The sequence below is a fragment of the Monodelphis domestica genome, chromosome 3 (assembly GCF_027887165.1).
Source record: "Monodelphis domestica isolate mMonDom1 chromosome 3, mMonDom1.pri, whole genome shotgun sequence".
Lineage (NCBI taxonomy): Eukaryota > Metazoa > Chordata > Mammalia > Didelphimorphia > Didelphidae > Monodelphis > Monodelphis domestica.
The window spans coordinates 168,031,372-169,184,804 of NC_077229.1; the positions used below are offsets into that span (position 1 = coordinate 168,031,372).

Below are 1,153,433 nucleotides of genomic sequence, written 5' to 3' on the forward strand. Positions count from 1 at the left end.
TAATGTATTATCTCCCTCATTGAATTGTGAGCTCTTTGACATTGGAGATTACCTTTTCTCTTCCTTTGAATCTTTACTGCATGGCACATTACCTGTCATGTGATATTTAATACATGCTTATTCACTGTCTACTAGTCATTCTTAGGTGTACTCCATCCATGACCAGGAGCCTGTCATGCCTATATTTTAAGATGTGGCCTTGAAATCCAAAAATCATCCTCTCATATTATCTTGGAAAATTATTCCCTTCTCAAAATGACATAGAATTCACTCTCCTATTTTACAGATGAGGAAACTGAGATCTAAAGAGATGAAATGACTAGCCCAAGGTTGTGTAAAGAATAAATGGCAAATCAGAGAAACTGTATTTAATCCCATTTCTTAAGGTTCCAAAACAAACTTTCTTTGTATGAACAAATTCAACCATTAAAAAAAAAAAAGACCAAAACAGCTATTTGATTTGATTCAGCATGACAAATGGAGGATAAGGAGGGATGGGTCAGTCATTTCAACTCCATTATCTGTAGACATTGCCTAAAATTAGAAAAAAACAAAACAAAACATTCCATTTTCTATTAGGAACAGACAGTTCTTTCAAGTGGCTAGTCCAAAGGGCTAAGGTCAGCAGTTGCCTTGCTGTTTTTATGTTCACAGTCTGTCTCTAATGTCTGGCCTCTGGCCGAGTCTACAGAAATGTGGTTTGTGTCAGTCAGTCTAATAAAGTTGTTGATACAAATCTTCCAGTTACCCTTTCACCTTGAAATATTCACAGCTCCTAATTTGGTGACCTCTCCCTTGCAAGATATGGCAGAGCTCTTGGTTAAGCCCAAATTTAATTTTCCTTTTTTTATTTAACCATTTTTCCACTTTAGCAGGTGTCTATCTTGCATATGAATATCTGGGATATATAAGGAACAGAGTGCTATAGACAGTAGATAGCATGCTCAACCTGGATGCAGGAAACCTATCTGAAACCTGACTGAGATACAAGTTATGGAACCCTGAGCAATTTCTGTGAGCTTCAGTATCTTTATCTGGTAAATGCAGGTAACCGCAACAACTTCATTGAATTCTTTTGATGACAAAATGGCACAATATACATAAAGAAATGTGCAAACCTTAAAGTGTAATATAAATATGAGCTATTATTGAGCTAACCATTATTTCCCATACCAAAACTTGAGATGTGGGATCTGATATGGGATCTCCACCTTTGATCTGTAAGTTTGTTTGTATTTTAAATTTTTATAATTCTAACTTCTGAACATTTAGAGTTATTCAAAAGTGAAAATGAACTGCTTTCTCTATCATTGGAGTCTTCTGGGAAGGAAGGAAATAAAGCATTTAAGTGCTTACTGTGTCCAAGATACTCTACTAAATGCTTTACAAATATTATCTTTGATCTTCATAACAACTCTGAGAGGTAGGTGCTATTATTATGTCCATTTTATAGATGAGAAAACTGAGGCAGACAGAGGTCAAGTGACTTGCCATGAGTCACACAGCTATTAACTATTTGAGTTGAGATTTGAACTTATGTCTTCCTGAATCCAGGCCCCCTGCTCTATCTACTCTGCTATCTTCTTGCCTTCAAGTATGATAAAGCAGAAAGTATTTTGTACTTGAAATTAAGGACCTGAATTTCAATCCCAGATTTAATACTTATGATTCTAGAAATTGCCTTAGCAGAAGGGAAAGTAGGTGGTTCAATAGATGGAGAACCAGGTTTAGAGTCAGGAGGTTCTGGGTTCAAATGTGACCATATACCTTTCTTAGCTGTGTGATCTTGGGCAAGTCACTTAACCCCAATTACCTACCCTTACTGCTTTTATGTCTTGGAACCAATACTTCATATTAATTCCAAGACAAATGATAAAGCTCTAAAAGAAAAAAAAAAGAAATTGACTTAGCAGCTCTACATCTGAATTTCTTTATCTATAAAATAGGTATAAAACATATCTATGTCACAATACTGGACTATCAGAAAAATTTAGAGAATAATGTTAGTCAGGAATGACATGAATTTGCAGGTCTCTGAGCTCTCTTCCAGTGTTGAGTTTTTGTGATTATCTCTACAATTAAGTAATATTCAGTTAGTCTTGGGTGGGTGGGTATAGGAGCAATTAGAAAGAGTGATCTCCTGAATGTAGCAGGTGGAGAACACTTTGTCCTGATGCTAGGGGAGGGAAGAGATATATGCCACTAAATCACTGGGAGAGTTGGGGACAGAGACTTTTATGAGGTACCAGTGTCCATCTTTCCCTTTGCATCCTGCTCTTACACCAGGAGAGTTTTCCCTCTCTGGGAGAAGTCTGGGATGAGCCCTTTAGGTGTAGCAATCAAATGCAAAAGAAACCATGTATGTGGCTACAAGGATGCAAGGAATCGAATTTATTCTAGATATTAAAGGGAAAAAACTTTCTAACAATGAAAACTGATGAAAGTTGAAATGGCTTTATGCCTCCTTCTCTTCTCTGACACTGCCACCAGCCTTGGGTAGCCTTTCATCCCCTTAAGCCTGGACCATTGCAAAAACTTGCTTCAGGTTTTCTTCTTCTACAGTCCATCCTCCATTCAAGGTGCCAAAGTAATCTTCCTAATGGGTTTCACATTGGAGGTATGGCTATAACGACCTCACTCTCTTAGTTCAGGCCTGATGTTGGGACAAAATGAGGTTCTCATAATTCATTGAACATTTGCCCCCATATGGCAAGACTATACAATAAGGTTACAGTCTCACAGCTTCTCTGGACATGGCCCCACTCACCTCCATTTTTTAATGTCAGAAACTAATTGGGGTATGGCAACTCAACTGGTCTTAAGTGATTACCTGGTTTGTAAATTACTTTAGAAAAAGCTCTTACCTTCCTTCTTAGACTCAATATTGAGTATTGGTTCCAAGGTAGAAGAGTAGTAAGGGCTAGGCAATTGAAATTGAGAGACTTGTCCAGAGTCACACAGCTAGAAAATGTTGGAGGCCAGATTGAACACAGGATCTCCCATCTCTAAGACTGACTCTCCATCTACTGAGCCACCTAGGTGCCTTAGTAATTTACTTTTTGTGGTCCTGAATGACCAGAAAGTTGTGTCAGAGAAACTAAGGCTAATCTGGTCCCAGGGTCACCTTTATCTTCTTCCAGGTAAATACTTTCCATGTTGTGGGTGGGAGGAAAGAAGTTGTATTGGAAATGCTGGTTATCACACCATGTCACTCCCCCCACTTAATAAAATCCATTGATTTCTATCATCTCTAGGATCAATAGAAAATTCCCTTTTAGTGTCCAAAGCACTTCATAACCTGCCCCACCCTCTCCTTTTCTTAAATCTTATACCTGCACTACCTCCAAAAGTCTGATATAATGAAAATGTAATAATTAAAATGGGTTTGACAAATATAAGAATTTTAAAAATTGTTGTGGTTGCCATTTATAAAAATTAACTCTTAAGTCAAAATGCTTCTAGTAGCTTTATTACAGCAAGGTAGAGATAATAAGAGAGGGAAATGTAGGAAGGAGGTAGAAAATGTTGCCTGGCTAAATACCCTATAATTGCCAATTCAAAGAAATTCAGCTCAATTCTGACAAAGGCTCCCTCAGGATCCAATCTCCAATGCAGAAGTCCAAGGCAGAAGAATCCCTCCAAAGCAGAAGAACCTCCAATGCAGAAGTAGTCCAATGCAGAGATACCATCACAGAAGTCTTCCCTCAGCAAGAGCCACCAAGGCAGCAGAATGAATCAGAATCCCCTCTGCTGGCTTTTATAAGCAGGCTTCTACATGTCACTTCCTGTCTCTCTGGTTTTTATTTCCTTTTCATATCTGAGGAACCAATCATAGTTTCCCAATTTGCCTGGGCAGTGCTTGTGGTCTTTTAGGACTAAGTGTTAAGGGCTAAGTAAGTGTGAAAGGTGGAAGACTCCAAGTTATAATTGATTGAGTTAAAATAAACAAAAAGAGTTTAAATTCTCTTTCACAATAATGACCTTCTTGCTGTTCCTTGAACATCTTCTGAATGAGCATTTTCATTGACTGTCTCCCATGGCTGGAATGTTTTGCTTAAGGAAGTCTGGCTTCCCTGGCATTAGTCCCAGCTGAAATTCCACCTTCAACAGGAAGTCTTTTCCTGATCCCCCTTGATTCTAGTGCCTTCCTTCTGTTAGTTATTATCCATTTTAAAAATCACATATATAGCTAGTTTGTACATAATTATTTGCAAGTTGTCTCCCCCTGCTCCTTAGATTGTGAGCTTCTTGAGAGTAGGGTTTGTCTTTTGTCTTTTTAAAAATTTGCACACTATCTGACACATATTAGGTGCCAGTATTATTATTTTTTAAACTTTTCCCTTCCATCGTGGAATCAATATTATGTATTTGTTCTAAGGCAGAAGAGTGGTAAGAGCTAGACAATGGGGGTTAAGTTGACTTGTTCAAGGTCACAAAGCTAGGAAGTATCTGAGGCCAGCTTTGAATCCAGGACCTCCCATCTCTGGGCCTACCTCTCAATCCATTGAGTCACCTAGGTGGCATTATTGATAAACATGAATAAATATTTAATGACTGACTGATATACTCCTCCTCAATGGAAGCCTTCAAGACAAGGTAGAATGGGCACTTATAGAGAGCATTATAGTGAGAGTTGCGAGCATTATAGTGAGAGTTGCTTTTTAGATATGAGTCAAACTATATGGACACTGAGGTTTCTTTCAATTCTAAAAATATGTGATTCTGTAAATGTTGTGGTTGTAGGCTATAAAACATACTCAGAGACTTCTTCCAACTTGGTCTACTATAACAGAGTCAGTTCCCTGGAAAGTGTGACTGATGCCATCTGGGCAGACTGTGGAAAGCAGTGAATGGAGGCAGCAATGAAAACCCCCCATGGGGTACTGAGAAGGGCTGCCAAAATGAGAGCTGAGTTTATTAGCAAGAAAAGGAGTTAAGAGCTTCACAAAGTAGGTGTTGCAAAGAATAACACATAGAGCTAACAGTGAGACAGCTACTATTGCTGAGACCAAAGGATCATAGACTTAGAGCTGAAAGCGTCCTTTGACCTCTCCTCAGGGAGTTTAAATCTAACATTTAGCCAGCTGCTACCTCCCAAGAAGCAATAGACACCTTTGCTACTAATATCACACATTTATACGATGTGTAAGAGATATAGATCCATTTATTCAATAGACATGCATTAAACACCTACTATGTTCTCAGCACTGTGCTAAGTGCTGGTGGAAATGAAAGGCAAACAAATACAAAGCAAATTGTATAGAAAGTAAATAGGAAATAATTAAAAGAAGGAAAGCACTGGGATTAAGGGGAGTTGGGGAAAGCTTCCTGTAATAGATGAGATTTTAACTGGAACTTAAGGAAGCCAAGGAAGTAGGGAGGCAGAGATAAGGCAGGGAGAATGTTCCAGACATGGGGGACAGCCAGAGAAAATTCCCTGAATAGACATGGAGTGTCTTGTTCATGGAACAGCCAGGAGGTCAGTGTCACTAGATCAAAGAGTCTGTGTTGAGGAATAAGGGGTAAGAAGACTAGAAAGATGGGAGTGGGCAATGTCATGATGACCTTTGAATGTCAAGCAGCATTTTGTATTTTTGGTTCTGGCAGTAATAGGAAGTCATTGGAAATTACTGAGTAGAGGGAAGGGGGTGGTATAATCAGACCTATTTTTTAGGGAAATCACTTTAGGGGATCAAGAGAGAATGAATTGGAGTGAAGAGAGACTTGAGGCAGACAGACCTGCCAGTAGGCTATTACAGTAACCAAGGCATGAGGTGATGACACCAGAGTTGTGTCAGTGTCAAAGGAGGGACAGGGGAGCATTCAAGAAATATTGCATTGGTGAAATCAACAGACTTTGGCATCAACTTGGATATGGGGGTGATAGTGAATAATCCTAGATGACTCCTAGGTTGAGAACCTGAGGGACTAGGAAAATAGTGTTATCCTCTACTGTAATAGCAAGGTTATGGGGAGGTGGAGTTTAGAGGGATAGATAATTAGTTCCATTTTGGACATGATGAGTTTATCATGTCTCCTGGATATCCAGTTGGAGATGTTTGAATTCATTTATTTAAATTTTTAACAATTATATTTAATAACAAACTTCTACATAACTTTTCCAAAGTTATATGGTCCAAATTGTCTCTTTCCTTTTTCCCTCTCCCCTCCTGGAGATGTCAAGCAATTCAATCTAATTTCCATATTATTTATTTTTGTAAGTGGATTATCTTATAAAACCAAAACCTCTAAACATAAACCCAAATAAACAAGTGAAAAATAGTATGCTTTCATCTGCATTCCTACTCCATCAGTTCTTTCTTTGGCCGTGTATAGTATTCTTTTTCATAAGTCTGCCAGAATCATCTGGATCATTGTGTTACTGATAGTATCTAAGTATCACATTTGATCATTCCACAATATTTCTGTTACTATGTACAATGTTTTCTTGGTTCTGCTTATTTTATATGCATTAGGTCATGTAGGTCTTTCCAGCTCTTTCTGAAATCATCCCATTCCTCATTCCTTACGGCGTAATAGCATTTCATCATCATCATATATCATAATTCGTTCAGCCATTCCACAATTGAGGGGCATCTCTTTAGTTAGTTGGAGACGTTTAAAAGGCAGTTGTATATATAAGATTGAAGGTCAAAAGAAACATGGGGATAGGGAACTGTGAAGATTGGATTTAGCTATCTCCTGATTGTAACAATGAAGATACTTGGCTCTTCCTATATTGGGAAGATTGAATTGTAATACAGTCTATTTTTAGATTTTAATCTACAAAAAGATGGTAACTCAGTATTTGAAGTATATTTACCCATTTTCACTGAAAAAAAAAAACAAACAAACGTGTTACGTAACCAAAAAAAATGTATAATCTAACCAAAGAAGGTATAAACTAAAGAATGGGCAGTCCTGGAGAGGAGCGTCTGCTGTGATTGGTAGATGTGAAATTTAGGGGAGGTGACATAAGAGAAAAAGATCTTTAAAAAGAGGACCAGAAGCCAGAAGAGATAGTTGATTCAAGTTAGACTGAAGAACTCTCACTTGGAGGAGAGATTGAAAGATGGACACTCAGACTTGGCTGTGGAACTGGACCCTGGGAGGAGCTCATACAGGAGACCTCAGATTGTTTTCCTTTTAGACGGTCACCTTTGGTGAGTGAAAGGCTGACTTAGTACTCTGCCTTTCTCAAAGGTGTAAACCTCCAAGAAAGGCCCATCATCTTGAGACTTTTTTCCTTGATTAGGGCCCTCGAATTTCTACCTGGCTCAGAGGAAACTGGAGTTGTCTCTCTCCCTCTCTCATTCCTTAATATCTTCCCTCTATTGTAAATAAAACTACCACAAATTACATTTTACTTTAGTAATTCATCTTGGGATTTAGAAATTAAATCCTTGGCAACCATCAATTTTAATATGTCAGTCCAACCACAATTAAATTTAACAGAACATAGATTGAGAATCATCAGTATAAGGATGGTAATTAAATCCACAGGAACTAATAAGATTATCAAGTGAAAGATTATAGAGGGATAGGAGAAGAGGACCGAGGACAGAGTCCTGTTAGATACCTGTAGTTAGAGGGCATGACCTGGAAGAAGTTCTAGCAAAGAAGCCAGAGAAGAGATTAAATAGGCAGGAGAATTTGAAGAGAGCAGTGCCCTGAAAAACCTAGAAAGAAGAGAATATTAAGCAGTAAAGGGTGGGGGGCACGTAGGTGGTTCAGTGGATAGAGGGCCAGACGATGGGAAGTCCTGGTTTCAAATCTGGTCTCAGACACTTCCTAACTGTGTCACTCTGGGCAACTTAGCCCTTACCACTCTTCTGCCTTGGAACCAATACAGTATTGATTCTAGGACAGAAGGTAAGATTTGTTTATTTTTTTAAAGGGAGAGTGTGACTTTCAGTGAAGTCAAAGAGAATGAGAACTGAGAAAAAAGCTATTGGTTATGGCAACTAAGAGATTATTAGTAATTTAAAAGAGAACAGTTTCAGTGGAATGATAAAGTCAGAAGCCTGATTGTAAGAGGTTACTATGAGAATGAGAAAGAAAGTGGAGGCTCTGTCATAAAATATCTTTTCAAGGAGTTTAGCAACAAGGAGCAGAAGATATAAAAATGATAGTAAAGATGAAAGGATCAAGTAAGGGTATTTTTTTTCAGAATGGAGGAGACACAGGCATATTTGTAGACAGTTGGAAATAAGCTAGTGGAGATGGAAGGATTAGAAATGAGTGGCAGAATGGGAGATACAGAGGTGGCAGTTTGTTGGAGGAGAGAGCATGGAATGGGATTTCTCAAACAAGTAGAAGATTGGCTTTGGTAAGGAGTAAGGTTATTTCATCATGTGAAGCAAGGGCGAAGGAGGAAATAGTGGCAGAAGGCACCCAAGTGAAAGGAGATGAGGAAGAGGGGAGAAGATGGAGCTCATAGAAAATGACCTTAGATTTTTCTGTAAAATATGAAACAAAGATCTCAGTTGAGCAAGTGGAGGGACAGGGAGTCATGGGACGTTTGAGGAAGGATAGAAAGGTTTGTAAGAGCCTTTGTGGAAAGTGGGATAGTGAGCTGATAACAGAAGGTACAGTATGTTTGCCTAGAAGCCACAAGGGTCCAGTTGAGATTATGTAATATAAATGTGTAGGGGACCAAGTCAGAACATATATAAAATGCGTTGGTACTGGCACAGGTTTTTTTTGCAAATAATCATGATTTTTCTTCAGTCTATGTCATTATCTTTTGTGACCTATGTCTATTACACAAAGCTTTGTGATTCAATTCCTTTAGTTAAATTTTGCCAAAATAAAAGAATTTCCAGGACATTTCTGTGTGCTATGGCACACAATAGGACAAAATATTTGTTCTTTTTATTTATTTTTTATTTTTTTAAATTTTATTTGGTCAATTTCAAACATTATTCCTTGGTTACAAAAATCATATTCTATTCCTCCACCTCCCCCCTTGCCCTTCCTGTTGCTAACTTGCAATTCCACTGGGTAATGTATAGGACAAAATATTTGAAAGCAGGATTGAACCATAAAATCTGGTATCACTGTGTCTTTCCTTCTTTCTTTCTTTCTTTCTTTCTTTCTTTCTTTCTTTCTTTCTTTCTTTCTTTCTTTCTTTCTTTCTTTCTTTCTTTCTTTCTTTCTTTCTTTCTTTCTTTCTTTCTTTCTTTCTTTCTTTCTTTCTTTCTTTCTTTCTTTCTTTCTTTCTTTCTTTCTTTCTTTCTTTCTTTCTTTCTTTCTTTCTTTCTTTCTTTCTTTCTTTCTTTCTTTCTTTCTTTCTTTCTTTCTTTCTTTCTTTCTTTCTTTCTTTCTTTCTTTCTTTCTTTCTTTCTTTCTTTCTTTCTTTCTTTCTTTCTTTCTTTCTTTCTTTCTTTCTTTCTTTCTTTCTTTCTTTCTTTCTTTCTTTCCTTCTTTCTTTCCTTCTTTCTTTCTTTCTTTCTTTCTTTCCTTCTTGAAAAAAGGAATTCTAAGTAGCAAATTGTATCATCATTAGATGTTTATTTTTGTACCATTCATTAGAAACAACATTGTAAATACAAATAGGCAGCATTGATCATGCTTTCAAATAAAATATAGCTATTTTTACTATAGACATTATAGTAATAACCTGCATTTAGATTACCCACCATCCCCCTCATTTCAGTTGTCCATTGCGATTTCCCAGACAATAAGTTTGATCAATGAGTTGATCAACTGAGTTGATCAACGAGAGTGCAAACTTCTCCCTAGAGATCATAAATAGTTGCCCCCTACTTTCCAATCTGTGAGGGTTCCAAGGCACTGGAAGAGATGTTTAGTAGAAATTTGGACTTTGCTTCTCTGTTCATCAGTCTTTCATGCTATCTTATACAAGCATGCCTTTGAGAACAGGGAAGGGTTCAGAAAGGATTGTTGTTTTTTTTTTTTTAATTTAACCGTTACCTTATGACTTAGTATTAATTCTAAGAAAGCAGTTTCTCTTAAATTTATGATTTTAGAAAGTTTCCTGGGACACTGAGAGACACAACCAGTATATGTTATAAGCAATACTTGAACTCAGTTTGTCTGGACTCTGAGACCTCTTTGTACTTATACCAGTGACTTGAAAAAATAAATAAAATAAATCCTTACCTTCCATCTTAGAATCTATGTATTGTTCCAAGGCAGAAGATAGGCAATGGGGGTTAAGTGACTTGCCCAGGGTCACATAGCTGAGAAGTGTTTGAGGCCAGATTTGAACCCTGGATCTCCCGTCTCTAGGTTTGGCTCTCAATTCACTGCATCATCTAGCTGTTCCTCCTCTTGCCAAGTCATTTTAAAAAATTGTGATATTTGCTTTATTGTGGTGCTCTGGAACCAAACCTACCATATCTTTGAGGTGTTCCTGCATTAGTTTTCTTGCTCTTTCTCCATACACAGAGGTCACTAGGTTCTCGCCAGTTATTTTTTAAAGAAAAGATGATCTACTGTCTGACCAGTATTGCTCAGGCATACTTACCATTAGACATAAACTAAACTTTGGAATAATCTTAGATTAGTCACTGAACCTCTCTGAGCCTTCATTTCCTCTTCTTTCAAATGAAGGGACTGGAATGGATAACCTCTCCATCTCTTCACTTTTAGATCTCTGAGTTTTCTTACATCTTCCCCCCCCTCCCCACTTCTTCACTGGCAGCCTCAGAAACCAAGTGGAGTGTTTCACCCATGGGAAGGCAGGCAGTGGAAGCACCTCCAAACAAACATTCTAGAAGGAACCCTGGAACATCTTTTTCCTCTTGACTGTCTAGACAAAGACTGAAGCACACTTTAAAGGAAGCTGATTACATGACAGCTGATAAACAAGACATTCTGGGATGCTTCCAAGATAACAAGGTGCTGCTATGTAGGATGTGGTTTGGCTCCCTTGGTTCCACCTCTGGTCCCTAGATGGAACCAGCTAAACAGAAACATTTCTTTCTATTAGTTGTTCTTTTTCCCTTGGCCAAATTGTCCCTTCATGCTATGTTCCACGTTTTTGGCTCTTGTAATCTGAGTCTTCCACATCCATTGCCTTTGTCGTTGTAACAGCTACATGCTGGGATGAAGAACTGAGCTACAGAAGGGAATTACTTCTCCACCCTCCAGCCTATAATAGCTAGCAATTGCATAACCCTTTAAGATTTCAGAGCACTTAAAAATATCTCATTTGGTCCTCACAAGTGTGGTAGGTATGTGCTATTATTAGCTCCATATTAAAGATAGGGAAACTGAGGCAGACAGGAGCTAAACGTCTTGCCCAGGGCCACACAACAGGTAAGTGTTTGAGGCCAGATTTTAATTCATGAAGATGAATCTTTCTAATATCAGGGACAGTACTCTAACCTCTGTACCACCTAGCTTCCCCTAGGAGAGAATGTCAAGACATTTATCTTGATGCAGTTATAAAGGAGGTGGATCAGGACAGACCCAGATCAAATTGGGAATTTTTTCCCTATAGAACTAGATAAAATAATGTTTCCTAATCAACCTGAAAATATAATATAACAGCTGTTGGATAAAGAGATGCAGGGAAGTCCTGACGATTCATGGGCTTGGTGGCCTTTAAAATGCAACTTGGCCACAGTTTACAATCAGCTCTGGAGGTCACCATTTTTTCCTCTTTTCTGGTGCCTTTTCCAAAAGACAGACTTTTTTGACTGTGATCTGAGCAAGTGAGAGTCATTGTATATGAGGAAGGATATGCTCAGGTGTCCTTTTTTGGAATGAGACTCCATTTTGAGAGAGTGGAAATGATTGAATTTTTTTATTACTTCTTATTGTGTTTATAAATATTATTATTATTACGGTTACTATTTTTGATATTGGTTTTCCCTATCTTACCCAGGTAGGAAATACAGTCACTCACAGGCCCAATCCCATTTTTTATCTGAAGCTGGAAGTTGCTCCAATGGCTTCTCAGATAGCCTGGTTGACCATTGGTCTTGGGGGTTCACCATACTAGTGCCAAGAACATAATCAACTTAGCCCATTGTAGACCAGATCTCCTGAGTTCAAGTGCCCCACTAGTTTTAGCTTCCCTGGTAGCAGGAATTACAAGAATATGCTGCCACCACCACCATATTTAGCTACTTATTATTTTGGTGAATAGCAACATAGAGCAGTAAGTAGAAGACTGGCCTTGGATCCAGGAAGGCATAGGTTCCAGTCCCACCTCTGACATAGACTGGTTGAGCAGTCCCAGATAAGTCATTAACCTATCAGTATACTAAGCCAATGGTGACAAACTCAAATAGACATGGATCTCTGCTCATACATTGACTTAGAAAACCACCAATTAATATTACCTCTATTTTATTGTTTTTCATTTTGTTAAACATGTCCCAATTTCATTTTAATCTGATTAGTAGGTAGGTTTTTTTTTTAACTTTGCTTTCCATCCTTTGGATCAGTACTGTGAACTGGGGCACAGAAGAGCAGTAAGGGCTAGGCCAGTGATGGGCAACCTTTTGAGCTTGGTGTGTAAAAAATTTGCCAAAAAACCAAGCATAACTCAGGTGGTTTGTCACTTTGAGAAAAAAAAAACCCATAATTTTGTGATATTTATAGTTTAAATAGCAAAAATGTATAATTACAATTACAAAATAATTACAATATATAACTGTATTTAATAAACCCAAAACTAATTATTTAACTTACCTGCTTAGTGACTTCTTTGTTCATCTGTCAGTTTCTTTTGTTGGTCTGGATATTATTTACCTTGTGTGGGGTGCCATGAACTAAGATAAGTAAAGTGGAGGGGGGATTCTTTAACTAACCTGACTATTAGTGACTTTTTTGTTGCTGAATTTCATTGGCTAAATCTTCAATTGAAGGTTGGTATTTTGTACACTTCAAGCCCAAGCAAGCGCTACTAACGTCATCTGTCGATCTGTTTCTTTTGTTGGTTTTGATTAACTCTGAGAATAAGGTCTCTCAAAAGTACGTAGAGGGAAAAATTGCGAGTAAAGTCATTGCTATATTTTTCAGGGTACTAAAAGTGTCTGGTAATTGGTTCCAGCAGGCCCTCCTCTGTTGCATGTGGGCCAGAGCCCCACCCAGTCTTCCACCTGCTCTGCCCCTCCCTGCCCCTCCCAAGTCAGCTGGCCCAGGGGCACCACAAGTGTAGTGGCTGCTGCTCACCAGCCTTGGGGTCTGCTCAGCCTCTTCCCCCCGCCTCCTCCAGGACCCCACTGCACACTCCAGCTTCTCTCCCTTGGCCAGCATGTGGAGCAGCCCTCCCCCTTGGGTCGGGCAGGGACATGGCCATGGTCATGGCTGCTGTCATGTGGCTCCGGCTCCCAGGCCCTAAGGTGTGCTGAGCTCGCATGTGGCCACATGTCATGGAAGATGGCTACATGTGTCAGTGCTGACATGCATGTCATAGGTTCACGAAATGGAAGTGAAGTGACTTGCCCAGGGACACACAACTAGGAAGTGTCTGAGATCAAATTTGAACCCAGGACTTCCCTCCCCCCCTGGGTCTGGCTCTCAATCCACTGAGTCACCCAGCTATCCTTCATTAGTAGGTTTCTAGATTTAGGAGCAAAAGTTCAAATTCTTCTGCTTTTCAAACAAGGCCATCAGCAATTGGATACCATCTTACTGTCTTAATGTAGTTTGAGTGGGATATGGAATCCCAGAGTACAGTAGAAGGAGGAGGGATGAAACTGCAAATGGAGAATCCAGCTGGAGATGCAAGCTAGCAGAGAGAAGGAAATTAGTCACCCTACCAAGAATAGTCTTGGTATGACTTGGGAGGATGGAAACAGATCAGATCCTCTGCCAGCGGAGCCGGGCACCAACACTGGTAATGCCTGCTGGGTTTTTTAGAGGATTCTTGTCTGGGTTGAGCAGGATCAGGCATCATTGGGAGAGAACAGCTCATGTTTCTGAAACTGATGCTAATTCTGGTTGAGGTAGAACTTTTGGTGAATAGGTTGGCTAGCTGATATTCAAATAGTCCTATTTGTGGAAAGGGGGCTTTCAAGCCATTCTTGCAGGCTTTACTTTGGCTAGGGAATTTGGACTTCCCTGGCCTGTTCCTTGAGGAAGGCACTGAGGCTGCTGGGCCTCTCACTTCCTTTTCTTAGCTTTATCTCCAATTCTTGCATTTGTATGCTTTACATTCCAGGGAGACCTCAGTGCTCCAGGCTCCGGGCTCTGGGAATATGTCCTGCCTTCTTCTTCTCACCCTGTGCCTTCATATGAAATTGTCCCATATTGTACTTCCCTCTCCCTCTGCCTGGACACTTGGGATGTTGTCCTTCCTTCCTTTACCTAACTTTCTATTTTAAAAGCCCAACCCAAATGTCACCAACTCCAGGAAACCTCTCAATCTCCCACCTTGTCTATAACAGTCACCTCTACTTCTCATGTAGTCTTTCATTTTGTAATTTACTTTGGACATTTACTAGCTGTGTGACCCTGGACAAGTTGTTTAACCTTATTTGCCTCAGTTTCCTCATCTGTAAAATGATCTGGAAAAGAAAATGACAAACCAATCAAAGCTCCAAATGGAGTCACCAAAGGTTAGACATGACTGAAAATGGCTGAACAAGGAGTTTATCAAGTGTTAGCATGCTTTATACTGCAAGTATTTGTGTTATTGTTTTCTCTTTCCACTTGTCTCTGAAATTCAGGAGGCCAAGGGCCAATCTTATTTAAATTTTAATTTTATATCTTGCTAAGAACTTTGTTCAGGATTCTGTACACAGGAGATGCTTTTTTTTTTCTTCACTTAGTCTAGCATCTTAGCCATGTAACTAGGAAAATCACTTAATTTTTTAAAACCCTTACCTTCCGTCTTGGAGTGAATACTATGTATTGGTTCCAAGGCAGAAGAGTGGTAAGGGCTAGGCAATGGGGGTCAAGTGACTTGCCCAGGGTCACACAGCTGGGAAGTGTCTGAGGTCAGATTTGAACCTGGGACCTCCCATCTCTGGGCTTGGCTCTCAATCCATTGAGCTACCCAGCTGCCCCCAATCACTTAACCTTTTGAGCCTTAGTTTTCTTGCTTCTAAAATGGAGACAAAATTATTTGTCCTTTCTTAATCAGAGTTATTGTGAGGATTTTTACAATAATATTGATTAAAGAGCTAGGTGGCACAGTGGGTACTGTGCCAGACCTGAAATCAGGAAGATTCATTTTCCTGAGTTCAAATCTAGCCTGAGATATTTACTTACTATCTGTTTGACCCTGGGCGAGTCACTTAACTGTGCCTTAGTTTCCTCATCTGAAAAAGGAAATGGCAAACCACTCCAGTATCTCTGCCAAGAAAACCCTAAATGGGGTTACAAAGAGTCAGACACGACTGAACACAACTGAATGAAACAATGAAGACCAATGAAACAACCAACTAACCAATCAATCAATAGGCATTTATTAAACATCTGCTGTGTGCCAGGATCTGTGGTAGGTACTAGGGAGAAATAAATAAGTCTCTTTATTCAGTCTAATGGGAGAGACAACAAGGACCTACATAAACATAAGGAAAAGAAATGCAAATAAATGAAAGTAGTTAAATACAAGGAGTTTGAGAGGGAGGACACTCATGACTAAGAGGACAGGAAAAGTCTTCATGCAAAAAGCCATGCTTTGAGCTTTACTGGTTTAGTATTAGGGATACAGGACTTTTCAGAGGGTAGGGTGATTGAGAAGCAATGGAAGATGGGCAGAGAATCGGTGAAAGTATTGTGGGATGGTGCATGTTTTTAAAAAAACAAAACAAAAACAATCCTTATGTTCCATCTTAGAATTAGTAATCAGTACTGTGTATTAGTTCCAGAACAGAAGACCTATAAAGGCTAGGCAATAGGGTTAAGTGACTTGCCCAGGGTCACACAGCTAGGAAGTATCTGAGGTCACATTTGAATCCAGAACCTCCCATCTCTAGGTCTGGCTCCTGTTCCACTGAGTCACCTAGCTTCCTCCAGTAGACATTTTTCTAGGCCTAAAGCAGGAGTTCTTTTTTTCCCTTTTTTCTTGACAACCAGTGATTTATTCCTTAACCACTTCTTACACAATGAAAAAGAGGTACCATACCTAATAACTGTAGAATCTGATTATATTAGAGCAAAAGGTTAAATTTCTAGAATATACAAGAAATAATTTATTCAATGTCAGAAAGTTCTCTGGAACAATAGTGTTTAACTCAAATAGAAATGGGGCCATTAATCAGTGCACAAGGATGTCTGTAATCTCTATGTTGACTTAATTTTAAAATGTAATGTGATCTATGTTTTACTGTATTTTTATTTGTTTAGTTAAATATTTCCTAATTATATTTAAATCTGATTCTAGCCCTCCTTGAGAGGTGGCCCACAGATCACATGTTTGATAACTCTAAAGCAGGAGTTCTTAAATCTTTTGTGCTATGTTCCCCTTTGGGAGGCTGGTCAAATCTATGGTTCACTCCTCAGAATAATGTTTTTAAATGCATAAAATAAAACACATAAGATTACAAAGAAAATCAATTATACCAGAATTGTTATGAAAAAAATGTTACAAATAAGCTTTAGGATCCTAGATTAAGATTTCCTGTTCTAGGTATTTTTTTTTCTTTTTCTGAATCTTGGGACCTTGTCCTGAAGAGAGGGATGGGGATCTGGCCAAGACAATTTGGCTCATTTGCTGTAGCTTACCCTGGCCAGACGATATGCAGTGACCAGAGTCTGGGCATTAACCTAGAAATAGAAATCTACCTGGGGTGGGTTGGGAGGGGGAACAGAAAGGACAGATCAAAGGAGGAGGAGGAATCAGAAAGAGGATACTGAAAATGGAAGAGAGCCCAAAAAGAGAGTAGTGATATGGGCAAAGGGACTGATGGGTAGCAAGATGAGAAAATCCTCTCCAAGGGCTATATATAGTCTTTTAAAGTTCTGGCATAATGTGGAGTTTTTAAAGACATGCTAGAGAGTCACGGATCCCAGCGGTTCATTTATCATCTCTTATTAATCCATGGAAAATGACAGGAAATTTGTTAAAAAAAAAAAAGTCAGTGCTCTGAGAAAGTCCAGCAACTACTTCCTTTAGAATTAACGTTGACTGTGGCAGCCGAGGAGAGGGGCAGAAGGCAGCTATAGAACAGAAGGGAGGCTTTTGTCCCTGAATGAGACACCTAGTATAACAATTTCTAATGTGTGTGTATTTTTCTCTTTCTGTAATGCTCCATGCTGATGTAACTCATTTTTTTCCCTCTCAAAGAACTCTATCTTTATATAAATTATGTACAATTTATAGTCTCTTTAGTCTCAGAGTTTGATAAATGGAGCCAGATCCAAGCAGCCGTTGATAACAACAGACTCCAGACATGAAGAAAAAGTGGTTTTCCCTAATCATTTTTCATTATTTCAAGGTATGAATTTACTGATTATTTTATTAACCTCTGTAGGGTTTAAGGGAAGTTGTCTTTGTGGAAAGTAATAACCTAGTTTTTCCCCAACCCTTATGGCTCCAGTCATTCTTTATTATACAATGGCATCATAGGGATTGCATACCATAGCACATGTTTTCCTCCTTGGTTTCAGTTCTGTGTAACCAAGGCACATAACAGGCTCATGAGCACCAGCACTAAACCAATGTAGAAAGGCAAAAAAACAAAACAAAACAATTAACAGTGAGAATCAGAGGTGCAGGGCCAGAAGGCACCTCTGGGGTTAGCTAGTCTAACCCTTTCATTTCATAGATGAGGAACCTGAGGTCTAGGGAAGTTAAGGGGCTTGTTCAAGATCACAAAAAGAATAACAGGCAGAGACAAGATTTGGACTCCAGAACTGAGTTCAACCTGATTGATTTATATGCTGTTGATAAAGTCTGGGTGATCTCAAAGATCCCTTGTAGCTTCAAGAGTCTTTAATTCTTTGAATTTACAAAAAGAATTTTCTCCTGGTTTGCTAAAAGCCATTGAGAAAACCCTTTTTATGTGAGCACTTATTGAAAATCTTCCTAAATTATTTCAGTACCTGATGAAGGATCCTATCTACCACATTGATACAATTAACTCAAGATGTGGAGTAAGACACATTTTTAAACATGGCGGATGTAGGATTTTGCTTTGCTTGACTGAATAATTGTTATAAGGACTCGGATTTCCCACCTTTCCTTCATTCCTTCGTTCCATCCCTCCTTCCCTCCTTCCTTCCCTCCTTCCATCCTTCTTCTCAGTCTCTCTCCTTCTGTCTCTCTCTCCCCTCCCCCTGCCCTCTCTTTTCCCCTCTTTCTTTTTTTTTAAGTTTTGGAAATTTTTATTTAATTAATTAAGAATACTTTTCCATGGTTACAAAATTCTTGTTCTTTCCCTCCCCTACCTCCACCTCCCTCCCATAGCCAACACACAATCCCACTGGGTTTTACATGTGTCGTTGATCAAGAACTATTTCCACATTATTGATATGTGCACTAGCATGATCATTTAGTCTATATCCCAAATCATATCCCCATCAATACATGTGATCAAGGAGTTTTTTTAAATTCTGTGTTTCTACTCCCACAATTTTTTTTCTGGATGTGGATAGCGTTCTTTCTCATATGTTTCTCAGAATTGTCCTAGATCATTCATTGCATTGCTGCTAGTAGAGAAGTCCATTACATTCAATTGTGCCACAGTGTATCAGTCTCTGTGTACAATGTTTTCCTGGTTCTGCTCCTTTCACTCTGTATCAATTCCTGGAAGTCTTTCCAGTTCACATGGAATTCCTCCAGTTCATTATTCCTTTCAGCACAATAGTATTCCATCACCAATAGATACCATTCTCCCCTCATTTTCCAATTTTTTTGCCACCACAAAGAGCGCAGCTATGAATATTTTGGTACAAGTCTATTATCTTTTTGGGGTAGAAACCCAGCAGTGCTATGGCTGAATGAATCCCTCTTCCGTTTTTGTTAATTTTGAAGAATGGGAGGGTGAGAGGAGATAGGGATTTAATAATTTTTTTTTAAGTTTTTTAATTAAGAACAAAGGGAAAGCTAGAAAGGCAAGATAGCTATGAAAACTACAAGGTGAACTTATTTTATATTTAAAAAGAAAAGCAAACTGCACATAATAGAGGTCTTTTTTGATCTTTTTTGATCCAGTTATGTATGTAGTATATGTGGAAATGCTCAGGAAGACCTGAATTCAAATCCAGCCTCAGAGGCATAAAAATATGACCTTGGGTAAATCACTTAAACTCTCTCCATTTCAGTTTCAGTTTTCTCATCTGTAAAACAGGCATAATAATGCATCCACTTCACAGGTTTGTTATATATCTTATCTTTGCAAAACTAAAGGAGCTATGTAGATGCTATCAATCATTAATAATAACTATTACAATCAATATATATTATTAATATAGAACTATTATTAATTAATATGCACAATTACAAAAAATCAGTAAGCATTACTAATACATTAATAATGAATGCATACTATTATCAATGAGCTATTGATAATAAAATTAAATAAGTACATTAATAGATTAAATTTTAATAAATTAATAATTAATATATAGACTGTTGGCTTCTTTTCTTGGTATTTGCCTCTTTGTTAGTGGAGTCCAGAAGAAAGAGCATGCTAGTCCATTATGGCATTTTCTAGCTGAGTAACCTTAAGTAAGTCTCTTTTCTAGGCTCAATTTCCCCATCATTCTCATAATAAATATTGATAATAATTATTTTCATGCACATACCAAGGGGATGTTGTTAAAGAAGCATTTTTCAAATTTAAAAATGTTTCATAAATGTAAGTGGTTTATTTTTAAAATCAAGACATTTGAGGGAGTTCCTTAATTATGTTGATGAGAATTTGAATATTTGAAAGGGATGAAGAAATTATGGAGAGAAGGGGCTAGGGACACCGCAAGGTAAGGTGGACAGAGTACTGAGGCTGGCGTGGAGGACCTGCGTTTGAGTCCTGGATCTGTCATTTACAAGCTATGCGATCCTGGAAAATACATTTAATCGCTCAGGGCCTCAGTTTACCTATATGAAAAACAAGAGGGTTGGATGATAAGATGATCTTTTGTACTCTCTGGCTGAGTATGATTCTATGTACCTTGTTTTAATTTAGTTATTTTGTTTTCTACTGAGAAACCATACCTCTAAAGTGACTCCCTGATTCCCAGTGGAATATGGATCAGCTATACAATTTGTGTGTCAGATAGAAGTGTGGGGAGAGTGAAGAATATTGCTTTTATGTACCACCTTGGGTCCTCCAGAGAATGGTAGTATCCCAACAGATGCCTGAAAACACCTGGAATGTACATGAAGCATTGTGCCAAATGGAGACTGGAATGGGGCTAGTGTGCTCAGGAAAGACTAGTATCTCTGGCTCACCAAGCCTTTCTCAGGGCTGCTCATCCTCCTTTGGGATCCACCTTTCACCCAACTTTCAACTGTGGCTCCAAGAAACTGTAGCACATGCAGCTGCCACTCCCTCATAAACTGTCTTGAAAGGTAGGCTAAACCAGGTTGAGGGTAATGGATAAGCCTCAAACCTGCTGGTAAGTTGGGGGGTGGGGATATCTATTCCAAGCAGGTGAAGACTTCCCCTGGCAGAATGGGGAAGTGAAAACAATTTGTTCCAACATCTATCAAGGCATCAAAGAAACCAAAGCCATCCATTGCATCCCGAGTTATCCCCAGTCATACAGACTTTGGTCTTGTCACTGGATTTGGATGATTCTGGAAGAGAGAGTGAGTCTGACAACTTATGCAACTCTGCCTCACTTAAATCTAATTTATTATGCAGGATATATCGCCACTGATGCCATTTTGGTCTTCTTCAAGTAAGAAGGACAAAATCCAACCAACCAACCAGCCTCAAATGCAATTATAGCAATTTTCCACCTCACACATCATGAGGTACTTCCATGGCCTCAAAAGTGGCAGTATATTGTAAGTTATAAATAGACAGAGTCCTAAACTTGGAGTCAAGAAGACCAGAGTTAAATCCTCCTTTTAACACTTACTTGTTGATGGAGAATTGGAGGGGAACACTTTGAGGCCATTCAGTTTAACTCTCTTATTTTACAGATGAGGAAACTGAGGGTTAGAGAGGTTCAGTGACTTGCTAGAGGTCACCCAGTTTGGAAGAAGTTAAAAGCAGAATTTGAATCTAGGCTCTCTGATTCCAAAGCTAGTGTTCTTTTCACCTACCATGCTCCCTCCACGTCACATTTTTGAGACTCAGTTTCCTCATCTGTATAAATAATAATAATAAATTAATTAAGAAATAATATCTGTATGTTAAGCAGTGCTTCAACTTAAAAGCACCATGTAAATGTGCTTTAAAATCCCCAAGAGGGAGTGAGACTCCAAGTCTGGGAGCCATGGCCCCCCCAACAGACTAGACTTTACCCTGAAACAGGTCTGCGGCTGTCAGACACGAAGAACAGGCAAAGGAGAAGAAGGCACCTAGAAAGTGACCCCAAGGATGATACGATTCAATTCACTAAGACATTTATTCTGCAGAGCACTGCTTACACGGCCCCAGGGGAAAGGGAGTGAAGGGGTTGGGATGATATGGGAGAGGAAAGTTTCATTCTTTTCTCTGGTCCTAGGATAGTTTTTCCCTCAAGAAATGCAGAAGGAAGAAGAGAAAGGGGATCTATATATTTTTAAATGCCTTGTTATCTCCGGTAAATTATTAATGGAGGCAGCAAGGTAACTTTCACTTATCACTTACTCTCCTTGAAAGGTAATCTAAGTGAAACAGGCCACATCAAAAAGACACATTTTTAGAACTAAACTGAGTTCAGCACTGTGCCAGCCTGAGGGGGTACGGATGAGAGGTTACACGGCCCCTGCCTTTGAGGGCGTTTGTCTTCTAACTCCCTACATCCTGATTCTTGAGTCTTCTCTCTCCCGACGTTTCCCTCCACTGGCCTCTTTGCCGCCCCTCGCACTTTATTCCTAACACCCACAATCCTGTGGGTAGGAAATCTCCCCGCCCAAGAACTATGCGCTTTCTCACCTAGAGGTCTAGAGGACCCTTGCGTCTAACCAGTCCCTAATGAAATTCTACGCATCCTTCCAGAACTAGCTCAAATGCCACCTCCTCCTTGGAGTCTCCCCTCATCCCTTTAAGTTTTATTTATAAAATTTTCTCTCCTAAGATCTATGGGAGCATTTTGAAATGGACGTACTCATCGCAATTTCTCATGAGAGGATAAAACGGTTGATCAGAAAGACTTGGAAGCGGAAGACAGACCAGAGTCTACTTCCTGATTATACTAAGAATAGAACTTTGAGCAAATGGAATTCTCCAAATCTGAGTTCACAGAACAGTAGATTCCAAGCTGGAAGAGACCTCAGCAGTCACCTCATCCGTCATTTGATACATGGGGATACTCCGACCCAGAACGCTAAAGGTCGCAGAGGTAGTCAAGTAAGAGATCTGAGCTTTGGACCCAGGCATTCTGATGCTAATTGTAATGGTCTTCCCTCCTTCTGCCTCCTCACTTGTTTCTCACATAGAAAGGGTTGTAAAATCTTAAATATAATAAAAATGTTAATATGATTAAAATTTATAAATAAAAATTTTACAATATAATTAAATTAGTAGAAAGAGAACTATACCAGGTGCTAGTAAGACCAGGTTTCTAGACTGTGGTGTGATGATGAATGTTAACAACTGAGTCTCCAGGAAAAAACAACACACTTGAAAAAAAACAACTCTTGACTTCCATCTTAGAATTAATTCTGTATATTGGTTCCAAGGCAGAAGAGTGCTAAGGGCTAGGCAATAAGGATTAAGTGACTTGCTCAGTGTCACACAGCTGGGAAGTGTCTGAGACCATATTTGAACCCAGGACCTCCTTTCTCTAGGCCTGGCTCTCACCCAGCTGCCCCCACTTTTAAGTGTAATTTTTATGAACATTTTCTCTATCTTGTTCTTAAGTCTAGACAATCGATAAAAACAGTAAGTCAAGTCCTGATTTGTAGCATTTGCCAATTTTTGAGGTATAAATACTTAAACCAAAAATTTGACATCAGCTCTCAGGATCCAATTTGAACCGATCAACCTGGACACTTACAAGTCAAAAGTCAGTAAATATTTATTAAATGACTTTAATGTGCCAGGCACTGTTCTAAGCATTGCAGATCAAATATGAAAAAAGAAAGACAGTCCTTACCTTCAAGGAATTTACAATTTAGAGGGAAGACAACACACAAAAGGAAGCTAGAAAGTGGGGAGAAGGAGCAAATTACTTAACGCTGGAGAATTCAGAGATATCTCAAAATAGTGCAGACAGGTGAGAAATAAGATGTTCTGAACTTTCTCCTTAAATGGAAACTTTGCAGGTCATAATCTAATCAGAATGAGAGGGAGTAGGAATGAAGTAGAACACCAAGTGAGTGGTAGAAAGATAGCAAGGTAGTGCAGTGGATAGAGCACTGGGTCTGGAGTCAGGAAGACAAGGCTTCAAATCTGACACAATTAGTTGTGGGACCCTGGGCAAGTTGCTTACCCCTACTTGCCTCAGTTCCCCCACCCCCTGTAAAATGAACTGGAGAAGAAAATAGCAAACCATTCTAGTATCTTTGCCAAGAAAACCCCAAATGGGGTTAGGAAGAATTCACTGAAACAACTCAATAATAACAGAGTACTGAGGCTGATGGGATCTTGCAGGATGATGAGATTTTTCTCAATAATGAGTTTCCTGAGTTATAACAGAGAAATAGCTATCAATAATGAGTGTGAATCATATGCTATCTCTTGGCCTCAGTTTCTTAATTTATAAAAAAGATGGATTAGATTAAATGATCTCTAAGGTCTCTTCCAGTCCTACAATTTTACAATTTCCCTGGAAGCATTAATTGCACACTTAGTATATCCAAGCCATTGTGTTGAGTCTTACAAATTATCTCATTTGATCCTCACAGCAACCTTGGAAAGTAGGTACAATTATTATTCCCATTTTACAGTTGAGGAAACTGAGGCTGTTCTTGAGTCATTTACCATTTCCTTTTCTAGATCATTTTACACATTTTGAGGAAAATGAGACAAATAGAGGTTAAGTGACTTGCCCAGGGTCACCCAGCTAGTAAGTGTCTGAGGCTAAATTTAAACTCAAATCTTCCCAACTTCAGGTCCAGCCCTCCATATACTATGTTACCATCTAGCTACCTTTTTTATTTCTTGGCTACTTGAATAATTTCTTTTTTCCTGTTTAGGAATTCTTCATTTTGTGAAATGAGATAGAGCATAGAAAGACACACTTTGAGTCTTCAAGCTTCTCCACAAGTAAGGATGGCAACTTGAATTCAAAATAGAGTAATAAAAATATAGAAAAAAAAGAAAATCTATTTATAGGTTTTCAGAGCACCTTTTTCACAACCATGATACGAGGTATATTGTGCCAGAGTTTTTTCCCCCCATATAACAAGTGAAGAATCTAGAGGTCAGAGAGTTTGATTAACTTGCCCATATACAAGCTAGTAAGTATCATGAGTCCTGACTCTAGGACAAATGATTTCTCCTATATTCCATAGGATAGACTGCCTCCAGGAGGAAAGCAAATAGAGTATATTCTGGATACTTCACTTAAATCCTTCTCTTGGGTTCTATATTCCCTAGGAAATACTAGGGAGTATTACGGTTATTAAGTGGAGCTACAGATCATTGTTCCCTCATTTCATAAAAGAACCAGAACAAACCTCAGTTAACAGTATATTAGCTATTGCCAACACCTAAGGGAGGTTTCTCTGTGCCTGTTTTTGAAGCTGGCTTGACTATTCTTTTCCTTTCCCTAAGTTATTGCCTACTAATTTTCCCAGACAGTCAGTAATTAGGCAAATTCTAATGTTCATTGGATGAAAATCATCAAAGTATAATAAAAAACAGAAGGACTATTTGCTAGAATATTATAAACTCATTCATATCTTGTAGCCTATTGGAGGATCACCCCCAGGCACCCCCACTCCCTTTTTGACATTCTTATTTACTCCTACAGAGATTCAAGTTACAGACTTTGGTTGCTTGTGATCCTGATTTCCCCATAAAATAATATTGCACATGGTAATTTGTTTCCCAGATTACTTCCCAAAAAAGCCTTTTGGAGCTAATAGTTTTGTCAGCTGTCATGACCAAAGAAGGCATGGCCTGGTGGATAACCTGTGCATTAGTTCTGAAGGCTGGAAGCTGAGGAGTGTTTGCTTTATGACCTAGAAACAGTGACTTCACTTTTCTGTGTCTGATTTTATGGAGGAAAATGTTAACTATGTATAATAGGATCATGTAATTATAGCTAATAAAAATGATTCTGTTATAAATAATACATGTGTATTGTGAAAAGATAGACATACTAATACATTGTTGGTAGACCCGTGAAATGGTACAGCTGTTTTGGAAAATAAATTGGAATTATGTAAATAAAGTGACTAAAATGCCCATATACTTTGAACCAGAAATTCGTTACTGGGTTAATTCCCCAAGGAAGCTATTAATAAGAAAAAATTCCCCATGCTTTCCAAAATATTTATTGTACTATGTTTTGTGATAGTAAATAACTGGAAACAAAGTGGATACCTACCAGCTAGGTAATGGCTAAGCAGAATGTGGCACATAAATTTAATGGAAAATTACTGTTCATGAAGAAATGATGTATGTGATGAATACAGAAAAGCCTAGAAAGATCTATATGAACTAATGAAAAGGGAAGTAAACAAAACCAAGAAAAATACAGTAACTAGCAATAGAAATGTAAAGAAATATCACACACCCAAAATTCAAAAGTAAATGTAACAAAAGTATAAAGATCAAGCAGTTCCCCAAAGAAGAGATATGAGAAGAAATCCCCAACTTAGCTCTTTGTGAGAGTGGAAGGTCCCTGAATGTTAGCCATCACACATGATTATGAACTTTTTCAGTATATTAATCAGTTGTACTGACCCTAGAATATGAAATATGAGCTGAACTGGTTTCAGTTTGATCTTCCTTTAGAAATATTTCATAAGTATATTGCCTATTCATTTGGCTTGAGATCTTCCTGAGATGCAAGTTGCCATTTTATAAAATGACTCAAAGGTCCAGGGAGAATGTGAGTAATTATCCTTCTTCTGTAAGTTTTTGCTATTGTTTGTCCTTTGTTTTCAAAGAAGACCAAGTTGTTGAGTGCCAAGTGGATGACAGAGGTGTATGGGAAACCTTGAAAAGGACTCAGCAAGTCCTCACACCAGAGGTACTAGAACTTCTTGATCACCCATATTGCTTGGTGGTTCAGTGAGTAGAATACTAGACCTAAAGTGAGGAAGACTCACCTTCCTGAGTTCAGATCTAGCCTCAGACACTAGTTGCATGACCCTAGACAAGTCAATTACTCCTGTTTTCTTCAGTTTCCTCATTTATAAAATGAAAGGGAGAAGGAAAAGGCAAACCACTCCAGTATCTTTGCCAAGAAAACCCCAAATGGGATCACAAAGGGTTAGATACGACTGAACAGTAATAACTTTCATGTGTATATTGTGCTGTGATGTAGGTAATAATACAAGGACAACCATTCTTCCATTTTATAGATGAGTGAATTATGCCTAAAAGATTTTGGTTACAGAGCTAATAAGGAGCAGAGCTGGGATTCAAACCCTGACTTCTGCCTCCAAGTCCACTTCTTTGCCCACAACATCACACTCTTTTTTGTTGATATACAGACCCATTAATAATTCCTCTCGTCCATTTCTTTCCTTTTGGCATAATGTAATAGGAAGAGTCTGGGAGCATCCCTCTACCATGTCAGCTCCCTCCTTACACTGGTGAGCTCTTTCTGGGACTGGTCATCTCTAATTTCCTTTCCTGGTTATGCTTCTGACTATGGATTTTGACTCTGTGACTTCGTTTCTTTTTCACTCTTCAACTTCCCTCAGTGCCTGAGGCTTTTTTATCTTGGAACATCCCTGGACCATGCCAGGCCAGCCCCCTCTACAATTGCTGAGTTCCTTCCAGGGCTTCCATTTTAGGGCCCAGACAGGTCTGGTCATGCCTCATTCCTCCCCTAGCCATGCTTCTGACTATGGACTCTGCCACTAGTCACCAAGCAGGTACTTTCTCTCTTCCATTCCTCTTTCCCCTTTTCAGCTCCCTTTTTTGTCTCACCCCCATTAGGAGGTAAGCTCCTTAAGGACAGAGGTTGTACTTCTTTATGCTTTTCTCTGTATTTTTCACCTTAGTACAGTGCCTGATGTGGTAAGAGCTCAGCAAATTCTGGTTACCTGGATGCCTAGAACTCTATTAAACTCTTCATTCTTAGAATGGGTTATCTTGGAAGATTTTGAATCCCTCAGCACTGAGGGGTCTTTAAATGGAGGTTTGTTGACTAATCAATGGAGATGCTGTATAGATTTCTGCTGAGGAAGGGGGGGCAGCTGTAAGGAGCAATTCTGAAGCCTGGGAGAAGATTAACAAAATGTACATAGGGCAAATGGAAGGAAACCCCTCCTCAAATCCAGTTTTTAAGAGAAATTCTGTGGAGAGGACAGAGAATAGAATCTGGGGCACAAAGTCTAGTCCCTATGGGGAGAAATATGATGAGGCTATTGTTGTTGGAGAAGGTGAGGTCTAGGAGATAGAGATTTGAGGGATTGGGAGTGAGGTAGCAAGGCATGAGGACAAGACCAGTTGAGAAGCAGCACTGTATTCATCATTGAAAATACGAGGCAAATAGGTGCTTAATCGATATGTATTGATGAATGAACAGCAATCTTTGCTATGATTTTGACATTATCTAATTAGTAGTAGCATGGTGAATTATTTGAGACAACTGTGACCATGCCTAGAGTTGGGAGTATTTTAAGTGAGGAATATGCTGTCTGCTTCCTTATCTGAAAAAAAATGAAGAGGTTAAAACCAATGACCTCTGAGGTGCATTCCAACTTTTTTGTGTGTGTGATTGTTCAGTTGTGTCCATCTCTTCATGATCTTGTATGGTAAAGATACAGGAGTGGTTTGCTATTTCCTTCTTCAGTGGACTAAGTCAAACAGAGATTAAATGACTTGCCCAGGGTCACATAGTTTAGTGAGTGTGTGAGATCACATTTGAACTCGGGTCTTCCTGACTCCAAGCCCAGTGCCTTATCCACTGGACCACCTAGCTGCCTCCATTCCAACTCTAGATCTATAATAATGGCTTCATTTTACAGAGAAGGGGACTAAAGACCCAAGAGTGGAGCTGATTTGCTTAAAGTCAAAGTTGTCAACTAGTAGATGGTAGAGCAGGGATTAGAACCAATAATTATTTATTAAAAATTTGCTATGTGCAAGATGTTATATTTATCATTTAAAATACTAGGCAAATAGGTGTTTAAACAATATTTATTGACAGAATGAACAATAGTCTTTGATGTGATTTTGGCATTATCTACTGGTTTGTAATGTGGCAATTTATTAGGTTTCCTTTCCTCTCTCTATGTATCCACCTTTTCATTACTCTGAAAGTAATAAAGCTCTTAAGTATATTAGGTACTTTAGGTATCTTGCATATTTAAGTACCTCACCCTTCTCAAGTATCATAATTATTTCAATTGTTATCTTCCCAGGTATGAAGGTACTCAATTCAACCTTATCAAAATTCTTTAGTTTTCACTCTACATTTTTATGCTTCTCTTGAGTGTTGAATTTGCTCATCACATTTTCTTTTCAACTCTGGTTTTTGGTCAGTTAGGGTTAAAAGGAGGAGTTTGACAAAAGTAAGGAGAGCAGTTGAATAAAACACTTAGTTGAATTTGAGAAGTACAGATAGAAAATTAAAAAGGAGGAAAGGGAGATTATTATTCTAATACCCTATGATTACACCTAAATTCCCAATACTATCTAGAATTTCTAATAACCTACCTCTCTAATTTTCTTCTGAAGACAGGTTCTTCTTGCCTGGCAAACACCAGGTCTGGTCTAACCTACACTGTCTAAAATTGATTTACTAGCTACCTATTTTCCTGAATAATCAGACATTAATAATTAATAATCAGACATTAATCCTTCAATTAGTTTTCTACCACCCAACTGTCAGTAGCCAACTGCCAGTAGGCCCTCACCTCAGAGACAGACCTGTTGCTCTCTTGAGATGCAGAGGCAAAAGCCCCGTCAGTGCTCCTTCCTTATCTCTCTCCTGGTTTCCTTGGTAATGGAATCTTCAGCTCTGGCTCACTGACTCCTGTGAGTTCTGCTCTACTTAGAAATCTTGCTCTCTTGTCTCTTAAGAAGACAGAGGGAGAGATTAAGAAAATCCTTTTGACATCAGGAAAGTCTGAAATTTCTCTATTTCATTTAATACGAATTTTTTTTCTCCTCTGGAGGATTATGCTCAGTTTTATAGAGTATATAATTCTAGGTTGTAGGTCTAGATCCTTTGACTTTCAGAACATCATTTTCCATGTCTTCTGCTCCTTTAATGTAGAAGCTGCCAGGTCTTGTGTAATCCTGTGTCTCCTTAATATTTGAGTTGTTTATTTCTGGTAGTGTGTAGTACTTTTTCCTTATCTTAGGAATTTTGGAATTTGGTTATGATAGTCCCAAGGTATTTTATTTTAGTTTCTCTTTTAGGAGGTGATCAGTAGATTCTCTCAATTTCTATTTTTTCTTCATGTTTGAGGATATCAGGGCAGTTTCACCTGGTGATTTCTTATAATATGGTATAAAGGCTCTTTTTTTTTTAAATCATGGCTTTCAGATAGTCTCATGATTTCTAGATTATCTCTCTTGGATCTGTTTTCCAGGTTGGTCATTTTCCCTGTGATGTACTTAGATTTTCTTCTATTTTTTCATGTTTTTAATTATGTCTTATTTCCTGATGAATTATGGTTTCATTAGTTTCTATTTCTTCAATTCTAATTTTTGGGAAGTTATTTTCTTTCTCAAGATTTTGTGTTTCTTTTTCCATTTGACTAATTCCACTATTTAAAAAGTTGTTTTCTTTATTATCATTATTATTATTTTGTCTTTCCATTGGTCCATTCTATTCCTTAGGAAGTTTTTTCTTCAAGACATTTTTGTGACTATTGGGGCATGTGGGTGGTTCAATGGATTGAGAGCAAGGCTTAGAGACAAGAGGTTCTGGGTTTAAATCTGACCTCAGACACTTCTTAGCTATGTGACCCTGAGCAAGTCACTTGACCCCCATTGCCTAGCCTTTACTGCTTTTCTGCCTTGGAACCAATATACTGTATTGATTCTAAGACAGAAGGTAAGGGTTAAAAAAAAAAGATATTTTTGTGCCTCACTTCCTTTTGGCCTGTTCTAGTTTTTAGAGAGTTGATTTATGTAGTGAATATTCATCCCTTCTGTTGAGTTTTTCTGTCAATCCTCTTATTATTTTATTTTTAAACTTTTTTTTCAAGTCCTTCTAGGGGTTGTTTTGATGTCTGATATCCTTTCACATTTTCTTTTGAGGCTTTTCATGTTTCCTTTTTGGCATTGTTGTCTCCTTCTGAGTTTGTATTTTGGTCTTCCTTATCACTAAAATAAGTTTCTAAAGTCATGGTATTTTTTTTTTTTGCCTTTTGCTCATTTTTCTAATTGTTTTCCCCCATCTGTCAAGGTTATTCTCTATCTCTCTATTGAGGTTATTCTCTTTTCCTGGGGTAGAAGGTGCACTGCTTCAAGTTTGCAGAGTACTTTTCTCTGGCATTTGGGTTAGGAGGACTGCCCTTTCCCCTCATAGTATGTATGTTGAGAAGGTGGCCCCGTTGGCTTGTTCTGGGGATGTTTGCAGATATTTTGTCCAGTTATATTCAGCACCCCATGCAATTATTGTTTCATGGGCTGGTTGGGTCCCTGTTCTCCTACTTTCCTGTCCCTGCCAAATGGCCTGGGCTGGATGGGTCCCCTGCTCTCAGCCTCTGCTGTCTCAGGCAATCTGTTGCCATATGGGAGTGAGTTGGTTACTATAGTTCCAGTTTTCCTTCTCTGTTCCCTTGTAGCTCCAGGGCTTTGCTCTCATGTGGGAGTAAGTAGAATCCAGAAATTCTAACTCCCCTTCTGCTCCCTTGTGGCTTCAGAGTTCCACTGCTAGGTGAGGGTTTGTAGGTTTCCTGCCTTCTCTGTTTTCTGTACTTGAGTGGAGTGGCTTAGGGTGGGCTTATTCCTGCTCTGGGGCTTTGTTGCCTTTGGAGGAGTCACAGCATGTTGGGCTGCTCCAAGTTCTGCAATTTCTCACAGGTGCTTAACTGCCTGGGTTGCTCCCTACATTTACCCCAGTAAGACATGTTTCTCCAGCTTTCCTTTGTTCTGAAGTGATTCATTCTCTCTGTCTCTGTCTCTGTCTCTGTCTCTGTCTCTGTCTCTGTCTCTGTCTCTCTCTCTCTTTTTCTGTCTCTCTCTCTGCCTCTCTCTGCCTCTCTGTCTCTCTGTCTCGCCCTGTCTCTGTCTCTGTCTCTGTCTCTCTCTGTCTCTGTGTCTCTGTCTCTGTCGCTGTCTCTGTCTCTCTCTCTGTTTTTTGTGTGTGCATATCAGGGGAGCAGAGTATCCTTTATTTCACCATCTTAGCTCTGAGCATGCTACTCCCAACTCTATGATGAATTATTTGGGACAAACAAAGATTTTGATATGGTTTCATCTCATGATAGCAATTATCTTGTGTGTATGAGTTTCTACTGACACTAGGCTGACTCAGAACATCTGATCTTGATTTAATGAAAATGGACTTCTCCATTTTCAGTTATTATTCTGTCAGGTGAGTACTTGATTTTATTCCACACATTGGTTTCATTGTTCTCCTTTGCAGTGCTTTTAATTCTGTGATTTTAGAGAAATTTACATTATTCTAAGGAACTGTGTAAGATTTGTGACTCTCTAAGAACATACTTCAATGACTTTTAGAGATTGTGCAACAACTGTTGATGTGGGAAAGTCAAGTGTGTCAAGGATCATTCAAAACCTGAATGAAAAAGGATCCGTGCCAGCCAAAGCACAAAGGAAAATGTAGTCAAAAATGAAAATGATACCAAGAACTGACAAACTGTTGCTGAAAATCAATCTTATTAATTCTAAGAAAAAAAATAATGACCTTCAGAGGGACCCATGAACTAGAGGGGTATTACTGGCCACTCTACAGTGAGACAGAGCCATCCTGAAGTTGGAAGAACATCAAGATGAGATTTTTAAAAAAACCGTCATAGGCAAGATTATACAAAGATTAGATTACTAAAGTTTGGGACAATACCATTTTTATTGATCTTATTAATTTTTTCATTCAAGAATATACCTAAAACATTGTAGAAGTTCAAGTGACCCTGTACAATTGGGATATGTTCATCAGATTGTAAAACATCTACCCCAAAAACATCATGAAGATTTAAAAATTTCCATTGGACCTTGAAATCAATCAGTTAATAAACATTTATTAAGTACTCACTATATGCCAAACATGACTGTGCTAGTTTGATAATCACTGGGATACAAAGGAATCAAAAGATAGCCCTTACCATTGAAGATCTAATGTGGAGATAACAGGCAAATGACCATATACAAGCAAGCTATTTTATAAGCATTATAAATATTTTAATAAATAATATATATATATATACATAAAATCAAGATATTTTACATATAACAAAGAGTGGGGAGGTAATGAAATTAGGAGGGTGCTGGAAAGAATTTCAGTAAAATGTGGGAATTTAACCAAGACCTGAAAGAAGCCAGAGAAGTCAATAGAAAGGCATTAGGAGGGAGAATATTCCAAGTCTGGGAGACAGGGAAAATAATGACATTTCATAAATATATTATTAGCTTGAAAAAGCAGAATCATTCTAGGATAACAGAAATTCTCACTTGAAGATGGAATACTTAAACTACGGTATATATCATAAAAGATTAAAGATCTTATCCAAGAGATAAAAATTAACATTCTTCAGTGGCCTGACTATCCCATTGAAAACCTATGAGGTCCAGAGGCAGCTAGGTGGCTCAGTGGATAGAGAGCCAGGACTGGAGTCATGTCCTGGATTCAGATCTGTCCTTAGATACTTCCTAGCTATGTGATCCCTGGGCAAATCGCTTGATATCAATTGCTTACCCTTACCACTTTTGGGTCTTAGAACCAATACTTAGTATCAATTCTAAAATAGAAGGTAAAGGATTAAAAAAATTAAAATTTATAAGGTCTAATCAAAACTAAACTTGGAAAAATGTACTATTTGTCAAAAATATACTTTGTATCTAATTTATAAAAGTGTGCTTTCATGAAGAGCAAATAGTTGTCAAAATAGCATAGATACCTGATTATGTAAAATAAATTACTATTGGATGGGAAGTAGATTTTTTTAAGATATAAAAGATGTAAGGTTTGTTGTGCTAAGTCAATAAATTAATTTATTTTATCCCAGGTAATCTGTATACCTCTACAAGAATTAAAAAAAAATTGATACTATAAAAAAATAACATGAATGGAAATGCCTTGAAGGCTTAATTTGTTAAGATAAACAACTTGATGGAAGGGCTTTGTTGTCTTTTTTATTACCCAGAGTCATGCAGTCACTTGCCATTCTATTATTCTGGTGGGGAACATCTATACAATAGCTCACATCCTATTACAACATTCCTGAGTTGTGTGAGAATATGGCTATTTCTTAAAAGAATTGGGTCAGGCAATGGGGCTTGGTCAAACATTTCTATCTTGGTACCATTAACTATAGAAGGAGAGTTGATCTCTAATAACACTTAAGCATGAGTCAATGATAGCAATTTTAATTCTTCTTGGAAGTGTCAATGCCTAAGCCCATCAGAGACGACAAACTAGTGACAGATAGGGCTTATTGAACTGGAAACTGGAGATTGGGCAGGGGAGATTTGTGCATTGGAATCACGGAGTTTAGGATGATGTGGCAAAATCTTCTATAAATGTGAAACAATAATAAGAAATGGCTAGCATTTGTATATCACCTACTATGTGCTAGGCATTGTGTTAAGCACTTTACAAATATTATCTCATGTGATCCTCACAGAGACCCTGAGAAGTAGGCACCATTTTAATGCCCAGTTTATTGTAGAAGAAACTGAGGTAGACAGTGACTTGCCTTGTGTCATGCAGTTAGTGAGTTTCTGAGGTGGAATTTGAATTCAGATCTTCCTGATAACAAGCCTACTACTCCATCCACTATGCCACCTAGTTGCTGAAAGATTATAGTCTTGTAAATTTCTCTAGGAGACCACAGCCTATAAGACATTCCATCATAAGACACTGCCTTGAATTGTCAGAAAGGAGAAAAAACAACCCTTTTTTTTCTAAAAAGCTTAGCTCTCTTTGCAAACTTCCCATTCACTTTGGTTTGCCCTTGACACACAGCATGCTGTCCTATCTGAAATAGATGAGTAATTCATTCTACCTAGTTACTGCACAGTAAATGCAGCATTTCCATTTAGTTACAAATGTCTGATATGCAGTCTTGTTATTATTTAACATAATTAGAAAAGTGTTATTCAAAAATTTTAATAGCATAATTAGGAATAGATGTAGAGGAATCTCAGAATCCATATTTTGGCATTTTGAGAAACAATAAATATTTAAAACTGTGTTCAGTATAAGATATATCTAAAAACACAGAGTACAAATGTTTGTTTGTTTTTTTTAAGATTGGAACATAGCTTAAAGATGAGCAAAGTCAAAAGTAAAAATAAGCATCTAAAAAGTATTTGTGTGGGATACCTGAGAAAAGGGAAACAATCTGAAATTTCTATTCCCCAAATTACCATCTCTAGACTTGCAGGTTTCCCAGGTGCAGGGTACTCCAGCTAATGTGATTTAGGAGCTCAGCTCAGTAATCCATTCCATTCAGGCAGGAAGTGTTTGAGAAGACCAGTAGAAAAACGAAACAAAACAAAACAAAAGAATTATTGGGGTTTTTTTCTACTGGTCTTCTCAACTTCATCACTGCTTGGGAAACTGATGCCACTCTTTTGGTGGGTGGTCAACAAATCTACAGGAGGTCATCATCACCAACCACCAAATGAACTAGAGTCATTCCCATAGCACCATATTTGGAAGGCAAGCATGGAAACTATGAGTTGCAAATATGAGCTTATCTTAAGCATAGAAACCATGAGCTACAAATATGAGAATGTGTCAAGTATGGAGGTCATAAGCTACAAATGAGAGCTTATCTCTCCTCTTCCTTTCTAGAGGTCATCTTCCAATCATGCTTATAACTCAGGCTCAGATGGACACTTATTAAGAAATCCCAACAGTTCTGGCTTTTTATTAGAAGTTGGATAGAGAGGTAATAAAGAAAAGCTGAAATGATAGTGAATAAATTAGAAAAAGAAACCTGTTTGTACATAGCTATGTAAGTGTTGTCTCCTCCATTAGATAATGAACTATTGAAAGGAAGAGCTTTTAACTTTCTTTGGATCACCAGAGCTTAGCACAGTTTCTGGCATGTAGTAGGTGCTTAATAAATGTTTACTGATTGACAAACCTCTGGGAAAACTTGACTTTTCTTTCTCTCCAGAAATGTACTCATTTTGGCAGAGACAATAGAATATTTTTTCTTTACCTGCTCTCCCATATTCTTGAATCTCATAGGCATAGATTGACTATGACGTTGTAAGGAACATAGCTCCTAATAAGGAAGTAGTATGCCACACTTTCCATGTCCCAACTTCTGTGTTCTGTGAGAACTAGCCAATGAACCAAGAGAAAAGATTCCTGAAAGCTGAAAATCTAGAGAGCCTTCCTTTTAAATCCCAGAGAACAAATAAAGTCTCATTGGAAGAACATAAAAAAAAATGGTTCACAAACAAGTTCAGAAATGTTTTCTACCCTACCCACTCCATCTATTTCTTGTGGCACTAAAAGCAATTTGTAATTCCCTAAAGTTCATGTATTGTGTTACTTTGCTATTGAGACTATATAATTTTCCATTGCCTTTTACAACTGTTTTCGAAGATTATAAAAATAATGTCTTCATTGCTGAATTATAAATATGATTAAATTTACTTTCACAAATTTTTAAAAAAATGTTGATGACAACCAGCGGAAGGGCATCCTATACAAACACTGGAGGGTTATACTTTCCACTACTAAGAATTTGTAAGCAACATATATACTCTTGGACAAAGACTGAAGAAAGCACAGTTTTCCATTGGCTTCCATTCTTACTGAATCTTTGCTATAAGACCTGGCGTAGGCAACTCTGCTCTGAAAAGAGAGTTGCTTCATTGAATGTGGCACATACATCAGTTTTGAAGATTCATGGGACCAGAGAATTTCAGAATTGGAAAGGGTCTCAGCATACTTATGGTCCAGCTTATTTTCAATAAAAGCACTCTTATAACAGTACACTTGACAATAAAATTGCCCAGTCCCTGTTTGAAAACCTCCAAGAAGGGGGAACCCATCACTTCCAGAGGGATCCCGTTTTTATTTTTGGACAGCTTCCATTGCTGTGGATAGAGTGCTGGCCTGAAGTCAGGAAGACTCATATTCCTGGGTTCAAATCTGGCCTCAAACATTTATTAGCTGTGTGTTCCTAGGCAAGTCACTCAACCCTGTTTGCCTCTTTTTCCTTATCTGTAAAATGAGCTGAAGAAGGAAATGGCAAACCATTCCAGTATCTTTGCCAAGGAAACTCCAAATGGGGTCACGAAGAATCAGACATGACTGGAAAATGACTGAACAACAACAACAATTGTTAGGTTCTTCCACATGTCAAGCTCCTGGTTCTGTCTTGGCACCAAGCAGATCAGATCAATCCATGTGGTTGTCTTCCATTTGACTATCCTCCAAATAGTGAAAGAGCAATCATAATCTCCTGCAATCTCTTCTTAAAACTAAACATCCCCAGTTCCTTCATCTGACCCTCATCAAATCTTCATTTCCTACCATAGTTATGAAATGATGTAGGAAATAGCTTTGGGAGAAGGGTATGGGGAAGTGTGTCTCATTGACTACTTGATGACTGAGAATGCTGAGAATTCGGATGACTGCCAGGGTTGGCTTTACAGTCCTATTTTTAAAAAACATTCTTAGAAATGCACAGGAAACAGGAGTCCATAGCTGATAGGAAATGATGGATGCTAATCTCTTCTGGACAGTGAAATGCTAAGCAGATAAACACAAAATTCAGGAACTCTTATATGACTAAGTGGGAGAAGGCTCCTCTCATGGTCATAAAATATTGAGAGAAAATCCTCACTTTACTTGTAGAATGAAGCAAGACTACGGGTTCTGATATTCCCTTTGTTGTAAGGGAAGGATAAGGTTTATAAAGAAATGACTGTGCATTTTCAATTCTGTCTCTGTGATAGGCTAGTCCTCCCCTTCATCCAAGTTTAGAATAATTTTTCCTCAAAAGTCAAGGAAATTCTTTCCCAAGATTTGATTGTCCCAGATTACTAAGGTTCAAGTCACCCATTTGTTGACTCAACTGCCTAATGACTCAGAATATACCGATGGCCCACCTACAGGAAGTCAATGTCCTTCAGACTAAGTGGGAATCCTAGACCTCCTCCACCATAAGATGGTTTTTCTATGAAGAAGATAAGAGTTGTACCTATTTGAGCCTAGTGTTGGATCTTTGTTGAGTGTCTTTTTTCTGCTTTATAAATTGGCAATTAATTTATGAAATTAAAAAAATGAGTCAGTTATGCCTGGTTCTTTGGGTGCTCACTGGGAAAGACCATAATGGCAGTAGGAAGTGAGACTGTAATCATACTTTAATGAGGCATAGAGGACCGTAAGGGTGAACAAATACAGAGAGCACAGAGATAAATGGTAAAAATAAGAGTTCAGAGGTAGACAGCATGGATAATGGAGTGGTGGAGGAAGGTAGGCAATGTGGGAAGAGGATAGGGAAGTGAGTGGAGGATCATTCATTTACATAACTAATGTTTAGAGTTGGGAGCACTTAGCAGCATGGACCCAAAGGAGATGGAAGAGGGCTGGGGTGGGTAACCTGGGGCAGATGATAGGAATTTTAGGTTTCATTTTTATAGAGTTGTTTTGAGGAACAGACATTCTTATCTGTGCCAGCTTGGGGTTAGTTCATTAACATACCTATATCATCTCCACATATCCATGCTTACTGTGTATGTCTGGAATTTGTCTGAGATTTACGTATCCTAGGACAAGACAAAGCTGAGATAAATGGATTTCCCCCATTCAGCACATATTTTCAGGATGTGATTTTTGGTTAATGCTCTATGTGATATGATTTTTAAATTATGCTCCTTTGATCATTGGGACAGTTTGTACATGACTTGTAGGTTCCCCTTTGATATCTTCTTTATTTATATTTATCTTATTTATAGTAATTGCTATCTTATACTGCTTACCTACAAATTTAATATACTGATTAGAAGGGGGTTTGTGCTCAGGGAACCAGAGTAAGATACAAATTTTAACACACCATGGTTAAATGAAAGCACTTTTATTAATTATTGAATGGCCCATAAAGGTCTTATTTGGTTCACACATTGGGTATAAGCTACTAGTGGACAGCTCAAGTCAGGCTCAAACCAGAATAGACTCTTAGAATCCCTAACTCCCTTCAAAGCTCAGTTCAAAACCAATCTCCTGTATGAGACCTCTTCTGATCTCTCCAGTTGCTAATTTCACTCTCCCTATTCCAATAAGATGGTTTTTACTCATAGATATTGCTTCCCCCAGAAGAGTGTAATCTCTCTGAAGGCAGGGACTATTTTATTATTGTTCTTTACATCCCCAGAACCTAGCACAGAACCTGACACAAAGAAGACACTTATTGATAGAATAATTGATTGGGGGTAAAAACCTGAAATGTATCAAAACCAGAAAAGATGGTGGGCTCTGAGTTTTTAGGTATGGTGAAACATAGATATGTTGGGGGTTTTGAATCCAAGAGGTCCACTGAAGTATTGGAATATGTTGAGAAGTATTAAAGAGTAGGCAATGTTTTCAATTTTGTAGCTAAGAGACACAAAGGACTGAATGCTAGGCTTGGAGTCAGGAGAACCTAAATTCCACTCTTGCCTTAGATTCTTACTAATTGTGTCTGTAAGAATTAAATTTTAATGGTTTGACTAATATATGAAAATTATAAATAATAATGGTGGTTGCCAATTCAAAGTATCATTGCTTAAAGTCAGAATGACTTTAATAGCTTTTATTTACAAAAGAGGTGAAAGATTGAAAGTAGAGAAATACAAAATGGGGTAGAGAAGACATTAGCTTATCTAACTAAATATTGCTCCTGTGCTTGACTCAGCTAGTACTTGTTGACTTTCAACGGGAATTAAACTCTCTCTAGAATACAGGAAGGGGAAACCATCAAGTTCCCTCCAAGAGGCAGGTCAAGATTGATTACTGAAGCTGAAGGTGACTCCTGAGGCCAACTTTCTTCCTTGAGCTGACTTTCTTCTTGAAGCTGACTTCCTTCTTGGAGTTGACTCCTTTAGCCCCAGAAATTCAGGGCCTTTTATGGTGGGTTCTTGTTCCTGCCCCTTTTCATAAGGGCCAATCATAGCTTCCAAATTGCCCAGCAATTGCCCAGGGGGCAATGTTTGTGGGAACCACTTTTCACCTTCTGGAGAGGTGAATACTCATCAAAAGAGTTCACAGATTCCTGGCTGACTGAGGTGTGAATTCTCATTTCCTGGCTGATTGAGTTGAAAAGGTAGAGAGCTTCTCCACCTAGTGCCAAGTAGGGTGTTCAAGCTTTTGTTGATTCAATTCAAAAGTAGACAAAGGAGAGTTTAATCCTGTCTTCACAGTCTAGTGAGGTACCAAGTAGGGGTTCTTAAATTGTTGTTAACCAAAGTGTTAACTCAAAATAGACAAAGGGAATAAAGGATTTCCTTTCACAAGTGTAAACTCAGAGAGAACAAAGAATTTCCTTTTACATGTCAATGCATACGCCTCTTAACTCTCTCAGCTTTAATTTCCTTATGACATAATTGAGGCATTGGACTCAAGGGTCTTTTAGGTCCCTTCCAACTCTACATATATGATTCTATGGTCTAGAAGGTAGATTATTCAATGATGAAAATAGGAGAAATTCTATTTCTCTAAGAACAACAGAGCAAGCAGTGCTGCTATTTTCTTTACTCCAGTAACAAACCTCAATATAGTGAAGGAGGCTTCTTTCCCTCTTGGGTAGTGGTCCCCACCCCAAATCCTGCCTTAATCACTTCCCCCTTATGGAGGGGGCACGTATAGGAGGGAAGGAAGAGTCTGCATCTAACAAATTCTCTGTGAAAACAAATGATAAAAATAATAATAACAGGGTGGAAGGGATGTCTTTACACAATAACAAAACCTCAGAGTTAGAAGGAGCTCAGAAATCTTGTAAACATGCTTGAGCAAATTTTCCCCTTCAACATATCTGATAATTGGTCAACCAACATTTACTTGAAGAGCTAAAATGGTGAGGAAACCATGATAGTCCTTTACATTTTTGGATAGCTATTTATTAAGAAGCTTTTGTTTTTTGAGTTGAGACTATTAGATTTGGAAGTCAGAGGACTATGTTCAAATCTTAGCCTTTTCACTTATTCATTATGTGAACCTGGGCAACATATTTAATAATCTCTCTGGGCTCAGTTTCCTCATCTATCAAATGAAGGAATTGGTTCAGATGAATTAGATGACTTCTAAGGTTTCTTATAATGCCAAATTGCTGATTCTTTGGTTTCATATCATGCAACTAGCTCAGCTCTTTGGTCTCAAAGAAAATAGGAATCTAATTCTTTTTTCACTGTGATAGCCATTCAGATTCTTGAAGATGTCAGTTATGTTCCTGTGTCCTGTTCTTGAGAGAAAACATTCCAGTTGCTTCAGTTGATTCTCATATGGCATGAACTACAAGCCCTTCACTTTTATAGTCATTGTATATGGAACATTCTTCATCAAGATCTTTCCTAACATGTGATGCCCCCAAAGTGAAAACTATGCTCTCCAGACCAGAGCAGAGTATAGACGAACACTATTACTTCCCTAGCTCTGGCCACCATGCTTCTGTTAATTCAACCTAAGATCCCATTAACTTTCTCAGCTGCAAGAACACACTGTAGATTTATATTGAGCTCACAAGCTCCTAAAACTACCAATCTTTTTTAAAAAAGAAGACAAGGTGCTCTCTATTCATTCCTCTTTTATAATCCTCTTATGAAGTTAAATTATATTTTGGAGGCACCTAAGTAGCAACCTTGAAGTGGACAAGCCATTGTACTGATCCTGAGAACTCAGCAGAGCCATAACTAAGGGGAACTTGTTGAACACTTTTCAAACAGAAAAGGATTTTAAGTAACAAGGATCTGTGAAATACCCCCTTTCTACATGTGTACCTCACTCCTTTTGTATTTTAAGTCTGAGCACTCTCACCAGGGACTTTGTGTATCTATGGGACCAGGGCAAGAAGGTATCCTCCTCAGTTTTTATACCTGTATCAGATTTTGCACCTACTATTTTTAGTATGTAATCTTATTAAATACCTTTTCTAAAAGTTCATTGAAGCTTCTGACTTATAATCAAGGGAAGCACAGGGATGGGGGTTTATAAGCAGTATCAGTAGAAGCTCCAGCCCTTAAGGGTGACTCCTGGAAAGCTTAGGAATGTTAATCACCTGCCTTGTAGAGACTTGATCCACCTATGCAAATGAGAGTTGGAGAAATAACCCTTGAAGGGCTGCTACATAGTTATATATACACACACACACACACACACACACACACACACACACATCTCTAATAGAAGCATCATGGATGAATGAAACTGTTATTCATTACATATTAGAGGTAGAAAGAACTTTAAAAAAACCATATCTTCATCAGAGGATTTAAGTAGAAAAATTATTCTGAAGCTAATTTAATCCAGACCATTCATTTTACAGATGAAGATACTGAGACCCCAAAAGTCTAAATAACTTGTCCAACATGCCTCTGTTTCTAATTTTGCAAAGCTAGAATTTAAACCCAGGTCCTTTGACTCTATATCCAGCACTGGCTTTTCCATTGAATCATACTACCACCCATTTGGTTCAATCCTTTCATTTTGTAGAAAATAGATGAACAAATTGACATCCATAGCTAGTCATGGAGCCAGGACTTGAAGTAAAATCTCCTACCTGCTAGAACAAGTTTTTTTCCATTGTACCACACTGATATTTAGAGTGTGATTAGATGATGGAAAACTCTTTTCTCTCACAAAATATCCTCTTGTGGCCGGACAGAAATAGATTTTTGAATTATATGAACCATGAGTATGACCAATCATGCCATTTCTTATATTCTTAGGATAAATGATTGCCTGATGGCACTTGAGGATGTTCACAGCCTAATGAGGAGTCAAAGATTTCCGGACATAAATTCCAACATCAATCTCTGGGTGTCTCAGTCCACTGAATGGCACAGCGACAAACAAGCCTGATCAAAACTGGATCCGTTAGGCATCCTTTCTCCTTCCCATTAATTGTGGGAAAGAAAAAGAACAAAGTATCATGAAGATTAAAGCAGTCTTGTGGAAAAATGTTCTCAACTACAACTTTATGTGTTTAAAACAGGCCTTCTTCTCCCTCCCAGACTAATAATGAGAGAGCCATCAGTACTGGCAAACAGAAGAACCCTGGAAGTCCATTCCCAGCATTACTGGGCTTTGTTCTTCAACTGTAGTCCTGTTCATATGTTGAAGATGGTTAGAAATGTTTGTGTGGATCACTGGGTTTACAGCTCTGTGAGGCCATTAGGAAAAAAGAGCAATGGAATAACTAATGCAAGTCTTGAAGAGTCAGTGAGGCCTCTCAGTCACTTGATAAGAATGGAGCTTTTCTTAGCTAGAGCTGTATCTGATACATGACCAAAATACATGAAAAATGAATAATACCAACAAAATTCGCTTAGTAACCCTTTGCAATTGAATGAATTTATTTCAATGCATATCACAACAGTTTTTCATTTTCTCCCTTCAATTCTCCATCTGGATTCTTTGTTCATTCATTATCCTTCGTTTTTCCTCTTATGTTGTTATAATTAGTATATACTTTATCTTTTAGTTCTGTCTTTCTCAGTAGGCAATATTTTATGAAGTGGCTGTTAGGTAGCACAGTGGATAGAGTCAGGAAGACATCTTCCTGAGTTCAAATATGGCTTCAGATACTTATTAACTGTGTGACCTTGAATAAATCACTTAACCCTATTTGCTTCAGTTTACTCATTTGTAAAATGAACTGGAGAAGGCAATCGCAAACCACTTCAATATCTTTTCCAAGAAAACCCCAATTTAAGACATAAAGAGCCAGACATGATTGAAATGACTAAGCAATAATTATTTTATGAAGGCATTTTCATATTTATTTGTATCCTTCACTTGCCAATCTCAATTGCAATACATCATTCTGTCCCATTAATATAGCACAAGTCATATAAACATTCATTTTGTCTGGATAATTAGGTAATTTCTAGTTTTAAAAAAATAATTACATATAAAGCCATTATGGAGATCTTTGAATGGATAGCCTTGTTTTTTGTTGGCTTGCTTTTGAAGGTACTTTTAGGTTATATTACCAACAATTAGTTTGTGGAATAAAAGGGTATGGTTATTTTTGTAACTTTTAATATGTGTTGTCAGTCTGCTTTCTAGAGAAATTCTCTAAGTTTGCAAATTCACCAACAATGTGAACAACTATCTACTCTCCTATATCTCTTTGAAGAGGTATTAAGTTTCATTGCTTTCAATTCTTTTTGACAATTGTTTTGATTTGTGTTTCTCTGATTATTAGTTGTCATCAAATATTCTTTTGATTAGATGAGAAATAGAAAATAGGAAAGAGTGCAATTTAAAAAATCTAATTTAAAATTTTTGTATGAAATTGAGAAAAAATATTGAAATAAGAAAAGAAAATCTGTGCGATAAGTAATGGTTATGGTTGGGGAGAGGGGTGGCTGGGAAAATTTATAGAAGTAACAAATAGTAGTACAAATATCAATAATATGGAAATGGGTCTTGACCAAAGACATATATAAAACCCAGTGGAACTGTGCATTTTGTAATCCTGGAAAAATGCTTTAATCAATTAAATAAAAAAGAAAATAAAGAAAATAAAGAAAAAGTAATGAGTAAAGAAGAAACATTTGACTATAATATTCCTTTTCAGTTTATTTTAGAATTGATATTATGTCCTCTGAGAGGAGTACAGGGGATCACTAGTGTGACAGTTTGATCCAACTCCTGGTGTAGACTAAGAGATAGGTGGGGTATCTAGAACCAAATCTAGACAAGAAGTCTCCCAAATCAGTAGTGGGAGCACAGAAATATAAGTAAGAAATAACATTAAGGAAATAGATATAGGACATTACCATGTTTGAAACAGGTTACTTTGCCTAAACTCCGTCCTTAGGGAAAAAAGGGAAAATCCGTGTATATTGTGCCAAGAGCATCTCCTAGTTCTCTAGAGACAGGAACCCTGGGGAGACAACAGTGTCATAAGGAAGTCTATGGAAGATAATGTTTATCCAGTGGTTTCTGGAAACATCTGCTCTTCAAACTTGTCTTAAGCCTACAGGGATGATGGCTCTTAGTTGTCACTGACAACAAAAGAGTTTATTTAACAAGTCTAATTGTGTTATGTCACTTTCATTCTTTTGGTCTTTTTCTGACAGTGTACTTCATTTATAAAATTTTAGTATCATTATAAAGTGATGGGGGTAGCTAGGTGGTGCCGTGGGTAGAGTGCTGAGCCTGAATTCAGGAAGCCTCATCTTCCTGAGTTCAAATCTGGCCTCAGACACCTACTAGCTGTGGGACCCTGGGCAAGTCACTAAATCCTATTTGCCTTGGTTTCCACATCTTTAAGATGATCTGGAGAAGGGAATAGCAAAGTACTCCAGCATCTGCCAAGAAAACCCCAAGGGGGATCTTGAAGAATCAGACATGACTGAAACGACTGAACAACAATAACATAAATGTAAATAACAATATAAAGTTATTGTTATTAACCTTTATTAATTATTATTTATGAATTAATGATTAATTATTAAATTTTAATAGTTTGCTTTGTTAAGAAAAAATGGCATATTTATCAAACTCCCAAACACCATCCAAATGGGAAGCAATTATTACAAACTACCAAAGTTCTCTAACTAGTAGCCACATGGTATAATTACTCCAGAAAACAAAGTAAGTAAACCATACAGACTTGTGTGGTTTTTACATTTTTTTGGAATATAGATCAAAAGAAGAATACAGCATTTAAAAAAAAAAAACCTTACCTTTCATCTTAGAATCAACACTGTGTATTGGTTCTAAGGCAGAAGAGTAATAAGGGCTAGGCAATGGGGGTTAAGTGACTTGCCCAGGGTCACACAGCTAAGAAGTGTCTGAGGCCAGATTTCAATCCAGGATCTTCCGTCTCTAGGCCTGGCTCTTAATCCACTGAACTCCCTAGCTGCCCCCAGAATACAGTACTTAAAATAGCAGCAATAGGGTAGCTATGGGGCTCAGTGGATAGAAAGTCAGGGCTACAGATGGGAGGTCCTAGGTTCAACTCTGGCCTCAGAAACTTCCTAGCTGTGTGACCCTGGACAAGTCACCTGATCCCAAATGCCTAGCCCTTACCATTCTTCTGTCTTGGAACCGATATGAAGTATTGATTCCAAGAAGGAAGGTAAGGGTTTAAAAAAATTAATTAATTAGATACAAATTAAATAAAAATTAAATAAGATTTTGTGGTTTTAATTTCGATCTTTAGATAAAAGCTTTATGTTTCATCTGCTTTCTATTGGGTTTTGAGTTTTACCTTTGACATATGAGTAATACAACAGGTCCACTGAGCTAATTAAATTCCTTTAGCCAAATACTCCATTGCCATGGTAGAGAATGGCCCAAAATGTCACTAATGAGCCTTGGATAATGGTTTACTTTATTGCATTTCCAGAGGTAGTCTACCTCTACCAAGTATTTCTTTTTCCCACAAAAGTCTCAAATGGTTGTTAAGGTTGTGAGGAAGGCAAACCTACAATTGCTAAGATCCAAGTCTATTCATAATGTCATGGCTAAAACCAATTAGAATAAAATGGATAGAATGAATGTTGTTGCTTGCACTTCTCTTGAACAGAAACTTCTGTTTCATTCATTGGGGAAGGGAGAGAAGAGAATAAACATTTATATCATGCCTACTATGGTACAATGCTAAGTGCTTTTTACAAATAGTATCTCATTTTGGATCCTTCCACCAGCCCTGAGAGTTCAACGCTATTATTATCCTCATTTTACAGTTGAGGAAACTGAGGTAGACAGAAGTTAAATGACTTGCCCAGGGTGGCACAGCTAGTAATTGTTATGGCTAAATTTGAACTCAGGTTTTCCTGACTGGAGTCTCAGCATTTTTTATTTACTACAGCAGCACTAGCCTCATTGCACTAGTAACATCTGTCTTAAACCCAGACTTGCAGAGAGGCTCCATTGGGGAAGAAATCTAGACAGAGAAGAATTAATTAACCTGTCCATAGTAGAACTTCCAATGATGAACCTATGGATGGTAAGGAGGACACCAGAAAGCAGGTAGATTCTACAGATGGTGTTAAGTACCAAGAATTCCTCTGTTTGCTGTTAGGAATGGTTCCTTTTTTCCTGCAGCACATAAATTTCATGTTTACTGTGAAATAACCAGTGTTCTGTGTCATAGAACATTCATTAGGAAAAAGTGTGGTATAGTATGAAGAATTCTGGAGTTCAAAGGTCTAAATTCCAATCCTGGCTGTAATATTTACTGTCTGTGTGACTATAAGCAAGTCTTAAAAGCTCACTATCTTCAGCTGTAAAATGGGCACAATAACATACTACTCACACCTCAGAGGGATGTGAGAGTGAAGTGTTTTGCAAAGCTTAAAACATTTTATGAGTTACTATTCAACAAACAATTTAAAATATCTACTGTGTGCAGAACAATATTCCAAGTGTTGGGAAGAGATAAAGAGTTTAGGTAAGACAAGGTCCTTATCTCATGCAACCTTTGGCTTCATGGAGGAATGGGAGGCAGAAGAAAGGATACTGGGGCTCATATCCTATTTTTTGTCACTTAATACTTGTATGACTTTGATCAAATTGTTTTACCTCCCTGGGCCTCAGTTTCTCCTAAGGTCTCTTTAGAACCCTCTAGAGTCCCTTCTAGCTCTAAATCTATGAACTCATGCCTTGCAAATAGAGATAAATCTCAGCAATATGGCATCCATGGAATGGTCAATATTTAAGTTGCTTGGATAATAATTTTCACAGACCTGACATCAGCACTGAGATTATAAGAAATTGGTATTCATAGACAGGACTTTTTCTGCTGCAAGAAAATATAGTATTTTCATTCAGGATAATGCTATCATTCAATGGCGATCCATAGCTGCCTTAGAAAACATTTAGACTCAGTGGTCTTCCCAAAGGCAATCAATGGATATCTAGAGTTCATCAACTCAAAGAGCAGGTCATTGGATGATGGAAAGGACAGGCTCCACCCTCTTTCATTCAACTCATATATCAATGCTCCCATCTCTGCTGTTGTCAATGGAGCCTTGGTCGCTCCTTGCCATGGAGACCAATGGCCCTGTAGTTTGCATTAATGGTAGCAGGGACATGTGGGAGTACAAGCTATGTCATGTGGATTTCTCTAGGGGTCTATCTCTAGGGTAGCTGGATACATTGACGGTGGGGTCCAATGAAAAATCTCAGTCTATAATTATAGACCTGGGTAAGGCTTTAAAAATCCATGATTGGCTTAGGAGGGAGAGCTGTCAAGGTACATGTGGTCTTTAGAGATCCTGTGGTGGGGGAGAAAAGAGAGGAGGAAGGAGGAAGAGAGGCGAGGGAGAGGAGAGAGAGAAGGGGGAGGGAGAAACGATCTTTGAGGGAAAAGAAAGGAGAAGGGAGAAGAAAGGAAAGGGAGGGAAGGGAAAAGGGGAGAAATGAAAGAGGAGGTGAAAAGAAAGGAGAGGAAATGTCAGAGAAGGAGAGAAGGGAGGGAGAAAGAGAGAGAGAGGAGAAGGAGAGATAGAGAGAAAGTCTGGAGGTGAGAAAGAAACCTCAGAGATGCTGATAAAGATTAGGGTCTCAGCTTCCTGAGGGAATGCAATAATATGCTGAGTTCCCAGAAGCCTGGAAGAAACACAGCATGAAATGTCTGTGGGCAGCATCTAGGAATAACTCTGAAAAGTGTGCTTTCCATTTGAGGCCCAGAGGATGGAACTGAGTCCCAGAGGAAAAAGGACCCAGCTTCTTTAGGGATCCCAGAAGCTGAAAAGAGAGAGCTCAGCCTAGGGCAAATCTTTCATGAGACTTCATAGAAGGACTGCTTTAGGGATATTCTAATTAAATTGAGAAATGTGAGCTTGTGTCAATCAAGCATAGATCAACTAATATTTATTAAGCACTTGCTATGCATCGAGCACTGTTAGGTGCTCAAAATATAAAGAAAGGCAAAAGACAGTTCTTATTTTCAAGGAGCTCATAGTTTAAATGGGGGAGGAAATACACAAAGAGCTATGTACAAACAGGATCTATACAAGATAAATTGGAGATAAGCTTAGAGGGAAGGCATTAGGATTAAAGGAGACTGGGATAAGTTTCTTGTAGAAGGTAGGACTTTAGCTGAGACTTTAAAGGAGGTCAGGAGGTGAAGATAAGGATGGAGAGAATTCTGGGCATGGGGGACAGTCAGAGAAAATTCTCTGAGTCAGGGGCAGCTAGGCTGCTCAGTAGATAGAGAGCCAGGTCTGGAGAGAGGTCCTGGATTCAAATCTGATCTCAGACAAATCTTAGCTGTTTGACTCTGGACAAGTCACCGCTCTTCTGCCTTGGAGCTGGTACTTAATATCTATTCTAAGACAAAAGATAAGGGTTTAAAAAATATGCTTGGAGTCAGGAGATGGAGAGACCAGTATCACTGGATAACAGACTGGGTTGGGGAGTAGATAATATATATAGAAACTGTAAAGTTAGGAAGGGACCAGTTTAAAAACAAACATCAAATTGTATATTTGATTCTGGAGGTAATAGGGGGCCTGGAGTAGATCAAGTGGAAGGGTGATATGGTCAGACTTGGGCTTTAAGCAGATTATTTTGACCGCTGAATGGAAGATGGTCTGGAATAGGGAGAGATACAGGCAGAGAGATCAGTCAGCAGGCTGTTGCCTTAATCCAAGCATGAGGTGAACTAGGGTGGTGGCAATGTTGGATGGAAGGAGGAAGCCTGTAGGGGAGAGATTATAAAAGTAGAAACCACAGGATTTTGCAAGTGATTGGATAGAGGAATTGAAGAGAACAGAGAATCAAGGAGGACGGCAAGATTTTGAGCAGAGGTGCCTGGGAGGATGATGGTGCCCTCCACAGTAAAAGGGGAATTAGGAAGAGGAGAGGGATAAGGAGGAAATATAATGAGTTCACTTTATTTTCCCCCAAACCTTTACTTCTGTCTTAGAATCCATGCTAACTATCAATATCTATCCTAAGAGAGAAGAGTGCCAAGGGGTAGGCAATTGGGTCACACAGTTAAGAAATGTCTAATATCAGACTTGAACTCAGGTCCTCCTGATTCCAGAACTGGCTCTCTATCCACTCTGTTGCCTTGCTGCCCCACGAGTTCATTTTTTAAACATATGTTTTTGTAACTAACTTTCATTTCGTATAGGGGAATCAATCAACAAGCATTTATATAATGTATCAGTATTAAGATTAAAAGAATGTTTAAAAAAGAGTCCCTGCCCTCAAGGAGCTTATATAGAGAAAGAAAGGAGGTGGGGAGACAAACACATACACATATAGAGAAACAGGTGTCCCTTCCAAGTTGGGAGGGTTAGCCATAATCTGGAAAATCTGTGTAAAACTTTTTGGCCCTCCCTCTGTACCAGAGAAGAAGTCTGAATGTTTCAATTTTCTTTTATGGGCTATTTACAGTAAAAGAAATTGTGTACATTTGAGGTATTAAAAGATAAAGTGTGTTGATATTATATGAGTGGAGAAGATATCCAAGGGAAAGAATTGAATGACAAGACTTGGCCACTGAATGGCTATGTGGTTTGAGAGAGTGAAGAGTCCAGGACAGTACCAAGGTGATGAAGCTGGGACTGTAAAAGAATGGTGCTACCTTTGACAGAAGTAGGGAAGTTGAGAAGAGAGTAGATTTGGGTGGGGATAGATAATGAGTTCTCTGTTGTGTTAGTGTGTGCACTTCTGATTCAGGGCTACTTACCCACTTTTGATGTCCTCTTTTCCCCTAGTTCTCCCCTCAGGCTCCAAGAAGCTGTAACTTGTGCACTGGCCATACCCTGGTAAAACTATCTTGGCAGAAAAGCTAAACCAGGTTGAGGGGAACTAACAGGTTTCAAAACAACTGGCGATTTAGGGAGATGTCTACCCCAAGCATGTGAAAACTTTCCCTGGCAGGAATGGGCACATGAGAACAAGTTCCAAAGACCACAAAGATGGAAGAAACAGGTCTGTGGAATACTTAGAGCTTGGTCAGACATCAAAGATGACAAGGTCATCCACTGCATCTTGGGCCATTGCCAGTCATCTTGACTTTTGTCTTCCCACTAGACTTTATTAATTCTGGAAGAGAGAGTGAGGCTGATGACTTTGTGCTACACTTCCTCTCTTAAATATAATTGATAAGTAAGTGGAGACTTTGTTCCATGCCATCTCTTTGAAACTGAGAATATGTGTATGACTTTAAGATCATAGGATAATAGATTTAGGGCTAGAAGGAGCCCTAAAGACTATTGAGCCCAATGTCCTCATTTTCCAGACGAAGAAGTCCTCCAAGAGATTAAATGATTTGACCAATGTCACAAAGCCAGTGTCTGAGGCAGGACTCAAACTCAGATCTTGACTCCATTACAACACCTAGATGCCTGAAGGAAGCATTTCCCCTTCTGTAAGATGCTTAGTCAGTAGGCCCTTCAGTTTGAAATGCGCAATAGGTAGTTGGTGATTTAGAACTAAACCCCAGGAGAGAGACTAATTGCTTCACACAATAGGAAAAAAATTGTGCATTTGAACACACCTGGAATGTGTGTTTGTGTGTGTGTGTGTGTGTTTTGTTTTTTGGTTGTAGCGGAAAGAGAAAAGTGATACCTACTAGAAAAGAGGGGGGAAAAAAGGGAGAAGTTGAGAACTTCTTTCTTTCTCCTTTACTCTTTCACTCAGTGGGTGCAGCACAGTTACTGGAGAAATATTGCTGTGGGAAACCAGTTTGGGGAGTATTCTGTTTGGTCCTCTCTGAGGTCAATGAGCCTTTTCCCCTCCCTATCCATTGACAGTCAATTCCCCAAGAAGAATCATAGACCCATGGTTCATGAGAAGTTTACATAGGGAGACTCTCTTTGAGGAATAAATAATTCCAGTCTCTTTTACTTCTTTTTGTAGAGATTGAATTGTTTCTGAATTTGGAGAAAGCTTCTGGGTGACTATTGTCAGAATCACTTTGAGTGGTAGCATGTAAATGAAAAATGCCAAATGGCAGGCATTTCCATTTAAATCACCTTCACTTTGTTTCCTGAAAAACTTCAAGACATTTTAATGACTGCCTTGTTCATTGAAAGTCAGCTAACCTTAGGGAGAGCTGCCTAGGCAAGGGAAAATCCATATATTCATGGGGAATATTTGCCCAAAGATTGCAATTAAGAAATTGGTGTACATAGTTTAGAGTGTTACAAGGAAAAGGCTCTAAAGAGGTAATGAACCCAGCTTTTCTATTGTGCATAGTCCTAAATATTGCAGTCATCAAGCATAAGGCAAAAACTATTCTCTGCTCTCAAAGAGCATACATTAAAAATGGAAGAAATGTAAATAATTAGGCACATACAAACTACCTATGGAACAGATGAAAAGTAATCTAAAAAAGGAAGGCATGGAGAGGGGCACAGGGAAAGACCTTCTGCAAAAGGTGACATCTGAGTTGAGCCTTTAGGAAAGCCAGGGAAACCAGGAAGCAGAGGTGAGTGGGCATTCCAGATGTGAAGACAGCTGGCCCAAAGAAATGAGAGATAGTGTACCCCATTGGAGGAAGTACATTGCATAATCCAATGCAGTGGTTTGCCAAAAGGGCAACCTCTAGAACAAAGCAGCATAGGTTCTAACTCCTTCCTTTCTGGGACCTCTTCTCCTTCAGGTGTCCAGAACCTCAAGGGGCTCCTTGATTATCCAGAGCTACCTCCTGTTGTAGTTGAGACTTTATGGCTGACTGGGATATGCCATTCAAACTTTCCTGAGCAGTCTATCCAGAGCATTCACACCAGGTTCTAAACCTGACAAACCTGACAAACAAAATGATTTTAGCAGAGGTGTTAATGGGTGATAATGTATTATGGCTCCCTACCTTTCTACTTGCTAGGTTAAAATTAATATCTTCAAGTTCTTATTTTCCATAAAGTTTATTAATAATCACTTGAAATAGAAAAGGCAGGTAAGCATAGATTTGAAGTCTCTTTCTTACTCTAAGTCTGACCACATGTAGCCTATCCTGCAGGATTCTTGGTCTGTCTCATCTGCCTGCTCAGGGAAGTAGAGAACCAGGTGGGGTCCACCCACACTCTTTTAATTACCTTCATGGATACTAAGATGGCCAGCCTAGGAGGGGGAAGGGATGAAATTCCCTTTACACACACTATACATCTGGAAAGGCCTCCACCCAAAGGATCAGAATCAGTACTTGGCAATTCAATTAGATTCAAGATACTGCAAAGATACAAAGAAAATGAAAAACAACCTGCCCTCAAGAAGTTTATAGTCTTCTGGGAAGAGGAGAGAATTAAGCACTTCAATAAATAAGTGAACACAAGATAATTTGAGGAGGAAGGAAACAGAACTGAGACAGTACAGTTCACACCTTGTATTAAACCAAAAGCTCAAGGTAAAGAGGGAATAAATCCATTTTAGGGACACAATTTGGAGTCGGAATTCTGAGTTTGGGCAATGGCAGTCTAGTAAATTCTTGTAACCAGGGCAGTACATTATGGGGAATAGGAGCATATCACTGAGGATTTGCCAATCAAACATCATCAGTGTCCACTCTCCAGCAGAGGGTGTCACAGGATATGAATCCTAACAATATGGTATCGAATTCTCCCAACAGAACATTGGAAGGAGGACCAATGGTAACAACAGAGTTACATTGAGAACTCCAGATTCTAGGGAGTTCATGTGCCAACCTCTCAAACATTGGAACATACTAGCTATATACTCATCCTATTGGATTGTAAACTCCTTTGATTAGATTGTAAGCTTCTTGAGGGCATGGCTTGTCTTTTGCCTCTTTTTGTAGTACATACTTCATAAATGTATATTAAATGAATGAATAAGTGAAAGTGGGTCATTTTTGTGCCTTCCAAAATCCTAGATCTACCTTCAACTGATTTTGTCTTGGGCACAAAAATTGGAAACTGCTTTGTGGGGAAAGGAAGTCCTCAGAGGTGCTACAGAGTGGGACAAAGGCTAGGACAGAGTACAATAGACCTGGGACAGAGGTGTCTGCCTGGACTGAGAAAGGGAGAAGTGGGGCAGTCACAATGCAATTCAGAGAAGGACCACAAAGCTTCAGAATTGGCCAGAGGACTGCTTTGGGGAAGAAGTAGTAGGGGAAGGCAATGTTAGTAACCTCTGTCAGTGCTGTAGTTGCCCCATCATAATGAAAGTGCTGAGAAACAGGAAGTAGGACAGTTGGCCCTAGAACATGAAGCATGGTAGCCTGCACAAAAGGAATGATATGTATTAAGGGTCAAATAAGATAACAAATGGAAATGCTTTGCAAACTTTAAAGCACTACATAAATACTAATTATTATTAGTAAGTCTTGAAAAGTTAGGTTTTAGCTAGCTTTTGATCAATTTTAAATATCAAACAGAAACTTGTATCATGGAGTTATAGGGAGCTACTAAGGCTCTTTGAGATGGTCAGGATTGTTTGGGCATGATACCTTTGGCAGCTATGTGGAAGAATTGGAAAAGGGAAAGACTGAAAAGAGGATTGGAAGTCAATTACAATTGCCCAGGTGAAACTGTGATGAGAACCTGATTTAAGGGGGTGACAATATGAGTGGAGGGCAGGGACATATGGGGAAGAAATTGTGAAGGTGGGATTGAAAAGTCATGGTTACATGTGGGAAGAGGTAGTGAAGGAAAGGGAAAAGTCCAGGATATCTCTCTGGGGAGGGATGAGAATGTCTTCAATAGAAACAGGGAAGTTTGGAGGAGAGGCAGGCTAATGAATTCCATTTCCAGCACATGGAATTTGAGATACTTACTAGATGATTGGTTGGAAGTGTCCAATAGGCAACTAGGGATGTGAGACAGAAGCTCAGGAAGGAGTTTCAGACTGGATATATAGATCTGAGAGTTATCTGCATAGAAATACTAATTGATTTCATGGGAAAGTTTAGAATAAAGGTTCACAATCTAGGGTCTGAGAACTTAAAGTTCAATAACTGTATTGTAGTATAATTGGTTTCCTTTGTAATCCTATGTATTTTATTTTAAGCCTTTAAAAACATTATTCTGACAAAGGGTCCATAAAATTCCCCAGATTGTTAAAGGAATATATGAGCAAAGAAGAAAGAAAATGAATAAAAAGTTAAGAACTTCTGGTTTACAGAGAGAAAGGAAGTATTTCTATTGAAGTAGAGTAAATAGAGTTCCAAGAGAGTTTAGAACTCCTTATTTTTACAGTCGAGGAAACCTGAGGCCCAGAGAAAAGCAATAATATGTTCAAGGTCAGTTAGCATCATCTGCCACTCAATCACATAGCATTAGCAAGAATTGTAAATTTCCTTGATTATTATGATGAGAAATTTCCATGATGTTCTTCAGTGTGCCTAGGGTACCCCGAATTTCAGATGGCGCTAACGACGAGGTACAAGGGACTTGCAAAGTAAACCCTGGACAAACTTGTTATACTGCTTGTCGAGGGGAAGGTGACCACAGGAGAATATACCCGGACGCTCCATCTCTGTCCAGCCCCAAAGTGGAGCCGTCGGGTCGCAGGTCTCCCGCCACTTCTTACCCCTAAAGTCCTTGAGCACTTTGCCCACATCTATACCAGTGCACCCCTCTAATCTGGCCCCAGATATGTCTCCGGACCCTCACTCCGTGTCCATGCCACTCAGGCTGGGGTAAGAGATGTGGGCCTGCCTTGACCCCCCCGAGAGCCAGAGCCTGGGGCTTGGAGGTCTGCTGAGTGAGGGTCTGGTTGGCTGCAGGGAGGGGGGCTCTGGAGCGCTTGCGGCGGCCATGGGTGGGGTGGGGGGGAGGCGGGTTGGGGTAAGGCGCTGCTGCTGCTGCTGCTGCCGCTGCCGCCGCGCCACCGCCACCGCCTCTCTCCGGGTGACACAGGCAGACGCCGGGAGCGGCCGTGGCGGTGAGTCGCAGCGTTTCTCTTTCCGCGTCTCATTCTCGCCGGTTCGAGCGCCTAGGCAGAGCTGCGGCTGGGGCGGGTCTGGCGGTTTGGGGATAGTAAGGGGGGAAGGAGTGGCAGCAGCTGCCCCTGCCGTTCAGGGGTGTGCGAATAGGGAAGAAACTCAGCTCTTTAGAGGGGACCCCGGCCCCAAGACCCACTCAATCTGCAGCAACAATTGTGCACTCACTCTTTCCCTGTATTTTGGGGTGGGGGAGCAGAAGGATAAAAAAGGGGAGTGGATGTTGGGGGAGAAAGAGGAACTTCTGGTCGAGACGTGCAAAAGCGGAGGCAGAAGGGGGATAGTGCTGGGGGTCAGCTCTTGAGGGTCAGCTCTTGGGGCACAGCAGATAGATCTCAAAGTCCTTGAAAATCGAACTGCATCTCTCTGGGGATTAGGGGCCAGGGCATGGGCAAACAGCTGGTTTCCTCATTTCTAGAGCAAGAGCCTAGGGTCAGTGGAAAGGGAAGGTGCGTCCTAATCTCCTCCCTGCTGCCTGAACAGACACTACTCACCCAGCTGCCTCTCCTTGGGGGCCCCCAGTCAGGGGTCTGGCAGTAGGGTGGGTGGCGCGGGAGAAATGTCAGGGTTGGGGTGGGGGTGCCTTTGGTTTGGGATGGAAAGGAGCTTGTAGAGAGAGAGGCGGAGGAGGAAGTGTGCATTCTAGGCTTCTGATGCAGGACTTGGAACGCTGGTTAGTTGTGCTGTCAGGGACCCAGGGGAAGGGGCGTGTTGGGGAGTTGTGTGTTTCATTGCACGCTGGTTTATTTTTAGGTACGGGAGAAGCAGGATGTGTAAAGCGGGTTGTATCAACCGAGAGGGTCAGGAGGTCTTTGTGTCCGCAGGAAATGCAAGAGTTTCTTGCAGCAAATGAGAATAAGGGACAAAAAAGAAAAAAAAAAGCCCATTTGCAGTCAGAAGTTCCTTCTGCCTCGTCGTTTATCTCAAAGGTGTTCTGCTGCTTCGAGGACTAAACTCTGGCCACAGAGAAGTGTTAAAATGTCCTTTTCAGCAGTAATGTACGCGTAACTGAGAAGCCGATACTCCAGGGTTTCAGGCAATCTGAAGATGGTCACATCAGCTTGCTAAAAGTTTTCCCAGTTCAAGTTTAAAAAACAATAAAGTCAAGCTGCATAATTACTGTCATTTATTAATCCGTATAAGTATTTTTACAGATGAGATGATCCACAGTTACCAGGAATCCTGTTTTTTTTTTTTTTAAAGCCTATTGCTACAGGTAGGGGGCAGCTAGGTGGCGCAGCGGAAGAGTGCTGGGTCTGGAGGCAGGGAGACCTGAGTTCAATACGGAGCTCAAACACTAACTCACTGTGTAACCCTAGGCGAGTTACTTAACCCCATTTGCCTCAGTTTCCTCATCTGCGAAGTGATCTGGAGAAGAAAATGGCAAACTATTCCAGTATCTTTGCCAAGAAAACCCCCAAAGGGAGCCGGAGTTAGCCTGCACTGAAAAAGACTAAACAATAAAAACTTTTCGAGAGATGGCTGAGAGGGGAGGAGTAATAAGGAATAGGCAGAATCCTAAGAAGGGTAGGGACTGATTTGAACTATAATAATTTCTGATTATCTGTAAGAAAATTCCTCCATGGGTTAGACTTGGGTTTTCTTAGAGTGTCAGTCTTGAGGGCAGTCTTTGTAGGGAAACTCCCTCCATTGATTAAGATGAATAATTAATCTATAACTTAAAATCTTTCAGAGCTGCCAGGGCACTGGGAGGCTAAATAAATTGTTCAGTTATTCAGCTGGTTCCCATAGCAAAGTCAGGACCCAGGTCCTCCTAAATCCCAGACCAATCCTCTAGCTACAATTAGAGGAAACTAGGTAGCTCAGTGGAGAATGTTTAGGGCTTGGAGTCAGAAAGATAAGAGTACAAATATAACCTCAGACATTTATGAGCTGTTATCCTGGACAAGCCATTAAACCTATTTGCCTTGGTTACATCTGCTGGAAAATGGGGGTGGTAGTAATATGGACCTCTCATATATAAGGATCAAATTAGATAATATATGTAAAAACACCAGCACAGTACTTGGCACACAGTAACCACTAGATAAATATTAGCTATTATTATTATTATTACTGAGAAAGAATATATAAAAAGAGTATGTTGGCTGATTAGTTTGTATCTGTACCAAAAGCAAGGGGGCAGAACCCATGGACCCTATGGGCCTCTAATTTTGTGGTGTACAGATTTCTTGCATAGCTTCTTTATTTGAAGGAGTATATAAGATGATGAGATCTATATTTGGGTTCAGGAAAACCTGGATTCAAATTCTCTTTTAGATGCTCTCTGTGTGACCATGAATTAGGTAGCCTTTCTAAGTGTTTCCTCATTTGTAAAATAAGGTTAAATTATATGGTCCCTAAGGTCTCTTTCAAATTTAAATCTAAGATTTAAATCTAAGTTTCAAGGGCCAAAGTACATCAAAAAGGACTTTAATGAAGCTCTTCCTTCTGTCAATATTCAGCCTGATGGAGGAGGAAGAGTAGGAGACTAGCTGTCAGAAGACCTGCTGTGCCACACATTACCTGTATGACCTTGAACAAGTCACTTCTCCATCTGAGCTTCAGTTTCCTCACTTATAAAAGAGGCTGATGACTCTAAGGTCCCCCAGATTTAACTTTATATGATTCAAATATTATATTTATTGGAGGCTGGCTTTATTTTATCATTCTAAAATGTTTTGGGAAGGAGCTTCTGAGTAAGATAATGCTAAATTCTTCCTCAAAAAGCCTATATCCAAAAATGAGTTGTTAATATGTGATAAATTCTCCCAGTTTCTAGGATCATAGGTTTCAGAACTTGAAGGAATCAGCTGGTCCCAAGCTCTCCAACTGGCATAATGCCATTGCTTTTTCTCCCTTTTAATTTAGAGGTCCTGTAATCTTCAAACAATATTTAGTCAAAATTATTACTGCTGTTGGAACTGTATATATTAAAAGAGGTCCAGGGAGGGGTAAAGACAAAAAAATCTTTATAACCAATGCCAAAAATTATAAATTTCAGGAAAAATAAGAATCTGAAAATCCTCAGGAACCAATAGTTTGTCATAAAACTATGGTTTTGAGGGATATTTCAGGGGTATTCTGTTTATTATTTTTGTTACAGGTATATGAAACTTTTCTGTTCCCTTTCCTTCTCCTCCATTTCTCCCTCTTGCCTCCTCAGTCCTCCTTTTACCATGAAAGTGCCAAAGATTCACAGTCTGGAATCTGAGATTGAGCCATAGGGAGGTCCAGATCCAGCTGTTTGACAGAGCTCTTGGAATGGATTTAGCTCAGGAAGCAGAAGTCAAGGTCACCAAATGCACAGACTTTGCAAATAGTACTTAGATTTCAGACTATGCAATCTGACTTACCGATTGATTTTGTTTTGGTTAGAAGCTGAGAATTTGGAGGTCTCTCTTATAGGATCATAGGATGATAGATTGAGAGTTCTTAGGGCCTTTAGTGGGTATCTAGCCCAACTCCCTTATTTACAGATGAGGGAAGTGAAGCCCAAAGAGATTAAGTGATTTCCCAAGGTCACACAGATTGAGCTGAGATTTGAAACTACATCTTGCACGGTTGTTTCCAGTCTTAGGTTGTGCTTAATAATGCCTTTGAGCAATTTCAGTGTCCTGTCTGTTTTTTGGTTTGTTTTCAGGCATTCTATTCCTAGAAGTAACAGATTCCCAAGAAGCCCTTCTAAAGGAGACAAACCTAGAACCAGGTTTCATGTCTCCTCTTCTTTTTTGGAGATGATATTCCCATAGTGCCCTACTTTACTCAGAGCACATGTAAAGCACTGTGTTCATTTCTGGGTGCCACATTTGGGAAGGATGCTCATAAACTGGGGAGTGTTTAAAGGAATGCAGCTAAAATGGAGAAAGGCAACTGGCAGAATGTGATTACTTTTCCTTCCTTCTCATTTAAAGGCCCTATAATCTTCAAGCATTAGTTAGTCAAAATTATTACTGCTTTTGGAAAAGTATATCTTAATAGACATCCAGGGATAAGTGAAGGTAAAGGTCAAAATAATCTTTATAACCAACACCAAAAATTATAAAGTTCATGGTTCATGTCATTTAACTGAAAGAACTGAGATATCCCAGCAAAAAGAGAAAAGGACATAACCAGCTATCTGCAGATGTTTGTTGGGCTACTATATGGAAGAAGGGTTGGAGTTGTTCTGCTTGGCCTCAAAGGATGGAACCTAGAGCAGTGAGTGGAAGGAAAGAGAGATGAATTTGGACTTCAGGAAAGGAAAAAATCTTCTAATAATTACAGCTATTCCAATGGAGATTAGGTTACTTCCTGAAATAATGGCTTCCCTCCACTTACTGGAGATCTTTACATAAAGTCTGGATATCTTTTTCTTGGGAATACTGTCAAGAGATTCTTTTGTTGTGGATTGAGGTTGAGGTGGAACTTGAAGGTTCTGTCCAACTCTGATATCATCATCTGATTCTGATTTGCCATTTCTATGCCTGACTAGCCTGGGTTATCAAGAGCAAGGCCTTGAGAAAAAAAAATTTAATTGCTTGTTGAGAAAAGCTAGAAACTTCCTAAAACAAAACCCTCATTATTTAATTACAAAGTTGTAACTCTGAAATAATTTTAAATGATACTTTACTTAGCAGACCAGATTCTCATTCTTTTCATTTCTCAGCAGAAATGACAAAAAATAGAAAGTATTTTCTGACTGGCTAGAAAATGAAAGGAGGAGAACTGACAGTTAGTACACATTCAGTAAATATCTTAATATTAAAAAATATTTTTGATATATTTTGTTTTTATATCACATTCATTTCTGAATATCTTTCTCTCCTATCATCCCTTGCAACAAAGAATTAAAAAGGGGGATGAGGTAGGAACAATTCATTCAAACTAATACACGTTAACTGAGTCTGACAGAATATACAATTAATATGTATTTTTATTTGATTAAATTTTCATTTTAATTTAAACAATCCCTGTCCTCAAAGTAAACAAAATGCTCTCAAATAAAGGACATCGCCTCCTTTCTAGCTATTCATAAGAGTAAAGTGAATAAACTGGTGGGATCAAAAGATCATCAGATTATAGACCTAGAGCTGGAAGAGACTATAGAGATCATCTAGTTAGAATCCCTTCCTTTTTTTTACATATGAAGAAACTTAGGCCTAATGATGTTAAGTAATTTATCCAAGGTCTTACATACAGGTTATAGGTGTTGATTGTTACTTTGACTGAAAGCCCTTTATTTTGAAGACTGAATTTCTTCTATGACCTTTGTTTTTCTTTTTCCATTTGGTTCATTCCATTTCTCATGGAATTCTTTTCTTCAATGGATTTTTTTGTCTCTTTTTCCAGTAGGTCTATTCTGTTTTATAGAAAACTTTTTTCTTCATTGGATTTTTGTACCTCTTTTTCCAGTAATCCAATTTTGCTTTTTAAGCTGTTATTTTCTTTTTACCTTACTTTAATTTCTTTTCCCCATCTTTTTTTGACCTATCTTATTTGATTTTTGAATTCTTTTTTTAGTTCTTCCAGAACTTTAGACTAATTCCCATTTTTTATTTGAAGTTTTGCATGTGGTTGCTTGTATCTCACCATCCCCTGTTGGGTCTGTGCTTTGCTTTTTGTCCTCATAGAAATTTTCAAGAGTTAAATGTTTCTTTTGCTGTTTGCTCATTTTCCCAGGGTTTTTTTTTTTTTTTGCCCGTGGGCTGGGAATTCTGAAAGCTGATGATTCTGTCTTCTCTTCTTTGCTGCTGGTTTGCAGGATTCAGCACTGTGAGTTATTTTGCCCCAGGGCTAGGTCTTCACCATGGCATACAGTCTTGAAAGGGTGCAGAGCAATGGACTTCTGGGTCTCATTGCAAGCTTGTGCCAGGGCCCGGGACTTTAAGGGATAGGTCTTAGGTGCTCTTTTGTTGGTGTAGAGTGGGTCCCAGGATTGCAAAGTTGACCTATGCCCAGTCGAGGAACAGGTTCATGGGAAAGTGGTCAGCTAGTGCTCATCTGTGTGCAGTTTTGCTTCCAGTTCCCCCTTATCCCAGGAAAATAAAATCTTTTTGCCTACCTCTCAAACTGTATTTAGTGGGAGAACCCCCTCACTCCATCTAGCTGTTTGTTTTTTGACTCCTGTCATTTTTGAGGTGCTTTTGAAAGATTGTTTTGGAAGTATTGTAAGAGTGGTTTCAGTTTTTGCTGCTCCTAAGCCATCATCTTAGCTCTGCCCCTTCTGAAATTTCCTTGTTTTGAATGGAGATAATCACTTTGCTCAGCAGAATGACGTTGGAGGAAATGAATGGGGATGGATGGATGGATGGATGGATGAATGGTTTGATAGAATGAGTTGTTTGAAATAAGGTAAAAACAATTCTATTTTTTCCTCAATGCATTTATAACACATTTAATGCTAATTATATGTAGTTATTCTTAGCATTGAAGATGTTGAGTTATTCAGAACTGCGAAAGCAGCAATCTAGGATGTTTAAATTTTCAGGCTCCAGAAAAAACATAGTAGAATGGTGATTGGTAAAAGTTTGTTTCAGTTGTTTCCTACTTTGGATGATTCCATTTGGAGTTTTTTTTTGTTTGTTTTTTTTGGTCAAAGATCCTGGAGTAGTTTGCCATTTCCTTCTCCAGCTCATTTTGCAGATGAGAAAATGAAGCCAAATAAAGTTAAGGGACTTGCTCAGCACATAATTGTCAGAGAACAGATTTAGACTCAGGAAGACAAGTCTTCCTGACTCTAGACCTGACATTCTATCCACTGTGCCACCTAGCTGCCCTGGATAAAAATTACTATGCAATAATGCATCTTCTTTAGTCTGCATCTTTGTTTTAAGACCAGATCTTGAACATGTATTCTCTGCCTGTCTGTCTCTCTCCATTTTTTCCAATTATATGCAACAATAATTTTTAGCATGAATGAACAAGATGTAAAATTAATTCAACAATTTTAAAAATTAAACATCTACTATATACAAGGGAGGCAGATCTTGGATTCTTTTCAAGGAGGGTATTTTCTACTATAGAAGAGAGTGGAGAATACAACATATTCACAAATAAGTACAATATACTTATATAATATATAAAATAATTTCATGAGTGAGAAAGCACTTATAAATGGGAGAATATCAAGAGAGGCTTTGTGTAGGCTATAATTCCCATACATATGTGCTTTGAAGGAAGCTGTGGATTCTAAGAAATGTAGGTAAAGAAGAAGTGGGGGACAAATTGTTCAAAGATGGGCTATGGAATTTTTTTTTCATGAGGAACAAGCTCATGTAGGAGGTGATGTTTGAGTTAGGCTTTGAAAGAATCTAGCTTTTTTGGAGAGGCAGATAGGGGGTACATTTCTAGGCATTGAACTGAAAATCATTTTGTGCTGTGTTGCAATGACTATAGAGGGTTTTGTAGGGTTTGGGGGACATTATTATTGATTGAAAAATGTTTAATAGTGTGTCTTTGTATTTTTTTCATCACAATAATTTCTATTCATGCTACACAGCCTCCAGCTCAAACTCTTCTTTGTAGCAAAAACAACTTATAATGGTGACCACATGATAATATATGCAACATTTTGCTTCAATAGTTTTCCACTTCTGAATCAAGACATGGGATACATGTTCCATTATCTGTTTTCTGTAATAAAGACTGAGGTTATTGTTACTTAGAATTTGACTTGGATGTTTTTTTTAATCTATATTATTTTAGAATTTAAATATATATAATTTATATATACAAACATAATTTTACTGGTTCTGCTTAATTTACTCAGTATTTGTCCATATTTCTCTAAATTCTTCATGTTTGTTATTTCTAACTGTCAAATTAATATTCCATTATGGTCATATGCCAATTTTCCCAGTCATTGTCCAAAAGATGGATTCTTAACAAGTAGCATGTATGCCACTTTATAGGAAGCGTTCAAAAGAACAGTTATCTAAACCAAGGAAAAGGAAAAGTCTACCTCCATCCTCTATCCTCTTTATTGTATCTTTATTATTAATAGATTAACTCATAAGAGATCTCACTAAGTAGGAGTAATCTACGTATTTGTAATATAAAACCAAAGCACATTAATAAAATGGAACAAAAAACACCCAAATGAATTAAAACTGGTTTAAAAAACCCCCAAAGTATTAAAGCTGGTTAATGATAACTTAAGATATGGTTGCTTGGTGTAGGTTAGTTGTAATGCATATAATATTTACTATTCTATCCAGGGCTATTCACTAACATGTAGCATCGGAGTGTTGTTGTGTGGCTCCAAAGGAGGCAGAATATACTTCTTTAGTTTCTTCTCATTCCATCTTTCTCCAAGGAAACTTTAATTCCTGACTGGGGTGGGGTGGAAGCAGGAGGTTTAGGTCTAAATTTTAGCCCACCAGCTGTCCTCAGAGAGAAGGGGTACTGCATTAAAATTCTATCTGCTTCCTGAAATGTATTGGCCTAGGGCAGTGAGGGTGAACTTTTTAGAGACAAAGTGCCCAAACTGCAACCCTCATGGCCACATATGAGCCTCCTGACTTACCCCAGATGGGGAGGGAGGAAGCACTCCCATTGGGCTGCGGGCAGAGGGGTCTACAATATGAGAAATATCCTCAGATGTGTATGGAGAGGGGGAAGGGAGTAAATCCCTCTGGCATGCTTCTGCACTTGTGCCATAGGTTCGCCTTCATGGGTGTAGGGCATGTGGTTTTCAGGTTGAAGTTAAATTTCTGATCTCCATTCAGTAATGAAAAGGAGGAAAGGAAAACTGAGGGAGTTTTCTGAGTATCTGGGGAATGAGCCCCCCCTCTTTAAAAACCAAACATCAGTTCCTCTTTGAACACACATAGAAATTAGTAAGGAAACTCATTATCCAAGTTGATAGCAAAATAGAAAACAGTGAAAATATACATAGAAGAATACCAGATAATACAGAATGAAGGACTTATGCCATGGGGGTATTCTAGCTCAATCAAATGAGTTCCAGATCTCAATCAAGGGGAAATTCTCTCAAGTCTCTAGTATAGCAAGCTGGGGACAGGGACATGATTGGAGACTGCCAGTTCCTCTTAGGTCAGTTTCTTCCTAGAGTTTTTTCCTTTATCAACTTGAATCAGGGTTAGCATTATCCATTATCTCTCTCAAATGTGAAAGCCAGAAGAGTCCAAAGAGATTCAGAGAGACTAAAGAGAACTAAAGAGACAGAAGCACTCAAGCCTGATGCTCTTTTCTCTCTAACCCTCACCAAGTTGATCTCCCACTTTTTGCAGGCATGAGGCATTGATCTCCACCAATAGAGAGTCCCATACCAGTAGGTTAGGATACACTATAATTATATTTATTTTTAATATTGGTGGGCTGCCCTGATGGAGTATGTTAGAGTTTTATGATTTCTTCTTGCATCTACACAGAATGTATGAAAAGGAAGAAACATTTCATTCTGCAACAAAATTGTAGTGGTGAGTACAGTGGCATGCTCATCAGGATTAGCCCTTCCACTCAACTCCTTAAGCACCCAGTTTCCAAATCAATAAGATGGGAGTAATAATATTTGTGCTACCTACCTTACAGAAAAGGAAGAGTGTGAATTTTAAGGCATCATATAAATAGGAGTTAAAAAAATTATTATTGCCTTTTTGCTCCTGGAGGATGAGCAGAGAAGATGATGATGGCATTAGCAATGCACTGGAATAGTTGAATTCCCATAAGGTTTGAGAGGCAACTGTTGTGCCTTGGAAAAAAGCATTCTCAGGAACAGGAGAACTGGGTTCAATTTCTGAATGTCATCTCAACTCATTGAGTCCATTTTATCATTTGCAAAATGAAGGGATTGGATTAGATGTTCTCTAAATTCCTGTCTAGCTCTAAAATGCTGATATTTTATGTGATGTGTTGCTAGAAATTTCCCATAGAGAAAGAGTATTCTTTTTCTGTTGAACTTCATCTTGTAGCGATGCAAAGTACTAATCTTGGCTAGCCCCCATCCTGTGAACTCCTTTAATTCATGTAATCTGTGCCACAAAATTTAACAGATTATGCTGACTCACATTGTGTACATTCAGATGATGTCTTGATACCATCTTGTACCCTATTGTGCTCTGAGCATCCTTGTCAGCATTTTTGGTTGCCTGGGAGATCTTTCCAAGAGAATGTGTGCTGATATTCTACTATTCCAGAGGAGATAAAATAATTCATCTTTAAGCCCTGCGAAACTTTTTGCTTTCTTTTTTCAACTCAATTGATCTCCCCCCCCCCCAACCGCCTGCTATCATTTGAAGCCCAAGCAACATTTCTTCTACTGCTATGATTAATTTCATTAGGAGAAAAAGTAGTCCACTGGGTAGTTTGATGGTTATTCAGAATTTCTGGCTGTCTCTGGCATCAGAGGACACAAATTAAACCCCCCTGTATGACCTTAGGCAAATCATAGAACCTCTCTGGATCTTAGTATCCTCCTCTGTAAATTGAAGGGGTTGGACTAGATGATCTCTAAGGTCCCTTCCAGATCTATATCTGTGATCTTTTGATCCTTTGATTGTCTCTTGTTGGTTATATCCAAACTAGGCTTCACCATGTACATTTTGGTAGAGGAAGAACAGCCCTGTTAAGATACTTTGAAAAATTTAATAGTTAGTAGAAAAAGCATTGTATTTGAAGCCATGGGGTTTGAATGTGAATGTGATGCTTTCTACCCCTATGACTATGGGAAAGTTATTTCCCCTGAGGTCTCAATGTCCACAGCCATAAAATGAGAGATCAGAGTACTTACTTCTAAGGTCTCTTCCAGTTCTGAGTACTCTGATATTCTAAAAGTTAAAATTTACCAACTAGATGAATTGAGTTATGATTTTCAACTTTATAAAAAAGGAGTCTTGCTTTATAATGAATTCACAAGTTTCCTTAAATTATACATACTCTGAAGCATGCTGATATTATGTGGTTTACTAAGGGCATCCTTGCTCACCAGTTGATTAATGATGCCACTCCTGTTCCTCTGTTTTGTTTTGTTTTGTGGATGACAAGTTTACCTGTAGGTCTGAAATATGCTTTCTTCATCTGTCCTCATAGAATCTTTCATTTTATTTATGACTGAGCTCATGGGCTATTTTTTAGGATGCCTGTTCTAAATTCCATCAGATATTAATGTTTTCTCTCTCCTCAAATTATCTTGGTTTTTTTTTAAACCCTTCCCTTCCCTCTTAGAACCAGATATCTTGTATTATTGTAAAGGAGAGAAAGCCTGGCATAATGGAAAGAAAGTAGGCCACAGAATCAGCCACCAATTTCCTCAGCACCAACTATTTAAACAAATTAGGCCAGTTTTCCCTAAGTGGCATTGATACCATCTGGCCTCAGATACTTTCTAGTTGTGTGATCCTGGGCAATTCCCTTAATCCCCATTGCCTAGCCCTTACCCTTATTGCTTTTCTGCCTTGGAGTCAATACCAGTATTGATTCTAAGACAGAAGGTAAGAGTTTAAACAAAAACATTGATACCTCCCCTTAGCCAACTGCTTCTTGAAGAGGGTCTCAATACCATTTCTTGAAAACCCTTACCTTCCATTTTAGAACCAATAGGGTATTGGTTCCAAGGCAGAAGAGTGGTAAGGGCTAAGAAATGAGAATTAAGTGACTTGTCCAGGATCACCCAGTTAGGAAGTGTCTCAGGTCATATTTGAGTCTCCTATCTTGAGAGTCGACTTTCAATCCACTGGGCTGCTTAGCTGCCCCTGGTCTCAACACTTTTTAAGGAAAACTGGTTTAACTTGCTTGAGAGGAAGGCTTACGATATTGCTCCTACTATATCCATTTTCTGAAAAACTCAAGATACTATCATAATCCATTTGCATTTATCATTCTAACACCCCTGTGAAGAAAGTAGTAATTATTAACTGTATTTTATAGACAAAGAAACTAAGACATCCAGGTTCACATATGTCAATGTTGAAGTCTCTTGTTTACTAATCCAATACTTACTGCTCAAAGCAGTGTGGTGAAGGGGCAGAGCATTAGAGTCTGGAGAAACCTGGTTTTCTGACTTTAACACACACTAGCTCTGTGACTATGGACAGGTCACTTAACTCCTCTGAATTTCAGTTTTCCCATTTGTAAAATGGAGGCAAAAAAAGTTATTCCCTGTAATAAAACCTGTGGTAACTTCCTTGGGGAGTTATCATGAGAAATAAATTAATTCTTGTAAGTCAAGGTATTAGCATTTAATTTGGTGGTCTTTCAGTTGGCTGACCTTATGTCTTGAGGGGTCCCCATTGTTTGTAACCATGGATAATTCTTTGTAATTCCTTCTTTTAGCAAGCATTTATTAGATGTGTTAGTCATTTGCCCTAGAGTCTCACATCCCCCATTTTGAAACTGAGGATAATAATACTTTTACTACTTAATTCACAAGGTTGTTAGGGGAAGCTCTTTGTAAGTCTTTCATCACTATGGGAATGTAAGTTATTAATGAAATGACTCTGTATTTATCTGTTTTGGGACTGTTTTGCTCAAGACCTGGAAGACTTCTTTCCAACTACAAATACATAATAAAGAAGAGAATGTTTTAGGTGCAGGGTGATTGCCTTGAAGCATCCCCCAGGTAGCTCTTTTTGATCTTGCTTTCTTATACTTTTTCATTTGGGAAAAGCAGAATGTATTATGACTAGGGAAAAACTTGTGGAGTTTCTTTGCTAGAGAACTCCCACCTTCTATATGGGTTTAAAAGTGCTGGATCCTGATGAGGAAGTAAACTAGAGGTATAAGGAGTCTCTAACCCTAAATTTAAGTTTGGTAGTTGTCTGGAACAATGGTCTGATTTACCCACAGACTCAGGTAATTCAAAAGGCAGACTATTTTTTAAATTCAAAGATATTTTATTTTCCCAATTACATGTAATAATTTTCAATATACATTTTCCAAAATTATAAATTCCAAATTGAATTCTTCCCTCCCTTCTTTTCCCCTACCTGGAGATAGTAAGCAATTTGATCTGATATTATCATGCAAAAAAGATTTCCTTATTATTCATTGTTGTAAGAGAATACTCATATAAAACCAAAACTTCAAAATGAAACCCTAAATAAAATGATGTGAAAATAGTATACTTTGATCAGGCAGACATATTTATGAGCTCTAATTAACTGGCAAATTTGTTCTGTGTTTCCAAAGAGCTTGGCTTCTAGAGGCTAAGATAGGGAGAATTGACTTCTTTTCTTTTTTGAGAAATGAACTTTTACCTTAGTCCAATGCCTGAGTACATGAAGGACTTGCCTTTTCTTCCTGACTTAAAGAACTGAAGCTCAGGCTCTGGGCTCTACATTGAAAGAGAAATATCAGAGCCCACGCTGCCTCTTATGAAGCAAATGGAATTTAGCTGATCACTATAACTAAAGTTCATTGGGTGGTTGCAGAGAGAACTAACAGAGGAGTAACAGGATATTTGCAGGTTGCAGTAGAGTTGGGATGTCCAAGCACACTAGTCATGTCAGTCATACTTTACCTTCCCTTCATGTCTTTCTGTGACTATTGTTATTTTAGGAGAAGATATCAATGGTCCTGTAACATTGGAGTCATGTTGTACAAGTGTCTTGGTCACATGAATTCTCCATGCATTTATCTCTCGTATCTGCTCTTTAATGTGTTTTTACTCTTTCTAGTGATGATATTTTGGGGAGAGCATGATCCAGATTTGTGGGTGAAATATTCTTTTTCTACTTTCTTTTAATTATACAATTTCACTGAATGCCTTTTTGCAGAACTAGTTGTGTTCTCTAGATGACTCGTAAAAGAAAACATTTCAGTAAGGGATGCTGAGCTATATTTTTGAGTAACTATAGACCCATAGAGTTCCTTGAATTTGGAATGACAACTTTTCTAGGGACATATATATGAGGAATGCTTCTTGGTATCACAAAGAAAACCCTTCTTTTTCTTATGAAATCTGGTTTGCTGTTAAAGGGCTTTATATCCTTGGTTCCAAAAAGTGCTTGGCACATAATAATTGCTTATTGAATATGGAAATTCCATTATGCTATATTTTTATTTGTACTCTGTCCTCCTATCTTAGAATGCAATGGTAACCTTGAAGAGTGTTAGATATTCAATCTCTGTCACCCATGCTTCCCTGGATAAATTATTTTAACTTCCCTGGACCTCAATTTCATGATTTATAAAAATGAGACAGTTGGAAAAGATGATCTTTTAAGTCTTTTCTAGCTGTCAGATCTGTGAAAGTTTTCATATTGGACATATTTTTTTGATGATATTGAAAAATTGATGTAACTAGCTGAAAGGACACCAAGCAACTATTTAATTCTAGAGATTTGAATGATATATCTTTCAAAAATAAAATCAGATTCTAGGTTTAGGATATTAGCCCTTTGGTATTCTCAATCACATCAGTTTTCTGCTGATATTTCTGTCTGACTCACTCTTCTGGTCCTTGGGTATTTTGATTACTCTTTGGTCAACCAGAAATATAAAATAAACCTAGAAATTTTGAGATTTTTTTTCTTTCGTTATAGATATGTGTTCATAGTTTCAGCATGGCAGTTACTTGGTTTTGCATTTTATATACATTTGGCTGTAAAAATAAAAGCATGAGGTCTTCATGATGATTTGTGTGTACCTATCTGACTTGCATGAGAACATTCCCTATTGCCACCCATGGGGATTGCTTTCCCTCTTTCCCTCTTTCCTCCTTTTCTTCTGAAGACCCCGGTCCTGTCTCAGATTGACAGCACTATCACCTTTGTCCCTTTTGTCCCTATTTCTTACTTTATCCCAGTGACAACTGGCACAGAATCTGTAGGTATGGAAAAAGAGAGAGTAAAGGAGGATGCTTCTGCCCCACTATTTGTCCTAATTCTCCCTCAAGATTGGTGAAATTCAGAGTCTTCTTGACTCTAGGCCCAGAGCCCATTGAGTCATCTAACTGCCTACCTTTTTCTGGGGAGTGAGATATTTGGGGAAGACTAGAACTCTGATGTGAGAGCTTGCAGAGCCCTTTTCCTGGTTTCTTTCTTCCTTTAGTGTCCATCTGCCCCCCAGCTGTTTCTTTCTTTCTTTCTTTCTTTCTTTCTTTCTTTCTTTCTTTCTTTCTTTCTTTCTTTCTTTCTTTCTTTCTTTCTTTCTTTCTTTCTTTCTTTCTTTCTTTCTTTCTTTCTTTCTTTCTTTCTTTCTTTCTTTCTTTCTTTCTTTCTTTCTTTCTTTCTTTCTTTCTTTCTTTCTTTCTTTCTTTCTTTCTTTCTTTCTTTCTTTCTTTCTTTCTTTCTTTCTTCCTTTCTTCCTTTCTTTCTTTTGAAAATTTTATTTAATTAGTCAATTTAGAACATTATTCCTTGGTTATAAGAATTATAGTCATTCCCTCCCCTCCCCCCACCCCTTCCCATAGCTGATGTGCATTTGCACTGGGTTTTTCATGTGAACTTGATCAAAACCTATTTCAATGTTGATGTTTGCACTAGGATGGCCAGTTAGAGTCTACATCCCCAATCATATAACCTCAACCCATGTAATTGGGCAGTTGTTTTTCTTCTGTGTTTCTACTCCCACAGTTTTTCCTCTGAATGTGGAAAGTATTCTTTCTCATAGATCCCTCTGAGTTGTTCAGGATCACTGCATTGCCACTGTGGAGAAGTCAATTACATTTGATTATACCACAGTGTATCAGTCTCTGTGTACAATCTTCTAGTTCTTCTCCTCTCACTTTGCATCAATTCTTGGAGGTCATTCCAGTTCACATGGAATTCCTCCACTTTATTATTCCTTTGAACACAATAGTATTCCATCACCAACATGTACCACAACTTGTTTAGCCATTCCCCAATTGAAGGGCATCCCCTCATTTTCCAATTTTTTTGCCACCACAAAGAGTGCAATTATGAATATTCTTGTACATGTCTTTTTCCTTATTATCTCTTTGGAGTACAAACCCAGCAGTGCTATGACTGGATCAAAGGGCAGACAGTCTTTTAGTGCCCTTTGGGCATAGTTCCAAATTGACCTCCAGAATGGTTGGATCAATTCAAAACTCCATCAGCAGTACATTAATGTCCCAACTTTCCCATATCCTCTCCAGCATTCATGATTTTCCTTTGCTGTCATGTTAGCCAATCTGCTAGGTGTGAGGTGATACCTCAGAGTTGTTTTGATTTGCATCTCTCTGATTATAAGAGATTTAGAACACTTTTTCGTGTGCTAATTAATAGTTTTGATTTCTTTAACTGAAAATTGCTTATTAATGTCCCTTGCCCATTTATCAATTGGAGAATGGCTTGTTTTTTTGTACAATTGATTTAGCCCTTTATAAATTTGGGTAATTAGACCTTTGTCAGAGGATTTCCTTATGAAGATTGTTTTCCAATTTGTTGCCTCTGTGAGATTTAAAACAGTGAAGCCCATAAACTGTAGTGAGTTAAAATGGTGGAAGATATAAATTGTGATAGATATAAGAGAGGGTGAGTAAATTTGACCACAGAAATATGTTTCACTATAGTGTCTTGGGTTTTAAATCAAATATAAGGTAGTCGCCAGGGAAATATTCCCAATTATTCAAATACCCAAGTCAATTAGGTTTTATAGAGATTTTAATTAACAATACAATGAGTAATCAAAGAAAGAGAGAAAGAGTAAGAAAGGAATAAGTATGAAGGGTCTCAAGCCAATATGGCCTAGACCTGTGTCTTAAGAGAGAAATCAGTCAGTTTTTTAACACTCACCACAAGGTCTGACTAAACAAGGATTCTAGTAACACCAGGCCAGCTCCATCTCAGCTGACTTCACCAGAGAGCCTTCCAGCCAGAGACTGTTCCAAAAGGCCTCTCTCCAGAGCCTCCAGAGGGATAGAGTCCCCTTAGAGGAGCTCCAGGGAGACCTCCTTAGAGATTGTCCTCCAAGAGCTTCCCTTCTCCAGAGCCTCTCTCAAGAGATTCTTCCCAAGCAATCCTCATCAGAGATTCTCCAAAAGGATTTCTCCAAAAGGATATCTCAAAAAGGATTCTGATTTTTCTTATATAGGGGTTTTTCTCCTATGTCACCTCCCCTAAGTCCCTACATCTACCAATCACTGTAGATGCTTTCCAAAGGACTGCCCATCTAAATTCCTGCTAAGTCGACCAATCTCCTCAGTAAATCTGAACGAGAGAAAACACAGCTGAGTCAACTAATCTCATCAAGAGAAAACTTGCCTGACCCTTTTAGGTACCTAGCATCCCATTGAATCAATTCTAAAAACAGGCCTGGCTCAAAGAACTCCTTGCCTTATTATAAGCATGGGTTCAAGTACTTTCATTGTTTAGCAAGGAGTTTTCTCTCCTAAAGCAGTCTTAAGTATGGGTAGAGTAGGGGTCCTCCCATAGCAAGGAGTTTTCTCCCCTAAAGCAGTCTTAAGTACAGTTGGAGTAGAGATCCTCCCATTTCTGATCCTCGTGAGTTCTCACATCAAAATGGGGAATGTTTCTCAGTAGGGAATTTATTCCAATTAAGAATTCCCCGATGGGGAAATTTTTAACATTCACAAGTCTGAGAGATTTCAAGATTTACACTTCCCTTCTAATTTTGCTTGCATTGGTTTTGTTTGTACAAAAACTTTTTAATTTAATGTAATCAAAATTATTTATTTTACATTTTGTGATTTTTTAAACTCTTAAAATCTTTCCTTTCCCAAAGATCTGACATGTATAATATTCTGTGTTCTCCTAATTTACTTATAGTTTCCTTCTTAATATTCAAGTCATTCAACCATTCTGAATTTATCTTGGTGTAGAGTTTGAGATTCTTTCTCTGTTTTCCAATTTTCCCAGAAGTTTTTTATCAAATAGTGGATTTTTGTCCCCAAAGCTGGGATCTTTGGGCTTATCATAGACTGTCTTGCTTAGGTTACTTACCCCAAGTCTATTCCACTGATCCTCCTTTTTGTCTCTTAGCCAGTACCATATTGTTTTGATGACCACTGCTTTAGAGTATAGTGTGAGATCTGGTACTGCAAGGCCATCTACCTTCACATTGTTTTTCATTATTTCTCTACGTATCCTTGATCTTTTGTTCTTCCAAATGAACTTTTTTATGTTTTTTCTAATTCATTAAAAAAGTTTTTTGGTTGTTCAATGGGTATGGCACCAAATAAGTAAATTAGTTTAGGTAGGATTGTCATTTTTATTATGTTAGCTCATCCTACCCATGAGCCATTAATGTTTTTCCCATTGTTTAGGTCTAGTTTTAATTGTGTGGAGAGTGTTTTGTAGTTGTGTTCATATAGTTCCTGTGTTTGTCTTGACAGATACATTCCCAAGCATTTTATATTGTTTAGGGTGATTTTAAATGGAATTTCTCTTTCTAATTCTTTCTAATGAGATGTGTTGGAAATACACAGAAATGTTTTTGACTTATGTGGGTTTATTTTGTATTCTGCAACCTTGCTAAAGTTGTTGATTATTTCTACTAGTTTTTTAGTTGATTCTCTGAGATTCTTTAAGTAGACTATCATATAGTCTGCAAAGAGTGATAGCTTGGTCTCATTGCCTATTTTAATACCTTCATTTTTTTTATCTTCTCTTAATTGCTACTGTTAGTGTTTCTAATACAATGTTAAATAATAGAGGTGATAATGGGCATCCTTGTTTCATTCCTAATTTTATTGGGAATGCATCTAGTTTATACCCATTGCAGATGATGTTTGCTGATGGTTTTAGATATATACTGTTTATTATTTTTAGAAATGACCCTTCTATTCCTATGCTTTCTAGTGTTGTTAATAGGAATGGGTGTTGTATTTTATCAAAGGCTTTTTCTGCGTCTATTGATATAATCATGTGATTCTTGTTGGCTTGTTTGTTGATGTGGTCAATTATGTGGATGGTTTTCCTAATATTGAACCATCCTTGCATTCCTGGTATAAATCCCACCTGGTCATAATGAATAGCCCTTGTGATTACTCGCTGCAGTCTTTTTGCTCTCTAATTTGTTAACATTGTTAAGCATTCTGTTTAAGATTTTTGCATCTATATTCATTAAGGAGATTGGTCTATAGTTTTCTTTCTCTGTTTTTGACCTGCTTGGCTTTGGAATCAATACCATATTTGTGTCATAAAAGGAATTTAGTAGAACTCCTTCTTTGCTTATTCTGTCAAATAGTTTGTATAATTTTGAGATTAGTTGTTCTTGGGCTGTTTGATAGAATTCATTTGTGAATCCATCTGGTCCTGGGGATTTTTTCTTAGAGAGTTCTTTGATGGCCTGTTCAATTTCTTTTTCAGATATGAGGTTATTTATATATTCTCTTTCTTCTTCTGTTAATCTAGGCAATTTATATTTTTGTAAATATTCATCCATAACACCTAGATTGCCATATTTATTGTCATATAATTGGGCAAAATAGTTTTTAATGATTGCCTTAATTTCCTCTTCATTAGAGGTGAGGTCTCCCTTTTCATCATTGCTATTGGTAATTTGGTTTTCTTCTTTCCTTTTTTAAAAATTAGATTGACCAGTACTTTGTCTATTTTATTTGTTTTTTTTTTAAGTACCAGCTTCTAGCCTTATTTATTAAATCAATAGTTCCTTGACTTTCAATTTTATTAATTTCTCCTTTGATTTTTAGGAACTCTACTTTAGTTTTCATCTGAGGATTTTTAATTTGTTCACTTTCTAGTTTCTTAATTTGCATACCTAATTCATTGACCTCTGCCCTCTCTAATTTGTTAACATATAAACTCAAGGATATAAATTTCCCCCTAAGTATTGCTTTGGCTGCATCCCATAGATTTTTGAAAGGATGTCTCATCATTGTCATTTTCTTCAATTAAATTGTTAATTGTTTCTATGATTTGTTCTTTAACAAACCAATTTTGGAGAATTGTATTATTTGATTTCCAATTAATTTTTGATTTGCCTTTCCATGTACTCTTATTAGCTATTATTTTCATTGCATATGGTCTGAGAAGGTTTCATTTATTATTTCTACTCTTTTGCACTTGTTTGCAATGTTTTAATGCCCTAGTACATGGTCAGTCTTTGTGAATGTACCATGAGTTGCTGAAAAGAAGGTGTATTCCTTTTTGTCCATATTTATTTTTCTCCACATATCTACTAACTCTAATTTTTCTAAGATTTAATTCACTTCTCTTACCTCTTTCTTGTTTATTTTTTGTTTTGATATATCTAGTTATGATAGAGGAAGGTTCAGGTTTCCCACTAGAGTAGTTTTTCTATCTATTTCATCCTTGAGTTCCACTAGTTTCTCCTTCAGATGCCTTTTGGTGCATACATATTGGGTACTGATATTTCCTCATTTTCTATACTGCCTTTTATCAGGATGTAATTACCTTCCCTATCTCTTTTGACCAGATCTATTTTTACTTTGGCTTTTTAAGATATCATGATTGTGACTCCTGCCCTCTGTGAATTTTAAAAGTATTCCACCCTAATCAGACCATTCTTTAGAAGAGCTGATTTAGCTATTTCATGATTAGTAACAATGGAGATACTTGGAATAACAGAATCAGGTCTTGGGATTTCTACATTTTTCTTCCCTTCTTAGTTTAACAAGATTTGGAAGGTCTGCATCAAACTCAAGATTTAATTATATGAGGAGATGGCCTTCAACAGACATGTGCAGAAAAAAGGACATACACCTGGGCTGTCCTAAGTCAAGTTAAATCATCATTGGTACAGATGAGATGCAGGAAAATGATGTAAAACTGTCTATATAAGGCACATCACTTCCTCTTTCTTCCTCTTTCCCTGGAGAGGCAACTTTGCCTTAGAGTGTGCTAGGAGTTTCCACATCTTGGAGTGTTGGGTGTTGAGTTTTGCCCTTGAGCTGATTCAGGTTCAGACATCTTAGCTGAGCCTCTTTGGGGGTCAGGCTGATTCTTTCCTCCATCACACTCAAAAACCTTACTTTCTAGATCTCCTAATCTTCCTGCCCAGTACTAGCCCCTTATTTCCTCCTGCTTCTTAAATCTCCTCCACTATATCAATTAAATCACTATAAGATTTCTAGCTGAGTTTGGATGTTTCATTAGAATTTTATAAAATCCTTGGCGACAAAATATAATTATTAAATTCAGTCTCAACCATAATTTTAACCCTTACACTTCTATTTCTCAGGTGATGCCCAATAGATTTTGCTCTATCCTCTTACCTTTACCCTCTGTGTGTCTACATTCCTCGTGTATTTTTCTTGTAGACAACATATGGTAGGATTTTGGTTTCTAATCCACTCTGCTATTTTCTTGTGGTTTTATGGGTGAGTTCATTCCATTCACATTCAGAGTTATGATTATCATCTGTGTATATCCCAACATTTTGATTCCCACTTTGTTACCCTTCTACTTCTATATAGGGTACAAATCAATCATCTCCCCCAATGGATTTGATTGTTCTTCCCTCTTTGAGTCAATTTCAATGCACATAAGAATTAAGTATTTCCTATCTCCAATTTCTTTACCCTTCCAGTATATTGGTGTTCTCCCCCACTCCTGTCATGTGCATCTTTATGATGTATAAATTTACCCCATTTTGTTTCTTTCCCCATTTCTTTTAGTATTAACCTCTTTTAAAGCTCTAGTTATGTGTATATATATATATATATATATATACACATGTATGTGTATTTATGCATGCATATATCTATATACCTATTTATGTCTTGTCCTTTCATCCTATACAGTTTGTCACTGTTCCCTCTAAGTATAATTCTTCTAGCTACCCAGGTGATAATAACAATTTTTAAGAGTTACCAATATCCTCTTTTCTTGTAGGGATACATATCATTTTAACTTACTGGGTCCCTTAAAAAAGTTTTTTTAGTTGTTTTTTTTAAGTTTAGTTTAGTTTTTTCCCCTTTCTCAATTACCTTTTGGTGATTCTCTTGAGTTCTGTGTTTAGGCATCAAATTTTCTGTTCAGGTCTGGTCTTTTCTTTATGAATGCTTGGAAGTTTTCTATTTTATTAAATGACCATACTTTCACCTACAAGAATATAGTCAGTTTTGCTTGGTAATTGATTCTTGGTTGTAGACCTAGTTCCCTTGCTTTCCAGAATATCATATTCCATGCCTTTCGGTCCTTCAGTATAGATACTTCCAGATCCTGTGTTATCCTAACTATAGTTCCATGGTATCTGAATGACTGCTTCTTAGCTGCTTGTAATATTTTTTTCCTTGGTCTAGTAGTTCTTGAATTTGGCTATAACATTCCTGGGGGTTGTCAGTTGGAGATTAAGTACTGGGTGTGATCTGTGGATTCTTTCAATCTCTACTTTTCCCTCTTGCTCTAGAATGTCAGGGCAGTTTCCTTGGATAATTTTCCATAGTATGATGTCCAGGATTTTTCTTTTGTCATGATCTTCTGGTAGACTAATGATTCTTAAGTTGTGTCTCCTGGACCTGTTTTTTAAATTTTCCATTTTGTGGATGAGGTGTTTCATATTTTCCTCCATTTTTAAATTCTTTTGATTTTGTTTTATAGTTTCCTGCTGCCTTGTGCAGCCTTTTGCTTCTAGTTGTTGTATTCTAATTTTTAAAGATTGAATTTCATCCTTGGCTTTTTGGTCATCCTTCTCCTTCTGGTATGATTTTCTTTGGAAGTCACCTTTCATTTTCTTTTTCTCATCTTTCATCTTTCATCTCCTTTGCTTCATTTTCAAACTGACTAACTTTTGCTTTCAAGACAATATTTTCAGTTTCCAGATGATTTATTTTGCTTTTTATGTTCTTTCCCTAGTTATTTTCAGCCTCTCTTAATTTTTTTTAAACCTTTTATTTTCTGCTTTGGAACCAATATATATATTGGCAGAAAAATGGTAAGGGATAGGCAATGGGAGTTAAGTGACTTGACCAGGGTCACACAGCTAGGAAGTGTCTGAGGCCAGATTTGAACCTAGGACCTCCCATCTCTAGGCTTGACTCTCAATCCACTGACCCACCCGGTTATCTCCTCTTAATTGTTTTTTGAATTGTATTTTGAGTTCTTCCAAAGCCTGTGTCCAATTTGCTGGAGTTTCTCTGTTTTTGATTGGTGTTCCTTGATCCTCCTCTGTTTCATTTGCTCTTTGTTCATTGCTGGATAGAAGCTGTCTGTAGCATTCCAAGCATATTCACATCTATGAAATATAAATGACCATATGATTACTATGTCTCCAAGCATAAGGTTATACCAATGAGGCTTGTGAATGTAACCTTGAACTGGCCATGCGGCCCTTGGCTAAGACAAACTCATTAACATGCTTGGACTCAATTCCCCGGGAAAGCAGGGTTTGCAATCTACACGCCCAAAGGTGTTCCCTCTACCTTGCCACCCAATCTTAATTGTCTATACTTTGTGATGTGGTTACTACGTGCTTGGGAGTACTGCCCAAGCAGGACAGGATTAAATTCAGAGGCAAACCCATAAACTTCCTCTTGGCTTTCTCTCCCTTTTCATGGAGTTCCACTCGGCTCCTTAATGACTATGTCTCTCTCTCCTCTTAACCTTCTCCTTCCCCGAGGCTGTAACCATCTCGGCCTGCATTCCCTACCTTAATCTCCTCATCCACCTTGTGTTCCTTTGTACTCATACTTTCCTATCAAGGGGAGTATCATAGGGGTTGCCTGCCCTATTCAAACACTGACTTGTCCCTGTCTTTCATTCTCCACCCTGGTTCTCGGTTCCTATCTCTCCTCGGTCCTATCACAAAGGTGAGCCCCTTCCCTTGTGGGACCCTGCTGGTCAGGGAAGTCCATTAAGGAAAACCCCACACTGTCTATTGTAATTTATTTTTTCTTTTTCTGTTGTTTGCTCATATTGCCCTCCTTCTCCCTTCCCCCCGTAGTTGCCTGTAGTCTTGCTCCTCTCATTTTGTGCTGGATCTCTGAGTTCAGGCTGTTCTGTCCTGAAGGGTTTTTTTCTCTGTTCTGCTGTTTGATCAGGTAGTCTGATCTTCCCTGGCTAACAGAAGAAACTGAAAAGGAGCTGGGCTTCCTGCCCTTTTGTCAAGGTTGCTGCCTGTAGTTTGTTGCAGCCTTTGCCCTTGGAGCTCAGTCAGCAAGACTCTCAGATCAGTCTGTGGGAGAGGGGTGTTGGAGCTTGAGCTTCCCTGTTCTCTGAAGGCTTCTTATCTTCCCTTATTGATGAGATTGAGCCAGGGAGGAGTTGATCTGTAAAGCTGGCTGTGCCCTGAGGCCAAAACCTACAGAAAGAGGGGGGGAGGGGGCAAGATGGAGCATTTCTTTTGAGACTGGGGCTACCTGCTCTGTGCTTCTCTCCCAGCTGCCTCTACACCACCTGTGTTCTAAGCTCTGAGCCTGGCACAGTTTTACCAGAAAGGTTCTCCCTCTCAAGTAGCACCCTTGCTGGCCCAGAGATTCCAGACACTGCTGGAGGCTCGGTACTGTAGGTGGGGGAGGGGTCCTGGTCCCTTCCTTCTTCCTTCCCCTTAAACCTGTGTGTTCTAGAGTTCAGGTTTTTGGAGGGCATACCTTTTTTTTAAACCCCTACCTTCTATCTTGGAATCAATACTGTGTATTGGTTCCAAGGCAGAAGAGTGGTAAGGGCTAGGCAATGAGGGTTAACTGACTTGCCCAGGGTCACACAGCTGGGAGGGCATATCTTTTAAGTTGGGTCCAGGAAGAGGGTTCTTTAGCTCTGTCCTGTTGTTAGATTTGGTTTTCAATCCCCTCAAAGCATTGTGTTTTTTATTGGTGAGGAAGGGTTTACGGAGGTCTGAAGTTTTGCTGCCGCTAAGCTGCCATCTTGACTCCACCTCCCCTTTATTTCTTTCTTGCCCTTCTTCTTCACCCAGTTACAATCCACACTGGGAGCTACTTTCAGTGACTTGGAGTGATTTGGAACCAGGGTGGTCTCTCAATTCCTACTCACTGCCTAGATGAGGGTGAAGGAACTCTACTTTCACACAGAGTACTACATTAGGGTAAGATGTATTCCTGACTCTCCAAGTTGGAATGTTGAATGTTTATTTTTTTTCCAAGGAAATACTGTACTCCATGGTTAGAGGTTACAGTAAAATTGCTAGAGAGGCAGTTGGTATGTTGTAGTGGAAAATGAAAAGGACTGAGTATTAGGAAAACTTGGGTACAAATCCTATCTCAGATGCTTAGTAGCTATGTGACCCTATGCAAGTCATTTAATTTCTTTAAGCCTCAGATTATTGATTTGTAAAATGAGGATAATAATTGTATCTATCTCATAAAACTGTCTTGAGGATCAAACAAAGTAAAGAATATAAAGTGTTTTGCAAACCTTAAAACTCTATAAAAATATTATTATTGGTATTCATAAATAGTTTATGTTATAGCACGGGCTAGACATTTGGGGATACCCTTAAAACTAAAGTACTATGATCTCTCAATGGAAATGTTCCCCAAACTCCCAAAAGACCAACTTATGTTGAAAACATTTCCAATTAACTTTTTGAATAAAAATGAAAGTAAATTAGGGGCTTTCTGGGAATATAAAAAAGTAGGTTGTTTCCACTGTGGATTCCCCTACATCTTCTTATACTCTTCAAAGAAGCACTAGAAGGGAATGCTTTCAGCCCATCCTCCCTTATCTTTCTTCCCCTTCACCAAAAATACCTTTATCCCCCTATTTAACAAAGAGTAGGAATCATGCTTTAAAAAATAAAACAACGCTCCCACCAACAACCCTATGTTCAAATTCTGCAAAGAAGGAAGAGGGAAACAGACCCCAGAGAGTGGGTTTTTATTTTACAACTCTTGCCTTTATGTAAAGAAGGTGAAACTTCATAATATTCAGCATTTCTGGGGGAGCATCCTGTTTTCCCTAAGAAGATGAAAACCTGGGTTTTTGCTTTGTCAATTCCCTGACCTGTTTGTTCTTCATGGGGAAACTACAGATGAAATTGGGGAGAAACCATTCCATTTCATGTGAAGTCTGGGAGAATAAATTGAAAGGTTGTTGGGGAGTTGATTCTGCCCATCCTTCTTTTCAAAAGAAACTTGAGAGCAGCAGAGTAGAAGCAGTTTGGGGCCAGAAGATAAATCCAAAAGATCTCATAGTGTGTTCCTTTGAGGCAGGGATAATAAACCTAACTTAAATGAACTTGCCTCTTGGCCTTTTGCTGCTCTAATGAGGGATGTGAGAATATATTCAGCTGCCCCATCTTCATTTTTAGTTTTTATTTTTCAGGAATCTTAGCCTCAGAAACCTTATTTTATTGAGTTTCTTCTCTGATTGAAATGGTGTCAAAACTGACCACTAAACCCAACTTAGTGAGAGTCTAGGATTTTAATAAAAGTCTTAGTAGGGCCTACGTTTGGGGATGCAGTTTATACACACTTTGCCCATGGTGTGTGCTAATATAGCATGGAGTTCAGGCGGGAGGCAGGTATTTCCTGAGCTTCTGTTTAGATGTAGTGATTCTCAGTTTGGTTGAGAGAATGATGACTCCGCCCATTGTGTGTCTATATGGGGAGATGGCACAGGAGCTTTGGAGAAGAGATATTTTTTCTTCATTCCTTTTTTAAGAGGGACATATGTTCCAGACTCTCTTTTGTAAACCCAGGTTACATGAGTTTTTTAAAAAATGGTTTGGCTTTAGCTAATATTACAAATCAAGAAATTTCAGGCTAAGAAGAGGGAAAACCAATGAATATTCAGGCTCATAGACATAGGTTCCAACTATATGGCATGGCCCCTTAAAACTAGGCTTCCCCTTCTCCCCCTTTTTTCCTGGATTGGATTTTTTGGGTCTTTTTTTTGGTCTTTTATAGACATGACTTTATTGAGATTGGGAAATAGTGAACTTCTGTATTGGCTTGGCACTTATCACCTCTCTTCTCTTCAATTCAATAAGCATGAGGAGTTTACCATGAGCATGCTAGGTGCCAAGGGGAAAACGGCAAAGATAACAGATGGGTTTCTACCTTTAAGGAGTTTACAATCGACTACAAGAGAGGAATATTACAAAAATGAAGATAATTTTGGACAGAGAAAATTAATACTACCGGAGAAGAAATCAATACAGAAATTCATACTAATAAGTCCCATTTCCTAATGAGGAAGGCAGGGCAGCACATGACCAGTGAATTCTAGTACAAGAGAGGCACTGGGAAGGAGGAAAAGGATATTAATAGAGACCCTCTATAGCCCAAGAGGGAAGTGCTCTAGTCTAGTATACAGTAGGAACTATATAAAGGCTCATTTCCTTTCTCCTCTTCCTTAAGTTTGATCTAGATACACATACTTTGGTATTCAAAACTTTTTGTTTCACTGGAGATGAATGAGGATTTTAGGCTAGAGTTTTTTGTAATGTTGGTGACTTTTTTTTTAAATTAAGGAGCCTTTCTTAATACTCTAATGGTCCCTCCCCCCCCCCCTTATGTCTGGCATTAACATGATTTTGATCTGTGTGCTGTAACAGTAAATTGATTTGTTGTTATTTGCACTTTTGGCTATTGGAATAAAGACGTTTTGGGTCTGTGAAAAAAAGGATGATTAATACAATATATTAATATATACCATATGCATAAAATTAATTTTTGGTTAGTTGGTTAGAGTGGTATAGGAACCAATAAGGAATTGCTGCCTTTCAAAAGTCTAGTAGAAATTTTTTTAATATATACCAAGCATATTAATATTCATTTCAGTTTTGTGAAGAATAATACCCACTTCCACCTATTCTTGGTTTCCAGTTGAGTGGCAGTCTGATGCCTTCTTCTGCTAATCACAGTGGATCAAGAAAACAAAAGGTCTGGAAATAATTCCTCTGAACATGTAGCTTGTTAGACAACAGTGACAGCTCTAACGGGGGGGGAGGGGGGGAAGTCTCTTTTCCTTAATTCATGTTGGTGTTGGCTCACTGTCAGAAGGAACTATTCTTGGAGATGTTTTTTCTAACAGTGCTCGAGGTTGAGGAATCCTACAATCTATCATCCACCCATTCTCACTGAGCTAACTTTTGTGACTAAGGACATATGTGGGTGACCTTGCACAAGCCACAACTTCTCCAGGCTTCTGCTGAAGGAGTTGGAACTCTAAGGTTCCTTCCAGCTCTAAATCTCTGACTTGTGTGAGCTCTTTGACCCCACTCTAGGTGGGTGGGTGGGGAAGGAATTCATGTAGATTTTTTCTTCCTACAGATCTAAATCCCTAATTAAAGGACAGGCACCCCCTGAACTTGGCTTCAAGAGCATCATATTCTCAAGTAGCTGCAACAAAACACTGGGCTGAATCCCATATATATATATACACACACACATAAATATATATATATATATATACATACACATATACACACATATATGTGTATATGTGTATATTTACACAAATATAGATCTATATTTCTCATGTCAGGTCAAATATGAAACACCCTAGGATTTTGCTTCTGCTTAATAATAACTGATATTTATAAAGAGCTTTAACATTTGCAAAGAATTAAGTATTTGATCCCTACAACAACCCTCTGTGAGGTAGGAATAATATTTTTGTTTTTTATTGTTCAGTAATTTTCCCAGTTGAGTCTGACTCTTCATGATCTCATTTGGTGTGTTCTTGGCAAAGATACTGGAGTAGTTTGCTATTTTCTTCTCCAGATGAGGAAACTGAGGCAAACAGAGTTAAGTGACTTTCCGAGAGTTATACAGCTAGTGAGTGTCTGAAACCAGATTTGAATTCAGGTCTTCCTGACTCCAGGCTTGGTTTTCTAACCACTGTGCTATGTGGATGCCCATATATATGCCCATTGTTATAAGTAACAATCATAACTACTTCTTTTTTTCCCAAACAAGTAAACTTCACCTTAGAAAAGTTAAGTAACTCACCCATAATCACAGTTCTAATGAGTATGGTGTGAATCAATTATCAAGGGGACCCAAGTTCCAGAAAGACTTACCTTGTAAGGTAGGGCGCCATTGAGTTGTGTAGTTGGATTGCCAGCATGGAAATACAGTTCCTGACTAATGGAAGTCCATTTTGTGGGTGATGTGGCTGGCTCAAGGCTAGTAACTAAAGTAAACTCTGGCCCATTGGAAATGCAAAGTAGGAGGGATTAGACTGGATTTAAAAAGCCAGCAAGAGAAGCAGGATGGTCTTTCTGTCTTGTTTTTGATACTGGACCAAAGCTGCTCTCTCTCTCCTTGGCCAGTTATCTTCTCTGACCTAGTGATCTCTAGGACATGGCACTAGACTGGGATGGCTAATATGGTAGCTTGACTAGGAACCTGGAGTCAAAGAAGGGTGGTGCAGCTTAGAGACTTTTAATTAGACTGTCCCTCCTTTTTCTCTCTCACTTCTACTAGTAAATAATTATAATTCAAAACACAGTCTCCAAGATTAATTTTAATGAGTACAGTATCATAAGTGAGGTTTGAACATAGGTTATTGTGATTCCAATTCAACCCAGTAATCATTCTACCATACTGCCTCAGTTTTATGAATTAATTCTTTTGGGAAGTATTAACAATCTTTCCTAAGAACTGAACAAACTTTAAAAAGATTAGAATTCTCAGAAATGTAAAAATTATGTTATCATAATATCAATCATTTCATGATTGCCACCAAAGGTCAAATAAGCCCAAGAATCTCAAGGATAGTCATTTTGTGCTCCTTCCCTCTTTCCCCAAGGCCACTGGTCCCATTTCCGTCCATGCCTTCACAGTTATAATGCAGGGGAATAATTCCTATGTCTGTGATGTGATCTGCCAACTAATAATGATAACAATTAATATTTAGTTGCCTCTGAAGGTATTGCAATGCCATCTTTCTTGGCAACCCTAACTATTAAAGACCCAGAAAAGAAAGTTTTCATATCCAAAATTCTTGGCACTGTCCAAATGGGTTCAATATCAGAAATAGATACAGTTTTTATAATTGAAAATAACCCTAGAGGTAGCTCAGTGGCTGAGGGGATGGAGAGCCAGGCTTAGAGACACAAGGACCTAGGTTCAAATTTGGTCTTAGACATTTCCAAGATGTATGACCCTGGGCAAGTCACTTAACTCCAGTTGACCAGCCCATATTCTTTTCTGTTTTGGAACTAATACTTAGTATCGATTCTAAGACAGAAGGTAAGGGTTTCTCTCTCTCTCTCTCTCTCTCTCTCTCTCTCTCTCTCTCTCTCTCTCTCTCTCTCTCTCTCTCTCTCTCTCTCTCTCTCTCTGGAAATAACCCTAAAGAAGATGTATTGTTAGCCGTCTTGCCTCTGAAGCCTGAGGACTCTAGGTGTTTCCATCTACCCTGCAACAGAACCATTCTATGTGAGTTGAGTTCTCTTATTCTAATGTGAACAATTTAAGAACTGGGACTTCCTTTCTATTTTTATTTTTATGCCCAGCACCTAACACAGCGCTTTATAGATGATAAATACTTAATGCTTTCTCATACATTTGTGATAGAGTATCTAGAAGTAACATTTTTCAATTTTTCTAGTTTTGAATTTAGTCTAGAAGAACACTGGCCAGGGATAAGCCTGCAATATATTGGACTTCTCTGATTGGAATGAATCTGGTTCATCTTGTCTGGGTATTCTTCAAATGGTAATTTTTAAATGTGACCTTTGAGTTGTAGTTTCTAGTAATGGAGAATAAGAAAATAATATGGATTTCATTTATGACTTTTTAGATTATTAGAAACCTGGGAAAAGGGTATTTTAAGAGCATAATTTTTTATTTAATATTTAATGAAATGTCATGATTAAAACACCTAATACTTTTAATTAAAAAAGAGATTTGTTATTACCTTAAAGGTTCCAAAGTCCTAAATAATTTTCTCATGGGTGTGGAGAATTGACCTTGTGTGTTACCAGTCCAACCATATAAGTTTTGGGTAGAACTTGCTCCCAGATTATGGTCATTTGGATTATGACTGATCTGGCTAATAGATAGTGCTAATACCAACACCAACTGGCCCTTTGAATTGCCATCTTGGATTTTTTTAAACTTTATTTCTGCCTCATTTGATTAACAGATCCCTCTGTGGTTATACTTTCCCCAGTCGACTTGGTTCTTGAATCCATTCCCGGCCTTGAGGTATTCTTTTGTTTTTTTCTTTTTTCCCATGGTTACATGATCCTTGTTGTCTTCCTCCCCTCTTCCCTCCCCCCTCCTGGAGCTGACAAGCAGTTCCACTGGATTATACATGTGTTATCACTCAAAACCTATTTCCATATGATTCATTTTTATAATAGAGTAATTGTTCCAAACCCAAACCCCAAATCACATAGCCATATAAACAAGTGATAACTCATATTTTCTTCTGGATTTCTACCCATAGTTCTTTCTCTAGATGTGGATAGCATTCTTTCTCATAATTCTGAGGTGTCTCACTTTTCTTAATAGAGGGCACTTGGTAGCAAAGCAGATGGAATATTGGATTTCCAATGAAGAAGACTTGAGTTTTAATCTGGCTTCAGATGTTTAACTGGTTATGTGACTCATAGGAAATTACTGAACATCTCTGGGCTTTAGTTTCTTTATTTATAAATGGAAATAATGGTGATTGTAACACCTCATGTTACAGGATGGTTGTGAAGATCAGTGAGATTATGGATGAAGTTCTGTTGAAATGTTAGCTCTATTACTATTTTAGCTTTTTATCAGGGAACTTCAGTATTACTCATATGTAAGCATATGGGCAACTAGGTGGCACTGTGCTTAGAGCACTGGGCTTAGATTCACGAAGACTTATCTTCCTCTGTTCAAATCTAGGCTTAGATATTTACTACTATAAATCACTGGGCAAATCACTGTACCCTGTTTGCCTTAGTTTCCTCATCTATAAAATGAACTAGAGAAGGAAATAGCAAACCATTCTAGTATCTCTGCTAGGAATGCTAAAAATGGGGGCAGGAAGAGTAGGACTTTGCTGAAAAACAACTCAATAGCAACAAAAGTGATACACCTTTAGTGCTCTCTGCTATTAGAACTCCTCATTTCCTTTCTCTTTCATCAATGAAAAGTGCTAGACTTTTCATGGAATCATAGAGTTAAGGTTGAAAGGACCTTAGGGTTCCATTTAGTACAACCCTTTCATTTTATAGACAAGGAAACTGATACTACCAAAAATTAACTTGGGCAAAGTCACTTAGAGAGTGATCGAACTGATATCTGAACTTGCCTCTACCCAATGACTCCAGTCCTCTTTGATGAATATCATATTGCCTACCCATCTGGACTTTTAAGATGGAATTATTGTTAGTTTTGATCAGCATTTTTATATTTTAGTTTGTGGCCCCCAGACCACCAGAACCACTAGATATGGGTGCACTTTGTTGCCTCACTATTGAGAGAAACCTTACATGGAGCAAATCTAAAATGTTTTTTGCATTTGATGCCTTTCTACCCTCCTTCTCTGTAAATATTGTCTCTCTTGGCTTGAATTTGCATGTTGTTTAGTTGTTTCAGTTAAATTCTTTGTTTTCTTGGTAAATATCCTGGAGTGGTTTGCCATTTCCTTCTCCAGCTCACTTTACAGATAAGGCAAACAGAATTAAGTGACTTGGCTAGGGTGACACAATTAGCAGATATTTGAGGATGGATTTCCCAACTCTAGAACTGGCACTCTATCCATTGTGCTGCCTAGCTACCCTGATGAGGAAATTAAAGCAAGTCACTTAACTCTGTCAGCCTCAGTTTCCTTATCTGTCAAATGAGTTGGAGAAGAAAATGGCAAGTCACTGGCATCTTTACCAAGTGAAGTCACAAAGAATTGAACAGGACTGAATAACAATAGGCCTATTTTTTAAAGGATTTTTCTGGGCGACACACTTGAAATCCATATCCATAGTCTGCAAAGTTCAGTGGGTTTAGTTCCATAGACATACTGTCTTTCAGTTCAGATGCTCTGTTTTGCCAAGAGGAACTCAGCCATCGTTGTGGGTTTTTATGTTGGGGAAGCTAATAAAGAATTTCAGAATGGTTTGCTCGTCACCATCACAGGAAATTAGACAGGTCCAGAGACAACGTCCTGGAGCCACTTGTTATTTTAAGGCTGGAGTCAGGTTTTATAAACTGATGCTCATAGAAGACGACTTGTGTTTAAATTTTCTTTTACAAGTGGTGCCTCTTCTAGTCTCCTACATTCCTCCCATCCCTGCATTTACACATTCCTCCTCTTCTCACCAGGAAAGATTCACTTTTGTCAAATCTTACTAGGTAACTAAAGTGCCTTTTTTTTTTTCCTTCGGAAAGATGGAGGAAGGAACTGGGGTGAGGAAGGGAGGTTTCCAGGGGTGTGCTGGTAGGTGTTTAACAACTCTCTCCCCTATAAAGTGCTCTTAGCATACACTTATTTTAATCTACATTATTAACATTTTCTTCATCACTTTCTTAAGTCTAGAGAACCAACAAGACAATGAATCAAACCTTGATTTGTAGCTTTGGGTGATTTCTGGGGTGTAAATATGCTGAAAATTTAACAGTAGACTCTGTTGGAGCTCACTTAGACTTCACATCCTTAATTCAATAGTGTCTATTTGTTGTTGTTGCTCTGAGCTCTCAGTTCAGGTATTTACCCATGGGCTGATGAATTAATTTATTAGAATCAACTCTAGGTAAGTAAAAACCCAAATTGGAGTTTAAAGATGAGTTTATAGCCCCATTAAAAGTATACTTGGGGGCAGCTGGGTAGCTCAGTGGATTGAGAACCAGCCCTAGAGATGGGTGGTCCTAGGTTCAAATCTGGCCTCAGACACTTCCCAGCTGTGTGACCCTGGGCAAGTCACTTGATCCCCATTGCCTAGCCCTTACCACTCTTCAGCCTTGGAGCCAATACCCAGTATTGACTCCAAGATGGAATGTAAGGGTTAAAAAAAAAAAAAGTATACTTAATGCTTGGACCTGATATGAAATCTCTTTCCCTAGAAAGGATGGCCAGGAGGGAATTCTCATCTCATTCACTTTGTCTCTTTGAAAACTTTATCGTTTTTAAGCCCAAGGAGATATATTTCCCCAGATCTGAGGTGCCTTTGTAGTGGTTGACTTTTTAAAATTAAGACTTCAGTGTAATTAAGCTTGTGCTAGGGAAAGAATGCAGGATTTAGAATCAGAGGACCTGAGTTCTCATTTTTGGTTTTGCCACTTATAACCTGTATGACCTTGAGTAAACCCCATAACCTCTCTTGGCCTCAGTTTTCTCATCTGTAAAATGAGGGCATAAAAGTAGATGACATTTAGGGAATCTTCCCTAAAGCAGCAAGGTATGGTGGTTAGGACACTATCCTCAGTGCTAGGAAAACATGGGTTCAGTCCCACATTTGACAAATATAGGCTTTGTGATCCTGAGCAAGTCATTTAACTTCCTACTGCTCATGGCCTTTGGTGTCAAACTGAAGTAGAATCAGAATTATTAAACCGTACTTAAAAGTTTTATTATATGGTGTAAGGTTAGTTAGTTATAACATAAGGTTAATTATAATATAAAGTTAGTTAGTAACGGAGTCCTAAATAAGGATCCCTGAGGGTACATATTCACTTAGAAGACCACACATCGTCATTATCTATGTTTTATAGAATTTTTACTTAATTTGTTAAATACTCCTTGTGTATAATTTAAATCTGGTTATCAAGTGCTTGGGAACATGTGGCCTAAGGGATGCCTCTGCTCCAGGCAACATTTCTTTATATCAAAAAATTTGGATTGACAAAAATTGTTTTTCTCTCTCTCCCACATCCCTGGTCTGACACTCCCACCCCCATCACACCTGCATGGGAGAAGAAAAAAAAAGAAAAATAAGCCCCTTGTAACAAATATGCTCAGTTAAACAATGCAAAATTTTCCCTAGGCAACTTTCCAAGACTCTAACTCTAACATAAGTTAGAGAGTGCGGACTTGTCTTAGTTGGAAGCTCCCTATAAGTTCCTTTTAAGGTTCTAAATGGAAGCTTCCCTCTCATGGAAATTATACAACTGCTCCCTTTCCCCTCTCCCATCTAGCCTTAAAGCTATGATTCCAAGAGCCTTGGTGGAGATGGTAGAGCTCCTGAAGGATATATTTTAAAATAATATATTTTTAAACCCTTACTTTCCATCTTAGAATCAATACTATGTATTAGCTCCAAGGCAGAAGAATGGTAAGGGCTTGGCAAGGGGGGTTAAGTGACTTGCCCAGGGTCACACAGATAGGAAGTGTCTGAGGTCAGATTTGAACCCAGGATCTCCTGTCTCTAGGACTGGCTCTCAATCCACTGAGCTACCCAGCTGCCCCCCAAATAACGTTTTATTAAAGAAAAAAAGGACCAGTTTCCTAGGATTCAGATGGAATCTCTTCAAGTTGTTGGTTTATCTTTCTCTGTTTGTGTGAATATGGTGCTTATATACCTATATATGCACATATAGCCTCCATTTATTTCTATATACAAACCAAATGTGTATTTATGTACAGTTATTTACATGTACATGTAAATGATATATGCATGTGTTTATCCACTGTACATATCCACATGTGTGTATGTGCATTTAAACAAATTATGTGGGTTTGTGACTATGATATATACACACATGTATGTATATGTGCTTAAGCCATATGCATATATGGGGTGTCTTTGTGCACATCTGCACTAAGACTTTTGGGATACCCTTCACATATGCAATTAGTGAGTGATAGGACCTGTGAGTTCATTGGTATTAGCAGCTTCTGGGTGAGAAAAGTCTCTTTACCAATGCATGTTGGCACCTTTTGCTATTTAAGAAGTCTTAGAAAGTTTCTTGGAACACCATAAGGTTAAGTGACATATCCAGGGTGACATTGATGTATTCGCCAGAGGTAAGACTCAAATGTCTGTCTTCTTGGGTTTGAACTTTCTACCTACTAAATCATACTCTGTGTGTGTGTGTGTGTGTGTGTGTGTGTGTGTGTGTGTGTGTGTGTGTGTGTGTGTTGTATTTGAGGATACCCTTTCTGGCATAGACTTTTCCAGAAAAGCACTCCAGGTGCTCTGTGGGTCAGCTTGTACCCAAAGTGGATGAGGCATACACACATGGCTAGTGAATAGATATTAAGGGTCACCTAGGAGGAATTTCTGTGGTCAGAGTACATGTCTGCACAGGACAACTCCTATCTCTAACACTGCCATGAGTTTCAGCCCCTGCACTTCAGATTATTTGTTTCCAGTTCCTCATTTACCCATGCAATTATGGTCTTCCAGGTTTGTAGTTTCCGTGAATTCGAATTTATTTGTAGCATCATGGTGGGTGATCATTTAAGCAAGAATTAAGAAACATAGTCAATGGCTTTTTAAGCTTGACAACTCACTGACCCAGACAGCCACAATGGTCCTAAATGGGCACCTGAATCGATATTGTATATTAAATAATGTATTATTCAGGGTAGCCAGGTGGCTCAGTGGGAATAGAGAGCCAGATCTGGTACCAGGAAGACCAGAGTTCAAATGTGACCTCCAATACTTATTAGTTGTGTGACCCTGAGGAAGTCACTTGATCCTATTGGCCACAGTTTCTCATCTATAAAATGAGCTGGAGAAGGAAATGGCAAACTACTCCTATATGTTTGCCAAAAAAAAAAAAAACCCTAAATGAGATTGTGAGTCAGATACAACTAAAAATGAGTAAACAACAAGGAAAATTTATTATTCAATATTTGAATGACCCTATGGTTCATCAGTGGGGGAATTTTTGGTGCAGCAGAAGTCATCTGCCTTTCTTATCCAAATCTTCCCATAAATCCTTCTATAACAGTGATGGTGAACATTTTAGAGATTGAGTGCCCAAATTGCAAATTTCACACTGTATGTGAAAGACTCCCCCTTGCCCCAGACAGGGGATAGAGGAAACATCTCCATTGGGTTGCTGGGCAGAGGGGCAGGTGATGGGAGAAATGTTCTCAGGTGCATGTAGAGAGAGTGAGAGGAGCAGACCTCTCTGGTATGCTCCAGCATGTGTTTCATAGGTTCACCAACATGGTCCTATAGCATCCACCAAATGAGCTGAAGGCTATCCTTTAGCTCTTATACATTCCATGAATGCCAGGTGAGGACATGGGCTATTCACTTATTATCTCTCACTGGCTACATTTTTGGTCTCTCTTTCTAGCTATATTTTCCTGGGGGTTATCCTTTATATCACTTCTTGTTCACAATGTAGTAATAATTGCAATAACTGCTTTGTGTAGTGTTTTGTGGTTTATGTAGCAATTTAAGATTTTATTCTTACACCTGACTGTGTGCCAACCAGTTTTTAACATGAGGAAACAGAGGCACAGAGAAGCTATCACTTGTTGAAGTTGATTAAACTAGTAAGTGATCAGGGATTCAGACTTTTCTTGTATGCAGCAGCGACCTATCAGTTGCCCTTGCTGCTGAGCACTTCATCCAGTCTAGGAACTTTTAGTTGTGATAGAACTTACATAAAACCCCTTCTTGAGGGTGGTCATTGTTCCCCTTGGACCACATGGGTACTCTGGTGCTATCATGCTTTGAGGGATTCCAAATTATACTCTTTTTGCCTTGATTAAAGACCCTTTATTATTATTATTATTACCTTGGTAGTTTTGTTTTGATACTTTTAAATTCAGATTTCTTGCTTTCCCAACAAATACTTATACCGGCAAAGAGATAAGTTCACTTTGTGATAGTTGTGGAAGTTAGTAATTTAGGTAAAGGGGAAGGGAGCTAGCCAGAAGGAATGTTGATCTCTTTTCTAGTGCTTCCCAGGAGAACCAATTTGTGAAATGGAAGATATTTAACATGTCAAAGATGTTCCCAAAGTTAAATTTATTTCTCAAAGTGTTACATTTATAATCTGAAGAAAACCCATGGCAAGAGAACATTTCTCAGAACTGGTACTGATATTTTTCATTCTTTTTGTCATCTTGATGATAGGGAATAAACAATGCTGATAATTTAGGTGTATTAACTTGTGAGTCACCATATCAAGGATATTATTCTATTAGGAAAACACACTTAGAGAGTACATTTGAACCTCATACTCAAATCCTTCATTCCCCATTCTTCATCTGTAAAATGGGGATAATAATACTTATATTGCCTACTTCCTGGGGTTGTTATGAGCAACGTGCTGTATAAATGTGAATTATTATTATTAGGCAGGGGAAGAACAGGAAGGAATCAAAGACAAATGTAAGAACAGCTTTGGTAGTTTGGTGAGTCGTGACAAAATGAAGGATAATATAGATCATACCTATGTGCCCACAGAGCTACAGTTAGAAATTTTAATGCCTGAAATAGGTACCAATCAATAACCATGCCAGAGAAAGCAGCCCAAAGCCCATCTTCAAATGAGTGAGGAGGGAGAGGGAATGGGGGAAGAACTGTTTCTAGCCCTGATTCTTATAGCTTCTTATATTAACAAATGATTCTTGTAACTAGCTTTTAAGCACTGTTGTTTCAAGGCTTTGAAGGACTACAAGATCTGTCCTGTTGAAAGGCTACAATGCCTGTCATGCTCCTGCCCTGGTTATTATACTACCAGGTCGTGACATTCTTTTAGTTCCTGGATAGCACTAAAAAAATCATATTATTTTCCTCTGGGAGCTTGAATTCTTAACCATCAAATAAAACAGTATCACCTGTGAAGTCTGTGGTCTTCAATATGTTTCATAGTGGTGATAGAGATCACCAATATTTAGGAAAATGTTCCTGTGAAATTTGGAGTAGTGCTAGGATCAAGGAATTTTTTTAAAGCTTTTTTTTATATTTATCTTTGATTCTGTCTTTTATTTTTCCTTCCTAATAATAATTTGGAGGAAGAGGTCTGGACTTGCAATGTCATTGGCTTAGAGAACTCTTGATGAGGAAACATTCTCTTCTGGTAAAGACTGGCATTTTCTCTACAACCTAGAAACATAGTGGATAGGCACTGTACTTGATATTTCATTGCTTTAGGGAAAGAGGTCTTATAGAAAAAGAGGTAGGTCAATATATATTGGTCACATATATAAAGGTCAATAGCCTTTTCTGCAGACTTAGAGAATTGTCTAGAACTTTTGAGAGGTTGTTAATAATCTATGGTCACAAAGAAAGTGTGTGCTGGAAGTAGGACTTAACCTCTGATTTTCCCAACTCTGAGTCCAGCTTTTTACCTACTCTTCCAACATGAACTTTGTCTAAAAATATCTATTCACATTTATTTGTATCACATTTTAAAGTTTACGAATCCATTTTCTTTCAACAGCTCCATGAGCTAAGTAGTGTGAATATCAATCTTTCCTCCATTTTACAGAAGAAGAAACTGAGGCATAGAGAATTGAAATGAATTTCCCAAGGTCAAAGGGTAGCATATGGAATAGGGACTCAGGCTTTGCTCTTTTAACTCCAAAGTTCAAAATTCTTTCTACCACATGCTGTTGCTTTCTTTCTGTTTTTTACTATCCATTGCCGCCTTCAGAGAAAGGAGTAGAGGACTTGTTTGTACATGATAGGCATTTAACAAGTATTTATTGATTTAAATTGGAAAAGGAAGCTGTGGATAGTGCTCCACATATTGTTTTTGTTTGTTTGTTTTGCCATCTGGTTGTTTTGGAGCTCCTCAGTGCTTTAAATAAAAATGGGAAGAAAATGAGCAAAAACATTTTTAAGTGGTTATAACATCTGGTTGATAGGCTGGTTTGGGCTGTGGTCTCAACAGCAATATTAATGAAAGGGTTGACAATTGAAACTGAATGACTGCTTAAGAGCTTTCCCCTCCAACAGGCTACACTGGGAGAATACTGGTTCTTTTCTGTTAGAATGATTTAATTTGTAGATCACATTTTAAAATGTCTTTGAAAACCAGGAATATTGTTTGTCAATGCTGGAGTTTTGTTTTCAATGAAGAAGAGATTCTTCAGCAGGATGTTAGAGAAAATAAATTCCTTTGTGGATCTGGAGGCTGAAGGACTAGGCTGAATGTGAAGGGGTTGACTGGGTGATTGATGTTCAAGGTCTCTTCTGATTCTAAAATCTATTTTTAACTTATTGTGAAATATGGTGTAAGATGCTGGTCTAAGTCTAATTTCTGCCTAACTGCTTTCCCAGCTGTTCTTATTTAACAGGTTTCCCCTCCTCCCCTGAACTGATAGGTTTATCAGTTTTTGGGTTATTGAGTACCACTATTTCTGATTCTCTCTTGCCCAATTTGTTTCATTGAACTGTCTCTATTTTTAAACCAATGCCAAATGGTTTTGATGATTGCTGCTTTATTTTCCAGCTTGAGGTCTGGAAGTGTAATTCTTTCTTCATGTCTAACTTTTTTCATTATTTCCCTTGATAGACAGTTAGATCTTTTGATCCTTGAGATAAATTCTATTATTATTTTATTGAGGTCTGTAAAGTATCTGTTGGGTAATTCAGTATAACATTAGAACTACAAATTAACTTTGGCAGAATTATCATTTTTATCATAATGGCCAATATAATTAATACTATAACCTGAATATTCTTCCAACTATTTAAGTTGTTTTTTATTTCTTTAAGTATTATTTTATAATTGAATCTACATAAGAATCTGATTTGCTGTAAAGATCTTTTTGAAGTTGATTGTTTCTTTTTTAATATTAGATGCATTGGTTTTTAAATTATATGTGATCAAAATGTTCCATTTTATTTTCTTTGATCTTCTCTGTTCCTCATTCAGTTATGACTTCTTTTCCTATTCCATAGATATAACAGGCAATTTATTCTTTTGGTCCTCTAATTTGTGTCTGATGTGATCTTTTACATCTATCACATATCAGTTTGGAAATAATCTTGGTGTAAGATCTCAGATGTTGCTTCAAACCTAATATATGCCATACGGCTGCTATGGTTTTCCCAGAAGTTTTTCTTAAATAGTATCAGTACCTGTGGTATTTGTTGTTATTGAACACTAGGCTATTAGGTTCAATTAGGTTCATTTACTATATACTTATTGCTACTTTACCCTAGTTCATCTCTCTATTTTTTAACCAGTACCAAATTGCTTTGAGAATTACGTATGTATAGTTTGAGAATACTTTTAGGTATTTTTGTTCCTACTTTTCATTAATTCTCTTGAGGTTCTTGATCTTTTTTCCCCTCTTTATGAATTCTGTAAAGTAATCCTTTGGTTGTTTGATTGGTATGGCACTAAGTAAATTAATTTGGGTAGTATTGTCATTTAAAAATTTTATTATCTCAACCTACTTATGAGCAATTACTATTTCTCTAATTACTTTGATCTGTCTTCACTTCTGTAAGCAGTAGTTTATAGTTGTAAATATTTACATGGTTCTTTTGTGCATGTTAGGAAGACTGTCTTTATACATTCTGTAGTTATTTTAAATAGAATCTCTCCCTCTATCTCTTCCTGCTGAGTTTTATTGGTATTTTACAGAAATATTGGTGATTTGTATGGATATATTTTACACGTTGCAAGTTTGCTGAAGTTATTGTTTCAATTAATTTTCTAGTTGACTCTGCAGGATTCTCTTACTATACTGTCATCCTATCATCTATAAAAATCAATAATTTTGTTTTTACTTGGCCTATGCTTATTCATTTTTATTTTTTCTGTCTTATTGCTATACCCAATGTTTCTAGTATTTTGTCAAATGGAAGTGATTACACTGGACCATGTTTTCCTGGAAAGTATTCTAGTTTATCTCTGTTTCATTTAATATTAGCTCTTGTTTCTTGATGGACACTATCATGCTAAGAAAAGGACCTTTTCTTCATATATATATATATATTTTTTTTTTAGGAACAAGGAAGATATTACTTTTGAAATCTGTGAATAAGGGAAAGATTCATGACAGAACAAGGGCGAGACAGGAAAATAGGAGATAAATGGGCAATTTTGATTTCATAAAAGTGAAGTATTTTTGCACAAGCAAATTGAATACAGCTAAGATTATAAGGGGAAGAGTTAACTGGAAAAAATCTTTACCTCAAGTAAGTCTGAGAAAGGTCTCATATTCAAGCTATATAAATAATTCAAAAAATTTTAGAATAAGATCCATTCCCCAGTTGCTAAATGGTATAAAATTATGAATAGGTAGTTTTCAAAGGAAGAAATCTATGTGAAAAAGTGCTTCAAAACAGTACTAACTAGAGAAATACAAACTAACACAATTCTGAGATTCTATTTTATACCCATCAAATTGTCAAAGATAGCCCCTCAAAAAGAGAAAATGACAAATATTGAGGGGTATCATGAAATCAGGCACACTGATGCATTGTTGGTAGAAATGTGAATGGGTGGAAAACAATTATGGAAAATAATTTGTAATTATACATAAAACATATTAAATGGTATATGTCTTTTGATCCAGCAATACTTCAAAGAGATCAAGGAAACAGAAAAGATTTTTATGTACAAAAATAGAGCATGGTGGTGGAAAAAACCCCCAAAGATGCCCATCAGTTGAGGAATGATTGAACAAATGTGGTATATGAATATGATGAATACTATTGTGAAAAAGAACAAGAAATGAGGAAAAAGGAGTTTCAAAGAGATGTAGAAAGACTTTTATGAACTGATGTAGAGAGAAATGAACACAACTAGAAAAAGTCTGTGCTACTACACCAATGGACTAACATGCAGAATAAGAGATGCATTTTTGGAGATGGCCAATGTGAGAATGTAGTAGCTAGGTGACCAAGTGTATAGAGTGCTAGCCTGGAGTCAGAAAGACCTGAGTTCAAATCTGACCTCAAAACACTAGCTGGGTGACCCTGGACAAGTCATTCAATTCTGTTTGCCTCAGTTTCCTCATCTGTCAGATGAACTAAAGAAGGAAAAGGCAAACTACAATAGTACCTCTGCCAAGAAAACCCCAAATGAAGTCACAAAGAGAGGGACAAAATCGAAATGACTGAATAAGAACAAAAATGTGGGAATATATTATGTTTAAGTGTGCTTATGCAATATAGAGATCATCTATCTCTCCCTCCCATGGTGGTCTGGTTACATTCAAGACAAAACCAACAAATAATTTATTAAGCATCTATACAGGATAAGAACTGGAAAGGACCTTAGGAATTACCTAGATTTTGGACAAATAGTTTTCTTCAACGTTTAGCTTGTCATCTCTTTCTCGTTTTTGTCCTCAAATTCTCTTATATGGATATGTTGTCTTTTGACCCCACTTCCTTCCCTCTCCTAAGTACCTTGATGGCAATGACTGGTTCATTTTTGGCTTTGTATCCTCAATATTTAGTATAGTTTCTGTTGTAGACTAGGTACTTATTAAAAGTCTAATTTACTCAAGAAACATTTATTAAATTCTTAGTATATACTAAGCACTTCTCACTAATATGAATTCAAAGAAGAAAGCTTGCATTCTAATGGGATAGAGTGGGGGAGACAGAATCTAACTAACCAGGTATATACATTATATCTGTTGTTTTTCCTTCATTTTTAAGAGAGCTGGATGAGAGGTGGACACCAAAGGTGAATGAGCAGCCTTGAAAAAGTCATCAGCATTTCTATATATTTCCAATAAATCAGCAGCAGGAATTAGAAAGAGAAACTCCATTTAAAATCACACTAGACAATATAAAATATTTAGTAATCTATCTACCAGGACAAACACAGGAACTATATGAACACAACTACAAAATACTTTCCACACAATTAAGACTAGATCTAAACAATTGGAAAAATATCCATTACTCCTGGGTAGGATGAGTTAATATAATAAAAACGACAATCCTACTCAAACCTATCTATTTATTTAATGCCATACCTATCAAACTACAAAAATTTTTTTTATAGAATTGGAAAAAATGATAACAAAGTTCATCTCTAAGAACAAAAGATCAAGAGTATCAAGGGAACTAATGAAAAATATGGGGATGGGAGCCTAGCAGTACTAGATCTCAAACTGTACTATAAAACAGTGGTCATCAAAACAGTATGGTACTGGCTAAGAGACAGAAGAGAGGATCAATGGAATAGAGTAGGGGTAAATGACCTCAGCTAGATTGCCCAAAGATCCCAGCTTTTGGGACAAGAACCCATTGTTTGACAAAAAGTGCTGTGAAAATTGGAGAAGAGTATGGGAAAAATTAGGTTTAGATCAACATTTTACACCCTATCCCAAGATAAATTCAAAATGGGTAAATGATTTAAATATAAAGAGTGAAATCATAAATAAATTAGGTGAACATAGAATAGTATACCTTTCAGATCTGTGGGAAAGGAAGGAATATAAGACCAAACAAGAGATAGAGAACATTGCAAAATATAAAATGAATGACTTTGATTATATCAAATTAAAAAGTTTTTGTACAAATGAAACTAATGCAACCAAAATTAGTAGGAAAGCAACAAACTGGGAGAATATTTTTATGACAAAACTCTCTGACAAAGCTTTAATTTCTCAAAATAAAAGTGAAATTTACAAAAAATCAAGCCATTCCCCAATTGACAAAATGGTCAAGGGACATGAATAGGCAGTTTTAACTGGATGAAATAAAAACTATAAAAATTAAAAAGCAAAAACAGGACACCAGAGATGCTTATACTCTCTGAATACTCCATAAACCTCAACACTTTATATATATATATATATATATATATATATATATATATAGAGAGAGAGAGAGAGAGAGAGAGAGAGAATTTAAGGAGGGAATGGAGGTGAGAGATAGGGCAGAATAACAGCAGGATGGCTGGGAGAGCTGGGAGCATTGATTTTTCATTTTATAATAAGGAAACTGAGACCCAGCAAGGGGGATAAATCTATTGAAAGTCATATAGAAGCTGAGCCATTTATATCCCTTGCACCAGGGGAAATAAAACCCCCAACAGAATTCCTAAGATAAAGACATTTACAATAAAAAAGGGGGGAATATGTGTTTGAGAGTATATGTACTATATACAAATATGATAGAAAATGAGATATGATGGGGAAAAGAGTGGGTTCAGAGGAAGAAGATAACACTTTTATCTGGACCATTGGAGAAGACTATAGGGAAGAGGTAGCCCCTGAACTTATTCCTGAAGGAAAAAATGAGAATTTCCCAAGACTTTAACAGATGAAGCTGATGAAAGAATATATAACATGTTTGGGAGATGGGAGCAATGTGAAGCATAAATTCAGAGAGGCAGGAGATTGGGGAGCAGCTACATGACACAGTGGATAGAATAGTAGTAGTAGTCTCTCGGTAACTGAGGATGACGATTGTCTTTGTGCGTTTTCATCTATGATAGATGAGTGTGCACAAAGACACTTGTGCGAGGAGATTTAAGTGGAAAAGTCGATGCACAGAGACAGTCCCACTCTCTCAGCATTGGAAGCCTGGGTCCAGTGGCACGAAAAATCGTTACACCTGGAGACTTCCTCAGCTGCATTGGATGGCCGTGTTGTCCTTTGTGCTCCAACACGCCCTAAGCACTCCACAGTGCTTTGCTGCATCACCCTCTCAGCCGTTGAACCTTTTTATTGGTTTCTTCCATCTGTTCAGCCGAAGAAGTCTTCACATGCTGGGTGAGCAAAGCCCTGGTTCACCAGGGGTCGATGACCCGATGGCTACCCTCACAAGGTTTAGCCAGCCTGTCGAAGCCGTTGCCCGGGGTGTGGCCGCTGCCGCATGCTAGCAGCTACTAGGAGCCACAAGTGAGAGCTGGGTGTCAGGTGGGGGTCAGAGGCTGGAGAGATGCCCTAGGAGGCCACGACAAGCCCTCCATACCAGAGATATTACCCCTCCCTGAGCACCCCATACACCCCAGTGGATAGAATACCTGGAGTAAAAAAGATGTGCTGGAATCCTATTCAACCTCAGACTATAATTAGCTGTGTGATCATGGACCAGGATCTTTAGGCTCTGAGCCTCAATTTTCTTAACTGTAAAATGAGGGAATTGACTTCCTTTCCTTCTTACTCCAAATCTATGACCCCAGAATCTCAATAGTTCAGTTTGACTAGAACGTCAGTTGTGTGAAATTGTCTATGTAAAATAATCTGGAAAGCTGATTGGAGCCAGGTTATAGGGGGCCTAAAATCCCAGGTTCAGTCAATTGTATACAGCAGGACCTCATTTTACATGATCAATATGTTCCAAGACGAAGCCTTCCTGTAAGCTGAAAATCATGCACAATAATAAACTCCATTATTTGAGAAGATACAATATACAAAAGAGTATACAAACATACCTAGATACGTTGTGACTTTTCTTAGGCTTATCAGAGCTATCAGTATCACTAATTCTTGCACTTTGGTCCATTATTAATAACTAAGTAGCATCAATGAAACAAAGAGAAATGCTACTCTGATGCTGACGTGACTTCTTATAAGTGAAAACTCCAAAGATGGAAGCTGCAGCTATCGTTTGGCACAAAACAATGTTAAAACTCACACTGACACTTCTCAGAGCGGGAATGAGCGGGAATGAGCATGATCGGACAAACTGCAGTAAGATTTTACACTGCATGGGAAAATGGTGAAGATTTAATAAGGATAAAAATTTGTTATTTCATGTATTTTTCTGCCTTTTTAAAATTGTCAATTACGTATAACCGAATTCATGTGTATTGAGTTTGTGTAAAATGAGGTCTTACTCTATGACCTTTGGTCTTAGTGAGCTGCTATTATAGGTCCCTTAAGTAAGATCTTGGTATATTAAGCTTAGCAGTTGTGATTAGTGAATATTGAAACCTTATTGGAGGGGTTTGATAGATGGTTCATTGCATTGACAACCAGGCACAGAGACAGTGTTCAAATTTGGTCTCAGATGCTTCCTAGCTGTGTGACCCTGGGCAAGTCACTTAATCCACATTGCCTAGCCCTACTGCGCTTCTGACTTGGAACTAATACATAGTATTGATTTTAAGATAAAGAGTAAAGGTTTAAAAAAGTAAAGAAAAAATAAGAGCCCCCCCCCCAATCCTATTGGATAGTGTGGGCAGGAGGGTTGGGACAAGAACTGGAACAATGGATCCTTAGTAGCTTTGCTGTGACATAATATTTATAAAACACTCAGCACAATGCCTGGGACTTTGTAGGTGCTACATACATGTTGGTTATAGTAGTTATTGTTATTATTATTGCAAATCTTCATCCCATTATCCTCTGGTTTCCCCTGGTAGTTAGTTCATGGGTATGTGGTGATTTACTGCAGAAAAGACCTCTGCACTTTTCAACATTGACAAAGGTTTTCTAGATCTTATTTTTAGGCTACTGGGAGACAGTAGTGTTGGACAATGGAAAGAATCCTGGATATAGAGTCATGGATCCTGGGTTCAAATCCTGGTTGTGCGACCTTGGGCAAATCAGTTAACTCTTATTCACCTCAGTTTTCTTATTTGTAAAATGAGGGTGTTGAACTAAGTGATCTCTAAGGTCCCTTCTAGCTCCAAATTGATGATCCCATTGTGGTCAGGATGGCTCTGCACCTGATTACATAAATGCAAAATTTGAGCTCCCTTATTTAGTGTTGGTATTTTTGGCAAACATTTCTTACTTGTCTCAGATGAAAAGCTTCAAGTCACTAGTTTAAAGCTTATAAGCTCCAACAACCATTTAAAGTATAATCAAATTCCAATTAGTCCAGAGATAATTTGCTATTGTATGAATTATTCTTTTGTTTCTCTGTTTATTTCCTTCTGCTACTGCTTGTATTTTTGGGCTATTCTCTAGTAACCAGCATTATGACCCAAACCAAAGATGTTTTTAATCTTAGCAATATTACATATATGCATAACATATAGGATGTATGTAATATAATAGAACACAAATATATATCGCATGTAGTATGATATAAAATAATCTAGTAGGATATATAATTTAACATAACCACAAAAAGTAACAAAGAAATATATTATACATCTCACATTACATATCACACATTACGCATACACATATATGAGACAACTAGTTGGTATTAGTAGAGTACCAAGCCTGGAGTCAGGAAGACTAATCTGGCCTCAGATACTTACTAGCTGGGTGATCCTGAGTAAATCACTTAACTCTGTTTGCCTCAGTTTCTTCATCTATAAAATGAGCTAGAGAAGGAAATGGCAAACCACTCCAGTATCTTTGCTAAGAAAATTCGAGTGGAGCCATGAAGAGTCAATCATGCCTGAAACAACTGGATGACAAAACAAATACATTTATAAGTAACATCATTACAATGAAAAACACCTTTGGGTAGTTGTGTACTCTATATAATCATCATATATGTATACATATACTCTCTCTCTTTTTTTAAACCTTACCGTTTGTCTTGGAATCAATACCTGTTTTGATTCCAAAGCAGAAGAGTGGTAAAATTAGGCATTTGGAGTTGTGACTTGCCCAGGGTCACACAGCTAGGAAGTGTCTGAAACCAGATTTGAACCTGGTCTTGCGAACTGACACTATCCATTGAACCACCTATCTGTCTCTACATACACTTTTTATATGTGTGAATGTATGTATATATATATATATACATATATATATATAAATCTTGCATGTACTTTTATTATTTATATATTGTTTTACCAATAAGAATGTGACATTCTTGAAGGCAGAGACTTTTTGTCTTTCTCCGTATTGTTTAGCACAGTGCCTGAAATATAGAATTATTTAATAAATGCTTGTTGATTTGACTTGACTTGGCCTGAGTTGCCAGGATATTGTTCAAGACAGGTATGAAAGGAAAGGAAGGTGAGTTATTCACATAGGGAGATTAAGGAGTAACTGAGGGACAGCCAGTGTGAATGGTGCACTGGTATCCATAAAATGTCAAAAGGCTTAGAGGATGGGCAGCTGGGTAGCGTAGTGGATAGAGTCAAACCTGGAACGAAGAGGACCTGGTTTCAGATCTGGACTCGGACATTTCTTAGCTGTGTGACCCTGGGTAAGTTATTAAATTCTGATTGCCTAACCGTTGCCCCTCCAACTTAGAATTGATATTAAGACAGGAGATAAAGATCTAAAGGAAGGCTGATAAGGTGTTGGTTAGAGAATTTATAGGAGGATATGGATAGTAGATGGGCTGGATCTGAAGGTTTACATTGAGATCTCATCCTATGGGAGGAAGAGGGTCTCATTTACAATCCCTGAGGTCAAGAAGCCATTGAAATATTGATAACAGTGTAGTAGACGTTTTATTGGTTTTACAGTACCTTCTTGTCTTGTGTGATTCTTGTTCAGATCCTTGCATAGATACCCAACTGTACTCATCTTTATTCACATCTATATATTCTGAAGGACTCCTTAATCTTCTAAAATTTTATGGGATATCAAAGCTGCTATTTAGAATCTCTTGATCATTCACATTGTGGAATTAGATACCCAGAGTGCTGATGTGTAATAACAGCTCACTTTGTGACAGCATTTTATTTAGAATAAGTTTCTCCCCCACCTCCTGAGTTTTATTTTTTGTCTTCATTTTTAAATGTTTTTTTTTGTAAGCAACAGATTGTAAGATTTATTTTCTTATCAAATGTGTCATTCTTTTGTTTTATTAAATTGTTTAATCCATTCACATTTAAAGTTATTAGTTTATTTATTCTATCTCTAATATAGTTTTTAAAATTATATTTCCCCCCTTCTGAAATGAACATGGTATTATGTTCCTTCAGTTCTTTTAATCATTTTTAACATGGCCTTATTCCCATTGATTCTCTTGCCCTCATCCCTGATCCCATCTTCTCATTTGTTTCTTCTTTTCTTTTGAGGCTTTGCTTAATAGTTCCTTTTTTCTCTTCTTTTTTTTTATAGTTAGATACTCTTTTCCCTCCTTTTTTTGCTTTCACTTGGTCAGGTAGATTTTTTCTTCCTCTTCTCCCTCTCATGATTCCTTTTCTCTAGTTCACTATTCTTAACTTCTATCTAAGAATCAAATCTGAGTCATACTTGAACTCAGGACCTCCTGTCCCTGGACTTGGCTCTTTCTTCACTGAACCACCTAGTTGCCTCTTGTCCTCAATTTTAAACCAGCTCCATTGTTTTTTTTTAATTAAGTTTATTTACTTATTTAATTAATTTAGAATATTTTTTCATGGTTACATGACTCATGTTCTTTCCCTCCCCTCCTCTCACCCCCTCCCATAGCCAATGAGAAACTCTACTCAGTTTTACATATGTCATTGATCAAGACCTATTTCCATATTATTAATATTTGCACTAGAGTGATCATTTAGAGTCTATATCCTCAAACATATCCCCATCTACCCACGTGATCAAGCAGTTGATTTTCTTCTGTGTTTCTACTCCCACAGTTCTTTCTCTGGATGTGGGTAGTGTTCTTTCTTGTAAGTCCCTCAGAATTGTTATGGATCATTGCATTGCTGCTAGTAGAGAAGTCCATTACATTCGATTGTACCACAATGTATCAGTCTCTGTGTACAATGTTCTCCTGGTTCTGCTCCTTTCACTCCGCACCAATTCCTGGAGGTTATTCCAGTTCTCATGGAATTCCTCCAGTTCATTATTCCTTTGAGTACAATAGTATTCCATTGCCAACAGATACCTTAATTTGTTCAGCCATTCCCCCATCGATGGACACCCCCTAATTTTCCAGTTTTTTTGCTACCACAAAGAACACGGCTATAAATATTTTTGTATAAGTCCTTTTCCTTATTATCTCTCTTTGGAGTACAAACTCAGCAGTGGTATGGCTGGATCAAAGGGCAGAAAGTCTTTAAAAACCCTTTGGGCATAGTTTCAAATTGCCTTCCTGAATAGTTGGATCAATTCACAACTCCACCAGCAATGCATTAATGCCCCAATTTTGCCACACCTCCTTCAACATTATTACTTTCCTTTGCTGCCATATTAGCAAATCTGCTAGGTGTGAGGTGGTACCTCAGAGTTATTTTGATTTGCATTTCTCTAATTATAAGAGATTTAGAACATTTTTTCATTGCTTATTGATAGTTTTTATTTCTTTAACTGAAAACTGCCTATTCATGTCCCATGCCCATTTACCAATTGGGGAATGGCTTGATTTGTACAATTGATTTAGCTCCTTATAAATTTAAGTAATTAGACCTTCATTAGAGTTTTTTGTTATAAATATTTTTTTCCATATTTGTTGCTTCCATTGTAATTTTGGTTGCATTGGTTTTGTTTGTACAAAACCCTTTAAATGTAATGTAACCAAAACTATTCCTTTAATATTTTGTAATATTCTCTATCTCTTGCTTGGCTTTAAAATCTTTCCTTTCCCACAGATCTGACAGGTATACTATCCCACTGCTTTTTGAAACATACTATTCCATATCTTCTCCTGTTTTATGATGGACACAGAATAAAAATCTTATATTATCTGAATTTCCTTTCTTTTTATTTTAAAGTCTTTCTTCTGATCACTTGAAAGCTTGTTTCTGAATTGAATTGTTAATTTAACCTTGATATGTCAGCTTTCCAACCTTACATTTTTTGGAGGTGTTATGTGAATTCTTTCAATTGGTATTTCATTTTTCTCTTGTATTATTTCTTGCTTTATATTGTTAAGTTTTTCTAGGACACCTCTAATGTTTAGGCTGTCTCTATGCAGCCTGTTTTCAATAGCACTGGGTTTTATTTGTATAGTGAGCATATTTTCTTTTAATGTATTGTTTTTCCTTATTTCCTTATTTTCTTTTTATTTTCTTCTAGATGATCTCTCACTTCTTTATATCTGCAATCTTAATCTATTGTTCTCTCTTTTATTTTATTTTATTGATAAAACTTGTCATGGCACATTCCAGTTTTCCTTTTTCTACTCAATATGTTTGCTGTATAGTGCATAAATTTTGCTTTCACAATTCTCATTTATTTTTGTACCACTCAGAAACAGTTCTGTATTCTCAAATTCCACAGGGTCTTCAGTTTCATTAAGTATTGGATCATTTTCTTTTGCTTTGTAACATTTATTCATAGATGTCTGAATTCATTTATTAGATCTGGAGGTCATATTCCTTTCTACTCTTAAGGATTTCCCTGTCAATTTAATTGCTTTTTTGTCAAAATCTTTGAGTTTTCTTCTTGAGGTCTGGTGATTTCAATATTTTTCCCCTTCTTTTCCCCTATACTTACCTTCTGAGTCTCTGACTTGCTCCCTTCTGATGGTAGTTTCCTTGGGCATTAAATCTCAAAACATCTCAGTCTCTTTCTGTGCTAGGCAATTCACAGTAGGCCAGCCTTAAGTGACTTCTGGGTGGACAGATCTAGCCTCAGCTGGATGCTGAGTGTTTATTGGTTTAGTGGAGTACCACACAGCCCCCACTCATACTAAGTTGTGTTCCTACATTCAGGCCCATTCCCTCTGTTCCTCAGTTCTCAGGCCAGGAGTTCTTTGGCAGTTCTAAGAAAGGCCATTCTGGTGAAAGGGGGTTGACTTTTAGAGCTCCAGTCCCTGAGGCTCTGGAATTAGGGGGTGGTGGGATGTGGTGTGGAACTCTATTTTAAATCCAGACGTGTCCTCCTCCCTACCCTGTGTTCCTGATTCTCCTGCAGAGATTTTTTGCAGTACAGATAGATGCTGGCCATAGTACAGACTGTGTAGCCTCAGTAGATTCCACAGTGTGGAGCGCTCCAGTTGGACCCTTGTCTGTCCAGATCTAAGCAGAATAGAGCCAGGACCTTCGTGGCACCAGAAAGAGGGAGGGAAGACTAGATGTATGGTTGGGTTTTGTTTGTACCTGGTGAGGATCTCTTTGTGCAGCCTTGCTAGCTGCTGGTAGCTGGGGAGGTGGGGGAAGGATGCTGAGTGAGTTCAGGGTAGAAGTCAGTTCATGGGTTGGTTTGTTTGCTTTTAAACGTTCTTTTGGACTCCAGGAGTCCGAAATCATGGAGACAGCTGAAGTTTCTTTAGCTTTAGCACACAATTTCTCTTCTGGAGAAGTTTGAGAGGTTAAGGGTATCAGAGAAAGCATTTAGTTCTCCATCATGCAGATTATGTGGCTGGGAAGTCTCACATACAGACAGTTCTCAATTTACACAACTGAACTATTCTCCAGATCTCTATATAAAGCATTTTTTCTGTAATACAAATTTTCCCACAGATGTAGAGAAGGAGAGAGGGTGGCAGGAAAGGGGCCCCTCAGGGTTCAAGAACAGGAGGGGCAGGGAACAGAGAAGCAAGAGCAAGAGGAGACAGGGGGCCAGGGCAGAATGGAGAAGAAAAAGGTAGACACATGGAGGCTGGACAGGGACACAAACAGGAGAGAATGGGTTACTAAGGGCCTGGGAGAGACACGGAAGAAAGACATACACTTGAAACTGGGAAAGGGGTGGGGGGGGGGAGAGAGAGAGAGAGAGAGAGACAGACAGACAGACAGACAGACAGACAGACAGACAGACAGACAGACAGACAGAGAGAAAGACAGACAGACAGAGAGAAAGACAGACAGACAGACAGAGAGACACACACACACACAGAAGAGTGCTGTAAAGTTAACATAGCTGTCTTCTTGGAGTATGGATTTCTTTGAGAATTCTCTAGGTAAAGTAGAATTTCCATAATGCAAATTTACCTAAAGTTAGAACTATCTATAATATTTCAAAGGTTACAAAGTGTTTTTCCTTATAGCAATCCAATGAATTAGATTGTTATTAAAGTCCCCATTTTACATAAGAATAATATCTGAGCAGTTAAGTGACTTACCGAAAGACAGATGAAATACTCATGTTAGGATTAAGATTAATTTCTAATTGCTTTATTGTTATCTTTTGTTTTTCATATAATACACAGTGAACATATTTTTTAACCCTTAACTTCTGTCTTAGAATTGAATTCTAAGGTAGAAGACTGGCAAGAGTACAGCAATTAGGGTTAAATGACTTGTCTTGAGACACAAAGCTAGGAAGATTTGAGGTCAAATTTGAACCCGAGTCCTCTGTACTGAGCCACCTAGCTGTCCTTCATATTTGTCTTTAATATTATTTTTTTCCTTCATTTCTACATTTCTCAGTACATTATTCTTACTCTTCCCCTCTGCCCCTCTGGAGCTATTGTTATGAAAAGAATAAAAAGAGTGGGGGGGGGTAAGGAGGCAGACAACAGATCACTAATACGAACACATCATCCAAGTCTGACATTCAATGCAAGGTATTCCACACCTATAATCTTTTTCTTCTTTATTTTTTCTTTTTAAAAATTTTTATTTAATTGATTAATTTAGAATATTTTTCCATGGATAAAGACCCATGCTCTTTCCTCCCCTCCCCCCTCCCCCTCCTGTATCTGATGCACAATTCCACTGGATTTTACATGTGTCAATGATCAAGACCTATTTCCGTATTATTGATATTTGCACTAGGGTGATCATTTAGGGTCTATAACCCCAATCATATCCCCTCGACCCATGTGATCAAGCAGTTGTCTTTCAGATATTCCTCTGAATGTGGATAGTGTTCTTTCTCATAAGTCCTTCAGAATCGTCCTGGATCATTGCATTGCTACTTGTAGAAAAGTCCATTACATTTGATTGTACCACAGTGTATCAGTCTCTGTGTACAATGTTTTCCTGGTTCTGCTTCTTTCACTCTGCATAAGTTCCTGAAGGTCTTTCCAGTTCACATGGAATTCCTCCACTTTATTATTCCTTTTAGCACAATAGTATTCCATCACCAACAGATACTACAATTTGTTTAGCCATTCCCCAATTGGAGGGCATCTCCCTCATTTTCCAATTCTTTGCCACCACAAAGAGCGTGGCTATGAATATTCTTGCACAAGTCTTTTTCCTTATTATCTCTTTGGGGTACAAGCCTAGCAGTGCTATGGCGGGGTCAAAGAGTAGGCAATCTTTTAGTGCCCTTTGGGCATAGTTCCAAATTGCCTTCCAGAATGGTTGGATCAATCCACAACTCCACCAGCAATTCATTAATGTCCCAATTTTGCCACATCCCCTCCAACATTTATCACTTTCCTTTGCTGTCATATTAGCCAATCTGCTACCTCAGAGTTGTTTTGATTTACATTTCTAAAATTATAAGAGATTTAGAATATTTTTTCATTGATCATTGATAGTTTTAATTTCTTTATTTGAAAATTGCCCATTAATGTCCTTTGCCCATTTGTCAATTAGGGAATGGCTTGATTTTTTTTTTGTACAATTGATTTAGCTCCTTAAATATTTGAGTAATTAGACCTTTGTCAGAGTTTTTTGTTATGAAGATTTTTTCCTAATTTGTTGCTTCCCTTCTAATTTTAGTTGCATTGGTTTTGTTTGTACAAAATCTTTTTAATTTGATGTAGTCAAAATTATTTATTTTGCATTTTGTGACTCTAAGTCTTGCTTGGTCTTAAAATCTTTCCTTTCCCAAAGATCTGACAAGTATACTATTCTGTATTCACTTAATTTACTTATAGTTTACTTCTTTATATTCAGGTCATTCACCCATTCTGAATTTATCTTGGTGTAGGGTGTGAGATGTTGATCTAAACCTAATTTCTCCCATAATGCTTCAAATAGTAGATTTTTGTCCCCAAAGCTAGGATCTTTGGGTTTATCATAGAATGTCTTTTTCCTCTTATTTAAAGAAAGAAGGAAAGTACATTCTCATATCTCTTCTTTGGGACCAAGCTTGATTATTTTCATTTTACAACTTTTAGTTTCAATTGCTTTAATACTATTGTTCTTTTCATTTAAATTGTGGTAGTCATATATGGGCAGCTAGATGGCTCAGTGGAGAGACTGCCAAGCCTGAAGTCAAAAAGACTCATCTTCCTGAGTTCAAATCTAGCCTCCAATATTTCCTAGCTATGTGACCCAGGGCAAGACTCATTACCCTGTTTGCCTCAGTTTCCTTATGTGTTAAATGAAATGGGGAAGGAAATGGCAACCACTCCAAAAAACCTCAAATGGGGTCAGGAAGTCAGATATGATCAAACAACAACAAAGTCATATATATTGTTTTCCTAGATCTGTTTACTATGCTTTGCACCAGTTTGTATAAATCTTCCCATGTTTCTCTGTATTCAGTCAGTCAATCAATAAGCATTTATTAAGTCTACTATATGCCAGGGACTGTGCCCAAGTGCTGCTGACAGAAAGAAAGGCAAGAGACAGTCTCTAGCCCTTAAGGACTTCATAGTTTAATAGAGGAGATAACATGCAAATAGTTATGTACAAAGAAGCTATAGATGGGATATGTTTAGGAATCAACAAAAGACTGCCTTTATCTTTCTTAATTTCTCAGTATTCCTGTTGGCTGATTCATTGTAGTTTGGGGTCTGATCCTCTCCTGGTAATCTACTCTGAGTCTTTTGCTCTTTTTAGTCTGGATAGGGCAGGGATTCCTAACTTTTTTGTGTATGCCATGGACTCTGTTGACATTCCAGTGAAACCTATGGATCATCTTCATCCTCGTCCTCATCCTCCTCCTCCTCATCTTCTTCTTCTCCTCCTCCTCGTCCTTCTTCTTCTTCTCCTCCTCCTCGTCCTTCTTCTTCTTCTTCTTCTTCTTCTTCTTCTTCTTCTTCTTCTTCTTCTTCTTCTTCTTCTTCTTCTTCTTCTTCTTCTTCTTCTTCTTCTTCTTCTTCTTCTTCTTTCTTCTTCTTCTTCTTCTTCTTCTTCTTTCTTCTTCTTCTTCTTCTTCTTCTTCTTCTTCTTCTTCTTCTTCTTCTTTCTTCTTCTTCTTCTTCTTCTTCTTCTTTCTTCTTCTTCTTCTTCTTCTTCTTCTTCTTCTTCTTCTTCTTCTTCTTCTTCTTCTTCTTCTTCTTCTTCCTTTTTTCTTTCTCTCTCCCTCACCATATATATATATATGTATATATATATATATGACATATATAATAGAAACGCTTACTGCTCTGTCTTTGTGTCAGTCCTAAAAGAGAAGAATGGCAAGGGCTAGGCAATTGGACTTGAGTGACTTGCCCAGGATCACACAGCTAGGAAGTATTTTAGGCCATATTTGAACCCTGGTCCTCCAAAATCCAGGTATGGTGCTCTATTTACTATGCTACCTAGCTATCCCTTCAATATGTTTTTGAATGCAAAAATAAAGTACAGGAGATTACAAAGAAAATCACTGTTATCAAAATATACATTAAAAAAGTTCATGGACCCCAGCTTAAAAAATCCTGATCTAGAGTATAAGTCTGACATCCAGATAATTCACTGCTTGGAAGACCATGATGGGCCAAAAGTCTGTGGACTCCATTCTAAGCAGAATCACTTAGCAGTGGTTAAAAAGCAACAATCCCAGTGTTACCTGTGATGGCAGTTTCTCTGAGTCCCAATCTCTCTGTGCTAGAGCTTTTAGAGTTTTAGTGGACCCAGAGACTTGGAGAAATAGGTTTTTGTTTGTGATCCTGTCTCCTTGTGAAGTGACCCACTTCCCATCCCTTCCCTAAGGCTTTCCCTTTTTACTAGTGGAAACACCTGCTAGATTCCTCTCCCTCTGCCTGATGCAGAGCAAGTCCTTAAAAGCTGTTTTGGTGGAGGTTCCCTGAAGTTCCGTGACCAGCCCTGACAGGAATGGAACAATAATACAGGCAGGAGCCAACCCTTAAAGTCAGCAGTGAAATATTTGGCTCTCCTTCTTGCTGAGCCTGGGCTGTCTGAAAGAAAGCAGCATGGAGTGTATTGTTTCTGGATAATGCTGGAAGTCATTCTTGAAGTGGATGCTTATAGGAAGCTATCAAGATGAACCCAATATATAGGCTATAAAAATCACCCAGGAATGGTTTAAATAAAAGTATTTGTTTGGCATTGAATGGGAGAGTGGAATTTTAAACTAGAAGCAGTATGAGTCCTTAGATAGAATTTGGAAAAGGCATGAATATGGTTTCCTTGGTAGAATTGTTTTTTTTAAAAGGTGGTGACAGTTGGGATCTATTTTTATTTTTTTAAAAAACCCCATAATACATCGTGGAATTGACCTGGGTTTTGCAACCCTCCCTCCTTCCTATCTTGATAATTGACAAAGTAGAAGAGATTTGACAGTAGGGATAAAATAGCCCTTAAGTCTGATTTCTGGTCCTGAGGCTTCCTTGACTGTGAGGAAATTGACTACTACCTTGGTGCCCTGCTTTCTCACCTCCTGAAATATGATTTAACTACTCCTGTCATGGTGACAACAATTCAATGTTGTCAGATTGCTATTGTGTATTCAGAAGTGTGAAATGGAAATTGTACAATATCTTAATTACACATTACAAATAATATTCTTTAAAGCTGTCAAATGATGGGGAGTAGGAGGTGTGGGAGAAAAAGGACTGTTAAAACAGCCCTAGTTGTTACTATAGTTAGTGGCTTATTGTTGTTACCCTAACCTTTTAAAGAATTTTCATCAAGTTGTAATTTAAAAACATTTCTTTTAGTGAAAATCACATTTATTGGGTGTGCAAAATAATTTCTTTTACTTCTGTTTGGGAGAGGAGTGGTGGTGGTGTGGTGGGATTATCTTTCTAGTCAGGTTAATAAGCATATTAAGCACCTGCTTTATGCCAGGCACTGAATTAAATGCTTAAATGTCTTTAAGGAGCTCTCAATCTAATGAGGGAGACAACATGTAGAGAACTATGTATTTGTGGTTTAGTGTTTCCTACTCTTCATGATCATATTTGGGATTTTCTTGGCAAAGAAACTAGAGTAGTTTGCCATTTCCTTTTCCAATTCATTTTACAAATAGAGAAACTGAGGTAAACAGGGTTAAATTACTTGTCCAGGATCACCCAGCTAGTAAGTGTTTGAGGCCAGATTTGAACTCAGGAAGATGAGTCTTTCTGATTCCAGGTCCAACACTCTAGCCACTGTACCATATAGCTGCCCAGAGAACTATGTATAGAAGAGTTACAGGATAAACTGATAGAATTCTATGCAGTCCACTTAGACATGCTATTTTACAAAATAAGGAGATGTAGGGCAGTGGAAGAACTGGTCCTGTCCTTAACTACCAACTACCTGGCTAACTGTAAGAGAGATGTATCTCAGCTGCCCCCCAGTTTCTCCTATAATAAAGGGGGCAAATACTATGGAGATAGAAGAGCAACCTAGAGTCTGATCATTCTTGGCTTCATCTGTAAAATAAGAGGGTTAGGGTAGGTCAGTGATGGCAAACCTTTTAGACACAAAGTGCCCAAACTGCAATCCTTATGCTGTATGTGAGCCCCTTCACCCCAAACCTTACCTCAGACAGGGGAGGGAGGAAACCCTCCCATTGGGTTGCTGGGCAGAGTGGGGGGGATGAGAGAAAAGTCCTGGGGTATACATGGAGAGGGGGAGGGGAACAACCTCCTTTGGGTTGCCATAGGTTCACCAACACAGGGGTAGGTGATCTTGCTTCTGTCTACATTGTTGGGCTTCAATTTCCATATCTGAAGAGTGAAGGAGTTATACTAGATGACCTTTTAGGTACCTGAATCTATTTAGCTCTGAATTTATGATGCTATGGTTCCTAAGGATTCTCAGCTCTAAATTCCATGATCCAATGCATGCATGTCTAAAGGATCAACCTTTTTAGAGCTAACATTGTCTTCTAAGATCTATTATGGTACAAGCAGAGGACAATCTTCATTGTTTACCAATATTTTGCTAGTTTGCCAGACCTTGAGGGATCTTGCAAAATTTTCTTCCTTTTTTACTCTGACTTTATTCAGTTTTGACCAAAACCCTTTAAGGTCTCCTGTCCTAAAGATCCTTTCAGGATGATAATAACTTGATTTCCCTCCTTTGAGTCCATAAGACATCAGTTTTCTAAAAATCAAGACAACTGACTGATTATGTGCATAAGCCTTTGGATATTACTAGGGAACTAACTATTTAGTTGAAGAAGAAGCTACTTAGACTAGTCCTTTTGTTATTTACCTTGTATGCTTGTGCTTGATGTGAAATGCCCGGTTTTTAGCAATATACCTTTTTGTCTTGCTTCTTTCACATGCAAATAGGGAATGATGGAACTGACCTTTCTCACTCAGGTTAATGAGTACAACTCCCCCCAAAGATGGCAGACTGCTTAGCAATTGTGCTGATTTGGGGCCAACCTGGCAGCTTTTGTTTTGAAGAAAACCAGAGGCTCTGGGCAGCAAATCTATAATTAAGCAAGGAAGCTTTTTAGCACATCCATTGGGAAGATATGAAGGTCCTTTCTGCTGCAGTTGCACTTTACTATCTTGGCTTTATTTAAGAATAATACAAATAATCAGTGAAATGAAGCTTAGCCAGTGTTCTCCCAGCAAAATGTTGATGATACAATTTAAACCTCTTTCATATGGATACGTTTTGTTTCAATTCAATGGATACAACCCAACAAACAACCAAATAAACCTTTCCTGTTGTCCCCCCCCTCAAATATTTCCTGAGAACAGTTAAGCAAGACCATCTAATAGAGTGATTACAATTGATAGTACACAGCACTTTTCCTTTTGTAGTTTCACTGTTGGTTAGCAGAAAGGAAAGGTACATACTTTGATTTTAATAATTCAGGGCCAGAATCACCTGTTGTATTTAACCTGGGTTTTGCTGCCTTTTAGTGGTGTCTGGGTTCATGTTGATATAACCATTTGTGGCTGCTTTTCTTTGTCTGTTTACTTCTCTCTGGCTCATTTTCTACATGTCTTCCCAGTTATGTCTGAATTTTTACCGTTAGTATTTGGCACAAAACAAGAATAGTCTTTTATATTCCTATGTCACTTTGTCCATCAAGCCCACATTTGCTGAATACACAGTTTCTTTACAGCTTTTTGTTGCGTTGCAGGTAATAGTTCTCTGAACAGTTTTGTACATATGAGTCCTTTCTTGCTGTCAGTCATCTCCTTTGGTGAGGTTTAATCCCAGGAATGGGATTTCAGGGTCAAAAAGTATGAACAACAGTAACTTTTCTTCTTGTATGTCAAGTATGATTTTATGAAATGCTTGTTGTACTATTCCAAACTATTTTCACTATAATACAATATAATTAGACTAAAGGAGAAAAAAATTGGGGGGACATAGCTGAGGAAAGAACCCCAAGATGTTAAGCTGAAAAGGGGCACTTTTGTATCACTTAATAGTATTATATTTTTGCTATTTTATATCCTTGTATAGTCCCAGTGATGGGGGTGTATGATGAAGACTGAGATCTGGTGCTTTGAGATTCTAGGCTTTTACTGGTTTGCAAATATTGTAAATGAGAATGTAGAAAAGTATATATCACCAGGTGCTTTCCTTGTGCCTTCCTCCCAGCTGATAAAAGCTTGCCTTTAGAGGAAGGCCCCCACGATATCTCTATGGTTGACAGGTGATGTTAAACAGGGTACTGGAGGGAACATCACTCATGCTGGGAATCTTTGTAATTAAGGGAGAACCTTTATAATTAGGGAAATTCCCCAAACACTGCACATGCCCCTTTTCTCTTTTTTTTGACTCTAAGTTCACCTTATGACATGTAAACCCTTAAAACACACCTCCATTTATAAGGGTACATGCTTCCTCTATGCTTATTTTCCAATTTGTTTTTGCCTGGAACACCCCCAAAACTCTTGGGAAGAGGAATATTCTGAGGAAAGAAGGAGAATTTCCAAGAATGGGAGGAGGCAATCCCCTAGACCCTTAATAAATATAGCAACCTTAATCCCTGCTATAGCTATTCTACCACCCCAGCTCTTTCCATCACCCTGGCCACACACTCTCTGTATCATCCTTGAATAAACAATTTCATGCCTTCAGATGAATGTTGTCTGAGCTTCAATTCTTTGGTAAGAACCTGCTCTCCTGTAAAAAAAAAAACAAAAAAAACTCACTCTCCCACAGCACAGCTTTATACATGCATGTTATCATGTATATTTGTGCCTCATAGATCATCTGAAATCTCCTTTCCCAATGTCTTAGTCATACTTCAGTAAGGATGGATGTCTGAAATGTGGTCAAGACTAGACTGTTGACACCACCTTTGAAGTGATAAGTAGCTTTCCTTGAAAGAGTGGTTGATTTTATTCCGGCTTATGCCCAAACTTCTTCCCATTTGGAAGGAGGCCAGAAAAGTGTCACTTTGAGAGCCCCAAGCTTAGCCAAAAGCTGGGTCATAAAAGTCAGGGCAAAAGAAGATTATTTTCAGATTCCTTAATTCAGAGTAGGGGTCCTTGCTCCAGAGAACTGTGGGTCCAAAATACTGAAAAAAAAAATGGAGAAATGAACAGAGACCAAGAATAAGCCCTTTTTAAGGCAGTTGTTCATTCTAATAGTTTAGTTATTTGCTTACCCCACCTCCCCTTTTTTCCTGATAGCAACTTCTTTTCTTCCTTTCTGTCTTTCTTTCTACAGATAAAATCACCCAACCAAAGGAAGGAAGGGGTGGTGGTGGAGAGAGACAGACAGACAGACACACACACACACACACAGAGACAGACAGAGACAGAGACACGGAGAGACAGAGAGAGAGACAGAGACAGAGACAGAGACAAACAGTGTCAGAGCCAGAGACAGACCATAGAGACAGACAGAGAGACAGACAGAGACAGAGACAGAGACAAAGACAGAGAGAGACAGAGATAGAGAAAGAGAGAGAAAAAGAGACAGAGAGAGGATAAAGGGAGGAAAGGTTAGGAATACACAGAGATGAGAGAAGTAAGAAATAAAGGGGATATTAAGATATTAAGAATTAAAATAATTAAGAAATTAAGAATATCATTGAAACATGAACAGGTCTATTGAGATAGTAATTCATAGGAAGGTCACTATAGTGTCAAAAAGGGTTTTAGGGAAAGTTAATGAAATTTGTGGAGGGAAGTAGGCAGGCTAGAATCAAGGACATAAAGACCAAAGCTAGTGTCAAGGAGACCAATAAGAATTGTCACCAGGCTGGGAAACTAGATAACCTGGATCACTGGAGATGCAGCTGCAGAGAATATGTGAGACCAAAACCACAAATCTTTTAGCTGCCAACACAAAGACAAGGGAAGTAGGGCCAAAATGGCAGAATGCAAAGAGAAATAACACCAACATGGTCATCAAAGTTATTTCTTGTTTTTTCCTGAACCTTACCTTGGTTTTTGTTTCTCCTCTCACATCCAGCTGCGGACTCTGCAGATGTGAGAGGAGCTACTTTTCTTCACCATAGGCTTTAGAAACAAATTTCATTAGGACAAGAGGGGAATCTTATTTTATTTTTTAAGGCCAATGATTATTGTATACTTCATAATAATGGATGTTACTTTTATTCCTTAAATATACTAAAGAACCTGAAATAGTTTTAAAGAATGAATAACTAGACTTTACTTTTAAAACCATTCATAACCTGGCCCCTTTATGCCTCTTTCTTATACCTCCCTACCTTTCAGGCACTCTTCAATCAGAAATACTGGCCTCCTTCCTGTCTCTCTATTAAGACACTCCATCTCCTGATTCCAGGCATTTCCCCCTGACTGTTCCTTATGCCTGGAATACTCCTCATCCTCATCTCTACCTCTGGCCTTTCTTCAAGACCCCTCTAAAGTCTACTTTTTACAAGAAGCCTTTCCTGGTTCCTTTAATGTTAGTGCCTTTCTGTGATTATCTCTAATTTATCTGTTTGGGTCTTGTTTATACAGTTGTTTCCATGTTGTGTCCACCATCTTTAAAAGCAGGGGCTTCTATTTGTATCCTCAATGCTTGGCATATTACTTAGCACATAGTAGGCACTTAATAAATGTTTTTCAACTTGACAACTTTAACAAAGATATCAAATACTTTTGGGGAAAGACATTAGGGTTTAATACTCTATAGTCATCTAGATGCTTTCCAAAGTTAACATTCTGTTGTATTACAAGCTTCCAGAAGATTAACCATCAGGTGATGACTTTCTTAGTAAATGAAGACCATTTACTAAGGTGAAGACAGGTTGTCTATAATGGTGGCAGAATTTACCTGCCTAGATCAAGACTTGCATCTTTAAGGTTTTGAAATAAGGAGAATCAATAACTCTCTCTGGAAAGGAAGGGAGACTGGTTTAAAATGTATTACATGTTGTGTGGGTTGGTAAATTGTTATTTGTAAATCTGAGATTTAGGCTGATTGACGCATGTCATCAGCTGGGTAAAACAGTTTATGTAGCCAGTGTGCTTATTAGTTTCTCTCTGTTTGTGAAAAAACCTTGGCTATCTCACTTTAGAACAGCACCGACTAGTTGGTACCTTCCATCTCCTTTTCCCCATCCTTCTATAGGAGCAAATGTTTTTTTCCTGACTTTTTGGCAATGCTGGAGTGAAGCCTGGGAAGTTTTCAGTTGTGAGCCTTCAAATTCCAGGGAACTGGGCTATTTTTAGTTTTGCGTTATGCACTTGAAGACTGTGAACAAAATGGTTATTAAGAGAGCATGGGTCAGGGCTGGAGGGAGTGGGAGATAGTTGTGTCTTCAGTGGGAATCTACTCTTATCAGTTCAGAGGAGTCAGTGATCTGGGGAAGGGGCTGATTTCAAGCCAAAGATGATTGTCAGGGCAGGAGAAACAGAGCACTTTGGGGACTTTGACACCCATGTGTGCATTCCAGCTGCAGTGGATCATTACTGTTTCTTCCAGATTTCATTAGCCATGGGACTGGAAGAGCATGTTTCTTAATAATTTGTGGGCTCAGCTGCTTCTGTTTCTCAGACGAGTGAAAGTGAATCCTCTTTAAGAAATTCATAGGATAGGGGTAGCTAGGTGAATTAGTGGATTGAGAGACAGGTCCAGCAACAGGAGGTCCTGGGTTCAAATCTGAAATCAGATACTTCCTAGCTTTGTGACCCTGGGCTGTGTGACTTCACTTAACACAAATTGCCTAGCCCTTATCACTCTTCTGCCTTGGAACTGATACACAGTATTGATTCTAAGACAGAAAGTAAGGGTTTTACAAACAACAACAACAAAAGAAATTTATAGGACTGTGAGATCCTCAATTGAGATCTGGGAAGCATCTGAGTACCACCCCATCTCTTTTCAGATATGGAAACCAAGACTTAGAGGAGATGAAATGACTTTTCTTGTGTCCTACAGATAGTTCTCGAGACAGAGGTGAGATCTGAACCCAGGATAGTTGAATTTAATTCAGTTCAGCAAACAAGTTTACAAAGTATAAGTCAGATCTTGTGCTGCTCACCAGGAATACAAAAACAGAAACCAAATATTTGGTCACTGCCTTCTAGGTGTTTGTTTTGCTGATAGAGATAGAAAACATACATAGATAAGCCAAAATTTTTGGGAGAGGAATCAACAAATTTGGGAAACCAGAAAAGGTTTTTTTGTTCAATATAGCTGAAAATTAATGTGAGGAAAAGAGGAGAAATGGGCAAAAAGGATTTGCCTTTAGTCAATAACAAAATATTGTTGTTTAGATGATGATTTATAGTATTTTGGATGAGTTTCTACAAATACATTCTAACTGAATGTGGTGCATGTGTGATGCTGATGCTGCTAAATTAAAGCAGTCCTTTGTAAATTTCCAGTGACAACCTTTGATTGAAGGAATCTTCTCTTTCTGTACTTGGCAACTGACATGCCTTTGTTTGCTGGTGGAAGCAACTGAAAGAATGAGAAAAATTTCTAGAGGCAGAAAAGAGTGAAATTCTACCCGAGTACTTGAGTCCTTCAGCCCTCTGACATTCCAACCATCTTAGAGGCAGGTGCTCAAGTGAATCAATGCTATGTTCTTGCTGCTCTTCTTTCTTTGCTAAGGCTAAGGAAACTAGGTCCTTTGTTGTCAGATGATCTTTGAGTGTTTTATTTAAGGTCTAGCCTGAGGTGACACAATGGGTGTCTAAGGCTGGATTTGAATTCAGATGTTCCCAACTCCAGGACCAGTTCTCCATCCACAACATTACCTATCTGTCTCTAATTAAGAACTTACCTTGTGCCACACACTGTGCTTAGTAAGATCATTATCTGAGTAAAAGCAGTTCCTAGCTTCCAAACAATAGTTCAGTTGTGGCTGACTCTTGTGACCCTGGTGACTGAATCCTCCCAATATTGGCCATGGAGTTTTCTTGGCAAAGATACTGGAGTAGTTTGTCATTTCTTTCTCCAGTGGATTACAGCAAACAGAGATCAAGTGACTTGCCCAGGGTCACATGGATAGTATCTGAGACCAGATTTGAACTCTGGTCTTCCTGACCTCAGGTCCAGTGCCCTATCCATTGAGCTACTGAAGAGATAGATAGAGACAGACAGAAAGACAGACAGAAAGATAGAAATAGTCAGACAGATAGTCATTTAGGTAAAATAGAAGCCTACAGAGATAAGATGACAAAACAGTAATGGAATTAGAGAACTGGTACTTTAAATGACTGTCGAAGAAGCAACTTAGGTTGGGGAAGTAAGAGGGAGTTGGGAGTCAGAAGATGAAGCTTAAACCCATTCTCTAAATTTCCTAAATTCCCTTTTCATTCTTTTGATTTGTCCTGCATTCTAAAAGCGCAGTCAGCATCTTGCTCCATCTTATCAGCAGGTTGGTATTTCCGACTGTGGAATGGGGAACATGCACATGTTAAGGAAATAATATCTGCAGGGAGGTCTTGGGGTATAGCTTCCTCCAGAGTGAGATGAGGTTTCTGCAGATAATATGGCTCAGTTTGCTTGAAAGATATACAATTAACTTTCTGAATCCAGTTTCAGTGATTCCACTGAGAAATAATTACCACATTTATGGCATCAGGAGTCAGTTCTGATGACTCAGAAAAATAACCCCAAATGGTTCTTAACAGTGTGGAAGAAGGTTGCTTTCTTGGACCATCCTGGTTATGAGAAAATGATGTGAAGGTTATTTCAAGGGGGGAAAAGCTGAGTTTGTTTTTTTTTTTAAGATCATGAAAAGATGTTCTATGCACGAGGGGGGAGGAAAAGGAACAATTGAGTCAGTTATGACTAATGCTGCCTTTTTAATCAGTTAATTAGTCAACAAGTATTTATTTATTTATTTATTTTTAAACCCTTACCTTTCTTCTCAGAGCCAACACTGTGCATTGGCTCCAAGGCAGAAGAGTGGTAAGGGCTAGGCAATGGGGGGTTAAGTGATTTGCCCAGGGTCACACAGCTAGGAAGTGTCTGAGGCCACATTTGAACCTAGGACCTCCCATCTCTAGTCCTGGCTCTCAATCCACTGAGCCACCCAACTGCCCCCAACCGGTATTTATTAAGCTCTCATTATGGGCCAGGACGAGCATTAGATGCTAAGGACATAAAGGCTAAAACAAAACAATTCCTGCCCTCAAGGAGCTTATATTCCATTAAGGGAAATATATTCCCATGGAAGTAAATGCAAATCTATATATAACAAATGCACAGGAATTTGGATGAGAGAGGCACTAGCAGCTGCAGAATCAGGAAAGGTCACATATAGGAAGTAGCTCTAGATTTGAGCATTGCAGGAAGCTAGGCAGGCAGCTAGGTAGCTCAGTGGATAGACTGCTGGGCTTGAAGTCAGGAAAACCAGATGTCAAATCTAACCCTAAACATGTATTAACTGTTTGATCTTGGGCTAGTCACCTAATCCTGTTTGCCTCTGTTTCTTCATCTTTACAGTACTGTAATACTGTAAAATAGGGACTGGAAGTGAGGGGGACTTGTATTACAGGTGGGTGGGTCAACCTATGTAAGATGGAATGTCATATGAGAAGAATGGCAAGTGAACCAGCTTGCCTAGACTCTTTGTTAAAAGGGAAATAATGCATAAGTCTAAAGAGGAAGGATGAAGTTCAGTGGTTAAGGGCATAAATGCCAAACAAAGGAGTTTAGATTTTATTTCAGGGGCAGAAGTAAGACACTTGATCTTTTAAAGCAAGGTTGTGGCATGGTCACAGGATCATAGATCCACAACTGGAAGCAATCTTAGAACCCACTGGGTCCAACTCACCTTCATTTTACAGATGGAACTGATAAGTGATTTATTTAGAATTTCACAGCTGGTAAGTATCTGAGGTAGAATTTGAACCCAGAACCTTCTGATTCCAAGTTCAGCCTCTCCTTGGCTGCTAGATAGAGGATAGTTAAGAGTGGGAAGACATATGTAGCAGAGAAACCAATGAGAATGTCATGGAAATAGTTCAAATGAGGGGTGAAGAGACCTGAGTGATGGTGGTGCCTATAGGAATACTGAGAAAGCTCAGAGTGCATTCAAGAGATGTTACAGAGGACGAATTAATAAGACTCAGTAAACGTATGTATAAGAATTATGAAGATGATGATAGCTAACATTTGCATATAACTTTAAGTACTTTATATATATATATATTGTCTTATTTGAGTCTCACAACAAACCTTTGAGGTAAATGCTATTATTAATGCCCTTATTTTATTTTTGAAAATAATATTTTATTTCCCCATTATATGTAAAAACACTTTTTAACATTTGTTTTAAACTTTTTTTTTAGTTCAAATTTCCCCCCTCTCTTTCCCCTGAGATGGTAAGTCATCTGACATAGATTTTACATGGACAACTGTGAAATTCCTCATCTGTAAAATGGCTGGAGAAGGAAATGGCAAACCACTCCAGTGTCATTGCCAAGAAACCCCAAATGGAGTCATGTCCCAAGAGTGGGGCATGATTGAACATACAGGGAGTGGAGGTGAGGGGAACCAGTATTATGGGTAGGTGAGTCAGCCAATGTAAAATATATTTTTTTCATATTAGTCATCGTGTGGAAGAGATCTTGCACAAAAGAATGAAGAAAGTGAAATGTATATTTTAGTCTGCATTCAGACTGCAGGTTCTCTCTCTGGGGGTAGGTGGTATTTTTTATCATGAGTCTTTGGAATTGTCTTGGATCATCATATGTACAGCTAGGTTATTCATAGCTGATCATTATATATTGTTGCTATTACTGTGTACAATGTTCTTTAGGTTCTGCTCACTTCACTTTGCATCAGTTCATACAAGTCTTCTTAGGTTTTTCTGAAATTGTCCTGCTTGCCATTTCTTATATAGCACAATAATATTCTATAACTTCTTCAACCATTCTCCAATTGATGGACACCCCCTCAGTTTCCAATTCTTTGCTATCACAAAAAGAGCTACTATAATTGTTTTTTTTTACAAATAGATTCTTTCCTCTAACTTCTTCATTTTATAGATTAAAATATTGGAACTGAGAGACATAGGGATGAGAGTAGCAAGAGTGGAGTCAAGATTGGGACTCAGGTGACCAGAAAGATATTTAGCCTTGGGGTGCATATTCCCCTCATGATTTGCTTATGAAAATGGGGGGGGGGGAATCACTGGAACAGAATCTGAAGACTTAGAAAACCCAGCTCTGCCATTGACTAGTGTGTGACTTTGGTCAAGTCATATGATGGTTCGGGCCTCAGTTTCTCCATTTATAAAATGAGGAGATCGAACTGGAGACTGAACTTTGAGATCCCTTAGAGCTCCATATCTAAGATGGCATGCATATATATCATCTTATATGTTTTGTATATTCAGGTGGCTTGTGAAAGAGATTTTTAAAAAGAGGGTCTGAAAACTGGGGAAGTAGAAAGAGGAGCTCATGAAGAACTTCACATTTCTGGTGAAGTTATGAGCTACCAGAATGTAGTTGTGAACCTCCTGTTGTGATTTGAGGAGGAAAATATCTGGCTTCTAAATAATCCCCCTATCATCTTATTAGTTTCATGTCATTACTCCTATTCCTCAATGTCTGTATCTTTTTTTCCTAATCCATAATTTCTGTCTTAGAATTGATACTAAGTATGGGTTCCAAGATAAAATAATGATAAGGGCAGGGCAATTGGGGTGAAGTGATTTGTCCAGGGTCACACAGCTAGGAAGTATCTAAGATCAAATTTGAACCCAGACCCTTCTGTATCCAGACCTAGCTTTTTATCTCCTGAGCCACCTAATTGTAGCAATGTCTTAAAAAAAAACAACAACTCTCCATTAATGGGCAAAGAGCAAGTCTATCACAGTGAAGAGAAAACTGGGCCTGGATTCAGAGGACTTGCATTCAGACCTCTGACAGTTTGTTGCCATCACCATATTCCAGTTTTTGCTTGGATTAACACTCAGCAATGTGCTTGTGATATATCTGGCTCAGAACTATGACATTCTGAACTTGGCCAAAAAGCTTGAAAAGATTAAAAAAGATGTAGGTGCCAAGAAGAAACCTCCCAACCCTTAATGCCAACATCTTAGTAATGTTTTCTGGCTGTTTTCCTATTCTCTCCTCAAGGACTATATTTGTTTCTTCACTCTTAGAGGCACAGAATTGCCTTTGAGTTAAAGTATGCTCGTAGTACCCAAATTACCTTGTATTACTCTTCTGACCCCATACATGCATGGGAGATTCTGAAACTTGAATCACAGTACTTGACTAGGAAATGGAGACAATGTATAAGTCACATAACATCTCTGAGCCTCCAGCAATTTTTAAGTAATTATTGATTAAATTATAGTTGGATTGTGGTTGGGGTTGGAGAGAGGATCCACAGCTGAAAAATCACAGCTCAGTGACACACTGAAGTACCAAGAGAAGTCATGAAGTACTAACGCAACAATTATTATCTGCCAGGCATGGGAGTCATCCACCACTGTAGTAGGATGATTAGGTATGAGGCATGGCTCTTTCCTTCCCCTCATCAGGCACTGTCTTCAGTCCCCAGGGCTTTGGACCCACCATTTTTATGCCTGGAATGTGATAATTTAAAGTATCCCTCAATTCCTTTAGGAGGTATTCAAGTACCACCTTCCACTGGAAACCTTTCTTACCCTCAACTGCTAGTGCCATTCCTCCTTAATTACTTTGCATCTATTTTGTATTTTGACTAGATTTTCTCCTTGTACATCCATATATATTTACTTACATACAACTATATATATATGTGTGTGTGTGTGTGTGTGTGTGTTGTCTTCATAGAACGTGAGCTATTGGCCATTTGTATTTTGGCTACATTTTCTCAAATATACCTTTTTACATATGGAAATATATATGTATAACTATGTATATGGATACATATGCAAACATATATAATCTCTCTCTTTTTATACACACATATATATAAAAATATATATGTATTTATATATGCATACATAAAACACCTCTTCAGAAGACTGAATCTTGGAACCATTTCTCTGTCCCCATCTTGACTGAACTCTGTGGTTTTGCCACCTTCTTGGCTGTGGAGATATTGGGCTATCTGCATCCCGAGATATTACCAGGGAGGCAGCCATAAGACAGCCAATGCCAAATAAGTGTGTGAGCCTTACAACTCTGCTTCCAAACTTTGGGAAGCTGGCATTAAAGTTGCCTTGGTGAGCTTCTCCATATGTTTAAAAAATTCATTTAAAAAACTGTCTGATATTGCCCTTATTTATGATCTTTGTACACAAGGCAGCTTATGTGGGTTTTAAACATAGATTTCTTAGATTGTGTGTACATTAGCTTTACAATATATATATATATATATACATTAGATTGTATGTATATATTGTCATAATTTGTTGCTAATTTAATAAATCTAATACTTATGTCTCATTTCTTATATATATATAGGGAAGGGAAGGAGGTAGGAGGAGAGAGAGAACAAAAGAGAGAGAGAGAAGAAAGAGAGAGGGGGAGAGAGACAGAGAGAGGGAGGAAAGGAGAGAGAGAAAGAAGAGAGAGAGATGGGGTGGGTGGAGAGAGAGAAAAGGGAGAGAGAGAGGAAGGAGGAGAGAAAGAAGAGAGAGAGATGGTGTGGGTGGAGAGAGAGAAGGAAGAGAGAGAGAGGAAGGAGAGAAAGAAGAGAGAGAGATGGTGTGGGTGGAGAGAGAGAGAAGGAAGAGAGAGAGAGAAAGAGAGAGAGAGAGACAGAGAGAGAGACAGAGAGAGAGAGAGAGAGAGACAGAGACAGAGAGAGAGAGACAGAGAGAGAGACAAAGAGAGAAAGCATGTAAGCTTTTTGAGAGTAGGAATTGCTTCTTTTTTGCCTTTGTGTCCCTAGTGCCTGGCATGTAGTAGGGCACTAATTAATGGATGTTTGTTGATTGATTATTGGGGTTGTAGGAATGAATTAGATGGGTAGGAAGGAAGTTAATGAGATATAGAAGGCAGCCATATGGCTTCTGGCCCTAACTGGTGGCAATACCCTGACATTTCATGACTTAGTTGTAAGGGGAACATTTTCTTCCACATACTCTGATCTTATACATTTGCATCTCTTAGAGGGATGGCTTCAGTTGAAAGTTCTCTTTGTCACTGAAGAGAAAAGAAACACTGGAGGTATATATTATTAACAGTGCACTTCCTATTTAGTCATATTAATCAGCTTGGTATCTCTTGCATGCAGATATGTATTTGTACTCACTGTTCCACATTCTGGAGCATATTTCACCCCCCCTTTTTTTTTTCTAGCTCCAGATCTTAGCCTGGAAGCAAAAATGTTACCCAGGTTTTGCTTCTTTAAAAAGTTTGAGTTTGGGATTTGATTTCCTGGATTACAGCCCTTGCTGCCTTCACTTCCTGCATGAAGCAAGGTGCTGGCCCGTTGCCTTGACAACTTGTGTCATTGATCCAAGCAATGCTTAGGGAACTGAGAAATGTCCCAGGGTTTGCACTGGGGCTGGGACACACTGTCTGTAGCAAAAATTTTTTAAAACATTTCTCCATCTGTCTTATAAGAATCTGAGTTAGGGCTGATTGGGGTAGCGCCTTGAGCTAGCCTCGAGGCAGATATCAGAGGGAACTAAGTAGGCAGGGTTTGGGGGGTAGGGAAGTAATGCTCATCTAGCTTGGAGCTTTTCTACTGCATTCCTCAGGATGGAGCAAAAGGCCCCGGGCTGCTTGAGCATCCTGGGACTGAGGCAGGTTCAGAATGGCTTCCTAGTGAAAAACCAACAAACCTCATCTCACCTGATGCACTTTTCTATGTGCACAAGAGAGATGCTTTAGATTGGGGCTTGATAGGGAGCTCTGAAATCATCACGCCTGGGAGCACATGCCTGTGCTGATTAACCCAGCCCACAGCTGTTGAGGGAATGAAAAACTCAGTCCTTCAGACAGCTGTTGTAGTTTACTAAACTCTTCTGCTCCCAGGCAGCCTGGAGATTCTGCTGAGGGTCGGGAGGGGGTGGGCAAAGGAAGAAGATGCTTCTGGACCAGAGGTTCTCCCCAGCTCTCTGGGAGCCAAGTTAATGGCCATATACTGGTCCTAAAGCAAAGAAAGGAACATTGGAGGAAGCCAGAATCTAGTGAATTAAATGCCCTTTAGAAAGCGTGAGTGAGGAGAGTGACAGCCCTCCCTGAGAACCCACCAGAAGCATTGCTTGTGCAGCCAAGACTCAATTACCCAGGAGCTGATTATATCTGTGCCCTTTCTTCTCATTCTTCCCCCTCCAGGCTTCGTGCTTTGGGGGTCATTTTCATGTTTATTAACATCTCCATGGGGATGAGCAGGCTGGGGGAATGGAGGAGAAAGCCAAATGACTAATCTGCTAACTTGGTAGCAGCTCCCCTTTGGTTGAAGAGAAGGCGTGGCAGCTAATGACTGAAACATGGCCCTAGGGGCTCCTTGCAGCTATTTTTTCCTCATTTTTTTCAGAAGCATGGATGATTAATAAGGCCTGTGATTATATCTTGGGCTTTATTGAGAGCCTTAACAAAATGGAGAGGTAGAATGTTGTAATCATCAGAGAGCTGGTTTTGGAAGCAGAAAAGACCTTGGTTCAAGTACTACCTCTGACACATTGAGGCTCTGGGACCCTGGGCAAGTCATTAAAGCACTTCTCTAAGACTTTAATTTACAGATGAGTTGCAATTCAGTGAAGACATCTGGTTACTAGGAATTGTCTACACCAAAGATATTGTAGGTCTTCTTGTTGTTCAGTTGTGTCCAACTCTGTGACCCTATTTGGGTTTTCTTGGCAAAGAAACTGGAGTAGATTGCCATTTCCTTTTCCAGCTCATTTTGCAGATGAGAACTGAGACAAACAGTGACTTACCTACCTAGTAAATGTTTGAGGTCAGATTTTAACTCGGGTAGATGAGGTTAGAAAGAAACAAATGAAAAAGGAACTTCAGTTAATCAATATTTATTAATTGTCTACTGTGTGTGCTCAGTACCTAAAGATAAAAATGAAGCTTTCTCTACTCAAGAAATGGATACAGTGCTATTTTTGGGATCAGGAAGGCCTGAGTTAAAAACTGTTTATCCCTTAGCTGTTTAAACCTGGTCACTTCACTTTACTCAGTCTCAGTTTCCTCAACTGTAAAATGGGTTTAATGATAGCATATACCTCCCAGTGTTTTTCTGAGCATGAAATGAGATGATATATATATATATACATATATATATAATACTTTGAAAAACAAAATGCTAAAAAATACTAACTGTTATTATTTTAATCTATCTGTATATCAAAGAATCTAGCTGGATATGCCCTCAGGGAAACTTCATAATGAGCTCTAAGGGGGACATATTCAGGAAATAAATGCAAAGAGCTGTGCTCCCAAAGGGTACTGATCTGATGCTAGTAACAAATCATACCGTTGGTCTCTGATTTCTCCCATTTAGATGACATCCAATCATTCTGACTTCTATTTTCCAGGCAGGGAAATTCAATGAAGAATGGCCTAATGGCTTCCTGGCAAACAGTAGACTGAGATTCTATTCCTCTCTCTGACAATGGGTGTCCAGACTCCCACAGTCAGCCCTTCTTCTCCCCTCACCACTCACCTCCCTCAGATTAACAAAGTAATATATCTGGGAAGCTTGAACAACCAGCAAGAGATGTTTTGTGAGCCAAGAGGAGTACTAACAAATGCAAGAGAATGAAAAGCCAAATTCACCCAAAGACAGCACAATGTGGCTTTTTAGATGAGCAGGTTGTGATTTCTTGAAAGAACATGGAATTTCTATTGAGGCCCAAGAGAACTATATTCCAATTGTTTCTTTCTCCTTTTCTCCTCCTGCCTTGCCTCCCAAAGTCTCAGCAGCCTGTTCCCCACCCACCCACCCACTGGTACTTGCTTGCCCCAAGGTCTGGCCTGGGCTGTCCAATGTCTGGAGCCCTTTTGAATTTGGGAAGCAGTTTGTAGAGGACTGTATCTTTTGATACTTCAGTTTTGATTTAGACCTCAAGAAGAAGTGACTTTGCAGAGAACCTGGTGATCTTGCACATAGCAAGCACAAAAAATGGTCTAGTGACTGAATCAAAATGGAGAAACCTAGATTGGCCTTTGAGTTGCTTCTGTTCAGTGGCCAGTCAACAAGAAATGTGTTGAGGATTGCTTCTTATTTTCAAAGCTTCATCCATAAGGAATGATGAGATTTCAATAGCCTTTTCTTTGCTTTCTCTTTATCCCTCCTTTTCCTCTTAAAGACCAACTTTGCAAAGTTGGCAAAAAGGGATCATTATAGTATCCATCATAGAACTTGAGAATTTAAGAGATCTTCAGAGGCCACCTTGTCAGGGAAGTCGGGAGGAAGAGGCAAGAGGTGTGGAACATTGTAGACATAGGGGATATCATAAAGTTGGAGAGTCTATCTATGGAACTGCAAGTAGGCTAGTATAGCATGATCATAGAGTGTGCAAAGGGAGTAAATTGTAAAAAGACAAGAAAGGTCATAAGAGTCAGGTTATAAAGAGCCTTATATGACAGAACGATTTCTATTTGATCCATGAAGTAAGAGGGAGCCACTGGAGTTCATTATGCTGGAGAGAACATGGCCAGACCTGTACTGAAAAAAAAGCAGTCGTGGGAAGGATAGATTGAATAGAAAGACACTTGAGGAAGAGGGACTAGTTAGAAGGCTATTGCAATAGTTTAGATGATAGGTAATGAGAACCTAAGCTGGGGATGTGTCTATATAAATGGAGAGAAAGAAGGGACATATTATGAAAATGGCAAGACTGAATATCCATGGATTGAATGTGTGGGTTGAAGGAAAATGAAGATTCAAGGATGATACCAATGTTGCATGGCTAGATGATTGGGAAGATGGCAGTGCCCTCAAGGTACAAGGGAAGTTCAGAAGAGGGCAAGGTTTGGGGGGGAAAGAGTTCTTTTTCAGCATACTGAGTTTGTATATTATATATATATATATATATATGAGATTTCAAGTTCAAGTCCAAGACATATTTATGTAGAACTGTAGTTCAGGAGAGAGATCTAGAAGCCATCTACATAGAGATAATAATAATTGACAAGGCTGACAAGTGAGATAATAAAGCGGGAAGGAGGGACCAGGACAGAACATTGAAGAATATTAGTGAGAATGATAGATGAAGAACCACAAAGGAAATTGGGAAGGAAAGGTTATATGATTATAAATTCCCATGTTGAACACTGTATTTCTATTTTTGCAGCTTAAGCTTGCATTAGCTTTTTTCAATTAAACAATTCATTTCAACTAACATTCATTAAATGTCTACTATGGGTAATCTAAAGGAGTGATTCTCTGACTCAGAATTCAATACTCTTTCCACTACACCACACTACCTCTTTTCTGTATATGACTTTTAAAATTCTTAATTGGTCAGTGAACTCCATGTTTCTTTCTCTAGACAACGTTCCCTTTGATTCCTCATTGGAATAATTGGAATTTCATTCTTATGAGTGTTCTCTCTCTCTTTAAGTTGATTTCTCCTGTAGTATCTTAGGCCATGAGATCTTTTCTATTCATCCTAAAGTATTTAAAATCTTTTTTTCTGAGGTTTGGAGAGGACAACTGCAATATATCCTCCTTATCTTCCAAAACCTTTAAAATGGTGTGATTACTTAGTTCCAAGGCTTCCATCATTTTAACTTAGACAACATATTGTTCCTTTTGATTCTAGAATGGTCGTACTTTTTGTTGCTTTCTCAAGTTGAGAATGTCTTAGGTGTTTTGAGCTTAGAATGGGGGGGGAGAGAGAGAGAGAGAGAGAGAGAGAGAGAGAGAGAGAGAGAGAGAGAGAGAGAGAGAGAGAGAGAGAGAGAGAGAGAGAGAGAGAGAGAGAGAGAGAGAGAGAGAGAGAGCGCACCACTATAGCCTGCCGTGCCAGTCTTGTAATCTATTTCTGTATCTCATCATCCTTTCCCATCTTCTCTCCGGATGGTTGTTAGTATACATACTACAGCATCATTTCCATTTCTCCCTTCTTTGGTGTTCACTAAAGGAGAAGAGCATATCACTCCACCATGCCCCCCTCTTTCTGAATTTATAGATTTCTTTATGGGAGTAGGATTATAAATTTAGAGCTGGAATCATCTAGTCCAAACCCCTCATTTTACAGATAATGAAAGAGGTCTGTGGAGATGTTGAGTGACTGATCCAAGGTTACACAGCTAATACAGAGTAGAGATAAAACCCATGTGCTCTGATTCCAAATACACTTTTAAAAAAACTTTTCCTTCCATCTTAGATTCAATACTGTGTATTGGTTCTAAGGCAGAAGAACAGTAAGGGCTAGTCATTTGGGATTAAGTGACTTTTCCAGGATCAAATAGCTAGGACGTATATAAGGCCATATTTGAACCCAGGACCTCTCATTTCCAGGCCTGGCTCTCTGTCCACTGAGCCACCTAGCTTCCCCCATATGACTATTTTAAAATCTAATCTGTTCCTTTGAGTAAAGTAATACCCTTCTATTGTCATACTCCAGGCAGGTTCCACTAAGTCTGTGTGATAGCTATGAGGTTAGACTTTAACTTTTTTTTTGTTTTAGGAGCACTAGATCACCTTATTTATTATATAGACTTTCAAAACATGTATATCTGAAATAAATATTATTATACTGTGACTTTTCTTAGATACTCTGATTTAGTGGTTCTCTCCATTTCTATGGTCCCTATTTTGTAGTTGTTGCACTCTGTGATATGTGATTTAGTGGCCATATGTACAAAATTCTTTCTGACCTCTATTTTCAGTTTAAATTACTCTTGATTGATTTCAAAAGTCTCCAGGCAAATATATCCTTCTTGACTTTTTATTACATGTCTTTCATGCCTGGCCTATAACCTGTCATTCCTACATCAGGAACTCAGGTCTAGAAATTCAAATCCCATTTTTTGACACTGTTTTCTTAACTGGTTGTTCACTTCTTATAACAAATCTTTCCTTTCTGAGGCCTTTAGCTGTTCAGCACTTAGCTGAACAGGCTTAGTAGAATAGACATTTAATTAGTGCTTATATCATATTACACAGTAATGAATCATACCTTCATTTAATAGAATTGATAAAAATACTGGTTGAAACTCCCAAGATCTTTGGTTTCCTGCTCAGGATTGCTTAATGAATGAAAGAAAAAGCATTTTTTAAAGAAATCATGGTAAGTCAAGCACTGGGCTATAAGCACCAGGGACACTGAAAATCAGACAGCATCTGTCCTCAAGGAGTTTACCTACTTCTCCTCCTCCTCCTTTTTACATTCTAATGGAAAAGACAATACACATAATACCTCAAGCCACTTTCTAGATTTCTGGAATCTAGAATAAATCTAAGTGTGATTTATTTCTACATTTAATCTCCAGAAGTGGTTATTGGTTAGCAAATCTAGAAATTCTTCAGTTTCTGAAAGGAGTAACAGGATCCTTTTGATTATTCATGTCAGGTTGGCATATGGTTGCCTTGGTATCTCTCTTTGTTTGTAGTTTCCAACCAGCAGGATTCAACTCTTATTCCTGTGATGAGATTACATTTTCTCCTGGCAGAACCTATGGATTCTTATCATCATTCCCTGGAGCTCAGCAAATTGCCTTCTCTGAGTGTCCACTTCCACCTTTTGTGGGAAGCATCTCAATGTGATATACATATTTTCAGTCTTTTAGCTTTCTGGTGGTTCCCCTATCCTGGTTTCCACACTCTAATTTTCTGACACGAGTTTAGGTTTTCCTTTGCCTCTTCAAATAAGTTTCCTTCACTTTCATTGCAAGGAACACTTTATTCTCCCCAATTTGAAGAAGAAGAAGAAGAAGAAGAAGAAGAAGAAGAAGAAGAAGAAGAAAAAGAAGAAGAAGAAGAAGAAGAAGAAGAAGAAGAAGAAGAAGAAGAAGAAGAAGAAGAAGAAGAAGAAGAAGAAGAAGAAGAAGAAGAAGAAGAAGAAGAAGAAGAAGAAGAAGAAGAAAAGAAGAAGAAGAAGGAGGAAGAAGGAGGAGGAAGAGGAAAGAAGGAAAAAGGAAGGAAGAAAGAAGAAGGAGGAGAAGGACAAAGGAAGGAAGAAGGAAGGAAGGATGTTTCTCCAATCCTTTTATGTTATTTTCTAGAAGGGAAACTAGCTTGCATTTTTTAAAACTTGTGAATATTGCAGAATTGCAGAGTTCAAAGGGATCTCAGAATTAACTTAGTACAAATCCTAACTTGACTAAACCTCTCCAACAATAAATATGAAAATTTATGTGACTTAATAGTGAGTGAAATGAGTAGAATCAGAAGGATAATTTATATTATAATAGCAACATTATGAAGACAGTCAACTTCTAAAGTCTTAGGAACTCCGATTTAAAAAAAAAAGACTAAATGTGATTCTAGAGGTCTCATGATAAAATTGGCTCCTTTCCTCTTGAAAGAGAGGTGATAGATTCAGAGTGCAGAATGAAATAAATTTTTTGGACATGGCCAATGAGGGAATTTGTTCTGTGTGACCTCATAAGTAACAGGGAATTTTGTTGTTCCTTTTTTTTTTTCTTCAGGGAGGGGTGAACAGGGGAGAGAGAGGAAAATCTTCATTTACAAAATTAAGTAAAAATATATCTACCAAGGGAGATCAAGTAAGAATATATAAAAATTGAGGTGAGAAGTACTGAGGGCCTGAACTAGAGTGGTGCCTGTGTGAATAGATTCTAGGCTTGTTCTGTACATAGACTTGATGAAACTTATTAATTAATTGGATATAGAGATGGGGGTTGAGGGACAGAACAAAGTTTAGGGTGACTATGCAGTTTTTAAGCTTGATGATTAGAAAGATGATGGCATTCTAAGTAGAAATGTTTGGAGGAGAGGTGGCATTACAGGTAGAAGTACAAAGGCAAAGGTAGAAGGTAGGATCATGTGGGAGCTAGACAGGAGATAGTAAGAGTATGATGATGAGCAGTCTTGCTAGAGTGTTGAGCGTGAGAAGATGAGATTGGGAAAGAGTGTTGAGATTAGACTGAAAAAAGAATGGTGATACCTTCTGGAGTACTTTGGATGACAGGATGAGAGGTATTTTTTTTTCTTTTTTTAAGTTAGTGAAATCATTTTAAACATATTTTATTCTTTCTCAGTTCCATGTAATTTTTTTTAAAAGTTCATTTTCTAAAATTTTGAGTGCTAGATTCTCTTTCTCCCACTCTTCCCTCCTCCCTCCCTGATATGATAAGCATTTTAATACAGGTTATATAGGTGTAATCATGCAAAACATTTCCATATTGGTCACTTTGTAGAAGAAGACACATATCAAAAAAGAAGACAATCCATGAAGAAAAAAAACGTGAAAAGTATTATGCTTTAATCTGCATTCAGACTCCATCAGTTCTTTCTCTGGAGGTGGATAGCATTTTTCATCATAAGTCCGATGGAACTGTATTGTATCAGAATTATTCTGATAATAGAAAGTCATTCACCAGTGACCATCATACAATATTGCTGTTATTGGGTACAATATTCGAGGATGAAGAGTTTGAACTTTGTTCTGTAGGTGAGAGGGAACTATTGAAGAGTTTTGAGTAAATGTGTAACACAATCAAGTCATTTTTGAAGGAGAATTGAGGCATCATCATTATGCCAGTCACTAGAGTTAGCAAGAGTTGTTCTAGACCCTTTTTTCTCCCTTCTTTAGCTCCAGAGGTCAAATGCCAAGGCTGGTTGATACCTCCTCCTATGACTCTCTTCCCCTCACATGGCAACAGTCCCATTCAAGCTCTTATTTCTTCTTATCTGAACTATTGTAATAGCCTCCTAATTGGCTTCCTGCTCCCAATCTCTCCTGTTTCCATTCAGACTTCCACATAGTTGCTTAATTAATCTTCTTAAAACACAGATCTGGTCACGTTATTCTTCCATTCAAAAATTTTCAGTACTTCCTTATTGTTTTTATTATTATTTTTAGCCTAGGATATAAAGTCCTTTGCAAGCTGCTGTCAATGGACTTTTCCTGACTTATTTCCCATTATTCCCTTTCAGGTTTCAAACATTATGTCAATTCTAACTTAATTGGCTTGCTTTCTTGAATTTATGATCCATCACACAAGCCATTTCCTAGGTCCAGAATGTGTTTCTTCTTCAACTCTACCTTTCTGAGTACTTTTAAACCTCAGCTTGGAGGGTACCTCCTCTTTGAAAGCCTCCTCAATATTTCCACTTCCCTTCAATAATGTTGTCATCCACCTCAAACTACCATGTAATTTACCCAGAAAGAGAGGAGGAAATAAGCATGAATATATCATTTTCTATGTATCAGACACTGTGCTAAGTGCTTTACATTTATTATCTCATTTGATCCTCACAATTACTCTGCAAGGTAAGCGCATTTATACCCATGTTACAGTTGAGGAAATGAAGTCAAGTTTTTCCAGGGTCACATGGCTAAAAATGTCTGAAGCTATATTTGAACTTGGGTATTTCTGACCTGAGGCCCTGCACACTATCCACTTCTACATCTAGCATCTACTTTTAGTGGGAGAGATGGCTAGGTCTCTAAGATTATAGAGTCATAGATTTGGAACTTGAAGAGACATGAGAAAGCCTTCTAGTCTACTGTCCTATTTTGAAGATGTAGAAACTGAGGTCTATAGAGATCTTAAATAACTTGTTAAAGTTAGAAAAGTATTAAGTGGAAGAGTTATGATTTAAATGTGGTCTTCCAAATCAAAGTCCAGAGGACTTTCTATTGCATCATATTGCTTCTCATCGGAGAAGTGAAAAATGGAAAGAATGCTGCATCTGGAATCAGAAGACCTACTTTCTATTCCTAGATTTGTCTCCAAATAATTTTGTGACCATAGGCAAGGCATTTTGCTTCCTTTGGACTCATTTTCCTCATCTGTAAAAAGAAGAGCTTGATTTTTATAATCTCTTCTGGGTCTGACTATATGGCAACAACATGAACACCATTTACATAGTACTTGAAGATTTACAAAGTGTTTTATGAATCTTAAAATGTTGGTGTTCCTAACAACCCTGTGAGGTAGATATCATCATAATCCTTATTTTATGGATAAGGAAATTGAAGACAAGAAAGGTTAAGTGAAATGATAAGGATTACACAGTGAGTAAATGTTTGAGACAAGATTCAAAATAAGGCTTTACTGGGTCTGAACCCCATCCTCTCTCCACCATGTAGCTTAGCTGCTTCAGCTTCTTGGTGGAAAAGGCTGTTTTGCTTTTGTTTTTGTATCTCTAATGCAAAGTCTTTAAATGTTGTATTTAATAATGGTTGTTTGTTGAATTGAGGTGGGAATATCATCTAGGAGACTACTTTCTTTCCTAAATTCAATTTGATTTGATTTTCAATTCCAAATTCTCTCCCTCCCCTTTGGCTTCCCTCACCAATTAAGAAGACAAGAAAAACAAACCCCATTACAAATATATATAGCATTGCAAAACACATTTCATTACCTCAAGTTTAAAAAAAAAAGCTAGAAGAAGAAATAAGAGAACATTTGCTTCAGTCTATACTCTGAGTCTACCAGTTCTCTATCTGAAGGGAGATAGTATATTTCACCATGAATCCTTTGGAATTGTAGTTGGTCATTGTGTTGGTCAGAGTTACTAAGTCTTTCATAGTTCATTTTCTTTAAAGTATTGCTATTACTGTGTATGCTGTTCTTCTAGTTCTGCTCATTTCACTTTGTATCAATTCATATAAATCTTCCCAAATCTTTCTGAAACCAACATCATTTCTTATAATAAAATAGCATTCCATCACATGGATATAGCATAACTTGTTTGGCCACTTTCCAATCAATAGGCATTCCGTCAGTTTCCAATTTTTTTCTCTTTGCATAAAAGAACTGCTACATATATATATTTTTGTGCCTGTGGACCTTTTCCTCTTTCTTTGATCTCTATGATGTATAGACTTAATAGTAAGATCTCTAGATCAGAGGGACATGAACTCTTTATTATTAGCTTTTTTAGGCACAGTTAGGAGGTTACTGTTTTGTTGAATACCCACAGTAGTCACAATTTTAGAATGCTTTCATGCCAGCCAAATAAAAACTATTTATTCCAGTTGAGGAATTCTTCAATGTATTTTTTTAGACCCTTATCTTCTGTCTTAGAATTCATACTAAGTATTGGTTTCAAGGCAGAAGAGCAGTAAGGACCAGGCAACATCTAGCTCTTCTTCCACTGAGTCACCTAATTGCCCCTCAGAGCATGTATTTTTGCCAAAACATTTTGCTGGAGACTTCTATAATATCTCGCTCTGTAGATTCCAACTTCTATAAAGGCGAGAAGGCTTCTGATTTCCCTCTCAGGTCTAGCTTTCTTGTCCCTCTTTCCTTACTCTTCCTATTGCCTTTTCAACTGTGAAACCCCCCCCCCCTCAAATTATCTTTGTAAGGATATGCATAAACTGTGGGCTGACTTTCTGGCATCTGTAGGTGTCATCCCTTTTTATGGACCAGATCTGTGATTTCATTGGTAAAGGGGTGACTGCTCATGAAGAAACTCCCTATAACAGTACTGATTATTTCCTCTGCCTCCCCTTAAATACTTTGGCCACATAATGAGAAGACAGGACTCCTTGGGAAAGACCCTGATGTTGGGAAAGATTGAGGACAAAAGGAGATAGTGTCATGGAAACAACAACTATGAACTTGGACAGACTTCAAGAGATGGTGGAGGATAAAAAGGTCTGGCCTGCTATGGTCCATGGTGTCACAGAGTCAGGCATGCTGAACAACAATAATAACAACTGCATCTCCTGCAATGAGAGGTTGTGATTTGAAAAGGAGCTTTAGAGTAAGGCAAGACTTGAATTCGGATATCTTTAACAACAGCAATAACAACAACAGAGGGTAGCTGACATTTTTTATAATGCTTTAAGATTTTCAAAGGGCATGAAGTACATTATTTCATTTGGGCGTTACAACAACATTATGAGTTAGATACTAAATTAAAATTAAATTTAGGTAAGGCATTTTGCCTCCCTGGACCTCAGTTTCCTCATTTGTAAAAAAGAGGAGGTTGAACTAAATGACTTTTATGATCTCTTCTGAGTCTAATTATATGGCAATCACATGAACTACCATTTATGTAGTACTCAAAGATTAAAATTCCTTAAATTAAAATTAAATTCCTTTGCAATTAAAATTCTTATTGTAGAAGGGCAGTTGATAGCACAAAGTTGTGAATCAGGTGGAAATTGATTGTATTAAACATTTATTTTAGAGGTCATTAGGAGGTATAGAGGATAGAACTCTAGGCTTAGAATCAGAAAGACCTGAATTAACATCCTGCCTCAGAAAACTGAGGGTCTAAAAAGACTAAGGGAACTTGCTCTTGGGGTTGCAGCTAATAAGTGGCAGAAATAGGATTTAGGTCAATATCTGTCTGACTCCAACTCTAGCACTCTTTTTAGGCCTGAGGTAATTTTGACTCAGAAATATTTCTTTTTCCCCCATTTAATGGAAAAATCCTGGCAGCAGTCCCAGAGATGAGAGTTCAGTGGACCAGGGAAGAGTCTATTTTAAAAAAGGAGACATGAGCACATTTTAGCCAGATAGGAAGGAATCAATGGAGAGGGAAAGATTAAATATGTGTGAAAGAGAAAGGGGAAAGATAGAGCAAAGTTGTAGAAAAGGTAGAAATTGATCACATTAAACATTTATTTTAGAGACATCTAGGTAATGTAGTACATAGAACTCTTGGCTTGGAGTCAGGAAGACCAAAGTTCAAATCCTGATGCAAATACAAACTAGTGCAAAGAAGAAAAAGAATGCTAAACTTCTAAGTTTGAAAGTTGGAGTGGTTAAAATCATTCATCAGAAGATGGAAATGAAGCCCTCTCAACCATAAATAAAGGAGACAAGGCTTTCCTGGAGACTGAATCTGAATGAGTTTAAGGCAAGAAAGGACAGCCTTAAGCAAAAATTCCACCAAATACAAAACTCAGTTTTGAAGGAGAATTAGTGGATATTGATTGAAGTGAGAATTGTTTTATTGATCTTCAGAAGCTACTTCTATAAATCTGTGGCTTTGTCTAAACCTGAAGAACAACTGACCTTATTCTTGGAGATGATATAATAATATATATATATGTATATAATAATAAACAGATTATTCATTCTGAAAATAAATCCCTCAAGTTGCATATGGGTTGTTGAGGCTATGTAAATGGTTGGTTGGGATTCAGTTTTCTATTTTTTAATAGTGATGTTGTAAATAGGATCTCTGGAATACTCAACAACCACAAAAAACCCTTGACCATAGACAAATCAATGCCTCAGTTTCCTCACCTGTTCTAACCAAACAGAGCTACCTGCTCTTCCCCAAATATACCATCCCATCTCCTGTGTCTATACCTTCAAAATATTCCCATGCCAATAATATTCTCCCCACCTCATCTATGCCTTAGGAGCAGCTCACAGAGTGCTACCATATACATAAGGACTTACTCCTTTTATCCCAAGTGATAGCTCTTCCTTGTATTTATTCTGTAATTATTTACTAGCATTTATTATTTTTATCCAGATATAATGTAAGTTTTTTCTTTGTATAAAACATGATTTTTCAAATTTATTAATATCCAGAATCCAAAGCTATTATGTTTTTTCCCCTTTGAAACCTTATCACTTAATACAGTGTTGTGCAACACAGAGAATAAAGAAAGGAAATAAACATTTATTAAATACCTACTGTGTGCCAGACACTGTGCTAAGTGCTTTATAAATATTATCTCATTTAGTACTCACAATAATCCTGGGAGGTAGATGCTATTATTCTCCTCATTTTAGTTTTAGTTTAGCCTCATTTCAGATAATGCTTAATCTTGGTTTTAGTTAGATAATGCTTATCATTTTAAGACAAGGTTCATTTATTCTTATACTTTTATATGCGTTTGACAGGAATGACTTATATTTTATCAAAAGCTTTTTCTGTATTCATTAAACGTTTGATATGACTGTTGTTTTGTTATTAATATGGTCAATTATAGTGATAGTTTTCCTAATATAAAAAATACATTTTGGGGATAAATCCAGTATGTTCAGACCATGTTATCTTCATAACACATTATTGTAATCTCCTTACTCTTACTTATTTTTGCATCAATATTTGTTAGGAAAATTGGTCTATGTTTTTTCTGTTTTTCTTCTCCCTGGTTTATGTATTAAGAACATAGTTGTAACATAAAAGGAATTTAGTAGGACTCCTTCTTTACCTGTTTTTCCAAACAGTTTTTTTTTCCTGTTCCTTTACCTGTTTCCAAACAGGGGATACTGTTAAGATTAAAAATTTGGGGAAACTGAGGCAGGTAGAAATTAGTTTCTCTCTGCAAGGAGTATTATTTTTATGAGGTTTATTAAAGGTCAAGGGTTAAAGAAAATACAAGCAAGAGAAGCACGTGCTAGGTGGGCCATGAGGCCCACCCAAATTTCACTGACATCATGAGACCCGTCTGTTTGCCAGCGGAGACAGGAAGAGAAGAGACCCTGTCGTGGGCGGAGACTCTTTAAATAATGATTTGCTCTTGGCCCGGGTGAGAATTCAGTGAGATTACAAAGCATTTTGGGGAAGTGGAGCAAGGACTTCTGGGGATTGAAGTCCTGGATTCAAGTCCATTTTTATAATCCCTGTTCCCCACCACCCCCACCATCTTCTCTGTAAGGGCTCATTTATAGCATATTGGATTTATTTTTCTAAGATAGGGTTATTTAAGTATTCTAATTTATGTTTGTAAATATACATTTTACTCAGATTCTTAATTTTATTGGCAAATAGTAGGGCAAAAGAGTTCCTAATAATTTTTTAAATTTCATCTTCATTGGTTGTGAATTCAGCCTTTTCATTTTTGATGCTGATAATTTGGTCTTCTTAAAAAAAATTAACCAATGGTTTATTTATGTGATTTTCCCCTCCCCCCAAGTCCCTAAACTCCTGGTTTTAATTATTAGTTTAATTTTAAAAATTCAACTTAATCAATTTCTCCTTTGATGGTCAGGGTTTCTAATTGGTTCTTTTATTGAAGATTTAAAACTTGTTTTCAGTGTTTTTCAGTTGTGTGTCTGCTTTGTACATCTGTTTTTTCTTTCTTTTATTGCTGTCAGCATTTAGAGATACTAATTTCCATTTTAGTATATTTTCTCATTGTTTTTATTATCTTTCATGAAATTATTGATTGTTTCTTTGTTTTTTGATCTACTCATTCTTTATGATTGACTTATTTAGTTTCCAATTTATTTCTAATCTATGCTTCAAAGGCTTTTATTGAATGTAATTTTATTGCATTATGGTTAAAAAGAGATGCATTTAGTATTTCTGCATTTGTTTCTGAGGTTTTTATATTCTAATTTATGTTCTATATGTGTGAAGGTTCCATGTACAGCTGAGAAATAGATATAATCCATTTTATTCCCATTCATCATTCTCTGATGATCTATCATATCCAACTTTTTTCTAAAATTTTAATCACTTTCTTAACTTTTTTCTTGTTTATTTTGTTTAGATTTACCTAGATCTGGGAGGGGTAAATTGAAGTCCTTTACTATTATAGTTTTACTATCAATTTAACTGTCATTTTCTTTCATGAATTTGAATGTTATATCATTTGGTTGGTGCAGATGTGTTCAGTATTGATATAAATTTATTGTCTATGGTACTTTTTAGCAAACTATAGTTTCCCTCTTTCTTAATTAGGTCTATTTTTCCTTTTGCTTTGTCTGATCATGATTGTACCCCTACAGATTGTATTTAAGGTGAAGCATATTTCTTTCTGGCTACTTTTAGTTTTCTCCTTCACCTGGGGGTTCTGGATTTTGGCTCTAACATTCCTTGGGCACTTGGTATTTCCTTCAGGATATGGATTCTTTCATTTCTGCTTTGTTTTCTGGTTCTAAGATATCTGGACAGTTTTCCTTGATAATTTATTGAAATATGATGTCTAGGCTTTTTTTTTTTGTTCATGGTTTTAGGTAGTTAATTTATTCTTAAATTATCTTTCTGATTTATTTACTAGGTCAGTTTTTCCTATGAAATAGTTAACATTTTCTTTTATTTTTTCAGTCTTTTGACTTTTTAAATTGTTTTTTTTTATGTCTAATGGAATTATTAGGTTCCACCTGGCCACTTCTAATTATTAAGGAGCAAATAGCTTTGATTTGCTCCCCAAAGTGGTATGTTCCAGGAGTGATCTATTGACTCCACTCCTGGTCTGTGATCTTCAAATTTATGACTTGCTTTGTGTCTTTTTTTGGCTTGTATGTGATTGAGTTTCTACACACTATTGCTGAAGTCAGTCACAGTTAGCTCTCTAAGAGGTTCTGCAGGTTCACAGTGACTAAACTGCTGACTTCCCTTTGGTTTTGGTCTCCTGCCCTGGTTTATTCTATTTCAGACTTATATGCAGGACTGAAGGTTAGAAGTGAATCTCAACTATGCTTTTGTATTCAGAGGCACACAACTATGTTTCTGGAATTTGTTATTTATTCTTTATTCTGCTCCCTCTTGACCACTCTTCTGAATGCTGGAACTGTGACTTGAGACTGGGTAATTGGTGGCAGAATGGCCAGATGGCATCCATTCCTGTTCCCAGGGCTAATACAGGGGTCCCCTGGGAATTCTTTCTGCCCAGGAATTTCCCACCCTGGAGTTTAGTTCCTTTATAAGCTCTGGATGCTGGATGCTGGGATCTGCTGTTGCTGTTGCGACTGTGAAGTATTCCTGGCCAGCCACCACTTCAGTGGCCACAGAACTCTCTGTCATCCTTGGCTTTCCCCTATCGAAATTCAGTCTGGAGTGCTTTCTGAATTGTTATGGAGTATACTGAAGAAGAACTAAGATAAAATGTTCTTTCTTACTCTACCATCTTTATTTAGTTGTCCTAGCTAAACCTCTTTTTCAAGGCTTTGAATGCCAGACTGAAAGATTTTATTTAAACTGGGTGGGGGTCAATGTACCATTGAAGGGTTTTTGAACCAACGTACTTTCTTCCTTGATGCTACAGATTAGTGCAGTGACTATTAGATGCTAAAAGTGTGTTTATGCGTGTAAGATTATGAATTCAATTTTGTATATGTTGAGTTTAATAGTTTTATGGAAAATCCAGTTTGAGAGGTCTAACAGGCAGTTAGAGATGAGAGTCTGGTGGTTAGAAGAGAGATTAGGGCTGGATAAGTAGATCTGAGAACAATCAGCATAGAGAGGATAACTGAATCCATGATTTAATGATTAAATCATTAAATGAAAAAGTATATCTATATCTATCTATCTATCTATCTATCTATCTATCTATCTATCTATCTATCTATCTATCGAGAGAAGAAAAGAGGAACTTGGGCAGAGTTCTAGGAGATGCCCATCATTAGGCATAATCTGGATGAACTTCTTTATTACTCTTGAGGATATCACTATCTTCCTAGTCACTCAAGATCCTAGCCTAGGTATCATTCTTGACTTCTCAATCTCTCTTATCTTCTCCCTGCATCTTTATTCAGTCTGTTACCAGGTCATGTAGATATACTCTTTGTAACATTTCTCATATATACCCACATTTCTCTTTATATACTGCCAGCAATGTACTGCAGGTCTCATCAGCTCAGTCCTAGGCTATTTTCCTTTCATTGGCTTTCTTGTTAGGAGTCACTACCCACTCTAGTTCTTCCTTGATTCTGCTGTCAAATTAATCTTTCTAAAGTATTATGCCCAAAGGGCTATAAAAGAATGTATTCCTTTTGATCCGGTAATATCACTACTAGATCTGTATCCCAAAGAGATTTTTTTAAAATGGGGAATGATCTGCTTGTACAAAAATATTTATAGCCATTCTTTTTGTGGTGGGAAAGAATTGGAAATGAAAGGGATGTCCCTCAATTGGAGCATGGCTGAACAAATTGTGGCATCCAATGTTGATGGAATATTATTGTGCTGTAAGAAGTAATGAACAGGTTGATTTCAGAAAGAGCTGGAAAGACCTATGTGAACTGATGAAAAGTGAAATAAGCAGAACATTATACACAGTAACTAAAATATTGTGGAACAATCAAAAGTGATAGGTTTTACTACTAATAGCAATACTGATCCAGGACAGTAAAAAAAAAATGCTATCCACCTCCAGAGAAAGAACTGTTTGAGTCAGAATGCAGATGAAAACATGATTTATTTCTTGGTTATTTGGGTATATGATTTGGGGTTTTGGTTTTATAACATTAAATGAACAATATGGAAATCAGTTTTGTGTGATAATACATGTATAACCCAGATCAAAGTACTTGTCAGTTCAGAGAGGGGGGAGGGAAAAAGGAAGGGAGTCCACACAGATCATATAACTTTGGAAAATTTATGGGAACATTTGTTATTAAAATAAAAAATATATAGTATATATCTGACTATTTCACTTTTGCTTTCCACTCTTTCCCTCCCCTTGCCATTCATTAAACTCCAGAGGTTCCCTTTATTCTCTAGGATCAAATATAAAGTCCTCTCTTTAGCATTTAAAATCCTTCACAATCTGGCCTCCTCTTACCTTTCTAGTTTTCTCATACTTTACTCCTTCCATGTACTCTGAAATCCAGTGTCACTGGCCTCCTTGTTCCTCCATTAAGACATTCTATCTCAGGCTTGTGGCATTTTCTGTGGCTCCTCCCCACCCCAATGCCTGGAATGTTTCTCCCTCCTCATCTCTGCTTCTTGACTTCCTTCAAGACCCAGCTGAAATTCTACCTTCTAAGAGAAACTTTTCCTGATCCTCCTTCATGCTAGTATTTTCTGTTGATTATCTCTAAATTATCCTGCATATGTTTTGTTTGTGTTTGCTTGCTGCCTCTTTCATTAGACTGTAAGCTGTTTGAGGACCAGGACTGGGTTTTTTTTGCTCTTCTTAAAATACCCATTGCTTAGCACAGTGACTGACACATAGTAGGTGCTTAATCATGCGTATGGACTGAACTAGTCAGCTGTAGACTTGTATGTAGCTATGGCTAAATGAGAGATATTTAAGACAACAAAAATAGTTGGGTAGCTTTGCTGAAATAGCATTTATCTTTTCTAAAAGAGTCCTTGGAAGGTCTTAAAGGGTAAACTTACTCTTGTATACTGGCTTTGAAGTGTTACCCTGACTAGATTCACAGAAGTATAGAGAAATCACAGAATTTTAGAATTCCTTAGAAATCATTCAGTATACTCCCTCATCTTATAGATGAGAGAATTGAGGCACAAGGACATCCAGTCTCTTAATTAACTAGTTGTGTAACAACTGGCAAATCACACTATAATAATAGATAAAATTGATGTTGTGCTTTAAGGTTTGCAAAAGGATATAAAGATATATTCACATATAGGGATATAAGGCTATATGTATTTATATATCTATATATAGGAATATAGAAATATATTTATAAGGATACAAATATATGTGTATTTATATGTATATATAGGGATATAAAGCTATAGATATTTATATGGGAATACATAGGAATATACATATTTATATATAGGGATATAAATATATATTTATATATAGGGATATACATATATTTACATATGTATATAGGAATATAAATATATACATATATTTATATATGTATATAAGAATATAAAGATGGGTATATATTAGGGTTTATATATGTATATATATAGGAATATATATTTATATATAAGAATATAAAAGTATGTATATATTTATTTATATAGGGATATAAAGCTATATGTATTTATGTGTATATGTATATAGGAATATAAATATATATAAGAATATAAAGATATATAATATATTTCTATATAGGGATATAATGATATATGCATTTCTATGTATATGTATAGGGAGATCATATTATATGTGTATATAGAGATATAAAGTTATGTGTATTTCTATATATGTCTATAGGGATATATATATATTAGATATATATAGATATATATTTGACATATATTAATATGTATTTAGGGACATAAAGATATACACTGTAAGAGAGGAAACTTGGACTCAGTCTGCCAGAGGAACAAGACAAGCAGGGGAAGGGCAAGAGGAAGAGAGAATTCCAGAGAAAGAACAGAGAAGAGCTGAGAAGATCCAAGCTGTCAGCTTCACTTCTCTTTGGGGAGCCCTTCAGAAAGGTTGCTCTGAAAGCATCTCTGAGCTCTTGTCATCCTTTTAGGAATCTAGACGCCCTGAATCCAGCGGAAGACAACAGGAGTGCATAGGATTTTGGATATAAAACTATCCCGCCCAGGAAGATTTCCTCTCCATTTCTCCAAAACAGTTCTTGAACTTCATATTATAACTAGGACAGGTAGAAGTCAAGACAGTTCTCACAATTGACCCCAGAGGGTCAGGCTGACCCTGCAGGATTTGGGGAGAAGGGGCTCAATTGTTAGGTTTTAGGGACTTCCTGTTTCCCATTTTCCCAATACAGTCTCACTTACCTTACCCTTTGTGTGTTCCTCAAATAAATAGCTGTTTCTGTAGACTTAGTGCCTGTTCATAATATTCAGGGAGAGGGGCCAGAAGCTTTGGGGAGGAGAACTAGATTTCCTCCCTAAGGAAGAAGAAGCTGTTTAGTCTTGGATTTACTTCAGCCCTGCCTCTGAAGAAAAGTAGTAAATAGCCCTGAAGACAGCTAGTGTGGGTTTATTGAGGAAGGAGAGGGGAGAAACTATCTATCCCCTCTCTCCACGCTTTAGCTCCATTTCATCTCTAACACACTCTGGTCTTGAATTCAGTGGTGGGGGACTCCATTCCTTTTATCCCTCCATTACAACACATATATATGTGTATATATATATATATATGTCTCCATTTTTATTTTATATAGAGATATATAGATATAAATATCTCTGAACCTGGTTCTAAATCTAATGAACCACTTACCTGCCTCCTTTATCTGGCTTTATAGGACAAAGGATCCTGGTGTGTAGCAAAAGGGAAAGAAGGAAGGGAAATGGGTTGGCTGCTGCCATGTCACCACTGTTATTAAAAGGAAATATTCACCAGTATGGGAGTTGCCTTTCTGACATTCCTGATTTATGTCTAGAAGTGTCTGGAACAAAGTCTTTAAAAAGATGCAAAAAAATAGGCACATCATCACTTTGTCTACCAATTTGTTGTTCAGTTGATTCTGCTTTTTCCAAAGTTTTGACTGGGCTCCATAACTAAAAATAATCTGCCTGTGTACGTGAAATTCTACCAGTATAAATGGCTGCCTGAGTGTTTATATTTATCCTTGTCTGTAAAGATTCTGCCACTCTGGGGGGCTCTGGTGCCTGCTTTGGCATGAACATATTGTAGTAGGATAAGAATTTGAGTAAGGAATTTGAATGCAAGGTTGGAATAAGATTTAGAATATTCAAATGACTCCAATGATTGGGACACATTAAGTGTAACATCTTTAGGGCTGCTGAAGAGCCAATAACAAAAAAATCAATTTTTTTTCTGTAGTATTTCAGAGGCATCACAGGAGAAAATGGCTCCAAGCCTCCCAGAAGACTTGAAAAGTGACTCCAAAATGGCAAAGGCAGATTTGAAGTTTAATTTACTGCTCTTATTCTTGATTGTCCATGATAAGAGTGGGGAGGAAAAGTATAGAAGAGATTAAGGAACAGAGAATTCAAAAATCATTTCTATATCAAACCAAAGTCTAGTGAGAGTTTTTGTTTTCTGAAGTTTTGCCTGAGATATATTTTGAGCATATTTTATAACTACTTATCAATGTGCATATTGTTTTGAAGATAGGTACTATTAAAAATTTTTAACCCTTACCTTTTGTCTCATGCCTGCTTTGGCATGAATCTCAGAATCAGTACTGTGTATTGGTTCTAAGGCAGAAGAGTGGGAAGGAGGGGGCAGCTGGGTGGCTCAGTGGATTGAGAGCCAGGCCTAGAGATGGGAGGTCCTGGGTTCAAATATGACCTCAGACACTTCCCGGCTCTGTGACCCTGGGCAAGTCACTTGACCCCCATTGCCCAGCCCTTACCACTCTTCTGCCTTGGAGCCAATACACAGTATTGACTCCAAGATGGAAGGTAAGGGTTTATTTAAAAAAAAAAGAGTGGGAAGGGCTAGGCAATGGGGGTCAAGTGACTTGCCCAGGGTCACATGGCTAGGAAGTATCTCAGGCCAGATTCCAAATCATGATCTCTCCTCTCCAAACCTGGTTCTCTATCCATTGAGCCACCTAGCTGCCCCAGACTATTTAATTTTTATCTTTATGTCCCTGGTGCCTTGCAGAAATTACTTGAGAAATGCTTTCAGAATTGAATTTGAATTGACCAGACATTCTAGGGGATGCTTTTGGTTACTAGGGCTTTTTAGTAATTAGAGTTGTCCCACAATGAAATGGATTTTCACAGGATAAAACTGTCAATAAAGACCCTCAGGTGGAGTTAGCATAACTACTTGCAGATGCTATAAAAGGACTTTCCATCTCATCTCCCTCAACCCTTTCCATTATTTGGGGGGGGGGGAGAATGAATAGGCTTGAATAGTTTGACATTACATTATTTTCCCCCCAACCCAACCCTCTTCTGAACTTCTCTAATTCTGTAGAGGCTGTTATCATCCTTCTAGTATTTTAGGTTCTCAACCTCCTCCTTATCTTTGACCTCTTACTCAATTGAAACCGCTCTTTCCAAAGTTATCCATGATTCCTTAATGGCCAAATCTGAGAGTGTTGTCTGGGTCTTCATTTTTCTTGATCTCTCCAAAGTGTTTGGCAGTGTTGACTTACTGTCTTCTCTCTGGATCGTTGTGAAACTGACTTCTGCTTCTCCTACTTGCCTTATTCTTCAGTCTCCTTGCTAGCCATGTACCATCAAAGCTCTATCTTGAACTTTCTTCTTTTTGTATGCTTTTATTTGGTTGGCTTCATCTGTTTGCAGGAGTTCACTATGCCAATGACTTCTAAATCTATATATTCAGCTCTAACGTGTCTTGGTGGGGCAGTGGAGGAAGTGCTGGCCCTGGAGTCGGGAAAATCTTAGTTCAAATATGGCCTCAGACATTTCATAGCTTCTGTGACCCTGGAAAAGTGACTTAACCCCTTTTGACTTAGTTTCTAGTTTCTTCATTTGTCAAATGAGCTGGAGAAGTAAATGACAAACAACTCCAATATCTTTGCCAAGAAAATCCTAAATGGGGTCACAAAGAGTCAGATATGACTGAAAAACGAAATACCTCTCTTGAACTCTAGCTCCCATCATGAACTGCCAACTGGTCATTTCCAACTGGATGCCACAGGAATCTCAAATCAGAATTCATTACTTTGCCCCTCAAACCCACTCTTATCCCAAACTTACCTATTTCTGTTGATTGTATCATGATCCTTCTGGTTATTCAGACTCTCAACCTGGCATGCTTGACTCCTCATTTTCCCTCAATTTATATATCTAATTAGTTGCTGTCATTTTTACCTTTATAGAATTCCCATATCTGTCCCCTTTTTACCCTTTACACAGCCATCACCCTAGGTACATTTAGAGTCATTGTTTACTCATCAGCATCTGTTCTCCTATTGCTTAGGCCATGAAGAAGCTAAATGTTGCTATTATTGACAGAATCAAGCCTGTCTTTTAGTGAGAAATGACCAGTTTTAACTGTATTTTATCATCTCTACTCTGGCAGGGTGGTGTTGGGTTTGCTGTAGTTGCCAGGCAGTCTCATGATTAACAGGAGGCAGACATACTGCTCTCTGTTAGGGCTCATTTTCAAGCTCTTAGTTGGATTCCAGAGGTGCAGAGAGATAGTTGTCACAGTATTCCATATTAGAAAGGCATCACTATTACATGTTTAATCTCATAGAATGAGGTTGAATTAAAACTATGGGGGGAAGAGCGGATACTCTACACCTCCTGGAGATTACCAGCCTAGGAAAGGACGAGCTAAATCAAAGGTGCCAGAACTGAACTTATATCTCTGCAATTTCATCACTCAGCAAGCACCTGGTCCAGGGAAATGCTCCCCACTGCAGTCTCTAAACGTGGGCTCAGGAAGGATTGGCAGTGCCTTACAGATGTGTCTGGTATGACTCAGACTGCCTCCGAGAAATTGATGTCTGAGTTTCATTAAGTACAAAAAGGACACAGACTCCCATGCATCCAAATAGGAGGAAGGCAATATTTTCATTCCACATCAACAGTTACCAGTTCATAAAATATTCATTATCTTTTCTCAAATTTAACATTGTCATACCATAGATGGGAGGACGGGGCATAGTGGCAGCATCACCAGTTATTTACTAAATGCTTACTGTGTTCAGAATGCTGTGGCAACAACACTGATTTGAAAGGACTTTGAGACAGCATATAATCCATATTCAGACTTCTCAGCCAGCTACTCTTGGTATTTTTAAAAAATGAAAATGAATTAGACTAGCTGAATAAATGGAGACAATTTTGCTAGAGAGAGAGACTGAGAAGTTCTAAATGTATGGATTATTGATTTTTTTTTGGAGGGGAGGAAGGAAGACTTGGTAAAATTAACCAGATCCTTAGGATCATAGCTCTAAGGCTAGAAGGGACCTGAGAGACCTTCTGTTCTAGGCTCCTCAGTTTACAGATGAGGAAACTAGGGAACTCAGAGTAAGTGAGAGAGGCAAGATTTAAATGAAGTCTTCTGCCTCAAAGCCACGGCTCATTCTACTCTGCCATGCTGTCTCAAAATTGACTTCTTTAAATTGAGGATATAATTTGATCTTTAACAGTATCCATAAAGACATAGCCATATTAGCATTCTTGGAAATAGCTTGGTCTCAGCAGATGACCACTTGTTTTTACACTAGGATCAATTGGGATTCTTAATAGGCTTCTAGAAAACAGTTAAGGGGTTGAATCTGATGAATTCTTCTGCCTGGGGTCTAGCTGACAGAAAGCAGTAAAGACAAAAAGGCTGAAGAAATAGCAGGGGATTGTGTATCAGTAAGTCATAAATTTGAATTCTAGTCCAGCCAAATTATATGCCATATCATCCTTTCCTTTTTAATAGTCTCTATAACTGCCCCTCAGTGCCCTCTAAGGGTCAGAGGCAAAATTGTACTTTTTCCATCCCAAGTTCAGAATGTCCCCTTCTAAAGGACAAACTACTCCCTATTAACCTCAGAATGTCACCGTAAAAACTCAGTCACAAGACTCCCTGACCCCCCCCCCCTTTCAAAGATATATTGTTTTGGCTGGATGGGAATGGGACCAGGTAGGTAATTTTGTCTCTCTCTATACTATATAAAATGGCGACAGTTAGGTGTCATCTAAAAGTAAATGTACCCCCAAGGCTCTTTCTTGGGCTTTCCTCTTTTTGCACACTCTTCTTTGGTTGGCTTCATCAATTTGCATGGGTTTTCTAAACCAATGACTCCAAGATCTATATATCCAGTTTTAACCTCTCTTGGTGCAGTGGACAGAGTGCGGGAGCTAGAGTCAGGAGGATCTGAATTAAAATCTGGCCTTAGACGCTTACTAGATGTGTGACCCTGGGCAATTCACTTAACCCCCTTTGCCTTAGTTTCTTCATCTGTAAAATGAACTGAAGAAGGAAATGGCAAACCATTTCAGTATCTTTGCCAAGAAAACCCCAAATAGATTCACAAAGAGTCAGATATGATTAATAGACAACAAAAACAATAACACTATATAACTAGAAGGCAATGATGAGCCTAAATAAAATTATGATATTGCCAAGTATTACTACATAAGTAGGCTCTTAACACTCTGTGTTAGTATCTGGGGCAGATACAAAGATGAAAAAAAGGGCATAACCCAGGTGTTTATGGAGCTCATAGCCTGGTAAGGGGTAGCATCAGCAGCTATGTAGATAGAACTCCAGAACTAAGGCAAGAAGATCTGAATTAAGTCCTGCCTCAGATACTTACTAGCTATGTAAATCTGGGCCAATCACTTAACTTTGCTCAACCTCAGTTTCCTCATCTGTAAAATGAGGGCACACCTGCCTTATAGGCTTGTTGTTTAGATCCACTGGGATAATATGTTTAAAGTGTTTTGCAAACCTAAAAAAACCTTTAGAAATGTTAGCTATTACATGGTCCATACAGGATCATACAGCTATAATATAAAACAATATATGATAAGCACATGAGAGAAGAATACAGCAATATCCCAGGAACTGCAAGCTAGGCAGAGAGAGGGGCAGGGTCATTATGGGCTGGCAGAATAAGGGAACACTTTGTGAAGGAGATGACATTTGACTGACACTTGAGAGTATGGTTAAGAATTCAACAGGTGGAGATACAAGAGTGGCAGGCATTCCAGATATGAGATATAGTCCCAGAAAAGGTATAATTGGAAGAAAGCATAGCGTACAGAGAAAGGATAACCAATCTGCCTCATTCTAGATCTACTCATCATCTTAACTTTCTTTTTGGGGGCCAAATAGAACAAATCTAATCCTTCTTCTATGTGTCAATCCTTCATTTAAAAAATTGAGTGTTTATTAAATCTCTAATATGTGTCAGGAACTATACTAAGCATTTTATAAGTGTTACCTCATTTTAACCTCACAACAACCCTGAAAGGTAGGTGCTATTATTATCCTCATTTTATAGAAAAGGATATCAAGAAAGAAGTTAAATGGTTTGCCCGTGATCACACAGTCACTAAGTATCTAAAAGCCAGCTTTGAACTTAGGTCTTCCTGACTTCAAGTTAAGTGCTCTATTTTCTGAACCACCTAGACAACTCCATTTGAATATTTGGAGCCTGAAACCAAGTACTCTTTGAGTCTTCTCTTAGAGACCAAATCCCAATCCCATCAGCCAATTCTCCTGTGGTCTTGTTTCAGGTCTATGTCCTGGTCATCCTCCTTCAGATATACTTCAGTTTGTCAAAAGTCCTAAAATGCACTTGGCCCAATATTTCAGATGAGGCCTGACCAGCGAGTAGTGCAATAGTACTATCCTTTGTTAGATATGTTATGGTGGGAATTCCTTTTGTGTTTAGATGGAATTAGATGACCATTGAAGTCCCTTTCAAATCTCAAATTCTATGATTCATCCATTCTAGCACCTCTCTTATTGTGGATAGTTCATTTCTCTTGGTATAAACTAAGGTTATGTGAAATAAAATAAGCAAACTGAGTGGAAACAACTACTGATTGAATTGAGAATTTAAATTGAGGGGAACCTGTTTCTTCAGCAATGATTGTTGTACTCTGTCTGACTGTGACTAGAGAGAGCTGCTAATAGGAACCTGAGGCTGCTTTTTGGTCATGGATGTAGGAATGACAAATGCTGAGGGATGTCACCACACAGGGATGTTGGTACACTGAGAACTTCTCTAGGGTTTACTCTGGTGGTTTCTGCCTATTGATCCCTACTGATTGCTGATGGATCAATCTATTTCCTAACCCCCTTCCTCCGTCACTCCCTCCCTTAACCAACCTCTCCCTTTTGCCTCCCTCACCTCCCAAATCTTCTTGAAGCCTTTGCTTCTTCCCTCCCTCCTGAGTGAACTATAAAGATACTCCAGTTGCTTTCTCAGTCAGGGGGTTTATTGGGATAACAGGATGGGAAACTGAGGTAAGAGGGATGAGGATTTCCCTAAACTATGGCGATAATTTTAGAAAGGTTTGAGGAAGTGTCACAAACTGACTCTAAGACAGTGAGGGAGAGGGAGGACAAGTGTTTGTCCTTGTTTCTTTTTTTTTCCTTATTTCCTTGTCCTTGTTGTTTCTTCTTCACCAAGAAAATCTCTTCTTCAGTGTCAACTTCAACTGCTCAGAACCAGAGAAACCCAAAAAACCAAATCAGCTTCACAAAGGTCTTTCAGTCAGCTTCAAACCTCCAAGGAAAGAAAGTGTGACTTCCAGCCAGAGACAAAATCCAAAACCTAGTTTCTCCTCTCAGTGTGGCCAGCAAAAGCCCCCAACTACCACCTGGGAACATTCCATTGGAATCTTCTCTTGATTGACAGCTGGGTCTTCAGCCTTGTAACTTGGTCCACAAGTCCTGCAAAACCTCTCTCTCTCATGTCTCTATCACACGTTAGATTTTTGTATCTATCCTGGCACACTGTTGACACTTTTGGAGCTTGGAATCCACTAGAACCTTTGGAACACTTCCATATGAACTGCTTTTTAGTCAAGTCTAGCTCATCTAGTACTAGTGGGGTTGTTTCAATAAACTCTAGTGCAGAATTTCCATTTATCCATATTAAATTTCTCCACATTAGCTCTAATCCCCATCATTGTAGTTGCTTAGATCTTTTTGAATCCTGACTCACTGATTCTCTTTGTTAGCTAACCCTCCTAGCTTCATGCAATCTGAAGATTCAATAAACATTCCATCTATGCCTTTGCCTAAGTCACCAATAATAAAAATGTTGAATAGCATAGATCTAGAGATCTAGAGTTGTCCTTCTAAGCTGGCATTAATAACTCCTTTCTAGGAACAATCATTTAACCAATTCTGAATCCACCCAACTCTACTTTCCTTTACCTCCTATCTCTCTTGTTAGATGCTTTGATAAAATTAATTCCTTGCTCTATCAATATTTTCTGATTGTTGTTCAGTCATTTTCATTGTGTACATCTCTTCATGACCTCATTTGAGGTTTGTTTGTTTTTTTTTGGCAAAGATACTGGAGTGGTTTGCCATTTCCTTCTCCAGCTCATTTTATGGATGAAGAAACTGAGGTAAACAGGGTTAAGTGATTTGTACAGAGTCACATAAATAGTAAGTGTCTGAGGCCAGATTTGAACTCATGAAGTTGAGTTTTTCTAACTACAGTTACCTACACTCTGTCTACTTTGCTACCTAGCTGCCCTCTGCCAATCTAGGCACTCTAATAAAAAAACAAGAAAGAAAAGGCTAGTTGGGCAATATTTGTCCTTGATGAAGTTATACTGCTTCTTATGATTACAGCTATTGCCCAGAATGAACAGAGACTGGTGAAGGGTGCTAAGGGCAACAAAAGGGTTGTGTATTGGGCTACTGGGGAGGAGGAATAAGAGTAAGATCAAAGGATACATAGTGTAAGGAGAAGTGGTAAGGGATAGAGATAAATGCATAGATTGGCTCTAAGAGGGAAGGAGGAGAATTTGGACACAACCCTGGGAGGGAATTCTGGAAGGAAAGAAGGATCTTAGGAGTTTGCCTGTTTTTAAACTGTCTCTCCTGTTTTGGCTTTCCACTGAGCTGAAAGGAATAATCTTTGCTCTGGTATCCCCTGGGAAAACCTAGTCTTGTGGAAAGATTAGTGATTTCTGGGTTGGAGAATTTGCCATTGGAGGAGCCTGCCTTTTTTCCTGAAGCACAGAGACCACCTGCCTGAGATCCACCTGTCAGAAATCCACTTGGTGAAGGCAAACCCGAGAGTTTGGTCATCTGGGACTCTGAATATATTTAGGAAACAACCCCAGGCTTTAAGTAAGGACTCAATACATCTGTGAGTCCTCCCTCTTTAACCCTTTTTAGATAATCCATACTAATTAATATAATAGGATAGCCAGATAGTGGGTTTTATGGGTCTTAATCAGAGATAGGGAGCTTAGAGTAACTTGAGTGAATTCTCAAGACAAAGAAATAAATTCACCATGAGATGAAAGAGGGTGGGTGGAGATTAGATCTGTAGGGTTAGGACCCTACCTACCATTTTCTTTTACTCCAATTATAAAATAAACTTGGTTTCTAAAGCCTAAGTGTTTTGTACTTTACCGGCCCTGGGAAGGTCCTTAGGAGAATGTTTATCATCTCCCATCCACCTAGGCCTTTCCAAAACAATCTACCTCCATTTGGAGGTAGCCATCTTTTTCAATAGGATCTCTACTTGAAGTGGATGGGACAATGGATGACACAGGGAAGTCAGAACCGGTTTCCTATTATTTTGTCTCCATTTTCTCTAGGAATAAGAAAGGTCTTTGGACTGGAAAGGACAAAGTAAAAATAGTTACCAAGTAGTTGAAATCCAAGATAAATGAGAAGCTGGTAATGGAATACTTAGTATTCTCTCAATGACTACAAGTCATCTGACCCAGACAAACTATATCTTAAAATAGCTGGCAATCGTGATTACTGAGTCATTTTTCAGGTTCTTAAAAAAAAAAAAAAGAATGGGAGAGGCACCTCAAGAATACAAAAGGAAAAATGTGGTAGTGTTGATTAAAAAAAAGAAATGAATCCATAAATTACAGGCCAATGAGTTTAACTTTGATTACTGATAAATTCTAGAGTATTTTGTTGAAGGAATGATTTGTTAGCAATTAGAATTATGACCACTGTGTGGGTTAGGAAGAAAGTGAGTGTGATCAAGAAGACTTCATGCCTAAATATATTCATTTTCCTTTCTAAATCATCACCATCATCTTCTTTTTCTTCTCTTCCTTTTCTTCCTCCTCCTTCTCCTCCTCCTCCTTCTCCTCCTTTTCCATTTTCTTCTCCTCCTTTCTCCTCTCCTCCTCCATCTTTGAATCAATACTATCTATTGGTTCCAACACAGAAGAATGGTAAGAGCTAGGTAATGGGGGTTAAGTGACTTGCCCAGGGTCACACAGCTAATAAGTATCTGAGATCAGATTTGATTTCAGGTCTTTCTGATTCTAGGCTTGGTACTCTATTCATTGTGCCACCTACTTGTTACATAGCAGGTGCTTAATAAATGCCTGCTTCCTACCTTCCTTCCTGCTTAAATAGAATTGAAAGATTTAGAGTATTGGGTGAATTATCTGTTTTTAGGTATGGCTAACACAGGAATTTATTTTGTGAAATTATGCATATTTGTCATAAGGATTATTATTCTTTTTTTGTTTGTTTTTTTCAATGGATTGGGGCATTGGAAGGGTAAGAAAATAAACTTTCATTAATTGAAAACAATTGAATTAAAAATACAGTGCCATTACATCAAGTCTTCTATCATTCTTCTTTTGAATAAAAGCTTTCCTTCCAAAACCATATTCTAGGTCTGAATCTCGTCCCAGCAGTGATACTGATGAGAATCTTTCTTAATGACTGAGCCACCAACCAAAGGGAAGCTAGGGAAAAGACCTCTATTGTTTGGATCAAAACTAGAAATTTTCATGTCTCTATACTGGTTAGACATACTTCGTCTTGCAATCCCTTAGTTTGGGATTAAGAACATACATAAATAAGGAAGTTACAAACAGTCATACTTTTATATTAGAGTAGGATATCTTTTAAGATATTATGAAATCAAGAATTATGAGTAGCCTAAAGAAAAGAAAGTAAGAGCAAACATCTGCTTTGTTCAAGCAAAGGTAAAAGTATATATGTTTATGGGTATGTATGCATGTGTTTGTATGTGTGTGAGTGTGTTATTTAAAGGACTTGACCAGTTTTTTGTACATGTCATCTCCAATATATCTGAGTAGGGGATGTTCAAGTTGTGTTGACCCTGAAGTTTTTGCCCTCATTAAAAATACAGTATCTTAGTATGTCTTTGTCTCTCTGTTACTGCCCATTTACAGCTTTCCATCTTGTTAGTGAAAAACACTAAACAACCAAACTCTCCTTCTCTTATTTAAAAAATAAATTTTAATATATTTTATTAAATATTTCCAAATTACATGTATAAAAATTTTAACATTCAATAAAAAATGAGTTCCAAATTCTCTCCTTCCTTTCTTCCCTTCCCCCATGCTTTGAGAAGTCAAGCAATTTTTAAGTCTTATACATGTGAAGCCATGCTACACACATTTCCATATTAGCCATGTTGCAAAAAACAAACACAAAAAACCCACAAGAAAAGAAAGTTAAAGAAGTATGCTTTAATTTGTTCAGAGTTCAATTTTCTCTCTAGAGGTGATTAACATTTTATATCATGGGATCCTTTGCAATTGTCTTGGATCATTGTCTTCATCAGATTAGCTAAATCTTTTACAGTTGATCATTGTTACAATATTGCAGTTACTGGGTACAGCATTCTCCTGGTTCTGCTCACTACATTTTGTATCAATTCATATATCTTCCCAGGGTTTTCTGAAACCATTCTGCTCATCATTTCATGTAGCTCAATACTATTTCATTTATCATTTGGCTTGGTATTAACAAATGCCTGGTGACTATTGACTAAGACCTCAGATATTTTCTATAGTATTTAGAGTCATACTTGCTCCATCTTGTATTTGTATGACTTTCAGTTCTTTTTTTTTAATACCAAAGAATTCTCAGTGACTTTTTAACCTTCTTCAAATCACTTTCCATCTTAAATACTACAGATCAGCTCTGTATCTAAACTCTCTGCCATTGAATTGACATAGAAAAGTGCTTTGTGGACACAGTTTCCTGAAGAGATACCACAAAAGTGTGAACTAAGGCTATTGATAAAATAATGGTGGCACAATGCTTTGTTTTGAGTATATTATTTTATCTCTTCTTATACTTCCTTATGTAGCCATTCATTACTGAAGTTTGTACACTATAAAAGCTGAGTCTATTTTATATTGTAATGTTTCAGAGTAATTACTCAATGTTCAACACTCGAACATTTATTGGACACCTGTTATATTTAAGCCTAGGCTTCCATATGTAACAGTTAAAATTTTAGGGGAGACTGAGGCAGGTAGAAATTAGTTTCTCTCTACAAGGAGTAGTATATTTTTAGAAGGTTATTAAAAGTTAAGGATTAAAAGAAAATACAGGATAAGGAAAACGTGCCTAGGCCAGGGAGGCCTAGACAAGACCTCACCTACATTATGGAAAGAGCCACATCTGCCCCAAAACGGAAGTCCAAAAGAGACCCAAAAGCTCTTGCAATCAGGTTAAATACCTTCTTGATCTCGGCCCACGTGAGAATTCAAAGCATTCTGGGGAAGTGGAGCAAGGACTTCTGGGGATTGAAGTTCAGAGTTCAAATCTCAATTTTACACATATGGCTTCCATATGTCATATTATGTGTCTGTTCAATCCACGATCCACTAAGAGTATGGCTATGTTACTACACACTATAGCTTTTGATTACTGAGCAGAATATCCTGGGTCAAGACTGAGACTAGAAGGGTAGACATGGTAGACAGTTCCCTGGTTCATTTAAAAAAATACTTTAAAAATTTATTGATCATTTTTGGTTTTATATCAGTCATTTGCAGACAGGCTCTTTGGCTCCCTCTTACCTTGTTGCCCTCCCCGCCTAACAGTGAATATATCTGATAGCACATGCTATATTCCATACCCATAGTAACTACTTCTAATGAAAGAAAGGTGATGCATTTACTCATGTCTTCTCAAGGGCCATGGTTGGTCATTATAATGAAAAGGAAATGAATTCTTCTTTTCCTTTACATTTTATTGTAAATGTAGACACAGTGTATGCTGCTTTTCTGGCCTCACTTCTTTCATCCTCAGGTGCACATCATTTAACTGGCCCCCAAAGGTTTCTTTCCTTAGACTCAGCCTGGGGATGATACAACATGCAAATTACAAACTCACCTTGGGCTTTACATTTGGGTGTGTGTTGGGAGACAGTGTAAAGAAATCCAAGTTTTTGAAACGTCTTCATCTCTCTGTGTTTTATTGTAGTGCAAAGCAGAGAAGAAAGTAGATAAACAACATTTCTGCAGAAGTCAGCCATGGGGCCATAGTATTTCATGTTAGAATCATAGAATGTTAGAACTAGAAAGTTCCATGAAGATTAAAAAAAATATATTATCTGGGTGGTCTTGTCCAAAAGGCAGAAGGTCATGGGCTTACTTAAATAAAGCACAGGCTCTGTTTCTTTCCCAAAATTATTCTTACTATTACTATTTTAGGGGCAATTAACAATGATGACTTATTACATGATAAGTTTTAGAAATGGAAATTAATGAACCAGGACTGACATGTTGTCCTAGGCAAATCTAATTAGGCTTTTTCACATGTCAATGTTTTAAATAATTTTCCTCCTTTACTTTTGAAGCTGGAGAAACTCCCATGACTTCTTGGGATATTGAATCTCTCACATGCCTCTTTGGTTTGCTGTAGTCTCTTCTCTCCACTTCTGATAACAGTATGGTCCCACCCACTGTAACTTGGCATCTGGTAAAGTTCTTGGTGACATCTCTGCAGCTGTATGTCTCATCTTTACTCCATGGCCCATAAATCCATTAGTACACTTTTCAAAGGAAAGCAAGACTTTGTAATGGTGGCTCTTTGCAATAGTTTTGTTATTTCTAGTATAGTCATTAGCATCACTTCTGGCATGGCCCTTTTAAGGACTATAAGGGAGGAAGGACAACATGGGGCCACCAGCAAGGTTGTGCTGGAGCCAGCTCCTACCAGTCAAAAGCTGATTATTAAAATTTCAATGTGAATAATTTATGCCTTGGAAATTACCAATGCTACAAGTCAGGGATTGATTTATTGTTTTGATGATTGTCTGGTTTTATGAAAGTGATAAAGAAAATGTTAATAATGCAGATTAGACATAAAAGTTTGTTGAGCATAAGTTGCTGGTGGTTAAACATTTTTCAGTGCAACCTTGGTGGCCAGTGTCCTTAAAAATAATATTTCTCACAGAGATGCACTCAATCTCAATTGCCTCTGAGCATTCCTTTGGTTCCTGTATAAGTCAGCTCCATGGTTTTTTTTTAAACTCTTGCCTTTTATCTTAGAATCAATATAATCAATACATCAATAGAATCAATATTAGTTTTAAGCCAGAAGAGTGGTAAGAGCTGAGCAATGGGAGTTAAGGACTTGCTAAGGACTGGCTGCACACAGCCAGAAGTATCTCAGGCTGGATTTGAACTCAGGATGTCTTATCTCCAGGCCTGACTCTCTATCCACAGAGCCACCTAGTTGCCCCTTTCTCCATGTTTATTTCAGATCTGCTGAACTTGACTTCCCTGCTGAAACCTCTTTTCCTTTCTGAATTCTATTGAACTTGGCTTTGCCTGATAGTGCTCCCCTTTCTTCCTGCCTGAAGTGTGCTACTGAAACTGGCTCTGGGCATTGTCAGTATTACCAACTCCCATTGTCCATTGGAAGAGAGGAGTGATGGAAAGGAGAAGAATAGTAGATTTCTAAAGTAAAGTAGTTTAGGTTGATCAAAGGATCGTGCCATAACTTTGACCTGGAAGGGACTGCAGAGACCTTCTACTCCACTACTATCATTTTATAGATGAGAAAAGAATGAAGCCTATGGAGATTAAGTAATTTTCTTAAATGAGGTCACACAGAGAATCTGCTTCAGAGGCAAGATTTGAACATAAACCTTCTCACTCTGGATCCAATGGTCTTTTCACTGCAGGAGGGTTTTGATTGGAAGTGTCCATGATAGATACCTTTTCAACTGTGCTATCTCAACTCAGGGTCTTAACTTCACTCCCAGCCTACTGGAAAATTAGACCCTGTCTCTGGAATCTCCATGGACTTTGACAGGGAAACTTTGTCTTTCTTTTGCTCAGTTCAGGTATCTGCAACACTGTTTCTGAATCCTTAGCCATGTTGCTGTCCAGCATGCTTTTGTGCTTTTATTTATATTCATAGTATGTTTATATTTAACTTAGAGGAGCCTCTAAGATGATGGTAAAATGGTTAGATAGAGTGTCTAGTGAACTAACCAGCCCAAGGGTGTTTCCTCCTTGCTTGGACAGAGAGCTGATGGCTGCTCTCTGATCTTGTTTTTCGGTATGATGGAGGCTCAAGTCTAGCTGGGGTCTACACCATATTGAGGAACACCACAGGACTAGAGTTTGATGGCTTATTAGGTAAGTTTTATGAAACCTAATCCCCCTGAATGTCCTTCTGGTGAAACCCCTTGCTGGAGGAAGATCAATGGCACCCGAACCAGGACTTTACTTAATCTGGTTCTGATTGAGATTTCCCTCCTGGATCTAAAACCCTCAACCACCAACTTTCCTTCTTCCTTTAAAGATCTTACTGCTAGTTATGTACAACTGCTATTTATTTGGGAAAGGGTAACTAGGGAGAGTACTAGAAATGAGGTCACATAGGGGTTCCCTAGGCCAAAAGCCCAGACTGAAGGTGGGTCCTTTGGCTTTGGCCAACAGTTGGGACTGGTTTGGAAAACTTATCTATCTTCTAGTTATTCTATGCTGGCTAACCTAATTTAGTATTAAAGAAACAACAAATGTTTTTAGGTGTAGCTGGCACAGAGGAGACATGTTAGGCTTCAGGACTGATTCAGCCTACCCTTCAGGTTAAAACCCTCTCAGGCAGCTGAATGTCTAGTCAGTCCACACAGGTCTTCAATCACTAGAGAGACAGGATCAGTTCACAGCCCTTGTGGGCATCAGATATGATCAGAAAATCCTCAGGAAAAGATGGTTTCCAATCCTGAGGTGAGAATCAGAGCTGCTTTCACTCCAGGATTCACAACTGAACACTTGAGACTTCATTGGTTCCCAGAATTCCTTGCCCCTGACCATTCCAACTGCCCCTGTCTGTCACTCTGCTTCTCTAGCATTCCATTTCAACTCTGTGTAAAATCTTTTCTTACATCATGAAGTAAGGGCTTAGTAGTCTGTCCATCCATCTATCCATCCATCCATCCATCCATGCATCCATCCATCCATCCATCCATCCATCTATCTATCCATCCATCCATCCCTCTATCCCTCTCTGTCTGTCTCTCTCTGTTTCTGTCTGTCTGCCTCTGTCTCTAAGTCTCTCTGTCTCTTTCCGTCTCTGTGTCTGTGTCTCACTGTCTGTCTCTTGGTCTCTGTCTGTCTCTCTGTCTCTTTCTATTTCTCTGTCTTTCTCTTTCTCTCATCTATCTTTGAACCAGTCAGAGCCTCTGTTGTAGTAGACAGCATGCTGGACCCAGAGTCAAGAAGACTTAAGTTCAAATCCTGTTCAGATATTTACTAGTTTTGTGAACTTGCATGGCTCTCAACATTTCTAAGCCCCAGTCTTCTCATATAAAATGGAAAAATAATATCTATAGCATATATTTCACTGTTATTGTATGCTTAAATGAGAAAATATATGTAAAGCACTTTGGAAAACTTAGAGTGCTATCTATATAAAGGCCTTCTAATCTTCTTTTTTCCTTGGTATACTGACCTCTTGCACCTACAGTGTTTCTCCTAAAGCAAAAATGGTTGATCTATTTTTAAGTGTTCCAATTATAGACAGACAGAATAACCTCAGGTAACTTCTCTTGTGTTAAGTGTCCAGAGGCCATCCAAGCTCTATATTTCCTGTTCCTTCTAGTGTCTAAATGGATCTAGGAATGAAAGGGAATAGGAAAAACTAACAATCCAAGTTACTTCTGCCAAGGGCTATGGGTAGATAGGATGATTGTAATAGCTTGAAAGATGGAAGGAAGCAGATTGGTTTTTCTTTTTAGCTAGACAGGAAGCCTGAAGGTGACTGGGGGAAAATAAATGTCACTATTCTATATGTTACATGTTTTTAGATTGATTTGGAAGCTCCAACTCCAACTCCTTGAGGGAGAGGACTACTTACTCAATGAAAGTGAGTTAAATTTGTACAATAACTGACAATAAGAATGGTCCAGGAAAGGGAGTTTCTATTGGCCACAGCAGAAAAGGGATAACTTCTGCCATGAAGGGTATAATTTTCCTAAATAGCAGAGAGAAGGCTTATAAAGGTTTCAAGTTTATGCTTTTGGTATACTGACTGTGATTCTTCCTGAGGCACCAGCTTTTTCTTGTCAAGATCAGGACCTGGGGTCCTTAAATTTGGTTTATAATTGGGCAAAGTCATTTAACTTTTCTGATCCTTAGCTCCTTCATCCATAAGAAGGCAATAAGAATATGTTTAACACTTATTTTGTAAGGTTGTTTGAAAGCTCAAATGAGATAATAACCTATTTGAAATGCTTTTGGAACACTAAAGCCCTACGTGACTGCCCATTATTCTTCTTGGTATTATTATTATTACTATATTACCATCTTTATAGCAACACTATCTACTGATTTGGGTTTTGTCCAAATAGCTGTTCTCGTGGATTGAATCTCAGAAAAGATGATGTCATACTATCATCCTTCATGCCTTTTTCTCCAAAAAAGAATGATCAGTTCACCAATCAACATTTATTAGGTGCATACTATTAGGATTAATTAAGCCATTGGGCTAATAAGAATCATTTGGGATAATTGGGATCTTAGTAGCTAAGGATAGGGTAAGGTTTCTTTAAGGCCAGACAGAATCTTGGGAAGGTGGCCTGTTGGAATTCTGGGGGTTTTCTAATTGTCAATGGATGGTCTCCTGGAGGTTTTTCTTTAGGAGAAGGCTGGTGTTTCTGTTCCCTGGAACACTGGAAAAATCCATTGGCAGGTGAAGGAGGAGAACAAGTTAGAGTTTCTGGAATAAGTTTGTGGGGGAAATCAACAGAAAAGAGAAAGAAAGAGGCAGTTTTTCCTCTATGTGGCAGCTGAGAAGGCCAAGCCATTTTGAGGCCTGCTTAGGCTGAAAAGTCTAGCTAGACCCAGAGGGGCTGGCAGTTGGCAGAAAGAGTAAATAACCAAACTGATTTAAAGCTGAAAGAGATCTAAGGAGACAGTAAACTTACTTATATAAGAAAGAGAAAGGCAGTTTTTTCTTCTCTGAGTGACTGCAGAGTGGGAAGAGCCTTTGAGGCCTACCAAAGGTCCAGAAGCCTGATTAGACTAAGAAAGTACTGGGAGTTGAAGGAGTGATCTGAAGGGATACAAGGAATAATATATATACATATATATATAAAATTCACATATATATTATACACATATATACATACATATGGATAATTTTAGAATATGTTATTTAGCATAGATTCTGGGGCTTTAGTTCAGTGATAAGGAGTTGTCAGTTAGGCTCAGGGAAGCCTGAGCAAGAAGCAAGTTCTCACAAACTAGAGGGAAGTGGGTAAAAGCTTAGTCCCCTGTTAGTTTTAGGGATCCTAATCCTTAACCTTCATTACCTTTCCTCAAACCTTTTCCAATATTTATTAAAATAAAGGGTTTTTTTTTCCATCCATCTCCAGCAGTTATCCATTGTACAGGCCCAAACAGTTACATGGAGTTCTCTCCACTTAACATTCCTATATTAACATTCTTGACAGTTCTCATTTGCAACATTTTTGGTGATAGATTACAATTAACAATACTATGTGCCAAGCACTGTATAAGGCATTGGGGATTCAACTACAAAGAATGAAACAATTCCTTTTCACAAGGAGCTTACTTTCAAATGGGGGAGAAAAGTACATATAAAATATTTGGAGCATAATTATAAATTTAATAAATAAAGTATATGCAAAATAGTTAAATATAATATAGTTTGGAAGGGAGTACATTAGTGGTTAGGGAATCTAAGAAAGGTTCCCTTTGGAAGATGGTGCTTAAGCTACATGCTTAAAGGAAGAGTGGGACTCTGTGGGATGGAGGAGAGGAGGAGGAAATACTTTTTAGACGTGTGTAATGGATGGTACAAAGGTATGGAGATTAGAGACAGAATTTCTCAAGCAAGGAACAGGGCAAAAATCAGTTTGGCTTGATAATATGACTTGAGGCCAAGTTCATCTCCACTCCCATCCTTTTCAATTCCAGGGCACTTCTGGGGTACATTTTCTGTACCTGTCCAGTGGAATATTCATAAATATTAATGAGTACTTTAGAATTCATGACTTTCCTTACAGCAGCCTTGTGAGGTAGGTTGTAAAAATATAAGTATTCCTATATTCCAGATAAGAAGACTAAAAGGCTTTAAGTAACTTGCTGATGGTCACACAGTTAATAGGTCTGGAGCTGAGATATGACAATTTTCACTTGTCTTTGCCATTCTTTCACTTTTTCTCTCCATATATGATGGTTCCCTGTTCTCCCAACATTCCCTTTCAGAAACCATTAGGATCATTTAATGTTATAACTGGAAGGAAGCTTTTGAAGTTATATAGTTGGGGCAGGTAAGTAGCTAAGTGGATAGAAATCCAGACTTGGAGATGGGAGGTTTGGGGTTCATAACTGACCTCAGACACTTTCTAGCTGTGTGACCCCAGACAATTCACTTGATCCCATTGCATAGCCCTTACTGCTCTTCTCTTTGGAACCAATACTCAGTATCAATTCTAAGACAGAAGGAAAGGTTAAGAAAAAAAAAAGGAAATTATATAGCTCAAAAGTTCTCAAAGTGTGATCTGAGATCCCTGGGGATGTCTTAGGCTCTCACAAAGTATACTTGAGTTAAAAATTATTTTCATAATCATACTAAAATATTTAATTTCCAATATGGTAAACATCTATGAATATAACTTATGCAAATAAAAGCTCTTTGGAGGCCCTTAATAATTTTAGAGTATAAGGGGGTCATGAGCCAAAAAAAGTAAAAAACTACTGATCCTGATTCTACAGAAGAGTAAATTGTACCCTAGAGATGTGAAAGGAATTGCTCAAGGTCATTGGGCTCATTAATGGGGGAGGTTTGACCAGAGTCCAAGCCTGTTGGCTCAGTTTAATGCTTCTTCTATTCTACTATATTGCTTTTTTATTCTCAGTCAATGAAATTGAGAGGAAGTCTGGAGGACTATTATGAGTCAATGTGGTATGGTGGTACAAGAAGTCTGGGCAAAACATTTAGCCTCTCTGAGCTCCAGATTTCCCAACTGTAAAATGAAGCATAATGGGTCAAATGACCCTAAAGATACTTTCTAAATCTAAATCTATGATCATGTGGAGACCTGGATCTAAATTCCTCTTCATATAGTTACTCTCTATATGACCCATGGCAAATTACTTCACCTCTCTGGTTCTCAGATTTCCTACCTGTGTATAAAATAAGGGAGCTGAACTCAATGACCTCTATGGTTTTCTAGTCCTAAATCTAGGATTCTTTGATCCTAGTGAAAACTTTGTGAATTGCTAGGGAAAACACTAGCAATTGACACTGTGATAACTATTCTCATCACCATTATTATTTCCTATATCTTGGCTTCTATGGATTAAAATGCTATAAAATGTATTGGAATGAAGATGGATTATTCAGGTCTGTGGCTGAGAGAGCCTGCTTACTATTTGATAAACTCATTAGTAAACTCATGAGCCTTATTGTGTTTTACTCTTATGAGTAGAAATGGGATGTGTAAATCAGTACATGATTCTTAGAGAGAAGGAAGAGAGTATATAGAGAGCAAGAAACACCAAAAGAAGCCAGTTCCCATCTTGGCAACTAGTTGGATATTTTAAGAAACTGGCAGGCTCTATCATACATTGCTACTAACTCATAAGGTAATTTCCCTAGACTTTTTTTCATATCAGCAGGTGATTTTGTACCAAACAATAGATTATTTTCATGTAATTAGTTAATTACTCCTATAATACCAGATTCATCTGACCAATAAAAGTGAAAATAATGAGTAATTTTGTGTATTTGTAGACTATAGATGTTAACTTTTATAGGAAATGCTCAATTTTAAATAGTTTCAGAATTAGCTATATTCCTCATGATAGAATATAAGCTTCTTGAGAGCAGGAACTCCCTTTCTCTTTCATTTTTCTTCTTGTCCTCACAGCACCTAGTACAGTGCTAGGTATGTTAAAGGTACTTAATCAATGGTTATTGAGTGACTGAGTGTAGTAAAAAAGAGAACTTGATAGTTTTGGAGTTGGAAGATCTAGGGCTGAATCCTGAATCTGTTACTTCTACTTGAATAATCTTGGCTAAGTAATTTTCACAGACCTCGATTTCCTCAGATGTAAAATGAAGGGATGAAACTAAATAAAGGATCTCAGTAGTAACTTCCAACTCTCACTCCTATGATTTCACATCATTTCTCATTTTTTCTGCTCCCCCTGACTTTGTTCAATCCATCACTGTATAGCTCTTCCACCAGAGGGCAGGCTGGCCAAGGAAGAAGAGGAGGGATGAATTCATCATTCTGAGGCACTGATTTCTGAGTCTCAAGTCAGTAGCACCATCTTTGTTTGAGTACTTTTCTGGGCAATACTCATATAGTAGCATTAAATCCCTTCCCTGTCAGCATTGTTTCTGATTTATAGGAACTGTGTACTCTTAAAACTGGGCTTTTCTTAGCAATTATGCTGCTTAGTTGTCTCCTTTGTAATCTATCATGCCGATTCCATTTACAGAGCTTAGTATGTATTCCACATGCCCTCACTGATGCAGAAGTGATACTGGTAACACTTTGACCTCTCTGTTTGGACTTTGGGGAGGAAAGGTATCTAGATACCCCCTTGTTCCTAGCCCCTTTTCAATTGGCTCTCAGACTTTTTATGGGAGGGATAGAGATAAGGATTAGGCTTGTTGTTTCATTGGTATAGGGGGTTCCTGGATGAGTAAATTTCCTTTGCTAAGGCAATTTGATATCTTCTCTGAAACTTATAATCTTAGGAAGTTGCCTAAAACATTGAAATATTAAGTGGCATGGCTAGGGTCACTCAACCAGTATACACCAGAAGCAGGACTCGAACCCGTCTTCCTGATTCTGAGGTTGGCTGCCCAGTTACTACACCATTCTGTATGGCATACATCTTTAAAAAATACCTATAGTTTTTTCCTCTTCTTTCCAGGTTCCTTATCTGTGTGTTTGTCATCTTCCTTCTAGAGAGAGAACAATAAGCAAATTAATGAATTAGGATTCTGTTTATTGTATTAAGTAAGGTGCCCTATTTAATTAAGACTAATAAGTGAATAAACTTCCACGGCAAGGACCCAGAGGCTTAACTAATATTTCAGTATTCTACTACTCACACTTCTGGCTAGAGATCCTACTTAAATTTATAAATAATTATGATCAGCAGTAAAACCATAAAGAGAACTTTGAATTGTTCTTCCTCAGCATGGTCATTAGTAATAACACCTTCCCAGTTTCTATCTAATGGACCTTTGTTTGCTTCAGATGGGGAAGTAGAGCATGGAAAAGGTAACAGATAATTAAGCTTATTTTTTTCCACTTTTGCCACAGCTCCAAACTTACACTCCCTCTACTTTAAATCCACTTTTCTTTCCTTCTTTAGCTGCCATTTGTGAAACTGATGGAGGTAGCTACTACCACCCTCCCTAATGCTTTATCCTCCATTTCATATACCTAGAGTCTACTTTCAAACCATTTCTCAATAGTCCCTACTTTGACTTTTCTTTCTCCAGGATTAATGCCAAAAACTTTATTTTTGTCTTTAATTTGAATCCTTTTCATATTTTCATCTTGTGACATCACATTAAATCTTTGAGAATCCAAATATTCTTTGGTTAGTTAAGGACAAGAAGCCATTGGCTTTACAAGGAGAATCATTGACTTTACAAGGGGAACCTTTGGTTTTACAAGGGGAGTCATTGGCTTTACAAGGGAAGCCTTTGGCTTTACAAGGGAAATCATAACTCTGCAAAGGAACAGTTTGTAGAAACCAGCAGGAAGAACAGGAAGCATCTTCATGCAAACTGAGAGGGGAAAATTCACACAAAACCTTTCATGTCATAGAGCAACTACCAGAGCTTAAATTTCAGTCATATCTTGGTTTGCCTTATAAATGTAAGTGAACATAGTATCAAAGGACCTTTTTTTCTGCCTATATTGGTCTCTAAGTTTTCAGAGAAAATAATGAAAAGTTAATATGATAAGTATAATATATAATATAAAGTAATATGATAAAATATAATATAATATAAAGTAATAAGAATAAGTTGGTATAATTATTGTATTTTCTCTCATATGAGTCTCTTAATGCAGTTGGACAAGTATTCTACAAATGACATTATTCCTATTTTATGGTTAAAAAAACTTGGGCTCAGAAAGTCAAAGTGACTTGTCCATAGGCACACAACTAGCAAGTGTTAAAAGTGAACTCAGTTCTTCTTAACTTCCAAGTCCAGCACTCTTTCTCTGACTTTGTGGTGTCTCATGTGAGAATCAGGATTGTACTGAGTCCCTTTCACATTAAGAACACAAATAAAAACCTGTTGTATACTCCAAGGAGTATCCAAATTTTTGTTATAGTGGAATTTTATTATAATGAGTGTGCTCTTATTAAAGACCTCATCACTGTGTTCAGTTCATCATGCCACAGATTACAAAGAACATTTATGAACTGCAGAATATCCAGAAGAGGGCAGTTAGGACAGTGAAGGACCTTGAGTCCACGTTACCTAGGGATTGGTGGAATGATCTAGAAATGGCTAACAGGATGAAGAGAAGATTGGAGGAAGGGTAGAGTTGATAATAGCTGTCTGCAAAGGTCAAGAAAAGAGAAGAGGGATTAGACGTATTAGGTTTGACCCAAGGAGATAGAAATAGGAACTATGCTAGGACATTGTAAAGAGGTACATTTCCAGCTTCCTAATATGTCTCTTCTCTGACCAGTTTTTTTAGTCTTTAAAATTAAATCAAATAAACCATATCCTATGTATCCATTTCACAAGATTATTGTGAGAACCAGATTAGATGATATACATATTTTATAAATATATAAAATCTTCATCTACATAATCATCTCATCAATTTATATACTTTCTCTACATAAATATATAAATCTCATCAACATATATATGATCATTGTCATAGCATTTAAGAGGTGGAAGGAAACAAACCATTTAGTCATACACACAGAACTTTAAAATTTAACAGATAAGGAAAATGAATCCCAAAGGGGAAGTGATTTGATAACGATTACACAGGCAATGTTGGAACTAGGAGAAGGGAGCCAGAGTGACTCCTCTGTTCCTAGACCAACCAGTCATTCCATCAACCAGTCAATAAGTATTTACTAAATGCCTACTATGTGCCAGGAATTGTACTATGTGCTGGGGTTAATGGGCAAGACAAGTACATATAAAACTATTTACAGAATAGTGTTTTGTAATTATTGGCATCTAAAATAGGTTTGTGTTTATCAGCCTCTAGTTGTTAGGACACATTAAAAAAACTCATATACAAAAATACTACTTATTTCCTCCAGGAGTTATAGGGAACCGTTAGTTGAGGAAGAGGCAGTGAAACTCTCATTTCAGGCAAAGCAGTCCCTGCATCCCAAGCGCATGTCCACATGGAGCGATAGATAATTATTTTTGTCCAGGTCCTGACATTGCAGTTCGATGTTGGAGTAATTGCTTGGTGTAATGATTAGTGGTGTTATCTGAGGGAAGATCCAGCTATTGGCTGTAACCGTCTCATTTGTCTCCACTAGTGTGCAAGGCAAGAGTCAGGGCTGACTTTTTCTTATAGATCCCTGTGTCAACAGGGATGATGAGAACAGATGCCAGAGGCATGCATCATTTTTGCTCTCTGGCCAAGAGGCTGGTCTCCAATAAGAAGTTGACCACTGTTTGTCACTCTCTCAGCATACTTCATTTTCCAGCAGGGACCTTTTTTTTGGTCATGTTTCTACAGCAACAGTATAAATTTGCAGTATAAATAACACTTCATGCAATTAGTAAGGGAAGGAGCTGCTGTGAGCACTGCTCTAAAAACCTTGCAAGCAGAAGGAAGCCCTTAGCACTATCCTGCTCCTTGCTTTAAAAATCAATTTGACTTTGTAGGCTTTTGTGAATGAAATTTCATTAGCAGCGATTTTCTCCTTTTGTATCTTGGTAAATATTATGACTCCCCTGGAGGGAAGACTTTTGTTCGATGGGGAGATCAGTCACCTAATGAGAAGCAGTTTGATAAGATGGCAAAGAGGTAGAAGAATATTTATTTTCAAAGATCTGAATGTGTGGCAATTCTCAGTAGCACATTCTGAGTCATCTTTTGAATTCATACCTGAATTCTTAGGATCATAGGCCTGGAGCTGGAAAGGACTTCAGTAGACATCTAATTCCTATCCCTTCATTTTTACAGATGGGAGACTGAGACAAGAGAGCATTAAGTGATTTGCCCACGGTCACACAGATAGTAAGTTTCTGAAGTGGAATTTGAACCGAGGTCCTCCAACCTTAGTACTGGTGTCCTTTTTCTTTATCTATCTGGGCCTCAGTTGCTTTACCAGCAAAATGAGAAGACTGGACTAGAAAATCTTTTAAACATTCTTTGCAGGACTAAGATTCTCTATACTGTTATAACACCTATTCAGTGATGGAATGGGTTACTTTGTCACATAGTGAGCTTATTACCATTGGAAGTATTCAAGGATAGATTTAGAGGCTAACAGATAGGTTTAAAGATTTCTCTTAGGACTATAGTAAAAGAGATTCCTATATTAATAAGATATTAAAGAAAACAAACTTCTAAATCTGCAATTTCATAAAGTTAACAAGCGTATGCTGGTCCTCAACCTCACTCCCTTGTAAGTTATCCCTTAACCTACTATTTGACTTGTTACCATATTCATTCTCATCATTCAGAGTTCTAAAGTAATCCATGGGTATGATTGTACATTTTGCTATTAATGGGTAAATAGCAACATTTCTCACTAATTAATCATTTAGGCTCTTAGCCCCAAGCCAGTTTATTATATGATACTTCTTTAATAAATTGCAGAAACCTCCTTGCCCATTAAATCTTCCTAGATATCACAATTGTTAATGTCTTGGGATTAAATAAATATTGCCAATTATATAGCTTATGAGTCATATAGTCAATGAGAGAAATGCTATTATTCATAGTAATTTAGCTGTGAGAAACATCATTGTTGTTCAGTTATTCAGTCATTTCTGAGTCTTTGTGACCTGATCTATGGAGTTTTCTTGACAAAGATACTGGAGTAATTTGCCATTTCCTTCTCCAGTGGATTAAGGCAAAAAGAAGTTTAGTGATTTGCTCAAGGTCACACAATTAGTAAGTTTCTGAGACAAGATCTGAACTCAGGTCTTCTGGACCCCAGGCCCAGTACTCTATCCACTGAACTACCTAGCTGCCTCCTGAGAAATATCATAGCCAGTGTCAAATATGACCATTATGGTAACCATAGATAATTTCTTAAAATATAGTCCATCATACAGTTCACTCAAGATACCAAGTAAGAACTCTTCTCAAGAATTTTCTTCATTCTTTTCACAAGTTCAAGTTAAAATACATCCTTGAGGAGATAAGTTTTCTGTCTTTGTTTTCTCTTGAATCATCAATATTAATAGTCTCTATTCACTCATGAAATTCTGTTTCTTCCCAATATGAGTTAAATGGCTCTCCCAAGGAAGATGTTTTCCTCCACCTTTTTTAGTTCTAACATCTCCACAGTTTCTCTCAAATCTTCATTACCCCTCTCTTCTCAGACTTTTATAAACAGCTCACCCAACTGCCAAATGCTTGGCCTTCCAACTGGTTCTTAAAGCTAAAACAATAGTTAACTATAGACTCTATAAGAGAGGCTATTGTTGCTGATGTTGCCTAAATATTTATTGAGCACATGCAGTGTACTAGACACTGGAGAATCTATAAGTGTTAGAAATAGCTTTTGCCCTCAGTTGCTTATAGTCTAGTTGGGAATTCTAGAATTCTATTATGTTCTTGTAATATACTTAGATCAGTAAAATATATGAGGCATTATGTTAAGTAGCTATTAAATGGTGGAATTTGACCTTAGTCAATTGATTTAACCTTATTGAAGTTCAGTTTACTCATCTGTTCCCTTCCAGATTTTACATTTGAGGACCTTATAATAAAGTGCTAAGTTGTATGTTAGAGTATAAATGCCCTAGGATAGCACTGGTGAACCTTTTCTGAGTTTGAGTGCCCAGAGGGCAAATTCAAGCTGTCTGTGAGGCCCCTCATTACCAGAGAGAGTTGAGGGGAAAAGTGCTTGCTTTGGGCAGCTGGACAGAGGGGTGGGGCATGCAAAAAATGTGCTGGAGCACTGGGAAGAGGGGGAATGGAGCAGCTCCCTGAGTGCCCATTCTGTACATGTGCCACATCTTCTCCAATGCTGCTCTAAGGTCTTGGTTGTCAGGAAAGGTTCCACAAAAGAGGTAAGAACTATAAAGAGCAGTGTTTCCTATACCCTATCTTCCAACTGGGAAAACACAAACTTTGCTAAATGCTAAGACTCTCCAAAGCTCTTCTATTTTACTGCCTGGTGATTCATTTTCTATTTAAAGTCAAAGTTAATAATCTTTACTGAAGTTTATAAAACCCAGCCAGCAAACTTGCTAACTTAGAGCAGGTGGAGAGGTACCTGGTATGGTCAGACTTCGGTGGATTTTTTCCCTATTATATTCTGCATATTTTTGGTAGTTACCAAGCAAGGTCAGATTTTTATAATTTTTTCTAGGTCTGGTTTATATAGAGCTCTTAATATTTTTCAATTTATAACTCATTTACATTCAACTTTAGACCCCTGGCAGATTAACTTCCAGATGGCAAAGGGAAGTGATAGTGAAATTGTTGGGGGGTGGGGTAGTACTATGGGGGAAAATCACTGTGGTTAGTAGTCAGGAAACCTCAGGTCTTTATGCTTCTGTGTGATATTGAACAATTCACATCACTTCTTTGTGCCTCATCTGTGAAATAAATAAATTCTATAAAAACTGAACAAAGATGAGATATTTCCCAGGTTTTGTACATTTGTATATAGAAATTTAAGGGCAAAAGTTTTTGCTTTTGATTCTTTTTTCAGATTTTTTCTACTCTGATCCAGTGTATGTTTCAAATGCTTCTTTCATTGCAGTTTCTTTCTATGGAATCTAGTTTGGTGAATATATGTAGGCAGTTTTCTTCCTCCACCTTCTTTTTCGGCTTAAATCCCTTTTGCTTATGCTTATAAAACTCCAGAAAAATATGTTCTTATAATCCTTTGCTAGGTTCCAGGAATCTCTATTTTATTTATGGCCAAGAAATCTAAATCTCTGTTTTAGGCGCAATCGTTTTCGCCAGCTGCTCATTTCCCCCATCTACATTTTTCTTCAGTATCTCTTGGTTTCAGTGGACAGCAGGGATGAGAGCATCCCTTTTGCTCTATGTCTTGTGTTTCTTGTCTAAGAATTTATAATATTTTGCAGAACTTTCTAGGGTCTTCCTGGCAGTATCATTTGCGCCCTCACAAATCATTAGGAGTGAGTAGTATTACCTTTTGACAGCTCTTTGGAGGATCTCAGTTGTGTTGTGGATTAATGCACTGGTAAAATAATAAGGCACTTATCAGGTAGACAAATTCCCCCTCCCTCTCTTTAGTAGGCTGTCACTATTAATGCTTCCATTCTCTGCTTTTGATCCACATTGAATGATCTCTTACCTGACAGTCCAGGGATTAATATTATCATTTGTTGGCATTTTAAAGGTGTTTACAATCTGTCTTCTTGCCATCTCTCTGGTTTTCTTACCCATCACTCCTCTCCACACAATCTAGAGTCCTGAGCCATTTCATCTTTTTTCTAGGAAGTAGAACAGTCTACACTTTCAACCTAGATAGTAGTCATTTAGCAATGCTAGCTAGATTCTAAACCAAGTCATCATAAAATCTACCTTCCTTTCTCTTCTTGTTAATTCTATTACTGAGGTCCTCAGTACTTGTCTTTCCATCATCATCATCATCAAGCATTTATTAAATGCCTATTATGTACCTGGCACTGTTCTCAGGAAAAAGCTGGTTTATATTCAGGATCCTTTGTTTACTAGTTAAACATCTTTTAGAACAGGAGTTCTTAACCTTGTGTGTGTGTGTGTGTGTGTGTGTGTGTGTGTGTGTGTGTGTGTGTATGTCAAATCAAGTCAATAAGCGTTTGTTAAGTAAGCCTTGCTAGGTGCCAGGCACTGGACTATGCACTGGGGAATCCAAAGAAAAGCTCAAAAATGTTTCTTTCCTCAAGACAATCATAGTCTAATAGGTGAGACAATGAGCCCACAACTATGCAAGCCCAAGATATTCTGTGTAAATGGAAGGTAAATTGTTTGTAGGCCATCATAACTCACTTAATTAGAATTTTTTAAACATTTTTTACACATTCTAGTCACCTCTTTATACCTTTGCCTCATTTTATCACCTCTTAACTCAATAGTCCTTGGAACTTGCTTTCTGTCTCTCTTTTTTTTTCACAATTGGGAAGGAGGAGAGCCACTCCACCTTCCTTTCCCTTTTCTTCCTAACATATTACTTATTTTATTCATTTATTCTGCTTACCTTTTCGTTAGTGCTCTACCTTATTGACTGCTCTTCAGTTCTTTTCCTCCTTCAGACTTAGTCCTCCTACAGACTGAGTCATTCTCTTTTAACTTTTCCTTATAGTCTCCCAAATTTCTCCTCCTCTCTGAATTAAATTTTTGGCTTTCATAAATCCAAAGTTTTCCAAATGTTTTTCTCAGATACTTTTTCTTTCTTATACATTTGAAAGCTTCCCTTTTCAACTCCTTTTACCACTCAACCATAGAAAGTTATTTGTCAATGGGCCCCTTGCTGTTTAATTTCTAATAATAATAGTTTAAAGCAATGCAGTACTTGAAGGTTTTGGAAACTTTTTCTATAGAGAGTACAAAACTTCAAGAGAAATTGGAAATTTCAGGATACTCTTTATTATCACATTTGAGCCTCATGCCCAGTGAGATAGATACTGGGTTTTATTCTCCTTTGATAGAAGAGGAAACTGAATCTCAAATAAAGACTTCCAGTCACAAACTAAATGTCAGGTGTAGGATGGAAACCCAGTGATTCTGGGCTCCAAGTCCAGTAGGATAGGATAATTCCTATGTAAAGTATATCTCTCTACTTGGGTTTGTCAATTTGAAATCTGACTCTGGCTCTGTGTGGTGGCAGATTATTATGGACCCATCTCTTTCTTGATTAAAGACTTGGATTTTCTGATTACTTTAGTATTTCCGGGTTTTTCCAAATGGACAGGTTATTGACATTTAAGGAGAAATCAAAACCTTAAAGAAGATAAAAGAAGCACTATCACTTCAGCAATCCATCAGCCAGAATGATGAAGAATCATTTGGTGGAACTGTTACCTTCCTGAGAGTAATCATAATCATACAGCGGCTATGCCATTTAACTTGTAAGCAGCTGTCTCCTCATTTCACCTATCATGCAGACCATGAATGTTCTTAGAATAGACTAAAGAGGCTGCAAGCTGAGGATTATTAGAAGAACACTGTGTGGAAACAAGAGAATGATAACAATAGCTGGCATTTATGTAGCACTTTAAGATTAGAATATGCTCTACATAAATTATCTCATCCTGTTTCTCAGGAAGCAATTTTTGCCTTTACATTGAAGATAAGAGAACTGAGTCTCAAGGACTGGACCTTTAATGATACAGGAAACTCCTTCTACCAATGAAGATCTGACATTTCTGTCATTGTTTTCCAGAATTGCCAAGATCATTGAGATGACAGGTGACTTTCCCTAGGTCACTGAGACAGTATGAGACAGGAGGTCCTTCAAGCCAGGTCTTTTTGACTCCAAGACTAGCACTCTGTCCAATAAGCTACACTATGGTTATATTTACTTTGTATTTTACATTTTCTCATATGTAAATGTATGTGCATGTTATTCTTTGTCTCCCATCATTCAAGAAGGAAAATTTCTTGAGAGCAGAGCCTGTTTCATTTTCAACTCTGCTATCTCCAGCTCCTAAACAGTGACTGACATATAGAAGGTGTTTTATTAATGCTTGTTGAATGTATAAATGAATGAACAGAGCTGCAAAATGTTTGACAAGTTTTCTAACCTTCAGTTTCCTCATTTGTACAATGAAGGGTTAGGTTAGATGGCCTTTAGGAGCCTTTCCACCTCTGATCTATGGTCCTGTGAAAGTTGAGACTGGAATGTTTCTCTCCTGACTCCCAATTCAGTGCTCCTTTTACTGTATATTCTGCCTTACAAAAATGAGAGAGAGAGAGAGAGAGAGAGAGAGAGAGAGAGAGAGAGAGAGAGAGAGAGAGAGAGAGAGAGAAAGAGAGAGAGAGAGAGAGAGAGAGAGAGAGAAAGAGAGAGAGAGAGAGAGAGAAAGAGAGAGAGAGAGAAAGAGAGAGAGAGAGAAAGAGAGAGAGAGAGAGAGAAAGACAGACAGACAGACAGACAGAGACAGACAGACAGAGACAGACAGACAGACAGAGAGAGGGGGTGAGCATTTTGGCTTGCTTTCCTAATAGAAAGGTTGGGAGGCAGGTAGAAATAGATGATGCTGAGATCTCTGTGGTTATTTCTCCAACATTAGCATAGTGATGAGAAGCCTTCCCAAGTCAGTGTTATTGGCTACTTACCTGGGAAGATGAAAGATGGCAACATCATTGTGCCAATGTGGGGAAATCAGCATTTCTCCAGATTGTTTGCTTCCTCTTTAAAAATGGATTCTGCTGTGTTCTTGGGTAGCTATAGATTCCTTCTTTGGCTATGGGAAGACATCACTTTTCTAAATTGCTACCAGCAGTTCCTTTACTTTCTTCACTTAAGACAAAACAAACTGCTAATAAAGAAACCGAGCTGCCTTAAAATGGTTCAGAAAGAGAAGGCAAGAAAGGAGAAAAGGTTCTTGTATTTCCAACATATTATTTCTATTGTTGATTATGCAACCACTAACCATGTTCTTGCTGTCTGAAGAACAGCCATTAAGCCTTGGTCTCCGAGGTAGGCTATTTCCTGTAATAATTACTTTATTAGAGGTGTTTCAGGCTGCATAAGAAAACCACAGGCACACCTGCCCTGCTGCAGAAAGATAATAACTCCTTTCATTATATTGCTTGAAGCAAGTAAATCTTTTCTTTTTATGGTAAACAGATATTTTATGTTGGGAGCAAGTATTTTGTATAGTGAGAATATGTTTTCTATAACTTTCGATTTGTACTTTATATAGTCAATAAGGATTTTGTCAAGCAAAGATTTCATATAATTTTATATAATGAATATATAGTAGTAGAGGCAGCATGGAACTGTAGATAGAGGGCTAATCTCAGAGTTAAGACTTGAGTTCAAATTATAGTTCTTATATATAGTAGCTGGGAGGTCAATTAATTCTTCAGTGCTCCAGGAAACTAAAGTTTTAGATGCTACAGTGCTATGAGACAAAGACAAAAAAGAAATAATTAATATCCTTAAGGAGCTTAAATTCTGCTGGAAGAAATCTATAGGTATTTGCAAAATATCAACAGAGGTAAATACAAAGTAATTTGGGTAGGAGAAATGCACTAAGGGGAAAGTGTAAAGGAGACCACTAAAGGCCTTATATAGAGGGTGGCATTTAAACCACCTACACCAATATACTCACAAGTTCAGACCTCCCCTCCCCCCCCCATTATAGTGTGAGAAAGAAAAATATTTACTTCCCATATAGCTTTGGGAAGTAAATATTTTATATACAGCCAAACTCTTTATATAGAGATTATATATTTTATGTCCTTTAATGAATCATAACTTCATTGACCAAATTCTTCAATTTGTACAAATCACTGCCTCTGTTTATCTTCCTATGTAATCTTTTCCAGGATTTTCTGTTATCTCTGATGAGTGGTTTGACTCCATTCACATACTAGAGTTCTGACTTTTGTTCTTTTCCTACATAGAGTATATTATTTTATTGATTGGGCTACTATCTCTCATTGTCACAATATAATTAATTTAATGATTTTTTTGTGTAATATGTGTCTTTGTGATGGCTCTTAAGCCACTTCTCACACATAAGTTATCCATGACAAACTCCTACAGCCTTTATATATTCTTACATCCTTCCATTGCCATTTGTATAATTTGTGATTTTGATTTTTCTGATATTTGTTTGATCTGTGATCCCCAGCAATATAGCATCAGTGGAAGAATGATGGCATTAAGTGATGCGCTTTTGTATCAATGAGCAGCTTATAATCACTGCACATCCTGGGCAGTTTCCAAAATGTGATCTAATCTGATCTCTTAATCTCTTGTACTCATTTTTGGATGTAGATACCTCTACAGTGCCTGTCCAAAATGTGGGTAGCATATGTAATTGTCTCTATGTGTGAACATATTTGCTCATATCTCTAGACACCTAAGAGGTACATAAGTTATGGCATATGAATATGATGGATATTATTGTATTTTAAGAAAGATGAAGGGAATGGTAGAAGAGAAATTTAGGAAGATTCATTTGGAGCAGAATGAAGTGAACTGATCTAGGAGAACAATGCACACAATAATAATTTTAAAAATGTATTTTTAAAAGTGACAAAATACCTGGTGACTAATCAATGTAATAAATAAACATTGTTTCAGAGAACAGGTAGCAACTCATGCTCCCCACTTCCTAACAGGGAAGTGATGAATCTACTGAGCAGAATACACAGTTTCCCCCCCAAATATGGCCAACATAGGGATTTGTTTTTCTTTGTTTCAGTTTTTTTTGAGGGAGGCGTGGGAGTTGGAAGGTAAGAAGGGCTAGTAATAGGGTGACTAAAAAGAAAAAAGTAAGAAAAGAGGGTTACTGAAGCATTTTTAAAAATGCACAGAAGAGAACAGAAGAAAGATCAGTAGGAAACCGACAAACAGGACAGCTTTGAAAATAGCATGCTGATTTCATTGTATACTTGAAGGGAGGAAAAAAACTGTATGGGGCAAATTCACAGCTGCATACACAAAATTCTTTATATTTTCCTGTTTTATAGGTAGAAATGCCCAATTTAATTGGCATTGGTAAAATTCAGAATTAAAAAAAAATGAAATAAAGAAAAGATGTTACAGATCCAGATGATCAGCCTCCCCAAGTCCCACATACATGTTTCTTGTATCGATATCGATATCTATCTTTATGCCTCTACCTTTAGAATTCCTATCTTTATCTATATGCACACCTGGGTATTAATGCATATACATGCAGACACATATAAATGACATGTTGATGGATTAATTCAAAGCATTGCTCTTCCATTTGTGTGATATAATGTCATAATGTGTCCTGCCTGTTTTTTATATACTTATTGATAAAGTTAACTTCATAGAAGAAACTTTGTATTTTTCACATCTGCAAATAGGGAAATTTGGAGAATCTTAACATCAATAAAGAATCTAGTAATTTGGACTCTGCTCAAGATATCTTAGGGTATCTAGGTGATGCAATGGATAGAGTGCTGAGCCTGGGGTTGTTCCACCATACTAGTAACTAACAGGCAAGTCTGTGGTTCTGTATTTTACATCATGCTTAATTAAATAATTAATTAATCAATAGATCATTGGACTCTGTTGTAGCCAATGTTGTTACATTCATCACAGTCTTTTGTGTTATTTTTTTTTGCATGCATGCTTGCATGCATGGCGATGCCATAGTTAAGAGGTAATTTTCAAGGTGACCCTTTGTTCTAATCCGTTGTTTTAAAAAATCAATAAGCTTCAAATGAACAATAAATACAATTATTTGAAAAGTAGACAGAATTAAAGTCTCATCTCCAACTCCTATCTGAACAAGTAATTCCCACTACAACCTACCTGTCAACCAGAAGCCCAACATGTTTGAAGATGTCTAATGTGAGAGAATCTCTTTTCTCTCACTGTAGTTTATTCTACTTTGAGGTGATAGAGAATAAAGGGGGGGGGAGGTGAACTAAAAGATCATCTTGCATGAAAATAGCTAAAAGGGAATCTACCATCTCTTAAGACAGTCTATTCCATTTTGGAACAGCTTTTAATTGTTGGGGAAGTTTTTTTTTTTCCCCTGACATTAAGCCTAAATTTACCTTTCTGCAATCTCCATGTGGTTATGCCTTGGTTCTTCCCTCTGGAGCCAAACAGAACAAGTCTAATCTTTTGTCTATACCTTTTTCCTTTTAGATAATTGAATAGAAGACCTTTTGGGACCTGATTGTTAATTTTTCTTTTCTCTAGACTAAATATTCCTACTTTGCTTTAATTTATATACTCATATATAGCCTGCACTCCAATCCTCGTCATTGTTTCTTTTTTTTTTTTAACTCTTACCTTCTAACTTAGAATCAATATTAAGGATCACATACTAGGCAGAAGAAGAGTACAGGCTAGTCAGTTGGGGTTAGGCGATTTGCCCAGGGTCACATAGCTGAGAAGTGTCTGAAGCCATATCTAAACCTTAGACTTCCCATCTCCAGACCTGGCTCTCTGTCCTCTGAGCCACTTATCTGTCCTCATGGTTTTTCTTTAGATATACATCAGCTTACTTATATAATTCATAAATTAGGATGCCCAGAATTGGATACAGTTTTCAATAAGAGGCCTGACAAAGCAAAGTGGAGTATTCAAAATATCCTTTTCTTGTTAATTCCGTTCAGAATAATATTAGCTCATTTGGCTGCCATGTCACACTGTTGACTCACAATTGAGCTTGAGGTCCACTAAAATCACTAGATTTTCCCACAAAAGAATTATATTTTTGGTGCTACCTTATAGTTGTCATGTCTGTCTGCTTGGCAAAAGAATTTGGTGTTTGATGGTTGAATTTAACAAGCATTTTTTAAGAATCTACTCTCTTGGACTTCCGGTCAAGATGGCGGCTTAGAGAAAGCTAAAGTTCAGATCTCCTGAAACTCTTCCTTACCGATCTCAAACCGAATGCTCCTAGGACACCGAAATTCAAAACTATTAACAGGATAGACCCCGGGAGTCCTCCTCCTGGACCTGGACCTGGATCAAAAGGTACGGCCTCCCCCAAAAGCCAGAACCCGAGACCACTCGGACCTAAGGGGTAGGCAGAAGGAAGGTCCTAGGACACATCGTCCCCAACCCAGAGTGCTGAGTCTGAGTCCGAGGCAGCAGAGGCAACCTTAGAGCCCCACGGCCTGCTATTCTGAAGGCCGCTTCCTGAAAACAACCTAACCCAGTGGAGGGGGCACCCAGACAGCAGGGAAACAGAGAAATGGGGGGGATATTGTAACCCCCTGGCTGGATCCCTCCATCCAAGTCTCAAGTCCCTGCCTCAGGGCACACTCAATTCAAACCAGGGAAAACTAATCTTCTTATCAGGAGCCCTCTCCCTGAGCCCAGGGAAGCAGAGGCCCCTCCCCCTCAGAGAGCAGGGGCTTCTGAAACAACAGCAAACCTCAGGACTAGCAAAAGGGCCTCAGGAGCCGGCTATTCTGAAGGCCACATCCTGAAAACAACCTAACCCAGTCGAGGGGGCACCCAGACAGCAGGGAAACAGAGAGAGAGGGGGGAGCTTGTAACCCCATGGCTGGATCCTTCCATCGGAGTCCCACGAAAAAAGTCCCTGCCTCAAGGCATACTAAATTCAACCCAGGGAAAGCTAATCTCATTAGGAGCCCTCAGGGCTCCAGGAAGCAGCGGCCCCTCCCCCCACAGATTGCAGGCGCTGGCCAGCTAAGGCACAGGAACAAGGGCCAAGCTAGGCTTAGAGCGTGGAAGTAAGGCAACGGAGGAGCATCAGGAGGGTGCCGAGGAGAGGAGGGCAGTAACAGGGACACACCAGCATCTCCTGGCTTCCCGGGAAGACAGAACAACAACTTCATAGAACGGACAATCTGCCTAGGGCTAAAACCTCTGAACACCAGACAGAGATAAGAAAAGCTAATCCCCCCCCCCCACCTCAGATAGAGATGGCAAACTCCACAGAAGCACAAAAGTCCCATAATTAAAAAAAAAAAAACAAGAAGAAGGGGCCAACTTTGGACACATTTTATGGAGCAAAAATACAAAATAAAGAGGAGACAGAAGAGGAAACACAAGCAAATGCTCCAAAACCTTCCAAAGGAAATGGAAACTCTCTACAAATCCATGAAGAATTTGAATCTGAAATGATCAAAAAGATGGAAGCCTTCTGGGATGAAAAGTGGGAAATAATGCAAAAGAAATTCATGCATCTACAAAACCGGTGTGACCAAACTGAAAAGGAAAACCAGGCTTTAAAGCAAGAACTAATAAAGCAAAGCCAAAAGACCAAGAAATTAGAAGAGAACATAAAATATCTCACTGACAAAGTGACAGATTTGGAAAATAGAGGGAGAAGAGATAATTTAAGAATAATTAGACTTCCAGAAAAGCCAGAGATAAACAGCAAACTCAACATTGTAATACAAGAGATAATCAAAGAAAATTGCCCAGAGATTCTAGAACAAGGGGACAATACAGCCACTGACAGAGCTCACAGAACACCCTCTACACTAAACCCCCAAAAGACAACTCCCAGGAATGTAATTGCCAAATTCCAAAACTCTCAAACAAAAGAAAAAATCCTGCAAGAAGCCAGAAAAAGACAATTTAGATATAAAGGAATGCCAATCAGGGTCACACAAAACCTTGCAAGTTCCACTCTGAATGATCGTAAGGCATGGAACATGATCTTTAGAAAGGCAAGAGAGCTGGGTCTTCAACCAAGAATCAGCTATCCATCAAAACTGACTATATACTTCCAAGGGAAAGTATGGGCATTCAACAAAATAGAAGATTTCCAACTTTTTGCAATGAAAAGACCAGAACTCTGTGGAAAGTTCAATATCGAAAATCAAAGAGCATGGAATACCTGAAAATGTAAATATGAAGGAAAGGGAAAAGGAAAAATGTTATCTTCTTCTTTTATTCAAACTCTCTTCTATAAGGACTACATTTATATCAATCTATGTATACTAACAGGTGGGGAAAATGTAATGTGTAAATAGGGGGAAAAGAAAGACCAAATAGAATAATCGTTCTCACACAAAGATTCACATGGGAAGGGGAGGGGAAGAAAACTCCTATAAGCAGGAGAGGAAGAGAGTTTTAACTTAAACCTTACTCTCAGGGAAATCAACTCTGAGAGGGAAAAACATCCAGATCCATTGGGATCTTGAATTCTATCTTACCCAACAAGGGTAGGGAGAAGGGAAAACCAAGGGGGAGAGGGGTAGAGGGAAAACAAAAGGGGAGGGAAAGAGAGGGGGGAGGGAGAGGGAACAAAAGGGGAGGGACTAAAAAGGGAAACATATCAAGGGAAGGGATAAGGGGGACTGATTTAAAGTAAATCACTGGACTAAAAGGTAGAGCCGAAGGAAAAAAGGTTAGAATAAGGGAAGGTTATCAAAATGCCAGGGAGTCCACAAATGACAGTCATAACCTTGAACGAAAATGGGATGAACTCACCCATAAAACATAGATGAATAGCAGAATGGATTAGAATCCAAAACCCTACCATATGTTGTCTTCAAGAAACACACATGAGGTGGGTTGGCACCCAGAAGGTCAGAATTAAAAGATGGACAGAAAGAACTCAACTGACAGAAAGAAGGCAGGAGTGATAATGATGAGTGGTAATGATATTTGATAAAGCCAAAGCAAAAATAGACCTGATCAAAAGGGATAGGGAAGGTAATTATATTTTGTTAAAAGGGACTTTAGATAATGAGGAAATATCACTATTCAACATGTATGCACCAAATAATATAGCACCCAAATTTCTAATGGAGAAACTAGGAGAATTGAAGGAAGAAATAGACAGTAAAACCATATTAGTGGGAGACTTAAACCAACCATTATCAAATTTAGATAAATCAAACCAAAAAATAAATAAGAAAGAGGTAAAAGAAGTGAATGAAATCTTAGAAAAATTAGAATTAATAGACATATGGAGAAAAATAAATAGGGATAAAAAGGAATACACCTTCTTTTCAGCACCACATGGCACATTCACAAAAATTGACCATACATTAGGTCACAGAAACATAGCACACAAATGCAGAAAAGCAGAAATAATAAATGCAGCTTTCTCAGATCACAAGGCAATAAAAATAATGATCAGTAAAGGTAAATGGAAAACCAAATCAAAAACTAATTGGAAATTAAACAATATGATACTCCAAAATCTTTTAGTTAGAGAAGAAATCATAGAAACAATTAATAATTTTATTGAGGAAAATGACAATGGCGAGATATCCTTTCAAACCTTTTGGGATGCAGCCAAAGCAGTAATCAGAGATAAATTCATATCCCTGAGTGCATATATCAACAAACTAGGGAGAGTAGAGATCAATCAATTGGAAATGCAAATAAAAAAACTTGAAAGCGATCAAATGAAAAACCCCCAGCAGAAAACCAAACTAGAAATCCTAAAAATTAAGGGAGAAATTAATAAAATCGAAAGAGACAGAACTATTGATTTAACAAATAAGACAAGAAGCTGGTACTTTGAAAAAACAAACAAAATAGACAAAGTACTGGTCAATCTAATTTTAAAAAGGAAGAAAAGCAAATTCACAGTATCAAAGATGAAAAGGGGGATAGCACCTCCGATGAAGAGGAAATTAAGGCAATCATTAGAAATTACTTTGCCCAATTATATGGCAATAAACACACCAATTTAGGTGATATGGATGAATATATACAAAAATACAAACTGCCTAGACTAACAGAAGAGGAAATAGAATTCTTAAATAATCCCATATCAGAAAATGAAATCCAACAAGCCATCAAAGAACTTCCTAAGAAAAAATCCCCAGGGCCTGATGGATTCACCAGTGAATTCTATCAAACATTCAGAGAACAGTTAATCCCAATACTATACAAACTATTTGACATAATAAGCACAGAGGGAGTTCTACCAAACACCTTTCATGACACAAGCATGGTACTGATTCCAAAACCAGGCAGGTCAAAAACAGAGAAAGAAAACTATAAACCAATCTCCCTAATGAATATAGATGCAAAAATCTTAAATAGGATACTAGCAAAAAGACTCCAGCAAGTGATCAGAAGGGTCATCCACCATGATCAAGTAGGATTTATACCAGGGATGCAGGGCTGGTTCAATATTAGGAAAACCATCCACGTAATTGACCACATCAACAAACAAACCAACAAGAATCACATGATTATATTAATAGATGCAGAAAAAGCCTTTGATAAAATACAACACCCATTCCTATTAAAAACACTAGAAAGCATAGGAATAGAAGGGTCGTTCCTAAAAATAATAAACAGTATATATCTAAAACAATCAGATAATATCATCTGCAATGGGGATAAACTAGATGCATTCCTAATAAGATCAGGAGTGAAACAAGGATGCCCATTATCACCTCTACTATTTGACATTGTACTAGAAACACTAGCAGTAGCAATTAGATAAGAAAAAGAAATTGAAGGCATCAAAATAGGCAAGGAGGAGACCAAGTTATCACTCTTTGCAGATGACATGATGGTCTACTTAAAGAATCCTAGAGATTCAACCAAAAAGCTAATTGAAATAATCAACAAGTTTAGCAAAGTTGCAGGATACAAAACAAACCCACATAAGTCTTCAGCTTTTCTATACATCTCCAACACAGCTCAGCAGCAAAAACTAGAAAGAGAAATCCCATTCAAAATCACCTTAGACAAAATAAAATACCTAGGAATCTATCTCCCGAGACAAACACAGGAACTATATGAACACAACTACAAAACACTCTCCACACAACTAAATCTAGACTTGAACAATTGGAAAAACATTAACTGCTCATGGATAGGACGAGCCAATATAATAAAAATGACCATCCTACCCAAACTTATTTATCTATTTAGTGCCATACCCATTGAACTCCCAAAATATTTCTTTACTGATTTAGAAAAAACCATAACAAAATTCATTTGGAATAACAAAAGATCAAGGATATCCAGGGAAATAATGAAAAAAAAACACATATGATGGGGGCCTTGCAGTCCCAGACCTCAAACTATATTACAAAGCAGCAGTCATCAAAACAATTTGGTACTGGCTAAGAAACAGAAAGGAAGATCAGTGGAATAGACTGGGGGAAAGCAACCTCAGCAAGACAGTATACAATAAACCCAAAGATCCCAGCTTTTGGGACAAAAATCCACTATTCAATAAAAACTGCTGGGAAAATTGGAAGACAGTATGGGAGAGATTAGGAATAGATCAACACCTCACACCCTACACCAAGATAAATTCAAAATGGGTGAATGACTTAAACATAAAGAAGGAAACCATAAGTAAATTGGGTAAACACAGAATAGTATACATGTCAGACCTTTGGGAGGGGAAAGACTTTAAAACCAAGCAAGACATAGAAAGAGTCACAAAATGTAAAATAAATAATTTTGACTACATCAAATTAAAAAGCTTTTGTATAAACAAAACCAATGTAACTAAAATCAGAAGGGAAACAACAAATTGGGGGAAAATCTTCATAGAAACCTCTGACAAAGGTTTAATTACTCAAATTTATAAAGAGCTAAATCAATTGTACAAAAAGTCAAGCCATTCTCCAATTGATAAATGGGCAAGGGACATGGATAGGCAGTTCTCAGCCAAAGAAATGAAAACTATTAATAAGCACATGAAGAAGTGTTCTAAATCTCTTATAATCAGAGAGATGCAAATCAAAACAACTCTGAGGTATCACCTCACACCAAGCAGACTGGCTAGCATGATAGCAAAGGAAAGTAATAAATGCCGGAGGGGATGTGGAAAAGTAGGGACATTAATTCATTGCTGGTGGAGTTGTGAATTGATCCAACCATTCTGGACTGCAATTTGGAACTATGCTCAAATGGCGACAAAAGAATGTCTACCCTTTGATCCAGCCATAGCACTGCTGGGTCTGTACCCCAAAGAGACAATGGACAAAAAGACTTATACAAAATATTCATAGCTGCGCTCTTTGTGGTGGCCAAAAACTGGAAAGCAAGGGGATGCCCATCAATTGGGGAATGGCTGAGCAAATTGTGGTATATGTTGGTGATGGAATACTACTGTGCTAAAAGGAATAATATAGTGGAGGAATTCCATAGAGAATGGAACAACCTCCAGGAAGTGATGCAGAGCGAGAGGAGCAGAACCAGGAGAATATTGTACATAGAGATTAATACACTGTGGTATAATCGAACGTAATGGACTTCTCCATTAGTAGCGGTGTAATGTCCCTGAACAATCTGCAAGGATCTAGGAGAAAAAACACTATGCATAAGCAAAGGATAAACTATGGGAGTGAAAACACCGAGGAAAAGCAACTGCCTGACTACAGCGGTTGAGGGGACATGACAGAGGAGAGACTCTAAACGAAACTCTAATGCAAATATTGACAACATAGAAATGGGTTTGAATCAAGAACACATGTAACACCCAGTGGAATCACGTGTCAGCTATGGGGGGTGGGGGGGAGGAAAAGAAAATGATCTTTGTCTTTAATGAATAATGTTTGGAAATGATCAAATAAAATATTATTTAAAAAAAAAAAGAATCCACTCTCAGGAACTGTGCAGTTACAAAAAGAAAAGAGTCAAGATGCTATCTCTACTTTTTTTTACCTCCTTATTTTGGTTACTGGGTTATACTTTTTCTAAGTGAAAGTCTGTGCCATTTGTTTTGTCCACTTTTCACTTTTTGGACCAATCAATTTATTTAAATGGGTTGGACTGGAATTTCTATAATTGCGGGCTATCCTTTGCTCACCTTGTTGTTGTTCTGTTGTTTTAGTTGTGTTCAACTCTTTGTGACTCATTTAGGTTTTTTCGGCAAAGATATTAGAGTAGTTTGCCATTTCCTACTCCAGCTCATTTTTACAGATGAAGAAAAGGAAGCAAACAGGGTTATGTAACTTTCCTAGAGTCACACAACTAGTCACTGTCTGAGGTCACATTTGAATTCTGGAATGTCTTCCTCACTGCAAGCCCTGTACTCTATCCAATGAGCCATCTAGCTTCCCCCATTTTCTCCTATACTTTTTTTGGTTTCTTTTTATTTGGTACTTATATTTAACCTTTGCTGTATAAATAGTTGACCTTACTATACACAAATAATTCTAAAATGACTTTTTTGTCAAGTAACTGGTAATTTCTGATTGAACTATATTTTATTTCTGATATCTTACAATCATAGGATTATAGAATTGGAGTTTCATGAAAGAGGCCACTGACCCATTCAAACCAACCTGTTCATTTTATAGGTGAGGAAAATGAGACTTAAAGAAGAGAGATGACATGCCCAAGGTCAAAACTAGTCAGTGGCAAAGCAGGGAGTCATACTCAGATTCACATTCCCTCTTGTTGAGGATCTTTGGAAAGAGTTGAATGACAACATTTTGGATACATTATAGTATCCTTTCATATACAGGATCTCTTTCATCCCTCAAATTTTGTGAATCTGACTCCTCTTACTACAAATCTCTCTGTCTTTTCATGGAAGCATTGTATTACCAAACTTGCCACCTCCAGCTCTTTTGAACTTTCTCATTGAGACAAGAATTCAAGAGGTTTCTAAGTAGGTCATAACCCATTGACTTTTTTTTAACTCTTAGTCCTGCATTATATTTTAAAAATAGTCTTCAGCATCTTCTCCTGGTCTTACTTTCTCTTAAAGGCACTCAATCACAGTTTGACTTAACTCAAAGGTCTTGTCAAGTTCTTCAGAAATCTATATTATCCTTGGCATGGACAGGACAATATTTATCATCACAATTATGATTAGCTTCATAATTATTTGTTTGCATGTGTTATTCATGAGCATAACAAGATGAGATGATCAAGTATACTCAGAAATGATGTTTCTTGTTGCTTTTGGTTATTTTGCAAAACCAAGTCCCCGAGTCCCTTTATTTGCCTTTGTGAAAAGGACCAGCAAATCATTATCTTTTCATTTAATTTATAATGAAAATGTCAACAAGGATGTTGTTCTATTCTCTCACTGTTTTATTAACTCATTGGTTACTGGGCAAAGACTATAACCAAAAAATTAAATTAATATTCATGTTAAGTTAAAAAATGAAGTGATTCTTACCATCTATTGTCTCATTTTTTACCGCCATTATCACTGTAGAATTTCAAGATGACTAATAGAATTTTAAGATGACTACATAAAATTGAGAGTTTTACTATATACTAATTAAAAACTAATTTCATGTGTTATTGTAATGGAAAATATTTATCTCTGCTGGCTAACTTTCTGGTGTTTAACTTCTCTCTACTTAGCTTTGTACTAGAATGGTCTTTGGACATATTCTATCCCTGGAAATATTCAATTCCTTTCTTAGCATGGTAGAAACTTATTTGGCATTTTCTCTAAGAATCTCCATATCTAAAAGCAATGGAATGGGACTCATATTTTTTATGTAATGAGCCAATAGTTTATCTATTTAGTAAAGTCGTAGCAATTGATGTAGAGAGCAACCATGAAAAGTGTAACCTGGTACTTTATGTAATGAGCAAACATTTGACAGAGTAATCATATGGTATAGCAAAAATGGGTTTTCATATGACAATCATTTTATGGGGTGGGCAATTATTTTTCTTATAATTATTAAGTATTTTATGTAGTCTGAAGCAATTTTATATGGTGAGAATTTTACCTAAATGTTTAATGTTACTAGGCAGGTATTTTATATAGAAAATGAATATATGGAAAAATTATTTTATCAAGGAAATATTTCCTATAGAAAATATATTTCATCATAATATGCAGCCATTCTGTATAATAAGCCAGTGTTTATGAATAAAGCAACAAAAATAAGCAATGAAGGAAGCTTTTATTTTAAGTGGCAAAATGCAGCAGCTACATTTAAATAGAAATGAGTATGGTCTGATTATTATTATGGAAGTAGAAACATTTTTGGAGCTATTATAGCATGCAAACTAGCTGCTTAATTTTCAAATAGATAGGAAAAAACCCAAATATGATGCTGAATATTTTCCTCTTTAGTGGAGAGCATTATGTGTTTTTATTTTTCATCTTATGATTTCATGCTTCAGTGGATTTGGGATTTCATCAGTGTACCAATGGTAGAGGATGCATCCCATGTGTGTAGTCTAATCTTAAGTGGGAGTGGTATGCAGCCTCCCATAAATCCTCCAAAGGGAATCCACTCAAAATAGCCTTCTCCCTAAATCTCTTCAAATTCTGGGCACCCATTTAACTGTAGGCTAATTCCAGGTATCCTTTGCTTTCACCACACAAATGGCCAACTTTCTTTTCCAAATGTTGTGGGAGACTGGAGATTAACCCTTAGTCCAGGAAGGGTGCCCTTTCAAGAATGACAGACTCAAATGGAAACCCTTTTAAAGATAGAGAGATTTATTTAGGTCAAATTTATTTAGGGTGGGAGGCAGAGTTCAGGACAAAGCTGCCTCCCTGAACAGAGAAATGTTCAGGATTTTTATATCTTAAAGGAGTGGGGTCTACTTGACTTGGAAAGGAAAGGTGGGGAGGAGGAATGAACAATGGGAACAAACAGGGAAGTAATCAAGAGAGAATAGATAACATAATAGATGCCTTTGAGTCTGGGGGCTTAAACATAAGCATACATTATTTATGACATTCTGATCATAAAGGTGGGTAAGTTACCTGACTTGAGAAACCTGGTGATGTTTGAGATCATAAGTGATGTTTGGGATGCAAACATGAGGTATCCCTCTGTGCTAAGACCCTTAACATAAGGCTAGTGCAAATACATCCAGAGACAGGGGCAGAACATCCTCTGTGTGTTTAGCAGCAAGCACAGTGAGGATGGAACTCCTCATGTAATCTTTGACCTGTGGTCTCGCTAGGAATTTGGAGAGTATAGCGGGGATGGGGTTCCCACCACATGAATATACATGAATAGATGAAAGAGCTTCAGTTTAGTCAAAGTAAGGAACTACTGTTGTGGGAATTCCCTTTACTAACTTTATAGAATTTTGTAAATAAAGGTATATAGACGTTAAGTGACTTGCCCAGGGTCATACAGTTAATATGTGTTAATTCAGAAAGTGAGATTTGAACCTAGGTCTTCCATACTCCAAACTCAACACTATCCAACATGCCACATTTCATATGAGTTTTGGTTATACATTTCTTTAAGGCTATTGGTAGGAGTATATTAGCAAACACACATATGATACATTTTAAAGTATAATCTGCATTGTTAACATTTTCTCCTTTATTTTCCTAGGTGTGGATAATCAACAACACAATACAAGTTCTAATTTTTAGCATTTGCCTATTTCAAGGTATAGATGCTTACTCTCAAAATTTAACAATTGGCTCTTTAGAGCATGCTAATTGGAACTGGCTCCAGCCAAGGGTATTGTGAGGTTCAAATGGTATAAAGCATGTAAACACTTTGAAAACCACAGAGCACTATATAAATGATGATGATGATGATGATGATGATGATTGTTATTAGCCTACATTCACCAGACCTAAAGTCTAGTAATAATTTTATTCTCTGAGCCTTTTACTGTATTCCTGCTGGGTTCAAACAATGTTTATGTTGCAGTACAGGAGTGTGCTAGAAAATGTTTAACAACTGGGGAAGGTTGTTTGCCTCAGTTTCCTTTTTTATACAATGAACTATAAAAGGAAATTATATGCCCTGGGGCAAAGGACTTGTACACATATGCATATACGAAATATATCTATAGTACAGGTGATTTAATTTCCAGGGGAGGCATTAACAATGGAAGAATCAACAAAAACTTTGTTGGTGGTAGTGTTGTTCAGTCATGTCCAACTCTTGGTGACCCAATTTGGGGTTTTCTTGGGAAAGATACTGGAGTGGTTTACCATTTCTTTCTCCAGCTCATTTTACAGATGAAGAAATCGAGGCACACAGGGTTAAGTGACGTGCTTAGGGTCGTACAACGAGTAAGTGTTTGAATTTCTAAGTAATGTCTGACCACCTAATATCTGTCTTCCTAACTCCAAACTAAGCCATCTAACTGCTCAAGGCACATAGGAGATAATATTTGAACTTCTTCTTTTGAAACACCCATACATTTACTTTCATTAACCTGGGTAACTGAAAGCTGGGATTGTAGCATACTTTTTCCAAAACAAAAAAATCACACTAGTTTTTATGTATACAGTAAGCTTCTATCATGTTCCCACTTTCATGGTTTGCATGCATAGGATGTGGGTGTTCAGAATTACCACCCACATTTTCCCTGGGGTGCAGGAGTGGCATGTGTCTCTTTAGAATGTCAATAAATAGTTTGACATCCTAGTGACTGGCCTGGTCTAAGTTCCAAATCCTTTAGCAAATAGGAGCAAATTCTTCCCAACAGGAGTATATCTTTTTTCTTCTCTGCCTTATGCATTCTGTGAAAGGCTCAGTCAGTTCCCAGCAAGCATTGTTGATGATATAGTAAAGGAAATCTGGGCTTAATTATGAAATAAAAGCAAACAAATAGCCCAAAGCCTCTTCCTCTCTTTTGTACTGAGGAAGCTAGTATTGACTTGCATTAATAGGAACTGGGAAGTTTATGTGTGCTTATCAAGTTGAATTTTTCCTCTTCTCCCACCCACTATGCACTACTGTAGCAGAGAGCCCAGCCAATCCTACATAAATATTCAATATAAAAAGAATAAATTCTAGCTATTACCATGTACATGAACATAAGGAAAAAAAATCTTTTCCTGTTCCATATTCAGGATGAAAATAATGAAATACTGGCATATAATAATAACTAAGATTGATGTAGTTCTTACTGTTTATTAGGTACTGTCCTAAAAACTTTATATTTATTATCTCATTTGATCCTTACAACAATCCTGGGAGGTTGGTGTTATTATTACCCCATATAACAAATAAGGAAGTTGATGCAAATGGAGGTTGTGACTTGCCTAGGGTCACACAATTAGTAATAATAATAATAACTACATACAATGTGCCTAGTGCAGTGCTAAATGGTTTACAATTTTTATCTCATTTGATCCTCACAATAACCCTGGGAGGGAGTTGCTGGTATTATTCCTATTTTGCAGATGTGGAAACTGAGGCAAATAGAAGATAAATAACTTTCTTAGGATCACATAGCTAATAATAATAATAATAATAATAATAATAATAATAATAATAATTTACCAAACTTTTGCTCTTTGACAAAGTTCTCTGGTATAAATGGACTCTAGATTGAAAACACCTATTGCATTGACAGAGAAAAGCCAAGTTTGGGGCCTAAGAAATTAGGCAAAGGTCCAAACTTTGGAAATGATATTCCAGGTCTAAGGACAAAGGTTGGAATGAAAACATCTCCCCTATAGACTAAATATCTTAGGATTTGGGCACAGATGGCTGGAAAAAATCTTGAGAGAAATGTTTTTATACCCATTTAACCATGAACTTGCTGAACCCTACATGTACTCTTGCTCTACTGCTCTCATTTTTCCTTTATAAAGCCTGCCCCTGTTCAATAAACTTTGCTCACATTAGTTATCTCCTATGTGGCCCTTCTGACCTCAAAAAGTTCTAATCTCTGTTTGTTTGTTCACCACCCCCTCCTACCTAAAGGGCCCTCAACCCCTGGCCTGAGTCTTAGGGCCCTTCTCCCTTCTTAGGCTCTAAAATTGTATGTTATTAAATAGGTGTGGTCATTGATCAGTGATATGGCATTATCCAGTTCTTTCATATGGGGCCATTTCTAAGGGGGCACTGGGCAAAGCAAAATAAGAGCATTTCACATTTGTTTGACACTTCACAGTTTTAAAAGTGCTGATTACCTACCACACAAGAACCTTAGTAGGTAAAGAATAATCCCACTCAACCATGAAGAAGAAGGTAAAGAGAGGTTAAACAACTTACTTGAAGTCATATTGCTAATGAATGGCTGAGAAGAGCTTGATCCCAGGTTTCCTGAGTAGAGACCTACTATGCTTTCCATTAGACCAGTGATGGTGAACCTTTTAGAGACTGTATGCCATGCCCATTCCCAGAGACCAAGTGCTAACCCCCCACCCCACCCCCCTTGCCCCAGATAGGGGAGGGAGAAAGCATTCTCATTGAGCTGCTAGGCAGAGGGGGTGGGTGAAATGAAAAAATTGTCTTCACACTTGGTGGAGAGGGAGAAGGGAGCAGCTCTTCCCAAGTCCCTCTGCTTTTATAGTAACTAATTCCAGTGGGTAATGGCATGTGTGCCCACAGAGAAGGCTCTGTGTGCCCTCTATGGCACATATATCATAGGTCGACCACCAAGGCACTGGATCGATCATACTATCTATCCTTCAACAGTGGCTTTTTTAGTTAGTGGAACCAAACTCTCCTTAATGTAGATAGGCACTTCCTCTGACATCTAAAACCATCCTTACCTTCTTTATCCTGTGAAATTTCCATAACCTTGTCTATGTTTCTTTCAGTCAGTTCTCTGTGGGAGCCTTCCCGAAGTCCTAGGTTTCTTTTGGTTACTTGAGTTTAAAAAGTACAATCTTTTTAAAAGTATGTAGGAATCCTTAGCTAACTTTTCCCTTCTACCTATTCCATCTGATTATGGATTTTTGGCATTTGTTGAACATTTACTGACATCGTATTAGTATCTAATTAAACATAATTAATACCTTATTTTCCCTTCCACCTCCCCCAGATGTGATAGAGACCATGTCCATGCTGCTGAGAAGAGGGAAATTACTAGCAACACCTTTCTTTGTCAATTGATCTCTCCCTCCTTTGGACCCCTACATCTCTTTTCCTTTGTATCATTCAATGGACACTTTGGTAGTCAAACATTTGTTCATTTGCTCAGTATTCAAGTTATGCTACCTTGTATTGTTATTTATCTTATGTCAAATAGTTTTGTTCTCTCTAACAGACTATAAACTCCCTGTGGACAGGAAGCTCATTTTCTTTTCTTTTGTTTTAAACCTTCCTCCCCTCACAATGCATACAATGGTACACAGGGGTAGGCACTCAATGAATGTTTGTGAAATGAATGATTCAAATAAAAAGTTGCAGAGAAAAGAGATGGCCAATTCTATCCATAAAGAAATAATAACCAAGATAAGAGGGAGAGCTAAGTGTACAGAAGCTCCCTACCTACCTACCTACCTACCTACCTACCTACCTACCTACCTACCTACCTACCTACCGATAGATCTATCTATCTATCTATCTATCTATCTATCTATCTATCTATCTATCTATCTATCTATCTATCTATCTTGTTTCTAGAAGTGCTCACCAAACACTTATTAAGCACCTACTACATACAGGCATTGTTCTGAGCCCAGGGTATACAAGTACAGAGAATGAAACAATCTATACTCACAAGGAACTTGCACACTAACGAATGGACCATAATATTTATTTAATACAACTTTTGATTTTTCAGTTTGTTTAAATTATGTTTGCTTAGAGTTTTAAGTTTCTTAGAAGATTTGAGGACGTTGGATATATTTACCAAATGGGAATGGAAATGTGTCCTCTCTGTTTATAAAATGGTTTTGCTTTGTCTTTAAAGTCCAGATCTTTGGCTTCCTTTTAGACTGTTCTCAAGTGAAAATCTGTTTGCTTTGCCAGAGAAGCCCACTTTTTCTGGAAAGATTTGGTATTAATAGTTTCCCCTGCAATGACTTAGTCTTTCATAGGATGTTCACTCTGTCTGCATCTCAAATGGGATTTAAAATATACTTAATGACCATTTTCAGTTGAAATGACCTCACACTTATATTGTTTTTTTCTTTAGAAGTACCACACCTAATAGAGTAAGTACCTGCAAATTCATCTCCAGAGGAAAACAAAATGTGATTAATCTTAATTAAGTGTGTGACTGGTTCATATCTAGGAGTTTTGTTTGTGGGGCAGTGACTTTTATGAAAATGCACTGTCTTTAAAGAAGATTTTAAAATCCACATCAGGAGACTCCTTAGATCTCTCCCCTTTTGATATTCTGTATTCTGGCTTTTGCCCTGGACATTTTAATGTTAATATTTCTAATTTGGAGAAAGCAGACTCAGACACCCAAGATCTCTTTAAAGATTTCTGCTAGAATAGCTGTCTTAGGAATTACATTTGACCCAGCAAACACACACACACACACACACACACACACACACACACACACACATATACACACCAAAACAATTCATAATAGAAAGGACAGGAATTCTCCTTGTGTCATCCTCTCCTGACTTTGAGGTCACAGAATCCCAGAACTGGAAGAGACTTTGGAGGGCTTTTTTTTGCCTTAGATGATTTTATTGATCATCATTGTATTATTGTTTTTATTGTGTACAATGTAGTCTTAGTTCTGCTCACTTTCCTTTGTATCAGTTCTTATAAGTCTCTGTGGAGGACATTCTTGACAATACTTTATCACTCTTCTTCTGTGGGAAGACCTCCATTAAAGGAGAAGATAGATCATTGGTAGTAGAGTTTGAAGATCAGGGTTTATATTTTGTCTCTGCCAAATATTTTATTTACTGTAGGACTTTGGACCTAAGAGGCAGTAGTAGGACTACTAAGTAGGACAATGGAAAGAATATTGGATCCAGAACTAGAGGATCTTTGTTCAGACACTGAATCTGGCACTTTCTACATGTATGATCTTGAGTAAGTCAGTCAACCTCACTAGATCTCAATGTCCTCATCTGTAAAATGCAGTTATAGCTGGGCTATACCACTAAATCTAGGATTCTCTACTGTCTTTCATCTTCAGTTTTCTCATCAGTAAAATGGGAATATTTGTATTACTTATATCTTAGAGTGCTACACCTATTGTTTAGCTGCTACCCCCTGAGGCAATTCCATTTCAGGAGATTTCTAATTATTAGGAGATTCCTCCTTATATCAGACTAAAATTTTGTCTTTAACTTAGATTCATAGAATTAATGAAGCAATCAATTAATCAACAAGCTTATATTTGAATTTCATAATTAGAAGTGATCTCAAGCACCATCTAGTCCAAACTATATCTGAATAGGAATAGCCACTTTTTAGTTAGTTATTTAGTTAATCTATATTGAGTGGTCATCTGGCCTCAGCTTGTGAAGATTGCCCCAGGACAGAATGGACAAATGAGAACAATTTGTTCCAGTGGCCATAAAGATTGCTGAAGCAGGTGCTATGGAGCGCTTAGAATTTGGTCAGAAATGGAAGATGACAAGGTCATCCACTCCATCCTAGGCCATCATTTGCTAGTCATCTTGACTTTTATCCTGCCACTGGACTTTGATGACTCTGGAAGAGAGAGTGAAGCCGACAACTTTCTGTAAACTCTGCCTCACTTAAATCCAACTCATTCCCATGTCAAGATATCACCCTTGTTATGCCATTGATCTTCAAAAATTAAGGACAAATGACAACCACCACCACAGCTTCAACTTGAAGGCTTCTATTAATTTGAAATCCGTGATCCTACTTCTGGATAGGCCTGATTGTTAAGAAATTTTTCCCTATATAGATTTAAACTTTCATTAATTGAACCTAATTCTGCACTCTGGAGTTAAATCTAAGTCACCTTTCATATGAAGACTTTTCAAATATGTAAAGGTAAGGATCCTTTCCCCTGATGTTCCTCTTGTCCAATGGGAAAAATATTCCATTTTCTTTAGTTGACTCTTATCTGATATTGTTTTGAGTCTCCTTGCTATCCTGCTATAAAATATGGTAAAAGGCTGTCCCTTTAAGACCCTCCTCTGGGTGTTCAACAGTGAGTCCTTCCTGAAGTGTTTGTCCCCTTAATGCTCCAGATGTGGACTAATCAGGGCAGGGTACAGTGGAGCTCTTCCTCCCTTGTTCTGGATAATATATTTGGTTAACAAAACATAAAACTGCAGAAGTTATTTTGACTGTTACATCAATCACCCTGACATCTCCTATTGAACTTGTCCACTCCCAAAACCCTGAGTCTTTTTCATATAGACCATTTTTTACCCATATCTTCCCATTTTCTGTTTATATATTTGATGGAATCCAGCTGTAGAGACTTTGTATTTATCTCTTTATAAACCATTTGTACTTGAATTTTTCACAATTTTGGTGTGAGATTATTGGTTCTTGTCATATGCAATGGGCTTTCCTTTTGAGAGAATAATCTGTTCTGTGTTGTAAAAGTTAAAAATCAAATCTCAATAATAAAAGTATTATATTTTAAGAGATTTATTAATGATCATTAGAAATCAAGGAATAAAGAGGATACAAAACCACATGCCCATGGCTGATTAGCCATTTCAAAATCCCCACTCACCACCACCATGCTCCCCGACAGGGCCAAAAAAAGAGTGGGACCCTACACGTCCCCGCCTAATATCCCCTGTCTACAGGAAGTACATAAGGGCAGAAAGTCAGTGGGCTCTTGGGAAATGTGATTCTTTTTTAGAGTAACAGATTTTCAATTATACAGTGTGAATTTAAGTCCTTAGTTTGTCACTCAAGGCCCTCCATCCTCTAAGACCCATCTGCTCTCTTAATCTTATATGTGATAATTCTCCACTGACCCCAGATAATCTTGAATCCTGTCCAGGAATGAACTTTCACACTGTTGCTTAGGACATTCACTTTCACTGGTGAATTGAGTGAAGGGTCTGAATCAAAATCCAAACAAGCATAAATCAAAAGCTAGCCTGAAGGGCAGCTAGATGGCTCAGTAGATGGAGCACCCAGGCCTGAAGACAGCAAGTCCTGGATTCAAATTTGACCTCAGACACTCCCTGGCTTTGTGATACTAGGCAAGTCACTTAATCCTAATTGCCTAGCTCATACCTCTGTGCTTGGAACAAATACTTAGTATTTATTCAAAGACAGAAGGTAAGGGTTAAAAACAAAGTTAGACTAGTTCAATATTAAAGTTTCTTTGGAGCCCTAAATCAAAGAAATTGAAATGAGTGACAAACTAGGTTGTGGGGGCATAGATTCAGACCAGGTAAATCAGCCTTTTTTTGTATCCTCAGTACTTTTTGTTGATGTTGTCTAGTCATTTCAGTCATACCCAACTCTCTGTGATCCCATTTGGGATTTTCTTGGTAAAGATATTCCAGTGGTTTGTCATTTCCTTCCTCAGCTCTGAGGCCACCAGGGTTAAGTGACTTGCCCAGGGTCACACAACTAGTAAGTATCTGAGGCTGGATTTAAACTCATGAAGATGAATCTTCCTTCCAGCCTCAGCACTCTATCCACTATGCCTTCTAGTTACCCACGTCCTTAGCATTTAGGAGTGCTTAATGAATGCTTGTAGATTAATTAATCCATATACAAAATACATACTTGAGTATTACCTTGAAATTGATGATGTATTAAGAGGATCAGAAAAAAGGTGGTGGTGGCATAGGACAATGGAAAAAAGGTGTGGCTCTTTAGTCAGCAGATTTAGGTTCAAATTATTCTTTTGGTATTTACAACATGTGAAACTCTGGGCAAATCATTCAGTTTCCTTCCCCATAGTTTCCTCAGCTATAAAAGGAGAGGGTTGGATTACATGGCCTCTGTGATACTGCCGAGCTTTAGATCTATGATCTTATGACCCAGATGCCTTCAAAATGTAGAACAGATGTTTATAAAGGATACATGAGAAGGATTGGACAAGATTCACCTGGGAGATGAAGGGCTAGATGGGTTTCAGCAAGGGCTTTGTACTCATAGAGGGATTACCCACAATAATAAGATTCTGGATGTATCAATTGATTGAAGACTTAGGAAATAATAACCCTACTGAATTTATACTCCCAAAGATCACATGGTAGAAAACAGTTGGATGTAGTAGATTGAGCAATGGATTTGAAGTCAGAAGACCCAAGTTCAACCTCAATCTCATACACTCATTAGCTGTGTGACCCTGACAGTAATGTGCTGGAGTCAGCTTGAGATTGTTAAATATTCAGTGTGAACATTTATACCTTGGAAATCAGCAAATGCTACAAATCAGGTCTTGACTCATTGTTTTGTTCATTGGCTAAATTTAAGAAGTCGATAGAGAAAATATTAATAGTGCAAATTAAATGTATAAATGTGTCACACAATTCTTTCTACAGCTGTTTTTTAAACATTTACGAGTACATCCCTGGACCCTGGACAAATCCTTTAACCTCTCTTAAATCTCAGTTTCCTCATCTGTGAAATGAAGAGACTGAATTTGGTGATCTTCAAGGTCCCTTCCATTTCTAAATCAATGTGCCTTTACCTCAGGATCATGGATTTCCTTTAGTGTGATTACTTCTTCCAGTGATATAATTTACAGAATCTCTACAGGAAGGAAGGAAAGAAAGAGGAAGGAAAGAAGGAAGGAAGGAAGGAAAAGAGGAAGAAAGGAAGGAAAGAACGAATGAACAAATGATATAGTAAGCACCTGCTCTATGCCAGGAATTATGTTTAGTGCTTTAAAATAGTTCATTTGATCCTCACAATAGTCCTGCAGGGTAGTACTATTATGATCTCCATTTTATAGTTGAGGAAACTGAAGCTGAATTTAAGTAAATTCTTCAAGGTCACATAGCTAGTAAGAATTAGAAGCCAGGTTTTTATAAAATCAGATCTTCTAAATTCAGGTCAAGTGCTCTATCCACTGTGACACTGAGCTGCCTCATAGTACTTTCTTTAATACCAAACATAGTAAATCAATGCTCCTTTACCAGTTTTTGAATGTTTGCAAGTTGCTATGACCCAAAAGATTTGTCAGTTGGTGGACCACCACCTTGTTGCAGAATTCAAAATTTATATCTAATTTGTAGCTTTATTAAATGTTTTATTATTTTTAAAAAAACTATCTTTACCTTCTGTCTTAGAATTGAACTAACTATTGGTTCTAAGTCAGAAGAGTGATAAGGGCTAGGCAATGGGGATTAAGTAACTTGCCCAGGGTCACACAGCACAGGGTCACACAGGCCAGATTTGAACTAGGTTCTTTTGACTCCTAGCCTGCCTCTTTATCCACTGAGCCATCTAGTTGTCCCTATTGAATGTTTTAGAATTCAAATTTATATTTGTAAGATAGTCTCAAAAGTTGAAGTCATATAAAAATCAATGCTTATATATATTTACCCATGTCTGTTACATGGTTTTGGTTTGCCTGCCTTTTCTCCCTTTACATTGCAAAATTCTTTGAACCTGTAAGGGTTAAAATGGGGGTTTTGACAAAACAAGAGAGCAGCTTTTAATAATTTAAGTTTTAATGAGAATATAGTAGAGCTGTAAATTAATATTATCCCTTTAAGCCAGAGAAAAGAAAACTTTTAGCAGCTTTTAACAATTAACAGTTTATAGAGGAGAGAAATATAGGAAAGAGGTAGAAAAAGAAAATTTCTCAATGTCTATACTAGTTATTCTATAACTCCCTATAATTACTACCTAAAACTGCCTATATCTACAAATAATTGCCTATAACTACCACTAATAACAACCACCCCACAAAGTTCCAACCTAATCCAACCCAATCAGTATTTAATCAACCCCAAATAGGTCTGTCAACAACCAGCCACCTTCCAAAAAGTTCAAGAAAAAAAACCAAACAAACAACTAACAACCCAAGCCAAAAGTCAAAAAACCAAAAGGCAAAAAGCCCCCTCAGTAAGCTCAGGTCTGCCTTTTATATTCCAGCAACTAAATGCCAACCACCAACTCAGGTTCAGCAGCCAAATTCCCTCAATTGCCAGCCCTAACTGTCAGCAACTGCAATCCTGACCAGCTGACCTGGCTGCCTTTTATATCCTTTTCTACCTCACTTCCTGTTTCTATGGTTTCTCCTTCCCATCTCTATGGTTTCTTCTTCCTATCTCTGTGGCTTCTACTTCCTGTCACTGTGGGCTGGTCAATCCCTAAACATCTCTATGGTAAGAGGACCTCCAGGTTCCCTATTAAATAAAAAAAAGTAGTAAAGAATTCCTTTTTAAAAACCCAGGGTTTATACCTTTTCCATTCTTAAATCCTGCACTTCTGTGGGCCTTAATTAAGGTCATGCAAGATGGTTGCTCCATAGGATGGAAGCAGGAATTTTTGGTGAACATTATTTTGCATCAGGATAGATGGTATCTGGTGAGAGAACTAGAAGCATGCTTCCAGAATATAGGCAAATAATTCCTGAAAATAAATAGAGCTGTCTCATAACTGAAATAGGCTGATCCTAGAAGTAATGAATGCCTAGTCACTGGAGGTCTTCCAGAAGAGGTTGGATAATAGTTGGCTGAGATTTTGTAAATGGGATTCTTCTTTTGGGTGGGTGATTGATTATAAGGGGTCCTTCAACTCTTAAGATCCCATGATTCTGAGAGTCCAGGTTGCTTTATGTTAGATTGGCTCTCTTTATTAGCATTTGAGAGACATTTTGGCTTGGTCAAAGCACTGAAAAATCTGTCAATTGCTTTTAAACATAAATTTTGCAATTAAATTTAGTATTTATTTTCCTAACTTTTTCCCTTTAGTTTCCCTTTAAGTATATAAGTACAACATCTGGCATTTTTCTTCCTAAGGACTATGGGAAAAATTTAGCCTTGATTAGGACCAGCACTTGACAGATTTTCTAGTTGTAATAATCTGTCTCCGCATCTGTAATTGAAGGCAGTTGTTGACTAAAAACTGCTATTTCGGGAGCAAGACTGTTCAGTGTTATTGAAAAATCCTCTGGAGAAGGAGCATGCCTTTTAAGGTAGTGGACATTCTTAAGATGCTCCATGGACTAAATCAAAATATATGGAGATGGGTGGAAATAGCCCTTTAAACCAATATTTTCTGATATGGGAATGCAGCAATGACACTTTTAGAGCACTAGAAAGATGAAAACCTTTGAAAATTTATCTTTCCTTATCTAGTAAATCCTTGAGCTAGTAGTGTTAGCTGTCTTTTTTATATTCCCCAATGCCTGACATTCCAATGGGCTATGAAATGGAGACTCCCTTTATCCTCAGTCTAACCATCACAGGCCATGGAGCCTTCTCTGGCTTTCTTTTGGACCCATCCCCTCCCCCCAATCACAGTTGAAAATTATGCTTTTTTTCTCTTTCTTTTTTTCCTCTCTCTCTTTCCTTCTTTTCTCCCTCTCTCCCCTTCCTCCTTCCCTTCCTTCCTTCCTCCTTCCCTCCCTCCCTCCCTCCCTCCCTTCCTTCCTTCCTTCCTTCCTTCCTTCCTTCCTTCCTTCCTTCTTTCCTTCCTTCCTTCCTTCCTTCCTTCCTTCCTTCCTTCCTTCCTTCCTTCCTTCCTTCCTTCCTTCCTTCCTTCCTTCCTTCCTTCCTTCCTTCCTTCCTTCCTTCCTTCCTTCCTTCCTTCCTTCCTTCCTTCCTTCCTTTCTTCTTTCCCTTTTTAAACATTTACCTTCTTAGTATCAGTTCTAAGATAGAAGAGGTGTAAGGGCTAGACAATCAGGATTAAGTGACTTGCCCAAGGTCATACAATTAGGAAGTATCTTGGGCCATATTTGAAACTAGGTCTTCCTACTCTAGGCACTCTATCTGTTCTGCTACCTAGCTGCCCTGAAGTATTTTTTTCTTAAATAATTCACATCAGTTTGCCATTCACCTCTCTTTCATATTAATTCTTAGGATCACAGATCTAGAACTGGAAGGTTCCTAGGAAGGCCCATAGCCAAGTAACCTCATTTTATAGATAAGGATACTGCAGCACTATTAAGAGACAGATCCAAGGTCACCCAATTAGTATCAGAGGTTTTTCATAATATTTACAGTACAGTTATTTGTGTGTTTTCTTTATCACTCCTATTAGAATGTAAACTCATTATAAACATTTTATGTGGCATGTTAAAGACAGAAGGTACTTTAGAAATCAAATAGTCTAAAATTCTCATTTTACAAATATGAGGAAATTGAAGTTGTGACTTGCCCTAGTTTCCATAGTATGTAGCAGTGCCAGAATTCTAATTTATGTCCACTTAGGACAAATTCAGGGCTACATTTGTCTTTGTATATTTGTGTGTCTAGCATAGAGCCTTGTAATTTTTCTGTATCACCTGTGATTTCGCTGGGATAGGGAACTCTCTGATTGCCACTTGATATGCAAGTTGTAGTTCGAAGTTTCCTGGGACACTGAGAAATAAAGTGATCTGCCTAGTGGACTTCAGCTGGAGGTATGTGAGTAAATGTTTAATAACTAGCTTTCCCTCTCCCGATTACAAAAAGACACAAGTTTAATATGTATTAGTACCTTTTTATCCATCATTTTCTTAAAGTCTAGACAATAAACAGTAATACAAGAAGCCCTTGACTTGCAACATTTGCTGATTTTAAATGCAGTATTAACTACTGAGATGCCTATCCACTATGCCACACTTAGCACAAATAGTATGTGCTTAATAAATGAATTAATCATAAGATAATCAGTTTGGAGATAGAAAGGGATTTCTAAGATCTTCTGGTCCAACACCTTCATTTTCTTGCTGAGGAAACTAAGACCCAGAGAGGTCTAAAGGTCTCTAAGTAGTAAGTAGGAAAAGTAGGATTTGGATCTAGGTCTTCTCCCTCTAAATTTAGCTCTTTTAACACTATAAAGTAAATTCTTTTAGAGTTGAATTAGACTGATTTTGTATCCTCTAGTTTTTATTCTTTGTCAGAAGGTGAAGAGACTTCCTTAGTTAAACTTAGCATTTCCTAAAATATCCTTTCTAGCTTGTTCCAGAATGAAAAAAGTTTCCCTTATTTTTGTTTTGTAAAATAAAATTTCTTCATAACTCAGCATGGTTCCCCCATCTCTTGTTTGAGAGGCTTTCAGAGCACAGTAGGAAATCTCGAATGGTAGGCATTGCACAGTTTGAAGTCCCAATAATGGTGCCAAGTTACATGTGGAGGCACATTTATGTAAGTGCTACCTCTTCTGGATTCAGGAAGAGATGCTAAAAAATTAGAGTGGGCCCCACTGACTATCCTGTGTTGCTGTGGATGGCACCAGTGCCTTCCAAAGCTGAAGTTATTTATCAGAATAACTCTTTGAAAACATTCTTGACTCTTGAAGATAAGAGCTGACTGAGCCCATGATGGGGGTCATTACCTCTGATATCCTTTAGCAGCAATGAGATTAAGGTGTACCTGTCATCATCACAGGAAGCTACTAGTAGTAGACTCAGAGCATAGGCAGGGGAGGATTAAAAAAAAAGAAAAGGAAAAGAAAGAAAAAAGGAAAAAAGAAAAAAGGGAAAGAGGAAAGAAAGAAGAGAAGGGGGGGAAAGAGGAGAGAGAAAAAATATGAAGTGGGAGGAAATAAGATTTATAAAAGAGGGAAACTATTGTTGTTCAGCCTTTTCTGACTCTGTGACCTTATTTGGGGTTTTCTTTGCAAAGGTACTGAAGTAGTTTGCTATTTCCTTCTCCAGCTCATTTTACAGAAGAAAAAACTGAAGCAAACAGGACTAATTAACTTGGTCCAGGTCACACAACAAGTAAGTGTCTGAGGCCAAATTTGAACTTGGGATGATGAGTCTTCCTGACTTCAGGCCCAGTACTCTATCCACTGTGCCACCTGTGGTAAAGATCCTTTCTCCTCTTCCATATCTCCATTGTCTTGGTCAGAGCAAGGAAAGTAGGAAAGTAATTCAGGTCATGATTCTAAGTAAGAAGAAGAAGAAAGAGAAGAGGATAATGTCCTACTAGATTTCTCTATTAAGCAAATTCATGGGAAAGATAAGAGATATGATTTGCTTTGCCTAAGAACTCTCCACAAATTACCTTCTTTAAACAGGAAATGAGGATCTTAATATACAACTTCTCTCTTACCCTCAAATTTCCATTTTCTCATGATCCTTTGGATTTTCCTTGCCAGTATGGTCCAACTTAGACACACAAAATGGTAGTAAAGAGCTGACTGTTTTAATAAACTAGATAAGCCTTTTAAAAAAAGACTAATACTTCTGGTATGAAGGCTTGCCAAACTGCTTATCAGCTTTTCTCCTTTAGTGTCCATTTGTCACTCAGCTCTCACCTGTGGCTCCAAGAAGCTATAGCATATACAGTGGTCATACTCTCGTAACAGTCTTGGCAGGTGGGCTAACAAGGTTGAGGATAACTGATCAGCATCAAACCCTTTGGTGAGTCAGGGAGGTATCAACCCCAGGAATATGAAGATTTCTCCTAGCAGAATGATGGATGAGAACAATTTGTTCCAGGAGCCAGGTATTGTGATGTACTTAGAGCTTGGTTAGACTTCAGAGAACTATGGTCATCCACTACATCCAGGGCCATCACTATCTTCTTGGCTTTTGCCTTGCCACTGAACTTGGATGGCTCTGGAAGAGAGCATGAGACCTATGACTTTTTGTAAGTCTAACTCAATTAAGTCTAATTCATGTTTCAGTCAAAAGACATGATCAGTGATGCCATTTTGGACCTCTTTGAGTAGGAAAGACAACCAAACAAACAAAGGAGGGAGCTTCAGTAGCCCACATGGTTATAGCTCATACCCTGGGGCCATGCTAATTGTCAGTTGATAAAACATTTATTAAGGGAGGCTAAATTCTAGGCACCTAATCTCTAGGATAAGTGCTGAGGACACCAAGAGAGGCAAAAGACAGGTCTTCCCCATGAAGGAACTCACAACTAAATGAGGGGAAATAGCATCTAAAAAGAAACTGATAGGGCAACTAGGTGGCACATGGGTAGAAAGCTAGATCTGGAGTTGTGAAGTCAGGTCCAAATATGACCTCAGTCATTCCTAGCTATGTGACCCTGGGTAAGTCCTCACCATTCTTCTGCCTTAGAATCAATATTGATTCTAAGGCAGAAAATATGGGTTAAAAAACCCCAAAAACTGAAAGGTGGGGGAAGGGTTCCTAGGGAGGGTTGAGATGAAGTCCAAGAAAGGTGCTGTTGAGTGAGAAATGAAGAGATAGCTGCCCTGAGCACCCTCCTTAAATGGAAGATCTGAGAGGAGCTGCCTACTATCATGACTCCATCCTCTCCAATCTGGGAAAGAAAAGGTCTCAGAAGGAGGTACTGAGGAAATGTGAATTTCAGGGTTGGTGTAATATTATAGTATGATGAGATTCCTGAGAGCAGAATAAATTCCAGAGAAATTCAGTTAAGCACACAGAAATAAAGAGAAAGATGCCTTGGGAGCCTTCCTTAAATGGAGAATCGAGAAGGAGCTCTCCCCTTTCCACTCTTCACTCTTTCAAATCATTAAATGAAATCTGATAACACTGTATGAGAGGTGTGTGACATATAGCAAGTCCTGTCACCATGGATATCCTGGTCCTTCCTTTCCCCTATCATGTCACTTTTGCAAAGGAAGAGTCAACAGATAATGGCTCAAAGACTCCATTCATTGCCCCTGTGACTTCACTCTTTTCTAGCTACTGTGCCCCTTTATATGTTGGCTCTCCCTATTAGAATGTAAGCTCTTTAAGGGTAAGAACTGCCTCATTTCTATTTGTATAGCTCTCCAGTTATTTCCCCAATTGCCACTAGGATTGTTAAATTGGATCCCCAAAGGGATGACTATTTCCCTCCTCATGGATCTCGGAATAACCCTGAAGAATCAGGATGATCTAGTGTTGTTCACAACTCCCTATCCAGTGGTTCCTCACTGACTACCAACCTACATCTATTCCCAACTCCCCATTCCCATGTCCTCCATTCTAGTGAGGACCTTCTTTCCCTCTGATTTATACTACTCCAATAACATTCTCATTTATCTCTCTTTCTCCACTGTCTCCCATTTGTAGTCATACAAACTTCCAAACTGAGATCCTTCAAACATAGTTTGGGGCAAGTTAACAGGAAAAATAATTTCTCTGAGTTCATGTGGTAACTGCTGCCAAATATATATTTACCAAAACACAAATCAGAGGAATAAAAACCTAGGCTTTATTATTATGTTCAACCTTAGGTTCAAGCCTCAAAGAAAACCTGAACCCCAATTAAGACTAACAAGGCTTCATCTGGGCAAAATTGTGTCAGAGTTACAGAAATAATCCTTTTATGTATTGCACTCTTGTACATTCCTCTAGGCCATAAAAGTTGAAGTGAAGATAGATCGATATCCTATCCTTCAAGGTTGCAAAAGTTGAACTAACTTAAACAGTCATCATCTCAATATCTCCCCCAAAGGAAACAAATCTTGTCAAACAAACTATTGGTAAATTAAGTCACATTACAGATTAAACTACAGTTAGAGGATTTAAAAATAGGCTGACTGAGGAGGTGGATTTATACAACACCCAGGAGTCAAGGACAGTTGAGAATCTTCCTTTGGCTTCTTATCTAAGGAACCGTTCAAGTTCAAAGTGAATTTCTATATCCCATGAGACAGGTTTTGGTCAGGTGAGGCTAATATTGACAGATTTTTAGTTAACCAAAATTTGCAGGAGGGATGGCCCTGAGTCCCAAATGATAAAAGGAAATTAAAAACTTCCCATAATAATCATATTGCTTCCCTATTCAAGAAGCTTTCCACTTGCCACTAGGATAAAGTAGGGAACCTTTCCCCCCCCCCCTAGTATTTAAAGCCTCCCACAATTTGACTCTTACCTGTTTTTCCAGACATTTCATATTATCACCCTTATTATGAACTCTGTGTTTCAGGAAAATTGGCTTACTTGTTCTTCCCTAGATATTGCATATTCTGCCTCTAACTCCTGGGTCTGGGTCCAGGCTGTGTTTTCCTTGTATAAAATGCTTTCCCTCTTTACCCTTGCTTCTTAGAATTCCTTACTTCCTGCAAGGCTCGCTCAAGTAATTCCTACTGCTTTTCTCTTTTCTCTATTCCTCCAAATGCCAGGGCTCCACCACCCCCTACATCCTCCAAATTATCTTTCATGTACTTCATTTATATTTTGTATTAATATTTATCTGTGCAAATTTTTTCTCCCCTTACTCCATTATAATATAAACTCCTTGAAATCAGGGATTGTGTTTATTTTTGCCTTTGCATGCCTAGCAGTAGTGTCTCACACTTAATGGATATTGATTTCATATAGATTTGAAATCAATTATACCAGTCTTTATGACATGAAAGTCAGCATGGACTAATCTATAGAGCCAACCTTGGAGCCAGGAATACCTGGGATTAAATCCTGCTTCTCTCATTTATCTCTAGGACCCTTATAGATCACCTAACTTAGGTGATGCCTGTGACACTAAGTTTCTCATTTCCTTTCAGGAATCTATCTAAAACTGTACATTACAGGAATGCAGGTCCACATTGGAAGAGGGAATTTCTTCATTAGGGAGATCTGTATAGCAATAAAATCACACACACAAATTAGCCCTTAATTTCATGCTGCTTTGTATTGTTCATATTTGCCTTTTCTAGTCTTAAGAGGACAGGTATCATGCATTTATGCCTTTTTATTTATTGTCGCAAGTTGAGATGCCCTCTTTCCCTTACCACCTTCCCCTAACTGAGGCCATCTAGACCCCACAGTCAATGCCTAGGTCCAAATAGCCTCTAGCAGAAGCCCTTCTGGCTGGAACCTTCCTGTCAATACTTTTTTTCTCCTTCCTTCTTGTCTGGACACTCATTCCTACTCCTTTGGGAGAGAAGCTAAAACCACTAAAATAAAACTAAAACTACTGCTTCACTTCCATGGTGGTAGTCCAGAACCCTTCAGATGACCCCCCTGAAGAGTCAATATAACTACTCATAAGGAATCCAACAGCTACAATTCTGTCAAGACAGAGAATCATCATGACACTTGAAAGTCCCTTCAACCTTGATGTGCCCTGCTTCTATGCCCTTCAGACCCTTGGATACTGTCATTTGACTCAGGATACACTCTACTGATGGCTAAACCTTGCCATTTGCCCTGTCCCTCAAGACTTCTAGACCTTTTAAAATGTTCTTATTCGAAGGAATGATGAATATGATGATTTCAGAAAGAGCTGGAAAGACCTAGGTGAACTGATACAGAGTGAAATGAGGAGAACCAGGAGAACATCGTACAGGGTAACAGCAATATTGTGGAACAATCAAATGTGTTAGACTTTGCTACTAACAGCAATAAAATGATCCAGGATAATTCTGAGGGATTTACGAAAAAGAATGCTATGCATCTAAGAGAAATAACTGTTGGAAAAGAAATGCAGATAAAAACATATGATTTATGACTTCTTTATTTGGGAATAAGATTTAGGGTTTTGGTTTTATAAAATTATTCTCTTATAAAAATGAATAATATAGAAATATATTTTGAGTGATAATATATGTATGACCCAGATTGAATTGTTTATCAACTCTGGAAGGGGGGAGGGTAAAGGGGAGGGAGACAACATGAATCATATAACTTTGTAAAACTTATGTGTAAATTTGCTATTGGAATAAAATTAAGATAAATTTTTTAAATTAAAAAATGTTCTTATTCAAATTTTTGAGTCTGTAATGACCCAGCAAACAGGTAGAAGTTTTTCCATGATGATGTTGCAGTTACTGCACAGCTCATCTGTCAAATTCTCAAGGATATTTTTGGATTTTTATTTATAGTTCAGAGATTTATCATCTGTTAGTTTATAAAGGATGGCAAGCATCTAATGTGGATTTTTGTCCATTTAATTGTGTCTAAGTAATTTGCGGGTGCTAAGTTTTTGCAACTTGCAGTGATATGGTGAACAGTTTCTCTTGCAAAATTTTCATTGATTAAGAAGTCAGATATTAAGGATGACCTTTTGAAGTTTCAGGAAGCAATGACATTGTCTTATACTGTCACAACTCTCTCCATTTCTATATGCTTTATATTATATTGGTAATCAATCAATCAGTCAACTTTTATTAAGTGCAGGATCCCATGATAACTACTTGTTACTATTATTAGGATTATCTCACAGTCCTGGAACAATTCATCATCATGCTATTAAACATATGTTTAAAATCATTATTGATTAAAGAAATACACATCAAAACAACTCTGCGATATCTCATACCTATCAGATTGACTAATATGATAAAAGGTCAAAATGACAAATGTTGGAAAATATGATCGCTTATACAATGTTGGTAGAACTGTGAACTGATCCAACCATTTTGGAGAGTAACCTGGAATTATGCTCAAAGAGTTATAAAACTGTAGTATACCGTTTGACCCAGCATACCACTATTAGATTTATTTCCTAAGATGAACAGAGAAAAGGGAAAAGAACCTATATGTTCTAAAATATTTATATCTGTTCTCTTTGTGATGGCAAAGAACTGGAGATTAAAAGGATGCCTATCAGTTGGAGAATGACTAAACAAGCTGTAGCATATGGTTTTTGATGAAATACTGCTGTGCCATAAGAAATGATGGGCAGGGTAATAAAAAAAATAGAACCTACATGAAATTGTGAATGGTGAAAAGAGTAGAACCAAGAAAGCTTTATATATAGCAACTGAAATACTGTTTGAAGAATGATTTATTTATGTACTTCCAGAGAAAGAACTGATAAATAGAAATATGTGAGACAGTTTTATTTATATCTATATATTTTGTCCTTGAATGATGGCTTCTCTAATGTGGAGAGGGAGAGAATGAGGTAGGGAGATAACATGAGAACTTTAATGTAACAAATAAATAAATATATATATTACATATATATACACACATATATATGGCCACAAATATACATTATTTAGTGTTCTATGAGTCCACAGGTGAATAAAGTAATAGTATTTTATAATTTTTTTAAAAAGGATGTACTACAATCTTCTCTAGAATCTTCTCTTGACTCTCTACCACACCGCAACAAATTCTTCATCCTGGAAGTTCATACTCCTGAAACCCCTTCCTCTGATTGTCTGGATTCTCCTCAAGTTTCCATTTAAAGGAAAGCACCCAGGCCAGTCAAATCATCATTCTTTTGTAGGCTCCTCCTGCCTCTAGGAATTTTGTTGAATCTCTTTTGACTAGGGTGCCTTCTTTTATCCCCTTTGCCAGCATTTAGATTTCTTTTATGTGATGTCTAACATCATTAGAAAGTAATCTCAGGGACAGCTAGGTGGCTCATTGGATTGAGAGTCAGACCTGGAGACAGGAGGTCCTAGGTTCAAATTTGGATTTAGATACTTCTTTTTTGTGTGACTCTGGGCAAGCTACTGAAACTCAGTTGCCTATCCCTTATAGCTCCTCTGACTTGGAACTAATACTCAGTATCAGTTCTAAGGAAGAAGATAAAGTGTTTTTTTTAAAGGAAAGTTAACTACTTGAAGACAGTGTATGCATATGTTTTTAATTCTAGTGTTTAGCACAGAGCTTGTTGCTATGCTTTAAAATTTTGGAGGAATAATAATAATAATAATAATAATAATAATAAATACCATTTATATAGCACCTGCTATGTGTCAGGCACTGTGCTAAGGACTTTACAAGGTAGATGCTATTATTATCTCCATTTTACAGTAGAGGGGACTGAGGCCAAAAGAAGTTTAGCAACTTACCCAAGGTCATACAGCTAGGAAGGTGCTACGAGGCAGGATTTGAACTCAGGTCATATTGATTCCAAGTCCAGCATTCTATGTACATTGTGGTGCCCCTTCCTCTTCTGAATCTCTGCATTTGAGAACTTTTCACTTTGTGCAACAATATATTTTGCATAGTTGCTATGATTATTTGATATAGTGACATTTATTTAAAAACATTTTTTTAAATAAATGAATGATACATCTGGGAAATCATGGCCAAAAGTTTGTTCTCAGGTAATGGCTCATTGTGATACAATTTATTGATTGAGTTCTTCAGGAAATTTGCAAGTCTATATTGTTAGTACAGGGATTTGTCATTCTCATTTCATGAAAGCTAACAAGTTTCCAATGGGTAATTGTAGCAATCAGATAATATCTTTGTAGGTATTCAGTAGGTACGCACTTTGACACCTTGCACTGATGTATTATATAATCTTTCTCATCTCCTTGTATAAGCAACACTTCTTATAATCAACTTTTAAGTCAGGGCATTTTAAGGATAACTTTCCTATAATTTCTGATGATGTTGATATGATACTCAATTGCCATCACAAACTGCTCTATTTCCACCAACAAATCCACCATACCCATCTATTTGTTTAGTCCTTTGTTGAAATACTTACTGCTGATTGAGTTCATGCCAATATCAGCAATGGAAAGCCTTTTGATTCCATCCAACCTTTACAGTTTCTTGGCAATAGTGAGATCTGCTTGTCCCCAAAGTAGATCTGGATTTTTGACCTGCTTAACACATTCTTTCAGAATGTTCATTAGTTCTTTCTCCTTTTTGGTAAGGACATGTTACTCTATAGTTTCTTCATAGTTTCAGACCCTGTATTTGGTAATATTGTAAAAGACTTTTGTTAAGATGATTTCTAAATGCTATTGTTTATTTTATAGATCAAAAACAATACACTAAGACCCATATATTGTAGGTGCTAATGACTTTTAACATGTTTGTCCCATTCAGCTTTGATGTTAGGAAACCAACAGATTTCTTATAACATTTAGCTATAGCTTACTCCTTATTTCTTTCTATACACTGTGACTTGCCTAGGGGAGAACAAGGTTTTTATATGCATCACCTTCATATATTATTCAATGTAATCTCTGGATTCAAGCTTGAAGCCTTCAGTTTCTATCTTTCCTTGGAATACATTAAAAATTGTACATGTATTGAATTCAGATGACATTTTCTATCACTGGAGAGAATCAGAAAATAGGAGCTATTAAATGTGATTTTTTGTGTTGCCACATAACTTGATAACACCTATGCTCATTAAGTGGTTAATAAGATGTATTGATTTGACTGCCTTTAGTTCTATTAAGGCAATATTAGAATGGATTTAAGAGTAGGCAGAACAAGAAAGAGCTTAAACTGTCTTTTTGAAAAAGTTTCTATCAATTGTCCTTTACATTATTTGTGTTTTAAATAGAAACTAGTTTTGCACATGGATATTAATACTGAGTGCAGAACAGAGTTTAAGACTTTGCATGGTTAACAAAGTTTAAATGTTACGGGGCTATCAAAATAGCTTCTTTATTACTGAATTTATAGTAAGTTGCTTTGAACAACTCTAGGTTGTTGTTGCCACTGTTTTTAGTACATCCTTTTTGCTTCTCAGACAATATATTGTTTTAAAAAAAATAGAATTTTTAAATTGTATAAGTTATGACTGTTTTGCATAAATTATACAATACAAAATTAGCTTATATTTGATATTCTCAGTTTTTGTTAATAGATTGATACCTTATATTGAGAAAGGAGTTATCAGGTTTATATATGAGAGCAAACTAATAAGGGACCTTGTTATTTATTTATAAAGCATTGTAATGCATTTGAACCACTGCTTTTCACTTTACAGAGTTTCAATAACCTCCACTGAAGTAGTGATTCTATTGTATAGTATATGAATCATAAACAAACTTTCTGCTTTTCATTTGATTCAAATTGTATTTGTTTCTTGTGTCCACATCAATGACCAGAATTTTCAATTTCCTTCTTTAGGGGCTATTTTGTACCTCTGATTTTTTTGATTTCTCAGGACTCTATAGTAAAGTTTTTTATTTGTATTGAATTGTTTTTGCTGTTGTCTTTTGTGCTGCTTAGATTCCTTGTGTCTCCTTTAATTAATTTCTAATTAAAGGAATTTAAAATTTTGGATATGCTATTGTTTTCTCTACTCCCTTCCTTAGATTTCATTTTTGTTGCCTTTAATTTTTCAATATTTTTATTTTGTTTATTTTTTTCCTGTATGTAACAACTAGATGCCATCCCTATCCCAATTATAATCATCATAGAAATGTGACATGGGCTATATGGTAAAAAGACAAATATACACACATGTGTTTGTGTGTCTTAACAACTAAAGAGCCCCCATTTGGGCTTTTATATACTATAAATGATTCAGAATTATCTATCCAAAGCACCATTCTCTTTGTTCTAGTTTGATAATCTTCCTTCTCCCCTTCTAGTCATTGCATGTCCTGGGATTTCTAGTTGTGCCACTGCTTTCATTGTATGTACTTTGACTTTTTTTCTGAGGAAATCTAACGCCTGCTTTATTAGCATTGGCTTAATTTTGCAGGTCCCACTGAAGGAGGAATTCTTTTAAATCTTCTGTATGAATCAGGAGATGAGTTGGGAATTTGGAAGTGGAAGAACTGATTCTAAATATTCTATCATTATTGGAGAAGCAAGTGGCTCAGTGGATAGAGTACCAGAGTCAGGAAGATTTCAAGTCTGGCCTTGGACATTTACTAGCTATGTGACCCTGAGCAAGTCACAACCCTTTTGGCCTTAGTTTCCTCATCTGTAAAATAAGACGGAGAAGGAAATGGCAAACCACCCAATATCTTTGCCAAGAAAACCCCAAATGTGGTCATGAAGGGTCAGACATGACTGATACAACCCAACAACAACAAAAATCCTGTAATCTTGCAAGCAAAACCAAGAACAATCAGTATTTCTTACCATTCATTAATATTAGTTGTTGATAAGCTAAAATTTGCATTTTTTTTATTTAACAGAGGAGTTCATTCTGACTTGTGGAAGCTACAGTGTGTTGTAATCCAATCACCAGTAGACAGGTAAGTAATAGTACTAATTTCTCTACTGATTTTGTCCATTTGTTTTTTGTTTGTTTGTTTGTTTGTTTTTACTGAAGAGCTCAGCTACTTCTACATTTTTGTATTTATCTGGACCTCTTAAGGAGGCAGGCCTAATTATCTCTAATTTTCAAATGGAGAAACTGAGGCATAGAATGGTTAATGTGTTAGCCTGTCATTAGTGGGAAATGGCAGTTCAAGACTGTTCAGTCTTCCTTTACTAGATATACTATATAGCATAGCTCAGAAAGCTACTGTTGTTACAATAATTGGAATCTAAATTACAAGGAGTTATGAAGTGAGAAATGAGAAAATAGAGTCAATAATTTCAGATGAATTTTCAAGGAGTTTGGCTATGAAAGAGTAAAAGTGATCATTTGAAGGGATGGCAGTGTCAATGGAATACATTTTAAGAATGAGGGACACCTGGGAATGCCTATAATATGTTCTCTGGAACCAAGACTAGCTATGAGGAACAATCTTTAATTGATATTTAAATTTACATTGTTTAGTCATTGCCAATATTATTCTGATTCTGCTGTTTTTTGCTCTGCATCATTTGGACAGTTGTCTCTGTGTTTCTCCGAATTCTGTATATTTATCTTTTTTTGATTACAATTATATTCCATTACTTCTGTGTATCACAATTGTATTAACTTTTCCTTAAATGATTAGCATCCACTTTTTTCTTTCCTTATGTTTGCCTTTTACTACTAAAAATGATGACTATTCTGAATATTTTGATGTTTATGTGACCTCTTTTCTTTCTTTCCTTTTTTAAAACCTTATCTTCTGTTTTAGAATCAATATTGTATATTCATTTCAAGGCAGAAGAGCAGCAAGGGTTAGGCAATGGGGATTAAGCTAAGACTGATTCACAATAAAGTGAATCATATGTTAAAAAAAAACACAACTGGGAAGTATCTGAGGTCTGATCTGAAACAAGAACCTCCCATCTCTAAGCTTGGCTCTCAATCCACTGAGCCATCTAGCCATCCAGTATCTTTTCTGTCTTTGATGCCAATGTGTGATTATTGGGTTAAAGAGGATGAAAAGGATAGTCCATTATTTTGTATGATTTCAAATTGTTTTCCATTGCCATTACTGTTAGACTGTTTGACAGTTCCACAATAGTGTCTTGTGTTCCCAGCATCCCTTCCACTTCAACTACATCTTCCTTTTGTCATATTTGCCAATTTGATGGATGTGAGATGGCACCTTAGAGTTATTTTACTTACATTTCTGGTGACATATAGCTTGTTCCAAGAGGACTGAGATAATCTTGGGCACAGGTTGAATATAATTATCAGCCTAAGAACTTTCTATCAGTTAAAGTGATATGACTTTACCGCTGCTGGGTACACCAAAGAGATGATAAGGAAAAAAAAAACTTAGTACAAAAATATTTATAGCTGTGTTCTTTGTGGTGGCAAAAAAAATTGGAAAATGAGGGGATGCCCTTCAATTGGGGAATAGCTGAACAAATTGTGGTATCTGTTGGTGATGGAATACTATTATGCTAAAGGGAATAATGAACTGGAGGAATTCCATGTGAACTGGAAAGATTTCCAGGAATTGATGCAGAGTGAAAGGAGCAGAACCAGGAGAACATTGTATACAGAGACTGATACATTGTGGTACAATCGAATGTAATGGACTTCTCTACTAGCAGCAATGCAATGATCCAGGACAATTCTGAGGACTTATAAGAAAGAATGCTATCCACATCCAAAGAAAGAACTGTGGGAGTAGAAACACAGAAGAAAAAAACATTTCCTTGATCACATGGTTCAATGGGGACGTGATTGGGGATGTAGATTTTAAATGATCACCCTAGTGCAAATATCAATAATATGGAAATAGGTTTTGAATAATGATACATGTATAACCTAATGGATTTGTTTGTCAGCTCTGGGAGGGGTGAGGTGGAAATCATGAATCATGTAACCCTGGGAAAATGTTCTAAAAAAAAAAGTGATATGATTTGCTCAGGGACACTCAGCTAGAAAATGTCTAAGACTAAATTTAAACTCAGTTCTTTCTGATTTCAAGTCCAGAACTCTATCCACTATGCCACCAATTGCCTATATTGGCAGTGAACCCTCCAAACCTAAATATGTATAATGGTAATATTGTACTAGTGATATATATATATGTACATACACATATATATATATTATATAAAAAATATATATAGCCTCTTACAAATTTCCTCTATCTTGGTATATTTCAGACCTGGAACTAATTGGCATGGCTGAGTTCAAGGGGTAGAGTCTACTTCGCTCTAATAATTTCCTTCTAAGGCAGATACATTTTAGAAAGATATTGGAGTATTCAGAAAATGTGGTATCTAGTCTCTATTAAACCTCTTTACTTGTGTAACCTTCTGCTCAAAGACCATTTACATAAGACTTCTCATTGGTAGATATTGATTATTTAATACTCTTGGCTTTTGTGATAGGTAGAATTGGGAGAGGTTGAGAGAAGAGAGATCCTAGTTTTCTGGCTTCTAACTTTGGGGCAAGAGACATGTAGTTTCAGAGATTCTTTAGGGAGAAGTCCTTGAAGATAGAGAAAGACTTTGGAAAGAAGCCAATATGACATGACTAAGAGTCCAGAGGTGCCCTCTCCTTTATGTGCCAGCTTCTTTCTTTTCCTTGTGGGGATTCTCTCTGAAGAGAATTGGGAATCATAAGTCTTTTCTCTCTCAAAGATGGAAGCTGGAAAGACCAGGTTCTTTGCCTTCCCAAGCTTTGACAACTCTGCTCCATACACAGGTGAGGAACACTGAGTCATCAATTTCCACCAGTTAGGAGGATCTATGGCAATAGACTTTGATGGGAGAGTTACTTCAGCCTTGAGACCTAAAGGACCATGGAGATTGAGAGGATAAGCGGGGAGAGTACTGAACCTAGAGCAAGAGGTCTAGGGTCTAATTCTGTCTCCAATCCTTACTAGCTTTGTTTGACCCTGGGCACTTCCTTTCTCAGGTCCTGATTCCTTAAGCTAATACTGAGTGTGTTGCAAAAAGGAATGGATTTCATATGTTGACAAACTCAGACACACATTCTTCTTCCTTCTGTTCTCTTCTACCCCCATCAGGAATTTCTTTTTGCACTGAACAGGTTGACATGAAAATGAACAGGTTTGTGTTCAGCAATAGAACCATATATTGTATAAGTAAAGTTTAGTTCAATTTCGGATTTTCCCAATATTGCGATTCATCATATGAAGGTTGACCACAATGTCATGATGAGCTTTTTTGGGCACAGTGACTCATGAAACAAGTAGACTTTGTGATGCCTAAAACATATACTTTCAGATATATATATGATAATTTCCTGAAGCAATTTAAAATATGACTTTAACATTTCCAAAATTCAACTTAAAATTTTGTTTTAATTAGTTAACATTTTAGAGAGAAAAACATTTTGCTATTTCCCATATTCATCAATAGGAGATTTAGTTTCCTGTGGGCTAGTCACAGAGATCTTTACTTATAATTTTTGATTTAGGCACACTTAATCTTCTGCATAATAATACTACAAACATTTTTCTTTAGTTACATGGGCTTTAATAATGGGGTTAAAAGTCATCTCATGTCAGTCAATTTTTCCAGAAAAATTAACCCAAGGGAGAGAGTACTTAAAAATAAAAGATATTCAGTGAAGAAAATGAAGACCATTTTCTAGCTGAACTATTCAATTTCATAAGTATGAATTTAACAGAGCTATAATTAGCAGTTCGGGCACCTGGGGCTTGGTAGAATGAATTACCTTCTAAAATCAATTTTTAAAGACAAATTTAGTTGTGGGAAAGGTAAAGGCCATGAAACACAAGTCCTGTGTGGGAGATGCCTTGGAAACATGACATCATATAAGGGGGATCAGAGACTTTGTGATACCCCAATACCAAAACTGGGTTGTTACCACCAAGGTCAGAAAGGGTAGGGAGAAGAATGAGCCATTTCAAAGAGGAGCTTGCTTCTAATGGGATGGGGACAGAAAAAGAGGGTGATATCTACTAACATTATTTTTAGCAGTATTCTTGTTGGTCAAATGTTAATTTTAGTTGTGAATATACTGTAGAAGTACAAACACTAACAAATCATTTCTCCATTAGATTATAAGGTCCTTGAGGGCAGGAACTGTATATATTTTTTTATTATTCCTAAAGTGCCTGGCAAATTGTAGGCACTTAATAAATATTTGTTGTCTGAGGAATTAATAGTGGTGTCTAATTTTGATCCCTGAGGAAGATCCCTAATTGTGCCACACTTCTGTGAGTCATTTTTCAGTTCTATTGGACTCTTCATGACCCCTTTTGATGTTTTCTTGGTGAAGATACTGGAGTAGTTTGCTAGATCCTTTTCCAGCTCATTTTACAGATTAAGAAACTGAGACCATTAGGGTTAAGTGATTTATCCAAGGTTATATAGTAAGTGTCTGAGACCATATTTGAACTTATGAAGATGAGTCTTCCTGACTCCATATCTGGCACTTGTGGATGAGAGAGGTACAGACTGCACTGCAAGGATTTGATTTACAAGGAAACCTCATGCAGGAAGAAAATGGAACTTTGGCTGACAATGGGGGATGAGATTAGAACCTCTAGTCAAGAAAAGTAGATGGACAGTTGAGAAGGAGTTCTTATCCCTTCTGAACTGAAAGGGGGAAGATCATCTCTTTGAGCTTAACCTGCTATAATCCCTCATTGATCTGAAGAACTTAGATTAGTCACCTTTCCTCAATAGTGGTGGATAGAGACTTTTTGCCTTTTTGGGGGAAGGCAAGAGACTATCCACCCAGAAGATTTTCCATTGATATCTTCAAAAGCTATATCTCTATTTATTAGGAAATTACACCTGCCTGACTCCACAATGGGCCTTAGGGACTCAGGTCCCCAGACCTGGGGCAGGTCTGCCCCAGAAAAAGTGAAGTTGGATCAATGTCCAGAGCTGAAAGGTAAAGAGGAAATCCCCTTCAGTTTCTGGTTTCAGTTTCCTTCCCTAGATGAATATTATCTTGACCCCCTTAGTACAATGACGAATGAGATGTTCAGTTCTTCTAAATGGATAAGATCTATTTATTGTTAGGAGATTTGGGATTTATAGGTTTAGGGAAGATGGAAAAGTAGGAAGTCCCTATTTCTATTTCAACTTAAATTCCCTTCAGGGGTTGAGGGCTCAGGTCTAGGGACCTGAGTCCCTGGGGACCTGAGTCCATGAGGACAGTTGTACAGTCAGGCTGGTATAATTTCCAAATATAGAGATATAGCTTTTAAAGATATCAATGGAAAATCTTCTGGGTGGATAGTCTCTTGCCTTCCCTCAAAAAGGAAAAAGTCTCTATCCACCATTATTGAGGAAAGGTGGCTAATCTAAGTTCTTCAGATCGATGAGGGATTATAGCAGGTTAAGCTCAGTGAGATGATCTTTCCCCTTTTAGTTCAGAAGGGATAAGAATTCCTTCTCAACTGTCCATCTGCTTTTCTTGACTAGAGGTTCTAATCCCATCCCCCATTGTCAGCCAAAGTTCCATTTCCTTCCTGCATGAGGTTTCCTTGTAAATCAAATCCTTGCAGTGCAGTCTGTATCTCTCTTGTCCACACACTCTATCCAATGAGTCACCCAACTGCTCACATAGTTAGGTATATATAATTAGAATAGAAAAGAAGCCATTAAATGTATTCTCTTTCCTTCTTCACTTGAAATAAAATTGTTTTTAAAAGCTAATTTTTCATCACACTCAATTTTACAAAAAAAAAAAACAACAGAAGGTATGTCTGTTAATATAGATGTAGATGATCAATTTGTTGCTAAAACAGAATGTAAACTCCTTTAGGGCAAGGAACCCTGTCATTTTTGTCTTTGGCCTTTCATTGCCTAGCACAGTGCTTTATTGACTAGCAGGTATTTAATAAATTCTCATTGGCTTTGCAATAGAAAGTGTATTTGGATTTGAAGTAAAAAACCCTGGGTTCATATTTTTGTTTTTCCCTTTAGTATATGCCAGGCATTCTGCTAAGTACTTCATAAATATCTTATTCAATCCTCAGTAAAACCTTGTGAAGTAAAGGATGGTTTTTGAAAATGCAAAAGAGGGAGGCAACTGAATAATTCAGCCAAGCCCAGAGATGGGAGGTCCTGGGTTCAAATCTGTGTGACCCTGGACAAGACACTTAACCCTCATTGCCTAGACCTTACTGCTCTTCTGCCTTGGAACCAATTCACATTACTGATTCTAACATAAAAGGAAAGAGTTTAAAACAAACAAAAAAAAATCCATATAAAATGGACTGTGACTAAATGTCCAGATGGATGGGAAAGCCAGCAGAGGATATAGAAGTTGGGAAAAATTAGAAATAAGAATGAACTGAAGTAGTAAAGACTTCATAGGAGTCATGAATTATGAGCTAATCAGAGAGAGATAGGTGAAATTTGGGTTAACAGTGAGAGGAAAGAGAGCTCTGGGTGGGCTGATAGTAATAAAAGCCAACATTTACTTAATACTTTAGGGTTTACAAAGTGCTGTATGTGCATTATTGCATTTGAGCCTCATAGCAACCTGATAAAGTAGACCTACAATTGTTATTGTCCCCATTCTAAGTTATAGGAATAGAGCCTTGTATCTGGAGCCAGGAAGTTCCAACTTCAAATCCTACTCGGATACTTACTATATGATCCTGGGCAAGTCATTTAACCTTTACTGACTTGAGTTTTTTTTATCTATAAAATAGGAGTAGTAATAATAATAACTGCATCCCCCCAATATTGTAAGAACAAAATGAGATGATATTTGTAAAATATTTTGCATGCCTTAAAGTACTATCTAACTGTTAGCTATTGTTATTAGTATAGTTTAGTAGATGGAAGGCCAATGAGATCACATTGGAGATCATAGATCTGGTAAGTACCAAAAATCATGATCTGCACCCATGTTTTTTAACTCTGAGTTGGGACATGGCACTGGGTGGCTTTAGGAGCCATGGTTGCTATATGGATGGGAATGAGTGTGGCAGGCTTTGAGGACTTCTTGGTGTCCTGGGATCCTGGTCACCTCACTTTTTCAGTCTGTGAAAACTCCATAATCCATTGTCTTCCTTCTGACCCTGGCCCCAGTTTAGGAGCCTTTTTTTTTGTCTTTGCTACCCCTGACTTGGCTGACAAGGCTGTGTGCCTTTTTTTGTTTTCTTGAAAGTTCCCTTATTAGAGGAGATGACCTCAGGGACTGGCCAGGCAGCTTCTTGCCAGGTAGTATTACATTGGTAGCAAAGTCAGGTGGCATTTAGGTTTGTTTCTAGCAATAAACTTTTCTTGTCTCGCCAAGTGAATGATGCTCAGTCAGATTAGAGATGGGATACCTCTGACTCAGAAGAACAATTCTATTTTTTCCTAATTTGTTTTCAGAGCAAAGTTCTTCAACTGGCCTCTGTGTGACCAGAAATATTCCACTGAAATATTCACAACTTGGGTAGTTAACATTTCTTGGAAATATTTTCTTTATTCCTTTTGAAATGGGCTCCTTAGTTGTTGTTTTGACCTTTTGTTTTCCTGCTTTGTCTCTTTCTGTCCTTGTCCCTGTCCCTGTCTCTTTCCCTTCCTCCCTCTCTTTTCTTCTCTTTCCCTCCCTCCCTTCCTCTCTGTCTCAGACATATCTCTCTTTACACACACACACACACACACACACACACTCACACACACACTCACACACATACATATCTCTAAAACAGAACTCAGAGCTATCAATCCTCCAAACTTCCCAAATCTTGTTGACAACATCACTATCCTTTCCATCACCCTCTGGGTGATTCTAAGCTTTGAGTTATCCTTGAGTCTTCTCTCCCCTCAAACACCTTATCTAATTAGTTGCCCAGTCTTGACAACATCTCTCTCTCTGACATCTGCTTGAGGGAGAGAATACTCCATTTCTCCCTCTCATCTCTCCCCACATAAAAAACCCTCTATTACATCCTTCTCTCACTTAAATAGCTTCTAGCCTAGTTCAGGTCCTCCTTTCCTCTAATCTAGATTATTTTGGTAGCTTTCTGATTATTTTTCTTGCTTCCAGTTTCTCCCTTCTCCAGTCTACCCAACCATAAAGTGATATTCTTAGAACACATATTTGATGATGCCATTCAATTGCTATGTGTTGTCTCCAGGATAAAATAGAATATCTTTAACCTAGCATTTAAATCTCCCCCAAATATGGAGCCCACTTGCTGTTTCATTCTTGTTTCATATTCATTCCCTTCCTATAATACTTCATTCCAGTCAAATTGACCCTGTGCATGACACTGAAACTTTCACCTCTGTACCTTTGCATAGGTTCTCCCTCATGTTCAAATGTGCTTTCTCTTCATTTTATAGAATCTCTAGTTTACTTTGAAGCACAACTCAGGTGCCTCTTCCTACATAAGGCTCCCCTGGAGACTTCCTACCATGGCGACACTGAACTGTTATTGATTATGATTTGAATTTGACCAACCAGTTCAGAATCCATCCAATCATATCGTATAGTTCACATCTCCATCTTCTCCACAGGAATGAGGGAGACTTCTTTAGGAAAACTTTTTTCTAATATCTACATGAACTATATATCTAGAGTATTCTCTTCTATTCCTGGTTTTTAGGACTGCTTTTTCCAGAAGGCTTATATGCAGCCATCCAGGAAATGGAGTTCAGAGAATTTTCCCCAATGAATTAGGTTTTCTCATCCTTGGGAAATGTATGAAATAGTGTCCTGGAGACATGCTCTACACACACACACACACACACACACACACACACACATTTTTGAATATAATGTAGAATTATAATATATTTGAAGAAATGTGATTTTAAAATCTTCAACTATATGTCATAATTTCCAAAGAAAACATTTCCAATTATAGGCCTGTTGGATATTGCTTTAATGGATAGCTAGGACACATTTATAAGTAGCAGTATCTGCATAGATGAATTGTACTAGATAATTTCTAAAATCCCTTCAACTCTAAATCCTATGATCCTTGGATAAACAGTGGACTTAAGTCCTTAAAGTTGGTTTGTTCTGTTCAGATTAAGCTTGCTTAATCCTTCAATAGGGGTTGATGACTTTATATTATCAGGTCACCAAGTTGTTGGGGATGAGGGTTCCACATTTTTAGCCCATCAAGACTCAGAGATGGGAGGTTCTGGGTTAAAATTTGACTTCAGATGCTTCCTAGCTGTGTGTTCCTGGGCAAGTCACTTAACCCCCATTTCCTAGCCCTTATCATCATTCTGCCTTGGAACCAATACTGAGTATCAATTCTGAGATGTAAGGTAAAGGTTTTAGAAAAATACATACACATGTGTGTATGTAGGTACTTGTTGCATGAATTAGACCCTATTTGTTCCAATTACCAAATGTCTTTAGTATAATAACTGTGGTAAGGACTTCTCCAATTGCCAGGCATAAATAAAGCCTGCCCTGTGTTTATTGAATTCTTTGGATTAGTCAGTGGTTTAAAAGTCAATTGCGAACACCAGCCCTCAAACAAAGAAACCTGTGCCATGAAACAGTTTGTGTTGTTTGCTAAGCATTGCAAACATCCTCTTCTGAGAAGCCTGTAGATGTGGCTGATTTGGATTCTATCATCTTTCCCTGGAACTGCAAGGGGAACTGCGTATATTATGTGTATACGGGACATTAGCCCACATTATAGCAGAAATAGGCAACACCCAGTGAACGAACTTTTTTGTCTTATTGTGAAAGGCTGACATACTGTCCCTTTTAGTGACTGCAAGGAGCCTTTGAGCCCTCACATGACTTATACTGTTTATCAGCTAAGGAAGTCAAGCAGCAGATGGAGTTAGGTCTGGGACTAAGAGAGAGAGTTCAGTGTTAAAAGTAATTTAGCTGAGTTCTTCACCTTGCTGCCTTCTCTAATTGACAACTCAGTGGAATTTGAATTGCAGAATCTCTTTTAGAACTAAAAGGACTAGTGGAGGTCATTTAGTCCAATTTCCTCATTTTACAGATGAAGAACCTGGATTTCAGAAAGGGTGACTTACTTGGGCTCAAGCTCTTTTGCCTACTTAATAGCAGAGGCTAGAAAATGTCACCCTCCCTCAGCTGCCTCCTTCCTCAGTTCCTTTGGTGTATTCTTCCAGGAACATCTAGATATTTCTTATCTCTATACTTTGCCACCTTGTCCTTATCCAGGGAACTCCTTCCTTCCACCCCAATTTTCATCTCCCCTTTTGGATATTGTCTTCCCTTTTGGAATGTAGCTCCCAGGGGGCAGAAATTGTCTTTCTTTTTTCTTGTATTTGTATCCCGTACACTTAGCATGGTTCCAAACACATGGCAAATATCTCATAAAAGCTTGTTAACTAACTGGCTGCCAGTGTTCAGTTTAATATACCAATCTATCCCTCTTGAGGAATTCTTCCCATATGTGAATGTGCACATACACACACAATACAGGCATATATTTACACATGCACATATATTAATATAGTAACATGCATTTGTATATACATGCTTATGTTTATACATGTATGTGTATAGTATGTGCACATGCGTTTACATACATGTACACATTGCTATCTATTGTGTACACAGACATATATATGAGTGTAGGTTTATGTTTACATATATCCATATGTATATACACATACACAAATATATACCTTAAAAAAAAACAGTCATTTCCCAAGATAACCTCACCTAAAGACACTTCCCTTCTAGGAAAGCAATACTATTAAGTGAATCCAATATACTCAGGCACGTGCCCTTACAAGTATGCCATATTCTACTTCTCTAGGACTCCCCCTTCTCCCAGGAAGAGGAAAATACATTTCATCATTTGTTCTCTATGTCTATGATTGGCCAACTTAACAAATTCATTTATAAAACTAGCACACCTAAATCTGCAATCAACATCTAAAATAAAAATCTTGATATTAGAATTTAGAATGAAAGTCTGAATTAATCATAATCACTTTCCCCAGATCAGCTCTTATGGCTTCTCTTGGCTTATCTTCTTCCTGCCACAGCATAGCTTATGTTCAAGGAGCTACATGTCCACTTTTGTATTTGAATGACAGTCTTTCATTTCCTCTTTTTCTATACTTAAAATGTCCTTGTCTGCTTCTGATGATGGTTGATTTTTTTAAAGGAGGAATTGTAAAATTTATCAAACCATGCATTGGACCCAAATGGTGATATGTCATAGTATGATACTGGCCCTAGAGTGAGAGAACCCATATTCAAATCCTAATTCTGTGACCTTGGGCCAGTAATATTGTTCAATAATATCTGACTCTTTGTGACTCTGTGGACCACAGCATACCAATACTGTCCACAGGGTTTTCTTGGTCAAGATACTGGAGTGATTTGCCATTTCCTTCTCCAGGGTATTAAGGCAAACATAGGTTAAGTGATTTGCCCAGGGTCACACAGCTAGTAAGTGTCTGAGGCTGAATTTGAACTTGGATCTTTCTGATTCTAGGCCCTTCCTTTTACCCACTGAGCCACCAAGTGGCTTCCAATTAACTTTACCTCCCTATAAAAAAATGGGGTTGGATGCTGAGGTTCCTTCCAGATAAATAGATTTACTACCATGGCATTAAATAGGCAGCATTTGGCATCATGGAGATTGTGAATATCCTCTGAAGACACTGGAGAAGATGAACAGGACAAGTTTTCCCCCATAGGGATAAGATAGTAAACTATATATTAATAAAACAATAAGCCTTTTTCTCTTTGTTTTTATTCTTGTGTGCATGTGTGTGAGAGAGAGAGAAAGAAAGAAAGAGAGAGAGGGAGAGAAAGAAAGAAAGAGAGAGAGGATGAGAGAGAGAGGAGACAGAGAAAGAGAGAGAGAGAGAGAGAGAGAGAGAAGAGAGAGAGTAGAGAGAGAAAGAGAGAGAGAAAGGGAGAGAGAGAGGGAGAGACAGAAAGAGACAGAGAGAGACAGAGAGAGAGAGAAGAGAGAGAGAAAGAGAGAGGAGAGAGAGAAAGAGAGAGAAGGAGGGAGAAGGAGAAGGAGGGAGAGAGGGAGGATGAATAAGAATTTGGTGAATGTTCCAGCTACTTCCTCACTTGTGTATGTAGGCCCTCTGTCTGGCAAGTATACTCTAGTTTCCTATTTTGACTAAGTACACCAGGAAAGTTGACCCCACAGACATCATATGTATCTCATGTCCTAATCCCCATAGAATGACTCTTTGACCCTGCCCATGTGTTGTGCACTGAATAGGCATGACCTAGAACTGTTAACTCTTACTGCAGCCCACTTTTTCATCTGCCCAAGAACAATGGTAATAAGAAAATACCCTAGCTAAGAAACTCCTTTCAGTTGCCTGAATGACTGCAGAGGTAACTGAGCTCTCTTGGGTTAGTTCAGGTCAACCCTCTGGAGAGTGAAGAGAGACTTGGTTCTCTGTCAACACAATTGCAAGCCTGCTTACTTTCTTGGGGGCAGGGGCACACTTCCCTAGCTCTGAGGCACATCTTTGATTTCACCTTCATTCCCATCTGGTTTTTATTAGAGTTCAGAGGAGCAGATCTCAGCTTTTTAGGGGTGAAGACCAACAACCATCCATTTCCTGTTCTATTCAGCAGAACCTCAGGCTTTTCTTTTAATGAAAAGGGATATGGAGACAGCAGCTTTTATTCAGCTTTAGAGTTTGGATACAGATGGTTGTTGTCCTTTGTACTCAAAGAGGACAAAATGACATAACTAGTGTGTTTTGGTTCATGCATAAGTTGAATTCAAGTGAGACAGAGTCACACAAAGTCATCAGCTTCACCCTCTCTTCCAGAACCATTCAAGTCCAATGGCAAACAAAAATCAGGATGACTGGGCATGGTCCAGTGGATGACCTTGGCAGCTTCAATGTCCAACCAAACTCCAAGTGTTCCACAGTATCTATTTCATCCTCCTTCATGGCTTTTGGGACAAAATATTCTCATTCACACATTCCACCAGGTGAAGTCTTCTCCTGTTTGTGGTAGACAGTCATCTAACTCACCAATGGGTTTGAGGTCTCTCAGTTAACCTCAAGCTTTTTTTTCCCTGTCTGCTGAGATGGTTTTACCCAAGTTTGGTCAATGTGTATGCTACAGCTTCTTGGAACCACTGGTGAGAGCTGGGTGGCAAGTGGACAACAAAGGTGGATAAGCAGCCCTGAAAAGGACTTAGAAAAGCCTCATGCCAGAGATGCTAGTCCTCCATACCCTATACATCCCCAGGAAACAGATACTCTCCCAAGGAACATGCAGGTAGACTTGAAATCCTCCACATGGGCTGCTCTACTGTAAGGGACAAGTTGGGGGGGGGGCATTTACTGACAGTGTGAGCAAAAAGGGAAATCAAGTTGCTGCCATAATCAACACTTCTTTGTCACCTAATCCCCTTAATGTATCTGAGATGTAGAGGGAAGGGACCTTAGCAGTCACCTAATCTAATCAAAGAGCACTAGGTCTATGTTCAAACTACTTGTGTTCAAATTTCATTCCTGCTGCTCATTAGCCAAGAGTGACTGATCAGTTCCATTTAACCAATTAAAAGCAATTAGCTTTTACAAAAAGAATTACTTTGAAAAATAAACAAGAATAAAATCTTGGTGGTGAATTAATTAAACTAGACCTTAATTTCCTCAACTATTAAATGAACAGGATGGCCTTTGAAGTCTGTTCCAGCTTTATAATGATGAGCCTCTAATCTTTGATTCAAAGATATGGGATCCAAAGATCCATTCATTTTACAGAGGAGGGAACTGAGGTTTAGGGACTTGCCCCAGGTCACAAAGTGAGTAACAATAACTGGTATATTTGTATAGTGTTTTAAGGTTTGCAATGTGTAATATATATGCTTTCTCATTTGATCCTTTCAGCAAGCTTGAGAGGTATAGTTGTTCAATTGTTTTAGCCAATCTTCATGTCCCCATTTGGGTTTTTTTTTTTTTTTGGCAAAGACACTGGATTGGCTTACCATTTCCTTCTCCAGGTCATTTTATAGATGATGATAGTGAGACAAACAAGGTTGAATGACTTGCTCAGGGTCACATAGCTAGTGTGTATCTGAGGCTGTGTTTCAACTCAGGTCTTCCTGATTCTAGGCTCAGTACTCTGTCCACATCCCATGCTGTTATTGTCTCCCATTTACAAATGAGCTAATTGAGACTGAGAGTCAAACAGCTAAGAAAGTATCTGAGGAAGTATGTGAACCCAGCTCTTCCAGATTCCAAATCCGGCATTCTGTCCTCTGCATCACCTAGATACCTCTTTAAATCTAGATACTCAGACTCCAGAAATAGCTTTTCTGCTGCACTGCAATGCCTTGTTGTTGTTGTTGTTATTTTTTAATTCAATTCAGCAAATGAATCACTGGCTATGCCTAAGATACTATACTACATCCTCTTTGCATGGCAAGTACAGTGCTTAATGGACTGTCATTGATCATGAATAGATAGAGATGTTGCTTTTGTTTGTCCTTTGTTTCAAAGAGGACCGATGTCATCATTGATGATGTCTTGACTTGCGAGTTACACAAAGTTATCTGCCTCACTCACTTATCCAAGTCCAGTGGAAGACAAAAGTCAAGATGACTGGCGATGGTCTGGGATGCAGCGGATGACCAAGCTCTAAGCACTCCACAGCACCTGCTTCAGCTGCCTTCATGGCAGTTGGAACACATTGTTCCTATCTACCCATTCTCCTATGGGAAATGTTCACATGCTCAGAGCAGACATCTCTCTAACTCACTGACAAGTTGGAGGTCCATTGATTACCCTCAACCTGGTTTAGCTTGGCTGCTGAGATGGTTTTGCCAGGATGTGGCTGCTGTCCGTGTGACAGCTTCTTGGAGCCACAGGGGAGAGTGGAGGGCCAGGTGGGTGAGCAGCCCTGAAAAGAGCTTGGCAAGCCTTCCGACTAGTAGTCCTCCCTGAATACCTTATGTATACCTGATAAAGATGTAAATAAAGATGTAGACAAGCAATACAGGCAGAATGACCAGAAGACCAGCCTCCTCGTTAGAAAGGTCTGGATGTCCATCCTACCTCTGACCCATAATACCTCTGACCAAAAGCCAGGTACTTAACTTTTCAGGCATCAGCTTGCTAATGAATTTCTGTTCTGCAAATGGTGGAATTCCCATGCTGGGAACTCCCTACACTAATGAAATCTCAGGTCAAAAGCAGGAAAAACAAAATGAATTTTAGAGTAGTAGCAAATGAGTAGTTTTTTCAGTTAGACATTTATTTGGCCTCCCTCATGGTTAGGGTGCTATAATAGGAACTTTAGGGAACACAGGAAAAAAACCCAGCTCTATCAGGATAGTTGAGGAGACAGAACCCACCCTGGGAACAGCTTATAAAGAGGCCCGCCCATCTGGTGGGCTGTGCTCTCTAGGAAACTTGAAATTGAAAAAAGCCTGCTTTTAAAACATCCTCATCTCAAGTGGAGAAGGAAGTAGAACTTGGCTGTCATTTTTGTTGTAGTCAAAATACATGCACCTTGTGGAGTTTTTATAAACCAGAGTCTGACATCAAAGTCTGGGCTGTGAGCTCTACTTGGGCTTAATGGAGGATTATTCTAGTCAAGTACACAATGAGGTATCCATAATTCTTTTTTTTTTTAACCCTTACTTTCTGACTTTGAATCAACACAAGACAAGAGTGGTGAGGGCTAGACATTAAGTGACTTGCCCAGGGTCACACGGCTAGGAAGTCCAGACTTGAACCCAGGACCTCCGATCTCTTGGCCTGGATCTCAGTCCATTGAGCCATCTAGCTGCCCACTATGATTTGTAAAAGGTGAATATTATGGTTGAGACTGAAAAAAAATCTAAATTTAAATGGTTGCCAAAGGAAATCCCAAATAATAAAAAACCCAAATCAGCTGCCAAATTTTTATGGTGTTTTAATTACAACAGGAGGAGGAAAATATTAGAGGGGGAGAGAGAGAGAGAGAGACAGACAGACAGACAGACAGACAGACAGACAGACAGAGACAGAGAGACAGAGAGACAGAGAAGAAAAAAGGGAGAGAAGGAAAGAGGGAGAGAAGGAAAGAAGATTAGCTCAGAAACACTCTGGCTCAGGCTGAATCAAAGTGGGCGTTAAGGCCTTGGAGAGCCAAGGCAGGGAAAGGAATTAGTCCTTATTACTCACCTAACCAATCTGAAGGAAAGCAGTCTGCGGGGCTCTTCCAACCTCAAACTCCAGCCTCCCACTGAACTCTAGCCCTCCTCACAGGAAGTCCCAAGAACTCCAGAGGTGTTCTCTACCTCACTTCCTGCATCTCACATGTGCCAATGGTGGCTCAAGCTTGACTTAGGACTGCCCAGAGGTCTATCCTTTTTTGCACTTGTCTGTTGAAGGCCATATTCTCAAATAATTAAATCTTGAGTTTGCTGCAGCCCTTCCTAATCTTGTTACACTGAGTAGGGTGGAGAATGTAGTTTCCAAGACCTGATTCTGTTATTCCAAGTATCTCTATTCATTGATCAGGAAATAGCCATATCTGATCTTCTAAAGAATGGTCTGAATAGGGTGGAGTAGTTTTGGAATTCACAGATCCTTAATATAGATTCATTCTTCCCTTTATATTACTTATGTACCTGCAATATAACAGAGAATTTCAGTTGCTTCCATTACTATCTGGACCAGAGTGCATTTCTTTTCCAAGTACTCTGGATCCAACCCACAAAGTCTTTAAATACATCACTACTGGACATATAGTTTTGTAGTGTACCTTGCTCATTATGTCAACATCAACAACAAATCCAGTAATTCTGTCATTTCCCCAAATAATTAATGCTCAAGTTGTGATATAAAGAGGATGAATTTCCCTCATCCTATTTCTAATTTCCCTTACTCTTCATGTCTCAGAAATATTCTCTGGTTTGCTACTTCAGAGTCATACTGCTACATTTTTTTCCTTGGGGTTCTTTGGGGGAAGTTTATGTATCCCTTCTCTAATGCTATTGTCTTGAGCCCCTACCAGTTGCATTTCTTCCTTTGACTGCCAAGACTGATTAACTGGCCCTTCAGTTCTATTTGACCAATTAATATCAATTGACTTCCACAAAGAGATATTTGAAAAATGTGTATGAACAAAAGTACAAACTTTCTCTCCCAATACCTTGTTGTATTAATACACTCTTCTCCATCCCACCTTGGTCACTGGGGAAAGTGGGCTCAAATTTAGCACAATTTCTACTTAGCATTGGGATCACCAAGTGCACTCCAAATTCAGCATTTATACTTGATGAGTCCTAGATTCAATTAATATTGGCCTGGATCCTGAAGATCACTCTCAAAAGTTATTCCTTGTTCCTCGGGGTAATGAAACTGGTCTGACTATAAAACATGATGTGGACCTCAACTCTTGGACTCCCAAATTCCTAGACTCCAAAACTATTGGAGGTTCATTTTCCTGACCTTTGGAAATTTTGTAAATTGAAAGGTTGGAAACTCCTGATTGTCCTTCACCTAAAACCTGGTGAGGTGAAGTAAGGAGATCCATTTTCATGGGGCCATGTATCAGCCTTGGAAGGAGAAGATCTAGCACTCTTCTTTTAGTAGCATTGCCTCTTCCCAGATGCTTCCAAGGAAGGAATCAAATCAAGAAAAGAGAGAGGGAGTGGATGAGATTGATTAAGAACTTTTGAAGGTGCCAACAGTTCCAGTTTTAGAACTCCAGTCAATGGTTTCACTAGACCAGTTAATTCTTTATTGCCTCTAGGACAAAATCCTTAACCTTACATTTAAAACCCTCCAGAATATGGCTGTCCCCTCAGGTTTCTTGTCTTATTTTATTTTATTGCCCTTCAGGTATTCTTTTCAATTAAATTAACTTACTAGCTGAATCTTTGTCTAGAGTAAAGAACACTGGCTTCAGAGTCAGAGGATCTAGGTTCAAATTCTGCCTGTTATTAAATGTATGATCTTTGCCAAGTTGCTTAACCTCTCTAGGTTTCAGGTTCCTTTATCAAATCAGAAGTGTGTAATAAAATAGTCTCTAACAGCATCAAACTCCTTAAGAGCTTGTCAACTTTCAAAAAACTTGGCTCCATCATCTATCTTAAAGTTCTCCATGTGAGGAGACTCAGAGACGGTGAGCTTAACATAGAATTCTTATAGCAGAATCAGCTGATAAACCTGAAAATGTTTTCTTTAGCTGTGTGTGTGTGTGTGTGTGTGTATGTGTATGTTTTTTTTTTCATTGAGTGGCAAAATGGCAGAGCCCCAGAGATTACCTTCCTGGGAAAAGAAATGCCCTTTCCAATTTTTGCTTTCTTTCTATTAGAGTCTCTTTGATAGATAATGACCTGAGAGAGAGACATGACTTTAAATTCATTCTGTGTGTTGTCCTGGGAGGTTTTCACACCTACCTTGGCTGTGGCATCCCTGTCTAATATGACCCTGCCTCCCCCTATACAGCTGCAATTTCACTGGGCACTGCTCCCTTTTCTCTCTGGAGATGTAAGAATAAATATTAAAACAAATAGAAAAATGAAGTCATAGTCTCCCAGCACCCTCAGACTTGAATGCTTGCATTGCAGTTCCCCAGGCTAGGCAACCCTGAAGGGGATGGGGGGGAGGAGGTAAGATTGACTCAGCTCTTCTCTCAAGCTTTATTTATCTGGGCAGTGGTAAGCAGTAGACTCATAGAAATGCTAATGGAAAGAGGGCAAAAGCAGATAACAGGATGTTTACTGTACTGGACTTGGCTTAAAGGGCTTAAAGTAAAGAGTTTGTGTTGTATAATTTAATTGGGTTTTATTAAAATTTTGACCAAGGAAATCTGGAGATCAGACTTACTGGAGAAAAATAGCATATGACATCATAGCTTAGTGGAGATGGAATTGATATGCCAGGCTCATTTTTTTTTTAAACTGTGATTCTCTGGAATTGAGAGCTCAAGATAAGGAAATTCTCCATGAATACTGATTGGTACCCTTCTACAATTTGTAGTCTTGGGCTTCAGTGGAGGCACTGAGTGGCCAAGGGACTGATCCAGGGATTCCCAGTCACTATATGTCATTAGAAGGGCTTGGAATCAGATCTTTCTATCTCCAAAGCTAGCTTTTCTTTGTATATCACATTATCCTTTTCAGTGTTAGCATAAACAGACCTGGTGGTTTTTCTCATCTTACGGAAAGGTTTCCTGACATAGTGAATAGAGAGCTGGTTTCTTATCAATAACAAATGGAGACTCTACAGACTTTTTATGATTTATTTTCAAGTTAAATATATCTTAAAACTATTTTTTCTTATAATTGGATGAAATAGAAGAAATTTTAAATATTTAAATTTAAAACTTTACATCTGAATGGGAAGACATGAGAGATAAACTCAGGAACCTCCCAATTCATAATTCTCTTCTTGCATTAAAACTCAAAAGACCATATCCTTGATTGAATACTAATCCTGGAGAAATCAGGACCTCTTGGGTAATTAATTTGTCATTGTTGCCTGGACAGGGCTCTGTCAGCCTACAGACTTATCAACCAAGTGGAAGATGTAACATTTGGAGGCCACTCACCTTTCCATCAGAGTTGAATATGACATGATTTTTTTCCTGCTAAAAATAGAATGTTGTCTGTTCTGTGCCAATGACAAGATGATTCAGTCTGATCTATATCCTTCAGAATATACACATGCACACACACCCCCACAGTTCCTTATAAAAAAAAGCTACACCCTGACGCTTAAATTAAAGGATACTAATGTCCAAGGCTATATTATAATCAAACATCATTATAAAGAAATTTTATTTTTGAATCACAATAGAAAAAATCAAGACTGTTCAAATAACAGCAATCCAGCAGCACAAAACATATTGTATGGTTTGTTTGTGCTTGTTTTGCCCCCTAAACGGACAAGCAATATACATGGGTTCTAATCTTAGTTTTACCAGTGGATTGTATAATGAAGGACAAATCACTAAACATCTGTGGCTCTGCTCTATTGTTTGTGAAGTCATCCTTATGTACTTCTCTACCAAGTCAGAGTGAAGTAATAGGTATGAGTATATTTCATGCTCCTTGAAAAGAATACCTATTTGGTAGGTAAAGATTGGTCCAAACCATACTCTGGCGCTCAGAACTCACTGTGGTCCAGGCTCAGTGTATATTTCCAGTGCATTACCAGCTATTCTTTTCTAAATACCCTGGGATTTATCCTACCTAGTCTCCTCACAAATGCCTGAACATACTTTATAAGATTCCACCTCCATATGCCTACTCATATCATTTTCCTCTGCTTAGAATGCTCCCCTTGCTCCTCACACCTCTCATCTCTACATGTCAAAACAAATGCCATTTTTTTCAAGACCTAGCACAAATGTGGTAGAACAGAAAAATCACTGACTCAAATCTGAAGATCCAGGTTCAAATCTTGCTTCTGCTTCATGACCTTAGTCAAGTCCCTTATCCTGTCTGACCCTCAGTTTCTTCAACTTTAAGATAAAGGATTTAGTGGTCTCTGAGATCTCTTTCAGTTCCAGATTTGTCATCCTATGGTCCAAGTCTATTCTGATCTTCCCAGTTAGAAGGAAAGTTTCCCTCCTCCCAACTCATGCCACTTACTAACTACTTCCTTTGATTTAGAGCTCTCGGTACATGACCTATTTCTTTCCCTGGACCATAAGCTTCTTGAGGGCAGGGAGCATGAGTGTGTCCTGGTCATCTTTCTTTCTGCTACAAGGTATATAGCACAGTGACTGGCACATGTGGTAATGCACATAGAGTCCTCTACTATACCAGTGCCCAACTATATGGCAATAAATATACCAACCTAGGTGATATGGATGAATATTTACAAAAATATAAATTGCCTAGACTAACAGAAGAAGAAATAGAATTCTTAAATAATCCCATATCAGAAAAAGAAATCCAGCAGGCCATCAAAGAACTCTGTCTCAAAGATCTGCACAAGCTCACTGTCTGTAAATCCAAGTATACAAGTTTGGGGTTCCATTTTCACTCTGCTCACTTCATGGCATTCTGTCAGTTAGCAAGTAAGAGGGGCCACGTCAGCACAAAGTTTACAAACCCATACACCCTTGGGGCCAGAGCCCTGATGAAAGCTTTTCCTCCTAGGCTCAGATGGCTGCCAAAACCTACAAGGGCAGGAAGTCCCAGGCAGGTGAACCAGCAATGTGGTAGAGGGATCATCTTTCCTTCAACTTCTGATGTGGCACTTTAGGTGTTTTCTTCAGTGCAGAGTTTGTTAGTGACTCCAAAGCCAGTTCTTAAGCACTTATTATATGCCAGGCACTGTGCTAACCACTGGGTAAAGAAGAAAGACAAAAACAGATCCTGCTCTCAAGGAGCTCATATTCTAATGGGAGATATGAGTAAATAATTAGGCATATTAAAGATGGAAGATAATTGAATAATATATGCTATTCCTATTCATTCATTCATTCATTCATTCATTTTTCCAGCATATGTTTATTTATTTATTTTTTAAAACCCTTACCTTCCATCTTGGATTCAGTATCGTGTATTGGCTCCAAGGTAGAAGAGTGGTAAGGGCTAGGCAATGGGGGTCAAGTGACTTGCCCAGGGTCACACAGCTGGGAAGTGTCTGAGGCCAGATTTGAACCTAGGACCTCTGGTCTCTAGGCCTGGCTCTCAATCCATTGACCCTCTCAGCTGCCCCTCAGCATATATTTATTGAACTCTTTCTATTTCATTAAAAAAACAACAACAACAACTTTACCTTCCTGTCTTAGTATCAATTCTAGGACTCAAGTCCTCCCCACTCCACATCTGGCCCTCTATCAGCTATGTCCCTCTTTCCATTTGTTTTTTTTTTCTTTTACCTCAATTTTTATTTATTTATATATATATATAATATATTTATAAATTTTTATTTTATATATATAAAATATATTATGATATATTATAAATACATATTCTATAAAATTTATAAAAATAAAATAAATATATAATATATATTTAAATATATAAATAAAAATAAATATAAAAATTAAAATTAAAATTAAAAAATAAAAATAAAATATAAATAATAGTATTTATTATAAAATACCTCTGCTATTTTAAGATTCAGATTCTTCTCCTCTCTCCCCAACCAAAACACCATATAGAAAGGCAGGTAGATAGCACAGTGGAGAGAGAGCCAGGTCTGGAGAAAGGAGGTCCTGGGTTCAAATCTAGTTTCAGGGTCACTTCCTAGCTGTGTGACCCTGAGCAAGTCTTTTAACCCCAAATCCCTAGCCCTTACTGCTCTTCTGCCTTGGATCCTATCCTTAGTATTGATCCTAAGACAGGAGGTTTTTTAAAAGAAGGAGGAAGAAAGAGAGAAAGGAAGGAAGGGAGGGAGGGAGGGAGGAAGAAAAAAGAAGAGTAAAAAAAACCACCATCTAAATCGCACTTTATATTAGCTGTTCCAATGCCATGATGGCAGGCAAGAATGTGGCCATATTTTTTACTTGATCTGTTTTCTTTTGCTGTTTTGAAATTGAGCTGAGTCTGAACTCATGCTAATGTAAGTAATTAGTGAACAAAACCCAAGAAGTATCCCTTTCCTCTTTTCCTTGTACTCCAGTGCTTTAAATTAGCCCACTAGTTCTTTCATGTGAGACAGCTAGTGGTTCAGTGGACAGTGTTGAGCCTAGAGCCAGGAAGACCCAAACTGAAATTTAGCTTCTGACACTCCCTACCTTTGTGGACCCTGGACACATCACTTAACCTGCCTTCGCCTTACTCCATGGAGAAAGAAATGACAAACCACTCCAGTATCTTTGTTAAGAAAATCCATGGATGACAGGACTGAACAACAAAGCTCTTTAGCATCTTTTAAAACATACTTAAGACTTGTCATCCCAAAGGAGAAGATTGCCCAGCCTCCTGCCTAAGTCTTTGCTTTTTTCATTAGATGAATGAAGGGGTAGATGAAAAAGTATTTAATAGTTGTTGAGGATACAAATACAAGCAAGCTAGACAATCTCTGGCCTCAAGAAGCTTACATTTCTAATAGAGGAAAACATCACTTAAAGAGGAACAATAATCAAGGGAAATATTTCAAACAGGGAAATCAGATGAAATAGTATTTAGAGCTGGAGGATAAATGAATGCCATGTTCTTCCCAGGAATGATAGGATTGATTCAATAACATAATAATAGATAGCATTTATATAGCACTTACTATGTGCCAGGCACCATGCTAAGCACTTGACAATGATTACCTCATTTTATCTTTACATAAATCCTAGAAAAGAAGGTGCTATTGTTATTCCTGGGTTACAGATGAGAAATCTGAAGCAAACTAAGGTCAAGTGACTTGTAGGTAGTAAGTATTTGAGTTTTTATTTGAACTCAGATCTTCCTGACTCCAGACCTAGTGCTTTAGCCAGTGCACTGCCTCCCTGACTGGTTTATTCAGAACAAGAGCTGGAAAGTGGGAGGGCTAGGAGTGAAGAGGATTAAGTGGGAACCTGACTTTTGATTGCAAATGAAGATTGATGATTGGGAAGTTGCATGCTGGGTCACCAAGATGAATGCTCATGAGTCAGAGTCCAGGGTTGGGAACTTGTGTTGTGATTGAAGGTGGAGGCTGGAGGGTAGGTTTTATGGCATGGAGGTGGCTGGGAAGTAATATGGTGGGCTACAGATGTGGTAGGATGAGGTTAATTCTCACCAATCAGAGCCACTTGGTAAGTATGCTTATTATCATTTCATTCCTTTTATTTACTTACTTTTGCCACCTGGACATGTCTCTGAAACCGATGAATGTACTTCCATTTGCCCAGGTGGAAAGATGTTTTCCTTTCCTTCCCTCTCTCCTAGAGATTCTCCTCTTACCATGATTCAGAAATCTTTTCTTCCCCAGGTCACTGCTGATGGGGTCTTTACATGACATCAGAATTTACTTCTTGGTTGGTTAGAGACAAGGCAAGAAGAGAGACAAGGGCTGGTTTGACCTATGGTACAGGGTCTACTGTTGTTGTTCATTTGTTTTCAGTCATATCTGACTGACTCCATTTGGGATTTTCTTGGCAAAGATGCTGCAGTAGTTTGCCATTTCTTTCACCAGTTCATTTGATAGATGAGGAAACTGAGGCAAACAGGGTTAAGTAATTTCCCCAGGTCACACAGCTAGTAAGTGTTCAAGTCAAGATTTGATCTCAGATCTTCCCAACTTCAGGCCTGGGACTCTATCCAAAGAGTCACCTACATACCCAGGGCCCATTACATAGACACTCAAAAGTCCTAATCTAGGCTTTCTTTGATAATGCTTTTGTATGCTTTCCTGAGGAGCAGATTTCATTAAATTCGCTATGAAACCTTTAATTATCTACCCAAATTCAATTTTCAGAGGATAGGATTTTTTTTTATTATTATCAAAACTAATTTTTCCTTGTCATACCAGACCTCAAAGGCCCAGGAGAGTCAACATCATCTAATGGAACAAGATCCAATTAGGAATGATGTCGTTTTGAATCCGGGCTCTGATACTTATCAGCTTTATTTTTCTGGGAAAGTTGTGTGACCTCTTTGAGCCCAAGTTCCCTCATTTGTAAAATGGGGCTAAAATTACTTCATAGTTCTGCAGGCTAGTATGAGCTATAGTATAAAGTGTATATAGATAGATAGATAGACAGACAGACAGACAGACAGACAGACAGATAGATAGATAGATAGATAGATAGATAGATAGATAGATAGATAGATAGACTGGCAGACAGACATGGACAGATAGATAGATAGGTAGATAGATAGATAGATAGATAGATAGATAGATAGATAGATAGATAGATAGAGGGCTTTGGAATAAGGAAGACCTAGTCTAAAGTCCTATTTTCACACACACACACACACACACACACACACACACACACACACACACACACTGTCTTTGTGATCCCAGGCAAGTAATTCAATCTCTCAGTGCCCCCAAGCAACACTCTAAGACTGTAGTTTTAGAAACTGGAGTTTTGCATCGGTATAGGGAGTCTCCTGACTAGGAATTCCATATGCCAATGAAATCATAGATTTTCTCCCCACTCCCCCACCCCCCAAAATACCTCACAGGGCTGTTGTGGACATCAAATGAGAAAATGTATAAGAATTCCACAAGGGGAGAATAGGACTTCTAGTAACCATGAGCTATGAGCTGACCATTGGCTACATGTGCTTTCTAAGTTGAGAGTAAAGTACTCAAAGGAGGTGCTACACTGTGGACCCTGGTCTGGGAGAAATGTGGGGCCCTTTGCCTTTGCCTGCACTCACTTTGGAGGCTCTCCAGCACAAGCATGAACTGGGGGAAGAGCTACAAGTTGAAGGGCAAGGGTTTTGCCCAGGATCTTGGGAGCCATTTGTATTTGCAAGAACCCACTGGAGAGAGTCCCTATCCAGGACTCTCATTCTTGGATTACCCTAGTTTTGCATTCCAGGATCTACTAGAGGCAAATTAGCATTTCCCCCCTGTTTTTGTTTTTGATAAAATTGATGAGTCTGTTTTCCATTGTGCTCCTTTAAAATCATACTCATATCTTTGTGATAACTTTTGCTTGTATGAATGCTTCAGACTAATATCTGTTGTATTATTTATTGTCTCTCTAGTAGGATAGAAGCTAAGATCTGTGTAGAGTTTTACATCCCTGAAACACTGTCACTCAGCAGTGTACTATGACAATCAGTGTGGCTAGGTAGCTATGGATAGAATACTGCACATGGAGTCCAGAAGACTTGAATTCAGATCCAGCCTCAGAAACTTGTTAGCTGTGTGACCTTGGACAAGACACTTAACCTCTGTTCACCTCATCTTTCTCAACTATTAAATGGGAGGAATAATAGCAATTGCCTCCCTGAGTTGTTGTGAGGATTCAATAAGATAATTTTTTAAAAGTACTTAGCACAGTGATAGGCACAATGTGGTGTTTGGGAAATGCCTTCTTCTCTCTTCTTCCTAGATCACAAATGCTAGGTTTTTCTTTATAGCTAAGGTCAGCTTATTTGTGCTGTGACTCCAGCTACCTACTCTGATATCCTTATGAACTGTTAGCTAAAAAAGCCTACTAGTCAACTCTTAAGTGTTTTATTGCCTACATCTGCTACTTTTCTGAGTTGTTTTCGTTTTAAGTTAATTTACTTTTTCCTCAAATTAGGAATGTCATTTGGGTTGTTCAAATGCCTTGCAATGGATTGTTTGAATAAATTTAAGGCACCCTATGGTACAGAGACTCAGAGAAAATTTATGCCTGGACCTCCAGTATAGTGGTATTATATAAGACAGCTAGGTTGGGCAGTGGAGAGAATTATTCCTGTACCTGATGTTTGGAAGACTTGAGTTAAAATCTGGCCAAAGGCACTTAGTAGCTGGGCAAGTCACTTAACCTCATCCTGCCTCAGTTTCCTCAGCTATAAAATGAGGGTAATATGAGGTTCCAGTAAGATAATATTTGTAGAATACCTAACACAGTGCCTGGTCATAGTAGGGGCTTATAGAAATGTTTATTCTTTTCCTTATATGAATCCAGATTTGAATTCAGGTCCTCCTGACTCAAGGTCTAGTGTTCCATCCACTGTGCTATCTAGCTACGCCAGTAGCAAGACTTTAACACAAGTCTTTCTGACTCAAAGGCCAACCATCCACTCTCCACATCACATTGCCCCTCTATTAGCATCATTCTCTCTGCCTAAATAGGAGCATCTTAGGAACTTTGCCACAAATACAGGATATCTCTTCCAATTAGACAGGGTATATATTAAACCAGTGTGAAAGTATTTCATGGGTTTAACCCCAGACACAGCTTTGATCAATGATTTGTTATTCATACAAAAACGAGAGGTCATCAGCTTACTAAAGATTTTCATAAGTGTCATGGACAATTCTGTGAACAGATGAAGTTTAACAGGGGGTAAATGTAAAGTCTTATGTGCAATATGAATGAGATATTGTTAGATAATAGTTCTTGAGAAGAAAGTAAAGACCTTTCTGTTTCAGTGAACCAAAACAAATAAGTTCAGAGGATAAGAGCTGCCAAACAAGCCAATGAGACTGGTACAGTGGATAGAGCACTGGTCCTGGAGTCAAGAAGATTCATCTTCCTGAGTTCAAATCTGGCCTTGGACACTTACTACTTATTTGATGCTGGGCAAATCACTTAACCCTGTTTGCCTCAATTTTCTCATCTGTAAAATTAGCTGGAGAAGGAAATGTCAAGCCATCTAAGCATCTTTGCTAAGAAAACCTATATGGAGACACAAAGAGTTGGACACATCTCAAAAGACTAAAGAACCACGTCAATGTCCAGAATCCCATCTGCAAAACTTCCTACCTTTACAACACCAGCCAAGTTGTTTAACCTCTCCAAGCTTCAGTTTCTCATCTGCAAAATGAGATTGATATTTGTGGTCCCTAAATAAGGGGATGTTATGAGCAAAATGTATCATAAAATTAGCTTTAGAAATGTGTTATTAACATAGTGATGGACAAGTTGGAATATAAATATAGTCAGAGGATATTAATAAATTACTGACAGGATGTGATTACTGTTGCCTTTTTTTTAAAGAAAGATATTTCTAATTTCAGTTACTTTTAGCAATTCCTCCAGTAAATAATAGTGCAGGCTGAGTTCTGGCATTGATTTGAATGCATGGCCTTAAATCTTTTATTTCTAATGATATCCTTTTTTTCTGGAGATTTGCACTCATTCATTGTTTTTTATTTCCCCCCAAAGACTATATATGATTCAATCTTTTCCTATGAAATAGTGATTGGGGGTAAGATTTGTATGCATCATTTGCAGTTTCAGAAAAATAGCAACATTTCATTTTTAATCTGACAGGACATTGGTTGGAAGTTCCAGTGTGGTGTAGTGGATAGCCTGTTGGACTTGGAGTCAGGAAGAGCTGTGTTCTAATCTTTCCTCAGTTGTTCTCTAGTGGTGTAATTCTCAACAAGTCAGTTAACTGCTCTGAGTAGGTTTCCTCATGTATAAAATAAGGATTATGCTAACACTAGCCACTCCATAGGGTTGTAGCGAGTTTCACTGAGATCATGTGTGTAAAGTGCTTTGCAAGGCTTCAAGTACTAGGGAATGTTGGCTGTTTTCTACAAGCAGAATGTCACATAAACTCAGCTTTTTTTTTCTTCTTCTGGCAATCAAAGGGCTCAGGGAAGGAGCCCATATTTGAGAACTGGAAAGGACCTTAAAGATCATGTCCTCCAACCCTCTCATTTTTAGATGAAGGGAACTTTGGCCTTCTTTCCAACTAGTAAGGAAGAACTGCTTGGTGAAGCTGACATGGTGGCTATGTGGTGCAGTGGAGAAAGCACAGGATCTCAAGTTCAGAAGACTTGAGTTCAAATCTCACCTCAATTATCAACAATGTGACCTTTGGTAAGGCATGCTGCCTGCCTCAGTTTCTTCATCTGTAAAAATGGAAATAATAATCACACTTCCAAAGATTGTAAGGATAAAAGATTACATTTGTAAAGTGCTTTGCAAACCTTAAAGCACTATATAAATGCTAATTATTATTATTATTATTTGGAAATAGTCCAAACTTTGAGAGAAAGTGACCTTATATTGTTGAGTTCATGATATTCAAAGATGTAAATGATAGAAACAGTCATACTTATCCTGGATTTCAGGAAGTGACCAAAGAGAAACTATCCCTGTGAGGGTGGAAGGTGTTGAAGGAATTCCTACAAAGAATGGGCGACTGTTCTAGAGGACATCGAATTTCTCTAACAAAACTTAGAACTTAGGATTCTACTCTATGTGCAAAAAAAAAAAAGGTCATCTGAAAAATTGCATGAAATCTTTGCTCCAGTGAAAAGTATTTATTGAAGAAAGACTCAAAGCCTGGTGATAGTGGTGTGATGAACTATATTGGACTGGAAGTCAGAAGTCTTGGGATTTAATCCTGGCTCCTCTGCTAATTAGCTGTATGATTTTGGCCAGTTGTTTATCCTCAGAGGGCCTCAGTTTCCTCATCTGTAAAATAAGAGGGTGGGTTATGGTCTCTGTTTCCATGATGCTATGAGTGAAGGTGCCCCAAACCCCAAAGCATAACTTCCAACAGTGTTGTTATTGCTTATATATAATTTACCTATAACTTATGATTTCTAAGGCAGATAGGTGACACACTAGATAAAGCACCAGGTATCAGGAAAAAGCACTAAAGTCAGGAAGACTCATCTTCCTGTCTCCAGACACTTATTGGCTGTGTGACCCTGGGCAAATCATTTCATCCTGTCTGCCTCTATTTTCTCATCTGTCAAATGAACTTGAGAAGGGAATGTTAAACCACTCCAGTATCTTTGCCAAGAAAACCCCAAATGGGGTCACAAAGAGTTGCACAAGACTGAAAAGTGACTGAATAACAACCACACCAACAATTAACAATAGTTGCAAACTGAACCTTGAATTTGAACAAAGGCTACTTGGGTTTTATTTTTCTGTGAAATAATGTCTCCAAGCCTCAGTTTCCTCAGCTGTAAGTGAGGATCACAGAAGCACTTATCTCACAGGACAATTCTGAGAATCAGAAGAGACAGTGAGTGTACAAGCTCTGTGTCCTAGAAATGTCTGGTGTTATGATTGAAGGTCCCTCGGAGGTTGGTGGTACATTTAACTCTTTGAGGAAGGACCCAGACTAGCCATGCTTCTTGCCTCTCTTGGCTTTGCCTTCACCACCACATACCCCAGCTGGTCACCTTCTTTCTCCATCTCTAGATTTCAGTTTCTTCTTCTATGTTGCCCTGCCACCCTTAGAATATTAGCTCTTCGAAGGCAGTAATTAACTTTCTTTTTGGTTATTTTTTGTATTCCCTAATAATCACCATACTCTCTGGCACATAGTTAGTGCTTAATACACATTTATTGACTTGACTAGTGGAACATTAAATGGGAAAAAGAGATTTAGAACAAAAGAATAAATCTCTGCCTTTAGGGTCAATTTGGTTTTTTAAAGATTTTTTTAAAAATGTTTTTAATACCCTTTGTTTTTATATCACCATCGTTTTAAAACATATCCCTCTCTATCCTCCATCCAGCAACCAATCCATGTAATAATGAACAAAGAAATGGGAGAGGGGGAAGAAATCACACAGCTCAACAAATTAACTGATGCATCAAAACTGTCTGAGAGTATATACAGGTTCCTCTCCTTTGGGGTTATTTGAAAGGGCATGGACATGTTTTTCTGCTTGGCTTTGAGATTCTCTGTCCTTTCATTCTGTTGAGTATAGAATACAGTCCTGGACTACCCTTTAATGGGAATTCTTATGTTCTCATATTTTTAAGTAGATGGTCTCTGAACTTTTCCTGAACCTCTTATATAAAGGCCACAGAATTCTGTGTTTATTGCTCTGAGGTTACAAAAAGGGGCAGGAACTGATGCTGCAGATTGCTTTCTAGAGATGGAACCCCCTCCCCCCCCAACACATTTATAGCCAAAGAAATGATCTGAGATGATGGCAAAAAACTCCCTGGGTGGAGTTGACCCACAGTTACACAGAATCTTAGTTAACATTTCAGTAACCGTGTTTGGAAAAGTCAGGGATGGATGGTCTTCAGTATTCCCTGATTGCTTTTGAAGGAAATTGAACCATGAGAGTCATAGAATCAAGAGGTGCAGAGTTATGGAGGCTGCTAGTCCAAATCCTAATATCTAGATATTGAATTCTGATTACATCATCCCAAACAAGTGGTCCACCATTCTTTGCTTAAAGATCTCTAATGGTGAAGAACTCGCTGTTTACTGAGGCAGCCCAATCCATTTGGGGATTGCTATAATGGTTGGAAACTTCTCTTTACATCTAACTTAAATAATAATGTTCACCCAGTATTCTTATTTCTAACCTCTGAGGCCAAGCAGGGTAAGTCTACCCCCACCCCATTTTTTTAACAGTTCTTAAAATACTTGAAGAGAACTCTATCACTCTCACTGTGAGTACCTCCTCATTCTAGTTGTCTCTATTTAAATTTAGCTTAATTTTGGCTATTAGCTTAAATCTAACTATTCCCTTTCACCAATAAGAGGATATTGTTGTAGTTGTAGAATGTTGTCTGAGCCTTCTCCTCCTGCTCCAGTAATGAGCTGTGCATTCCTAAAGTTGAACAGCTACTTGGCAAAGTGGGGAGAGTACTGAACTTGGAGTTAGGAGGACCTGATTTCAAATCTGGCTCCAGATACTTATTAGCTGTGTGACCCTGGTCAAGTCACTTAACCTTGTTTGCCTCAGTCTCCTTGTCTATAAAATGAGCTGAAGAAGAAAATGGCAGACCAATCCAATATCTTTTCCAAGAAAACCCCAAAGGGAATAACCAAGAGTCAGACATAACTTTAACAACAAATGATCATTCTGAAAATTTAACTATCAGCTCTCTGGACATGGTTCTAGCTGGCTTCATTATACCCCTGAAATCTGAGTTCACTTTTCCCTCTAAATCCAGAATTCTAAGTTCATGAAACTTTTTTGAGTCATATAGGAATAGTCAAAGACAATCCATCTTAAATCCTGAACCTTTCATTCAAAGGCTTTAAAGGTTATAGTCAAATCAGTTTAGTATAATGATAGGGAGCTTAGCACCCTCTTCCCTTCTTTCCCCATTTCAGCTATTTCATTTCCTTCCAAGATAATATCGGTTCCCCACTTCTTCTAGAGCAGAGGAAACATCCGCTACATATATTACTACTTGGTGTCATACAGATTTAGATATTTTTTCATGGTGTTACAAAACCATCTGCTGAGAAGAATCTTGCCCTTGTCACATTGCTTCTGCAGGAGGGTGCTGTTTTCAACAGCTCAAGTGCCTGGAACAATGATGATGATGGTTATGTGTGATGCTTTGGTTAAGTGGAGATTTTGAGCTTTAAAAACTTCATTTAGTAAGGGTAATTGGATAATTGAAAACAGACAGGAACCATCCAAAGAGCAAAGGGAAAACTGTCCTAATAAACATGTAAACATGTCATGGCCAGTTGATTTCTTCCCCACCCCACATTTCATGATTTGTAGAAGTCAATGTGACTTCTCCCCTAGGAGTTTCCCAAAGATGCCAGATTGGAGGCAAATTCCCAAGGTTGACTTTAGTTTTCATTGATGTTTTTTTTTGCTGTTTTATTACTAATCAAGACAACCTCACTAGTCAGGTTTGCACAATCAGGCATAGTCTGTCACTGTGAGCCTTAGTTTCTCTGTATCAAAATGAAGTGGGTATCTTAAGCTTAAACCTGGTAGGGTTTTGTGTGCTTTCTTCCTGATATTCTTTTCCCAGCTATGGGTACAGTATTTAGGGATTAGACAGCTGTAGTCTTTGGCAGCTGGGTGGCGCAATGGATAGAATGCCATGCCTGGAGGCAGGAAGACCTGAGTTAAATCTAGACTCATACACTTAGTGTCCTGTGTGCCCCTGGATAAATCACTTAACCCTGTTTGCCTCAATTTCCTCATCTGTAAAAGGAGCCGGAGGAAGAAATGGCACACTACACAAGTACCTTTGCCAAGAAAAACATCAAATGGGGTCATGAAGAGTTGGACATGACTGAAAAATAACTAAACAGCAATAGTCTTTCTTTACTTGTGTTGGGCAAAGAAGCATAGTCTTTTGACACAGATTTTCCATAGGAAAAGAATACATACCACTGTTTAGATTTGTAGGAAGGTGCTTGCCAGTGTGGTGTAGGCAATGCAAAATTAGAGTCTTATCCAAAAAATTGACAGCTCAGACTGACTTCATGATGAGGGAACAAGCTTTATTATAAAGGAATTTATCAATAGAGTAGCTAGTAAAAGAAGAAGCAAGGAAAGAAGGAAGGAAGGAAGGGAGGGAGGGAAGGGAAGGGAAGGGAAGGAGTAGGTAAGGTGGTTTTCCGGAATGCTTTTTATCTTGATTAGTTATTAAGAAAGGGGCTATTTGTTTGGGTGGTTGTTACCTTGTTGTTTCCAGGGAACTGATGTCACTTTAACCATGGTCCTCTTTGGTCTGTGTGGTTTTACCCATGATTCATTCTGTTTGTCCACCGGGAGAAGGGGGAGAGCAAACCACAATGTAAATAGATGTTCATGACATGTTAAACACCAAAGGGCAACTTTTGGCTAAATTTGACTCTTTTTTGAGCAGATTACAAGGAAGGCAGGGATTGTGGAAACTGAACATTGTTTGAACCTAGTCCTAGGTTATATATGTGAGGAGATTTCTCATGATTGTAAATCTAATCAATCTGTATGTCTTATCTGAAAGATGGCCCTATACTAATCAACTAATTATTGTTTCCATATTCTTTTGATTGTTTACAGGTAGTTGGCAGGATTTGTGGTACATTTCATCCCACATCAAATAGTAGCCAAATGGATATTCCTAAAGCAGAGTTCTCATCATGTATTCCTTTGCCCATCAAACTTTAATGATTCATTAGTCATTAATCAGATCATACATCTAGGGGTAGAAGGGATCTCAGAGCACAATTAATCCAACCCTTTCATTTTACAGTTGAGGAAACAGACACTCAGGGAATTGAGGGATTTGTCCAGGGTTTCACAGATAGTAAGAATGAGGTGGGATTTTAGTTCCAGTTCTTTGATTTAGAACCTGTATTCCTTCTACTCCTTCCTTACCTACTTTCTGGTCCCCATAAATTGCAGTCTCATCTTCTGTTACTGCTTTTTCCTAGTCTATCCCCCAAGCCTGGAGTTACATTCCATCCTCATCTTTCTATCTTGGAATCCTTAGTTTCATTTAAGTTCCTCTAGTTCATGTGCCACTTCTCACAGGAAGCCCTTCTTGGTTCCATTGATTCTTAAGCCTCCTTAAACCATCACATACTTATTTACTTGTTTTGATATTGTATCTGTCCATAAAATAGGAGAGTTCTGTGAAAGAGGGGAGGAGGGATAAGGGAAGGGAAGGGAATAAGCATGTATACAGTGCCTACTGTGTGCCAAGTGGTTTTTATAAATATTATCTCATTTTATCGTCACAACAATCCTGCAGTATAGGTGCTCTTATTCCAATTTTACAGTTGAGGAAACTGAAGCAAATAGAAGTTAAGTCACAAAGGTAGCAAATTTCTGGAGACAAGTTTTGAACTTAGAGCTTTCTTGACCGCAGTCCCAGTACACTATCTACTGTGCCACCAATTGCCTTGAGAGCCAGGGCTATTTTTTATTTTGTTTTTGTATTCCTAGTTTCTAACATATTGTGTCATAGAATTACTTCTAGAGCTGAAAAGGATATCAGAGTTGACCTAGTCTAATCTCTTTTTATAAATGAAGAAAGTGAGGTTCACTAATATATTCAAGCTCACATAGCATACATCCAAGGTGAGATTAGGACCCATGTCCTCTAACTCCAAAGCCAGTAGTCTTTCCATTGTAGTATTCTGCCTCCTAATAGGTAATTTAATAAATGCTGATTGAGTTTGGTTTGGATTGAATTAATAGCAGTGGAAGAGAAGACATAAATAGTTGTTAGATCCTGAAAGGACTGGGGAAATAATTTGGTTTAGGAGATTATCCAGAGAGGATCAGATTTGTTAAGTGGACTTTAAAGAATTAATGAATTTTTAAAAGTGCTCTGTTTACTCCTTAGACCTGAATACTCTGAATATGTCCCCTCTATGTTTTTTGGATGTGCATGGTTGTTTGTTTCCTCTATTAGAATGTAAACTCTTTGTGAGGATTTTTGCCTGTCTTTGTAACCGTGCTTAGCATAGTGCCTTACACAAAGAAAAAGCTTAAATAACTCCTGCTGATTGATGATTGATCGAGAGGATCATTTGTCTGGCAAGTTTTAAAATATAGCAAGTGTTTCTGCTTCACACTCTCCCACCTCCCCTCCAATTTCCCTAACCCCTCTTTTCTTGGTTTGAATACTGTTTCTTTTGTTACCATTTATTTTTACTTTTTTCATAGCATATAATATGTAATGTAACAATCATATAACACACATGATTTTTATAAATATGTTATAAATTGTAATAAATATGCTTATTCAAGAAAAACAAATTCACACATTAGCTATATCGAAAAATCTTATTTCCCCCCTCCCTCCCACCTTTTCCTAGTCTCTAAGAAGGTAGTACTGTTTTAATATTTTTCTAAGTTAAATTTTTTTTTCCAGATTATGTGTTGATGAAATTTTTAATAGTCATTAGCTGACATTTTTCACTTCTCATGTTTTCTCCCTCTTTCCTACCCCTTGCCCCTTCCCAAGAAAGCAGGCAATATGATAAAGGTTGCACATGTGTTATTATATAATAAACATTTCCATGTTTGTCATATTGTGAGACAAGACATATAGTGCTTACATGAAAGAAAAATTCATGGAGGAAATAAAGTGAAGAATCCTGTGCATCAAACTAAATTCAGACTCTGTCAGTTCCTTCTATGTCAGTGGATAGCTTTTTTTTTTTCCATGAGGAGTCCCTTGGAGCTGTCCTGGATAAACATCCAGGTATTGCCTATAATAGTTAAGTCATTCACAGTTGATCATCATACTTTATTATTGTTTCAGTGTACACATATTCTCTTGGTTCTGCTCATTTCACTTTGCATCACTTCATATTAATTCTTTCCAGACCTTTTTTTTTTTTTGGTGATTGTCTTGTTTGTTATTTCTTATGGTACAGTAGTATTCCTTTACAATCATATATCACAATTTGTTCATCCATTACCCTTCAGTTTCTGGTTCTTTGTCACCACAAAGAGAGCTGCTATGAATTTCTTTTTACAAGTGGGTCTTTCCCCCATAACTTTACTCTCTTTGGGATACAGACCCAGTAGTGTTATGATATGAGTACTATTCGCAAATTAGTTTTAGCTTATTTACAGAATAGAATCTGACTTTTGGTTTTTGAGCTAATATTGATAATTATAGAGCTGTACAAATAATGCTTTCAAAGCCCTAACTACTAAGGAGAAATGCCCTATCAATAATGCCACATAATGGAACAGATTTCAGTTTCAGATGAATCTGCCACAGATCCCATCCAATGTGAGACCTTTGAGCAAGGCAACCCATGGCATGGACCTAAAATAATCAAGTTTTGAAGGAAGGTTGAATAATTCTCTAATATATAATAAAGCTGGTTATATTCAGGATTATATACCTAAAGCTTCTCTTAGAAAAAGAAATGTTCATTAAGAGAAAAGTATTCTAATTACCAAAGGAACTATCCTCAGTGAGATTGAGTTGTTTCAATGAACTAAGAAGACAAAAATTTTCTCATGGTCATTTAATCGAAAGTTCATCTGACTTCGATTTTGATATTTCAAAATTTTTGATATTTGATAAAATTATTTGATAAAATATTTGATATTCAGGATTTCATGCAAGAGTTCACTGGATCAGGAGGATAAGCAGTCATAGATAATTTAATTTGTTTTACTTAATTATTAGAAGAATTAATCTTTTTATAAGTGGTTAGTTTTCTAGATGAAGTATGTTATTCAGCTGGACTTTCCTCTTTATGTTTAGGAGATAAAGGTAGAAAATTATTTGTTTAATTTTTTTAAATTATTGGGATGAATATTTTAAAATAAAGAAGTTTTTATTTCAGTAAAACTAAAGGGGCCTTGAACACATAGTCAGTAAATTGGATAGCTAGAAGTGATACCTCTACCATTAATTATATGAACTGGAATAAATAAAAATCTCTGTAGTCTTGATTTTCTTATTTTAAAAGATGTCATGAAATATCATAGTTTTTAAAGAATTAAAGTTGAAGTCAGTGAAAACACGGTTGCACCATATTGAAATGTAAGGGTTAAATTTAATGGTTGGACAATACTTTTATGAAATTATGTGGTTGCCAATATTCATTATGTCTTGAGTCAGAAAATTAATTTACAAATCGAGAGGGAATAATAAAGAAGAGAAATGTGAGGGGAATAGCAACCTAAAAGCTCTCAACCAGAAAGGTTGGTGGTGAGTAACCATACAGCCTTCTCCAAGATGGTAGCTAGTCTCTTAGGAAACTAGGAAAGTAGTCAGCCTTCCACTCACCCAATGAAGTAGTCCAGGAGTCAGAGTCTAAGTTGAAGTAGAGCTCTAAGCCTACTATCTAACCTGCAGTCTCCAGCAAGCTCCCTTGAAGACTCTCCCAGTTAGAAGACTATCTCCAGAAGAAAATTTCTTCAGACAATCTTCTCCAAGACCATCTCCCCAGACTAAATTCAGGGATTGCTTTTATGGTGACTCCTTGTCTCTACCCCTATTCAAAAGGGCCAATCACAGTTTCCATAATTGTCTAGCTCTGCTCAGGGGGTTCACAGTTTCTGTGGGTGTGAACTCTTACAAGTTACTGAGGGATTGAGTTTCTGAGGGTGTGAACTCTCTTGTGAATTCTTAAAAGAACAAGTTTCTGATTGAGTGAGTTTAAAAAAGGGATGGAGCTCTTCCAAGTATCTTGCTCACTTCTCACCTAGCATTAAGTAGGATGTGAATTCACTAAGTGGCTTGCAGAGCTCCTCAACCTAGTTCAAACTTGTGTTGATTCAATCAAAAGGTAGACAAAGGAGAGTTAATCCTATCTTCACAATCTAGTGAGGTACATAAGTTATTGTTAACCAAAGTGTTAGTTCCAACTAGGCAAAGAGAATAAAGGAATCCCTTTCACAAATGTAAACTCAAAGAAAACAAAGAATTCCCTTTTACAAATGCTGAATCAATGAAAAACCATTTATTAAAATGCATTTAATTATTTATTTTATGTTAAATATTTATATAAGTGATATTAAAATAAATATTGAAAAAATTGCCACCATAACTGTGCCACTAATGGGTAGATGAATCTATCAATATCTCTTCTACTATTACATTAGATTGAGTAAGTTCCTTTGAACTGTGTTCTTCAACTTCTAGCTTCTGACAGGTCCAGACATGAGGAAACTGAAGTTAAGTGACCTACCTTGCATCACACAACAGTAAATTTCTGAGGCTAGATTTGAACTCATCTTCTTGACTCCACATCCAAAGTTCTCTCCACTGTACTATTCAACTGAACAGCAACTAGACAAGAAAGAGAGCCAGACCAAAGGAAAAGACTCACTTTTTTGGGTAAATGACCTGTGAATGTACTCCAATATATCTATTCAGCCAATCAACAGTCTTTCTTCTTACCCAGGGTTAGCAGATCAGAACCAGTAACAGAAGAGCTTGGCAGACTCTAAGAAGCTGATATTCAGTTGAATAGATACCCACAGAGAGCTGGTCCATGAGTACATATATTTTGAAAGGGAAAAGGATCCTTCTATAAGCATGTATTGACAGCAACTATTTTTGTGGTGACAAAGAATCAGACATTGAGAGATGCTCATCCATTGAGAAATAGTTGAACAAGTTGTGGTATGGGATTGTAATGGAATACTATTGAAATATAAGAAATGATGAGCAAGAGGTTTTCAGAAAAACCTGAGAGACTTACATGAATTGATTGTAAGTAAAATGAGCAGAACACTGTACACAGTAATATTGTAAGGATGAGCAACTATGAATGATTTATTCTTAGCAATAAAATGATCCGAGACAATTCCAAAGGACTCATGATGAAAAATGTCATCTACCTATAGAAAAGCCCTTCCTCATTGCAATCAGCAGCTTTCATTCTTCTTTCCTATAATCAGCTTGATCTACATCAGTATGGATATCATAGCAGCTATAGTCTGAAAATCAGGCCATAAAAACTAAATGGAGGCGAGCTTTCAATTTAATGACCCAGCCTAGCCTAGCCTTGCACCAAACACACAGGTATGTAGACCATCATGTTGTCTCAGAGCCATAACTAGCCATTTTTGCCCTTGGGGCAAGTGGCATAAAAAATATTTGGCATGCAGCTGGAGGTAGAGAGGATAAAGCAAGCTTGGGAGTGATTCACCTTTAATGTGACTAGCATGGGGAGGAAGTGCACACCATCTGATAGCTCCTTATTTTAATTGATTATTCTAAGTCCTAAACTCAGTTGTTTCTAGCCCAATGCTGAAAGCATTCTCTAAATTTTGGAGCCCGAGGGAAAAACCTGTGTGCCTCCCCCACTTCAGTTATAATTCTTAGCTGAATCAATACCACTTTACACTTGATACCATCCAAGAGAACTACTGATTGCCTAAGCTGACAGCTAGTCTGTGATAGGTGTAGAGCCAATGACTTTGGCCAGAGTGGAAGCCTCTTTTTGCCATATTGTGCATGGGAGATTCAAAGCAAAGGATCACTGGTTGGACATTCCTCCCCCCTTCCCCCCACCCCTCTGTGTATGTGTGTGTCTAAATAAGATTTAAATAGGAGATACATAATAGTTTGATACATCACGCATCCATATATACTTCCATATCTTCTTACATAAATGGAAAGAGATACGTCAACCTTGTAATTTTGAGATATTATCTTCCTGCCAGCATCCATTTCCCAGGTGATGCTGATAATATAGGTGCCTTAAAATAGCTAAAAACAAGTCGTTCCCATGAGGCACAGATTACCAGTATGTCTATTGCTTGTCATTGACAGTCTTTGGCAGAGTGCATGGACTGTGTTGAGAGCAGGGACACTAAATTATAGCTTGTCATTCCACTGAGCCCCATGGAATTGAAGGAAAAACAATGTGATCTGTCCTTTAAATGAGCCAAGAATAGACCTCAATATTCTCATGCCTCTGCCACCTAATACAGTGGGATTTTCCAGTACCAGTTTCCCCAGGAGATAATGTTGTGGTCCTTCTTCTTCCCTTCTTCCATATAGGAGAGGGAGCATGGCAGAGTAGAGAGAGACAGCTGTTTTTGGAGCTAGAAAGACCTGAGTTCAAGTCCACACCCTGTTAAATGTGAAACCCTGGGCAATTTGCTGGGCTCTAGGTACCTCTCTAAGGATAGAAGTTGCAGAGGAGGGATATGATTTGCATTGCTAGAGAAAATTCTCTCATCTGGGTGTACCCTAATCCAATAAAATCAGAGGTTCAGTCTTTATCCCAGTCTCTCTCCCTATGTTCGATACTGTATGAAGAGAGAACTGGTCCTGAAATTCTAAAAAGAAACCAGGGTTCAAATGTTGCCTCTGACACAGTGGCTGAGTGACCCTCTGCCAAGTCAGTTTGCTGTGGAATGCTCCAGGCAATAGTCAATCTGCGCTGATAGAGGAAGTTTCCATACCAGGAGTTTCTGGGTCCAGTAAAATCTTAGGTCTTTCCTCTGACCTCCTCCACATTCTCACAAAACACTTTCTTTAGGACTTTTTATAACTGAGTGTAATGGGGCAACTAGGCAACTCAATCGATAGAAAGTTAGACCTGGAATCAGGAAGAACTGGGTTCAAATCTGCCTCAGACACTTCTTCTCTATCTGTGTGACTGAACAATCGACTTAACGTTAATTGCCTACCTTACCAGTCTTCTACCTTGGAATCAATACCTAGTATCAATTCTAAGACAGAAGGTAAAGATAAAAAAAAAACAAACAAGCTAATTATAATAAGAATGTTTCTCATAGTCAGTGTTTCTGCAATTCCAAATGCAGATTATGGGAACATTCAATAAGGATGTATTAAGTATATACTATGAACCATTTATTCTAGCTGTTCCCTATGCCTTAAATACCCTCCCTCCTCTACTCTACCAACCTCTCTAGCTTCTTTTAAGTCCCAAACTAAAATCCCACTTCCTACAAGAAGCCTTCTCTGACTGCCCTCCATTTAAAAACTCCTACCTTCTGTATATATTCTAGGACAGAAGAGCAGCAAGGGCTAGGCAATTGGGCTTAAGTGACCTGCCCAGGAAGTGTTGGAGACCAGATTTGAATTCATGTCCTTCAGATCTTGGCTCTCTGTCCACTGTGCTACCTAACTGTTCCCCCATTCCTCTTGATTCCAGTGACTTTCCTCTATTAATAATCTTCTATTTAGTCCTGTACATAAGTTGCTTTGGATATCTGTTTGCATGTTATCTCCCCCTATTTAACTAAGCTCCTAGAGGGCAGGGGCTGTCTTTTGCTTCTTTTTCTATCTCCAGAGCTTAGAAGAGTATCTGGCACATCGTCAGTACTTAATCAATGCTTATTGAATTGATTTGCCTATGACACACCATTTATTAATTATCTGTCGTGTACCGTGTATAATTACTATGTGCCAGGCAGTGTGGCATAATGGTCAAAGAGCTGACATTGGCACCTTGAAGATCAAAGTTCAGTTCTTGCCTCTTGTTCTGCCTCAAGCATTCTGACAATGTGACCACAGGCAAGTCACGATCTCTAAGACTCAGTTACATTGAAGATGCTAGCCTACGTTGGTGGAGGGAGTTTAATTACCAGTGATATCATGAACTTAGTCCTAGTCCCTATCCATTTCCTTATCCCAATGGGTCATGCAGGGTGAGAGGGGCTAGAAATCATAGGTTCTTAGCTTTATGCATAAATTGATAGCTGGAAAGGACTTTAGAGGTCATCTAGTCTAATTTTATTCTTTTATGGATGAAGAAATTGAGACTTGGAGATATTAAGTGACTTTTTCAGTGTCATACAGGGAGGAAGTGACAGAGGCAGGATTTGAATCCTTGTCCTGTGGTTATACATTGAGAACTCTTCCCACTGCCTCATGGCCTCCATATTAGGGTCTGATTCTTCTAGGCTTTGGTTCTTTGCAGAAGGACTAATGAATGTGATTCAGAGATCTGGACCAGCAGCTCTGACTAATTTCCCTCATTAAGAGCCAATAATATTTGGACATTTGCCTTTAGTGCTCCTGCTATGCCAAACCACCCAGGATAAGGGTGTCCCTTGTGGCATTTAGACCAGTTAGGAAGGCAGATTAGAACTGCCAGAAAGACACATCACCAAAATGGTTCTTGGCTCATCCCCAGTACCATTTATGTTATGTGGTCCATCTTCTTCTTTCTATTTGTTCCCTTTGGTTTCGTCTCACCTTATTATTTGTACTGTCAGACTCTGGATCCTTCATATTCCATTAAGCTGGTCCAGGTATTCTCTAACTAAAAGGAAAACATGATTTTGCTCCATCTGTGGGGGAAGCAAGTATGGTGGGAGATAGCTCTGGCTCTGTCAAATTGCGGAGAGGTGAGTTAAGGGAGTAGCTTGTTTTTTATTTTGTGTTATTTCAGAAGCCTAAAATGTATAGCAGAGAGGAAACATTTGGCACCAGTATTTTAGGCATAAAGGACTGATCACAGTGCCAGTTTGAAATAGAATTCCTTTGTAAATGAAAAAACAGAAATAAATGTTAAAATTGTTTTGTATGTAATTGGGGAAAAACAAAATATTATTTAAAAATTTTAAAGAATTCCTTTGTATAATAGAGACAGGGACCAGAGTGTACCTGTCAATTCCCATTAATATGAAGGAGAAGTGGGAAAGAACAAACATTTAATAAGCTGCCTCTATGTGCCAGGCACCATCTAACCACTTTACAAATATCTTCTTTGATCTCTCTCTGATGAGGAAATTCACCTTCTAACAATTCAAGTGGATACTGTCTCCTGTCTTGGAGCATTGTCTAGATTAATGGTTCTCAACCTTTCTAATGCTGTGACCGGGCAATATGGTTCCTCACGTTGCAGTGACCCCAAACCAAAAAATTATTTTGGTGGCTACTTCAAAACTGTAATTTTGCTACAGTTATGATTTGGAATGTAAATATCTGATATGCATTATGTATTCTCATTGCTACAAATTGAGAGGTTGAAAACCACTGCTCTAGAGCCTTGGGAAGGAAAATGCCTTGTCCAGCCAGATGTCAAAAAAAGGACTTGAACTCAGGTCTTCTTGGCTTAAGGTCTAATCTCTATCTAGTTCATTATGAAATTCAACCTCTCCCTTTGTATGACAACAACACATTTAAAAAAAAAAAAGACCAGATCTGGGATTTCATACCTGTGGGGAATTCCCTCCATAAATACTCCTGGAATTCACCATATGCACTTTTTACAGGGTGGGCTGGAGGCTTCAAAGGTTAAGTGATTTATCCAGGGTCACACAGCTAGTATCAGAGTGTGTCAGAGATAGACTCTCAGGCTTTCTCTCTAGTCACTATATTATATGATTTGTCTAATAGCAATGATAATCACCATGTTTGTATGGGGCAACAAGGATTGCAAAGCACTCTACATCTCATTTCCTCCCTTCCTAGCTGCATCTCCTTCTGAGGACATTGCTCCCTGGGAAGCGCTTATTAATAAAGGAGAGGCCACTTAATACATGGATAATCCTCAGAGCCTGCTAACTTCACATCATCTCTTCAAGACAGTTAAGTCAACTAGAGGTTAGGCATTAACTTTCTCATTAGACAAAGACTTGGAAATATCAGCGCTGCAGAAGAAGTAATGAGAGCCATCCCTGGGGAGGCTTCCTTTAGTGGAGATTAAGTTATGGAAATCGCCCCTCTTTGCTGCATTCCCTGAGAGAATGAACTTCCAAGGAATTTGATTTCTCCAGACAAAAACCTCATTGCAGTGCAATTTCTTGTCAGTTTGACATTTTTTTCTCCATCTTCATCTGTCCATTTTTATCTCTTAATGTGATTTCTAAGGGGTATTATAAAAGCTGGTCTGAATGCATTTTTGGTTGCACACTGGTTCCTTTACTGCCTCTTAAGCATTGCAGATTTCCTGTTTGTTGGTTCCATAGGCAGAAAAACTCAGGTCAACAATGTGTGGTTTTTTTTTTTGGAGAGAAAATCATTTAAAATATCCATCACCCTGGAGACCTTTCATTTGTGAAAGCCTCATAAGTATGGAAATTGATCTGAAGCTTCCAATTTCTGAAAAACAGCTTGTAAGAGAAGGAAGCCAAGCATGGGCTTGCTTCTATGGAAAATGTGAATTAAATCTCAGGGGACTCCAGGGAGATATCAGCCTGGCCAAGAGTGAGAATCACACAGATTTCTGATTTTGACTTTTTCCAGAAAGATGGCTCCTTCTTAGACAATTTGTGCACACAGTTCAAAGGCATGCACTTAGAGTTCATTGGCCATCTGGCAGCAGAGGCAGGAGAGGATTAGCAAGAGGAGAAGACTTCTAGAAGGCAAAAGGATATTTCAATTCAAGGAACAATAATCAAGTCTTTTTTTTTTAAACCCTTACCTGCTGTCTTAGAATCAAGACTGTGTATTGGTTCAGAGGCAGAAGAGCAGTAAGTGCTAGGCAATAGCAGTTAAGTGACTTGCCCAGGGTCATACAGCTAGCAGGTATCTGAGGCCAGATTTGAACCCAGGACCTTCCACCTCTAGGCCTGGCTCTCAATGCAATGAGCCACCCAGCTGCCCCTAATCAAGTCTTTTTCAAAGTAGCAGAGATCCTCAGCTGTAATAACAGGTCATATTTAGGGCTCATTTGCTCTCATTAGGACCTTGGAATCTACGTTTGAGAACTCAAGGGCAGAATTAGCTCAGAATTATTTTAATAATGATCAGACCACTAATGCTAAAGATATTCTGGTAGATTGATTAGAAAGAGTATGGACCTAGTCCTGCTTTAGTGCTATTAAGTAGTCCCATGACAACATGCTTAATATCTTTGAGCCTCATTTGCTTCATTTGAAAAGTGGGGATGATGTTATCTTCTCTACCTTCTTCACAGGCTAACTGTGAGGCTCAAATGAGATAATATGAGAAAAAGCTTTGTGAAATGAGAATGTAAGGCATTATGATGATGAAAGAAAACCATCCTTTTCATCCTATGGTTCAGATAGAGTAGTCCCTGGACAAATCTTTATCCTGCTATTATTTTTTTATGCTTAATGTTCTGAGAATTATTGCACAGCATAAAAAAGACACTTTTTTGTAGGTAAATAAGTATTAGGCTATCAATTATATTCTGTAGACTCAAGGAAAGGATACAACTTGAGTAACAGACAGGAGGATGGGCATCCCTTCTAAACTCACCACCATGTTGTTAACACAAGCCTTCATAGACTCCACCCCTTCCACCTCCTCTCCCCTCTGTTTGGAGGGTTGGAGTGCAGAGTATCAAAGTTCTCTCCTTGCCTTCTTTTCTGAAGAGCTGAAACTGAGCTCCCATGGCACTCCACTTTGCATCTGTTGCCTTGCATGGTTTTAACTCCATGGAGTAAGATGCCCCCAACATGGATACTCCTGGGTATCCTTTTTCCTCCTCCATCCACAATGCTGTCCTGCTTCCCTTTATGTGTTTCTCTTCTTTTAACTTGTGAACTCATTGCGTGCAGGCACTGTCTTTCTTTTTATAAACTAACCACAGATTTTGGCACAGCACCTGTCACATCACAGATACTGACTAATGTTGATTGGTTGGATCGAATAGCATGCATTTCATCTTATTTCCAAATGATTTTGATTTCTTCTGGTAGGGCTCTATATTTTGAAAGCTTTTTGTTCCACAGAGCTTGTAGACAATTAGTATTATGACATCCAATAAAAACGTCGTTCAACTTTTTTTATGGATCAATGTTATGTCAAGGCAATTGTTCTTTATTCTCTAATAGGATCTATTTGAATACATCTTTTTATATGTGGTTGGGGGATGTGAGCTTCACACATATAACAAACTTAAGAAAGAGAGTGTGACTTTAAAGTATCCCTGTCCCCTATACTGCAGCAGCTAGGTGGCACAGTGAATAGAGAATCAGGCATGAAGTCAGAAGGACCTGAGTTCAAATGTGATCTCAGAGACTTACTAGCTCTGCGAACCTGGGCAAGTCACTTAACCCTGTTTGCTTCTGTTTCCTCATCTGAAAAATGAATTAGAGAAGGAAATGGCAAAGCACTCTAGTTTATCTTCCAAGAAAACCCTAAAGGGATTCATAGAGAGTCACAAATGAAACAACTGACAACAATAACTTCTTATACTGGACTTGCTCCTTCCGTTCCATTTAGAAGCATTGACTGGTCATTCACTCCTTCAAATGAGGGTAATAAGGGTAATTTTAAACTTTTTACCAGTTTATTATGAATAACCCAAGAAGGTTCTTTTTTAAAAATAGATTTTAAAAAGATGTATATATATATATATGTCTTTTGTTTTTGTATCCCCTCATTTGCTTCCTGTGTCTGTCCTCTCCCTGATTCCAGAAAATCATAAACTTTTATTTAAAAAGAAGAGGAAAAAAATAAACATCAGCACATTGAAACAATATGACATCATATACAATGTTCTACAACTGTGGATCATCCCACCCTCACCCTACAAAGGAGTGGAGGGAAGCATCTCCTTATATCTCTTTTAAGAGTCATGCTTGGTCTTTATAATCTTTTTTCATTTTCAGTTGTTTTGTGGTTATTTTGGTCCTTTCCATTATCCATTTAAATTGTTGTTGTCATTGTTTTATCTGGCTCTTCTTATTTTGTTTCATATCAGTTAATGAAGTCTTTCTATGCTTTTCTGATTCATCATATTCTTTATTACTTTCAGCACGATAAAATTTGATCACATTTGAGCACCACAATATGTTTAGCCATTCCCTAATTGATGGGCATCCACTTTGCTTTCTATTTCTTTGTCCTCAGAAAACAATATTTCGATGTATTCAGAGATTTGCTTTTTGTCAGTGAACTCCTTGGGGTATTTCCTTAGCATATGCCCATCTGAGTCAAAGGGTATGGTAGTTTTATTTTCTTTATTTGATTAATTCTAAATGTCTTTGTAGAATGGTTGCATCAATTTACAGATGCACTAGCAATATGCTAGTGTTCCTGTCTTTCTACCATCTTTCTATCACTGACCATTCCTTTCTTTTGCCACCTTTGCCAGTTTTCTGGAAATGAATTGAAATCTCAGGGTTTTGATTTGGATTTATCATGATGAATAATTTTATTATTATTTCATTTAGTTGTTAATGGTTTATAATTCTTTTTTTTAGAAGTTTATTTATCTTTTAACCACTTCTCTAATGGAGAAGGCTTTTGGTCATATATTATTGTTAGTTTCTATATAACTTGAATATGACTCTTTTTGTTGTTCAGTCATTTCAGTTGTGTCCTACTCTTAGTGACCTCATTTGTAGTTTTCCTGGCGGATACAGGAGTAGTTTGCCATTTTCTTCTCCAGTTCATTTGACAGATGAGGAAACTGAGGCAAATAGGATTAAGTGACTTGCCCAGGGTCACAAAGCTAGTAAGTGTCTGAGACCATATTTGAATCTTTTGGACTTCAGGTCTGTCACTCTATTCATTTTACCATCCAGCTGCCCCAAAGTCTTACCAGAGATATTTAATACAAAGATTTCCCCCTCTGCTCAGTTGACTGTTTCGAGGAAGGTTCTTTTGATCTGAAAAAGTGATGTATCTTCTAAGGGAAGCAGGTAGTGAGAGGAAGCTTCTCCCTCTCTTTCAACCATTAGTATTTGGCATGCCAGGTGGACTTTTCTTTGAAAACAACAAAGATGAGATTTATCACATTAAATGAAAGAGGATACGGTGGAAACTGGGATCTGGCTCACCACATTCAAAGCCAAAAGCAATGAAGATTCATGAATCTGGCAGAATCAAAGCTGCAGTAGATCTTTCCATGATATACCATATGTGACAGGCCTTTTCTGGACTGGATTATAAAATAGAGAATTAATAATGTGATTATTAGGCAAAGCTGGAATTCATAATGTCAAAAATGTACTTTAACAAACTCTTTGAAATTTAATTAATCTGATTGATAGTTCTCCTAGGGACTAGAGCATGCTTTATAACTTCCTTTGTTTTGTGAGAATTATACTTAAAATGACTACTTGTCCTATTGGTAAATGTTACCTGGCTTGGAGCCTGAAGGGGAAGAAGTGCATCCTGGGAGAGCCTAAAGTTTCTCCCCTGCTAAAAGTCATCTGCTAAGGGTAAGAAATGTACCACCAGAAAGTGGAGCAAGGTAGTAGAGGGCTCACCCTCGGGAAGATACTTTCTCTCTCCTTCAAATTATATCTGTGAAAAGCTTCATTTACCCTACCCTCATTATGAACTCTTGATCACATTATCAAAGCAGACCTAATCTAATTTGAAAAAGCAGTAAACTTAAGGAAAATGTTTTTCAATTACTTTTAAGCTTATAAAACTTAATATGTGGTAAATATTGGATAAAACTTTGTTGTTTAATACTTTCAATCACACCTGACTCTTTGTGACCCCATTTGGGCTTTTTTTTTTCTTTTGCAAAGATCTGGGAGTGGTTTGCTATTTCCTTCTCCAGCTTATTTTACAGATGAGGCAAAAGGCAAAGAGGGTGAAGTGATTGCCCATGGTCACACTGTTAACAAGTGTCTGAGACCAGTTGAACTCAGGTCTTTCTGACTCCAGGCCAAGCACCAGTCTCTAGGGCACTGGGCCACGTAGATGCCCTTGGATGAAAATAGGTCAGAGCTAAAATTAGAAATGTGACGTCTTCCTGTTCGTTGTAGGGTATTGGCCCAACCAAAGAGAGAAAATTATATGGATGAAAAAAGTATCCATTATCCTGGCTACAACATGCTTTCGGAAGGTCTATCCATTCAGTTAGTAAATATAGCTGGGATATGCCCTGCAGATGGAAAGCATATAGAATTTAGAGTTGAAACAGAGTAAGCAGGAAGGTTGGGTTGCATTTGAGAAGGTTCTCAGTGTTTTTCATGAGCCCAAGTTACTCTACAGCATAAAAACTCATTTTTGAAAAATATGAATGATCTCATGGCAATTCTGGATAGTTGCAAATCTCAGAATTGTGTCATCTCTAATCCAAATAGCCAGTGAACATTTATTAAGCACCTATTGATTGCAAAGCACTATGCTTGTAGCTAGAGATACAATTCCAAAATTGATATAATTACTTTGTTCAAAGAACTGTCCTACAAAGAATCAAAGCCAGAAGTGACCCAAAAGGTTATCAAGAGATATGTGCTGAGTTCACGTAGGCTGTAAAATCAATTAAATTTTCTGAAATTTAATTTCCTCATCAGTAAGATCAGAATAATGGGTCAGTTAGGTATCAATTGAACAACAACAAAAGTGGAAATGATGATATCTAGAGAACCTGCCTCATAGAATTGTTGTGAGGACCATGAGGTCATAGAGCTAGAGCTGGAAGGAACCTCAGAGACCATCAACTAAGAAAATGTCTGTGAACTTTGTAAATCTTAATGCACTATATGAATGTCAGCTATTCAGACTCCTTTCCTTCCTTGCTGAAGAAGCTTTACGGACTCCTTATTGACTTTAGGACAAAATACAAACTGCTCTGTTTGGCATTTAAAGTTCTTTCCAATTTGACCTCAACTTATCTATCTAGGATAATTATTATAAAGTCTCTCATATCCAAATTGGCCCTTTTGCCATTCTCCATGACATTCTCCTCTCCCATTTCAACGTGTTTGCAAAAACTGTCCCCCATTCCTAGAATATGTTCCCACCTCACCTCTGTCTCTTAGAAACCCTAGCTACTTAGGCTCATCTCAAGTTTCCCATGAGAAGCTATTCCTGGTTCCCCAAGTTATTGCTCCCACTTCTAATGATTGCATATTATTTTACATATATTCTGTATATACTTTATTGTTATGCAGTGCAATCATTTCAGTCATATTCTATTTTTCATGACTCCATTTGGAGTTTTCTTGGCAAAGAGTAGTTTGCCATTTTCTTCTCCAGCTCATTTGACAGATGAGGAAACTGTGGCAAGCAGTGTTAAGTGACTTGCATGTATCCATATTGTTTCTTCTGATAAAACATGAGGACCTGGAAGTCAAAGACTATTTCATTTTTGCCTTTGTTCCCCAGTGACTGGCACATAGTAGGTACTTTATACAAGGATGTTGAAGTAAACAAAGCAGAATATTTGGAAAGAGTGGATCATAATGTTGTTCATAGAGCAAAACCTGAATGTGAAAACTATACCAACATTTCTCATTTCAGCCTTGGTAACATTTCTAAATCCCTGCAGACTTCACACTCATGTCTCTTGACAGCTGAAGGGACCATGTGTGTCTCAGTTTGACTGGTGACCATATTGGATCCAAACAGGGACAGCCTTTGTATATCACTTTTTCTGGATGCGAAAAACTCTCAAGTTTAATGCTGAATGGAATTCAAGAACATGTTGTTCTTTCTGTAACCAGGTCTCATGCAGGCAGGTGATGTGCTCATGTTGGCCGGCTCTCTGCTTGGCCCCCAGCTGCTTCCCTCCCATGCAGGGAATGTCCACATTGCTAAATTACAAGATGGTTTTTATGATTACATCGGATGGGAGCTTTCATCTTTGCTCCTCGCCCTCTCATTGTCATAATACGTGACCCCTGTGTTCAGTCAGAAAATACCTTTCTGATGAGTGTACATTGGTGTTGACCCAGAGTGAGAACAACTCTTTCTTGTAATGAGGATGGATCTCAAAGTCATGAGAACTCTGTGGACATTTCGACCAGAATGTGTGTATTGATTTCCTTGTTTGATCTGATCAAAACAAAACCAAATGAGATGACTCCAGGAAGGCTTTGGCCAAAAATAAAAAATTACCCCAAAAGCCTATCACCAAGCTCCCACCTGGAAATTTCAACACTTCCTTAGCAGCTGCATCTGGTCATCCTGACAAATTCTGGATGAACTATTAGCATGTTTAAGGGTTTGGCGATCCTTTTTTGCCATTGAAATAGGTAGGAAGTAAATATAATTTCATGTTAGTACAAGCCATTGCATCATAGATGTTCTCAGAGGGCTGTTATTTTGTTGTGGGTAGGTTTTCTTTTATTTTTTTCCCTCCTCTTCTAAATGCATTGAAAAGTATTTCTGTCATAGTCACCTACAGAAAGAGAGAACAGGAACCTGAGAGAAGAGAGACAAAGTATTTGACAACTGGGCAAACTTTTGTGAGTGATTTCTATATTACCAATATGATGTCTGAATATCCCTGGGGATAATTTAAGTGAACATCTTTGCCTTTTGTAAATAGGTCAAGCATCATTGAGTTACAGCATCTCTGAGCTAGAAAGTACCTTTAAAGCCATTCAACTCAGAAATGTAAAATGGGGAACTGGCCAGTGAAGGCTCAGTGCTGCAAGCATGCTTGGGGGATTTACATTGAGTTTTGGGGAGCTTTGCTTCTATGTATGTGACAGAACTTTATTGCAGGGGCCTGACTCTCCACTTTCAAGCATTCTCTAACTGCTTCCTTTTAATAATAGCTAACATTTATGTTAGCAGATAGGTGACACAGGGGATAGAGTGCTGAGATGGAGTCAGGAGGACATCTCCTGAGTTCAAATTTGGCCTCAGATACTTATTAGCTGTGTGGCCCTGAACAAGTCACTGAACTCTGTTTGCCTCAGTTTCTTTTTCTGTAAAATGAGCTGGAGAAGGAAATGGCAAACCACTCCAGTATCTTTGCCAAGAAACCTCTACATGGGATCACTAAGGGTAGGATATGACTAAAAAAAACAACAATAGCACACCAACATTTATATAGCACTTACTGTGTGCCAGGCACCATACTAAATGCTTTACAATTATTATCTCATTTTATCCTTACCACATCCCTTGGTGAGAGATAGATGCTATTATTATCCCCATTTTAGAGGTGAGGAAAATTAAAGCGATATTATTATTCCCTTTTTACAGGCAAAGAAATTCTGGCAAACAGGTTAAGTGATTACCAGGGTTGCATAGCTAGTACGGATCTGAGGCTGGATTTGAACTCAGGTCTTCCTGTCTCCACACCTGGCACTTTAACACTGTACCATCTAGCTGCCTTTTGCCCATTGTTGTTCAGTAATTTCAGGCATGTCCAACTCTTCATGAGCCCATGTAGGTTTTTCTTGGTAAAGAGCCTGGAGTAGTTTGCCATTTCCTATTCCAGCTCATTTGACAGATGAGGAAATTGAGGCAAATAAGATTAAGTGACTTTCCAGGGCCATACAGACTAGTAAGAATTTTAGACCAGATTCGAATTCAGAAAGATAAGATAAGTCTTTCTAACTTCAGGCTCAGCACTCTAACCACTGTGCAACCCAGCTGCCTTTTGCTTACATCAGTGAAAATAATAAGCCTTTTGATTGGCAGGTGAGTTAGAATTGAGTATGCATACAAAATATACTAACTGCCCACATTCAAGTGAGGAAGATACATATATAATCTCTTCAACATAATCAGGAAATGGTCACCTAGCTTTTTCTCAAAGACCTACCTGAGGAGGATTCTACTAACTGCATGGTTCCTCTTTGAAAACAAAGGACAAGCAACAACTCCAAAGGCATCTCATTTCTGGCTAGCTCTAGTTGTTTCCAAGGTTTTAATTAAATCAAACCCAAATGTGTCTCCCTGGGATTTCTACTCAATGGTCCTAGCATTGCTTTCCCAGAATTGAGCAGAACAGAATTCTGATTCCTTTAACACACAATAGCCCATCAGATGCCCTTATGATGCCTGTTAGGGTCCTGATGAATGTCTTCTTTTTCCAGGTTAGCATCCCCAATTACTCCAGTTGCTTTTCTTATGATATTAGCTCAGAATCTGGGAAGGCTCCTTCACTAGACTTGTCACTTCTCTGTGGATAATATTCAACTTATTATTAACTTTATTATTATTCAACTTTAAGTTGAATATTATTATTATGTACCTTTCTTAAACTCTAACATCTAGAATAGAATACAGTACTTCACTTATAGTCTTAACCGGTGCACAGTATGAGACTATCACTTCCTAATCCTGATACTTTAACCCTTTCTTCTTAAAAAAAAAAAGACAACCTTTACTTTCTGTTTTAGATTCAATACTGTGTATTGGTTCCAAGGCAGAAGAGTGGTAGGCAATGGGGGTTAAGTGACTTACCCAGGCTCACATAGCTAGAAGTACCTGAGGTTGGATTTGAACTGAGGACCTCCTGTCTCTAGACTTGGCTCTCAATCCACTGAGCCACCTAGTTGCTTCACTTTACCTCTTTCTTTCTTTCTTTCTTTTTTAATTAAAAATTTTTATTTAATTAATAAATTTAGAATATTTTTCCATGGTTACATGATTCATGTTCTTTCTTTCCCCTCCTCTCAACCCCCCTCCCATAACTGATGCCCAATTCCACTGGGTTTTACATGTGTCATTGATCAAGACCCATTTCCATATTATTGATAATTGCATTAGGATGTTCATTTAGAGTCTACATCCCCAATCATATCCCTGTTGACCCATGTGATCAAGCAGTTGTTTTTCTTCTGTGTTTCTACTCCCACAGTTCTTTCTCTGGATGTGGATAGTGTTCTTTCTCATAAATCCCTCAGAATAGTCCTGGATTATTGCATTGCTGTAGTAGAGAAGTCCATTACATTTGAATGTGCCACAATGTATCCGTCTGTGTGTAAAATATTCTCCTGGTTCTTTTCCTCTCACTCTGCATCAATTCTTTAGCTCTTTCTTAATGCAGTCTAAGATTACATTAGCTTTCCTGTTAGCCCTATCCCACTATTCAATCAATGAACAATCATTTATTAAGGACCTACTATGATACCCCAGTCACTATTCTGGATGCTAGAAATTGAAGACAAAAAGGAAACAGTCTTTGCCCTCAGAGAGCTCACAGCCATAAGGAACAGTGGGAGCACATATTAGTGAATACAAACTATAGACAAAAGAAATACCAGGTAATTGGGGGGGGGGGAGCTGGAAAGGTCAGAAGGCACCAGTAGCCAGAGAGGGTGGGAAGTGTCAGGAAAGGCCTCATTTAAGAAGTAACACTTGAGATGAGTTCCGATAGAAACTAGGAATCCTGTTAAACAAAGAAGATGAAGGGGTGGGTATTCCTGGCATGGAGTACAGAATATGCAAAGTCCCAGAAGTAGAAGATAGAATGTTGTATGTGAAGAATGAATATTGCTTAGGACAGTTTGGCTAGAATGTGGGAAGGTAAATAATAGCAATGAACCTGGAAAGGTAGATTGGAGCCTAATTATAAAGTATAAAGGGATAGTTTATCCTAGCAGCCATAGCAGTTACTGGATCTTAATGAGTATGAGTTACATGATCAGGTTTGTGTTTTAGGAATATTACTTTGGTAGTGTCATGACTGAAATTAAGGTAAACTGAGGCACAAAGTTTCAAGCATGATTAATTAATTTGCAAACAGTGACTTTACCAATAAATACAGTTTCTGCCTCCTCTTCATTAGCTAAGACTCCAAGGTGGGGCTCATAGATCACATTTATAGTCAAATGAAGGAGCATCCATGGTTTAAAAAAAAAGCATCCTATATGAGTCAAACAATATGATTGATCACAAGGATAGTAGCATCATAAGTAGGGCAAAGAATATGATTGGTTGTAGTTTGGGGTATATAGCTACCACCCCTCCTTTCATCTTGTTGCTGATTGATTGTGGCCACCTGCAAAGTTAGTGATCCATGGATAACAAACCAGACTTTCTCAAAGGACAGAGATAACAGATTAGATTTCCTCTGAAGTACAACTAGTGGGAAAAAGAGAACAGATTTCCTTGATAGAAGAATAGATTTCAAAGAAAAACAGAACTCCTAAACTTAACTCAGAGACAATAAAATGTGTTGTAGGCAGTTACAAAAATATCAGTGGTAAGACAGAATGAAATCAATTATGAAGTAGAATTGGGTGGATTGCTTTCAGCAGCAATGTGGTAAGTTGGAGAAGAGAAGGATTTGAGAAAAAGAGAACAACTGGGAGACTATTAGATTAGTTTGGTCTAGAGATGACAGGCTGACTCATGTTGAGTTTGCAATCAAGTTCATGATTTTTTTTGGTTGAATTTGTTTCTTTTTTTTTTTTAATATTAAAACCCTTACCTTCCACCTTAGAATTAATACCATTCATTGGTTCCAAGGCAGAAGTGTGGTAAGGGCTAGGCAATGGGAGTTAAATGACTTGCCTGGGGTCACACAGTTAGGAAGTGTCAGAAGCCATATTTGAACCCAGGACCTCCCTTCTCTAGGCCTGGCTGTCAGTCCACTGAAGCATCCAACTGCCCCCAGTTGAATTTGTTTCTAATCACACCTCTTCCATCTTGTTACTTCTTCCAAAAGTCAATTTCAATAACGAAGTATAATCTTCTACCAGGTATTGAGAAAGATACATTTAGAGAAGACACGGCCCTTACTTTCATAGAGTTTACAATCTAGGAAGCAGAGTTAATCTATTAAAAAAATAAAACAATACAAAATGATAAAGACTCTTAAAAGGTACCCCTGAAGTGCTGTATGAGCCCTAAAGGGAGAAAGGTTATTACTGACTATGAGACAGAGAAAGTTCCACAGAAGAGATATCATTTGTATTGAACTTCACAGTCTGAGAAATGGGCATTAAAATACTCATAGGAATTAGTATACAGAAAATAATACTCCAGGCATAGAGAACAATGTGAGTTAACCTATAGAAGCTAAACAGGGCATGAGTGTTTTTCATTGCTATTTAGAATAATAGAATCAAAGAGTTTTAGAGTTTGAAGGTCTCATAAGGAAAATCTTCAATTTTTATTTTACAGATAGGAAAAAATATGACCCCCAAAGATTTCTTGACTCACCAAAAGTCATGTACCAGGTTCCCTAGCCAGCTTCCATTTCTTCTCCCAATTCCCCTTACTTCTCCCTGCACTACTTCCTGGAGCATTCGTAGACTGCACCACATCATTTGTTTTGTTTTGGTTACTCATTGTTTCATGGATGTTGGTCTTGTAGCCACAAAGCTCTGTGGTTCTATAAGCAGAGACCCTGCCTATACTTCTGTATCTCATATAAATGCCAAACATGTGATATAGTCTGCTAAAGGGTTTATAAGTTGCTTCTTTTCACTTGCTAGAACTGTTGTGGTTGGCTTTGAGAGAAATAGAATTTCCTAATTCTAGTTCTTGCTTTGCTTTTTTGTTGCATAGAGGCTTTTATATCTTTCTTATTCCCCACCTAAAGATCTTGTATTTTTACACAAAGCATAGTAGATCACTTAGAGGATTTACATATTTTCCTGTTACTTGTGCCTTCTGATAAACTGAATGTAAGAACAAGGGCAAAGAGAGAAGTGGTATTCTATCTCCATGATGTGCCTTGGTCTTCCCCCTGCTCTGAAATATTCTCCCTCCTCACCTCAGACACTTAAAATCTCTAGTTTCCTTCAAGACTTTGTTCAGGGGGCAGCTAGGTGACTCAGTGGATTGAGAGCCAGGCCTGGAGATGGGAGATCCTGGTTTCAAATGTGGACTCAGACACTTTCTAGCTGTGTGACCCTGGGCAAGTCACAACCCCATTGCCCAGCCCTTATTGCTCTTCTGCCTTGGAAAAATACTTAGTATTGATCCCAAGACAGAAGGTAAGGATTTTTTAAAAAAGACTTTGCTCAGTTGCAAACTTTTACATGTAGTCTTTACTGATCCCTGCCTCACTCCCTCCAGCTTCTCAAAACTACTTTGTTTTAATCTTGTCTACATTATGCATATATTTATATATATACAAGTTATCTTCCATAAGAATGTAAACTTCTTGATGAAACTCTATTGAGCTTTTGTGCATGCTTAGCACAGAACTTAAGTAACTTGTCCAGGGGCATACAGCTAGGAATTGTTTGAGGCCAGGTTTGAACCCAGGACCTCCTGCCTCTAGGCCTGGTTCTCTAGATAATATTTGTAATAAATTCTCCATAAGGCTGTTGAAAGAAAAGAACCTTGTTATGCTGGAGGCTATCATACCCTGACTAATTGACAAGGTCATGGTCTAAGGAAGGAAGATCAACAAAGCAGACCCCAGAATGAGGCCCCCCTGCTGATCTCCCTTTGTGACTTCTTCCCCCAAATTTTCCCCACTAGTGGACTTGTTATGATTATTATTCTCTCCCCAATACAGGAGAAATAATATGAAAGCAAATACTTATAGGATCAATAAATATATACCCTACTTTAAGCCCCCTAGGATATTACCCCCAAAGGATTGCAATTACAGAAGAAAAGCCCAAAGATTACTGCCCATGACCCTTACTTTCTCATGCACAAGACATGCTCCAAGGCCATACAATAAATAGCAGCTGAAAGCTTGAGTACTATAATGAATCTTGTCCTACAGTTACCACACTCAAATGAATTTGTTGGAACAGAAGCCAAACAGCATTGCTTGGTACTTCAAAGTAACACAAGAAAAATAGAACTGTAAATTGAGGAAAACTCCAAAATTGGTCTGCCTCACACCTAGATACAAATATGTTATGTTGGTCATCTCCCAAGCAATTATGATGAATAGTGAAAGCTGACCAAAAGCACAATGATCTTCTCATCAGGTCAAGGGGTACTAGCTTATAAATGGCTTTATTCACATTAATCATATCTATCAAAGAGTGTTGTAGAAACCTAGTAAATGATTACAGAATTCTTTGTTGTAGTAACATCACAAGCATGTTGTTTAGGTGATTTGATAATATCCAATCCAACTGTCGAATGTCACATTCATAGAGAATTGATTATGTGTGTATACCAAAAAACCTATATAATAAATGTACCACAATACTATGGCAGAGCACTGTGTGTGATGCCTGCATATGTGGGCTGAATGCATGGTGTGTCTCATCACATTTATTCAACTGTAAAGGATAATTTTAGCACTGTGACCTAAACTATCTTAATTATTGGTCGCCATGGGATATCCCAAATAAAATACCCAAGACAGCTGGAAATTTATGGTGATTTTAATTAATATAGAGGAAAGAAATTAAGGAGAAGGGAGAGGGAAAAGGTGTAGGATTTCTCCCACCTGGCCTGTGCCAGGAGGAAGATTAGAGGCTTATAGGAAGATAAAGTTTGGAAAGTAAAGGAGGAAGGAATCAACCTGAACTCCAAGAGGGCTCAGCTAAGATGCCTGAACCTGAATTAGCTTAAAGGCAAACTCACTGCCCCAACCCAGACAAATAGCTGCCACCACGCCAAGATGTCAGAATGCTTGGCACGCTGCCAGCCAGAGCCACATCTCCAGGGAAAGAGCCCTAAAAGAGGAAGTGACGTGAAATATATGGACAATTTTACATCACTTTCCTGCGTCTCATTTGTACCAATGGTAGCTTAGCTTGACTTAGGAGAGCCCAGGGGTCTGTCAGCTATTTCTGCACATGTCTGTTAAAGGTCATCCTCTTGAATACTTAATCCTTAAGTATGGGTGTAGACATTCCTGATTTTGTTAAAGAGAGTGTCTTCATTGTTATAATTAGGAGATAGCTAAATCCAATCTTCACACGACTGTGATGTCATACTTGGGCAGACAGACCCTGGGTCTTCAGAGAGGCCTCTGGATGGACCTCTATATTGTTAATGTTAAACTTCTCTGTTGGGGTGAATTGTTATTGGCTGCATTAGCCTAGAATCTCAGGCCCAGCAGGGGTTATTACAGATCTGTATTTTTGAGAGTCCAATTTAGATTCATTAGGTAGAGAGGTTTTCCCCCCTTTTCTGCAACCAGGAGTATGACTAGTAAGTCTGTGGGGTCTGTTTGCCAGTCTATTTTTAACTCTACTTTCTTGGTATCTTGGTCATATTGTCACTTCCCTTAGAATCTGATATTTATTTCCAGAAGTCTTCTATGTAGTGTGTACTATTTTGAGAGAGTAGGAGTATCTTATTCCTATATCAGATGGGTAGAATCTTGAGACATGAGAGTAAAATGAGGGGATTAGAATTAGTAGCCTCTGAAGTCCCATTCAGATCTAGATTTATTCACCAATGAAGCTCTAATTCCAAGAATCTCACCGAGTATTTATCCTGAGAGTCCCCAGGATTCACTGAAGGAAAAAAAAATAAACCAAATGTGAATGTGATAGAATGTTACTGTGCTGTAAGAAACCATGAATATGATGAATATAGAGAAGCATGGAAAATTTACATGAACGGATGCGGTCAGGAAAATAATATTGACTGAAACAAGGTAAATGAAAAGACAAAGTACAAACAAAATCACCCCAAATGAATATCACCAAATTACAAAGAATTAGAATGACTCCAAAATAAGAGATATGTGAAGATATCTGCCTTCCATTCTTTAGCAGAGCTGAGCATCCATAGATTGTATACATTGTCAAATTTTGCTGGGGTAGGGGCTGTGGTATATAATGATTTGTTTTGCTGATTTTTTTTCTTTTCCTTAATTTCTTTTTGTTATATTGGATGGCTTTTTGGGAGAGGGGAAGGGAGGAAAAAGGAAGAAAAAATAGATCAAGTGGGCTGCTTAACAGCTTTTCTGTAAATCTCTATAGTCTGTTTCTCAAAGAATGTTTTGTGATGCCAATTGTGGACCATTTTTGGCTGCTTTGCTGTTATATTCCTCAGCTGCTCATTGCATATTCCTCTGAGCAGAACTGAGTATTTGTCTGGTTTGGGGCTGATTGGAATTCTGCATGCTATGGCCACTATAACTAGGTGAGCAGAAAAAGGAGGATTAGTTTATATCTTAATTTTTTTACTCTTTCTTTCTTAAACTCTTACCTTCTTAGTATCAGTTCTAAGACAGAAAAGAAGTGGGCTAGGAAAAGTATTAAGTAACTTGCATAGGGTCATATAGCTAGGAAGTGTCTGAAGCCAGATTAGTCTGATGCAAAACCTGGTGCTATAAGCACTGAGCAACCTAACTGCCACACTCAGCATCTCATCTAAGAAGGACAGATGGATCCCTTTCTGACCCTCCACATTTCCATAGGACAGGATTGAGGCAAAGACTATTTTTAAAAAATCCTTATTTTCTTTAAGTAACATACAGAACTCTAAGACAGAAAGAGAAGGGCTAGTCAAACCCGAATGGGTAACTTGCCCAGGGTCACATAGCTAGGAGCAAAGACTTTTGATGTCATAGAACATAAGCTCTTTGAGGGTAAGGACTGCTTCACTTTTGCATTTGTACCTCCCAGGGCCTGCTATAGTACTTAGAACATTTTGTTGTTTTATTATTTAGTTGTTTCAGTTGTGTCTTATTCTTTGTGATCCCATTTGGGATTTTCTTGACAAAGATAATGTGGTTTGCTATTTCCTTCTCCAGCTCATTTTACAGATAAGGAAATTGAGGCAAACAAAGCTAATATACTCATCCAGGAGTCAACAAGGAGTATGTATATATGAGGCCATATTTGAACTCAGGAGTATGATTCCAGGTCCAACACTCTATCCATTATGCCTATTCATTCCATGCCTGGAATTTTAGGCAATCCCCTCATATCTTACTATTAAAATTTTTTTCTTCTTTTAAAGCTTCAGTCAGATGTTACCTTCTCTGTGAAGCTTTTCCAGACACTCTCACTGCAAATAGTCTCTCTATCCTCAAATTTTCTCTTTTTAAAATTTCATTTTTTTTAAATAGAATTTATTTCAGGTATCTCAATTCTTCTATCCTTACCCCATACCACAGAAGGCATCACCCAACAAAAAGATATGTATATATGTATGAATTGATTCTAAGACAGAAGGTAAGGGTTTAAAAAATGAGCCTACTATGTTCCAGGCACTGTGATAAGGGCTTTATCTTATTTGATCCTCAGAGTAGGTTTTGTTATCCCTTTTTTACAGTTAAGGAAACTGAGTCTAGCAGAAGTTAAGTGACTTGCCAAGGGACACATAGCTAATGTGTCTGAGACCAGATTTGAACTAAGGTCTTCCAGATTCCAGGGTCATATTCCATCCACTGTACCAACTAGTTGCCTCTAGTTAAGCACTTACTATGCGTTATGAATTGTGCTCAGTTATCCAAGCTCCCTGTTGGATCTGTTCCTAGCTTCCAAATAGAAATAAGGTAAATGGACTGTATGAAGGACTACAAATAGTTTTATTGAAGCTGGCCAGTGAGTAGAATGACCACCTAAGGAGAAGCAGACCAAGATCAGAGCTTGAGAACTAGAAGAGACCTTGAAGGTCATCTGTCCTGTTTAACTTTAAGAGGAGGAAATTATTGATGTCAGAGCAAACCAACCAGCTATAGATTTGTTTCCATTTTTCATTGAATTATTGCCAGTTTTGTGCAAGTAGGTCATAGTTGACTGTCCAAGCATGAGACAAGGGATGTCTGCCAGTTCTTTGCTTTGGGTCCACAGGCTTGGCTATAAATGAATCAGTTTTGTTTATGGTATACACTGCTGCTTTCTTTTCTTTTTTCTTCTTTTTAACCCATGACCTAGGAGGCATTTTTCAAGGGTAGGTAATATAGTCATAGACTTCAGTGTTGCTGAGGGGTCCATGAATGGCCTTTGGGCATGTCCCCGAAGTCTCAGTGGAGTTTTAAGCTATTAAAGTTCAAAGTCACATTGAGACTTTTGGGACAACTTGTAGATGTGTGGGTTGAGACCTGAGTTTCTCATGGAACTCACAGAACAGTTTTATTTTCTGCCTTTATTGAATTGCAAAATAATGGTAATAGTTCACATTTGTATGACATTTTACAAATAAGCCTCAATAATCCTGAAAGTAGTAGCACATGTATTATTTCCCTTTCTACAGGTGAGAAAACTGAGGATGATAGAGGATAAATAGCATACACAGCAAGAAAGTCATCATATTCAAGATCATTGATTTAGACTCAGAAACCATTTATGCTGTAAGAAATTAAATTTAGGTTTTGACTAAATATGAGAATTCTAAAGTAATATTGTGGTCACCAATTTAACATATAGCTCAAGTCAAAATGATTTTTAGCATCTTATTTACAAAGAGGTAGAAAGAGTGAAAGTAGAGAAATGTAAGAAGAGGATAGAGAAAATGTCTAGCCTATCACAGTAAATGTTGCTCCAGTGTCTGGTTCAGCCCCAGCAGGGCTCAGTAACCCTCATCAGGAGGGCCCAGAGCTGTCTTATGCAAAGGTTCCACCAATGCAGCTTCCTCCAGGAAAGGAAGGCCTCTCTGCATCTAATCTCTCCAGAAGCCAGGAAAGGAAGGCCAGCTACTCACTCACCCAAGACAAAGTCTAAAGGAGAAGATCCAGAAGCAGTCCAAGAGCCAAAGTCAAGGTCCAAGCCAAAGGTCAAGTCCAAAGCTACCTCCAATATCCAAATCATGATGAGAACCTCCTTGGATGGAAAGTTCAGGACTTTATATAGTCCTTTTACTCCCTCACTTCCTGTTCCTTCCTCTACTTTACGGGAACCAATTGCAATCTTTCAATTTGCTTACCACTGCCCAAGGGGTAGTCAGTGACCTTTGGAGTTGTCACCCAATTTAGTAACTGACTTGCGAACTCTCTTATTTAGTGTTAAATTGGGGTGTTTAAGTTTTTGGTTGATTAACTTAAAAATTGCTGATTGATAGACAAAGGAAGTTTGATTTACTCTTCACAATGCTATGCCTTTCATTTTTATCAATGATGAACTTATGTGACTTAGTGGATAGAGTGCTAAACTTACACTCAAGACCTAAGACCTGAGTTTGAATCCTGCTTCAGTCACTTTCTAGCTATGTGACTCTGGACAAATCACTTATCCTAGTGATGGTGAACCTTTTAGAGACAAAGTGCTGAGCCCTACCTCTACCCAACCTCCCAAACTGAGTGCCATGCCTGCCCCCCACCAAGTTTGAGTGCTGAGCCTCACCCTTTAGACCCCATTACACCATACTGGGGAAGGAGGAAGTGCTCCCATTGGACTTCTGGGCAGAGGAGAGGGAGATGAGAAACGCATGTGGAGAGGGGGAGGAGAGTAGCCTGAGCACTCCTCTCCCCTCCAGCTATGTGCCACACTGTGAGCTATACTCTACTCAGACCTAGCTCCTCTCCAACCCCACCAGTCCAAGCGATTAAGGTCAAGCTTGATTTGTCTCTATGGGAAAAGGGTACATGCTAATTAGTAAGAAAGGAGAGGGGAAAAAAGAAGAAAAGAAAAATGGGTTCAGTAAAACATTCAAGAAATATCAACTATTATTATTAAGAATAGGCAGGAAAGGAATAATTAATTATGTTGTCCCTACTATGTGCCAGTCAGTGTTCTAAGTGCTTCAAAAAGTTATCTCATTTTATTCTTAAAATAACTCTGGAAGGTAAGTGCTATTATTATATCCATTTTATAGAAACAGGAAATAGAGGTTAAATGACTTGTCCAGGGTCCTACAGCCAGTAAGTATCTGAGACTATTTTTGAACTTGGGTCTTCCTGATTTCAGACTCAGTGCTCTATCCATCATGCTATCTAACTGTAGAAGGAAATTTAGAAGAAGACACATACAAGTGAAATTTGTTACTACCAATTTAAATTCAATATACATTTAAAAAAAAAACCCTTCAAACTCTGTGTAAGAGTTCATTGTTTCCAATACAATTTTCTTTTTCTGTTCCTAATAATAGTTAATGATAATTTGCATTTATATAGCACATTAAGGGTTTTCAAAGTGCTTTATTTGTTTAACCTCATTTGATCCTTACAGAAATCCCATAAGGTAAGGGATTTTATTATATATTCTATCATACAAATGAGATATCTAAGGCTGAAAAAGTTTAAATGACTTGCCCAGGGTAACACAGCTAGAAAGTAATTGGGACAGGACTTGAACTTAAGTTTTCCTGACTCCCTCTATTCACTACACCACCAGACATGTTCATGATTGTTAATGTTTAAGATTGTAATTTTATTTTTTTTATTTTTTTTTTAATTTTAATATTATTTTATTTGGTCGTTTTCATACATTATTCACTGGAAACAAAGATCGTTTTCTTTTCCTCCCCTCCCCTCCCCCCCCCCCCCCCCCCCGCCTTTCCCTCTCCCATAGCCGACGCATGATTCCACTGGTTATCACATGTGTTCTTGACTCGAACCCATTTCCCTGTTGTTGGAGTTTGCATTATAGTGTTCATTTAGAGTCTCTCCTCAGTCTTATCTCCTCCAACCCTGTAGTCAAGCAGTTGCTTTTCAGCGGTGTTTTTACTCCCACAGTTTATCCTCTGCTTGTGGGTAGTATTTTTTTTTAGATCCCTGCAGATTGTTCAGGGATTGCATTGATACTAATGGAGAAGTCCATCACCTTCGATTGTACCACAATGTATCAGTCTCTGTGTACAATGTTTTCCTGGTTCTGCTCCTCTCGCTCTGCATTACTTCCTGGAGGTTGTTCCAGTCTCCATGGAACTTCTCCACTTTATTATTCCTTTTAGCACAATAGTATTCCATCACCAACATATACCACAATTTGTTCAGCCATTCCCCAATTGAGGGGCATCCCCTCATTTTCCAATTTTTGGCCACCACAAAGAGCGCAGCTATGAATATTTTTGTACAAGTCTTTTTGTCCATTATCTCTTTGGGGCACAAGCCCAGCAGTGCTATGGCTGGATCAAAGGGCAGACAGTCTTTTATCGCCCTTTGGACATAGTTCCAAATTGCCCTCCAGAATGGTTGGATCAATTCATAACTCCACCAGCAATGAATTAATGTCCCCACTTTGCCACATCCCCTCCAGCATTCATTACTTTGCATAGCTGTCATGTTAGCCAATCTGCTAGGTGTTTAAGATTGTAATTTTAAAAAGGAAAAGTGGTAGGGGAGAGATTTAGACTATATGGAGATGGCCCAGAAAGCTTCCCTCTTTGGTTCCTATTGGACGAATATCTTCCATATGGCTATTTAAGTTTCCCAAGGAAGTATCAATACCTCCCTCACAGGTAGTGTTTATGCTTCAGCAGCTCAATTTAAAAAATTTAATTAAAATTTTGTTTCCATTTTGGGAACCCAGAAAAAATCTGACCATATTACTAAAATAATTTCTTTTTCGGATAGATTGTGGATGTCACAGCTGAAAGAGACTTTCCAGATCATCTTATTTATCTTATTAGGAAATGGAGTCCCAGAGAGTTTAAGAGTTGCCCCATTTACCAATAATCCTGTAAGAGCTCAATCCAATGACCTCTTCTCAATTCTCTTCTTTTTCAACAGACTTTTTTGTAGTACTTGATACTATTGATTAATCTCACTTCTCAGATACCCTTTCCTCCATGGGTTTTCATGATGCTGCCTGCTCCTAGTCCTTCTTCTTTTCTAACCATTTAGAGCCAGCTAGATGGATAGAGTCCCAGTTCTAGAGTAAGGAAGACCTGAGTTCAAATGTGAACTTAAATACTTACTAGCTGTATGTCCCTGGGGAAAAGTCACTAAACCTCTGTTTGCTTCACTTTCTTCATCTGTAAAATGGGATAATATAACAGCACCTACTTCCCAGGGTTGTTGTGAGGATCCAATGGGATAATAATTGTAATGCACAAAGCACTGTGCTCAGAACATATGAAGCACCATATAAACTATTTAATTTATATATAAATTATATTAATTACATAATAAATAACCACATAAGTTATTTATTATCATCCTTATCACCACCATCATCATCATCACTATAATAATTAATTAATTAATAATAAATACGTAGATAAACTCATTTTGGAGTTTTTCTTGTTGTTGTTGAACAATTCATGACTCAGTCATGACCCCATTTGGGGTTTCTTGGCAAATATACTGAAGCGGTTTGCCATTACTTTCTCCAGTTCATTTTACATTTGAGAAAACTGATGCAGTTATGTGATAAATGATTTGTCCAGAGTCGTACGGCTAGTCAGGGTATGAGGCCAAATAAGAATTCAGGTTTTCCTGACTGTAGGCCAGGTATTCTATCTCCTTTGTCATCTAGCTGCCCATACATAATAGATAAAAATGACAATAATAATAATTATCATTCTTTCTCAGTCTCATGCCCCACCACCTTTTCACAGGACTCCATCATGAATCTCTATTTCTTTTCAACATTTTCAGTGATCTTACCAAATCCTGTGAGTTCAATTGTTATTTCTATAGAGTTGACTTCCAAATATATATTTATCTAGTCCTTATCTCTCTCCTGATAACTAATCCTAGAGTTGGATATACCAAATGTATGCTCCATAGAAAATGCCAGGAGCCTCTCAAACTTAACATATTCAACACAGAACTCATTGCCTTTTCCTTAAAACCCACCTTTTTCTCTAACTGCACTTTCTGTCAATGGTGTCACCATTCTTCCATTCACCCAGGTTCCCAATTTTAGAATGTTTCTAGATGTTTCACTGTCCCTCACTCCTACATATCCAGCTTCCTGCCAATTATACCTGCTCAGCTTCCAGTCTTTACTCTCCTGTCCACTTACATTGTCACCAATCTGGTTCAGGCCCTCTTCAATTGCCTCTTGGCTGGACTGTTAAAATAGTTTCCTAGTGTGTCTGCCAGTAATCTCTTCCTCTTCCAATCCATATACTGTCCAATTAAATATTCTAAAGCATAGGACCTTGCCCCTCTTCCCAAAAAGTTACAGTGGCTCCCTAGTGCTTTAAGGATGATAAATGTGCTTTTCTCTCCAGTATTTAAACTTTTACCCTCTAGCCCCAAGCTATCTTTATAGACTGATTACACATTTCTTGCCCTCATATACTCTACATTTCAGTCTGATTGGTCTACTTATTGGTCTCTGTACACTACCATGCATTTGTCAATCTCCTAGTCTTGAAATGCTCTTCTTCCTCATTTCAGTCTCAGAATTCCTATCTTAATTCAAAGTCTTCTGCAGGAGACGATTACTATTCCCATCCATCCTCACCCCTCACCTCTACTATGGGCAGGAATAGCTTTTCTTTTGCTCTTATTTGCCAGTTCCTGGTACACTATGGACACTCACGCAACAAATCAGTCAATAGGTATTTATTAAGTTCATATTATGTGTCAGGCACTGTGCTAAACCCTAGAAATATAAAGAAAGACAGAAAAAAATCCCTGCCCTCAAAGAGCTCATGATCTTATGGAGAAGACCTCAAGCAAACACAGACACATACAAATAAATACATACACGATAGATAGGAAATTATGAACAGAGGAAAGGCACTTGAATGAAGAGGGTTAGGTAAAGACTTTCTATAGAAAAGGGAATTTTACTTGACAGAAGCCACAAGGTAGAGAAGAGGAGGAAGAGCATTCCAGGCATAGAGGTCAGCCTGAGAAAATGCCAGGAGCCCAGAGATGGAGTACCTTGTTCAAGAAACTGCAAGGAAGAGAGTATTGCAGGTTACTCAGTAATTGTTCAATTGAATTGGAATGAAAAGTCTAGGGTGACAGAGCTAAAGACAGACCCAGGACTGGAATTCTGGCCTCTTAACTTCTAGCAGTCTTTTCTTGTACCGTGAGATAAGAAGAAAGATTGGATCCAATACCAGTAATTCTTCATCCAATTGGACACCTAAATGGAGGGTGATGGTGTATTATATCTTTAAATGAGTTTCATTTTTCCCCCTTGTAGCCAAACTGGGTCAATGACATCGTGTTTCATATCCAGCTGCTTGTGGAGGGGGCTTGCAGCTAACTTTTCTGTAGGTCTATTATTATGTATAAAAAGCTTCCAGATTGCAATCTCCAGCAATTTTCTCTGCTGAGTTTTTTGTTCTGCCTAGTGCCCTGTTCCTTTTTTCAGTCAATGGCCATGTGTTGACACTGTGAAATAGCAGGCAGTCACAGCAGAGTACTGGAGCATCCAGAACTAAATGAACTGCACATGGATGTAGAATGAGATTGGAACCCATTAAAATGTTCACTAACAGACTTAATGATTCAGTGGATGGGATGAACCAAATAAAAGAACTCAAAAGTGATCAGGAATATTACATTATCTTTTTTCACAGTGTTACCTCCTCTGAGAGCTTCATAGAATGTACCTAACTCAGAGCTTGAATCCAGGGCTGTCCTTACTTTATTAGAAAAATAACTTTTTGACATTTGGATTATTTCATTCTTTCAGTAACTTGTCCCTCCTGGTTTATCTCTGATACAGGCTGTTTTATGTTAATTTTCACACCACATATTGACTACAAGATTCATAGGATCATATGCTTAGAGTTAAAAGAACCTTTAGGGATTTAGTCCAATCATTCCATTTTACAGATGAGAAAACTGAGACCAATCAGGTTACTTGATTTCCCCAAAGTTATGGAAATGATAAGTATCAAAAGCAGATTGTAAACCTAGGTCACCTCCAAATCCAGCATTTTAGGGTCTGTCTAATTAATAGGATCCTAGATTTAACTAGAAGGGACCTTCAAGGCCATCTAGTAAACCCCTTTCATTTTACATTTGGGAAAAATAAGGTCCAAAGGGGTTAAATGACTTGTCCAAGGTTATGTACCTCATTTTTGATAGTTCTGGGATTTGAACCCAGGTTCTTTCACTCCAAAACCAGCACTTATTCAATTTGAATGTTTTCTGGTATACCATGTGAATATGTGAAGTTATACGAATAAAGTTACCTGAAAGGACTGTGTAATTATGGCCATTATTCTAAGGGCTGCTGGGGAAGACCAGCAGTTCCTTAGCAAAGAAAGATCACACTGTGAATTTGTTTGGCTAGAGAAAAAAAATAATAACTAGATTCTGGAATAAAAATTTAGCAATTCAGAATTCATTGTGGAGAGCCAGGTGTGACTTTAGGTGACCCTGGTAGTTAGGACTACTCTGGGAACATTTAAACAAACAAACAAATTAGTGAGAATGTTTTTCATTGCTAATGGTCAAACCAGATTCCTCAATCCCTCAGGTCACTTTGTTTCTGTTCCATTGATTAAGAGAATGAAATTATTTTGGGTTGAAAAACAAATATCCTCCAGTGGACAAATCTGTGTTCCAGGTACATCCCAATTCACCCCAAAATTACAGAGATAACAAAGCCCTAGAAGTAGAGGACATGCTTTTTTTGTATTTCACTTGGCATCACAAATCCAAGTTCATTAAATTTTTAAAAATGTTTTTATTTTTTCAGTTGCATGTATAAACAATTTTTGACTATTGTTTTTTGACATTTTAAAATTTAGATTTTCTCCCTCCTTTCCTTCCCCATCCTCCCCAAGGTGGCGAATAGGCTATTATAGATTACAAGCATACTGTCATGCAATACAAATTTCCATATTGCTTATATCATGATAAAAGAGGACACATGTCACACATATGACCTACCCTCAGATTCCCAATAGTTTCTTCTTTGGTTATAGATAGCATTTTCTTCATGAGACCCTTGAGGTTATCTTGGAGACTTGCTTTGCTGATAATGGTTTAGTCCTTCACAGTTGATCATCATATAATAATATTTCTGTTATTGTATAAATTATTCTCCAGGTTCTGCTCACTTCATTTTGCATCAATTCATATAAGCCTTTCCAGGTTTTTTTTAATTCATCCTGTTCATTGTTTCTTATGGCATGAAGTATTTCATTAAAACCATATACCACAACTTGTTCGTACATTCTCCAAATGATGGACAACCCCTCAGTTTTCGATTCTTTACTGCTACAAAAAGAACTACTAAAAATATTTTGGCACTGGTATGTTCTTTCCTTTTATCTCTTATCTCTTTGGGATACAGACCCAGTAGTGATATTACTGGGTCAAAGGTATACATAATTTTGTGGCCCTTTGAGCCTTTTAAAGAGACAGAGTGACATCACTTAACTTTCTCTCACTTAGAAATTCTGCTCCCAAGGAGACAGAGCAGAAATCAAACAAATCCCTTATAACAACATCCCCCCCCTAAGATTTGTTTGAGAGAAATATTTCTCCCCAAATGAATCTGACAAACAAAACCATTCTGTATTCTATCTAGAAACAGGGAGAAGTAAGAGAAAGGAAGCAAATAAAAAATTTTGCAACATGCAAGTTACACATTGCATAAAATTCCAAATATTTACAGTTATAAGATAACAAAATTATAACTATACAGAAACAAAACCTAAAATAATAATTCAAATTCATTTTAACAGCTATTAGGTCCAAAACCTTGCAAAAATATTATATACAAGAATATACATATATAATATTCATATAATATTCCCTCCTACCTGGCTCACCAAGCTGGTAGAGTTAATAAATAGCTGTTATGACTAATAAATGTTTATAGCCCAGCTGTTATGGGTCAGTAATATTATATAGGAGATTAATAAAGTTGTAAGGGGTTATTAGATATCGATAGGAAGTTGATAAACATTGCAGAGATCTTTCTGGTAAACCAGTAGCTCTATTTATTATAGAGGATAAGTTTGGATAGGAGTAGGAGGTAGGAAAATAGGAAAATATATCTTAAAAATCTTATATTATGTTTAAAGTCTTAATCTTATACTAAAAATATCTAAATAAACCCCCCAAATCTAACTGCTTTCTTTGTAGTTTCTTCTTGTCTGACAGAGCAGACCTCCTTAAACTTACTCTCACTAATCTAAAATAATATTCTCTATCTAACTAAACTATGTTAATTAATAAATTCTTCTTTGACCTCCTTAACCAAGTATCAGAAATTCAAACTATCAGGGTTGGAAACACAGACAGGCCTCCAGTTCTGAGAAGACGAGCCCTTAGGGTCAGGGACGTCTCCCTCATGGTGCTGAGAAGAAAAACCCTGAGATAGACTTCTTTCTTAACTTTGTATGTAAATTCCAACTCTCAACAGTCAACTTCCAGATATTCGTGACAGGGAGCACACTCCTACAGAAAACCCCAACCCCCTGCTTCCTCAGGAGATAGAGAAAATGGAGACAAGTTTAACTGACAATCTCTGTTTTCTAAATGGAGGTCAAAAATCTGTCTGCTACTGTCTCTTAATGAGACTGAAAAGACTTTTTCTCTTAAAGAGACAGAGCAACATCACTTAACTTCCTCTAATCTAGAAATTCTGCTCCCAAGGAGACAGAGCAAAAATCAAACAAATTCCTTATAACAAGCCTCAAATTCATTTTTCATGCTTTCAAGCAGAGTTATTTCGAGTGATGTGGAAAGAGGCATTAGCGATGAATTCATAGAATTTTGAAGTTGAAAGAGAGCTCAGAGGACTCCTAGTCTACTCCTGCATGAAAGGAATCCCCTCTAGAAAATACCTGCTGAATGTATTTATCTTTTGTCTGAAAGTCCCCTACAAAGAAAAGGAACCTGACATATTTCAATGAAGCCCATTACTCTTTGGGGATGGTTTTAATTTTTAGGATGTTTTTGTTTTGTTTTGTTTTCTGAAAGAAAGCCTAAACTTTCCTCTTTTCAGCTTCTTCTCATTGCTCCCAGTCCTGCCTTCTGGGACCAAAAAGAAGTCTAAAGTCTCTTCTGTAGGTTGGTCTTTAACTTAAACTAGTCTTCCTATGATATGGACTCAAGGCTCTTCACCTTTCTGATTGTTCTCTTTGGGACACTGTCTAGTTATTAATGGAGACGGAAGACCTAGATTCAAATCCTGCCTCCGAGGGGGCTGATAGGTGGTTCAATGAATAGAGTGCCAAGCTTGGAGTCAGGAGGACCTGGGTTCAAATCTGCTTTTTAGACACTCCTAGCTGGTGACCCTGGACAAATCACTTAACCCTGATTGCCTAGCCCTTGCTGCTTTTCTGTCTTAGAATTGATACTAAGCCAGAAGGCTTACCAGAAGGAAAAATCCCAACTCTGACCATTAAGAGTGGGATAAACTTGGGTAAACCCCAAACTCTGTTTCTTCTTTTCCAAAATGAGGTGAACACTTGAATTTGTGCAACTGTTGTAAGGATCAAATGATATCATGTATGTAAAGCATGTATTATTAATAGTGAAAAATGTATTGATGATAGTCTAGGTCACCTCTTTGCATGAAGGTTTTCATTTGAATATATTCTAATAATAGTAAAAGTAACCAGTAATAATAAGCTTCACTGTGATGTGCCGTATAACCTCAAGCCGTTGTGATTAATATATTGGTACATTTGCTATTTATTTCCTGGGCAGTATGCTCTTTGCGTATGGAAAGCAGAATCTCATTTACCTTCCTCTCTTTTGGCTTCAGATTAGAGCTTTATGCTCTCAAAAGTATTAATTTTTCTTTTCATCACCCATCTGCTTAATAGTTATTTTCACATTTCTGACAGGCTTGTTATGCTGACAAGCCTGTATCTAAATAGAATGTCTATATTTGATTGCATTGTTTACCATTTTCTGTTTCTCTCTATTTGTTTAATTAGAATGCAGAAAAGGAACAGAACCTGAGCCCTCTCAATAAATACTGTATTCAAAATCAGTTACAAAAATGGCTATAAGCCTCCCTAAGTATTTAGATCTGGCATCAAGATACAGTAAGGAATCTTCTCTGCTCTAACAAGGTCTCATATTTGTTTACTTATCCGTATGCCTGTTGATGACTTTGCCATGTTTATTTGGATTCTTGGGCTAATATTTACTTAGTATGCTGGGTAATGATCTATAAAATGAATTTTTTCACCAAATACATTTTAAGAGTATTAGCCCAACCATAGTATAAGAAGAGGGTATGGAGTCAGGGAGTCCTGAATTCAAGGCCTGCTTTTCAATATTTTAGCTGTATGACCATGAGGTTTTCAGTTGTTCCAGGCAGTTCCTTAAGATTATAAATATAGCCAACTTGCCATATTGCATTAGTAGAGAGATTTTCCATACTGTTAATTTATCATAGTCATGAAATCACAAGCATGGACCCCACACTTCTTCCCAAAAAACAACATTTAATGTGTCTGTATATGTGTATATGTAATACAGACAGCCAGACAGAGACAGAAAGACAAAGAGAAAGAGACATGTACAATTTAGTTCTAGCTCCTTTGGAAAATTTCAATTACATAGTCCACTGATTCAAGAAATATTATTTATAAGGTATGAGCTATATGCTAAGCATTATACTAGGTGTTAGAGATACAAGTGAAGACATTTTTAAAAAGTTCTTGCTCTCTTTTGGAACTATGTCCAAAGGGCCCTAAAATTCTATTTACCCTTTAATCCAGCAATGCAACTACAAGTCTATGTCCCAAAGAGATTTTTTGAAAAACAGAGTGGTCTAGAACAATAAGAAGCTGAGTGACTTGCCAAAGGTCCCATAGACAGTTTGTGTCAGAGTTGGGACTTGAACTTGGAGTCTTGCTGATTTTAAGACTTCTCTAGCCTCCATGCCTTACTGCTTTTCATATCTATCTCTATCTCTATCTCTATCTCTATCTCTATCTCTATCTCTATCTCTATCTCTATCTCTATCTCTATCTCTATTTCTATCTCTATCTCTATCTCTATATTGTGAATTTTAGTTTTACTTCACCCTGCTTAGTCTTTAGAATTCTAGCAACCAGGAATACATACACCCCCACTTAAGGATTTAGTGGGGGAAGGAAGGTCTTTTTGTGCTAGCAAGTGACAAATCAGAAACAACTGACTGACCCCCTGAGCTGTCCTAAGCCAAGTTTAAGCCACCATTGGTACATGTGAGACACAGGAAGTGATGTAAAGAACTGCCTTTATATTTCTTGTCAATTCCTGTGAGAGGGACCTTTTGCAGATTTGGCCGCGGAACTGTATCCTGGAGGAGCTCAGTGGTAGACCTCAGACTGCCTTCCTTTAGACAGTCACGTGGTGAGTTATAAGACTGACTTCACTTTTCCTTGGCTTTCTGGAGAAGCCCTTGGTGGAGGCCTCTGAATTCCTGCCTGGCTCAGACAGGCTGGAGCAGATCTTTTCCCTTTTCTCTCTCTCTCTCTCTCTCTCTCTCTCTCTCTCTCTCTCTCTCTCTCTCTCTCTCTCTCTCTCTCTCTCTCTCTCTCTCTCTCTCTCTCTCTCATTCTTAATTTCTTCCTTTTATTGTAAATAAACCACCATAAAATTCCATTCTGACTTGAGTATTTCATTGGGATTTAGAATTTAAATCCCTGGCAACCAACTAAAAATATATTCAGTCTCAACCCTAAATTAACCCCTTACAATACCTATATCTATAACTATATCTATACCTATACCTATCTCTATCTACATCTACATCTGCATCTGTATCTGTATCTATATCTATATCTACATTTACATTTGCATCTACATCTACCTCTACCTCTACCTCTATCTCTATTTCTATCTATCTATACTCTGTATATATATATATATACACACACACACACATATATATATACATATATACATACATATGCATAAACACAAGTGTGTATTTATATGTACTCATAGGCATATAAAAGGGCAACTCAGTGGTATAGCAGATGGGAATACAGGGTCTGAAGTCAAGAAGATTCATCTTCCTGAGATCAAATCTGGCCTCAGACATTTACTAGTTGTATGACTCTGGGCAAGTTATTTAACCCTATTTACCTCAGTTTCCCTGTCTGTAAAATGAACTGGAAAAGGAAATGGCAACTGCTTCAGTATCTCTGCCAAGAAGATCCCAAAAGGGGTCATGATGAGTCAGACATGACTGAAACAACTGAACAATATGTACAAACATATGAACAAGTCACTGGATGTCATTGGCATCTTCTCTAAAATGAAGGAGTTGGGCTAGATATATTTTAAGTTTCCCTTCAGCTCTCCCATTCTATTAATCTCTAAATGAATGTAGATAGTTAGATGGGCATGGCATTCATTTTACTTAAAACTGGCCAAAATGTTACACAGGCATGAATCTCTATTCCTGAAAAGTATGGGTCATTGAAGAATCTGCTGAATTTCTAAATAATCCATTTCATTAAGTATTAAATTAAGTAGAAATTGCAAATTTTACTTATGGAACTATTTATGCCTCCCAGTCACTTTTTATTCATTCATTTTTACATTTGTTCATTAAAATTGTGCACAAAAATCTTTTTAGGTCTTGAAAGTGGATTAATATCCAAGTGTCTATATGTCTATCTGTCTTTCTCTTTCTCCCTGAGTTAATTGCAGAGTTCCAAAGGCACTGCAAGTGAACCCTCTCCAGAAAGAGACTCACAAGGACTCAGAATGCCTTGTAGTACACTATTCCTCCAGCTTAGGAAAAGTGCTAAACTCCCAGTTGGTTTCCACCATGTCTGTATATTGCCAGGTTCTCTTATTGACTTTTCAGACCTTGCTTTGAGCCATTTGAGATCATCCATTATAATAACTCTGAAATCTCCATTTCAGAGTAAGATGAATCTCTACCAGCTGCATTTAGAAAATCTTTCTAGAATCTGTTTTCTGTTAGGCTTTTGTTTTAGTGAATCCATTTTTCTTTCCTTTCCAAATTCTTGTTTCCTTAATTGCTCTGCATGGGAAAAGCCTTCTGTTGTGCACTTTTATATTTTGTTTTGTTTTAAACAACATTTTGAAAAACTTTGTTAGGAGGGGACCTTTCAAGACAGAGTCTCTTTTCAGGGATTCTACATTAACATCTGCAGTTCATACATCATCATTTGTTGTATCAATTGTATTGAAGCTGCACATTTTATTTTTGTAGTCCTCAACTTTGCTCAGCCATGCATTTTACAACTTAATTAACAGATTTAACTGAACAAAAAACACATTGTAATTTTTTTTGCTTCTCCATCACAATTTTTTGTCATTCTAAAAATATTACAAGATGTTAAAGGAATGGAGGCTAATCTAGAAATTAAAAGGTGGAACTAAATGTGAATCTAGTGGAACCAAAATTCCATTTTAGGGAAGAGAATCCAAAATTCTATGATTCCATCCAATGGATTGAATATTGGCCCCTATGAGGACATTTCCTCATGGGAGGAAATACATTGGTATTTATACTTGCAAGTAGATATAGAGTAACCTCCAGGGCTATCCCTCCATTTTATGACTCCCAAAATCACTGTCACTGTTTTTCTCAGTCTATTCTCATGAGCCCCTAATGCATAGTAGCACCAACCTGTCCTTTAAAAATGTCTAGTTTGTAATCCAAAGAAGGCTTGCTCACTATCTCTAACCTTGCAGATGGACTCAAACAATGAAACTTTCTTCATTTCAGGAGAGAAGGAGGGAGTTGTTGCCAGCCCCTCATTCTCAACTTCGAGCCAATAGAATAGCCCCCCATGTAACTAATCGAGTTATATATATATATATATATATATATATATATATATATATATATATATATATATATATATATAATGCTATCATCCCCAAAATCAATTGTATTATTTCCTCTTCTACCTCATTCAGTTTTTTGTTCTAACCTTATAAAAATGAGTTAAATCTTCATCTGGGGTCTTTGGCTTAAATTGAGGCAGCCATTGGCCTACCTTATTATTAATCTGCTAACAAATTATTATCTTTCTCAGAGAATATGTGTGTCAGTCTACCTTTGTTGAATTTCACTTGGGATGTAGCATTTTGTAAAACTTAAAGTACTATGGAAATGCTGTTATCCTTATTATTATAGAAAAGAAACAAGGATTTGAACTCAGAAAGCCTGGGTTCAAATCCTGTCTCTGCCACTCACTTGGACAATAAATCAGTAAACAAGTATGTCTTAATCACTGACAATATTCTATAAACTGTGCTAAGTTGAAAGCTACTTCAACTCCCTATTCCTCAGTTTTCTCCTCTGTAAAATTATAGCTGATGTAGATGGTCTTCAAGGTCTTTTCCAGCCCTAAGTCTGTGAATAGTTGAATATAAGTAGATTGAATCATTCCTTGCCTGCAATTTATGCAATTCTGATAGAGCTCCATATGAAACTTCATGCTGCCTAGTCTGCTCACTCTCTAACTTGTTAATTTAAATTTTCGTTTAGTCATTTAAAATTCTAATCTTCTTAGATATCATTTGAATCACTTGAATGATAGAAGAGAAAGTATCTTTATTATATTAGCAAAAGAGTTTCACTGGTGAAAAAATTAAATAGTCCTGATTCCTTCTATGTAATACCATTCCTTATCAATCTATCAACAAAGATTTACTGATGGCCTACTGTGTGCTAGGTACCATAGGGATGAAAAGAAGTGTAAACTTCTTGCTCTGCCTGGCCCAGGCTCTAGGCATAGATAGAGTAGAGGGGTGGAGAGCCTGGACATCAGACCTTTAGGCTCAAAGGGCTCCTATTGAGAAGTGTAACTTCCAAGATGGGGCAACTTAAACCAGAAGGGACTTCAGAGCTTGCAGATAGTGGTACAACAGATAGAATGCTAGGCTTAGAGTCAGGAAGACCTGAGTTCAAATTCAGCCTCGGACACCTACTGTCTTATACATATGCAAATTCCCTAACATCATCATAAGCGTCTACAGACTAACCAAGAACAAATAACTAATGTCTACATAGAGTTTTCCATATGTTGTCATATCTGAACATTACAAACATTCTGTAAGATGAGGACTAAAGATATTATGACCCATTTTGTAGAAAACTGAGATTCAGAATTTAAGTGGCAATTGTTATTTTGTGTAGTATCTGACTCTTCATGCTCTTATTGGGGTTTTCTTGGTAAAGATACTGGAGTAGCTTGCCATTTTCTTCTCCAGTTCCTTTTACAGATGAGGAAACTGTGGCAAATAGGGTTAATAAATGTCTGAACTCAGATCTTCTTGACTCCAGGCCCACTGCTCTCCTCTACACTGCCATGGGCAAGGTCCAGCCTCACTCAGGACTCCAGGGTTCCCAACAGGTGGCGAAGGATCAGTCAAAATAAATAATGAATGGAAGGCAGCTTAATCATTACAGCCATGGGACTGCTCTGCATCTGACAGCTGCTCTACCATTCCAAGTCCTGGGATTTATTTTTATACCCATTTTCTTGGCATGCAGATTACATTACCTAACACACATGTTCAAGGAGAGATAATTGGAAAAGTGATACATTAACTTTTAACAAATCACTTGATTAACATTCTATATTCTTATATTGTGATTGCAGACAGCATACAAGATAAAGGATTTATTCACAGATGGCTTAATTTTCTCATTACCCTGTGAGAAGTTTTGAGCTTACAAACAATCAAGGAAAACTACTTATTGCTTTTAATAAAATGGAATAATTAATCAACAATTCTTAAAAGATAATTCAACAATCATATCATTGAGGTTGAGGGGTACTGGGAACATAATTCAAATTTAGACTGATATTTCTCGGGTTACTAGGGAGTTTCCCATTGGCAAGTTACTGGTTTGTGAAGTTGAGTCACTGAGGCATATTGAAGCTTGATGTACTTGTACTTATTGTATGAGCCGCTATGATTGATTTGTGTGCTGGCTTCATGAGAAAGTTTTAGGCTTGGTCTGTAGCTGCAGTTTTGCTGGGGAGTAAGTACCTAAATAAAAGTTAACCCATGATAGTCTTTTGGGATTGGGTTTGGGGGTCTGATCTTTTGTTGATGTTTTGGGGAATTAGGGTACAGGTGTTTTACTCTTGCATTATTTCTTTTGAGACTAGGGGGAATAATAATCATGTAAATTCATAGGTAATGGGTATTGCTGAAAGAGGTCATGTAAAGGGAATAGAGTGGGCAATCACATCTCGCCAAGGACCATTCTGTGGTCTCCTCAGCTACCACATGTGACTCTGTCAAGGTGTCATGGTCTGATGGCTCCCAGCACTACGCCACATACACATACACAAAAATTTTTAACTCTTCAGGAAAACTGACGAGCACATTAAGTTGTGGACAATATATTTATGTGTATTCAGTGTTCCAAATCCATAATCCCTACCTCTGCAAAGACAGAGGGAAGTTACACTTTCATATCTCTTCTTTGGGGCCAAGCTTGGTTATTACAATCATATAACATTCAGTTTTGATTTTGTTCTTTCCATTGACATTGTAAATTATACATATTGTTTTCCTGGATGTGATTACTTCACTTTGCATAAGTTTTATATAGTTCTACCTATGCTTAAATTCTCTTTTATCAGGTATATCAGGGTCCAGAAAATGACCACTAAACTCTATTCCTTCCATATTTTTGTAATTGCATAAGTCTCCTTATGTCAGTATGGGATACTTGGTATGTTATTATTAGTACTGCAATATTTTAAAATTCTTGACCTGCACATTTTATTCCTTTTCCCATTTAGCAACCTTTGGGAACATTTAGTAAGTGACAAGATGAGTGCTTAGGCAGAATGAATGAATCCTACTCAATAAAACATGTAGCTTAGAGTAGTGGTGTCAAATGCAAATAGAATTGGATCCTGTATGTTGACTTAGAAAACTACAAATTAACATTATCTGTGTTGTGTTCTATTGTATTTTTATTTTATTTTCAACATTTCTCAATTACATTTTAATCTAGTTAGACATCTATCCAAGTGGGGTCAGAAGTTTTGAATATGTTTTCCAAACTTTTTATAATCAATATTGACTCTTCCTCAAATGAGGGAAGGTCTTCCTTGAATTTATTTAAATCCTCAGGACTGAAAGGTGTATGGTGTCTTATAGATACCAAGTTCCCATTTTTATTGAAAGTTGGAATTTCCCTTAAAGGGAATAAACTTCTATCTGAATTTTTCACATGTTTCTGGCTCTAGGCTTCTTGCTCCATTTTCAGTGGGGTAGGTAAGAGAGGAGGAAGGGGTGAGCAAGTTGAGGAGGAGAGGTTGTGGGCCCATACTGCCAGAAGGATGAGAGGTAGGAGCAGTATGGGAAATGAATTGGGCAGGGTGGGAAGGATGGACAAAGGAAGAAGAGATTGGAGTTGGGGGGGGGAGAGGATGGAGAGGGGGTGGGGCAGGAGAAATGGGAAGGGTGGGGGGGTTAGGGTAGAGGAAGTGGGGCAGTCAGCATGGGTTGTGGGAGGAGTGGGTTGTGTATGGGAGGGGATGGTTTGAGAACTAGGAGCCATATTGTGGAGAGTTGGGGAGGGAAGGGACAGAGATTCTGATAATGAGGAAGTATGGAGAGATAAGTCACTCCTATTCTGAGATGTTATTGAGTCCCTTTTAATGCTTTTCATAAAAGCTATGAGTTCCCCCAAACTTTCCTCTATAAACTTAAGCTGAGTATTTAGTTCCGCATTTTGTTGAGTAGTAGAAGGAGCAATTGGTTGGTTTGACTGGGAAATGGGTTTTTCAAGGGGAAACTGACCTGAATCTCTTATCTGATTCTCTAGGTTATGTATGGTATTTTCCAGGTTTCTCTTAGAGAAAAATAGATACACTATCACAGCTCGAACAATTAAAATCCCAACCAGAAGCAATGAGGAATATAGTCATTGCCATGCATTTTCTGGAATTATGAAATAGACAAAGAACAATGTTTGTCCAATTTTGGTCATTTTACTGAAAAGCCAGTTGTTAATTTTGGCCCTATACTAGCTCTAACCACATTTTTTTAGGTGTTTGGGTATGGCCCTTTTCAATTTTTTAATCTAATTAATTCTTCTGGGTGAAAGGGCAGAGGGAGACAAGGCTGAAACCTAATACAATCACTCTCTCTAGGAGGACTCCTTTCTCCAGGTTTTCCTCATAGCTAGTTAGATTAAAACAGCTGTGTTCTATCTAATTTAAGGAAAAAAGAAGAAAATTGAACTTACCTCTATAGCTGATTTGTGTTCATTCAAAATAAGCTATTAAAAGCTGACTTGAAGAGAGTCATAGTAAAGGAAAAGTTGTATACATTTTGTATACATAGATTTTGTATACATAGATTTTTGATATTTTGATACTGATTTTGAATTCTTCTTTAAAATATGTATATATACACACACATATATAAAGGGTTTAATTTTTCTTTAATTAATTTTTTCCCTTTTTCTTTTGTTTTTTGTTTTTTATTTTGTTTAGATTTTTTTAAATTGACACACACCCCCATAACTAAACCTTGCATCCTCAGCTGAACTGGGTGTTTTTTCAATGCTTTCTTCAGGGGGGATTGTATTTTCATAAAATCCAAGATTTAAATTTTGTTTGAGATAGGAAGAAGCTTGCTAACTCCTGAATCCAGAGAATGAACTGTTTGCAGAAAGATACCTAAACCCTTATACTACAGGAAGATCCAGAATGAACCTTGGGGTGTGGCTGATTGAACTGAAGGTTGATTGAACATTTATTTTGAATGTACACTCTTATGCCAAAGGGGACTGCCCCCTAATTGGCTTTTGTCAATGCGCCCAGCAAAACATTGGTTTTCCTGTCTCTCTCTCTCTCCTCTATTTCCCCTCATCTATACCTATTGTAGTTTTCCTCTTAGAAGGTAAAATTTTGTATATACCTGCAGTTAGAATTTTTTTGGGTGCAGGATGCTTATGTTTAGTGATCAATTGGGGAGACTAGTCCCCTAAATCATCATCAGGGGGGATTGTGATTTTTAAAAATTTCCTCCATCTTGCTTGGTCTAGCACCCAAGAATGTGCACACCCACACTACACGGGCATGTGCTAGCTAATGACAAATAAGAAAGAACTAACTTCCCCCCTAGGCTGTCATAAGCCAAGCTTGAGCCACCATTGGCACATGTGAGGTGCAGGAAGTGAGATAGAGAACAGCCTCTGGAGTTTGCTCACTTCCTGTGGACAGGGCTAGATGCCAGTTCAATCCTGGAGCTCAAGTTGGGTGGAGGCCCACAGACAGCTTACCTTCAGATCAGTCATATTAGTGATAAGGACTCCTTCTCTGCCTTGGCTCTCCAAGGCCTTGAGCTCCAAGGCTTGGTTCAGCCTGAGCCACAGTGGTAGAGCTAACCTCCTCTTTCCTTCTCTCCCTCTCTCTCTCCCCCTCTAATAATCTCTCCCTCCTGCTATAATTAAATCACCATAAAACTCCATACTGACTTGAGCATTTCATTTAGGATTTTACAAGTGAAATCCTTGGCAACCTTTAATTAATATATTCAGTCTTTAATTGTAAAATTGACATTAACAATAGGGAGGAAGCAGAATAGCCAAATTTGAACTCAGACCTTTTGACTCCAAAAATAGTTCTCTTTCTGCTGTATAATGCTGCCTTGTTTTCTGCCAACTTCCTGAAATAAATTTATATTCTGCCAGATTCACTAGATTTCCTCCCTAAGTTAGGTAAGCTTAAGGAAGGGAAGAAGACAAAATGAGAAATTGGTAAAGAAAGATGTTATTTTTCTAAAAAAGAGGACAATAAAAGATCCTCCTTGATAAATGCTAACATCCATTCCTGTCAGGTACAGTTATTCAGCATGGTGGTCCAGCTCATCCCTTTCAATGAGATGTATTTTCACTTGACTAACTTTTCTTCTCCTATTATATCATTTCATCCTTGATGCTCTGGGAAAATTAGCCTCAGGAAATCTTTTAGTGCCATTCCCATTCAAGCCTTTCTTCAATATACATCCAAGCTGTCCAGCATTGACTTAATTTAACCTCTTGAGCTAGTGTGTGTATTTTGTATTGTTATGCTACCAATATCTGTCTTCCTCTGTTTTGGTTAAGAACAGTTGCCAATAACAAAAGGTATTCTACAGCTATGGAATTGAACAGGTAGGAGAGACTGGGAAGTGAGTCCTGCCTGGGGAAAAAAAGGAACTATTTATTTATTTATGCAGGAATTTTGAAACTCCTTCATTCAGAGACAGCTGGTTTTGCCTTATGTTTCTAGCCAAGGGAATCACTTGGTAAAATATAATGCTTCATCTCTCCCAAGATACACTATAGAAGATTTTAGGATGTAATAGAAGAATGAGTATAAGGTTGGACATCTACGTTGGGTAGTGAATATAGTCCTGGGTCTGAAGTCATCTTCCCGAGTTCAAATCTGACCTCAAACACTTACTAGCTGTGTGACCCTGGGCAATCACTTAACCCTGTTTGCCTCATTTTCCTCATCTGTCAAATAAGCTGAAGAAGGGTGGCAAACCACTCCAGTACCTTTGCCAAGAAAATCCAAAAAGTGTCATGAAGAATCTCACACGACTGAATAATAACAACAAGCAGAATGATCCTGAACTCAGTAAATTTAGGTCAGATCTTGGCAAAGAAAAGGCATTTTATAGATTTGGTAGCTTTTCATGTGGTCTCCTGTGAGTTTGAAGTGTAATAACTGTGATATTCTGGCTGACTAGAGAGATACTCAGAGAAACCTCAGGGTCCCTAGTTGTAATGGAGATAGAGATACTTCTGAGAGATAGAGAGATGCTGCTAGAGGGGATACTCTGGGGTTGCCTATTGATCACTAATGATGGCTAATAGGTCAAGATATTTCCTACCCTCCACCCTTTTACCTCCCAGTTTTCCACCCACACCCTCCTGCCTCCCATCCCCTCCCCCCTGTTAGTCAGCCACCTTTCTATGTAACTGAATGGTGAACTGTGAAGTTTATGAGGAAAAACTCTTTTCTCTTCCTTTCTCAAGTAAGGGGGTTTATTGGGAAAGACAGGACAGAATGGAAGATGAGGTGAGAGGGATTAGGGTTATCCCTAATCTACAAGGAGGGTTAGGAGAATTTTGGGAAATGTCAGTCCTGTCCCAACTGTGACACAAAAGTCTGTCAGGGAGGAGAACAACTGTTTAATCTTCTTTCTTCTTCCTTCAAACTGAAATCTCAAATACACAATCAGTTGTTCACACTCTAAGCCACCAACAAAAGTTAATTTCTTCTCAGCCTAGCTCAGAAGCCCCCCCAAAGGTCCTTCAACCTAGGACAGAACCTAACAGGGGTCCAGTTCAGAGCTTCTTCCCCCTTCAGCCTGGCTTGATTCTCCAACTGTCTTTCCTGGGAACATTCTATTTGGAATGTTCTTTTTTGATTGACAGCTGAGATCCTTTACTTTGTTTTGCATGCTTGGCTTGGCTTGTAAATCCTCTCTTACACAGAAGCATAGTTATGACAAAATATGTAAAGTATTTGGTGGTGCTAGTGAATGAATTATGAAGACTAAGTTGAGTGTTCATCTTCCATAAGCCTGAGCTGAAAGATTTCTGCAATGATTGTGGTCTTTTTAAATAATCAGAGAATACCAGGAAGGGCAGAGAAAGCCATGCAAAGGGGAATTGAAAGCCTGGCTTCAGACCTCTTCTGCCATTCTTGGTCCTCAGAGTCTAGCTAGAATGTGTGGAGGTTATTATTTCCTGCATTCAATTCCTCTATCTTTTGCTCCACACCTTAACCAGGAAGGAGCAAATAGTAACGAGATCATGAAGGCAACATCTAATGCAGTAGAAGAAATGGTCTGCATTCCTTTTGTGTAATAAATTGTTACTTGAAAAAAAAGTTCTTACTGTGCTATTCCATTTACTATTAAACTAGCAAAACTTAGTCCTCAGGAGTCTGTGGTGATAGAAGGCAAGGGTTAGTCAGATGCCAATAGATGAGCGTCCTTGTATTCTCCTGGCCACTAGTTTCAACTTTTTTTTTTTCTCATCCAACATTTTATCAGAGTTTCTAAAAAATCAGCCTGGTTGCTTCCTCTACCCTAAGCCCAATACTGTCCCCCTCAATTCCACTTGCTGAAGTAGGAGGACTCACCAGACCTGATATGGTAAAGAGGAAGGCAGGTAGAATAGAAACAAAGACTTTAGATAATCTACAAACTGTATAATCTATTCCTTGGCCTAATAATTAAGTTTGTTAGCACAGCAGGGAAGGCATAGCAGCTGCTCTGAAGAGGCGGTAGGGAGCAGGTGGGCCACTTAGCTAGATGAGAGAGTTGACATTACTGCCTACACTGAGATTATGCTTAAGCAGAATTTTTAAGGTAGGGAGGCAGGCACAGACTTATCCAGTGTGTTGGAACTAATTTAAAAAAAATGGTTTCTGAGTGATTACATGTAATAAGAAGGGAAATTCTAAGCCTACAGGTAGGAATAAGATATAAAATTAAGTGTACTTCAGTTTTACAGAGTACCTACACATCTCCCTTTTGGGGGGGAATCTGTTTGCTTCATTCATTCCCTGACCCCTGTAATAGAGAGATACTTGAGGGTGTCTATGGATTGATTCTCTAGATGACTAATGGATCAAGGTTTTCCTACCCTCCTCCCTCAATACCTCCCGTTTCCTCCTCTCTTCTGAAGCCTTTAGCTTCCCCTCCCCCCTTCCCTTCAGTTTCACTCAGTGTGAATTATGAAGTTTAGAGAAGATACTCTTTTCTCTTGATTTCTCAAGTAAGGGGTTTATTTGGGGAAGACAGGACAAGAGTAGAGGAAAACATTCCAAATGGAATGTTCCTTTTGATTAACAGCTCTTCTGTCTTCAGCTTTCTGTCTTGCATGCATGCCTCTTCTCTTTTACATCCCTCCCTTTTTTGTCTTCAATTTTGCAACTAGCACAATTTTAGTGATACTTACCTTTCATATATTTCTAACTATTCTTACCCTACGCTACCTTAAATATTCTTTAACTCTCCCAAAATAACTAATCCTATCTTATCTTAGCTATTCTGTCTAGTTCTATGCTAAGATTGGATATAGGAAAGTGGTTTAGGAAATAGGGATTTACATGAACATGGTTTTTACATAATAACAACTCCTCTAACAATTTTCAAATCATTCCAACAATTTCCATAACATTCTGAATATGCAACTATCTTATCTCCTAATGTCTATAAATTCAACTAAGAAAATTTTCTACCACTAACAATTGCTAACCTACAATTAAAATGTAATCTAACTTCTATACTTAAATAGGTCTATGTCTGACTCTACTTCCTAAGACTGAACAAATTCACTAAGCTATCACTATTGTTAGACATTAGATTATTAATAAACTATTCTAGTATAGTTAGCGTGTTAGTAAATTAGTATTTACATGTATACATAGGTTGTATTTATGCAGATTTACATATGTACATCTATATTTATTGTTCATGATTTCTGTGAAAACTCATGCAGATAAGAAATAACTTTTTATTGCCCCTTTTTGAATTTTTCACAGAAATTTTATATTAGTGTGTCTATTGTTTTGCAACTATGCAGTACATTGCATACTTACCCATTCCGTGAGATAACTTCCTTTTGTATGTAGGATGTGCATGCATATATGTGATGTTAACATTTATGACTCATTCTTACATATCCTCATGATCACAAGTCCCAAAAATCAGAGTCCTCCCACGTTCTTTTATGTTGATTGTATAAACTCTGTCTTCATCTTCTGGTCAGCATGCCACTGTTGTCAGCTTTCAATTTTGATTGTAGTCTTGTGTTCTTCAGTTCAGGAACAAACTCAGGAACAATCCGGAACCCAGAACCTGCATGTGTGTAAGGTTTTTACATGTGCATGTATGTAAGATTGAAATTCTCATGTGCATGAAAGTAAGCTGAGTTCTTCATGAATGCTTGTCAGAATTCTTCCGTATTCTTCATGTGTGAAAAAGGCTTCAGAGTGAGGGACGATTTCTGCCACTTATTACTTGTATGACCTTAGAAAGCCACTTAGCTTTGGTGGCTTCAGTTTTTTCCTCTGAAAGATGATATTGTCAGTTGGGCAAGAAATATTTATAAATGCTTAGTATGTCCTGGGCACCATGCTGAACTCTGAGGATACAAAAGAAAAGCAAACTCTTTCTATTGTGGAGCTCACTATAGAATGGAGGAAGAAAACATGGGAATAACTATGTACAAATGGGCTATAGTAAGGATATATTGGACAAATTGGCCCCTGAGGCCCCGCTCAGCTCTAAATCTATAATTCTATGATCTTCATGAATTTGGTGGGTTCAAAGACACACTGAAAGGTGGAGATAAGCCACTCCCTCAGTCTTTGAACATCCTTGGGTCATAGGCAGATTGATGTTCCCTATTCTCCATGCCTGGGCCTGGATTCTACTTACTTTATTTCCAATACCTTGGCTGCTAAAGCTGTCTTGTGATAGCTTTTCAAGGACTAGCTGAGTGGAAGAAGACCCCCAGGAATCGATTATCTTTGCTTATATATTTGATTCTGATATGGTAAAACCTCATTAATTCAAACTCGTCATTCTCAATCTGTGACATTTAGATTGGGGATGAAGTTTACATCCTTATATACTTCAAACCAATTTACTAAATGAAAGATTAGAGGTTTTAAACTTGTGGCCTGATATTAAATTTGAAAGGGAACTTTGATGTCATCTTGTTCAATCCCTACCCATTTACAACATCTCTGAGTGATTATGTGGATCATTGAATGCCTAGAGTCATGGCAAACTCACTACCCATTCTGCTTCTGAACAGTACTGCTTATCTAGATTAAAAAAGAAAAGATTAACCTAAGATCTGACTCCCTATAATTTTCATCCTTTGTCCCCAGTTCCTATGTCTGGAGCCAAACAGAACACATAGTACTTTTCTCCCACATGATTACCTAGCAAATATTTATAACCACGTCCCCATTCTTTTCTCTTCTCTAGACTAAGCACCTACAGTTCCTCCAATTAATTGCTATTTTGGATACAGGGGTTTTAAACCTAGGATGTGTGGACTTTCAGAAATATCCATTTTGATAAGTATATTTCATTACAACTGTTTTCCTTGGTGATCCTTTGTATTTTATTTAATTTATTTAAAACCATTTTTCTCAGAGAGGTGTGAAGGTTTTACCAGACTATAAGAGGAGTCTGACAGAAAATAGATGGAGTCCCTCAATAGAGTTTCTCATGCCTTCATCACCATAGTGATCTTCCTAGGATGGGCTATAGCTACACAGCTTCTATCTGGGTAGCTCTGGGCAGGTTACTTAATCTCACTGGATCTCAATTTCCTTATTGAGAATTTTTTTTTAAATCTAGGATTCTGTGTGTAATAAATGCTGAATATGGAATCAGGAGATTTAAACTCTCATCTGCTTTTTGCTACATTATGTGATTTTGGACAGGTTGTCAATCATAGTCTTTCAGAGTAGAAGTAATTTAAAGGAGAACAGTGGTAGTGGTAATAATAATAATAATAATAATAATAATAATAATAATAAATCTTTATTTAGTGCCTCTTATGTGCCAGGCACTGTGCTAAGCACTTTTCAAATATTATCTCATTTGATTCCCATAATAACCATGGGAAATAGATGCTGTCATTGTCCCCATTTTACCAATGAATAAACTGAGGCTGAGGAGTTAAATGATTTGCCTGAAGTCACACAAGTATTATTTGTCTGACATCCTGAATTGAACTCAGTTCTTTCTGAGTTTAGGCCTGGCACTCTGCATATCCTAGGAATAATGGATATGAAGACTTAGAGATATTTTCAAAGTCTTACATGGATTTCTGCTGATAAATGAGCTGAATGAGGGAAACAACAGGCATACAAATTTCATTAATACAAAGGAAAATAACTAAAAGATACTAGAATTCTGATAATGCAATGATCAATGTTAACTTCAAGGTCCAGATAATAAAATATACTTAATACTAATAGACCATGTTTGAATAGATCTTTAATGTTTGTGAAGTGCTTTCCATAGATTTCTTGGTCAGCAGAAACATGGTGGAATGTGAGTGAAGAAAATAATATACTGAACTGATATGGAGTGGTGAATTCATCTTTTCCTTCTACCTTCCAAGCATCCCAGCTCCCTTCTATGTTCTGTCTTCTGATATTAGAATATAAGATCTTGGGACAGCTGGGTGACTCAGTAGATAGAGTTTCAGGTCTGGAAATTGGAGATTTTGGATTCAAATGTGACCTCAGATACTTTCTAGCTATTGTTAGTTTTTATAGTTGGTTGGACTTAATAGATTTAATTGGTGGTCGCCAGGGATTTAATTTCTAAATCCAAAAATGAATTATTCAAGTGAATGGAATTAATGGTAATTTATTTACAATAGAGGGAAGATATTACGGATGAGAGAAAAGGGGAGAGAGAGCTGTGGCTTCCTCAGAGCCAGGTAGAAATTCTAAGACCCAGCCAGGGGAAAGGAGTCTCAAGACAATGGACCTTTCTTGGAGGTTTACACCTCCAGAAAGGCAAGGAAACTAAATCAGCCTTTAACTCACCAGGGGGACCATCTAAAAGGAAAGCAGTCTGAGGTCTCCTGCATGAGTTCCTCCAGGGATCCAGTTCCACAGCCAAGTGTTTTCACTCCAAGTCTGAGTGTCTGTCTTCCAGTCTCTCCTCAAATGTCTGTCTTCCAGTCCAGCTTTGAGTGACTGATTCTTCTAGTCCAACTCCGAGTGACTGAATGATCTTGATCTATCGATTGACTCCCTTGTGTGCCTCTGTTTCCTTTATTTAAAGACCTTTTTCTCTTGTGTCACCTCCCCTAAATTTTACATCTACCAATCACAGCAGATGCTTTTCTCTAGGACTGCCCATTCTTTCACACGTGGGTCACAGACCTCCCACTCAATTTATGAAATGGGTGTTCATACCTTTTTGTGGTTAAAATGAGTATATCTACTTTAAATACTGAGTTAACACTTTGGGGATTAAAATCTAAAACTAGACAGAGGATTACAATTTTATCTTCACTATCAAGGAAGAGCTATGTACTTTCACTGTTACAATAAGGAGATAGCCAAATCCAATCTTCACACTCTGTGACCCTGGGCAAGTCACTTAACCCCTACTGCCTAGCCCTTACTGCTCTTCTACCTTAGAACTAATATGTAGTATTGATTCTAAGGCAGAAGGTAAGGGTTTAAAAGAAAAAGAATATAAGATTTTTTTAAGGCAGGGACTGTTCTGTTAGCATGTATTTTTATTTTCAGCCCATGTCATTGCCATACAAAGGTTAGCTATTATAAATAAATGTTCTTGTTCTCATTCTCTCTCTCTCTCTCTCTCTCTCTCTCTCTCTCTCTCTCTCTCTCTCTCTCTCTCTCTCTCTCAGTTTTTCACTCATCTTACTATGTGGAAGCAAAGCATCCATCACAGAAGGATTTTGTTTTTATTTGATTTTGACTCAATAGTTGTACTTGGTATTTATCCCTCCCAAACTTCATCTAGCCTAGGACAGCTTCTCTGTCTTTTTGGTCCATTCCTTGATGAATCTTGATAATCAGAAGAGGAGAGACAGAGACAGAGACAGAGACAGATACAGAGAGAGAGAGAGAGAGAGAGAGAGAGAGAGAGAGAGAGAGAGAGAGAGAGAGAGAAACAGAGACAGAGAGACACAGAAACAAAGACAAACAGAGATTTAAATAGATTTTCATCTGAAAAAGTCTGCTTATTTCCATCAAGGAGATTATTGATATATGCATGGACAATTCTCATATTAAGCAAAAACTGAATCAATAATTAAATGCCCTAATGCTTTGTGTTCATAGCCAATCAACAAGCATTTTTTAAAATATTTACTACTAAGAACCATCCACTGCATCAATGCAATGACATACCACATAAACTTGGCTATCTTGGATGAGACCTATTTATTGCACAGGGAGAAGAAGGGCCCACTTTGGCTTGAAGTTGATTGAACTCAAGAAGAACCCAAGCAAATTTAGTTTCTGCCTTTCTAGCCCCCATTTCCTAAATTACTTATTTTCCTACTGGTTCAGCTGAAATGTTTTCAGTGCCCTTTTGTTACACATTATAAGACACTTAATGATGCCTTGTCAGATAAAATGGAAATGAAAGGGAAAATCCAAAATTAAACAGTTTTGAATGGCAGCAGGGCAGAAGTTTTCTGATCTGTGGGCTTTTCGGGGAAAACAAGCCCATTAGGGAGCATATTGAAAAGTACCACTTGACTTATTTTTGACACTTTAATAATCATTCTCCTTTACCTAACTCTGAAGATTCTTTGGCTTTCCCTAGTTGTTGCTCAGCATTCATTGCTGGATGGAGGAAACAAATGATTTACAGGAACTTTGATAAAATGCCTGGAGAAATGTAAATCCAGGACTGAGTCACCACTCATTTTGGGCTGTCACTTGGAACACAAAATGTCAGTCATAAAACAAGCTCTTTCTGACTCAACATGAGGCATGATTCCATTTTTAAATGGTTACCTATTAGCCCCAGATCATGCTCCCTGGTCCCTTCATTGCAGGGTACATCATCTCTTTAACCAAGTGAAAAGGCTACAACTTTAGATTGTGTGTGTGTGTGTGTGTGTGTGTGTGTGTGTGTGTGTGTGTGTGTGTGTGTGTTTTAACCAGAAGTTAGTTACAAACAACTATAAAATATTTTAGAAATTGTGTTTATGGCATCAGGAAATTTTTACTTTTTTTCAGAGATGGGAATGGAACTTTTTAAGTTTGATCTAAAGACATAGGAACCAGTTCATTTAACTCATAAACAAAAAGAGGAAACATTATGAGATTAAATTTACATTAATCATTCATGTTGATTAAGAAGTTAAGTAACAACTATGTATGAGAAATTATTCTTGATACTGGAGATTTAAAGGAAAAAATAAAATAACCCCTATCTTCAAGGAGATTACTTTTTTAAAGAAGACAATATGTATATTTAGAGGTCTATACAAAATATATACAAAGCAAATGCAAGATAACCTTAGGTAAAAGATATTGGTGATTGGAGGACCCAGAAAGAGAGTTTATTCAAATATGGCCTTTGGACTAAATCTTGAAGGGAACTAGGAATTTTAGGGGGTTGAGGCTATTACCATCATCATCACCATCACCACCACCATCATCACCATCATCATCACCATCATCGTTATTTTCATCATCCAATCACCCTGTGGCTCAAACTTCTTTTGTTTCACTTTTTTCATCTGTGAAATTAAATATTCTGTAAATAACAACTATAATAATTAGCCAAAGGGTTTGATTTGTGTGTGGGGGGGTTGTGTGTTTTTAATTGTATAAGAGTTCAGAAAGGTGTGTTGATGCATTCGTCTTTCTAGCCATGTCTATGTACCCATGGAATATTACCATTGGTGGCATAATAGATGCATTTGTAAATGCTCTGCTTAATCACAATAGCATTTATGTAACATGTAATTATTTAATATGTAAATTTATGTAAATTTAAGATTTATAAAGTGCTTTATAAATATTACTTCATTTTATCTTCACACTAGCCCTGGGAGATAGTTTTTATAGAGGAGGAAAATGAGACAGGCAAACTTGCCCAGATTTCAATTCAGGTCTTCCTGATGAACTTCCAGCATGTTATCCCCTTTTCTATCTAGCTACTTCACCTAAGGGGCTGATACGAAATCTTTGTTAGGTTACACATTTTGAGGTAGAAGGGATCTTTGATGACATCTAACCCAACCCCACCATGTTACAGATAAGGAAACCAAAGCTTAGAGAGTCTATGTGACTTGTCTAAGGGTCCTACTTGGTAATAAGTATCAAAACCAGAACTTGAGTACAGGATCATTGTAAACCTAAAGAGAAGACTATGTGGCATAATGGAAAATTTGCTTGACCTGGAGGCAGGATGTTTTTGTCTTCTACCTCTGATTTACCTTCTTTGTAACCATTGGCAAATCACTGACCCTTATTGGGCCTGTTTCTTCTTCTGCAAAATGGGGATAATGATACTTGATCTGCCTATTTCACAGAACTGTTGTGTAAAAGGATCTTTAAAACCATAAATGGGCTTTGGAAATGTGAGGTATTATTATAGGGTGGTTAGGAACATCTCATATAGTGTATATGAAACAGTTTGTTAACCTTAAAGTTCTGTATAAATGCAAGTTGTTATTAAAAACAAATAAGAATTACCTTCCATTAAGGAATAAAGTATTGTTTATCAAGGCTGTGATAGCATAGCATTTATGCCGACAGAGAATGTTTTTTACAATTCTTATTTACGTGAAAAATTAAACATCCCACACTCTCAGGCTAACGTTGGACATTATCCTTTTATAGAGTATTATTTCTAGTCTAGGCATCAGAATAACTGGTGATGATGAAATAGTTTATATAGAATTGTTGCTTAGTTGGGGGTATAGGGAAAGTCTTTGTGATTATTATCCACCATCATGGAAGAGGCACAGACTACACATAGCATTCGCTGAGATTTTCTCTGCTTCTCGCTGAGCCATATACAGTCTTGTAAGTATCTCAAAGGAGAATTGGACTAAAAGATGACTTCAAAGAAATGTGTGAATGGTAAAGATGATAGAGGCAGACATGGGGTCAGAGCAAGGGAAAATGATGGACAACCCATGTGCTCCACAGGTATCTTTATGATGCATGGAAGCATGAATGAAAAAGCATTTAATGAGTTCTTGCTATGTTCAAGGCCCTATTAGAAGTGCTGAGGACTCAGATAAGAAAGGCCCCTCCTCTCAAGGATCTAACATTCTAATGGGGCATAGCAAGAGAAATCCAAGAAAGTTCTCACATGTTGAGTGCTTCTACCACCCTTCCTGCCCCACCAGGAGTGATCTTAGGTGAAAACATGCATTAAGGTCTCCCAAATGGGCAGAAATAAATGGATTATTACCTGCTTTGTTGGAAGTAGCATCTACAATGTTGATATCTTAGATCAATTTGAATAAGAATCCAAAACATGTCTGAATGATTTAGTTAGTGACTTGAGACATGTATAATATCTAGAATAAATGACTTGTTTTCTATCTCTTCACTTCTGCCTGTCTCGTGGTGGAGAAGAGCTTCAAATAATGGACCAATTAAGAGAAGGGGTGAGAAGAGTGTTGGATAATTAAAAATCAGAACTTTCTTGATGAATAATAGGGAGTTTCCTCTGCTGTAAGGTCTCTTGTCTAGCTTTTTTCCCTCTCTCAATGTAGCTTTAATTAGGCATTAGAAACCCTTTTTTAAAATGGTTTTTCTGTGTTCAAAGTAGGTGAAACTCAAAAGCTCTGAAGATGGCAACTAGTTTCTGTTCAATTTCGTTGTTGCTTTTTTTCTCCTTGAGTCAGTTATTTTTGTTTTTATATGGTGATGGTCTGACTTTTGTTTCTGTAGAAAACATTGTTATCACCCTGTGGTTTTCTCCTTTGTTGTATGCACAGTTCTCAAGTAGACCAGCTGCCTTTCTTTATAACTCCTGTCACCAGCTCAACATTTTCCATAGGAACTGTTTTCACATTTGTTTAGAAGACGTGAACCTTCTTTTCAGGGGAGACTGGGTTCTTCTGGTCTGAGTACTCCTTCTTTTCATCTTCTGAGTTCAGTGAGTGGATGTGAGCTACAGATCAGAATCACATCAATCAACATCAATATTTTCTCAAGGGTAACAATTGTCCAAGTTCAAGGTTTAGGTTGTCAGCCTCAGCTCTGCAATGCTGAGTTGCTCCATAAAAAACAAACAGCAGCAGATAAGTCTAAATGTCTAAGTTTTGTGTACCTCTGCCTCTCCTGACACTCACTCCTTATATATTTCATTGATGGCAGACTTGAAACTTGGGTCCCACTATTTTAAAATCTCCAAAAATACTAGCAGTAGATTTTTTTCTTGTCTTCTACAGAGAAATATTGAGATATACATATGAAATCATAGTCATAAATTTGGATCTGGATGGGACCTTAGAGACCATTTAATCTACCTCATTTTTCAAATAATAAAACTGAGGCTCAGAGAAGTTTGCATGACTTGCCCAGAATCATAGGTTAGCTAGTGGCAGAGACAGATATTTATAGACTATAGCAGTTAGGTGGTGAAGTGGTTAGAGAGCACTGGGCCTGGAGTCAGGACACTTCATCTTCCTGAGTTCAAATCTGGCCCCAAACACTTACTAGGTATATGACCCTGGGCAAGTCATTTAACTGTGTTTGCTTCCTCAGCTATAAAATGAGCCAAAGAAGGAAATGGCAAATCACTTCAGTATCTTTGCCCAGGAAAACTCTAAATGGAGTCATGAAAGGTCAGACACAACTGAAATAACTGAACAATAATGGTACAAAATGCTTATATTTCTGGCTCTGTCCATTTTATTATGTCATTATGTTGTGTTCTTTAAAACAGCTTTTCCCTTCTGTCTCTCTGTCTCTGTCTCTGTCTGATTGATTCTCTCTCTCTCTCTCTACATATATATATATATATACATATATATATGTTTTTGTTTTCTTTTTATACATCTTTTTTTTTGTTGTTTTCAATGTGCTGCTTTGTACCATTTACTCTAAACAGAATTCAATCTAGATAAAGATATATTTCCTTACAAAGGCAATCACATTGGATAAATTCTTTCTTCATATTGTAGAAATAAAATAATGATGAGCTACATAAAATAAAATATTTAGATGGAAAAACTGTTCCAAAATAGGTTTAAAACTTTTCAAAATTGTTTAACTTGCCAATCAGGTTCAGACTGTTCAGATACTTTTGAGAGAGGTAATCAAAAGTATATTCAGTGATGAAGTGAAGCTCAAATGTGAACTTCCCTTCAGGGCCAGTTGCAAGGCTGCTAAAGAGACTCTTATTATAAACATAAAATATTTATTGAAATATATAAGGATAAATAAAGAATTTCTAATTCTAAGGAATTCTAAATCCACCCAAATAAACACTCTGGTTTCATAAGGAACCACTTCTCCTGTGTTTCACAGGCTAAACTAATCCTCCCCAATCTAACTGACCCAAATTTATCCTATCTAAATAAAAACTACCACTAATATCCTTATAAATATTTACTTCGCCTTCAAATTATGAAATAGCAAAGGCTAGCTTTTAGCTACAAGAATCAAGTTAGGACTCAGACTCAGAGAGTTTGAACTCTGAGTTTGTCCAAACCAAAGATCAGCTTTTTCTTTGGTCTTCTAAGAGTTGTTGGTTGTCTCTCGAACCGAGGATGACGATTGTCTTTGTGCGTTTTTGTGCACAAAGACACCTGTGCATGAAGATTTAAGTGGAAAAGTTGATGCACAGAGACAGTCCCACTCTCTCGGCGTTGGAAGCCTGGGTCCATTGGCACGAAAAGTCGTTACACCTAGAGACTTCCTCAGCTGCATTGGATGGCCGTGTTTTCTTTTGTGCTCCATCATGCCCTAAGCACTCCACAGTGCCTTGCTGCATCGCCATCTCAGCTGTTGAACCTTCTTGTTGGTTTCTTCCGCCTGTTCCGCCGATGCTGGGTAAGCAAAGCCCTAGTTCACCAGGGGTTGACGTCGACCCGATGGCTACCCTCACAAGGTTTAGCCGGCCTGTCGAAGCCGTTGCCTGGGGTGTGGCCACTGCCGCATGCTAGCAGCTACTAGGAACCACAAGTGAGAGCTGGGTGTCAGGTGAGGGTCAGTAGCTAGAAAGCTGCCCTAGAAGGGCATGACAAGCCCTCCATACCAGAGATATTACCCCTCCTTGAGCACCCCGTACACCCCATTCTTCTTCTATTTTATTCTATCTTCTAAGAGTTAAACAATCTATAAAACCACAATAGTCAGTAGTGTTTCCCAAGTTGGGAAAGGAAAATACTGACCTCTTTCAGATCTTTTCCTCAGATAGAGAGAGAGGCAAAGATGTTACTTCTTCCAGCCCTGAGAGAGAACAACCCCCAACTGCCAGAGAGAGTAATTGACCCAAAAAAATGGTTATAACTGTCAGCAGTTGAAATTAACATGCTCTCTCAGCTGTGCTTCAAACTCCAGTTCTTTTCTCAAGTACCCACTTTACTTCTTATCCCTAAACTAATGAAACAATACATATTTTGTAATATCATCCTTACAATATACATTACACACTTGGAAGGCCCTTAAATCTTGTTCTTTTACCTGACAAGGAATCTGAGGGTAACGAGGCTAAGTTACTAAGGTCACATAGATAGGTATTAGAAAAATAAGGACTTGAATTCAGGGCTTCTGACTTCTGGTCCACTGTTTCTTTCCATAAATGATAGTGTTATGTGGAAGCTGTGCTGTTTCCCCAATGACAGATATACAATACCAACTCTTTGTTTCCCATCAAAGTTATGTAAAGTATTATCCCTTTAAGATACTACCCTTTAAAATGAAACAGTTTATTGCTAAGTTAAGTCTGCTCATAGTTTTAAGAGAAATATTTTTCTGACTCAGAGTTCTGGGAAAGTTATTAAGCTTTTCAGTGTGATAAGCTATGATATTATGGAGAGATAGGAATTATTCTATGATACTGTTTTTTTTTTTGATTATAGAAAGAAGATGAGAATTTGGTTATTAACTTGAAGCTAAGATAGCATCATTTTCAGAGAGAACCCAAAGCCTGAAAAGATAAAAGGAGAAAAAGGTAAAAGACAGTTTTTCACAACTGTGCCAGCTATATTTAAAGTCAAAAGTGATGGATACTATGGTTTCTTTGTCATTTAAGCAGAGGAAGAGTTTGGAAGCAGATTGAGAGAAGTCACTTATGGATCAACCAGTTTGCCTGAAACATAATGAGATATTTGTAAGATACATTATAGATCAACTCAGCTTAGCAGTAGAAACATCTCTGCAAAAGTAAATTCACCAAGGAATTTTTATGGATATGGATAAAATAGAAAGAGGATTCTGAATTTTGTAGTTCCAGAGTTGTGAGTTATCCTAAACATAATGTGTTTTGTTTTGTTTTGTTTTATTTTTCATTTGTGCCTGCTAGGAAGGTTTTCATTGGTTTATGCCTACTCTCTTCCACAGATACTTTGCAATATTAAGAGAATATGACCCAGTTGTCTGTGTATATTGTGATCTATTTATTATTCCTGTATTTGCTTTAATATATGAATGCCTATAAGCATTCTTTTGCATTATTGCTAAGTAAATCATTAGGTTTAAGATCTAAAAGTGTCATTATTAAATTTGAGCTTGTGTAAGTGGAAACACATTGATAGGGGCCCTAGAGCTAAAATAGAGTAAGCAAAGTACATCCTATGATCCTGAGAGATAGTGTGACACTAATAGTAAGCTCTCTGGGTTTCTAGACTTGCCAACATGAGGGCAGTTTAGAGTCAGCAAGCCAGTGCAGAGTGAGTGTTTGTTCACATCTTATCTTAGAGGTGCTATGAGGTAGGTGCCCACTCCATTCACTCAAAAAACAACCATGAAAGCGTTTTTCTGTTTGTTTTTGCTTCATTTCTTTGTTTTTCCCTAGCTTGGATTTTTATTTTCATGTATGAAGTGATTTGGTCTGTCCTTGGTAAACACTAATCATATTAGCTAAAGAAATTGAGAGCAACAATATGGGTTATAGTAGAAAGTCTTATGTTAAGTCTGAGATACCATTTTCACTGAATTAATGTATACAGGTAATGTATACAAGTATGTTATCCTCAGTCTAGTTCCTAGCTTTTTGTTATTCTGTTTACTCTTTGTAAGAACTATGGATATCCGTTAAGTCTCCTGATAAAAGGAACATTCTGGGTTTAATCAGAATTTTAAATATAGGAGTTTAGTAGCCAGCCATTCAATACCAATCAATTCAGTTCATTCTATTCTGTTTATTGTCATTGGTGTTTCACTTGAGATCCTAACTGTGATGAACCCCCTTTGTGAGGGAAAGTTAGTAACCCTTCTCTCAGGGAAAGCCTCTTTTTTATGTTGTAAGATTATTGTACACCATTATTTATTTAGCAGAGTTTTTCAAGTTGCAGAGTTGGAACATTCTAAGCATTTTGTCTCCCACCAAAGCCACTGAGCAACAAATAGATTAAATCATTGAAATTTACGAGCGTGCAGTAGATGGCCCATCTCGGCTGTCCAGTTTGACCCTCCATTCATCTTCGTCTTGTGTTTTCTGCAGCAGCTGACCAATTAGGCCTCTTGCCATTTATCCTCTGTATTGTGGTGTTTTCTAGTGTCCTTTGTCTGAACCTGGGGTCTGTCTAATTCTGGATTTGGATTATCTCCTGGTTTAGCAGCTGTTCTTATTGTGTGGTGTTTGTCCTCCTGGCTTCTCAAATCCAGCTACGCATATGCTGTTGACAGAGACTCTGGGAAAATAAAAGCCTGTTGCAGGTACTGAAGGAGTGGCTGATGCCTGGATAACAGTCCAGACTGAAGAATCCTGTGAAGTCAGTCAACATTGTTAGGTTAGATTTTTAGAGTCACTGCTTGGCAAAGCTCTCCATTCGAGGGGGCCTCTTACTCTCCTTAATAATTCATTCCCGAGCTTACCTCCCTTTAGTGTCAGGAAGTTCTTTCTAATATCAAGTCCAACCCTTTCCTTTTGTCGTCTACAACTCATCTCCTCTGAGTTTATTTGTACTCTTTTCTCTCTATTCCAATATTCTATTCTATCAATTCCAATCTCTTCTGTTCTTAGAGGATGTTAAAAGCTTTCTTTGGGGGGTGTCATTTGGATTTTGTGTGTTCTGAATGCCTTTCTGGGTATTCTTACTCTCTAAATAGTACATGGAACAAAGTCTTTTGTGCTCAAAGTGGAAGGTAAGTGTTCAGAGTCGTGTAACTTCAGCCTTGGGCACCAATTTACTTGGAAAATGTCTAAAAGCTCATGACAGCTCTTTTCATCCCATTTCCTATAGCCAGTCCTTTAGATTGTCAGTTTATTTTCTTTTTCTGGTGTGAATACTGCTGCCTTTGAATGGCCTCATATAATGTGGTGGTAAGTCTGTATTTTGATTTTTCTTTTTACTTGGTCCTATGATTTTTATCAACAGAAATGAAGCATTGTCTCTAACAATGAATACCACCATTTTCTCTGAAATTTTTAGTGCTAGAGTCAACTAGAGACACCAAGAGATCAGATAACTTGCTTGAGGACCCACAATCACTATGTATAAAAGATGAGACTTGAACATAGGTCTTTTCGATCCCAAGGGCAGTTCTCTATCCATCAAAGTATGCTGTATATGGACAAATAATTTTACTTTTGAAAAATTAATATCTTTTAATTTTCCAGGTTACATGTCAATTAATTACATTACAAATTTTAATATTTGTCATTTTAATTTGATTTCCAAATCTTATTTTGATTCCAAGAATTCAGAATTTGTGATCATTTGGTTAGTCTAGGCAAAAGTTTATTTCTCTGCTGGTTAGGACTTTAAGTAGGTTGAGGTAGTCAGGATGTCAGTATCCATAGAATGAAATTCTTCTGTATAGCATTCCAGAAGCCTGCCAGCTCCATACCTCATTCCTCAGAATATACAACTCTTATACTGGCCCCTACCACATCATGCTTCTTCATAAAGGTCTACACCTATGTCCCAGAGCCAGAATTCCTTTTTCTCCATCTTTCTACTTTTTCCCAGGGTTTGAATTGACCAGGTTTTAGTTCCCATCATCCCTGATTGTACCTTGAGGAATAGAGCCATACTGTCTGGTGGATGGATTCTTTTCAAGTCTGCATCCAGCTGGGGCAAATTTCTCTGCCACATTCTCCCAAATGAATTTTCCCTGAGTGTCAGAATTTCTTTTTAAAGCTTTTATATGATTTCCTACTTAATTTTAAAAATTATTTTTAAATTTTATTCATTTATTTTTCATATATTTTATATTTAAATTTTATTTATTTATTTTAAAAATGTTTTGCATAGAAATTTAATACTTTAAACAAGAATAGGAGTAGAGTATAGAACAAAGTTAAGTTTGCTGAATTTTATCTAGTAATCAAACATTCCTTACTTGTATACAATCTGTGTTAATTATGGGATATTAAAGCTGGAAAGTCCAGATAGGTCATTTAGTCAATCAATCAATCACTCAATCAGTAAATGCCTATTAACCACCTATTATGTGCCAGATACTGCGCTAAGTACTAGAGATACAAAAAGAGACAAAAGGCAGTCCCTGCTATCAAGGAGCTTATATCTAATAGGGGAGATGACATACAAAGAAATATACAAAGAAGCTATATAAATAAATAGTATATTTAGAAATATCCTAAATAGGAATAATAAATCAGATAAATTTATCCTAAGCAATGTAAATCCAAAATAACTAAAAGTAGGAAGGCACTAGAATCAAGAGGGGTTGGGAAAGGTTTCCTGTAGTAGGTGGGACTTTGATTGGTACTTATAGGAAGCCAGGGAGGTCAGTAGTTAGAGTGGAGAAGGGAGAGTATTCTGGTCATGGAGGGCAATCTGAGAAAATGCCCACAGCTGAGAGAGGGACTGTCTTATTTGAGGAACCATTTCTCTCATGTTACCAACAAGACCCAAAGAAATGACATTACTTACTTGGCGATTTCACACAGGAAGTGGTTGAGCCTTTTGTACTTGAACACTGCTCTAAGAATAGTGCTCCTTACACTTCATTAGAGAATTATAACCATCCTTACCCAGTTGTTAAAGCATCCTTGATAGACTGCTGCAGTACAATATTGCCCCCCCCCCCCAATTTATTGCCATGCCATTATAAACTAGATGGTGCAGTGGATAGGGTGTCAAAGCTGGAGTCAAGAAAACTATCTTCCTCAGTTCAAATCTTGCCTCAGACACTTACTAGCTGTGTGATCCTAGGCAAGTCATTTTACCCTGTTTGCCTCCATTTCCTCATCTATAAAATGAGCTGGAGAAGGAAATAACAAACCACTTCTGTATCTTTGCCTAGAAAATTTCAAATTGGGTAATAAAGAATCAGGTATAACTGAAATGATTGAACATTGGAATTTATAAAAGTGTACTTTAAAGTTGTCCTTCAATTCTGGCATTTAACTGCCTCCAAATGGCTTTCCTTCAGATGGTTCTATTTAGAGAGATTTTATAGTGATTCAGAATTGGAGCACTGAATTGACTTAAAGCATTGTGGTCATTGGAATGGAAAACATTCTTTTATCTACCACTAATTTGGAAATGTCCCTTGTCTACCCTTATTTCTGGTTTCTTGGAGCTATTTTGCCAACAGTAGCTAATATGATCTTACATTATACTGTACTCTCATTTCCCTTTCATTCAGTTATGCAAATTTATCAGATTACCCCTTCCATTCTAGCAATGTTTTATAGAATTTTATATCTTCCTAGAGCTGTTGGATGGGACCTCAGAGGCCATCTGGTCCATTTTAGATATGGTCCTTCATTTTAGATATGTGGACACAGACCTCACAGGGGCAAAATGACTTGCCCAAGACCACATGCATTTTTAGTTGTTGAGTCATTTTTCAGTCATATCCAACTCTTCCTGACACCATTTGGGGTTTTCATGACAAAGATGCTGGAGTGGTTTGCCATTTCTTTCCCCAATTCATTTTGCAGATGAGGAACTGAGGCAAACAGAGTTTAGTGACTTGCCCATGGTCTCTTAGGCCAGAAGTGTCTGATTCCAGATTTGAACTCAAGTCTTCCTGACCCCATACCTGGCACTCTATCCATCATACCACCAGTTAGTTACCTGCTGTATGTGTAGTAAATTTCATAGGTGAGATTTCAACCCAGGACTCCTTTCAGTACTAAATCTCACCAGACAAATACTTGTCATGATTATAGTAAGACACATGTGTTACACTATATTGTCACATGGAGATATGATCAACCACAAGTATATAAATGAATACATGATTTAACAAAGGAATTTACAACAATATTTTACTATTGATTTTAATCTATCTTTTCCAAGTCTCTGACATTTGTTAATTCCCTAGACTGGTGTTGGAGAATGAGTCAGTGATAAAGCAGTGTGGCAAGTCCTGACTGACTAGTGACTTCAAGGTCGTGTCCTCAGACTGATGTTTGCTATCCAGACTGTGAGTGACTGATCTTTTCCACCCCAAAATAAAGAATACACAGTAGTTCATTGTTCATTAGGAAATTCCAGGATGTGAAATTACTTACTGAATGTTCCAATTGCCACTGAAGAATTTTCACTATGTTTTTATTGATGGTCATGATGATTCCCTGAAATGACCTGAAATGAAAAGGGTTGGCATTATTTTGCATTCTTTGCATACTGGAGTCAGAATATTCCCCCTCTTAATAAAATTCTGTACTATGCAAATGCTTTTCATGATGATCATCTCTGAAATGAGATAACAGTACCACTTCAGAAATGAGAATGGGAAAGGTATCAGAAGACTGAAGATAAATAGATTGAACTTAACAACAAAAGAAAAAGAGTATAGCTTGGAAAATGTAGATTAAGACAGTTTAATGATAAATTCCTAGAGAGGGAGCAGATAGGTGGCACAACATATAGAATGGCAAGCCTCAATTCAGGAGGCCTTGAACTCAAATCTTGTCTCAGGAACTTCCTACCTGTGTGATCCTGGGCAAATAAATTAAACCTGTTTGTTTAGCCTTTATCCTTCTGTCTGAGAGTAATTATTAAACTGAAAAGTAAGAGTTTGCAAAAGAAAAATAATAGTAAAGTCCCAGGGAAAAACCTAGAATGTATTATTAGAAAAGTAATTTATCAACACCTAGAAAAAAATTTAGTCATCACTTCATTTTTTTCAATGTGCATAACATGAGCATATGCCTGTGTTTGTGTACTTTATGTTTATTCCCCTATCAGTAGACTCAAAAAATGTGGGATATAATTTTAACTGATTTTACTACCATGTGACCTAAGACTCAATAATATCTTAATAAAACAACAATGACAGACATTGTGTGACCTCTTAACATTTTCAAAGCACTTTACAAACATTATCTCTCTTTTGGGTCTCAGTTTCCACATCTGTAAAATGAGAGTGTTAGCCTAAGGTGGACTTTAAGTTATCTTCCCAGCTCTAAATTTACAACCTATAATCTTGTTGGTCCATTTAGAATTTATTGACTGTATTTTGTGAATCATAGAAACCAGTTCCATTGTCCTAAATATACTCAGTAAGCACTTATTTATATTAAGCATATTATATATGATATATTAAGCATATGTTTCCTGTTATACTATATTTCATTCCATATTTTGCTTAATATCATGTAATCTGGACAACTGTTGACTTATTTTTATGTTAAAATTTGGTAGTGAAAGTCTACCTTTTATTGTTGATTTCTTTTTAAAATTATATTATTACCAACTGATTTTTTTACACAGAAATTTCACAATCATTTTATCAAGTTTTAAAAAATTCTGTGGAGGCTTAAATTGCCTTCAGTCTACATCTGAACCCAATATTAAAGGAGTATTTGAATCTTTGGCCCAACAGATGTAAGAAAATTTCAAGAATAAAATCCTGGGGAATGAATCCTTGCCAGTGAAAAAGAAAATACATTTGGAGCTTCCTTCTTTCTTCCTTTTCTTTCTTTTCTTCCTTCCTTTCTTCTTCCTATCAAATTTATTAAAATATAGTTGAGAATAGTATTGTTCCAAATATTAAAATCTTTTTATATTAGGTTTTATATGATATATTTCTCAGTACTAATTTTTTATTTTCTTTTTCTTTTTTTAATTAATTATGCTAAATGTCAGTTCTGTTAATGTTTTTTCAAATAACTGTCTCTTCTTTTTATCAATTATATTCACTTTTCTTTCACCCTTTAATTTCTAAAATTCCTTTTTCCCATATTCTTTTGGCATGTTACATTTTTCTTTTTAAATTCTTTAGGAAGGTATTTAACTAAGTTTCTTTTTTGGTGTCTTAATAATGATCTAGAGAACAATACATTTAATTACTGCGTAGGTAGCATCCCATAAAATTTGATATGTTGCTATATTTGTGTTTTATATATGTATTTTTGTCTTTCACTTAATAATGTGTAATTGAGTTCTGAATTTCCTCAATATTATTTAAGGAAGCATTTTTAAAAATTCTGTGTAGTGGAGCAGTATAACTTCTATCTTTAAAAAAAACAAACAAAAAAACCCTTACCTTCCATCTTAGAATTAATACTGTGTATTGCTTCCAAGACAGAAGAGGTCAGGCAAATAGAGGATTTGCTTGTGACTTGCCCAGGCACTCACAGCTAGGAACTGTCTGAGAACAGATTTGAACTCAGGAATTTTAAAACATATTTTTCTCCTTACAAGCATTTATTAACTTTATCCACTTCCTCTCCCCAAATGAAATTAAAAAGGAAAGAAAAAGAAACCCCTTTTAACAAATATATTTAGTCCAGCATAACAAATTCCCACATTGACCACAGCCGTAAATATATATTTCCTTATACATTTTAGGGCCAACCTTTCTCAGGCAGGAGAGTTTGCTTTGTCTTTGACTTTCTGGAATCTTGGTTTATCTTTGCATTGATCAGAGTTCTAAAGTTTTTCAAGGTTGTTTTTCTTTGTGATATTATTGTCATTGTATAAATTGCTGTTTTTCAGCTCACATCACTTTTGCATTAGTTCATAGAAGTCTACCTAGAAACCTAATCTAGAATTTTTCTATTTCTTATGACAATTATATTTTTAATACAACTTTATTTTTTAATTTAATATTTTTCCCCAAACATACATTTTCTTAAATTTTGAGATTCAAATTTTTCTTCCCTTCATTCTCTCCCCTCTCCTTGAGATGACAAGCAATTTGATCTGGGTATATGTGTATACAAAATATTTTTCAATATTGGTCATATTGTGAGAGAATACTTATAGGGTTAGTCTCTCGGTGACCGAGAATGACAATTGTCTTTGTGCATTATCATTTATTGATGTACCCTCATGTGGCTTTGGAGTCCAAAGGCTGAGGCACAGAGTTTGTGGCACATGGGGCATGGGACGCCAGTTGTTACGGGAGGTGCGGTTGTGGCCTGGTGTCGGCGTTCACGCGCAGCGGCAAGACGTCGACGTCGCTCATCTTCAAAGGTGGCAGCGGCATGGTGAATGTGGGTTCGCCAGCTGCTTCTGTCAGAGGCAGAGAGTTCTAGTTGCTTTGGTGTAATGCCAGCCCACTTCAAGTTGGACTTTAGCTGGTCCTTGAATCTTTTCTTTGGTCGACCTTGTTTCCTGAGTCCAGCTGACAGTTCACCATAGAATACCTGTCTTGGTATTCGCTGTGGGTCCATGCGGATGACGTGTCCAGACCATCGTAGCTGGGTTTTGAGGACCAGGACTTCGATGTTGGTGGAGTTGGCTCTGTCGAGGACTTCCTGATTGGTGATTCAGTCCTGCCATCGGATCCTCATGATTGACCAGAGAGAGTGCTGGTGGAATTGCTCCAGCTGTTTCATGTGCTTCCGGTACACTGTCCACGTCTCACAACCGTACAGGAGTGAGCTGAGGACCACTGCGTTGTACACTTTGAGCTTCGTCGCAGTACTTACACCGCTGTGTTGGAGGACTTTGCAGCGCAGCCGCCCAAGTGCCTGGCTGGCCTTTTGGATCCTGGCATTAATCTCGTGGTCTAGGGACCTGTCGTTGGCGATGGTGCTGCCCAGGTACTTGAAAGTGCTGATGTTAGAAAGCTGCGTGCTGTCGATTGTAATGCACGGCTGGTTAGTTGGCCTCCCTGGTGCAGGTTGGAACAGCACCTCTGTTTTGCTGAGGCTGATAGTCAGGCCAAACAGTTTTGTTGCTGTAGAGAACCTGTCCACAATGATTTTCTTGGTGGGCCATGAGAGCACAGTCATCTGCGAAGAGAGCTTCCAGGATGAGTCTCTCTGTTGTCTTTGTTTTTGCAGTCAGGCGGTGAAGGTCAAATAGTGAGCCATCCAGTCTGTATTTGATGTAGACGCCCAGGTCTAGATCCATCACAGCATGTCGTAATACTTGGGTGAAGTATAGGTTGAATAGTACCGGAGCGAGGACACAGCCTTGTTTCACACCATTGGAGATGTTGAAGCGATCAGAAGTCTCTCCACCAGATAGGACTTCCCCTGTCATGTCGACATGAAAGAGCTGGATCAGTTTGACAAATTTTGTTGGGCAACCGAGCTTGCTAAGGATCACCCACAATGTGTCCCTGTTCACTGTGTCAAACGCCTTTGTCAGGTCTATGAAGACAATGTAGCGGCTCAGGTTCTGCTCAAGGCATTTTTCCTGCATTTGCCTCACCATGAAGACCATGTCGATAAAGCCAAAACCTCCAAATAAAAACACACATAAATAAAAAAAGTAAAAAATAAAGTTTGATCTACATTTAGACTATATCAGTTCTTTGTGCAGGGAGAGAGCATTCATTGTCATAAGGCCTTCAAAATTGTTTTGGTTCATTGTATTGCTAAGAATAGCTAAATCTTTCACAGTTGATCATCATACAGTATTGCTGTTGTTGTGTACAATATTATCCTGGTTTTATTCACTTCACTGTGAATCAATTCATATAGATCTTTCTAGGTTTTTCTGAAATCATCCTGCTCTTTATTTCTTATAATACAATAGTATTCAATCACAATCATACACCACAATTTGTCCAGCCTTTCCCCAAAGGATGGATATCCGTCAATTGCCAATTCTCTGCCACTATAAAAAGAGCTGCTTTGTACAAATAGATCCTTCCCCCACCTTTTAGAAATCTCTTTGGGATGTAGACCTAGCAGCGATATTATTGCATTAAAGTGTATGCACAATTTTATAGCCTTTCGGGCATATTCCAAATTGGCCTCCAAAATGGTTGGATCAGTTCACAACTCCACCATCAATGAGTGAATGTTCCAATTTTGCCACAACCCCTCCAGCATTTATCATTGTCCCTTACTGTCATATTGAACAATCTGATAGGTATGAAGTGATACCTCAGAGTTGCTTTAATGTGCATTTCTCTACTTAATAGTGATTTAGAACAGTTTTTCATATGATTATAGATTTTATTTCTTCATCTGAAAACTTTATATCCTTTGTCCATTTGTCCATTTGTCAGTTGGGGAATGGCATATTCTTATAAATTTGCCTCAATTTTCCATATATATGTGAGAAACAAGGCCTTCATTAGAGGAACTTGCTCTATAAATGTTTTCCCCAGTTTATTGTTTCCCTTCTAATCGTAGCTGCAGTGATTTTGTTTGCATATATACTTTTTAATTGAATGTAATCAAAACAATCCATTTTATATGTCATAATGTTATCTATCTCTTGTTTGTTCATAAATTCTTCCCTTATCCATCAATTTGCCAGGTAAGCTATTTCATGCTCCCATGATTTGTTTTTGGTATCATCCTTTATGTCTAAATCATATCCATTTTGACTTTATCTTGGTATATAGTGTATTAAGTTTCTACCATACTGTTTTCCAGTTTTCCCAACAGTTTTTGTCAGATGGTGAGCTCCTGCCCTAAAAGTTGGGATCTTTGGATTTATCAAACAATAGATTGTTATGGTTATTTATAACTGTATAATAATATAATGATAATTAATTACAATCATATACCTTAATTTGTTTAATCATTACCTAGTAGGTAGAAACTCCTTTAATTTCTAGTTTTGGGCATCACAAAAAGATCTGCTATAAATATTTTTGGTTATATAGGTCATTTTACTTTTACTTTGATCTCTTTGGGGTGTAGTTCTAGTAGTGATGTTGCTATGTTAATGAGTATGGACAGTTTACTGACTTTTGGAGTTCCAAATTACTTTCCAGAAAGGCTATATAATTCATAGCTCCATCATTAGTGCATTAATATGCCTGTTTTTCCACAGCCCTTCCAATATTTGTCATGTTCCTTTTTTGTCATCTTTGCCAACCTCATGAATATTAGGAAACCAGAATTATATTAATTTGCATTTCTAGAATAATTAATGGTTAGAGATTTTTTTTTTCATATTATTGTTGTCAGCTTGGATTTTTTTCCTTTGAAAACTGCCTGTTCGTATCATTTGACAATTTATCTATTAGGGAATGACCCTTACTCTTGTAAGTTTGATTCAGTTTCTTATATATCTTGAATATGAGACCCTACTGAAAAGGTGATAAGAGATCTACAGATGATAAGTGACAGGTAGATGAATGGCTGGGTGGGTGAGGGCCATGTAATTGGGCTTAAACACACCATAACAACCACAGAGAGAGAGAGAGAGAGAGAGAGAGAGAGCTTACTAAAGAGGCTGGCTCCTCATGAGTGAGAGAAGGGAGACACAGAAAGATGGACAGAGATAGGGAGGGAGGGAGAGAGAGAGAGAGAGAGACTGGAGAGACCTCAAGCAAGTAAACATAAAGCACACAAAATTGTGGCTAGGTCTAACATTTATTATGACAAAAAGTAAGTTTTTCTAGAATACAGAGTTTAAGCATTATATCATATATAACTCTCACATAAAATTGTTTGTGAAAAGACTTTAACCAAAAAATGTCTAAGGCATTTCTACAAACTCAAGCAATTGAGGAATATTGACAATAACTTGATGATGTACAGGAATTTAGGTAAAAGAGTCTGGGTCATGACATTACAGAAACTTCTTTGATCATCAGAATAATGAACAACTCAAGGATGATTATGAAGGAAGCTTTTCAAGAGCTGTTTATGTTTTGGTTATAGCTAGATAATACTTTTTAAGTTGCTATTTTGAGACTTGTCAAAGAAATCTCAGGCAGGCTCATAAGTATGTCTTTATGACAGTTTTTCCTCAGTAGATCTAATTAGTCTTTTAGTTTCCTTCATGTATCCTCACAACTTTCTGCAAAGGCTTTTTCCTAGTTACAGAATTCCCTTCTAATATTAGCTACTTTGGTTTCATATGTGTAAATCTTTAAAATTTTATGTAATCAAAATTGTCTATTTTCTCTTCTATTATACCTTTATATCATGTTTTGTCATGAAGTCTTCTCCATCCACAGATTTAAAAAACAATTTTTCCTTTCTTATAATTTGTCTATGATGTCCCCTTTTATGTCTAAATTATGTATCCTTTAGAGTCTCTATTTTTAACTGTTACCAAAATATTTGAATGATTACTGACCTGTAGTATGATTTGAGACCTGGTACTCCTCAACCACCTTTCTTCTCACTTTTTTCATTGTTTCCCTTGAGGTTCCTGAACTTTTGCTCCTCCATATCATTATTCCTTCTAGTTCCCATTTTAGTAGATAATTTTCTTCCTGCTTTTTAATTTTTACATTTGTCAAAAGAGGAAAAGAATTGGTATCATTTATACTTTGACTGAAACTCATTATTCCAACGAGTCCTTGGTATTTGCATATTAAAGCCATTTCCCTCTAATTGTAAAATGATGGACTTTGTCTCTCTTAGCACCCTCAAGATGTCTGGGAAATTGATCTGCAGAACAGATGCTATCATTAATTAAAGGTACCAATTTTTCTTCATCTTTGAAGTTATCTGGAGTCAGCCTAAAAAAGCAAAGTTCATCTGGGCTTCAGGGCAGGTATTCCTAAACTGGAGTCTTCATAGGAGGACATCTGAACCAGGAGAGCTGATATTATGAAGAAAGAAGATATATAGAAAGAGGACCATAGGAAACTGGGTAGAGCTAAATGTATGACAATCCAACAGGACAGAGAAAGAAACTTTAAGACAAAAGGAGAATTAGCAGTGACCCATATCATAGAAGGCAGAGGGGAGAGAGAATATCCAAAATGAGAGATAGTCAGCAATGTCAAAAACTAGAGAAGTTCAAAGAAGGGGAGGACTGGAAAATGGCCTATTGGATTTAACAGATACATCCTTCACAATTTCATGTTTTAACCACATTCGTTTACATAGGAGGATGTGCAGGAAAGAACCACAGTTGAGGATTAGCAGAATGTAAGGGACAATGGGACCAGAGGAAAGGAAGTCAATAGTGAAAGACAGGGCATAGCTTAAGTAGTCCAATATTAGGAAAATCCCAGGACACCCCATAGTATAGAGATAATAGAAGGAATGATTGAAGTGGTCATTATAACAAGTCTTTTAAGAGGAGTCTAAGAAGGAAGAGTGAAGGTAGGGGGGTTATTGGATATTGATGCACTGAGATATCCTACAATGCATTTAGTTGTATGGAAAAATTAACCCTAGGACAGGTGTCTGGGTTGTATCTATGGGCAGTTATTAAGATCATGGCAAACATATGTCAACAAAAAAGGTCTTCCATGATTCTGATCCCCAGAAACTTTCAAGCTTCTTCAAGGGTTGGAAAAGAATGAAGAAAGCACATTTTAAAAGTGTAATTGATAAAGCAATTCTGAGGTACCACTTCACACCATTCAGATTGGCCAATATGACAGTAAGGGAAAATGGTAAATGTTGGATGAGAATTGGAAAAAATTAGTACATTAATGCATTGCTGGTGGAGTTGTGAACTCATCTGACCATTATGGAGGGCAATTTAGAAATATTTCCAAAGAGCTATAAAAGAATGCATATCCTTTGATCCAGTAATACCACTACTAGGTCTGTATCCCAATGGGAATAGACTTGTTTGTAGAAAAATATTTATAGCTGCTCTTTTTGTGATGGCAAAGAATTGGAAACTAAAAGGATGTTCCTTAGTTTGGGAATGACTGAACAAATTGGGGAATATGATAGTAATGAAATACTCTTCTGCTATAAGGGATGATGAATGGGATGATTTCAGAAATAGCTGGAAAAACCTAAGTGAATGGATGTAGAATGAAATAAACAGAACCAGGATTACATTGAACACGGTAACATTGATATTGTGAAATGATCAAATGTGATAGACTTTGCTACTAATAGCAATACAAAGATCCAAAACAATTCTGAGAGAATTATGAAAAAAGAATGCTATCCACTCCCAGAGAAAGAATTATTAGAGTAGGAATGCAGATGAAAGTGTATGATTTATTACTTGTTTATTTGTTTTGGTTTATAAGATTATTCACTCACAAAAAATGAATACTATGGTAACATGTTTTGTGTGATAAAACACGTATAGCATAGATCAAGTTGCTTGTCAGGTCTTGGACAGGGGGAGGGGAAAAGGAAGGAAGACAATTTGGATTATAAAACTTCAGAAAACTCATGTAGAAATGTGTTCTTAAAATAATTTTTTTAAAGTATGAAATGGGCAGCTAGGTGACTCAGTAGATTATAAGGTAGGCCTAGAGTTTGGAGGTCCTGGGTTCAAATATGACCTCAGACACTTTCTATTTATTGAAAAGTCATTTAACTCCCATTGCCAAGCTACTGCTCTTCTGCTTTGGAACCAATACACACTATTGATTCTAAGATGGAACGTAAGGTTTTTTAAATTCAATTGAGAAGATTAAACAATTAATTAGTGGAACATTAAGGCAGCAGATGATATCACTAATTCTAACAAGGTTACCAGTCTCTCTCTTTCTCTTAATATGAAGTTGTTTGTAGACTACCTCTAAAGGTGGGCAGACGTAGATGCAGCAGTGATCAAGGCTTCTGTACCTGGGTTCCCAAACTGGCCTTTCTATTATAAGGATAACTATGTTGACAGAAAGAAAAAAAACAAACAAGCTAGGTAAAACTTCTGTGGGACAGAGGACAACAGCTCTTAGGAATCTACTTATGTAGGTAGATTTCCCTGTGTATTTATATTGATGCTGACCTAGCTTTTATGCTCCTATGAAATAGTCTGTCCTCATAAACCATCGGTAGCCTTAATTAAGGTATCCTTGAACTACAGAGCTATACAGTTCTGACACAATGACAAGGCCAATGATTCTTGACAATATCTTCTGAGTCTTCATTATTTTTTCTCAGACAAACATACCAGACATCCTGGGACCCTGGCAGTTGAGCCAAAGAATCCTTGCAATTTTGGGTTAGGAAAATTTCAGGGCAGTAGAGATTAGAGGGAAGATTTGTATAGATTTCTGTATGGTATTCTTTTTGCCCTGAAAGGAAAATTTATCCTGTATCACTGTCAGGAATCCATCTGTTTCTGGAAATGCCACTGCTTGACTTAACTCTCTTTGATTGTCAGGAGAGCTCATGTAGATGTTGCCTAGGGAAGATCATTTCTTATAGTTAGATTTTAGACATTTCATAGGCATCATATAGTGATAAACCAATAGAAGGATCATTTGATGAGTTCAGTAGTAATATCTATAGACAACCTTCTCTATTGTTCTGCAAAGTTGTATTTAACACCTAGGACCTCATGTAGAAGATGCTTAATAAATGTTTGTTAATTGACTGGCAATTTGTTAAGTGACAGGAATTATATGAATATCTATGTAGTCAAAGTATATGTCAGTAATCTTCCTACTGTTTGATGAATAAATGTTCATTTTGCTTTCTTATGGTGGTAGGTCTTACATTTTCGTTATAGTGTATGAGTTTTTGCTTAAAGTTTTATAAATCTGTTATCTTTTTATATATTAAGATTTACATTACAAAGGTCTCATTGCTCTTAATGAATTTTTCCTATTGATCTTTGATGTTAGGATGCCAATAAGTCTCTTAACATACACAGACACTACTTTGTCTCTGCTAACTGTTGGCTCAATATGTCATGATTTATTCTTATTCTTTTTTTTAGATTATTGTTCTTTTCTTCTTATATTCAATGATGTTCATATTTAAGTGGTCCTGGAACAAGTTGTTATCTTATTCTTTTATGTCTAAATCTTAGTGGATAGACTGATTATTTTAGTAACTGAATAAAGGTGTTGAGATCTGAGTTCATCTTACTTGGTTCACTGAAAGCATTTTTGGGATAAGTCCAGTAGCAGATAGAATGATAGAAATGACATGGGTTTCATTCTGTTTCCAAGTGATTTTAATATTTTTTTGATAACACTTTCAGTTTTAGTTATTCTAAGACAGAAGGGTAAGGGCTAGGCAAATGGGATTCATTGACTTGCCCAGGGTCACACAGTTAGGAAGTGTCTGAGGTCAGATCCGAACCTAGATCATCCTGACTCCAGACCTGATGTTCTCTTCACTGGGCCACCCACCTGCATGTGATTTTAATATCTTCTGCTGATCTCCATTTTGAGAACTGTCCATTCCCTGTAGGTCATGAGTATTCACTATAGCAACATTTTTGTTAAAAGTGTTGTTCTTGCCTAGCATGTGAGCAAATGCCTGTAATTCTTGCTGAGATAGATGGATAGCTCAAACTTAGGAGTTTTAAACTGGAATAAACCAATCAGATGTCTTTACAATGTCCAGTACTTCTATAGTAAATCTTCAACCACCAGATGACAAAAGAAGAGACAAAGTAGTGCAGGTTAGAAATGGAAAAGGTCAAAGCTCCCATGCTATTTAGTAGTGGGATAGGATCTGGGAGTAATCTTTTATCTTCTAGTACAAGAGAGATATAACTACCCATTCTCAGTAAATAAAATAAACAATAACAACAGAGCATTGCTCTTAAATATAAGGTAATTAAAATATATGGTCAATTTTTTTTCTTCTATATTTTTAAGGTTTTTGCTCATGCAGCTTGAAGATGGTGAGAATTGGTACAGTAATAGCTATTAAAATAATTTCCCCAAGTTTTATGGATCAATATTATTGATTCAGGCAATTGTGAGCAGCAATATGATCTGCAATAATGATTCCTATCTAGGTTGGTTCACTGGTTGAGTTCTTTAAGATAATTTGAAGTCTATATTTCTAGAATCTGGGGTTTTTTTGTCCATTAATCTATAAAAGATAATGATCTGATGTATAATTTTAAACAATAGGTTCTATCTTCCCAGGTATCTGGCTGGTGATAAATTTTTTTTAAAACTTTTAGTTCCATAGTTTCTATTGTTTTCTTTTAACTCTTACCTTCCATTATAGAATCAATATTGTGTATTGGTTCCAAGGCAGAAGAGTGGTAAGGGGTAGGCAATGGGGGTTAAGTGACTTGCCCAGGGTCACACAGCTGGGAAGGGTCTGAGGTCAGATTTGAACCCAGGACTTCCCATCTCTGGCCCTGACTCTCAATCCACTGAGCCATCCAGCTGCCCCCTTCTATCATTTCTTTAGATTATTATTAATAATAGTAATAAAAATGCCACATAGCACCACTTCAGCTAGGATATTGTATATGACATGCTTTCATTTCTTAAGAAGCAGGCAGATAATCTACCATCTTGTGACCCTCACTGTCTTCCTTCTCATGCTCATGTGTTTTCAGGATCTTCAGTAAACAATGAGCATCAGAGAGTAGTTTTTTCCCTACTCTCCTAAAATTCGAGCACTGTTGAAATCGTCACCACTATATAACACAGGGACCTTCAGCCCTGAGATATGAAACCAGTGTTAGCAGCAAAGGGATTCTAGTTATCATAGAGTATTTTTCAGAGCTTTTGTCTCTTCTTTGAGCCTCAATCTCTTATGATAGTATTTTTGTTGTCATGGTTGTTCCGTCATTTCAGTCATGTATTATTCTTTGTGACTCCATTTGTTGTTTTAATGGCAAAGATACTGGGCTGTTTGGACATTTCCTTCTCCAGTCCATTTGACAAATGAGGAAATTGAGGCAAACGGGGTGAAGTGACTCAGCCAAGGTCACACAGCCAGTAAGTGTCTGAGGTGGGATTTGAATTTAGGTCTTTCTGACTTTAGCCCCTGCACTCTATCCACAATGCCACCTAGTTTTATATACAATATAATATAAAGTATAATTTAGTATGACTTCATTATTTTATAGCCAACTATAGTAGCATTTATATACTACTTTAAGGAAGGTGAAATGCTTAGCAAACATTATCTCATTTTATCTTCCCAACTCTCAGAAGTAGGTGTTATTGTTATTTGCATTTTATTGATGAAAAAACTAAACCTGAAAATAATTAAGTGAATTGTCTAGAATCACAACTCTAGTGTCTGAGTTAGGAATTGAGTTTGGGTCATCCTGTCTCCGTGTCTACTATACTCTCCATTATTACACAAAGAAAGCCCAGATAACACAAATGACTGACTTGCTCTTTGATATATGGGGAATAGGCGTCAGAACTGAATTTCAAACTCAATGCTTTTTGCCGCCATATTCTGAACCCTCTCACCCATTGTAGCATGCTATCAGTTGATTCAAATATAACAGATTAAGTACCTTATATGTATGTGTGTTTATAAACACACACATAAAGGGCAGCAAGGTATCACAGTAGAAAAAAAGTCTGGTCTGGAGATGGAGTCCCAGGTTCAAATTTATCCTCAGACACTTCCTGGCTATTTGACCCTGGGTAAGTCACTTCACCTATTCCTTACCAGTCTTCTGCTTTGGAACCAATATTAGTACTGATTCTCAGACAAAATGTATGGCTTTAAAATAAATAAATAAATAAATAAATACACCCATATTTGTGAATCTACATTTGTGTATATATTCATGTATACATATACAATGTATGCATATTATAATACGTATACTACACTGTGAATACATATACAATGTATGTATGTTATATATGTGTATATAAAACACCCACACAAATACATATATACAAAGTTTATGTATCTCCGGCTGTGTCCGCAGTACCTCTCTTGATGCTGGGGATACAAAATCATAAGACACAATTGTTTCTCTCAAAAAGCTGTCACATAATAAGTGGCAATGACAATTCAAATGATTAAATGGTCTGAGACAACAAGGGAAAACACAGCCCACAGACTTGCCTGAGAGATGATAAACCTGCTTCAGAGAAGACCCTGATTGTCATGCTGACATATGGATTTATTTTTATTGTGCTGAGCATAAAGTATTATTAACAATAACAGTATATAATATAATAAATTATAATAATAAAATTAATTAATTATTAGATGGCATGCTTAATAATTAATTAACTAATAACAATAATGCAAACCAGAGAACAAACAGAGGGAAAAGTGAAAGACTAAAAACTGTTGGACTTTTCTAGTAAATCCAATCATTTATGGGAACTGTTTACCATGTATGTCCAATTACTGTGCAGTAAAATAAATATTATGCATGTTGTTAAATGTTTCCAATTAACTTTGTTGTGAGTTTTACTTGATTACAAAAGTAAACTCTCTAAGTGTACCCACTCTTCATAGGTTGGATCAATAGACTTCCTGCAGAGTGGGAGACTGGAGCATAAATAATGTCAAGTGCAAGCAATCTGGGCCAAACCCATGCCATAGTTCAACAGCAGCAAAGCTGTGGGGCTAAGATGGAAGGAAACCCAAAGGCACAGCTGTAGCAGGCTCCCCTATGAGCTGCAGCTGTTGGGACTATCCCCTTTCCATCCTGCCCAAATAAGTTAGCAGCCAAGGAATAAAAGCCAGCAGAGTTACAGATCTCTGCTGGTGATCTGCTGAGTGAGGGTCACTTTCTCTGATGTGCCACAGACTGCATCCTGCCACTTACAGGCTGTACATTTATCATATTCATTGAAGCCTCTGACCTGAAGAACATCCTCTACCAACAGCTGGCTGGGGTTTCTCTTCCTTTTTTATCCATGGTGTAATGTTTGTGTCTCCCTGGGCTCTGTGTGGCATGGACTTATTCCAAGATAGATGGTCCTGTCTGTTTCTTTACTCATGGTTGGTTGGTTTTCTCATAGTAGCCTATCCATCTATATTCATGCATTTGGACGAGATAGGAAGTTGGGGACTGGCCAACGTTTGATGGTATGCCCCTTGTTTCTGTGGTTGGGTCATGGCATCCATTTCCTGATTAGGTACCTTCTGGGGTCCTGCCACTGCCAATTACTATTTGTAAGCTCTAGGACAACTTACCTTCTCTGGATCCCAGTTTCTTGTCTGTAAAAAGTGTGAGGGAGACTCAGATGGCCACTATGGTTCTTCCCAGGTTTAAATCTGTGATTTTATATTACCTGCCAGTCAGGGTTTTTGGGAAGATCAGCTGGGAAGATATATACACAAAGCATTTTGCAGACTTTAAAGCCACTCATAGATATTAAATACTCGCTATGACCTGGATGGTCAATTCAGAAGTAACAGGTACTATAGAAAGTCAGAAAGAGATTAACCCAATGACAGGAATCTTCAATACAATTAGATGGGAACAGAAGAATCGAAGATCAGAAGAGTCTGCAGATCCTTTAAGAACCCATTCCTGACATAGAAAAGGATGAGGTAATGACTGATGATAGCCAAGGATTTTTATGCTCTGATGATAACTTGGTCTGGGGAGAGTGGCTATAACGTGTCAGGACTCTGGCAAGAACCCTTTTGTAATATTCCTCCAGGCTGGGTCTTAGGATGAGTCCAAAAGTAACAACTCCACCACCTGGGAGGGAGATTTGATGCACATCTGCATCTCTGGTGGACAACATTATTTATCCTAAGGTTAGAGCACTGCCTCTAAAATTCTTTGCAGAATACCAATCGGCAGAAGGAGAAAAAACTATTTTTCTGGAAATCTTCCCTGCACTTGAATCTTTTAATGATGAATATGGGAGCATCTAGGTGATTCAGTAGATAGAGAGCCAGGCCTAGAAATGGGAAGTCCTAGGTTCAAATCTCGCCTCTGACACTTCCTAGATGTGTGAGTGGGCAAGTCACTTAACTTCAATTGCCTGACCCTTTGCTGCTCGTCTGCTTTGGAACCCAAACTTAGTATCAATTCTAAGTCAGGAGGTAAGGGTTAAAAAATGAATATTGAGTACTCTTCCTACCAGGCTAGGAGGGCTGAGCATCCTATTTTAACAACATAAATTTGCTGTCAGATTTTGGCAAAATCTGTCACAGTTCTCTGGAGAAATATTGTCTATTGCTTCTGACCTTGGCTAAGCCCCCACCTTGTTTTTCCAATCCAAAACTCAACTATCAACTCTTCTTGTTATATTATGATCTGCCCAGTCTTCATTCCTAGTGATGATCTTCCTCTGACTGACCAGAATTTATAGTCATTTGTGTTCCTGACTAGTACCTTGATCTCTTGGATCTTTGTTTATTGTTATTATAGATAGATAGAGAGACAGACAGACAGATAGACAGACATACAGATAAAGTAGATGGATAAATAGATAATATAATCAATATAGATTTATATATAATAGTTATATGCATAATAGTCAAATACATATATGTATATATAACATGTATGAAAAGTTTATTTGCACATATATACTTTGCTTCTCTATTAAATTAAATTAATTAAATTTAATTATAAATTAATTTAATTTTTAAATTAAAAATAATAAGTGCTAAGCACTTTACAAATATTACTTCATTTGATCCTTACAACCCTGGGAGGTAAGTGCTATGATTATCTCAAGTTGACAGTTAAGGAAACTGAGGAAAACAGATTTTAAGTGACTTGCCTAAGGTCATATAATAAGTTATCAAAGACCAAATTTGAACTCAAGTTTTTCTTACTCCAGACCCAGAGATCTGACCACTATACTGCTAGACCAAAAAGCCAGGAGAAGGGTGTTCCTACTTAAATGTGATTTAATTGTTTAATTGTATCAGTTTACCCAGCAACATCAAATATCAAGAATCAGTTCATCAGCAAATCTTCCTTAAGTGCCTTCCATATGTCAGGTACTATTCTAGGTGCTTAACATAAAAGAATAAAAAGAAAAGTGTCTTTTCCCTAAAAAAAAAAAGCCCTTATATTCTGTCAGGGAAGTAACATATATAAACACACACACACACACACACACACACACACTAAATGCAGATAGTTTGGGACATTATCAGATGGAGATAGCAGGAGATAGTTCATGAAGGGGGTACTAGCTAAGCCATTCTTCAAAGAAGATTAGGAGTCCTAAGAGTCAGGGGTGAGGAGGGAGTATTTTCTAGGCACAAGGGACTTAGCTGTGCAAAGACAGAAATGGAAGATGAAATGTTGCTTGTGAGAGAAAAAAAGAGACCAGTTTGGCTGGCATATAGCATGTGTGCAATGAAATAAAGTATAATAAGCCTGAAAAAGTAAATTAGAGCCAAGTTATAATGAGCTTTAAAAGTCAAACAAGATACAGAATCAGAAACTAAGATGAAAAAGTCTGGAAGCAATCAATTGACTAATAGTTAAATAAATATTAAGTGCCTACTATGTTCCAAGCACTGGACAAATTGCTGGGGATACAGAAAGAGGCAAAAGACAGTCCTTGCCCTCAAGGAGCATACATTCTAATGGAGGAGACAACATGCAAACAAATACTAGCAAAGCAAGCTAGATGCAGGATAAATGAGAGATGATTAACAGAAGGAAGGCACTGGAAAAGGGGCTCAGGAAGGCTTCCTATACACAGTAGGAATTTGGTTTGGTCTTAATGGAAGCCAGAGAGGTCAGTAGTCAGAGCTGAAGAGTCATAAAGGCCATGAATGAACTCTTTTGCACTGTTCTCATAGCAGTCTATCAAATCTCTTGTTCAGAAGAACTTAATCCCTCTTTTTTTTTTGATACATACATTTATATACACACCACACACATTTGGGGTAACTAAATGGATACAGTGCCTGACTTAGAGTCAGGAAGATTCTTCTTCCTATGATCAAATCTGACCTCAGACACTGGGCAAGTCACTTAACCCTGTTTGCCTAAGTTTCTTCATCTGTAAAATAAGTTGAAAAGGGAAATGGCAAACCACTCTAGTATCTTTACCAAGAAACCCCAAATGTGGTCAGAAAGAATCAGACACAACTGAAGCAACCCAACAACTATACAAATACACACTTACATGTCTATGTATGTCTATTCATAATAGAGATTAAAATATATAAATATATTTACATTTAATTGCTTTTTGAAATTAAAAAAAAAACATTTATTTTTCTCTCTTCTCCTTTGCCTCCCCTAGAAAAAAGAAAGAAAAAACCCTTGTGACAAATATGAATTTGGGGGAGTATTTAATGTTTCTTAAAAACAATTTTAAAAATTCCAGTTATCTGGTTTCCATGTCCACAGTTTAGAAACAGCAAGTTAAATATATGAGAGGATGTCTTTAAGTATCAGACTCTTACAGGAGGATTAAATCTGGTTTTGTACCATAATTGTTTTAGAAAAATTTCCTGTGCAGGCAAGAAGACAACTATTATGTGATCATAGATTTAGATCTGAGAGGCCATCCAATGCAATCCTCTTGTTTTGCATGTGGGCAGACAGAGGCAAAAGGATTGAAGTGACTTGCCCAGAAGCATGGACATCTTAAAAGGCAAAACTGGGACTCAAACTCATACCTCCCACTTTGTAGGCAATGCTCTTTCTGCTCTGTCACCTCACTTCCTAGGTTCAAGTACCTTCTGAGACAAAAATTTCATTTTTTTTTTAACCAGGAGTGGTAGCCAAGATAAACTGGCCTAAATAAAATTCCAAATTCCAGTTCTAATGGGTGATTTCTTGGCTGGCATCAAACCTGTCCAACTTCCTGAGGTGTGCATCATTAATCTTTAACTGACTGAAGGGAAATTCCCTAACCAACAGAGGCAAATGTACCACTGACAGCAATGAGAAGTAATAGCTGATAGCCTGACAGTCACAGTAACTAAAAAGAAAAAACCTATCAACCAGCAGGGTTTGGGGAAACACTGCTTGTAGAAGTAAAGAGCCCTGCATACTTCAAGAACCCCTGAGGGAATCACTGTGTTCCAGCAGTACTCCCAGCCTCATATTGCTATATGCAAATACCCAAGCTATAGAAAATAAAATGAATCAGGGATTTAAAAAAATTATTTATCTTATAAGTATTTTTAATTTATCTTCCTCAGGACTTCCTTCTATCACTGGACAAATAGCTCAGTAAAACAAATTCCCACACAGACCATTCTCAAAAATGCCATCTCTCTGCCTCCCCAAGTTCATCATTTTTCTGGCAGGAAGTCAATGATTTGTTTCATCTTCAGTCTTCTGGAGCTGTGGTTTATCATTGCATTGATCAGAGTTATACAGTTTTTCAAAGCTGGTTTTCTTTCTTAATGTTGTTGTCATTGTATAAATGATTCTAGTTCTTACTTTGCTCTTTGTAGGTTCATGGAAATCTTTCCAGTTTTCTTTGAATTTGTCCATTTTATTTATGGTACCATAATATTCCGTTTTAGTCATTCACCATAATTTGTTTAGTTATTCCCAAATAAAAGAACAGCCCCTTAATTTCCCATTTGGAATAATTGTGAAAACAGTTGCCATAAATATTTTTTACACATTTAGATCTTTTCCTTCTTTCTTTGATGTATTTATTAAGGCATAGACCCAGAAGTGATATGGTTAAAGGATATACTCAGTTAATGAACTAGAAATTTTTTACACAAGGATACAAATCCTTTGTCATCAATATCACTGAAATTTTGTGGAATAGAACTTGTGACCAGATTATGGCAATGGAAGGATCTCCACAAATAGATAAGATAAAAGCAGCTTTGAAGTAGCAAAGAGGATATGCCTTTGTCAGGAAATCCACAGAATTGATGGTGGCAACCATTTGAGTAAGGCTAAAGATAAATGGAAGGGGAAACACGAGTATACCAGAAGCCAGTTGGCCCAAAGTAGGAAATAATGCCATCAACTGATCATAAACCTATCATGAAGGCATGTTGTTACAGTGTAAGAATACTTCACTATTTGGAAATCTGGACCTTTTGGAGCAGTTGAGAAAAAACCTTAACTTGATCATAATTCTAGTCTCTAAAGGTAGAGGAGGTAACTGATAATGTAGACTTAATTCTGATCCATAAGGAAAAACTAATTGATGAGGTAGAAATGATGGGAGCCTAGAGTAGAAGTGGTCATATCAACTTAGAACTTGTGATCAAACAAAAAGGGAAAAAAGAAGCAGGCATAACATGCATCCCAAGATTTTAGAAGAGTGAATTTCAATGTTTGAATCATCAGTCTAGATCTGGAAGGCAATTTAACAGGCAATTTAGTCAAATCTCACCCCCATTTCCATTTTTATTTTACAAATGAGGAACTGAGATATGGGGAAATAAAATGATTTGCCTAAGGACAAACATCTATTAAGTATCACGGGGAACCTTTGAACATCGATACTCCAGTTTCAGAGCCTATATTCATTCTATTGCACCACGACGAAAGGATAGTCAAAAATTCATCTAGAGACGTTATTCCAGGAGGAAAAGGAAGGTCTCTAGGATGGGATTCTCAAGATACAAAAAATGCATTAGGATATAATCTAGAATAGGGTATTCAAAAGTGCAGTATATTAAGAATGCTATCAGAAACACTAAATCTTGGTGATTTTAAAAGAAGAATTCTAAGGAAAATGAAGAGTTGTTTATTGTCGTTATTTTTATTTTTAATTTAATTTAATTTTTGTTACATTTTAAGTTCCAAGCTGTGTCTCTCCTTCCCTCCGTCCCTCCCCTTCACTAGAGAAGGTACTATTTTTGACACAGATATATATATATATATATATATATATATATATATATATATATATATATATATATAAGTTCTTTCTCTGGAGGTGGACTTTTACAATTATTCTTTAAACAATATTGCTATTGCTATATACAACATACTCTTGGTTCTGCTAGTTTCATTTCATTATTTCATGCAAGTCTTTCCACGTATTTTAAAAATCAGTCTCCTTATCTTTTCTTACAGCGCAGTACTATCCCATCATAGTCATATATCACAACTTGTTTAGCCATCTTCCAATTTATGAATATCCCTTTAATTTTTACTTCTTTGTCACAACAAAGAGGGCTGCTATAAATATTGGTACATTTTGTTCTTTTCTTTTTTCCTGATCACCTTAGGAAGCAGAACTAATAGCAAAGAGTATATACAGTTTATAACTCTTAGGGCATAATTCCAGGTTGCTTTCCAGAGTGACTGGATGTACTAGCAGGGTATTCCTGTCCCCTGTAGTTATTTTTTTAAATTGTCTTGGGGTGAGAAGAATTTCAGAGATGACTGTTGCTTGAGTGCATAGTGTCAAAAGTTGCTATTAACAGAAGCTATTATATAAATTCGTGCTGAGATATGGGTTGAATTAAATACCCTCCGAGGTCTCTTCCAACCCTGATATCCTGTGATATTTAATTCTTCATTTTTGTAGTGTATCCCAAATCCTGATTCCTCTGGCAGCTTGGGCCCCCAGAGCTCATATAGCTACATCTCCCTTCAGGATCACAGCTCTGAGAGATAGGTATCTTTCTAATGTGATTTCATTCATGAATCCTTGCCTGTGTTTTTCCTTAGTTGTTCATCTGTTGATACCATTTGGCCAGCCAATTAATTGCTTTTATAAATAATTATCTCTTCTCCTCTACTCTAAGCAATTTCTTCTCAGGGGCTGGGCTGGAGACTTCCAGTTTCATCTTTGTTGGCAGACATTCAAAGCTGGCAAGTTCAATACTGAATTTCTATTTTATGAGTGACTCACAGGGTTTGACCAAGTTTATTTAACCAATTTGAGCACACTCCCTGTGCAAGTTACTTCAATAGTTAATCCAGTGGCTTTCAGGGATATCTAAATTGATCAAGGATTATTTGTACCTAATAAAAAGCCTTTGATTGATTGATTCAATAGACACGCTTAGACCTTGTTCTCATTCAGTTTATTTTTATGTTTAATTGTCTGAACATTTTCTAATTATTAGGAAATTTTATTTTTATTTCTATGTATGTTAAGGAAAAAAGATCTTGTGATTGGGATGAACAGAAGGACTAAAGGGTTAATAGGAAATGGAAAATGGAGAAATTGAGAGAGACAGAGAGAGAGAAACAGAGACACATAGAGACAGACATAGAGATAGAGAGAATTGGAATCTAGATGTCTTCAGAGAATTCAAATCCCTAGGTACTGAAAGAATTTGAAAATATGATTATTGTGCCACTGCTAGTGATCTTGGAAAAGTCTTTGAGAATAGAGCTAGAGGGGGAAAGTATCCTGACTTTCAAAAAATGAGCTTTCCAAACTTACAGATAAATTTGCCTTTGGTTCCTGGAAAAAACTCTAGAAGCCAATATTAAAGAAAAGATTTGTAAGGACTAAAGAAGTGAAGTGTTACTCACTATGTTAGCCTGGTTTCAGCAATTAAAATATAATTGGATTTTCTTTTTTTGGAAGGATTACTAAACTGGTATATTGGGGAAATGTTCTACATGTAGTATAGCTAAATTTCAGCAAGGTATTTAATAAACACTCATTGCATTTTTATTTAAAAGATGGAGGGATATGAGCTTGATAATACAATTAAATGTATTTACAAGTGATTGAAAGACTGAATGAAAAGGATTGTGATTCACAAATGGATGCCAAGCTTGAAAGATACCTGTAATGGACTGCCCTGGAGAACTACTATTGACCTATTATTTTGAGTACATTTACTGGTGATTTGAATAAAGAAATACCAGGATTTACCAGATTTATAGATGGCATCAAGCTGGGACTTATGGCTGACATGTCAGATGACAAAGTCAAATTGTGGATACTGTGTTTTTGGAAAACCATTGATAAGCAAACTGGTGCAGGTACAGGGAAGAGCAAAAGAATGGTGAGGAGATAGGAAATTATGTCAAACAAAAATCAGTTGAATGAAATGGAGATTTTTAACCTGGGCAATAGATAACTGGTAAGTGTATGACAGGGAACAGAATAGTTGTCTTATAAGCTTTGAACAGCTGTTATGTCAAAAGGGGATTGATTCCCTATTGCCAAGATCTAGAGGACAGAAATAGGAAGCAATAAGGACATTTGTAGAGTTCAAGATTCCAGTTTAATGGAAAGAAATACTTCCTAAGAATTTGAGCTGTCCAAAGTCAAAAGAGCCTGCCTGGGGTGACAAAGAATTTCCTATCAAGGAAAGAGATGATTTCAGTGATTTGTGCAAAGGGCTTCTTATTAGGAATTATTGTTGTTGTTCAGTTGTGTTCACCTTGTCATGGTCCAGTGGATCATGTTGTCCAAAGGGTTTTCTTGGCAAAAATACTAGAGTGATTTGCCATTTCTTTCTTTCCTGGATTAAGACAAACAGGGGTAGACTAAATGATTCTTATATTTTCTAACTCCTTAGATGCCCATTCCATCTTAATCTATAAACTTCCAATGGTTAAAAACAAAGCCAAAATGTCCTTTTTAGTAATATTAGCGAACATTTATAAAATGCTTCCAGTTTAGCAGATCCCTTTACAAGTATTATCTCATTTTATCCTCATAATATCCTGAGAGGTGAGTACTGTTATTATTCCCATTTTGCAGATGAGAAAGCTGAGGTATAAAGAAGTTAAATGATTAACTTCCACAAGAAGTAAGTTTCCAAAGCATAATTTGAATTCAAATCTTCCTGCTTCCAAATCTTCTGCATTCTCCACAATACTTAGCTGCCTCTAGAATTATTTAACACAGACTTATTAATCATTATTGTAATTGGTGCTGTGCAAACTATTTTATAAGATTAATCCTTTCTTTCTAGTGTATGGTTCCTATAATATAGCCATCAAGTAAGTCATTTTGTCATTCATTAAGATAAATGAATATGGAAGAAAGTATAATTTCTTCAGTCTGCCATAGCAAAACTTTGACTTAGTAGAAAAATCCTTGTGAGTTACTTCAGATAACTGCCAGGGTCACATAGCTACTAAGAGTCAGAGGTGAGATTTGAGTCCAGGTCTTTCTTATGTCAAACCCAACAATATATCTAGCAGGTGATATTACTTCTATTCCTGAACCTACAATCCTTGATTAGAAAAAGGGCCCTTGTGGTTTCTCTTTGAATTTTCCTATCACTATTCAGTCTAGTGCTCTTCCTAGGTATTTTCTGGAGTTGTAGGGAAGAACTGGGCCAAAATATTTATTCCTATTTTGCCATCTTTGTCGGTCTTCCCATCTCCATTCCTTAAAATATTAAATCTACCTGGAAGGGACCTTATTAGTCATCTAAGCTATCCCTATTAATTTGCAGATGACAAAACCGAGAGTCTGAGGCATTGTATGACTTGCCAAAAGTCATATGGGTAAAATGGCAGAGTAGAAGAGCCAAGATTCAAAGCTATGTTTAAATGAAGTATTTAAATACTCCCCTTTCTTATTATTTTAGACTAATTTCCAATTGGTGTGTTGCCATATAGTGGGATATTTGAAGAACAAGCTGAATCAAGAAGGGGAGGAAGAAAAGCAGACCTTTTGGTAGAGAAGGTAAATTAGAGGGTGAGACAGATATTTGGAATGAGAAAGGCCACTGGTATCCAGCAAGGGGTGGTCGGTCATTGAATGGAAACCACTAGCACCACTAGCATTTAGAAGCAAAGTAGCAGCAGTAGTGTTGAAATCTACCCAATGTTTGCCAGCTGGGGAAGGCTCATTGGCATCACCTGTTCCTTGCACCTGTTTTAGCTCTTTTCCATGGGGAACTGACCTAATTTCCTCCCTTTGCCAAAAAAAAAAAAGAAAAAAAGAAAAGAAAAAATCAGAGAGCGTGGGAAACAGTCTTGGAAGAAAGTCAGTGTGAATTAAGGATTATAATCACCCAATTTCTGAGAGATTCCTTCAGGAAAGGAGGCGTTGTTCACTTCTCCTTTCCTCGAGAGACTTCAGATCTCTGTAGTGAGCAAATGGAGCACTGTAAAAACAGGTTTGTGGGCTAAGTTCAGTACTAAAAACCAGATCCCAGCATTAGCCTGACCAACTAGTTCAGGACCGGAATTAGCCAAGATGGTGGGTATTTCAAGGTATCACCATGATGCCTTCAGCAGCACACACACCTCTCTTACTCCCACGTCTGCAATCCTTTCTCTCCTCAATATCCTGATCTTAAGGATTTTAGGGACATGAATCTCAGACTCTTTGGAAGAGTTTAATCTGTTTTTGTACCATAAGAATTTTAGAACACTTCAAAGTAGACCAGATGTTTTCCAACACCTTATCCCAGGAGCCTTATGTTCTTAAATGAAACCCACATCCTGCTGCTTGGCTAACACTTTCTGTTCTTCATCCTTTCTATTCGTCTTTGACAAAAACTCCCTTCCATTTTTTAGCCAAGATTGGCAGTCAATACAAAATTACCTAACCACAGTCCTAAATTACAGGTCTGTTGGGAAGAAATCTTGGCCGAAGATCTTGGCCCCCACTGAGGAATGCAATGTCCACCTTGAACTAAGAAGCAGAGGAAATCCTCAGTCATTAGTGTTAATAAATAAGCCCTCTGAGTCATCTGCCCCTCCCCCTGGTCATTTTTGGACTGCCAGTCATATGAAAGTAAAATGATGCTGACATACCAGAATTTAAATGCAGTCCTCTTTCCCATGTTTCCTGGGCTCTAGTTTAATTTGATTGCACCCTGCAAATTTCCTTGAAATCCATTGCCAGTGTTTGGCATCAGCACACCCTGCAGTCTCTTGTTCCATAATGAAGATCACACCACATCTTGAATATTACCCTTTCAAAAATTATTTTTTATTTATTTTGTTAAATTTTCCTGATTATATTAAAAGTTTTTAACAGTCTTTTTTATTTGAGTTCCACACTTTCTCCCTTCCAGTCCTTAGAAAAATAGGCAATATGATATAAATTAAACATATGAAATCATGCAAAACATATTTCTATATTAACTATGTTACAAAGAATTAAAAAGCAAGAAAAATAAAGTTAAAAAGGGATATTTCAGTCTGCACTTGGAGTTCATCAATTTTCCCTCTGGAAATGGATGGCATTTTTCAACATGGATTTTTTTGTAATTGCCTTGGATCATTGTCTTGATCAGAGTGGCTAAGTCTTTCATAGTTAATCATTGTTACAATTCTGTTGTTGAACACCACTCTATATTAATATACAAGACCCAAAATGCTACTAGGAGTGGGAGAGCCCCAGTACTGTCTATAATGGGTGAGGAGATGTGGTCAAGGCTTCAAAAGGAAGGCTTTGATTCTTTCAGTTTTGGGAGCTTCCCCCCTCATCTTGAAAGGACAACGAATTCCAAGGACAATAAAGTCGGTATGCAGTTGTCCAAATTTTCAACTTTTGCTCAGCCTCGAAGCAATGGATTCATTTAGGATTTTCCAAGTACAATTTTCTCTGTTGATTTTGTTCATTTTCTTGACCAACTTAATTTAGACTTTATTGAAAATTATTATATTTTTCATTCTGAATTCATTGATGCTTTGATAAAAGGCAAAAGATTTATAGTATCTGAAGAGAAACCAGAGTATAACACTGATGCCTTGGGAGGAAGATTTGGCCATCACAAAGCATTGCATATAAATATCATGTAGGGAGAGATAGAGTTACAAATTACAAGATGAAGAAAGTCCAGTCTGGTTGACTGACTGACCAAATGAGGTATTTGTTTAGGTCTCATGTAATCAGTCACTCTTCTTTGAGATTAATTGAGTTTCTTTGTGCTCAATTAAGTTCAATTAAGCAAACATTTATTGAGGGTACTGTGCATAATACACTGTGCTAAGCACTGGTCAATTCAACAAATAAAAGATAATAACATTTATTAACTCTTCCTGCCCCTCCTTCACTCCCCACAACAATCAGTTGCCAAGTGTTGATTGTGCTTCCCTGATATTTCTCACATCATTTTCCTCTTTCTCCACTCTCATGGATGCCACTTTAAAATAGTCTCTTACCATCTCTCTCCTAGATTATTGTAGCAGGCTCCTAGTTGGTCTCCCAGCCTCAGTTCCCTCATCTCTCTAATATATGATCTCCACATCTGCCAAAGTAATATTTTGAAAACACAGCCAAATCCATTGGCTCCCCATGATCTTGAAGTTCAAACATGAGCTCCTTTGACTAGTTCTTCACAATCTGACTCCAACACACCTTTTCAAACTGATTTTCCATAGTATTTCCCCTAACCCACTCTACACTAAATTGCAGAATCAAGGAGATTGGTCTAAAATGTCAATAGCATCCTCTTTTGTTCCAACCAAAGTAACCTACTTAATCTTCCCCATACAGATTGTTTTTTTCTCCAGTCTCCATTGCTCTGGACAAGCTGTTTGCCATGTTTGGAATAATTTCCCTTCTCAACTCTGGCAGTTGTAATCTGTAGATATCTTCAACGGCAGATCAATTGCCACCTCTTACATGAGGCTGTAGGGGAGTTAGGTGGCTTTAGATACAGTACATGGCCTGGAGACAGGAAGATCTGAATTCAAATCTGGCCTCAAATGTATACTAGCTGTGTGACCCTGAATAAGTAACTTAACCCTTTTGCCTCAGTTTCCTCATATATAAAATGAGCTGGAAAAGGAAATGGCAAACTACTCCATTAGTTTTGCCAAGAAAACCCCAAATGACATCATTAATAGTTAAATAACAATAACATGAGGCTCTTCTTAGCAACTCCTGATTTTATTAGACCTTCCTAAAATACTTTTATTAGCTTACTACTTTTTTACATTTATTCCTCTGTGTCCATGTTATTACTTTTAAGTAAGATGCCTTGAAAGCAATGAATTTTTCATTTTTATCCTATGTCAAGCATGTAGAATAATACCTGTCACATTATAGAGACTTAATAAGGAATGTTTGTTGAGATTTATTATGGACCTACTGTGTACAAGGCACTGGGCTGGGCACTGGAGATATACATAAAAAATAGCCCCTCTCTTACTGAGGGATACAATAGGGTTGCTGTTATTCAGTCATTTCAGTCCTGTCTGATTCTTCATGATATCATTTGGTATTTTTTGGGACCTCTCTCCATTAGTCAAACCATCCCATCATCTTTTCCTTTCACAAAAAAATTCCATTTTCCACCTCTACCCCTCAGTGGCTGCTCTTGTATGAACTATGCCCACTACTCATTTCATCTTGGACTGATTAGTTTCTTTCAAAGTACAATTCAGGCTCATCTTCTTAGGCCTTTCCTGATTCCTTCAGTTAGCAGTTTCTTCTCCATCTTGAAATTATTTTTATAGTTCTGAATTCTTGAATTTTTTATAATTACTTACATGATTCTCAATTCTTGAAATTATTTTGTGATTCTGAATATACTTTATATATACATATATGAGTACACAATATGTTCCACTAGTTAGACATAAGCTTCATGAGGGCAAGAAGGACTCCTCGACACACACTTTTTTTTATTTCAGTGCTTGCCTTTGGTGATACCAACTGCACAGTAATTAACAACAAATATTTTTAGTTGAATTAATGATATGATGTGAGTTATTGTTAAAAACAAGCAGAAACATAATTTAGTGATGTTATTTTCTTCCCTAGCTCACTTTACAGATGAATAAATTGAGGCAAACAGGATTAAATGATTTGCCCAGTGTCACATAGCTATTAATTATCTGATGCCAGATTTGAACTCAAGAAGAGGAATCTTCTGGCTCTAGACCTGGAGCTAGAAAAGAAAATGACAAACCATTCCAGTATCTTTGCCAAGAAAATTCCAAAAAGGGTCAGAAAGGATTGAGCATGATTGAAAAATGACTGAACAACAATAACAGAGAATCTAAGATATGGAAGGGGAAAAGTGAGTGAGGCAAAAAAGAGCAAAGCTGACTAGACTGTAAAGTGAATAAAAAAAACTAACATCCAATATGTTAGGAAGGTAGGTTAGAATTGGTTTATAAAGGACTTTAAAAGTCAAAGCCCAATTTTAGAATTCAAAGGGAACCTAGAGATCATCTTGACTCATCTTTTCAGGTTAATGAGTTTAAATGATTTGAATAGAGTCATATAGGGAGCTAGTGATGGAACTGATATTAGAAACTCCATTTACTTACTTCCAGTACTCTTTCTACAACACCATGTTGCCTTTCTAAAGTTAGGATTCATTGGATCTAAATCTTGAAGAGACCTTGGGGAGAGATCATCTCTCCTAGCACCTTAATGTTACAAAATAATAAATTGGATCTATGTTAATAAAATGTGAATTGGCATACAAAAATAGTTTACATTCAAATCTCAACAAATATATCTTTTGTGCAGTGAGAGATACATGGATTTTTCCATTATCTGTAGATGCATTCAGACTCAACTTTCATCATTTTAACATCATTGCCTGGAGATAAAGGAAAGATGATAATAAGGTTCTTTCAAAGTTATGTTTATTTTAGTGTTCCAATTAATAATAAAAGGAACCAAATAGCTTCAAAAACTTCTCTTTCTGCCTTCTGCTATGTCCTTAGGAACAACCCAGTTTCTTTTTTGGTCTCAGCTATTATTCTCAATAAAAATTAACAAGGCAAGGCAAAATTGACGTTTTGGTCATTTCAAGCAAATGCTTTAAAAAAAACAATTGGCCAAGTATCTCTTCTTAGAAAACTAGAGTATGTAAAAGTGTTAGCTAATACTGTTCAGACTGGCTATGTAACCTCAGGCTTAACTCCTCAGTGCACAGATGCTTCTCTAAAACAAGGGTTATTAATCTGCATTGGAATAAAATGGCTATAATTTTAAAAGATTATAAATTATGACGAGGCAGGATTTATTTCAGAAATTCAGGGTTAGTTCAATGTTGGGAAAATTATAAACATAACAGAGCATACTAATAACAATAATAAAATCATATACCTATATCTGTCAATTGGTGAAAATTTATATGACAAACATATACCTGTTTCTATTAAAAACATTAAAATGCATAAGAATTAATAGATCTTTTCTTAATATGTCAAACAAAACCAACTTAAAGTTAACATTATTTGTAATGGAGAAATGCTAGGGGCTTTTCTAATAAGACCAGATGTAAAGTAAGGATATCTGTTATTACTATTATTATTTAATCTACAATACCTGGTGAATTAACTATTTGGAACAAACAATTTTGGAATAGTTTCATTTTGTGACAACAGTCGTTACACATGTATATTTCTGCTGATGTTCACTCTTGTAACTGCTGACCTTTATTAGATGGAACCAGAATAAACTGGTTTCCCCATCATTAGTTATTACTCTGTAAATTATATGCTGGATTTGGTACCATTCACACAAATAAATGTTCTGGTTTGTTGTTTTTAATAATTGATATTACTCTAAGGAAACATAGAAATGTTTGAACTCTTAAAGAGTACACATAAGTTACTGTTAGTGATATTGCAATATACATTGATGTTAGGAAATCAAGAATTATTGAAATCCCATAATGAAAAAGACTTAGTCACAAAAGCTAAGAAAATGATGAGAATGAAAAACAATTCCAAATAATTGCTATGAAACAGCCTAATTTAGCATCAGAAAATAAGCAAGAGCCTTCAGAGGGACATGTCAGCTTGAGAGGTTGTTTTCAACTCTGCAGCAGTGTAGCACAGGCATTGCAAAGTTGGAAGAATGGCAAAAGGTGCAAAATTTTAAAACCAAACTATTAATTCTTTCTGTAAAGAAAAAGATATTAGAAGTAAGACCATGTGGTGCTATGTGATGAAGTAGATAGAATGCTAGTTCTGGAGACAGAAAGACCTGAGTTCCTCAGACACTAGCTATGTGACCCTGGGCAAGTCATTCAACTCCCATTTGCTTAAAAAGCCCCTCCTGGATCACTACATTTGTCTTGGTGAGGGGCTTATGTAGTTCAGGGAATCTATGAGCAATGCCATGATAGACAGATCATAGCGGAGGGCTTTGACAAAAAAAAAAGGTGATTCACTGGAGAAGGAAATGCAAACAACTTCAGTATCTTTGCCAAAATAATCCCAAGGAAAAATAGTCCATGGACTCACAAAGAGTCTGCCATGACTAAATAACTCAGTACTAAAACAAATAACAGTATGAACAATAAGAATGAATAACACAGTCATGATTAAATTACAATAGTACTAAAAACAAAAAGAAGATAATTTTTTACTTTTACAACTCACTATTTCATTCAAGACTATATCAAAACTGTTGTTTGAAGTTCAGGTGAGCCTATAAGATATGAGCATCTTCGTCAGACTATAAAAAAATCATTTTCAAATTAATTACAGCATGGCTAAAATATTTGAGAATTCACCTTCCAAGGCATACAGAAATTACATGAATATAACTTTACATATTTAAGCAAGGAGACTAATTAGATGGCTATTGCACTATTACGTGGTAAGTGTAATAAAGACCTAAGCTAGGGTCTGGTAAGTGGGTAAAAGAGGATAATTTTAAGAGATATTGTGGAGATAAGATTGAAGAGATTCAGCCATAAATTGAATGCCAGGATGCTGAATGAGAATGAAATCTTGAGGAAGACTCAGGCTCTGAACCTGGGTGAATGGAAGGATGGTGGTGACTTCAACTGGAATCATGGAGATTAGAAGAGGCCAGGATTTCATGAGGAGAAAAAAATGAGTTCTGTTTTGGGGATGTGAATTTGAGATGCCACAGGAATATTCAGATACAGCTATCTAGCAGGCATTTGTTAATGTGGGACTGGAATTAAGGAAAGAGATGAGGGCTGAATATATGCATTTGAAAGTTATTCATACAGAGATAACAAATTCACAAGCAATTAATAAATAAGTATCAACAGTTTCTTTTTGAAGATAATAATTGAACCTATTGAAGCTGACAAGTAAAAGTGTAGAGAGAGGAAGCTGTGAGTACAGGACAGTGCTCTGATAAATTCAGCAAAGGTGACTAAGAAGGAACAGTCAGAAATACAGGGTTGCAAACAAGAGAAAGAAATATCAGAAAATCTAAGGAAGAGAATATTCAATGAGCCCTGTTTTTCCAAGTCCCCCGATTTCTCTAGGACTTAAAAAAAAAACAACCTCTGAGTTCATCTTGATTTAAATGAGAAAGTTCTGAATGTCACTTTCAAGTTGTTATACATTTATGTGTTGGAAAAGAAATCTTCTTGAAGAGGAAAAAAGATATACTAACTACTTCACAGAGATCTTTGATTTTTTTCACTAAAAGAAAAATTACATTTGAAGGACTGTAGAAGTAGCTGTCTGTATTTCTTTTTTTACTCTGAAAAGCAATTAAATACTCAAGGAAAATAATGCTTTAAAAGGCAGACATTCCATTAAGTGAGTTATACCTCTTTTCTATGATTATACATTAATAAATTCATATTTATTAAACACTTACCATGGAACAGGCACTATGCTAAGAGCTGGGGCTTCAAAGAAAAAGCAAAAACTACTTTAAAGTAGCTGTTCTGAAGTAGTGCATAATCTTTTCTTTTCTTTTTTTTTAAACAATTACCTTCTGTCTTAGAATCTATACTGTGTTCCAAGGCAGAAGAATGGTAAGGACTCAGCAATAAGGGTTAAGTAACCTGCCCAGGGATACATATCTAAGAAATGACTGAGGTTAGATCTGAACTCAGGATCACCCATCTCTCCATCTGGCTCTATGTCACTTAGAGCTGGGGCCAAAGGTCTTGAGCTTTTTAAAGGAAGTCAAAGGTTGGGAGGGAAAGAATTACAGGCAAGAGGAAAGTTGGAGTGTGGAACAGCAAGTAGGTTACTGTTATTCGATCATAAAGTGTGCGGAAGAAGAGTAGAATGGAAGAACATTGGAAAGGGAGAAAGGGGTCAGGTTATAAACAACTTATATAAAATATAACTTTATATAAATAAAAGACTGTGTATTTAATCCTAGAGGTAGTAGGGAATCACTGGAATTTATTTAATGGAGAGGTTAAATGATAAGACCTTTTTAAGAAAAATTATTTTGGCAACTGAGTGGTGGATGTGTTGAGGGAAGGGAACTGAGATAAGGAGAATGGCTAGAAGGTTTGTGCAATAACCTGGGCAAGAGGTGATTAGGGTACACCAGGATTGTGACTGTGGAAGTAGAGAAAGAGGATAGAGATGAAAGTAAGGACAAGATTTTGCAACTAATTGGATATGTAGGTGAATGAGAGATAAAAGCTAGGATCACTAAGGGTTTCTTACCTGGGTCATTGGAAGGAAGGAGGTACCTTTTAAAAAGCAAACCAACCCTTAGCTTCCAAATCAGAATTGATACTTTTATACTGGTTCCAAGGCAGAAAAGCAGTAAGGGCTAGGGAGTGGGGGTTAAGTGACTTGCCCAGGATCACTCAGCAAAAGTGTCTGTGGCTACATTTGAACCCAGGATCTCCCATCACTACACACTGAGCCACTCAGCTGCCCCCAGGAAGGAGGTACCTTTGACAGGAAGTTGGGAAAAGGGTTAAATTTGGGAGGAAAGATGAGTTTTGTTTTTTTGAGTTTGAAATGGCTATGGGTCATCCAGTTTGAGCTGTCCAAAAAGCATTCATGTCTCAGGAAAGAGACAGGGGTAGTAAATATAGATTTGCAAAGAATTTGCATAGAAATGATCATTAAACTCTTGGAAGTAGAAATCATCAAATGAAGAAAAGAAGAAAAAAAGATGCTAAGCAGAGCTCTGGGCTAACTACTTATATTTATTGCCTGGAACGCAGATGAAATCAGGAATAGGGACTGAAAATGAGTGCTCAGACAAGTGGGAGGAAGCTGGAGACTTTGAAATTACAGCCATTTAGTTGCAGATCCTGACCATTAAAGGAAAAGGAAAATGCTGTTCTTGGGCCAGTGCTTGCTCCTTTGATAATATAAAAGAACTGAGAGTCAATAGAAAGTTAGATTTTGTCCTATGTTTTACTATAAGAATAGGGTTATTAACTCCATTTTTCCCTTTTCATGAAGCCTACAATTAGGCATTAGCTGAACTACATATCCAGTAAACAACAGACTTCACACCAAATGCTTGGGGGAGAAGCTCTCATCCTTGGTGTACTGTGACAGATTAGGGCTAACTTGGGTAACTGAAAGTGGTAGCATGTTGGGGTTTGAGGGACAGAGGAGTGCAGCTGTTCAGATGCTTTTGTCTGAATGATTGTTTTGGTATTTTAGAAAATTCAGAAAGCAGGGAGCTTTCCAAAGAACTTGTGACTCCATTTTACTTGGCATTTTCTTAATGATGCAAGTGACACTGTGTTATTTAAGAATTCATTTGCTTTGATTATTTTACAAAACAGATATCTGAGAAGGGCTTTCACCATCCTAGTCTTGAAACTATATTAGGTAGACTGAGGAGATTGTCTAGCCAGACTCTCCCAGGAGTATGAGAATGCAATTTTTCTCTGAGAAAGGGATACAGACAAATAGACAGACAGACAGAGACACACACAGAGAGACATAGAGACAGAGACAGAGAAGAGGAGAGGAGGAGGAGGAGGAGAAGGAGGAGGAGGAGGAGGAGGGGAGAGGGGGGGGGAAGGGAGGGAGGGAGGGAAGAAGGAGCAAGTGAGATTATGAACAGCTCAACATTTTCAGGGGAGGTTTGTATTTGTGTTTCCTATCATCATGGCTAAGAAATACTTTATAATCTCTCACTTGCTCCTTCCTCCTTTTCTTGAGGACTCTTCAATACTATAAATTCTTCTATTATTTTGTTCTTATTGACCTATTCTCTCATTGTTATTTTCAAATTTGCCTGAGTATGAAAGATAGTAATGAGATAGAGTGGAGAAAGCACTGCATTATGGGGCTAGAGATCCTAGGTCTGTCTAAACCTGAGTTCCTTTGTTTCCTCAACTGGGAAGGAGGATATTACAGGGTCAGGGTTTCTTAATCTATTCACAGATCCTCTCCCCAGAGGAGATTTCAAATTTGAAGAAGTCCATGAATAGAATGCAAACAATTTAATCTTGAGTTTCACTGTCCTCGAGCTGAAATTTAGAATTTCTTCCAATTATTTTAAAACATTCTTTGAAGGAATCTAGCAACTTTATCAGTTGTCAAAGGAGTCCTTATCATTAAAAAAAAAAAAGATTAAGAATCTAGATGCAGTCAAAGGTCTCCTTTGTTTCTTTTAACTAATTTTTAAATAAACATAATAAAATTTATAAATCCTGACAACCCAAACAGCATATATTAAGTACCTACTACATGCAAAGTACAAGTGCTAAAGACTGGATACAAAGATAAAAACGAAACTGTCCCTGTTTCCTAGAAACTTACATTTAAGAGAGAGATAGAAGAGGAGAGAGACAACATGGAGGCTATTCCCCACACATATCATGGGAGTGGCATTTTGTTGATTGAAGGGAGGTAGAATAGATGTTTCTAGTTCCTTTCCAATCTTCTCAAAGGGAAATTAATTTCCTGCCAGGAGAAGCATAAGGTTGGGGTCAGAAAGAGAAGGCACCAAGGAAGAAATATATCTGCCTTCTCCATTAAATGTTATTAGCCCAGGGGAAGGTAGTTTTTCATTTCAAACTAAACTTCTGATCAGTGATAGAGAAAGGAGGACACCAAATTTTATGTCTGAGTTTTGACTTCCCACCAAATACCAATTCCACAATGATTATACATGGCAAGTAGCAAAGAAACCCATTTATCCAAGTTGACAGTAAAATAGAAATTGGAGAAAGCATATATAGGAGAATATATGCCAGACACTAAAGAATGAAGGAGCTCTTCCATTGAGAGTGAGGAGGGGGGGGGGAGAGAAAGAAAGGGGGAGGAGAGAAAGAGTGAAAGAACGAGGAAGGAAGGAAGGAAGGAAGGAAGGAAGGAAGGAAGGAAGGAAGGAAGGAAGGAAGGAAGGAAGGAAGGAAGGAAGGAAGGAAGGAAGGAAGGAAGGAAGGAAGGAAGGAAGATCTTAGATCTCACCAAGGGGAAATTCCCTGAAGTCTAGTGGGGAACAGGGACATGATGGAGATTTCCAGCTCTGTCGGGTTAACTTTTTCTTAAAGTCTTATTCTCCCCAGAAACCTGAAATGGGGTTGGCATTGTCCATCTTCTTTCTTGGAGCTAGAAGCCAGAAGCATCCAAAGCAACTATACAGCTTGAAGAGACTGAAGAAACCAAAGAAAGTCAAGAGACTGAATTTCTCCTCCATCTTACAGATGGAAAAACTGAGGCAGAGATTAAGTGACTTGCCTAGGGTCACATAGCTAATAAAAGTCTGATGCTAGATTTGATCCTGACTTTAGGCCCAGTACTTTATTCAATACATGACCTAGTATGGAAAACTAGACCCCAGTAGGTACTCAGTCAGTCCTTCTTACCAAACTTAATGCTAACATCTTCTTTTCTGTTTGTTACTCTAGGGCCTTTTTGGTTTTCTTTTCAGAAGTCAGTGGATATTTTTGGGCTTGGTGTTTAAGTACCTTTGGCCTTCTTTTTCTAACTTGTGTCCTTTTTATTAGAATCAACTTCCTCAGCCCCCTATTCCCTGCTCCCATTCTAGGATGTTTATTAATTGCTGAACCTGGTTTAAATGAAATTTCCTAGTGTTCTATCCACTAAAATAGGTTTGAGGGAAAGTGAAACTAGGATAAATTGTCCTTCAATTATTTTTTATTTCTGGTGCCCTTCTTGGTTTTTTTTTTTGTTGTTGTTATATTAGCCCTTTAACCTTTTAGAACTTCCCACTAGACATTCATATAGTAAATATATTTTTTAAATTTTCTTATCAATCATCTATATGTGAAGAACAGGCTGTTGACCGAACATTTTCTATGAAGAAAAATACTAATATTAAAATGATAGTTAAAGACCAAAAATAATATACCAGGAAGGTGCAGCTAGATGACACAGTGGATAGAGTACCAGGCCTAAAGTCAAGAAGACTTATCTTCCTGAGTTCAAATCTGGCCTCAGACACTTACTAACTGTGAGATCCTGAGCAAAGTCACTTAATTCTGTGACCTCAGTTTCCTCATCTGTCAAATAAGCTAGATAAACAAATGACAAACCACTGTAGTATTTTTTATCAAGAAAACCTCCAATAGGGTCAAGGAGAGTCAGATATGACAGAACAAAGCAATGCAATATAATGAAATTCCTTTGTAAAGTTTTTAGAACTGGGGAGATTATAAAAATTAAGAGAAAATAAATTGAAGAGAAGAAATAGCTATATTTCTCCTTGTTTTTATTTAATAATTCATATTAAATATTAATTTGACAAACATTTATTAGTTACTGTGCAGGAGATATTATAGAAGACAGGTACTAGAATAAAAAAGATGGAGGGAATACTTCTTGCTCTAAGAAGCTTATGCAATATACTCAGACAAATATATATATGTATATATATATAATGTATATTCAGAACTATAAAAGCAATTGCAAGAAGGAGAGAGCACTGGTAACTTGAAGGAATCAGGAAAGGCATAATGAGGTAGATGGCCCCAGAACTGTCATTTAAAAGAAGTGAGAGAATCCAAGGGGAGATGAGGAGTGGGTACAGTCCAAACATGAACAGCCAAACACCTGCATAAAGAAATGGAGGTGGGAGGGAGATGGAATTTTTTGTTATAGGGAGAAGCTGACAATGTGCTTTGACTATAGGAGAGAGGGCTGAGCAGGGAGCAATATACAAATAAAACTTGAAAGGTAGGTGGAAGGCATATTGTGGAAGGTTTACATGCCAAGCTAAGAAGTTTATATTTTAATTTAGAGCTAACATGGTGCCACTGAAAATTTTTGAGAAGGGATGTGACATGTTCAGATCTAAGTTTTGGGAGTCTCAATTTGACAACTATGTGGAAAGTGGATTAGAGAGGGAGAAAATGAAAAAATTAGAAGAACAAATAGAACATTATTACAATAATCCAGCCTAGAGAGCCTCAAATAGAATGAGGGGCTATATAGATACCTATAGAGATAATTAGCACCTAAAAGAATAGAAGATGTGTGAAAAGAGATAAGCAGATGAATGGAAGAGATGCTACAAAGGTAGAACCTTTAAGCTTTACAATTAATTGGACAGAGATGGTGATGGTGAGAGACTTGACTCTTGTCAAGCATGACACGATGGCTACAGACCTGATCATTCTGTCCTTAGTGGAATTAGAGAAGTTTGGGAGGAAATATAATGGACATATCAAACTTGAACCGCATTCAGATGGAAATGTCCAGTAGACAATATAGTTCATCAGAGAAATTCAAACCTGGATTTAAAGATTTGGTGATTGTGAGTTGATGAATCCATCAAAGGAAAGAAAGTAGAGAAAAACAAAGAGATGCCTGGGGAAAGCATTGGGCAATGATTTAGCAGAGAGGAAGAAGAGGAGAAGATTCTGCAAACAATCCTGAGGAAGAATGTTTGGATAGGTAGATAAAGAACTGAGAGCAGTGTCACAAAAGCCAAGGAAGAACTGAGTGTTCAAGAGAAGGAATGGCAATGTAACAAAAACTTCAGCAAGGGCAAGCAGAAGCAGAATGATGTTTGAAAAAAAGACGATTGTTTTTAGGATTTATAAGCTCTGAGTAAAAGCCAATTGATATATATTATCTTCATCCAAGTCAATTGCCACATTCTTTTCAAATTCAGTTTGGAAAAGAAATACCTTACTTTAAAATTATTTCAAGTCTATTACTTTTAAAAAGTATTCAGTCCAGTGCCATCCCTTCTATAGTCATTTATTCTTTACTACTGGAATCATGGCACTCCTGCTGACTCAGAGAACTCATTTTGTGATCTATTTACTCAATTACAGATATGGAACCAATTAAAACATTTGGAAAAATAGGACCAGTTAGTATTAAGTATTGGATCTGGAAGAAGATTGATTCAGAGAAACATTTTATTTTTTTAAATGTTTTACTTTCCCGATTACATGTAAAAACAACTTTCAAAATACGTTTTCTAAAATTATACAATGTATATTTTCTCCCTTCCTCCTTCCTTTCCCTTCCTTCTTTCCTTTTCTTTCCTTTCTTTCTCTCTCCCCCCTCTTTCCTCCTTTCCTTCCCCTGTCCCTGAGGTGCTAAGCAATTTGATCTGGGTTATATAGAGGGACATCTTTTAACAATTTTTTAAAAATACTATCAATGTTGTTATAACCTCAAGGAGTAACAGTCATCCATACCTATTTTATTTGAAATGTAATAGGAATCTGCCTTCCAACTGGAGACCTATTTCCCTGGATCACACTATAGATAACAACGTCCATGTCTCCAAACTGTCTACAAGACTCACTGACTGGAGAATGAGACATGGATGCATTGTCCTTACTGGCAGCTGCAGTAAACATAATTTCTTATACTAGTCCATCTTTGATGAAACCAGACATATAAAGAAAATGTATTGGATGGCCTGGCCCTAACTAACAACACATTTGGTTCAATGCTTCATGAGACAATATTATTAGCACAAAACAAGACAGCTTGCATTAAGAGACAATTAGCATTATAGATTCTACTGGGGCAATAAGACCTTTATCCATACCACAGATGGCCTTACATCAAATATTAATATCCAGGAAGGGGTAAGGCAAGACTTTCTTCTTACTCCTATAATTTTTAACTTAATATTGAAACTGAAAATACAAGCCCTGACAAGGAGAAGATGAGAGTATGATTTGTAGAACAGGAAAATTGGTATCATAGCATATACAGATATTTAGCCATAGTGGCTGACACCTCTGGCTTCCTGGACAAATGCTGATGACATAAGGGAGGCTGCATTGTGGACAGGAACATTTTACCAGGAACAAATATTCATTCTTGTTGACTAATGACCAGAAGAGGAAGGTAATCCCCATTGAATTCCAAATGCAAAATCAGGGGATCTGAGTAGTGTCTAAGGAAAACATCTCTTCTTACCAGGGAATCTCAATGAGGCTCTCTGCACAAAAAATTCTGCCAAGAATACAATAACAAACAAGGTTATAGACATTGTAGAGAAATCTAAATTGTCTGTGGCAGAAAATAGACACAACAAATACTTTCACTCCACCTTGCACTTCATTGAAACTTAAGAATAATGTGGTCCCCAAGAGGGTCCTCAAACTCTTAGAACAATTGTAAAAGATACCAAGAGATGACTATGCCTTCCCCCCCAAAAGTATCGAGTACCTGTATCTTCTCTATAAAATAGGGGGGTGGGCAGGAAATGAATCTTCTATCACTAGGAAGTTGTAGCAGTAGACATCCCTAGATGGCTCATGGAATGAGGCTTCTGGCATCAGTTGACCTGGGAAAACTATCCTACCATTTATTCACTAATATGGTGAGATTCATAATCAAACATAATCCTCAACTAGAAGACCCAGCCATTTAAGTATATGACTCTATGGAAAGAGAATTTTGATGCATGGGCACAGTAGAATTCACATCTGGTCCCAGCTATAGGTAGGTTTCTGATGATTGTCAGATCAAAAAGTTAACTGAATGGAGTCTTAAATAATGACCTTGGCATCATGGAAGGCTGTGGGTTCCAATTTCTTTATGAGGGAAAATTACTTTGCCTAACTTATGAACTAGCAATTCATTCCCAGAACCATACTGAACAGCATCTATTTGAATGGGGCCAAGAGATCTGGCTCTAGAGATAAGCCCTGTTGTCAGTGTGGGACATCAAATGAAATGGACCCACAGGCCCTCTGCCACTGTTGTTCTCAACTTAGTGGAACATTACTTAATAGCATGATGTAATTTTAATTAGATTTATTAGAGCTATCAAAGTGCTAGGAAATTCCCTGCCACCAGCAACTGAGATTAGGATAAATTCGATAGTTCTAGGACTTGAAGAGGTCTCAAGACTAGATTTAGTAATCTTGGACAGTCAGAACTGTACCACCACTATCATAGATGTTACCATATCCTTTGAAAATGGATATTCTGCCTTCTGATATTCCCTGGCTGACAAGATTGAGGAATATCAGATAGTCTGTCAGTTTCTGGCTCAAGAAAGTTGCAGGGTACTAGAATGTGTTGGTAGTGAGGGCACTAGGAGTATGAGATCCTACTAGTAGTATTGTTTTATCTAAATTAAAGATTAGTCCAACGTAAGCTAGCCTGATGAAGAAATTGATGGCATAGTAGGATTCAATGAGATAGGGCAGGAATACACACATACACACATATGTATGGGTATGTAAAACATGCATGCAAATATCTATCTAGATATCTCAAACATAATAATAGGATTTGGGCAGTATTTGAAATGAACTCTTGAGAATATAGTGAGAAACAATTATGGTTTTTTATTAACTTATATTTGTTCAGCTGTTTTTAGTGGTGTTTGATTCTTTATGACTCTATTTGAGGTTTTCTTGGCAAAGATATTGTAGCAGTTTGCCATCTCTTTCTCTGGTTTGTTTTACAGATAGGGAAACTGAGGTCAACAAGGTTAAATGATATTCCTAGTCTTATATAGCTAGCAAATGTCTAAGGCTAAATTTAAACTTGGAAAGATGAGGCTTTGGGCTCCAAGTCTGGCACTCTGTCCACTGTGCCATCTAGCTTCCCCATTAACTTATATACTGTTCTATAATATTTCTTTGTGACCTATTTAATGATTAAATCATATAAATGTTATGTTTATTTCTTTAGATTTTTATCACACTCTAAATATCATTATGGATTTGATTATTTATACCTATAAAATGGCATATATGATCAAAATTATCTTTCAGTTTTTTCACTTAAACATTAGTTTTATAAAGTAAAAAATATCTTCATCCAAGGCATCTGCCAACCTCTTTTAAATTAATTTCTATTCAATTATAGAAAAATTTATTCAGAGCTTGTACTGTACTAGGTTCCTGGAATATAAATGTAAAAATGAAATGATCCCTGCCCTCAGGGAGCTTCCATTCTACTGAGGGAGACAGAGTGGCAATAGATAGCCCAGAGAATTGAATGTCAAAACTATAAAAAGTAATTTTGGGGTTGGGTGAATATTAACAACTAGGAAGTCAAGAAAATCCTCTTCTAGAAGATCGCAGTGGAGATCAGTCTTTAAGTAAGAGATTCTGCTAGATGACATGAGAAAGAGGAACACTGAAGGCATGGGATGAAGCTTACACAAAATCACAGAGAAAGAAGCTAAAATATTATATAGGAGAATTGGCAAGTAGGTTACCTTCACATGATCATAGACAGCATATGAGTACAGTGAAATCAGACTGAAAGGATGGTATGGAAGTAGATTGTGAAGCACTCTAATGGCAAGCAGATGAGTCCATATTTTATCCAAGAGGTGACAGGGAGTCACTAACATTTCATAAGAGGGGAATAACATGGCCATTCCTGAACTTTAGGAATTTCCACGGAATATCAGTGGAAGTCTGGATTGGAGAAGACGGGGACTGGATTCATGGAAACCAATATGGTAGATTTTTTAAGTGCTCCAGGCAAGATATGATGAGGAACTGAATTGGAATAGTTGTGATAAATGTACAGAGAAGGGGTCGTGTGTGTGTGTGTGTGTGTGTGTGTGTGTGTGTGTGTGTGTGTGTGTAAGGGTTGTAAAGGTATCTATTAAAGGCTTCTTCTGGATACCCAGAGATTTCTTTAAATATAATAAGCCCCCATCAACACCTTGCATAAATACCTTGTCAAATAAATATGGGGGTCATTGAATCTCTACAGCAGAAGAAAAACAGCCCTTTGCAGAATGTATAAGGCATTCTGTCTGATCTTTAGAATTGTTATCATGTTAGTAATGGGAATTCTCCCCCAAGCATTTCAGAGAAGTGAATACAGCTTATAGAAACTCAGTTCATTAGCAGTATACTGCAAAACATGGCAAACTGTGAATTACAGAAATCTAAACAATGTCTTCCCCAGAGTCCCCACTTTTTATATTACTCCCCAGCCCTAGTTTGAGCCTCTTATCCTTACTCCAAACTACAGCATTTCTCTTCTCTCTTCCTCACTTTAGTCTCTCCAGTTTTTTCTTTTCTGTCTGCCTTTTTTCCCCCCACCTAAGTCACGACTAAGCTATAATCAGATTCTGCATCCCTTGGCTGTTTCTGCTTTTTCCTCTTATTCCAAGGTGTACATAGAGCCATTATTCAGGCTGCGGAGGACCTAATTACCTATGGCTTCTGGGTAAAACATCTCATTTTGTAAATAAAGGTCAGAGCTTTTTTTCTTCTCTTCTTGGCTTGCTTTCTCTGCAACAGTTGAGGAGACTGGCCCTTTCTGAATTCAGAAAAAAATCTGAGTAAATAGAAATAACCTTTTCTGCTTTTGCAAGAAAACTGTTAAGTGAAAACACAGAACAGAACATTAGCTTTTGCTCGAAGGTCACAGCACAAAGCCAGTCATGATCAGAACTGTTGCTGACAGTGGGTGAAGGCATTGCCCAAGTGGCAGTTCCCAATGATGGCAATCAGATCCATTTTTTCTTTCGCCATAATTAGGTTTCAACATATTGTTTATGGGGTGGGGGAAAGAGTCTTCTATAGTGGTGGGGGAGGAAGAAAATGTGGACCTTAAATTTTTTTAATTGAATGTTAAAAATTAATTTAAAAATTATAAAAAGAAAGTCAATGAGAAAAGAAAGGGAAAAATGCATTCTGGTTTGTATGAGTGACCTTATTATCACAGACTAGCCCTTCCTAGAAGAATGACCCTTTAAGACCAAAGGAAACCTCAAATATGACTATAGTGCAACAAGATGTTGGAGGAAGAGAAAGATAAAAACAAAGCCTCTCTCCTCACTGCCTTCCCATTGGGCAACCCATTGGGAAAGACAAACAGAACTATCCCCTTAGGAAAACTTCCTAAGATAGGGCAGTGGTATCTTTCCAACTTGCCTCCATCACTCTCAGGCTTACCTGGCTTTAACTCTCAATTCCTAACCAACTTAATCCACCTAAGGCAATGGGATGGGCAGCCATTCGAATTAGCCATATGTTTCTGATTGGTTGTTCATAAAGTCTATCAGTTGGTCTAACTGAATCTTTTCCAATTACAGTGCTAATAACAATACTTTTATTTTTTTATGGATCCATGATTTCACAAGTGTAGCTACTTCCAGTAGATTAAAACCTGACTAGATCTCACCCTGAACAATTTTTAATCATATTCTTTTATAATGAATGAAATTCTAATGGTGACATTTCAGATTTCTGTGATAATTAGCAAAGGAGCTGCCCTGAGAAAAAAAGATAGAGAAGAGAGAACAAAATATATTAAATATCTACTGATTATTATTTGATCCTCACAACAACCCTGGAAAGCAGTTTCCATTATTTTCTGCATTTTATAGTCAAGGAATTTGAGATAGACAGAGATGAAGTGACTTGTCCAGGGTCACCACAGATAATAGGTGGCTTGGGATTTGAACTCAGGTTTTCCTGACTCCAGGTCCAGTGCCCTATCCATTGTACCACCTAGCTGCTTCATGTTCCTGGTGGAAATCCCTTATTGCAGCATCCCTTAACTCATACTATAAAGGTCACCATTTATTCCAACTATTTGTACCTTTGGTTATCCTTGAAAGTTCCAAAGAAACATTTAATTTCTCTTGTGGTTAATCAAATATCACATAGGAATCATATTCTGTTTGGGGATTTGTGCATGTGTCTTATCCCCCTCCCAAACTATAAGTAAGCAACCCTGCTCTCTCAGCATGCTGCTAACTACTCTTCTTGTTTCTGTTGAGGGTAACGCTATTCTTCTAGTCACTCATTTATAATTGAAGAGTCATTCTTATGTTTTCTTCCCTCTCTTTCAACCCTATATTCAATTGGTTATTTAATCTTATAACTTAATCTCTCTCAAATCTGTCCCCTTGTCCCCATTCAGAAAGTCACCACCCTAATTTCAAGTCTCATTGCCCTCTCCTGGATTGTTTCAATAGCCTACATTCCTTGGAATTTCAGCTTCTAGTCTCCCCCCTCTAATATATCCTTCATATAGCTAGAAAAGTAATCTTCCTAAAGCATAAAAATATCTAACCAGCTCACTAGCCTCTTCTAGAATCTTCAGAAGCTTTCTATTATTATCAACATTTTCATATAAATGAAATATAAAATATAAACTCCTCAGTTTGGCACTTAAGGTCCTTCACAAAACCCTCCAGTCTACCTTTCTAAGTGTATTAAGTGACAGAGTAGATAGAGTGCCAGCCCTGGAGTCAGAAAGACTCATCTTTCTGAGTTCAAATTTGACTGCAGCCACTAGCTGTATGACCCTGAGAAAGTCACTTAATACTGCCTCAATTTCTTCATCTGTAAAATGAAATGGAGAAAAAATGGCTAACCATTCTAATATTTTTGCCAAGAAAACCTCAAATAGGGCCAGGCATGAAGAGTCAGACACACCTGAAGTGACTAAACAAGAACAACATTCTTTCACACATTCTATGTTTCTGTCTACTGAACTTGATCCTCCATCTCTAACCTCCAAATCTTTCCTTGGATTCTCCCCCGTACCTGGAACATGCTCCCTCCACAACTCTACCTTGGAATTTCTAGCTTCTTTTAAGGTTGGTTTATGTGCTCTCTACTTTAGAGCAGTCATTCTAGGTTTCCTTGATTACTTAGTTCTTACTCCATCTTCTTCAATTATCATGTCTATATCTTTCTGTTTACATAAGGGGGAATTTAAACTTCCTAGAGGAAAGGGATTGTTTTTCATTTTGCCTTTATCTTTCCCTAACACCGTGTCTTGTACATAGTACTTACCTGGCTGGCTTTTGGCAAGTCCTATAACTCCCCTCCCTGGACCAGCTAGTTTCTTCATTTACAAAATGAGCAGGTTGGATAAGATCACTTGTGAAGAAGTCCTTTCCAGGTCTAGATCTATGACCCACTCCATCCATCTAATGAATGCCTATTGGAAGGAAATGGATGAATCTGCCGCTATCTGCCTTCATGAGGTTTTTGATGTGGGGGAGCCACCTTTTTACATAGTGGGAGATAACTAAGGCCAGGCACAGGGCAGGTTCATTCATTCACTTATTATATAGCTGGGAAGTGAAGATTGATTTTTCTCTTTATCTCTTTGAGGGTGGGAATCCTGAAGAGAAGGTTGCTGAAGTGTTTCAGCCCTGGGTACCTGCCCAGATCACAAACTGGACTATAAAAAGACAAAGGACACTCCAAGATACAATCTGGGAATGGCTTGTGTGTTTTCTCTGCATGCATAAGCCTGGGAGGGAAAAATAAAAGGAAAATATTTTGGTTTCCAAGGAACAGTGCTAAAAGGGCCCATTGCTTATTTGTGAAAGTGATGGGGTTTGGAAATTTGGGTAGGCACCAGGGTATTTGCAGTGGAGCATGAAGGGAGGAAAAACTGAGGAATAGAAATGGGGGGGGGGAAGTCATCAGATACCAAAGGGGGGGTGCTGGCAGAATAAAAGGATCAGAGCAAGTTCCAGCAGTCACCTGGTTTCCTGGTTTACACTTGTCAGAGTTCTCATTGTTCTGTATTCTGTAGTCCTTACTTGCATTCTGTCTTATTGTTCTTGTTGAAATCAAGGGTTTTTTAAAAGGCTATATATTTCCCTGCTGTTGCTGTTTAAGCCTTCCTTCCCTGCTGTTTACAAGATTGGTCCCTCTCACTCTTTGTAGGAGGTCTTCTATTCCTGGATATTTGGAGTGGCAGGGATTCCTTGGGCTAAAGTATATTGGAAGAGTGCTCCCCTGTGGAAACTGAGAACTTTATGGTGCTTCCCTAGTGAAAGAGAGAAATGGCCAACTGGATCCTGTTGACAATAGAAAAATGGGCATTTACACTAATTGGGAATGATTAAGAGTACCTCACTTGTAAAGATAAAGAGTCTATGCCCAGTGTTCATTTGAACTATTCTTTCCCATCTTGTGCCTTTGCACAGGCTATCCCCCAATGTGGGGCAGCTAAAAGGCATAGTGATTGGAATGCCAGACCTGGAGTCAGGAAGATGCATCTTTCCAAGTTCAAATCCAGTTTCAGACACTTACTAGATGTGTGACCCTGGGCAAGTCACTTAATCCTGTTGGTCTCAGTTTCTTCATCTGTCAAATGAGCTGGAGAAAGAAATGGCAAACCACTCCAATATTTTTGCTAAGAAAACCTCAAATGGGGTCATGAAGAGTCAGACAGGACTCACAACTTCTGAACAGCAAAAACAAAATCCTCCATGCCTATAATGTACAACCTCCCTACTACCATCTGTTAGGATATTTAATTTCCTTCAGAACCTAGCTTTAGCACCATTTCCTACCTGATGCTTTTTTCTGGGCCTTCCTCCAGTGAAATTAACTGACATATGTAAGATGCACTCTCCCTTTAGGACCTTTTTACTCAATGGAGCAGCTTAATAACAAAAAGAAAAAAATTAGTAAAGGGGAAGATTTACACTAATTGTTAAATGAAATAAGATATTACTGCTGTTATAATGAAAATTTTGGTACCTAATAGGAATAGGATGAGGTCTTTGTTTTAATAAAAAAAATAATAGCTAGTATTTATATAGCATTGGGGTATGCAAAGTGCTTTAAATATGTTTAATCTTCACAATAACCCTGGGAGGTAGTTCTTTTATATACCTACATTACAAACAAGGAAGCGGTTAAAGGACTTACATAGGTTACATAGCTAGCAAATATCTGAGCCAGGACTTGAATTTATGTCTTTTGACTCCAAGTTCTGGGCTCTATTCACTGTGCCATCTAGCTGCCTCATTCAGTAGAATAAACTACTAAGATACCTGTCTGAAGAGACAATTTTCAGATAGGATTTGGGTAGTTTGGGAAAGAAAATGTTCTGTAGAATAAATATAAAGACTCCTATCTCAGTGAATGATGTAGAATAATGAATGGCTTGCTGGCATGGAAATAGTTTGACATTTTAAGCAAGCTGAGAAAGATCCTTTATCCATTAAAATGGAAAATATGGATGTAATAAAAACTCTTTCTAGAGCATAATAGAGATAGACAACTATGTTGAAACCTTCAGAGCTACAAATCATTGTGTTTTTTAGTCTCATTTGAATACACATAGTTTTTCCTAACAAGGATAATGAGAATTCATACAAACATTGAGGCAAAGCATATTTTAAAAAGGACTACTGATTTGATAGGGAAAATTTGGGGGAGTTGGTATTTTTTTAATCTTTACCTTCTATCTTAGAATCAATACTATGTATTGGTTCCAAGGTAGGAGTGATAAGGCAATTGTGGTTGAGTGATTACCCATGGTCACACAACTAGGGAGGGTCTGAAGCCAGATTTGAACTCAGGGTTTCCCTTCTGTAGTCCTGGCTCTCTATCCATGGGGTCACCTAGATGCCCTTGAACTGGAACTTTTTAAAATGAAAATCGAGACATTGAGAGTCACGAGACTCCCATTTAAGCCTCTATAGACATAGGAACATGATAAAGACCTGGATTATAGAAGAACCTGACACAAGAAGCTGGGGAGAAGAATTAAAGACAAAGAAAAGAGGATGAAAAGTTGCTCTTTTCAGAAATGGGGCAGTTAAAAGCAGTCATAGGATAGAATACTTTAGATGAGTGATTCCTGATTGGTCAGAGAGAGAAAGAAATAACTTCATTGGACAAGCACTCCAGTGATATCTATTCCCTTCAGTGCCACTTAGAGGAGAAAGGTAATGATTTGGCATTCTGGTGAGCCATGCCAACCTGAGGGAGACTGACTGAAAGAACTGACATGATGGAGCCAAGAGTTCTTATTGGAGAGTATACCATCCTGGTGCATGAATAACTAGCTAGACAGATTGTATAACCCAAAAGATAACTAGCTTGTTGAACTAAGCATTTCTCTGGCTTACAGAGAACTCACAGTCACATTAAGAGCTAATATTTTGTGAATCCCTTTTTTAAGGGTGAGAGTGAGAGTAAATTAAAGAGCCCGTAAATGTTTAAGTAAATGCTTAAGTAGAGAAGTGGATTTTTCCCAGCTAAAAGAGTGGTGAGGATAAAAAAAAAACTGAATCAGTGAGCAGAGAAACAGTTTCATGGTAGCCCCAAAACCTGGAGTCTAGTTTTCCTCCTTCATAGACTTTTCTTCCAAGTTCCTATAAATGTATGCTTGCTTCTTACCATAGGTACACTGTTGAGATAGGGTGATCTGAGTTCATGTGTGTAATGTGATATATTTTGTTATTAATTTGGTTTTAGATATTAGCATCTATAACATTTGTCTTTGTTAAATGGTCATAGTCAAGATTGAATAAGCATCATATTGTGCATAGTAGTTTTATAACTGAAACCCAGACTGTTGTCTTGTGAGTGGCTGGTTGTGTAGATTGAAAACACATTGTTTGGTAGTCCCATAGCAAGAGCAATGAGTAGAAGTATATTTGTTATTTTCCTTCCTTGAATGAGATTGCTTCTAAGAGAGAATTTGAATGGTAAGTTGGTTGCTGTCCTTTGTACTAGAAGAGAACCAGAACAACATCACTGTGTTGGGGGTCAATGTACACTGTGCACAGCTTTTCAGACTAATATGAACTTGAAAGGTTCTACCATACATCAGGTAAAAGTAACCTGATTAACATTTGAAAGGGAGATGTCTCTAAATTTGTGCATCTCACCTTTCTTTTGAATACAGCAATTCTGCTTTGCTTGTGATGTGGGCATGTCATGTTGGATGGTCCTGTGCCAAGGGTCTCTCATGTTCAAAATTCAACGCCAAAGTTCTTCAGAGAGACTTTTAGAGCTCTTCTGACCTCCATGTGAATGATTACCTCATATGTGTTCTCCATAAAAGCCTTTTAAGCAAACATGTGATTGACATTTGAATAACATGGCTAATCCATTGAACTTGTGCTCTCAGCAACCGAATCTGAATACTTAGCAGTTCTATAACTGATGTATCTGTGGTGATGACCTGTCTTTGGAAATCTAAACTTGAAATTGTTTTAGTTTTGATACTCAATATCTCCTCAACAACCCTCACTTGCTTTTTCCTTTTGATTGAGCGGCTAGAAGGTGGAGCAATGAACTCCTCCCAGGGCCTCTCTTTATAGAGGGACTCAGACTTTTCCAGTTAACTTATCATTTCACATTAAATGCTGCTTTATTTAGTTTCAGCTCCACAAAAATCACAGCCCCTCTTCCCCCAGCCACATATCTTCTGGTGCCTCCTTTCTCTTTTCAGCTTCTTATTGTATGCTGTCTTGACCCAGCAGATTGTAAACTTCTTGAGGGGGAGAGACTGTCTTTCTTCTTCTTACTTGAATTCCCAGTATTGCACAAAGCCTGGCACTTAATAAATGTATATTAACTGTTGTCTAGACCTACCACTGTGAGAGTAGGTTGGAGTGAGAGGACTTAATCCAGGAAATGGAGAGTTATGCTGTCAACTGAGAAGTATGAGACGCCCTGACAGTGTTGGTTTTGACTGCATCCCATTTTAATGATATTACTTTTGTCACATTACACCTCTATTCTCTATTTATGTGTTACATGTTGTTTCCTGCAGTATAATATAAGCTCCTGAAGGAAAAGGACTAGTTCATTTTCTTTCTAATTTTCTCCCTGTCTCTCTGTCTCTCTCTGCCTCTGTCTCTCTCTGTCTTTTAAAACAAAAAGTCATTTAAAATCATTGTTGAATAGGGGAATGAGGGACATGGTCAGATCTACTCTTAAGGAAAACTATTTTGGTAGCAATGTATGGGTGTGGTACAGGAGAGTCAATGAAAAACAGCAGTCACACATGAACAGCACTTAACCAGACTTTAGTACTACTCAAAAGGAGAAGAGAACGTGAACCAAAAGGAAGCAGTCCTTTTGTTCAGTCCAGGGCAGCAGTGGGGTGGCTTCCAGATATGGAACTAAGAAATTACTTTCTTACTCTGGTTTAAAACCCATAAACCCTCCCAGCTCAAATTTATATAGGTTTTAGACAGAGCCAACTGGTATGAATAAGGAAACTGTCCTCTCATCTGCAGAGGAAGATAGTATAGTCAAGAAAGAGGATAGCTTAGTCAGTGAAGTGAGCATTTCTAAATTTCCTAATAAAGAATGAAGAATGGACAGGTCAGGGATATAGGGAACTTTGCTCTAACTCTTCCAATTCAGTAAGAGGCTGAGAATGGGGAAAATGTCCAATCTCTGGGTTTATTATACTTGAAAGATATGCATCCCGGGCACAGGGGCAATATGAATCAACCACATTTCCCCTAGTTCACATTAGGATAGACTGGAGTTGGGAGACACTTGCGGCAGAGATATCAATTAGGAGGCTGTTCTGATAATCCAGATGATAGATTATGAAGCTCTGAACTATGGTGGTAGTTATATGAAAAGAGAGAATGCTAAATGGTATAAGATATTGATCTATATCTAGTTTTGGCCAGGCTGCTTTCTAGTTTTCTCAACCATTTTTACCAAATAATTCATTCTGATCCCCAAAATGTGGATCTTCACTTCTTTTTTTATTGTTTTGTATCTTTACTTTTGTGAAACACAAGATTACCATAATTTTTTTTCCAGAATGCACACAATTTTTATTAAGTTTACTGTCTTATATGAGCATGGTTTGTAGCACCCCAAAACAATTACAATAGTAACATCAAAGGCCATTGATCATAGATCACCCTAACATAATAATAATGAGAATTTTGAAATATTACAATAATTAACAATATGTAACAGAGAGACATGATATGAGCACAAGCTGTATTGGAAAAATGGCAACAATAGACTTGCTCACTATAGATCAAAGCATTCCATCTACTCTCTTTCATGAGATTTCTATTGTATGTGTGAAATATGACTTCTATCAGGAGCAATATGGAAATATGTATTATGTGAAAGTACCAATATAACCTATGTCTCCTCAGGGCCACCATATGTATTTGGGAGCAATAGGCTGTAGAGATATACTGGCACTATAGAGGAGTTCCTTTACCAAGCTTGCTTCCTGGCACCAAGGAAGAAATTCCCGAATCAAATCAAACAGGAGCTTTTCCTGAGTAGTCAAAGGGGTAGAGGATTTTCCAGGGTTGGGCATCACTCCAGTCAGTCTGGGGGTCCAGGCTTAGGATCATAACAAAACAAGACTCTTGTAGATCATATAGTATTTAACAAAATAAGTTTTTAATAACATGGCAAGAACCCCAAAAAGCCAACTTTACAATTTTACACAGGGTCATCCTAGTCTATCTAGATTTATGCTAGCAAGAGCTGTTGGCTGATGCAAGAGAGTTAATAGGGAGCTTTTATCCCTTTGAGAGCAGCCATAAAAGTGCCTCCCGAGTTTTCTTGGATCCAAGTTCCTCTCTGACCATCAGCAGAAGGGACTATTTCATGCTGATAATAAATGGTAGAATGTAAGCTCCTTGAGGATGGGGACTGACACATAATAGACAGTTAATAAATATGTTTTGAAATATGAGACAAATGCTCTCTAAGCTTCTTGATCACAATTATAAGTACAGCAACGAAGGTCATGAGGGCTGAGGTTGCTATTGAGGTTGAGGATCTGTTAAACATAGGCCTTTTGGTGATAGGTGCTTACTTTAGAAATAGTGTACAGGAAGTTGGGGGTGGGGGATGGAGAAGGGGATAAAGCTCTAAGGCTGGAAGTAAAGCCACAGTTTCCTCTAGAGAGCCACAGGGAGAAGAATCAAGAGTTCTCTATGGGTGTGTTCGTGTATTCATGTACCCTCAAACATATGTCCGTTAAAGATGGGGAGGGGAAAAGGAGAGAGGGTGTGCCCTCCTCTTTGACACTGAGGCTTAGAACTCTCCCCCTCCCTTCTTTACCTCACACTCACTTCTATTCCAGCAGAACTTGAATTATAGATTCTCAGAAGTAGAAAAGATTTACAGAGATCATTTAGTCCAATCTGTCTGTCAAGCAAGATTCTCCTCTAAAATATCATCAATAATTGATTTTCCAGACTCCTTTTAGATACTTCCAGAGATAGAGAACTCACTACATTGCATGACTTTTGGTCAGCTCTAATTATTAGAAGCTGCATGCAGCTAGGTGGTATACTAGAGTCCCAGACCAAAGTCAGCAAGACCTAAGTTCAAATTTGGCTGCAGACACTAATAGGGCAAATCACTTAACCGTGTTTGCCTCGGTTTCCTCATTTGTAAAATTAGCTGGATAAAGAAATGGCAAATCACTCCAGTTTCACTGCCAAGAAAATCCAAAATGGGGTCAAGAAGAGTCAAACATGACTGAACAGCAGAACAGCATTTGAACAAATTATTAGAAAGGTTTTTCCCCTGATATTAAATCAACTTCAGCTTCTATGTACTGGTTGATCCATATTCACTCCTCTGGAGTTAAGCAAAACAAGTCTAATCCATCTTCCCCATGACAGCCCTTCATATGTTTGAAGATGGCCTTCATCTTCAAGTCTTCTCACTTGATCACCATTCAGTTATCAGCTGAAAATTGTACCTTCTGCAAGAAGCCTTTTTTGATTTCCCTTAATGCTAATACATACCTTCCTTTGAAAATCTCTAATATACGGTATATAGATTATTTGTGAACAGTAGTTTACATGTTGCCTTTCCCATTAGACTTTGGGGACCAAGGATAGTGTTTGTCTTTCTTTGTATTTTTTCAACAGTTCTGTGCAATGCCTCAATACAGAGTAGGTTCTAAATTAGTGCCCATCACCTTGAATTGATTATAATTTGGTTTCCAGATTTCTTTGCCAATAATTAAAGCAGACATAGGCAGAGAATTTCTATAAACCACTGACCAACTAGATGGCAATTGAATATTTTAGTTACTTGTCCAAATATTTCTTTTTCCAAAAGTCTATAAGATATATTAAGATACTTATTTAGCCAAAGTATTTGTACAAATATGACAAACAGGGAATCAACAAGGAATTTTCCACAATAGAGGTGGTAAATAGGATTTTACAAAGAGGTAAATAGATTTTTAAAAATAAATTTTATGTTTATAAAATATAAATAAGATTTTATAAATAAAATTATATTTTTATATTATCAGAAATATAAGAGTTTTAAATAGGATTCTATGAATAGATAAATAGGTGGGTAAATAGGATTAAATTGTAGTAGAAAAAATGTCATTTTATACATCTGGGAAGAATGTTCTCACTAGGGTCATAAGAACATTCATAACATCAAGGAAATTTGAAGAATCTTCTATAAAGATCTCAAAAAGCAATGTGTTAGTAGTAATGGTAGTGAATGGCAGGTAAGTTTGTATTAATCTTTTTCTTCTATTCTTCTCAGTCCCAATATCACTGCCCTTGACAGAAAACAGACAAAATAATAATTTTTCTTTCCACGATCCATTATTATCCCTAATTATGATCTTATCCACCTTAAACCTATGACACCCTTTCTTTGATCTTCCCCTTGCCTCCAGTATAGTAAACTAAAAGTTCTTTCTTTTATCATCTGCTTCAGCTCATTTTGAGTTCTAGCACCTCTTGACACTATTATAATAGGATCATGGTGGATTATTACTATTATTATTAATTCTCAGCTACCCATCCTTATTTTCATTTTGTCTTTTTTAAAAATCTAAGTTGTTCAGTGAGATTCTTGTGCAATCTCATATCTCTTTTAAAAATATACCTTTTTTTCTCTCATCAAAATTCTTTCTTTGTAACTTTAGAGTTTCACAGAATTTTGGAATTTGAGAATTGAAAGATACCTAAGCACTATCTTATCCAGCCCATATACAAAATGATTTTATTCTTTTTTTTAACCCTTACCTTCAATCTTAGAATCAATACTTTGTATTGGTTCCAAGGCAGAAGAGCAATAAGGGCTAAACAATGGGGGTTGAGTGACTTGCCCAGGGTCACATAGCTAAGAAGTAGCTGAGGCTAGATTTGAACCCAGGACTTCTTGTCTCTAGGACTAGCTCTCAATTCATTGAGTCATCTAGCTGCCTCCAAAGTTTTCATTGCTGAGACCTTCTTCTTACTGATGATTATATAATTTTAGTCAATGGGATCATAGGATCATATATTTGGGGCTCGAAAATACCTTTAAAGGCCATCTAGTCCAACTCCATCATTCTATAGAGGAGGAAAATGAAGCACAAGATACTATATATTCTTTCCCTATACTTTTGAAAAACTTGTTTTCCTAAAATATAGGCTTCATGCCAGACAATGCCTGACTTTCCCCTCCTTTGTCACAAATCCTAAGGTGGAGTGATCTCTTTTTTTCCAGGTTTCCCATCATTTCAATACCAGGAACCAGTTCCTTATTACTGATAATCAGGTCCATAGCAGAAAATCTCCCTTATGGCTTCTTCCCCTCATTTATATTTCATCTTTTCATCATTTGAAGAAAGCAAAATGGAGGACATGGGACCTGGCAGAGGGACAGATGTTCAAAAGGTAAAGAAGGGATGAATGAGAGAAAGTAGGGAAAACCTTAGTAGATGGTGAATGAACCCTTCATTACCTGGACCCTTCCTACCTTTCCATTCCTTTTAAATTATTACTCTCTTCCACATATTCTTCCATCCAGTGATATCCATCTCCTTACTTCTCTTCCACAAAGGCACTTCATCTTGGAGTATTCTCACTGACTTTCCCCCATACCTAGAATTCTCTTCCTCGTCCTCTCTACATCCTGGATTTCCTGACTTCTTTCAAGTGTCAAGTAAAATTCTACTATCCTCAAAATACTTTTTCCAATGTTGATTAATATTGGTGGATCCCTTAATATTTTTTCCAATTTTTCTTGTATGTATCTTGTTTGTACATGGTTTTTTTGCATGTTGTTTCCCCCATTAGACTGGGAGTGCCTTGATGGCAGATATTGTTTTTATCTTTCTTTCTATCTAGAGTGCTTAGAAATATGTCTAGCACATAGTAGACTTGCAATAAATACTTGCCAACTTGATTTGTAAGATTCTAAAAGGGTGTGCAAGACTGCACATGAAATTAATGAATGCTCTCCTCTTCGGGGGTTGTACCTGCCATTAGTCTGAAATATTTAAATTTTGTAATTGGGCAACGCGTTTATTATTTGTTGAGGGGTTATAAAGAAAGAAGGCACAAACTCATACCTGATACATTTCCTATTTCAACTTTGGTGACAATAGAAGGACAAATGTGATATTATCAAGAGCATGGGGAAGGGAACCAGAGAACCTAAGTTTGAGCTCCAGTTGGACTGCTTCCTTGGGCAAGTCACCTAATTTCCTCTGGAACTTAATAAAATGAGGAGGTTGGGCTAGATGAACTTTAAGATTCCTTCAAGCTCCAAAATTCTATGGCCTAATTCATTCAGTTTTCAAAGTTTTACTTTCCTAAAACTTATAGTCCTGTTGTAAATTCTGGAGCAGCTAAGTGGTATAGAGGATGAAGTGTTGAACTTAGAGCCAAAAAAACTTGCATTCCAATCCTGCCTTGGATATTTACCAGGTGTATGTCTCTGCACAAATCACTTAATCAATGTCTGTCTCAGCTTCCTCATGTGTAAAATGGAGATAATAATAGTACCTACCTAACAAGATGGTAGAATGAAATAAAATGAGAACCTATATAAAAGCACTTTGCAAACCCTAAAGTTCTATGTAAGTACTAGCTGTTATTAATTTACTGATAATTTAATTTTTATTTAAGACAGTAATAATTTGCTTTTATTGCTCTGTTTTGGTAAGAAAAAGGACTTTGATAATATCAGTATCTTTAATAATCACTAGAAACAAAGAAAGCCAAATTCAGTAGGGAAGGAAAGATAGTAGAAGTTGAGTTGAATAGTATTGGGGAGGGTAGATTCCATTTCTCACCCCAATTAAGAACTGTCTGCAAAAGATCATTGCCATACATCTATGTGATATATAAAGTCTTTGAGTAGAGGGGTCTAGAACCCCTAAATTGCAAAACTTCAACCCAGACACTTCCTGAAACAAGGGAGATAAGATATGGTGAAAGGGACCAACACAACTACGTTTGACTCCCTGCGATGCTCTCCTAAGCCATTTAATGTATACCCAAATGGCCCTACTTTTTTCATTTTCAAACACAGATGTTCCAATACAGGTTTCCAGGTTCATACAAGCTCTCACAATGCCTGCTTTATCTTTCTGTAACCTCTTTCGAGTTCCAAAGCAAGGTCAGGAGGTTGCCTTACCACTTTACAAATAGCAAAAATGAGGGAAAGTGAGGAACAAAGCAGGCTACTACCATGCAGCAGATTTTTCATTTTGTCTTAAAGAAAGAGGATTGAAGCCTGCTCTGTACTGGGAAGCAGCTATTTGCAGAATATAGGAAAAGGAAGCAAGGAAAGAAAGTGCCACTTGGAGAGGAAGAGGAGAGTTATGGCAGCCCAAGGAAGCTGTTCAGAGATGACATTAGACAACTTTGTAAGCCTCTATACCCACACATTTTATTCATTTTTCAGTTGTGTCTGATTCTTTGTGACCCCATTTGGGACTGTCTTAGCAAAGATCCTGGAACAATTTGTCATTTCCTTCTCCAGTTCATCTTACATATGGGGAAACTGAGGCAAACAGAGTTAAGTGACTTTCTCAGGGTCACACATCTAGCAAGTATCTGAGGCCAGTTCTTAAGTCAGAAAGATGACTCTTCCTGACTCCAGGCTCAGCCAGCACTCTATTCACTGTGCCACCTAGCTGTCCATCACACACACACACACACACACACACACACACACACACACACACACAGAGGTGAAGTTGGTTATTAGTGTTTATTAAACCATTCTCTGTTAACTTTTCCTCTCATCCTACTCCAATGTGCTGAGTTTGGGACAATATGAAGTATATGGAATATACCCAAGAAATAGTTTCTAACTTAAGAAAAGAAGCATTTTTTTAAAGAGAGAAGGACTAAGGTCTCCTCCGTCAAATGACAATAAAATAAAGAGCTTAAAATTTTCAGCTCTTTAGTGTCTCATTGGGACACAATCAGTAGAAGGTTACGGACACTGTAAAGGAGCCATGTTTGATGGTACAGAGCAAGAGTTCAAAAGCAATGGGCAAGTGGCCAGATGAGCCAACATCCCAGTGCCACAGAGGGGAGGCCCAGTGCAACCTGAAACAACACCAATGACTAGATCCTCCACCTTCCTATTTGCCTTCTCCTTCCTTAAACTCTTTTGCTAGATTATCATGAATGAAAGAATGAATGAAAGAATGAATGAATGAATGAAAAAAAGCTTTTATTAAGCACAATATGCAAAGCACTGTCATATTCCAGTAGAAAAGCAAGACAGGCCCTACTCTAAAGGAACTCACACTCTAATAAGGGGAGGTGAGAATTAGGGAGTTGAGAAAACAAGCATTCATTAAACTCCCGTTATGTGACATGCATTGTGCTAAGATAGCACACATAGCTTTCAGCTACAAGCCAAATGGAAAAGCCCATTGGTTTTTAGCATGCAATGGCCAAGCATTGGTAATGTATCTTCTTTAATGTTATTTTCTCAGTATAAAACATAACCATTTCATCATATTACACTCCATAAATGGGAGTAATCTCATGGCTCTATCCTGAGCCCTCTTTGCTTCTTTCTTTATATGCTCAGTGACCTCATCAACTCCCATGGGTTTAAATCATTTCTGTGTTGATGACTCTCAGGTCAATATTTCCATTCAAGGAACAGGCACAGCAGCGACAGTTCTATTCTCTTCCTTCCCAGAATCTTCCTCTTTGCTTAGCAAATTCTCACACCCTTTTGCTTTCCCAATCCCAGTGATGTTGAATCCCAGCCTACCAAAGAGTAAACTATCTCTCCACCCCAACTCTCACTAGTCATCTCATCACCATTGACCTTAACATTATTCCTCCAGTGACACATTCCATCTGTTTGCCTCTTTCGTTGTGCCTTCTAGAATTCCCTTTCCATAATTAGCAAAATTCTTCCCCTCCCACAGTAAAACTGAATCTATAACTCTTTTCTAGTTCTGGCTATACCATCTCTCATACTTCTCTACTCTGCTTACTAGTCTGTCATAACTCACCAATCTCTCCTCCTTTGACATTCAAACACCCTAAATTGATCACTCAGCCTAGGTGCTTGTGGCTTTTAAACCCTAACCCTCAAGTCTTTCTTTTTTAGTCTTAAAAAGTTCAGAATCTGGCTCACAGTCTTCCTTGGTGCTACAATTCTTGACCTTATACTAGAGTCAAAGTACACTTTAACCTCTCAGATCCTCAATCTACTCAACTCTAATAGTGTGTTTTTCTATTCCTCTTGGTTACATACAAGGTCGTCCATTCCCTTTATCTCACCATTACTCAATATTATTCAACTTTTGTGATCAAGAACTCTGAAATTCATTTTTTTCTGATCATAATCTCTCTATATTCCTTCTTTCCCTGTGTCTGACTTATCCTAAATCTTCCTCCTCACTGTAACCTCCAGTCCCTTTATGTTTTTTAAGGCCAGTACTTCCACCACCTTCCTCTTCTGATCCTGTTTCCATGCTACTGAATGGAACTTAAGAAAGCCAAACAACTATGTTAACTGGATCCAATACAAATTTATGCTATCTAGTCTTAATCGAGCCCTCACTGAAATGAGGTAAAAGTTTTATTCCTTCTTAATTGATTCTCCACAACAGCTATTGCAAATCTTCTCTTTCTCCTTAAACCTCACACAACACCCTCTATGCTTTTACATCTGAAGAACTTGCCTCATAGAAATCAATCTCCATGGGATCCTTCTTTCTCCCTTTTCTTCATCTTACATCATCTCCCAGTCTTTCCTCCTTTATTCTAGTCTCTAATGAAGCCACCTTTTCCCTTTCCAGTCTTCTACACATACATCCCCTAAATGTCCCCATAATCCCACCTTTTTTGGCCTTCTCCAATAGATTTGTTCCCTCAATCATTTCCTCTTTCTCTCTCTCTAATCTTCAGTCTTTCCCTTGGCTCCTTCCTTGCTATGGAAAAACACACCCAAATCTTCCCCATCCTTAAATAAGACAAAAAAAACCCCCACTTCATTAGACCCTACTAGCCTCTCAAGTTATCATCCTATATCTCTCCTTCCTTTCTCAGGCAAACCCTTAGGGAAAAAAGACCTCTCTATATTCATTGACCCCAATTCCTATTTCAACAATTTTTTAATCTGACTTCTGACCATATGGCTCAACTAAAACTGAGAAATTGTAGGATCACAGATTTAAAGCCAAAAGAAATCTTAGGAGTAAAGAAAATAAGCATATATTAAGCATCTACTGTGTGCCAGACATTATAGTAAGTGCTTTTTAAATATGATTTCATTTGATCCTCACAACAATGAGATGTAGGGGCTATTGTAACCCCCATTTTACAGTTGTGGAAACTAAAACAAACAGAGGTTAAGTGACTTGCCCAGGTTACACAGCTAGAGCCTTAAGCCAAATGTGAACTCAGATTATCCTGACTCCAGACCCAGTGCTCTATCCATTGAATGACCTAAATGCCATATAGTCCATAATTCCATAGGGGTCATATAATGCAATCCCCCCATTTTGAAATTGTAGAAAATGAGGTTTGGAATTATTAAATGGCTTGCCTAAGGTCATAGTCGATAGGCAGCTAGGTAGTTCAGTGGACAGAGCCCTGGACTTGGAATCAGAAAGACAAGTTAAAATCCTACCACAGATGCTAATTTAGCTTTATGTGATTCTAGGCAAGTTACTTAACCTCTGATTACCTGTTTCCTCATCTGTAAAATAGGGATAATAATAGCACCTATCTCACAAGGCTGTTATGAGGATCAAACAAGATAGCACAATCTAAAGCTCTTTGTTAACCTTAAAATGCTCTATAAATGCTAGCTATTAGATAACAGAAGTAGGGTCAGTGCCTTAGTGGGCACGATAGACAGGGGAACTGAGGTAGCAGTGAAGATCCTTATACCTGGATTGTTAATTGCCCTAGCTTCAGCTGCTCCTGTGACAGTCAATCACAACTGAGCCTTGTACAGAAGCTTTCTTGTGATGAAAACTGAAAACTATTGGTTGAGAACTCTGGAGATGGAAAGCAGATAGTTTTCTGGCAGAGAGGATTTTCCTAACATATGTTAATAGTAGCCACTGTGCCAACAACAGGATCATTGAATGGGTGGGCAGCCTAGAAAGATGGCTGTTTCATTTATTCAGCCTTGTATTAAATCCCTCCATTTGAACCTTGTTAACTGGACTCTTCTCTCACTTTGTAAATCTGGTGAGAAGTGGGAGCAGGGAGACTTCCGGTCAAGATGGCGGCTTAGAGAAAGCTAAAGTTCAGATCTCTGGAAACCCCTTCCCGATCTCAAACTGTATGCTCCTAGGGCACCGAAATTCAAAACGAACAACAGTATAGATCCCGGGAACCCTCCCCCTGGACCTGGATCAAAAGGTACGGCTCCCCAAAAGCCAGAACCCGAGATCACTCGGATCTAAGGGGTAGGCAGAAGGAAGGTCCCAGGACCCATCCCCCCCAATCCAGAGCACTGAGTCCAAGGCAGCAGCTGGAACCTCAGAGCAGGCAAAAGGACCTCGGGGCCGGCTATTCTGAAGGCTGCATCCTGAAAACAACCTGACCCAGTCGCGGGGGCACCCAACACAGACAGCAGGGAAACAGAGAGAGATGGGAGGGAGCCTGTAGCCCCCTGGCTGGATCCTTCCATCTGAGTCTCAGGGAAGGTCCCTGCATCAGGGCATACTCAGTCCAACCCAGCTGAAGTTAATCCTATCAGGAGCCCTCGGAGCTCCAGGAAGCCACGGCCCCTCCCCCCTCAGAGTGCAGGCTCTTCTGGCCTGCTTCTGGCTGGCAAAGGCACTGAGATACCTTGTGGACAGTGCCAAGCAAAGCTCAGAGCATAGAAGTAAGGCAACGAAGAAGCATCAGGAGGAAACTGAGAGCAGTAACACCTCAAACCCCAGGCTTCCCTGGGAAGACAGAACAACAGCTGCATAGAAAGGACAATTTGCCTGGGGCTAAAGCCTCTGAACACCAGACAGAGATAAGAAGAGCTAGTCCTCCCCACTCAGATAGAGATGGAAAACAGCACAGAAAAGCCTCAAAATGCCAAGAAAAACAAGAAGAATGGGGCGACTTTGGACACATTTTATGGAGCAAAAATACAGAGGAGATAGAGGAAGAAACACAAGCAAATGCTCCGAAACCTTCCAAAAAAAATGGAAACTCTCCACAAACTCATGAATAATTTGAATCAGAAATGATCAAAAAGATGGAAGCCTTCTGGGAGGAAAAGTGGGAAATAATGCAAAAGAAATTCATGCATCTACAAAACCGGTTTGACCAAACTGAAAAGGAAAACCAGGCTTTAAAGGTCAGAATCAGGCAAGTGGAAGACAATGAGCATGTAAAAGAACAAGAATAAATAAAGCAAAGCCAAAAGACCAAAAAATTAGAAGAGAACATAAAATATCTCACTGACAAGGTCATAGACTTGGAAAATAGAGGGAGAAGAGACAATTTAAGAATAATTGGACTACCAGAAAAGCCAGAAATAAACAGCAAACTTGACATTGTAATACAAGATATAATCAAAGAAAATTGCCCAGAGATCCTAGAACAAGAGGGCAATACAGGCACTGAAAGAGTTCACAGAATACATTCTACACTAAATCCCCAAAAGATAATTCCCAGGAATGTTGATTGCCAAATTCCACAGCTTTCAAGCAAAAGAAAAAAATCTTACAAGAATCCAGAAAAAGACAATTTAGATACAAAGGAATGCCAATCAGGGTCACACAAGACCTTTCAAGTGCCACTCTGAATAACTGTAAGCCATGGAACATGATTTTCAGAAAGGCAAGAGAGCTGGGCCTTCAACCAAGAATCAGCTATCCAGGAAAACTGACTATATACTTCCAAGGGAAAGTATGGGCATTCAACAAAATAGAAGATTTCCAAGTTTTTGCAAAGAAAAGACCAGAGCTCTATGGAAAGTTCGATATCGAAAAACAAAGAGCATGGAATACCTGAAAAGGTAAATATGAAGGAAAGGGAAAAGGAGAAAAATGTTATCTTTTTCTTTTATTCAAACTCTCTTCTATAAGGACTACATTTATATCAATCTATGTATATTAATATGTGGGGGAAATGTAATGTGTAAATAGGGGGGAAAGAAAAACCAAATAGAATAATCTTTCTCACACAAAGATTCACATGGGAAGGGGAGCTGAAGAAAACTCCTATAAGAAGGAGAGGAAGAGAGTTTTTACTTAAACCTTACTCTCTGGGAAATCAACTCTGAGAGGGAAAAACATCCAGATCCATTGGGATCTTGAATTATATCTTACCCAACAAGGGTAGGGAGAAGGGAAAACCAAGGGGGAGAGGGGGAGAGGGAAAACAAAAGGGGAGGGAAAGAGAGGGGGGAGGGAGAGGGAACAAAAGGGGAGGGTCTAAAAAGGGAAACATATCAAGGGAGGGGATAACGGGGACTGATTTAAAGTAAATCACTGGATTAAAAGGTAGAGCTGAAGGAAAAAAGGTTAGAATTAGGGAAGGTTATCAAAATGCCAGGCAGTCCACAAATGACAGTCATAACCTTGAACGTGAATGGGATGAACTCACCCATAAAACGTAGATGAATAGCAGAATGGATTAGAATCGAAAACCCTACCATATGTTGTCTTCAAGAAACACACATGAGGCGGGTTGACACCCACAAGGTCAGAATTAAAAGATGGAGTAAGACCTTCTGGGCCTCAACTGACAGAAAGAAGGCAGGAGTGGTAATCATGATATCTGATAAAGCCAAAGCAAAAATAGACCTGATCAAAAGGGATAGGGAAGGTAATTATATTTTGTTAAAAGGGACTTTAGATAATGAGGAAATATCACTAATCAACATGCATGCACCAAATAATATAGCACCCAAATTTCTAATGGAGAAACTAGGAGAATTGAAGGAAGAAATAGACAGTAAAACCATATTAGTGGGAGACTTAAACCAACCATTATCAAATTTAGATAAATCAAACCAAAAAATAAATAAGAAAGAGGTAAAAGAAGTGAATGAAATCTTAGAAAAATTAGAATTAATAGACATATGGAGAAAAATAAATAGGGATAAAAAGGAATACACCTTCTTTTCAGCACCACATGGCACATTCACAAAAATTGACCATACATTAGGTCACAGAAACATATCACACAAATGCAGAAAAGCAGAAATAATAAATGCAGCTTTCTCAGATCACAAGGCAATAAAAATAATGATCAGTAATGGTATGTGGAAAACCAAATCAAAAATTAATTGGAAATTAAACAATAAGATACTCCAAAATTGTTTAGTTAGAGAAGAAATCACAGAAACAATAATTTCATCAAGGAAAATGACAATGGTGAGACAACCTTTCAAACCTTTTGGGATGCAGCCAAAGCAGTAATCAGAGGTAAATTCATATTCCTGAGTGCATACATTAACAAACTAGGGAGAGCAGAGATCAATGAATTGGAAATGCATATAAAAAAACTTGAAAGCGATCAAATTAAAAACCCCCAGCAGAAAACCAAACTAGAAATCCTAAAAATTAAGGGAGAAATTAATAAAATCGAAAGTGATAGAACTATTGATTTAATAAATAAGACAAGAAGCTGGTACTTTGAAAAAACAAACAAAATAGACAAAGTACTGGTCAATCTAATTAAAAAAAGGAAAGAAGAAAAGCAAATTAACAGCATCAAAGATGAAAAAGGGGACATCACTTCCAATGAAGAGGAAATCAAGGCAATCATTAAAAATTACTTTGCCCAATTATATGGCAATAAATACACCAATCTAGGCAATATGGATGAATATATACAAAAATACAAACTGCCTAGACTAACAGAAGAAGAAATAGAATTCTTAAATAATCCCATATCAGAAAATGAAATCCAACAGGCCATCAAAGAACTCCCTAAGAAAAAATCCCCAGGGCCCAACGGATTCACAAGTGAATTCTAACAAACATTCAGAGAACAGTTAATCCCAATACTATACAAACTATTTGACATAATAAGCAAAGAGGGAGTTCTACCAAAGTCCTTTTATGACACAAACATAGTACTGATTCCAAAACCAGGCAGGTCAAAAACAGAGAAAGAAAATTATAGACCAATCTCCCTAATGAATATAGATGCAAAAATCTTAAATAGGATACTTAGCAAAAAGACTCCAGCAAGTGATCATGAGGGTCATTCACTATGATCAAGTAGGATTTATACCAGGGATGCAGGGCTGGTTCAATATTAGGAAAACCATCCACATAATTGGCCACATCAACAAGCAAACCAACAAAAATCACATGATTATCTCAATAGACGCAGAAAAAGTCTTTGATAAAATACAACATCCATTCCTATTAAAAATACTAGAAAGCATAGGAATAGAAGGGTCATTCCTAAAAATAATAAACAATATATATCTAAAACCATCAACTAATATCATCTGCAATGGGGATAAACTAGATGCATTCCCAATAAGATCAGGAGTGAAACAAGGATGATCATTATCACCTCTACTATTTGGCATTGTACTAGAAACACTAGCAGTAGCAATTAGAGAAGAAAAAGAAATTGAAGGCATCAAAATAGGCAAGGAGGAGACCAAGTTATCACTCTTTGCAGATGACATTATGGTCTACTTAAAGAATCCTAGAGATTCAACTAAAGAGCTAATTAAAATAATCAACAACTTTAGCAAAGTTGCAGGATACAAAATAAACCTGCATAAGTCATCAGCATTTCTATATATCTCCAACACAGCTCAGCAGCAAAAACGGGAAAGAGAAATCCCATTCAAAATCACCTTACACAAAATAAAATACCTAGAAATCTATCTCCCGAGACAAACACAGGAACTATATGAACACAACTACAAAACACTCTCCACACAACTAAAACTAGAGTTGAGCAATTGAAAAAACATTAACTGCTCATGAATAGAAAGAGCCAATATAATAAAAATGAACATCCTACCCAAACTTATTTATCTATTTAGTGCCATACCCATTGAACTCCCAAAAAATTTCTTTACTGATTTAGAAAAAACCATAACAAAGTTCACTTGGAATAACAAAGGATCAAGGATATCCAGGGAAATAATGAAAAAAAATACAAAGGAAGGGGGCCTTGCAGTCCCAGATCTCAAACTATATTACAAAGCAGCAATCATCAAAACAATTTGGTACTGGCTAAGAGACAGAAAGGAGGATCAGTGGAATAGACTTGGGGCAAGTGACCTCAGCAAGACAGTATACGATAAACCCAAAGATCCCAGCTTTTGGGACAAAAATCCACTATCCGATAAAAACTGCTGGGAAAATTGGAAGACAGTGTGGGAGAGATTAGGACTGGATCAATACCTCACACCCTACACCAAGATAAATTCAAAATGGGTGAATGACTTGAACATAAAGAAGAAAACCATAAGTAAATTAGATAAACACAGAATAGTATACATGTCAGACCTTTGGGAAAGGAAAGACTTTAAAACCAAGCAAGACATAGAAAGAGTTACAAAATGTAAAATAAATAATTTCGACTACATCAAATTAAAAAACTTTTGTACAAACAAAACCAATATAACTAAAATCAGAAGGGAAGCAACAAATTGGGAAACAATCTTCATAAAAACCTCTGACAAAGGTTTAATTACTCAAATTTATAAAGAGCTAAATCAATTGTACAAAAAATCAAGCCATTCTCCAATTGATAAATGGTCAAGGGACAGGAATAGGCAGTTTTCAGATAAAGAAATCAAAACTATCAATAAGCACATGAAAAAGTGTTCTAAATCTCTTATAATTAGAGAGATGCAAATCAAAACAACTCTGAGGTATCACCTCACACCTAGCAGATTGGCTAACATGACAGCAAAGGAAAGTAATGAATGCTGGAGGGGATGTGGAAAAGTAGGGACATTAATTCATTGCTGGTGGAGTTGTGAACTGATCCAATCATCCTGGAGGGCTATTTGGAACTATGCCCAAAGGGTGATAAAAGACTGTCTGCCCTTTGATCCAGCCATAGCACTGCTGGATTTATACCCGAAAGAGATAATAAGGAAAAAGATTTGTACAAGAATATTCATAGCCGCGCTCTTTGTGGTGGCCAAAAATTGGAAAACGAGGGTATGCCCATCAATTGGGGAATGGCTGAACAAATTGTGGTATATGTTGGTGATGGAATACTATTGTGCTCAAAGGAATAATAAGGTGGAGGAATTTCATGGAAACTGGAACAACCTCCAGGAAGTGATGCAGAGCGAGAGGAGCAGAACCAGGAAAACATTTTACACAGAGACTAATACACTGAGGTATAATCGAATGTAATGGACTTCTCCATTAGTGGTGGTGTAATGTCCCTGAACAACCTGCAGGGATCTAGGAGAAAAACACTATCCACAAGCAGAGGACAAACTGTGGGAGTGGAAACACTGAGGAAAAGCAACTGCTTGACTACAGCGGTTAAGGGGACATGTCTGAGGAGAGACTCTAAACGAACACTCTGATGCAAATACTAACAACATGGCAATGGGTTCGAATTAAGAACACATGTGAAACCCAGTGGAATCACGTGTCGGCTATGGGGGGGGGGGAGGAAAAGAAAATGATCTTTGTCTCTAATGAATACTGCTTGGAAATGATCAAATAAAATATTATTTAAAAAAAAAAGAGAAGTGGGAGCAGGATCTGATCTTCTCACTTTGCTTTTCTCCATTGACAATGTTATCAGCTCTTGCTTCCTCCATGATAGTTCCTTATAGTCCTTTAGTACTTAAAGGAAAAAGAAGATTAAGAAACTTCAACCCCAATGATTTCATTGGTATAGGAAGGTCTTGCAGGTGAGCCACCTCTTGATTACAGCAAATGGGAACCACTTCTGAAACCTAGAGTCTAAGAGTACTGCTTAGACCACTAAGAGGTTAAGTGATGTGTAAAAGTTAAGTCAGTAAATTAATAAGCATTTACCAAGTATTTTTTATGTGTCAGCAAGGTGGTACAGTGGATAGAGTGTCAGTCTTGGAGTTATGAAGACCTAAGTGCAAATCCAGCCTCAGATACTTACTAGCTGTATGATCCTGGGCAAGTTATTCGACCCTATTTGCCTCAATTTCTCATCTGTAAAATGAGAATAAAATGGCAAATCACTCTAGTATCTTTGCCAAGAAAACCCCAAGTGGGGTCATTAATAAAAGTGACTGAATACACATATGCCAAGTACTGTGACCAGCAAAAAGAACGAAGTCCTTTTCTTCAAGGAGCTGAAGAGCTTACCTTGTACTTATTTCATTTAATTTCTTTTTATACCATTTAGTATAAAACTAATTAATCTTATATTCATTTAAGTAACGTATATAACCAGAATGTGAGAAAGACTAGTACCTCTTGTTAATTAACTATGTCTAAGCAGTGATAAATAAGGAAAAAGTTAGCTTAAGAATTCCTGTTATAAACCTTCTTATGTTAAATGCACATCTTCATTATCTCCTAGTTCTGAAGAAATATAACAGAAGCAATCATAGAGTCAGTTGTAAAAGTAGGATTAGTATTTGTTTTTCTAGGAATGTATGTCAATAGTAGGGTCCTCAGATTTTATAACTCAAAGAGACAACTTTATGTATCTTTAGATTTCTTCTTGTGAGTTATCTGTTATAATATCAATAAGACTTTTTCTAAAATATTGTCTGAAGATAGTAGTGACAGGATCAATAAAGTGTGTGGATCTTGTATTAGAATTTATTAACTATAGCCAACATACTTTGTATATTCGGTTTTGTTAATCAGTGATCTGTATCAACTGTCAAAAGCCTATAAAAACAACTGTGAACATCCACAAGATGTCTTTCATAATAGACTGGGAATTATGGAACACTGGTTCTATTTACCCACAAATAAAGTCAGTTTTCGGCTCAGAATTATGGTCCAGAGATTTCTTTATTTCTTACAGAGCTTACATTTCAAGAGGAGAAAACAACACATAAAATGGTGCTGAAAGGTGGAAGAGAAAAGGGAGATACTTGAACCAAGTCATATTCATTAATTACAAAAAATGAAGAATGACTGGTTTGGGGCCCTCCCTCAAGATGGAGAGTCCTGAAAGAACTTATCAGTGGTACAAGGGGCCCAAAAGAGTAGAACCAGGATGCATCAGGATGGAACTTGAACCCAGATCTTCCTGGTTTCCAGGCCAGCTCTTGAGTTGTGTCATTATTGGGAAAAAGACAACAAAACCAAACAGAGTATATCTAGTACCCTACCTCCATTTGGACAGTGCATTGTTGGATCAAGGACAGAAGCTTGATATTAAAACATATGTCTTGGAACAGTGAGCTGATTCAGTCATTTTGAAGAGCAATTGGAAATTGTGCCCAGAGAGTTATAAAACTGTATATACCCTCAGATGTAGCAATATCACTGTTGGGTCTGCTTCCCAAAAAGATCAAGAGAAAAGGAAAAAAAAAACCTGAGTGTTCCAAAATAGTTCTGTCTTCGTATCTGTCTTTGTGGTGGCAAAGAATTGGAAAATGAGGGTTGTCTATCAATAGCACACCATATAAAACAATGAGGAAGTTAATTTAAAAAACTTGGAAAAACTTACATGAAATAATAAAGAGCAAAAGAAGTAGAACCAAGAGAACATTATATAAAGCTACAGAATTAATATTTGAAAAATCACTTGTGAATATCCACTCCAGAGAAGAAATTGATAGAGATACAAATGACATAAGTTAGATCATTTTTTTTGTCATATGATGCCTTCTATGGTGTGGGGAGGGTAAGGTGGGAGTAAGATACCCAGTAACTAATATTTTATAATATAAATAAATTCAAAAACAAAAACAAAAACAAAAATGTACCCCCTGAGATGAAAACTACAGATAACTTGGTATCTGTCTTCCGGGCTATTTGCTAAAATGAGCCCCACAGAACTCAGATCAGACATGCACTATAAAAGAAGTCCTTAATATTTCTGTTTTTCTGAATTTAACTATAAAGTTGTGTCCTAATAGATGATCATTTTTTTGTAAGGATACCATGTACCATTGAGGAAAAGATATATTACTTTCTGTTCTCATTAAATTCTCTCTAGATAGCAATCATATCTATATTATATAAGATTTTATCTCCTTGACTTTTTATTTCTTTTTTATTAGATTTATCCAGTTCTGAGAAGGGGGAGTTAAAATTTCACACTATTATAGCTTTGTTATCTATTTCTACCTGTAATTTCTTTAGCTTTTTCTTTAAAAATGTGGATCCTATATCATTTGGTGCATATAGGTTTAGTCTTGATAGTGCTTCATTATCTAGTGTACCTTTTAACAATGTATTTTCCCTGTTTATCTCTTTTAATTAGATCCACTTGGGCTTTAACTTTGAGACCATTATTGCTCCCTTTGCTCTTTTTTTTGTCAATTGAATCATAATATATTTTACTCCATACCTCTATTTTTACTCTATGCATATCTCTCATTTTTAAATGTATTTCTTGTAAGCAACATATTGTTGGATTTTGGTTCTTGATCCATTCTGCTATCCATTTCTGTTTTATGGGTGAATTCATCCCGGTCACATCCAAAGTTCTCTCTCCTCCTCCTTTCCATGAGAGAGCCAGTCTGACTTTTATTATATCACTTTTTTTCTCCTTCAGGTATCTTTGGCTATCTAATTTGATGGAATCAAAGTCCCTCTATGTTCTTTTTTTTTGCAAGTTCTTTTTTTTGCAAGTTCTCATATACATACATACCAAATAATCATTAAGATTCATGTATATAGGTCTCCTAGAAGGAATTTTATCCTTGGGGGAATATGAATTCTTGTCAGTCTTCAATTCTAATTTCATTCAGCAACTCTAAGGCCACATTCACACAAGGTTTTTTTCCTAATCTATCCAGGTGTTAGTTCCTTCCTCTCACAATTTACATTATATTTATTTTATATATGTTTACTTAAAAGACAGAGAGCCAGCCTCAGGGTCAGGAAGACTAGGTTCCAAGTGCTATCTCTGAGAAATACTGAGTATGTGACCCAAAGAAAACAATTTATTTTCTCAATGCTCCAGGCAGATCACCAATGACTATAAATTGGGGAGAAGAGCCCTGCAATGGTAGAGAAACTGTTCTTACCAGGCAGGTGCCTGAACCTGCAAAATCACAGATTCAGTCTGCAGCCCTGTATTTATAGTAATAGCTAACATTTATAGAGTCCTCCGAGCTTTACAAAGTGTTTTGCCTTTTATCTTCATAACAACCCTGTGTTGTTCAGTAGTTTCAGTTGTATCTGACAAATTGGGACCCCATTTATAGTTTTCTTGGCAAAGATACTGGAGAGGTTTGCCCTTTCCTTCTCCAGCTCATTTTACAGATGAGGGCACTGAAACAAACTTTGCCAGGTTACATGCCAAGTGACTTTGCCAGGGTTACATAGCTTGTAAGTGCCTAAGGCTGGATTTGAAATCAGGAAAATGAGTCTTCCTGACTCAAGGCTCAGTACTCTATTAATTGTGCCATCCAACTGCCAACAATCCTATAAGAGAAGTACTATTATTATTCCCATTTAACAAGTGAGGAAACTGAGGCAGGGAGAGATTAAGTGTCTTGTGCTAGGTCATACAGCTAGTCAGTAGATTACTAGTCCAATTCTCTACCCACTACACTAATATTCCTCCTATAAATGTCATTCCCAAAAGAATATAACCTCTTTAAGGGCAGAAAATGTTTCATTTTAGTCTTTTTTACTCCCAACCCTGAGTGCAGTGTCTAATGCATGATGTTTATCACTAATATCTCTTTTCCCCTCTTTTTTCCTAATCAATCAAAATTTGTTTGACTGACTAGGATAAAGAAGAAAGGAAGGAGATATTACTGATTAATATGTCATTCATATAATCTAAAGACTATTTGGCAGTTGTCCATTAGGTATTAGTCCCTGCAATCATTTTGAAACTAAATTTTCATTCATTTGGCAGATCTCTGCCCATTAATCTCTTATCCCCCTAGAACACTTTGAACCAAAAAGCCAACTGTGCTGGTGTGTGGTATGTGGTGTGGTGTGTGTGTGCATGCTTGTATGTGCTTTTTATAGGTATATTTCCTGTTTCCTGTTTCCAGAGTGAAGTGTAAAAAAATAAAATAAAAGTTGTCACCCTTACCTCATCTCATTTCTCTGTCAAATGATTAAATAGAAAATAGTCATTGATTATGAGTGATCTTGATTGCAGGACTGTCAAGCTGCTGGTTGTGAGATCTGCCTTGATACTGGAGGAAACTCTGCTTGTTGTGGACCTCTGTGCCCGAATCTTGTGAGTCTTCATTTTTTAAAAAATCTCCTTTAAAATGATCAATTGTAAAACCTTTTCAGTCTTCTTCAGAATTCAAACATGCTATATTCTCACCATTTGTTTGCTGAGGGTAGGCTTTGTTTTTGACTGTCTGGAGGCAGTAGGCTGAAAAGGGGGGCTCTTTGCTTTATTTGATGTTTTGGAATGCTTCTTCACTGTCCATTTTCAACCTTTGGATACTATTAGCATGGCTGCCAGGAAGAGTTCCTCTTTATTATGACCTTGAAACTCTTTTCCAGGATAATACTTTGATTACAAGGGCTTGGGTTAGTTGGAATCTTTATTAGTGATATATTAGGAGTTATCATGGGGATATTTATGAGTTTCTTTGTCTGTCACAAATTAAAAAAATACTTTAATGACTACGTTTTTATATAATTGGTTTCCTTTTTAATACGATGCGTTTTATCTAATGCATTTATAGATATCATGCTGAGAAGGAGCTCAAGGGTTCCCTGGACAGGAAAAGGTATCCATGACACAAAAGAAAGATTAAAAGACTTTGCTGGATTGTTGCTACCTGGATAATAGGACTGATAGATAGATCTTCTCCCTCTTTACTTTCTGACAATACAGAAAAGCTAAGAAGACATGGTGTAAATGAGAGATGCAACTTTTCACTTTTCTCTCAAAAAAATTTTTAAATACCTCTTACCAGAAATATTTCAATCTTTATCAATTTAGGAACAGTATTGTTTCTTTAAAGAGGAGCTCATGTTCTAAGGGAGAAGATAATCCGTAAATTACTAGTTACATACAAAATATATAGTGAATAAGTGGAAAGTAGGGAACAGCCAGGTTGGTGCACTGGACAGAGCAATAGATTTGGAACAAGGAAGGTTAATCGTCATGAGTTCAAATGTGGACTCAAACACTAGCTATCTGTCCCAGAAGAAGTCATTTAACACTATTTTCCTCAATCTCCTCATCTGTCAAATGAGCTGGAGAAGGGAAGGGCAAACCAATTCATTATCTTTGCCAAGAAAATAAAAAATGAAGTCATGAAAAGATGTATACAGCTGAAACAACTCAACAGCAACAAAAGTGGAAGGTATTCTGAGAGGGGATGAGACTAGAAGAGGGGGGAAAAGAAAAAGCCCTACTGCAAATGGTGGGATTGGAGCTGAGTCTTTTTTTAAACCCTTACCTTCCATCTTGTATTCAATACTGTGTATTGGCTCCAAGGCAGAAGAGCGGTAAGGGCTAGGCAATGGGGTTTAAGTGACTTGCCCAGGGTCACACAGCTGGGAAGTGTCTGAGGCCAGATTTGAATTTAGAACCTCCCATCTCTCTGCCTGGCTCTCAATCCACTGAGCTACCCAGCTGCCCCCAGAGCTGAGTCTTAAGGGAATGAAATGAGCATTTTAAATTAGAGTATCACTTATCTTTTAAAGGACCACAAGAGGAGAGCTAGTCTCTGTAGGTGGCTAACCAGGATGGGGAAATTCTCTAGTCTTTATTATCATTTTATCTATCAGGAGACAGAGCTTAAGTGAAATGACTGACCTAATATATAACTGGCCAGATTTATGACATGTGGCAAAAATAAAATACTTGTTAAAGATGAACATGAGGTAAGAACCAAATGATGCATTTCATGTTACGTTGGCTTTGACAAGAGAGGAAGAAAGTCAACAGAAAAGGAAACTTCTACAGCTCAGCTTTTCTGCTACCTGGTCTCTTCTGCCTATGTCTTTGTGCCTTCATTAAACATTTATTTGGTGAGCAACCTAGATTTTCCTGTATATATGATGCAAGTGAAACAGCCCTGATGCTAATTTTGGAGGGCAGGTATTTGGCAGAAAACCTATTTCAAAGTCATTAAACATCTGGATTTAAAAGTCTACTGTTGGTTGATGGACTGGTTCTTGTAGTGTAATACTCAAAGCATTGGTTCCATTCCTGAAGGTCCATATTAACTGGGAACTTAAGTGAAAATATAGATTGATTATGACTTAGTAAAGAACTAATGAGCTAAACTGTAATTAGGAAGAATTTCATTTTAGTCAATCAATCAACAAAGCATTTCTTAAGCATCTATTCCAATATTAGGCACTAAGAAGTACAAAGGTGAATACAAGATACAAACACAAGTAATACAAAAGAAAAAAGAAAGAAAAAATCAGTTCTTATTCTCAAGGAATTTGTATTATCTGAGGAGATAGAGAACACATACATAAGTAAATATGAGCATATATATATATATATATATATACACATATATTTTGTCAAAGGTGACATTTGAGCTTAGTCTTTCAGGAAATTAGAGATCCTAAGAAGCAGAGAGAAAAGGAACATATGAAGATGTTTAATGAAGAAGATAACTAAACTAGGAGACTATGAGTGCTTTGAGAGTGCCCTGTGCTATTTCACCATTTGTGTCTCCTTCAGTATTTCCAATAGTGAGACATGTAATAAAGGATTGCTGTTGTTAGACTAGTGTTCAGGTATTTCAGTTCTTTAAATCTTATTCCTGGGGGCAGTTGGGTGACTCAGTAGAATGAGAGTCAAACCTAGAGACAGGAGGTCCTGGGTTCAAATCTGGCCTCAGAAACTTCCTAGCTGTATGACCCTGGGCAAGTCACATAACCCCCATTGCCTGACCCTTACCACTCTTCTGCTGTGGAACCAATATACAGTATTAATTCTAAGATGGAAGGTAAGGGTTTTAAAAAATCATGTTCCTTAGTATTTTTTTGCTTATCCCTCTCATATATACCACATTGACTCTGAAAAAGCAAGCTATCTTCCCCTTGTTTTCTTTTTATATCTGGACTGAGTTATATATTTCTCCAAGTCCAGTTTGTTAACTAGCCTTTTTTTTCTGTTGACTGGTTCAAAAGATTAGGTAGGAAAGGAAAGGGAGATGATGGGGATGGTGGAGATGGATACAATAGATGATGAAGGATAGTTACATTTAGGATTCTAAATTTAGAACTAGTAATGGAGGTATGCTGAAGCCAGCTTGAACTGACACGTGAAAGTTAAATGTTCCATATTCACTGTGAGGGATAGCTAGAGCAGGTGACAACTCTAGGGGTCACTTCCCCACCCCCACCCCCAATCCCCCTGGCAGTGCTAGGCAAATTACAGCACAATAATATTCCGTCAACATTATATGCTACAATGTGTTCAGTCATTCCCCAATTGATGGGTATCCCCTCAATCTCCAATTCTTTGCCATCATGAAAATAGATATAAATGGATTTGTAGAAGTAGGCCCTTTCCCCTCCTTTTAAAAAAATCTCTTTGAGATACAGAGCTAGTAGTGGTGTTACTGGATCAAAGGGGATGCATTGTTTTATAGCCCTATGGGCATAGTTCCAAATTGCCCTTCAGAATGGTTAGATCAATTCACAACTCCACCATCAATGCATTAGTGTCTCCATTTTGCCAAATCCCATCCAACATTTGTCACTTTCCATTACTATTATATTGGTCAAACTGATAGGTTTGAGGTGGTACCTCAAAGTTGTTTTCATTTTTTCTGTATTTGGTTGTGAAGTTTTTATGCCCTAATACGTGGTCATTTTTTTGTATATGTGCCATGTGAAAAAAAAGGATCTATTTCTTTTCATCCCCATTCAATTTTCTCCAGACATCTCTAGCAAGTGACTGGTAAGGTACTAAGTAGGGGCACTTGTAAGTTTTTGATTGATTAATTTAAAAGTCACTGATTGATAAACAAAGAGAGTTTGATTCACTCTTCACAAAGACCAGTCTCTGAATCAGCTAGGAAGTATCTGAGAGCAGAGTTGAATCCAGGTCCTCCCAATTCCAGGCATGCTGCTCTAACTATCTTAGAAGTCATTAATTTAACACCTTCATTTTATATAGGAGAAAACTAAGGCTTGGAAAGTTTCAAAATTTGCCCTAGATCAACCAAGTAGCAAGTGGTAGTACTGAGATTCAAACCCAGGTCTTCAGTCTCAAAGCCACAATTTTCAGAACTTTATAGAAAGGAAACTGAGGCACAGAGAAAGAACACATAGCTTACTGTGTGTCCTTTGATGAAGTGAAAATTATAGAAATTCATCATCTTTAACAATATTGTGGAATGATCAGCCGTGATAGATTTATGTATCATCAGCAATCCAATGAACCAGGACAAGTCTGAGGGACTTATGACAAAATACTATCCACCTCCAGGGAAAGAACTGATGGAGTCAGAATGCAGATCAAAGCATATGATTTTCCACTTAAGTTTATTTGGGTTTTTGTTTGGGGGTTTGGGTTTTAGTTGATTCTTCTCTTACCTAAATGAACAATATGAAAATGGGTTTTTCATGATAATACATATATAACCCAGATCAAATTGCTTGCCAGCTCTGCGAGGGGGAGGAAAGGAGACAATTCCAATTGTATAATTTTGGAAAACTTATGTGTACATTTGTTATAATATGACCTTTGTTAGGGGAGGTAAGTTAGCCTCGTTTACTTCAGTATTTTAATGGCCACATGGTCACAGCAAAGGTGCTTAGCACTACTAGGTCTCTTCAAAGCTGCCAAATCCTTTTGACCCAGTCTGAAGAGTCAGGAATGAGTTCTTTCTCCTTTTCTAATTCTCAGCCTAGAGAGAGAGATCCCCAAATACAAGAGTATTGCCCTTTCCCCCCGATGTCATAATTAAAAGTTAGGTATTTACCACTCATTAACTAAGATGATAAATTTCTTTTTATTTTTCAATTTCATCAGATTAGCATTTAGGCAGTCTCCTTACCTCTTTCCCTTCCACATTTCCCTCTTTTTACTAATATTCCAATTAAGCAAAATTGCTAAAAGGTGCTAATAGTTTTCCTTACTTAAGGGATACTAATTGGTGACCATGTTTTTATAACTCTTATTTAGTCAAAATCCCAATTTAGCCATTATATCTTCTATCTACTACATAGTTCATTGCTTTTCGATCTTTATGATAGGTGGTATCATTATTACTCATTAATATATTTTCATTTTACAGTTAATGAAATCAAAGCTCAGTGACTTTCCTAGCTAGACATAAGTTAACTTGAATTAGATAGATAGGTAATAGATAGCTAGATAGGTAAATAAATAAACAGATTGATAGCTAGATAAATAGATGGTTAGTAGGTAAGATAGATAGATGGTAGATGATTAGGAAGTAGGTTGCTAGGTGGATAGATAGATGATAAATATTCATCATCAATCAAGCACACTGGGAATATAAATATAAACAAACAAGACAGTATTTCACTTCAAGGACTTTATATTCTAAAAGGGAAAAACAAAGTAGAAATGAAAAAAGTGTGGGATGATGAGAGTGAAGAGATGGGCAAGGATGATGGTAAGGAGATGGAGAATTCTGCAGTTGAATCAAAAATGAAATTTGTCTAGTTAGTCATGGATACTTGCTGATTGGGTAAGTGCATTTCCATGGGTTGCCTTATTGGAATTTTTGCTGATAATTATAGCATTAAAAAGTATGGTTGCTCCAAAAGGAATTTTGGACCTTAGCAAACAAGTGGGAAGCATTTCATTAAAAAAAATTTATTTTTATTACCAATTATATGTAATAACAAATTTCCAACTAAGTTTTCTGAAGTTATATGATCCAGATCTTCTCCCTCCACCCTTCTCTCTCCATTCCCAAAGCTCTGTAATAATTGAAATTGGGTGGCCAAATGTAATAGTTAAAAATTTGGTTTGACAAAAATAATAATGGTAAAAAAAGAATTGTTGTGGTCATCATTTATAAAAAATAAAGTTAAACTATGAGTCAGTTATCTGTTAGTAGCATTATTTACAGCAAGGTAGACATATTAAAGTGGGAAATATAGGAAGGAGGTAGAAAATATCACCTAGCTAAAAATACCCTAAGTCCTAAGACTAAAACTTTCAGACTGTGAATGTGAAACTGAATTCAAATCTCATCAGAATCCAAAGTCCAGATCAGGAAGCCGAAATCCAAAGAGTCAAAAGATGCTGAAAACCATTGAGAACCTTCAGTGCCCACAAGGCCAAGACTACCAAGAATCCCACCAAAACTAAGGCTAAGAGCCACCAAGAATGAAGTACAAGAATGAAGACCCCGAATCTCTCTTAGGCTCCTTCTCATATACTGTTTTCTTCACCCATTAGCTCTCCTTGTTACATTTCAGGAATCAAACATAGCCTTATAATTTGCCTATCACTGCCAGGGGCAGGGAGGCAGTGCTTGTGGCCTTTTAGGGTGCAAACTTTCTCTGTTAGTGACTTACTAAGTGTTAAGTAGGGATACTTTAAGTTCCTGATTGATTAACTTAAAATAGACAAAGGGAATAAAATTCTATTTCACAGCTCCAAGTAATTCAATCTGTATTTTACATGCATTCTCACACAAAACATATCTCTATATCATTTATTTTTGTAAGTAAAAAATCATATAAAACCAAAACCTTAACCAAAACCCAAATAAACAAATGAAAAAAAAATTGTCTGCTTTCATATGCAGTTTGACTCCCACAATTCTTTCTCTGAAATTGGATAGCATTCTTTATCATAAGTTCCTTGGAATTGTCCTGGATTATTGTATTACCAAAACTATATAAATCTGTCACAGATGATCATTCCACAGTATTGCTTTACTGTGTACAGTGTTCTCCTGTTCTGCTTATTTCACTCTGCATCATTTCATGTCAGTCTTTCCAGTTCTTTTTGAAATCATCCTATTCATTTCTTACAGCACAATAGTATTCCATCACCATTATATAACACAATTTGTTCAACCATTCCCCAATTGATGGACATCCCCTCAATCTCCAATTCTTTGCCATCACAAAAAGTTCAACTATAAATGATTTTTGTAGATGTAGGCCCTTTTGCCTCTTTTTAAAAAAACCTCATTGGAATACAGAGCTAGTCGTGGTATTACTGGATCAAAGAATATGCATTGTTTTATAGCCCTATAGGCATAGTTCCAAATTGCCCTTCAGAATGTTTGGATCAATTCACAACTCCATCAGCAATGCATTAGTGTCCCCATTTTGCCACACCCCCTACACCATTTATAACTTTCCCTTACTATCATATTGGCCAATCTGATAGATGTGAAGTGGTACTCAAAGCTGTTTTCATTTTTTCTGCATTTGGTTTTGAAGTTTTTATGCCCTAGTTCATGGTCATTTTTTGTATATGTGCCATGTGAAAAGAAGATCTATTTCTCTTTATCCCCATTCAATTTTCTCCAGATAGCTATTAAATTTAATTTTTCTAAAATTTCATTCACTTCCTTTACTTCTTCCTTGTTTACTTTTTTGGCTAGATTTATCTAATTCTTATAGGAGAACATTGAGACCCCTCACTAGTATAGTTTTATTGTCTATTTCCTCCTTAAGGTCCTTTAGTTTCTCCTTTAAAAATCTAGAGGCTGTCCCTTTTGGTGCATATATTTTAAGTGCTGATATTAATTCATTTTCTATGTTACCTTTTATCAAGACATTATTATTTTCTTTATCTCTTTTAATCAGTTCTAATTTTGCTTTTGCTTTCCTAAGATTGTGATTGCTACTCCTCCTTTTTTTAATATCAGTTGAAGCCCAATAGATTCTACTCCATTCCTTTACCTTTACTCTTTGTGTATCTACATGCCTCAAATGTGTTTCTTGTAAAGAGCATATCGTAGATTTCTGTTTTTTAATCCACTCTTCTATCCAGTTCCATTTTATGGGTGAGTTCATCCCATTTACATTCACAGTTATGATTAACATCTGTGTATTTCCCTCCATCTTGTTTTCCATTTTTAATCCTGTCCTTTCTCCTTTCACTCTGTCCCTCCACACAAGTGTTTTACTTTTAGGTATCCCCCCCACCCCCATTTCTCCTTCCTACCTACTACTACCCCTTTTATTTCCCTCCTAATGCTCTATAGGGTCTTTTAATCACCCTCCTAATTATTCTCCTCCTTACCACCCATTTCTTATTCCCCTTATACTTCTCCATAGGATAAGATAGTATTCTATACCCCAATGACTCTGGCTATTATTCCCTGTCTCAGCCAATTCTGATGAGAGTAAGGTTTAAGTATTGCTCATCATTTTCTTACATGACCTTTTGAATCTTTTCTTCCAGTAGCTCAATTCTGTCTTTTAAATAACTCTTCACTGAATTTTTGTGTCTCTTTTTCCTTTTGAATCTTTTCTTCCAGTAGCTCAATTCTGTCTTTTAAATAACTCTTCACTGAATTTTTGTGTCTCTTTTTCCACTTAGCCAATTTTGCTTTTTTGAGGTGTTATTTTCTTTTTGTATTACTTTCAATTCTTTTTTTCATTTTTCCCATTTTTCATCTTCCCAACTTCTGTAATAGTGTTTCCCTGCCTGCATCTCTTTATGTAATATAATTTATCCCATTTTCTCTCTCTCTTCACATTTCTCTCAGTGAAATCCTCTTTTTCATTCCTTGATTTTTTTGCATATCATCCTAAACACCCTACTACTATACCCTCTGACTTTGTACACTTCTTCTAACTGTTATAATAATGATAAAAACTCTAGAGTTACAAATATTATCTTCCATAGTGAGTCCCTTAAATATTCTCTTTCTTATTACCTTTTTATGCTTGTCTTGAATTTTGTATTTAGACATGAGCTTTTCTGTTTAGGTCTGGAATTTTTATTAAGAATATTTGGAAATCTATTTTATTAAATGAGCAAACTCCCTTCCCCTGAAAGAATATAGTCAGTTTTGATGAATAGGTGATTCGTGGTTGTAAAACCAGGTCCCTTGTTTTCTGGAATATCATATCACAAGCTTTCTGATCCTTCCGTATAGAACTACCAAATCCTGTGTAGTCCAGACTGGGGGTCCATGATATTTGAATTATTTCTTTCTGGATACTTGCAGTATTTTCTCATGGACCTAGGAGCTCTTGAATTTGGTTAATACTATTCCTGGGAGTTGTTATTTAGGGATTTAGTGTAGGAGGTGATCTGTAGATTCTTTTAATTTCTATTTTACCTCTTGTTCAAGAATATATCAGGGCAGTTTTCTTTGATAACTTCTTGTAATAAGATCTCTAGCCTTTGTTTTTTAATCATGACTTCCAAGTAGTCCAATAGTTCTTAGATTGTCTCTCCTAGATCTATTTTACAGCTCGTTTTTTTCAATGAGATATTTCATATTTTCTTCTATTTTTTTCATTCCTTTGATTTTGTTTTATTGTTTCTTGATGTCTCATTAAGCTGTTAGCTTCTATTTGCCCACTTCTAATTTTTAAAGAATTATTTTCTTACATGACCTTTTGAATCTTTTCTTTCAATAGCTCAATTCTGTCTTTTAAATAACTCTTCACTGAATTTTTGTGTCTCTTTTTCCTTTTGAATCTTTTCTTCCAGTAGCTCAATTCTATCTTTTAAATGATTCCTCACTGAATTTTTGTGTCTCTTTTTCCACTTAGCCAATTTTGCTTTTTTGAGGTGTTATTTTCTTTTTGTATTACTTTCAATTCTTTTTTTCATTTTTTCCATCTCTCTTATTTGATTTTTTAAATTCCCTTTTGAGCTCTAACAGTACCTGAGACCAATTCCCATCTTTATTTGAAGTTTTGCATGTGGCTGCTTTGATCTCACAGTCCCCTACTGAGTCTGTGCTTTGCTCTTCTTTGTCTCCATATAAATTTTCAATGGTTGGGTGTTTCTTTTGCTATTTGCTCATTTTTCAGGACTTTAAAAAAAGGCCTTTAAAAAAAACTTTACTTTTATCTTTAAGGTAGTCTTTCTTCTCAGAGAAGGGAAGGCATACTCTTAAACTTAAGTTTTTCTTTGCTGCTGCCCTCAGCTCTAGTTCTGGTTTTCTGCAAATTTCAGTTCTTCTGAGGGGGTATGATGGCCTATGACAGTAATGGCAAAGCCCCACCCCCATCCCACCCACCAGACCAAGTGCCATCCCCTGCCTCCCAACTAAGTGCTGGGTGTACCCTGCTCCCCACACAGGGCAGGGAGAAGGCACTCCCACTGGACTGCTTTACAAAGGGGTATGTGAAGTGAAGAATCTCCTTAGTGTAGAGAGGAGGAGGGGAGTGTCCCCAGTGCTCTGCTCCCCTCCAGCTCTGCCCCCTGTGAACCATCCACCTTACCCCTGTGTGTTCCCATTGGGCTACTGGGCAGAAGGGCAGGTGATGTGAAAAAATGTCATCAGACATGGTAGAGAGGGGGAGGAGAGCAGCTAAATGCAAATCCTTCTGCCTTTCTATTAATGAACTTGGGGTAATGGGGGAGAGCAGCTACATGGCCACAGAGAGTGAGCTGTGTGACATCTTTGGCACTTGTCCCATAGGTTCTCCATCACTGGTCTGTGAGTTCTGAAATCTGCTGATTCAGTCTCCTCTGGGAACTGCTGATGGCTTGCAAGATTCAGAGCACTATTAGCAATTTTGCCCTGTGGTAAGGGGCTTCAGTGTAGGCTTGAACATGTCAAATGCTGTCTACTTCAGGGCCTCATTGCAGGCTTATGCCAAGGATGGGGTGCTTTGCAGTTGACTTAGGCAGGGTCTTGGGGTCTTGAAGTTGACTTGTGCCCAGGTTCAGAATATGATGTAGTAGGTTAGATATGGGCAGCTTGCCCTCTTCTGTGCACACTTTTACTTCTAATTCCCTTGAAAATAGAACCTTTCTGCCTACTGTTAAGTTGTTTTCTGTAGGACAGTTATTTCACTCTGTCCCCATGATGGTTGTGTGACCAGTCATCTCACCGACACTATTTTAAGGTTGGTTTGAAAGGATTCTCAGAGTGGCTCCAGCTTTCACTACTTCTATGCCACCATCTTGGCTCACCCCCATTTCCCACAGAAGTTATTTCACAAGTAGGAATGGGGCTTTTCTTTTGCCTTTGAAATTATATTTCACTCTATTCCTAAGGCCATCCATAAAGGTAATGTAGTCTAGGCTATTTAGGAAACCTAGAGGAAAGAGGATTTCTGGAGGGATGAGGTAGGGACTCCTTCTGTCTCTGTGATAGCCCTACAGAGGATAAGTTGGTCCAGTTGTTCATTAAACTTAACATTAACCTTAACCATAATCATGTCTATACCCTTTCTTTGTCCTAAGAAGATAGACACCAAATATCCTGCCTTCCCTCTATCTCTGAACCATTAATCCCTGTCTGAATCTCATTTCATTTGACTCTACCAGTCTAGTACCAAGCTGTCACAATGCACAATGAAGGCAGAGCATATACCACATTTGGATCCAGAGTTTTTTTCTGATTCTTGACAACTAGCACCTGGGGCACCCAGGAATAGAGGCAGAGAGCAGCTGTGTGTGTTACTTATGAATCCCTAGATCTTCATCCCCTGTGCCACCAGATGACAGGAGTTGGGAAAGGAGGCAACAATTCTCGACTTTGAGGAATAAGATTCTGCCATTTTTCTTTGGGAGTATTCTTTGAGACAAAAAGAATAGGGAATTAGAGAAGACAATTAAAATATGCATTGCATCAGTTAGGGAAAACTGTCAACATCCATCCTGATTGGTAAGGGTTTGCTTGGCTTAGTAAATAGAATTCTAACTTGGAAACAGGAAGACCTAAGTCCAAGCCCATCTTTGATAGCTGTGTGACTATGGACTTTTCCTTCACTTAAAGTTAATCCCTGAGCCTCAGTTTTCTCCTGAAAATTACAAATATACTGTCTATAATAAGTACCTAGTCACAGAGTTGTTATGAGACTCAAATAAGAAATCCCATGCAAAGCACTTTGCATATTAGCAGTAGCTGACATTTGCATAATATTTTAAAGCTTATAAAGTATTTTATGTAGATAATCTCATAAACATTTATAAAGTGACTCTTATGTTCCAGACACTTTGCTTAGTGTGGTTGTTCAGTCATTTTCAATCATGTCCAACTCTTCATGACCCTCTGTAGGTCACTTTCCCCCTTTCCACTCCCGCCACCACACGGCCCTTTCATCTCCACTTCATATTTTCCCCCTTTAGAATATAACTTCCTTGGGGGGAGACATTCTCTTGTTTATTTTTGTAGGTCTCCCTTCCCCATCACGACACATCACAAGGATTAGGTGTGAGGCTCCCCTGTGACCTGGAAAATGTGTATAAAATTTGGGGGCCCTCCATTCATATAGAGAAAAATTTGAAATTTTTCTTTCTTCTTTTAAGTGGCTTATTATAAAATGTGGGTTAAATATTTGATCATGGGCTACATGTATGTAAATGTTAAGTAAAAATACTATATGAAAAAATTTAAAGCAGAATAAATATGAAAATTAACTTCTTGCTTATTTTAGCTTAAAAATTACATTTATGGTATTAAAAGATAAAATATGTTAATACTATACATATACTTTGTGTATTTCTTAGTTTCTAAACTTTTTCTGTATCATCTATTGGTCTTCATTTGTTTTGTGGCTTCCACAGTTTCCCCTGAAATTCCCATTTAATTTCTTTGCTGACGTGATATATTGAAACTATGATGAGAAAAGTTGTGATGTAGAAAGGATACCTGTATTGTATGGCATTAGCAAAGATTCTGGAGTGATTTGCCATTTCCTTCTCCAGCTCATTTTATAGATGAAGAAACTGAGGCAAACAGGCTTAAGTGATTTAATCAGGGTCACACAGCTAGTAAGTATCTGGGACAAGATATAAACTCTGGAAGACAAGTCTTCCTGGATCCCAAGTTAAGAACCTCTGATCTAATCCAATGCTCCTATTTTACCAGTAAGGAAATGAAGTCATATAGATGTAAATGGACTTGTGCAAGGTCATACCAGGGAGTAAGGAGCAGAACTGGGATCTGAACTTTTTGTCATCTGAATCTAAATCCAGCACCACATTACACCTAGTTATTCAATGTGAGTACTCAGCTGACATAGATGACAGCCATTTAATAAATCATCTAAATAGGTTTCTGTGGCCAAACTAAATAACTACATAGATAGCAAGTCTTCTTATGGTGAGCCTCTCAGAATTAAATAGGCTGATTCTCAGAGAGCAACCTCCTTTGAGCCCATACACAAACAAACCCTTTTCAAAAACCTGTGTCAGTTTATATTGGGCAGAACCCAGTCCATTTTTAGTTGGAATAGATATTCAATCCCAACTAAAAAAAGGTAAAAAGATATGAACAGATAGTTTTTGGATGAAGAAATCAAATATATGTATTATCATATTAAAATGCTCTAAATTATTATTGAATAGAGAAATGAGCATCTCAACTCTTCTGAAATATCATCTCATACCTAACCTAGCATATTGGCTAAAATGATTAAAGGGCAAAATAACAAATGTTGCAGGGGATGTGGAAAAATGAGAATACTAATACACAGTTGGTGGAACTGTGAACTGTTTGAACCATTTTGGAGAGCAATTCAAAATTATGCCCAGAATTATAAAATTGTGTATGCCCTTTGACTCAGCAATATCACTATAAGGTTTGTTTTTTCACGTGATCAAGATAAAAGGAACATGCCTTATCTATTCAATAATATTTTAGATGCTTTCTTAATGGTGGCAAAAAACTGGAAATTGAGAGGGTGCCCATCAATTAGAGAAGACCTGAACAATTTGTGGCATATGATTTTGATGTAATACTACTGTGCTGTAAGAAATAAGGAGCAGGTTAATTTTTTAAAAACACAGAAAGACCTATGTGAAATGATGAAAAGTTAAACAAGAAAAATCAGGAGGACATTGTATGCAGCAAAGGAATAATTTTTGAAAAATAATTCATGACTGGGAGAACATTGTATACAATAACAGTAATTCTGTAAGATGATCAACTATAAAATAATTATCTCTTGTCAGCAATGAAATGATCCAGAACATTTTCAAAGGACTTGGTGGGGGGGGGGGAGAAAGGGGAAGAATGCTATCTATCTCCAGAGAAAGAACCATTTGAATCAGAAGGCAAATCAAAGCATGCTATTTTTCATATTAGTTTATTTCTGGTTTTATTTTGGGATTTGGGTTTTATAGGAGTGTTCTCTTAGAACACTGACCAAAATGAAAGCATATTTTGCATAATAAAACATGTATAATCTAATTGAGATTGCTTACTATCTCCAAGAGGCAGGAGGGAAGAGAGGAAGGGAAGCAATTTTGATCTTATAATTTCAGAAAATGTCTGTTGAAAATTGTTATTACATGTAATTGGGAAAATATCTTTGAATAAAAAAAACAAAATCAGTTCAAGAAAAATTAGATATGAATGAACAATAATAAGTGTTTCCTTAGAGGGTAATTGTAAAGATCAAAGGAGATTATGCATACAAAATGCTTTGTCAATTTAAAAACCCTTTATAAATGCAAAGAAAAGAAAAATAACTCATGTATGTTCACCTCCAGAGAAAGAACTGATTAGCAGAAACAAGGAAGACACAATTCTATGCATATATATATACATATATATATATATATATACATTTTTTTTTGTCAAATGATGGCTTCTTTAGTGTGGGGAAGGTGAGAAGGGAGAGTGATATATACCTGAGAACTTTAATGTTATAAATAAACAAATTAATTAATTAAAAACTCAAGAATACAGTATTAATTAAGTCTATACAGTACTCTTTTTTTTTAATCTATACACAGATAGCTTTATTATGTTTACTACATGAGCTCAGGGCCCTAAATATTTGGTTCGAGGCTGGAAACAAGAAGATTAAAAAGAAGAAGCAGCAGATTTAGTAGTTGGGGGAAGATGGGGTGAGAGAGCCAAGAAATGACCCTTGAGCTGAGTCATTAAGGAAGCTGATTATTCTTAGATATAGGGGTTAGAAGGGCATGGAGAATAGCCAGTACAAAGGCCCAGAGATAGTAATTGGTATCATTTATTGCTGAGATCTGTTGCAATTTCCTTCTAAAGGGCTATGATAGCATATGAATGCTTCCCTTCATTCCAGGAATTGTTGATGCCAGATGATATACAGCTAAGTATTGATTACAACATATTAAACTCAAGTAGAGATGAGGAAATTGTTGAGTTGTAGTTTTAAACAAGGGGTCATTGGGAGCGGCTGGGTGGCTCAGTGGATTGAGAGCCAAGCCTAGAGATGGGAGGTCTTGGGTTCAAAGTTAGCCTCAGACACTTCCTAGCCATGTGAACTTGGACAAGTCACTTAACCCCCATTGGCTAGCCCTTACTACTCTTCTACCTTGGAACCAATACACAGTATTGATTTTAAGGCAGAAGGTAAGGGTTTAAAAAAAATAAAAATGAAAAAAACAAACAGTAGGCATATGAAAAGATGGATGCATTTCTTTAGTTGTTGTTTAGAATATATGCATTTAATTGTAGAAGGATATATTCAAAGCCAGATACAGCTATTGTTCTGAATGTAATCTATGGGAAAAATAGTAGCTATAAATGTTCTTTGTCATATTGCAGTAAACATATTTTCCCATGAATATATTCTATATATTCTATTATTCTATTCTATATATTAGAATATATTCTAAATTTAGAGTCATATACAAGACACATTGGCCTATAGAGTTTTCTCTCTGGTTTATTTTTTTTCCTTTGTAATTTTAGCAATGTATATTTCATATACTGAATATTTTAGAATGCTTCATATCTCTGTCCACAATTAGAAATTTGATAGTCCAGATTTTGATAAATATATATTGCTATTCCAATGTTTATGTCTTGGTGTGAGATGTTTTCATTTAGTCAGTGGCAAGACATATATGTGTATGTATATATATATATATATATATATATATATGTGTGTGTGTGTGTATGTATGTATATATATGGCTATGCATATATATACACACACATATTCATGTAATCAGTCCCTTAAAATCTTTCATAGCCCCTGAAATTTAGAAAAAAAATAGAATAACCCGAATTTTCCTGTAGGAATGTTTAGGGTGAACTCTTTGGGACGATTATGTTATCTCCTTTAGAATGTTCTGCAGTATTCCACAATTTGATGCAGTAAATACAAACAGGAACATATGATGGCCCTAATGGTTTATATGGAACTTCCTTCTATTAGGACTGTACATTGGCCAACCTCCATGACAATGGCAGGCATACATCTACCTGGGTTAAGCCCCTGTGTGTGTGTGGGGGGGGTGTTAGGGAGATTACCAAATAAAGTGTCTGCTATGATTACATCTTCCAAAGATCTCTTACGATCTTGGCATATGCCTGGGAAACATCTTGTTGGGAAGAGGCCTCTCTGTATATCTGTTGCATCTCACTTTTATATTATATTCCTAACACTTAACACAGTTCCTGGCATGTAGGAAGACCTTTAAAATGTCTATTGATTAATGGCAGCAAGGTGGATAGAAAACTAGATTGGAGATGGGAAGACCTAAGTCCAAATCTGACCTCAGATAGTTGTGTGAACCTTGCTGTAGGCATCACTTACCCTCTGTATGCCTCAGTTTCCTCAGGTATAGAATGGAGACATTAAGGGAATCTGTCTCTCAGTGGTAGTTATGAGGATCGAATAAGATAATATTTGTAAATAGTTTTTCAATCCTTAAACTACTACATAAATGCTAGCTATCACCACCACCACCACCACCATCATCATCATCATCATCATCATCATCATCATCATCATCATCACCATGCTATTATTTAAACCATAGGAAACTAGCAATGTTTACAAATTCTCAGGGTTGCAAGGGACCCTAAAACCCATCTAGTGAACCATACCTGAACTAGAATCTTTTCTACAGCAGCCCCAATAAGTGGCCATGCAAGCTTTGCTTGGAGAGCTCCAATAAGGGAGAACCATTACCTTCTAAGATAGCTCATTCCACTTTGGGATTGCTATGATGTGAGGGACTTTTTCCACTCATCTTACTTAAATCTGCCTCTCTACAATTTCCATACACTGATTCTAATGTTACCCTCTGGGACACAGGACAAATAGAGTCCCTTTTATAGCAATCATTTGCTCAACCAACAAACAGTTTTTAAGTGCATACTTATATACCAACTTTTTGAGTATTTGAAGATAGCTTCAATTAGTTCCTCATTTTTATTTCTCATCATTGAGGCCTACAGCAAGTCTTTTCAGGCTAACAATCCCCAGTTCCTTCAACTAATTCTCATATGACATGCTCTTTAATCCTCATTATTCTGATGGTCCTCTTCTGGATGTTTTCCAGTATGTTTATATCTTCTCTAAAATATGTCACCCAGAACTGAACAAAATAATATTCACTTACATTAATAAACTCTTGGTTGGTTTTTGTTCTTCATACTTGAATAGGACCAAAATGACTTCACCGGTGACATCTCTTGCCTCTTGCATAAATTGGATTTAATCTAAGTAGAGTTGCAGAGTCATCAGCCTCACTCTCTCTTCCAGAATCATCCAAGTCTGATGGCAAGACCAAAGTCAAGCTGTCTCAGTGATGCAGTGGGTGACCTTGGATTTTTTGATATCTAATCAAGCTCTAACCACTCTACAGCACCTGCTTTTGCTGCTTTAATGTCTGTTGGAACAAATTATTTTCATCCACCCATTCCACCAGGGGATGTCTTCACATGCCTGGGGTAGATATCCCCTTAACTCATTGACAGGTTTGAGGCTTGTTGGTTACCCTTTTTTTTTTATCAAGGTGTGGCTATTGGGTATGCTACAGCTTCTTGGAGCCTCAGGGGAGAACTGGGTATCAGGTAGACACCAAAAGAGAAAAGCAGCCCAGAAAGGGGCTCAGCAAACCCTCACATCAGACATACTAGTCTTCTCTGAACACCTCTTACGCGCCCATTAATTCCTAACACCAGTGAACTCATGAGCTCATCAAAGTAAGCATTCTCTCCAAAAATATAGATGCCACCCACCATCCTTTCCTGCCTGTGTGACTTGCCCATGCTCTCCCTTAAATTCATCTCAGGATAGTCCACCCAGTGTGCTAGGAACCTCTCTCAAGATACCCTGACACCCTGAGTAAACTAATGGGGAACACAATCCAGCCAGTGGTTGTTCTTGCTACTTGAACAGCCTGCCTTCTTTTATAATCACAAGCTCCTTGGAAAAGGCTGTGGGGCTTCTCTTTCTGAGTTCTGTTTTTCTCCTAATGGACAGCAGCAGCCTGCTCACAGAGATGCCATAGTTGGACATGGAACTTGTTTCTAGTTTCTCCATTGTTATGAGTGTTGTAAATATCATCCCATTTCTGATTTTCAGACATCTCTTTGCTTCTGATGTTAGGCTTATGAAATAATGGCGTTGAATCAGAGTGATCTTTTCTATATTTTCCAGAAGTGTCTGATGTAAGATGAATGATGGAAGTGTTTTTAGTTTAATCCTTGAATAGACTATAAGCAGTGACTCACCAAGCTTTTGCTTTGACTTTGTGTTGAGAACATATCCAGTTTTAGGCATTCAGTTCTCAATATGTCCACCCAGGCTCACATCTGGTCTTAGACACTCTTTGGCTGTGTGACCCTGACCAAATCACTTAACGTCAGTCTCTACCTCAGTTTCCTCATCTGTAAAATCAGAATAATAATAAATAGCACCTACCTCCTCTGGTTGTTGAAGGGATCAAATGCAATCATATTTGTAAAGCATACATTATCATGCTTGATATATAGTAGACATTTAATAAATCTTTGTTTCCTTCCTTTGTTTTATTATTAATGTAATTCTATAAATCCTAAATCCTAAGCAAACATAACACAAAGCAGAATTAGATAGCAAGCTAATATTTGAGGGAGGGGGTGGAATTGGGAGGAAAGGATCAGTTCTGTAAATTTATCAGTATGGGGAACACCTTGTCTGAAAACTCCTTACACCAATTCCCCTAAAATTTATTCTCCTAGGACATTAGGTGGGGGTACCAAAAGATTAAATGAATTGTTCATGTTGACACAGTTATTATGTGTCAGAGATGGAGTTAGAACCTGAGGCTTATCCTATCCTTGACCTCTCAACAATCTTTCTTCCATATAATTAAGAGTGCTTGCAGCCAACAGAGTTATTTATTTACTTAGAGGCTACGTAACACACATATTTGATAATTCAGCTTTTTAAAATTATTTCTCTATAGCAGAACAACTTGAAGTATGACAGCTAGCCCAAGTTATTTTTTTAAGGCTATACTTCCAAGGCCTTTAACATTTCAGAAGAAGATGATTTAAGCAGCTACAAAAATTAATCACCTCTTGGTGCCACAGAGAAACTTAAATGAGACAGCCTGAATGAATCCCATTTTTACTTTATAGGAGAGAGAAAACAACAGGGAAATAAAAGTATCATTCTTGGGTCCTCTGGTGACAGCGCTTGACATTTTCATGTAAATTATTACAATGTATATTGGTCTAATGTTCTAATATCTTTGGTTTAATCAAGAGTTTCTGGAAATGGGAAGAACACGTTCCTTCTGTTACTGCAGTGCTGAGAAATGGCATTTTAAATTACTTGAACCATGAGTGATTAGGTCTTCTAAAGAGGACTCTTATTATATTGTCATGTTTAGGAATAGTTGGGATCCTTTCTCTTGTCTATCTAGACGTGAAACTAATATTTGACAGCACTGAGGTGATTATTTCTTTAAAATCCCCTTTTTTGAGTTCATTTCTGACTGTAACAAAAACTCTCAAGCATCACATCTCAGCTGGCAGAGACAAGTGTGTGAGTAATGAGATTGCCACTTAATTCACTTTTTTTAACCCTTAACTTCTATCTTAGAATTGATACTAGCTATTGGTTCCAAGACAGAAGAGTGGACCAGATAATTGGGATCCATTGACAAGATGCCAGGATCACAGAGCTAGAAAGTGTTTGGAGATCACATTTGAACCCAGGACCTCCCATCTGTAGGCCTGGATATCTATCCACTCAACTGCTTAGTTGCTTCACTAATTCATTTTCAAATAATGCTCTGCCCAACAATATGCTAAAGCGAAAGCTTGTTTCTACTTGGCTTCAATGAGAACTTCTAATCAGGAGAAGATCTTGCTGCCCCTGGCCCAATCAGTCATTTAATTTTCTGCCAATAGGTCCCCAGCACATTAGGTGAGACTCCCTCATGAAGGAAAATTTATGGAGGAATCATAGATCTAGAAGTAGAAGAAACATCCAAAGTCTATCTCACAACTCTTCTTTGACAGAAGAGGAGACAGGCCCAGAAAAATTAAATAGGGCACATCGTCATGTTCAGTTGTTTTCAGTCATGTCCAACGCTTCATGACACCATTGGGGTTTTCTTGGCAAGGGTGCTAGAGTGGTTTGCCATTTCTTCCTCCAGCTCATTTTACAGATGAGGAAACTGAGAAAAACATGGCTAAGTGACTTTCCCAGGGTCATAAAGCTAGTAAATGTCAGAGGCTATATTTAGAAGATCAGTTTTTCCTCACTTTAGGCCTGGCACACTAATCCATTGTGCCACCTCTAGTTGCCCAATATTATTATTCCTAACATTTCACAATTATAAATCACAGAGATTTGAACCTAGATCTTTGAGACACAGAAGCCAGACCTCTCATCCCTGCTTCTCAATAATTCTGTTTACAATTATGGTTGCAAATGTCTCTGATTTTAACATTAGAAAATCAAGGCTCTCGAAGGTTAAGTGACTTGACTGTTGGAACACAAGAAAGTAATATGGGTGAAATTATATATCTCATGTCTTCTAGTTCTCAGCTTTTCAAATTCTCTGGATTCTGTGTGTGTGTGTGTGTGTGTTTTACCGCCCAACACTTCCTTCCCATCACTGAAGAGATCATTTAGTTGATGAGATAATAGATCCATTGATATATTTGATATAGTGACAGAGTGGTCATTTAACATAAGATTATGTCAGAAAACAAACTGCAAAAAAAGGTGAAGGTTTAAACAGTGTTAAGAAATTGAGCATGCTAAATTATCACTTGAATCTGAGTTATATACATGGTAGAATGTAATCACTTTGAGAAGCAAGATTATTTTATTTTTGTCTTTTTAGTCAGTAAGTAAACATTTATTAAGTGACTACTATATGCAAGGGACTATGTTAAGTATGGAGATATTAAAAAATGCAAAAAACAGTCTTTGCTTTCAAAGAGCTCACCACACTTAGCACAGGTGCCTGTACGAGGTAGCCCCTTAATAAATGCTCATTGTTTGGTTAGTTTCGTTTCCCAGGAGAAATTTGTCACCATCATCTCATAGTACTTGGATGTGTAGATGATCTCTGTCCTCCTGTAAATTCGAGGCAGAGAATCCATCCTATATTTGGGAAGGCTAGCCTTTAAATGGTTTGACACTTTTTGGAATCCAGTGGAGAATGAGAACTTCCCACTAATTTTTCCTTCTTAAACTCCTTGAGGCCAGGGACTGTTTTTTGTCTCCTTTTATATCTCTAGGGCTTAGAAGAGTGTTTGGCACATAAGTGTTTAATAAATGTTTTTTCTCTTAACTGATTAATATCTAACTGGCCCTTCTTTTTTCTAGTTGTAGGAGATATTTAATGAGATTGCTGATGTATTTCACCTTCACCTCAGCTCTGTACTGTCCAAATTAAGTCTCTCAAAGTTTATGTCTTCAAACAAGCCCTTTTGGGTCTTGTCTTTAACCTTTTGTTGATGGTTATCTTCTCTGAGAAATACTGTAGGAGCTGCAGGAATTACCTCCCACAGTGTAGTTGGCACATACTGAAGGACCAAGAGCTCCTTGACTTCTCAAAAGGTTAACCCCAATGCTGCCAGCATTAATCTTATAGTTGCTCTTCAGCTGCCTATGCTTAGAGAAAGAAACAAATTGGAAGAGGCAGCCAGGGAACAGAGATCAATAGTTTAGCTTCACCTAGATAGTTTTGTGTGAAGAGCAGCCACTGTAGAGGAAGATAAATGGGGTGAAGAGAAAAAGGAGAAGTGCTTCTCCCTAGAACATAAAGGTCCCATTGAGATTTTTCAAACATTCCAGAAAGAGGAAAAAGAGAGGTTGAGAGTGGATATTGGCTTTCCCTTTAGAGTAGACCAAATGTGTAGCTCTTCTCACCTCAGTGGAAAATTCTCACCAGCCTTTCCCTACTTCCATCACACTATTTCTCAGCACAGAGCCACCATACCCTTGATTCACTGGATTTCATGTGAGGGAACACAGCATCCAACTCTTTTCTTTGCATTTATTTCTTATACATGAAGTTTTATTTTTCATTATTGACAATCATCAGCAAATATAAAAACATTAATATACAAAGAAGAACAAGAGAGAGTTCATGCATTTTATGAAGTGCATCCTGTTTAACAGTTCTATTTTACTCCTCATTGGGAAAGTAACTATCTGTTAGATTGTCTTTAACTCCATTTGTTTTTATTGATGTCATTATGCCTTTTACACCACAATCAAATCTTCATCCTCCTGCTCTACAACCCTCCTTTGTATTCTCCTTCAAATACTCAAAGTGAGATTTGCAATCTCTTGAGTTTGGGAGATACTTCTAGCTTAACCATCACAACCCATACCTCTCCAAGCTTCTTATTGTCACAATAATACCAAGATCAAGTATGGATGATTCTTTCCCTCCCTGTTTTCAAGGAGTTTACATTCTATTTGTGGATACCATTCTTGATTCCATAGGACCAACAATGAAACTCTCATGATGATTCTGTTGTAATTGATCATTCTCAAGCATGGATGATTCTGATAAAGGATTTTATTTGGTGGGAAAGTAAACATGGCTGGGTAGTTACTGATATTTACTTGGTCATCTTTTTCAGTATTAACATAGATTTTTTTCCTACCCCCTTAGGATCTTACCTTCCTTGTATATTGGTCCTCAATAAACATGTAATTGTATCACCTAGCATGAATGGCTTCTTTGTATACTTGGTCCAATCTGGCTGATTTCTCCCAATTTTGTTCTATTTGACACAATGTTTAAATAATTTGTAAATAGTTGAGGAATTATGATATTATGGGTCAAGTGGTGTGGTTTCATTATACTTGTTCAAGAAAACAGTTTTAAAATGCTTTTTGCAAATAGTTTCTGTTTTTCTTCTATTTGTAGTCTTCCTGCTTTCTTCTGTGAGTGCCCTAGGAGATGTCTTTCCTTATTTGGATACTATCTCATGCTTTCTTTAACCTCTTCTCTTTCTACTTTTGTGAGATATTGATCACAATCATCCATTATTCTTCTTGGTAAAACTTTATAGATGAGTCTATATCATATTACAGATTAGGCAAAGCATTTAATTTCCTACCATGTGTTAGGAATGGTTCTAAGTCTGAGCCCAAGTAATTTACATTCTGCATAGTTTTCCTGATCATTCCATGAGCAAAACATGAGCAAAAGAACTATATACAAACAAGATAAAGACAGGATAAATGAAGGGCAATTTCAGAGGAAAAGCTCTAAAATTAAAAGAGGCGTAAGAAAGTCTTCTTGAAGAAGGTATCACTTTAGCTGAGACTTGAAGGAAGCCAAGGAAATTAGGTGGTGGAGATGAAGAAGGAAAGAGTTCTAGGCAAGGTGTACACCCAGTGAAAAGGCTCAAAGTCAATAGATGTCCCCTTGTGTGAGGAACAACAAGAAGGTCAATGTCCCTGGATCATAATACATGTATGGAAGTATAAGGTGTAAGAAAACTGAAAAGAGAGGAAGGCAGGCTATGAAAGAATTTAAAAATCAAATGGAAGAATTTTACATAGAGGGGATAGGGTACCATTGGAGTTAAGTAAATGTGAGGAAGATGGTATGCCAGCTTCTCTCCTTTTGGTAAATCAGTCAGTCTAATGTTTACTAATGACCTTTATGAATTTTTATTTTTGTTTCTGGATTTTTTTGGTCTCCTTATTGTGGATTTTAATTTACACTGGATACTAGATTGATGAAATGATTGTAGTTGTCTGTGTCAGTTCAGTTATCTATTTCTTATTTTTGATAGTGAACTTTCTGTTTGAATAATTTAGAGTTCAATTTAATTGTACTCCATAATTTCCTCCAATTAGTATTATTACTTGTTTTGGACACATTTTGATATTAGTCTGATGGACTGAAGATTTGATTGTATACAGACAGCTCTCTCAGAAATTATTCTTCCATCACTAATAAGTCTTTTTTTTCTGGCCATTCAAATAGAATCTATCTTGTTCATTAGGCACTAGGTTTCACAGTGGATAAAAATGCTTGGGGCCTTAAGACAGGAAGACTTGAGTTCATATTCTACTTCAAAAACTTATTTACTAAGTGATCTGGACAAGTCATTAAAACTTCTCTTTACCTTAGTTTCCTCACCTATAAAATGGGGATGGTAATAACTGCACTGGTCTCAAGGATTTTACAAACCTTAAATCAGTATATAAATCATTAGCTATTAATATTATTTTAAAAGATGGGTCTTTTTTTCAGGGAAGAAAATGTAGTAGCATTCAAAGAATTACATGTTTTCCCAAAGGCAATTCTATCCGCTCTCCTTTCTGTTCAAATGGCAAATGCTTTTAAAAATCTGAAAATATCCATTTCAAGTACAGGGCCCCAAAATGGAATGGTTCAAGGCCCCTGTAAGGAAAGAGTCTGACTGAGGCTGAAAAATAACATTTTTTAAGTTAAAAAATGGCATTCTGAGTTCAGCAGCTATGGTTCTCATTTTTCCCAAGAGAAAAACATCTAGGATTCATGGTGGACATGGGCCAGGCTTTTATTTTCAATTCTGTTAAATGCAGGTAATAGATAATTTGGAAAATGTTATTTCAGAAATATAGTTGGCCCTCATACCAGGTCCAATCTGCCATTCTGCTTTTCAGAGGAGGAGTTCCATTTTAGCATTAATATTGTGGTGGGTGTTTTTAATAGAGTCATAATTTCATGAAAACATTTAACTAGGTGAGCAAAGGAATATCAGGGCATTTAATGTAGACTGTCCCTTTGGTTTTCCGCCTTCACTTTACTATATTCTGTCTCCATACATTACTTGTCATTTCTGGAGAGCCAGGGCAAACTCCCAGAAGTATAATTAGTAATGATATTGTGGTTCTGGAAACTTGTCTATTTCTGGTTTCACTGGAAAGGTGGATGCCTCTGAAAGGTAAAAACAGGAAGTATGGACCCCAGTAGTTTGAAAGGAAGTGGGGTTGTTCATTTAAACTTAAAAAAATAAATGTCAGATTTTATTCCAGTTTTTCTGTGAGTGGGATGGAGGGTTTCTAGGAATCTTTTATGTTCTAATCAAAACCAACAACAATTCCACTATCTAGAAATCAGGTATGAAAAAGCTCATTACCTGACTCAGTGTTCATTCAGTAGCTAGGCTAGGTAAGACTAGAGATTGAGTCCCAGATCTTTTTTACTATACCAGCCAGCTTGAGATGGCTCAGTGGACAATGGGCTAGCTTTGGAGCCAACAAGTCTTAAGTTAAAATCTCTTTTTTCACTTACTAGTTATGTGACCATAGGCAAATCACTTGATCTCTTTTGGCCTCTGTTTCCTCATCTATAAAATGGGAGTAATAATAACACCTCCCTCCCAGGATTCTTGTGAGAATTAAATGAGATATTTGTAAAGCACCTACCACAGTACCTGGCATATAGTAGGCATTATATGTGTTAGTTATTAATATTATCCTTATAATTATTTCTCTAAGTAGTGACACTGGCTGCTATCTGATGCACTATGGAAAGGATGCTGGTAGGATATGAGAGCTCAACAAAAGCATTTCTTAGGCTTTCAGAATCTTTTGACCTGCTCTGCAAGGCGACAGTTGAAACTTTTATTAGTTAGATATGATCATGGTCTCTGCTTTTCTCCTTCCTTTGAAATGCTTCTCTTTGAGCAGTGCCTTTCCTGAGGAAATAAGTTCTTGCTTTCCATTTTTTGACAGTTCTATTGAGAGAAATATGTTTGCTGGCATTTACTGAGGATTTATTCTAAGGGGTCTCTGCCCTCTTCCTATTCCTTCTACTCTATTCCATTTCTAGAGACAATAATAATGCTTACCATTTTTGTAGAATTTTACATTTTGCAGATTGATATAATCATGCATTATCTCAGTTTAGCTTCTCAACAATCCTATAAGTCAGAATCTGCAAATATTACTCTTACTACTATTACTAACCAGGAGTTTAACCTCTCAATAACCTGGGGAGTTAGGCACTATTATTATGCTCATTTTTATAAGTATTGAGTCTGAGAAAAACTAAGTTTCTTTCATAGGGTCACACAGCTATGGAGTGTCCAAGGCAAAATTTGAATCCAAATCTTCTGAAATCAAATACTCTGTCCACAGCATCACTTAGTTTGCAGATGAGGAAACTGAGGTTTAAAAGTGCTTACATGACTTGCTTATGGTCACACAGCTAATAAGTGTAAGAAATGGGATTTGAACCCAATGCTTCCCTAATCTAAATCTAGCCTTTGTTTACTATTCTACTATTCTACTCTACTGCCTTTCAAGAAAAGAAATTATTTGAGAGATCAAATTTTCTGTCTTTTCTTTTAGCAGTCTTCCAAGTTTTAACATAGATCAGTTTCTTTAAGACCTAGATTGTTGCTAGCAGGATGTTCTCCATTGATTAGTAGTATGGCTCTGGAAACTAAGGCCTTAAGAGGAGTCATGGCTCCTAAGAAAGCTAAGTACCTAAGGAAGTACCAAGGATGCTAGGAGAAAAAAGGGCCAACTTTTGCAGGCAAGAACAAAAGGAAATATAGGGCAGATCATACAACCACCAGAAAAGAGTGGTCAGGGAATCTATTCAATAGTTGATACTAGATTAAAAATGTGAGATGTGAGCTGCTTTTCAAGAGATTCTGAGTTGCTTTGAAAGGGATTGATCAAATGTTGTGTCTTCTTCCTGAGTCAAGTGAATGAATGAATGAGTGGGTGAATGAATGAAGGGAAGAAGCATTAATTGTACATTCTGTGTCCAGACACTATGCTAAATCCTTTGGATACAAGGAGAAAAAGTGAGATAGTCTCCACTCTCACATTCCAGTGTCTCTTCTTCACAGTTTCCTTTCTGAAATTTTGTTTCACTTTATAGGTCCCAGATTTGGATTTTGCTTTACTTTGTCTTGGGATTGGTAATGAATGATGAGACTTAGTCTTTTATGCTCTCTAGCTAATTGAATGTTTTGGAAAATAGCTCCATGCTGATTTCAGTAATGGAGATAAAATTAAAAGGTTGAAGGGTGCCAGAAAAGATAGAGATATTACAATGCCATGGAAAGACAAAAGAGATTGAGATGGGACATCTGTTGCCACAGTAACCAAAGAAGAGGGCTTGAAGAGACAGAGGAGAGGGAGGAGGGGAGATGGGAGAAGGAGATGAGAAGGAGGAGTGAGAAAGAGATATGGAAAGAAAGGGGGGATGAAAAGGAAGATTGGAACAGTAGAGTTGGAAAAAAGAATGAATGCAAAGACCTAATTAAAGAGATGATGCCTCCCTCTCTTAGGAGGAACCATTTCACTTGAGAAATGCTCAGGTTCCAGTATCATTGCTAGATAATGCATGCTATTAGACTCTGAAAGGAAAATACTTTTCAAGAGAGTCAGTGCTCTAGCTGCCATGTTTGACTTTTTCCTCTATAGGTCTATCACTCAGGGAGTATGAAAGTATGAAAGAAAATATAAGTATACAGTGGGGGACCTTAAGTTCATAGGTTAAAAACTGGGCATGAAATTGTTGAATGGAATATTTAGAAACTATCCACTACCATAAGTCAGGGGATCTTTTAAAGAGCCAAGAGAATAATTGTGTCTTCTAAGCACCTGTGTATTTGGCTAACATTTTCCCTATCATCTCTCTCTCTCTCTCTCTCTCTCTCTCTCTCTCTCTCTCTCTCTCTCTCTCTCTCTCTCTCTCTCTCTCTCTCTCTCTCTCTCTCTCTCTCTCTCTCTCTCTCCCCCCTCTCTCTCTGTGTCCCTCTCTGTCTCTATCTCTCTGTCAGTCTCTGTCTCTCTCTGTATCTCTCTCTTGCTCTCTTGCTCACTCTCTCTTAATCTCTCTCTCTCACTCTTTTTGTTTAGCAATTAGGTAAATAAGATCATAGAAACATAGGTCCAGAGATGGAAAGGATGTTCGAGGCTATCTGAGCCAACATCTTCCTTTGAAAGACAAAGAAGCCAAGGCCCATGAGAGTTAAGTGACTTGTAAAGTTGCTCCTCAGATAGGGATTTGAACTCTGGCCATATGACTCCAGAGGAGGGGTTCTTTCTTTTTTTGAATTCATTTACTTAATATATTTTATACCAAGTATATGTAATAACAATTTTTAATATTTGCTTTCCAAAATTTTGAGTTCCAGATTCTTGTCCAACCTCAATCCCAAACCCCATCCTTGAGATAATAAGTAATTTTATTTAGGTTATACATGTGTAATCATGAAAAACATATTTCTATATTGGTCATGTTATGGAAGAAGACATGTAAAACAAAAAAATTATTAAAAATAAAGTGAAAAATAGTATGCTTTTATCTGCATATAGAGTCCATCAGTTCTTTCTCTGTAGGTGGATAGTATTTTTTAAACCCTTTCATTCCATCTTAGAATTGATACTATGCATTGATTTCAAGCAGAAGAGCAATAAGGGCTAGGCAAATTGGAATTAAATGACTTGCCCAGGCTCATACAGCTAGGTTGTGTCAAATTTGAAGGTGACATTTGAACCCAGGACCTTCCATCTCTAGGCCTGGCTCTTACTCCACTGAGCCATCTAGCTGCCCCCAGTGGAAGTATTTTTCATTATGAGTCCTTTGGAATTATCTTAGATCATTTTATTGCTGAAAATAGCTAAGCCATTCACAACTGTTCACCATATTATATTACTGTTACTGTGTACAACGTTCTCCTGGTTCTGCTCACATCACTTTGGAACAGTTCATGGAAGTCTTTCAGGTTTTTCTGAAATCATCCCACAGTAGAGGCTGTTAAACTGCAATCCAGACACTTAGGAAAATCCCCCAACTCTTCACTCAGTGCCCACCAATGACAAGCTGATACTACTGGGAGACTTCAATGCCCGCATTGGCCAGGACCATGAAAGGTGGAAAGGAGTGCTCAGCAAACACGGCGTGGGCAAAATGAACAACAACGGCCTACTGCTACTCAGCAAATGCTCAGAGTTCAAACTCACCATCATGAACACTGTGTTCAGAATGGCGAACAAATATAAAACAACGTGGATGCACCCATGATCAAAACAGTGGCATCTCATTGACTACATCATTGTACACTGGCAAGACATCCCGGATGTAAAGATCACCAGAGACATGAGAGGAGCTGAATGCTGGACAGACCACCGATTGGTTAGAGCGACTCTTCAAATGCGCATCGCGCCTCGCAATCCAAAACGGGCCCAGACAGTTTGCGCATTTTACAACGTGAGTCGTCTTAGAGATCCATCTTATTTGCAAACATTCCAGTCCTGTCTGGATGACAAGCTGTCTGTCAAGGGACCACTCACTGGAAGCTCAACCGAGAAATGAAACCAGTTCAGTGACGCAGTGGAGGAAACATCAAAGGCAGTCCTAGGCCCCAAATAGCGCAACCACCAGGACTAGTTCGATGAGAATAACACTGCTATTGAAGACCTATTGAGCAAAAAGAACAAAGCCTTTATGGAGTGGCAAAATAACCCAAACTCTGCTCCTAAAAAGGACAGATTCAAGTCTCTCCAAGCCACGGTGCAGTATGAGATGAGGAAGATGCAAGACCGATGGTGGGGAAAAAAAGGCAGAAGAAATCCAGCGCTTTGCTGATACAAAAAACTACAAACAATTTTTCAGTGCCCTCAAGACTGTCTATGGGCCATTAAAACCCACCACCACTCCCTTGCTAGCCTCTGATGGTGACACTCTCATAAAAGATAAAAAAGGCATCAGCAACAGGTGGAAAGAACACTTCAGTCAGCTTCTCAACCGACCTTCTTCAGTCAACCAAAGCTCCCTTGACCAGATCCCCCAAAACTGCACCATTGAACAACTTGAAGTCCCTCCTTCAATAGAGGAAGTCACAAAAGCCATTAAACAAATGAATACAGGCAAGGCACCCAGTAAAGACGGGATCCCAACCAAGGTGTACAAGGCCTTAAAGGGAAAGGTGCTCCAGGCACTCCACATAGTGCTGACCAGCATATGGGAAGAGGAAGACATGCCCCCAGAACTCAGAGATGCCTCCATCATAGCCCTATACAAGAATAAAGGCTCATGAGCAGCCTGTGACAACTACAGAGCCATCTCACTACTCTCCACTGCTGGAAAGATCCTCACCCGTGTTATACTCAACAGACTCCTGTCATCTGTTTCAGAGCCGAACCTGCCTGAATCACAATGTGGCTTCCGACCAGATCGCAGGACCATCGACATGGTTTTCATGATGAGGCAAATGCAGGAAAAATGCCTTGAGCAGAACCTGAGTCTCTACATTGTCTTCATAGACCTAACAAAGGCGTTCAACACAGTGAACAGGGACGCATTGTGGGTTATCCTTAGCAAGCTTGGTTGCCCAGCAAAATTAATCAAACAGATCCAGCTCTTTCATGTTGACATGACAGGGGAAGTCCTATCTGGTGGAGAGACTTCCGATCGCTTCAACATCTCCAATGGTGTGAAACAAGGCTGTATCCTCACTCTGGTACTATTCAACCTATTTTTCACCCAAGTATTATGACATGCTATGATGGATCTAAATCTGGGTGTCTACATCAAATACAGACAGGATGGCTCACTATTCGACTTTCGCCACCTGACTGCAAAAACAAAAACAACAGAGAGACTCATCCTGGAAGCTCTCTTCTTATATTTTCCAGTCCCCCATTGCCATTCCAAAATAAATTTAGGAAAACCCAAAAGCCAATGAGGTTCTTTCACACATATCTGAGACTCTGTGAAATCAATGTTGGGATGTTTATTATGGTGTTTCAATTTTTTTCCAAAGTTAAAAGAGAAGACTCAATTGATTTTTTTATTCCTCCAGATCATTTTCTGTTAGATGTTTCCTAGATATATTCTGGGGATCTGCAGGGACTTTCTTCTTTTCTCCCTTTGCTTGGCGGGAAAACATCTATTCTCTCTTTTCTCTTTTGTTCATTGTTGTCTGGAGACAGACAGACAGTGGCCATCTTGTTTTTATATGCATTCCCAACCTCTGCCCCCAATCCAAATACCAACTGGAAGGAATCTTTGCAGAGGGCTCTGCTTTTCTGAGTTTTTGCTACAAAGCCCCAGCCTCAAGTCAAAAGCCCTGTGCACAGTCAAGCAGGCAGGCTGACAAGCAGGCAGGCCATGAATCAAACCAGTAGCATTGTTTGCCTTTTCCAGAAGTGCATGTATCACATGGGGCAGCCCATTGTGTTCAAGTGGGCTTGACGGATTACCCCCTCTTCCCTGGGCTAGTTCAGTAAGTGATTCAAGTGGCTGGTAATTTAGTACTGAGAAACAATCATCTGACCAGAAACTGTTAGGGGGTTTCTTAGACTTTTCTCTTTCTCTTTTCTTCACACACACCCACTTCTCCACCCACCACCTTCACTTTGTATTGCTGTAGTTTTAAGTCCACAAAGGAACTGTGTTGGTGAGAGTAGTTAAAACTTTTGTTTAAATGAACCTATGAGGGCACAAATAAAACCACTGAAACAGTTTTCCATTTATTTAGGAACTAGGATCATAGAGTTAAAGTTGGAAGGGCTTTGATTTTACAGATGAAGAAACTGAGGCCCAAAGAACTTTTTTTTGGGGGGGAGAGCAGAATTTAGCCCAAGGTTACTCAAGTAGTTAGAGGAAGAACCTAAGCTTTAAATCCTTAATAATTGTTTGTTGAATCTCATTTTCCAAGTACTCCCTCCATTCCCATACTCCATATTCCCAGGTTGGGAAACAGCTATTTTCCAGGACAAGAAAATAATTCAAGTTAGGGGGATGTCTGATAGAGAAAATAATAAAATCTTCTCAAAGGCAAGAAATAGGGAAAACAAGAGGCAGAGAAGGAGGAGGGAGGCACCCATGCTCAGCACTCCTAGGCTCTCAATGGATTAGCATTGCACCCTCATTGATTGTATGTGGTTTTCTGTTTTTAATTTCCTGAGTTTTTTGAACAGTAGTCTAATATAATATGCTGTCTGTTTCCTGGGAACAGAAAACACATGTAAATATTTGAGAAACTAGATATATAGTAATTTAGTTTGAAGCTTGGCAAATAAAACCCATGAAACCAGGCCCCCAGTGAGTTTTTGTTTCTCTCTGTCTCTGGTTTGCCATGATTTAATGGGATTAGTCGTTTCCCACCCCCAAAATAATTGTGTATCCTGCCATAGAATTACATGTTCAGCAGACATTTTATTAAGTAGCTTCTTGTGCTAGAGATGCAAACATATAGGTTGGTGTGTATTATATATTACAAAGTATGTATATTTTATATAACACATAGGTGTATCTGTTTTTTGCTGAGTTAGAACTAAGAGAGTAATTCACACGATCAAAATAATGTAAAGAAAAACAACAATTAGATTTCAGCTACTGTCCCTAAAAGTTTTGCCACCACAAAGGGCGCAGCTATGAATATTCTTATACATGTCTTTTTACTTATGGTCTCTTTGGGATACAAACCCAGCAGTGCTATGGCTGGATCAAAGGGCAGACAATCTTTTATCGCCCTTTGGGCATAGTTCCAAATTGCCCTCCAGAATGGTTGGATCAATTCACAATTCCACCAGCAATGAATTAATGTCCCCACTTTGCCACATTCCCTCCAACAATCATTACTCTCCTTCACTGTCATGTTAGCCAATCTGCTAGGTGTGAGGTGATACCTCAGAATTGTTTTGATTTGCATCTCTCTGATTATAAGAGATTTAGAACACTTTTTCATTTACTTATTAATAATTTTGATTTTATTACCTAAAAATTGCCTATTCATGTCCCTTGCCCATTTATCAATTGGAGAATGGCTTGATTTTTGTACACAATTGATTTAGCTCTTTATAAATTTGAGTAATTAGACCTTTGTCAGAGGTTTTTGTTATGAAGATTGTTTCCCAATTTGTTGCTTCCCTTCTAATTTTGGACGCATCAGTTTTGTTTGTACAAAAACTTTTTAATTTGATGTAATCAAAATTATTTATTATACATTTTATGACTCTTTCTATGTCTTGCTTGGTTTTAAAGTCTTTCCCTTCCCAAAGGTCTGATATGTATTCTATTCTGTGTTCACCTAATTTACTTAGAGTTTCCTTCTTTATGTTCAAGTCATTCACCCATTCTGAGTTTATCTTGGTGTAGGATGTGAGATGTTGATCCAAACCTAATCTCTCCCATACTGTCTTCCAGTTTTCCCAGCAGTTTTTGTCAAATAGTGAATTTTTGTCCCAAAAGCTGGGGTCTTTGGGTTTGTCATAGACTGTCTTGCTGAGGTCACTTACACCAAGTCTATTCCTCTGATCCTCCTTTCTTTCTCAGCCAGTACCAAATTGTTTTGATGATTGCTGCTTTATAGTATAGCTTGAGATCTGGGACTCCAAGGCCACCTTCCTTTGTATTTTTTTCATTATTTCCTTGGATATCCTTGATCTTTGTCCTTCTAAATGATCATTGTTATGGTTTTTTTCTAATTCAGTAAAAAATTTTTTTGGAAGTTCAATGGGTATGGCACTAAAGAGATAGATCAGTTTGGGTAGGATATTCATTTTTATTATATTGGCTCATCCTACCCATGAGCAGTTAATGTTTTTCCAATTGCTCAAGTATAGTTTTAATTGTGTGGAGAGTGTTTTGTAGTTGTGTTCATATAGTTCCTGTGTTTGTCTCGGGAGATAGATTCCTAAGTATTTTATTTTGTCTAAGGTGATTTTGAATGGGATTTCTCTTTCTAATTCTTGCTGCTGAGATGTGTTGGAAATATACAGGAATGCTGATGACTTATGTGGGTTTATTTTGTATCCTGCAACTTTGCTAAAGTTGTTGATTATTTCGATTAGCTTTTTTGTTGATTCTCTAGGATTCTTTAAGTAGACCATCATATCATCCGCAAAGAGTGATAACTTGGTCTCCTCATTGCCTATTTTAATGCCTTCAATTTCTTTTTCTTCTCTAATTGCTACTGCTAATATTTCTAGTATAATGTTAAATAATAGAGGTGATAATGGGCATCCTTGTTTCACTCCTTATCTTATAGAGAATGCATCTAGTTTATCCCCATTGCAGATGATGTTAGCTGATGGTTTTAGATATATACTGTTTATTATTTTTAGGAACGACCTTTCTATTCCTATACTTTCTGGTGTTTTTAATAGGAATGGGTGTTGTATTTTATCAAAGGGTTTTTCTGTGTCTATTGAGATAATCATGTGGTTTTTATTGGTTTGCTTGTTGATATGGTCAATTATGTGGATGGTTTTCCTAATATTTAACCAGCCCTGCATTCCTGGTATGAATCCTACTTGGTCATAGTGAATGGCCCTCCTGATCACTCACTGAAGTCTTTTTGCTAGTATCCTGTTTAAGATTTTTACATCTATGTTCATTAGGGAGATTGGTCTGTAGTTTTCTTTCTCCATTTTTGATATACCTGGCTTTGGAATCAGTACCATATTTGTGTCATAAAAGGAATTTGGTAGCACTCCCTCTTTGCTTATTATGTCAAATAGTTTGTATAGTATTGGGGTTAGCTGTTATTTGAATGTTTGATAGAATTCACTAGTGAATCCATCAGGCCCTGGGGATTTTTTCTTAGGGAGTTCTTTGATGGCCTGTTGGATTTCTTTTTCTGATATGGAATTATTTAAGAATTCTATTTCTTCTTATGTTAGTCTAGGCAATTTATATTTTTGTAAATATTCATCCATATTGCCTAGATTGACATATTTATTGCTATATAATTGGGCAAAGAAATTTTTAATGATTGCCTTAATATCCTCTTCATTGAAGGTAAGGTCCCCCTTTTCATCTATGATACTGTTAATTTGCTTTTCTTCTCTCCTTTTTTAAATTAGGTTGACCAGTACTTTGTCTATTTTATTTGTTTTTTCAAAGTACCAGCTTCTTGTCTTATTTATTAGTTCAATAGTTCTATCACTTTCAATTTTATTAATTTCTCCCTTAATTTTTAGGATTTCTAATTTGGTTTTCTTCTAGGGGGGTTTAATTTGTTCGCTTTCAAGTTTTTTGATTTGCATGTCCAATTCATTGATCTCTGCCCTCCCTAATTTGTTAACATATGCACTCAAGGATATGAATTTTCCTCTGAGTACTGCTTTGGCTGCATCCCATAAGGTTTGAAAGGATGTCTCACCATTGTCATTTTCTTCAATGAAATTCTTAATTGTTTCTATGATTTGTTCTCTAACAGATTTTGGAGCATCATATTATTTAATTTCCAATTGATTTTTGATTTTGCTCTCCAGGTACCCTTACTGATGATTATTTTTATTGCTTTATGATCTGAAAAGGTAGCATTAATTATTTCTGCTTCTCTAAATTTGTATGCCATGTTTCTCTGACCTAGTGTATGGTCAATCATTGTGAATGTGCCATGTGCTGCTGAAAAGGTGTATTCCTTTTTGTCCCTATTTATTTTTCTCCATATATCTATCAACTCTAATTTTTCTAAGATTTCATTCACCTCTTTTACCTCTTTTTTATTTATTTTTTGATTTGGTTTATCTAAATTTGATAGTGGTTGGTTCAGATCTCCCACTAGTATAGTTTTATTATCTATTTCCTCCTTCAATTCTCCTAGTTCCTCCATTAGAAATTTGGGTGCTATACCATTTGGTGCAAACGTGTTGATTAATGATATTTCCTCATTGTCTACACTCCCTTTTATCAGGATGCATTTACCTTCCCTATCCCTTTTAATCAGGTATATTTTTGCTTTGGCTTTGTCAGATATCATGATTGTTACTCCTGCCTTCTTTCTGTCAGCTGAGGCCCAATAGGTCTTACTACAACCTTTAATTCTGACCTTGTGAGTTTCTACCCACCTCATGTGTGTTTCCTGAATACAACATATGGTACAGTTTTGGATTCTAATCCATCCTGCTATTTGTCTACATTTTATGGGTGAGTTCATCCCATTCATGTTCAATGTTATAATTCTTATTTGTGAATTCCCCAGCATTTTGATATCCTCCCCTAATTCTGACTTTTTTTCTTTTGCTATTACCTTTGTAAGCCCGTAGTTTATTTATTCTTATTTTTGTAATTGTTCAAAATTGTTTTCTTATTTTTTTAATTTTATAATATTTTATTTGATCATTTCCAAGCATTATTTATTAAAGACAAAGATCATTTTCTTTTCCTCCCCCCCACCCTCCATAGCCAACGCGTGATTCCACTGGGTATCACATGTGTTCTTGATTCAAACCTATTGCCATGTTGTTAGTATTTGCATTAGAGTGTTTGTTTAGAGTCTCTCCTCTGTCACGTCCCCTCAACCGCCGTAGTCAGGCAGTTGCTTTTCCTCAATGTTTCTACTCCCACAGTTTGTCCTCTGCTTATGAATAGTGTTTTTTCCCCTAAATCCCTGCAGATTGTTCAGGGACATTACATCGCCACTAATGGAGAAGTCCATTACGTTTGATTATACCACAGTGTATTAGTCTCTGTGTACGATGTTCTCCTGGTTCTGCTCCTGTCACTCTGCATCACTTCCTGGAGGTCGTTCCAGTCTCCATGGAATTCCTCCACTATATTATTCCTTTTTGCACAATACTATTCCATCGCCAACATATACCACAATTTGTTCAGCCATTCCCCAATTGATGGGCATTCCCACGTTTTCCAATTTTTGGCTACCACAAAGAGCACAGCTATGAATATTCTTGTACAAGTCTTTTTCTTTATTATCTCTTTGGAGTACAGACCCAGCAGTGCTATGGCTGGATCAAAGGGTAGATATTCTTTTATCGCCCTTTGGGCATAGTTCCAAATTGCCCTCCAGAATGGTTGGATCAGTTCACAACTCCACCAGCAATGAATTAATGTCCCTACTTTGACACATCCCCTCCAGCATTCATTACTTTCCTTTGCTGTCATGTTAGCTAATCTGCTAGGGGTGAGGTGATACCTCAGAGTTGTTTTGATTTGCATCTCTCTAATTATAAGAGATTTAGAACACTTCTTCATGTGCTTATTAATAGTTTTGATTTCTTTATCTGAGAACTGCCTATCCATGTCCCTTGCCCATTTATCAATTGGAGAATGGCTTGATTTTTTGTACAGTTGATTTAGCTCTTTGTAAATTTGAGTAATTAAACCTTTGTCAGAGGTTTCTATGAAGATTTTTTCCCAATTTGTTGTTTCCCTTCTGATTTTAGTTACATTGGTTTTGTTTGTACAAAACCTTTTAATTTGATGTAGTCAAAATTATTTATTTTACATTTTGTCATTCTTTCTATGACTTGCTTGGTTTTAAAGTCTTTCCCCTCCCAAAGGTCTGACATGTATACTATTCTGTGTTTACCCAATTTACTTATGGTTTCCTTCTTTATGTTTAAGTCATTCACCCATTTTGAATTTATCTTGGTGTAGGGTGTGAGGTGTTGATCAATTCCTAATCTCTCCCACACTGTCTTCCAATTTTCCCAGAAGTTTTTATGGAATAGTGGATTTTTGTCCCAAAAGCTGCGATCTTTGGGTTTATCGTATACTGTCTTGCTGAGGTCGCTTGCCCCCAGTCTATTCCACTGATCCTCCTTTCTGTCTCTTAGCCAGTACCAAATTGTTTTGATGACTGCTGCTTTGTAATATAGTTTAATGTCTGCGACTGCAAGGCCCCCATCATTTGTGGGGTTTTTTTTTCATTATTTCCCTGGATATTCTTGATCTTTTGTTATTCCAAATGAACTTTCTTATGGTTTTTTCTAAATCAGTAAAGTAATTTTTTGGGAGTTCAATGGGTATGGCACTAAATAGATAAATAAGTTTGGGTAGGATGGTCATTTTTATTATATTGGCTCTTCCTATCCTTGAGCAGTTAATGTTTTTCCAATTGCTCAAGTCTAGTTTTAGTTGTGTGGAGAGTGTTTTGTAGTTGTGTTCATATAGTTCCTGTGTTTGTCTCGGGAGATAGATTCCTAGGTATTTTATTTTGTCTAAGGTGATTTTGAATGGGATTTCTCTTTCTAGTTTTTGCTGCTGAGCTGTGTTGGAGATATATAGAAATGCTGATGACTTATGTGGGTTTATTTTGTATCCTGCAACTTTGCTAAAGTTGTTGATTATTTCGATTAGCTTTTTTGTTGATTCTCTAGGATTCTTTAAGTAGACCATCATGTCATCTGCAAAGAGTGATAACTTGGTCTCCTCATTGCCTATTTTAATGCCTTCAATTTCTTTTTCTTCTCTAATTGCTACTGCTAATATTTCTAGTATAATGTTAAATAATAGAGGTGATAATGGGCATCCTTGTTTCACTCCTGATCTTATTGGGAATGCATCTAGTTTATCCCCATTGCAGATGATATTAGATAATGATTTTGGATATATACTGTTTATTATTTTTAGGAACGACCCTTCTGTTCCTATACTTTCTAGTGTTTTTAATAGGAAAGAGTGTTGTATTTTATCAAAGGTTTTTTCTGTGTCTATTGAGATAATCCGTAGTTTATTTTAAATCAGTTCCCCACTCCCCTCCCTTGTTATGCTTCCCTTTCTAGCCCCTCCTGTTTTGTTACCTTCCCCTTCCCCCTCTCCTTCCCTCCCTTTTTGTGTTCCATTCCCTCCTACCCACCCTGATTTTCCCTTATCCCTTACCCTGTTGGATAAGATAGAATTCAAGATCCCAATGGACCTAGATGCTCTTCCCTCTCAGAGTTGGTTTCACTTAGAGTAAGGTTTAAGTGATACCAATTAGCACTCTTTTCCTCTCCTTCTTATAAGAGAATTCTTCCCCACCCCTTCCCGTGTGTATCTTTGTGTGACAAAGATTGTTCTATTTAATTTATTTCTATTTCTTAAAGTATATCTTAGTACCATCATTGATTTCCCCTTTTCTTTTTCTTTCTTTTTTCTCCCCCCACTCCAAATCATGTTATTGCCCCAATCTTTCCCTGTGAGTGTTTCTTCTGATTACTCTATTAATGCATACAATTTTTGAAAGTTGCACATAACATTTCCCCCATATGTTAGTAAATACAGTTTGATCTAATTGTGGCCCTTATAGAAGAGAGTTTGAATAAATTTTTTAAAAAGCACTTTTCTCCTTTTCCCTTTCTTTCATATTTAACTTTTCATGTTTCTCTTGCTCTTTGTGTTTGGATATCAAACTTTCCACTGAATTCTGGTCTTTTATTTATGAATATTTGGAAATCTTCTATTTTGTAGAATGTCCATACTTTCCCCTGGAAGTATATAGTCAGTTTCGATGGGTAGCTGATTCTTGGTTGAAGACCCAGTTCTCTTGCCTTTCTGAATATCTTGTTTAAGACTTTATGGTCTCTTAGCATGTTCGTTGCTAGGTCTTGTGGGATCCTTATTGATGCGTCTCTGTATCTGAAGTTTTTCTTCTTAGCTTCTTGTAATATTTTCTCCTTAGCTTGGAAGCTCTTGAATTTAGTGATTGCATTCCTGGGGGTTGTCTTTTGGGAATTTAGTATAGAGGGTGTTCTATGAACTCTTTCGATGTCTATTTTGCCCCCTTCTTTGAGAACACAGGGCAATTCTCTTCGATGATTTCTTGTAGTATGGCATCTATGTTTTTGTTAATCTCTGGTTTTTCAGGTAGACCAATGATTCTCAAATTGTCTTTCCTTCCTCTGTTTTCCTGGTCTGTCACCTTGTCAGTGAGATATTTTATGTGTTCTAATTCATTAATTTTTTGACTTTGCTTTATTAATTCTTGCTGTTTTTCAAGATCACTGTCTTCCAGTTGCTTAATTCTGGTCTTTAAGAACTGGTTTTGCTTTTCAGTTTGGTCTGCCCTTCTGTTAGAGGCTTCCAGCTGTTTCTCCAATTGTGAGTTTTTTGTCTGTCAGGCTAAAGACCTCTTTCTGAATTTGTTCCCGTTTTTCTAGCCAGAAGGTTTCCATCTTTTGGATAAGCTACATTTTGAGTTCTTCCAGAGCTTGTGGATAATTTCCATTTGGGGGGGCATGTTTTGATTTTGTTTGCATTTCATCCTCTTTTTTGCCTGTGGCCTGCATTTTCCCTCCTTAAAAGTTTTCAATAGTCACTTTTTTTTCCCTTTCTTCTTGGAGGGTTGGTCTTGGACACTCTGAGACATCCCTTTGGTGGTTTTCCCTTTCCTTTTTAGTCAGAAATCTGAGTGAAATGGGCAGATTTTGATGTTTTTGCCTCAGGCTGATTCTTCCCAGCCTCCAAAGTTTGTTAGCGAGCCTGTCCACTCAGTCTGTGCTCTCTTCTCTCCCATGCACACTGGCTTCCCCTGTAAAACTGCTCCACGGGGTGGTTCCCTGGTAGTCCTTGTCAGTTCCCAACGACCCTGGTGTGCCCCCCCCACTACAGTGAGGGGCAGAGGAGATTTTGCCTCAGGCCTTTTCTAGAGCCTCCACAGTGTTCACAGTTTGCAGGAGCCCCCGCTGTCTGCACGCTGTCTAGTGAAACTATTCTGAGGGGTAGTTTCCTGGGAGTCCTCGTTAGATCCCAAGGACCCTGGAGTGCTACCCACTCACTGCAAAACCATTCCTCACTCACTCTCTGTCTCCAGTGAGTGCACTGGTCCCTACTCCGGTTCTGTAGGTGGGGTGGGGGAGGGCAGCTCAGCTCAGCTCACTCTTGGCAACAAGCTTTCTCTCCCTCTTATAGTGTGGAAGTGTTCAAACCCCACATACCTTCATTGCTGTGGGCTGCTGGGGAGACCCTCTGATCTTCCAAAGATGATTTTTATGCTCTTTTCAGGTAGTCTATTTCATTTGGTATGGGGGAGAGGAAGCAATTTGCATCTAGATTGCCACCATGTTTACCTGGAAGTTCCTTACACTGGAATTTTAATGGTCAAATCTCTGAAGCCTTACCACTGGAACACTCCTAAATAATAATAACAGTAATCAATAAATAAAGAATTGATGGTCACAAATTTCCAAACAAAACTCACGAAAACTTGAGAAGAGAGGGGCAGCTAGGAGGCTCAGTCGATAGAGATCCAATCCTGGAAATGGAAGTCCCAGGATCAAATCTACCCGCAGACATTTCCTAGCTGTGTGGCCCTGGACACAGCACTTAATCCCCTTTTCTGCCTTGGAACCCATACATAGTATTGATTCTATGACAGAAAGTAAGGGTTAAAAAAAACCTTAAGAACAACATTTTAAATAGCTACCAACATTCCAGGTACACATAATCTCCAAACTACATAGAATAAGAAGCTTTCAAAATATAGAGAACTTTTGGAAGGAATTTTTAAACTGATGTGAGAACAGTTCAAGATGCTATTTCTACCACCTTGCCTGCTAATGGAATCATTTCAAAGATGCTTTTAGGGGGAGTCTAGAGAAGATAAACTTACATTCCCATATTCTTATTCAGTTATCCAAAGTAGACATTTTACCCACCTGCACAAAGTCCTACAGAACATTCAAAAAATAGCAGGATAATGTCTCATCCTTGGATTGTTCCTGTGTGGGCCCCATCAAAAAGAGAACAATAAGACAGCAACAATAGCAATAGTCTTGACAGTGCCAATTAACATTTCTACAGTACATTAAAGATGACTTTACATATATTATTTATTTGATTTTTACAACTGCATTATTTCCATTTTATAAGGGAGGAATTTGGGGCTCAGAGATGATAAGTAACTTGTTCTGAGATCACAAAGCTAGATGCTGAATCTGACATCTAACATGGGATCATTGATCTAGAGCTGGGTCTGGAGTCAAGAAACCCTGAGTTCAAATATATCCTCAGATACTTATGGTATGACTATGGTCAAGTCACAACCTCTGCCTGCTTTAGTTTCTTACACTGTAAAAAGGGGATAGTAATGTCACCTACTCCTCACTCTCACCAAAGCTGTTGTGAGCATCAGTTGGCATAATATTTGGAAAGCTCCTAGCACAGTGCCTGTCATAACAAATGCTTGTTTCCTTCTTTCTTTCATCTGGAAGGGAAAGGCCATCTACCTCAGATTGTTCATTTTATAAATGAGGAAACTAAGGCCTAGAAAGATTCAGTGACTTGTCCAAGGTAATGCAGATAATAAATGGGATAGATGGGATTAAACACAAGGCCCCATCACTCTAGATCTCTTGTTTTGTTTTCCCCATTGTTTTTTCTACCCATTTTAATGAGTACCACTTCTCTTGTCCAGTGAAACTGGATTAGAGAAGTTGTTTAGTCGTGTCCAACTCTTCATGACCTCAGTTGGGGTTTTCTTTGCAAGATGCAGGAGTGGTTTGCCATTTCTTTCTACAACTCATTTTATAGTGGAGGCAACTGAGGCCAACAGGCAGTAACTAAGGTCAAATTTGAACTCAGGAAGATGAGTCTTCCTGACTCTAGGTCCTGTACTCTATCCATTGTGCCCCCTAGTTGCCTCTACTATAAAACAAAACCAATGTACTCATCATACGTGTCTTAGTTTCTCACTCATTCCAATGATGCTGAACTTTGTTCAAAATATCTTAGGAACTTATCTTTTGGAATTGTCTTTGGTACCAATTATGAATTTCAAGAAAGCATCATTTGGTTATTGCCTAGTCTCATTTCAACCCTGCCTACCTAATATAGTATAAACATTTGTTAAGTACACATGCAGAGTGCTCAAGAATTGTGACTAAGCTTTGCATTTCTATTTTTTAGTTTCCTCAAGTGTTTTATGCCATTAATATCTATTATATATTCCTGACATTCTCTATTCCCTCCACTTACCAACTCTTAATCTATTCATCCTTCCTAAATGAAGCCCAATCTGAAGCATTCTAGTTGGTTTGCTTCTTTACCCTCACATACAATGTAGATTTCTGTCCTCTCATAAAGGCAGCATTTTGTGGTGGTTTGAATTTATTTCTTCTTTAACCCGGCCTTCTGGTTTTTCTCTTCCTCACCTCCTCCCCCTGCCATATCTATTTGTCCTTCAAAAGATTTGCAATCAAGACAGTGTCATCTGGAGACATTAGTGTCTCAGTACGCTCCATATTATTATTTCTTACTTGCACAGCCTTGCTCATGAGCAATCTGAATGTTTCTTCCTGTACTGAAATTAGCATGTGGAACATCCTGTGATTTAAAGGTTATTTGTGTCTCAGATGGGGTTACCAGTCAGTACTCTGAGCCAGTAGGAGATTGACTATGTAGGCTGAAGGTGAAGAAAGGCTATTTTAATTCTATCATGGGCTGGTTAGAGTAATTTACCAAATGTCCTCTCTTGGTAACGCTGAAGGTATTGCCAGTGTCTTACCATTTTGGACAAGAAGATATTGATATTCTAAGTTCATCCCCTTGCTTGGCTTGATTGGACTATATAGGATGAGAGACTAATTGAAAGGAATATGGTATGGTGGAAAAGAGCACCAAAGAAGAACTGAGTCAAAATCCTGATTCTGGTGTTTACTACCTACAGAATCTTGGAGAAGTCAATTAACCACTCTCCTCTTAAGGAGAGTGGTTAATTGACTTCTCCATATGTGTGTATGTATGTTACAAGACTTCTTTAAAAAGAAATTTCAAGGCTGTGTCATGGGTTCAAGTTGTGGGGCCATGAACATGAGCCTAAATGGCTGAATACAGACATCATAGCAAATTGGTCTTCACTATGTTGCCTTCCATCCAAAAGTCCTTCTTATCTTCAAAAGGACAAATAAAGGAGGAAAATGCTAGTGAAAGAAAAAGAGCTATATTTCTTCTCAGAGATATCTACCTGATGTCTGCTTAATAATTGCTTAAAGATAACTTACAATTATAGAGCACTAAGAAAGTTTACAAAGTGATTTGCTCATAAAAACCCTATGAGAAAGAGAGTAAAATTATTATTGTACATATTTTGCAGACTCAGAAACTATGGCTCTGAGAGGTGGGGTGACTTTCCCATGATATCATGGAAGTGTCTGAAGTAGGATTCAAACCCATCTTTCCTGACCATTAGGCTAGATTGGATTATAGTCAATTATTGTCTTTCATGGTAGTTATGCTCTGCAAAGTCACTGCAATCTGCAAATTAGGAACTACTGAACCACTACTCCTGAGAGAAATACAGGGCTAGGTTCCTGAGAGCTTCTGGCAATAACATTTACTTTAGTGCTTTCTGGAGTGGCCTTACATAGAGATCAGTGAATTTCTTCCTTCTTTTTTTTGTATGTACCATATTGTTGATTCATTAACATTGAACTCACAGCCAACATCAGCACTATAACTCATGCCCGAATAAAGCTTACCTGACACACACATTTTCTATGTAAGGCACATCACAGACTTCTTGTGCTTAGGAATGTAGGGAAGACTCCATCTGTAGTGATCGCCACCTCTTTCAGGCACTCCAACCCCCAGGCAAGGACTGTCTTTGTGTGGCTCAAAGGCAAGCTGGATAGACATCTCTAGACTATTCTCTCCAGACCTTTCTCCAAAGGAGACTTTCATTCCAGGCAGGAAGAAAAGCAGGAAGATGGAATCCAAGGCTGCTCTGCTGTCCTGAAAGACAGAGAGGGTACCAAGCTAGACTTACAATTTTCTGCTCCCTCAAATATTACTAATTTATGGAATATGAGTAAATTGATTGTAGCTTCTGAACACTTTGACATTATGGGGAGAAGGGGAACACCTAACTCTACATAAAAGGTTTCATCGCTTCCTCACCTAGTACCAGTTCTACAATGAAGACATATTTTGAATAGCAAAATGTATCCAAATTGTAGCACAACCAGAATCAGAGAAGGGAATAGGAGAATATACAAAAGGCAACAAAGTGAAGGAGCTCTCCCTGGGAGTGGCATTATACAACTCAACTAAGAGAGTTCAAGAACTCATCCAAGGTAGAAATTTCTCAGCATAGCAAGCTCAGGATGGGAACATGATATAGACTGCCAGTTTCTGTTATATTTTCCTGGTGTCTTTTCCTGCAACAAGAAGTGAGGTTAGCCTCTTCCATCTTCTCACTCATAGCTGGAAGTCAGAAGCTATTTGATGCTTGAAGAATTCTGAAACCCGAGGAATTCTGAAGAGGACTGAAAAAGACGAGCTCTTCCATTAGCCAACACCACCCTGTCCCTAATGCAGCAGGGTTTTTGTCTCCATTAATAAGGAAATAGTTCTATACCAATGAGTATTGGGAATGAGGTTATAGTAACATTAGATAGCACTTCAGTACTATGCTTGGGGGCCATTTTAAACAGTAAAATTCACTAACAAAAGGCACAAAAATGTAAACTAGATAGACCATGAAAAGGGCAACTTTTTATAGTGCAAGAGCTAAAATGAAAAGTAAGAGCTTGGCTTACTCAATCTCAGCCAGGACTTGGCTTATTAGGTGACTAAATTTTTCCCTGCCATGCACATGACTGAGGAAGTGCCCCAAATACTGATTTTGGGGTCACAAATACATTTTAGCAAGTAGATGAATTCATAAATATGAAATTTACAGAAAATGAGGGTTGACTATGTTCCTTCCCCAGAATTGTCTCCTTGCTTCTTTCCCCTCACCTCAAACTAACTCCCTGCCCTACCATTATCCTTCCACAAGCCTTTGAGGGCTATGAGTCTGTCCCTTGAAAGTTCTAGATAGCACCCTATAGTCTTTCTGCAGTTACTAATCAGCAAAGAAGATGGAGGATTAATTAAAATCAACAAGTATTTTTTGAGGATCTATTATATATAAGACATTGCATCGAGTCATTGAGGGAGGCACACAGTTGAATAAAAGGTTGAATACTATAATAGAAGAACTTTTGGATTTGGAATCAAATGACCTGGTTTTATAACCTGATGGTACAAATTTACTAGCCTTCCTTAACTAATCTCACATGACTACCTCATTCTAATTCATTTGTTCAATGATTCATTGATTCATTCATTCTGCAAACTTTTATGTTACATTTAAAGTGTGCAGATCATCCTTTGAGAATCTGGAAGAAAAAGAAATTAAGTTAAAATATTATAGAACTTATCATCTTATAGGCAATAAGACTCAAACAAAGATAGCTGTAGTACAGAATTAATTGTGATACATACATTAAGAGATGGAAAAATAAAAAAGCTGTGGAAAATCTGAGGGGGGAGGTTTTTATCAACAAGGGGAGAATAGATCACAGGTTTAGAGGTAAAAGAGACATTTGAGGCTTCTATCATCTGTAAAATGAGGAAACTGAGGCCTAGAGAGATTAAACAATTTGCCTAACATCACATAGATGAAATGTCAAAAGCAGGGTTTTAAGCCATGTTCTTTGCCTTGAAATCTATCATTCATTCCATACCATGACAACTTCCAAGGGAAGACTTCATGGAATAAATGGCATTTGAACTGAGTTTTAAGAGGTGGGTAGATATTCAACAAATTAAGAGAGCATGAGAAGGTACTCCAAGAATGGAGAAAAGCATTGGTAGAATAAAGGATACATTCGAGGGTGAGAGAGTAATTCAATTTGACATGAGTATAAAATGTATGGAGGATAGTAATAGCAATAAGGAATATTATTTCAAATGTATAGTGTCACTAGATCATGAAAGGCCCTGAAATAGTTTCAGAGAAACCTAGGAAGGTTCATATGAATGAATACAAAATAAAGTGAGCGAAATCAAACAGTTTAGACAACATTGTAAAGACAATGCTTTGAAAGACTTAAATTCCTAAACCTGACTTAAACAGAAAATTTGATGCCCAAACACAAAACTCAAGAGAATCACCAAAAGATAATTAAGAAAGGGAAAACAAACAAACAAAAAAACTTTTTAAGGGACCCAATAAGTCAAAATGATTTGTATTCCTATAAGAAAAGATGATATTGATAACTCTTTAAAATTATTATTATCATCAGGGTAGCTATAAGAAGTACACTTAGAGGGAACAGTTGACCAACTGTACAGGATGAAATGTATATATATACTTATATGTGTATATATATATATATACATATATATACGTAAAACTAGGGATGATACTGGGGGTTACTACTAAGAGGAATAGAAAAGAAATAAAATGGGTAATTTTACATTTTATATTTCATAAAGAAGCACATGGGGGAGGGGAAGAAGACCAATACAATGGAAGAGTGAAAGAGGTTGGAGACAGTCTCCAAGAAAATTTTAATCATTATAGTGGGAAGGGCCAGAAAGGTTCAAATGGAAGGAAAACCTCCAACTCCAAATTCAATCATCATCATCACCATCATCATCATCATCATCAACAACAACAACAACCTCATCAACATCAACCTCTTACTATTCATCTTTTTCTGGCCCAGGAGAGATTTTTTTCTAGGTGGCCTAACCTAATAGCATACTAAGCCGAGTACTGAATGAGAGCCAAAAGACGTAAACTCTAGGCTTGTGTGCCACTATTTTTCCTTTGGGAGTAAAAAGAAAGCCTTCTTTTTCCTGGACTCAGTTTCCTCATTTATGTATAAGTGAAGCTTACCTGGACTCTGCATTAAGTTAATCAATTAAATCAAAGAATAAACCAGGTGTAAACAAGAACAGAAAAGAACATAAGTTTTTTGATGGAACAAAAAAAAAAGAAAAAAGAAAAACATTGAGTCCATGCCATATGAGGATCATTTGAACTGTATAGGAGTATTTTTTCTTGAGAAGACTTGATTTAATACCAGAAGATCCAAAGCTTCCTACCCTTCAGGCATCCATCATTTTTATTTGCTATTTTATTGTATTTAAAAGCTTTTTCTTCTTTTCCTTAAATAAATAAATAAGAACACTCAATCAGATTTCATTAGATCAGGGGTCCCCAAACTATGGTCCAGCAGGCCACAGGCCCCCTGAAGCCATGTATCCAGCCCCCACCACACTTCCAGAAGGGGCACCTCTTTCACTGATGGTCAAAGAGAGGAGCACTGTATGATGTGGCAACATGGCAAAGCGTGGTGTGGCTCATGTACAGTACTACTTACAGTGACATAATCCTTTTCATGGCACCTTAGAAGGAAGCACTGAGCAAAGGATTATGTGGCTGCACAATGGAAGATGTCAGCATGGTGAGTGGTGATCTGGGGGAGGGGACTCCACACTGTGTATACTGCTGCCTGGTTAGGATTAGGATTAGGGTTAGGTTTTTATAGTCTGGCCCTCCTATGGTCTGAGGGACAGTGAACTGGCCCCCTGTGTAAAAAGTTTGGGGACCCCTGCATTAGACGCTTCTTAGTAGCAATTATGAGAAAATATAGTTTGTATTTGCTTAGGACATTTAAAAATCTAAAATTCATCAGAATTTATCTTTGGAACTCTTCAAGTTCTAGAAGGTATATCTGGTGAAGAGTGATTATTCTATTCTGATTGACTACAGGGAACAGAACCAGTATCAGTGAATGGAAATTGCAAGGAAAAGCATATTGCTTGGATGAAAGGAGGTAGAGGAAACTTCCTAAAAATGTCCCAAAATGGAGTATCCTATCTCCATATAAGGTAGTCTCTCCAAACTGGAGGTCTTTAAGGATAGACAACAGGTTTTTGACTAAATATCTGTCAGATAGATTTTAAGGAAATAAAGACAACTGAAGAAGGATCCTCAATCCCAGATAACTCCCTTCTTCTGTTGCTGTGATTATGGAAGAATGGTGGTAAAAGTAGCAGAGGGTACTAAGAAGCTCACAGATTTAATAATGTCAAAAGACATTAATTTGACTATTGGTACTCTAGAATTGAGATCCTTTTCCTAATGACCAACAAGTGGACATATTACTAGAGGAGCTGAGCCCTTATGAGTGTTGACATTCTTTTGAAACCAGAAGAAAGAAGAAGTGGCAACTAAATGGGAAAAATTCATCCAGGTATATGTATAACTAATGTAAAATTAAGATCTGCATTAAAATAGTATTCTGCTAAAATAGTATTCAATATAGCCTTAAAATAGATAGCCTTAAAATAGTGACTTCCAAATACTATAGTAACAAAAATAATTGAGTGCAAATATTTTGGAGAGTAATCTGCCAATACACAATAGCACACAATGAGTCAAACAACTAAACATATTTTTTGACCCTGAGATGGGTTTGCTAGGACTTTATCCTAGATATCATTTAATACATGTAGAACCCAGATTTAATTGCTTGCCAACTCCAGGAGGCAGGAGGGAAGAAAGGAGGGAGACAATTTAGGTCATATAACTTTGGAAAATTTTTATGAAAATCTGTTATTAAAGTAAAATTAAATATTTTTAAAAAGAAAAAGAAAATCTAGTAAAAAAAAAAAGAAAAATTTCAGAACTCTGCTCAACACAGAAACCAACCACAATTTAATAGGACTGATGATGAAACATGCTACCCATCTCCTGATAGAGAGATGGTGGACTCTTGGTACAGAAAAAAATACATAGGCATAGGACTTTGAACTTTACTCAGTAGATAATAGGCAGCTAGCTACTAATGATTTTTTTTCTAGAAGTACTTAGAAACTATGATGTACACTGTGTCTCTTCATAAGTGATTTGGATATATTTTCTTGTTATATTTTATTCTTTGATAAGAAAATTTTCATATGTTCTCATATTTTCCTAGACAAAATGGGAAGATGATAAGCCTAGCAGTTAGAAGATATAAATTTGAGTTGATTCATAGTTAAAAACTAGGAGATAGAACAGAAGGGAGAATTAGGAGCAATTACAATTATAACTAGGGTTGGAATACAAGAGCTTTTAACACAGGGTACCAAATTTTAGAGGATTCTGATAGCTTTAATCCTTCAGAAATATAGAAACAAAAGAAGTTAGCATTTCCTTAGGAAGAATTAATTAAAATAGACATCAGTTGAGATGAATTCCTCCTCTTTCCACTTTGAGTTTTCCACTCTATATTTCCTCCTTGCCCTGGTCATGTACCTCACCTTAGCTACAGAGAATTTATAGAAAAGATAGCACTAATACCTAGGCCAGTCTTCTAGTATCACCTTTATGCAGGTGTCTTAGGGTCTTTATTTCCCCTCATGGGACAGTGTCATTTCTCTAACTCCAATCTCCCCCGCAGAGGAGAACCTCCTTCAGATTGTTGCCCCTTGGTAATTTGTGGTACCTGTCCCTGGGACAATGTGTCAACTATCTGAGGACAATAGGTGACAAGTGCTAAGAAGTAGATTTTGTAATGGTGCAAGAAAAATTTTGTACCAGTTTGAGCTACTCAATAATGGGTGAGTCCCTTATAAATATTTGAATAGAATTTCCACTTTTACATTGTAACAAGAGGTGTATTACTCCCTTGGTGATCTCAGAACTTATCCTGTCATATAAGCAGCTAACTTTTGATTTGTAACCTTTTATTTGAGACTTTGACAGAAAAAAATCTATATCAATATCTATATACATCTTTAGACCTATATCTTTGCAGAAATTTATTCAAGGTTTTGATTCTCTCTGCCTAGATCTTTCCATTTCAATTATTGTGATGGCTTCCTCTTCGTAATACCTACATTAGGCATTCATAGCATCTATCTTGAATATTGCCAAAATACAAACAATAAATATAAACAATATATAACAAATATAAATAAAATGTAAACAATAAATCAATAAAATGAAAGTATTGTCATATCATGAGTTTAAAAATAAAATCAATCAATAAATTTAAAATATTAATAAAATAAAGAAAATATAAGTTCCTTGAGGGTAGGGACCATCTCTTATTTAAATTTTACATCTCTCTCAATGCCTACTATAGTACTGAGTCCATAGTAAGTGATTTTAAAATGTCATGAAAGAGGTTCCTTTATAAGAATTCTTTGGACTAGACCTCTGAAATCCCTTTCAAATCTGAAACTGAATGATTCTGTGTACTTTTAACAAGGATTACAGCACCATCAATAACTGCTCATGTTACGTTGGACAATATAAAATGGGATTATAATGCCTGATCAACCTTGTTTTGAAGATCGAATTAAGCCTGACAGGTAGCAGACACTTAAATGTTTATTGACTGAAAAAAAAAAGAGAGAGAGAGAGAGAGAGAAACAGGTAGTATAATCCCCATTTATAGATGAAAAAAGATTCACAGGAACCTGTCCAAGATAACATGGCTAGTTTATGGGCTGAATTCACTTTAACAAGTATAAAATGTTCTCTACATGCAAAATTAAAGTAATTTTACTCACACTGCCTACTGCACATTGGGTACTTGGGAAATGTTGCTGATTATAAATAATTTACCAGATGTGATCAGGGGCTTTCAGAAAGAATAGGGTCAGCATGCCACCTACTTAACAAATGATCATCTTTTAAAAATAAAGTAGGGATAGAGATGGGTGGGTACTTTGTAAATAACTGAATAAAATCTATAGATGTGCTTTGTTGCAAGAAGCATAACGTTCTCCAATCTATCACAGAATGGAGTCTGTGTCTTTTCAGCATCTGACAGCATCTGAATTTTGATTTGCAAATTTTCCTTATAGACTTTTTCAGAAAAAAAAGACTCTTCCTCTCCCTCTCCATACACAAATATGTGTATATATTTATTGATATATGTTGCATATATGTATGTGTGTATATACATATTATATGTGTATATGCAAGTCCAGATGTTAAGTTGTTGTTTCCCTGTGCCCAATATCCCAATTCTGTCATCTTCTATTTCTGTTATCGAGGTAGCTCCTTCTTTATGACAACTTCATGAAGCATTTATAAGACTACCGCATTTGAAAGAAACAGGGACTAAATGGGTTTCACTCCCCTTCATAGGTGAAGGAATAGAAAGGGAAGCAAAGCAATACACTCCAATTTCCCAGCCCGTAGTCCCATGATATCCCATTATTCCACTGGTTCCTTAAATCAAAAGAAACACTTTTCTTCAGTTCTTTTTTCTTCAGCTAAATGTGAAAATGCAGCCCATCTTAGTCACGACTAAGGTCAAACCCCGGTTGACTTTCTTCCTCTTACTCCTAAAGTACCAGTTAACTTAAACTTTGAATCCTACTTTGCTAGAGCTAGAAGTGACATTAGGAACCACCTAATTCAGACCCCAGATCTTGGAATCCAAAAACCTAGATCTTTGGGATCATTGATCTGGAGCTAAATAAGACCTCAGAGGCTATCCAGGTCAACTTTCATTTTACAGCTGAGGAAACTAAAATTCATAAATGTTAAAAGGGCCTCTGAGGATCACACATGTGGTACATTTATGGATGAAGAAACCCAGTCTCCAAAAATGATTTGGCCAAAGTGACACAGATTATTAAATATAGAACTAGGTCTAAAAGTCAGATATTGCTTTTTCCTGTCAAAAGACAAGGGTGTTTTCTACCACCATGAATGGCTAGAAAACCTAACATTGATGGGCAGCGATTTGGTCCTTGCAGGTCAGAAATTCAGGTAAAGGCACTGATTTGGGAAGGTGGGAGAACAGAATGGTTGTTTGGTGTAGAAGAATAATATATAGAAGCTGTAGGTCCTGGATACACAGACCTAATGCTGAGCTGAGGAAACAAATTCTAGATGTCTTGAGATACATGCTAGCATTACTAAGTCAAATCCTTCATAAAATTGTATGTAAAAGCTATCGATAGGATTCATTAGGAACATGTCAGCATCTTGTTTAACATGGGGAAGTAAAAATTTATCAAGAGGGTATCCACAGATTCATATTTTTTTATTACAAATACCATCTTTATGGATAAAAATTGTACTAAAAATTAGTGTTGCTCTGAGAAAACACCTTTAATTACAGGTTGAAAACTATAGATGGTTTGTTCTAAAGGTTGCATTTTCAAATAGAAATGGTTATGGAATAAAGTATTCTGGACCCATTCAAAAACAAAATAAAATCTTGTAGAAACTATAAAATGGCAGCCATATGAACTGCCTAGTAATGAAAGCAGTTCTTTGTACTAATTTCTTCAATACTGCGATTGATCTTCAATCTGTGGTGTCAAGGAAATGTGCATTCGTTGTATCAGTGTAAATCATCTGTTTTCTTTTTTTAAAAAATGAAACCCTTACCTTCTGTCTAAAAAGCAATCCTAAGAATTGGTTCCAAGATAGAAGAATGATAAAGACTAGGCAGTTGGGGTTGACCAGGGTCACACAGCTAAGAAGTGTCTGAAGTAAAATTTGAACCTAGGACCTCAAATCGCTGGCCTGGCTCTCTATTCACTGAACTACCTGGCTGCCCTACAACTATGCTTTCTTATCCTTTGTCCTATTCTTTGCCCCTATATCTCTTATCCATGACAGAGGAGCTATCAAATATACTGAAGACCCTTTTCTAGGTCTGTGCTGCATTTAGTCTGGCTTTTTCTTATTGTTCATTCTCACAAGATGACCCACCTACTTCCTTTTTTGATCATATATCAAATCAAAAGATCAAAGATTTGAAGATATACACCCCACTTTATAGATAGTGAGTTTGAGTGCCAAGGAGTTAAGCAGTTTGCTCAATGTAACACAGTGTCAAAACTGAAATTTGTATCCAAGTCATATGATTCCAAATAGAGAACTTTTCCCTGTGCATCATAACTTTGTGGATATTTCCTGGATGGTATTTTTATTGTCACTTCTTACATGTCAGTAGTAACTGGAAATATGCTGTAGCCAGCTTATTCCTCTGAAATGCTTCATCACTATTCTTTGAATCATCCACAATCTTGATTTTTTTTGAGGTGATGATATTTCAAGACTCACAACCATGAAATGGGGAGAATATTGCTGGGTTTAAAAAAAAAAAGATGAGTTTTTGTAAAAAGGAGCAGCTTGACATCATTAAAAACATTTTGTCATTTCCGAAATATAATAGTTTGTTCTGTTCCTTCAGTGACATTCTTGGCTTATTATCTGTCTGCAATGCCTATAATGAACTAACTCAAAGGATTGGTCATACAACTTCCTATCACAGTCCAGACAATGAATTTACCTTCTCCATCCATTTGATTTTACAGGCTTGGATGGTTTGTCTAATCTCTTTTGGGTGGCCATGGATTTCATTGAGGAATATTCTCCTGTAGTATTCTGGGTCTTAATGCAAACAACAGAGTGTCATCTGCAAACAGAGAAGTATCTGGAAAATCTCACTACCTAGTAAGCAAGGCAGTTCCCTGTTGATATTGAACAAACATCAGGAGAAAAGGGAATTTAGGAGTTGGTGACTCTCATTACCAGGGAAACTTCCATATTAGAAAAGCAGTCATGAGTTGCAAGTGTTCCCTAATCTTTCAGTTTAAGTCACTCACAGAGCTTAAAGCCAGTTTTTCCCTTATTAAAAGGGATGGTGATAGATAGATAGATAGATAGATAGATAGATAGATAGATAGATAGATAGATAGATAGAAGGAAAGATATTAGGAGGGCTTTGAAAACAAAGGGAGAATGACAAGAATTTATGTAGTGATTCTTCTCAAAGGCAAACATAAATAATGAAAACTATTGGTAAGGGATTTTGATGATAAAACCACTCGGAAGCATCAAGGGCTGGAGCCAGCGGGTCTTAAGAATCATAGAACTGCAGGGCTGGAAGGGATCTCAGAGTCCAATAAAAGCCGAAAGCATGAATCTCATCTCCACCCCCTACTATTAAGTAGTCACCCAACTACCCTGTTTTTTAATATCACCAGGTTCTCTCAGGTGCTCATTGCTTATTTAACCATGATTCATAACAGTCTAATTAAATATATATATATATATTTATATGATTATATTTATTTATTATTGTTGTTGTTGTTGTTCAGTCATTCAGTTGTGTCTCACTCTTTGGAACTCCGTGGACCATACTATTTGTGGGATTTTCTTGGAAAAGATCCTGAAATGGTTTGCCATTTCCTTTTTTACTGGATTAAGGCAAACAGAGGTTAAGTGATTTGCCCAGGGTGGCACAGTTAGTGAGTGTTTGAATCCAAATTTGAATTCAAGTCTTCCTGACTCCAGACTTAGCACTCTATCCACTAACCAACCTAGCTGCCTTGTATTTATTTATACCTTATTCTAAATGTCATTAAACATCATGTATATTAATAAATTAGTGATTCAGTAATATTCATCATCTTAATAGGTTATTTTGATTTTTTTAAAGCATAATAGTATGAAGTGTGGGCTAACTGTTCTTTTGCTCAGTTTTAGGAGCCCAAGAAAATCTTCATCAATATTGCCCATGTAGTCATAGAAAGATATCTCTATTAAAATGGTGACAGCTACCTGAAATGTAAGCACAGTGCCTAAGAAAGTCACCTATAAATAGCTCATCCTTTTTTCTATTAGGATACACATCTACTTTGTAAAATCAGTATACTCTTCGAAATGTGGGTATAAATCAAGTTTATGAAATCGAATCATTTGCCTACCTGACTTATTTAAATATTCCTAGAATTAATTATCTAGGATTTTGGTTGATTGTCAGTAGCATCTAACATTTTGTAAAATACTCAAGGTAAAGCTCTATAAACACTTCACTAGTCTTACTTACTGTCATGGAATATTTATGTGTACTGAATTATAATTTTTGGATTATGTAAATAGTTCCTGGATTGTAAGCTCCTTGAGGCTACTAGAATAGGTCCAATATTTATTTACCACTTATACTTTATACCTTTTTTACCTCCATAGATGATGAACATCAGGCCTTGGATTTAGAAAATAATACCAGTTGAATGAAAAATTTCCTCTAATTTAAGTAGTCTTATATTTGAGTTTTCTTAAAGCAAGAAGACCTCTGCAATCGTGTTTTTATTCTTTACCTTCCAGTTAAGTGTATTTCATGCAATATGTTTATTTTGATTTGCTTTGGCCTGTAGTTAGTGGCATACAAACATAGATTCTTAGACCTGGAAGAAACCTCAGGGGTTACTTTCAGGTCCAGCCTGATGCATGAATCCCTTCTATGACATCTGCAATAAAGGGTCATCATAGTTTTTCTAAGTGGTTTCCTTGAAATGTCCATTCCACTTTGAAACAACAGTAGGATAGAGCTTCAGGATTAAAGACCTGAGGGATCCTCAGTGACTGGTCCAACTCATATCAATGTATAAGTTCTTTCTTCAGTACCCCCAAGTAGCCATCCACTTTCTCCCAAAAAACTTTCAGAGAGATGGCACAATGGATAGAAAGTCAGGTCTGGAGTTGGGAGGGATCTGGCCTCAGACACTTTTAGCTATGTGACCTTAAATCCCATTTGCCTAACCCTTGCCCTTCTGACTTAGAGATGTTACTAAAAGAAAAGATAAGGGTTTAAAAAAAATACCTTTCAGAGATCAAGAACTCATAGCTCATTCCACCTTTATTCACTTCTCTCTATTAGTAAGTTTTTTTTTTTCTTACAATGAACCTGAAATCTGTTCCTGCAATTTCTTATGACAATCTGTCACTCTGCAAATCCCCAATATCTGCCGAAAATGGCCTCCCTAAGTCCCCTCTTCCCAGTGAGATAAGGTCGAGTCCCCTCTCTATCCTGATTGATCTCTTCTGGAAATACTTGAGTTTCTCAAAATCCCTTCTGAAACATGGCTTTCAGAATGCCCTATTCATATTGCAGTTTAACCTTCCATGTTAACTGTTGATCCATCAGCAATCTGATTAGTAGTTGAGATCATAAGTCATCCAAAATATCTATCATATTGACTTTCAGCTGTTTAAATTTCAGATTCTTCCTGTCTCAGATCAGATTTGGACAACTTTGCCATAGCCCTAGTGTTTTTCATTGTCTCTGCTTCAGATCCAATCTCTTGCCATTCCATTTATGCAATATATTTTTATGTCTGTTTTTTTCATTGCTTGTTGATGAGACCCACATCTTCTCTTTTTCTCTTGTTTTGACTGGATTTTAAAGGGTGTAACCTTGGAATTACCTGCAGTTACTTTGCTCAAGACACATACCGTGTGTAATGATGGTTTAATGAGGAGGATCAGAACATTATCTCCATTTTTATGAATTTCATTAAGAAACTTATGGCATCACAAATTAAGGACTCAGCATGTTAAATTTGCTTGTGTTTCTATTATGTGATGCCTAGCATTAAGAAATAGTTTAAAGTAGGAGCACAGATTGGTTCTTGAATTGAATTGTCAGACAATTTTTTAAAGCCAAGCCTTCGAATCAACTTTAAAATTAAAATTGATGGAACTATGCACTATGACACAGTAGAGAAAGTCCCAGTCTTGAAATTAGGAAAACTCAATCTCAGATCCTACTTCTGCTTTTCATACTATGACTGCATGGGTAGATTCCCTTCAAGCTTTGGTCACCTCATCTGTAAAATGTAGACAATTATGTACCTACTTCACAGGATTGCTGGGAGACTCAAATGAGATACGTATAAAGCACACTTAAAATATTAATATACTTTTTTAAAAATTTAAACATTTTGGAATGCATAGATATTTATTTTATATATAACATTATATAATATAACAATAAAGAATGTATATGATTTGTTATAAATACATGATAAATTTCCTTATGCAAGAGAAACAAATTTTTATGTTAGCTATATTCAAAAATGTTTAATTCTTTTTAATTCTTTGCCTTCTTGTTCTTCTAGAAGAAACTAGATGGAACAGTAGATAGAACAATGGACTTGGAGTCAGGATGATCTGAGTTCAAGTCTGGTCTTAAACACTTCCTAGCTATGTGACCCTGGGCAAGTCCCTTTGCCACCATCTATTTCCATTTCCTCAATTATAAAATAGAAATAGTAATAATGCCTACCTTCATAGAGTTGTTGTCAGGATTCCTTTAGATATTTGTAAAGGTCCTGGAACAGAGTAGGCACTTAAACATTTGTTTTCCTTTATTGTTGTTTTTTGCTATTATCATTATTATTTGTGGCAAGTTCATTTTCTGCATTCATTTGGAAAGTTTGGGCATTGGACCAAAATTACATTCTCATTTTTCTTTTTGAAATGCACATAGAAAATATTTAGAGTAACTGTGTAAAAATATGTTATTTGTAATAAGAAAGAATTATCAAGTAGTGAGGACTTTTGACATCAGTGAAAAAGATTCCATTTGCAAAGCACATTCCAGAAGACAGTTAGTTGCTCCAACCTAACTACCCTGCAATTTGGATCCATTTTAGTAGTAATGTTAATGTACCTTTTAAAATCTACTAAAACCATGGAAAGGTACAGCTCACCAGTGGCATATTGCTTGCCTTGTTATTTTCAAAAGTTGTATTTGTGGAAGGAAAAATACAGAGATGAAAGCAGTCTGATCACTTCCATCTTAGGAGCAGAAATATAGAGCTAGAAAAGACCTTAATCCATCTCTTCATTTATAGTAGAATGACTTGCTCAAGGTCACAAAGGAACATAGGATGGGGTTGAGATTTACCCTCAAGTCCAAATCCAGTATTTTTCCTAATATCTCATTCTTCCTACAAATAAAACTTTAGAAATTGGGTAAAGGTAGTATATAAATGCATCTAACATTCACAAAAATGTGAATAGCAATTTAATTAATTAAATCAATATTATACTAATTCATATTTAGTACAGTTTTAGATAGGAGATCCTAGATCCTGGTTCAAAAATTAGTTCTGCCACTTACAACCTGTGTGACCTTTGCAAATCACTTTACTTCCCCAACCTTTAGTGTCTTGTTCATCTATAAAATGAGGGATTGAATCAGCTTTTCTTTATAGTTCCAACCAAATCAGAATCTTTTGATTTTCTGATGAACTGTTGATTCATGGGATTCCAGCTGTTGTACAATGAGACAATTACTTGCCTCTTTCTTTTAAAAAAAAAGTTTTATTTTGATTCTGAACTTAAAAACCAAATGGAGTATTTCCTTACACACATTATAATAGAAAAAGAGCAATTATATAAAGCTTATTTTTTAAGCATATAGTAAATTCAACCTTTAGCTTTCAGTGCTATCCTGCTTTTCTTACCTTCTGTCTGGTCTTCAGTTATTTTCTCTCCTTTCTTGTCTCTTTCCTTCCTTTCCTCTTTCTCTTAATTTTGCTTTCCTTTTCTTTCTCTTTCTCCCCCTTTCCTTTCCCTTCCCTTCTCTTTCTCTTGTCTCTTCTTTCTTTCTATCTCATTCTCTCTTTAACCTCTTTTTTTTCCCTTATACCTTATTGCTCCAGATTACTTCCTTTCTCATTCTAGATAAGGTAGTATTATTGCCTTTTTGGAAATCCACTTTACTCTATTGACATATATTAAATAATATTAGCTCTTATTAACTGCTATTAACTAATAGTAGTCCACCAAAACCTCCAGTTTCTTTTCACATGAACTTTTGTGTAGCCACATCTTCCTCACTATGTCTCCATGAAGCTAAGTCTTTACTCTGAGAGGGATTTTCTTCTTATTTCTCTAAATTTCTCCATATTGGACCCTGCTCATCATTCCAGCCTGTCCAGAAATTTGGAGAAAGTAATTCTGTCATCCATTATTTATCTAGCCCTCCCAACTTGGGTCATCTGATAAGCAATGTGCCTTCTATGCCTTTTTTAAGCCATTTATTAAAATGTTGAAAGGCCAAAAACTTACACTTGCTATTTTCTTATTTGTAAATACCAACTTTGACTATTAGAATAATAGTTGGTCTGTCCCCAAATAATGCTGAGGAAAGCCTTGCTGGCTCAGAATATGGTCAAAGTTGAACTATAGCCACATTAGAAGAAAAAGCTGAGCTAAGGGACATCTCACAGTCACCTTTGCTTGGTGTTTAAAAGGGGGTACCCAAGCATACATGAATATAGGTATCTCAGTGATTAGGGCACTGGGCCAAGAATCAGGCAGATCTAAGTTCAAATGAAGCCTCAGATACTAGCTGGTAAGTGACCTTGGGGAAGTCACTTAACCTTTCTCTGCCTTTCTTTCCTTAATTGTAAAATGGGGATAATAACAATAACTAATTGTAGCATACCAGGCATGTTAGCATCTTAGAAGTATGGTTGATGTATTGATATTGTATCCTATATATTCATTTACCAGACACGTGGTCAGATCAGTTAATGATCATTGTATAGAAGTTACTGTCCAAAGGGCAAGAGAATTCCTGAGTGGCCACAGGGCCCTAGCTCACACCTTGTTAGACCACATTCCTTTACAAGGCATATGTCAGGTTAATCTCCACCTCTTTGATCTCATCATTGTCAATTCAACCAGTGTTAAAACCTATGCCATGTTACATATTCATTGATCACCTCCCAATTCACATTCCTAAAACCTCCAATAAATACTGGGGAACAAGCTCAAATCTCTCTCTTACTTCCCTGGAATTTCTGATTGCTCTGTCCTATCTTTTTCCTCCTAATCTCTCTTTTCTCGCAACGCTGTCGCCCCCATGCTTCCTATTTATCCTCTGGCACTCCTGTCCATAGGAGGCATTAAGGAGTTCTTACTCCCCATCTGTTTTCTTATTTCTAATATTTCCCATTAATTCTATGGCACACTTGTCCATGGGAAATATTCACAAAGATCATGTGACTCCCCACGTGTTTTAATTTGTTGTCTCTGAGTCTTTATTATTCACCTATTTCCTTCAGTCTCCCTTCTCCTTCTCAGGTTATCACCCACAGGTAAAATATATATAGGAACTGCAGGTCGGACTCTATACTAGTAACATTTGTAAAGTGCTTAACAGTGTGCCTGGCACATAGTAGGTGCTGAATAAATACTTGTTCTCTTTCTACCCCCCTTCAACACTACTGCCCAGCCCAAGAAAAAGAAAATGAGAATGTATACCAGGACTCCATTTTTACTTCTCCATAACCCTGGAAATTCATTATTACTTTTATCATTGGGAAAAATATTCTACCCTGTCCTCTTGCTATTTGCACTACCACCAGGCTATCCTTTACTAGATCAACCTTCATGTCTACCTACATTGCTGTCTTCCTTGGAGTGGGCATTGAAAGAGTAACCTAGAAGTGTTACAAGATGTCCTGGGGGCATGGCACCTATGAAGGAGCAGTGCCCTGGAAGCTTCTAAGCCCCAGTGTTAGACAAAAGAGAGTTTTTGCTTGTTTGAGACTGGAAAGAACTAGAATATGGCCATGCAATGAAGTGTGGGACCCAAGAGGCTTAACATCTATGACTTAACGAACTATTAAACCTAGAGAAATTCACTGCAAATGTAATCAAATTGGGGCTTTGGGGGTTCAGGGAAAAATAGCACCTCTGGCATGAGGGTTTGCCAGGTCCTTTCCAGGGCTGCTCATCCACCTTTAGTGTCCATCTTCACCCAACTCTCACGTATGGCTCCAAGAAGCTGTAGCATTCCCAGTAGCCTCACCGCAGTAAAACCAAATCAACAGATGGGCTAAAGCAGGTTAATGGTAACCAATGGCTACAAACCCATTGGTGAGTTAGGATACTGTTTGACTGAAATGTGTGAAGACTTCTCCTGACAGGCGAGACAGATGAGAATAATTTGTTCCAAAGACCATGAAGGGAACTAAAGCTGCCACTGTAGAGTCCCTTAAGCTTGGTCAAACATTGAAGACACCAATAATCTACTGTCCTCCAAGCCATTGCCAGTCATTCTGACTTTTGTTTTACCATTGGACTTTGATGATTCTGGAAGAGAGAGGAAGGCTGACAGTTTTGTTCAACTCTACCTCATTTAAAGCCAATTCACACACAAGTCAAGACATTACTCCATGATGTCATTAGTCCTCTTCAAAAACAAAGGGTGAAAAACATTAACAACAAATTAAATCAATTCTCTTTCACAGAATCATGAGGTTTTAGAATGGAAAGGAACCTCCTTGTCCATTATTCTGACCAGGAATCCATCCCAACCACAATGTCCCAGAAAAAATAGTCATCTAACCTTTTTTTCCAATGAGGAAGAACTATTACCTCCTAAGGCAACCCAATCAAAAAAATAATAATAATAATTCTAGTCATTTGAGAAGTTCCCCATGCTTACATAAAGCCTAAAACTATCTTTTAGCAACTTCCATTCTTGATTCTGATGAGTGGGACCAAGCAGAGCAAGTTTTATTCCCCTTCCATGAGATAGTCCTTCAGATATTTCAAGAAATCTATCAAATTCTCAGGTCTGAGTCTCAATTTGCCACTTCCTCTATGCCTCAGGTTCCTTTTCTATAAAGTAAACATGATTAGATGTATACCCCCTGTAGGTAGGCAGAGTGGAAAGAGTTCTGAACTTGGAGTCAAGGGGACTAGGATTAGAATGTAATGTAATACCTTTGCAATTACTTAATATTGATGGACTTCAGTTTCTTATCTGTAAGAGATGTTCTCTAGGACCCCATCTAAGTCTAAACCTAGGAAAGTACTTTGTAGGCTGTGAAACACTCTATAAATATCAGTAATTATACAAATGTGGGTTATTATCATTGTTTTAAAATTAGATTTTGTCATTTTTTGGATTCAGGTTGCATGTGAAAAACAATCATCAAGGGACTTTCTTTTCCTACTTTGTGAATATAAGAATTTGTCTCAGATTTAGAATCAGTGGAAAAACCCTAAGAATTTTATGCTTAAGTTAGCAAATTTTTCTATTTCAGTTCACCAAGACTGCAGTAAAGTCATAATGGTGTCATAGTAACATAGGGGTCGCTGTAAGTGCACTGATGAACAATTAGACATTTACAATTCTTAAGGTCAATATAAAATAGCTGCTGTAGCATCAAAACTATCTAAATAAATGATATAGTATTTACATTTCACATCACGCCCATGCATTATACATTATCCAACAAAAGGAACTAGGGAAATGAAGTGTCTAAAGTTAAGTTACTAATGTTCTGTTTGATGAATCAAAATATCTACCTGAGCTTCATCTCAATGAGAAACCATAACAATTGCATATAAGAGGCCAGCTGTGCCATTCTACTGTACTAGATTTCAAACTGAATTAATCTAAGGATTGAATCAACTTTCATTTGATTTCATTTATATTAAAAGACCGGAGTGTTTCCAGGCCTTAGTCTGTTACTTTGAAAATGAGTATAGGTCTTTTACAAAGTTAGTAGTTTTAAAATGTCATCTTAAATGTAATTCAATTAAATAAACATTTATTAAGTACCTACAGTGTTCAAGCACTGAGATAGAAACTAGAGTTACAGAGAAGAAAAATTAGATAATCCTTCCCCTCTAGGAACTTGCATTCTAACAGGTATGATAAGACATGAATAGAAATAAACAAGATATTGAGTAGACTATTATGATGGCCAATGAATGACCCCCACCAAATTCCTTAAGAAAGTTTAGGAATGAGGGATCACTTTTAACTGGGGAGAAGGCTTTCAGAAGGAGGTATTATCTGAACTGGACCTTGGAAGGAGAAAAAGGATTTCAAAATGTAGAGATAAGAAAGGATAGACCAAGAGAGTAAACAAAAAAAAGAGCAAGATAGTAATATGGACCAGGAGCTAGTCTAGTTTGGGTTGATCAAGGTTGATGTAATTATATTAAATCCTATTATAGGATACTTTGCTAACTTTGTGTATAATAAAAAAAATTAATTTATTATTTTGAGGAGGTAGAAAACTAAGGAAGTTGGTCTAATGGTGAAATTGATTTATTAATTTCAGTTGTTAATTTGTAATTTCCATGAGTGAGAAACTCCCAATGTGAAAATTCTTCTTACCATGTAGATGTCAACTGATCAGCATAGTAAGTAGAGCACTGAGCCAGGAATCAGGAAGACCCAAGTCAATTGTGGCCTTATACACTAGCTTGGTAATCCTAGGCTAGCAAATAGCAAAGAAACCTGTTTATCAAAATCATGGCAAAACATCAATCAGAGAAGATATGAGATATATATATATATATATATATATATATATGTATATATATATATATATCAGACAATAGAATGAAATAGTTCTTTCATCATAAGGGAAATAACTGTTTAACAAAGTATATGGATCTCACTCAAGGGGAAACTCTCCAAGGTCTCTAGAGTAGCAAGCTAGGAATAGAGACAGGATAGAGACTACGAACTCCTCATATCTGCCCAGAATCTTTTCTTTCAGCAAATGGGGCTTACCTCTTCCATCTTCTCTCGCAAAGGCAGAAGCCAGGATTGCCCCAAGTAAATAGGCATCATGAAGAAGACTCAAAAGCTTAGTGAGTCCCCAAAGGGAACATGAAAGGAATTCTCACTTAAAGAATCCCAAAGCAGGATTGGCAAAGTCTTTTCCTTTCACCAATTCTTCTCTGCCTTTTACATAGGGCAAGACAGTTTATTCCAACAGCTATGAAGGTGCCTGAAGCAGACCCTGTAGAGTGTCTAGAGCTTGGTCAACCATCAAAGACACCAAGGTCATTCACTCCATCATGTGCCATCCCTAATCATTCTGACTATTGTCTTGCTATTGTACATAAATGACTCTGCAAGAAGGAAAGACTGATGACTTCATGCAATTCTACCTCACTTAAATTCAATTCAGGAACAAGTAAAAGACATCGCCCTATGATGTCATTGGTTCTCTTAAAAAAATAGGATAAACAATAATATACCTACACACACACATATATCTGGGTATACACACATATGTGTGTATGTAATATACACATATATACAGATCATTTTATTGGCTAGTGGTCAATATGTGTTATATTAGACATATAATATGTTATAATGGAAAGAATCATATTAGGGGAGAAGTTATTTAGGAAGGCATACAAAAGACACAATTAAAAGTGAGAAAGAGGAAATAGAGTAGATAATAACAGTGCTTAAGAATTGGAAAGGCATAATGGAAGTGTTCTCTTAAGATCAAGGGCCATTCTTCCTCCTCAAATGCCATTTGGTTTCTTAGACTTCAGAAACAGAATTGGAATTAGGGCATTCCATACCTCTCTTGTTTAGCACCTGGCCCTGAGTCCTGAGATCACAAATCAGTTTGACTTTAGAGCTTAGTTAGAGTCCCTACCCACCCAACACACACACACACACAGAGAGAGAGAGAGAGAGAGAGAGAGAGAGAGAGAGAAGAGAGAGAGAGAGAGAGAGAGAGAGAGAGAGAGAGAGAGAGAGAGAGAGAGAGAGAGAGAGAGAGAGAGAGAGAGAGAGAGAGAGAGCAACAACTGGTGCATTGGGAGCACTATTCCTTGTCTTCAAAGTCACAGAAAGCTCAGATCAACTCCAGCCCTTATTTTCATTTAGATGCCTTGTTCAAAGGACTTCAGGACAGCAGAATGCTTTCATCTCCTCTAAATAAACAAGGAGTGGAACAAAAGGTTTTATTTTATATGTTTCATGTTATTCTTCTCACGGTTCTCCTCCCTCTCTCTCTTCTCCCACTCCTTTCATTCCAAGGAAGACCAGAGCAGATGTCCCATCTCTCAGTCCTAAACCTTTAAACTGCAGTTGTTCTGATTAGTTCTTCTTTCTTCCCTTTTATTCCACCATGTCTTGTGAGATTCCCCCAGGTCATTTAGGAATCTCCCCAGTCTCTTGAGGCATAAGGGTTTGGGTCATAAATGGATTTTGTGCTTTGTTTTAACTTCACACTAGATGGTGGAAAAGAGGTTAAATAGGATACTGTGGCCTCTAACAGATGATGAATTATCTTCTTTGAAGAGAAATGAAATGACAACTGAACATTCCACAGCCTGCTGCTTCCATTTCTGTCTACTAGCTAAGAGAATGATAGCACCCAACTACTACGCATTAGTTGTACTCAGATTTGTACTATGTCCCAAACCAAAAATATCCAGAGCAATCCAGGCTAGGGAGGGAAAAGCAAATAGATTTTTGGGTTCTTGTGCTGCTGAGGATTAATTGTTTGCTTTCTCTCTTTTAAAGAATTTTTAAGTCACTGTGGAGTGTTATTAAAACTAGAAAGAAGCACGTTTTAATCAAGACAAACTTCATTTCTATAGAAAGTCATCAGGCAGTAAACATTTATTAAGCATCTACTATGTGCCAGGGATTGTAAATGTGCCACCCCCCCAAGAAAATGACATTTCTTGCCTTCAAGGAATTTATGATTTCATGGGGGGAGACATAACAAAGAAGGAAGCTAAAAGACTTCACCTTCAAAGAAGGGCAGGAGATGTACCAACAATGGGAGAATGGGGCAAGGTAGAGAAATCCAAAGGAATGTTCCTGGTAGTTAATGAAGAGATGATTGACTTGGGGCCCTCTTTAAATGGAAATTCTGGGAGGAGCACTTAATTTCCACCCTCTGCAACCAGAGGAAGGGGCCATAAGGGTGGAAAATGAAGAGATTTCCTTAGGTTTTGAGGGCTGAAATGTTTCATTTTCTCTATCTGTCTCCTGGGCTCTGTCACCAAGAGAGATCACTCTCAAAACTGCTCTCCTCCCTATTACCCGAAATGATCAACACTGTCCAAAAAAACGGGCTGCTTCAACTCTTTTGGTAGTGACTTCCCTCTCTTTGGAGGTCTTCAAGCAGAGGCTGGACCATTACTTGTTGGTTATGGGATGATGAGGATTCTTTTTGTGGATAGATTGGACTATAGGGCCCCTAAGATACCTTCCAACTCTCAGATTATGTGTTTCTGGGATACTGATTCTCTCCAAGGTTGCTGTTAAGAAGTCAAAGTTTTTGTTGTTTATCAGTTGTTTATTCAGTCATATCCAACTCTTTGTGACCCCATTCTTGAGTTCATATTCAGTATTAGACACTAGCTCTATGAACCTGGACAGATCACCTCATCTCTGTCTCATTTTTCTCAACTATAAAATGGGCATAATAACACCTAGCTCCAGGGTTGTTGTGCGGATTTAATGAGATATTTGTAAAGCACTTAATAAATGTTTATTTTCTTCCTTCTTGTTCTCTTAGTATTTCAGACTTATCAAACTCTGTGGTCTAGGCTTTATGACTAATCTACCACCTTTTCTAGCCTATTTTCTATGTTGCAGTTATGGGAAAACTCCAACACACACACACACACAACACACACACACATACACACAATTAAGGACCTGTCCTGGAGAGATATACCTCATAAACAAATAAGTATCTCCTTGGTAATATGAAGAAAGAGAGAGAATTAACAAGGTGATCAGGAAATTTTACATAGGAGGTAGTATGTAAAGCTGAACATTGAAGAATGTGTATATTTTAAGAGGCAAAGGTTAGGAAAGTGTATATTTTAAGCATGGAGGATAATCTCTACAAGGGCTCCTACAGAAGTGGTAGATGGAGTGCCAAGTTGAGAGAATAATATATAAGTTAGTTTGATTGAGTTATATAATGTATAAAGAGGAATAATGCAGAGTAAACCTTGAAGGGTAGGCTGGAGCCAAATTGGGAAGAGCTAAGGAGTTAGTATTTTATCCTAGAGCAATAGGGAACCACTGATGGTTCTTGAGCATGGAAATGAAATGGTTCAACTTATCCTTTTAAAAGATGTTGTAATTCAGCCATGTTAGTGAAATAATTCCCATACTAGCCAAGTGTTTCCAATGAAGGCATCCAATATCATGTGTATTCCATGTGGAATTCTATGTACATTCAGCACAGAAGAATTTAAGATTTGACAAGTATATCACTAATCAGTAATGGTGAGAAGTCAGATCTGGAAAAGTACTTGGAATTAAGAATGTCTGTGAAAATATTTTTGCCCCAGATTCTGTTCAATGTGGGAGAATTTAATGAATTGCACAAGTAGTTGTGGTAACCACCAAAACCAATTAGTTATCATAAGCACAATAGCACCAAGTTATCCTGTTCAGAGGCTATCACTTTTGTCACTTTATTTCACAGGGATTGTTAATTAAAGCTGTGAAGATAGATGATGTCTGGTGGAACTCTTACCCCAGTTCTCCTATAATGTTTCTTGAGGCAAAATTATACAACTTATACAATGGGGCTATAAACCAGTTTTAGATAGGGAAGAAAACAAATGATGACTTCCCTTCTTTTACCAATCAGCTAAAGTCTTAATAAACACAGGCCAGACAAGGCTGGCATCAAACCATATTTGCTGAGGGCCTATAGCACATGGGGTATATTTAAGAAGAACTAGATAGAATTCTACTCAGCTTGGTGCTCCTCAGCTTTCTCATCTCTAAAATGGTTGTAGAAATAATGATATAGGATTTCTAGGAAATATTTTGGGAAACTTTTTTCAATTCCAGATCCATGATTTAATCAGCATGGAGAACTCCCAGTGTGGAAACTTCTTCTACTGAGGCAACTCCTCTGTAATTTAGAATCTTGGAGTATTCCTTATGACACTGAGAATTTAGGAGATTTCCCCAGGGTCACACAAGTAAAATATGTCAGAGGCAGGATTGTAATTCAGGTCTCTCCAACTCAAAAGCTAGATATCTAACCATAATACAACACTGCCTATCAGAAACAAATCAGTAATTGTAAACTATACACACTCAAAAGCACAAGTTTAATATACATCTTATTATATGATTTTCCAGACTCATAAAAAGACAGTTACAAAAATTTTCAATGCTACCAGGTCATGTAGCTCTCAGGTCAACAGTTTCAGAACATGATTTTCCAAATTAGAATTGTCATTTCTCATTTTTTAGAGAAACAAATAAATGTGAAGGTCAAAACTATTATCACACTTTCTTTCAATCCAAAAATAAAGCTAACAACAGATTTAGAAAAACCTTAATTTAAAAGGAGACTGAATGTACTTATTGATACAAAAAAACCATCACAGTCATCCCAGTGCGTTTCTCTTTCTAAAGCTCATAGATATTCCAATTATAGCTTCAAATCACTTCCTTACTAAAAATAATCTTCATTCGCTTAGGATCATAAAACATTGTCAAGAAGGAAAATACACCAACATTGTTAAACCATTTTTCTGAAAAATTTTAACCATGGAATTAGGAGAACCAGAATTTAGAAATCACTTCAGTGAACATACTTTAAGATATGGATCGCCTTAGCTAACATCATTCTAGCTCACCACTCTCAAAGTATTTTGAAGTTGAACTCCTCTCCCTCACCTTTGGGGGTCTGTGGATCAGTATCAGGGGGTCTATAAATTTGGATAGGAAATAATTTCTTTTATTTCAATATATTTGATTTCCTTTGTAATGCTGTGTTTTATTCATTTAAGAATATTATTCTGAGAAGGGTCCCATGAGCTTCACCAGACTGCCATAGGGATCCACAATACATAAAGAGTTATATAGAGAAGGTTTCCCAGCTAGGTGGAGCAGTGGATAAAGTGCCAGACCTGATATCATTTCTGATTTCCAATCTGGTCCCAGTCACTAAATAACTATGTGATCCTGGGCAAGTCATTTAACCATGTTTGCATTGGTTCCTCATCTATAAAATGAGCTGGACAAAAAAAATGGCAAACCACTCTAGTATCTTTGCCAAGAAAATCCCAAATGGAGTCATGAAGAGTCAGACATAACTGAGAATGTCTTAACAACAGAGAAGGTGGAACTTGAATTAAACTTTGAAGGAAACGGAATGAATTCCAGACTTGAGGGAGAGCCAGGTCAAAGGCCTGGAGATGGGAAGTGGAGTGTTGTATAAGAGGAACAGCAAAAAAGTCAATTTGCCTAAACTGTCAGCTTTGTGATGAGAAGTTATATATTATGACAATCCTGGAAAGCTAGATTGAAACTATACCATAAAGGACTCTAAAAGACAAACAGAAGAGTCTGGACTTAATTGGAGAGGCAATAGACTTTTGAGCAGAGGAATGACCTGGTCAGACTTTAGAAAATTCACTTTGGCAAAATGAACAAAGGCAAAGGAAACTGGGTCCTCCAGAACCACAAAAACAAGTCTCGTCACTTTTTGGTGTCTCATAAATCTGCTTCCTCCTGCTTGAACTTTGGAGGAGGGGAGTGGGAACAGCCTTGGCATCCAAAAGACCCATGACTGCTGCAAACACCTGCTCCATAATGATTAACAGAATACAATTTTAGATCTTCTCTTCCCCATCTGTCCAATTCCACAGGTATTTACTGAGCATCTGCTATGTTGTCTGCACCCCCATCAATCTTGATTTCCTTGACACCACCACAGTGTTTATTATTGAATAATTACACTAATTAAGAAGTCATTTTGTCTGCATAAATAATTAGACCAAACAAGTAATTTAAAGGGTCCCCCAAAGTGGGAGTGGATTATTAGAGATTCCCACCATTATCTAAGACAGGAGTCTTCAACGTAGAAGCCATAGAATGACTCCAAAAGAATTTGGCTTGACCCTTATGGGATAACAACTTGGCTTCAAGAAGTATATGATTAATTGGAAGAAGGGAAGATGGGTTGTATCCCACTCCCCCTCTGATAATTTATTCTAGGCTTGTCCCCAACACCTCATTCCCTTCAACAGTCTCCATTCTACTCCTTCCCATTGCTGGCTTTCCATGTGACTTTCCTTAGGTGTAAAACTTTAAGAAAGGATATAACCTAACCCAATTCAGTTACCCCCAGCAATTGCCCAGGCAAAATTCCCTTGGATGCCCGCCCCCAGTCACTACAGTAGTTGACTCCACTCAAGGGCAACAACCAGGGAATAAAGTGCTGCTCTGTCTCTGTCTCTCTGTTTCTGTGTCTCTATCTCTGTGTGTCTGTTTCTATGAGGTCTCTGTCTCTATCTCTTACTGACTTTTTATTTTTCAGGAGTGAGTAGCATAGGATGAGGAGTAGATGAATTGTGACTTTCTCTTTCCTCCAAAATTTGTAACTCTTCCAAACTTCCCTATTTCTGTTGAGTGTACCACAATTCTTTTAATTTCACACATTCTCAATTTTCTCATTATCCTTGACCCTTCATTCAAATGAAACTGTTCTCTTCAATGTTAGCAGTAGTTACCAAATTAGTTATTATATACCATTAAATACTGTTAAATTTAATTGGGGTTGGACTTGAATATTTGATTGGTTGTCACCAGGGATTTAATTTTTAAATCCCAAAATAAATTACTAAAGTAAAATGGAATTTATGGTAGTTTTATTTACAATAGAGGGAAGATATTAAGGAATGAGAGAGGGAGAGACAACTCCAACTTCCTCTATGCCAGGTAGAAATTCTAAGGCCCTAATCAGGGAAAAAAGTCTCAAGATGATGGGCCTTTCTCAGAGGTTTACCTCTGAGAAAGGCAAGTTACTAAGTCAGCCTTTCACTAACCAATGCTGACTGTTTAAAATGAAAGCAGTCTGAGGTCTCCTGCATGAGGTCCTCCAGGGGTCCAGTTCCTCTTCCAGTCTCTCCTCAATTGTCTGTCCTCCAGTCCAACTCCAAGTCAGAGTTCTTCCATCTATCTTGAATATTGAATATCAAATATATCTTCTTCTGGCCTCTGGTCCTCTTTTTAAAGATCTTTTTCTCTTGTGTCATTTTCCCTAAATTTCACATCTACCAATCACAACAGACACTCCTCTGCAGGACTGCCCACTCTTTAGTTCATGCCTTCTTTGGTTAGATTATACTTTTTTTGGTTTCTTAATACCTTTTTTGTTTAGTTCACCTTTTGTAGTTAAAATGTACTTAAAATACTGAGTTACCACCTTTTGGGGATTAAAATCTAAAAATAGATTGTGGATTACAATTCAATCTTCCCAATAAAGGAAGAGCTAAGTATCTTCATTGTTACAATCAGGGGAGAACTAAATCCAATCTTCACAATACCAAATTAGTTAGCAATTAATTACCAAATATGGTCTCCTTTTATCAATTCCCAATCTTCTTAACCTTCTCAGAGCATTGGAAGCTATTGTTTTCCCTCTTCTATTTACTTATTTTTTCCTCTCTGGATTTCCATTACTTTGTTCTCTCTTTTGGTTCTCCTGCTTGTTTGACCACTCCTCAGTTTCCTGAATCTGAGTATATCTCAGGGCTCTGTCTTCTTCTCTTCTACCTTTACCCTCTCTCAGTTGGTGTCTTTACCATCTATATATACATATACATATACATATACATATACATATACATATATATATATATATATATATATATATATATATATATATATATATATATATATATATATATAACTTCCAGTTCCATTTACCTAGCACTAGTTTATCTTTTGAACTACAATCTCTAATCATCACGTCAACTGTCTGTTGGATATTTTAAACAGGAATCTCATAGGCATCTCAAATTCAACTTGTCTAAAATAGAATGCATTGTTTTCCCACAAGTCCACTCCTTTACCCAACTTCATTATGTCTGCTGAAGACACCATCTTCCTTCCCATCACCCAGGTGTGCAAACTTGGTCTCATCTTTGACTCTTTACTGTCCCTAACTATATGGATGGTATTGCCAAATGTTACCATTTCTACATCCACATCTTCTCTCCCTCCATTCCATTCATGTACTCACCACTCTAGTTTAGACACTTATTACCTCTGATCTGGATCATTGAAGTCATCTTCTAACTGTTTAGGGATCACTGATCTGAGTCATTTAGCTTTATTTATTATCATAGAATCTCAAAGCTGAAAGATAACTTAGAAATCATTTAACTACTCCAATGATATTATTTTACACATAGAGAAACTGAGGGTGAGAGAGTCGAAGAGATAGATTTGCACAGAATCCCATAGCTAGTAAGCAACAGAAACAAAACTTCAGTCTATTTCTCTTGACTCTAAGCCTGGTATTCATTCCTCTAATCATGTAGCCTTCCACATGGCTTATTCACTTAGGAGAAGAACTATACAGTATAATATCTATGTGCTTCCTGCCCTAGCAATAATAATAGTAACAGTTAGCATTTATATAGTACTTTAAGGTTTGCAATGAGCTTTATTAATATTATCCCATTTGATCCTGACCACAGCCCTGGGAGGTAGAAGGTATTATTTTCCCTATTTTACAAATGAGAAATCTGAGGCTTGCAGAGGTTGAGTGATTTGCCAAGATTATATTGCTAGTAAATGTCTGAAGCTAAAATTGAACTTGGGTTTTCCGACCTAGTTCATGTATCTTTTGTATCAGGGATTTCAGGCCTATTTCATTATCCTTTGTATTGGTGTATGGTAAATAATATATAATAATAAATAATTAATAATTAATAAATTTTTAATAGTTTATAACAACAAATAGTTATGATTAACAATTTTATGATAATAAACTATTTATAATGAATAGATTTATAATAAATAATATATAATAATAAATAATTTGTATTTTTCCCTCTGAACCTGTGATTTCTTAGCTATAAGGAACTTGCAATGAGGCAACTCTCTCAACTATGCATCCTGGCATTTGTTCTGCAACTTATATTCTTCAAGGCCACCAAGCAATTAAATGATTCCCTGTGACAGTATGTTTCAGAGGCAAGATCAACCCAAATATTGGTGACTCAGAAGCTAACTATTTATGCATTATTCCATTCTGTCTCTTGGGTTGTTTTGTTTGTTTGTTTGTTTGTTTTTTTAGCTTATACCAATAAGAAAATAGATATCTATCTTCCAAATCAGAAGTGCCAACCATGCAGGCAGCAACACTTCTGAGTGTGGCCCCAACCATGGAGTTCCTATCTGATTTTATGTGTTAAAATAATTTTAAAAGAAATTATATAAACACGTGTGCTTTTCTAATTTACTGTGGGCCTGCAGGGATCCTTATGTGTGGTTTAGTGACCCTTGTTTCTGTTTGAGGTACAGACACCACTGCTGTAAATCAAGTTGTTGAATATCACAATAAGTTACCAAGAGAAGGTATGGTTCTTCCTCTTAAAACACGAACCCATTTTTAGCTGTCTAGAATCAATAAAGGAGTCAGGGTGGCAAGTTCCTGCAGCATCTTACCACCAGGGCCCTCTAACTTCTGACACAGGAAGGCCTGAGTGAAAAGGGCTTAGAATGTGTGGTCTTAGGCAGCTAGAACTGACCTTGTGAAAGAGTCACCATTATACAACCTTTTGGTCTTCTCTATGACCAAATGCTCAGGAAGTTTTAAGCATAGGATGACACACAATATTTTCCCAGTTGAATTTACAATATATGTGATCCCAGATACTGACACCCACCATCAAACCCTCTCGTTCTCTGATGTGAAGAGTTGGTGCTCTGCTTTCTGTCTCTCGTCTCTGTTTCTCCTTGTTTCTCTTTCTCTGTCTGTGTGTCTCTGACTGTGTCTGACTGACTGTGCTTCTCTGTATCTTTCTGTTTCTCTTTCTCTGTTTTTATGTCTTTGTGCTCTGTGTGTTTTCTCTTTGTTTCTCTCTGTCCCTGTGTGTCTTTCTGTCTGATTCTCTTTGTTATCTGTCCTTGCATCTCTTTCTCTTTCTCTGTGTCTTTCTGTCTCTATCTGTCTCTGTCTCTGTATCTCTGTTTTTCTTTCTCATTGTGTCTGTCTCTGTATCTAACTCAGTCTCTGTCTTTCTATCTGTTTCTCTTTGTGTCTCTCTGTCTCTGTGTCTAACTCTGTCTCTGTCTTTGTATCACTCTGCTTTTCTTTCTCTGTGTCTATCTTTGTGTCTCTATGTCTCTGTATCTAATTGTCTCTTTGTGTCTCTCTGTTTTTCCTTCTCAATGTGTCTCTCTGTCTCTGTGTCTAACTCTGTTTTTGTATCTCTGGTTCTCTTTCTCTGTCTTTCTGTCTCTGTGTCTAACTCTATCTCTGTCTTTGTATCTCTCTGCTTCTCTTTGTCTGTCTTTGTGTCTGTTTCTCTTTGTGTTTCTCTGTTCCTCTGTGTCTTTCGGTCTGACTCCACCTCTGTTTCTCTCGTTCTGATTCTCTTTCTGTGTCTCTTTTTCTCTGTGTCTAACTCTGTCTCTGTTTTGTATCTTTTTTCTCTCCTTTTCTTCTTTGTTTCTGTCTTAGAATTTCTTGTTTCTTTTTCTATTTGTGTCTCTGTCTCTATATCTGGTTGTGACTCTGTTTCTATGTCTCTGTCTCTCTCTCCCTCTACCTGTCTTCTATGGACAACCATCTCTATAAGTAACAGAATAATGGGCCAACCTAAAATATCTTTCCAGAGGTTCTAAGTCCTCTTGCTTTTGTCTGCTGGCTGCCTCAGAGTAGGAGAGAGGCTGATGGAGTCTCCAGGCCTACTGAGCTCTTGCCCACAGTGGTTAGTTATTGACCCTTCAGTTCAATAACTCTGGCTTCCTTATTGTGACAACACAGAGGGATGCAGGAGGAGGATCTTTGAGATCCCTAGAAGCTTTTTCATTCATGATTTTGTATTTTTATACTGTATTTAACAATAGCAGTTTGTATATCTTTTTTTTTGCTGCCTTCTTATCTCCCCTTCTTTCTTCCCTGGACTCAATATATATATGTATATATATATATATATATATACACATATATATATACATATATATATGTATATATATATGTACATATATATATTTGGTTTTTGGTTTTTTAATATGATGCCTGTCTGAGGAGCAAGAAGTGAAAATCAGATCTTTGTGGAGGTTAGATAATTGCTCTCTGCCAAATATAATTTCCACTCTAAAGCAGGAAAACTTCAGAAATGAAATTAGCATCTTGTTTAATAGATGACAAGGTGAGATGATCTACTCGAAGCCAACAGGAACATTCTCAGGGCCAGATCAAAGCACTTATCCCTTTGGTTAATTTTGAAAGCTGGCTGCTAGCTGAGAGCCCTGTATGTCCCTTTTGATAAGTGCTCTCTGCAGCAGGCAGAGTTCAGAGGAAACACAAAGCCATTGCCAGAGCAGCCATTGTCGGTCAGCAATTTTTAGCTTCATTTGTACAGGAATCATTTCAGAAGAGGGAGGGCTACAGTGTGTTTGCTCTTTATTCCAATTGATCACATTTCCTCTTTAAGAAACTTGTGGTAGATTAGGACTGCATAAATTACAGTCAAAATCTGGGTTTGTTTCGTTTGGCCATTACATGAAAATGATGTCTATAATGCCTCTTGGGGCTTCAGAGCCCCCATTATATCCCCAGCTGGACCTCTGTGTTCTGTGGTCTGCTCGACAGAGGCCAAGCCATGCCCTGGATAATGCAAGATCATCTGATTGCTACATTTGGGGCCAACTGTCCTTAGTCACGCAGCTCACTTTATCACAGACCCAATTGAATCACTGAGGTTGGTGCTGGCTGTAATAAGGAGGAAAAAATTTCATTAGTCTGAGCTATGACTTGATATAGCTATTCACAGCCTCTGGGGCCTACAGTCATGCAATCTGGTGCAAAGACAAGACTGAAAACATAAGCAAAGCATCTCCTCAATTGATTCCATATTCTAATACCAGCTGTGTGTAAGGTCATGGCCAAGGACATGCAGGCTATATGAAGGTTATATTGGATGCTGCATTTTAAATCATTCAAAGGTTGAACAGACATTATTAAGCACCAATTTGAGATGCCTAATGTCAGTTGGAAATGTGATTCGTGAGGTTAGGACAGATATTAGGACTGGCTAAGTTTATTTGAGAATCTTCATCATAAAAGTGATCATTGAATCTATGGGAATTGGTGAGATCACCAAGTGAAATAGTGAAAAGGAAAAAGAAGAGGGTGCAGAACAGAACTCAGTGGACACCCATGGTTAGTGGTTGTTACTGGATGAAGATTCAACCAAAGAAACTAAGCAGTAAGAGAGTAAAATCAGACAGGTAGGTGGGAACCAAGATAGAGAACTGTCGTGTAGACCTAAAGAGGAGAGAATTTCAAGGAGGAGAGGGTAATCAATAGGTATAAAGAAGACAAGAGGGGGCAGCTGGGTAGCTCAGTGGATTGAGAGCCAGCCCTAGAGATGGGAGGTCCTAGGTTCAAATCTGACCTCAGACACTTCCCAGCTGTGTGACCCTGGGCAAGTCACTTGACCCCCATTGCCTAGCCCTTACCACTCTTCTGCCTTGGAGCCAATACTCAGTATTGACTCCAAGATGGAAGGTAAGGGTTAAAAAAAAAAAGAAGACAAGAAGGAGGAAGACAAGAAAAGGCTATTAGATTGTGCAATTAAAAGATCTTTAGTAACTTTGGAAAGAGCAGTTTGAGTTATATGATGAAGTAGGAAGCCAGATTTCCATGAATTAAAAAGAGTAAGAGGAAAAGAAATGGAAACATCATTATAGAAGTCTTCTCAACAAGTTCATCCAACAAAAGAAGGAGAGATATGGGATGATAGCTACTGGAGATGAACAGGTCAAGTGAGGATTTTTTGAGGATAAGGTAAATATGAATGTATTTGTAGGCAGTAGGGAACCATGTAACAGACAAGGAGAGCTTGAAGATAAATTGGAATGGGGATGACAAAGATGTCAATATGCTGGACAAGATGGAATGGAGTAGGATCACCTGTACATATCGAGGGGTTTGCCTTGGTAAGAAATGCCTTCTGTTCATTTGAGACAAAGATGAAGAAGATGGTGGCAGTAGCTATTATGTAAAGTGTTGGGTTATGTAAGATGAGGAAGACAGGAGAAAAGGGAGCTGTCAGCAAATGGTCTCAGTTTTTCAGTAAACAATGGGACTAGGTTCAATGGGTGAGTAGGGGATCCCAGGGAAAGTTTGAGGAGTGATGAAAAGGTTTAGAAGAGCCAGTTCTGTGAATGGGATCATTCTGTTAACTAGGGTGTTTTCAAGTCATTTATTTACTCTACCTTTGTAGTGTTTGGAGGGATGGAGGAGTAGAGGGAAATAGTGACTAATTACATTTGACAAAGGCTGCCAAGCATCTTAGGCAATTTCTTGATCTTTAGTGTCTACTCATTTTGAAATTTTCCACCGAGAATGAATAGTTTTAAATGAGCTGCAGTGTGAAAAAAAAAAAAGCATGAGCCTGCATATCAAGCATGGAAGAAAAATTTTGCATTCAGTTTTTTGTTGTAAATTACAAGGTAAATTTTAAGTTTTAAGCATAGTAGCTGAGATGTAGAGATAAATCCAAAATGACAAAGATAACACCCCACATTTAAAACTTCTCTGACCCAAATCATTGCTACTCACATTTACAAAAATCAAAAGGCAAAATTACCTTTTTTTGGGGGGGGGATGTTTTTTCTTTTATTTTTTTAATTTTATTTAGTCAATTTAGAACATTATTCCTTGGTTATAAGAATCATATTCTATCCCTCCCTGCCCTACTCCTACCCTTCCCATAGCCCACACGCAATTCCACTGGGTATTACATGTGTCCTTGATCAGAACCTATTTCCATGTTGTTGATGTTTGCACTAAGATGTTAATTTAGAGTCTACATCCCCAATCATATTCCCCTCAAGCAATGTAGTCAAGCAGTTGTTTTTCTTCTGTGTTTCTACTCCCACAGTTTTTCCTCTGAATAGGTACAGGGTTCTTTCTCATAGATCCCTCCGGGTGATTCAAGATCACTGCATTGCCACTAATGGAGAAGTCCTTTACATTTGATTGTACCACAGTGTATCAGTCTCTGTGTACAATGTTCTCCTGGTTCTGCTCCTTTTACTCTGCATCAATTCCTGGAGGTTGTTCCGGTCCCCATGGAATTCCTCCACTTTATTATTCATTTGAGCACAATAGTATTCCATCACCAACAGATACAACAATTTGTTCTGCCATTCCCCAATTGGAGGGCATCCCCTCATTTTCCAATTTTTTGCCCAAAATTCTTTTAAAGATAGAACTTAGCTTTAAAGGTTAGGTATATATTTTGATTCGTCAAATACAACATTAGTTGCAACTTTAGGCCCTTCATTTTTCCAAAACTACTGAAACCTTCTTTAAGTATTCCCTTTAATGAATCTCTTTTATACTTGGTCAAAGGTAAATTCAAGAGATACTTATCTTAATTGAATTAATCAAAGGGGCTCTTAGTCTGATCATTAACTTAATTAGTTTTAGGGAAGATTCTTTCTTGGGCTGACCATGGCTCTCCCTTTAGAAACTAAAAATGTTTTCCATATGAAAGACATAAAAATTTTTTAGATCAGAATATTATCACATATTATTATATGCATTTATCAAATAAGTACATGATTAGCTTTTTAGGAGGCAAGAAAAGCACTAGCAGCTAATGGAGGTGGAGTTAGGAAAAACTTTATGTCAATGGAGGTACTTGAACTAATCCTAGGAAACCAGAGATTCTAAGAGGGCAGAATATATGGGTTCAAGGTAAAGAAGAGTGAGAGTAGGGAGACAATCAATGCAAAGACACAAAAAAGAGAGATGGTGTATCAAGTATTTAGAACATTAAAAATCCACTTTTTCTTGAACACAAAGGGAAATAAGGGAAATAATATCCATTAAGACTGAAAAAGGAAATTTGGAGCTAGGATTGAAAAGGCTTTAAATGCCAAACAGAGGACTTTTTGGATTTGACTCCAGAGGCAGTTGGCAAGAGTGCAGCTTTGTATTTCAAAATGGTTCCCATTGTACAGGGAAGACAGTATAAGTTCCTCAATAGTACATCTGTTAAAACTTTACAATATGTCTCAAGCCTCCCTTCCCAGACTGATAAGATATGTGCCTTCATCTACTCTGTGGTCCAGAACATCTAGGGGAAGAGAGAAGGAAACAAACATTTATTAAGTATGTATTATATGCCAAGGGCAGTTAGGTGGCTGGGTGGATAGAATACCTGGCTGAGAATCAGGAAGACCAGAGTTCAAATCCAGCCTTAGGCACTTACTAGCTGTGTGACACTGGGCAAGTTTGTTGACCTTATTTGCTTCAGTTTCTTTATCTGCAAAATGAGCTGGAGTCTGAAATAGCAAACCAGTTCAGTATTTTTACCAAAAAAGTCCCAAATGGGGTAATGAAAAGTTGGACATAACTGAAATGACTGAACAATAACAATATGCCAAGGACTGTACGAGGACTATTAGCCCCTCATGGCAGGAAACATAACTGGCATTTGGGCACACAGAACTTTCTTATTTGTTTCTGGTCATGAGCAGCAGCCCAATGTTAATAAATAAGAATTTGGACATTTGGACCAGTCTACCCTTCTTTGTGGTTGTACACCTCTTTATTAGATTGCCTAGCCACCTAGAAGAAGGTCCCTAGCAACTTTTATATGGAATTGACTCTAGATAAATTATTATGATCTTCATACACTTCAGTTCACAACAAAGAATTCTATCTAGATGAGTCTGGCTTCCTAGTTTAAGCTGCCTAGTGCTGCTAATTCAGCCCTGACTGGGGTGACTCACATGATCCTCTCTTGTTTTGCTGTCAGTTCAAGATAAAGGCATTTGCAAAGGCATCCAGTAAAATAGGAAGTCATATTTTGGGATCTGAAGACCCCTGCCATCTTTTTAAATTAATCCCAGATATTTATCTCAGTGATTTCTTTTTCTTTCTCAACCTCTAGCTTATTCTAATCATGACTGAGAATCTCTTATTTTAGTTCTCCTTGATCAAAGTAAAGAAAACAAAAAGTACCTCCTTGGTCCAGCTTTGATATGGTCTCTTTTTGTTTAGCTCTGTGTGTGCTTCATCTTTTCAGATTAGAGAAGGCTCTTAAGAGCCATACTTCTGACATTCATAGTGGAGGAGACCAAGAGGAAATACCTAAGAGCTTAAAAAAAGAAAATCACATCTTTGCCATTATCAGTAGCTCATTGAGGAGAAAATATTCTGATTTAAGTTTTTCAAGAAACAGAAGCTTAATTATTTAACCATCCCATTTTAATGTTTTTTTGAGTACCATTCCAGAATAAGAGCTCTGAAATTGGGGGCCTTGAACTTGTAAATTAAAACTATTTTGTTAATTACATTCCAATTTAATTGCTTTCCTGTGTGATATACATTTTATACAGTTAACATTATTCTGAAGAGTTCATAGGCTTCCCTACTCTACCAAAGAAGCCTATGACATCTTTATTCCTCACTTTCTCTCTCTTTCTCACCCTCTATGTCCAATTTTGCCAAAGGCTGTCATCTCTACTTTTGTAATAACTCTCACATTCCCCCCACCCCCTTCTTTCCTGTGACAGCTGCCTCCTTGATACAGGCCCTTATTGCCTTACACTTGGGATTATTCTTCTGGTTGTTCCCTTTTCCTCCAAACTCTCCAATACTTCCTCCACTCATCTACCAAAGTAATCCCCCTAAAGCTCAGGCTTGACCATGCTACCCCCTACCCCACTCATTAAACTCCATGGATTTTCCGTTACCTACAGAATCAAATATACAATCCTATTTGGCTTTTAAAGCTCTTCACAACGTAGCCTTTCCCTACCATTCCAGGCACCTTCCACGTTATTTCCCTCCAGATAGCATATGATCTGAGGACTCTGGCCTTCTTGTTCTTCCTAGAATAAGATACTCCATCTTCTTGCCTTTTCACTGGCTGTCCCCCATGCCTAGAATGCTCTCGGTCTTCACTTCTGTTTCTTGTATTCCCTGGCAATCCTACATTCTCCAAGTGGTCTTTCCAGCCTCCCCATCCCCCATTTCCCAATGCTTTCATTCTGGGATTATCTCTCATTTGTATGTTCCTAATTGCTTGCATGTTGTCTCCTCCAACAGAATGTGAGCTTCTTGCGGGCAGGGACTGTTCTAGCCTTTCTTGGTACTGTCAGCTATTAGCACAGTTTCTGGTATGAGTAAATGCTTAATGAATGCTTTTTGATTTGACATGACACAGAATGTTTAGGAACTCCTCTTCTAAAAAGTACATTTGCTTTATTAAGCAAAGGATGCAGAATATAATCTAACCTTATCTTAAAAACTAATGGTCATTCTTAAGAGTTTCCTTTCTTGTGCTATGTGTACTATATAGTGATACCCTCAGAGGTCTTGACTTCCATATGTCTTAGCTTTCCCTTTTCCTGAATACCCCCTACCTAGACAGCTGTGCTGTTATTATTAGAGACTTTTTCTATTTCTTTTTCTCCCCCCCCCAAAAAAAAACACCCTGTAGGGACCACTGAGGTACAGAAATGAATATAAAGGCAGCTAGATGGGAAAAGTAAATAGAGCAATGAGTTCTAGAAGACCTTAGAACTTGGGTTCTTACTAACTGTGCAACCCTGAGCAACTCACTTAACCTCTTACTACCTCAGTTTCCTCAACTATAAATGGGCATAATAATAGCACCTCTCTTAGAACTGTTATAAAAATCACATGTGATATAATTAAGTGATTGGCATAATTATTATTGTTATGATGGAAAGAGAATTTTCTGATGCGCTGGACTCATATTCTACTTCTAATGCTTATTGAACTGCATATTTGAGAATCACTCCATCTCCATGAGCCTCATCTGTAAAATGAGGTGGGCTGGACTAGGTAGCTTTAGATTTTTTAGATAATGATCCTATCTTGGTCCTTATAATAAACTTCACTGTTGTACTAGTTTAATTGTTTTTTCTTCTGGCTCTATCCTCTTAAATATCTTTGATTCTCAGTGTTGGCGAGTCTGATTTTAGATCCTTGTCTCCTTCATATAGCTACATAAATGACTTTCTAATGTGTGTACATAACTCTAATATCTTCTCTGAGCTTCAGTTCTATAAAAATCAGCTACTTTTCAGACATGTCCCTTGGATGTCCTGTCAGATTTTTGAACTCAACTTATCCTTCATAATTCATCTCTCCTCCAGAACTCTTACCTCTCACTACTAAGGACACTACCATCCTTTGAATCATCTAGGTTTTTATATCTTTGTAATTTTCCTTGATTCTTCCTTTTTATCTGGGAAGTTTCCAAGTCTTATTGATTCATTTTCATTATTTTTCTCATATCTTTTCCCTTTTCTTTTCTACTATTGCCATTAGCCAGGCCCAGGTTCTCATTACCTCCTTCCCCAAGTGAAGTAGTCACTTCCAAATTGTCTGAAGAGGAATATGGTGTTTCACGGATGCATTTATTCATTTGTCCTGCAGATGCTTTCAGTGAGCCTAGGAAAAGTAAACTTACATCCCCAAATGAGTATTCAATTACAAAGAGCAGTTATTTTATCCCCTTGGTCTGTCCCTAGTTCACAAACCATAAAAGATGAATGGAAGATTGTTACTTGTCACGGGAACATTTCTAGTTGAACTGCATAGAAAAAGATGAGAAGGATGAGATAGAATAATGATAAGGAAAAGAGAAGAAGGAGAAGGAGGGGGATGTTGTTTATTTCCCAATTCACAGATGTTGTTTACAGGTTCATGGATAATTAGGATTGTAGGATTTCCAGAAATTCATTTGAAAATATTTTATAAGACTAAGATTTTTTAGAGCTAGAAAGGAATTTAAATATGATAGGATTCCAAGAGCAGAGGTCTATAAAAAGACTTCAGAAATCATCTACTCCAATCTCCTTTTTTTACAAGGGAGAAAATAAAGGTCTAAAAAGATTAAATAACTCCCCAAGGCTGCCTTCTTCTCTCTCCTCCCCACTCTTCTCCTCTTCTTTTTCTTCTCCTCCTCCTCCTCTTCCAAACTATAGTTCTTCTTTTTCTTCTCTTCTTCCCATTTTTATTATTCTAATCTCAACTTGAAATCCACCATTGCTTCTTCTACAACACTCCACTTCATCTACTAGGTAGAAAGTTTAGTTTAGTTCTAGCAATAATGTTAATGGTTACTCGCATTTATGTTGGAAATCAAGGATTATAAAGCACTCCCTTCACCATAGCCCTGTGAGGAAGGTAGTACAGATATTAGCTCCATTTTATAGATAAGGAAACAGAGGTTCAATAGGTGGTATGGTTTACTCAACATCACCTAGCTAGTAGATATGAATCCAAGTCATCTACTTATTACAAATTTTGTGCTTTATCCAGTATACAATATTTCTTCACAATAACTTCTTAGGGCTTCTGTCTTCCTCTTTAAGGCAGATTGTGTGTGTGTGTGTGTGTGTGTGTGTGTGTGTGTTCCTGACAAAGATAGCAATAATAAGATTATAAATAAAGCTTCCCATCATTCTGTCTGTGGATAAAAGCAACCTGTCAACAATGCAAAGAAAGATTTGTCTGCCCATTTATCTTTCAATTGAGCAGCCAAAAGGCATTCTATATTTTTCCATTTTTGCTTTGAGTAATTGAGCCCTGGGCATAATGTCAAAATGTTATGACTTAACTCATAAGGTAATAGAAATGTCCCCTTTTCTTCCAGATTATTATTTTCCTTTTTCTCTTCCTCTATTTATTTTATTCTGAAGAATATTGACTAGCCAAATAGATCTGAGAAAAATCTTTGAAATATTTCACAAGTAGATTTTTTCCTTCTCTAAATCAAGGAGATCATTATTACTAATTATGATCACATGATGATATATTAATACTCTATGTCAAAATACTGTACTTTACTGTAAACCTGTCTTAAAGATTTGGGAAGAATTTACACAATCTCACCAACCAGAAGAATTGGCCCAAGCCACTCTCTCTATTTTTTTAAATCCTTGCCTTTCATCTTAGAATCAATACTTATATTGGTTCTAAGGCAGAAGAGCATTAAGGACTTGGCAATGGAGGTTAAGTGACTTGTCCAGTATCACATAGCTAGGAAGTATCTGAGGCCATATTTGAACCCAGGACTTCCCATCTCTTAGGACTGGCTCTCAATCCACTGAGCAACCCAGCTTCCCCCACTCTATATTATTAATAGTAGTAGCAATAATTAATAATAATAATAATAGCTTTAAGGTATGAAAAGTGCTTTCTGTAATCTTATCTCATTTGATCTTCACTTCAGCTCTGTGAGGTAGATGGAATTATTAGCTTTATTTTGCAGATGAGGAAATTGTGACAGAGATTGCTTTGGCCAGGATCACAAGGCTAATGGGCTTAAGTAGTAGAATGTGAACCAGATCTCCCTGGTTGAAAATTGAATGTTTCTAGTCACTATAGGATGCTGCATGATGATGATAAAGCTGGTGGGGGCATATTCTGAATGCCAGAATGATAGTTGAAGGAAAACTGAGCTGCTCTTCTGGAGAGATTCTAAAACTTGGCAATCATTAAGGAATACTAGAAGTCAAGGAGAAGAATCATGCCCATGTCCAAAAGGTGGATCTGGTTTTTTTGTTTTTTTGTTTGTTTTGCTTCTTTTCCTAAAAACAAACAAATAAACAAACAAACAAAAACTCATGAAAGCAAGATTACTTTCCAACAAAGCCAAAAGAAAATACCCACCCTTGGCTTTTACACCAAGAAGATGGGTTTAGCATTAAATGACTCTGCCCTTGGGCATAGGACTACGTTTGTTATGTGTGCCTTGTAAAAAACATTCCCTGTTATTCTTTCTCTTGAGAGAAAGGAGAGAAAGAGAGGAAACAAACATTTATTAAGTGCTTACTCCAATGTCAGGGGTTGCTCTAAATAGTGAAGATATAAATAAAGGGGAATAAGGAAAGCCTATCCCTGCCCTCAAAGAGCTTCCATTCTAATGGGGAAAAACAACACTCTTCTGCCTCTCTGCACAGAACTAGCTATCCCACTTCTTTGATTTTCTTGGCTTCCCTCAAGAATCAGATCAAATCCTACCTTCTACAGGAAATGTTTCCTAGTCCCTCCAGATGCTAGTGATACCTTCTCTGAGATTCCTTTATATATATTTTCTCTCTCTCACTCTCACTTATTCTTTCTCTTCTCTATTTTCTCTCTCCCTCTCCCTCTTTGATTTTATATTATATTTATTTTCTCTCTCTCACTTATTCTTTGTCTTCTCTATTAGAGAATGCTAAAAAGGCAAACATCTCTATTAGAGAAGACAAAGAGTAAGTGAGAGTGAGAGAGAGAGAGAGAGAGAGAGAGAGAGAGAGAGAGAGAGAGAGAGAGAGACTAATTGTGTAAGTGTTGTTTTCCCCATTAGAATGTGAGCTCCTTGATTCCAAGGAATATTTTTACATTTCTTTGTATCCCCAGAGTTTAGTCCGGTGTCTGGCATATGACAGATATTTAATTAATGCTAACTGATTATTTGGTTACTCAGAGAAATTATTATTTTGGGAGGGGCATTGGGACTCCTTGGAACAGTTTCTTTTTTGCTACACTCATTACAAGAAACTGTGATAATTGCTGATAAAATGCAATGAATAAATTCCTCTTTCTCTCTTACTATGGGCAATATGCAAACTGTAGTGATTAATGGAACACAGAAGGACTGCAAGATCTCAACAAGAGAAGAAGAAAGGCACAAGGAAAGGATCATCATCCAAGGACATGGTTCAGATCCTACTTCTCTTTGACCTTCAGTATCAAGACTCTATGGGCCTGGATTCCTCATGTGTAAACTGAAGTATTGGATTAGATGGTCTCTTTGGTCCCTTTTAGCTCTTGATTTATGATCATATTAGGAAGATATCAAATACTCCAAAATATCTTTCTCTCCCACATGCATGGCTACCATATCTTGGAGCTGTTCCTTTTTAATTCGTATGCTAAAAAGGCAAACATCTTATCCAAAAGGATCAAGACATAAATTCATAGTCACTTATTAATATGTTTTTATTATATTTGCTCACTATCCATAAATAGCAAAAAACTGACATGGGGCAAAGGGCAGGAAAATTGTGATGGGGGAGAAGAAATTAGGAAAAACTCCAATGATGCAGTGAGGGAAGGACAGATGCACAGGGAGAGGGAGGAATCGAGTAACAGGAAGTAGAAAAAGGTCCAAGACAAACTGTCATCATATTCATGATTTTGCTTAGGGCATGTCCCGTTGGGATGTTGGATTATACATTGACCTTTTCAGCCACACCCAACCACATAAATAGTTGTCATCACCATCAAAGTTTCAGGCTCAAAAAACAAGTCAAATTACCCTTACAGTTCAATGCCTACCTCTGGAGAGGATTAAAGAATTTGTTCTTTGTTTCAGAGACAAATCATATTGAAAAAATAGAAAAGACTTGCAAAATTTGGGCTATTTTTTCCCTAAAAGTAAAGAGATGGCCTGATAGTACTCAGAATGGTTTCAGAATGAAAAGGGTTTGTTTGTTTTTTAATGTAAAATATCATCACATGTGGTCAGAACAAGAAAAAATAATATCTGAGGCCTTTCACAATTTGAAATCCCTTTCCCTTTCCAGTCTCATGGCATATTACTGGATTCCATTAATTCTGTGATCCAGCAAAACTGCATCCAATCTTCTAAATGTGCAAAAGTCAGAGAATGTTATGTTGCAGTGAGAGTCCAATTCAGTTCGATAACATGAACTTAAAGTGAACCCAGTCACTATCCCTAAGGAGCACAGATATAGGAGCAAAGAAGGGTGGTAGTGGAGGTGATCCTGAGTTGAGTATTGGCAGGGATAGACAATGGAAGGGCAAGGTAATAAAGGAGTCAAGTTGTAACAAAATATATGGTTGATCTATAAAGCTATAAAGGTAAAAATCATTGAGAGGAAAGTGAGACCCAAGCATAGACAGACAGATGTATAAATATAGATAGCTGATAGATAATAGGAGGGAGAGACAGAGAGAGAGAGAGACACCGAGGGGGGGGGCATTTATTAAGCAGTCACCACTATGATAAGCACTAGGTATAGAAACACAAGATGGTCCCTAAGGAACTTACATTCTAATAGGAAAGGACAAAATGTAAAGAAGAACTGGAAAGCAGGGACTGGAAGAGGGAAGGGAGCCAGTGGGGAGATGGAGTGGACCAGAGTGGTGATGGAGTAGGCTAGTGTGATAGTGGAGAAGACCAGAAGGTGAGCTCAAAATGGAGAGTGAGCATTGTGACTTGCTCTTCTCATGATGTGGCGGTTCCAAGTAGTTACTGAGTTGGTCTCAGGTTGGAGTCATCCTCCTACAGCCAGATAGCTGATGTGACAGAGTGGAGCAGATAGAAGGATGAGCTAAATGTGGAAAGTGGGAGAACAGAGTGAAAGATAATGAATGAATAGATTTAGGAGTAAGACAGACATAGACAAAAGGGTGTGAAATTCTTAACTCCTTAGTCCCCTAACTTCATCTTACATATCAAATCAGTTGTCAAATCTTGATATTTTGTCCCTGACAACATCTTTAGTATTTGTTCCTATTGTATGGTCGCCAGACCAGTTCAAGCTCTCATCTTTTCCCCAGGGGAGGATGCCAGTCTGAAATAATGGCGATGTCATCATCATGGATGAAGATAAATCTAAGGCATTAGCATCCCCATGGCTGTCTATGGCTGAAGGAAGATGTAGATCATGGGAGCTGAAGATGCTTTTGAACTAAGAGAAACTATTCAAGGGAACAACAATATGTACATTGATGTTCCCAAATATAAGGAGAGAGGCAGAGATGGGGAGGAAGATGGGGAGCTAAGTGCTGGCTTCCTTGAGAAAAGAGGCTTAATGGCCTGGCAGATAATAACAGCCAGCATCTAGATGGATGGACAGGTGAAAAGGGAAAGCATTCCAGCCATCCAAGGCACCTGGTACAAAGGAATGGAAATAGAAGATAGAATATCATGTGTGAAGAACAGGAAGAAGACTACTTTTAATTGGATCATGGAGTATAGAAAGCAGAGTAAAGTATGAATTATCCTTGAAAGATTGATAAGGACAGTCTGAAGCTTTAGAAGCCAGAGTAATCTTACTCTACAGGCATTAGAAAGCCACTGGCTGGAGTTTACTGAGTAGGGAGTGACATGGTCAGACCCATAGTTAAGGAAAATTACTGGCAACTGAATGGAGGGTGGATTGAAGTAAGTAGGCAGAGTAATGGTGCAGTGGGGAGATGATGAGAGCTTGAACTAGTCTGGTGACTATACAATAGGAACATATACTAAAGATATAAGGGAAGAAACATCAAGACTTGGCAACTGATTTGATTTGTGAAGCAAAGTTAAGAGCCAGAGGAGTTGAGAATTTCTCCCAGGCTGTGTACCCAAGAGATCAAACGAATGGAAATGTTCTCAAAAGAAATGAAGTTTTAAAGAACATTAATTTTGAAGGGAAAGATAGTGTTCTGTTTTCACATGTTGAGTATGAGACGTCTATGGACAAATGGTTTGAAATGTCCAGTAGTGAGCCTTTGCTTGAATACCTTCAGTGTTGGAGAACCCACTACTTCCATTCATTTTTGGAAAGAGTGATGAGAAAGATTTTCTTTGCACAGAGCTTGAAGTTGTATCTTTGCAACTTTCACTTATTTCTCCAAATCCATCTCTGGGAGCCAAATAGAATGATAACTAATCACTCTTTGAGCTATCTTTAAGACAGTTATCATGACTACTACTGTCTTCCATTCTCCAGGGTTTCTTCACCTGACCTTCATACAGCATTATATCAAAGTCCTTCACCATTCTGGTTGTTTTCTTTTAACATTTTGCAGCTTATCTATCTATGCCTTTCCTAAAATGTGGAATAATGAATGTAAGACAGTTCTCCAACCATAGTCTGGCCAGGCCCTTTCACTTCCTTATCCTGCCTCTTAAAGCAACCTAAGATCCAATTTAATATTTTCGATTAATGCTTCCAGTGTGGCTTTATATTGAACTTTTTGTAGGCTAAGATCCTCAGATCTTTCATACCACTTGGCTCTTGCTTTTTGAATCCCTGGAAATATTGATACTCTACTACCTTTGGGACCACAAGGCTCAAAATCTCTGATGATTTCCTTGAGATCTCTAATGGATGGAGCTGATGTTAGTATACATCTTCTCATGCCTCAGAATTGAACAAGGCTATGGCCTAACCAGGGAATAGTAAAATGGGGCCATCATCTCATTCATCCTGACACCACTGATTACTGTTGCATGTCATCTCCTACTTGATGTCATGGACACTGAACTTCCCTGGTTTCCCAAAATTATGAAGGAAATTTCATTCCCTGGAAGTTTTAAAGGGAAAAAAAAGAATACAAGTTTGACTATCTACTCATCTGTGATTTGTTGTTAACTTGAGGGAGGGAATGTGAGGATTGAATTAGTAGGGAAAAGAAAGGCTATTATCTTTACTCTCCAAATTCCATTCATAGCAGCTAGTGTTTTTTTTTTTTATTCTCTACTAATAATATTTTAATGGAAAATGGAAGCTTTACAAAAAGCAGATCATTTCATGGAACCTCTTTGAAAACCCCATGCCTTCCTTTAACCTGGAATTTTCACTAGATCGACATATTTCAAATCTTTCAGGTTAAGAGATTATTCCTGTTAACTGAGTTCCATACCTACATTGTCAGAGCTTTAATTTATTCTCTAGTTAATGAAACCCGTGAGATTATAAGGCCACAAAAATGATATCATAGAGATTTGTTCAAAGATTAAAATTGTGTGTATGCATTTTAAATTGGAAAAAATTAGGTCCTTTTTCATAGACAAACCAAACCATGGATAGTTAATGCTAATAGTCTCAATCAAAAGAATTTGTCTAGTCAAGAGACTAGACTTTTGGTTATTTTTCTAACTTTTTTTCCCCAGTTACAAGCCAGTACAGTTTTCAGTAATCACATTCTGACATTTTGTAATCAATGTTCTCTCCCTATTGCTTCCCTACCTTCCCCAAGACAAGTGGGTAACATAATACAGGTTGTACAAGTGTTAATATACAATACATATTTCCATGTTCATCATGTTCTGAAAGAAGACATATATTGCTTACCCTAGGTAAAATTTCATGGAGAAAATAATGAAGAATGATATGTTTCAATCAGCATTCAGACTTTGTTAGATTCTTCTATGGCATTGGTTCATCTTTTCTGTTATGAGTCCCTTAGAGTTGTCTTAGATCCTTGTACATGGATAGGTTCTTGCCTCATCAAATAGATTGTTAATAACTCAAAAGCATGGCTTATATGTTATGAAATGTTTTTAGTAATTACTTTTCACCTTTCCATTATGTATTATGGCAATCTACAAGTAATAGATATTCAGTAAATTCTTAGTGATTGACCAGTGCTGATTAAATAAAATTCATAACTAGAGTGAATCTTCCCAGGGGCCTGAAGGGGCCTCAGGTGTCATTTAATTCAAGCCCTTATTCTATAGATGAGTTGTGGAGTGAGAAAGGAAAGTGATTTGCAGCAAGTCAAATAGGTAATGCTCAGTGGAAGACAAGTTTTGCACTCAGATCCTGTGATTCCAGAGCTAGCACTTCTTTCTCCTATACCAGACTATTTCCCCAATTATGAGCTAGATGGGTTTTTAGAGGCCATTTAGTCCAATTCCTTCCTTTTACAGGCAAGGAAACTGAGGTTCATACAAGTGCTGTGGGATGGGTCAGCCTCCCACAGGGGATGGAGTCTTGGAGGTGGGATGTTGTCAGCAAAAATGATGGATGGGACACAGCTTTCACATTAAACCTGCAGCACAGATTTCACAAGATAAACTGCTCTGCCTTGACTGAAACTTGGCTTTATTTTATACCCTCATGATCACACATCTACTTGGCACACAGTTTCATTCTCAACATACATGTTTCCATGGAACCAAACAACAGACAGGAAGCCTAGGGAGCTAGTCAATGAAACATTGTTGCTAAGTGCAAGATCAGAGGGTAGAATCAACATGACCCAGATATAGGTTAGGGAATTCAGGGCACAGATTTGCCAGAAGTTTTTATGCCTAGAAAAGAGGGTTCTATATAAGTGGGTATATAAGAATCCTTAGGTTTAATTTTGTAAGTGGGATCTCCTGGTAATATCCTAGGGGGACAGAGTGGGACATCTGTATTAACCCTGCAAACGCTGCTCTCATCTATTTTTCCTGGGGCTACGTAAGAATAATAATCATAGCAATTCCAATAATAAGGGGATGTTAATAATGAAAGTCACTTGGGGGGGGGGGTTCAGTGGGTGTTTTCATCCTTTCTGGGGGCTGCTTTGAAGTTCCTGGTTTCCATGTGGACCATATCAGACAGCGTGGTCTTTGATAGCTCCCAGCAGACAAGTTAAATGACTTTTCCAGAGTTATACCACTAACAAGTAACAGAGGCAGCATTTGAACCCAAGTCACTGAATCCAGAGTCAGTGCTCCTTCTCTGACCTGATGGCCTTTAAATCTTGTCAGTGATTGTCTAAGGAAATCCTATCTGCTGCTTCTTCTTTATTCATAATTAAATAAACATCATTTGTCAATTGTCCCAGAAGAGTCCCAAATAGCTGGGCTCTTAATGTTGTCACTAAACGTGAAACACAAGGCACAGAATATGTTTATTATTTTAAACCACCACCTGATCTCACTAGCCTGGTAAATACCGGACAGGCTAGTGATTAATAAGGATATTTCCTCATACAAACAATGCAGTTTCCAACATAAATATTGAGGGTTTCTGACCTCCACGTTCCTTGTACAGTAGATGAGTATGTTCTTGCCACCACAGGGGAAACTATTCCCAATTAGCCATCTGCTCATGTCGGTGTCTCATTCTTCACCTGAATGGTGAAGTAGAATCAACATGACCCAGATATAGGTTAGGGAATTCAGGGCACAGATTTGCCAGAAGTTTTTATGCCTAGAAAAGAGGGTCCTATCTAAGTGGGTATATAAGAATCCTTAGGTTTAATTTTGTAAGTGGGCTCTCCTGGTAATATCTGGGGGAACAGAGTGAGACATCTGTATTAACCTGCAAGCATGCTGCTCTCATCTATTTTTCCTGGGGCTAAGTAAGAATAATAATCATAGCAATCCCAATAATAAGGGGATGTTAATAATATATATTATTATATAATATTATAATATTATATATATTATAATATAATAATAATAATGAAAGTCACTTAGGGGGGTTTCAGTGGGTGTTTCCCTCCTTCCTGGGGGCTGCTTTGCAGTCCCTGGTCTGAAAGGAGCATGCCAATCCTCTCACTGGCATAATAAAGTCTCTGCATTCCTGGGGATAGATTTCTTAGAAAAGTTCTCACTAACGAAGCATCTATTAGAATTCTCTCTGAGTTGGTGACCATATTAAGTTTGGTTACAGATAGACAACAAGTTTCAAAGCACATTGTAAGCTGCTCTAATAAAAAACAAGTTCTCCAGTCAGTAGCAGCTAGTTCATCAGGCATTCAGAGGTGTGGATTTTTCGAATGAACATCTGATATTAACCAGCCAATCTCAACTTTAGCCAAAACTACCAGGCAAGAACCAAAGCAAGCAACAACATATTCCAAACGTTAGTCACAAGGAGTCATCTGACACATGGTTAAAATGGACATTAGTGTTTTAGACATGCTAATGCTGATTCACCAGAAACACTGGACAGTTAGCAGGGAAGGCTATTAATTTATATGTTACGATGATTTTGATTTTAGTCATCATATACAGTTTCCCCCAAAAAATATCTTATAGTGTTGCTGAAGAGCCTGAAAAGCAGTGGGGTTCAGTGATGGAAAGTAACTTAGGCAACTTTTTATAGCAGAGCCAGAATGCAGACCCTTCTTTGACTAAAATATCCAGGGTTCATTTCCATTCCCCCCCCTCCCCCTGCAAAGTGCGCACTTAAGTCAAGATATTTACAAAGAGTTTCCAGGATGACACCTGAGGTCCCTTCAGGGTCTAGATCTCTGATCACTGGCTGTGCTCCATGCCTAGAATGCTCTCCCTGCTTATCTCTGTTTCCCTGGCTTCTTTCAAGTCCCAGCTAAAATCCGACTTCCTGCCACAATCTTTTCCTCATCCTCCTAAATGCTCATGCCTTTCCTTTGCTAATGATCTCTATTTATCCTGTACATAGGCTGTTCCTGCATAACTATTTGCATATTATCTCTACCATTAAGCTCAAGCTCTTTGAGAAACTTTTTTCCTTTCTCTTGTATTCCCATCAATTAGCACAATGCCTGACACATAGGAGATGTTTAATTAATTTTTATTAAGTAACTAGTAAAAAGGCTTTCAGGGGAACTAGATAGTGTAGTGGATAGGGTTCAGGGCCTGGAGTCAGGAAGACTCAACTTCTTGATTCCAAATCTGGCCTCAGACAATTACTGGCATTATAACCCTGGGCAAGTTATTTAACCCTATTGGCCTCGTTTTCCTCATCTGTAAAATGAACTGGAACAATCCCAAAGGGCTCATGATAGAAAATGCCACCTGCCTCCAGGGAAAGTACTGATGGAGTCTGAACACAGAGAAAAAGCATATTAAATTTCACTTTCTTTCTCCAGTTTTTGTTTGAGTTTTCTTCCTCAAAAGGACTAATATGGAAGAATGTTTCACACGATTGCACATGTAAAATCTATATCAGATTTCTTACCATCTCAGTAGGGGGAGAGGGGAAGAAGAGAGCATTTGGGACTCAATTTTTTTTTAACGTATGTCAAAAATTATTTTTACATGTAATTGAGGAAAAATTAAAATGTTTTTATTTACAGTAAAATAAATGAACAAAATGAGCTGCAGAAAGAAATGGCAGATGACTCCAGTATCATTGCCAAGAAAACCCCAAATGGAATCACAGTCAGACACAAACGAAGATGATTGAAACAGAATAAGTTTTAAGAGGGGCAAGTGTAGAGTAATAAACTTAGATATAAATAATCCAAGCCATATCCATAGAAGAATAGTTCTGAGAAGTAGATGAAATGGACTCAGGAATGGTTCTCATGGCCATTGTAGACTCATTCCTAAATATAGTAGCTCAAATAATTGCTGTGGACAATAGGTTTATAGCATGCTATATAGGATCAAAAGATGTATTGGAAACAAAATAAAAGGTAAAGTAGTATAACAGATAACTTGCCTCAAAGATGGAGAGACCAGGGTTCAAGTCTTGCCTCTGACATATCTTTTCTATGTCAGTTGGTTAAGCAGCATTTCTTAATTGCCTCCTGTGTGCCAGGCACTGTGCTAAGTGCTAAGAATCCGAAGAAAGGCAAAAGCTAGTCCCTTCTCTCAAGGAGCTCACAGTTTAACAGTGGAGAAAGCATTAGAATGAACTATATACATACACATACACACATAAACACAACACAGAACATAATTGGAGGTAACAGAAAGAAAGCACTAGCATTAAGTGGGACCCTGAACAAATCACTTCAACTCTCAGTGTTCTGGACAACTCTGTAATATAGTATACATTACAGAGAAGGTGCTGATCTGAACTCAGAGAACTTTCCTCACACAGCAGCTCCTGATATAATGAAATCAAAGATCCAGGCCCAACCTCTAGTCTTGTAGTAGACCATGGCATGTCCAAAATGGAGTACCAATGGCAGTTCTTTCATTATATCTCAAGAGAGATATAATACAAATAGAGAAGATCTAAAGAAAGGCAGAAAAAACCTAGGAGTATATCTGCCAAAACAAATTCAGGAACTAAAAATCATTATAAAGCTTTTTACACTAATAAAGTTAAATCTAAATAATTAGATAAATATTAATTATTCATGGATGGGCAGAGTTGATATAATTAAAATGACAATTCTACTTAAACTAATCTACTTATTCTATGCCATCTTGATCAGAGTACCTAAAAATTAGGTTATTGAGCTAAATAGAGAAAAATAATAAAATTAATTTGGAAGAAAAACATTAAGAATATCAAAAGAATTAATTTTTAAAACATAAAAGATTGAGTTTTAGTGGTACCATATTTTAAACTATTTCAAAGCAGTAATTATCAATACTATGTGATACTACCTAAGAAATAGAAAGGTAGATCAGTGGAACAGAACAGACATACAACAAATAGTAGTAAATGATTATAGTAACCTTGTATTTGACAGAAATATAGACCCACGCTATTGGGATAAGAAATCACCATTTGGTAAAAATTATTGGGACAACTGAAAGATGGTTTAGCAGAAATTAGGTATAGAAATATCTTATATCATTCATTAAGATAAGATCAAAATGGAAACATGACTTATACATAAAAGGAATTAGCAAAATTATCAAGAGAATTAGAACAAGTAACATGTTTTCTATTAGATGTAGGAATAGAAGAGAAATTTAAGAGTAAACAAAGATGGAGAATATTGAGGTAAAATAAATAATTTTTAGTACATTAAGATGAAAACTTTTTGTACAAATAAAACAAATATTTTCAAGATTAGAAGAAAAGCAGAAAATTGAGAGGGGTTCATAGATAGTGTCTAGGATAGAAATGTCATATCCAAAACAGAGAACTTTGTTAAATTTACAAGAATAAGAGTCATCACCCAACTTAAAAATGGGCAAAAAATATGAATACGCAGTTTGGGGATGAAGAAATCAAAGGCATATGTAGGAATATGAAAAATATTCTCTAAATCACTACTGCTCAGAGAAATGGGAACCAAAACAATTCTGACATACCATCTCAAATCCATCAGATCAGCTAAAATGACAAAAAGGGCCAAATGACAAAAATTGGAGGGGATGTGAAAAATGGAAGCATTACTATACTATTGGTGAAACTGAACTGATTCAACCATTTTGAAGTAGAATTTGGAATTACTCCCAGAGAGTGAGAAAACCCTGTATGCACCCAGACCCATTAAGAGCCATTGATGAGGGGGCAGCTGGGTAGCTCAGGGGATTGAAAGTCAAGCCCAGAGATGGGAGGTCTTGGGTTCAAATTTGGCCTCAGACACTTCCTAGCTGTGTGACCCAGGGCAAGTCACAAACCCCATTGTCTAGCCCTTACCACTCCACTGCCTTGGAACCAATACACAGTATTGATTCTAAAATGGAAGGTAAAGGTTAAAAAAAAAAAAGAGAGAGAACCATTGCTGAGTCTGTTTCCCAAAGAGATTAGGGGAAAAGGAAAAGAAACTATATATTCCAAGATATTTATAGTAGCTCTCTTTGTGGTAGCAAAGAACTGGAAATCAAGGGGATATCCATCAATTGGGAAATGGCTAAACAAGTTATGGTATAAAATTGTGATGGAAGACCACTGTGCTGTAGGAAATTATAAGCAGGTTAATATTTTTTACAAACTTGGAAAGAACTGCATGAAATAATGAAGAGTGAAATTAGTAAAATCAAGAGAACATTATATACAGTTACATATTTAATATTTGAAGAATAACTTGTGAATTTTCATCCCCAGAGAATGAACTGAAAAATGGAAACCTGAAAGACATAATCTAAATTTACATGTCTGTTTGCTGGATGATTCCTTCTATGGTACAGGGAGGGGCTGAGATACCTGGAAATAGATTATTTTAAGAAAAGAAAAGGCAAATAAGGAGATAGAAGGAAGACTTATCTTCTTAGGGAATACTCTATTAAGAATATTAGGACTCTTCAGTCTAGGATAATGAAGGCTAAAAAGAAGAAAAAACAAAGTTGATGTACCCTTAAACTTTTGATAGGCACAATCTTTAAAAAAATTATTTTATCAAATTCCCAAATCCCAGATCAAAGTGGCACCTGTTGATTCTTGAGAGCTAAGATGATGTAAAATAAAATAGGAATTGTACTTGTAAAAATCAGTCAATCAACAAGCATTTGTTTCACACCTACCATGTGCCAGATATGGTGCTAGTCACCGCTCTAGAGATACAAAGGCAAAAATGAGCAGACCCTACTTTCAAGGAAATTACATTCTATTAGAGAAACAACATGTACATTGAGATGACTAGAATTCTTATATTGTTCAAAATTCCTGACTTATAGTGTTATTGTCACTGAATAAGTGGTTCTCTTGGTTCTGCTCATTTCATTCTTCATGATGAAAGTTCTTATGAGCAAGGTGATGGATCCAGGGTGGAGAATGGGACATATTTTTTTGAATGTGGTTGATGAAGAAATGCATTTTGCTGTAGACTGTGTATTTCTTACAAGGAATTTGTTCTCCGCTCCACCTCCCCAGTGGAATAGAGGGTAGGAAAAATAGATTTTGGTCAATTAAAAAATAAAATGTAATTTAAGAATAAACAATATGTACACATGTAAGTATGATCAAACATCAAAATTAGTAACAAGTGATGAGGGGAGGAGATACTAGGAGGTAAGGAGGCCAGAAAAGGCAGTAGCACCCTGGGTATCACTGTAGATGGTAATCCTTGAGCTGAACTTTAAAAGAACCTAGAGATTTTGAGGTAGAAAGAAGGAGGGAGGGCATATGAGTCACGAAGACACCATAAATACATGAAGGAAGATAGAAGGTTGCACTATATTTGAGAAATAACAAGAAAGTCAGATATGTGGGACTGTAAGGTATGTGGAATATAAATCATTTCATCAAGAGATGAAATTATTTTCATATAAATATAAATATGTTCAAAAATGTTTCAGATAAATTTGGGGCTCTTAGGATCATATAATTAAAGCTTGATCAGAGTTCATGTCAAGTAAAGGTCAAGTCCATTTAAAGGTGAGGAAAAGAAAGTTTATGGAACTGAGTCTCAGAGAAAGTAAGTCTCTTGCCCAAGAATGAGCCAGTTAGTAAGCATGGGATGTGAGCTTTGAACCTATGTCTCTAAATTAATGCTCTTCCCCCTATACATGACTATATCCTTTTAACTTTTATTATCCTCTTAATTAGCTGGGTATATGGTATGTAGTCATTAATGTTTCTAAAATGAATAGTAAAACAATTTTTATCTCCATGGACAATTGTCAAGAGATATGGTTTGCTCCTTGGCTTTATACAAGTAGGTGACATGATAGTTCCCCCTAAATAAGACTGAGATTCACAATCATCTAATAGGCCAATGATTTTCATTCTTGAAGACCTGGATTGGTTGTGGGTGTAATGTAGAATGGCATTCAGACATGACAAACTGTAAACTCCTTGAGGTCAGGAGCTGTTTGATTTTTCTTTTTGTCTTGTACCACTACCACTTCACACAGTGCCCACTACATAGTAGAAATTTAATCAATGACATCTTTTATTTAGCCACTAAAGTGATTTTCCTAAAATGTAGATCTGATCATTTTATTCCTCAACCCCTCCTTAATAATCTCCATTGACTTTTTTCCTGGATGAAAAACAAAATACTCTATTTGGCATTCAAAGCCCTTCATAACCTAGCACTGTCCAACCTCTTCTTATACTTTACTCTCCAACATACAATATTCAATCCAGTAACACTGGCCTCTAGCTATTCCCAAACAAGATACTCTTTCTCTCAGTTCTGGGCATTTTCTCTGGCTAGTCCCTGTACCTGGAATATTCTCCCTCTGCCCTCTGTATATTAATTTCCCTGGCTTCCTTAAAGTCCCAGCTAATCTCTCTGATCTCTCTTAATTCCAGTGATTCCCTTTTTAAATTGTGTTCTATTATCTTGTATCTTGGGTCCTTTGGGCATATGTGTTTACCTGTTGTCTCCCCTATTAGACTGTAAGCTTTTTGAGAGTGAGGACTATCTTTTGCCTTTTTTGTACCCCTGGCTCTTAGCATAGTGCCTGGCACAGGAAAGGCCCTTAATAAATGTTTATTGAATTAATGAGTGATCAGGCAGGAGGATGGTCAAGATGACCTTTATGGGCCTTACAGGTTCTAGGAATGTATGCTCCCTTTTTCTACAAAAGAGGAAATAAATTTAAAAGTTAACCAAAAAACAATTTATAACAGTCTCTAGAGAGCCCATATCACATATCTTTGAAATACAGTCAAACGAATAACAATACTTACAGTTGAGAAGACCTTTCCACAGCAGTCAGTTTACATTATCTTTTGCCTGAAAGGAACAGTGGTATTCTTTCCAACTAAGTACTACATTGTATTTATTGCATTTACAGACCAGCGTTTCTAAATGAAAATTTGGAAATGCAATCTATTATATATAATAATAATAACAACAGGGCCTTGTTCACAGACCATTCACTAGCTAAGGTGGTCAGGGTCTTGTACACATTTTGTAAACAGGAATTCTAAAGCCCAGAATTACCATACAAAGCTTAATACCAGGGGTAATGCCAAGGGTGTTTGGTAGACTAAAGGGTTGGCAGAATTCAATAATAAACAATACAATTGCTACAGTAAAAAGAAATTTCCAACTTTAAAAGTTGGAAATGGACAGATATGGTGGATGTGCTGGCACTTAGGTTCCATATTCCATTTATTAAGGACATTTCCTGACTCCATTCCTCTCTTTCAAAGAGCTTAAGACATACCGCTAGTTAAATGAAGAGATTTTACAATTAAGAAAACACTGATCATAGGGCTTCACTTGTTCCCCCTTGACAGTACATTAAAAACACAACCAGAATCTGCTGGACGAACTGTCCACATTAAACTTATGCAATGAATGCCAAACTTGTTTTTTTCCTTCAAGCTTTAAAAGACAAAACTTCACATCTTTTCTGGTAATAGAAAGAAGAAAAACCTTGCATCTCTCTCTCTAATCCTCTAAGATGGATGGTCTTAACTTTGTCTTTCCTCAGATAACTCCATTACCACTGCCATGGGCATATACTTGAGTGAATACAAAATTCCAATGCTGCAAAACAGCAAAAACAGGCTGAAAATTAATGTACAACAACCCTAACCCCATGGTTTTTATCTTGTCAGCAAGCATAATCAACCACCACAATACCTTGTAGTATCTGACATCCTAGCTTCTCCATCTTACTTCCCTTCCACAGGATTAAATAGCTCTGGAGAGGAAAGGTAATGAGTTGGGGTGGAGGGACACTTCTGCAGATTAACTTTCCTTCTAAATAAACTGGAAATAAAAAAGATCAATCCAGAGCCTTTTAAAGTCCTTAAATGCTAAGGTTGTGAAGCTTACAAAGCACAGAGCCCTCAGAGAATAGGACAAAAGCTTTCCTAAAGGTAGAATGGAGTAAAGGGTCCCTTTTCAATCTTTGCTACCAACTCCTAGAATATGGACCATTGATAGGAGCAATCTACTCCTGCCTTTTTTGCATTTTTTTGCATCGATGGCAGATATTTTTTGCATCGATGGCAGATATCCCACTGTTAAGAGTAAAATTTATGGTTGAGACTGAATATATTATTTAGTGGTCGCCAGGGATTTAATTTCTAAATCCCAATGAAATATTCAAGTCAGAATGGAATTTTATGGTGGTTTATTTACAATAGAAGGAAGAAATTAAGAATGAGGGAGAAAGAGGGAAAGAGGGGAAGATCTATTCCGGCCTGGCCTGAGCCAGTGGGAGTTCAGAGGCCTCTCAGCCAAGGGGTCTTCCCAGAAGATTAAATCTAACTCGGCTTCCAGCTAGGAGGCCTCCTCCAAAATGAGGGGCCTCCTTGGATGCTGGTACCTTCAGAAGGTCAAGGGAAAGGGGAGTCAGCCTTATCACTCACCTTGTGGCCATTCAGGGAAGCCATCTCACTTAGACCATGCTTCAGAGCTCCTCCAAGTCAAATTCCACCACCCAAGTCCGCCAAAGCCTCAAAAAGTCCCTCACAGGAAGTCACATGAAATATAAAAGCCATTCTTTACATCACTTCCTGTGTATCACATGTACCAATGGGGACTTAAACTTGTCTTAGGACAGCCCAGGAGGTCAGTCAGTTGTTTCTGATTTGTCACTTGCTAGCACTCACAGGTCACAGACCATCCTCCCCTACATATAATCCTTAAGTGGGGGTGAATACATTCCTGGTTGCTAGAATTCTAAAGACTAAGCAGGGTGGAGTAAATCTAAAATTCACACCACTAAGAGTTTACAAAAACCTGTTCATAAAATCTAGTTAAAATGCAATCAATTCTGAGAGTATTTTTAAAATACTTTACCCCAACCTTGCGGATGGATATTTTAGAATCCATCAGCCACTCAGTGTTCACTGGCTCCTTCCACATTTTCCGTTGCCTTGGAAAAAATGTTTCTAGCAATATAAAAATAGCTATCTTTATACGTAAATATATAAAATAGAAAGAAGCCAGAAGAGTGTAACCACCTGGAGAGCAGGCACTATTGAGTTTTGGCTTTGTATCCCTTGGGTCTAGAATGTTATCTTGCTTATAGTAGCTAAAATTTATGTGTTCAGTAGTCACTTAATAAATATTCATTAAATTAACTCATTTAAGAAAGGGCCTGAATTTCTATTTTCAGATACACAACTAGCTCTGGCTCTCAATTTTTGGGTTCCATTGATAGTTTAAAGATAGTGTCAGCCTCACAGATTGAACCTTGTTAGAGAATACCTATGGATGGTTTGAATGGTGTTATATTGAATCATGTCTGGAAAAAGTTTAGAGGTCAACTCATCCAACACTTTCTTTACAAGTGAGGAAAGAGAGTCTGAGACAGGTGAAATCCAACAGGTATGCTCTGAATCATAATTCTTTTCTTTTCTTTTCTCTACAAAATTGACTGCTAATAGCCCTTGTGACTACTACCACATAGTATTGATGATCCTTGACTTGGTAAGGAATTTTATATTTTCTGGTCTTAATTGGCTGTCATGTGTGGCAAGCCTACTAATGGCAGAAGAGGATCTCAAATGGATGATCTCTTTGAAATTGCTTTTTCCCCTATCACTTTTCCCAAAAAACTAGATTTTTTTAATATTACTGCTCAGGTCTTCAATTTATCATTGTCATTTAATCGATTGGATTTTTTTTTCCAGTTGTGTCTAATTCTTCATAATCCCATTGGGGCTTTCTTGGCAAAGATACTGGTTTTATCATTCCTTCTCCAGTTCATTTTACAGATGAAGAAACTGAGACAGAGTTAAATAACTTGCCCAAGGTCTTCAATTAGGTCTTTACATTTATAGATTCAACCATCAGACACAGAAGGAACCTCAGACTTAAATTGAGCCTCTCCTGAATGAACATTCTCCATGCATCTCACCTACCAAGAGGTCATCTAGCCTTTAATTGAAGCCCTCAAGCAAGAAGGATTTTACTTTTCCCTGAAGGCAGTACATTCTACATTGACATAGCCCTAATTGTTAGCAAGTTTTCTTTACATTGTTCTACCTAGCTACACCTAGGTCCCCAGAGGTCTACCAAAGACTTGCTTCTAGGTCAACATCTAACCATTATTGATTATTCTTTGGGTAATTATTCAAAGCCCTCCAATCCTGGGCACAATCTCCATTTTAACTGTAAGACCAGCATGAAGGATTTTGTCAAATGTTTTTGATAAAATCTGAGGAAACTACATCTATCATATTACCTGTCTAGTAATTCTGAATTTAAGTGTCCTAGTGAATGAAGTGTGGAGCCCAGAGTCTGGAAGATCTGAATTCAAATGTAGCCTCAGATACGTACTAGCTATGTGATTTTGGGCAAATCACAACCTCAGTTTGTCTATTTCCTTAAATGTAAAATTGAGATGATAAGAGCAACTACCTCCCAAGTTTGTTGTAAGGATCAAATAATATAATGTTTATGAAGCTCATAGCACAGTGCCTGTTATACTGTAAGTACCTAATAAATGCTCATTCACTTTGCCTTCTTTGCCTATCAAGATAAACTCAGAATGGGTGAATGACCTGAATATAAAGAAGGAAACTATAAGCAAATTAGGTGAACACAGAATAGTATACATGTCAGATCTTTGGGAAAGGAAAGACTTTAAAACCAAGCAAGAGCTAGAAAAAAAATCACAAAATGTAAAATCAATAATTTTGATTACATCAAATTAAAAAGGTTTTGTACAAACAAAACTGATGGCATCCAAAATTAGAAGGGAAGCAACAAATTGGGAAACAATCTTCATTACAAAAACCTCTGACAAAGGTCTAATTACTCAAATTTATAAAGAACTAAACCAATTGTACAAAAAAATCAAGCCATTCTCCAATTGATAAATGGGCAAGGGACATGAATAGGCAATTTTCAGTTAAAGAAATCAAAACTATTAATAAACACATGAAAAAATGCTCTAAATCTTTAATAATCAGAGAAATGCAAATCAAAACAACTCTGAGGTATCACCTCACACCTAGCAGATTGACTAACATGACAGCAAAGGAAAATAATGAATGCTGGAGGGGGTGTGGCAAAGTTGGGACATTAATGCATTGCTAGTGGAGTTGTACCATTCTGGAGGGCAATCTAGAACTATGCCCAAAGGGCACTAAAAGACTGTTTGCCCTTTGATCCTGCCATAGCACTGCTGGGTTTGTACCCCAAAGAGATAATAAGGAAAAAGACATGTGCAAAAATATTCATAGCTGCGCTCTTTGTGGTGGCAAAAAAATTGGAAAATGAGGGGATGCCCTTCGATTGGGGGATGGCTGAACAAATTGTGGTATATGTTGGTGATGGAATACTATTGTGCTAAAAGGAATAATAAGGTGGAGGAATTCCATGGAGACTGGAACAACCTCCAGGAAGTGATGCAGAGCAAAAGGAGCAGAACCAGGAAAACACTGTACATAGAGACTTATACACTGTAATGTAATGGACTTCTCCATTAGTGGCAATGCAGTGATCCTGAACAACTTGGAGCAATCTACGAGAAAAACCACTAGTCCACATTCAGAGGAAACACTGTGGGAGTAAAAACACCAAAGGAAAACAACTGCTTGAATACATGGGCCAAAGGGATATGGTTGGGGATATATATAGACTCTAAATGAACATCCTAGTGCAAACAACATCATTGAAATAGGTTCTGATCAAGGACACAAGTAATACCCAATGAAATTGTACTTGGGCTGCAGGAAGGGTGGGTGGAGGGGAGGGAGGGAAATAAAGTGAGTATTGAAACCAAAAAATAAAAAACATAAAAAAAAAGATTTGCAAAGCATTTTACAATTATTATCTCATTTTTATCTTCACCACAATCCTAGTAGTAAGGCAGTGTTACTAACCCTGCTTTCCAAATGAGAAAACAGAGGCTCAGAAAAGTCAAGGGACTTGCCCAGTCATAAAACTAGTAAGAACCTGTGGCATGAGTGTGTAGGGTTTTCAGGGAGGCCCAGCACTTCTGATGTGATGACTTACCAACTCTTTTTTCAGGTCAGCTTTCCTTCTTCCGTGTCTACCTTTCACCTAACTCTTATCTGTAGTGCCAAGAAGCTATATTATGTGTATTGGCCACAGCCCAGGAAAATTAGGCTAAACCAGGTTGAATGTAACCAATGGGCCTCACACCCATCAGTGAGTTAGGAAGATATCTACCCCCTAAATATACTAAAACTTCCCCCAGAGGAATGGATAGATGAGAATAATTTGTTCTAGTGGCTATGAAGGCAGCTGAAGTAGGTGCTATGGAATGCTTAGAACTTGAGTAGACATCAGTGTCCAAGGTCATCCATTCCATCCTAGGCCATCATCAATCATCTTAACTTTTGTCTTGACACTGAAGCTTTGTGCAATTCTGCCCCACTTAAATATAGTGCTCTTGGGGTCAAGAAATTACCCCATGATAATTAGTGCTCTTTGAAATGAAAGACAAACAACTAGTGTGAACCCTATTTGAGTTCAATCAATCAATGGGAAACATTAAGTGTATACTATGTGCTAGGAATTGGGGATAAAAATAGTAAAAAGCAATCCCTACCTTCAAGGAGTTTACTATATATTGGGGTAGCAATATGGAAACAAATGTATACAAGACAAACTACATACAGGATAAATAGGAAATAACTAACAGGGGAGGCAATAGAATTAAGAGGAGTTGACAAAGGCTTCACAGAGAAGCCTTTGGAACTTAAAGGTAGCCAGGGAGATCATTAGGCAGAGAAGGGAATGTTCCAAGCTTGAGTTTGCCTGGAACCAACATATAGAATTATATACTATAGATAGCACAAATAGGAAATAATTAACAGAGAGAAGACACCAGAATTAAAAGGGACCAGATCTTGTACTCTGTCCACTATAGAACCTAGTCTGGTGTGGTTCTCCGTGATGAGGGTTCTTTTATTGAATATTAGTGACCATTTCTTTGTAATATTTTCTAGATTTTTTGCCAGAAATTACAGTCAAGCCCCCTGGTCTGTGGTTTGCAGATTCTACTTCCTTTCCTGTTGGGAGATGGGGGTAGCAAGTGGGACATTTTCCTGTATAGTTCTGAAGCACTTTCCTTTTTCTTTATAATTTTTTCAGAGAAAATCAGCTGTGATTCACCAGCCACATCTTATTGTCTTTCAATTCCCTAGAATTTCATTCATGTGGCACTGCGATAAACTCATCAAGGGCAGTTAGGTTGGGTACCAACTCACTATTTGCTAATTTTGTTTTGTCGTTTCCAAGCAAAGGCTATTTTCCTTGGCAGAAAAAAATAGAAATAAAATGAATTGAGTAACTCCTCTCCATGACCTGTTTGATCCACCCCAAACAGCTTTCCTTTCTCTTCTTTGATCATTTGAAATCTAATCAGAAACTATTTAATTGAACTCTTCTTAAATACTAAATGTTACAGAACACTTTTATATGTCTTCACATGGTTTACAGAAAACAATTGTTTTATTTCCTGAGTGCTTGAGGGTTTAGATGTCCTTGTTCCTTGTATGTGAGATGATCATGGAACACTAAAGTAAGGATTCTTCTTTCATTAAAGACAGATCTTTGGGGGCTTAAATTGAGGCGATGCATTGCACTCACTAGCCTATCTCTTGAGTGAATAAATGGATATGGACTTCATTCTCAAGGACATTTTCTTAAAGGGAAATTCTATTTCTTAAAGTGTTCAGATAGGAAGCGTCTGAAATTAAATTGTGTTCATGTTATGAGTATATAATATTTTCTTCACCTACTAATTCACTTTTTTTGTGTTCTAAAGGTTTCTTTGAACAGTTGGGTTATAATGGGCTTGGAATGAGGAAGATATGTATTCATGAGTTCAAATCTGGCCTCAGACAATTAGTAGCTGAGTGACCCTGGGCAAGTCATTTAACCCTTTTGCCTCAGTTCCTCATCTGTAAAATGAGTTGGAGAAGGAAATGGCAAACCCCACTCCATTATCTTTGCCAAGAAAACACCAAATAGGTTTGTGAAAAGCCCGATTCAACTGAAAAATAATTGAACAATGGTCAGTCTTTAGCACATACAATGTTACTACCCAAACTGAAAAGTCCATTTCTTGGGATCACTGGTAACTGTCTTGTAGTCAGAAAAGAAAAGTGTATGTAGAAAAAAGTACTCAGGGACTCAGGTTCACCTAGGTAAACAGATATCCTCACTACTGTATGCTTGTAGCCTCTTCCCAATGTTGCCACTGGCATGAGATGGAGACAGAAATCCTTGAACTCCACCCCAATTCCTCACCAGAAGTCAAAAGGCACAAAAGGCCTGGGATCAGTCTCAAAACAGATTGAGTGGGTTCTTCCTTATTACCCTTAGTGCCTACTGAGTAGGTGGCTTTTCCTGACTCTATGGTCTATCATCTTTAATTCAATCCCTGCCACTGGTAAGGAATCAGTGATGCTGTCTCAGCTTAAAAGATGCATGTTCTTCAGCAAAGGTCCAGAGCACATGCCTGCTCTGGGGACCCAAGAAAGGGACCCAAGCTTCTGCCTAGTTCCATGGAGAGTGGCCCAGTTCAGAAAACTGAGAGTTCCCCTGATGACCTGTGATCGTTATGACTTGCTTCATTATTTGAACTATGCTATCAGCAGTAAGGCTACTCCCTCTACTAGGGCAGAACGCCACTCCTTTACATCTTAGTAGATTCTTTTACAAGTTTATTTGGATAAAAAGAGCATTATGATTACTAAGGACAATAATAGTTAGCATTTATATCATGCTTTAAGGTTTGAAATGCATTTTATTTGCAAGATATTCCAAGCCTTTGTGGATATTCTGTATATCACTCAATTAACTTGCAAACTTCTGATAATCATAAGCAATATAATTTATACCAGAATCAATAATATCAATTGGCATAACATAAATACTAATACTAGAAGAGATCAATCTGTGCTCTGGACCACTTGCATAACCTGAAGAATATGGCCCTTGAACTATAGTGCCTTTAGAACCACTGGTGTAGAATGTGTCATTCTTCCTTGAGAAAGATGCTCTGTTGCTTAGTATTTTATGTTGTCAGTCCAAATTCATAGATTCTTAAATGAGACCCAATAAAATCCAACATATAAGTTAGTAGGTGAAGAAAAACAACTATAAAAGTCAGGACTACATTATACTCTATTTATCTTTATAAATTAGAAATACAAACATATATATGCATGTATATAAATACATATATTTCCTTTTTTTTTCCTGTCTCTATTTCTTCCTTTTTTCTTTTTAACTTTTTTCTTCTTTCCTTTCTTCCATTCCTCCTTCCTTCCCCTCTATTTCTTTCTTTCTTTCTTTCTTTCTTTCTTCCTTCCTTCCTTCCTTCCTTCCTTCTTTTCTTTCTTTCTTTCTTTCTTTCTTTCTTTCTTTCTTTCTTTCTTTCTTTCTTTCTTTCTTTCTTTCTTTCTTTCTTTCTTTCTTTCTTTCTTTCTTTCTTTCTTTCTTTCTTTCTTTCTTTCTTTCTTTCTTTCTCTCTCTCTCTCTTTCTTTCTTTCTTTCTTTCTCTCTTTCTTTCTTTCTTTCTTTCTTTCTTTCTCTCTTTCTTTCTTTCTCTCTTTCTTTCTTTCTCTCCCTTCCTTCCTGCCCTCCATCCTTCCTTGTCCTTTTCCTCAACTTATTTTATCTCCTCCATCCTTTTTTCCTCTCTCTCTCTCTCTCTCTCTCTCTCTCTCTCTCTCTCTCTCTCTCTCTGCTTTTTTTTTGTTGTTGTTTGTTTCTCTCAAAATTATGTGGTTCTTAGAGAACTGTAGTTGGATTCAGGAAGATTGGGGTTCTGACATATGATAGCCATGTGGCCCTGGGAGAGTCATCGAACTTCTTAGTGTTCTAGTCAATTTTTGAAGACTATATGCAAAGGAAATTTAATACACCAGCAGTTTTTGAAGTCACAAGATCCTTTTATGGGGTCTATAAAATGAAAACTTTTAAAAATTATTTCTTCCTTTTTTCTTTTTAACTTTTTTCTTCTTTCCTTTCTTCCATTCCTCCTTCCTTCCCCTCTATTTCTTTCTTTCTTTCTTTCTTTCTTTCTTTCTTTCTTTCTTTCTTTCTTTCTTTCTTTCTTTCTTTCTTTCTTTCTTTCTTTCTTTCTTTCTTTCTTTCTTTCTTTCTTTCTTTCTTTCTTTCTTTCTTTCTTTCTTTCTTTCTTTCTTTCTTTCTTTCTTTCTTTCTTCCTTCCTTCCTTCCTTCCTTCTTTTCTTCTCTTTCTTTCTTTCTTTCTTTCTTTCTTTCTTTCTTTCTTTCTTTCTTTCTGAGATATTTTCATTTCTAAAACAGTAAATATCAATTATTCAGTGCCTACTGTGTGCTAGGCACTGTCAGTACATAAACTAAATCTTTTGGGGAGGATCTTAATAATTTTTAAGAGCATAAAGGGTCTGAGAATCATTGCCCTACACCAGTGGAATTGCTGGTCCTACACCAGATAGATAGAAAGGATCAAAGGTTTAGAACTGGACAATGGCTTAAAAGCCATCTATTTACAAATGAAGATGAACGATGTCGACGTCTTGCCGCTGCGCGTGAACGTCAACACCAGGCCACAACCACACCTCCTGTAACAACTGGCGTCCCATGCCCCATGTGCCACAAACTCTGCGCCTCAGCCTTTGGACTTCAAAGCCACATGAGGGTACACCGTAGATGAAACTGCACAAAGACAATAATCATACTCAATCACCGAGAGACTACCACTATTTACAAATGAAGAAACTGAGGTCCAGAGAACAGTATTAAATCACTTGTCTGGTCACATGGTTAATAAACATTAAGACTGAACCCAGGTCTTTTGACTCCAAAGTTGGTGCAGTTTCAACTATCTGATCCCAATTTATCATTGTATCATTAATGTTGACAAAGGTCACAAGGTTTTGTCAATGAGAGATGTTAAGACAAAGAGGTTTCCTTGTACCTGCTATGATTGAAGCATTACTACTGCCAGAGGGCAACTCTATGTGTGTGTGTGTGTGTGTGTGTGTGTGTGTGTGTGTGTGAATGTGAGAAGCAGAGACAGAGACAGACAGAGATAGAGACAGAGACAGAGTAGATTTTTCCCCTAAGAAATTCTTCTGCAATGCCATTCCTTATCCTTTATAAATAGGAATTACACGTCAGGTTCTTTACCATAAATAGAGGGGTTTAAAACAACAACCACCCACCATACTTAAAAAGACTCTTTTTCTTTCATGCATTCCCAATGGTTGGCCATTTGCCACTTCCTGTTAAAATACAGCTAAGCACAGGGGGTGACATAATATAGGTCAGTACTAGCTGAAATTTGTGGTCCCAGGAGCAAAGTTCAGGTACATTGTTTGGAAAAGTCTGGAAGCAGGAGACAGAGGCTCCTGCTACTTGTAATGAATTCAAATTTGAATTGGAAATGCAGCATCCCAAACCAGGCCTCCTTCAGAATCCATCTACACCCTCTGTGGAGGTTTCTCTTCGTCAACACACAGATCTCTTGTCATCTCACATCAACGGATTGTTCTACCATTTGTTAGAAGATTTAAAAACTAAAAAAGATTGGTTTTGTTTTCCTTTTATCTTGTTCCAATATCAAGATGAAATTTGGAAAAGCAACAGCTTGTATTACTTCTAAGTCACAACACAAAATAATATTTCATGAACTTTTTCCCTTTTGTAGCTCAACAAGGAAGATTTTCATGTTTCCCAAAATTATCATGTTTCAAGTCAAATAAAAAAAGCATTATTGAGTGCCTACTACGTGCACCCTTATTAAGAAAAGCAAAAGAGAATCCCTTTTCTTCAAAGATCCCAGTCTAATGGGGCAAATAAAATGTATATAATGTGACACACCCTGAGACTTTGCTCCCTCCTAGTGATATGGTTTCCCTGACCTCCCTTACCAGGTCTGGTTACTCTTTCCCCTATTCTCCCAAATACACTGGTCATAACTGGAATATCTCTTGTTTCCCCTTTCCATTTTCTAGCTCTATCTCTACTGCCATCACTCAGTAAACTTTCCTTCTTCGAGGTTCATTCTATCTGTTTTTATCGTCCAATCAAGATTCTAGAATTACTACCAATTAAACTCCAGGATTAATCTCTTTCCTTCCTCAGAAAGTTCAATGCCTGGCTCATAGTCATTCTTCCCTCTCCCAACTTCTGCCCTCATATTGGGAGACTTGAACACCCATGATGATAATCTTTCACATACTAGTTTTTTTTCCCAATGTCCTCAATTTATTCATTTCCCTTTTTATTTAAATTGTATTTATTTATTTGTTTGTTACATTAAAATTCCCAGGTAAATCTCTCTCTCCTTCCCCTCCCCACTTTAGAGAAGACATCATTTGACAAAAATATATATTTATTTATAAAACTATTTCTTGTTTGTTTCTATTTATCAGTTCTTTCTCTGGAGCTGTAAGAATTAAAATTAGTCTCGGAAAATAAAATATTATATTTTAAGGGATTTATTAATGATCATTAGAAATCAAGGAATAAAGAGGATACAAAATAAAGGCTATGTGCCCATGGCTGATTAGCCATTTCAAAATCCCCACTCACTACCACCATACTTGCTAAAAGGGTCAAAAAGAGGGCAGGACCCTCCACCTCCCTGCCTAATATCCCCTGTCTACAGGAAGTATGTAACAACAGGAAATCGGTGGGCTCCTGGGAAATTTAGTTCTTTTTTAGGGTAATAGATTTCAATTATATGTTCTGCTCTAAGATTTGGTGAAAGACTCGTCTCTCCAATGGATCTTGTAAGCATAACCAACTTTTAAATTACAATAATTTGTGGATAAAAGGGAAAAGAACAAAACCAATGATTTCTAGGCACATTGACCAAAAAAAGCCAATTGGGGGCAGTCCCATTCAGTGTAAGAGTATACATACAAAAACAAATGCATTCAACCCCACACATTTCAAATCACCACATCCCAAAGTTCACTCTGGATCTTCTGGTACAGTGTGTGGTCTGTAGAGGCATCTTCATGATGCCTTCTCCAAAGAGTTAACTTTCTGGATTCAGAGAGGTATCATGTTTCTTAACTTAAAATTACTCTCAAAAAGAATTTAAACTTTGAAATTTAGAATAATAATAATACATCCCCCCCTGAAGAGGGTGTTGAAAAACACAGGGATGACTTAGGAATGCATGACTGAGTTATGAGGTATGTGAATCAGTTGGCAAGAGAAATCAAAAACATCAAAGAATCCAAATAAAAGAGAAAAGATAACTTCTGGATGAAATATAGATTATTAAAGTCTTATGTGTAAAAATTCTACATAAAAGAAAAATAAATTTATAGCAGGTCCTTGAATCAGGGCCAAATTAACATAATTTCTATCCCACAAGTCTGTAGGAAAAAATGCAATAATATTTCACTTACCCATTTGCAAGCAAGACTACAGGAAGTTGCCATACTATAAGACAGAAAAGAGACTAGATTATAGGAGCAAATGGGAGACAGAATGGAATCAGAATAATTTATGTCGTGTATTTTATATAGAGTGTACAGTACAGGGAAGACCTGCATTTAACACATGTTAAACAGCTGCAACTTCACGTCTCACACATGATTAAGTTCTTGTACTCTTTGCACAGAATGTCATCAATCCACGTAGGATTTGTTTGATCTCTTTGACTTTGCGCTCTATTGGCTCTATGCAAGTAGCTTTGTGCTTCTTTGGCACTGTGCAATGACTTTTTTTGTATTCCCTTCTCCTGGAATCAGACAGAATCATTAAGCAAAGTCCCATAATTTTTTTAAACAATCAGTGGCATCATTTTTGGAGTCTAAAGCTTTTTGGGTATGCATTGACATCAGGGCAAATTTATTTTAAACTTATATTACTGCCAAAGCAAAAAAGTTGAAGAAAATCTTAATACTGGTGACCTGCTTCAAATACAAAAAGGAGGAAAGAAATAAAACAAATAGTATATTGCACATGCAAGCAAAAACAATAATAAAAAGGTTTAAAAATCAAAAATATATAGCTTATAACCATTGACACACTGTTGGTTAAGAAAAGGCAGAATACAAAGGTTTCTCACCCAAAAAATGAGATCCATTTCCTCTTCAAACTTGGCCATGATCCACTGCTTACAAAGTAACAGTTTATGTATTTGACAAAAGTATGGGTCCAAGTTTTAGGGATAAGAACTCACTATTTTATAAAAATTGCTGGGACAACTGGAAAGTAGTTTTGGAGAAACTAGGTATAAACCAGTATCTTATACCACTTATGAAAATAAGATCAAAATGGATACACAACCTACACATAAACAAGATATCATAAGCAAATTAAAAGAGGGAGCATATTTGTGGATAAGAGAGGAATTTAAGAGTAAATAAGAGACAGAAATCATTTTGAAATATAAAATGAATAATTTTGATTATATCAAATGAAAAGTTTCTTTACAAATATAACTAAGGTAGCCTTGATTAGAAGGAAAGCAAAAAATAAGGGGAATATTTGTAAACAGTTTTTCAAATAGAAGCCTCATATTTAAAATATATAGAGAACTTTATCAAATTTATAAGAATAAGAGCCATTCCCAAATTCTGCTATTTTTGTTGTTGATGTAATCAATTATGTTAATAGTTTTCCTTTTATTACACCATTCTTGGTATGAGCCCTGTTTGGTCATAGTGTATGATCTTTGTGATATATTATAATTTCCTGGCTACTATTTTATTTAGGATTTTTGCATCCATAATCATGAATGAAATTGGCCTATAATTTTCTTTCTCTGTTTTTGCTCTTCCTGGTTTAGGTACTATCACCGTATTTGTTTCATAGAAAGAGTTTGGAAGAACTCCTCTTTACCAATAGTTCAAAATAATTTATTTAATATTGGAATTAAATGATCTTTAAGTATTTGGTATAATTCACTTGTAAAAATCCATCTTGTCCTAATGCTTTTTTCTTAGGAACTTCATTTATGACCTGTTCAGTTTCTTTTTCTAAAATGGATTTATTTGGATATTCCATTTCCTCCTCAATTAGGTCTAAACAATTTATATTTCATAAGTATCCTTCCATTCCTCTTATATTGTTAAATTTGTTGGCATGTACTTGGGCGAAATAATTCCAATTTATTCATTTGCCACTTCTTTATTTAATACATTTCTTTGTCTCCCTATTGCCTCCAGGCTCTTTATAACCCAACTCCTTCCTATCTTTCTAATCTTATACTTTCTTCCCTTCAATATATTGTATGTAACACTGGCTCCTTGCTGTTCTTCTTGACTTTGAGACTTTGAACATTTTCTCTGGTTGGCCTTTCATGCACAGAATTCTTTCCCTCCTCGTCTCTGCCTCCTGGCTTTTCAGGCTTCCTTTAAACCTCAGCTAAAGTCCTATTTTCTGAAAAAAAAAACATTCCCAGCCCTCCTTAGTATCAATGCTTTCTTTCTGTTGATTATCTCTAATTTATCCTGCATATTTCTTGTTTGTGCACAATTGTTTGCATGTTGTCTCCCATATTGAACCATGAGCTCCTTGAGAGTAGGAACTATCTTTCCCCCTTTCTTTGTATTCCCAGCACTTGGTGCAGTATCCAGCACAAAGCAGATACCTATGAATAAATGCTAGTTGACTGACTATGTACCAATAAGATATAGAGAATATAAATTGAGATAATCTTACATGGAAGTAAGTAGCAAGAAGAGACTAGGGAAGCCTTGCTGCAAAAGAAGAGATTTAAAATGGGACTTGCATGCTCTCCTGTTTTGGGACCTGGGCAATATGAGAGAATGGAAGATGAGATCATTGCAAGGTCAGAATGCTGGAAAAAGCAAATATTTTGGAGTCAGAGGGCTTGAGTTTTAATATCAGCTCTTCTATTCACTACCTGAGTCACTTTAGCTAAATCACTTCACCTTTTGGGTCTTATCTATAAAATCAGGCAGTGGGACTCTATGATCTTTGAGATCTCTTTCAGCTGTATGAGTCTACAAAAATAAGGGCTGGAAAAGTGAAGCGAGTTCCCTGAGGTGAGAGAAGTAGTGCCTACTAGAGATATAACTTGAACCCAAATGAAATGCTGATTCTAAATGGAGTATTTTTTTTTCTACAGCTTTGGACAAGAGTAAGGACATTCATTGACTACAGAAAGAATACATTTTTAGTATCAATTCTAAGAATAAAAGTAAGGATTTTGTTTTGTTTTGTTTTTAAAGGGGTGGCAGCTAGGTGGCTCAGTGGATAGAGAACTATGCTTGGAGATGAGAGGTCCTGCTTTCAAATGTGGCCTCAGATTCTTAGCTAGACTGTAGGCAAAGCTCTTAACCCCAATTGCCTAACCCTAATCACTCTTCTGCCTTGGAACTGACACTTACTATCTATTCTAAATCAGAAGGGAAGAGTTTTTAAAATAAATTAAATTGCATTAAATGGGACCTGCAGGGAGCTAGAGAAGCCAGGATGAGGAGGAAGAGAATCCCAAGTGTGGGAGGCAGCCAGTGAAAATGCCCATTAGCAAAAGCAAGGAAGGAGGTGTCACTGGATCACAGAGTACATTGAGTAAGGTGTAAGAAAACTGAAAAAGTTCAAGGGATCAGGGTATAAATGGCTTTAAAAGCCAAACAATTTTATATTTATTCTGGAGGCAATAGGGAGCTCCTAATGTTTATTGAATAACAACGGTGACATAGATAGACTTGCAATTCAGAAAGATCAGTTTTCCTTTTTTTTTTTTAAACCCTTACCTTCCATCTTGGAATCAATACTGGGTACTGGTTCCATGGGAGAAGAGTAGTAAGAGCTAGGCAATGGGAGCTAAGTGACTTGCCCAGGGTCACACAGCTAGGAAGTGTCTGAGGCTAGATTTCAACCCAGCACCTCCCATCTCTGGGCCTGACTCTCAATCCTCTGAGCTACCCAGCTGCCCCCAAGATCAGTTTTCTAGTCATGAAATATGGTAGAATTCTCAATAGAGGAATTCCCTTCCCCACTACAGGGAAGTAATTTAGGCTAAGATCACACAGCCAATACATAGCAGAGGCCAAACTTGAACTCAGATCTTTCAGACTCCAAAGCTAGTCTTCTCTCCACCACACCACTCTGTCTTCCTATATGTTATATTAGTATGAATGTGACTCTTTTGAGCTTATCATCTAAAGACTTCAAATATACCCTTGAAACCGTGGTCCCAAAATTGTATTAATGCAGTGTTACAGTTACGACATATAGTTTTATCATTGCCTGTCAACCACAATCCCTCTCAATAATATAAAATCAGTTCAAATATTTACCTTCACCTTCATCACTGTCACAGGGACAGGGAGCTGCCACTCTTGCAAGTTGATCTGATATTGACCAGTCATATAGTATCACATCCCCTAAGCGTTGTCAAGTTAATGCACCCACATGTTGGATGCAGTTTTTCTGATTCTTTTTCTATCATTTATGTTTGGCTAGATGGGGGGAAGGGTGGTGAATAAGATACTGGAGTTCAAATAAACCTGGCTCAGACACTAACTAGTCATGTGGACCTAGACCAATCTCAACCTTTCTCAGCCTTAGTTTCCTCGTTTGTAAAATGAGGATCATAATAGTATATGCTTCATGAACTGTTGTGAGCCTCAAATAAGATAACATGTAATGTGCTATCAATCACTCTCTCTCTCTCTCTCTCTTTCTCTCTCTCTCTCTCTCTCTCTCTCTCTCTCTCTCTCTCTCTCTCCCTCCTTTCTCTCTCCCCATCTCCTTCTTCCTCTCCCCTTTCTTCAAATTAATACTAAGTATTGGTTCCAAAGCAGAAGAGTGATAAGGGTTGGGCAATTGGAGTGACTTGTCCAGGGTCACACATGTAGGAAGTATCTGAAGCCATATTTGAACCCAGGACCTCCTGTCTTCAGACCTGGTCCTCCAGCCCCTGAGCCACCTGCTTGCCCCTATAATACAAAATACAAATTTCATAATGCATCCCTCTCTATTCCCCTTCCAAAGGAACCATATCTTATTGCAAATAGGTGAAAAATAGAAGGGGGGGGGGAAGAAATACAGTAAAGTTAACAAACAGAATCATCCAAGTACACATCCATAGTCTTCCAACTCTACAAAGATAGGAGGGAGAGTGCACCATTTTTCAAAGCTCATTTGGACTGAATACTTCAGCAGATTGTTTTCTGATTATATCATATTGATGGCAAAGAAGAAGAAATAATATTTAGACAAACTCCTTAGAGTAGAGAAATGGAAAAAGATTTTTTTTGTAAAGTCAAATCTGCTCCAAAATTCAATTAATCTAGCATTTATTAAGCACCTGCTTTATGCACGTCATTGTACTAGGTGCTTGAAACACAAAAGCTAAAAGGAAACTTCTTAAAAAGAGTCTCTGATTTCTAGAAACTTATACTCTCCCTTTTAAAATCTCATCTGCCCTAATGCCTTCCTAATCTTTCTTCATGCCACTTCCTTCCCTATTATATTATCTCCTATTTGTCCTGTATATATTTTTTGGCACATAGTTAATTAGCACTTACTAAGTATTTACTATGTGCAAGGTGCTGTGCTGTGTTCTGGGGATACAAAGAAAGGGGGGAAATATCCCTATTCTCAAGGAGCTCACAGTCTAATATGGGAGAAAACATGCAAACCATTGGGTACTAGCAAGCTAATTGCTGGATATATTGGGGATCAAAAAAAAAAACAGAAGGAATAAGGACACTAAATATAACTTAAGGAGCAAGCCCAAGTTATTAGGAAGATCAGGAAAGAGTTCTTGAAACTAGGAGGTGGCAACCTGGGCTGAGGCTTGAAGAAAACCAAGGAGGAAAAGGTTGAGGTCAGGAAGATAAAGCATGAGTGAGGCACACACAGCCTGTCCTAAAAAAAAAAAAAAGAGCAACAATTGCCCTCTGGTTTCTCTTAGGGATGTTTTGAAGTCACTTTACCAGGCCAGATTCATGGTAGACAATGGGGAAAAGACTGTTAGTAAAACTTGCTTCTTTCTTTTTGTTTCTTTTAAAGATGCCTTGTGTGAATTGGGATATTTTTGTGTTTGGAACTGAGAAGTAGAGTCTGTCTTGCCTTTGTCAAGTCTTTGGGGGATGATAGAACATCTCAGTTCCACTGAGTTTGCTAATATAAAGGTGGGCAAGATTTGACCAGAAATGATTTTCTTCCTTCTGTGATATATCAGTATTGGGACACTGCTTGAGGAGAAGCCCTAGTGGTTGTTTTCCAGTTCTCTCAAATGAATACAGCAACTATTGATAGAGTTAGTTGTTAGTTTTAGTAGTTCAGCAGTCCTCCATCACTTAATCTCTCTGAATGTTAGTTTCCTTCTCAGGAAAATAACAATCATAGAAATCATCATCAGAGGAAAAAAGGAAGAGGAGGAGGAGGGGAGGGAGAGAGGAAAAGGAGGAGGAAAGAGAAGAATAACAGCAGCTAACAATTATATAATGCCTACTGTGCGCTAGGCATATAAATTTTTGAAATGACCTGGAGAAGGAAATGGCAAACCACTACAGAGGTTTTGCAAAGAAAACTCCAAATAGGATTACAAAGAATAAGGCATGACTGAAACTACTGAAGAACAAAAATGTACCAGGCCATGCACTAAGCCCTTTACAAATATTATCTGATTTTATCATCTTAGCAACCCTGGAGGTAGGTGCTATTATTATTTCCATTTCACAGATGAGTAAACTGAGGCAGACAATAGTTTAATGAATAACTCAGGGTCACACAACTAATTGTCTGTGGCCAAATTTGAAACCAGGTCTTCCAGACTCCAAGTCCAGCACTCTATCCACTGTGCCCCATAGAATAATGCACCTGCTTTGGAAGTTTGCTAAGAGAATGAAATGAAGTCATGAATATAAAATGCTTTGTAAACCCTAGGCTACAACCTAAATTTCCACTAAGAAAGAAAGAAAAAGGTTCTGAACTATTGCTTCATGTTGGCACAAAGGTCATGTTGGATCCCTAAAGGCTATATCATTGGAGCCTGAAGTTTAGCAGGTCCTAAACCAAGCAGGAAAGTTCTGTTACAAGCCAGCTTGAGGTTGGACTATTTGTATGTCTGTATTCCAAGGATCTTAGCTTAGTCTCAAGAGGTTCAACACTAAGTTGGTTTCAGGGGGTAGTGAAGGGGGCTTATGTGGATTTTTTCAGTCATAAAACTTCAAAGGGACACCATCTGTTCAGGCAAAGAGGGTTTGGGATCTGGTCATTGGACAGAGCATCCATACATACACATGCTTAAAACAGTAAAATAAGAGCATAGGTAGAGAGCTGGAAAAGACCTCAGAGGTCATCTAAGGAAGCTGAGACCAAGTGAGGATAAGTAACTCATCCAAGGTCACATAGATAATAAGTGTCAAAGGAGTGATTTGAACCTAGGTCCCAGAGTTATTGCTGCTTCCCCAGTGCCACTCTTCCTCCTCAGTTCAGCTATGAAATGTTAGCCTTTTCTGAACAGCCATAATGTTGGCTTAAAATGGGACTGATTATATCCTTATCCTCTGAGAGGCTATTTTCAGAGAAACTGCTGCCTTAGATGTCTGATCATCCCACACCTGTGAGAATATATTATTACTCACTGAGAACCAAATCCTATTTGAAATTTCTTGTGCCAGAGGTTCTAAAAGCCACCAAGAGGGGAGGCTTAGTATTTCCTTATAATGCTGCATTCATGGGAAATCATCTTCCACCTGATCTGCTTGGAACAATGGCTCTTTCAGCTGCCAGACGGCAGTGAATAGGATACACTGAATGGCATCTCTTTAGTAGGGTTGTTCTTCTGAAATCACTGTTGTTTGGATGACTTTTGGGGGCAGCTGGACAGTGACACACATCTTCCTGTCAACCTAACCCTTTACTACTTGGCAATCAGATTTATTTTTTTGGCTTACAAAATTTTTTTTTCTAAGAGTAGTGAAAGCCAAAGGCAACCAGAGTTGATTTCTACACACCTGCATTATTTATGCTTCCAGAAACATGAGACTAGAGATTGAAATCCTGTGATTGTGAGCATGGGTGGTTGGGGGGAAGGGTGCAGAGAGTGGAAAGAATTTCTTTAATGTCAGTGGCATGAACTTAAAATTATAGTTTGTAATAAAGTTTTCCAAAGGATGAATCCTTTAAAGTATTCACTAACTAGCTGTAAAATAAACATTATTCCTTAATTAAATATCCTCTTTATTCTGTGTGTCAGGCTTACTTACTTTATTGACTAGGAAGGAAATATTCTGACTTTCAGGCCCAACAGAAAAAATGGGAACACAGGGGAATGAATCCTTTTCTAGCTCATAAAACATTGTTGGGAGGATTATGGTGTTGCTAACCATGAGGTGAAAGACAGAATGGTTAGCTTTCTACCAGAAGGGCCATTTTTGTGATGCTGACCATTCCAAGAAACCATTTTTAAGAAAATTTTAAATGGATTCAAACATTTGAAAAAAGTAACCAGAAAAGGGAAATGGGTTTGGGATGCTATGATCTTCCATGGCCATGTTTTATTATACTCAGTGAAAGACAATTGACAAACATGAAGTTCCATGGATCCCAAAATGATGGGGAGTAGAGACAAATGTTCAACACCCTCGTAGTGATTGATAAACCTCTCCTGTGACTCTTTATGTTCCACATGCCAAGCTTAGCATGACCAATGAGAATGGAAGTCACTCTTTCCCTCCTTTCCCCCAATTAAAGAAGGCATAATTTCACACACACCCGTGGTGCACACATGCACACACACACACACACATAAATTAAGTCTTGCTTATTTCCATTTATCACTTCTTAATCTGGATTGGACATAGACAAATCATTCTTCAAACAATATTTCTGTTGCTATATATAATGTTTTCAATGTTTTGCTCATTTTGCTCTTTATAATTTCATGTGGGTCTTTCTTCATTCAATCAGAGCAGACAGGTGATGATGACCTGTCCAATGCTGAACTACCTTAAGAAAATGAGTTTTTCTTTCACTGGACAACTTTGTCAGAAAATCCTTCTGTATGAATTGCAGTTCATCAGCTCACTCAAATCCAATAAGTGTTTACATCAAGCTTCTACTTGTAAGAGGCATTGTGAATAATAAAATGAAATGAAATGAACCAATCACTCTGTGCCCTAGAGGAGTTTACCTTCAGTGGGGAATGATGGCAGCTAGAAGAGGGGATATGTGTTCCAGAAATGCTAAAAGGGAGAATGGCTAAGTTATCTGGGGGTAAACTGGGCATTTATATAGTTCAGAATGCTGAATGGGTCTTAGAGATATAGCCAAAGAGGGGATAACTTCTGGTCAATTGACTGTTCCATGGATATAAGGTTTTCTTTCACAGAAACCATGATAGGTCAAAAAATACACATTGAAACTGAAATATTAGCTACATGACACATGTACAAAGGGAGAAGTCCAAAAGAACACAGCAGCTAGTGGGAAATGAAGAGAAGTCTGGTATGTAGCCTCCTTAAATGGAGAATCTAGGAGGAGCTCTCAGCTCTCCATCCTCTACCCTTTTCAGTCCTAGGAGGGGTCAAGGAGTACTGATGCAGTGCGATAAGTTCCAGTGCTGATATGATTTTGATTAGGTTGGGGGCATGATAAAGTCCAGAGGAGCACAACCAGGTGGGAAATGAATTAAATTTAATTCAAAGTCAAGACACAAGTTTCCTATTTCTTAATCAATATGATTTTTGTTCCTCTTTTTAGGTAAAATATTTGATGGTGTTTAAATTCATAATAAAAAAGAAAATTTAAAAACTAGATAGTGCTACATAAATAATAGGTACTATAATTATATGAAAGACTGTAGCAGATGCTCTGTGGGCTATGAATTATCCCATCCATAGTCCTTTGTCTCAAGCAGTTTGTAGGAGAGACGGCACATATAAACAAATATCTATACAACTAAGTAGGATTTTCCCCTGCCCTTCCCTTTTCTTTTAGGCAGAAGAGTGGTAATGGATAGGCCATTGGGATTAAGTGACTTGACTTGGGTCACATAGACACAGTGGAAGTGTTTGAGGCCAGATTTAAACCCATATCCTCTGGATTCTAGGACTGGTGCTCTATCCATTTTGATGCCTAGTTGCCCCTACTACATAGAATATTAATTACCAAGAAATTAGCTCTATGTAGGGGCAACTAGGCAGAACGATGTGCTGTGAATTGTGAACTCCCTCTCCTGATGTAGACCTTGTTCGTAAAGTAGATGGAACTTTATAAATTGCTCTGACCAAACAGCAACTAGATGGCACAATGGCTAGAACACTGAACTTGGAATCAGGAAGATTTTTCTTCCTGAGTTCAAAACCCACCTCAGACATTTACTAGATGTGTGACCCTAGGCAAGTCACTTAATCCCAAATCCCTAGCCATTACCACTTTTCTACCTTGGAACTGATACTTAATATTGATTCTAAGGCAGAAGGTAAAGGTTGTTGTTGGTTTATTTTAAGTACATAGGAGCAAGTAGGTTGCACAATGGATAAAGTGCTGGGCTTGGAGTCAGGAAAGGCATCTTCCTGAATTCAAATCTAGCCTCAGACACTTACATAGCTGTAGGATCCTGGGCATGTGACTTAAACCTATTTGTTTCAGTTTCCTCATCTGTAAAGTCAGCCAGAGAAGAAAATGGCAAACCACTCCTGTATCTTTGTCAAGAAAATCCCAGATGCGGGGACAGCTGGGTAGCTCAGTGGATTGAGAGCCAGTCCTAGAGATGGGAGGTCCTAGGTTCAAATCTGGCCTTAGATACTTCCCAGCTGTGTGACCCTGGGCAAGTCACTTAACCCCATTGCCTAGCCCTTATCACTCTTCTGCCTTGGAACCAATACACAGTATTGATTCTAAGATGGAAGATAAGGGTTTAAAAAAAAAGAAAAGAAAATCCCAGATGGGATCATGAAGAGTCACGCATGACTGAAAAATGACAAAACAAATGGCCAAACAAATTTTCATCAGCCAATATACTAGTGATGGGCCTCAATATACTTAATTAGGTTGGACCTTGAATACCAGAAACATAATATTTTGTGGAATTTTAATTGAAGTCTTTTCGTCTTGGTAGTCCCTCCCAGTGTTTGAAAGCTGCTGACATAGGCTCTAAGAATTCAGGGTTATTTACATACCACAGTACGGTTTTGAAATGGGATTCTAGTGGGTAATACCATGAAAAGGGATGACTTTCTAGAGATGGGAGGTTGCCCTATACTCATTTTTCATTTTTTTCTTTTCTTTTATATATTTTCAGTATATACAATATACCAAAGTCCCAAATCTGTTTTAAAGTAGACAGTCTTATTGTTAAAGACACAGAAATACCCAATTTGTAAGGTCTTGCCTCAAAGAGATTTCCTTAGTATAAAAAACTCCATCTGCCAATACAGATCAGCAACTTCTCTGTAATACGAGATCCCTGAGTTTCCTAGAGCAACTTACTGATAAAGACTAGAGAGGCAGCATCACATAGAGATGACAGGATTGGTCTCCTCCTCCAATGATACAGTTCCCAGCCCATCCATACCTTCCCCAACCAGTAACTTTTGGTCTAAGGCCTCCCTTTAGATCCCAATAGAGTCCACTCAATGAGCTAGAAGCCTTTCTTAATTTCTCCCAACAGCATAAGGATACCCTAGCCATCCACCTATCATCCTTGATTCTTACCTCATGACTAGTCCATCTTACTTCTTATATAACCCTTTGATGGCATCTTTGATGCTATTCTTCAGAGTTCCTCATCGGTTATATACTGAAATCCATTCCCACCCCTCTCTTTAACCTTATATTTTAGCAGTTTCATCCAAGATCTTCTGCTCTGGAGAAAGCAAAAAGAAGACCAGTCCCCTTTGGTGGATACCTCGGACAGTTGTTGCTAATTCATCCCTTTTTCTTTTCCAATTATACCAGTTGTTTCTCTCTTCTGCACTCTGCATATAAGTTGCTAACTCCCACTCGATTTCACAGTTGTACAGCTCCTTACACTTCCTTACTATTAGAGAGAGACCTTCAGATATAGATACGGGTTTCATTTACATATAGGGAGAGAGGGAGGAGAGGGACCTGGAAGCTCTTAGTGAGACCTTATATGAGAACTAAGTGCCTCAGGTACTTATTAGCTGCATGACTCTGGGTGTTACATCTCTCTGCCTCAGTTTCCTCAATTGTAAAATGGTGATAATAACAGTACTTTCCTCCCAGACTTCTTGTGAGGATCAAATAAGATGCTTTTTGTAAAAAGCATGGCACAGGGGTCAGCTGGGTAGCTCAGTGGATTGAGAGCCAGGCCTAGAGATGGGAGGTCCTAGGTTTAAATCTGGCCTCAGACACTTCCCAGCTGTGTGACCCTGGGCAAGTCACTTGACCCCCATTGCCTCGCCCTTACCACTCTTCTGCCTTGGAGCCAATACACAGTATTGACTCCAAGACAGAAGGTAGGGGTTTAAAAAAAAAAAGCATGGCATATAGTAGATACTAACTAAACTTGTTTCCTTACTTTCTCTGGAGCTGACCAGAATAAGCCTAGCCTCCTTTCTTCATGAAATAAGCTTCCCTTGAAAACATCTGTCATATTCCCCAATAAGTCTTCTCTTCTGCAGTCTAAACACCTACAGATCCTTCAACTAACCTTTGTATGGACGGCATGTATTCTGCTGTGTACTGGGTGATGTGTAATTAGAATTTTGTACCCCAGGACTCCATTTCCCAGAATCTCACTTTCATCCTCATGATACCTCCTTACATTTTGGTGATAACGTTTCAATAACCCCACCTCTTAGACTCTTGTCCTGCTAATGTGGTTGGGAAAACATCTCTTTACTCAGATTTTATTTTTAATTTTGTCTTTTATTTCTTCTACTTTAAGTATTATTAATAAATCTTATAAAATATAATACTTGGGTATTAATTTTAATCTTACAGTGAAGTACAAAATTTCTACCTTCAGTAAGCTTACAGTCCAGTGGAGTAGGAGGTGGGCAGAATATGAAACTTAAATTTCTATTTTAAAAAAATGAGATCATTGGTTTAGAGTGGGAAAGGACCTTAGAATGTCATCTAATTCAACACTCTCATTCTATAGATGAGGTTTTCATTTGTGCAATGTCAAATGGGTATCAACATCAATGTCTTCTTGTCTACTTTAAACCTAGGACCCTTGTACTCAAAGGTAACAATGTGCTAAGTGAGATCTGAAAAGAGAAATGTCATTGGCACTAGGCTTGCGACAGACTTGGATTCAAATCCCACTCTTCAATCACATTAATGGTAGAATCATGAGCAAATCAATTAACTATTCTCTGTCTCATTTTTCTCATTAGTAAAATGAGGATAGTAGCACCCACATCAAAGAGTTGATGTGAGGACTGAATAAGATAATGTATATAAAGTGCTTTGTAAACCCTAAACTATATACAAATGTCTGTCATTTATTATTAAAAATTGTAATTGAATGAGCGAAACCTTCCTGAAAGGGTTGGTATTTGTGATAGACCTTAAAGGATGAGGGAGAAAGTAAATAGGTGAAGAAAAGGAGGGGTGCTATTCTAGACCCAAGAACTAAGAAAAGGCAAAATATGGTCAGAAAGATGCAAGACTTGTTTATGGGATGATAATATCCTCAAAGACAGAATGCTGTCAGGTAGATAATAGGCATTTATTAAATGCTTTAGGTCAAGCATTTTTCAAAGATCCAATACAAATACAAAAAGAAACATAGTTCTTGCCCTCAAGAACCTTACATTTTAATAGAGGAATATAACACATAAAAGAGAATTGAAAAACTGAGGATGCAAGAAAGGGGGAGGAGATAGGAAGAGAATGCGGGATGGAGATGTCTAGTAAGTCAGAAGCTTAGCAAGGAGGTTGGCCATCCTGGGTCTGTTCCCAAAATGGTGGCTCTCCACAGATGGCATGGCAGAGGGATATCCCAAAGTGAGAAAGCTGAGGGAAGTTTCATGGTAAGATGGCAAGTGTCAGATTCTGCATATCTTTGAATGCCAGAGCTAAGAGCTTGAATTTCACTTGAAGAAAATGTTTCAAATTTGCAGGTTTCCCTTGTTATTTGCAAATTCCTTGTTCATACTACGCATTATATTTTAAAAGTTTTATTAATAATAACTAAAGCAAAAGATCTGCCTGAACTCAGCCTGGTAGCAGGTCAAAGAGAGAAAGAGAGTGGAGTTTGTGACCATGAAAATGTGGTTTCAAGACTTTGAATTGCCAAAATTGTAAAGATAATTTTAGTGTCTTGATTTAAATAAAAAATAAGTAGTCGCCATGGGAAAAATTCCCAAATATGAAATACCCAAGTCAGCTGGGTTTTATGGAGATTTTAATTAATACAAATGAAGGAATTAAGGAAAGGGAAAGAGACAGAGGAAGAGGAAATAGTAGGAAAAGGCCTAGGCCATGACCTAAGCCTTAAGAGAGACTAGTCAGTCTTTAATCACTTACCACAAGGTCGTTCCAAGCAAAACTCCAGTGTTCAGAGAGAGACCCTCCAATTCAGCTTTCAGAGCTGAACTCCTGAACTGAATTCAGAGAGAGCTCTGACTCCTGACCTCCAATTCAGCTTCCAAAGCTGAACTACTTCAGAGGCCTCAAGCTCCTTCCTTTTAAAGAAAATTTTCTCTCGTATCACCTCTCCTAAATTTTCACATCTACCAATCACAGTAGACGCTTTTCCTAAGACTGCCCATTCTTAGTTTTCACCACTCTTTAGTTTTCACCTTCTCTGGGTAGATTATATCTTCTGAGTACTTCACACCTCTTTGCTAAGCTTTCCCTTTGTAAGTTGCTTGACCTTTTATGATTAATTTTTTGTATTAGATCTAAAAATAGACCTAGCTTAAGGGCTTTTGCCTCACTGTAAGTATGGGTTGGGGACTTTTTCTCATTGTTCCATCAGGAGTTTACATCTTTATCTTCCCCTAAAGTATTCCTAAGTATGGGTGAAGTAATGTAAAGTACTCAATACATTCCTGACCAAGTACCTTCATTGTCTAAAATGGGGAATAGCCTTAACCAAATGTTCCAAGGTAGAGTCTGAGAAATTTTATAATTCACAAATTACAACCACTTATATAAGAATAACGTGATTGCACAAACTTGAAGACCCAGAAGAGATTATAGGGAATTTGGGGAAATACTAAGGACTTCTTCCTTGCAGATGAAGTCAAATGTTCAAAATCTCCATTCATAGAAAGTTCTATAGAACTAGGTTCATCTAGTTAAGCTCAGGTTATTCTACCCTTTATACAGAACAGTCTGGCTCTATATTTCTCATTGTTCTCTATATCAACCAACACCTTACCTTCTGTCTTAGAATCAATACATTTATGTTGGTTCCAAGGCAGAAGAGCAGTAAGGGCTAGGCAGTGGGGGCTAAGTGACTTTTCTAGGGTCACAAAGCTAGGAAGTGTCTGAGGCCAAATTTGAACCTAGAACCTCCCTTCTCTAGGCCTGACTCTCAATCTTCTGAGCTACCTAGCTATCCCTGAAATGCTGATCTTTTAATGTCTACTCCTTTCTCCCTTCCAAGAGCCATGATCCCTTGACATTGCAGTGGGCAACCCATTTTGTTTTGTTTGTATGTTTTTAAATTTTCTTAGGCTAAAGGACATGTGTTCTTATTGATGGGTCTTTGCTTTAGATGGTAGGATCCTCTCAGCTGATCAGATAGCGTATGCAAATCGACTATGAAGTCAGAGTGAAGCCATCTGTATTGTAAGGGGGAGAAAAAGAGGTTTTTATAAAAGGTTGAACTAGATTATTCAAGAATAGGATCACCAGGAATTTTATGAAATTCCAAAGAGATTTATTTACAATATATTTACAAATTATAGAACGAGTGAAGTAAGAAATCAGAGAGAGGATAGGGTAAGATATCTAGCCTAAGCACTAAGAATTTTGCTCTGGCCCCTGGCTCAACCCAGCAGGGGAGTTTAGTACTTAGCCAGAGAGGCCTTGGCCCTTGTAGCGGAGGTCCTGGGGATGCAGGGAGCCTCTCTCAAGAGGTAGGTCTCTCCTGAGGCTAGTCTCTTCAGGAAATCCAGGAAAGGAGTCAGCTCTTTCACTCACCACATGTCAGTCCAAAGGGAGAAATTTAAGAACAGTCTTATCAAGTACAGGGTCGCAGGTCCAGTTAGCAGATTCTTCACCAGCCTCCAACTCAAACTCAGAACTCTGAAGAATCAGAGAACTCCAAAGTCCCAAGCACAAAGAACTCGAGAACTCTCCAAGAAGTAGTTGAAATTGTCCCAAGAAGTTGTAACTCCCTTTTAAAGACACTTTATTTTTCATCACTTCCTGTGCCCCTTCCTCCACTTTTACGTCTACCAATTACAGTTGAAGCTTTGCTTAGGACTGCCCAGGGGGCAGCAAATTTGATTCTAATTTGTCACCCATTATTGTACACATGGGTCACAGCCATCCCCCACTCAAGTGTGAATGGGGTGTTTACACTTTTGGTGATTAAATCTAAAAAATAGGCAGGGGAGTTAATTTAATCTTCACAGTATTGACTATGTCTTTATGTTCCAAAAGTACCTCCTTTTCCCCTCCTACCATCCTGCCATAATTTTCATAACTGAACCAAAAGTAGATCTGAATAATTCCCCCAATAACAAGGTTGAAACACAAGAATTAAGGCAGTTCTCTAAATCTTTCAATTCTCTATCTTAGACTGTAAATATCTGGTTGCAGGTACATAAATGAAGAACTAAAGAAACAGCTCGGTGGTGTTCTGCTCCGTTAAATTACTTGAAAATCTGAGATGAGTCCAACCTGTGAGGCAGAGGTTTGAAAATTAATGAATAAATTTGGGCTGCTGCTGAAGTATCTCTTAATTGATAGTATACCCTAAAGTAGTTATGACAGAAGAAGTGAGCTCCCTGAATCAAAGTATATCATTTGCTCCTAATGGGGTACAGGAAATGGGCAAAGTGATGTTAGCCTAAAAGACTTCTGTGGCTGCTCAGTTTGGTTAGGAGTCCCATCCCTGAAGTGAATCTTTCTGACTCAGTTTGGTAACAGTTGGCTGTATATCCCAAACAAGAAGCTCTTTGCTTTTATAAGCAAACAGAATTAGACATAATAATTGACCAAATAAATTAATTCATTAATTTAAGAAAAAGAATTAGACATATTAATTGTTGCCTTACCTCCAAACGTCAAGGTCCTTGGCATTTTAACCACAAAGTTGTCTTTCTCCCAAATTCTTGACCTATTAGCATATATATATATAAAGAGTAATTGGAGCAGATGAAGACCAAAAGATCAAGAGATCATATTGTACGGTGGAAGGGAAGATGGTTATGAGTATGATGGATTTTGGTTTTGCCTTTGCCACTTACAACCTTGGTTAATTTTGAGCAAGTCATTTCGCTTTTATGGATCTCAGTTTCCTCATCTGGGATATTAGAGGGGTGATGTTAGGTAATCTGTAAGATGCCTTCCAGCAGTGGATCTAATTTTTGAATCTGTAAGGGCAATAAGATGATTCAGGAAGGCTGGGTTTAGAATCAAGAAGATCTGAATTCAAATCCAACCACAGATAAGTACTAGTTGTGTGACCTTGGATAAGTCACTTAACTGCTGTTTGCCTTAATCCACTAGTGTTTATGTGCATGTGAAGCAAACTACTCTAGTAAAGTTGCCAAGAAAATCCCATGGATAGAATGGTCCACAGGATCATGAAAAATTGGAACAAGAACAATAACAAAATCCCTTCTACTTCTGAATTCTATCATCTGCTCATAAAAATGTGTTTACGGAGGAAGCTAGGTGACTCAGTAGACTGAGAACCAGACCCAGAGACAGGAGGTCCCAGGTTCAAATAGGAACTCAGGCACTTCAAATCTGTGTGACAGTAGGCAAGTCACTTAACCTCCATTGCCTAGCCCTCACCACTCTTCTGCCTTGGAACAAATATACAGTAATGATTGTAAGATGGAAGTTAAGGGTTTTATAAAATGTGTATATGTCAAGTTTGGAGGAAATAAAAGCAAGAGATGGTGGGGGAGAGGGGAGAGAGAGAGAAAAGAAAGAAGGGAGAGAGAGAAAATGAAGGAAAGAAAGAAAGGAAAGAGGGAGAGAAATTTGTGTTGTGTCTCATTTTGCACATACATACAAATACATATATGTGCTATAAAACAACTTCCATTTAAAAATTTTACATGTAGCCTTTGAAGCTCAGATACATTTGATATTATGGTCCATGATGATGAATACCATATAATTATCTTTCCACTTATTAATATAATAGCCTAGAAATACAGAGCTTTACTATCCATTCACACCCATGTATAAAATATGCTTTACACAGTACCCAGCAAAATCAATGCTCTATACACACAGTTGATGTTTAATAAATGTGGTTAAAATGAATGTCCTTAGCATGGGTCAGTAGTTTCATCTTTTGAGCACATACACATACCCAAAGAATCTCTTTCTCTCCCCCCCCCCACCCGACTCCCAAATATTGATTGATTAGCAGTGACACTTTATGAAAGGACTGGGCAATGAGTTGGATGAGAAAGATCAATGTGAGTGGAGTTAATGCAAATATTGCAGATCTAACAATTCTTGAAGATGATCTCATTACAAGACTATTTCAAAAAAACATTCAGTACATAGCACAATTTTGGAATGTGTACATATGTGATTGCAGTGTGGACGAGTATCTCCATTCCTGTGCAAATATTTTATAATAGAGGAATGCATTATCATCTAACTTCCTTCTCCTAACTGGAGCCTGGCTGGGAGAATCTCAAGCCACTTGCATTTTTCTTCATCCCATCTTGCCTTGGAGTCTTTAAGGTTTGTTTGTTGTTGTTGTTGCTTTAATCATAAGATCATAGCTTTGGAGCTGGAAGGAAAAGATGACCTCCTTATTTTTAATAACAACAATAATTACCATAATAATTTTATATAGCTCTTTAAGGTTAGCAAAGTGCTTTATCAATATTACCGTATATGTTCCTCACAATGACCTGGGTGGATTGGTGCTATTATCCTCATTTTACAGATGAAGATACTGAGGCAACAGCAGTTAAATGACTTGCCCAGAATCACACAGCTAGCAAATGTTTCTGAGGTTATTGGTGAACCCAGACCTCCTAATTCCAGGTCCACTGCACCACCTAGCTGCAAAACATGCCTCTTTCTACCACTTCTTTGCCAAAAGAAGGGAGCTGCCAGGTATTCTTTTCTTCTTATTTCAATCTTCCATCAGCACAAATTTGGGTTCTCTGTCCCGTTGAATAGTCTTCCCCTAGTTTCCTTCGTTCATAAGAAAATATCAAAGTGAGATAATTTTTTATAAAGCACTTTACAAACCCTCAAAGGGCTCCATAAATGGTAGCTATTATTATTATAAATTTGGAGCCAAAAGGGCCCTTTAAGCCATCTCATCCAATTCCCTTAGTTAATGGATGAGCAAGCCAGGGCTGGGAGAGGAAATGTAACTTGCCCAGGATCACCCAAGATATCAGGTGGCAGAAGAAGGAATAGAGCCAGATCTTCGTGATTTGGCAATCAATGTTCTATCCAGTACACTGTCACCTCCTTGGGCTGGAGCGGGGGGAGAGGAGGAGGGCGGAGGAGAAAGAGAGAGTCAGAGAGAATCAGTCTTGCTTTGAAAGTTTTGAGAACCTTTGGTTCTGTTTTAGAAAAGGACACATGTTGCGTACTGCGCAGGAAAAAGTTAGAGGAAGCCCATGAGTTAGGACTTCTATGCATTCAGGTTGTCAGAAAGCAGTAGCCTGCGATGGCTGGGCATACGAGCGTGAGTGCACACACGCGCGCACACACACACACACACAGTGTGACAGATGACCTATTGAAATAATTTCAGAGCAGCTCGGTGGTTGCTACGACAACCAATGCTCTCTTGGCTTTCATCTGGCCATGTGACAGCGACTTTGACGTCAGCTGGAGGCAGAGTCTGTGGTTTAGTCCACCGAGCCAAAGGCTTGTGAGAATCTCTTGGATGCTGGACTTATCTCCGCTCGCTGCCTCTGCTGCCACCGCTGCCGCCACTACCGCCGCCGCCGCCGCTACTGCTGCTGCTCCCGCAGCCACCGCTGCTTTCCAGGGGTTGTCGGAACATGGACTATTAAACTCCTGCATTTCTTCCGTGTGAGGTAATCACTTTCCTTTCCATTCTAGCCAGATATTTTTAAAGCTTATTGTGGTGATGTTTCTCCCACACACACCCCACCCCCAGCTGCTGCAAGTTGGTCTTAATGAGTAATTTGCAGGAGTATCTTTTTTTTTTTAAGTGTGAGCCAGTTTCTAGCTTCCAATAATACGTGCAGTCTCCGAGGCTCCGTGAGGTAGGTGGGATGGTCCCAGCCGAATCATCTTTCCTGCTCCAGCATTCGCTCACTGCCCCGGGGGAGCAGCTGGTCCAACTTGGGCCAGATCGCCCCCCTCCTGCATTCCAGCAGTCGCTTTCTCTGACATTGCTGGGGATTGCAAACTCCAGCGCAAGCCAGAGCCACTGCAGCTTAGTCGTTGCCCATTTGATTTCTTCACCATCCGCTGCTACCCTCTTTTGCCGGCTCCGGCGGAGGACACTTTAAAACTCGGTTTCTATTTTCGTGTGCAGAGTTCATAATTAGCAACAATGGGAACAGAGCGAAAGGAACACCAAACACAAACAAAAGTTTGTGTGTGCGTGTTTCCTTTTAAAATAAGGTCGCTTTCAGTGCACATTAGGTTCGGACAATAGGAGGGAGGGCCTATATCAGTTCCTTAGCTAGTCTGTAAATATGAGAGAGACACAGACAAACAGACACGCAGAGACAGTGTGTGTGTGTGTGTGTGTGTGTGTGTGTGTGTGTGTGTGTGTGCCCTGTACTAAACTCTTGTCAACGACTTCCTGTAAAAAAAAATTTTTTTTTTTCAAAATTAAAGTCAGAATTGTGCCAAGGAAATGGTGCTGTATGTAACTGATGATGAGTGTTCAAACATTTCCTTTCCTTGTATATAGAAATGAAAGACCTTAACATTTCCTTGCCATTTCCCTCCCCTCCAAAAAAAGATTAGGCTATAAATTCTGGTTTCTTTTAAAAAAGCAGTCTTGACTTCTTTGCCAAAGGGGATAATGAAGCTACTTGTATAAAAAAAGAGAACTGATTACTTATATAAGAAATGGATACTTCTCATCCAAAACTAAATGTAGCATTTTCAATTCAGACTTATTGATGTAAAGACTTCTCCTTTCTAGTCTAGATTATATTGATAACACCACCAACTGTTGCCTTTGCCAGATAAAGACAGAATTAATTGATCATTACTTATAAAAGCCTATTTCATGATAATTTACATAGCATATGGATTCTGTCATTGGTTTAAGTAGCATTTTCTGAATACTGTAGTTCCTTTCCCTTTGGACCTTGGTATTTCCTAGCAGTTCTTTACCTGTCAAGTAAATAATTTTACAAGTTGTGATTCTAAGAAAAAATCTTGGGAGTTCTTTAAAGTTTCAGTTTTGGTGTTCACCTGACCTCAGAGCCTTTTGAATTTAGCATCAACTGGCAATCTCACTTGACCTAGCAGCATCACATAGAAGTCCCTCTTGTGGTATTCTAAGTTCTACAGAAGATTTAAATGCCTCATAATGTAAAAAGGAAATAATTCTTAACTTTTTGTGTAATGTTGAATTTCACTGTGCCTGAAATGCTACCTGGATTTTTTAGTGACTTATTCTAGGTAGTGAGTAATGGATGAATGGTATGATGGGATAAATGTCTATTTTGGCATGATTTTCATATACATACATATATATATATATATATATTCATTTATACATAAATATATATGCACGTATACATATGCAACTAAATGGCACAGTGGATAGAATGCCAGGCCTGGAGTTAGGAAGACATATTTCTGAGTTCAAATCTAGCCTCAGACACTAACTATTTTACCCAGGGCTAGTTATGTAATCCTATTTGCCTCAGTTTCTTCATCTATAAAATGAGCTGGAAAATGAAATAGCATGAAAACCCCAAATGGAGTTAGAGAGTCAGACACAACTGAACAACAACAAAATATATATTCCCATTACTCATTTGGGTTTGTGGTTATTTTTTTTAAATCCTTATCTTCCATTTTAGAACTGAGACTAAGTATGTGTTCCAAGGCAGAATAGTAATAGGAACTGGGAAATTGAGGTTAAAGTACTTGTCTCACAAGGCTCACAAGACTAGAAAATATTTGAAATCACATTAGAACCCAGGACCTCCTCTCTGCAGGCCTGGCTCCCTATCTACTGAGCCACTTAGCTGACCCAATTCATTTGTTTTTAATATTAGCTCCAGGCCAGGGTCCCCCATGCAGAAATTGCCAGATAGCACAGTACATTAAAGCCACATCTACAAAGACAACATATGAATTCATCAGTTTAAAAAATATCACAAACCAGAGGTTAAGCCATTAATATTCTTTGAAATGTATGTTAGTTGAAATGTTATACTGTAGTTGAGCATGGGCCATTAATTCTGTCATCTAAAAACCTACTTAAAAATTCCATCACTGAAAATGGTTTGCCTTCTTGATAACTGACTTTTAGCCACAGAGATTGCGATTTGTTTGAATGAGGGAGTCTTATTCATCTCAATTGCAGGGATCCTCTATTGCTCTGACACTACTGCTGTATCTCTTTTCACTTAGGGATAATAAAATAATGAAGGTATGGATTTCAGAGGCATAAAATAAAAATACAGGAGAAGGTAGCTACATGATCCTATGGATCAATGAAAAAAAGGAGTAGCAAAAAAGTTTGTCACTGTTAGGCCAGTCCTGAGCTAAGAAGACATTTATTGGTTTTTGCTTGAGTAAAAATCAAAATGGCCCAGTTTTTTTTATAGCACTGAAAATAAAGATGTATCAAGCTGGTATCAAACTCTTCTTCAGAAAGCTTCAGACTAATACCAGACACACAGTATCACAGAATTTCAAAATTGAAAGGCTCTTAGTGTTTACAAATATCTGAGTAGGAATCTTCAACAAGTGGTATCTAGCCTTTGCTAGATGACCTCCTTGCATATATGGATTGGTAGGAATGGCATGATTTACTCAGGAGACTCTGGATATTATGCTTTAAATACTTGTGCACAGTTAATTGAATAACATGACGGCAAAGCTAAAAGAAGTCATAGAACTGTCTTATTCTACACTCTCCACCCTGCCATTGTCACCATTTCCAGCATCCATTTTGACCCTCAAAGTTCATAATAATGTGTTCTATCACCTCTGCTTAGGAACAACTTGGGTGAGTACAAGGTAAAGCAAAATCCACCTTCCTTGAAACTCCATGTCAGCCTTGCATATGCCTGTGGTAATTTGGAGTGAAATAATCCTACCCAGTTGGATGGGCATTAAGAGGAACAATGCCAGCATTAACTTAAAGTATGCATGTTAACAGCTCCCCCTCCATCAAGGTATAGTTGTATATAGTACACATAAAGGTACCTGTAACAGCTCAAAGGATGTTGGGGCCTTACACAAAGAATTTGGCACAGTAGATGATATCTGGACTGACAACATAAGAGAAGCCCCTTTTTTCATTCTTCTAAAACTAAATTTGCGTGCTAAGGAACTTAGCTGATGCTCAAGTTTTATATAACACACTTATCTGGTGGAACAAATTAGCAGCCCTCAATACTAAGGAGGGATTTTACATGCATCAAACCCAGAAACAGCTACAATGAAATCAATCTAAGTCAGGGCTCTGATTTACTTATATCAGTAGAATCTAAAATTGGGCTTGCACAGTTGCAGGTAATTGAAAAATTCAGAAAATTTCCCTTGTAATCCAAATCCTAACCCATACCTCTCCCCTATGCCCCTCCAAAACAATTCATTTCATTTAGTAAGTAAGATGGAGGGATTTGATCTCAATTGTCTCGAGTCGATTCCATTCCATCCCATTCCCATTTATTAACATTCTATTTAATCATATTATTGTAGCTATGGTTCCTCATTGCTCTAGCTTGCTCTGCTTGAATAGACAGCCTGATTTTTGCTAACTAGCAAACTTTTCAGTCACTTGGTTGGCAGTAAAGCTGTCCTTTGAGGTGTATCAGCATTAACCCTTTTAATGTAAGTACGTGGAACTAGAGCTATGACATTTTGCACAAGCTGTTATCTCAACACCATCCAGATGCCTAACATTTGAGAATAGAAGCTTATCAACTTCCTCTTCAGTTCCCTCTGGAATTATAAAAGAGGATTTTCTAAAATGGTTCTCATATTTTGGGGATAGAAAAGTACACCTGCTCAATGGGGAACCACTTGCTGAAGGAATTTGGGAGAGGTCTCATATGCTTGGCTTTTGTCATCCCGAATTTTAGTGCCTTGGAGGACAAGGAGAAAGATTTAAGTTTGGCAAGAGTGCATATAATAATGACATATATCACACATTTCTAGTTAAATAAAAATTGCATGACTAAAAGTCAATGAGAAACTATGTTTCCAAATGTACTCGCTTGAATCTTTCTAAAAGTGACCATAGAAAGTTGAGGGTCATCTCTACCTGATATTCTATATTCATATAGATCTGTGATCTCACCAATTTGGAATTTACTTCAAGAAAGACTGCAAGCTCATCTGTGCTTGACATTAAAATTATATTTAAAATCTCCCTAGTTGCTAGGGCTTTCTCCCAGATATCGAGGGGGAGAGGTGAGTTGGGGGAGCAACTAGGTGACCCAGTAGATGGAGTGTTGGCCTACAATCCATAGAACATATCTTCCTAAATTCAAATATGGCCTTAGATACTTACTAGCGATGTGACCCTGAGCAAGTCTTTCGATTTTGTTTGCCCCAGTTTCCTCACTTTCAAAATGAGTTGGAAAAGAAAATGATGAACTATTCCATTATCTTTGCCAAGAAAACCCCAGTTGGGGTCACAAGTCAGGCATGACTGAAAACAACTGAAGAACAACAAATATGTGTGTATATTTTAGTGTTGTATCATCCCTCTCTCTCTCTCCAGAAGAATGTAATCTTGTTTTTTTTGTTTTGTTTTTTTTCTTAAACCCTTACCTTCTAAGTGTCAGTTCAAAGGCATAAGAACGGTAAAGGTTAGGCAATTGGGATAAAGTGTCTGTGGTCAAATTTGGACTTAGAACCTGTTGTCTCCCTGCCTGATTCTCAATCCACTGAGCCACCTAGCTGTCCCAAATAGAAGTTTCTTGAGGACAAGGACTGGTTCCCTCTTTGTCTTTGTATCTTTAGCTGATAATACTTGGTATGATTGACACATACCTAATAAGCACTTAGCACAAGCTAGTTGACCCAACAAATGTTCAAGCTTATTGAAAGTTAAGTTCTTTCCTTTAAAGACAGTCTGTCTTTTTTTTCATTCTTGAATTTCAGTTATTATTAGGATTCCTATCTTTTAAAAGCTTTTCACTGGAAACAGCATTCATTTAATATTAACCAGAATTTTTGCAATCCTCTGTCTCTGAAGAAGCCCAGTAGAGTAAAATTTGCAGGTAGGATATGCCTAGGCTAGAACTCTTGCTGTCTTTATGGCTGGCAGCATCTGAGACATGTCCATATTTTCCAAAGGCTGCCACAATGATCCCAGGAAATCTTCATGTTCCCCAAAATTCTCTGTTCTGGTGCAAAGATGACATTTTCTAGGTGGATCAAGATTTTCTTTGCTTTCCTGAACTCAATTTTCATCCTTAGGGAGATAAATGTTAAGTACTGTGTTTGCTGTTTCTTGGCTCTTCTTTTGGCTCTATGACTCCCACAGCCTTTGGAATGATTCATGCAGCTAAAACCACGATCTAGACTATGACGACTGGTTATTTACAACAGCCTTGCAGATAGATCAAAGAAGATCGGCCTACAAAAGTCATCTCACGCCTGCTGGCAATGATGTATTACATGATGAACGTTCCTAGCCTGAGGTATTATCAATCAGCCCATCAATAATTTTTAACTGACTACTTGGAGTCCTGGACTTTATGAGGCACTATGTGAGGATAAGTGTGACCTTATGAAAATAGGCTTGGGCTTGGATCTATGTGGGTTCAAATCCCATCTCTAATACATACCAGCTGTGTAACTAATCCTGGTAAGTCACAACTTCTCAACCTCAGTTTGATCATCTCTCAAATGGAGATTATAAAACCTGTAATATTGACTCCACAGCATTGTTATTAGAATCACAAGTCTAATACTGGTGGATCAGCAGAAGCCTCCTAGACCAACACTCTTATAAGGAAAGTTAGGCTCCAGGGAATTTAAATGATATGGCCAAAATAACACAAGCAGAATCGGGATTTAGATTCACAGTCCACAGACTTTAAGGCATCACTACAAGATGTGTATCCCAAAGGGATAACAGAAAATGGGAAAGGACCTGCTTGTACTAAAATATTTATAGCTGCATTTTGTGGTGGCAAAGAATGGAAAACTAAAGGTATTCCCCTCAATTGGAGAATGGCTGAACAAAATGTGGTATATGATAGTGATGGACTACAATTGTGCTGTAAGAAATAATGAATGGGATGATTTCAGAAAGAGCTAGAAAGACCTATGTGAACTGATGCAGAGTGAAATAAGCAAAACCAGAACACTGTACACAGTAATAGCAATATTGTGGAATGATCAAATGTGATAGACTTAGCTACTAACAACAATGCAAAGATCCAGAAAAATTTGAAAAAGAATGCTGGGGGCAGCTAAGTGGCTCAGTGAATTGAGAGTTAGACCTAGAGATGGGAGGTCCTAGATTCAAATCTGACCTCACATACTTCCTAGCTGTGTGACCCTGGGCAAGTCACTTAACCCCCATTGCCTAGCTCTTACCACTAAATGGCATAGTATCCATTCTAAGACAGAAAGTAAGGTTTTAAAAAAACAAGCAGGGGGTGGAGGGTGTCACATGTTTCTGGGTCTATTCTATTGCTCTGAATAAATTCTGAAACCTTTTATGTAAATATAAAGAGTTACCATTTCTTACTTGCATATAGAATAGAGCCTCCTCTTAGCATCTCTAGAGAATATCTTTTTTTCTTATACAGCTGCAAAGAAATATCTTTTTTTGCATGCAGAAATGGACTCTGCCTTCTCTTAAATTGATATATTGGGACTATAGGGAAGTACTTACTTAAATCAACAGAAACAGCCAAAGGAAAAAAGGGTTAACTTATTAACAGTTAAGGTTGTGAAAAAAGGAATGAATTGCCTACAGAATAATTAATTCTCTTCCCAATCCACAGCCACTTGATAGTCACCTTCTCTCTCTCTCTCTCTCTCTCTCTCTCTCTCTCTCTCTCTCTCTCTCTCTCTCTCTCTCTCTCTCTCTCTCTCACCACTCTCTTCTCTCTCCTCTCTCTCTCCCATAGCAAAAAGAAAACAAACAATTCTTCCCAACACCTAGAGGATGTAATCATTCCTCACCACCTCGGTCTCTGCCAAGGAAAGGGGCATTAGTTTTCCAGCTTAACTCAGTCCCTAAATAGCATCAAACTGCCAAGTTACAAATTCAGTGTCCACCCCCTCCCAGTTCATGTCTTGGCACTCTGACTTCTCAGGACTTCCCTCTTGGGCTGTTGGCCACATAACAGCCTGAAATTCTGTCTTTAGAGTTGCCATGGCTGAAACTCCCAAGCTCCCAGGTCCTGGATTTCCACTGCCTGTACCTAGAAGGGAAAAGAATAAACAAAAGAGACCAAAACCTCAATCCTGTTTCTTGAGGCCACTTGGCCAAAGGAAGTGGGGAAAGGTTGCCCTTCTCAGTTTAGTTTATTACTCATGCTTCTGGTGGGTAAGATCTTCACCCCCTGGGAAAAAAAAAACTAGAAAAGAGGAGGGGGCTTACATTTTAATTAGGGAAAGCTAGTAAGGACTATCACAAAAAGGAGAGTAGTGAGGGCTGTGGTATGGCATGGAGATAGTCTAGCAATGGAATGAATGAAGGCCTAGTTCTAGCAAAGGGGAATAAAAAATCATCAGAGCCCAGGGTGACTCCAGGCTTCCTGTGGGAAGGAGATGGGAATGATGATTGGAATGGAAGCATTATGGTATAGAGATGCACATGTTTTTCTTATTGGAGACATTCCAGGTTTTTAAATGGCTAAAGGGCAGCCTGGACCCATTATGATTAATCAATAGCCAATAAACATTGATTAAGTGCCCTTCATGTGCCTCAATACCACAGTCTTTATAATGAAAAATACTATGCCAGTGGCCTTTTTGTGATTAGTTAGTTGATATTTGTGAACAATTCATTTTCTCCCATGAACCCCCTTGGTCCTCCTCTGGAAAATGGTGGACCTTTCTAAGGAAAACATAGGGCAGCTAAGTAGTACAGTGCATAGAGTGACAGACCAGATGTCAGGAAGACATCTCCCTGAGTTCAAATGTGGCCGTAGAAACTTAGTAACTGTGCGACCCTGGGCAAACCACTTAATCCTGTTTGCCTCAGTTTCCCCAACCATAAATGAGCTCGAGAAGGGAATGGCAAACTAATCCACTATCTTTGCCAAGAAAACCCCAAATAGCGTCATGGAGAGCCAGACATGCCTGAAAAAATAATTGAAAAGCAATAGCACCTACCTCCCCGAGTTGTGAGAATCAAATGTGAAAAATATAAAGTGCTTTGCAAACCTCAAAGGGCTATTATTAAGTACTTATTTTTAAGAGTTTGGGGCCTGGGAAAGAAAAAAAATCAATTTTTAAAAAGGGAATCAGTTGGACTTATAGAGTTGGGAGGTGATAAAAGTTTTTTAAAATGGATATTCCAAATTGTAATGACAGCTTGCTTTTGGAAGGGAAATTTGGAATGTTATTAGACTAGCTGATTCCTTCCAGTTGCAAAATTCAGTTAGTTCAATGAGTCTAATTTGGGAATCTGACTACTACTGAGTGTATTGTTATTGGTCAGTTGTGACCCTATTTGGGATTTTCTTGGCAAAGATACTGGAATGGTTTGTCATTTCCTTCTGGAGCTCATTTATGGTTGGGGAAACTGAGACAAACAGGGTAAGGTGACTTGCCCAGAGTTACCCAATTACTAAGTATGTAAGGTCAGATATGAATTGAAGAAAATGAGTCTTCCTGACTCCAAGTCTGTCACTCAACCCACTGCATCACTTAACTGAACAAGTTCCTATTATTATCTCTGTTTTATAAGTGAGGAAACTGAGGCAGACAGAGTTTAAGTGACTTGCCCAGTATCATACAGCTACTCAGTGTATGAGGCAGGATTTGTACTCTGGTCTAATTAACTTCAGCACTCAATATACTGTGCCACCAAGCTGCCTCTCCTAAGGTAGCTAGGACTGAAAAGCCATTAACTTTCTAGTAAATCTTACTCTGCCACAACAGGAAATACCTTGACTTTGCTAAAAATCAGGAAATGTCTTGCAAAAGACCCATATTAAAAAGAGCTCCTTAAATCATAGATAAAGACTCAAGTTTTCAGTGGGAAGTATTATTGAAATTAAAGGCAGCTAACATAGCACAGTATACTAGGTTCTTCTTGGAATCAGGAAGACCCAAGTTCAAATCCATCTTAGAGACATGAGCTGTGTGACCCTAGACAAGTCATTTTACCTCTCCTGCCCCAACTTCCTCATCTGTAAAATAGGGATAATAATAGAAACTATCTCCCATGTTTGTTGTGAGCAAAAAAATTGAGATATCTGGAAAACATTTTATTAACCTTGAAGCGGTTAATTTTTTGTGAACTCAGAAATCCACAGGATACCTAAATTTTTTTTCTTACATTTCAAGGGGAGTTTTTAAGGCAGAAATGGAAACATCTCTATGGTATCCTCTTTCTCTTACAGAATTTCTATAATTAATAAAAGCAGCCGAAGAGATGTCAGTGGGGGCCATGATGGCTAGTATTCAAGGATCTGAAAAGCTGTCACATATCACATGTCACACAATTTCTCCCTGCTCCTACTTCTGCTCTCTGTTCTACTTCACCCCAAAGAGCAGAAGTAGGAGCAGGGAGAAATTGCAGAGATCATTTTAGATTGTCAATAAAACCTTGCTAAAAATCAGAGCTATCCAAGAGTGGAATAGGCAGCCTCTTAAGGCTCCTGCCAAGCCCTTCTCCCCCTTGTATTGGCATTTTTTAAGCAGAAGCTAACTACAGTTGTTGGATGTGTTTAGGGGTGTGTTCATAATTGTTTAATAACCCCTCTGCAGAAAACAAAATGTATATGATACACTTTCAAGTTTAATATGCTTAAAATTTTTTCTCCAATACTTCCTCAAGTCAAAGCAATCAATAAAGCAATTAATTAAGCCTTAATTTTTAGCTTTTACCATTTCCAGCTGGTTTTCTCATACGAAACAAATGTTCACAATGAAAATTTAGCAATCAGCTAGTTGGAGCTAGCTGGGTAAGTCGTAGGGGATTTTATTCTGATGTGTGTTAGGCTAGGCCTCCTCTAAGTCCCTTCCAACTATTGAGATTCTGTGATTCTAAGCAACCATGTCTACTGGGTTTTAGCATAGAGTCTCATCTCTGAAATTTTGAGTTGCTCAGGCAGCCAAGATGCTGGTATCAAGAAGTGGAAATTGGCATTAAATATCCTGATATTACAAAAATGAAAAGATACAAAGGACAAGAGAAAAATTGATATTGAACATATTGAGTATTTCTCCATTTTTCCAATTTGGCTACCTTCCTTAATCATATTTTCTACCTCTACCCTTAATTCAGCCAATGTAGTCATATCTAAGTAGTGTTTTTCTTTTATAAATAGTTTTATGGGATCGAGGAGTGATTTCCTTGACAGTTGAAATCATGGCCCTAATGAGTGGAATCTACAGCTCAGTCTCAATCAGATATAATAATAGGATGGATCATAGATATAGAGAGGGAAGAGGTTTTCAAGGTCATCTAGTCCAACCCCACTATTTTTATAGTGATATCTGACATGCACATAGGGCATTGGGGTTTGTGAAGCACTTTACATACCTGATCTTAGGGTATCCTCATGACCCTGTGAGATAGGTGCTATTATCATTCCCATTTTACATATGGGGAAACTGAGGCTTCAAGTTTTAAGGGAATTACCCAGGGTCACATAGCTGATAAATATCTAAGACAGGATTTGAACTTATGTCTTTCTGACTCCATAAGCCAATGATATATATCCAGTGCTTCTTCTGAAATGAGGCCCAAAGACATGAGGAGACAGGAGAGAGCTCCCTGGATTTGAAGTCACAAGACCTGGATTCTAGTTGTGCCACTTTCTGTGTAATTGTCAAATCATTTGACCTCTCAGCCTCAGTGTAAAATGGCTTAGATGACCTTAGAGATCCCTTCTAGCTCCAAATCTTTGATTTTATGTGATTAAATCACTTGTCCAATTACTCAGATCCTGAATAACAACCTAGGGCTTAGTTTTTCCTTAGTCTGTGGTCATACCTAATCCTGGCTGGCCATATTGAAAGTGCAATCGGGTGGTACCAAAGAAAGTGAATGCCAATCCATTCTCACTGCTGGAAAAGATGCTTAAAGCATACTCCCTGCTTCGAGCTTGTCAATGGTCTCATCTTCAGATATGAAAAGCTCAGGACATTGGTTCCTTAAGAACCAAAGCTAAGTTGTTGAGAAGAAAGAACATGATGCTTTTGATAATGTGTGCAGTCAGCTTCAGTCTCTTATTGCAGCCCCTTTCTTTCCTGAGTGGCAGCCTGATTATGGGGTTCTCACTAGCTTTGCCAGGTCAGTAAGCACAGATCCAATTAGAACAATTAAATTTCAGCAGAAACCCTGGATGCTGTATTCTATAGGTGTCAGTCAAACATCTATTCCCTGCTCTGTGTGTTTCCGTGTTTGTGAGGGACTGGGTAATTATAAATCCCCGCTGGCCACATTCTTGGATTCCTATTACAGTCTTTGCATGTGCTGGCATAGAGTGGCACCAGGTGTGCATGGGTGGCAGGAGTGGTTGGAAACCTCAGTCTTGAGGCTTCTGGACAAACTTGCCATTGGTGATATGCAAGTACTTTCAGTTCAAGAGTCTTCTTGTTGTCTAGTCGTGCCCAACTCTCTGTGACCCCATTTGGGATTTTCTTGGCAAAGATACTGGAATGGCATACATTTCCTTTTCCAGCTCATTTTACAGATGAGGAAACTGAGTCTAATGGTGTAAAGTGACTTGCCCAGGGTCACCCAGCCAGTTAAGTGTTATGGACGGATTTATACTCAGGTCCTCTTGACTCCAGGCCCGATTCTCTGTCTACTGAGCTACTTAGCTGCCCTAAGGGAGTCTTGATGTTTCATCAAATACCCGAACTCACCACTTCCAAGGTATACTATCTGACAAGTTCTCCCCAGAGCCCTGTGCCCCTCTCTTCCATTTTTGGTATCTTGATAACAATGCCTACTTTCCAGATGATTTGAAAACTTAATGGTTCCATAGAAGAGTTTTAAGACAGCAAGGTGGAATAATGGATGGATGATCAAATGAGGATATAATTTTGTAGTATAGGGTAAACATTGACATGCTTGTAAACTGTAGGGAATGAGCCAATATGCAAGTATACATGTAAACTAATTGATAGGACAATAACTGGGTGGCTCAGTGGATAGAGACTCAGGTCTGAAGTCAGGAGGACTTGGGTTCAAATCTGACCTCAGACACTTCCTATCTATGTAGTCCCAGGCAAGTCACTTATCTCCAATTGCCCAGCTCTTTCCACTCTTCTTCCTTGGAGATACTACTTAGTACCAATTCTAAGAAAGAAGGTAAGGGCTTAAAAAAAAAAAAGAATTGATAGGATTGGTATGTCAGAGGAGACAATCTGTTGGAGATAGAATAGAATGGGATCTCTTCAGCAGGCAAAAGGGTTAGCCTTGGTAAGGAGTAAAGCCATAACATCATGTGAGGCAGAGGTAAAAGAGGAAATTGTGGAAGAACACAGAGGAGTAATATGGGATGGGGAAGAGGGAAGAAGAAACTCATGGTGAATGACCTCAATTTTCTCATTAAAATGGGGTAACATTCTCAGCTGAGAAGGAAAGGAAAGAGGGAACAAAGAAGTACTGGGAGGAGTGGAATAAGGAAGTATAGTAGAATTGCCTAGCAGCAGTGAAAACCCACGTTGTTGCAACTCAGATGAGAGATGGTATGAACCAAACTAGTTGGTTGTCAGGTGAGTCCCTGGAAATTGAAGGGATGCCTATCAATTGAGGAATGCCTAAACAAGTTATGGCATATGATTGTAATGTAATACTACTTCACCATAAGAAATGATTAGCAGGTTAATTTTGGAAGAAAAAAAAACATGAAAAGGCCTATATGAAGACTGGATAAGCAGAACCAAAAGAACATTATCTACAGCAACAGAATTATTGTTTGAAGAATGGCATGTGTATATCCTCTGAAGAAAGGACTGATGAATAGAAAAAAGTAAAATGTAATTTTATATATATGCATATCTAACATATTTATATAACTTTTATCAAATGATACTTTCTCTAATGGGGAGAGGAAAGGAGTTAACCAGGTATTTTAATGTAACAAGTAAATAAATAATATTTTTAGAGGAGGGGAAATTGCAAGAAATGTTTAGGTATAAAATTGATAAGATCTGACAACTGATTGGATACATGAAAAAATATTAGCAGGGCAGCTAGATTGCTCAATGGATAAAGAGTCAAGCCTGGAGGTCCTGGATTCAAACTTGGCCTGAGATACTTCCTAGCTGTGTGACCCTGGGCAAGTCATTTAATCCAGTTGCCTAGTCCTTACTGCTCTTCTGTCTTAGAACTTATATATAGTCTTGATTCTAAGACATAAGGTAAGGTTTTTGGAGAGAGAGAGAGAGAGAGAGAGAGAGAGAGAGAGAGAAGACAAGACATTAAATTTTCTAGTTCAACCTTTTCATTTTACTAATGAAGAAACTGAGGCTGCCAAGCAAGATTTGCTCAAGTAATTTGCTCAAGGTCAGATCTGGAATTTAAACCCAACACTCTTGACACAGCTCACTTATGTTTGCTCTGTTTAAATTCTTCTCAAGCATTTTATTTATAGTTATTAGAGTTTTTGGCAATGTTTAATAGCAAAATTTCTCAAATCCCTTTGCTTGTCATTAATAAGTGTTTTAAGTTTGTCTATTCAGTGCTTCAAGGCCATCTGAATTAGTCATTCATCATCCCTTTGAAATTGATTAGTATGAATTTCCTTTTGAAAAGCTGGGAAAACAAAAGCCTTAGGAGGGTGATGACTAGCCCTAGGATATGGAGTAAACCAGTAGTCAAATAATGTAGACTCACTTATGTAATCCTAAACCAAGCTAAGAATGGTTATTGTCCCTAGAGCACATAGGTGGCACAGTGTGAGGGAGTTCAGGACCTGAAGTCAGGAAGACTCATCTTCCTAAGTTGAAATCTGGACTCAGATACTTACTAGCTGTATGACTCTTGGCAAGTCACTTAACCTTGTTCACCTCCATTTCCTCATATGTAAAATAGGCTGGAGAAGGCAGCCACTCCAGTATTTTTGCCAAGAAAACCCAAATGGGGTTATGAGAAGTCAAATATTATGTCAAATACCACACTTGGGAATGGCTCATTTATATATAATAATATCCTAATAGACAAAGAGGATGTTCTTAATGCCTATTATCTTCATTGACTTGTACCCCAAAAGACCTATTGTTTTGTATGAGAGAATTTGAGCCTTCATTGTGCCTTATGCAACTTAACTTACTACCTCTAAACAGGAGGAAACAAAAATTTTCAGGATGAAAAATATATGCATTCATATAATATTTTAAATGTTGCCTATTTCACATGGCATATCCTAGTTCCATGTTGGCAAACCTATGGCATGTGTACCAGAGGGCACATAAAAAGCCTTCTCTATGGACACACCCATCATCACCCCAGCACAGAGTTCACCAGAGTTCTTTACTAGAAAGCCAGAGGGACATGGGGCTGGGCTGCTCCCTTACCCCTCTCCACACACCCTGGGTGAGGATATCACCTGTCCCTCTAAAAGGTTTGCCATCACTGTCATAGGTAGTTGCCCACTTTTCTCATTATTAGTCATAGCTGTTCATTAGTCTTCACTGAACTGAGCTGTCTTTCATCCACATTCTGAAAATACTGGGGTCTTTCACATTCAAACCATATTGTTTTTCAGTTTTTAACCTAAATATCACACTATTTAAATCCTCATTTTAAAAAAATTGCAAAGCAGATCCTTGATGTTAGTGCTGCTCCATATACAATTCCCCTTGAATATTGAAACAACTAAGAGAGATGTTTACCATTCTAAATATGTTACCAAACAGGTTACGAGATCTCAAAGGCAGCTATGCTGTCCTAGGATTGTTAGAGAATATGTGTTGGGAGGCTGAAAGAGGAGCAGCAAATAAATAAAGTAGAATTTACAGGTTTGTTTGGGACTTTGTCTTCAGTTTTTCTACCATGATCTATAGACAGTCTCTGACTTTTGAACAAGTCATGTTAAAAGTTTGTTCCTACCTTATTTAGAACTTGTGAAGATTGGATTTCACTATCTCCTGATTGTAACAATGAAAGTACTTAGCTCTTCCTTCATTGGGAAGATTGAATTGTAATCCCTAGTCTATTTTTAGATTTTAATCCCCAAAAGTGTTAACTCAGTATTTAAAGTAGATCTACCCATTTTAACTACAAAAAGGTGCAAACTAACTACAAAAGGTGTGATCTAACCAAAAAAGGTATGATCTAGCCAAAAGAGGTGTGACATTCATTGCATGCATTGAGTGAGAGGTCTGTGACCCATGTGTGAAAGAGTGGGCAGTCCTGGAGAGGAGTGTCTTCTGTGATTGGTAGACATGAAATTTATGAGAGGTGACACAAGAGAAAAAGATCTTTAAACAGAGGACCACAGAGGCCAGATAGGAGAGATCAAAGAACTCTGACCCAGAGTTGGACTGGAGGATCAGTCTCTCGAGTCATGAGTGAATAAGACACTTGAGGAGAGACTAGAAGACAGACACTTGGACTTGGCTGTGGAACTCAACCCTGGAGGAGCTCCTGCAGGAGACCTCAGACTGCTTTCTTTTTAGACTGTCACTGTGGTGAGTGAAAGGCTGACAGTCCCTTGCCCTTTCTGGAGTTGTGAACCTCCAAGAAAGGCCCATCATCTTGAGACTCCTTTTCCCTGATTAGGGCCTTAGAATTTCTACTTGGATCAGAGGAAGCTGGAGTTTTTTCTCTCTCTTTCCTTAATATTTTCCCTCTATTGTAAATAAACTACCATAAATTCTAATTTTACTTTAGTAATTCACTTTGGGAATCCCTGACAACCACCACTTTAATATATTCAGGTTTAACCAGAAATAAATTTAACAAACTCATAGCCCCATCTCCCATTGAAGGATTATATTTGGTGGTTAGGACCCCAGACCAACCTACAAAGATTTTTTTAACATTCAATTTCCCAAAAGTACAGGACTATATTGATAGGCATATGGGATCTCTGTGAACTAGTATTTCATTATGCCTCCCCATCTTTCAGGGATCTGTAAAAACCAGGAGTTAACATTGTGGTCTACCATTTCCATGGCCATACCAATCAGATACTGTAAAATCATCTTCTAAGACAGTTTCAAACCTGTGAACAGAAAGAATTGGTCATGATCATCTTGTTTAGTCTAGTCTCATCATTAAGCAAGTAATACAACTAAATCCCACATTAGGAAGAACCATGCCCAAGATCCTAGCCATAACTCTTGGTTCCAACACAGAATTTGGGAAATACTCATTTTGACTTCACCAATATCCATAGCTAGGTTGATGGAGCTACGATTAGAATCTGAGTCTCCCAGGCCAATGCAATGAGTACTCTTTCCACCACAACCCATTGTTTTTGTTGTCCTATCTTATAGTTTTCTCTATCATCGATTGCCAATGGGGGAAAGCCACAGAGTATAAAGAATTTGTACTTAAATCAGTGCTTACATGAGTTACTGGGGGTTAGTTCACCCTTCATGGCAGAGAAAAGAATGCAAGGTTGAGAGTCAGGGACCCAATAATGGAGTCCTTACTCTGTCATTGAACTCACTGTGTGATCTTGGCTAACTCATCTGACCCCTCTGTGCCTCTATTTCCTCACTATCCAAATAAGAAGGATCATAATATCCATCTTACCTATCTGATGGGGGTGTTGTGAGGATAAAAATGAACCAAGGGGTGTGAAAATGCCTTGAAAAAATTAAATGTGTGATAATAATGGAAGGCACAATTCTTATTACCACCTCCAATTGTGCCTTCTCAGGTCATTTTTTGCCTGGGATTTTTTTTTTTTTGGAGAGGGGGGTAGTATCCTGGTGTGTCTGACCTTATTGGAAAGTACTAGATGTGAGACAATCAGAGCTATTCCATATCATTTATTGCTGTGGATGTTGCAAGTGAAAACAAAAGAGAAAGAAGATGTGTGTGTGTGAGAGAGAGAGAATCGAAGATCTATTTATTCTCTTGGTCTGTTTTTGGAGGAGGTAGTGTTTATTTTAAGCAGCATCTGCTGAGTTTGTAAGTGTTTTTCACCCATTCTTCTTCATCTCTGCTATAGCAGAGTGATAAGGACTAAGGGACTGGTTATTTTGGCAATTAGGGACCCCTCTTTCCCCCAGTCTTCCTCCTCATACATGCTTATTGACCCTCTCATGCCCTAAGGCCAGAATAGGGATCAGAATAAAACTCTGAACTATATCATAGCATAAAAAAGCTTAAGAAAGCCTCTCACCACTGACAGACACAAGACAGGGCCTGGTAATGGCTCTGCTCTTTGTCAAAATCATAAATTGTTGCTGCTTCCTTTGTGATGGTTTCTTTCTCCTGCGTCACCTTCCAGGCTTCATGGATGATTTGTTGAGGGGCAAGAAATAACTGATCCCTCTGGATAAAGTCTCATTTTATTGACCTTGGACCTGTCTCAAGACCACCTCAGACTTAAGAGAAAAAGAACATTGAGTATAATGATGACTTAAGTTGCCTCTAAATTAATTTTATTTTTGAAGATTAAATTTAAGCCCTGTTAGCATGCCAGAAATTCCTTAGTATTTCTTTTATACATTACTGAAATGGAATATAAACTAATCAGAGATTTGGGCCTAGTAATTCTTCCTTAATTTGGCCAATTTATGTAATAATAATAATAATGGCAATAATAACAACAACAAATATTTATGCAGTCCTTTAAGGTTTGCAAAGAGCTTTACATGTTACTACTTTTGTTCCTCACAACAGTCCTATAATGTAGTTTTCCTCTGTGTGTGTGAGACAGAGATGGAAAAAGAGACAGAGAGATGAGGAAGGGATGACACACACACACACACACAGAGAAAGAGAGAGAGAGAGAGAGAGAGAGAGAGAGAGAGAGAGAGAGAGAGAGAGAGAGAGAGAGAGAGAGAGAGAGAGAGAGAGATCCATTGAGGAAATTAAGCTTCCAGTAACCTTAATTCATAAGATCATCTATTAGATCTAGAAGGGACCAGGGCCCTTAGAGATCATCCTGTATAATTCCCTTGATTTATTGTTTAGGAAAATGAGGCTTAAAGATTTACCTAAGGTCTCAAAGGTCATAAGCCACAGGGCTGGGATTCAAACTCAGGTCCTCTTGACATGGGCATTGTACTCCCAGAAATTTTCTCTTTTTGTTTTTAAGCTAAGTTTTGGAGTCTTGCATTCTTGCAAAAGGTATCCTTCCTGAACCCCAGGGGTATACTTCTGCACCCCCACAACACTCTGACTGTGCTTCCAGTGTTCTTCCCACAATTGATATCTCTGGCAGGACTTACTCAACACTCACCTGGGCAAGCCACTGTTGAAACTTTAGACTTAGACTGACAGAAATATAAAACGTTGACCACAGGAATCCTGAAAGGAGTCAAATTAATGAACTTGACAATTTCAACCATTTCCCAACATAAATGGTCATCAGTGTCAGAGAGAAAGTGGAATATCTGGAAAGGTGAGCTTAGATGGTAGAGAAATTGTGGAAGGAATTTTCTATATTAATTTTAGTAAATATTCATAAACATTCTTGAAAGAATTTCACCTCTAAATGAAATGAAAATGTAGTTAGTGGTGGTGATGATGGACTCTGCTAATATAATTCAGATGCAGCTTTGAGTTAGTTTAATAATAATAATAATAATAATAATAATAAATAAATAAATAAATAAATAATAATAATAAAAGCAGCTGCTCTCATTCAGAAATTCCAAGAAATCCAAAGGCACAATGATACCTGTATGAGGTCACATTTGCATAGCCCTTTCTTAAGTACTGCTTAGGTAACCTCCTTTTGCATGTGAAAGACATCCCCAAAAGCTATCCCAGGTTCAAGATCACTGGCCTCATTTGCATCCATTCAAAATCTTAGGTTTCAAGCCCCCATTGGTGATTTATTTTTATCTATCAGCCACAGGATGTCATTAGTTTAAAGGGAAAAAAATTAATGGAATAACATAGTAAGAAAAGTAACAACAAAGCCATCTCTTCCCCTAAAACTTAGGATGCATATTTTCTCCCACAAATACACATGAATGCACATAGGTCATCAATAGGAGAGTGGAGACAGGTAAGCATCATTTATGAGAGACAAACATGGAAACACATGTCCAGGACATATGCATGGAGGGCCAACCAGTTTATCTATCTACTAGGATACTGGTGTCTTCCTTCACATGTTTCCTGATCTTGCTACTCTCTTTGGTCCTGCTTCCCATTGAACTATATCCGAGGATTATACTTGGGTGTCATATCTCCACTCTCTTACTCACCCACTCCCACCATACTCCTCTTTTTATACAGAGCTCGAGCAGAGGTTCTACTTCCTCAAGCCATCTCTCTTTTTATCCTAGCCCCTCCAAGCTAAGTTAAAAAGACTTGAATAGAACATAAGCTCTTTGAGCTCTAGGCCTGTATGGGTTTTGTCCTTGTATTTCCAGTGCCCCCTTGAAATGTAGGTGCTTAATAAATGCTTGTTTGATGAATAAATAAATGAATGAACCTTAAGCTTTTAAAGTAGGGTGCTCATGCTGGATGATAAAGCTATGAAGAAAAAACATAGTTGCAAAGTTGCTCAGTGGAAGAAGTAACTACAATCCAACAAGTCTCAGGAAAACCAAGCTTTCTGAGACTTCTAATGATTTCCCTAGGAATCCCCATATTTTCTAGATTTTTAAAGTTGGCGGATCAGGGGCTTCAGGACCTTGCTGGATGTTCAGTGTGCTACTCTTCTTCCTTGTGAGAAAAGTTAAAAAATTCTGCCTGGTTCAGTTATCACTGCCTCTCCTCTTATTTAGATTTCATTCTGAAATCCATTGAATGACTTACTCTTTCAGCACTGCTCTTTGGCTGGAGAGTCCCTCCATGGACTAACCCAAAGGCCTCTGAGCAAACAATGCTGAACTCTCTCTGCCTTGTAAATTAGGTTATCAGATTTTTTTTGCAGGTGGCTAATTTTGCTGCAGATTTCACAGGGCTTCTAAATGTGAGTGCAAAAAACACAGAGTGGCAGGCACTTCCCCAATTTATTTCATAAGAACCAAAATTAGGAGAACTCTTGACCTTCAGTGGTATGAGGAAGATTAGCAATGCCTTTGTAGGTATCTGTTAGAAACATCCACAGATTGCCTCATCATTAAAGAATTGAAATGCTCAAGTTATTTTGATTAGGAGAGTTTTTCACTATTTAATCTCAATAAGCTTGCTGTTTTTTTCCTTTTCATGAAAGAGGTTACATATTTCGTTGCCTGAAGGATCTGTGATTTTGTCTATGTGAGTACTCTTTCCACCTATGTAGATTGTGACCCCCCAAATTTAGCCAGGTCCCCATTAGTGTAAATAATGAATGAATCCCATGAAAGGGTCACGTGTATTCAAGGCACCCTGAAATTATACAAACTTCTAATTATGGAAAATATAATAATGGATGCCTGCCCAATGGAACCACATAGTATGAATTAAATAATGCAATATTGTCACAGGATTCCTTATTTGCACTAATTGGGACTTAGCTGTAGACATTTTTTTTCTGAACAGAAAAATTCATCTTCTGGGCCTCAAGCAATGAACTTCTTGGAATTTAAGTAGGCTAATCTTTAGATGATTGCTATAGGGCAGTGATGGTGAACCCATGACACAGGTGCCAAAGATGGCACACAGACTACTCTCTCTGGAAACATGTCCACCTTCCCCCCCAACCTCCACCCCTAGAGTTTTTTACTAGAAAGGCAGAGGGACTCTTGGAGCTGAGGAAAGTCTCTTGAGGGAGATTATACTTAAGCTGATCATTAAAAGAAAATACAGATTCTGAAAGGTAGAGATGAGCAGGGAGAGCATTCAACCCTTAGGGCTTTTTACAAATGCCTGGAGGTGGGAGATAAAGCACTAAAATTGAGGCATGGCAAGTACACCAGTTTGGTGTGAATGTTGAGGGCATGATAGTCACATGAAATTAATCTGGAAATGTAGGTCAGATCTATATTTTGAGGAACTTTAAATACCCAAAGAGACCAATATAATATGAAGCCTTGTAAATTAGGGTAAATAACTGTTATAGTGCTTAGATAGGAGATATGGCATGCAATCTAGTGGGTAGAGTGCTATACTGAGTCAGAAAGATCTGGGTTCAAATCCTATTTTGTTATTCAATCATTGAAATCATGTCTCATTTGAGATTTTTTGGCAAAGATAATAGAGTGGCCTGCCATTTGAGAAATCTGAAGTCAATAGAGTTAAATGATTTGCCCAGGTTCACATAGCTAGTAAGTGCCTGAGACCAGATTTAAATTCAGGAAAGTGATTCTTCTTGACCCAGGCTTAGCACTCTCTCCACTGTGATACCTAGCTACCCCAGGCCCTCAATGTCCATTAACCTCAGTTTTCTCATCTGAAAAATAAATCAGTAAGCATTGGTTAAGCAAGCATCTACCATGTGTTAGGCTCTAGAGATACATAGACAAAAGTCCAAAGTTCATACTCTCGGGAAGCTTACATTCTATCAGAAAACTCAACATATACAAAGTAATTTTGTGCCTCTCCTTTTCCCTCTCCCCAATCCCAGACACTCACAGTGGGAGAATCAAGAAAAGTATCATTTATAGAAGTCTTGGTGCATGAGCTGAGCTTTGAAGGAGGTCACAATGTCTTATGATCCAGATGATATCTATATCTATATAAACCTTTACCTTTTGTTTTAGAAATTACTAAGTATTGCTTCTGAGAGGGAAAAAAAGTGGTAAGGGCTAGGAAGTTAGGATTAAGTGACTTGCCCAGGGTCAAACAGCTAGGAAATGTTTCAAGTCAAATTTGAACCCAGCTCCTCTCAACTCTATCCATTCTGCCACCTAGCTGCCCTTGATACAGATGATATATTAACCTGTAGTGCTTCCCTTCACAGAGTTGTGAGGCTTAATGCAACAATTTTTATAAAATGTTTTGTAGACTTTAATGTGTGCTACAAATACCAGCAGCTTTCATTAATTTCATCTGGGTACCTTAATTCTGAATGAAGAACAAATCTTTCTCATAGAGATGGAATATGATAGAGGCATCTAGGCGGTACATTAGATAAAGCATAGAACTTGAAAGCTGAAAGACCCAAGTTCTGCTCCTGTTTCAGATTCTTACTGGTTGTGTGACCTCTGCAAAATGAGGATAATAATAGTCCAGTGGATAAAGCACCAGACCTAGAGTCAGGAAGACCTGAGTTCAAGTCCTATCTCAGATACTTCTTTTCTGTGTGACACTGTGATAGTTGTCTATCCTCTGTCCACCTCAGTTTCTTCAAATGTAAGATCATAATAATAATAGTGCCTACCTCTTGAAATATTGTTAAGATCAAATAAGATACTATCTGCAGAGCATTTTGCAACTCTTAAAGCACTTGTTATTACTTTGGCTCATTTGGAGAGAATAAGGAAAATAGTATCAGAAATCTAAGTCTGGAAGGGACCTCGGAGGCTCTCTAATACAACCCCCTTGATTTATATATGGGGAAACTGAAGTTCAGAAAACTTAGTTTGCTCAAGGTCACACCAAAAATAAGAGAGAATGGGCAAGAAGAGTCCGTCATTTAAGATTATAGCAGAGAGTTCTGCCTCTTAGCTGCTCTGAAGATGGATACATATGCTTTCATTGTAGCTTAAAGTACATTAAAATTGGAGCTAAAAGCTGCTTTTTTCCCTTCTCTGATGGGTGGATTTTCATAATTGAGAGATGATGGCAAAAATATGTACTGAAAAAATTCAAACACCCTCTCTTCGTTTTTAAGCCAAATCACAAGATTTCTCTTTGTGCAGAGGAATTGTTATAACGTTTATAATAAATAAGAATGGGGGAGTTGGGGAGGGTTTGGGGGTAGTCCACAAAAATCATTCTTGCCATCTTAATCAGAAGAGTAGCTCTTCAAAATGACCGAAAATATATGCAATATGTTTGCAACAAAGCATCTGGGCATGCTTTATGAGAAAATCAAAATGACCTTTATCATTAATAATTGTACCTCATGAATCTTAAAGGATAAATTAGGTTAATGCTACATTTAGAGGAAAAGAAGAGAAAGTGGGTTATAATATATACCTATATGTGATCACAAATTATCCTGCTGAGAGGATAAAATCTGTCCCAGTGAGGCCTTTTGTTTGAAAATACCTCTTAAGCCTAATTTCAGTTTGGCTTGGCACTAATTTCTATTGCTCTTCCCCATGCTCGATAATGTTTAAACTAACAGTTTACTGGTGCTCTTGACCTGCTCTCCAGGACCCATTTGAAAGCTTAGATCATCTTACATTAAAAAATGCTTTGCTGAATTGAGGAAAGAGCAGTGAGTAGTTTCTCACACACCCCCCCCCCCCGCCATGCCCACCCCCATTGGCTTTATAGTGAGTGAGTGAACTGGAGGTGATCCAAGATAAGAAAAAGGCTCCCTCAATCTTTGTTCAGGGTAGAGAGTTTTGGAGTTTAGGTTCTGATACATAATGGAGAATTCCTGTTGTACCTTATTATATACAATGGCCTTTCTTGGTACTGTGAGGATCCAAAGAAAGAATGAAATAGTCCCTGCCCTCAAAAGAGTTTACATTCTATTGAGGAAGATGATGACATGTACATATATAAGTATATAAAAATAACATAGTTTGGGGAGAAACTGAGTCTTGAAGGAAGTAAGAGATTCCAGGGGATGGAGTGAATAAACATTTATTAAGCACCTACTATGTTGCCAGGCACTGTGCCAAGTGCTGAGGATTTTAAGAGTCAAAAGATGGTTCTTGCCCTCAAGGACCTTACAATCTAATGAGGAAACATCAAGCAAACAAATGTGTACAGATAAGCTATCTGCAGGACAAATAGGAAATAATTAGTACAAGGAAAGCACTAGGATCAAGAATGATTAGGAAAGGCTTCCTGTAGATGAGATTTTTGTTGGGACTTAAAGGAAGCTAGGGAAGCCAGTAGGTTGGGATGAATAGGGAATATCCTAGACATGGAATGTCAGAAAAAAATGTTCAGATCTGAAAGTTAGAGGTGAAAGAATATGGAGTTAAATTCTAGACAGAAAGCCAGTGCAAAGGTTTGGAGGCCAGAGATGGAGGATTAAAAATCCTTATCATTTATCTTAGAATCAATACTAAATATCAGTTCTAAGGCAGAAGAGTAGTAAGATCTAGGCAATTGAGTTAAGTGAATTACCCAGGGTCACACAACTAGGAAGTATCTGAGGCTGGATTTGAATCCAGAACTTCCTGTCTCGAGGCCTAGCTCTCTATCCACTGAGCTACCTGCCTTTAGATTATTAAAATTTAAAACAAAATAAATCAAAACAAAACAAAAACAGAAGATCAGTTTGACTGGACTGTGGTAGAGGAAAAAGTATTATGTATAGCGGAACATTAATGTCATGAAATTCAGAAAAGAGAGAGCATCCAGGAGGAAAGGGTGATAGACAGTGTTAAATGTTGCAAAGAGGTCAAGGAGGATGAAGACTGAGAAAAGACCAATTGATTTGGCAAATAAGAGATCCCTGGTAATATCAGAAAAATCATTTCAGTTGAGGGATGCAGAAAGAAGTCAGATTTTGAAAGATCAAGAAGTGAGATGAGAATAAGGGAAGGCAATAAGCACAGACAGCTTTTTCTAGGAGCTTGGTTAAGAAAGTTAGGAGAAATATGCAGCAATTTGAGGGGGAATGGTAAATTCTAGTGAAGGTTTTTAGGGCTGAGAAATCTTGGTATGTTTGTAGGTAGCAGGAAAGGAACCATAAATAGAGAAAGAAATGGTTTGTGAGGAGGCAATCTGCTCCAAGAGGCAGGAGAGAATACTTGTAACTCCTAAGAACTATATCATTATTAAACCATTTAAAGGGATATTTATAGATAGAGGGCAAGGGGAGGAGGATGTCTAGACAAGATAGGAAGGGATGGGATCAAGGAGGAAAGCCGTATATAATCCATCACCAAGTCCATACACTCAATATGCTTTCTTGGGTCATAGCTTTAGAGTCAGAGCTAGTTCAATCCCTCATTTTATTTTATGCTTTCATGTTTATTATAGTTTGCATAAATTTACTTATTTTTAAAATGACCATATTATATCTCAAGCTAGAAAAAGAAAATGTGTCCTGTTCAAACTTTCTGTTACTACCTTCTCTTAGCATGCCAATATTGCAATTCCCTTTAGAGATGAGAAAACTGAGTGAATTACCTTAACTTATAAAGGATGGTAAGGGTACTCGTAGTATAGTTGGGTAGAGTGCCCTGCGTGGAATTAAGAAGTCCTGAGTTCAAATCAAACCTGAGACACTTTCTAGCCATTTGTCCGTGGAGAAGTTACTTAACCCTGCTTGCTTCTGTTTCCTTATCTATAAAATAAGCTGGAGGAGGAAATGGCAAACTACTCTAATATCTTTGCTAAGGAAACTCCAAAAAGACATGGCTGGAAATAGCTGAATGATAAGAACATGCAGTTGTTTAGTGGGAGATAATGTCTTCACATTGCTTTTTGGGATGATGCTCTCTCCTTGTTTTCCTCCTACCTATCAGACCACTCTTTTGTCTCTTTTTCTGAATTCTCATCATCTTTAAGCATAGGAGTTCCACAGGGAGCTTCTTGAGAATAGGAACTGACTTTTGCTAATAATATCCCCCCTGGTGCTTAGCAAAGTGCCTGGCACATAGTAGATGCTTATAAATGTATGTGAACTTGTCGTTAGTTATGGTGAAGCCTCATTCCTGCAAAATTTGTCATTATTTTATGTACATGGTTATAAAGAGATGCACTGAATCTGAGGGGCAGCCTGGCATAGTGGATTCATGAAGTCCAGAATTCCTACTGTGCCTCTGACACTCACTCTGTGATCATGGGCAATTCATTTGATCTCCTCTAGCCCTTGGGCAACACTGAGGTTTGCCTTCTATGTTGTCTACTGCTCTGATCTTTGTGGAAGCTCTTCCTATACCAGCAAAAGAAATCATGTTTAACTTTCTCATGACAAAATAGTTAAGAACTGTAGGGCACTTTGATAGAAATGGCTGTTGCTAATTAAAAAGAAAGTTAGAAAGAAGTCCAGTGGGGCCTCTATTTTGAAATGTTCACTTAACCTATAGGGTGAATTTCTTCTTGTAATTCTGTCAAAGTAATTAACTGTATCTTTCACTAGAGACTTTTCATTAATTATCTACTAAGAGGCCCAGAGCAAGCAAGCAAGCATTTTATACTAATAGCACCCCAGGGATGACAACTGGGCACATAAGAATATAAGTGACTATGTGTGGAGGTTTCAGGGTCCCCATCTCCCACTGTCTAAAATGGAGCCAATTTCCCCCAAACTTACGTTATGGTTATAGCCAATTATGAATGATGATGCCTATAGCCTGAATTAATGAGCTTTTATTTAGCATATATCACAGAACTATCATAGTTCAGAACTGGAAAGGACCTCAGAGGCCAGTAAGTATAACTTATACCTGAAAAAGAATCCCCTTTACAATACACCCAGTAAGGAGTCATCAGGCTTTTGATGGAAAACATCTAATGAGGGCAAAGACACCCCTTCTGAATGCATCCCCATTCCATTTTGGAATTGCTCATATTTTTTCAATCTTTCCTGACATTGAGCCTAGATTTTCCCTAGCTCTTACCTCTTGGGACAAACAGAATTAGTTTAATCCCTCTTTCATGCAGCTGCCCTTCAAATGCCGAGGAAGACAATCATGAGATGCATCCTGGCCAGGAATACCTGGATTTGAGTCATACTTCTGACCATTTATTATCTGTGTGACCTCTTTGAGACTCAGTCAACCTCCAAGGTCTCTTATAGTACATCCATATTCTTATGATTCTTCTCCCACCCACCACCTACCCTTGAATCTTCTCTTCTCCAAACTCAAAAAATCCCTGGTTCCTTGAACCATTCCTCATAGGACAGAAACTAAAAGCCTAACTAATGTTGGTACCAACTATCTCCACCTTTTCTAATATATCAATGTCCTTCCTAAAATTTTTGCTGAGAACTGTCTGTTTAATCAAGACCCTCTCAAGTTACCCTGTGAAGTCAACTTTTTGAAACTCCTATTCAACTTTATATTAATAGATTCGGATCTTTTTGGATCCTGAGCCTGGCATCCAGTATGTTGGTTATCTCTTCTAACTCTTTATCACCTAAAGATTTAATGAGAAGTGATTTCTATGCTTCATCCAAGTCACTGACAAAAAAATTAAAATTACTAAATTGTAACCTCCAAGAATGGATCCCTGATGGATCCACTGGAAACCTTCCAAGATAACATCAAACCATTATTATTTTTAACCTTTACCTTCTATCATAGAATTGGTCCTAAGTATTGATTCCAAGGCAGAAGAGCAGTAAGGAATAGGTAATGGCAGTTAAGTGACTTGCTCAGGGTCACACATCTAGGAAGTATTTGAGACCACATTTGAACCCAGGACCTCCCATCTCTCAGTGTGGCTCTCTACCCACTGAGCCATCTAACTTCCCCAACATCAAACCATTATTAATAACCATTATTTTATTCCCAGTCATTTTTACCAATTCCAAGTTCATCTAAATGCATTATCATCTCTGGAATTATACTCAGTTATAAAACTGCATATCTTTAACCCAGCAATACCACTATTTGATCTGTTTCCCAAGGTCATCAGGGAAATAAGGAAAAGAAGCTATGTGTTCTAAAATATTCACAGCAGTGCTCTTTGTGATGGAAAGAACTAAAAATTGAGAGGATATCTGTCTGTTGAGGAATGACTAAACAGATTGAGACATTATTTTTTATATTTTATTTTACCACTTACATGTAATAAGTTTCCACATAATTTTCTAAAGTTATATGACCCAAATTGTCTCCCTCCCTCCTTTTTCTCCCCCTCCCAGAACCAGCAAGCAATTTGATCTGAATTATACATGTATTATATCACAAAACATCTCTATATTGTTCATTTTTGTTAGAGAATAATCATATAAAGCCCAAACCTCAAAATAAAAACCCAAATAAACTAAAGTGAAAAATTATCTGCTTTCATCTGCACCCAATTCCAACAGTTCTTCCTCTGGAGGTTGAGAGCATTCTTTGTCATAAATCCCGCAGAATTGTCCTGAATCACTGTATTGCTGAGAGTAGCTAAACCTATCACAGTCGATCATTTGTGGCATATAATTGTGATGGAATACTACCGTGCCATAAGAAATGATGAGCAAGTTAATTTTTTTAAAACATATGGAAAGATCACCATGAAATTATGAAGAATAAAATGAGTAAAAACAAGAGAACATTATGTACAGCAACAGAAAATTGTTTGAAAAATAATTGTAACTATCTACCTCCACGTAAAGAACTGCTAAATAGAAACATGCATGGCTGTTTTATATATTATATATATGTGTGAATATTTTTTTGTCAAATTATGTGTGGAGAGGGGAGAGAGGGAGGGAGATATTAGAGAATTTTAATGCAATAAACAAATACATTAAATTTTTAAAAATACATTATCATTTAACCTGATCTTTTTAAAAGATTAGCATGAGAACCTTTAGCAAATATTTTGCCAAAATCTATATAAACTATGCCTAAAGCTTCTACTCTTCTAACAGTTAAGTAATTGTGACCAAAAGGAAAATAGGGTTAGTCTGACATGACATATTTTAATTGTTTTATTTTTAATAAGTATAATTTAATGTCTAATTAAACTATTTTTTTAATTTTTTCTATTGGTAGCATTTATTTCTACTATCACCACCCCACTCAAAAAAAGAAAGAAAAACAAAATCCTAACAAATATGAAGAGTCAAGCAGAATAAATTCCCAAATCAGGCACATCCAAATATATATGTCTCCTTCTAGATATTTAGTCCATCATCTCTCTATGGAGAATAATAGCATTATTCACCATTGGCTCTCTGGAATGACAGTTGATGATTGTGTTGATCAGAGTTCTTTCAAATTTATTTACTTTTACAATTCTATTGTTATAATAAAAATTGTTTTCCTGTTTCTGCACTCTCTGCATCAATATGTACAAGCCTGCCCAGGTTTTTCCAACACCATCCATTCTTACTGCACAATATAGCATTTCCTAATCATATATCATAAGTATTTAGCCATTCCTTAATTGATGGGCACCCCTTAATTTTCCATTCTTTATTACTACCAAAAATAACTGCTATAAATAGAGTTTTACATATAGGACCTTTCTTCTTTCTTTGATCTCTTTGGAATAAATACCTGCTAGTGGTTTCTTTGGGGTATTCATAGTTTGGTAACTTTCTAGGCATAGTTCCAAATTGCTTTTCAGAAAGATTAGGCCAATTCACATACTTGTCCCAATGATTGTTTTCTCATAGCCTGCCTCCAACATTTGTCATTTTCCTTTGTTATCAGTTTTCTCAATATGATGGATATGCAGTGGATTCTCAGAGTTTCTTTAATTTGAATTTCTCTAATTATTAATGATCTGGAATATTTTTCCCAAATGAAGAGGGGGGGGAGAGTGGAGGAAAAGAGGGCGGAAGGGAGAGAAAGAGAAAGAGAGAATGAGAACACATTTTCCTCCTTGATGACTACTCTTTCATAATCCTTGAACATTTATGAATTGACTTTTTATCTTATAAATGAGGTGTTTTTTAGAAAAACTTTTTGCAAAAAATTTTCTCCCCAGTTTACTGTTTTCCTTCTAATTTATGTACAGTGGATTTGTTTCCATAAAATCTTTTAAAAATTGATGAATTCTGTGAGCCTAGGTGTCCCCCATTTGTTTTTCCATCAAACCTAGATGATATCTAAGATTTCTTCTAACTATGGGATCACAGATAATTATTTAGTATGGTAAAATTATGCTAACACTACTTTCATAAACTTGTATATCAGCTACTACAATTATATCATCAATCTGAAATCTGCTTGCTCCTCTAATCTGCTTATGGTATGACCTCTTGGATCTATGTGACATGACCTGTTCTTATTGAATCTCATTGAAACCGTCATTGTGAACATCTCTTCCTTTGTTATATGTCCTCTGTCCATTTCTTCATACTTTGTTGTAACTTTCCTCTGCTCTGATCCAGTCTTGTGTTTAGTATGACATAGAGACAACCCCCCCATGCCCATTCCTGCCATCTCCATTCTCTCCATATCCTCACCATTCATCTTTTAAATTAGATACATATGTTTGTTTCTGGCCAACTGGGGTTCTCTTTCCATAAGTAGAAAATGTGAGTGATGCTATAGGGAGATCTCAGCTCTTCTGGCCCCATGCTTTTCTTTCCTTCAGTTGGCTGAAGGTAGGATATCAGGCTAAGTGATCATATCATATGAGTGTGAAGATAAATACTGTAAAAGTAGAATAAATAAGCTAGACCAGGAAAAATAACCATGTGGACAGTCTCTTGCTAGATTTCTATCGTTGCAAGAGAAGAAACCATGGTTCTTAGCACTGAAAATTATAAGTAGGCAAGGCAATCTAAATTAAAATCTAGGGGGACACATATCCTTTCTGTTCTGAATTTGCTCTGTGTACATTATCATACTCTGGAGTAGTCATATCAGGCAATAAAACTAGAAAAACCATATCAGAGCTAAGGCAAGGAACTGATCTGTGGCCAACTTTTTTTAAACTCCAATCCTGGCTTGCCTGTCACAGTGAGATATGATTATATAAACTGATATATATGTTTATTATGATAATATTAGAAACATTTTACTATACAAAATGATTATCTGGGATCCCATCATTAGAAGGGACCTTAGACATCATCAAATCACCTCTCTCATTTAACAGATGAGAAAACCGAAGCCAAGAGAAATGAGGGGACACAAGACCACTATTAATAAAAGCTAGAATTTCTATTGCATTTCAACTTTTGCAGTGTTTTACATGTTGCCTGCTTCAGTTTTCACAAAAGCCCAATGAAACACATGCTATCATTATCCCTACTTTATAGTCTGAGAGATCAAGTGATTTGTCCAAGGTCACAAGTAGTATGTATGGCAGAATTTGAACTCAATTCTTTCTGATTCTTAGTCCAACACTATAGCTGCTGTACCACCTAGCTGCCTACTAGTTGGGAAATTTAGAACAGTGAGGTGGCAGAGTGGCTGGAATGCCAGGCCTAGAGTTAGGAAGACTCATCTTCCTGGGTTCAAATCTGAGATCAGACACTTACTAGCTGTGTGACCCTGGGCAACTCACTTAACCCTGTTTGCCTCAGTTTCCTCATCTGTGAAATAATCTGGAGAAGGAAATAGCAAACCACTCCAGTATCTGCCAAGAATACTTCAGAGTAGGATGTGACTGAAATGACTGAACAAAAAATTGGAAAATGAGGACTTGGAAAGTTTGTTGGCTGGTTATCTCTCATGTGATCCCTCAAACCTTTGCTCCTAGTTGTCGATTATGAACATGTCTTGGATAGAAAGCTTAGATCACCTCTGGTTGACAGTGGAGCAAATGGGATAATGACATGTTTCATAGTTTCTAAGGCAGGATGAGCAAAATAGCTCTTAACTAGAAGTGTCCTTGTGAAAGTTTAACAACCAGCTCTCCCAGGACCCACATTTAAATACAATCTGCATTATTAACATTTTTCTATCCCTTTCTTAAGTGAAGACACTCAACAGAAAACAATAAACCAATCAATGACATTGGTTACTGACTTCTGAGGTATAAATGCTCATAATAAAAATTTATCAATCAGCTCCTTTAAACTTGTACAAGTTAGCTCCAAGATACCTACTCATAACCCTTGAAAATTTATTTAGGAACCTTTGGGTGTGTGTGTGTGTGTGTGTTGGTAGAGGCATTCTCTTTACCGTTACTGCCAGAAACTCTGCCTAGATGATGAGCCAGCAGTCAAGTTTCAGAGACTGCCCCATGGGCACTGAGCTCTAGCATCAAGTTCACTTGCTAGCTGCCCATTAGTAAGCAATACCAGTTTGCATAGTGCTGGTATTTGAATCCTCTGATTGGGTGAACACTGCATCCTCTCTCCTATGTTTTATTTATATCTTCCTTCACTGTAAATATGGCTGATATTGCTTCCATTAGGCACTAGAGATCAGATCATTACAAGTTTCTTCTAGGTTCACTCCTGAGTACTTTCTATTGGGGAAAAAAAAAGAAAGAAAAGTCCTGTGGCTATTGGTGTTAAGCACTGTGTAAATCAATAAGGCATTTTTTACTAGCAAATACGTGGATTTGGGGGATATTGTGTGGGCAAGTTCATTGGTATAATTTGAAAATGGTTTCTGATTAAAAACTACTGTTTTGGTGTGTTTTCCCCTTTCAATGTTAGATTGATGTTGTTGAGTAATCTGGAATAGCTTAAAGATCATAATAAGAAGCCACCTAATTGAGTTAAGAACTGATGAGACAATCTAGAGCAGTAATAGCGAACCTTTTTGAGACCAAGTGCCAGTGTGCCCTGTTCCCTCACCCTTACTCCACACAGGGGAGGGGGAAAGCATTCTTATTGGGCTGCTGGGTAGAGGAGTGTGTGAAGTAAGGAAATGTCCTCAGTGAGTATAGAAAGGGGAGGGAAGTGGTCCAAGTACTCCACTCCCCTCCAGGTCTGTTGCCTGTGAGCTGCCCACCTTATCCCTGTGCACTCCCATTGGGCTGCTGGGCAGAGGGGCAGTTGATGTAAAAAAAATATCATCATGCACAGTGGAGAAGGGGGACAGGAGCAACTCTGCCCAGGTCCCTCTTCCTTTCTAATAATGAACTGGGTGGGGAGAGCAGCCAAGTGCCCACAGAGAGCACTTTGAGTGCCATCTTTGGCACATGTACCATAGGTTTGCCATCATTGAGCTAGAGGGTTCATGCCCAGCTGGTTTAGGAGCTTTTCAGAAGTCTGAGAAGTCTTGAGACCTTCATGATGCCCCTGAGCAAATAGAGTTGGGAACAGTATACTTTAATCTTCTCTCTCACAGAATGCCCAAATAAAGAATAACATATATGGAATACTAATATTTGCATAACCTTTTGTACATATTATCTTATCTGATCCTCATAAAAATCCTGGATGAGAAGTGCTATTCTGAAGTAAAAAAAAAAATGAAATGATTTGACCAGAATTACATGGCTAGGAAGTATCCGAAATGAGGGGGCTCAGATACTTACTAGCAGTGTGACCCTGGCAAGTCACTTAATTGCTCCCTGCCTCAATTTTTAAAATGGGGATTATAATAGTACCTACCTCTCAAGATTGTTGTGATAATCAAATGAGATAATATTTGTAAACACTTTTAATGGTGCATAGTGGTAGTAGTCTCTCGGTAACCGAGGATGACGATTGTCTTTGTGCGTTTTTGTGCACAAAGACACCTGTGCATGAAGATTTAAGTGGAAAAGTCGATGCACAGAGACAGTCCCACTCTCTCGGCGTTGGAAGCCTGGGTCCAGGGGCACGAAAAGTCATTACACCTGGAGACTTCCTCAGCTGCATTGGATGGCCATGTTGTCTTTTGTGCTCCATCACACCCTAAGCACTCCACAGTGCCTTGCTGCATCGCCATCTCAGCCGTTGAACCTTCTTGTTGGTTTCTTCCGCCTGTTCCGCCGAAACAGCCTTCACATGCTGGGTGAGCAAAACCCTAGTTCACCAGGGGTCCACAACGACCCAGTGTCTACCCTCACAAGGTTTAGCCGGCCTGTCGAAGCCATTGCCTGGGGTGTGGCCGCTGCCGCATGCTAGCAGCTACTAGGAGCCACAAGTGAGAGCTGGGTGTCAGGTGAGGGTCAGAGGCTGGAGAGCTGCCCTAGGAGGGCACGACAAGCCCTCCATACCAAAGATATTACTCCTCCCTGAGCACCCCATACACCCCATAGTAGGTGCTTAATAAATGTTTGTTCCCTTGTATGAATCCGAAGGCTCTATCCACTATATCACCTCCTGGGTTGCTGAATTCTGAAATGTTTAGATTATAAAAGGAAAGCTGAAATAAAAACCAATAGGAGAAGAGGGAAATTGATAGCCACTGGTGTTTAATCGTGGGGAGACCTGTACATTTCTCACTTAGCTCCCTAGTCAGGAATGTTGTATCTAAATTTAATGCCAATTGTAAACATGGAAAAATAGCTTTATATTGGCCCCAGTGAAGGTCCTGCTCCTTTGGATTTGGTAATTAGCAAATAGTCTCACCAGTCAGAGAAGGAATAGGAAACTTCTTTGGGTCAGATGCTTATCAAAGAAGCACAGATTTTTCTTTTTCTTCTTCTTTTTTTTTCATTTGTTTGGTCTGACATTCTTCTCTCCTCCTCAGGGAAGAGGAGGATCTCTTGCTGACTAAACAAGTCCCAGTTCTGGGACTCAAGTTGAACTGAAATCTTTAGCTATGTGAAGGGGTATTGGGCCTCATTTAGAGAAGATTTCACATGGAATTTAGTTGCCAGGCTGTGGCAGAAACTTTACTTCACCCACCCCTCTGCCCAGCAGCCTAATGGGAGTGCTTCCTCCAGTCTGGGGTAAGGTATGAGGCTCACATGTGGCATGAGGGTTGTAGTTTGGGCACTTGGTCTCTAAGGTATCTAAAAGGTTCACTATCACTGCTCTAGACCTAATCGTAACTTCCCATAGATCCATATCTCTTCTAATGAAGTAACTATTAATTTTTTAAAAATCATATCATTTGATTTTACACAAGTTATATTCTCAATATGCCCCTTGCTCTACCCTTTTCCAAAGAATCATTCATAATAAAGGATGGGAAAGAGAAAAATAAAAACAATTCAGTAAAACAAACCTAATGGTGAAAAAGTTTGATATCAATTAAATGTAATGTTTTGTACTTATAACCTATCTTTACAAAGAAGAAGGGTAAGATGTAGCCGTTAAGGGGCTAGTTGAGATGACAGCTAGGTGACACAATGGTTAGTGTGCTGGGTCTGGAGTCAGGAAGACATCTTTTCTTCTCTTTTCATCTTCCCCTTATTTTCTTGATATTTCCAATATTTTTTTCAGTTCTAATAATGTAACACGATCCATTTCATTCAGATATCACAATCAATTCAGCCATTTCTCCTGATCATTGCATTTGTGTTATTTCTAGTTATTTTGTCATCACAAAGCTTACAGGAATATTTTCATACATACACAGCTTCCCTGGACAAGTCACTTAACTTTGTTTACCTCTATTTCCTCATCAGTAAAATGGGCTGGAAAAAGAAATTGGCAAACCACTCCAGCATTTTTGCCAAGAAAACCCCAAATGGGGTCACAAAGTATCAGATATGAATGAACAATAACAACAGAGAGCTTTGTTGAAAAAAAGATTTTAAAAGTATTCAAATAGGTTTAACAACTCCTGGAAGAAAACTAAACAGGCTTTACTCCTGTTTGTTAAGTAACATTTGGAAGATACCTCTGGTGCCTTTTTTTTCTCCAAGGTAACAAATGTTTTGAGTGTAGCTTTATAGAGCCTTATTTTTGTCTGCTGTGACACATTGGTATTATATACATTTGAAAGCATCTTGTCAGTGGGTATTTAATAAATATATGCATTATTAAGTATATAATTTTAAAAATTGGGAGAGAAAAAAAGAAACAAGTAAGTTGTGTGGGGCACTGAGAAGGTGAATAACTTTACCAGAGTCACACAGCCAGTATGTCATAAGTGGGACTTCAACTTAGATCTTCATTCAGTCTGCCACAATTGCTTCAAGATGCCTCACGGAGCACTTTGGGGGATATATATTATAAAAGATGTTCTTTGCTTCCAGCCAGGGAAAGTTAGGGAGTAAATGTGCAGGAAGAACTCTTCTCAGCCAGAAGCCTTTGGAAACACAAATGACAGAACACCTGGACTGGTTGTGAATTGCTGTACTGTACCTTTTGGAAGATGAACATTTCAGTGTGCAGAGCCTTGGGACCAGTTAACTGAACAAGTTTCTGTTGCTAATGTTCGCTCCCATCTACAGCCTGTTATCTCAGTTTCTCAATCTTTGGTCTTTTAGGTTCATTGACTTAAATAAAAGTTTTTACCCCAGTGTCCTGAACCTTTATCTCTCTAATGACTAACCCTACCCCTTCCTCAATCCTACTCCAACCTGTTTTACTAATCATCATTCTTATTTCACATTACTCTTTGGAATTCTATTTCCAACAAACTCACATCCTTGAACTTTTCCTCAAACATTCCTTCTTGCTTTTACTGAACAGGCTTTCTCCTGAGGATATTAGATCCCTTGAAAGCCTATACCTTTATAGTCCTTCACTTCCTTCTCTGCATTGTTAATTCAGATATTTGAAGCAGGTGCTATGTAGTTTTTAGAGCTTGGTAAAATTCTAGAAAACCCAAGTGGGAAAAACCATCTACACTTTCCAGTCCAGTCACTGCCTACCTGTAGATGCTCAAACATGACATTCCATCTCTCATCTCCATGCCTTTTCACTAGCTGTTACCCATGCCTGGAACACTCTGCCCTTTCATCTTTGCCTACTGGCTTCCTTCGCTTCTTTCACGACCCAGTTTACAGCCCAAGCTATGCTAAGAATACCTTTCCTGGTCCTGCCAGATGCTTGTGCCTTCCCCTTTCAAATTACTTTGCATCCCCTCCATATGTCTTACCTGTACCTAGTTATATACATGCTTTTCCCTCATTAGACTCTTTGGGGCATGGGCCAAACTTGTTGACCACCTGATGTTAGAGGTGATGAATGGAATTTCCAGGCCTAATTTTGACTTGAGGTAAAGAAATACCTCTAAAAGACTAGTTGTCATTAAGGTGTTTTCAGCCTGATTCTTCTTGACCCCATTTGAGCTTTTTTTGGCAAAAATCCTGAAGTGGTTTGCCATTTCCTTCTCCAGTTCATTTTAGAGATAAGGAAACTGAGGCAAATAGGTTTAAATGACTTGCTGAGGGTTACACATCTGAGGTCAGATTGGAGCACAAGTCTGCCTGACTCCAGGACCAGCACTTTATATACTGCTCTACCTAGTAGCTTCCTGAAGTACTAGACCTGCTGAGAAATGGAATGGGTTTCACCTGGCAACAGTAGGTTACCAACTAAAGGTTTTCAGGTAGAAGCTGAGGGGCCATTTGTTGGGGATGAGTTCAACTTGATAGCAGCTCTGAAATGCTGTGATTCCTTTTTTCTCCAGCATAACTTAAATGATGTCCTGAGCAGTCCCTGACATATGCAGGTTATTTGAGCTAAAGTTATCCTTATATTATTTTGTTTTAAACCCTTACCTTCAGTCTTGGAATCAATACTGTGTATTGGTTCCAAGATAGAAGAGTGGTAAGGGCTAGGAAATGGGGATTAAGTGACTTGCCCAGGGTCACACAGTTGGGAAGTGTCTGAGTCCAAATTTGAACCCAGGACCTCCCATCTCTAGACCTGGCTTTCAATCCACTGAGCTATCCGGCTGCCCCCTCCTTATATTATTCTTAAAGGAGGGTTTGCTTATTTTTCTCACCTTGCCCTTGTTTCCATCTTCAATTCATGTCTCTCTAAAAATCTGGATTAGTTAGTGACATCAATCTCTTTAAATAGTACTTCTTTTACTTCATCAGAATTTTTTTCTTGTTCCCCTCTTCAAAATTTAATCCTTGAGATTTAATCCTCCCTTAATCCTAATTTAATCTTTCAAATCCCTCTTGTTATATGTATTTTTAAATCCTTACTTCCCATCTTAAAATCAGTACTAAGTCTTGGTTCCAAGGCAGAAGAGCAATAAGAGCTAGGCAATGAGGGTCAAGTGACTTTCCCAGGATCACACAACTTGGAAATGTTCTTTTGGACAGTTTTAATCCATGGGATCCTAACTATTCTTTCTGAAATTCCTTTGAATTTTTCCCTCTCGGAATATAGAGTATGTGGCAAATGATGCCTGACTTTTCCTTATGTCTATCAGAAATTCTGTGTTGGAGCACTCAATTGGCCCATAGGTTCTTTTCATTTTTACCCCAACCGGTTCCTACTAGTTTGTCAGAATCATCTTTGGAATAGCACCTTCCCTTGTTGCTCCTTTTGCCTTTTGCTTCATGAATGACTCTTTTTGTCTCCAGCAATTATAATCACAACTAATATTTATATAACATTTTAAGATTTACAAAGTACTTTATATGGATATTATCTTATTGAAACCTCACAGTATCTTATGAAGTTGATCCTAAAGGTATTTTAATCTCTATTTTCCAGATGGGGAAATTGAGATTCAGAGAGGTTAAGTGGCTTGCCCAGGGCCACACAGTTGTCTGAGACCGTGTCAGAGATGGAATTTAAACCAGCTTTTCATGACTCAAAAGTCCAGCATACCACCTACAAGTGTTTCTAATTAGAAATGTCCCCAGTGTATCTTTGGCTTTATTTGGGGGTTTTGGTTATGTCTGAGTGTTCTCTTACAACAATGACCAATATAGATGTGTGTTTTGCTTAACAGTAACAAAATGAAAAAATGAAAAAAGAAAAAAAAGGAAGTGCCCCCAGCATCTCAAACTCAGTGAGTTTAAAGCCTCAGTTACTATCTTTCCCTTCAAAAAACTCTTTTTTGACTTCCCTATTTCAATATTTATTAGTAGCATTATTATTCATTACCATTTAAAACATTGGAATTCTTCCATTTCCCCCATCACCTCTTACATTGGTTATATACATATAAAAATATTGGTTTCATCTACTTATGGAGCTATCATTATTCCCATTTTATTGGTGGAAAAACTGAGACAAACAAATTAAATGTAGTTAATTGGTGCCTCAGAATTTGAAATCCATTCTTTCTGACTCATTAAGTCCAGTTCTATAAAAATTCAGGTAAGCCAGGAATCATTCCTTATCTAAACTATATTTTGTCATGCATCTAGTAATGTACTCTGTATGCAATTTAAACAGGTAATGTTATCATTTTTGTTGAGCTGTTTAAGTTACGTCTGACTCTTTATGATCCCATTTAGTGTTTTCTTGACAGAGATACTGAAGTGGTTTGCCATTTCCAGATCATTTCACAGATGAGGAAAGTGAGGCAAAAAGAAATTAAGTGATTTGTCCAGGGTCACACAGCTAGTAGTGTCTGAGGTCAAATTTGAATTCAGGTCTTCCTGACTCTTGGCCAGACACTCTCTCCATTGTGTTGCCTTGCTGCCCCACATAATGAATAGATTTTTGTTTAGTTCAATTATTGAATCTAATCAGAGGGGCAAAATATAAAAAATATTACTAATAACTCAAGGCAGTTATATGGCAAGTATGAAATGTATCACATGGAGCATAAATGCTATAAGATGACAGATTTAGATCTATAAGTGACCTTAAAGACTATCAAGTCCATCCTCTCCATTTAACAGGTGAAGAAACTGAGTCACCAAATGATTAAACAATGGGTCCAAAGTCACCCAGTAAGAGTCTGAGGCAAGTTTGATCTCAGTCTTCCTTATTCTTTATTTAATACCCTCTCCACTGTACCAGCTTAAAGAGTTCTGGGATAAGAAAGAAACTTGAACAGGAGTGATTAAAGGGGATTTATTTTGGTTATTATATACATATATATGTATATGAAAAAAAATTTTGTTATGTAGGATGACCCTCTGAAAGAAGGGAGGAACAGGAATAGGGGCAGAAATTAGGTGAGGTAAATAATAATGTAAAATTTTAAAAATCCATTTTAAAAATAAGAAGATAATAGATTTTATCACATTTTCTATTCATGAAAAACTACATAAGCTAAAGTCCACAAGTGGGAATATAAAAGGCATGCATGAAGGACAGAGGGTAGACTGGTTTGGCTAAAGTGGAGTATTTATGGGAAAGATTAATAGAAAATAGTGTTAGAAAGGTAGGTGACACAGTGGATAAAGCACAGGGCATAGAGTGAGGAAGACTCATATTCTTGACTTCAAATCTAGCCTCAGACACTTACTAGGTAGATTCCCCCAGACAAGTTACTTAAGCCTGTTTGCCTCAATTCCCTGATATGTAAAATTAGGTAGAGAAATAAATGACAAACCACTCCAATATCTTTGCCAAGAAAACCTCAAATGGGGCAAAGAAGAGTCAAACATAACTGACCAACAGCTTCTCAATCATTTTAGCTTGACTAAAGAAATGGTACCCATTAAGATAGTACAAAAGAAATGACTGAACAAAAACAAAAACAAAAGTTTTGAAAGGTAAGTTGAGACCAGAACAGGAACAGCTTTGAATTCCAGGCTCAGGATATTAGACTTTGTCCTATTAGCAGTGGAGATCCACTGGAGATTTTCCAACTGTCCCCTGTTCCCTGCTATTCCAGCTTAACAAGCATGGTGACCTTAGTGTAAATGACATTAGATGTTGGTGTGGCCTTCTCCAGCCTGAGGATTTGGGAAGCCATCCAGATCAGAACTCATTCCTCAGGGGAGTTCAAAAACACAACCTCCCAGTGACTCTATGGTCTAGCAATTAAGAGCACCAGTTTGAACAGCAAGTATTTTGATTCCATTACTTAGTAGTCCTCCTCCTCCTCCTTCTACTCTCTCTGTCTCTCTGTCTCTCTGTCTCTCTGTCTCTTTGTCTCTCTGTCTCTTTCTCTCTCTCTGTCTCTCTCTGTCTCTCTCTCTCTCTCTCTCTCTCTCTCTCTCTCTCTCTCTCTCTCTCTCTCTCTCTCTCTCTTTCTCTTGCTCTCTCCCTTTTCTTCCTTCCACCCCCTCAATTAAACAATATGCCTTCTCTCTGAGATGGCATTCCATCCAGTTTTCATTTATCTATATTGTATGGGCCTGGGTATTTACAAAGTCTGTCTCATTAGAATGTAAGTGCCTTAAAAATAGGCACTGTGTTTTGGCCTTTCATTTTATACTGAGTGTTCACCTCAGTATCTGGCACATAGTAGGTGCTTAATAAATTCTAGATAATAATTAACTTCAAGGTTTATCTATAATCATGATGATAATTATATGTTCTGCACTAAATTACATTTATTCAATTAATTAATTAAATGCTTCAACTTTCTGATATAAACTATACTGTCTAGAACTCATAGCTAGTAGAGTCTGTTTAGGACCTGTTATCCCTACCAGTAGTAGTCGCTGTTTCTGAACTCCAGAAGAGGATATAAGATTTACTGGGTTCTCTCCACTGCTCTGAGTATTCCCGTAAGGTATTGAAAAGTTTGAGAATTCTCTTCACCTCCAAAGAGAGAACTGATGGACTCTGAGTGCAAATTGCAAATGTAAACACACTGCTTTTACTTTCTTTATTTTTCTCCTTTTGGGGTCTATCTTCTGTTGCAACATGACTTCACAGGTATAATCAAAATTAAATTGCTTGCCTTTTTAAGGGGGGAAGAGGGTAGGAGAGAGGGAGAGAATTTGGAGCTTAAAATTTTCCAAGATGAATATTAATTTTTTCATGTTATTGGGAATTATTTAATGAAATAAATACACAATATATTGAAAAAAGTTTGGGAATAGGCTTGGGATATATATGGTCAACTTAAGACTCAGTATGGTGATCAGGAAGGGCCCACAAACTGAATGAAGAGAAGGACCTGGACTTTAATGTCGAGATTAGTTTTTCAAGCTTTACTAGTTTTGTTTCAAGTCTCAGAGACCTGCTGCTTCAAATCTGAACCATGAATTTTGCATTTTGCTAGATATTGTCTGTTACCATGACAACAAACTTCAGAATATTCTGTCTCTCTCTTTTTTTTTACAATTGTTAATAAGAATAAAGGAGCAGAGGTATAATTACTCTATTCCTATTCAATTCCATTCAATTGCAGCTGGCAGTCACATTTTTTCCCACAGAGAAAAAAAAAAGATATATTTTTTTAAACTGAGTATTATTTTTCTAGTAAGGATTATTTGAGAGGATTAAGAAAATCTACTTAGTCCAGAAAGTATCAGGGATAAAATTCATATATAATGGATACATTGGATTAGAAATACTGAGTTTATTTTTAATATTAAGTGACCAGAAATATAACTGTATTTCATGTAACCACAGGGAAAAAAAATTCTATTGTTTGGGAGAATAATTTTCAAAGAGAGAATTAGAGGATTACTAGTCTAGTACGCTAAAAATCGTGAGAACATTAACATTTGTGGTCATAAATCATACACTGAAAATAAGGGAAAGAATTGTTTGGTACAAACCCCAGAGGTGAGAGGGCTCAAGTGGCCTTTGAAAATTGGACTCCTGATTGAAGCTTCTTTTCCTCTGGGGCATGGAGTCCCTGGGAACAAGCAGAAACAGTCATTATGTCAATTATTTTCTAAGTAGGACTATTGTAATATGCTCTATTTACTGCATTTGAACAACATCATTGTTTCATTTGCTTTTATCTAATATCGTTTCCTGAGATAAGTCATACCAGAATGACTTCAAGGATGAGTGCCAGATGTAAGGAGGGCTGCCAGAGGCAAATACATGCATTTGGGAGGGGGGAGTTCTATTCAGGTGCCCAGATAGTTCTTATGGTGGTTGTGATGCCCAGATAACTTCATTGTGATGGGGGGGGGGTGAGGAAGAACAATGGCCCTATGGGCATCTCTGGGGGAGAATCTGATTCTACTGAATTAGGAAGACCTCTATGAACTAATGGGGTGTGAAGAGAGCAGGTTCTCTGAAGGATGGATTAAATGCTTACACTGATAGAATGAAAACACTAAAAAGAGAGTTGAACAGATTAATTGTAATAACCAATTTAGTCTGCGAAAAGAGGATGAAATATATCTAGCACTTTTCTGGGGGGAGAGAAGGTAGATAAATGGGGTATCATGAGTGTGCCATGCTCCATTTGCTTTCAGACCTAGCAATTTCTGTTGTTTTTATAATAATCATAATATCGTTGTTGTTGCTGTTAAATTGATTTTTAGCCTTATCTGATTCTTCATGACCCCATTTAGAATTTTCTTTGCCAAGATACTGTAGTGGTTTACCATTTCCATCTCCAGCTCATTTTATAGATAAGATAAGGAACTGAGGCAAAGAGGGTTAAGTGATTTGCCCAGGGACACACAGCTGGTATACTTTGAGGCTAGATTTAAATTCAGGTCACTCAGGTCCAGAGTACTGCTCTACCCACTATGTCACTTAGCTGCATTATGATTTACTTAACTATTTTTCCATGTTATAAGGGAAAGTTCTGTGTGTGTGCACGCACATTTGCATTAAAGGTATCAATAAAACATCCTGTTTTATTGATGCCTTTTGTCATCAACAAAACTTTTTATAAAAGAGCAAGTTAGCTCCAGATGTTATGTACTTTCTTGTAAAGTGAGATCCTGTACAAAGAAGCCTCCCTGGGAGAGACCTGTCAATAAATCAGAGATCAATCAGTTGCCTCTGGTTCGACTGGAAATATATCCAAAAAGAGAAGCATTACTTTCCCAACTGAAAGAAGACAAAGCAAGATATCTGTATATCTCCATAGCAGCCACCCTTTCTCATCCAAAAAGCACTGATGGAGACTCTTGATGGGTATCCTGGATGGAAACTCTTCTCCATTTGTATTGTGAACTTGGAAAAACACAGAACTACTGAAGTTGTCAGAAAAACCAAGTCTTTAATCAGAAAAGAGATAAGTCCAATAAGCAGCTACTATCACAGAGCCAAACACCAAAAACTACACAGATATGTGCAGGTAGACTTTGGAGACTGTTCTATGACTTTTCCAAGAAGTCTGCTGTCCTTGGATCCAATATTCTGAGCCCATCGTAAGACATTATTTAGAAGCAGAATGGAATTGATTATGAAGTGTAAATTGTTTCTAAAGAGAAAGCCCAATGACCCCATTTCCAGGGTAATGTAATTATCATTAAGAACTCTCTTTACTCAACCATAGAAACTTGGATACCAGACAGGAGTATTTGAGAGCAATGAAACTGGCCTAGAATGTTTTTGTTTTACTTTGTTTTCATTGAAAAGGTTTTGATAAAAGAAAACAAAAGTTTATGTGGATCTTTAGGGGAGGAAAGAGGGGAATTGTTCCTTCTCAGTGTTTTAGCAGTTATCAAGACACTACACAATCACACTGAAACATGATGGTCACATACATGCACAGAGCAGGAGGGACAAAGTGGAACTCACCTATGTTATACAGAGACAATGTATGCACTCAGGCAGAATCTTCAAAAGCATCAGCCCATTGCAGAGAGAGGGCAATCATATCCTGCCAAGCACCCTTCATTAATACTGTTTTCCATTCCCACTATTCAAGAGTCCATTTGTTTTCTCTGTTACTCTTGTCTTTTTCTGTCTGTCTCTGTCTGTTTCTGGTTCTCTATCATCCAAGTACTTTTGCACATCCCAACCTTTGATAAAGCTCTGGGGTAGTAGAAGTTCATTTCAGAAACTTAGCTTCATATATAATTACTTGCTAAACAAATGAGACTCAACTCTTTTCTACTAAGATTATTTTTTCTGAAATAGTGACATCGGGTCAATAGAAGCATAGAGTAGATACTTTAAAAATATTGATTGATTTATCGAGAGACAATGCTTGTGTCAAACAATTAGTACCAAAGACTTTCTGTTTAGTTTTGCAATTAAACAACTCTATTCAATTATTGTTTTAGAATCTTCTATCCACTGAGCATTGAATTTGAAGTCAAAAGATCTGGATTCAAATTCTGGCCCTGCCTCACCACCTATGTAACCTTGATGTTTTTCCCCTCTTGTTTTATCATCTATAAAATGAGAGGACTGGCCTAAATGCCATTAAGGTCACATCTAGCTCTAAATCGTGATCCTGTTATTTCATTTCGAATTATCAGTAGTCAGTAAACATTAAGCATCCACTATGTGCTAGGTACTGTTATAAGTCCTTAGGATACAAATAAGAAAAAACAAAGACAGTCTCTACCCTCAAGGAACTAACAATCTAATGGGAAAAGACAATATAATGTGGAAAGCACAAAAGAATATCCATTGGTCGCATGATGTTTATGGAATCAAACCAAGCAGAGCAGCTGGTGGAAAGTGAAGAATTAGAAATTCTGAGCCCACTATGAAAGAATGCTTTGGGAGGAGTTTTTTGTTCTATCCTCTAACCTCCTGATCAGAGGGGAAAGGCATGGAAGCATTCTCCATGATGCTGATGAGATTCCTAATGATGAGCTTATCCAATCAGGGAGAAGCAGCAGAGCAGCTGGAAGGAAATAAAGAATTTCAAAGAAGCATAATCTATGGGAATCTATTTAAGGAGACTTTTTGATAACTGATTTCAAAATGCAGATGGTATCTAACTCAGATTTCTCTGGATATTCTTATAGATCCCTTTTCTCTAGCACTTCTCCATTTACCAACAGTTACATTGCTTTGGGACTTCTTTGATCCCTCTATCAGATATCTTTCCAGCATTCTTTTGGCTGTTATCTTCCCCCATTAGATTGGAAGTTCTTTGAGGGCAGGAATTCTCTTCATTTTTATTTGTATTTGTATCCCTAGCACTTAGCATGGTGCTTGGCAAATAGCAGATACTTAATAAATATTTGTTGACCAACTGACTAAGATTTCTTAGTTCTTCCCTTCTGCTGTGAAGAAAGCAGGACACAGATTATAGTCCCCACTTATAGGTGAGGAAACAGCAACTCAGAAGTTATATAACTCTCTCAAGGACACAGAACCAATAAGTGTAAAAGCTGAGATTCAAAACCAGGTCTCCTGACTCCAAGGCTACTCCTCTCTCAATTATATCATTCTATCTTTGGAATAGCTCTGATTAGATAATATCAACTTTCATTTATACATCATTAGACACATCAGCAGGGCAGCTAGGGAGTACCTTGGATAGAGGGCTGAGCCTGAAGTAGAAGGACTTACCTTCCCAAATTGAGATCTGGCCTCAGATACTTACTAGCTAGGTGACCCTGGATGAGTCGCTTAACCCTATTTGTATCAATTCCTCATCTATAAAATGAGCTGGAGAAAGAAAGGACAAATCACTCTAGTATCTTTGCCAAGAATACCCCAAATGGGGTCACAAAGAGTCAGATATGATTGAAATAACTGAATAACAGCAGGCACATATATCAGTGGATCCTCAGAATGACCATGGGGGGTAAAAAATAAGCTTTACCACCCCCATTTTACTGATGAGAAAATTGAGGCTTAAAAAGGTTAAGTGACCTGTCTAAGAATACATAAGAGAACAAGGAGTAGTGCCAGCTTCCAAGGCTAAGTCTTCAGACTCCCCAGTGACAGCTCTTGGAGTTGGTGGCAGCAGCATGGGAGGGGGGGGGGTAATATTTCTTGTCTGGTCTTAATTGTTTGTTCCCAATCTGCCGCACAGGGTAGAGCTATACATTGCACCCAGACTTGGGTGTGCTACTTGACAGAAGTGTTCCTTTTTCTGAAGCCAAACTAGGAAATGAGGAGACCAGCCCAGAAATCAATAACACTAAATTCAGAAAGAGGAAAGAGTGGCTGAGAAATTATTGAGTGTCCTTAACTGACAGCAAGGTAGCGAGTAAATCTTGTCTCTCTTTGCTTGTCCTATGGAAAACCTGTGTCAAAAGGGTTTCTCTTCACACCATTAATGGGCTAAATGGGAGAGAGGGAGCTACAGGGCATTTCATATTAGGAATCATTTTTAGGTAGATGAAAAGAGAACCAGATAGAAAAGCCAGTATGGGGTCAGTAAGGTCCTGTTTTATCCCCCCAAACCAAGATCGAGCTGCAGGGATAAATATCTGCCAATTCTCAGAATATGTCTTTGTGTTTTGTTCCTTAACTTGGAATGCTATGGAGTCCTAGATGTTGCTAACATATATCCACAAACACTAGCTTAGCTGACTACCTCAGTTGTGAAAACAACACAAATCACATATTGTTGATGTCCAAGATTCAGGTATTTATTTTAAGTTCCTTTTCTTTATAAAGTAAAGGATACTTAACAGACTCCCTGCCAGGCAGTCTTATCTCTCTGATTCGGAGAGTTCAGTAAATTGAGGTCCATGAGTCCATTGAAAGATACTTCGAAAGCCTTCTCTGGAAGCAGATGAAGGTAGGGACTGTGTCTTACCTAAACTATATCTCTGCCCTCTGCATTCAGTTGGTGCTTAATAAATGATGAATGAATGAATGAATGAAACTTTGCAAATTGTATAGGTATGTATGTGCTTAAAAATATAGGGGCCCTCATTTGGAAATGTTTACTAGATCAATAGTATCCTAAGTTCCTGGGGGCTAAAAGAGACACTGGAAATGATTTAGTCTCAGCCCTTTGTTTTACAGATAAAGACCAAAGTCCTAGACAGTTGAAATAACTTGACAAGAACCACACAGGAAAGAAATGATAGAGTCTATATTTCTGAGTTAACATGGAAAATCCAGTCCTGTATTTATGAAGAGTCCATCATATTCAGAATTGTCTAGGTGAGAAACTTGCTCTCTCTTGGCTCCCCATCTTAATTGCAAGTTTGAACAGAGCAAGATAGCCCAGTGTCTCAGCTTTAGCTACCCTTATTTCTGGCCTTTATAAAAGATTAGGGTAATGCTTGATGTCCTTTTCTTGAACCATCATAACTGTGAGATTTAATCTGATAATTGTGGTTAAGGCTCCCTTTACATTCTCCCATTCAGTCTCAGGCACTGCCTCCAAGTCCTAGATTCAAAGAGCTAAAACTGAGATTGACATTAAAGATCGAATAGTCTAATCCTATCATTTTACAAGTGAGGAAACTGAGGCCCAGGGAGATTTTTTTTTTTTTGCCTGACCCAAAGTCATTTGGATGTTGTCAAAGGCAGGGAGGCAGGAAGGCAGGACTGGAACTCAAATGCAAACTCTAATTGCTGAGCTAATGTTTTTACTACTATCTACCATGCCACCTCCATATTTTCTTTTAAGCCAGGAAATTCTGAACTTTCATTTCTCAGTGTTTAGAGTAGAAAGAAATCCTAAAATGCACCAAGTCTTCTCTTCTTATCCAGGTAAATGGAAACTCAGAGAGTTAAAAGGGCTTGTCCAAAATCACACAGCTGAGATCTGAACCCAAGCCTTTCCCCTCCAAATCCAATGACTGTTTAGCAGAGCTAAGCTTAAGCAAAATAAAAATTTGAACTCTGATCTTCCCAACTCCAAGTCTAGCACCCTTTCCACTATGCCCCCAAGCAGAGAGCTTGGTCTTTCACAAATAGGACATAAGACCTAAGTTTGGATGGGGAGAGTGTCAGGGAGGTGTTTGGTCTGGTAGAGTAGTCCCTAGTGTTGGAGAATCCAGAATGAGAAGGGAGACTAGACAGTCAAAGAACAAGCTCTGAATTCCTTTGGGGAAGTAAATGAGAGGAAGCAGGGAGCAAAGAGCAATGTTAGTAGCACTGAGCTGGCCATAGTGGTTGGGAGGCCAATCAAGGTCATAATGAAATGCAAAACTCACAGCCTCCAATTGACCATCCATCACCCTCTCACTTCTCTAGCTTTTTCTCTTCAATGATGATTGACTGTGCTTCCTCTCCAACTCAGGCTATCTATTGTTTTCATCTGGCTGCTATTTACTTCTTTCTTTAAGTCATTGATAAAAGAGTCAAGTGAGGAAAATCACCAACCTCCAGGATACCCCTTCTAGCCCCCTTCTCCATTGATTCTGACCATTGAGAATCCTAGCTTGTTTTGGTAGGGAAGAATTCTTCTGTGCCACTTTTGTGGTCTCTGGAACTATGTTCTTATCAAAGGAAATGGGGATGTGTATGACATGTCAATAGTTAGGAGATACCACATTGGATGTCCCCATTTCCTCATACAGTTTATATTTTGAATTGGGGAGATCTTTTGAGCCTGCCTGGAATCAATTGTCTATGTATAAACCCTTGATGAGCACAGTTCCTTACCATCTTCTGTCCTTTCCTTCCAGACTTCCCCTCATGCACTGTGTTCCAGCTGAACTAACTTACTTAGTATTCTTTGTGGATGACAATTCATCTCGTGCCCCTGTGCCTAGACTGCCCCCAGTACTAGGTATGCATTCCCTTCCACCTCCGATTCTGAGAATCCTTAGTTTCCCCTTAAGGCTCAACTCAAACATTATCTTCCAACAACATCCAATTGGATAATACCCCACAAAAATTACTTTATATAAAGTTTATGCTCATTTCTAGGTACACATTTTGTCTTTCCTCTCCACCCCAACCTCTATGAGAATGTTTGTTTCACCAGGATTCTAGGATTCTCCAAGAGTATAAGTCGCGAATTTGGTGCCTATGTGCATTGGTAAAGGGAATTCCTTCATTAGAAGTTCCCTGTATCAATGAAAATCCAAGTCTAGTCCCCAACCCCACCTCCAGGACCTAGCACAGAATCTAGCCCATAGTCACCACTTAATCGATCCTTATTGAATTAATTCATCATAATTTGGATAATGTTTACCTAGAAGAGATCTTAGAGGGCATCAAATCCAACTCCTTCATGTTGTATGACAAAGGAAACCAAGGCATAGAGGAAATAAAGTGACTTATCCAAGATCACACAGATAGCAGCAAGTATCTGATGTGTATTTGATGCCTTCTTGATTCCAAGTTTAATGTTTTCTCCATCATACTACACTTCATTTCAATGAATACGAATGTCATTGCAGCTATGAACAAGTCCCATCAACTTATTCCTAGTATCACTTGTTGACTTTTGCTCTCAGACCAGTAGTAATCATTCAGAATCACAACTTGCCCTTTCTACCAATACAAGCTCTGCCCCAAGTTTGTGGACAGAGCTACACAAGTGAAGCTCTGCTGGAATCCTGAATCACCCAAGGGCTTCCTCTGTGTTAGGTGCCCAAACAGGCAAATTGGAAACCCTACTACTGGGCCTTCTTCTCTGCTAAGGCTGAGCTCCAAGTCTGTGAAGTCTTCCTACTCAACATTTAATTATTCATTTAACCATCTAAAATATGCCCATTTAGCCCAGATTGAGCCTCTATGGCCTCTGACTTCCTAAATAAACTTTTGAATGTCATTCATATAGGAGAGAGGGAGGTTTTCACTTTTCTCAAATTTTCATTCTACTACTCCCACGCCTAATAATAAGAATAGTAGTCAACATTTATACAATGTTTGAAGCACAGCACTTTGCAAATATTAATTAGTCAATGAGCATGTATTAAGCACCTACTGAGTTCCAGGCACTATGCTGAATTCCAGGGATACAAAGAAAAGGGAAAAGATTGTCTCTTGGAGCACAAGCAACAACAAACAAGTTATATACAAAACAAATTGGAGATAATCAACAGAGGGGAAGGCATTAGCCTTAAGGGAGATCAGGAAAGGTTCCCTGTAGAAAATTCAATTTTAGCTAGGAAGCCAAGAGGCCAAGAGAAGATAAATCTCGTTTTATCCTTGCGAAAACTCTGAGCTTGGTAGATGTAATAATTATCCCTTTTTTACATATGGGGGAAATGAGGCAGACACAGGTTAAAGTGAATTTTCCTTTGTCATATAGTGAGTAAGAGTCTGAAGAGTACAAGTAAGATTTGAAATCAGGTCCTCCTGCCCTATCCACTAGGCATTTTTGCAAGGGACAGAGCCAAGATTCCATCCCAGGTCTTATAAGTACAATCCCCTTTTTACTGAACTGCTTTCAAAAATACATACACACACACACACACACACACACACACACACACATACCCCACATATGCAAACACAGTGTCAGTGTGCTTATTTTTTACTTTTTTTAAACATTCGCAGATTCCAGGGGTGTGCTGGTAAATTAACAACTATCATTCCACTTTCGTTTTATGAAGTTTTCTTTTAATTATTGTATCAAAGTACATTTTTATAGACACAAGATGAAGGAGGAGGAAGCATCAGCACATAGTAATTCAATCCATGCATTATTGGTTAATTAATTAAAATTAAAATTAATTAAATGCTAATTTAATACTTAGCTATGCTTTATGCTTATAACTAAAGAAGATATTCTGAAGTCAGTGAACTGTTTTAAAATGAATACTTTACCTGTTCTCAATGCTTCAGTAATTTTAATTCTTCAGTTCAGCAAGTGTCCCATGTGCAAAGCACTCTGCTGGAAGCTAGGGAAGCAAGGACAAAAAAAAATGTCCAATTGGAATTTAGTGTATTGTTTTTATCATATAAACTCTTTCCTTGATTTTGTTCTTTCATTCTTCTTTAGTTCATTCCAGTCTTCAGAACTGTTCATTTTTATAATATTGATGTCATAGTATAAATTGTTCTGATTTTACTTACTTCACCCAATGTCAGTTCATATAAGTCTTTCCGTGTCTCTTTGAAATCATCCATTTCCTAGTTCCTTACTGCACAATAGTACTCCATTACGTTCATGTACCACAGTTTGTTTGACCAGTCGCCAACTGATGGGTATCACCTTATGTTTACAGTTTTTTGCCACCACAAAAAGAGCTTTTACAAATATAACAACATTGCAAAGACAAACCACTATGAAAGACTTAGGAACTCTGATCAGCACAAGGACCATCCATGAGTCCAGAGGACTGATGATGACTCATACATACTACGACTTGGGGGCAGAATGAGCCCAGTGTTTTTGGTTATGTCCAATAAAGGAATTTTATTTTGCTTGACTAGACATATCTTTTTCATTTTTATTTTTTCCAGACTACATGTCAATACCATTTTTAATATCCATTTTTGACATATTGCAACCCATGTTCTCTCTCTCCCTCCTACCCCTCTCCCCTCTCCAAGAAGGCAAATAATATGATATAGGTTGAGCTTATATTATCACATAAAACATATTTCAGCATTCATCATATTGTGAAATAAGATACATATTGCTTACACTAAAGAAAAATGTACATATTTGTTTTAAAATATTTTTTTCTTTTTCTTCCCAGTAGGGTGGGAGGAAAAGAAAATATTTCTGTTATTAAAAAACAAAATGTAATTTAAGAAAGAATTTAGATCAAGCTAAGTTGAAAACACCAGGTGCCTCCAAAGAAACCTATGCTTATAAGGGGAAACTCTTGTTTCTTTCAGTTAATTAGGTGCTTGGGGTATAATTGTGAATGCTTCTAAAGATTAAATTTTCAAAAAGGTAGAATCAGGTTTTCTAACAATCATTCAGGAACAGTCAGTCAACAAACACTGAGTTCTTACTTTGTGCCCAACCCTGTGTGAAGAACTATCCCAAAGTGGAATGAATGAGCTTGCTGGGAAGGAGGTGGGGAGGAGCAAAAGAAAATGATTTCCCTTATATTGAAGGTCTTCAAGACTACTTGAGCATTGATTGTAGAGAGGATTCTTGTTCAGATCATTCCCTGCTATCTCTGATGTTCTATGACTCTTTTTCATTTCTCTCAGAATATAAATATATAGAGAAAATAAAAAATATATTAAAAAAACACAACCACAAGCCCATTATACCAGTCCTAGAATGCTGACTTCTGATGAAGGTTGGTCCCAGGCAGGAGCTTCAGTTATCTCAGTTATTCTGGCTGGAAGTAATACTTAATTAGAGGCAGCTAGGTGGTTCAGTGGATAGAGTACAGGGTCTAGAGTCAGGAAGACCCAAGTTCAAATCTATCTTCAAACACTTACTGTCATATGGCCCTGGGCAAGTAACTTAACCACTCTGTTTGTAATCCTTTGGAGAGGAGACAGTTAGGTGGCTCAGTGTATTGAGGGCCAGGGCTAGAGACAGGAAGTCTTGGAATCAAATCTGTTCTCAGATACATCCTAATTGTGTGATCCTGGGCAAGTCACTTAACTCCCATTGCCTAGCCCTCATCACTCTTCTGCCTTTAAACCAGTACACAATATTCATTCTAAGATGGAAGGCAAGGATTAAAGAAATTCTTTAGAGAAGGAAATGGCAAAGGATACCTCAGTATCTTTGCCAATAAAACCCCAAATGGGGTAAGAAAGAATCACAGACACAATTGAACAACATGTTTTCATTGAAAAAAATGTTTCATTTTGTTGAATATTTCCCAATTACCTTTTAATCTATTCAGGCAACACTGGGAGTATTGTTATGGCATGTACCCTGTGTGTTTGACACTTCTCCTTTAAATCACTTCATGGCTTCTGGGGGTGCCTTGGGAGGACAGGTAAGCACTCCATCCCTAGTCCCTTATTTTAAATGAGATAGAGTGAGTCTGACATGATGAGCAGATATGGATGGATTCCATTATATTACAGATCTATATTTCCCCTCAAACCCTTCCCTCTTCCAAAGTTCCCTATTCCTGTCCAGGGCATAAGTTGACTAAGTCACAACCTTGATGTTATTGTCACTCCTCATTTTCCTCCATCTCCTATTCCCATGCTGTTGACAGATCTTCTTATTCTTACCTCAACAGAATCTCTCACATCTGTCCCGTTATCTGCATCTGCAGTCACCACCCTAATTCAGTTCCTCATCACTTCTTGCCAGGGCTACAGTAATCACCTCCTGTTTGGACTCCCTGCTTCAAGTACCTCTCTACTCCAATATATCCTTCACACAGTTGCTAAAACCATTTCCCTAAATTATATGCCTGACCATGTCACCCACGCACACATGCTCAATAAACTTTAGTAACTTCCTGTTAACTGTCAGATGAAATATCATTTCATCTTTTACTAATCTTTTTTAATGTCCATTTTGTGTTTTATAATGTATACAATAAATAGTATTATAATACATCCTTAGGTCAAACAACAAGCATGTATTAAGGACCATGAGGTACAGACACTGTTCTAGGCACCAGGTCTATAAGCACAAAGAATGAAACGATCTCTGCTCTCAGAGAGTTTCTCTTGTAATGGGGTTCTCACATTCTTTAACTTATTATATATGTTCTAAATAAGCAAATGAGAGATGACATGTCATGGTGGATAGAGAACTTGTCTTAAAGCCAAGAAGACAAATCCTGCCTCTGGCACACTATGTGATTTTGAGACAGTGATTTAACTCCTAGGAAACCATCGAAAATTGTAAGTTAGAGCAAAGTTGCAAAGTGCAATGGCAGCGAGAACTTCCTCATCTGGGAGTTCCCTATACTAATCAAAGCATCTGCCCAGTGCTGCCCAACAACTAAATAAGTGAGTCTATATGTTTTGGGAGTAAACTACAAACATTTTTTTACTTCTAGGTTGCACAATCAAAACAGTCTGGAGACCACCTCTTTAGAATGTGATCTAGAACCAGGGAGCAGAAACAGAGTGGGGCTCCACTAGGTCATTGGATTGAGCTCATCTTTGTTCCTTTCCATGTCTTATTCTACCATGTTCTGTGCTCTGATGTGACAATAGCACAAGAGCATCGTATTAGGCATGTAGTAGCTCCTCAATAAATCTGTCTACCCTAGAGAATGGATTGATGCATGAATGGATGGATCATTAGACTGATAAGTTTATGTTCCCTGGGATGGCATGTATTTGAACTGGAATTTCTCAACAATTTTACCTTCTGTTGCTTCCCCCTTAATCTCACCAAGGGTACAGATCATATAATATGGATATTAATTATATTATGGACTATATTATATTATTTTTTTAGATTTTAAACCATATTTTTAAACCATTCCCTTCTGTCCTAAAATCAATACTGTGTATTGGTTCCAAGGCAGAAGAGTGGTAAGGGCTAGGCAATGGGGGTCAAGTGACTTGTCAAGGGTCACACAGCTAGGAAATATCTGAGGCCAGATTTGATACTAGAACCCCCAGCTCTAGGCCTGGCTCTCAATCCAGTGAGCCACTTAGCTGTATTATAGTATGTTATATTTAATTATATTATATTACATTGCATTATATGCTATGTTGTTATAGTTTGTTATGCTATATCAGTACATATAGCATCATCTATTTAGTATGTTATATTTAATATATCTCATTATATTATATTACATTACACTATATTGTATACATATAATATTCATTCTATTTTTTTTCATAGCCTGGCTTCTTCTAGGATTAACTGTTGGAAACTCTTGCCAGATCCAAAGCAGGCATCTGGATTGCTGCATCATTCTGCTCATCTTCATCTAAGTATCGTGCTCCTGTAGTGTATTCTAAATAGCATAATTGTTTTGGGGCATTTGACAAAGACAGACAACAGGATGTGCAGCGAATTCTAAAGAGCTTTGGATGTGCCTTACTCGGCGCTGTTTCTATACTAGATTGTTTTCTGAGTCTTCTTGGGGCTTTAAAAAAAATCCTTGGTAGCAATCTGCTTTGATTTGCTTCAGGAATAGTGTTTAGCCTAGTGTGTACAAATTAAAACATATATCTATCTATCTATATGTGTATATATATATATCTTTTTTTTAACTATTAAGTCTTGGTTAAGGACCTGAAGCCAGGCCCTTTCCTGCTTGGAATGCTTTCTGGCTGGACTGAACAAGATGGCATTCCAAAGCCCCCTTTCATTAATCCCTAGCAGATCCAATGGATTTGCATAGGCTCAGGCTCAAAGCACAATGAAAGGCAGAAAAACTGTCCTAGCTGAGTAGAGTTTGCATTTCGTAACCTGTATTTCGGCATCAGAAGCACAAATGCACTCGCTGCTTAAGAGTTTGCTCTTAGAAATGTGACCTCATAAAGAAGAGGAGCTATTTTAATGAATTTATACTGGGAACTTAGAGTTAGCAAGCAATGAACATTATGGACTGAAATCAAGATAGAACTTTGAGAAAACTTAACTGCATATATAGTGAAATAACCAAGTCTCTGACTTTAAAGGTCGTCTTTGTGTAACCAAAGCCATTCTGTGCCTTAGAGAAGATCCAGAGAAGTAATATCAATTATATTAAATTACCCCCACTTTGAAATCTCCCTCTGGCCAAATGGGAATATTTTTCTGGTCTGAGTACTTAATCATAGCTTTTATGTTTGTCTTTTCTTTTCTAATTTATTTCCTAACATTTCCCTTTATGCATAACAAGAGCATGTTTTACTTTATACTTTGTATCATATAAATAAATGTGTGTCTTCATAATATATAGGGCATCCCAAAAGTCTTTGTGCGGATTTAAGTCTTAATTGCTGAACGTGCACTGACTGTTGGGATACCCTGAAAAATATATACATATGTATGATGTGTGTATAAACAGGTTAAGTGGACTATGCCTGCTGTCCAAGGAATAGCATAATTGGCCAAGTATATAAAAGTTGGCGATCTCTAGCTCACTGGTCAATAGATGGTAAATTTGGGGCAGGTAAGTTGCTTGATGGATTGAGAGCCAGGCCTGGAGGCAGAAAGTCCTGGATTCAAGTTTAGCTTAGATACTTCCTAGCTGTGTGATCCTAGAGAAATCACTTAATGCCAGTTGTCTCGACCTTACCCCTCTTCTGCCTTGGAAACATTATTTAGTATTATTTCTAAGACAGAAGAAAAGGGCTTAAAAAAAGAAAGGGGAAAATAGATAATGCATTTTGGGGCAATGATGATCTGTTAATTTTGATATTAATATTGCTATAAATCGGTTACTATAACCAAAAATTAGAGTTAGGAAATGATTTAGGAAATCCTGGGTTCAAATTACATGCTAATTTACAACCCTGTACAAGTCACTTCAGCTGTGTTTGCCTCCATTTCTGCAACTATAACATGGGATATTAATAACATCTACTTAGCAGGGTTGTTGTGAAGATCAAAATGAGATAATATTTGTAGACAAGCACTTAACACAGTGCCTGGCACATAGAAGACTACTTAAATGTTAATTTCCTTTCCATTTACCCCCTTCATCTATACTTAAATATATAACTATACTTATGCCTCTAGATTATCTCTACCCATAATTATATCTACACCTAAATAGGATGTTTGAAAAATCTTAGTTTATTTTTAAGCTATTGAGCACAGAAACCTGTATAAAGGCTTTGGACACCCTGTGTATTTCTTTTCCAATGACTAGACTAGCTATGTTCAGAGATTATTCTAGGGTGATTAATGTATAATCAAGGATCATAGATGGAGTGCTGGAAGAGGTCATACCATCTAGCTGAACTCCCTTCCCCCTTTTTTCATAAACATGGACACAAAAATCCTAGAGAATGTAAGTGACTTGACCAAGGTCAATGAAGTATTAAGTAAAGAGTGATTATTCAAAAGCAGCTTTTCTGATTCTAAAGCCAATGAATGGTTTTACCCAAACTGTACTTTTCTCTAAGGTCATTCAAGTTAGAATGTACCAAATATCTACTATCTAGTACATTTACTAGGTGCTGGGATACAGAGGTATAGCAAGGGGAAGAGAGAGAGAGTGGGGAGAGGGAAAGGAGAAGAGAGAGAGGGAAGAAGAAAAGAGAGGAGAGGAGAGAGACAGAGAGACAAAGACCTCAGAAGCCATCTAGACAAACTCTGACTAAATATGCCCATGCACTTTCCACTTTTACCATGTTGTCTCAACATGAAATTACAGATAATAGAAATTTTCTTTTGTCTATCTATCTATCTATCTATCTATCTATCTATCTATCTATCTATCTATCTATATATCTATATCTATCTATCTATCTATCTATCTTTATATATATATATGTCTATATATCTATCTTTATCTGTCTATCATTTATTTCTTTGTTGTTGTTGGGTCATGTTTGATTTTTCATGACTTAATGGATAGTTTTTCCAATGGGTTTTCTTGCAAAGATACTAGAGTGGTTTGCAATTTACTTCTCTAGTGTATCCCCATCTTACAAATGAGGAACTAAGGCAATAGGGGTTCAGTGACTTGCCCAGAGCCACATAGCTAGTAAGTGTTTGAGCTCAGATTTGAACTCAGATCCTGACTCCAGATCTGGTGCTACATCCACTGTACCACCTAGCTTCCTACATATCTCTAAATCTATCTATGCATCCACCCATCCATCTATCTTTCACCTATTTTTTATGACAGTATACATCATAGAATTTGAAAATTGGAAGAGACCTCAATAGCCATCTGGTCCAACCCATCACTATAAAGAAATCCCTCCTGTCATAGCTGATAAGTGGTTTAAAGACTATCATAGACCATGAATAACCCAATTCTTGAACCACCCCAGTCTACCTGAAGATAGTTCTAATGCCCTGACATTAAGCCTAATTCAGACTCTTTGCAGCTTCTACCCATTGCCCTAGGTTATGCCTTTGGTGACAAATACAACAAACTGAATCTCTCTTTCCACACGAGAGCCCTTCAAATACTTGAACACAGCCATTGTGGAAAAGTAATATAGAACTGGGATGTTTTTTTGAGAAATGGGTTTCCTTTGGCACCCAAGAACAATTTCATTTTTAATAACTACAAAGCTGTCTCACTCCCAGACTATGAAATTGGATTGGATTCTCCCTGCCTTTGTCTGGATGTAAAAACTAGTGGGATGGAGACCTCCCTATTTATCTGCAGATAAGGGCTTGATTAGGGAATGAGGATGGCTAGGCAGCAACAATATTAGGGGGAAGCTTGAAATATAATGGCAGGAAGGCTTCTTGGCATCCTGAGAACCACCTCTTCCTGTGATGAAGTGGTAAGGGAAGAGTTGAGGTCTCTGAGGTCTAGCCTTGTGTGTCTGCTCACCAATCAAAGATGGCCCAGGAAGGGAAGGGACTAAAGTGAAGATGTCAGATGATGATGATTGGTTTGCACAATAGGAATGGTCTAGCTACTCACTCATGGCCCCTGTCTTCTGGCCATGTTGTCTCTGTCTCTCTCCTCCTCCCTCTCTCCCTCCTTCTCTCTCTCTCTCTCTCTCTCTCTCTCTCTCTCTCTCTCTCTCTCTCTCTCTGTCTGTCTGTCTCTCTCCCTCCTTCCCTCTCTCCCCTCTCTGTCTCTCTGTCTCTTTTTGTCTCTCTATCTCTCTCCCTCTGTCTCTGTCTTTGTCTCTGTCTGTCACTCCCTCCCCCCTTTCCTCCCCCTCGCTCTGTCTCTGTTTCTCTTTCTTTCTCTCCTCGCTGTCTCTCTCCCCTTCTCTCCTTCCCTCCTCCTCTCTCTGAATGTCTCTCCCCCTCCCCCCTTTCCTCTCCCTCTCTTCTCTGTCTCTATCTGTCTCTCTCCCTTCCCCACCTCCCTTGCCGATTTTGCTCCAGCTTAAGCCTCTGACCCAGCTCTCCTGCCTAGCCAATAATTTTACTTGCACTTGGGCCTCTGAGTGCTCTCTCTCTGGTCTCTGGCCTGGCTTGAGTTCTATGATGTGTGTTTGGAATGGGAGGGAGTTCATTGGCTAGTTAGGTTTTCTTAAGTGACAGATTAATAAATTGATATTTTTAAACTAAAAATACAGCCTCCAGAGAATTTCATTCATTCCACTGCCATGGCCCCTCAGAGTCTTTTTATCTACAGGTTTATCATCTCTAGTTACTTCCATTGATCCTCTTGTGACAGGGACTTAGAGGCCTTCATTACTGCTGGTTGCCTTCCTCTGGACCATCTCCAGCTTATTAATGTCCTGCCTCACCCATGGCATCCAGAAATGCACACAGTATTCCAGAAGAGGTCTGGTGAGAGGGAACAAGGCTCTCTGTCCCTACGTGTGAATATGTATGCATGTGTGTGAGCAGATAGTTATATACATATATGTACCTACACACACATATACACATACTGTGTAGAGGTGTAGGTGTGTATATAGGAGTTCAAATGCAGCCTCAGGCATTTACTATGCATGTGGCTCTGGACAAGTCACGTAACCCTGTCTGCCTCTGTTTCCTCATCTGTAAAGTGAGCAGTAGAAGGAAATGGTAAGCCATTCCATCTTCCTTGCCCAGGAAGCTCCGAATAGGGTCACAAAAAGTGAGACACGACTGAAAAAAAAAACAAAAAAAACCAGTGAATAGCAAAATATAGGTATAAGCTCCCCTATCAAAACTGTTTAAAGAAGCATCTTCCAATTAGAAAACTAAAAACATGCTTTCAAAAATATATTTAATCTATTTTGGGGACATGAAAAGGCCTCTAACATCAAGATTTGCTGAATTGTAGCCTTCTGTAAACTCAAGGTGGCTAAGACTGCTAAAGGCCAGGCTATCCCAGGTTAGTACGTTCCTCTCTTTGCCTATGCCTTTTTATAATTAGTTTCCTCATTTAGAAATGCTCCATGAGGTGAAACTTCAAATGGAATGTAGGCCAGCCAAAGTGCTAATGTCCTGGCTGTGCCAGTCTGAGTTAGCTGAAGGGCCTCCTCAAACCACCTTCTCTCCAAGCTCACGTGACGGCCAAGTCATTGCCAAAATCTGCTTGTAGCCACTAGTGTTTGGCAAAACCCATTTCAGGAGAGTCAGAATCTTTCTGCCACTTGCATTGGTTTGTTCCCTCAGTCCACTACTTACACTGGACATCCCAAGATGTCCAGTGTAAGTAGTGGACTTTGCCCTGGAAAATTTTAACTCTTGATTCCAAAGAAATAAGTCACAGGGCTTTTAAGGCCTTGGAAGGCATTGAGCTGCAAAAGGTCTCTTATTGTATAGGAAGTAAGGAAGGAAGGAAGGAAGGAAGGAAGGAAGGAAGGAAGGAAGGAAGGAAGGAAGGAAGGAAGGAAGGAAGGAGGGAGGGAGGGAGGAAGGAAGGAAGGAAGGAAGGAGGGAAGGAGGGAGGGAGGGAGGGAAGGAAGGAAGAAGGAAGGAAGTAAAGAAGGAAGAAAGAAAAGAAGGAAGGAAGAAAAGGAAGGAAGGATGGAAGGAGGGAGGAAGGGAGGAAAGGAGGAAGGAAGGAAGGAAGGAAAGCATTCCAGTGACTTGTCAAGCCTCTGATTTTTCCCATCCTTAAGGGGTCACTTTGGGCTGCTATTTTATTTTCTCATTCTTTATAAACTGGAAAATTACTAAATATTTTAGATTTTTGGTCATGGTTGACTTCTTGTGTTTATCATCTTGTTTGGGAATGGATTTTTTTACTTTTTGCATCTGTGGTCAATTTTTTAATTTATAGTTGAACACTAGGAAGATTATATTTGGCCCACATGAGTCGGGAAAGTCTGCAGTGTTGGTCTCTTGAGTAATCTGCTCTGTAATGAGGTGTCATAGCATTGATATAGTTTATGTTCTGAAATTCCGGTGTGAACCAGCATACAAATAATTCACTCTGCAAATGAATTCATGCAAGTTTCCTTTCAATGAAGAGCTGCCTCAAGTGCATTGTAAATACGCCTCATTTTACAAAAACTTTTCAGGGATTTTTTTTTTCTTTGTGTGTGTACGTGTGGAACTCTATTTGAAAACTTGTTGGTATTTAGGAAGAATTAACACCTTCCTCCAGGGTAGGTCAGCTCCTGCTCCAAAACTTCCAGTCATCAAGAACCTCTCTAAGGCACTGCATGACTTGCTCAAGGTCACCCAGCTGGTGAATAAGAAGAGACTTGAACCTAATTCTTCCTGATTCTGAGACCAGCTCTCCAGCTACTACTATTCTATGGTACCTGTCTTCAAGGACAGAGCTAGTTAGAAATCAATCAATCAATCAATCAATCAATCCAACAATAAGCAGTTATTAAGTCCCCGTTGTGTGATGGGCAGTGTGCTTGGTATTGGAGATTCAAAACAAAAACAAAAACAACCCAGGCTTTTCAGGGAGCTGACATTCTATCAAATACAAAATAAATATGAGGCAATTTTTTCTTTTGGTGAAGTGAGGGGAGGGGTGGGAAAATAAGCCGCAGTTGGAGAGATCAGGAAAGACCTCATGTAGGAGATGAGATGATGGAGAAGGAAATGACAAGCCACACCAGCATCTTTACCAAGAAAACTGAAAATAGGCTTATAAAGAGTGGGACACAACTGAAATGGCTAAACAACAAACAGGAGATGATATTGGAGTTGAAGTTTAAAGGGAAGTAGGAGTTCTTAGGGGTAGAAACGAGGAAGGAGTGCCTTCCGGGTGTCTGGGTTGGAGAGGTGTAGGGGAAGGGCAGCCTGTACAAAGTGAGATGGAATTCTGTGAAGACAGTAAGAAGTATTGTTCAGCTGTCCCATAGGGTATGTAAAAGGGAGGAAAATATAATTCAGACTGAAAGTGTAGGTTGAAGCAAGGTTGTAAAAGGCTTTCTTTTTAAACCCTTACCTTCTGTCTTAGAATTGATACTAAACATTAGCTCCAAGGGAGAAGAGTGATAAGGGCTAGGCAATTAGGGCTAAGTGACTTGTCCAAGATCACACAGCAAGGAAAAATCTGAGGGCAGAATTGGACCCAGGAATTCCTATTTCTAAGCCTGGTACTCTCTCCACTGAGCCACCTAGCTGCCCCTTAAAGGTTTTAAATGACAAACAGCTGTTTCTGTTTAATCCTAGAAGTAACTGGAATGATATAAATCTATATATGCATATCTATTTAATGTAGTATTAACTACATTAACTAATTAACTAATGTAGTATTAACTACATTAAATGGATATTCATATATATTTACATTTTGTGGTCATTCAGTTGTTTCAGTCTTGACCAACTCTTCTTGACCCTATTTGGCATTTTCTAAGTAAAGATCCTGGAGTGGTTTGCTATTCCCTTCTCCAGCTCATTTTACAGATGAGGAAACTGAGACAAACAGGGTTAAGTGACTTTTCCAGGGTCATAAAGATAGTATATGTTTGAGGTCAAATTTGAGCTCTACTCTTCCTGACTGCAATCCTGGCACTCTATCTACTATATATACCACCTAACTGTCCTACTTTACATTTATACATACATAATTATGTCTGACTCTCTGGGGAAAGTAATATATATATGTATATTTGTGTATACACATATACACACACATATACACTAAAGCCTTATATATACTTTCTTGCCACTGGATATTCAAGTAGCCAGCTATTCTCAATAACTATACTAAATAAGTTAATTTAAATAACTAGGACATCTTGCCTAGAATATAGTTTCCAATTGTTAGTTCTCTACTTAGTGTTTCTTAATAGTTAGATACATTATCATTATTATTATTGCTCAGGACATTCGGGTCCTATGTGGTTTTCTGAGTGGCACATTTCTTCCATAATGCCTGACAGAATTCTAGTAGCATTCACCTTTACTAACAACCCAAGGGAATAGCTTCCTTGTCTACAGGCTCTAATCTACTGAGTGTTCTCAGATTCCTCTGGGCAGTTTTGATGGCTCCAATGAGTAGGGCATGATGTTAGAAAAAAGAAGTGATTAATGGTTGTCCTTTGGCATGTTAGCATGGTTGTCTTTGATTGTCATCAAATGTGATATAGTCATAAATGTGTAGTGGGCTTTTTGCCACTGTCAACCCTTTTAATCCCCTTACTCCTATCCCCAGTCCTCTCTTTCAAGAATCCTTTTATCACACCCATTCTCCTCCTGATCTTTATTTTCCTATAAAAATAATTTATTGATGCTTGTTTAACCTTAATTTGGCTCTAAATGAAGAAGTTTTTCCTTTGCTACATACTGTCTACATAACTCTGGACAGGTCAGTTAAACATCTAATGCTTCCAGACAATTTACTAAGACTCTTAAGTTGTAGAGAGATTGATAGTCAAAGTTCCTCAAAGGGAGCTTTCTCCAATGAAATCACAAGGCTGCTCACAAACAGAAATGCTTAAATGTATTCTTCATCTTCCACTCCCCAGGAAGCCAGCTTTTAAATCAAATAATTTTCTAAAAAATTAATTTGACAAAAAATAAGCCATATATCAGCTGAATCTAAAAGTACATGCAATGTTCTATACCCATAATCCCTCACCTCTATAGAACAAAGGGAACAAGATGCATTTTCTAATCTCTTCTCTGAGGCCAAGGTTATTTATATTTATGTTATTTATTTGTTATGTGTATAAATATTTTTTATATTCCACATTATGCAGTTTTGGTTTTTGTTGCTGTTTTATTTTTCCATCTACATTGTTTTAATTCATTGTACATATTTTTTTCCTGGTTCTGCTTACTTCTCTTTTCATCAGTTCATAAAATTCTTCCCACACTCCTCAGTATTCTTTATGTGCATGTTTTGTTAATAGCAAAATAGTAAGCTGCTCTGTTTATCCCTTTTTGTTTAAAGAGAGTCACCTTGGTACAGCAAATTGAGAACTGGCCTTGAAGTCAGAAAGACCTGGATTCAAGTCCCACCTTGATTATATACGAATTGCTCAACTCAATACTAGTCATGTAACTTTTCAGTGCTCTAGGCAATGGTCTGAGACTAAATTGGAGAGCAGGTCTCAACCTGCATGGTAGATGAAGCTTCTTGACCATATGCAAATGAAACCATAGGTTCAGTCCCTACATAATATGCTGTTATTCCTCAGTTGATGGGTATCTAATTTCTTTCCATTTCTTGACAGCTAAAAAAGTGCCATTTTAAATGTGTCGGTGAATATGAGAATTTTCTCTCTTAACTTCCTTGGAATCCATGTCTAGTAATGGGATCTCTGGGTCAAAGGACATTCTGGTCATTTTCTTAACATGATTGCAAATTTCTTTCCAGAATAGTTTGTCTGATAACAGCTATATTAGCAGCATTTTAGAGGCTGGTCTTTTTACAAATATTCTATCACTGTCCTTTCTTTCCTTTGTCCTGTGCCTGAGCCCCCTGAGAGAAAGTTGGGGTGACTCACCCCTGGGTTTGGCCCCTTGGCCACAGTTCAGACTCAGGGCAACAGGAGCCAAAGTAAAGTCCAACAGAGATCTTAAAATGCCTTTCCACGAGGTGAAGCCTCAAAGTTGTTTTGATTTGCAATTTTCTCATTATTAATGACTTGGAAAAATCTTTCCTATCAAATCAGCAAGCACTTATTAAGTACTTACTATTTGTTCAGCACTAGGCTAAGCCCTGGAGTTACTGAGAAAGACAAAAAACAGGCCTTGTTCTCAAGGAGCTCACAATCCAATGGGGGACACAACATTCAATCAACTACATATAAACAAGTTGAAGGTGATCAGCAGAGGAAAGGCACAAGTTAAGGAAGATCAGAAAAGGCTTTCAGTAGAAAGTGGAATTTTAATCAGAACTAAAGGAAGCCAGGAGGCACAGATGAGTAGGGAAAACACTCCAGGGATGGGGAAGTCTCTTTTATGTTTTTATTTTTTAAATCCTTAGTTTTTGTCTTAGAATCAATACTAAATATCAGTTCCAAGGCAGAAGAACATGTAAGGTTTAGGCAGTTGGGGTAAAGTGACTTTGCTCAGGGCCACACAGCTAGGAAGTGCCTGAGGCTGGATTTGAGCCCAGGACCTCCCTTCTCTAGGCCTGGCTCTCTATCCACTGAGTCACCTAGCTGTCCTGATTTCCCCCATCAATAAAAAAAAAAAAATCAGTTGATCGTACTATCCCCTCCAGTTATTGTTATATCTCTCTCCTGCCTTTTATAGCCAAACTCCTAAAAAATAGTTGCTTGTACTCCTTAATTCTCCCTTTTTACCTGCTCCTGATTTTTCTATCCTTTTCCATTCTTGTTTCTGTCTCTACCATTTGACCAATAGGCTTTAAGTAGCTTTTACCTTTCTTTGTAACCCCATCACCTAGCACACTGCCTAGCAGATAGTATGCATTTAACAAGTGCTAGCTGACTGACCCATTCTGGTGCCACCAGAGGATAATTTATTATCAATCCAAAGTCTTTTTTTTTCTTCTTAACTCTTGTACTTCTCAATCTCTCTACAATATTTAACCCTATTTGCCTCCCTACTCCTTCTAGCTACTTTGTCTTCCCTGATTATTGTTGATACTGCTCAGTTGTTTTTCTCCATCTACATATGATGATGGTCTTTTCAGAAACACCGTCCATGTCCTATCCACTGAGCAGGGATGTTTCCTAGGGACCTTATCTTGGGCTTCTTCTCTTCTCTCTCTCTACATTCTTTTTCATGGTGTTACCATAAGACCCTATGGGTTCTACTATCATCTCTACGCAGATGATTCCCAGATCCACACATCTAACCTTTAATCCCTTTCTTGAGCACCAGTCCCAAATCCTCAGTGGCTTACTGGTCCTTCCTACCTATGAATTCTATATACATCTCAAGTTCAGCATATCTAAAACTTAACTGGTTATCTTTCTACCTAAACCTTCCCATTCTCTTAATTTCTGCATTTTTAGTGAGAGGACAACTGTTCTTCCAGGCAACTGTTCTTCCATGTTTGCAGTCCAGGAGCCATCCATGATTGTTCCTTCTCACTCCATACCCACCCATATTCAATCTGTTGCCAAATATTATTGATTCTATCTTCTAGGCTATTGCAGTAGTCTCTTGATGGGTCTTCCTATAGCCAATATCTCCCTTTGCTATTCCAACCTCTACACAATTGCCAAATTAATGTTTTTCAAGGACAGATTTAACTATGACCAATCACTCCCCTACTTAACCATGACTCCCCTACATAAGAACCTTTTTGTTATTCAGTCATGTTCAATCCTTTGTGACCCCATTTGGGATCTTCTTAGCAGAGACATTGGAGTAATTTGTCATTTCTTTCTCCAGCTCATTTTGTAGATGAGGAAACTGAGGCAAATAGAGTTAAATGATTTGGCCAGGATTATACAACTTGAAAGTATCTGAAATTGGATTTGAACTCAGGAAGATGAGGTTTCTTGACTACAAGCCTGGCACTCTATCCACTGCACCACCTAGTTGTCCCAACCTCTAGAGGTTCCCTGTTGCCTCTGGAATATAATACATATTAATTTGTTTGGGACTTAAAATAATTTACACTCTGGCTCCAGTCTTATCTGTATGGGACACCATCTAATTGCAGCATCTATCTTTCAGGGTTGTTGTGATGGCCAATTGAGATAATATATATATATATATATGTATATATATATATATATAAACCTTTACCTTCTGTCTTAGAGCCAATATATTGGTTCTAAAGCAGAAGAGCAGTAAGAGCTAGGCAATGGGGGTTAAATGACTTACCCAAGGTCATACAGCAGGAAGTATTTGAGGTCAAATTTGAACCCAGGACCTCTGGACTCCAAATCTGGCTCTAAAATAGCACCCCACCCCAAGATAATATTATATTAAGTAATAATAACAACAATAGCAATAACTAGCATTTATATAGTATTTTAAGTTCCTTGTAATGTATTAAAATATTTAGCTATAAATTTGACTAGATAGTGTCTGAAGTCCCTACTGATTCTATGAAATGCATTAAACTTTTCTTTCTCTAGACCTCTTCCAGTCAGTACCCTTCTTCCTTTTTTGCTTCTGATGACTTTTTTTCAGAATGAAGTCATGGGGTGGAGTTTGGCTGTAGCATTTCATAGATCTCAGAGAAATATATTTTGCAAGAACCACTCCTCCAATCCATTGATGCAATTAACATTTTATTATATCCTGCCTCTTCTACTTGCATGACCTTAATATCTGTGAATCTCAGCTTCCTTAGCTGTCAAATGAAAGAGGTTGCACTAGATGACTTCCAAGTTCTCTCCAACCTTAAAGGCTGGGTGGCGATGTATCTTTGTATAAAAAGGCAGTAGGCTATCCATAAACTGATGCTGAGTGAAATGATGGAACCAGGAGAACTTTGTACACAGAGACGGAAACATGATGGGACAATCAAATATCACTGACTTTGCTGCTGATAGCAAATGATTATTCCAAAAATGATTAATATGGAAATAGGTAATGAATGGTAATACATGTATAACCCAGTGGAATTGCTTGTTGGCTCTGCGTGGGGGGAGGGAAAGTACATAAATCATGTAACCATGGAACAATAAAATATTCTAAAATAATAAAAAATTTACAACATTTTAAAAGACAGTAGGCTAGAGGTAGGTGCTTCTAAGCAACATATAATATTTTGGAAGAGGAAAGACAGGCAAACAACTGTAATGTGAAACAATGTAAGTACACAGAAACATTAAGCAGCATGTAACAAGAGTTCTTAGGAGAGCTATTGCTTTGAGCTGTGGGGATCAGAGAAGGCTTTCTCAAGACAACACTTGCAATCAAGGAATTAGTTTTGAATCCCAGTTTTGCCATGATTTGTGACCGTGAGCAAGATTCTCAACTTCAGTAATAATTAGCATGTAAATATAAAAATACTAGCATGTAAATAATAGTACAATTAACATTTACAAAGCACTTAAAAGCTTACAAAGCCATTGAAAGAGCACGGTATAGTTATATGTATATATTGATATAGAGCAAAATAATTTGTTGCCACATACTATAGATACAATAGGACCTTGTTTTATGCAAATACAACACATGTGAATTTGGGTATATGCAATTGGAAATTGAAAAAACGAAAGGTAGAAAAATACATAGAATAAAATTTCTTAATTACACACTGACATCATGCCATTCTCTCAAGCAACAGAAAATCTTGCAATGGTTCGTCTGATCACGCTCATTCTCACTCTGAGAATCGTTCATTGTGAATCATTGTTTTGCACCAAACATTAGCTCCCACATTAGTCTTGTCTGGAGTTCTCCCTTGTAACAAGTTCTGTCTGTGTCAGAACAGTGCTTCTCTTTGTTTCATTAACACAACTTGGTAATTAAAAGGGCCCCAAAGTAGAAGAGTCGTGAGGCTGATAGCTCTGATAAGCCTAAGAAAAGTCATTGAATGCCTAGGTATGTTCATATAAGAAATACCGATGCAATAATGGGGTTCATTATTAGTTGTGATTTTCAACTTCAGTGAACAGGCTTGGAACATATTGGTCACTTAAAACATGTTCCTACTGTATATGTGTGTGTGCATGTTATAAAATTTAATCTTCACAATGGCACTATGAGATACTATTATTATTCCCATTTTGCAGATGAGGAGGCAGAGGCAGGTGCAAATGACTTGCCCATAGTCACATGGATAGTTCATGTCTGATATAGAATTTGAACTCAAGTCTTCTTGATTTCAAGTTCTGCACTGTATCCACTATGTTAGTTGGATGTCCCCTGTAAAATGAAAGGCTTGATTTCTTAAGTCTTGCTATCTGTGATTGATCTGTGCTTCTCTAACCTTTGACCCTGAGTCCCCCAAAGTGTTTGGACTCATATGGACTAAGTTCAATACTATTTTATTCAATATTTATTCAAATCCTTGGGGGTTTTTTTTGTTGTTGTTGTTTTTAGTCGTGACCTATTCTTCATAGCCCCATATGGGGTTTTCTTGGCAAAAATACTCAACTGGTTTGCCATTTCCTTCTCCAGCTCATTTTACAGATGAGGAAGCTGACACAAACAAGGTGAAATGATTTGCCCAGTGTAATTCACCTAGTAAGCAGCTAAGGCCAGATTTGAACTTAGAAAGATGAGTCTTCCTGACTCTGGGGCTCGTATTATACTGTGCAATCTAGCTGCCCCTCAGTCCTAGGGCCTGACCCTAAACAGTTTCTCTCATCCAAAACTGGAGTTCTTTCAGGGGTGAGGGAAAAGGGGGAGGAGAAAAGGGGGTACTTTTATGAAATCTTTGGAGAGAATCCTTTAAGGCCTCCATATACTGGTTTTAGGAGACAGAAATCCATATCTCCCAAATGAAAAATATTCTACTGGACATTACTCCAACTTAAAAAAAATAGGAGGGAGGAGGGAAGACTAGATTATATCCCTGTAGAGATTTTTTGGCATATAATCGGATAAAGTCCAGATGCTTCACTTAAGTTAGAAAAAAATGTGTGCAATTCTAGCATGAAACATATTCTAGAACTAATCACAAACATTCATTTCCCAAGTTATATGTTCCATGCTCTTAAGTCTTGTTTCTGTTAGGGTCTTCCTGTGCTAATGAATTCAAAAAACCCTTTTTAATTTCTGTTTTTCAAGAAATAGCTCCATTTAGTTCAATCAAAGTGAGGGGCTTAGCCAAAATGATGGGGAAATTGGATAGCAGTGTGGAAAGTGTTCATAAAGGAGAACCACTTTTTAAATGAGCTACACTCAGTTTGGGAGGAATGGGGTTTTAAGTTTCCAGAAAAGCCTAATCATATCTTCCTCCAAGGCAGAAGACTTAGATATTAAAATAGCACTTCTTATCGAGAATAAGGCACATAGTAATTTTCATTTTTTTAAAATGTAATTCTGATGTATCAGTTGAAAAAGGCAGGGGGACGGGGGAGAAGAACTATATTCTAAAGTATTTCCCAAAGGCAAACTCAAAATTACTTTAATATTCTATAAATAATTTAATGTTCTCTTAATCTGTCTGCTATGTATTTCTGGGTGTGGATTTCCTGCAATAGCTAACATGCCACTGGAACACAGTTTTAAAATTCTAAGAAAAACAAATAAACACATGTTTAGCTCAAATGGAGAAGAAAGGCAGTATAAGATTCCCAAATCATAGAATCTCAGCATTACAAAGGACCTCAGATGCCATCTGTTTCAGTATTCAGTCATTTCAGTTGTGTCCAACTCTTCGTGACTCCACTTGGATTTTTTTGGCAAAGATACTGGATTTTTACAAGTTAGGAGACAGACAAATTCGGTTATATGACTTGCCCAGGGTCGCACAGCTAGTAAATTTGAATCCAAGAAGACAAATCTTCCTGACTTCAGGCTCAGCACTCTATCCACTGTACTATCTAGCTATCCTATATAGTTATGTCAATTTATAGCTAAAAAAAAAAAAATCCATTCTACGGCATTCCAATAAGTGGTTAGCCATCCTCTGAAGACCTCCATTGAGGGGTCTCCACTCCCTTGTGAGACAGTCCAACCAACCTTGGTTTTAGCAGCTCTAATTGCAAGAGTTTTTTTTTTCCCTGAAATTGAGTCTATCTTCCTCTTTCTCTCTCTCAAACATTCACCCCTTGCTTCTTATTCTGTTCTTTGGGATCGAACAGAACAAATCTAATTTCACTTCAATGACCCTTTAAGTCTTATAGATGGTTATCATATCCTCTGCCTTCTCCAGGACAAATATGTCCAGTTTCTTCAATTATTGGTCCTATTTGAGGCAGCTAGGTAGCACAAGGGATAGAGTTCAAACCTGAGTTCAAATCCAACTTCAGGCATTTACTAGCAGTTATAACTCTGGGCAAGTCATCTAACCTCTGTCTGCCTCAGTTTCCTCCTCCGAAAAATGGAGATAAAAGTAGCATTCACCTCCCACTGTTATTGTGAGAATTGAATGAAATAATAATTGTGAAGTGCTTAGCACAATCCGTAGGTACTATGTAAATGGTAGATATGATGATGGAAAATGGATGGTTATCAATCCTTTTCCCCACCTGGTTGGTCTGTATTGCTGTGTTAGTTCCCTAAAATGAAACCTCCCAACACCCAGAACTAACATGAATAACAGTGGGACTGTGGCCATCACCTCTCTCTTACAGACATCAAACATTTCCTAAAATGTGCCCTAGCATATAGTCTAAACTTTTTTTGGCTGCTACTACTCACATGGAGCTTGCAGATCTTTTAACATAAGAACTGTCTTCTAGAAATTTCCTTGCCATCCTCTATTTGGTAATTTGATTTCCTGAACTTGAATGTAGAACATCAGAGGACTGGTTTGAATTCATCCCTAATATTTCCTAAAACATTTGGTCCTTTGTTTTGACTTACCACAATCTCTTTGTATTTTCCCCCTTAGCAGGTAAGTCCCCAGCATTGCTCCATCTGCATATTTGACAACTATGCCTTCTAAATTACTGATTTAAAATATCCAGATGAGGGACAGCTAGGTGGCTCAATGGATAGAACACCAGTGCATAGTGTAGATAGGGTCAAGAAGACATGGGTTTGTGAGAATGAAAATTAATATAAAATAACTCAAGTATTATATTTATAAGATTTATTAAAATAAAAACTAGAATTAAAAGGGAGCTAGCTAACTCCAGCCGCAGTCTCCATAAAGAAGAGAGAGAGAGGGAAGAGCCACAGAAAGTTATTAACAACGCAGACATGAGGGAGCAGGCAAAGGGATGCTGGGAGATACAAAAGGAATTCTGGGGAATGAAGCCCAGGGGCTCAAAATTCTAATTAATACAAGTTCAAATCTGTTCTTAACTGTGTGACCCTGAGTAAGTCACAATCCCAAATGCCTATGCTTTACTGCTCTTCTACTTTGGAACTGATTCTTACTACTAATTCTACAACAGAAGGCAAGAGTTTTAGTTTTGTTTTGTTTTAGTGTCCAAGTGGTGGCTGGTCTGTGTTGAATTTAGGAATATTGGAGTTCCTATTTTCTAATTAATGCTCTACTATTCTCTGAATATATCCCAAATTTTCTAGCCTTTGTAATTTCATTATGCCTGGCATGCTCTCCTCCTGGGAGTGCCTTTTATAGATAAGCTCTCCCAACTCTAGGTCTTACATTCTTTCCATTACACTAAATGTCTCTCTAACAGTTGACACTTGGGATTTCCCCACAGTCGAATGGGCTGCCTCCATTAGGAATGGGTTTGCTTCTGATGTCAAGGCAAGGTTAGAGGAAAAATTTACAGGGATGAAGAAGAGAGGATTCTCATTTATTTACAGGTTGGACTATGTAGCATTTCTGTAGTGCTTGAAGCTTTATAAAGCACATTACAAATGTTATCTCATCTGCTCCTCACAACAATCCTGGGAGGCAGGTGCTTTTACTACCCCCATTTTATAGATGAAGAAACTGGGTCAGAATTAAGTGACTTGTCCAGGGTCACACAGCTAGTAGATATCTGAGGTGGGATTTGAACTTGGGACTTTGTGACTCCAGGTCCAGCACACTATCCATTGTGCCTTCTGGTTTTAAGAGGTGATATCTGAACAATAAGGGTACAATCCTACTTGGAGGATAGAGTATGGAAGACGCCCAAAAAGAAACAAAAAAAGCAGTCAGACAAAGGAAAAGTCCAGAAAGAACAGTATTGTGAAAACTTAAGGGAGAGTGATAGAAAATGAGAGTTTCAAATACTACAGACAATTTAAACAGAATGGAATCTGTTAAAAAAAAAAAGACAATGAATTTTTAGTTAAGAGAGCGGTTTCAGTAATGTCAAGGTGATGTGGCCAGTGACTGGGGGAAAGATTCATAGAGAAGAAGGAGGCATTAAACTATTCCCAGAAAGAGGATTTCCCCCCACCTTTGAAGCCTAAGTTTCTATTTTGCCTAGTCAGGAAGTACAGGGTCCACTCATGGTCTCCATCCCAAAATGGAGCGCTACAAAAGCCTTAATGTGCTCTATTTTTCTGATGTGGGCCAGTTTGGACCCTCTTTGGCAGCCTTAGTGACCCTCAGCTCCTGAAGGCTGGTCATATTAATGCTGGCCTTGGTGCATACATCTGATTGGCTTTAACCCTGCTGTGGTTCAGAATGTACCAAGGATTACAAGTATGCCCCTACCATACCTTACTGACAGCTGGGATTTCAAAAGGCAGATATGGGTAATTCCCAGAGATGGACATTCCAGGTATTTTGTTGTTGATTGTTCCATCATTTGAGTTGTATCTGACTCTTTGTGATCCCATTAGGGGTTTTCTTGGCAACGATATTGAAGTGGTTTGCCATTTCCTTCTCCAGCTTATTTTTCAAATGAATAAACTGAGGCAAACAAAGTTAAGGGACTTGCCCAGGGTCACCCAGATTTGATTTCAGGAAAATGAGTCTTCCTGACTCAAGGCTGAGCACTCTATCCACTGCACCTAGCTGCCTCATTCCAGGAATGGTAGAGACATAAAAGCTAAAAATATGAGACATGTTCATCAAACAGTCATCTAGTTTCACTGGATGTGGAGTACTGGAATAGTATAAAATAAAGCCAAAAAGGAAAGCTAGATAAGAGTTCTTAATCCTTTTTTGGGGTCATGGATGCTTTTTATAGTCTGCTGAAGACTAAGGACCCCTTCTCAGAATAATGCTTTTAAATGCATAAAATAAAAATTCATAGGATAGCAAGGGAAAATGTATTGAAATAAGGAACATTTTTTTCCCATCCAAGTTCATGAATCCCCTTAAGATCTCTCCACAGATAATTTCGACATCTGTGGATATCACATTAGGAATCCTTAAACAAAAACCATGTTGCAAAGGGCCCAGAATGCCAAGCTAAAGAGTTTGGACTTTATCTGATAGGTGAGGGCTGTGAGAGGAGATTTTAATTAACAAAACATATCTGCCCTTTTGCGAAGCCCAGTTTTTAACATTTCAACTTTTTCACTCAACAGCTTCAATTATCTCTCTTGGCATGATTTAGTTAACTGGCATTTAAAAAGATCTTTTCTGTTTGGCCCTTCCTTATCCTCCTTTATTACGTTCAGATGACATTTGAAAATTGCCTAATTTGGAAATATTAATCAACAAGTAATGAAGGTGACAGGTGTTATTCTATGCCACATTTTTCTAGTCCTGGATTAGATAGGAGAGGCCCGAATGTTCTTCACTCTTGCAAACTGATGGACCAGGGTTATCTTTTTTATTGCATTGACAGCTCTTTTCCTTCACACTGTTCCCAAAGAGAATCCCAAAGCTAATTCTTGGCAAGGCTTTGGTTAACTTTCATATGTTAACATAACCTTCTGTTCCTTGAACAAGCCACTCCATCTCCTGACTCCTGGCATTTTCTCTGGCTCTTGCCCATGCCTGGAATGCCTTCCCACCTCAGCTCTGCTTCTTGGCTTCGCTGGCTTCCTTCAAGCCCCAGCTAAAATCGCACCTTCCATAAGAAGTATTTCCCCATCTCCCTCAATGCTAGTTAGTTCCTCATCTCTGTTAATTATCAACCAACTTAGCTAATTTGTACATGCAGTATGTGCAAGGTAGCAGCAAAGCAGAGCGAGCACTGAGCCTGGAGTCAGGAAGCCTCATCTTCCTGAATTCAAATCTGGCCTCAGATACTTACTAGCTTGGTGACCCCAGGCAAGTCACTTAACCCTGTTTGCCTCAGTTTCTTCATCTGTAAATGAACTGGAGAATGAAGTGACTTGAGTGTTTAACTTAAGGTCCTCTTTGTTAACCTAAGAGCATGCCTTATACACCTATGCTCAGCTTGGTGGAGCATTCATTTTCTACAGTTGAATAAATTTAATTTTTTGTAAATAAATAAATATATAAGTATATGTTTTATAAACAACTATAGAAATATATTTTATAAATATATATCTGCCTATTTTATAAATAAATGTATACAATTTATATTTTACTAATGTATAAATATATATTTTATGAGTAAATGTATAAATATTATATATATATATATACATACATACATATAAAGTTGAAGGACAAAGAAAATAAAACAATGTTTTTGCTACAAAAGCCCCAAATGGGGTCATGAAGAATCAGGCACAACCTAAGAAAAATGACTGAACAACATGCTATGTACATACTGTCTCCTTTAATACGTTGCTAATTCCTTGAGATCAGGGACTTTTTTTGCCTTTCTTTGTATGTCCAGCACTTAGCACAGTGCTCAGTTCATGGTAGGTACTTAATGTCAATTGACTGACTAACAGTTATAACAACCTAATTTTTCCCTTTTTCCATTTGCAGCTGAACCTCTAATACCAGGATGGGGAAACAAAACAGCAAACTACGCCCAGAGGTGATGCAGGATTTGCTGGAAAGCACAGACTTTACCGAGCATGAGATCCAGGAATGGTATAAAGGCTTCTTGAGAGACTGCCCAAGTGGTCATTTATCCATGGAGGAATTTAAGAAAATCTATGGGAACTTTTTTCCTTATGGGGACGCTTCCAAATTTGCAGAGCATGTATTCCGCACTTTTGATGCAAATGGAGATGGAACAATAGACTTTAGAGAATTCATTATTGCCTTGAGTGTAACATCCAGAGGGAAACTGGAGCAGAAGCTGAAATGGGCCTTTAGCATGTATGACCTGGATGGAAATGGGTACATCAGCAAGGCCGAAATGCTGGAGATTGTCCAGGTAAGTCTTATTCCTCTGTTTTCCTTAGTTCTTGAAATCAGATACCATCAGGAACACCAGAACCAAATTTATGCCCCAGATCAGAGGCAGAGTGAAATAGTAAATAGTACATTAGACTTGGAGTTGGGAAAATCTGGGTTCAAACTCTGCCTCAGACATTAAACTAGCTGTGTGACCCTGTGCAAGTCACTTGAACTTATCTGAGCTTCAATTTTCTCATTTATAATGTGGGAAGGTTGGATTCGATGACTTCTAGGGTCCCTTCCAAGTCTATAATCTAAAAGGGAAGAAAAACTACAAAGGTTGGAGGTTCAGAAGGTTTTAAGGAAGATCCTTTCATTTTGAGGAATCAGGGAGGGGAAGTAGTGGAGGAGACAAAGATTCTTCTTATAAAATGCTTAAAGAAGCCAAATTCCTTTCCCAAGTATCTGGAAGCTTCAGCAAACACCAGAAAGTGAGACAATCAGCTTCTGAAGTATCTCCATCTAGCAAGAATTCTAGGAGCATCACAAAGACTCAGAGAATAGTGTTTGCAAGAAAGGGATGGTCAACAGTGTTAAATGTAGCAGAGATGTTGAGAAGGAGGAGGATGGAGAAAAGAGCATCAGTTTGGCAACTGAGAGATCACTGACAATTTAGGAAAGAGCAGGTTGAGTATTAAGGTCAGAAGCCAGACCACAAAGGACCTCAGAAGACAAATGAGGGGCAACTAACTGGCTCAGTGGATGGAGAGCCAGGACTGGAGATAGGAGATCATCGGTTCAAATCTGGCTTTAGAGACTTTCTAGCTTTGTGACTGACCCTGGGAAAGCACTTAATGCCCATTGCCTAACCCTTATTACTCTTCTGCCTTAAAACCAATACTCAATATTGACACTAAGAAGATAAGGAGGAAGGAGGAGAGGAAGAGGAATAAGTAATTGAACTTGTCTTTTCTCTAATGCTAAGCAATGCTTCATCTAAAGGTTGAGGAGTTGAATATAGTCAACTTTTTTCAGAATTTTGACTGAGAAAGGGAAGTAAGATGCCAGGTTACAGGTCAAGTGAAGGTTCTTTTCCTTTTTTAAAGGACAAGGGAGAATTGGGTATGTTGGAAGCAACAACTGCCTTCATCACTCATCATTCAAGAACCAGTTTCCTCCATATAAGGGAAAACTTCTTATAGAAGAGTAATCCTTTAAACATTTCCTCTGCTGACTTGTATGTAGAACCCTTTATACAATAGCAACAAACTGTAAAGACAAATAACTCTGAAAGACTTAAGAACTCCAATTAATGTAATGACCAACCACAGTTCTAAAAGACCAGTGATGTAACATTCAACCTACTCACCTCGTCTTTTGAAACAGAAGATGGATCTATGGTGCAGAATGAGACATAAATGTTGAGATATGGCCAATAGAGTAATTTTGCTTATATGATACAGGGTTATATTCTTTCAGTTTGGAGATGATTATTGGCAGAGGGATAGGGACTACCAATGAGGGTCATTAAAACATTTCTAAAACATGCACATAAGAGAACAGAATAAGGCCAACAGGAAACACAGACAAACAAGCTAGCTCTGAAAATAATATGGTGAATTCATTACATATTTTAAAAGAAAAGTGAGCTGCTCATAATACAAATTCACAGCTACATATGCAATCTTCTTTTTGTTCTACTTTGTATCTGGAAGTGCTTCACCTTTTTTTGCTGTTAATGAAGTTCTAAATTTTGTAAAAGAGAAAATTAATTCTCTCTGCCTTTTAAAGGATTAAGTTACCATTAATACAATCTAAGGCATTAGCTGTTTTGGTTCTGGCAGAAAGAGCTTCAGAAGATGCCTGGATAATTGAAAATCTGCCATCACTAGTATATCATATACTTGTACCAGGCTTGTGATCTATTTTCCAAACTATTCATCCATGTTCTTCTGATTAGGTTGTCCTAGTATATCTACATAAAAATAACATATTTCTGCTTCTTTTAATTTTCACCCAAATATTCTCTCTCTGGTTGACACATAGCAACTTGAAACTTATTTTGTGCTTAATAAATGTCTTTTCATTCATTCATTCTCACAATAGTTACTTCAACGCCTCTTATGTATCCCCTTCTTTTTGAATAAGGCATACATTTTCTAGAATCATATTCCATTCAGAAGCTCCATCCCACCCAAGTCTCAGTGATATCTATGAAGCAAAATTCTTCTTATAGTAGGAAAATGGGCTTTTATTGCTGGATCCTTATTTGGATTATGCCTCATTTGAATAATAAGATAGCTCTATTGCTATTATTATCTCTACAATATAGTTATTCTCTATGTTATCTAATTTGGTAGACATACCCTACATAAGCAGATTTATACTCCATTCCTTTTCAATTTAAAACACTTTAATTAGATTAGAAAGACTCTGGGCAACTATTTTTTCCAATTATTGTTAGATATGCTCTATCCTTGGCCAAAGGTTTGTCAGCATTCAGAAATCCAAATCCTCTAATCAGATATATCTCCTTAACAACCAGTAGTTCAGGAAGTGGTGTGATGGTACTGGAGAACCAGGAGGAAATATAGCCACCTTCTTTTTCCCTTTCAGAACAAAAACAAACATGCAGACAAACAAACTCCTCAAGTCTATCTAGAAACTGTACCAAACCAAATCTTGATCAGGAAATTGGGAAAAAAATCACAAGAAGTCATTTTTTTCCAGCCAAGGTCAGCATAGGAAGACCAATATAGCTGTCTGTAGATCTAGGGAACAGAGCTTTGCCAGAACTGTACAGTACAGAGCATTTCAGCCAAAGGAGAGACGGTAGACATGAGGAGATCCCAGATTCAGCCCAGAGGGGTATAAATTTGTGTGGGGTGAAGGAACAGTTGCCAACTCGAAGCTTTAACACTCACTAGTGAAGAAATTAAATTGATTCTGTATCAGTTTATAATTAATTCTATTCTGTAATTGACCCTATGCTACATTACTACTATTTTGAATGACTGCACAAAACACATGAGCTGTTTAGAATTTAGTACTGCCAGTCACTGTTCTGTTCTTACCTCAAAGAAATTTGTTATTCTTAAGGGATTCAAGTGAATGCCATTTGGGCTGGTATAGTGTCTTTATCACTATATCACCCTCCATGATGCTTCTAGCTCTGTAACCAGTTATCATATTTTCCTCACATACCTGGGTCTGTTCTTTCTTCTGTGCCAATAAAAGAGAGCTGCACCACTTCCTCTAGGTCATTGGCCTAACTGAGGGGAGTTATTTGTACCACTTTATTAATGGGTTTGCCCCCTGTTAATAAACTGATGAGGCCTTGAATGTTACCTCTTCATTTTTCATTTCTCTATTGTTCATTTGTGTAAATGAATAATTTTATAAAGCTTTAAAACCTCAAATAATATACCCAAATAAACAAATGAAAAATCACATGCTTTCATCTGCATTGTGACTCCAACAGTTCTTCCTCTGGAAGTGTACAGCATTCTTTGTCATACGTCCCTTAGAATTGTCCTAGATCATTGTATTGCCCATAGTAGTTAAGTCTATAATGTGTGATCATTTCACAATATTGCAGTTACTGGGTACAGTGTTTTCCTGGTTCTGCTTATTTTGCTCTGCCTATTTATTTCTCTTCAAGAAGGTCTTTCCAAAAGCTCTGAATTCTCCACTTCATTTTGTCTTAATTAAATTGGCATGAGACACTAGCAAGTTCCAGGACATAGACCTGTGGGAGATCAAGGAGAGGACCTGCACCTAGGGATAATGTGTCAGGAAGAACTGTTGATTACCACACACATTAGGCTATAGAGGAGGCTGTGGGCAAGTTCAGAAGCCAATAGTAGCTGTGGGGCTCACACACAGCAGGAGAAGAGCAAGGTCTCAGCTCCAGCTTCTAACCCAAGCTGAAGCCAGCAGAGGAATAGCCAGGGCAGTAATCCCAGACCAAAGGGAAACTTGAAGTTCTGAGCCTCTGAACAACAGAGCTTTTCAGCAGGTTGATAATAGTTGAGTCTTATTTATCAGCAAATATAATAACTAACAAGTAAAAATGTAGGAAGATGGACCTTTAATGAAATAGTGTATCTATGCAATTCTGATTAAAAAAAAGATCAGCGCTATATAGAAATTATATATGTATATATAAGCTATATAGAAACTAGGGCAAAAATAGAAGTTAAAAGAAATATTAAAATGGAAAATATCAGTGAACAATCATAAGAGATTAACCAAAGACTAATATGGGAAGATGATACATGTCTCGACTGAACCCTATTAGCATCAGGGATCATAGAGGACTTCTAATTAGACAGAGAGCCTGGGAATGATTTTGTTATGTCTTGATTATCTTAAAAGCAGAAGAGAAATAGAATAGGGGGAAGAGGTGGAGCAGGGAGGGAAAAGGGAATATTTGGGGAAATTATCTCACATAATCAGCACACACAAGTAGAAATCTATACAAATAAGGAGGAAAGGGTATGTGGAGTGGAGTAGATGACATTTTAAATCTCAGTTCTGCATCTGAAATGGTCAAAGGAGGAAAGAATGCACACACAGTTGGGTACAGAAAAATACTTCACTAAGTGGGGAAACAGAAGGGAAAGAAGAATAAGAGGGAGGGTAGATTAAGGGAGGAATTAGTCTTAATTAAAAACAAATGCTAAAGATATACAAAAATATTTATAGCAGCTCTTTTTGCAATGCCAAAGAATTGGAGAAGGATATACCCATCATTGGAGGAATGGCTAAATAAATTATAATATGTAAATGCAATAGAATACTATCATACTATAAAACATGGTGAAGGAGATGATTTCAGAGTAATATGATACTCATGAGAATATGTGCTTATAGGAATGAACTAATGAGAATCAAGAGAGAAGAAACAAGAGATCAATTTGAACAATAATAATGTTGTAAAGACAACCACTTTTGAACTACTTAGGATCTCAAATCAGTGTAATGACCAACCATGAAGCATTCAAAATTAAGAATGATACTTTTTTTGCACATGGCAAATGAGGAAATTAGTTTTGCCTGGCTATCGATATTGATAAAAGGAATAATAATCTTCCTTTCTCAAAGAGAGGGAGGGAGAAGAGAAAGAAGGCAAGTTTTTGCTGATTAAAAAATAAAATTAAGGGAGCAGGGGCAGGTAGGTGGCTCAGTGGATTGAGAGCCAGATCTGGAGACCAGAGATCATTGGTTCAAATCTGGCCTCAGGCATTTCCTAGCTTTGTGACCCTGAATAAGTTATTTAACTCTCATTGCCTAGCTCTTACTGTTCCTCTGCTTTAGAACCAATATATAATATTGATCCTAAGATGGAAGGTAAGAGTTTAAAAGAAAATTAAACTACAAATAAAACCCTAGTAGTTTGTTTCCTAAATCTTTCTGAAGCTTTTCATTTGATAGCTATAATTAAAAAAAAAACACTCTTTTCCGCAGATTATCAGTTTTTTTGTCCAAAATTTATAATTCTCAATAATATTTTATATTATTCTGGTAACAATATTTATCCCCACATGAATGGTTAGACATAGGTAATGTGTGTTATATTTGAAAAATATTGGGAGGTTCACCATTCTATCTTGGATTATATGGCCTAGAAACCATAGACCTCATGGTTGTAAGGGACTTGTATATCTCCCTCCTACTATGAAAGAGCTCTATATCTTTGACTTCACTCAATGTTCAGTAACATTTGTATCCACTTTAAACATCAGAAATCGAATCATCTTTAACCTGGTGACACCTATGTAGAGATCCATAGTGTCATTTCTTGAACTATAAGGGTCCCTTTAGAGGGTCTAGTTCCTTCTTAGCAGTTCATCAGTTAAAGAAAAACAAACATCATACATTCATCACAGATCACAGAACTGTTTGTCCTGGGAGGAAGATCTTGTTCTGGCTAGCAGAACTTATAGCCAACTCCTTGGACAGATTTCTAGAGATTTGGGGGTGGGAATGGGGTGAGAGGTTTTTACTCTGGAGTTATTAATCCCCATCTCCTCTTTTAGCATCTTACAGCTGATCTGACTTCCTCCATTGTATCTTTTCAATTTTTCTCTTTCTCCTTCTTCCTCTCTCCACTTCCCCTCATCTTAGAGTCCTAACCCTTCTAATTTTCCCCTTCAGATATTTGACACTGCCATTTTTTTCATGGTTCCAATATACTTTTTCCACAATTTTTGAAATTCAGTTTTCTGTTCAGCTCAAATCCTTCTCATTATCAATCAAGCTATTACCTGGGAGAAACTAAAGAAGAGGAAAAGATATTCAAAGGGCATTTGAACTGCTTGAATAAATACTTGGCAGGGCCACCAGAATGCCTAAAGGAAAGAACAATAGCCTTAGATTCAAAAGACCTGATCTGGATCTTCTACTTCCTAGTTGTGTGACTTGGGCAAGTTACAGCTTCTCTGTGTCTTGGTTTTCTAATGTATAAAAATGAAAAGGTTTGAACTGAGATACTTACTTACTCCAAATTTATGATCTTTTATTCTGTGATTTAATTCCTTATGCAGAATCTCGAAATCCAGGGAGTTCAAATCACAGAAATTATTGCTCTCTCTCTACATTTTCTCCTAAGTCTGTAGTACATGACAATTCAATAAAAACAAAGAGAGAAGTTGAGTGAGAAAATGTGGGTTAGTGCTATTTTTTTTAATGAGAGTTGGAGAATCCCTGAATATGGGCAGTCCATTGTAAAAATTCCTCCAATTGGAACTAACTTCATTTTAGAATACCAGTGAGGATTGTGCTGAGTTATAGGATATTTTAGAATGCCATTTTATTTCTTCCAAGTCTGGTAACACACTATAATAATAATAATAATAATAATAAAGCTAAAATTCCTATAACCCCTGTTATGTGCCAAGTATTAAACTAAATGCTTTGCAATTATTTTCTTGCTATCCTCAAAATAAATTTGGGAAGCAGTGTTTATTAATATCTCCATTCTAGAGTAGAGGAAATAGAAGAAGACAGAGGTTAAATGACTTGCCAAGACTAGCTAGTGTCTGAGGCCCTATTTAAATTCAGGTGTTCTTTTTTAAAAAACTTTAAATGTAGTTATTTTTTTTTGTTTATTACATTAAAATACCCAGGCAACTCTCTCCCTCCTTCCTTCATCCCTATCTTTCCCTCCCAGAAGGTATCATTTGACAAAGGGATATGTGTACATATAAAACTATTTCTTAGTAATTAGAAAAACTTTTTTCTAGTTATCAGTTCTTCCTCTGAAGGTGGGTGTGTACAAGTCATTCTTCAAACAATATTTCCTTTGCTATATATAATGTTATCTTGGTTCTGTTTGTTTCCATTTTCATAATTTCATCTTTCCCATGTTTTTCCAAAATGTACTTGTTCGTTATTTTATATAGTGCAGAAGTATTCCATCAAAGTCATGGCACATCTTGTTTAGCCATTTCCCAATGGGCATCCCTTCAATTTCCAGATCTTTGCCACCACAAAGAGAACTGCTATAAATATTTTAGAACTAATAGGCTCTTTTCCTTTCCCCCTAAGAAATAACCCTAATCGCAGTATTGCTGGGTCAAAAAGTATACACAATTTTATAATTCTTTGACCATAATTCCAGATCACTCTCCAAAATGATTGGATCAATTTGCAGTTCCACCAACAGTGTATTAGTGTCTCCTTTTTTTCCAAACCCCCTACAACATTTGTCATTTTACCCTTTATCAGAAATTAGGTCTTTTTTACTTGAGGTCTAGTACTCTCTCTACTGTGCCACATAATTGCCTCTAAATAAATATTAGTTAGTATTCTAACCATTTGCTATAAGATACTATCCTAACTGAATATTAGTAAAGGCTATTGGGTTTGGGTAGAAGGGTACTGTTTTAATGAATAGATATCATTTTTTGTAACTAGCATATCCATAGCTCATATGTAAAAAGTTGCTTCTGGAGTATTTGATGAGTATTGGAATTCCCATTAATACTTCAGTCATCCTCCTACAATCTTATTTGCACCATTTGTGAGGAAGAAGAAGAAGAAGAAAGGTAGAGTAGTGACTGGGAGGTTCCTCTTCGAATAAGGAAGACATATATTAAATTCTGCTTCTGATACATAACACCTTTATGACTCTGGATAAACCACATAACTTTTCTGCTGTTATTTAGTCATTTTAGTCATGTCCAACTCTTTGTTAACCTTTTGGGGTTTTCTTGGCAAAAATACTTGAGTGGTTTGCCATTTCCTCCAGCTCATTTTACAGATGAGGAAACTGAGGCAAACACAATTAAGTGATTTGCCCAGGGTCACATAGCTAGTGAGCTTCTGAGGTCAAATTTTAACTTAAATCTTTCTGATTCCAGGCCAGTGTTCTATCCAAACTTTCTAAGACTTAAATTAGTGAAGAGATACATTGGTATAGAGAAATTTCACACAGGAAGTTTCCTCATGCAAGAATGGAATAGAATTAGAGATTTACCCCTTTCCCTGCCAACCCATCCCTAAACCTATTTTTTAAAAAAGATTATTAGAGGGCAGCTAGGTGGCCCAGTAGAGATAGTGCTAGATCTGAAGTTAGGCAAACCTCAGTTTGAATTTGGAATTAGGTACTAGCTATGTGAGCCTGGGCAACTCGCTTAACCCTGTTTTCCTCAGTTTCCTCATTTGCAAAACAAGTTAAAAAAGGAAATGGCAAATCACTCTAGTATCTTTGCCAAGAAAACCCCAAATGGGGTCAAGAAGAGTACAGTAGGACTGAAACAGCTGAACAATAACAACAAGGAGGTTCTCGTCTAAAAGGAGCCCATTAAAACCAAATCTTTTCCATGGAACCAATTTAATTCACTCATTGGGAAAAAGAAATGAGAATAATAAGGTACCATCATTCAGAAAGGAGTGAGTCAGTGTAAAGTAACTTTTCTGGTCCTTATTTTAACAGTTTCTGGCAGAAATCCATGCCCAAGCCAGTTAGTATGGTTGACGTTCTTAAAGTCAATGCTGTGAGCTGGTTGGAAACATAATGCTAGAATTCCTCCGGTGAGCCAGAAACAATGTCACTGAGCTCCCCTGTCTTGACAAGCAATTCTTTTTTTTTTCCTTTAACCAGTTGGAGGAGCTAGGTGGCTCAGTGGATTGAGAGTCAGACCTAGAGACAGAAGATCCTGGGTTCAAATGTGGCCTCAGACACTTCTAGCTGGGTGACTTTGGGCAAGTCACTTAACCCCCATTGCCTAGCCCTTACCACTCTTCTGCCTTGGAACCAATACTTAGTATTGATTCTAAATTGGAAGGTAAGGGTTTAAAAAATAATAAAAACAAAATAAATTTTTTCAGTGAGTGGCACATAGTAGGCCTTAAGTACTTTGTGCATTAAATATAATTGAATTGGATTGAAATGAATTGAAAGTTTTGTAAGCTTTAAAAAGCCCATGCAGAAAGGTATTGTTACTCCTGTTAGTGTGACTGGCTTTGCTTCCTTCAAAGAGAAGGTAAGCTGGAATTTGACTTTTAACTTGGGCTCACTTATTTCATTAGTTATGAACCATGTTCTTATTGATTCAGCCAGGAATGCCTTTCAGGCTGAGTTTCAGGAACCTCTTGCTTCAGGGGGAAAAGAAACTAAAAATGCCCAGAGATATTGGAGGGCAGGATATACATGTGGAGATTCACCTCTGAGTGCTTCCAGATCCAGCTGGACCCAGCTGGGCAGGGATGGGCTGAACTGAGCTAGGCCAGACCCCCTGCTGCCCTATAGTGCTTTATTCACCCAGAGACAAGAATAGGACATTTCAAGCTTAATTAAAAACAGGATGTCCCTGTTAGTCTTTTTATTGACATGGCTAAAAATAAAGTAAGGAAGCAGCCTCTTTCCATCCCTCCCTCTATCCCTTCCTTCTTCTCTCATTCCCTCCCTCCTTCCCTCCTCTTTCTCTGTCTCTTTCTGTCTCTTTTTTTCTCTGTTTGTCTCATTCTCTCTGCCTCCCCAATCTCTCTCTTTTTTACTCTCTCCCCCTCCCTCATCCTCTCCCTCTCTTCTGTCTTGCTCATCTCTCTCTCCCCTCCCCCACCTCTCTCTCCCTTTTCCCCTCTACCTTCCCTCTCTCTTATTTCTTTCAATTCTAATTTTTTCTCCCCTTCCTCTCTCCAGGGTTTCATGTCATTAATTTTTTTTTAATCCTGAGCTAATGAATAGCATGACTTGCTTCATACTATTGCCTGAGGTCCTGTCCTCAATACAATTGTATGTCGGTTATTTTCACTGTTAGAACAGAAGCTCAAACCAGCCCAAAGTCATTCCTATTTTTTTTTGTTATTTTTAAACCCTCATATTCCATCTTAGAATCAATACTGTGTATTGGTTCCAAGGTAGAAGAGTGGTAATATTTAAGGAGTTGAGGTTAAGTGATTTGCCCAGGGTCACACAGCTAGGAAATGTTTGAGATCAAATTTGAACCCAGGAAGTCCAGTCTCTAAGCCTGGCTCTCAATCCACTGAACTACCTAGCTACCCACTCTATTTGGTTTTGTCAAAATAGTATGGACCTCGATAAGGTTTCAAACTTAGAAGACTAGGTAAATAGTGATGCCACTGACAGTAGTGAAGATGGAAGGGGAACAAATTTATAGGGCAAGATAATAAGCTTGTTGTTGGACACAAATCTCTACCTAGACTCTAAATCTATGATAAATGCTTCTTTCCATGAAATTCTCCTGAGTTTCTCCAGTAATCAATAGATACCAGCCCCAACCTCAGAGAGCATCTTTTACAATATTCTAATCTGAAATTGGTTTATTCCCCCTAAAAGAGCATAGACTTCATCTTGGCAAGAATGAATTTCACTTGAACTTTATACCTTCCCAGATACCTAGGGCTGGGCTCTGCACAGAGCAGAAACTTAAGTTGGCTAAACTTAATTCAATTAAACTTGAGGTGATGATTGGAAGTGAAATGTATTGTGGGCTTTAGATCTAAAAGGCTCATAACCAAATTTACTGCATTCCTATTCCCCTCCCTCATTGTCAGTTGTAATGGAGCTGATTTTCTGCCAGGATCCCATGACGGAAAATCTTAAGGTCCTAAAATCTGGGAGTATGAATTTGATTCTTAGGAAGAACTCCAAGATATTATCTTTCTTAAAAATCATATGACACATCTCTAAATATCTATATTTTTTCAAATTGGCAAACCCTGGATGAGAAGGATGGGAATGACTGCATGCTGATGAAGAAAGGGAACACACCTTTGAAGTACATGCTTAACTAAGTTTAAGAAGAAAGACTGGTAGTGTGACAGAGGCTGGCACTAAAGAAAAAGTGCCAGGCTGAAGAGTGTGTGAAACTAATCACCTCAATGGGGGAGGGGCCCCAACAGATTGGAATCTTGAAGAGGAGAAGACTCTGGCTGGTAGAGGAGTTGTTCTCAGTCTTAAGAAGCTAAAGATGGAAGGTGGGAAAAGACTTTCTCATGAAGGTTACCCACTTTTCCTGCTGGTGACTGGAAATCTTTCCCCCCAACACTTCCCAATTGAAGGGACTTTCTGAAGAAAAAGCTGAGCAGACTTTACCTCAGCTCCTGTTGCCCAGGGGTGAATCAATCTGATTTTCTCTCAGGGGGCTTAGGCTGCCAAGGCCTGAAAAGGCTATTGTAGAGGAAGCCTGAGATTTAATTAATCTGTTGGATTTAATTTGGCTCCTGTTTCCCTGAGTCTAAACTGTGGCCAAGGGTCCAAACCCGGGGTGAGTCGACCTGACTTTCTCTCAGGGAGCTCAGGCTGCCAAAGCCCCCCCAAACTTGAGGAGGGAGGAAAAAGATTTTAGATAGAGACAGGGACCCCCTTTTCTCCACTTCCCTTTCCCATCCTTCCATGTTAGTTATTCCTTTGTATTACCTTAATTGAGTTGACATTAAAATAGTTATCTTTTCCCCAAGCTGAGTGTGCATGAATAGATCAAGGGGAGACCCTTTGGTCTTGAATAGTGGATGGGGGGACAAGAGGGACAAGAGTGAATTGGGGAGAGCAGCTTTAGCTAAGGAGAGAAGGCAGAAGGGGGAAAATCTTCAAATCCCCTCTCCTCTCTCTGAGCCAACCTTAATATCAGCTGTCTCCTCTGAACCCTGCTTTGAGAAGAGGGGGGGTCTCCACTTTTCCCCCCTCTCAATACTAAAAGACTGAACCCCTCCATACAAATTAACCTCCTCTTTATAATACAGATAGCACCCAGGATTTAAAAGAACTCCATTTATTTTTTTTAAAAAGGCTTTAGTGACTGTCACCAACTGTCATCAACTGTTAGTTGTGAATTTGTTGTCAATTACAACTCCTGAGGTGAGCAGCTTTTGTCACTGACTCTGCCTAGGAGTTTCCACGTAGGATCAAAGACATCTTGATTCCTGATGGGGGGGGGGGGGGGGAGTACAAGTCAGTTATCAACTGCCACTCTGGTCAGTTACAAAACTGAGGAAGAGAGTCTAATGTAAATGGGAGGATGTACTAGGGCTGTAAGCTTATAGGATCTAGCCATCTTGGATCCTATCTAGCTAGAAGCAAAGCTTGTGAAGACAAAAACCATTTTCTAACTTTTAACTCCTGGCAGTTAGAGCCTAGAAAATATCTAATGGGAAACATGTTACAACTAATACTGTGGTCTGTGGTCTGCTGTGCTAGGAATAATTGCCATTTATTGGGGCTACTAGATCATTTATAATACAGTGGCAGGGATGATAGACAATGTTCTGGGGACATTAACCAATATGACTATGGGATGGACACAGTTACCAATGAATTATATAGATGTGAATTACCTCTGGCAAAGTGGTGAAAAGGGTGTCCCTTTCTCTATCTAATCTCTATCTATCTCTATCTCTATCTACCCTTTTCCTCCCTCCTCGAGTTTGAGGGGAACTCAGGCCTTGGCAGCCTGAGCCCCCTGAGAGAAAGTCAGGTTGACTCACCCTGGGTTTGACCCCTTGGCCACAGTTCAGACTCAGGACAACAGGAGCGAAAGTAAAGTCCAACAGAGATTTTAAAATGTCTTTCTCAGGCTTCCTCTTCAATAGTCTTTTCAGGCCTTGGCAGCCTAATCCCCCTGAGAGAAACTCAGGTTGATTCACCCCTGGGCAACAGGAGCTGAGATAAAGTCTGCTCAGCTTTCTCTTCAGAAAGTCCCTTCAATTGGGAAGTGTTGGGGGAAAAGATTTCCAGTCACCAGCAGGAAAAGTAAATAACCCTCACAAGAAAGTCTTTTCCCACCTTCCATCTTCAGCTTCTCAAGACTGAGAACAACTCCCCTACTAGCCAGAGTCTCCTTCTTCTCAAGATTCCAATCTGTTGGGGCCCCTCCCCTGTTGAGGTGATCAGTTTCACACACTCTTCAGCCTGGCACTTTTTCTTTAGTGCCAGCCTCTGTCACAGTAGGAAAGGAAGAATGAAAGTGGGGGTGGAAGGGTTATAAAGAGGAGTGGAACTCAAGAGGGAAAAGAAGGAGAAGAAATGTGGCAAATAAGGAATTAAGATTTGCCATCATTCTTCCCAACCTCTCTTCCTCTTCAGAACTTCCATGAGTTATAATAATAATAATAATAATAACTTTTGTGATAACTTGTTGTTATTGTTTAGCTGTTCAGTCACGCTCAGCTCTTCATGATCCAGTTGACTTGTCTATGCCAGTACTTATCCATGGAGTTTTCTTGGTAAAAACACTGGAATCAGTTGTCATTTCTTTTCCAGTGGATTAAAGCATACAAGAGATTAATTGACTTGGCCAGGGCCACATAGCTAGTATGATTTGAACTCAGGTCTTCCTGACTTAGACCCAGTGCTCTATCTACTGTGCCAACCAGTTACCTCCTTTATAATAATAGTAATTGTGAAATAGTGCTCTAACATTTGCAAAGATTTACATATACATTATCACATTTGGGCCTTATCACACAGCCCTATGAGATAAGTACCATTATTAATTCATTTTACAAATGAAACCCAGTCATTCAGTGAACATTTTCTGATCACAAACCTGTGTGTTTGAACTCCATATGCTACAACCTCCATCTCCTCTACTCTGCTTTTGTAAAATTCTCCAGTATAGGAAAGACTCTGTTAGAATGGAGAGAGACAGTAAATGAGAAAAACAGAGAGAGAGAGAAAGAGAGAGAGAGAAGAAAGAATTCGGAGATGAGGAGGAGGAGAGGAAGAAAGGAGGAAGAGAAAGACAAAGAAAAGGAAAGGATAGAAAAAGAAAGAAAGAAAGAAAGAAAGAAAGAAAGAAAGAAAGAAAGAAAGAAAGAAAGAAAGAAAGAAAGAAAGAAAGAAAGAAAGAAAGAAAGAAAGAAAGAAAGGAAGGAAGGAAGGAAGCAGGAAGGAAGGAAGGAAGGAAGGAAAGGAGATAGTGATGAGGAAGGAGATCAGAAGAGAGGGAAGGAAAAAGAATGAATGTTCAGTTTCCAATACACACAGCTTAATCCCTGGAATGCTAATATGTAGGGGGAGCTGACCTCCCTTAAGTGACCACTCTCTTTAGTCTCACCTTAGGTCTTCTACTGCCCCTAATTCAAATATTCCTAGGACACTCCCTCTGTCACAGCTGAGGGTCAGACTCTTCTGGACCACTCTTTCCCCTCAACTATTTTTGCTCCAGGTAAAAGGATTCCTAGTAATGCTGCTGTTAGTCAATTAGTCGGTCAACAAACATTAACTTTCCATTATGAGCTAGGCACTGTGTTAAAGACTCCAGCTCAAAATACAAAGAAATAATCCCTCCTTGGGTCCCTGGGACACATCCACAGGTTAGTGAGACACTTAGGAGAGAGGGGAGGGAATGAGGTTGGCAAAGAGAAGTCGTTCCCAAACACCTCAACTTAGCCAGAGTGAGCCCTTCTATGGGACATGGAGTCATTTCAGCCCCAGCCCCCAGGGCTTCTTTCCTCAGTTTACCCGGCTCTCTTCAGTGAGTTCCTTCTTTCGGCAGGTGAGGAACCTATTCCCAAAAGAAGGGGCGGGGCTAGGGGAGGGAGGCGGCCTCTGGATGTTCTCAGTTTTAGACAAAACCAAGGCAGAGTGGAGGAGAGGGGTGAAGGTACCACTGGACCCCAAATTCCCGAGCATTATTATGATTCTAACCAGGCTGCTCTGCCTGCAGAAAGGAGCTCTCTCTCCTATTTGTACTTCAAGTGTGCCGCCCACATCACCTCTGTCACTCCAGGAATCTGCCAACCATTGTTCCTTGATGAGAGACTGTCTGAATGTGACCTGACAGGATAATGAGTTTCAAATACCTTTTATTCTTCTTTTCTCTTCAGTTCTAAGATCTCTACGCTTGAGGAACAAGGTGCTTTGATTAACTCATCCTGAGAGAGCTGGGACTATTTTTTGCATTCCTTTGTGACAGTACCTGGCTTATAGTAGGGACTTAATAAACCTCGGCTGACTGGAACACGCTAGGGTGATGTTTCTCACCCTGATCCTCTGTGTTTGAGACAATATCATCGGGTTTGCGGGAGTGGTTTTTAATTTTACCCACCCACCCCCTTCAATTACATGGAAAAACAATTTCCAACATTTTAAAAACAAATTTGAGTTTCAAAATATGTCCTTCCCTCTCTTCTCCTACTTCCCAAATCTTGCTGAGATAGTAAGACGACACGATTGTTAATAAACCCCGATTTTTATGGTCAAATTCATGCCCCAGCTCCCGCTGATCTGATTTGGGGGAGGACAGGAAATGGTAGGAAACAAAGTTATTTATTCCTCAAGGCAACTGAAGATACATTCAGCCTCTTTTTTGAAATTATATGATACATATTATCTCACTTGTGCTTCGTGCTGTGAGGTAGGCAGTGCATTTGTCCCCATTTTACAGATAGGACAGCTGAAGTTCCGATAAATGTCTTGCCTGAGGTTACAGAGCTAGTAAAAAGCAAAGCCAAAGTTTGGACCCAGTTCTGCTTCAAGGGCTCTGGCCTCAAGTCCAGTGCACTTCCTGTAAAGAAATGTTTCCAGGCAGTTAGGCATTCTCAACAACTCAGTATGTAGCACTGCTCAGCTTTGTGGTAAGCCACTGCCCCACTCCCACCCCCACAGAGTGGTATAACTAGGCCGGGGTGGGGGATGGGGGCTGGCAAGCAGTCACCTAGGCATAATTCTTGGAGATTAAAGCATAAGATCATAAATTGAGTTAGACCTTTAATGTCATGAAATGGCACAGTGAATAAAATACTAGATCTGTAGTCAGGAAGACCTGGGTTCAAGTGTGACCCAATATACCTTTCATTGTACCTTTCTCTTTTATATTCAGTCAATCTCTGACCACTTTCCTCAGGCTCTCCCAAGTTGTTTAGCCCCAGGTTCAGTTTCTGACATCTGTCACAAATTCCAAGATCTCCAAGTCACCCTCTCACTTTCTTTCTCTATATTGTACACCTTATTTCCTTCTCTGCTAGCCCTTTCTCTTGTTGTTGTTCAGTTGTTTCAGTCATGTTGTCCAACTCTTCATGACCCCATTTGGGATTTTCTTGGCAAAGATATTGGAATGGTTTTCCATTTCCTTCTCCAGCTCATTTTACAAATGAAAAACTGAGGCAGTGTTAAATGACTTGCCGTTTTAGTTGTGTCCAAATCCTCATGACCCCATTTGCAAAGATATTGGAGTGGTTTGCCATTTCCTTCTCCAACTCATTTTACAAATAAGAAAACTAAGGCAAAAAGGGTTAAGTGACTTGCCCAAGACACACAGCTATGAAGTATCTGAGGCTGGATTTGAATTCAGGAAGATGAATCTTCTTGGCTCCAACTCTAGCACTCTCAACACTGTTCTACCTTACTGTCCAAACCCTGAAGGGGGTGCCATTTTCTATCATCCCTACAACTAAAAAATTCTTTGACTTTATTTTCACTACTAGGGTACTCACAGACTAAGTCCAAGATAATAATTAGCATTTATTCAATACATTAAGATTTTCCAAATGCTGCTGGGGAAAGTGGAAAGCTGTTTGGCTAAAACTAGGTATAAACCAACATCTAAAACCATATACCTGTGTTGGCAAACTTACAGCACATCTGCCAGAGGTGGCTGCTCCTTTCCCCTCTCCACCTTGCCTGAGGACATTTTTCACATCACCCACTCCTCTGCCCAGCAGCCCAATGGGAACACTTCCTCTCTCCCCTGTCTGGCGTAAAGGGGCAACTCGCATGTGGCATGAAGGTGCCGTTGAGCACTCGGTCTCTAAAAGTTTCGCCATCACTGCCATATACCAAGATAAGCTCAAAATAAGTACATGATTTTTTAAGCCCTTACCTTCCTTCTTAGAATTGATACTGTGCATTAGTTCCAAGGCAGAAAAGTACTAAGGGCTAGGCAATGGAGGTTAAGTGACATGTCCAGATTCACATAGCTAGGAAGTGTCTGAGGCAAGATTTGAACCTAGGACCTTCCGTCTCTAGGCCTGGCTCTTAATCTATTGAGCCCCCAAGCTGCCTACTCTGGATGATATTTCAAAGTTTCAAAGAAGTTTTCACAACTATGGGGTGAGGTAGGTGGTCATAATGGCGATTTTTTCTGAACTACATATAATTAATAATAATGATAAATAATCAATTATCAAATACTTACTATGTTCCAGTCATTCTGCTGCAAATACCAAGAAGAAAACAATCCCTATCCTCAAAGAGCTCACATTTTCCTCTCCTTTTTTTTTTGTTCATTAGGCAATCTATAAGATGGTTTCCTCAGTAATGAAAATGCCTGAAGATGAATCAACACCAGAGAAAAGGACGGAAAAAATCTTCCGCCAGATGGATACCAACCGAGATGGTAGGGCCAAGTTTGAAATCTTTTGATTGAGTCCCAAGTGAGCTTACTGATAGGGGTTAATTGGGTCCAGTGGAGGAAATGGACAGTAACTATTTGTGGTCTAGCTCAAGGAATTAAAATGAATAAATAAAGTAAACCAAAGACAGGTATAAAAAAAATCGTGCAGTCTTGATTCCTTAATTACAATCAGACTTGTCTTTAGCCAGAGAGGACTGCCTTCTGAATTTTAGATAGAAGAGACCTGAGAATAGGAAAAATGGAAAGAAAATAAAACAGTGATTTGTGAAATATTCCTGTTGTGCTTTTATCAAAGAGGACTTTTTAAAAATTTACCTTTGGAGAATTTGTCTGAGTATTTAATAAGCAATCAACTAAGCTCTCTATCCTTCCCTTTGGTTTTCCTCTTGGTTAATGAACAGACCCATAGCTGAAGAGTAACTGGCTGGCCTTGGGGTTGAGGTGAGAGTGGGGACAGAAAACCAATAATGGGCTGCTTAGTTCTCTTTCTCCCAGTCTCCTCTGTCCAACACTTAGGCAAGAGGTTCATGGAACTATTCAGAGCAGATGAAGGCAGATGTGTTTTTGTACTCCTGATCCACAATTTATTTAGGACCTCCTTCCAAGTCCCCCCTCCCCCTACAAGAGGTGCTCTATCTAAACCTGACCCTGTGCTTCACACATATACCATCCCATGGCTTATTACAGGATGGACTTGCAATTTTTTAGGGTCCAAACAAAACCACTTTTCTTGGCTCTATTTTAGACTTAATTTCATGTTGCCTAAATGAATTGTGCAGAATTGACCAAGATAACCCAACTAACAACTTCCTACCTTAGATTCCTAAAAACTAGGTGATCCAATGGATAGAATGCTGATCCTGGGGTCAGGAAAACCGGAGTGGGAATCTAGCCTTAGACATTTACTAGCTATGTCTTCCTAGACTGTCTGCCTCAGTTTTCCAATCTATAACATGGAGAAGATAGTAGAATCTACCTCCCAAAGTTTTTGTGGGAATCAAATGAGATAATATTTGTAAAGCATTTTGAAAACTTTTAAGTACTATATAAAAGCCTAATACTATTTATTTTATTTATTTTTAAAATTCTTATCTTTTGTCTTAGTATCATTTCTAAGACAGAAAAGCAGCTAAATAGCAGAGCCAAGATCTGACTCCAAGTATTCTGATTCTACTAGTTGGCCTGAAGTCAGGAAAACATCTTCCTGAGTTCAAATTCAGCTTCATAGACTTATTAGCTAGGTGACCCTGGGCAGGTCTCTTAATTTGCCTAAGTTTCCTTATCGGTAAAATGAGTTGAAGAAAGAAATGAAAAACCACTCCAGTATTTTTGCCAAGAAAACCCCAAATGGGGTCACTGAAGATGAGACATGACTGAAACAACCAAACAACTTAATTCCAAATCCTCCATACTTTCCACTATGAGAAGCAGAGCAGTGACTCTCTCTCTTTCCCTCTCTCCCTCTCCCTCTCCCTCTCCCTCTCCCTCTCCTTCTCCCTGCCCCTCCCCTCCCCCCCCTCCAGATATCTGCCTTTGTTCTTTCTCTGTGGTACATATTGGGTACTTTTTGTAGAAACATAGATCACTACAGTCAAACTCAAATAGAAATGGAGCCCACTTATTTGTACATACTTAAGGATCCCTGCAAGCTGCATATTTATAGTTTAAAAATATGCCATCCAAGTTTTATTATATTTTTATTATTTTGTTAAATATTTCCTCATTACATTAAAAAAGAAAAACCCAACCATTACCAATCCAAGGCAGAAGAGTGCAGTGAAGTGACTTGCCCATGGTCACACAGCTAGAACGTGTCTGAGGCCAGATTCAAACCCAGGTCTCCCATCTCTAAGCTTTGCTCTGATTTTACTGAGCCCCCCAGGTTACATTTTGATCTAGTTTGAGCTGCCTTTGTTGCAGTCAGTCGGGGCCTGCCAGCCCCAGGTTTAATATCTCTGGCCTAGATGAAAAGTTCCCTGTAGAGAATTTCAGGAAGTAGTCCTACTAATGAGTCCATTAAGGGCTTTTTTTAGAGTTAGACATGTAGGAAAAATGGGAAGAAGAAAAAAAGTCTTGATTTGTGCCTTCATCAAAAGGGCCCTTTTTCCTTTAACCTCTGGGGAAGTGTTCTGGATCTTGAATTTGGCTGAGTACATGATGACCAATCAACTAAGCTGCCACCCTATACCTTTGGTTTTTCTCTTGGATGCTGAACAGAGCCAGTGGGAAGAGCAGCTGGCTGGGCTTGGGGCTGAGGTGGAGCTGGGAACAGAAAACCTAGATAAGGACAATAAAAAATTTAAAGAGAAAAAAATCCTTAATATCTCTGCTCAACACAGAGACTGACCATAGTTTCAAGAGTTCTGATAAATGCAGCATGTCGCTTACTTCCTAACAGAGAGGTAATGGCCTCAGAGTACATATCTATAACTATATCCATATATAAATAAGATATTTGGAGGCATGATCAACGTGAGAATTTGAGTGTTCTGACTATACATATCTGCTAAAAGGATTTCTTTTTATTTTTTTTCTTTTCTTTTTTAATGGAAAGGAAGATATCAGAGGGGGAGAAAATAAAGGCTTGCTCGCTCACTGGGGAAAAAAAAGTTTTAAATTAAAGAAGTACTTGAAGTGACCTTTCCTAGACTTGATTTCCTATTAGGTAACATCATTCAGGTTGCTCATGGAAAAAGATTCTCCATGTATTCCCTTAGATGGGAAAACTACAGTGTATACTTCAGGTAAGGGATAAATAAAAGGCAACTTTTAGTCCTTGAGTCACCAGTCCTGAGACCTCTACAAAAATAGTCCCTGATTTGAGTCTCCACATTTACTGCGGGCTTGTTCAATCATTTCAGTCATGTCCAATTCTTCATAACCCCATCTGGGGTTTAATTGGTAAAAATATTGGAGTGATTTCCCATTTCTTCTCCAGCTCATTTTACAGACTAAAAAACCAAGGCAAACAGAATTAAGTGACTTGTCCAGGGTCACATAGCTAATATATATCCAAAGCTAGATTTGAACTCAGAAAGAAGAGTCTTGCTAACTCCAGACCTGGCACTATTTACTATGGAGGTATCTATCCACTGTGCCAATTAGCTGCTCTCACTGGGGACATTCCAATGCTAAATACATAAGTCATTTATCCAGTTGACTTCTTAGTGTACACCATTTCCATTCTTGAGAAGGAGGGAAGGATGAGTGGCTTTAGGAGCAAACAAGTCATGATGAGCTCTGCCTTCAGCACCCTTCCTGTACTACCAGAGGTCCTGCCATTTCAGACTTGGCACAGGGAAGGTCAGGTCATTATTGAGAAGGCATAGAACATCAACTCTGGGCTAGCCCCCATTCCTGCAACACATTCCCTCCTCTGCTCTGATTATTGACCTATAATTGGTTAAGTCCCCACTAAAAGTCCAAGTCTGCAGGAAGCCTTCCTCAATTCCTCTTAATTCTAGTGCCATTCCTCATATAATAATTTCCCATTTATCCTGTATATAGCTTGCTTTGTTTATATTTGTTTGTGTCTTGTCTCCCCGGGTTAGATTGTAAGCTCTTTGAGGGCAGGAACTCTTTTCCTCCTTTTGAATATTCAGTATTTAGCACAGTGCTAGGCATATAACAGACAATTAATTAATGTTTATTGATTGGCTGATTGATAGTAGGCTAGGTGGGGGTATACCAGGCTGACAGTGAGGTAGATGCTAAGGATCCATCCCAGAGAGTATACATTCCTGTCTAAAATTTTGTTCTTGTTTTCCAGGCAAACTCTCCCTGGAAGAATTCATCCGAGGGGCCAAGAGTGACCCCTCAATAGTGCGCCTCCTGCAATGTGACCCCAGCAGCGCCGGCCAATTCTGAAACCCATTCCCATTGTCTGGATGAATTCTGTAGAGCTGCTTTTTTTCTTTTTTCTCTTTTTTTTGCCAAACATTGGTGGTGATGTTGCCTCTGTATGGCCAGATATTTCTTCTTCTGTGACACCTTTTAGCTTCTTTTGTGGATGTGTTCATGGGAATGCCAAGTGCTCTCATCTGCTTGTCAAGAGCATGGACAATACTGTTCTACACAGATTTTTGTGGTGTTCATTGTTTCAAGGGTTTTTTATTGTTACTATTATTGTTATTGTTATTATTTTGGTTTAACATGTCTGTTCTTAAAACTAAGGATCATGGATGCCAGAGTTCAAAAAGTCATGTAACCCTTGGAGTATCATGCCTGGGGACCTGAAGAGATTTAAAAGATATTTTTAAAAAAGAAAAGACCAAAAAAGAAACTTAAAAAAACCCAACAACTTCCCCATAGCATCGATTCCTAAATATACCTAAGTGTTCCAAGTACAGATGCAGCTGGGAAGTATTCCCCATTAACAAGTTGTACCCTAGGTTGTAGGGCACAGTCACAAACTAGACTTGAACAATCAATCCAAAATGGCTCACTTCTAGAGGGGGGGGCTGTAGTGTCTAAACTGTGAACATTACTAATGGTGAATAAGGAGAAAGGGGGCCATATAACTCAGCTGTTTTTGAAACCACGTTTACAATAGATAATTCAACCTAATTTCATTGAGCAAGTAAACAAAAATCTCCCATAATCTATCTTCCAAAACCAGGCTTGTATCTAGTCGCTCTTTGTGTTAACAGAAAAGAATGTTGTAAATATACAATAATGGCTGATGAAGACAAAAACAGTATTCTGAAATGCTGAAGGGAGATGCATGTCTAATGAGACCTCGGGAAAGGGGGGGTGGGTAGTGTTCTTGCAGTCTTACTACAAAAGACTGTTTTTGTTTTTGTTTTGGTAGCTTATTGTGAGGTAAGCCAGCTCTAATGAATGTCTGACATGTCGTGTGTTTTAAAGTCATATATTCTGTCTGCACAGATGCGCCAGTCAATAGGTGTATTTTATGTATTTAAAAATGTTCAAAAAAACTATCAAAAGGGCCCCAGTTCTTCATTTTATGTTTCCAGATAAATGATATGTGAAAAGGGAAGGAGTCTAGACTAAGGAGGATTGGGTATTTTGGGCCACTACAGGATCATAATGAATGGGGGTGAGGCTGGGTGCCCCTATGACCATTTGAGGTCGAATTCAAGACTGAGTGATTTTTTGATCTCTTCAAAGAGAAGAAAATGTTAGGTGCCCATGCCCTTGGGCTTTCTAGGACCTAAAATCCAAATCTGTGACACTTCTGAGATGTTCATCTTCCCAAGCCAGATCCTTGAAATGCAATCCCCAATGTCTCTGGCTAGGGCAAGCATCCAATTCTTTTGTTAGGAATCTGGAAGTACAGCCAAGATTGGCAAAGAGCCTCAGGGGAGTGATGGGGTATAAGCATAGCATTAGAAGGCTGATTTTGATTCTGGTTACATGAGAGTGTATGCCGAGGTAGAGCCAGGTTCTCGACCCTTTTCATGCAAACTACTAACTACTTTGAATGTCCAATTAAGAATTAGAGTCCCTCCCGAAGGTACTCTGCTAAATGTCAGTGAACAGCAGGAGAGAGCATCATTCTTCACAGTGATTGGATGGTCAGTAACTAGAACCCTTAGGGATGGAGGTCAAGCATGGCCCACCAAAAAGACAGATAGATCACTGGGTTGGTTCTCCAACTTCTCCAATAGAAAACGTGTCGGACAAGCAGAGACATTGCATTTGGAAACATTTGGGAAAAGTTGTGACTCAACAGCAGGATGAGCTCATAGAAACATGCCCTCCATCCTGTATTATTAACAACTTGAGAGTCCATTGAAACTAGTAACCGAAAACAATTCAGATTTTATGCTGTTGACTAAAATGAGTCAAAAGTTTCTTTGCATGAAAATCTTTCCTGCATTGAGATCATAATTCAGTGAAGTGGGTGCCTTCGCTGGATGACTTTAAATCCCACCTTGATTTGTTCTATACAACAAGCATGTATTATTAATCACCTACTATGTGCCAGGCATTGTGCTAAGAAAGGCAAAAAATGGTCCCCTGCTCTTAAGGAGCTCACCATGGTCGAACGGGAGAGATAACATTCAAACAACTGTGTACAAACAATATAAAGATAGGATGAATTAAAAATAATTTCAGAGGAAAGCACTAAGATTAAAGAGTTCCAAAAAAGACTCCCTCCAAGGTGGGATCTTAACTGAGAGTCTGGAAACCAGGAGTAAGGAGATGGAGTGTCCTGCTGGCAGAAAGACTGCCAGGAAGCCAGTGGCATGAAATTGTAGCCTGGAAAGGTAGAAAGAGGCCAGATTAGGAAGATTTTTAAATGCCAAACAGAAGACTTTCTATTTCTATTCTTGTTCATTTAATTATACAGATGAAAGGAAATTAGATTCAGTTTTTCCCTCTCTTTTCATCCTAGTCTGGATATTAAGAGCTAATCTCGACTGAGAAATTTTGTATTCTCCCAACCACTTTCAGCCTCTTTGGATAATGGGTTTTGCATAGCTCAGGCCTTCCACTGAAAATCTCTAGAGATTTCCTTAGTGCTTATAGCCTGATGGTGTTTGAGCTTTTATCATTGAAGGAAGGATTTGTTTTGCCTCAGCAGAGGTCTTCCCTGAACTCTATTTTCATTCCTCCAAAGAAGTACTTATGAATCGATGAGTGTTTTTGCTTCTTCTACCTTCTAGTTATGAATCAATGAATGTGTCTGGTGCTTCTAGCCCTCCTTTCAGTCCCTTCCCAGGCTACAGTGTAGGCCTCTAAATCAGAAGCAGATAGAGGACTCATCATGGAGGGTAGGGATATACTTGAGTACAGCGCCCACTCTCCAGCAGATTCCAGAGCCCTGCCACCCCACTAGGTACCTCCTTCCTTGCTTCTACCCCTCCCCTACACGGACAGAAGACAGGGAGATGATATTCCTCCTACACTCTTTCCCCTTTCAAAATCCAGCTAAAGAAAGTGACCAAACATTTAGTAAATTAATTAAAAAAATGTACTGAACATTTGTATAGAGAGGCATCCTTGCATGGATTACAGAGCTCACTTTAGAGTCAGGAGGACCTGGGTTCAGGTTCCTGTCACATACTAGCTGAGTACCCTGGTCAATCCATTTAACTTTTTGGTGTTCTAGGCTACTCCCACCAGACTTAAGTTTCAGAGAAGGTACCAGTCTGCATTGGTAAAGGATGATTCTTCCCTGAGAGTTCTCTGTGGTCTCTATTTACATCCTGGCTTCTGCAGAGCACTATGTAGAAGAGGCTACAAAAGAAACAGCCTCTTCCTTCAATGTAGCTTTCAACTCTAGCCACAATGATGCCAATGAGAACTGTGATGACATTGAGGGAGCAGGGTTGGCCCAATGGCCCTGAAATACAGCAGGCACCAAGGGCAGCTGACCCTGTCACACTTATCTTATTGTATACTGACCCGAGACCCTTAGAAAAGGGGTGATATTTGTTAAATGCTACTGGCAAAGCCCATCACTCACTTGCCCTTGCTGTAAGACCTGTCTCTGTAGAGGGATATAGTTATGATAATTAAGCTCTTGCTAGGATACAAATGCCATCTGTCCTAGCTTCCAGGATGGAGGCCCCTTGCCGGCCTTGCCCTGGTTTAAGAATTATAGGACCCAGAACTGAATTTCTCCTGTTCGTTGTTCTTGGGGAAGGCATGATTAAATCAGTTCATTAATGGAGGACTTTAAAAGAGATGATCGGAAAGGTCTGTGTCATGCTTCCTTGGCTCCAGAATCTTACCAGATTATAACCTTTTTTCCAATGAAGCCCAGAGCCAGAGGGCAGAGCATGATATCCCCAACTATACAGGACAGAAATAAATAATATAACTGGACATGTGGTGATGTGTATATACTCAACCGAACGCATTGCAATCATCCTCTCTCTTGCTTGTCACTGATTATTTCTTATTCCTATGTCCTTCTCCTTCTCCATCTCAAAAACTACCATCCAGTCTCCATATGTAATTTAATCCATTTCCATGGGACAGAGTTGGTTAAAGGGACATCAACAACCCAGCCTAACCTTTTTGTACCACTCTTCTGCTAAGTATCGTTACCATGTCCTGGGATCTCTGGAAAAGGAGAATGTCCAAATACAAAATAAAGATCATGTGTAATGTTTGAGGGACTGGAATAAAATGGCTTACAACTTGAAGAACTCCAAAGAGTGTATGGCTACAGTTTTACTCGCGGGGCAGGGCTGAGGGGAGAGGTGGGGGAGATAAGTGGGAAGCCTTCCTATTAGCATTATCAATTGGTTTATTTGATACTGATAGATCAACCAAACCGATTTTTTCCTGATGTCCTCCTGAGTTGGCACAGCATTCGTAGAAGCTGTCTAAATCTTTGTCTAGTACTGATTCATTTTTACAGTTAATAAGACCAGACAAAACCTGTGGTGTCCATGTCGAAACTCCATCCCCCTGAATTAACCCTAATCATTTCATCCTCCTGAGCAGTATGCTAATTTCTTTATGGGGTGTGATAGAGACAAATAGGATTTAGTCAGCCCAGTCTACCTGTGACCTACATGGAAGAAGTAGGGGTCTGGAATTGTCTGGCTTCTACAAATTTAAGGGTGTTGAGTCCATTTGCCTTTCTAAAAGAATTCCTTTGGATAAGGTGGGGCAGTATAGCATCCTCCTGAACTTGGAATCAGGAAGACCTAGGTTCAAGGTTTGCCTCTGATATTTAGCTAGCTATGTGACTAGGAGCAAATAATTTACTTTCCCTGAACTTCATATTTTTCATCTGTAAAATGAGTGTGATAATACCCAAAGTACCTCCCACACAGGCTTGTTGTGAGGCGGAAAGGAAATAATGCATGCAACATTTAAAGCAGTATATAAATGGCAGTTAAGATTCTCTAGTCTGTGAGTGAATTACACCATTTATCTTCACCAAACAGCTGCTTGCTCAGATCTCTCCCTTTTCCAGGGCTGATAACCAATGCTAGCCCAAATATTTCATGCCAACAATAAGAGCTAGAAAGCCTTCTCTATATAGCCTGCATTTGGGCATCCCCATAGTACTTGGTAAATAGGTAACCACCCCTAAACCTCATCTCACTCTTCTTATACTGTTAGTTCAGTAAGAAAGGAATTGGGGGGAACCTTGGAGAAGGTTCTACATCTTTAAATCCTATCCAAGGCTTCTACTAGGGAAATCCCCAAGAAACAGCTGACTAGGAGAGCAATTCCCTTTTAATTGTTTTTCCACAGCTAATTTCACTGCTATCATTATATAGCTGACTATGACCAACTATAAAGAAGTCCATTTTTTCTTGGTAGTTCAGTCACGGCAGGTCTGCACCGAATCAATATAGCAGCTTCTGAAATCCCTCATTTTGCTCTATTATCTTTAGAGTCAAAGGACTTGGTCATTGATGCTGATAGTCACCAAAGGTTATACAAGGCTCTAGTAGGAAAGGAGATATTCTTTGCTAAAGTCAAGAGAATCAAGGTATGGTGGCAGGAAGCTAAGGGAGGTGGATCACTTAAGGTCAGGAATTCTGGACTGTATAAGAGCTAAAGAGATTCAGGTGTGCACACTAATGAGTCTCTGAAGGGGGGGGGGAGGCCACAAAGTTGCCTAAAGAACAATGAAGTGACCCAAGTCCAAAAGAGAGCAGGTTAAAAAGTTTTCAAGCCAATCAGAAATGAAATCATGACTGAAGGGCAACTGCATTTCCACCTTGGGGAAGATGAGGAGACTCAGTCCCTAAAATGAATGAATGGGGAGCAGCTAGATAGACACTTCCTACCTGTGTAAGCCTGGGCAAGTTACTTAACCCTAATTGTTTAGCTCTTAATGATCTCTGCCTTGAGACCAATACACAGAATTGATTCTAAAATGGAAAGTAAAGGTTAAAAAATCAATCAATAAGTGAATAAACAAACAAATACATGGGCAAACAAATAATCAAAAGGGCAAATAAACAAATGAATAAATATATAGATATAGATACATAGATATCTACAGATGAATGAATGAAATAAAGTCAAAAGAACCAAACTAATAGGTATAGAAAGTTACAAGCTCAGGACCTCAGTTTTGTGAGGTGATGTAACTAACACTTCCTCTAATGAGTCACTAGTCCTTCTGTTTCAGAAACAGATGTTTCTGTTTCTAATGAAAAACAGAGTTTTTAAAGACATAATACTAAGGAAAGGTTAAAGAAGTTGTCTTCTAACAAAAATAATCATGTAATCTGAGATAGAAACAACTCTTATAATACTTAATTGTCCAGTTTCTGCAGGAGAAATATCTCTACCAACATTCTTAGCATTTCTGTTGTCCTTAGATTGGTAAAGAGTTGTAAATATATGTGTGTGTATGTGTAAGAGACACAGAAAAAGAAAGAGAGAGAAAGAGAGAGAGAGAGACAGAGACAGAGACAGAGAACTATATAACTGGGTTCTTGCTCTATAGATTCTAAGGTGTGGTAAATTCAGATCAAATTGTCATTACAACAAAAATCTCTATATAGCAGAAAAGTTTCTAAGTCTCCACCATTGACCTATTTATTTTAAACAATTTTCTCTACAACCAAATGAAAATGTTATTATTATCCTAACTAACCTTCCAGAACATTGTAAAATGGATAAAACACTTTCCTTATAACAAAGAAAAGAATTAGAACAAGCTCCTGGAGTCTGTTGTACTTGGACTGCACCTAGAATCTCAACACCTTTGAGCTAGATGGAGCTTCAGAGATGATTCCTATCCAGTCTGATCATGATGAGATCACAGACACAGAGAAATTAAATGATCACACAGCTAGTTGGTGACAGAAACGAGGTGAATCCAGATGTTTAATTTAATAGTCTCAACCCCCAGATTCAGAGGCCCATGGGATTTTCATGAAAGAGCTGTATTCTCTGTACCTAATTCATTTAGATGAGTATCAAGGAAGGTGCTGATAAATATTTAACATCCAGCTCTCTGGGGGGAAAACAGTATATTTCAATTTCAATTTAATCTACATTATTCATATTTGATTCATTGGCATTTGACATTTCATTTGGCATAGATGTGGGTACTTCCTCCAATACATCCCACTCACACCTACCTACTCAACTTGACTCTTTTTTCCATCCTTCTGAATATCCTTCAAGCAGGACTAGCCAAGGCACTGGAGTACTTAAACTACCACACAAAAAAAAAAATAGGTATCAACTATTCTTACTGAGACAAAGACCATCAAACTTCCTTATGGAAGTGGGTCTCAGAGATACCTTGAAAGTAGAGCTGTGGCCTCAGACATTTCACAGCTTTGTGATCATGGGCAAGTCACTTAACTTAGTACCAATTCTAAAACAGAAGGAAAGGGTATAAAAAAAGAAGCTTTGAATATACTCCAGGACTTGAACAATTCCTTAGATTTCTTTACCTAAATGCATGAAAGTAATGACTGAATTAAATATTTTTCAGGTCAAATATTTCCCATTGGCTGTCTAAATGAAGAACTAGCCTTGTACTTGGCCACAGAGGGCAATTTTAGGAGAAGTAGGTGAAATTGTAAAGAGCAGATTTGTTTGTGGACTTTCTATTCAAGCAAAATAGGTCTGAGTGAGAACTTTCAGGGGTCCTCACTCAGTAGGGCTCTTCAGGCAAAAGCTGGATGCCTCCTGCTGCATTTATAGAGGTAGTTATTATTCTGCTATGGGTTAGACTCAGTTGCCTTTAAAGTCCCTACCATCTTTGAGGTGATGGAACTACAAAGGCATCTCAGTGTGGTACCTAGTGAAGTGATCTTGAGCTAAATGCCTCCTGACACTACTTCTAGGGTGATTTAACAGCAAAATGTATATCCAAGAAGTTCAATGAATTAGCTGTCAGTGGTTATATTTTGGCTTGATGGGACCACTATGGAAACAAATATATTTACCATGGTAGCTATGATCATGTGACTCATTTATGATTTGGTGATGACATTACCCTAGAGATATTGATACCCCCAAACCCAAGACTGTTAGGCATGCCACTGAAAGTGACATTACTAGGAAACAATATGGCAGATTAGAAGCAATTTAGGTGAACCCTCTTAACATTCCCTACCAAATAAATTTAAAATAATGCTTTGAATCAAATTCTGAAGTGGCTGAGCCAAGAAAAGGTCAGAGTGAGACATTTTTCAAGCCTAAGAAAATTTAGAAAGTCAACAGAAGTTTAATACCTAGGTGGAAGTCTGAGAGCCCACATGCCTGATGGCAACAATAACAGCAACAGTAGCAGCAGCAGCAGCAGTAGCAGCTTTCGGAACTTTCATCACAGAAGTAATAAGGGGGTGGAACAACTAGTCAGAAAGAGATGAAAGGAGACCCTTTGCAGACACTAGGTATGGTAGGCACTGATTGGCAACTCTATGGCCCATTTGCAATTATGAAGACCATCATCCTGGTTTCAAGGCAAAGAGAACACTAGTGCTTGTGGCTCTAAGGGACCAGGGACTCTTCCTGGGAAAAGATCAGATTTCAGAGCAGGAGAGCAGTAGCCATGTGTCTCCTAGGATCATATCACCTTTGATGTACCAAAAACTTTTAGACCCCCACAACTAGCTCTGAAAAAAGCAGCATGAAAAAGCCTGAAACTCATCATTAGGTGAGCAGAACGCAACTCTGACATAAAGTTTAAAATGGAAAAAAAAGTCTGGGAAAATGAGCAAATAACAAAATAAGAACTTGGTCATAACAAGCCACTAGGGTGATAGGGAAGACTAAGGCATAAGCTAAGAAAAGAAAAATAATGTGAAAATAGCATCAAACAAAGCCTCAAAGAAAAATGCTAATTGCTCCCAGGTTCAACAAGATTACCTGAAAGAGCTTAAAAATTGAGTGGTAAGGGAAAATGGGAAAAGAAATGAAGAGTGATACCAAAAAAAAAGTCATGAAAATAAAATTAGGGACAGTCATGTGGCTCAGTGGCTCCAGGCCTGTAGATGGAATGTCCTGGGTTCAAAGCTGGCCTCAGACAGTTCTTAGCTGGTTGACCCTCAGAAAGTCACTTGATCCCAATTGTCTAGCTATTATTGTTCTTCTACCTTGGAACTGATACTTAGTATTAACTCTAAATCAGAAGGCAAGAGTTAAAAAAAAAGTAAACAGAATTAACAGCTTGATAAAATATACCTTTAAAATGCTGAAGAAAATACTTTAAAAAACAGAATTGGCTTAATGATAAAAGAAGCATTGAAAAATCACTTCGAAAAAGAACTTCTTAAAAAACAAAATTGGCAAAATAGAAAAGAATGTACAAAATCTCACTGAAAAAAGTAATTTCTTAAAACTTTGAGTTGATCAAGTAGAAGCTAAAGATTTTATGAAACTTCAAGAAACAATTTTAAAAAGTCAGAATAAAAAAAACAAAAGAAAATGTAAAGTATTTCATTGGAAAAAACAACTGACCTGGAAAATAGATCAAGGAGAGATAATTTACATATTATTGAACTATCTGAAGGCCACAACCAAAAATTCAGCCTAGTCATCATATTTTAAGAAACTATCAAAGAAAACTACCTCAATATCTTAGATCCATAAGGTAAAATAGAAATTGAAAGAATTCATCTATCACCTTCTGAAAGATATCTCAAAATGAAAACTCCTAGGAATATTGTATCCAAATTCAATGCCTCCCTGTTTAAAGAGAAAATACTTTAAGCAGCCAGAAAGAAACAATTCAAATATTGTGGCATCACAATCAGGATCACACAACATTTAGTGGCTTCCATCTTAAAGGAGTGGAAAGCTTAGAATATGACATTTCAATAGGCAAAGAAGCTAGGATTACAACCAAAAATATACCCAATAAAACTAAGATTAAAAACTTCTAGGAGGAAATGTATATTTAATGAAATAGAGAACTTTTAAGTATTCCTCATGAAAAGACCAGAGCTGAATAGAAAATTTGACATTCAAACACAAGATTCAAAAGTAGCATAAGACTCAATAAAATTAAATCCTATTTGGGAATATGATACATGTAACTCCTAAGAACTTTGTCATTATTAGGGCAATCAAAAATAGTTGACATAGAGGAAATTAATGTAAGTTGATTATGTTGGAATCAAGTTAAAAAAAAGAAGGATTGGAGAAAGGGGGGGAGGTACTGGGAGAAGAGGAAAGGTACAAGTAGAATGGAGAAAAAATTTTAACATAAAAAGCATACAAAGAATAGCTTCAGAGATAGAGATAAAAAAAAGAGGAGAGCTTGAAGCTCACTCTCATTGGAATTGGTCCAAAGAGAGAAGACTCTATGTGCTCACATAGTTTTGTATAGAAATGTCTCCTACTCAAAAATGGATTCTCACCAACTGAGGAATAGTTGAATAAATTGTGGCATATGATTGTGATGAAGTATTACTGTGCTATGAGAAATAGTGAGGGGGGGGTAGTTTCAGAAAAGGATGGCAAAGGAAACACTTAAGTGGCTCAGTGGATTGAGAGTCAGGCCTACAGACAGAAAGAATCAACATACAGTACTAATTCTGAGACAGAAGGTAAGGGTTTGAAAGAAAAAAAAAACAAGAAAAACAGTCAAGATCTTTCTGAACTGCTACAAAGTACAATGAGAAGATCCTGGAGATCTTTGTTCACAGTAATAGACATTTTGTAATGATAATCAACTGTAAAAAATTTGATTACTCTGATCAATACAGTGATTCAAGATAATTCCAAAGGACTCATGGTGAAAAAATACTCTCCTCCTCCAGAGATAGAACTGATGACCTCTGAGTACAAGTTGAAGCATCATTTTCTCATTTTTACTATCTATTGTTTTACAAAAATACTATCTATTGTTTTACAAAAATATGGCTAATATGAAAGTGTGTTTTTTATGAATTCACACATATAATTGATATCATATTGCTTGCCTTCTCAAAGAGCAGAGGACAAGAGAGAGGGAGAGAGGGAATTTAGAAATCAGAATTTAAAAAGAAAAGAATGCTTAGCATAATTAAATTTAAAAATATTTTTAAAAAAAGAAAGTGGCATTACTTACACAAGGTTTCTTAGAAATTAATTTTGAGTGAGGACTAAAAAGTGATGCTGAACATAAATGGGTAGAAAAGGAGAGGCAGAAATAAGCAAAATGTAAATCAAAGTCATTTGGTATATAAGCCTGCCTAGAGAGAAGAAGCTGTTAGAGAGAGGTAAGAGGTGATACTAAATAGTTACTGGGGGGAAGTTAAAGAAAAGCCTTAAGTACCTGGTTGAGGAGTTTGAATTTGCTCTGATAGATAACAAAGAAACACAAGGTTAATGGAGTCATAGATCTAGAGGGGAAAAGGGTCCTCAGAGGCTATCTGGTTCAGTTCTCTCATTTACCAATTGAGAAAATTGAGGACCTAGAAGGTTAATTAGTTAAGTTCTACATAAGTAGTAAGCATCAGTTATCTCTGATGGATTTGAACCCAGGTCCCTAAACAGGCTTTAGTGGGCATAACCTTCTGAAGTTGAGTCAATTCTGCATTTCAAACCCAGATCTATGGCTTACTTTTTAAATGTGATTTCTGGGTCTCAGTTTCCTTACCTATAAAATGGAATGGTTAGACTAGATGATCTTGAAGGATCTTTCTGCATCTCTTATCCTAAAGAACTGAGTAAAATTTATAAAAATAAGAGTCATTCCCCAATTGACAAATGATCAAAGGATATAAACAGGCAATTTTCAGAAGAAGAAATCAAAGCTATCTTAAGTCATATAAAAATGCTCTGCATCTATTATCATACAGTCCTTAAATAATAGCGGAGAGAATATGGAGGAGGGTATTTTGGTAGTCTAAGAGGGAATAGACTGCCACTTAAACTAAGATGACTGGTGGAGATGGAGAGGAAGTGTTCAATTTAAAAGCCACTGAAAAGAAGAAATTGAGATGACATGGTATCACCTTAGAGAGAAAACAACATCTATAGAATGAGGTCATACATAAGAGAGGGTCAACATTTAAGCCTCCTTCTCCCTGACCTAGGTTATTTAGTGCCTTATTCTATGTGGATCTTCAGAAAGGAGGCATTTAGGAGAAATGTCCTGATTATGTCCATGTCGTGAGCTACTCCTGTGGGAAATCTTGTGGCAGCTCACTGGCTAGAGCAGTCATCTCCTGCCAACAGGTTGAAGAACCAGAAGTCTCACTGAAAGCATCAGACGCTGCTGTTCACTCTTACATTATGAATATTTATTTTTCTTCTTAAAAATGTACAAAAAATAAAATAACTGTATTTTTAGTTTATAGATTCCCCCTCTCCCATTTACAAAACTATTAAGTTACATAGACTATTGGTGTGTTTTGTTTTATTTTTTTTTTAACATGAAAGCAAATTGTACACAATGCTTCTTTTGCTTGCCATGAAGAAAGGGCCTTTCACAGAATTTGGCACAAACCCTCCTGTTTCTATTGAGCTTGAGAAATTTTAAATAAGGAGAAGAATTTAAACATACCACCCATTTCATCCATGTCCCACATCTCTGCAGAGGCTAGTATAAATGTACAGGTGCCACCTGGGGGATGGCTCTGGAGGAGAAATCAGATGGCATTTCCCCAACAGCCCCATTTCCAAACCAGCTGTGGCGTATCTTTAAACAGCTTAGCGTAAACAAGTAAAAAACTTAGTGTCTGTTGGAAAGTGATGGATAAGACAAGAAGAAAGGTCAAGTTCTTCTGTGTATCTGGAGTGCTTTTTGCACAAAATTTTTTGACACTGGGTAATTTATCAAAGCACTGCTAATGTGCTCAGTAAAAGGCACATCAAAGCTAGTTCATGAGCTTTACCTTCAGAGAAGAAAGCAGCAGAGAGGCCAGGGCATAGAGAAGTGGGATGGAAATGCAGGGAGGAGCCGGGATTGGATACTGATGACTTCCTCCAAGATGCCACAATTCCTAAGGAAGGTGATGGAACAAGCTTGTGGGCCTATTCAGAACCTCTGAAGAGACAATGGTCAATCTTTCTTTGGAAAACAAGTTATACAAATGTTTATCCAAAAATAGTTACCGTGGCATTCTGAGCCACATCTCACAAATAGGAAAGTATCACTGAAGCTTGCTAGTGATTGTACTGGCACTAGAACATGACATTTTAGGAATGCCAAAGCTGGCTAGTCAATGTCTTTGTCATAGAATGGGAAGGATGAGTAGCAAGTAAATACTATTTATCCTTCAAAAAACTAGCCACTAAGGAAAGTATCTCCAACAAAGCTACCACTTCCAGGAATTTGGGACCCATGCCTTAATGCAGGCTTCTGAGTTCAATGCTCTCAAGGAGCTTGCAAAGTAAAATCACATCTTTTTTGCCTTTTTTTGACAATAGAGTTAGAAGTAGTCAGGTAAAACCTATGAGCATCTTGATGAGATGCACCAGGTGGGGCATCAGTAAGCTCCATGTGTTAAGAGTAAGAACCAAGTCTCTCTGGGGGGAAGGGGGATGGGATTTGACCCGCTGTATGAGTGAATCTATCTAAGATATAGTGGTATGCTTAATCAAAGGGTTTTTCCTGTCCCTGGATAACCTCAGAGAAAGGGTAACAACTGTGCAAGGGAATCACAGAAAGGTGAGTTACCACATTATCTTCCTCACTCCTCATTCCCCAGTATTAGTCACAATTTGTGCTTTTTTTTATAGTCATCCCTAATAAGAGAGAAGAAGTGAGTTGGACTGGGAAATTCTCTAACTTGGAAAACATAGGTGGGAGCAGAAGACAAGCCAGAGAGGATCTGGGTGCAGATTTGGGGCAGCAACACAGAGGATGAAGTTCTGGTTCATTGTGCTAGTTTGCAATGCCCACCACTAGCGCTTGAAATCCAGGGTGCCTTCCATTGAAGACCTCAAAGTGCTTTGTATGTGTTATCCAGTAGTAAGGTATCATATTCTAGACACAAGGAAACTGAGGCAGGGGGAAGACTAAAAGATTGGCCAAAGTCCACAGTAGGGACACAAACCTCACTCTTCTCAATGCTCTGGACTTTCTGGCCAATCACAGAGAGCACATTCATGGAAAGTTGCGATTAGATTCACTTGCTGTTTTAAGAGATTATCTGCTAAATAGATAATTCTGTTCTTCTTCATTTCCCAGGAGCTCTCTCTCCAGGCCACATCATTGTTTTTAGAAGGATTTCTCAAAGGAAAAGTGTGCAGCTCTAGAGGTGAATAGGACCCTTGATACTTTCATATTCTTTCTTAGCATCTGATGCCAATGGGAGGGGACCTCTGCAAGTGCCTATATTTGACTATGTCCAGTCATATCTAAGAGTTCATTACTATGGCCAGACCCCAGGAGTAAGGACCCCTGAACAATAACAAAAACAGGGTTAATTTAAATGATAAATGAACCATCAAGGCACAGGGAATGGCATACCACATCCATGGTCCACACCCTGCAATGACTCAATGGACCAAAGGGTTCATACTGAGAGGGACCCCCAAATGCTCACAGCTTTCTGGCATTGGCATACTGGAAAGGGACAAGGAACCCCTTTGATTTTTCTTGAGAGAAAACCAACAGTAAGGGGGCATGAAAAAGCATAATCAAGAGATGCATGCAACAGGTCCAATGAGAGGGAACACAGTCGTGGAGGGGGAAGGGGAACTCCCTGAGGACAGGGAAAGAGACCCAGGGGAGGGGCTGCTTTGAGACTAGCTCCATCCACTGGCAGCAACTTCTTGGGCTCACAGCCCAGGAATACTCCCCAACTTCAGGCCATGTCTGCTGCCCAGCACCATCCCTGGGTGAGGGGCAGAACAAAAGGTCTTGAAGAAAGGAGACTCTCAGGGCATGCATCCCACCCCCCAAATACAGTGGCAGTAAACATGCCCACATACAGTAGGTAAAATATATTATTGAAATATTATAAACATTATGTACAGACGCTAAACAGCCATACTTCTCAGGTCACTTACAAATTACATGGTAGCTGAACATCTTTCTGTACAAGTCCCTGTGGGCCACTTGCTGGGAGCTTCCAGAGGTATTTGACAAAACTGCCTTCCCCAGGGCAATGGAAGGGGTTTTCTGACTGGTGAATGGGACTATTGGACTCTTTGTGCCACTGGGTTAACTCTACTATGGAGTAGCCCACTTTGTCCGGCCACATCGTGGGGAAAAGGGAATAACTAAAACGTTCCAGCTTTCCCCAGCTGAACCAATCAGATGCTTTTCCCTCAGTGGGGAAGGCCCTAGACTGTCTCATCCTGAGGATGGATCTCTCCATAGCCAGAAGCTACCTACGGAGTCCAAGCCACCAGCTGGCCCTGGAGAGCAATGGGCAATAAATAAGGAGCCAAGAGCCTGGAGGTACCTTCCCAGCTGGGATTCAATCAGAAAACCAGGCTTCCTTCAGCTCTGCCCCAGTGACCTGATTAATGAGCCATAGGCTCCACGACACTAAAAAGGGCTTTTTTTTTTCCTTTGTTTCCCCTCCCCAAAGCAGTCTTGTAACAGCATTTCTCAGATGGGTGACATGGGTCTGCAGGGTTCTTGGGGTGGGGTAGGGCTTGCTTTTCTCTGGGGATGAAATGAAGTGACGGTTCCTGCAGAGGGGGCTTGCAGGGTCAGTCAGATTTCCATCAGAGTGATCTTGAAGCCGTCCACCATGCTCTCCATGTTAAGGATGAAAGTGTCCTCATTGGAGTAGTGCTCGATGATGTTATCATCCATATTCACCAAGATGCTGGAGAAAAGGGGGAAGAGAATGGCAACTATGAAAGAATCCAAGGACTTGGCACAAGGGAGCAACAGTGGCTGGTCCTTTTATTTGCAACCAGCTCTCAAGAGATGCATAATGATTTCTTAATACCTTGGTTCTATACCTTGGGCTCTAAGAGAGGAAACATCCTTTGTGTTCACAATATCTCCTAGAGAGTCACTATTAGAGCTGGGAAGCCTCAGTACAAACTGTCTCTTCTCTTAAGATAGGGATTCTTAGTTTTGAATCTGGAAACTCGTTTAAAAATATTTGGATGACTATTATTTCAATATAATTGCTTTCCTTTGTATTCTGTTTTACATATTTTTAAAAACCCATTATTTTTAAAAAATGTCCACAGACTTCCCTAGATGACCATAAATGCATTAATGAACCAGGAAGACCTTATTTCAAATATCACCTCAATCATGAACTATCTGTGTGACTTTGAACAAGTTGCTTAACCTCTGCTTGCCTCAGTTTTCCCAACTGTGACACAGAGTCAATAATATAATTAAATTCCTAAACACCTAAATTCCAGGGTTGTTGAGAGGATAAAATAACAGTCTATATATAAAGCACTTAGCACAATGCCTAGTTCATAGCAGGCCCTACATAAATGTTAAGTATGGTGATGAGGTCACAACAAAATTTAGAATTCCTAAAATCATAATTTTTTCTTCTTCCTTCCTTCCTTCCTTCCTTCCTTCCTTCCTTCCTTCCTTCCTTCCTTCCTTCCTTCCTTCCTTCCTTCCTCCCTCCCTCCCTCCCTTCCTTCTTTACTTTGTTCCTTCTTTCCCCCTTCTCTCCATCCCTCCTTCCTTCCTTTCTTTCTCCCTTCCTCCCTTCCTTCTTTACTTTATTTCTTTCCCCTTCCCTCCCTCCCTTTCTTCCTATTTCCCTTCCTTCCTTCCTTCCTCCCTCCCTTTCTCCCTTCCTTCTTTACTTTGTTCCTTCTTTCCTCCCTCCCTCCCTTCCTTCTTTCCTCCTTCCCCTCCTCTATTCCTCCCTTTCTAAAGAAGGCTCCAGAGAGCAAAGTTTGAGAGACACTTTCTCATCCTACCCAGAAATATACCCTCCCACCAGAAATATGCTACAGATTATTATATTTTCAGTGCAAGCAATTACACCTAGGAAATGAGCAAACACTACAAATCAGGCTTGATTTGTTACTTTTTGGATTGTCTGGATTAAAGAAAGTGATGAAAAAAAGTTATTGTTAATGTGGGCTAAATTTAAATGTGTTTCCTGTGTTTCTGGAGAACTACTCGTTAAAATTTACCAGCATACCCATGCTCCCTCCTGACCAAATGTCACAGCCTTTCTCTTGATCTAACCTACATACTCCTCAGAAATAGAACCTATGGTATATCTCCCAACCCTTTCCTATTTTACCATCCAAACCTATTGTAATCTCTTTTCTCTGTCATGCCTTAGGAGCTCATCACAGCAAGGGAATTCTCCTCTTTGAGGGGATTTTCACAATACATCTACAACCCATTCCCCAGCAAATGCACACTACTTTATTGATCATCGACAACCCAAAATGAAATCATCAGCTTGGTAGCCAAACACAAAGGAGGCAACTACCTCCATTGGAAATGGAAAGAAAAAATAATAGTGAGCACTGTTGGAGAACAGATTTACATAGAAAATATACTTAGAATCATATATTTAGAGCTAAAAGGGGCCTTTGTGGCCATTAAATCCAATTCCATATTTTTATTGCTGAGAGAACTGAGGTTCATAGTGGTTAAGTGATTTTCCCAGAGTCATTCAGCTAGTAAGTGTCAGAGGCAGGTTTCAAACTTAGATCTGGCTGACTCCAAGTCCAATGCCCGAAGCATCCTATCTGGCTCATATGGATTCAGAAATGTGTGTGTATGTGTGTGTGTTGGGAAGTTGTATGGAGGTTGTATGGGTGTGTGGGTATGTGTGCATGTGTGCGTGTGTGCATGTGTGTCTGTGTGTGTCTGTGTGTGTGTGTGTATGTGTGTGTGTGTGTGTGTTGTCTTTGTTTAGTTGGTGGCAAGGACAGATTTTGTGAAAAAGAATCGCGTTTTTCCTTACCCTTTTTTGCTCTTCTTATAAAGTTTTGCAATCTTCTCCACTGGCAACCCATATTTCTCAGATATCTGCAAACACCAACAAAGGACAGAAAGATAAGTAAGTAGGGAAGAAACTGCAGTCCAACATAAGGCAGTAGAGTTAAGACTTTTTTGACTTCCTTCCTCTGGGAGTCCTACTTAGGTGTTAACATGCTTCATTAATGAGACATTCTCAATGAGCCCCATAGCATGCTGTTTGGTCCTGAGTCCAGAGCAAATGAAAAAATTAAATCACTCAACTAAAGTCTCTAGGGAGCAAAGCTCCAGGGCCTTTTCTGAGTGCATATTTCTAAGGACCGCACTTTCAACTCATTTTACGAAAGAGAGAAGTCAAAAACTTTGAGGGTCTTCTTTGGGTAATGTCCATGAGCTAAGCCATCCCATAGCCCTTGCTAGGATAAGCATGATTACTTCTTCCCCACCCCAGTCCCCACTCCTAACATCATTCAGGTCTACTGCTGGTTATGGCAGTCTTCTCTTCCTAGAGGAGAAAAAATTATGTGTTGTTGAAACATCCTGGTTTGGGCTCCTGAAGACCAATGTCACAGAATTTCCAGGTGAAAGGGAACTCAAGGGAGCAGAGGACCAGATTATCATAGACCTTGAGACAAAAGGGGCTTCAGAGTATATTATTTTACAGATGAGAAAGCCAAGGTCCAAATCATCTGGTTCAATCTCCCATTTTTGTGAAACCCGTGTCTTTTCTATTACTAATTCAGGAAGTGATAAAAAATCATAGTGATAATCTATATTCCAAAGTACTTCAACACTAACCCCCACTGCCTTTTCCTCAAATAAAGTGGCCCTTTTGTAAACACTACCTTTCCTTTTGTGCTTTTGAATCTGCCCCCCCTCCCCCCCCCGTAGCCTTTCTTTAAGATCATTCTACACTTTTCTAATTTTCTTCCTTTTAAAAACCCTTACCTGTTGTCTTGGACTTAATACATATAACAGAAGAGCAGTAGGGCAATGGGGATTAAGTGACTTGCTCAGGGTTATGCAGCTACAAAGTATTCAAGATGGGTCAGGTCTGGCTCTCTATCCACTGAACCCTCTCTATCTACCTGCCCTCTTCTCCCTGATTTTCAATCTCTTCTTGCCTACTGGGTCTTTATTGCTTACAAAAATGCTTAGACATACTTTCTTTCAATCCTTAAGCAACCTTCACTTTATCTTCCCATGCTATATCTTTCCTCCCATTTAGATATTCCTTAGAAAAAAAACTGCCTCCTTTCCTTGCCTCCATTGACTCACCTCATACCCACTTTTCTGTCCCTAGAAATCTGGCTTCCAACTTTACTATTCAGCTGAAATTGTTCTCTCTAGAGTCATCATGACCAAGTCTGTTGCTCTCTTCTTGGTTCTTATCCTTCTTGACTTCTCTGGAGCATTTGACATTGTAGAGCATTCTTTTCTCCAGACAACTTTTCCTCTCTGGGTTTTCATGTCAATGGCCTCTTGGTTCGTCCTTGGTCAGCCACTCCTTTATAGCACAACACCCCTTCTGTGTTCAGTTGCTCACTCACACCACTAGCCCTGGTGAGCTGAGTCCCCAGAGAGCAAAGGACTACTTTTTTTCCTTGAGGGGTAAACCTGAAGTGTTTGAAGATTTCTAGTACTAGGACTCATGAATCCCTGTGTTCTATCATAATTATCCATTAGTTATCCACAGTTAACAAGCTTTTAGAAAGAAGTATTTACTAAGCATGTGTAGTAAAGTCCCCCTTCCCCAAAATAAGGACATATTCTTGCACACATAAGGTCCCTAGAAAGAGTGGACTAAAATTCTGATCAAGTGGCCAGATGGTAAAGTCAAGGACTATTTCATTTGTCTGTATCACTGGCACATAGTAGGTACTAAATAAATCTTCATTGAATATTAATATGGGGTCTAAAAACCCTTTCTTCTTAAGAAGAGACCCAAATATAGTTTAGAGTCTTCTTTAACCAGCTTGGTGAGCTGACAGTTTTACTAACAGCTAAGCTAGAGGTCATTCAAAAAGCACCTAAAATCTGTATCTGAAACCTGGAGAAGATAGGACTCTGTGCACAAAATAACAGAAAGAGATCAGATTTGGAAGCAGTTTTTCCAAGGGAATTTAATGAGATTTATTACATTATTCTAATGGAATAAATTATATCATACAGATGTATAATCAGAAAAGGATGAAGTCCAGTCACGTAGTAAACAGAAATGACAGATGTGTTGATATCTATGTAATGTTAAAAGATCCAGAGAAAGAGATTTCTAGTTGGTTTATTGAAATGGAGAGAGAACTGAGAGGGAGGGAGAGGGAGGAGAAGAGAGGACAAAGGAAGGAAAGGAGGACAAAAAGAAAAAAAAGGAAAATAAGGAAAGTAAGACAGTAGGAAGGAAGGAAGGAAGGAAGAAAGGAAGGAAGGAAGGAGGGAAGGAGGGAAGGAGGGAAAGAAAGAAGATGGAGCATTTTAAGTATATTGGACCAAGAACTATGCTAAGTGCTAGAGGATACAAACATAAAAATTCCCTGCCTTCAAGGAATTCACACTATAATTAGTTTAAACAACACATATAAGTTCAATTATAGGGCAGATGAAAAAGCCTAGAATCCTTATGGTGAAGCAGTGGGGTGGACAGCAAGATCTAAAGATCTCATAACTAGTTCAAATTACAGTGCCAGGTTGCTGCAAGGTGTAGAGGGACGACATGATAAATCCTGCAGGACCTCAGAAGGCAGTGGCAGAACAAATGGCAAGGAACATCATAGGCCCATATATGAACAAGAAGATGAGAAGGAATGGATAGAGTATGTATACTGATAAAGTCAGAAATCCATTCAAGAATTCCAAATTAAATAACACTATTCACATTTTAAAATAAAAATACAATTTCAATATGTAAGAGAAAAATCTGACCTATTTGTCTAAGTCTAGGACAGTTGCTAAGGCTACTTGGGGCCAATGCATGCAATACAGCTCCTCTCCTAACCATCACCCCCAGTGTGTGTGTGTGTGTATGTGTATATAATTAGGTTCTTTGTATTTTAGTGTAGATGTAATCCAATTAATGGTCTTTGTGAAAAGAACCAAATTACTGATAGCCCAGGTCAATGAATTCAAAACAAACACGAATTTTGAATTTGATGGTCAGTACTTTCATGTGAATGTTTTCCCAAATAAAGACTAGGGTCCCCCAGAGTGATGGCTTTAAAGCATAGTTCAGCCTTTCTTGAAGCACCTTTTAATTACCTAGATACCCTCTGGATTTTCATCATGGGAATTCTGCTCATTCTTTCAACATTTCCACTCCCAGAAAGTTCATATTCAGAGACTTCAGGTTGTCAAAATTATCTTATGGTCTATTATTGAAACTGAGTTGGCGCAAAATTCGGCTGAGAGTGCTATTTTGCCATTTCGATATGAGACTCTGATGTAAATTTCTAGCTCTTGGCCTACTTACAACCAATAATCATAAAAAAGCAATGGCTCAGGGGGACCCATATTTCTTCTTGGTTTGTCAGCAGATACTTAGTGTTCATGGCTATTTAGAGCCCCCTATGAAATCTCACAGGAGCTCTCCACTATCCTCAGAAGTCTGCAGTAAAAGCTTAAACATCTCCATCAATTCTACAGATCTGATCTTGCTCTAAATTTCAACCTGAGCACAGCCTGTAAAAAGGAAGGGACAAAATCTTTTGGACAATGCCAATATAATTGTCTTTGTTATTCTGTTATAATTTAAATTTTAATGGAAATTTATATGGAAATATAAATGGAAAATTTAATGGAAATGGGAATTATGAAGTAAATACTGATAAAGTAAATATTCATGAATTTATGCAATCCAGTAAAAAAAATGGTTACTGACAGGATAGCATTAAGAAGTGGATAGAGGATCAACTTTGGAATCGGGAATATGTGGATTCAAGGCTCTTCTCTGATATATATGTATGTGTATATATATATATATATATGTATATATATATATATATATATATATGTTATGTGGATCTTAAGCAAGACACTTAACTTTTTTTGCCCCTGGGCAACTGTCAAAGACTATAAGATAAAAAGCAGATGTCATCTGCATTGACATCAAGAGTTTTCTTGACAGGAGTTCCCTACATCTAGGAAATTATAGGTCTGGACAAAAATAACAACTCATTTTTCTATCTTATAGTAATCTGGATGTCGATAGGATACTCAAAACATATAATGAAAAATGCATAGCACAATACCATGTCTACATTGATCATAGATTTGGAACCATTGTCATTCAGTTGTTTTTAGTCATCTCTGACTCTTTGTGACCTGGTTTGGGGTTTTCTTGGCAAAGATACTGGAATCGTTAGCCATTTCCTTCTCCACATTTACAGATGAGGAAACTAAGGTCAAAACGGTTAGGTAACTTGCCCCAGTTCAGCCAGGTGGTAAATGTCTCAGGCCAGATTAGAAATGAGGAAAATGAGTCTTTCTGAGTTCAGGCCTGGCCCTCTATCTACTGTGGCACCTACCTGCCCCTTAGAGCTTTTAGGAAAGTTGAAGGATCATCTAGTCCAACCCATTCATCTTACAGATTAAGAAAAGTAAGCCTGTGCAAATGCAAATGTAAACGAAGTGATTTAGGATCATAGATCTATGACTTATGACCTTAAAAGTCATTTAGTCTAATCTCTCCATTTTACAAATCAATCCATAAACATTATTAAGTCCTCTATATTTGTTCCATCTAGCCAAATGTCTGTCCACCTCCAGCCTCCATGACATGACTAGTCAGGGTTTTATTCAATTTGGGAAAAGGGACTAGTAATCCATTATATTCTTCTTTAATGAGTATAAAACACTCTGATGCCAGCCTAAATTTATGTTGGAAACTTCTCTGAATGGAGTAGGTTCTACAGGCTAGCTCTAGTCAGTCCTTCTGCCTGGTTTCAGAGGTGGGACACTGTGATAGAGTGAGGAAATATCAGGGAACCCCTAAGACTCAAGTAATCTCTAGTATACATCATAGTGGTATTTACCAACAAAAAAGTTATTAGACAGATATTTTGTTAATGATAAACCATCATTTTGAGCACCATCATGATTAACTAGGGATTAATAAGTAAAACCAAGAATATGAATTACCAAACATTGTCATGACTACTAAATAACAAAGTAAAGACAAAATTAAATTCATCACCTAGGTTTTGTAAGGTAGAGGTTTATTTTAATCAATATTTCTCTGTATTAATAAAGGCAATATAGTACAAGGGAAAATATACTAGATTTAGACAGAGGTCCTGCCAGTTACTGTCCATGCTATCTTACATAAGTCAGCATGGTATCATAAAAACCAAGACGGTGGAGTAACAGGAAGAAATACAGTCTCTCTCAAATTCTTGCAAACAGATCTAGAAAATGCACCAGAATAATCTTGGTAGGGGAAACCTAGATAAAATCATAGTGAATCATTTCCTCAGATCAGGTCAGCATGGAGAGACAGACAGAGACAGGTCTAGGGACACTGGGGAGGGAGTTTGGGCAGGAAGATGAGGCTATAGGAAGCATTTCAACTCAGGGAGAGATTGTGCACCAGAACAAAAGTAGGTCCCAGACTCATACCAGGACACTGTGACAGGAAGTGATGCCATCTTAAAGCTTTAATTAAACATTCAATATCCAGTACCAAAACACAAATCCAGGGTGAACTGAGGAAGGGACCTGAGCTGGCCAAGGGTAACATTCCAAGGTCAGGAATAATAACTGGCAAAGAGCAATCTCAGAAGCAATTAGCAGAACTGTGGCAGAGGGATAGCCAGGACAAGAATCCAAGACTGTCAGGCAGTCTATACTTCCATCCTTCTAAACTAGCAGTTTCAACCTAAACTTAGGTCAGGAACTTGCAGAGCTCAGACCAAGGAGGCAGCAATGAGGCTCTGGATCATGTCACTCTGGGAAAACTGAGAGCTTATAGGCCTTCAGGTTAAACTGTCTCTGAGCACATAGAACAACATAATACTTAATACCTCAATAAAGCATTAACAGGACCAGCCCAGTCCTTCCCTTAAGAAGAATGAAGGGTCCAACTCCAATATAATGTCTGAGTTTAGGAAGTAGGCTGGAAGAATGAGCAAACAATCAAAAGAATTGCATCATGAAAAGCTATTAGGGTGATAGGGAAGCTCAAAACATAAATCCAGAAGAAGAGAATGACTCCAAAATATCAACAAGCTAAGCTTTGAAGAAAAACACAACTTGGGTTAGAAATTCAACTAAAATTCCTGGAAGAAATAAAGCAAGATTTTTAAAAGAGTTACAAATGTTTTTCATGAGTGAAATGAGAACACCAGAAGAAAAATTCAGAAAAGACATGAAAGCCATGAGATATAGAATTGGAAAGGGAATTAATAGCTTATACCAGAGTTGCAAAAATTACCTGAAAATTCTATTGAAAAAATTAGAAACTAATGACCCTATGAAACAAGAAACATTAAAACAATGTTAAAAGCCTGAAAAAATAGAAGAAAATGTAATGTATCATATAGTGAAAGCAAGTGGCCCCAAACAAATTGAAAGGAAATCATTTAAAAATCAGACTACTAGCATAATGTCATGAATAATAAAAGAGCCTAGATGTTATATTTCAAGAAATCTCAAAAGAAAACTTCTCAGATCTCTGAGAATCAGAGGTCAAAGTAGAAATAGAGCCACTGATTATCCTGCCAAGAATTAGGATAAACTAAAATAAACATATTTATTATAATTTATTACATATTTATAACAAATCATATTATGTTATTATTATATTTACATCACATATCTTGAGAGAAGAATGGAAAGAGAGGAAAAGATAACCATGATGTAAAAGAAATACACAAAAGTTTATAGCAAGGTCTTGCCCCAAGAATGAGGGGTTCAAACTCCAATCCAGAAGAAAAAAATTTTATTTGAAGTAGTGGTGGTTTTTAGTGGTATAATAGCAGAATAGCCTGTGAAATAGTCTGGGAGCTAATCAGGTAGCCTTAAGGCTAATGGATAAACCCAGGGATTAGTAGAGTAGCCTTTCTAGAGCTTGATAGAATGAAATAGGAGCTCCACTATAGGGCAGCAACTTCCTTCAAGGAATTCTATTGTAGAGTGGCAGCTTCCACATCCTGTGCACCAGGGTTGACATTATTGGGGTCTGATAGTTTAGCAGGTCTCTTAGTTTTGGAGGTCTGTTTCAGGGTTTGTTGCCATAGGGAATAAGGAGCAAGTGCAAGATTAGGGGATTCTTCTGGAATGCCAGAGACCTCAGTACACAGGTTCCATGTTCCTCCATTGTCCACCTTGTCATCATTTGTCAAGATGGGAGAAGTCTTACTGCCCTTTCAGTATGAGAACATGGGGGGAGGGGGCAGAAGCGGTACATTGGAGGACCACTATAGGTAATTATTTTTAAGAACACAAAGCTGATGCCAAATATTACAGAATGTTACAGATCCAGTACGCAGAGTGGATAATTGAGCAATCTACAATTCATGCTTGACTAATGCTGAAACTACAGATTTTGCAGTTGATGTTTAACTAGTGCTAACCAGTGAGAAATACAAGACTTCAGAGTATGAAGGTCCTGTTCCTATATCTTCCCCTTACTACCCACTGTCAGCCCACATCAAATATTCTAGGTGAGGAATGGAAAGTATTGGAACATTCTCTCATGTCATCAGGTTGCACAAATAAATATTTACACCAATAAGGAAGATGAGGTGAGGAGAATGATTAACATTTGAACATCACTCTCATCTGAACTAGTCAAAGGCAGAAAGAATACCCATGCACAGAGTTGAATACACATACACATACACACACACACACACACACTTTTCACTCACTAGGGAAATATGAGGGAAAGAGTGGAAGGAAGAAGAAGGAATTCATGGGCAAGTTGATAAGAAAGTAATTAGTCTTAAGCAAAACAAATTCTAAATACATCCCAAAATATGTATAGTTCTTTTGAGTTGGCAAAGAATGGGAATTTGACAGGTGCACACAAATTGGAAAGTGGCTGGACAAGTTATGGTATATAAATCTGATGGAATATAATTATACTGTAAGAAATGATGAATGGGGATGGTTTCAGAGAAACTAGGGAAGACTTGTGTTAGACAAACTTGGGAAGACTTGTATGAACTAATGCAAAATGAGGAGAACAGTACAGTAAAGACAATAAAGACAAATAACTCTAAAGAGTTATTTAGGAACTCAATCAGCATAATGACCAATTGTGGATCCAGAGGACAGATGATGAAACATTCTACCTACCTCCTGATGGAGAGGTGATGCCTTTTTCACAATATCCCCTCTGCCTAGCCTCTGCCCTCTTCTTTGCTTGTTGAATTCCTGCCTATCCTGCAAAGTCCAATTCAACCAAATACCACATCTTCCCTAGAGTCTTGCTCAGTCCTACCTTTTGGACCAGACCTCCTAAAGTCCTTTATGTTGTACCTTTCTAATGTGCTTAGCATGTGTTACAGCCAAGTTTCAACTTTTTGCTAGACTAGGATAACACCTAACACTGTGTCATATATATTATGTTTTTATTATTGGACTTGTGATTTCATCAGGATAGAAAGTGAGGAACTCTATTGATAAAGAGTTTCGTTGACCTTGTAACTTACAGATTTAGAGAGTTACTTAGGGCACTGAGAGATAAATACAAGAAGTTTGTGTCAGGGATGGGACTTGAACCCAAAGCCTCCCAAATCAAGTCCAACTCTGTTCAGTATGGCACACTGCCTCTCTGCTCTAGTTGATTATGACTAGTAGCCCTGCAGATGGTACATTTAATTAGATAACTGTTGAACTGACTCAAAACTAAATACTTCTGCTTTTTTTTTGTAAGTGAGCACGTGTAATCACATAAAATCTAGCATAATCTGTATCATACCATTCTGTAGAGTCCCTCATTTGAGGATTGTCCATTTTTCCAGTTCCCTGTCCCCTCTTTATAGATGGGAGAGAGCAAGAAGCTGATGTTGCTACAAAGCTCAATGTTTCTGATGAAATCTCTTCCAAAGAAATTATCAAAGCAGAATTTTGATCAATGCTTCTGAACTAAGAAAAATGTGATGAGGTTTCTTTCCTGCCTGTGGAAAAGAGTTCACTGCTTACCGCTTCCATTAGTCCTTTTACTGTGGGCGATTTTAACATCAAAGCATCAAATACATCATCGGTCTCTTTCCTCACGTACAAAAGCACTGTAAGAGAAGGAAGAGGAGAAAGCCATTAGATGTGGAAGTAGCCCAGATGCCACAGATTAATGCTCAATAAACAGGCATTCTGATGTGAATTTTAAAGGAACGATGCCACTTAAGTCCCTGACTCTTAATTTGACCATCATTTTACAAGAGCGACTAAGGCATGCATGTGAAATGTGTGCAACTGGAAACGGGAAGAAGAAATTCGAGACTCAAAATTCTTTTTAAAATGTTGGAAACTGTTTTTTATGTAAAAGATGAAACTATGTGCAGCAGGAACCATGCCACATAAAAAAGGTGTGTCTTATAGCTTGAGCTCCTCTAATCCAGTGCCAATGTCTTGTAGTATATGCTTTCAATGCTGGCTTAAGAGGAGGAACCCCACCACCCCAAACCCCAGTCCAGCCCAATGCCTTGCAAGCCCTGGAAACTTACAGTATAATAGTAACAATACTACTCATCTAGACTTAATGAACTCTCAAGTCCCTTTCCAGTCTAATATTCTGTGGATAGACATCAATAGGCATGTTTTAAGGTTTGAATGATAATAATGCATTAAGGCAGGATGGCATAGTAGAGAGAGCTCACTTTGGAGTCAGAAAGAACTCTGAGTCATGCAGACTGTGTGATCTTGGCCAAGTCATTTAATTTCTCAGTGCTCCAGGCTGCTGCTCTCTGTGTTATAGAGATGGTGATGGTGCCAAATGGAGTGCCAGCATCCAACAGATTGCTATGAAATCACCATTCCCTCCCTACCCATCGATAAATAGCCACAACAAATACATATATTTCTATCCGGCTTCAGTATTTACAAAGTGATTTCTTCACAATGACCCTGTAAAGTGGGAAATGCAATGTATCATTTCCAATTTTCAGATGAGACTATGGGTCAGAGAATTAGCAAGTAAATCCTTTTAATAAGTAAGTGACAGAGCTGGACTGATTCAGTACCAGGTCTGCCTCTTAACCCCCAGCTCTTCCCACTAGAGCATCTTGACTCTCCAAAGTTATAAGTTATAAAAGGGCTTCGAACACAGTCATGGGCCATGCAGTATAAGTTACTGTCATAGAACAAGCTGGGCAAACATTTGCTGACTTACACAGGGACAACATACACCTTCAGGACTGGAACTGGATGTGGCTTGACGTTTCACCAAGAACTGTAGGGATAGCAGGCAGCCCTATAGCAGAAGGTCTTGGGTTCTAATCTGGCCTCAGATACTTCCTAAATGTGTGACCCTAAGGAAGTCATTTAACCCTCAAAGCCTAGCCCTTACTGCTCTTCTGCCTTAGAACTAGTAATATGCAATATTGGTTCCAAGATAGAAGATAAGGGTTAAAAAAAATAAAAGAACTGCAAAGACCTTCCAGTAGAATACTGTACAGTTTTATCTATCACATGTTATTAATGTTCAAAAACCATTTAAATTTTACATCATTCTTTGGCACAGAGACCCTAGAGAGGAACAGCATGAGCTACGTAAACTTGGGGTTCATTGCTAGGAAGCTTTCAAATGCTCATTATAATTTCCCTGTGTCCCCATTGAAGCTGCAATTAAAGATAGTTTTTGCTTCTTTCCACATTAGTCAGCTGGCATTATTCATATCTGTTCACAAATCACAGATTATTAGAGGTGGAAGAAGACCTTTGCAATTAGCTTGTAGTCCAAACTCCCATTTTATAGATGAGAAAACTAGGCAATTTGGTCAAAGTCAAATAGCTACTCCTCCCAGAGTTCAGAGCTCTCTCCACAATGCCATACCTTTTAAAAGGCCTCCCTCCATATTTCCAATTCAGCAGCTCTCACAACGACCTAGAGGATTTGACATTCAGGTGGTCCTACATTTATTAGCCCTTTTCCCCTCAGGGGCATGACTCATGTCTTTCAGAAGAAAAGAAGAAAAACCAATAATATGCACAGTTAAAGAAAAACTCATTCAGGACCTGGTCCCAGCTACAATGAGGGCATCAACTTGAAGGACATAACCAACCATCACCAGAAAGGCTGAAGGAATGAAAAGAGCTAATCTATGAATCCTTAAGCCCAAAACCATAAAAGAATCACTTCAGGGAATGGAAAATCTATTTAAAGTACAGATGGACTCTGCTTGAATTTTATTCTGTTGTTTACAGGAAGCTACATAAAAAAATTTTTGAAGCATCATTACTAAAAATTTCTTTTCTTCTTAATTAAGAAAATAAGACAGATGCAAAGGACAAATCGCATTTTCTCCACCACCTCCATCCCTAAATATGTTCAGGTTAGTCTCATCAACCAATGTTTTAGGAATAACATTTCATTTGCTCTATTAAAGCTAAAAAAGGATCTAAAGAAAATTATTTAAATAAGCTAGTGATGAGGGTTAAAAGGACTAAAAAAGGAACAAATACAGTTATTAAGCATCTACTATGTGTACTGTACTAAGGGCTTATCAAATATTATCTCATCTGATCATTATAACAAGCCTGGGACATAAATGCTATTATTATCTTCATTTCACTGATGAAGAAACTGAGGCATTCAGAGATGAAGTGACTTGCCCAAGGACACACAGCTAGTAAATATGTGAGGCTGGATGTAAATTCAGATCATCCTGATTCTAGGTTCAGTGCTCTACCAAGTATACCACTTTGCTGCCTATTCATGTTAGGTCATAATTCACAAGGCTAGGAGACATAGAAGGGGACCTTCTATCCAAACTTCTGCTTTACAGATGAGAAAACTAAGTCCCAGATAAGTTCAGTGACTTGATCGAAGGATGCATTGTTATTGATACAGGAGGAAATAAATGCATATGTAAATTATAGAAGGCATTTAATTAAATCTTATGAGAAAATTAGTTTTGAGTAGTTTGGGAAATGATTATATGCCCACTGAAAGGGAAGCCATTCCTGAAGATACTTCTCAATAAATAGAAAACTATACCCAACATTCCATTCCTTGGGGTTTATATAATCTTTGAAATTGGAGAAGATCCACAATGAAAGCAATAAAAGACTTTAGAAGGCATATCTTTGGAGTGTCAGACATTGTGCCAATTTCAGCTGTGTCACTCTTTGTGATCTTTTTGGGGGCTTTTTTGGCAATGATACTGTAGTGGTTTGCCATTTTCATCTCCACCTCATTTTACAGATAAGAAAACTGAGGCAAAATGACTTAAGTGACTTGCCCAGTGCCACACATCTAGTAAGTGACTGAGTCTGGATTTGAACTCACAAAGAAGAGCTTTTCTGGCTCTAGGTCTAGTACTCTATCCACTATACCACCAAGCTACCCAGAGATGGAGGACACATGTTTGAGTTCCAGCTCTCCTCCTTGAAGCGAGACTCTCAGTCTTTAGTTTCTTCATCTTAAAAAAAATTAGAGGGCTGGCCCAGATCACCTCTAAGTTCCCTTCCAAATTTAAATCTCCTATACTAAGAAGGGACCCAAAAAGGATGCCCTACAGCACCCAATAATGTTTCCATTTTTTAATAAATTCTCTTAAAGCTTCGAGCTGTAGATTGTGATAGTGGATACTGTTTCTGGTGTCACTGTAAAGGGTTAAAGGGAGCATCCGAGTTCTGTTTACTGAGTTGGCTCAGATCCAAGGGGCAAGGTAGTTCAGATGTTCTCCTGCTGGGTGTGTTGACAGTTGAGCCTTGACATCCTGGGTTTATGGAGCCCTCCCTGCTGTTTCCTTAGGGAGCTGGGGCTTTATTAACTCAGGCTCTATGGCAGAATAATAGCAATAATGACAATTCGAACAACAACATCAGGAACAATCCCTCCATCATAGACATGGGACACCACAGGCAGCCTCATCCTGCTCAGTGTAAAAGGCTCCCATTTGTCCTTGAAGGAACTGTGCCTAGAAGTGAGTACCAAGACAAAGCTAACAATAGCTACGATGAAGATAACAGTTCCCTACAGAACTAATCTGCACTCAGGAATTTCCGAGGGATAAACAACAGATAACTTTGTGGAGCTTGATTTGCCAATGTTTCAAAAGAGCAGCTCAGTGGAACTGCACGTTTGCATGAGGAAAGAGTGGCTAAGCTGATGGAGAGGAAGATCCAGGCAGAAGCAAATGGTGTCACTGGCAATAAGCCACTGAAATCGATTTCTTCCTACACTTTCTCCACCATCAAAATTCTTCATGCAGTGAAGAAGTTTCTCTCTTGCTTGTTGGTTCTATCACCCACATCTGTGGTGCTAAATACTTAGAGTTTAGGTCTTTCTATCTCCATCCCCTTAACATAACATTTTAATAACTAGCATCAACACATTTCACAAAGATGCTTTTTTCGCCTGTGTGCTTCAGGGTTTATACATTAAACTCTGAAGGGCCAGATGATGATGTAAGTCTATAGACTACAGGCAAAGCATTGTATGGGGATGGATGGCATAGTTAAATTCTTGTGACTCATTTTAAAAATTATAATTTACAATTATAATATTATAACTTAGTTTTATAATTATTTTTAAGTATTTTTTTTATTTTAAGATATTATTGGGTATAATTGAAAATGTTACCCTAAAAAAAGAACTACATTTCCCAGTAGCCCACTGATTTCCTGTCATTACATACTTCCTGTAAATAGGGGATATTAGGCAGGGATGTGAATGGTCCCATCTCTTTACTTCCTGTCCCAAGCTTAGTGGTGGTAAGGCGGTGTTTGAACTGGCTGATAAGCCATAGGCACATGATCTTTATTTTGTATCTTCTTTATTCCTTGATTTCTAATGATCATTAATAAATCTTTAAAAGTATAACATTTTTATTGAGATTTAATTTTAACTTTTACAATTGTTAGTACTCACTTAAATTTATATCACCTTTCTTCATGGCAAATCAGTAAGGTAGATATTGTTAATTATCCCCATTTTACAGATGGGAAAAATTAAGCTCAGCATTTTTTATATTAGATATAATTATTATAGTACTTGTTTAAATTTATATAACCTTTTCTTTGCAGCAATACAATGAGGTAGATATTATATAATTATTCCCATTTTATAAATGGGGAAAATTAAGCTAGGAGAAGCTGATTGATTTGCTTGTGATTATACAGAAACTAAAGGTCAACATAAGTCTTCTGACTTCAAGGCCAAGGTTCTTTCCATTATTTGCTTCTCTATCTAATCACATATCGAAATATATTATTTTTTCTAAAATTCAGATAGAAACAGTCCATATATGAACTATTCTTATTTAAAAAAAAAAAACCTTATCTTCTGTATTAGAATCAATAGTGTATATTGGTTCCAAGGCAGAAGAGTGGTAAGGGCTCAACAATGGAGGTTAAGTGGCTTGCCCAGAGTCACACAGATAATAAGTGTATACGGTCAGAATTGAACCTAGGATCTCTGGTCTCTAGGACTGGCTTTCAATCCACTGAGCCACCTAGCTGCCCCCTATTCTTTTCTGTTTAATGTTGGGCATACTTTTGTACAGGATAACAACATTTTTATAATTGAACAAGCTTTTTAAAAAAAATTGACTGAGACTATTAAAATGTAAGGTTCTCTAGCCTCAATGAAAGGACCATTGGGACAACTTCACCGGCAGGAAAGACTATGGGGATGCATGGTTGTTGCTACTATTATAATAATTAAACAGGGAAAATAATGAGGAATGTACTCCCAGCTTTAGAACCTCTTTCCACCAAGATAAGTGAACACATTCCTTGCAATTTACACTCTTAGCTACCTAGAACATTGTGAAGTTAAGGAACCAGGATCACATAACTAATATTTCTAAGAGGTGGGTTTAGTCTTGATTTTTCTAGCTTCTAGATCAGCTCCCCATCCAATGAATGATATTGACTCTATGTCATCATCATGGTCGTCATCATTATCATCATCATAGTGGTTGCTATGCAACTCACTGACATCTCTGAAACTCAGTTTCTTCTGTCTATAAAATGAAAGAGTTAGCCTAGAAGATCTCTGAGCTTTTATTCAGTTCTAACTTTTATTTTTCTTTTACTGATGTGGAAATGAAAGACAGATTATTCCATGGATCTTTTGAACCCTGTCCCAAAAAGAAAGGAATAGGGCTTTCAAAAGTTAGGTCTTTGTAATAATGGAGCCCTAGGAAGATAGCAATTCATTCTAGATCCTACAATTATTCTTATATCTGCTCCAGATAAGCCAAAAGAGGATTATGTATTAGCATTTGTGAGATATGCTCAGTAAATAGTAGCAAGACAGGCTTAATACCATAGATCTTTTACTTATTCAATCCATGGACCCCAAGGCTGACAGAATGAAATACCAAGTAATAATAATCAACTCCTACATGTTCATAAACTGTGCTGGTGTTCATATAATCAAATACAATTAAAATGTCCTCTAAATTCTAAACCAGATCATGGGGATGGTGGTAAATATTTTAAGGAGGTATAAGGTTGGCAGGGGGGCTGGCCAGAAAGGGATGGGATGGTGATTACATCCATAGAAACCAAGAACGGTGCAATTAGTCAAGTGATAAAATCATAGAATCCCAGATTCAGAGCTGAAAGAGACCTCAAAGGTCATCTAATTCAACCCAGACATTTTAGAGATGAAGAAGTGATTTACCCCTGGTTAAACAGATAACACAGTGAGAGCCACACTGAGGACCACATACTGGTAACACTTGGACAAGTCACATTTTCACCTTTTGGGGACTCAATATTTTCATCTGTAAAGTGTGTGGATTGGATCAGATGGCTTCTAAAAGGTCCCTTCACTTCTAAATCTCTGCATCCCATGAGCAAATGCCAAGGACAGTGCCCATCTTCCCAGAGTGATACGCTTCTTAAAGGAAAAAAGGAGGCATGACTAAACTCAGTTTTATAAGCCTTATATATAAGCAAATATATTTTCAAGGTTGAAAATATAATCCAGACATCATTAGGTATTGGCAGATAAAGTTGGCAAAGTATCCATGCTCTTATAGTACTGTGTTCTCTCTCTGAGCATCTATTTCCCTGGGGTTCCAGAGCTGTGCACTCAGAATTTGACCTTCCATAAGAGTAGATATTTTCTGCTTCTTTTTCTCCTGTCCTCACTTATTAGAAGGGGGCAATAATCATCTGAGCTGCATCTGCTGTTTGTGAGTCCACTGCATTGTTCCTGAGAAATCCTACCAGAGGGGCTGCAACTTGAACAGTTCTGGCTGACCTTTTCTGTAATCTGATGCCTTCCCCCTCTGGTAGGGATGCTGCTCTGAGACATTAACCAACAACATCATTAAGATTTATCATGCTAAATTTATACTAAAAATTATATTATACATATATAGATACATTTTATATCTTATATGTAAAATGTATGATGTATGAAATATAAAATATATATTCTATATGAAACATAAATATATATAACATATTTTATATAGAAAATATATAGAAAAAGATATTAGACAAAAGATATTCTTATATAAAATATATTAGATATAAAAATGTTATATATACAAAATACATATTATATATAAATATATACTTAATATGCATTATATATAAATAAAATTTATTATGTATATATGAGTAAACAATAAAAGACTCTAGTTGTGAAACCTTAGGATAGATTTACTGGAGCAAGCAGTAGATCATGCCATAGTATTAGATTTTATGATATGTATGTGTACATTTATATACACTATGATATATATTTATATATTAGATTTTAAGACCATAGGTTCATAGATACTGAAAGGGACATTTTTGTACAAACCAAATTGTTTTTAGTTGTTTTTCAGTCATGTCCAACTCTTCCCAGTCCCATTTTGGGTTTTCTTGACAAAGATACTGGAGTGGTTTGCCATTTTCTTCTCCAGCTCATTTGACAAATGAAGAAAGTGAGACAAATAGTGACTTGCCCAGGGTCACATAGCTAGAAAGTGTCTAAGGCCAGATTTTAACTAAGGAAGATGTCATCCTGACTCCCAACCTGACATGCTATCCACTGAGCCACCTAGCTGCCTCTATACAACCCTATCAGTATATAAATGGAGAAACTGAGGCCCAGAGAATTTAAGTGACTTGTCAAAGGTTATATGGAGCCAAGTTTAGACCCAGAGAACTAGTCTCTCAGTCTAGTGCTGCTTCTCTTTCAACACACTGATAGAAACTTTTCAGGAGTCCCAATAAAAGGTGCTCAGGAAAATCTCAAGAAAAAAAGCTCAGATTTGTCTGTCAGCAAATTCCCCTAAGTCTGTCTAAACAAGAATGGGAAATTTGGAGAGAAAAACCTTGCAGGGGAAATTTTTGTGCTTTTGTTGCTAATCCCTTCACAGAACATTGAAAGGAAAAAGTAAATGAAAACTATAAATAGCCCTAGGGTTTGGGGATTCTTTCCAAACACCAAACATTGGTTCAGGTGGAGGTAAGTTTGAGTCTCTTAATTGAAAATGCTCAATCACAAGGATATGGAGAGGTCACCCAGACTCCAAAATCCTACAGATGATATCTACCTAGATTGGACTTATCTATCTGATTTTTTTAAAATTTCTATAATTTTGGAAAAACTATAATCTTTGGAAAACCAGTTACAGCTTAGCAACCTCCACTGTCAAGAATAACGCCTCATCATGGCTAACCTAATTCCCACAATCAGCAGTGGGTCCAGGAAACCTCTAAAGAATTTGTGACTCTCAAATGAATATTCCAAAGTTAGACGTTTGAGAGGTCAATTACCAAAGATCATAGACCAGTCAAGAGGAAGACAATAAGCAAAGCCCATAGCCTCAGTGGCAGGCTAGATATTTTGATACCTTGGCCTCTAGGGCAATCAGACATTTACCTCAGGCCCACAGGGATGACTGGTTGTGAGAAGAAGTAACCAGCCACATTGTTCTGGACATAGCTTGCAACTTTCCAATTTGCCCAAGCAGCTTCATCAGTCAGCCAAACCTATTTACAAATGGTACTCAGGTCCATGGAGACCATCACTTTCAGTGGCCAATATACATGGGCTACCTTAAGTAATTTTGTTTGTTTGTCTGAATTCTTTAAATAACCAGCATGCTTAAAACCTTGTTGTTTGATATGATTCCTTAGAATTTCCCTGATGTAGGTGTGTGTATAAAGTGGCAGTTTTATTATATCCTTGACTCCACTTTCCCTCAGTCATCCTGTGTGGCTCAGTAAGTGTGATGTCAACACAAATGACTGCAGAGGCTGAGGTGAGGCGAGGGTTATTCTTGGCAAACTCCGATGGGTGAATGTGTATTGCTGTAACCATAGTGATGACAGTGCAATGTGGTGCCTCTAGTTGCTAAGTACCTCTCTTCATTCCTTCTTCTTTCATCTGCTTAGAAGGTGGTGGACCAAACTCCTCTTCCATTGGCCTGAACATCCTTTTAACAAGGACACTGCTACTAGAAAAGAAAGAACACAAGTAATTTATTGATAAAACCCACAAAGAATAACAAACAAAAGCACATGAAACAATATCCTTAGTCATTTTTTGGGGTCCCTCTCCATCTCCATCCACAGATGAGGAGCAGGGCTGCCAAAGGGATAAATGTCTCATGTAAAGTGTTTCATTTCTTTAGGGAGTGGCTGGTGTGGAGAAAAAAAAGCAGACTGAACATAACCCTCAGCTTTCTGGGGATTCTCAGGGTCAGGCACAACAAAGAAATGAGTAAGAAAATGCTGAATGGAGTAGGGGAAGAAGGAAAGATTAGGGAAGAAGAGGTCCATCGGCAAAGAGAGAGCCACCATTTTGAGCACAGCAGGAACATAGTACCTCTCCAAGGGTAGGTGTAGATGTATATTTGACACCTGGCTCAGAGGCCAGTGTGGAAGACTGCTCTCAAGATGGGTTCTTTGTGGGCATTACTGGTACAAAGAAATGAATTAACTATCAAACTAACTACAAAACCTTCCTAGGAGAGGGAAACATCAATGTAAATAATCCAAAACTATAGATGATCTAGAAAGCATTCTATGTTCGATGGGGACATAATTGGGGATGTAGACTATAAACAATCCCCTTAGTGCAAATACTAATAATATGGAAATAGGTCTTGATTAATGATACATGTAAAACCCAGTAAAAGAAACTGCTTGTTGGATATGGGGGGGAGGGCGGTAAAAGGAGGGGAGGGAAAGAGCATGATTCATGTAACTATGGAAAAATATTCTAAATTAATTAATTAAATAAATAAACGTAAAAAAAACAAAGCATTCCATGAGTATTAGGACTTTATGATGGTACATAGTAGGTCCTCAATCAATATGAAATAACAGTGAGTGATAGTAATAGAAACAAGAGGAAAAATAGTCATTCTCTCACTTTTTAAATAAAGAACTGAAAAGTGAAGCTCTGAAAATCATCAATGGTAGATCATGGTTTTCATTTATTCGTAGCACATTAAAGTGCACTGGATTCTTTGCTCTTAACAATTTGTGAGTTGGGTAACAGTATGAATATTCTTATCCTCATTGGATAGGTTAGGATGAAAGTTTGAAAGTAAGCTCAGAGGTAATAAGACTTTTCAAAGATAGCAAATTACAGACCTAAAATATAAATCTAGTTGTCCTGCTACACAGGACCAATGTTCATTCCATGGTGCCTTTTACCAAAATCAGAGAGCAGGAATTCCTTCTTGGTTGGGGAAGTTTTGTTTTTGGTTTTATTTTTCTCTCCACTGTAATTTCCTTTTATTAATCTTTCCTTCCTTAGGTTAGCATGTCATAAAGGCAGATCAGGAGAACAGGTCTTCTTTTACCTAATAGTTTAGTCAGGCTTCAGGTGACCCAGTAAGTTTTATATGTATATGTATATGTATATATATGTATATATATACATATATATATGTATGTATATATAGTTTTATATGTTTTTGTTTTATATGTATATGTATATGTATATATATATATATATATATATATATATATAGAGAGAGAGAGAGAGAGAGAGAGAGAGAGAGAGAGAGAGAGAAAGAGAGAAAATTATCCTTTCAAGATGTAAGAAATCTAGTCATATAGCTATGACTGGCCAACCAATTTCTTGTAACTAGATAGAGAATTATTCTTTGATGCTTTCCTTTGCTAATCTTGTGTCTCTGACTAGTGCATTTCTTCTTTTTTTCCTTAAATGCTTATCTTCCATCTTACAAACAACAATACTATGTATTAACTACACATATTGGTTCCAAGGCAGAAGAATGGTAAGGATTAGGCAATTGGGATTAAATGACTTGCCCAGGATCACACAGCTAAGAAGTGTCAGAGGCCAGATTTGAACTCAGGTCCTCCCAACTCCAGATTTGGCATTCTATCCATTGTGCTATCTAGCTATTCCTTAATATAATTTTCAAAATTCTGTACTAATAGTTGACCAGCACTTAATTTTAACTTTTCAAAAGAAAATGTAATTCTAGGATTACAGGGATGCCTTTTGATACATGACAACTAGATTCCAGCAATGTATTTGTCAGAGTCTCAGATGGTATTCTTACATACAACATAGAGAAATATGGACTAACCAGTACAGCTAGGTAGTCTTGGAACTGGTTGAATGTCTGAGTGCAAAGAGTAGCCATTATGGATCAATTTGTTATTCAATTGTTTCAGTTGTGTCTGACTCTTCGTGGACCCATTTGGGGTTTTCTTGGCAAAGATACTAGAGTAGTTTGCGATTTCCTCCTCCAGTTCATTTTACAGATTAGGAAACTAAGACAAACAAGGTTAAATGACTGACCCAGGGTCACACAGCTAGTAAGTAAGTGTCTGATAAATAGATCAATGTCATTCTGGAGAAAAGTCTCCCATGGAGTACCACAGGGATGTGGCCTTGTTTTGTTCAACTTTTTTTTTTAATGACTTTATGGAAGGCAGAGATGGCATGCTTATTGAATTTGTGGATGACAGGAATCTGGAACTGATAGCTTAAGATATTGGATAACAAAATAAAAATTCCCAAATATATAGATGAGCTAAATCTAATAAGATATAATTTAATAGTAAAGAATGATATCTGTTTTCTAAAAATCAACCATCTGAGTGCAGGACTGAGGAACTGTGGCTGGACAACAGTTAATTTGATGGAGATCTAGAGTTGCTTTTTAGTTTTAGCCTTAGGTAACATCTAAAGCATTGCATTCAGTGTGGCACACTGCAATTTGTGAGTGACATTGAGAACCCAAGTCATGTCCAAAGGCAGGAAATCTGGATGATTGGGAGATCATGGAGACCGTGTTGGATAAGAACTGGTGGAAAATATTCAGTCTTGGAGAAACAGTTTGGGATAGATTGTAGCATGAAGAGGTGCTTGCTGACTTTAAGGATTTGACGGAATTATAGGGATAAGTGATAAGGGATAGAGAGAAATGCACAGATTATCTTTAAGAGGAAAAGAGAAGAATTTAGATACAAACTCTGGGAGAAGATTCTGGAAGGAGAGGAGGATCTTGGGAGTTCACTGGGTTTAACGGTTTCTCCTGACCTGGCTTTCCTCTGAGCTGGTAAGGAGGATCTTTGCTCTGGCACCCCCTAGGAAAAGACTAATCTTGTGGAAAGATTAGGAATTCCTGGGTTGGAGAATTGCCTTGGAGGAGACCTGCCTTTCCCTGAAGTACAGAGATCAACCTGTCAGAAATCAACCTGTCAGAAACAACTTGGTTAAGGTAAACTCAAGGGTTTTGTCACCTGGGACTTTAGGTTTACCTGGGAAGCCAACCCCAGGCTTTGGGTAAGGACTCAGTACATCTGTGAGTCCTGCATCCTCAGCCTTTTAAAGACAATCTGTAGTATATAGATAGTCAGATAGCTTTTGGGGGTCTAAATAAGATCAGGGAGTGAATAAGAAAGGCTTGAGAAGACAAGAAGGGAATCCCCATGAGGGGGAGCATAGATTGGTGGGAAGAGCTATAGTTGTATATATTTAGGGCCTTATTTATCATTTCCCTACCCTCAATAAACTTGTTTTTTTATAATTATAAGGGTTGTGCTTCACTGGCCCTGAGTGGTTCCTAGTTGGGCTTTTTTCATTTTTCATTCATCTAGGTCCTTCTCATTAAAACTATTTCCTTTTGGGGGTAGTTTTCTCTTTCAGACTATCATACAAAATAAAGATTACATTTGCTCATTTTGACCCAAGATGGCATATTGATAAGCAATTAATGTGTAGAACCTATGGAGAGGGAAATTTCAATCCCTCAAAATGAAAAAATTTCTCAATACTTAGAACCATTGAAAAGTAGAATCAGAAGCTTCAAAGGGTAGTAAATATAAAATAATAATAATAATAATAAGGTGGTAAATTCCTCTGTTCCAACAGAGGCTGGATGACCAATTGTCTGGAACATTGTAGATGGAATATCTGTGTACATACATATTGGATTACTTGGACTCTGTGGTCTCTACAGGCAAAAATTCAGTGTCTCCTGCTAAAGTTGCTATTGCTTCCTGGTCCCATTTCTTTTCTCAGCTCCTCTGCAATTAAGTTTAAAAATGACTTTGCAAAATATATGGCCTCTCTTCAGAAATGTGAAAACTAAGGCTTCCTTGTAGGGACAAAGAGAAAGTGCCCAGAGAGACAGTCAGAGCCAGGAGTCAGTCAGCACCAGCTACTCCTTCCTATGAATCAGCAGAGTGGCTCTGTCTGGTATATTGTGAAAAGGAAAGAGGGATAGATGCCAAAGATGGTACTAAAGATGAAGGCAACTTCTTTTCAATTGAAAGTCTGTCTCTCTGTTGCTTCACAGAAGAAGATTCTTGATCATTAACTTGATCCTAAGAAAGAGGTCTGAGGAGGCATCAAGATGGTTCAGTGGATTGAGAGCCAGACTTAGAGATGGGAAGTCTTGGATTCAAATCTGACCTCAAACATTTTCTTTCTGTGTGATCTTGGGAAAATCATTAAAGTCCCATTGCCTAGTCCTTACCTCTCTTCTTCCTTGGAACCAATATACAATATTGAATCCTAATATGGAAGTTAAGGATTTTAAAAAAATCTGGACTGGGAGACAGGAAACTACAAGTTGATCTCACCATCTTTGGACTTAAGGAAGCTTGTATGCACTTCTTGTATAATTGTGTTATTTTCTATAACTTAACATTTGTGTATATATTATTTCTCCTCTCCATAATGTGAATTCCATATCAGTCACCTTTGTATGTCTCGTACCTCCAAGCTCAATTTACTCATTATATATCTTTTATGTACATGGAGGTTTTCATGTTGTCTGCCCCATTAGAACATGAGCTCCTTGAGGTCAGGGACCGTTTTTGTCTTTCTATGTAACTCCATTGTTTAGCATAGTGCCTGCCATATCATAGATGGTTAATGAATGGCTATTGAATTTAATATGCAGCATGGGTTCTAGTACCAGATCTATCACAACATCAAGAAGCATTTATGAAACACCCACTCCATGCCAGGTAGTGGTCTTGCTAAGGGCTGAGGATACAACAAAAGCCAAAAACAGTTCCTGCCCTCCAGAAGCTTATAGTTGAATGGAGGAGACAAGAAGCCAACAATGAGGCACACGTGAGATCTATACAGGGTAAACTGAGGGCAATCTGAAGTAAGGAACTTCCAGAGGGAAGAGGTGGTAATGTAACTACTCCAGGCTTCACTCTTCTCATTGGTACAAAAGAACCTAGATTATATCAAAGGTCCTTTCCAGACCTAAACATTTATGGCATCTTTAGGGTTTGTCTCCTTAAAATAGAAATTTTCTCTGTTCAATGATTAGTTTTCCTTAATTCAAAACCCTGTTCTGAGTGAATCTCCATTCTTTCCCCTTTCCTCTATATAGTCATCTAGCTTTCCTTTTCTGCCTTATTTTCATCTCTAGGAGACCTCATATCCTCTCTGTGGTCAGTAATTGTTTTTTTCTTTTTCCATTCTCCCCCTTCCTTCTTCTTTCTCCCCTACTCTGTTTTCAGATACATATATAGGAGTATAAAGGAGTACCTTAATGACTTAAAAGAGTTAATCCACTTCTCTCTGTGAGTTACTCAATCCCTGTGTGAAATGTCAACATTGTGGAGAACCTAGCTCATTAAACTTACTAGGGCAAAGAAACTGAGGCTCAGGCTCTGCAGGGGAAGTCAAATTGAGCACTTCCTTTATTATTTCAAAAAGCACCTAACCATCTTTTGTGAGCTTATTAGGGTATGGGTGACTGGCTGCCAGTTGCTTTCTATGCCCATGTCCCCTTGAGTTTCCTTTTTTAATTGCATTCATTATTGCTGGAGCATTTGTCTGAATAGCATTTCCCAGTGGTGATAGAGTCCCTACCTTACAAGAGTGCCTCTCTAGGAGGTCTCCAGGAAAAGGTTTGGGCATCCTGGCATGGGAATCTCACATCACCAGCTGGAAGGAAGGCTGAGTGTTTAATGCAAATCATAAAATATCATGCTACTTTATGACAGATAAAATAGTATTTTGTTCTCATTTTAACAGTAATACTGTTAAGTTTAAAAAGGAAGTACAGTGAATTTCATAGGAGAATTGATATCAGTACCTTTCAAATGAATGATCTATTCAAGGCAGGAAGGGGCTGGGTTTTGAAAGACTAACACTTCAGGTGTCCACCAGATTGATCCAGTTACAATCATTAATATGGATCCCTCCACACTCTGGAGGATGAGCAAGAAGGGTGCTGAGTCTTTGGTGCCTTGATATTTGAGTAGCTCAATGAAATTCTCTTTCAGGAAGGGGAGAGTGGATTACGCCAAGGAGAAAATATAAGAGAAAACCATGATGTCTATCATCTTTAATTTCCACTTTTCTCATTTACTGATTTTAGGTAGTCAGTCAGTCTCTGGACATTTATTATGAGGTAATTTGGTAGAAAGAAAGAAATGTGAGACTTAGAGCCAGGAGAGACCTAGATTCAAGTCCAACCTCTCTCATTCATTAGCTACATAACCATGGCAAAAACCACTTAACTTCTCAGAACCTGTTTCCTTATCTGTAAAGTGGGTATGATCATAAGTTTTATATTCAACTCTCATAGTTGTTATAAGGCTCAAATGAAAAAGATATATGTAAAATGTTAAATATTTTGGACATATAGCATATGCAGAAGAATGTGAATGGAGAATAAATCCTTAATCAAGTCGAAATTTAGAAAGGATCATTGAATTGGGAGCTTAGGTAATTTGACTCAGCATCAATATATATAATCAATATAAAGTGAGAGCCACCAGGGAAATCCAGGATAAAATGGAAAGAGTGGTTGGCATGTTTAAATATGGTCTGGTGTTCTAAAGCACAGATTTCTGGGGAAAGAACAGAATTATGAGCTCTCTGAAGACAGGGACTTGCTTATTTTTATATTTATATCCCTAGTGTCTAGCAGAATGCCCAACACATAGGAGGCATTTGGGAAGGAGGTAAAACATAAGGAAAAAATAACAATAGAAACAAAACAAAATGTGTAGGCATATTCACTAAGTATCCTGCGTTATTTTGCAGGGTACTGGGGGGATGGGGCAGCAGTGGAGAAGAAGACAGTCTAAACCTATACTTCCATTGGTCCATTTAATTTTTGGTGAGCAAATCCAATGCCAATCAAAAACTATTCTGCAATTTAGAATCTTATAATCTTGGGGGAGGGGAATACTGAGAGATTAAGTTTGTCCAGGAACTCACAGGCAATCCATGATAGAGGCAAGTCTTGAACCTAAATCTCCCTGATTCTTATTCTGGCTGTTATCTCCTACTCCACATTGCTTCTTCATCAAGGGTATTCTTACTATTAAAATTACTTTGGTATTAAATATGTTATTAATAATTAAGGGAAATGGGCCAACTAGTGGCTCAGTGGATTGATGGCCAGGCCTAGAAATGGGAGGTCCTGGATTCAAATCTGGCCCCAGACACTTCCTAGATGTGTCACCCTGGACAAGTCACTTAACCCCCATTACCTAGCCCTTACCATTCTTCTGCATTGGTATCAATACATAGTACTGATTCCAAGACAGAAGGTAAGGGTTTTAATAATACTAATAATTAAGGGGGAAATAGATGAGTGCATAGAAAATGTAGATACTGAACAAGTGAACTTGGATACAGATTGATGATAAAAGCACTGTAGAGGAAGTAGCATGAGGTCTGGGTTCTAATCTTGACTTTATTACTAACCATGTAATTTTGGCAGCCACTTAGCTCCAGTGAACCTCAATTTCCTCAACTGAAAATAAGAATAATTATCTCTATCCCTAAACTCATTCTCAATTCTGTGGAATAAAATTCTATTCCAAAATTATAATGTGACTTGGAATACAGTCACATGAGGAAATATGGGGAAATGGAAAATAGATTTAGTTGAGCATCCTCTCTTAGAAGAATCAATTGCAGATGCTGCAGATCTTTGTCCCAAAGAAAGAAAGCTTAGGGGACAAATAGAATATCAAATAGCAAATATCTAAGAGGTATCCAGGAGAAAAGTGATTAAGCCTATGGTTTGTAGATTAAGAGGGCAAAATTCAGACAAGAAGAGTGAAAAGTTATATGAATAATATAGGAATATGAATAAAGATTGTGGCTCAACATAAGAATGTTCTCATATCTAAAGGACAACAGTAATAGCCTCATGAAGTAGGCAGCCCCCATCAGTGGAGGTCCGCAAGCAAGAGACTAGATGACCTTTGATCAGGGATACAGAAAAGATTCCTCTAAAGTCCCTTCCAACTCTTAAGCTTCTATGGTTCTATGAAATGAAATCATGAAGAATGTGGTACTTTGGAAAGTATAAAGTGCTATGTAAATGGTAATAAATAATGATAATAAAATCTGGAAGCTAAAAAGTGAAACTCTCCTTTATTCAACTGGCTTCCTGGATTCACAGTACTCAGAGAAAGTTTAAAGCCCCATAAAAGGGAAAAACACAATGCTCATTTGCCCAATAACTTGGAGAGAAATCGAATACTTTCTCTGCTTCTGTTGCCCTTGTAGACTAGAAGATGAAACTATGGCATGGGTGAAATAGACAGACACCTATATGTCTAATGACTCAAATAAAAGTACCTAAGCCCATTTCAACTCTCTCTTCAAACTTTACCTTGCCATCTTCACTTCACACACAAATCAGGAATATCCCTAGAGTAGAGGATGTGTAATGCATATATGTGGGAGGAAACTGGTGCTAAAGATAGCCTAATGACTATCTTCACTTTAAGAAGTACTACTCATAGAGTACTTGGCATTCTGGTTGTATAGCAATGACAAAGTCTTATCCCATGCTCCCATCAAATATGGCAGGTGAGGTGAGGTGACCAGGAAGGTCTGAGTGATTTATTCCTGCCTGAGAGAGAGATAGCCATGAGAGCTATCATGAGCTCCTTAAAGACAAGGACTGTATCTTTTTTCATCTCTGGATACTCAGCACCTTGCACAGTGCCTTGTACAAAGAAGACGTTTTATAAATGTTTATGAAAGGATGAAATATACAATGCACTCTAAATTAGTGTTCAAAACAAACACATTCCCTGCTACCTCCTCATTTCCCCTTACTTAACATTCTACTTGAAGTAGAAAGGTTAAAAAACTAGATTGCTCAGAAAAAAAAGAGAAAAAAACACAATAATTCCAAAAAAGAGAGGAGGAGAAGAAATATGAGCGTCGGAAAAGGAATGTGGTATTTCCTGGGCTTCCCTCCCAAATGGTCCTTAGTATCAAGTCCATCACAAAAGCTAGCACTGGAGAGGTTCCACTCCCTGCTTGAAATACACAGATGGAGCATTTCCATTGGCATGAACTGACTGTCCCTTATTTCCCTCCAAGCTTTGAAATGAAAGAACTAAATGTCTTACCCTTCTCGCTCGTCATCGGTGTTGTAATATGCCTGCAGAAAAAAATAACAGGTTTACTTTATCCCGACCCTATTATCCCAACTGAACGAACATCATTCAGAGAAGAGAGATGAAAATATGATGTGTGTGCCACAATTTTCCCTAAAATGCTCTCACTCTCTCTCTTCTCAAAAAGGGCAAAACTGTCGAGTGCAGAGTGTATATATATATATATATATATATATATATATATATATATATATATATATATATACATGTTTTTCTTTAAATGTAAAATCTAAACAGAATAACAATAATTACCCTCCCCCTGAAACAAAAGTTTTATATCTTAATGAAATAACATTTAAAATCTAATTATTGACCAAAGTAGTCTTGGTCAGAATACCTAAAACTTTAAAGAAAAGATTGCTTCTGGTCTAGTCTAATCCCAAAATTGGTTGCTGATGTTAGGAGACTTTTAAACAAGGTCCATAAGCCACAAAGTGTGGTAAAACTGGAAAAGGCTTCTTTGGATAATGTCTGCATGCTCTATGAGGACTATATTAAAATCAACATCTGAAGGAATTGACTTTTGGATCAACTGTTATTTGGGGTAAACATGGACAGAGGGAAGGGACACACAAAAGCAGCTCTAGTCCCATAGCATCAATTTATGGCTTCTCAGCTTTTTCCCTCAAGGAGGACAGAGGAAGCTGGCATCCCTCAACAAGAGAAAAGTCCAAAGCTGGCTGCATTTGAATTGAGCAAATTCACATCTGCAGATGGTCCTCCCAGCCATCTAGGAGACCTCATAGGTTAGGAGGGGGAAATAACCTTTTTCCTCTGTGGCCCATGAAAAAGCAAGCAGAATGAAAATAAATCAGTTGCTCTTTAAGAAGTTATGACAAATACTGAGACGGTTTTGTTTGCTTCTGATGAGAGTCTGTGTGCAGACATCATCATACCTGCTACAGATAGACTCTTGGGTTTTCAGGACATATTGACTTATGAAAAAGAACTGCATGACTACTTTACACAACCATCCCCTAATGAGGTTGTTCTGTGCTCTGTTTCCCTTTTAACTTGGGCACAGCAAGATGCCTGTACAGGTCATTCACTTCGCCTCATCTGATGTGCAACAGGCAGGTCTGCCAGCCAAAGCTACTCGAGTTCTAGGATCCATTAGTCACTGTTCCCTCATTAGCATTCTAGAGAGGGAAGTTGGTGGTAGTTTGCAAGTTTCCTGGAACCTTTCAGCAAATCCCAATAGTGACTAGCAAGCCTAGGAGTTGTTCTATAGCAAATCCTCAGATATTTTGAAGCTATAGAGAATAAATAATTTATGATGAGGTTTTTCTCGGATAAGTGAAAGTTTTCCCTTTAAGTGTTAGACTTTTTAAAAATTTAAAAATTTGGGGTTTTTTTTATTTTAATATGTAGTAATCTTTCCTATTCTTAAATAGAGTACACGGGATACAGTTTTAACCTTCCCTTGATGATAGAGTCCTCCTAATGAGCACTGGCCATTGTAATAAATGGCAGCTATAGATCAAGTAGGACATCAAACATTATTTGTACTAACTCCAAACAATAGCCCTGAAAATGATTTTCCTAGAAGAGTCCTTGATGTCAGCTTGCCATATGGTGGGCGGTGATGAGGGATAATTTTCCTCTCTCATAAATGTGTAGCCAAATAACATTCTAGGCAAAACCTGTCTACCTCTATGCAAAATAGATTTGTAAATAAAAGAGAGAAGCATCCTTTGCCCAAGAGATTTTCTCAGTCTCCAAAAAACAAAATCATCTCTTCATCCTAACTGTCTGTGTCCTTGGGTTTGTCAGTTTTAAAACGTTATTTGTGAATTCTGCAAGAAGGGATTACAGGTACCTCCTAGCCAGCTTGTACTTGTCCTTCTAATTCACAGGTTCAAAGGGTGTGAAGAAGAATCATTTCTTACCCCTTCAGTAATGTTTATCCCAGTGACTGATCGTTCTTCATCATCACCAGCTAATACTTCTGCTGACATGACACTAAGCCAAATTTATCTTTACACTTTCCCCAATTTTGTAATTCTAACAATTCCAGGAATATGGAACACTCAGATTGTACCTTCATGTCTAAACAAGACTGAAAGTTCTATATATACATGCATGATTGATTAGCATTCTCATGAACTCTTTGATCTAACCTTCCCATTTTGAAGAGCATCTTGCCTGGTAAACTGAATCCATGAAGGAGTATTGCAGAGGCAGAAAGATGGTGAATACTCCCAGACTTTATTTCTGGCTCCTCAGAGAGCTCTAAGCTTATCTAGCAAGGGGACTGTTGCCCTATGATATACCAATGGCTGAGATATCTAAATGGCTCTTTGCCACTTGCCTCCTGCCATATGGCAGACTTTCCTCAGCATCTGCACAATGCTGTCCGTAGGAGTTACCAAGGTAAAGATATCTGTCTGTACTGCCTCCCCTTGCCTCCTCCAGGTGTTCTATCAACTTCTCTGGATCACTTTTCCCCTGCTCTTCAATACCCCATAGTCATTTCTATTTCCCACTCTTCTCTTCCCTCTCTTTTCTATTATTTGCTTCTTCCATATCTCTTGTCTTCTTGTGGTTCTTAAATTTTGCATAAAAGGGCTCGTCTTGTGTTGACATTACCAATTATGTGTAGGACATATAATCTTCAGTTCTATGGCTATTCCTTGCTTTATCAGCTTGTTTTATTATTTTTTTACCCTTACCTTCCATCTTAGAATCAATATTGTGTATTGGTTCCAATGCAGAAGAGCAGTAAGGGCTAGGCAATGGGGGTTAAGTGACTTGGCCAGAGTCACATAGCTAGAAAGTATCTGTGGACAGATTGAAATCTGAGACTTCTCATCTCTAGGTCTAGCTCTCAATGCCTTGAGCCACCCAGCTGCCCTCATCAGTTTGTTCTTGTGTGCTTAAGACTGGCTTCTTCACCACCATGTTATCTCCCTGTTTCCTCCCCACTTGCTTCTAGAGTTTAGGGTCCTTCTGAAAACCTGAGGGTTGCAGAAAGCTCATCTCCAGAGAGTGGATTATGACTTCACAGTTTTTTAAAACCCTTCCCTTCCATCTTAGAATCAGCACTATGTATTGGTTCCAAGGCAGAAGAGTGGTATGGGCTAGGCAATGGGGGTTAAGTGACTTGCTCAGGGTCACATAGCTAGGAAGGACCTCATGGTTTTAGTGAAGTGAAACACAATTTTTGTATTCTAAATGCATTATTGTCTTCTGAGAACTTAGTTAGATCAGGGGCTTGGGAAGGAAGTAGCAGCTATAGCATTGCCTAAACATTGGGGCTGATGGGCACAAACATTTGGCCAGTGTTCTGTTTTCCTCCTATCCCTAAATTGTTAATGATAGCCCAAGAACTTCTTCTTCAACTATACCCTTAGCTTGTACATACAGAGGAAATGGTCTTTTTCCCTTTTAAAATTGCTTTGTGGCTTTTTCAATTACAGAGGAAATTTGCCAAGAGAAAAGGTAGTGTTTAGGGCTTTGGCATGAAACTAGAATCAAAGGGCTGTTAGTAAATAATAATAATGACAGTTTTCCTCAATTGTTCTCTCTCTTGGATGGTATGTGAACTTTAACTGTGTGAAGGTTTGTCCTAGAAAAGAGACTGCAAATAGCCTTCACTTCTTTGTTCTTGTATGTAACACACATCTATTCCATATGAAGCCATGTGACTGAATTAAAATACTCTTCAAAGTAGGGGTAGAATAACTCATGAAGGATTTTAATGATTTTTTTAAAATTCAAAAATGATTTACAAAAATATACTGAACTTTCTTCTACCATCCAGTTGAGAACAAATTGTTCTGAGTAATTAGTGGGCATATGAATTGGGAAAATGGAAGCAAAAGCTGAGTTTTGTTTTTCCCTGGTTCTTTGCAAAGGCCAATACATCTCTTTTCATAAGTCAACTCTAGTCCTCTTTGCTCTATTTCCAAATTCTTACTCACAAGAAAGTACCATGTCGCGTAACTTTTAGGATTAAGTTTAGTGCTTGAGTTGCTTTTTTAAAGCCCAGGCTGAACTGTTGTGCTCTTATATTTGATTTAAGATCTCTTTGCAATGAAACCTTCACCAGCATCAACTAGGAAAGATTTGTGTTTCCAAAACTCTTGGAAGACATTCAGACTCATTGAAAACAGGGCACTTTGATTCCTTTCTTATTAAATCATTCTGCTAGCCTCTGTTTCTTACAATAACCGTTTTTGACACCTTGGAATCTGGTCCACTTACTTATGATGAAAAGGGAAGATACTAATGGGAGGGAGAAAAAAAACAGAAAAAAGTTCAGATTTCCATATTGGTCTTTTGGGCTACTTCCTTCTGTGCTAAGATGGAAGACTATGGGGATGCCTTCACTTCTTACCGCTAGGTGGCACTCTATGGCATCAAGCCAATTCAGCATGGACCAGAAGTTTTTCTCATGCTCCAAAAGGGGCTTTCAAATATTTTTTCCTTTTCCATTTTCCTGTCAATTCTTGTCCTTAACAGAGCAATTTTCAGCCTTAAGCCCTTTCTCTCACCCTTTCACTTAAAAAGATCGACTTTCAACAAGCAGAATTATGACATTTTTTCAAGTAGGGTACTTTAAAACAAGCAAACCAAAACAAAACCAAATCAAACCAAAACAAACCAAACCAAACCAAAACAAAACAAAACAAAACAACACCACCATGTTATTATAGTTGATTTTGATTGCTTTCAGGTTCTATGACTCATGCCCAGGATGAAAGGTGCATCCTACCTGCCCAGTCCTCTGTAAATTTCCAAAGTGAACATCTGGTATGAATAGAACAGGTTGAGAATCCAAATCAGTCATTGTCTTGAAGTAGGTGATATCACTCTTTTTCTGTAAGGGGATTGCTGTCAACTTCCCATCGGTGGCTGAACGGAATAACAGAACTATCAGTGACCAAGGATGATATTTGATTTAGAATTTCCAACCTCAGCCCCAGCCCCAGAGAAAGCTCTTTAACTATTCCCTCCAGAGAAAATGCTGTTTCAACAAGCAACACACATTAAGGCAAACAAATCGTTCATTTGGTCATCCCATAATAGATTATGCCTTTAATACCATTTATGACTTTAATAGGGATGATGTAGCCAGTAGGTGGCCAAGATCCAAGAAAGCTTAGGTCATCCCTAGTACATCTTCTCTGAGACTTCAGATAGTTTAATATTTATGACACTCTCTTCATATATCATCTGTTTTGGAACCTCAGAACAGCCCTTTGAGCTAAGTACCAAGTTAGATTATCTCTGTTTTACAGGTAAGGAAGCCTGAAGCTTGGGGATAATAGATGACTTTCCCGTGGTCATAAAGAGTGTCATAGGCAAAAGCTGAGCCCAGGTCTTCTGGATGCTGCTATTCATGGTATCACATAGCCTCTCTTAGCCTTCTGTTCCCTAATGAAGCCACAGCTCTCGATGATGAATACCAAGTTTTCCGGTCAAACTCACAGTTGTTGCACTGGGTCTGTGCTGCTTGACCTTTTCCTTTCTTTCTGTTCTGCTTCCTCTCTTCATCACGGATTTTTCTTTCTGCTCCCTGACAATGAAAACAAACACAAACAATGCCAGGCATATTAACAAAGCACCCAGAGCTACTGTCTCCATCAAAGTGTTGATGAATGTGAAAAAAGCCAAAGGAAAGAGGGAGACAGAAGGACTCCACTTCCATCACTCAGGAGGGGCCAGAGCTTCAAAGGAGAAAGCTTTTGTATACATTAATGTTCCTCAAAAAACAGCTAAGATTGATTTTTTTTGGTATAGACCACATTTTTTTAATTTTTACCAATTACATGTAATAAATTTCCACATAAGTTTTCCTAAGTTATATGATCAAACTTATCTCCCTCCCTCCCTTGTCCCTCCTGATGTTGGCAGGCAATTCGATCTGAGTTACATATGTATTATCATGCAAAAAATATTGTCATATTGTTCCCTTTGGGAAGTGAGTAATATTATGAAACCAAGATCCCAAAATGTAAACTTTAATAAATAATAGAAAAATCATGTGTTTTCATCTGCATTCTGACTCCAATAGTTCTTTCTCTGGAAGTGGATAACATTATTTGTCATAAGTCCCTTGGAACTGTCCTGGATCATTGTATTATCAATAATACCTAATTCTATCAATATAGAACACCTTCTTGACCACACTGACACATCTCTTCACTTTGGGAGTGATTCCATCTTCTTTCTTTTGTTTTGCCTTTTTGTCTATCTATAGAATTTCAATTTGGAATCCTGAATGATGATGGAGGGATATTGAATAATGCTTGTAACCATGATAACATGAGACAAATGATGGTAGCAAATTGACAGAAAAAAAGAGGAGCTGAAAGTATTATGACATAGATTTTAAATATCTTAATCAACGATACTCTAAATGTGAGTTGTCTTTTTTTAAAGATGAGATATACACATTAGGTAAATTAAATTAGCAACAAAATAGAGATGATATATACACATAATCTAATGTGTATATACATATTATACTGTTTAATATACATGTACTCTAAAAAATTATATTTAAAATCCACATAGCCCCTCATGTACAGAGATCACAAAATAAGGGCAGTATTGGGTATGTTTGTTTTTTTAAAGAAATGTTAAAAACATGTTGAGAATCTCACAAAGGCAAACTTAAACAATGCCAACTTCCCAAAGTTTGGAAGCAGAGTTGTGAGACTCACATGCTTGTTTGGCATTGGCTGTCTTATGGCTGCCTCCCTGGTAATATCTCGGGATGCAGATAGACTAATATCTCCATGGCAGAGAAGGTGGCAGAATACTGAGCTCAGAGGCAAGATGGGGAAAGAAAACCAATTCCAAGATTCATACTGGGAGAGTCATCATATTAGGAGAGGAAGTGAATCACATCAGTATTGATACCCTCGATATTTATGAGACAAAAAGATATGAGGAAGCTGCAGTTTAATGGAAGAACGACTCATAGGTTCCCTTCAAGCATCAACTAAGAGAATTGGCTGTGATGGCTTGCTCTGCATACTCAAGCGACAAGAAAATTTCAGGGGACACTTGATTGCCTCACATTGCAGTGCTCATTAGGGACACAAGCAAAAAGACTGACATAAAGGTGTACCAGTACTGAGAATAAGAAGGCACAGAAATTTATGAAAAACTGGGTAAGTCCCTTCAAATTAAATTAGCATATACTTGAATATTTAGTGACTTCAATGCAAAGGCAGACCAGTATATGTAAGTACAGTGAAAATATGGGTCGGAAACAAGAAATAAAAGCCAAAGTTGTATTGATCGCATAGACACCAAACCAAGTCCTTATCTATTAATAATACCATTTCAAGAAGACAGCCGAAAGGGACTAGATATGATAAACCCCAAAATATATTTATGCTATATCTAAACAGATAGGAAATGAATGGTTTACTGATGTGGAATTATTCTGGAATCAGCTGCCTGTATCTACTCAGATCGTTCATTTATTAGAGAGAAAAGACCAAAATCAATATGAAAATAGAAGAAAAAAAGATAAGATATAACTAATGTAATTAAAACAGCTTGAATATGCCATATTTAAATGTTTTTAGTATGGAAAATGTCAATGGATAAAAGAGCACACATTGGTGTGGATGCTGATCGTTTCCTATTGACTTTTACTATAAAACAATTGACACAATAAGGAGCCCAAAAGAATCCTGAACCTATCTCAGCCAGAAAATATCTTTGACAACCAAAGAGACATGGAAGCTAGGGGGATGTAGAATATAAACTTATTTGTAAAATTTGACAGAAGGATTATTAGCAGCATAATCTAATAAAACAGCAATCAGTAGTTGATAATCTTGATGAGAAAACTAGTAGATTAAGCCAGACCATCCAGTGAATATTTAAAAATAAAACTGGCAAGACAATAAATAGATGCAAAATGGAAACCATTTGATAAGCATCTATAATAAACAATTATCTACATCAATGACAGTAGAATCACCATACCTGAACTCCAAATCTTTCTCTTTGGAGGGATTTTTCTTACAGGGAATTCCTACAGATATTTTATTTATATATTTATGCACACACACATATATATACATATACCCACATCTGGATCTTTGTCTGCATCACTGCATCACTGCATCACTGCATCACATATATTAGGAAACTCCTAATATAAAAACTCTATCTTTTGATACATTCCAACAGCCTGTATGTAACTTGTAGTCTTTAGAGGTCGAGTGGCTTATCTATGATCATACAGCTAATATATATCAAAGGTAAGTTTGATGAACCAGGTCTTTCTGACACAAAAGCCAGCTCTCTATCCACTGTGTCATGTGGCTTCTTGAATAAATAAATGAGACAATACAGAGAATCATAGACTTGTAGAACTATAAAAGCCCTGAAGGAAATAAGTACTATGGAGTGGGTTACCACTCTACCTCACAATATCATTGTGACATCTAGAATTTTTGATGATTAATCTACATAATTGTGACAATTCTTTCTCCTCGAATGTGTTTGGGTTTTTATTATCATGGCAATTTGGAAAGAAAAAATATTTCTTTCCAGAAAGAGCCAATCAATGTGGGTAGCTTGTTCTTGAGCCTGCTTTTGCTCACTTGAGGGGAGCTCATTGATTGAGCAACCAGAAGGCAAAAAATAGTCTAGGCATATGTATAGTCTTCCCCCAACATCCCTGTCTTTCCATTCTTTCTAGATATCTTTTAAGACGACTCTTTAAGACAAGCCTTATAAGTGCTTAAAAGCCCTGTATAAAAACGAATTTGGGTTGTGATCATTTAATCCATTCAATAAATACTCATAGGCTACTTTTTATAAGTTGTTAGAGTTGCAAAGATAAAAATGGACAGAGTCTCTGGTCTCAAGGAGCTTTTACTCTTTTGAAATGTAAACCAAAGACACCTTCCTTTTTCTTCTCTCCTTGAAACTGGGGGAAAAAGGCATCTTGTTTCTAAATGTATGCACTAGCTCCCAGATCCAAAGCTCTATACATTAAGCTCTGGCTTAGATATTGTCAATCTAATTATTTATTATCAACTTCATTTTACAGATAAGGAGACTACAAATTAAAGATGTTTATAATATGAATCTGAGTCTAAGGGAGTAACAAGGAGGGAAAGAGAAGTAAGGGGAAGAATAGTTAGGCGGAAATGGCCTGAAGGAATGGGGATGAGCTGGAGGCTTGAAGTATGGGTAAAATTAGAAAAATTATGACACTTGTAAATGTTTGATACTATAAAAGAAAATAAACATTATTATCAATTCACACGACTTCTTTACGGTCAAAAGGAGCTGTTGTATACTAAAAATGTCAGTAAAGTCCTTGAAAATGTAAACTTGTCATTGACACTGGAAAGTCTTTGTGGAAATTCACATAGAGACAGATATAAGAGAGACAGCAATATCAATTCAGATGAGTATTCCCCAAAAATACTTTCCACCATTTCTATGCTGAAAATAGCAACAGAAAATTAAGTCATCTCTACTCTTTCAGAGTTTTCTTATGGGACTAGGAAGTTAGAGAATTTAAAGAAAAAGAAAACCCAAGTTGTTAAATGCATAAATATTACTGTACTCAAGTACATTTCAAACATAAGCAATGGCAGGAAATAATCAAGATTATTTATTTGCTCAATCTATGGGAAAACTAATGCTGATGTGTTTGATGTACCAGACAACTCTCATCTTCCATCAAAATCTTCATCTTTATTTTTCTATTGGCCTAAATCACATCCTGGACCATAAATGAAATAATGAGTCTTTTTCATTTGTGAGCAAAGTCTTGTTATGGATTATAACTGGAAAAAGGAAGCATGAAATCCATCTGTCTTGGTCATTTAAGAATAAATGGTATAGGTTATCTCCCCCCCCCTTCTTTAATAAATTCAAATCAATTTTAAAAGTGTTTATAAAGTACTTAGTCTGTGTCAGTCTTTGAGCTAGCTACTATGGATTCAAAGACAAAAATGAAGATACTTGTTCTCAAGGAGATTACAAGGAGGGCACATAAACAGATAAACTCGTATACATTTTTTAAAGGAAATTTAGAGGAGAGAAGTGAGAAGGGGGACAACTGGGAAAATCAAGAAAGGTCTCTGGAAGGAGGCTGACTTTGAGCTGAGACTTGAAAGATAGGAGAAGGGAGGGTATTTCAGGCATGGCAGATAGTATATGCAAAGGAATGGATTGGGAGAGAACACAAGTAAATTAAGGTGGCTGGAAAAACAGAGTATATGAGGAGAAATGAAGTATATTCAGGCTAGAAATATAGGCTAGCGTCATATTGTAAAGGACTATAAATGACAGAAGAATTTCTAGTAGCAACAGGAATCCCTGAAGTTTCTGGAGTGAAGGACTGATGATATCAGTCTGGCAACTATGCGGAGGATAGATTTGAGAAGAACAAGTCTGAATACAGGAATCTATATGGGAGGCTTTTGACAAAGTCCAATTGAGAACCTAAATTGGAGTAATTGGGATATGAATATAGACAAGGGAGTTGGAAAGAGAGTTGTGAGTTCTCCAAAGGAGTTCTTTCATTTGGAACCTTGAACCCTGTGCCCCTCTTCAAAATATAAACAAAACTCTACAAAACTTTTTAAATAAAATTCCCTGCACATTGCAAAGGGTTTGAAATCTTGATCTATATAGAGAATTCCCCATTCCCCATCGCCCAACACCAGTGGATATTAATCAATCTGAGCAATCATCCCTGATGTTACCCAAACATCCTTTTTGATAGATTTCACTTTAGTTCTCTTTTCTGCTCAGTTTGAAGCTTCTGAATTCTCATGATTCAGAAAGGAAAGACATTAAATTCAGGACAAGATAACGCAAAGGGATATTGGATTGGCTCACTTCAAAAATTCATTTTCTCTATAGAATCACATACAGACCTAAATTGTGAGATGAAGCCACTTTAAGAGATTTTTTCAATTGCACTTAAAAAAAAGAAGTACATGTCTCCTTCATGTGAGTACAATTTACTATAAATACCAAATACATTTATCTGAAAATAACCCTCCTGCTCCAATGTTCACTCTGAAAGGTGGGAATGCTTTATGCCATGATGCCTTTTATCACCTCTTGAGAGGTAAGAGCTTTCTTGGTTGCCTGTTAAATGAGTATTCCATTTGCCTGGGTTTGTTTTGAGAAAATTTCTCAACATTTCTACAGTATACACCTGCTGATTACTGTAATAAAAACCCTCTAGAACCCTCTATCCCTGGGTGACTAAGAAATTGATTAAAATAAGTTCTTTTAGTTCTGAAGACATATTTGCTTTAAGAAACAGTTTCAAATGTGTAAGATGAAAGAGAAGCTTGATATACAAGAGCCTCATTATGGACACCTGCTTGTTAGTAAGAAATCCAAATGAAGTTCTGAAAGCCAGGGGAAAATTCAATTTGCCTGAGATGCTGCTGAAAGTAGAAAACAAGCAGCTTTAAAATAGAAGGGGGAAAGCATGCTGACTTTGCTGCTGTTGCTGAAAAATGACTATAAATGGACTTTCTTTTTTAGACTTTTGAGCTTAAGGAGTCACTTAAACACAAACACTAGGATAAAAGCCCACTGCCTCTCAGTCGAATAAAGAAATCGTTACATAGGTCTTAATTGACTTGGAGTTGGGGAAATCTCCTTATTCCATGGCAATGGCCTCCCAGGTTGGAACTCCAAATGTATTTTCCTACACAACAAGCAATAAAAAAAAAGATCATTTGCTCTTTTGGGGAGTTTTTTCCAGGATCTCTCTTTGCTCTTGGGCTTCAAAATTATGATGGCTACCTATAATTCCATGTTATAGCTCATGATAAGAAGAAGAGGAAAAATGGATTTTTTAGACAACATTTTTGGGATTTGTTGCATAATATAATATGAATTCTGGGGATATTAATTCTTTCATATTTCTTCCAGGGGTGGTCTCATATTCTTTAATAGATTTCCCTCTTAACATGTACAAGTGAATGAGAAGAAATGATTTAGTTATTTAAAGCACCATTTCTGGATGAGAGTTCTCTGAGCAAGAATATATATTTCTGGTTCTGTACTGACTATTCACCCCAGCCAGGGATAATGCACCTATGAAATTTCTGACAAGAGAAAGTCCATTATTGAGACACGCAGGAGTAGGTGTTACTGTGTGAAGGCAAACGCTTCCCTGTTTCCTCTTCCTATACCCTTGAAAGAGCTTTGCACTCAACTATTTTCTGCCAAGGTGACCAGAAATTAAAAAGCAGGAATGAAGACTAAAGCTGGCTGCTTGCTGGTGCTGCAAATACCATCACTGCAATTGAGACTCCATTTCCTGAGATGGGGCAGATCCTGGAAAGCTGTAGTAGATCAGGTAGAAAACCTGCGGTGGGAATGAGTCCGAAGCATAATGATGGTGAGATAGACCACCAGCAAAGAGACAAAATGAGACTGGATAGGTAACTGCAAAATCTGGTAAGATGAGGTCAGGAAACCAATTCCTACCCTCTAGCGATTCCCTCACTTCTCTGCTATTGGCAGAAATTCATTCCAACAGGTTCTAAATACACTATCCTTTACCCTAATCTTTCCCATGATTCAAAAGCTAGGAGTTTTGAGAGGAACAACTGGGTAAAGTGTTCTATGTAAGGAGAGTACTTGACACTTGGTTGGAAAATTTACTTTATTATGTTTTAATAAACCATATTGATGATGTGGATTGTCTATGTAAAGATAGTCAGTCTGATTGACAGTCATTTCCCAAGCATAGGAAAGAAACTTTCCTATAAATTCCAAATAATTTGGAGCACCATTTTGTTCTTAAACCCATAAAATCAATACTGAATAAGGATCAGCACCTGCTACTATGAGGAGGAAGTATGCTAGTATGTATCCACCAAACATACTCTAGTAAGCAGTGGACTCTCCCTTGATACTGACTTCTTCCTTACTGCCTACAAATGCCCCCACATCTCCTTCATCCTCAAAAACCTCTTCATTTTATCTAACCATCACCACTAACTCTCACCCCACAATCTCTCTTGTGTGGTTAAACTCCTGAAAAGACTATCTACAATAGATGCCTCTCCTTTCTTGCCTCTCTCTTTTTAATTCTCTGACTTCCAAACTCACCATTCATCCGAAACTACTCTTTCCAAAATTACCAGTAACTTCTAAATTGTCAAGTCTAATAGTCTTTCCTCAGTTCTCATCCTTCTTGACCTCCCTGCAGCCACCTACACTACTGAGTATCCTTTTCTCCTTAGGTTTTCATGCCAATGTTCTTGGTTTTACCTCCTACTTTGTCTGACCACTCATTCTCAGACTCCTTTGATGAATTCTTGTCCATATCACTTCCACAAATGATAGATGTCTCTTCTCTTCTCCCACTATAAAGTTTCACTTGGTGATCTCACCAGCTCCTAAGAATTCATTTATCATCTCTACATTGATGATTTTGAGATCTATTTTTCCAGCCCTAACCTCTCTCCTGGGGTAGCTAATAGCAAAGGGGATAGAACACTAAGCTTGGAGTCAGGAAGATCTGAGTTCAAATCTAGCCTAAGACACTCAGTAGCTATTTGACTCCAGGCAAGTCATTTAATGTTATTTGCCTCTGTTTCTCATCTGTAAAATGAGCTGGAGAAGGAAATGGCAAAAATCATTCCAGTATCTCTGCTAAGAAAACCCCAAATGGGATCTCAAAGAATCAGACACAAATGAAACAACCAAACAGCAACAATCCTCTTTCCTGACCTCCTTTATATTAAAAAAAATATACTGGACATCTTAAATGGAATGTTCTTTAGACATCCTAAACTCAACAAATCTAAAACTGAATTCATTTCCCCAAATTCTCTCCTCTTCCTAACTTTCCTGTCACTCTTGAGGGTCCTGCCATCTTTCTAGTCACCTAGACTCAAAATCTAGATTACCACCTGCAACTCTTCACTCTTCTCATCCCCCTCTACCACAACCACCCCCACATACTCAGCACAGTTACTGGCACAAAGCAAATGCTTAGTAAATGCTTGTTGACTGAAGAGATGAAGAAACCACTTGGCTAGTGGCTTCAGTATGGTGCCACTTGGTGGCAAAATATTATACTACAATATCTTCCTTGTTAACTCATTAATTAATAAAGTGACAATAAGCATCTCTAGAGACACAAACTGAATATGGGCTCTGATTATTATTGTAGTGCTTTTACTGGGACCCAGTTCATCTACTAAGTCCAATCTATCTATCTACAAGCACACTTATTATGTACCAAGTATAGTACTCTGAAATAGAGAAACAAAGGTAACTACTCTTGGAAATGTAATCTTTTCCAATGCTAAAACAGCAGGAGCAACAAATAACCCTAAAGCAACCCTGACTAGCCCTTACACTCCACATCTGATCTAGCAACAGTTCTGACTTTTTGCTGATTATTTCAGACTATATTTGTAAGCACATGTGCAACCCTGAATATATATGAAGCAAGAAATAGGGAATAAAAACACCAAGTACTACCTCTGGTATATAGTAGTCACTGTATGACCAAGGGCAAGTAATTTAAGCTCCCAGTCATCCAGGTAATTCTGTAAATTACAAAGAAGCTGTTAATCTACATAGAGGGAAGAGATTCTAAAAGGGGTTTTCTATAACCAATAAAATCATAAGTCTGGCAGAGAGGGAGGGAGAGGGAAAGGGAGAGAGAAAGAAGAGAAGAAGAGAGGAAAGGAGAGGAGAGGAAAGGAGAGGAGAGGAGAGGAGAGGAGAGAAGAGGAGAGGAGAGGAGAGGAGAGGAGAGGAGAGGAGAGGAGAGGAGAGAAGAGGAGAGGAGAGGAGAGGAGAGGAGAGGAGAGGAGAGGAGAGGAGAGGAGAGGAGAGGAGAGGAGAGGAGAGGAGAGGAGAGGAGAGGAGAGGAGAGGAGAGGAGAGGAGACTCTTGGACCACAGCATGCCAGGCCCTTCTATTTTCCACTATCTCTCAGTCTGTCCAAGCTCATGTTCATTGCTTCCATGATATTGCTTCCATTTCAATTTCAACTGTTCCTTTCTCCTTTGGCCTTCATTTTTTCCTTACATTCAGGATCTTTTCCAATGAGTCCTTCTCACTATCTGGCCAAAGTATTGAAGCTTCAGCTTTAGTATTTGACCTTCTAGTGAATATTTTGAATCACTTTCTTTAACTAGTGACTGATTTAATCTCTAGGGGAGAAAGTAAAAGAGTTTTGTCATGATAACGTGCTGGTCATAGCTCTTTTTCAGTGACCCAAAAGGCAATGCTACACATGGACGTATCAAATGGTAAATACCCAGATCAGATGATTATATGCTTTGCAGCCAAATGTGGGAAAGGTCTATACAGTCAGTTAAAACAAGACCTGGATTTGATTGTGGCTCAGATCATGAGCTTCTTATTTTGAAATTTAGACTTAAATTGAAGAGAGTAGGAAAAATCATCAAACTGTATAGGTATTACCTAAATAATATTCCTTATGAATATGAAGTAGAAGTGAGAAATAGAGTTAAGAGATTAGATATGGTAGGCACAGTGCCTGGAAAAACTATTGACAGAGAGGTTTTACAGTATTATTCAGATCAGCATTACTAACTGGTCATTTATAAATTCATAGAGTTGCCTAGGCAGTACTGAAAAAGATAAGGAACTTTTCAATGGAAACACAGCTAGTCTGTCAGAGGTCTCAAGACTTCCTGACTCCAAGGTTGGTCTCTCTCCACTATATCATTGTTGTCACTCAACACATGGATAGATAATTAAATAAATATATTCAAGCTTATAAATATGCTCCTGAAGGCATGCCTTATACCAATTATCCTTACATTTCTGTATCTCTCAAACTGCTCAGGGGCACTTGCAGATTCTCATGCCCTGTGTTATTACATGGAGAACTCTTTGATGAAACTACTTCTCCATAAAGCTCATCCTTGGAACAATTATGGTTTTTAGCATTGTTTAGTAATATTACTTTATTTCTCTCTGTCTTTAGCTACAAAATACCTGACAAATAAGAAGTATTTAAAAAAACCTTTAAATCACAACCATAATTAGCCATCTTAAGTGATTTATTCTAGCTCAGATATGGTGATGGTATGAATCTTAGTGATTTAAAAGGGGGACTGGGACTAGCCCTTGACCAGTCTAGTTCTCTTTTCCTTTTAAAAGCTTCATGGAAATGCACTATGCAAATTTAAGTTATGTTAAGTAATACCTAAGGTATTCAAACTAGTTCAGGAATGTGGCAAATGAAATGGGAACTTCCAAATGGGCATCTTTAAATGTTGAGACCTTTTAGTTTAAACCATTTGCAGCAATCCACCTAAAATGAATTTCTAAAAAATAGTTCCCACCCTTAACAAGTTCATCTTTACTTATAACTTAAAGGTATCACTAGAAGCATCAGTAATTCACTGGCCTTTGGATATAGATTCAATGTTGAATGTAATGCAAACTAAATGGGTACTGATGGACAGAGAGAACTCAAAATTTTCTTTCTTAAAAAAAACTAATAATGTTGTCTCCCTCCCCTGAATATAAACAAGTAAAGAAGGATCATTGATGAATTTTTAATTCACAGAAGAGAAATGAAGTTCTGAAAGAAAAATAGATAACCAAGACAGATTTGAAAGTAACATTAAATTTATTACATTTTTAATGAAGCAAACTGTACATAAAAGATTTGCATTTTCACTTATAATCCTCTTAATTCTCCTTTTCTGCTTGACTTTGTATAATTTTGCACATTCATTAAATTCAGAATAAAAATACAATTTAAAATATAAAGTTTCCAAAAAGGGGGGAAAATATGAGATAGATTTTTTTTTAATTCTCCTCCTCTTTCTTATCCAAGTAATTGAAGGGTATGTTTTTGGGAAACGGAATACGGATCTCATTCTGCACATTTAACTATGGAACCAAATGAGCTTGAAGCCCTTTGGCAAGGGGCTTTCCTTCCCTAAACAATGTCTTCTTTATCATCTATGTCTGAAGGCCTGAACCATGACTTCTGGGTCACTGACTCCATAACAACCTCCCTGTCAGCTCCTACCAGCACCAGGATCTCATTTGTACATTTCCTTCATGAGGTGTGGAAGAGAGTCCTTTACTGCTTCAAAAAACAGGCATGAATATATTTGAAGGAAGCCTCTCGTTGAATGAATAAAATCTTCCTTGTGATTGCCTGAAAGGTCCTTTGCTAAACTAGCCCTGATTTTCTGTAAGTTACTTTTGCTAATTGACTTCTAACGGAATTCTACATGCACTAAAGTTTAAGATTGCATGCATCTTTAATGTGAAAAGGAAATTTAAAGTACCACGTGAGAGATGTTTGAGAGATCAACTTTCTTCTTCCTCCATTAGCATCTCCTACTGGCTAGAACACTCTAATGAATAGCCTAAATCAGTGAGGTCACAATGACAAGGAGGAAGCTGGTTAAAATGGGTCCAGACACAAATGCTGCTCCCTCTGAGTAACAACAGGTTAGCAACAGAAGAGCTCTGTTTCCTTTTGTGAAGACTTTGGATCTAAAATATGCTTCTCCTATAAATGTAAATATGATGGATCCCAGAGAAAAATAATTTATCTGTCTGTCTAGTTGTTGTTCTGTACAGGAAGACCTCATTATATGCAAGACCCTTAGCATAAATTAAAAAGCTTGCATCATAGTAAGCCCACTTTTTAAAATAATGTTGTCTTATACAAACCTACCTAGGCACTTTGTGACATTTTTAGGCTTATCAGAGTAACCAGCATCACCATTCTTGTACTTTGGGGTCATTATTAATAACTAAATAATATTAATAAAACAAAGGGAAGCACGCTTTTATGGGGCCATGACTTATTTGTTCCATGCAAGAACTCCAAAGACTGATGTGGGAGCGAATATTTGGTGCAAAACAATGTAATAACTCACACAAACGCTTCCAGAGTGATTGGGTGAACTGCTGCCAGATTTTATGCCATTTGGGAAAATGGCACAGATTTAGAATGTAATTTAAAAAAAAATTTTTACATATTTTTCTGCCCTAATTTTTTCAATTTCTAATCACATATACCTGAATTTATATGTGTCGCGTGCATGTAAAAAAGGTCCTACTATATTCTATAAGAAACTAATTAACATTGAATGAGTTATAATTATATTATCTAATCACAATTTTTTAAAGCCCTTACTGTCTGTCTTGGATATTTTCCTCCCACCTCCTGGCCTGGATCTACTGTGCTGCCTAGCTGCCTCTGCCTCCTTTTCTAGTAATTAGAGCCACACATAAGTGGTATGAGCTGCTTCCGGAGGGAGTCAGGTCTCCAGATTTAGAAACTTCTATGCAAAGGCGCGATAACCACTCATCAGATATGAGGCAGAAGTTCAAGTACAGACAAGTTAGACTAGGTGGCCTTTAAGGACCCTTCCAGCCCCTAAATTCTGTAGTTGTATGGCTGAATCAGTTTGGTAGCCAGTCATTAAAAGAGCTACAGAAATGACTGACCAAGAAAATGGTTGATTGGTGAAGGTCATGTGTCTTACAAAGTCTTGACATTTTGTAAAGCAAGGAGAGACTTTTCAGAGGATGACTGGATGATGACTTTGACATCAACCTCTCAGGGGCTGGGTGGGGGAGCAGAAAATGCATCATGAGTATTATTTATTCAAAAAGATTTCCCCTGTTGGATTGTTATCTTCACTTACCTTGTCACAGAAGACCTTGATCTGGCAGTAAGCTCTGTGAATGGGTTTATTGCTTCGGTTGTTGTAACTGTACGTGTCAATCTGAATCATCAAAGGAAGCCCTTTCACCCCTTTTTGGGAGGAGAAATCTGTACTTAAGCAATTCACAGTGATGAAAATCTGATGGAGAGAAAGAAGAAGAGAAAAAGAGAGAAAATGCACAATAAGAGCACAAGTTACCATCAAAATACAAAACATTCAACTCAAACTCAAAACATGTCATAGTGAATAAGGTCCTGTCAGGAAGACCTGGGTTCAAAGCCCCACCTCACATACTAAGAGCTGTGATCTTCAGTAAGGCGCTAAGCCCCTCTTTGCCTCAGTTTCCTTAACTGTAAAAGGAGGGGGTTGGACTCAACCTCTAAGATCCCTTCTAACTCTAAATCTGTTCTTAACATGGAGTCCTCAGACCACTCCCACAAGGGATCTATACTTAGATTTTAAGGGATTTCTGAACTTGAATCAAAAAATTAAAAAAAACCTATACCTTTATTCTCACTAACTTTTTAGTATTTCCTTCAATTATTTAAAAATACTATATAGAGAAGAAGTTGATGGGCTTCACCCGATTTCCAAAGAGGTTTATGACAAATTTTTAAAAAATCAAGAACCCCTGCTCTTAATCTATGATTCTCTGAATATGCTGGCATTCTAACTTATTTAATTTGATTATAAAATAATAATGGCTGGCTTTGACATAGTTTACATAGAGATAATGGTTAAGCACCAACTATGTGCCAGGCACACACTTCTATGTAAGCCAGATATTTTAAGTATTATTTTATCCATTTTACAGATGAGACTGTGACTGATACATGTCCATGGTCATAATCTGAGCCATGGTTCAAAATCCATGTGTCTCCTGGCTCCAAAATCATTGGTCTACTCAGCATGCTAGAGCAGTGATGGTGAACCTTTTAGAGACTGAGTGCCCAAATTGCATGTGAGCCCCCCCTGCCTTACCCCAGTCAGGAGAGGGAGGAAGTGCTCCCATTGGACTGCTGAGCAGAGGGGTGAGTGATGTTAAAAATGCCCTCAGTGGTGATGGAGAGGAGGAAGGAAGCAGCCCCCTCTGGCAAGCATGTCATAGATTCACCAGCATAGGTATAGGGCATCTGATATACAACAAATTCTCAAAGGTTCCCCCAACTTAGGCCTTTAAGCTAAAGATAAGATAGCAAAAAGCCAGTCTAAAATACTTGCTTCAATTCTATCAGCAAGTTAAAACTGATGGGGCTTTGAGGGGAGGGGAAAAGAAGAAGTCATGTTTTCTTAAAAAGAACCATAAATATTTTTTTCATAAATGGATTCCATTCCCAGCTTGGTGACTGAGTAACCAAATGTATGATCTTGAGGAAAGCAATTATACTCTCAGAATATTATTTTGGTATAAAACAGAAGTTCTTAACCCTGATCCTTTTATCAGAACAAGATTCTTAAATGTATAAAAATGACCATGATTACAGAAGAAGCCAATTATATTAAAGTGCAGTTATCAAAAGATTAAAACACACACACACACATACACATATACACACACCACCAACAATAACTGTGGTTTAACAATCCCTAGTGGATAGGGAAAAACAAAACAAAACAAAACTTGGGTTCAAGTCTCATCTCTGCCATCTACTGGCTAAATGACTTGTGAAAAAATTATTTTACTTCTTTGGACTTCATCAGTAGCATCATCTGTAATATGAAGGAGTCTAATTAGAAGACTTCTTAGGTCTCTTCCAGCCCACTTGAGGTAAATCACTTGGTGATAGCAGTATTAAAGATAAATTGAAGTACAGATAGACTAGAGGAGGGAAAACTGATTAGAGACTTTTAGAGAAATCATGTGATAAAGAAGAAATGGGGAATGACTGCCAGATAAGCCATGGCTGCACCCAGAGCCAAGGTGACTTGCTGTTGGCCCCTCTCACCATCACCACAATGCTCAATAGAAAGGTCAAAGGATGCTAAGGAAGGAAAAAACAAAGGTTAAGGATGAACTATATAGGAGATTGGCATAGTCATCTAACAAAGCGTCCCCTCTAAAGCCAGACCCTAAACCCCAAAAGCTATTTGCAAAAAAAGGGAAAGAAGTTTTTCAAAGGGAAAAGTGGACACCAATAAAGATGGCACTTTGTTGATGTTATTCAATCATTTCAGTTGTCTCTGATTCTTCTTGACCTCATTTGGGGTTTTCTTAACAAAGATACTGGAGTGGTTTGCCATTTCTTTCTCCAGCTCAAGTTACAAGATGAAGAAACTGAGGCAAAGAGGGTTAAGTGACTTGCCAAGAGTCACATAGCTAGTGAGTGTCTGAGGCTGAATTTAAACTCAGAAAGAAGAGTCTTCTTGGCTCCAGGCTGAGCAGTCTATTCATTGTGCCATCTAGTTGCCTTCAGAGATGGGAACTATATTGAAGAAAGCAGATACTAAATCAGATCAGGCACTAAAAGCTTGAGGGGCTAAAGATGCCGAGTAAATTTGGGGAATTTTGCTTAACTGTACTTCTAGGGATGATACAGTTTGAACTGTTATTTTTTATCAAGTCTTCTTTATCAAAAATTCAGAATTTTGTTTTCCTTTTTGTCTAAATTATGTTGTTAGCAGACAGAACCCTCATTGTGAAGGGCCAGGGCAGGTGTCACTGATAGGATGCCTCAGAAGTTGAGCTGAAATGGACAGAGATTTTTTCTCTTCTAGACCTTGACATTTCTTCTGGACACCAGGAAGAGATTCCATGACCCTTCCACATATACCAATATCAGACATATTGGTATGAACATTGATACTCCCAAACATCTGGTGGGGACAGAAGTGGATAACTCTCAAAATTAGCTTGTGCTTCTCTGTCTACTATTGGCAGTTAAGTAGCACAGTAGAAAGAGAGCCAGTTCTGGAGTCAGGAGGAACTGGGTTCAGATTTGGCCTTAGACCTTGCCTAGCTGTGTGACCCTGAACAAATCACTTAACTCTGACTGTCTAGCCTTCATTATTCTTCCATCTTAGAACAATACTAAGAAGGTAAGGGTTTTTATAAATAAACAAATGAATGAATGAATGAATGAATGAATGAATGAATGAATAAAGCATGTGGACCTCTCCAGACCTATCCTCATTTTCTTCCCTTTGTTTACCACTGCTCTCCCACCCTGCAATTAATTCTTTTTATACCACAATCTTTCAGGCACTTTGGAGTTCAATGACTTCCCAGAGAGGACCTCAAACAAAAGATTAGCATTTCCTTTTTCTTAATTGGGGGATCTTCTTTTCTGAATAAGAATTTTGTCATTTCCATTTCATTTCCTCAAAGTCAGAGTAGGCTGATGAAAAGTTATTAAACAATGTATGCTAAATATAAAAATGTCCACCCTTGTTCCAAATGAAATCAAATAAGATAATATGCACAAAGCAGTCAAGCACAATGCCTGACACATAGTAGGCACTCTATAAGTGCTTATTCTCTTCCCCATCTAGAGTATAAAATGAAAATTCTTCACTGAAGTTTACAATCATTTTGTGTTTTTGATAGTCCATGGAGGAAAGGATTTTGAAAGCTGTTGCATACTATTGCTGATAGTAGCCCAAGTCTGAATTACTGTGATTGATTATGAGAAGAATTTTTAATAAACCTGGGAACAGTTTGAAGGGAAAAAAGATGGCTATTGTAATAATACAGGTAAGACGTGATAGATGCAGAATTTAGGATGGTAGCTCTGTGAGCTGAGAGAAGGGAGTATACAGGACTAGCATTGTAAAGGTAGAAATGCCAAGATTTGGCAATCTACTAGATTCATGTGATGAATGAGTGAAGAGGTAAAACTATTCCTGAGGTTAAGGTGTTGAATTATGGCAAGGATGGTTGGGAATCTCGGCGACCAAGAAAATGGAAGTGGCTTCAACAATAATTAGGATGTTGGAAAAAAGCACCAGAGTTTGGGTACTGCAGATCTGTGCCCTAAGATTACCAAGAAATGATCTATATTCACATCAACATAAATGCAACTATATTGCACTTAACAAATAGGGGTGTTCCTAAAAGAAATGATCTCTAGCTTTATCTATAACTGCGTTATAGATAAATAAATGTAAATGTTAAAAGTAATGGGAACTAAAAGATGGAGAAATTTCATCTACAAAGTCATCAGCTATGAAGTGTACCTGCTGAAACCTCAGGTGGAATCCCAAGGCTACTTTCTACCATCAGACTGATTTCTCAGAAATCAAGAAATCCAGGAATCCTGCTGATCAAATCAACGAGTAGTTATAGAGCACCCCGATCTAGTCCCTAACTAAGTCAGATATTCAGAAGATCAGGCATAAAGAAACTATTCATGTAGCGGGATCCATTTGCATTTTTATTTTGTTTTCAGAAAGAAACAACTAGCTGGCTGCTTTGGCACTGAACCAATGACTTAAAGTGGGAAAGGCATAAAAGAATGATGAACTAAGTTGTCATTATTCCATCATTTCAGTCATGTCCAACTCTTTGTAACCCCATTTGGGGTTTTCTTAGCAAAGATACTGAGAGGTTTGCCATTTCCCTCTCCAGACCATTTTACAGATGACAAAACTGAGGCAAACAAGATTAAGTGACTTACCCAGGGTCACAGAGCTAGTGAGTATCTGAAACTAGATGTGAACTCAAGTCTTTATCACTCCAGGCTCAATGCTTCACTGCAGAACCTAGCTATTTAGTGAACAGGCAGCATCAGGCTAACCAGGTTTTGATGGTATCCATCTTCTTGCAAATCACCCATTACAGGGTTTCTACTACTGGGATTTACAATCCTCAAGAACAACTCAAGAGGTCTTAGAGGCAAGAGCTGGGTTAGAATCCTATCATGTTGCATGGCAGCCATGACTTAATGGATAGAAAGCTGGCCTGAGAAAGAAGACTTGGCTTCAAGTTCTGCCCATGACACATACTGGCTGTGTGACCCTGTACAAGTCAAGTCAACGAGAATTTGTTAAGTGTTTTCCAAAGGTACACACATATGTAAATAGAAAAACAACCATTTGGGGCAGCTAGGTAGCACAGTGGATAGAGCATTAGGCCTGAAGTCAGGAGGTCCTGGGTTCAAATCCAGCTTCAGACACTTCCTAGCTGTGTAACTCTGGGAAGTCAGCTGCCTAGTCATCTGCTTTTAAACCAATGAGCAGATTGATTCCAAGATGGAAGGTAAGGGTTAAAAAAAAAAGAATGTAAACTTCTTGATTGTCTTTCTTTTTATTAGTAGTATTATTAGTATTCCCAAGGGCTTAGTTCAGTGCCTGGCAGGTAGAAAATACTTAATAAATGCTTTCTATCTTCCTGCTTGCCACAGCATGATCGGCAGGATTGTGTAAACCAGTCAGAGTTGCTTCCAACACAGGAAACACCCCCTTTACCCACCAGCATCTAAAACTCTGGCTTTCTGCCCCTTCTCAACAGCTGTTCATGTTCTCAGGCTTTCCCTTTCTCCACCAGTCTTCAGGATCAATTATAACTCAACTACAACCAGGGCAGTCACACTAGCAGCCGAGTGGGCAAAGTCCCTTGGCCAAAGGGCGCCCGTACCCTGTCCCTCGGATCACTTCATAGCTTTAGCCCGGCAGCTCCTCAGAGAGCAGAGTCTGTGCTTCAAGGGCAGTGCCTCTCCCTTCCCTCCCCTCTCTTCCTTTCCATTGGGACAGAGAGTCACACAGGATAATCAGCCACTGATAGACAAGTACCAATGTGCATCATAGATCTCATCATATTAGTTTTTCCAACCACATCCATCTTCTTAACTTCCCCATTTCTATACGAAGCATCTCCACACATCCAGTAACGCAGGTTTAAAACCTTAGTGTTATCTTCAACTCTTCATTCTTACTTTTCCCAGGTATCTCATCTGTTGCCAAGAGCTCAGCACAGTGGCCGGCATATAGCAGACCAGACTTAATAAATGTTTATTTTTGACTGATTATTGCCAAATCTTGTTGTTTCTACCTCATCTCTTGCATCTGTCCCTTATCTCCACTCATGCCCCCATAACCTTTGTTCAGGTCCTCATTACCTCTAAACTGGCTCCCAATTGGCTTCCTCTTCCATCGTTTTCCACTCCAATCAATTCTCTACACAGCTGCCACCAGGATATTCATAAAGTACAGGTCTGCGAACATTACAGCCCTACTCAATAAACTCCAGTGGTTGCTATTAATCCTAGAATCAATTCTGATTCGATCTTTCTCTTATCCTTTTTTAAAATTTCTCTTTTTGTGTAAGTTCTATAATATACATAATTATTTTATAGTAGTGCCTTATATAAATTATAAATAAGCCAGCAGGATGGAATAGAGCTGGGAAATACTGGAGATGCATGATCAACATGCTTTACTGATAGGGGTACACAATTTAAGAAAAACCTGGTGACCACTGATTCCTCAGGAGACTCTCTAAGACTTGAGTTGCAGAGCAGGTATAGACATGTACTGGCACAAATGATCTCCCTTGAAGTTTCCTCCATCACTGAAATCATAGAGAAGACGTAAAAGAAGAATCTTACAGTGTTTTCTAGCTCTATTCCATCCCTGAAACCCCCATGAACTTCCTATGTTGCCTTCATTTCTATCCATCCATGGATCTTTTTGGAGCAATAATATACTATATACAAATATAGTATATAGAGAGAAAAATATACATATTAGCATATTTCATAGTATATATACAATATAATATATTAATTATAATAATTATATGATAAACTGTGGTATAGGAATTGAAAAGTGGGTGTTGGGTCTAAAGATTAGCATAATTGTAAACTGATCCTGTCTTTTGCTTATTTTTGTGGAAGGAAAAACATCACCACCACCAACAAAAACAACAAACTTCACAGTTTATTTTCTTTTTTATTATCTATTGACTGGATACAAGACTGTCAAAAATGAAAGGTTTCTGAATTCACCAAGAGCTCTTACTTGGTTATTTCATTTAAGGCTCCATCCAATATAAGTGATGGAAATTCAGATAAGGAGCGAGGCAGAGGAGTCCAGCATACTAAGCTCATCTGACTTTAATCATGAATAGATATGATTTAGAGGATACCTGGGAAACGGAATGCCAAATGAAAAAAGACCTGAAGTAGGAGGCAGAAGACCTGGGTTTGAGTCTTGGAATCTATAGCTTTGTGACTTTCAGTGAGTTGCAACCTCTTGGAACCTCACCTCTAATATGGGTGCATTAATACTCATCTACCTTGATTTGCATGGTAACACGGATATAACCCAGATCAAATTGTTTACTATCTCTGAAACAGGGGAGCGACATGAGGGAGGGAGACAATTTGGATCTTAAAAATTTTGAAAACTCATTGAAAATTGTTATTATATGTAATTGGGAAAAGAAAATATCTTTGAATAAAAAAAGAAACTAAAAATGCTTATACACCTAAAATGCAAGGTTATTAATCAAACTGAGTGAGAAAATATATAAGAAATGTCTGTATCATAAAATGTTCTTTATTGAGATTATTATGAGGGTCACTGTCCAAAAATAACTTCATTTGCTACTGAATATCCAATTTAATTTCAATTTATTTCTTTGTCTTAAAATGTTTTCTCCTAATAAAACACAACATATTGAGAACCTGCTGACATAAAAATGATTGATTGCTATTTAAAACAAAAAAAAATCAATAGAAACAAGCAAGACAATTATATATATATATATATATATATATATATATATATATATATATGAAATGAAGAGGGAAAGAAAGGAGGGCAACACCTAGGAACTTTAATGTAACAAACAAACAAATAAATTTTTGATTGTTTTGTGTTTATTGAATTTCATGTGAATTTAAGTAAATCTTCAAGTCAGATACCTGCCATGGTAAAGACAGTTTATAAGGAGATGAAAACATTAGGGAGACAACTGACTGGCACAAATGGAGTTAGAGTCCTTTCAGGATGGATTCAAAGTGATTTTCTGAATTGGTCAAAAGTGACTTTGAAGGAGACGCAGAGAAAAGGGTGACTAACTGGGATGGTTAATGCCTTTGTTGGTTAAAATGCAATAATACATTGTCATGGTAAAGAGGTCTATCATTGGCTTCTAACTCACTTCCAAAGAAGGAGCCTTGAGAAGCGATTAATTAATTAACCTCTTACTTTACCTAGAGAGAGAACTGGGAGTGACATAAGCAGGTTGGAACTTGGAAAGGTTTCCAACCTGAGAAACAAGTAGCATGATCTGATCCAAAATCTTAGTGGGGGAAACAAAATTTATTTTTATATAATTGGTTTCCCTTATAATATGATAGATTTTATTTTATGCATTTAAAAGCATTATTCTGAGAAGGGGTCCATAGGCTTCAAAACAGATTGCCAAAGCAGTCAATGACCCACAAAAGGGTTAAGAACTAATGCTCAAAAGCTTCATCTAACTCTAAAATTCTATGATTCTGTAAGTCAGTACTCACCTAATTCATTATAATGGACAAACTGGGTTAAAAAATATATATTCACCCCCAGGAACAAAAGACACACTAAGGTAGTGTTAGTAGAACTGTGCACTAATCCAGCTCTACTGAAAAGCATTTTGAAATTGAGCTCAAAAATCATTACACTCCACAACATTTTCACTTAGTGATACCAGGATATACCTCAATCCCAAAGATCCTAAAGAACTCAAAGAAACAAGGAAAATTATCCATACATATTAAAATATTTATAGCAATTCTCTTAGGAGAAGCAAAAACCTTACAATTCCAGGTTGCCATTTGTTGGGGCATGGTCATACAAATGACAGTATATTAGTTTAGTGGAATATTGCATAAGAAATAATGAAATGCACAGTTTCAGAGAAAACCTGTGTGAACTGACACTATATAGAGTGAAATGAATAGAACTAGAAGAACAATTTGTACAATAATAATATGAAGAAAAACAACTTTGAAAGACTTGAGAACTCTGGCCAATACAATGGAAAGACAAGATTCCAGAGGACTAAAGAGAAAGTATACTAACCATCAACTCACACCTTGAAGGATGCATTTTGGGACATGGCCAAAGTGGGAATTTGCTTAGCTTGATTATACATATTTATTACAATAGTTTTCTTTTTCTCTTTGTGTATTCAATGGTGGAGGGGAGAAAATAAATATTTGTTAATTAAAAAATTTAATTTCAAAATATAAAGAAGTCTGTTAGCCCCACTGAAACTTTTATCAGTCTTAAAAATGATTATTTTAGTACAATTAAGATGAGAAGTTCACAATTACTAATACCATGGCAACGTCATAGTGAGTAAGAATAGTGGAAAAAGTAGAGTACATCTACCATCAGTGTTATGAAATGTTACTGAAATTTTCAGTGGTTCTAATTTTCTTGGAACTAATCTAATTTGTGTTGGAACTTATTCCTCCTTGCCCATGATAATTTACATAGCTGTAATTTGTTGCCAGCTCTGGACTTCCATAAAAATCCATTTTATTTTATTTTGAAGAAAAATCAATTCTTCACTTAGGAGGGTGAAGCAAATTAGTAAAACAGCACACCATCACACAGCCAGTGAGGAGTGAAGGATTTCAGCAATGCTCTAATTGCAAACAGCCCAGATGAGCTAACTCTCATTTAACCCTGTCAAAATGGGTTATGAGGGAACAATCAGCATCTGACTTCTTTCATCAAGGAGAAGATGGAAACCGAGATTCTCAGTTACCCAGGGCTCTGCTATTATAGCAACCATCAGAAAACACATGTGATCAACTAGCAAAACAGAGATTTCAGATTAATATGAGGAGATGTAGCATATAACAAAGTATTGGGCCTATGGTAGAAGTTTGTTAAATAAATGTACTTGGTGGGGACAGCTAGGGGGCTCAGTGGAATGAGAGCCAAGCCTGGAGATGGGAAGTCCTGGGTTCAAATCTGACCTCAGACACTTCCTAGCTATGTGACCCTGGATAAGTCACTTAACTCCCATCGCCTAGCCCTTACAGCTCTTTCTTCTGCCTTGGATTCAATACCTAGTCTTCATTCTAAGATGAAAAGTAAGGGTTTAAAGAAGAAAAAACAACACTTTATTGACCAGTCTTTTTAAAGACTGGGCCAATCCTGATTGGCTGAGTAATCACCTCTCCAAATGGTCTACTAAAGCTCTTGCCTATTGCTATATACCCACTCATAACCTCTCTCTCTCTCTCTCTCTCTCTCTCTCTCTCTCTCTCTCTCTCTCTCTCTCTCTCTCTCTCTCTCTCTCTCTCTCTCTCTCTCTTTCTCTTTCTCTCTCTCTCTCTCTCAAAAGATAGACCGGAGTGCAAACAGTGTGGGCTTATGTCCATTGTACACCAGAACTTCTTGAGAATAGTGTATTTCTTGATGTAATACATTCCTTGGAGAAAGATGACAAATCAGCATGGTGTCTGAATAGGATTCTACCTGAAAAGTAAGCTCAGAATGATGTTCAAACAATTCAGATTTGATGAGAAAGGGGTTTTCTTGTTTTCTTCAACCCCCAAAGTATATTAATCTTCTAGGGAGAGTCTAAACCACTGCAAGTCTTAGAGAGTCTACACAGGACTCTGAATGAGAGAGACTATAATAACAAAGTGCTGCCCCAATGGCAACCCCAATTTCAGTTCCTTTTCAGAGAGCTGATAGGTAGATCCCACTTACCAACAATGCCCTGACCATATCCTCCATAACCTAGAGGAATTTCGACCCAGGGACCTGGTCTTTGGGTTGGTGACTGCCTCTCCCAGACCACAGTTTCAGAAAAGTTCTAGTCTTCCTTTTCTTCATTCCCTCCTCAAAGGTCACCTCCTTTACAAACTCCTCTCCAGCTGCCTAACCCCCCAGCTGCCCAAATTGGGTATTCACGAACCATGATCTAATGAACTCTTTCATGGCTCCTGGATAGTGTGTCAATCAACTCCCCTATGGCCCCCACTCATCATTCTGTAACTTTGAGAACAAAATTGCCCTTTCCTAGCCACTCACTTCTGTTGTTTCCCCCATTAGAGGGCACGGACTGTTTTTTTGTTTTTGTTTTTTACTTTTATTGTGTTCCTAGCATTTATCACCATCAGGCAAATGGCAAGAACTTAATAAATGATTCTTTGCTAACTGACTGTGGTGAAATAGAGGTTCTCCCATATGTGATATTCTTATTGCCTATTAAGTAGTCATAGTGAAGTTTATTTTTGCAACCATTCAGGGAAAGGAGTGAACCCTTTGGCATTTGTAGTTGGGTTTTTTTTTTCAGTTCAGGAAGCAGGAAACTAATGGAGATGGAGGTCTGGGGGGACAGAGGAAGGGAACCACTCAAGATAAAGGGGTCTTTTTTAGTATAGTGCTAGAAGCTAAAACCTCTACTCATTGTTGGAGAGTTTGTTCTCTAACTGGGGGAATAAGCATAAATCAATTTATAAGAGAAGAATCATTACAAATCTGGGTCCTGTAGCATAAATTTGTCTCAAGGACATGAGCCAAAGTTATGTTTTCATGATCTCTAGGAAGTAGAGCCAAAAAGAGAATTTGATCTCTGAATCAGATCATCAGGCCCAAGAATGAATTCAGCCCAATTGAACACAGGGACTTTGGTGAGGAGGAGGAAAACAGGTGAGAACCAAAATGTGCAATTCAACTCTTCCATGGGGGCAATAACAGGAAGGTAACTACCCTCCTTCATTCATCACGGAGAGGAAGAAATAGTGTCTAATGCTCCTAAGTGGAGAGAAGGAGGATCAACTTTCCCACAAATATGGAAACCTTCAAAGGTTTGTCATCTCAGAGTTATAATGGCTGATGCTCAGAGAAGCAGGCGAACTAGATTAGCTATATCTATTTTCTCTTAAATACTGAGAATATCACATTAGTGGTCCTAAAGGGTCTTGTGTGGAGAATCTATTAAGAAACGTACCCATCAGACCTTTATTTTTTTTTAAACCCTCACCTTCCATTTTAGAATCAATACTGTATAGTGGTTCCAAGGCTGAAGGGCAGTAAGGGCTAGACAATGAGGACTAAGTGCCCTGCTCAGGGTCACAGAGCTAGAATATTAGTCAATTCTGATAAACTCCATTTTATTCTTATTAGTCAATTCTGATAAACTGCTTTTTTTGCTGTGGGTTTTATAAATCAAAGGAGTATGTCAGACTAGAAAAAAATTGGACTTTGTACAAAAATATGAATTCCAGTCTTGCCTATGTTACCTTAGTAACATTATGACCTTGAAAAAGTCACTTTAACTTGAGTTGTGAAATGGCATCTTTGTGTCCTCACATCTCCCGGCATGGTACTTTGCAGAGAAGGGGCACTAATGGGGTTTCTTGAACAAATGAATGAACAAATGTAGAATAATCTTAAGAACAAATAATAATACATGAAAGCAACAATTTTAAGACCTAAGTAGCAAGGTAGAAGCAAAGAAAATGGGCATTAAAAAAACCTGAATGCCCCTCCTGCTGACACTCACCAAAAACCATGTTTGAGGAGATACAAACTTCAGGCTGGGTTAAGATCAATTAGAGTCAAAGAAATCTGGAAGCAGAGGGCTCAGGTTCAAACTCTGAGTCTCCCACTTAATCGCCCCATGCCTCAGTTTCCTCTATGCATCTTCTGCGGTCCTGCCATGCTCCTAAAGGCTCAGGTAATTTCCAAGTCAGATTCTATGATTTTATGAATATTACCGTTACTTATCTCACATGGTCTAATAATATCCACACCGCCTGTCTACTTACAAAGATCAAATTACACGCGGCATGCAAAGTGATTTCTAGCTGGGTAGCACTCTATAGATGTGAGCCATTATTCTGATAAAGAAGTTTGCTCACCGGTGGCGGCCGGATTGCAGGCAGCCAGACGGATAGCCTTAGTTTTTTTCCACTGATGATTCAGCCCAACACAACAGGCCCTGGAAGATTCTAGTGGCTATTTCCTAAATCATTAGAATTCACAGCCGGCTCCCTGATTTACCCATTGATCAAATCGGGCGCCCATTCGGATACACAGGGGGAGAAGTTAATGGTGGGCTTGTCAGCACAAAGTTGAAAAGGCAGGGCAGGGGGTGATTGACCATGAATATTTACAAAGGCTGCTTTTCCAAGACAGCACGGGAGACTTACTGAAAATATAGCACAAGGGAGGGAACGCAGCCTTGAAGGCACTATAAAAGTCAGTCAACCTCGGAGGTGGTCTTTAAAAGTCAAACCAAAAAGAGCTCCAGAATCCACCTGCGGACCCTCACGGTGGCCAAAGGGGGAGGGGCGGGGTCCTCGGATTGCTGACCAGTGCACCCGCATTCCATAGAGAGTAAACAAACGTGAGCGAGCCTGCGTGCCTTCCCTGCCAGACTGTGTGGAGAGAACGGGAGCAGCAGAAGTTCAGTGTTGCAGCTGGGTAATTAATGTCACTGCTGGCACGGCTTCTCCCTGCTGACTCGCCTGCCTGACCTCCCAGCGCAGCACAGTATCAGTCCTTGATGCTATCACAGTCCTGCTGAGCCAAACTTACAACTAAATGGTTAAACGTTAACTGAAGCCAGGGGTGGGGGATGGAGAGCCAGGTAAGGACTCAAAGTAAAGCCTGATTTAGAAGCTGATTCTGCTTCATTTCACCGACCCAGCTGAGTCCTTTAGTCCTTGTGCAGCTGGTAAATGAGAAAACAGATGTCTTTGGGAAATGGTATCTACAAGGCTTGCAGTTTTGTTTTGTTTCCTTTTTTAAAACCCTTACCTTCTCTGTTAGATCTGATACTAAGTATTAGCTTCCAAGGCAGTTAAGTGTCCAGGGTCACACAGCTGGGAAGTGTCAGGACAAATTTGAACCCGTCCCAGGGCTGGCTCTCTATCCACTGACTAGCTGCCCCCTGCATTTTTTAAGTGCATCAAATTAATTAAAGCCAGAGGATATGATTACCCAAATCCTCAAATAGTCTACTTCCAACAACCAGAACCTGTGACCTTTCGTCTTCTGGCAGTGCTGAGTGTTTTAAGAATGCATGCATGCAAGAACAGTTAGGTGACTCAGTGGTTTGAGAGTCAGGACTAGAGGCAGGAGATCTTGGGCTCAAATTTAACCTTAGATTTTTCCTAGCTGTGTGTCCCCAGGCAAGTCACTTAACCCCAGTTGCCTAGGCCTTATCATTCTTCTGCCTTGGAACCAATACACAATATTAATTCTAAGCTTAAAAGAATGGGTTTAAAAAAAAAAAGAATGCATGCATGCCTGGAAATGAGTGTCAATTAAAAAAAATTTTAATCATTTCTTCAGGATCAATTCAAACCCATTATTCATTATTTTTCTGTAATCTTACCAGTGTGTCTTTGGCTTCTAAATGACATATTCATTGAGAGGAGTCAATATGGCAGATAAGATATACTATTCATGTTTGCAATTCTCTTGAAGATTTCTCCAGCTAGAAACATTGTTTCAGCATAGGAATATACATTTCCTTAACATTCTCCCACTAGGATTGTCTTTTCCATCCCCTTCAAGTTCTAAATCTATGATCCCATCAGCTTACAAAAATGAGACCAATGTCTTTAGGGCATTACTTGAATAAAATTTCAAGAAACTGAGTATTTTAGTAAATAATGTGTTTTGGGGAGACAACAATAGCAGAGAGGCTAGAGAACTGAACTTAGAATCAGCAAGACCTAGTCATGAATTCAGTTTTTGATATATAATATGAGAGCCTGGGCAAGATACTTTATCTTTCATTGTGCCATGTACCTCTTCAAAGACTAAAATTTGCAACTATTATTTCATTGGTAGAGAGGATTCTTCTACTTAGAAGTTTCCTATAGTAATGAAATTGAAGGACTAGATCAAAACAAAACAAAAGTCCCTCAACAAACCAAAATTCAAACAACTTTTTTTTTAGAATAAAACTAATAGACTAAGGAAACTGACAATAGTAAGCTGGTGTCTGTAGTTTTCCAATACATGGGAGACTTATGTAACTAAATTAAGACAGTATGGCAAAGTGGACAAAAAGCACTAGAAATCTGGGTACGAGCACTGTCTTGATCACTTACCAACTATTTGGAATTTCACAGTTTGCCCATCTCTAAAATTTCTTGTTTTTCCTTCATCCACTTTTAGTCAACAGCCAAAATGATTATACCTTGTGGTTCACCATCTCTTAGAACTTCACTGCTATTAAGATCTAAAATTTGGAAATTATATTTTCTCCCCAATGCCTTCACCTTTCCCAGGTATATTAAGCCTACTCTTCTCACCTGTCATGATTCATTTCTCTTTCCTTTTCACCCACAGTCTGCCTATATTCTCCCTCACTTTGGTTTCCTTCATATCCTCCATTGACTCAGTCCATGATTTTGCCACTTTCATGTCTCACAAACTAAAATTATTTGTGCCATTCCTTAACAGTAGATCTTCAACCTTAGTTCGTCTCCATGATTTGGTATTTCTGTCCCTTCTCCAAGGATTCTAAGTGATGATGAGGAAAGTCATATTTAGCTATTTCCTCCCACAACAAAATCATGGTACTTAAATTGAGCTGGGTCCTCTTTCATATTTAATAATTCTTCTAGTGTAGCCTTTCCAACTCAATTTTATTTTTTCTAACTGTCTCTCCATCTCTGAAATGACCTATTCAGTCAGCCTACTGACTTCCTTTAGGTCTCAACTAAAATCTCATCCCATAAAGAAGACTTCTCCAATCCCTCTTAATTCTTATACCTTCCCTCTGTTAATTATTTCCTATTTATTTTGTATATAGCTTACCATATATATATAAAAAAAATATATAAATGTATATATGTATACACACACACACACAAATTGTGTTTGTATCTGTCTCCCTCATTAAATTATAAGCTTCTTGAGGGCAAAAATTTTTTTCCAATTTTTCCAAAACTTCCTTTTCCCTCCTCCTTCGTTCTTCCCTCCCAATTATTACCCTTCCCCACCACACACACATCTCCACTTACTAGCAGATACCTCAGTATTCTACTTCACAGAGGTGATTAAAATAAAACCTTCACCATCCCTCACCCATTTCTTAATGCTTTTTAGCATCATCACCCTTTTGCTCCTCTTTCTCTCCTGTCATTGTCATAAAAGATACATGTATAGTATCCACTTAACTAACCCTTCCGCCTATATCCTTAGTCCCAAGCATACTTACCTTTTGCAGATCCTTATTCCCCAAATAATCACTTCTTCTTTATACATAAAGCAATGACTTCTTCCCATTTGTCTACAAACATGCTTTGGTATCTCTGATCCTTAAATAGCTGGAGGTTTTTGCCCTGATTACGATCTTATATTTTTTTGTCCCCTTTATTGTTAAAAATTTCTTGGAGGATTTTATCTACATAATCTCATTAGTTTAAAGGAAAAGAATTCAGTTGGCACAGTAGATAGAGCACCAGGCCTGAAGTCAGGAAAACTCTTCTTCCTGAATTAAAATCTGGCCTCAGATATTTATTAGCTGTTTGACCCTGGGCAAGTCACTTAACTCTGTTTGCTTTAGTTTCCTCATTTGTAAAATGAACTGGAGAAGGAAATAACAAACCACTCTAGGATATCTGCCAAGAAAACCCTAACTGAGCTCATAAAGAACTGGAAATGAGTGAAAAATGAACAAGATTAAGTAAAGATCAATAGAAATACTAACAAATCAGGCTTTTTAAGTAATTTTGTTCCAGGAGAGAAATCACCTACTCAACATTTATTTTTCTTAGTCCTTTGTATTTATGACTTCCCCAACCACTGTGTTGAATTAACTGTCTCAGAGGGTACCAATGATTTCTAAAATGACTGCAAGGACCTTTTTTTAACATTCATGCTCCTTCTCCTCTTTGTAACATTTGGCTCTGTTGACCATCCCTGTCATCTTGACTCTATATCTTCCCTTGGCTTCAGAAATACCTTTTTCTGCTATCCTACTAGCTCTTCCTTCACCATCTCATTCTGTTTTCTCTTTCTCTTCCAAACCGTCAAAGCTGATGTTCTCTCTATGCCTTCTTAGCAGGCTCATTCATTTTCATTACTTTAACTACACCTCCATTTAACGGCTTCTAAATCTAAACCTTTAGCATCAGCTGTCTCTTCCAAACTCTGATAACTGAAATCATGGGCATTTTTCAATTCCTGGCTCAAGCACCACCTCTTCCAGAAGTCTTCTCTTAATGACTCCACACCACATGACTTGGGAAAATCTTTCCTACCTTAGACATCACACAGTGTTTTCGTTTTAATTCATTATTCAGTCACCTTGTCCAACTTTGTAGTGTCTATGTTCAGATTGTATCCTTTTACTATACTATAAACTCCATGAGAAAAAGGAACCGTATCATATTTAACCTTTGGATTGCCCTCAAGCACAATGTTCAGAATACATTAGGAATGGCTCATATTTATTTTGATGTTTTTTTGTTTAGAAAACACATTCTTCATAGCTAACATGTGAGGTATTATATTATGATCTCTATTTCACAGACAGGGAAAAGGTAAAGTGATATGTCAAAGGTCTCCAATTCCATTTTTTTGCTCTAAAGCACCACGTTCACTTTTAAAGATATTTATTTTTTATTCAGATATTTATTTTTATTCAAAGATACTTTATTTTTTCAATCACATGTAATAACAATTTTCAACACATTTTTCCTAAATCATAAGTGTTAAGTGTTAAGAAGATATTTAGTAAATAGAAATAAAATAAATACTGCCAAGTCTTCTCAGCGTTTGGTGATTTGAATTAAAGATTGAGGTCCAGAGAGATCTAGATCTCTTTGAGGCTTCAGAGACCATTTGGTTCAGCCCTCTCATTTTTAGAGTTGCAGAGACCCAGACCCAGGTGATTAAAGACTTACCCAAGGTCATACAGGTAGTAAACCATCTAGATGCTACATATATGAATTAGCATCAGTACAAGATTAAAATGACTTGAGAGAGCAAAATGTTTAACTACAAATATATAGATATTTATAATTCAATTATATATAACTATAAATCAGAGAAATAGGTAATAAAATCACTTAAGTACCCATATGGCCTCTGACTTGTGAGAATAATTGATCTATTGCAGTTGTTCGGCCATTTTTCAGGGAAGTTCTCTACCTAGCAGGAACATGATAAATGCTTTTTGATAACCAAATCTGAATATATGCCAGTATGTATCTCTGAATGTAATCTCATTTTGAATAGAGATTGTGTCATTGTTTGAACTGGTGACTCGAGCATATAGTAAGCAATTAATAAATACTGACTAGTTGAATGTAACATACAGAGCATTTCAACTGTGTTAGTGAGGTCTGAAAGTCTTTTAATAGATTAAAACTACCCTAAGACGTTTGGCACCCTCTGTGTGGGTATCTAGAGAGCCACAGGAACATACACATGCTCACTCACTTTCATGCAGTACTGCTATGTAGCCAGTAGGGGCCGGCACAAGCACCTGGCAAGCTTCTTAAGGGCTTTGTATGTTTCAACCTTAAGACTGAAATCAAACAGGAACCACAAAAATAGCAGATTATATTCAATTTTTTAAAAAACAATTTTCGATTTCTCTCCATTCTTTTCCAATTTAGAAATGACAAAAATCTTAGAGAAAAAGTCCTCATATATTTATGCATATGTAAAACCATATACATGATACCATAAAGATTATGCTTACATTTATTTAGAGTTTTAGTTGTGTTTTTTTAATCCCTTACTTTATGTTTTAGAATCAGTACTAAGTATTAGTCCCAAGGTAGAAGAGAAGAAAGGGCTAGACAGTTTGGGGTTAAGTGACTTGCCTAAGATCACACAGCTAGGAAGTAGCTACGGTCAAATTTGAACCCAGGACTTTCTGTCTCCAGACCTGATGCTCCATCTACTGCGCCAACTAGCTGCCCCAGTGTTTTAGTTTTTAGAAAAAGCTCTGGAGACATGATCTTGTTTGGGCCTCACACCAACCTCAGAAGGCAGAACATGCAAGAATTATTATTTCTTTACTTACCACTAATATCCAGTGAAAGATTAAGAAGATTGCCCAAAGACACAAAGCTTGTAAGTGGTAGAATCATAATTTGAAATCAGATTTCCTGACTCTAATCATGATCATCATGGTACATCAGAGGAAGTATAAGCAAGTTATTTTAGCACCTAGAACACCAAGACATTGTGATGATCATATGAAATAACCTATGGAAAAGTATTTGAAATGTAGTATTTGTCAACTATTATTATTTTACTCCAGAATGATTTTACTACTACAATTACCTCTTTCAAGTTAGTAGAAGAATTATTTTATTTTAAACTCTTACTTTCTGTCTTAGTATTAATTCTATGAAAAGAGTAGCAAGGGCTAGGCAGTCAGGGTTAAGTGACTGGCCATGTGATTTGAAACCAGATCGTCCCTATTCCAGGTCTGGCACTCTATTCCCTGTATTACCTAACTGCACAGAAGCACAATTTTTAACAAAGTCTAGTAATATTATAATTCAAGACTATATGATCTAATGTCTGAGCAGAGAAGACCAACTGGTAAATACAATAATCTAATGTATACTCATATTACCAACTCTCTGACCTAGTCTGTCCTCTTCATTACCATGATTAGAAGAGTCTTCAGAATGGCAATCTGTCTGCATGAAAGATATGGTGAATATTGATGCTATTGTACAAGTGGGGTCAGGGGAAAGATAAGCCCATGTGGGGGCTTATGGTGGGTTTGAAATATTCATGGGAGATCAAGGTAGTGCTACCTTGTAGAAAGTTGTTGAAAAAACTGTAGAAAGTTGTTGGTCTAATTTTCAGGGTTCATGGTTGTATATTTAAATTTGGGGGTCTTCTTCATGAATGGAGATGGTAGTTGATGTTATGAACATAAATGAAATAGTCAGAAAAATAAATGTAGCTAGAGGAAAGATGCACTGAAGGATGCACAAAGCAGAGCCTTGGAACATAGCCATAGTAAGAGGTTGAGAATAAGACCAGGAGCCAATGTGAGAGACAGAGAAATAGTGGTTAGACAGGAAAGAATGGAGTGTTCAGAAGGAAGGAATGCCTATTAAATCCCAGTATTGCAGATATGTCAAGAATGAGGAATGAAGAAAGATTGTGGTGGTCTGTGGTCATTGATCAACTTGAAGAGAATAGCTTCAGTTGAGTAGTAGAAATGAAAACTTGATTACAAAAGAAGCTGAGAAGATATGTCCCGAGTAAATGGAGGCTTCTGGTATAGAATATCATTAGAAAGAGAAAAAAAAACTCTTGTTAATGAATTTGTTAATGAGTCAAGCTAATCTATCCATTTTGATCCTTTTTACCTTTCACAAATACTCAAATATTTATGAGGTAAAAAAAGCAGGAGTATACTCTGGAGTCAGAAAAATCTAAGTTCAAGTTTTGCCACTGACACCTACTAGCCATATTGGCCATTGATAAGTCATTTGAACTTAGCAGCTCTCTGAAAATGCATTATAGGCAACTAGGTGAAATAGTGGATAGAGTGCAAGACATGGAGTCAGGAAGACTCATCTTCCTAAGTTCAAATCTGGTCTCAACACTTAATATCTGTGTGACCCTGGATAAGTCACTTAAACCTATTTATCTCAATTTCCTTATCAGTAAAACTAACTGGAGAAGAAATGGCAAACCATTTCAGCATCTCTGCCAAGAAAACCCCAAATTTGGTTTTGGAAGAGTCAGATATGACTGAAATGACCAACCAACAAGAATATATTCAAAGGTGCCAATCTGTATGAAGAACAGGGGAGAAGGAAACAAACATGTGTTCAATATCTACTATGTGCCAGGGACTGTATTAACTGCTTTACAAATACTATCATATTTGTGCCTCACAACAACTTGGTGTTGCTATTATCTCCATTTTGTAGTTGGGGAAACTGAGCCAGACAGAACTTAAGGGACTAGCCTAGAGTCACACAGCTCAGGCTGGATTTGGATTTCGTTTTATCCACTGGGCCACCCAGCTTCCAAAAGAGGATGGTTCCAACCTTGGAATTTTGGCCAAAACAACAACAACAAATCTATTTTGTGATAAGTCTGTATGGGTTGCCAAAAAATAAAAGCATAAGACAATGAATCTAACTTTAAGAAATAATATGGTTGCTGTGACAAGAAATGTCCACAAGTTAAGCATGTAGTGAGTAAGTAAGGTCATCTTGTTTTACCCTAGACTCGTGTTTCCATGAAGACAAAGAAGGGAGCCTGTACTGTGTGATATAAAGTTCAGGTGCTTATTGGCCATATAGCCAAAGATCTCAACAAATGCTAGCAGATAATGGTATTGTAAGACTCTGAAGATCAGCATAAGAAAGAGCTTTCTTCTAACAATTAGCGCTGTCCAACAATGGGAAAGGTTGTTCTACAGAGGCCAGGCATGAATGGTGACCAGCTCCTAATGGCCAAAAGCCTTTGATCACAGGCTGAAGTCCAAAGGGTTTAAGGTTGGTAAAGGACTTTCCTTCTGTACACTCTATCACTTGAACGTCACAAAGAGTGCTGTGAGGATAGCACTAGAATTAGTAAGGGCCTTGCCAATGACCCATAGCCATCAGAAGTCAGAGCTGAGATTTAAAGAGAGGCTTCCTCATTTGAATGCAGCGACCTTGTCTCCTCACCATACCAGACTTAACCTTTCACAGATGTCACCAAAGAGATTCTGACATTGGGGAGGAGGTTGAAGAAATGGCTCTGGAAAGTCCCTTTCAATGCAAGACCCCTTTCCTGAGTTCTGGGCTAGGCACTTGCCTAGATGCTGGAGAAGTCAGATGGAAATGTAAGCCTTACTCAAGGAGTTTTCACTTTAGGCAAGGCAGGTAAGATATTTCTATAAATAAATGGAATAGAGAATAGAGCCCGTAAATCAAGTAAGAAGGATACAAAGAGAGTCAGTGATTCAGCTTAGCAAATATTTATTGTGATTCTATGAAATCCCAGGTGATGCCATCTTTTCTCTCTCCACAGCCAACAAGGTGAGCATGTTGGATCACGAGTCTTACGCAGGGGGTCAGGTGGCAAGCCATGGAAACCCCACATTCTGACAGAAGCTCAAGCTCTTGTTCTCTTCTGTAAGGTGAGCTTCTAAGATCACTCCTTCCATATAAGGCTTAAGTCCAGCTTAATAGCTTCTTCTGCTATTCATTACCACATAAAACCTGAACAAAGGCATGACTTTGTTATAGTCCAATACCAGAGGCTCCAGCAAATGTTTACATTTCCCTTCTGAAGCTTCCTTAACCCATAACACACCTTAGCAACTACATGAAAATACCATTTACATTGCATCCCTATTGTATTCTTCCAGCACCCACTGTGGGGCTTTTAAACTTCCAGACTTTCCAGGAATGTTTTCCCCTATTTGTTTCCTTCACTTCTAATCCATAATCTTAATCCAAATTTTTAACCCTATAACCTAAGTAAAAATCTTTCAATGGTAAATGATGTAACTTCTTTGGAACCTGGTTTCCTGATCTATAAAAGGAGGACCAGATCTTCAACCTAGATTCTTGTTGTTCAGTCATTTTCATATATATCCAATTCTTCCTGAACCCACTTGGGGTTTTCTTGGCAGAGATACTGGTTTGCCATTTCCCTTTCCAGCTCATTTTTGTTATTGTTGAGTTGTTTCACTCATATCTTATACTTTGTGACACCATTTGGGGTTTTCTTGGCAGAGATACTGGTTTGCCATTTCCCTCTCCAGCTCATTTTACTGATAAGGAAACTGAGGTAAACAGGGTTACATGACTTGTCCAGGGTCACACAACTAGGCAATCTTTAAAAGGTTCCATCCAGTCCTGGAATTATATAGTTCTGGAATCAGGCCTAATGTTTTCAACAAAGTAAACCATTTATAAAAACTGACCCAGTTCAAACATCAAAGTTAAATCTAAACCCCTGGGGAAGAGATAATAAGCTACTGAATCCTGCTTTTATGTCATATTGTCAATGCATTCTTGTGGGTGTTGGGTTTATTAAGCATTTCTTGTATGAGGAAATGAATAGCTGTCCTATAATTGGTTCATACTGTACACTGCATGTCTTTCAACTTCACCCTTTTAGAGAAACCCTAGATATGAACCCAAGAGAAGCTTTTAGTTCTCCAGGGCGCAAGGGTGGGGATGGAAGGATCCAAAGAGTGAGAAAAGTGGTATAACCCTTCTTTTAGGTAAGAGCCCTCAGGATTGAATCTGGTCAAAATGCACATAGGTTCAAAGTAGAAGTGTTCCTTGGTGGAGAAGGTAAGAATATAATGCCCCAGCCCCTTGAGTCCACCATAGCTTATTATTGATAGGCTATATTTCTATAAGACTAGACTGTCTGCTGGAAAATTAGGGTTTTTCATATATATATATATTCAATTTTTCTAAAAAATCACCTGAGTGCCTATGGCAGTCTTCACCCTCTCCGTCTTTTATTTGATAGAAATAGAAAAAAGCAAAAGCAGGAGAAATAAGTAGTTGTACAAAGTAGGAAATTGCATAGGGTTGGGGTGGAGGAGGATGACAATATGAGCTACAAAGAAAGGAGAACTAAGTTGGGTCTAATTTGGTATTTCGAAGTTCCCTGTAGGCATGTCACTCTGCATTTGGGACCTAAAGGAGCCCAAAAAATGCTGGTTATGAGATCATAGCCTATAGGATCATTAACTTCAGAGATTAAATAGATTACCTCTTCCATCCCCTTTTACAGATGTGGAAACAGAGGTCCACAAGAGGCTAAGTGAATTTCCCAAGGTCATATAGGCAGGATTTGAACCCAGATCCTTTCATTCCAGGGTCAGTGCCCTTTCCAGTGTATCTTTGAGAAATGAATATGAGAATAAAACTAAAGAGATGGAGAGAAGAAAAAACCAGAAGGAAGAAAGAAAGAGAGAGAGAGAGAGAGAGAGAGAGAGAGAGAGAGAGAGAGGAAGGAAGGGAGGGAGAGAGAGGAAGGAAGGGAGGGACAGGGAGGAAGGAAGGAAGGGAGGGACAGGGAGGAAGGAAGGAAGGAAGGAAGGAAGGAAGGAAGGAAGGAAGGAAGGAAGGAAGGAAGGAAGGAAGGAAGGAAGGAAGGAAGGAAGGAAGGAAGGAAGGAAGGAAGGAAGGAAGGAAGGGAGGGAGGGAGGGAGGAAGGAAGGAAGGGAGGGAGGGAGGAAGAAGATATGAAACCAGGTTTTGTACCATATTGATTTTAATTATAAATGTAAAGGAAGAGAATGTACTGGTATTCATAGTTTAGGCCTGTCTTAAGAAGTGATCACGTCAACTTTGATAGACTTAGCTATTTTTGGTAACACAATGACACAGAACAATTCTGAGGTACTTTTGACAAAGAATGCTATCCACCTCCAAAGAAAGAACTGTTGGAGTCAGAATGCAGATGACAGCATACAGTTTTCCAATTGTTATTTGGGTTTATATTTGGGGGGTTTGGTTTCATAAGATTACTCACAAAATTGAACAATATGGAAATATGTTTTACACCTATAACCCAGATCGATTCTCCTGACAGCATCAGGAGGGAGAAGGGAAGGAAGGGAGGGAGATAAATGCGGTCACACCACTTGGGAAAACTTATGTGGAAATTTGTTATTAAATGTAATTGGTAGGTAGACAGACAGACAGATAGATAGATAGATAGATAGATAGATAGATAGATAGATAGATAGATAGATAGATAGATAGATAGATAGATAGATAAAGGGAGGGAAAAGAGGAGAGAGAGAGAGAGAGAGAGAGAGAGAGAGAGAGAGAGAGAGAGAGAGAGAGAGAGAGAGAGAGAGAGAGAGAGAGATGAGAGAGAGAGAAGTGATCATAAAAATAAAATGTAACTTCTTCCCCAAATACACATTCTACTGACAAGGAAAGCAAAAGAAGCAATCCCCATTACACACACCTGCCCTTTCCTGCTGGTTAAATCATAGGCATGACACATGATGGAGAGGGGAGCCCTTGGCTCGATTGACTGACAACAGCTGTTATTCCAACAAGCAGAAGCATTCCTGCAGAGGCAAAATGCCGTTAATCATTGCAGCAAAAAAGCAAGGGAGAAAGGAATAAGAGTAAACTGCCACAGCTAAGTGCTATGTCCCAAGGCCCACAGGTATGCATGTTCTAGTACAAGCCTTGGGAGCCAGAAGCCTAGGCTCAAAGGTTCCTAGTTGAGGCTCCACACAGTCCTACCATGTTGGATTAGGCACCATGGTGCCAGAGGGTAAGGGAGAGCCAGCACACTTCATCTTTCAAGCAATGGACTTGAATAGTGTTAACATGATCTCCAGCTAGAAAGAGAAGAAACTGGGGCTGGGTCACTCCCTTTTAAAGGTCCACTGAGTCTTCCTGATCAGAAACCAATAAAGAGATTGTTGCATTATTCCCTAAGAACCTGAGTTGTTCTCTATATGTGTGAGTACTTTCTCTGGGAGTGGAAAAAGTCAAAATATGTTTTGGTATAAAAAGTAAAATATTATAAGAAAAATCTATGTTGTAAATGTATTTGTTAAATGACCTTTTTTTAAGGGTGTTAGATAAGTCACATTACTTTTCTGTGACCTGGTTTTCTCATCTGTTAAATGACAGAATTGGAATAAATTCTCTCTCAATACCCATCCAGTTTTATTATAAATACAAATATATATAATATGTATATACACATATTTTTCTGTTGAAATCTCATATATATATTTCCATACCAGCTAGAAATGTCTGACAAGAAACTATTTCTACTTAAAACAAACAAGCAAACAAAAAAATAGGATGCACAGAGGAATGGATTGTGGTTTCAACTGCAATTCTTTCCTGGGGGTTTCATTTACATTTAAATTTTATTCTCATCCATATCAGGTGGAACTTGTCCATCTTATAAAGACAATTCAACAAAGATAGTGCCAAAAGGAGAAAGACCATTTTCCAAAGAAGGCCCAAAACTCATAGAAAATCAGACTAAAAATACTCAGATTATCCAAAAGAACAACATGACAGTCTTCAAAGCTTTGCTTATTGTTCGAAGTTTGGGCTTCAATTGGTTTTAAGTTATATTACTTAAAAGTGCCGAGTTGGGTCTGGAATGTGAAAGACTCATCTTCCAGGATTCAAATCTGGCCTCAGATACTTATTAGCTGTGTGCCCCTAAACAAGCCAGTTAACCCTTTTTACCTCAGTTTCCTAATCTGTAAAATAAATTGGAGAATAACGGCAAACCACTCCAGTATCTTTACCAAGAAAACTCTTGAAATGATTGAATTCAATTGCTTCGATTTTTGCCTTTAGCATCCCTTTGAACAGAAGATTTGATATGAGGGGACATTAGTAACTTCATAGTCACTAGGTCAGGCTTTTGCTCCATAAGCATGAAACTTCAGATTTGTATTTGTCCTCACAAATACCTTATCTACTTCTGATCTCAACTAGAAAAGAGACAAAACTCTGCGATTATTAGTTCTCATCTCAGTTTTACTCTAGAATATTTCAAAATAAGATAAGATTAACCCTTTAGAAATGTATCAAAGAAGTTTTTCATTAAAATGTTTTAGGCCAAATAATGTAGTTTAATACAATTCAGAAATACCCACATTCTGCAATATAGCTAGTAAATGATGATGAAATTCACCCAGAAATGGTTTGCTCACTCTAATTTCCCATCATTTCTAATAACATTATGCATTTACAAAAAAAAAAAAGTTTCCCAATGGGGGAAATCCCTCATTTGACTGCTAGCTTCAAGTGTATAAATTTAACAACTCTCCATCTAAAAGGGTAAGGCTAGTCATCAGAAAAACTAGAAATTAGTATGACTAGGTGATGTTCAAGTGAATAATTTTTCACAACTGTTTGCAATGAGAAGAGGGAGGTAAAGATTACAAGAAGGACATTCTGGCTATTCAAACACAAACCGGTAGAGTTTCTGCTTTGACTTTGTATTCCCAGAACCTAGCACGATGCCAAGAATGGAGTAAGTACTTAATAAAATTTTGCTGATTGATTGACTGATGAGGAAGAAAAGAGGAGGTTATCTAAACAGAAACAGGAAATTCATTGCCAAATTTATATTTGAGGACAATATGTACAAGAGACATGTGCAAAAGACTGAGCATAGCAAAGGTGGGTAAGCAAAGAAAATAGGATGGCTAGCCTCTGACACTCCCGATGGGACCTTAGACTAAGAGTTACTTGACCTCCCTAAGAGCAAACTGCAGAGCAGCAAAATGAAGAGTTGATCTGCATGGAAAGGTTGGAGATTCCTCCTTGGAAGTTGCTTATACCAATAAAATGGCAGTTCTGGTAATAATAAGAATGATGGGGACAACAATAGTCACAATAGTATGCAAAGAGGCCATGTGAAATGCTGGAAATAACACTAGTCTTTGAGTCATAAAGATGTGGGTTCAAATCCTTTCTCTGGTACTCATTATGAAACCCTGAGTGGGTAATTTAACTTAACTCCATATTCCTTGGTCAAATCTACCAAGTCATAAGTGTTGCTGATTCAATGCTGAGCATTGATAGAGGGAATTGCTGCCCCAGGAGTCTCCCACACTAAATGAAATTGCAGATCTTTGAATGAGTAACATTCTTACAGCCCAGTAGCATTGTACAAGGTGTTTTCCTTACAACAACCCTGTGTTGTGATTAGTGAATATAACAGCATCTTCATTTTGCAGATGAAGTGACTGGAACTCAAAAGGCTAAGGTGACTTGTTCTCAATCCCACAGGTGGCATCTGTGAGCCAGAGATAGGAATTGAATGTAGGTTCTCAGATTCTGAGAGTGATTCCTTTTATACTGTCTCTTTGATAGAGTGGCACTGTCATATAATAAAGACATTAATTAAGAAGACTAAAATTAAAAGAGATTTAAATGAAGATTAAATGAGATATAAAAAGCATTTGGTATAGTGCTTGGCATACAGTAGGTGCTATATAAATGTTTATTCCTTTCCCTGCTCATCATAAAACTTAGTAAGTATTGAAGTTTGAGTTTCTGGCAAATGACAAGGCTTTTTTTTAAGCTATGGGGGAGGCTACCAGGATAGGAAAAAATTCCTTTTTAGGGAAAGAAGGCAGAACAATAATGCTATAATTTTGCTTTCATTACAAATGAGAATAATTTTCAGAATGGATAGGGGTGGGAGAATAATGCTTAACAGGGAATCAGAATCCTAAATAATAAGGTACAGTAGCACCTAGCTTTCCTAGGGAATTAAAGTCACTAGAGTAGTATAAAATTGATCATAGGTCCAAAAGCACTTGGACAGATCATATTTAGCACTGTGCCCATTCTAGGTGATGGAAAGAAAATTAGTCACAGGTACACAGTATCATGTGTCATGATCTAGAATAGATAGGAGAGGCCAGCAAGTCTAAGCCCTCCATTTTGCCAATAAGGAAACTGAAGCCAATCAAGGCTAAGTGACTTGTCCAAGGTTATAAAGATGTTAAATGTCAAAGGCAGAATTTGAAGCCAGGTCTTCTGACTGCAGAGCAATTGCCAATCAACTTTGGAGAAGGAGTTTCTTTACTACTTACTAGGATTTCACTACTTAAATAGAATCTCAGATTTGGATTTTTAAGTGAGAGGAGGAGCACTTTCTAACAATTAGAACTATCAAAAAAGAGATGATTGCCTGTGAAGAAAGGAAATAGCATCCTGTTTCACAACTTTCCTATTGCTGCAGAGAGTACCACTATCCCCTCAATAACCCAGACTCATGACCTTATTTATCATCCTCAATTTCCTTTCTGTATTCTGCCCCAGCTTCCCACATAGTCACACAGTCACTACTCTAGTTCAAGCCATCATCACCTCTTGCCTGGATTACTGCAATAATCTGCTAGTTGGACTCTGTGTTTCAAGTATTCCTACTCTAATCCATTGTCTACTCAGCTGCTATCATGATTTTCCTAAAGTGTAGGTCTGATCATGTCACATCATTATTCAACAAATTTTAGAAAATTTCTATTACATGTAAAAATAAATATAAAATCCTCTGTTTAGCATTTCAAGGACTTGGTAACCTACACTCCCTTCCTATCTTTCCAGCCTTCTTATACCTTCCTTCATTCCAAATGCACAGCTAAACTGGCTGATTTGCTTTTCTCATAGACAACACTCCATCTCTTCTCCAAATTTGTAGAGGTTGTTTTGGTTTGGTTTGGTTTGGTTTGGTTTGGTTTGGTTTTGTTTTGTTTGCCAGCTGTCCATGTCAGAGATATGCTACACTCTCACCTACCCCTCCTGGCTTCCTTCAAAACTCAACACAAATATGGGTCCAAGATGGCAAAATAGAAGGATAAAGTGGGGTGAGTACCTACTCCCCACCCCAACTGCTCCAAACAGATGTAGAAAATACCATAGATCAAATCCTATTTGATAAATCTAAGAAAAATCAGCAAGGTTTTTCCCCCAGCTTAGATCAGCATAGGGAGACAGGCAGAGAAGTCAATGGACCCTGGGGACCACTTCTGGTCACAAAAGTGGGTACAGAGCATTACAGCTCAAGGCAAGTCTGTAAACCAGATAAAAAGAGCTCAAAGATCCAGTAGAGAGGGGCCTATAACCAGAACAACCAGGTCAGGAATCCTAGACCAGAGAGAAACCAATGGTTCTGTCACTCCAAACCAACAAAGCATTCCAGCTGCCTGAGTGAATGAACCCAGCAGAAGTCTAATGGACTGCAAACAAGGCAAACCCACAGATCTGCTGCTCAGACCCAAACACAGAGTAGGAACTTAGAGAACTCATACCAGGATGGAGTGGAGGGAGGCAGGGAGAAGGAAGTCATGATCATACATTGCCCTGGATCAATCTATATTGGGAGCACTGAAAGCTTACAGGCCCCTGGTCTGAGCTATCTTAGAATACACAGCACTCAACCCCAAGGAAACAGCAACAGAATAAGCCCAGACATTTGTATGTGACCCTAACATCAAGCCCCAAACCAGAAAGTAGATTAAGAGAATAAATAAACAAACAAAAAAAAAAGAATTCCATCATAAAATAGTTATAATAACAGGGTGATCAAGATGCAAATGCAAAAGGAAAAAATTACTCCAAAACATCTATCTATAAGCAAAATTACAAAGAAAAACATAGTTTTCAACTAGAATTTCTAGGAGAGAAAGATAAATCCAGCATTTTAAGTTATAAAATATTTTTATAATGAAATGAGAACACTAGAGAAAAAAATGAGAGCTATGGAAGAAAGAAGAAAGAGAATTAATACCTTAGAATAAGGGATCCAAAACTTTACCCAGCAACAAACTCTCAGAAAATTAGAATAAATCAAATATAATCTAACAACTCCACAAAATAAAGAGAAATATTATAATAAAATCAGAAATCTGAAAAAAAATTTTGAGAAAATATAAGGTATATTATAAGGTATCTCATGGTAAAAACAACTGATCTAGAAAACAGAGTGAGGGAAGGCAATATAAGAATCATTGGGCTACCTAAACGCTATGAACAAAAAAGGAGCTCAGACATCATCTTCCAAGAAATCTTAAAAGAAACTGCCCAGTTCTCTTAGAACCAGAAATCAAAGTGGAAATAGAATCTACCAACCATCTTGTGAAAGAACCCCAAAATGAAAATCTCCAGAAAAATTTTAGCCATAATTCAGTTTCTAGTTCAAAATAAAAATATTGCAAATAGCCAAAAAGAAATAATTCAAGTACAGTACTAAGGAGTTACAGTTAAGATCATGCATGACTGATTTATTAGCTACCATTATGCAGGAGAGGAGAGTCTGGAATAAAATAGTCCAGAAGGCAAAATATCTTCCCAAAAGACCTAATAATCATACTAATGGGGGAGAGGGGAATGGATCTTTAAATGAAAGAGGACTTTCAACTTTTGCTAATAAAAAGATCAGAGCTGCAAAGAAACTGTGAGGTGAATGGAGTAAAGAAAAAGCATAAACAAGATAAATGATCATAAAGGATGAAACAAGTATAAAAACCACATGTATTAGAATATGGGGAGATGATACATATGTCCCCTTTGAACCCTATCATCATCAGTGATCACAGAAGAGGTTTAATTAGACAGAGAACCTGAGAGTGGTTCTGTTATGTCTTGATCTTAAAGGAAAAATGGAAATGGAGGAAAAGAGAAATATACTAAGAGGAAAAAGGGAAAGGAAGATAAGGGGAAATTATTCTCATATAAATGGAATAATTATTTCACTTATAAACAGGACAGAAAGGGTAGGGGGATTGGTATGCACTTGAATCTCACTCTCATCTGAGCTGGCCAAAAGAGAAATGAATAGACATATAGTTCAGAAAGAAATGCATTTCACTAAATCGGAGGGAAAGAGGCAAAGAAGAGAGGGTAGGGAAGGAATCAGAGATTTATTCTAAGCAAAACAAACTCTAATTAAATATATGAAAAAATTATAGCAGATATTTTTGCAATGGCAAAAAATTGAAAACTGAGCACATGTCCAACAGTTGGGTAATGGTTGAACAAGGTATACTATATAATGTGATGGAATACTTGTGCTATAAGAAGTGAAAAAAGGAAGGATTATGGAGAAAACTTTGGAATACTTGTTTGGACTGATGTTAAGTAAACAAAACCAGAAGGAAAATGAATATGAAGAAAATAATATTACAAAAGATAAACAATTTTGAAAGGTAGCATCTCTAAAAATGTAATGGCCAAACACATTTCCAGAGAACTTATGAGGAAATGTGTTACCCATTCCTGATAGAGCAGTGAAAAACTCTAAATACAGAAAGTGTGTGTGTGTGTGTGTGTGTGTGTATGTGTGTGGGTGGGTGGCACAGCAAATGCAGAAATTTGTTTTCCTTGACTATGCATGTTTGTAGCAAGAGTTACCTTTTTATTTCTTTTTACAACTAAGGTTTAGAGGTGAGAAGGAAGAAAGACTTGATTTTACTAAATGGGAAAAAACTGAATTTTAAAAAATCTCTCTGAATTCCTTTCCTGATTCCCCCCCTCCCCCGCAATGTTATCTGACTTCCCTTTGAAATTACCTTCCATTTATAGTCTATATCTGTCATGTAAATAGTTATTTGCATGTTGTCTACCCCACAGACTGTGAACTCTTTAAGGATGGAGGCTATGTTGTGTTTTCTTCTTGCACTGCCAATGTTTAATCAATGCTGTTTGTCTAACTGACTGCCATTGGACGTCTTCAAGCAGAAGTTAAGAGGACTGCCTGTTGATGGGGATGCTATCAAGAGATTCATGTTTCAAGCAGGAGTTAACCTCAATATCTTCTGGGGATCCTAAGTTTCTGTAATTCTCTAAGTTTCTATAATTTGAAATATAGCTTGAAAGACACCAGAAAAATGATTCCAGGCTTTACTGCCTCCATGACTTCAAGCAAGTTACTTTTCCTTTCTTGGTTTCAGTTTCCTCATCTTCAAAATAAGGAGGCTAGGCTAAATGATCTCTAAGGTTCCACCAGTTCTATGAGACTGTGTTTCTAAAAACCTGAGAATGGATGACAGAAAACATACAGGAATATAGTAAGTGAGGTTTTGATGCATTTTCATTTGATAGAGGCAACCCTGAAGGACTGGGATGGAGACAGAATAAAAAGGCATTCCTGGAAAGATGGCTTCCTCAATCTGAGGCAAGCTTATCAGTCAGGGGAAGGGTGGGGCATAGAACCAAATTGGGGGAAAAACTGATATGGAATTACTATGAAAAGACACAAAGAAAGTACTTGTTCCTTGGATTTTGAAAAAAAAAAAAAGCTCTAAGTAGCATCTTACTGCTCTGGTGATGTCTCCTCTTTGGGTATTCTGTCTGGGTCATATAAGAGAGGTCTTTGTAGCCACTGAGGTTAGTTTAATCTTGAAATTGTTGTGAAGAGAGTAAATGACATTGGGTAGAAACAATGAGTCCCGTTTTAAGAATATCCTTAGAAATCCGGAAGAAAGGAAAGTCTGTAATTAGGGTTTGAAGCTCCCCAGCTCTCCAAGATGATGTCATTTCCAAGTGAAAAGGGAGCCTTCACTGAGAGGAATCTGAGCCTTCCACTCTTTAAGAGCTCAATAGGGTCTTGTGTGAAGAATTCCCCGTCTTTAGTATTAATGAGCAATCAACAATCTTTTTATTTTTTACATGAGTTTGTTTAAGGAGGACAAAAAATTAAACGTTCTTCAAATTAAAATCTTAAGGAGCCTCGTTACAGCAGAAAGCTTCCACTGGAATCATGGAATTGTAAAACTGAAGTCATTGCAAGGTGGGGACGACACGTTCTTAATGCCCTCCAACACCTTGCACATGGAATGCCCTTGAGAAATGTTTGGTAAACTGGCTTGTGATCTCTGAAGTTCAACTCTAAAGCCCTTGACTTCCATGCTCCTTCTAACTCCACAGTCCCAAGATTTATGACCTCAGCAGACTATCTTGTCCCAGCTCCCTCACTTTACAGATGGGAAACAATCCTCCAGAAAGGGTTTGTGTTTTGTCCAAGATTGCTTACTAGGACTAATAACTCACATGTATATAACTTGATGATTTTCAATACAGCTTCCTCAAAACAAAACTTTGAGGAAGGCAATGCAAAGTTTTATCATCCCCAATTTACAGATGAGGAAACTAAGGCTCAGAGAGGTCAAATGACTTGTCCTTGATCACACAGTGCCTAATGTAATGTCTGGAACATACTAGACACTTCATAAATTCTTTTTTCAAGGTAGGTAGATTAAAACAAACATAGAACCTAGATCTTCCCTTCAAGTTCATCATTCTCTTCATTGCACCATGTTGGTTCATATTCAAATGAGTTTTGACCTCTAAATAGACACTTTGGAAGACTGTACATTGATTTGAATATGATTTTCATTACTCAAACCATTTCTGGAATTCTTAAATGGGAAATAACTTTAGAACAATGCAAAAACAACAGTCTCATTGCATTCTAATCAAACTTCATTCAGGAGATAAAGGAAGAAGAGTTGCTTTTAAGTATTAATAGCTATTTATTTTATTTTTAAAAATCTATTTTATTGGTGCTTTTGTCTTTAACATTTTCTTCCTTCCACATACAACTGGATTTTAAGGAAAAAAATCCATTTTGTAGTTTGTTCCTCCTCAATATTTAAACTGCTAAAGTTTATATAGAATTTTCAGGTTTGCAAAGTACTTTAGAAATATAATCTCATTTGATCCACACAACTCTGGTTGTTAACAATGTGTTATTACTATCCTCATTTTGCAAATGAGGAAACTGAGGGAAATAGAGGTTAAGCAACTAGCCCAGGGTTATATATTTAGTGTATAGTCAGGTCTTCCTGACTCCAAATCTAAGCAAGAAATATTCCAACTACCCCAACTCAACCAGTGAGCTGAGGGGAATAAGTAGAGATGCAAACAGTACTGGAAAGAGTAGCCAGACAAAGTCATTGGGGGGGGGGGAGGAGTTGGGTTTCTGTAATTAGTTAGAAGATGTAGGGATGTAAGGAGTGGGAGAGGAAGAGATTTAACATGAAGGGAAATTTGCTGTCTATGGAACAGGCATTCCACTGAGTATACTGAAGAGGAAGGCAGTGTTTGTTTGGAACTTTGGGATGGGAAGGTTGAGGGGGATGGGAATAAGGAAATGGGAAGTACTGGGAAATGAAGGATATGATCATATGACTTTAAATCATGAAAAACTATAACCTCAGGATAATTAAAATTACATATAACCTCAAAGGGCAATAAAAGAACTCATGATGAGCATTAAATAGGCCACAACATACTCTCAGCAATGACTTACATGTGAAAAAAAAGTACTAAATCTTTACTGAGAACATACATAATAATAAAAAATGAAGATGGGCCAGTTATATAGTAAGAATGGCTTGCAACATGTAGCCAATCTGACACTAGTATCCCTGAGATATTAAAAGGATGAGAGAAAAGTTTTAGGGAAAACAAGGGCAGGATTTATATGGGATGAGCAGTCTTTAAATGGGTGATATCTATATCAGATAAAATGAATATGTATATAATATGTAACATAACTATCAAAAGGAAGGTAGAGCCAAGTTTTCTTTCTGACTCTGTCCCCATTAGCTTAACCTCACTCTGACTATTATTGTGAAGGGAGGAATTAATGGAAATATTCCATCATAAACATTGAATAAAGCTAGAGCAAGTGGCATTTTAAGAAATTTTTGTATCTTCCCAGAGGAACTCCAAGGCACTTATATTCAGATAATAGCAATGGAATTAGAAAAGAAAGCAAATGGCTCTGGAGAGAAGAATATGAAAATCACCCGCAATCCTAATAGAAGGGAAGAGGATTTTCCATCTGCTACCTGCTTTATAATAAATCTATTTTCTTTCTACTTCCAGATTATATTTTTATAGATTCCATGCTATGAAGCCAATAATATTCCTAGGAAAAACCTTTGGAATGAAAAATATTCTTTCAGTTTCAATGAACCAGATTTAATTTTTTTTTTTAGTTCCTTAGAGAAACATTTTCTGTAGTCTTTTATTATCTATTGATTCAAGAACTACTTTAACTGCAAGAACCAAGTGTTAGTCATTAGGGAGGTATAACACATGCACGCACGTGCACACACACACACATGCACACACACACATACAGAGGTAAAGTGTCAGAGCCAGGATGAGCAAAGAAAGATAAACAAACAACATAAACCTTCCTCCACTGCCATATACCAAAGCATATGGGCACATAAACTTGTTTGCTATAAAGAATAAATTGCACAAAGTTGAAACAAGAAAAATGAGCCAAGGAAATCATCTTACATCATTTTCTGAAAGCTTCCAAATGTAGTGCCCCACCCTACCTCCCCACCTCAACTACAAGAAAGACAAGTCAGAACTAAAATGCGGGGTCCCTAATTAATTTTCAAAACATTTGTCCCATGTAATTTTCACCTCCCCCACTTTTTAATTTTTCCATTTGGTAAGCAGAAAACAAGCATCAATGGATGTCTTCTAATACTTCCAGTTTAGTTTTAAAAAGGAAAAACTACATCCTACTAGCTCCTTTAAATGATATTAAATCTGGTACAATTAGACTCTTCGTCCAAAGATTAGCCAAACTATATTATTGTTTTCAAATTCCATGAACCAAATTGAATAGGAAATCCTTGAACCATTTGTAACAACAAAACACTTTTTTTTAAGACAGAGCATTTAGCCAGCTTGACCTATTGATACTACAGATGGACCTGACTTTTAGAATGGGTGGGACTCTCAGAAAAGAATTATGGAAATCAGACTTTTGTTTAATGCACAGAAGAAGCTAGTTATTGAGTGAATCCTTGGCCAAAACTTCTGTGAAATAAAGAAATCTGTTGTAAAGTAAACATTTAGCCATCTAGGTAGTGTGGTGGAGTGGAAAGGGTATTAGCTTGTAGTCACGGGACTTCAGTTCAAATCCAAACTCTGATATTACTGCTTCTATGTCCTTGGCCGAGAAACAATGGCTAACTTTTATATAACACTTACTATGTTCCAATCACTGTGCTAAATGTTTTATAAAAATTATTATCATCTCATTTGATCCTTACAACAACCCTGGGAGATAGGTGCTATTCTTAATCCATTGCACAGATGAGGAAATTGAGGCAAATAGAGATTAAGTGATGTGTCCAGGATCACATAGTTAATAAATATCTGAGGCCATATTTGAACTCGTCTTCTTGCCTCTGGGACCATCGTTCTATCCACCTGCAAGTCACTGAATCTCTATGGGCCTTAGTTTTCTTATCTTTAAATTGAGAGGGATGGTCTGGATATAGGTTTCTAATGAATTCTATGATTTATTTTGATATCTGGGTCCTGAGATCGTGAGCACCCTTACAAGTAAATTTTGATTGCCAAGATTTGATTCCCAGGAAAAGTAATGGTTGCAAAGGAGATGAGGGGAGTCCAGAAGATGAAGAATATAATATGGTGTTGCCACAGTGTTCACACTAATGCATCTAGAGCTCTGAAAGAACTGAAAAAAATATGGGTGGGCGGAGGTGAGGGAACTAGATAACTAGAGAACTAAATTATTTTTTTTTCCTATGACAGTCTTTTATCTGAGCCCCACTTGGTACATGTGTTACAAAGTATGCTTTGCCTAACTAATGTTTGCTGAAATAGGACCATTCAGTCACTTGGAACACCTCAACAGATTTCTCAGGTATTGCCATTACTTATTTTGGGGGTTGCCATTCCTGGCTTGCAGCCATCTTCTAGACACAATGAAATAAGACAGTCTCTAATTCATCTTTTTTGATGTCATGCCCTCAGAATTCCAAATGTCCCTCCTCTCTCCAACATTCCTTCCTTGTTCTTAAACAATACCATATTGAATGAGTTGTTAAGCTGTTCTTCACATTTGTTTGAAGACAATTCCCTCTACAAAAGGCTAGCCATTTAACATTCTTAGAAAGACTACAGCAGAAAGCAAGCTTAAATGTCACCCTCAGAACATGAAGTCACCTTTGGTTCCAATTAGACACAATCGATACAACAGGAAGGAATTCAGAACTGTGAACACTGAGATGGAAGAGAACAGATTCAAAGTCATTGAACATGATGATAAAATGTCCAATTTTCATAAAATTTAGAATTTTACAGCTAGAAGGAAATTCAGGTACCATACAGTCCACTCCCTTCACTAAACTGTAAGATTCAGTTAATACGTTGGATGGTTCTGTGGAACTGCTTTCCCCCCCTTACAGGAGATGACTGTTTGGGGAAGGAAGAGAAAAGGGAGATATTTAGAAATAAACATAAATGATATGATTTTTAAATTAAAAATATTATTTTAGCAATATTAAAAAAGAGTACAAAGGAAAAAATAGCACTTAATAAAAAATATTAAATGAGCAACATGAAATAATCAGCCAAGTTCTTTTATGGCTATAGGACATACCACCACACCCTGTGAAGGGAAGAAAGCCTGCCCATCTCCCCCCTCGAAGGTTCTTTGTTCAAATTAAACCATGCCTTAATCAAGTAAAGAATCACTCCACAGCTATACACCTTTTAATTAAACCCCTTCTTCTCTGAAAAATGCTTACATGGGTTTCAGAGTGACTATGTCCTGCTGCTCCCAGAATATCTAGAAATATAGTTAGTCAACCTTGTCCCAGTTTATAGCCCCCCCTCATGGAGCCTGAAGACCTGGGAATCTTCGGTATGGATCTCCTCCTGTGGGGAAGATCTCTTCCATTTCATTATCTTCTGTGTAAGGAAAAAGATGAATGACTGTGCTCCAAAAGGCATGACAATGAGCTGGCTTCCTATTCTAGTGGAAGACTCTTTCACCCCAAGTATAGGTCCTACTCAATGGCAATACTTGTAGCTATCTTTTTCATGTAAGAGAAGGAGCCTTTGAATTACTATAAAAGAAGGAACCAAGTTTGATCTCTTTTCAGTCTTCCCATTTTTACTTACTTTTGCCTCTTCGTTGACATCCCAGGTGAAAGAAACAGCATTGTACGCAATTTCTTCAATGTTTCCAATTGTATTAAAACTTTCCTTGTAGTCTGCTGTAAAACACACACACACAAACATTAAACACTTTCAAGAGATGTTTTGTATCATTGAATTCTGTGTCACTCTTCAACTGATTAGAGCAAAATTTTGTCATGACTGCCTCTATGGCAACCAGGAAAGGACTATATTCTTGCTGATATTTCATTATTACTAATATTTACTCTACAAAAATGGTAAACACATTGTACTATTAATGGCAATAAATGCAATATTCTTAGCCAATTTTTATTAGTTTTATTCCTTCACTTTAGGTTTTTATTCTGATCTGTGAAATTTTCTTCTTCAACCTTGGATTTCCCTTTTAGCTACCCAATCATGCTGTAACTCCCACTCTCTTGCAAACCCCATATGGATTTCTTGGAAGAATAAACTCTTAGAGCCAGAAGGAATCCTAGAAAACATCCATCTCAATTCCTAATTTTCCTAGATGAGAGAATGGAGTTTCAGAAATGTTTAGTATTTTGTGTAAGCCTAAGGTCACCCAGCTTCAATAATGGAAGAGCCAGGACTTTAGCCTAGCTCTCTTGCTTTCCAATCCAACACTATTTCCAGCTACATCATGCTTCTCCCAACCCAAGTTGGTGTTCACATGGACCATTAGCCCCGCTATGTCATTCATATGAGACTATAAGCATATAAGGCTTCCCTGACTAAAATAATTTTGCAATAATAACTTTACTATATCATAACTAAGTCTCACATTATATAATGTCATTCAGTCAATCACCAACTTGGCTTCTTTGGAACTGTGTGATCCCTCTAACATCATTTTACCTCATTGTCAATGTTGAATTATCAGAGAATCAATAAAAACAATGAGAAAGATATCCCTGAGGATTCAAGAAGTTACAAGAAAGTGACATATAAAAGCACAGGACCTAGATTCAGGAAGATATAGTTTTGAGTCATAGCTCAACTCTGTGATTTCCTTTACCTCCCATCTGTAAAATGGGAACAATAATATTATACTTGTTTTTCTCCCATTTGATACGAGGATTAGAATCAAATAAAATAATGGATATGAAAAAGTGTTTTGTAAATTTGAAATATCATCTAACTGATAGCTCTTCTTATAGTTACTGCTATTCCTAGAAATTGTAGAGAAAGCAAATATTTAAAGTCAGAGGAGAAGATTCAGAGCAAAGGAATACAGTATCTTACTCTCCTGTCACATGGAGAATTATAATTGATATAATTGTAAAACCCGTCTTTACTTCTGATATCAGAACTCACTTTGACCTTGAGTGAGTGGAATCTGAGCTTCCAGGCAAGCTTTCCTAGGCACCAGAACTTTTGGGTCCTCTAGGAAGCAACACTTAATGAGAAGGTAATTGCTGAATCTTATCATTGTTTAGCTTTGCAGAGATCAAGCTCCTTCTTGTTTTTGTTTATTTGTACCTTCTAAAAACACTAGAGCAAAGAAATAAAGAAATTGTTGAAGCCCCAATACAAGGTAGTGCCTCAGAGCCATTTTAAACAAGGAAACAAGTAGTGAATTTTTAAATGAGGATTAAAAAAACCATATGGATGAGTCCAGCCCTCAAGAGGGAAATTGCAAGCTACCAGAATATGATGCTTGGTGTGCTAGTGTTTTGCCTCTGCTGAGATGCACCCCCTGACATAGTCTACTCTTTCCCTTTGAAAATAACCATACCCCTAAATCTAGGATAGGTAGGGAAGAGAAGTTAAAAAATATAAAGACCTCATTACATAAAGGATATCTACTTCAAGGGTCTCCCATTCTAACTGTTCCTGACAGGTGGCCTAGAAATTAGAATTTAGATGCTAATATGGGAAAGTAAAAGCCAGATTAATACCTTACATTCAACTCCAACTTTATACTTTCCATAGTATTTTTACATACATTATCTTCTTTGATCTTCCTAACAACCCTCTAGCTAATATGATATCTGTTCTATAGATGAAAAGTAGAGGCAATAACATTTTATAGATTCTTTCTTGGAAATCTCTCTCCTTTTCCTTCATTCCCCACTTTGCCACCATCCTCATCCAGTTTCTTATTGCTTCACATCTGAATTACTTACTGCATCTAACTCAGCCTCCTTGACTACAGTCTTTCCCCTTCCAATTCTCTCTGAATAGTTTCTGTCAGGTTAGTCATCTTTAAACACTACTGCCATCACAGAACTCCTCTGCTCAAAAAATTGGCATGCATTCCCTGCTGCCTATCCTATCAAGTCTAAATTTGACTTTTAAGACTCTCTGGAATATTATATCCCGTCTCCAACCACTGTTATATCCCATCATGCCCTATCATAGCCTTTCCTCCCCCAAGAACAAAGGTGCTTCACAATCCCATAATTAGATCATTTGTATTTCCATCTTTGCTTATGTTGATCTCCTAACCTGGAGTTCTTCTGACTTTACCCCCAAAACAGGCACTCCCAGCTGACCCTTCCCTTGCTAGCTTTTGAACTTCACCTTATCCCATCACCTCCTTGGGGGCTTTCTTATTTCTCCCAACCCAAATTAACTTCCTCTTTCTCTGAACTTTTACAATTCATAGAATCCATTCTATGCAATTTTATATTTAATTATGTGCCCTCTTGTAGTAGTCATTAATCATTTCAGATGCAATTATCTTTGTCTCTCTGACTAGACTGCAAGTTGTTTGGAGGCAAAATCTCATTAAGTACTTAAATTTTTACATCCTCCATAACAACCAGCAGAAAATACCTGTCAAGTCAAGTCAACCAGTGTTTCCTTTGGGTCTACCATATCCCAGGCACTAGGATAAACTCAAAAGATGCAAAGAAAGGAAATCATATTCCTTAACCTCAAGGAGCCTGTGTTCAAATGGGGCATGGACTATGTATATGCAAACAACTATGTATATGCCCATTATTTTAGTGGTAGTTCTGGCTGCCAGGGGAAATTCAGGTAAATCATTCAGAAACTTATATAAAATAACTTCCAGGGTGTCTTTTGGGGGTGACAGTAAATAGTTCAGAGCCCATTGTCCAAGAAGTATTATTTTTATTGGATTATTTGTTCCAAAATTCAGCTGAGACGGTACCAGATTGTGAAGGGCTTTAAAAGCCAAGCACAGGATTTTATATTTGATTACGGAGGTCATGAAAACCACTGAAGTTTGTTGAATAGGAGGTGGGGTCTGGGGAAATGTGTGTGGAAATGACAAGGTCGTTCAGTCCTTTAGGAATGATCTATTATTTTAGTAGTTGAGTGGAGGATGGACTGGAGTAGGGAGACCAGTTAGAAAACTATTTCAGTAGTCCAGATTGAATGATGGTAGCCTGACTTCTTGGTTGATAACAACTATTTTCTGTAGTTGAACAACTAATTAGTGAGAAATACAAGTTGGATCCAGCTCTCCCAATTTCTAGCTCAGTATTCTTTCCAAATATCACATATCTCCTCACTATTTATTGACTATACTATAGTGTGACATATAAGGGAAATAAAAGAATATTATGGATGGAGTACTGGACTGGAAGTCAAGACGACCTGGGTTCTTCTTGAAATTAACTGTGATCCTAGTTGTCTAAGTTCTCTGTGCCTCAGTTTCCTCACCTGTAAAATGTACTGATTGAACTCAATGACTTCTAAGGACCCTTCCAATTTTAAGACTATAATTCTAAGATTCTAATGGACTCTAATAGGAAAATAATAATGGCTGAACTTTTTCTATATGTTACCCAATGGTAAAGTTTCAAAAATTCCCAACCATCTTTTCTGATTAAATTTGTAGTAATTTCATCTTCAGTTCCCTTGCATCTAAATAAAAAACACAAGAATTATCATGATGAATTAGACCCATGGTCTAATCTAATTCTAATCTAGTTTTGAATCTCTAAGGGGATTTAGTGGGAATTTAATATACATGTGTATATATACACACACATATATCCTCTTTCTCCAGAGATAGAAAGCTGGAGTGAATGGGAGCATTAATGAAGACGAAAGATAAAATAATGTTGAAATATGACATACGGAGTAGGGAGAAAACAGCTTTGAGTAGGATACTAGAGTGAAGAGCCCTGAAAATACAGTAAATTTCATGAGATTCTGGAACACTTTGGATAGGTAGGATAAAAGATGGAAGGATAGAAAGGTGGAATTCTTCTAGAACAGACAAGAAATTGGAAAACATTGATGATAAACTTAATTTGAGGGTGGAAGACCAGCCATGTGTGTTTGTATTCCTCCTTTATATGACATATGTGTTCCTGAAAAATTCTGTGTAAACTTATGCTATGGTAATACACTTAAAATATGCCAGGAAATACATCAACAAATTCTTCTATGAAATGAAAAATCCTTTGGTGATGCAAAACATAACTCTGCAGTTTGTTTTTAAGTTCAAATTTTTGTATGTTGAGTTTTCTTTAAACTAGTCACTTATGGATGTGCAATTCTGGAATGGGTTAAAGGAAAGGTTCATTTCCATACTCTAATTAAATGTGGCATGAAATGATCTTTGTAAATTATTTAAAACTAATGCTGGCTTTCGATTCTTTTTTTGTATATCTTGTTGGAGGTTAAGAAGAGGAGTATAATTATAATAAAATTATTTTCCCCTCTGAAGGGCAAGGATTCTGTCTGGACTAGTGGAACAAAGTGCTTGGAATGCTTAAAATGGCTTAGGGCTCTGTTAATAATTCAGGGAGCATATACTACAGTCCATTGAGATGCTTCCCAATTAGCCAAAGACTAGGGAGAGTTTATACATTATAGCCTAAGTGCAGAAATCTGTTCTTTTCCAAAGAGGTAGATATATCTGCAAATGGCCAGATGAGTCCTATTAAATTCAGCTGGACAATTCCAAATAAATAGAATAATTAGCTTTTTACTTAAGATAAACAGAATACACAGACCCACGTGGAAGAAGGTTTTGCTGATTTTCTCTTCTGCCTTTTAAAGTCATAAAAACAAAATTTCTAAAGTCTGAAATATCTCACAAGTAACTTGTGAACAAATATTTTGTTCTGGAAACTTATAATAGTCAGAGATAACCTAATATAGGTATAGCTAGTAGTTGTATTTCAATGTGTTGATATTTAATTTTGGTTGTGAATGGCCTTAAATGAATATGCCCGTTTGGTTAGGGTCCATATGTCACTTACAAAATGGCAGCCTCCCACTTGGATGCCAAAATGCAAATTCATAAAATTGCATTGGACAGAACTGAACGATCTCATCTAGAGGACATTATAATGATGCCCTTGGTCAATACAAGTCTTTCAAATACTTTGTCAGGTAGCATAGTCCTTAAATTTTCTCGTATCATAGCTACATACGCCACTTCTTTCAATTAATCCTCACATGGAAAGGTTCCTAGGGTCCTCCACACACCGCTTGCCTTTCTCTGGATATACTCCAGCTTGTCAGTGCCTTTCCTAAAACATAAACTCCAGAGCAAAGTAACATTCTGGACAAGGTTTGACTACTGCACAATATTTCAGGATTATTCCTCCACTCATTCCATATACCATGATTCCACTAAAGCAGCTGAAAATCATGTCGAACTTTTTGTCTGCCATGTCACATGTTAGACTTATAATGAAAGTCCACAAAAAGAGCATTATTTTTTACCTCAATTGTTGTTTAGCCATGTCTCCCCAATTCTGCACTTATGCAGCTGGGCATGTATGCATTTTAATGCATAATAAATCTATATTACCCAAATGAACACAATCTGCAACAAAAAATTTAATTCCTAAAAAGCCTCCTCAGCTGCCTCAGATGCTTCCAGGTTGTCTCCAATTATGGAACCATTCTCCCCATGACTGAATCTAGCTGCTCTACCACATATACTTTGGGAATTTTAATAACAGGAGACATGGTATGAGGAAAGCAATTTGAAAAGCTTAAAGCACTAAATACAGGTGGGCTGCTATTATGCAAAACCAACTCAATTTTATTATGGATTGGATCATAGATTTAAAGTTGGAAGAGACCTTAAAAGTCATGTAAACCAACCTCATCATTATACAGATAAGGAAACAAGCCTAGGAAAATTAAGTGACCTGTCTACATACAGGGAGTTAGTTATACATTTGGGATTTGAACCCAGTTCCTCTGGTTTCAGATCCAACACTTTCCTCTGCACCAGCTATTCTACACAACCTCTAAATTTATAGAGTTATCTGAAAAATGGAATTTTTCAAATTTGCTTGTTTTGGAATTTTTTTATGGCTTTATTTATCCACATACTATAAAATTGTACATAACATACTCTCCACAGGAAAAAGACATAATTATTTTTATTTTCAAAAAATTTAATTAATTATATTCTAAAGATAGATAATGCACACATATAACCTACATAAAATTTCTTGCCATCATAGGGAGTGGACAGAGGAGGGAGTGAGAAAGAGAATTTGGAGCTCCAAATGTTTTTTAAATGAATGATAAAAATTGTTTTTACATGTAATTGGAAAAAATTTAAATATTAAGTAAAAAAAGTTTTAATTGCCAACTCACTATTATCCTAAGATATTGATTATATATGACAAAAAAATAATCCTATGTTACTATTAGTGGTATTCTTGTTATCAACAATAATGGCATACTTTGTGCTGTGGTCACTGCTAGTAACCATGAGGTTAGTTAAATGAGCATTGCTTAAAGGGGGCCCTTTAAATTCTTTTCTTTCCAACAGCAGAAAAAAACTAGAAACAGTCTTGCATTTCTGGAGAATGTGGAAAGTGTTTTTGTTTTTTAGTTTGGGTTTTTTTTTTCTAACTGGCTCCACCTTATTTTGGCCTCCATAACCATAAGGTGTTCAAACATATTTTGTTGAAACTTTTCTTGGCAAGTTTTAGACTTCATAAACAATGAAAAGAAATTTAGAATTTACATAATTTCATGCCTGAGTGTGTTGTTGGCACTTAAATTCTTTCTGTTGAGAGCTTTAATGAGAAGACATGATAACTGCTAAAAAGCGTCTCTAGACAAGAGCCTATGGTTTTAATCTATAAATTTCACCAGGGTTTCAGAACCTTATAAGATATTCCCTCTAGTTTCAAAGAGATGGGACCATAAAGCCACTATGAACCCCATTAACTATATTCTTTTAAAGATAATTGGCCTAAGACCTGTCAAAAAATGAACTTGAATAGTTCAAATCTGGCCTCAGACACTTCCCAGCTGTGTGACCCTGGGCAAGTAACTTAACCTCCATTGCCTGGCCCTTACCACTCTTTTGCCTTTGAACCAATGCACAGTATTAATTCTGAGACAAAAGGTAGGATTTTTAAAAAATAAAATAAAATAAAATATCATTTGCACTGATCCAAGTCAATCAAATTCTAAATGATACTTTACCACTGAATCTGAGATAAACTGAACAAAGTACAAAACAAAAAATCCATGAAGATCCTAGAACCTCATTTGGGAAGATTTTAGAGAGAAGTGTCGAAGAAGAGAAAAACAACGGATAAAAGAACACATGAATTTCTGTTTTCCATGTTGTAATTAATATACCTTACATTTGAAAGTCTAGCATTAAATTTTCCCCAATTTTTTGCTTCTAAAATGTTTCAAAAACCAAATAGTAATTTTTTTTTCAGTATAAACACTCCTTTAATCAATACAAAATGCAACTTATTCTTCAACTTAATTCTTGGCCTTTAGGTGTTCAGACTAAAATATCCATCTGTAGCCAACCCAAGCCACTGAAAACATACCTAGGCTACTACTGGGACAGTCAAACCACCACTTAGCCTGACTTTTCCAGCTTGTTAGAACCTGACAGAGCTTGTGCTCCACCTTCAAGAACCCAAGTTCCTGGTTATAACTCCATGAACTATCAAAAGTTGCATTCTAAAAGGCAGAAAAAAATATAGTTAACTTGTTACTTCTTTTAGAAGTAAAAAATTCTTCCCACTAGTTTCAATATTTTCATATTACTAATATCATCTTATTTATAGATGACTTCCTGAAGATGGGGAACAAGTTCTGATAGGGGAACTCCCTCTTCCAAGAAAAATTCTAAGACTGAATAGAATGGCATCAAACTAAAATAAACAAGAGCCACTAATAAGGATCCCTTTGGTCACATATTGATTTAGTTTTAAAATGAAATGTTTTCTATATTTTATTATATATTTTCCATTTAGGATGTGGCAAAATTGGGATGCTAATGCATTGTTGGTGGAGTGGTGAACTGATCCAACCATTCTGAGCGACAATTTAGAACTATACCCAAAGAGCTATAAACATATGCATAGCCTTTTGATCCATTAATACCATAAAAAGGCTGTATCCCAAAAATATTTTTAAGGGAAAACACCTATTTATATAAAAATATGTATAACAGATGTTTCTATGGTGGCAAAGAGGTGGAAATTGAGGGAATAACTGAATAAATTGTGGGATATGATTGCAATGGAATACTGCTATGCTATAAGAAATGAAGATCAGGATGATATCAGAAAAACTTGGAAAACCTACATGAACTGATGCAGAGTAATGTGATCAGAACCAGGAGAACATTGTACTCAGTAATAGCAATATTGTAACAATGATCAACTGTGAAAGAGTGAGGTATTCTCACAATGATCCAAGGCAATTCTGAAGGACTTCAGATGAAAAATGCTATCCATCTCCAGAAAAAGAGCTGATGTAGGTTGAAGCATAGTATCTTTCACTCTATTTTATTTATGGGTGTTTTATTTGGAGGGTCTGGTTATATTGAGTATTTGCACATAACATGGAAATACAGTTTGCATGAACATACATGTATAACCTAGGTCAAATTGCTTGCCATTTCAGGGAAGGAGGAGGAAAGGAAGGGAAGGAGACAATTTAGATCTCATAATTTCAGGAAATTTATGTTTAAAATTATTATTACATGTAATTGGAAAAAACATAATTTTAAAAAAAAGAAAAAACCCAAATATGTCCTTGATCCTTTTAAGAGTCTATGAACCCTAAGTTAAGAATCTGTGCACTACATCATGTTGCTTCTAAATCTCCCACATCTATGAAATTAACTTACCAGGAGGCCCACAATACATTTTTTTAAAAAGAAAGTAGAGGGGACATCTAGATGGCTTAATGCATTGAAAGCCAGACCTAGAGGCAGGAAGTCCTGGGTTCAAATCTGACCTCATGTACTTCCTAGCTGGGTGACCAAGTGACAAATCACTTAACCCCCTTTGCCTAGCCCTTATCACTCTTCTGCCTTGGAACCAGTGCATAGTATTAATTCTAAGATAGAAAGTAAAGGTTTTTTAAAAAGAGAAAGAAAAGAGAATCAAGAGAATCCCAGTTATCTCCCTATTATCCAATACTGCACTGCTAACAATGATTTTTCCCCCCTCTTACTTATCTTTTGCCTGCCATTAGGTATTAACTGACTATGGCTTCCCATATAATCTTTCCTATGCAGAAAAGTACTGAATACAGCAGGAATTGGGAAGGGGCTGTAGCACAACTGATGGAACCATAAACCCACTAATTTCATTCCTTTTTTGCTCTTAACTACGCTGGGCAACTCTTCCTCCTAGGGGTGGTATGTCTGCCAAGGTTGGGTAGCCAAGTGGACTTGAGTCTTTGGGAAGTAAGAGAGACCTCAGAGAATAATTCTCCCCTATGAGTTCTAATCTTCAACTGAATCAGGATATATTGAGCTACATGGAGTCTGAGAGATATTGAGATACTGAGACATATATTGAGATATATAGGTCTGATGAGGCTTCAGTATGTTTTTCCTCTTGAAAAAATACTTAATATTTAAGAACCACATAGCTTTTGACTACTTTTCAAAATAAAACACTGTTGTAACCTGCTCAGAATTTACTGTACAAATGTTTCCTCAACTAAATATCTGAGATGAAAAGGAATTTTTCCTTGTTGTGGTCATAGCATTTCTCCATAAATCAGGGCATGCCTTACCATATGCACAAATACAATAATGGTGGGAAGGGGGGAAGGTGATGAAATTTAAGGAAAGCAACAAGTTTGCTATTTGGTAGTTCCTGGCCAGTCCTCCAGATTCCCCATCAAGTTGAGTCCTGTGCAGATGGTAGCGATAAGCCTCCTTCCCTAATTTGTTGTGACTCACTACTATGACTTATCAGTGAGTCTACAATGTTTTTGAAAAGTCAGAGGCCCTCAAGAGTTTCCATTTTTCATCATGAATTGTCATTAATCACTTCCAGGGCCAACATCCTAAGATTCCATGAGTACTTTAGTCTCTAAAAAGAGTCATGAAAATTACCTGGAGGAATTCAAGCATCTATTTCTTATGCTCTAGAGCTGTTGTCTTTTTTTTTTCAAGAGTCTAATTTTCTTCAGTCTGAAGAGTAAGAAGAGCTTATGTAAGTCTGGGGAGGGAAGCTAGCTCTCTGTGAACTATCACTGTGAGAAGGAAATGTGGACAACATACTGGAGAAAGAATGACTAGTTCTCTTAGAGAAAAGTGCAGAAGACTTGTCAGACTATTCTCTTCAGTCCATCTCGAGGCCACATAATTCTTAGGGGGGGCAGGTTGTAGGTGAGATCAGTAAAACCTTTGGTAAGGTAGTGCTCCCCAAATGTGGCAGCACAGTGATGGAACCAGTGACTATATAGACTATAAGAGAACAGTCTAGAAGGGCATGGCACTGATTGCCTCCTGGGCTTGATTACAAAAGAGAAGCAGGCACAAAAGCAATTTAACTCATAACCACAATCTCCTTCATGGGATTGAGTGACAATACACAATAATTAAAGAGCATGGACTACATAGTACTATGGACCTGAACATTTGTCTATAATTTAAAGGAGCATTAGAGTGATTAGGTGGCACAGTGGATAGAATACAAGACCTAGAGTCAGGAACTCATCTTCCTGAGTTCAAAGCTATGGTTTCAGACACTAATAGCTGTGTGACCTTGGCAAGTCTGTTCACCCTGTTTGCCTCAGTTTCTTCCTATGTCAAATGATCTGGAGAAGGAAATGGCAAGCTACTCCAGTATCTTTGTCAAGAAAATGCTAAATGGGGTGCCAGAGTGAGACACAGATAAAACAACTAAACAAAGGTTTTAGAGAATCACAGATCTGGAGGGATCTTTGAGTTGATCTAGTTCAACCTCCTCATTTTACAAATAAGAAAAATGAGACCCTTGGGACTTAGAATCATAGGTTTGCAACTCTGAAGGACCATAGGGGCTATCTAGTCCAAACCATTAATTTTAAAGATGAGACAAAAAATGATATTCAGGGATCTTTGTCAATTCTTCAAAGTGACATATATAGTAAACGGCAGATCCAGGTTTCAAATCAAGGACATTTGACTCCAAAGGAAACATTCTTTCTACCATTAATATTTTATGTTTTCAATCCCAGAAAAAGAAAAATAATGGAAAATAAAGTTAAAATATAAATCCCAATATTATAATGTAATAACTTTTCAGGAAAAGAAATCTTTGCTTTAAAATAGCTAGCATTTTAAGATCTGTAATTTTATCCTCACAAAAACCCTGAGAGATGGATGCTATTATCAACCCCATTTTATAAATGAGGAAATTGAGGTTGATAGAGATTAAGTTATCTATTCAAGTTGATGCAACTAGCAAGTGTTTGAGATTGGAATTGAACTCAATTCTTCCTGGGTCCAGCCCCATGCTTGATCCAGTAGAAAACCTCCCTTCCTAGATGCCTAGTAGAATGTAAAGTATGAGCTCCTAAAGAACACGAGTCTGCTGTAGGATACTGAAGAAAATCCTATAATATCACTTTGATAACTGTAGATGTACTATAATTGCTTACTAATTATTGTAGAGAAGTATATGATTATTTGTTGTTCAATTGTCTTCGATCATGTCTGACTCTTCATGACCCTATTTAGGGTTTTCCTGGCAAAGATACTGCAATGGTTTCCCATTTTCTTCTCTAGCTCAATGGATATATGAAGAAATCGAGGCTCAAAGAGTTAAATGACTTGCCCAGGTTCACACAGCTAGTAAATATATAAGGTCAGTTTTGAACTTAGGTCTTCATGACTCCAAATCCAGAGCTCTATCCATTGTATCTCTTAGCTGCCAATCCCCCAAAAAGATTATGTTTCTTAATCCTTTATAAAAATAACAATAGTTTAAAATTTTAAAGTACATCAATGTAGAGCTATGTATTATTATCAGAATAACAAGCTTCCCTTTTAGATGTGGCTTATAAATCAGCTGCATTATATATTACAATAAAAATTTTAATTGATTATTTAAAAATCAAAAGGTATTACTCCAATAGTTTAGAGACCTTTCTATTTTAAGTTAGTTTCTAATTTTTGATAATCAATTCAAAAGAGAGTGACTATACTATACTGTATGTGTCTATACTATAAAACAATGTATCTTTGTGTTTTTATAACTAATATTTTAAAGGAATCCATATACATTACTTTTTCTGAGTCTTTCAAGAATACTGTGAAGTAAATGCTACTACTTTCATCCACATTTTATTAAAGAGGAAACTGAAGCTCTGGGTAATTAAGTTACTTACTTATGGGAATAGAAATAATAAGGGAAGAATTTGAACCCTTGTCTTCTTGAATAAAGATCCAACACTTTGTCCATCACACCATGATTCCTCTCAGACTTTGTGAAGTTAATTTCCTTTTATAAACAATAAGTGGGATTTTTTTCAGTTATTATTTTTGTTTGAAAAATAAAGAAAAGGTGTTATTCCAAGAAAATGATTTCTGATTCATCTACTATTTCATTCCCTTCAATTAGCATGAATAAGGAAAAGTTAACAATATCAAGATCATTTGGGACTTTTTTTTTGATGAACTAGAAAATGACATGTTCTTGGTGAAATGCTACATGCTGCACATAAGTTGACTGACAACTCCTGAGTCATGATTTCAGGTTCCATAGTACTTATACTAGAAGCAAAAGCCTTATGACTGAAGGGCTCAGAGAAACTGGAGTACCCAACTGAAAATCCCATAAAAGGGTGAGAAACCTGGCTATTCCTACCCTTTTTTGATGATATTCAACTGGCATATACTTCTGTGTTATGCTATTGTGGAAATTAAAATGTGTTATAATCCTGAAATGAATTTTCTGAAGTTTGTATGACTCTAGGTGAAGCATTATCAGTGCCAGGCTTGGCGTTAGGAAGACTCATCTTCCTGAACTCAAATCCAGCCTCAGATACTTACTAGTTGTGTGACCCTGTACTTAACCCTCTTTGCCTCATTTTCCTCACCTGTAAAATGAGCTGGAGAAGGAAATGGCAAACCACTCCAGTATCTTTGATAAGAAAACCCCAAATTAGGTCACAAAATGGCATAACATGATACTTCAATTACTTTAGAGCAGGGGTCCCCAAACTATGGCCCTCAAGCCAAATGCAGCCCTCTGTGGCCATTTATCTGTCCCCCACTGCACTTCCAGAAGGGGCACCTCTTTCATTGGATGTCAGTGAGAGGAGCACTGTATGTGGCAGTGCTGTAAAGCATGGCATCACTCAAGCACAGTACTACTTCCGGTGACATAATCCTTTGTGTGGCACCTTGTTCTGAGAGTAACTGAATGAGAACGAGGTGCTACACAAAGGATTATGGGGCTGTACAATGGAAGACATCAGCATGGTGAGCGGAGATCTGGGGGAGGGGATTCCGCACTGTGTATACTGCTGCCTGGTATCGTGGTGGCAGTGATGGACCTGTGCAAGGTGTGGCAGACCCATCATAGCCAGCGCTGCAGCCTCTGCTATCCCAGACAGCAGTTTACAGATTTGATCATAGTTGTTTTTATAGTCCAGCCCTCGAATGGTCTGAGGGACAGTGGACTGACCCCCTATGTAAAAAGTGTGGGGACCCCTGCTTTAGAGATAGACAAGAACAAAAGAAAGATTTAAGCAGGGGTAACTTTCTAATATAGTTTAACTGGACTAGACAAAGGATATCCATTAAGATACGACAGAATTTGTCTCTCTACTCATCTGCCATCTAAGGGAAATAGAATATCCCCAAAGACAGGTGGATAACAGCCCTAGGCTAAAGGAAGCAGGAAGTTTGTGGAGAAACAAAATATTGTATCCTATCTCATTTTCAATCTCTCCAGAAAAAGCTGGCTTCTAAGGTATGAGCTAATAAGGAAAGAAGAGCAGTCAGCAATTAAAATAAACCAATTAAACTTGGTCTCCCCAACTGAAGACCAGAGAAATGGTAAGAGTATCTATTATGCTCACCACCACATCTTTGTGCTTCTCTCTTCTCCCAAGATCAGAAGATGAATTTGTTATAAGCTAAGATCTGGGAATTTGCGTTTTTTATTTATAATATTTTTATAATTATATTAAATGTTATTGATTTCCTTAGTAACCTATATACAGGTATCTCTTCCACATCACAACTTTCTTCATTGCAGATATATTGCTGGTTGGCATAAGAAATTAAATGGGAATTTACACAAAGCCTACCAGACATCATAGAAAAAAGTTTAGGAACTCAGAAATGCATGAAACATATGTATAGTATTGTATAATAGCAAAATATTTTATATTTTAATACGATATATACACAATTTCTTTTTTAAAGTTAAAATAAGTAAAAAGTTGAGGTTTGCAAAAAGAACACAAAAGTCAGCAGACAACACACAAAGGCTAGAAATGTAAAGATATCTTAACTATGATCAAATACTTAACCCAAATTTTACAATCAGGCATTGTAAACATTCCATAAAAGAAAAACAATTCCAACTTCTCTGGTGTGAAGTGAGGGTCAAAAATTTTATGCAGATTTTCCTGATCATGGAGGCATCAGTCCCCTAAATCTCACAATGTGGAAGGAATACTGTATTTTATTTTGTGCATTTAAAAATATGATGGTGAGAAAGATTCCATAGGCGTCAGCATATTTTCATAGGAACTCATGCTAAATAATAATAATAAATTTAAGAATCTCTACTATGCAAAATGGACTCAGTTTCTCCTGTGTGATCCTATTAACTACCTGTCTCCCTCATCAGTGTGCTCTAAGGAGAATTTAATTGTGTCTCATTATAAGAGCTAAAAAGTACATGGTCCTTTAAGATCTGGAATGAGCTTTGCTTATACTCTCTTCCTTTGTCCTCTAAGTAACTCAATGAGGTGTGTACTACATTTGTTAACTCCATATTACACAAAAGAACCTATCCAAAGTTACAGAGTTGTGAAGCAAAGGCAGAATTTGAACCCAGGTCTCGATTCCATGTGCAATCCTCTGTCTAATAAATTCTGCTGCGTTTCTTGAATGAGTGGTAGTAGTATTTATATAGAACATACTATTATTCCTCTCTCATTTACTGTCACAGTTACCCACAAAATCAATAAGTGAGCCACTAAAAACTGGACACGCTTTCCTACAAAGCATATACAAATTTGAATACCCAGAAAACAGAACATATTCTTCCTCAAATCGGTGCTTAGCAAATGAAGCACTGTTGTTAACACAGAGTCTTATTATGCAGAGGTTTTCACATTTAAAGCCAACTCCACCACAAATAGATTCTAAGTGGCTGATTGACAGGGGAAGTTCTGAAGGAATGTTACTAGGGTTACATGAGATGGCAAAGATGCTTGACCCAGACAGGGCAATTGGGATGCACCTAATCTGATTTCCAAGGTAGTTTGGGAAAATAACAACAACCATGGTGGAATAGGATTTAGAGCTGAAAGGAAAATAAGAGCTCAACTAATACAAACTCAGCATTTTACCAAGAAGAAACTGAGGCATAGAGTCGAAGTATTAATTAACCCTAGGACATACCCAAGAAGTAAAAGACACAAGTAAGAGACCCCAGACCATCTGATTCTCTCAATCAACAAATATTCAGTGTCTTTAATATGTGCCAGGCATAATGCTATAGATGCTTGGGATACAACTTCATAAATTTGGGGTTAAATTAAGCTTTCAAGTAGCTTACATTCTACCCAGGGCTCTCACTTTCACATATCTCAAATACTCATCACTACCACTGAAGGCTTGCGAAAATTCTTAGATAAAGAGGGGCTTTTGATCAGAATTCCTTTCTCACACCAGTGAATCTTAATGCCCCTACACTCTTTTATATGATAGACCAGGATCCATATCCTAGCCCTTTGGGTGCTAGGTTGCCAGGTGACCTTTCACCTAAACTAGTCTGGAACCAATTCACACTGCCATTTCCAAGGTAGTTCCAAACCGCGCCATGCTGTGCATACCCTAACCCCACCTGTCTCCTAATTCCCCCATATATATTGTATTCCCCAATAAGAATATAAACTCAATGAGGGCAGGGACTACTTTATTTGCTTATATATGTACTGTTTAACACACTATTTGTTCAACAAAAGAATTATCCCATCTCCCCTCCTCCGTTGAAATCTTTTATCTGTTAGGTAATTTTTTTGTTTAAAATTCATTAAGACTATCCTAGAGACATGATTAGTTCAAGTTCTGCCTCTTTATATCACTCCCAAAAGCCTTAGTACAAGTAAACACAAAGATCTCAAGCTCCTTTGTTGATACTTGACTGGTAATCAGTAATGGGTGACTAGGAGTTAGGGGAACTTTTCTTAGCTGAATCAGCTCAGGATCCTCAGTGTTTATTCTTGCTGAATATTCTCCTGCTTTGTTGTTGTTCAGTCATTTGAGTCAAATTTGTGATCCCATTTGGGGTTTTCTTGGCAAAGGTACTGGAATGGTTTGCCATTTCCTTCTCTAGGTCACTTTACAGATAAGGAACTGAGGTAAACAGTGTTGTGCAGTTAGTAAATGTTTGAGGCAAGATTTGAACTCAGGGAGATGAGTCTTCCTGGCTCCTGTCTTAGCTGTCCTCCCTGATATGGCCAATTTTTTGGCCCCTTACAATAACTAAAGTGTCCATATACAAAAAGGGCAATGCTTTACATGTTAAAGAATATTTGCTAGGAAGCACTATTTGGAGGTATATGTTAGCATAGAGTTCATACTTTTTATATAAGTGTAGTTGTTATAAGAATGACCTCAAGGACCTTTTCTTACCCCCTTATCTTTTTACTTTACTTTCTCTCTTTCCAATTCCATTCATTCTCATGGCTTCAACTGCTTTAATTTTGTATTAAAATTCAGAATCTGTATCTCCTATCTCCAGCTTAAACATCTCTTCTGAGCCCCAGACTCACATCTCTAATTGCTTACAGAATATCTTTACCTGAATGTCCTAAAAGGTCCTCAAAATCAATATAACTGAAATTCTAAACTAGCTTTCCTTCCTAACTTCACTATTTCTAGCTTCATTATTCTTCAAGTTATTTTATGTGGCATTTCTTACCCTGCATCCTTTATGGACAATCAATTACCTCATCAATTAAAAAAAAAAACAACCCTTACCACTTGGCTTAAAATCAATATTACATATGATTTCTAAGAAAGAAGAGCAGCAAAGGAAGGGCTAGCCTATGGAATTAAGTGATTTGCCCAGGGTCACACAGCTAGGAAATTAGAGGACAGATTTGAACCTAGGTCCTCTGATCTCTAGCCTTGGGTCTACCTACCCCCAATTTCATCAGTTTTACAACTGCATCATCTCTTGAATTGTCCCAACCTTCATATTCTTATTTTTGCCACCCTTACAAAGGCCTTCATTACTGTCTTTCTAGACTGTTTCAATGGCAGCATAATATATATTCCCATTTATTTAATTTACAAATAAATTCAATAATTCTGGAAATAGCATTTAGTATAGTTACTGGAATTTGATGGGGGGGGGGGAGAAGAGAGGAGATGGCATGAACACTTGAAGGAATCTGGATGGGCTTCCTAATGGGTAAGCCCCTGAATGGAGTGTTGAAGTAAGCTAGTGATTCTATAAAGCTGGAATGAGGGAGGGTGTGCCAAGCATATGGAACAGCCTAGCCAAAGGCATTCAGACAGGAGATGGAATGTCAGGTATGGAAAGAAAAAAAGTTGGCCAATTTGGATAAAACCTACGAGTGCCTAGAAGAGAAGAATGGGCAATGAGCCTAGAAAAGCAAGTCACAGGTAGGTTTTTGTTGTTTTTTTAATTTCTCTCTTATTTTATCTTTTTTTCCCCTCAATTATATAGAAATTTTTTTAATTTTTTTTTTAATTTTGACTTCCAAATTCTTTCCCTCCTTGATATAGATTATATATGTGAAGTCATGGAAAATATATTTCCACATTAGCTACATTGTAAAAGAAAACACAAACAGAAAAAAAAAGCAAGTTTTTTTAAGTATACTTTAATTTGCTTTAGGACTCCATCAATTCTTTCTCTGGATGTGGATAGTATTTGTCACAATAAATTCTTCAGAATTATATTGAATCACTGTATTGCTGAGGATAGCTGTCATAATTGTACAATATTGTAGTTACCGTATATATTGTTCTGGTTCTGCTCACTTTATTTTGCATGAATTCATATAAAGTCTTCGAGGGGTTTTCCAAAAGAATCGTTCTCATTTCTTAAGTCACAATAGTATGCCATCACAACCATATGCCCCAACTTGTCCAGCCATTCCCAATTGATGAGCATCCCCTAAATTTCCAATTCTTTGCCACTATAAAAAAGAGCTGCTATAAATATTTACTGTGCATTATAAGCCTTTTTAAAAAATATCTTTAAAGTACATATTTTGTAGTGGTATTCCTAGGTCAAAGAATATGCATAGTTTTGTAGCCTTTGGGTCTGTAAATTGCTCTCCAGAATGGTTAGAACAGTTTCACAACTCCACCAACAGTGCATCAGTGTCCCAATTTTCCCACATCCCTTCCAACATTTGCCATTTTCCTTTTCTGTCATATTAGCAAATCTGATAGAACTTAAATTTATTTTTCTGAAAATTGTCTGTTCTTGTCCTTTGACCATTTGTCAACTGAAGAATGACTCATTCTTAAAAATTTGACTGTTCTCTATACACATGTGAAAAATGAGACCTTTAGAGAAACTTCTATGAAAATATTTCCCAATTTTCTGATTTTCTGCTGATATTAGTAGCACTAGTTTTTGTTTATACAAAATCTTTTTAATTTAATGTAATTAAAATTACCCATTTTATGTCTTACATAATAATCTTATTCTCTCGTTTGGTCAAAAATTCTTCCTTTATCCATGGAACTAACAGGAAAAATTGTCCATATTCCCCTAATTTGCTTATGCTATTACCAATTAGGTCTAAATCATGTTTGCACTTTGATGTTATCTTGGTGTACAGTGTGAGATGTTGGTCTATACCTACTACCTGCCAAACTGCTTTCCAGTTTTCCTAGCCATTTTTTTCAAATGGTGAGTTCTTGGATCTTTGGGTTTATCAAATACTAGATTGCTGTGGTAATTCCCTACTATATATCATGTTCCTATTCTATTTCATTGATCCACCACTCCATTTCTGAACTAATGTCAAATTATTTTGATTACGCCTTTTCTGCTTTATACTACAGCCTAAGATCTGGTATGACTAGGACATCTTCTTTTATATTTCTTTATTTATTCCTTTGATATTCTTGGCCATTGTACTTCAAAATTAATTTTGCTATTATTTTTCTAGTTACATAAAATGTTTTCTTGGTAGTTTGATTGGTTTAGCACTAAATAAATTAATTTAGGTAGAATTATCATTTTTATTATATTGGCTCAGCAGACCCATGAGCAACCGATATTTATCCAATTGTTTAGATTTGATTTTTAGATCTTTATTTCTGTGAAAAGTGTTTTGAAATTGTGTTCATATAATTCCCGTGTTTCTCTTGCAGGTAAATTCCCAACTATTTTATATTGTCTATAGTTATTTTAAATGGAACTTTTCACTTTCTCTCTTGCTATTGGATTTTGTTAGTGATATAGAGAAATGCTGAGTCATTGATTCATTCTTTCTCTATGTTATTGAAATAAAAATTTAAAGACATTAATTTTCTTCTAAATACTGCTTTGGCCGTGTCCCATAAATTTTGATATGTTGTCTCACTATTGTCATTCATTTTGTTTTGTTTTGTTTTGTTTTGTTTTTTAACTCTTAACTTCTGTCTTAGAATTAATGCTGTGTTTTAGTTCCAAGGCAAAAGAGCAATAAAGGATAGACAATAGGAGTTAAGTAACTTACCCTGGGTCACAAAGCTAGGAAATGTCTGAATGCAGATATGAACCCAGGACCTCCCTCTCTAGGTTTGGCTCTCAATCCACTGAGCCACCTAGCTTCCCCTAGTCATTCTCTTTCATGAAATCATCGATGATTTCCATGATTTGTTCTTTGACCCATTTATTCTTTTGAATTAGATTAGTTTCCAATTAATTTTAAACTATATTTCCACATCCTCTAATTGAATGTAATTTTTATTGCATTATAGTCTTGAAATGATGTATTTAGTAATTCTACTTCTTTATACTTTGTTGTATTTTATGCCCCAATGCATGGTTGATTTTTGTGACCTTGTCACAATTTCTAAGCATGTTCAGCTGAGAAAAATGTGTATGCCTTTCTATTCCTATTCAATATATTCCAGACACATATATCTAGCTTTTTTAAAATTCTATCAGTCTTCTTAACTTCTTTCTTCTTTATTTTTTGTTTAGATTTATGTAATTCTGAAAGTACAAAGTTGGGATCCTCCATAAGTACAGTTTTGTTGACTATTTCCTCCTGAAACTAATTTAACTTTAATTTTGAAAATTTGGATGTTATGGCATTTGGTACATATATGTTCAGAATTTATTTTACTTCATTATCTATGGCAGAGGTGGGGTGTTCAGTCATTTCAAACATGTCCAACTCTTCATGACCCGATTTGGGGTTTTCTAGGTAAAGACACTATTGTAGTTTGCCATATCCTTCTCCAGCTTATTTTATAGACCAGGAAAGAGATAAACAGGGTAAAGTGACTTGCCCAGGGTCAGACCACTAGTATCTGAGGCCAAATTTAAACTCAGGAAGATGAGTTTTCCTGACATTAGTCCTGGCATTCTACCTGCTGAGACACCTAGGGGCCCTCATAGTTTATAACAGCTTTTAGCAAAATGTAATTTCCTTGCTTACGTCTTTTAATTATGTCTATTTTTTATTTGTCTGAGACAATGATTACTTACTATTCCTGCTTCTTTTCTCTCAGTTGAAGTATAATAGATTCTGGTCCATCCCCTTATTTTTACTCTGTTCCTATTTCTCTGTTTCAAGTTGTTTCTTTAAATCAACCTATTTTTTGAATTCTGTTTTATAATCTGCCCTGATATCTGCTTCTGTATTATGGGTGAGTTCATCTAATTTACATTCACAATTATTACTGCTAATTGCATATTTCTCGCCATCCAATTTTTCCAATGTTTATCCTTCTCTCTCTCTCCTCTGTCTCTCTTTGTCTCTGCTCCTGTCTGCCTGTCTCTATTTATCCTGTCTTTCCTAAAGTCTTTTTTGCTTCAGATCACTGCTTCCCTTCTATCAGCAACTTCAGTCTTGTTTTATCTCGTTTCCTCCTTCTTCCTTGTTGGGTAAGATAAATTCCTATACCTGACTAAGTATGTGTTATTCCCTCTTTGAGCCAATTCTGCTGAGAGTAAGGTTCAAACATTGACTGCCAAATCCCACACCTATCCCTCCACTATAAAAGCTCTTCCATTTGTGCCTCTTTTATGTGGTATAAATTATCCCATTCTACCTCTTTCTTGACCCTTCTCCCAGTGCATCCCCCTTTCTCACCCTTTAATTTTATTTTTTTAAATCATCCCATTATATGCAGTCCAAATCTATGCTCTCTGACTATAAATACTTCTAACTGCTCTAATGATAATTAAATTGTAGGTGTTACAAATATCATCTTCCTATTTAGAAATATAAACAATTTAATATTATTGAATCCCTTATGATTTCTCTTTCATGTTTACCTTTGTATGCTTCTCCAGAGTCTTGTATTTGAAAGTTAAATGTTCTGCTTGATTCTGATCTTTTCATCAAGAATATCCATTTTCCCCATAAGGAGTCATTCTCTATTTTTCTGTGAAAGTGATTCTGAGTTATAATTTGACCTCCTTTACCTTCCATAATATCATATTCAAAGCCCTCTGATCCTTTAATATGGAAGCCACTAAATTTTGTAATTTGTGATCCTTACTATGGCTCTGTTATATTTGAATTGTTCCTTTCTGACTGCTTGAAACATTTTCTCCTTGATCTGAGAGCTATGGTATTTGACTATATTGTTCCTAAGAGTTTTTATTTTGGATTCTTTCAATTTCTATTTTACACTCTGGTTCTAGGATATCAGGACAATTTTCCTTGATAATTTTGAAAAATATGATGTCTAGACTCCTTTTTTTTTTCATGGCTTTTAGGTCATTCAATAATTCTCTCCTTCATCTACTTTCCAGATCTATTGTTTTTTTCCAATGAAATATTTCACATTTTCTTCTTTTTTTAATTTTTTTATTGTTTCTTAATGTCTCATGGAGTCATTAGCTTCCAATTCTAATTTTCAAGAAGTACTTTTTGTTAATGGATTTTTGTACCTCTTTTCTCTGTTTGTCCAGTTCTGCTTTAAAAAAGTTCTTTTCTTCATTAGACTTTTGTGCTTCTTTTCCTATTTGGCCAATTTTGTTTTTTAAAGTATTATTCTTTTAGTATTTTTTGTGCCTTTTTTACCAAGCTATTGAGTTTTTTTTCATAGTTTTCTTGGACCTTTCTCATTTCTTTCCCCAGTTTTCCTCTTACATCTCTTATTTGAGTTTTAAAATTCTTTTTGAGCTCTCCTAGGAATTTTTGTTTAGTTTGGGTTCAACTTACATTTTTATTTTAGTATTTTTATACCTATTTTGACATCATTCTCTTTTCTTGAATTTGTGTCTTATTTTTCCCCTGTCACCACAGTAAATTTTTATGGTCAGGTTCTTTTTCAGCATTTGAAGTTTTCTTTTTTAATTTAAAATTTTATTTTTCTAATTAAATGTAAAAAAAATGTAAACTATATTTTTTTTATAATTTTAAGTTCCAAATTCTCTTATCCTTCTTCCCCTCTTCCCTCACTGAAAAGGCAAGCAAATTGATAAAGATTATATATGTGGGGTCAGTTAACTCATTTTTTCCAGCCAATCTCTTGCTTCTTAATTTAATATTAAAGTTGGACTCTGGGAACCAAGATGGCAGCTTTGTAGCAGCAAAAGCTGAAATGGCTCTAAAATCCTTCCAAACCAATCTTTAAAAACTACCTCAAAACAACAGGAGTCAAAAACTAAAAGCAAGATGGAGGGAGAGGGCTCTCCCACTGAATACAACTTAAAAAGTAGGCAGAGAGAATCTATTTTCATGAGATAAGGGGGAACCAGAATCAAAACTGCACACAGGTGTGCTGGCCAAAACCCCCACAGTCACCACCACCACCAATTCTGTCAGATTCTGAGCCTGGGTATAGGGCAACTTCAGAATCCTAGGACCCTAGCTACAACAGTAACAGAACACCCTACAACCCAGACTCACCCCTGGAAGTCCCAGGTCCTGCTACCTCCCTGGAGTGAGGCCCAAAAGCAATTAAAGGAGCTTAAGTCGTAAATAGACAGTAAAACTATACTGGTGGGGGACCTCAACCTTCCCCTATCAGAACTAGATAAATCTAAACAAAAATAAATAAGAAAGAAGTAAAGGAAGTGAATGAAATTTTATAAAAGTTAGATTTAATAGATATGTGGAGAAAACAATAGGGAAAAAAGGAATATACATTTTTTTCAGCAGCAATTATATATACACAAAAAATTGACCATGTATTAGAGCACAAAAACTTCACAACTAAATGCAGAAATGCAGAAATAATGAGGGCAATTTTTAAGATCATAATTCAATAAAATTATAATCAATAAGGATTCATAGAAAGGCAAATAAAAATTAATTGAAAACTAAACAATCTAATTCTTCAAAATAGGTGGGTCAAAAAACAAATCATAAAAACAATCACAGATTTCATTGAAGAGAATGGCAATGAGGAGTCAACACATCAAAATTTATGGGATACAGCCAAAGCAGTACTCAGGGGAAATTTATATTCCTGGATGCTTAAATCAATAAAATAGAGGAAAAGCAGATCAATAAATTGGGAGTGCAACTAAAAAAACCTCAGAAAAGAACAAACTAAAAACACCAAAATAAAGACTAAATTGGAAATCCTAAGAAAGAATGGAAAAATTAATAAATTGGAAGTAAAAAAAAAGTACCAAACTAATAAATAAGACTAGGAAAAAACAAATAAAATAGAGCATTGGTTAATTTGTTTTAAAAAAAAAAAGAAAGAAAAGAGGGAAGCTGGGTAGCTCAGTGGATTGAGAGCTGGGCCTAGAGACTGGAAGTCCTAGGTTCAAATCTGGCCTCAGACACTTCCCAGCTGTGTGACCCTGGGCAAGCCACTTGACCCTCATTGCCTAGCCCTTACAACTCTTCTGACTTGGAACCAATACACAGTATTGATTCTAAAATGGAAGGTAAGGGTTTAAAAAAAAAAAAGAAGAGATTCAAATTACCAGTATCAAAAATGAAAAGGTGATTTCACCTCTAATGAAGAAGAAATTAAAGCAATCATTAGGAGCTATTTTCCCCAATTATATAACAATAAATCTGATAATTTAGGCGAACTGTATGAATATTCACAAAAATACAAATTGCCTAGATTAACAAAAGAGGAAATAGAATAATTAAATAATCTCATCTCAGAAAAAGAAATTGAACAATTTCCCCAAGAAAAGTTGAACTTTTCTCCTGGGGTGGATTTTCAAGGTTTTCATGCTGTTATTTTTTAAACTAGTTCTGAGGGTCTGTAAGTTTTTGGTGCTTCCACAGTGGTATCATTTAGGTTGGGAGAAGTATGATCACCATTCTCCTGGCCTGTGCTATGATCTTTGCCCAGGAAAAGATTTTGTTCTTCTTTAGCCACAAGTGCTAACACTCCTATTGACCTTGAAACTGTTACCAGATCCCTTCTTCTCCTGTAGCCACAAATTCTAGTATTCTTTTCTGCCTTGGAATTGTAAAGGCACAATACAATAAGGTCCTGATCTCAGCACTAGTAAGGGGTCCCCTGTAATATCTTTCTGACCAGTTGTCCTATGCCCTTACCATCTGTGAGCTGAGAATTCCTGAAGCTGCTGCTGCAGCCACCTCCAAGACTGCTACTTACATTGTCATGGCAGTGCTCCAGTGTCCACCACCACAAAGAAATTTCCTACCAACCTCCTATATTGACTTGGGCTGGAAATTGTTTTACTCTAACCTTCTGTTGGTTCTGCTGCTACAGAAATCTATTTGAGGTATTATTTTAAAACTATTTGGGGAGGAATTTTGGATACTTCAGGTGAGGACCTGTAATCTTCTCTATCTTGGCTCTGCCTTTGCAGGCAGATTTTTTAAAGATATTTAAAGTAAGAAAAAGAGTTTATATTTAAATTTCATGGCAAGACAGACACATAGGAACTTCTTGAGCAGATAAGTGTATTTGTGCATTAGGAATATCAATTTAGCAGCTGTGTTAGAGTTGGATCTCAAAAAGAGGATTCTGAAGATAAGAAGACCAGTTAGGAGGTTATTGCAGTAATTTAGGTTATAGGAGATAAGCATCTAAGGAAATGCCCTGGGTGTTTGAATGAAGAGAAGATTTATGCAACATATTTATTCTGTAGAAGTGGCATTGGCAAGACTTGACAACTAATTGGCCAAGAGGAATAAGTGGGAGGGAAGGATGACTCCTTGGTAATGAATGTGATGGATTAGAATCATGGTCATACCCTTAAACAAAACAGAAAAGTTGGGATGAAGGAAGGGTTTATAGGGAAAGATAAAAGATAATCAATCTGAAAGCAGTTATTAAGCACTACTATATACATGTGTGATAAGCATAGAGGATATAAAACTAAATTAGACAGTTCTCAACATCATTTAGTTACATTCACAGCTAAGTAACCTGTTCATGGACTTAGACTCAAGCTCTAACTTGATGAAGTCCCTAACCAAGTAGTGAGTCAGTAGTAGTCTTGTTTTTAAACTATAAAGTCATGAAACCAGAAGGGCAAGAGATGAGAACAGGGAGACTGGGTACAAGAACTGTGAAGCAAGTAAAAATTTGCTGGTGTTTGGAAAATAAACCTTGTCATAGTATAAATGTTCAATCAACAGGTACGTAGTTGCAATTCATTCACTTTTTCATTTATTTGGAACTAAACTATGTCCTCATTTAATTGCTCCTCTTATATTTTAAAGTTGTAATTATAATGTTGTGTTTTCAAATAAAAAAGACGTGCCTCTGTTCTGCAAAAGTTTATTGGTTCTTCAACAGGTTAAGGCAAATAGCCACAAATTCTTTGTTTAATTAGCATGTACTAGAAAGTCTGAAATTACATGCCCAAAGACACAAACTCTCTCTGTAACATGTGGTATGACCTCCAGCCTGGTCTTACTTTCTCTTGTGTAAAATGCAAGACTTATAATCAATGACTTTTCCAAAATTATAAAATTATAGCTCTATGAGTCTATAAAAATAGCTATCGAGGAAGAAAATTTGTTTTTTACTCAATAAATACAGTATACTTTGAACTGAGGGAATTAAAAATGAACACTTTTTTGCCCACCCTCACATATATGCTATACATAAACTCAACTATAAATAATTATAAATTCAACTATAAATAATTAATTATCTAGTGTTCTCCCTAAACACTGGAAAGCATAGGAATAGAAGGGTCTTTCCTAAAAATAATAAACAGTATATATTTTAAAACATCAGCAAGCATCATCTGCAATGGGGATAAACTATAAGCCTTCCCAATAAGATCAGGAGTGAAACAAGGATGCCCATTATCACCTCTACTATTTGATATTGTACTAGAAACACTAGCAGTAGCAATTAGAGAAGAAAAAGAAATTGAAGGCATCAAAATAGGCAATGAGGAGACTAAGCTATCACTCTTTGCAGATGATATGATGGTCTACTTAAAGAATCCTAGAGAATCAACTAAAAAGCTAGTAGAAATAATCAACAACTTTAGCAAAGTTGCAGGATACAAAATAAACCCACATAAATCATCAGATTTCTATATATTTCCAACACATCTCTGCAACAAGAGTTAGAAGGAGAAATTCCATTTAAAATCACCCTAGACAATATAAAATACTTAGGAATCTATCTGCTGAGACAAACACAGGAACTATATGAACACAACTACAAAACACTTTCCACACAATTAAAACTAGATCTAAACAATTGGAAAAACATTAATTACTCATAGGTAGGCTGAGCTAACATAAAAAAAATTACAATCCTACACAAATTAATGTACTTATTTAGTGCCATACTTATCAAACTACCAAAAAATTTTTTACTAAATTAGAAAAAAACATAACAAACTTCATTTGGAAGAACAAAAGATCTAGAATATCAAGGGAAATAATGAAAAAAATGCGAATGAAGGTGGTCTAGCAGTACCAGATCTTAAACTGTACTATAATGCAGTGGTCATCAAAACAATATGGTACTGGCTAAGAGACAGAAGGGACGATCAGTGGAATAGACTTGGGATAAGTGACCTCAGCAAGACAGTGTATGATAAGTCTAAAGATCCCAGTTTTGGGGGCAAAAATTCACTATTTGACAAAAACTGCTGAGAAAATTAAAAAACAGTATGGAAGAGATTAGGTTTAGATCAACATCTAACACCCTATACCAAGATAAACTCAGAATGAGTGAATGACTTGAATATAAAGTAAAATACAGGTAAATTAAGTGAACACAGAATAGTATCCATGTCAGGTCTTTGGGAAAGGAAAGATTTTAAGACCAAGCAAGAGTTAGAAAAAATTACAAAATGTAAAATAAATAATTTTGACAACATTAAATTAAAAAGGTTTTATACAAACAAAACCACTGCAACCAAAATTAGAAGGGAAGCAACAAATTGGGAAAAAAATCTTCATAACAAAAACCTCTGACAAAGGTTTAATTTCTCAGATATATAAGGAGCTAAGTCAATTATGCAAAAAAAAAATCAAGCCATTCTGCAACTGAAAAATTGTCAAGAAACATGAATAGGCAATTTTCAGATAAAGAAATTAAAACTATCAATAAGCACATGGAAAAGTGTTCTAAATCTCTTATAATTAGAGAAATGCAAATCAACACAACTCTGAGGTACCACCTCAAACCTAGCAAATTGGCTAACATGACAGGTATGGAAAGTGATGAATGCTGGAGGGGATGTGGCAAACTCAGGACATTAATGCATTGCTGGTGGAGTTGTGAATTGATCCAAGCATTCTGGAGAGCAGTTTTGAACAATGACCAAAAGGCACTAAAAGACTGAGTGCCCTTTGATCCAGTCATACCACTTCTGAGTTTATACCGCAAAGAGATAATAAGGAAAAATATAGGTACAAAAATATTTACAGCTGTGTGGTTTGTGGTGACAAAAAATTGGAAAATGAGGGGATGTGCTCCAATTGGAGAATGGCTGAACAAATTGTGGTATATGTTGGTGATGGAATACTATTGTGCTCAAAGGAATAATGAACTGGAGGACTTCCATGTGAACTGGAACGACCTCCAGGAACTGATGCAGAGTGAGAGGAGCAGAACCAGGAGAACATTATACACAGAGACTGATACACTGTGGTACAATCGAATATAATGGACTTCTCTACTAGCAGCAATGCAAAGACCCAGGACAATTCTGAGGGACTGATGAGAAAGAACACTATCCACATTCAGAGAAAGAACTGTGGGAGTAGAAACACAGAAGAAAAACAACTGCTTGATCACATGGGTTGATTAGGATATGATTAGGGATGTAGACTCTAAATGATCACTCTAGTGCAAATATCAATAATATGGAAATAGGTCTTGTTCAATGACACATGTCATTGACCCAGTGGAATTGTGTGTTGGCTATAAGAAGGGGGTGGAAGGAGGGGAGGGAAAGAACATAAAATCTTGAAACCATGGAAAAACTGTTTAAATTAATTAATTAAATATAATTTTCCAAATTAAAAAAGAGTACTTTATAGCATTTTTTAAGGTCCAGAGTTCAAATCCTGGGTCTCAATTACTACCTAAGTGACTTTTGTTATTGTTGTTCATTCAGTCACATCCAAGTCTATTCGAGCCCACAGACATTGTCCATGAGGTTTTCTTGGCAAAGAGACAGGAGTGGTTTGCCATTTGCTTCTCCAGTGTGTCCTCAATTTAAAGATGAGACACTAAAGTGAATAGGGGTTAAGTGGCTTACCTACAATCACATAGCTAATGGTGTAAGAGGTAAGATCTTAATTCAGGTCTTTCTGACTCCAGAAAAAAAGTTCTCTCCATTGCATCTTCTAGAGGTCTTCTTGTCTTCACTCTTTCCCCCACCCATACATTCTTCTTACCCCTGCCTTGGTCTTCCACTTAGAAACATCACTTTAGCTGCTGAACCTAGTATTTAGCATCCTCCCCAACTTGGTTTCAATTTTATTTCATCATTTTGTTTTAGGTGTGAACAAAGACAGGAAAGAAAAGTCTAGAATGGAGATGATGAATCCAGTTTCATGGAGATATTTATGAACCACTGAAGTGTTTCCTTTCTTCAAAGGCCCTATCTAAATGCCACTTATTCCATGAAGTCTTTCCTGTTGTCTTTCTCCAATTAAACAAATGTTCTTTTTTCCTCCCCAAGCTTCTCATGGATATTACCTGAATCTTTACTCTGAACTCATTACACTCTCCATTATGTTGCGGTTATTTCTTTTTTCTCTCCCAGTGAATTATAATTTCTTTGGGACTATGATATGAGCAATAACTTTTTATTTGAACCCTGAATATTTAACAGTGGCTTAAATAGCATAACTCTTTTTAATGAATTCGTGCTGGATTTACTTGACCTGATACAGCTACCGGCTGCACCTTTAACATCTTGCCCTTCATTTAAAAGATGACACCATCAATAGATGGCCACTTTCAATAGATATAATACTTTTCCGGATTTTTTTCTTAGTAGCAGAGATACAAATATTGATTGGAAGAGACCAGCAAGAACATATGAATAGATCGGTGAAAATCCACAATCAATACTGAAAAAAAAGCCAAAAAAACTAAGCAAATATCCTATGAGGGATTAATTGCATTCTGTTTTGACACAAAGAACACCTCATTATAAACCTAAGAAATCCTACTCCTCTCCCTGATCCTCAGTTTTCTGATCTGCAAAATGGAATGATGGTTTTTTTTTTAATAGTTTACTGATTATTTTTGTGAAGGGATATGTCACATTTAAATGAACTCTTACTTTGTGTCTTAGGGGGGAAAGTGAGCTTAAGGCACATGGTGAGCCCTATTTTCTTCCCAAAACACTAGGTGACCCAAGGAGGCAAAATTTGTATATTGCTATGAAAAGACACATAAAGTGTGCAGCCCCAAATGAATGGGAACTTGAAAGGATCTTTCAGGCAACTTACATTTTTTTAAGTAAGGACTATGTACCAGGCACTGTGCTACACAGTAGGGGTACAAAGAACAGCAAAAGACAATCCCTGATCTCAAGAAGTTCATGGAATAATGGGAAGGACAACATGCAAACAATCATGTACAGACAAGATATAGTATACACAGGATAAATTGAAGAGAATTAAGAGAAAGAATGCACTAGCATTTAGGGGAACTGGGGAAGGCTTCTTGCAAAAGGTAGGGCATTGACTGAGCGTGAAAAGAAATCAGGAAGGCTAGGAAGCAGAGATGATCATAAAGTTTAGGGCCCCCCATGTAAGCAAATATAACTGAGACTCTATTACACTAAACCCTAGGTGAGTCTTTTGGGCACAGGAAGAGAAAAGATTCATTAAAATGAAGCTCAATTTTTTTTTATGCTTTGTGAATTAGGTCCTACATGTTAAAGAGCCCTTAATTACTTTTTATGGAATTATACTCACACAGAGATGAAAGAGTAAACTCAACCCAGACTTTCTTTGAATATCCACAAGGAACCCTAAACTAAAGACTCTCATGTTCACCTGCAAAGAAACACAGGCCAAGAAGACTTGATATGACTTGTCATGATGGTCGTCTCTTTCCTTAACTCATTCTATACTGAAATAGTCCATATGAAAAAAACTCATCTATACCTGATGAAAACCTGTTCTCTTAACAGTCATAGATTTTTTTTAAGTTAAGAAAGAAAAGAACAAAAATTAGAAACCCGGCTTTAATTATACTTCCAAAGAGGTCAATTACAGAAAGGTCACAAATATTCTTAAATATTCAAAACAAAACTTTATATGGCAAGGGAAGACACACACACACACACACACACACACACACACACAATAAAATAAGTGTCCATTAATTAAGAAATACCCCATGTATAGTATATAAATGGAACAGAGAAAATATTGTGCTATAAAAAATGATGACTCTGGAAGTCAGAAAACTTGGGAAAGTATAAAATCAATAAGCATGTGCTAAGCACCTAGTATGTTCCAGGCACTGGTGATATAAAGTCAAAAAAAGAAAAAGAAAGAAAGAAAGAAAGAAAGAAAGAAAGAAAGAAAGAAAGAAAGAAAGAAAGAAAGAAAGAAAGAAAGAAAGAAAGAAAGAAAGAAAGAAAGAAAGAAAGAAAGAAAGAAAGAAAGAAAGAAAGAAAGAAAGAAAGAAAGAAAGAAAGAAAGAAAGAAAGAAAGAAAGAAAGAAAGGAAAAGAAAAGAAAAGAAAAGAAAAGAAAACCCTGACCTAAAAGTAGGACCAGGAGAATGATGTCAACAGTAACTATAAGAAGACAATGTTAAAAAAACAGCTGTGAACTCACATTGAATGCAATGACCAAACTTGATCCCAAAGGAGAAATAATGAAACATCTGGTAGAAAAGTAGGTTACTACAAAGTCATACTGTTGATTTGAGAAAGCTATAGTACATAAAACATATGCTTTCCTCACCTCCTCTTAGAATACCTAGCTTCCTTCAAGGTTCAATCATTTGCCACTTCTTTCAGGAAGTTATTCCCAACCTTCCTTCTAAAAATATCTTCCTTTAAAATTGCCCTGAATTTCCTTATCTGTGTATTTGCATTTCACCAAAAGAATATGTTTATTGAGAGAAGAGACATTTTTGTCTTTACATATTACTTAACAAATCTGTTGATTTGAATGTTCCCTAAATTGCTAGACTGTGATTCTTCATTTTTTATAGGAAAAGGACTATGAGATAGGTAGAATATATAATAAAAGAAAAGATATTAATGAAACTTTTTAGTGTAAAACTTTAAGTGGGAGGAAAACAAGAGGAGTCAGCAAAAGTTGTAAAATGAGCAGTCCTTATCAATAATATCATATTAATGTTCCTGGTACTTCAGTTTAATAAATTAAAGAGAAAATTGAGTAGTTCAACCACAGCACCAAATGACCTTTCTTCTTCCTGAATTCAAGGTGTGCCAAACCTAGAGACTGTAGATGGCAGATTGACCCCATAAGCCTTTTGTTATAAATATTTAAAATATGAATATTTTAAATTTTTTAATATTCAAAAAAATCTAATATGAACATTTTATTAAAAGAAAGAAATGAAAGTTTCTTTGGGGAAATTCTCCCAAAGAAAGAATACCTGCAGAGAGCTAAATAAGTGTGGTCAGATAAAATGTAATGCCTCCATTAAGTTTTCAAAAATACTTGGAAGACTGACCACATAGGATTGTAGAGGATATACTCTGGAATACCTGGTCAGGGTTAACTACTTGTGAACAAGGTTAAACCCATAAACCTTTGTTCTGAGCTATAAACACCTCCATTGAAACCACATTTGCATTGTGTTGTGGAACTCAGGAATAGCTGAGCCCACCCTGACAAAGTTCACAGATAGTTATCACCCAGTTAACACCTCATAAATTGATGCTAGAGGCACACACCTTGGACATGGCTTTTAAAAGAAGAGCAGAAACAAACACATTTAAAGAAAGACATGAGGAAGACGAGCTATATTAAGAGAAAGGAGGTGGTTGGGAGTGGGCAGTGGGCAGTGGGTAATGCTCTAGCAAAGAACAAAGTCCATCACAAAGAAATTCTTGGCAATAGAGATGACAAGTAGGAGAGTTTAAAATGATCAAATGGTGAAGACATTCTTGGATAAGGAAGCACCTGTGGGAGACAATCCTGGACCAAGAAGAAATGAGAGGGAAGTAGCATCGAGGGAGAGATACGAAGGGAAGGAGTAAACCAAGACCTTGCCCTTTATATACTATGAACTATGTAGATTATTTGCGTCCAGGGGAAAAGAAAAACTGTTTAATTATCTCAAGTGCTTCCCTTATGCTAGGATCCTCAACTGCATGTATCCCTGAGGAAAATGAGAGCCTTCTAGAAGAGAAAAGGTTGTTTTAACTATTTAGAAGTTAAGAGTGAGTCCCTTTCTGTTTTCCATTGATGAAATAGAATCTGTCCTGTGATCAATGTTTTTTTAGTCTAAGTGCTCTTAGGAAACAATTTCCTCTTTTTTATTATTATTTTTTATAGATTTTAGTATGAGCCAAATTCTGATGTAACTGAGGTCACAAACCAAAAAGAAAAATAGTAATTAACAAGTTCATGTAAAATCACAGTTATAGTTCTAGGCTATGGACTATAAGATTATAGAATTTAAGAGTTGTAAGAGACTTCAGATTTTATCTAGTCCAACCCTTCATTTTATTTGTGAGGAAACTAAAATTCAGAGAAAGAAAGTTGCTTGTTCAAGATCCCTTGTCCAGCTTCTTATGTGGAGACAGATTAGACTAGAACACAAGCTTTCTAACTCCTTCTCTTCATTTTTTGATACCAGTTTATCAATGAAAGCAACCAAAACCAGCAGTGTTTGAATCATGAACTGACCTAAAGTCAAACAAGCTAAAGATTGTCCTTGAATCCCAAAGGCCTAAGTTCAAATCCTATATGTGCTACTTACTAGATATTTGACCATAGATAAGAAGTATGATGACTGTTCTAAATTTCATTCCTCTCCTGTATGAATGAGACTAAATGACCTTGAAAATTCTCTTCTGCACTAACAATAACAAATGAATATGAGCTTTCCTCATATGGAGAGCAAAAATGCTCTTTTCCTTTGAGATTTCTGAAGCCATTGTCTTGTTATGGCTTGAATTCACCTTAACGTCATGACAACAGCTCTCCATTCATCAAAGCCCCTTGCAAAACCATCACCTACTTACCAATGTCAAGTACCCTTTGCTTAGCTGTATGTTGTCGAGAGTGCCAATACTTCCAGTACTTCAACTGCTCATCTCGATTTTTATCTTCACTGAAAACAACCATCACCACACTCTGTCAAGTCAAAGGATGATAGAAATTACTTCTTATACAGGTGGAAAAAAGAAAAGAAGGAAGGAAGGAAGGAAGGAAGGAAGGAAGGAAGGAAGGAAGGAAGGAAGGAAGGAAGGAAGGAAGGAAGGAAGGAAGGAAGGAAGGAAGGAAGGAAGGAAGGAAGGAAGGAAGGAAGGAAGGAAGGAAGGAAGGGGAAGAAGGGATGAGAGAAAAAGGAAAAGAAAGAAGAGAAAGAAGAAAGAAAGGAAAGAAAGAAGAGAAGGAATAAAATAAAAAAGAAAGGAAATGAGAAGGAACAATGAAGAGAGAAAGAGGGAAAGAGGGAAAGAAAGAGAAAATGAAAGAAGAAAGGAAAGAAAAAAAGAAAAGAGAGAAAGGAAGAAAGATAGAGTAAGAAAGAAAAAACTCACTTCTAAAAAGAACTGGAAACCTCATTTATCACCACAATAATACTTGTTAACCCAAAGAATCATACAATATTAGTACTGGAAGGGAGATTAGAAATCATCCAATTCCACCTTTTTATTTTACAGGTAAGAAAACTGGGAAGTAGTTGAAGTTCCATGTGATGAACTGTACCCCATCACATGCAAAAATTCCTTACTTTGGTTAAAGTGGCAAACATTCAGTGTCTTAAATAGTTTTTAATATTAGATAATTCATCTAACGTCTAGTTAGATGACTATGTTTATTGGATTCAAAAGCTGAATGTCTGGGATCCTAGTTCATGCATTACGCTTTTTCTAACTGTGCTGAAAGGATATACCATTCAATATTTTTTCCCAAGTTTCCATTTGAACTGTGGCCCAATTTCAATCTATTTTTGTACACTAGGAAATACAGTACAAGGAAACAGATTGCTCTGTCAAAGGGTTTATATTAGTTGGGAAAGCTTGCTAGGTTAATACAATTTAAAAATAAATATTACTCGAGCTCACAGGCAGTGCCTATGGAACTTAAAAGAAAGCAGAAAAATTACAAAGAGAAGTCAACATTTGGTGGGTTATTCAATTTATGAGCCTGCCAAGCTGTTCTCTTCCTTCTGCATCTCAAAACTTTGTTCCTTACTTATAAAAGTTTACTGTGTAGTGTCTTGGTGTTCATTTCTGGCTGTTCCCAAGTTAAAGTTTCATTGCAAACAAAGGTTCCTTTAGTAAACAAATAAGGAAATAGAAATAATCCTGTATTCTTAACATAGAAATTAATTTGAATTCTTTTCCCAATCTGGATAAGATTGGATAAAAAAATAAAGAGATTTGAAATTTTTCTTATTTATATCATTGATTTATACTTCTATTTATTTTATATATATGCATACCATTCATTAATAAATGAAAGAAAAGAGCAAAAACCCTAAACACTGCTGGTTGAGTTTTATATTCCAAACTTAGATTAAATGTGATCCCATGGGAAATATTGCCAGTGACTGGGGAAAAGAACCATTCCTTTCCCCCCTACCACTCTGTTAAACTAGGTGTAAGTAGTGGCCATTGTTAGATTTGTCAGCTCTCAGAGAGGACTGTCAGTTCTGCATTCTGAGTATAAACTCCATGACAGTTGGTTCTGTATTCAATTTTTTCTGTCTTTGCATCTCCAGTGCTTAGCACAGCACCTGACAAATAGTAGGCACTATAATAAATGCATAGATTTTTTTAAATTTCTAACTAGAAGGAAGTTTTAATTATAGAACTTGGAACTCTGTACTCAATGAGACCCCAGAAAAGTTGACACCACTTTATTTTCTTAAAAGTCTCTGAATTGAATTGAATTGAAATCCTAATGTAGCATATTGTATAGAATAGTCTTTTCCTTATCAAAATACAGCCCATTAAATCCAATAGAAGTTTGGACTGGAAATACACGATAAGGGAAACCAAATAGTCAAAATTAAAGCTGGGGAACATGAAAGTCAAGAAAAATAACAGTACCCTCAAAAGAGAGGAATCTGGTTAAAGAAATGATTTGGGAGAGATAATGATTTCAGTTTGGACGCACCAAGTTTAAAATATCTCTAGGACAGACAGTTTGAAATGTCTAATGGGCAACTGGTAAGTGGAACTGAAGTGGGGGTAGGGTGGGAAAGAAGAGCCAGGGATGGATATATTGGTCTGTGAGTCATCTGCATAGAGATGATAATTAAACCCATGGGACCAGATGAGGTACCCATGAGGGAATGTGGAGTGAGATAAGAGAAGGCACAAGACCACAGAATATCCAGTATGTTACACATGGTAGATAGGTTCTTAATAAAACACACATTTACTTGCATTTTGGGGGGGAATTGAATTAAATACCCCCAGAGAGAAGGTGAATATTATTATATGGTGGCAGAATGATAAAATCGGTAATGTTTCCTAATTTAAAAAAAAAAAAGCACTTAAATCCAGCTATAACAGACAAGTATGTGCCACTGGATCAAGAGAAACTGAACAAAAATTTCCTTTCTTCTTAATGATGCATTGGTTGAAATTTCATGGGGACTTTCTATTTTGGATAAATTCAGGTCTGTGTTTAGTGGTAGGTATACAGTGGTGTTCTCTTATTCCAGTGATTCTTCCAATGGGAGGCAGAAGGTATGAACACGATGGGTTGGGAGGCAGCAGTTAATCACTGTGGGTGAAGCTGGACAAAGATTTAACAAAAAAAACTGAAAGTTTTTACAACTTTAGGAGATGGGGGAAATCGGATATAATATTCCTTTTCATCGTGAAGAGATTATCAATTATTTTCCTTCCTGCCATCATCGTGGATTATAGAAGCTGGCAGCATTCCAGTGTGGAGCTAAAACTCAAATTGCATTTTCCACCAAAAAAAACTAACACTCGTGCATCTGAGAGTGCCTCCAAATCAATTTAGACAGACTTGAGTCCCATTCCTTGAAGAGGGAGGGAGTTGTGAAACATTTAGAGAGAACCCCAAATTCCTACATACATTTGTTTTAATCATACCTTCCCTTTCTGAATCAAGTAGCAGCTCTTTCATGCTCCCAAATAGGTTTCAACTCTACAACTACACACCAACTAAGTTAAGATGAGTTGATAAGAAACTTTGTAGTTCGTATCTGATGAATGAAGCAGGGAAAGTCCCTCTGATTTATTTTGAAAGTATGTATACTCAGACTTGGCTTAATTTTAGCACCCAACTAGAATGATACATGAAAACCCTCATTCTTTTCTTCAAGGATAGAAGAAAATTTAAAAATAAATCAATGCTCTCTGATAAAACCCACATGTAAAACCCCTTTTTGCCTTAAAGATATCCGATTTCTGTGTCTTTAATATGAGAAATGAGGCTCATACCCTAACTTTGCTGATGGGATGTCTGAAGCACTTGTTGTCTCCTGTCTCACTCAGGGTGATGGCATAGAATTGTCCTTTGTTTAAATACGTCATGGGTCCTTCTCCTTGTTTCTGACGTAGGGATTTGGTAGCTTCCAAAGTATACTGAAACGTGCTACTAAAGAAAAGAAAAAAAAAGAATAACAATTATTATTCCCACCTCCATTTTGTTTTTTTTACTTTTGATACTTAATCAATTTTACCTCATTTTTTTATGAATACTGACCTGAATTTGTTTGAATTTGACATTAACTTAGCCTATGTCAAAGAAGATATCATTTTAGGATGGAAACGGTCAAAGGTCATTTCTCATACCATATATATTTCTTGTACAATTCCCAGCAAGGACTCATGTGTCAGATTTTTGTTTGTTTGTTTGTTTAAGGGGAAAATTCATAGTATTCTTGGTCAATTGTGTGAACCTAAGTCCCTGGGGAATAGAGGCTCCAGTACATAATCAATGAGATATAATTACTAAGCTTCCTTGAATTTCACCAAGCTGATATATGATAAAGGAATGTCCTATGTTAAGACAAGACAATATACAAAAATAAAAACTTAGAAAACAGATACATTAGGGGATAATTATTCCCATTACAAAACAATTATTCATTTTACAAAGGAAATCATGATAGGGTTTCTTCAAAGGGCCAATTCCCCTAAAGCACATGACATATTGCATTTACATTAAAATTATTTATAGAACTTTCCAGGCAGATATATATTTGATTAAGTAAAATATACCTATATACTGTTGTGGTCTTTTTGAATCAAAGTATTTTTATTTCTGCATTGCAAAAGCTAAGTGTAAGTTGAAGTTTTCAGCATTAAACTTTTCAATGGGGCCATCTGATTTTTTAGTTCTTCACATTCTGTACTCTTAAAGGCTGAGTGAAGAGGTGACATTCAAAGTTAACACAATTTATCTACTCTCATTTCAGGGAACTAAAATCATCAACCGAAACATAATAAAAAGAGATCCAAAAATAAATTTCTAAGAAGAAGGGGCCAAAACATGTAGTTATTAGATATGCCTTACACAGTGTCTGGAACATAGTAAATACTTGTTTATTGATTGACACATCATAAAATCAAGGAGCTCCCATTCAACAGAAGGGAGACTGAGTGGTGCAGTGGATAGGTCATCAGGCCAGGAATCAGGAAGACCTGAGTTCAAATCCAGACTCAAACTCTTATTAGCTATGTGAACCTGAGCAAGTCACTTAACCCTGTTGGCCTCGGTTTCCTTGTCTGTAAAATAAGAAGAAAATTAAGGAGAAAAAAAAGGAGAAGGAAATGGCAAACTATTCCAATTTCTTTGCCAAGAACATCCCAAATGGAGTCATGAAGAGTCAGATACCACTGAAAAACGTCTAAACAACAACAAAATTCCCAGTATAATTTAAGCTTCTTAAGGACAGGAACTTCTCAATACCTATTCTGTGCACCAAGGCACAGAATTTAGATGTTGAATAATAATAACATAGATATTTAATCAATGCTTACTTATCTGAGTTGAACATAATTGTGTTGCAATGAATAAAAATGAACGATTCAATGAACAAATTATAAATTGTAAATGAACAAATTGTAAATTTTTTTCCTTTAAGAAAACAATGGCATAGCATTATAGAATCACAGATGTGTAGAACTGAAGAGGACCTTAAAGGCAATATGTTCTAACTCCATCATTTTACAGATCAGGAAACAGACCCCAAGATGAATGGATTTGCTCAAGAACACACAACCAGCCAGTGTCAAAGCTGAAATGAGAACTTATATCACAACTTCACAGATCAGTACTCTTTCCATTACACTTGAAAAATGATTAAGTAATTATTTATTTTAATGTTAGACATGATATATATTTACTTTAACATTTCTTCAAGTGATTAGGAATTATCTTGTTTCCCCAAATGTCTACTTTAAATTTTAATCAGTTTGTTAACCAGTTCCCATTACCTCATCTCTCATTCACCTACCTTGCTGTTTGTTCATAAATGTATTCTTCAGCCCCCACTGAAGCACTTCGATATTTCTGAAAAGTTTAGAAGTGATTAAAAAATTAAAATATATCAATAAGGAACCATTATATATAAACAAACAGGCAAGAAAAAATTATTCCAAAATATTTCCAGTTGTGTTCATCCTAGGAAGAAATCTTTAAAACATTATGGATCTATTTCAAATCTAGGGGGAAAAGGTGCCATTTATCTATGGAATTTGTATACATACTTTGCCAGATTTCTCCATCTTGTGCAACCTTCTCCAAGTATAATGATCAGATTAGGCATATTCATTTTCTCAAACCCCTTTCTTAAACTAAATCCTCACTCACTTTGGAATATAATATCCCTATGCTATTGTAAACTGAGACATAAAATCCATTATTAAGTCCTGGCAATCTTACTAGTGATTCATCATACCTCAGGGAGGCAAGGTGTCTTAGAAATCATTTATCCTCTCCCCCTTTTTTCTCATCAATCCTATTCCTTCTATTATTCATCTAGCTCAGCCCCTCATTTTCTCTTTACTATATTACTGCAATAACCTCATCATTGGTTTCCATGTCTCATCCCTCTCTCTGCTCCAAATCATAAATATGCTGTTACTCATTCTAATGTATGATATTCTGATCACATCATTCCTTTGGTACAGAAAGCCTTGAGCAGTTCTCTATTATCAACTAATGAAATCTAAAGCTTCTTAACCTGTGTATTCAAGGTGCTCATCAATCTGGTTCTAGCTACTCTTTCCAAAATCTTCTGTATTACTTTTTTCAGTCAGATTGTTCTACTCACTATTCCCTAATGTCATCCTTTCCTTTTCTGCCTCTTAATCATACTATCCCCAAAAGGCTATCTGTAAAATCGATTGCATTCTCCTCAACATGAGAATAGTGCTATATATACTATAAAATGCTATATAAGAAATAAAAATAACGTTGATTATTTTTCAAGATCCAGCACTAGTAACAACTCTTTCAAGAACCTTTTATTTTAATATATTTTCTTTCCCCATCTCACTCCAATCAATTCCATCAAGGCAAACTAACATGCCTGAAAGTAGTCTCTCTCTGTCTCTGTCTCTGTCTCTGTCTCTCTCTCTCTCTCTCAAGTCATCAGTTATACACACATACACACAAATATGAAATACCTATTGTAGTGACCCTGTGCTACACATTGGGATAACAAAGCTCTTTTTAAATGATAAAGTCCTTGCCATAAACAGCGTTTTAGTGTTCTATTTGGGGTGGAAAGAATGTATACAAATAAATTGAACATCCCCAAAGACTTGGTACATTTTTAAGCTGGACACTTCTGTATCATAAAAAGTGGAATCTGACAGGGACAAAGGACTCTGTTGCTACCCTCCTATGCCTTTTATCATATTCCAATTCATATTATAATTTTTTGTATTCTACTCATATCTCTCATGCCAGATTGTAAGCTACTTTAGGTCAAAGATGACATTCATTTGTGCATATTGTAATGATGGAGAGTAGGACAAAAAAAAATTGGGGGAAGCTGGAATATAGGAATGACAGTTGGAAACTGAACAAGGACTTCTGGGAAATTCTCCTGAGGAAGGGGTCTTGGGTGCTAAGACACAGAAGGGAGTGGAAGGAGGAGCTGTTTCTCAGGGCCATTCAAGTCACCTTTGGGGATTTCTGACACTGACAGAAATCCTAACATCAAGGATTCCTGTTTAAAACATTTCTGGTTCCTGTCAAGAAACCTAATTTCTTCAAAGACTTTCATTTCCATGAACTATTAAGATACTGGACTCTAATTGGTAAGCAGTGTTCTCTGCCCTGTTCTACCTCTCCCCTGCCTAAGAGAAAACCTTTTACTTCAGTAATTAGATTATTTAGAAACGATTTAGGGCACCTACAATCCCTCTAACCTCTTCTCTTTTACCCCAATCTACAATTAAATCAAACAGTCATATAATGAATTCAATCTTGTTTATTTACATCTAGAGAGTAAGCCTAATGGCAGACTCCATATGGTTGCCAGTTTTCAAGAAGACAGGAGGGGGAGGCTTATGAGTGCCCCAAAGCAGCACATATCTGGATTGAGGCCCCACATTCCTCTCCTTGTAGAGAAGACTTCCCTGTCGCCCTTGAGGGCCAGCACTGCAAGCCTACACCGAGGGGAGATCTCCATTTTGTCTCCTTCAAGTAATTCAGGGACTCCAGGAGGGAGTAGTGAGGGAAACCATTTTCATCAACCCTTTCCTCACTGCCTTCAACCCTCATTTCTCCATCTAAAGAGTGTGAGTCCCCCAAAATTACAATACCCAGACCCTAGTAGAGCCCTCCTCTGCAACTAGCAATTACATGAATATTGAATTTAAGAGATTATAAAGTTCTGAAAATTCCAAGGACCTAGATTCTAATCATGCCTCTGATATTTTAATGTCTTTGTGACCTTGAGGGAAAACCCTGGGCACCAACCCCAAATTGAATGCTTTTTCCATTATGTAATTTATCTTTCTAAAGATTTACAAAAAAGCTCAACCCTCACCCTTGAACTTAAAAATTAGTCTAGTTACTTTCCTCAGTTCATCTTGCACTTAAAAATAATTCTAGTGCCTTACCCTGTATATATCTTGTTTGTGTGTATGTATGTGTATCTATATGTTACATATATTTGCATATTGTACTATGTGTGTATATATATATACATATATATAAATATATTTATATATTTATATATGTATCCTGAATATATGTTTGTATACTGTCAACCAAAGAAAAGATATAAGGATCAGCTAAAGTCAAACTTGAAGTGGGCTAGCATTACACCAAAGCAACTAGAACTTGCTGCCTCTGTCAGAAGCAGCTGGTGAACCCACATTCACCATGCCGCCCCCACCTTTGAAGATGAACGACATCGACGTCTTGCCGCTGCGTGTGAATGCCGACACCAGGCCACAACCGCACCTCCTGTAACAACTGGAATCCCAGGCCCCATGTGCCACAGACTGTGTGCCTCAGCCTTTGGACTCCAAAGCCACATGAGGGTACATCAATAGATGATAATGCACAAAGACAATTGTCATTCTCGGCTTCCGAGAGACTACCACTACTGTCTCCCCTGTTATACTTTCTGAGAACTCCTTGAGAGCAGAAGCTGTCTTTTGTCTTTCTTTGTAGTCCCAATGCTTAGTATAGTATTTGGCCCATGGTAGGCACTTAAAAAATATTTTTAAATGTTTGTTGGATTGAACTGAATTAAGTAAATTCCTAATCTCAGATAACAATGGCTAGTATTTATAAAGCAGTTTCATACATTAACTTTTGATCTTCCTAACAACTCTGTGAATTAGGTATAATTATCATCATTTTTACAGATGAGGAAACTGAGGACAAGGACTTGCCCTAGATAAGAATCTAAAGCATAAAGTTTTACTCAGAACTTCCTGATTCTAAGTCCAACCTTCTATCCACAATGCCACCTAGAGTTAAAAACAAAGTTGTGCTGGAATCAGCTCAAACCAAATAGGAGAGAATTGATTGTTAAATATTCTATGGGAGCATTATTTCTCAGAAAATTATATTGAGGTAGCAGCTGAGTGGCTCAGTGGATTGAGAGACAGACCTAGATATGGGAGGTTCTGGGTTCAAATCTGGTCTCAGACACTTCCTAGCCGTGTGACCCTGGGCAATTCACTTTCCCCGATTGCCTAGCCCTTATTGCTCTTCTGCCTTGGAACAAATACACAGTATTGATTCTAAGAGAAAAGGTAAGGTTTTTTTTTTAAAAAAAGGAAAAGAGAAAAGAGGACAGGACAGGACAGGACAGGTCAGGACAGGACAGGACAGGACAGGAGAAAGGAAAAAGGAAAGGAAAAATGAAAGCTAAGGAAAAATGAAAGGAAAGGAAAGGAAAGGAAAGGAAAGGAAAGGAAAGGAAAGGAAAGGAAAGGAAAGGAAAGGAAAGGAAAGGAAAGGAAAGGAAAGGAAAGGAAAGGAAAGGAAAGGAAAGGAAAGGAAAGGAAAGGAAAGGAAAGGAAAGGAAAGGAAAGGAAAGGAAGAAGGGTTACAAATTAGGGCTTAATGTATGATTTTATTGATTGTCTTAGACTTAAGAAAGTGATATGGGGGGCAGCTAGATGCCACAATGGATAGACTCAGACCTGGAAATGGAGGGTCCTGGGTCTAAATCTTCTATCCCGCTGTGCATCTTTTCCAAGAAAATAACATGAGTGACTTTGGATTGCTAAAATCTAGTTCAACTATCCTCAGCATTGTTCTCATCTGTCAGTTTAGTAACCTCATCAAAACAAAGGAAGCAAGGGCCATTGTCCTCTGGTCTGACGTTCTTGATGAAGTCAACAAGCGCTCAGAAAAAATGTGAGCTTCTGGACAGTAAGACAATTGGTCATTTTCTCCCCCCTCTTATTTCAAGTACTTAGTATGGTGCCTTGTAAATAACAAGAGCAATTATATAACCTTCTGAGGATTGCATAGACCTTTACAGATATTATCTCATTTTTAACTTCATAAAAATCCTGGGATGTAGATGATATTATCATCCCTGTTTTACAAATGAGGGAACTGAAGCACACAGAGGTTAACTAACTTCCCCAAGGTCACAAAGCTAGTAAATGTTTGAGACCCAATTTGAACTAGAGTCTTTCTGCTTCTAGGATCAGGGCACCACCTCACTGACTGACAGAAAGAGAACAACATTCCAAGCATAGGAAACACGGTTCACCAACCTCAGTTCAATCTGAGCCTTAATGCTTGAATGCTCCTACCATTATTCTTGGAGGACTGAACAATCTCCTCCCCAGCTAGCTCTTCCTCTAAGGGGTTTAGATGGAGGTATCCGACCCTAAGCTGCTAAAAACTTCAATCATCAAGTTCTAAAATTTCTTTCCTATACAATCCATAAGACATGCCTAAGTTTTCTCAACCAACCCAATCCCACATTCTATATATCACCAATTTCAATAACATCTAAACTGATCGAGGGCTTTTTTGCACTTAATATGATTGATTCAGTAGAGAAGCTTTTTCACCTGGTATTATAGTCTAGCATCTTGACACTTTGTCTAGGGGTGGGGATATCGTCTGCGCTGCCCCACCTTCACATGTGTCTAGATCCATAAGGTCCTTGAGTTCATGATTAGGCCCTTTCTTAGACTTTGTCTCCTATTTTATACTGATTGATAGTTTTAGCCCTTATGTTATAGCTATTCTTTAGCAAAAGTTCTTACCCTTTTCTATCATAGGACCCCTTGACAATCTTGAGAAATCTATAGAACTCTGTTTTTAAATGCATAAAATACATAGGATTACAAAGAAAAGAAATTATACTGATATATAAAAATTCAATTTTTTTTAAGTTCACAGACCCTCCCTTTTAAAGGAGCTCTAATATATGGTTGCCTAACTTGGGAATATATAAGTCTAAAACTTAATTCAGACACTTAGTAGCTGTACAACCCCATACAAATTACTTAACCTCAATTAGCCTCAATTTTCTTACCTATAAAATAGGGCTGATAATAATATTGTCATCCAAAGTCATTGTGAGCATCAAATGAGATGATGGACACATACATATATGCATATATGTACATATATGTTTTATATGTGTATATATGTTTTATAAACATTTGTAACCCTTATGGGTTAAGTAGTAATAGTGGTAGTAGAAGAGGTAGGAGTAGAGACAGTTGTAGTAGTGGTGGTGGTGATGGTAGTACTGGTAGTATTGGTTCTAGTAGTAGTAGTCTTTCTTTTATTAAATGCATTTTCCTTCCTATCTCCCCCCTCTTTTTTTATTCAGTCCTTTTGATTAGATTTCTAAGACTCCAAGCAAATATAGTTTTACCAGAACATCCATCTTTAGATACATGCCATCTTTAGCAAAGAGTTCGTCATCACTATATTTGATGCTGTAAACTAAAAATACAAAAACCATTCTCAGATACCATCTCCATTTTAAAAACTTTAAAAAATATTTTTTATTCTGAATTTAAATGACAAATAAAATGGGCATTTCCACATACATAGAACTGAAAAAAGAGGCATGTTTTAGAACTTTGAATAGCATGTATAACTTGCTTTAAAAATGTATATGATAAATTTAACTTATAATTTTCAGAACCTGAGAAACCATCCTTGCATTTCTTGTTTACTCCTTTAAGTTCACTTCTTCTAGACTTAGTGACTTGAAAAGCTATTTACTCTTCAAGTCAGGTGGTAAACTCAACTGGAATTCATTTTATGGATTCCTAATTATTGATGCTACTTTCTTTCATATTTCATTACATGTTAGCATCTTTGTCAACAGGAACAATGGGAAAATGTATTTAATATCAAACAACTCTAGACTTTACTTTTAGTCACATCATTGTACTGAATTATTATGAAATAGAGGAATGATAGGAATTTGATAAAGCATATTCATCCTGTTTGTCAATTATCACATAGTTGTGTATGTATGCAGAAGAGATCATTGTAAATTTAGATTGCTTAATAAATATACTAAATGAAAAATCTGAAAATAATCACGAATGTCTGATTATCCCCAGGACCTGGCACCTAGGAGGTATTTAATAAAATCTTGTTGACTATAGTATGAAGGAATCCATGGCTTTCCCTAACAAAATATGGGGAAACATTACTTACCAATTAATAAGTTAAAATATATACTATGCACCTACTATGTGCCCATCACTCTGCTAGATGATAATTCAAGAAAAGTCCAGTTTGAATTTTGAAAAGTCTAAACCACAAAATAATTGCTCAAGAAACACAGGTTTATTATTATGTCCATACAACATCTCCAACTAGGTTGACACATTTTTTATTAATTCAAAACAATTGCCTTAATAAAATTACTTTTGGGAAATATTTCAATACATAATGTACATTTGTAGTCTATTGTTTTCACGTAAGCAGGTGTTTTCCATAATAATGCTAACTGATAATGATATATATATATGTACATATATATATAGTTTTATTGCAGAGCACAATACAATGCTGGACTTGATTAATCTTCATAATTCTCCTATGAGGTAGGTACTCCACAAATTTTTTATACCCAATTTATGAAGAAAGAAATTAAATCTTAGAGAGATTAAATGATTTGTCAAGGGTCACACAGCTATTAAATGGAGGCAGAATATAGACTTAGGCCTGCACAATGCCAAGTTTAGCTTCTAATATAGCATACCGTACTGTTAACAAATATTTTTAACACTGCTCTATAACTTTGTTTACACTGGTCCTCTATAATGTTTATCAGAGAAAAGGGGCTCTAAACAAGCAATTAACACCAGTCTCAATTACTGAAAATTCTACTTTAGTGATATTCATATAAATGCATTCTTATTTGTTTAAATTATTATTATTTTTAAACCCTTACCTTCCATCTTGGAACCGAGGCAGAAGAGTGGTAAGGACTAGGTAATGGGGGTTAAGTGACTTGCCCAGGGTCACATAGCTGGGAAGTATCTGAGGCCAGATTTGAACCTAGGACCTCCCGTCTCTAGGCCTGGCTCTCAATCTACTGAGCTGCCCCCTATTTAAATTATTAATATATATAATAGTAATATATGGAATCTAATTTTAAAAAACTTCTTCTCAAGAACCTTAATTCTTATAATAGTCTAATAATAGGTTAATGGAAACATAAGATTATCCTTATTATAGATCAACAACATCCCCAACCCCCGAGAAAAAAAAAGTCCAGAATATTTGGAATTTTCTTAAACTACAAAATAATATAGTGGTAAAACCCAACTGTTAGTCTATTATTTATTGTTATTGAATTCACTGAAAATAAGTGTCAGATAATCATCTCATTTGATCCTCCCAACAAATTTGCTGTGTGACCCTGAGCAGTCACTTAACCCCTGGGGATATATCTCCATTGTACAGATGAGGAAATTGAGGAGGCAAAGGGTATCCAATAATAACAGCCAAATAAGTACCTAAGTCATGATCTAAATTCAAGTCTTCTTGATTCCAGATCAGCACTTTATTCACTGTGTCACTTAGCTGCCTACATTCCTTCTATCTGCCACAGAATACATAGTATATAAGGTGACCCAAAACATTTAGTGTAGTTTGGGGCTACTAAAAACCCTTTTTTATGTTAGTAAAGCTTTGTGGTGCACTAAGACTTTGGGGACACCCAGTATTTCCATTCCTGGGGACATGAAACTTACTCTGATTCAGTCTGGTGTCCAGACTTTCAGAACACTTCCTAACCTATCCTCTCTGCTATTCAACACATTTCTATAATGACTATTTATAATCACAGCATATTTATTTTTCATCTCTCCTACTAGATTATATGCTCACTCATTCATTCAATAGTTGTTCATTGAGTCTCTACAAAATGACAATAACGAATAATGATCATAATAACAGCTAGCACGTAGCTCTTCATGTTTGCAAAGTGCTTTACAAATGGTATCATATCCTGACAACAACCTAGGAAACTGACACTAGCTTTAATTGCCTTTTACAGATGAAGAAAATGAAGAAACAATGAGGGGTTCAAGTGGCTCACCTAAAACACTGTTCTAGATGAAGGGAGACAATCAAAGTATCTGCCCTCCCAGAGCAGTATAGGAGGTGCAAGAACACATCTCCAAAGATGAAGTCATTACGATGCATAATAGAACGTAAGCAAAGGGGCCAAGTGTTATATGAGAGTCAAGAACAGAAAGATCTTCAAGATTACTTTTATTTATAAGAAAGACCATCTAGTATAATAGAAAGTACATTTACTGGCTTTAGATTTCAGATGAAAATGATGGAAGGATTTTAAAGGAATACAAGCTGAATCTGAATCACACAAGAGAAGTGGAACCCCCCCCCCCAAAAAAAATTTAATGAATGCAATCCTAGGCAGTGAGGTGGCATAATAGAGAGAGCATATCCTGGAGTCAGGAAGATCTGAGTACAAAGCTAGCCTCAGCCAAATAACCATTACTATGGTTATTAAAATAAAAATTTCAAAAAAGTTCCCGGACCTCAGGAAAACATTGAGAGGTAAATAATCTGAGTACTACCTAAGTAACTAGTTGACACAGGGAATAGAGAACACCTGGCCTGTAGTAAAGAAGACCTGAATTCAAATCCAGCACCAGCCACTTACTAGTTGTGTGGCTCTGTGCAAGTCACTTAGTCCTATTTGCCTTAGTTTCCTCACATATTAAAAGAGCTGGAGAAGGAAAGGGCTAACCCTGAGAAAATCCCAAAAGGGGACGAAGAGTTGGATATAATTATAACTGACTAAATAATAACAACAATAATAAATGCTAGGCATGATTAACTATCTTGGTATCTAAAATAAGGAAGATAATATTTCAACTATGCTCTTCCCTGGTCAGACTACATCTGGAGTATTATGTTTAGTTCTAGGAATATTTTAGGAATGTCAGAGATAAACTGGAATACTTTCCAAAGAAGGCAATAAGGATAGTGCAAAGTCTAGAGAATACGGCATATCAGATTAACAGAAGGAAATGGGGATGCTTAGCCTGGAAAAGAAAAAGGGAAGAATATGGTAGCTGCCTTCAGATATGTAAAGGGAAGGGATGTCATATGGAAAGATTAAAGTTGTTCTTCTTGTCCCGGGGACAGAATTGGGTAGAAATTATCAAAGGAGAGATTTAGACTTAATATAAGGAAAATCTTCATAACAATCATAACTAAAATGGAACTGGCTGCCTTCAGGAGCAGTGAAGTGAAAGCCTGTAGGAAGGCTTATATTGATTTGAACTGCCCTTCCAAAACTAAGACTCTGGGATTCAGTGGATAGAATGTATAGAGACAAGAGGGAAGGTACAACATTCTAGGCAAAGGAAGAACAAATGAAAATGGTATATCTGAAGCAGTATCTTCCATCTGGTTATAATTAGAATAAAAAGATAGTATCAGTGAGGAGTGAGAAATATGGTTGTATGACTAGATGGTGTACAATTTTGTGGGACCCAAGAAGACAGGAACAGTGGTCTCTGGATAAGGAATAAAAAAATAAAATTTTATTTCATTGATAAAGATCATTCTATGAATTCTAAAATCCATTCACACAGTTTCTTCCTTGCTATTCTCACAGATGCTCCATCTCTTCGAATCCATCTAAGCTTTTTCACTAGCTGTAAAATTTCACTATGCTTGGAGTGCATTTCTTCCTCACCTCCACCTCCTAGTTTCCCTGGCTCTTCAAAACTCAGCTCAAATCTCATCTTTTGCCAGGTTTTCCTGATCCCCACCCATTCCCCCAAAGCTAACACTTTCCCTCATTTATTCCCATTTACATAGTATCTTGTATGTACATGAACTTTTGTCTCTCATTAGAATATGGGGCAGGGGCCATGTTTTTGTCTTTCATTGTATCCCAAGGACTTAGCATCTTACCTGGAAGCAGATGTTATATTTTTGAGATCTCTCTTGATAGGTCGGTTTATGGAAGCCAGCATTAAAAAGTATTGACTTTACTGACTTAACTAACTATAACAAACAGAAAATGTAACTTGAGGAGAAGATAGACTAACAAAACATTTATGTTGGTTCATAAATTCTTTGTTACCAATCAATCTATAACGAGATACAAGAAGGCTTTAGTGCAATACAAGCTTCCCTGGACATTTAAGATGCTCCACAGCCTGGCTTCACCTACCTTTACAGTATCATTTCCCATTATTCTCCATCTACACACTCTGTGCTCTAGAAGAATTGGACCTATTCTCACCTCATACATTCTCTCACCTTTGTACATTTGTACAATACCTACTTTTTTATCTAGAATTTACTCTATCTTCACTTGAACCTATCAAAATCCTATAAAGATTAGTCTAGAGAAGAAGCTAGGTGATTCAGTGGATTGAAAATCAAGCCCAGAGATGGGAGGTTCTTGGTTTAAATCTAGTCTCCAACACGTCCTAGCCATGTGACTGGGCAAATCATTTAACATCATTTGCCTAGTCCTTACTGCCTGGGAACCAATACTTAGTATCGATTCTAAGATAGAAGGTAAGAGTTTAAAAAAAAAACAAAAGAAAGAAAAAAATCAGTCTGACTACATTTTTGGACATGGCCAATATTTTGTTTGACTATATTTATTATGAGGAGGTTTCTTTTTCTTTTCCAGAGGAAGGGGAGGTGAGTATGCTTATTAATTGAAAAAAATATTTAATTAACATAATAAAGACTAAATTATAATCTTCTCCATAGAGCTTTCTCTGATTTCCCTACCCTTATCCCCAGCTGAAAGTATGTTCTCTCGCCTCAGATTTTCCCAATTTAAGAAATCTTTAGATCCCTTCTTTGCTCCTATCACTACTTTATTTCATACATATCACATTGCTTACATAATACATGATATTACATTGCATTTCTCCCCTACTTCGATTACATCATGATCTCTTGAAGAACTATGGTTGTTTTGTAGAATTATATAGAAGATATCTAACAAAGTGCCTGGAACCACTGTAGATCTTTACTATGTGTTTACTGAACTGCAGAAAAGTCTATGTAGCATCTTCTGACTTGAGAAGAACATAAAATATAAAGTCCCTAGAAAACAGTGGGATATCTAATATCTAGAATCAACAAATACTTATTAAGTGTCTTCTCTATGCCAGGTACTTTACTAGTGGCTAGAAACAAAAGTCAAAAGTGAGGCAGTTCCTGATCCCCATGGAGCCTATAGTCACAGGTAAAACAGCATGTGTGGAGGGAGAGAGAGAGAGAAAGAGAGAGAGACAGACAGAGAGAGAGAGAAACAGAGAGACAGACAGAGAGAGAGAGACAGAGAGAGAGAGACAGAGAGAGAGGGCGAGAGACAGAGAGACAAAGAAACAGAGAGAGAGACAGACGGAGACAGAAACAGACACACAGAGAGATTGAGTGAGAGAGAAACAGAGAGAAATAAAGAAAGAGAAACAGAGATAGAGTAAGAGAGAGAGTGTGAGGGAGAGTGGGAGGAAGGAAAGGAGAGGGAGAGATAGATGAATGGATAGTTAGATAGGTACATACATACATGCATATATATATATATATACATACTTAGATGGATAGGTAAATAGATGTGTAAATGGATGGATAGGTGAGCCAGCAGATAGATGATAGAAATACACAGACATATGCATATATTTGTGTATGTATACATGTATGTATATATGTGTAAAATACATGTAGAACAAACATGTTGTACAGAGAATGGGTTGGGGAGAGGGAACCAGGAAAGATTTCATCATGAAGAAGGTAGTGCTTGATTGAAGAATTCTAAGAGACTGAGATAGGGAAGAAATGCATTCTAGGGCTAGGGGACAGACAATGAAAAGGAAAGGCAGTGTCCTGTTGGAAGATAAGGGTCAATTTGGCTGGACTAGAGTGTGAGGAAGGGAATAATGTAAACAGAATAAGAGCCATTAATGAAGAGCTTTAAATGAAAAACAGGGAAGTTGATATTTCATTCTAAAGATAACTGGGAGCCCCAGAAATTTATTGGCAAGAGGGAAGGAGAAGAAAGAGTACATTGAGGAAATTACTCTGGTCACTGTTAAGAATGGGTTGGAGTTGGAAAACACTTAAGGTAGAAAGGAGATGATACATCTACACCACAGTCCTTGTACAAGAGCATCACAAAGGGAATATTGGTATTTGCACACCTCCAAATCTTTCAATGAGAAATAAGATTGAAAGCCTCACTTCCTTCTTCCCACTAAGAGCCAAGTTTCACTAAAAGCTGAGAAAGTTGCTTAGTGAATATTCTAGAGGGGTAGCAAAGTCTTTGTTCTGTCACAATCTAATAGGAAACAACCACCATGTGTATACATATACACACACACATCAGAAAAGAACAGAACACATACAGAACGGAATCATGGCAAACCAGGAAAGATCTCCCCACTTAGAGGATGGCACTTGAGCTGCTTCTCAAAAGGACTCCAAGAGGCAGGGGTAGATAGGGAGTGCATTCCAGGCATGGGAGACAGCCAGCCAGTGCAGTCAGAACTGGTTTAAAATATGTTTTCTGTTTTGTTTTGTTTTTCCCTTGGGCAGAGATGGAATTTGAACCAAAATTTCCGGCCTGCAGACTCTTTTCACTATACCAACCTGCTTCTCAAGGACTGTTTCAAAGTTTCTATTCGCTGTTTTCATTTTGTAATCTTGGCAGAGAAACAAATACTCAGAATTTTCCAACAGTTAACACTGACTTCAGCTTGACAAAAAAATGTCTGAGTTCTTAATGGCTTCTGACATATGAATATTCAGGGTTGGGAGGGAAGGTTCCATTCCTAAGCTTTCACTGATATAGGCAACTCCCAATGAGGAGACTCTCTTGGCCAATACAGTTCTGAAAATTTTCTGCAGTTCATACAGTCTTAGAGAATTGTCTGGAACAGCCAATCAGTCAGTCAATAAACTATGTGCATTCACTGTGTGATGGGGAAAATCACTCAACCCCAATTGCCTAGCCTTTACCACTCTTTTGTCTTGGAAAAGGCACTTAGTATCAACTCCAAATTCTAAATACATACAATAAATAAATAAATTCTAAAACAGAAGAAAGAGTATGTGTATATATATATATATATATATATATATATGACAGAGTATTGAATAGTTTTACAATGAACACATTCAAGCTAATTAACATCTTCAAAAAAAATTGGAGGATCTGGAAATTGGAAACAAATAAAAGGAGGGGAGTAGGGACCACAATAAACACAAGGGATTCAAAGAAAGACAAGAGTCCCAACTCTCAAGGAGCTCACAATTTTATGGGATACAACATGGAAATAACTATGCGGAAATAAACTAAATATAGGAAAAACTGTAAATAATCCACAGAGGAAAGGCACTAGACTTGAGAATCAGGAAAAGTCTCCTTAAAAGGTGAGAATTCAGCAAGGACTTAAAGAAGCTAGGAGATCAAGATGGGACAGAGATCATTTCAGCCATGGGGGAGAGCCAGTGAAAAGACCAAGTTGCCCCAGGTAGTATATGTCAGCAGTAAGATCTGAGGACAGATCTTCTGAGCTCTGAGACAGGAATCCTATTATTACGCCATATTCATTCTTGGGTGTTATCATATTTGTTCTTTTCCTGAATTTATGAACTCTTTACCTAAGCTAAGAGCAGCAATTAGATTTTTAAACCTCATGGTGCTCCTCCTCTCCAACCATCCTTGGTGTCTAGCACAGAGCCTTTAGGAACTTGATAAATATTTATTTAGATGGTTCGATAACAGTTGCACTTTTTCTTGCTGGAAATGAGGTAAATAAGGGATCAAAATTCCTCATAAACTATGCACACATCTTGTTAACACCAGCATGGAATTAATCATTTCCTAAAATATTTGAAGCTTTTGTGATTATTCTTGTTCCACTGATACTGGTCCTTTAAGAGATATCAGTTTGACCTTTCATAGCAACAATCTTCCCCTCTCCCCACCCTGGCTTAGTATCAGAGCTAGTCTCCTTTGTATAGGCTGAACCATTTTGCATTCAGCAGTGATCTCCACATAATTCAATAATCCACTCGTGGAGTGTATTAGATTTCAACCAATGATTTGTACTACAGGGATTTCCTTACTCAGAGGTCACCGAATCATATGACCAGTTGGTGGTGTGATAAGCAAAAGATTATAACTGGAAGACTTCTTTTTTTCCACTCCCATCAGAACAAAACATGGGATACCTGCAGGCTACAGCCCAATGCAAACAATGATTCTGGCTGCAATGATAAACCCCACAAAACAGTTAAACCAAAAGCATTGGGACTGAGTCCAAACACTTGGCTTCTGCTGAGGTCAGAGAACTCCTGCTCCCCCCTCCCCTTTCCTACTTTGAAAGGAAAAAATAATAATAATAATACAATTACCTCTTTTCATGGGTTTTTTATCTACCACACAAATACAACTGATAACACACCACCTAGAGATCATAATCATGCCATTGCCACGGGATAGCATGCCCACGTCCTTCTAGAAGGCAGGGTGGGAGAGTGGTAAAAACAAGGGACTCTGGGTTGGTCCTGATCTCCACTAATTACTAGCTGTGTCGCCTTGGGCTCAATCTTTCCAAGTCTGTTTCCTCGCCTTGTAAAGTGAAAGATATTCAGTCATACTATCCAAAGGCAGTAAGGTGGCCCAGTGGATAGGTAGTTGAGCGTGGAGTCTGGAAAAACTGCTTTTTGTTTTGTTTTGTTTTTTTCAAATCTGGCATCAGATACACTTAATAATCATGGGTTGTCATAGGTTAGGGAGGTGACGTCACCTTTGTCTGCCTCAGTTTCCTCAACTGAAAAATGAGGATAAGAAGAGCACCTACCTTGTGAGGCTGGAGTAAGGATCAGATGAGAGAATATATATATACACACACACACACACATATATATATATATATATATATTTTTTTTTTAAGTGCAGGGGCTCAATGAATTGAGAGCTAAGCCCAGAGATGAGAGATCCTGGGTTCAAATCTGGTCTCAGACACTTCTTAGCTATGTGAACCTTGGGCAAGTTATTTAACCCTCATTGCCTAGTTCTTATTGCAGTTCTGCTTTGGAATATGGAAAGTAAAGGTTTAAAAAAAGTGCTTAGCACACTGCTTGGCGTATAGTAGGTACAATATAAATGCTCATTCCCATCCTTCCCTTCACCTACCTCGCAGGGCTGTTCTGAGTCTCCAATTAAGCAATAACTGCCACAGTACATGTAAAAGCTGGCTATTATTAATATGCAGGAACCAAATAAAAAGACTCACAAAGGGTATAAAAATATACCAAAGGCATTTCTCTTGTGAAGGGATATCCATTTGTCCTAGAATCAAAGGGAGTAAGGGTCTGTTTCTGTTATTCACCCTTCTCACAGAAACATCTGGTCCAATGAAATATGTGTTGGATGTGGAGTCAGAGGAGCTGGGTATAAATTCCAGTTCTATTCCTTACTACTTCTAGGATCACTGGCAAGTTATTATATATACATATATATGTGTATATATAATTTAAAATATATAATTATATATGATTATAATATTTTGCTTTATATTATATTTTTATTTTATATTCTTATTATATAATGATATAAATATTATTAAAATATTTAATATTTTAATGTTGTATATTGATATATTTTAATATAGTGTATATTTTATTATATTTATAGGTTTTAATATATTAAAGTATTATATTATATTAAAATATGATAAGAACACGACCTTCCATCTTAGAATTAATACTGTGTATTGGTTCCAAAGGAAAAAGAGCAATAAGGGCTAGGCAATGGGGGTTGAATGTCTTGATGAGGGTCACACAGCTAAGAAGTATCTGAAGTCTGATTTGAACTCAGAACCTCCCATCTCTAGGCCTGGTTCTCTATCCACTGCTCAGTGGATACACTACCCAGCTGCCCCAAGGAAGTTCAAAAGACCTCTCTGAGCTTCAGTTTCCAGATTTATAAAGTGACAGGGCTGGCCTAGATGATCTTAGAGGTCAATTTTTTTAGCTGTCAAACTGTGATTTCTTATTATTTATTGACAATTAATATTTACTGAGTATTTATCAAAGTTGATTGACTGACTGAATCAACCAATGGGCATTTATTAAGCATTCATTCAATTGGGGCAACTAGGTGATGCAGTGGATAGAGTGCTGAACCTGGAGTCATCTTCATGAGTTCAAATCTGGTCTCAGACAACCCTGGGCAAATCACTTACTCCTGTTTGCCTCAGTTTCTTCATTGTAAAAATGAGCTGGAGAAGGAAATAACTAACCACTATAGTCTCTTTGCCAAGCATAACCCCAAATTGGGTCATGAAAAGTCAGGCATGACTGAAAAAAATTGTGCTCTCTGCCAATGATACAAAGATAAAAATAAGAGAATCCTATTCTAATATACTGAACATCTATGATGACAAAACAGTGCCATCTCTTCATTTAGAAAATTTAATAAGTATTATTTAAAACATCAGATAGGGAATAGAGAACCAAGCCTGGAGACAGGAGATCCTGGGTTCAAATCTGGTCTCAGACACTTCCCAGCTGTGTGACCCTGGGCAAGTCACAACCCCATTGCCTAGCCCTTATTGCTCTTCTGCCTTGGAACTAATACACTATATTGATTCTAAGACAGAAGGTGAAGGTTTAAAAAGAAATCAGGTAGGAAAATAATTTTAAGGTCAAGTTATTAAAATGGTTTTAAGAATTATACTTCAAATCTCCAAGAGCAGAAGAGGTGACAGCTTCCAGGATATGGAATGTATCCCATCTATCCAACACTAAATCACTGAACTCTCACTTTCCTGTGTCTGCATACAGAGACCACTCATGACCATCCTCACGCGAATGGAATTTCTGTGCACAGATCAATGGGCAGGAACAACCAAAAGGGAAGCCTGGGATACAGGGGACGTGACCAATGTCATCTCTGCACACACCTGGGCAAAGGTAACTTCTGAACAGGCAGATCTGCCTCCCAACTGCTTGTTACCCTTACCCTGCCAGTATCCTGAGGAATGCCACAGAAACGACAAAGCTTCCTTAGAGGGCAGGTGGATGATAAGAGGGAGACATGTTCAAAGTTTAAAAAAATATTTTTGAAGAACCACCTTGTGCACTTGAGTTACTATGAATTAGAATATTCAAAGCTTCAACTGTATGCATACTTACTCAACCTTAGGATGTCCTATCTTACTCAGGTAGTTAAAAAAAGAGTTTTACAAGATTCTGTCTACAAAACAGAGGAAAGAAAGATCTCTCCATTTGCTTCAATAAATGGAAATGGTACCTCCTCTCATCTGGAAGTTTAGGTAAATATCTGTCAGTCTAACATTGATGTTGTCCTATATTGTGTTAAGAATGTTGAAAAAACACAAAACTATAATCACAGTGAAGTAATCTCTTGAATGAGAACGAGAAATTCTGACAAATTCATTTGGGGTGGGAGTACTGGAAGTCCAAATTATTTTTCTAGTTGTCCTACCCAAGTCATTACTCTGGTGGTCTTAAAAGCAGTAACTGTTTTCTAAACACTGAAGAGGCGTGTTTGAACTACAGGATAAATACAATCATATACAGGTCCAAAATTAGAGAGATGGCAGCCTTATTTCAGGTATCATTTGGGTTGTTTGCTAGAAAACTATTAAAAAATGACAAGATGATAAACCAAAGTATAGATTCCAAAAAATATTTCTACCTTTAAAAACTTGATTTCCATCCATAAGTGATATACCTAGATTTGATTGTGGTGCCTCACCATAAAAATGATAAGCCCCAGACAGGGGAATCATTAAATTATATTTCCCATCCCCCTTTAACAAGTGTACTGGGCAGCCCTTTCATGAAGAGAGCTGCACTAGTATATCTGACAGACTTCTTTGGGCTGCACAGGAATGTTTCACAGCCTGTATAAGGGAGTCTTCAGTACATGTCAAAGCAGGTGTAGGAAAAAAGCGGCCATGTGCACTTTCATCCCCTTTAGAAATTAGTATCCTATCTGGATTACAACAATGGGTCATCCCCTTTCAGGAATGTGAATCTATCAGGATTGTCTTGTCTTGTTATGAAAATCTGACTTTAAATGCAATTAGGAATTAAAGAAATGCAACTCAAAACAACTCTGAGGTATCACCTCACACCTAGCAGGTTGGCTAACATGACAGCAAAGGAAAGTAACAAATGTTGGAGAGGATGTGGCAAAATTGGGACATTAATGCATTATTGGTGGATTTGTGAATTGATCCAACCATTCTGGAAGGCAATTTTGAACTATGCCCAAAAGGTGCTAAAAAGACTGTCTGCCCTTTGATCCAGCCCTAGCACTGCTGGGTTTGTACCTCAAAGAGATAATAAGGAAAAAGACTTGTACAAGAATATTCATAGCTGCACTCTTTGTGGTGGCCAAAAATTGGAAAACGAGGGGATGCCCTTCAATTGGGGAATGGCTGAACAAATTGTAGTATAGGATGGTGATGGGATACTATTGTGCCATAAGGAAAAATGAACTGGAGGAATTCACTGGGGACTGGAATGAAGTGATGCAGAGTGAAAGGAGCAGAACCAGGAGAACATTATACACAGAGACTGATACATTGCGGTACAATCAACTGTAATGGACTTCTCTACTAGCAGCAATGCAATGAGCCAGGACAATTCTGAGGGATTTATGAGAAAGAACACCATCCACATCCAGAGGAAGAACTGTGGGAGCAGAAACACAGAAGAAAAACATGATTGATCACATGGGTTGATGGGGATATGATTGGGGATGTAGACTCTAAATGATCACTCTAGTGCAAATATTAATAATATGGAAATAGGTCTTGATCAATGACACATGTAAAACCCAGTGGAATTGCTCCTTGGCTACAGGAGGTGGGTGGGAGGAGAGGAGGGAAAGATCATGAATCATGTAACCATGGAAAAATATTCTAAATCAGTTAATTAAATTAAAATGTTCAAATATTTAAAAAATGCATTTAGGCACTAAAGCTTGAGCCTGGCTTATACACTATGTATGCCTCATATGTTATAAATTGCTTTTTGCCTCAAAAAAAACCCCCTAGATTTAAAGGCCAAAAATCTGAACTAATTTAAAAGAAATGAAAGAGCTAAGATGTCAGAATTAAAAAACAACCTACCCCAAATATATACCTATCCTATCCCCGCCACATATAAGCACAGACAGATTTATTCCAATACTAAGGAATTCTAAACCCTTGACAAAATACCCAGTTAGATATTAATTTACTAACTCACGATGGACTCACCTCTGTAGCGCCATCTTTGAAAGTCTCACTGTAAGTGCTGTCAGGTGTGCTTCGCTGGTCGTCCTTGAGATAGTTGGCATGAGGAGCCATGCTGGGGACTTCATACTGATTCTGCTCAAAGATGACACCACGGGATTCCTCACTTTCTCCTCTTGGATAGTGCACAGATGGGGCCATGAAGACGGGTGTAAACTCTTCAGCCTTCACCACAACTACTCCTGCCACACAGCCTGCTGAACCCTCAGACACATTTGCACTGTATTGTTCCCTTTTTAAGGTCTCCAGGTGATCTTGGTTCAAAGAAAGGTTAACTGGAACAGTCTTTAAGACCTGTACTCGGTTTTCTCCTCCACTCAGGTTGCTCTGGGCTTCATTAGTCCCAAGGCAGTTTCTGTTCATGCCAAACCCAGAAAAAGAGGAAAAGGAGGAGATGGGTGGCAAATAAAGAAGGAAAACATGGTGAGTGACTCATTTTTAATGACTTTTTTTTCCTCTCTTAGAGATATCACTTATATGAAAACCAACTGATACTTGGGCCCCCAAATTATCAGCTAAACCAAAGAAAGGATTATAGATAATCCAGGAAGCCTGAGACTAGAGTATTTTCCAAAATCTGGGGAGATGAAGCAATAAGGTTTAAATCAGAAAGGATCTCTTAGATCTCAGATATAATTGCTTTGGAAAGGGAGGAAAGGACTGATAAAAGTAGGTAAGTCTCCATGTAAGCCTTTGGGTATGAGGGACTAACCAATAGCAAAGTAAGGAAGCAAAGCGCTAACTGGAGAAAAACTGTTGGTAGTCAACTGCATTCATTTGCACATTTTATTTTAACCACCAAGAACTTTTATTTCCCTGTGAACTATTCATAAATGTTGATAAATATGGGAGGCAAATTCATGTTTTATCAGATTGACCAAATTGAGTGCCATCTACTTCATGAAACCTTTCCAAATCCCCTAACTAGAAAATACTTCTCCCTTCCTGAATTTCTAATAGCACATTTTCCTACCACTCCTACACTCCACCCATATTCTAATCTATATTACACTTATTTGCATCCCTGTCTTATTGGCCCTACTTAATTTAAATGCCTTGAGGGCTATGGGACCATATCTTTCTTATTCATTTATGTATCCTCAGCAAGACCATATCATTCCCCAGTTCAATAAAATCCAGTGGCTCCCTATTACTTCCAAGATCAACAATAAAATCCTCTGGCTTGTAGGATTTAAAAGCCTTTCACAATATGACCCCTTCTTATCTTTCCAGTTTTCTTAAGCTTTAGTTCACATTCTCTACAATTCAGAAACATTGGTCTTCTTGCTATTATTCCCACTACACACTCCTTGTCTTTCATTGACTCTCCATACCTTAAATGCTCTTCCTCCTCAGGGCTTTTGCCTGGTTTTTCTTGCCTTCAAAATTTAGCTCAAATCCTACCTCTGCAAGAGGTCTTTTCCAGTCTGTACCTCCCCCTCCACCTGTTGCACCTTCTTTCTGATATTGCTTCTCACTTACATTGCATCTTTCTTGTATGTGATTCCTTGTGTGCATATTATTTCTCCCATCAGAATTTGAGCTCTTAATCAATAGGCATTTATTAAGCACCTATGTCCTAAGCACTACTGTGCTAGGTGTTTTACAAACATTACCTCAATCTATCCTAACAACTAATATCTGAATCTAATGTCTCTGGAAACAGTCAAGCTTCTTCACTAATGTGACTTATTAAGGCGGTAACTACATAGTACTTAGTGAAGATGTGGAAATACACACATCTAATCTGATCAAAAGAGACAGTCAAATGGGATAGCTGGAGCCAAAAGCCTCAAGGAACTGTCTACACTGATGAAATTAAGCACAGACCTGCCCAGCCTCCATTTTCTTCTGCACCATGTAGAAACAAGTTCAGGTTGAAATTGCCCAAACATTCCCCACAGCTGACCATCCTTTCTGCAGACTAACCAAAGCATTTTCCCTGCTTATATATTGCAGACTGCACACATTTATTAAAAATCCTAAAAGTGCTATTTCTTTGGTCTCCATTTCTGTGAAGTTTGCTTCAACATTTCAAATTTGCCTTTCCCCAGAATTCCTTACTTGGTTGATTAATTTTTTTAATCTATTTAAGCAGAATTCCTTGAATTTGTGAAGAGGCAGGGATCCAAAGAAACAGAAACCACTATGTTCAATTGTAGTGCCTTCATGAAAGGTTAGACCATCACTAGCCACTTCTAGAAGACCATACCAGGAACCTGCAGGAAGAATCTGAAAGGAGGGTTGCTAGAACTGAGATTATTGGAGTGCATTGACTTACCTGGGACAGAAATAAAAATTGTCCTACACATCAACTGAGTAAAACAAACCAAGCAATTTTTTTTTGTAATAACAAAGAGTAAGAAAGGACATTAGCTCACCAAGGGGGGAATGTCAGAAGAAAATACAGTTGATAAATGCAATGAAATGTTATTGTGTCATAGGAAAGCCAAATAACTTATACAAATTAATGCAGAGCCAGAAAAATCTACACAGTGGCCACTGGAAAAAAATTAGAACTCTGATAGATGAAGTGTCCAATTGTGACCTACAGGACATGATGGTGAGTCACATCCCTATCTGTAAAGTGGTGGAAGACAATGGGTGCAGAATGAGGTATACATTCAAACATGATCAAAATGGAGGTTCTTTTGATTGACTAAACTTTTCTGTTTCAAGGAGGGATTCAATTGATGGGGGGAAAGGAGATATTTGGAGGTGATGTTGATAGTTTTAAAAGGAAAGAACATCGATAAAACATTTAAAATAAATGTAGCATTAGAAATGGTATATTATATTTCCTATTTTTAAAAGTGGAACCATATCACTCTAATTTCCTGTTATTTTAACAAAAAGAGACTTCAATATGCAAATACCTATAATGTAAAATCCTATTATGATATCACCCATTAGAGAGTGGATTTATTTTTACTGACACTTAATTGGAAAAACAGTTTTCTCTAATTAATTCACTTGAGTCATACAACAATCCTGCAGCATAGAGACTGCAATTATAATATCCCTATTTTATAGATGAGGAAATTGAAACTCAGAGAAATTGACTTGTTAGTGGTCACATAGCTTATGTCAAAGGTGGGATGTGAGCCCAAGTCACTTCTGCCTCCAAATTCAACATGCTATCCACTCTCTAATATGCCTTGCTTCTGTAGGGCAAACCATATTCTCTAAAAAAATAAGAGCTACTCTCTTCATTTGAGAAATGAGATCTTCATTAAAGAAATTTGTTAGAAAGGTAAAAAATAAAATTAAATAAGAACTACCTAAAAGTTTATTATAATAAGAATTGTGATCTTGAGTACAACACTTTAGCTATCCCTGAACATCAATTTTCTTCATCTGTAAAATGAATGGGTTAGTCTAGGAGGCCCCTAAGTTCTCTTGCAGCTCCCAAACTATAGTCCTTTGATAATAATATAATAGATAACATTTATAGCACTTATTATGTGCCCAGGTACTGTGCTAAGCACTTTACAACTATTATTTCATCTCATCCTCACAACAATCTGGAAAGGTAGGTGCTATTATTATCCTCCTCTTATAGATGAGAAAACCATATCAAACATGGAGTAAGTGACTTGCCCAGAGTCACACAACTAGGAAATGTTTAAGGTCAAATTTCAATTTAGATCTTCCTGACTCTGGGTCTGGCACTCTAATCACTCTATGAAGTTCAAAATACAGTAGTGTTGGTCTCATCCTCCAATCCTGACATTATAAAAGGTTTCGACTCTAAAGATCCAAGTAATAATTACAATTGAATTGATGTCACTGATTTACTTTTAAATAATATACAAGAAATTAGGGATGGATAAAATCACTCCTCTTCTCCATTAGCAATGATCCACCTTATGTCGGTTATTGGTGCTTTGACTTTATAAAGTAGTGTCTTGTAGATCATCCCATTTTGATCCTCATTTTCTAGAAGAAGAAATTCTGGAAAAGTTAAGTTTCTTGCAAGTGATGGGATATGGACTCAAACCCATGATGGCTGGCTTTAAATCCATGGATTTGGGATTTTCCTAATATTCTGTAATCAGGACTTATAAAACATAGCCTTTTTCTAATCCTTCAATGCTAATTCTAAGTGCAGGGTTTAGCAGATTGTGGTCCATTTGGTATAGGTTCAAAAAGTACAGATCAATTGGCAGGAAAGCATGCCAATCTTGACCCCAACATGAAACTCAAAAAGGGTGTTCTTGTTGAGTCATTTTTCAGTCATGCCCAATTCTTCATGATCTCATTTGGTGTTTTCTGGACAAAGATATTGGCTTACCATTGCTTTTTCCAGTTCATTTTACAGTGGGGAAATTGGGACAAACAGGGTGAAGTGGCTTGCTGAGGGTCACACAGCTGCTAAGTGACTGAGGCCAGATTTGAACCCAGGAAGGTGAGTCTTTCTGACTTCAGTCCTGGCACTCCATCCACTGTGCCACCAGAGCAAGTGATGTGTCTTCAGTGTTATGTTTCAAGTAGAAGCGTGATCACACAAAAACTCAAAATAGGGCAGGAGAGTCAGATTCAGAGAGTCCACACACCATCACAGGCAGGATATTGAACAGGGCAGAATGGTCATTCTGTTTCTGTCATTCACAATAGCTGAGGTTTGGTGGAAAGGGGTCTTTGGGTATTACTGAGAGACCTGCTATTTGTAGAAATGAAAATACTATGAAGATGTTATATTGGAAGCAAACCTACCTCTAGATAAAATTGTGAAATAAGTGAAGTTTGCTTTTGGAACCCCTCCATCCTAACTCAGTGCTCAATGCCTGCTTCTCTCGCCTTCCACAGAGGCTCTCAGTGCCCTCCCAGGTTCCCAAGAAGCCCAACACTCCCAGACACTGAAGTGTCTCCCTCAAGCCCAGGAAGCAACAGAAACTAAATGATCTCAACCTATTTTCTCTCCTCTTCATCCTAAAATCATCAATTTAGGACTGGAAGAAAGGCTGTCCAGTCTAATCTCAATTTTACAGATGAGGAAACTGAGGCATAGAGGGATGAATTGATTTATTGAAGGCCATAAAAATAGTCCATCACAAAATTGGGACTTGAATCCAAGACTTTTGATTCCAAATGCAATACTCTTTCTAGACTATGTCCTATTCCTTCAGAGTCTTCCTTTTATAATAATGGAGCATTCAGATAACCTAATCTCAATTGATATGTTATCCTTTTGAGACCTGAAGCTAATCCTGATAATCTCATGTAGCAGGGAAGGCAGGGAGATATTTTGGGTCAAGAAAGCTTTTCATTCCCTTCCTCCACTTAAGTGGCCAGCTTCATTTCCAAAGAAAAAACAAATCTCCAATCTCTGCTCTTCTCTCAAGGGTGTTTTTTTTTTTATTGAATACTGTGATTTTCAATTAATATGGATCAAAAGTTTATTAAGTGTGGTTAAAGTATAGTTAAAAGAATGTTGGACTAGAAAAGAAATTGAGAACTGAATTCTGCTCCTCAATCTGCCACTGAATTAGTGCATATCCTGAGGCAAGTCTTTCATTCTCTTTTAGTGCCTTAGCTTCCTTATTAGTAAAATGGATAGAGTACAAAAATATTTATAGCAGTTATTTTTCTAGTGGCAAAGAACTGGAATGAAAGAGGTGCCTTTCAACTGAGGGAATGGCTGAAACATTTAGGGTATATGAACGAATGAAGTAGAACATTGTTGTGTTGTAAGAGGTGATGAAAAGAATGGATTCAGAGAAACTAGGGAAAACTTGTAGAGGGAAATGAGTAGAATAAGTATAATTGATGGTATAACAATTAATATTATAAAGATGAACAATTCTGAAAGACTTAAGAATACAATTACCAGCCATGAATTCAAAGAACTCATAATTAAATATGATACCCACCTCCTAATAAAGAGATAATGGACTCAGAAACTGACATATCATTTTTCAGATGTGACCAAAACAAGAATTACTTTGCTTTGACATTGCATACTTGTTTGTCATTCAGTCATTTCTCAGTTATGTCTGACTCTTTATAATCTGATTTGGACTTTTCTTGACAAGGAAAATGAAATGATTTGCCATTTCTTTCTCTAGCTCACTTTATAGATGAGTAAGCTGGGGCAACATGAGTTAAGTGACTCTAGTAATTGTCTGAGGCCAGAATTAAACTCAGGAAGAGGAATCTTCCTGACTATAAGCCCAGCACTCCATTCACTGTACCACCAAGTTGCCCTTGCATATTTGTTAAAAGGATTTTTGGTTTGGGATTAGTCTGATTTTTTTTTTAGAAGACTGGGAAGTGAAAGGGAGAGAAAGTACGTGTTTTTCTTAATTGAAAAATTTTAATATAGCTTTGTAAAGTTTTTTTTAATCACTAGGGTAGACTAAATGATCTCTAAGCCCATTATTGTTCTGAAATTCTAGGTCTGAAATTCTAATCTCAGAATGCCTATATGTACATAATCTATATTACACATAGAGAAATATCTTATTAAATAATAAGATCATTCCTTACCTTTTATCTTGATCTTCTTGACTGTCACTAGCTTTGCAAACAGTGAGCAACCTTTTATCTCGAGGAACCTGTGAATGATATCATTAATTGGTCAGGCATTTAATAGAGATCACATATAACATTGGAAGCTAGAACAATCTAGCAAGGAAAAATATGAAGCTTTCTTTAGATCCAAATCACTCAACCAGAAATCAGGCTGGCTTAGTAGGGGTCTACAGCACAATAGTTCTAGGTACAACTAGGTAGGGGCAGCAGTCAACTAGCTACCCAAAGATCTACTGCTTCTTGCCATCATGGGTAGCTTTGCATGGGTCCTCACCGGAGCCTGAATTCTCTCTTCTGTTAATCTTCCCCCACCTCCTTGGCCACCTCCCTTGGAAGCTTCAGAATGAAGGGAGCAAAGGGGAGAGTGAATAATAAATCTGGACAGCTCATTTGCCTTGGATCCACTCATAACTCTTGTAAGAGTACCTATCCAGGAACAGAAGCTTCCTCTCTTCCTTGCTTTTTTAATTCAACAAATAGTAAAATCAAATTTTCTTATGACTCTAGTCTACAGAGATAGAGAGAGAATGAAGAGACAGAGAAAAGAGAGTCAGAAGGGAGGGGGAGATGGAAAGGAGAGAGATCTTTCTTTGACTACTTCTTCTTGCTAGTTTAGGAGCAATTAAGGTTTAGGATTGTCTTCATATACCCCAATCCTAGCCAAGCTATTTTGCACCCCCCCAAAAAAAACAAAAAACTTTAGTATGCAGTCTGTGAGAGCTTTTCTGTAATCTCTCCCTTCTCAGAACTCTTAGGGCAGCACTTACTAAGGATTTGACTCTCTTGGCTCTTATAAAAGATGGCCTGGCATCACTAGTTTTCCCTTTATTTGTAGATGTCTTGCCTCTCCAAATAGACTGTCAACTCTTTAAAGGAAGCGACTAAGAATTCTACCATCATGATTTCCTTCTGATTCCAGAACACTGCCTTGCATATAGTAGGCACTCAATAAATATCTAATGATTGACTGGTTTTTGGCAAGGAGAGGAAGGAGATGGAGGCACGGGGTACCATGGCTAAGCTCAAGCCAAAGAGAAAAAGCTAGGCTTTCTAGCGTTCGAATGGTATGTCTCTATGTTTGTTACAGAAACAACTACAAAATGGGGAAAGCTGTCATGGAGTTGAAAGGAAGCAGGAAACTGAAATCAATAACTTGTGTTTCTGTAGCCTTAAGGTTTACAAAACATTTGCCTCTCAAGAACCCTGTGAAGAACATTGTGGTAGTGGTAGTGGTGGTAATGGTGGTCCAGTTGGGAGGAGGATGAGGGGAAGGAGGGGAAAGAGGAGTAACAGTAGTAGTAGTAGTAGGAGGAGGAGGAGGAGGAGGAGGAGGAGGAGGAGGAGGAGGAGGAGGAGGAGGAGGAGGAGGAGGAGGAGGAGGAGTGGTGGTGGTGGTAGAAGTAGAAACACATAGTTATATTATAAATCAAAATTATAAGTCACATTATTAAGTCCCTTAAGGTTTAAAAAGTGCTTTTCAGGTATTACCTTATTTAAACCTTAGAACAACCCTATAAGGCAGGTGCTGTTTTTATCCCAATCTGACAGAGGAAGAAATAAAGGTTCAAGGAAGTTCCCAGTTTTGCCTACAACCACACATCTAGAAATTGTCAGAACCAAGATTTAAACCCCATACCCACTTTCCACTTCTGCATACTACCGTTTGACATAGCAGCATGGTAGGCACTTAATAAATGTTTATTGATTACTGATTGGTTGAAAGGGGATGGGAGACTCCAGTGGCTTTGGGTTTTGCTCAGCTGTTTTTCTTTGTTTCAAGGAAGAGCTCATGGTAGGGGGAGGGAGCAAAAGAGGGGAGGTTCTATTGAAATGTCATTCATTTATTTATTTATTTATTTTAAATCCTTATCTTATATCTTAGCATCAACTCTAAAACAGAAGAGTGACAAGGGCTAGGCAATCAGGGTTAAGTAAATTTGCACAGGGTCACACAGCTAGGGCAGATTTGGAACTAGGGCCTCCCAGCTACAGGTCTGGTACGTTATCCACTGTGCTACCTAACTGCCCCAAAATGGCATTTAAAAGAACGTAAAGGGCATCAATGAAAACAATTTTTAAAAAGAAGGGGGAGCTTACTTTACATCTTTTTTTCTTCTTTTGTCTCATGAAGAGAATGGAAACAGAAAACTTTTTACCTATTTGAGAGTACACTAGAAATAAAAACTTTGTCTTTCCCTTTAATTAACCTGAGCAAGGTTATCTGGTCTCAGATACTTACAAGCTGTATGACCCTAGGTAAGTCACATAACTCTGATTGCCTCAGTTTCCTCATCTATAAAATGAGCTGGAGAAAGAAATGGCAAACCAATCTAGTACCTTTGCCAAGAAAGACCCAAATGAGCTCACAAAAAGTCTAACACAACTGAATGACAACCCAAACTCTGTTAAATATTTATTGTTAAAAGGGTTTTTTTTCCCTCAAAGTAGTATCTTTAAATGTAATAACTAGTCATTTCTTTTGGAAAGCTGTCTTGACAGTTAAGAAATATGTTTGGAGTTCAAGGGCCACCTCTGACACAAACTGACTTCTCTGACCGTGGACACAACCTTTCCCAATGCTCCCCACCAATTCTCTAAGACTGTAAATTGCAGATATGTAGCCTATCTGTCTTAGAAGGCAGGTTTCATCAGAAGTTTCTAATTCTAATGAAATCACAAGTCTAACCCTGTAAAAAAAAAAAGGGAGGTTTTGCTTTAATTGTGCCTTTTATTTAATTTAATAAGTATATTGCTGTTTTACATTTACTATAAACATTATTACTTTTATTATTAAATATTAAATGTGTATCATTTTAATATATTTAATATTTTCTATCAAAAGAGGTAAATACAAGTCTATTTTTATATTAAATGTACATTAATCTCTTATAAGACTTTGGAATGTGTTAGAAAGAGAATGGAAATCAAGAGAACCTGTATTCAAATCTCATCTCTAACACAAACCTGCAAGTCACTTAACCTCTCAGGACTCTTCAGCAACTCTATAAGACTACAAGTTTCAGAGAAGGTCCTAAAATAAATTGGTAGAAGTTCTTCACTTGGCAGCTCCCCAGACTGATGAAATCACAAGTTCAGTTAAAAAAAAAAAGGCTTATTAGCCAAATACACCTCCATTTTATGCTATATTGGACCAAGCAGTGGCTATATACTACTATGGTCTGATGTCAGTATATCTGATCATCAGGAACAATCACAAAGGGGAAAAGCAATGTCTGATCATAATCATAAAGCTAACGTGATAATCATCATGATACTATAATTTCCCAAAATTATATATCCAAAGGACCCACTAGATTTGGAGTCAGAAGACTAGGATTTAAACTCCATCTTTGCTACTTAATGACCTCGATGAGTGACTAGTAAATGGAGGAATACGGATGAGATGACACAATAAGCATTATAGAGGGTAGCATGGCCCAACTCAGAGTAGCTGCCAATGGGGCAATAAGTCTCCAGAGGAGCACCCCAGTGGAGTGGATTACAGTAATTCCCAGGTCCATTATATCTCATCCTATTGGAGGGGAGCTTGATCCATGCCCATTGGGAAAGGGAAAGAAGGTTTGAGTATATTAGTACAGGAACTCTTGAGTTACCTCGTGCAGGGATGAGAGTGGTGGGTAGAGTTATCCAAAACCTTAAGGGATTGTTTCAGAAACAGTCATTTCCCTCTCACTGGGGGAGGGAGATATCCAACAAAAGTTGGGTATGTTGTAAGAAGGAATTCTTTTTCAGGTTTAGGTTTTACTAGATGGGCTCTGAGGCTCTTATCAACTCTGAAATTCTCTAATTCTGTGACCTTGGGGAAATTACTTCTTCATCCCACTCATAAGTTTCCTCATCTGTAAATTACTTGTAATTGATGACCTCCAAGTTTCCTTCCAATTAAAAAATCCTCTGATCTATGGACAACTCTTTGTATTTGATACAGGGTAGGATGGCAATTTCTTTTCCTTTCTCGAGGCTCAGATGGACTATGAATGAATCAAAACAGATCTGGTTGTAAGTATACAGGTTAAGGACTTCCAAGAATTCCTGATGAAAAGTCCAGAGCTATGCAGACACTTTGAAATGAAACATGAATCAAGAAAAAAAAAAGATGAAAATGAATGAACAATCATAAGGAATTAAACCAGGATAAACTGCTTACATTTTAATATGAGATGATACACAGAATCACTCTGAATGCCATAATCACTAGGGGGCACAGAAGGAGTCTAATTAGAAAGAAGTTGTAGAAGCATCTAGGTGGTACAGTAGACAGAGTTAGACCTAGAATCAAGAGGACTTGGGTTCAAATCTGGTCTTAGACACTTCCTAGTTGTGTGGCCCTAGGAAAGTCACAAGCTTTTGCCCATCTGTCTTAAGAGTTACTACTAAGATAGAAATTAAGGGTTTAAAAGTGATTCTATCTTAATTATCTTTTGCAAAAAAAAGAATAGAAAAAGTAGGGAAGAAGAATACACTGTGGATGGGGTAAAGGAAAAGGTTGAGGAAAATTATCTCACACAATTGGAATACAGTATACATGCAAAAGTCTATACAAAGAAAGACAAAAGGGGGAGGGAGAGAGACAGAGAGGCAGAGAGAGAGCACAGAAAGAGAGACAGAGAGACAAGAGACAGAGAGAAAGAGAATTGGGCAGAGAAATACATTTTACTGAACAGGGAAACATGTGAGAAAGAGGGGAAAGGAGAGCAAGGAATTTGTAAGAGCATAGATTAAGGGAGCATTAGATCTAAGGGGAAAACTCTAATAATTATAAAAATATTATTTTTAAGGTGACAAAGAATTAGAATATCATTTCCAGTAATAAATGATGAAGGAGATAGTTTCAGAGAAGCTTGAACAGAGTAGAACTGGGAGAATGATTTATCCAAAAACAATATTGTAAAGTCAAACAACTTTGAAAAGTTTAGAAACTTTAATATAATGAACAGTCATAAATCCAGAGAATTCTGACAAAACATGCTACCTGCCTCCTTATGGAGAGGTGAAGAATTCATTCAGAATGCAAAATGTGACATTGTTTTTTGATTGTGGCCAATACGAAAATTTGTTTTGCTTGACTATACATGTTTGGAACAAGATTTTGTTTTTCTTTATTCCCCAAATGAGCAAAGGGGGAGTGGAAAGGAGAAGAATTATGCTAATTGAAAACAAATGAATTGATAAATAAATTAATATACAACTTTCCTTCCTCTGGATCAAAAAAAAAGAAAGAAAACCTAAAATAGTACTCCATGCAATTGATTAGAGTGAGAGAAGCATGAAGGCCAATGCTGACAAAAACCAAGAAATACATTATAATGAATTAATGATTAATGGAAATGTATTAAGTTTGAACATGATGTGCTCCTATATTTTGGAAGGATTCAATGTCTCCGTCTGAACTGAAAGGGAAGAGTTTTATGACCATTTCCATTTTAGATAAACAATCTGTTCTCTTCCTTGGCAAAAACTCAGAGTTCATAGAATGAAATGGTGTCATTTCTTAAGACTATCCTCAAATTTATATTCTAAGGAGTCATTTCTCTTTTCAGATCCAATTAAGATGCTCATCCTCTTTATGCAATCAGAGATCTAGTAAGATAGGTTCTTCATTAAAGGTAAAGAGGTCAAAAATCTCTTTGAATTCTTATACTTAAACTCAAAAATGAATTGTTAATAAAGAAATATAATTCTCCTTTTATTCATATAGAACTTGAAAATGGACTTAACAGAGGTCATCTGATCCAACTTTTTCATTTTACAAAGTGAAAAAACTGAGGCTCAGAAAGATTAAAAGCTTTCTAAGAATCACTGAATCTCAGAATTTAGTAGTTAAAAGGGACATCTGAGGCTATCTAGGTCAATCCATAACCCAAAGGAATCCCCTCTAGAATACACATGACAAATAGTGGTCCAGCTTGAAGATCTCCAGGGAAGAAGAACCCACTGCCTCTCCAATTAGCCCTTTCCAGTTTTAGATAGATCTAATTGTTAGTAAGTTTTTCCTGACATCAAGTTTACATTGCTCTCTTCTACCCATTATCCTTGGATCTCTCCTACAGAACCAAATAAAACAAGTCTAGTCCCTCGTCCACATAATAGCCCTCCAAATATTGTACTTGGATAACAATTATATCCACTTTGAATATTATCTTTTCTGGGATAAGAATGCCCAGCTCCTTCATTTAATCCTTATAAGATATTGATCAAAAGTCTCATTATTCTTTCTTTTTGCCCTCTGTACAATCTCTAGCTTATTAATATTCTTCTCCAACTATGCTATATGCAAAACAGTGTGCTAGAACCAGATAAAACTGGCTCTCAAGAGCTTATTATTAGACTTTCAGTGTCATCATTTACATCTCAGAAATTGACAAATGCTACAAATCAGATCTTGATTTGTTGGGGTTTTTTGATTGTCTAGAACATGATGGGAACTAAATGTAGAAGTGTATCATATGTACATTTTATTCAGAGACCTTCTTATTAAATATTACCAGCATATCTTTGTGTATATATGTATATTCACTGCAGATGAAGTCTGGCAAAGGTAGAATTTAAAGGAACTCTGTCCCTCTATTTCACTCATTCATTCTAATTATTGGGAAATTTTCTTATTATAAGCCTCTAGTTGTCTTCTTAAAATTTCCATCCATTGCTCTAGCTAGTTGTCTTCTTAAAATTTCCATCCATTGCTCTAGTTCTACCCTGTGAGGCCAAGCAAAACAAATTTAATGTCTCTTCCACATCCCTTCAAAACCTTGGATATAGGTGTTATGTCTTCTCTTCTCCAGGCTAACTTTTCTTAGCTCCTGAGCAGCATGCACATAAAGGATTATCTGAGTAAAAAGGTAGTGATATCTAGAGGACAAATGGGAGAGTGAAGATGCTGACATTTCTTAAAGTTGAGGTGAATGAGAGGAAGAGTATACAGACATGAAAAAAGTGAAGGTAGGGAGTGGGCACTAGATGATCCTTACTCTTCTCTGAAGTGGAAAAAGAAGGGTTGAATGTACACACTCGGTTTGTTGTAGAAGTACATTGAATTCAACAGGGAAGAAAACAGGGTTAGAAAGGAGAGGAGAGATAAGTGGGAAGAAAACATCAAAGAAGAAATAGTGACAAGCAAAACAAATTTCCTGATACTGAAGAAAGGATTAAAAAGGAAAAATTAAAAGAAAAGCAAAGAGAAATTAAAAAATTGAGGTGGTTCAGGTTTTTGGGGAAAGATGATAAGTTCTGTCTGGCAGATATTGAGATTGATATAACAATATCCAGGTGGAGATATCCAACAGGTAGCTGGAAATGTGGAGCAGGGGCTTAGGTAAGAGAGTAAAGCTGGTATGTATACCTTTGGGATTCATCTACATGAGATAATAATTGAAGTAGTTATGAGTAAAATGGCTAATGGTTCCAATAGTGTACACCAGGAATAAGAGGGCTTAAAAAAATAATCAATTGCCAAATTGTCAAAACCTTTTTGATTCTACACTCACATCACACCTTTTATCTGTCTCCTCCTCTCCACTCAGATAATCTGAATCCATCTTGTTCCAGCCTTCATCTTGTCTCACATGAACTATTGCAACAGCCTCCTACAGGTATCCCTGAATTTAGTCTTTCTCCCTTAATAAATCCATCCTCCACACATCTGCTTCCACAGATCATATGACTGACCATGTCATTCTTTTACGGAAGAAGCTTCAGTAGCTCTCCTTTGACTCCAGGAAAAAATATAAGCTCTGCTGTTTGACATATAAAGATTTACAATATGACTTCAGCCTACCTGTCTGGATATATCTCATATTACTCTTCATACATTTTCTGTTGTAACCAAACTATTCTACTTGCTGCTCCTGGTATTTTGGAAAGGGTGCTATACTTGGGAGTTAAGAAGACTTCAGTCAAAACCATTTGGTATTGGCTAAAAAAAGTAAAAAGTAGATCAATGGGGGCAAAGCAAATGAGGGAGAATTGGAAATAATGAAACTAAATAATCCAATATTCAGTAATTCCAAAAACATAAATTACTTAGGAAAGAATTCCCTATTTGGACTACTTCCCTATTTGGGAAAAATGGAAAACTAGCCAAAAAAAATAAGGCTTAGACCAACATTCTACAACATATTCCACAATAAATTCAAAATGGATACATGCATCCTAAATATGAAAGATCATACCATCCACACATTCCCCCCAAAATATAAGAGAAGCAAATCTTATATTTTGCAGCTATGGGTTAGGGATATTAACTATATTACATAAAATTGGAAAGATTTTTCAAAAACAAAATCATTGCACACTTATATTAACTAGTAAAACATGAAGCAGAGCCAGCAAAACAATCTAAATACTGATCATAATGATGTAAATGGAAAAAATAATCACAAAAGAAAACAAATTTTAAAAGAATGTTGCAAAATTACAAGGCATAATCTTGTCCCAAAAGAACTGTATAAGAAGATATCTCCTACAACTTCTTTGCAGAAGTACACAGAGGTATGGTGGAAAGGGAGATTCTCTCTCATAAAGAACATTGCATTCATTTAAATTCAGATTTTAAAAAATATATTGGATTGGTTTTGCTGAATCTTTTTTCTTTTCTTCCACTTAAAAAAAAAAAACTTTGTTATAAGGGATGGTTTTCTAGGTGAAATTGGGAGAGTGATACAAGGGAAAATCTAAGTCATGTTAGAATAAAAGATATCAATTAAACTTTTTTTTAAGCCATGGATTTGAATCCTGTCTCTAGAGTGACTTTCACTCAAACTCCATGAAACTCAATTTTCTCATCTGTAAAATAGAGATAATGATAATACCTGGGGAACCAAACTTACAAGGTTGCTATGAGCCTTAAAGGAGATAATATATTAACTATATCTGCTCTTTTTTCCCACCTTGGTGCCACTGTACAGCTGGTCTCTAAAAGGGTACTGAGCACTACTCCTCTTAATGCTGCTTTCTTGAAAGTCTGGTACCACCTGCTAGGGGAAGTCTTTCTGGATCTTCTTGTTAGTGTTCCTGTCCTCCTTGAGTTATGACACATTAGCCTGAAATCCCATCTCTAGACCCAGTTCTCAATCTACTGAACCACCCAGTTGCCCCCAATTCAGATTATATTAATGTAATGTAAGGACTATACAGTCAGGCATTGTTTTTCTATTTTGTATTTGTATGTTCAGCTCTTCATATATAGGCACTAAATGAATACATGTTGTTTAGATTTGAATTAGGGATATTTAGCCTGGAAAAGAGAAAACTTGAGGGAGTCATGATAGAGGTTATACATATTCTGGAACTAGGACTAATGGATGGGATTTTCCAAGAGCAAGTTAATATGTTGCCAGGATCATACTCTTTTTGAAACCAAGTCTTTCCAGGTTGATCATATCAGTGGAAATTTTGCTCCAGTGCCACAACTCCTCAGGAATGCAAGATCACCTCTATAGTATGACAAGTGTTAAAGTAAGACTTTTGCATGATATTTATGCTCTCTAAATCATTGTTGTCCTAAACTATATTTGGATTATGTGTATGCTCAAGCTTAGATCTACTACTAGCCTCATACAGACGTGTGTATGGCCAGGGAGGTGGTAGGGGTGCTCTCCAAATATCTATCATATTTAACTTATCTAAGATTCTATTCTTCTCCTTAACTTTTTCTTTTCTTTCTTTCTTTTTTTTGTCAGATTTATCTAGTTCTGAGGAGGGAAATGAAAGTCTGTTGTCATTATTTTGTTATCTATTTCCATCTAGATTTCATTTAGTTTTTTCTTTAAAAATCTTAATACCATAAAACTCTTAATGTTTACAGGTCCAATCCCAATACTGCTTCATTATCCACAGTAGTCCCCAACATAATATAGTTATGCTGTTCATTCCTTCCAATTATATCCATATTTTAGCTCCAATTCTGTCAGAGATCATGAGTGCTACCCTTGCCTTCTCTGGATCAGCTGAGGCATAGTATATTCTGCTCCACCTCCTCACCTTCACTCTAAGGTTTTTAAGTGTGTTTCAATACATACTTTTTGTAATCTATTTTCTTCCCATGGGTGAATTTATCCCATCTATACTCAATGTTATAGTTACTAGCTGTGCATTTCACCTACTCCATTTCTCCTCACTATTTGTCCCCCTCTTCCTTTCTTCCTGCCATATCCCTCCTTAGATGTCCAATTTCCTTTAATCAATACCTTTCCAATTCACACTCCTTCCCCAAATTCCTCCCTTATCCTCTTCCCTTGTCCTCTTAATTCCAAATTAGTTCACCTTTCCAAAATTCTTTCTCTTTGTCCCTTCCCCCTTACTTCTTAATTCTTATTCTATCCAACTTTCCAAAAATCCCTTCCTTATGCCCCCAATTGTGCCTTCCTACTTCTTGATATTAGTTTGATTCTAAAAATCCCTCCCCTACCTTGTCCTAAGAGTTCCTTCCTTATCTCTTCACTATACCCTCTACTTCTTGATATGTACTCCCCTCTAAATATCCCTCCTTTCCCTCCCTTTATTTATCCCTTGTCCTCCTTTCTCTTAATCCACCATTTCTTCTCTTATTCCCTCAGGCCTCCTAGGTGACTTCCAGTCCCTTCCTTATCACATTCCCTTCCTTTTCTGTTTCTCTATGTTAAACAGATTTTTTACTTTTCCAGGTGTGTATGTTGTTCTCTCTTTATCCCAGGTCTGATGAAAGTAGAGTTCTAGTACTTCCAGCTCTCCATCTCCTTTTCCCCTTTCTCCCCTTCTGTATGACAGTTCCTCCACTCATTCCTCATCTATATGAGATAGCCATTCCACCCTACATCTCCCATGGTCTATTCCACTACTATTTCAGCTCATTCCATTACATTCACCTCAACCTTGAGTCTTCAATCCATAAATGCCTCTTCAATAAATATTCAATAAATTAAATAAATGCCTAGGCAATAATGCCATTCCCAAGAGTCATAGATGACACTTTCCAATACAGGAATTGAACAACTTGACTTTTTTTGGGTTGCCTCTAATTACTCTTTCATTAATTTTGTATGTTTCTTATACATAAAGTTTTCTGCTGAATTTTGGGGTTTTCCCCAGGAATAGTTGAAAATTCTTTAGTTCACTAAATATCAATTTTTTATCTTTTATAATTATGCTCAGCTTTGCTAGATGTGATTCTTGATTGTGAACCCAGTTCTTTTGTTTTGAGAAATGCTATTTTCCATGCCCTGCATTCTTTCAATGTTGTAGCTGAAAAGTCTTGTGTTATTCCAACTATAGCTCCACAGTATTCTAAATCATTTTTTTCTTATTGTTTGTTGTATTTTCTCCTTAATCTGGGAGCTACATAATTTAGTAATGATGTTCCTGTGATTTTCGTCTCTGGTTCTCTTTGAGGTGGTGATCACTGGATTTTTTTCAAACTCTGTTATCCTCTGATTCTAGAATTTCTGGGCAGTTTTCCTTGATGATTTCTTGGAGTATAATGTGTACAACTTATTAATTGTAATTTTCTGGGAGTCCAACTATTCTCATATTGTCTCTCCTTGATCTATTTTCTAGATTTATTGTTTCTGTGGTGTTTCATATTTTCTTCTATTATTTCTTATTAACTTAGGAAATCATTAGTTTCCCCTTGTCCAAATCTATTTCTTAATACATTATTTTCTTCCATAAGTTTCTGGATCTCTTTCATAATTTTCTTGATTTTCTTGCATTTTTCTTTTTTTCTCCTAATTTTTCTTCAACCTCTCTCATTTGGTTTTTCAGGTCTTTATAAAGCTCTTCCAAAAAAGCTCTTTTTTGAGTGTGTGACCATTTGCCATATTTCTTTGCTGTTTTTCAAGTAGATGTTTTTACTTCACTTTCCTCTGAGTTTGAGCTGAAATCTTGTCTGTCTCCATAATAGCTATCAATAGTTGAGTTCTTTCTCCTTTGCTTGCTATTTAATAATTTTTAAAATTGTAATAATGTTTTTATTTTAGTTCTATTTAACTTTAATTTGCTTTTTTTAAACAATTACATGTAATAAATTTCCACATGAGATTCCTGAAGTTATATGATCCAAACTATTTACCTCCCTCCTTTCCTTCTCTCTTCCCAGAACTGGCAAGCAATATTATGCAAAACATATTTCCATATTATTCATTTTGTAATGAATAATTATATAAAACCAAAACCACAAATAAACAAGTAAAAGAATCACATGCTTTCATCTATATTCTAATTCCCACAATTCTTTCTCTGGAGGTGAATAGTAATCTTTGTCATAAATCCCTCAGAATTATCCTGGACCATTCTATTGCTAAGAGTAGCTATGTCTATCATAGTTGATCATTCCACAATATTGCTGTCACTATGTAAAATGTTCTCCTAGTTCTGCTTATTTCACTCTGCATCAATTCATGGAGGTCTTTCCAGTTATTTATGAAATCCTGTTCATCATTTCTTACAGCACAATAGAATTCTATCACCATTGAATACCACAACTTGTTCAGCCATTCCCCAATTGATGCTTGCTCATTTTTATTTACTTATTTAAATTTTAGTGGCCAGGACAATAAACTTAATTATTGTTGACTTTTTTGCTGGAGTCCCAGGATTCCTACTGTGGTACTTCAAGTTCCAGAATTTTTGTGTGTGTTGTTTTTTCCTGAATCCTATTTAGTTATTTCAGTTTTTATAGTCTAGGATCAGATGTACTCCCAGTCTCCCACTTAAACCCCATTTTGTGATTGACCTCAGGTGCTCCAACCAGAGCCCACAGGCAGTTCTCCCACAGCAAGTCCAAGTCTATCTCCTCCTATGGCAGCAATCAGAGTCTCCACTCTCTAGGAAGTGATCACAACTGATAGGCCCCTGTCCCTCAGCAACCACCCTCACCAGTGTGTGCTCCTTCCTTACTCCTCTTCTCCTAGTCTGCACCATTGGATAGAGCATGTATCTAGTTCTTGCTCTTTAGGTCCCCATAGTCCCTCCTTAGCAGTAAAGCTTGGGTTCCTGCCCTTTAAGGCCTGGTACCTGTAGACTCTGTGGTTTCCACTCCTTCAGTCCTTAGCTGTGAGCCAGTAGGGATCTCTGATGCAGACACAGCTTTTCCTAGGGAGCTTAACCTGCAGATTCTAGTGGTATCCTTAGGGATGCAGGCTCCTGGGGCTAAGCAAACAAGGTTTTCTTGAGGTTGCCAGTTGTGGATTTCACTCTGTTTGCTCTTTTCCTGCATGGTTGGGACTAAAGCTAAGGAAGTAAGCATTGTCCCTGGTTATTCAATTTCACCCCTGACTCCTGTTTTTGCCACTTTTTTAACATTGATTCTGTGCAGTTATTTTTGGTTGTTTGTGGTGGGTATTAAGAGGGCAAGGAAGTTTCATGCCCTACTCTTCCACCTTCCCACAATCTCAATCTCTACTTAGTTTCTACAAAATTCCAGAGGACAAGAAAGTCTGGCACAAAGAAACAGGCTAAACTTCTATCAACTGTGCTTCTGCACTAGACTAACTGAAGCATCTTGTTTTTTGTTTTTGTTTTTATTTAAACCCTTCATTCAACAGAAAAAAACACCATACACCAAATCATCTTTGTATTTCAGGAATGTTCCCAAATAGTGTCTATTCAATGTGGGAAAGATAATTTCTTTCAGGAAATATAACCTACAATTTAGAGCAGTATTTTGTATTAAATTCCATTCATAACTTTGATACACTCATACTATAAACTCCTAAGTAGTTATACTATGCATATATGTGAACATATATGTATAAAGGTCTATTATAAATGTTTAGTATTAAGGTAGGAAGATATTTATCCAATTCTTTTAGTAAAGTAGGAGAAAAACTAAAGCATGAAATGAGAACTAAAATATCCTTTGTTCAAAAATGCCTCCCCTAGACATTTTTGGAAGGTTAATAAGATTATTTTCTAAAATACAATTTTATAATGAATCATAAAATCCAATTCACAACACTGTTGAAGTTTCTCTCATCACATTACTTTCCTCCAAGAAAAGGAGGAAAGCAAAAGAGATAGCATGATTTGGAGCACATATTGCAAAGCAGGCTTGAGTAAGATAGCAATGGCAACCACTAGACACGCAAATTGGGAAGAGAGTTGGATTGGATAGTACCCAAATAAAATGTCAGTTTTGCAATATAATCTAGGGCTCTAATGGCTCGTCTTTAAAGCTAATTTTAATTCCATAATAGAACTATAACATAATTAGCAATGTTATCTTTCTTTAAAGTGACTATATCCAGCCAAACTAACAATATAAAACTAGTTACATCCCAAGATCAAACCAAGGTTTTTAAAAGCAATGTCTGAAGGATGTCTACAATTAGTCATTTTTCATTCATGACCAACTCTGTTACCCAACTTGGGATTTTCTTGGCAAAGATATTATAGTGGTTCACCATTTCCTTCTCCAGCTCCAAATAGTTGTGACAAATTGAGTTAAGTGACTTGCCCAGGGTCACACAGTGGGTAAGTGTCTGAGGGGAATTCGAACCCAGAAAGATGAGTCTTTCTGACTCCAGGCCTGGTATTCTATCCTCTGAACTACCTAGATGCCCCATAAAGCCAGTTACTTACATTCTACTTATATGGATCCCAAGATCAAACCAAGGGTTGTTCAAGTAATGCCTGTAGGATGTCTCATACAATGCAGCTCTCTTCCTTAAACACCTATAAATACTTTTTTTCTGATTTGTTAATACTTCTCTTGTCTATTAAAAAAAAACAGCAAGTTGCTTTCCTCCCCTGGACCTATTCTTTCCTTGTAAAATGCAAGATTTGGACTAAAAGGTCTCTTAAAAGTAGCTTCCAGAGTTCGTATTCTGTAACTGCGTCAGATGTTGCCTTTCTGTGGTTTAACAGTCCACCCTTGCATATCTGACTTTAGAAGCACACCCTTCTCCTCTCCTAAAAGTACACTAGGGCATATTTATGAGAGGTGATTTAAAAAATAATAATAACATTTTTGTTGCAAGAGATTTCTGGAATGACTAATGAAGCCCTAGAACCACAGACTCAGAAGCTTTCTTGTCCTGGTACCTCTTTGGAAATAAAAAAAAAAAAGAAAGAAATTGAAACCCAAAGAAGTTAACCACCCAAAAAGATAATAAATATGATTTTAAAAAACCCAAAAAGATAAATATCCAAAGTAGGATTTTCTGTTTTCAGAATAGTGCACTTTCCTCTGTAACCATACAGACTACATACTTTGCAATTTCACATAAGCAAAGTTGAGCGTCATTGCTCTCTACCAAACTCTTAAAAATAGAGCTGACAGCTCTAAGATACGAAGGTAAAGCCAGGATTATAAGCACAAAGGAATCGGGGGCGAAAAGGGGAGTACAAACTTTAGAGTGACACAAAACACCAACAATCACAACAACAACTGGAAACAAACTGGGTAGTGAGGAGCGAGTGGTCTACCTTGTAATAATCATACAGTAAGCCCAGAGCAGCAGCACTATCCTCGTCTCCATTGATGCTCATCATCGCCTTGGTTGCAGCAGTCAGGGGATTTTCAAGGTAGGATTTCCAGGCTTCATCCTCACTGGTGTAAGCCCGGCGGGTGTGGAATGGTGTGTCATTTGGCATCGGCACTAAAGCAACGAGTCGTTTATTACTGTAAAAACATAAGGTGTAACCATCATTCACTGGAGAAGACTTTTTATTTGTTTATTTGTTTTTCCTCCTGAGCTTCATACATTTCATTGAAATGCATAGTCATCCTTCCCTATTCTCATGGAAGAGGAGAATTATACAACATAAAACTCATTGTTTTTATTGATTTTTTTAAAAAGTACAAAAGGAACTTTATTGATTAATTGATTAACTGGCTCTCCCAAGATTGGAAGTGCAGTGGACACACACAGGTTGGTTACAATAGAAAAGCTCTGATTTCCTCTGATCTTACAACCTGCACCAGTTTATTCCTCTCTAGACAATCTGGTCTCCTTTCCATATGGCCCACCATATTAGTGTTGAATTTATTATTCAATGTGGACACTCCATTGACTTTAGCCCTACTTTAGCTTAGAATTCCCAAGTTCAATGGATCAACCAGTCTCAGCCTCCCCTAGAAGCCGAGATTATAGGTTTGTACCACCATGACCAGCAATAAGAGATTTTTAAGAACCATAAATCTTTGGGGGCAGAAAGGTGGCTCTGTGAATTGAGAGCCAGGGCTAGAGGTGGAAGGTCCTGGGTTCAAATGTGACCTCAGACTTCACTCTTTTGCCTTGGAAACAATACACAGCATTGATTTTAAGATGGAAGGTAAGGGTTTAAATTGTTTTTATTTTATTTTATATATATATATAGCAAATATATATATATATATATATATATATATATATATATATATATATATATATATATATTTGCTATAGGGGTTGGCTGGGAGGAGGAAAAACAAGTAATTATGGGGAAGTTTAGGCAATGTAAAAAAATGAATTAAGAGTTTAAAAAAAGCCAACAGCTTGTCTTTTTAATACTGTCTTAACCAATATTAACAAAATTTTTAAAGCAGTATAAATTTACATACATAAACTGGCCTCCCTCTCCCCCCCCCAAAAATGGGTACATGAACCATTCATCTAGACAATCAAACCTGGAGTTTTTGTTTCATCAATCTCCGTTACTTAGAAATTAAAAATAAAATTTCATTTAATTTCATTTTACCTGCAATATTAAAATATTCCCTATGCTACATGACTTCCTTCAGGTGTCAGCTAAAATCCCATCTTCCACAACAAGGCCTTCCTAGCCTTCCCTGAGACTATCCCCAATTTAACCTATCTCTATTGTTTGAGCATAGTTGCTTATGTGTGGTCTCCCCCATTAGACTCCACATACCCTGAAAGCAAAACCTGTTTTTTGTCTTTGTTTTCTTAGGATTTAGTATCTATGCCTAGCACATCGTATAGGAGCTTAATCAACGTTTGACTTTTCAACTTGTTCAATAAAGCCTTTATTAGAAGCAAGGTTTCATATCTGGTCTAATTTTAGTCTAACCTAGTCTAAAATTGGACTAGAAATTTACAATAAACTATGAACTGATTCAAGTCTTTTGATTTACACAAAATAAAATCATTTTGCAAATGCATAGAAACACATTAAATGTAATGAGAGAAAAAAACTGGAATGAAGTAACTACCTTTTCTCAGTGAATGGGTTTTTAGCCTATTTGTGGACCAGGTTTTATTCTAGCTTTCCAGCTTTCTCTTTAAACTGGAAGTAGAAAAGGGTTTAAAATGGTGAAGGTTTTACAATGAGAGATGTAATAAATCACTATGTATATATAAAGGTCTCAATTTTTAAAAACAAGATCAAATCTGGGGCATATAATAGACTCTTACTACATTTAATCTCCTCTAGTTCCTATAAACCCATGTAGTAGTTCCTTATCCCCCAACACTAGAGAATTACAATGGCTTTCTATTATTGCTCAATTATATATAAGCCACAAGTTAAGGGCATCAGGGAAGTGATGAACAGAGAGTACACTTTATATTTACACAATGTGAGGTATAAGGAATTTATCACTCACATTGGCAAATTGGCCAACAAAGGCTCATGAGAAATGGAGTTGGGCCATCAAGATTCTTTCCCATAAAGATGGACAGGCGAGGATTTCCCTTTAGGTCAAATAGACATTAATGTAGATAGCATCACAGGGAATGGGGTCTCACCACAATATACAATTTCCTAGCCCTACAATTTCTGCTACTAAAACAAACACAGATCCAGATGGAAAGGTCTTTGGCACTCCATTCCAGCACTGCTTTATTTGTTCAGTGTAATGAAACAAACAAAAAAAGAACAATAACACATTGTATTTCAGGAACACTTGTTGGCGACATAGTTCACATGACAGGCACAAGGGACACTTTTCTTAAACTATCTATGGGAATATCAACTATTAAAGAACTTCTTCTGAGAAACACAGGGTTTTATAAAAAGTGACCCTTTTTTTAATAGTTTTTGAGCCTTATAAAATGTAGTGATCTCTAAACTGAAACTCTCCTAGGAAGCTGTTAAAATGTCAAGAAATGGCAAGACTTCTTCTAAGTCTTTGGTTGTTGAAAAATATCCAAGGTTAGCAAAATAACATTCCAAACAAGATATTTTCTTTATTTGGCACTATTGCTGTCTCTGCATCATTTGGTTACATACTTGTATCTAAACCACTACAAGGAAGACATAACAATGAGAATTCCCTAAAACAACTCTTAGTACCACCTTACACCTAGCCAATATGGCAGCAAAGGAAAGTGAACTGGTCCAACCATTCTGTAGGGCAATTTGGAACTATGCATAAAGGGCTTTAAAAGCCCTTTGACCCAGCCATACTACTGCTGGTTTTGTATCCCAAAAAGATAATAAGGAAAAAGACTTGTACAAAAATATTCATAGCCACACAAAAAAACTGGAAAACGAGGGGATGCCCGTCTATTGGGGAATGGCTGAACAAATTGTGGTATATGCTGGTGATGGAATACTATTGTGCTCAAAGGAATAATAAAGTGGAGGAATTCCATGGGAACTGGAACAACGTCCAGGAAGTGATGCAGAGTGAGAGGAGCAGAACCAGGAGAACATTGTACACAGAGACTAATACACTGTGGTATAATCGAACGTAATGGACTTCTCTACTAGCCGCAATGCAATGATCCGGGACAATCCAGAGGAACTTATGAAAAAGAACACTAACCACATCCAGAGAGAACTGTGGGAGCAGAAATGCAGAAGAAAAACATATGATGGATCACATAGTTCGATGGGATATGACTGGGGTTTTGATGTTAAAAGATCGCTCTACTATAAATATGAATAACATGGAAATTGGTTTTGAACAATGATACATGTATAACCCAGTGGAACTGCTTGTCAGCTCAGGGAGAGGGGAGGGAAAAAAGGTGGGAAAGATCATGAATCATGGAACCATGGAAAAATATTCTAAATTTTAAAACATTTTTAAAAAAGCAACAATGAGAATTCCCTCAAAAAATGTCCAAGAATTACTTCCTCCAAAACTTGAGCAACTTAAGTATGGTCCTAGTATAGAGTAAGAAACCATGTGACTTCCCTGGAAGGATGTCTCTGAAATTCTACAGGAAGAAAGCATTTAGTTGGACAGCTAGTTAGAAAGTCAAGTCTGCAGTTGGGAAGACCAGGGTTCAAATCTGATTTCAGACACTTCCTAGCTGTGTGACCCTGGGCGAGTCACTTAACTCTAACTTCCAGCCCTTGCCTTTCTTCTCTCTTAGAATTGATACAAAGACAGAAGGTAAGAATTTTAAAAATAGAAAGGGATTTTGTTTGCAGAGCAAGTACTGATTCTAAGACAGAAGGTAAGGTTTTTTTTTTTAATGACAATAGCAATGCCCAATCTATCTCCTGTTGTAAGGGTTTTCCAATCAGTGTTGTTGAGTTTTCTTGACTTGGTTGCAACTATTGCTTCCTCTTAAATGGCTGGCCATGTTCTAGATATTCTTTTTCCATTCCCTCTTGGTTTACCCATTTCCTAGCCCATTTTGACCTCTGCTTTTCTTCCCTCTTCACTCTTTCCTCTCCAGTAGGGACTTCTTATCTCATTGGTAGAGCCAGATGAGAACTCCTTTGTTCAAATCTAGTTTAGCCATTTCCTAGCTAGGTGACCCTGAGTGAGTCATTTAACCCCAATCACCTAGCCCTTACTGTTCTTCTGCCTTGGGACCAATACTACTTAGTATAGATTCTAAGATATAAGGTAAGGATTTTTTCTTAAAAGTCTTGAGGAACAGTTGTTTCCATAAAATATTAGCTGTTGTGAAATAAAATCTGAAAGAGAAATACAGTCTTAGAAGGGTAAACTTTATACAATAGAAACAGTATGTATAAAATGGAGGGTTAAACAGCATTGTATGTTAAGAAGATATGAGGAAATTCCTGAAACAAAGGTGAGGAGAAGAATGGTAGCAAACATTTGGGTATAGTTCAAGTAAAGAAGGAAAAAAAATGACAAGAGCAAATTACAAGTCACCTGGAGAGAAAAAAGAAATAGATAAGTTTAGAAATACAACAAAACCTGTAGAGATGAGGCAATAGTGAAGGCAACTTCATTGATCTGGATACATGGTACAGTTCTCTACCAAAGGCAGAGTCACTACCTAATAAATGCTCAAATAAACGTTCATCCTTCAAAAGATAGAGGAATGAGCAAACCAAGATTCTTTTCAGGATCTGACTCTTTAAAAATGACAAGGTAGAAATGATGGGAATCTTGGAGCTTCATGAGAGAAGAAAGGAAAGGTAGGCATTAATGGACATGCATCCTTTCTTAAGAGTGAAGATTTCAGAGTGCTCAGGGAAAGGATGGGTTTCAGAATACTATACTCTAACATTCTATAGAAAAGACAATCTAAGAGGGATGAGAATTTTACAGACACCAAGAAAAACAATTTCATTGAGTAGAAAATGATGAGTTAAAGAGATGCATTTAAATCCTGGGAGCTTACAAACTTAACTTTTTAAAAAATATATGGTGCAGTCAATAGAGTGGTGGGCCTGAAGCCCAGAAAACTCATCTTCCTGAATACAAATTTAGCCTCATATACTGACTCTTTGTGTCCCTGGGTAAATCACTTAACCATATTTGCCTCAGTTTTCTCATCTGTAAAATGAGCTACAAAAGGAAATGGCAAACCTCTCCAGTGTCTTTGCCAAGAAAATCCCAAATGGGATCATGAAGAGTCAAATTCTGACTGAAAAGTACTAAACAAAAACAGAAAATGGAAATAAGGAAAGGTTACAGAAGATCAGAATAAAATCTTTTCATGGCCCTAAGTAAGAATAGTATCAGAAATGCTAAAGGTCAGGATGAACCGAGGCTTCTGAAGAAAACTCAGAATAGCAAAAAGAGGACATTGCTTGTTGGTCATTTTGCTATATTAAAGAGAGGACCAAAGGGAAAATATAAATGCTATTTAGGGTTGACAAGATGGTATGGACAGACAAAAGAGAGAGAAAAGGGTTGCTCAGCTCTTGTTTTGCTTTTTTTTTTTTTTACTACCAAAGAGAATGTTTGGACTGAAAATACAAAAATGCCTAACAAGGAGTTGATACCCAAGGAAGTAAGGAGATACTAAGAAAGCAATAACTGCCCAGAGAAATGCAAGTCACAGAAGATGTATTTATAAGTAGATTCTCTCATATGTTTAGAATACAATTAACAGGACAGAAAAACAAAGTAATGATAACTGAAAAAAAATTTATAGTAAGTTTTGTTTATAAAGGCCTCATTTCTTAAATATATAATTGAGTCAAATTTATAAAACACACACACACACACACATCCACACCCCAAATAATTCCCCAATTCATAAATGGTCAAAAGATATGAACAGTCAGTTTTCAGACAAAGAAATAAAAGCTACCTATAAAAATGCTCTAAATCACTATTGATTAGAGAAACACAAATTAAAATAATTCTGAAATATCACCTCAAATCTATCACCTTGACTAATATGCTATATAAAAGGAAAATGGCAAATGTTAAAGGGGATATGGGGAAACTAAGACACTAATGTATATGCTTTGATCCAGTAGTGCCACTTCTAGGTCTGTATATCAAAGAGATGTTTTTTTAAAAAGGGAATTGACCTTTTAGGGCAAAAATATTTATGCTGCTTTTTAAAATAATAGCAAAGAATTAACAATTTAGGGCATGTCCATCAATTGGGAAATGGATGAACAAGTTGTGGATATGATTGTGATGGAATACTACTGTGCTATAAGAAATGACCTGCAGGATGCTTTCAGAAAAATCTGGAAAGATTTACATAAAATGATGCAAAAAGAAGTGAGTAGAACCAGAAAAGCACTGTGTACACCAATATTGTGTAATGTTCAACTATGAATGACTTAGCTATTCTCAGCAATACAATGATCCCAGACAATACCAAAGGACTTTTTGTGATAAATGCTGTTCATTCCAGAGAAAGAACTGATGGAATCTGAATGCAAATTAAAACATACTTTATTTTGCTTTCTTTATTTTCCTTGTTATTTTTTTTGTCTCTGTCCTCTTTCACAACATGACTAATATGGAAATATGTTTTGTATGACTGCACATGCACAATATCAAATTTCTTGACTTTTCAACAGGGTGAAGGGAAGAGAGAAATTTTGGAACTCAAAAATTTTTAAATGAGTGCCAAAACTGTTTTTACATGTAATTAGAAAAATAACATATTTTAAAAGTACAACTAATTTCTTTTCTACAAAAATTATTCTCATTGGTAGGTAGAAGACACTCCAACAAACTGCTTTTATGAGACATAAATACACTGTTAAAGAAACAATGAAGAAAAAAGTAGAGAAAAAGAACAAAAAATGTCACTAATGAATATAGATGGAAACATTTTTAAAAATGGAATGATCAGAGATATGGGAAAATGGGGACACTAGTACACTGTTGGTGGAACTATGAACTGATCCAACCATTTTGGGGAACAATTTGGAATTATGCTCAAAGAAATGATTACAAGAACACCGCAGAAATATATCCAGAAAATAATTACCACCAAGTTGTATTCACATCAGTTTTATACAAGAATGGCTCAATTCTAGAAAAATAATCATCATAAAGAATCATATAAAACAACAAACAACAAAAATCACAATTGTTTCAATAGATGTAAAAAAGTCTTTGTATTTTGTCAAAGACTTGACAAAATACAACCTTCATTTATATTTAAAAATCTTTTAAAAAGCATAAGTATGGAAAAGTCCTTCTTTAAGATGATCAAAAACATATATTAAAAAATAAAGAGCTATCATTATTTACAATGGAGAAACACTAGACACTTTCCCATCAACAAAAGGGATACTGTAGGGATATCTCTTCTCCCCACCACTACTCAATATAGTACTAGAAATGTCAGTCAAGAGAACAAAATTAAAAGTACAAATGTTAGTAAGAAAGGGACAGAATTACAACTCTTTGTAGATATTTAGAAAACTCCAGTTAATCAGCAAAGAAATGAAATGAGACAAGTAGTTGCATTAATATCATATCAGAGTACAAAATAAAATTTTTTAAATCATTAGCCTATCTATATGTTCTTTTAAAAAACAGGAAGAAACAAAAGTAAAAGAAATTTCATCCAAAATAACTATAAAATACTAAGGAGCTAATTGACAAAGATTCAGGCAAGTTTTATACAAATATAAGTACAAGCTATTCTTTCCAAAAAGAGAGAAAAATAATTGGAGAATAATTTTATTAATGGTTGGGCTATACCAATATATTAAAATGAACATATTAACTATGTTAATTTACAGACTTTGTGCTATATAGAACAAATTGTGTAAAGAGTATTTTCTATAATCAGAGAAAACAAAAACAAAATTCATTTGGAATGCCAAAGGGGCTAGATTTGAAGGGCAACTATTTAGAAAAATACAAATGAAGAAGGCGTAGCAATATCAAATCCAACTATTTGATATTCATTTAAAACAAAATAAAAATGATTAGTGGAATAGGCTATATATGCCATAAACAGAAATAAATGAAAGAACATGAAAACATACATTAATGGTAAAAAGACACCATTGTGAAAAGAATTGCTTGGAAAACCAGAGCACAGTTTGACAGAAATTAGAAACCAGGGTAGAGTCTCTGTCTCTCTCTCTCTCTCTCTCTCTCTCTCTCTCTCTCTCTCTCTCTCTCTCTCTCTCACACACACACACACACACACACACACACACACACACACACACACACGCAAACCACACCACACCCAAAAACAAACCATGACCTCAAAATGAATATTAGAAATGTTCATTGAAATTTATTTATTTATTACATTAAAATACCCAATTAACTCACTCCTCCCCCCCCCATTAGAGAAGGTATCATTTGACAATATATATTGTATATATAAAACTATAGCTTACTTATTTTTATTTATTGCTTCTTCCTCTGGAAGTGGACATATACAAATCATTCTTCAAATAATATTTCTGTTGCTATATAAAATTTTCTCTTTCTACTCATTTTATTCTTCATCATTTCATGTGGACCTTTCCATGCTTTTTAACCTGCTCATCATTTCTTACACCTCAGTAGTAATCTATCATATTCATATGCCACAATTTGTTTAGCTACTCCCCAATTGATGAGTATCCCTTTAATTTCCATATCTTTGCCACCACAAAGAGAGCTGCTATAAATATTTTAGAATATATAAATTCTTTCTTTTTTTCCCCTGGTCACCTTAAGAAATACTAGATCTTAATATAAAATCATTAAAAATTTGGAAAATATTAAGAACAGAAATGATTTGCACATATGACTAGAGGAAGAGTTCTTAACCGAAGGATAAAAAATAATTACAATTGGGAACAAGTAGGTGGCACAATGGTTTTAGAGCCAGACCTAGAGACAGGAAGTCCTGGGTTCAAATCTGGACTTTGACACTTCCTACCTGTGTAACCCTGGGCAAGTCACCTAACCCCCATTGCCTAACCTTTACTGCTCTTGTGCCTTGGAACCAATGCACAGTATTGATTCTAAACTGGAAGGTAGAGTGTTTCTTTAAATTAAATAAGCACACTCAATCAATAATCGAAAAATATTTGTGAAAATACCTACTATGTGCCTGGCACTGTGCTAGGTACTAGAGATAAAAGTAGAAAGAATGAAACCATCCTGACTGGCAATGATCTTATATTCTAATCAAGAATACGACAAGCACATACAAAAATATATACAGCACAGACATAAATGGAATAAATACAAATAAACATAAATCAATGGTGTTCATCCTTGATTTTTCACAGAAGGCCAATGACAGTGCGATATAGTGAATAATGTGTGATGTCTTGACTTGGGTATGAATTTGATTTAAGTGAGGTAGCAGCATCTCATTGTAGCATTAGTTTCATTTTCTCTTCCAGTCATCCAAGTCCAATGGTGAGACAGAAGTCAAGACGATTGCTGATGACTCAAGATGCTGCAGATGACCTTGGCATCATCTATGCCTGACTAAGCTCTGAGCACTCCACAGTGCCTGCTTCAGCCACCTCCATGGCCCTTGCTACAAGATTATTCTCATCTGTATTTTTGGGCAGATAAATAATATATACTAAAATTAAATATTAGGTAACTGGAGAAAAGAAAACACCAGCATTTGAGGAATCAAAAATGGCGCAAGAAGATGACACTTAAGCTGAATCTTTAAAAAAAAAAAAAGGATTCTGTCAGGCAGAGATAAAGAGGAATAACATATCAGGTAAGTGACCCCCAGTGCAAAGACACAGGCAGCAGAAGGAATAAAGGGTTTGTACAAAAAAATAGCAACAACAGCAGTTAGATTGTATCCCATAGTGCAAAAGGAAGAATAATATCCAGAATAGCTGGAAGATAGATTGGAGCCAGGTTCTGTGGGGCTTTAAATCTAAACAAAGGAGTTTCTATTTTATCCTAGAAACAACCTAGAAGGAAGCCAGTGGAGTTGGTTGAAAAGGAGAGTCACATGGCTCAATTGGCACTTAAGGAAAATTATTTTGGTGGCAATGTATGGGATGGAATAAGAGATCATTTCAATTACATGAAATTGGAAAGCTTTTTCATGAAGAAATCAATTCTTTACAAACTTTTTATATCATTTCCAGCAATACGTTCTATGCGCCAGACAAACTATTCTTTTGCTGAAAGTATTCTCTGTTCTTCTAATGTTTATACCTTTTTTCACAATGTTTCAAATGACTTCTTTCCCTCCTCCTCTTTGTTAAATTCCAATCTATTCTTAAGCCTAATTGAAATTTCACTTCCTCCTCAGTTCCCCATTGGTAAAAAATTTTCTCTCAAAACTCACCTAGTACTTTGACAACTTTCTAACATACTACCATGACTTTAGCTTGTCTGTGTACATGTTACAGCTCATAAACCATATATTTTATAATAGTTTCATGAGAGCATGAGCTATTCTAACTGAAATATTTTCTCTCTCCCAGGTCCAACTTGTGCTCTAATAAAATTATAAAAAGATAGCTGAGTGGTGCAATGGATAGGAATTGGTCCTAAAGAGAGAAAGACATGAGTTTAAATTCTGATTTTGATATTTATTAACTATGTGGCACTGAACAATTCTCTTAACTTCCTTTATCCTCAGTTTCTTCATCTGTAAAATAGGAATAATAATAGCACCAATTTCCTAGGGTTGTTGTGAAGATAAAAAGAGATATTTGTAAAGTACTATAAATGATAGCTAGTATTGTTATTGAGTGAAAATCAAAATGGGAAAAAAGGATAGTAAATTTTGTTGATGCCCTTCAATTGGTGTTGGTGATGGAATACTATTGTGCTGAATGTAATGATGAACTGGAGGAATTCCATGGGAACTGGAATGACCTGCAGGAATTGATGCAGAGTGAAAGGAACAGAACTAGGAGAACATTATAAACAGAGACGGATACACTATGGAACAATCAAATGTAATGGACTTCTCTACTAGCCGCAATGCAATGATCCAGGACAAAAAACAATTCTGAGGGACTAGTGAGAAAGAACGTTATCCACATTCAGAGGAAGATCAGTGGGAGTAGAAACACAGAAGAAAAACAACTGCTTGATCACAAGGGTCGATGGGGATATGATTGGGGATGTATGATCGCCCTAGTGCAAATGTCAATGGTATGGAAATGGGTCTTAATCAATGACACATGTAAAATCTCAGAGGAATTGTGCATCAGCTACAGGAGGGAAGTTGAGGGAGGGCAGGGAAAGAACATAAATCTTATAATCATAGAAAAATATTCTAAATTAATTAATTAAATAAAATTTTCAAAAAAAGTAAAGAGAAAAAAGCTCTTGCCTATTCTTCTTGTTTCTATCTTCATACCCTCTCTCCTACACATCCTTTTCACTCCCTTCACATAGCTGCCATCCTAGTGCCAATTCTTATCACCTTACACCTGAGCTATTGCAATAGCCTTCTGGTTGTCCTCTCTTCCTCAAGCCTCGCCCCATTCCAGTCCATCCTCAATTCAACTACCAAAATAATCGTCTTAAAGTACAGTTCTGACTGTCACACACATGCCTCTACCTCATCCCCTCAATAAACTCCAGTGGCTCCCTCTTGCCTTCAAGATCAAAAATAAAATCCTGTTTGATATTTAAATTCAACACAGCATGGCCCAGGCTTCTTGCACTTTACATTCATTTCCACATGCTTTATGATCCAGTCACATTGGTTTTCTTGCTATCTCAGCTCCATCTCCCTATTCCATTTCTTTTCTCTAGCTATCTCCCTTGCCTAGAGTACACTCCTTCATCTCTACCTACTGGCTTCCTTCCAGACACAGCTCAAGCCTCATCTTCTGTAAAAGGTCTTTCCTAGGTGTCTTCTTTCTCTTTACACTCTTCCCACGATGTGTTACCACTGAAATTATTTTTCATTTACCTTGTATATATTGTGCTTGTTCATAACTTGATCGCATATTGTTTTCCCCTTTAGAATGTGGACTTTTTGAGGTCAGAAGCTTTGTTTTTGCCTTTTTTAAAATCCCCAGTCCTTAGTACAGTGCCAAGCACTGTATTGTATACATATAATATATATGTATAATATATGTATAATAAATGCTTGCTGACTCACTGACACACTGAAACATCATTTCCTTTTCTTTTTTGAAGTTCCTCCAGTCTTTTTCACATCTTCCTATTTTTCCCACCTTCTCCTTCTTACCCTAACTTCCTTTCTCGGTCTCCATTCCCTGTCCATTCCACCTTCTTATTCTGGCAAATACAAATCACTGTCGATCATTCAATAACTAATTATTTTATACCATACATTGTGAACTATAGGAAAAAAATAGTCCCTGCACCCAAAGGGACTAAAGGAGAAGACAAAACATAAATGTTTAAAATACATAGTTTTGTAACTGTATTTTATTGTTTCAAAAGTTGGCATCTTGCATTTTACATTGTGAATTTCTGTAATTGTATGTTTTGCACTTGCATTTGTGCAAGTATGTTTTCATTGATTACTTATTTTCATAGAAATTTCTTTTCTTTGATTTATATCCCTAGTTCAGGTTAGCATAGATAAGGTGCAACAATAAGAATAGGATAAGATAAACATAAGATTAAGACTAGTTTTTAGAAATATAATAGTAATAAGGTTAGGTATAGTTTTAGAATTACATAGAATACTGAGCATATGGGAAAGATTGTTTTATCTCTCCATATGCTCAAAGGGAGGAAATTATAAAGATGATACTAGAAATTGGGTCTCTTTATATAAGTTTAGAGATGAGAAGTAGAAAATCTGGCTTGAGGAAGAATTAGAGTTTGAAGCAGATCTAAGACTGAGTGTCAATTTCAAATGTTGACAGTTTAACAGGAAGGAAGGAAGGAAGGAAGGAAGGAAGGAAGGAAGGAAGGAAGGAAGGAAGGAAGGAAGGAAGGAAGGAAGGAAGGAAGGAAGGAAGGAAGGAAGGAAGGAAGGAAGGAAGGAAGGAAGGAAGGAAGGAAGGAAGGAAGGAAGGAAGGAAGGAAGGAAGGAAGGAAGGAAGAAAGAAAGAAAGAAAGAAAGAAAGAAAGAAAGAAAGAAAGAAAGAAAGAAAGAAAGAAAGAAAGAAAGAAAGAAAGAAAGAAAGAAAGAAAGAAAAGAAAAGAAAAGAAAAGAAAACCCCAAACAGTATTTTTTTCAGTGGGAGCACACTTGTATTCATTGTTGGCATCACATTAGGATGATGTGCCTATGTTGGTCTAAGGGTAAAATAATAAAAGAGTATTTTTTATCATTTAACAAATGATTGGTCAAATGTCATTGTTTGGAATTTTATCAGAAAGCAAGGATAGCAGGAATATTGGGGAAGGAGAGGAATTGTATATAATAAGGAAAACAAAAAGAAAAGGAAATAAAGAGAATCCTAGGATGATGAGAGAAAATGATAGTAGATACAAAGCAGTGACCCCCAAACTCATAGCCATTTACCTGGATAATATTTTTAGGAATCTGAAGTGCAGTGTGAGCAGCTTGGTCCAAAGTGGATAAAGACTTTAGTTTGAATTCTGGCTCTGCCAATGAAGGCAGAATGGTGAAGGGAAAGGACTCTAGATTTGGAGACAAAGAATCTTGGTCCAAATTGCTACCCTTAGTTCCAAACCCCAAACCAATCACCTTTGACAACTCACTTTTAACCTTTGTGAGTCTCAGTTTCCACATCTGTAAATTAGAATGTTGGACTACATGATCTCTAAGGTCCTTCTAATGTTAAATCTAATGGTCATATGAACTTATTTAGGCTAAAAGATCTTCTTAAATCATTGCATCTCTGATGTACTGCTTCTCAATGGCCAATTTCCTCACAATGCTCCTGCAGTGAATGACCTATCATCTTGAACATAAGACAGCTTTAGACATGCAAGAAAACACAAAAAATTTCAAGGGGAGTTCATTCTACAATGTGCTGTTTAAGACATGCCACTTAACTTTTCTTTTGTGCTATACTTTAAAAAAATAAATAAACAAACACCATTATACCATAATTATAATTTCCCACACATTGAGAAGCCAGCAATTAGCAAGCAGGGCAGAACCAATTGTGGACTTAATCTAAGACTGGCTGTGGAACACTACAGATGTTTGGTTTTTTTTCAATATATTGGTTAGTTTTATTGAACATTCTTTTTTCTTCCTCTTCCTCCTCCTCCTCCTCCTCCTCCTCCTCCTCCTCCTCCTCCTCCTCCTCCTCCTCCTCTTCTTCTTCTTCTTCTTCTTCTTCTTCTTCTTCTTCTTCTTCTTCTTCTTCTTCTTCTTCTTCTTCTTCTTCTTCTTCTTCTTCTTCTTCTTCTTCTTCTTCTTCTTCTCCTTCTCCTTCTCCTTCTCCTTCTCCTTCTCCTTCTCCTTCTCCTTCTCCTTCTCCTTCTCCTTCTCCTTCTTCTCCTTCTCCTTCTCCTTCTCCTCCTCCTCCTTCTCCTTCTCCTTTTTTTTTAAACCCTTACCTCCTTTCTTAGGATCAATACTAGTATTGGTTCCAAGACAGAAGAAGAATGGTAAATGCTAGACTAGGGGATTAATTTACTTGCCCAAGGTCACAAAGGTGGGAAATATTTGAGGCCAGATTTGAGCCCCAGGCTCTCAATCTACTAAACCAGCTAGCTGCCCCTTTCTTCTTTCTTTTTTATTCTTTATTATAAAGAATGACTCTCTGGGAAGGGCAAAGAGAAGGAATACAATGGAAAACAAAAGTGATTATTTTAAAAAGAGAAGCTTATAAATAAAAAATACTTCCCCAATCTATTTGATAAATGTTTACTTTCTCTTGTGAAGTAGAAGTCTCCTACTTGTTCTCTCTACCAATTCATAAGTCCAAAAACTTACTGATCTCAAATGTCTTTAATATTATGGAACCATGTGGAACAATATATGGAACCATAAAGATCTTCTTGCATGGCAAATTCAAGCTCATACATTTAAGTGATTCAGGCCAGTATTTTATGAATCGTTGTTGAGTAAATGAATACTGATAAGCCCTCTCCCCTAATAAAATAGCCAATCAATTTTTAATCTTCCAAAGTAAGGAGAGGAGAAAGAACTTTGGGGAAATGGTTTCAGCCATTCCTTTCATCATGTTCAATGAACAAAAAATTGCTCTTTTTAATGTTACTTTCTCTTGCTGTGTACAATTTATGGTTCTATTCATAGATTATAATCTCTCTGGAACATAGCACCATTGACTGATGCTCTATTCTAATGAAAACAAAATAATCTCTCTGGTACACTGAGCAAAAATATTAGGAGTTATGAGAGAGAAAAAGAATTTTCATGGCTTAGTTTTTACCAAAGTTACAAAAAGTAATTGAAGTTATCTTTTCATCTATACTTGGTGTGCTGAAAAATGCATTAATGACTTGGAGTTAGGAAATGGGCTCAAATCCCTGATATCCTTCACTTGATATTCTCTAAGCCTCAGTTTCCTCACCTGTAAAGTGAATATAATACTTACAGTGTGCCACCCACCTGACAATATGAGGAATTTTGGAAGATTTTTATGAACTGAAAAAGTCCAAAATAAGGAAAACAAGGGGAAGAATTAATATACACAATGACTATGACAGTGTAAATGAAAATAAAAGGAAGGTGAACACGGAGAATGGAGGGAAACTAAAGAAGGTGAAAATAATGCAAAAAAAAAGAAATCAACAAAACATTAACAACTATACTGAGGAGAGGTGAAGGAAATTCAAAATGGGTCATAGACAAGGAGGGCAATTTTGTTCCTATCATGTTAAAATTAATGTAAACTTCTAAAATTGTAGTAAGTTCACATTTTCATATTTAATTTCTTCTTTTTTGTCATTTTATGTTCAATTGTTTGTGTTTGTTGATATCTGTTAAATTCAAAATAATAATGAAAGTGTTGGAGAAGAGGCAATGAAGTATATCTCTTTATAATTTCAGAGAGGTAGGGAACTATAAGGAATGTTATACATTAGGAGATAAGGTTTCTGTGCTGGATATTTCTGTTTGATGATCTTTGGTTTTGCTAAAAGGTTGCTCTCCCACAAGGAAGGGTTTGTTCTGGTAGGCGATAACTTCAACATAAATACAAGAAACATTAGACAAAAAAAAAAAGTAACAGAAATAATCCAACCATGTTGGTCTTTGAGGGGGAAAAAAATTGATGGCTACCATGTAATTCCTAAGAGTGCTGTCATATGTGGTCTTAGCTCCAGCATCCTTTTTCCTTAGATCAACCACTTGAAATTTGTGGAAACAGGGGAAAAGAAAGAAAAAAAAATATATATATACACACACATATATATATATAGCTGGTAAAGGACAAGGAATTTACTATTTTTAGGCCTTTTTAATGAGCCCATCAACAGCAAGAGTTCAGCGAACCATGATTGCCATTCCAGTAAAAGCATTGATATTATTCAGTAGTGTCTGACTCTTAGTGACCCTATGGACTCATAGCACACCAATACTATACATAGGGTTTTCTTGACAAAGATACTGGAGTGGTTTGCCATTTTCTTCTCCAATGGATTAAAGCAAACAGAGGTTAAATGACTTGCCAAGGTGCTAAAAGACTGCCTGCCCTTTGATCCAGCCATACCACTACTGGGTTTATACCCCAAAGAGATAATAAGGAAAAAGACTCATAGAAGAATATTCATAGCTGCGTTCTTTGTAGAGGCAAAAATTTGGAAAATGAGGGGATGCCTTCAATTAGGGAATGGCTGAACAAATTGTGGTATCTATTAGTGATGGAATACTATTGTGCTCAAAGGAATAATGAGCTGGAGGAATTCCATGTGAACTGGAATAACCTCCAGGAAGTGATGCAGAGTGAGAGGAGCAGAACCAGGAGAACATTGTATATGGAGACTGATACACTGTGGTACAATCGAATGTAATGGACTTCTCTTCTATCAGCAATGCAATGATTCATGTCAATTCTGAAGGACTTGTGAGAAAGAATGCTATCCACATCTAGAGAAAGAACTATGGGAGTAGAAACACAGAAGAAAAACAACTGCTTGATCACATGGGTCGATGGGGACATGATTGGGGATGTAGACTCTAAATGATCACCTTAGTGCAAATATCAATAATGTGGAAATAGGTCTTGATCAATGACACATGTAAAACCCAGTGGAATTGCTCATTGGCTACAAGAGTGGGGTTGAAGAAGGGCAGGGAAAGAACATGAATCTTGTAACCATGGGAAAATATTCTAAATTAACTAATTAAATAAAATTTGCCCAATAAATAAATAAATAAGTGACTTGCCCAGGGTCACACAACTAGTAATTGTCTGAAGCTGGATTTGAAGTTTGGTGCTCCTAACTCCAGGCTCAGCACACTATCTACTGAGCCATCTCACTGCCCTGATAAAAGCATTATTTATTAGTTAATGGAGTGAAACTATTTTAGTAGGCATACCAAAAGAACTCCAGAGATACATTTGCCTTTTAGAAATTCATGCAGTGATGTAAGATAAATATCAACATAGATAAATATATAAAGACTAACTATCCTATTTGCTCACTACTTCTATTCCTACTACTCATTCCATCTTTAAGCCCTTGCAATCTGGCATTTGTTTCCAACATTCTACCAAAACTGTGTCCTTCGGGATCACCACTGATCACCTTTCCAAATCCAATGACTTTCCTCATTCCTCATTCTTCTTTTTTGTTTGTTTGTTTTTCCTCATTCTTCTTAACTTCTACTGCATTTGAGAGTATCAATTTGTTCCTTTCTTCAGGAAATTTTCTCTTCATTAGTCTCTCATGACATTGAATTTATCTTAGATCTTCACCTATTTTCTGGTTCCTCTCTCCTCCCTCTGATTAGCAATGGGCATCCTCCCATGTTTAGTCTTTGGTCTCTGTTCTCTCACTACACATTCATACATTGTCATGGCCAGAGTTAAAATGATTCATATTTATCTTGTTACCAAATCTCTCTCTCCAGACCTGTATCTCCAAGTATCTGTCCAGCATTTTTTATAGTTTGACTATCCTACTATCAAAAGAAGGCTAATTCCCTCAAACAATCAATTACTCTAAAGCTAATTGGACTAATTAATAAATCTGCCTAACCAGCAAATTCATTTAAAATTCCCATTTCAATAAAAAAATATAAAATATATGTTTTGGGACAGTTTAGTCCCCTTATTAAGTATTTTGTTATCATTGTGTCGTTTAGAGAAACAAGATCTCATTTTATTTTGAATTCATTGTTTGCACCATTTTTTACTTTGTTTTGTTACTTTATTGTCTCCTTTTCCTTTATCATATTGATTTTATTTTGAAGGGGCAATGATTCTAACCATCAGGATTGTTTCCAAACTTTCTTACCAATGCTTTTGGAGAAGTACACAAGTCAGGGCCCTGACACAGTGCCATGAAAATGATAATTGTTCCTCTGTCTAAGAGGTTCATCTGCTTCCTGCTTGGGAGGTTCATTGCAATTACCACAATGACTGCTCTTTTTAATGCTTAAAATTGCCCTAAAGCAGGTAAATTTGTTTTTTTCAAAATCTAAGACCTTACTGTACAAAATATAATGCCTTTTTAAGTGAAAGGAACTTTGAATATATGCTAACTTGCTTGTTAAAACAAAGACATTTTGCACACAAAGATAAAATAGCAAAGGAGGATAATTTTTTAATAACTAAGGCTATCTTACTACATATTAAATACTTTTGAAATTTTAAAATAATTTTAAACCCTTACCTTCTGTCTTGGAATTGATACTAAATATCAGTTCCAAGAAAGAAGAAAGGTAAGGGCTAGGCAACTGAGGCTAAGTGACTTGCCCAGAATCAAAAAGACTTGAAATTTTTGAAATTATTTTTTTATTAGAGACTAGAAATTATATGCATATGCTTTTAGAGCAAATTGACTAAAAAGACTGGTAAGAGTCAGAGTCTATTAAATATTCCCACCCCACTTAAGATGATAACCTTTGTTAGATAAGAATATTTCTCAGCTTGAATCAGTGAATCGATGTATATAATGTATTTTTTTAACACAGTCTGAGGGAATTGCTTTGTAGAATACACGTATTTGTTACAGGAATGTTTTCTTTCTCAGTGTGGTGAAGGTAAGAAGAAGAGGAAATAGATTTCTGTTCATTTGAGAAATAAAATTTTACAGAAACTTCCTAGTTATGTGACCTGGGCACGTCACATAACCTCAGTTGTCTAATCCTTCCCATTCTTCTGCTTTGGATACTTAGTATTGATTCTAAGATGGAAGGTAGGGGCTTAAAATTTTTTTTAACCAAAATATAAAAAGAAAACCTTAAAAAATAAAAGTTGTACACAGCAACAGCAATATTTTGTGATGATCAACTATGAAAGCTTGGCTACTCTCAGCAATGCAGGGAATTCTGAAGGACTTTTGATGGGGAATGCTTTCCACCTCCACAGAAAAAAACACTGATATCAGATCAAGTCAAAGCATATTATCTTTCACATCAGTTTACTCACAGTTTTATTTAGGGGTTTGGGTTTTATATGGATGTTCTCTTACAATAGTGATGAATATAAAAGTGTGTTTTGCATCTTAATACATGTATGATCCAGATCAAATTGTTTACCATCTCCAAATGGGGGCAGGGATGGGAGGGAGGGAGACAGTTTGGATCTTATTATTTTGGAAAATATATGTTGAAAATTATTGTTACATGTAACTGGGGAAATAAAATATCTTTGAATTAAAAAAAGCAGAAAAGAAAAAAGAAAAGTGTCAGACTTAGAAGTCAAAAGACCCGAGTATGAATCATGCTTCTGACATTTGCTACTTATGTGCGTAAGAAGAAAAGAACAAGGTCTTTGAGGCACTTTAGTGAGGAGGCACCGATGAACTAGATTCACAAATGTCATGTATCAGTGATCTCTAGAAAATGAGGAACAGAATGAATAATATGGAAGTAGGTTTTGAGTGATAATACATGTATAACCTAGTGGAACTGCTTGCCAGCTCCAGGAGCTGGGAGGAAAGGGGAAAGGGAAAGAAAATGAATCATGTAACCATGGAAAAATATTTTTAATTATATCAAATAAGTAAATAATAAAAAGAAAAGAAAATGCAGAACAGGAGGGACAATGCAGGATTGGAGAAAGGAAAAGTCTTCATTTTCAGAAACAAGGAAGGAAAGCCAATGTGTGTGACTTCAAGCCCTGACCAAATTCTGAAACTACTTTTAAAGAAATGGTGAGCAAACCAAAAAAGAAAACCCATGGTTACAATAAAGAAACAAGCATGGTTTGTAGAATGTAATAAGAAACATGTAATGCCCAATTAACCAAGTTTCCTTTTGGACAGGGTTAATAGTCTAGTCTGGGAGAATGCCATAGTTATAGTTTCCCTAGATTTAGCAAATGATTTGTCGATCTCATATTATCCTTATATATAAGTGGCAAAAGAAAAACAACAATACAGTTGGTTAGCTGTTGTACATCATATTTGAAAAGGACCAAAATGACATCAAGTGATATTTTGACTCACACATAAATTGGATTTTAGTAAGGCAAAGTTGCATAAAGTCACCCACCTCACACTTTTTAGAGTCAAAGAAGTCCAGTGGTAAGACAAAAGGCAGGATGACCAATGATAGCCCAGGATGCAGAGGATAACCCTGGCATCTTTGATGTCTAACCAAGCTCTAAATGCTCCACAGCAAGTGGAGAAATGTATACAATACAAGAGTAACCCAGAGTAGTCGCTAATGGTGAAATGTCAGCTTGGAAGGACAATTCTAGTGATGTGTCCCAGGGCTCTTTGATTAGTCCTGTCCTGTTTAATATATTTACTTGACAAGGATAAAAGTACAGAAGGCATGATTATCAACTTCGGAGATGACTCAAAGCCAGGAGAGATAGCTGACATGTCCAAAGGTACAATAAGGAACCCAAAAGATCTCAGCATGTTAGAACATGGCCAAATCAATTAAGATGAAATTCAGTAGGAATAATTTCACAATATTATGCTTTAAAAAGTCAACATTACAATTATAAGATAGAAGAGAAGTGACTACAGAGCAGTACACTTGAAAAAATATCCATTTTAATGGACCAGAAACTGAATATGCGTTAAACTATATTAGACAACTCAAAAAATTAATGTACTGAGAAGCATGTTATTCAGAATAGGGTTCATATAGATCCACTCTAATCTACACTTACCGGATCACATCTAAAATATGTTCAGTTCTGGACACCATGTTTTAGGAAGGACTGTGATAAGCTAGAGAGGAACCTAAGGAAGGAAACCAGGATAGTGATGGGCTGTGAAATGAAGCCATACGAGGTCTGTTTTAAGGAACATTCTTTAGTGGAGAGGGAGCTGGCTAGACTCTGAATCAAGATCTATGTTCAAATCTTATTTCTGACAATTACACTGTGACTCTGCACAAGTCACTTAACCTTTGGACCTCAGTTTCCTCATCTGTAAAATGAAAGTGTTGGGCTCAATGACCTCTCAGATCTAAATCGACCATTCTATGAACTGGGAACACATAGTATAGTGAAGAGTTAGGACAGATATGATAGCAGTTTTCAACTGTTTATACAGTTGCCATGTGTTCTTGTTCTCTTTCTAAAGAAAAAAGAACAGGAAGTAATGTTTCTAACATTTGGTGCTGCTCTTGAGTTGTTTCAGTCATGTTGGACTCTTCCTGACCCCATTTGGAGTTTTCTTGCCAAAGATACTGGGGTGGTCTGACATTTCCTTCTCCAACTCAATTTACAGATGAGGAAGCAAGGCAAACAGGGTTAAATGACTTGCCCAAAGTCACACAAAAAGTGTCTGAGGCCAGATTTGAACTCATGAAGAGGAGTATTTATGATTTTGAGCCTAGTGCTCTATCTACTGTGCCACCTAGCTGCTCTAGCATTTCTAATACATGTCCCTACCAGCTGCTATTGCTTCCCTTGCAGCATAAGCTTGTATTTATTTTGTACATTATTTTATAAATACATATTTAAATAAAATGTCTCCCTGATAGAATGCAATCTCCTGAGAGCAAGAACTGTTAATCATTTTTTTTTGCCTTCCTATTCCCCAAATTCTATCACAGTGCCTGGCACATAACAGTCAGTCAATAAATGCCCTTGACCAAATAGAAACACAGAAGAAAAACAACTCCTTGATCACATGGGTCGATGGGGATATGATTGGGGATGTAGGCTCTAATGTACACTCTAATGCAAATATTAATCATATGGAAATAGGTCTTAATTAATGACACATGTAAAACCCAGTGGAACTGCTTGCTGGCTACGAGAGGAGGGAAAGAACATGAATCTTGTAACCTTGGAAAATATTCTAACTTAACTAATTAAATAAAATTTTCCAAAAGTCTAAAAATAAAATAAATGCCCTTGACCAATTGATGTCAGGGTTAGTCTTTACCCACTTGACTGCGTATCTGACTACCCTTACTGACTTATATGCTTATGTACCAATCCCACTGATTTATATGCTTGTAGAAAGGGGTTTAAAATGGACTGTCAAGAAGAGACTGAGTTCAAAAACAGCAGCCAGTCTTCCTAGGAGCATCTTACAGTTAGCAGTAGTCTGTTCTATCAGAATCTCAGCTTTTAAAAGTAGTCATTCTGGTAGTGAAGAAATCCTCTCAAAGGAGACTAATGAAGCATTTATCCCAGCTCAGGTTAATGTCACAGTGTAATTATCACAATTTAAATGCCAAGGGTGTTAATCATTTCACTGCAGATTACTATCAGTAATCTCCTTCTGATGTACTTGGTAGGGATAAACCACCAAAAGGACCGAGGCATGTTCCATGTTGGAACAAGGACAGCAGCTGTATTCTGAAGTAACCCCTAAGCCCAACACATAGTCCTTGATAATTATAACCTTTCACCCTTGACTTTGTCTTGAAATGAAGTAGAGTAGTGAAACTGAAGTCTTCCTGTATGCATCAGCAAGCCTCAGTACACAAAAATTGATGTTTAGTGGTCTCTGCCCTCAAGAATCTTATCTTTTAGGAGACACAAGACAGATAAAATCATGGTGGCACAACAATGCCACTTCCTCAAACAAGGCTTGTAAATCTCTGCTTCTACTAATGTTTGGGTTTCTTTATGCTCCATTCTTGCAGGAGAGAAGAATAAAGTAATAATAAAGGGAACATAATGAAAAGGACAGATATTTGGAAGAGGTCCTAGGGTAAGAGAAATATTAAGAAGTAACAACATGGAGCAAATGTCCCAAAAGAGATTCAGTTCAACAAACATGAATTAACAACCTATGAAAGAAACAGCCAGGAAGACTACTAAGATGAAAATAAAACAGTTCTTGCCTTAAAGAAGTTATTTTTCAATTATTTTATTTTCCCCCATTTACATGTAAAAAGTTTTTAGCATTCTTTTTTTCTTATTTTGAATTTCAAATTGCCTCCCCCTTTTCCTTTTTCTACCCCAGATCTAAATTTACCATCCTATGAAATGGAATCATATAATATAGAGAAGAGGTAGGGCAGGCACAATAGCTATTTTCAAGTGTTTATAGGGCTGCTATGTGTTCTTATCTTCTTTCTAAAGAAAAAGAACAAAAATAATGTTTCTAATATTTGGTGTTGCTGTTGAGTTGTTTCAATCATGTCTGATTCTTCCTGACCCCATTTGGTGTTTTCTTGCCAAAGATAATGGAACAATATGCCATCTTCTTCTCTAGCTCATTTTACAGAAGAAGAACTGAAGTTGGTTGAGATGGTAAAGCAATCTGATATAGATTTTACATGTGCAATCACATAAATCATTTTTCCATTTTAGTCATTTTTGTGGAAGAGATCTGAAATCCCCCAAAAAAGAAGACAAGAAGAAAGTGAAATATAGTTTATTTAAATCTGTATTCAGACCCCATCGGTTCTATTTCTAGAGGTAAATAGCATTTTTCATCATGAATCCCTTAAAGGAGTTTGCATTTTATCTAGTGCCCTTTCATTTACATCCCTCAGTCACTGAAAATTTGTGAAAATTCCCAAATATCTGCATAAAGAAGGGGAGGTGGTGTCATTGAATGGGAGATGTTTGGATTTATCAGCATTTCTCTTCCACTCCAATGAACTATAAAGCCTTTAGACTCTTCAGAGTCCATTTCATTAAAGAGACCCTCTAAAAATTAGGGTACACTAAGAAGGAAAGGGACCATGATACTTCTTTTGAGTGACAGACTCTTAGATTCCCATCTAATATATCAGAGCATTCAGTTTACCCTTACCTTTAATATAAAAGATCAAAGTTTATTTTGAGTCTACCTTTGAGAAGCCTCAAGAAGTCCCCTACACTGAATTATTTTAAATTCAACTTTATTTCATTTTCAGGTCCAAATTATCTCCTTCTTACCACCCTCCCACAGTCATCATAAAAAAAAGAAAAACAAAATTGGTTGCAAGTATTTATATAGTTAAACAAAACAAATTCCCACATTAGCTATGTCCAAGGGAAAAAAAAATGCTTCCATTCATATGCTGAGCCCATTACCTCTATTTAGAAGAGGGCAGTATGTTTCAGCATCAGCCCTCTAGAAGTGTGGTTAGTTGTGTTGATCAAAGTTCTTAAGTCTTTCAAAGCTGTTTGTCATTATAATGTTGTTATTGTATATATTGTTTTCCTGGTTCTGCTCACTTCACTTTTTAATCAGTTCGTACAAGTCTTCCCATGTTTCTCTGGAAACCATCCCCTTCATCATTTCCCATAGCATAAGTGTTCTATCACATCCATATGCCATAACTTATTCAACTATCCCCAGCTGGTGGGTGCACCCTGAATTTCCAATTCTTTCTTACCACAAAAAAAGAGCTATGTTTTTTATGCATGTAGGTTCTTTTCATCTTTCTTTGCTCCTTTCAGATTATAGACCTGGTAGTGGTATTGTTGAGTCAAGGTCCTTTCTGAAAAGCAGTATTTTTTCTGTTGTAGTTTCTGATGTTAGTATTTTTTCTTAAAAGTTTAGGCAGCTGGGTGGCTCAATGGATTGAGACCCAAACTCAGAGATGGGAGTTCCTGGGTTCAAATACAGTCTTAGATTTTCATAGCCCTGGGACCCTGGGCAAGTCACATATCTCTCTTTATCTAGTCCTAACTGTTCTTAAGGCTTGGAACCAATACACAATATTAATTCTAATTCTGAGACAGAAAGTAAGGACTATTATTTTTTTTTAGACTTTGGGACTTACTTACTTCCAAAGGGTCAAGATTTGAAAGGAGAGAGAAAGGTTGATGTGAAATAGCAATGTGCCTGAGACAATGAATACACAGCAAAGGAACAGATGATTATGGAGATATAAACCATGATGAGCATCCTCCTAAAACTGCAAAATGCTCAGAAATTTATCTGGACGTCCTTTTTTCCATTATCCCTTGCTAAAAGAGATGAAATGAAGCCCTTCAGAACTCTACCCAGAGCTGAGCTAGATCTAAGAGGAGATGCAGAAATCCAATAAAAAATGAAAGAAACATTTTATAAAGATACCACCCAAACAGACTAAGGCATTAAGCAGCAGGACCTAGCAAGGAGAAGAAAGAGGCTGCTTTATCCTCACTTGGGAGGCGACTTATGTGCAACAAAGATCTAGAGAGAATCAATAACACACAAAGTCTATGGATGGCTGAGAACCATTTAATAGGTCTCTTGTTGAAATGCTTTTATCCTTGTGATTCTTTTCCCAGAGAACCTAGGGTTTTTTCACATTTACATTCTAAAAATGCATAAGCATTTCAAACAAATATCAACACAATGACTAAACATGATTCCAGAGGGCAAATGACCAAGATGCTTCCTAGTTCCTGAAAAACAACTGGCAGATCCAAATTGTAGAAAGCATTTTTAGACCTGGACAATGTGGGAATTTGTTTTGCTTGACTACACATTATTTATTACAAAGGTTTTGTTTTTCTTTTTCCCCCTCAATGGGGTGGGAAGATGAGAGCAAGAGAAAATGATTTCTTAATTAAAGTATTTTAACTACTACTTTGACTAAATCAATTCCCATTTAAAAGAAAGTGTATACTTCTACTGAAGACAGCTCAGTTGACTGTTAAGATATTCATTAAGATCACTGAAAGAGAAGGGAAAGGGAGGTATTAAGGAAAGAAAGTAATAAAAGAGAAGGACTAAGAAGATGAGAGAACAGATACAATATAAACATGAGCTATAGGATGGGCAAGATTCATAATAAACATGGAACTGAAGGCAGTGTTTTAATTTTCTGGGAAATTTTGATTTTATATCACCTAAATTTCTCCCTATAGCTCTTCCCCTCACCTATCCCAGAGGCTCATCTCATGTTAAGAGCAATGAAAAGGCACATAATGATTGTGTTGTTATGGCTGTGAGTAATAGAACAATATAGTCTCTGCAGAATGGAAGTCAAAGATGACCAAAGAGTAATGAAAAGACTCTTACTGTATGTGATATGGCATGTATTAACATAGTAAGCTATAAAACATTAAAAACAAGGTGTTATATAGGGAGAAGCCATGTTAAAGATGTCACCAAGGAAATGAATAATGAAAAAGAAAAAATAATGAAAAAGATATATGAGATGGTTGGCTGGGATGGAGAAGGAGAAGAGATGTAAGGGGAAATTCAAATGAAATAAAAACAAAATTTCCCAGAAAATTACACCATGTTTACTTCCTCTAGAAATATTTCTAGAATATAATTTTAGAGGACAAACATGGGAGCTTCACTGTCCTCAAGAACAATGTATTTGATACCCCCAAAAAAAAACATTTCCCTGCTCTTTCCTGTATTTTATCTGTTATATCCTTTTAATTTAATCCTTAAATGCCCTTGAGGTAACTTAAATTTACTGAGATCTATCAAGGCTTTCTTTAAATTTGTTCTTTACTCTTCATGGCTTTATGAGGCAATGTTACTCATAATTTTATGGGACAATAAACTTCTAGACACAGTGTGAAATAGTGGATAGAAATCTGACTTTGGACCAGGAAGACCTCACTGTATGGTCCCAGACTAATCCCTTATTCTCTCTGTCATTTAGAAAACTCTAGAATATAAATTGGAAAGAAAATGATCAACTGCATTGGTAAAATAAGTTTCCTCAACCAGGAATTCTCTGTAAAAAATGAAATCATGGGTCCAATTCTTATTCCTCATAGGACCATAGACCAGGAGCTGAAAAGGACCTCAGAAACCATCTAGTCCAAGGATTCCATTTTACAAATGAAAACGCTGAAGCCCAGGGAAGTTGTGTCTCATTTAATGTCACACAGACCATAAACATAAGAATGAGGATCACAGATCTTCAGACTTCATGACTATCTTCCAGCTTACTTAACTGCCTCTCAACATTATCCTTCTCTGTGAGATTTTACAAACCAGTTTATATTCTAAATTGTTGGTGCCTTTGGCTACCATATCTCTCTGATTGGCAAGTAAGAGTTTGTAGACTAAGAAAGTTTTCAGGCTTTTTTTGGTCTCCTTCTTATGTACAGAAATTCCAAATGGAAAATAAGCTTTGCCCAGAAGAGTTAAATAGAAGGTAGTTGAATCATTTTTGAGGTGTTGCCAAATTCTTTTAATGACTCCAAGTTTCTCCCCAAAACAAAGAGTCAACTCTTTAACAACAATAAACTTCTGGTTGTATTGTATGGCTCTCAGTAATGGAACAATACAGTCTCTGAAGAATGGAAGTTGAAGATGACCAAAGAGTAATGAAGAGGCACACAGTGTGTGTGATATAACATATATCAACATAGCAAGTTATGAAACATTAAAACAAGGAATTACGTAGGAGAAGCCCTCAAGGAAATGCATCATGAAAAAGAATGGTTGGCTTGTCACATGTTAATCATGAATAATAAAAATCAGTGTTATATGAGGTAGTTCTCTGAGATGGGTGAGGGGAAGAGATACAAGGGGAAATTTGGGTAATATAAAAACAAAAGATTTCAAAAAATGAAGGAAAAGAGCAAGGGATGACTGATATATAATCCATGAGTTCCACAGGTATCCCAATGTCAAGAGAATAAAAAGAAAACACTCCCCAACACAGTGGGTGGACTCCCTGTGACAGACTAATAAAAAGAACTTGTTTAGGATAGTGTAGACAGGAATGGATGGACTGAGATTTGTATCACTGAAAGGAATACTAGCACTGATAAGATCACAGATCTACTGGAGTACAGAGGTATAAAAACTTTTTACCACTGCCTGTTAGGTGGTACAGTGGCTAAAAGTCTAGATCTGGGCTAAGGACAACCTGAGTTCAATTCTAGCCTGTCATTTACTAGCGGGGTGACTCTGGGCAATTAACTTCACCTCTTCCTGCCCAAGTTTTTTTAGCTGTAAAATGGAAATAATAATAACACATGCCTCCTAGGGTTGTTATGAGGATAAAATGGGATATCTGGAAAGTGCTTTGCATACCTTAAAGTACTATACAAATATACATAAAATAAATATAATAATATAAAGTACTATATAAATGTGTATATAGAAGTACTATATAAATGCAAAATACCAATATAAAATATCAACAAAAATTCAAAAAATTATATCATTTTATGAAAGTGAAATACTAAAGAATGGAGGGATATCCATGCACATTGTTGGAAGGAGTATCCACAGAAATAAAATAGCACATCTTTTGGAGTATGGAAGACATCAGATTTCCAGTTTAAAAAATAAAAAAAAAAACTATGGTAAGAAAGAAAAATGATGAGGGTTTTCTAGCCAGCCATGCCGCATGCACCAGGTAGCCAAGACATAGTTAGTGGCTTCCCCTTTCTTCACTGTAGTTGCTGATTTGTAATGGGATACCTTTTAAAATGTAGGTGGTCTTGTTTAACTAAAAAGCAAGGCAGTTATATAATGCCATGGAAACAAAGTCAAGGATTCAAGTGCATTCTGCCTTTCCTGCTGTTCTACTTTAGACAACTGCACTCTCAAACTTAGATGGTTCATCAACCTCAAAAATCCTGCAGATTAAGTCAACTCATTGGAAAATCCCCCCAGGCTCACTGCTTTCTGTAAAATGGGTTGGTAAATCTCTGCTGATGCAAAAGACACAGCATGGAGTGCATAGTGGAGCAAGTCCTGTATTTGGTGTCACTGGACCAGAGTTCAAGTGCCTGTCTCTGCTACTTACTACCTTTCTGACTGCATGACTTTGGCCCACCCACGCTTGGCTATCCAGCCCTGTGCTCCTAACAACATTGCCCCAGCCTCCTTCACTGTGATCTTTCCCCACTGCTTCAGGATGCCTAATTAGCATGTCAAGACTCAAGTCCAAGCCCCAGTCATCAACCCCTGGTGCTTACTCTCACCTCTGTTCTAATGGGGCCAGGATGCCTGGGACTCACTTTAGGTTCTATAGAAAGTCCCTGGTATGTCCAAATCTGAGGTGCCACTTTCCACTTCAGATACCAGCTTTCTGCCATCCCTTTGTTGTCCAAGCTGTTCTGAGCAAGTGTTATATAAAACTGCCCCCCTCCCCCATTAGTTCCCTTTCCCCTCTGATCTTGCTGCTACCTAAAGAACTTAGCAGGAATTTCTCTGGACATACCCTAGGTCTGCCTCAGTCATTAGGATATTCCTCTCCACTATCCTAAACTGAGCCAAAAGGGGCTGGACAGTGACCTTGGACAAGTCATTTCTCTGAACCTCAGTTCTTTCATCAGTAAATCAAGGAAGCTGCACTAGGTTATCTGAATTTACAATCCTAAAATAAGTGTCACTGGTTCTGATGTTATGATTATGATGTTGTCCTATCTGTTTGGTTTTAGCATTCAATCAAATCCATATATGTGAGATTTATTTATCTGAGTAAGACTTGAGCATTATTTCAAATCCCTTGGGTTGACACCTTTCCTTCACAAGGAGGTATATAATAAGAAAGAAGGAGAAAAGGAAAGAAAGGAAAAAAGGATGAGGAGGCTGATTTATGCATGGCTCCAAAGCTAATGTCAAGATCTAGCTCAGGATGTGCCTCATAATTTTACATGCTACATAATAAGCCAAGTAACTCTGTTGAGTAAGAATGGATGCCAAGCTTGGAGGGTAATAACATTCTATGATTATGTTTGTGCTGGTGTTGACCCAACAGATAAGCTGTCTGAAGGGAGGAAAATGGGATTTTTTTAGAAAGGACTATCTCTGTGAGGAGAGAAGAGGAAAGAAGAAGGGGACAGAAGAAAGGAAGGAGGGTGGAAAGGAAGAAAAAGGAAAGAAAAGAAAGATAATTTTTAAAGTAGCATATCAATTGGTAAATATATTATATTCTAAACTCCTCCCATATATGCCATACTTATGAGAGGAGAGCATTTATCAAACTATATTCAATGAAAACACTGCTGTTCCATATGATGAAATGAGACCCATTTCAATTCGAATAACATGTTCCCCTCTAAAAACATTAAGTACTATATGTGTATGTCAAAAATGCTTCTTACAAATAACATTTTTCAGCATGAAAATAGGCTTACTTTCTTCTATTTTATTTCACATTTCCCTGACCGTCCGTCCCCTCTCCTCTTTTTCCATTCAGATATGGACTACATCTATGCCTTTGAGAATTGCATTGATCATTTCTGACATTTCTTTCCTCTCCTTTTGGAAACTAGTTCTCTCTCACCCAAGCTGAAAGTGCATAAGACACTCACAGGCTGATTGATCCCCCTACTCATTAGCACAGGAGCTTTGATATCAACATATGTCAAAGCTAAGAGTTTTAAGGCCAATTAAGAGGTCTGAATGGAAAACACTGGATTTGAGGGTGATGGATGAGCAAAGAGGGAATGTGCACATACTATGTGCCAGGCACTGTGATAAGTGCAGAAGACTCATTCCAAGACCTAGTTCCACTGTCAACAACCTATGTGACCTTGGAAAATTTGTTTCACCTCTTTGAGCCTCATTCCTTTTCCGTAAAATTTGGGGGATGGAGTAGGACTGAAATTTTTTAAGTTCCCTTCCTCTGCTAAAGTCTTGGGATCCTAGTTTAGAAAATTCTACAGAAACTACAGGTGAGGCAATGAATGTGCATGTTATACCAAAATTGCTGAAGAGGTACAAACAATATAATCAACAGTCTTCCAAGGCTACACCCGGTATCCAGTATCCTGGTATCCCAGCAAGAAGAAATCTGAGAGTTCCCACTGGTGACTCCTTTTATCCCCAGACAGGCCATAAACAGTAACCTGTATAGCTATACTTAGATGGTTGGTTTACACTACCAGCCCCAAGTTTCTCCCATCAGTAGTGTTCAAAGGCAATTCTTGCAGTTGCTCCCAATCAACTATTCCCCCAATTTCAGTTACTTTCCAAAGCCACTTAGATTACATTTCAAGCCAGATGATTCACTAAATGTGGTTTTTAAAGCACTGTGAGCCAGTTGGGGTGATCTCTGCAGAGCTTTGGTACCATATAAGCTACTAAGTTATTACTACAACCAAGTCACCAACATGGGGTTTGACAGAAACAATATACATAGGATTCCCTCTTCTACCTAGTCAGTCTGCCCACTGAGGCAGTGCCTGTGCATTGGACAAATGGGCCATCCTGAATTAATTTGTCCAGGAACTCCACAGATGATCCAACTTGTTTTCCTTCTAATAAGGCAACAGAGAGGGTAAGTTCTCTAATTGATAATAAATGAAGGTGGGGATATGGAAATCTAAAATTTTACTTCTGAGATGTATAATATCATAGGATCATAGATTCATTGAGTTTGTCCTGAAAGAAACTTCAGAATGTGTTTCATGCAACTCCCTCACTTTACAAAGGAATGATATTCAGATAAGCAACCTGATTGGCTCCATACCCTGTAGCCTGAGGCTTCTCTCCATACCCCCATTCACACTGGCAGGAGGATACCTGGAAAGAAGTTACTAGGTCCCCTGGGAGTTTAAAATTAACCTCTGAGAGCTAAAGAATATCTTTCTAGTGCTCATGAGCCCCCACCAATGTGCTTCTACCCTAACATGGTTACCAATTCATATCAAATAACCAGATTTAATTAGTTTTAGAAGCAAGTATTTACTATTGCGGTTTAGTTACCCGACTCTTTTAATGTAACAAATAAACAAATAAATGAATAAATTTAAATTAAAGAAACATCTGAAAAGAGTGTGGCATAATCTGTCCAAAGCACAGAGTCCAGGAGGAGATAGGTTCATGGGGCAAAAGGGTAACATAATTCCTAAAAGTCCTCTTGCTAGAACCCTCAAGATGTCCACTTATTCTCCTGAGTCCTTTCTGAGGATTCTATTATGACACTGATGGGAAGTCCAAAATCTTTTGGACACTTTGAAGTTCATGAAATCCTCCTCTGGTAAAGGTTGGGGAAAAGAAGGCAGAGGAACCAAGGAGTTCTCCTATCCCCAAAAGAGTCATTCTCAGAAGCTGGGCTGGAAACAAGGTAAATATTGCTGTTTCATAGAAGGTTCACAGAACATAACACTTTTCTCTTGCACCAAACTAAAATGCCTTTGGAGTGACTGATAGCCCATTTGAATTCATATCTCCAATTGATTTGATTAGCTACATTTTCACCTGATAAACCTCCATCTGGGTATGTAGGTAGGCCTGTGCTCTGGGGGTGGGATTAGTATCTCACTCAACCACATCCTTAATGGGTAGCTAGGGGATCAATGAATAGAATGCCTGCCAACCTGGAGTCAGGAAAACTCATCTTCGGGAGTTCAACTGTGGCCTTTTCATTTAATAGCTACATGACCCTGGACAAGTTCTTTAATACTGTTTGCCTCAGTTTCCTCATCTATAAAATGAGCTAGAGAAGAAAATGGCAAACCACTCCAGGATTTTTGCCAAGAAAATCCCAAATGGGGTCAAGAAGAGTCAGATACAACTGAAAAACAACTGACAACTGAACAGCAACAAAAATTCCTACCTTCACACTAGTCATTAAGCTTAAAAGCTTTGGGGGAAAAGAAAAAAGGTTGACATGATCCACAAGTCATCTAAAAACCTCATTTGATGCAAGTTTCAACCTTCCTTCTCCAAATATCTATTTTTTTTGATGGGAGAAGCCAATGAGCATCATAACTTAAATTAAAAGCTGCCTTTCTCTAATGCTGGTATTTTTTTTTTGCCACTCCCAATCCAAAGTGCATGGTAAAGTTGGCATATTCACTGTTCCCCAGGGCTCCTTCTAGACCTCACTCAGCAACCATCAATCAACAATCTCTGCTTTCAGGTTCTTCCTTCATGTCTATACCATCTTCACCCAATCCTTTGTGTTGTCTGCTCCCTACTAATCTAGTCATTCTCCTACCTCTTCTCAACATGGAATCTAGGAATCCCAAACTTGTTACCTAGTGAGATCTGATGAACCCCAATTTTCAGATTTAGCTTATAGATTGGAGATCCCAAAGCTTGTACTTGTTCCCTTTTCCCATGGGAATCTACCCTGAGGGTCTCCCACTCAGTCTGAAACTTCTAACTTGGGACCCCAAAGCTTGTACTTGTTCCCTTTTCCCATGGGAATCTACCCTGAAGGGAATCCCAAGTTAGAAGTTTCAGACTGAGTGGGAGACCCTCAGGGTAGATTCCCATGGGAAAAGGGAACAAGTACAAGCTTTGGGGTCTCCAATCTATAAGCTAAATCTGAAAATTGGGGTTCATCAGATCTCACTAGGTAACAAGTTTGGGATTCCTAGATTCCATGTTGACACTCTCTTCATGTAAACCACTTTGAAAACTTTAAAATGCATGAATTCCAGTTAGATTATTATTATTATTATTTTGGTTCCTGGCTCACAGTTTCCCTTTCCCCCATCAATATCCCTCCACCCAGTAGACTTCCGGAAACAGAGAAGTAGTAGACAATTTATAAATGCATTTCATTGTTGAATTAGACTTTCTCTCCTTTTCCTTTCCTGCCACTTTCTACTAGACTTGGGAAAGGGGCTTTTTATGTCTAAAAGGTGAACTGGATCAGGAAAGAGAAGCTGGTAGTCTGCATAATGAAAAATTCAAGTAATTAATTAATTAATCATAGACTCTTAAGATCTGGAAGCAATCTCAGAAGCTATCAAGGTCCAGTTGTACATGAACAGGAATTTCCTCTGCCATATTCACCAAAAAAAAAAAAAAAACGGTCATCTAATCTTCTTTTAAAGGTTTCTGAGGAAGATCTGACTCCTTCCCAGGACAGCTCATTCCACTTTGGTATATGTCTAATGGAGGCCCTTTCGTAAGGATGTTTTCCCTTACATTAACCTAAAATCTGCCTCTCTGTAACATCCATCCATTTCTTGCTCTGTTCTCTCAACTAAAACAGTTTTAATCCTTCTTCCAAATGGAATCTATACTTGAACACAGTTATCAATTCATGACAAATCTTCTCTTTATCAGTGTAAATATTCTGTATCTTTCGAATGATCCTCCTGAGATGAGACTGAGGCTTTTCCCCATACTGTTTGCCTTCCTCTGAATGCTCTCCAGTTTGGTAATGCCCTTCCTAAAATGTGTCAACCAGAACTGAACACAATTCTCTAGGTGTGGTTTGACCAGGGCAGAGTGAAACAAGTCTACCATCTCCTTTGTTCTGAACACTATGTCACTCTTAATTCAACCTAAGATCACATTTGCTTTTTGTTGTTGTTGTTGATCACATTGTACATTTTGACTCATATTGAGCTTACACTCCACTAAAACCCTCTGAAGCATGAATTAGAAGAAAGAATAATGGGTTTGATGTCAGGAGGCCTGAGTTCCAATCTTGGCTCTGCCATTTACTACTACCAAATTCAATTTCTTGGGCCTCAGTTTCTTCATCTGCTAAATGAATATGTTTGGTCCCTGCTCTAAAACTGACTAACTTTTTGATCTTTTAAACATTCCTCCCCAACTTGAACTTGTAAAGTTATTCCTTGAACTCTAAATATTAATTTATTGGGTTCTGGCCCAACATTCTAATCTGAGAGTTAAAAAAGTTAAATGATTCATTCAAGGTCAACCCAAGATAGTAAGTAGCAAGGCCAGAAGTTAAATCCAAATCATCTGATTCCATATCTCATACTCTTTCTATATACCATCGTTTAATTAGAATCTGCTCCCCAGAACTCAAAATCCCAGCATCCCACTTTCATTCTCATGTTGCATCCTTATGTTTTAGAGATAAAGTTTGTGTGTGACCCCACCTCTCTCTCTTTTCCCGCAAAGGCAGCTGGGAAAACTTTTCTTTACTCAGGTTTTTTAATTTTGTCCTTTTGTTTCTTCTACTTCAAGTGATTATTAATAAATCTTATAAAATATACTACTTGGGGTTATTAGATATTAATTTTAATCTTATTCCATACTACTTATCAATAGGTTATTTTATTTAAGGTAAAAATATCAATTTTTGGTTACAAGAATACCATAATAATAATAATGACTAACTATTTGGTTAGTTATTATTACATTATATATTATATTAGTTCTCCAAATTATTTTGTTTCACTTATGAAAATGAGTGTTTGTTATACTAACTGTTTTTGCTTTGGGAGTCAGGAGAAAGGAATAAGCATTTACTAAGTGCCTTCTGCATGCCCAACACTGTGCTAAGTGATTTACAAACATTAATTTAAATTTAATTAATTTAAATTTAATTAAAACTAATTCAATCCTCACGGACTTGGAAACCTGAGTGTTGGTTTCATGTCATGTCTTTTACTAGCAAAGGAGGAAGTTTTGTGAATCAGGTATTGTTCTTTCATACTATAAGCTGAAGTCTTGAAAAAATAGAAAATTGGCATTCTGACGTAGCTAGGTAGTACAGTGGTTAGTATTAGACTTGAAGTCAGGAAGCTCCAAGTTCAATTCCTAACTCAGACTCTTACTGGTTGTTTAATTCTAGGAAAGTCACTTAATTTTTTTTTGGCTCAGTTTCCTCATCTGTAAAATAGGGATGATAATAGCATTACCTCACAGAGTTCTAGGGAGGATCAAATATATGTAACAAGGATAGTAAACCCTAAAGTACTACACACTTATGCTAATGTATCCTCTCCTATACATAATCCCAATTCTTCTATCTCCTGAGGTGAAGTTTTATTCTCCTGTACCAATATATATCTTTTGAAGCTTTAGGTCTATTCCAGTGGAAAAGGTTGCAATTTGAGCCCTTCATAGGAACACTATGGTGAGAGAGACAGAGACAGACAGACAGACAGACAGACAGAGAGAAACCCAGAGGTCCCCTAAATCAGAACAATGAAAGAAACCCTCCTAGCTCAATTCTCCCATCTACATATAAATCTTCCTTCCTTATTTCCCACAGGAACAAGGATGCAAGAAACTATAAGAATACTGTGTTAAAAGCCTTATAGATAGTTTCAAAAAACAACTAATTTGTGTTGCGTTGTGACTTAAGTAAAATTATTGCTTCTGGGCTTGCTGAAAATACAAGACAGTGGGACTAATTTACCTCCTCCTCCCCTAAAAAAATTACTGGACTGACCCCAATCCTCATTCTCCAATATGTTTATAGATTTAGCTATCTTTTGAAGTCCATCCAAGGAAGATTAAGCTCTAAAAAAAATCTAGAAATGAAATCTGAGATTGAGTATTTTTTTTTTTACCAAAGAAGGGAACCAGAATAAACTTTATGTACTGAAACAAATCATTACTCTCACTTTTGAACACACCTCTAAATAGGATACTGTTCTTTCTGTGTACTGTGTAGGTGTCCCATGTTGTACATTGCTTTTACTTGTATCATTTTTACCGGACGGCACTTTTGTGCCATCCGCTTTGTCTCCTAGATTCTTTTTCTATCATGGACTTTGGACAACACTTAGGCTGATTGTTCTTCAAAGGGCTCCAATCCCATGCTTTTATATTCTTAGAATGTACTCTCCTGTGCATATGTTAAAATGATTTCACATATACAACTCTCCATCCATTCAACATGCCCACAACAAACCAAGAGGTTAAATAACAGAAAGTCTTACTAATAAGTTAGAGACACAAATTCAAGTCTGACTTGATGTGTGTACCAGCTTGTAGGTACACTTAAATAAATCACTTAATCATCCTTCAGGGTGGGGATTAGACTACATAATATAAAAACTTCTTTTCCTTAAACTTCAAGGCCAACCTGTCCTTTGTCTTCCAACCATCTTCACCTTTCACGGTTCCCAACTGGGCACAAATAGATTACTTTATAAAAGGGTTTCATATTAACTCTGTGATGAGATTAAAAAAATAACTTGAACACAGGGTCAGTTTTGCAAGAGAAGTAGCAGAAGTACACATCAAGCCAATAAATGGAATGGAATGGAATGCTATGCCATGTTCTCATTTTTTTTTTTCAAACCCTTACCTTCCTTCTTGGAGTCAATACTGTGTATTGGCTCCAAGGCAGAAGAGTGGTAAAGGCTAGGCAATGGGGGTCAAGTGACTTGCCCAGGGTCACACAGCTGGGAAGTGTCTGAGGCCAGATTTGAACCTAGGACCTCCCATCTCTAGGACTGGCTCTCAATCCACTGAGCTACCCAGCTGCCCCCCATGTTCTCATTTTTAAGCCATTCTCCAGCATGAAATACCATGAGTTCTTAGAAACTCCCAGACATATTCTAATTTGAAAAATAAATGGTTTTACAAATAGGATTCTAGCTATGCAAATTATAGAAGATCATATGAGTTGAGGCAAAAAATTTGAGAAATAATTTTAAATAGAATGAGCATCATGGAACTTAGCCTAGCCAACTAAGCAATATCCCAAAATTATAGATTTGAAAAGGAAAAGGGCAAGGATTTTTTTCCTCTCAAGTTAAAAGAAAATGTAGAACAATAGAATGAGTCAGGGTTTAGTTTAGTATGTGAGGCATATCCATTATTTTAAAATGCTCCCTTGGCTGAACGAGTATCTTTTTGAAACTTAACATCAAGAGTACAATGAAAGTAGGTAAGAAATCACTTCCTATACAATCAAGGTAATTGCTACCTTGGCCATTTTGTGCCATATAGCAAGTTCAACTATGAAGAAGAACGTGTCAGTAGGTATGGCTCACTCTATCTTAGATCATCTGTTACCCTACAAGTAAACAGTAACACAATATTATACTAGACAAGGAAGTTTTATTCCTGACCATAGTGGATGATTACTTGTGTTCTGAAGCATAATAACAATACAGTACTAGTGAAACTATGGATGCTATTCTTTATCACTAAATTTTCTAATCCCTTTTCTAAAAATCTACTAAAGCAGTTTATCTTGTGACACTGTGGTTTCCCGAAAGATGCCATATTTAAAATATCTTAGATATTTTCTTTCATCCATTTAATATTTGCTGCTTTCAGAATTGCATTTAACATGCCCTATACTCCTTGCATTGCTTCAGCTTCTGTGTAGGTGAAGAAAGTAAAACTTATGTGTAGTCAACCATTTCCCAAGCTCTCTAAAGAGAAGAATTTGTTGGCCTCTTCCATCTGATTTTTTGCTCTTTCTGTGAACTAGCCCTGACCTGTCCTGTAAGGCTTATATGTTAAAACACTTTATTTTGTTGTCTATTTTTTTTTTCATGTGCTTTAAGGGAGGAGCAGTTAGATGACTTGGTGGACAAAGAGAAAAGCTTGGATATTTGAAGTCTTGGTTCAGATCTGACCCCAGATATTTCCTAGCTCTAGGACCCTGGGCAAGTCCCAATTCTAAGATAGAAGGTAAGAGGAAGGAAGGAAGGAAGGAAGGAAGGAAGGAAGGAAGGAAGGAAGGAAGGAAGGAAGGAAGGAAGGAAGGAAGGAAGGAAGGAAGGAAGGAAGGAAGGAAGGAAGGAAGGAAGGAAGGAAGGAAGGAAGGAAGGAAGGAAAGAAGGAAGGAAGGAAGGAAGGAAGGAAGGAAGGAAGGAAGGAAGGAAGGAAGGAAGGAAGGAAGGAAGGAAGGAAGGAAGGAAGGAAGGAAGGAAGAAGAGAAAAAGTGACAATTCCTGGAATTGATTGGGGGAGGAGAGGGAAATGTTATGCTCAGATATCTTTTGTTTTTGTTTAAAAAACAAAACTAAACTTAAACTTTACCTTCTGCCTTAGAACTGATATTAAATATTGGTTCCAAGGCAGAAGAACAGTAAGGGCTTGGTAATGGCAGTTAAGTGACTTGCCTAAAGTCACTCAGCTAGGAAGCATCTGAGGTCAGATTTGACCCCAGGACCTCTTGTCTCTAGGCCTGGCTCTCTATCTGCCTCTCTGCCCCCAATAGGTCCGACAGCTAGATCAGGAAGATCTAGCTGAATGGAGGATGGACCTGAGAGAGGATAATACAGAAGTAGTCAGACCAACTAGAAGATGAGGAGTCTGCACCAGGCAAGGGGCAGTGTCAGAAAAGATTGGCAGAAGAGAGGTCAAGATAGTTCAGAGGAAGAAGAGAAAAGTCACGGAGTGAGTTAAGTGAGAGAGAAAGGATTTGAACAACAGTTCTTCCATAAATATACACTTAAAGTTCATGATGAAATCTTGAGGGACAGATTTCTGCATCTAGAGTCTGAGGTCCCTACTGTAGCTGCTACTTCCTATTTATATGATCTAGGGTAAGTCACTGCCTTTCAGAGTCCAGCTCACCATAAAACTATAGGAGCTCTAAGATCCCTTCCAGCCCTAAAATGATTATCCCACACTACTTTCCGGGAAGGAAGCCCCCTAGTCCTGCTTTCCTTTTCTATTCCTGGGGATATATCAGAATTGTAAAGAAAGCATTTCTAGGGAAATGAATTTGAAGGCACTTTGATTTAAAAGCACAGCCTACAGAAGGTCATTCCCATGTGCATCACAAAGTAAAATCAAACACTTTATACCTAAGGGCTGAAACTGCTTTCCACTGAATGCCTATTCACATGCACTAAGAGCTCCATACTCCTACTTTCCTAGCCAAAATGCAGAGAAATCCTCTGAAATGGGCATCCTACAGAATTCTGAAAATACTCCAGCAGATCTGAAGAGCCCTTTAGCCTGTGCAGGACTTATATAGAGTTGTGAATTCAGCAAGACCAGTGAAATAATGGCTTTCCACCTACTTCATGGATATACAACACACATTTTTCAAAGATGGAAAAAAAGGCTAAGTTTTGTCCCTTCCCTTTACTAGCAAAAATGAATGCATTGTTTTAGCCTCACTTCTACCAATCCTGCAACATGCACACAATCTAATCTTTAGCTAATCACAAATGTCTTAAGTAAAAAATCTCACCAAAGAGCCTATTCAGGACATTCTTTTTTAAATGAAAAGGTTTTTATTATTATTTATTTTATTTTGTTATTATTTTTATTTATTATTAAGTCAACTTTCACAATTAACACTAATCAATAGATAAATAGGATTAATAATGATATATTTGCTCTCAATCACCTGCATATTTATGAAGCTCTGTTTCCATTACTTTTTAAAATTTTAAACCTTTACCTTCTGTCTTAGATCAATACTAAGTATCATTCCTAGACAGAAGAGTGATAAAGGTAAGGCATTTGGGGTTAAGAGACTTGCCCAGAGTTAGGAAGTATCCCCCATTACTTTTTAAAGTATAGTTGGTAGATTGAGAGCCAGGCCCAGAGATGGAGGTCCTGGGTTCAAATGTTATCTCAGATACTTCTAAGCTATATGATCCTGGGTAAGTCACTTGATCCCCATTGCCTAGCCCTTACCACTCTTCTGCCTTGGAGCCAACACACAGTATTGATTCTAAGCAGAAGGGAAGGAGAGAGAGAGAAAGAGAGAGACAGACAGACAGAGACAGAGAGACAGAGAGAGTTAGAATGCTTTCCCAGCTATCCTTGAGACACCTTTTTTTTTTGGTATGACTTGGTATATTTCTTACGCTTGTTTCCTTGTAGTCTTTATAGTTGTCATTTTTATGACTGAGCTATCCTATTATATTATTAAACCATACTTTATTCAACTATATTCCTCAACTGTTGAATATATAGGTTGTTTCCAATTTTTCACTAATTCAAATGAGGCAACTCTGACTATTTTTGTAGAAATTTTTCCTTTACAACATAAAGATGTCTTCTTTTTAGCCTCTCCTATAATCCACTAGCATTCCAGTCCACCTAAGTCCTTTCTCATTTTTATTAGTAGGAATCTTAAAGCTAAGCTCAATTCCCCAGCGAGGATGAGAATATAACTCTTCTAGACTGAGACAATGGCTTCTAGGTTGACGTCTGAATGCTGAGGATAACGTCTGCGGCTCTTCTAGAAAGACTAGTGTGTCCAGTGGGAATCTGAGACTTCAGGAGGCCTTCTAGGCCACAAAGTAAAGCCAACTGAGGGACTCCTGTGTAGGTGTTATTGTTGCCAAGCAACCAGGTAGGCCTCCTGGGCGTGTGGCTAGAATTCCTATGGAGCCTGTCTCTGCTTGCTCAGGAATTCTTCCTGGGAACATGCTCGCCAAATCTATGGGAGCTTTCTCTCAGCTTAGATCTACCTAGTGTTTGTAGAACCCAGAAGATTCCCATAATCCTCTTGGAAAGGAAGAAGAGTACCTACAACCATTTACTGTACAGGAAAACTTCCTTTATTTAAAATGTCTTATTTCAGTTTTAAAGAAAAAAAAAATGCCTCCATCCTAAGTTTAAATTCAACTTTGGGCCTGGACATCTCTTGCTGAATCATCTAACTCCTAATCAGCCTAGAGAGTCAGGACTGGCTTCTGAAGAGTCTTTAGATGAATCACTCTCAGAAGGTAAAACAGGAAGGAGTACAGCACTCCAGGTAAAACACAGAAATGAAAAATAGATTTGAAATCTGCCTTCAGACACAGACAGGATCTATATAATGTATTTCCCCCAAAAACAACAACACATTTTCATGCAAGTATTTTGTGTGTGTGGGAGGAGGACTCAGTTGAGATGTTTGACATCACAAAATCTATCCCCAAAACTTACTTCATTTTTTTTAACCTGTTATGGATAACCTCATTGGAATGTGTCAGAACAAAAGGATCCCCAAGCTTCCCTCAAAGCTCAGCTCATATGATATCCTACTCAAGTTCTTTCCTATTCCCTCAAATTATTGGTGCCTCCTGACCCTCCTTTGTAAAATTACCTTGTTTCTTCTTGATATATATTTTGGAGAAGACTTTAAAACATACCTGTTGTTTCCCCAGTAGAATATAATCTCCTTGAGGACAGAGACTAGTTTGATTTTTGTCCTTATATTCCCAAATTATGCAAGGTCAATCCTAGTCAATCCTGACTATAAACTTGGGAATTGAAGCAATGTCTGAAATTATTTAAGTCAAAAAAAATGCAATGTTGAGTTCTTTTAATTTTCCTTATTTTACTTTATATTATCAGATGGGCAGCAAGTGACATAAGTAGAGTATTAGATTCAAGAAGATCTGAGTCCAGATCTTCCCTCAGAAATTCATTCTGTAACCCTAGGAGAGATACTTCCCCTCTGGCTCCATTTCTTCATCTATAAAATGGGTTAATAGCACCTAACTCACAGGGTTGTTCTAAGGATAAAGTATGTATACTGCTTTGTAAACCTTAAATCACTATGTAAACATTAGCATAGGCAGATAATAAGTGTTGTACTCATGTGTGGAATGCCTCTATAGACATAATGCACTTCCCAGCCCACTTGGGATGAATGGTACTAAAGGTACATCACCTATCTGCTTATTCAAATCCATGCTTATCCACAGAATGACAAACAACATCCCTTGAGAAGGGCAAAAGAATTGAACTGAAACCATGGAGTCGTTTCATTAGGAGCAGCCATCAGGCAGTAACTGATTATTTTCAGCTGAGAATGGTATCACTGTCCTCATGTTACAAAATGGTATCTTGATGAGATGAATGAAATAGCAGTCCCCAGAAATATGAACAACTTGCTTTCTTTCATAACGTGAGAGTCCAGAGGAAGGGGCTGGCAGTTTAGCTTTAGCACTGCTTTCTCTAACGTGTGGGATCCCAGCTTGAAACTTGAGCCCGAGTCTTTGCTACAGCCCTGGCAGCGAGATACTCAGGTGACATCACTCAGGAATCAGTTCTTTGGAAAATTCTTCTGGGAACAAGTGAGTTGGTTAAAAGGCCCTTCCTCTTTTAGAAGGGTGGTTCAGCATGACCAATAGGTCAGAAGGATTGGGGAACCTTCTTCAGGATGGATATAAATATAAATCTGGAGAGGTTTTTGAGAGATGCTATGATCTGGAAAGTATCTGATGGCAGATTAAAAGTCTGCTAGAGGTACACCTCACCTCCATTTACACATCTCTGTAAAGCTGTTTATGATAAAACATTCAAGGAAGCCTCAGGAGGAATCACCCTCTCAGTTTCCTCATCTGGAAATAGAATCTAAGCCTCAATTTCCTTCTCTGGAAAATGGAAAGGCTCACATTGCCTACCTCTTGGGATCGTTTCAAGGAAAGTAATTTGTATGCTTAAAATTCTATATAAATGTCAGTTATAATAGAATAAGGTAGCCTTCTTGATGCTTTTGTAGTCAATCAACAATTATTTATGGAGCACCTAATATATGCCAGGCATTGTGCTAAACATTGGAGATACCAAAAAATAGCCAAAAGAAAAAAAAATCACTGCTGTCAAGGGGAGATACAATATACCAAGTTGTTTATCAACAAGTTTAAAATAGGATAAAGTATAGATAATCTCATAGGGGAGGCCCAAAGATTAAAAAGAACTGGAAAAGGCTTCTTGCAGAAGGTGGAATTTTAATTGAGATGTTAAACGAAGCAGAAAAGTCAAGAAGCAAAGATGAGTGAGAGAATTCCAGGCATGGGGCAAAACCAAGGAAAATTCCTAGAGCTGGAAGATAACTGTCTTATGGAAACAATAGCAAGGAAGTCAATATCACTGGATTGCAGAATGAGGGAGGAGCTAAAGAGATAACAAGGGTTAAGTAGTAAGAAGATTTGCAAAGTCAATCCTGGAGGTAACAGGGAGCAATTAGAATTGAATAAATGGTGGGCCAGTATCCTAATATGACAGGACTTTCACTATAAGATTAATTTGACAGTTAAGTGGAAAATGCTCTCAAGTGGGGAGAGACTTAGGGCAGAGAGACCAACCAGAAGACTATTGAAATAGTCCACGTATAAGGTGATAAAGGATTGTACCAGAATGGTGGCAGGGTCAGAGAAGAGAAGAAGAAATATACAATGAATGTGTGTGAAGGTAGAAATGGCTGGACTTAGCAACTGATTGATAAAGAAGTTGATTGAGAGTGAGAAGCTGAGAATGACTTCTAGGGTGCAATCCTGGGTGACTGAAGGGATGGTGCCAATCTTGACTGTAATAAGAAAGATCCAAGGGCAGGGGCTGGAGGAAAAGATAATGAGTTCAGTTTTGGAAAGGTTACTTTTAAGATGTCTTCAGGACATCCAGTTGGAGACATGCAAAGGCAATTAGAGATGTGGTGCTGGAGGTCAGGAGAGAAGTTAGGGCTGGACCAATATATATGAGATTCATATACCCAGAGAAATGGTATGTGTTTTACATAGTTGTTTATATTCTCATGTCTTTACTTCAATGCAGAGAATATCATATCATCAATTTAAATTATTTCTGTAAGGTCTTTGTGAAATAATTATTTATGTAATGTCTTCTGAGCAAAAAGTTTCTAGAAATATCATATCCGTGTTTGTTATTTGACCAACTGAACTGGTGGGAGGGGGAGTAAAACATTGGAAGGTTTATTTCACAATGGTCTAACTCTAAACCATTGAAATAGAGGTCAAATGGGTAAGAGTAAATTTAATTAAGAATTGTTTGGAAGGGGAAAGTTCCTTGGTTCCCCTTTCCAATTCCAAATGAACATCTTTAATCATTTATTAAGCTTAGCAGGAAATAAAACTTACTCTATTTTACAAGAAAACATCTAGATAGTAAGTGGAGCATACAATAAATTTAACAGAACGGGTAACATAAAATTCAGGTTAGTATTTTACCCATCATGCTTCATTGCCTCTCAACTTTTAGGCAGGTAGGTAGTACAGTGGATTTACATTCCAAGGTTGTTTGGAGAATAAAATGAATATTTGTAAAGTGCTTCACAAAAATGAAAGTGTTATATAAATGCTAGCTATTATTAAGATTGTGCCATCTGGTAGCTTTCTGACTACAGAGCATTACTCTATTATGAAAAGAATGTTATATAAATTATATAAATTTCATTAACAATTACTTTAGCATTCTGAGGCAAGGGGGAAGATATGATAAATTCTTTAATGTTTACTATCTCAAAATTTATGTATAAAAATGTCTAACACATATAGTACTTTTGGATTTACAAAATGCTTCAAAAATATTATCTCAATTGATCCTCATAACAACCCCTGGAAGGTAGGTGCTAGTATTATCTCCATTTTACAGATTAGGAAACCAAGGCAGAAAAAAGATTAAGTGGCTTATCCATGGTCACACAATTAGTATTGGAACTCATTCTCTATAAAGTCATGGTTTTTTTCTCAAAGTTTATAAGTTATGAAATTACTTTTAATCTAGCACTCACTGCCCTACCTAATAATCAAATTTAAAAAGATCTTTCTTTAAATTAAGAACTAGAAACTTTTTAAAAATCATGTTACATCAAATAATATCAAGATAAGAAAATACCAATAATTGGGGTCATGTTTTCCTTTCTAATACAAAATAACTGCTCACTTTAAAAAAGCATGTTGATGACTAAAAGTACTTTTATTACTTATAAGCTTTTAGAAAAAAGCATAACAATATAAACTGTTAGTATTATGACACTTCTGTCCCATTCATACCAACTGTATTCAGATACTGTTAAGAGATATAAAGCAAAAAGATGACTTCTGGGAATCATATACTGTCTTAAACATTATTCACAAACAGAACAGACCTTCCCTTCTACTAGATGGCAAGTTGCTTGAAGGTAAGCACCTTCTTTTGTGTTTCTGAATTTTCCAGCAGCATCAGTCCAATGCCTTCCTCAAAGAGAATATTTATGAAATATCTGTTGAATAAAAAATATCCTCTACTGGCAAATAAAATCTTTTGCTATATTTTATCCCTTAAATTTATAATAATGAGTGTTTGGAAACTTGTGTTAAAATGAAAATTGAGAAACTACACCTAAAAACATTTTGAATGATGAGATACACTCCAAAAAGCTGTACTATTTATATAAAACATGAAGCATTTTTGGTAAGAAATTATTTCACTGGTATAAAGAAGTGTCAAACATCAGCTCAACCAGATTAAAATGTAATTAGAAAAATATTTAATGAAATAAAAATACAATAGAACATAAATAATATTATTATGTGGTTTTCTAAATCAATATGTAACAGGCAGGGTTCCTTATGAGTTACATATGAGTTAATGGCCACTGTTTGTATTTGAGTTTGACACCACTAGTATAGGGAACTCCCAGTGAGTAAACTCCCTGTATGAATGCAGACAGGTAACTGCTCTCCCATTTATAGTCTAACCAAGTTGCCTAGGGCACTAATAAATTGAGTGATTTGCCCAAGGTCATATAGCCAACTAAGAGGACTTGAACCCAGGTCTTCCTGTCTCCAAGACCAGATCTCCATTCACTAAATTCTACTAGCTACTTCTCAGAACAAAATTTTTAATGGAAGAGTTTCTAGTAATGGAAGCTTAGGTATATACACTAGTTAGAGCCTGGGTTTGTGTTTTCTTGGGGGGGGGGGTGTTGTTTGTGTATTTGCTTCTGTTGATGATTATTCAGTTTACAAACTAAAATTAAGGACCACCAGGCAGCAACACATTACAAATAAGGAATTTTTCAGGGTGAAGGGTAAATAATGTCATCCAAGAAATGTCAAAGATAGGAAAAAAGAATGAGCAAGTAACTGAGCAAAAGAGATAGATCGAAGATGGTCAAGTAGAATGTTGTTCATGCAATGTCAAGGCAAGTGCCCATCCCAATGGAAAGACTCTCCTCTCCCCCTCTCCCATTTTATAGTAAAAAATAGACACGATTTGAATATGATGGATGGGCATAGATGGATTTTAATCTGCATCGCTGGAGGTAAGATTCACATAAATGAGATCTGAGATTCAATGGAATTTGAATACTAAGTTTAAAACAATTTTTAAAAAAATTTAACGAGCATTTCTGAATCAATTACTGCCTTGAAGCAAATGCCACATGAAAGCTTTATTTAAAAAAAAAAACTTATATAGAGGCAGTAGAGAGTATTTGAAAGTATACAAAGACAAAATGTCCTCAAAATACTGTTTTAATTAGTGATAGCATCAGAGTCGCAGAGTGTAAAAACAGAACGTTTCAATCTGCAAAATCTATAACCATAAAGAAAACAAAAGTTACTTCAATACAAGTTTCCTAACTGAAGTGGCTGCCATGGTATCCAAAGACAATCTACATTTCTATATGATTGAGAAAATATGGAGCAACAAGCAACACTTACTAAGTACCTGCTTTTCAAAGATGATTCTGTTTCTGCCCCCAAAGAACTTAATCCTACTGGAGAGTTGCAACAGTCACAGAAAAGTACATAAGGATAGAAATTAGACCTAGTACAGGAACTTCTGGAGGAGAAAACCTCTTTACCAAGACAAGTTGGTTCCTTCTCAGCATCTTGGACTTCCAGAGTCACTTGGAGATGGAAGAAGTTAAATGATTCATTGGTAGTCATGTATCCAGTAGTGTCAGAGGCAGGTCTTGCCTAGGTCTTCCTAATTCAAGAGAAAGGTTCCTTATCCAGTACACCATGCTATCCACCACACTAGGAGGCCTTGTGGATAGAGAGTTGGGTCTATAATCAGAAAGACCTTGGGGCAGTTGGGTAGCTCAATGGCCAGGCCTAGAGATGGGTAGTCCTAGGTTCAAATCTGGCCTCAGACACATCCCAGTTGTGTGACCCTGGGCAAATCACTTAACCCCCATTGCCTAGCCCTTACCACTCTTCTGCCTTGGATCTAATACTCAGTATTTATTCCAAGACAGAAGGTAAGGATTTTTTTAAAAAGACCTGAATTCAAATCCAACCATAACCCTTTACTAGGTAGGTGACCCTAGACAAGTCACTATGCCTCAGTTTCCTCAATTTTAAAATGGAGATAATAATAGCCCCTGCCTCTCAAAGTCTGTTATAAGGATCAAATTGGATATTTGTAAAATGCACCCAACACATAGTAGAGGTTACAAAAATACATGTTCCCCCATTCCCATGAAATCTTTCCAAGTATCATACAGATAAGTCCCAGTGATTTTTTCCTCCAGTGGACAGGCAAAGGAGCCGCTTCCAATTAGGAAATCATTGAAGACCTACAGGAAGGAGGTATGACTAGAATTAAACCTTGTGTGTGTGTGTGTTCTCTAAAACTGCCCCTTTTTAAGGACAGTGGCTCACACCTGGAAACTGGAGGTCCTGAAGCCTCAGATACTTCCTAGCTGTGTGACTCTGGGCAAATCACTTAACCCCAGTTGCCTAGTTCTCACTGCTCTTCTACCTTTGGAACCCATATTTAGTATTGCTTCTAAGAGAGAAGGTAAGGGTTTAAAAAAAAAAAAAACCCTCTCTCCTATGGTACACAGGCCTACTTTAGTCCATTCTCCATTAAAAAAAAAAGAGAAAGAGACCCCATTATTAACCAAAGTTACTTTGCTGTTAGATTTGAAAAGTTTTTCTCAACAGTTCTAGTTCAGAAAGCACCTGCATAGAGTTTATTAGTTTGTCTTTTTGCAATTTTGTCTACACAATTAATTTTCTCCAGACAAAAAAGAATTAGAAATTATCACAATACCAAGGCTTTACAAAGGCCCTGGGCACAAGAGGTGTGTCGAACTGACTTGAATTCCAATGAAAATTAAAACATTAAAACTGCAAAGCCAATCATTTATAAAAGTCCCAAATCTGTTTTGAACAGAAAACAAACTGTCCCAGCGGGGACGGAATATAACTTGTTGAAATGAAAATCGAAGTGTTTTCTTCTAGGAAGTTCTGTGATAACAAAAGTAAACTACTAGGCTAGAGGGTCCTAGTACCACACAAATAAAGGAACTACAATAAAATACTAGAGATGTATTTAATAGAGATCAAAGCCCTGCCTTCCTACCGCACAGTGGCAAACATTTTACACACATGCATACACACGAATGTATACACCTTGGCATTTTGCTCCCAGCCTAGAAAAGTTTTGAAATCTGGGGGAAACTACATTCATCTGCATGAAACTGGTATTTCCCTAAAGACTGCAGAGAAAGTACTCGTTTTAGGCCAAGCCCATTCCAATACATATACGCTAATTAACACGCCCACTGTTTATTTACCTGCAGCTGTGCCCAATAGATTTATGCTATAAATTTAATAGATCAATTTAATAGATCAGAATTCAGTCCCAGGGGATCACATCGATGACGACAATTACAACTAGGAAGGGAGCTCCTATGTCGTGAGGTGAGGTCACCGTTCCCATATAGAGTCTTGGCTCAACTTCTCTTCCCACTCTCTCCTTGGAACTCTCCCGGCACCTCCGCCCAGCCTCACCTCCCTCCAGGGTCCCTAAGCAAGAGTGGGGCCCCAGGACAAATTCTTCCAAAGAGGTAGAGGCAGCTGGGGGCCTCCAGGCGCTTGGCTGTTTGGCCCCTCAATGACACAATTAGGAAGGTCTCTGCTTCGGCCACAACTCTGGGGTAAAGTTACCAGCGAAAGCAAAAAAAAAAAAAAAGGCCCCGACGCATTTCCAATTGGATGAGGATCATTCCAAGTTGGGGACGCAGTGGGGAGGGAAGAGCTGCCACCCAAGCCAATGAAATGTACAAGCACCAACCCCCCAGCTCCCTTTCTTTCCAGTTTTCCCCTCCCCCTCCCATCACAAAGCCTGAAGAGAGGGCGGGGAAGAGGCCGGCCGAGTGAGGTTGCTTTTGCCACTGCCTCTGCCGCCGCCGCCGCCGCCGCCGCCGCTGCTGCTGCTGTCGCTGCCGCCGCCGCCGTCACTGCCACCAGCACGGCGAAGAAGTCGGTGTGCGCTGGCCCGTCGACCCCAGAGGAACCCAACTGAAGGCCCCCGGCTTATTAACAGTCTTCGTTAGTTACGGGCTGTCCTAACTCCCACCCGGCCAGCAGCCCCACCCCACCTACTCCCTCCACCCTCATGGTGTCACAAGAGCCATATTCATTTTCAGGGAAGCAGACCTGCTTTCCAACTCCTGACTTTAAAGGATATTTATTGTTCGCGTTGATAATAATACACCTGATTCACTTCCTTCGTGACTTCCAACTCCGTGAAGCAGATTTCCATTTGTAAAGGCAGGAGGGACTTTCAAGAAAAAAAAATTAATAACTGAATAGCGAGCAAAGAAGCACCTGATTTTTTAAGGCCTCCTGACCTAAACAGTAAAAAAGTAGCAGAGACCTGAGTTGGGCAAGCGGGTTTGTTGTGTAAGGAGTTGGGCCGCAGGGCCCTTTAGAGGAGGAGGACTGGGGGAAAAGCTTTTCTTTGGTGATTTAGTGTTGACAAGACGTTCAGAGGACTAGGGGTCAATGCCACGAGCCACTGTGGGGAAGTAGGTTCTTGTCCGGAATCAATGCCTCCCACTTCTGAAAGGCCCTTTCCCAGGGCACAAAGCAGACAGGGAAGCCATAAAGGGAATTGGGGTGGGGGGAGGTGGAAGGAGGGAGAACTAGAGGTGGGGGAGGAGATGGCGCCATCCCACAACAACCCCTGAGGGAAGGCTGGGCTCCCCAAACTCGTCGCAGCATCAGAGTGAGACACGCACGCACTCACGCACGCGGGCTTACACGCACAATGCACACACGTACACACATATACACACTCGGGGTGAGGGGAAGATGGCCGTTTCTACTTCAATATAAAAGCTCTTTGTTGCACTCACACAAAAGCAAAGAACCTCTTTTTGTCGCAGGGCCTTCAGACAAATCGAGGAACCTCCGCTGAACTTTCAAAAAGAAAAAGGAACCCCCCCCCGAAAAAAAGTTTGTGGGGAGGGGGCGGCAAGGGTTTATAAAGTCAGGCGAAAGACCTATTATCCCACCACTAAAAACCCTGCTAAAATCTAATTATTTTTAAGGAGATGCAAAATTCTCCTTTTTAGGGGAAAACAAAAAACAAGTTTCCTAAGCAAGGCCCAAAAGCAGTTCTTCAACCTTTCTATTCTTGTGACTTTTTTTTTTTATCTTTTTCCCTAATCAGGGAAGAAACACTATCCGAAATGGTCCGGATGCACACAAGAGGGGGGGAAAACCCAAAAGCAACAACACACAGTAAAAGCCCCAAACGACAAACCAGTTGCCATCAGCCCAAAGTAGTAGGAGCGGCGGCGGCGGCGACGGCGGCGGCGGCGGCGGCGGCAGCAGCAGCGTGTGATCCACTTACTTGTCCGACTCTTGTGACATGTTTGATCCAATGAACTCTCTCCCCTTTTCCTGGTGCCTCAGTCTCTGGTGAAACTGGACTTTCAAGTCTGTGCAGGTGAAGGTGTGTACGAGCGCCCGAGATGGCAGAACAAGAGGTACAGGTAATTCTGCTTTTCCGTTCCCCCTCAACCACTCTCGCTCGCTCGCTCCCTCACCTAGCCGGAAAGGTGGGATAAGGAGCGGGCCCCCCTCACATGTGGCAAGAGCTCGGAGGCGGTGGGGTGCTGCTGGGTTCTCCTCGCTGGTGGCAAAGGGGAGTCACAGAGCGGGCGAAAAGTGGCGGACTTGGGCGGCCACAGGTAACTTTCTCGCTAGGAGCCGAATTCTTTCACTAAAGGGTACAAGCCTGAGGGACGAGCTGCGCGCTGATTGGCTGCGAGGAGCCCTCAGGTGAGCCACCATTGGCAGATACGCGCTCAGGTAAGGCCCCTCTCCAAGAGCAGGTAACTCTCCGAAGTTTACCTGAGCAGTAGCAGCAGCAGCAGGCGCAGCCAGGGCGGCTGGGGCAGCGCTGGGCTCTGGAGCAACCTCAGGAAGACCTGATTGGGTCGGGGCGTTTCAAGTCTCCTTCATGCTACATTTCCCTTGTTCCTTAAGGCCGTGGAAGAAAACAGCCAGCACCTGCAGACTCGTGGAATTGTCGGTCAAACTAAAGACAAAGAAAGTTAATAATACTGGATTCAGGTATCCTAAGCCAGCTCTGATCAAATGAGCAGAACAATTCACAAGGGCAGTTTGAGGCCTCATGAAGAGGGCTGGTTGACGGGCAGAAAACAGAAATAAAGTTATTGTGCTTAAAAACAAACAAACAACAACAATAGAGGAATACAGTGGCAGTTTTGAAGTGTAAGAGACCAAGAAGATTATAGAACTAAACGTGAGCATCATTTCCTCATCGATTTGATCATTTTGAGGTGGATCTGGCTAAATGGACACCCGCATGGGCCTTTGGGTGATACCTACATTGTAGACTTGGATTCCAAAGCAGCAAACCACTACCTGATCTGTGTTCCCCACAGCCCCTCTACACCATCCCAAGCACTTTGTTGTCATTTGATGTTTCCCAGGGAGGCATCAACATTTACATTGTAATTCAATAGAAGCAGCAACTACAAAGGTGCTTTATCCCTCCAGTTTAGTAAGGTTGCTATGGTAACAGTTAAGGATGAAACTGCATTTTTCATAGTAAGATTTCTGGAAGTGGAAAACAACATTGTGTGGCAAATATGGAACATACATATATATGTTGCTAAAGTGTGACACCCATCCCTTGGTCTTGTTTGTGGATGGTCCTGGAGGAGGCCCATCAAGAAGAACCTAGCCAAAAACCTTGGAACATCTTTAGATAAGTATAAAAAGCACTAGAAAATTCATCTTTTTATTTCAGATTGGAGTCAAAACTCACTGAAGATATTATGTGTGAATTTTAAAATTTTTATCATTCTGGATCAAATACTCTTTGGAAAATTTTGGAAATTATGGAATTATGGAAATTAATATTTGTCTATAGTACTATCTGGTTTACCTACATCCTATGAAGAAATAAGGATTTACATACAACACATTCTGAATACTTTGACTTGAATTGCTTTTGTCAAACAAGGAGATACACCCAAACAAGACTTTTTTTTACAGACTAAGATTTTATTTTAGTAAACAATGATGGATACTTTCTTTCCCTTTCTGTTCCTGGTGTTTCTGGCCTGCTAACAATTCAGTTAATTTTCACAAGATACATTTCATTCCTTACCCAATTACTATCATTTGCAACCAGCCCTTGGTGATCTGAATAAATGGAGAGAAAGTCAGAATGACTCAATGAAATGGTAAATCAAAAAACTGAATGTTATTCAATAAACTAAACTTTGTCCCTTGCTAAATAATTTGAGTTAATGGCAAGTACCAAAACTGGGTTTTTATTTAGGCTTATGTCTGTGTTTGGTAGTCAATGGGCAGATAATAATAGTAAAATCTTAACAGATCATACTCCTCAAACTATAATTGGCCTCTAGACAATCAAGAGTTTGAGATTACATTTAGTCACATTTCATTGTTGAAAAATTTGCGACTGTTAAAACTTGTAATAGGTCATTATTAATTTATCTCAATGAAATGGAGGTGGGGGGTGACAGAGAAAGAAGTAGCTACTTTCTCTTATTCTGAAACATTTTAAATGAAGCAGTTTTGTTGCACTGGGAGGCCACATTTGGAGCAGGAGTAGGGCAGTTGTGAGGTGGGGGAGTGGATGCTATGACAATGCATTTGCAAACATTGATAGTCATTGAAAAAGTTAAATTTTAGTTTGCTGGCCAGATAGACCATTCACAACAAATAACATTACAGAAGCCTATGCTGAAAATATTCCCCTAGAATGACTGGAGATTGAATAACAAGAAACATCACCCTTAAATTGTACATACAGTGCATCGATTCTTAAGTATGTTGTAAAACAAATATATAGAAAATTAATCCTATTTTCTCATCAACTTCAATCATAAAATCAGAGATTGGTTCCCTGAGAAAATATATTTGAAATCATACTCATGACTGTAGCAAACCTTTGAAGATTAAGAAGAAAAAGTATTTTCTAATAAAGCATTCAGAATAGCAGCTGTAGTTAAGATACTGACAGTCAAATAGATTTTTTAAATGTTTAAATATTAAAAAGAGCAATAGTCTGGGACACAAAGAGAACCAAGTTTGAATCCTTACTTGGCATACTCTTCCTCATGTAAAAGAAGTTATCCTTAATTAAATTTTATTTAATTCTTTAATAGTTTTAAATCCATGGAGGCATAGGGAATCAGTAAGAGTATAGAGAGAAAAAAAGGGCCCTGGAGAGAGAATCTTGTAGGACACCCACTATGACATGAATGAAGATTTGGCAGAAGAAATAAAGATGTTCATCCATGTCATATCCAATTGAGGGATATGAGCAGCTTTCTCAAAAGGTTCCTTTTTTCTCTATATATTCACTAACTTGGTGATCTCATCAGTTCTAATGGGTCTGCTATAATCTTTATACAAATAACTTCCCAGATTGCTATATGGAGCCTTAGTCTCTTTGTTGGATTCCAGACCCACTTCACAAACTGCTTAATAGACATCTCAAACAAGATGTCTCATAGGCATCTCAAACTTAACATGTACAAAAAGACTTGCTTTCACCCCAAATCTATTTCTCTTCCAAAACCCTTATTGTCAAGAGCACTATTATCCTTTTGATTTGATTTGATTTGAAACATCATTGTCATCCTCAAAAACTCCCTCTCACTCAATCTACATATCTGATTAGCTATCAAATATTGTTTCTATCTTCACAACATCTCTCTCACATAGGTCCTTCCCTCCATTCATGAAGACTTGCCATAATACATGCCCTAATCATGTTTTACCTGTCTTAATTTTTCTACCTGCCTCAAGTATCTTCCCCAGTCATTTGATCCTCCACACTCTTGTTATAGTGATTCTTCAAAAGTTCAGGTCTGACCATGTCACCCCATTACTGTTAGGTTCTTGTTACTTCTTATGATCTCTACGATAATATATAAATGCCTTTCTTTGGCATTTAAACCTCCTTACAACCTGGTCCTGCCTACATTTCCCTTCTTACACATCACTTCCCTGTAGCTGATAGTCTGACCATATTGCTCAATTTGCCATATCCCATACTTAATGCCTCATCTACCATCTCTGGGCTCCTGAAAATTAACCATGCTTGGAATGGTTTCCCTTTTCATTTCTGCCTCTTAAAATACCTGACTTCCTTCAAGACTCACCTCAAGCCACCTTCTGTACCAGACCTTCTAACTGCTAGTATTTACCCTTCTAAGGTTGCTTTATATCTACTTTGCATGAATCTTATCTATGTGGGGTGTATAGGTATTTGAGGAAGACTAGCATCTAGAGGGCTTGTTGAGCCCTTTTCAAGACTGCTCATCCAACTTTGGTGTCTACCTTTCACCCATCTCTTACCTGTGACTCCAAGAAGCTGTAGCATGCAGGGTGACCACACTCTAATAAACCTGGCTCAGCAGATGGGCTAAACCAGATTGAAGGAAATCAATGGGCCACAAACCCATAGGTGAGTTGGGGAAATGATTATCCCAGGCATATGAAGACTTCTCCCAGTGGAACAGGCTGGTGAGAATAATTTGTTACAACAGCCATGAAGACGTCGAAGTAGGGACTATGGAGCTCTTAGAGCTTAGAAACCAAAGGAGCCAAGGTTATCTCCATCTTCGGCATCTTCAGCCCTTGCCAGTCATATTGGCTTTTGTCTTGCCACTGGACTTGGATGACTCTGGAAGAGAGATTGAAGCCAACAATTTTGTGCAACTCTGCCTCACTTAAATCCAATTCATGCATAAGTTAAGAGATCACCCTATGATGTCATTGGTCCTCTTCAAAAATGAAGGACAAACAACAACAACATCTTATCTATGTGCATGTTATCAACTACATTAGAATGTAAGTTCCTTGAGGGAAGAGACTTTTTTTTTCTTTCTGACCCCAGTAGAGTGCCTAACATGTAGAAAGCCCTTGATTAGTTATCATTGATTAATTCATAGATCTATATTTTGGCTAACTTGGTCATTAACTTCATGTCACCTTTAAACTTCTAACAATTTTTAATTCGAAATTTGGTCACTTGAGTTTTCTGATTCCTTTAGATATCTTCACTCGATGATATGTTAAAATAAGATAAAAGGATACAAGGCAAGAATCCTTCAAAAGTTAGCACATAAAGTAATTAAATTCCAATCCATGCTTGGAAACTGAGTTTCATTGTACTATCATATGCTGATAGAATTATCAATTTCAAACTGGAACCTTTGATATCATTTAGCTCAACTCTCTCATTTTACAAATAAAGAAACTGAGGGCCAGAGAGGTTAATAAATTCATCCCGGGTCTCTTAGGGAACCAGTATGGTGAAGGACCACAAGTCCATGTTGAAGGAGGATCACTTTAAGAAACTGGTGATGTTTAGACTGGAGAAAAGTCACCTTAGGGTAGGAACATGATATCTATGTTCATCCATATATATGTGTGTTCTTTTTTTTCTGCAGAAGGTAAAACCAGAAACAATGAATGGAAGTTGCAAGAAGGTAAATTTCATCACAGTAAGAGCTATCCAGAAGATGATTCCTAGAAAGGTAATGGGATCCCTCTTGGAATCAGGAAATCCTGAGTTTTAAGTTCTTAGTCACTACCTGTGTGTCCCAGGGTAACTCACTAAATTTTCTGCCTCATTTTCTTCCTCTCTAAAATGAGGGTAATAATGGCAACTACCCTACAGGGTTGTGAGGAGCAAATGAGATAATTTTGTGATTCATACTAGTAGTATATGGCAAAGCCAGCTTTTAAAACCAACTTCTGACTTCCAACTCAATACTCATTCCACTCAATTTTGCCTCCTTTACACATCATATACAAGGTATCTGGCTCCAAACTACTATCTTAGCACTCTTTCCACAGCTGAATTTGTCTAGCAAGAAATTACAATAGATGGTCATCTGCAAATCAGAAGATTGTACCAGCAGTGACTACTGATGGGTAATGATACACAGACTTAATTTATGGTTGAAGAGCTCACCAGGAGCTTTTAACACATCAAAACAACACATTATTTTACTATTCATTTGGTAGGTTTGGTTAGCGTAGGAGAATCCAAGCACTTTACGTGACAGAATATGACAGTTAGTATCATGGCACCCCCAATTATGTATGTTTCAGAGGTAATGTCATTTGGACTGAATCTCTTTAACTTCATTTGAGTCAGGAATTTTGTTAATTGAATTTGTTCTTAAACAAGGGATAGCTGTATTCTTTCCTATGGTCCAATTTAACAGGCCTATTCAGGCTCTAAAAGTCACTAACTGGACACTAAGTGTGTCTGATAAGACTTTACTTTTAATCTCAGTAAGTAAGAGATCAGAAAAAAGGAGACTGCTGCTGCCACATCTAGATCAAAAAGTGGAAGTGAAGCAGCTTGCAGATCAAGTCCAACAAGTCTGGTCTGCTACTGATGCTCCAGCTACTCATTCTCAAGGACAGAAGGCTTACTCTCACAGACTTGTTTCTAACGGATTATTTGAAAGCACTTCACAATGGCAACAACTTTTTGACGTCACTGAAATATATTAACAGAAAAGAGAAAGCTAAAAAAGTCCAGATGACCAGTTTCTACCTTTAAATCAGCAAACAAGTTTGCAAACTTAGCTGAGCCATTAAGATGACCATTTCCTTGTTTTAGTTTGCCACTGGTTTTCACGGATGCTTGGGTCTACCCATTTGTATCAGCAGCCACTCATTTTCCTTTGACACTATAAGGTAACCGGAATCCTTCTGCCTGGTATTTTCCTATTTGTCTCAGAAAACAAACAAACAAAAAACACTAATAGTTCAGTTGTCTGGGTTTACCAGAGTTAATCAACAACAAAAATAAATAAATAAATTGAAAACTATAGGACAGTGCTCCAGACTGATACAACTTCCCCCTCTCCATTACCATTATACAGAGATTTTCAAACTCTTAATACAGTTAGAGTCTCGTATCCTTAAGAGAAGGGAATATCTTTTCCCTTTTTTGCATCCTACAGTTTAGTGCCATGCCTGGTACATGGAAGGCACTTAAATGCTTATCAACTGACTGACTGACATCCTGTATTTATTTGTACTCCAAAGACGGGGAACTGTGTATGGAGACAGAAGCCCTGGGTATATTCTTGAGTATTTCCATCAGCCTCATCACTAGAGCCAGATGTGCACTGATTAGTCAAAACCCTCCACAATGGAGCTCTAGACCCTGACTATTCTTCCAGCCTTGATGTAATGTTTGCAGTAATAACTGCCCTTCTGGAGAGCCACCGAGCAGTTAACACCAAGATAACCAGACCTCTCCTACTAATCTCTCTCTTTTCTAATCCATCAAGCACATTGGTCCATGATTCATATTGAACAATATATATAATGTAATAATAAAATATAATATAAATATATAAAATGTATGTGTAGATATGTAAAAATGTATAGTTATAAGGGTTTTTATGGCAAGTACTCTGTGTGAGGTACACAGTCAATAACTTGGCTGCACTTTTCTTTAAACTTTACTTTCTATTGTAGAATTGAGACAAAATATCTGTTTTAAGGCAGAAGAGTGATAAAGATTAAGTACCTTGTCTAGGATTACCCAGATAAGAAATATCTGAGGTCAAATTTGAACCCAGGTTCTCCCTACTCCAAGCCTGGTGCTCTAGCTGTTGTGCCCCTTATCTATGCTTTTTAGATGTGGAAGCTGAGGCCAGGGGCCTTCTAACCCCTAATTGTGGATGAAGTCCTTTCATCCTCACTTTTCCTACAATAAGACTTTTGTCAGGTATTGTCTCCAGTTATTTGAATGCAGGACAACTAGGTGGCTCAGTAGATAAAGCTCTAGATCTGGAGTCAGAAAGATTGTCTTCCCGAGTTCAAATGTGTCTTCAGATATTTACTAGCTCTGTGATCCTCAGCAAGTCCCTTAACCCTGTTTGCCTCAGTTTCCTCATCTGCAAAATGAGCTGGAGAGAAATGGAAAACCACTCTAATATCTCTGCAAAGAAAACCCCAAATGGGGTCACAAAGAGTCAGACATCACTGAAATCACTGAACAACAACCTCCTTGAAGGAGAGGGATTATGTTTCTTTTGTATTTGTTTCCCCACCACTTAGCACAGTAATTGAAGCATAATGACTTTCTAAAAATGCTTTTCATGCAGTCAGTTAGGTTACCCTCTGTTGCCATCATCATCATTTGTAACTTAGGGAACCTAGATAGGTCTCACCTATAGGTGTGGAATGTTGCATAAATCTGTCAAATGTAGTCACTAGGTGGCTTGATTTTTCTTAACTTTTTCTTTATTATGAAGGAGAGTTCATTTGGTGCGGGTGGGGAGGGGGAATTGTTCATAAATAACTGTTATATATATAAACAATTTTTAAAACTGGGGGTGGGGCAGCTGGGTGTTCCAGTGAATAGAGAGCTAGACCTGGACTTGGGAAAGCCTGGGTTTAACTCTAGTTTCAGATACTTCCTAGCTATGTGACCTTGGGCAAGTCACTCAACCCCAATTGCCTAGCCTTTGCCTATTTATCTTCTGCTTTAGAACCAATATTTAGTATTAATTCTAAGACAGAAGGTAAGGGTTTCAAAATAAATAAATAAAATGGATTATCAGTAGCACTTATTTCAACACAACCTTGACATTTGTGATGACCTAATTCATTACTGTGTGCCTACCATGAATTCGAAGCTAGTCTCTTGAGAATCAGGAATTAATCTGGTGTTTTCTATTCTCTCTGTCTCTGTCTCTGTCTCCCTACCCCTCTATTGCCTTCATTCTCCCTCTCCTCTTTTTCCCATCTCTCTTTCTTCTGGATGAACAGTGAGCATCTTATTACTGAATCATCAAATTGTCATCTCTTGGTGAATTAAGATGTAAAGATTTTTCTGGAGGTTGTGCAAGTGGAATGGAGCTTTAAAGGATGGGCACGAATGCAATAGGTCAAAGGGGAATAGAGGGCATTCCAGGAACAGGAAACAGTGTGAACAAAGGCCCAGAGACATGTGTCTGAGGAATAGGGAAGTTTGGGTGGGATGTGGTATAAATATATGGAGGGACTTCATGTGAGATAAGGCTAAAAAGGTAGGGTGGTACCAGATTTTAAGAAGCCCTAAATATAAGGGAGAAGAATTTAGACTACTTGGTAGGCAATAAGGAGACAATGAATAATGAAGCTAGGGTACATTTCTTGTCAACTTTTAAAATTTGGTAAAGCATGGTGAAGATTCTGGACACCATGACACATGAAGAACAACTGAGGGACCTGGGACTATTGACCTGAAGAAAAAAAGATATCCATCTTGAGGTATTTACTCGACTAGCATGTAAAAGAGAGATTAGAATTGATCCCAGAAGACAGAAGTAAGAGCTCTAGGTCATAGGGTGGAAAATGTTGGCTTTGTCCAAGGAAAAACTTCTCAACGATTAGAACTATCCACAAAGGAAGGAAGGAAACAAACATTTATTAATAGCCTACTGGATGCTATGCATTGGGCTAAACACTTTACAAGTATGATCTCATTCAATGCTGTCATCCTCAAAAAGCCCTCACTTAACCCTTCTTTGTCCTCTAATTTTTGTGCTATGTCTCTTCTGCCTTTTCTGGCAAACCTCCTCAAAAAGATGACCTCTGCTTTCTCTTCTCTCATTTTTTTAAGACCCTATTTCAGATCTTATCATTTCACTGAAACTGCTCTCTCTAAACTTACCAAAGATCTCTTAGCTACCAAATACAATGTAGTCCTCCTTTGCCTTGACCTCTCCAATGACTTTGACACTATTGATCATTTTCTTCTCTCTAATTCTCTCTTCTTGCTAGATTTTCAGGACACTAGTGCCTCCTGATTTTCCTTCTAAGTTTCCATTACTAGAACCTCATCCAGATTTCACCCTCTCATCTCTAGTTCTAGATGTCCCTTGGAGTTCTATCATGGGGCTTCTTTTTTCTTTATGCAACTTCAGATGGTTATCTCATTATGTTCTATGTATTTAATTACCATCTCTATGTTGATGATTCTCCAATCTACCTATCTATCCTGCCCCAACCTCCAATCTTGCATCTTCAACTGCCTTTCAGACACCTTGAGCTAGATATCCAGTAAGCATCTTAAACTAAACATGCCCAAAATGAAACCCTATCTTTCCCCCTAAACCCCATCCTCCTCCTAACTTCCTAGAATTCCTAGTCCCTCAGGCTCACAACCTAGAGGTCAACCTGGATTTCTCTTGATACTCCCCTACTCAATAAATTCCAATGGCTCCCTGTCACTTCCAAGATCAAATGCAAATTGCTCTGTTTGGTGTTCAAAGCCTTTCATAACCTAGTTCCTCCTCAGCATATATTCTTTGATCCAGTGATACTGGCTTTCTGGCTGTTCTATGAATAAAACTATCTCTGGACTTGGGCATTTTCTCTGGCTCTCTTCCATGATTGGAATAGTGGTCCCTCTTGTGCTCTCACCACTGGCTTCTTTCAGTCAGGAAGCCTTCTCTAACCTCTCTTAATTCCAATGTCTTCCCTCTTTTAATTATGTCCTATGTCTCTTGTATATAGCTTCTTTGTACTTACTGTTGTATGTTTTGTCTCCTTTAAATTGTGAACTCCTTGAGAGCAAGAACTTGTCTTTTACTTTTTTTTTTTATCCCCAAGGCTTAGCCCAGTGCCTGGCACATAGTAGGAGCTTAATAAAGATTTATTCACTGACTGATCCTCTTAACAACCTAAAAGATAGGAACTATTATTAATCCTGTTTTACAGTGATTTAAAGTGACTTACCTAGGGTCACATAGCTAGTAAGTGTTAAGCCTAAATTTAAACTCAGGTGTTCCTCACTTCGGGTCCAGTCCTCTATTCATCTCTCCAGGAAATGTGGAATGAATTGACTCAAGAAATAGCTGTGTCTCCTGCCCTAGAGATCATAGGATTATAGTTTTAAATCTAAAAGGAATCTCAAGAACTATATAAACAAGCCTCTCATTTTTTTTATTTTATGCCTCCTTTATTTTCCTTTTCTCAAAATTATTTTTTTTGAAATTTGATAATATTTTATTTTCCCCCAATTACATGTAATAACAATTGTTAACATTCAGGGGGTTTTGTTTTAATTTTGAGGCTCAAATTCTCTACTTCCTTTCCTCTCCTCTTCCTTTGCTAAGACAAAAAGTAATTTGATAATAGAAATTACATATGCATTGTATATGTACATTTTCCCATATCAATCTTCTCGTAAGAGAAAACTTGAACAAAAAAATGAAGAAAATGTTTTAGATTCAGGCTCCATCCATTCTTTCTCTGGAAGAAGATGGCATTTTTGTCACTAGTCCTTTGGTATTGCCATGTATCATTGCATATCTAAGAATAACTAAATTATTCATCACATAATAATTGCCATTATGGCACATGGTGTTATCCTGGTTCTGCTTACTTTGCTCTGCATCAGTTCATGTAAGTCTTTCCAGGTTTTTCTGAAATTCTCTTGCTTATCATTTTAGCACAACAGTTTTACATTACACCCAGATACAAAAACTTAGCCATTCCACAATTGATGGGTATCCCCTCACAGTCCAATTCTTTGCCACCACAAAAAGAACTGCTATAAATATTTTTGTACATATAAGTCCTTTTCCTTTTTTTTTATCTTTTGGGGCTGCAGAACTAGTAATGGTATTGACGGATCAAAGGGTATCTACAATTTTATAGCCCCTTAAATCTCATCATTTTAAAGGTGAGGTAAAAGGCTCAGGAAGGTCAAAATTATCTGACCATTATCACCCATGTAGAAAGAATCAAATGGAATTTGAATCTAAATTCACTAACTTAAGAAAGTACTACTTTTGAAGGTAATACCGTATTACTTTCCAGAAAATGTGGGATGACCACTTGGGATCCTACAGAGTCAATTCTTATTCAGATATGAGTTAGATGAAAGGACCCCTTGGGTCCCTTCCAACTCTGAGATTCTATGATTCCTCAGAGGCTTGAAGAGCCCCTTTGTAATCTAGTTGTTGTTATTTAGTCACATCTGACTCTTTGTAACCCTCTGCTCTATAGCATGCCAGTACTATCCATGTGGTTTTCTTGGCAAAGATACTGGAGTGGCTTGACATTTCCTTCTTTATTTGGATTGACACAAGCAAAGATTAACACCTTGCTTAGGGTCATTCATGTAATAAATATCTGAGATGGGATTTTAATGCAGATCTCCAGGCCCAGAGCTGTTCTCCACTTTGTTCCTAATTGCTCCACAATTCACTCAAAGCTCAGGTCTTGGAGGTCAATTTTATTGACCTTAAGGTCAATAAAACAAGCATTTATTCTTCATTTTCACTTAAGTGCTCTGGCTATCCCAGAGTTTTAGAGTTCATACATACCTGAAGAATATAATTTCTAAATTGTTCCAACAAACTGAATTTGAACTCAGGTCTTCCTAATTCCAGGCATAACAGTTTTATCAAGATTCAGTTGAAGATATACCTCATCAGGAGGTGTTTCCTAGTCCTCTGAGAAAGATGCTAGTGCTTTCTTCTCACTCCTGTCCCATATTTCTTTATAAAGTTATCCTTTACACATCACAACTTTCCCAGTCTCAGTTTCAGTATATTAAAGATCACATAAGGTATTACACAGGAATTCTGAGAGAGTTTTATGGAACTGCAGATGACACAAAAAAAGTTTAGAAACCCAGAAATACTTAAAATATGTATACATATATAATATTGTATAATATCAATATATTTTATTTCTTATACCACAAATATACATAATTTCTTTTTTAGTGTTAGGGTTAGGGTTGGGGGCATCCAGGTGCTTCAATGGATTAAGAACCAAGTGTAGAGATGGGAAGTCTTGGCTTCAAATTTGGCCTCAGATACTTCCTAGCTGTGTGACCTTGGACAAGTCACTTTACCCTAATTGCCTAGCCATTATTGTTCTTCTACCTTGGAACCAATATAAATGTTTAACTCTAAGACAAAAGGTAAGGGTTTAAAAAAATACATTTCTTAAAAAGTTAAAATTTGCAAAAAGAACATGAAAACCAAAAATTTTATGCAGATATTTGAGATCACCCCTAACCTATGATATAGAAGGATTATTTATTTTGTAGGTAGGTGGTATAGTGCATAGAGTATGAAGCATGGAATTAGTTCAGATATGACCTCAGATACTTACTAGATGCGAATCACTTAAACTTTCTGTCTCAGTTTCTTCAACCATTAAATGGGGATAATAACAGTATCTAACTTGCAGGGTTGCTGTGAGGATGGAATGAGATTTTTTTTAAGTGCCTAGCACTTAAAAAGTGTTCTATAAAGATCAGTTCCCTTCTTCATCCCCTCCCTGACCCGAGCATATTTTTTTAAATTTTATTTAATTAGTCAATTTAGAACATTTTCCCTTGGTTACAAGAATAATGTTCTTACCCTCCCCTCCCCCCAAACCTCTCCCATAGCCAATGCACAATTCCACTGGGTTTAACATGTGTCATTGATCAAGACCTATTTCCATATTATTAATATTTGCACTAGGGTGATCATTTAGAGTCAACATCCCCAATCATATCCCCATTGAACCATGGGATCAAGCAATTGTTTTTCTTCGGTGTTTCTACTCCCACAGTTTTTCCTCTGCATGTGTATAGTGTTTTTTCTCATAGATCCCTCCAAGTTGTTCGGGATCACTGCATTGCCACTAATGGAGAAGTCCATTACATTCAATTGTACCGCAGTGTATCGTCAACCCTAGCATTTTCATATATATCTATCCTGACTCTTTTTCTGCTTCCTTTTAGGAGTTATCTTCCCCCATTAGAAGGTAAACTCCTTGAATGCAGGGAGAGTGATGTGCTGTAGTCAACTCTAACTGTAAGAGCCCATTGTTAAATTTTCAGCATGAGAATTTATATCTAAGAAATTGTCAAGTTGCTACAATCCAGGGCTTGATTTATTGCTGAGGTTTAAGAAAGTGTTAATTGTCCAACTAAACTTAAAAGTGTGTATGCATACTTTATTTTTCCCTGAATGTTAAACATTTACCAGCACACCTTTGTATTGTTTGAGCTCCGTATAAGAAAAGCAGAGGTTAAGGCAATGGAGGCATCACCAGATCAAAGACCTGGTTATTGAAGGCTAATATGAGAAAGGAGAGAGAAAGAATGGGGGCAGAGGGAGGGAGAGAGAGGGAGAAAGAGAGAGAGAGAGAGACAGAGACAGAGACAGAGACAGAGACAGAGACAGAGACAGAGACAGAGAGACAGAGAGACAGAGAAAGAGACAGAGAGACAGAGAGAGGGGGGGAGGGAGGGAGGGACAAAGGGAGAAAGAGAGAAAACAAAAGAAAGTCCTTGTAGTTGAGAGATGGAGTATCTTGTAGGAGGAACAGCCAAGAGGTCAGTGTGACTGAATCACAGTCTGTGGAAGAGAGTAAGGTATAATGAGATAAAAAAGTCAGCAGGGGACCAGATTGTGAAGGATTGTAAAAGCCAAACAGAGGATTTTATATTTTATTCTGGCAGTAACAGGGAACTATTGAAGTTTATTAATTTTGTTCAGTTGAATTACAAAATACAAAGGAAGTAAAAGACATGGTACCTACCCTTGTATAATCTATTAATTATGTTCATTACCAACACAGATATTGTTACTTGAATTATCTCAGTTGATTTCTACACATGGGGCAGCCTGGTATAGTAGATAGACAGCTGAACCCAGAGCCATGAAGATTTGGCATCTACTCCTGCTGGGACACATATAGGCTGTGTGACCCTGGGTAAGTCATTGAAGTATCCATGCTCCCCAAGCAAATATCTAAGAATATGAACTTCAGCTGTCTAGAGGTAACAAGAGTTTCCTAACAAGAAATTCCCTTACTGATGAAATCACAGGGCCAGATAAAAAAGTAAAATGTCTATACATATGAAAAAATTACAAAGAAATATCAACAAATGCAAGATAATTCTATTAATCAATGAACACCTAAACATAGGTAGCTGATATAATGGATAAAGGTGCCAGATCCTGATTTAATCTAGCTTCAGACTTTTATTAGCTGTATAACACTAGGAAAGGACAGCTGGGCAACCCTGTGGATATATCCATGGACCTGGGGGCAGGAAGACCCTAATTCAAATCTGGCCTCAAGATGCTTTCCAACTGTGTGACCATGGGCAAGTCACTTAACCCTATTTGCCTCAGTTTCCTCATCTTCAAATTAGCTAGAAAAGGAAACAACAAACCACTTTAATATTATTGCCCACAACCCCAAATGGAGTTACCAAGGCTCAGACATGAGTGAAGCAACTGAACAACAATATGACCCTAGGGATGTCACTTAACCTCCATCTGCCTCAGTTTCTTCATCTATAAAATGGGGGTAATAATACCACCTATCTCACAGGATTGTTGTTAGGATGTGTTTGTAAATGTACTTCACCAATCTTAAAGTACTATAAAATGCTAAGTGTTATAATTAAGTACTTGCTATATGCTGCATAAATGAGGAGGAGGAGGAGTTGTTTATATAAGTGAACAAGAAGGAGTTAGTTAGAGAAGAAGGCTTCTTGGAAGGGACACTGTGGTACAGTGAAGTCAAAGGACTTGGGTTCAATAGCTAGGTGGCTAGAGCATGGTGTCAGAAAGCCAGGCTGACACTTAGCTGTATGACCCTAGGCAAGTCACATAAATTCTGTTTGCCTCAGTTTTCTCATTTGTGAAATGGAGATCATAACAACACCTAACTCAGAAGTATGCATGGAGTTTATATACAGGGAGGACCAGCACCTCTGGTATGAGGGTTTTACAAACCCTTTCCAGGGCTGCTCATCCCCCTTTGTGTTCACTTTTTACCCAACTCTCACCTGTGGCTCCAAGAAGCTGTTGCCTATGCATTCACCACACTGGTAAAACCATTTGGCAGATGGGTTAAAGCCAGGCGTAGGGTAACCAGCAGTGAGTTAGGGAGAAGCCTATCCCAGGCATGTGAAGACTTTTCCCAATGGAATGGGACAATTTCCTTTCCAGCTCATTTTAGAGATAAGGAAATGGAGGCCAACAGGGTTAAGTGACCCAGGATAATTCTGAAGGACTCACGACAATGCTATCCACCTCCCAAGAAAGAACTGTGGGACTATAAAGACAGATCGAAGCATACCATTTTTCACTTTAGTTTATTCATGTTCTTATTTGGGGGTTTTGGTTTTCTATCAGTAGTCTCTGACAACTATGGCCAATATGGAAGTATGTTTTACTTGATAATATGTGTATAGCCCAGATCAAATTACTTACCAACTCTAGGAGGGAGGATGGAAGGGAGGGAAGGAGACAATTTGGATCTTATAATTTTAGGAAATGTATTTTGAAGATTGTTTTTATATATAATGGGGAAAATAAAATATAAAAAAAAGAAAAGCAGGATTATGGCAAGGATCAGATGAGATAATAAGTGAAAATTGCTTAGCACTGAAAATTGCCTGGCACATAGCAAGTGCTATATGAATGTTTATTATTTAGCCTCCATGGGCCTCTGTTTTATGTTTATATGATAAGGAGGTTGGACTAACAAGATCTTTAAAGTCCCCTCCAGCAATTCCATGTGAACAGGAACAATCTCCAGGAATTGATGCAGAGTGAAAGGAGCAGAACCAGGAGAACATTGTAAACAGAGACTGATACACTGTGGTACAATAGAATGTAATGGACTTCTCTGCTAGCAGCAATGCAATGACCCAGGACAATCCAGAGGAATTTATGAGGAAGAACACCATTCACATTCAGAAGAACTGTGGGAGTAGAAACACAGAGGAAAAACACCTGCTTGATCACATGGGTCAATGGGGATGTGATTGGGGATGTAGACCCTAAGGATCATCCTAGTGCAAATATCAATAATATGGAAATAAGTCTTGATCAATGACACATGTAAAACCCAGTGGAATTGCACGTGGGCTATGGGAGGGGTGGGGGAGGGGACAGAAAGAACATAATTCTTGTAACTATGGAAAAATACTCTAAATTAACTAATTAAATAAAATTTTCCAAAAATTTATAAAAAATAAAGTCCCCTCCAGGTCTAGATTCATCCACATAAGAGATAAGTTTTATACTGGGTTTAGAGAAAGTAATGAATATAAGTTGGAGAGGGAAAGGGGAAGGACATTTCCATTCATGCCAATCAGCAATATATTATAATCCTTCTTCACTTTTTAGTCCTTGGACTAAAATGTATGATTGTGTTTTTATGTATCTGATTTATCCTCTCTATTTCCTTTACATACTTCACGTTTGATCAACTAGAGACCGTCCAGAGAAAGGTAATGAATATTGCCTCAATTCTCTCTCATATGAGAATCAGGTGAAAGACTTAGGGTTGTTTAGACAGAGAAGAGAGGACTTAGCCAAGGGAATGAAATCAGTATGAGCAAACTTGAAGTGCTCCCAGGAGAAAGAGGGATTAGCTGAGATATGTTTGACCCCAAGGAGAGCCAAACTAGGAGCAAAAGAAGGTGGGAAAAGCCATATCAAGGTTTGATGTCAGGAAAAAGTGCCTAACAAACTTTACACAAAAAAAGACTGGATTAATCATGTAGGAGGGATTCTTTTGTGCATATAAGCTAACCTAGAGTTCCATTTACTAGCTGTGAGACCCTTAGCAAGTCATTTAACCCTGTTGGCCTCAGTTTCTTCATCTGTAAAATGAGCTGGAGAGGGAAATGTCAAACCATTCTAGTATTTTTGCCAAGAAAACTCCAAATGGGGTCAGGAAGAGTTGGACATGACTCAAACAACTGAACAGCAACAATGGATGATCACAGAAGTTGATCCAAACTCGAATTCTATAATTTACCCTAAGATGAATTAGTGTTATTACTCTCATCACAAAGAAATTGAAGCTGAGGAGAAAGCATTGACTTAAAGGGGCACAGTCATTTAGGGAGAAGGGTAAAAATGAGAACCCAAAGATCAGAAATAAGGCCAAGGTAGAACAAAATGTTCCCTCTGAAGCATTCAGCAAGGTAGGTTCATTGTTTGTTTGTTGGTTTGTTTTTTTTTTTTAAAGCCATCCTGAAAAAAAATTCTCATTTATCAGAAATAATCACAACATCCTTCCCTATTTAAAAGTTTTCAATGGCTCTCTATTGCCTATAAGATGAAATCATGATTGAAATGGATCTTCAAAGTCATCCAATCCCTAATTTTAGAGAGTAGGAAACTGGTACACAGAGATTTAAGTTCAAGTTCTCATGGATGGAATCAAGGTGTTTCTATTCCAAATCTAGTAATTGATTCATAAATTTAGAGCTGGAAGACACCTTAGAGACAATTGATAACAATCCCTCTTTTATTTTACAGATGAGGAAACTGAGGCTGAGAGTGGTTAAGGGATTTCTCCAAGGTCACATAACTATTATTTTATTCCACTACTATTCCACACTACGACAGATTTCTCTACCATCTGACTCCAAATTATAATTGCAGTCTTACCTCAGACTGTATCCCTACTGTAGTCCAAAACACAATGAATTCCCTAAGACTTATTTTTGACAAGTTTTTTCTACTTTATATGTTCCCCCCTTCTCTGCACTCCCGTATTGCCCTTGCTTGAATCTTTCATGTCAAAATCTACCATAATGCAAATTGTTCTAACTAGAAAAGTCTAATAAGCCTATCTCAGTCTCTGAAATAAACCCATCCCTAGCTTACAATCTAATGGGGAGATGACATGCAAACAAATATCTACAAATAAAGCTAAATACAAGATAAATAGGAAATAATTGACAGAGAGAAGGCACTGGAATTAGGAGGGATTGGGAAAGACTTCAGAAACACATTCGTATCACTTCATGCTCTGACTGCTTCATCTAATGAATCTGAAAGTTACTTTGATATCTGACACCCTCCCTATTACTGTAGAAGCAACACCTTCCTCTCAGTCTATCTAGCTCTCAACTTAGGTGTTATCCTCAATTCTTCCCTCCCTCTCACCCCTGACCCCATAGCCAATCTACTGATATCATCTCTGTAACATTTCTTCTCTGACACTACCATTACTCTTGTGTAAGCCCTCATCGCCTCATACCTGGACTATTGCAATAGTGTGCTGGTGGGTCAATCTGCCTCCAGTCTCTCCCTACCCCAATTCATTCTCTAATAAGTCACTAATGTAATTTTCCTAAGGTTCCATAATGTTACACACATACCACCACCACCCCTCCATACACCCAATAAACTCCAGTGGTTCCCAGTAGCATACAGAAACAAATGACTGCTCAGCAGTCAAACCTAGACCTTGTCCTACCTTTCCAATCTTCTTACACCTTACTCCCGACACATACTCTTTCATCCAGTGACACTGGTGTTCTGACTATTACACCAACAAGACACTGGCTCTCACGGCTCAGAACATTTTCTTTGACTGTCCCCCATACCTGGAATGCTCTCTCTCCTCAACTCTATCTACTGACTTCTTGGGCTTCCTTTAAGTGTCAGCTAAAATTCCATCTTCTGCAGGAAGCTTTCCCCAACCCTTTCTAATCCTATAGCCTTGCCTCTTGTTAAATATTTCCCATTTTTCCTGTATATAACTTGCTTTGTATATATATATATATATTTTTTTCATGTTGCCTCCCCCATTGGATTGTATGTTCCTTGAGAGCAGGTACTGTCCTGTTTCTTTTTATCCTCAGGGCTTAGCACATACTATGTATTTAATAAATATTTATTACCAGAAGATACTATATTTTGCTTTCTTCTTTTTTGTTGGAGACCTCTTCCACAAAAGTGACTAATATGGAAAAATATTTTACATGATTGCACATGTAAAAATCTATATCAGATTGCTTATCGTCTAAGGGAGGAGGGAAAGTTGGGAGGAAATAAAGAAAAGAAGGAGAGAATTTGGAGCTCAAAATTTTTTTAAAATGAATGTTAAAAATTGTTTTTACATGAATCATATGGAAATAGGATTTGAGTGATAATATATGTATAACCCAGTGAAATTGCTTATCAACTCCAGGAGGAGGGGAGGGAAGAGGGGAAAGAGACAACAAGAATCAGGTAATCGTGGGAAAAATTAATTTTTTTTAAATTTTGTTTTTACATTTAGTTGGGGGGGTAAATATTATTAAAAATAAAGTTGATTGAGTGGTTCATCTGATTAAAAGACACAGACTTTCTAGGTCATCTTTACCTTTAAGCAAATAAGATTTTTTTTCTCCCTTAATCTCAGAGGTAGAACTGAGTCTAAGTATCTGAGGGCATCTTTGGAGAGGCTCTGTATAGAGTGGATTAGGAAAATGGCACTTCCTTCATAAAGGACCGAAGAACCTCAAATAAAGAATACCCAGACATCTGAACTTCCCTTCTTCTCCACACACAAGCCAAATACTCACTGTGTCTATATAACCAGGGGTTCCAAAAGCTCACTTAAGGAAAATAACAATGACCATAATCAACCTTTGGGGTCATCATCATTTAAAAACAGTTGGGCATGAGTCCTTGGGGATTGTCTTGGATCACTGTATTGCTGAAGGTAGTTAAGTCATTTGTAATTGGTCATTATACAATATTGTTGTTACTGTATACAGTGTTCTGGTTCTGCTTACTTTCAGTTGCATTAGTTCATGTAATTCTTTCTAGGTTTTTCTGAAATTATCCTGCATAATATGAATGTTTCTTCTAGCATAATAGTATTCCAAGACTCATAAAGAAAAATGTCATCCACCTCCAAAGAAAGAACTGATAGACTCTGAATACATGGTGCAATACATTCTATTTCATTTTCTCTCTTCATTTTTTGTTTTGTTTTGGTTATTGCTGTTTGAGTTCTCTTCTTCAAAATAACTAACATGAAAAAATGCTTTACATGATTTCAATTGTAAAATCTATATTAGGTTAGGGCAACTAGGCAGCACAGTGGAAAGAGTACCAAGACCTCAGTTTAAATCTGGCCTCAAACACTTCCTAACTGTGTGGTCCTGGGAAAGTCACTTCACCCTTATTGTCTAGTCCTTGCCATACTTCTGTCTTAGAATAGATACTAAGAAGATAAGGGTTTTAAAAACATCCCAGGAAGAAGGAGAGGAAAGAGAATGAGAAAGAATTTAGAATTTAAATTTTTTTTCAAAAGAATATTAACATTGTTTTATATGTAATTAGGGAAAAATAAAATTTAGTTTAAAAAATGAGGGAAAAAACAGTTGTGCAATATGACACATTGAAAAAAGACAGGATTTGGAATTAGCCCAAGTTTGAACACCAACTCTATCACCTATTATCTGTGTGACCTTGATTAAGTCATTTAATCCCTTGGGCACTCATTTCTTCATTTGCAAAGAGAAAAAAAATGAGAGAGTTTTGCATTTCTAAACTTGATCAGTTCTAAATCTATAATCCTACAAAAGAATAGGAATATGGACCAGACCAATAATTTCATGGATATAAGGAATTCCCAGGAAAAGAAACTCCCTCTATGAATGCAGTTTATAGTCTTAGAAAATTTCCAAGAGCCCTGTATTACCTAGCCAATAGTAACAAGCTAGATTTTAACACAGGTCTTTCTGGCTTGGTGTATGTGCTGTTGAAGTGAGCACTCTTACTTCATTGAAAACCATCTTTCTAGCTACTATAGCAGGTAAAAGAAGGAAGAGGATGACCCTAGATAAACCACTTAGCTGGAAGGGGCTAGGAGCCCCTGCTGCTCTTCTGTCTTAGAATGGGTATGAAGACATAAGGTACGGTTTGGGGGGGGGAGGCAAAAGTAAAAGAAAGCAAACAATAGGATGGGGAGGTCTGAAAAGAACTGATATCTCTTACAGAAATTTCTTGGTTCTTTGCTACGCACATCCAGAGGAAGAACTGTGGGAGTAGAAATGCAGAAGAAAAGCATATCACTGATCCCATGGTTCCATGGGGATATGATTGGGGATGTAGACTCTAAATGATCATCCTAGTGCAAACATCAACAACGTGGAAATAGGTCTTGATCAATGACACATGTAAAACCCAATGGAATAGCTTGTCAGCTGCAGGAAGGGAGAGGGAAAGAACCTGACTCATGTAACCATGGAAAAATATTCTAAATTCATTCATTAAATAAAAATGAAAAAAAATATCTTGGTTCTTAAGTTTCTCACTAGAGCTGAGAATAACAGAGGGAAGAAACCCATAGAGATAGTTCTGATTTATAGGGATTTCACCTTGTTTCTCTTCTGTTGCTATTACATGCTACCTGAAATTGCAGTATGTTCAGAGTTAAAGCTACTGATAATTGTGTGACATGTAAAGCTTAGTATTAATCCTTTGGTTTAAAAGGGGGTTTATGATTTCAGCATGAGCAGTTAATGAAAAGTAATATTTTTAGAAGTTGTGTTTGTAATTCTGACTACATAAGTATCTTTGTTCCTGGGTAATGGGTGGATTGTAAATCTTCAAATGATTTATTTCTCCTAAAACTTATTAAAACAAAATGGGTTTTAAAAATAAGTCTAGTGGTTTGAGTTGTCAGGAACCTTGCAAACTATCTAATGTGGCTGTGCTTGCATCTGCTCAAAACATGTCAGATTAGTTATAATAAGAACACTGGAAGTCAGATGTCTGTCTTGTAAAGCAATGTTATACAATATTTGCCTTGTTCATTTATTTTATTGAATTTGCTTTACGGTAGATAAAGTTCTATTTCTTATCCATTAAATTTCATGGAAATAAAGAATTAAAAGAGACCCTAGAATAAATTGAAATCAACTTCTGGTCAAAGTATGAATCTATCTATCTATCTATCTATCTATCTATCTATCTATCTATTTTTTAAACCCATACCTTCTGTCTTAGAATCAAAACTGTGCAGAAGAGAGGTAAGGGCTAAGCAATGGGGGTCAAATGACTTGCCTAGGATCACACAGCTAGGAAGTATCTGAGGCCATATTTGAACCCAGGACCTCTCATCTCTAGGCCTGGCTTTCAATCCACTGAGCCACCCAACTGCTCCCCAACCATCTATATTGAGAGAGGCTTATGGGCTATAATGGAAAACAACTTGGCATTAGAATTTTTAGCTATTTTTATCTTATTTTATTTTAAATTAACAATCATTTGTTTTCTCTTGGCAAAGATACTGGAGATGAGGAAACTGAGGCAAACAGGGTTAAGTGGTTCACTCAGGGTTATGCAACTGGTGATCAGATTTGAACTCAGGAGATGAGTCTTTTTGACTTCAGGCCTGGCATTCTATCTACTGTGCTACCTAGTTGCCTCCACATTACACATAGTAGCTACTTAAATGCTTGTTGTCTTGGATGGAATTGCTTGAGCCTGGTTAGACTTATTTTCCTGAATTCAATTCTGGCCTCAGATACTTACTAACTGTGTGACCCTAGGCAAATGAATTAATCCTTTTGCCTCAGTTTCATTATCTGTAAAATAAGCTGGAGAAGGAAATGGCAAACTACTCTAGTATCTTTGCCAAGGAAATCCCAAATGGAGTCACAAAGAGTCATATAGAACTGAACAATAAAACAACAAATTATTAGTGTTTTAGAGCATTTTGTTCATATGATATAGATCTCTCGGATCTCTTCAGTTGAGCACTGTCTGACGAGATTAAGATGATTAAATACTTTGTAAAACTTAAAGCTTTATTCAAATATGGTTCTCCACTGTTATTACAGCATCTCTAATAAGTTGTCACTGAACTTCCACTTGAAGATTTTTGGTAACAAGGAACTCACTACCCCATAAGGTAGTCTTTTCTATTTGGGGACATCTTTAATTGTCAGGGAGTTTTTACTCATAATGAATGGCCTGGCTTCAGCTTCTCTCTAATTTTAAACCATTATTCAATGGACTAAGCAGTATAAATATAGATGCTCTTTAGATAGTTGAAGGACATCATCATGTACTGTCCCTTTCCCTCAGTGCTCTAAGCCTTCTCCCCAGGTTATCCAGCCATCTCTTTGTTCTTCAATCTCATTGTTTTTAAATTCCAGCACCAGCCTGGTCTCCCTCTTTCAGAATGTTCCTTCTATGGCTACTATGTGCTATACTATCATGCGTACTTTTCCAGTTATTATCATAATAATATTTAAGGTGTTCAAAATGCTTAATATAGGTCTAAAGGTGAATCTCCATTGATTATCCTACCCACTGAACAATGATTGCTTTTCTTAAATAAGAACACTTTTTGAATGACTTAATCTGTTAGGATTAGATGTAAACATGGCTTGAACAGTTCTTTGAATCAAACAAAGGTATTCTGTGAAGACTTTGCTCACTAGCCTATGGAATTTCTATCAAATGAGGAGCTACCTCAAAATAAGAGAGTGATGCTAAAGGTAGAGAGAGACTCTAAGCACCTGACCGTGGGAGAAGGGGTAAGGACTGAGGAGAGCTGAGTCAGAAAGAAATGTTAGCATGGGGCAACCAACAAAAGGAGAAAGAGAAAGTAGGACTAAAGTCTGTCAAATAAGAGAGAGACAGAAAAATACCAGGGGTCCTGTAGGTATATCAGCAGAAGATTTCAGTGGATACTACCCATTGCACCTATCTTCTGATGTCCTGAGAGAAGTTCTAAGAGAAAGTTTTCTCTTTCCTTGACTTCCCTTCCCTGAGTCTATCTATTAACAAATACTACAATAGTGCTCTTACAGAAAAGACAATCAACTACTTAGGATAAATCATGAGATCAAGGATTGGTGAAGATTGAAGATTGTCAGTCCCTGTGGCTTCTGCCTACTGGTGCCTGGCTGCGATGGACAGTAAGAACAAGAACTGAGGCCTCAGATGTGTGTATTTTTTTTTTTGCTTGGACTAGCCTTAGCAAAGGGGTATATGAGAAGTCTTGACTATACCTGAGTTTGAATTAGAAAATCCCCCTCCCACACATAGCTCCTGCCATGGAAACAAATTTGAAGTCAGGAAGCTTCTCACTTTGGATAATGAGAATAGTACCCCCCTCCATCCCCATGACCCCACACATACCTTTTCCTTTTTTTCTTAGAAGCCTCAGTCAATGCAGAAAACAGGAAAAAAGCAGGACTAGACAAAGCAATAATAACTGATACTGATATATGTGCTACAGTACTTAGTATTTCTGTTTTACAGATGAGGAGATGGAGGCTCAGACAGATTAAATGACTCAGTCAGGGTCAGAGAGCAACTACATTCAAGTTTTGGTTTTCTTTTACCTGTGTCCAGCTACACATCTGCAATGCCATGGTGCCTCTCTATTCCAAACAGAAGAAATCTCTGTCAGAGGTCACACAGATTTGAAAACATGGAAGCATTAATTCTTAAGGTATTGAAAGCAGAGAAAGAAATCGACTGATGGAAAATAAATCACAGGTGGTATTCAACTTGGAAGAGGCCATAGGGAAGACATAAATAACTGCCATCCCATCTGCTTTCTTTTTCATCTCTACAGAATCTTTATAATTTACATGCACTGGAGGTATTGATGAAAATGTGAGCAAGGAGCATGAGGGCTTCAGCAAACAATTATTCCATCAGACCATATCTTCATAATCTACTCAACTAACTGAAAAGTTCAAAGAATACAAGGTTCTGCTTTGTGTATTATTTGGGAAATATAAAAAGACATTTGACTTGGTAGAGTAAAATCCAAACTTAAACCAATAAGGTGTCTCCCATGTATATATTAAAATCACGGAAGAATCCCTCAGAGATAAAGCCCCAAAGATTCTAATTTTTCTGATTATCCATATAAATGGAAACATAAAACAGAAATACATATGCTTATCAAGTGCATTTGCTACTGTCATAGGAGTCCAGGATATATTCTAAGAAGAAAGGAATTTCTCATGGATGGTAAGATCCAGCAGATGCTCTCATTTACTACTGATGACCTTGTGCCAATTGAGTCAAATCCCAGATGTCTACATAGTAGACAATTGATAAATGATTATTCTTTCCTGTTGGAATACTGTAGGATCCTAAATGATCTCTATAATCACTCAAAGGAGTTCTCTCCAACCATACATCCAAGAAAAGCCAACTGGATGAAGAATACCAAATGACTGAACTATGATAGTGATGAATAATAGCTCATTGCATTGGTCTCTCAGTACAGAAATTTGGGTAGATGTCATAGAGATGTCACTGAGCTTGGTCCACAGTCAAACAAGAGGAAGAAAGTAGATGGGACTGATTTGGAAGAAATTGTGAAGTGTTTTCCATGATCAACACTGTCCCCTAAAATAAAATTCTATTTTTTAAAACAATAATCTAAGCTTGCAAAGAATGGAGCACCATAATTTACACACACACACACACACACACACACACACACACACACACACACACACACACACACACAAAGAAAAATCAAAATTGCCAGTGGGTCAAATATTAATGGAAATAGTTGCTTGTAGACTACAACAGTGTATCACCAGTGATGACATACAATGTGTGAGAATCAGCATAAAAGGTATTTATTGTTCAGAAAATGTTGGATTGGAAAAGGAGTTTGGTCATGTGGCAATAAAGAGGGCTAACAGATGGATAAACCGTTCTGGTGCTCCTCTTGTTCCCACAAAATGTTAAAAGGTCCACAGGAAAGGCAGGGAGAACCTAAGAGAAGATAGAGGATGGAGTTCTATGTGATGAGAAGGTTGCACTTTTGGAAGGAACATCAATATCAATAGGAATGTGAATCCTCTGAAGTATAAAGAATCATAGTTAAAGTTTAAGAATTTTATAGTATCAGTATAGCATTGAAGAATAAGAACTTTAACTAGCAAATTTGTATACCATTTTTTAAACTTCTACCTTCCATCTTAGAATCAATACTATGTATTGATTGCAAGGCAGAAAAGTAGTAAGGGCTAGCTAGGCAATAGGGGTTGTGAGCATCCCAGTGTCACACAGGTAGAAAGTGTCTAAATTCAGATTTGAACCCAGAACTTCCCATCTCTAGTTCTGACTCTCAATCCACTGAGCTACCTAGCTGCCTCCCTAACACATCTTAAAGTGGATTTGATTGACAAAATTGTTGTTGTCCATTTGTACAGCATCATTTCCTAATTTTTACAGACATTCCATTTTACTTAATCAACAAGCATTTATTAAGGGCTTATTAAGAGGCATTCTTGGTGTTATCTTCATTTTCTAGATGAAGAAAAAGACACAGAGCTAACACTAGTATTCACATCTCCTAATCTCTGATCCAGTGTAGCTGGTATAATCTTACATGATAAATACCAAATAAACATGCCACAAGCTCTGTATTTTCCTGAATGTGCCTATTTTAAATGTTGCATTGTAGTATATTAGGAGTCAGCTTAACATTTTTCTAAGGCAAAAAAGCAACTACTGGTGATTATTCAAATTCTAAAAACCACAGGGAAACATTGAAACTTCTCCCTGGAGTTTGTTTTGTTTAATAAGACAAGCAAATTTATAGGTTACATTTTAAAAGTTGATATAAGTTAAGCCTCAACTTCCTTCCAGCACTTTAAACTTATTGTTTTAATTCACTGAATTAGGTTATACACACACACACACACACACACACACACACACACACACACACACACACACACACACACACACACACACATTTACTTCTGGGTCATTTAGCTAAGATCAAATGGTATGTCACCTAGCTGAGAATGAGGGCACAGTTGAGAAATGGTTGGAAATTTTTGTACAAACTCTGACAGGCTATAGTGGTGAGTCTGTAGCACTGAGATTGTACTAATGCAGTCGTGCCTGAGGAATCCATTCTTTTTCATCAGTGGATGGCTTTTATATTGTTTTTTTTCTTGACTCCATGTTAATGCAAATTACATTTTATTGATTAATGATATGTTGTTGTTTTGTGCTTCTTGATATACCTTGATTATAATCTATATGTATGGTTCAACATATGACTATAAACTTTTAAATTGTTCTTATTGCTAGGTAACTTATTTGATCTCATTTTTCTTGGTGACTTTTGGTATTTTTCATTTGCTATTATCACAAATCACGACTGTTGAGTTTTTAGTCACTGACATATTTTGACTGTGACATATTGATGATTTTATACAGATCTGATTATCATCTGCATGTGTTCCCAGTGGTTACTTGTAAATATTTTCAGAAAAATACAGTTTTTAATCTATTATCAGTTTAATATCCAATATATATGCATACAATTCAGGCTTTTGAACATGCATTTGGCTATTCAATTCTAAAAACCAATTTTCATCCACTTGACATCTAATTTTTAATTTAAATGTACATTTCAGGAAGTTCAGATGGATTTAGTGTGGCCAGTGATAGGGCTAACCATTTTCCTAAGCAGACCTCTTAATGAGTAATTCCATGGCTCTCCTTTTTGTTCAGGTAGAATGCCCAGAAACCTCTGTCCTAGCTCCTCCATAAAGTCATTTTAATCGGGATACTTTCCGGCACTTTGCAGTCTTTCAGTCCAGAGAACATGAAGGATGAAATCTAAACAAAAGCTTATTTACTTTTTCCACACTTCAGGAACCAGTGTAAATTCAGTCCAAAGAGCCCTAGGGGAAAGAAGAAGAAGAAGAAAAGAGCGACCTTTCATTCAGCACAATTGAAATTAGCAAAGAGGGCTTTATTTACACTGGACATTATCAACCTAATTAAAAAGGTAAGGCAATACATTGATAATGATAGATAATTGCTCTCCAGAGTGGGTATTGCTGAGATATGGTAATCAAATTGTTGTTTGGAGCCATTTAGATGTTAATAGAGTAGGATTCTTTGAGCAGGCCAGCTTTTTTTTTTTTTTTAACAGAAGGTAGTTGCATTTAAGGCAGAATAAGTTTGAGTCCAGCCTCGACAACTTTGCTTTGGCTGTACCTAGGATGATTTTCCCTTCTCTTGCTCTTTTTTGTCTTTTTTCAGATGTGAATGAATGTGAATGAATGAGAAAGGGGACCAGCTTCTCGCCTCTCCATTTTCCTCCTCTACCACTTTCTTAATAAATGATGCTTTGTTTATACATTGTCAAAATCCCTCCCAGAAACAAACTATTTTTTTTTAAGAAAAGAAAAAGGGATGCTCTGGTTTTTCTTCAAATTAAATATGTTTTTTACTTTTTCATGGAAACAACCAAGAGTTTTTGCCTGATTTTTTTTGAAGTGGTAAAAAAAAAGAAAAAAGAAGGGAAACCCCCATCAAAATGAATTAGAACATCAAAAGATTTCGAATGTGCATATACTCAGGAACTCTACCTCTGCAAAGAAGTGGACAACGGTGACTTCTCATATTTGAAAAATACTAGGATAATGACATATGACGAATAATAGAGTTAATGGAAGAATCCCCACCAGTTTTAGAGCGTTAAAGGACTAAATTCAAACTGTCTTGTTGGGCCAATGTGCCACCCAAGATGGCTATAGTTTCAGCCTTTCTGAAAGGCTTCCTACTGTTCTCATTTTCTTTCCCCTGTTGTCCTTTGTGTTAATTTAATGCAATGTCATTAGACTTAGGTTTTCTACTTCGGTGAACACTGCAAATCCCACTTCTGTGACCTTATTTTTCAGAGCTAGCTTTAACTCACAAAATCCTTATCTTCCTCTATCTTTGCACAGGCTGTCTCCCATGTCTGCAATATGCCCCCTCCCCTACCTCCCCGGCTTCGAATCCCTTAGCTCCCTGCAAAGTTTGACTCCTTCTCCAAGATACCTTGCCTGATCCTCTCTCCAGTTGCCAGGACCTCCCCTCTCCCAGGTCCCCAGGTCCCTTGGATTTGTTTTTATGTACTTGTACATGTACAAGTTGTCTCCCTCTTTGACTGTCAACTGGAGAACAGGGACTGGCTCCCTTTTGTGTTTGTATGGATCTCCAGTGACTAGTTCCATAGCTGACCCATCACAGGCGCCTAATACTGATGCCTGTAGTGACTTTGGGGGGGGAGGGTAATTTTCTTTGTATCTCCCTCTGGTGAATCGATTGACAGAAAGATTGGATCAGTAATTTCAGAAATCTACTAAAGAATCCTCCATGATTTCCACAGGTTTAGAACCAGCTACAATGGCTCACTGCCCTTTCTTGATTCCAGCCCTGTCAGATATCTTGCCAACTGTAGCTGCCGAGGAAGCCATGATGGTGGCACACAAGGGAGTGGAGAGAAGGGGGCCCTGACTATTGACCTGCCTCAACCTTACCCTCACTGTCCCATGTCCTGTGGGCCGCTACTGCTCCCTAATCCCAGGGAATGCCTGAGGGAAGGGGGAGGGGGGGACGGGAAAAGGAAGAGGGAAGTTAGAAGATGGTGTGTTCCAGGTGGAGAGGAATATAGCCTCACCACAAAGGCAGGAAGAGAGCAGACCAACCTCTGTCCCCAGGGGGGAATCTCTGCTCAGTGGGACAATATTTTTTACTCTGTGTCGAAATGAAAATCAGTGTCACAACGGATTATGAGAAGAGAATTAAAATGAGAAGAGAAAGTGAGCATGGAAAGCTAGTAGCCTTTTATGTCTCACTTCACCTCAGGGACTCCACATAGCAGCATGGCTTTGGAATCAAAGAACCCCAGTCTGAATACAGGCTACACCAAATCCCTTAAGTGCCCTCCCTTTTGCTCATATGTAATATGAAGGGGTTGGACTGGAAGGGTTTTTAACCTGGGCTCTTGTGTGTGTGTGTGTGTGTGTGTGTGTGTGTGTGTGTGTTTGTATGGTTGATATTTTGATCATCGTATTTCAATAGAAATGGTTCCCTTTGTAATCTTAGATGATTTATCTCATTCATTCAAAAGCATCATTATGCATTACATATCTATCGTAACAGTGGTCAACTGTGAAAGACTTAGCTACTCTGTTCAATATGGCCATCCAAGACAGCTCCAAAGGATTCATGATGAAAAAGTGCTATCTACCTCCTAAGAGAGCACTGACGATGAACTCTGTATGTTGAGCCAAGCGTAATTTTTTCACTTTATTTTTTCCACAGCAGGTCTAATATTTGCAGGATTTCACATGTATAATTGATATGTTATTGCTTGCCTTCTCAATGGGTTGGGGAGGGGCTGAAGGGAGAGTGAGAACTCAAAAAATTTTTAATAAATGTTAAAAATAAATTAAGGGGGAAAAAAAACCATTCTGAGAAAGGATCCATAGCCCTCATCAGACTGCCAAAGGGCTCCCTGATTAAAAAAAAAAAAAAGGAGTCAAGTCCTAAAATTAATATAAGTGATTCCTAAAATTTTGTTTTCCTACTCAAAATCTTCTGATGTTGTGTTGCCACCTTAGATGGGACCTTCTCTAAATTTATCAATGGGTTTAGCATCAGGGGAAAGGACTAGTGTGTGGGGGGTGGGGTTGAGGAGAGTTATAGGAAACCAAGTGTTGATCAGTCTATAAAAATATTCATAGAAATAACCTTTTCCTTGACTTAACAATGTCCTTAAGTTATATTAGATTAAAAATTGCCAATCCCCCCACTTCTCTCCTACCTTCCCTTTCTTTTTCTTTTCTTTTTTTTTCTAAACCCTTACCTTCCATCTTGGAATCAATACTGTGTATTGGTTCCAAGGTAGAAGAGTGGTAAGGGCTAGGCAATGGGGGTCAAGTGACTTGCCCAGGGTCACACAGCTGGAAAATATCTGAGGCTAGATTTGAACCTAGGACCTCCTATCTCTAGACCTGGCTCTCAATCCACTGAGCCACCCAGCTGCCCCCTTCCCTTTATTATTCTTCTTTTCTCCCTCCCTCTTACTTTTTCTCTTCTTTCTTTCATTCTATCCTTCCTTCCTTTCATTCTTTTCTTTCTTTTTCTTCTTTCCTCCTCCTCCTTCCTTCCTTTCTTCCTTTCTTTCTTTCTTTCTTTCTTTCTTTCTCTCTTTCTTTCTTTCTTTCTTTCTTTCTTTCTTTCTTTCTTTCTTTCTTTCTTTCTTTCTTTCTTTCTTTCTTTCTTTCTTTCTTTCTTTCTTTCTTTCTTTCTTTCTTTCTTTCTTTCTTTCTTTCTTTCTTTCTTCCTTCCTTCCTTCCTTCCTCTCTTTCCTCCTACCTTCCTTCCTCTCTTCCTCTCTTTTTTCTTTCTTTCTCTCTTCCCCCCCTCTTTCTTTCTTCATATTGCAGTGAAGTTATGGGAGGATAGCTCAATACTTAATTTATTCTGCTGTTTGCCAAATACCTTTTAATCTTTTTTAAATTATAATAATTTAAAAATTAATAAAATCTGGCCTCAAACACTCCCTAACTGTGTGACTAGCCCTCATGGTTCTTCTGCCTTGGGATCAATACTTATTACAGATTCTAAGACAGAAAGTAAGAGTTTTTATTAAATAAGTAAATAAAATTAATGATGCTGTATAACCAAATCAAATTGCTTGCCTTCTTTAATGCAAGAGAGGAGAGGGAGAGAATCTGAAACTCAAAATTTAAAAAAAAAAACTAATGTTAAAAATTATTTGTACATGTAATTGGAAAACAATATTAGAAAATTTAAAAATATCATACCCACTAATTTCATTTACTTGGGTAACATTGGGCTGAGATTAAGATTTAGATTTCACTTCTAACCCAGACATTTGCTAGCTGTATGATTTTAGGCATCACTTATATTATTTTGCCTCTATTTCCTCATCTGTAAAAAGGGCATAAAAATCCCTGGAGCACTTATTTCAAAGTTGTCGTATGGTTCAAATGAGATCAGGTATCATTTTGGGAAAATGCATATAAAAAGATTCTGCCTGATGGTTAACTGTGGAGAGTCATGCAAATGAATAGGCAAACAAAATTTAAAAGGACCAAGAAGGAAAGAAGGCCTATCACTTATCTCAATCTATCCCTCTTCTCATGGATTTCCACTTTAGAGAAAAGTTGGAGACTCTCTGCTTCTGATGCTATCTCTGATGAAGGCCTGGGGGAGGGGGAAACTATCTTCCATACAGCTTGCATCCCACTGAATATCTTGTCCAGGCAGAATTAGTTTTGAAAAAATCTTTATAGAGAAAATGGGGTTCATGTCATTTGACTTGTCATCACATTTTGATTGGAAACACTTTACTTCCCTGATTTTATAAGAACACTATTTTTACCCTATTGGTTCAGTTTTTTGGAAGGTGAATTAGAAAGGTCATTGGACTTGAAGGAATTGCTGAAGATTCACTGTGATTTCAGAATTATTCCTGTGTTTCTGTCCTAGAGCCAGTCCTTAATTGTCAGTTAGTGCCTGAATCAGGAAGACCCAAGTTCAAATTTAAACTCAAATACTTACTACCAGCTATGTGATCCTGGAAAAGTCACAAACCTCAGTTTTCTCATCTGTCAAATCACCTGAAGCAGAAAATGGCCAATCACTCCAGTCCCTTTGCCAAGAAAACCCAAACAGGGTCACAAAGAGTTGAACAAGACCCAACAACAACAACAACTATATGCCAGGCACTCTGTTACACAGCTGGGGCTATAAAGTTTAAAAGAAGAAAAAAAAAAGACAGTTCTTCTCAAGGTGCTCACAGTCTGATGGGAGAAGATTATAAACTGAGAAATGAAAGAGATTTTAGAAATCACCTAGTTGAACACCTTTATTTTACCATCTAGGAAACTGAAGCTAAGAGAGGTTAAGTAAGTGCTTCTTTAATGCTTGTTTACTTAAGTGATTTATTGAACATTATTCAGATTAGTTAATCAAGGTTCTCCGACTCTGCAGCTAACTCTCTATATAACCCATGCAGTTTCCCTTTTATTCTATTCATTCTCATACATTTCTACACAATTCCATATATTCATTTAACTATCTATTTTTCCATCTCTCTCACTGCCCCTCCCTCCCTCTGTCTCTCTGTCTGTCTCTGTCTCTGTCTTCCTCTCTCCCTCTCTCTCCATCTCCCTCCCCAACAGTCCACAGTGGTTTGCCTTAAATTACCTTCTCCTTCTTTATTGTGGTCATCTATCTACAAAATGATTGACTTATCTTTATTCCCAATCAAAGAAGGTAGAGAACAAGACTTTCTTCACTAGCTGGTCTGAGACAAGAGGGAACGCTGCCTAAGAAAATCCCAGCCGTTTCCAGGATCTTCTCCCCAGCCTTGGGGGAGGTGGGATCTTGCCTGAGCACTGACAAGTCCTCTTACCTGGAGGCCTTCCAGGCTCGAGGTTTGGGGCTTGTTTGTTTGTTTAAACCACTTCTGTTCATTCTCTCTCACTCCGGAGAGGCACGTCCTCTAATGGACCCAGTTTGGGGATGTTTTGTTTTCATCTTGCTCCCTCCTCGTCTTTCCGGCATTCAGCCCGGCAAAAGGATATTAACTTGGAGGAATCCCAGTTTCCTAGACGTCCAATCAGAGAAAGAGCCTCCAGAGTGCTGCCTTTGTTATGGGGGGAGGAAAGAAGTTAAAACAGAAACCCCCCTTGCTTCCGATGGTCGATGTGGAGCACATGGGCAGGAGGGGCGCAGGCTCTGGGGATTCACAGCTGCTATTCCTTGCCACATCTGTCTTTCTTCACCTCTTCCACCTCAGCATTTGCCCCAGGCTGGGTGGGCGGGCTGTCTCTCTTCTCAGACTTTCTTTCTTTTCTGCCCTTTGATAACACAATCTGCCTGGGGGAGAGGTGAGTGTGTGCATGCATGCGTGTGTACGTGTGTGCGTGCGTGTGGTGTGTGTGTGTGCGCCTCATTTTAATTTTCACTCCTAAGCCAAGCGTGTACCTTAAGAGTCTGCATGCCTTAGCAAGCCAGTGTGGGAAGCGGTGGCCAGCTAGGAGCTGTATGTTGAAATCAGGTAGCTTGCCAGTGCCACCTCACTGTGAATTAGACAGGCACAAGCCAACATGCATATAAAAGCATGTCATTCTTCCCCCTGCATTTAGGGCTTGTGAAATAACTGGATGAAGCCTGGTATACAGGAGGCTCTTTATGCACAAGAATAAATAGTACAAGGGAAGAACAGCACCGCTGACTCCCTCTCTTTGCTAAGATGCCAAAATCCTGTTGAGAAAGGACCACCTATCGAGCGAGAAGCGCCTGGTTAGAGCCAGGTGGGCTGCTGGGCCACCCCATCAGTTTGCCCAAATGAAGATGTCCTGGCTGAGTCAAAGAAAGGGTGGAAGTAGGGCTGGGGGGAGAAGAGAAGAGAAAGGCCAGGGCATTTATGGGAATACTTTAGTATTATAGTTTGCAAAGCAGAGGCAGCTGGGTGGTTCAGTGGATTGCGAGCCAGGCCTGGAGATGGAAGGTCTTGGGTTCAAATATAACCTTAGACCCTTCTTATCTGTGTGACCCTAGACAAGTCACTTAACCCCATTGCCTAAGATAGAGAGTAAGGGTTAAAAAAAAAAGTTTGCAAAGCATTTTACAAATATTATCTCATTTGATCCTGACAACATCTTTTGAGGTTGTTGTTGTTCAGTCCTGTCTAATTTCTCATGATACTAGTTGAGATTTTCTTGGCAAAGACAGTTGAGTAGTTTGTCATTTCCTTCTCCAGTGGATTAAGGTAGAGGATAAATGACTTGCCCAGGGTCACACAGCTAGTTAGCAAGGTCAAATTTGAATTCATGGCTTCTTGACTTTAGATCCGCCACTCTATTCACTGAGCAACCCTAGCTGCCTCGTGTCATGATTTGTTGTCCAGTCCTATCTGACCCTATTTGAGTATTTCTTGTAAAAAATACTTAAGTCGGTCACTGAGCCCTTTTCCAGCTCATTTTATAGATGAGAAAACAGAGGCCATCAGGGTTAGGTGACTTGCCTAGGGTCATAAAGCCAGTAATTATCTGAAGACATATTTGAACTCAGGACCTCCTGTCTCCAAGCCTGGCTCTCTAGCAATTGAGCCACCATTAAACTAAATACATATTTTATTTGTTCCAATATATGGAAAGGCATAAATAAATTATCATTATTATTATTCTTTCCATTGAAACCCTTACCTTCTGTTTTAGTATAGATTCTAAGAGAGAAAAGCAGCAAGGGGTAGGCAATCAGGCAAACCCTAGATCAAGTGACCTGCCCAGGGTCTCACAGCTAGGAAGTGTCTAAGGCCATATTTGAACCTCCCAACTCCAAGCTTGGTGTTCTATCCACTGTGTTATGTAGATGCCCCTAGGAATTAAATGATTTTTCAAAATAGGAAACACCTTTTTTTTTTTTGGAAAGCACTCAATTAAAGAGAAGCAGTAGGCATGATTATTAAGGATTCAACAGAGGAAAAATTGATATATTTTGCTTTCCCTGAGACTACCTATCATCTACTGTATGTATCTTGTATACCAAATTATTTGCTATTGTTACCCCATAGAGGGCAGAGACCATGCCTTTGTCTTTCTATTCATCCCATTGCTTAGCATAGTGCTTGGCACATAGTAGTGATGGGGGCTCAGACCCTGGGTCAGGCACCAAATGACATTGGCTGGATTTTTATGGACTGGGTCTTGGGCTAGGAGCCCACACGTATTAGAGCCCAGGGGTTATCAGGACACCTGACTCCCTCCAAAGAGCAGCCAGGGGGAGACATTATCTTAGTCCCCACCACCTGTGGAAAGCTACCCAGGAGCATCTGTCCATCTCCTGAAGCCCAGCCTAGAGAGGGGGCAGAGGGAGCCTGATTTTTCTCTCTAAAATCCTATCCCCCTCTACTCCTGGAGTTCTACTGCCATCAGCCTGGGCCACATCTCCCTGCTTACCCCAATAAAAGCTTTGCCTGAGATAAACAGAGCTTGAATGACAAATTCTTTTGAAGCAAGTCTGAGCCCCAGACACAACAGTAGGTACTTAATACAGTTTGATCGATGATAGTATAGTAGCTCTGGATTTGGGAAGAGAAATGGGTTTATATTTTTCTCTCTACCTCAGGCATGTAACTGTGGAAAATAATTGTCAGTCATCCAAAAAGCATTTATTAAGGACTATGGGCAGCAAGGTGGCACAGTGGATAGAGTGCCAAATAGGGGAGAAGATGCATCTTCCTGAGTTCAAATCTGCCTCACACACTAACTGTATAACCCTGGGCAAGATACTTACATATGTTTGCCTCAGTTTCTTCATCTGTCAATTGAGCTGAAGAAGGAAATGGCAAACTACTCCAGGATCTTCTCAAAGAAAACCCCAAATGGGGTCACAAAGAGTTGGACAAGTTTGAAATGACTAAACAAAAATATGACTATGATAAATCACTCAATAAACAAATTTGTTAAGTACTTACTCTGTGACTATGGACAATCAATTTGTCAATCACTCAAGTATTGATTACACACTTAGTATTAATTAAGCTCTTACTATTTATTACATATTTAATATGCTTTACACAATTAAGGATACAAACAGAAAAGTGAGAGATAATGGTTTTACCTCTTCCTTATCCATAAAATAGAGGCTCAAATAAAGTCCTCTCCTTGTTGCTTAAAGGTCTTCATAACCTGTACCCTGCTCACCTTTCCCGTCTTCTTACACTTTCCTCTCTTCAACATGCAATATCATCTAATTCTATTGGCTTTTCACTCACTGATAACTCTGCCTGGAATTCTCTGACTTGACACCATCATCTATTAGTTTCCCTAACCTCCTCCAAATCCCACCTTCTGCAGGATACCTTCCCTTTTCAGATTACCTTCACCTCTTCTCTATATATCTTGAATATACCTAGTTATTTACATGGTTTCTCTCACTGGAATGTGAGCTCCCCGAGGGCTGGGACAACTTTTGCCTTTCTTGCCTGGAAGAGCAAAGAAATAAATTGCAATTTACTACTTAGTTACTTACAACTTACTTAGTAACTTATAAGCTTAGCAAGTTCTTGGTCGCCAAACCTCTGTTTGTAGAGGTCCTTTGGCAGCCAAAAAAGGCTTCAAATACAGTTCTTCTATTGGACTGTCACCTCGCATCTCAGAACCAACCCAAGTTCCAAGGTCCTCATTGCAGAGCTAGCTGTAGGGTAAGAAATCCTTCAGTCATAAGTCCACCTACCAAGATGTTGTGGAGTTACATCATGCTTTGATGGAAGGAAAATCCAGATTAAGAAAGTAATCTGGTAGAATCATAAGAATTATGTCAAATGTCAGTCAACTTCTACTCCAGCAACAATCACATTTTAATGAAAGTTTCTAGTATGGCACATTTTTAGAGAGAGAAAGAAGCATAGGCATCATCTAGGCCAGTGAAGGCAAACCTTTTAGATGAGTGAGTGATGTCCTCAGTCATGCATGGAGAGGGGGAGGGGAGCAGCCTGACCCCATATCCCTCTGGGCTTTTTCTAGTAATGAATTCTGGCAAATTCTGTGCTAGGGTGACAGCTTGTGTGCCCTCAGAGAGGGCTCTGAGTATCCCCTCTGGCACATGTGCCGTAGGTTCATCACCTTAGATCTAGGCCAAGCTCATTTGACAAATGGGTAAACTAAGACACAGAAGGATGAAATATCCTGCCCAGACACATAACCAGTGAGTTAGAAGGACTAGGACCAGACCCTGGGCTTCCTGGTTCTTAAACTGATGAATGTTTTCGAATTGGAAAATATTATGCTCACACTTTACTTGTAACTGGCAAATAACTGGCACCATCCAAGTTCTTCTGTTCCCTTTAGTGAGACTTTCATGTACAACTGAAGTGGAATGGAACTACTTCTAAGACAAGTAGAGAGGATCATAAGATAACAGGGCTGGGGAGATTTTAGAGGATAGTTGGGTGATGCAGTGGATAGAGAACCCAACCTGGAGTCAGGAAGACTTGTCTTCCTGAGTTCAAATCTGGTCTCAGATACTTACTAGCTGTGTGACTCTGGGCAAGTCACTTAACCCTGTTTCTCTCAGTTTCCTCATCTGTCAAATGAGTTAGAGGAGGAAATGGCAAACTGTTTAAGTATCTTTGCCAAGAAAACTCTAAATGGAGTCATGAAGAGTCAGACACAACTGAGACAACTGACTGAACAACAAGAGAATCCAATTCCTTCAATTTACAGAAGAGAAAATAGAGGCCAACCATGGTATATGGCCTTGGAATCTGGAAGACTGGGGTTCAACTCTCTCCTCAATCATGACACTAACTAATAAACAGTACAGCCTTTCTGTACCTCAGTTTGGTCTTTTGTAATAAAATGAGGTAAATGATGGACCTATTTCATTGGGTTGTTGTGAGGATCAAATGAAATATTATCTATAAAGTACTTTAGTACCATACAAATATTAATTATTATGTGACTTGTTCAAAGCCTTAGAGGCAATAAATGTCAGAGGCAGAATGTGAATACAGATTCATTTATTTTAAGGCCAATCTTCTTTCCCCTATACCCTGTTCCCTCCTTATAAATAAGTTTATCTCACATTGCCAGGGCACTCTCCTCCTCTCTGAGGGAGCAAGAGAAGCAGAGCTAGAAGAGAGAACTTGTCTGGAAACTCAGGGAAATAAGGTCTCCATTTTCTTTTCACCACATCATCTATGGGATCCTTGCTGGAGCAAGGTGGCACAGTGGATAGTGCTCTGAGCCTGGAGTCAGAGGACCTGAGCTCAAATTCAACTTCAGATATTTTCTAGTTATGTGTCTTTGGGCAAGTCACTTAATTCCCAAGTTTCCCCATCTGTAAAGTGAGCTGGAGAAGGAAATGGCAAACCACTGTATCTTTGCCAAGAAAACTCAAAATGGGATCATGAAGAGTTGGATATAACTGAAATGACCCAACAACAACATACTTGTAAGGCTTATGATAGATTGAGACAAAAAGCTTTGCTTTTACCAAAGTGATATTCTATTGGCAGGGGGTGGGGGATACATGTAACAAAACTATGAAGAAAAAGTAATATAAAGTCATTTCAAGAGGAAGAGAGCACAGATCCCTGTGGGTTTAGGAAAGGCTTCTTCAAGAGGTAGCACATAAGGTGGACTTTGAAGGAAGATGAGGACTCCAGAGGATAAAGTTGAGTTTGTCCATCAATAAACATTTATTAACACATACTACATGCTGGGCATTGGGTGAAGTGCTGCTGACATAAAGAAAGCTAAAAGAAAGTCCTTGCCCTCAAGGAGTTTACACTCTAGGAGGGAAGACAACATGCAAGCACCTGTGACCAAGCAAGCTAGGTTGAGGACAGGGTGAATTCCAGATGTGAATGATTGCTACCCAGCACCAAGAGACAGTTGTCCCATAAGATTTTTCTCATGTATCCCTAAAGTGGACATTCTAGAAGTTTCACATTTCACATTTTGCCACACAAAAGGACTCCTACTAGTCCAATGAAAGTCCCATATACTATTAGAGCTCATCTTGTGTTATCAGTGTTTACACAGCTGCAGGTGTGGGTGTGACTGCTTGTTCCCCTTCATTTGTCTACATTAAATCCATCCCACTGACCATTTCTTACCACTTTCCCTCACTATCAGCACCCATGTGGATGGGTGTGGAATCAGCCAGAAGGCAAGTATAGGTTAGACCCCTAAAATGAGATTTCTTTGAAAGGAAAACAAATGTTAGGCATTCCAGGAAATGAACAACAGTTATAGGCTGACTCTGGATGTAGATAGGCTGAAATTTGTGGGAGAGGGGAGGAATATGATCTATATTTAGATCAATACCGTACATGCTCTTTGATCATCAGGGTGGGAACGATCACAAAATTTATAGAATAAAATTCAGTAGAACAAGCCATTTTGATGTTTGGAGGAGCAATTCCCCTCAGCCTCATAATGATAAGAGCTAGCATTTATAGAACATTTTATACATATTATCTCACTTGATGATTACAACAGATCTCAACAAGATGCTATTATTATGCTCATTGTAAAGATCAGAAAACTGATGCTTAGAGTTTAACTGGTTTATCCAGGGTCATGTAAGTGTCTGAGGCTGCATCTGAATTCAGGTCTTCTTGACTGGCCATTGCTTTCAATCATCTTTTCATTACAGGATAAAAATTATTCATCCTTCGTTTTTAAAAAGAGGTATGATATCTTGCTTTGCCAGTAAAATTGGATTTAAGTGAGCCAGAGTTGCACAAAGTGGTCAGTCTCACTCTTTTCCAGAGTCATCTAAGTCCAAAGGCAAAACAAAATTCAGAATGACTTGTGATGACCCAGGACTGTGACACCTTCAATGTCTGTCTAAGCCTTAAGTGCTTCATAGAGTCTGCTTCTGTTGTCTTCATGTCTTTATGGCCTGGAACAAATTGTTTTCATTAGCCCATTGCACCAGAGGAAGTCTTTATGTGCTTGGGGTAGATATCACTCTAACTCACTGATGGATTTTTTTAAACCCTTATCTTCTGTCTTAGAATCAATCTTAATATCAGTTCTAAGGGAGAAGAGCAGTAAGGGCTGGGCAATTGGGATTAAGTGACTTGTCCAGGGTCACACAGTTAGGAAGTATCTGAGGCCACATTTGAACCCAAGTCTGGAGGCCTGACTATCCATCACTGAGCCATTTGGCTGCCCCTCACTGATGGGTTGAGGGCTGTTAGTTATTCTCAACCTGGTTCAGCCCATCTGCCAAGACAGTTTTATTGGGTATGCAATAGCTTCTTGGCACCATGAGTGAGAGTTAGGTGAAAGGTGGACACCAAATGTGGATGGGCAGTCTTGAAAAAGACTCAGCAATCCCTCACACCAGAGGTACTAGTGCTTCCTGAACAACTCGTACGTGATTTGGTTACAGGCCAGAATACTAACTACTAAGACAGGCATTGATAAGCTTCCAGGAGAGAGCCATCAGGATAGTGAGTAGACTCAAAACCATATGATGGCTAATATGGTGAAGAGAGATTGGATTGATAATCTGGGACCTGATGGGTTGTCAGAGTCGAAGGATTCCTCACCTACTAGCCAAGCTCCTTGGAAAGCAGACATAGCTATCGATGTCACAGAGTTCAAACGCTTCCTAGCATAGCAGAACTTCCAGAACTCACTTGGCTCAACTTTTGAGAAACCAGGGTCCCCCCCAATGAGTTGTAGAAAATTCTTTCAGGTTTGGGATCATCCAAAGACCAATGGAGAGGCACATAGTGGGTGTGATAGAACTTGAAGCATGTTACCAAGGGAAAGTTGTGTACCAGAAGAGGCATAAAATATATCATTAAGGAGATGGAAAGAAGTCCAGTGACTTTTAAACATTCGGGGGACCATAAATAAGTTATCCAACTCTATAATTTTAGAGATGAGAAGAATGAAGAATAGACCGGTGCAAAGTTGCAGCTGGCTATTTTGTATTGGAATTGAAATCAGAATGAAAAAACAGAAAGAACGATGACTTTAGAATTAAAGTCCTAGGTTCAAATCCTGACTTTGATACCTACTGCCTAGTATAACTTTGGGTAAGTAACTTACCCTTCCTGGGTCCCAAATTCCTTAACTATAAAATGAAGGGATTGTATTAGATGACTTCTGGGGTCTCTTAAAGCATTATATTCATGCTCCTAGATGCCTGACTTCTGGCCATGGTATTTTTCTTAGAGCTACTTTTTCTTCCTTCCAATTTGCTGAAATGGTCTGAAAATGGAATAGGCTAGGTCCATGTTGGCAAATCTGTGGCATGCATGCTGGAGGGAACTGCTCCCTTCCTCTTTTCCACCACACCTGAGGACATTTCTCATATCACCTACCCCTCTGCTCAGCAGCCAAATGGGAGAGCTTCCCCCCTCTCCTGTGTGGGATAAGGGGGCAGCTCACATGTGGCCTGAGGGTGCAGTTTGGCACTCGGTCTCTAAAAGGTTTGCCATCACTGGGTTGTGAAGTTGTTTCAGTTATGTCTGATTCCTTGTGACTCCGTTTGGGATTTTCTTGCCAAAGATCCTGGAATGGTTTGCCATTTCCTCCTCCAGTTTCTTTTACAGATGAGGAAACAGAGGCTAAGTAACTTGGCCAGGTCACATAGCTAGTAAGTATCAAGGTTAGGTAGTCTGATAATCTTCAGACGCATTTAAGCAGAAGCTAGATGACCACTTGTCAAGGATGCCTCTGTTAGATGCTGAGTTCAGATTCTCTGTAACTGATTATTTTTTTGCTACTCAGCTGTCTGTCTTTTCAGTTCCACATGACTAACTACAGAGAGAGTGCCAGCTCCTCAGTAGTAGGTATTGTGAAAGTCTGTTGTCACAACTGTAGGAGACCTGCTTGAAAGAGGGGAAAAGTCAAACTGTTTGAAAGTGGGTGTGTGCACACTTGATGGCAATAAGAGTTATTTCTACAGCTCCCCTAGGAGCCTGGGGAGAAGGGCTCTCCTTGACTCCCCCATCAAGTTTCTAGAATCTAGGTATACTGGTGGTGAGAATTTAAACAATTCTCCCAGCTGCCCACCCTTTCTGGAGTCAAGGTAAAGTACTGACATCTGCATTGGTGATCCCTGAGAAGAATGACAGTGAGCTGAAGTCATAGCTGTAAAAGAGGGGCAGGTTGAGATCTTATGAAACGTACCATAAAAATCTGCTAAAGTCACAGGCCTCCAAGGGATCCAAGAAGGAAGCAGCCTCTCCTTCCCTCCCACTGAACAATCAGCGTCTAGGGCTCCCATAGCTGTACTTTCTTCTTCCTGCCAAAGTCACATGCTTCAGCTCTGTTTGTTAAGGGACATTCTAGCATAAAGGAGTTAGAGAATCTGGAACTGAATCTGGGCTGGGCTCTGTGCTGGGACCTTCAACTTTTTTAACTTCAGTTTCCTCATCTAAAAAAGGGGGATTTTGAAATAGTGGAACTCTTCACAAGCTAAATTTGCCTTTTAAAATTACTATTGTACCTTTTCAACATTCTTAAATGTTACTCTCTATCCATAGATTCTATGGTGTCACCCAATGGGCTTTCTAACAGATGTGACCCTCCGTCTCCCACCTTGGGACTTCTTCATTGATGGTACCCTGTTCCTAGGTGCAATGGATAGAGTGCTAAACCTCGAATCAGGACTTGATTGAAGACTTGAATTCAAATCCAGCCTCATTTACTAGCTGTGACCATAGATCATTCTCTGAATCTATCTGAGACTTATTTTCCTCATTTATAAAATGAGTAGGTAGCTAGAAGGTACAATGGATAGAGTGCCAGTCCTGGAGTCAGAAAGACATCTTTCTGAGGTCAAATGCAGACTCAGACACATCATAGCTGTATGACCCTGGGCAAGTCACTTAACCCTGTTTGCCTCAATTTCCTCATCTGTAAAATAAGCTGTAAAAGGAAATCAGCACACCACTTCAAGTATCTTTTGCCAAAAAACCAGAGGGTACACGAAGAATCAGACATGACTGAACCAATACACAACAACTCTATACATGGAATCCACTCACTCTTTTATTTCTCCCTCTTAGAATCCATAGCTCCTTCATGAAGTCTTTCCTGATTCCTGCTGTCCTCAAGCTCCTCAATTAGAACTGAAAGCTTGGGGACTATCTCATTTTTGTCTGGATTACTAAGTAGCTGGCACAATTCCTGACAAGTAATAGGTGTGTGATAGATGCTTGTTGATGGATTGAACTTGAAGGTACATACTAGCTAGTGACCTCAGTTTGAATCTTAGTGCTGCCACTTAGGGAAAAGATCTATGAGTGCATCTTGGGGAAGGAGCTCCTGGGCAGAAACGTCTTCTACCAAGCCAGGTTGGCACCTTCTCTGTAACATAACATCTGAAGGAACTGTCCTGAGCACTGAAAGATAAAATAACTTGCCCACAGTTGCATAGCTAGTATGTTAGAGAATGGCTTTGAACCCTGGTTTTCCTGGCTCCACTCACTGTACTTCATTGCCCCTTGCTAGTTGCAAGTCACATATCTCCTCAAGTCTCCAGTTTAAAGCCTTCTTCCACTGGGTTTTTTTTTTTGAGAGGAAGCCAAATATATTCAATTTTGTATGACTTCTGGCATCAGTTTTCTCCTCTGATGGATATTGATGGCCTTTAAGACCCTTTCTTGTTCCTGTGATGCTGAGAGATGTGACTTATAAGGGGAAGTATGTATAATCTCCCACTCTCCCTAGTTTACATTCTTCAAAAAGGCTCGGCATCGATTCTACTTGCTTAGAGAATTACTCAGCACTCCCGTAGCCATGCCCATGTCTTCATGAAGGTCAAGAAGAATACATTCTATTTGCTGTTTTTTAGTCAAGGCTGCCCTTCAGCAAACTTGTGAAGCCCATCTTTGATGCCAATCCCCTCTTCTCCATTTATCTTTCTGTGACCATTCCCAGCTCTCCCTGCCTCCTTCATATCTCTCCTGTTCCTCTCTAATCCAATATTTTCACTATGTTCCAGATATCAAGAGGAAGTCCAATCTGATCGATCTCCAATCATCTCAGTGAGCATGGGTTTGGTGGGGGCAGGGTTGACAAAATCCCACTGATTCCTAGTTGGTGAAAAGAGGACTGGCAAACTGTATATGTTGACAGAATAGGTAATGAATAATCTTTACCTTTTGACTTTTTTCAAAACCTACTTTCCATCTCAGAATCAATACTGCATGTTGGTTCCAAGGCAGAAGAGTGGTAAGGGCTAGGCAATGGGGGTTAAGTGACTTGCCCAGGGTCACACAGCTGGGAAGTGTCTGAGGTCAGATTTTACTGTGATTTTGACAGAGGGACATGCTCCCTCAAAGTCTCCCTCCCACTGAGGAGCTTTGGTACCGACTGTTCCACCATTAGGGATAAATTATTTTATAGAGCTTCTAATTCTCACACTCTAGCTCTGTAACCTGAAAATCAAGGAGCCTAGATTAGAAATAGAGGTTTGTAGATCTAGAATTAGAAGGGGCCTTATAAGGTCATTTAGTTCTTCTTTTAATGGGACAGTGAGGTAGCACAGTGGTCCAGATCACTGGACCTGGAATTAGGAAGACAAGTTTAAAAATGGCCTCAGACACTAGCTGTGTGACTCTGAGCAAGTCATTTAACCCTGTCTGCCTCAGTTTCTTCATCTGTCAACTGAGCTGGAGAGGGAATGGCAAACCATTCTGGTATCTTTGCCAAGAAAACTCCAAATAGGGTCATGAAGAGTTGGATGGAAGGACAACTTCCCAACTTTGAGGCCAGCTCTTTCACCCACCATGCCAGCCCAGTTTCTCTTGATAATAATGATCTCACATCTAGAGGGCACTTTACCTTCCAGAGTTTTCTTTTTCTTACTGAATTTGTCCTCAAGAACCTCAGTGAGATGACCCCAAGATCACACACATGAAGTCATCTCCTGAACAAGGAACAGAATCTGGTTTCCAGAGACTCCTCTTCCAGATTCTACTAGATTTCATGGTCTCTGCTGTTAGGTACACAGTGCATATGGGGTGTGGGGGTGTGCAAGGCTTGTGTGTGTGTGTGTTTGTGTGTGTGTGTGTGCGTGTGCCCAAACCCTCTCAGCTAGTGCAATAGTAATTTTCTGCTTATACTCGGGGCCACAGAGAGAGGCTTAATTATCCTTGGAATTTTTCAGCAGGAGCTGGGCGTAGACATTGGCTCCCTGTTTACACAACATTCTCTCCTCTAGCCTGAGGGAGAAAGGGGCTAGTCCAGGGGATCCGGGCCAAAGAACTCCCCCCTGCTTCATCCTCTACCGTGAACAGGCGCTCAGGCAGGCTTCCTGCCCCCACCCAGTTTTCAGGCTTGGCTCTATTGGCATAACCTCTGCTAGGGTCTCCTTTGCCAGAAACCCAGGCAGAGGGACCCTAAGCATTTTGTCCCTCCCCTTTCTACAGTGGAGGACGCGACCCTCCTCTAGCTCTAGGTCACTCTCTCTAGGCAAACCACTAAATAAATACCTGGGATAGGATCTTACAGTGAAAAAAGGAAGCACCAGGTTGAGGTAAACTATTTACATAAAACTTATCAAAGCTCCAATGTGGTTGAGGATCCGGACTAGAGCTTCTTCCAAGGCTCTGCTCAGGATCCATCCTCTACCTGACGCCTTTCCTGGCCCACACCAATTGGTAATATCTCCTTTTATTAGTTACCTTTTGGGGGAGGGGATGGAGGAGTGGGAACCCCGCCTGTTATTTTATTAGCATAGGGAATTCCCAATGAAGAAATGCCTTCTACCCATGCAGATTCTCCCCAGATCAGCCACTTAATAGTCTTAGTGTGGTGAAAGGCATTGGGATGTTAATGACTGAAGCCCAGGCCTTATCCACTATGGAACGTCTCTTTCTCCTTCCCCTTCCCTTTTTGGGGAGGAAAGCTTATGTTTTGTTTTGGGATTTTCAAATCAACCTGCGATTTTATTACTTTAGGGATTTTCTTTGATTGTAAGCTCCTTGAAGGCAGGGACTGCCTTTTGCATCCTTTTTTACTTAGAACCTTGCCTGGCACATAATAGGCACTTAATAAATCTAATAAAATATAAAAATAATAAAAAACAAAAAATTAATAAATACTGATTGATTAATTGATCATTATACTTAGAACCTTGCCTGGCACATAATAGGCACTTAATAAATATAATAAAATATAAAAATAATATAAAACAAAAATGAATAAATATTGATTGATTAATTGATCATTATACTTGGAACCTTGCCTGGCACATAATAGGCACTTAATAAATATAATAAAATATAAAAATAATAAAAAACAAAAAAAATAATAAATATTGATTGATTAATTGATCATCATATGTAGAACCTTGCCTAGTGCATAATAGACACTTAATAAATATAATAAAATATAAAATATAATAATAAAATATAAAAATAATAAAAAACAAAAAATTAATAAATATTGATTGATTAAATGATCAGCTTAGTAATTTGATTGTAAGCTCCTAGAAGGCAGGGACAACCTTTTACTTCCTTTTGTAACATTTTTACTTAGAACCTTGCCTGTCATGTAATAGGCACTTAATAAATATGATAAATATAAGTATAAATAAAATATAAAAAGAATTTAAAAACTAAAAATTAATAAATATTGATTGTTTAATTGATCATCACCTGCTTAGCGTCCAGGAGATAGGTGACTTGCTCAGTGTTACCTAGTAGTATATGTCATAAGTAAGACTTGAACTCAGGCCTTCCACATCTTTTTGTACCCACTTCTGAGTATATGTGTTTTCTTACCCATATAGAATGCAATGAGGGCAATGGCTGCTTCAACAACTATGTCATCACATCCCCAGTCTCCAACACAATATCCTCATTTTAGTAGGCCTTTAATAAATGTTTGTCACTCAATTATAAGGATGCCTGCCTTAGCAGATGGACAAGTGGAATGATCTTGCAGGGGTTAGGGAACTCTTAAAGAAAATATTTTGATAATTATTTTCTTTTGTCAGTCAACACACATTAAGTGTCTGCTAAATGCTGAGGATACAAGGGAAAGTGAAAGACAGTTCTTGCCTTCAAGGAATTTTCAATCTAAGGGGGAAGGGAAGACAAGATACAAAATGCAGCTGAAAACCTGAGTGGGGGCTGGAGATGATGGAGAAGTCAAGAGGAGCATAGCTGTGTAGGAAATAAAGAGAAAACTGACCTGGGAGCCCTCCTTGGGAACCAAGGTTCTGGAAGAAGCTTTGTGCTCTTCACCCTCCAGGCAGCAGGAAAGTCCTGGGGAGATTTGAGTTCCAGAACTGAAGTGATTTTGCAGGACAAAGAATTTCCTGGAGCTTGATGGGGGAAGTCCAAAGGCCTACAGTCAGATGAAAAATAAAGCATTTATAATTTCTTCTTGCAGTTAGGTGATGCAGTAGATAGAGTGTCAAGCCTAGGTTAAGAAGACTCATTGGAACTGAGTTCAAATCTGACTTCTGACACTTTCTGTGTGACTCTTAATTCTATTTATCTCAGTTTCCTCATCTGTCAAATGATCTTGAGAAGGAAATGGCAAACCACTCCAGTATTTTTGCCAAGAAAACCCCAAATGAGGTCACAAAGAGTTGGACACAACTGAAACTCGACAACAAAATTTCTATGTATTTTATTTTATGCATTTTTAGAGTATTATTCTGAGCCAGAATCCACAGGCTTTGCCAAAATGCCAAAGGAGGAATCCATCACACACACACACACACAAGGATGAACCCCTAGACTACTGGAAAGCTCCTGATCTTCTGCCTCACAAGTTCTTCATTCAAATCCTATTTCTGCTACTACCTAGGTTAGCACTGAACAATGTACTTCATCTCCCTGACTTGAGTTTCCTTATCTGTAAAAAATGAGGGGCATGACTTTGGGGGCCATCTCTTCTCCAAGAGACTCACTTGATTTCTTTACTCAAGATGTACCCTTTCTTCCTACTTGTCTTCATCTCCAATAACTCCACCAATCCCCTCTACACCCCAATTTTTTAATAGATCTTTGATTTTATTGGTATAAAGAAGTCTCACTGAGGAATCCCTTTCCTCAGGTAGATTAGTACCTGCTCTGTAATTTAGTCTTAGAAATTTGCCTGGAGTACTGGAAGGTTAATGACTTCCCCAGAGTTATAAAGCCATTATGTTGTTGAGATAAGGTTTGAATTCAGGTCTTCCTGACTTTGTCAGCTCTCTCAATCCACTAAAATACTCTCTGTCTCTTTCTGTCTCTGTCTTCATCTCTATCACACACACAGATGTACCCAGGCAACCTGTTTTCATTGATATTGAGAATTCCCTATCAGTTTCTCTTTTCTAGAATCTTCTATATCTAAAAACTTCCATACTTAATTTGTGTGCATCCAATTAATCCTCATCCAATTCATCCAAACTTAATCCTCAGTGCTCAGTGACTACCTGAATGTATCATTAGAGAATCACTAGAGAGACAATCTGCTCTTTCTTAAGTATGTGGCTATTATTACCCTGGGTGTGGAAATGATAAAGGGTCCAGACATCTCTACTCCAAAATAAGAGTAAGAGAGCTTGGTAAACCTGAGAGTTCCAAGTCTCGGAGCTGTCCCATCTCATATCCATCAGATTGGCAAAGTTGACAAAAATAGAAAAATGGCAAATGTTAGAGGGAATTAGGGAAAACAGGAATTGTTGGTGGAGCTATGGATTGATCTAACCATTCTGGAAAGCATTTTGGAACTATGCTCCAAAAGGCACTCTATTGTGTATGTCTTTCAACCCATTAATACCATTATTAGACCTTTTTCTCAATGAGATCAAAGCATGAATAAAAGGACCTATGTAAACCTTAAAATTTCTTAGACTTATGAATGTTGGAAATTTCCCCATTGGGAAATTTAATACTGGAAAAAATTTCCTACTGATAGTAAGAACTCTATTGGAATGTGAAACCCCTTGGCATGGGAGGATCTTTCTCCTCCCTACTTAAGACTACTTTAGGACAGAAACCTTTTGCTAAACAATGGAAAGGGCTTTTGACCTATGCTTAAGCATAGAACAAGAAGTTCTTTGAGTCATGATTGATTTTAGAATTGATACAATAGAGATACTTGCAATGACAGAACCAGGTCTTGGAAAATACAATCTCCACCCTACTTAGAGTAACAGGATTTAGGAAAGGCTGCAGCAAGATCAAGATTTAATTATTTGAGAATATGACCTTCAACAGACATGTGCAAAGCCACAGACCTCTGGGAGGTCCTGGGTTAAACTAGAGCCACCATTGGCACAGGGGAGACATCAACAGTGATTGGTAGATGTGAGAACTGAGGGGAGGGAACTTAGATGGTTTCCTTAAAGATAGAGGGGTCTGAGGACAGGGGGAGGAGAGTTTTCTGCTCTGAGAGGAGAAGGTTTTGCTCTGAAGGAGGCTGAGAGGGAGAGGTCCTGGAGGGAGAGCTCCTGGAGAGGTCTTGAAGGAGGCTGTGGAAGGAGAACTCAGGAGGAGTCAGGAGGAGAAGGCTCTGGAAACATTTCTTGAAAGGAGGCTCTCTTGAAGGTGGAGCCTGAGGTTGGCATGAGAAGCCTTACCTAGAGAGATCTTGGGTGAGTGATAAAACCAACTGACTGATTTATTCATTCTTATTCCTTTCTTACTTTCTCTCTTTTTCTATTGATTAATCAGTGTATTATAAATTAAATTTCTCTATAAAATCCAGTTGGCTTGGGCATATTCATAAATTGGGAATATATTCCCTGGTGACCATCTTATATTTATATAAACCCAAGACACAGTAGAAAACATATTTTAGCAGTCATAATTGTTATATATTTCCCTTGCTCCCAAAACATTTTAATTATCACACCTATAAGTAAAAAATATATATATTTATAGTAGTTCTTTTTGTGGTGGCAAAGAACTGGAAATCAAGAAGTGTCCCTCAACTGGGGAATGTCTGAATAAATTATGATACATGGATGTAAGGAATACTATTGTACTATAAGAAATAATCAAAAGGATTTTTTCAGAGACAACTGGAAGAGATAGTGAAGAGAACCAAGAGAATACATTATTCCACAATAATAATATCCTAAAAAGAAATAATCTACAAAGATTTAAAATCTCTAAACAACACAACAATCAACAATCATTTAGGGATGCTGATGATAAATAATGTAAATTACCTCTTGACAGAGAGGTAATGCAGAACGAGACCCATATTTTCAGACATGATCAATGTGGGAATTTATTTAGATTGATTATGCATAATTGTTATATTTTTTCTTTTTTCTTCATTAGGGAGGGCAAGTTGGGTACAGAGAGAAAATAAAAGCTTATTAAATTAAAAAAAATTATTTTATTGTCATGCAAAACGTACTTCCATACTGGTCATTGTGGAAATAGAAAATTCATGTACAACCAAAATCCCAAAATAAAAACATAAATACACTGATGTGAGAGATGACTCCAGAAGATCTTTCTCTGGAGGTGGATAGCATTCCCCATCATAAGTCCTTCAGGACTATCCAGATCATTGTATTGTTGAGAGTAGCCAAGTGTTCACAGTTGATCACTGTACAATATTGCTGTTACTGTGTACAATGTTCTCCCAGTTCTGCTTATTTCACTCTGCATCAGTTCCCACAGATCTTTCCAGCTTTTTCTGAAATCATTTTGCTTATCATTTCTTATAGCAATATAGAATTGCATTACCAACATGTACCACAATATGTTCAGCCATTCCCCACGTCCCCTCAATTTCCAATTCTTTAAGGCTTATTAATTTTTAAAAATCAATTGGAAAAAGAAGATTGTGAGAGGCTTACTCTTCCTCAAGGCATTCTGTCTTCCAAATCCAGACATTTTCTTTGTCTATGTCCCATGCCCAGAATGCTCCTCCTTCTTATCTCTGCTTTCTAGACTCACTGGCTTCCTCCAGTTCTCAGCTAAAATCTTACTTGCTACAAAAAAAAAAAAAAAGCATTTCCTTATTTCTCTTAATACTAATGCTTTCTCAATGTGGTTATCTCCAATTTATCTTGTGTAGATCTTGTTTGTATATACTTATTGGTGTGTTTTCTTACCCTATTAGGCAGGGTCTATTTTTGTTTTTTTCTTCTGTGTCCCCAGCACTTAGCACAGTTTAGTAGGTGATTATTATATAAATGGTTGCTAGCTGATTGACTCTTCAGAACTACTGGAATAGTTCCTTGAAACCAGTTCCTATTCTCTGTGATCCAGCCTCCCCATATAACTGTCAATCTTCCTAATGCCAGTAGTAAGCATATAATTTCCTCATTCAAAAACCTTCAATGGCTACCTATTGCCTTTAGGAAAAAATATAGATTCCTTAGCCTGGAATTTAAGGTCTTTGACAATCCAGGTCTAATTTACTTTTCCATATTTATTTTGCATTATTCCCTTTCACATTCTCTACATTCAAGTATTGCAGTTTGCATTAACACAGGCTATTCCCTATGCCTGGAATGCACTTGCCACTCAAGGATGCTTACTGAAATCTTTTGAGTCTCAGTTTATGTGCCACTTCCTCTATGAAGCCTTTCCAGTTCTCTCCGAGCTATAAATGCTCTCTCCTTCTTCAAAATTTTCAGAGCTCTTTGTCTGCTCTTCTCTTGTTCCCCCAACATACTCATCCTTGTATCATACCTAGGATCATAGAATCATAGATTTATAGTTAGAAGAGGCCACAGAAGACATTGAGTCTAGCTCCCTGTTTTATGGATGATGATGTTTTGGCTTTTTAAAAACCTTTACCTTCCATCTTAGAATCATTACTGTGTATTAATTCTAAGGCAGAAGAGCTGTAAGGGCTAGGCAGTGGGGGCTAAGTGACTTGCCCAGGGTCACACAGCTAGGAAGTATCTGAGGTCAAATTTGAATCCAGGACCTCTTGTTTCTAGGCCTGGCACTCGATTCACTGAGCCAACTAACTTCATGCCAAGATGATAGTGTTATGCATCCTTCCTTTTTATTTTTTTTGAAATTTTTATATAATTAATTGATTTGGAATATTTTTCCATGGTTACAAGATTCCTGTTCTTTCCCTCTCCTCTTCTGAATCCCCTCTTCTAGTTGGTGTGTAATTACTCTGGGTTTTACATGTATCATTGATCAAGACCTATTTCCATATTATATTAATATTTGCACTAAGGGTGGTAATTTAGAGGCTACATCCCCAATCACATTCCCATCCACCCATGTGATCAAGCAGTTGTTTTTTCTTCTGCATTTCTACTCCCACAGTTCTTTCTCTGGATGTGGGTAGCATTTCTTATAAGTCCCTCTGAATAGTTCTGGATCATTTCATTACTACTAGTAGAGAAGTCTGTTACATTCAATTGTACCACAGTGTATCAGTCTCTGTGAACAATGTTCTCCTGGTTCTGTTCCTTTCACTCTGCATGACTTCCTGGAGGTTGTTCCAGTCTCCATGGAACTCCTCCAGTTCATTATTCCTTTCAGCACAATAGTATTCCATCACCAACATATACCACAGTTTGTTCAGCCATTCCCCAATTAAAGGGCATCCCCTCATTTTCCAATTTTTGGCCACCACAAAGAGTGCAGCTATGAATATTCTTGTACAAGTCTTTTTCCTTATTCTCTCTTTGGGATACAAACCCAGCAGTGCTATCATCCTTCCTTTTTAGAAGAGGACAGAAGACATTCCAGGGTGATATCTTGACTAGTCCCTGAATTGGAATTAAGTGAGGCAGAATTACACACATCAGGCAACCTTAGTCTCTGCCAAAAAGTCACTGAAGTTGAGTGGCAAGACAAAAGTCAGGATGCCTGGCTATGGCCCAGGATGCAGTAAATGATTTGGCATCTTTGATATCTGACCAAGCTGTAAGGGCTCCACAGTACCCGTGTCAGCTGCCTTCATGGCCATTGGAACACATAATTTTCAATTGTCCATTCAAGCAAGGGAAGCCTTCCTATGCCTGGAGTAAACATAGAAGAAGGCTTAGGACAGATCCTTGGGGAACAGAGTTATGGTTAATGAGCTAGCAAAAAAGTCTGAGAAGGAATGACCAGATAGTTAGGAAGGGAACCTGGAGAGAGTATCACAAAAACACAGAGAAGCAAGAAAATTCAGGAGGGTTCAATAGTGCCAAAAGCTACAGAGAGAGAGAAAAAATGATGAAAGTTGAGAAAAAACCATCAGTTTTGTCATTTAAAAGATCATTGATAACTTTGGAATGAAGCCAATGTGTAGAAGTTACTGAATTATAGGTTCAGAGGATTTATATTTGGAAGGAACCTTAGGACACTGGCTGAATGGGAAGAACTTTTTAATAATTAGAACTGTCTGCAAGTGTAATGATCTGATTTATGAGATGAGGCAAGTTCCCCATGAACTAGGAGTATTCAAGCAGGGGATAGACAGTTACCAGGGATACTATCGAGAGGATTAGCATGAATTTGGGTAAGGGTTGAACACAGAGCCCTCTCAAGCCCCTTCCAACTCTAGTGTTCCATCCTTCATAGGGACTCTTTGGTCTACCAAGTGGAAATGGTCAAACAACATCAATAAACATATATGATTACTCAGTGTCTAGGTAAAGACATTTTAGAAGACCCAGAGAGCCCTGAGTAGAGATGTTGTTTGGGTTGGTGATGATCTATCCCTCAAATAAGGTGTCTTTTGGATTACTGTGATATAATGTAGGGGATATGGAATCAAGACCCAAGATGTACCTAACAATCCTATCTTTGACTCTGCCACTAATTAATTAGCTATTTGAATTTGGGTTAGGCACTTCTATCTCTCTATGCCTTAGTTTCCCAATTTGAAAAATGAAGGAGTTGGACTAGATGGTCATTATGAGTGGCAGTTAGGTGACTGTATATAGAGAGCCAGTCCTGAAGATGGGAGATTGTGGGTTCAAATCTGACCTCAGACACTTCCTAGCTATGTGACCCTGGACAAGTCACTTAACCCCAATTGCCTAGTCCTTATTGTTCTTCTGCTTTGGAACCAATACTTAGCATCAATTTTAAGACAGAAAATGAGGGTTTAAAGGGGGGGGGGGAGAATCATCATGGCAGAAGGAGATTATGTTAGACAGAATCAAGAAGACTTGGGATCATATTCCATCTTTGACTCTTTCTACCCAGGCTTGAAGCCTTGGTGCTGTCCTCCATTCTTCATTTTTACTCCATTTTTACATCTGTTGCCAACAATCATGTCTCTACTTTCTAACATCTCTTGGATATTCACTTTGCTCCATCCACACCTTACTTTTCCTTACATCTCTCCTGGACATCTTCTTTTCTCAATTCTCCCTCCCATCCCCCGCAGTTCAGGTCCTAATCACCAATTGCTGAATGATTACAATAACCTCATTGGTTTCCCTGCTTCAAATCTCTCCCCATGTCAGTCCAATCTCCCCTCAGTTGCTAAAATGACTTTCTGGAAGTATAGGTCTCACCATGCCATTCCTTTACATCCCTTTAACTTCAATGGCTCCCTGTTACCTCCTGGATAAAGTAGAAAGTCTTCTATTTGACATTTAAATCCCTCCCTACATCTTTCCCATCTTATTCCACATTACTGCTCTCTTCCCTATCTTTGGTCCATCACATTAGACTACATCACATTGGACTGCATTCTATTGGACTAAGTGGGATTCCACTCACAGGACACTACTCTTTCTTAACTTCACACTGGCCATCCTCTATGGTCCAAGCAGGTCTCCCTCCTCACCTTTGACTCTTCATATCCCTGGCTTCCTTCAGGGCTCAACTTAAATCCTAACTCCTGGAAGAGTCCTTTCCTAGTCTCCCCAGCTGCTAGTGGCTTTTTTGATGTTGCTTTCCACCTACTTTAAATACGATGTGTCCCCAAAGTCCTAGAGAAAGCCTAAACTTTAAAACTGTAAGCTTTTAAAAGTCATTAAAGGTCAAAATTGCACCAAGATTTTTGAGATACACTGTATACCTTGTAAGTTTGTAGTCATTTTCATGTTAGAATGTGAATTTCGAATGTGAATTTCTTGAGGGTATGGGGCTGTTTTTTGCCTTTATATCTCTGTTGATTAGCACAGTGCCTGGCACATAGCAGGAACTTAATAAATGCTTGTTGACTGACTGACAATATGACTTTAAGCAAGCCAGTTAATTTATTTGAGCCTTGGTTTCCTCAGCAGGAAATAGAGATAATAATACCCATAATTCTTCTCATAGGAATGAATTAGAGAATCTTTTAAGTTTCCTTCTAATTTAAAAAGCTTCTCACCCTCAGGATTCTAAAATTCTAATTCAATGAGAGTACTTCACTCAAACCACCTATTATTGAATTTAACAATTAAAAAATCAATCAGTGCTTGCTTACTGTATGTAAGCCCTTAATCTCAAGTTTTATCATCCTTCAGGTGTTTCAGTAGTGTTTGACTAATTGTGGACTCATCTGAATTTTTTTTTCTTTTGGTAAAGATACTGGTGAGACTGGTGAAGTTTGCCATTTCCTTCTTCAACTCATTTACAGATGAGGAAACTGAGGTAACAGGGTTAAGTGATTTGCCCAGGATCACATAGTTAGTCAGTGTCTGAGGCTAAATTTGAATTCAGGAAGATAAGTCTTCCTAACTCAGGCTTAGTGCTCTACCTAGCTGCTCCCTAACCTCAAGATGAATTCATAAATAATTATAATGTGATTTAAAATGTGAAAATAAGATAACTCACATTTCTATAGCAGTTAAAGGGTTACAAAGAACTTTCCTCATTGTTATTCTGTGATCTAGGTAATATGGGCAGGATTGATTATTATTATTATTATCATTATTGTAGGAATAAAACCCCCATCCCAAAGTCCAGTGGTATGGGATTCTCTTCTTATTGTTGAAGATGAATAGCTTGACCAGTAGCTGATGAGGGGCAAAAGCTTCAGTTTTCTGCTAGTTCCTACTCTGAGGAATCTTTAAGCAAGAGTATTCCTCAAGTTTGTTATATAGAGTCACCTTCCAAGTTCAGGAAAGAAGATGACAGAGCCCAATTCCACTTCAGGTTTCTGATGGAAATGACTGGGAAAACACGAGAGGAGTGGATAGTCATCAGCATGTCTTTATTATTTTTTTAATTTTTTTTTAATTAATTAATTAAGAATATTTTCCCAAGGTCACATGATTTATGTCCTTTCCCTCCCCTCCTTACTCCCCCCTCCTGGAAGAAATGAACAATTCCACTGAGTTATATAGGTATCATTGTTCAAAACCTATCTCCATATTATAAATATTTGCAATAGAGTGATTGTTTAGAGTCTACATCCCCAATCATATCCCCACTGAACCATGTGATCAATCAACTTTTTCTTCTGCATTTCTATTCCCATGGTTCTTTCTCTGGATGTGGATAGCGTTCTTCCTCATAAGTTTCTCTGGATTGTCCTGGGTCATTGCATTGCTGTTAGTAGAGAAGTCCATTACATTCTATTGTGCCATAATGTCTCTGTCTCTGTGTACAATGTTCCCCTGGTTCTGCTTCTTTCATTCTACACCAATTCCTGGAGGTTGTTCCAGTTCACTTAGAATTCCTCCAGTTTATTATTCCTTTGAGCACAATAGTATTCCATCACCAACAGCTACCATAATTTGTTCAGCCATTTCCCAATAGATGGACACCCCCTCATTTTCCATTTTTTTTTTGCCATTACAAAGAGCACAGCTATGAATATTCTTGTACAAGTCTTTTCCCCTATTATCTCTTTGGAGTACAAACCCAGCAGTGGTAGAGCTGTATCAAAGGGTAAACATTTATTTAAAGTCCTTTGTGCATAGTTCCAAATTGCCTTCCAGAATGATTGGATCAATTGACAACTCCACCAGCAGTGTATTAGTGTCCCAATTTTGCCATTTCCCCTCCAACATTTATTACTTTTCCTACTGGTCAATCTGCTAGGTCAATTCCTATAGGTCAATCCTATAGGTCAATGAGGTGATACCTCAGAGTTGTTTTGATTTGCATTTCTCTGATTATGAGATTTAGAGCACTTTTTCATCTGCTTATTAATAGTTTTGATTTCTTTAACTGAAAATTGCCTATTCAGGTCCCTTGCCCATTTATCAATTGGGGAATGGCTTGATTTTTTGTACAATTGATTTAGCTTCTTATATATTTGAGTAATTAGACCTTTGTCAGAGATTTTTATTATAACGATTTTTCTCCCCAATTTGTTGCTTCCCTTCTAATTTTGGTTGCATTGGTTTTGTTTGTACAAAATCTTTCTAATTTAATGTAATCAAAATTATTCATTTTACATTTTGTAATATTCTCTGTCTTTTGCTTGGTTTTAAATTCTTTTCTTTCCCATAGATCCGGCAGGTATACTATTCTATGTTCACCTAATTTACTTATAATTTCCTTCTTTATATTTAAGTCATTCACCCATTCTGATTTATCTTGGTATAGGTTATGAGATGTTGCTCTAAACTTAATCTCTCCCATACTATTTCCCAATTTTCCCAGTAGTTCTTGTCAAATAGTGGGTTCTTGTCCCCAAAGCTGGGATTTTCCAGTTTATCATACACTATCTCGCTGAGGTCATTTACTCCATTGATCCTCCCTTCTGTCGCTTAGCCAGTACCATATTGTTTTGATGATCACAGAATTATAGTACAGCTTAAGATCTGGTACTGCTAGGCCCCTATCCTTCACTTTTTTTCATTCATTTTCTGATATTCTTGATCTTTTGTTCTTTCAAATGAACTTTCTTATAATTTTTCTATTTCAATAAACAGTTCCTTGGTAGTTTGATAGGTATGGCACGGAATAAATAAATTAATCTAGGTAGGATTGTCATTTTTATTATATTAGCTCATCCTACCCATGAGCAATTATTTTTCCAATTATTTAGATTTAGTTTTGATTGTGTGGAAAGTGTTTTGTAGTTCTATTCATATAATTCCTGTATTTGTCTTGGCAAATAGATTTCTAAATATTTTATATTATCTAGGGTGATTTTAAAATGGAATTTCTCTTTCTAATTCTTGCTGCTGAGTTCAGCATGTCTTTATTCCCAGCTTGCTATGCTGGAAGAAGACTCTCACTTAGAGAATCCCCAAAGGGTACTTCTACTTGAGGAGTCCTGAAAAAGGGGATTAGGGAAGAATTGTTGCTTTTTCCTCTTACACTCCCACCATAACCCTGATGCAGGATAGGGTGTTCATCTACAGCAGGGGTCCCCAAACTACAGCCCATGGGTCACATGCAACCCCCTGAGGCCATTTATCCAGCCCCCACTGCACTTCCAGAAGGGGCGCCTCTTTCATTGGTGGTCCGTGAGAGAAGCACTATATGTGGCAGCGCCACAAAGCTCAGCATTGCTCACATACAGTACTACTTCTAGCGACATAATCCTTTGCATGGCTCCTTGTTCTGAGAGTAACTGAACAAGAACGAGGTGCTGCGCAAAGGATTATGGGGCTGCACAATGGAAGACGTCAGCATGGTGAGTGGCAATCTGGGGGAGGGGATTCCTCACTGTGTATACTGCTGCCTGGTATAGTGGTGGTGGTGATGGGCCTGTACAAGGTGTGGCAGGCCCATCACAGCCAGCTCTGCAGCCTCTGCTATCCCAGACAGTGGGATACAGATTTTTTCATAGTTGCTTTTATAGTCTGGCCCTCCAACAGTCTGAGGGACAGTGAACTGACCCCCCTGTGTAAAATGTTTGGGGACCCCTGCTCTATACCTATAAGGAGAGAGGTCCATACCAATGGACTTGGAGAGAGGGTTTCCATAATTATTATTTCCATTTTACAGATGAGAAAACTGAGGCAAAAAGAAGTTAAATGATTTATCCATTGTCACATAGCTCCAAGTTCAGCACTCTCATTTCTGTACCTCACTACAAAAAACTATGAGAGATCCAAGATGGGATGAAATGACTTTGAGGGAATTGCAGAAGATTTCATGAAAGAGAGGCCACCTGAGTTGGATCTTATAAATGGGTTGGATTTTGGCAGACAGATGGGTAGGTAGAGAAACTAAAGGGGGAAGTTTATTCTAGATGTAAGGCAGAATAGAATGTCAGCCAAAAGATTGAAGGTAGGCAATGGTGAGGCAAGTTTTACTGACTACTTTGATGGGAAAGTCCTAAAGGCAACTTCTTGGTAGCCAAGAGTGCTCAAGTGGTGCAATCACATGATAGATGTGCACTAAAGTGGTTACAAACCATCCTTAGCACCACTGCTACAGGGGAATGCCCACAGGCAATCCTGACAACTGACAAATGAGTGTGTCATCTCCTAAAGTCACCCGCTCCTATCAGCCAATGTACAGTTCACCTTGGTTCACTTCTTGATTTTGCAGGCTTAACTTGGTGATTACAGAGCAAATCCATCTAATCTTAAGCAATTGGTTCCCATTTTTTAAAATAAAATGAGTCCTCTAAGATCATGAACCTTTCCTAGTTATCTTACATATCATATATATCATATATATATAACATATATCTTACATATATAACATATATATAACTTATATATAACATATCTTATATATATTAGATCTGGAGGATATCTGAGGGATTATCAAGACCAAACTCCCCATTTTACACAGGTAGAAGCAGAGGACCAGTATGTAGAACAAGTTGGCTAAGACAACTCAGGTAGTAAGCAAGGTTTAAACCAAGACAGCTAGGTGGTGTAGGAGATAGAGTTCTGGAACTGGAATCAGGAAACCTGTCTTTATGAGTTCAAATCCAGCCTCAGACACTTACTATCTGTGTCCCAGGGCAAGTTACTAAACTCTGTTTGCTTCAGTTTCCTCATCTGTAAAAAGACCTTGATGTTGGGAAAGATTGAAGGCAAATGGAAAATGGGGTAGCAGAGGATGAGTTGGATAGATGGCATCATAGAAACAACAAACACAAATTTGAATAGACTTCCAGAGATAGTGGATGATATGCTATGGTCCATGGAGTCACAAAGTCAGACATAACTGAACAGTAACAACAACAACAACAACAACAACAACAATATGAGCCAGAGAAAGAAATGGCAAATAACTCTACTTTCTTTGCAAAGAAAACCCCAAACGGGGTCACAAAGAGTTGGACATCACTGAAAATGACTGAATACCTTTGACTTTAAATCCAGGGCTGGTTCCACTCCATATCTCCCCACTGGCCTTTGAGTCACAGAGATTTAAGTGCTCCAAGGAACCTTTACAAATATTATCTCATTTAGGGGGTGCCCCTTGATTGAGGAATGGCTGAACAAATTGTGGTATCTGATGGTGATGCAGTACTACTGTGCCATAGGAATGATGAACTGCTTGATTTCTATAAGAACTGGAAAGACCTCCATGTGAAAGGAACAGAACCAGGAGAACACTGTACACAGAAACTGAAAGATTGTGGGACCATCAAATGTAATTGACTTTGCGACTAGCAGTAATGCAATGATCCAGGACAATCCTCAGAGAATTATGAGAAAGAACATTATCCACCTCCAGAGAAAAAAACTGTGGGAGTAGAAACACAGAAGAAAAACATATGACTTATCACTTGTTTATATGGGTATAGGACTGGGGGTTTTGGTTTTAAACGATTTCTCTATTACAAAAATGAATAATATGGAAATAGGTATCAAGTTGATAATACACGCATCACTCAGTGGAATTACTTGTCAGCTCCCAGAGGGTGGAGGGAAGAAAGGAAGGAGAGAACATGAATCATGTAACCATGGAAAAATTTTTAAAAATAAATCAATTTTAAAAATACTATCTCATTTAAGCCTCAACAATTGTATGAGACAGGTGCTATTTGTATCCCCATTTTACAGATGAGGACATTGAAATTAAGTGTCCAGGATTGCACAGCTAGTATTTAAGGTTAGATATGAACTCAGGTCTTCTTGATTCCAGATCTAGTGCTATATCCACTGGCCATCTAGATGCTTCTGTAAACAAAACAGGCTCTAAATTTAAATATGTCTTGGGAAACGGAACTTTTATGAGTTCCTTACCCTTTTTTTTTGGACAAACTTATTTACAGATCAGCAGAACAAGCTATTTTTCTATTGGGTAGAAAAAGACCGTTGCCAAAGTAAAATAATTAAATGTTAGGAAAAAATAGTGCTGTTTCTCTAATACTTCAAAAGGCAATATAGGATCTATTTGATCTATTGTCAACTTTTGGATGTCACCTGAAAGTCATATGCATTTCTGAATTCATTCATTCCAGAAACATCCATTAAATGTAATCTCTGGTAGTTGGTGAGGTAGAGTGCTAGATCTAAGAGTCAGAAAAGACATATAGAATATAGATATATTCTTGTGGATTCGATGGCATTCTGCTTTGTTTCATATTTATGTGTACAATAGCGATGTTTTATCTGTCTTGTTAGACTTTAAGTTCCATTAAGGTAGAGACAGTGTCTTATTCATCTCTATATCCTACCCAGAGCCTAAAGCACATCACACATTTTAATAGTAACTCAAATTCGTGTAACTCTTTAAAGTGTGATTATTATCTCATTTGATCTTTACAATAACCCTGAGAAGTAGAAGCTGGTATTATCCTCATTTTACAAATGAAGAAACTGAGGCAGAAGTTAAGTGACTTGCTCAGGGTCACACAGCTTGTAGTTGGGATATGAACCCTAGCCTACTGAGTCAAACTCTGCAAAGTTGATATTTAGTGTGTTGTTGGGAGGGGGTGGGACAAAGGGAAGGGGCAACTCTTGGACCTGAAAAAAAAAAGCACACATTTTACAGTGAGTGAATGAAAACAAGAGAACACTGAGAGAGATCCCCTTAGTCTTCTTTAGTCTAATTGGGTGATTATAACCATTTTGCATGCACGTATGTGCATCTGCCTTTTGCATGAGGAGTAGAGGGGGGTGAGGAGCTGTTTTCATAACTGCCAGACAGAAGGGTTGTTTGAACTAGGTTGGTTGGCAAGGCCAACATAGTGAACTTGAACAGAAAGATAAATACACAGCCACTGTTCAAAGCTTCAGGTGTTATGGATGCTAATTAGGAAAGTCGCTCAGTGATACCTGTTGATGTGTAGGAATTTCATTCCTGGGGGATTAGGAGCTAATTCTCACTGGAACTGTGCTCCGAGGCATGCCAACTTAATGAAAATCAAAAATGAACTGGGCTGTTATAGTCAGTCAAGACCTATTGCCATTGTTAAGAGAAATCCTATACAGGAAAAGTAGTTTTTTTTTTTTCACTAAATACCCTAAAAAGGAGCATTGACAACCTTTCTTCTCCACCTCCTTATTTCCTCCTTTAAACACAGGTCCTTAACTCCTAGATCAACTGCTATCACCTGCTCTATAGTTCTATGCTGCTCCCTTCCTTGGCCCAGTGGAGCCCATTTAGTACCGTCAACAAATGTTTATGAAGTGCTTACTGTTTGCTAGGCAATGCTCAGAAGCTTCTCAATAATAATCTATCAAGCTCTTAACGCCAAGCTGAGCCTGATCATATGGGATTTAGTTTATCTGCCATAAATGATGGGTTTTTTTGGAAAATTTTATTAGTTAGTTTAGAGTATTTTTCCATGGTTACAAGAATCATGTTCTTTCCCTCCCTTCTTCTCCCTCCCATAGCCAACACTCAATTCCACTGGGTTTTACATGTGTCATTGATCAAGACCTATTTCCATATTATTAATATTTGCATTAGGGTGATCTCTTAAGAGTCTACATCCCCAGTCATATCCCCATTGACCCATGTGATTAAGCAGTAGTTTTTCTTCTGTGCTTCTACTCCCACAGTTCTTTCTCTAGCTGTGGATAGTGTTCTTTCTCATACAACCCTCAGAATTGACCTGGATCATTGCATTGCTGCTAGTAGAGAAGTCCATTACATTCAATTGTACCACAGTGTATCAGCCTCTGTATACAATGTTCTCCTGGTTCTGCTCCTTTCACTCTGCATCAATTCCTGGAGATTGTTCCAGTTCACTTGGAATTCCTCCAGTTCATTATTCTTTTGGGCACAATAGTATTCCATCACCAACATCATTAATGACTTTTTGATTCACCTCCAATTGTCTCTTACTTGGTACCCTGGGAAATAGATGTCCCTCCACTGCCCAATAACTTCCATTGGCTCCCTTCTGCCTTAAAAAATAAACACCTTATTTACACATTGCATATGTTTTTGAACATTCTTTTTTAAAATTGATTTACCAATTACATATAAGTATTTTCCATCTATGTTTTCCCAAGTTATATGATCCAAATTGTCTCCCTCCCTTCCCTTCCCTGCCCCAGAACTGGCAAGGAATTCAGTCTGGGTTATACATGTATTATCATGCAAAACATGCTTCCATATTGTTCATTTTTGTGAGTAATCATATAAAACCAAACCCCAAAATAAAAACCCAAATAAACAAGTGAAAAATTGTCTGCTTGTATCTGCATTCTAACTCCAAGAGTTCTTTCTCTGGAGGGGGAGAGCATTCTTTGTTTTGGGCATTCTTAATGCACCAATCAGTTGTGCTGATTTTTTTTTTTCTTTCTTAAAAAACATACTATTTGTCTATCATATGGGATGGCTCTTGGGGAGAGGGAGGCATGCATAGGATGCCATGGTGATGTAAAAAACAGAGAACATCAATAAAAATAGACTTGATACACACAATTAACACAATACAACATTCCATGTCCTGGCTCCAGGCTTTTAAACCTTTAGTTGCTTCCCATGCCTGGAATGTAGTCCCTCCTAATTTCCTTCTTTTAGAATCAATCCCTGACTTTTCTCACAGCTCCGTTCTCATGAACTTCTTCTATGTTAAATGATTTCCAGACCTCCCTAGTGGCTAGTTCCCCCTCCAGCCCCAACCCTGCCACTATCTTACCTTGTGTATGTCTATATCTAGATGTCTATGGATCTATGTTGTTTCCCCCCAGTAGAATGTAAGCTCTTTGATGACAGGGACTGTCTTGTTTTGCCTTTGAATCCCTGGTATTTAGTACAGTATTTGACAAACAGTAGGTTCTTCATGAATCTACACTGACTGTTTGGTAAAGAAGACAACAAGCCAAGAGAAGCTGGGAACCAGAGAGTGTGAAAAGAAGGGAAAGAGTGAGCAAGAGTGGGTGAAAGAGTAGGCTGAGGGAGTATGAGTGCATTGGAGGGTGTGGTGACTGGGATGAATGGCAGATATATCCATATCAAGCCCCCAGAGGTATAACTAGCATGAAGGGAATGTGGTTTTGGGCCAAGCAGCCAACACCCAGTGGGGCATGTTTCCTCCCGGAGGCAAACTTGTATCCTCTTCACCGTGACTACTATCACCATACCTTGTTTCCTGGTTGTCTGGTGGTATGAGGCACAACAACCCCCAGACGCCATCCTCAGTATCTTGTCATGGTGGCTGGATTCTTTAGGAAATGGGTTGCCCCTCTGAAAGTAACTGCTTCAAGCTCAGACCAATTTTCTTCATTGCCATCTCTCCCTGAAAATGGATTGTCCAACAGAGTAAATTTGTTATGGCTGTTATGGCTAATTATTTTTTATGAAGAAACAAAAGGGAAGAAAAATCCAAATTTATTTTAAAAAATTTTAATGTATTCTTAAGTTTAAAGTGGAGAGTCTGAATAGTGCAGTGTGATTAGATCCTTGGTGTCAGGAAGACCTGGGTTCAAGTCTTAACACATCCTAGCTATGTGACTTTCTCTTAACCTCTCAATCCTCAGATAATTTTCTAAAACCATAGATTACAGACTAGGTGTCAATCTAGGATTGGTGGGGGACTTCCTGATGAAATCATGGCTTAAGAATTTTTTAACAAAAACTTCAGATTGCTCGTATGTAAAAGTGAAGCAGATCATCAAATAAGTAGTGTAATTTCAGTTGGCCAGAAAGGACTTTCTTTCTCTTATTTTTAAAAAAAGTCTCTTCTGCTCATTTGCATATTCTTTAAATCTTTTAATTTGGGGTAAAATCTCTAGTGCCAAAATCCTATGATTCTGTGCTTTGGCAATAAGGCTTTAAACATTAATTGACTTAAATTCATGCTGAGATATACATTACTGGGATCAGATTTTTCCCCCCTTTGAAAGCAGGTTTTGCTTTGTGGGATGGGAGGGGGAGCTCTAGGGGCATCTCAAAAGTACAAGAGGGTGCCCCATGGAGGAGGAGAAAGGGAGGAGAAAGCAGTGTGGGTAAACTGAAGATGAACCTTTCCTATTTCACAATTTTGCCTTGGGCTGTGCCTGTTTGAAAAGTTCCTTGTGTTATTCTCCTCAGTCCTTCCATCCCTGGTGATGTGGGAAAAGTTCCTGTTCTGGGGAAGTCTTAGCTAGACTGTCTTGTTTTGATGGCAAAGATTGCAAGTTCTGTCTGGGAGTTTAATAAATATTCTCTTGCTCAGTCTGTGTCCTCTGGATGGTCAAATTAGTCTCTCTTCCCCACCTCCCCTCCTTTTTCCTTTCCATTTTTATCTTATTTTCTTTGCATTGTTATTGTTCAGCTAAACCTTCCTTCTCCCCTTATCCCCCGACATTAAACAACATAGAATTTAGACCTGGAAAATGTTCTAGAGAAGTTGATACTGACACCCTCATTTTTAGATGAGAAAACTGAGATCTAGAGAAGTAAATGAATGAAATTGATTAGAGTCACACAGTGTTCCAAGGAAGGCTTGTCACAGGCCAGCATGATGATTAAGGTTTGGGACTGGAATGAAATGATACACTTGAAGATCATTAGACTTCTAACAACAAGAAGGTTTCCTTACCAACAATATGGCAAAAGATATTCAGCAAGGATACAGCACTGATGCAGCTCTTCATGGCGTCCAGTTTCTGCATTTGCCATCACGATGGCTTTGTTTAGCAAGGTGTATCAAGTCTAAAGAGGTCTTGACTTGGGCAACCAAGAAGCCTAGAAAATAATCTGAGCCTTGGTTCCTTGCACCTGTTAAGTTTCAAGGGTGGTTTCATTGCCTTTTTTCAAAAGTAACTCTTTCCTTCTGTCTTAGAATCAATTCAAAGCAGAAGAGCAGTAAGGGTTAGGCATTGGAGTTAAGTGCCTTGCCCAGGGTTACACAGCTAGAAGTGTCTGAAGCCAGAATCGAACCCAGGTCCCCCTGACTCCAGACTCGGTGTTCAATATGTCCACTGTGCTATTTAGCTGTCTATTTGCATTGCCTTTAAATATTTCTTACCTTCTGTCTTGGAATCAGTATGTGTGTGTGTGTGTGTGTGTGTGTGTGTGTGTATGTGAAGATAGTTTTTTTAAATTTTTACTTGGTCAATTTCAAACATTATTCCTTGGTTACAAAAATCATATTCTATACCTACCTCCCCTCCCCCAATCCCTCCCATAGCCGATGTGCAATTCCACTGGGTATTACATGTGTTGGAATCAATATTAAGTATTGGTTCCAAGGCAGGAGAGAAGGAAGGGCTAGGGATTTGGGGTTAAGTGACTTGCCCAGGGTAACACGGCTAGGAAGAGTCTATGGCCACATTTGAACCCAGGGCCTCTGGGACTCAATCCCCTAAGCCACCCAGCTTCCCCTTTCATTGTCTTTTTTTTTTAAACTCTTACTTTCCATCTTAGAATCAATACTGTGCATTGGTTCCAAGGCAGAAGAGCAATAAGGACTAGACAATGGGGGTTGAGTGACTTGCCCAGGGTCACACAGCTAGGAAATGTCTTTCATTGTCTTTTAATGAAAAATTAGCCCAGTCTGCATGAACATTCACACAAGGCAAGAATTAAGGGAGACAGAAACCAAAAAATCATGGGATCAAAGATGTAGAGCTGGAAAAGACTATAGGATATTGCGTCCAATTCTTTATTCTATAGATGGTAAAGTTGCAACACAGATATTTAAGTGGCATCTATAGTGACATCTAATAGGGGTAATAAATAAGAAAGGCAGGATTTGCATTCAAGTCTGCTGTTTTTCCAAATGTGTCACACTAGAAGACTAGCTATATAGTGATGCCAAGGAAAGGGGGGGAGGGGGAGTGAAGCCAGAAAGAGGATCAGATTAAGAGGAAATTTCAAGTCCTTATGTAATCCTAGGGCCTGTTACCCAAGAGAAATATAAGTGCTTCATTATCCAGCTCTATTGTTTTCTTTTGTTAGGGGAAACACTACTGTGGAAAAACCTTAACAAATAAAAACATGGATGGGCATGGATTGGATATATAACAGGCTGACTAGTTTCCCCCTTACAGTATCCTTGATGATCCTTTGTTTTTAATGAAATTAATATCTAGCAAGAGGAAAGGAAGCATATGTGGAAATTCTCTTTTTCATGTCTAATAGAATATATTACAAACAAAGGCATGGAAATGGAGGAATAAATTAATAAAGTTGAAGCCCAGATATTTAAGTGATATACCTAAGACAGGGGAAGAGAAGAACATCTTGGGGGCTTAAATCACCACCGAATGTCCTTCAGTGTCTTGGGTTGAAGAAAGAGCCTCCTTTGGCAGTCGTTCATCACACAATCAATGATTTTTTCCATGAATGGGAAGTATAAGAATTACTCAGCCAGGTGGGTATTTTCTCTTGGATTATTTATATTTTGGTACACTCACTCAAAAATCTTTGGCACCTTAAGTAAAGCTGTACAACCACGAGTGAGGAAAAATATTTCCAAAGATAACTTTTGCTTCTTTATTTCTAATTTCTGGCATAACAATGACATACTTGATCTGCTATGAAAATATGAACAAAACAATAACCATCATCGAACATCCCCAGCATCATAGAAACCACTGGAGAACTGAGTAACTCTACTTCTGAATGTCTGACTGGATTCTTGTGGAGGGAGGGACCATGATCACAGAGGCTCCCCTTCTGCAGGGATTCCTACCAAAGGGATCCCAGATGACTTCAAAAAGACTCCACTTAGTGGCTTTCTTCCAGGAAGGGCCAGTGAACAAGACTCCTGACTCTAAAAGACCAGTGCCATCTTTCTTACAAATAAGGAAACAGAAAAAAATGGAGATCCAGGAATGAAATTGCATACATCTAACCTTTCTTGACAAAACTAGACAGAATCAAACACTCCAGTTTGGGAAGGAATGATACCTTGCCAAAAGTATACTCATTATAAACAACATCATAAGCTGAATGGAATGTTGAAAGATGATTTAAGCCATTGGGGTTTTTGAATGTGTGTGGTGGCACTAGGTGACTTAGAAATATCTTAAAATATAGCTGTCTGACCCTGGGCAAGTCACTTAACTCCCACTGCCTAGTCCTTACTGCTCTTCTGTTTTGGAACCAATACTCAGTATTGATTCTAAGACAGAAGGTAAGGGTTAAAAAAAAAAGAAATGTCTTAAAATAGATTACTCACCTTGGAAAATGCACATATCAATCAATTAATTAACTTATCCAATGTCTGGTATGTGCCACACACTGTGTTAGCTGCTGGGGTTCAAAGACAAAAATAAAATACTTATGCTTTTAGGAAAATTACACTGTATTGGGGAAAGTGAGATGTATTTATTATACATGTAGAAATATATACATATAGATACATACAGATAAAAACAAGATAGTGTAGGGAAGGAAGGAAGGGCTAGTGGTTGGGGAAGATCAGCGAAAGCTTCAGGTAGAAGGTATGGTATGAGCTAAATATTGAAGGAATAGAGGAATTCTAAGAGGCAGAGAGGAGGAGAGAGAGCTTTCTAGGCATGGGGACCACCAGTGGCAAAGGCACAGAGATAGAGTGCTCTATGTGAGAACAGGAGTGACTAGGTGGAACAGTGGGTAAAGTATCAGGCTGGGAGTCAGGAAGACTCATCTTCATAAGTTCATATCTAGCCTCAGACACTTACTAGCTGAGTGACTGTGATCAAGTCACTTAATCTTGTTTTCCTCAGTTTCCTCCTCTGTCAAATGAACTGGAGATGGAAATGGCAAACCACTCTAGTATCTTTGCCAAGAAAACTCTAAGTAGAGTCAAGAAGAATCAGATGCAATTGAAATGATTGAACAAAAAATAATGTGAGCACAACCAACAGGTTGACTAGATAATAAAGTACAAGAAGAGGAGTAACACTTAAGGAAGCTGGAAAAGTAGGTTGTGATCAGATTTGTGAAGGATTTTTGAAGTCCTGGCTTTTAGGAACTTACCCCTTTAGGAGTTTTCTTACCCTGGTTTCCATGTTTTACAGCAACAGTTAACCTGAGGACCAAGGATTTCCTGATCCAGGAACTTGAGTCCTTTCTGGATCTTGGTTGTTCTCCTTCCTCACTTACATTTGCTTTATAAAATGCCTAGTTTTAAGGTTGGGTGGGGGGCACTTTGGTTCTCAAAAAAATGCAAGTGACACATTTTTAAGTTTAATTTGCATTATTAACATTTCTCCAACGCCTAAATCTATATAGTCAACAAAACAATAAATCATGCCCTGACTTGGAAAGCCTGTGTATTTCCGAGGTGTAAATGCTCATACCCAAAATTGAATAATTGGGCTTTTGAGGTGACTCTAGCACACACCTGCTTAGTTTCCAAAAAAACACCACCTAAGTACTATCCCCTACATCCAGCTTTCCTGGTTATTCACTCCTCCCCACTTAGGGTTCTCTCCCTCTTGAGGTGCCTTTAGATACACTTGGTATTTGTTTATCTATTTACATACAGTATATCCCAAGGAGAAGTGAAGTTTCTTGAAGGCAGGGATTGTGTCTACAAAGACAAAAATGACAGACAAAAAAAGGCACTTTCCTCACCCACAATAAACTTTCCCTCCTCTGAATTTCTAAAGCATCTATTCACTTTCTCAGTCAAACAATCATCAATAAACATTTATTGAGTGCCTTTTATGTGCCAGGCACAAAGAAGAAAGGCAAAACACAAGCTTGCACTTGGTTGCATGTTGCCTTAGACTTCTAATTTCATTTAAATCTATTTTCTCTCCCCCAAGTAGCCTGGAAGTCATAGGGTTGGGACCTCTTTTCTATTCCCTTGAAACATGCAACAGGGCTACAATTGTTCATTGAGCTCAATGCTTCTATTTTCATCTTACCAGGTCACCCTGAAATGGTGCTATGGTCATGTGCTATTTTAATTTCAAAACTCAATAAAAATTTGAACATGCAGGAGCTTTTATTATGAGCTTGGCCAATTCCTTTTGACCAAAAAGTTTAGATTTGTTTTTAGGTGTCCCTTTTCTAGATATACCCTTAGACGGCACACATACTCATTCTCCTCTTCATCACCTCCAGTAGAAAAAGTAAGGTTTGTTTTCTACATCTACTTCATCACTTCTTTCAGAGCGGGATTTCATTTGGAAGTAGAAAAATACAAAAGATTTTCATGTTTTCAGTGATTCAAGACAAAAAAAAGTTCTCTACTTTAACAATTTTTTCCTGCCTCTGAGTTTGTTTTCAGATTACCATCATGTCTTATTATCATATATTACCATGAAACACCATTACCTTTTACAGGTTAAAAACTTGGATGCAAGTCAATTGTTCCACTCAACAGCTAATTGATTCAGGTAGTTTTCTGACATTCAAGTTAAAACACATTGCTTCCATAAACATGAGTAATGCTTTCCACTCAGGGGATGTAGCCATCACATTCTTAAGTTATCAGCCCTAAAGCAGAGGTTGAGTTTTCTCACGAGTTACTGTTCTTTCTCAGGGAGCATCTGTGAGTGAATGATTTGCTTCTCCTGCTCTCCCCACCCTCCCAAATGGTAATTGGGTTTCATTTGTAGGTTCTAGTTCTGTATTGCTATACCCAAGAAGGCCTTTGTGAGGGACTGTACTGCATTTCCTCCTCAAATCTCAATCTGATTTTGGATTTTTTTTCACATTTTCCTGTTTCTTCCTACACCATTAATCCATTTATTAATTCATGATTGAGGTGCAAGGTGTTCTCAAGTCCAGATATTTAAATGTCATTTGATCTTTTGGTTCAGTCTTCCAATTCTTTTCTACTAAGAGCAAAAAACCAAAGCCCGAGATACATGGCAGTTATGGGAATTCCTATGAAGCTTAACAGAGAAGCTAAGACCCCAACACTGAGGACCTGAACCAATCTTTGGCCATTGTGGTTTGCCTGGGTTCACTTCAAGGGATATCTAACTTCTCAGGTAGCCAAAGTTTCCCATTTTCACAGTCATTGGTTCATCAAAACCCCACTCCAGAAGCACTGGGGGACAATTCTAATTTTGGTTTTTATATCGAGTTTCTCCAAAAAAAAGGAGAAAACAAAATGTATTTATTCCTATACAGAGAGCAATGATAACCATAAACAAATTACCATGTGCATTAACATTGTTAGCTGGAATTGCATTTAAGCCTTAATAGGACATAAAATGATGTTTTCAAAGCTTCTAATTAGCCATGTTATATTTCACTTCCATTGATATTATCTAATTAAATAGCTAAGCTTGATCTCTTCAAAACTGTCTCTTTCCCAGGTGACAATCCATTGCTGTCACTGTTTAGGCATTGTTTCTTTCATGCTGCTCTAGTGCCAGGGAAGAAGATAGCAACTTTAGGCCCTTTAGTGCTTACAAAATTGATGCTAAATAAAGGATTCACATGAGAGGCAAAGGCTACCTAGAGGCCTGCTATAATCCCAGTGGGGTTGAGTCTGTACCCCACAGGGGGAGTGGCAGTCTCTACTGACACTATGTTGGGGCAGGGAAGGAGAATCCTCTATCTTCCCCTGAAATCACATCTTATCACCTGTTGGGCTACTTTTAACTGCATCTTCTACCAGGTGTGGCACTCTGTGCCAAGAGCTCTTCCACTTCAGCAGTTAGGAGATTATTAGCAGATGAATCACACAGGAGAAGAAGATGGTCCCTTGTGGTCAACACAAATGAGTCCTTCTAATGCTGGGGGGTAGGGAAAAAGAGAAAAGACAAAAGGAAAATTCAGATGTATTTTTTTTTAATTTAGATATTCACTTCATGCTCATTTCTAATATAAGATTTAGCTAAGTACAACATTTACTCCCATTCTACTTGAGGGCAAAAGGACTGGGACCAGTTGATTTTTTTTGAAGTCTCTTTTAGACCCAAGATGTATAATTTGTGATTGGAGATGGGTGAACTGTGGAAGAGGTGGGTGGGAAGGATAAAGCCCTCAGAAGCATATTTCTGACAAAGGCTCATAAATACCAAGGCCACACTAGGGCAAAATCCATTATCCAAGTCTTTATTAGTAATTGCTTTAATCTTCCTCTCTTAAAAGTTCTCAGAATCCATTTTTCTTTGTCCTTTTCCCCTGAGAAGTGCTTACCTTCAGGGTACTTTTCCCCCCTTGCCTCCTCTCAAAGCAGAATATTCCAGCATTAGTCCTTGGTTCCCCAAATGGATTGATTGATTTCTTCCCTTGTCCTACCTCAAGCTCACACTCCCTTTTCTAATGGGGTGGTTCTCATGGCTTTTGCCTTGACCATATTTACATTTCTTTCAGACTTCTTTTATTCTTCTCCTCTCCTTCTGGTTCCTTCTCCCAGACCCAGGTCAGCGCCTTTTTTTTTTTAATGCTACTTGAATGCCACTCCCTACATTTCTGTGTTTGAAAAAGCCTTACCCCTTTGCCAATCCCCTTTGAACCTTTGGTCTACTCTGAAAATAGCTGCTTGTTTCTGTACTAAAGACAGAACAGACAAGAGAGAGAGAGTAGACAGACTGTAGGGCTTAAGAGGTAAGAGTGACATTTAGCAGGGCTTTTCAAAGATATGTGCTGACTGAAACCATAGTTTGCTTTGGGGCCCTATAGGGCTTTGGCAGAGGTCTACCAATTACTAATTGTTCATACCTGAGACTAGAAGATTAGAAGAAGAATATTTTAAGGGTGCCTGTGAAAGCCAGAATTTCTTAAACTGAAGCAACAGGGCAAAGAGGCTATGTAGCCAGGTAGTTAAGCTAGGGGGAGCCACATTTAACAGAGGATCTCATTTGCAGTAGGTATGGCGGTCAAGGTTCTATTGACTTGAAAAAATAATGCTCTCTGTTTATATTTCTGCCATAGTCAGTGAGTGTGAGTGCACTGACTGTAATTCCATGCCCCTGCTAGAGGAAAAAGAAAAATGGCTGGAGGAACTTCTTTCTACTGTTTGGTTTATGGTGGGAGGGGGAATGAAGTGTTCCTTGAGAAGATGGAATAAAAGTTCTAAGAAGGAAGGACAGTGATTCCTTACCTATCATGGCAGTTACATTCCAGAGACCCCCATAATAGGTGAAAATCTGTGAAGTAGCAGAAGAGCAAACAGACCACTGCTACAGTCACTGAGCCAATCAGCACCAAGGATACAGAACACAGCGCTGTGGTTGGAAGTCTTTCATGCCATCAGCCATTAGTGTGCCATGTACAATCTCATGCTGTCAAACACACAAGCTGTAGTGGTGTACTTAATTTCCATTGTGTACAGTATGATATTCATCTACAAAATCCCACCATATAGTGAAAACTCCACAATACAGAATTAGATTTTTTTTTAAACCTGCCATACAGTGAAGCCCTGATAAGTGAACCACAATAGAGCAAGGGATGATGGCACATAAAGGGCAAAGAAAAGGGGAAAGTACACTAAAGAGACAAAGATGAGGTCAAGAAGATAAAAGGTAGAAGAAGGTGACAAAGAGAAGAAAGGTTGGAAGAAGAGCATATGATCTCCCTGGGACTCAGTTTCTTCTTCTGTTAAAATGATGCTGCAGAGCTGTAGGGTTTCTTCTATCTCTAACAATTTATGAAGCTTAAATAACAATAGTAACAATAGTTTCTATTCATAGAGTGCTTTAAACAACCCTTTAAACTAGGTGTCATAATACTCATGATCAGTTAAAATATGCATTTATTAAGCACTTACTATATACCTGACAATGTGCTGGGTGCTAGGGATACAAAAACAAAGAATAAAAGAATCCTTTTTTCAATACTTATTTGCGATTAAGGCATGGCTCAATGTATTTTTGTAAGTAGGAAAAATGGAAGTAACCTTAGAGAAAGGGTATACTATAAACTTTCAGGATAGCAAGATGATTTGGGTAACCAGTTCCTGCCACTCATCACAAAGCTGGAATTAGGGTAAGGAAAATCTGGTTACCCAGCCATCTCTATTTGCTAAAAGCAGAGCAAACTGAAATATTATCCATCATTTTACCTGTCAGAGGAATATGACTATTATAGAAGACCTGGTTGGTGAAGTGGATTCTACAATTTGATGATATGATAAGTCTGTCATGCCATCTTTGTGAACCAGTTGATAGTGTAGTTACATGGATTTTGAAATGGTTGACTAACTGGATCAAACGAGCGCTAATCCAAGAATTTATTATTATTTTTAAACCCTTACCTTCCATCTTAGAATCAATACTACACAATGGTTCCAAGGCAGAAGAATGGTTAGGATGAGGCAATGAGGGTTAAATGACTTGCCCAGGGTTATATAGCTAGGAAATGTCTGAGGTCAGATTTGAACTTAGGACCACCCATCTCCATGGTGGCTCTGTATCCATTGAGCTACCTCATTGCCCCCCCCCCCCAATCCAGAAATTTGTATCAACCCTAAAGAAGATCTCTAATGAATTACCACATATTAGTCTTTGGTCCTACTCTGCTAAACATTTTAATCAATGAGTTAGATGACAACATTATCCTCCAACATATCTTTCATTCTCTTGCCTTAACATCTTAGATCATACTGTTCTCTGTGTCCAAAACATACTCCCTATTCACCTGTTGAATGCCTACCTATGCTTTAAAGCCCAAAATTATTGATATTCAAGGTTTCCCCCCTTATTTATAGTGATTATTTTTGTGATCATACCTATCCTTTGTTTGGTTAAAAACCCTCCCACTAACCAACATTATAAAATACAGCTTAGTTTCTTTTCCATTTTTGTTGGTGTAACTTTTAAATGTTCATATGGGATATTTGTTTTGAGCTCATTTTAATTCCAGTATTAGTTGCTGGCCCAAACCAAATTTCTGCCAAAGTACTTTCCAGTTTTTCCATCATTTCTTGCCCAATCAGGAGGTTTTTTTTCCTGAAGTAATTTGTGCTGTTCATATAGAATTCTTTGATATTGAGCTCAATTTTTTCTGATTCTCCATTATCTATATCTATAGATGTATATGTGTACATATGCATATCTTTCATATACATAAATATAAACATATCCTTTTATATATGTAACTATAGAGCTATCCAGTTCATATACATATTCATATATATATACAACTTTATACATATCCCTTTCATATATATTCATATATAATCATACATATCCCTTTCATTTACATCTTCATATATATACAGCTATAGACATATCCCTCTCATATACATATAATAAATATCACAAAGATAGAAATGACAAGATGGCAATAGATTAGATATGAGGAGTACTAAATACAAAAGAAGAATTGAAAATGTCACTGAGGTTGTGAGCCTGCATAACTGAGAAGATGGTGGTGCTCTTGACAGAAAACTAGGAAGTCTAGAAGAGAAGAATGATTGGAGAGGACAAATCATGAGTTCTAAGTAACCAGAAATATTGATGGTGGAACCAAAAGGTCAAAGAAAAATCAAAGACGGTAAAACAAAATCTAAAGCAGTGTCAGTGGATAGAGGAATCGTGAGTTGGTTGTGAACTCACTGAGAAATAAAAAAGGATGTCCTGGGTGGGTGGGTGGGTCAGTAGTCTTTATCTAAGACTTCCAGAATATGGATTGGGTAATATATTTGGATTGTGTGAATGGCAAAGGTTACACAGTGATGATGGTAGAGATATTGCCTAGAAATAGAAATAGGGAGCAAGGAGTATATCAACTTGCCCACTTCAACAAGAGTATAGGTGTAAAGAAACAGAAGAGCCATTGTTGAAAACAACAGCCAGGGATGCAGTGTCATCTGAAGCCAGCCAGGTTTCAGGGAGTACCAGAAAATGGAAGGAGTAAGAGAGGAGATTATTCATTTGTGAATTATGAAGCAAGAATTTCAGTGAGCACAATGGAAGGAAGTACCAGAAACATGTACAGGAGGAGGGGAACACTAAATGGATGGCAATGAACACTAAATGGATGGCAGTGGACACCTGGGATTGAGAAGAGGACTCATTCTTTGGCAGTTGGGGTTCAAAAGGAGAAGGGAAGGAGAAAGGGAGAGATGCATTAGTGTATTAGTGGAGAATAATGAATGACAAAGACAAGTGATTAAAAAATTCAAGGTTTACCTTTGAGGGTTCAGTCCTTTATTTCCCTGAAAACTGTTCTTGTTGTGTCCTAGGAGGCATCTGGAAGTCTAACTCACAGAAAATATGAATAGAATGTGATGGACTTCTGGTCACCAGATAAAAGCTGTCCTGTTCTGGAGCTGAATGGAAAAAGGAAGCCAACTGACAAGTGGTGGTATGACCCAGCCTGGCTCTCAACAACCACAAATCAGACTTCTTTAAGCCAGGAAGTGTGGAGGGTCAGAAGCCTAGCCAGGAAGCAAGAGTATGTGTGTCCTGGGGCTTGCATTTTGTCAACAAGTGTGGCCTTAGTGGTTTTGTGGCCAATAAATATTTGAATGACTGAATGAGTATTTATATTCACAATAATTTTTTAGTTTGAATATTATCATGAATTCCTTATAAAGATCACTCTATAGCATTACAACAGAAAAAATTTTAGCACTCAGCCAGAGGTGGTATGGCATAAATGGATGGAGAACTGGCCTCAGAGACAGGAAAACCTAGGTTCAAATCAATCCTCTAATACATACTGACTGTATAATACTGGGTAAATCAAGTCACAATCTCTTAGTGCCTTAGGCAACTTTCTAAGGCTAAATTGCCAGAGAAAGTGCTGACATGAATTCCTAGAGAGTAGGAGCTTCCTCAACCAGGAATTCCCTATATTAATGAAATCAGAGTTCCAGACCTTATCCGTTTGTCCATCACTAATGATTAGGGCAGATGATTCATTCCTTTGTAATAATAGATGGCATAGATATACTCCAGAGGGAAACTCTGCTGCCATTTGTAGGGAATTTTGAGTTATCTTCTCATAAGACCTCTCTTCCCAGTGTCCTGGGACAAATTAAGAAAGGAAGGAGTGTGTGTGTGTGTGTGTGTGTGTGTGTGTGTGGTCAAAGGAAAATGGGTTTAGATCAAAGCAGGAAAGATTGTAGTGGAATATAAGGAAGGGTTTTTTGATCATCAGGAAAAACCCAAGAATAAGCTATTCAAGGGGAGCAAGACAGAATAAAATAATTAGATTTGTAGGAATATTCTGGGAAATCAGAAATGCTATGGTAGATAGATATGTAAAATAATCAAGAGAGAAATTGACTAGGGGGATAAAATATCCTATGAAAGTGAAGAAAAGTGAAACAAGAGAAGGAAAAATAATGCAATACATGACCAACTGAATGTTTGTGAAAATGGTGGAGATTAATTGGTTGGAGAAGAATTATAAATATGTCAATCTTTATATAAATGTACATATAATATCACATTATATATTATAACAAACATAACATTTATATCAATATATACTATTTCAATACATTAAAATTTTTAATTGTAGTCTGTCCAGATCTTCCAGAAGAGAATCAAATGCTTCTAATTCAATTCAATAAACATTTATTAAGTACATGCTATGTGCAAGGTCCTAGAGAACAAAGACAAAAATAAAATCAATATTGACCTCCAGGAGCAAACTTTCTACTAGGGATATATACTATGTATATATGAAAATAAATGCAAAATATATACAAAATTGGGCTGCTAGGTGGAGGAATGGATAGACTGCTGGGTCTAGAGAGGGCTGGAGTTCAAATCTGGCCTCAAAATATTTACTGGCTATGTGGCCCTGGGCAAATCATTTAACCTTATTTCCCTCAGTTTCCTTATCTGTCAAGTGAGCTAGAGACCGAAATGGCAAACTATTCCAGTACTTTAACTTAATTTTTACCAATCACATGTAATAAGTTTCCACAAAAGCTTTCCAGTTATATAATCTAGATTATCTCCCTCATCCCTTCCCTCCCCCCTCCTGGATCTGGCAAGCAATTTAATCTGGGTTATACATGTATCATCATGCCAAACATTTCTATATTGTTCATTCTTACAAGAAAATAATCTTATAAAGCCAAAACTCCAAAATACACATTCCAAAATCTTTGCCATTAAAACCCAAAATGAGGTCATAAAGAGTTCCACAGGACTGCAATAGCCAAACTATACAAAGTCATTTCAAGGGGAAAGTAGTAATAATTGGAGGAACCAAGAATGTTTTCATCTACTAAGAGGGACTGAGATTCTTTGAGGAGGAGGTGAGCACCAATGTCTGCATTTCAGACTTGTGCCACCACTGGTACAAAGGCTGAACTAGCAGTCAAAACTCTGCCTATCCTTTGGTCCTGGAGGGTTTCCTCACACTTGCCAGAAAGCAGGAGGTTCAATGATCTCTCTGGTCACTTTGCCATTCTGTATTTGTGTGTAAACTCTGAAAAGTTAGTTATCACTCTTCATTTGTGAAGTGTGGGGCATTGCCCCACTACTGAGTAGTCTTTGTTAATTAATAGCATTCACCAGACAGAGTTCAGATTACACTCAGCCTCCCTGGAAACATTTGCATCATTCTACACTTTTGCTTTTCTTCAATATTTGCTAAACAGACCGGCCAGACTTCAGGGCTTCATTGTCACCAAAACCTGGTTTGGAGAGTCTCTTGCAGGGAGCAGGCCCATCCTGTTTGACTATATCGGACAAGCCTGAACTGGATGAACTGAACAGGAAGTGCCAGTTTTACCTCTTTAGAGCGATTGGAGACTCTTTGTAGAATAACTTGTTCAGCCACAGGAGGGGAAGAAGGGAAAAAAAAAAACCCTCCATCAAACAATGTTCCATCAGAGCCATAATGTTGCAGGACCTGCTCTGGGGATAACTGTATGTTGCTGGGATCATTGAAATTTCATTATTTGAAAGTTTCCCCAAAGTGGCCTGCTCCCAAAAAGTTTGACTAGTTCATGTTTTTTGCTTCATCCCCTCACATATGTTCCATTGCAAGGAATCCAATGAAGCCCTAATAAAACTCCTTTACTTATATATAATTATCACTGTTGCAAAACAATCCCCTAGAAATCACAAAACAGAGCTCGTTAGACATGGAAAAAGATGGGGTCAAAAATAAAAGAGATATTGGGTGTAAGCCAAATATATGTGCCAACTTTGTTTAGTATGTGCTGGTTGGAAAGAAGGGTTAGATTTGTCCTGTTTAGCGCCAGAGAGGAGAATGAAGGAAAAAAGGTGTCATCTATACACCCGTAGGTTAAGGCAGAATGTAAGAAGGAAAAAAAAAAAACTTGCCAAGAGCTCTCCCAAAATGGTTTGGGATTCCCGGAGGGGTAGTAGGGTATTCTTCCTTTAGATGTCCAGGGAACTGGCTCAAGCTGGAGAATAAGGGCGGGAAAGAGATTTAAGTGTAAAGGAAGATCTAGAACTGACCTTGTTCACCAAAATAGGAAAGGGAGGAGAGTATATCCAGTGTAGATTTAATGGTCTGGGGGGGAAAAGAAACTGAGTGGTGGAGAAGAGATGTGACACCAGTTTCAATCTTGTCTCTGATAACTTAATACATCTTGCGTGTTGTTTTACCTTAAGGGTCCTCAGTTTCCTTATCCCATGAAGAGGGTGGCTGGCTTCTAAATTCCCCTGCAAAGACAATTTGGAATTATGCCCAAAGGGCTTTAGAAGAATGAATGCCCTTTGATCCAGCAATACCTCTATTAGGTTCAAACCCCAAAAAGATTTAAAAAATGGGGATGGACCTGTTTGTACAAAAAGATTTATAGCCAGGCTTTTTGTGGTGGCAAAAAACTGGAAAATGAGGGGTTGTCCACTTCTTGGGGAATGGCTGAACAAAATGTGGTATCTGATGGTGATGGAATACTATTGTGTAATAAGGAATGGACAAACGCTTGATTTCTATAAGAACTGGAAAGACCTACATGAATGGATGTGGAATGAAATAAGCCGAAACAGGAGAACACTGTATACAGTTAACTGAAACATTGTGGTAGGAGCAAATGTAATAGATTTTGCTACTAGCAGCAGTGCAATGAACCAGGACAAATTCTAAGAGACTTATGAGAAAGAATGCTATCCACAGCTAGAGAAAGAACTGTTGGAGTAGAAATGCAGGAGAAAAATATAATTTATCACTTATTTATTTGGGTACATGATTTGGGGTTTTGGTTTTATAAGATTACTCTATTACAAAAATGAGTAATATGGAAATAGGTATTGGATGACATCTATAACCCAGTGGAATTGCTTGTCACCTTTGGGAAGGTGTAGGAAAGAGGGGAGGGAGACAACATGAATCATGTAACCATGGAAAAAAATAAAAAATATATATTTTTAAAAGTTCCCCACAGCTGTAAAGAAAAGTTTAGTAACCAGAACTCTAAATAGTTTTCTTTTTATTGCTAAATGACTAACATTTCTAAAATTTATTTTCATTCATTTATTTTTCTATTTATGAAGTTGGAAACTTAAATCATCAGTAAACCCAAAGATGTCAATATACAAAGAACAAAAATGAGAACCTTGAGCTTGTTTTTGTGAACCAACTCCGGGCTTCCTTACCTCCCCTTGGGGAAATTCCCCTTTTCTCCAAAAGGAGTAGACAGATTTAAGGAAATCGGGGAATGAGTTTCATCTCACGGGGCTACACTGCAAAAGCTGTATCGTCTGCTTGCTCACTCGGGACTCCCCCAAAGGGCTTCCCCCGCCACTGCTTCGCCATAGGAGGCGCGGAAGAAAAATCACACCACCTTCCGCCCCAGTTAAAAAGTCATCGTCAAGACTTAAAGCAGTCCTTGGTTAAAATAATCGCTAAAACTTCGAAGAGGTCAAAGGTTGGCAGGTTTAGGATTTCGTGGGAACATGCGCTTGTTTGGGCCTGGCCCAAGCGCTGAGTTGACCTGTTTGACAGGTAACAATTAGAGAGTAATAGCTTGCTGGGCTGGAATGTGGCGCTGAGGCCCCGCGGAGGATCTGGTTTACCTGTTCGGCAGGTGTGGGCTGCAGAGCTCAGATAGGTATGTGCACGCACAGCATTCCAGAGAATCGGTTTTCTCTTAAAGATGCAAAGATGACTGCAGGGCACGAAAGGGCTGGGCTTAGCCCTGGCTAGAAGCCGTTAGCTATTTGCAAGGTAAAGAAGCAAAATAAATAGTGAGCCTGAGATAGTCAAGAAAGAAAATACACAAGAACTATTTCCCCCCCTTCTCGAAGGGCACTTCTTGTTTGAGGGCCTGAGACTGCTGCATGACTAGCTGCATGCAATACCCAGGATGGTGGAATTGAAAATAACCTTTTTTTTTTTTGGAGAGGGTGTTTTATTGTTTTTCCCCTCCCAAAGGAAACAGTTGTCAATAATTTGGTATAATCTCTTCGAAAGACCGGGGCCACCTGTATAGATAGATCTCTTTGCAAGGCTACATGAAGATTCAAAGAAAGAATGCTAAGGATTATTTCTCCTCAAATTCAAAACAGATAGATCTTTATGCGGTGGAGAACGAAGGTGAATTTTAAAGCCAGAAAATATTGTTTTGGTAAAATGATATCTTGGCAATTAAAATTGCTTCCAACGGGCCTGAGTCTGTTCTTGTGGATGCTGGGAGATACAGATGCTATTCCCTATGGGAAGGTTTTCTTGATACCGAAGAGCTGAATGGTTTGTCCACATCCAGTCAAGTTCCCATGCTTCCTGCGGCATTTACATCTTTGCTGGCACATTCAAGGGGGAAATAAGCAAACACTGTAAGTTGCTGAAATTAGCCTTTAAAAAAATCCTGGAATTGCAAATAATGATACATTCACCTAATGTTTGTTTGTTTTTTTTAATCCTCACCACTGAATATTGGTTCTAAGGCAGAAAAATGGTAAGGGCTGGGCAATTGGATCAAGTGACTTGCCCAGGGTCAGACAGCTAAGAAGTATCTGAGGCCAGAATTGAACCCAGGATTTCCCATATCCTGGCTCTATATCCATCTAATTGGCCTATCTTAGGATTTAAAAAAAAATTCCTTTTGCTCTTAGCAAATTAACTTTCTTCATTCACCTGCTTAGTCTTCTAAAGAAAATGATTGTTTCCATTTATATGGTTCCATTTCTCTGACAGTACCAGTTAAGGTGCACCAAATAAATAGGGACACTTTTCATTTCTCCATTTCCTTTCAGGTTCATAAAAGGTTATCAACAACGATCTATCATCAGGAGAAGTTGTTTAGTCAGTTGTGACAGACTCTTGGTGACCCCATATGGGATTTTCTTGGCAAAAGTACTAGAAGAGTTTGCTATTTCATTCTCCAGCTCATTTGATAGATGAGGAACTGAGGCAAGCAGGATCATACCTAGGAACATCTATAGCTAGGATGTGTCTGAGGACAGATTTGAACTCAAGAAGGTGAGTCTTCCCGACTCCAGGCCCTACATTCCATTCATTGCCCTCCCTACTTACTACCCCAGGACATCCTCACAGGGCTCCAGGCCAACTGCAGCTTTTCTTTGATGTCTTTGGGATATAGACTTAGTTGTAGTGATATTGCTGGGTCAAAGGACATGCACATTTTTATAATGCTTTCATAGTTTCAATTTGCATAATTTTAAATTCCTCTCCAGTATGGTTGAATCAGTTCCCAGTTCCACCAACAGTATATGTGTCCCAGTTTTCCCATGTGCCTTCTAACATTTTTCATTTTTCTTTTCTGTTATGTTAGCCAATCTGATAGGCATGAGGTAGTACCTCAGGATTGTTTTAATTTGCATTTCTTTAATCAGTAGTGACATAGAACATTTTTCTATATGACTACAGACAGCTTTGATTTCTCCTTCTGAAAACTGCCTATTCACATTCTTTAACAATTTATCACTTGGGAAATGACTTGTATTCTTATACATTTTACTTAGTTCTTTCTCTCTCTGAACCTTTATCAGAAAAACTTGCTGTAATTTTTTTCTGTTTCTGTTTTCCTTATAATATTGACTATATTGATTTTATTTCTGCAAATGCTTTTAATTTTTTTTTATTTTAAACATTATTTTATTTGGTCATTTCCAAACATTATTCACTGGAAACAAAGATCATTTTCTTTTCCTCCCCGCACCCCCCTCCCACCACCTTTCCCTCTCCCATAGCCAACACACGATTCCACTGGTTATCACATGTGTTCTTGACTCGAACCCATTTCCCTGTTGTTGGTATTTGCATTAGAGTGTTCATTTAGACTCTCTCCTCAGTCACATCCCCTCCACCCCTGTAGTCAAGCAGTTGCTTTTCATCAGTGTTTTTACTCCCACAGTTTATCCTCTGCTTGTGGAGAGTATTTTTTAGATCCCTGCAGATTGTTCAGGGACATTGCATTGCCACTAATGGAGAAGTCCATCACCTTCGATTGTACCACAATGTATCAGTCTCTGTGTACAATGTTTTCCTGGTTCTGCTCCTTTCGCTCTGCATCACTTCCTGGAGGTTGTTCCAGTCTCCATGGAATTCCTCTATTTTATTATTCCTTTTAGCACAATAGTATTCCATCACCAACATATACCACAATTTGTTCAGCCATTCCTCAATTGAAGGGCATCCCCTCGTTTTCCAATTTTTGGCCACCACAAAGAGTGCAGCTATGAATATTCTTGAACAAGTCTTTTTCCTTATTATCTCTTTGGGATACAAACCCAGCAGTGCTATAGCTGGATCAAAGGGCAGACAGTCTTTTATCACCCTTTGGGCATAGTTCCAAATTGCCCTCCAGAATGGTTGGATCAATTCACAAATCCACCAGCAATGAATTAGTGTCCCCACTTTGCCACATCCCCTCCAGCATTCAATACTTTCCATAGCTGTCATGTTAGCCAATCTGCTAGGTGTGAGGTGATACCTCAGAGTTCTTTTGATCTGCATCTCTCTGATTATAAGAGATGTAAAGCACTTTTTCATGTGCTTATTAATAGTTTTGATTTCTTTATCTGAGAACTGCCTATCCATGTCCCTTGCCCATTTATCAATTGGAGAATGGCTTGATTTTTTGTACAATTGATTTAGGTCTTTGTAAATTTGAGTAATTAAACCTTTGTCAGAGGTTTTTATGAAGATTGTTTCCCAATTTGTTGCTACCCTTCTGATTTTGGTTACATTGGTTTTGTTTGTACAAAAACTTTTTTAATTTGATGTATTCCAGATTATTTATTTTGCATTTTGTAACTCTTTCTAAGTCTTGCTTCGTTTTGAAGTCTTTCCCTTCCCAAAGGTCTGACATGTATGCTATTCTGTGTTTGCCTAATTTTCTTATAGTTTCCTTCTTTATGTTTAAGTCATTCACCCATTTTGAATTTATCTTGGTGTAGGGTGTGAGGTGTTGATCTAAACCTAATCTTTCCCATACTGTCCTCCAATTTTCACAGCAGTTTTTATGAAATAGTGGATTTTTGTCCCAAAAGCTGGGATCTTTGGGTTTGTCATATACTGTCTTGCTGAGGTTGCTTGCCCCCAGTCTATTCCACTGATCCTCCTTTCTGTCTCTTAGCCAGTACCAGATTGTTTTGGTGACCGCTGCTTTATAATATAGTCTGAGATCTGGGACTGCAAGGCCCCCTTCCTTTGTATTTTTTTCATTATTTCCCTGGATATCCTTGATCTTTTGTTCTTCCAAATGAACTTTGTTATGATTTTTTCTAAATCAGTAAAAAAAAAATTTGGAAGTTCCATGGGTATGGCACTAAATAGATAGATGAGTTTGGGTAGGATGGTCATTTTTATTATATTGGTTCGTCCTATCCATGAGCAGTTAATGTTCTTCCAATTGTTCAAGTCTAGTTTTAGTTGTGTGGAAAGTGTTTTGTAGTTGTGTTCATATAGTTCCTGTGTTTGTCTCGGGAGATAGATTCCTAAGTATTTTATTTTGTCTAAGGTAATTTTGAATGGGATTTTTCTTTCTAGTTCTTGCTGCTGAGCTGTGTTGGAATTATATAGAAATGCTGATGACTTATGTGGGTTTATTTTGTATCCTGCAACTTTGCTAAAGTTGTTGATTATTTCGATTAGCTTTTTGGTTGAATCTCTAGGATTCTTTAAGTAGACCATCATGTCATCTGCAAAGAGTGATAATTTGGTCTCCTCCTTGCCTATTTTAATGCCTTCAATTTCTTTTTCTTCTCTAATTGCTACTGCTAGTGTTTCTAATACAATGTCAAATAATAGAGGTGATAATGGGCATCCTTGTTTCACTCCTGATCTTAATGGGAATGGATTTAGTTTATCCCCATTGCAGATGATATTTGTTGATGGTTTTAGATATATACTGTTTATTATTTTTAGGAACAACCCTTCTATTCCTATGCTTTCTAGTGTTTTTAGTAGGAATGGGTGTTGTATTTTATCAAAGGCTTTTTCTGCATCTATTGAGATAATCATGTGGTTCTTGTTGGTTTGCTTGTTGATGTGGTCAATTATGTGGATGGTTTTCCTAATATTGAACCAGCCCTGCATCCCTGGTATAAATCCTACTTGATCATGGTGGATGACCCGTCTGATCACTTGCTGTAGTCTTTTTTCTAGTATCCTATTTAAGATTTTTGCATCTATATTCATTAGGGAGATTGGTCTATAATTTTCTTTCTCTGTTTTTGGCCTGCCTGGCTTTGGAATTAGTACCGTGTTTGTGTCATAAAAGGAGTTTGGTAGAACTCCCTCTTTGCTTATTATGTCAAATAGTTTGTATAGTATTGGAGTTAGCTGTTCTTTGAATGTTTGATAGAATTCACTGGTGAATCCATTAGGCCCTGGGGATTTTTTCTTAGGAAGTTCTTTGATGGCCTGTTGGATTTCTTTTTCTGATATGGGATTATTTAAGAAACCTATTTCTTCTTCTGTTAGTCTGAGCAATTTATATTTTTGTAACTATTCATTCATATCACCTAGGTTGGTATATTTATTGCCATATAGTGGGGCAAAATAGTTTTTAATGATTGCCTTAATTTCCTCTTCATTGGAGGTGAGATCCCCCTTTTCATCCTTGATGCTGTTAATTTGCCTTTCTTCTTTCCTTTTTTAAATTAGATTGACCAGTACTTTGTCTATTTTGTCTGTTTTTTCAAAGTACCAGCTTCTAGTCTTGTTTATTAGCTCAATAGTTCTGTCACTTTCGATTTTATTAATTTCTTCATTAATTTTTAGGATTTCTAGTTTGGTTTTCTTCTCGGGGTTTTTAATTTGTTCATTCTCAAGTTTTTTGATTTGCATTTCCAATTCCTTGATCTCTGTCCTCCCTAATTTGTTAATATATGCACTCAGGGATATGAATTTTCCTCTAAGTACTGCCTTGGCTGCATCCCATAAGGTTTGAAAGGATGTCTCACCATTGTCATTTTCCTCAATGAAATTATTAATTGTTTCTATGATTTCTTCTCTAACTAACCGATTTTGGAGTATCATATTATTTAATTTCCAATTAATTTTTGATTTGGCTCTTCATGTACCCTTACAGATCAATATTTTTATTGCCTTGTGATCTGAAAAGGCTGCATTTATTATTTCTGCTTTTCTGCATTTGAGTGCCATGTTTCTGTGACCTAGTGTATGGTCTATTTTTGTGAATGTGCCATGTGGTGCTGAAAAGAAGGTGTATTCCTTTTTGTCCCTATTTATTTTTCTCCATATGTCTATTAACTCTAATTTTTCTAAGATTTCATTCACCTCTTTTACCTCTTTCTTGTTTATTTTTTGGTTTGATTTATCTAAATTTGATAGTGGTTGGTTCAAGTCTCCCACTAATATGGTTTTACTGTCTATTTCCTCCTTCAATTCTCCTAGTTTCTTTATTAAAAATTTGGATGCTATTCCGTTTGCTGCATACATGTTGATTAGTGATATTTCCTCATTGTCTATAATCCCTTTTAACAGAATATATTTACCTTCCCTATCCCTTTTGATCAGGTCTATTTTTGCTTTGGCTTTGTCAGATATCATGATTGCAACTCCTGCCTTCTTTCTATCAGTTGAGGCCCAAAAGATCTTACTCCAACCTTTAATTCTAACCTTGTGAGTGTCAACCCGCCTCATATGTGTTTCTTAAAGACAACAAATGGTAGGGTTTTGGGTTCTAATCCAATCTGCTATTTGTCTATGTTTTATGGGTGTTATCGATGGTTCTCCCCCTCCCCTTTCCTTTCTTTGCCCCCACTTTCCCCAAATCTTCTTAATGCCCCAATCTTTCCCTATGCATGTTTCTTCTAACTACTCTTATGATGCATACCATTTTTGAGAGTTACACAAAACATTTTCCCCACATATTAATATATATAATTTGATGTAAATGTAGTCCTTATAGAAGAGAGTTTGACTTAAAGAAAAAGATAAGATTTATCTCCTTTTCCCTTTCTTTCATATTTACCTTTTCATGTTTCTCTTGCTTTCTGTGCTTGGATATTGAACTTTCCACTAAATTCTGGTCTTTTCTTAGCAAATGCTTGGAAATCTTCTATTTTGTTGAATGCCCATACTTTCCCCTGGAAGTATATAGTCAGTTTTGCTGGGTAGTTGATTCTTGGTTGGAGACCCAGCTCTCTTGCCTTTCTAAATATCGTGTTCCATGCTTTGCGGTCTCTTAGTGTGTTAGCTGCTAAGTCATGTGTGATCCTTATGGGAGCCCCCCTATATCTGAAGCTCCTCTTCTTGGCTTCTTGTAGGATTTTCTCCTTTTCTTGGAAGCTCTTGAATTTGGCAATTACATTCCTAGGGGTTGTCTTTTGGGGATTTAGTATAGAGGGTATTCTATGAACCCTTTCTAGTTCCATTTTGCCCCCTTGCTCCAGAATGTGTGGGCAATTTTCTTTTATAATCTCCTGTAGAATAACGTCAAGTTCATTGTTTATCTCTGGTTTTTCTGGAAGACCAATAATTCGGAGGTTGTCTCTTCTTCCTCTGTTTTCCAAGTCGGTGACCTTTTCAGTGAGATATTTTATGTTTTCTTCTAATTCATTAATTTTTTGGCTTTGCTTTATTGATTCTTGCTGTTTTATGATCTCACTTTCTTCGAGTTGCTTAATTCTGGTCGTTAGGGACTGGTTTTGATTTTCAGCTTTGCTGCCCTTCTATTGGATGCTTCGAGCTCTTTTTCCAATTGAGCAGTCTTATCTGTCAGACTGCTGATCTCTTTCTCCCATTTTTCTTTCCAGGTTTCCATCTTTTGGGTAAGTTCCAGTTTGAGATCTTCCAGAGCTTGTTGATAGTTTCCATTTTGGGAGGCATGTTCTGATTTTTTTTTTTTTTGGATTTCATCCTCATTCTCCTCTTTTCCTTGGGTACTTCCACCATAAAAGTTTTCCCTTTCTTCCTGGAGGCTTGATTTTGGGCCATGTGAGCCATCCCTTTGGTGGTTTTATTCCCCTTTCTTTTTTGGTCTGGGGTCTGGGTGATATGGGCAGGTTTTCTGTGAATTTAGGTTGCCTCAGAATAGTTCTTCCCAGCCTCCGAGGTTTCTTAGATTGCTGAGCCCCTGATCACAGCCACACTGCCCAGGTGTTCAGCTCTGCCCAGATGTGGTCCACCCCTAGTGTTTAGCTACGCCCAGATGCTAAGTGCAACCACCCCGAGTACAGCTCCCTGGGCCCCTTTTGCTCCGTGCAGGATTCTCCCATGTTTTTTCCTGGCAGTCCCCAGATCCCAAGGACCCTGGAGTGCCCCCCCCAGACAGAGACATTCCCCACTCACTTGCTGTCCCAGTGAGCACTCCGGTAGCTCACTCTGGTTTGGTGGGGGAGGTGGGGGGGGAAGGGTGGCTCCGTTCACATTTCTGTGCAAGCTTCTTCTCCTTCTTATTATAGTGTGGAAATGTTCAAACCCCAAGTACCTTCTCCTCTGTGGGGTACTGGGGAGTACTGGGGAGTCCTTCTGTTCCTCCAAAGGTGATTTTTATGCTCCTTTGATGTAGTCTATTTTGTTCGGTGCCAGGTAGAGGAAGCGTGTGGTGTCTAGATTGCAGCCATGATTACCCGGAAGTCTGCTTTTAAATTTAATATAATCAAAATGATCCATTTTATATGCTGTAATGATCTCTATCTCTTGTTTGATAAAATCTCCATCCTTCTGTCCTATAGCCTCTTTTCTCCCATCTTTTTTTTTTTAAACCCTTACTTTACCATCCATCTTGGAATCAATACTGTGTATTGGTTCCAAGGCAGAAGAGTGGTAAGGGATAGGCAATGAGGGTTAAATGACTTGCTCAGGGTCACATAGCTAGGAAGTATCTGAGGCGAGATTTGAACCTAGAACCGCTTGTTTCTCAATCCATTGAGCAACCCAGCTGCCCCCTGGCCTCTGCTCTCTATGGTTATTTCACTAGGTGATCTCATTAGGTACCATCATTTCAAATATCATCTCTATGCTGATAACTCTTAAATCTGCTTGTCCAGCCCTAATCTTCCTCTTGAAATCTGGTCTAAAATGTCCAACTACCTTTTAGATGTCTCAAAGTGGATGTTCCATTGATATCTTGAACATAGACTATGTAAAACTGAACTCATCTTTTCCTAAAAAGTGCTCCCCTCTTCTTGACTTCCCTGTTAATCTTGAGGTACCACCATCTTCCAGGTTCTTCCAGACTTTTTAAAAAAAAAACATTATTTTATTTGGTCATTTCCAAACATTATTCATTGGAAACAGTGATCATTTTCTTTTCCTCCCCCCCCCCCCACCTCTCCCATAGCCGACGCATGATTCCATTGGGTATCACATGTGTTCTTGGTTCGAACCTATTGCCATGTTGTTGGTATTTGCATTAGAGTGTTCATTTAGAGTCTCTCCTCTGTCATGTCCCCTTAACCCCTATAGTCAAGCAGTTGCTTTTCATTGGTGTTTTTATTCCCACAGTTTATCCTCTGCTTGTGGATAGTGTTTTTTAGATCCCTGCAGATTGTTCAGGGACATTGCATTGACCCTAATGGAGAAGTCCATTACCTTCGATTTTACCACAGTGTATCAGTCTAAGGGACTTTTTTTTTTAACAAGCACTATCTGAAAGTGGAATGAAAGTCCTTGAGAGGTAGTAGGGTCCCCCCTCTTTGGAAACAGGCAAGCAAATGCTAAATGATCATTTGTTGAGTATGTTATAAAATGGAATAATATAGATGTTGATTTGGTCCTTCTTTTTCAGGAGGACTAGTGAGTCACAAGGTAATGTTTTGACTCATGAGAATTGGGATTTAAGTGATTCAGAGTTGCTCAAAGTTATCAACTTCTTTCTCTCTTCCAGAGTCCTCAAAATCCAATGGCAAGGCAAAAGTTTAAAAGCTAGCAATGACCTGGGAAGCATTGGAAGACTGTACTGTTTTTGATGTCTGACTGAGCTCTAGGTAATACACAGAAGCTGCTTCAGCTGCCTTACTGCCCACAATGGAACAAACTATTCTCATCAGCCCATTCTGCAGGGGAAATTCTTCATATGCTTTAAGTAGACATCTCCCTAACTACTGATGGGTTTGAAGCCTGTGGGTAAACCAGATTGAATATAGGGTATATATATATATGTGTGTGTGTGTGTGTGTGTGTGTGTGTGTGTATGTGTGTGTATAATGCTTTGTACACTTTATTTTTTTAAAATAATATTTTATTTGATCATTTCCAAGCATTATTCATTAAAGACAAAGATCATTTTCTTTTCCTTCCCCCCAACCCCCCATAGCCGATGCGTGATTCCACTGGGTGTCACATGTGTTCTTGATTCTAACCCATTTCTATGTTGTCAATATTTGCATTAGAGTTTCATTTAGAGTCTCTCCTCTGTCATGTCCCCTCAACCGCTGTAGTCAGGCAGTTGCTTTTCATCAGTGTTTTCACTCCCATAGTTTATCCTTTGGTTATGAATAGTGTTTTTTCTCCTAGATCCCTGCAGATTGTTCTGGGACATTACACCACCACCAATGGAGAAGTCCATTACATTCGATTATACCACAGTGTATTAGTCTCTGTGTACAATGTTCTCCTGGTTCTGCTCTTTTCACTCTGCATCACTTCCTGGAGGTTGTTCCAGTCTCCATGGAATTCCTCCACTTTATTATTCCTTTTAGCACAATAGTATTCCATCACCAACATATACCACAATTTGCTCAGCCATTCCCCAATTGATGGGCATCCTCTCGTTTTCCAGTTTTGGGCCACCACAAAGAGTGCAGCTATGAATATTTTTGTACAAGTCTTTTTGTCCATTATCTCTTTGGGGTACAGACCCAGCAGTGCTATGGCTGGATCAAAGAGTAGATATTCTTTTGTCGCCCTTTGGGCATAGTTCCAAATTGCCCTCCAGAATGGCTGGATCAGTTCACAACTCCACCAGCAATGCATTAATGTCCCTACTTTTCCACATCCCCTCCAGCATTCATTACTTTCCTTTGCTATCGTGCTGGCCAATCTGCTTGGTGTGAGGTGATACCTCAGAGTTGTTTTGATTTGCATCTCTCTGATTATAAGAGATTTAGAACACTTTTTCATGTGCTTATTAATAGTTTTGATTTCTTTATCTGAGAACTGCCTATCCATGTCCCTTGCCCATTTATCAATTGGAGAATGGCTTGATTTTTTGTACAATTGATTTAGCTCTTTATAAATTCGAGTAATTAAACCTTTGTCAGAGGTTTCTATGAAGATTTTTTCCCAATTTGTTGTTTCCCTTCTGATTTTAGTTACATTGGTTTTGTTTGTACAAAAGCTTTTTAATTTGATGTAGTCAAAATTATTTATTTTACATTTTGTGATTCTTTCTATGTCTTGCTTGGTTTTAAAGCCTTTCCCTTCCCAAAGGTCTGACATGTATACTATTCTGTGTTTACCCAATTTACTTATGGTTTCCTTCTTTATGTTTAAGTCATTCACCCATTTTGAATTTATCTTGGTGTAGGGTGTGAGGTGTTGATCTATTCCTAATCTCTCCCATACTGTCTTCCAATTTTCCCAGCAGTTTTTATCGAACAGTGGATTTTTGTCCCAAAAGCTGGGATCTTTGGGTTTATTGTATACTGTGTTGCTGAGGTTGCTTTCCCCCAGTCTATTCAATTGATCTTCCTTTCTGTTTCTTAGCCAGTACCAAATTGTTTTGATGACTGCTGCTTTGTAATATAGTTTAAGGTCTGGGACTGTAATTATTTCCCTGGATATCCTTGATCTTTTGTTATTCCAAATAAATTTTGTTACGGTTTTTTCTGAATCAGTAAAGAAATATTTTAGGAGTTCAATGGGTATGGCACTAAATAGATAAATAAGTTTGGGTAGGATGGTCATTTTTATTATATTGGCTCGTCCTATCCATGAGCAGTTAATGTTTTTCCAATTGTTTGTCTAGTTTTAGTTGTGTGGAGAGTGTTTTGTAGTTGTGTTCATATAGTTCCTGTGTTTGTCTCGGGAGGTAGATTCCTAGGTATTTTATTTTGTCTACGGTGATTTTGAATGGGATTTCTCTTTCTAGCTTTTGCTGCTTGCTTTGTACACTTTAAAGCAGCATATGAATGTTAGTTATTCTTTTTATTATTATTAGGCAATAAGTATTACAAAAAATAAGAGTGGAACTTAGAATCAGAAAGTTGTTGCTATTGTTGAATCCTGTCCATGACCTCATGGACCATAACACACCAATATTGGCCAAGGAATTTTCTTGGCAAAGATACTGGAGTAATTTGTCAAGTCTTTCTCCAGTGAATTAAAGCAAACAAAAGTTAAGTGACTTGCCTAGGATCACACAGTGAGTACATGTGTGAGGTAGGATTTGAACTCTGATCTTCCTGACTCCAGACCCAGTTTCCTATATACTGAACTATCTAGCTGCCTTAGGAAGACTGGAGTTCAAATCTTACCTCAGATGCTTACCAGCCATTTAACCCTGACAAGTGACTTAAACTCTCTCAACCAAGGTTTCCTCATTTGTAAAGTGATGATAATGATGATGATGATACCTTACAAGATTGTTGTGAGGATCAGATGAATTAATATATGTAAATTTTCTTGCAGATCTTTAAGCTATCTACTAAAACAAGCTATATTTATGCATGATTTAATTAGTTATAATATAATAAACAAATATATTATATAATATTAAATAATATAATAAATAAAAAGATTAAATAGCTGCTAACATCCCTTCTAATTCTTACATTTGATTATTTTGTGAAAGTGAGGGATAGCTTACTCCTTCTCTCAGCTGAGATTTCTGGAACCAAGCTGTGGGAAACTGAAGTTTCCCTTTCAGGATAATATTCACTCTATAAAAACAAAATGTATTTGTTCATGGTAAACATGTTAGAACAGCAGCTGGATAGGGCAAGTATTGACTGGTAGCTGCTCTGATCAGCCAATTTTCAGATAAAAGGCAGGATCTGATAAGTGACAGATTACGATGAGAACATTTTTCAGTTGGATCTCTTCTGATTTCATCATCTCTCTTTTACTTCACTCTTAAGGACACCAGTAAAAGTTTCACACACACTTATTTGCATTGTTAATATAGAAAAACAACAACCTAACAACAGTTGACAGCATCTCTAGGATAATGAGAATTTCATTACTATTGGAAGCCAGGCAAAGCCCTGAATTCTAAGTTCTGCTCACTCACAGGGTCCTCCTCTCATATCAGTTGCTTATGAGCTATCATTTGACTGCCCTTTGTTCCAGGTTTCCCATCCATAAAATCGATGGGAACTTATAGTTGAGAGAGAAAAGGAGAGGAATGAATTCTCTGAGAAATTCTTAAGTAATACTGATTCTTTCCTTCTGTTTTAGTCCTGTCAACACCTCAGTTCAATTTAAACTTTTCTAAACACCTCATAGCATATGGAAGAAGAAGAAAAAATCACTGTAAGGACACCAGATATTCTCATAGTGATTCTTCGGGCTTTGTGTCATTTGCAAGGAAAAAAAGGAGGAAAAGGAAACAACTTGCTCAGAGAAGAACCCCATTTGAGGGGCCTGGGAATAATAAATAATAACAACAGAATTATATTATTTGTAGTAAAGTGTCAGTGGAGGGGGAGTCTCCCGGTACTAAGGTGGTTGAACTCAGAGATCCTGGACTTAGGATGCTCTCCACTGTTGTACTCCAGAATTTCCTTTGACTCAATGATAGAACACCTTAGCTTAAGCATGGATGTTCACTTGTATTTGACCCTTACTGACCCCTATTGGGGTTTTCTTGGCAAAGATTCTATAGTGGTTTGCCAGCTTCTTCTCCATCTCATTTTACAGATGAGGAAACGGAGGTAAACAGGGTTAAGTGACTTGTCCAGGGTCACCCAGCTAGTAAGTGTTTGAAGTCAGATTTTAACTTAGGTCTTCTTGACTCCACTGAAGCACCTAGCTGCCTCAGCTTCATCAAAGAACTGATTAAAATGTAGCTGAGGGTAATGAGGGTAAGGGCAGGAGGAAAGAACAAGGTTAGCACCAGGAAGGTAATTAAAATTCAGCCTAAGAGTCTAGAAATGAGCACACACAATGACTAAAGTAACATAAATGGAACCCACAACCACACACAAAAAATATAAAAAAATAAATGTAGCAAATTTGTCGGGAAAAAATGTGTCTTCAAAGAAAAGGCTTCCTTCTTGAGTGGAGGTGATGCACATTGCAAGTATGTTTCAGACTTTTCCCAGTGCATCAATTGATTGTGCTAACTTATTCTGCTTTTTTTTTTTTTGGTCTTTAGAAAATACCCTATGTTATACAGGATGGCTCTTTGGGAAAGAAAGGAGCAGGAATACTGGGGAAAGCTACAGTGAAGTTAAAACCAATATAATTAAACAAACAAGCAAGTAAATAAATAAAATAAATAAAAATTTTAAAAACTGCACAATTTCTTTTTAAGAACTGTAACCCAAGTATACACACATCTGTGCATAAAGTAAGCCAGCTTCTAGCTGAATCTCTCTTCCTGCAAGCGTTTTCTTCACTGTAGGTCCTGTACCTTTAAGAGAACCAGGCTTAGCCCTGCAGGAGGCAGGGATCATTATCCCCTGCCTGCTTTGTAGAGATGTTGGGAGGATTAATGAACTAATGTCTTGCAAAGCTCTCCAGCATTGCAGAAGAAAAGGGCTAGAGCACTACAACGTATTATTATCCCTAACTCTTCCCTCCCCCACAAAGAACTTGGCTAAGAGGAAATACTGTGATGCGGCCCAGCTCATTTTAAAGGTACAGTCTCATTAGTTAGGGGAGCCAATGTCGGAATTTCAGAGTGGGAAGGGACCCCAGAGGCGATATACCTTCAAGCATGAATCTATCCTCTTATAAGAGCTCATCCAATGAACATTTGTAGGACACTTTAAGATATGCAAAACACTTTACAAATGTCAGTTCATCTTACCTTAAAACCAGCCCTGTCATCATTATCCCAGTTTTAGAGATGAAGAAACTGAGACAGGCAGAGGTTAAATGGTTTGCCCAGTATTATATAGCTAGTAAGTGTCTGAGGCTCAATTTGAACTCAGGTCTTCTAGTTGCCTCTTTTGCTGGAACATTCCCCAGTGACGGGAGAACTCATTATTTGATAGGGACTGGTTCAGTGGTTGGAAGCTTTTTAAAAAATTAAATAAAATCCATCTTCCTACAGTTTCCATCCATTGTCACATTTCTCTCCCTTGGGCCCCAGAGATTAAAGTCTAATCTCACTCCCACAGAAAAACCTTTTAAAATATATCAAATATCAAACTAGTTCTGCCTATTCTTTTCTAGCTGAAAATCCTCAGACCATTTAATATTCATTTTTTATTGAAACATTTTATTTTCTTTCCTAATCATGTCTTGATTCCCTACAGATTTCCATTAGCATGATTCCTTACAGTAATTTCTTCTGGGTAGCATTCATTATCTGTGATATCAGGCCCATGGACATCTCCTAGTACAGCAACTTTCTCCACTGAAGTCAATCATAAGCCTTCTAAGTTCCAGGGAGTGCTCTGATGCACAGGACTTGTCTAGGGTCAGACAGTTAATGTTAGAGATAGAATCTGAACCCTGATCTTTTTTTCCCTTCTCCATCATTTCATATTTTATTTTTTGACAATTACGTGTAAAAACAATATCCAACATTTTTTTTTAATTGAGTCTTGGATTTTCTCCCCCACGCCCAAGAGATGTTAAGCAATCTTATATAGATTTTGCATGTGCAATCATATAAAACATATTTCCATATTGATCCTTCAATAGAACTAAACTCAAAGAAACAAAAGAAAAAATCTTTATCTTTGCTCTGGATTCAGACTACATGAGTTCTTTGGAAACAGAAGAATTTTTTTTTTATTACGAATCTTTTGGGATTATTTTGAATCACTGTATTGTTGAGAATAGCTCAATTCACAAGTGTTTTTCATGTAATATTGCTGTCACAATGTGCAGTGTTCTCTTGGTGTTGCAAAATTCAATCTGCATCAGTTCTCAAAGTCTTTCCAGGTTTTTCTGAACTCCTCTGTGTCCTCATTAATTATAAAACAATAGCATTCCATCACAATCATATGTCACCATTTACTCAGCCATTTCCCAATTGATGAATTTCCTCTTACTTTCCAATTTTATCACCATAAAAAGAATAGCTTCAAGTGTGTTTTTTTTTCAATACATATAGGTCCTTTTCCTATTTGTTTCTTAATGACCTTTTGACATAGTTCCAAACTGTTCTCTGCAAAAGGCTAAAACCCTTATCTTCTTGACTCCAAAGCCAGCCCACTCTTTTTGTTCCTTGCTGCCACATCTCTTTTTCTTCTAATTATCCAGATCACTTGGGTCTTATTGCTTAAATATATTTTCTTCCTTATTAATGGCAACCTAGTTTAGATTGGAGAGATATAGTCTAAGATGGTGTCTGTCTTCATCAAGCATAAATGATACATAAGTGATAGGTAGATAGATAAAGCATTTATTATGTGCTTTTAATAAATTATTATTAATTAGTTACTCCCAGGCACAGCACTAAGTGATACAGACATAGATACAGGCAAATAAAAAAATCCCTGCCTTAAAGGAGCTTACTTTTGAATGGGAATAATGATTTGTACAGGCAGAGAAGCTGGTAAGGTGAGGGCAAGGATATCTGATGAAGGGGCAATGCAGCTGATGAATAAGGAGAGTTTGAAGAGAGAGTGAGATAAGGCCAGGCTTGAGTTCTTTGTAAAATGGTATCTTGGTGATACCTCGGGGCTGAGGCTTCTCCAGGATGGTATTAGTACATCAGTAATCATAATAATAATTGCTACTATACTCTTTGCTAGGTGAGCCTGTAGATGGGAAGGCCTGAGTTCAAATGTGGCCTCGGGCATTTACTAGCTGTGTGACACTGGTCAAGGCACTGTTTGCCTCGGTTTCTTCATCTGTAAAATTACCTGGAGAAGAAAAAGACAAACCACTCAAGTATCTTTGCCAAGAAAACTACAAATAGGATTACAAAGAGTCAGACATGTCTGAGATGACTCAATGGCAAAAATAACAACAAATAGAGCTCTTTGAGGTTTGAAAGGAATTTCAGATACATTATTTCATTTGATCCTCAAAAAAAAAAATCCCAGAGCATACATAAGTAATAGAGTTATTAGCCCCATTTCACAGGTGGGGAAACTGAGCCTTAGAAAAATTGAGTACAACTAGTGAGTGGATGAGGAGTGATGAGAACCCTAGATCTTTTCTGACTCCAAGTCAAGCACGGTGTACGCTATACCACTTAGCTTTAACAACCTTATCTTTCTTCATTTTTCCAACAACCCTATGGGCCAGGTGAGGCATGTAGGTATCTAATGCCAGCTTCATTTTGTGGCTAAGAAAACGTGGAATCTCAGAGATGTGGCAAGAGGTGTCCAGAAACCTAAAGTAAACGACTGGAGGAGTCCAGAAATAACCGTATTCATTGCTCAATTGCCATTCTCCCTCCCTGGGCTCTTACATTCAGCTGTGGAACCAAAATACACCATTAAGCAGTGTCAAAGCAAGCAGATGCATTCTAAGCCTTGTCAGAATGGACAGTGCTTCCTACTGTTTCTCGGTGGAAGAGCCTGGAATGTCTTCCCTTCTGGAGCTTTCTCACGCTACGGATCTCGTGCACTTCCCATAGGGAGCAGACCCTTTAATGGAGCTGGGATGCCTTGCCCCCTGCTCGGCACACTCGGCAGTGCCAGGACTGTAGAATGGAAAGGAAGATCTTTTGACGGATGATTTAGAGCACAACAGCGGGGTTGTCCTTCCAAACAAAGGCACCATCTCAGTGTCGGGATGAGATACTGGCATCGTTATCCTTCTTGGCTCGAAGGAATGAGGGCTTGGAACAAAGTAAGTGGGACAGTGACCGGGAGCCTGCAGCTTAATTCACAGGGAGCTATTTTTTTTTTCTGGGAAAAGCAAACGATGTCAACTGCAACATCTGCATCACCGCAGATTTCCTGGAGGCAAAGCAAAGAAAGGCAGGCTCCCTGAGTCTAACCCGTAGTTGGGGCTGCCTTGCCCTATTTCCGTTGGAACCTCTCTCGGTAGAGTTGAAGGCAGACAGTTAGCTAAGGACTTCCTCCTGCGCCACCCTAGAATTGCCCCGGGAAAGTATCTTACCCTGAAATGAGATACACTTTCTCCAGACATGGGGAACAGTTGCAAGGACAAGAAATGTTTAAATCGTTTATTTTATTGCAAATCTAATAGAAACAGATATAAACATTCCATTATGCAGAAAAGAACAAGAGGACTGTATTAGAAAAGTGTGAACTTTTCCTAGGGTTTATTTTGTTCAATTAGAGCAGCAAGATGGTGCAGTGGATAGAGATGTGGGCCTGGAGTCTGGAAAACCTGAGTTCAATTGCTTATGTGACCTTGGGCAAGTCACTTAACTTCTGCCTCCTTCTGCTTCATCACCTGCAAAATGGAGTCATTATATTTTATTTATTATGTTATGTTAGTTTTCTATTATATTATAAACAACTCCTGGAGCTGTTGTAAGGATAAACTAAGATATTCAAAAGTACTATATTGTCTTAAAATAGACAAAACTTTAATCTTACATAATAAATATCCCAATAATATTTTGTTATGTATTACTAATTTAATAAAAACAATAAAACTATAATCTTACAATATAATTTACAATACAAATATGAAAATAAATTTTAATAATAACCCAATTGGAGAGGGGATAGACAAGAGATACAGAATGAGATGTGTAAATCCTCAGAGATGACCAAATTCACTGATTTGGTTTGCTGGATTGCTGGGAGGTCCAGCAGATACAGCAGTGGGCTTGGAATAGGGATGATGTCTTCATGAGTTCAAATCCAGCCCCAGACACTTACTAGTTGTGTGACCCTGGGCAAGTCATTTGACTGTTAAGTTGCTCATCTACTAAATGAGCTGGAGAAGGAAATGGCAAATCATGCCAGTATGCTTGCCAAGAAAACCCCAAATGGGGTCATGAAGAGCAGGACACAGGTGAAATGACTCAACAGCCACAAACATGTTGCTTACAGAGCAAGGTTTCTATGGGAACAGGATAAATTAGTGAGTAATGATAAATATGCAAAACTAGAACATCAATGAGGCATTTTTTTCAACAATGCACCAAAGAAAACAAAAAAGAAATTCAGGAAGGAATATTTCACCTTTGTACCCAAATCTTTGTACTCAAATCTTCCTTTGAAGAAGCCCATGTATTTTCAGGCAATTAACATTTGACAGACACGAGTCCCTACCACCTTTTCCCTGGAATCCACCATCAACCCCATTCTTCAGAGAGGAAATGTTTCCTTCAAAGAAGGGATGGTTGGTTAATGGATCTCTTGGGGACTCACAATCTAGCCTTATTATGTGTAGCCATGGGCAAATCACTTGACATTACAAGAGCATATATTTAGAACAAGAAAGGATTTCAAAGGCCATTTAATCTGACAATATCATCTTACAAAAGAGGGAACCGAGGCCCAAGCAGGTTAACTTGTGTCAAGAGGGCAAGTTTTGAACTCAGATGCCCTGATTCCAGAGCCAGTGCCCTTTTCACAATAACCCACTGTCTCTCCATCAGGCCACATGCTTGCCTTTTATATGTGGTGAGGCAGGCAGGCTTAGTTGGTGAAGCACCAATGAGAAGAGGAGTCACCCTAAAGAGGCAGTCAAGGAAATTGCTGTCATTGTTCCACCCTGTGAGCCCCTGCTGTTGTGCTTGCTTAACCCCTGATGACTTTACCAGCTTCTGCCCTTTTTATGAATATGGCTGGTTTGGATCCTGGGCACCTGGCTTTGCCTCTTCTTTGCTGTATGGATTTTCTGTAATTTCTCTGCTTCTAGTCACGTCTTCCTAGCCTGACCCCCAATGCCAGATTATCCCTTTGCTCATTGGTTTGATTTTGTCATTCTTGAATAAAGCTCAATGAAAATATTTCAAGCTTCCTCTGCATTGTGGTAAAACACCTCCTCACCAATGATGTCATGTTATAATTGCAATTTTTCTTGCTACAGACAAAAAGGTCTTATACATGACTATGATCTCATGGCTGATTTATATAAATGCAGACTTTAACATCCTTCCCTTGACTGTTACTCTGGGCCAATAGCAGGTGGGGGTAGGGAAACTAGGTCTTGAACCCTTGGGATTTAGGTAAATTTCCCAGCCCCGCCATGGCTTCTCCTACACATAAAAGACTCCCCAGTGATCTTTGAAAGATCTTGGAGAATAGGAGAAGCACTCCAGAATAGGAACTGCAGAATTGGAGAAAGGCAAGTGTGCTATTAAAAAAAAAAAGAAAATGGAGCCTGAACACTTTAGACCAGTAAGCTCAAATATGATCCCTGGTTGCATAGTGGTTAGAGCACAGGGAGTAGAGCCAGAAAGACCTGAGTTCAAACCTGGAATCAGATGCTAACTTTATGGCTTTGAGCAAGTCATTTAACCCTATTTGCCATAGTTTCCTCATCTGTAAAATGAGCTGGAGAAGGAAATGGCAAACCACTCTAATATCTTTGCCAAGAAAACTCCAAGTGGGGTGATGAAGAGTTGGACATGACTGAAATGACTGAACAACAACAAAATATTTCAAGACATTATTATGGAAATAAATGGTAAAACATTGAGGGGCAGTTTGAGTTCAAATCCTGTCTTTGAAAATTACTAGCTATATGACCATTGTCAAGTAGTTAACTTAATTTCCTCTTCTATGAAATGGAAATAACAATAACTGTCACCTCTGTCTCCATGGTCTGTTGTAAGAATCAAAAGAAATAAGTTATGTGATGTGTAGAGATTGGCCAGTGAGGACCCAGTTAGTCCTCAGGGAAGGCTTGAATTTGCCCTTCCTGGTGAATTATATTGGGAATTGTTATAAGTAAGAGAGCATATGAGGTAGGTCTGCAGGGAGATGCAAATGCAGTGAAAATATTCTAGAATATCAGGGGGAAAGAGTGAGATAGTTAACTGTGGTTGGCTGCTTTCCCTTGGTGACTGTTTCTACCTTGTCTTTCCCATCCTATCTGCTTACCTGCTGGCTTGTCATCTACTGAGCTTTCCTGGTGTGATCCTGAACCAATCTGGACCATCTGAATGTAAGATAAGGTCTGGGGGTCCATTTGGATTCAGGGCTTCTCCTGGTCCCTGTCCTGTCCAACTGCCAAAACCCATTGCCTTTATTACCGTCAAAAGGTATGGATGCCTTGATATCTCTTGCTAAATCAAATCTAACACATGGAATTATGTAGAGCCAGTTTCAAGCCATGAGTGACAGCGGGGCTAGTACTACATGATGATAAAAAGTCTTCTAATTGGCTTCAGAAACCAAAAGACTGATGATTGAAGAGAGACCAAGCCAGAACTGAGTGTTGTAGTTTCAAGTGACTGATCTCTTACTTTTGTCCTTAGTGACTTTTCAGTCTTGGTGGCAGCTGTGGAGAGAGCATCAAGCATCAGGCTACTTCTCCTACCCCATCAATATATGTGGGAGGATGAGGTTCCTGCTTCTGTTGTATTGATTATTCTTTTCTTATCTTAGATGAATAAGAATCCTGAGATGTGAGTGCCCAGGTAACAAATGAATTCTAATCTTTAAGTCCCATCAACAATAGGAAATCCATCAGAGTCATGGTAGATCCCACCAGAAAACTGAATTAGTAAACACTGACATTCATCAAAGAAAATGAAATCTCAAATAATGACATTAAGTAAACTAGAGAGGAAAACACCCAGCTCAGACATTTGTAGGCAAATTCAATCAAATATTTAAGAAAATGAATACTTGTACTATGTAAATTATTCTCAAAAATTGAGAACGTGCTATTAAACTTCTTTTATGAGACAAATATGGTCCAAATACCTCAACCAAGGAAGGATAAAAACAAAGGAAGGAAAGTATAAACCAATGTTGACAATGGCTTTTGTTATAATAAAAATAAAATGAAACAGGTGGGGAAGTATTTCTCTTTATTCTTGGTTCCAGATGTTTACATTTTGAACTAAGCGAATGAGTTAAGGAGGTGACTTTTTTCCTTTTAACATCCTAAAGAATAGCATAAACTTTTGATGCAAATAAAAATACAACAGAATCAGAATGAACCAAAACAAATCTCTCTCCTTAGAATGGGGAGAGGGAGGAGAGGAAGAAGAGGAAGAGGTGCTACTATATGAAAAGATGGTGCCAAGCTGAACCTTGTACATGGTAGATGCTTAATATTTTCCATATTTAATTGAATTAGTAGTAGTGAGCTTAAAAATGGTAAAGTTCCAATTAAAGGACTGTCAATGATAAAAAAGATGAGGCTAGGAAAAACTCTGACATTACACAGTAGCAGCCAACCTCTACAGTGCCAATGTGTCAAACCAAGAAACAAATTACCACAGTAATTTGTTTAGCATAAAATTACTCAATATCTGGGGTTTTCTAGCATTCTAGAAATCAGACAAAATGGGTGAGGAAATACATTTCAATTTTCTTAAAGATTTGCAGAGGTGAAGCAGAGAGCAAGGGAAGCTTTCTTGTGGTGAATAGAAGATAGTTAAGAGAATTTTTAAAAAAATGATCCTTAGCTACTTAAAGATTAACTGAGGTTTTGCCATTATTAGCTTTCACTTCCTGGGGCATTCTGTATTTAGGGGAAAGGCTTTAAGTTATTTGGGGTTTTTTCCTGTGATTTTCAATTTCTACTATTTTAGTGATTGCTCCTATATTATCATGGCTCCTTATTTTTCTAGACCTTGAATAAAAGTAGTCCCAATTATATATAGTCTCGTGAATAATAAATCCCAAGAAGTGGCCATATGTATTAAAATTTGCATTGTTTTAAATAATAATAATAATGTAAAATAGAGTCATAGGTGCTAGAAACATTAGAAACTTTCTCAATAAAGGGGTAAAACCAGGAAAACTATTTAACCACTAACATTTTACATTTTTCTTTTTTAAATGAAAACTCTTACCTTCCATCCTAGAATCAATTCTATATATTGGTTCTAAGGTAGAAGAGCTGTAAGGGCTAGGCAATGGGAGTTAAATGACTTACCCAGGGTCACACAGTTCTGAAGTTGCTGAAGTTAGATTTTAACTCAAGACCTCCCTCTCTAGACCTGGTTCTTAATCCACTGAGCCACCTTGAAGTCCCCTATTTTACATATTTTTAAAAATGTTAATGATAGCAATAGGAAAAGAAAAGTTAAAAGCATAAAAATTTGAAAAGAGGAAATAAAGTTAATACCTGTTTCCAGATGACACGATGATTTGCTTAGAAAATATCAGAGCATTAGCAAAGAAATTAATTGAGACAATTACTGGCTTCAGTAAAGTAACAGGATATAAAAGTAAATCCAAAAATTGTTATTTTGAGGCAGCAATAACAAAATGCAAAAGGAAATATAAAATGGAAATCCCAATTAAAATAATGGCTATTTCCCTAAAATAAATGGGAAATAATTTACCAAGACTTATTAAAGACATATAAAAGTGCAGTTACAAAATACTCTTTAAAGAAATAAGGGCTAAATTAAAAATTGGAGAAACACTCACAATTTATGATTGGATCATGTCAATATAGCAAAAATGATGATATTATCAAAATTAAGAGGCAGATTTAGTGCTATACCAAAGTACATGTGCATGGGTTATTTTATATTTGTTGTTGGTGAGTTGTTTCTGAATTTTCATGACTTAATTTGCAGTTCTTTTGGCAAAGATACTGGAGTAGTTTGCCATTTTCTCCTACAGGTCATTTTACTAATGGGGAAACTGAGGCAAAAAGGGTGAAGTGACTTGCCCAGAGTCACTTAGCTAGTAAGAGTCTGAGGCTAGATTTGAACTTAGGAAGAGGAGTCTTCTTGACTGCACCATCTAGCTATCCCTTTAAAGTAAATATTCCTTTGTAAAAGTTAATCCAATGGTTAGTGGTTAAATGGAGCAAGGGTGCAAGGAATAATCCCCTACACTTGGGGGAATCTCATTCATAAGAACTTGCAGAGTCTGAACATCCCCTGTACCTCCTTAAGGATACCTGGGAATATGGGCCAAAGATAACATGCCTAGCCTTTAGGTCACTGAGGTGACGATAGTCAATGTAATGCAGAGGAAAGAAAAGAAAAAGGAAATTGAACATTTTATAATTAAAGTGACTAAGCTGAAGAGTTAAGAAAGTTCATTTTTTAACCATCACTGAAGAGATAGATGACTATTGGGAAGAAATAATACATATGCTATCAGTCAGTGACATATCTATAATCTTTGCTTCTAGGAAGTCTGAGGCTAGCGAATGACTTGAACTGAGGAGTTCTGAGCTGAAGTATGACTAAGCCGATGCGTGTCCACACTAAATCCAGCATCAATATGGTGATATCCCAGGAATAGATGGGTACCAGGCTACCTACCCAGGGGAGAACTGGCCCAGGATGGAAATGGAGCAGGTCAAAACTTCTTTCAAGATCTGAAATGGTATCAAACATAGGTAGCCATTGCCCTTCCAGCCTGAGAGAGATAAAGAGATACAATTTCAAAACAAAACATCCAAAATAGCACGTATATTGTAGGACACAATGAATATGTTGGCTAACTTGATTCAATTATTTTTTTCTTTTTAAATCTTTTTTTTATCAGTAAAGGCTTGTTGGGTAGAATGGGAAAGGATATATTTGGAAACAGGGAAATGATCTATTTAGAAACAGATGATATTAAAAACAAAAGGCATCAATAAAAATGAAATAACATATAGTTAAAAAAATAGATCATGTTAGAAGAACCTTTTGTTCCTTTTTGACAGAGTTACTACACTTGTAAATCAAGGGAATGTTGAATATCTAGTTTGTCTAGGCTTTAGGAAAACATTTACAATATCTTGGGCTAATCTTATGGGAAAAAATGGAGAAACCTAGATAGTATTTCCTAGATATATATATCCTTTCCACATTGGGCCTTTCACTATTTCATGGGTTGGCATAAGAAACTAAATGGGAATTTAAGGGAGTTTTGCTCAGTAGGCAACACACAAAGGCCAGCAGACAATAAAGAAAAAAGTTTAGAGACTCAGAAACATGAACTTAATCCAAAATTTACAACAAAGTACTGTAAATACCCCATAAAATAAAAAAAGAAAAAAATTGGACTTCCTCCTCTGGTACAAAGGAAGGGCCAAACATTTTATATGGATTTTCCAGATTGTGGGAGCATTGCACACCTTACCCTTGTGATGAAGAGATAATTGTGTGGATGAATGTCTGAATCCAAAGGATAGTCGTTAAAGACGAGTATTCTTTGGGGAGAAGGTCTCCAGTGAAATTCTTCAGGGATCTGTGCCCAACCCCGACTGACTTAACATTGTGTCAGTTCCTTGGCTGAAGGCATAGATGGCATGCTTATCAAATTTGTTGCTAGCATAAGACTTGGAGATACAGCTAATATGCTGTATAAAAATCAAGATTTTAAAAGATCTTGGCAGGTTAGAAAATCAAGTCAAATCTAATAAGATAAAACTTAGTATAGTTTAAATGTAAGGTCTTACAATTGGGTTAAAATCATTTTTAAAAAAACAGATAGGAGTGAGGGTATAGACAACAATTCTTCTGAAAAAAGATCTTGTGATTCTAGAGGACTGAAAGTTCAATGAATTAATAGTGTGATTTGTTATTGTTCAATTGTTTCAGGTGTGCCTGATTCTTCATGACCCCATTTGGGATTTTCTTGGCAAAGACACTAGAGTAGTTTGCCATTTTCTTCTCTGGATAATTTGACAAATAAAGAAACTGAGGCAAACAAGTTTAAATGACTTGCTCATGGTCATACAGCTAGTAAGTGTATGATGCTGATTTGAACTCAGGAAGATAAGTCTTCCTGATTCCAGGTCTGGCACTTTACACAATGTACCAACTACCTGCCCCTAGCACAAATTTCGGTTTGATATTAAAAATAAAACAACAAACTTCCTAATAAAGTTATCCAAAAGTAGAATGAGTAGACTAGATGGGTGCTGGGTCCTCCTCTTTGAACAACTTTAATCAGAGGCTGGACAAAGTTCATTGGGAATATATGTCATAGTAAGGATTTTTATTGCACACAGTTTGGACTAGATGGTCATTGAGATCCCAACTTTTAAATCCAATGATTTTGGCATATAGCATATCTTAGGAGAGACCAAAATAAAATGTAAACTGGAGATCAAACATGAGAAACCTTTGGGCAGAGAGGACCAATTTGGGCAACTCTCCTGAAACCTATACCAAGAGATCTTTCAAACAAGTGGCAAAAAATGTAAAGGTCTTTTTCTATGACCCAGGTAGGTACTGGTGACTTAATAACTGGGACTCTCAGCCAGTCTGTCTCTACTCCATGTTTCCCCAGTTTTATGGGGAGGGATATAGGATATCTTTAGTCCTGAATTGCACCCTCTAAGTTTACTAACTGTGGTAGTAAGAATAACTTTTATTTTTCAGAATATCATCTCATAGATAATTGTGCCTTCTCTGATACTTAATGGGCTAGTTGTATGTGCCTAGAATTTCTGAGTACTTCCATTAACACTACCCAACCAAGCCATGACCTATAGGTTTAGGAAGGTATTTTGGAAGGATGGACTACATATGAGTCCATGGCATAGCTGAGTTAGAAGGGAGCTTGGCACATCTTGCCCATTGCCATGACAACCTGTCAGCATCAGCATGGGGCTGGGAACAGAAGCTGCTAAAGCAACTGGCTGTGGAATTAGGTTGAGTTGGACAAATGGTCAGCACCTTGGTACTCATGAATTATACTTTCCAATGAACTATTTTACCTCTTCAAAATTCAATTCTAAAGTTTCATTATAGCTCATAGATAATACTGGATTCTCAAAGACTATGTCAGGGGACAATAAGCTCTTCCATGTTCTGCTATTCTTGAAAAGCTTTGAAGATAGCTTTGATAACATTCCAAGTTTGTTTTCTGAGAACCAATCAAATTGCTATTGAGAAGCACATCATCAGTATATTACCTGGCTGTTAAGGTTTTGCTGTCTTCTTTTTTTTTCTATCAGTCAGTCAATGAGCATTTATTAAGATGATAATGATTCTTATATATCATATATTATAATAATATTAATATATTATTAAGCACTATATGACTTTTACTACACTCAGTGCTGGGGATCCAAAGGTGAAATAATTCTTGTCTTTGAAAAGCTTGTGATCTAATGGAAAACCAATCTTATTTCTGGTCATTGTCCTAAGATTTGGTAAGAACTGTTCTTGCTTTTGAAATGTTGGTGTCAAAGTGGGGAGAAAGGGATAAAAGGTGCTAAGATTCACACACTTTTTAGACCAGTATTGAACTTTTATTATTGATACTGTAATAGGAAATCATTTTACATTGACCAACGAATGGACAAAATTCTGGAGAATCTGTATCATTAATCTTGACATTCTTTTTATAAATGAAACCAGAAGAAAGAAGTAATGGAGGTAAACATTCACAAATTATTCTTCAAATATTAAATCTGTAACTGTATATAATGGTCTCTTGGTTTTACTTGTTTCACTTTTCCTTATCACATGTAATTCTAAGTTTAAAAAAATGATCTGCTCATTGTTTCTCATAGTGCAGTAGTATTCCATTTTAATTAAATACTATAATTTGTTTAGGCATTCTCCAATTGATGACATCCCCTCAATTTCCAGTTCTTTGCCACTACAAAGAGAGTGTTATAAATATTTTGAGACATATACATTCTTTTCTTTTTTTCCCTAATCTCCTTGGAGAATAGAACTAGCAATATATGGCTTTGATTTCTTTATCCAAGAACTGTCTATTCATATCTTTTGTCCATTTAGCAACTGGGGATGGCTCTTATCCCCATAAATTTGACAAAATTCTTTATATTTTTTGGAGATGAGATCTTTGTCTGAGATACTGTCTCTGAAAAATGTTTCCCAATTTTCTGCTTTATCAATTTAATGTAATTCTGAACTATTAAATAAGAGGCTGAAAATAAAAAAATGGGAAATGGATAATAGAAGTGACATCACCACTACCTATGATAATTTTATCAAGAAATTTAATCAACATAAATTAATTGATATAGTGACATTTGCTAAACAGATAGCTGCTATAGGTGACATTGAGTTAGAATAGTACTAACTCATCTGTAAAATCTTACAAAGAAGGATAATGGACAATTATGAACAATATTATCTTTTAAAGCAGAGAAAAGCAGCAGAAAGTAAAATTAATTTAAAGAAAGTTTGGCAAGATAACCAATTAAGCAAAGTCATCCAAATGCATGTAATGATGAAAGTGATAAAAGACTACAAACTGAAGAAAAATGATAAAGATTTGCAAAAAATGAATAAACAAAACAAGGCTAATCCTTTCCTCACAGGACAGCCCTCCAAATACTTGAAAATGTTCTCATGTCTCCCCTGTGTCTTTTATTCTCAAGGGTGAACATCTCAGTTTCTTTGTCTGATCAACATATGGCAACATATGAAGGTGCTATTAGCACCTTCATCATTCTGGCTGCCTTCATTTGTATATATATCCCTCATAAAATGTAGTTTCCAGATCTAGACACATTTGCTATGGATAAAGATTTATTTCCTCATCCTTCTTCTCCCTGATCCAGCCAACATGAAAGGTATTGAAGTTGAGACTTTGTAAGACCTTGATTCCATCTCTGGCCATTGAAACTCTTTCTCAGGAATCAAAGACTTTTAGAAGTCAGAGGTCTATCCCATGACAGAAAAAGTCCCCACTATAGTAGACAAAAAATAATTCAACCTCTGTTTGAACACATCCTATGAGGAGGAGCCCACTGCCTCTCTTGGCAGCCCATTTCATTCTGGGACAGCTCTAATTGCTAGGAAGTTGTTCATGACATTAAACCTTTTAATTAGCTTCTAAAACTTTCCTGTATTGCTCCTGTTTCTGCCCTCTGGGGTGAAACAGAACAAGTTTAATCCCTCATCCACTTGACAACCCTTCAGATACAGGAACACAACTATTAAATTCCCCTTGAGACACAGAGGGGGGATCTTGCCTTTAAGGTACTTTTAGCCTATTTTAGGTGTGTGAATGCCACAATTAAACAACAAAGTGTTTGTCAGTCTTGGATTAAAGCATAATTCATGATTACACTATTTGAGGGGAGGTAAAAGCAACTAAGTATATTCGTTTTGGACTGTATGAATAAAGTGTTTTGGAAAGTTTGATGTCAGGAGGACTCATTTTCCTGAATTCAAGTCTGCCCTTCAACACTTACTAGCTGTGTGACCCTGAGCAAGTCACTTAGCCTTGTGGGTTTCAGTTTCTTCCTCTCTGAAATGAGCTAGTGAAAGAAATGGCAAACCACTCCAGTATCTTTGCTAAGAAAACCCCAAATAGAATCACAAAGATCTGGACATGTCTAAAACAACTGAACAATCACCAAAAAAATTTAAAATTCTATCCTGAATATCTTGAAATTTGCTCCACTACTGATGTCCTGCTTATTCTCATCTGGGCCAGTTCTTTTTGCACCAGACCTCTAGAATTATGCCTTGGATTCTGGGAAAGTTCATACATTTAGAACTAGAAGGAACCCCAGAAGTTATCTATTTGAACCCCTTCTGCTCATTTTACAGATGAAGAAACTAAGGCCCAGGGAAGTATCCAGGTTTTGTCCAGATTCTGGATGGGAGGCAGGAAAATTACTGAGTCTATCTAAACCAGCCCTCAGATCATGTTCTATATTAAATCTAGTTATCCATCTAAGTCATCTTGTCATTTGCTCTGCCACCAAACACATACTTCTGCCACTTATGTCCTGGCCCTTCTCCCTTCTCCTTTTTACCTCTTACTTTAGCGTAGGTCTCCTGACTCTTGCCACTGGACTTTGATGGCATTGAAATATAGAATGAGGGTGATGACTTTGTGTACTTCTGCCTCACTTAAATCCAATTCATGCTCGAGTCAAGACATTTTCCTATGTCATTGGTCCTCTTTGAATATACCAATGTTACTGGAAAGGGTATATAAGTTGACTTTTATATGGATCAGTTCTTCAGTCCTGTGACTCTACAGACTAAATTATTCCCTGGGTCCAACTTCCCTATTTGTATTTTCTCCCCTAAACACAAGTTCTTTGAGAGCAGAGTTGTTCATTTTAAAATTTAAATTAAAAATTTTCAATGAGCAAATTTTTTTTCCTTCGTTCCAACTCCTTCCTCCCCCATTAGGAGAAAAAAAAGAAAGAAAAAGAAAACCTTGTAAGAAATATGTGAAGTAAAGAAAAACAAACTCCTACATTGGCTATGTCCAAAAAAATCCAACTCAGTCTGTAGCTCAATTTCGTCCCTTCTTTGTCAGTATGTGAATAGAAACATGCTTCATCATTAGTTCTCAAAAATCATGTCTGGTCATTGTGCTGATCAGCATTCTTTAAGTCTTTCAAAGTTTTTTTTTTTTTTAATAACGTTGTTCTATAAATTGTTTAACTGGTTCTGCTTGCTTCACTCTGCATCAGCTCATGCAAATCTCAAATTTTACCCAAACTGGCAAAGACTTTTTTTTTTTTAGTTTGCATATCAGTGTTTGCACATATTAAGTCTCAAATAAATGCTTTACATTCATCAACCATTAATTAATAATTTCAGGCTCAATATCCTTTGTAAGAAAATACTCTTCATTCCAGCTGCTGTCTGTTCCACCTCAGTGGCAGAAAGGCCAAAGCTTGATTCAGTTTTCCTTTCCACATCTTCTTTCAACTGACCTTCATAGGGTGCCAACTCAAGGCCCATCCTTGTTGCCTTCCTCCAGGCAGTCTCTAGCTCACCAAGGTATGATATGAATAAAGAGTTAGCAAAAGAGACAGAGAAGCAAATAGGTAGGAGGAGAGTCAAGAAAGAGCAGTGTCACAAAAACCTAGAGAGAATAGAATTTTGTTTTCAAAAAAGCTTTTTATTTTATTTATTTTTCATAGAGGAAAGGATGATTAACAGGCTGCAAAGAGATAAAGAAGGATGAGGTAACTTCATATGAGACATAAATCAAGAAGAAAGCAGCGACAGAATGTTCCAAAAGATATGAGACACTCTGTGAATAGCTTCAATTTTTTCAGTGACAAAAGTGGCAAGTTTCTCTATTGAGAGGGTAGCAAAAAGGGAGATCTGAGAGATTTTATTTGCATGAAAAAGTATTTTCTCATCACAAGTCAGATGAAGGCTTGGAACAAGGACATGGGTCTTCTTAGCAGAAAGAAATAAAAGTATAAAAAAAATAACCTAATTCCTTATGTTTTTTTTTTCCCATAGGTATTCATTCCCTACTATGTATTGGAGTCCTTAGGTCCTTCAACCCTTTTTATTCACCTTGAAACTGACCTCTCATATGTGTTTAAGAGAATGAGCTCTTTAAGGGCAGGGACTATCTTCTTTTTTCCCTCTATTTCTATTTCCCAGTGCTTGGCATATAGTAAATGCTTAACACATATTTGTGTTTTTTGTTTTTTGGGTATTTTTTAGTCTAATGTAGGGTTGAGCAAAAGTTAATAAGCCAGCTCTCTAATGATAACTTTGCCTTGACCTAGCCCCTTTGCCACTATACCTCAATTCATGATTATAAAGAGTATATGTAGTAGGGTAGGCAATAATTCAGTCCAATAGATATTTACATACATTTACATACATACTATAGAAAAGGTTGTATTCTATAGGGGATAGTGGTATACACACAAAAGTAAAACAATTCCTGCTCTCCAAGAGGTTATTATTGGATGAGTACAAAATGCATCAAATTAGTATATACCAAGAGTGCAAAAGCATAAATATCTGTAGAGAAGATATAATCACAAGATGTGTTTAATAAATCATTAGAAGTAGTAATTAAAAGATTGTGGAAAATAGAGGAGATAGGACAAAGTTAGGGAAGAATAAATGTCTTGATTTTCAAAAAAAAGGAAGAGACGAGAACCTGCAAACTATAGGCCAATGAACTTGATTTCAATTACTAGTAAAATACTAGAATGAATCACTTAAAGAGATGACTGGTGAATATCTAGAAAAGGAAATAGCGTAGTGATCACATGACTTTAAGAACATGTCATGTCATACTAACCTTGTTTTCTTTTTTTGACAGGATTACTAAACTAGCACATGAAGAGAAAATTGTAAGTACCATTTACCTAGATTTTAGTAAAACTTTTAATAAAATATCTCATAATATTTCTGTAGAAGAGAGAGAGAGAGATGGACTGGATAAAAAGTTCTGAATAATGGACTCAGAACTGATTGGATGGTTGTATTCAAATTTTGGAGGTCTCCAGTGGAATACCCACTGCAGAGATCTGTGTTTGATCCAGGGTTCTTAAAACATTTTTACCAATGACTTGATATAGATGACATGCTCATCAAATCTGATTATGATAAAACTTGGAAGAGTAGTTAGCACAACAGATGATAGAGTCAGAATAAAAAAGATTTTAATAAGCTAGTTTTGTCATTATTCCATCATTTCATACTCTCTATGACTATCACTACACTCTTATCATAGGGAGTTCTGTAGATGCTGCCCTTTAGCAGAAGACAGCTGAGATTATTAACCATTTCTCTAAAGAGAGGATGCCCATTGTAAAATCTGTATCAGGTTGCCTACCATGGTAAGGACTGAGAAGGGATGGGAAGAAAGTAAGGGAGAGAGGGTGGGAAGAAGGGAGAGAGTGTGGACCTCAAAATTTGAAAAAAAGATGAATGTTTAAAAATTATTTTTACATTTAATTGAGAAAAATAAAATACTATTATGAGAAAAATAAAACTTTATGCCTAGGGGGGAAAAGAAGGTGATGCCCAGGTTTGGGCTTATTTGCAATGAGACTAGAAAGAACCTTGGGTATAGCTCTTTTCTAGGGATCCCATGGATGATAGACTATTACCTTACATGCTAAACTAGAATAAAATAAATTTTAAAAAACCATCCTGATCTTTTTTCATGCCTTGGACTCCTCTGGTATTCTGGTGAAGTCGATGAACCCCTTCTCAGAATACTGTTTTTAAATGAATAAAATAAGATATATAGAATTTCAAAGGAAACCAATTATATTGAAATATAGTTGTCAAAGTATTCTTTAAAAGTTGCCAGGACCCAGGTAAAGAACTTCTTCCCAAGGATCTAGAGCCATGACATTGGTTGACTTGCCATGGTCTTACGATGGACATTGGTTGACTTGCCATGGTCTTAGGATGGTTTATCTTGAGATAGAAGTGTAAAAGGCATGACAGGTTTCCCAGAGGTATCTTGGAAAATCCATATGTGGGAAATACAGGGAAATTCAGTCTTGACATCATAACTTCAGGGAAGAAGTGGCCTGGACAGAAAGGAATTAAACTTTGATTTAGGTGCTTCACAAGTGTTTACTTAATTGAATGTCAGGTAAAGGAAGAATTAGCCCATGGTATGGCAAGCAAGTGTTAACACCCATTGGTCACTCCACTGGTGAGCTGCCTTTCTAGCTTTGGATCAGGATAGGGACTAGACCTATAATTTCTTTGATTTAGGGAACTCTCTGGTGAGGAAATTACTTCCATCAATGCAGGTCAGCACATTCTCTGCAATTTAAAGTCTTAGAACAGTAATCCTTAATTTTATTTATACCATGAACCTTCTGAAAACCTATGTACCCCCTTTTAAAAATGTTTATTGCTTGTATGATTTAAAAAACCTTTTTAGCTTCAGTTTTAGAATGAATACTAAGTACCTAAGGCAGAAGAGTAGTAAGGGCTAGGCAACTGGGATTGGGATTAAGTGATTTGCCCAGGGTCACACAGCTAGGAATCATCTGAGATCATATTTGAATCTAGGTTCTCCTGACTCATGATAAATTCTTCTATCTAAATTCTATCCACCGAACCACCTAGATTTCCCATGTTACTTATATTAGTGAAGGAAATGTTCAGTTTCAGTTGGAGGTTAGTGAAAATAAAGATATATATTTTTTACTATCCAAGGTCATGGGTCCATGGAAATCTATGGATCACATGTTAATGTTTCTTAAATATTTGTCCAGAGTGGGGCAGGTAGGTGGCTCAGTGAATTGAGAGCGAGGCTTAGAGATGAGAGATCCTGGGTTCTAATCTGACCTCAGATACTAGTGATCCTAGTTCAAATCACTTAAAACCCAATTGCCTACCCCTCACTACTCTTCTGTTTTAGAACCAAGACAGTATTTATTGTAAGATAAAAAGTAGGTTGTTTTTTTTTTTTTTAAAAAGATTTTCCCAGAGCACTAAAAGGTTTAGTGACTTGCCATACACACCAGAGGGCAACTAGGTGGCACAGAGGATAGAGCTCAGACCTGGAAGTAGGAAGACTCGAGTTCAAATGAAGCCTCAGAAACTACTTGGTTGACTGTGGGCAAGTCATTTAACCCCATTTGCTTTATTTTCCTCATCTGTAAAATGAGCTGGAGAAGGAAATGGCAAACCATTTTAGTATCTCTGCATTTTTGGTAGATGTGCTGCCAAGGCATGCACCACTCCAGGATCTTTGCCAAGAAAACCTTAAGTGGGGTCAGGATGAAATGGATGCTGCTGAAAGCACTGAACCCCAATGTGTCAGAGGCAGGACTTCCTGACTGTCAGGGCAGCTCTCTATCCACCATCATCTGCTACCTCCTTGCCTGAGAGAAAAGCTGAAGTTGTGTGCTTCTCTTACTCCCTCTCCATCCCCCAATAACTTTGGCCATTCTTCATATTGCCTTGGCACAACTGACTAATCTCCTGTGTTCCTGACTTTGGCTCAACAATCTTGTTTGTTCAGTTGGCTCTTCCTCGATCCGGATCTAAGTGTCTGACCCGGATCTCCTATGATGCTTAATTCTTGGTAATGTGACTTGGTATTTTTGGACAGAGAAGAAGCAGCAGGAGGGGGCTAGCTGGGAAGACTTGAGCTTTAGGACCACCTCTCATGCATACTGAGAGCAGTGACTGGGTAATGATAACCAGCCTACTGAACCTCTCAGTGTCCAGAGAGACTGTCAGACCATACGTCTCAGATAGTTGCCGATCTTCATTGGCAGAAAGAAGTGTTCCCCACAAGAATGAATTTATGGATGTGAACCAGAAATAATATTGGCCAGAGATCTGATTGTCCTTGGCACTGGTCCACTGGGAAGGGCCTTAATCCTTTTTCTTTTCATAGTCACTTTACTCCACTGAAATCAATGATTGCTGTTTACTACAGTATAGACCGAGATATATAAATATATTCAACAGGCACATAATCTTTACAACATCATATACTATGTAATAATATAAATATATAATACAGAAATATTTATTATTCATATCTTTTATAGTCTCATAAACTATTTTAAACATTTTTATTTACATATAACATTTAAAATGTTGAACTCTGAATTCTTTCCCTCTCTTCTGTTCCTTTACAACCCATTGAGAAGGTAAGAAATGTAATCACAATTATACACGTCAAATAATGAGAAACATATTTCCATATTAGGCCAGGAAGTTCTTGATAGCATGGCATAGTGGAGAAAGTGCTGGACTTAGATGACAAGATCCTCTAAATTATAGGATTATTAATTTAGAGCTGGATAACAACTGGATCTCTGGAAGGAAACATTTATAGGACAAACTTATAAGTTTGATCTTCATTATTAACATGTTTTCCAACACTTTCCCAAGTCTAGACAATCAATAGAGAAATATATTAAACCTTAATTTGTAGCTTTTTGCCAATTTCCAAGCTGTGAAAGCTAACACTGAAAATTTAATGATTGGTTCTCACAAAGTGATTGAAGCAGTCTCCATTGACTGGCTAGAATCTTGTAGATCATCTAGTCAGGACACACTTCTGCTAGTTTATTTTACAGACAAGCAAATTCATTGTTGAGGGGGGAGATGACTTGCTTAAGGTCACACACATACATAATAGGGGGTAGAACCAGGATATAAGGGGAGAAAGGAATAAGCATTTATTAAGTTCCTATGATGTGCCAGGCACGATGCAAAAAAAAATGTTACAAATCTTACAATCACAATACCTCTGTGAGGTAGGAACTATTATTATCCCCATTTCACTGAGTAGGAAACTGAGATAGGCATCAATCAGTTAAATGATTTGTCCATGGTCACATAGCTGGGAGCTATCTTAGGACAATTTGAACTTAGGTCTTCTGGGCTTCCAGCCCAGCATCTATCCACGGTACCACTGGGTTCTAGGATTTAAGCCTAGGTCATCTGAATAGAGAATTATTATTTTTCTTGGTTCTTTTTTTAAATTTACAGATAGTTCTTTTTAAAAAATAACATCTAGAGAGAGAGAGAGAGAGAGAGAGAGAGAGAGAGAGAGAGAGAGAAGAAAGGGAAAGAGAGAGAAGGTAGGAAGGGGGAGCAATTTGGTAAAACTTATCAACACATTAATCAAATCTGATAGTAAATGCTATGTTTCATACCCATAATCCTTTACCTCTGCAAAGAAAAGGGGGAGAAGTTCTAGCACTCTTTCATTGTAAAATTGAGTCTTATTTGCTGCTTACTAATTGCATGGTGTTGGATAAATTCACTAACCTTTCTGATCCAATTTCTTCATCTGTAAAATGAAGACAAATACCTGAATTAATTTACCTCACAAGGTGGTTATGAGAGCTAAATAAGTTAATGTAGGCAAACTGATCCTTATCCATAAAGCATCATATTAATGTTGTGGAGATTGCTAAAGCTCTCCTTTTAAGTATGGATCTTTTTGACTGCCAACATACAGGCTTCAGAGCTATAACTAGGGTGAAATGACTGGGGATTTGCCTCAGAGCACTGAAATCTGGTGGGGGTTTACAGAAATATGCTTCCTTCGATTGATACTTTCTTGACCTGTTGTCCCTGTACCTCAAAACTTTCTACCAGACTTGGGCTATGGCCACTGGCTTTGACAATGAGACTGTCTGTTTCCTTATCTAAGCCTGTGCCAATATTTCTGAGGGTTCTGTTGCCAATGCACACTAGATCTGCCATCGTCCCTGATACTATCTCTTTGTGAGGTGGGAGTCTGGCTGGAAGTACGGAACTTTTATCTTGAAAGTGAATTTGTCCTGTCACTGGAATTACTAGTTGTGACTTTGGTTGGCTCAGCCTTTTCCCTTTCTTTGACTGCTTAAGAATTTTTGAAAATTGGAAGAGAAGGGATTGAGACCCAGTAACCTTGAAAAAAGCTGGGGAGTCAGAACAATGAAGAAGATTGGTTAAAGTGGACCCTCGAGGGGGTGAAGTCTAAGAGGGTCTCAAATCTCTCTGGGCCTGTTCCTGTTGATATTCACTTTATTAGTCAAGCTAGAAAAGTATGATTAATTGGTTTGTGCCAGAATGTACACTTAACTCCCTTCAGGCCCAATACTGAAATCAATCCATTATGAATTAAGTTGAGTCACTTTGATCCAAGAATTATTCCTCTAACTTCTGCAAAAAATAAATCATTTTTTAATGTGTGCATTTGTTTCAAGTTCCTTAGAAGCTTCAGGCTATTAGATTGTCAGTTATCATGTTGGAAGGGAGCCATATTATTGAATGAAATATGTTTCAACTTAAAACAAAATCAAAGTGTGTTGTCTACATGCCTAAAGAAGTGGGTGGATTTCCGGTGAGCAAGTGGATACTTCTTGGCTGGGCTTTTCCAGATAAAGCAAGAAGGTGGTTGAAAGGATTAAGGATTTTTCTTTTAATCAGAATGGCGATTTTTAAAAATTATTTTTAGAAACATTTGTTATATTTTGCTCCCTGCATTTCCCTACCATCGAAAAATAAAAAAAGAAAGAAAAAGAAAACCCTTATAAGAAATACACATACCACAGGAAAGAAAATACTATGGGGGGAAGGGGTGGTCAGTTTTTCTATCCAGGTTTCTTATGTTTAGTCTAAATGTATAACTGATTTCAATAATGTTTTGTGAAACTCATTAGGAAATTCAATCAAAATAATCAAGATGATCTCAAAAAAAGCAATACAAAAACTTGATGGAAAGAAATTCTCTGGGAATGGAATGTGTGTATAGAATTATAATAGGCATATAGATAATTATAACACAAGTAGTGGCTAATCAGAGAAGAAATACTGAAATTACAATTATAGAAAGGAAATTTCTTTTAGCTGATGGGGAGAGTCAAGGGAAGATCAGGATAGGCTACATAGAAAAGGTCTTGTTAGTTGTCCTTCATTCCCATGTGAATTGGATTTAAGTGAGGCAGAACTGTGTAAAATCATCATTAAAATCCAATGGCAAGACAAAAGTCAGGACAAAATGACCTGGGATGCAGGGAATGACTGTGGCATCTTGGATGACTGAAGCACTTCATAGAACCTGCTTCAGCCACCTTTATGGTCATTGGATCAAATTGTTTTCATCCACCCAGGCTTCAAATGCTTGGGGTAGACACCCCTAAGAACCAATGGATTTAAAGCCAATTAGTTGCTTTTTTTCTTAAACTCTTTACCTTCCATCTTAGAATCAATACTATGTATTGGTTCCAACGCAGAAGAGTGACAAGGGCTAGGCAATGGGGGTTAAGTGACTTGCCCAGGGTCACACAGTTAGGAAGTGTACCCAAGGTGAGCCTTGAAGAAAAAAGGAATTCTTAGATGAGAAGGCAGTATGTTCTAGGTATGGAAGATAGACTGTGCCAACATAAAGAGGAGAGAAATGGAAGGAATGATGCTTAGTCTGGAATACCTCGAGTATGGGAGCTGTGTGAAGTCAGACTAGGGTAGTGTATAGGGTCTAGCTCATTCTAGCCAGACAGGCTACATTTCCCCTCTGGGTTCCAGGGTACTCTGATTCCCAGGCTTTGTGGGAAGGGATACTTTTTCTCTACTGCCATCAGCTTGAACCCCTACCAATCCTCAGTTAAGGAGCCAAGACCAACACCTCAGTTCAATTTAACCAATTAACAAAGATTAATTTATACAAAGGATTATTTACTTCAATGCTGTATCAACAGCTAAACACAAACTTTTCCCACCCAGCATCCGGGGGCATATACCCTTCACCCCTTCCCTACTACCCCAGTCTCTGGTGGGGGGGGGGAAATAGGCTCAATTTAGCTCCATTGCTACTTGGTGTTGTTCCCACAAAGTTCATGTCCATAGGTGGCATCCCTGCCATGAGTTCTCACTGCCATGGGTTCATAAGGTCCCTCTAGAGAATCACTTTCGGCTCATTAGGGCACTGATGCTGGGCTAGCTACAAACACCCAGCCTGGACCCCAGTATTCTCAAATACCCATGGTTTGCACTTCTACCATTTTGCAGTTCCCAGGGTCAGAGACTTTACTTCTTTTACTAGCTACAATGAGTGAAAAAAATGGCTGAGATTCTCCTAAAGCGAATGAGGCCATAGCTGAGATGGTAGTGATGATGAGTCTTTTAAAAATCCCTCTGCAGTCAGCTTTTTGCTTCAACTTATGGTGATCCAACAAGAAACAGGAAATGACTACACGGTACTCCAAGTCTCTCCACATTACTTCCTTTATACATCATCATGACTTTTTGGGAAATAGCATGTGCACGGAGAGGGATGTCATTTGCTCACTAATGTCCTCTCTGAAGAGGCACTCTGGGCACAGGTCAGACCTCCCTACCCCCATGTTACCAGAAAGGTTCTCTGGGTGAAAGCTCTTAAATTCCAGGTGAAAGAATTTGTATTTTCTTCTAGGGTCAGTAGGGAGTCAGGGAAGGTTTTTGAGCAAGGGAATTATGGTCAAGCAGGTGCATTAGGAAGATTATTTTGGCAGCTGTGTAAAGGACTGATTGGAAAACGAAAGAGATTGATGACAGAGAAAGAGATTAGGAGACTATTATCCTGGTAAGAATCAATCAACAAACGTTTATTAAAAATGTATGTGCCAGTAAGCACATTGGGCATGAGGGATAAAAAGCCAAAAATGAAATAGTTCCTGCTCTCAAGGATCTTTTGTTCAATTGAGGGAAGTCTACACCCTTGCCTGATGCAAATAAGGAGCCTACTTTTGCAAGAGTGATGATGTATAAAGGAAGACTTGGACTTGTGTAGACATTCTGTAACTGGTTCCAGCCTGCTTAGGGGCAGCTAGGTGGCACAGTGGATTAAGTGCCAGACCTGGAGTCAGGACAACCTGAGTTAAAATCCAACCTTAGAGGGATAGCTAGCTGGCACAGTGTATAGAGAGTCAAGAGTAGAGTTGGGAAGGACCTGAGTTCAAATTTAAATTCAGATACTTCCTCACTGTGTGATTTGGTGTGGGCAAGTCACTTAACTACAATTGCCCAACCTTTACCCCTCTTCTGCCTTGAAATGGATACTTGTATCATTTTTAACCTTTTATCTTCCATCTTAGAACCAATACTGTGTATTGGTTCTAAGACAGAAGAGCAGTAAGGGCTAGGCAGTGGGGATTAAGAGGTTTACCAAGGGTCACACAGCAAAGACGTGTCTGATGTCAAATTTGAACCCAGGTCCTCCCATTTTCAGATCTGGCGCTCTACCTACTAAGCCATCTAGCTGCCCTCAATTTGTATCAATTCTAAGATAGAAGGTAAGGGTTTAAAAAATCCAACCTTAGATATGTATTAGCCACGATTTCTCGCTCCGGAGTACTGAGGCAGCTACTTTTCAACCACATATACTAATCCGGATCTCTTGTTTTCCCAGATCTTGCATCTAGAACATGTAATCAAGGAATCAAATTCAATCTGTGCAAGAAGCAATTTCTGACTGAAATCAGATGCAAAGTGAGATCAGGGAAGATGCAGAAGAAAAACCTCAAGATTTCACTCAGAGAATCTGAAGCTTGGGATCTCCAACTGTTCTCGTCACTTCTTCCAGGGGAGCCAGGGGGTAGCTGGCTCTCTTGCTAAGAAGAAGCTTGGGTCTCTCTGGAGATCATTGTTTCTCTGTGAACCCCTGAATATCTCCCACTCAGCTCTCAACAACAGCTCAGAGTCATCAATGAATATTGTGGACTTGAAGAAAGCTGTCCACTGAGATCTCATTCTCCATCTCTCTCCCTAACTTGTCCTGGACGCCAAGACTCAAGCTAGTTAGCTCAGGAGTAGGGACCAAACCAGCAACTGGCCAGAAGAGGGGTCAAGGCTGAGACCCTGAACCCCGAGACCTTGGGAGGGTCTGTCTGCTAGTCAATAGGGCTTCCTGCTCACCCACTTTCCTTACCTGACACCCTTACCCCTCTCCCTTCCCTATGTGAACCCAAATAAAGTATCTACTACTTAGAATCAGGTTTGACTAGTTTCTGAGACTAGGAAAGGGGGCTGAAGATTTGGGGAGACCCATATCTCTCCCCAAAAGGAGGGTTAGCTCAGGATCCCAAGGATCAAAACAACCAGACCCAAGGAGCAACCATTTCTCTTGGGCTGTGGAGTAATCCAAAGTCTGGGGGAGGATGTGGCAGTTGCTGTACCTGAAGGATCCAGAGGCAGAAGAGTCCATCCTGCCTCTCAACAATAGCTGGGACCAAAAAGGGGAGGCAGTGTGTCATCTTACCAAAGCTTATCCCTCTAGCTATTATCCCCCATCTCCCAGAACCATTCTCTGAGGAGACATACTCCTTCCCTCAGGGAGACAAGCCTGGGCTACCTTCCCCAAAGGGAAGAGAGGGGAAGGTTCATCTTCCCCCTCTCCATTCTCTCAACTCTATTCTTTCTCTCCCTCCATTTCCCCTGGGTGTGCCTTCCCTCTCTGGCCATACGTTACAAACATAAGAGAGAACCTATCAAAAGGGAGTGACAATTACCTACTTCTATTGATTCACATGGGCACAAATGACACTTCCAGAATGAACCTAAAAATATTGTCCATAATTATGAACTATTATGCTTTTTATAATGCTGAGCCTGAAGTCAAGTGACATGAATTCAAATCCTGATTCTCATACTTATGTGACTTTGGGCAATCTTTCTCAACCTATTAGGATCTCAGTTTATTTGTAGAATGAGGACAATAACATCTGCTATATCTAACTCACAAGAACAGATTTGTGAGGATCAAGTGAAATAATGACTGAAAAGGACCTTGTAAACTTTAATGGCTAAATGAATATCAGCTATTAGATTTTTCTTGAGACTCGGTCTCCCTATTTTGGTGGCATGGTGGATAGTGTGCCAGGCCTGGAGTCAGGAAGACATGAGTTCCAAGCTGGCTTGAGATACTTACTAGCTATGTGACCCTAGAGAAATCATTTAACTGTTTGCCTCAGTTTCCTCATCTGTCATGAGCTGAAGAAAGAAACAGAAAACCACTCTAGGCAAGAAAACCTCAAATGGGGTTGCAAAGAGTTGAACTTAACCAATTAAATGAACAATAAAAATAAATGTTAGGCACATTACAAGCACTTCTTACCAATAGCTCATTTGATCCTTATGGTTCTTATGAGGAAGGTGTTATTATTATCTCCATTTCACTGTTCAGGAAACTGAGGCAAACAGAAGGTAAATGATATGCCCAGGGTCAGGCAGCTAGTCAATGCCTATGGCTGGATTTTTTCTCATTTAATTTTTATTTTATTTTTTCTCAATTATATATAAATAAAAATTTCTAACATTTGTCTCCAAATTTTTTAGTTCCAAATTGTTTCTTCCTTTCCCATTCTCCCTCTTTGATAAAGCAAGCAATTTTATATAGATTATACCTGTATAGTCATGTGAAACATTTTCTTTTTTTCTTTTAAATTTAATTAATTTAGAATATTTTTCCATGGTTCCATGATTCATCTTCTTTCCTTCCCCTCCTCCCAGAACGGATGAGCAATTCCACTGGGTTTTACATGATGTGAAACATTTTCATAGAAGCATGGCTAGATTTGAACTCAATTTTCCTGAGTCTAAGCCCAGTCCTCTATCCACTGTGCTACCAACTGCTTCCAAGAATAGACGATTAAGGCAAGAGGTAGTTGTCAAAGCAAAGAATCAAGGTACTAGAAAGTGGAGAATAGTTTGAAGGAGAGGCAAGTAATAATATCTAATATTTCTATAGTTTTTTTAATTATGTGCCAGACACTTTATAGCTATTATCTCATTTAATCCTCACAAATTTGGGAAATAAGTTCTATTATTCTTTCCATTTTACAGATGATCAAACTGAGGTTTAGTGGCTTGCCCTGGATCACAGAGGGCAGATTTGATCTTAGGTCTTCCTCACTTGAGTCCCAGTGCTCTAACCATGGTGCTATCAGCTGGCTCCAAAAATAGGCTAGAGAGCAAAATTTAGTAGTCAAGGCACTGAAAAGAGGTTGGCAATTTGAAGAAGCAAGTACCAGGACCTATGGTCAGAGCCCCAGGGGATGGGCAAGAGTGAAGCTTCCAGGTCAGGTGTGCAGAGACTTTCTGGGCACCAAAGGGGAACTGTAAGCTAGGCAGATAGATTCCTGGTTAGGAATCTGGACAAGGAGAAAGACAGAGTAAAAGAAATGAATGATCATCGAGGTGACTGGCTACTGTGAGCCAGAGGGGCAGAGGAAATTAAGGACACCTGGCTCAGGCTGAGGGTACGTGGCCTGGGCCATGTGGCAGATCTCCCCAATACTGAAGCCAATTTAACCTTTTCTTGAGGCCTCAGGGATGCAATGGTGGATGTCAGTTAGGTACTCCTCTGCTGCAATATAGTGATGATGGGGACACTTGAAGAATACGGGGCTATTCATCCCTGCCTGAAAGAAAGGAGGGAAGGAGGAAGAGAAGGGGTAAGCTGATCCTGAGCCAAGAAAACCCATGTTCAAATCCCACCTGAGTCATACTGGCTGTGTGTCCTTGTACGGGCACCTCAGCTGAATTTGCTTGATCCTCTTTTAAGATGGAATTGCCAAAAAGGTGCTGACTTACCTTTTTACAGGCTCCACACCCAGAAATTCCCCTCCCTGCATCAAGTGAGTCACAGGTCCTGTGCTCCATGGATATATGTCATCAGAAAGGAGTGATCTTAATATGTAGGTGTTATTTTGCATCTTTGAGATGTTCTTATTTTTCCATGATATTCAGGGAAGCATTTTTTCCAGAGGAGATTGTATAGTTTAGGAAATATCGCGTTAAAGTTTTCTTCTTTGTAGCAAAATATTTTATTGGTTTATCTTCTGTTTAAATTTACTTGCAAAAGAATAATAGTTGGTCCAAGGCCCTGCTGCTGTTGAGGCTGAGGCTGGAGGATTGCTTCATTGTGAGCTGCAGTGGGCTAAAAACATATCAAATATCTGCACTGACTGGCACTGCTACGGTAAACTACCAGCAGTGGGAGGCTACCAGGCTGCCCAAGGAGGGGGAAATCAGCCAACACTGAAAAAAGAGAACAGGCTAAAGATTCCATGCCTGTTAGTATTGGGATTCGGCAGCTACACTCCCAGCTTCGATAAGACACAGTTTGTCATGACTGTTCATTCATTTTAGTTGTATCCAACTCTTTGTGACCTCATTTGGGATCTTCTTGGCAATGAGACTCAAGTGGTTTTCCATTTCCTTCTCCCCTTCTCCGGGTCATTTGAGAGATGAAGAAACTGAGGCAAATAAGATTAAGTGACTTGCCTACATCACACATATCTATTAGGGTCTGAGTCCAGATTTGATCTCAGGAAGATGAGTCTTCCTGACTCTAGCTCTGGCATTCTATCCACTGTGCTACGTAGGTGATCTGAGATTGAAAAAAAATCTAATAGCTACTATTCATTTAGCCTTTAAAGTTTATAAGCCCTTTTTCAGACCTTATTTCACTTATTCCTCACAACTCTGTTCTTATAAGTTAGGTATATTAGGTGTAATTGTCCTCATTCTACAAATAAACAAAGTGGGACCCATAGAGGCTGAGACTTGCCCAAAATTATGGTTAATAAGTGTGAGAAGCAGGATTTCCATTCATGTCACTTGACTTTAGGCTCATTATTATATAAATCATAATGGCTCATATTTTTCAGGTCTCTTCCAGAACTATCATTTGTGCCCATATAAATCAACAGAAGTAGGTTGTTGTCATCCCTTCTGATAAATTCTCTTTTTGATAAGTTCTCTCCTTTGTCCTGGATACTGGATCTGGGAAAACAACAGATCTCTGAATTATTGATATCAGGGTGAAAAGTAGCTGCCTCGATACCCCTGAGCAAGAAATAATCAACTACTGCTACTTGTCTCTCCTGGATTATATCTGTGCCTTTGGTGGCTACTAGGTCATTTTCTGAAGGACAAGTAGCTATTCCTTCAAAGTACCTCCTTCTCTCCTCAACAGAAAGAGCCTCAAATCTGTTCTCAAGCCTAAGCAGTGGAACCATACTTTTTATTCTTCACTCTTTTTTAAATCACCCAGACAAAGATTAAACTCTTTCCCTTTTCTCCTGTTTACCCTTTCTTCTGTTTCCCTTAGGAACAAATCATTATCAGTTTCACCTTGGAGTATGTAAAGGTTTCTTGGAGTCCCCTCACCTCTTTCAGGCGGGAGATCAGTTCACCCTTGGAACAGTTAATGGTAGCTAGTCACAGTATAATTATCAGTCACTGAACAATTTTCCCTACCCTCTCTAATGTTTGTGACTTTCAGTGTTGTTTCTTTAAATGATTTGTGAGTGTTTACACCTCACTTCTAAGCCAAGTGTTACCCTTTAATAACTTGATAGCCCCTCTCAAATTCCTTTCCTTTGTTTCCACGTTTCCATAACCACAGTGACACATGTACCTCTGTCTGGTGTCAGCCTTGAGGATTCAATAATTTTCTGCACTCACCAAAAATACATTCTTTCATTTTGTTTAACCCTCTGACCCATGTACCTTTTCTTAACTATCTTGCCTTGTCTTGCCTGCTACCTTCTTGAATTAACTCTTCTCTCTAATACTCCTTGATCTTCCTTAATTCTCTTTAATCATTTTATGTCTTCCTTGATTGCCCTTGATCCTTCTTCTGTTTTCACCTTAAAATAGAATCTGGGCAGGTATTTGGGCTTAGAGATTGTTCTCTCTCAAATTTTCTTCAATTCTACCAAGTTTCCTCCTTCCTTCTTTCCTTCCTTCCTTCCTTTCTTCCTTCCTTCCTTCCTCTCTCTCTCTTTTCTTTCTTTCTTTCTTTCTTTCTTTCTTCCTTCCTTCCTTCCTTCCTTCCTTCCTTCCTTCCTTCCTTCCTTCCTTCCTTCCTTCCTTCCTTCCTTCCTTCCTTCCTTCCTTCCTTCCTTCCTTCCTTCCTTCCTTCCTTCCTTCCTTCCTTCCTTCCTTCCTTCCTTCCTTCCTTCCCTCATCCAGGCTGGAAGCACAATGTTCAACCACACTGATCCACAACAGGCATTTTACCTGCTTTGTTTCTGACCTGGGCTAATTCCACTCTCTTTAGCAATCTGGTGGTCATCTACTCCCCAAAGCATACCATGTTAGTAGATGACCTAACGAGAATGACATATCAGCTCTAGCTTTACTGCATGCAGCTCCGAATTCCTGAATTTAAGAGACAGATCCACTTCCGGTTCCCCAGTAGCAGGGATTACAGGTATGCTCCAACCTTTACCTCTGACTGGTTTCACTAATCCAAACCTCTGTGGCTCAACTACAGAGCCACACAAAACCCAAGTTCTCTCTATTACCAGGGGACAAGGAAGAGAATCCACCACACTCATTTCTCTATACTCTTCTACCCCAGATTATAGTACAGCACAGCATAGCATATGATTTCATCATTTTTGACTTAATAAATATTTTATATTTTTAAAAGGGAAAATATTATTTAACAAATAATAATGCCTAATTGACTTGCTACTAGGCCCAATATATATATATGTGTGTGTGTGTGTGTATATATATATATATATATAAACTATTAGATGATAGACATCTTGATATTTCTCCCTGCTTTGTTTCCTTTAAAGTGAAGGTAGCCAATGAATATTTTGTATAATTATTAATCATGAAACAATAATCTATTAAGAATTCTTTCTAAAAATAATCTGACCAAAAATACAGCTTAAAATTTCCTAGGGCCCAACAAAAACCAAGCAATTTGATTAGAAGAATCAGGTTCTTTTTGGGAGGAGAGATTTCTGTGGTTTTTATTTGAATGGGGGGAGGGGAGAGTGGGAAAATGGGTAAGTTCTGTTTTTTCCCTAGTTTACTTGTTTCTAGTTTCACAGAAAATTAATTTTATGCATGAATCTTGGGTTCATTTGTATATAGTAAAATGCTTCCATGATCTCAGCTTTGTGAGTAGAGTTGAGACTGACTCTAGCCTGGGTTGTGTGTGGTCCACAATGGTGAGCCAAAGGTTTTGCAAGTCAATCTCTGGAGTTGCTATTTTATAAATGTTAAGAGCTTCTTGTTCAGCTTATTTTACTTTATTTTAAATTTATTGATACATTTATCTTAAATAATAGACACTTTTCAAGAAACATTCATCAAAAACTCCTTCCAAAGTACATCCACAGAACAAGTTATTAAGGGAAAAGAGAGAGATGATCTTCAACTTTGAGGAGGCACTAACACTGACCAGGATGTTATTGGTAGGCTCTTCTTCAGCTAATTTTCTTACTTACACATTCGTGTAGTCTTTGTTTAGATTAACCTCTGGTGTCTGCTTTCTGTACTTCTTTGGCATCATTTTAGGATTGTGGGATTGTTTTCTGGGCCCCAGCCTCAGAAAAATCACCACCAGCCTTGGCCAGTACAAATGTGATTGGATGCTGAAATTCACCTGCAGCAAATTGCTGAGCAAGGAGCTTAAGGCTATGGGAAGAGCTGGGGAAGAGTTTGAGCAGCCTTAGCTTTAGCTGCTCAGCTTTTAGGCAGCTGCAGCCCCCTGGGATAAGTAATTAGTCTAAGGTAAAAAGGTGATAAGTAGGGGTGTGCTGGAGCCAGTTTGAGCAAGCTTTGAAATAGTGGATTAACCAACTTTTAGTTTCTGCATTTACACTTTGGAACTCAACACAGCTATGAATCTGGACTTGATTTATTGTTTTGTGGATTGTTTAAAGGAGAATGTGTTAATAATGCAACCCAATTTAAAAGTGTGTCTTTTTCCATTCTCTCCGCCCATCTGCCTGGTTGTTAAATATTTACCAGCTGACTGGAGATAAGCCTTTGATTTAAGGACTCTTTAGTTAATTGAATGCATCCACTAATAGTGGACTTCTCAGGAAGCTCAAACCATCCACACGTGAGAATACTAAAAGACTGAACTATCAATCATAAAGACAGAAAATAGAAGTTGTTCTTGTATTCATTCATGCTTTGTACGAAATCCTGGGGAAATTGAAAGAAGAAAGCAGAGGGATACTAATATTTATGGTTTGGATTCCCTTTGTGGTGCGGCTGGGTCTTAAGAAAAGTTTCTTACATTCTACAGGAACTAGGGATGGCTAGTATACAAAGGAGAAGACTTAGGCTGGCCATGATTGATAGCTCATTCCCAAATATTTGAAGAACTGTCATGGAGAAGAAGGGTGTGTTCTATTTGCCCCTAGAAGGCAGACCTAAAAAGTGGGCGGAAGTTGCAAAGAGGAGAATTTAAAAGAAAAAGCTGCTTCACCATCTGAGCTATCTTTCAGTGGAAGAAGATGCTTTTGTAAGTAGAAGATTCCCCCTCAGTGGGGAGGAACAGGGCTTTTGAGTAAAATTATGAGTGTTTGGTGGGATATAGTGTATAGTGGATTCTTATTTTCGAAAACGAATCTAGAACTCAAAACTGAAAAAGAAAAGGCTGTTAAAATTAATAAATGATAATTTAAAATCTTATTTTCTATCTTAGAGTTGATACTAAGTATCAGTTCCAAGGCAGAATAGGGGTAAGGGCTAGGCAATCAGGGTCAAGTAACTTGCCCAGGGTCACTCAGCTATGAAATGTCTGAGACCAAATTTAAACCCAGGTTGTCCCAACACCAGACCTGGTTCTCTGTCTACTGAACCACCTAACTGCCTTTAATAATAATAATAATAATAATAATAACAATAATAACAACAATAATAATAATAATCTTAAGGAATAAAAAAATTGTTTGTTGAAGAATGTTGGGAGTTCAATTGGGCTGCTGTCCATACTCCACCATCTTACTTCTGTGCCCCAGGTTTCACAATGATTATTTTATTTAATTAGATAACTTACTTCCATGCCTGAAACTATTACTAATCCAAGGCTATCAGGACACTGTCTCATGATATTGCCATCCTTTAGAGAATGGAGAGTAGGGCCATCAGAAGACCATTAGGCAGAAGAATTTCTGGAGACACCAAAGAGGGTTCCTTTGGAAGACATCACAGGAGAGTAGGAGTAATGAATGTGCCACCCCCCCCCCCAGTCCTTGATCACATTTCAAGGTACTTTAGCAGTAGGTCCCTCTGTTGCTAATTGAAATCATGCAAACAGGTGGCTAAATGGAGAGCCACAGATAGTGTTGTGTGTATGTGAGTGTGAGTGTGATCTAATGAATCAATAAACATTTGTGAAGGACTTCTTGTGTATAAGGTACTATGCTAAATGTTCTGAGAGACATATCCTAGAGACATGATCCTTAAAACATAACCATTGAACATGTGTAACCCAGGTCCCAGTGCTTTCCAGCTCTGGGAAGGGGCAGGAGAGGAAAGGAGGGAGACACTTTGGATCACCGAACTCTGGAAAACTTATGTGGAAATTTGTTATTCCATGTAATTGGTAAAATAAAATATCTTTATAACAACAACAAAAAGAAACCTGGATTTAGATTCAGAGGATCTGAGTTAAAATTCTGGATCGGTTATTTGCTTCCTATGTGACCTTGGAAAAAAATCACTTGATTTCTCTGCGTCTCTTTCCTCATCTATAAAATGAAGGGGTTTAATCTAATTGCACTCTAAGGACATTTTTGTTTTTAACTTCCATGATATCATGGTCAAATATGTCACTGTAGGTTTGAATGATCAAGAAAAACTTGGCGGAAGATTTGGGGAATGGATTTCAAAAGATGCATAGAATTTTGATATGTGAAAATTAGAGTAAGGATATTCTAGGCAGAAGGAATGTCATGGACAAAGCTGTGGAGGTAGAAGAAAAAACAAGAACTTTTCCAGAGGATTAGTGAGAAATAAGGAATGAAAGTCAAATTTTAATCTGAAATGTCAGGCCAAGGATTTGATGATGTAAATCCATCAAGGGTTGGGGGAGGGTAAAGAAGTGACAACAAAGGAATATTAATTTTGGTAACAGTTTATAGGATGGGCAGATTAGAAGGAGGAGAGTCTTCAGGCAGGATTTCTAGTAAGGGGTTTATTTAGTAACCAAAGTATGATACAAAATGCAAGGAGGAGGTTAGAAATGGAAGGTAAAGGATTCAAGAAACATTATAAAGATGAAACAGGCAGTAGCTGGGATTGTCCTCAGAAAGAAAGTTGCACTAAGGGATATTTATTGTCAACTGGGATATGACTTTGCAGGAAATTCTATAGGTCCTTCTCTATCCTATAGGGTCAGTGCATTGTGTGGGAACTACATTATTGACAGAGAATTTAAACTTAGTAGTTCTGTAAGTGTGCCTCAGAGAAGAATTCTATCTTCATTGTGGATAGAGAACTCCATGAGGGCCCATTTGGACATGGAACCTCTGGAATCGATGGGCTTACCTCTGACTGATCAATACCAAAATGTTTGGCAAAAATGGTTCTCTGAAACCAGAGAAAAAGGGAATGGCTGTATAAGTTGTGGTATATGAGTGTAAAGGAATATCTTTGTGTATAGAACAATATTTTGTGCCAAAATGACAAATATGATAGATTCAAGGAAGCCTAGGAAGACATTTTTGAACTGATGCAGAGTGAAATGAACAGAACAAGGAGAATTATTTACTAGAAGACTACAGAAATATAAAGGAAAACAGAACTCTGAAGAAAACTTCAGAACTCTGATCAATGTAGTGACTAACTACGACTTCTAAGACAGATGGTAAAGCATGTTCCTCACCTCCAAACAGAGAAGTGGTGCACCATTGGAATGCAATGAGGCATACATTTTGAGAAAGTCAATGGATTGACACTGCTTGATTTTTGTGATTGTTTGTTTTCAGAAAAGGTTTCTTTTTTGGGGAAATGGTGAAAGTTAGTTGTCAGTGAAAGAGATGTCAGAAAAAGAAAGTAAAGAGTTTCAATAAAGTATTAAAACAGGGAAGAAAATGAAAAGGGGTTCAGAAAAGGATATAAATAAATGCATGCTCTGATCTAGCAGCACTGGCCTTCTTGTTGTTCCTTGGATAAGATGCTTCATCTCTCAGTTCTGGCTTTGTCATTACTTGTCCCCCATACCTGGAATGCTTTCCTTTCTTATCTCCACCTCTTAACTTCCCTGGTTGCCATCAAATTCCAGCTAAAATCTCACCTTCTACAGGAAGCCTTTCTTGATTCCTGTAGATAGTTCTTGAAAGAATAGAGGATTTTTTAAAGTGAAAAACAAAGAGCAAAAATAATCCAAAGGGGATTATTATTATTATTATAGGAGAATATAAATCTGTGATGGGAAAGTGGAAGGTCTAAACCTGTGACCCTGAGAAGAAAAGAACGAAGGATAATGGAATCTTGGGAACTAAGTAGCAGCTTTGAACCTTTTTGTGCAAAGGGTGACTTGGAACCTAGGAGAAGAAAGTTAATTTCTCTTATGACAAATATGTGTAGTCAAGCAAATAAGAAAAAATAATCAGCTTGGTCATTTCCCAGCATACATGTGTTGTTTATTCTCTATCTGTAGTCCCTCACCTCTCTGCCAAGAGATGGGAGAGATATTTCAATATAAGCATTTTGAAATAGTGATTGTTTGGATTCTAGTCAGAGTTATGAAGTTTTTCAGAGTTATTTTCCCACTTGTTATTGTGGTCGCCATGCACATTGATTTGCTTATTCTTTTTTAATAATAATAACTGTAATTGCCCTGTATTTATGACACTTTAAAATTTGTAAACTACTCTACACACTTGCCCATTTAATCCTCATTTTACTCTCTGTCGATTCACACAAATATTTCTGTGTTCTGAGTCTGTCAAAAAAAAATTTTGTGGCACAATACAATGTTCTTGCATTCATATGCCACAACTTGTTCAGTTATCATCTAATTGATGGAAACCCATTTTGTTCCAAAAGTTTTCTATAAAAAGTACTGTTATAAACAACCTTGTAATACAGATCCTTGTACATAGGTCCTTGGCTTCCTAGGGGATATATATCTAATATTATATATATATCATTGGATCATAAGGTATATACAGTTTTGTGACTTTTAGAGTGTAGTTCTAAATTATCTTGCAGAATGATTGAACTGATTGAAAGCTCCAACAATAGCATATAGTGTGTGTCTTCCCCAAACCCTTTCAATAATTTCTGTTCTCATCCTTTGTAATCTTTGTCAATTTGATGTGTGAGGTAGATCCTCAGACTTATCTGAACAATGATCTCTTAAATGCCAGACAGGAAGGAGAGTCTTTTCTGAATCCGTGTTCTTCTTGACCTCTTGGCATCATTTGGCATTTTTTATCACCTTCTCCCTAGATATGCTTTGTTCTCTGTTTTCATGGTCTTCCTCCCTGTTTGATTGTTCTCTTTCCTGTTTCCTTTAATATTTCATCATCCCCTTCTCTGTAGGTGTACCCCAAGACTGTTTCTTACCCTCTTCTCTCTCACTTCATTATCTGATCAGTTTCCATGGATTTAATTATTATCTATATGCATATGACTTCTGTGTCTATAGATCTAACTCCCCTCTTTTTTTCTTGAGGTCTTACCCTAGATCATCCATCTAGTTTAGATGTCCAAACTGGATGTCCCAAAGACATTTCAAACTGAACATTTCCAAAAGAAAACTCTTTACCTTCTCCTTTTTCGTCATTCCCCATGCACACCTCCACTTTTCTCTGCCAAGGGCACTACCTTCCTTCTGTCTTCTAGTCCATAATTTCTGTATTGTACTTGACTTCTCACTCTCCCACCCCACAATAGCTAACTCTTGAAGTGGATAGAATGTCAGTCCTGCAGTCAGGAAGACTCATCTTTCTGTGTACAAACCTGGTCTTCTGTCTTAGAATCGATACTGGCCTTAATGGCCTTTGGGACAAATTGTTCTCATTTGCCCTTTCAAACCAGGGGAAGTCTTCACATGCCTGAGATGGGACCCCTCCCTCCCACACTCACTGTAGAGTTTGAGGCTTGTTGGTTATCCTCAATTTGGTTTAGCTTGCCAGTTAAGGTGGTTTACCAGAGTTGTGGTCCCTTCAAAGGCTAAAAGTTCTTGGAGCCCCAGGTTGGGTGACAGGTGGACACCAAAAGTGGATGAGTAGCACTAAAAGGACAAGGCAAAACCTCACACCAGAGGTGCTAGTCCTCCCTGACCACTGCATACAACCCTAAATAGAATGGTAAACTTTCCCCTTAGGACATGAAGACAAATAGTAGCAGAGAAATAGTGAAGAATGTCAACTATTTATAGATTTTAGGTACAACCATTCACATGCTATACAACTGTAGGACATTTTGCTCTCACAAAAGTCAAGGACTATAGGTCTCTTTAAATGCAAAAAAAAACATTCACCTACATAGTAGTAATCTCTCATGCCTCCAGATTTCTCATATTAAGTTTAATATCAGTATTTATACAGCATTCAGGAAATGGAATATATTAATGCATCAAGACTTTTACAGAATTCAGTACTAAAAATTATTAATATTTAGCAATCAGTCAACAAATAAAAAGTTTACAAAACTACACCAATGGAATTGTCTTATGAGGTAACACACACCCTGGGGAAAAAATGATTATGCATTTACGGCTTAAAGAAAATTAGCCAAATTTCTCTAGGATCTCCCAGTCCAGGACACCTAGAATTAAATATTGTAATCAGAAAAAAATCTCTAGTAGGGTCCCTGCTATTGTGAAGGGTCCAATTTTATCCTAGATAAGCCTCCTCTGCCCCATAGTAACATATACCATAGTGGTACCCAAACTGAGAAGGACAAACAATATAGAACAAAGACCTGTTTCTCTGAGTCAAGGTAAAAGAAAGAGAGGAAGGAAGGTGTCTCCCCTTCCCAGCTTAATTTATGACTCTTGAATTATGAGTGACTTGTGATCTTCATCCTCTGGAAGCACCAGGAAACAATGAGTAGAAGAGCAACTAAGAGCATATCATAATTATGTAGGTTACTGGTCATAAGTACAGCTACTAATTCTTGGAGCGTGCATAATATTTTCTTCTTGCTGGCAATTTGAATGGAGGTGGGTCTGCCTGATTCTGGAAATTTTGCATGTCAGTGCATCAAATAGGGTCCTTGTTCTGATTCAGAGGAAGTTAAAGTATTCTATAACTATTGTTTGTCAGCTTACTCTGTTGAGGAAAAAAAAACCACCTTTTTTACTGGTTGCTGAGCTGGAAGTGAATGTGCATACAAAAGACTCCATGGAGAATCCTTCCTGGCAACTTTAGATGGAGGAAGAACAAAAAGATTCAGGGGCAAAAGTTCATAGAGCAAAAGTTTCAGACTCTCTCTCATCCCAGCTACCTACCGTGTGGCTATGAACACATGGTGACTGTTTCTTTTCCTCTTCGTAGTTATTCTTTTCTGATTTTAAGTGAATGAGCAATGGAGATGGGACAGTCCATGTCATGGACTTGTGAACTTTGAAAGGTTGGAAGAATCATCAGAGGTTCAGTAATTAGAATCCTTCTCAAAGCTTACTCATAGCCGCAGAAGCTGAGATTTAGCCTAACCCAGGAGAGAATGTTCTTGGCATCTGAAATACCATGTTCTACCAAGAGAATGACTTGTTCATCAGTTATGCACACCCAGAAATGAACTTGGTAGGACCAGTGCTTGTAGAAACCATTTTAAGTCCCCTCTCCCTAAGGACTAAGGTTGTTAGAGCATGTGTGCTCCCAGTTTTATATGTTTTTGTATCTCTGTTCTTGCTGTGTCTTCTCAGTAAATATCCCTTTATTAAAGCCAATTATTATTAATTAACAGAAGAGACCAATTGATCAAAATAATAATAGTACAGCTGGATATTACTGGATAGTAACTGGATGTTAACTGGTTAATTGATATTGGGGAGATATTAACTGGTAATGATATTAGAGGGGCAGTTAGGTAGAGTAGTGGATGGAGTGCCAGGTCAGGAGTCAGAAGTTCTGGGGTTCAAATCTAGTTCAGGAACTTTCTAGCTGTGTGACTCTGGGCAAATCTCTTAACCCCAATTGCCTTGCTCTTGCCCTTCTGTAATAGAGTTGTTACTAAGACAGAAAGTAAGGCTTGTTTTTAAAAAATGATATTAGAAGGATATACCATATGAGGGGGAAACACTCATGGATGATAATTGTAGAAAGATATTCCTCAAACCCTAAGGGCCCTACAGTATCCTGAGGGGCAATATAACTAGATCAATTCTGTGGACTCAATTTGCCAGTGTAAGTGTGGGTTGGAAGAGTGAGACCAGAAGTTATATGGATTACACTAGACTCAGACAAAGAAAGATAGATAGGTGATTTCCCTTCTGTCTCTTATGTAAACTGCCAGGAAAATTTCTGATTATGAAAATGCAAAGATAAATCTTTTATCACTCATTTATTTATTAGTTCATTCACTTATTTTTAACCATTTGTTTTGAGTCCAAATGCAGATTGAAACATTCCATTCTTCATTTTATTTCCTCCATGAATTTTTCTGTAGTGTAAACAAAATGTATCATTTTGCAGCATGATGAACAGGGACATATGTATATGATAACATATATATAACCTATCTCATATTACCTGCTTTCTTGGGGAAGAGAAAGGGGGAGAAGGAATGAGACAGGGATTGTTGGATATAACTAATGTGAGAATTTGTTTCACTGAGATAAGCATATTAATTATAATTTATACTCATGTATATTTATATTATATTATTTATATTAAATATGTATTTAATATAAACAATATATATCATAGATAAAATATTCAATATATTTAACATAAATTATATATTATATATTATCCATATAAATATTTAATATATTTAATATATTTATATTAATATATTTAATAAATAATCTAATATAAATATAAATAATTATAAATTATTATTAATATGCTTATCTCAGTGAAACAAATTCTCACATTAGTTATATCCAACAATCCCTGTCTCATTCCTTCTCCCCCTTTCTCTTCCTCAAGAAAGCAGGTAATATGAGATAGGTTATATATATGTTATCATATACATATGTCCCTGTTCATCATGCTGCAAAATGATACATTTTGTTTACACTACAGAAAAATTCATGGAGGAAATAAAATGAAGAATGGAATGTTTCAATCTGCATTTGGACTCCATCTATTCCTACTATGGTAGGAGATAGCCTTTTTCAATCATGGCTCCCTTGGAGTTGCCCTGGATCCTTGCTTTATTGATAATAGTTGTCATTCATTCACAGTTGATCATCATACACTATTATTACTGGGTGCAGTGTTCTCCTAGTTCTGCTCACTTCACTTTGCATCACTTCATATAAATCTTTCTAGGTTTTTTTGTGATCATCTTGTTGGTTATTTCTTATGGCACGAATAAATAGTATTCTATTACAATCATGTAATATAATATAATCATTCACTTATTTAAAAAATTATTTGGCATCTACTGTGCTATCAGTTAAAGGACAAACAAAAATTGATGAAGAGATGTACCTATTCTCATGGCTCATATACAGTAATCTCTCTTCTGCTGCTGTCTTGTAGTGGAGAGACAGGAACAGATCTTAAAGAGGGATAATGAGTGCTTTCTTTTTTCTACCCACTGGACAGTTCTTCCTCAAGTAATAGAGAATCCATTTGCCTGTTTAGTAGCTACCAGAAGTCAATTCAACATTCAGGATGGAGACTGTCATTTCAAGTAAAATCATTTCAGCTAAGGAGGTTTTAGCATCAAAGTAGGGAAAAGGAACTCTAAAGAGAAAAGTTTCAAAATAATAAAAGCCAACAAGTAACAAAGTACTGAATTTTTGTGCTTGAATGCTTATTTCTTTAACTCCTATATTCTAAGTATCTAATCTTAAAAAATATATACTTCATTCCTGCTTTTTTGTTGCATTATCAATTGAACAGGGGGGATTTCCATGAAATAGTTAAAAAAGACTTAAGAGCACAATGAATGGGAAATCCTGCTAATCTCTCTCAGGTAATCACTATTTTCAGTGAATCTTGGCTTCTCAGGCTACATGGCCATAAGCAAGGCACCAAGATTCACCCTGATTGCAGACAAAGTACTTTGGAAAAAACAAATAGCTCCTTCCTCTTAAGTGCAGAACTCAGGCACCTAAGCTCATAAAGAGACAACCCTAAAAACACAGCTCCCTGATGCTATCTGGAGAGGAAATCACTAATGACTGACAAGAGGGCTCATATTGATGAAGGAGGACCATTTGGGGGCACAGCATTTTTGGAGAACCAACAATGATCATTTCAGATTGAATCCAACAATTTCAATGGGCGTTGGAGGGTCTAGTTCTCATAACCTTATCACATTCGAAATACCCAGAAGGGAAAGAATATCTAGCTTGTGAAATGTGGCAGGTGAATGCCTTTGAGATCAGTGATTATGTGCGTCAAACAGGTGCCCACCTGTTTGGACAAAAGTCTTCTGGGGCTAGGGATGAGAGTTATATTTATTCAGCTAAAACCTGGAAAAAGAGAGCTGGATGACCATTTTAGCACAAGCAGATCTTACAGTATGTTCCCATTTCAGAAAGATTGCAATAAAATAGCTGTGGACTGGAAGAGAAGACTGGACACTGTCAGCCAAATGAGAACATGGTGTAGCTCACCCCTGCCCTGAAGAGCCCACACTACCCACTCATATTGACAGCCACAATGAGACATTGTTCTTTCTTCATACATTTACTCTAAAGAGGTCAGAGAGTTTTTATAGGAGGCTTTACATTTAATACTGATTAGATATTCTCTCCCTTGCAACTACTTTACACTTTTTAAAATGAGAATTCTCCCTTAACTTTCCAGGGAGAGGAAATGTGCTCATTTTATTATTCTACTTTTTCATATTTAACCCACAGAACACTGGAGAACTTGCCCAAAGATGGCAGATCCAAGAGAAGAGCTGAGATCTGAATTATGTGCCCATATTCCTCAAAACTTTGCTTATTCCACTGAGCCTTACTGATGCTTAGGCTGAGAAAGATTTATATGGAACAAAGGGTTAAAGGAGGAGTTGTGTCCACAAAAAGGAAACCAGGATAGTCAAGGGTCATGAGTCTATGCCATATGAGGACTGGTTAAAGGAACTGGGGATGTTTAGTCTGGAGGAGAAAAATTCTGAAGTGAAGGGACGTATTTGATAATGGCCATGTTCAAGAATCTGATGAGGTTTTTGTTCTTGCTGTTGTTGTTCAGTCATTTCATTTGTGATCAACTCCTCATGACCCCATTTTGGAATTTTTTTTTTGTAAAAACACTGGAGTGATTTGCCATTTCTTTGCCCAAAAGAAAGGAAGGGTTACCATATGGAAGATATTTGATGTGTTCTGTTTGAGCGTAGAGAGCATAATCAAGAGCAGTGGACTAAAATATTAAAGAAACAAATATAGGGGATTTTTGTCTGAAAAAAATTTCTAATAATCACAGCTCCCCAGAAGCAGAATGGATTACCTGGGGAGGAAATGGACTCCCTTTCATTGGACCTCTACAAGCAATGGTTTTAGAAATCCACTTTTTAGATTTGTTGTAGTATATAATACTTTTAGACAAGAGCTGGATAAGATGGCCATTGAGATTTCTTTTGGCTATGAATTACCTGTAGGTCTTTTTCTCCAACGTCTTCTCACAAGGAAGCTAGGCTCCCCCATCATTACAAACAGATCAGGTCATACCATTCTTCCAGTTTAATCCTCTATTCATTGTAAACAAAGGCAATGAAAATGACAAGTGGTTTACAACTTCTCATGCTAATCAAAATAACAGGGCACCACAGAGGCTGAAGAATAAATGGAGAACTTGTCTAGTGTCTGGAACCTGAAACCACAGAAGATAACTTAGTGACTGAACATTCCCATGAGAGGAAATGCATACAAAAATATGTAATCACATCTAGGAAAAATTGGTGAAAATTGGTGAAAACTGCAGAGAGGGAATGCATATTAGAGTATGCCTATTTTTTTAACTTTTCTTTTTTTTTCTGATCATTGTTTTCTTTTGCAGCATAGCTAATATGGAAACGTTTTGCATGACTGTACAGGTCTAATCTACATCAAAGTCCTTGCCTTCTCAAGAAGGGGCAGGGGAAGGAGGGAGAGAATTTGGAACTCAAAACTTTAAAAAATGAATGTTAAATTTTTTTGTTTACATGTAATTGAAAAAACAAAATAGAAATTAAATGAATATATATATATATATATGTATTAAAACAAAATTGCTGAGAGGCAGAATTGGGTTTGATGAGGAAGAAAATTTCCTCCTAACTGTAACTGTCCTTCCCTGGGAGGTACTGGGTGGATGTACTCAAGATCTTTAGACAGAAACTCTTTGACCATATTATTGAGTATGCCATAGAGGGGATTTTTGCTCAGCTACTGGCTGGACTAAATGGCATCTGAGGTCCATTTTCATTCTTATATTTTGTGAAATTCCAAATTGTTACCTGTTTCTAAACTCTAATTACCTTTTTCTTTCTTTTAAAAAATTTAATATCTGATTGTCTTCCACTTACACGTCAAAACAATTTTAACATTTGTTTTTCAAAAATGTGAGTTCTGAATCCTCTCTCTCCCTTTCCCCTCCCTGAGACATCAAGCAATTGATGTAAGAATAACTCCCTTTTTCAAGGGTAGTTTGAAAACAACAGCTTACTTCAGTTCTCTCTTAATAAAGTAGATAGCAGCATCCCACAATATTTTTGTGGGGACGGCTCATTTTAATTTCACCTACACCTAAGAATTCTTGGCAAGAATATGGGAGGTGGGGGAAAAGAAGGAAGCTTAAGCTCGTGGAGAAGAAGTGGGTAAAATTCTGCAAGATAAGACGTCTAGATCTACCAATAGGTATGAATTTACTTGGTAGGGGTGTGTCTCTCTGTGTGGCAGGGGGTGGTTCTAGTACATAATATTGAATATTCCCAAAAGATATTGGGCTCCACCGTGTTCTATTATTTCTATGCCTGACAGAAAAAGAACCAAAGCATTTCTATTTTGTGCTCTTTTGATCTCCCTCGTGTTCTGAAATTTTAGTGGGTGGGGAATAAAATCTGAGGAAGATGTGGGGTGCTGAAGCACTAAGGAAACAAAGGTGTGGGAAGCTGATAAAAATCTGGAGGAATGCTCTATATCTTCTCCAATAAAGATCTTTTAAAACAATGACAACGACAATGACAAAAACCAAACTACTAGTCACTCACCCAGAATAGGTTGATGGGGTGAAAGATTTTCTAGAAGATCCATCTAACATGAAGGGGAAGGAGACAGAAAGCTAGATTTGGAATCAGAGGGCCAAGGTTCAAATTCTAGCTTCACCTTTTACTAAATTCTGTGATACAAGCAAATCACTTAATTTCCTTGTTTCCTCATAACAACAATGATAGCCAACAGTTCTATAGTACTTTAAGGTTTACAAAGTGCTTTACATAGGTCAACTTATTTGATTCTCCTTATTAACCTGTGAAAGAAACCCTACTATGCTCCTTATTTAATAGATGAGGGAACTTAAGCACATTAAATTAGCAATTAAATGACTTGCCTAGGGTCACACAGCTAATTGGGGGTTTTGATTTCCCATTTTGCTACAAAGACACAATTTTTAAAAATTCAATCAACAAGGATTTATTAACATGTGCCAGGCATGTTGCTAGTTGTTAGGGACACAAAGACAAAATGAAATAGTCCCAGCCCTCAAGGATCTTGCATTATATTGGGGAGATAATATGTACACCTATGAATACTTAAGTATGGATAATAACTAGGGCCATTAGGCACTGGATGTGCCTTCTGGGGACCATTCCTGGAGCTGGATCTCTTTAACTTCTACATTTGTTTCAGCCCTTTCTGGTATATCCCTTGATACTCAAAGAGCAGATGGTTCTGGCTAATCTCCATGTGTCATTAGATAGAAACAATTTTTAATCATCATTTTCTGACATTCTGTGATCTACATTCTCTCTCTCCCTCCCCTTACACCATCTTCCCTAAGACAGCAGGTAATACAATATAATTGTGCATGTGTTATTATACAATACATAATGTTTCCATGTTCATCATATTGTGAAACAAGACATATATTGCTGACTCTAGAGAAAATTTCTTGGAGGAAATGGAGTGAAGAATGGTATGCTTCAATCTGCATTCAGACTCCTTCTGTGGCAAAGGATAGCCTTTTTCATCATGAATTGAAATTGTCCTGGATCCTTGCATTGCTGATAAAAATTGTCATTCACAGTTGATTGCTGTTACTCCTGGTTCTGCTCACTTCACTTTGCATCATCTTATGTAAGTCTTTTGAGGTGTTTTTGTGAGCATTTTGTTTTGTCATATCTTACGACACAATAGTATTCCATTATAATCACATATCACGACTTTAGTCATTCTTCAGTTGATTGACAACCATTCAGTTTCCAATTTTTTGCCACCCTAAATAGAGCTGCTATAAATATTTTTTGTATTTCTATTTGAACTCCCTTTTGAGTTCAAATAGAAATAGCCTGACACCAAGTTATTATCCTACTATCGTTCTTTGGATATTTAATGATTTGTGGGCTATACACAGGTAGACAAAATTATCTTTCCTTTTTTCTTTTCCTTCCTTCCTTCCTCCCTCCTTCTCTCCCTCCCTCTCTCCCTCCTTCCCTCCCTCCCTCCCCCCTTCCTTCCTTCCTTCCTTCCTTCCTTCCTTCCTTCCTTCCTTCCTTCCTTCCTTCCTTCCTTCCTTCCTTCCTTCCTTCCTTCCTTCCTTCCTTCCTTCCTTCCTTCCTTCCTTCCTTCCTTCCTTCCTTCCTTCCTTCCTTCCTTCCTTCCTTCCTTCCTTTCTTCCTTCCTTCCTTCCTTCCTTCCTTCCTTCCTTCCTTCCTTCCTTCCTTCCTTCCTTCCTTCCTTCCTTCCTTCCTTCCTTCCTTCCTTCCTTCCTTCCTTCCTTCCTATTTTTTTTTGCCAGTGAATAAGAGTATCATGATGTAGAGGCACAGTGAGCTCCAGGACTGTAGTCAATAAGACTCATCTTCCAGAGTTCAAATCTGGCCTCAGACTCTTACTAGTTATGTGACCTTGGGCAAGTCACTTAGCCCTGTTTCCTTCAGTTTCCTCATCTGTTAAATGCTTTGGAGAAGGAAAAGACAAAGTACTCTGGTATCTTTGCTAAGAATACCTCAAATGGAGTAATAGAGAGTCAGATATGACTGAACACAACTGAAGAACAACAAATCATGATGTAAACTCATTTTCTTTAGATTCACCAACAAAAACTGTAGGGTTAGACAAGCCAAAGTGATGACATGAACTTCACACTATTTCCACATGATTATAACTTTTTTGGATAGTTCCCTATTATTTTAAATGTTTTTTTTTTCTTTCATATAGTTTGAGGATTATAAGTACCTTGCATGGCATTATCTATTTAAAATGTTTTTCTTTCAATTTTCATGCATCAATGTTATGTCCAGATGGTTGTTAGTAAGAATTCTGACTGTAATGATGCTCCAGTACTAACACAATTTATCTGTGGAATTCTTCAACATATTTCTAGGATGAATTTGAACCATGGGGATTTATTATGTTAGTTTATAAACATAGCAAACTTATGATATGCAAGTCTAGTCACCTGATCTTGCCTCTCTAAGTATATGGCAGATATAGATAGACATGTCTCTCTAGGTATATGGATTTGAAAATTTTGCAACCTAGCATGCCTTATTACACATTTTCTATCACTTCGTTGAATAACTAAATCAATGAATACAGCCAGGCATGAACAAAACTTCTTTTGTTCCATTTAACCTTTATATTACATCTCAGAATAATACTATGTATTTTTTGCAAGGCAGATGAATGGTAAGGACTACATAATTGGGGTTAAATGACTTGCCTAGGGTCACACCACTAAAAAGTGTCTGATATCAGATTTGAACCCAGGACATGCCATCTCCAGGTCTGGATCTCTATCCACTGAGCTATCTAACAGTCCCCATTTTCTATAATTTCTAAAGGCACCAACTGGACACTGAATAAATATCATTAACTACTCTATTTCTATAAACAGATCCATATGACTCAATGTTCCTTTATTGACATATTGTCAGGTGAGTCCCTATGAATATCTTGTATCCTAGACATTTTGTAGGCTCTGTCTGGAGCTAAACCACATTTTTTACATTTGATCAGTCCAGTGACACATACCTTGTTGTTTGCCTTTACAAGTGCTTTGGCTAATGTGGTTTCTTTGTTGCAAAAATATTTCTGTTCATTTTAAATGTATTTATCATGCTACTTTCCCTCCTCAAAAAACCTAAAAAAAGTGAAAGTGAAAGACTTCCATTGCTTCTCAGTTAATCTAAAACAACTGAAACCTGAGAAAGGGAAACCACAAATAAGGTGGGAACTACTGTATATTGGAGCAAGGTTGGTGTCTATATACGTCAAGTACTATGCCCTACACACCAAGGATAACTACTTATTTATTCATTTTAACAGATCACTTTGTTTTATTTTTTAAATCTTTACTTTCTTTCTTAGTAACAACTCTTAAGACAGAAGGGCAAGATCTAGGCAAACAGAGTTAAATGACTTGTCCAGGATCATACAGTTGGAAGTGTCTGGTAGAAGATTTGAACCTTGGTTCTCCCAACTCTGGTCTGAATATTCTATCCACTGTGCTGCCTATCTGCCCCTAAAATATTGTTTTAAATGAACTTCTTTTGGATTAGCCTGAAACTTGGCTACATATTCCTTTTGTCTTTTGAGAGAAAACATTGTAGAAGGGTAGAAAGCTGGAGTTGGAGTCAAGAAGATTAAAGTTCAAAATTGTGGTATCTGTTGGTGATGGAATACTATTGTGCCAAAAGGAATAAAGAAATGGAGGAATTCCATGTGCATTGGAAAGACTTCCAGGAATTGATGCAGAGATATAAAAGTATGTATACTATTTAAACCATTAATACCACTATTGAGTTTATTTTATTTTTTCTTTTATTGAAAATGTTTTATTTAGTTAATTTAGCATATTTTTCTATGGTTACATGATTCATATTCTTTCCCTCCCCTCCTCCCTCCTTGCTCCTGGAGCCAATGAGCAATTCCTCTGAGTTTTACATGTATCATTTATCAAAACCTATTTCCATACTTTCCTATTTCCTATTTCCATGCAATTGAGTTCTCATTTAAAGTCAACATCCCCAATCATATCTCCATCGAGCCATGTGATCAATCATATGTTTTTCTTCTGTGTTTCTACTCCCACAGTTCTTTCTCTGGCTGTGGATAGCGTTCTTTCTCATAAGCCCCTCATAATTGTTCTCAATCAGAAAAAAATTTTAAATGATGAAAAATTTAGTAAAGAAAAGGAAAAAGTTAGGATTATACTTCCATCATCCTCTATCATCTACCCCTCCATACCAGCCACCACAGATTTCCAGTAGGAACTTTTTTATTCTACCTCTATTCTAAACTAATTCTCTTTTTCATCTTGATTTTGCAAACATTGCTGTTATTTCCACATTCATGAATTACAGAGTTGGGCAAAATATTGTTATAGAGTAGTTAAGTTTTTTTTTTTTAAACCAAAAGAATTTACTCCGAGAATGAAAGAGTGACATTCTTGGTTTTTTTTTCTTCTTGGGAGGTTGAGGTCCCAGAACAATAGGCCAAATGCCTAATTTTGCTGGACCCAAATTCTCTTAACTTTAGGTTGAAGGTTAGGGTTCTTCATGATCAATGACTATCCTAGAAGTGTGTTAGCTCTGCTCATTGAATGGGGGCTGTCTCTTTCTGGAAGGGAAGACAATGGGTTATTGGAAAAGCCTTCATGAAATCAATTCTCCAATCCTCTTCCCTGCTTCTGTCTATGCATGAATGAATGTGTTGTACTGTAATAAACGTTGAAGATGCAAATAGAAAAGCAAAATAATCTCTACTACCAAGAAACTTACATTTTAATGGGGACAGACAAGATATATGGTATTGGCAACAAATCAGATGGAAAGGTCAAATAGTCCTTAGGGTACAGTGGCAAAACAGATGAGAATGCATGCTTTAAATGCCATTTTCATTGATAAAAACCATATTTCTCTCTCTTTTTTTGAGTCACAATATATGTTCATTCCAATCATGCTACATTCTTCATGTCAGTTAAAACTAAAGAAATAAAAACAATGTTGATGATGGAATATAGTGGTTTGCCATTTTAAAATTTTCCTGCTAGTCATCTAGTTGGGACATCTAGGTAAGAATAATGGATAGAGGAGTAAGCCTGGAATCAGGAAGATCTGAATTCAAGTTTGGCTTCAGATATTTACCGACGGTGTGACCTTTGGCAGGTCGCAATCCCTATTCGCCTCAGTTCCTCATTTGTAAAATGGGGATACAGTGGAAAAGGAAATGGCAGATCTTTGGGGAAAAACTCCACTGTCTATAGGGTTATGTAGAGTCAGACATGACTAAAAACCAACAAGTCATCTAGAATACAAAAAGCTTATCTATCTCCCCAACAGGCTCTGTGAAATCAACTAGAGAACATTTGCTCTTTCTAACTCTTGAGATTCTTCCTTCAATTAGCTTTAGTCAATGTTGATTTCCTAGAGATTATGACTCACAAAGGTTCCTTTTTTTGTCTTTTCTTCTCCCTAACTCAATATTTGACCAAAAGTTGTCTGATCATTGTTAATGGAGACTTCCAGAATTTCAGCAAGTTTTCCAAACTCTTGCTGAGCAGGGTAGATACTTTTGCTGTTGCTTAGCGGGCGACCACAGCCTTTGTCTCAGTTCTCCCTACTGGAAGTCCCATATCATCAGCCACTGACCAGTGCAGGCTACTGGTTCTCTTGACCCTTGTCAGTCCCTCTTTCCCTGTCCCCCATCCCTTGCATAGTAAGGGAGAATTTGATACTAGTCTCCAATAGGAATCCCAGTGCTTGCTAGCATTTCTTTATAAAGGGACAGAGAGATAAGCTAGGTGATAGATTGGTGTGTGATACTAGTCTCTCTACCTCGTGGATAAAGAATGAGTGGGCACCAGCTATCCATCATGACGATGTAGCTAGATGTTTGTATACTCACTGGTGAAAAATGATATGAAGGTAAACAATTCTTATGGAAATGCTCAATTTGAAGAAAGTCACAGAAACTAGTATTAAGCATGCCAATGAGACTGTCCCTCCCACTAAAATATTTACATCAAGAAAATTATTCTTCTATTTCATTCACAGCTGGACTTTTTTTCCTTGTGCATATCAATAATCCAAATGTCACTGATGGATACTGATGATATCTTTAAGCCTCAGATTGTAAATGGCTATGAGCATTATAGATTGGGACATCCAGCTAAAGGAGCACTAGAAAGACTGGACAATCTGGGAGGGTGTTTGTATTTAGGAATTAACACCTATTCATGAAAGAAGATATATTTTTTTCTTAAAAATATAAAGGTAGGGGGCAGCTGGGTGGCTCAGTGGATTGAGAGCAAGGCCTAGAGATGGGAGGTACTGGGTTCAAATATGGCCTCAGATACTTCCTAACTGTGTGACCCTGGGCAAGTCACTTGACCTCCATTACCTAGCCCTTACCTCTCTTCTGCCTGGAACCAATACATAGTATTAATTCTAAGATGGAAGGTAAGGGTTTAAAAATTAGAGAAAAGTTGAATACCCTCCCCTATTCTGCTTCTCCAAAATGATGCCTGAGGTAGCCAGTGTGAGTGATCTCCAAACACAAGATGATGGAAGCTTCTTAATAGAAAGCTTGAAATATCTCATTAATGAGCCTGAGAAACACCACTAATATGGTAACTAACCTTGTGAGAGCTAGAAAGAGGACAGCTGCTGGTTTGTTTTAGAGCTTGCTAGCTCTTTTTCTGGGGAGAGGGGTGTAAAATGATCTGAGGAAAGGAGGGAAGATAAAAAAGAATAGAAAAGGAAAATAATATGATGTAAGAAAGGATGAGTAGGTTAATTTTTCAAAATCATGGAAAGACCTACATGAAATTAGGAAGAACAAAATGAACAGAATCAAGAGAACATTGTATATAATAATAGAAATATTATTTAAAGTATAACTGTGAATATCTACCTCTAGAGAAAGAGCTAATAAATAGAAATATGTGTGACATTGTTTTAAATATACATATATGCATATACTCATCTATTATACACACATATATGTGTGTATATATATATATATATACATATATAGAAATATATTTGTCAAATGATGTCTTCTCTGGTCCTCTAGGGGAGAAAGGGAGAAACCTGGAAACTTTTAATATAACAAGGAAACAACTAAAATGTTTTTAAAACAATTTTTTAAAAGAAAAGGAAAAATTTTTAAAGTCCATCTTAATCTGTAAGTCAAATAATTTATTTTTTCTTTTTTTTTCCATGGAACATCCAACTGGAGAAATGATAGACCTCATGGTTTCCATTCTTCCCTTTGAAGGACTCAATTCTCAGCAGTGCTGCATTGTCTTTCATTGCTACAAGTCCATGTTGGCAAACCTATGGAACAAGTGCTGGAGGGGGCTGTTCCCTTCCCCTCTCCACCACACCTGAGGACGTTTTTTTCACATCACCTGCCCCTCTTCCCAGCAGTCCAATAGGAGCACTTCCTCCCTCCCCTATCTAGGGTAAGGAGATGGCATGAGGGTGTAGTTTGGGCACTCAGTCTCTAAAAGTTTCACCATCACTTCTATAGGTCATCATTGCTGACATTGAGTGAGGGAAAGATTTGACTCTTAATGTGGCTTCTGTCCTGTTCTGTTAACTTTGGATTTTGTTGCTGCATCTGCTGAAAGCTGATAAGGCTGGTGAGGTCTTTTGTAGAAGGGCTTACTGATCCAGGCAGCGCTCAAAGGATTGTGTCCACTTGATATTACTTCTACTTCAGGATTGTTCATGAAGTTTGATGCCATACTTATGAAGCTTGGGTTATTCAGCAAGCCAGTCAGGTTGAAACCTCCAGTACCTCCTTTAGGGCCAGGTTTTTCTTTCATTTTCTGTTCTGCAACCTTGAGGTTTATTGTTATGTTTCATTGTCTGGATCCAACTCCAGGACTTTTCTTATACTAGACTAAAGCTTCCCTATGTTAGTTTAAATTTGAAAGTTTCAAACCCATTTCACCATAGACTTTGCTATAATGAGGCAGGGGGATCTATGCTAGTGGAATTTTTTTTTTTTACAGTCCTTCACTGCATGTTCATAGTTTCCAAGTTTGCTATAGGCAGAAAATCTATTCAGAAAAAAAAAAATTCTCCCATTGACTGTATTTAATTCAATTGCTTTCCCCAGACAGAGAGAGTGTCCAATTTGAAACTTTCTACTTTCCTTTGTTAATTTCTTTCAATCCCAAATCACTCAGCCCCCACTATATCTCCATTAGAGAAGGTGTCAGGCTCAGAACTCCTTTGGATGCAAGGCATGTCCTTTTTCCTATAGCAGCTTCAAAAATGTCAGGCAGGATCTATGGGACCACCAGATCTAGAATGTCAATGGCCATTGCAGTATGTCTCTAGGCTCTGGATTGTAACTTCAAACACACCTGGGCACCAAAGAAAGAAGCCTTCATACTGTGGTTGGTCTTGCAGAAAGTGGATGATACAATAATCAAGGCTCTTCTTGTTCTCTATCTTTACCTAGAAAGGGATCTAGAGATTTTCAAGATTTAGCAAGCTGCCAAGCCCCAGATGACTACACATCTCATAAGCCATTCCAATCCTTTTACTCTTCCAAGATGATTGTTTGGTATTATACCATATTTCTTTCTGAAGTTCTGCCATTGGAGAGGGTGCAAAGGACTTTGGTGCTAAGAATTTTCTCTTCCAGTACTTTTTTGTTTTTACAATACTTTGTAATTTATTTTTAAAAATTTTATTTGTTTAATTCATTTAGAATATTTTTCCATGATTACATGATTCATATTTTTTCTCCCCTCCTCCCACCCCCTCCCATAGCCAATGCATAATTTCACTGGGTTTTACATACGTCATTGATCAAGACCTATTTCCATATTATTGATATTTGCACTAGGGTGATCTTTTAGAGTCTACACCCCCAATCATATCCTCATCGATCCGTGTGATTAAGCAAATATTTTTCTTTTGTGTTTCTACTTCCATAGTTCTTTCTCTGGATGTGGATAGTGTTCTTTCTTCTAAGTCCCTCAGAACTATCCGCGGTCACTGCATTGCTGCTAGCAGAGAAGTCTATTGCATTTGATTGTGCCACAGTGTATCAGTCTCTGTATACAATGTTTTTCTGGTTCTGTTCCTTTCACTCTGCATCAATTCCTGGAGGTCGTTCCACTTCACATGGAATTCCTCCAGTTCATTATTCCTTTGAGCACAATAGTATTCCATCACCATCATTTAACACAATTTGTTCAGCCATTCCCCAATTGAAGGGGATCCCCTCATTTTCCATTTTTTTGCCACTACAAAGAGTGCAGCTATAAATATTTTTGTACAAGTCTTTTTTCCTTATTATCTCTTTGGGGTATAAACCCAGCAGTAGTATGGCTAAATCAAAGGGCAGGAAGTCTTAAAACCTTTTGGACATAATTCCAAATTGCCCTCCAGAATGGTTGGATCGATTCATAATTCTAACAGAAATGTATTAGTATCCAAATTTTGCCACGTCCCCTCCAACATTTATTATTTTCATTTATTGTCATATTGGTCAATTGGTCTGCTAGGTATGAGGTGGTACCTCAGAGTTGTTTTGATTTGCATTTCTCTAATTATGAGAGATTTAGAACACTTTTTTCATGTGCTTATTGATAGTTTTGATTTTGTTATATGAAATGTTTTTGTATTTTTCTTAAAACATCACAATCATTTTCCAGTATTACCATCACATAGAACTCTCCCTTATCACAAAGAAAAATGGTTGAACAAAATCAACAGACTCAATGACTCAATAACTACATCCAACAACACGGGCATGATTCATATCCATTATCCACTATTTCTTTACAGAAAGGCTGGAAGTATGCTTCATTGTTCTCTGGAACCAAGATTTGCCATGACATTTAATTTGAGTTCAACTATCTTTAAAAGCTGTGTTCACTTATATTATTGTAATAATTTTGTAAATTATTCCCCTGGATCTGTTTTCTTCACTTTCTATTGATTTAGTCAGCTAGGTGGTACAGGGCATTGAACACTGGACCTGGATTCAGGTAGAACTGAATTCAAAGCTAGTCTCAAATATTTACTCATCATGTAATCTTGGGCAAGTCACTTGACCTCTGTTTGCCTCAGTTTACTCATATTTAAAGTAGTGATAATAGTACTTACCTTCTAATGTGGAGAGGATGGCATAAGATATTTGTAAAGTACTTCCCAAACCTTAAAGCACTATATAAATACTAGCTCACTATTATGTCATAAGTTTCAATGAATTCCTTATATTTGCCAATAGTATTCCACTATATTCATATCCATGATTTATTCATCCACATTCCAGTTGGCAGATACCCACTTTATTTCCAGATTTTTGCCACCACAAAAAAATCTCACTATGAATATTTTGTTCTACAAGAATTTCTCTTTCTTCTTTTGACTTCCTTGGTGTATATACCAAGAACAAAATGACTGATTTAAAGAGCATGAGCAATTGAGTGACTTCCCTTGCATTATTCCAAATTAAACTAATCTACGACTCTGCCAACAACATCCTAATGTGTGTCTGCTTTCTTAGCATCATTGAAAAGCTTCCTAATTGATATGTTATCATAAAAGCATCGTTATTGTTGTTCATCCTTCATTTTCAAAGAGACTCAATGACATCATGGGGTGATGTCTTGACTTGTGAGTGAGTTGAAATTAAGCAAGATACAAAGTTAATTAAGTTACACAAAGCCCTCAGCCTCATTCTTTCTTCCAATCATCAAAGTCCAGTGGCAAGGCAAAAGCTGGAGTGACTGGCACTGGTCCAGGCTGCAGTGAATGACTCTGGCTTCTTCAATGTCTGACCAAGCTTTATGTGCTCCAGAATAGAAATACAGAATGTTGGAACTGAAAGAGAACTTAATGATCCATTTCTTTCTTTCTTGATTTATGATGATGTCATTGGTAGAAGACACTCAGCAGGAAGAAAACTCCCTCTACCAGTATACTCTGGCAACTGTTCTGTAACCTAGAGTCTTAGAAAGCTTTGGGAAGATGGAAAGAATAAGTGATTTAGCATTATAGGACCAGAGATCTAAAGCGGGAAATGACCCAAGAGGCTCAAGCAGGTTTAGTGACTAACTGTTCTACTTTACTCAGATACAACAAGAGAAGCTAGGCAAATACAGGCAGCCGGGTGCAGTGGACAGTGTTGAGCATGGAGTCAGAAAGACAAGTTCAAAACTACGAGTTCAGATACATCCTAGTTATGTGGCCCCAGGAAAGTCATTTAACTTCTGCTTGCTTCAGTTTCCTCATCTATAAAATAGTACCTACTTCTCAGGGTCAAATGAGATAATATAATAATATAAACAATTAAAAAAAATAAAAATATGATAACAAAAGTCCTTTGTAAGCCTTACCTATACAAATGCTAGCTATTAGTAAGAAATGAGATTTGAACCCACATCTCTGATTCCTTCATATGTCACATTTGCCCAGGGTCATGCAGCCAGTGTGAGTCAGATATGCTTGGGCTTCTTGGCTCAGATTCCAATTCTTTCTCCACTCAGTCTTGTCACCTCTGGAGTTTAATTTTACAAGACAAATAAACCAGAGATTCAAAGAAGGGATGGGATTGCCTCAAGGTCATGGTCCACAGATACAAAAGCCCTGATGCAGGAACAAAGATGAAAATGGCCAATTTGCAGCATTTGAATTAACAGAAACAATTAACAATGAGCAGCAGATGATGGAGGCCAAAGTAATTTCTTCCTTAAATGTTAAAGGGTAATGTGATACAAGAGATAAGAACAAGGAAAATATTAAACTCTCCAAGGACTTTGCATTCGCATGTACCAAAGAACTGATATTTTCTTATTTCAGGATCAAATTACAATGAATTGATGAGGAGGAGCAGGGAACAACACAGATACTATCAGAAATGGTTAAATGAAAGTTGGAGATTTGAAAAATTGATATGACCCCAGAAAACACACATACACACACACACACACACACACACACACACACACACACAGAAGGAAATGGGGATAGAAATTAGAGACGCTTTGGTGGACCTTTTCAAAAGCACAAGAGAAATCCCCAAAGACTAGAAAATGTAATATAATGCTATGTCTGGGGGAAAAGGAGCCAGAGGCACTTTGGGACCTTCAGTCTAGTCAGATTGAGGTCTATTGTCAGGAAGAGAAAAAAAAAACACTCAAGATCAATTCCGGGAATGGAAGCATGTCTCAGAGCAGCCAGCATTGTTTTCAGAAGTTTGGCCCTTAGGAAAGCTAAGAGGCAGGAGGGTAAATGGGCAAAAGGAGCACTGAGCTGGAAACAAACTAGTTTTAGGAAGTTTAGACAAAGTGTATGTAGCATAATGGTGGGGCAAAGATAGCCTTCTAAATTTTATGGAGTAAGAATGATGTTTGCTTGGCAATCACTGATGGCTGGTGGCAGATACATCAAACAGAAAGGGAATCCTGAGTAGCTCAGTGGATTGAGAGCCAGACCTAGAGACAGGAGGTTCTAGGTTCAAATGTGGCCTCAGACACTTCCCAGCTGTGTGATCCTGGGCAAGTCACTTGACCCCCATTGCCTAGCCCTTATCACTCTTCTGCCTTGGAGCCAATACACAGTATTGACTCCAAGATGGAAGGTAAGGGTTTAAAAAAAAAAGAAAGAAAGGGAATCCATCTACTTGGAGAATCAACATGGTTCGGCATGAGGGGAAAACATCATGAATTATAGCAGAATCACCATCAACAGAGACAGAATAGGAGGTTTAGCTTCCCCACCTCAAAGAGAAATTGTTTACTTGAAGAAGACAACATAGCAAGAGGTGAAGAAGTCTTAGGGAGATTAGGGAGGCCAAGGGCTTTTCTTCTGGTTATTGATTAGCCTCCCTGAGTCCCTGTTTCTTCATTTCTTACCATATAAAGGGTCCCTAGATGAAATGATTTCCATTTGGGATGGGGAATGTTGAATTTCCAGTTTTAAGGAGATCCACAATGTACCAGATTCTGTTCTAGGTGATGAGAATACAAAAGCAAACATGAAATAGCCCTTTCCCTTAAGGAAAGAGGAAATAATACAAATATATAAGAAAAATATATAGAAATAAATGTATAAAAATATAAAATACATAGAAAATAAATACAAAGTATTTAGGGAAGGATTGGTAGTTGAGGGAGTCATGAAAACATGTTGGCAGTAAAACTCAAATTAATCTTTGAAGAGAGTTAAGAATTTAAGGTTGGAGAAGGGAAGGGAGAGAATTTCAGGTATTAGAGACAACCTGTATAAAAGAGCATGGATTGCCAAGTTCAGGGAACAGCCATGAAATTAGTTCAGCTTCATTTATAGTGCATGAGGAAGTGTTATGAATTAAGGTTGCAAAGATAGGTTGGAATCAGATTGTGTAGGAATGAAAACACCATGCAGAGGAATATGTATTTTATCTTGGAGACAAAAAGGGAGCTATGGAAGCTTCTTGAGTAGGATGGGAACCTGTCAGACCTGCACTTTTAGGTGTATCTATGTGACATTTGTGAGGAAGATGGATTGGAGAGAGGGAAAGACTGGAAGTAGAAAGAATAAATATGATGCTACCATAATAGGTCACATGTGAACTAAGGTGGTGGTTGTAGGAGTAGAGAGAAAGGTAGGAGAGATACTATGGGGTATAAAGAAAAACATCATGAATGATAGCAGAGGGAGATAGCATCAATAGAGGAAAAAATAGGAGATTAGCTTCCCTTACCCCAAAGAGAAATAATTTACTCTGAGAAGATTTAGCATACTAAGAGATGAAGAAATTTTAGGGAGAAATAGGGAGTATTAAACTTGGTCACTGATAAGATATGAAGGTGGACAGAGCAAAGAGTCCAGGATAACCCAGGGAGAGAGGGAAGTTAGACGAAGAAAATAATTTTTTTGAAGAAGATAATTTAGGAGCACCTAGGTGACAAAGTAGCACTGGACCTGGAGTCAGGAGAATTCATGTGTTCAAATCTGGCCTCAGACACTAGTGGTGTGACCCTTGGCAAATTTCTTAACCCCATTTGCCTCTGTTTCCTCATCTGTCAAAGGAGCTGGAGAAGGAAATGGCAAACTGCCCCAGTATCTTTGCCAAGAAAACCCCAAATGGGGTCACAAAGAGTTGGATATGACTGAAATGATTGAACAAAAATAGTAGTAGTCTCTCGGTAACCGAGGATGAGGATTGTCTTTGTGAGCTTTCATCTGTGATGTAGATGAGTGTGCACAAAAACACTTGTGTATGAAGGAGATTTAAGTGGAAAAGTCGATGCACAGAGACAGTCCCACTCTCTCGATGTTGGAAGCCTGGGTCCATTGGCACGAAAAATTGTTAATGATTCACATTTCAGTAACACTTTAATATTTTAAAAGTACTTTTCTCACAAGAACCCTATGAGGAAAGTATCATTATTCCCAAGTAATAAACAGACGGCAGAGAGAGGTGAACCCACTTCTCCATAATTACAATGGCCAGTCAGTGTCTTCTGATTCTAAGACAGTCACCCTGTCAACTAAAGCATCTTACTACAATGAGCAACACTAATAACTCAATTATCCTATATATAGTCTTCAAGAATCTAGGGTCTCTTCAACAAAAATAATGAACAAAAATAAACTATGCTAAATGCTGGAAAGAGTTTGTATTCTTATGGGGAAAACAAGGAGCCGAAACAGCTCTGGTGGATGGCCTCCTCAAATGGAAGTTCTGGAAGAAACCAACTGATTAGAGGAAGAGGCCATAGGAAGGTGGGGACTTCAATATATGAATTCAAGGGTAGAGCTTCCAGGGCAAAAAGACATTTCTATTGCACTATAGATAGATCAGCCAGTCAAGTGTGTAGCCTGGAGAGAAATGAAAAAATCTATTTTACAGAATCACAGAATTTCAGAGTTGAGAGGGAGCCCCATGAATATTTTGTACTGAGATTCTTAATCTTTTTTGAGTCATGGACCCCTTTGGCAGCCTGGTAAAGCTCATATAACCCTTCTCAAAATAATATTTTTAAATATATAAAGCAAAACACATGAGATTCCAGAGAAAATCAATGATGTTGAAATACATTTATCAAAATATTTTTTAAAAATGATTTCAGGAGCCCCAGGTTAAGAACTTTTAATCCAGCCCAACCATACCCAAAATGGAACCTTCTCCATGACATACTGAAAAAAGATGGTCATCCAGCCTTCCCTTGTCCAATGAGATGAAATTCACTACATCCCAAGTAGTCCCAATATGCCTTTGGACAACTCTAATTGTTAGTAAGTTTTTCTGATACCACATTTCTATTCTGTGCCCATGTACTAGACTAGATGCTGGGGAAACCAAGACAAAAGAAAAAATAGAATCCCTCCTCTCAACAAGCCTTCTTTGAGTTTACATTCTACTGTGGGGTGGAGGCCAAGGAAAGGGTATGCCCCGTCCTCTAGTTTTGAAGTTCCCTCCTTGCTCTGCCTTCCCTCCTTCTTGCTAAGACCTTGAACTCATAGGTCTAGATCTTGAAGCTACCTTATGCCAGGATTATCAGAGAAAGGACTGTGTCTTGGGACTGTTGTATTTATTAGTTTCATTCAAGATAAGAACAAGAACCCCAAGACCTGAATAAATACATTCACATGCCATCCCTTTTTGGGATCTCTGACAGGGAGGCAGAAAGATTTTCTTCCTTTCACACCACTTATTTGCTTCTCTGATATCCAGATTAAATGACCAGCTTCCTGAGTTCTTGAACCTGATAGACTTGCTTCTTCTTTGCTCATTGTCCCCACCTTTGGAGTTGCCTTGTGATAACCTCTCTCTCTTTGTCTCTCTCTGTCTCTCTGTCTCTCTCTCTGTCTCTTTGTCTCTCTGTCTCTCTCTGGTTTCTCTGTCTCTCTCTGTCTGTCTCTCTGTGTCTGTCTGTCTGTCTGTCTGTCTGTCTCTCTCTTCCCTTTCCTCCCCCTCTGTCTGTCTCTCTGTATCTCTCTGTCTCTGTCTCTTTCTCTTTCTCTGTCTCTCTTTCTCCCTTCCTCTCCCTGTCTCTATCTCTCTCCATCTCTCTGTCTCTCTCTCACACACACAAACAAACACAAATACACACATACATAGACACACAGGCGACAAAAAAAAACCCAACAAAACCAAATAAAGTCTATCTTGGAGATCAAGGAATGATCAAGGAATGACAGGAACAAGTTGTAAGATACATTAGCATATCACTGAACACACACACACAAAATGTGTTGTGGCTTCCCCTGAATTTCTCATGAGGAAACGATGGCTGCCTTTTGTGTAACTGAGAACTGGTTCTGCTTATTCTGTTAAAGAGAAAAATTTGATTCCCCCCACCCCCTGCTGTATGGGAGGATGGCAGTGCTAACCTATGTTCAGAAGAGAATTGTTCACACTTGTTTTTTTTCCTTTTTTTTTTAAAGAAAAACTGGGTTAAGTGACTTTCCCAGGATTATACAGCTAGCAAGTGTCTGAGACCAGATTATGAGTCTTCCTGAACTCCAGGCTCAATATTCTAGTCACTGTACCCAGCTGTCCCTGGGGGAGAAGAATTAAGTAATTAATAGTCTTTATGGGAACAGAGTCTATGTAGTCATTGATTCATAGACTACTAGAGCTGGAAGTGACTTTAAGAATCATCCATTCCCTAGAAGGGGGCCTTGCATATAATAAGTGCTTAATAAATAATAATTCACAGCTACATAACACTTCAAAGATAATCCCTGCCCTCAAGGAGTTTACAATCTAATGGAGGAGATAACATTCAAATAAATATATAAAAAAAACCCAGCTATGTATAGGGTAAATAGGATATAATTAACAAAGGAAAGATGCTATAATTGAGAGGGCTTGAGGATCACCTCCTAGCCCTAGGAGTTTGGTGCTGTTGTTTTTTCTATTTTCTGGAAGAAAAAAACTGGGACTAAGTGAAATTAAGCAACTAGCCCAGAATCACACAGTTAAAAATGTTTGAAAAAGGATTTGAACTAAGATCTGCCTGGTTCCATATCTATTGCTTTTCCCACTATACCGGAAATGTCAAACGTGAGATCTCCTAGTTGAACTGATGCTTACAACACTCCCAAGTGACCCAAACCAGATTAAAATTCAATTGGGAATTATTTAACAAAATAAATAAAGATACTATAGAATATAGATGCTATTAATATATGATTTATGACAATACGGACTTGCAGGCATCTGTACATAGGATTTAGTGGCCCCCATTTCTATTTGATTTAGACAGTACTACACTAATCTAGATATAGTGTCATCTTTCAACTCTAAATAGAACATCAATAAGGAGGCATTTATGAAGACCTACTAAGTGCCATGGACTGTGCTGGGTGTTAGTAATAATAATAATGCCTAGTTCTGTTTTAAGATTTGAAAAAATGTTGTATATTTTCTAACTTGTTTGATCCTTATAGCAATCCTAGGAGGAGAAGCTAGCTGAGTGGTACAATGAATAGAGCACCAGGTCTAGAGTCAGGAGATCCTGGGTTAAAATTTGGCTTTAGATATGGCCTAGCTGTGTGACCCTGGATAAGTCACTTAACCCCCATTGCCTAGCTTTTCTGTCTGAGAACCAATATTTAGTATTGATACTAAGACAAAAGGTAAGGGTTTAGAAAACAACAATGACTCTGGGAGATGGGAGCTATTGGTTTTTTCCCATTTTATAGTGGAAGAAACTGAGGCAGAAGGATAAGAGTCTGAGACTGGATTCAAACTCAGGTCTTCCTAAATCCAAGTCCTGTGCTGAATCCATTATTCCATTCGAAGGTGGGTTCTAAGCCATGCTAAGCTGTCCCCAGAGTAGAAACTGAACTGGTCTTTTGCCAGGGGATTGCCAAAAAAAAAATACCACAGGTTGTACCCTTGGAACAGATAGGCCACCCAAGTTAACTTTATTTACTTTTTTTTTTAAACCCTTACTTTCCATCACAATCAATGCTGCATATTGGTTCCAAAGCAGAAAAGTGGTAAGACTAGGCAAGAGAGGTTAAGTGAATTTTCCAGGATCACATAGCCAGGAAGCATCTGAGGTCAGATTTCCCATCTCTGGGTCTGGTTCTCAATCCACTGAGCTACCTAGCTGTCCACCAGACTTCCTAAACTTTGCACTGGATTCGGGGACTCTAGACATCTTCTCTGGCTTTCTCCCATCCATGGATTCCTCTCCTTTCTTATTTGCACCTCTTGGTTTCCCTGACTTCCTTCAAGTCCCAGGGAAAATCCCACTTTCTACAGGAAGCCTTTCCCATGCCCTTAAATTCTAGTGCCATTCTTCTGCTGATTATTTCCTATTTATTCTGTCCCTAGCTTAACTATCATTTATTAAATTATTATATTTATTTTTATTAAATGTATTAAATATCACTGTTGGCATATTGTTTCCCCTGTCCGATAGACTGTGAGCTCCTTGAGAGCAAGGACTGTCTTTGACTTTTCTTTGTATTCCCAGCACTTGGCACGTAGTCGACCTTGTAGAAATATTTATGAACTGATTGATAGAGAGTGAGAGTCTTGTTCTAACCAATTTCAAAATCCTTTTTCTGCCCTCGATTTTCAACACTTCACTGCTGCCTCCTCTTACATCAACCTTGAAAAGTCGAAGAAGCAACCCTGAATTTTACGGCCATAGGCACCCAATACTCAGGAATTCACCTTCTTTATTTTTGAAGCCGTTTTCATCCCTTGCCACCTCTTGGTATGTTGAGCTCTCTAAGCATCTCTCAGGAAAGTGGCCATTCCCCTAAACACAAATGTTAGAAAAGAGGGAATGGAAAGAAGGAAGCAACAACAGAGATGCAAAGGTGGCTGGAGAGGAGGTGAAGTCTTTATTCCAGGATTTTAACTTGCTTTGCCACCCGGACTGAGGCTACATGCAGCCAATTTATTTAATTAAGAAGGAAAGGCATTTGTTGACATGATATGTAAGTGTGGTTCCTTGCAGTTCTGCAGACACCAAATGTTTCTGTTGGAGGAAGTAGCAAGGAATGATAATTTTGAAAATCTCTTTAGAGATACATTTACCTGAAAGTCAGAGGGGTTTATTTATTTTGTGGGTAGGTCATTTATTTATTTGTTTATGCATTTTTAATGTATTTATTTTACCGGGTACATGTAATAACAAATTGCAACATTTCCACATACAGAGGGATTTATCACAAGACAGAAGTTAAGCATACATGTGGCTATGTCCCTCCTAGTAGGAAGAGCCACCTGCAAATAACTATATCCAAATAAGCTACACGTAGAATAAATAGAAAAGACTCCACAGAAGAAAGGTGCCAGAATTAAAGGATGTGGGAAAGGCTTTCTGTAGTAGGGGAGATTTTCACTGGGACTTGAAAGGAGTAAGGGAAGCCAAGAGGTGGAGATAATGTTAACTTTGGAGACACAGCTGTCTGAAAGTCGGATGGATTTACTGTGAGAGAAGTTAAGTATGACCACATGGAGGAAGGGGATGAGGGGCTTGTGATCAGCTCATGAACAGCAACAAGAGGGCAGGAGGTCCAAGCAGGAGAAGGATGAGGGGCTTCTTACACCTCCCAGAGAGGAACTGAATGACAAAATGTCCTTCAATTTCCTTCATTAGAATCTAGTTGGGAATTGTCTGTGCCACCAAGTTCATCAGGGCTACCAAGAATCCTGAGGTAGCAGGGATGTGATCCATTCCTTACAATCACATTCTACATTATTAATATTTTAAATAGTCACAGTTAACAGAAGTAAGTGTAATATTAGTTGTTGCAAAGCAATGGCGATTTCCATGGTCTTGGATTCCCAGGTGTCAGTCAATATATAGGGGTTTTAGTGAGCTGGTGTACCAACTTTTGGGGAAATAGGAGTGTGCATGTTCTCCCTTGGGGTGTCTGGGGGGCCTATGACTGAGCTGATCCATTTCTCCAGAATTTGGGCTCATTTGGATGTAGTTTGAGCTAATTCCAAGCCTTCAGCTGTCTCTTTGTTAGAATTCTCCAATATTCCTCCTAACACTGAGGCATGCTGGTAAAGGTTACCAACATGAGTGGTATAGGGAAGATAGTATTGAATGGGAAGCCAGGAGGGTTCCAGACTAGGCTTCCAGGCTGTTTTCTTGCCCTGACTCTGTCCCTAGCTACAATAAGTATATAACTTTAGGCAAGTTACTTCATAGATTTAATAGAATTTAAAGTTGAAAGGGACCTTAAGTGATCATCTAAACCACAAACTTCATTTTACAAATGAGGAAACTAAGATCTAGAGGGATGAATTGTCTTGCCTACGGGTACATAGGTAAAAGTCTTAAACCCAGGACTTCTGACTCTAAATTCTTATGGCACTATATGCCTTGGTTGAGATGACCCACTACTTTGGAAACTGGGCACATTTAGGAGTGATCTAAGATGACTTTCTGTCTTCAGCTGTGTCTCTGTTAGAATCTTCTCAGATTCTTCCCACCATTAGGGCATGTCTGATAGGGCTACCAGTATGCCATTGGTATGATAAATATAGCACTGTCCACCAGGAAGTCTGAGTTTCTGGTTCTGACCCTCTCACTAACTAATCTATGTGCTCTTGGGTAAATCAATTTATAGTGACTACTTTTATGGAGTCTTAGTTTCCTCAACTTTTAAAATCAGGAATTGGGCTTGATGATTCCTAAGATTCTTTTCTAGCTCTCCAGGTCTAAATTTATTGTAGTTGTTTTAAAATATCCAAATACAGGGGCAACTAGGTGGCTCAGTAGATTGAGGTCTAGTATTAGAGATGAGAGGTCCTGGATTCAAATGTGACCTCATACACTTCCCTTAATCCCCATTGCCTAGCCCTTACTGCTGTCTGACTTGGAACCAATACACAGTATTGATTCTTTTTTTTTTTTAATTTTTATTTAATTAATTGATTTAGAATATTTTTCCATGGTTACATGATGCATGTTCTTTCCCTCTCCTCCTCTCATCCTCCTCCTATAGCCAACAAGCAGTTCCACTGGGTTTTACATGTGTCATTGATCAAGACCTATTTCCATTTTATTAATATTTGCACTAAGGTGATCATTTAGAATCTACATCCCCAATCATACCATCGACTCATGTGGTCAAGCAGTTGTTTTTCTTCTGTGTTTCTATTCCCACAATTCTTTCTCTGGATATTGTAGTAAAGGGTTTAATCAGGGCAAGCTGAATGCAAAAGATGCTGCAAATCCACATTCCACTCAGAACATCCAGGAACTAAGACTGAACACAGAGGCAGCTGCTGGACACAGTTGGTGGACCCTGGAGGAGGGAGAGGCAGTTTTTATCTAGCAGTCAAGAGAGCCCAGAGAGTATTTGTCTGATATTTCTGGGGTGGATTCAGAGAACCAGTGGATCCCTCTTCTTTGGCTTTCTTGACATTTCTGCCTGTTCCTACTGCTGCTGCTACAGAGAAGTGGATTTCAGCTGTTGCTGGTGACATCTTTCTTGGACTGCTGTTTGAATCAAAGAGGACTCCTGTGTTGTGAGATTCATTGGGCCATTTTGTCCTTGCTCCTACCAATCCCTCCCTAACTTTAATTAATACTCAAATTAGTTAGTTTAGAATAATTATAGAAAGTGTTAGGGTTTCAAATATCTGTTGTGGGTTAGAAGTAAGTTATTCCCTGATCCCCTTCCCTTTTCCCTTTAGTTAATTAAACCCTTTAATTTTATATATATAGCTAGTTTGAATCTCTTCTTTTAACCCACATATAACATTTAGAGTTAGAATTAGTCTCTGTGTATAACATTCTCCTGGTTCTGCTCCTTTCACTTTGCATCATTTCCTAGAGGTTATTCCAGTTCACATGGAATTCCTCCAGTTCATTATTCTTTTGAGCACAATAGTGTTCCATCACCAATAGATAACACAATTTGTTCAGCCATTCCCTAATTGAAGGGCATCCCCTCATTTTCCAATTTTTTGCCACCACAAAGAGTCAGTTATAAATATTTTTGTATAAGTCTTTTTCCTTATTATCTCTTTGGGGTATAAACCCAGCAGTGCTATGGCTGGGTCAAAGGGTCAAAAAAAATTCACAATTCCACCAGCAAAGCATTAATGTCCCAATTTTGCCAAATCCTCTCCAACATTTATTACTTTCCTTTGCTGTCATGTTAGCCAATCTGCTAGTTGTGAGGTGGTACCTCAGAGTTGTTTTGATTTGCATTTCTCTAATTATAAAAGATTTAGAACATGTTTTCATGTGCTTATTGATAGTTTTGATTTCTTTATCTGAAAATTGCCTATTCATGTCCCTTGCCCATTCATCAATTGGGGAATGTCTTGCTTTTTTGTTTAATAGATTTAGCTCCTTATAAATGTGAGTAATTAGACCTGTGTCAGAGATTTTTGTTATAAAGATTTTTCCCCAATTTGTTGCTTCCCTTCTAATTTTGATTGCATTGGTTATATTTGAACAGAACCTTTTAAACTTAATTTAATTGAAATTATTTATTTTACATTTTGTAATATTTTCTAACTCTTGGTTGGTCTTAAAAGCTTTCCTTTTCCATAGATCTGACAGGTATACTATTTTATCAGAGTACTGATTCTAAGAGAGAAGGTAAGGTATTTTAAAAATGTATTTATTGATTTAGAATATTTTTCCATGGTTACATGATTCATGTTCTCTCTTTCCTCTCTTCCCTCCTCACTCCTGGAGCTGACAAGCAATTCCACTGGGTTTTACATGTATTATTTCTCAAAACCTATTTCCATATTATTTATATTTTTAATAGAGTGATCTTCTAAAACAAAATCCCCCAATCATATCCCCATTGAATCAACGATTGATTATATGTTTTTCTTCTGCATTTCTACTCCCACAGTTCTTTCTCTGGATATCTTATAAGTCTCTCAGGATTGTCCTGGAGCATTACATTGTTATTAGTAGCAAAATTTAAGGTAAGATTTTTTTTTTAAATCCTTACATTCTATCTTGGAATCAGTACTGTATATTGGTTCCAAGGAAGAAGAGTGGTAAGGGCTAGGTAATGGGGGTTAAGTGACTTGCCCAGGGTCACACAGCTGGGAAGTGTCTGAAGCCAGATTTGAAATCAGGACTTCCCATCTCTAGGCCTGGCTCTCAATCCACTGAGCTACCCAGCTACCCCTAAGGTAAGGTATTCTTAGAAGAATGTCCAAGTATGTTTTAAAATGTGTACAAATTAATTAATTAATTATTTTAAAGAAGAGCTCCAGGAACTCTTTGATTCTTGGCTGGGGGACCAAAATAGGCAAACAAGGAAGATAAATCAACTGGTGATATCTTCCGTGCCATTCCTGTGCTGGACATCCTTCTTGTATTATGGCTAAATAAATATCTTTTCAATGGAAAAAAAAAGCATGTCAGACTTTTCCTGCTTCAAACTCCCATGGGGGTCCCCTAGATTTTAGTTCTCTGAGTGTTGGGGAACAAATTGCCACTGAAACAGATGGTGAAACTTATGTTAACAATCTCAGCAATTACAACACTGAGAAATGACACCTGGATAGGGAAATATTAAACCAGTTTTTTCAGCTTGAGCTCCAAAAAGATACTTTCACAATGTCACTTATGTCACAGTAGAGTACCCAGAATGCATAGGTATACTGAGCCATTTTTCTTTTTTACCTTAAAAATTTTTTTACCTCTCAGAGGAGGAAGTTAAGAGTTTAAGGGACTTGCCCAAGTTCACACATGTACTTAAGTAGCTGATCTGTGATTCAAACTCAGGTTCTCTGATTCTAAATCCACTGCTTTTCCTACTGTTCTATGATAGATCAGCTGTGCTGGTAAAATATTTAATAACCAGCTTTTTGAAAAAATAAAATATACATGATATCATGATATGTTTGTTAAAAGTGATTTTTAACATTCATTTAAAACAATTTTGAGTTCGGAATGCTCTTCCTCTCCCCTGCCTTTCCTTCACTCATTCAGAAGACAAGTAATATGATATCAATTATACATGTGAAAATCATGCAAAATATATTCTATGTTAGACTTGTTGAAAAAAATTTTAAGTGAAAAAATTTGCACTCAGAGTTTCTCAATTCTATTTCTAGAGGGGAGTATATTTTTTTCATTATAATCCTTTGGAATTGTCTTGAATTATTGTATTGATCAAAGTACCTATGTCTTTCACAATTGACATGATACACTTCTAAATTTAATTTGCATTATTAACATTTTCTTCATCATTTTTTATTCCTTGACAGTCAATAAAGCAATTAACCACCCCCTAATAGTAGTAGTAGTAGTAGTAGTCTCTCGGTAACCGAGGATGACGATTGTCTTTGTGCGTTTTCATCTATGCTGTATAGATGAGTGTGCACAAAGACACTTGTGCGTGAAGGAGATTTAAGTGGAAAAGTCGATGCACAGAGACAGTCCCACTCTCTTGGCGTTGGAAGCCTGGGTCCATTGGCACGAAAAATCGTTACACCTGGAGACTTCCTCGGCTGCATTGGATGGCCGTGTTGTCTTTTGTGCTCCAACCCTAAGCACTCCACAGTGCTTTGCTGCATCTCCCTCTCAGCCATTGAACCTTCTTATTGGTTTCTTCCATCTGTTCGGCCGAAGCAGTCTTCACATGCTGGGTGAGCAAAGCCTTAGTTCACCACAGGTCTACGACCCGATGGCCACCCTCACAAGGTTTTAGCTGGCCTGTCGAAGCCGTTGCCAAGATACATATGGAATAGATAGAAATATACAAGCACAAAAGATGAATGATCAAAGAATATAAATCATTTTCAGAAGAAGAAATTCAAACCATCAACAACTGAGAGAATGTCCCAAATCACTAATGATAAAAAACATAGAAATTAAAATTCTGAGATCTGACCTCATATTCATGAGGCTGTCAAGGATGATGATGAAAGGGGCAGCTGGGTAACTCAGGAGATTGAGAGCCAAGCCTAGAGATGGGAGGTCCTAGTTTCAAATCTGGCCTCAGACACTTCCCAGATGGTGTGACCCTGGGAAAGTTACTTAACCCCCATTGCCTAGCCCTTACCACTCTTCTGCCTTGGAACCAATACATAATATTGATTCCAAGGCAGAAGGTAAGGGTTAAAAAAAAAAGATGATAATGAAAATAGTAAATGGTAGGAAGAGCTATAGGACCATAAACACACTAAGGCATTGTAGATGAAACTGGTCAATCCATTTTGCAAAATACTACTTATGTAGCATTTGCCAATTTCAAAATATAAATGTTTGCACTGGAAATTTAATGATTGGCTCTGGAGAACTCATTTCAGTTGCCTGAATGATGTATGCCTCGATTCCATAGCTGTTGGAGAAAGGATGAAAAATTAATTGAAGACTAAATCATTTAACTCTTAAAAGTAGTTGATAATTTCATTAGAGAAAAAGACAATATATCAAAACTTTGGGTAGGCAGCCAAAGCAATTATTTTGGGAAATATCTTTAACTTTCATTGATGAGAGAGAAAAAATAGATCAATGAATTGGACATACAATGAAAAAAAACCTAGAACACCAACAAATTAAACTGCCCCTCCCCCAATTAAATACGGATTGGGCAGGTAGGTGGGACAGTAGATAGAGTGCCAGACCTTAAGCCAGGAAGACTCAGGTCTTCTTGACTTCAGGTCTAGCTCTTTATGAACTGTAGTATCTCAATTGACCACTTGTTGCTCTTCCAATTCAGTATTCCCTTCTTGTACACATTCTTTTGTATAAGCTACTCTCTAAGTTCAAAATAAATTCTTTCTTCATTGCCAACTCCAACTTTTAGAATCCTGTGCTTCTTTCAAAGTTCTTCTAAGCTCAGCTGCAACTTCCTACAATAAATCTTTCCTGATCCCCCAATTCTTAGTGATTTCCCCTTCCTCAATTATCCATACATTAGTTATCTGTTGACTTGTATTTTCTTGTACAGGGGTTTCTTGACTAGGGTATGTAAACTTGTTTTTTAAAAGATATCTTGATAACCATATTTCCATATAATTGGCTTCCTTTTTCACTCTTTAAATTTTATTTTATACATTTAAGCATATTATTTTGAGAGGGGGTCCAGAGGCTCTCCCAGACTGCCAAAGGAGTCTATAGCCCACAAAAGTTAAAAACCTCTGCCCTAATTGAATGCAAGCTCCTAGAGGTCAAGAAATATTTTTTCTTTGTAGTCCCAGGGCCTAGAATGTGCTCCGATATAGTGGACACTTAATACATATTTGTTGAATCAAAATAGAATTGAATTTAAAAAATAAAGTACCATAAAAAATATAAAATATCATTCCATTTTAGACTCAGATTGGTTTAGAAGAAAGAATCCTAAAGCTGGAAAACTTGGGTTGAAGCTCTGTGCCCTTGGGCAGTCCTTTAACTTCTGAGTCTTGGTGTCCTCATCTGTAAAATGGGAATCATGATATTTGCATTGTTTACCTTCTGGAATTGCTTGGAGGAAAGGGCTCTGCAAAGCTGTAAGCACTACATGTATGTGCAATAATAGAAAATTTTGCTCAGAGAAGAACCTTTTTTTGTAAGTAAAGAGAAACAATGATAATATTAACAATAATTAACAACAAAGTTATCAATCATAATAATGATTACTAACATTTATATAGTGCTTCAAGATTTGTAAAACACACTAAATACATTATCTCATGTAGCAATAGGTATGATAATAAATATCAGTGAGGGCAATAATACCTTCCCTTACATTTTTCAAGTGGAGTTGTTATTTAGTCGTTTTCAGTCCCATTTTAGTCACTTTTTATGATCTCATTTGGAGATTTCTTGGCAAAGATATGGGAGTGGTTTGCCATTTCCTTCTCTAGCTCATTTTATAGATTAGGAAACTGAGGCAAACAGAATTAAATTATTTGCCCAGAGGTACATAATTAACAAGTGTCTGCAGCTAGATTTGAACTCAGGAAGATGAGTCTTCCTAACTACAGGCCTGGCACTCTGTCCACTGTGCCAACTAGCTGCACTTTCAAAAGGACAACTATTGCCAAACATAGGGCAAGTGTGGAATAGTTTGAATATAGGGAGATGAAACCAATTAGCCCTTTCCACTTTCATCTCCAGGAAAACCATGGGCAAATATCCATATCCACAAATACACTCACATGGGAGAAAATTTATCTCTTTACTTCAATCAATAAACACTTATTAAGTGCCTACTATTTACCGGAAACTGTGCTAAACAGACAGGGCAAAAGCCAGTCCCTACCTTCAAGGAGTTACAATCTAAAGGGAGTGTGACCTAGTTGTGTGACCCTGAGCAAGTCACTAAATTCCAATTGCTTAGCCCTGGAAGGGAAGTGTTTATAAAAAAAGAAAGAAAAGAAAACATGCCCTTGTTCTCCAGGATCAAACTATACCATTCCTGAGACCAGTAAAGAAAATTGCACCATTCTTCTTGTTGGTACAAAATGAAGACCATAATCAAGTCTTATTATCCCCCACAGAGAACTATAGCCTTTTCCACAAGCTATTGCTACTCAGTAATGGATTGCAAGAGGGCAATGACTTTCTTCCTTGACTTTAATGGAGGAATACAAAAGATACTGGAGTCAGAGCTCACCTTTCTCTCTGGTCATCCTCTTTTGCTTTGATAACAAATGTCTACATTGATTTTTTTTAATTGTTACCTTCTGTCTTAAAATTAATACAGTTATTGGTTCCAAGGCAGAAGAGCGGTAAGGGCTAAGCAATGGGAGTTAAGTGACCTGCCCAGGGTCACACAGCTAGGAAGTATCTGAGGCCAAATTTGAGCCCACAACCTCTCAACTCTAGACCTGGCTCTCTGTCCACTGAGACACCTACCTGACCCTACACTGATTTTTAGAAAGAATTCCAGTGTCCTGAACTGCTCAATGATGATGAATAAAATGGCAATAAATCAAAAGGAAAAAAGAGGGGGGGAAGGAATTTTTTGATGAAAGGAGCCCCATGCTGGTTTAGGGATGTTTGACCTTTGATTCCTGTAGTAAACCTAACTTCCAGGTCACTCACTTAAAAATTGGCATACCTTGATCATTCCTTTGGACCTGTTCAGTTGTAATAGATGGAAGAAATTTGTGATGGTTATTTTGAAAGGAAAGCCTCTACCATCATTGCTTAAGACGTAAGCAGACTTTCACTTTGGTGAGCAAGTGTGTAGAAGGGACCCTGAAAGCTTGCTTCTCTTTGCCAGGAAACTATCTGCTTAGAGTCAGCTGGAACATGCTCAGTTATGGTGGAGTTTGGGAAAAAGGGGTCTCAGAGCGCCTTCTCTTCTAGTTGGTACCTGGGTAGTACCTTCACATTTGGGTCCCCCAGAAAAGCATCTTCTATGCTTGGGGACACCGTGGGTCAGGATCCATTTAAAACAGCCATGTATGAGTTCCCATTGATCTGTCTACTTTTACCAGTCAGCCAGAGGATATGCCAGTTAAAATTAAAAGGCATTTAATTAAACAATAAAGCAAATAGTATGATAGGTCTGCCCATCTGTATACTCATGGTATGTTCTCTTCCACAGGTTACTGCACAGTCAGTGGAGGGGGACATATATACACACACATACAAACATAATGGCAAGGACATTTATAGAAGACATACATGTCTAGTGGCAGGATACATGTGACTGGGGCAACTCAGACCTTTAACATTACAGATGTACTGACGTCCCTTTCTCATGTCATCATGATACCATTTTGTGTTGCTTTTTTCTGGGTATTACATCTCTTCCATTCATTGTATGGGTCATCTTAACTGGACAGATATGGATACACTGCCTCCTGGGCACATCATCACTACTGAAATTTCATTATCACTGGGTATAGTAACTCTTGAGCAACTGCCAAGATGCCGTCCATTACTGTTCCTCGGGGTCTACACTGGACTTTCTGCTCCCTCTACTCTAATCTCCTGAGGTGCAGTGGCTAGGAAGCCTTCCTCTGGTTAAGGCAGGCTGATAAGTCTGTACCTACTGCAATGAATCATTGTACCTAGCCAAGGGCAACTGGGCCAATTTGGAATTATGGACAAAGGGTTTTAAAAGAATGCATACCTTTTGACCCAGCAATACTTCCACTATGTCTATATCCCAAAGAGATTTTAAAAAGTGGGAAAGGACCTACTTGCATAAAAATTAGCTGCTCTTTTTGTGGTGGCAAAGAATGGAAATTATAGTGATGTCCCTCATTTGAGGAATGGCTGAACAAATTGTGGTATAGGATAGTGATGGAATACTATTGTGCTATAAAGAATGGTGAATCATTTGATTTCTATAAGAACTGGAAGGACCTACGTGAACTGATGCAGAGTGAAAGGAGCAGAACCAGGAGAACATTATACACAGTAACTGAGACATTGTGGGATGATCAAATGTAACAGACTTTGCTACTAACAGTAGTGCAACAATCCAGAACAATTCTGAGGGACTTATGACAAAAATGCTATCCATGATTTGAAGTTTTGGTTTTATAACATTATTCACTTACAAAAATGAATAATATGGAAATATGGTTTGAATGATAATACATGCATAGCCCAGTTGAATTGCTTGTCAACTCCAGGAGGGAAGAAGGAAGAGGGGAGGGAGACAACAAGAATTATGTAACTTTTGGGGAAATGATTTGTAAATTTCTTATTGGAATAAAATAAAGATAAAACTTTAAAAATTAAAAAAAAAATTAGGTCAGTCAGGCAGTCAGAGTGCTTCAGGCTACAAGTAAGTCTATTCTTTTGAATTCCTGTATCTAGTCCAGACTACTATCTGATTTGGGGCTAGAAATTTCTTGTAACTTTCATTTAACTTCTTCTTGGCCCTGTCCCAAATCCAATTTGGGGTCTATAAAAAAATTCACTGGAACTATCTGGAAGTGTGTACTTTAAAGGCTATCTTCTTGATTAGCATGAAAATGAAGTTGAGGGGAAATAAAAGCTAAAGGAAAAGAAAGCTATTTACCCTCCATCCTTTTGGTGCACTTTCCTACCCTCATCATACATATTTGCCAATAACAATAACAATAATAATGACTTTATATTTTGTTCAGTGTAAAAACTTTCTGTCTCTCCATCTATGAAACTTAAAACATTGTTGCAAATGACAAGATTGTAAGTTCTGAGATAGTAAGGATTGAATATGATTTATCTTTATATTTCATCCTTTATCCAGCATAGGATTTGTTACATAATACGTATGTAATATTATTGAATCTCAGAGTTAGAAATAATTTCAAGATATTTAGTCTAAATCCTTTAACTAATACATCTCCTATAAGCAATAACCTCATCTCCTCTTGAACATGCCCAGTGAAGGGACTCTCTTGTGTATGTATTATCTCCTTGATAGAATGCATGCTCCCATATGAAAGCCGGAAGGAAAAGAAGTACCTTCGGTAGGCAGTGTCTTTGTTTCAAATTTCTTTTTATATCACCATTGCCAGCACAGCACCTTGCAAATAGTTGGTGCCTATTAATTGATTGATCTTATGAAGTAACCTGTTACATTTTCAGAAAACTCTAATTATTAGGAAGTTTTCCTTTTGTAACACAGATCTCTGCTAGATCATTTCTTGCTATTTAGGTTCAGTGAGGATTGTCTTGGGTAATCATAATTATGGAAATATGGCTCAAGCCTTGATGCATCAGGGGAAAATGCCCAATGCATCCTCTATGAAAAGACAAGAAAAGAACTAAAAAATAAAAAAGTAAAGCATTTAATTGAGACTTAATAGTAAAGTAAAAAAACTGGGGGAGAAATCAAGCAATAAAACCATTGTGTCTACATGTCTATAGTTACAACTTTCCATGGGTCCCTCATTACAAGGACAGTTTCTCAATATCACATGCTCCAAGGTGAGGAAGTGTTATATCCTGGCTTGAACTTTTCTTCCCTCCACTACCATGAAGAGGTATGACTCCCCTGGCTTACTGCTTCTTAGCTATATCTCTAATTCCCTTGGAACATCTGGGGACTTTCCTCCAAGCTTCCTGGACTCTTTTCCCTTAGGGTAGAGTCAGTAGAGGGTGCCCCTGGATGTTACCACTTTTTTGTGAGAAGACCCTAGGTCACCATTCTTTAGGATATCAATTCACATTCAGCTCTTTTGTTAGTCAAGTCCTCACTGAGAGAATTAATCATACCATCCCTGAAGGGGGTCACTCTGGCACATCTCAGGACTTTGCATTCTTATAACTTCCTTACAAAAAAAGCATGATAGCTCTTAATTCTGGCTATTTTGGTATAAATAAATTCATTTTTCTTCTTTTCTGTCCCAGTGTATGGTCTACTCACTATCCTTACCATTACCATCCCTCATCCTCCTGAAAAAACAATATGGCTCCAGACTTCCACTGAGTCTTTCTATGGATAAATTCATACATCTCTTTTGGCATTTCCTTTCACTAGCCATTATTGCTTACTCTTTTTCTAATAGGAAAACCATGAGCATTGCCAAAATTAGAAACTTCAAAGAGCCTTATTAATTACTTGGGAAGGGGAGAAGTATGGAACTGGTAACTTTCATTCTGCATTACTTGTTCTAGAAAAGTCATCACCACCTTTAAACTGATGTTGAACAGAAATCTTCATCTTTCAAACTTCTTTTTTTTTCAGATTAATTTTTTTTTTAATTTGGTCAGTTTCGAACATTGTTCCTTGGTTACAAAAATCCTTTTCTATTCCTCCCTTCCCTCCTCCTCCTCCCATAGCTGACCGAGCAATTTCACTGGGTATTACATGTGTCCTTGATCAGAACCATTTCCATGTTGCTGGTGTTTGCATTAGGATGTTCATTTAGAGTCTATATTCCCAATCATATCCCCTCAATCCATGTAATCAAGCAGTTGTTTTAATTCTGTGTTTCTACTCCCACAGTTTTTCCTCTGAATGTGAATAGGGTTCTTTCTCATAGATCCCTCTGGGTTGTTCAGGAACACTGCAAGGAGAAGTCCATTACATTCGATTGTACCACAGCGTATGAGTCTCTGTGTACAATGTTCTCCTGGTTCTGCTCCTTTCGCTCTGCATCACTTCCTGGAGGTTGTTCCAGTCTCCATGGAATTCCTCCACTTTATTATTCCTTTTAGCACAATAGTATTCCATCACCAACATATACCACAATTTGTTCAGCCATTCCCCAATTGATGGGCATCCCCTCGTTTTCCAATTTTTTGCCACCACAAAGAGCACAGCTTTGAATATTCTTGTACATGTATTTTCCTTATTATCTCTTTGAGGTACAAACCCAGCAGTGCTAGGGCTGGATCAAAGGGCAGACAGTCTTTTATCGCCCTTTGGGCATAGTTCCAAATTGCCCTCCAGAATGGCTGGATCAATTCACAACTCCACCAGCAATGAATTGTGTCCTCACTTTGCCACACCCCCTCAAGCATTCATTACTTTCCTTTGCTATCATGCTAGCCAATCTGCTAGGTGTGAGGTGATACCTCAGAGTTGTTTTGATCTGCATCTCTCTGATTATAAGAGATGTAGAGCACTTTTTCATGTGCTTATTAATGGTTTTGATTTCTTTGACTGAAAATTGCCTATTCCTGTCCCTTGCCCATTTATCAATTGGGGAATGGCTTGATTTTTTTGTACAGTTGATTTAGCTCTTTATAAATTTGAGTAATTAGACCTTTGTCAGAGGTTTTTGTTATGAAGATTGTCTCCCAGTTTGTTATTTCCCTTCTGATTTTGGTTACATTGGTTTTATTTGTACAAAAACATTTTTAATTTGATGTAGTCAAAATTATTTATTTTACATTTTGTGACTCTTTCTAACTCTTGCTTCGTTTTAAAATTTTTCCCTTCCCAAAGTTCTGACATGTATACTATTCTGTGTTCACCTAATTTACTTATAGTTTCCTTCTTTATGTTCAAGTCATTCACCCATTCTGAGTTTATCTTGGTGTAGGGTGTGAGATGTTGATCCAAAGCTAATCTCTTCCACACTGTCTTCCAATTTTCCCAGCAGTTTTTATGAAATAGTGGATTTTTGGCCCCAAAGCTGTGGTCTTTGTGTTTGTCATAGACTGTCTTTCTGAGGTCACTTACCCCAAGTCTATTCCACTGATCCTCCTTTCTGTCTCTTTGTACCAAATTGTTTGGATGACCACTGCTTTAGAATATAGTTTGAGATCTGGTACTGCAAGACCACCTTCCTTTGTATTTTTTTTTTCATTATTTCCCTGAATATCCTTGATCTTTTGTTCTTCTAAATAAACTTTGTTATGTTTTTTTCTAATTCAGTAAAAAAGTTTTTTGGAAGTTTGATGGGTATGGCACTAAATAAATAGATAAGTTTGGGTAGGATGGTCATTTTTATTATGTTAGTTCGTCCTACCCACGAGCAGGTAATGTTTTCTCCAATTGCTCAGATCTAGTTTTAGTTGTGGGGAAAGTGTTTTGTAGTTGTGTTCATATAGTTCCTGTGTTTGTCTCGGGAGGTAGATTCCTAGGTATTTTATATTGTCTAGGGTGATTTTGAATGGAATTACTCTTTTCTAACTCTTGCTGCTGAGATGTGTGGAAATAAATAGAAATGCTGATGACTTATGTGGGTTTATTGTGTATCCTGCAATTTTGCTAAAATTGTTGATTATTTCCACTAGCTTTTTAGTTGATTCTCCAGGATTCTTTAAGTAAACCATCATATCATTCTCAAAGAGTGATAGTCTGGTCTCTTCATTGCCAATTTTAATACCTTCAATTTCTTTTTCTTCTCTAATTGCTACTGCTAGTGTTTCTAATACAATGTTAAATTGTCAAAGGCTTTTTCTGCATCTATTGAGATAATCATGTGATTTTTGTTGGTTTGCTGGTTGATATGGTCAATTATGTGGATGGTTTTTCTGATATTGAATCATTCTTGCATTCCTGGTATGAATCCTACTTGATCATAGTGAATAACCGTCCTGATCACTTGCTGGAGTCTTTTATCTTTCAAACTTCTACTTGCTCATAGTTTTGCTTTCTGGGTCCAAGCAGAACAGGTCCAATCCTTCTTCCTTGTAGTAGTCCTTCAATTATCTGGAAACAATTACTGCATGTCTCTTAAATCCCTTTGGCCATCTGAATGTTTCCAGTTCTCTTAATTGATCCTCATATAACATGTTTTCACATTTTCTCACCACCCTACTCACTGTCTTCTGCACCTACACCAAAATGTCAATGTTATTCTTCAAATGCAATAAACCTTGTAAATATTCCAGTTGGGGTCTGCTCCAGGTCTGAGCCATCATCTTCCACGTTCCGTATACAAGTTGTTCTCCAAGGCGGGTCTGACACCCTTTCATGGAATCCTTGAAGGCAAAACTGTTTTCATCATAATAGAAAAACATCTTAATTTTGAATATGGTAAGATGTCCATATATATGTAGCTCACAACAACAAAAACTCTTTGGTAAGGGTTCTGAGACTCCCCAAATAATTTTTTAAGAGTGTAAAGCTGGGAGGGGGGCAGCTGGGTAGCTCAGTGGATTGAAAGCCAGGCCTAGAGATAGAAGGTCATAGGTTCAAATCTGACCTCAGACACTTCCCCGCTTTGTGACCCTGGGCAAGTCACTTAACTTCCATTGCCTAGCCCTTACCACTCTTCTGCCTAGGAACCAATACACAGTATTGATTTCAAGACAAAAGGTAAGGGTTAAAAAAAAAGAGTGTAAAGCTGGGGGAAGGGAGGATAGTTAGGTTGCTCAGTGGATAGACCACCAGGCCAGGAGTTGGGAGGACTTGAGTTTCCAATTGAGCCTCAGACACTTCCTAGTCATGTGACCCTAGACAAGTCATTTAACCCTGTTTGCCTAGTCCTTATCCTTCTGTCTTAGAGTTGTTACTAAGAGAGAACATAAGAGGTGTTTTTTTTTTTAAGAGTATAAAGGGTTCCTGAGACCAAAAAAGATTGAGAATTGCTGTTGTACATCATACTTCTATTAATGTAGTCAACAATCAAACTGGCATTCATGTCAGCCAGTTGGCTATCACTGAGTCAACTTATTCTGAATTTTAAAATCTGTCTCAGGCTCCTTTAATAGTGGCTGAGAGATATTATTTCAATAGCTGATGATAACTAGCATTTCTCTAGTCGAGCGTATGCTGGAGCTAGCTTGAACCAGCTTGCAAGAGCAGATAGTTAAATTTTTAGTTCGGGTGTTTACACCTCTGAAAATAGCAAATGCTACAAATCAGGGCTTGATTTATTGTTTTGTTGATTTTGTAGATAAGAAAGTGTTAGTACTACAAATTAAGCTTAAAAATATATCCAGATTTTTTTGGAGACCTGGTTGTTAAACATTTAGGTTATTATATATTATGTACATAATATATATTATCTTGTTAACATAAATCTTAAACATTTACAGCATATCTCTGTAAATAGTGCTTTAACATTTGCAAAGTATTTCATGTAACTAATTTCATCCTCACAACAAACCCAAGTAGCAATTGCTACTTTATCCCAATTTAACAGGTTGAAAAAAATTAAGTAACTTACTTGCCCAAGATCATCCAGCTAATAGGGACTAAGGCAGGATCCAAGCCTCAAACCCACTGACTCCAACTGTCTTCTCTTTTCCACCTCTCAGACTGATTTTAGGCTTTCCTTTAGTTCCATCTCTTAGTAAAGAGCTAATTCTTAGCTAATTCTCCTTTCAATGCCAATTTTCTGCTTTGGTTCTGAAAGATTTTTTCCTATTTGTTGTCTTGAAGATTTGTTAGAACAGAAGAGGACACATCCAAATGGATGTTGTCTAAGTGTCTTAGATGCAGGAATAACTTGTTCCTCTACTCAGATCTTTGTAGAGCCTGGAAGTATTTCATTTGTCTTGCCTCTGAGTAGGGGATGGGGTATTTTTAGCAACACCTGAGCAGAAAGTCTGCTTGGCAATTGCTTTAGCATCTTTCTATCTGGCATCTAAACCAAGTAAGTGTCTCTGCTTGGGAACATCGTCTACTCAAAACCTCCATTATGGTTACCAATAAAGAACTGAGTGGTTCTTTAAGCCCCCCCTTAAGTGAAAGAGACCTCACCACAAGATTCTTTAGTGTAACCAACTTCTCTTTCTTTAGTATGATATTTAAAAAAAAACAATTCTGCAGAAAAACTTGGAAGTTTAACTAGGTGAGTTGTTAGATGGTCTTTCAGTCATGTCTGACTCTCTGTAACCGCATTTAGGATTTTCTTGGCAGAGATATTGAAATTCTCCACAGATAATGAACTACTCCATTTCATTTTACAGAAAAGGAAACTGAACAAAACAGGTTTAAGTGACTTGCTCAGGGTCATACAGCTAGTAAATATCTGAGGTTGGATTTGAACACTGTACTCCATTCCCTACACCACCTAGATGCCCCAATTAAGTGAATAGCCTTTTCTAAAACTTTTATGGTATAGGCATGAACTCCCCAGACTTAGATTTAGGAGAGAAAAGAGGTCAAATCCCACCTCTAATCCTTGAATGAGAGAGACATAACTCATCTCAGTTCTCTTAACATATTTTCAGTTTTTTTATCTCTAAAGTGAGTTATTGTGAGAATCAAATAAGCTAACTTACATAAGTGCCTCGAGGTCATGTTGATATTCTTTCCAGATTCAAATATGAAAATAACACCATATAAAAACATAGCTAGATTATTGTGATTTTTTAAATAGTGATACAAATCAGTGGAATGATTCCCTCAAATTCAATGCTCCAGTGACTGAGCATCCTGCCCAGTTTCTCAGGAAAATATGTATCCTAAGAATGTCTTGCAATAGTCAGACCACATTTCTCCCATAAATACTATATATCTATCATCTTGGAGTTGGGAATAATAATGATGATAACAATAACTACAATTTAGATAGTATCTTAAGGTTCATTAAGTTCTTTACAATTTTTATCTCATTTAATCCTCACAACAATCCTGGGAATTAGGTGCTCTTATTATCCTTATTTTACATATAAGGAAACTGAAGAAGACAGAGGATAAGAGACTCATGTAGAGTTAGGCAGCTAATAAATATTTTAGGTAGGATTTGAACTCAGGTCTTCCTGACTATGGAACTAATGGCACCATGAATACAGCATTGGGCTTGGAATCAGGAAGGCTTATGTTTATGGGTTCAAATGTGACCTCATACACTTACTATCTGTGTGACTCTGGGCAAGTCACTTACTCCCATTTGTCTAAATTTCTTCAACTGTGAAATGAGGAGACTAGCCCTTACCCCTCAGAGTTATTGTGAGAACTAGATAAGATAATTGTAGTAAGCACTGTATAAATGTTAGCTATAATTGAGAAGAAGCATGGTGATATAGGAAGGGGCCTGGGATTTGGAATAAAAGAGGTTTGGGTTCCAATCCTGCCTTAGATATTTAGCAACCACGTTAGTCTAAGAAAATAATTTACTATCTTTATACTTCAAAATGTCCTCACTTGTAAAATGAGGGGGTTGAATTTTAAGGCTTCTAAGATCCCTTTTGCTTGAAATTCATGTTCCTATGATACTTAAAAAAATCACAAGGTGGAGAATTCTACCCCCTTCCCAATTCTCAACCTCTTCTAATTCTCATAATGGAAGCAAAGCTATTCCTAAGAATAATGAAAGTTGTGTTTTCCTGTTTCCCAGAAATACAAAGCTCCACCTTCCAACATGAATACAGCTATCCCTCATTATATCACAGTTCACTTATGATGGCTTCACTGTATTGCAGGTTTTTTAAAAAAATCTAATTCTTTAATCATGGAGTTTTTCCTATATCATGGGATTTTGCAGAAGAATACCATGCTGTACACAATGGAAATGCAGTATGCCACTACCACTTGCAAGTATTTGCCAATATTAGATTGTACATGTCACATTATTGGCTTATGGAATGAAAGGCAAACAACCACAGTGCTGCGTTCTGTGTCCTGGGTGTTGATTGGCTCGGTGACTGGTCTGTTTGCTCTCCTTCTACTTCATGGATTTTCACCCATCATGAGGGTCTCTGGAACATAACTCCTGAGATAGGTGAGGGACCACTGTATTTCTAATTTTTCAAAAGAAAAGTGCTCACATGAATCCACCATGAACATGACTCACTTCTTGGGTGCAAGAACCACAATGTGTCTCTTACTGTTATAAAGTTTCCAAAGTTAGAAAAGAAAGTCATGGGAGCTTGGAATCATCTTATAAAGGAAACAAGATGATGACATTGTAATGACAGACTATGGAAGGCTGAGCAAATTGGTCCAAATAAAAAGTCCCACTTTGAAGTGAGTGCCTTTCCAGAAAAATGTCACAGCAGGACAGCTAGATTTTGCAGTGGATAAAGCATGAGGTCTAGAGTCAACAAAATCTGAGTTCAAATCTAGCCTCAGACTTACTAGCTGGGTGACACTAGGCACTTTGCTTAACCCTATTTGCCTCAGTTTCATTATATGTAAAATGAGTTGTAGAAGGAAATGGCAAATCACTCCAGTATCTTTGCTAAGAAAACCCCAAATGGGGTCACAGAGAGTTGGACATGACTGAACATCACATCATTTGTTTCTCTTCTCTTATCCTCAATTTCTTTATCTCTAAAATGATGAAGAATATTTATAGTACCCACTTTGGTATTCAAGTGAAATAATTTTTGTAAAGTACTTTGCAAACCTCAAAACCTACATAACTCCTACTTATTATGATTCTTATCTAAATCCAAGCCTTGACCCCAAAGAGATCATAAGGAAAAAAAATGTACAAGAATATTCATAGCTGCGCTCTTTGTGGTGGCAAAAATTGGAAAACGAGGGGATGCCCATCAATCGGGGAATGGCTGAACAAACTGTGGTATATGTTGGTGACGGAATATTATTGTGCAAAAAGGAATAATAAAGTGGAGGAATTCCATGGAGACTGGAACAACCTCCAGGAAGTGATGCAGAGTGAGAGGAGCAGAACCAGGAAAACATTGTACACAGAGACTGATACACTGTGGTACAATCGAAGGTGATGGACTTCTCCATTAGTGTCAATGTAGTGATCCTGAACAACCTGGAGGAACCTACGAGGAAAACCACTATCCACATCCAGAGGAAACACTGAGGGAGTAAAAACACCAAAGAAAAACAATTGCTTGAATATATGGGTCGAAGGGATATGGTTGGCAATGTAGACTCTGAATGCACATCCTAGTGTAAACAACAACATGGAAATAGGTTCTGATCAAGGACACAAGTAATACCCAATGAAATTGTGTGTTGGCTGCGGGAAGAGTGGGTGGAGGGGAGGGAGGGAAATAATGTAATTATTGTAACCAAGGAATATGTTCTAAATTGACTAAATAAACTTATTCAAATGGGAAAAACAAACACATAAATAAATAAATCCAAGCCTTGAATTAAAGTATGGTTATTGGAAGAATCATCATGATGTTATTTCCTTCCCACACCTTTTCATTTAATTCAGTTGTTTGTTTTGAGCATTCATTGTTACTGAAAGGACTTACACAATCACTGAAACTTGAAACACATCCACACTCCTGTCTGAGGATCCTTCTTCATCAGCATCTCCCAAACAATAAAGGTGGAAGAATTCTTTCTAGTTCCTACTTGGAAGAAATGAGGAATTCATGGGAACATAGATTGAGAGCTCAAAGGAGCCTTAGAGTTGGTCTAGACCAACCTTCTCATTTTATAGATGAGAAAATTAAAGCTCAATAACCCTTATTTTAATAGTGATTTGGAATTAAGTGGAAAATCCCATGATTTGAACCCAGGTTCTTTCACTCCTGAGACAGAGCTTTTCCCATTGAACTGAAGGAGCCAAGAAAAACCACAAATTCTTCCTAGGCAAGGTACAAAAATTGCATCTGCTTCCACTTGAAACTTGTACCTTCTATATATGTTTGCTGAAAACATTGAGCCTTCATTATAAGACATGTAGCTTGACTGAGCACAAAATGTATACCTATATATATCATGGAGAATTTTCTGGCTTTGAAAATGTTATTAAATTATTTGTGAATTGAAGAGACCTCTGGGAATGAAGTAATCTAGTTCATTAACTTCCACTATAGCTGAACTGAGAAGTGGCTACCTCTCCAACTATCCCATTCCACTTTTATTTATTTTTTAAACCCTTACCTTCCATCTTAGAATCAATACCATGTATTGGTTCTAAGGCAGAAGAGCCATAAGGGCTAAGTAATAGAGGTTAAGTGACTTGCTCAGGATCACCCAGATAGGAACTATCTGAGGTCAGATTTGAACCCAAGACCTCCCATCTTTAGACCTGACTCTCAATTCACTGATCCACCCAGCTGCCCTACCCTCACCCCCATTCCACTTTTAAACAAATTATCATTAGGAATGTTCATATAAATGTTTAATAACCAGCTCTCTGAAAATTGACATGCTCTTAAGTTTGATTTGCAACATTAACATTCTCTCCATCATTCTTAAGACTAGACAATCAATAATTGCTAATCAATTACTGTGAATGGGAGTTTTCAAAGTGTAAATGCTCATGTTGAAAAACCTAACAATTGTCTTTCGTAAGTCCTTTAGAGTCAGCTCTAACATACTCCTATATGTAACCATTGGGAAAATATTTGTTTCCTGTCATAAATGTGATACAAGTATCCCTTCCATAACATGGGAGTAGGGGTGGGTTAAGCATATGATGCCTCCTGCAATCTGGAAAACCTGTGTAAAATTTTTTGGGCCTTCCTTCATACCAAGATGAAGTCTGAAAATTTTCTTTTTCTTTTATGGAAAGTTTATAGTACTTATTGTAAAATTTGGATTAAGTATCTAGTCATAGGCTGTAGCAGTCCGCACCTATCTATGGACAAGGGAAACAGTTGAAATGTAAAGATTGTATTAGAAGAGAGCATGCTCAGTCTTGTGCATGGCTACTAAAGCCTGTTGACCCTTGGTCCCAGCTTCCCCCAGGTTAGGCGCAAAATCAGGTTTCTTTGTGATCACCTGGCCTGAGACAAACCACACCTATACCTTGTTGTAATTTACAATTACCCAATGGCAATACACTATGTAATTCATCAATATGTATTGGGTACATTTGCATGTCAAAGACATTAAAAGAAGCCACAGCAGTCTCCTCCCTCTCTTGGATCTCACCTCTCACCTATGTCTGTCCAATGCTAATACCTAGCTCTTTCTAATTCATTCCATTGCCTGCACCCTCTCTCAGCCGTAAGGGCTTGGCAAATAGTCTGAGGAACCTAGGCTGATCTCTCAGCTAGCTATATCATTTCTCATGACCTGCGTGGTATTAATTTTGGATCACTGGATGATTCATGCCGTTGTATTGTCCAGAGATCGGAGTTCTTCTGTGGCTCCATTGTAATCAATACAGCCTGGTTTCTGACTCATTTCTGCCATCTCCTACCTGGCTCCATCATGCCCCGCCCCGGAATCCAATCTACTATCCTTTCTCTCTCTCTCTCTTTGAGGCATTCGCAGAGACTGCCTCATAGGCTATATGTAAGTCAATGTTAACATTTCTAGACTTTGTGTGTTGTCTCTTGTCTGGCATTTTTTCGCAAACTATAACCTTTTACATACTTTAACTTTAAAAAAGTAATTGTGTATGTTTATAGTATTAAAAGATAAAAAGATAAAATTTGTTGATATTATACAGAACTGTACATATATTTTTGTGCAGTTATGAGCTTCCAAACTTTTTCTGTGTCATCTGCTAGCCTTTGGTGACTTCTGCAAAACCCTCCCCAAAATCTCCATTTTATTTTTTTATGCCAACCTGCAAAATATTGAAATCCCAACAGGGAAAGTCACTATGTGGAAGGAATACCTGTATTAGACTCTTGGCAACTTCCATTCATGGCTCCTGGTTCTTCCCTCTGGAGACAAATAGAACAATTCTAATTCTCTTCTTCTACCTGATAGTCTTTCAGATCCTTGAAGACCTCTATCATGTGTTCCCAGATTCTTCTCTTCTCTAGGCTAAGTATCACCAGTTCCTTCAACTAATCTTCAAATAACATGGACTCATGGCAAATCTTTTTCAGTCCAAGTGGCCAAACTGCAACCCTCACATCGCATTGAGTAGCTCCCCTTACCCTAGACAGGGGAAGGAAGAAGCATTCCCATTGGGCTACTGGGCAAAGGGGCAGGTGATATGAAAAATGTGAGTAAGGGAGCAGCCCCCTCTGGCATGCATGCCATAGGTTGGCCAACATGTATCTAGAACATTTTCCACCTTATCACAAAGTCCTTCTTAACTTGTGGTGCTCAGAACTAAACAGAGCCCTCCAAATGAGATCTGATGAGGGTCAAGTTCTGTGAGCCCCTTTGAGTAATTATGTAAATAAAGCTATGTCCTTCTTATAATGTATCTTTTCTTGAAACCCCTACCTCCAGAACCTTAGCCACCTACCTTCCATCTTTGCTCTTGTCTCCATTGTAGATTCATGGGGCCTGAGTCTGGACTTAAATCTAGCAGTGACCTTAGCATATGGAGGTAGAAATGGCCTTTTCCACCTAAAAACGAATTACAGCTTTTGAGCAACTAATTGAATTGGTGGGAGTCACAAATCCTTAAGGTGGAAGAATATTTCCATATTATTTGATTATTTCATTGAATGTTTTGAAGTATTTGAGTGCCATTATGTAGGAGCAAAGCTATTTATAGGGTACTGTTAAGAAATTGCTGTAATATATAATTTGTGTTCCTTGATCTCTCTCTCTCTCTCTCTCTCTCTCATTAGTATGGAAAGAAGAAAAGAAGGGAGAGAGGGTACAAGCATTTAATAAAGATCCTTCCTTCCTTCCTTCCTTCCTTCCTTCCTTCCTTCCTTCCTTCCTTCCTTCCTTCCTTCCTTCCTTCCTTCCTTCCTTCCTTCCTTCCTTCCTTCCTTCCTTCCTTCCTTCCTTCCTTCCTTCCTTCCTTCCTTCTTCCTTCTTTTATCATTTCCTTCTCCCACTTGGCAACCTTACATAAAATTCTCCGGACTTTAATCCTCCTCAGATACTTTGAACAATTCTTTTGACTGTCTCTAGTCCTCTCATTATCCTACCTGCCCTCTTCTGGACATATACCATCTATCTCTGCTTTTCCTAACATTTAGTGACCTAAAATATAGTTTATAACAATGAAAACAGTAGTTTAGATATGATCAGCCCAGATTAGAGTATAGTGCAAATATTGCCTCCCTTGTTCCAGACAGTACGACTCTCTTAATGAAACAGAGGTTATTATTAGCATTTTGAGCATCATATTGCTGATTCATATTAAGCTTACAGTTTACTAAAACCCATTTACATAGGTTACATTTTATAGTGATATCATTAGTTTTTACATTACCTTCATTTCCAAATAAATCCTTCTCCTATATTCTATCCAGAGAATCCTTTGTCACAAAGAATAGCAAAACATTTTTCAAGGACTTGTTAAAGGGTTCTGGAGGTACTTTGTAAGAAAGGCATAAAAGGTATTTTGCTATTGAGAATACAAAATACAAGCAAAAAGAAAGTCCTTCCCCTCAAGAAGCTTACACTCTTTTTAAAATTCTAATAGCTTTAATTACAGTGCTTGTTTGTCCAAATGAAAACTGAAAACAAGTATACAAAACAGTTGATTACTAATTGTGCATTGAGAGCAGTAAGAGTTTCCACAACACCAAACAAACCAGTTGTGAGTTTTTCCCAGATAAAGTTTAACAGCTCCAGCTTCTTCAGTGTTTATCAAAATAAAAAAGAAAAAAAAAGTAAAAGTGAAGATCTTTTTTTTTTTTCAGATGGCAAATCTGACCAAGAAACTTACATTCTAATAAGGGAAAATGATACATGAAAAAGAGCTGGAAATGGGGCAGGGGGAAGAAAGGAGGCAGAGAGAAGGTCCTCACATGGGGCAGAGTAAAGACAGGAATTTAGGGTCACTGGCTTGGGCCCTCCTTCAAAATAGATATTCATGGAGGATCTCCCCAGAGGGAGAAGGGGGCTGCAGAGACAGAAGTAAAAGGATGTTCCAGGGCAAGGAGATCCCAGGGACAGAGATATGTTTTGGGGTGGAGAACAAAGGAGCTGAGGGAACTTCTGTGGCAGCTGAGGCATGCTGATGAATTCTGGTGAGTCAAAAGAGCCTGACGAGGAAAGAGAAAAGAGAAAAAAATGACAATTTGTAAAACTAACCAATGCATGAACTAAGTCTGACAGTATATACAGTGTTGTTCTGGTTAACAAAAATTTCTCTCTCTCTCTCTCTCTCTCTCTCTCTCTCTCTCTCTCTCTCTCTCTCTCTCTCTCTCTCTCTCTCTCTCTCTCTCTCTCTCTCTCTCTCTCTCTCTCTCTCTCTCTCTCTCTCTCTCTCTCTCTCTCTCTCTCTTTCTATCATCTCTCTGCCTATCCGTCCATCCATGTGTCTGTCTGTCTGTCTCATTATATTCCTGCAGCCAACCTGATGATGAGCTTAACGAACTTAACTGGGCTAATTCTCAGCCAATGGACACATAGGTGGTCCTTCACTGGACTGGGGCATGGTGCCTTTCCATGTTGGAAGGACCAACTAGAGCTTATAGCTGATGCTTCAAGGTGGGGGAATACCTTTCGTGGTATTCTTATCTCAGTAAGAATATGTTGATTGTTTTGCTTTTCAACTATTATAGCTAATTGGCACTGGTGGTACAGGAGGAGTCTTTTAGGAATGAGAGATGTTCATAAAGAACAGATATTACATGGGGGCAATTAGGTCACTCACTGGATAGAGAGCCAGGCCTGAATATGGGAGGTCCTGTGTTCAAATCTGGTCTCAGACACTTCCCATCTGTGTGACCCTGGGCAAGTCACCTAACTCCCATTGCCTAGCCCTTACCACTCTTATTCCTGGGAACCAATACCCAGTATTGATTGTAAGATGGAAGGTAAGGGTTTAAAAGAAATAAAAACATATTACAAAAAGGAAGGGAAAGGAGAGATTGTACTGAAATACTGGAACGAAAGTGCTGTCCTAAAGTATGGCTACTTTATGAGACCAGTTTAAGAGACAAAAAAAAAGAAAGAAAGAAAAGAAAAGAAAAGAAAAAGAAACAGTAAGAAGAAAGATGAAATCAAATTATGAAAGATACAAGAGACTCTCTTAATTATGTGAACAGTTTGATTGCTGAAAGGAGCAGCAAAAAATTTTTATGACTAAATACTTGGAAAAATCCATGTGTATAAGAGGAATAGGTTTTATGTTAGTCTTAGAAGATAAACTGCTAAGGATACATAAGGCTGAGAGAGAAAATGGTCATTCCTATGACTGAGCTGATTGGATGAGTTTCAGAGAAGAGAAATGATTGGAAGTGCAGGGCATCATTTTCCCTTATGTCCCACTTTGCATGTGACATATCCATACATATGTGGGTGTTATAGGTACATTACTATATTTTATGCATGTATTCAGAGGTACATATATATGTTTGTATGAAAATGCTACAATGTGTATATATGCCTATAGTATTTGTGTTTATGTTATAGGTATATAGTTATATCTATGTAGATATATCCTATATTTTATTATATGTATATAATATATTACATGTATATATATTATGTATATATAAACATGTGTTTATACTATATGTTTACATAGATATATTTATGTAAAGATTGGTGTATATCAATACATAGATACACACATATATTTATATGCATACATGTATGTCTACACAAAGATGTATTTCTATATCTAGGCACATCTACATACATATTATATACCAAGCTCCTCCCCTGATGCCACAGTTTGCTAAAGGCAGCCAGCTAGGTGGCAGGACACTGGACCTGGAGTCAGGAAGACCTGAATTCAGATCAGGTTGAGAGCCTATCGGGGGGGGGATCAGAGGGGGAGATGTCAAAGACAAGCCCCACCTTGGATCTGAGCTAACCTCTATGGATCCTAGACAAGGCTTTACACGCCATTAGTAGGGTTTGCTTTGTTGGCATGTATAGCCTCAAGGATCCAAATGCTCTGAAGATGAAACAAGTTGCAGTTTTTTATATTGATACACAATATTCTTGAAAACAATTGAGGAGCTCTCACTTTCTAAGTTTTGGGCTTTCCTTCCCAAATATTGATTGTGGTATTTCTGATACTTTGTGGGCAAGTCACTTAGTTTCTGGCTGCCTCCGTTTCTTTAACTGTAAAATGAGAATAATAATGCATCTACCTCCAAAAGTTGGGAAGATTAAATGAAATAATATTTATATAAATAGCTTGGCACATAATGGACTCTTAATAAATGCTTATTTCTTTCCCACCTGTGTGTGTGACCTTGGGTTCTAGAAGATTCTTCCAGAAGAGCTCTAGAAGGCCCTAGAAAGTTGGAAAGTCCCCTGGATGTGGGTCTGATGATGGGAACTATGTGTTTCATTAAAGGAATAGCCTCTGCCAAGAGAGCTTCCTAGAGATGCCCATTGGCAGAACTCTCTAAGATACCACATAGATTGCACAGTGGATAGAATTTAGGACTTAGAATCAGGAAGACCGGAGTTAAAATCTGGCCTCAGACAATGAATGTCACTTCATTGCTTCCTGCCTCAGTTTTCTCATCTGTGAAATGGTCATAATAATGGCACCTACTCCTGAGAGTTGTGGTGAGGATCAAATGAGGTAATATAAAGCATGTATAGGTGCATAATAAATGCTTGGTGTTTATATATTTTTATATTTTTTCCAGATTACATGCAAAGTTTTAACAACTGCTTTCTGACATTTTGTGACCTATGTTCTCCCCCTCCATTCTTCTCCCCTTCCTGAGACAGCAGATATAAGTTGTACATAAGCTATCATACAATACGTATTTCCTGGACTGTCATGTTGTGAAAGAATACACATATGGATTACACTAGCAAAAAATTCATGGAGGAAATAAAGCAAAGATGAACATGCTTCAATCTGCATTCAGACTCCCATCTACTTTTTATGGTTAGCCTTGTAGGAGATTATAAAAACTCAATATAAATTATTGCATGAGGATACCCATCTTTGTCACCTTCTACCTATAAGACATTGGAGAAGTCAAATTTTTCTCTAGACTTTAGTGTTCTCACCTGCAAAATGAGCATCTCGAACTAGATGACCTTTGGGTTCCTTCCAGCTTTAACTCTATGAAATGGTAGAAGAAATGGGAACAATAATGATGCTGATCCCTAGCACTCCAGTGGTATTGTCTTTAAAAAATCCCTAACCTTCTTAGAATTGACATTAAGTATTGGAACTGTTATAAGGGAAATTAGCAGGAACAAGAGATCCTGCAAGTCCTTTTCTCTTTGCCTTGAAGGATCTCTTGCTCCTGGCTAATTTCCCTTATAACAGTTCCAAGGCAGAAGAGCGGTAAGGGCTAGACACTGGGGGTCAAATGACTTGCCCAGAGTGGCACAGCTGGGAAGTGTCTGAGACCAGATTTGAACCCAAGACTTCCTGTCTCTAGATCTGGCTCTCAATCCACTGAACCATCTAGCTGCTAGTATACAAGTCTATTTCATGTATTCAAAAGCTCTTTCTGTTACATCCATTGTCTTAACTAATACTCTGTAACTAAAAAGTAAAGCAAAATCTCTGATCAGTGAGATAATAGTGAGGCACTAAACTAAAGAAGGGAAAAAAGTAGAAAAATATAGAATGGAAGAAATGTTCTCTCAAAATGAGATTTGTTGCCAAAAAACTGCAATCCCTTCCTTGCTGGGGAGCATTGTACCACATACATTTAGATGAATATATATGCATAGTTGTCTGTGCTTCCTGGGCATAGTAAACAAGTTCAAGACAAAAGGATGTTGGGAAGTAGTATATTGAAATGAGAGAGAGGAGAAGAGTGGAGACTTCCCTTCTCAAAGCAGGGTTCAGGGAAGACAGCTGATGTTTAGGGTTGACTCAGAGAGAGGAGAGGGGGGTTTGAAGATTTTCCCCCTTCTGCCTTCCCTCCTTAGCTATGGCTGCTCTCCCAGATTTGCTCTTCTCCCTCTTGTCTCCCCTCTACTACCCAAGACTAAAGGGTTTCTTCTTAGGAAGATGTCTCTCCCCTTGATCTGTTCACTCACACTTGATTCACAGCTTGGGGAAAAGATAACTATTTTAATGTCAACTCAATGAATAACTGGCAGGGAAAGAATGGGAAAGGAAAGTGGGGAAAAGAGGGTCCCTGTCTCTACCTAAAACCCTTTTCCCTCCCTCCTTGAGTTTGGGGGGAGCTCAGGCTTTGGCAGCCTGAACCCCCTGAGAGATAGTCAGGTTGGCTGACCCTGAATTTGGCCCCTTGGCCACAGTTCAGACCCAGGGCAACAGGAGCTGAGGTAAAGTCTGTCAGATTCAAAATGCCTTTCTGAGGTTTCTCTTCAATAGTCTTTTTTAATTGGGAAATGTTGAGGGGAAGGATTTCTAGTCACAAGCAGGGAAAGATGGGTAACCTTCAGGAGAAAGTCTTATTCAACCTTCTCTCTTCGGCTTCTCCCACCTGAGAGACCAACTGCTCTTCAGCCAGAATCTTCTGCTCCTCCAGATTCCCCTCTCCTGAGGCCCCTCCCCTGTCAAGGTGATCAGATCCACACATTCTTCAGCTTGGCACTTTTCTTATGTGCCAGCCTCTGTCACAGTAGTGTTCTTTGAGCTGATATATCCCCATACCTTGAGGTACCGTGGCATAATGGACAGCATAGCACTTTGCACAGTGCCTGGCACATGACAGATCCTTCATAAGTATTTATTTATTAGGGCAGCTAGGTTTCTCAGTGGATAGAGCAACAAGCTGGAGTTCAGAGGTTCTAGGCTCAAATCTGGCCTCAGAAACTGTGTGACCCTGGGCAAATCGCTGAATCCTCATTGCCTAGCTCTTACCACTCTTTCTCCTTAAAACTGATATTTAGCATCAATTGTAAGACAGAAGATAGGAGTTAAAAATGTATTTTCAATGATTGGTAGCTGTTGTTTATCCTTTGTTTTTGAAGACCAATGACATCCCTAGGTGATGTCTTGACTTGTTCATGAATTGCATTTGAGTGAGGCAGAGTTTCATGAAGTCATCAGCCTCACTCTGTCTTCCAGAGTCATCAAAGTCCAGTGGCAAGACAAAAGTCAGGATGACTAGTGATGGCTTGGGATGCAGCGGATGATCCTAGTTTCTTTGATGTCTAACTTAGCTCTTTCTAAGCACCCTACAGCACCTGCTTCAGCTGCCTTCATAGCTGTTACAACTTATTATTCTCATCTGCCATTCCCATGGCTAGATAACCCCTAACTCACCAAAGGGATTGAGGTCTGTAAGCTACCCTCAGCCTGGTTTAACCTGCCTGCCAAGACAGTCTGCTGGGATGTGGCCACTGCAGTGCTTCAGTTTCTTGGAGCCATCAGTGAGAACCCAGTGACAGGTTGACCACAAAGGAAGAAAACAGCTCTGGGAAGGGCCAGGGAAGCCCTCACACTAGATACGCTAGTCTTTCCTAAATATTTCATATACTCTGACTTACAGTAGACCCCAGGTCAGAAGAATCTGGTATTACAAATCCTCCCTTGACAGATTAGCTAAATGACAGTGAGCAAATATCTGAACTTCTTTGAGCTTCCATTTCCTCTCCTCCAAAAAGGGGCTGGGAGATGGAATTGATGGCCTCTAAAGTTCTACCTCTATAACTATTATACTAAGATTGTTTTCTTTTCAGTGGGTTAAACATTTCTTTTCTTGGTCTATTCTCTATTATCTTTTGTAGTTATTTGTTCAACTGTCCCAGAGAGACATTTCAGGAAGGATCTCCAGGACCCTGTTGAGGTTTTTCACCATTGAAAATTGCTTTTACTGATAGATTTTAAAGAGATTTGGAAAGGGATCACATCTGTGACTAATGCGCCTTTCCAGTTGACCTTCTTTTACTATCTGCAGAGAATAAAGAGAAGAGAATTATCTCCCCAATGAGTTTATCATAGAAATTGCAGACAAACCAAAATGGTTCAGCCATGCTTTGCTTTTCTGAGATAATGAAGAAAGAAGTTTAGCTAAAATAACTTTCTGTTTACCTCAAAATGTTCCTTAAATGGTACTCAGAGAACAGTCTTGCTTCACTGGCCATCTGCCTCAGGTTTTCTGAAACAAATGTGTGGAAAAAAAGGTTGAATCTTAAAGCTTAACTATGCAGTGCTGGTGTGGGAACTGAGCCTGGTGCCTTCGCTTCACTCTTTCGTTTCACTGGGAGAAGAAGTGTGGAAAAATTAAAAGAATTAGGTTCAACAACTTCCAATCAGTGTAATTGTGGCCAATTCTCTTAAGCAACCCAGCTAGTGTTTATAAAGGAGAGAGTACAAGATCTACAGTCAAGACGACTCAAGTTCAGATCTTGATTCAGACTGTGTGACTGAGGGCAAGTCACTAAACTATTTTTGGACTCCGTTTCTTCATCTGTAAATGAGATAATATTAGTATCTACCTCACATCTGATGGCGAGGATAAAATGAGATAATATATATAAAGAGCTTTGTGGACTTTAAAGCACTATATACATATTGGTGATTATTATGGCTAATAAAGTAGTAATAGCCTTTCTTAGTTTTCATCTCCTCATCTGTAAAAAGGGCAATAATAGTTACACTACTGACTTAATGGGTTCTTGTGAGGAAAACGTTATGAATCTGAAAATCTCTGTAGATGTGAAAGGTTTTTGAGGGGGGGAAAGAGATACTTGGCACCTTTTAAAGATAAGTTGTTTAGGACCTCTTGGTCATCTCATTTTGGAAGGAATAGGAGCTGATAATTTCTAACCTTGTGAAACATTTTTCATACTCCTCTAAGGAAATGTGTGAAGTGGAGAGCTAGAGTTGGAATGCTAAGATAACTAGTGCTTTGGGGATGAATCTCCACTTAAGGAAGGATGAAAAGAACTAGGGGTTGTGAGGAGAAGAGGGAGGTATTAAAATATGGACCCTGTAAATTAAAATATGGGTCCCCAAAGAGCAGAAGGAAAAGGCTAATGCCTCAACAGAAAAAAGCAGTAGACTCATTCTCCATAGAAAATTGGGAAAACCAAGAAACACTGGAAAATCTGAAATGGTTGACTGTAGAAATGTAGTGCTATAGCCAACCATTACTATAATAAAGTAATGGAAATTCAATTCAATATAATCCAATGAACATTAATTAAGTGACTAATGTGTCCCAGGCACTAATTTTACAAAGGCAAAAATGATAAAAATCCATTCCTTCAAGGAGCTTCCATTGCACTGTCATAAAAAGTGACACTATCCTAGCAAAAGAAAATAAAACTAAAACAAAACAGAATTTTAGTCTAACCAGTCTTTTTCAATAGAGAGGCTTGTGAAGAATGAATTCTTGAGTTGAAAATTCTTATATTATTCCTATTTATATGTAATAAGCAGTTTATGCAAATATAATTCTTTTTGGTGTCAAGCTTTCTCCTTGACCTTGTTTTAACAGCATTGCTACATGAAGGATGAATATAGAAAGGAAGATGAGGACCTTAAAACCTTTATAATCACTAACTATTGTTAGAGAGAGATCCATACACCAACTATGGTTTTTCCCTTAGCATATTAATGCTAGGTTCTTACAATATCAACACTATAAACCTTGCTTCAAGTGGTCACCTCTATCACCAGTGGGAGTTAGAGACTCAAGAATGGCAAAAAGAAAAATCCACTCTAAAACCTTTTTAAAGGCATTTAGAAATTGGTGACCCCCCTTCCCCAATTCAATGTTAATGAAATGAGATATAATATCTCTTCTTGAATGGCATTACTATATAAAATAAAAACTCAAAATACATCTCCACTTGTCTTTTGAGGCTGAAGAAATGTGAAAAAAGATTTACTAGGTTAGAGCTGAACACTTGCCATTCTGAAAAGTGATTCATATACGAGAGGTATTTTATAGGTACAGTCAACAAGATGGCAACTAAATAGATGGGGTGGTGCCATAAGAAGAGGAAACAGTCAAAAGAAATGAGGAGCTTATGAAACTGGGTATATAAGGATAATTTTATAGTTGTGACTTAATATCTAAATTAATTATTGGTTGCCATGGGATATCCCAAATAACAAAATACCCAAATCAGCTGGAAATTATGGTGATTTTAATTAATATAGAGAGAAGGAATTAAGGAAAAGAGAGAGAGGAAAGTGTTAATTTAAACTGCTCCAGCTAAGGCTGAGTCAGGCAGGAGTTAAAGGCCTTGGCCAAAGGGAAAAGGAAGTCAGTCTTATCACTCATCATGAGACTGTCTCAAGGAAGCTGTCTGAGGGAGCTCCTCCAGGCTCAAGTTCCAGGATCAAACTGATGCCCAGGCTGCTCACAGGAAGTGAGCAGCCAGATCCACCTCTCTGGGGAAAGAGAGCGAAGAGAGGAAGTGACGTGCCCTATATAGACAGTTTTATGTCACTTTCCTGCATCTTATCTGTACCAATGGTAGCTTAGCTTGACCTAGGACAGCCTAGGGGTCTGTCAGCTATTTCTGCACATGTCTATCAAAGGCCATTCTCCTAGATACTTAATCCTTAAGTATGGGTGCAGACATTCCTGACCTTGTTAGACTAAGTAAGGTGGAGCAATGTAAAGTTCCCAAGATATTCCTGATTCTGTTTGACTAAGTATCTCTATTGTTACAATCAGGAAATAGCTAAATCAAATCTTCTAAAGTACAGTCTGAGTAGGGTGGAGTAGTTTTAAAGTTCACAGGTAACTAGAGAATGGTGGTTCTTTTGAAAGAAATTTAAAAAGTTAGGAAGATGAACAGAGGAATAAGTTGAGTAAAAGATATTGAATTCATTTAGATGTGTTGAGTTTGAGATGCCTCTTTAAAAGGGGGGGGCAGAGACAAAGACAGAGAGACAGAAAGAATTCCCAGTTGTTGTCTAATGGGATGATATGTAGCTAAGACTAAGAAGAAAGATTTGAGATAGACTGATAGATTTGGGAGTCATCTGCTGAGAAGATGATTGAATTCATCAGGGAATGGGGCTTGAAATCACCAAAAGAAAAGATTCAGAGAGAGAAGAGACATGAAGGGGTCCATGGGAAACTTGTGAATTCAGTCAATTCCCTAGAGTTTATGGGGGAAAGATTAAACCTATATCATTTTAACCCCATACCTTCCATCTTAGAATCAATATTCCATATTGGTTCCAAGGCAGAAGAGCTGTAAGGGCTAGGCAATGGGGGTTAAGTGACTTGCTCAGCTTCACACAATGAGGAAGTGTCTGAAGTCAGATTTGAACCCAGGACCTCCCATCTCTAGGTCTGGCTCTCTATCCACTAAGCCACAGAGAGATGCCCACAAACCTATATCATTTTTTTACTATGAATTTAAAATTGGTGGGCTTCCAAGAACATGTCTCTACTTCTCTAATAGTTACAGAGTGCTGGTAATTCCCATACTCTGTCCTTTTAGGATCAGACTTCAGAAAATCACTCAGGGTTGCAGAAAAATTATATTGAGCATAATTTAAGAAGGAATAGGAACATGAAGTATGTCAAATTTTGAGGCAACATTGGGTAGTGGAAAGACAGAAGACCCACATTCAAATAGCAGCTCTTCCAAATATTATGTGTATGACTTTGGGCAAGTCACCTAACCTCTTTTGGCCTCATTTGCCTTACCTACACAATGTAGGAGTTGGACTAAATAATCTCTGTGATTCCTTTAGGTAAAAATCTATAATCTTTAATCCAATAATGCAGAGTCCCTGTATAACCCTTGTGCACTGAACCTTGGTGATTATGGATCCTTCTTTTTCCTGAGGTGATCAGGGGCTCTATAATAATATTTTTAAGAGTAGAGCAGAATATTAGAAGGGGCTACAAACATTTCGCTTTGAGATACAAGAGTACGGATTTAGAACTGGAAGGAGTCTTTAAGGTCATCTAGGAGAAGTCCCTCATTTTACAGATGAGGGAACTGAGGTTCAGAGAGTTTACATGAATTTACCAATGTTAAAGCAGTGGTAAATGACAAAGGCAGAATCTGAACCCAGGTCCTCTAGACTCCAAATCCATCACTATTTTCATTTTCTGTTGTTCAGTCATTTTCATTATATCTGACTCTCCATGACTCTATTTGGGATTTTCTTGAGTGGTTTGCCATTTTCTTCTCTAGTTCATATTACAGAAGATACTGAGTGGAGTGATATGATTTTCCCAGAGTCATACTGCTTGGAAGACTCCGAGATTGAGGTGAATTCAAGTCTTCCTCTCTCCAGGCCTGGTACTCTGTCCATTTTGCCACCTAGATGCCCTTATGTCAGTTATGTCAGTTAATAAGTGGTGGGTCAACAGGATACTTCTGACTACACTTTTCATTAGCACTGTGAGCTGCATGGAATCTTGCTAAGATAGTCTCTTTAACTCCATTTCCTCAAGGAGGAAACAAATTCAAAGAGATTAAATGGTTTTGCTTCTTAAGATCACACAGGGAGTGTTTGGGGCAAGATTTGAACCCAGTTCCTTTTAGAAAAAATGTTATTTTTCTTATCATGCAAAATGTTTCCATATTGGTCATTGTAGTAAGAGCACACCATACAAAACCGAAACCCTCAAATAAAGCCATAAATATGCTGATGTGAAAGATAGCATGCTTTGGTCCACATCCATCCAATTCCAACAGTTCTTTCTCTGGAGGTGGATAGCATTCCTCATCATAAGTCTTTCAGGATTATCCAGATCATTGGATTACTGAGAGTAGCCAAGATTTCACAGATAATCATCATCCAATATTGCTGTTACCATGTACAGTGTTCTCCCAGGAACCAATTTCTTCTTGATATTAAGTAGAGCAACTTATTTCATCAAAGATGCTGCTTCTTTTAGTATAACCTCAAATATACAATTACTACAGAAACAGGGACGCAGATAGGAGTAATTTTCAAAATATCACACCCATATTTAATACCAAATTTGTGAATTCAAACTATGAAAACAGAAGGACAGGAATAAACACTTCTTCAGTCGTTTCAGTCATTTCCAATTCCTTATGACCCCATTTGGGGTTCTCTTGGCAAAGACACTGTAGAGATTTGCCAATTCCTTCTCCAACTTATTTTACAGATGAGGAAACTGAGGCAAATACGCTAGTGACTTGCCTAAAGTCACACAACTAGTGTCTGAAGCCAGATTTGAATTTAGGAAGATGAGTCTTCCTGATTCCAGGACTGACACTCTATCCACTGCTCCACCTAGCTGCTGCTCAAGAATAATTTTTAAAAATTAAATAAAAATTTTTAAAATTTTAAAAACTTAAAAAAGTAATTTATAGGGACTTCTGGGTAATCATGGCTGCAATCTAGATGTCACACGCTTCCTCTCCCCGGCACCAAACAAAATAGACTACATCAAAGAACATAAAAATCACCCTTGGAGGAACAGAAGGACTCCCCAGTACTCCCCAGTACTCCACAGAGGAGAAGGTACTTGGGGTTTGAACATTTCCACACTATAATAAGAAGGAGGAAAAGCTTGCACAGAAACGTGAACTAAGCCGTCCTTCCCCCCCCACCTCCCCCACCAAACCAGAGTGAGCTACTGGAGTGCTCACTGGAACTGCAAGTCAGTGGGTAACGTCTCTGTCTGGGGGGGCACTCCAGGGTCCTTGGGATCTGACAACTGCCAGGAAAAAACATCTCAGGACGGTTTCATGGGAGAATCCTGCTCTGAGCAGAGGGGGCCCAGGGAGCCGTACTTGGGGTGGTTGCTCTGAGCATCTGGGCGGAGCTAAACACCAGGGGTGGACCACGCGCTGATTATCTGGGGGGAGCTGAACACCTGGGCAGTTTGGCTGTGATCAGGGGCCCAGTGCTCTAAGAAACCTCAGAGGCTGGGAAGAACTAGTCTGAGGCAACCTAAATTCACAGAAAACCTGCCCATATCACCCAGACCCCAGACCAAAAAGGAAAGGGGAATAAAACCACCAAAAGGATGGCTCACATGGCCCAAAATCAAGCTTCCAGGAAGAAAGGGGAAAAGGTGACTATTGAAAACTTTTATGTTGGAAGTACCCAAGGAAAAGAATAGAATGAGGATGAAATCCAAAAACAATCAGAACATACCCCCCAAAATGGAAACTATCAAAAAGCTCTGGAAGATCTCAAACTGGAACTTACCCAAAATATGGAAACCTGGAAAGAAAAATGGGAGAAAGAGATCAGCAGTCTGACAGATAAGACTGCTCAACTGGAAAAAGAGCTCGAAGCATCCAATAGAAGGGCAGACAAAACTGAAAAGCAAAACCAGTCCCTAACGACCAGAATTAAGCAACTCGAAGAAAGTGAGATCATAAAACAGCAAGAATCAATAAAGCAAAGCCAAAAAAATTAATGAATTAGAAGAAAACATAAACTATCTCACTGAAAAGGTCACAGACTTGGAAAACAGAGGAAGAAGAGACAACCTCAGAATTATTGGTCTCCCAGAAAAACCAGAGATAAACAATGAACTCGATGTTATACTACAGGAGATTATAAAAGAAAATTGCCCACACGTTCTGGAGCAAGGGGGCAAAATAGAAATAGAAAGGGTTCATAGAACACCCTCTATACTAAATCCCCAAAAGACAACCCCTAGGAATGTAATTGCCAAATTCAAGAGCTTCAAGAAAAGGAGAAAATCATACAAGAAGCCAAGAAGAGAAGCTTCAGATATAGGGGAGCTCCCATAAGGATCACACATGACGTAGCGGCTAACACACTAAGAGACCACAAAGCATGGAACATGATATTTAGAAAGGCAAGAGAGCTGGGTCTCCAACCAATAATCAACTACCCAGCAAAACTGACTATATACTTCCAGGGGGAAGTATGGGCATTCAACAAAATAGAAGATTTCCAAGCATTTGCTAAGAAAAGACTAGAACTTAGTGGGAAATTTGATATCCAAGCACAGAAAGCAAGAGAAACATGAAAAGGTAAATATGAAAGAAAGGGAAAAGGAGATAAATCTTATCTTTTTCTTTAAGTCAAATTCTCTTCTATAAGGACTACATTTACATCAAATTATATATATTAATATGTGGGGAAAATGTTTTGTGTAACTCTCAAAAATTGTATACATCATAAGAGTAGTTAGAAGAAATATGCATAGGGAAAGATTGGGGCATTAGGAAGATTTGGGGAAAGTGGGGGCAAAGAAAGGAAAAGGGAGGGGGGAACCATCGATAACACTAAGATTTACTTCAAGAAATAGGTGGGGACTTAATAGAATAATCTTTCCCATATAAAGATACACATGGGAAGGGGAGGGGAAGAACTCTCATATGAGGAGAGGAAGAGAGCGTGAAGTGGAATTACGTAAACCTTACTCTCAGTGAAATCAAATCTGAGAGGGAAGAACATCTAGATCCAGTGGGATCCTGAATTCTATCTTATCCAACAGGGTAAGAAAGAAAGGAAAATTAAGGAGGGGGAGGGAGTATAAAAAGGGAGGGAAGGAGAGAAGGGAGGGGAAGGGAGCATAAAAAGGGAGGGGCTAGAAAGGGAAGCATATCAAGGGAGGGGACTAGGGGGACTGACCTAAAGTAAATCACTGGTTCAAAAGGAGATAGCTAAAGAAGAAAGGTCAGAACTAGGGGAAGATATCAAAATGCCAGCGAATCCACAAATGACAGTCATAACTTTGAACGTGAATGGGATGAACTCACCCATAAAATGTAGACAAATAGCAGATTGGATTAGAACCCAAAACCCTACCATTTGTTGTCTTCAAGAAAGACTTTGAGGCGTGTTGACACTCACAAGGTTAGAATTAAAGGTTGGAGTAAGACCTTTTGGGCCTCAACTGATAGAAAGAAGGCAGGAGTTACAATCATGATATCTGACAAAGCCAAAGCAAAAATAGACCTGATCAAAAGGGATAGGGAAGGTAAATATATTCTGTTAAAAGGGAGTATAGACAATGAGAAAATATCACTAATCAACATGTATGCACCAAATGGTATAGCATCCAAATTTTTAATAGAGAAACTAGGAGAATTGAAGGAGGAAATAGACAGTAAAACCATATTAGTGGGAGACTTGAACCAACCACTATCAAATTTAGATAAATCAAACCAAAAAATAAACAAGAAAGAGGTAAAAGAGGTGAATGAAATCTTAGAAAAATTAGAGTTAATAGACATATGGAGAAAAATAAATAGGGACAAAAAGGAATACACCTTCTTTTCAGCACCACCTGGCACATTCACAAAAATAGACCATACACTAGGTCACAGAAACATGGCACTCAAATACAGAAAAGCAGAAATAATAAATGCAGCCTTTTCAGATCACAAGGCAACAAAAATATTGATCAGTAAGGGTACATGGAGAGCCAAATCAAAAATTAATTGGAAATTACATAATATGATATTCCAAAATTGGTTAGTTAGAGAAGAAATCATAGAAACAATTAATAATTTCATTGAGGAAAATGACAACGGTGAGACATCCTTTCAAACCTTATGGGATGCAGCCAAGGCAGTACTTAGAGGAAAATTCATATCCCTGAGTGCATATATTAATAAATTAGGGAGGACAGAGATCAAGGAATTGGAAATGCAAATCAAAAAACTTGAGAATGAACAAATTTAAAAACCCCAGAAGAAAACCAAACTAGAGATCCTAAAAATTAAGGGAGAAATTAATAAAATTGAAAGTGACAGAACTATTGAGCTAATAAACAAGACTAGAAGCTGATACTTTGAAAAACAGACAAAATAGACAAAGTACTGGTCAATCTAATTAAAAAAAGGAAAGAAGAAAGGCAAATTAACAGCATCAAGGATGAAAAGGGGGATCTCACCTCCAATGAAGATGAAATTAAGGCGATCATTAAAAACTACTTTGCCCAACTATATGGCAATAAATATACCAACCTAGGTGATATGGATGAATATTCACAAAAATATAAATTGCCTAGACTAACATAAGAAGAAATAGATATCTTAAATAATCCCATATCAGAAAACGAAATCCAACAGGCCATCAAAGAACTTCCTAAGAAAAAATCCCCAGGGCCTGATGGATTCACCAGTGAATTCTATCAAACATTCAAAGAATAGCTAACTCCAATACTATACAAACTATTTGACATAATAAGCAAAAAGGGAGTCCTACCAAACTCCTTTTATGACCCAAACAAGGTACTAATTCCAAAGCCAAGCAGGCCAAAAACAGAGAAAGAAAATTATAGACCAATCTCCCTAATGAATATAGATGCAAAAATCTTAAATAGGATACCAGCAAAAAGACTCCAGCAAGTGATCAGAAGGGTCATCCACCATGATCAAATAGGATTTATACCAGGGATGCAGGGCTGGTTCAATATTAGGAAAACCATCCACATAATTGACCACATCAACAAGCAAACCAACAAGAACCACATGATTATCTCAATAGATGCAGAAAAAGCCTTTGATAAAATACAACACCCATTCCTACTAAAAACACTAGAAAGCATAGGAATAAAAGGGTCATTCCTAAAAATAATAAACATATATATCTAAAACCATCAGTTAATATCATCTGCAATGGGGATAAACTAAATCCATTCCCATTAAGATCAGGAGTGAAACAAGGATGCCCATTATCACCTCTATTATTTGACATTGTATTAGAAACACTAGCAGTAGCAATTAGAGAAGAAAAAGAAATTGAAGGCATTAAAATAGGCAAGGAGGAGACCAAATTATCGCTCTTTGCAGATGACATGATGGTCTACTTAAAGAATCCTAGAGATTCAACCAAAAAGCTAATCGAAATAATCAACAACTTTAGCAAAGTTGCAGGATACAAAATAAACCCACATAAGTCATCAGCATTTCTATATACTTCCAACACAGCTCAGCAGCAAAAACTAGAAAGAGAAATCCCATTCAAAATTACCTTAGACAAAATAAAATACTTAGGAATCTATCTCCCGAGACAAACACAGCAACTATATGAATACAACTACAAAACACTTTCCACACAACTAAAACTAGACTTGAACAATTGGAAGAACATTACCTGCTCATGGGTAGGACGAGCCAATATAATAAAAATGACCATCCTACCCAAACTCATCTATCTATTTAGTGCCATACCCATTGAACTTCCAAAAATTTTTTTTACTGATTTAGAAAAAACCATACCAAAGTTCATTTGGAAGAACAAAAGATCAAGGATATCCAGGGAAATAATGAAAAATAAAACACAAATGATAGGGGCCTTGCAGTCCCAGATCTCAGACTATATTATAAAGCATCAGTCACCAAAACAATCTGGTACTGGCTAAGAGACAGAAAGGAGGATCAATGGAATAGACTGGGGGAAAGCAACCTCAGGAAGACAGCATATGACAAACCCAAAGATCTCAGCTTTTGGGACAAAAATCCACTATTTCATAAAAACTACTGGGAAAATTGGAGGACAGTGTGGGAAAGATTAGCTTTAGATCAACACCTCACACCCTACACCAAGATAAATTCAAAATGGGTGAATGACTTGAACATAAAGAAGAAAACTATAAGAAAATTAGGCGAACTCAGAATAGCATACATGTCAGACCTTTGGGAAGGGAAAGACTTCAAAACCAAGCAAGACTTAGAAAGAGTTACAAAATGCAAAATAAATAATCTGGAATACATCAAATTAAAAAGTTTTTGTACAAACAAAACCAATGTAACCAAAACCAAAAGGGTAGCAACAAATTGGGAAACAATCTTCATTAAAACCTCTGACAAAGGTTTAATTACTCAAATTTACAAAGAACTAAATCAATTGTACAAAAAATCAAGCCATTCTCCAATTGACAAATGGGCAAGGGACATGAACAGGCAGTTCGCAGCTAAAGAAATCAAAACAGGCAGTTCTCAGCCAAAGAAATAAAAACTATTAATAAGCACATGAAAAAGTGCTCTACATCTCTTATAATCAGAGAGATGCAAATCAAAACAACTCTGAGGTATCACCTCATACCTAGCAGATTGGCTAACATGACAGCTATGGAAAGTAATGAATTCTGGAGGGGATGTGGCAAAGTGGAGACACTAATTCATTGCTGGTGGAGTTGTGAATTTATCCAGCCATTCTGGAGGGCAATTTGGAACAATGGCCAAAGGGTGATAAAAGACTGTCTGCCCTTTGATCCAGCCATAGCACTGCTGGGTTTGTACCCCAAAGAGATAATAAGGAAAAAGACTTGTACAAGAATATTCATAGCTGCACTCTTTGTGGTGGCCAAAAATTGGAAAATGAGGGGATGCCCTTCAATTGGGGAATGGCTGAACAAATTGTGATATATGTTGGTGATGGAATACTACTGTGCTAAAAGGAATAATAGAGGAATTCCATGGAGACTGGAACAACCTCCAGGAAGTGATGCAGAGCGAAAGGAGCAGAACCAGGAAAACATTGTACACAGAGACTGATACATTGTGGTACAATCTAAGGTAATGGACTTCTCCACTGGTGTTAATGCAGTGTCCCTAAACAATCTGCAGGGATCTAAAAAATACTATCCACAAGCAGAGGATAAACTGGGAGTAAAAACACCGATGAAAAGCAACTGCTTGACTACAGGGGTTGAGGGGATATGACTGAGGAGAGACTCTAAATGAACACCCTACTGCAAATACCAACAACAGGGAAATGGGTTCGAGTCTAGAACACATGTGATAACCAATGGAATCATGTGTCGGCTATGGGAGAGGAAAAGGTGGTGTGAGGGGGGGGGGGCGGGGAGGAAAAGAAAATTATCTTTGTTTCCAGTGAATAATGTTTGGAAATGACCAAATAAAATAATGTTTAAAATTTTTAAAAACGTAATTTATAAAAATCATCTACATGTTAGGGGAAAGCTCCCAAAATAAGGGAAAGGGATAAGCATTTCTATAGTGTCTATTGTATGCCAGGAGATTTTTGCTAAGTGCTTTACAAATATTGTCTCAGTTGATCCTTCTAATGATCTTGCCAGGTAGGTGGCATTATTATTGCCATTTTACAACTGATGAAATTGAGACAAATAGAGGTTAAGTGATTGGCCCATGGTCACACAGCTAGTGTCTAAGGCTAGATTTGGACTCAAGATTTCCTGATGCCAGGTTTAGTTACTGTACCACCTAGCTACATGGGATTGCATGAGAAGGGAAGACTTGGTATTAGCATAAAAACGTACTTCACTGCCCTGGCTATTCTTTATAAACCCAGCTTGGTGGTTCTCCAGTGTCTTTTCTCTGAGCTGCAGCTGATCTTAATGCTCAGTTTTCATTTAGAATCCAGCAAAGAATGAGATTATTGCTGCATCTTTGAGAGAAACCTCTTTGAATGTCTTATGGGAAGGCATGATGAAAAGATGGTAGCTAGCTTCCACCATGATGCCTGGATGGGCAGGGGGAAAAGTCCCTTTGTGATTAGCACTGATAGCAAGAACTCCCAGGTGAGGAGCCTCCATCTATCAGTAAAGACTAGCGCCTTTTCTTACAGTGGTCTAGTCTCCACCCTGGAGTGCTCAGAGGTTAAGTGAGTTAGCTCACTCAGTCAAGAAATATTTATTAAGCACCTAGTATAAGCCAGGCACTGTGCTGAGAAGTCCAAGGCCAGTGCAATTAGGGGAGAAATGAGTCCCCTCCTTAAATGGAGATTTGGAATTCATGGCTTCACCCCCCACTCTGAGAGGCAGAAGGTAATGATGAGAAAGAGTACCAAAGCTGATAAGATCTTCCAGAATGAGGAGGTTATCCCAATAATGAAGCTTTTGGGACATGGTGTGTCAGAGGTGAAACTTGAACTCAGTTTCGAACCCAGCTCTCTATGCCAATGTTGCCTCTCACAACAAAGAATAACAAAGAGAAAATCAATTAATTGGTAAACATTTATTAAGCACCTACTGTGCTAAGTGCTGGAGATACAAAAAAAGACATAAAAGATAGTTCCTGCCCTCAAGGAGTTTACAATCTAATGCAGTGATGGCAAACCTTTTAGAGACCAAGTGCCCAAACTGCAAGCCTCATATCATATGTGAGCCCTCCTCCCACCATACTCCAGTCAGGGAAGGGAGGAAGTTCTCCCATTGGGCTGCTGGGAAGAGGGACAGGTGATGGGAGAAATGTCCTCAGGCTCGTGGAGATGGGGAGGGGAGCAGGCCCCTCTGGCATGTGCACCATAAGCTCACCAACACAGATCTAATGGAAGAGACAAATATACAAATACAACCAGCTCTCCCTTAATGCAAGTGGTCCATTTTTACAGAGCTTTCGCGACACCCCCCACCCCCAGTCCTTGGGACTTCATATGGTCCTTTACTCTCATTGGCTCCTTAACCAGCACCCAGAGTACTTTAGTTTCTCACCATTTCTCCCTCTCCTCCAGCATCTGGGAACCAGAGCCAGAGCCCAACCCAGAGCAGGCTCTTGTCCGTTGCAGAATTTTCTTCATGAGAATTTCTGCCAAGCAAGAATAGTCAAGAAATATAGAAAAAAAAACATAGGAAATCATTAAAACAGTGAAGAGACTAGAATTAGGAGAGATTGGGGAAGGCTTCCTGTTGAAGGTATAATTTTTAGTTGGGACTTAAAGGGAGCGAGGGAGGCTAATAGTCTCAGCAGAGAGGGGAGAGTGTTCCAAGCATGGTGGACAGCCACAAAGAATGCCTAGAGCCAAGAGGAATATCTTATTAGTGGAACAACCAGGTCAGTGTCACTGAAGAGAAGAGTATATGTTGGATAATAAGGGGTAAGATTGAGGGCAGCTAGATGTTTCAGTGGAGAGAGTTGCTGGGCTTGGAGTTAGAAAGTCCTGACTTCAAATCCAGCCCCAGTCACTTACTAGTTGTGTGACCCTAGGCATGTCACTTAATCCAATTTGTCTCCAAAAAAAGCATAAGATTGAAAAAGTAGGAGATGGCTGGGTCATGAAGGGCTTTGAATACCAACTGAGCATTTTGTATTTGCTTCTAGAGGCAATAGGAAGCTACTTTTGAATTTATTGAGAAAGTTTATTTTGGCATTTATTAAGAAAATGAAACTAAACAAAAAAAAAAAGACAGTATATCAAAACGAGGCAGTAGAATAACCAAGATCCACATTATTTTCAGTGTTTTTCTTAGAACTCTTTCAGCTTCTTGGACACTCCATTTATTGCCCATTCTTTCCCAACTTGGAGTCTTTTCTTTGCCATGTTCCTAGTGGCCTATGCAGTGCTCACAGTTGACTCAACCCTTCAATTTACAAGAGCACGGAACAAGGCCATTATAGAAATTAGAGTAAATTATGGTCCTTAATAACAAAACAATACACTTGGAAGGGAGAGTTCTAGGTTGGACTTTTCCAGGCCAACCCTTGCCTCTCTTTTCCTTCTCTCCTTCCCTTCCCCCCATGATGGGCTAAGATTAAACCTAGCCCACAGAAGGAAGGTGGGGAGGGTCAGAGCCATGGTTTGGTGACCCAAGGAGGCCACCTGCCTTAGAAACAGGATTAAGTAAATAACCAAACTAAACAAACAGTTGGGCTTTAGTGTTCTAATTCAGTTTGTACAGCGGTTAAACCTTATGGGCTGAGCAGGACTGAAAGCCTGCAAACATCCTCTATTAAATCTGAGCCAACCTCCTGGGGCAAATGTCTTTGTTTGCCTTTGGTCTTTTAGTGCACAAGACTGCTCCATTATGGTCTCCAGCTAACCTGGGTGTGGTCTGTCTGCAGGAACAACAGCAGTGACCCCAGCCCCAAGGAGGCTGTGGGTAGAGCCCCCCAAAATGGGGATTGGCCTCCTCTAGTCTCTTCCCTATGTTTAAACTGGATACTGTTCAGCCCAGGCAGAAACATTAAATTAAGGGACAAGGCTGGAGCAGAGGAAACTAGGGGACTATAGGGAGGAGGGAGTTTGGGATTATGTTCTGGTATTCTTCAACTAAGATTAGGATAATGCTTGTGGGAAAAATTATGGTTAGAAGGAAATATGTGCCAGCTTTAGAGTCAAAGGAATTCGGTTCATATCTTAGCTCTGCACCTTACTATATGACCTTAAGTAAGTCATTTAAGGTAGCTTGTTGGCACAGTGGATAAAGCTCTGAGCCTAGGCTCATGAAGACTCATTTTCCGGAGTTCAAATCCAGCCTCAGACACTTATTAGTTGTGTGACCCTAGGCAAGTCACGTAAGTCGGTTTGTCTCAGTTTTCTATCCTGTAAAATGGGCTGAATAAGGAAATGGCAAACTGTTCAAGAATCTCTGGCAAGAAAATCCCAAATGAGATCATGAAGAGTTGGACATAATTGATAAATGACTGAACAAAACAAAAAGTCATTTAGGCTTTCTTGCATCCAAACCTCCTCAAATTACAGATGAAGACTAGATGACCATTTTATAGATGAACTAGAAAAGTCACTAATTTTACATAACCTTTGACCTGCCCAATAATTCTGCCCAAAGACCAAAGACTGGGTCAGTAAACAGTTATTAAGCACATACTAAATAGGGGGCACAGAGCTAATTTCTAGGGATATAAAGGCAAAGGAGAAGTGGTCCTCTCCACTCTCTAGGAGCTCATAGTCTAGTGGGTAAAATAACATGGACATAATAGGTATGCACAGGGTATATATGGACCATAAATAAAATAATCAATAAATAATAAATCAAGTAATCTGGGAGGGAAAAGCACTAGTACATGGGGGACCATTATAGGCTTCCAAGGGCAAGTAGAGCTTGAACTGGAACTAGGAATTTTAGGAAGTTCAGATGTGGAGTGAGAACATTCCATGGGGGAGGGGGGGACTATGCAAAAGCATGGAGGGTCACTTGTGAGAAAGGGCAAGAAGACAAATAGGGTGAGACAAAAGGGAGCACGGAAGAAAGTAATTTGTAAGTAGACTGGAAAGGTAAGAAGAGGCCAGCTTGGGAAGAACTTTAAATGTGAAAAAGACAATTTCAAGATGATATTTGATGCGGCAGCTGGGTGGCTCAGTGGATTGAGAACCAGGTCTAGATGGGAGGTCCTGGGTTCAAATGTGACCTCTGATATTCCCAATTGTGTGACTCTAGGCAAATATCTTAATCCCTACTGTTTAGCCCTTACCACTCCTCTGTCTTGGAACCAATAAACAGTAATGACTCTAAGAAGGAAGGTGGAGGTTTGTTGTTTTTGTTTTTGTTTTTGTTTTTTTAATTTAAAAAAGATATTTGAGGGATTCGACAGAATTTATTGAATAATTCAAAGCCGCATGTTCTACCCATTCTATACCTCATTGCTCCAATGGAATGACTGTGATGTTTTAAAAAAGAGCATCAATAAAAAATTTAAAACTAAAATACTATCAGGAAATTGGATTAGATTATTTCTAAAGTCCTTTCTAACTCTGAATCTATGATCCCAAGATGATTCCACTCAAATATAAATGATTGTGACCTCTGAATTTATCCATAACAAAGACCTATTTTGGCAACAGGAAGCATTCCAGGGGCTGGGGAGACTAGAATTAGAAAAGATTTAGTACCTGTCTTATGATATTAAATTAAAACAAATTTGGATACTTTCCATCACATTGTTTCTTTCAGAGATCTATTATAACATGTACAGCATAAATCTTTTCATATTTACAAAATTCTTTGGGAGAGAGGACAAGGTCTCAAAATAGCCTTCCAGACAATTTGTCTCCTCCATAAAATGAGGAAGGAAGTAGAAGAAACTGGGAATTGCCCAGGATACTCAGTCACAGGACTGAGTTCAGCAATATTTTGAAGTAGATCATATTTCTGAGTAAAGCATCCACACAGGAAGAATCAAATGGATGAAGAATGTCAATTATCCAAACTATGTCACACAGTTGGATGGATGGTCAATCCACTGAGTTAGTATATCAGTATATGAATGGAGGACCAACATGATGATGAATGATGAATGGTGACTTGAGTCTAAGACTAAATTGGAAAAGAGTAGATTGGATCATATTTTGGAATTTGCACAGGACTTTTTTTATGATGTTTAATAATATTTTATTTTTTCTCAATTACATATGAAAATAATTTTCAACATTCATTTAAAATTTTTTTGATTTCTAAATTCTCTCCCTCCTTCCCATCCTTCTTTCACTTTTTCCACATCCCTCCCCTTCCTTAGATGCTAAGCAATCTGATTTTGGAAATGACTAAACAAATAGATTTTACATGTTGCATTAGATTTTCAAGTTGCTTCCTGGCAAAAAAGTTCATCTTCTTAACACTCATATTCTTCAGTAACGCTTTATGTTCACACATGATAGAACATTATATTCTCTGAAGAATCATAATTGTGAGGGATTCACTGGTCCATGAAGAGATACATGGTATGTGAAAATAGATTGTAGCATGTTACCAATGAAGACTTGTAAGGAATATTGTCAAAGAAATCTTTAAGGAAACATATGACTGGGAAAGGGGATAGGCCAGTTACTTACTGAGATCAAGAGGCAAATGAAGGGCTATACTGTTAAAGTGCTAAAGGATTTTGAGGAAGACCTATTATTCTTTAAATAGATCCTCTATGGACAAGAAAGAACATGGACTAGAATGCCATTGGCTTTTCTGTAGATGAGTTATGAACTGCGTCACTAAAAAAAGTAGCCACGCTTTTGAGAGATGGATTATCAGTTTATATATGTGAGTGAAAAATACAAAAAAAATGCATATTATATACATATTTTTCCACAACTTGATTTTTCAAATTGTGTCTCCTCATCATCATCCATATCCTCCTCTTCATCCTTGTCCTTGTCCTCATCATTGTCGTTGCTATAGCCCTCCTCCTTCTTCTCTTCCTCTTCTTCATGAATCACCTTCTAACCTTGGAGATGGTTGTGCCCTGGAGTTCCTTTCTTTTATATGGGGACTCCCTGCCCAAGTCACATTTTCAGAAGGATATCCTAGCTGTGTTCTGCTTCATTCAGAACTCCACACCCTGGGCTTCTCCTCTTCTTTGTTGCTTCCTTAAGGGAAGAACTGTTTGGTTTCTTTATATTAGTATATCCAATATTTAGCACAGTACTTGGTACCTGTCAAGATTAATGTTTCCTATCTATCTATCTATCTATCTATCTATCTATCTATCTATCTATCTATCTATCTATCTATCTACCTATCTGCCTGTCCGTCTATCATTTATCTACCTATTTATCTATCATTTATTATCTATGTAAAACCATGCCTTCTCATTTATATATCATCTATCAAACTATCTGGGGAAGCTAGGTGGAGCAATGGATAGAGCACTGGACCTGGATTTAGGAAGATCTGAGTCAAAAATTCAACCTTAGACACTTAATAGCCATGAGACTCTGGATGAGTTACCTAATCCTGTTTTACCTCAGTTTCCTCATCTGTAAAATGAGCTGGAGAAGGAAATGGCAAACCACTCCAGTATCTCTGCCAAGAAAACTTCAAATTGGGTCACTTAGAGTTGAACATGACTGAAAAATGACTGAATAACAACAAATTTATTTATAATCTATTCATCTACCTCTCTATCATCTATCTACCTATTTATCTTTATATATTTATCATCCCTCTCTCTCTCTCTCTCTCTCTCTCTCTCTCTCTCTCTCTCTCTCTCTCTCTCTCACTAACTAACTCACTCATCTTTCTATCTCTCTAGTACATCTGTCTTTGGTTCTCTCCCTCCCCATCCTGTGTCATGTCCCTTTTCCATTCCCAAGGTCCCTCCTTCATTGTCCCTAGGTGTTAAGTGTCTTCACTGTACCCTCCAGTTGCTCATTTTGTCAACCATAATAAATCTTTATAGTTCTTGCTTTCCCAGAATATCTCATATTCCAAAATGACTTTTTTCTTGCCTAACTCTCATCCCAATCAGAAGATATTTTGCATTAGCATATTGGTTTCACCTAGCTATTAAGCAGCAAAGACCATTTTCTCCAAGTTGTAAATAACAAAAAGCTCAGTTTGAGGAAGGGATGTTAATTATACTTTAAAAGAGAATTTTCTCTTACAGGCTTACTAACTGTGTGAAACCTCAGCAAGTTACTTAACCTCTGCCTACTTCAGCTTCCTTGATTTTAAAATAGGGACCATAACAGCACCTACTTCCTAGGATTGTGTGAGAATCAAATGAGATAATATTGATAAAGCATTTAGCATAGTGCCTCGCATATTGTAGGTGCTTAATAAATGTCTGTTCCCTTTCCAGAATTTCAAGTGAAGCATATCAGTCAGTTGAAGAGATTTTAGAAAATAGGGAGAAATATCTGGTTGTTTCTGAAACCAAACCATGTAGGCAAACTAAGGCTAGTCTAGTCCTAGCACTGTTTCAGCCAGTCAGTAAACATTTGTTAATTGCCTGCTGTGTGCCAGGCACTGTGTTAAATTCTGGGGATACAAAGAGAGAGACAAATGATGCTCCAGAAGCTTACAGTCTGAAGGGTGAAGAAACCCACAATAGGATATAAAAGGCAGGGTAATATATATTGAGAGTCATACCTAGAGACAGGAGGTTCTAGGTTCAGATATGGCCTCAAACATTTCTTAGCTGTGTGACCCTGGGCAAGTCACTTGACCCTCATTGCCAAGCCCTTATCACTCTTCTGCCTTGGAACCAATACACAGTATTGATTCTAAGAAAGAATGTAAGGGTTAAAAAAAAAAAGAATGTATTATCGGTGAAGTAACATCATAATATAGTGAGAAAAGCACTGAACTCAGTCTAAAAAACTGGATTTGACTCTTGATTCAATTATGATCTAACTGTATGACTGTGAGCAAGTGACTTAATTCTCAGTTTCTCCATCTGCAAAATAATAAGACTAGTACCTCTCTGACGGGATTATAGAAGTTAAAACTGTATTTAAATTTGGATTTTTATAGTAGCTTCTGAGGGCACCACCATTCCTATAGTAGATCTCCATGATGAGTCTATCCCAGGTTCGAGGTTTTCTATGGATCTATATGCATTCAAAATCATCATTTGAAAGCTCCCATGTTGTTTATGTAACCAGACAACCAGAGCACCCAATTAGTTCAAAGCAGAGGCATTTAGTGACATAGTAAGAAAAGTGCTAATAAATCATGCACCACTTCTGAATTACATAAAGTTTCCCACAAGTACGCCATTGATGGGAAGGCTAGACCCATCAAATGGAATATCTGTGGAAATACATCAACGTAGACAACGTGTATGGTTGGAACCCTCACCAGGAAGAGGGTCTCACACAGGAGATCTAATATCTTGTATCAACATAGTTTTGCTACTTCTGCCAGGCTTGCTCCATGCCCACTAATCTAATACGACATGCAACCACACTGTAGTCAGCTATCTGTATAGTTTCTGCTAGGTGTGTGGCAGTTAGCTTCTGTTGGGAATGGTCCTGCTTCCCTGATGCCTTGTTGGTTTCATGGTTGTCTCTAGACACAGCTTTTATGGATCATGAGATTGTGGGACTTCTCTACTTGCAGCTTTTGATTTGAAGTGAGGAGTTCACTTCCCTGTGGGGAAGATTGGGCTAATTCTAGACTATTTTTGTCTTGTTTTTCTTCATTTGTTTTTCCATAAGAAGAGTCTTTATTTGGGAATATGAAAAGTTTGGCCAAAATCTAGGTAAACTATACCTACAACATTACCCTTATCTCTTACTTTAGCAATACTGACCAAAAAATGAATGAGGTTAGTCTGCTGAAACCACCTGTTCTTGATAAAAACCATGCTGACTTTTTGTAATCACTGCTATTCTTTCTAGATATTTGCTTGCCATATCTTTTTTAAAATCAATTTAATTTTTAGTTCTGAGATCTCTTCCTCCTTACTCCCTCTTCCACCCATTGAGAAGGTAAGAAAAACAAAGCTAATTACAAATGTATAGAGCATAAAAAATTCCTGTATTAACAATGTCAAAAAAAGAAAGAAGGAAAAGATGCTTCAATCTGTGCTCTGATTTTTTGCTACCACAAAAAGAATTTCTAGAAATATTTTTGTACATATAGATCCTTTTTCTCTGTCTTTGATCTCTTTAGGATAGATATAGGAACATGTTTCTGGGTCAAAGTGTATGTACAGTTATTAGGTTTTTGGACATAATTCAAAATTGCCTTCCAGGATGAGTGGCTGGAACAATTCACAGCTTTGCCAATAGTGCAATAAAGTACTCATTTTCCCACAGCTGCACCTGCATTTGTGATTTTCCTTTTTTGTCAACATGGCAAAACTGATGGATGTAAGGTGGTACCTCAGAGTTGTTTTAATTTGCATTTCTCTAATTACTTGTGAGCATCTTTTTACATGCTATTTGATTGCTTGGAGTTGTTTATTCATGTGCTTTGCCCATTTACCAATAAAGGAGTGACTCATATTCTTATAAATTCTGACTACCTGTAGTATTTCTTTCTTGACCTGAAAACTCTGGATTTTGACTCTAATATTCCCGGGAATTTTTATTTTGGTATTTCCTTCAGGTGACTAGTAGATTCTTTCAATTTTTACTTTGCCCTCTAATTTGAAGATATCTTGCCTAAACTATTTTTTTGATATAGTTCCTTTTGAAAGGCCAGATGTTATGCATTTCATCATTGTTGGAGTGGAGACTGGGGAGAATCCTTGTAACTTTTCCCCCATGAGAGCAGAGGAGATGTTATTACTTTTTATTACTTTTTAAAAAAACCTTTTCTTTCTGTCTTAGTAACAATTCTAAGACAGAAGGGTAAGGGCTAGGAAAATAGAGTTAAGTGACTCTTCCAGGATCACACAGCTAGGAAATATCTAGGGTCACATTTGAATACAGGTCCTCCAGACTCCAGGCCTGGTGCTGTATCCACTGTGTCACCTGGTGATGCCAGATGTGCCTATTATTTTTAATTCTTTGGGGGATTCAATGTTTCCTCTCCAAGAGATTCCTTAATCAAGGGGTTAAATTCTTTAGAATACAGAGCTACCCCAGATAACTAATGAATGCCTTCAGACTTAAATTTGCTTTTTTCACTTTGACTTTTCCAAAAGCAAAATTTCTTTTAGAAGTCTTACTCTAACTTAGAATTAGAAATTCTCGTGGCTCCTTGTTTAATTTCCCATTGTTAAACTACATCTGATCATAATCAACTTGAAGGCTTCCCTTAGAGGCAATTTACCAAATACTCTCTGGATTTAGGGACCTCCCAAGCTTTCAACTGCAAGATTCTTTTGGTCTCTCCTAAAAATAAGAAGTTGGAAAAAACTTGGGGAGAAAATTGATGAGTTTCATCAGTGTAAGAATATGAGAAAGTCTTGCATGTAGTAAGTGCTTAAATGACTTTGTTGAAACTGTTAAATTAATAGCTCCCTTAATGCTCTTTCCCAATATACTTTGTACCTTAAATATTTGTATATGCATCTTTAACCTCCCTGACTAGACTATAGTTTTTCTATGGTCAGAGATTATTTTCATTCATTTTTTACCCTAAATAGCATTGTGCATAGAGTAGGTTCTTGCTAAATGATTGTTGATTGGCTGATTGAATAAATGAATGATAGACTCACCAGCACAGACCTGGGAGGCAACAGATGAAGTGAGTAGAAAGAGCATTGGACTTGAATTTAGAGGATCTGATTTAAAATTCTGGCTCTAACATTCAATTCCATGTCTTTTAATCTCTCTGCATCTCTAATTTCTCATCTGCAAAAGCAAAGGTTTGGAATAGGTGTCCTTTAGGGTCCTTTCCAACTCTGAGCTATGATCCCATTACCCTTTGCTTCTTTGGAAGTTCCCAAAACTCCTCCCCATGAGGCTCACTCTTTTTACCAAGCTTACGCTTACCTGTCTCCCAAGGAGACAGCCTACCTTGCCCAAATGATAAGTGTTACTCTATGAACCACCCAAAACAATTGTTTTTAACTTGCTTGATGAGAAAGTGAGAATGAAGTGGTAATACAATTAGGCTACCCATCTTATCTTCAGAGAGAATGTTGTTTATGAGACCTCTCTTTTATATAATTGGAAATATATTGTCTTCTATTTGCACTTCACTGCTATAGATGTTCCCTAGTCAGGGTCATACAGTGCCTTCTTTTTCTTGTTCATCACCTTAAATATTTATACATTCTGTATCCAGCAAATAAATGCAAATGTCTTGGTCATTTTATTAAGGTTAATGCATGCAATATCACCCAGAAGCCATGGCTTCCTGCCTCCTACCCCCAACAAATGTTCAATCTGTTAAATGCATATTCACAAATAGGAAAAATGACACACAGGAAGAGCAAATTAGCAGTGTTATGAGAACCTCTATATTTCTTGACATTTTTAGAATTGACATTTTCAGCTTTAACATTTCCTCAACAAGGCATTTTTGCATTTAATAAGTTCTGGGATTGGGAGTTCTCTTCCCCAGAGACCAATATTGGCTGCAGTTGGCAAAGCTGGCTGCATCTAAAATGTTGGGGGTAAATCGAGGACATTTTCCACAAACATCCAGGCCTTATTTAATTAAAGGCTGTCATTTTCTGGTTCCCTCTCCTTCCAGCTGTTAGCATTGATGGACTAACAAAAGGGGGAAAAAACATCTCCAGATATTTCTGAGCTGGGGATTTTAAAAAGTGATTTTTTTAACTTCACAATTTCAAATGTCTGTAAAATTAAATTACTACTTTGGGTAAATAAAAGGGCAGTATAGTGGGAAAAGAAACTGGATTCTTGTCTCACAAGAAGACAAATATATTAGTTCTTTTCTGCTAAGACAAAAAAAAAGATACAAAACTACAGTGTTTCTAGATATCATTGTGTCTCTGTCACTTTCTAAAGTGTATTTGATTCATCATTCTCTGTGTTTTGTTTAGATGGTGTCAAACAAAACTGGGAACACTGGGGCCAGAATTCAAATAAACAGAAGTAATAACACTGGGGAAAATTTTTTTCTGGACAGTAAACATGTAGTCCTGGACTGTTTCTATAATCTCTATCTTTTGACAGCAGCAAAGTATGTATTTTTTGACAATGAAGGTGATTTCTGCAAGATGACACAAAAGGTATTTTTTATTTCTCTTGTCATCTTGGTTATTGACACACATATAAAGTGGTTATATGATTCATGTTCTTCCCCTCCTTTCCTCCCTCCCCTGTCCCGGAGCTGACAAGCAATTCCACTGGGTTATACATGTATCATTGTTCAAAACCTATTTCCATGTTATTCATATTTGTAATTAATAATAATAATAATCTTTTAACTTCAAAACCCCAATCATATCCCCATTGAACCCCTTGATCAATCATGTTTTTCTTCTGCGTTTCTGTTCCCACATTTCTTCCTCTGAACGTGGATAGTGTTCTTTCTCATAAATCCCTCAGAATTGTCCTGGATCATTGCATTGCCAGTAGTAGAGAAGTCTATTACATTCCATTGTGCCACAGTGTAATAGTTTCTGTGTACAATGTTCTCCTGGTTTTGCTCCTTTCACTCTGCTTCAATTCCTGGAGGTCTTTCCAGTCCACATGGAATTCCTCAATTTCTTTATTCCTTTCAGCACAATAATATTCTGTCACCATCTTAATACCACAATTTGTTCAACTATTCCCCAATTGGAGGGCATCCCCTCATTTTCCAATTTTTTTTTGCCACCACAAAGAATGTGTCTATAAATATTTTTGTACAAATATTTTCCCTTATTATTTCTTTGGGGTACAAACATAGCAGTGGCATGGCTGGGTCTATGCATTATTTTTAAGTCCTTTGGGCATAATTCCAAATAGCCCTCCAGAATGGTTGGATTAATTACTCAGAATGGGTGAATGACTTGAATATAAAGAATGAAACTATAAGTAAATTAGGTAAATACAAAATAGTATACTTGTCAGATCTTTGGGAAAGGAAAGATTTTAAGACCAAGCAAGAGTTAGAAAAAATTACAAAATGTAAAACAAAGAATGTTGATTACATTAAATTAAAAAGATTTTGTACAAACAAAACCAATGCAACTAGAATTAGAAGGAAAGCAACAAATTGGGGGAAATATCCATAACAAAAAACTCTGATAAAGGTCTAATTACTCAAATTTATAAAGAGCTAAATCAATTGCACAAAAAATCAAGCCATTCCCCAATTGATAAATGGGTAAGGAACATGAATAGGCAATTTTCAGATAAAGAAATCAAAACTATAAATAAACACATGAAAAAATGTTCTAAATCTCTTGTAATCAGAGAAATGCAAATCAAAACAACTCTGAGGTACTACTTTGGATTTTATTGATGAAGATACTAGAGTATTTCCATTTCCTTCTATAGCTAATTTTACAGATAAGGAAACTTGAGACAAAAAGGGTAAAATGAATTGCCTAGGGTCACACAGCTGGTAAGTATCTGAGGTCAGATTTGAACTCAGGAAGATGAGTCTTCCTGACTTCTGGTATGGGACTCCATTCACTCTGCCACCTAATCCAGTACACTATTTATTAGGAAAATGTTAATTACTTCTAACAGAAATATGTCTTTGTAACTTCCATCCTTTAGTACTACTGTCTTCTGTGACCAAGGAAAACAATTCTACATTTCATAGAAAATATCCCAATTCATTGTTAATTTTCCATACTCTCTTCCACTTGAAAGAACTTAAAATAGTTGATAGACTGACTGTAGGCTCCTTGAGTATAAGGATCATTTTTTAAATTTATGCCCTAGTACCTAGCATAGTGTCAGGCAAATAGTAGGTATGTTGATTGATTTATTCATTGAAGACAGTTATCATGCCCTCAGAAGTCTAGTCTTTTCTCATTTAAACCCTCTCTGTTCCTTCTATCTCTAACTGAAGCCCCACAACTTCAGCTCATACAAGGAGGAACTCCTTTCCATTGAACAAGTATTTGCCTGAGCCCCAGACTCAGACCTGAATAGTTATGTTGCTTTCTAACTCTAATGATAAGCCAGCACAGCACTATTTCTTTTATCAGAGAGAAAAACATAGCAACTAGCTCATGTGCCAATAAAATTAGTCCCCCATATTTTTTCATATATTTGCCCTAGAGTCAAAGTAGTATCCTTACAGAGTGGCTGTATAAAACCAATAGCTCCCTCTCACCTACCACTTTATAGGTTCAAAGTGCTTCACACATTCTTTTCCTCTTGACACACCTATGAGGTAGATAATTATAAGACCAATTCACATTTCTATAGAATAAAGCTTAAAAGCCCTTTTCTTACAACACCCATGTGAAGTAGCTTGTCCAGGTTTAAAACTATTTTGCCAATGAGGAAAGTCAGGAGTTTGTCAATATTCGCAGAGTTAATAAGTATCAGAGGTTGGATTTGAAACTCACTCTCCTGCCTATTTTTGACAGTATTTTCTATATTCCATGTTTTGATGCAAGAATTATTATCCTCATCTTAGAGGTGGGGAGACTGAGTCTCGGACAAACCCAGACTCAATCTCAGAGCATATAACTCCTAAAATAATGCTCCTTATACTCTATCACCTCTACCATTGACCCCACTCCTCTTGAAAGAGTCAAATAACCTGCATCCTGGAAAATATGACCAATGAGGTTTTCTGAATGTGTGTCTCTGAGTAATTGCTATTATTGTGTTATTCATATCCTCTGCTTAGATTGGCATAGGAAATGATAGAAGTTTGTCTAATTTTGAGCAAATTAATAAACAATCATGATTGGATCCTCTGGGAAAGGATCCCAGAGCTTTCATCAGACCTGAAGTAGAATGCAGAAATGTGTTCATTAAAAGAGTGGGGTGTGTGTTTGAAGGGGAGGTATGGTTATGGGGGAAGAGAATGGTTGAATTTTATCTGAAAACCTCAATCTATATTTATAGTATCTGAATCTTACTTGAAATGACAGGTACATGTAAAAGACTTAAATTCATGTTTCCTCCAGAAATTGAAACCAAATGAAGACAAAACTATTTTATAATAATGAGAGCTAATAGCTGATATTTACATACATAGCACTTTAAAATATGTTGTTTTATTGATAATAATAATCATAATCTCAGTATTTCATTTCACAATGATGCATCTGTATTTTGATCAAGAACAATGTGTATCCAAAGAGTCATTTTTGATACTTATTCCTCCACTCAATAATTGACAATGTAGGTTGTGTTCTGGTTACTTTAAACCTTCTGCTCTTTTTCCAAAATACAGTTATAATCCAAGCCACTCCCATATCTATTCAAAAACATATTTTTGTTACACTCATGAAAGGGAGTATGTTCTATTAAAATTTTTTATACTCTCACCTTTCTTTTGGATTATAAAAATAGTTACACATAGATAGCACTTGAAGGTTTGCAAAGCAGTTTACAGATATTATTTCAGTTGATCCTCTTAACAACCCTAGGAGGTAGGTGCTATTAATATCCTGATTTTACAGATGAGAAAATAGAGTTAGACAGATGGGTTTGGGGGGCTTTCTTAATTCAAAGATACTTTACTTTCCCAATTACATGTAATAACCACTTTCAATACATGTTTTCTGAAATTGTAAGATCCAAACTGTCTCCCTCCCTCCCTTCCCTGCCCCCTTTTTAGAGATAGTAAGCAATTTGATCTGGGTTATATATGTATCATCATGCAAGACATATTTCCATATTGGACATTGTTGTATGAGAATATTAAAAAATAAACAAAAACCAAAGCCCCCAAATAAACTAGTGTGAAAGAACTTATGCTTTGGTCTTCATCTGACTCCCACTGCTCTTTCTCTGGAAGTAGATCTTATTCTTTGTCTGAAATCCTTCAGAATAGTTCTGGATCACTGTTTTGCTGAAAGTAGCCAAGTCTTTCACAGTTGATCATCATATCTTATTGTTGTTACTGTGTGCAGTGTTCTCCTGGTTCTGTTTATTTTGCTCTGCATCAGTTCATATAGATCTTTCTAGCTTTTTCTGAAATCATCCTGCTTATTATTTCTGATAGCACAACAATATTCCATCACCAACATATACCACAATGTGTTCTGCCTTTCCCCAATTGATGGTTCAAATCCAAGTTCAAATCCAGGTTCAGACACTTACTAGTCACCTAACCCTGTTTACCTCACCTTCCTCATCTATAAAATGAACTGGAGAAGGAAATGGCAAACCATTCCAGTATCTTTGCCAATAAAACCCCAAATGGGGTCATGAAGAATCAGACACTACTGGAACAATTGAACAAAAAGTCTATATTTGTCTGGATTATCATTTTTTTGTTTGTTTGTAGTAGTCTCTCGGTAACCGAGGATGACGATTGTCTTTGTGTGTTTTTGTGCACAAAGACACCTGTGCATGAAGATTTAAGTGGAAAAGCCGATGCACAGAGACAGTCCCACTCTCTCGGCGTTGGAAGCCTGGGTCCAGTGGCACGAAAAGTCGTTACACCTGGAGACTTCCTCAGCTGCATTGGATGGCCATGTTGTCTTTTGTGCTCCAACACGCCCTGAGCACTCCACAGTGCTTTGCTGCGTCGCCATCTCAGCCGTTGAACCTTCTTGTTGGTTTCTTCTGTCTGTTCAGCTGAAGCAGTCTTCACATGCTGGGTGAGCAAAGCCCTGGTTCACCAGGGGTTGACGACCCGATGGCTACCCTCACAAAGTTTAGTCAGCCTGTTGAAGCCGTTGCCCGGGGTGTGGCTGCTGCCGCATGCTAGCAGCTAATTGGAGCCACAAGTGAGAGCTGGGTGTCAGGTGGGGGGTCAGAGACTGGAGAGCTGCCCTAGGAGGGCATGACAAGCCCTCCATACCAAAGATATTACTCCTCCCTGAGACCCCATACACCCCCTGGATTATAGTAAAACCCATCAAAAGGACTTTAAAATAAATATGGAATACAGTTCTTTGAGCAAAGTCTATATGACTACTTTGGGGAGACATTGTAGAGAGAAATCCTATTTAGGTATAGGTTGGATGAGGTTGCTTCTGAAACCCCTTCCAACTCTGCTATGCTATGGTTTAGTATTGTTTTGTAAAACCAGTTTTATTACAGCCACAGTCCCATACTGTTACTCATCCCTTTTCTCCCAAGCAGGAAATGTATCCAAGAAGCAGACATACCTGTATGAGGCAAATAATAATACAAAGAATTCCAATGAGTCCACACAAAGAACTCCAAAGAACACATTATTAATTGCCATCTGAATATTACAAGAGACCAGGCTGACAGAGTTTGAGAACACTCTGTGGTCCTGATAAAAGTCAAACATTTTAGCAGTAACTTGATAATTAAAGAGCCTTTCTTTCTTCATAGATTCTGTTGTCTTGGTGGCAAAATTAAAAAGCTATGAATCGTTGGACAAGTCTCTGATCTTAACAAGCATTTCAAGAGTCAGTTAGTCAAAAATAACTATTAAATACTGTTTTGTCACTGGATTTCAGTGGCTCTGGAAGAAAGAGTGAGGCTAATGAGTGTGCAACTCTTCCTCACTTAAATCCAACAAATGAGAAAAACAAGATATGGCCCTGTGATGTCACTGGTCTTCTTTGAAAATGAAAGGGTGAACAACTGTTAAATGTCATTTTCTAATTTGGTGATGACTAGTTCCAGCCCTTCTGAAGTTCATAATAATAAGGACAAGACTTTTTTATGACTTAATTCTTTATTTTATTAATTTCACATTCATTTCTGGGTATTCATCTCCCATCTTGCCCTCTTCACTCTCCTCCTACTTCCCCAAGTGGGCCTTCTCATATAACAAAGCTCATAAAGAAAAACCCTCAGACACAGCAATCTCAGGATGTGCATCATTGCACATCCATAGTCCCCCTCCTCTTCATCCAGGAGACTGGTGTATTTGTCCATCTAAGGCCAAGATTAATCATTATGCTTACCTAACACTCAATTTCATTTGGTTGCTCCTTTTGCTAGATTATAGTCCTTGTGTGTATTGTTTTCTTTATTTTTGCTTCACTTGGGATCAGTTTAGACATGTCTTCTCATGTTTCTCTGAGTTCCTCCTATTCATTGTTTCTTATGGTACAACAGTATTTTTCATGACCACAATTTGCTCAGCCATTCCCCAACTTTAATTCATCTATAACATAGGACAGCTTTTAATGGAGCAAGTTCTAAGTTCCCTGACATATACCTCAGTGAGTTTCTAGCTATGTACACAATATAGATCAAGAACAGAGATATAGAACCAGGAGGAGCCTTAGAGATGATCTGTAATTCATGTTTATGGCCCCATTTGTGGTTTTCTTGACAAAGATATTGGATTGGTTGGCCATTTCCTTCTCCAGTTTATTTGAGATATGAGGAAACTGAGGCCAGCAAGCTTAAGTGATTCACCCAGGGTCACAGAGTCTAAGACTAGATTAGAACTCAAGCAGATGAGTTTTCCTGGCTCTGTGCCTATCATTCCATGCACAATGGAGTCCCCTAGCTGCCCAGAGGTCATCTAGCCAATCCTATGACAGAGGCGACTTTTCCTGGGGGTACATGGTTCATAAATTACCAGTCCAGGTCCTTTGTCTCCAGAAGCACCTTTCCTTTCCCTGTATATAGTGCATCTTAGATGCTTTCTTAGTTTAGCAATCTAAATACAGAAGTAGGAGGAAAGGAGTATGAAGTTCTGAGTTAGACTTTAGTCCCTAACTCACAGTGGTACACCTAAATGTTCCCTGAACTTGCTTTTCCATATCCCATTTCACTCATTTATAAAACAGAGGTAATAAAGTTGACCACAGAATTTTGCTAATAACTAAAAGAATATGTATACATAGCACACATACATGTATACCCACATATGCCTATGTGAAAGTTCAACAAGAGTAATTTATTATACATCTACTTTAGGCTAGGCATTGAACTAGGAGTTGAGAACAAAAAGGTAAAGATGAAGAAGGTTCTTTTTTTTAAACCCTTACTTTCCCTCTTAGAATCAATACTAAATGTTGGTTCCAATACAAAAGAGCAGTAAGGGCTAGGCAATAGGGGTTAAGTGACTTGTCCAGGATCACACAGTCAGGAGATGTCTGAAGTCAACTTTCAGCTCTTGACCTTCCATCTCTAGGCCTGTCTAGCCCTCAGAAAGCAGGTTCTAAAGGGGCTTAACTTCTCAATTTTAGCATTAATGGGTTTATCACCCATTCTGGGCCGGGAGAATACTACTCCTGGAGGTACACTCCTGAGCATGGGAGGATGATAAGAAGCACCTGTTTTTCTCCTCTCTTCTCTTTCCCAGTTTCCCCCTGTCCAGACAGAGAAGTAAGACCAAAAATACCCTGTAAGTTGCCCAGAATATAACTATGAGTGATGAAGATAACTGCCTCAAAGACAGTGTTTGTATAAACTTCTTGGTGTGATTTCAGGTGACAATACAGGTGTAGCTACTCTAATGCCAGTTTAACCAGGGCTGGCACCCAGAAAGTCCCATTTGGGTTAAGGATAGTTAAGGATATAAATGAGCAAGGATCATTAAATGAATAGCACATTTTGATGGGGGGAAAGTTTTACTGCTTACATCCCTTTCAAGGGACCTTGGGTGACTTGATTCCCATTACATGTCTTTTTCTACTTCTAGAGAAAAATTAGACCCACAGTTCTTTTCACCTCTAAAAGGATCTTAGATTCATTTATTTGACAATGGAAAGAATGCTGAACTTTTACTCAGATTCCTTGGTTCAAATACAGACTCTGCTACTTGTGCAATTTTTGGACAATTCACTTAACCCTCTAGACCTTGGTTTCCTCATCTGTAATGGAATTACAGGGGGAAGAGACTCAATTATCCAAGATTTCTTCCCCCTGTAAATCTACAGATCCATGAGGCATACTCAGAGACATTTTGCTGTAAAGTGGGTGATTGACATTATTTCAGAGACTTTCAGAATCATTGCTCAATGGAAATCAAGAAAAATATTTGGAAGCAACAGTAGAAACAACACACCAAAGGAGCATCTTGTTTCTCCTCAGTAAACCATTTTGAGTCTCCCATATTCCTGCTACTAAGACTTTACTTGAATAAATTATCTTCTACAAATTGACTGTTTGAACTTCTGGCCTTGAAATGCCTAATAAATCGGCATGTTCTTTAATAAGCCTTGGTAAATAAGAAAAAAAAGAACCCGATACTGATGTTTATAAGAGTCTAAACAAATAAAGTTAGTTTAATCCATGATATCAGTATCCTGGGTGCAGTTTGCCAGGGAAGATGAAGAGATGGGCAGCTATTAGTGAATTTCTCTACCAGGCAAAGAATGCCTTTTTTGCTTTTCCTGCTCTTTAAAGGAAATAAAGAAACATCTATTAGCTAGTAAGCATTGATAGGGTACTGCCAAATAAGAAACACCATACATGGCACTATGGGTTTTTTTTTAAAGAAAAGAAAGAAAAAAAAAGTAAAAAAGACAGTCCTTGAGCTTCAATTTTCTTGAACATTGTAACCACAGAACTCCAGTTTTGCAAAGAATCTTAGATAATACTCCAGCCAACTAGTTCCTCAACAAAAATTCTCATGTACAAGTTACAAAAAAAAAAAAAGTAGACAAATGATTGTGCTCAAAGAGGCCAAGTGAGGAAAAACCCAATGATTGCTATCAGCAAAATGCTCTATTCTTATCAAAAGTAAAAAAGCACATGGACCTTCCTTATGTCCAGTATTTTGGGGACCACAGTCATCTATGACATCTTTGAAGGATATAAAAGAAAGTGTATACATGTGCTAGGGCAGCTAGGGTTAGGATTAGTGGCTAGAGTGCAGTAGCTGGAGTTTTGGGCCTGAAGTCAAGAAGAATCATTTTCCCAAGTTCAAATCCAGCCTCAGACCCTTCCTAACTGTGCCACCTTAGCCTTAGTTTCCTCATCTACAAAAAGAGCTAGAGAAGGAAATGAAAAGTCATTCTACTACTTTTGCCAAGAAAACCCCATGTTGGGTCACAAAGTATCAAACACAACTGAAACAATCAAACAAACAAATACATGTGCTAGAAGTGATAAAACAAAAATAATAGGCTAGGTCAATGAAGACCCAGATTCTGGTCCTAATTCTGGTTCTACTTTGCCGTATGACCTTGAGCAAGTCAATTTGTATGAAAACAATCTAGGGATTTCAGAAAATTGCAAATTTAATATTGAAACTGAATTTTAAAGGTGAAAATGATCTTAAAGGCCATCACTCATCCCCTCCCACTCACTATCTCAAAGATGTAGCACAGAGGACTTAAGTACCTTGTATAAAGTCACACAGATAGTATTTGAGGTAGGATTTGAGCCCCAGTCTTTGTCACTCCAAGTCCATGTCCCCTCCATTAGACTATGTGGATGAGGCAGCCAAAAAGAATTAACATGGGCTATGTTAAGAGAGGTATGGATTTCAGGAATAAGGAATTGGCAGAACACACCACATTTAGAGTACCATATTCAGTTCTGGACCCCATATTACAGGAAAGACACTGACCAACTAGAGTTCATCCAGAGGATGGTGATGAGGATGGCAAGGGGACTAGGTACCATACCATGAGCACTAATCAAAAAAACTGGGGATGTTGGGAGAAGAGAAGACTCTATGTGGAGTTGGGTGTGAAGGGCAGGGGGAGAGTGGACTTATGTTCTAATCTAGGCTTGATTAAGGCCAGTTCCCCAATTGGTTAATATTGGAGGTCTTGGGCTCAAATCTAGCCTCAGACATTTCCAAGCTGTGTCACTTAAGTCCCAGCTCTTACCACTCTTCTGCCTTGGAACCAATACTTAGAATTAATTCTAAGAGAGAAGGTATAAAAAAAATAAAGCAAGTATACGTATTGATGGTTGCATCTTGATCCCCCACCTCTGAGTTACCCATTACGTACGGTCCACTTGCTAAATACCAGACAACACCTGGAGATCTTTGTGGCTATCCTCTGTAATAAGGCAGCCAAGAAGTCAACAGCCTGAACTTTTAATCCCCTGAGTCAAACAAATATCAGGGAAGTTTTCAATACCTCTTAAGGAAAAAACTAGCCCAACTTACAGGGAGTTGGAGAGGGAGTATATTACTACTTTGAAATTTGAAAGGCTGCCATATAGAAGAGGGATCAGACTTGTGCTCTTTGCTTCCAGAGGGCAGAACTAAGTGTAATAGGTAAAAATTGCAGGGGCAGATTTTGTCTTCAAGTGAGGAAAAACTTCTGTGAAATGGATGTTGTTGATTTTTAACCATAGCTGACTCTTTGTGATTTTATTTGGGGTTTTCTTGTCAAAGACACTGGAGTGGTTTGCCATCTCCTTCTCCAGATCATTTTACAGATGAAGAAACTGAGGCTGACAGGGTTAAGTAACTTGCCCAGGGTCACACAGGTAGTAAGGTCTGAGTCTTCCTGACTCCAGGTCCAGCACTCTATCCACTGTACCGCTTCACTGCCCTTTAACAGTGAGAACTGTCCAAAATTAGAATATATTGCTTTTGAATGTAGTGAATTCTCCTTTGCTGGAGGTTTCTGAGTGTATGTTGAATAACCAACTGTCAAGGCATCTCTTTGGAGCATATATGTAAAGCTGGAAGGGATAACCAGTCTAAACCTCCAGTTTTCTAGGTAAGATACTTGAGGCCCAGCAAAGGCAAAAGACTTTCCAAGATCTCACAGGAAGTAAGTGAGATAAGGAAGGTAATTACGTCCATAAGTGATTCACCACTGAAGGAGATCTCAGGGGCCATCTTATCTAGAACTGTGTCTAATTTTTTTTCTTTACAACATCTCCAGACAGTCATCCCTTCTTGGCTTAAAAACTTTCAATGGGGAACCCACTACATCTTGAGGCCCAATAAATTTCTCTTCTTCATCATAGGGATTCTTCAGAGTCAGTCATTAGAAATGAAGCCTTCTTTTTTATAGGATGGTGCTAGAGACACATCAATGATGATGATGCTGGCAATGCATTTAAATTTGCTTTACATATGTTATTTTTATATTATATTAACAAAATATATTAAACATATTATTTGTTTTATGTATATTATACTAAATTAAGCTTTTTGTACATTATCTCATTATATTATAATCTAGCAAACAAATACTATTATTATCTTGATTTTATAAATAAGAAAACTGATGCAGAGAGGTCATAAATGACTTCCCCAGGGTTGTACAGCTAGAAGATATCTTAATCAGAATTTGAACTCAGATCTTCATGACTCCAAATCTAAGACCTTATCCATTACATTACCTCATTAGCACAGTGCTTGGCACATAGTAGGTGCTTAATAAATATTTATGGACTTTTGACAATTGACCTAGTTAGAAGCCCTCATTGACTTATTCTTTGTCATTTTCCCTGTCTAGACTGGAGCAGCATCTTAGAAATACTGCAATGATTAGATCCCAGTTTATCTTACCTTAAATATATTTTTGTTTCCTGAATGGAGACTTTGGGAGAGACTCTAGTCTTTTGCTGAGATAATAGTGAACTTTTATGCAGCGCTTTGTTTACATCTCATTGGAACCACACAAGAGCCCTGTGAGGTAGTGACATGAGCAGTGAGATGAGGATCTGGTCCAATCATCTTTATTATAAGAGAATGCAGCACGAGTGACTAGAGAGAGTGACTATGGAGCGTGCCCAGAGATAATATGCTTGGTAGAGTTGTTAGATAGTGAGTAAGTCCCAGCAGGTCTTCAGGAATGCTTTTTATGCTACTGGCTGTGGAGGTAGTGGTCAATTGTCTGGGTGGTAACTGAGGAACAGAGGTCGCCTTCCCCATGGTTCACTTTCGTCTGGGTGCCCTTACTGGGATTCACCTTGTTTGCCCAAGGGGGTGAGGGTGGGAAAATTGGATTGTGAATGGGATGCTGATGCTATGATAAATACCCCAGGGCAAATCTCAGTCAAATTTCGCTATTTCTGCTCAAACTCCAAAAAGGACAATCATTATGGGAATTGGGCATTGCTTGAACCTAGTCTTGCGTGGCTGGGACACTGAACCACCTGTACTTGCTCTTCAGAGACCTTTAACCAAGGACCTGGGCTATGTCCAAAGATGGATGGAAGGAGTTTTCTCATAACTGTAAATCTCAAGCAACCCAAATGTCTTCAATGAAAAGCGGCCCCAAACTTATCAATTAGCTATTGTTTCTATGTTCCTTTCATTGTTTATAGCTCCTTGGTGAGGCTGTAAGAAAAGTAACTCTTTTCCTGCACCCCATACCTGTAGGGATTATATCCATATTACCATCTCCATTTTACAATTAAGGAAACTGAGGACCAAAGAGGCTAAAGTCACAGTTTCACACACACACAGTTCCTCATGGTGGAACTTGGACCCTCATCTTCCTAACTACAACTTAACACTTGCATACTTCTTTAGGGTTGTTTTTTAAAAACTCTTAGTTTTCATCTTAGAATCAATACTATGATTGGTTCTAAGGCAGAAGAGTGGTAAGGACTAGGCAATGGGGATTAAGTGACTTGCTGAGCTAGGGAGTGTCTGAGGTCAAATTTGAACCCAAGACCTCCCATCTCTAGGCTGACTCTCAATCCACTAAGCCATTCAGCTGCCCCCTTCTGTAGGATTTGAAAGACATTCCCCAGGCCAGCCCACACAGTCCTGAAATCTCCTCAGTCACTCATGTCTAGGTTAGTTACCTCTGCTGTTAGTTATTTTTATTGATCTTGTGTTGATCTGTATTAGCTTTGATTTCAAAAGGTAACTTCTTATTTTTTAACCTTGACCCCAGCTTCTTGGGGGCACATCCTCTCTGAGACCTGCTACTCATTAAGCCTTGATAAAAATACAGTCCACTGAACGCCTTGAATAAAAAACAAGAAGCCCATCAGAATGGTCCTGGGGTCTCCATTAGATTGCACTCTTCTCCAGAATGCATCTGACACTTAACTATGAAACATCAAATGTGTTGCTCATATTTCCTGGCAGAAAAGGCAGAATTCCAATAGGCAACAGTTAAATGAACAACGGCCTTTATTAAAATAATATTAAAAGATTGAAAGAACACTCTAAGCCTCTTCCCACCTCCCACTCAGAATTATTTGGTATTTACATCCATGTACATGTACATAGTGAATATCGTGCCCTCCTTCACCAACAGGCTATAGGCTTCTGGAGGGGAGGGACCGTTGTGTTTGTTTTAACCAAGTGCCTTACTTCTAGTAAGGGCTTCATAAATGCTTTTGGAATTGAATTGAAATACTACGTTGGCAGATCATCCTTAGAAAATTCTTAAATAGGTCAGCCCCTAAATGTGTTGATATGGGGCACACAAATGCAATATGCTCATCCTCTACAAGAAGGAATGGATGATAGCTGGTGGGAGTGTGTGTGAGGAATGACAGAGAGCTGGGGGAAGGGGTTGGAGGAGGTGGAGTGGAAAATGTGCTAAATTTGGAGTCAGAGGAATCTGAGTGCCCCCTCCCTAACTAAGGGTTGAGTGTCAGCTTCTCAGAACCTCTTTTTTCATCTGTAAAGTAGGGATAAAGGTACCGATTGAACCTATCTCATAAAGAGGTGGTGAGGATTAATGAGACACAAGTAAAGCACTTAATGAATCATAGAGTTTGATGATAAATGTCAGTTAATATTGCATCATGGCGAGGTAAAGCTGGGATACCATGATAGACAGTTTGATGTGAAGGCTTTCAGGTGTGGCTACTTTGGTATTAATTCTGGGTAAATAACTCTAGTAAGTGACCAACAGTAATTCAGTGAATGGAGCAAATTCTTACTATTTCCAAAAGTGAAGAGAACAGATGTAGAAGCCGACTGATATAGTGGATAGGATACTGGACTTGGACTAAGGAAGAGCTGTGTTTAAATCCTGCCTCAAATCCTTGGTAGCTGTGTGACCCTGCACTAGTCACTTAACCTCTCTGAGGTTCCTTCACCTGTAAAATGAAATGTTTGGACTTTATAGCCTTTAAGGTCCCTTCTACGTCTAAAGCTATAAACCTGTGATCCCAAAATTGGGTGGGAAATCAGAGGTCCTTCCTTTTGCCCAACTCTTGCCCAAAGTACACACTTTCTCCATAACATTCCTCACAAGCAGTCTTTTAGTCTTGGCATGGACATCTCCACTGATGGAGAATTCACTACTTCCTAAAGCAGCCCATTCTATTTTTGTAGATATCAAGTTCTTAGACACTGCTTCCTTTCATGGAGCTAAAAATGTGTTTCTCTTCTACTTATTCCTCCTATTTCTGTACTCTGGAATCAAGTAGAAAAAGTCCAGTTATCATTAGCTTACTCCTAGGAAAACCTGGGCTTGTTCTTAAATAATACAGCCTTGTAGGTAAGCACTGAAAGCTGTCAGGCCTTAAAACACCTAAACTGACCTGCTTAACTTCCACATTCACCAGTGCTATGTCATCACATGTAGGATTATAGTGAGCATCACTTCTTCCCATCTGGAATGCCTTCTCCTGGTCATCTCCATCTCACAAGAGATGAGCTACCATTCAGAGTTCAGCCTTAGTACTGTCTTCTCCAAAAACTTTCCTGATTATGGAAGAGAGGGAGAGAGAGAGAAAAATTGACAGATAGGTGGGTTAGTAGGTAGAAAGATAGACAGATTTAGATAGATAGATAGATAGATAGATAAAGAGAAAGATGGATAGATAGTGAGAGAGATATGGAAGGATAGATAGATAGATAGATTGATAGATGGGTGATGGTTGAATGGGCAGATAGGTAGATGGATGGATAGATTGATGATGATAGGACAAATGGCTTAATAGGTAGGTAGGTAGAAAGATAATTAGATGAATTGATAGACTGATAGATGATGGTTGAATGGATGGATGGATGGATGGAGAGATAGATAGAAAGGTAGATAGATAGATAGATAAAAATAGGATAGGATAGATAGAACATTTGTTAAGTATTTACTATGTGACATTACAAGTGAGCAGGACAATCTCTACCCTCAAATAGCTTATAAGAAAACAAAAGGCAAACTATGGAGATGACTGGGAAGTAGCATGAAGTACTTCAGCCCTAAAAAGAGAAAGCAAAATCTCATCTATTAGAGCTGGGGGATCCAGGAGAAGAATCCAAATTTCCAAAAAAGGAAGAAGATAAGGATGATGGCTAGGGAGCAGACAGCAAGCACAATGTAGAGATGGGTCAGTGGGAGATTATCTTTTCTTCCCCCAAACTCTTGGAGTATATCCTTTTTGTACCATGTAACCTTGTAGACAGAGAGCTGACCATGGTGCTAGAAAGTCCTGGGTTCAAGTTCTACCCAGATGCATAGTATTTGTATGACTCTGGGTAAATCATTAAATCTCTCAATGCTTTAGGCAAACCTACAGGACTGTAAATTGGAGTGATACTATAGGTCCAGTCCTTTTCTCTAACCCATATTCTCTAACCCATTCTTTTAAATGCAAGCCTTATCTTCTCACCTAGACAATCAACTCTCAGGGCAGGGATCACTTCTATAGATTTTTGTATTTCCCAGAGTGCCTTGCTCAGAGCAGGTGATTCATGTGAAATGACATTAGAGTAGATTGAGGAAATACTGATTTGTGGCTTTTATTTTATAATGCAACTTCTGCTGTGGAGATTCTTTGTTTTAGAGATTAGCCTTATTGCTTAGAGTCCTGAGACTACCACTACTGATATAATGGCTTTAGGTCTTAACATTTTGCCAAAGAAGAGTTCGTCAGCCAGAGTTCAGATACAAAAGAAGGTACTAATGAACTTTGTTTTCTCCTGAGTTTATCATTTGAGTGGTTCAGTTCCATTGACCATGAATAACTCTGCTTGACTTCCACTCTACTGAAGCCTGATGTCTCCCTTTCCTTTTTAGCTTCCTTTTGTGTGAGGTCTTCCACCATTAAACTGTAAGCTCCTTGTGGGCAGGAGCTATCTCTTTTTCTTATTTGCATCCCTAATGCTTAGCACAGTGCCTGAACCACTGTAGGCCCTTAGTAAATTTTTATTGAATTTAGTTTAGTTGGAAGAAAAAAAATGGCAGGCAAGGGGCCTTAAGTAAGGAGCTGACACTTGGCATAAATGAAACAGCTTGGGATTTAATCTCAACTCTATTCCTGAGTCATAGGGATCATAGATCTGAAAAAAAACATTAGAAATCATTAGACCCAACTGGAGCAGCTAGGTGATGACAGTGGTTAAAGCACCAACCCTGGAGTCTAGAGGACCTGGGTTCAAATATGGCCTCAAACACTTCTTAGCTGTATAATATTGGACAAATCACTTAACCTAGTTGCCTAGCCCTTTCCCCTGTATTTTAGAGTTGTTACTAGACAGAAAGCAAGGATTAAAAAAAAGATAGAAATCATTAGACCTAACAGTCTCATTTTATTAATGAGCAAACTGAGGATCTTAGAGCCAAGAAGACTTATTCCATTAACACAATAGACAAGTGTTAGGGATGGGATTTGAACCTGAGTCTTCTAGTTGCAGATGGAGAGCTTTTTCACAATCCCTTAGGTACCACTCTTCCAAAGTCATTTTGTATTTCTCTGTACAAGATTCCTCATTTGTAAATGGGAATGATTGCTAGGAAGATTAGCTTATAAAAACACTGCAAATCCTATAAATTGAAGTTTACACAGACACACCAGTAATGAAACATTGAAGGGACCCAAATGAATCCTCCCAAGCCCTCATTTCCTCAGGATTCTACCTATCTTCTGGTCATCAGACATCATTTACTGAGAGCTCATGTCAGGCAGGCTACAAATGACAAGCATTAACTTCTATGTGTCAGACACTGGGTGGTACAGTGAGTAGTCCAGTTGTCAGAAAGATTTAAGTTCAAACCCATTCTCAGACATTTATTTAGTTGTGTGACCCTGGGTAGGTCATTTAACTTCTGTCAACCTCCAGTTTCCTCAAGGGTAAAATGAGGATAATAATAGTACCTACATCTCAGAATTATAGTAAGACTCAAATGAGATATTTATAAAGTGCTTTGTGAAGTGCCTGATCCATAGTAGGTGCTTCCTTCCCCAACCTGTGTTAAGTAGTTATTGTATAAGCTAGAGTAGAAAGCTATTATGCAAGGCAATTTATGATCTGGGGATTTGATCCTATAGTGTCTTCAATTCATTACCATGCAATTCACTCATGAGGATACAAAAGATTTATGAGCCACGAAGTCATAAACAATGGACATTACTGTCACTAAAAACAACTCTTAACTGTGGTTAGAGCTTTTAAGTGAAAAGCTTTTTAATAAGGAGGGAGGTGGTTCCATAATTCCTCCTCATTCCAGGAAAGTCTAAACTATAGCATTCTCACCCAAACCATAAGTAGTAAACTCCAGTAATGTACCTGCTCAAACTTTGTCTGAAAGCAATTATTTCAGGGGAAATAATAGTGCTCCCAACCACCACACCTTTCGCCTTTCTATGTATTTTTCTTTGTCTCAGTTCCTCTGTGTCTCTCTCAATATATCTCTGTCTTTCTGTCTCTTTCTCCTCCATTCCCTCCTTTCCCCTTCTCTTCCTTTTCTTTTCCCCCTCTCTTCCTCTCCCTCTCTCTGCCTCTTTCTCCCTATCCCTCTATCCCTTCCCCTTGAGTCCCCCTCTCTCTCCTCATTTCTTTTTCCCCTCCTCCTCTTCCTCTCTGTCCTCTCTTTCCCCTGCTCTCTTCACTTTCTTCTCTTTATATGTAATATCTCTAACCTATCTATATTGATTTCTGTCTGTTCATTTAGAGTCTCCATCCCCAATAAGATCCCCCTCGACCCATGTAATCAAGCAGTTGTTTTTCTTCGGTGTTTTTACTCCCACAGTTTTTCCTCTGAATGTGGATAGTATTTTTTCTCATAGGTCCCTCCAGGTTGTTCAGGATTACTGCATTACCACTAATGGAGAAGTCTATTACATTTGATTGTACCACAGTGAATCCCTCTCTGTGTACAATGTTCTCCTGGTTCTGTTCATTTCACTCTGCATCAATTTCTGGAAGTTGTTCCAGTTCACATGGAATTCCTCCAGTTCATTATTCCTTTGAGCAAAATAGTATTCCATCACAAACTACCACAATTTTTTCAGCCAATACCCAATCAAAGGGCATCCCCTCATTTTCCAATTTTTTGCCACCATGAAGAGGGCAGCTATAAATATTTTTCTACAAGTGTTTTTCCTTATGATTTCTTTGGGGTCTAGGCCCAGAAGTGGTATGGCTGGGTCAAAGGGCAGGCAGTCATTTAAAGCCCTTTGGGCATAGTTCCAAATTGCCTTCCAGAATGTTTGGATCAATTCACAACAATTCACAAAACAATGAATTGGTTTTGTTTGTACAAAACCTTTTTAAATTAAGGCAATCAAAATTATTCTTTTTACATTTTGTGATATCCTCTCTTTTTAGTTTGGGCTTAAATTCTTTTCTTTCCCACATGTCTGACAGGTATACTATTCTATGTTCACCTAATTTACTTACAGTTTCCTTCTTTATATTTAAGTTGTTTTTCCATTCTGAATTTATCTTGGTATAGGGTGTGTAATATTTATTGGGGAAAATGGGTGGATTAAAGAACAGGGAATATGGAAGGTTTTATAACAGGGAAAGGAGGAATTAAAGGGAGAAAGGGAATATGGCTGCAGGTGAGGTAAAAGGAGAGAGATGTCCCCTGCTGAGAGGCTATTTTTGAAAAATGGGGTTCCTGAGAAATGGACCACTTATGATAGCCTGAGGGGATGTCATCTCTATGAAATGATGTTGCAGATACCCCAGAGGAGGTAAGCACGGACCCTCCTGAGGGACAAGCCTCCCCCCAAATCAAGGTCACCCAGCAGGGGTCCAATAGGGACTGTTTATATTTGACTGGCTGTCCTGAGGTTCAGCTCCCTCTATGTCCCCTGAATTGTTAATCCTCTTATCTGACTGCGATATTCAAAATAAGATACATTTTAATAACAAATTTGGATTGGGAAGATATCAGGGAAGAGGGAAGAGGGATTTCCTAGATGAGGTTTGAGTCTCTCTCAGCTTTTGAGCTGAGGCCAGGCCTCACAGGCAAGTGGAGGGTTTATTTTATTCTTCTCTATGCTATATCTGTGCTAGCTTTCTTAATTTCAAGGGTATTAGCAGTAGAAAATGAGAGGAAGAAAAGTTCTGACTTTCAGAGCTGGTTGGGCCTGTCTCTTCAGGCTGACAACCCTGAAGACTGACCTTACAGTTCAAACTGCTTCCCTTAAGTCCTTTTGTCAATGACACAATCACAGGAATCCCAGGAGAGCACACAGTTGGGAAAATCAGAAAAATAGAGGCACTTCTATCCAGAGACAGGAAGAGAGAACTCCTTATGGTTCCAGGGACAGGAAGAAAGTGCTCATCACCATACCAATTGCCACTCCCAGTTGCCCCTTCCCCCACCAACTGTCTGTCTTGTCAATATCTTCTCTCTCTAAAATTCCAACTGTTGTTTGTTCCAACTCAGTGGCAGAAAGTCCAGAACCTGCTTTAGTTTTCCCTTCCACAATCGTCCCCTTTTTTTTTGTTATGACCTTCTCAAAGTCACTTATTTTTTTTAATTTTATAATATTTTATTTGATCATTTCCAAGTGTTATTCATTAAAGACAAAGATCATTTTCTTTTCCTCCCCCCCAACCCCCTGTAGCCGATGCGTGATTCCACTGGGTATTACATGTGTTCTTGATTCTAACCCATTGCTATGTTGTTAATATTTGAATTAGGGTTTCCTTTAGAGTCTCTCCTCTGGCATGTCCCCTCAACCGCTGTAGTCAGGCAATTGCTTTTCCTCGGTGTTTCTACTCCCACAGTTTATCCTCTGCTTATGAATGGTGTTTTTTCTGCTGGATCCCTGCAGATTGTTCAGGGACATTACACCGCCACTAATGGAGAAGTCCATTACGTTTGATTATACCACAGTGTATTAGTTTCTGTGTACAATGTTCTCCTGGTTCTACTCCTCTCGCTCTGCATCACTTCCTGGAGGTCTTTCCAGTCTCCATGGAATTCCTCCACTTTATTATTCCTTTTAGCACAATAGTATTCCATCACCAACATATACCACAATTTGCTCAGCCATTCCCCAATTGATGGGCATCCCCTCATTTTCCAGTTTTTGGCCACCACAAAGAGTGCAGCTATGAATATTTTTGTACAAGTCTTTTTGTCCATTATCTCTTTGGGGTACAGACCCAGCAGTGCTATGGCTGGATCAAAGGGTAGATATTCTTTTGTCACCTTTTGGGCATAGTTCCAAATTGCCCTCCAGAATGGTTGGATCAGTTCAAAACTCCACCAGCAATGAATTAATGTCCCTACTTTGCCACATCCCCTCCAGCATTCATTACTTTCCTTTGCTATCATGTTAGCCAATCTGCTTGGTGTGAGGTGATACCTCAGAGTTGTTTTGATTTGCATCTCTCTGATTATAAGAGATTTAGAACACTTCTTCATGTGCTTATTAATAGTTTTGATTTCTTTATCTGAGAACTGCCTATGTCCCTTGCACATTTATCAATTGGAGAATGGCTTGATTTTTTGTACAATTGATTTACCTCTTTATAAATTTGAGTAATTAAAACTTTGTCAGAGGTTTCTATGAAGATTTTGTCCCAATTTATTGTTTTCCTTCTGATTTTAGTTACATTGGTTTTGTTTGTACTAAAGCTTTTTAATTTGATGTAGTCAAAATTATTTATTTTACATTTTGTGACTCTTTCTAACTCTTGCTTCGTTTTAAAATTTTTCCCTTCCCAAAGTTCTGACATGTATACTATTCTGTGTTCACCTAATTTACTTATAGTTTCCTTCTTTATGTTCAAGTCATTCACCCATTCTGAGTTTATCTTGGTGTAGGGTGTGAGGTGTTGATCCAAACCTAATCTCTCCCACACTGTCTTCCAGTTTTCCCAGCAGTTTTTATCGAATAGTAGATTTTGGTCCCAAAAGCTGGGATCTTTGGGTTTATCATATACTGTCTTGCTGAGGTTGCTTTCCCCCAGTCTATTCCACTGATCTTCATTTCTGTCTCTTAGCCAGTACCAAATTGTTTTGATGACTGCTGCTTTGTAATATAGTTTAAGGTCTGGGACTGCAAGGCCCCCATCATATGTGGTTTTTTTTTTCATTATTTCCCTGGATATCCTTGATCTTTTGTTATTCCAAATGAATTTTGTTATGTTTTTTTCTGAATCAGTAAAGAAATATTTTGGGAGTTCAATGGGTATGGCACTAAATAGATAAATAAGTTTGGGTAGGATGGTCATTTTTATTATATTGGCTCGTCCTACCTATGAGCAGGTAATGTTTTTCCAATTGCTCAAGTCTATTTTTAGTTGTGTGGAGAGTGTTTTGTAGTTGTGTTCATATAGTTCCTGTGTTTGTCTTGGGAGATAGATCCCTAGAATTTTATTTTGTCTAAGTTATTTTGAATGGTATTTCTCTTTCTAGTTTTTGTTGCTGAGCTGTGTTGGAGATATATAGAAAAGCTGATGACTTATGTGGGTTTATTTTGTATCCTGCAACTTTGCTAAAGTTGTTGATTATTTCGATTAGCTTTTTGGTTGAGTCTCTAGGATTCTTTAAGTAGACCATCATGTCATCTGCAAAGAGTGATAACTTGGTCTCCTTGCCTATTTTGATGCCTTCAATTTCTTTTTCTTCTCTAATTGCTACTGCTAGTGTTTCTAGTACAATGTCAAATAATAGAGGTGATAATGGGCATCCTTGTTTCACTCCTGATCTTATTGGGAATGCATCTAGTTTATCCCCATTGCAGATGATATTAGCTGATGGTTTTAGATATATACTGTATTTTTTATTTTTAGGAACGACCCTTCTATTCCTATGCTTTCTAATGTTTTTAATAGGAATGGGTGTTGTATTTTATCAAAGGCTTTTTCTGCATCTATTGAGATAATCATGTGGTTCTTGTTGGTTTGCTTGTTGATGTGGTCAATTATGTGGATGGTTTTCCTAATATTGAACCAGCCCTGCATCCCTGGTATAAATTCTTCTTGATCATGGTGGATGACCCGTCTGATCACTTGCTGGAGTCTTTTTGCTAGTATCCTATTTAAGATTTTTTCATCTATATTCATTAGGGAGATTGGTCTATAGTTTTCTTTCTCTGTTTTTGACCTGCCTGGTTTTGGAATCAGTACCATGTTTGTGTCATAAAAGGAGTTTGGTAGAACTCCCTCTTTGCTTATTATGTCAAATAGTTTGTATAGTATTGGGGTTAACTGTTCTCTGAAAGTTTGATAGAATTCACTGATGAATCCATCAGGCCCTGGGGATTTTTTCTTAGGAAGTTCTTTGATGGCTTGTTGGATTTCATTTTCTGATATGGGATTATTTAAGAATTCGATTTCTTCTTCTGTTATTCTAGGCAGTTTGTATTTGTGTATATATTCATCCATATCACCTAAATTGGTGTATTTATTGCCATATAGTTGGGCAAAGTAGTTTTTAATGATTGCCTTAATTTCATCTTCATTGGAGGTGAGATCCCCTTTTCATCTTTGATGCTGTGAATTTGCTTTTCTTCTTTCCTTTTTTTAATTAGATTGACCAGTACATTGTCTATTTTTGTACCACAGTGTATCAGTCTCTGTGTACAATGTTCTCCTGGTTCTATTCCTTTCACTCTGCATCAATTCCTGGAGGTCATTCCAGTTCATATGGTATTCCTCTAGTTCATTATTCCTTTGAGCACAATAGTATTCCACCACCAACATATACCACAATTTGTTCAACCATTCCCGAGTTGAAGGTCATCCCCTCATTTTCCTATTTTTTTGCCACCACAAAGAGCACAGCTATGAGTATTCTTATACAAGTCTTTTTCCTTATTATCTCTTTAGGGTATAAACCCAGCAATGCTATGGATGGGTCAAAGGGCATATGGTCTTTTAGCGCCCTTTGGGCATAGTTCCAAATTGCCCTCCAGAATGGTTGGATCAATTCACAACTCCACCAGCAATGAACTAATGTCCCAATTTTGCCACATCCCCTCCAACATTAATTACTTTCCTTTGCTGTCATGTTAGCTAATCTGTTAGGTATGAGGTGATACCTCAGAGTTGTTTTGATTTGCATTTCTCTGATTATAAGAGATTTAGAACACTTTTTCATGTGCTTCTTAATAGTTTTGATTTATTCATCTGAATATTGCCAGTCATGTCCCTTGCACATTTATCAATTGGGGAATGGATTGATTTTTTTATACAATTGATTTAGCTCTTTATATATTTAAGAAATTAGACCTTTGTCAGAGGCTTTTGTTATGAAGATTTTTTCCCCAAATTTGTTGCTTCCCTTCTAATTTTGGTCGCATTGGTTTTATTTGTACAAAACCTTTTTAATTTAATGTAATCAAAATTATTTATTTTACATTTTGTAATTTTTTCTAGCTCTTGCTTGGTCTTAAAATCTTTCTTTCCCAAAGATCTGACAAGTAAACTATTCTGTGTTCACCTATAGTTTCCTTCTTTATATTCAAGTCATTCACCCATTCTGAATTTATCTTGGTGTAGGGTGTGAGATGCTGATCCAAACCCAATCTCTACCATATTCCATTTTTCACAGCAGTTTTTTACAAATAATGGAATTTTGTCCCCAAAACTGGGTTGGGTGTATCATAGTCTTGCTGAGGTCACTTACCCCAAGTCTATTCCACTCATCCTCCTTTCTGTCTCTTAGCCAGGACCATATTGTTTTGATGACCACAGCTTTATAGTATAGTCTGAGATCTGGTCCTGCAAGGCACCTTCCTTCTGGTTTTTTTTTTTAATTTCCCTGGATATCTTCAATCTTTTGTTCTTCCAAATGAACTTTGTTATGGGTTTTTCTAGTTCAGTAAAAAAAGTTTCTTGGTAGTTCTATGCATATGGCACTAAATAAATAAGTTTGGGTGGAATCATCATTTTTATTATGTTAGTTCATCCTACCCATGAGCAATTAATGCTTTTCCAATTATTTAGATCTAGTTTTAATTGTGTGGAAAATGCTTTGTAGTTGTGTTCTTATAGTTCCTGTGTTTTTCTTGGCAGATATATTCCTAAGTATTTTATATTGTCTAGGGTGATTTTAAATGGAATTTCTCTTTCTAATTCTTGCTGCTGAGATGTGTTGGAAATATATAGAAATGCTGATGACCTATGTGGGTTTATTTTTTATCCTGCAACTTTACTAAAGTTGTTGATTATTTCCACTAGCTTTTTAGTTGATCCTCTAGGATTCCTTAAGTAGACTATCATATCATCTGCAAAGAGTGATAGCTTGGTCTCCTCATTGCCTATTTTAATGCCTTCAATTTCTTTTTCTTCTCTAATTGCTACTGCTAGTGTTTCTAATACAATGTTAAACAATACAGGTGATAATAGGCATCCTTGCTTCACGCCTGATCTTATTGGGAATACTTCTAATTAATCACCAATGCAGATGATGCTTGCTGATGGTTTTAAATGTATACTGTTTATTATTTTTAGGAAAGGCCCTTCTATTTCTATACTTTGGAGTATGTTCAATATGAATGAGCATTGTGTATTGTCAAAGGTTTTTTCTATATCTATTGAGATAATCATGTGATTTATGTTGGTTTGGTTGTTGATATGGCCAGTTATGTGGATGGTTTTCCGAATATTAAACCATCCTTGCATTCCTCGTATAAATCCCACCTAATCATAGTGAATAATTCTTTTAACCACTTGCTGGAGTCTTTTTACTAGTATTCTATTTAAGATTTTTACATTTATGTTCACTAAGAAGATGTGTCTATAGTTTTCTTTCTCTGTTTTTGGTCTGCCTGGCTTTGAAATCAGTACCATATTTGTGTAATAAAAGGAATTTGGTAGGACTCATTCTTTGCTTATTTCATCAAATACTTTGTATAGTATTGGGGTTAGTTTTTCTTTAAATGTTTGATAGAATTCATTTGTGAATCTATCTGGCCCTAGGGATTTTTTCTTAGGGAGTTCTTTGATGGCTTATTCAATTTCTATTTCTGATATGGGATAATTTAAGTATTCTATGTCCTCTTCTATTAATCTAGGCAGTTTATATTTTTGTAAATATTCATCTATTTCACTTAGATTGCCATATTTATTGCCATTTAATTGGGCAAAATAGTTCTTAATAATTACCTTAATTTTCTCTTTGTTAGAAGTGAGATCACTCTTTTGACCTTTGATACTATTAATTTGGTTTTCTTCTTTACTTTTTCTATTAGATTAACCAATAGTTTATCTATTTTATTAGTTTTTTCAAAGTACCAGCTCCTAGTCTTATTTATTAATTCAATAGTTCTTTTATTTTCAATTTTATTAATTTCTCTTTTAATTTTTAGGATTTCCAATTTCGTTTTTATCTGGGGATTTTTAATTAATTCTTTTTCTAATTTTTTAAGTTGCAAGCCCAATTCATTGATCTCTGCCCTCTCTGATTTGTTGATATATGCACTCAGGGATATAAATTTTCCCCTGAGTACTGCTTTAACTGTATCCCATAGATTTTGATATGATGTCTCCTCATTGTCATTCTCTTCAAGGAAATTATTAATTTTTTCTAGCATTTGCTCTTTAACTGATTTTGGAGAATCATATTATTTAATTTCCAATTAATTTTTATTTGCCTCTCCATGTACCCTTGCTAATTATTAATTTCATTGCATTATGATCTGAAAAGGTTGCATTTATTATTTTTGCCCTTTTGCACTTGTTTGCAATATTTTTATGCCATAATAAATGGTCAATCTTTGTGAATATACCATGTGCTGCTGAAAAGAAGGTATATTCCTTTTTCCCCTATTTATTTTTCTCCACATATCTACTAACTCTAATTTTTCTAAGATTTCATTCACATCTCTTACCTCTTTCTTATTTATTTTTTGGTTCTATTTATCTAGATCTGATAGAAAAAAAGGTTCAGGTCTCTCACTAGTATAGTTTTACTATCTATTTCATCCTTGAACTCCACTAGTTTCTCCTTTAGAAATTTGGATGCTATCCCATTTGGTGCATACATGTTGAATACTGATATTTCCTCATTGTCTATACTGCCTTTTATCAGGATGTAATTACCTTCCCTATCTCTTTTAACTAGTTCCATTTTTAACTTGATTTTGTCAAATATCATGATTGTGACTCCTGCCTTCTTTTTCTCAGTTGATGCCCAATAAATTTTTCTCCATCCACTTACCTTTACCCTGTGTATGTCTTCCTGCCTCATCTGTGTTTCTTGTAGATTCTTGGTAGGATTTTGGTTTCTAATCCACTCTGCTATTTGCTTCCATTTTATGGGTGGGTTCATTCCATTCACATTCAGATTTATAATTACCCTCTCTATTCCTCAGCATTTTGATTTCCTCTTTTAGTCCTGCCCTTTCTTCTTTCACTATTTCCTTCTACACCAGTGTTTTGCTTTTAATCAGTCCCCATATTCCCCATCCTTATTTTACTTCCCTTTCTGTCTCCTCCCTTATTATTCCTCTCTTATTTTTCTTTAGGATCTGTTAAATTCCCTCCCCCCCTTAATACTTTCCCACCACTCTCCCCCCCATTGGCTTTTCCCTCTCAACTTCCCTGTAGAGTAAGATAGAATTCTATACCCCACTAGATCTAGATGCTCTTTCCTCTCAGAATTTATTATGCTGAGAGTAAGGTTTAAGTATTACCTATTACCACTCTCTTCCTCTCCTTCTTATAATAGTATTCTTCCCCGCCCTTTCATCCATTTCTTTATGTGGTACAATTTATTCTATTTTTCTTTTTCCTCTAAGTTTCTTTTGGTGCCATCTTCTATTCCCCCCCTTTTTTACATATCATCTTAAGCCACTTAGTTATACCCAATATCTACCTATGAATAATTCCTCTATCTACTATGATAGTGAAAACAATTTTTGAGAGTTACAAATATCATTTTTCCATATAGGATTATAAAAAATTTGACCTTCCTAAAGTCCTTAAACTTTTCCCCTCTTCCTTGTTTACCTTTCCAGGTTTCTCTGGAATTTGGTATTTAGACATCAAATTTTCTGTTTAGTTCTGGTCTTTCTTTAGGAATACTTGGAAATCTATTTTGTTAAATGCCCATATTTTCCCCTGGAAGTATATAGTCAGTTTTGATGGATAGGTGATCCTTGGTTGTAGACTCAATTCTCTTGCCTATCTGAATATCATATTCCATGCCTTTTAGTCCTTTAGTGCGAAGGCTGCCAGATCCTCTGTAATCCTGACTGGGGCTTCTTGATATCTCAATTGCCTTTTTCTGGATTCTTGCAATATTTTCTCCTTGGCTTGGAAGCTTTTCAATTTAGCAATTATGTTCCTGGGGGTTGTCTTTTGAGGATTTAATATAGAGGGGAATCTATAGACTCTTCAATGTGTATTTTGCCCTATTGTTCAAGAATATTAGGCCAGTTTTCTTGGATAATTTCTTGTAATATGATGTTAAGGTTTCTGTTGTTTTTTTCTTCTAGGTTTTCAGGTAGACCAGTGATTCTCAAATTGTCTCTCCTGGACCTCTTTTCCAGGTCAGTTATCTTTTCAATGAGATATTTCATGTTTCCTCCTATTTTTTTTCATTCTTTTTATTTTGCTTCATTAATTCTTGCTGTCATGTGAGTTCATTAGCTTTTACTTGCCCAATTCTAGACTTTAAAGACTGGTTTTCAGCTATGATCTTTTGATTTTCCTTTTCAGTTTTGTCCATCCTGTTTCTCATAGTTTCCAGCAGGTCAATTCTGGTCTTCAATTTGCTTGTGATTTCTGTATGGAGATTCTGTATTTTAAACTGTTATTATCTTTTTGAATTACTTGAATTTCTATATTCCATTTTTCTGTCCATTTTTGTTCTATCTTTCTTACTTGGTTTTTAAACTCCATTTTGAGTTCCTCAAGAGCTTGATACCAATTTCCAATTTTTTTAAGTTTGGATGTCTTCGCTTGTTTGCCTCTCTCTGCTGTCACCTCTGTACTATGCTTCTTTTCTCCATAGAAATTATTCAGGGTCAAGGGCTTTTTATTAAATTATTTTTTTTGGTACTTGTGGATTGTGGCTCCTTTATTTTGGTAGCCATTGCTGTTCTTGTTTTTTTTTCCTCTGAATTATCTTGACTTCTCAGCCAGAAGACTGCATATGAGGTAGGAAGGTAGTCCTTGGTGTAGTAGGCTTCAAAAAATCTTGCTCTGAGGCTATTTTTCCAGTCTCCCATTGTGTTTTGCTGGGGTCATCAAGGTCAGGCTGGGTCTTCCCTGTCTCTGAGCCTGGGTTCCAAGCTCTGAGCTCTGCACTCCATACTCCTCAGCCTCAGGTCCCAAGTCTAGCTGCCAAGGGCTTGCACTGCCCTTAGGAGTAAGATTGTGGTGCCCCCAGCCAGCCCCCAAGAATTTAGAATTTTCCCTGGCCCTCACTCTGACTCTGGGCCTATAGGTGGTGTGAGGGAGGTGTAATCAACTCACACTTTGGTAGGTGTAATTTTAACTCCTTATAGCGTGGAAATGCCTATGTTCAAGGTTCCACCCCTTGGCAGAGCCCCTTCCCTCATTTGATTTTAATTTTTTTCCTTTTGAGATGTTTTGTTGTGATTGGTAGTAATGTGGAATTCCTTCTACTCTATAGCCATTTTTGCCTGGAAGTCCCTATCTATTTTTCTAACAGGAACCAAAACTAGCCAATGAGAGTCCAGTCCTTGTAAGTCGGAGGCATGTGCTCTGCCTGATATAATACAGTACAAAGTAGACTTTGGAGCATGTGCGGTTATTCTACATACCAGGAAACATAACTGTTTCTTGTGTACCTATTGTGTGGCAAAGGTAAACTTTATGGTTGGTTATTTACCCAGAACTCAACAAAACATATTAACTAGTCAAGTTAGTGTTGGAAAAATATGAACTACTCTAGGTCTCTTGGCTGGGGATGGTCTTTTGGCCCACTCTCATCCAGTTTCCAGCAAGCCACAAGTACATGGTATGACTGTAGTTTCTATTTCTATTTTCTTCTTTCTTTTCTCTTTGGGGAAGGAGTATTGGAAATAGTTCAGACCTTGGAAGCTTCAAAAGATCAGAAGAGACTCAGGAAGGAGAGGTTATATCAGAATATGATGGTAACTGAGTCTGGCAGCCACCAGCAAAGTCAGCCCAAAAGATGTGTCTGACCCTGCATAGCAATCAATCAGTGGCAACCAAGGCTCCATGTGCTATAAACAGCAAGGGAGCGAATGAACTTGGCAGGACAAATAATTGGTAGCAGCTTTAAGTTTGAGTTCACACTTCCCAGAGACTAAGGAGGTAGAGGAAGAAGTGTTGGGGAAACACTTTGCACTTTTTTTCTTCTTATATCTTCTTAGTAAATGTTTCTTTGAAAAAGCTAATTGATGCTAATTAGTTACATTGATGGGGCCACTAGGTGGCATAGTGGATGGAGTACTTGACCTGGAGGTAGGAAGATCTGAGTTCAAATGTGGTCTCAGGCATTTACTTGCTGGGTTACCTGAGCCAAGTCACTTAAACATATTTGCCTCAGTTTCTTCACCTTAAAAATGAGCTGGAGAAGAAAATGGCAAAACACTCTAGTATCTTTTCCAAGAAAACCCTAAATGGTGTCATTAAAGAGTCAGTCAAAACAGAAATGATTGAACAACAACAAAATAACAACAAAAAAGTTACATCAAAAAAGGAGGGCATTAGTCAGATCAATCCACATTATAGGGGAGAACTATCTATAATTGGCAACTGACACTGCGGACAAAACCCTGGAATGGGCTCAAGCACAGAATTAGATAATCCTTATAATCCCTATAATCTTTGGTCTCACTGTGCCATTTCCCTACTATCTCAAATATTTCTAATAGTTACAAATCAAATCATCAAGGCAAGAAAAATATTAAGTCATCGTGTCCATTCTATCTTTAGCAGATATGCACTTGTGATGTTCCAAGAATATAAACATTGATCTCTCCTTTTTTGTAACTTCCAGAAAAGATTTAAAATTATATGATATCTAAACAATTTTGATATCCCATTGTGGTATTGCATAACCCTTACAGTCATACTGTTTTTTCTATGTTCATTGGTTTAAGTGATCTGCATTGTGCTACAGTGTAAGGGAAGGGAACAAACAAATAGGCATCTCCTTTGCACCGTCGTTACAAATATTATCTCATTTGATCTTCACAACAATCCTGAGAGGTAGGAGCTAGTTTTACCCTCATTTAACAGTTGAGGAAACTGAGGCATACAGAGGTTAAATAGTCATTAAGTCAAGGATCATGCAGCTAGTAATTGTCTGAGGTTTGATTTGAATTCAAGTCTTCTTGACTTCAAGCCAGACAAATTGTGCTGGAAGTCTGAAAGAACTGAGCTCAAACACCAGCTGGATATTTACTAGTTTAATGACTATGGACTAATCACAGTCATTAAACATGCTAATTAACATGGTTATTAACAGATCAATTAGTTAACAAAACTATACCTCAGTTTCTACAGTTGTCAAAAGAGAGGTTTATAGAAATAACTTCTAAAACCCCTTGCAACTCTATGATCCTATGAAGCCACCATGAAAATTGAAGAGTTGCTCACAGTCACTCATTCCATGACTGTCTAGATATACGTAAAGGGTAATACAGTGGTTGTCCCACTCTTTTCTCCCTTAAGGTTTCTGTTCTCTAGCTTAGTACAATACTTGGTTCCCTCGGGCCATTCCACATAAGTCCTATGAGTTAGGCCCTTAGTTTAAATTGCTTTCTCTCCTCAGGACCCTGTCCAAGGCCCTTATGGAGCATTTCAAAAGTGAAGTCCAAACTTTTATTCTAATAAAAGTGCCACACAAACATGGTATTCTCTTGCTAATTACTAGCTGCTTCTGCTTCTCTTTTCTTCTTCTTCTTCTTTTCTTCTTCTTCTTCTTCTTCTTCTTCTTCTTCTTCTTCTTCTTCTTCTTTTCTTCTTCTTCTTCTTCTTCTTCTTCTTCTTCTTCTTCTTCTTTTCTTCCTCTTCTTCTTCTTTTCTTCTTCTTCTTCTTTTCTTCTTCTTCTTCTTCTTCTTCTTCTTTTCTTCTTCTTCTTCTTCTTCTTCTTCTTCTTCTTCTTCTTCTTCTTCTTCTTCTTCTTCTTCTTCTTCTTCTTCTTCTTCTTCTTCTTCTTCTTCTTCTTCTTCTTCTTCTTCTTCTTCTCTTTCTCCTCCCCCTTCATCTTCTTCCTCCTTCTCCATCTCCTCCTCCTCCTCTTTCTCCTCTTCCTTCTCTATATACCTTAGGGAGAGGCTATATGCCATGATAGATATGTAGACTATCCTGTGGATCAGGAAAAGCTGGGTTTCAGTCCAGCCTCTCACATCCCCTGACTGGGTGATGGTAGACAAGTCTCTTAACATCTCAGTGTCTGAAACAACTCTTAAGAGTACATTTGGTCAAGGGATTTTCTTCACTGAGAGGTAGTTTGCTATGCCAATGAAATCTCAGGTCTGGTCTAAAATAAACTTTTACACACACATCCATATAGATTATGTATATGCTGCGTATATAATACATTTAGATAGATATGCAGACATATACATATATTTTGAGAGTATGTCCCAAAAGTTTTAGTGTGGTTTTAATCCCTTTTGAGGCACTCTTCATTCAGGTATACACACACAGCCTTCATTTTGCAATGTCTTGGAGCCATTGGTAATCATTTTATAATTAAATCTGAGGGTTATTCTTCACAATACTCTATTCAGAAAGTCTATGATTATACTCATGTCACAATTCGTTTCCCTGGGAGAGCACCTAGATGTACCCTAATCCTAGTGGTCTAAGTTGGCCACATCTATGGCAGAGCATACAAGCACATCAGCTAAGTGAATAAGAGACGTGAAGGCTCTCCAATGGGAATGGTAAGAGATCAACTAGGTGTGTAGAGGAAGGGAAAAAAAGTCCTCTTCCCTAGTCTGAGATCAGTACTAGAGGCCAAATGCTGATGTAGGCTGCTGTTGGCAGTTATTTTCCAAAGAGGACCAACGATACCTTGGGGTGATGATTTGCTTTTTGCATGAGTTTTATGTAAGTGAGGCCAAGTTGCACAAAGGCGTCAGTCTCACTCTTTCCTCCAGAGTCACTGAAGTCCAAGGGGCAAGATAGAAGTCAGGCCAATTGGTGACATCCCGAGATGCAACGCTGTCTTTGATGTCTGACCAAGCGCTAAGCATTCCACAGTGCCTGCTTCAGCCACCTTCGTGGTTGTTGGAGCAAACTTCTTATTCACCTGCTATAAGGATTAAAAAGAATTACAAGACATGATCCCTGTTCTTCTGGAACTCACAGCCTGGTAGGGGAAAGATAAAGGCATAAATATAGAAATCAAATATAGGCATAGAATTATAATGAGAAGAGACTTTAAAATTCACACATTTCCTTAATTTTACAGATGAGGAAACTGAAACATAGAGAAAGTAAGTGACTGGTCCAGGGTCACAAAGCTAATACATGTCTGATGCAGCATTTGAATTCAGGTTTTCCTGACTCCAAGTCCAGTGTGCTATATCCTATACTATCTCTGTGCTTCATTTGAGTTTCAGATTCTCCCTGTGGATTCTATTGACAGAAGAGAATGTCACAAAAATTATGTATAATTGTCAAATGAATCTTGTACTCAATTAATTGATAGGGGAATTCAGAGGAGGGAGAGAAGGCACACGCAGGCTACCAGCTTCATCTCTGGAACATTCCCTTTGTGTTGGCAGAGGTGTGCCCTTTGTAGGAGGGCTCCCATCCTTGTGGGTCAGCTTGCGAACTGAGAGACTTTGTGACATTTTTCTTCCCCTTCATACATTTTTCAGTCATGCGTGACTCTTTGTGATCCTATTTTGGGTTTTCTTGGCAAAGATACTGAAATGGTTTGCCATTTCCTTCTACAGTTGAATTCATTTTTCAAATGAAGAAACAGAGGCAAACAGATTTAAGTGACTTGTCCAGGGTTATACAGCTGGTAAGTTTCTGAGGCCAGATTTGAATTCAGGAAGAGAGGTCTTCCTGACTCTAGGCTCAGGCTCAGCTCTCTGTCCACTGTGCCACCTAGATGCCTAGTTGAGCTACTAGTTGAGCACTAGTAGCTTGAACTACTAATTCAACTAGTAGTTGAACACTAGTTGAGTTAAACTGGTCTTCCTCTTTTCTTCCTTCACAACTCTCCACCTCCCACTTATGTACCTTTATACTGACTGTTCCTGGAGCCTGAAATGCACTCCCTCTCCCTCCTTCATCTCTTAGAGACTTAAGTCTTTGGGGGGACTTAAGTGCTTTTGTTATTGTTGTTCAGTTGTTTTCAGTTATGTCTGACTCTTCATGACCTGGATTAGGGTTTTCTTGGCAAAGATACTGGAGAGGTTTGCCATTTCCTTCACCAGCTTATTTTACAGATAAGGAAACTGAGGCAAACAGAGTTAAGTGGTTTGCCCAAAGTAAAAAAGGTGTCTGAGGTTGGACCTGAACTTAAGAAAATGAGTCTTCCTGACTCTAAGCCCAGCGCTACTGCACCACCTAGCTGCCCCCATCCAAGTACTATGTGCCACTTTAGAACTTATATGGTCCCTCCAGGTGAACTATAGGGATATGCCCATTTATTGAAAAATGTTGACTTCTAAGATAGAGCATCTGGGAGGTGGGATTTAAGCTTGACCTTCATTTAGTTCATAAGATTATAGACTTAGAGCTGAAAAGGACTCAGAGATCATCAGCTCCATTCTCTCAGTCTTTTCCTCTTTCTAGGTTCTTCACCCTTCTCTTCTTCTCCTCTGTATCTTAGAATGACTTCTATAAAACAGACTAGGTGAAACTTCACGTCGGTCGACTGCTGGTAGAATTTAGGCAGGGGATGAGGGAAGTAATTCTCTTTCCTTTAATTTTCTGGGAAAATGCTGAAAGTACAAGTTATTCCACTTGCAGAATTTTTAATTTCCTCCTGGCATAGTCTGATCCTGATGGTGACTCAACTAACCTTAGTGCTCTGTCCAAGTCCTCCTACACATACCCCACACTTCCTTCCTTCCTCATTCAGGCTGGTGTGTAAGTCTGGAAACCAGGATGTTAAGACAGAACAGTGAAATGATGACATCTCCCTCAGATCTGAGAAAGAACTTCGTGTGGCAGGGCTATCCCTTGAAAGAACCTCTTGATTTTGAATTCTGGTTTTATCCTATCCCTCAGGGAAGAGGAAAAATGGCAACCAACCCCTCTATATGACAGTTGCTTAACAACATGAAATCTTCAATAAAACATGTGAAAATTGGAGATGGATCTTTTCCCCTCAAGAACATTTCAAACTTGTCTTAGCATAGTTATTTCTACTGAAGAAGAATTAAGGAGATGGATGGCTGATCAACAGGCAGTTTGAACTTTCCTTTGGATGCCCTGGGAAATTTTCCTCTGACTCTCATCCACTCCCACAACCATTTTCAGATTAAATTTAGTTTCCTCAATTTCTTCCATCAAAGGAAGGCAGACAAAGCAACACTACTGGTATAGTTTGTTATTATATCTCATATTCTCATTCATTCATTTATTAAGTTTCTATGTTATGAAATGAAATGAACTGTATCTGGTATTGGAGATACCAAGAAAGAGATGTCAGGAACCCTATTCTTCAGGTGCTTACAATCTAAAGGGAAAGCAGATGCCTGTGTAAATTATTATGTGGATATTTTGCTTTCTGAAAGGGGCAGAAAAAGAATATTTGTGTGTGTAGAAAATGAATAAAATCAGATTACAAAGAAGCACAGCTCATCAGATAAAAAAGCTTGAGGAATGGCATGTTGTTTTGAGAGGACCTGAGAGAGAAGTCTCAGTCAGAGACAAAAATTTGGACTGAAGATGGGATGGTTAGAAAGCACTAGTGTCCAAAAGTCCATTTACATGACTATTTTCAAGGATATTGGAAGTATATATCTGAAAAACTATAAAGTAAGTACATTTGAGGCATATGGGATGATTGTCTGAAGTCTGTGCTTGATAGAAAGCGAGTTTTTAAAAGTTTTTCATTATAAAATAGAGATGAATCATTAAAACACAAGGAGGTCTTGGTTAGGGTAGTAGAAGATAAATTGTGACAAAAATATGTCAAGAGGAGTCAGAAGAAGCTGGGTTAGAAACCACCAAAAAGAGCTTCTTGCAAAAGACAGGACAGAACTGATGGAGGTTGAACACAGGGGACAGATAAGGGGACAGGGAGCTATTGATTGGAAAAGATGCTTCTAGATGCTGATTGGACACAACTTGGAAAAAATAAAGATAACTTGCCTAAATATTCTTGGGGAAAGTTAGGTAGGGCAGACTTATCTTCCTGAGTTCAAATCTGGTCTCAGACATTTACTAGTTGTGTGATACTGGGGAAGTCACTTAATTACCTTTGTCTTGGTTATCTTATTTGTAAAATGAGCTAGATACACCTAGAGATACAATGATCCAGGATAATTCTGAAGGACTTATGACAAAGAATGCTATCTAACATCAGAGAAAGAATTGTTGGAGTCAGATGCAGATCCAAGGATACTATCTTTCACATTAGTTTATTTACAGTTTTGTTTTGGGATTATGTTTTTATATGAGTATTTGCTTACAACAGTGATCAATATGAAAGTATATTTTGTATGATAGTACATGTATAACTCAGATCAAATTGCTTACCAGCTCTGTCTGAGTAGGGGGAGAGAAGGGAGAGAGAGAGACAATTTGGATTTCATAATTTCAGAAAACATACATGAAAAATTGTCATTATATGAAATAAATAAAATAGTATCTATGTTATTTATTTGTAAATTGTAATTTTTGTAATTTATAAATTATAAATTTTGTACATTTTTTAAAAATTATAATTTGTACTTTAATTTTATAAATTATAACTTGTAAAATTTATTACTTATATATTCATTTATTATAACTAATAAAATAAAATCTCTTTGAATAAAAAAAACACATGAAATGAACTAGAGAAGGAAATGGCAAACAGCTCCATTACCTTTGCCAAGAAAACCCCAAATGAGGTCACCAAGAGATGGACATGACTGAAATAACTGAACAAAGTATTTTTAGGCTACTTCCCTAGAACTATCTGATACCCTGTATATTCTCCAATATGGATATGCTAAATGTAGCCTTAAGTGGAATAAAAGACAAATAAAATATATTGGTTCTTTATCCTTATGTCTATCCCAAATGGCTAGCTTGAGTCCAAGTTGTGAACCTAGTACCTATTTCATATTAATGACCCTCCCTAAACACCCAGTGCCCTCACACAGCCCCTCCAGTAGTTCATTCCCCCATATTTCAATACTCTACAAGTTTGGATAGTGAGCCATATACATTTTTCCTGCTTTCCTCTCCTCCTCTCACCCTCTGAAAACTGGTCTGTCCAAAAGCCATTTCCCATTAAATAAGTGGTCCAAGGATATAAGCAAGCAATTCTCAAAACAAGAATCATAAACTATTAATGATCATAGGAAAGACTGTTCTGAATCACCCATAGTAAGATAAATACAAACTAAAACAATCTTGAGGTTTTACCGCACATGCTGGAAATGGGCAAAAATTAAACAAGATGGGAATAATCAGTGTTGGAGTGGTTATGGGAATATGAGAAGCACAAGTGTATTGTTGATGATGCTATGACTCAGTAGAGCCATTTTGGAAAACAAGATGGAATTATGCCAACAAGGTGACTAAAATGCCATATATCATTAAAAAAAATCCTTACCTTCTATCTTTCAATCAATAATTGGTTCCAAGGGAGAAAAGTGGTAATGGCTGTGATCAGGTGATATTAAACTTGTGACTTACCCAGGGTCATCCAGCTAAGAAGTATCTGATACTAGATTTGAACCCAGGACCTCCCACCTCTGGGCCTGACTTTCAATCCACTGAGCCATCTTTCTATCCGCTATACCTTTTGACCTAAAGATTTCATGACTAGAATTATACCTGAAGGAGGCCATTGGCAAGAAGAAAGTCTCCATATACACAAAAATATTTATAGCAGCATTTTTTTGTGATAGCAAAGATCTTAAAACAAAACAGATGCCCCTCAGTTGTAATGACTGAACAAATTTTGGTACATGGCCATGATGGAATATTCTCTATTTGATCCTCACAACAACCCTAAGAGAGAGATTTAATTACTATTCTAATTTTATAGTTGAGGAAACCAAGGCAAACAAAAGTTAGGTGTCTTACCCAGGGTCATATAATTTGTAAGTGTCTGTGGTTACATCTGAACTCATGTTGTTCTGACTCCAGGACCAGTGTTCTATCCACTGAACCACCTAGCCAACTACTGTGGTGGTAAGCTTGTACAGGGCTAAGGATGGGGCTGTTGAATATGGTATAGTGTAATAAGCACAGATTTGGAAGCCAAGGACCTGGATTCAAATCCTTGTTCTGCTTCTCTGGACCTCAGTTCCCTCATCTGCAAAATGATGCAACTGGAGAAAATGATCCTGGCATGAAATAGTGGTATATCTTCCACTTGACTGTGATAGGATTTAAATTTATCATCAGATATTTCTTTCTTTGGGTTGAGACACTCTGTTGTGATAAATGCAAATATCTCTGAGAAGGATAACATGTCATTCCATGATTCAATGGGAGGGAAGTGTGGAAGAAAAGAATCTGGGAGTTTTATTGGACTGCTAACTTGATATTTATCATGGTTATGATATAACATGGCTGCTAAGAAAGCTAATAGTTTAAGAGAGGTGGAGGCTCCAGAATGAGAGTGATTATACTTTCTCCTGAATCTTGAATATTGGTAATAGTTCTTCCTGTCACATTTTAGGGAGTTGATGAGCCTCTGGAGAAAGTCAGCCAGAAGAATGAAGAGTCTAGAGACCATTCAAGGATTACTCAAATCAACTGGGGGTGTTTATTAGGAAGAAGACTCCAGAGGAGAATGTGATAACTGTCTACAAGGATTTGAAAGTTGTCAGAGGAAAATGGATTAGACTTGTTTTGCTCATCCCTAGAGGGCAGAACTATAATCAGTGAAAGGGTTGAGGATGCAAAGAGGCAATCTTGAGCTCAATAATAGAAAAAAAAATTCCCAACAATTAGTGATATCACAGAAAGAAATGCACTGCTCAGGAAAGAATGGATTTCCTCTTTACAGTAAGCCTTTAAGCAGCAGCTGTAGGCTGATAGGATTATAGATTTTGCTCTGTAAAAGGATATCAGAGGTCACTGAGTCCAACTGCCTCCTTTTAGAAATGAACCTAGACCATCTTGAAGCCAAATTCAATTCCCTAGTCACCAAATCAGCATTTGGGGACGTTGGTGAAGTATTGGTTGAACTAGATGATCTCTGAGATCCCTTACAAACCAAAGATTCTGTGGTTTAACACTTTAGTGTGGGTTAATTTGCCACAACTTTTCAAATGATGAACTAGATATGGGCTGGGTATAAAGAGGATGGTCACAAGAGAGGAAGGGGGAAAAAAACACTGAAAGGGGGAAGAATAATGGTGCCTAAAACCAATTTCCCCTTTTCATCATCCATATGCCCTTCATCCTGAATCCTACATTTTATCATTGTGGGCAGCTAGATGGTACAGTGGATGAGAACTAGGTCTGGAATCAGGAAAATCTGAGCTCAAATCTAGCTTAAGTTACTTACTAGCTATATGAGCCTACCACCTAGGAGTGAAAGAATGTCAGTATCTCCCAAGAAGAACCAGATTTCAAGCCCTTACTTTGTCCAGATGAATGGATGGACATTTTCTCAGGTCTATTAGATAAAATGTTATCATACTTGCAGTCACGAACACTTCTCAGATAATGTGCAAGCTGTGTACTGGGTAATAACAAAATACAGAAATGGGCACTTTTGCCATGAAGCAAATACTCCATGGAAAGAAATATTTTTCCGTAATTAGAAGTGGAAATAGAGAGTCATCAGGTTTTACTGGACTCTAGATTGAAAAAGGAATGAGCTTCTAAATGGAATCAACCTCAACAGGAAGATAAATATTATGAGTGCACTAAATTCTCCATTTTCAAACCTTGTCTTAGTGTCTATTTTAATTCCATGCAGACCAGCTGGAAGAGACTAAAGTAATCACCACCCAAAAGCAGTGACATTCAAAAATTATAGGGGGAAGGAATAAAAGGAATTTCTAGCTCTGTCTCTGCCCACACTAGAGTACCCCGAGTTCTGCTGGGAAAGAGAAGTTGAAAGTATTCTCTTTATCAATATCATTGGATTGTATCAATGGGCTATACACACATGCTGTCATTCTCCATTGCATCTCCATATGCAATCCAGTCCATTCTCTGTTATATATGCAATGGGAGTAAATCAACAAAAAGACATGTGACTTGGCTTTAGGGCATGTTGAGATGTGTTCACAGAATTGAAAAATAACCCAGAAGTCACCTAGTCCAAACTGTATTTGAATAAGAATACTCTCTACAACCTATCAAATGAGGAGGGAACAAGGTTTTGATTGAAGACATCTAGGGAAAGGAGCCCACTACTTCATGAAGCAGCTCATTCCATATTTGTATAGTCTTAATTGTTAGGAAGTATTTCCTTCTCTTAAGTTTAGTTTTTCCTAATTCTACCCTCTGGGACCAAACAGAACAAGTATAACTCAATAGCCTGCTTTAAAAAATAATTAGAGTTCCCTCCCCAAATACAAATTTGTCTCCTCTTTCTCCCTGAGACAGAAAAAAAAATCTTCGTCACAAATACATATAGTTAAGCAAAACAAATTTCCACTTCAGTCATATAAAAAAAATCATCTCTCTATCTGTACTTGAGTCCACTACCACTTTATTAGGAGATGAGTAGCCTGTTTCAGCATAAGATCTCTGGAACTATGACTGATCATTTATCAGAATTAAGTCTTTCAAAGATTTTCATTATAATGTTATTCTAATTGTATTAATTGCTCTAGTTCTACTCACTTTATTCAACATCAGTCCACTGCTCCATCAAGAGTACATTAAAATTCCTGGTTTTTCCATAGTTCCTTCAGCATTTGTCATTTTCATTTTCTATAAATTGAGTCAATTTGATGGGTATGCAAGCTGTTTTTATTTGAATTCCTCTATTATTAGTGATTTCTAGTATTTTTTCATGGCTATTGATGACTTGAATTTCTTCCTCTGAAAAATGCCTGTTGATATCCTTGGCTCATTCATCAATTTGGGAATAGCTCTTATTTGAATAAATTTCCATCAATTTCCTATATATCTTAGAAAAAAGACATTTATCAGAGAAATATTTCCCACATTTATCTGCTATTCTTATTTTAACAAAATTAGTTTTGCTTGTGCATATTCTTATTGAATATAATTTTTATTATATTGTGGTTCAGAAAAGATGTATTTTTGTATTTATTTATGAAATTTCTGTGTCCTATTGCATAGCAAATATTTAAAAGTGCCATATATAGCTGAAAAATATGTATATTCTTTTCTTGCTCAGTAATTCAAAGATCTAACATATTTAACAAAGTTCTGTTCAGATCCTTTAATTCTTTTCTATTTTTTGGGGGGGGTTATCTTTAGCTAGGTCTGGGGACAAGGCAAACCTCAAAAACAGATAATTTAAAAAAAAAGCTGGGATATGACATTTTGCTGCAAGTTGTCATAGATAATAATTAACATCAATAATAAACATATAAGCACCAACCCACAAAGCATCTAAATACTTAAAGGAAAATTGGAATCACAGGAAGAATGAGTAAAACTAAATAGTTGGGGCAGCTAGATGACTAAGTGGATAGAGAGCCAGGGGTGGAGACAGTAGGTCATGGTTCAAATCTGGCTTCAGACACTTCCTAACTGTGTGATCCTGAGCAAGTCATGTAACTCCAATTACCTATCCTTTATCACTCTTCTGCCCTGGAAATGAAACTTAATACTTCTGGTCTTGTGGAGTCACCAGTTTCCATTTAATCCAAAGACTATTTTGGAAGGTTTTAATACCTTCTGTTCCAAGTTATTAGTTCTCTTTCCAAATATTTCTTCTATAGTCTTGATTTCTTTCCCTCTGTTTCTTTTAGAGTTCTCTAGAGTTCTTTTTTTAGAGTTCTAGAGTTTCCTTTAGAGTTCTTTAGAGTTCCTTTAGAGTTAATTTAGTTTTTAGAGTTCTAGAGTTTCTTTTAGAGTTCTAGAGTTTCTTTTAGAGTTCTTTAGAGTTCCTTTAGAGTTCCTTTAGTTTTTAAAATAATTTTTTCTTCTATTCTTTAAAAAATCTTTCTTCATATGTTCCAAGAATTTTGGTTGGTCAAATCTATGTTTTGCTTTGGAGCTTTACTTATAGAAGTTTGGGAGCCATTTTCTTCTTTTGAGTTTGTGGCTTAAATATCCTTGTCATCCTTGTCTTTATGTTGGATTTTTTTTTTTTGTTTACTCGTTCTTGTAGCCTACTTCATGACTTTTTACTTTATGGTAGGGTTCAAATTCCTCCCTTCCCTCAATAATTCTATAAACTTTAAAGAATTATATGGATGTCAATTATTATCATAAAGTCCCTTTCAATTTGAAACCTTATGGTTATCAACATTTTCCTCATTAGAAGGGGCAGCTGGGAAGACAGAGAAAAGGATCTAAAATTCACTTAACATTCATTCCCAGTCATCTTCCCACCATGCCTTCTCCACAGAGACCATTAACGTTTGCAAAGTACTTTATAAATGGTATCTCATTTGATCTCACAACAACCTTGGGATATAGATGCTATTATTATCCCTATTTTACAAGTGAGGATATTGAGACAGAGATTAAAGGACTTGCCCCCGGGGGTCACAAAACTAATAAGTGTCAGAAGCTAGATTTGAAATCAGGTCTTGCTGATTGTCCATATCTCTAACCAAGCTGACTGGCATTTCTACATTTTCTCCACCCTACCTTTGAACTGCCTTCCTGTCCCAATCCTAGATTTTGAGAATCATGTACAAACTAAGTACACCGAGGAAAAGCAATTTTAAAGAGTCTAAAAGGAGCTCAGAAGAAACCTATCACATGCCTAAGAAGAATTTCAGAAAGAGTTCTCCATGAAGGAGACAAAAAGGCTTCCATCAATCAAGAGCTCTGAGCTACCCTTTCCCCACATATGCTCTCTGAGCTTAAATCTGCTTTCCTCTGGGCTATGTACTGTCTATCCTTGTGAGAGAGAGTGTCATAGGCCTTTGGGGGGATGTTTTGTACCAATCACTCTAATTATTCTATCTTAGCAAATACTCTTTCTAAAAGTTGTGTGGCCAACTAGTTGTTATTAACTAATAATCTTTAGTGGGGGCAAGCTAGAAAAAACCAACAACATAGCTCCCTCTAAAGGCTACCCATAGACTTATGAGAAAGAACGCTATCCACATTCAGAGGAAGACCTGTAGGAGTAGAAACACAGAAGAAAAACAACTGCTTGATTGCATGGGTTGAGGGGGATATGATTGGGGATGTAGACTCTAAATGATCACCCAAGTGCAAACATCAACAGCATGGAAATAGATCTTGATCAATGACACCTTAAAACCCAGTGGAATTGTACATTGGCTACAGGAGAGGAGAGAAAGAACACGAATCATGTAAACATGGAAAAATATTCTAAATTAATTAATTAAATAAAAATTTTCAATAAAGGATAAAAATAAAGGCTACCCATAGTGCACTGAGGGTGTGGAAGCAGCCTCCCTCTGGGAACCCAGCCTTCCAGTGTGGATGGAGGGAAGGAGAGTAGTTCTAGAGCACAGGATATATATATATATGTGTGTGTGTGTGTGTGTGTGTGTGTGTGTGTGTGTGTGTGTGTGTATTAATGTATGTGTAAGTAGCTCTGCCTTCAAAGTACTTAGAACCTGGCTGAGAAGATAATAGTACTCATTTACAGTACAAGAACTGTACACAATGTATTTTCAAATCTTTGTGCTACTCCTGGAGACCTTTGGTTAAAGGATTCAGTGCATGAAGATGGTGCCTCTCAAAGATGGCGGTTTGCCTAAAGCAGTGCTTTGCCTGTAGCTGGTAAAATTGTTTTGTAATTTCCCTGACCTGGGAAGTCTTTTCTTGCCCCTGTGGCTTATGCGTCAAGATCCCCAAAAGAAATGTGCTCTGTCAGTAGAAAGTGGTGTTACTGGTAATGCAGAAATGCAGCTCCAAGAGGTGACAGGTCCCAGCTTGCACTGCCCAATGTATTGAACTCATCAAACTGGACTTGCCAGCACCTGTGCTGCCTGTGAGTTGATTTTCCAGTTTGATGGCAAAGCAAAGGGCAGAGTCCCTCCTATTGCTACCTCTGTGGTCTACCCTCTGGCCGCTGCCCACACAATCCTTGCCACCTCTTCATTAGGAAAGGACCAACCAAGGGAAATCATGAACACAATGAAGAATGGGGTTATGCAAACGTAAGATGGCATAATTGTCATTGCTGGGTTTTGCAGTTCCTATGCCTTGGGAAGTCCTGGAACATCAGGGGAAGAAGACCAACGCCATTCATTCCTAGTGACACATCCCTCACCGACTGAGGCAGGGGCTCTAGTGATGATGATCAGCTTGCCTTTCCCATGGCTATGGGCTCTCTCTCACCAGTGAAGCACAGTGTAAGCCCATGGACTCAATAGTCATTAAAGCGGCAATGATTTTTAACTCTGTTCCTGTGAACTCAGAGGAGAGAGGCACAAGTCAATCCCCAAGTCCTTTTTTAAGGAAATGTAAAAGGTTTTGGCCCTCACAGACTCTTCCAAGGCAAAGGACCCACTGAGATCAGGAAGGATATAAACTGAAATGCAACACCACTGAAGCGTCTCTTTGAGTCCAATTCTCTTCCCGTAACACAAGAGTAGCAGACTTATAATGCTGTTTAGAGATACTTCATAAACACTTCAGAGGGAGGTAGAGGGAATGGGAAGGAGGAGAGGATAATTCTCCTAACTGACAGAGGATGTATGAATACTAACCTAACGTGGTCGTAATTATAGTTCGCTTTTATAGGGGATGGGTCTAGACCTGTCATTTCATTGGTATAGGGAACTCCAGGATGAGGAAATTCCCTCTTTCAGTGGAGGTTGGCGTCTTCTCTGAAACTGCCATCTTAAGTAATTACCTGAAACAAGGGGAAATTAAGTTACTTGTTCAGGATGAGCATTTAGTATGTGTCAGCAGCACAATCCACAATATCACATTGATTCTCATAGTTATATGGCTTGGTTGTTGTGGTTGTTGGTGTCCAGCTGTTGTAGTCCTATCAATTCTTTGTCCGTTTCTTGACAGAGATCCTTCTCCAGCTCATTTGACAGATGAAGAAATTGAGGCAAACAGAATTAAGTGACTTAACCAAGGTCACACAGTCAGTAAGTATCTGAGGCCAGATTTGAACTCAGGAAGATGAGTCTTTCTGACTTTAGGACTGGCACTCTATCCACTGTGCCACCTAGCTGTCCTGTACAGGACTTTAAAAAGTACAAAGTGACCTTCCCATGACCACCCTGTAAGGTGGGTGGTACAAGTAATGCTATATCCATTTCACAGATAAAGAAACTGAGGCTCAGAAGTGATTAGTGATATGCTCATTGTTTCATAGCTAATAAGTGACAGAATCAGGACTATAATCCAGTTCTTCTGACTCAGAGTCTGCTGATTTTTCCTACTCTAGTCCACTGTTGAAAAAATGTTCCCTATATGTTGGCTTTTTTGCTGTTAGTTTGTCTTTCAATCATGCCCAACTCATCATGACCTCATTTGGGTTTTTCTAGGCAAAAATACAAGAGTGGTTCACCATTTCCTTCTCTAGCTCATTTCATTTCATTCATATCATTTGGCAGAGGAGGAAATTGATAGAAACAAGGTTAAGTGAGTTGCTCGGGAACATCCAGCTAGTAAGTGTCTGAGGTCAGATTTGAATCCAGATCCTTCAGACTCCAAAGACAGTGCTTAATCCAATGTGCCAACTAGCTCTCCATGTGCTGGGGTCACCCAGTCCTATATAAGGATTTGCTGAAGTAGATCCAATTGCTCGAGTCAATGAATAGCTTTTGTCCTCAGTTGCCCCATAAGTAAAAAAAAAATCTAACTATATGATCTTTAAGTTTCTTTCCTAATATCCCTTCCTCAGTGTTCTAAAATTCTGTGATCTCTAATCTTACCTTTTTCTAGTCTCGAGAAAGGAAACCAAGATGTGACAGGCGAGGCTTTCTCGCACTGGGGACACACACCCAGACACATTATTGTTGTCTGGTGGGAAGGAGATCACAGCTCACCTACTTCATGTCATTTGCTTTTGGGGAGATTCCAATGGCAGGCAATACTACCTCCCTGTGGAGAAACCCCTGCAGAATGGAATACTGCAATAAAAGAATGGAGGAGATGGATCTGTCTATTCCTGTGCCTGATTTCAAGTTAGAGGAATGATGGGCAGAGCTGGGGAAGTTGGAGCTAGATAGCTGGGGAAAAGAAAATTCAACTTGGGCTGCCTCCATGCCTATGCCAGCATATCTGGCTTTTGGAAGAGCTATTGGGCACCCTGTGGCTTCTGCATTCATTGGACCAGTTCCAGCAGTCACCCAATTTGTCTGCAAAACCCATTTACTCAGCTCCTAGCTGGGAGCAGAGCCAAGAACTGAACTTCCAGGTTTTTACCACCCCAGCTGCGGGGGGAATTTGTGCAGGGACTAGATGAGTTTTGCAGTCTGGCAGGCTTTGGCTTTAATACGTTGGGCTTTCTTTGACCAATTTACAGGATGCTTTATGATTTCTAATGAACTTGATAAAGGTGAATCAGTAATACAGGTCAGGGAGAAATGGGAGTGACTGGTAGGATGGAGGTCTGAGCCAAGCAACTTTGTTGGTGGAAATATAAGCATAAGTCCCCAGGCAGAAATGAACCTGGCACCACTCAAACAAAGGCAGAGCTAGGACATCCTGGGCACCTTGATGCTCTGAGATGAACAGCTGGGTTGGCCAATATAGGGCCCTCTGGTGTTAGGAGGTTTCCCCTACACAGCTTGAAAGAGTTAGGGATGAATTTCGATGTTAAAATGGTCCTTAACTTCAACAAAATCGAAGAAGGACTTTGATACTGTAAATCTACTTGGTTTAGAAAGGAAAGAGACCCAATAATTAGGTCTTTCATGCAGGGAAATATGAATGAATGCACCATGCATACACACACATAATAATGTAGAACAATATTTCCTCTATCCAGTTACCAGATTCCTATCACTTCAAGCACACTTCTTTTCTCTGCCTTTCTCTGAGCGTGGCAGATACATCCAATTTTGCTTCCAATCTAAGAACATGGGAAATTGGAGGTCAAGGCTTCTTTGGACCATGTGTAACTCAAGAGAATTTTGAAATGTTTTGGACATTGGGATCTAATGTGGAAAAGTCTTTTTGGCACTTTAAGAATGACATGAGAAACCTTGACTGGTGCTCTTGTAAGGGGTAAATTTGGGGAGTTTTGACTAATATATTATTCTTATGGTCGCAAAGGATTAATTTAAATCCCAAATAAAATACTCAATTTTTTTGGTGGGATTTTTATGGTGGTTTGATTAATATAGAGGGAAGGAATTAAGAAGAAGAGAGAGGGAAAGGGGTATAAGAACCAAAGTGGATATAGGTAATGGAGTTGCCAAATAGCACCTGATCCTACTAGCACAAGAGTGCTTTGTAATCTCTTTCTAACCAATTGCCAGCATCACCAATCATATCTGGCATGAGACCTCTCAAAGCTGCTGCTACTGGTGTTGCCACCACCTAGTTCCACCATTGGTGTTTCATCCACATGGGCTCTGGATCAGCCTCCATAGATTTCTCTTTTCAATTTTCTAGTTTGACTTGGGCTGGAAGAATGGTTTACTCTGAACTTTTATTGGTTTCCATTCCAACATTCAATTTTATTTTATTTTTTTTTAAGTTTACCTCCTATCTTAAAATCAATACTCAATATCAGTTTCAAGGCAGAAGAGTGGTAAGGGTAGACATTTAGAGTTAAGTGATTTGGCCAGGGTCACTCAGCTAGGAAGTGTCTGAGGCTACCAGCATTTGATTTTAAAGTTGTTTGGTGGGGAATGTTGGGAGAGTAAAACTGAATGCTTTCTCTAGTCTACCATTTTGGCTCCCCATAGTAATTAGTAGGGGTTCCTTTTTTAGTAGGGGTTTCTTAATGCAATTAATGTAAGAGTGGAAAACTGAAATAGGAAAAAACAAAAAAGTATGTATTAAAGCTCATGTACTTTAGATTTTTAGGAGAAGAGATGAGGTCTGTGCTTAAAACTTGTTACATGTAATTCTTAAAGTCTGATTACCTGGTTTCCCAAGATTCAACATGGCTAGAGCTGGAAAGAGCTATATTAAGAACAATGAGGACTAATGGTAGGAAAAGAAGGTACATCAGACCTAGAAAACCGTGGTAGTCTGGGACCAATTAGTGTAGGAATAAAAGATCCAACATACAAGCATTATTGTATTAATTACAGCACAATACAATAAATAATATTCTTAAATATGACATTGAATCACCTTGCAAAAGCTAAGGCATGTTATGGTCAGTTTACATCATATAAGAAGGCAGACTTTAATTTGATTTAAAATGTAATTTTAAACATTTCATTAACATGTTTAATTTTTAAAACAAATTGCCATGCGGAGTGGGCAAGTTTCAATTTTAAAATTCATTTATATGGCACATCTTATTTCCCAGCAATATCAAATAAATAAGGCTCGATAGATCTTTACATATTATGATTAGGAACATCTAGTTGATGGCAATAGATGGAGCACAGGACCAGGAATAAGGAAGATCTAGTTTCAGATCATGTTGCATCACCTGAGACATTTACCAGTTATGTGACCTTGGTCAAGGCACACTGCCTTAGTTTCCCCATCTACAAAAAATGAGGATAATAATAGCACTTGCTTCTCAGTTTTGGACTTCCCATTCTGACCACCCTCTCCTCCAATTCTGAGTATCAAAAGGACACAGGTCAGGGAGCTCTCTTTGTTCTTAGCTATTTGCACACCCTCTACCCCAGGAGAGCCTCCTGAGACTATGACCTCCTTGAGAGCTGGGGAGCCTTTGTATCTCCAGAATGTGGCATATAGTAGATGTTTAATAAATGTTTCTTGACTAACTGCCCAAGTGCAAGAATTTATTAGGGCCATTTCAAGCCACGTGAATTATCAATGCCCCTTAAATAGGTCTATTAGAGAAACATACAGAAGTTACCTTCATTAGGACAGATTAAACAAACAAACCAATCTCATAAGACAGCACTTATGAGAAAATGCAAGTTGGAAAAGCATAAAAAGAGAACAGAGCATGACAACACATGTATAGTCAAGCTCAAATTGCTTACCATCTCTCAGATGGGGGAGGAAAGGAACGAAGGAGACAATTTGGATCTTATAATTTCAGAAAATGTGTGTTGAAAATTGTTTATTACATGTAATTGGGAAAATAAAATATTGTTGAATACAGAAAAAAAGAACAAGATAGCAGAGGACTTGCTATCATCTCCATGTAGATGACTCAGATATATTTATCCCACTCTAATGTCTCTTTTGAGTTTCAATCCAGTTTCTAGGCAACTGGGTTATGTTGAATTTGGAATCAGAAAGTCCTGAATTCAAATTCTGACTCAAACACTTACTATATGTGTGATCATGGACAAATAACTTGAGATCTCTCAACCCCAGTATCTTCATCTAGAAAATATGGATAGTAATAGCATCCACAGCCCATGATTGTTGCAAGACTCAAATAAGAAAATATAGAGCTATATAAATGCTCATTGTATGTATGATTATTGTCCAGTTAAGTACTAGATATCTCCACCTGGAAGTCCCATTGGCATTTCAACCTTGAGATTCCCAAAACTGAGGCAGCTAGGTGGTGCAGTGGATATAGTGGATATACTCTAGGCCCAGAGTCAGAAAGACCTGAGTTCAAATCCAACCTCAGACAATAAATAGCTTTGTGACCCTGGGCAAGTCACTTAACCCTACTTACCTCAGTTTCCTCATTTATAAAATAAGCTGGAGGAGGAAAAGGAAACCCATTCTGGCATCTTGGCAAAAAAAAAAAGGAGGGAGAGTCAAAAAATATTGGACATGACCCAAACAACTAAAAACCAAAAATGTCCAAAATTGTCCTTATCACCTTCCCCTGTACTTTACGGTTTCTATTGAAGGCTCTTTCAATATTCTAGTAATCCAGATTTAACCTTAGAATCATCTTTGCCTCTTCCTTTTCATCCTCCTTAACACTATTCCTCCATCCACTCTATTGCAAAGTCTTGTGGATTCTTCCTCCACAGTCTCTCTCCCATCTTCCCCTTCTCATTCGTATGGCCATCATAGGAGTTCAGGATCTCATCACCTCTCCCTTGGAATACTGTAACAGCCTCCTAATTGGTCCCAATACCTTCATCCCTGACCATGCCAGGAGAAGCCTTCAAATCCTGCTACTAGTTGGGAAAACCACTTCACTTCTCTCACCCTGAGTTTACTCATCTGTAAAAAAAGAAGAGTTGGCCTCGGTGACCTCAAAGAGCCCTTCCAGCTCTAAATTTGTGATCTTATAAGTGATTCTGGGAAGAAATCAGGACTTTGGAAATAAGCAGATATTTAGTGAATTAAAAGGAAATTTCTGCTTTGGGCAGGGATGCATTTATGCTGCCTCTGTGTATGTTTATATGTGTATAGATACATTCACATGTATATTTACATATACACACCTCTATAATAGCTCAGAGGCCATCATATTAACATTTTAGTAAGTCAATGTATTCTCCCATCTTTGGAAAGGACAGGTAGTCAGCCTACACACACACCGACTCATTGGCAAGTGTGAAGCCCGCATCTCTAAGAACACCTTGACATTCTTGAGCAAGTAGCCATTCAAAAACTTTTCAATTTGTATCAGTGAATCATAGAATTGGAGTTGGAAGGGACCTTCCAGGGCATCTAAACCACTTTGTTTTACACATGAGGGAAGAGAGAGATTATTACTTCCCCAAGGTCACACAGGTAGTAAAATGAAATGCTCTTTCCACTTTTATGCTGTTTCTCCATTAGAAGTGACATTCGTTGCCCTTTACCTTGGAACTTCTGCCAACTTGCCAAGTCGTTGATTTATTTTCATCTGATGGAGAAAGGCTCACATACATTTAATTTCAGAACTTTAGTGATAATCTGATTCCAGCCTTATGTCCCATTACTCACCTTCGTGGTCTCTAAGTTTTGGGTGAACTGGTCTACTAGCTCTTCCTGAAGCTGCCTCTGTCCATGGAATGAAATCCTTGTCTCTACCTTTGGGAATTCTCTCCCTTCGTGGCTCTTCTCATGATCCTACTTGCTCCCTTATCTCTAAACCAGGAGTTCTTAACTTTTGCAGTGGCCTGAACCCCTCAAGCAGACAGCTGAAACCTTTGCATCCCCCTCTACTCCTCTTCAAATAATGTTTTTAAATATATAAAAATAAAATCCATAGGACTACAAAGGAAACCAACTGTATTGAAATAGTTATAAAAATACTTTAAAAACCAAATCCATGGATACCTTTGATAATTATTCATTTACTTGAATGACTTAGCTATTCTCAGCAATACAATGATCCAAGACAACCCCAAGGGCTTAGGATGAAAAATGTTTTCTATTTCCAAAGGAGGAATGGATGGAATCCCAAAACAAATCAAAGCAGATCATTCTTCACTTTATTTTGTTGATGTGTTTTTAATGTATCTTCTCCTGCAACATGATAAATATGGAAATATGTTTTGTAAGACAGCACATATATAATCAATAGCAAAATGCTTACCAACCTAGGGAGGGAGAATGTGAAGCTATGAGTGACAAAAATTGTTTTTACGTATAAATGGGAAACAAAATATTATTGTAATTGCGCAAAAAAATTTTTTAAGAAAATTATCCACATATTTGCCAGGTGGTCCATGAACACCAGATTAAGAACATATGCTTTAACTAACAATACATTCTCCCTCTGAAGATTTTCTTGAGCACTTCTGCATCACTCCTTTCCCCATCACATATTATATTAAGTTAATTTTGTTATATTAGGATGTTATATCATATATTATAATATCATATATTACATCATATTTATTATGTTGCACCATACCACATCATATTATACCACATAGTACTATATCATACCAGATTATACTGTATGGTACCATCCCATTCCATCCTGCCCCATCCCATCTGTAAAAGAGAGAATCTGCAATGCATGGAAAGGACATCATCTGTCAATCAAAAAGTAACATTCCATTGGAATGTTCCCAGGAGAAGCAGTTGGAACCAAGCCAGCAGCTGAACGGAGAGACTTACTTCTGAGCTGGTCTGAGAGGCTTCTGACTGGACCCCTCAGCTTCTGACCTAGGTTGAGAGACCCTTGTGGCTTCTGGAGCTGGGGGAGAGGCTTTGAACTAAATTTGGCTAATGTGGCTGATGGTGGTGGCTGAATCTGAAGAACTAACTGTATATCTGAGACTTGAGTTTGAAGAAGAAGAAAGAAGAAACAATTGTCCCCTTATCTCTCGCTGACTGTCTCTGATAGTGACTGATTGTCATACTCCCAATACCCTCCTAACTCCTTGTATAGATTAGGGAATACCCCATCCCATTTACCTCATCCTCTATCCTTGTCCTGTCTTCCCCAATGAACTCCTTTCTTGAGAAAAGAGAGAGGAAAAGAGGCTGCTGAAAATAGTAGGAAAAAAATTGAGAAACAATGAAAAATTTGTGCAAGAAAGTGAATCTGTGAGTGATAGCTATTGCAATAAATCAAGAGAAAGTCGGAGACTAATAAGAGACAGATATAGAAATTAAGAAAATTTCTAAAATAGCAACTGAGATAAGAGACTTTGAAGAGAGCTGCACAGTAACCACACAGGGGAAAAAAGGTTAAATGAAATAAAATCATTTTTAGAGAACTTTCTTCAGTGTAGATTGGGTAATGGGATAGAATTGTGCAAAAGAAAAAGTGAGAAAAAGTCACAAGAACTCAAGCAGGAGTTAGTGAAAGATACACAGAAACATAATTTCATTCCCTAAAGGTTACTGTTGCTAAAGATTTGCATGAAATCCCAACAACTCAGTTAATTCATCCAATATGGCAAAGGTACCCTTAGAAAAAAAATATCTAATTTGAATCCAGAAGTTGAAACCTTCCATCCAGGAAGGAGTGATTTAGATAAGACAAAATTAACTGAAAATGAAGCTGAAATTACTTTTGAAAACATTAATCCTATTCAAAGTAATGGAGGTGACATAACAGTTAAATTTGAAAAGGGGAATGGAATGGTAGTCTTAGTAACTGCCAGGGATTCAAAAGACAGTCTTGAAGCCACCATTCTAAGTGGCAAAGGGAAATCTGGCCAAAGCAATAGCTGTGATTTAGATTCATGTTCCAATGTAGCAGAGGAGATAGTACAACCAACCTCAAATGTAGTCTTCATAGGAAATGAATTAAATCTAAAAGAATTAACTGATCAAAAAATATAACTGGCAGAGGGTAGCAAAGGAATGAACAATGACTCAGTGTTTATTATAAATACCTTAGTTATTACTGTGGGAAAGAATGAAGGCACACATCCTAATGATGCAGGGGAACATGCAGATGTACCAAACTTATTCTCAGAAGAAAATAATAACATAGAAGGAAAGATTCCTATCTCTACATAGTCAAAAGTGAAAATAAACATAAACCTCAGACTGGAGATAGAGTAGTACCTATGATTAATAACAATGCTGAATATCTGCAAGAAGAAACTAACCCCATACCATCAAGTTTACCAATTCAAACTGAAAATGTAAAGCTTAGTAGTGAGAAACTACCTGAAATTGATTTGAGTAACACAGAAGCTGGTGACATAGGTTTAGATCAAAATGCAAAGCCAGAGTTATTAGCAAAGTCTGACAAAAGTTAGGAGGGTATTGGAGTATGGCAATCAGTCACTATCAGAGACAGTCAGAGAGAGAGATAAGAGGACAATTGTTTCTTCTTTCTTCTTCTTCAAACTCAAATCTCAGATATACAGTTAGTTCTTCAGATTCAGCCACCACCATCAGCCACACTAGCCAAAAGTTAGTTCAAAAGCCTCTCCCCCAGCTCCAGAAGCCACAAAGGTCTCTCAGCCTAGGTCAGAAGCTAAGAGGGGTCCAGTCAGAAGCCTCTCAGACTAGCTCAGAAGTAAGTCTCACTGTTCAGCTGCTGGCTTGGTTCCAACTGCTTCTCCTGGGAACATTCCAATGGAATGTTACTTTTTGATTGACAGATGATGTCCTTTTCATGCATTGCAGATTCTCTCTTTTACACATCCCATTCCATCCCACACACTACTCTACTTTATTCTACTCTACTCCACTCTTCTCTACTCTACTGCACTCTATTCTACTCAATTCTTCTCTACTCTACTCTATCCTACTGTATTCTACTCTACTCCACTCTTCTCTACTCAATTCTTCTCTACTCTACTCTATCCTACTCTATTCTACTCTATTCTTTTTTTTTTTTTAATTTTAATATTATTTTATTTGGTCGTTTTCATACATTATTAACTGGAAACAAAGATCGTTTTCTTTTCCTCCCCTCCCTTCCCCCCCCCCCCCGCCTTTCCCTCTCCCATAGCCGACACATGATTCCACTGGTTATCACATGTGTTCTTGACTCGAACCCATTTCCCTGTTGTTGGAGTTTGCATTATAGTGTTCATTTAGAGTCTCTCCTCAGTCTTATCTCCTCCAACCCTGTAGTCAAGCAGTTGCTTTTCAGCGGTGTTTTTACTCCCACAGTTTATCCTCTGCTTGTGGGTAGTATTTTTTTTTAGATCCCTGCAGATTGTTCAGGGATTGCATTGATACTAATGGAGAAGTCCATCACCTTGGATTGTACCACAATGTATCAGTCTCTGTGTACAATGTTTTCCTGGTTCTGCTCCTTTCGCTCTGCATTACTTCCTGGAGGTTGTTCCAGTCTCCATGGAACTTCTCCACTTTATTATTCCTTTTAGCACAATAGTATTCCATCACCAACATATACCACAATTTGTTCAGCCATTCCCCAATTGAGGGGCATCCCCTCATTTTCCAATTTTTGGCCACCACAAAGAGCGCAGCTATGAATATTTTTCTACAAGTCTTTTTGTCCATTATCTCTTTGGGGTACAAACCCAGCAGTGCTATGGCTGGATCAAAGGGCAGACAGTCTTTTATCGCCCTTTGGAATAGTTCCATATTGCCCTCCAGAATGGTTGGATCAATTCACAACTCCACCAGCAATGAATTAATGTCCCCACTTTGCCACATCCCCTCCAGCATTCATTACTTTGCATAGCTGTCATGTTAGCCAATCTGCTAGGTGTGAGATGATACCTCAGAGTTGTTTTGATTTGCATCTCTCTGATTATAAGAGATGTAGAGCACTTTTTCATGTGCTTATTAATAGTTTTGATTTCTTTGGCTGAGAATTGCCTGTTCATGTCCCTTGCCCATTTGTCAATTGGAGAATGGCTTGATTTTTTGTACAATTGATTTAGTTCTTTATAAATTTTAGTAATTAAACCCTTGTCAGAGGTTTTTATGAAGATTGTTTTCCAATTTGTTGCTACCCTTCTGATTTTGGTTACATTGGTTTTTTTTGTACAAAAACTTTTTAATTTGATGTAATCCAGATTATTTATTTTGCATTTTGTAATTCTTTCTAATTCTTGCTTGGTTTTGAAGTATTTCCCTTCCCAAAGGTCTGACATGTATACTATTCTGTGTTCGCCTAATTTTCTTATAGTTTCCTTCTTTATGTTCAAGTCATTCATCCATTTTGAATTTATCTTGGTGTAGGGTGTGAGGTGTTGATCTAAGCCTAATCTTTCCCACACTGTCCTCCAATTTTCCCAACAGTTTTTATGAAATAGTGGATTTTTGTCCCAAAAGCTGGGATCTTTGGGTTTGTCATATACTGTCTTGCTGAGGTTGCTTGCCCCCAGTCTATTCCACTGATCCTCCTTTCTGTCTCTTAGCCAGTACCAAATTGTTTTGATGACCGCTGCTTTATAATATAGTCTGAGATCTGGGACTGCAAGACCCCCTTCCTTTGTATTTTTTTTTTCATTAATTCCCTGGATATCCTTGATCTTTTGTTCTTCCAAATGAACTTTGTTATGTTTTTTTCTAAATCAGTAAAAAAAAATTTTGGAAGTTCCATGGGTATGGCACTAAATAGATAGATGAGTTTGGGTAGGATGGTCATTTTTATTATATTGGCTCGTCCTACCCATGAGCAGTTAATGTTCTTCTAATTGTTCAAGTCTAGTTTTAGTTGTGTGGAAAGTGTTTTGTAGTTGTGTTCATATAGATCCTGTGTTTGTCTCGGGAGATAGATTCCTAAGTATTTTATTTTGTCTTGGGTAATTTTGAATGGGATTTCTCTTTCTAGTTCTTGCTGCTGAGCTGTGTTGGAATTATATAGAAATGCTGATGACTTATGTGGGTTTATTTTGTATCCTGCAATTTTGCTAAAGTTGTTGATTATTTCAATTAGCTTTTTGGTTGAGTCTCTAGGATTCTTTAAGTAGACCATCATGTCATCTGCAAAGAGTGATAATTTGGTTTCCTCCTTGCCTATTTTGATGCCTTCAATTTCTTTTTCTTCTCTAATTGCTACTGCTAGTGTTTCTAATACAATGTCAAATAATAGAGGTGATAATGGGCATCCTTGTTTCACTCCTGATCTTAATGGGAATGGATTTAGTTTATCCCCATTGCAGATGATATTAGCTGATGGTTTTAGATATATACTGTTTATTATTTTTAGGAATGACCCTTCTATTCCTATGCTTTCTAGTGTTTTTAGTAGGAATGGGTGTTGTATTTTATCAAAGGCTTTTTCTGCATCTATTGAGATAATCATGTGATTCTTGTTGGTTTGCTTGTTGATGTGGTCAATTATGTGGATAGTTTTCCTAATGTTGAACCAGCCCTGCATCCCTGGTATGAATCCTACTTGATCATGGTGGATGACCCTTCTAATCACTTGCTGGAGTCTTTTTGCTAGTATCCTATTTAAGGTTTTTGCATCTATATTCATTAGGGAGATTGGCCTATAGTTTTCTTTCTCTGTTTTTGGCCTGCCTGGCTTTGGAATTAGTACCATGCTTGTGTCATAAAAGGAGTTTGGTAGGACTCCCTCTTTGCTTATTATGTCAAATAGTTTGTATAATATTGGGGTTAACTGTTCTCTGAATGTTTGATAGAATTCACTGGTGAATCCATCAGGCCCTGGGGATTTTTTCTTAGGCAGTTCTTTGATGGCTTGATGGATTTCAATTTCTGATATCGGATTATTTAAGAAAACTATTTCTTCTTCTGTTAGTCTAGGCAATTTATATTTTTGTAAATATTCATCCATATCACCTAGGTTGGTATATTTATTGCCATATAGTTGGGCAAAGTAGTTTTTAATGATTGCCTTAATTTCCTCTTCATTTGAGGTGAGATCCCCCTTTTCATCCTTGATGCTATTAATTTGCCTTTCTTCTTTCCTTTTTTAAATTAAATTAACCAGTACTTTGTCTATTTTGTCTGTTTTTTCAAAGTACCAGCTTCTAGTCTTGTTTATTAGCTCAATAGTTCTGTCACTTTCTATTTTATTAATTTCTCCCTTAATTTTTAGGATCTCTAGTATGGTTTTCTTCTGGGGGTTTGTAATTTGTTCATTCTCAAGTTTTTTTATTTGCATTTCCAATTCCTTGGTCTCTGTCCTCCCTAATTTGTTAATATATGCACTCAGGGATATGAATTTTCCTCTAAGTACTGCCTTGGCTGCATCCCATAAGGTTTGAAAGGATGTTTCGCCGTTGTCATTTTCTTCAACGAAATTGTTAATTGTTTCTATGATTTCTTCTCTAACTATCCGATTTTGGAGTATCATGTTATTTAATTTCCAATTAATTTTTGATTTGGGTCTCCATGTACCCTTGCCGATCAATATTTTAATTGCCTTGTGATCTGAAAAGGCTGCAGTTAATATTTCTGCTTTTCTGCATTTAAGTGCCATGTTTCTATGACCTAGTGTATGATCTATTTTTGTGAATGTGCCATGTGGTGCTGAAAAGAAGGTGTATTCTTTTTTGTCCCTATTTATTTTTCTCCATATGTCTATTAATTCTAATTTTTCTAAGATTTCATTCACCTCTTTTACCTCTTTCTTATTTATTTTTTGATTTGATTTATCTAAATTTGATAGTGGTTGGTTCAAGTCTCCCACTAATATGGTTTTACTGTCTAATTCCTCCTTCAATTCTCCTAGTTTCTCTATTAAAAATTTGGATGCTATACCATTTGGTGCATACATGTTGATTAGTGATATTTCCTCATTGTCTATACTTCCTTTTAGCAGAATATATTTACCTTCCCTGTCCCTTTTGATCAGGTCTATTTGTACTTTGGCTTTGTCAGATATCATGATTGCAACTCCTGCCTTCTTTCTATCGGTTGAGGCCCAAAAGGTCTTACTCCAACCTTTAATTCTAACCTTGTGAGTGTCAACCCGTCTCATATGTGTTTCTTGAAGACAACATATGGTAGGGTTTTGTGTTCTAATCCAATCTGCTATTTGTCTGCGTTTTATGGGTGAGTTCATCCCATTCACGTTCAAAGTTATGATTGTTATTTGTGGATTCGCTGGCATTTTGATATCTTCCCCTAGTTCTGACCTTTCTTCTTTAGCTTTCTCCTTTTGAACCAGTGATTTACTTTAGGTCAGTCCCCCTAGTCCCCTCCCTTGAGATGCTTCCCTTTCTAGCCCCTCCCTTTTTATGCTCCCTTCCCCTCCCCCCTCTCCTTCCCTCCCTTTTTGTACTCCCTCCCCCCTCCCCCTCCTTAATTTTCCTTTCTTTCTTGCCCTAATGGATAAGATAGAATTCAGGATCCCACTGGATCTAGATGTTCTTCCCTCTCAGATTTGATTTCACTGAGAGTAAGGTTTAAGTAATTCCACTTCACGCTCTCTTCCTCTCCTTCTCATATGAGAGTTCTTCCCCTCCCCTTCCCATGTGTTTCTTTATATGGGAAAGTTTATTCTATTGATTCCCCCCCTATTTCTTGAAGTTAATCTTAGTATTATCATGGTTCCCCCCTCCCTTTTCCTTTTTTTGCCCCAACTTTCCCCAAATCTTCTTAATTCCCCAATCTTTCCCTATGCATGTTTCTTCTAACTACTCTTATGATGATACAATTTATGAGAGTTACACAAAACATTTTCCCCACATATTAATATATATAATTAGATGTAAATGTAGTCCTTATAGAAGAGAGTTTGACTTAAAGAGAAAGATAAGATTTATCTCCTTTTCCCTTTCTTTCATATTTACCTTTTCATGTTTCTCTTGCTTTCTGTGCTTGGATATCGAACTTTCCACAGAGCTCTGGTCTTTTCTTAGCAAATGCTTGGAAATCTTCTATTTTGTTGAATGCCCATACTTTCCCCTGGAAGTATATAGTCAGTTTTGCTGGGTAGTTGATTCTTGGTTGGAGACCCAGCTCTCTTGCCTTTCTAAATATCGTGTTCCATGCTTTGCGGTCTCTTAGTGTGTTAGCCGCTAAGTCGTGTGTGATCCTTATGGGAGCCCCCTTATATCTGAAGCTCTTCTTCTTGGCTTCTTGTAGGATTTTCTCCTTTACTTGGAAGCTCTTGAATTTGGCAATTACATTCCTAGGCGTTGTCTTTTGGGGATTTAGTATAGAAGGTGTTCTATGAATCCTTTCTATTTCTATTTTGCCCCCTTGCTCCAGAACGTGGGGGCAATTTTCTTTTATAATCTCCTCTAGAATAATATCCAATTTGTTGTTTACCTCTGGTTTTTCTGGGAGACCGATGATACGGAGATTTTCTCGTCTTCCTCTGTTCTCCAGGTCCGTGACCTTCTCAGTGAGATATTTTATGTTTTCTTCCAATTCATTAATTATTTGGGTTTGCTTTATTGATTCTTGCTGTTTTATCATCTCACTTTCTTCGAGGTGCTTAATTCTGGTCATTAGGGACTGGACTTGCTTTTCAGCCTTGTCTGCCCTTCTATTGGATGCTTCGAGTTCTTTTTCCAATTGAGCAGTCTTATCTGTCAGACAGCTGATCTCTTTCTCCCATTTTTCTTTCCAGAAGGTTTCCATCTTTTGGATAAGTTCCAGTTTGAGATCTTCCAGAGCTTGTTGATAGTTTCCATTTTGGGAGGCGTGTTCTGAATTTTTTTGGATTTCCTCCTCATTCTCCTCTTTTCCTTGGGTACTTCCACCATAAAAGTTTTCAATAGTCACTTTTTTCCCTTTCTTCCTGGAGGCTTGATTTTGGGCCATGTGAGCCATCCCTTTGGTGGTTTTATTTCCCTTTCCTTTTTGGTCTGGGGTCTGGGTTATAAGAGCGGTTTTTCTGTGAATTTAGGTTGCTTCAGACTAGTTCTTCCCAGCCTCCGAGCCCAGGTATTCAGCTCCGCCCAGATAATCAGCGCGCGTTGTTCAGCGCAGCCCGCCCCAAGTCCAGGTCCGCTGGATTCTCCAGTGAAAGCGCCCTGAGACGTTTTTTCCTGGCAGTCCCCAGATCCCAAGGACCCTGGAGTGCCCCCCCAGACAGAGACGCTCCCCACTCACTCGCTGTCCCGGTGAGCGCTCAGGTAGCTCACTCTGGTTTAGTGGGGGAGGTGGGGTGGGGGAAGGGCGGCTCAGTTCACTTTTCTGTGCAAGCTTTTCCTTCTTATTTTAGTGTAGAAATGTTCAAGCCCCACGTACCTTTGCCTCTGTGGGGTACTGGGGAGTCCTTCTGTTCCTCCAAAGGTGATTTTATGCTCCTTTGATGTAGTCTATTTCGTTCGGTGCTGGGGAGAGGAAGTGTGTGGCGTCTAGATTGCAGCCATGATTACCCGGAAGTCCCTACTCTACTCTATTCTTTACTATACTGTGTCAGTTCTATTACTATCTTTGTATCAGTGTTATGTAAGGCTTTTGGGGAATGGTTGGGTTTTTTTCTCCCTTTATATGCCTATTCTTTATCCTCGTGCCTTGTATATATGACTTTGATGCTGCAATTGGTCATGAACTTATTATTGTGGATTCTATTCCCTATGGATCCATATATGTTTTCTGTCCAGATTTACTTTTCTATATCCTCTCCTGAATTGCTGGGGACCTTTCTCCTAGTTCCTTGGCATTATATGGTACTCATGTCCTCTAGTTTACTTTTATTCTTGCTGGGTGATAACCTAATTAAGTTATCCATTGAGGACAGGCCACATGTTACAATAGAAAGTATATTCGATCTGGAATCAATAGGCTTGGGCACAAATTTGAGCTTTGTCAAACTTGTTTAACCTTGGCTAAGTCATTTAGCATCTTGACCTCAGTTTTCTTATCTATCAATTGAGAGTGGACTACTTGATCTCTAATGTCATTTTGATTTCTAATTCTATTGAAACTCGGTTACATAATCTTCACTATTGACCTCTTATAGCTCACAGGGGAATATTCTTTGTCATTCCTCCTCTCCTTGAGTCAAGAAAATATGTATTCTCTGTTTTATTCTGCTACACAATATGCCCAAGTTTATGTTTTATTCTAATTCTATCTCTATTTCAAATACTGTAATATGACCCAGGACCCTGGTATGAAATAGGGTTTCCTGGGGCTTTGGGAAATGGCAAAAAAGAAAATGGTAGTAGCTGGACCCAGGTGAGGTGTAAAAGAGAGGACCACATTAGTCTTTTCAGCTGTGTGGGGACCTAAAGGATACTGATTCAGGTGGATCAGAAGGAATCATTTCATTCAAGAATTCTTGGTGAACCAGAGAAAGAAATGTTATGATAAGAGAAGGGGTGATCACTTCTATAGAAACAATCCAAGGAGAGAAGACAAGGTCAGGAGGGGAAGAAACAAACTAAGTCACAAAGAGCAAAAGATCTGGGACCCATCACAGCTCTTACCTCCTTGAGTGTTGTTATTATAGCTCTCTACTTCCTGTTCCTTCAAAGACACTTCATCAATTTCAAGTCATGCCAAACTAACCTCATTTCCTTTTCAACAGGGTTATTGGCCTGGTAGATCAGGGAATTTTAGAAGAATTTATTTATCTTCCATATCAGAATTGATAATAAGTTTTTGGCTCTAAAGCAGAAGAGTGGTAAGGGATTAAGTGACAAATTAAGTGACTTGTCCAGGTCACACAGCTAAGAAATATAAGAGGCCAGATTTGAACCCAGGACTTCCTGTTTTCCAGGACTGGTTCACTATCTACTGAGCCACTTAACTATCCCAGAAGAGGTAGTTTAACTCAATTTCAGAAAAGTTTTTGATAAAGTATTTCATATTATTCCTTCATAGAAGATAAAATAGTGAGGTACATTTAGAACAGGCCAAATGACCAAACTCAAAGAAATTAATATTTCAATGTCAAGGTGATAGGAGGTCACCAGTGGAATGCTACCCAATATTTGTGCTAGGTTGTGCTACTCAATATTTTATCAATCATTTGGATAAAGAGATAGATGATATATATCCTCATCAAATTTTCAGGTAACACAAAGCTAGGAGGAGAACCAGGATCCCAAAAGATCTTGACAGGTTAGACATTAGGATGAATCTTATAAGATGAAAGTTGATGGATAAATGTAGTTTTTTAAATTTAGTTACCTAAATAAATCAACTTCACAAATACAAAATGCACCAGGCATGGCTACACAGCAAAAAAAGATCTTAGGAGGGAATTTGGGAGCTCCAAGTCCAATGTAAGTCAACATTGTGATATGGCAGGCAAAAAAGTTAGTGTGGGAGGCAGCTAGGTATCTCAGTGAATTGAGTCAGGCCCAGAGATAGGAGATCTTGGGTTCAAATCTGACATCAAACACTTCCTAGCTGTGTGACCCTGTACAAGTCACTTACACCGCATTGTTCAGCCCTTACCACTCTTCTGCCTTAGAACCAATACATAGTATTGATTCTAAGCTGGAAGGTAATGGTCTAAAAAAGGGGAAGGGCAGAGTTTCCTGGAATAGGGGGATAATCATCCCATTGTACTTTGCTCTCATCAGATTTCATTTAGGGTATGAAAGAAAGATATTAATAAGTAGGAGATGTTCAGAGGAGGGAAACCACAATGGTGGAGTCTGAATTCATGTCATATGAAGATCATTGGCAGGAACTGAGGACATTTGGCCAGAAGGAGAGAATATTCTGGGGCTGGGGGTGGGGGAAGTGATAGATATCTTCTAAGAATTTGAAGGGTTGTCAAGTGAAAGAAGGATTAGGTTTGTTCTATTTGACCCCAGAGAGTAGATCCTAGACCAATGGGAAGAAGTCACAAAGGGTTAATTTACAGTAAGGCTGGAGCCTTGCAAAGAAACTTGAAATCAGAAAAAAAAAATTTTTTTTAACAATTAGAGCTGCTTAAAAGTGGAATTGCTTACTCTGAGAAGTGTTGAATCTCCTCTTCTCAGAGGTCTTCCAGTAGACACTGGATGACTATTTTCAGATATTTTATAAAGGTTGTTCTTTTTGTATATAGGTTGGACTAGATGGCTCCTGCAATCCCTTATAATTCCCAGATTTTTGGATTCAGGCCTTAAGTAGGCTCAGTCCTGACATTTGCCAAAGTTCTGATAAAAACTTGTCCAAGTGAAGTTGGCCAGAGTATCTGCTACAGAAGCCAGTTTGCTCAATAGTACTAAGGTGATATGGTATAACAGTGGCTTTACCTGCTAGCTCCACTAGCTGTGGAGACTGGGTCAAGTCATTTCATTTCTCTGAGCCTCAGTTTTCCCATCTATAAACTAGAGATAATAACACTTGAAATACTCACAAGATTGTTGGAAGGATCAAAAGAATTACAGATAGTTCTTGCATTCCTAAAATTCTCATTAAGGTTATTCAACTCCCCTCACTGAGGGCAGCAGACCCCCCATCTCCCTACCCCCAATCGCTGCAGGGGCAGCCAGCCCAGCCAGAGTCAATGGTCCTCAGTTTCAGGCACTGAAGCTTCTCTTACTGTGGGGAAGCCCTAGGCACTGAAGCCCAGGAGTGGGGAGAGGGAAGATGGGGAGGATGCAAGCAGAACTCCTGGAGTGAAAGGGGAGTCTGAGGAATGGTTCACCTAAATAAAGAAACTGCCTGTGTGTGTGTGTGTGTGTGTATATATACACATATATATCTGTATATATATCTCTACATCTACATATATTTTCATTTTTATATTTATAGATACCTATATGTAGATTAAGATAGACAGACACAGACAGACTGACGAATGGATAGACAGATGGACAGACAGACAGCTGGATAGATACATAAATACATAGATACAGACACACATAGACAGACAGGCAGATGGATAAAGAGAGATAGACAGACAGACATAGATACATAGACACATAGACAGATAAATAGACAGATAGATACATAAACATAGACAGGCAGAAACAGATAGATAGACAGATAGATGGATGGGTGGATAGATCTTTGTAAAGTAAGATGTAAATGTATGTTATTATTATTGGCCTATAAGAAAACAAATAGTAGAGATGCCTAAGCAACTTGAGGACTGGGAAAGACTTTTGCCCTTTGTATCCCTAGAGCTTAGCATAGTGCCTGGTATATAGTAGATAATTAGTAAATGCTTACTGACTTCCTGACTGATTTAAGACAAAGAGGAGATCTAGCTTTAAGGGAATCTGGTTTAAATGAAATGTTGCACCACTCAGTTCTGAATGATACTGATAATAATAAATGAGTATGCTAGAAAACAAATAAAAAATCATATGCCAAAGACCACAGCAAAATAAATCCCCTGGAGGAAAGCTTAAATTGTAGCATAACATGGCTATTTTTGTCTCAGGGGTAAAAACAAGTAGAGTTCAGTTTAGTTCATAGGCTCAGAGATTTAGAGTTGGAAGAGACCTCAGAGACCATCATGTAGTCTGACTCATTTTTTAAAATTTAGTTTTTTCAATGAACAAAAATCTATTTTCTCTTCCACTCCCTCCCCCTGAAAAGAAAAACCAAAAAAAGAATAAAAAACACCAAACCTCATAACCCTTATACATAGTCAAAAATTTCAAGACTAGTTGGGTCCCAAAATTGTCCTCTGTATCCTGAGTATATGACCTCTCACTGAGGAGGGGGGTATCAAGGTTCATCATCATCTGACTTTCCCACTTAGTAGGTAAAGGAACTGATATTCCCAACATCACACAACTAGCAAGAAGAAGAGCTGAGAATCTAAGTCCAGTCCCCTGATTCAAAATCTAGCCTTCTTTCCATCATACTACACTGTCTTTCAAGAAGAGAAAAAAGGCATTTGGGGAAAAAAATAGAAATACTTGATCAATATGAAGGAGCAATACCAGAAAGGAAGAATATGAAGCTAGGTCCTATGCTTCTCTCTGCTACTTCAATTCAAATTTATATATATATATATATATTGGAGGCTGGGTGACTCAGTGGATAGAAAACCAAGCCTGGAGACTGTAGGTCCTGGATTCAAATTTGACCTCAGACTCTTCTTAGTCATGTAATCCTGGACAAGACACCTAACCCCAATCATCTACCCTTACAGCTCTTTTACTCTGAAACAGACACTTCCTATCTATTTTAAGACAGAGGGTAAGGTTTTCACTTTTTTAGGAAAGAGTTATATATTAGACACTTACTATATGTGAACAATTGGGCTACAAAGATAAAATTGGCACATTCAATGCCCTCAAGAAGATTAAACTCTATTAGGAAGCTGAGGGTGGGGAAACTGGCTTGTATGCAATATACATAACAAGGTAGAGAGAGATGGAGACAAAGAATATAAAGTACTCTAAGAAACTAGATTAGAGTTAGCTGAAGGGATCAGGAACTTCTTCTAGGAGAAAGTGGTTTCTAAGTGGAGTCTTGAAGGAAGATTTAAAAAAGATAACTAAGTAACACAGTAGCAAAATCTAGTCCTCCAAATGTAAACCCTGGTAGAAAAAAGAAGATTGATTCAATTAGTCAATTAATCAGGCATTTATTTTATGTATATTTTTATATATGCATATATACATATATATGCACCTTAGGTAGCCACTGCCCAATAGGTAACTAAAGAAATTACCTATTCCTGAGAGATCAGATATTACAAGTGTTTATTTTATGCCTGGTGAGCAACTGTGGCTGAGTGATCAAGAGCACTGGACTTGGAATCAGGATAGATCCAAATCCAAATCCAGCCTCAGATATTTCCTAGCTGTGTGATCCTGTGCAAGTCACATACCCTCTGATTGCCTGGCAAAAGGATCCACTGCATCCACTGCAGAAGGAAATGGCAAACCATTCCAGTTTCCTTGCCAAGAAAATCCCATGGTGTCCAAGAAAATCCCATGATATCATGAAAAGTTGGATACAACTGAAAAATATTCTCTGCCTTGGCAGTTTTTTAGCTTGCCCATAATACTTCTGATCAGCCCTTTTAAGTATATGTAAATTTTTCACCAATAAGTATAAATTTATTTATAAATCATATAAACATATTATATTTATATATATGATAAAATTTACACAAAAAGGAATTTAAGATATCTGGTATATCTTATAAGATATCTATAAAATATCAGATAATATCTGAGGTAGAGATAATAGGGAACCACTGTAATTTATAAAGTAGGAGAATACCATGGTCAGACATTTTCTTTAAGGAAATCCCTTTGGAAGCTATTTCAATCTGTATTCAGACTCTCTCTCCCTTTCCTTCTCTCTCTCTCTCTCTCTCTCTCTCTCTCTCTCTCTCTCTCTCTCTCTCTCTCTCTCTCTCTGTTCCTTCTATGACAATGGATTTTTCATTGTGAGGGTCTTGGAATTGTCCTGGATCCTTACCTTTTTCAAAATTGTTGTCATTCGCAGTTGTTCATCACATATTATTGCTGTTACTGTGTACAACATTCTCTTGGTTCTGTTTACTTCACTTTGTGTCATTTCATATGTATTCTCAGGTTTTTGTGATCATTTTGTTTGTCACTTCTTATGTCACAATAGTATTCCAATACAATCATATATCACAACTTTTAAAACCATTTTTCAATTGAGGAACATCCTTTCAGTTTCTAGTCCCTTGCCACCACAAAGAGTTGCTATAAATATTTTAGAACACATAGTTTCTTTTTCTTTTTTCTTCCTATTTTTCTTTTTCTTTTCTTTTTCTATCCCCTTAGGAAATAAACCTATTTAGTGAGATTACTGGGACAAAAGTATACACAGTTTTATAATACTGAGTATATAATTCTAGATTGCTCTCTGAAATGATTGGATCAGTTCACAGTTCCATCAACAATGAATTGGTGTTCCTATTTTCCCCATCCCCACCAAAATCTGTCATTTGTCCCTTTGTCATTTGCTGATCTAATAGGTGTGAGGTTACATCTCAAATATATGTTTTCAATATGATCATAATAGTGGTTGATGATGGTAGGAAATCAGCCAGTCAAGAAATAATTATTACATATTTACTTTGTGTCAGACAATAATCAGAAAGGCTAGATCATCCTAACTTGGTTGTCTAAAGAAAAGATATAGCTTTAGAAGACTAAAGGCAAAGCTAGCCTTATTGTCTTTGGAATAGGAGTAGAAGACTATCCCTACCCAACTCAATCTCAGTTTCAGGAACAATACTGTTCCTTGGTCTTTTTCTGAAATCTTATTGAACTTAAAAATACAAGTAGTTAGATGACTATTCCTAGAGCAGGACTGACCAGACTAAAGTTAATGAGATTTGTCTTCATCATCTTCTTGCCACCTTCCCTTTGACTACTTCTGTCCCCATCTTGGCACCTTCTCTCTGTCCCTACCAAAACTACCCTGTCTATGCCCTCAGTCTTTACTCTTTCACTCCCCAGGTTCCCCTTTCATGTGTGATATAGAATAACACAGCAGCACCATTATTTAGAGTTAAATTGCTTCTGAAAGGAACATATACAAATTCATTCATTCAACAACATTAAATAAATAGTGTGTATAAGATATGATGCTATCTGCTAGGGATTGAAAAATTACTAATGCCTATTTGTATTAGCTAGTAGCTAATACACAAAAATACCACTAACCTTGCACTCAGAGAACATGCAAAGTAATGGAGTGTTGAGGAGCATCCACAGGAAATTGTGACACCAGGGAAAAAGATAAATATGAAGGAGAGGTCTGGGCATGGTGAAATGAAAAATCCAAAGGAGAAATCATTTCCACCTATGGGAAGATAGGACTAGAAGTATCCTAATTCCACTTCCTCCCCACCTCTACTCACATGCAAGTTAGGCTAGTTTTTCCTTAAAAGTCATTGTAACCATGGGAGATTTGCTTGGCTTAAGGGACTGAGGCATGAACCATTCACATAGCTTCTTTTTAGTTGTTATTCAGTCACATCCAACTCTTAGTGACCCCATGTCAAGTTTTCTTGGCAAAGATACTGGAGTAGTTTGCCATTTCCTTCTCCAGTTCATTTTACAGATGAGAAATTGAGGCAAAAAAGGTTAGGTGATTTGCCCAAGATCACATAGCTAATAAGTATTAGAGGAAGTATTTGAACTCATGAAAATGAGTCTGACTCCAGACTTGGCACCACATAGTTGCCTCTCTCTGTCATCATCTAGGTACATAACCACCAGAACAGTGAGCCTTCACAGACCCACAGCAATAATAATACTGAATAGCTGCTGGCTCACTTTTTTTCAGTGTTTTATTCTGGGTGATTATCTGTCCATTCTTGTGCTAAATATGCTTTCTCTACTATGGCAATGTAAAACTCCTTCTGTTAACTTGTTAGATGGATTTACATGTATTTCATTTTACTCCAATTTTGGACCTAAACTTTCAGGTTGTTTGTCTTTGTTGAAACACATCTTTCTTCCTCACGTAGGTAAGTGGAGGAAAATGACAGATGGAAATTCTGCCAGGCTCATGGCCAGTCTCTGAAATTATTGTCTAGGGATTTTTTTCTATTTAACTTTTTTTAATTTTAATTTGTTTTCTGACATTTTGCAATCCATGTACTCTCCCTTCCTCCCTTCCTCTCCCCAAGAAGGTAGGAAATAGGATAAAGGTTGTATATGTATTTTCAGATAATACTTATTTCCATGTTTTCCATGTTGTGAAACAAGACACATGTTGCTTAGACTAGGGGAAAATTCATGGAGTAAATAAAGTGAAGAATGTCATTTTTCTATCTGCATTTGGACTCCATCCTTTCCTTCTATGGAAGTGGAGATCCTTTTTCATCATGAATCGCTTGTGGTTGTCCTGGATGGGGGAATATTTTCTCATGGAGATAGTTCACAAAAGTCAATCTCAGTTAACTACCTTATCTATATTTATGTATCCTAAATATAACAACCTGAGATTTGGTCATAGTGCTACACAATTAATGAGCAAAAAACACCTACTGTGTATTCTCTGGGGCTCAACCAAGTTTTTCAGTAGTGGGCCATATCCTCAAAAATTCATCCATGTGCAAACTGCATGGATTTAATCATGCAATTAATTATATTCAGCTTGAATTACAGTTATACATTGATATAAGCTTGCTAGTGTGACACCTGGAGGTAGTCAGTTGCAGCATAATGGTAATGGCTGGCAGATGGTGAGTCCTTATTGGCCTCTTGGATTACACATGATACTTAATTAAGGATTTTTTTGGCTTTGTTCTGTTTTGGGCTAATTATCTCACTCAAGAAGGTTGGCCCCCTTCCTCATCTAGCATCTACGGGCCACATGATGGGATATTTGGTCATTATTTAATTTGAGCCTCATTACCTGAGGAGATGGACCTGGCTGGTCCTATTATCCAGAAGAACTGGAATTAATCTGACCAAAATAATGCAAGTAGGTGTGGAAGACACAAAAATTAGACCCCACGCCTTCTGATTCTCCATTAGCCCCCTCCCTCCCTCCTCTCTTGAACTTGAGACCTATATGGACCATACAATGATCACATTTACAATAGTACTTTACACTGTCATTTGATCCGCAGCAACTCTTCCAGATAGATACTATTATTCTTATAATATTATTGCATTATTATATTATTTGTTTTACAGATGAAGAGACAGGGGCTCAGGAAGGGCCCACAATCTCACATCTAGTATGCACCCACGGCAGGGTTTGAACCTAGGTCTTCCTGACCCTAGCTCCAGTCCTCTGTGCACTTCACCATGCAGTCATACATGCCTCGTAAATGAACTTTCCGTTCTCGTCCAGTTCTCCCTTCCCCCTCAAAAAACCCTGCAGGAACAATTCCATTGTATTTTCTACCGCAAGTCGCAGAGGACAATAGTCCTTTGGCCTCCAAGAGAGGACAATGCGCATTTGTCCTCCGTGAAAACCAAACAATAGCCTTGGATTGCTTTCATCTGTGAACTTCGGGTTCCAATCTTTTCACCACCAAAGAGAACCCTCCCACCCCCACCCCCACCCCCAGCTAGTGCAGACCAACAAGTAGCAGCTTCCCTCTGAGGGAACTCGGGACGCCTGGCTCCTGACTCAGCCCGTCTCAATCCCCAAAGCACACAACCCGCACTTCCTGGCCTGCCAGCGGAAAGCGCCCAGAGGTCCAAGACCAGTCGGCTCTTGCTCCCTCCGGTGCCCGCGCCTGCTTCGAGGGGAAGCCGCCTCCCCCCCATCCCTGGCTGTCCAGGCCCTTGATCTCTTCTCAGGCTTGCGGAGGGGCCAGGATCAGTCCTGCAGAAATTTGAAAGGCCAGGAGAAAGAGATGGGCGAGGGACAATGAAAGGGCTACTGCTCAGCTCACGGGTTGGCACAGCAAACTGGCACACAAAACGTTATGGCGCAAGGAAACCAAACAGACATCTGATCTGCGGGTCTTGCCTTGCACAGGGCATTGGGAGGGCCCCTAGGGCTCGGCCTGGAGGATAGTACTGGGTCATGGAAGGGCCAGGGCGTCCTCAGTCTTTCTTTGTCATGGGACAGGGAGAACAGGAAAGCCGGGGGCCCCTATGGCGGGTCACTCTCTTCTTATCTCCTTGAGCCAAGTCTCTGCTGGCTTGGCCCAGCTACTTTCATGCATTCACCTGCTCAGGAAATGCAGGCTTTTGTAGAGGGAAGGGATTTACATACAGGAATGCAAATGAAGGAAAAATAGCGGATTGTTGACTGGTTGTGGGTAAAGGCTAGCTAGACCGTCTCCGGAGAAGCACCAGATAGTCGGGGATCCTTTGTCCCCTGGGGTTTAAAAGGGAAAGGGGAGGGAAACGAATGTCTAAGAAACTGCCTTGCAGAAGAATGGGGATTTATGCTTGTAATTTCTTTGCAAGCAGCTAGTCAAAAAATTCTATCCACATCCAGAGAAAGAATTGTTGGAGGTTGAATGCAGATCAAAGCATACGATTTTGCACTTCAATTTATTTGGGTTTTATTGGGGGGGGGGTTGGTTTTCTATGAGTATTCTCTTACAAAAATGAACAATATGGAAATTCCGTTTTGCATGATAATACATGTATAACCCAGATCGAATTGCTTGTCAGTTAGGGGAAGGGGGAGGGAAGTGAGGATGGAGACAATTTGGTTCCTATAACTTCAGAAAACTTATGTGGAAAATGATTACAGCGGAAAGCGCCCAGAGGTCCAAGACCAGTCGGCTCTTGCTCCCTCCGGTGCCCGCGCCTGCTTCGAGGGGAAGCCGCCTCCCCCCCATCCCTGGCTGTCCAGGCCCTTGATCTCTTCTCAGGCTTGCAGAGGGGCCAGGATCAGTCCTGAAGAAATTTGAAAGGCCAGGAGAAAGAGATGGGCGAGGGACAATGAAAGGGCTACTGTTCAGCCCACGGGTTGGTAAAAATATCTTTAGGGAAAAAGGAGAAGCATGGCAGCCCTCTCTCTGCAACTGTCAGTCTTGCTTGGAGCAATTGGAGATTTTCAGACTTTTCTAGGGTCACATGCCCAGCTTCAAAGCCAGTTCTCCTTGAACTACGCCCTACTGCCTCTCTGTGCTTGAAAAAAAGACCCATATTTATCAGTCCGTTGAAATAATATCCAGCTTTGCCTTTCACTGATGGTCAGGATCACATAGCTAAGTTCTGAAAATAACCTTAGAAGTCAATTAGACCCAATTCAATTCTTTTATAGGTGAGAACACTGAGAATTGAAGGGATTTGCCAATGACACAAAGTAATATTATTAATAACAATAGTATTTATTTAGTGCTTAAGTTTGCAATGCCTATCTCATTTGATTCTCTCAAACCCTTTCAGTTGATGCTATTATTATTCCATTTTACAAATGAGGGAACTAAGGCATACAGGTTAAATAATTTGCCAAAGTCACACAGATCCAGTAATATTTGTACATCTTCCCAATTTTGTGTCTAGAATTCTATTATTTCCTGAACTCTACACCTAGCATTCCATTCACTGTGCCTAACTGTCTCTAGGTAATAAGTACAAGCTCGGACAACTCACTTTCTTAATCTTTGGGGGCCTCAATTTCCTTGTCTGTTAAATGAAAAAGTTTGGACTCAGTGGCCTCTAATATCCCTTCCAGCCCTAGCTCTGTCTCTGAGCAGACAAAATCAATGCCTCAAGATCTATGCATATTAATATTTATGCCTTTTAGTAAGAGAGTTCCTCAAATCCTCCTGTGGGGCCCATTTACTCTTAGTTAAGACATACATAACAATATTGGTTTTATAGTTTCTAAGTCATAGCAGATTTAGAAGCAACATATTAGAAAAGAAGAGGCGGGACAGCAATGACCACACTGGGGAAAGAGACATAAAATGTCTCAACATTCCACTCTTTGTCTCCTTTATATTCGGCAAACAAACATTAAAATGAAATTAATAAAGTATCTAGTCATAGCCACAGTCGTTGTCATCAAGAAACAAGGAATTAATCTTTTGTAACACAAAGCATTGTCTGAAATTGATTTGCAAGTTAGTTCATTTGAATACGATGAGTTCTTGCTTAATCAATATGCATTTATTAAATGCCTTCTGTATGCCAGTCATTGCTCTAGGTACAGGAACTACAAAGGCAAAAATGAATTGCTGCTACTCATAAGATGCTTCAAATTGTTTACAGCACAGCACATCCTAAGTCTGACTGAGCAACTGTGTTCCTTTGGACAAGTCACAGTCATTTTGGCCTCCATTTTCCATTGTAAAATAATATTTTCACTGACACAGAAGATGATTATGAGGATTGAATGAGGTAAGAATATACATTGTCAGCTTTGATGATTATTTTCAAATATTGTTGTGGCTGTGTTGATGTGTTGCATTGATCCCATTAGTGACCTCTAGACAAACCCATAATAAATTTTGGGGGGAGGGGAGCTGGATTTGGTGTCAAGAGATGCAGGACACACACAGATCCTGGGTCCGCAAGTCCTGGGTGACTTTGGCCAAGTTATTTCTATTCTCTAGATTCTCAACTGTGAGATAAGAGAGTTGATTAAAAGATATCCATGGTTCCTTCTTGTTCCAAATCCTATGATTTCTATATTGAAGTTCTGTGACCAGTGAATGCCATGAACTTTAAGTCTTCCAGATGTCCCGAGTCCTCGACATATCAGGAACATTTCCCAAATGGGCAGAAAACTCTTTGAAAGAGTAAAAACGACGCTTTCTCTCCTCTGAGCTCTGGAAAGGGAACAAGCTGAATTCTGGTGATCATTTTTAGAAAGCAGACGAGTGTCCAAGGTTACCTTGTGTGTGTGAAAACTGGCTCAGGGTGATTGATTTTGAGGGCATAAGTTTGTCCTAAAAGACTGTATCAGCTCAGCCATCCTTTGCCTCCCTGACTTTGAACACTGCTAGTTCCTTATGACACAATACTGCCATCTGCTGACCAAAATGGACAGTATCCCTTCTGCTGAAAATGGCACCGTTTGTGTTCCCAGGAGAATATTGGGTATGGAGGGCCAGCTAAAGCATAAACCTTCTAGAATCTGCTAACACCTACTGGCATTGCTCAGTTCAATTCAATTTCATCACAATCACCAATGCTTTTGCTTTAAAATCTCTTTTTCTGCCTTCTTTTGCATTCTGCCCTCCTTTGAAAATCAGGAATACTAAGTGCAGTTCTTTTTTTCAGCAGGGTTAGTTCTAAGGACTTGCTAATCAAAATGTCCACATGCCAAGAGAGCTGGTGAAAGGTTCCCAGTCAGTTTGGTGGCTCCCATGTAGAGCATTTATGGGAGGATCTGGAGGAGAGTCTTATAGGATTGAGAAGATAATCGATGGGCTACATTAGTGGATCCTATTTATCAGATAATTAAGTGTTTGCTACCTCCAAAAGGAAAGGTAGGATGATTTCATTGTTGGTATCCCAAAAGAATAGTCGCAGGAGGAAAACTAAGCCTTGTATTTTTATAATTCTTTTCGACAGTTCTATTCTAGCATCATAGAGCTGAAAGAGACCTTGGAGGTCATGTGGTCCAACTCCCCTTCTTTTATAAAGGTACTGTGGTATAGTGGATAGAATTCTTGGCTTGCGGTTAGAAGAACCTCAGGACTTTGATTCAAATCCTGGTTCTGATATTTATGAGCTGTGGGACCTTGTACATGTCACCCAACCTCTGGGTCTCAGACCTCAGAACTTATGTACCATGGCATAGAAGGGTTGTAATAAGTACTGGAAAAAAAGAGGACTTCCCATATATTTATGTCATTAAGTGCTGTATGGCATAATGGAGGGCTAGACTTGGAGCCAGGAAGATCTGAATCTGTCTTTCTATTATATAGTAGCTGTGGAACCAAGGGGGTAAGTCTTAATGCCCGCTGGCAACTATATGATTTTAAGTTATAGACAAGTTGCTGCTTCCATCAACCAATTAATAAGCATTTATTAAGCACCTTTTGTGTGCAAGGTACTAGCTAGAGGCTAGAGTTACAAAGGGAAAAAAGGAAACATTTCTAGACCTGAAGGAACCTACTTTCTATCAAGAAAGGCAACATGTATGTATAGATCTATGCATGTATGTATACATATGTTTGGGTTGTGCAGGGAGGACTAGCACCCCTGAGGTGAGAAATTGCAGAGCCCTTTTCAGGGTTACCTATTCACCTTTGGGGTCCACCTTTCACCTAACTCTCGCCTTTGGCTCCAAGAAGCTGTAGTATGCCCAGCAGCCATACCCTTGTAAACCATCCTGGCAGAAAATTAAAGCAGGTTGAGAGTGCCAGGCAAGCCTCAGACTCATTGGTGATTTAGAGGGGTGCCTACTTAAAGCATGTGAAGACTCCCCCCAGCAGAAAGGACAAATAAGAATGATCCATTCCAACAGCCATGAAGGCAACTGAAAGTAGGCTTTATGGACTGGGTAGGGGCTTGGTCAGACATTGAAGATGCCAAGGTCATCCACTGCATCCTGAGCCATCACCAGTCACTCTGGCTGTTGCCTTGCCACTGGGCTTGGATGACTGGAAGAGAGAATGAGAGGAATAACTTTTGGCAACTTTCCTCACTTAAATTCAATTGACTCACAAATCAGGACACCACCTAGTGATGTCTTTGGTGCTCTTCTAAAAGGAAGAGCAAACAATAATCCCCAGAGATTAGCTCTGTGCCTGTTACTTTGTAGGTGCTTAATAAGTATATAAATACACAAAATAAACACAAAGTTAAATAATTGGGGGCAGAGGGTATCATGTCAAAAATCTTTCAGAGAAAGTTTAAGCACCAAGAATTCCATGCCTACTCACCCTCCCAAATTATAAATTTATCAACCATCAACACAGATGATCAAATACATAAATAAGAATGAAAAAAATTATTGGACATAAAGCTTTAAAACTTTCATTTTTCACAATTTATTTTCTTTAAAAATATGGATATTAACTTTAGCAATCCAGTACCAGATTATCCAATTTGCTTCCTCCTCAACTTCAACTTCTTTCTTCAATATATATTTCTGTATTTTGTTGCTATTTTTTATTGAGTCAGAGAGTGAATTCTTATGGTGCAATAACATTCCTTGCATGTGTCACAGTATGTCTAGCCTTTCTCAAACATTAGTCATGTTCCCCTTATCATTTATAAAGCTCCCATGTATTATGTAGTCTTAATTTGGTTACTGAGTCAAAGAGTAGAGACTACTTAAACATTCATTCTCTCAACCAACATTCATCTACTGTTCTGTCTCCAGAAAGGGATTCTTAAACTGGGGTCAATGCCCTTTAATTTTAATTCTTAGTCCAAATTTTCTCCCTCCTTTCACCATCCCCACTGTTAAGAAGGCAAGAAATGATATTCATTATACATATGAAATCATATAAAACATATAGCCATGTTCTAAAAAAAAAAGCAAGAAAAAAGTATGCATCAATCTGCACTCTAAGACCATCAGTTCTTTATCCGCAAAGTAGATAGTATTTGAGATCATGAGTCCTTTGGAGTTTCAATAGGTCTTTGTGTTGATCAGAGTTCCTATGTCTTTCACAGTTGATTATCTTTATAATATTATTGTTACTGTATTGAATGTTATCTTGATTCTGCTTACTTCACTTTCTATCAGCTCATGTAAATATTTCCATATTTTTCTGAAACCATCCCCTTTTGTCATTTCTTACAGGACAATAGTATTCTATTGCTTCCATATACCATAACTTATTAAGCCATTGGTATCCAAGCCTTTGCCACCACAAAAAACTGCTATAAATATTTTTGTACATACAGGTGCTTTTCTTTTTTCTTTGATTTCCCTGGGAATATGGTCTGTGCTCTTTAAAAAAAAATTTATAATAATCTTTCAATATGATTGTCTTTATAATCCTATGTATTTTATTTTAGCTTTTAAAAACACTTTTCTTTTTTTAAACCCTTACCTTCGGTCTTGGAGTCAATACTGTGTATTGGCTCCAAGGCAGAAGAGTGGTAAGGGTTAGGCAATGGCGGTTAAGTAACTTGCCCAGGGTCACATAGCTGGGAAGTGTCTGAGGCCAGATTTGAACCCAGGACCTCCCATCTCTAGGCCTAACTCTCAATCCACTGAGATACCCAGCTGCCTCCTAAAAACACTTTTCTAAGGAGTTCATAGACTTTACCAGACTGACAAAGGGATCCATGGACCTCAAAATATTAATAATATCTTTAAGATATTAATTGTCTTGTACTAAATTCTGATAAATATTAATTAACCTTGATTAGTATTTCTTTGGTTACTATCTCTTATGAGTGTTCATCAGTCCAGAAAATCTCAGCAACTCTGAATCTCTCTGGTCCAGAGGAACACCTATCTATTCTTACCCTGGATAATCAAATACTTCTTAAAGGATGAAAAAAATTATTCAAGGGAAAACAAATGGAAAAAAGAACCTGAAGAGATAAAGATCCAAACCTGTTTTGGGATACTAGAGAAGGAAAAAACATGACTCAGGGAGTAAAAGGAAGAAGAACAATGGAACATTTGGAAGTAGGTTTAAGGCTCTTCCCTGAAGTCCTAGGACCTTGGTGGTGAACCTATGGCATGTGTGCCAGAGATGGCATGCAGAGACCTCTCTGTGGGCACACATGCCAAAGACCCAGTACCCCCATCCCTGGGAAAGAAGGTTGGTGACTCCACAACAGGGCCACAGTCCCATTCTCAGTGAAAGTATCCCCTTTAATTACATGATCCAAAATGGCTTCACCAAAGGTACCAGTACCAACTCTGACCTTGAATCTATTTTGGTTTTGTGTTGCATATGTTTATATTTTGTTTCTACTTTCATGTACATGTTGTTTCCTCCTTATTGATAGAATGTAAGAAACTGCTGTAGGCCCTTATTACAAGGCAATTACTTTGCAAAAGAAATCTCATGGAATGGACTAAAATATCAAGCAACGATTCTATTAACACAAATCCTTTGTAGGGTGTCTTGAGGCAATGACCTTTATCGAATAATTATGATCAATAAGGATTTTTAGTGTAGTAAAATGAAGCATGGACATGACAAAATGTTCCCCTATATTTTAAAAAGTGAATCCCAATGATTTTAGATCTAAAAGGACCTTACATTGTTCAAACCCCTTCTTTTGATAGATGAATAAAAATGAAGACCAGAGAGGTGAGGTATAGCCTTTCCAAAGGGCCATATAGATGAAATAACTGGTATTTGGACCAACATTTTCTATTTCCAAGATAGTAGCTAGGATGTGGAGTCAGGAAGTCTTTTCTTCTTAAGTTCTAATCTGTTCTCAGATACTTATGAACTATGTGACTATGAGTAAACCACTTATCCTGTTTGCCTCAGTTTCCTCATCTGTCAAATGAGCTGGAGAAGGAAATGGCAAATTAAAACCCAAATGGAATCATGAAGAGTTGGACACAACTGAAAAATGACAACAATATTTCTATCTCCAAAAGTATTATCTTTCAACTACATCACAGAACCTGCTCAGGAGAGTTAATACTTACATTTTTAAACTGGGAAACAGCAAGAGAGGTAAGAAAAAAGTATTTCCAAAGCCAGGAGTAGCAGATGTGGCAGCACACACCTGTAATCACCTATTACTGGCACAGCTGATGTTGGCGAATCTCTTAACCTGGGCATTCTGAACTGTAGTGACCTAAGCTGTTTGGGTATATGAACTAAATTTGTCATTAATATGATGAGCTCTGGGGAGTGGAGGACTACTAGGATGCCTAAGGAAGAATGAACAGGCCTATGTTAGAAAACACAGGTCAACAAACCTACCAGAGTAGGATGGTCTGGGCAAGATAGGGAGATCTTGTCAAAAAAAGGGGGGGGGCTATTTCCTATTTGTGTGATCTTGAGGAAGTCCCAGCATTTCTCTGGGTCTCTTTCCTTTCCAGTTCTAAATCTATAATCCAATGAATCCCTACTGGCATGGGTAGCCCAGGAAGTGTAGCCCCAGGAAAAGAAGGCAAGGGGTGAGTCATATTTCATATTTAACCTATGAGTGAATGAAATTTCTAGTAGTGCTTTCTTTTTTATTAATATTAATACTCATGTCAATTATATGGTATCAAATACTAATAATATTAATAGTTAATAAAGTATTAAAAGTAATTGACCTATTTTTCTAATTAATCTAAAAGTAAAATCTATTTATTGATAGTATTGATATTTGATAACATTATCAATAACTAACCTTTTACATAGTACTTTAAGGTTTGCAAAGCATTTTAAATGAAAGTACTCTACAGAGAAGGAGCTTGGCATAGTATTAAAGGAAAGGCATTAGTTAAATTTTGCCCCAATACTTAACTAGCTGGGTAACCATGGTTATTCAATTGTTTTTCAGTAGTGTGTGACTTCTAATGACCCCATTTGGGGTTTTCTTGGCAAAGACATTGGAGCAATTCAGCATTTTCTTCTCTTGCTTATCTTACAAATGAAGAAACTGAGGCAAATAGTATTAAGTGACTTGCCCAGGGTAATAGTCATGAAGCAATTAAAGCTGGGCTTGAACTCATGAAGATGAATCTTCCTAACTCCAGGGTAGGAGTTCTATTCATAGCTCCACCATGTGGTCCTGGACAAATTACACAATCAATGTGAGCCTCAGTTTTCTCATCTATAAAATGAAAGTATTACATTGGGTGGTTCTAAGGTCCCTTCCCACTTTAACATGTATGATCTTTCTCTTGTTGTAACCTCACCACTATGTAAGGTAGGCCATATTTTTATTCTAATTCTATAAATTAGGAATTCGGAGTAGTTAAAAGACTTGTTCAGGGTCACAGCTAGTAAATGTCAGAGGCAAGAGTCAAACTCAGGTCTAGCACTGTGTCCCATTCCCTCTTGTATCATCGTTATTTGTGTTTATGTCCTATACAATTACATACACACACCCACTATTGTAATCTACTTGAGAGCAAGAATTGTGTTGTCTCTCTGCAAAGATGAAATCTGCTTTGCACAAAGTAGACACTTCATAAATTCTTGAATCCAACTGAACACTAGGGGCTGACAAGGGAAAAGAATTGTTTTCATTATTGTGAAAATGGCAGCTTGGGGATCTTAGGCATGTGCAAAAGGACAGACAGTTATACCTTCCCATCTCAGCTTCTTACTATGGGAGGAAGCCTGGGTGGTAGGACTGGGGGGTAGGGGTGTGGATATCAGTTGACTAATTGAATATTATTGTAAGATTTTTAATCTTTAATCCACAACCACTGGGACTACCATTTTTTCCTTTAGGCTGCAACCTTGAGCCACTGACAATAAAGTCATCCAAAGTCCAGGGTCCAATGCCTGATTTTTTTCTCCCCCTCATTCCTCAATGAAGAATCCTTCTCATTACCCAACTTCCTCATTTCCTCTAGTTTCTCAGGAGGCAATAACTTCTCCTAATTACTAACATGTTAGAAATGGAGTCAGAAGATTGAGTCCAAATCCCGTATCTAACACTAGCCATATGACCATTGGCAAATCACCTTAGTTTTCTGAGTCTCAGCTTACTCAACTATAAAATGGGGGGCAGGAGGGAGATGACTTCTACTATAATGACCTCATAGGATCAATTGAGACAATGTATAGAAAACATTTTACAATTTTTTAAAATTTTTATTTTATTTGGTAAATTTCAAACATTATTCCTTGGTTATAAAAATCATATTCTATTCCTCCCTCCCCTCGCCCCTCCCATTGCTGACACATAATTCCACTGGGTATTACATGTGTCCTTGATCAGAACCTATTTTCATATTGGTGTTTGCATTAGAATATTCCTTTAGTGTATATAACTCCAACCATATCTCCCTCGACCCATGTAATCAAGCAGTTGTTTTTCTTCTGTGTTTCTACTCCCACAGTTTTTCCTCTGAATGTGGATAGTGGTCTTTCTCATAGATCCCTCCAGGTTGTTCAGTATCACTGCATTGCCACTAATGGAGAAGTCCACTACATTCGATTGTACCACAGTGTATCAGTCTGTGTGTACAATGTTTTCCTGGTTCTGCTCCTCTCACTCTGCATCACTTCCTAGAGGTCATTCCAGTCCCCATGGAATTCCTCCACTTTATTATTCCTTGAGCACAATAGTATTCCATCACCAACATATACCACAATTTGTTCAGCCATTCCCCAATAGAAGGGCATCCCCTCATTTTCCAATTTTTGGCCACCACAAAGAGCACAGCTATAATTATTCTTGTACATGTATTTTTCCTTGTTATCTCTTTGGGGTACAAACCCAGCAGTGCTATGGCTGGATCAAAGGGCAGACAGTCTTTTAGCACCCTTTGGACATAGTTCCAAATTGCCCTCCAGAATGGTTGGATCAATTTACAACTCCACCAGCAATGCATTAATGTCCCTACTTTGCCACATCCCCTCCAGCATTCATTATTTTCCATTGCTGTCATGTTAGCCAATCTGCTAGGTGTGAGGTGATACCTCAGAGTTGTTTTGATTTGCATCTCTCTGATTATAAAAGATTTAGAACACTTTTTCATGTACTTATTAATAGTTTTGATTTCCTTTATTGAAAATTGTCTATTCATGTCCCTTGCCCATTTATAAATTAAAGAATGGCTTGATTTTTGTACAATTGATTTAGCTCTTTGTAAATTTGAGTAATTAGACCTTTATCAGAGGTTTTTGTTATGAAGATTACTTTCCAATTTGTTACTTCCCTTCTAATTTTGGTTACATTAGTTTTGTTGTACAAAAACTTTTTAATTTGATGTATTCCAAATTATTTTTTTTTACATTTTGTGACTTTTTCTAAGTCTTACTTGGTTTTAAAATCTTTCCCAAAGATCTGACATGTATACTATTCTGTGTTCACATAATTTACTTTATAGTTTCCTTCTTTATGTTTAAGTCACTCACCCATTTTGAATTTATCTTGGTGTAGGGTGTGAGATGTTGATCCAAATCTAATCTCTCCCATAATGCCTTCTAATTTTCCCAGTTTTTTTTATCAAATAGTGGATTTTTGTCACAAAAGCTGGGATCTTTGGGTTTATCACATACTGTCTTGCTGAGGTCACTTGCCCCAAGTCTATTCCACTGATCCTCCTTTCTGTCTCTTAGCCAGTACCAAATTGTTTTGATGACCGCTGCTTTATAATAGAGTTTGAGATCTGGGACTGCAAGGCCACCTTCCTTTGCATTTTTTTTTCATTATTTTCCTAGATATCCTTGATCTTTTGTCCTTCCAAATGAACTTTGTTATAGTTTTTTCTAATTCAGTAAAAAAGTTTTTTGGTAGTTCACTGGGTATGGCACTAAATAAGTAAATAAGTTTGGGTAGGATGGTCATTTTTATTATGTTAGCTAGTCCTGCCCATGAGCAGTTGATGTTTTTCCAATTGTTTAGATCTAGTTTTAACTGTGTAGAAAATGTTTTATAGTTGTGTTCATATAGTTCCTATGTTTGTCTTGGCAGATAGATTCCTAGATATTTTATATTGTCTAGGATGATTTTAAATGGAATTTCTCTTTCTAATTTTTGCTGCTGAGATGTGTTGGAGATATATAGAAATGCTGATTACTTATGTGGGTTTATTTTGTATCCTGCAACTTTGCTAAAACTGTTGATTATTTCCACTAGCTTTTTAGTTGATTCTCTGGGATTCTTTAAGTAGACCATCATATCATCTGCAACGAGTGATAGCTGGGTCTCTTCATTGCCAATTTTAATACCTTCAATTTCTTTTTCTTCTCTAATTGCTAGTGCTAGTGTTTCTAGTATAATGTTAAATAATAGAGGTGATAATGGGCATCCTTATTTCACTCCTGATCTTATTGGGAATGCATCTAGTTTATCCCCATTCTTCTTCTATTCCTATGCTTTTGTAAAGATTAAAATTTAGGAATATGGGGAGACTGAGGCAGGTAGAAATTAGTTTCTCTCTGCAAGGAGTATTATATTTTTAGGGGTTTATTAAGGATTAAGGATTAAAGAATATACAAGTAAGAAACATGTGCCTAGGCCAGAGGCCTAGACAAAATAACCTAACATCATGGAAGAGACGCCTCTGCTCCAAAACGGAAGTCCAAAAGACGAAAAGAGAGCCAAAAACCTTTGCCACCAGCTTAAATCCTTCCTCGATCTCGGCCCACCTCAGAATTCCCGTGGGATTACAAAGCATTTTGGGGAAGTGAAGCAAAGACTTGTGGGGATTGTAGTCCTGTATTCGAGTCAATTTTTTATACTTTCTGGTGTTTTCAATAGTAATGAGTGTTGTATTTTGTCAAAGGCCTTTTCTGTGTCTA

General features: G+C 37.7%; 2 protein-coding genes and 3 long non-coding RNA genes across 9 annotated transcripts; 4 read left to right on the top strand and 1 right to left on the bottom strand.

The window, feature by feature from the left end:
* The first annotated feature begins 55,209 nt into the window (after nt 1-55,209).
* On the top strand, nt 55,210-624,738 carry NCALD (neurocalcin delta). 3 transcript variants are annotated; one of them, XM_056823245.1, is made up of 7 exons: nt 55,210-55,275; nt 217,739-217,798; nt 314,262-314,353; nt 391,333-391,413; nt 598,424-598,820; nt 616,485-616,590; nt 620,378-624,738. In XM_056823245.1, the coding sequence occupies exons 5-7, from the start codon at nt 598,443-598,445 to the stop codon at nt 620,473-620,475; spliced, it is 582 nt and encodes a 193-aa protein (XP_056679223.1). In that variant the 5' UTR covers nt 55,210-55,275; nt 217,739-217,798; nt 314,262-314,353; nt 391,333-391,413; nt 598,424-598,442; the 3' UTR covers nt 620,476-624,738. The 3 variants fall into 3 exon arrangements, with proteins under 3 accessions (XP_056679223.1, XP_007488232.1, XP_007488233.1); XM_007488170.3 differs by lacking the exon at nt 314,262-314,353; XM_007488171.3 differs by lacking the exons at nt 55,210-55,275; nt 217,739-217,798; nt 314,262-314,353; nt 391,333-391,413 and adding an exon at nt 522,339-522,860.
* A 10,647-nt stretch (nt 624,739-635,385) lies between these two features.
* GRHL2 (grainyhead like transcription factor 2) lies at nt 635,386-856,284 on the bottom strand. Of its 3 annotated transcripts, none has more exons than XM_007488168.3 (16): nt 856,172-856,284; nt 804,775-804,970; nt 789,310-789,377; nt 782,785-783,175; nt 763,008-763,063; nt 760,987-761,140; nt 757,576-757,687; nt 723,366-723,460; nt 684,997-685,155; nt 671,786-671,873; nt 671,070-671,209; nt 666,305-666,336; nt 656,813-656,907; nt 647,474-647,559; nt 638,322-638,386; nt 635,386-636,236 (listed from the first exon to the last, which is right to left on the bottom strand). In XM_007488168.3, exons 1-16 carry the CDS (start codon nt 856,189-856,191, stop codon nt 636,122-636,124), a joined length of 1,872 nt encoding a protein of 623 aa, XP_007488230.1. In that variant the 5' UTR covers nt 856,192-856,284; the 3' UTR covers nt 635,386-636,121. The 3 variants fall into 3 exon arrangements, with proteins under 3 accessions (XP_007488230.1, XP_007488231.1, XP_007488229.1); XM_007488169.3 differs by having other exon boundaries at nt 656,813-656,904; nt 760,987-761,143; XM_007488167.3 differs by having other exon boundaries at nt 760,987-761,143.
* Nucleotides 698,258-753,264, top strand: LOC103096529 (uncharacterized). Its single transcript, XR_008917538.1, has 4 exons — nt 698,258-698,563; nt 706,157-706,427; nt 706,948-707,056; nt 752,882-753,264. It is a non-coding gene; the product is annotated as an uncharacterized LOC103096529 (long non-coding RNA).
* On the top strand, nt 856,227-884,883 carry LOC130458347 (uncharacterized). Its single transcript, XR_008917539.1, has 4 exons — nt 856,227-856,313; nt 861,285-861,371; nt 884,292-884,427; nt 884,685-884,883. It is a non-coding gene; the product is annotated as an uncharacterized LOC130458347 (long non-coding RNA).
* Nucleotides 884,884-938,093: 53,210 nt separating this feature from the next.
* On the top strand, nt 938,094-978,836 carry LOC103096410 (uncharacterized). Its single transcript, XR_008917540.1, has 4 exons — nt 938,094-938,675; nt 947,165-947,264; nt 969,450-969,480; nt 978,000-978,836. It is a non-coding gene; the product is annotated as an uncharacterized LOC103096410 (long non-coding RNA).
* The last annotated feature ends 174,597 nt before the right edge of the window (nt 978,837-1,153,433 follow it).

What these genes read in the sequence shown, in the direction of transcription:
- GRHL2 (XM_007488167.3), bottom strand. Translation starts at nt 856,191, where the DNA reads ATGTCACAAGAGTCGGACAA. An exon ending in TACTGTATGATTATTACAAG is followed by an intron (nt 789,378 to 804,774) that starts GTAGACCACTCG and finishes TATCATTCACAG; the next exon opens with GTTCCTCGAGATAAAAGGTT. An exon ending in ACCGATGACGAGCGAGAAGG is followed by an intron (nt 656,908 to 666,304) that starts GTAAGACATTTA and finishes TTTCTTTTCTAG; the next exon opens with TAGCAGTGTCCTTGTTAAAA.
- NCALD (XM_056823245.1), top strand. Translation starts at nt 598,443, where the DNA reads ATGGGGAAACAAAACAGCAAACTACGCCCAGAGGTGATGCAGGATTTG. An exon ending in AAATGCTGGAGATTGTCCAG is followed by an intron (nt 598,821 to 616,484) that starts GTAAGTCTTATT and finishes TTTGTTCATTAG; the next exon opens with GCAATCTATAAGATGGTTTC. An exon ending in GATGGATACCAACCGAGATG is followed by an intron (nt 616,591 to 620,377) that starts GTAGGGCCAAGT and finishes CTTGTTTTCCAG; the next exon opens with GCAAACTCTCCCTGGAAGAA.